The sequence below is a fragment of the Polistes fuscatus genome, unplaced genomic scaffold (genome assembly GCF_010416935.1).
Source record: "Polistes fuscatus isolate 324 unplaced genomic scaffold, CU_Pfus_HIC Scaffold1, whole genome shotgun sequence".
In the NCBI taxonomy this organism is placed as follows: Eukaryota; Metazoa; Arthropoda; class Insecta; order Hymenoptera; family Vespidae; genus Polistes; species Polistes fuscatus.
In genome coordinates, this window is record NW_025112997.1 from 17,630,026 (window position 1) to 18,783,458 (window position 1,153,433).

The 1,153,433-nt window shown below is 36.4% G+C and overlaps 31 protein-coding genes and 6 long non-coding RNA genes across 86 annotated transcripts in view; 24 read left to right on the top strand and 13 right to left on the bottom strand.

The window, feature by feature from the left end:
• The first annotated feature begins 24,802 nt into the window (after positions 1 to 24,802).
• On the top strand, positions 24,803 to 46,271 carry LOC122521407 (protein NDRG3). Of its 8 annotated transcripts, XR_006304754.1 has the most exons (11): positions 24,804 to 25,254; positions 28,154 to 28,531; positions 30,144 to 30,197; positions 35,188 to 35,396; positions 35,770 to 35,890; positions 36,822 to 37,110; positions 38,038 to 38,307; positions 38,649 to 38,733; positions 41,213 to 41,257; positions 41,968 to 42,056; positions 42,474 to 42,640. XR_006304754.1 is itself a non-coding variant. In XM_043642122.1 (10 exons), the coding sequence occupies exons 2-10, from the start codon at positions 28,317 to 28,319 to the stop codon at positions 42,617 to 42,619; spliced, it is 1,434 nt and encodes a 477-aa protein (XP_043498057.1). In that variant the 5' UTR covers positions 24,803 to 25,254; positions 28,154 to 28,316; the 3' UTR covers positions 42,620 to 46,271. The 8 variants fall into 8 exon arrangements, 5 of the variants coding, with proteins under 5 accessions (XP_043498057.1, XP_043498077.1, XP_043498097.1 ...); XM_043642122.1 differs by lacking the exon at positions 41,968 to 42,056 and having other exon boundaries at positions 24,803 to 25,254; positions 42,474 to 46,271; XM_043642142.1 differs by lacking the exons at positions 30,144 to 30,197; positions 41,968 to 42,056 and having other exon boundaries at positions 42,474 to 46,271.
• Positions 29,335 to 47,950, bottom strand: LOC122521437. Its single transcript, XR_006304767.1, has 2 exons — positions 47,709 to 47,950; positions 29,335 to 29,691 (listed from the first exon to the last, which is right to left on the bottom strand). It is a non-coding gene; the product is annotated as an uncharacterized LOC122521437 (long non-coding RNA).
• A 181-nt stretch (positions 47,951 to 48,131) lies between these two features.
• LOC122521157 (epidermal growth factor receptor) lies at positions 48,132 to 158,323 on the top strand. Of its 2 annotated transcripts, XM_043641648.1 has the most exons (12): positions 112,867 to 113,581; positions 141,543 to 141,898; positions 152,788 to 153,123; positions 153,286 to 153,670; positions 153,745 to 154,421; positions 154,510 to 154,639; positions 154,904 to 155,214; positions 155,306 to 155,607; positions 155,689 to 156,900; positions 156,979 to 157,384; positions 157,495 to 157,674; positions 157,759 to 158,323. In XM_043641648.1, exons 2-12 carry the CDS (start codon positions 141,763 to 141,765, stop codon positions 158,064 to 158,066), a joined length of 4,383 nt encoding a protein of 1,460 aa, XP_043497583.1. In that variant the 5' UTR covers positions 112,867 to 113,581; positions 141,543 to 141,762; the 3' UTR covers positions 158,067 to 158,323. The 2 variants fall into 2 exon arrangements, with proteins under 2 accessions (XP_043497591.1, XP_043497583.1); XM_043641656.1 differs by lacking the exons at positions 112,867 to 113,581; positions 141,543 to 141,898 and adding an exon at positions 48,132 to 48,907.
• LOC122521168 (defensin-1-like) lies at positions 87,336 to 90,110 on the bottom strand. 2 transcript variants are annotated; one of them, XM_043641676.1, is made up of 3 exons: positions 90,014 to 90,110; positions 87,798 to 87,987; positions 87,336 to 87,501 (listed from the first exon to the last, which is right to left on the bottom strand). In XM_043641676.1, the coding sequence occupies exons 1-3, from the start codon at positions 90,093 to 90,095 to the stop codon at positions 87,462 to 87,464; spliced, it is 312 nt and encodes a 103-aa protein (XP_043497611.1). In that variant the 5' UTR covers positions 90,096 to 90,110; the 3' UTR covers positions 87,336 to 87,461. The 2 variants fall into 2 exon arrangements, with proteins under 2 accessions (XP_043497611.1, XP_043497604.1); XM_043641669.1 differs by lacking the exon at positions 90,014 to 90,110 and adding an exon at positions 88,081 to 88,230.
• Positions 158,324 to 160,251: 1,928 nt separating the features above from the next.
• LOC122521183 (2-aminoadipate transaminase-like) lies at positions 160,252 to 163,431 on the top strand. 5 transcript variants are annotated; one of them, XM_043641689.1, is made up of 7 exons: positions 160,252 to 160,975; positions 161,587 to 161,758; positions 161,845 to 162,121; positions 162,218 to 162,376; positions 162,458 to 162,710; positions 162,778 to 162,892; positions 163,019 to 163,431. In XM_043641689.1, exons 2-7 carry the CDS (start codon positions 161,597 to 161,599, stop codon positions 163,427 to 163,429), a joined length of 1,377 nt encoding a protein of 458 aa, XP_043497624.1. In that variant the 5' UTR covers positions 160,252 to 160,975; positions 161,587 to 161,596; the 3' UTR covers positions 163,430 to 163,431. The 5 variants fall into 5 exon arrangements, with proteins under 5 accessions (XP_043497624.1, XP_043497650.1, XP_043497658.1 ...); XM_043641715.1 differs by lacking the exon at positions 160,252 to 160,975 and adding an exon at positions 161,154 to 161,177; XM_043641723.1 differs by lacking the exon at positions 160,252 to 160,975 and having other exon boundaries at positions 161,184 to 161,758; positions 163,019 to 163,124; positions 163,194 to 163,431.
• A 159-nt stretch (positions 163,432 to 163,590) lies between these two features.
• On the bottom strand, positions 163,591 to 165,086 carry LOC122521215 (ribosome-recycling factor, mitochondrial). Its single transcript, XM_043641745.1, has 2 exons — positions 164,171 to 165,086; positions 163,591 to 163,975 (listed from the first exon to the last, which is right to left on the bottom strand). The coding sequence occupies exons 1-2, from the start codon at positions 164,785 to 164,787 to the stop codon at positions 163,738 to 163,740; spliced, it is 855 nt and encodes a 284-aa protein (XP_043497680.1). The 5' UTR covers positions 164,788 to 165,086; the 3' UTR covers positions 163,591 to 163,737.
• A 254-nt stretch (positions 165,087 to 165,340) lies between these two features.
• Positions 165,341 to 169,797, top strand: LOC122521206 (anoctamin-1). The gene is made up of 11 exons (XM_043641733.1): positions 165,341 to 165,431; positions 165,688 to 165,978; positions 166,075 to 166,200; positions 166,282 to 166,761; positions 167,044 to 167,437; positions 167,512 to 167,744; positions 167,837 to 168,034; positions 168,105 to 168,534; positions 168,645 to 168,850; positions 168,928 to 169,215; positions 169,400 to 169,797. The coding sequence occupies exons 2-11, from the start codon at positions 165,694 to 165,696 to the stop codon at positions 169,712 to 169,714; spliced, it is 2,955 nt and encodes a 984-aa protein (XP_043497668.1). The 5' UTR covers positions 165,341 to 165,431; positions 165,688 to 165,693; the 3' UTR covers positions 169,715 to 169,797.
• A 375-nt stretch (positions 169,798 to 170,172) lies between these two features.
• LOC122521221 (sorting and assembly machinery component 50 homolog) lies at positions 170,173 to 173,181 on the top strand. Of its 3 annotated transcripts, XM_043641773.1 has the most exons (9): positions 170,173 to 170,656; positions 170,937 to 170,990; positions 171,137 to 171,217; positions 171,281 to 171,499; positions 171,728 to 171,942; positions 172,023 to 172,401; positions 172,511 to 172,652; positions 172,720 to 172,805; positions 172,892 to 172,997. In XM_043641773.1, the coding sequence occupies exons 1-9, from the start codon at positions 170,636 to 170,638 to the stop codon at positions 172,913 to 172,915; spliced, it is 1,221 nt and encodes a 406-aa protein (XP_043497708.1). In that variant the 5' UTR covers positions 170,173 to 170,635; the 3' UTR covers positions 172,916 to 172,997. The 3 variants fall into 3 exon arrangements, with proteins under 3 accessions (XP_043497708.1, XP_043497689.1, XP_043497700.1); XM_043641754.1 differs by having other exon boundaries at positions 170,295 to 170,656; positions 172,511 to 172,805; positions 172,892 to 173,181; XM_043641765.1 differs by lacking the exon at positions 170,937 to 170,990 and having other exon boundaries at positions 170,295 to 170,656; positions 172,511 to 172,805; positions 172,892 to 173,181.
• A 208-nt stretch (positions 173,182 to 173,389) lies between these two features.
• Positions 173,390 to 175,851, top strand: LOC122521234 (palmitoyltransferase ZDHHC6). 2 transcript variants are annotated; one of them, XM_043641786.1, is made up of 7 exons: positions 173,390 to 173,702; positions 173,958 to 174,139; positions 174,220 to 174,304; positions 174,375 to 174,649; positions 174,718 to 174,930; positions 175,001 to 175,188; positions 175,284 to 175,851. In XM_043641786.1, the coding sequence occupies exons 1-7, from the start codon at positions 173,648 to 173,650 to the stop codon at positions 175,423 to 175,425; spliced, it is 1,140 nt and encodes a 379-aa protein (XP_043497721.1). In that variant the 5' UTR covers positions 173,390 to 173,647; the 3' UTR covers positions 175,426 to 175,851. The 2 variants fall into 2 exon arrangements, with proteins under 2 accessions (XP_043497721.1, XP_043497730.1); XM_043641795.1 differs by having other exon boundaries at positions 174,375 to 174,517.
• Positions 175,852 to 176,066: 215 nt separating this feature from the next.
• On the top strand, positions 176,067 to 182,110 carry LOC122521245 (putative defense protein 3). Of its 2 annotated transcripts, none has more exons than XM_043641814.1 (5): positions 176,067 to 177,987; positions 178,152 to 178,388; positions 179,002 to 179,209; positions 181,036 to 181,134; positions 181,211 to 182,110. In XM_043641814.1, the coding sequence occupies exons 2-4, from the start codon at positions 178,172 to 178,174 to the stop codon at positions 181,094 to 181,096; spliced, it is 486 nt and encodes a 161-aa protein (XP_043497749.1). In that variant the 5' UTR covers positions 176,067 to 177,987; positions 178,152 to 178,171; the 3' UTR covers positions 181,097 to 181,134; positions 181,211 to 182,110. The 2 variants fall into 2 exon arrangements, with proteins under 2 accessions (XP_043497749.1, XP_043497741.1); XM_043641806.1 differs by having other exon boundaries at positions 176,067 to 177,943.
• Positions 182,111 to 183,012: 902 nt separating this feature from the next.
• On the top strand, positions 183,013 to 200,410 carry LOC122519847. Of its 5 annotated transcripts, none has more exons than XM_043639600.1 (6): positions 183,013 to 184,154; positions 194,226 to 194,378; positions 195,368 to 195,508; positions 195,666 to 195,780; positions 195,852 to 196,078; positions 198,692 to 200,410. In XM_043639600.1, the coding sequence occupies exons 1-6, from the start codon at positions 183,941 to 183,943 to the stop codon at positions 198,853 to 198,855; spliced, it is 1,014 nt and encodes a 337-aa protein (XP_043495535.1). In that variant the 5' UTR covers positions 183,013 to 183,940; the 3' UTR covers positions 198,856 to 200,410. The 5 variants fall into 5 exon arrangements, with proteins under 5 accessions (XP_043495535.1, XP_043495543.1, XP_043495549.1 ...); XM_043639608.1 differs by having other exon boundaries at positions 195,852 to 196,039; XM_043639614.1 differs by having other exon boundaries at positions 198,601 to 198,778.
• A 4,594-nt stretch (positions 200,411 to 205,004) lies between these two features.
• LOC122519880 (zinc finger protein 830) lies at positions 205,005 to 206,506 on the bottom strand. Its single transcript, XM_043639657.1, has 4 exons — positions 206,291 to 206,506; positions 205,651 to 206,149; positions 205,421 to 205,590; positions 205,005 to 205,348 (listed from the first exon to the last, which is right to left on the bottom strand). Exons 1-4 carry the CDS (start codon positions 206,392 to 206,394, stop codon positions 205,207 to 205,209), a joined length of 915 nt encoding a protein of 304 aa, XP_043495592.1. The 5' UTR covers positions 206,395 to 206,506; the 3' UTR covers positions 205,005 to 205,206.
• Positions 206,507 to 206,518: 12 nt separating this feature from the next.
• LOC122519889 (guanosine-3',5'-bis(diphosphate) 3'-pyrophosphohydrolase MESH1) lies at positions 206,519 to 208,182 on the top strand. 2 transcript variants are annotated; one of them, XM_043639677.1, is made up of 4 exons: positions 206,519 to 206,605; positions 207,140 to 207,364; positions 207,448 to 207,779; positions 207,864 to 208,182. In XM_043639677.1, the coding sequence occupies exons 2-4, from the start codon at positions 207,145 to 207,147 to the stop codon at positions 208,020 to 208,022; spliced, it is 711 nt and encodes a 236-aa protein (XP_043495612.1). In that variant the 5' UTR covers positions 206,519 to 206,605; positions 207,140 to 207,144; the 3' UTR covers positions 208,023 to 208,182. The 2 variants fall into 2 exon arrangements, with proteins under 2 accessions (XP_043495612.1, XP_043495603.1); XM_043639668.1 differs by having other exon boundaries at positions 206,543 to 206,771.
• Positions 208,173 to 210,368, bottom strand: LOC122519869 (probable phosphoserine aminotransferase). Its single transcript, XM_043639647.1, has 8 exons — positions 210,154 to 210,368; positions 209,633 to 209,763; positions 209,431 to 209,543; positions 209,179 to 209,340; positions 209,022 to 209,113; positions 208,777 to 208,946; positions 208,437 to 208,697; positions 208,173 to 208,305 (listed from the first exon to the last, which is right to left on the bottom strand). The coding sequence occupies exons 1-8, from the start codon at positions 210,223 to 210,225 to the stop codon at positions 208,197 to 208,199; spliced, it is 1,110 nt and encodes a 369-aa protein (XP_043495582.1). The 5' UTR covers positions 210,226 to 210,368; the 3' UTR covers positions 208,173 to 208,196.
• A 93-nt stretch (positions 210,369 to 210,461) lies between these two features.
• On the top strand, positions 210,462 to 211,097 carry LOC122519914. The gene is made up of 2 exons (XR_006304401.1): positions 210,462 to 210,553; positions 210,666 to 211,097. It is a non-coding gene; the product is annotated as an uncharacterized LOC122519914 (long non-coding RNA).
• A 312-nt stretch (positions 211,098 to 211,409) lies between these two features.
• On the top strand, positions 211,410 to 212,416 carry LOC122519898 (succinate dehydrogenase assembly factor 4, mitochondrial-like). 3 transcript variants are annotated; one of them, XM_043639706.1, is made up of 3 exons: positions 211,410 to 211,504; positions 211,952 to 212,050; positions 212,124 to 212,416. In XM_043639706.1, exons 1-3 carry the CDS (start codon positions 211,495 to 211,497, stop codon positions 212,291 to 212,293), a joined length of 279 nt encoding a protein of 92 aa, XP_043495641.1. In that variant the 5' UTR covers positions 211,410 to 211,494; the 3' UTR covers positions 212,294 to 212,416. The 3 variants fall into 3 exon arrangements, with proteins under 3 accessions (XP_043495641.1, XP_043495634.1, XP_043495624.1); XM_043639699.1 differs by having other exon boundaries at positions 211,469 to 211,520; XM_043639689.1 differs by lacking the exon at positions 211,410 to 211,504 and adding an exon at positions 211,582 to 211,855 and having other exon boundaries at positions 211,941 to 212,050.
• A 525-nt stretch (positions 212,417 to 212,941) lies between these two features.
• On the top strand, positions 212,942 to 216,367 carry LOC122515416 (nucleosome assembly protein 1-like 1-B). 3 transcript variants are annotated; one of them, XR_006303257.1, is made up of 9 exons: positions 212,942 to 213,048; positions 213,966 to 214,125; positions 214,529 to 214,818; positions 214,922 to 215,075; positions 215,192 to 215,329; positions 215,441 to 215,588; positions 215,662 to 215,781; positions 215,871 to 216,088; positions 216,207 to 216,367. XR_006303257.1 is itself a non-coding variant. In XM_043632756.1 (8 exons), the coding sequence occupies exons 2-8, from the start codon at positions 213,970 to 213,972 to the stop codon at positions 216,032 to 216,034; spliced, it is 1,170 nt and encodes a 389-aa protein (XP_043488691.1). In that variant the 5' UTR covers positions 212,942 to 213,048; positions 213,966 to 213,969; the 3' UTR covers positions 216,035 to 216,367. The 3 variants fall into 3 exon arrangements, 2 of the variants coding, with proteins under 2 accessions (XP_043488691.1, XP_043488707.1); XM_043632756.1 differs by having other exon boundaries at positions 215,871 to 216,367; XM_043632772.1 differs by lacking the exon at positions 213,966 to 214,125 and having other exon boundaries at positions 212,943 to 213,048; positions 215,871 to 216,367.
• A 227-nt stretch (positions 216,368 to 216,594) lies between these two features.
• Positions 216,595 to 219,544, top strand: LOC122515421 (N-acetylglucosamine-6-phosphate deacetylase). The gene is made up of 7 exons (XM_043632787.1): positions 216,595 to 217,369; positions 217,777 to 218,051; positions 218,126 to 218,255; positions 218,360 to 218,448; positions 218,516 to 218,660; positions 218,761 to 218,937; positions 219,020 to 219,544. Exons 1-7 carry the CDS (start codon positions 217,162 to 217,164, stop codon positions 219,217 to 219,219), a joined length of 1,224 nt encoding a protein of 407 aa, XP_043488722.1. The 5' UTR covers positions 216,595 to 217,161; the 3' UTR covers positions 219,220 to 219,544.
• Positions 219,545 to 219,623: 79 nt separating this feature from the next.
• On the bottom strand, positions 219,624 to 231,091 carry LOC122518276 (nucleoporin NSP1-like). 3 transcript variants are annotated; one of them, XM_043637125.1, is made up of 21 exons: positions 230,832 to 231,091; positions 226,263 to 226,386; positions 225,845 to 225,902; positions 225,683 to 225,753; positions 225,242 to 225,418; positions 224,837 to 224,935; positions 223,651 to 223,749; positions 223,478 to 223,576; positions 223,305 to 223,403; positions 223,119 to 223,217; positions 222,927 to 223,025; positions 222,763 to 222,861; positions 222,512 to 222,610; positions 222,335 to 222,433; positions 222,157 to 222,255; positions 221,944 to 222,042; positions 221,100 to 221,198; positions 220,847 to 220,945; positions 220,672 to 220,776; positions 220,065 to 220,324; positions 219,624 to 219,974 (listed from the first exon to the last, which is right to left on the bottom strand). In XM_043637125.1, exons 1-21 carry the CDS (start codon positions 230,841 to 230,843, stop codon positions 219,891 to 219,893), a joined length of 2,178 nt encoding a protein of 725 aa, XP_043493060.1. In that variant the 5' UTR covers positions 230,844 to 231,091; the 3' UTR covers positions 219,624 to 219,890. The 3 variants fall into 3 exon arrangements, with proteins under 3 accessions (XP_043493060.1, XP_043493069.1, XP_043493079.1); XM_043637134.1 differs by lacking the exon at positions 224,837 to 224,935; XM_043637144.1 differs by lacking the exon at positions 221,944 to 222,042.
• Positions 230,081 to 233,884, top strand: LOC122518255 (transient receptor potential cation channel protein painless-like). Of its 3 annotated transcripts, none has more exons than XM_043637068.1 (3): positions 230,081 to 230,241; positions 230,999 to 232,119; positions 232,209 to 233,884. In XM_043637068.1, exons 2-3 carry the CDS (start codon positions 231,033 to 231,035, stop codon positions 233,825 to 233,827), a joined length of 2,706 nt encoding a protein of 901 aa, XP_043493003.1. In that variant the 5' UTR covers positions 230,081 to 230,241; positions 230,999 to 231,032; the 3' UTR covers positions 233,828 to 233,884. The 3 variants fall into 3 exon arrangements, with proteins under 3 accessions (XP_043493003.1, XP_043492994.1, XP_043493014.1); XM_043637059.1 differs by lacking the exon at positions 230,081 to 230,241 and adding an exon at positions 230,246 to 230,311; XM_043637079.1 differs by lacking the exon at positions 230,081 to 230,241 and adding an exon at positions 230,408 to 230,474.
• A 108-nt stretch (positions 233,885 to 233,992) lies between these two features.
• LOC122518267 (gamma-tubulin complex component 2-like) lies at positions 233,993 to 240,034 on the bottom strand. Of its 3 annotated transcripts, XM_043637089.1 has the most exons (16): positions 239,750 to 240,027; positions 239,460 to 239,627; positions 239,232 to 239,376; positions 238,960 to 239,128; positions 238,735 to 238,878; positions 238,513 to 238,667; positions 238,304 to 238,432; positions 238,050 to 238,226; positions 237,800 to 237,974; positions 237,528 to 237,721; positions 237,056 to 237,435; positions 236,801 to 236,975; positions 236,589 to 236,732; positions 236,091 to 236,168; positions 234,344 to 234,504; positions 233,993 to 234,256 (listed from the first exon to the last, which is right to left on the bottom strand). In XM_043637089.1, the coding sequence occupies exons 1-16, from the start codon at positions 239,800 to 239,802 to the stop codon at positions 234,175 to 234,177; spliced, it is 2,529 nt and encodes an 842-aa protein (XP_043493024.1). In that variant the 5' UTR covers positions 239,803 to 240,027; the 3' UTR covers positions 233,993 to 234,174. The 3 variants fall into 3 exon arrangements, with proteins under 3 accessions (XP_043493024.1, XP_043493035.1, XP_043493046.1); XM_043637100.1 differs by lacking the exon at positions 236,091 to 236,168; XM_043637111.1 differs by lacking the exons at positions 233,993 to 234,256; positions 234,344 to 234,504 and adding an exon at positions 234,810 to 235,056 and having other exon boundaries at positions 239,750 to 240,034.
• Positions 240,035 to 241,068: 1,034 nt separating this feature from the next.
• Positions 241,069 to 244,406, top strand: LOC122518287 (cationic amino acid transporter 4). 3 transcript variants are annotated; one of them, XM_043637157.1, is made up of 9 exons: positions 241,069 to 241,212; positions 241,512 to 241,682; positions 241,940 to 242,188; positions 242,263 to 242,598; positions 242,738 to 242,984; positions 243,114 to 243,513; positions 243,589 to 243,817; positions 243,900 to 244,061; positions 244,155 to 244,406. In XM_043637157.1, the coding sequence occupies exons 2-9, from the start codon at positions 241,541 to 241,543 to the stop codon at positions 244,328 to 244,330; spliced, it is 1,941 nt and encodes a 646-aa protein (XP_043493092.1). In that variant the 5' UTR covers positions 241,069 to 241,212; positions 241,512 to 241,540; the 3' UTR covers positions 244,331 to 244,406. The 3 variants fall into 3 exon arrangements, with proteins under 3 accessions (XP_043493092.1, XP_043493108.1, XP_043493100.1); XM_043637173.1 differs by having other exon boundaries at positions 243,589 to 243,814; XM_043637165.1 differs by having other exon boundaries at positions 241,523 to 241,682.
• Positions 244,407 to 249,276: 4,870 nt separating this feature from the next.
• LOC122518357 (acetyl-coenzyme A transporter 1) lies at positions 249,277 to 252,283 on the bottom strand. Its single transcript, XM_043637246.1, has 9 exons — positions 251,916 to 252,283; positions 251,392 to 251,715; positions 251,009 to 251,298; positions 250,774 to 250,928; positions 250,510 to 250,703; positions 250,247 to 250,431; positions 250,043 to 250,160; positions 249,756 to 249,971; positions 249,277 to 249,669 (listed from the first exon to the last, which is right to left on the bottom strand). Exons 2-9 carry the CDS (start codon positions 251,605 to 251,607, stop codon positions 249,490 to 249,492), a joined length of 1,554 nt encoding a protein of 517 aa, XP_043493181.1. The 5' UTR covers positions 251,608 to 251,715; positions 251,916 to 252,283; the 3' UTR covers positions 249,277 to 249,489.
• Positions 252,284 to 252,357: 74 nt separating this feature from the next.
• Positions 252,358 to 282,943, top strand: LOC122518330 (host cell factor 2-like). 3 transcript variants are annotated; one of them, XM_043637214.1, is made up of 8 exons: positions 252,358 to 252,569; positions 269,197 to 269,356; positions 273,095 to 273,252; positions 279,410 to 279,566; positions 279,666 to 279,962; positions 280,056 to 280,366; positions 280,537 to 280,883; positions 280,955 to 282,943. In XM_043637214.1, exons 2-8 carry the CDS (start codon positions 269,203 to 269,205, stop codon positions 281,736 to 281,738), a joined length of 2,208 nt encoding a protein of 735 aa, XP_043493149.1. In that variant the 5' UTR covers positions 252,358 to 252,569; positions 269,197 to 269,202; the 3' UTR covers positions 281,739 to 282,943. The 3 variants fall into 3 exon arrangements, with proteins under 3 accessions (XP_043493149.1, XP_043493141.1, XP_043493158.1); XM_043637206.1 differs by lacking the exon at positions 252,358 to 252,569 and adding an exon at positions 258,945 to 259,085; XM_043637223.1 differs by lacking the exon at positions 252,358 to 252,569 and adding an exon at positions 258,945 to 259,085 and having other exon boundaries at positions 280,561 to 280,883.
• Positions 252,637 to 254,783, bottom strand: LOC122517503. The gene is made up of 7 exons (XM_043635969.1): positions 254,518 to 254,783; positions 254,015 to 254,158; positions 253,821 to 253,946; positions 253,428 to 253,665; positions 253,159 to 253,341; positions 252,920 to 253,077; positions 252,637 to 252,845 (listed from the first exon to the last, which is right to left on the bottom strand). The coding sequence occupies exons 1-7, from the start codon at positions 254,781 to 254,783 to the stop codon at positions 252,713 to 252,715; spliced, it is 1,248 nt and encodes a 415-aa protein (XP_043491904.1). The 3' UTR covers positions 252,637 to 252,712.
• Positions 282,944 to 285,426: 2,483 nt separating the features above from the next.
• On the bottom strand, positions 285,427 to 287,112 carry LOC122518383 (zinc finger CCHC-type and RNA-binding motif-containing protein 1-like). Its single transcript, XM_043637285.1, has 4 exons — positions 286,827 to 287,112; positions 286,617 to 286,728; positions 286,175 to 286,528; positions 285,427 to 286,086 (listed from the first exon to the last, which is right to left on the bottom strand). Exons 1-4 carry the CDS (start codon positions 286,937 to 286,939, stop codon positions 285,946 to 285,948), a joined length of 720 nt encoding a protein of 239 aa, XP_043493220.1. The 5' UTR covers positions 286,940 to 287,112; the 3' UTR covers positions 285,427 to 285,945.
• A 358-nt stretch (positions 287,113 to 287,470) lies between these two features.
• On the top strand, positions 287,471 to 290,537 carry LOC122518364 (syntenin-1-like). 3 transcript variants are annotated; one of them, XM_043637273.1, is made up of 9 exons: positions 287,521 to 287,590; positions 287,719 to 287,780; positions 288,227 to 288,288; positions 288,399 to 288,599; positions 288,674 to 288,787; positions 288,862 to 289,097; positions 289,188 to 289,341; positions 289,459 to 289,568; positions 289,641 to 290,537. In XM_043637273.1, exons 3-9 carry the CDS (start codon positions 288,238 to 288,240, stop codon positions 289,693 to 289,695), a joined length of 921 nt encoding a protein of 306 aa, XP_043493208.1. In that variant the 5' UTR covers positions 287,521 to 287,590; positions 287,719 to 287,780; positions 288,227 to 288,237; the 3' UTR covers positions 289,696 to 290,537. The 3 variants fall into 3 exon arrangements, with proteins under 3 accessions (XP_043493190.1, XP_043493208.1, XP_043493199.1); XM_043637255.1 differs by lacking the exon at positions 287,719 to 287,780 and having other exon boundaries at positions 287,471 to 287,590; XM_043637264.1 differs by lacking the exon at positions 287,521 to 287,590 and having other exon boundaries at positions 287,597 to 287,780.
• A 179-nt stretch (positions 290,538 to 290,716) lies between these two features.
• On the top strand, positions 290,717 to 295,661 carry LOC122518316 (protein brunelleschi). Of its 2 annotated transcripts, none has more exons than XM_043637186.1 (12): positions 290,717 to 292,046; positions 292,145 to 292,418; positions 292,492 to 292,690; positions 292,771 to 292,982; positions 293,049 to 293,247; positions 293,327 to 293,741; positions 293,808 to 294,028; positions 294,101 to 294,461; positions 294,539 to 294,695; positions 294,775 to 294,952; positions 295,024 to 295,247; positions 295,327 to 295,661. In XM_043637186.1, the coding sequence occupies exons 1-12, from the start codon at positions 291,109 to 291,111 to the stop codon at positions 295,516 to 295,518; spliced, it is 3,570 nt and encodes a 1,189-aa protein (XP_043493121.1). In that variant the 5' UTR covers positions 290,717 to 291,108; the 3' UTR covers positions 295,519 to 295,661. The 2 variants fall into 2 exon arrangements, with proteins under 2 accessions (XP_043493121.1, XP_043493129.1); XM_043637194.1 differs by having other exon boundaries at positions 291,945 to 292,036.
• A 37-nt stretch (positions 295,662 to 295,698) lies between these two features.
• Positions 295,699 to 297,986, bottom strand: LOC122518347 (ATP-dependent DNA helicase PIF1). The gene is made up of 2 exons (XM_043637235.1): positions 297,801 to 297,986; positions 295,699 to 297,687 (listed from the first exon to the last, which is right to left on the bottom strand). Exon 2 carries the CDS (start codon positions 297,664 to 297,666, stop codon positions 295,807 to 295,809), a length of 1,860 nt encoding a protein of 619 aa, XP_043493170.1. The 5' UTR covers positions 297,667 to 297,687; positions 297,801 to 297,986; the 3' UTR covers positions 295,699 to 295,806.
• Positions 297,987 to 335,890: 37,904 nt separating this feature from the next.
• Positions 335,891 to 893,666, top strand: LOC122515355 (RNA-binding protein Musashi homolog Rbp6). 6 transcript variants are annotated; one of them, XM_043632682.1, is made up of 16 exons: positions 335,891 to 337,423; positions 340,283 to 340,323; positions 548,020 to 548,101; positions 648,559 to 648,643; positions 675,767 to 675,808; positions 730,817 to 730,909; positions 791,596 to 791,644; positions 851,456 to 851,538; positions 852,200 to 852,284; positions 858,473 to 858,505; positions 859,559 to 859,642; positions 876,844 to 876,915; positions 887,131 to 887,196; positions 890,086 to 890,360; positions 892,518 to 892,582; positions 892,902 to 893,666. In XM_043632682.1, exons 1-15 carry the CDS (start codon positions 337,359 to 337,361, stop codon positions 892,557 to 892,559), a joined length of 1,197 nt encoding a protein of 398 aa, XP_043488617.1. In that variant the 5' UTR covers positions 335,891 to 337,358; the 3' UTR covers positions 892,560 to 892,582; positions 892,902 to 893,666. The 6 variants fall into 6 exon arrangements, with proteins under 6 accessions (XP_043488617.1, XP_043488609.1, XP_043488625.1 ...); XM_043632674.1 differs by lacking the exon at positions 876,844 to 876,915 and adding an exon at positions 885,532 to 885,636; XM_043632690.1 differs by lacking the exon at positions 876,844 to 876,915.
• Positions 392,464 to 394,062, top strand: LOC122515408. The gene is made up of 2 exons (XR_006303252.1): positions 392,464 to 392,849; positions 393,766 to 394,062. It is a non-coding gene; the product is annotated as an uncharacterized LOC122515408 (long non-coding RNA).
• Positions 395,442 to 396,999, bottom strand: LOC122515401. Its single transcript, XR_006303251.1, has 2 exons — positions 396,870 to 396,999; positions 395,442 to 395,561 (listed from the first exon to the last, which is right to left on the bottom strand). It is a non-coding gene; the product is annotated as an uncharacterized LOC122515401 (long non-coding RNA).
• Positions 887,290 to 887,624, top strand: LOC122515394. Its single transcript, XR_006303250.1, has 2 exons — positions 887,290 to 887,551; positions 887,585 to 887,624. It is a non-coding gene; the product is annotated as an uncharacterized LOC122515394 (long non-coding RNA).
• Positions 893,667 to 908,754: 15,088 nt separating the features above from the next.
• LOC122515413 (charged multivesicular body protein 6) lies at positions 908,755 to 911,481 on the top strand. The gene is made up of 4 exons (XM_043632741.1): positions 908,755 to 909,020; positions 909,111 to 909,220; positions 909,298 to 909,704; positions 909,797 to 911,481. Exons 1-4 carry the CDS (start codon positions 908,913 to 908,915, stop codon positions 909,841 to 909,843), a joined length of 672 nt encoding a protein of 223 aa, XP_043488676.1. The 5' UTR covers positions 908,755 to 908,912; the 3' UTR covers positions 909,844 to 911,481.
• Positions 911,482 to 917,637: 6,156 nt separating this feature from the next.
• LOC122522522 lies at positions 917,638 to 932,810 on the top strand. Of its 3 annotated transcripts, none has more exons than XM_043643727.1 (4): positions 917,638 to 917,794; positions 929,182 to 929,432; positions 931,581 to 931,828; positions 931,975 to 932,810. In XM_043643727.1, exons 2-4 carry the CDS (start codon positions 929,184 to 929,186, stop codon positions 931,976 to 931,978), a joined length of 501 nt encoding a protein of 166 aa, XP_043499662.1. In that variant the 5' UTR covers positions 917,638 to 917,794; positions 929,182 to 929,183; the 3' UTR covers positions 931,979 to 932,810. The 3 variants fall into 3 exon arrangements, with proteins under 3 accessions (XP_043499662.1, XP_043499661.1, XP_043499656.1); XM_043643726.1 differs by lacking the exon at positions 917,638 to 917,794 and adding an exon at positions 917,914 to 918,165; XM_043643721.1 differs by lacking the exon at positions 917,638 to 917,794 and adding an exon at positions 922,294 to 922,692.
• A 1,929-nt stretch (positions 932,811 to 934,739) lies between these two features.
• The window catches only part of LOC122522498, a 261,578-nt gene continuing 42,884 nt past the window's right edge, over positions 934,740 to 1,153,433 (bottom strand). Inside the window, exons 3-20 of one of the 4 annotated variants that reach the window (XM_043643685.1) lie at positions 1,043,159 to 1,043,255; positions 989,966 to 990,012; positions 969,983 to 970,080; positions 956,842 to 958,880; positions 952,025 to 952,097; positions 951,792 to 951,832; positions 950,116 to 950,274; positions 947,911 to 948,999; positions 947,681 to 947,799; positions 947,438 to 947,598; positions 947,082 to 947,353; positions 945,489 to 945,729; positions 943,211 to 943,351; positions 940,163 to 940,357; positions 939,530 to 939,592; positions 938,976 to 939,244; positions 936,658 to 936,875; positions 934,740 to 936,524 (exon numbers count right to left, since the gene is read on the bottom strand). In XM_043643685.1, the coding sequence (XP_043499620.1) occupies positions 936,249 to 936,524; positions 936,658 to 936,875; positions 938,976 to 939,244; positions 939,530 to 939,592; positions 940,163 to 940,357; positions 943,211 to 943,351; positions 945,489 to 945,729; positions 947,082 to 947,353; positions 947,438 to 947,598; positions 947,681 to 947,799; positions 947,911 to 948,999; positions 950,116 to 950,274; positions 951,792 to 951,832; positions 952,025 to 952,097; positions 956,842 to 958,880; positions 969,983 to 970,080; positions 989,966 to 990,012; positions 1,043,159 to 1,043,255 (5,598 nt within the window). In that variant the 3' untranslated portion in view covers positions 934,740 to 936,248. Of the gene's footprint in view, positions 936,525 to 936,657; positions 936,876 to 937,865; positions 937,912 to 938,975; positions 939,245 to 939,529; positions 939,593 to 940,162; positions 940,358 to 943,210; positions 943,352 to 945,488; positions 945,730 to 947,081; positions 947,354 to 947,437; positions 947,599 to 947,680; positions 947,800 to 947,910; positions 949,000 to 950,115; positions 950,275 to 951,791; positions 951,833 to 952,024; positions 952,098 to 956,841; positions 958,881 to 969,982; positions 970,081 to 989,965; positions 990,013 to 1,043,158; positions 1,043,256 to 1,153,433 lie in introns of those variants that run through there. The other 3 variants (XM_043643694.1, XM_043643710.1, XM_043643703.1) reach the window with 3 other exon arrangements.
• LOC122522549 lies at positions 1,008,671 to 1,008,888 on the top strand. The gene is made up of 2 exons (XR_006305095.1): positions 1,008,671 to 1,008,739; positions 1,008,814 to 1,008,888. It is a non-coding gene; the product is annotated as an uncharacterized LOC122522549 (long non-coding RNA).

Sequence of the window (1,153,433 nt, forward strand, 5' to 3'; positions counted from 1 at the left end):
GGAAGCATTCGATTATTGTCGTTATTATTCTTTTCAAAATCTCTTTGTCGTACTTGTAAACACATTGATCTACGTAACAGTTTTTTTTTGTATTTACCGTCAGTCTTCTTCGAGCATCGGAAGACGTAACAACGATATTAGATAAGTATTAGATTTATTTCGCGTATACGCGTGCGTGCGTGTTTTATTCGTTACAAAAGTGATATGCATATGTGCGCGAGTGTGCGTGTACTGCTGGTGAGTGATATTCATTTATATGCATGTGTGTATATATGTCAGCGTTAAATTGTACAATTCAGAGAAGCTAGGCTAGGGAGTTTCAACTAAATATTAATATAAAAATGGTACGTAAAATGAATGCCTTTCGAACATTTCCATGACTCACAAAATATTGAAAATTATTTACATTTATAATTTATAAATATTTTAATTACTCGTCGCTTGTAAATTTTTATATTACCTAGTTGAAGTAATTCATTTCGGTTTGTTTTATATTTAAGTAGGTCAGTATAATTATTTCTGAGTTTATCTGAATCATTACGCAAATTAACGAATTTGACAAAGTAACGCTAACATACGTATGTATCAGTATATGTAGATATGGGGAAGACTATAAGAGAAAACCTTGGCAAGTAAATTGTCAGGGGGGACAAGTAGTATTAAGGAAACGACCCTTGAGATTTCATATAGCGTCGTGTAAGCGAATCTCAAAATACATAAGCGCTTTCGCTATGAAAGAGAAACCTATCGAGTGGGTAATTAAAGTCTGTACATTGGTTGATCACCGCGAGGAAAGGCAATCTATATGCCACTCCAAAAAGAGAAAGAGAGACAGAGAGAGCCTATAGAGTTCGCGTGTACAGCTTCGTAGGGTCGCTGAAAGTTTGTCGGTCATTGATTCTTGATGCAAGCAAGAAGAAAAACGAAGATTTGTTGCACTCGGTTATTCCGTATATTCTTATCATTTTGGTTGCACATTTTGACATGGCATTTTGACAGGCACATTGTTAAATAGATCATAAAAAATGGGAACTATTATTGGTCAAAGGATGTATCTCTTTATCTGCATATTTTTGAATGACACACGTTTTATATTTGAAAGGAAAGCATGTAACAATCGCAGGATAAATTTGTATTCTTAGAAAAAACTGTGGAATATTTCGGCTGGATAGTTTGATACGTTTTTAAAATATATAGAGGACGTTTAATCATTTCGTGAAAAGATATTGAACTCAACGCATGCTCACTCGGATGGTTTTCGCTATATGTTCTTACGTTCCGAATACATTTCCTTAGGGACTTTTACGTACGTTAAAATACACCCGGTATGTATATATATTATGAAGGCCCATCCTGTATAGAGAACTCGGTCGAACACAGGAATGCAATGGGAAACGGTAGAAACAGCCACGGTATAGTTGAAACAGTTTCACAATTCGCAACTACCGCCGCGGCCGTTCCGTTACACGGTTAACTCCAGAATCGGAGGTAGTTGCAATTTCATCTTTTCGAGCGATTTCGTGGTCGCGATCAATTTTATTCGATTCCTCTTTTAGAAATAGAGAAAAGGGAGGAGAAAAAGAGGTCAGCAACAGCAGCACCACCAGCAGCAGCAGCAGCAGCAAACCAAAACTCTCGTTTCCAGTCGAAAAATCGTCTGTTCGTTTGATGAAATTTTTTGTTAAAACATTTACGCTATCCATATTACGCGCCCTAGTTACAAAGATTTATCGATATATTTTAAAATGAAACTTACAAACTAGCATTTTAAGATGAGATTGTAAAATACGAAAACTAGTTTTAAAATTTAAAAAACCGGTTGTAAATACTAGAATTAATATGTAAAACTTAATTAATTACTTAAGTTAAAAAAGTTAAAATTCTGAATTTAAATTTCCTCGGGAGCAAGGATGTTTTAATGAAACTAATTTATACGGATTTTACTTATTTTAATTTATAGTTCAGTTTAGTTTTTTCTTTATTTGCAGTATATATTGCCTGCATTTTGTTGTATACTTTTTATACTTCCATAAATATTATTGCAATGTATTTGATATATCTTAACAAATATATCAATGAATAAAGAATCGTTGAAACGTTTAGCAGGCAAATCCTGTAGTTACAGTACGCTCGAAGAAGTACGGCTGATTTCGGAAAGGATTTTCTCGCAAATGCACTTTCTTTCTCTTACTCTATCTCTCTCTCTTTCTTTTTGTCGACTTTTCTTGTAGGAGATCGAAGTTGGAAGGGCGTTAAAAGTTTCAGGTCGTCTCGAGACGCGCTCGAGCCGATGGCAAAGTTTCCTAAAGGCTAGTTAAAGCTTTCCCTCTCTGTTTCCATATCTCCCTTTCATCCAAGACTATCTTCGTCGCTCTCTCAGCGCTAGTCGTCCGCTTCGATCTCGTGAAAATCGTACACAAGGGACGAATTTCCATGAAAAATTTGGTTAATATTGTACGCTCGGAACGATCGCGACGCGTAAAGTCGCTCGCTCGTCCGAGAACGAAGTTTATAAACGGTACGCGGCGAGGGGAAAGCGTTATAAAAATTAAAAACTTCACGAGCGATACATAATGGAAGAGAGGAGAAGAAGAATAAGAAGAAGAGGAAGAAGAGGAAGAAGAAGAAGAAGAAGAAGAAGAAGAAACATTCGAGCATGGTTAAGGTCCACGAGCACCCAGCAAAAGGGTAGAGAGAAACTTGGTCGTATCTGCATACAGCTCTCTCTCTCGAACTTTAAATTGAATTAACCTAATAAGGCGCCGTCTTTACTAGCACGTTTTGCCGTAGGTAAAGCAAATATCTGCGATGACGACCACGGACGACTCGACTGTTCTCGAGTACGACAAAATTTTAGTTGTTTAATATACTATTATGAAAATTTAATTAGCTTTTCGTATATTCGCCAATAATAAATGCTTCTTCGTAAACTTTGATGTTTTTAATCGTTTTCGTTGCAATCTCTTCCAATTAGGATTTTTTGTCGTCATTGTTCCAACGGGAAGATAGCACAGATCTATTCTATCGTCGTAGGCATTCTAAGCTTCCCAACCGCTTATGGTAAAAGTTGACCATCCAAACGAGAAATTAGACGGTCCGCGAAAATCCCAACGCGGTCATTTCCCGGCAAAGCTTGCGAGTAAACCTCCTTGTCTACGCGTTTCCCACGTTTATGATACTGTTACGTCTCAGTGCGATTAAGCTAGCAGACTGAACGTAATCGTTTTCACTTAACGCCTTCTACCCTAAGCCACGATATTCGTTTCACGTCGAGATTTGTTGTACGGTTAACTCGAGCGATTCGCGGTAGAACGGGTCATTTTTTTCGATTTAAAGTCTTAACTTTTATCGCGAGTTAAAATACCTTCGGATTCGAAATCGACCAATATGTATACTCGATCGTACGAGATCATACTAGATCCTTCGTAAAATTTACCAAAGTCTCTAGCTAAAGCTACGAAACCTATCGCAGAAACCTTACGAAGAAAGCTTTCGGCTTTCGGCTCTCGGTAAACCTATAGAACGTTTTTATTTTGCCGTTAAAGCGCTTCATCCCGTCGCAACCTATCGGACAATTTCACTATCAATTTCTCCAAAACTCGTCTAACGACAATTTTATTTCCACGCTCGATTTAACTTTTCACATTTTGCCGCGTCAACCGAATCGCGAAAATTCAATTACGTGCTTGTCGGAGTTCGCGAGTTGTTTCTTTGCGTTACAAAAATAATGCATACACGTTTACAGAAAGTATACAAAGGACATATATTATACAGCCTTACGTAGTATATACGCGTTAACACTTTCCACGCATTTAACGACGTTTTCGCACTAAATTCTCGCCAAGTGGTCGGAACCCGGTACGGAGAAAGTACAGACGAAAATTCGGCGTGGAAAAGCTTAATTGCTGCTTTAATGAGCGCCACTCGTCCTACCTAATCTGCTTCCAGATTCCGCGTTGCATTTGCGGCTTTACTTGGTGTAAAAAACGGCGTCAAGTGCGCATTCCTGCCCTTCTGAGTTTTATAACTCATTGCTTATACATCGTTTTAAATTGCCTTCTCGTCTTATCCCGACGCATAGCATTTTTGTCTTTTTTCTTTCTCGTAAAATCATACAAAACTGATACTTTTTACCATTCTCATCAACTGTAGTCGTAATTCGATAGTTTTAATTAACATATAAGTTGTATTGTCGGATGTATAGGTATAGATTTTATTCGAGTATTTAGACGACTCATTCCGTTCTCGTTCTCGCAAATATGCAAAGGGAATATTTGCAAAGAATAGAATTATAAAAGATGGATTCATTTCTGTTTCCATTTTCTAGCACGGTACTCCATTTTCTTCGCTAAGATTGATAGCCGATTCATCGATTTCCGCTGGGATATTCGTAGATAATAAAAGCTCGCAGTGCTTCTGGAAGCAATCTACTTTCGAAGAAGAGAAAACCGATGCACGGTCAACTCTTCTTTCTACAAACGTCTTTTACAATACTAACATCGAGTACCTAATCGGGGATATCGTGGGTGGTAGTAACAGAGAGAGTATAACAACGAATTTAACAAGTTAAATACAATGATTGCAAGAATTGGGCATGCAAAAAATGCACTAAACAAAATTGGATCGAAAACGGCATTAATACATTTGTTCCACTTCTCGTTAATTATTTGACATACTGTGAAACTTTTATGACAGTTGGTAGTACAATTATATTAGTATTTTATAGACAAATTGTAAGGAAATAAATGGAGATTTTTATGTAACATTCAGTTTAAATCATAGTAATCTATTGCAATAAAGAGAGATAGATGTAGTTTAATAAATTATAAATACAAAATTTCAAAGATAAAAATAAAATCCAACGAGAAGAAGAAAAGATGTATCATGACGTGAGATTTTAACGAGAGTATTCCAATTTCTAGCGGATTAATTTCTACAAAACTAGAATCGAATTAAATATCGTTGGTATTACAGTTTAAATACGTTTATTTCTATTTTATTTCGTCGTTTTCTTTTAGATAAATGCGACATCATAAAGAACGGATAGAAAATATAAAAAAAATAAAAATATAATTCAATAAGACGTAAAGTCAGAAAGAAACGGTATCAAAGCGAGTATATATATCGTTGGTTTAATTTGAAAAGAACGTTTATTTCTATTCTTTTTCATCCTTTTTTTCGAATTTTATGGAATTCAACGTTTTTTCCAAGTACTATTTCGTACATTTCCCATTTCGTTGGAAAACTTTGACCATTGGGTTCGTTTATATCGTTTACAGTGCACTAGCTCATCCAGACGTAGCAACGTTTCTCTTTCTGGATCGAACAAAAGCGATTATAACTCGACGAAAAAAGGAAACAAAGAACGGCAATAATCAATCATGTATCTATGATTAAACGTTAACTAAAGACAAATAAAGCCGACTCGCGCTTGTGATTTTAATTTCATTATCATTTAAATGTCTTTTTTCTTTTAATTACTGACTGAAATAACGAATGATAATATCCTAAACATTTCTAATTTGTATGACCATTAGCGAGTTTTTATTTATGAAGTTTTACATGAAAATCGTCATAATTACAGAAAGTCTTGTTTTCTTGAAACGTGAATGTAACTCTCCACCGTTCTCTCTCATTCTCCCTTTTATTCGATTCTCGTTGACCCGTTCGCTTGAACGTAGACTAATTAACTATAACAAAAAAATCCCTCCTGTACGAGACAAGACTTTCGAAAGCAGGTTAATATACATTTTCATATTAATTTTCGAAGCGAGAAATGAAATGAAATTAATTTACCCCTGGTTATAATCTCGTCGCAAAGGAATTACGAGCTTGGGATTTCTGTTTCCTTTTTTTTCTTTTTTCTTTTTGTCGATTGAAATTATTTCAATTACCATCGTCGTTCTCATTACGGTTCGCCAACGCTGACGGATTTAATTTTTGATCGACGTAGAGTATTTTCAAGATTTTTACGTTACTCCTTTGGCGAAATATTTATCACTAATCAAGAGTAAAGCGCAAAAATCTACCCGACAATAAATATATAAATTCACTATTGACCGATCATTAATATGATCAGTTATACGTTTAAATTATGCTGTATTTTGTTAACTTAAGATTATCATAATTTATATATTTTCATTGTAGAGAAACAGACGAGTTAGTAAATTCTCATCGTCTTAAAAATGCAAAGAGGTTTTGAAGCATATTGAACAAATCGATCGATAGTCTTTAAATGCGTGTTTCTTAGAAAACGATGAAAGCAGAGTTACGTAAAAGCCCTGGACCTCGAGATGACGTATTCTTGGAAAGTTTTCGACCGAGTAAGCCAAATCGAGCCCTTTTAAAAGCCACTCGACATCGAGTTCGCAGGTTGTTTTCCATTGTCCTTCTTCCCAAGATCTCTTTTTCAATGAATTTTTCTTTTTCCAAATTTATATAATGCATATCGCAAAACGTAAAGTTTACTTTATCGAGTACAATGAAGATCTAATGTTAAGAAAGATGGGGAGAGAGAATTTTCTATTTTTCCTTATCCTTTCCAACCTTCTAGAAATGTTGACCAATCGAAATTTGTTTAATAATGGATTTGTCGTTGGAAGCTATCACTTTAATCTTTTCGATTTAATCAAAAAGCGTGCGACGGTAAATTGAATTATTCGTTGGAAACTCTATCTCGGCAGGAAGTACGTATAATATTTCGACATTTTTCCTTTTAACGAATATATAACGAATACGGGTCAATTTAGTTTGACGCATTTGAAAGGTTTTTCACGTTTTGGAATAACACCAGTTTTGATTCTCGTATCTTTTACTTTTTCTTCTCTCTCTCTAAAAATACAGTAATTGCGAATAGTAACGTAACCTAGAGGCACCCATGTTTTCTCGAATTTTCCTCAAACGTTCTCGCTTGTATTTTGTCGAATCGGAAAGCGTTTGTGCGTAGCTTTTGCTTGGTTCGCAGGGAAATGCAAAAAAAGTGCAATAGCTATTGCTTTTTCAGCGGAATCGGCGTGTTAACCAGCCAGGGGTATCACTTCTACGTATATACATATATACCAATCTACATGGATGTGTAACAGAAAAAAAAGGGGAAAAAGAGCTTTCCCGATCCATCCCTACCAACGAAGCACCCCTCACCTGCCACCTACAGATCGCTCTAGGGCAAACTAACGAGACTCCAAATTATCGGACGCGACACGCTGGATAAACTCCGTTAAAAAGTTTGCTTGAATCGACAGGATCGTTTTTATCAGGGAAACACGTGTTCTCGTTTCTTTCTCTCTGTCTCTCTCATTTTACAATATCCATGGGAAAAACCAATCGAAAGGCATGTTACCACAGATCAAAGATCGACCTTTAACGAATTCTTTTAATTATACGTTCCAATTATTTTTTTTCTTTTTCGCTTTTATTGTATTGATCATTTTCAAAAATGAACAATTATTATTTTATTATAACCAAAAATATTGAAATATTTTTATAAATTTGTTCTTTTTTTTTTATCGGTCTTATATAACGAATATATGTGTATAATATATCGTATAGTTTTCGGAAGGATCAATGTTAAATCTGTGTTGCTGGCATTTACGTGACTCTGCTTTTAAAGCAATTCTTATTAACGGAATTTTCGTTCCACGATTGTGGCTTATATCGCGGTTTTCGCTATTTCCTCGGACGAAAGCTTTAACGATATTCGCAGAAAGCTCGGTAATACCGCAAGCACTTCTTATAGGATTCGTCTAAAACCGCAAACGAGCACTTCTTCTATGCTATTTCGACCACCCTGTTTATTTTGAACAAAAAAAAAAAAGAAACCAATGAAAATGAGTCATGGATAGGGCGAGGAGGTGAGGTGGTAAGAGAAAAGAAGAAAAAGAATAGTATTCTCTTCTCTTTGTTTCTTACGCTTTCTCGCTTTCTTTTTATCATTTTTTTTTCCTTGGTCGTTTCTTCCTTGAAATCAAGCGAACCATGAAAGACGTTTGTTCTGTCTCAACAAATACTTCAGAAGAAAGCAATTCTTCATATTATCTTTTTCCCATCGTTTTCTACTCATCTCTTAGACAATGTGCGTATTTATAGAAATATAGCACAGCGTCGATTATCCGAATGAATTGGGACGCAAATTCGTTTCGATAATCGATTTGAAATAATCGATAGTTTATATTTTGAACAACGAAGAATAGTTTAGGCTAATCGAGTTTCTTGATTCAGCCGGTATATAAATATGATCAATTTTCTTATCGATTACTCGAATCTCGAAAATCATAATGGTTCGTAGGCTTTTTCGAATACTATGCTTATAAACAGGTCGGTGGTACGATTATAGTGGATTTATCACAACGTTCCCAATGTTTTACCTACGACGAGAAGAGAAACCTTTGGTAAATGTTCGAGGAGAGTCCTTCGTAATCCGATGTTTCCTCCAATGTTTCCACCAAGAGAATTTAGAGCGTAGTAAACGAATGTAAATCCCTTTAAGATCTAAGAGAACATTTTCATCTTCTCATTCTCCAAACCGATGCCTTTACTTAATTCGTATATGACATATATCTATATTTAATAAAATAATAATATTAGATTTTCTTTTTTACTTGTATCACTTTTATTTCAAATAAATAAATAAATAAATAGAGGAAATATAATGGACAGTATATAAATATTTGAATACTAGCGAATCAGAATAGATCCGTTTCTCTCTCTCTTTCTCTCAGAATCTATCCGGAAATGAATATTTCATTTATTTATCGATCTTTTAATATTTTATTTTTTTTTCGATTTCGATACATGCATGTGATGTATTATACATACACATATATAAAAAATAAGGAAGAGAGGAAAAGATAGAGGGATGGCATATGCCAACTAATTGTAAAATAACCAAGTGATGTAATAACCGACCTAACGATTCAATCGTGGTTGCAAGGGATTTTTGTAAAGCACGGATTTACGCGTTATTGTCATTCACATTCAAAGGACGGAAATTGCGAGAGACAGGTCCACCTAATATTCACGACAAAAGATCTACCAAAACCATAACGATCTAGTTATGACAATTCAGGAGATATGAATCTGTTAAACGGAAGAAGGCTGATATTATAGAAGAGAACAATCGATAAGATGAGTTTCTAACATAATAGAAGTAATTAATCTATCAATTCTCTATTTATTACGTCAGTCCTTCGTTACGATTTCATCAAATCATTGAATGAAAATGATATGTGTAAACAATATCTCAAGGATGGTATATATATTTGAAGAAATTTATCTACTGGTTAAAAATGAAATTAATTGGTGGAATAAAAATGAGATAATGTGGAGAATAAATCGATATCATCGTTTGTCGTCTCATTTAATACAAATACTCATTTAATACAATGTTTTCTCTTTCGAGTATATTTATATTTATATTGTATTCCACGTCTATCGTTATTCTCGCTTATAAACAGGTCTCCTTTGTTTACTCTCAGACGGGTGTTACAATAGATTGTCGCGTGAGTCAGTCTTTGCCTAACCGCTGGAGCATGAGCCAAATAATAGAGGTCTCCGCTCTTATCAGTATATTCATCGTTAATTATTCTATCTTCTTCTTCCTCTATCTTTATTATAATATTTTAACATATAGGTATAAATAATATATATTGTTTTTGAACTATTTGAAAATTTACATTTATAATCGATCTCGCGAAAGTAGCACGTTAATTAGATCAAAGAAAAATTGTCTCTAAAATGACAAATTACCGAAATTTTCCAATAGCGATTTTCATTCGATATAATTTTATAACGACGTTAATGGATAGCCACCGAAAATCGATTTGATTTTCTTGTAATTTATGATTTATGATCGTGCATGAAATTTTCGTGGCATTGGTTTTGGATCAATATTATTTTAATTTTCTTTTATTATATTTTTAGGATCTATTCTGCTTTAAGCCAACTGGAAACGATTCGAAAGACATTATGGTAACGTACCAAAAGTAAGTATATTTACAATTTGACATACTTTTCTATCATTGGTAGAAGAAAATTTCTTCAAAAGGATCATTCTAATCAAGCAGCATATTTAATTATGTGGTTGTTACTATAATTTTAGTCTTAATTGTAACTAATGGTGTACGTAACAATTTTATAATTTTTTCTTACTCAAGAAACGTCGATAATTTATATTTAAAAAAAAACGCATTCAAATTTTACTGTATCGGTATGATTTCAAGCCATACAAATGTCAAAATAATGAAAATTTTAGTTTCCAAATATAAGTACTGCATTTTCAACAGTATGTGTAAAAGATTAATTTTTCTAAAATTTTATTTTAGAATGATCCCTTAAATTCGAGAGAGACAAACGGAAATAATATTAAATTTATTTAATATAGTTTATATTTTATCGATATTCTAGGTTGTAATATAAGTTCAAAGATTCAAGCGTCTTTATTTAAATTATCGATTATAACGAACGAGTTTTCCATCGAAATAATTTTGGTAGAAACTTTATAAATCAAATATAATTGCGTTTATACCGTCCGTATAACGAATTGACATTTCGTTATCGACGTTTCAGTCGAACGGAATCAATGATTATCTAGAATTTATCCAACTGAGGAATATAAATATACTTTTAAAAATATACATTAAAAATATATACAACTTTAACTATATTATATAAAACTTATATATTTATAGTATATAATGTATAATGTATAATTTTATATATATTTCGCGCGAGAGAAGCAGTGATTCGTCGACGAGCTGTATCCACGACATCTAAATTTCCAGATTAAAAAGATTTAAACCAATTTTACGTTACACGTACTGATTCCTCCTCGTTTCCATAAACGTCGCTAATTTTTTTTAATACGTTGAACCGTATTATTCCTTTTTTTGTAATAAAATTTCACAACGTATCGAATTTCTCTTCTATATTTTTATTCATTTTTGACGAGTAGCAACTTTTGACTGAATAAAAAATATATCACAATTTTTTTCTTTTTCAAATGTAACATTTAACGTTTCAAATGCACGAGAGTTTGGTCAGATCTAATTAATTTAAGAAAATTTATCGGAAAAATTATACGAAGAATCTTTTTATATATATATATATAGTGTCTCAAGTCTCACGAACACGAGTCGAGTTTTTATTTATGTATTGGTTCATCAGGAAAACTGCTATTGGCATAGCAAAACCACCTGCGCTCTACTTCTTTCCTCTCGTTCTGCTCGTGGCTAACCTTTCAAGTATTTATCGAAAAGACTAGTTCACAAGGAAATGGAACATTACATGCATAAAGTCCACCGATGATACGTATATACATGTGTACTTTCTTTGTGATATTTTTATCTACGAGAAATTTTGATTCTTATTTGTGCGAGCTTCGGAGGAAAATTTATATTACCTTTAAAATGTTATATAACTCTGTTAAACATAAGAAAAAAAAGATACTCTCGTTGGATTCTTATCGATATTCTCTACAATTTTTATTCCACTTCAAATATAATATTGCTTTCAATTCGAACCATTTATTACAGTTCTTTTTATAATATAGTTCTGTTGCATATTACATTTCCGTCTGTAAACTTAGAAACATTTATTTAAAACGTTTGCTTTATCGAGTCAATAGAATCGGAAATATTTAGCTATATTATTGAAAGTAACGTATCCTGTGTATAAAACACTCGTACATACATAAATATTTCATGTATTTCAATAAATATGTATATATTTACATCCACATAAAATCGATGTTTACAGTTAATACAAATATACTAGATATTTCGTAAAAATTCGAGTATTTTATCACGATTAATATATAAACGAAAAGTCTCTAGAGTCTAACGACTCTAGTAAACATTGAGTAAAAGTAATCAAAATATAGCGTACAAATAATATGCATTTATTTAGTTAAAAAATAAATTAGATAAGAACGATGAACTATATATTTATAATTAATTTATGTCTCGAAACGTAGGTTGTATTATCGAGAACATACGAGAGAGAGAAAGAGAGAGGAAGAGAAGACAAGTTGAGTTAGAGAGAAAAGGGAGGTAATGGATTAAGGTAGATGAGATACATTAACGAGAGTTGCATTATCGGTTTGCGTTGCCTTTAAGCACGCGTGATCGTGTAACATGGCAGCTTAATCGAAATACCTCTTCTAACAGCAGCCACGCGAACGTCGAGCTTAAGGCTTTTAAAAGCTCCGTTACAATATTTAGGAGAGCTTTGCGAGTGGGATTATTGCATTTTTAAAGGACCCGTAGAGAAGGACGTTCTTTCTGGGATTTCTGAGGATGTTATGGGAAATAAAAATAGGAAGAAATATCTGGGTTCTCGTGTAACTTCAAGAAGGAATGGCGATTGAGTTTTTCCTACAGCGAATACCGAAAGAAATTCGAAAGATCTACCTTTGACTTTCTTCATACTTTTATGATCGTGACTTTCGTCGGTCAGGACAAAGCTTTGACATCGAAGATGGAATTTTAATAAATTCACGTCGATACGAAGTTCGATGAAATAAGAGAAAACGTTGCAAAATTTAATCGTATTGTTTTCAATTGTATATTTCATCAGAAACGTCATTTTCAACGTCGTCAAAGAAAAAAATAGGATGAAATCGGACAAAAACAAACTGCAGAATAATACACAGCAATATATTTATTTACGTTAGATCGTATTCTCGCGTGCTTTCTGGAAATATAGCAAAGGAACGGAGGTATTTATGTAATTCGATTTGTGTAATTTTCAAGATAATTCAAGTTTGAATAAGATTCACTTGTTGATTCTAACTGTTTCTTTTTTTTTTTCTTTTGAAACGTCGAGGAGTAAAAATAAAATATGAGCGCGCGATTACAATAGTTTAGTAATTGGAACTAGTTAAGGATGTGTAAGTTGATGGTAATTAGCATCCCTCGAGGATCCACACGTTGGAGTCGAAGACAATTCTCGCACTAATTAATAGTGATATCCAGTTGGAGAGTACGCAGACTAGGGAGCTGGTTAGCTTGGCGAAGTGAGAATAAGACAAGGACGGAAAATCTTTCCTTTGAACTGCACGAGCCAGGTTCATCTCCAACTAGAGAGACTTTACACCATGAAAGTAGCGAGCTAACATAAAGTGCACCACCCTGTTGTAATTAATGTAAGATAAAGTTATAATGACAACAGATATATTCCGGTAAGAAAAAGGATCATTTCTTTCAAACAATTCGACGACAAATGATTTCATTTAATATCACGAATTAACTGAATTATAACACACACATATATATATATGTATACTTTTTCGAAAATTATTTTCTCTTCGGACATGAAATATTCCATTTTGTAGAGAGTTTCGTATAAGAGAAAAATGTGGCGTCGCTTTAGAAATTCTCCTAAACTTTGTCCAGGATTCTAAGAGAAGGATCGATTTGTATGGCGAGGAGCACGGATACCCAGCATCGAGGCGTCGCTATCAATCTTGCTGGCAGCTCGGATGAGATTCCTATTCGCAATGCGAGTATGTGCGTTTCTAGTAGGTCCCATCGAGGAAGAGATATAGAATTCTTTTTCCTTCGAGCTTTGAAGAAAACTTGCAAAGACACGTCTTATGAATCTTTCCAATATCTCGCGCATCTTCGATAAGAAAAAAGAAAACTCTTTACATTTAGAAACGTCGTGGGGTCCGATAGATTGAAAATCGAATCGCGAATACGTCTGTGATAAAAGATTCATTTTATCTATTTTATTTGATTTTATTTTAGCTTTTTTTTTTTCTTTTTTTTGGTTATTATTTCACGCAGAGATAAAGTTCATTAAAGTAAATCGTCTTCGTTGGGGGTTTATAAACGTATCATGAAAGGAATCGCCTTACGTTTTATTTTTCATTTATGAATACATCCAACCTTAATGGAATTTACTTGTACAATATCTGGTTTAATAACGACAGCATAACATCGCGGTGTACGCAAGTTCTGCGGTAATCCGCAGGGCGGATAATTTGCCGGCGCATAATCGAGGCTTTACTGCATTGCGGTCGAAACGCTCCGAACGTTCTTCCGACCAAGAGAAACCAAAATATAACGTCGTCGTCGTTTCCTTTCCTTCTTTCCATTCTTCTTTTCTTTTTTTTTTCGTTCTTTATACGAAAGATTCTATCTCGTGTCAAATTCGAGGAAGCTTTTAACGCGATCATTGTACGCACCGGGAATCGAGTGCTTGTTCGTGTTAAATCTTGACAGGAGAGCGAATCTATCAGCGCGTAAATGACGTATAACTAAAACGTTACACGCTTCGCGAGATAATCTGATTTATATATTATACGCATTTTGTCAAATCGAATTTTTCCAAAGTCTTTTCGGACATCGATTACTCGATGGAAGATTTAAAACTCGCGTGAAACGAGTTAAGCGGGGAAGAAGGAAGAGCAACCTCTCACAATTAGTGGTTTGTTCTTTCGATTGGATGAAGCTAAAGCTAACGTCATCCCACTTTTCTTCTCTCATCAAGTGATACGAGTTTGTTCGGCAAGGTTTTCCATCTCCTCTCCTCCCCTCTCCTCTCCTCTCCTCTCCTCTTTCTCTCTAGACATTCTCTCGAAAACTTCCCTCGGGAGCTCATGAATTTCAAACACACTCGTAACCAACCTCCGCCCACTTTTCGTCGTGTTAAACTGCGTCACATAGACCAACTCATATACACCATCTCTGAGCTCGTTCGATAACTCTTGGCACGTGTACGTGAGCGAACATTTACGTATGTTATACGCGATTGTATGGACTCGCCTCCTCTTTATGTGTGTCCAATAATTTCCTCTAGATCGACAGGAAAGGATGCCGAATACAGAAACGATCGTTGGAACGGACACTTGGAAACCTTCTCAATACATCCAAACGATTTCAATCAGTTAGGTATACAGTAAATGTGGGAGTTGGTCGTTAATTTTAGTTTCAATTAAAATATAGAAATTTCGCGGAAAATGATAGTATTCTAAATATAGTATAGCGTGATTAATGAAATTATAATCAACTCGTTCTATTTCCCACCTCTTACGCTATTATTTTTACTTTTTCTTTTAAATAAAACATAGCTATTGTTTTTTTTTTATTACCTCGCGGGCCAATAATCCAATATATTTTTGAATGAGTGCGAGATACGAAAATGATAAGACAATGAAAACATCGGAATAAGTTCTTCCGCTCGCATACCCGAAAAGTTACTCTTAATGTTCTCATTCAGCCGCATTGTTCGATACAGAGAATAACATAGCGAGCATTTCAATTCGTTCTCTTGATTCGTTTAACTCGCTAGGAGAACTCTTCTCGGCATGCCATTCAGGAATTTGCAATTCTCTTGCTCCGATATCAGCATCACGAGAGCCCGCCAGCTACCTCTTTGCCTATCCACGCTCCAGATATTCTCACCTTTAGGTGCGCCAATCTTTCCAATAATCTCTCGCAAGAAAAAACCAGAATTATAAGGTCAAAATATTGAGAAAATCAAATTGTGTAGATCTCGCGAAGCAATAAAAAAGAAATACTTAAATAGTTTTACATCGATAATTATCCTTGCGATTGAGCAACAACGCTGTCACGCATATTTTATCGAAATAAAATTCCGCTCGAACGCATGCACTTGTCAGCGATCAAAGTGCATCTTCGAAGGGAAGGAAAAAACATTAGGAAAAGTTTTGCTTTCATCTTCTGAAAAACCATTAATAAGAAATGGAAGAGATTCGTCGGAGAAATTCAACCGTCTTGAAAGCAAACGCGTCTTTTCTCGCTAACTTTGTCGTTTGTTGATGCAATCCAATTCCCTCCCCCTGCCCCTCCTTTTTTACCTTCATCCATCAAATGAATGCTCTATCTTCTTTTTATAAAAGTCCGGCTGACTTTTAAAACCTGTTTTTAAAGTTGGCCGCGCCAACGTTAATGCCTCGGTACCGAGACACGCTCATTTGCGGTTAGTTTAGCGTAACGAATGATCATTCTACGATCGAGTTCCTCCCTTTTGTGACTTTAATAGACGCGATTCTATAGTTCTCCGACGTATTTACGTTAGTTCATTCGAGTAAATCGTTCGTTACGCGTTCAGTCGTAATCGAGATTCTAAACGTTTCGTACACGCTTCGAGCCGATCGGTTAGTTTATCGAGTAAAATGCACGACGCTCGCAAACCGAGAGTATGGTGTCATACCGAGGAATATGCTTTTTCGTTCAACGATCCAATTTCAACGTCAAATAGTTCCGGCTTGCCGTTTCAAACGATCCAGTCGGAAAAATTGCACTTTATTTTGGATCCTGCGAAGATGTCGACTATTTCAGCTTATCCAAGGTATATTCCATCGTTCATTTAAATATCTCGAAGGTTCGTTAGGACCGATTCAGTGATTCGAAAACGTTTTACGATCGAATCTCATCAATGCCCTATTTTTGAAACCGATCGTAGCGTAACGCTGCGTGATCGCGAACGCAATAATACGATTGCCAATTATCTGGCCACTCGGTAGACCAACGTTTAACGAGACACTTTGACAATACGTTCCACCAATCGCGTACACGCCGTTCGTTAATTAACGATTTAATTTCATTAGCTCGGCTACGAGGCTTTACTCTTTTTTCTGGCAGTTTAATTCATTGCCGAGATCGAACGATTGAGAGTTACGATTCCCGGAGAATCGATTAATGCGATACTATGTTCCAATAAGTATGTCATTATAATATTTCATTAATTAAGGCAATTACGTCATTTATTGTTATGCTAATTTGTCCACATGTTGAATGTTTGTTTTAATGAGATACTTCGATTTAAAATATCTACGTACATACGAGTATTCATTTACATATTTATATTTACCTACCTAGAAGATATTCTTATACGTCTATTTTATTAAAAAGCATAACTTTTTCGGTACGATCAAAAAGATAAAAGATACGAGAATATAAAACTGATCTTAGGAAGATCGAACGTTCATTGGAAAGCGAGTCGCGTCTACGGCTCGCCGTTCGGCTTGAATTTCTCGTTAAAAAAAGAAAAAAAAAAGTAAAAAAAGAGAGAGAAAAGCTATAATAGTTAGGGCAAGAAATTCGTAGCACGGTATTGGCGCTTCGGCTTGGAACGCGCACGTGTACGCCATTTCTTTCTGGGTCGTATTTTATCGTTAGTAAGACCTATACCCTCTCGAAAGAGTAAAAAAAAAAAGGTGCAGGTGTGAGAGAACACACGTACGCGAAAATCGTACGCGTATATCGTGCTCAAAGTTGAATACGAGCTCGGGCATGAGTCTGCATACTTTTAAATTCGAAGGAAGCTTTAATTCGTAGCTGTTCGTTCGTAATGGCAAATCATTACCCTGTCTTCTTTGAAAATTACATTTTATTCTATAAATTATACGCTCCGAGAGACTCTTTATTTTCTATAACTACTTCTTTTTCTTGTCATGCTTATAATTAGACGGAACGTTTCAGAAATGATCGAGTATACTTAATATAAAGATGGGTAACGGTTTTCTTTTATCTTCGCGGCAAAATGGTAAAATTACAGACAAAATTCTATTCCCGCAATAATATCGCATCTTTATTAAATTATAATATCAAAATAGGCATCTTTTTTTGCACCTCTCGGCACGACAGGCTCCGAACTTATTCAGCCTTCCTATATGTAAAAAAAAAACTGCTCTTCTCTTACATATATAGAAAATATTTGGATGTATTCCACGCGAGTAAATGTTATTTCGTACGTTGCCAAATAGAATGTATAATTTTTCAGTTCGGTAAAGTGATTTTGGAGACACCGCGTATATAAAGTGTTACTTTGGATGAAGTATTTACAATCATATAGCTGAAGTTTTTTATAAACTCATATTTGGGAAAGGTAGGAACAAACTTTGAATGGAAATGAAAATGGTCGAACGTTTTCATGGAAACATCAATAAATTCAGTTGATAGACGGCAACTGTGGATCGTGAAATCGGAAGCAACCGCGAGAACGTAGCTCGCAAAGCGACAAATCTTTCTGCCCCCGCCATCCATCTAACCATCAATCTATTTATCTCGATTTTCATCCGGATATAGAAAAGCATCGATCGGGGAGAAAAAAATAAAGTTGGGGGGAGGAGTAAAACGTCAACGTCTTCCTTATGTTTCCCGCAGGTTATGTTAGCAAAGTATAGAAGGAAAAGTTGGCGCAGAGCACGAGTAGGTTTCGTTTGGTAGTCGGACGACTTGAAAGAGGGTTTACATTGATCAGCAAATTCCATCGGTTCTGTCATTAAATATTTACTACAAATAGAATCCTTAAGTAAAGCCGCAAAGTCCGGGGATCTGGCCTTCTCCTCCTCCTCCTCCACCACTTCCTCCTCCTCCTCCAGCTTCCCAATTCCTTCGACTTTTCCTTCTTTTTCACTTCCCAACGTCTCACGTCTGCGTTTCCCAGCGATAAAACTTGCACCGACTTTGTTTCTCGAACGGAACAAATACATTCTCGCGTGTCCTTGCGAATCGATTTTCGTATGAAACGTCGTAGGACGACCGTAAACGGGTAGAAAACTCTCGCTATCAATTCGTCGAGGATTACAAATCCGACTAGAATCCGATATCTTTCTTCCTTCTCTTGGAACATCGGCTAACAGGAAAAATCAGTACAAATAGAACGTCGCTGGCGATGGGCACTATTCATTTCAATCAAAGTTGTTTTCTCCCTCAACTTAGTTTTTCCAACTTCCGTGGCGGCCTTAAATTGTTTCTTTTAAACCCTTCTCACAGTTCCGTATATTTATTCAGTCACGGTTGCAGAATTGTACGCTCTATTTGTCAAGATTACACGAATTTTCTTTTCTTTTCTTTCTTTTTTTTTTACGAATGTACTTACAAAAGGTAACAAGCAAGCAGCGAAAACGAGCTTTCATAGAGCTTTACAAGTAGAGTTTAAATCGTATGAGAGAGGGAGAGAGAGGGAGAGGGAGAGTCTTTCAGCATTTACATAATTGTGCGTACAAATTCCAAACTTTAGCGGGAGGATTTGCCTCGCGGGTGGAAACCGCGTGAAGATCTTCGCGAAAAGCGGCAAGCTGTATTAGACGTCGTCAGGGTTTGTCCTTCCAAGAAGAAGTAGAAGAACAAGAAGAAGAAGAAGAACTTGCCTCCTTTTGCGTACGGACTCGAGATCGCGTGCTCGATGAATTATTTATGCGAAAACGCGTCCTTTTAAAAGCCCTTCGTAATTTCCTCGCGATTTCCGTCGGCTCTTTGCCTCTTATCTTCTTCTTCTTCTTCTTCTTTACAGTTGACTCCTTTTCTAAACTTCTCTTACGTTCAACAATTTCGTTGACATCTTCGTCAACGATTTGATCTTTTTCGTTTATATTTATTTTTTCTTTATCTATCTATCGAATTGGATATGTTTTACATTTATCGCCAAAGTTTTCTTTTGCTCGTCATTAATTACCCATGGAAAAAAAACGAAGAAGAAAGAATAGAAAAAGAAATCTTACAGACGATTCCCGATCGACTCTCTCTCTCTCTCTCTCTCTCTCTTTTTTTCCCCTTTCCTTTCTTTTTTCTTTCCAATCGATTTTCCTATTGCTCTCGTGTTTTTCGTTAACCGAAAGGTCAAGCGACGCTCTTGGGATTTTCGAGAGAAAGATGCAAGTACCCGTCGGCGAGATACGATAAATTCCCTAAGAGTACCTTCGAAACGACCAAACGATCCTACAAAATTCACCTCGGTGATCGTTTTCACGGACGTATAAACAATGGCTAATCAATGCTGGGTACTTCATTCATACGATAATTTACAATTAATACTTGAACTTTTTCAATTATATTTGTTACGTAAAATTACGTAGAATGATAAGGTTGATCACACAAGTCGTATCTAAGAATAATATATTAAATTAAAATATTATTATTATTATTATTATTAATTTTTACAATTATTATCAAAATATTTGTTCCTCTTTTCGTTAATTCATGCAAATAGATCGCGCACAGCCCGATTCTGGGTAACCACGGTAAGCATTGAATCGTATTTACTGCATGATCTTTTGCACAAACTTCCTTCCGCATTATCTGAATTATTATTATTATTATTATTATATTATCGCAGACGTCTTGGTGTATGCGTGATCTATATACATCTACAGTTTCCTGAACGTTTAATATTAATACGCAATTTGGTCCGTTGTCTCGCGAACTATGGATATGATATATGTACGGGTGAACACGCATGTGTTTCGGTACCTATCTAATATTTATGCGAGCATTGCGAGAGGATACAAATGACGATAACGTGCTTCTATTTCGTTCTATTCTCTGGCAGTATACATAGTAGCTCTCGGTGTCCTTGCGGTCGAAAGTTTTCCAACTGCTTTCAGCAGCAGCAGCAGCAGCAGCAACGCGTTTCTGGAAAGTTAGTCGAAACGTTCGCAGCTTGATCAAAGCAGACCCTTGTGCGTCGTTGTGTTCTTTACTCAGTAAGATTCTGCAAATATATTTTTAGCGGTACTAGCGAGAAAAAAAAATATATATGTATATATATCTAAATAGTTTTTCCTTTACTTTAGATGAATTTTATAGATGGAACGTCTGTCGAAAATGCGAATCAAAAATAACAGATTTAAACCCGGGCGAATTGGAAATGGACTCTCGATCGATGGATTTCAACGAAATAGATATAATTAAAAGCTGATATTGCTCTCTTTTACGTACAGGAAATATCGGTAACGTTTGAATTATTAGATGAATATAATTGATGTATAAATTATAATTCTCGTATCTATTTATAAAAAGGAAAATTGGATAGCTAGTTATCGAAATATCTAAACAAAATGAAATTCTATTAAACGCGATACGTGAGTTTGTTTCGTTAATAATTAGATTAATTTTATCGATCGAATTATTTCACATTAGTTTTCATTATCCCATAACGTTATTTAGATCAAAAATTTATTTTCAGGAGTGTATATCATTTATTGGATGTAAAAAAATTCATTAAATCGAGTCGAAAGAAGATGGTGTTCTTACGGTAACTCGTCTGAATTATAAAACAGCCGCGTGTGTGTATCGGAGGGTCCGAAATTATCATAGCACGAACAGCCACGAGGAAGTCTTTGAACTTTCGTATTACCATTTTGAGTGGTTTCACGTGTCTGCCAGCGCAGTTGTACTTCTCCGCGCGTAACATACGACGTTTCGCAAGCAGCGTCGCCAACATACATATCTAGCAGCATGCAAGTAAGCAACCAACCGACCTATCCGCGTATCTACCTAGATGAGTCTCCATGCGGAGACAAACTTTCGCGTTAAGGGCAATCTCGCAAAACGTTGAATTAAAATTTCGTCGCGTCTGACCACGAGCCCTGAGAAGTTCCATTTGCATGAACGTAATTAATGTAAAATTTGAGTCACTCGAGTGATACGTAGGTACGTTTTCTCTTTATTATTTACGTGCAACTGACAGTAAAGTGTTTATTCAAGAAAATATCGTTTAAGAAAATAAAAGCTTAGATCATGCGATTCGAACAAGGCATAAAGAAAAGAAAGATGTTGAAGAAGTAGGAGATACTCTTATAGTACTATCGCGGAGCATCTTTCGTATTCCATGAGTATCCCATGGCTGGAGTAAGTTTAAGGTAACTGAGACCTTAGAGAAGGAACGAGAGAAAGAGAACTCGGGAGTTGGCATGTCGTAACAATATACATATGTATACTCTTGTTGCAAGGTAACGGAAGTACGCATAAATATACATTTTTATGATGGATGTACTTGCGAGAGAAATACCGCGTATATCTATATATATACATGAATACATATCGTTTCGGGATGAAGATTATAAAGGTGTAGAGAGGAAGAGAGGGGAGGAAGGAAGAAAGGAAGGAAGAAAGGAAGGAAGATAGGAAGGAAAGACGGTTTCAGGTGTAGCTCGACTCGGTCTTGCTTGTTTCAGGTTCGTGTTCGCTCACACCTCGCATAACCGAGTCTCGTAAAAGGATCTTGAAACGTTTCTAGTCTTGCTTCGTTTCTTTTACATCTTCCCTCGCATCCGTCGCATCTTTCATCTTTTTCTGCTTCCGCTTTTTCTTTTTCTCCCCCGATATCTTTCTTAGATGTTTCCCTATCGATCACGATACCGTAAACCGGTGCTCTTTGACCGGAAACACTGAATCTACACCCTTGTGCCTGGCACGTTCCACCTCTGAGAGTTACTTTATATCTCTTTACGCGAGGATCAAAAATCCTCGCCTGCCATCGATTGCTGATACCGAAGAAATTTATGCGAGTAACCGAAACTTTTATAAAACGAAAAAAGAACCACAACCATGCTATATTTGATAAAAGTATTTTCGATCGAATTTTGTTAATAACGGAACAATATTTACCCATCGCGATTCGTGGTTCATCCTGGATAGTGCAAAACGAGCAATTCGACTCTTGAAAACAATTCATATTTTATTTTTCGTTCGTCGAGGAGAACCGTAAATCTGTCGTCATCGTTTCAAATGTAATTAATCCGAAGTGCGTGTAACTAAGTACAGTTACTCTCGTCATCGTTCTACGTTGTACCCTGTATAGTAATTTAGGACGGCATAATGCACATTGTTCTTACTACCATCACACCTAATTATTGCATATTCTCCAAACGAAGGTAATCTTAGCTCTCTGTGACATTTAACCGAACACCAGCCTTTCCCATTAGGTTGAAATAATTACACGAAATGCCGCAGACTGATCACCGAGGGAGAAAGCACTTTACGAGGTAGTACATCCTTATCGCATTTCAATCATTTTCACTTATTTATTTTGAAGTTAATTGCTAGTAGTATCGTCTACGAGGCAAATTCATTAAACGCGGAAACGAACCTTCAATTTTCTATCCTACACTATATATTCTTTTTTTTTTTTTTCATGGAAGAGAAGGAAGTGTAGATAATGAGGTGGAGGGTTAGAGAAATAATAGTTGGCGCAAGAAAGGGAAGATAATAAAATCGAAAAAGGAGAGAGAGAGATAAAGGAACACACAGTCGTGATTCTTTCTCAAGGTAGAAAAATAATCGGAACCGAATCAACTCACGTTGAACCTAGACTGCGGAAGTGTATACGTTAGAATAACAGGTATTGCTCGAGAAAGATGGTTCGTGTGCGAGGTTTGCTCTTATCGATTGCGTTCGCCCTCTTATCGCCGCTTCAGATTTATGGGGAGGTCGGTGACGTACGTGAGTGCATACATACGAAGAATTTTAATACCGTACTTTTCCAAATCAAATTTATAGGTATTCGTGTACGTTTAAGTAAAAAATAAAAAAGAGAGAAAATAAGGATAATTAATATTTACAACGTTACGTTATCCGAGTTGTCCCATTGTAAGAGTTTCTCGGTTAAAAGAAAATCGCATCGTTTGCTCGTAAAAAATGTAAGGAAGGAAGGAAGGAAGGAAAGAAAGGAAGTCTAAAAAAGAGAAAACTTGTAAGCAGATAGACAGATAAACAGACAAGCAGACGTATCCCTTCGTGCATCAACGATAAGAAGGGAGGGCATCTTTGTCAAAGCTCGTCGGAGTTGAGACCAATAGTAATAGATATAATCCCGAGTAGTAAGAGATAAGCTTATAAGAATAGGGATAGAAGAGTTTTTCTCAGGCGTATTTGGCAAAATGTTATTCTACTTTTACGTCTATGGGAATTTTCTGTAATAACCACGAGGAACAAGACGACGTTGATTGGTGCCATGTTGCCTTTAACGTCTTGCCTGTCCTTCTGAATTATTACACTTGACGATCCTAGGACGTGTATTAAAATCCTTTTAACCGAACATAAATAAAGGTACGCTAGTCTCCGAGTAATCTCCGGGGAGGATTACCTCAGACACACTGGTCAGGCCCTAGAGAGAGAAGATATTCTCGTTTACCTTTGTGTCATACCAGCCTGCTTCAACGCAACCACTCTACAGAGGGATGCTATTGAGAGGAAGGGAGCAAGAGAAACCCTTAGTTGCAGCACCCTTAACCGAGCACTCATCGTCTCCGAAATGTTGCCTCCGTTTACAACATCGCTTTATTGTTTGTTTGTTCCCTCATACCTGAACGTATCATATAAGACAGCTTAGTATTCTAAACAACTTTTCCAAATCATTTTCGATCTCTCGTTTTGATATTCTTTCTATAAATGACTAGCTACGATCGCAATGAAAATTAGTAGACATTCGGACAAATGATGATGAATCGATCGGAACGGGTATGTGAAAAATGTGTTTTTCAACAATACCTCTCACGTATTTTTATCCCAGGCCAGTGTTGGTAAAAAAGAAAGAGAAAGCAATTAATTTTAATTATCCTTCGTGCAGTCGAGAATATTTGCTTTACTTTATCACTTTAATTGAATCTGATTAGATCAACAGAGCTGCATCTAACTCGTTTATCATATTCTAATGATTATAGTATTATGCCTTTCCACGAAAAACGTATTGTTCGATAAGACAAAATCTTAAGAATGAAACAAATAATTCGGTCGTATATCGAACATAGATTTGAAACTATGTAAATGATAAAAGTAAGGTTAGCATAGAAGAATGTTCATCTTCATGATTTACTCTCGATCGATAAGAAGAAGAATAAAGTTTCCTACAATATCGACGGGAATTTCATGAAACAGACGTCGATACGAACGTCCGAATGCTCGCTCGATATATTGTTTAGAAATAGAACGAGGAGAAGATTGGTCTTGAGATCTAAGGTAGGTAGAATATTATCGTATTAGCGAAGAAAATGAGGTTCTCGTATGAATGGGCAGATGTCGAGAGGCGGCCCGTAACCGGTTCGATCCGGTGCGTACCGCGCAACAGAAGACGCGCATTTCATTGACCAGTCCATGGTCGAAGCCGTAAGATCAAGCCAATAGTGACCGTGCGGTGCCTACGGGAACACGTTTCGGTTCGTCAGTTTCGTTAGCGGGTACGTTCCCTAATACAGTAGTACGTGGAAACAAAAGGAGAAAAAGAGAAGAAGTACAAAGGGAGTCTCCATCTTTGTTTATTCAGTCGGGTAGTCGTCTAGCTAGGTCGAGTGGAAAGGAAATAACGAAAGAGGAAGAACAAGAAGAACAAGAAGAAGAAGAAGAAGGGTCTTTTGATCATAATCGTCTCATAGTCGTCATAATCGTCGACTACTTACTTATAATATCCATTTATTTCGATCGCTAACCAATTTTAAGAAGCTAAAGGAAAACTGCAACTCTTCTTCAGCAATACCAGTATTCAGCGGCGAGAATCGCGCAGCAGGACTAGGTGAGTCATCCTCGTCCTCTGTGAGATGGTGGTGGTGGTGGTGGTGGTGGTCTGCCTTTTACGATTTCGAAAGAAAGAAAAAAAGAAGAAAAAAAGAAATAAAAAAGTCATCTCGAAGCGATCGATCCTTGAACTAACTCTCACCGACATGAGATATACACGATAGATATATCGTAACTTACTTTTCTTATGATGTCAAATATCGCGTGTAACTTTTTGCTTGGTAAGAAAAAAAAAATAATAATTTGAAGAATAAAATGATCGTAGGTAGGTCACGATTAGTGCAATACTAGGTCGGTGTTAGGTCGGTACTAGGGCGGTACTAGGTCTCGTAAAGTATAATGAAATAGACGCGCTAGATAACGACGGCGATGACGGCGATGACGACGATGACGATGATGACGATGCCGTTACATCGCCGTCGGATTATTATTATGACGCCGTCTGACGTCGGTTCTGGTGCTAGTGGCGCTGCCAAGCAAAGGCCGAGTCAAGCTAGATCGATCTGTTTCCTGTCCCGTCGAACCGGACTACTACTTTCTTCGATCCTCTCCTATATTACATACGTTTCATTTCTTCAAAATTAAATCGTATTTAACGCTAAGTGCTAATAGTAATCGCGATTCGATCGTTCGAATAAACTAATTATATTTTTTATTACAAACATTCCTATATTGTCGAAAGATTTGCAATCGCATCGAACGCTGCCTTTTTATTCAAAATTCTAGACCGGTCATCGGCCGGTCGCGCGGGGTACGTTTAATAACATTTGAGAAAAATTCCAATTTCGTTGATAAATAAAATGAATAATTCTACAAAGAATTTATTTAAGATCATTCGTTCGGTTAATTTGCGCTCGCACAGAGCCATCCCGATCGATTTTCTTTGCTCGTGCGTGCGACTCAACAATTTCCGTCGATGACGTCCAACTCTGCGAGAACCGCAGCTGATTTTCCTCAGAAACGTTCCAACATACTTCTTTTTCCATTCCAAAAGAAATTATTTACACCTATATATCTCTTAGGTTAATTGAGGTAGATGCACTTCTCGCGATATATAGACTGTTTTATTTTACGCTTTTTTATCGATACCGATAAAAAGAGATAAATTCGAACGTCGTACGTTGTTTTTTTTTTCTTCTTTTTTCCTTCTCGTTTTCTCAGATTTAGAAGAAAATAAATATTTACTTACTCGTTATGAAAGAAAGATCGAGGCTAGATGTTGGTTGTTCTAGTTATGTCGTCTGTTACGTCGACATCGAGACGCCTTCGTGTTCCCTAAAGAGATCGATGAGAAGCATTAAACCATTCGTTTTTATTCAAGAAGTGCAACCTACTTTTTTCCCTATTTTATTTTTTCCACCTAAAATTTTTTATTAAGAAAATATTATAATATGCATATAATTACTTATCGACTAATTGTAAAATCGATTATACGCATATGTTTCCCAAGTTCTAATTAATTTTTTTATGACTTTCTTTTTATCGTTTATTATTTTCTAAATATTTCATTTCAAGGGAACAATAAAATTTGACAAAACTATCAGTAGTATCATTCTTTGCAACAGAGAAATATTAAGAAAAACTAATGAACACTGTATATAGATTTTATCGAAACGAATTTTCAAATTATAACAAAGTAGAGATCTTAAGACAGTTTATAGGAATATAATATTGATCCTTTATTTTTATCCTTAATTAATCACAAGCCTTTTTCGAATCCTCCTCTTTCGTTTTCTAAATTAAAGACTGGTGCATTGTAATTTTTGATTTCGTCGTATTGCTAAACGACAATTCGATTACTTGTTATTATATTCAACGATTAATAGTATATTAAATAAATTGTCGCGTCAAACGAACGAACGTAATTCTTTCTTTCGTATTTAATTGATAAAAATGTAATCAAATTTTCATTGACGAGACAGGAAGAACGATCGATTTATTTTACGTACTCGAGAACGACCACTTTGTTCTTCATTCGTTCGAGACCATCATGCGGGAGCCGTTAACTTTGGAAAATGAACCGTTAATATCGACGAAATAGCCGTAATATTTTATATTTTAGTATCTTAATAAAAGATATTTATAATACATAGACGATTAAAATAGGTTCGTTTCGATCGAAGAAGATCGAGATGAATGAATCGATCGATTAATTTCAACGCGTTTAACATCTCATCTTTTATTCGCATGCGATCGCTTTTAAATATTTCATGCACGTTATAATCGGTTATTTGATAAAAAAAAAAAAGAGAAAAGAAACAAAAAACGCGTTTATAAAAAAAGGATGTCGATGCAAATCACATCATTATTGTTTTCGTCTTACAATATTAGCATGTTGTGTATCGTTACATTTTATACGCGCGATAGACCTATTTATTACGTATACATAGATATATATATGCATACACGCATAAAGACACACACGTATGAAAGCACGGTGAGAGATATTTTGCAGTCAGCATGCTGCCGCGCATAGTTCTATCTCAATGTGCGTATTATCACAGTCACGATGAAGTCAATGAGTCTTTTCTGCATGCTGTCTTTGCACCGTCTCATGCATCTATATATATGTCCCTTACTTTTCTATCTTCTTTTTCGTTCTAGCCTTTGTTGAATTCGTGCTAGAACCTATTTTCGTTGCATCGCGTATATATATATATAGTGTCGACATACAAAATAATCCTCGTCGATCTTAAATTCGTAAACGATTGAAATAACGAATAAACTAAATGATAATTATTCGTTGATGCATCGAGAATAAGTCGAAGCACGATAATGACGTTTCCTCCTTATCTTGGTTCTTCTTTCTTTTGTTCCTTTGCCTTCGTTCGTTTGCCTTATTGACGTACGAAATTGGCATATTGGCTTCGCGGGCACGCCTATCTATCGTCAAGCAGCAACAGCAGCAGCAGCAGCAGCAGCAGAGAAGAGGAAAGTTGCCGAGGGGAGGGGAGGGCCAGGAAGCTAATCCTCGACGAAGACGTCGGGAACGAGCAGGCGGCTCATTTTTCGAAGGAGACCCGTTGTCATCGTGGGTGAGGAAACGTGGCGAGGAACGCCATGCCGGCAGGTATTGGCGCTTCGTACAGGTCCTTAGGCGACCTGGGCGAAGACGTTTACAAAAGCACGACGATCGTCGACCAGACCCAGAGCACCGGCCAAAGCGTTCTCGAGAGCGTCAAGAAGGCTTTCAGCTTCGCTTCCCCTAAAGTGGAAATCAGGAAAAAGGATCCATTGATCGAGGATCGACGAGAGAGCGTATCGATCGTATCAAGGTAATTTCATGAGAGATCACAGGCCCCAGCCCTGCTTGGGTGGTGGTGGGTACTGGTGCTGGTGGTGGTGGTGGTGACGGGTGTTGGTAATCGGCGAACAGGTGCTAGCAAAAGCCGTCTCACGGAGGATATTTTTTTGTCTTCTTTTCTTTTCTTTCTTCTTCGTGCCTTCTCCTTATCGATCGATTGCTTTCTTAAGAAAACAACACTCTCCACGACGAGAGTGTCTCCAAAGTGGTTCGAGGTCGAAGACATCTAAAGGTATCTTGGTTTGTTGGGAAAGGGCTTTGCTTTATTCTATTATACTCGTCAGTTTTTGACTCGACAGCAAAAAGGAATCGATTTCATTCGAATTTTGTATCCTATTCCGAACGAAAACTGCTCGCTCGTCTTTTGAGATATCTTGGAAAAGGTAGATAAATCTATTATCCATCACGACGAGGATAATGTTTGCGTCCGATAATCGAATTTATGGACGCGAATTCTTGGAATTGTTTGATTTATTGGGACGGCAAGACGAGGAATCTCGAAAGCAGCCAACCTCGTTCGCGCGATAATCAAATACTCGAGCTAATGCTTAAACTTCGAGCAATGGGACTTTGGCTAAACGGATGGTCGGAGTTTAGGACCGGAAGTTGCTACCGCGACTATTGATCGACCTCAACTAGAAAAGCAGGCCACGAGGTAAGCCGCGCATCACGCGAATCGAACAGAGAAAACACGAAGCTTCTTGTTTTAATATGCTTTAGTCGACACCTAGAACGATGCACGTTTATGCATGGGCCATAATATAAATACTCATATTAATTGTCATTATGTTCATTTATTGATTTTTTTTTTTTACTCAAATTTGTGTAGAGCTTTTAAGGCTTGCTTTCATTGTACTCTCCTTTGTTTTTAATATTTTTTTTTAATGTTGTTATTTACCTTTGCACGGAATGTTTGTTACATCGTTATCGTTTTTTTTCCATGGTGCAGCACAAATATATTATCCCTTTTCCTTTGTCCTTGCAACGCTCGAGTTGCGTCAGCGCGACTTTTCGTGATGCGCGACGGAAACGAGAAAACACGTTGCGGAACCGGCTCCTCGCTTCGAGGGACTCCAGGTGATCGGCTCGAAAGATCGAGGCGTGGTCGAAGATCTTCACTCCAAGAACAACCTACGACAAAGTTATTTTACTCTCGAAACTACGATTTTAATTATTTTCATTATAAAGTTTCTAATCGGACGTCTCTCAAGTTCCGAATGAGTTTCCATTTTCAGTCACGTTCGTTTCGAACTCGGTCAACGTTGCATTCAACTTTTCATCTCACCCTATTCAACGTCCTTTAACATTTTCTCGTTTCCTAAATTCCATCGATCGACCTAGTAATTTCATTCGAATTGACATGACAGATCAACGTTCCCATAGTTTCAAGAGTAAAAGTAACGGTGTCGTAAAAAGTTTTCGATTATTAGATTGTCCAATTGTAAAGATTTCCCCCAACTCCCCCCCTATGAAATTTAGTCGATTGTGCTTTGTCATTTGTGTGATCGACGAGACGAAAATTACGTGAGAAAAATCGCTGGGGCCAGGCGTGTGTGATATTATTTGCCGCCATTTTGTTTTAGGGACAGAAACAAGATGCCGACCGCCGCCACCGCCGAGAAAACTGCACTTTTGGGGTAAGTTCACGTGAAAGAGGATCGACGAGAGAATGGATTTGTTCAGCCTTCCTTGTAGTTGTTAAAGTATCCCATATATATTAGGTATATATTTTCTTCTTCTTGCTCTTATTCATTTTTGCTCTTTGGCTTAGTTCGGAGATCATCTAGAATATGAATAGCTTTAGTTCCGGTTGCCAGTAAGTGTATACATATATATATAATACAAAGTAAGAAAACCAAGAAATTAATCTTCATCTATTATCGATTTGATTCGATTTTATATTCGTAAGATTTTAATATATATATATAATAATATATATTTATAGGGTTAAACAAAAAAATTTCGTCCAATCGATATAATAATTATAAACTTTAGGTAGCAACGAGATGTCCGTTGTTATAACTCCTTACAAGCTTATCACGAAGCAACTCTAACAAAGCACTTTTGTATTCTGACTATTCTAATTAAGTCGACAAAGGATGACGTCGATGACAACACGAAGATTTATTATTAAAGCATACTCGTTAACGAGTTACCGATCGATCGGCACGCATTATCTCATACGATGCATCTTCGTTACCGAGAAATCGTAATATTTAATTTACGGACACGTTTCTTCGTTGATACAACTAATGACGATCCGACAATATCCGATCTTACCATTATAAACTAACATTTTTTACTATGAAACTCGTTAAGTGTCAATCGTTTTAATTGCTTTGCTTCTAGACCCTTTAAATTCTACGAGTATGCCTAATATTAAGAACATTCCATTTTCATTGATAAACTCGATACGTCTTCCTTCCATTCGAATGCAGTTCTAACATTCACGAATCGTGGATCAAAATACACTTCAATGATTTTTAAATTCCACTGGACACATTCGGCACCTTGCCAAAAGATTCGCTTGCGATATCGAACGATCATAAATAATAAAAGTTTAAGTTGATTATTGGACTCATGTTAACGAGACATTTTTTTACTCGCTTCGGTGAATACTACAAGTTCTTAAAATGTTGGAACCTTTTTTTTATTACCTTGTATATTCGACAAAAACAAAGAGATATCGTCACGTTTGGTCGTTGTTCGTTCTACTTTCCACCGAAAATTGGTTTAATGGAATTTGGCGAGAAGCCATCATTCCACCTGCAATCGTTGCCACGAGCTTTCTCTTTCTATCTTCCTCCAAAGCTTGATTTATGTTTTTCCACGTTCGACTCAATCGATAGTTTCTTCTTTTACGTCAGCTCAAATTTACTATATATCGAAAACATTACGAACGTTTAATCATTGCCCAGAATCGTATAAAAATACGTCATTAATCGGAATAAATCGATATTTTACGAGAGAGAAGGAAAAAAAAAGGAACAAATTGATATAATGAAAAATGTAAGAAAATAAAATACTTCGGTACCGTCGCAATTGATATTATCGAGGAGACGTCCTTGATCTAGATATCTCTTTATGGACATTATAAGTCGTGAGTCGCGTACTACGCTAGTCCAGGATCGTACGAGTCATTTTGTTGAATTAAAACGAAACCTTGAGAAGAACGTGTCATTTAAAGCTAAACGTATCACGACCGGTCGAATGACTTGTTTTAAATTATTCATTCAAATTCTTTATTGAATATTATTGCCGTATCTTTATTTAACTTAACGACAATTATATTATAATTATAAATATCATTTTAATTGTTACTTAAGTCAGCAACGAATTGGCCGTTATTCGCATTTAATTGTAAAAAAAAACAAATTTTGTTAAATACCGGTCATTCGATCGATTAAGGTACAAATAGGGGTAACATAAATTGTCGATTGGTTCAATGTTAAATATACTGCGACAAATAGAAGAAAAGGAAAACTGCTGACCGATGACGGAGGTAACGAAAGCTTGGAATTTATACTTAAAAGTACGATGCAATTGCAATCGTTCTTATATTATAAATTCGAATGATTTCTCTTTCTCTCCTCCCCTCTCTTCCTCTTCTTCCATCTAGCTTCTTTTCGTATCTTTTGTATTCCTTGAAACATTCGCTCTTGGCGACCTTCGTTTAAAGTTGGATTTGCTTGATGCATCGTCTTTATTCGAAAGAAAGGAAAGAAAATTCAATGAAACTGTCGCGATTGGAATGTAGTATGGCTTTTCTTGAACGAACTATACATACGTGTACGTATGTATTTATAATATATATGTCGTACATCTTTTGTATTTTATGCATGCGTGCACGAACTATTTCTTTGTTCCTCTTGCTCTCTCTCTCTCTCTCTTTTTCTCTCTTGATCTTACTGATTTCGGAGCAAATACGAGCTACCGATAAAACAGGATGTAAATCGATCCCCGTTCTTCGCAACGTCGTTTTACTTTTGCGACTTTACGTCGTCGGTGGTATAATAAGACCACAAAAAATCAAGTCCGGTTAATCGGTCGATAAAAAGGATACCAAGGGGATATCAAATTACGGAATATCGTGTGTTTCCATAGCCACCCATCTGTTTCTCGCGGTTTATAATCTTCCCGATCCTTTTTCTTGTCTTTTTTTTAATACTTTCAAATTGAAAGTGTCGGAAGAAGCAGGAAAAAAGAAGAACAAATAATAGTAATTTCATGTAGTAGGACAGTTGATATCTTGTACGTCGTCATTTACACGTTATCATCGACGTTCTAAAGTTGGTAGGTGGAATACAAACCGGATTTAACTTTGACCGGAAATGAGAGTCTGACGTGTCCGAGATACGGAAAAGTACTTACGCATGTACCCCGTTTGATAGTGATTGGAATGCTAACGAACTTGATTACTTTGTTCTTCATCTTTTCTCCCTGATACCAAGAGCACACGGGAAGAATAATAAAAATATAAATTACTTTATAATTTCTCTATGTTAATTAATGAAAGTGTTAATCGACAATTGTACTTTATTCAATCACGCGATTGCAAATAATAAATTTTCAAAAAATAAAGTCGAGAAAGCTGTAATAGTTTTCTTTTGAAAATTAACTCGTAGAATTTTTCTATTCGAGCTTAGCGTTCCAGATTAGAATTTCCGTGTTCGTAGGTAGACACAATGTAGTTCTCTTTATGGAAATATCGATTTGCGGGTTGTAGCAACCACAACGCGATAACTGCGTTTCCTTTGCTTCGTCTGCTTCGATCTTTCAATAAGAAGCTAAGATTTTCGAGTAATCTATGCAACTTAAATCTATAACTTTGTAGTAAAAGAACCCGAGTACATTTATACGACAAACTTCGATTAAAATGTTAACCGATTAATAACTTTGACGCAAAAGATAATCGACGATTAAAAAGTGATTCGCTACAACGCAACAAAATACAATTGAAACTCGTACGCGATAAGGTTAAAAAAAATAACTTACACTTAAGCGTTTAATCAGACGAGATATTTAATAAAGTAGACAGCAAAGAGAGCAAATGTTTCTCCTGTGAGACATAAAAGAGAATAGACGACGTGTTCTTCCATGCGAGCTTTGTCTGTTCAGCTCATATAAAGGGTTAAAAAAGAACAATGTTACAACGTAATAGACCTTTGGAACGATTTGTTCACTTTTACGAGAACAACGTATTTTCTCTCCTCTGCTACATGACTATCCTTATCCTTTGATATTTTCCTTCAAACAAAGAAGGTATTTTCTTTTTTTGTTTATTTTACTCTCTGGTATTTCCGACGAGAAAAGAATTTTCGTGGTTGAACGTTCGTATCTTCAAAGTATTACCCGACATTTTTTTAATTAATTATATCGAGGTTAAGCGACAAAAAAGAGGGACTTCAAAGACTCGAAATAAAATTTTTACAAATGTTGCCAATTATCGAATGTTCGATTATTTTCATCGATATAATCAATTCTAAAATAAATTAGATATTAATTATTGCAGACGAAGCTAAGAATCTCGTCTGCAATTATATACTCGTTTTGAAAATAATTGTTCCAATGCGTTTAGTTTGAATTTACTTCGGCCAACTGGGCGTGGTCTTTGATCGATACCATAAAAAGATCAGACGAAACGTTTTTATCTAGAATAGACGCACTCGAACTTCTATATTATACGTATATTACGCGTCAACTTGGTTTTTTCTATAGCAAAAAAATGTGTTCTCATTCACGTATGCACATAGTAGATAGGGACTTTGGAAGAGCTTTTAATTCTGACTCCGTTCGTTTTATTTCTACCTTTTGTTTCATAATACGATTCAGTAAAAATTGTGACCAAATTAAAACTGGGAAAATGTGAATGCCAAAAAAAAACGAAAATATATGTAAAAAGGAACTCCTTCTCGACGAGAAACTACTCGTTATACAACGAGGCCAGTAATTCAGCGAGTAATAATTTTGCTGGGTACATACTGCGTGCGTCAATTGCACACGCGCGGCTTCGTTTAAGTGCACTTTCATGGTGCACGGTTAGAATCTTGTGAACTCTACTTGAAAATTTTATAAGAGCTTACGAATTGAAGTATCTCCAGCCAAATCTAATGGACGAATATATCTACTAACGGTTAGAGAAACAATCGGAAAGTACGCGTACCATTTTTTCCAACGTATGCTATCTTATCTTTTTGATAGTTCCATCTTTACACATAGTGGAATGAGAAAGTCCGTTTGTGTATGCGTTATAATATGCGGAATTATGTACGAGGGATATGAATATAATATCGATTATTTAAAATACGCTTTTCGCAGCGTACTTCACTGCAAAGCGTTTCGTTAAAATAATTATGATATTAATACACATTAATAGATCAAAAAGGAAGCGAGACTTCTTTATTCTGTTTTAAACTGCGAAGCTATATTTTACAAAGATAAAACATTTAATCTTCTTTTCTTTTCCATCGAGAAGAGAATAGAAAAATTTAATTAAAGAAAAAACTTCCGGATTACGAGCGTACGAAATATTCTTTGTCTTCCGTGTAAAAGGGTTTACAACCAACGAAAAAAATAATTAATTTATCGAAACATTAATAATCAAGAGAGTTTTTTTCCCATGCTTAGCACGATGCCTTCGTGCATGCGAGATAGTATGGACGATATCGAGCTGAAGAATATTCAGTTACAATTTCCGGCCCTGAGGTATTTGTCGAGAGACGATAGTTCTGTACAAGAGGAAAGAGTAGAACTGGACAAAGGTAGTCTGCTAGTTGCCGTACAAGGAAACCAGACGAAACCAGCGATCCTTACTTATCACGATTTAGGCCTTAATTGTGAGTATCAACCAAAATTGTACATTTTAAAAGGTTAAGTCACTTAAGTTCCAAAATAACGATAAGAAATGAAGGCATCTTGCAAGAGAATCGATATTTTAACCGTCTTATGACGAAAAACATGCATATATACAAGTTCGCGTGTGATAGATCACGATCTACCTAGCAACTTTCCAAGGACTAACTTTTCAAGTTTGTAGCACAAACGATTTTGACGAAACAATTGTTCTCGAAAATAATGTGTTTTTCTAATCGCTCATTTAATTATTTTTCTTTTTACAACCAACACACGATTAGAGAATGAATATTTTTAATTGTAATGAAAATGAATGGAAATGGTGCATCGTATTAATATAAAATTTCGTTGTTTTAGATATCTCGAGCTTCCAGGCGTTCTTCAATTACATCGACATGCGTGTTCTCCTTGAAAATTTTTGCGTCTATCACGTCAATGCCCCTGGTCAAGAAGAAAATGCCCCGGCGCTTCCGGAGGAGTGAGTATACTTATATATAACATATATACACAGGCATAGCTACTATCATAATGAAAAACCCGTTTGGTCAAAGAAACTCGCAACTACTCTACGTCGTCTACGTAGAATAAAAAGCAATATTCTTGGTAAGTTTCGCGAATACATCCACCACGTACACACCGAAAAACCGCAAAGTCTCTTGTCGGTGCTAACGAGGTCACTAATTAAAAACGGATTATCGCATATACGATTCGAGATGGAAAATACCTCTGGTTGATGTTTATACATATGCCTACATATTTGGTATTCTACTTGGCAACACGACCCTTGTAATAGTTGTGAATAGTTTAAATGGTATCACTGGGAGGGAAATTAATTAACGCAAAAATCAATGAACCCATCAACGTTCTAATTAATCGAAGCCCCGAAGTACGAAGCCTGCTTTCGTTTCGTTTTCCATCAAAGTTGTTCGCAATGTTCTTTAGATTCTTTCAGAGTTTTCTTTAGGTTATAAGGATTCAATAATTGTTATTGGAAATATAAAGCTGGAAAGAAACATTATTATTTCTTTGTGATATCTATTTATATCTATTGAATGAAAAAATGATTGCGCGTTGCGTGAATCGTAACAATAATATAGCGAATGAACGAACGTATGTCATAATTTCATCGGACGAATCGAGATAGAAAATGATATAACGAGCAATGCTGTGCTAGCAGTAATTTTAACTATTACTACGTTCTGCGCATTCTCATTCGCGTGCCAAGTTCAACGAGAACGTATAGAATGATTTAATTGTATTAGTTTTCTTCGAAATCTTTCATTACATTGTATAAAGTTAAGAGATTTTTCATTTCAGAGACGATAAATTTCCACCAGTGACGTAGTTTCTAATACTAGTTAACCATTTATTAGACAAATGATCTAAAAATTTATCCTTTTTCTGTATAGTTACGTTTATCCGTCCATGGAGGAGTTAGCTGAACAGCTGCTTTTCGTTCTTGGTCATTTCGGCTTAAGATCTGTCATTGGTTTCGGAGTTGGTGCGGGTGCCAATATATTGGCTAGATTTGCCCTTGCACATCCAGAAAAAGTCAATGCACTTTGCCTGATCAATTGCGTATCTACGCAAGCAGGATGGATCGAATGGGGTTACCAGAAGCTCAACGTTCGTCATCTGAGGTCGCAAGGAATGACGCAAAGCGTCCTTGATTATCTGATGTGGCATCATTTTGGCAGGGTAAGATGTGTTCAACGTAATACAAATTCAAGAACAATTTTCCTCTACGCATATCGGATTGATACACGAATAAGTTTTAATCAAAAGTTTACTATTAAAATTTGTTAATTAACGAATAATTAATTAGCGCGAATTACAATTCGTATAAACGCATACATCGATGCAATAATTACTAAGAATACGAAGTGCATCGATACTCTTAGTAGGTAATCTCGTTAAAAATAACTCGTTCGCAATGCGAGAGGTATATTTGTCGTAATAGCGTGGTCATTTATAGCGAAACTTCTCCATGAAAGATTTATTCGATAGACACGCGTACCATTTGAGTAAACTGAAACGCTCGATGCTCCATCGAGTCGATCAAGCGGACGAGGTTCGGGTGAAAGCGTACAAAGAATTATAGACGACAAAGCTTCGAGCTCTCCTTCAACGGCATTCGCTCGTGAACGCATCTATGCGAGGCGAGAAAATTGGATTAGCGCGTCAGCGGCAATTTCACCGCCCTTATTATGCAACACGTAGCTTCTTAATAGGTTTACCGGGTATAACGTAGAGTGCAGATATATTTAGTGAACAAGAAAAAGAACAAGAAAAATATTATCATGTAGGCTGTGTATATAATCCAAGAGAAACTCAGAAATTCATTTTGACGATGATCGTTAAGTCAAATTCGAAAGTTACTTCGATGGGAGTCCTTTTTACCAAAGATTTCTCCGTTCCATTTTTTACTTGCTCTTAATGACGTTTTCTCCATTCTCTCTTCAACTTAACTTTTTTACTTTACCTTATGGAACGAAAAAAAAATCGAACGGTTCCACGAATCGATTCGTTCGAAGATCGTAATTTTTATACAAAACAAGGGCGGGGAGGAGGGAGGATCCAATGATTGGAAAATTTGTAATCGAATTTTGTTTCTTTTCCTTTCAGGGTACGGAAGAAAGAAACCACGATCTCGTTCAAGTGTACAAGAATTATTTCGAACATCGCGTTAATCCAATAAACCTGGCATTGTTCATCGATAGTTATCTGCGACGTACCGATTTGAACATCACCAGAGAACTGGATCCTACTCGCAAGAAGGAAGGTCTTACGCTTAGCGTACCAGTCATGAACATCACGGGTGCTCTGAGTCCGCACGTGGACGATACGGTCACGTTAAATGGACGGTTAGATCCAACGAACAGCACCTGGATGAAGGTGAGAATTGTAGCCGCAACGCATCGAATAATCGGCTTTCCGGCTTTCGAATCTGGAGCAAGTGCCTATCCGAGGCTAGCCGAATTCCAGCACTTCGGTCTCTTTCTCCATTGTAGCACATACCGTTAAGCGAAATCCATTTAAACCGCAAGCTCGTCGTAACCCGTAGTGGTGGTTTTCTTCGTATGTACATACGCGATGTACACACACCTTGTTTGTTTCTCATTAGAGTCGAGTCGTATCGATCGCGACGTCCAAGCTCGATTTTACTTTCCCTTCTGATTATTTCTTTTCCAAGCATTTTTCATTCGAACAAATGACTACTGCGTACAATTTTCCAGATCTCCGATTGCGGTATGGTCCTCGAGGAACAACCGGGCAAAGTAAGCGAGGCCTTTCGACTGTTTCTTCAAGGCGAAGGATATGGTAAGTGAGTGCCGTTGCGAAAAACAAGTTAGAATTAATATTAACAAGAATATCAATCGGTAATCCTCATCGATCTTCATCCATTCGACCGTACTACCGCACACGCGCAGGCATACTTCATAGGTGAATTGCACGTGACCGTCTGGTAGCGGGGAAAATATTTGCCTGTTACCTGCATTTTACTGCCCCCGAGAACAGAACGCGGAGACACATTCGCAAAAGGATCGGGAAACTTCCGAGGACTCCCTTTTTTTCAAGGCGCACTCAAAAATATCGATCGGGAGTTTCTGTAAATAGCTCGTACAAACAACACGTACATACATACATATGTATATGTATATGTATAATCGTATACGCCCATACGGCATCAATCGAATTCTTTCTTATTCTTTTCTTTTTTGATTTTCTTGTTCTTTTGTATACACCAGATGGTCCCGTATTTGCTTCAACAAATACTTATTCGGAAATATGTATTCTCGAGAGAGGGAAGTTAGTTCGCGAATATTCGTAGTCCTAAGTTTGTGCCCCCTATCGATCGGTATAGATCGCATCGTATCGCTATTATTAGTAACATTTGGCCTAAACAGAGTAGTGTTGTACTATAGATACGTAGTAAATCCTATTTACGATATCGATCATTAATAATTATCCTTTACTGACGCGTTTTTCCAACAATTCAAAAGATCGTTGACAAACGAACTTACGCTTTTATAATGTACGAATATTGTATGCTTACGTTTTCCTTTCTTTTTTTTTTCTTCTTTTTTAATTTTGTCCAAGTAGATGCCAAAAATAGAAAATACAAAATAATTCCGCTAAGAGCATCCAGCTCGTTAAAATCTTGAAGATTTCTCAAGGTTCGAATGAAGATTTCCTTGGGGAAACTTTGAAAGCGTAAAGTTCGACGACGATCTGTTCTTGGATTAGTAGAATTTTGATTCGCCATTTGAATACTTGCTTTTGCAAGTGCGGAAAAAAGAAAAGAAAAAAAAAACAAAACGCAGGATTCGCGCGTAAAAATCAAATCCGTAATAAGGAAAATTTGTGAAAACTAGCAACGTTCCAATTTCTTCTTCCGTTTTTTGGCTTTTTGATCGCAGAAACACTGAGCACCTATCACAAAACACATCGCAGCTTTTTTATCTCGGTCGGTTAATGCCGACAAACGACACATGTTTTTTCCTATTTACGTCATAGTTAACAAAACATTTTTCTTTTTTATCGGTATAATGATACCATTAGTTTTTTCTAATCATATTTAAATGGATAGCGTACGCGTAAAGCAAACAAAAATAGAAATATAGATTATGCAATATTGGAAAATCTGCGAATGCGCTATCCAATAACGCCCAAGCTGTTGTTAATGCCAATCTCGATTGATTATCTCTGTCATCGTCCTCATCGCCATCATTGTCATGATCGTCATCGTCGTTAATTATTGTTGTTGTTACGATTTTCGCTATTATAAATCGCCTAGAGGTTTCATGTTGTACCAATGACGGGATGTCCATCGCGCTTGGATCTTCGTGTTTTATGAAATATTAAGCATGGCAATATTTCGCGGCTAATTGGGACAAAATTAGAAAAAGCTTATGTGGATGCCTTTATCGTTTGTCAAAATAATCCAATAAAATCGTTCGGTCAACGTACTCGATATCGCATGATTTTAAAGGAAATACCAAGATCCAACTAGATCCTTGATCATGTACTCTGTCCCGGTTAATCACCGGCTCGACTTGATAAATAAAAGAGTATTTAAAAAGGAAAGATTCAAGTGAATTCGTTTTTGCGTCTCTCACCACCATTATCATTTTGTTTTCTGTGAGGTTCTTTAGAAAGGTATAATAAAAATCAAAAAAAGAAAAAAAAACAAAAAAAAAAAAAAAAAAAATAAAATGAAATAAAGAAAAGAGAGAAAAGAAAGGCAAATGAAAAAAGTACTTGTTCACCGACTTGCGCCTTTATTTCCCACGCGTCTCGGATCGATCGAGGGGTACGTATTTATTATATCAGATCTAAGCAGAATAGATGATAGATTAGTTTTTGCTTGTTCGCTTAATTTTCTTCTCTTTTATTTTCGCTAAAATCGCGATAGCTCTGTATGCGCCTTGAGTAGAAACACTTTTAGTAGAAATAATACAATAGTACAATTTCTGAACAAATATATATATACATATATTAAAATTTAGGTAGAAAAATAAAGACGCATTTCTTCGTCGTGGCTCGTGTCCATCTTTTAACATATTACGATCCGTTTATTCGTTAAATATTTCTTACGCGTAAATAGACACGAGCCAAACGAAGAATCTAGCTTGCTCCGCTTTTGCGTGCCCCGATACACGAACGTTTGTTTGTTCTTGTATCGGTCTACATTTGAAAAGAAGTCAATTTTTCGAAATTGACTTCATGCTCGTAATAGCTTTTTAATGACTATGATAATTTAGACGTTTAAACGACTTTGTTCTCTTATGCCTTTTAGCGGTGAGATCCTCGCGGAAGCCCATGACGCCGACAACACCCGAAGGTAATTGTAATTAGGAATTGAAGGCCGCAAGGAGTCGAGCGCGCAGTTGGTCAATTAGGCCACATCTATGTGTTAAGTAAGTCGGAATTTCAACTTTTATCGGAACGTATAATAAAGAAAAGAAAAAGAGATTAATTGGCGATTATTATATTTTCGATAACGAATTTGGGAACCTGGGCTGCGTTTGACGGGAGAGAATCGGTGAAAGATCAAAACTAACTACCAACTTCCCTTTGAGTATCACGCTACTACTTTTTACGATAGCCTCTATACAATTACTTTTTTTTATATTGCATATAACAAACTTATTACGAATTTTTGTCAAACTCGACATTCCTTCTCCGTCCTGTAATAATATACGTTAATCTATTCTATTTTATCGCCATAAATGTTGAGATTATTACTCGCGAGCGAATTCGCGAAGAAAAAAAAAACTTTTCTTTGATTATTTTCATGATTTTGAAAGCCATAAGAAAATGTTGAAGTAATTATAAACAATGTGTATAGAGAAAATAAACTTCTATTCACCGAATTCGCTTGTTCGATCGGAACATTTATCGATAGTCGATAAGAGAGAGAATTTCTTACCGATGATCGATAAATCCAAATTCTATACAATCGAGTTACGTCACAAAAAGTGGCAGCAATCGACCTTTTGCGCTATCTTCTCGTGCAGGTGATTTGTAAATTAGAATTTTTATGTTGTGCAGAGAAAAAGCGTCTCTTGTTGTAGCGGCACATACCGATGGTAGGACCTCGGAATAATCTTAATCTCTGAAAGAAAGAACACCGCATCTGGGTAGTAGAATATTTCCATTTGTGCAAAATCACATTGTGTCCTGCTGTACGCGCACACACACAAATACACAGTACATACATACAAGCACACGCCCACGCAATACAAAATACAAATATACTCGTAAACGCGAAAAACGCAACACTGTATACATACGATCACCAAAGATACACTCAACTCTCTACTTTGACATTGCATGCGTGCTTGCCACTTTGATTTTGTTCCTTTTTGTTCTCTTTGATCGATAATTATTTCTTACGCGTATATCTCTTATGTATTCGAACAAGGAAAGAGAACGCGCGAGTCATGGCTGATCGGATTACTAAAAGCAGTGTTCTCATGAGGAGCAACCAAAAAAATAAAGTATCAACGTAATGATAAAGATGATTTAAAAAATTTCCATTGATTTTTCTATTTCAGTGGCCCCACTTTCGCCATTGAAGATGGCCGACTATAGATTGGCTTCTCTGGAAGGACTGAATCATGTTTGCAGCAAGAAAATCGATTGGCCTACAGCGACTATACACATCACCGAGAATCCTATATCGGAAGCGGTTGTTTGTTAAATGTTTCTCGATGAATCTCAACCACCTATTGAATTTTTTTTTGCATTATAAGACTTACCTAATCAGCGATAGATCAGACGACGCGACGACTATAGATAATTTCAAGGTTTCGTCGGAGCAACGATCGTCGTAACATTCGTTATTTCCTTTAATTTACCTTCGAGCCGATATCGCATATATTAATTCTCTTCTCGGCTGCGATTTCAGTTTAGTTATATTTTATCATTACTCTTTCCTTTGTTTTTGCTTTTATATTCTTACGATTGATTTTCTAAATTATTATCTTACATTAGGAAAATTACTTGATATATAACTGTGATGCGAAACTGTGTTGTTTTACAAAATAAAGAAAGACGCAAAACAGATAAAAGGAAGAGAAAGAAAGGAAGAGAAAGAAAAAGAGAGAGAAAGAGAGAGAGAGAGAGAGAGAAATATTTATTACGAGTCATTTCTCGAATGTCGTTGCATTTTTAAAACGTGATTTATCACAAATTTTCTAATGTTAAGGAGGATAACAAAAAAAAAAATTAATTAACGAGTTTACGAGTTCGTTTAATTTTAAAATTGATATTGAATATTTTAACGGTGCTTTTAAAACGGAAAAACATTTGTATTAATACAATTTTAAGACGTTGTTACGACGCCTTTAGAAAAAAAAAAAGGAAAGAAAACACACACATGCACACCACACATTTGCGATAAGTCGACGACGCTCGTTGTTGTCGTCGTTAACAAAACATACAGTGACGATAATATCGCGAGACACGAGATTTTTTAAAGAAAATGTCAATCAGTAAAAAAACCATCATCGAACGTTCATGAATAATCGAGAGGATAGGATAATTTTCTTCGCAAAAATCCTCAAACACACAACGAATTCGCAATTTTTAAACGAGGATAATTTTACCAACCGTTGAAAGGGGAAAAAAATTGAACGATATTACCTTAGCGTACGTATCGGGACAAGAAGAACGAATAAACTTTCTTTTGTAACGTTGTCTTCATAAATTATGCCAACGTTTACGATCGGGGCGAATTTTATGCGGATACGCGAGAAAAGCAAGAACTCGCAATACGATACTTCTTTCATCCCATAAAGCACTATTAATAATTAATTATATATACACACACACACACTCTCACACACACACATACACACACACAGACGCAAATAAATATACAAGTGTAAAAAGAAATCAAAAAAATTTAATGAAATGAACAAAAAGTAGAAATTATACGGTGGCATTGTGCGGAAAGAGAAATAAAAAAACAGAGAAAATCGCGTTTATCCGAGACTGAAATTCATCAACAGCTGCGTCCATCGATTTTTTTCCGAGGAAAGAGAAACGATCGATTCTCGTCGTTTAATCGATCCAAATGAAGATGTGATATTTACGTGCAAATGTAAAATTTCGGCGATGGCAGTAAGAACATTTCAGACGAATACAATACGAAAGATCAATAAAAGATGCTGTTAACTAGATCATCTGTCAACGTCGTAAAGTGTCCTAGCAGAGGGGTAGAGGGTGGGGGGGAGGGTCGTTTACAGCGAGAGAAAGAAATTTTTCGTGGTTTATTGGCCTAAGGATGAAATCGAAGGACCTAAGAAACAAGTCGATCGACTTTTCTTCTTTCGTCGAACTTTGACGATTTAGGTGCAGATAAGGAACGATACGATCTTTAAGTTTTACAGAAAAATTCTTTCGAGAACAAATCGTTGTAGAATTTGTATGCTGCTATCTGTTCTCGAATGAGATTTTCGATCAATCCTTTTTCCCCTTTTACAAAGAATTGTTGTAGGGAGAGAGAGGGAGAGAGAGAGAGAGAGAGAGAGAGAGAGAAAGAACGCCTAAATTAGATTTGCGTTCTTGCACCGTTCGCACCGTTTCTTTTTATTTCAAAGTGTATATAGATACACATAGAAGAAAAAAAAAATGGCAATGAATGGTCGACAATGTGTTCGAGTGCCAGCGTGTACGTGTAGAAAGAAAAAAGAAAAAAGAAACCTATAGTAGAAGAGAATATTAGATAGGTAGTCACTAAAGTAAATAAATAAGTCAAAAAGATCTGGTTTATTACATCCGCATGGTTCTACCAGGCTCTTTCAAGCCTCTAGCGTGATATGATAAGACGTGCCTGCTACATGATGTTGTACTACGTAGCTTTCGAAAGTTCCACCCCGCCTTTAGTTTTATATGTGATGATGAGACTCTTCTTCGTATCAGATTTTCTCGTATCTTTGCGTCTTCGCTATTGCGATAAAATCTCACTTTTAACGAAATGAAGAAACAATAAATGGGCAATTCTATCTCTTTATTCTTTATATCTCGCGAGAGTTCTTATTACTGATCGGTGAAAATGAGTTAAGGGAAAATAATATATATATATACATATATGTTTTTCTTATTTATTTTTCCTATCGATATAAATCGTCGAAGCGCAAAGAAACGAGAAAAATGTCAAATTAATTACAAAGATTTCGAAGATAAGACTTAGTCGCTCTATGTAGATGAGAAAGTTTGTAATGAGAAACCGGATATATGTATAATAGATGTATGTATATCTATGACGCGTTGTTTAGACTGTCGCGAATATAATAGCATATAGCTTAATATTACAGAAGTTCGTGGCTCGATTCGTGAGAATTGAAAAGGATGCAGAATGCACGCATTAAAAAAGCTGCTAACGTGAGCTCTAAGTAAGTAAGAATAACGTAGCCTATAAGGACCATCGATACACCGCCAATAATATACGTATATATCCTAAATTCCCGTGTTATTTCTCATTCTTCGTTATCAGAGATTCAAGCCGACTGTTAGATTAATTGCGTATTAGATTGGATCATTCGAAATTATGATTAGAAGTACCAAAATAAATATATGTATGAATACCTGCATTCGATTAAAACATATCGACGAAGATGAATTTGGTGAACGCTAAATACACTTTGAATTTTCGATTGTCGGTACGATCTTTTAACGAATACGATTCTTTGTCGAGAAAATCTTCTCGAAGTGCATATCAGTAACGTATGTATATCAAATTGTAAACGACACTCCTCCCCCTTTCGTATGTGAAATTGAACGAAACAATAGGAAGATAGAAAAAAATGTTTCCTTTTTGCATTAAATATCGGTATACATACTATTCATTTTTACGTGCGTCACGACAAATCGTATTTCGGAATATTAATTTTGATCATATTACACGAGGTTTTCTATCTCGCATACAATCAAATGAATTCGGATTGGAAAAAGGACCGAAAATCAAATATACAAAGACGTCTTTTCATGGGATCTATCGTTTTCATCCGTCAATACGTTCAATGCGCGACGAGATTGAATATTTTGGTTTTTTTCTTTCCTTCGTTTCCGTAGTCTTTCTTTATCTCGATTAAATTTCCGTACTTACAATTTGTTCGATTTTTCTTTTCTTTTCTTTTTTTTCTTTTTTTCACGCTATACTCTACCTAACGTAGCACGAGGCGTACTGAGTTCGGGGCGTAAATGAAATATAGCACAGTAAGAGCAAACTCTACTTATTGTTAGACGCGGAGCTTGAATACATATAAAATACGTTATACTGATTAAAAAACACGTGCGCACTGAACAAATACATCTTGTTATTTATAATAAATGAATTCAAAAGCAAATATTTATTATTTCTACTGCATAAATCTGCACGACGTTCCTCCTTACATTTACATTTTATCTTCAATTTATATATATATATACGGTAAGCAAGATGAAAATTTTTTATTAATCTCTTTTTAAATATTTCGATACTAGCGTCAACTATAATCGTCATCCATGTGAAAACCTGTGAAATCCGAGCACCGACATAGTCAACTCTTTGCGGAACGAAACATCCTAATCCTAGCATCGATTATAAACTGCTTTCATTATTCAATACAATAAATGTTGATTTTTTTAAATTTAGTTTTCATTGACTCTCTATTGCCTGGCTTTTTTCTGTTTGTGTGATTATAAGAAGTAATTATATAACTTGGAATTAACTAATATTTATCGATACAAAAAATCTGGCTACAAAATAGGGACTATATAAAATAATATATGTGCACACACACAACTGCACATACTTGAGCTAAAACCAAAGGATTAATAACGCATACTTTTCCTATATTATCTTATAAAAATAAATCAATAGCATATATTTAATTGATATAACGTACTTAAAATTGTGATTTACCAATTTCTTTCTATACATACCAAATGCGTTAATAAAATGAACAACTTTCTTGTCGTAGGTATTCTCAATGCATAAAATGTACGCGTTACATGGTGATATGAAAATGTTACTTCTACTTACGCACCTTCTCACATATACATAATCAAGATAAAAAAAAAGTGTTAAACCGATAAAGAGTGAACCTGGTAGGACTACACTTCCCGTCAATTTTCTCACGACTACTTTTAACCCATTACAACATTTCGAACACCCGTTTGGTCACTCGTGTGGAAAGATTAAAAACACGAGTAATATATTTGCATTCTATGTGCTTAACTACTGTTACTTTGAAATAATAATTTAATAATATTATTTAAATGATTAATAAACGAGATAATAGTTAATCCAAAATCGAATATTTTCTGTAAAAAAGTAAGGAAAAAAGAAAATTGAATGAATCGAATGAATTGAAATACTTATCGTAATTTCTTGTCTGAAAAACATTTAAATTCTTTGAGAGCAACAGAAGTTGGTTAATCGCAAATAAAAAGGTTCAACAATATTTCTTATTCTTCTTTCGTGCAGGTGTTCGTTAATTTCTAGTTATTTACGAAATTGCGCAAAGAGTTTTCTCGCATAGGAGCTATCTCACGTACATAGGTACATCGGTCGATCGCGTACGCGTTTCAATGACGAGAAACCAGTTTCCTTGAGCGATTTTTGCGACGATAAAACAAGACGCGTCTTCGAGGAATCGACGGCATCGTACGCAAGTACGTTTACCCTCTCTGATTTGCAATGATCGCTCGTGCACGCGTATGCACGCGTACGCACGTACACACATACTTACGTCATACCTTCTCTTTTTATCTTATCCCTTTTGGCATAATCGGAAACTTACTTACGACTTTTTCGCTGCATCCTCTTTTTCTTTGAACTTCTATACGTCATTCCAATTTCGTTGCTTTCATCGTTGCAAATTCAAATCACAAACTTTCGTGCAAAAGTAACAACGAGTAATTAAAAACGACGAGGGAATCGACGGAACGTAAGTTGAAGAAATTTTGTTGAAAACGAAAGAAATACAAATACGCGAAATATATAAAGAAATATAAAAATTTCAACGTAAGCCACAAATTTGAGGACGAAATCGTAGGAAGAAAGACGTTAAGGAGAGAGAAAGAGGAGAGGACTTCGAGAAAGTCCGGTAATTTCCGTGAGAGTTCAACGGCGTCGTTGATCGGCCCCGCCGGTGGCGCCGCCTGTCGCGTTACAAGCAAAACCTCGCTGGTCTTTGACAAGGCGCGCGTATTCTTGAGTCGGCTAGCGTGGGAGTAAGAGCAGTTGCCCCTGACGCTAAGACTGTCGACAAGGTGGTCGATCGCTGGGACACCTTGCCAACCGTTCGAAACGCGTCTCTTTCTTCTCTACGTCTACGTCTCGTCTACTTTTAATCTTTTCTATCGAAATTCGTACAGTTAAATCGCCAATCAAAATCTAAATTGTCGTCGAACATTTATTCCGTGAAAGTGGTTCCTTCACTTATTCACGTATTTACACGTGCACAAATATAAACGTACTCGATAGTGAATTCTTGGTGTTTTACGAGTGTCGAAAATGAAATAAACGAAGGGAAAACGAGATCCATCGTTTTATTTGTCGTCGAGAAAAAAATACGAGGAATGTTGGGACAAGGACGAACGAAGGAACAAGGTGGAAGAAAAGAGCGCGAATTTTGAAATCAAGCGCATCGAGCAAGTACCGTCTTGCCGCGAGAAAAATTCCAAATATACGGATAAATATAAAAAGATAGGTCGATGTATTTACGTATATTCGTTAACCTTCGTGAAGATTTGGTTCTTCGAAAAAACGCAAGAGTTGCGTTGTTGTGTATATATTACGGGAGTGTAGTAACGACTACATGTGCGGTGTTTGTGTAGTAGTCGACATGCGAGGATCTTCGTGAAGGAGCAGCGTCCCTTCCCCTTTACGCCCTCGCTCTGGATACAGGATTAAACATGGGACTGGGCACTATCCTCGTCCTCTACGTTTCCTTTATGCTGATCCACTCCGATCAAGCCGACGTCACCGAGGAAAGAGGTGAGTTCGAGACCATCTATCGTCTTCCTTTTTTATCTTTTCTGTCGTCTCACCGTACGAAATGAAAACAACAGTACTTTTGTTAAACCAATGAAAAAAGTCAAATAATTTTCTTGCCTACGAGCCTGACCACACAAAAGATACGAAATAACGATCGGAATGTGTAACAGAAATTCTTCTCATTCCATGCTCGGTTTATGTTCGTCGCGTACGTTTTAAGTATCGATAAAGAGGTAACAAGAGAGATTATAAAAATTTTTATTGGGCCTTTTGGATACATAATAAATGTGTCTTTAAAGTTTCGGTTTCTTGCTCGTTATTCCAAGAAAGGAGAATATAAGGAATAGCAAACATTACTGAGCAGGTGCTGTACCGTTTTGGTATCCCTCCCACTGTCCAACGAAAGGTTCAGGCATAAGCTGTCTGGCATTGTCAGAGAACTCTCTTTTCTAAAGAGATTTACCGACTTCTATTTCACCTACAGATGACAGTTTCAAAAGCCCTTCTTTTCCTTTATTTTCTTTTCTTTTCTTTTTAATAACAAAAATAACTTTTACCTATCGATTTAAATCTTCCTCTATCATTTTCTATGTTATTCTTTAAAACCTATTGACATTCGCTAACTGCCATAATAATTCAAAATATATAATCAAGTTTCAATCAATACGTCATCCGTTGCTACTTCTATGTATATACTGTAATTAGTATATAATAAATAATAAATGATAATCGCGCGTACACGTACACACGCATACACGCATCGCGCACGTATCAGGTGTTTTACTTGCGTTTCACATTGATCTTATCAACGATCTAATAAACAAATTCCATGGATTAGTTGTATATACGTATTTCACATTGATACGAGCTCTCCACGTTTGGCTTGCTCGATAAAAGATAAAAGGGTAGTCCGATTATGCCGCTAAATGGCGCGGATTGACTCGAGGGAACGAGAATACGGCTTATTTATTTTTATACCGAAAACTTAACGGCGTCCTCCCCTTTTCTCTCGTCCTTCTCTCTCTCTCTCTCTCTTTCTCTTATGTGAATATAACGTACGCACACCATGAGTTAAATATACCTTGTTAAACGACTAATTAGGCCTTAATAAGATCGGTTTGGCCAGAGCACTCGCACGAGAATCCAGGCCAATAGTACGACATGTCTCGGTGGAACTTTTGATAAAGCGACGATAGAGTTGTTTCTTACGGTGACTGCTCGAGTTATCGTCGAGCGTCTTCGAGCCGAAAACTTCGTTCTTACGAGGATCGCGATCAAGTCAATCCCACGAATGTCTACGTACATAGATAATTATGACGTCCCGTTATTTAACATCGTTTTCTCATAGTTTTTGCATCGTACCGTGATTTATAAACGTTCGTTGAGTCGTTCGGATATCCCATAGAAATCCGAGAGAAACTAGTGATCCTCGTGGCGGGATCATCTCGAGGTATCGAATTCCTTTCTTGTCGACTCGTAGGAGAAAAGAATCTCACGGTAAGAGAAGAAAATCGAATCGAGTGGCCGCAAAAATGCGCGAACTAATAAGGGAGAGAAAAAAAAAGATTTGAAGAAAAAAAAGAAAAAACGGAAAGAAAAAGGAAGAGAACGAGGGAGAGAGGGAAAGGGAGTTTACGCGGCAGCGATGGTATAAAAGATTATACGAAAGATTTCTCGTTGAATTCTTGTCGAGGGTATCGAACGCGTTTAAAAACCGCCACGGTGAAGCAGTCTCTCTACGTCGAACGAAGGAAGAAAAAGCAAGAACGCGTTCCCTCGCGTTCTCCAAGTCAACGACGTCTACTTTGCTCTCTTCTCTTCTATTCCTTTCTCTCTCTTTACCGTAAGAAAGAAGGGCATAGAGGAACGTTAACCAACGAAGCATAAAATAAACGCTCGAATCGAAGTCTTCTGGCAAGTTTCTATCGAGAATCTTGTGGTATTTGTTTCGATCGTTAAAATATACCAATCGATAGTTGCTAGTACTAAATCTCTTCGTAGGGTCAAATAATTGTAAGCACATATTGCAAAGATTTCATTGCGAGACTGAAAGAAATCGAAAAATCGGCTAGTTTTGAAAATCTACAGTGATCTTTTCTCGAAGATGATTTTAATATAGAATTAGTTGGTAACGTTCCCACGAATCGGTAACTAGTCGCTAGAATGTAAAGGGAACGAGCTCGGGTCAACACCACTTGAACCGATCCCGATGAGTACGATCGCGAGCAATGACGCATCGACCCGCGAATCGTCTTACATGACGAACGTTACCAAGGGATTTCTTCGTCGTTAAGAAAATAGATCCATACGGGATTTCATTATAAACGAGATATTATTTTCAAAGTATTTGTAATTCTTATTTTATCTTTGATTGATTGCTTATTCTACGATACTAACAATAAGTAAACCGATCTTTGAAAGTTAACGTTGACTTATCTCGAAGGAACTTTAGTAAGATTGGATGTTCAGCAATTGAGTTATCTCTGCCAGTACGACGACAGCTAGCAGCAATCAGGGTCGAGCGACAATGCATTCACCTCGTGCATTGACCACAATTTAATTCGTCTATGTATCTTCAGCCGTCTCTCGACGAGACGCACATTTTTCCTAATCTTTTGTTTTTCTTCTTTTCGACGATTCGAAATATATGAATTTCGTGAGAAACTATCGAAGGAGAAGAGTTTGTACGTACGATAGTAGAGAGAAAAAATATCTAGACTGGATTTTAAATTAATACCATCGGAGCGCAGACTTCGAAACCACGTGTCGGAATAACGTCGGAAGCAAGCAGAGCCAATTACAAGGAACGCATTCACAAATGGTTATGGACACGAGCCTATATAAAGTAGGTGTATGTGTCGTACAAGTGTTTGTACCGTGCTTAGTCGTAATTGTTTAATGGATTAATGAAATGATACACCCGCCGAATCTAAGACCGCACAAAAAGCCAATTGTGTATCACCGACATTTCACGATTAGCCCGACCTTATAACGCGAGGTATTGGACCGCCACTGGGTATTCACGTGCTTCTAAATTACTAACTCGCGGATTGACTCGAATTCCCTATTAATTCGTAGATACGATGAAATATAATTAATTGTTTTTTTTTTTTTAAATAACATTAGATTAACACCGAAATTGTCTATAGTCGTCAAATTTTCCTATGAGAAAATAACGTGGTATGCAATTTAGGTCCTTCGATGCGAATTATTTCGTAAGCATGTGTATGGCAAAAGGAAAGAAGTTGGAATAGAATTTCTAAGCTGTAAGAACTGAAATAGATTTAAATCGAACGACTTGGCTCGTTAGGCGCGAATATTCTTCCTCTCTTTCGTTAAAGAGAATCTCTCGTTGCGCGTGCCTAACTAGTTGCTCGTGTTAAGTGATAATCATTTAGCATGATACTACGAGGCTGCAGCTGCGTTCGCTCGCTCGCTTACTCGTTCACGTGTCGATGACTCACGACGATTTAGATTTTACTGATTTTACCTAAAACGTTTTCGATTCGTTCTGGTATTCCTTTCGATTGAGATCATGTAAGTAATGAATCATTATGCAATAACGACCGATTAACATCTATTTTAAGAAGTTTTACGTTTCGCGATCGGATTGTTTTATTTTACTTGTTAGGAAAATATACAAAGAGAGACTATATTTCGAAATTCTTTTTCGTAAGATTAAAGGAATGAAGAGCGCAACGAAGACCGATTAAATCCATGAATCGAGTTATTCGATCCTTACGAAGGAATTTGCGGTTTTCGTCCAATCGCCGAAGCCTTCTTAAGGTGAGAAATGTACGTTCTAGGCTGGTACCAAGTTCGAAAAATATCATTCTTTCAATTCACCGTGAAAGAATATACAAATCTGATCTCTCGAGTAGAAGTCGGCTTTATGATCGTGCTGAAAAGTATTGAAGTTCAATGGTCGTCGCGAGACTAGTACGAGATGATGCATAATCCTGGTCAAGATATTCAAAGACATGTCTGGCGGGAGATTTGAATCGTAGAAATCATAGTCGAATTAAATCGTGTCTTCTTCTCAAGGAGCATGGTCACACATCGAGGGTCAGTCTAGCAGGAAAGGATTTGTGTTCTCTCCCTCTCCTTGTTGAGACTATAGAGCAAAGAAGAGAAAGAGAAAAGGAAAGAGAGAGAGAGAGAGAGAGCGAGAGAGAGAGAGCGGAGATCTTTACGTTGGTCGTTTATCCGCGTGAAAAAGAAAACGTTGGAAGAATTGTAATAGCGCAAACTATGAACAAAGAGAAGAAGGTGGGAACGTGGTCTTTTCTTGGTTTAACTACGAGATATAAACTTTTCCTAATCGTGAAAATCAAGCGATCATGAATTTGATAGTATTGTTACATCGTAAAAGGCGATCTCGGTAATTACCAAAGACAAACCTAATGCTTTCCAATGCTTTCGCAATATGTTACTCCGATAGAAGCTAGAGTAGTAGATTGATCGACAATGCAATTAGGCGAATTCGATTCGGCGTGGAAAGTAAACTCGCGATAAGTTAGACTTTTTCGGTCGTCTCGAACGAAGTTTACTCGCTCGGCCAATAATACGTAGTGACTTAACACCAGCAGCACTCGGAGCGCCTCGGGTGCGAAGTGAGCATAAGTGCGAGATGGTGGAGTTTAATTGAGGTTGATGAGGGGTGCGCTCGTATTGGCCCGGAATTCAATGCCGCGATGATATTTCTTGCTCGCAGTAAGACGTCGTCTTACTTGGCAGGAATGCATCAGAAGAAATCGATCAAATTACACGGTAAACGCCAAAAGGATTCGCGAACCGAAGATCTAGCTAACGCACAACTTCTCAGCCAGCCAGGCTCGCTCCTCGTGCCCGATTCGTCTCGGCTTTTGCCTTAAACGTGCCCTACCGTGTGTCGTGTGACGTTGATTCTACTGAAATTAACGAGCCGTAAGATTTCTTTTTATTTTGCGAACGGAAAGAAAGACAAAATTATCAAAAGTCTTATTAAAGTTTTAAATTATTGCACGATCAACCTGAAAAATAGATACATACGTTCTTTCTTTATCAAGAATTATCGAAAAAAAGTACAAGATTATGAAAACATAGATTGGTGCGATAAAAAAAATTTATCGTTATTCGAAGCCGATGAAATCTACAGCAATTCGACGCTTATCGTTTTTCACGGAAAGATCTCTCTCTCTCCCTCTCTCTCTCTCTCTCTCTCTTTCTTTCTCTTTTTATTTCTCTTGTTCTCGCGTGACGTGGCCGTTCTTTAAATGCTCGTCTTGCGTTGACTACGAATACTTAATTCTTATCAAGCACGTTTTGTACGCGGCTCATACGATACGCGGCCTCTAAATGGAGGCGTTCCAGTCGCTTCGATAATCAAGTTGTCGGGATCCTACTCGCAGTAATACATATATATTTATAAAAGAGGAACAATCTCTCAAAATATATCCTAATCGTATGAATTGAAATTGATCCAATCGTAAATCAGATTTAAAAAAAAATAATTAAAAAAAAAGAACATAAACATTGAAAGATTATTGAAATGAACGTATAGAACTCTATACGAGATATCGTCTTGCTATAATCGTTTATGTTAGAAAACTCGGATATATCTCGAGAAAGAATTTCCTGACAATACAGTTAATGAACGTCGTGGAAGAGGAAAAGACCACGCGACTGGTCAAGTGAGTTTAATAGAAGAGACAAAAGAGAAGAAACACCGTGAAATATCGTAAAATGGCGATAAAGTTAGAAAAAAAAAAAAAAGGAAAAAAAGATTTTCGAAGTTTTCGGGTTGTCTCTCGTTCACTCTAGCTCACGGAATATTTTTCTCTTTCTAACAGCATGTGCCAGAGAGATAGGGACTTGGTTGTGTTGGGTTGCGTGCCGCGGTTACGGAACAGGAACCTCCCTCTAGCTTGGAATACCGCGTACGTTTTACGTCCATCCTTTGCTACCTTCGACATTCTTACCCGCCCGAGCCCTGCGCATCCCGAGTCCTCTTCCATTGAGGCATAATAACCGTGCAGTTTCCCAGCGCGTCTTCAATGGGCGAAGATTGCATGCTACGAGACCTCGAGACGGTCCTCCTCCTCCTCCCTCATCCCTCCTTTCCCTCTCTCTCTCTCTCTCTTCCTCTCTTTCTTTCTCTTTTCTTCTTTCTTTCTTTCTTTATTTTTCTGTTCTGCTCTTACACTTCTGCCACGATGTTTCTTCCGTGGTCTATACTTCTTCTTACGAAACTTCGCGTCCCACGAAGAAGTAGCAAGAACGATCTCGAGTCTACCACCACCCTTTCCACAAGGTTTCCTTTCCACAAGCTATACGTAAGTAACCTGCAACATTGTCGTGATATTTTTACTTCCAACACGGCGGCACCGGTAGTATCGTTTCTTTTCGTTTACCTTTGTCATTCTCGGGAAAATAAAATGCAGTGCCGGTTGGTTGATCTGCGAAGACGACCGCATCTTCTACGTATACTGTAGAGTAAATTTAAGATGAACATCTTTAACGCGCCTGATTGTCGTTAATCTTTTTCTTTTCTTTTCTTTTTACGATTCGTTTTAAAATTATCGAAAAGAATGAAAGAGAAAAAGGTTACTTTCGATAGAAATTCAAACTCCCTGAGAATGGTTCATCAACGTAAGCGAAAGATTTCTGTGAACCCGTTTAAGGTAACGTATTCCTGTATGGACAAGGAGAAGCGCGAAATAAATCGCGCTACGTGTACGTGTATAAGCAAAAGAAGCGAGAAACGAGACACATTCGTCCATCTTTACGGCTCGTTCCTATACGAGAGAGAGAAAGAGAGAGAGAAGCTTGTATCGAGTTTGCAAAGATGGCTCCCTTCGTTACCAAATGGGGCAACCAGTCTTCGAGAAAACAGTCCAGATATGTCTCCAGGGACTCAACGATGAGACTCTTCCGAAGTAAACCTCGTCGAATCCTGAGTCCAGCGTCGCGAGCAAAGGTGAATGTCCAGCCGTCGTCTTCATCTTCGACTCGTCGTGAACACCATCAAGCAGACTGGAAGAACAAGTGAACTCCAGTTCCCATTCCTGTGTGCCTATCCACCTAACATCTCGACGAATCCACCTTCTTCGAGGCCATCGATCGCCTTACGGGATAAATCTTCCGAGAATCTCTGTTTATGGGGGTTACTCTCTAACTCGCACGTTCTTTTTTCTCTATCGTAACATTAAAAACTTCTCCATCGCAAATTTCGTTGAGAAATCGACCCAACCTTTCGAACGAGTAGATGATATTATTAACAAACCGAATAAAAATTTAATCGATTATCTTGTTCAATTTTGAATCTTAATAATATTTCCAAAACGCGTAAAAACGATTTGTTTCCGAGTCACCTGGAGAACATACGTTAGCAGCGTGACAATGAAGAGTTCCTTACACTTTCTCGCTCTCTCTCTCTCTCTTTTTCTCGTGCGACGTCGCATCATCTTTCTCTAGCTTAAAGGAGAATAGGGAAAAAACGCTTGCCACATGGCTCGTCTGTAAAGTCCGCCCTCGCAAAATATACTAACACAGAGACGTGGTAAGAACGAACGAAGTCCTCGAGTCGGTCGGCCGTTCGACACGCCGTATGCGCGAGGAAAATGGCTCGTCCATGAAGGATGCCCACGAAAGAGAAAGAATATATCAAAGCGTAGGGTATTGTAAAGACTCGCCACTAGAATTTCGAGGCAGGGGGTATAAGAACGATGAAAGGATCTGGAGAGGGGCGGAGATTCGAGCTGCTGGCTATTTCAAAGAATGACTGAAAGAGCGAGAAAGATAGAGAGAGGGAGAGGGAGAGAGGGAGAGAGAACGTTCAGGTAAATAGTTGCATCAACCTGTACTATCTTCAACTCGGAGTTGGAGAAAATACTACGAGGACTCCTCTGTATTTGTAGGTGGTGGCACTGAACTTGAAACTCGCCTTCGCGGAACACAAAAGAAGGTGGGGAAGATGGCGTCGCGTAGTTTGCATGCACCTTGCGGTGAGACTGCGTCGCGCTTTTACGACGTTTCCGATTGTGTCTTTTTTTGCAGGAAATACGGAATTACGTTACTTTGAGATCTTGTAAAATCAACCGACGTGTCCTAGGTTGAAATTGTTGAGAGGAGGATGACGTTGAAATACATTTTGCTCGAATAGAGAACATTAGACATGGGTATGTTGGTTTTACGGATGAGTTTGTTTGTTCGATTAGAATAGGGCAGGGCTGGATGGAATTTTCTTACAATTAGTTTATCCGCCGCACCTCTTGCACTTGCAGAAATCAAACTCGTATATATGGACCATGTTACTTCGAATGAAAGATCGTAGATACAGCCACGTCCTTGATGTTCCAATTTAAAAGTATTGTAACGACGAGAATCTTGCTTGGTTCTGAGGAAGATAGATAGAGAGAGAGAGAGAGAAATTGCGACCACCCATGCAGAATATGTCGAAGAGCGGGAACAGGAGCGTGTGTAGGAGATACGAGTTTGTCATCATGGCGAAAGAGAACCACCATAGCGCTCTACCGAGGATATAATGTTACACTCTGGTAGTCGTCTTGGTGTGGGAAAGCCGCCAAGATGGAAGTGCAATAAGAAGTGGTAACGCGTATACCGTCGTACTGGGTTCATAGCAGCAGCATCATCAAGAGAATTGTGGTTAAGGAATACCGTAACGGCCAAGGCACATGCAACGAGAACACGATATTCTCGCGTTGTTATTCTTTTTTTCTCTTTTTATTTTTCGCGAATCTCGTCTTGTATTCTAATATTTTAAATATGTCAGGTAGAATAATTATCGATGCAACAACGTGTGCTCTCATCTATCATACTTGTCAAATTCTTTCGGATTTATTTTTATTTCGATAAATTTCCTCGAGGGGAAGTTCAAACGAAGCATGACGTATCTCGTTAGAAAAAATTCATTAAAAGTTCTTACCGTTCGTTGTTTAAATATTCCTTGTATATAGATATATGTGTATTCCTTTTATATATATAGATGACGTTCTATGTAGATAAAACTTTCCCACGAATACCTAAGCACTAATTTCAAAGAGGAATACACTTATGGGTAATTTTTCTACTCCTCCCGTATACTCTGAAAACGGCACATTTCTCGAGAGGCGGTCGTTTTTTTTTATCAAACTCTCATACTGTTTTGGCAAAACAAAGCCGCACGCGAAGTTGCTTTTATATGCGGCAGGAGATAGTCCTCATCCTCCTCCTCCTCTTCTTCTTCTTCTTCTTCTTCCTCTTTCTTTTGGATAAGATTAAAAGGAGAGAGTATTTTACAGCTCATGCGAGATGGATCGAAACGCTTGGCAACGCCGATGTCGCAGCACATGTCGAACATTTTTTGCTAGCCATTTTTTTTCCGACCAGCCAAAGCTTCGTACCGTCCAAAGAGAGCTTTCGTTCGCTCCTTCGACTCGCAATGTGTAGAACGTAAAAATGCGCGTGAAATTACGAGCAAACGCGAGCCACGACCGATGCGATTAATCGATTTTGATTCGATCCGTGACTGGAATGATAACAGTATCATTTTTCTTTCTTTTTAAATACCATCCATCCTTCTTCCCTTTCGCATAACATGTCATTTAACAAATTTCTACAATTTGATAAATAAGAAAATTACAAAAATTACAAAATATAATTGTTTAGTTTTAAAACGTAACTAGATAAATGTATATGCCATACGTCATTCTTATGCTCTCAATCATCACCCAAAAGTTTAAAGGCCGAAAAGTCAACGCATAAATTAATCTAATGGTAAGCTTCTTTTTCTTTTTTTTATTTTGCTAATCCTATTATGAGAAAAGAAAGACTCGTCGACAATTCTCATATCTTCGCACGCTCCCCAACGTGGGTTTTTTTTTATTGCGCACGCTATGCTTTAGCGATTTATATCCACGTCTTCCTTTTCTTTTCTTTTTTACTTTACAAAGTCTTTTAGCGTGAAAGGGTCACAAGGGTATTACCAGTCTAAAAGCTTCAACATGTGCGCGATTTACTTTTCTCTTTTTATCTTCCTTTTTTTTGTTTACGATCATTTTCTATATGCAACACACATCATATTATTACATATATGAAATTAAAATTTAATCGCCGTTCGAAAAACACTAACAGTAAATACAAAAAAACTGTTAACTGATCAATGTGTATTACAAGTTCGACAAAGAGATTTTGAAAAGAGTAATAACGACAATAATCGAATGCTTTCATCGCCCGAGGGGTAACATACGTATAAACAAAACATTAAACGACCGAGAAACCGATGTTTCGATGAGTGTAACCTCTGCTCACCTCTTCCCTTCTCAGTCGTCATTCTTCTCTGCTTCCGATCAGACGCGTTTAAATGTGTTCCTATTACAGGTATTATACATTTGTATTATACATTTTTTTATATCACATATCATCTCATTTGCATTAGATATTCGGTCTCCATTGATAGATTACTTTATCGATTTTTTATTAAATTAACTAAATTATACAATTTAACATACATATATATATATTTATATATAAAATGCTTAAATCTTATTCGAATGTTTGAATGATTATCAGAAGATTAGAGCGAGACCAATCGAGCAGCTTTACAACGATAGTTCGTGTATCACCTGGTATACAAAATTTAGATTCAGCTTTGTTAGATAAGTTACGTTTTGTAAAAGTTCTGATGTAAAAAGAAACAAAATCTCGCGATGCTGACTGAGAATTTGATACGACGAATATAAAACACTTTTTTTTCTTTTTGATTTTATATTTTTCTTTTTTGTCAGATAAATAGGGTAGAACAGATAGGGTGATGATACGAAAGAAGACGAGTTGTATATCGAGTCTAGTTACGAGCTATTCTCCTCTTAGTTTCTTTATTTTTTTTCTCTCTTTTTCTCTTTTTTTTTTTAAAAAAAAGATTCTTCCTTCGAGCGAAGGTATACGTTGGCCGGTGAATGCAATCTACATGGTATCGAGAATGTATTGTACACGACGCGAACAATGACCAGTGACTGGGTCTTTCGCCAGTAGCCAGACCCCATAGAAAAGCCATACATACCTGTGTTGCACGGATCACTTCAAGTCGAGCCATTGGGGAGCGAATACCAGCGACGAGCCAACCGATCTACCACCATTGCATTCTTCTAAATGATCTTTTTCAGTTCGTCCCTCTCGTTTACCCTCCTACATATTCTTTCAACCTTCACTTACTCTTATTTCAATAGAAAAAAAAATAAAGTTCTTGCTTGCTTTATCCATCGACGCGTACCTTTGCTCTCGTTCCTATTCGCAGAATTATTCAATTTCTCATTTTTATTTCATTGTATAAAACATTTGTTTAAGTCACCGAAGAAAGTAACAATTATTCGGATCGTAGTTTCAAATCGTATTCGTCTAGTTTTACGTTTCTTCAAAATTTCTTATTTTACACTCGTTCGATATTTTCAATATTTTCGTAATAATATTCTGGAAATATTATGGATATTTTAAACGAGTCATGTTCGTAAAGTATGACGATAACTACATCAGAAAAGTAGAACGAGGGGATCTTTTTTACGCCGCTTTCTGTTGGTTGGTTTAAAGTTACAACTACCTGTTGGCCGACTCTACGTACTTACGTACGTGCGTACGTAATATATGAATAATTATTTGCAGCGTGTAAACGCGTATACTGTGCGATATAATGTCGGACATATACTTGGCTCTTGTGTTATCCATACAGGAGCTTCGCATTAACATAAATAAAGAAAACGAGAGCCTGTCTGGCCAAGACGTTGTATCATTTTCGGGCTTTATTATAATAACGACCACCCTGAGATCTTTCTCGTGTTACCGACCTTACCTGCCCTTTACCGACATTCGAGAACGCGGGCTGGACAATGAAAGTTCCGAAATTACAAAGATTTGGTTTCTTTCATTTTCCATAAGTGTAAGTATTAACGAGATCATCGGAAACCTTCTCGATAGAACCTTGCTAATTTTGTAATATCGAGTTATAGATCGAAAACAAGAATATTGTCAAAAAATTCTTCTCTTACGATTAGATGAAATTAATGAAACTTTTCGTTCGTGAATAACGTCTAAAGACATATGAATTCGATCGTGCGGTTGACTTTTTCTTTATATTATCTACGACAAATTCTTAATTACCATTTTGCTACCGTTTTCCTTTTCCAAATATGCTAGGTTTACGATCTAGTTGGATTTTATTTTGGAGGACTTACAAATTGCAGCTCCTTGAAGGCTAAGTGGCCATCTAGAAATGCAGTGCATGTAAGCACAAAGGACGCACATGTACACAGTCAAAAAGGTCTCTCCCTCCTAACCACTTCGTGATGTCCTCTTTGAGGGAAAGACCAAGTGAGCGAAAAGAAAGGGCGCTTCAGTTCTGTAAATATTAGGACAGGTCTGTCGATAGATGTAACCCGGTTCCATTAGAGTAAATGTACACAATATCCCTTTCAAAATTAAAATAATTTCTTATTAAGAATATGGGTCTACCTCAAAAGCCACAAAAAAATGAAATATTTATGTTCGACATTTTCGAGGGCTTCCGAAAAATAAACTGAGTTTCCTGGAAGAAGAAATAAACATTTAGATTAACAAAATACAAATGATTGATAAGGGTTACCGTTCAAATATTTTATACACGTAAAAAGGCAAGTCTGTTTTTCGTTTTTTTTTTTTTATTAAAACCGCTAATTGATTATTTTTCATTGAAATATCGATTTATGTGTAAAGTTTTTAGCAACGAAGCCAAACGTACTACCAACTCTCATTAATCATTTATATCAAATATTATTTGCACTAACCTTTGGATAAAAATCACGATATATATCTGAACTAATTAGCAATTATACTTCGAACAAATTCTATAAATTATTTCAACAATACCATTCGACTGATCATCATTCGATTTTTATTTATCTAATAGACAATCTCTATCTACACGTACATCCCCCTGTTATTATTGTCTTGTACACAAGTTTAGAAAAAAAAAGAAAACATTCCCTTTTTCTACGAGCAGCAGCCCTTTTCATCGTTGGAGAAGGATTTTTTTTTTTTTCTCTCGAGGACCGATCTTTTTCTCTCACAGGCTTTTTTCTTCTTCAAGTTCCTACGTATAAACGAAATTATACTTGGCTGCTATAGGAGTACGGATTTCCCACGATAAGGGATAAACGTGATCGTGGTTGTTGAGACTTTCCCTCAATCAAAGGAAACGCAATGTTTTGCAGTGAGAATTAATAAAAAAGGAAAAGATATAAAAGATGATCATCTATATCGAACGTGCGTATGTTCACAGGTTGTTACGATGTTCTTCAAATTTATACTCCTCTCTCTCTCTCTTTTTCTCTCTCTTTATTTCTCGTTCTGTTGGAAGACATCTGAGAGAAAAAGCACCAGGTGCAGCGTAGCGAGAAACGAGCGTGAATATCTAATATAGAAGGCGAACCCGGAAGTCTGAGCTCCTCATACGAGAGGAGCACGTCCTGTTCTAAAGATTTCGCTTCTCTCTCTCTCTCTCTCTCTCTCTTTCTCTCTGTCTCCGTCTATCTTTCTTTCTTTTTTCTTTTCACTCTCCTCCTTTTTAAAGTCTTCTCGTTTCCTTGTCTCACGGTGAATGTCTTTGCCGGCCACTGGCGGTGATGGCAGCTGCTGCCCCGAATAACCGAGGAGAGCTGCTTCTTGCTTTATCGTCCCACAGATTTTTTAACCAAATTTATGTCGCGCGAACGCGGAACGAGAGAAGAAAAAAACAAGTATGGGAAAAAAGAATCTCCTGTATCCGTGTTTTTGCCGCTAAACGGTAACATCTGGAAATTCGAAAATCTCAAACGAGAATCGAAATCATATACGATTCTTGTAATTGGTAATAGGGAACTTTTGGTTCTTTTTTTTTTAAGTATGACAATATATAGTTTTATATGAAAATATTATAAGTAGATAGAAATGTTAAATAATTATTTCGATCGAAAAGGTATCGCTGAATTAATTTAACAATTAAAAGAGAAATAATAAGAAGTTAAAATTTGAAATGTGTCTTTCGACACCGCTTGATAAAAATAACGTTAAACGTAAATCTCACATTTATTTGAATTTTCATTCAGGTCAGACCGTAGTCTATTTCTTTTGTATTTTTTGTTACCTCGAAAGTTTAACAAAACCTACGCGAAATAAATAGTACCTTTGTAACATATGTTCGAAACGATATTCCATGAGATAGCTATGGGAAATATATTGTGACGATCGATCTTCATATTCACACGGGACATTAATGCCAGTGTTGCAGCCTGTTATTCTCGCAAGCCATTTCGGTCTCCTCTTCTTTTTCTATTTTTTGCCGTTCTACTACTACTACTACTACTACTTCTTCTTCTTCTTCAAAGTTTCCGTACCTGGACCAGTGCATCATCCCACGCTCGATGATGAGAGCAGGTGATGAAACTACCACGAAAGTTCGTCGTCCTTAGAAGCCGCAGGTTATATTTTTCAAGGGTCTCTTCTTGGTCTAGGTCATGATTTCCGATACCAAACTGCTCTCTTACATCTCGCATCTGTCACGATATACCAAACGAAGAGAAAGACCAAGCCTTATGGTATAGGAAGATATATTTTTAATTATACATCCCTTTTTTTTTCTATGAATCGCGTGTATCGTATTTTATCATACAATTTTGTCAATTTAATAGTATATACTACAAAATCTATATAAAAATAAATATAAATAAAAATATATAAACACATTTCTTACATATGCATAAATGAATAAGTACTTATATACGTATTACGATAAAAAAAAAAAAAATATGCATTTTGATAACTAATCAATGAGCATGCTTGATTAAAGGATAGTTTCTAAGCAATAAGCCATGTTTCGCGATAAGAAAATCGACGGTGGGCGGACTTGCGTTCGCTTCGTACGCTTGAAGAATAAATGACACATGAAGAAAAAAAGCTAGAGATAGAGTGAAAGAAAAGAATCGTGCCTTTCTCCGTACACTCCTTTGTTCAATCGGCATTAATCATCCCTCCTCGTGTCCACGACGACGACGACGACGACGACGACTCACGAATGAACATTATCGGTAATACGATTGTAAGAAGAAAATCTTGTGTTTGCAGAAGTAAACCGTATCGCGAAACGGAAGGACCCGAGAACAAAACTCGTTTGCAGCTCATATTTCTTCTCTCTCTTTTAACAACTAACTCGTTCTCAGCACGAAAGACCTTCGGCCTCTAAGCAACAGGTGGACTGCAAATGAAAGCGTACCTAGTCTCGTTTTGATACGTCGTCGTATACGATCGAGGGAGGAGAAAGGAATTCGTGCACGAACACTCGATACGAATGCAACAGACGGGACGAGGTTGCATTCGCATAATTTGCAAACAAAATGCATACCGTTCTAACTTGTACTAATGCAAAAGGACAATGCATAGCAATGTCTAATATATAATACGTAGGCATAGATATCTATCGATACATTGGGAATATCAAAGTGCGATATCCATTGTTCGTTTATTCCGTAATTTTTTAATAATTACATATAGCATATAATTTTGTTTTTATCTCTATCTTGATTAATACTATCCTACTATACCGTTAGTTTTTTTATTCGAGTAAAAGATTTGCCCAAAGTCTACGAACTCGTCAAAGATCGTTTCGTGTTCCACGAAGCGAGACCATTGCGAACCACTCGCGAAGAAAAAAAACTTTCTCGAAGTTCGTCCCTTTCCTTTGCCTTTCGGGGATCCCTGACCTTCGCCATTATTTTTTTTTCTTCTTCCATCAGCTTATTTCACCTTGCTAAATTATACATCCAACCGTCGGAGAAACCTTTCATTTATCGTAATGTCATTTCTTAAAATCAATTATCGCTTTTAGTTATGCACGAATTATATACTTCTTTTGTGTGTAGAATGTTTCGATTTGGTAAGGTCAGTATTAAAATGTTATACTCGGTGTTCAGCAATTTCGTAACTTCGTTGATTAAAATATTACGAACCCTTAAAACTCTCCTCCGAACGTTTGTTGATCCACGATCGTATCCGATTTTAATCACGCAGGGATCGTAGACCTTCTTTGTGGCAGATTCACAAAGACGACATATGTATGACCCCGTTCCCTTCGTTTTTTCTTCGACGAACCAGAAGAAGAAAAAGAAGTACTCATTTTTTCCCCTCCTTTGTGTTGGCGACTCACGAAAGCGGAATCTTCGAGCGTATCTTCGATTGCCATCGCAATACCTGCAATTATTGTATAACGCGAAAATAAAGTACTATACCTAAGATAATTGTTACCAAAAAAAAAAAAAGAAAAAAGAAAAAAAGAAATATTTCACAGATAACGTCTACGATTATTTTCACGTTTCTCTATTATTTCGTTTTCCGGAAACTACGCTCGCATATTAGGTTAAAAAATGTGAATGATATTGAACGATACTTGATTCGGATATTCGGAGTAACGGTGAACGATGGAAAAATCTTTGTTCGCACCTCGGTGGAAGTTCCTGGCTGCATGTAAAACCGTCTAAGGAGAATTTAATTAGTTAGAGAACTGCGGCGAAAAGCAAGCGGAAAATGATTATAGCCCACTCGGAGCAAACTTTAATTAGCGCGCGGACACGTCGGGTGAAACGGAAAGACATATTTGTTGAGAAACTCTCTTTCTCTCTCTCTCTCTCTCTCTCTCTCTCTTTTGTTCTATCTACCAATCTATCTCTTTTTAATAGTCACGACCATTTTGCAAAGTTGTTATTCGAAAGATTAAAACGATAAAATGGTATAGTAGTTAAATCATCGGGTAATATTTTTATGCATACAATTGATAAATAAAACACGTTTACTAGCAATGCATTTCTAATCTACGTCTTCTTTTACTATATTTACTATACGCTACTTGCTGACGTTGTTTCACGAGGTTTGTGTGGACAAACATTTCGTGTGGGAAGCGAGCCAAAGAGAAACGAAGAGAACTCGTTGTGCCGTTGCTCGAATCGGTGGGAAGTTAACGAGTCTAACATTAGAGACACACACACAATTCTTGTGATTTTAGAGAGAAAGAGACTTTTAATCATTAATTTGATCGGCAATAATAAGCTTCGCTGTTCGCTGTTGTTAGAAGCTTCAAATGTAAATCATTAAAGTTAAATGATCAATTGTTCGTTGTGGGTATACTTCATTAAGGTTTACTGCACGATCAACGGGTTTCAACATTTTTCTTTCTTAATTCCTACCGATTCGTATATTTCTTTAACTTACATATTTTTTGTCCGAAAATTTAGATATTGCTGTTTATTTTAGAAATCTTTTTTTAATTCGATATACACTTCGGTGTTGTCGTTACTCCGATTATATATAATAAAATTGTTTTTTAAAACAATTAATCGAGCCCCCTCGAACAAAATGCTTGCGTGCGGATAATTATCATAACATAACACAGAAGAAGCGTCTATAAATGTAACGGAAATACAACGTGCTATGAAATAACTGCAACGAGTATTACATTTCCCTTCTCAAAAAATTCCAACGACTTTAATTAAAAACATTTATTTATGAAACCAATCGAATCGACAAATTTCATAGAAGAAAATTCTATTTCGTTTATTCGTCACATTTGTTAGCGCGTTTCGAGGTTTGATAATAAAACGTGTCGCATATTATTATCATCGATAAGAGGTTTAATTTAAAAAAAGGTTTGAAAGCATTTAAAGTGTAGTAATAAGATTTAAGAATCACAAGTTGATTTAAAGGATACGCGCGAGAGTATTAAGAGCGTCTTACATACTAATTGTCATGCGCAAATCGTTTTAGCCGGTACACGACCCACGCACTCTTTACGCATACTTAACGAGGACACAGGTACGCATTATGGGCCAAACAATATATTTAAAACAAACACTACGGCATAGTATCGGTAATTTAATATTGGTAGCTTCTCGATGCAGTCTTGGAATACTCGACAAAAATATTTATCATAATTTAATATTTTCACAAGAATTTACGTTTCATTTAATATTCTAATCAAATGTTTATATTGTTCTTCTTTTTGTTTCCTCTTATACAAATGTTTTCATGAACAAATTGGAATTTAAACTTTCTTATCTAAATCTATTTCAATCAAAAGATTGGTGTACCTTCCAAGAATTGTTCGATAACTTGTTAGATATCTGTACTTACACTTTATCGTATATTGCGTCTTCAAATTACAGCACAATAAGCAAGATCATCGAACGATCCAAGAATAACGGAGCATCTATCATCGAGAAGTACTCCGTTAAAAAGAGGCTGGGTCGGTTATACTTACAGATGAATAATTAACAGTATTAACGATTAATGAGACATTCGAGAAAAGAAATGGCTATTAAATTGTAAGAATATTTCTTAATCTAACGCCGTGTTTTTCATTTAACGACGACCTCGGAAACCTCTGGTGTTTTCTCTTATCTCTTTTATGAGAAAGATATTTATTATTTTATTTTTCGATCGCCAAGTTATCGGAAATGAGTAGATGTGGCATTTTATTATGTTTTTTTTTGTTTTCTCAACACGCTTTAGCTCTTAATAATCGTTACTTTTTTTGTCATTCTCTTACTTATTGCAAAAGCAAACATTTTCTTTTCTCTTATCTTTCTTCGCGAGTTAATCTCGAAGCGCAATGTTCTTTAACATTTCCAAAGACTTAAACTTTCCTTAATAAATTTATAAACCGGTAAAATATCTGACTTACGTGATATATCGAGTACCTAAATTATAATTACAGTCTAATGAACAAAATAATAGTGCTTTCGTAGTTATGACACAAGGTTTGTTTTTTTTTCTTTTTTCAAATACCAATGTTCGTGCATTTTCACTTTTGCTTGTACAATTACGCAAGTACACGTACGTTATGTATACAGCGAGTGTCGTTTAAAATCGTACACCGTTACGCTTACTTGATTTTTGCTTGAAAAATGTTAATATAGAGTGCTTACAATGAAGAAAATCAAAGGAAATGTATATCGTAGTTTAAAAACACAGGGTATATGTTCGATGTACCGTTAATATTGCTCTTATTTATTCTTGCTTACCTAGATGACTTAAAAATCTTGAATTTTATTAATTAGGTGTATTATTCCCTTTATACACATGCGCAACTTTCGGAAAGTCACATAAACAACATTTAATAAAAGTATTTTCATAGAAGACAACGTGCCAGTCTGAAGGTGAATTTCGAGGGGGACGGTGCTTCGAACATATACCCAGTGCTTCTAAATTACAATACACATTTTTTTCGATTAATTAACAATCATTTAAGGAATATTTAATACAGTACTGTACTCTACTAATATTTTCGATTGTTTAAACTAAAATGCACTTTTTTTCAGTGGTATATTCAACAACACCGATCTAACCAATGATTACTTTCGGTTGATAATTTTTATCGAATAAAATATCAAATCGAAATTATTTATTATTCGTAGTATATTAATAGATATGTCATTTATTAAATTAATGTACTTTCGTATTATTCTTACTTTAATGCCACTTTCGATATAATTTTGTTTTTTTTTTCGTTTGTAGAAGTTTCTTCGACAAAAAATGGGGAAAGTCATTTCATTTGAGATCAAATCAATTTTATTATAGATACTTTCTCTTTCTCTCTCTCTCTCTCTCTCTCTCTTACCGTCGATCGATTTTCACGTTTCTTTGTTCGATTTGAAAACGGAGAACGAAAAAAGTAATAAAAAGAAAGAAAAAGTTAGTTGTGTGATTAACTACGCTAAACGTTACGACAATGTGCTTTAACACGAACGCACTCATGCGACAAACATTTGCTTTCCATTCTTCGTATTGAAGGATGCAAATATAAGGAGAGAAAGAAATAAAATGAAAGAGAGAGAGAGAGAGACATTTTTAATTTCGATCGTTACTTACAGAGAATACTATAGCACGTATAAAAAATAAAGTATATGTAAATACTTATAAACTACCGAAACGATAACTTCTAATCAACATTTTATAACTTTGGTAAAAAAAAGAAAAAATCCTTATCAATTTCTTTCGAATTATTTTTCATCCGTTCTTTGGACGTTGCACTTTACGGAGCATAAACACGTGGAGCGGTACTAATTCAATCATCGTCCTTACTTCAAACGACCAACCATGGTTAGCATTAACCGTTAATTAAGGAAATATCTTAATTACCGTTCAGAATTCCATAAGTGGTTCAAGGCACTTCACTAACGATGCGGGTTTTTAAGGGTACCTTTTATTTTTCTTTGTTTTTCGAGAGGGTCGTTTTTTATTCTTTTTTTTTTTTCTTTTTTACTTATGACAAGATTTAACAAAGCAACGTTTAATCCAACCATAACGAAGATCGAACGAGAGAGAAGTTTAAATTGATCGTTTGTTTATTTGAAAGACTGGGAAAATGTTTCTTTGAGCCGCGTAAAATAGAAGAGTTTCGTGAGAGAAGAATCGAAAGTTGGAAAATATCTAATGAATTTATAAACACGTGTGTATATGTGTGTGCTACGTGGGAGATGGGCAACACGAGTTGCGCACGATCCAACGTTTATGCGATTCTTTGAAGAAAGATAAGAGCGTTCATTTCCGCGATGATGTTCCGGGAGATATCTTTAACACATATTCATTGTGGCCTTCAATATATTCTAACTATCCCACCCATTCATTCTCGATTTTTTTTTGCTTTTTTACGATATTTCTTCGATATTTTTTCGATATTTTTCTCTATCTCACCAATTAAATTCGAGTATTATTTATTTATTTATTTAATAATCGATTATATAACAAATGAAAGACATTAGCGTGGATACGTAACTACGTAATATAAAATATATTGTAAATGCATTACGATATCTATTTCTTATCTCTCTTACAATAATTTCGATGTTTTTCGATGGTTAGACAAGAAGCGATAAATTTTCATGCGCGTCTAACCAAACAACTTGATTTATTATTTATTATTATTATTATTATTAATATTACTACTATAAAGAAACGGTGACCATGTGGTTCTATTCCAGGAAACTTTGAGAAAAATATCCTCAAACTTTCGTAATATCGTTGCATCATCGTTTAACGATTAACGGGATAATAGGTTTTCGTAGAATGTTTTTCTTATTATTCGTATATACATACGTGTATGCATAAATTCAAAGGAACACGATTATAATAAGAAAAAGTGAACGCTTTAAAAATATCCGAGATGGATTTTATTTTATTCAACGAAATCTTACGAGTAATATGTTTTACACGTTTTATCATTTTATTCTTTTTTCTTTTTTCTTTTTTTGATCAAGAAATGAATATTTTTCTTTCAAATTATTTTTCTCCATCGATAATACTGCTATTATTTTTAATGACAGCCCTGCAATTAGTTTTGTCGAATAATTTTAATTTAATATTCTTCCATGCTTCTCTCGTATAAATCGACAAAGATGTCTCAGTGGAAAAGTTGATTACGAACGTTAGATGTATAAACTACACAAGAGCATTATAGAGATAAAATAATGTTGGCGTCACTTAAAACATTATTCAGCTTATTAATATGCGATATCTAATAACGATAGATCATTTCAAAATTTACCAGTATATACGATTTTGATAAAAAACCAACGAAAGATACTAAAGTTTTGGTCAATAAAGTGTATATTAAAAAAAAGATGAATACATACTCGAATCCTTTGATTATAAACAATTGTCAATTTATTGCGGTATTACTAGAAATTTTGCAATGCATATCGTTGGATTGATATCATTCGCGATAAAACGACCACACTGAATCACGCGACGAATGTTCGCGTCGTCGCGTATATTCAACATGCAGTAAACATTGATTGCATTTGAAACGATTCGTAGTTTATTTAAATCGATTACAAATTCCCTTCCTCTTTTTCTTTTTCTTCTTCTTCTTCTTCTTCTTGGAAAGATTTTCTGTCTTTTTATTTGCGTACTTTTTTCCACAACACACGAAAGTGTCTCTTTGGGATGAGCGTCAGGAAACAAATTCCGCATAAGGGATTCTATTCACGAAGTTCTTTTCACGAGATGAATAACGTTTGCGTTTACTACTTCTCCGTTTCTCTTTCTAACACGTTCTTAACGAGAGAAAATGATAATCGTGGAGAAAGGTGCCTGCGATAGCTAGCAGCAACAGCAGCGCAGCAAACGCGCGAATAGAATCCCCAGCAAAGCGAGTCTCGGTTTTTTATTTATTTTTCGTTCGTTCTTTCCGAAATGTTCATACAAGGAAGGCGACACACGTAGGTAGAGTCGGTATCCATTTGAGGAATACCTAATGCAAGTCGTTTAATATTCCTCGACATCGTTGGAAGCAAGCCACTACGATCGATCGTTACAGGAAAGTTGTCGTGTCAAGATCAAGCTACGATTCGTCGATCATCGAGCCTGAGTAGAATCGCGAAAATACGAAAATATTTTCATCCTTCGAAAACATTCTTCGTTACATAGAAAAGTATTTCAAATTTCGAATACCATGCTCGAGAATGCTATTTACATCAAATCAAATTATTTCAAATTCAATAATTAATTATCAAATTTGTTCGCGCGCATAATTTTATATTAAAGTATACAACACTTTTTTCAATTTCAATATTTGTCATTAAAGATTTCTATATTAATCTTATTATAGCTAATATAACATAATATAGTATTATAGAAAACACATTTCACATTTGAATGATTTTAATTTCGAGTTAACGGAAATATATCGGATATATATAACGGAAATATATCGCTCGCTATTTTTCATCTTATATTTTTTGTTCCCATTGCTGACCATGCTCGCTTGCCCACGCTTCGTGTAATCCATACACATGTAAAGCAACCGGTTAACCACGCTCTTCCGAGTTAGGAACTGTAGGGTAATTCATAAATTTGGTCTATCCCATACTTTCGAATTCGACGAAAGAATCGTTGTAAATTTCTCATTGCATTTTAATGAACTTGTTAATTAATGTCTCTTACGAAAAGTATATAAATTATATAAACCTAATACGCGTTTATTAAGATAAATAATATATGAATATATATTTGCTATTTAATACGTTAATGAAAATAATCGTTATTTTAATAGAATATTTGGAATGGTAAAAATATGAACACATATAACCATTCGATTCGTATCCGTTTCACAGAATTATCGAGGATAAATGAATTAGCTCGGCAATATCGGTATCCATTCGCAAAACCAGTCACACCACCACGTCCGTTCCTCTTACAAGAGAATCGAAGTGAAAGTCTTTCAGTCTGTTCTCAGATAATTTGCAGGCTCCTACAGGATGCAGATGTTGGAAATCCTTCTTTCTTCGGTTAGTCGCGAAGGAACGCCTCGAGGTTTTATGTGGAGTATATCGTATCGTTGCAACGTGCAAATAACATGAACGTTAGTATATCGAAATCGTCTATAGTATTTCTCTAGTAATGTTATAGTGTTTCTAGTAATGTCATCGTCGATAGATTAGAAACTTTGTCAAATAAATTGATTTATAAATTTCAAGTATAATTAAAAAGCGTCAATTTATTCAATTGAATTTATTTAATATTCGATCAATTAATATTACTAAATAAATAAATTACTCTTTCAGCTTTTTTTATTATTCATATTTATTATCTAATATATGTATATATACATATGCACGCGTGTTCGTCTAATATTAAATCCAATTAAAATGAATGTGGGTATCGTTTTAAAAGCAGAAAAAGAAAAGAAAAAAATCGGAAATTTGCAATTTGCAACCGGCAAATGTGTATCGGTGCATCCGCGCAGAAATAAATGTTATTGGAAGTTAAAACGTATTATGATATACGATTTTGTTCATTTTTATTCAAAAAAAAAAAAAAGAACCGGTAACCCGTTCCAGTTCTACTGTATACTTAAAAACATTATCTCGGATAAGTAAAAGAAGGTAACTAAATGAAGTAAATAAATAATTGAAATAAAATGAAAAGAGGTCAATTATACCGTGTTCCGTTATAAAGAAGTATTAGACTCGGTCGAATCTTTTTAGTGCGCAAAAGGAGTTTTACGTGGCACGGGCTCCCTAGACGATGAAAATCTTACGTAACGACATCCTCTCTTGCGATACCTACCTTCTTTCGCTACCGTCTTTCGCTACCGTCTTTCGCGTCTAAGTACGTATGGAGTGTGTACTTGCGAACAGGTTCCACCATGAATTCGCGTCCTCCATTTAAAACCACTTCGTGGCTTTCTTTAGACGGTTTCCGTTCGCTCGCCGGAAATCATTCTCGCGACAAATTGCCGACCGCATTGCCCGGATTTCATCCCGAACAAAATTCTAATACCGTTCAATGGACCAAACAAATTCTTTTTAATTATCGTTAGAATCATTCGAAATTATTTCAACGTATCTTATACATACGTACATCGGACAGGAATAAAAAGATAGTAGAAAAATCTATTATCAAATTAATCATATTTATATGATCAAATGTAAGTCGTAGCAAATGCGTGTGTGTGTGTGTGTTTGTTCTTGAGTGAGTTACACAAGTGATGAAATTTAAAGTAGATATTTTTACGAAATTGATTGACTGACGACAGTAGATGGTCAGATTGACTGTTGGTAAATCTAGCTTTAATTGTTCTTGCCATTTTATATATTTTATATAATTGCAGTAGTTAACTTTATTAACGTTAATGTTATCCTTGAGTCGGTATTAAATGAAAAGACAATAATTACGCGTTAAAATAATACTGCCGTTGCTTAGATTTTGCGCGTATGTGTGTTTAGATAAAAGAATGTATTTACAAGATGATATATAGCGTTTGAATCATATTTCTCTATGCCTATGAATACATAGAAGAATAAAAGGAGACTCTTAAATTGATTTAAATCGTGTGTAAATACGACATACATACACACATACACAGACACACAGTTTATCTTATATATGTAGATGAAATAATTAACATTAGCGTGTAGAGTGGTGTTAGATACGTGTATTCGTGATAGTAGCAGTAATAGTAGTTTCTAGTTAGTATACTTTGTACGAGAGAATGGTATACAAAGGGCCGTGGCGAGCGTCAGGAAAAGCAACGAAGATACCGATCCGTGAGAAAGAATACGAAACACCTTTAACTTTCAAAAATTTTAACCTATATTCTTTTTTCTTTATAGAAATCTTTTATTTCATTTATACGAAATACTCGAAGGATCGTTATCGATCATCGAATCGATAATTAAACAAATTAATTTTTCATTCAATTATTTATTCGCTTATTTTTTTCAAATCATTTATTTTATATTATATCTATATATATTGTATATATTCTAATTCTATTTTTACGTACGTTAACCCTTTGCACTCGAGAGATTGCTCTCGGTCAGCACTCGGTTTAATTCGTTAATTCGAGTTTGAACTCGACAGTCGTGGCAATAGGAATATTACTTTTCAAAGTTATGGAGCCCCCAATAACCATGGAAAGAGTCAGTTCGATTATTATAAACATGAGTTCGATTTTTTTTGTAGATGATAGCTGTAAGAAAATTACCAAATATGGGAAAAATCGTCTCGTGTGCAAAGACGTTTTCAAAATATTACTTTGCAAAGTTATTATTAAAAAGTTGGTTATTTTTTTACATAAGAACCGAAGAATAAATGCGTGTAAGTGCGGATAATAATGCTCGAGGCAAAGATCGAACTTTTCTCAATCCTTTTGCGGTATTCGTGTCCCTTCGTGTCGTGAGACAACGTTCTCACGTCAGCTCGCATTACGGCTCGCATTTCTTTGCTTCTCTTTCTCTTCTCTTCCTTCTTTGCTCCGTCTTTTTCTTCTTCTTCTTCTTCTTCATCTTCTTCATCATCATCTTCTTCTTCTTCTTCTTCTTTTTCTCTTTTTTCTCCCTCTTATCCTCAACGTCCTCTCGCACTTACGTTAGTAAAACGCTTCGATATTCATCGACAACTTCTTATATCGCGTCGTAAGAATTTAAACGATCGTAATTTAATTACATCGAAAAACAATTTTTTTTTAATAATTTCATTTGACGTAGAAATCATATACTATATCTCAAAAGAACGATAATGTTTTGCTAAATGATATATGATTTTTCATTTTAATTATTTTTGTTGCTACCTTATATTTTATATTAATAATTAATAATTTGGTGTGTGTATTAATAATTTATAACTTACACGGGTAAAAAGAATAAAAATGTGTTCAATCGTATATGTGATTTTATTTTATTTTATTTTAATTTTTTCTTTGCGATTAACACTTCTATAGATTTTCATGTACTCTAATAATAACAATAGCAAGTTGTTTTTAAATTTTCATATATCAATCAATATGGAGAAGCTGAGAAAAACACTTATCAATTATCCAAGCAGATGTTTATTACGTTTACAGTAAAGCAATTGTTCAAAGAGAAGTCTTTTGTTTGCGTTCTTGTGATTGTGAATTAATCAGACTGATTCGTTAAACGCTCGTAAGCGATCTTCTTTCGAACTCGTTCGATCGACAATAGGTTGATCGTATAGACTGACTCGACGTTTTAATTATAAACGTTCATTAACCTTTGGAACCGTTCAAATTTACGTTAGAACCAACTAAATTTAACTTTCCGATAGTTTCTTCACTAGTCCGACGATTCGATGTGATACAAAAAAATAAATGGAAACCATAATCGATACTTGATGCGATTTAAAGCGTAAATTCCTGTACTGTTGTAAAGCATATTGTTTAAGGAAACGTAATGTGCATTGGATATTTTTTATTTATAGATTTATAGATCAACGAATTGAATTCGTTTTATGAAAAAATGTGTAATATTTCTTCATTTGCTATAAATATTTATGTAATTTTTAATCTCAATCGTAAATTAATTTTGTTCTACTGAAACGGTAGAAAATATTCGATTCCTCATAAATCGTGCTCAACGGAATATTTTCACGTATACAATATCTGACACACACACACACACACACACACACAGACACATTTTTTCCTATATCATATTCTGTACTATTCTGTACTTTCGAAACACGTGACAATTAGCAAAATTGACAAAAAATTGTTACACGATCCAGAATTAGAAATACGAGAGGTCGTCTTTCGAATTTCATCGTAAATTCTAGAAAGGTATGTTACAAAAATTTGTGACGTCCGTTAAAAACGATCTATGGAAAATTACCAGTACATAAAAAGAATCGACGAAGAGACACGTATTTCAGCTGCGTGGTCAGCGTCATTGTTCGAGGAATAATAGATGTTTGTATCATTTGAAACAATCGTCGAAGATCTACAAACATAATTTTGCATAGTATCTATGTAATTTAAAAACGATCGATTATACAAATCCATAGACACGTTTGAATGAAATGTTCGAATTAAAGATAAAAGAAAAGAAAAAGACAACATTTGTATAAAAAAAAAAAATGTTGATTCGTTTAACTTTTTAGGAACACGAATATAAATGTATCATGCAAGTAATATTTATTTTAGTTTCGACGTGTTTCCTTTATTAATAAACATTAAATCGTTCTCCGATCTTTTAATAAAAGCATAATAAATTACAATTAACATATATCACCTAAACCATATTCTTACTTGCTTAGATCAATGGAATTGATACATATTAAATGAATAATATCAAACACATAAAGAGACATACGTATATATTATTTTGAAATCATAGATTGAACGATGTTGGATGGAGGAAAGAAAAATAAACGTTAGTGCCGAGTGAATTGAACGATCCATCGGTCAAAACCACAAACCGCAAATAGAAAGAGAATAGACTAGTATTCAATCGAATTACCACTGTTTACTTAATATACGCGAATGATTGAAATTGAACTTTAACCCCTTAAAGAAATAATTATTCAAATATCGTTCAAAAATATATTATTAAATATCTTGATATTTTTCGTATTGACTATGACAAAAAATTAATTTCCTCGTTTAAATAATTAATAATAGATAACAATTATCTTATCTTATATTTTTAAATATATAATCAAAAACTTTTAATAATAGCACTATACATTATTCATTTCTACATGTTTTCTTATAATTTGAAACGATACTTTTCACCGAGATGGATCGATTCAGGTTAGAGAAGTAAGATTTCCTCGTTATTATCGAGAAGAGATCATCCGGCTCTTGATCGTCATCGAGGAGATATGATGTTACAAATTGTATCCTGTGTCCGATTTTTTTCTATTTTTTTTTGTCGAAGCACGTGTCTATAAATGACCGGAAACGGTGTCGTTGTCCTTCCGATGAGAGAAAAAAAGGGGGTTGGAAAAGGTTGAAGGATCCTCTAGGGATGATTCTCAAGGGTTGGTTGGTAGGTAGAAAGGGTAAAGGAGGAAGGAAAAGGATTGGAAGGGACGATAGGAAGGAACACCTTGATCCATCCTGTTTCCCGATGGTGTGTGCTCCTCTTCTGGATCAACGAGTTAGGAAAGTTTCGATGGGAAGATGTGAATACGACACTCGATATGACGACGGTTGATGCTAGGTAATGTACATGTATGATGTATACATATGGGGAGAATTTTGGATGAAAGTTTTTTCCTTTTTTTTTGTTCCTACGAGAAAGATGAAGAACACAAGAGGCGTCGTACTACGCCCACTTTTAAAAGGAGACCAACGTTTGATGCGTTTGCGCGTTTGCGCGTATACATGTGCGCAAGACCAGAGCAGATGGTCTCCGTCGAATCTAATAGTGTGTTATTCACAGATATGAGAACGCTCGATCGTGCGAAAGAAGAAGAAGAAGAAGAAGAAGAAGAAGAAGAAGAAGAAGCTTGTTTCGAGGAAGGAGGAGGAGAAGGAGAGTTTCTTCTTTTAAGAAAACGACCTTTCTCTCTCTCTCTTTCTCTATTTCTCAATGATGAAATATTGTACGAGTTCATTTAACAAGAAACAAAAATTTGTCTCGATCGTTAATTTGACTCAGTTGAAAATAACTGAAAAGATCTAATGGATTTTGAAAGTTTCAGTGAGGTAATTTGAACGATCATCGAACCGTCGACGCATATGGGTCGTCGGTCTTGAGAATACTTCTTAACACTTCTTCGGTAGCTTCTATCGAGTATTATTTACGTATGTATGTACACGACAAGAAACAAGGAATTAATATGCATAATTTGTTGGAAACAATGGCGAGAACGAGGCTCGCTCTCGAAAGCGGGGTCGAGACCAAGCGAGGAGAGCAACAGGGCGACGTGGAAACGCCGAGAAAAACGGCTTCTTAGCGTGGAAAAAGAGATTATCCTATCCAAGATCATGTGAAAATGGGATTTTCTTTGACTTCTTTTTATCTTTTTCTAGATGATTACCAACTTTGAGAATGATATATTCTTATTAAATATTCTTCTTTCGAAGTGAATAGTGTTCTTGTTTTTTTAACTTAGAATAAAATCATTTGGAAAAGGAAGACTCGAAACGTTTCACGTTTCCGAAGGTTCGGTATTCCCTTCTATGTATCGATATCTTATCCGTGAATGACACGGAATAAAGTATTACGAGCGTATAAGACAATGAGGTCGCCATATTTTTCTTATGTCCTCGCATGACGACCGAAAGAACTCTGAAAGTCAGTGGTGTATAAGACTGCCGTCTTGCTTCCTTCTACTTGAACGCTCTCATCCGTGACGCCCTACCTTCGCTTGCACATACATACATAAAACGAATGGTTAAATCTACTTCGAATATAATCTCAATTCGTTTATACACATACATTCTTTCATTTCTTAAGCGATATTTACGTAAGATTGAACTAATTTTTCAAAAAAGAAAAAAGAACGATATAATTAACTCGCAGCGGTAATATTCCTCTTTTGTTGTTTTTTTTTTTTTTGGTTATTATTTTCTCTTTTCTTTTACTTTCTTAATTACGTAGAAAAAGAATGGAAAGTACACAGTAGAAAGTAACGGTAATAAATAATAATGTTTAGAGACGGTAATGAAATTGAACGAGATAGAAAATACTTTCCAAATTCAACTATGCTTTTTTTCCCCTTCTTTTTTTAATTAATCAGCAATTGTAATACTTTCATAATAAATCATCAATGATTTCTAATTGATGTAATTTAAAAAATCTAACAGCGAATCATGATCTGCTTTACCATCGTTGTCGGTAAGTGAACTCTCTACTGACTCTTACCGACTCATGGTAATTGACGAATAAGTCGAACGAGGAAGTTCTACAATACCGACGCAGGAATCGACGTTTTAGTTCGTAACTCTTCCGTTGGCGTACCATTCCGTTAGCTGAAATGAGGGAAAATTCTATTGGAGAATTTGAAATTGTTGAAATTACGATTTTCAAAATTAGATTCTGCATTCTATAAATAAATTAAATGTAATTTTTTTAACTTTATTATTTACTATATCCATTTATTTTAAATTATAATCTCGAATGAAAACATTCGTCTGTGGAATAACATTAATATTTAAATATTTTCAAAAGCAAATGTCTACTGTATGCAAAATATCAATCCTTTTGTTATAATATTTAGAAAAAGATAAGATAACTCGACTTGTAAATTTATCATTTTTCCTCGACACGAGTGGTATGCGTATTATCCGAACCTTTCACCATAAGACCTCAACCAGTGCCGATACTCGTTGACTCGATGGACGAACCGTGTGTTCTTACCTCGAGTTTGCTCGGCTCAAGACAAATATTGAACCATAGTATGCGCGAGATGGAAGAAACTTCAACTGGTTCCAAGAAACTTCGACTCGTCTAGTACATAGGTATACATACATAAATACCTGCGAGCAATGAGGAAAGATTTAATGACGATGTTCAGTCCATCGCATTCCAAAGTATATAGATAATCTTCCCTTAAGTTAAAGATAAAAAGAAAGAAATTTTGTTGAAGAATTTTAGAGAAAAAAAGTATTACGTTATATTTCGATATTTATCTTCGTTTCAGATGATCAGAACAGATGATCTCGAAAGATCGAACGATTGGTGAATCTTCCAAAATAGGATCCACAAAAATTAGATAATCCCTCTGCTTTAATTAAAATACATATAAGTATGACATCATATCGATTTTCGTGTAAACGTTCCGCTGACATAACAGTACTTTTCGAAGAGAAAAAGATGAAATAACAGAGAATGTTCTGAGATCGATGATTATACTAAAAAGAAAGGCAGAGATAGAGATAGAGAGAAATAACTCGCGTGTATGGCAATACCTAAGAACGAATGCGGGAACGCGTTGGATAAAAAATTCTTTTCTCTCCTGTAAGCCTTTACATTTGTATTTAGAGAGAGAGAGAGAGAGAGAGAAAGAGAGGAGAGCATATATATATATAAATACTACGAAGGTACGTCCACTAACGTCGAGGTCGACGGCCTTTCTAAGGATCGAGCAACAGCACGTCCAGCATCACCTATCGGACGGAGAGCGAAACTTTCATAGTAATCCGCATTCTACGAGGAGAAGAGAAGACCGAAGACCCGTTACTAGAAAAGAGATTTACAGCGGCTTCGTATATATATAATAACGATGTTACTAGGCAACGTAAATCCTTCAAGACAAAGTCCAACATTTTTCTCATCGGCGGTTTTTCATATTTTTATCTTTTTTTATTTAACTCCGTTGAAAAATTTTTGTATACAAGCTTCGTCCATTTCAATCGTTCTTACTTCTTTTTACAATTTGCTAATTCGTGTAAAAATACATGAGAAAAAAAAACAACATAATGCTCGAAGTCGAACGAACGAAAAAAGATCAAATTGTATAATCCTATAATTGTATTATTGGATTTACAAAAAAAAATCGTCAAAAATTAGAAGAAAAAATTCGATCCAACGCTTTTAATTTATTCTCAGTTTTATTTTTTTTTGTTTTTTTTTTTTTTTTTTCATATATACCTTACAAGATATTATATGTTAAAGATCGATAAGAAACACCCTTTCTAGCGCGTGTACCATTACGACAGTGGATAACTTTTGTCCATGTAAGGCATTCTGTTCTCCGGCCTATGATGCATGCCTAATTGACTCTAATGGCTACTTTTCGAAAGTAATTCCCTTCCAGTTTGACTCGCTACATATACCCGTATACTTATATATGTAATACGTTCTCTTCAATCACAATCGCATCTTACACACAATTAATATAATTATTTATCACCACCTTTGCTATCAATTTCTGCTTATCTACATTTCTACGTGATTCTCCTTTTTCCCCCTTATTCGCAGATGTATAATTATAATTATCTACATACATTATTAAATATCATTTTATCGTTCTCATTAAATATCTTTTTAAGGGTTTTTTTGTTTCTTTTTTTTTTTTTACATTGAAAGCGTAAAAACATACGTACCAACACACCTTTTCCAACGAGCCTGTATCATAAAGCATGGATATATTTATGTATAAGAAAATATACGTATACGTATACTTATTTACTTAGAGCCCTGTCGTATCGAGAAGAAAAACGTAGCAGTAATAAAAGCAAGTTTACTTAACTTATATTTAATAAGACGTTTGTGATTCGTCGCGAAGAAAAAAGAAAATATCGCGATAAATTGTATCAATTCTCGATGAACGATACCAATGATGATATTCTTTGTTCGGATGTTTCTAATGATACCTTTGCAAACGTCGTCGACGACAGACAAAAAATCATTTCAATACTTTCTTCCAAATTCGGTACACGAGATAGTTCAAACAAAAATTCTAATTAATTCTTATCGAAATGATCATGTCAGATTTATGTTAAACAAATCGAATAATCGAGTAAAATCTTATTGTTCTTTTCTTTCTTTGATATTATCAGAATCTTATTTTTGTTGTTGTTATTTTGAAATGTAATTTCCCGCGTGGTTACGTAAGAAAAATACGATATCGCGAGAAAGAGGTTTCATCTAAAAAAGGAAAAACTTTCTCTCGACTTCGTAGATTTCCTCGCTTGCAATCAATGTCAGGATCGTTTGTCGAGGCCGCAATCTCGCCGTCGAGATATCACTCATGGTTTATTAACTTCGAAATTAAGATGCATCGTAATAATCGTGACTTTCTTTACAATATGGATAAGAAAGAGAGAAAGAATCAAGAAGAGAATCTTAGTTTGGTTCCTCGTAATCCTTCGATGGGATTATAATGAGTACACGTATTTTTTCTCGCATGAGATAGCTCAAAGCAATAATTTCTCCTTGGTAATCCTTCCGAGGTTATCCTGATGGACGTTTATGCGAGTGATTCATCTAACATCTTTAGTTATAACTTTGTTGTTTCAAACATTTATTTCAAGTACTTCCTGTTCTTTCTCTACTATTTCTAAGAAGTTAGAATATTAAAACAATAAATTTCTATATATATATATATGTATATTTTAGTTCACAAAGGTTAATGGTAATAAAAAAGAAAAAAAAGAAAAAAAGAAAAACTTCAAAAGGAAGCCAAGTAGTATAATACATCCTTATAAAAATGTTTGTTAATCATTTTGTTATATCTCGAAATCATGCATAAAGATCATACGTTTTGAAGAAACAACCTGCTTGAAAAATCTAAAGCTTGGTATTTTTGTTATTCCAACACCTTTGACATTGAGTAACAGGTCCGTTTACTTTTGGACGCGTTTATGGTCTCGATTATCCTAAAAAACGGTAGAACTGGTCGTATTTCAATTTCAGCTCCATATGTCACAGCTAATCCGAGTGGTCCTGCTCTACCTCGAATCGTTGTCGTCTGTCCAAAAATGGGTTGGCTATCGACTTATACGAGAAAGAGAGACAAAGGTAGAACGGAATAACGTATACAACGCAAATTAGGCTACCTGAAGAGCGACATGCAAGAAGTATTGCTCGCGATTAGCGAGTCGTCTTACCAAATTTAGCGAGTTGCCAAAGCGCCGAGGTTCCTATCGGCAGTCCGAATCACTCGGCCGAATCGTAACATGTCACGACCCCTTCCTTCTTTCCTTCCTTCTTTCCTTTCTTTTAGTCAATTTCTCCACCACCCTGCGTTCGAATGTTTTCGAACGTTTCCGTTCGGGAACGCTTTGTTGGTCTTTAAGTTTCGAACCGTAGTCATTAAAAAAAACCGAATTGGATGGGCTGCACCAAATTATGCGTCCTTCATCTTTATTCTGAATATTTATGGTACGCAGAGAAAAATGATCGGTATTTTATAAACCGTACAATTACATTTGACGTATAACGAATTAACGTATTACATAGCGTTTCATTTTATCGAATGGGAATAAATAATATTTGTTAATACGCTGATAATTAATCTTGAAAAAATGAAACGATCATCGTGCCGATCTAATTGCAATGGCACGCGATGCAATTAACGAAAACTCGTTAAGACGAAATTGACCGGCGTGAGCGAACAAAATAAGAAAACAAATCCTAGATAATTACAATTGAAAGGTGAGGACAAAACCAAGTCGATTATCGAAGTTGCTTGCACCTACCTACGTGAGTGCTTGCTCGGCTAGGGACTTGCATTATACTTCACCGTTTCTTGTTCCAAGCGGATGAATGGCCCTTATTGGTACGACCAAACGTGACTCGTTTCGAATCACCTCGAATCCAACCCGAGAAATATATAAAAAAATAAATAAAAAATAAATTATTTATGCAAGTAACGAAATAATTAACAGGTATATCGTCGAGAAAGAAAAGAATATAGAAGCTACAAAAATAGTAAACCATTTTGATCGTATCCATTACTACGTACCACCACACGCCTACTTAAAAAACCAAACGAAAATGTACACTCGTTTTTCTCTTCTCCGGATCTCTTAATATCCCCCAAAATCGTGGTCGTTTCGTTGTAAACAAAAAAGAAAAGAAAAGGGAACGAGGGAAAAAAAACGCGTGGGTTTACCCGTAAGTCGATGAAAGCTCATTTGTACGTTTCCGACGACTCCACAGGTAGTCTCACTAGTTGCTTCATTTTAATCAATTTCTCTTTGCAATGAGTTTCTTATAACGGAACTAATCTCTTTCGAAACCATTTACGACGAGGTTGATTTTATTTCTCTTTTAATGTTTAGGTGTTAAAATCATGGACGAACAGGTCGCTCTACTTTTCATTTACGGATATCATTATTATGTTAGATAAATTATACGCGTTCGAAATATAACGAAATTTATCTAATCTCGTTCGATATCGTACTATCTTCGAGTACAATAATATCAATCTTTCTATTTCTCTTTTTAGTTAAAATTAATCTCACAAAGGTAAACAACAACAAAATCGAAACTACGAGATTTTTAGCAGACCTAAAAATAAATAAAGAGTCGCAGCTTGTAGAAAATCGTAGAGGCACATAGCATTGCACGACAGCTGCACCGGCTGTGCTAATATTTGGCAGACACCTCGCATTTACCTCGCATCTAACTCGAACAAAAAGAAGGATAGGTTTAACCGCATGAAATCTCTTTCCAACTTTTATTCACAACTGCATCTCTGTTTCTCTCTCTCTCTCTTATTTCTTTTCTTTATCTAATATTATTGCTATTATAATATGATTGTATAATATAATATTATTCGTGTAGCATATTCGTTTTGCTTTGTACTATCACACATTTCATTTATGTAACTCTTTTTTTCTTCCTTCTTAATTTGGCTCTCAGAAGTAATTATGCTTCTTTAGAAAATATAATTCTAAAAGAGAATTACGAAAATATAATCTCATTTCCATAGAGATTAAAAGAAGTAAATGACTCTTCCATCGGAGAGATACTTTCTAGAATCTCCGACTTTCACCGATCGAGATAATCGAAGGACGTTATGGTGGGCTTTGAAGTCTGTAGTGAAGTTCATCGAGAAACATACGAGAAACGTACGAGAAACGTACGAGATGTCTGAGAAATAATAAATCTCCATTAGAATCGGTCGACGAAAGTCCATCGAACCCGTTTGCTCCCAATCCAAGGAAGAAGTACTTTTCTTCTTTGCTGACCACGTCCGAGAACCGCGTATTCCGAGACTAACGAGCTAGACGCCAAATTCATTTTGATTTCGATATTATCTTTCCGATTTTGTTTCGAATTTTCGTTGGAAGAAAGAGAGACGGAGAGATTTCACTGTGATCGCGAGTAAAATTGATTAAACATAAAACAAAGAAACTTCAACGATTTTAGAAATAGCGATCTCAATTATCGTTTGCAATTCTTCCATCAAAATTATAGCACGTCTAACGATTATTATCTTCGAGAATCGCATAACACGACGTTACGAAAAATGTTGAATCGAATTTTCGAAGAATTCGATTAAGCGATTAATCTCCGCTTCGATTCATCGAAAGTCTACTAGCAGCGGCATAAAAAGATGAGAAGAAATGTCATTGGTCGGTTAGTCCGATCGAACCAGATAATTCGAAATAAATCATCGATGAAAAGGAGAAACGAATTGGAAAGTTACGCGATGCGAGACGTTTCATAAAAATGATTGACGCGAGCGAGAAGGAAGAGAATCCGTTAAATTCTAGTAAAGGTGTTTACGCGGATACTTACAACGCCCACTGATTTCGAGTAAAATGTCACAATCGGCGTGACAAATCAGATTTCGTATTTTTAATCGAACGAATAGTAATCGATTAAAAATATTACGCTTTTTTATAATCGTATACTTTCGTATAAAGATTATTATAAGTGTAGTCGGCTCGTGTAAACGAAATCAATTAAACGAATAAACCTCGATGACGGACGACGCGAACAGAAAATCAATAGTAAATCCGTTTTCGTCGAAAGTTAAAAGTTTGAGAGGAAATTGTAGAATCGGAGGATTCGTACCGTGTACGATCTGTGTACGATCTCGCGAGTGGAATCGCGAACCGAGAAGGACATGCGGGCAATCGATAAGGACCTTCTCCGTCCCGAGCGTGACCACAAATCAATGCGGACGTGGACCTTAGCGGTGGGCACGGAGGGGGGGAGAGGGGAAGGGAAGGGCCGTCGCTAAGGTAAGGGGCCATTAAAGCGCGTTCTCCATAAAATATTTTATCCGGTTTGCGGATCGATTTGAAATCCGTAGAGCTCCTCCTTTCTCTCTCTCTCTCTCTCTTTCTCTTGTACCCCTCGGGGCCCAATGGGCCGCCTTTTTCGGTGCACCAAATTCATAAATAATGGCTAAAGACCGGCCCTCCATCGTGTATCACAGCCTGAATTTGTAGTCTTTAGACCTTTTAAGGTTTTTGCCGAACAAACGTGCTCTCCTCGCCCGGTTCCCGCTTTTTCCTCACTTTTCTCTCTCTCTCTCTTTCTCTCTCTCTCTTTCTTTATTCGATGTTCTAGTATTCGTGCGACTATCGAGCTAATAACTTTTTAGAATAAGAATACCAAAGGAGAGTAAACCTTCTGCGAAATGTTCGCAACAAACCCACCAAAACCAAAACTATCAAACGATTACTTTATTTTCTTGAAAATTATTTATATAATCAAATATAAACGAAAAATGTAATCATTGTATTTTTGACTAAGAAATAAAGCGGTAACATAAGCGGACGAAGTATACCAGAAATTGAAGTCAGCATCGTAATGATAAGGATTGTTGATTTCTCGCGCACCGGAGAAACCAAAGAAGAATTCGTTAACATTCCAATCGCGATGCACTTCGCGGTGAATCCCAGCAAGCTTATGCTAGTTGCACGTATGTGTATACTTATTTCTTCGTCTATGCGTTTACTGACTCCTTTTCCTCGGCTCCCGGTGTACAAACAGTTCTCCTTTCTTATTTCTTGAAAAAGATAGAAAGAGGAGGAGAGATTGAAGAGAAAAAGATAGCATGTAACAGGTAGCTCGGACAGATAACGGTAGTGACGACTGACAACGCTGACGGAACATTTCTTTCCTTTCGTCTACTCTTCTCTTCTCTTCTCTTCTCTACTCTGCTCGAGCACCTTTCTTTCATCTTCTTCTTTTTCATCTACCTTACAATCACAATCCAGGTAGAAAATGTATATTCTATTAGAAGCGTTTCCTCGTATACAGATAAACGATCATAGTGACACCGATAATCTTATTTTCTTTTCATATTTTTCTCGAAACTAGATTTAAAAAGCAAACAAAATGTCTCCGTCGTTCTGTCAACTTGTTGATTCATACAATACTGCTGTTTTGGATTAATAGTCACGTTATTTGATTTTATTTTTCTTTCACTGATTCAAATTCATAATTTTCATCAACCGGTGGACGATTTGGTTCATCTATTTTCCTATCTTATTTTTTGGTAAATGGGATTTCGAGTATAAGAAAGGGGAAATAAAAGAAAATAGAAAGAGTTAAAAGTTGGTTAGGCCTATGGTACAAGCTCGAACGTCTGACCAACCATTTTTGGACAGCCTTGGCGCAGCAGTTATGATCTATCTCGATTTCTATACGAGAATCTCAAATATCTCGTATTTTTCTATATTTTAATAGTTAATATACAAGTTTCTTCTTTCATTTTCGTCAATTTAATTTAAAAAACCTTTTTATCGAAAAAACTGTTTTATTATATCGTACGTACAAATGTTTATAAAGGTATAAGAAAGAGTATATAATTTTTATAATAAGTAATACAAATTTCGTTAATAATGATCCTTATTTCGTTGTCACTAACCGAAACGTTTGTTGAATAAATCTTTGATAGAATCTCTGAAAAAAAAAAAAAGATCTAATATGAACAATTGCGAATATACAATTTGTAATAATTACATTTTGCAAATAATTCGTGTTAAAAACAGTGTATATTATACTTGTATAGATCTAACTATGATCGTTCAGCAAAGAACTCGTATCTCACATGTGGATTATTAAAATGATCGCATCAGGATGTAAATGATGCATAGTGTTAAGAAAGAAAACAATGAAACGGTGACATATAATGGCTTAATATACTCTTACGTATCGAACGTTAAACATGTTAATAAGCAAAATAATAGATAACTTACTGTCGACAGACGCAAACACCGCTGCCATTACAATGTCCACCTGCTTTACCCATACTCAAACAATTAGCAGCACATGCGGTATCACCAACGAAACCGCCAGCAGATAAAAGGTCACAGGTCACTCTTCTTTGTCTAGTAGCACGTTCTTCCAATGGCTCTTCTGCGATCTCCTCCAATGGTTCAAACTCACCTAATTCGCGAATGAGAGAAACGTTCGATCATTTGTTTATTTTTTCATCGACGAACAATTTTCTTTGTAAAATTTTTATCATTCTTTACTCACCAGCCGATGATAATTCATACGGTGCAGCGGAAATAACCGTTGCAATAACCAGCACGAGAGACACGAGAACGTAAATCTTCATTTTCGAACAAGAGAGATTTCGATTACTAACAGATCGATACTCGACGATTACTGTAATGATACTTAACCATTTACTCAATTTTACTCTCATTATATAGGCAAATTCATGTGAATACCCGATTATTTTTACGAGGAAGTTTGCGGATTTTCCAACGTTTTGTGATAAAGTATTCCCCGCTCGTATTGACATTGTATTTATAAACAGCTCATATTTCATATGACAGGAGGAAAAATTATTAATCAAAACATTCGATATATTCAATATAAAGTGATAATTTCGCGCATATAGTATATATATATATATATATAAAGATTAAATGAAAAATATTTGTCTAATCATTAGCAAACTCATTAATAATCAACAATTACATAACGAAAGTGAAGCAATAGCTTTCGCATCAATGTTCATCAACGTCCTTGAACTTTGTATCATTTTCGATTATTAGCAGTTCAAACGGAGAATTCTCTTCTTACTTTATTTTTCTTCGTTTCTCCCAGCGGGGGTGGAGAGGATGGGGGATCCCCGTAAGAACATCTTTTTACTCTGATCGATACATTCGCAATTAGTTAGACCATCGCATTCGCGCGTCGTAGTTCGATTTTTTGTCGTAACTTTCGTGTGTGTGTGTTTGGACAGATGAGGTTCCAATGGTTCTGTACAAAAAAAAAAAGAGAAAAAAAATGTATATAAAAAAGATAAAAAGAATGTTAGCATCGAAGAACCGAAGGATCCATTAGCGAAAAGGGATAGCAAGGACGCGGAACGAGGCACTGACCAAAATGAGTCTGTCGGAATATTTTACTTTCGAGGAGCTGATAAAATGACCGCGGCCGGAGGTCTTTAAGAAGCTCGATTACTCGATTTGGTTCATCTATCTTCCTATCTTATTTTTTGGAAATGGGATTTCGAGTATAAGAGAGGGGAAGAAAAAGAAAGTAGAAAGAGTAAGGTATGTAAGATCTATGATACAAGCTCGAACGTCTGACCAACCATTCTTGGACAGCTTTGGCGCAATGTATGATGTATCTCGATTTCTATACGAGAATCTCAAATATCTCGTATTTTTCTATATTTTAATAGTTAATATACAAGTTTCTTCTTTCATTTTCGTCAATTTAATTTAAAAAACCTTTTTATCGAAAAAACTGTTTTATTATATCGTACATACAAATGTTTTTAAAGGTATAAGAAAGAGTATATAATTTTTATAATAAGTAATACAAATTTCGTTAATAATGATCCTTATTTCGTTGTCGTTAACCGAAACGTTTGTTGAATAAATCTTTGATAGAATCTCTGAAAAAAAAAAAGATTTAATATGAACAATTGCGAATATACAATTTGTAATAATTACATTTTACAAATAATTCGTGTTAAAAACAGTGTATATTATACTTGTATAAATCTAACCATGATGGTTCACCAATGAACTTGTATCTCCCATGTGGATTATTAAAATGATCGAATCAGGATGTAAATGATGCTTAGTGTTAAGAAAGAAAACAATGAAACGGTGACATATAATGGCTTAATATACTCTTACATATTGAACGTTAAACATGTTAATAAGCAAAATAATACATACCTTACTCTTCACAGGTGCATTCACCGTTTCCATCACAATGTCCACCTGGTTTACCCACCAACAAACAAGTACCACTACATATAAGATCTCTAATGCCACCGAGTAAAGGTGTATAGAGGCAGATTGCTCTTTTTTGTCTAGTAGCACGTTCTTCCAATGGCTCTTTTACGATTTTTTCGAGTGGTTCTAACCCACCTAATTTGCGAATAAGAGAAACGTTCGATCATTTGTTTTGTTTTCATCGACGAACAATTTTCTTTACTCACCAGCCGATGATAATTCATACGGTGCAGCGGAAATAACCGTTGCAATAACCAGCACGAGAAACACGAGAACTAAAATCTTCATTTTTTAAGAAGAGAAATTTCGATTACTAGCAGTTCGGTACTCGACGATTACTATAACGATACTTACCCGAATTTGCGCTCATTATATAGGCAAAATCACGTGAATATCTGGTGATATCACTGATTTATTCAGTTTGTGGATTTTTGATAATCGCTTGTAACAGAACGCAAGCGTACAAACGTTTTGTGGTAAAAAAATTCGTATTATCAATGTTTTTATAAAGAGTTCATTTCTCATTTGACACAAAAAAAAATATATTAAGTGTGAGATAATGTTATGATAAAAAATTTGGATGCTACACAAATTTTGATGCTTTTGGGTATATCCCAGAAATTAATGACGCATTTTAAAGGTCCTTATCGAGTCGATAGAGTATTAAGAAACGATCGCTACGTTGTAAAACGTTCTTTCCTTCCTATCTTATTTTTTGGAAATGGGATTTCTAGTATAAGAGAGGGGAAAAAAAATAGAATAAAAAGAGTTAAGTCCGCAAGGCTTATGGTATAAGCTCGAACGTCTGACCAACCATTCTTGGACAACCTTGGCGCAGCAGTTATGATGTTCTTGTTATTAATTTGTTTTGCGCGCTACCCGCAACACGTCGTGCGGAAACCAGTTTCTCAAGAGACGTATAGGATTACAGTGCTCTTGTGCGCGCACGAGCGCACACTATACGATCCTAACATAAGAGAGAGAGAGAGAGGGAAAGACCAAACAGCTTTCGAACGAACAAAACGTCACGATGCCACGACGAAAGCTCTCTCGTCGTACTTAAAATGATCTGAAACTTTCCTTTATCGCTTTTCAATCTACCAACCAGTTTTTTGGAGATTTTCAACTAGACCGATTCTCGAAGAAAAAGACAAAGCAAACTACGAGTTCATTTGGGACCTTCGATCTTAAAAATATTTCATATTCGTTCGAATATATGGAAGATATTTTTATGAAACGTTAAAATAGTATTAGGGTTAATTAAAAAGTTCGTGCATTTTTTAAATTAATATTTTCCAAAGTTAATTTTACAAAAGCAATCCGTTGTGAAGTTTTTAAGACAATAAACCCACGAACTTTTGCTTCACCCTAATAATAAAAAAAGGAAATGATTTATCCAATCATTACTGTTTGATATAATTAATTAAACATATAGAATAATTATAAAATATAACAAGTCATTTTATTAATTTAATATTAGCAAGCAAACGTGAGTCACACATATCGTTTCGTTGTTCAGTCTTACGTCAGACGCAAATCAACGATAGAAGAAACAAATGACGCGTTGTAACGACGAGGTAATACACCGTACGCTTTCCGACTATCGATATATCGCTACTGGGTCACGTAAGCCTTGGTAATACTGTATTATATCCGTATACATGTATATACCCTAACTCTTTATTTATGTTCTCCTCTTTCGATTGGTCTCAAAGTACAAGAAAACTTACGTGTGGGTTACACGTTCAAAACGTTCGAAAGAAAACGTTAAAAGTAAATCTAAATCTTTCGGTTAAGTCATGCTACTTGATATCACAGGGTGAGTACATATTTCGATCTATTTGACGTAACTAATACTAAATCTATCACTCGCGGTCAAACTACCGCGTCTGGTAGTTTGTAAGAGTCCTGTAATTTGTACAAAATGCGCTGGAAACGCATCACATTTATATTATTTATATTTCCAAGTAAAAGAAAATATATTATATTCGCAATATTCAATTGACTAAAATCTTGTTGCTATGTTAAATTATACGCATATTATATTATATAAATTAGTGTTATCTACGAAGAGTGTTGTTAACTTCGGTGAAGCAAATTAATCTTTAAGAAAGCCACGAAGGATATCCGTTTAAAAATATATATTACATTCAGAAAATATATATTTACAGTTTGTATGTAATATAAATTACAGCATTTCCATGACTTCGAATCACATTGATCGTTGCAATGGAAGCAACAATGCTTGATTATTGGCAAAAGATATTCGAACCAATGGAATTTTAATTAACAAAAACGCGGGCAACTCTCATTAAAAATTTCTTTCGCGTCATCTCGCGTTCGTAACATCGATCTTATCTCTCTTCCATCTTTCTCAATCGATGTAGATCAGATTTATATCGCATGTTTTAACGGTAGTTATCGAGAACGGACATCGATTTTCTTGACATCCGTCAAGATTCGTATGTAAAAAAAAATAATCGTATGTTTTAACTTGTGTATTTGAAAAAAAAAAGAAAAAACGACGAATAAGACGGACGAGGGAAAATAATGAACATGATCCTTGCTTTTCTGGACAATGGCTGAGTCATCCGATATTTTATACTTGGCTCGAATGTTAACCAATGAACTCTTTGCTATCGCGATCGAGAAAGATACATTTCGTGAATGTATCGAGTTCGCTAATTATCCTTGCTCGATAATAATCGAGTTAATAATACAAGCAAAATGATTGATAATGAACGGTACAATTATTATTTTTTTATATCTATTGGAAAGATAAGATTATTCAAAATCATTCTAATTAAGAAAATAAGAATAATTTTCAAAGCTCGATGAATTAAGCAAGTATTGATCGGAAGAGCTGAATAATTTACACACACATTGAAATAAATATATATATTATATATAAATTCTAAGAAATTTCGAAACAACACATTATACAAATCAGTTATTACCGACACCTCGTACTTGGTGGTTTCGAGAAGCGAATTATCCGTTCGTCGCGGGAGTATGAAAGAAGAAGTAGAAAAAATAAACAAAAAAAAAAAAAAAAAAAACAGAAAGAAACCGTCGAACGCGTTGAATGAATGAAGTTCTTGAAAAAGGGACGGTGACACCGTTCGCTTTCTTGCTTGCTTGCTTGCTTGCTTGCGACGGTCTTCGACGAGTTCTTCCGCGAAAGAAGAAAAGAAAGAAAAAGAGGAAGAAGAAGCGGTTAGCATTCGAAATTAATACCCTCACGACTAAACGGTGGGAGAGAGAAAGAGAGAGAGAGAGAAAACAAGAAAAAGAAAGAAAGAAAGAAAGAAAGAAAGAAACTGAAGAGAGAAAGAGAAAAGGGGGCGGGAAGAGGAGGAGGAGGAGGAGGAGGGGGGGTGAGGAAGCTAGAAAGGGAGACAAGAATACGGTTGTGCGTGCCACCCGGAACGAAGCGTTCTCAGGACGTCGTATTTGCATGCAACATGACGGCAGAATGCGGTACCATTCGTCGCTCGACACCGATTCCCTTTCTTATTCCTCTTCTTCTTCTTCTTCTTCTTCTTCTACTATTTCTCTTTTTATCGTATACTCAAAGATTTCTTCCCTACCTTTCCTCTCAGCCTCTTCCCCCCCTCCCCCACCCTGTTATTTATTCTCTTTCAAAGTAATTTTCGTTCCAGACGAGTTTGTCGATATGAACGAACGAACGAACGAACACCACCTCTTGTGCTAACCGTGTTGACAAGTGAAAAGAATAAGAGATTCATAGAACACGGCTTTGTTAATTATTCTAATTAGAGTCAAGCCGACGTGACCATGCCAACGTTACTATAGAAAATAGTATTGAAAAAAATATGAAGAAAAGAAAAAAAGAAAATAAAACAACGACCTAAGCGGAGAAAATATTTTCCATTGGTAAGCTACGAGTTAAGGTTAACCAAAAATGGTTTTTGCACAACGGGGCATTGATAATAACGTTAAAGAGATGATTCGATAGGTCAGTTAGTTTTAAAGGATTTCCTTAAGGGTTGTATCAAAAAAGGGAGAGATAATACTTGATGGCAGAGATCTTAGGAGATATCTTCGATATGTCTAATTATTTTCGTTGCGAGAACCAAAAGGTTGGAGGTAGATGCGTATACCTGGTGTGGTTCTGCTATCGGAGAAGAAGAAGAAGAAGAAGAAGAAAAATGAGTAAAAAAGGAGGAAAAGGAGGAGAAGGAAAAAGAACTTTAAAAAGAAGAGAAGCATTATGGCGAGTGCGACGATCCAACCGCGATAACTTTAACGCACGTGGAATGTCGAGCTCGCCGAGTAGGCAATTATAACTCCACGTCTCGATCTCCAAGCTGAGTGCACTTTACGAGAAGCTAAAAAGAAAAAAAACAAAGAGAGAAAGAAAATAAATGAGAAGAGAAGAAGAATTGTGGAAAAGGAAAAAGCTTCGATACTCTTGACGAAAAAAAAAAAAGGGAAAGGTGCACCACTCGGTGGTGGTGGTACTTTCTTAACGATTAAAGGTCGTCAACCGGTCCTTCTTGATATCAAAGCAAAATATATTCTCTAAAATAATAAGAAAGATTCTTCCTCGAGAATTAATCGATTACTGAATATGTAATTATTCTTACATGTATCTTTCGTATTATGATTTCTATACGAGAATCTCAAATATCTCGTATTTTTCTATGATATTTTAATAGTAGATGTACAAATTCCTTTTTTCGTTTTCGTCAATTTAATTAAGAGAAACTATTTTATCGAAACAACTGTTTTATTATATTATACGTACAAATGTTTTATAAGGTATTTAAAAGGAGTATAGAATTTTTATAATAAATAATACAATATTACTTAATACAATTAAGTAATAATACAAATACATTAATAATGATCTTCATTTCGTTGTCGTTAATCGAAAATTTCCTTCACGAAATCATCGAGACTATTACTGAAAAAAAAGATCTAATATCAACAATTGCGAATATACAATGATTAATAATTACATTTTGCAAATTATTTGTGTTAAAAACAGTGTATATTATACTTGTATAAATCTAACAATGATCGCTCACCAATGAACTCGTATCTCACATGTGGAACAGAACGCAGGCGTACAAACGTTTTGTGGTAAGCAATTCGTATTATCAATGTTTTTATAAGGATTTCATTTTTTATTTGATACAAGAAAAAATATACCAAACGGGCGATAATGTTATGATAAAAAATTTGGATGCTACATCAGGAATTTGTCAGAAATTGATGACGCATTTCGAAGGTCCTTCCATTTCAAAGGTCAAGTCCATGGAGGAAAAGTAACAAGAAACGATTGCTTAGTCAAAATGTTGTCGAAGGTCTTACGATAATACAAACGTATCTTGGGTTCACGAGAAGAATCGAACATGCGACCGTGAGTACACGCTTACAAAAAAAGTTTAAGAACTTTATTTTTTTAATCTTAGAAATGTGCGAGTTGGGAGACCGAACTTGTCAGAATGGCCGAATTGTAAGGAATATTTTAAGAATTGATATTAGTTTATAGTAGTTATAGGATAATCTAATCTTTGTTTATATAAGATAGATGAAAGATTTATATACTTTTTCCTCAAAATTTCCGATTATTAGTAGTTCAAACCCAGAATTATCTTCTTACTTTATTTTTTTTGGTTTTCCCAGCGGGAGTGAAGAAGATAGGGAATTCCTATAAGAACTTTTTTTGCTCTACTCGATACATTCGCAATTTGTTGGACCTTCGTATTTGCGCGTCGTAGTTCGATTTTTTGTCGTAACTTTCGTGTGTGTGTGTGTTTGAATAGATGAGGTTCCAATGGTTCTGTACATAAAAAAAGAGAAAAAAAAATGTATATGAAAAAAATAAAAAAAGAGTATTCGCATCGAAGAACCGAAGGATCCATTAGCGAAAAGAGATAGCAAGGACGCGGAACGAGGCACTGACCGAAATGAGCCTGTCGGAATATTTTTCACTCGAGGAGCCGATAAAATGACCGCTGCCGGAGGTCTTTGAGAAGCTCGATTACCGTTAACGTCCTTCACGAGGTACCGGATTTACCTTCTCAAAACTATTTTGTTCTAGAAAAATCTGTTTTCCAATGTTTCGTCCAAATCGTTCGTTTATACGAACGAAAGTACTGCGTACGGTAACAAAATTGTAAGCATCTAATATTCCAATAATGATGAACAAATCACTATTATATATTATACAATATATGTGTTTTTTCAATTTGTTCTTTTATTGTTTATTCTAAAATCATACTAACATAAAACTATACTTTTACTTATTATAAGATTGTATTTTTATAAAATCACATTAAACACATTATTTGATATATTTTTATTTATAAAATTTATTTACTTTTACTTTCTCTGTCATTTATTTTTTGTTGACTTTCTTTCAACTAACTTTTCTTTGTATTTTTGTACAGGTAAGTTCACTCGGTCTACCTCGATTGGCCCTGTTCTGACCTCAAGAAAGGATAATCCACCAGACTCGACAGATAATCATCAAAGTGTTTGTTAGCACAGTCAAAAGTTGTCGGGTAAAAAAAATAATACTGACCGTTAACATAGTAGGAGTGATGGTGGTGGGCCTGTTTCTGTTTGTGACTACAGGGCCGCAGCATAAACTGAACGTCGTAAAGTTGTAAACCAACTAGCCAAGGAACAACCACCAGTCCCCTTTCCTTTCCTCTTTCCTTTGATTACATAGAACAAACTTGCTTTGGAGAGATTGATAGATCAACAGAAGGATACTCACGTCACCTGCGTAATTTACTCGACGTACTTTCTTCGAACTGGAGCTTCTTATCTTACTTTTCCATCCGATAAGCGTACGAAGATATCCTATTTCTCTACTTTTCTCTTCCTAAGTCGTATTTCTAGCTCGTTAACTGTTTCTCTCTGGATGCAAAGAGAATTTATTTTCTTAACTAACATAAGGTAGTGGTGAAAAGAAAGAATAAAAAAAAGAGTCGCGAATGAACATTATTGTTAACGAAACAAAAATAAATTATCTTTTAATAATAAAAACAATAACGAATAAAAAACAAAATTAATCAATTATTTTTGCATAATATTAAAACTATTTTAATCCCTTATTCTCCGAATACAAATGGAAATTTACTTTCTATACCGAATGATAAAAAAAGGTGCGAATAGTAAAGAATGATTAATATTACTAATAAATGTAGAATAATAAATGAATTCTTTTTTTTGGGCCTATCAGCCGCGGGCGACGCTAAAATTACGTTTCATTAATTCTATTAATTTTAACAAGCCGCGCGCTATTATCGCGTCAATTGAACTTTTACAGTATTCTATCAACGAAAAACTTTATTTCTTCATCCAATCAATTATTATTATTGTTCGGATATAGAGAAACGTTGTTTCACTAATTATTCTTCTAAGAAAAATTTGTCTTCTTTCTAAATAATATTGCTTCAAATAAATGCGTATAATAAATCTGTACAAAGTTATAAATGTTATACGCGATTTTTTGTAAAATTCTTTTACGGCTGAAAGGCTAATTTTAATAACGGCATAATGAATAGATAAAGAATAAAATTGTTATTTATAACTAATCTAACTTTATTTATCGTACAAATTTACGCAATGGTAATATACCCACCGTATATTATATATACTTGTGCATCAACGAATAATTTTTCTTTTTTAACTGATACAAAATCGTTCTTAATAAAAAAAAAAAAACAAAAAAACAAAAAAAGGAAAGGATAGAAGAGTAGATATCCTTTCTTCTTTGAGTCGAGTATTTTTTTGAAACACAACAAGCCAATAGATTTGCCGTCGAGATAAGCGCCACTACGAAAGCAGAGCTGACAAGACTCGTCTCGGAGTCGCGTTTTACAAGTTGTTTTACAAGCGAAGGGTACAACGCCACATGCTGTGAACGGCAGGACCTTCCTCTTTTCGTTACCCTTCCGAATACCGCTTTCTTTTATCCTAAAATCGAAAGAATCGAAGGTCGAAGCTTCTCTCTCACGTTTTATACAGTAAATATCGTTTTTTCTTTCGTATTTGGAGATTTTTGCTTCATCGTTTTCTACCATCCTCCCTCCTCCTATCGATATAATCTCCTTACTTTCTAGTTGCATAAACGAACTTTTCTTCAAATTGCTGCTTCGCCAATAAAAAAATGTATTAATATGTTATATAAGTATATATACGTTTATATGTATTATATATACTGTATAATGGTAAATGCATTACAATTATATACCAACGTAGTCCTGCCGAGATTAACGGTGTCTATGGGTTAACTGGCGCCAAGTATCGTAACTGGTAAGACTAGATTTTCCAGTAGTATCAAAGATTATATATAATGTACATAGGTATATCGGGATCGCGTGTCTAAATAATTTTCTTTCATTAAATCATTTTGCATTTCTTTTTTTCTCGTCTTACAATCTTTCCTAAATGTCACGTTAATAAAATATATTCATCGTTTTCTCGCATTACAAAACCTCTTATCACGACCTTTTCGTAAAGAAGAGAGATTACTATGGATTATAACAATGCGAGATAAGACTCAAATAATTGTAGAATAATTTTGCGTTATAAAAATAGCTTATCTATTTCTTTTACTGTTGTTTACAAAATGTCAATGAAGTAAGATATCGTATTCTTACATAATAAAATATATTATGATATTATATCATAGTTTATGTAATATAGGATAGATAGGCAAAAGTTGACTCATTTATCGAAATTTCGTAAGAAATTGATTTATAGCACACAAGTCGTATATATAAGTATATTAATTATTTATTTACAGATTTATAATCACTTATTCCAATGCTCACCAACAAGACAAAGTGTTACATCTCATGAAAATAATCATTTATGTTTCTATATATCCGCTGTTCTCGGACAAAAAAAAAAAAGAAAATGAATTATATTTAATAACGTCGCATGCAAATAGGTCGTTAATTTAGCGACAGTGGGAAGCACGATAATTACGTTCCCAATTTTTTTTTTTTTAGTAGAGTTTGTCATTTATATTATATACCAATCAAATAAATAAAGTATTATATACATATATATATTTTCAAGGATCTTTGGTTTTTTCGAGTCGGCCTATTTTTCTTTTTTCCATGAAGGTTCTCTTTTGCCAGTTCTCCTCTTCTCTCGAGTCTTTCTTAGATCTTAGAAAGAAGAATAGAGCTCGGTGATCCTCCGGCACAACCTTCCAGTATCCTCTTCCTTCCCTTTTAGTTCCTCCTATCCTTTCCATCGCCGAATTCTTTTGTTTCCCGACGTAGAACCCCAGTCGAGATCCTATCTGACATAAATAATTATCCTGGACCAAAGCAGCAGATACCGCGGCAAACCGCTGGCGTTCTTCCCTTAATAAAAAATGAGAGAGAAGAGGAACGAGAAAAATGAGACAAGATAGCCTTCAAGATTTTCGTTTTGATCTGTAATGTTATTTTACAAACGTTTTAGGCAGCTCGATCTTCAAATACCAAAGATTTTTCGAATCAACATACCTGTAAATAATTGTCATCAAAGGAAAATCAACGTATATATTTCTAATTTCACATTCGTAAACATTTGTAAATTTAAATATTCAAAAAATGACAAACTCACGCGCGATATGTATACGACGATCGAGAAATGATCGAGAAGCGACGAATTTATGTGTGTACGTATTATAATCTAATTTGATTTCAGGTTTACGTCGAATCGTGTAAAACTTCGATCTCTGTTGTGCATCGATTTTAAAACAAGAACGAGAACAAAAAATGGACAAAATTTACAAGATCGGGACTCTAATATTAGAAATTATAGATATTTCAGGCGCGATGATATCATCCTTACTTTATTCAACGCCTTACTGGAAGATATATATATATATATTACAGATGATCCATCCGAGATCAGTAAAAGCTAACTCCAACGATTTAATGACGACGATCATATTCATCGGACCCGTCCTAACGGCGCCTGTTGTACACGTTTCATATAATTCTCTATCTTACCTATTTTGTTCGAGATTTATCCTTTTATCTCGAGCCGCTGAATAACAAATTATACCTTAAGGAGTCCCGATTTTTCTTATTCTACCGCGATCATCATTCGCAAATCTAATATCGGTTCTCCCCTAGCGACGATTTCGAACGTTTTACTGGTAATCTATGCAAGCAGAAAGACGATCGCGTTGAACAACGCTTCCAGGCACTCGCATAATCATTGCATCCTACTTGCACGAAAAGATAAACGAAGAGAATGAAGATGGAACGAGTATTTCGAGAAGATAGAAAAATGATGCTGAACAATTTCGGTGAGTAAAATATATATTTTTCATTTATTTCTTTTTTATTTCGTAACTTTAATTTATTCGTATTAGTCGCAAGCTTTGATTCGTGATGATTAACGTCAGTTCGTTAAATTATTCGCGAGGCCATGCAATTTCGCAGTCTGTTCCTCCCGATCGCAGTTAATTTATCTTACAGTTTCAATCGACCTCGTTTCAAACGACACTTCTACTAGTCGTGTGCAATGGTTTCAGTATGTCTTTCTCTTTCTCTTTTCCTTTTGAATATTCCGTACTCCAAAGACTCTACGAAGACTCGATTTCTAACAGTCCTTAAGAAAATTTCACATGCTTACGAACAAAACGTTATCTCCCAGATCGATCGATCGTAATATTTTTTTTTCCAAAGTATTATTTTTTGTAACTATACAAAACATGGACAGCATGTAACATATTCACCATTTTACCACAGGAAACGTATCATCTTTTGCAATACTTTTGTTCACAAGTAGGTGTATCCATTCATTTTGAACATAAGTTGAGGATATTAAAAAACTAATAAAAGACAAATAAACATATACAAATGAATATACAGATTTCACAAAGTACGAGAAAGTAAACGGAGTATGTACATGGTGGCCCGGTAGTTTGTTCTCTTCCGAAGAAGAAGAAGAAGAAGAAGAAGAAGAAGGTAATTTCCGTTGTTGGCAGAGGTGAGAATCGACATGCAAACTGAGCGTGTTGTATTGGAAGTGGTGCACGAGAAAAGATAAAGAGGAGCAAAAGGAAAAAGAAAAAAAAAAAGAAGGAAAGAGCGAGAAGAAGAAAGGAGAAGAAATAAAGAAGTCGAAACGAAGCTTAGTTGGGTAGAAGGATGAAGGAAAAAAAAAGAAGAAAAAAGGGTAAAAAAGAGATGAAAGGATTGAAAAAAAAAAGAAAGAGAGAGAAAGAGAGAAGCTAAAATCCGTGCTGAAACGATAATGCTTCGACCAGTAGACAACCAATACATACGGGGCCCGTTAGCGAGCTTGGTAATTATCGTTGTTGCGAACTAACAATGCTGCCAACTGTCGAACTTAACTACAAGGCGCGAAGATTAGCCACGGCTTGCTAAAAAGTCTTCACACCAAGTTCTATGTGTACCTATATATTACATAGAACCCTCGGGATTCTTCAAACAAAAAGAAAAAGGATCCTCCTCGTCCTTGCTGTTAACAACGTCCGTGAACGCCTACGCACCTGATCCTGTCGTTCGACTAAAATACAACTTGCCATACCGATCGATTTTATTTATTTTTCCTTTTTTTTTTTATCGAATTACGTCACGTATTAATTATCGCCCAAAAGCATCGTATTTCTTCCTGAATCTTTTATTATTCCGCGTGACTTATAAATCGCGTACCGATACATCGAAAATTCTTTTCTATTTCGTTGATTTTTCTTTAAAAAAAAAAAATGATGAACTTGGTCGTCAATCTTAACTCGAAATATAGGGGGAAAGGAAAATGTAATTGCATTTGTTTGAAAATAAATAAAACACGAGACTCGTTTTATATACGTGTATATTAACGTTGTACTCTTCGAACGGATTTCAATCGATAATGCTATCGCTCTTCGAACATACGACTATGTAGTTGATATTATCCATAAGGGATAAGGCACATTCCTTTTCGTTTAACTTCACGGTTGTGTCTTCGACGAAAGATCGGAATGACCCAACGATATATTTTCACGGATACTCACTTATCAAGTCTTTGTTAAAAACGATCCTGTTAAACGTCGTTTAAATGTTGCCTCATTTTTTCCTAACACTCCTAAACACATTATTTTTCTCGATAGACTGATTTATAAATTATCCATTATTATTTCTAATTCAAACGATAATATTCGAGCTAATAACAGCTATTAATTTTCGACTAATAACACGTCAGATATCGATTTTATTAATGTAGCCAATTATTTTATGCCTGGCTCCCCTCGTGTATCCAAAGAAAATCATTTCAAACGATATGATATGTTAAGCAATCGTTATGGTTAAATTGTATATTTTCTCCATCTGGCAAAAGAGATACGCAACCACGTGCATATATATAGGTATACACGGTTAAAAAAGAACTGTACGGATATTCTCGAGGCGAACGACTACGGGGGCATGTGTACTGTTAAGGCGACCCATAAAGAACTCGATATTATTCCTACATATGACGATGCCTAGCTATTGACATTCCGAGTCTTCGAGGTGAACACGAAGACTCGACGTGGCACACGCTTGTTTCGTGGAATGCCATCTTGCTTGCATTAGCTACATCTTTTCCTGATTCTTTTTCTTCCTTTTCCATTTTTTCTCTCCATTTTGCGAAACAATATTCTTTACTTTGTAACATCCTTAGTAGTTCTTACTCATAGTGATTGTAATACAATGAATTATGTTCTCGTAACATACGCATAGATGCACTAACGGATAGAAAGATATTCGAAGGTAAGGTATTCCGATGTCCTTCGTTTTCTCCTGATCGATATTTTTCTTATCATCGATTAGTCCTCGCGTGGAAAGATCTCTGCGTAAAAATGACTACGAAAAGACGTAGTAGTAGTAGTAGATAATCTTGTAAAAGCTTGTAACCGTGTAAAAAATAAAAAAAAATAAATAAGCCTATCGCAGCGTATTTGACTCGAACAAACATCAAGTTGAAAATATCGATGATAATAAAGCTGCTTTACGATAAAATCTATCTCGATCCGTGGAAAGTAATGTCTCCTATTGGCCGTTACGAGGTTCCGATAGATGCGCAGATGAGCCCTGCCTGACGAATAATCGAATTGCACTTCTTCTCTCTTCGCTGGGGCGAGTTCGTTCGTTCGTTCATTTTATCGCCAGGTGTAACGTAAAATATTTTTATCACGTTATCGTTTGCATAACTTTAGAAGATCCTGAACGATTCTCGTCGAACTAGCGTACACGAATTATTCGAATAACAACCTAGATGACAAACAATTAAGATAAATCTTAATTGTTTAATTATCGAATATAAACAAAAATCGATCGAATTAGGTATGGAAAAAGTTAGGATTAAAGGTTCAAAAGTGTCCTTCAAACGACAGGAATAAACGAGTACGATGGTAACCGTACTTGAAATGCCATAATGTTAGGCTGCACAAGAAGATAGTTTGTTCTCTCTCTCTCGCACATACTTTATACCTTTTTCATTCTTGTTCTCTCTCTCTCTATTCTGGTACGTTGTTCGGAGGCAGCACGGTAATCTACCCTACCTTTTGCAGCCGATAACGCGTATGAGATATCGCTTGCAAGAGTCCGAGGTGCAATAATGTCTCGATGAAGTCGCTTTAAGGCCGATTTCATGTCGTGGACTGTGCTCGTCGACGAGTACTGGACGGAATAACGAGAAAGAAAGAGAGAGAAGAAGAGAATAAAAGAGAGATCGATAGAATATATGGAATGAGAGAGAGGGAGAGACGATAAGGCGCGGCTAAACCCGCCCAATCAGCTATGTTTCATGGTACTCTCGACATTACCACTTTATATTACCTATCGTTCACCATATATATTTACCTTCCTTCCTTCCTTCCTTTCTTCTTTCTCTGTCTAGCCACGCGTACCTTCCTTCTCTTTTTTTATTTATTCATTTTATATATGTACTCTTTCTATTTTTCGATACGATACATCAGTGGTTCTTATGGTTCTCCCGAACCCCTCGAGAGGTAAACAAAATTTCGAGAATTGTCCCTTTTCTAAATCGTCTGATTTTTTTTGAGGTTATTTTTTAAATTTGCCACCATAAAATCGAGAACATTCTTATGTATTATTAATGTTATTAGCACGTTGTCGGTGGAAAAGGTATTCTGCCCTTCTTGGGCAGACTGGCACCGATCGGCAGGTCAGGTATTAATACCTTTTAGGTAGGACCATAAACTATGCTTCTTTTTTTTTCTTCGCTTTCATTTAATGAATATTTTGTTTCTTCCTTTTTTATTCTTTCGTCTTAAGAAAACGATCCGGGTATTCAGGTTTATTTTTTTCTCCTTTTTTAGATTTTCTTTTGCAACGTTGCAAATACTGCAGTTACTTTTATTCAATTCTTAACTCTTGCGATGATTTATTATACATTTTTGATAATAATTTATGGAATTCGGATCAATGTCGTTTTCATATTTCATTGCACATCGGTAATGGGATTCGTTTAAAAGTTTAAAAGAACCACTGCGATACATATTATAAAGGGATTCGCGGATTGTAAAACGTAAAAACGAAAGGAAGGAATGATATCGGTTAAGGGGCGACTTTCGCTCTTGCTTTATGGCGTCGTCGTCGTCGTCGTCGATTCCTCCTTCTACTTCTCCTTCTACTCTTCCCTCCAAAATAAAATAAAAGAGAGATTGGTGGTGGACTTTACAAGTCACCACGATAGGATTTTATCTGTTCCGCATTTGTCCTGGGTTTCATTGTAATCCTTGTTATTGTTGTTGTAGTTCGGCCCAATGGGGTCTCGTTCCGGCACCATTTGGTTAGTCGATGAAAACTCCTTGAATGATTTTCCATTGAAATAAGAATTTATATAGATCTAGTATTTTTTTATCCTTTCGATTATCATCAATGTTGTCTTCTTTTATTAAATATTGATTTTTTTTTTATATATATGTATTCTGTTTTCATTTATTCATTTCATTTTATGCATGGTAGCACATAAATATATTCAAACACAGATAATCGTGTAAATCATTCGGTAACTGATATACAAGTTATAAAATGCGATAGAAGTTAAACTAATATTTAGCGTTCAATTGTTGATACAGACACATAATACGTTTGCGCGAAAGATAAAACAAATTTACTGATAGATTGAACATATCTACCGATTAGACGAATATTAATAATTACTATTACTTGGATATTAGTCTGATTTATAATCGTTTTATTATTATTGTCGAGCACAAAAATTCATTACTCGAATATTTGTTTATTCTGATATTTCTCAATGTTTGGAAATGAATTCGAAGCTTGCATCGCGTGGTTTATATTCTCGCTAAAATAGCAGTTTATATAGTACTGGCATGTTTCTTAAGCAATTGGAGAGACGCAAATGCACTATAATGGAGTTTATCGTCAAATTATCTATATTCGATATTTGAAAAATTTCATGATATCGTATCGTTTATTAATTATAAGAACCGATCATGCGAAACACACATGGCGAACGCGTGAAACGAACGAAGGAACGAAGGAACGAACGGTTAAATGCTATGTCGAAAGACCTGTTAAGAGAAAAATGGGTAGCACGGTAAAGTAAACCGACGAGAACAATTATAAAATGGCGACTGTTGCCTAATCTCAGTTGGTTCTCGCGTTTCTAAGCAACCGTTTGTACGCCTAAACAGAATAGAGAACTTGCCTATATAGAATTGAATCCGATTGTGAGATAGATTCGAATGTGGGCGAACTCGGCTAGACACACAGACACCTCTCTTCGGTTGAGTCAGCAATTTCTCACAGAACTTACTATCTATCTAGGATGAGGTGGTACGATATTTTAAACGATTCGTCGATATTATAAACAAAGAATAAATCACGAAGGAAAGTACGGTACATAAACGAGTTGAATCCTTCGCTCGATTATATACCCGCGAGTTTCTTCGAGAGAGATCGCAACGAACCGATGCGCTGGTGTAAGTATATATAATACTAATAGTTGGTTTTAGTCAGACATGCAATGATTTTACCCGAAGAGATCGTGCCGAGTTGATGAGTATGATCGTTATTTTGATTTTCTTTCTTTATACCCTTTAGCGTTAAAAGTATCCGCGCGATTACGGAATACTTTCCAATTCGTTAATATCAAATTTTCTCAAAGGTTCTTGGAAAAATGATGCAACGCGTATAGAGGATACGTTCCAGTTGTCAACAAAATTATTTACCAAATATGCAAATATATTATTCGAATTTGAACGAGTGCGATTACGACGATCTAACGTCATATAAATTCGTTTCAGTTTGAATCCTAAACGTCGGTGTCACGCGATCGTGGGTATTGAATTCCTTCGCGTATTCGACAGCCTCCGCAACGACACGAGTGAGCATATGCGTCATTCTTGATTAGAAATTCATTTGCAAACGACGAGAAACGACGCATGCGAGGACTTCTCTTTCCGATACGGTTTGCAAATTAATCAAGAAAAACAAGCGATTAATTACATCGTAAATAAATGTCAAATAGAAATGTCAGCATAATTATGTATTTTCTCCCTCTCCCTCTCTCTCTCTCTCTCTTTTCGTGTTTTCTCAGAGAAAATTTATTTCCAATATTTACTGTAAAATCGCTTGTAAAAAAAAATCTCGAAGCAAAAATCGAAATGCCCTAGGCAGAAAGTGTCGTCGTCGTCGTCGTCGTTGTCGTTTTCAACCGAGTTCCCGCGCAATTTATTCGCGCCCTTCTTGCAAAATTGTTCGAGATAAGGTGCCGCCACGAGGTATACCGAAGCACGTAGTTGCTTTCTCTCTCTCTCTCTCTCTTACAAGATCCAGTGTAAGTAGAGAAAAGATAAAAAGGAAAGAACGGCACGTAGTTACCGCGTGCGTGTATACGAAGAGGAACATGGCGAGTGTACGAACTACTCTGGGCAAAAATAAGGACAGAAATAGCGGCAATTACCGTAGCGGGCCAAAGACGGGAGAGAGACGGGCTTATTCATCATCCGAGGTCATTTGAATACCGCGCTGTCGAGAGCGGGAGAACGGGACGGAACGATCTAAAGAGAAGGTTCGAGGAAGAAGGGAGGAAACTGGGAAGAAACAAGAGGAGACCAAGAGGAAAGGGAGATTGGTACACCAACCGAACCGAACCGAACCGGTCGGAGCAAAGAGGAAGGAAACCGGTTGCCGAAGAAGTAAACACGCGAAGGTGATGTACCCTCCGTGCCTCTCCTCGTCATTACCAAGTGCCCAGACTTTTCTGCGATCCGAACTGACGTTCCCAAAAAGTCATCAGCCGAGAGCTCGATCGCTTTTCATAAGAAACGAGAGAAATACGTTAGCTCGTTTTTTAATCAACCAAATCCATACGAGTTTCGATACTTTTCTAAAAGGGTAACATTAGAGATCGTTGACTTTGTTCGTTCATATTACAAAAAATTACACAATAGAATCGATCGAATGATTTTTCTAACGGGGAAAGAACGAACGTACGAACGAACGAACGTACGAGCGAGCGAGATCTTTTTGGAGAAAAAAGTCATACGAGATCTTCATTGGAACGGCAGGTGTACCAACCTGTTATTCGACGTTTCTTTTGGTTGCAGTGAACGCTTAACGTTTTGGTTCTGGTGGGTCCTTACTCACGGCACGTCGTAATCTGGTAGCGTATTCCGATTTTTGTCCGGACTAATTCCCAAAAAAATCTCGAGGGCGCATCCGTTTTTTCGGAAGCGGCTAGCGTCCGCCCGCCACCCCCCCTCCTCCTCGCGTCCGTTCGAAAGCAGCTTCCTCGTTGACTTTTAAACCGAGCCGAGCGCCGTTGACTTTCCTTAGCAAAAAGCTGTCCCGAACGATACGCTTTTGTAAACTGCTCGACGTGTGTCAAGAAATTGGCCGAGGAATACGGTAAAAACGTTTTCAATCCTCGTTATAGGTATACCGAGAATCTTTAGATAAAACGATTTCTAAAAGAAAACAACCAAAAAATCCTGCCTCTTCTTTCGGAGATCCTTATCGTTGCATTCGATGGTATTTTGTTAAGGACGGTGAAGAAGGAAAAAATAAATAAAAGAAAAAGAAGAAAAAACAACGATCTCTCCAAGAGTCGCGCTGCCCGTCCAAGCTTAAAAAGCAAAGAATAATTTCGAAAGAAGATACGACTTTTTCATTTTTTAATGGCATATTCCAAAGAGAAATTTAACGAATGAACGTCTCTAATCTTCTCACTAATGACTTTATAAGTCGTCACATCGTATAACGCCATAAGTTGTTGGTCTTTATAACAGACGGAGTTGGTCGTAGTTGCCTGTTGACACATTAGGTACGATATTTTAAACGCATTTGAAAGTACAAACATCCCTTCCTCACCTCCATAAAAGTCCGTGATGACGAACGTCGGACGCTTGATCAAACATCGTGGGTTGGTAAGAAGGTGTAGGTCCGAAAGAGAATCGAAAGAATTTTTCTTTCCTACTAACGAAGGAGTTTCAACAGATCTCTCTCTCTCTCTCTCTCTCTCTCTCTATCCGTTTAACCATTTATCTATCCATCTATCTATCTATTTCTATATTTCTTTGACTCTCTAATGAGATAGAACGAAACAAACCGTTCCATACCGATTCATCATATCCAGAATTATTTCCAATCATTCTTCTTGTTTTCCCATTTGCACCTGGCTAAAACGGAGGACACACGGCTACGAGTCTCCTCTAATCTTTTCTTTATTGCAAATATTGACGCGCTCGTCGTGGGACGATTCGTGGGAGGTCAATTTTTAAATGAAAAATTCATTTACGATCTTCCCCCTCCTTCCCCCCCTAACATTTTTTCACTTTTCCCTCTCTTTTCCTAAAATAAAATTCTTTCGTTCTTGTACGTTAGTGGCGCCCGTCGTCCCGGATCCTTTTATGACGCGAAGGATGCGCATGCGTGCGAGAAACCAGAGGACTGTGAACAAAGGGTGGTATAGACACGGGAGAGAAGGTAAAAGGAAAAGGAAAAAATAACAGGAGGAGAGAAAAAAAAAGAGGAGAATAAAAAGGGAAAAAAACGAAGGGAAGAAGAAGAAGTAGAAGTGGAAGAAGAAGAAGAAGAAGAATGAAAAGAGAAGGAGGAGAAGCAAAAAGAACAAAAAATAAACTTCAACCTCGACACCGTACGGGGCACATGGTGTTATCCTCAAGGTGCATCTTTTGCACGAACCTGTAGCAGGAGGCTTGGTTAGAAGATGTATTTGGTCGGAGGGCATGACTCGCTGTAATTCGCCAAGGTATACGAGGGATTCATTACAGTTGGAGTCACGTAGCAAGACGGACGCCATGGATCTAAAATATACAAATGGATTAAATCAAATAATTTTATCTTTTAGATTACTATTAACGAGTTCTCGGAAGCACTAATTTATGATAATGTTCTATAAAACCAATCTTATGTTATCCTAGATGATCGGTTTATATTCGTTCATTGTAGAAAATAAGGCTTAAGGTTTAACGAAGAGGATAAGTCAACATTGAATATTAGAATTTGAAGAACTTAAAAGACTTGGGAAAATATTAGATGATCTATCCCAATCATAATAACGAACGTCCATATTAATAAAACCACTTGAAATGTGAAGAAGAAGAAGGAGAAGAAGGAGAAGAAGAAGAAGAACGAGAAGGAGGAGCCAACCCGAAAATTTCCATTTGAAGTATAAAAAATCGAATGCGGCGCCACTGTACCATCCGAACCGGTATTCTCTTCTGGACTGTATTTTAGTCTCTCTATGCCCCATGGTATGCCTAATATAAGTCCCATAGGGAGAGAGTTGGCTGCGTGCAACGGTGCGAAAGCATCCTTTTCGGGCCACTTTTGCCACTCTTTATTGTATTCTCGTGGCACGTTCTTCTTGCCGACGAATCGATTAAGATTGAAATTGGAAGGAAAAAAAAAAATAATCAAAATCATGTTTCACGATAATTAATTGCACGAACAACGGTGGTTTTATCTTTTTGTGTTTTGTTTTTTTGTGGGAGGAAGGGTTGTTTTCTTTTTAATTTCATTTCTTTTTTAATTACGATTTATCTTAACGAAAAATCATTGTCACGTTAGACGACGATATATCTCTGGAGAAATTTAGGACGTTTGCGCTTGAAAAATCTTTTAGAACGGCAGAGTTATAAAAGCTTCATGCCAGTTTTATCTGATTCGCGTATGGCAAGGCGAAACTCCCCGAGGTTACAGAAGGAATGCAGAGCCCGGCGCATTTCTCTCCCTGGCATCACGGAATGAAACAGGTTGCGAATAAAGTCTTGCTCATCTCGTGCCGGTAAATCGCAGTCACGAGAAAAGGGCGCGAGATAATTCCCTGCCGAGTCCAATTCAATTGTATCTCTGTGTTTTGCTTTCGATAGACTTCGATGTTTCTTTTTGTTTTTTCTTTTTTTACATTCATTCTTTCTTACTTATCTTCGACGATGTTAAACTTCTCAATGAAAACGTCGAATGGAACGCGTAGTATAAAATCGATTGAAACAAAATAAATCTATTTAAAAAAAAAAAAAAAATAAATAAAAAAATAAAACATTCTTTTTCGATAACAAACGAAATTAAGAAATACGTTGACTCCGTCGGATTCTTCGAAACGACGTCGAGTAATAAAACTAAAAGACGCACACACGTGCAGTCTGTAATTACATAACCGTGCTCGGTAATGCACGAGCGTATCTCGTACGTTTCCATGACTCTAATCGCACGGGGGATAAATGTTTTTATACGATTAAGCTTAATGCGTTATCGCAATTTGATTTGAAGTCACGTTTATAATACATAATAAAATATCGAAATATATTAACGAGCATTGAAAATGATCATCTCAAAGTTATTTCTAACTATCGATTTCACGAGTGATCTTTGATGCGAGCGCGAAAGTGGCTGACTTAACAGCTAGCACGTTCTATGTAAAAGAAAGAGAGAGACAGAGAGAGAGAGAGAGCTGAAAAAAGAAACGTTGAAGTAGAAGGGGAAGGAGAGATTATGTCGCAGCTAAATTTAGGCCCACGCGCACGGATGGAACCACCTGTTTATTCTTCGCGAAATTCTGCGATAGCAGTTACAGTATTTTGCTACAGTAAAAAGAAAGTATGAAAATGTCAAAGTACGAGTAGTATAATGAAACTATAAGTATCTTTAAATTTGAATTTATTTCATTAGACCAAAAAGCAACAAAATTTATCGTATTTATTAAAAAGGGAAGAAGAACTCTGTTAAATTTGTCAAAAGATTTAATCGACAGGGGGACGATCGTTAAACTCATAGATAGAAATCCCATGGGGTAAACAAGCACTTATTCTCATTTTGAAGTCCTACCACACGTATGAGAACAGAAACGGATGCGTTGCCAACTAAAAGGGCCCAAAGTTATGCGTAAAAGTGCAGAATCAACGAAGGTCTTTCTACTCTCAAAATGTTGCAGTATTGTTCCTGATTTGTAACACGTATTAACGCGCCAAAGTCCATCGTATAGGACCCCCTCCTGCGGAGGTGGGCTCGCTTGGTACCAAACAATACCGCAGGAATAGTCAGACCATTTGAAAGGAACAATGCCGAAGTTTTAACAATGACGAACTAACTCGTGGTGGACTAAGAATACAACGGCTTGCTTATTTTTTCTTTCTTTTTCTTTTTTTTTGTAAATGAAGGTCTTCGGATACTGTATTATAAAACTATCGAGACGGTCAGGCACCTGCTGAGGTCGAGAAACCACCCCTCTGTCGACAAGATACCCGCAAGAGGTTTTATTGTGTGTGAGATCATTTATTATTTATTTTATGCTTTAATTTTACGTTTCGAATTATGTATATAGTGTTCGTAATTATCAGGACGAATTAATAAAGTTAAAACTTTAATACACACATTTTTGCATCCTTTTAACGTGACTCTTACGTAATATTATCTTGCATGCATTCGAAGACAGACTTATTTTTTATTAGATCACTTTTTGAATCCCAAATAATCTTCGTTACGTAGATAAACGTTATAAAGTTTTATCTTTCGATAAAAAAAAAAAAAAGGAAAGAAAAGAAAGGAAAGTTGAAACGCGTTGTACCGAAGATTGAAGTAAAATCATGATAGTCTTCGATTTCGTTTATCTAAAGTGTTTACGGAGACGAGTTGAATTGACGGTTTGCTCTGTTAAAATTGCTCTCGTTTAAAAGGCAAATAACAGCGAGAGAAGTACTTTTAGCCTGTTGTTTCATATAATCGTTCCTTTCGCCTTGGTATCGGCCTTTCACCCGGACTCTTTCGAAATTCATATCTTCGTTGCGATCGTCTTATCTCAGTGATGACTTTCAATGACATTTGAAAGCATTTTTACAAATAAAATGATATAAAGTTAATTGTAAAATGTTGAGGGGGAAAATAGTTAGTGAGAAATATAGAAGAAGAAGTGGTATTTTTCCGAGATGCAATGTTGCCTGGCTCCGGGTGTATGTGTGTGTGTTCGTGTGTGTGTAGGATCGGGTCCGTCGATTGTAGGTCTGATCGTGGGGGGGGACAGTGGCTATCGGAAGGGCCAGAAAGGGTCTTACGAGAGAGAGGTAGAACGTACTATCTTTCTCTTTCGTATACCTGCGTGTTTTACCTGACTAGGAGAGAGGAAAGTAGGGAAGCCGAGCGATTTCTGTGGGTAGGTAAGGTAAGGCAAGGAGGAAAGGTGGTAGAGCGGCTGATGTAGTGGGGGGGAGATCTTCCAAGGAGATAGACGAGGAAAGATAAAAGAAAGAAGGAGAGGTAGAAAGAGCGGTAGAGGTAGAGGTAGAGGTAGAGGTAGAGGTAGAGATAGAGGTAGAGGGAGGGGGAGAAGGGTCGAAGAAGCAGGCTAACAACAGCGAAAGAAACGAAAAAGAGAGAGAGAGAGAGAGAAGCTGTGGTGGAGGTGGTTGGATGCTGGTGCTGTCGGCGGTAGCAGTAGGATAAAGGGTGGGAGAAGAACGGATAGGAGAGGGGAGGGGAGGGGCGAGGGGAAAACTCGTGGCGAACGTGGACCTGTGCCCGTGGCTCCTCGTCGCATGGCCGACCTGCCGACTCGCTCTCCGCAAGGTGAGACGCGCGGATCGAAGCGAACGCAAGTCCAAGGATCGCGCGGAATTCTTGCCGAAACGGTCCTGGTGCTACCTCTGTCATAGATATTCGGCGGTGGTGGTCCTTCGAACCTTGCGCGTACCTTCCCAAGGCCTGTTCCCTCGCGCGAGGATGAATTTGCTGCGACATCGAGCGCGGTCTCGACTCGACGCTCGATAAAAAACTCTTATCAAGGCGCGTCGAGACTCGCGTAAATCTCAGCCTAAAACTTTGTCGCTTGCTACGAGTTTGAAACTTGATCTACGCGTCGTCGACTCAAATAACTAATATTATCATCTTCTCGTATCGTAACCATCTCTACGTTTCGCGCCATGGATCGTACGCGCACGCGCACCCATAACAACCACGTGTCACTTGCATGATCCTTTCGTTCTCTTATCCCATTATTTCCATGCATCGCAATAATGGATCGAGTGTACGTGAAAGAGTGCAACTAAGAGCTGTTATTCTTATTGGATAATATCGCGAATGTTATCCTACGATCAGTGTTTTGTGCTAAACCTTTAAGAAAAAAACTTATCGCTCATAGACAGAAACTGGTTTCGAAAGTGTACCTACCTCGTTGCTTTCCCATTCGGAGGTCGGACCCGATCGAACGTCTTCGGTCCAAAGTTTTACGCCTTTGGAATATTCTTCTGTTCGATTTACCTTTCTGACTCGCATTCATAAATGGTAAGTCCTTTCAATTGCATTAACACCCTTAATCCTTTTCGAACTTCTTATTGTGGTATAAGTATTTAATTCCCAACTCGTGACAAATTCGTTCATAGACCGATTCTATTTGACGACAATGAAGAACGCGTCCAAATACCATCGATTAATAATTATCCGATATTTTGTATCCGAATCATTGAATATTTTTCTTCGAGAATGATAACGCGCTTACGCATTGACGAAATAGCCTATGCAACGCGAACGATAAGATGACGATTTTACTTTGCCTCGCCTTCTGTTATGTACAAATTCGCAACGGACATGAAAACAATGGAGAAATTGAAATATATTCGCTTTGAGGAAGTAGGACGTTGCTATATAATATATATATATATGCAATACATTGGCAAGAAACTTGGTCAATAATGAAATAAAAAATGTTCTCTCGTTGTTCTCCCAACGACGTTACGAATTTCAAAGATTGCATAGAATTTTGGACGCGACCATAGAATGCGTACTTCGTTAATTTCTTGTCGCGTTCAATCGGTCGGACGATTGTTGTGACGGTGCGAAGAAACATCGTATAATCTAAGAAACATATCTCGAAGTATCGAAGTTTCGATACACCTCGGAGACGAAATCCTTTTGAAAGAACGATATAAATCCCGAAGGAGAATTTCGCTCGAAGTTAAAATTTACGGAAAAACAAGGAGCAGCGAGGATCGAGAACTGTCTCCAACCTGGTAGTTCGACACACCTTAACGTTTCTTACATACATTCTTCCCTCGTGCTGCAGTCTTCTTGAGAGTTGCCCTAGCGATGTTCCAAGCACTTTCGCGCGTCCCTCAACAACAATTTCCACGAAAAAAGTTGGAACGTTCTGTCCGACTCCGAAAGATTTATATTGCTTTTCGAACGAGCGAGCGAGCGAGCAAGCGTCTTTGCGATCTTCGCGTTAGACGCGTTTCTTCTTGAAATCACCAAAAATCTGTTCCCGAGAAGTTGCCTCACTAACTGCTGACGACCACGTGTTTATCGGAGTTCACGTACACGCCATAAATCTTCACGCATACATCAACGGATTCACACAAAAATCATTCTATTATACGTGGATCGTTTCTACTACACCCAAACATGCTCGATTCATCCTTCAATACGAATAACGTTGTTATTTTATATAATTTTCCTCGTATAAACAACATCCAAAGAATTTCGTCCTTGCCGTCGTCGTTATCATCGTTTCTTAGAAAACTAGTTCCTATTATCTTCCTCTTGATTATTTTACATAATTATATATTTTTATAAATACATGTAAATATATATAATCAAACCGGATTACGATAAATATACAATTTATCCTGATATAAAAATATTCGTTATTTTGATACATACTCGTAGACATAGTTGTCCCAATTAAACGTTGTTTCAAGATTAATCTCATTCTTAAGAAATTTGTTATACTAATTTGATAGTCTCACGTATATAAAGGTCTATGAATATTTAAATAATACATTAATTAAGGTGTATATATGAAAAGGAAAGTCATATGATGCGCGTCAGCTTAAGAGCACGAGGATCACAAGCTTGGAATTTCTTCTACGCGAGCTAATGTTTGTGGGATCGTTAGTACACATGAGAGACTTGAACGCCGGGGTAAGAAGCAGTCGGTTTGCGTTGGCGGCAAACCGTCCGTTTGAAAAACATCGACTACTAGCATGTGGCATCTAGTATAGTTGAGGTAAAGCGTTAGATAACTTTTACTTTGGTTTCTAACAGCGGCTAATGCAACTTGCTTTTGTGCAGGACGCTTTATCGTTTGAAAATAATTTACTAAAGTAAGAGAGAGAGAGAGAGAGAAACATTATTCGTTTCATTTATGAACCATTTTTTCGAAACTTCAAATCAACGCGTTAAATATTTGTTCAATATAATAAAACGATTTTGGATGTTTCGAAAAATCATTTTTTATTGCAATACTATTTAAAAATAATGCAATTATATATATATATACGATTCGATGAGAATGCGATTATAATTTACTCGTAATAATTGTCACGATCGATCCAATACTCTAACGCATACAAAAATAACTCATTACAAAACAGTACTAACGATCGAATTGAAGAACGTAAATATCATTTATGCGAGTAACAATGAAAGTTGTTTCTTTGAGTTGCAGTATTATTATGCGAGGTACGAAGATGCAGCTGTCTTTAACTCGTTATATTCCGTGATGTTGATACAGAGGGAGAGAAAATGTTACCAGATGTTGAACTCGGTGCTTCTTGTTCGACACAAAAATTAGTAATATTGAAAGATATTTCGAAGAATACAAATCCTGCATTCCGTTTTGTTAAAAAACGTTGATTACTTGTCGAACAGTGATGTCAATTTTATTTTATACGTAAAAAGAAATAAAACAACGTGAAAATAAAACTCGTAGATTTTCTTGCATCGTTTTATACAAAAATACGAAATGATAAAAAGGTATATATAAAATAACTGCAGCGAATCCTTGCTTAGTTTGCTGTATCATTTGAGATTGCAGTGAGATGCAAGTTTTGGGACATCGGTTTATAGTTATACGTACATACGGAATAGAACGAAGGCTGATGATGCTGCTGCTGCTGCTGCTGCTGCTGCAGTCCCGTACGATGCATTCGTAGGATGCGCTCGAAAAATAATTCTGTTTCTCTTAGGGACACGCCTACTCGAAAAGAAGATCATTAATTTCTTCTCCGAGACATTGGCGCTCGCATCGGAGTGTTCGTAGAATTATATTAGAATATCATTACCGTTGTATTAGAACGCCTTTTTTCTTTCTTCTTATTCTTCTTCTTGTCTACAGTTTTTTTTTTCTTCTTTTTTTTTTCTTTTTCTTGTTAAAAAACAAAGACGCGAAAATAGATAAAAAGAAACACGCAACACGCTTGTTGTATAATCAGTAGTTGTTGTCGGTCAACAAGTATGTTACATAGAAAAATAACGCATAATAATGCAATTTGGACATTGGTAAGTTCGATTCGTGTAATTTGTCGAGGATAGAGCAGTGCAATGCTACGTGTATCGTAGAAAATGTCAAAGCCATTCGTCGTATATAACGGTGCTTATTGGTCACTGCGAATTCCAGTAGTTTCTAATCCGAGCCAGTTTAAATAACGCAATCTGTCTGCCAAAGATACGTGACATTCGTTCTAACGAGCAACTGAGATAAGATTTTAACATAGATAACAACGTCTCGAGACGTTTAACACGATCGATAAATTTTCCAATTCGTTAATAAACAAATCAAAATTGTTAATAGTTCTATATCGTAAAAATCCAAAGGTTGGGGAGAAATTCTATTCGAATAAAGGAAAGAAGAATGATACTCGAGAAAAAGGTACTCGTATTATTTCGATTTGAGTAGCGTCGGTTACAAAGCAGATTCGAAGTCGATAGCGTAACCAAACGTGGCTTTTTAAGTAGGTATGCATTCCCGATAGTTACGAGCTCACGGTCAGTTAGGAATTTTTTCCGTAGAAAAAAGGAAACCTTTGAGATCGTAAAGGGACCCTCGAAGAAGATCCACCTTCGTTAAGGGGTATTGACGTTGGATTCATTTTTCAATGGGCCATCCCACCTGCTCGACTAGAGAGGCGGAAAGAAAACGAAAACGAAAACGAAAAAGAGAAAGAAAAAGAAAAAGAAAAAGAAATAGAAATGGAAAAGAAAAGTTTGATAATACATCACGCGTTCGCTCGATTACTTTGCAACAAAGAACTACGAGATATATATCTTAGAAACGGAATAAATAAAGAAACATTTGAATCCGTCAAGACGTATGAATCTTTTCGCGTTCATATTTCTCAAGGTGAAACGAGCGTATCGCGTGATTATAATTTTTAACTAACTCGTAGATATATATCGACGCGAGTCAAACTTAAGAGACAGAGAGATGAAGTTAAATAAAAGAAAGAAAACGTGTAAGCGCAATTAGTACTCGGCACGTTTCGACGAAGAAACGTCCTATAGTTGTTGTTTCGTACCCATAGACTTTCCCTCTTAATGGCTGCCATTATTGGACTCAAACGAGGAACGTAATTATCGTACCGATGATCTCGGCAGGACTTTGAAAGAGAGAATACTTTGTAATATTTGCGAATCAATTGGTGGTAACGACGATTAGATAAGAAGAAGAAAAAGAAGAAAGAGAAAGAGAATCGAGAGACTCTTTAATAGCCAATAGGTGCTTGCTTCGTACATCTCGGGAGATGCTGGAAGGTCCAGAAGTCGAGGGAAAGGCGAGAGAACTGACGTCACCGTCAGGAATGAGGTTAAACCGATGCTAAAGTTGCGCTCAACCAGTAACCGCTGTAACGTTAACTTTGCCGTTGCAGGATCCATGAGAGTCCTGGAAGAAACTATAGCGTTGGTAAGATCATCGAAAGAGAAAGAGAGAAGGAAAAGATATTCGTAGATCCGCGATTGCATCACAAACGTATTTTACTCGCGCATGCTTGCCGATCCTCTGCCAAGATTCACGAGCGATAATCGATTGCTCTTTCGATTCAGCGACTTTCAAGGAATGCAATTGCGATGTTCATTCCCTAAGACCGGTGAACGTAGAAAGAAACAAACTGTACCTATTGAACTTCTCATAATTTCTATTTATTCGAAAACGAAGTATGTAATATTAAGATATCTAAAAAGCATCGTCAATCAGGTGCCAAGAAAAGTCTTCAACGAAAACGATGAACTTGATTCGAGTACGAGTGATAACGTTATCGACTGATAACTCTCGTTCATATGCAAGACAGAGAGAGAGAGAGAGAGAGAGAAGGGGAGTAAGAATTTGAAAAGGAAGAAGATAGAAAAGTCACGTTTATTTTCGTATATCGTTTATACTGTTAGTCAAATTTGTTTTAGAGGTCTTCTATCAGTATCATCGTACGTTTTACAACCGTGGTAGCGTAAAAGATAGAAGATAAACGGTAAATCCTAAAGGTAGAAAAGAGAAGAGTCAGTTTCTCTATCTACGAGTGGCAACTACCAACGTTATCTCGGTATACGTCGACCGTAGGAAAAGTTTCTGTCTTAAAAGTAGAAAGTGCACGAGTTAGGTCGTATAAATAATTGTGGTGGTGCCCTTTTCGAAAAGGGTCCAGATTACGAGGAGGAATAGTAGTAGTAGTAGTAGTAGCAATATAAACTGGTGCTCTAGCACCTTCTACGAGTGCCGTATAAACGAAGAAAAGGGAAGAAAATGGAAAGAATAGGAGGAGAAGGAGGAGGAGGTTACGTTCTCAGACGGAGGACTACTCTATCTAGGAAGGATCTTTTCTTTGGAACAGCACGGACGAACTCATGCGCTGACCCCCAGAGGCTAAAGATTACAAGACCTCGGCACACAACTAGAATTCGAGTTCCGCAACGAGGACCCGAGCGCGCAACGCCATTACTCCTTCTTCCTTTGAAACCAAGTAGAGAAATATCTCGCGTGCTCCTACGTCAATGCTTCTACGGTAGAAAGATAAGAGGTCGAGAGGATCGACATATTATTATTATTCCTCTCCCCGTATATTTACGCTGCCGTTACTCGATTTACTTCGACGTTGTAAACGATAAACAATCGACTTGCACCATCGAGGATAAATATCGAATGTTACGCGCTCTCAATTTTACGATAGATAAATTGATTATATATTTTATTTCTTTTTTTCCAATAACAATCTCGACATTACAAATATATAATAGTGCAGCAATGGAATTCACCGACGATACAATAAAGTTGTTATAATTGTTATTTTTTTGTTTTCTTTTTAAAATGTAAAATTGGATTTTGAAGTGAAAAATTCGACTTGGAATTTTCGTCAAAGTTGAAACCCTAATTTCGTGTTTAGTTAACAAGCATTCCCTTGTTTCATCCTTCTTTGCCACCTGTACCTTGTTAACAAGACGCTTCCCTTCTTTTCGTATGCACAGTTTCGTCGAGTAGCGTAAACGCAAATACGTGGGCTATTCGAAATGAAAGGTAGGCAGGCAGGCAGGCAGGCAGGCCCGTACGATTGGTAGACAGATACCTACTCTACCAACCTCTCGCGAGTTACTTGTTGTGTTGCATCGTAATTACGATTATATTTGCTTTTTATGATTGCATTACGAATGCAGGACCTATATAATATATTAATGACTCTTTCGCTTTTACGTAAATACTCGTTCGAGCATAACACCGCTCGCGTTCGTCTCTTCCTTTCGTTGTTTCTTTTGTAACATCTATCATTTCAATATAAATCCAATCCCGCGGTTCAACTTTTATAACGTATTAATTAAAAATATTACTTATTAATTATTTATTGTTAAATAAAACGAAGAAGAAGAAGAAGAAAAAGAAGAAGAGATAATACGCTAAAACAAGCTTCAACTTTCGCAACGAACGTGTCACATTAATTCCATAAAATAAATACCTTTTTGTTAAAGAAATGAATAATGAAATATTGAAGTATGTGACGTAATCTTTATTGAGTAATTCTTACATTTGCATTTAGTTCCGTCCGATTGGGATAATGTTAACGTCTTAGGTTTGCTTTTTTTTTTCTTTCGTTCGCGTTGAAAATATTTCCCAAGGTGTAAGGTAGTGTACGTACGTTGATCGTTTTTGCCAATTTCGGTATGCAAAAGATTTCTGGTTTGCTGGTCCATAGTCTCGTAAAGGAAGAGAACAGAAAAAAAAAAGAAAAGAAAAAACACCAAAAAAAAACAAAAAAGCGAAGAAAAGAAAAGAAAAGAAAAGGAAGCTGGTGAAAGAGTAGCAGTTAGGTTCGGTGCGCGCACGCGCCGTGTCGGGCACGAGCGCAAAGGTGTGCGCAAAGGTGTGCGCCTCCAGATATGGCCGCCACCAGCGCACAGTACCGGTCCAGCGTCTTTGCAGCCTCCACTGAAGAGTCCTTGACGCCTACCCTCTGTGTACTTTACTTCACGACTCGTTCCGTCACGAAAAACCGACTTATTATTTCCCTTTTTTAAACGTATAATACAAAATAGATTTTTTTCTTTTCTATTTTCTATCAAATTTTATTATACCTTTAAATCTTCCAAATTTTGTATCCTTTCGAGAAACGAGTAACCCTATTATTATTATTATTATTATTATTATCGATCTATTCTATTTATTTATCTACAACAAACTCGTCTACGCGAATATGTAAATTATATTTCAAAAGCTGAACTAACAGAACGATCGTGTATATCGATTCTCGGACATCGTAGAATTACAAATCATCTTTCCTTCTTACGATAAAAAAAAAAAAAGAAGAAGAAGAAAGAAAAAAGAAAACGTACGATCCGTGTTAGGAACAAAGGTAGAATAAATTCCCTTCCAGGAAAAAGTATCGAACCATTACGTTGAGAAACGAAATTATCGATTTTCTTCTACGCGTTTTACTTTACGAGGAAATCACATAGTTAATGACGCTTAGTATTCGTTCTTATGCTTATACATATATAGATATATACACTTGTTTATCGTACATTTTTTATCTATAACTTTCTTCTTTATCCTCCATCTTATTATTATCCATAATAAGACATAATAACCCATCTATAATTGATCGCAATCATGTAATCAAACAATTTGTACATACGTATATAGAAAAAAGATGGTAGGATCGGAGACCGTTTTCCGAATCGAATGAAGACGCCAACCGAGTTGGATTCGTGCGCGGATCCCCGTTTAATTATCCATTAGGCGCGAACCAAGGATCGATTCGAGGTAAACCAAAAGAATCCTTTGGTTTCTCGAAAGCCGTGAATTGGTGTAAGACCGATGTCATCGTGATTTCTTGTCCAGCCGGGTATTTTCGAATCAACGGATTCGTCGGTTTTCTTAGACGCGTGTCTCACCTTCTTCTCTTCCCCTCCTCCTCCTCGTATATTCTTCGTTCTTCTTTTTCTTCGTTCTTCCGTTCCTTCCTGTGTCCACCCTTTCTCTCAGCTCTCTCTCTCTCTCTCTTTCTCTCCCTCTCTCTGTCCGTTCTCTCCCTGTTCTCGAAGCAGGTCGCTCGGTATGTTAATGTCATTCTTTCGAATCCCCTCGGTCCCGATTCGAGGTACTAGCCCGGGGTCTGGTTTTTCGTGTCGCCGAGGATGTCGCTTCTAATTGACGAGTGGCGAACGTATACGCGTTTCAAAAGACAGAAAGAGAGAGAGAGAGAGAACACAAGGAATAGAGAGAGAGACCGAGAGAGAGGGCAAACGATGGACATGTGTCCAAGGTGTTCGAAGCAGAGTTCTGCCGTGTCTTATTATACGTTGAAGAGCTCGATATTTTGAAAGGTTCGTGGCAAACGCGAAGATGCAACCCCTTTCCTTCCTTCCTTCCTTCCTTCCTCCCTACTTGGTAAAAAGAAAAAAAAAAGAGGCGGCACGTACGGTCTCGAGGACAGAATATTTCATCGTCTCGAAGAAAAGTACTCCGTGGGACGTGTGTAGAATCATGGGAGGGTTGAAAAGAGTAAACAGGGAGCGAGAGAATACTAATAATTTCATCGTTGTGCTCTCGATTATAACGAATATTAATATGTAAATGGTAATGTCGAATTTATCTATGAGTATCTCGATTATGATCTAACGAAAAATGGTGCTCGATTAATTGTGATTTTTCATTGTAACGATATCTTTGACGAAAATTAAACTTTTATCAACTATTTCGCTTATTCATTTGTTAATTACGAATGATCGGTTAAAGAGTGAAAGTATTAAGCATGGAAATATCGCGATTCGTCAAATGTAGCAAAGATAATTGAAGGAAAAATATGTAAAATATAAAGGAAATGTTTAACGTATTCAATAATTTGTCTTTTATAAAAATCAGCAATCTGGTTATTAACGTTTAGCTTCGGTTTCGATCGGTAGTAGTTTCACGCTCGATAATAAATTTAATTTCTTTTTCTTGTTTCTTTTTTTTATGGAAGTAAATCGAATTCGAACCTTGCATTAGATCTATTGCAAAAGTGATTATAATGAAACGTTTGTAAATTACGTAAGCTAGATTAAAATTGAAAAATCTCTTGCGAAAGTAGTACTCTTACTGAATAACGCGAAAAGATAAGAAAACTTGTCGACTTCTCTCAGTACACTGGCGGTGGTGGTGGTGGTGGTGATCGACGAGCCAACGTTGGAAAAAGGGCAACTCACGTACCATCCTTTTAGTTCGAACAAAGAACCTTTCGTAGGTATTGGGGGATAAGTGGCTCCTCCTTCGATGGAAACCCTAGGGAAAAAGATTCTTGAATTATCTCGATAGAATCTAATCGCTGGATCTGATCTTTTTCCTTTCGAAGAAAAGTACTTTTCGAAGACAGGTACAAAGAAAAAAGATGCAACAGTAGATAAAATAAATGCAACTACCAAGGTCTCTCGAAATATCTATTATCACATATATTATCTTGAAAAATGTTTAATGGAATATAAAACTAAAAAAAAAAAAACTTAAGACAATTGTCTTTATTCGGAAAACGATTTAATGTAAAAAGAAACAAAGAAAAAGAAATATAATCGTGATAATTTCCAAGTTGTACTCGATGACGTTAACAAAATATCCCGCTTTGAATTTATTTATTCCTTTTTCTATCTCTCTCTCTATCTCTCTCTCTTTGAAAACTGTTTCTCTTTCATACCGTTGACGCTTCTAATAAGTGCCCGAGATAAACACGAGTCGGTCGCGCGACCGTTGCACGCGTGGGAGAGAAATTGCAAGAGGATCAATGGCTCCGCGAATGCGTAGTGAAAAGAAGTATAAGAAGAATAAGAATAAGAATAAGAATAATAATAAAAAGAAAAGAGGAATAAGAAAGAAGCTGAGTTTACTCTATACATAGAGAGAGAGAGAGAGTACTAGAAGAAGAAAAAGCGATCAGAGGCATCCGATCTCGTGACGTCGTAGCAAATACACCTAAAGCAAGTAGGTGGTTTTCCTTTCGAGTAGGTGTCGCTCCTCCTTGACTGGGTTGCAACAGTGACATCATCGTAAGCGTAGTCAGCTGATTCGACATAGATGGAGCGAAAGAACGAACAAAAGTGTTTAGTATAATTAACTTAGTGTTCATTATTTTGTATATGTCGTTACGCATCGATCCTAATGTTCGATTCCCGATAACCTAACCTCAATTCGCATTCGCGCGTGGAAACACCTTCGAAAGGGTGAATCTCAACCGGGGAAAACTTGAAGCTCTAAACGATGAGAGCGAGTTCCCAAACAACAACCTACGATGGCCCTCGTAGAAGCAAGAAAGCCCCAAACGGTTACGGAGAATACTGGGCCGATAGTAAATTCAAGTAAGACATTGTTCCTCGATTCTTTTCGAACAGGGTGGTCCACCACGAGCAGCGGACGACGTCGTCTTCGTCGCATTCCCATTGCTCGTATAACGAGCTCTTCGGACTCTCTCTCTCTCTCTCTCACTCTCTCTCTCTTGCTTTCTCTCGTTGCTCCTGGGTGTTCCAAGCGTCAAGCGAACTGTATCTTCGCAGGGAGTGATCCCTAACCTGAATAAATTGCATTTCATTGGCCAGTGAATCGCCATTTGCCGAAGACCCGGTGGTCGATTCTTGATGACCTAATCAACAAGGTGTACGTACCATTTAACCACACCGCTTTTCTTCGAATCGATATTACAACTAATAATCGACATATTCGTGCGAATTGTCGCAGAAACGAATCGATCGATGAAGAACAAACGCTAAAAAGAGAGAGAACACTTTCCCACGGCAAGAACATGTTGCGACCTCCAAAGCGATCCACCTTGAAAACTTCGAGCCAACAACTATAGTGTAATGAAGCTCGTCGTAGCATGGATACGCTGCTGTTGCTGTTGCTGTTGCTGCTGCTGCTCGCAAAGACGACGACGACATTCGGGAAGGAGACCTCGTTAGAATGGAAAAGTCGTTCCCCGTGTGTGTGCGCGTGTACGTAGATGCAATCGAAGCAGCCCTCTCTCACGTTAATTCTTCCCTTCCTCCTCCTCCTCCCCCTCCTCCTCCTCCTCCCTTCTCCTCCCAGCGAATGCCAGCGCATTAACGCAAATCGTCTATACGCTGTGGCACGCACTTAACGTTGCTTACGTTGTTACAAGGCGATACGCATTCTCGAAGGTTCCTCCCCCCCCACCCTCCCCCCACCACCCCATCACATCGTATCTTTTTCTTCTTCTTTTTCTTTCTCACGTTTTCACGAGCTCTCGTCGTTCGCGAAGAAGAAAAACTTGGCTCTAAACTCCGGGTCGTATGCAGATCATCCTTCTTCTTCTTCTTCTTCTTTTTCTTCTTACCAAATGAACGTAGATATATCGAAACTTATTCGAAAGAAATTCACGTTCCGATGTATACGAATTTCTTTTTTATTCGTGATTGAGTTTCTAACGTACTCGTAATCTTCTAAAATGTTTTTTTTTACAGTTTATTTTTTCGTTAATTAAATGCAGAGTAAGATTGTACAACATCGAATATATTTAATAGGAATGCACTCTTGTTACTTAAACATGCTTCTTCTCTTGGAATTATATATTATTTCAAATAATTATATAAAAAAATGAACTATTTTTGTATCGTAATTTATATATATATATATATTTTGCAAAAGATATATATAAGATGAGAAAGAGTATGAAAAATTTCGAAGAATTACGATCCTCATTACAGATATAGTTGAGAGAAACGTAAGAAAACGACGAGCACCATTACTTCTATCTCTCACTCTAATCGATTTTCGATTACATTCAACATGGAAAAAGAAAGAAACATTATTGACACGAAGGACACGAGTAACAATCGTCTAAAAACGATGTTAGGAATCTCTACGATACGAGATAAAGAAGAAATCGTAAAAGCGAATCAAAGTTTCCACGATATTTTCAACGATTCGTTCGATAAGAGAAAAAGAAAAGACTCTACACGAAATCTACAAATCTCAAGCTGTCCGTTCTATAAATTCTATAGAAAGAGAAAGAAGGAGAGGAAGATGCGAACCCAATGATAGCACCTTGACGCGACAATAGTCAATTCGTTTTACTTGGCGCGTTGCAGTCGACAACGAGAGACAAGAAAAAAAAATACAAAAAAAAAAGACAAAAATAGAAAAGTCAGAACCTCGGAGGATAGGAGACTACGTTTGTCAATGTAGAAACGAAGATAGACCTCCGCTACCATGGAGGTCCATCTTCGCGATGAAGATGGAACGATCGTCAATGAAGAAATTCCATATTAGGAATATCTTGATTATTATTTTTGAAAAAAAATATCGAATGCCAGCAGTGACTGGATACATACGTAGGCAGTTTTATAAGTCCTTGACTTTAAAATGAAAGATATTTTTGCTTTTAACATAATACGCACATTGCCCAATCATTTTTTCATTTCTATAAAAATGAAACTTTCTTTCAAAAAAAAAGTATAATACTTTTTTTAAATTTAACAAAATAAACGTTCGTTTCCCGTACTGAATATTTTTCCATCGAGTCATGTTTTATCGAACTGCACTCCTACTGTCATATCTAAAATGTTCCTATTCTGTTATCGAATTTTAATTTCTTTCATTAGACGTTATCTCGTATAGAAATATAGAATTATTAGAATAATTAGAATAATATTTTAAACTATATTCTATTATAATAATTATTTAATTAGATAATTTTAAGGATGGTTTTCACGTTAAAAATACGCTAACGAATAAGAACAAAAGAGTAAATACGTTTTGTAGAAACTCGCAAAGAAATTACCCCATTAGCCTACAGCGAATTACGCTAATGTATCGAAAACATCTTGTTCCTCTTTTTCTCTCGTTTTCTTTCTTACTGGCTCATGCTAAAACGAGAAATTCCAACCCATTCCCGAGCAATCGCTATAAAGTAATCGATTTAAAGAGCGTAGCACAGAAATATTTTTGAAATTAATATTACGAACTATATCTCGTTTCAATGTATAAAAAGATTAAATATTAAAATGAGTGCACTCGATTACATTCGTGTTTGCATTCATAATAATATCGAAAAATTTATCGATAACGCGATCTTTGTTTCTAAATCCTTCGAGGCACACAATTTTAGAAAATAAAAGGACCCATGTTGCAGAAAAATTGTATTTCTTTGAAACAAATTTTACAAAGTTGATTTATTTTTATTAATAAAGGAATAACGTGATATAAAAATTCACAAAAAATTAAGTTTTCATTTATAGGGTGTGCATATAAAAAGATGGAACACTTTTAATGAAGTCGTACCTCAAAGAGTTAAACAAAAAATTAAAGATAATTATTAAAAAGTAAAACAATATTTAATGAAATATCGTAATTTTGAAGAATATAACGAATAACATTATCATCCTTTCTTTTTTTTTTCATAATATGCAAATAAAAAAAGTATTGCTTTCGATTCTCGAATACGAAGATTATCAAAGTTATGCTATTTTATCCGAGATAAGAATTTCTTCGACATTCGAAAATCTTATTTACCGTCGACGAAACCGTTCAACTACCATGAAGAGGGGGGGGGAAGAAAAAGCCATAGCAGAGATACCGCTTAAATCGGCTTGAATTTTGCACTTTAAGAAGCATTGATGTTTCTATAATTTCGCGACTTAAGCATCACCACACTCGGTGAAGGGAACGATTCTCGAACAATTTCGTTGTCGTTCGCATAGACATCCTTTGCCTTACCTTCCTAAGAGGATTACCTCTTACGAGGATACCGATTTCCTTGCTTTTTCTTATCTTTTTATTTTTTCTCTTTTTTTTCTTTTTTCTTTTTTCTTACGCCATTCCAAGCATCTCGATATCTTTCTTTCGAATTCCTTTTTATTCGTTTATCGAGAAGGATTAAGTGTCGAGCGAAGAAACGTGTACGAGTCACGAGTAAAGTAAAGAAAAAAAAATGAGAAAAGGAAGATAGATAGAGAAAGAAAGAGAGAGAGAGAGAGAAATATTTTAAAAGCAACCAAGCGCAAAACGACGCGAAAAGAAATTGGCAAGGTGCTCGTACTCTCGTGATTTCTCTTCTTAAAATCTTAAATCTCCAAGAGGAAAGGATTTTATCTTCGCAAGGATTAATAAAGATCTATATATATATATATGTTACCGTTACTCTGTAAACTTGAAGAAAAGAAATATAGAAAGAAATATCGAGCGAATGGTATTTTCCTTTTAAGACCATATAAGAGGAATACGGAATAAAAGAGGTTGGTTGCGTTTCGATGCAACGATGCAACGATCCGTTGGAGGATAATAAATAATACAAAAGTCAGGGGAAAAAAAAGGAGGAATCAAATGTCGGGTAGCTGGTTACGAGAAGAACATACGACGATGCCGCCGCTGCTATTCGTGTCTCTCGAGCGCATAATTAAAACAAACAAAGGACGATCGGAAGCGCATCGAATCCGAAGGAGTTAGCGGTATCTCGTCGTCCTTGCAATTTCAAAGTGTGTTAACGTGTGTCCCTCCCTCCCTTCCTCCCTCCCTCCCCCGGCGTTTTAGCACGAGCTGGAAATACTCCGAGATAATAAATGTTCGAGAAAATCACCTTTTGCAAAAATATGTATCTCCTTTTTCTTCGTATTTTAAAAGAAGGATACGAGAATTCCGACTCGCGTACTACTACTACTACTACTACTACGCGTGTTTGTATTCGAAACCTTGACTCGACTCCACCAACCGTTTGTTTCGCCGATCTAACCGTGAATTTACGAGAGTAGAAAGGGCCACTTAAGGGCCCAACATCGATCGAAGTATATACCATACTTATAACGCGTCCATGGAATACACCGCGGAATTCGTTCTTTGATGATCGCATGTCGAATACATTTACAAGCGCATCGCGTTAAACACGTGTTGTATACTTTCGCAATGTGTATAGAATACGTATATGTGTTTACGAGTATTGGAATGAAAGTATTATGCAAATGGCAATCCTAAATGCGCGTGTTGCGTAAGTGAGAGTCATTAACCGAGAAGGTTGTGATACCTTACAAAATGGTTGTTCTCTTCTTCTTTATATCTTTTTATTTTTTTTTTTCATTTAATATTAATACTATCAAATAAAAAACGAACTCGTGAATCACCGATCAAGGAAAAGCCTCGGTAAAGTTTTCTGAGATATGGCTCCTCTCATTGGAGATGAACGATGAACCATAACGGAGAGTTGTTCCTTGATATTTATAAGGAACTGCGAGGAACGCCGTGGTAAATCAAAACTGCGTAAGATAGGGTTGTAAGCTTGAACCGGACCCTCGTGAGGTCAGATCGACTTGCGTTGCTATGTAGAAGGAGAAGGAAAAAGAAAGACAAAGAGTTGAGAAAGAAAAAGAAGGAGAGAGAGAGAGAGAGAGAGAGAGAGTCTGAAGATCCAAGATGAATGTCGAGGAGTGAAAAGAGGAACCAAAACTCATCTGCATTCCTCCGAATGAACGATGTTCTTGGCTGCTCTCGATAATTAACGGCCTTATCGCCAAGAGTAACTTGCGCGTGAACCTTACACTTTCTATCCGATCGTTTCTTTTCATTTTTTATTTTCTTTTTCTTATTCTTCCTCTTAAGTATATAATGAGAAATCCGTATAAGAATAATTAATTGCAAGGAATCCAAAGGAAATCAAACAACGTCGTACCAAATGGCAAATTTATGTACGAAGGAAGAAAATAAATAATTACATCGTAAAAATGCAAGGAGAAAGAACATATCAAAAATCTTTGCGAAAGGAATGAAAAGAGAAAAATGAAAAAAAAAAAGAAAAAAGAAAGAGAAAGAAATTTCTCTTCTCGATAAAAGTTCGCTTAACCCCGAGTCGAACCCTCTCGAGATGCATTACTTGGAATGACTGGCAAGCTGGCGGAACGAAGTTAAGTTCGCAGTAAACGCCTGCGTAATAATGGGTTTCGGTCCTTAGCACGCACCAAGGCGCCCTTCGAGAAGGATGAAGCCTCACCCTGCCGGTAAGAATGGACTTTACCAAAATTGGTACCAGCCACGAATCGGCATAATGACGGGTATCGCGATGTACCACCGCCGATTGCACGACCTCGAACCCTTCGACTTCTTCTTTCCGTAGAACGACACTTATTATGCGAATTTATGGATTTGATAAAAGAATATGTAACGATTTTATATACATTAATACAACAAATTTCCCAAATGTTTACATACGCGCGCTTCAATACTGTAACAAGGTGAAAAACGTGTACTTACGATTTAAATAGAACAAAAAAAGAAAAGAAAAAGGGAGAAAACGAGTTTAAGATTGTTTGGATATCTCGATTGTAAAGAAGAAGAATCAGTACAGGCTTTTTTTCCTACTTCATGGCCAGTTAGACAGACCCATCCGTGCCCTTTCCTTTCTCCTTCGTCACCTTCTCCTGACCATTTTATCTTTCAGATCCCAGCGGCCTCGTTTCAGGAGCCATTGTCTGCAACGCGTTTCAGGATGCCGACACCGAGTTTAATGAGAATTTTAATTATCCAATCCTGCGCACTCGTGGCCCCCCAATAAAACCTACAGACGTTCGAAAAGTGGTTACTCTTGCGCAAGGCTTATTGAAGTCTTCTCTGCAATGACTGTGCATCCTTTCGCGAGACTCTCCAGTCATTCGAGAATTTAATTACATCTGTATAGAACTTAATGGAATAATGCTTCTTCCTCGGATTGCATTCTTTATACTACGTAGGTATTCGTTTATTCTTTACATCGTTACACGAACTTACAGGGAAAATCCTAAGACGAAAATTTCATATTAGATAAATAAGATGATTTATTTGATTAATTTTGGATAATCGTTTTATGACGTTTTGTCGTCGGCCGTTTCTTCTTCTTTACGTTGCAACCAAACCGAATATACCAAATCTTTTGCCGGTCTTTTTAATTTATTAACGAATTCCTCTCTCGTTCTCGCGTTATTTTGTTTATTCTTTTCCTCGTAATCACGTTTGTTCGATGTATTGGACTTTATTAAATCGATAGACGTCGTTGAATAAGATTTCGTTTTTTCGAACGAACTCGAATTATTCGAATTTACGGGACTCGATGGTTTCTCCGTCAAATTATTTTTAGATCCGGATAATAAATCACTTTTACTTTTATTCGTATCACTCTCCAATAAATTAACGGAATACGAAGATTCTCTTTGATTATCTTTTTTGTTACCGTTTTCTCGAGTATTTTTCGATGAATACTTATGAGCTGTGTTTTTTGGTTTTTTCTTCTCCGATTCCTTCGATGGTCGTCGTACTATCGTTCCAGCTAATGGTTCCATTAGAGTGTTTGGATGGCCCGTCGAAAGTGATTTCGAAGGGTTTTGTACTACCGTTCCTTCGTAAGGTACTCTGAATTCTTCGTCCGATCTCTTAACAGTCGTAACGTTCTTGCTACTTTTTGTGGATTCTTCTTCTTTCGCGGTAGAATAATTTATGATATTAGATTGCTGAGATTCGCGTACATTTTGATACGAAAGATTCTCCTTTAATTTATCTAACGTTTTCGATAACTTAACATTCAACGATTCTTTATTTATCTTATCTGAATTAATAGCCTTCGAATCGATGTCTTTTTTGACACAACTTAAATGTTTTTCTTTGGCATCGTCACATTTCAATGATTTCGTCTCATTCGTCGCTTTTTTCGTCGCTTTTGGATTATCTTTTATCGAATTTCGTACACTTACGGGAGTCGATTGAATGGTTTTATACTCGTCACGATTGTTCAAACATTGATTTTCCTTTTCCTTTAGCTTCTCGTTTATCGTCGTTACGATTGGATTATTCTCATTCGTTGTTAGATCTTTTCTCGGACTCCTCGTTTTTTCCTGCTTTTTTCGCGATGCCACTTTAACGCCGTAATCAATCAGAATTCCATCTTTCTTTTTTTCTATCGGTTTCATGGAATTAAAAATATTCTTCATCTTCGCGTCCTTCGAATCATTGATAGACTTTTCTTGCTTTTGCAAATCATTTGACGAATCTTTTTTGTCGTTCGCCCGTACGTTCGATTTTTCTTCGAACGACGTTAATTTGCAACGAACGAATTTCTCGTTTCTCGCGTTATCGACATTTCGTTGGCTTTCATTTATCTTAGTATCAATATTTTTAACAACAACGTCAGACTTCGGTAACTCCTTCTTCATCTGTATTTGAACGTTGCTCTTCTTCTCATCGGCAACAGTTTTCTTCATACTTTCCGTTTCCTTCGATGTACCAACATTCTTTGCTTCTCGTTTAAAAGAAACTTCGTTCCGCTTATTGAATTTTTCAAAGTCGACTATTTTAACCGGACTCGATGACGAACGACTCGTAGTTTCATCGTTGAAATGTAAAAAATCATCGCGCTTTACTCGAAAGTTTTCACTTTTGAACGTGCTCGAACTTTTCGATGTCTTTTCAACGTCGGGTACTTTAGAAAACGTCTTCGAGTCCTTTGTATCGTATTGTTTCTCCGCTTTGCCAGATTTCATTTCAATAGACGGTTTGTTCCACTTGGTCGACGACATTTTTTCATCTAAAGAATCTACCTTCAACTTTGATTGTATTTTATCATTCGAGGCTAACGTTCGATTCGGCTGCGTTGACTTTTGCTTATTCGTCACGTACGTTGGCGTTGAATCATTTCTTTGGTAATCCTCTTCTTTCTTTGATTTCACATCGGACAATCGCAGTGACTGCTTTGGTGACACGCGTTCATCTATCGAGTCACTTTTCGATGATTGATTATTTGAAACGGATTTCTTTGTAATAGCATCGGTTGTTTTGAAATCATCCTTATTCGATTTCGAGGATTTTTGATCATCTAATTGATCAGAACCATCAGGCTTAGGTTTACCAGAAATTGCAGAAGAATTCCCATCGGAAGATCGACCAGAATGTTTGACCATTATATCTGCCAAAGATCTAACGTTATCTTTAGTGCTCAAATTTCCACGTTTATAAAATTCATTTCCGACACTTTTTTTTTCCCTGCTACTCGAAACATTTTCCGGTTTAAGAGATTCATCTCGTTTAACGTTCAAATTATTCTTTACGTTTGCTTTGCTACCGAAAATCTTTGTAAATCTCAAATCTATATCATTCGTTATCTCGTGTTTTTTAACATCATCGCGAACACTGGTAAACGTCGAAGTATTTGGTCGTTTCAAAGAATCGTTTCCACTTTTAATCCATACAGGTTGTGTTTTCTCAATAGTATCCCGTTTAAAAGTTTTCTTTACGTTTACTTCGTCTGATTTTTCTATCTTTATTTCAGACACTTTTTGAATATTCGATTCATTCGTATTTTTTATCGTCGATGATAATTCCGACATTATCACGTTAAAGTTACTTTCTTCGATACGAGTTGATTTCTTTTTTGAACTTTTCGTTTGTAGATCGGTTGATGGTACTTTTTTCCTATCACCAGAAGTTATAATTGGATTAGTTTCATCGAAAGCAGTTGCTATTCGAAGTTTCAACACGGATTCCGGGTTTGATACATTTTTCACAAAGTTTCTTGAACTTTGATTCAACGCGTTAGGATTATCTTGACTGTAAGGCACACGTATTTCAACTTTGCCCATAGAAGTAAGAACGTTTAGGGTTTCTGTACGTGCCTTGATACTTCTAACATCTGAAATTGGTTTACCATTGACGAAAAGTTCGAGTTCTTTTACCGGTAACGATTCTTCGCTTATAGAAATACGCATCGAACCAAAATTTGACTGATTTTCATCTCTCACATTTGTTGCCAACGCATTAGACAAATTTTGCTTATTATTCGATGACACGACGACAGACAATTCTTTCGAACTAGGATTTCTTGGTTCCGTTGTTCTTGCAATCGATTCTACGTTAACCGAAACGATCGATTCGTTTCCAGACGGCACCATTCGTAATTCCACTTGTGGATCGTTAGAAATATTTGATTCCGTATTACTCGGCATTTGTGTCAAGTTTTTTCGAAAAGTAGAATTCACGTTCGACGAAGTTGAAAATTTGTAATCGGATAACAGACATTGGCCAACCATTTTGATACCATCGACTTTCTCTGCTCCGTAACTCGTTTTTCCTTTGTAATGTTTTAAACCTTCTTCGTTTTTATTATCCCCAGAAAAAGAAATTTTCCGAGATGGCACCTCCGTGGATTTCATTTTGTCAACTTTTGCAGCTTCGTCTATCTTAACGCATTGCAAAACATCTGTTTCTTCCAAATTAAATACTTCCTTGTGAATTTTCTTATCTTTTCCCGCAGTTACACTTTTCAAATTCTTAATAACTTTATCAACCTTACTAAGCCAATCGATTTCTTCATTTACATTTATTTCTTTACGAGAATCGGTATTAAGATTAGGAGACGATACGAAGTCTGATGTCTCTGGTGTTACAACATTTTCCGGAGAAGAAGATACCATTGATAATTTAGAAAAATGATTCTCACTTTTTTTCCAAGTAAGATTACCGTTCATAGCAGCACTATAATCAGCTATGATATTGGCATACGAACGAATAGTAGTTTTCTTAGGTTTGCGTATTTCAAGATCCTCCCTTTTCTCATCTTTATCATAAAAATCATTATCGATTTGTACGGAATGATCGAAACACGTATCGACTGGCAAATCGGTCATCGAAGTTTCTTTGCCGTTCTCTTTGATCGTCAAATTTTCAAAATTATATGCCGAAGAAGCCAACGTCGAAGTAGTTCTAAAATGTGTTTTAGACAATCTAACGTTCATTTTAGATTTCAATTTATCGCGAATCATAATATCAACCGTCATCATAGTATTGTTATACGCCGTTATCATTTGCGCATACGATCGTGTTTCTCGATCACCTTCGTAATTAATATTACAATCGTAACGGAGACCGTTGCTATAATTAACTCCTTGCTTCGAATTGACATTTTTCACAAAGTTACATTGCAACGGTAATTTTCTATCGGTTAAAAACTTTTTGATCAAATTTCCGATAGATTTCGATCTTATTCCTGACTGGACGAATTCCTGATTTGGATGAATTTGTCTCATGACTAACATAAATGAATTACCTATCTTAGGCGAACGTGGTTTTATATAACGTTTCTTAATACCCACTTCACTTTTATAACTGCTACGATTCGTTGTTATTCTTATATCTGTGAAAAAATGTATTTGCATTTGAATATAACCTCGCAAACGATCAAAGGTATCAAACTTACGGCTAATTTGATCTCTTTTCTTTATATTGATATTATTTCAAATAAATTTCACGCTTACTCGATGGACTGCGACACGGTATATTCGTATTAATGATGTTCTTGATATGATTCATTTTGTACCAGTACTGATATTTATCATTTCAATCGATCGTTACTCTTTCAATAATTAACGTCAAATTACACATATGTCGTATTAGGAATAATAATACTAATCGCATAATTATTGAAATGTAAATAGAGTTCAAGTTAAATTTGGAACATCGAAAAAGTTCAACGAAAGGTTTATTGAATTTGAATAATAAGTTGATTTTTTTGTTTACACGGAAAAAAACGGATCACGACGAGTTCGTCACACTCGTACGCGAAAACGTCAGGTTGAAATTTAAACAGATGAAAGTAGCGAAAAAATATATATTACAACGTTAACATTTTGTCGATAATTTGACAAAATCGATTAAACGAAAAGAACGTCGATACGCATTCCATTGAATTTTATCTTGATTCATTTCGAAATATTCAATATTTTTATTGCTACTCGTACGCGTACTATAAATATCCGTATCTTATCAAATTGATTTTACCTGCAATTGCACACCTGGCAAATTCAGCCACGCCACGTTATCTGTATTACCTGATTTTCACACCATATATGCACGAAGATATCTCGCAGGCTATCGTTTATGGGCAGCACCATCTCTAACTATCTTTTTCTACGTATATGTAGTGCAAATCAGAAAATGATTAATTTCAAAAAAAAAAGAAGAAATATAATACCGTTTCGTCCATAAACAAGAAATTGCAACGTGCTAGCTAGCTGGAACTTATATTCTCATCTTCTCGTTTATTTCCAAAGTTAACAATATGAAACTAATCAACGTTTAGTTTACACCGTCCATTGCAAAATACCACACAACGTCTTACCACGACGTCCGATCGTTCTCGTGAATCATCGATAAAACTCAAGCACGAAGTCTCGATTCGCTTGGTACACTCCGTGCCGAGGTAAGGAAAAGATCTTAAAGATAAGAAACAAGGAAAGAGGCCAAGCAGCGTGCAACGTGCGGCGTGCAACGTGCAGCCAGTGGTTGGTTACTGGTTACTTTTTGGCATTGTGCCATGAACGAAAAAGATCCGAGCGTTAAAGTCACGCCACTACAGGGGCCAGGAGCACGAATTCTTATCTCCGGATCTGCCGATTCCAAGTTGCCATCTGTAAATGCCGCCTTTGCGAGAATTTTTTAAATGTCACGGGGCTTTGCCCGGTTACCATGGAAGACAGAGATGATTAAGAGAGAAAGGAGATGAAACGTTATGAAAAAGAGAAATCCGATCCCGCGTACTTCATATAACATCGAATAGAAATATTATAAACTTATTCCCAATGTTAACAAACAAAAAAATATATCTTCTCGGCATCGGTAACGAAACATCCTACAATTTCGCGTTAAAAATAATCGGTAGGCGTGGTTTTACAGCTAAATCACACGTCCAGTGTACATTTACGTGTAAATATTAGTTACATAATATGCGTTAGTAGAAGAATACATTTCTGTCGGGTTTTCCCGGGATATTCGATCAATCCTCGTTTATCGGTACGCGTTAGGTTGTATGAGAAATCATCTGTCCGAGGAGAGGGGATTAAGTTGGGAAAAAAAAAAAGAAAAAAAAAGAGAGAGGGAAAGAAAGATGAGAGAATGGTTTTGGTAGGGTGAGATAATAAGCTTGGCGTCGTGCAACGCGTCGTGCAAAGCGATAATTATCCGTACGGTTTTACTGTTCGTCCTTTTGAAGTGGAAGTGGAAAGGCAAAAGGGGAATAACAATGATTCCTCGTTCACAATCGCAAGACTCGTCTCTCGGCAACCGTTTTTCTCACCTTTATGCGATCTTCTCGCTATCTTTTGGTTCCCGACAAATCGTCAGAAAACGAACGCTGAAACAGATCCGAGGGATCTTACCTTACGTTACGTTAAGTTTACGTTATCCGAGCGCTAGCAAAACCGAGGACACGATGGTAACCCTCTTCCCCCCCTTCCCCCTCCTCCCCACCGACATTGCACGAACGAGAGTAATGCTATTCGCTTTAATCGTGACGTTACTCTCGTGAGAGAATCGCTTTTGTTGGCTCCTTTAAATGCCGCTTCGTGAATCGATCGAGAAGAGAAGAAGAAGAAGAAGAAGAAGAAGAAGAAACTACAAGGAACACGAAGGGATCTCGCGAGCATCTTCGCTCCTTCGCGAACCTTTCCAGCAGTCACGATCCAGAGCAAGCACCGAGACACGACTCTCCACGACTTTACTCGCTTTACTCTACAAAGAGAAATTGCATCTTCGGATTCTTTAAATATTTCCCTGCACGATTTACTTCTATTTTCTCTTATCTCCGTTGCTTTTTCTCTCTCTCTCTCTCTGTGTTTTTTTTTGTTTTTAATCGAATTTCGAAAGAAGGAAGATCGATCGAAATTTCACGATTTGATTTTTTGGTTTTTTTGTATTTTTCATTTAAAAAATTCAGAGCAATCGAAAAGTTTCGAATGTTGAAGATTAACGCAACACGCCTTTATGGAGGTATCCGATTGTGCGATCCTTAGGTACGACGGCTATATAAGATAAAATGTTGAGCCATATACGGGCCAGTGGGAAAGTGAAGAGCTTCGTTGGTGCTGCTGGCGCTGGAACCGGCAAACCTCCTCTCGGTTGGTTAAACAGGCCCCGTTTTTGTTGAACGGCAGCCCGACAGCGGCGTTTCTGCCCTGTTCCAAATCAAACCTTCTTCCCTCTCTTACTTAACTCGTCCTCTCGTGCTAGAGATATACGGAGGATCGAAAACGAGTAGAAACGAGAAAGAAAGAGAAAGAGTAACAGAAAAATACGGAGGATCCACGATATAAGCTTAATGTTCCTCTCCTCTCGCGAGACCAAACAAACCATCGGGAGACTGCGATCACGTTCAACTTTACCGTTAACTCGGACATATTCTTCATCTTCTTCGTCTACCTTCTTCCTCTTAAAACTATCTCTCTCTCTCTCTCCTTCTTACTTTCTTTCTTTCTTTCTTTTTTTTATTTATTCACGCGTGCGTCCTCTTAAAATCTTTTTTTTTCTTTTCATTTCTTCTTGCACGCACGCTTCTTTCCTACGGGATCATCTTTTTCACTCCATTATCGCGTAATCCAAAGCAAAAGAATAACAAACAAAAGAAAAGAAAAAAGGTGGACCATCGATGAACGATCGATACCTGTCTCTCTCTCTCTCTTTTTTCAAAACGTAATCCCGTCTCGTCGAAGTACCTGGATGCATCTCTCTGACCGACACAAATCTTCTTCGGACGGCCGATTTTATCTTTGCTACTTTGAGTGGAGAATTTTAAGGGATCATGAGAGAACATTTCGAGCATCTCTTATCTTTCCTTCTCTCTCTCTCTCGTTGGAATTCGACCGTGCTTCAGATAACGTCTCTCGTCGACGCTTCGAGATTTCTCTTAAAAGAATTCAAGGAAATACGAGACGCAAAGTATCATAGAGCTATTAGATTACTATGCATATGCGAGAGGGAGTTACCTTGAAAGCTCATATTAATTCGCCGACGAGTTATTCTCGCAAATCTCATTCGAGTTTATATTTTTGTTGCGCTACGAACAATCGTTCGCAATGATAAGAGCGACGAAAAGCGATAAAATCATGCGGCAAAGTATATTACGCGTAACAATAAATTATGTTACGATGTTTGTTACCAGTAGTAACTATATACAATATATTTTTATATATATATACTAAATACGAGAGTTACTCTCTCTCTCTCTAATAGCTACTTTTACAACTCCTCCCACGTAGCGGCAAATAATCTCTGGCAAGTGTGCAGTTCTTATTTCATGAAAACCATTTATAAGAACAATTTTCAATTCGATGCGGCCAACGAAGCGCATGACTATTTTAATTTACCACTTCCATTGCTAAACGAAAGTAACGTACGTTCGAACTAATAATAACATTGCAACCATCTATTACACGATATATTTTTGGATTTTTCTTTCTCAAACTCTAAATTCAAAAAAGAAGTTAACATTTCATTTCCGTTATATCATTCATCGTATACTTCATGATAATTTTGATTGGATCTATGCTAAAGTGAAAGTACCTAAATACCACAAATATTGATTATACTATTTGAATACTTTTTTTTCGAATCTCGTCACAAGGAAGAAAGAGAAAAAAATACAAAGGGAAGGAAGAATAATCAGAGTAATAATAAGGAATAAAGAGAGAGAGAGAGAGAGAGAGAGAGAGAGGAATGGAATGGTGTGTGGAAGCATTCACCCGCATACAAATTGGTTCTTTTTGCCGGTCGAGTTCGCGTCTTGAACGGCACCTACGGTCGACTTGTGCACCATCGATAGCACAGGCACCAGCTACTACTACTACTACTACTACTACTACTACTACTACTACTACTACTCACCGAAAAACCGGATACTCTCGAATACGAGGACTACAAGGGGGTTCTCGCGTTTTGTGGAAACAATCAGCAGGTTGTCGCGAAACAAGGATATGAATGCATAAGCAGCGCAGTTAACACGGTTGCTCGCCGTGTTCCCTCCGAACCTTTTTGCTCCGGTTTCTCCCTCAAAAGATGCCGCTTCTATACCCGAGAAAGGGACAGAGCGAACAGGCCCAGGTAGAAGAAAGGGAATAAGAGGAAAGCCCAAACAAGAGGATGGGAAAGGTCTGACAGAAGAGACCAGGAGAAGCGAAAGTAGGCACGAGGAGGGCTCACGACGAAACAGGAGGGGGGACGGCCAGGGGGAGGGCAGGGGGAAGGGGAAGAATTGCCTCGCTGTATCCCGACTTTCGACTTTTTTTCCTCCTATTCGGAACTCTTCGCCGGCATCCACGGCATTCTGCGTTCGACCGTCCGGTACTCCTCGTCAAATCCTTTTCTTCGTCCTCCTCCACTCTCTTCGAAGTAAGGATATTTCGGGCTTTCTTGCCAGACGGGCCAGATGACTTTTCATTTATTTACTTCGATCTCTCTATCTCTTTCTCTATTGGTCCCTATCATCTCTCACGGTGGTTAATATCGACTCGCATCCGAACTCGAAAAAGAATTTCATCAAAATTAACTTTAATTCGTACGAATGGGAGGAATGAGATACCTCTTTTGATGTTCTATGATTAAAAAAAAATAGTTACACCTTCATTTTGAAAAATGTCCGCCGAGAGTGACGTATTTCTTTGACGATTTCAATGAAATTAAATGATAGGGGTGAGAAAAAAGTGTTCTTTCCTTTTTTGTTTGTTTTTTTCTTTTAGTCACGAGCAACGCGATACGGTGTCTCCTTGTACGTAAGAGTGTTCCCATTAACGTAAGAATCGATCGTAATTAATAGCAATGGTCTAAAACGGCGCGGATTTAACGAGACATCGGGTAATCAGACTCTCCTCGGTGAAACTTTGCTAGACGTCATTTGTTTAAGTTGATCGTTCCTTGTCTTCCCTCCAAATAAGGCAACTCCTGTTTGCCACTCCACGGGGAGTGCGAAAGAACAAAGAGGAACTCGTGAGTTCGTTCCACGAGGGGTAGGTAGCCTTTGGCTAGAGTTTCTACGTATGTGTTTACCGTATGTGTGTGTGTATGTGTGTGTGTAAGTACGACGAGAGCGAAAGGCAAGATGAGGAGGAGGAGGAGGAGGAGGAGGAAACGAATAAACGAAAAGAGAAAAGGAGAGAAAGACGACGGACAATAAAGAAGAAGGACTTGAGAAGAACAGACACCTGCTGTTCTTTCTGCTTTGTCTTTCTCGTTTCCCTTGTCTTCGTTTCTTCCCCTCTTTTCACTTCTTCTTCTTCTTCTTCTTCTTCTTCTTCTTCTTCCTCGTCTTCTTCTTCTTCTTCTGTTTCCACACCTTCGATACCTCGGTCTCTGAAATACCTCTCTTTCTTTCTTCGGAATAAGAGAAGGCAATCCTTCTCACTACGAGAAACAATCGCACGCGCAAAAGGACGAAGTTTGTAGAGGTATACCTTCGAAGAAACGGAAAACGTGCTCTTTTCGTCGCTCGATCCTTTAAAAGTCCTTAGGGATAGATATTCGAGTAAGCTTTTTAAAATCTTTCAAACGTATGATGGCCTCGAGGACCGATCGTTCTTTATTTCTTTTCTATTATAAGAGCCAGTAGGAAAATATGCATCCATGGGATGCATGCATGCATACTTGTGTGCGTGTGGATTAACGATAAGAGGGCAAAGGAATGTTTCGAGTTGGATAACCGTGACAAAATTAGGCCTGCTAAGGTATGACGAGCGAACGGTCAGGTAGAATTTTTTCTTCTTCGAGCAAGCTTATTGTTAAATCCGAATACGGATGCAATAAATACCAAATTATAAAACCACATGCAACTTGAAATTATTATCTAACAATAAGACCCTCAATTTGGAGTAAATTATTTACAAATATCAGAAGCAAAGATAAAATGTATTTTCTACGTAGGTAACGTATACTTATCACACATACATTGAAACACACACGAGTCTCTTTATACTCTTAACGATTACAAGGTTTTCGATGATCCAATTGGATCCGATCCAGTGAGTCGAGTACCATATAAGCCGCATAACTCGTACCCTCTTTGCGATAGTTATTGATTTACACGCGTAACATCACGTGGTAAGATAATCTCGGAGTTGTCGTCGAGATGATTTACACTGATTGCCTTTTGCGAAAATAACCCTTAATTCGATTTTTGCCGAACAATAGGCGAGAAACACTTGTTCTTATATGTTTTCTATATTTCTTTTTTCCATTATTTTTCAGATCATTGTCATCGAGTTTATCCTGACACCGGACATGCACCGAACCCGGTGAAAAGACAGCTATGGCAAGAACGCCGAGAACAAGTATTCGACGAGCCTCCACCGATCATTTTCATCCTCGCCCTCGCAACAATCGAAAACAACAACGCCAAGAAGAGGCTTGCGTTCTCAAGGTCACCTTGGCAAGGCCCTCGACCTCCTGGATGGCATGAGAGCTCATCATGTTCATCAACCACCGACACTGGCCACGAGCGCTGTCGACATTCAACATCTTCGGGGTGACGTTAATTCTACTAATCGTCCTCGGCTATTACGATGTCTCCGCGGATCTTAATTCGGAGTTCGTTAAAGGGAAAAGTAAGTTTTTCTTTGCGACCATTTGCATTAGCGACGAGTCTGAGAACAGCGTTTAGGTTCCATAAACTATAAACGATACCGCACGAATAGTTCATACAATCTACGTGCATTATATATTTTGATCGATTCATCGAATGTTTTATCATAAACTTTGACATTGTTCGTATGAATCGATCAAGAGAGAGAGAGAGAGAAACCATGCTATTTTATGATTTATTTTATAATTATTAATCACATTAATTTATAATAATACGACAAATTTTCATATAGAAAATAAATCATAAAATTCATGATTTCAATTTGTTAATTTGCAATTAATCAACTTTCATAATTACCGAGACATATTTTACATATACAATATAAAGGAAACATTTTTAATACAAGTTTCAGCGGAGGACACGTATTGATTTCGAAAGAAAATAACGATATCGAACGAGGTTCGTTAATTGTTGGCTTCGTGGTGGTTTCGAAGAGCGTTTTAGCATCAAGTATAAATCAACTACGTCGTTGGAAATACATCTAGAAAGGAAACTATTGCGGCAGAGGTCTATCAGCGTGGGTGGTTGCTTGCCTAGACGAAGGGTCTCTTTTATTAGAAGTAGGTACTTGGAAAGTACCGTTTCTCGTGAAGGAGTAAAATCTTGTGCCTCTTAAAATCTCACGTTTCTTTCCCTCTCCCTCTCCCTCTCTCTTTCTCACTTGGTTTTAGAGTTTTCTCTTTTGGAGTTTGGTTAAACTAGCGTAGGTGCAGACGCGCGGCGAGTTCACAATCAAAAATATAGGTTTTAATCGAGCACGTGCCGAGCGAGGACTTGACCCACATTGAGTGAATGCACAACACAGTTCAGAAACTTACCGCAATATTTTTCATAGCTATTTCATCGACGTTTATTGATCATCGAACCAAACAAAATCAAGTTTTCGATTGGTAATTCATTTCTTTTTCTTGATAATAAATAACAATTATAAACAAAATCATAGTAATAATAAATTGATTTATAGAATATATTATCTACCTACCTATATAAAATATATATATATCAATTCGATTAATCGATTTGAAAAAATAAACGCGATAGAGATTGTTCGAAGAATTTCTCATGGCGTGTAACTACGGTGCGATCAGAAAGCGCGACGTGTCTGCCGATAAAGCTCTCAAGATTTTTTGGAGTACCATAAGCGAGCTCTCCATCACCGATATCGGCTAAAGTGCTTTCCATAAACGTACCTATTAAAGCGATAACATGACCGTTCGTTCTTTCGTAGCCATTAAACTAATACTAAGATGCGAGTTACGCCTGCTTGCCTTATTCCTCGATGCCTTTCTCATCCCCCATCCCACCCCATCATCCCCCTGTATTCAATCGTTTCATTGACACGAAAAAGTTGACCAATAAATTTCTACATATTTTTCAACATTTTTATTAAAACGCGTTATTGATTTGTGGGACTTCTCATAAAGCTTCTACGATTTCTTACTTGTTTATTACATCTTTTCGCTAAAACAATTACGGGATTTGATCAAATCTCTATTTTTATCATCTCCCAGCAACATATAAACACGATCGTTTGACATCGAGAATCTTCTTTATTGTTTTTTATTTTATTTCGTTTCTTTTTTGATTGAATTTCCTATACGTTACATTTATTGAGATATTCGGAAAGCAAAAACGATAAGAAAGAATCAGCAAAGAGATATACCAAAGGAGAATAGTATGAAAAATACAAACGAAACGTAATATCGTTCCGGTGGACATCTCTATCAAACGAAGGCATATATGTACGTACTATGTATACTGAATCGAAGAGGAGACATCTGGGAGGCATGCCTTAATTGACCGTTCGGAATATTGACGAGATCCGAGAGACGGATTGAGACGTTGAATTTCCAAGGGACGCTCGCTTTTTTCCCTTCGAATGAAATATGACCGCTCAATATGCTCGGCAGATATTTATGTACTCGTGGGATTGCGTGCGCCCTATCTTCTCTTCTCTACCCTTCCCTTCCCTTCTCTTCCCTTCTCTTCTCTTCATTCTCCGAGATCAAAGAATATATACAAGGGGAGTAGAGGGGATTGCTGATACAACGTAGGAGAAGATCTTCCCTCCCTTCCTCTCCCTTTTTCCCTCCCTTTCGACATCTACCTCTAGTCAACATGTCCTGTGCGGTATAACAAAGTCAGATCTTAAGATGTGGTGCCCGACAAAAAAATTCATCCTTATACGCGCATAAGCAATCTTACTTAAAATACGTTCCTTCCTTCCTTCCTTCCTTCCTTCTTTCCTTTTTTTTTTTTCTTTTTCACGATCACATAACGAAGCTGGATTAATAAAAATATCGAATAAATAATCGATTTAATTCTAATCGTTTATCAGGAAAATTCTTATCGATTCGAAGACTGACCTAGCCTTTGTAAAATGTTTATTTGATTGTCATCATCGGTGCTGAAAGGTTTTCTCAAACACTCTTGATCTTTCGAATTTAAAATCCTCAGTTACGTTCTAACAGTTCTTTCATTCGAAATAATTTAACATCTTCTTAAACTGGTTGAATTTGTTTTGTCGTTTGTATCGCACTTTTGTCTATTCTATGATTGAAAAGTATCAACTGACAAAAATATATTTATTCGTCATTTTTTAAATCTGTCTTTAAAATGTGACACACGCTAAATGAAATAAATCGTTAGATCGGAAAGAAAAATAAAGATTTAATCGAATACTGATCTAATATCGTTGTTACACCTTCCGATGCTCGAATAAGAGTGACGGTAAATACGAAAAAAAGTTACGAAGATCAATGTGTTTACGAAATTTCGACAAAGAGATTTTGAAAAGAATAAAAACGACAATAATCGAATGCTTTCACCGCACGAGGGGTAACGTATGTATAAACAAAACATTAAAACCGATGTTTCGATGAATTTAATCTCTACCCACCCCTTCCCTTCTCAGTCATTCTTTTCTGCTTCCGATCAGACGTGTTTAGATACGTTCTTATTTTTTTCTTAATTTTTCTTAATTTTCAGCATGATCACGTTAGGAAATAGAATTTTAATATTTTATAAGTACATATATATGTATATTATTCTTAAAACATGAATTTCAACATAGTATTACTTTCCGAACTATTCAATACTTTTTTATTTTGATATATGTAAAACATAAAATTTTTTTTTTTTTTAATAGATATTTTTAATGAATTTTATTCTTCAATTGCTTAAGGATAAATCGAAGGTTAGTGTATTTATCGTGGTGTTCATCGTTATTCCATGAAGAAACGGATAGCATAAAAACACAACTGTAGCATATGGAATCATTTTAATCTGACTGCTAACGAACATGACACGTGCCGGTCTTTCTCGCTAATGGGGTTTTAAAGTCGATTCAATTAAACGAGAATTCCAAAGAGCAATCATTTGTACGAGGCATAATAGTCGTGGCGAGTCTTATTAATCATTTTCACCCGCGGACTTTCGTAATTTACCCTAAGGCTTAGTTTCGTACTTGTGACAAGAGCAAAGAAGAGAAGGAAGGACGAAGAACGAGAAGGAGAAGGAGAAGAAAAAGGAGGAGGAGGAGGAGGAGGACAGCCCTGAAGGAAAAAAAAATGAAAATTAGAAACAGCTTGTTATACAGTTGCGAGAAAAGAAAACTATTTTCACGAGTCTATCTTTAAAAAAGTACCAATTAACGTGCTTGCCTTGGTTCGAACCAGTACGATGCTGTTATTTGATTCAAATCGAACGAGGAAACGACTATGAAAAGTAAATAATATAAAAGAAAAAAAAAAAGAACACATTAACCATAATGAAAATCGCATCGAAATTTTTGTAAGTAAAATTAGATTTGAAATAGGACAGATTTTCGAGTCATTTCAAAATCGAACGACGAATCGAAAATGGATCGATAAATCTTACGATATGTCATAGAAAGAATTGATTCGTGTCATCGATCGGTCAGGTTGAAATGTGTGGAGAAGTATTGAAAAAGTGAGAAAAAATTTGTATGACGATAGGTATCTTACTAGCTCGGCTCTTTCGCCATAACTCGAACAGTTTGATCGATGGTGAACATCGCTCGTTCTACACAGGCACCGGCAGGTCTCGAAACGAAATGTGGGTGGGTGGATGACGAGGGTAAGGAGCGAGTAGGTGGGATTTTTCATCGATCGTAAATTCGGAAAAATTCAACGGAAGAAAAATATAGAAGAAGAAGAAGAAGAAGGTTGTACGTATATACTTTGCGTATATGGGAGAGAGAATGAGAAATATAAAAAGAGAAAGAAAGAAAGAAAGAAATAAATAGATAGACACATATACATAGATGGATATACACAGAGAGAAAGGAAATAGGAGAAGAACAGGTTTATATAGAGAAAGGAGTACTACTAGAGAGTCTTGATTTTGTAATACAAGATAAAGAGAATATAACGTTCGTTGCCAAGAGCAAAAAGAAAAAAAGAAACGAACTTTAAGCGATACGATATTCTTCTATACCTATACATAGATATATATATATAATTAAATACGTTTTGTATATATTTTCCTATTGCACGGATTAAGTTCCTCGCTCTCTCTCTATGATTATTTTTCAATGCAAAACTATCTTATTAACCCTTTACATTCGAGAGATTATTCTGGATCAGCACTCGGTTTAATTCGAGTTTTGAATTCGACAGTAGCGCCAATAGAAATATTATTTTCGAAGTTACGAAATCCAATAATATATTATTATATCGTTCGCAGGAAAACTTCGATCGTATCGATTAATATTCAATTTTAATTCCTTTCTCGTGAATAAATGAGATTTCTTTATTACGTTCTATCCTTTCGTTCGAAAACCTAGCATCGTTCGAGAACCTGCGCATCTGTAATTGACGAAGCAATGATCTTCTTCTCAAAGTTCTTCTTGTTCTCGAAAAAGAGTTGTCCTAAAATTAAAAGAAGATCAAGGCCAGGTGTATCTTCGTCGACTAACATAAGACCGAACGCGAGAAGACGAATTTCTTGTTAGGAAACGAACGTTCCCGGTCTGGTATCTCTGTATTAACTCGTTCTTTTTGTCGGAGATGTTTTATCCGTGTCCGTTGTCCTTTTAATTGGTGTCCGTTTTAATCATCAGCTCTCTTAAATCTACCTCCTGCATTCCGAGAGAATAGAACGTAGGTATATAGTCATTTTCCAAGGCGCGGCGCCGATTATTTCAACTTTCATAATGGAACGAACGTTTTATTCTTCTTTATTGATTTGTCATTTCTTCTTTTTTAATAAAAAGAAAAAGAAAGAACAAAAACGATCGATAGAGAAGTTGAATAGAATCTTTAGAAATTTCGTTCTTTTTCTTTTTTCTTTTTTTTTTTTAATTTATTTTCAATAAGACACGATTCTGAATTTTTTACAACCTATGACTTTATCTATCCTTGTATGTATATATGTATTTATTGATTTGTAAAGAACAGGCTTCGCGATAATCTCGCGATTCGATGAGTCGTATGCATGCTTATCGATGCAAAGTACATTTCATACGGCAGCTGGCATACCTCCGCATATAATGTGATTCGCTTTGAACCAAGAACAACTATCTCTTATCGTTTCCCATTGAACTTTTGCTTCCTTCATTCGTTTTCTCTTATAAAACGAGTACGATTGTAATCCTTTGAAGATTTGATACAAATTATAGAAAAAATTATGCTTCAATTTATATATTGTTATCTCATACACTTGAAATATAAATTTAATTATTTTCACTAAAGAATTTACAAAAGAGAAAAATATAAATACACGATAGATATAAAAATTATATAATACGTTACGTGAATAAATACAAAAAAAAAAAAAAAAATATAGAAATAAGCGCGTAATATTAAAGATAACAATATGAGATTTGATTTTGAAATGAAGCAAAAGTATACGATCCGATTATAAAAAAAAAATCTATCGCTATCCGATAAGAAAATAGCTCAGATTTACTACGCCCACGTATAATAGTATCGAGTGCGATCTAGTTCGATTATTGATCGAACGAGCATGCGCGGGAAACCATCGGCACCTCGATGACCTCGACGGTATCAGAGGTAGATCGAGATACGTCAAGCACTCGTAGAATCCGTGAGAGATTGATTCTGATCCTCTTGCATCGGTTCGCTTCTCCCCCGAGGCAACAAATTAGCATGTGTTGCGTGTTACCGATTCATGATCGGAGCTGTTCGACTGCTCCTTCGAAGAAATAAGAAGAGAAAAGACGAAGAAAAAGTAAGCCTTTTCCTTTCGCGAAAGGTCATTTTTTCAAATCATTCAAATATCGATACAATGATACAACGATAATGATAAAATACAATGAGAGTATACCCGTTTGAACGTAAATAAAATCGTTCGTTACGTAACTTCGCTGACGACGCTGTATCTTTTTTCAAACAAAAAAAACAAATAAATAAAAACAATATCAATGCAACGTATAGAAATTTGTCGTAGATGAAAGAAAATCGAGATAGGTAGGAGATAAAGGTGAGAGACGGAGACGGACCACCTGTTGGAAATCAAGAAGCTAAGAGTAACGAATTGTTTCGTTTATTCGTACAGCAGAAAATGATTAAAGCCCCGGTTGGTTATTAGTTCGATCGGGCTCGTAATAATATCGATCGTGCAAGCGAGATCGTAAAAGTGGTAAAGCTATTCTGTAGGATCGTAAAGCGAGAATTCCAGGAGCGAAAAGGGATAGAAGCATATGGTCCGAGGTCTCTCTCTCTCTCTTTCTGTTGAACGTTCCTATCGAGGTTAAAGTACTGAACGTAAATACGAATCGAATCGGGGGGAAGAGAACAAGAGAATAAAATGGCATCGGGAAGAAGAAGGAACAGGAGTAGGAGGAGGAGGAGGAGAAGAAGAAGAAAGACCGTAACACGATTAAAAATGGAGGTACACGGAGGGAGAAAGATATATATGTATGTATGTACCAAAGTATATACAGGGTATCGTGGTGGACTGGCACGTTCTCTTCGTGCTCTTACCCTGCAGGGAGCGAAGAAACTTAACCGCAGACTCGAAAGCAATAAACCATAAAGCTATTAATGTTATCCTTCGGATGGTTATGCCAGGATTATGGCGTATACGAACGACTTATATATCGTCGGTTTTGTATTCTATCTCTTTCTTCTCAACTCAAACCTATATATATATATACACTTATCTACATCGATATCACGAAACAAAACCAAGAGTACAGAGGTACCTTTGGTACCATTACATTTCTCACTGAAATAATTAATATAATTAAATCAATGAAAATGTGTGTTGAAAATTTCACCGAGATGATAAACGTAAAATATTCAAATATTATTCGACGTCACGATGTCAAGATGTTCGTTACAACAAATTCAATTCCTAAAAGTGATTTCTTCTTCTTTGGTCGAATATGTTCCTTTTATTTTTATTTCTTCGCTTCTTAAGTTATTGTTCCTTGTCTTTTTACATTATCTCTTTCTTGCTCTGTAGCATATTTTTTTCTTCGAGCTTTCGGTCTTCGGTAAGAAGCGAAGCCGTTGGTTATTTCGCACGTTTACGATGGCCGACCTTTATTTCTGCGGACACTTAGCCGCGGGCCTGCTCGGTTAGGTCTCGCAAGGTATCTCTTGATTCTCTCTCTCTCTCTCTCCCTCTCTCTTGGCATCGATGTTTACGAGCTCAAATAAACGGCGCCGCTGCCTGCCGGTATCACCGTGCGGTTATTTCGTATTACTTTGGCCCTTTAATGGCGTCCTAAAGTGCCGCATAAAAATCAGGCCCATTCTCTCTTTTTCTTTCTCTCTCTCACTCTCTCTCTCTCTCTCTATCTATCTATCTTTTTCTTTCCCTTTCTCTTTCTTTCGTTCTCTCTTATGCGACACACCGCCTGACGTACGACTCTCGCACCCACAAAAGAAATCTCTCGCCACGGGATTTCGGTACTTTCGAGGTCTCTCCGAACCGTTGTGTACCATCAGTTTTTCTCAACATATAATATAGCCACTGTCATTTTAACGAGACTTTATCGTGCAACGAATGATCTTTCTTTACTTTGAAATTCGTTCGATTTCGATCGATCTCTATGTCATCCTATCTTTCAAATAAAAGTAACGTATAAGAAATAAATAATAGAACACGCGATCTTTGATAAATAATATTTAACAAACGCAAAGAAAAATGTCGATATAATAATCGATATTAATATTCACGTGCAAAGTGTTTAATTTTATTTATTAATATTATTTCATATATTGTTAACGTAACTTTTCACTCTCTCTATCTCACACATACACACACATTATTTGTAACATTGTACAATATTCTGTAATACCTGTAAAAGTTATAAAATGAAAAGTACAGGGCTTATGGTTTGATCTCTGGTGCGTTCTTAACAAAAAAAAAAAAGGAAGAAAAACGCCTGTTATAATTACAAAATAGGCAGTTTCACGCTTCAGCTGCAAATCGATACCACCCATTGTCTTCTCCGGGCGTTGCAGCCGTAAATTTGGCAGAATGTTAATTCCTCGAGAGTGAGAGGCTCCCTCGGCAATTTTCGCAACCCCCTTGACGAAGGATAATCACCACCTTCGTAAGGGAAAGGGAAACGAGAAACGCCATTCGCTCGTCGACCTTAACCAAATCCTTGATTTCTTTAACCAACCACTATACTTTCTATCGTATCATCTCTTCTTCCATGGTGTTCTACACCTGTCTCAGAACTGACAGGATTACACTCAAAAATTCTTACCTTCGATTTTCTTAGAAAACGTTTTTTTTGTACAATTTGAACGAATTTAAATATAGTCGCGTTAAAAGAATTGAAAATTGTTCAACACTTGTAAAACAAATTTTAACATATATATGTATATTTATATTAATTTAATGTAAACGCATTTCTATATATATTATAAATATTAATTTTAATATATATATATATATATATATTAATACTTTTGTACTACGGTGTAATTGTATGGTTAAAAGATGATTGAAAATAAAATTTCGTTTCATCTCGAACGTGTGTCAGTGAATGTATCTATACACAGATGGGACAGTCGCGAAACGATGAGAAAAGGAAATAAAAGAAGACGAATCGATAGATCTTTGAAAGGACTTGGAACGGTGCTCGTTTATTCTTCCTTCAGAATAAAATTTCCATCGTACGGCCGTGCGATTCGTCGAAAAGCAAAGTGGAACGAGCTCTGGACGACCGGTGACCATAGGGAATAAAGAAGAAGGAGAAGAATAAGAAGAAGAAGAGAGAATTTACTATTGTAAAATAGTCAAGATCGAAGAAACGGACGAATAAACGCGATTTACGAAGGTACGGAAGGCGATGGTGTGATTGCCCGAAAAGGAAAGCAACGACACTTCCAATCATCTGTTTGTTACCTTAAATTTTATGCAAAACCAATGTTACCTCGTTAATCGATAGAAGAATCGATTGCGTTAATTGAAATATCTTTTCATCTTTTGATTTAATCGACAAGATGATTTAATCAGAAAATGTAGCAAAAAAATTGTCGATCGAAACGGCACGTATTTCATCGAACAAAATTTATTAGAAATAATATATATATATATATAAATGTATACGTTTGAATTTAATGATCAAAAGTTGTAAGAGAACAGTTAGTTGAACAATAAGAAAAAAAAAGAATTTTTCTAAAGTATTTCTTTTAGGAAGGTAAGTCGGATATCGTAGAAAGGAAGATTTAGTATTCGACTTGGAACGCATACATCGCGAGTAACATCTGACCAGTAGAAATACCGGTGCGCTGACAACTCGACATCAAAAAGTTCTTTCAAAGGTTGTCTCCATCTTCTTTTCTCGGCGTCGATGACGAGCCGCGCGCATTACACGACGACGACTCTTCTTCTTCTTCTTTCGAAGCTTGTTGTTGACATCCTTCCCTCCATGTACCGCAAGGAGTTCCTTAGAAAGTACCCATCGCAATTATTTTCTCATGGTTCCGGCGATCGTTCGCTTAGATTAAGATCGCCTTTTCGCGTGCACGACGAGTTTGGAACGCATCGCCGAAACGCAAGAGCACCCTCAAACGAGCACCCTCAAACCGATGTACCTTTGAACAAAACCGAATTCCAAATGGCAATACGTGCCGCTATGTGTTCTCTTTATCTTTTTATTCTTCCTTCTTGTATTTTTTTTTTTCTTTTTCTTCCTTCCAAAACAAAACGTTAATAATATTTAATAAAACGAAGCATTCGAACTATTTGCCCAATCGTTTCTTGCGTACAATATCAATCACATCACAAATTACATCCTCTTTAATTCCTATACTTTTTTTTTATATTATCAGTTACAATTCATATTGCCTTCCGAATTCGATGTTACCAGATCATTAAATACGAAACGTCCGATTATTTCTACTACTTTCAGTTCGAAATCAGACATTTCATACTTAATGACCTAATATAAAGAAAGAAGGAAAGAAAGAAATGAAAAAAAATCCATTACACTGTCACAACATCGTTCGATGTTTATGGCGTTTCTCGTGAGATTCGTGCCCACGACGACTGGCGTATACACACACACACACACACACACACACACCGGCTCCAATGCGCGTCATTGCGCAACAAAATGACGGAGACGGGTGTACCGGCACTTTATGGAAGTGGTTCGCCCACTAACATCGCACGTTTTCAAGCTTAGAAAGCAATCTACGATTTGATGAATCCTATGGGATACTTTAGATGTGAAATGAAATTTATGTGATTAAATGATAGGATTTAACGCACGAGGAAACTTATTTTAATTAAAGAAAAACCTTTATCACATTCTTAGACGATACTTCGATAAATTCTTACTACGTTGGTCTTCGACGATCTATTTGATGTTAAAAATATTTTCATTTTGTGTTGCAGTCTGCATTGGAACAAATGGTCGTCTTTCCGTGCCGTCCAATAAACAACACCATTATCGGAATCTTCGAGACCGGTACACCAACTGTACTTACGTCGACGGTAACTTGGAGATTACGTGGCTGCAGAATGAAACCCTCGATCTCAGCTTTCTTCAATATATACGAGAAGTCACCGGGTACGTCCTCATTAGTCACGTGGACGTACGGAAGATCATCCTTCCTAGATTACAAATCATACGTGGAAGAACCCTCTTTAAACTCAATATACATGACGTGGAGTTCGCCCTGTTCGTCACGATGTGTCAAATGCATAATCTGCAGATGCCGGCCCTCAGAGGTAAGCTCATTCTTTTTTCCATGTTATAATACCAAAAATATAGTAATATAATGTATCATACTTATTATATAATTTATAATAAATAATAATGTTATACTAAATGTATAATAATTCATTGATAACACGAATAATTAACGTTGAATCTACTTTTCCCTGTCGCAGACATTCTTAACGGAAGCGTCGGTATGTACAACAACTACAACCTCTGCCACATCCAAACGATCAACTGGGAGGAAATAATTACGGGTCAAGGTGGAAAATATCTTTACGTTTATAATTTCACTTCGCGCGAACGCAATTGCACGGCGTGCGACAAAAGTTGCGAACAGGGTTGCTGGGGAGAAGGAGCTGAGAATTGTCAGAGGTTTTCCAAGACGAACTGCTCGCCCCAATGCTGGCAGGGCAGGTGCTTCGGTTCAAATCCACGCGAGTGCTGTCATCTTTTTTGCGCCGGTGGCTGCACTGGTCCTAAACAAAGCGACTGCCTCGCTTGCAAGAACTTCTTCGATGATGGAGTTTGTACGCAAGAGTGTCCGCCGATGCAAAAGTAAGATTTATACGAAAATGCATTGCACGAAATTATTGTTTTTTTACTTTCGTTAACACTACGAATTTGAATAGGTACAATCCAACGACTTACTCGTGGGAAGCTAATCCAGATGGAAAATATGCTTACGGAGCAACGTGTGTCAGAAAATGTCCTGAACATCTTTTGAAAGATAACGGAGCTTGCGTAAGATCTTGTCCACCAAAGAAAAAAGTTTTGAATGGCGAATGTGTACCTTGCGATGGTCCCTGTCCAAAGACTTGCAAAGGAGTCGAGAAGGTTCATTCCGGTAACATCGATAGTTTTAAAGATTGCACGATTATCGAAGGATCCATCACAATTCTCGATCAAAGTTTCGAAGGATTCCAAGACATTTACCCGAATTTCACTTTCGCCAAACGTTATAAAAAAATGCATCCTGATAAATTGGAAGTCTTCAGTACTTTAAAAGAAATCACGGGATACTTAAATATACAAGGCGATCATAAAGATTTTACGAATCTTTCATATTTCCGTAATCTCGAAGTGATCGGTGGTAGAACCTTAACAGAATATTTTTCATCTTTGTATATCGTAAAAACATCCTTGGTATCATTGGACCTGAGCGCATTGAAAAAGATTAATTCCGGTGCTATTGCCATATTGGAGAATAAAAAGTTGTGTTACGCTCAGAGTATTAATTGGAGTAGAATTAAGAAATCCTCGGAACACGACAGCTTGTATATGAACAACAGAAATGAGACTGATTGCAGTAAGTGAAATTGAACGTTATCGCTTCGCTTAAAAACGAATCTTATGTGTTACGTGACATTGACGTATCGCATCGTATCGTTTTGCAGAAGCAGAAAATTTGGTATGCGATGAGCAATGTTCGGATGAAGGATGCTGGGGTCCTGGACCAGCTCAATGTTTGTCTTGTAGAAATTTCATTTTAGGTAATGATTGCCTCCAAAATTGCGTTGCACCTGGGTAAGTAAATTTTCCTTAATTACATATATATAATATATCACTGTATAATGATCGATAAAAATAGATTCTCACAATAATATTGCTTTTGATTAATCGAATTCGCTCACCTAAGTTATGGAATAAAGGTAAATCTTGTTGTGAATTGAATACACTTCGTACGACTATTTTGTTCACATTGATGCTGATAAAACAATTCCATTGACAAAGAAAATCTTTGAAATGTCTATCATTGCAAATAATAACTTTCTTTCTTACATGTTATAGGATTTATCAAGCAGACGAAAAAACTTGCAAACTTTGTCACGACGAATGCGATGGCTCTTGTACCGGACCGAATGCTGAACATTGTACCAAATGTAAACACGTTAGAGATGGTCCTTACTGTGTTCAGGAATGTCCGTCTTCGAAATATAACGATAATGGTCAATGTAAACATTGTCATGAAAATTGTGTAGGCGGTTGCGAAGGTCCAGAAAACAACATAGGAGCTAACGGATGCCATAGCTGTGAAAAAGCGATTATGAATGGTCATATACCTGAAGGATGTTTACAGAAGAGAGAACCATGCCCAGATGGTATGCAGTTGATATTGCAGCTACAACGAATACATTTTGTTCAATCGTCATCGAATAAAAATCCTTACAAAAGTGTTCTATTTTGTTATAGGGCATTACTACGAGTGGGTTAGTCCATTAGAGCAAGGTGCTTTAAAACCACTCGCAGGTAAATCTGTATGTCGAAAATGTCATCCACGTTGTAAGAAATGCACGGGCTATGGTTTTCACGAACAAGTGTGTCAACAATGTACGAAATATAAAAGAGGAGAGCAATGCGAGGATGAATGTCCTGCTGATCATTTTGCCGATGCTGAAACGCAATTATGTTTACCATGTTTCGAAGAATGCCGTGGTTGTTTCGGATCTGGGCCCAATCAATGTTACAAATGTCGCAATTACAAAATCTACATAGTACGTATACGTCTCATATTTATTTTATATTCAATATACTCTCTCTTTTTTTTATTATCTATTAATTAAATTATATTATAGGATGGTGATCCAAATAATAATTCAACTTCCTTCAATTGTACCGAAACTTGTCCACCGGAATATCCGCATAAAGTCTTCCTTCAGGATAACGAGCCGTACTGTTCCTTAGAAATCGTCGGTCCTGGCTTTCAAACAGACAACGAACTTCGACCTGCTATCGTTGCCGGTGCCATAGTTTTCATATTGGTATTCATACTAGTTGCATTGATAATCACCTATCAATGGCGAATGCATGCGAAAGCTAAAGAGAATACAGTCAAAATGACGATGGCATTGACAGGGTTAGATGACAACGAACCACTTCGACCAACAGGTGTAAAACCAAATTTGGCGAAGTTACGTATAATCAAAGAAGAAGAGATGAGAAAGGGTGGCATATTAGGTTACGGTGCTTTTGGTAACGTCTATAAAGGTGTTTGGGTTCCGGAAGGTGAGAATGTCAAAATTCCAGTCGCCATCAAAGTTTTACACGAAGGCACAGGCACGAATACTTCGAAAGAATTTCTCGATGAAGCATACATTATGGCTAGCGTCGAACATCCAAATTTGTTACAATTGTTAGCCGTTTGTATGACATCTCAAATGATGTTGGTAACACAATTAATGCCATTAGGCTGTCTATTGGACTTTGCGCGTAGGTACAAAGATAAAATAGGCTCGAAGGCTTTATTGAATTGGTGTACCCAAATAGCAAGAGGTATGGCTTATCTCGAAGAAAGAAGGCTCGTTCATAGAGATTTGGCTGCACGCAATGTCCTCGTACAAACGCCTAATTGTGTGAAAATCACAGACTTTGGATTGGCCAAACTTTTGGATATCAACGAAGAACAATATAAAGCGGCGGGTGGGAAAATGCCGATAAAATGGTTAGCATTGGAATGTATACAACATCGAGTTTTTACTCACAAATCCGATGTGTGGGCATTTGGTGTTACTATATGGGAAGTACTCACTTATGGTGGTAGACCCTATGAACACGTGCCAGCAAGAAACGTTCCTGAATTGTTGGAGAAAGGTGAAAGACTGCCACAACCTATTATCTGTACTATAGATGTTTATATGATTATGATCAAATGTTGGATGTTGGATGCGGAGTCAAGGCCGAGTTTTAAAGAACTAGCCGAAGAGTTTGCTAAAATGTCTAGGGACCCTGGTCGATATTTAGCAATTAAAGGAGACAAATACATGAGGCTACCGTCATACACTTTACAGGTATGTCTAATATTCAAATATAATTATCTCTGATCGTTAAAATACAATTATTCAATCGATTTTTGTCTGTCATTTAAGGACGAGAAAGAAATGATTCGAAATCTCGCATCAGCTATGGAAGGACCCGAAGCATTAGTGGATGCCGATGAATATCTTCAACCAAAATCGAGAGCACCTGTACCACCTGGCATTTCAGTATCTAGTACTTCCGATTCACCACCACATTCGCCTGTTAAAACTTGTTGGGCAAATGGCAAACCACTCGCCGGAGATTCTCCTATACCGCAAAATCAACAAAACTGGGATAGAGAATTGTTGAGGTATAATTCGAATCATGGAAATGCAAATGCATCCCACGAGCCTGGAAATTCTGGACAACACGGTCATTATGCTCATCCAAATGGCCATTGCGGACACGTTGTAGGTTCCGATAGTTCAAGTTCGAGATACTGTTCTGATCCATTAAAAATGGTCGGTGTCAGAGGTTAGTAAACTCGATAATAGTCAAAAAAGTATTTACATTTACAAATTTATGCACATATAAATTAATATATTAATACAGATTTAACATATATAATATTATTATCTGTGCAGACTGTGACGTAACAGACGATTGCTATCCTACCGAAGTAAATGCGGCACACCAACAAGCACAAGTAGGCAATCTTAAATTAGATTTGCCACTGGACGAAGACGATTATTTAATGCCATCGCCACAACTTCCAACGAATACGACTCAGTACATGGATCTCATAGGAGACACAAAACCTACAGGTGAATAGCAAATTTCGAAATTGCTTCTCAATCGTTCTTTCTACACCATAACAATCATTTCAATCAATTGGAATTTTTTTTTAGACTCAGAAACAAAACGAGTGAACAGTGGTTATAGAAAATATCCAGAGTTCTTGACGATCCAAGGGAAAACGTCGTTGGATAATCCAGAATACATAATGTCCCAAGATGAAGGACCTCTCACGCCTCAAACTTTAGGAATTCCAACGCCAGATTTAGAGAAAGTCTTAACTAACGGGACGTTCGGTTCTCAAGTTCGACAAAGAAGTTCCGAGGAAGAATCGGATCACGAGTATTACAATGATTTCGATAGACTCGAACGCGAGCTACAACCGTTGAAACCTTTTAGGAAAAACGAGACGACCGTTTGATTATATTCAAATCGTCATTGTATTATGCAAGACGAATAACTATTTGGAAACGAAAGGAATATGTCATTAAACAGTCGGAAAATAAAGATCGAATGTTAGGAGAAAAGCATTCGCATTTAAAGAAGGATTACTCAAATGAGTACGTCTTACAGTACTTACAAAGGACGCTTCATTCAAGTGCCGTGCTCGATTGTGATTAGAGTTAAGTCGTATAGTATGAGAACAGTGAAAGATTATTAGATTGAGAAACAGAAAAATATAACGTAAGATAAATCGGACGACGTCGGATAAAAAACATCTGCGAAAGCGTATATACATTATCCGCGTTCAAGCGAATAAATAGTGCAAACGTTTTTTCTTAATGTGCCATTTGCCATGGCTTGTAAATAAATTGTTACCTTCAAATCTGTAAGTTTTAGAAAGCTTTGGCGTAAGGTAACGGCATAAGGCTGCACGAACAATACATAATTGTTTCTCTTCCCTTTCACTTTGAAAAATTTCGTATCCTAAATTTCCTTCTAATAATGATATACCTAATTGATCGAAAACATCTGTCTCTATATATTATATATGATAGTATATGACACGACAATTCGACAATTTCGTCCTTAGATAGATACAACCTTGCCTCAATGACTGATCATTTAGAAATATCGATAATTTTGAATTATATTATAACGCGAGCAAACCTATTTTTGGAATTTTAAAATATCCATAAACATTTGAATTGCCAATTTCGGAGCATCGTGCGCGGTTAACCGCTGACTGTGATACAAAAAAGACATTTTATTTTACCTTGGGAACACTTAAATATTGTTACGGCTATCCTTATTTCTTTCTTTCGCTCATTTATTTTTTTTTATTTTTTATTTTAGTACGATTCTCTCGAATAAATTATCAAAAAACACGAGATAAAAAAAAAGCGACGAAACGGTCATCGACCTGAATTCCCCATACAAATATGAAATGTTATTGTGTCTTTACTTAAAAATTTTATTTCATTCTTACTCGTTTGGACGATCTTTTCGATGCCTTTGTTATGCCATTGTTTTTCTTTCTTCTTCTTCTTCTTCTTCTTCTTTTTCTTCTTCTTCTTCTCTTTTTCTTCTCTTCTTTTTCAAACGCTCAATTAAAATCGAATTCATATGATTTTGATTTTTATAAGAAATACGATTGTAAATAAATTAGCAGTTAGTAATATTCTAATTGTAAGCGAAAACTTCTACAACGGCGGGAGATGAAAGTACTTGAAAAAGAAGAATACGTAGTTTTATTGCCTAGATCGAAACGGGCTGTATAAAATATATAGTTATACAATGACGCACCATGTAACATTAGGGTAGGACGTGCCATGTTTGTACAGGAAAGAAACAAAGAATTATTTGAAATGGATTTATTATCTATGTACGTATTTAAAAAAACAAAAACATATCTTTTTAAAGAAACGAGACCTCCTTATCGGTCACCCGATACATTTATTATGAATCGGTATATGCGTATGCGAAATTGTTACTTGCGAGTTCCATAATATTACTGTGATAAAAAAGGCGATTAGAACCTTAACAATAATACGGAAAGAAAAAAAAGACAATTTTATACATTTTAAGCTTTTTTAAATATTATATAACAAAACAATTTATATATATCTCTATACGTTTTTAAATATTATAGAACAAAACATTTTATATATTTATATTTCTATATATGTAATTATAAAAGGAAACAATTTGTTAACGATCACAATTTTGCTACGCGTAACACGATCTCTCATATACAATAATAAATTATCTAAGGAAGAAAGAGAGGAGGAGGAAGAACGCCAGTCCGAATTGTGTATATTGTGTTTAGGCGTTACTAATTACTATTAATTATTTCCATTGTGTAATATATATATATCATCGCGCCACGCTGAATAACAAAAAAATCGAAAAAAACAAGAGCATTGTTTGTAAAAAATATTTTTTCTGAAGATCTCTAATATTCTAACGCTCGTTTTATTTAGTATCTTTATTGTCATTTCTCTCACATTTCCTTTTCTTTTTCTCTCTTATACGCTCACCCCCCCCACCTCCTCCCACGCCCGCCTTATCTTACTAATTATATTCATTCGTTCCTTTTTTCCTCTATCACATTTTTTTTCCTCATTCTCACAATTATTTTATTCAATATCTTTATCATTATTTCTCTCACATTTTCCTCTTTCCCTCTCTTCCTCCTCCTCCTCCTCCTCTCATCATCCTACTCATCTTTTTTCGTTTCCACGATTTTACCTAAAAAATGAAGTGTTGTTTAGCGCTACAAGAAACTTGAAAAAAAAATTGTACATTATTATAAACGGCCGGTGAGGACTAATAGCGTTAACGAAAAGTTACATTTGCCATTCGGTTGTGGAGATAGAATTTATAGATCTTTATATAATTATCATTGTATATCGAAATATTGTAATAAAGAAAACATTCAACATTCGTAAATCCATAGTTTCTCTGTGTCGAATAACCATTGTGACTTCTATCATTAAAAGTAATGAAATTATTTCGATGTAATGATTACATGTATTATTCCCCTTTATTCACAATCGTGAATAATTATTACGTAAAAAATATTTTAATCTCATTTGCATATATTTTACTTTCATTCAACTTTTAAATTGAATATTATTAAGTAATTTTATGCATTTTTGCAAAATCACGTATATAGCAAAAAATAATTATAGACATGCACGAAACTATAGTGAATTAAAAAAAAAAGAGAGAGGGAATAGGAAAATGTTGTGCAATGATTAACGCAAGCTATATATCCTCTTCGTTATTTCAATCTTTCGTCAGTTGCGCACGAGCCCTGTCGTGCTTGTGTTTATTATACATATACGTATTAATACAGTGAACTTCTACTGATATAGTATCAAAACAGTTAGTCTTACTTGGAAATATATAGTAGCAACAGTATTCATATAATTAATTACAAAATATTTCTGTTAATATAAGTTACTTCTCTCTCTCTCTCTCTATGGTCTAACTACAAATAAATGTATCGTAAATCGAACTCTAAAATTATAATGATATCAAAGTTATTTACTTATTTAAAATATTACAAAAATAAAATTTCTATAAGGTTTGTTGCAACGCAAGTGTCGTTGATTTAAAAAATCGTATTAAAATAAAATTGATCCGAACAAGTGTATACTTATCTTTTAGAGACAATTTGATTAGATATGTAAATATCGTTTTATTTTATTATTAGATTTTGTAAAGTATAAAGATTGTTATCTTATCAATTATCGATCGCGATTATAATCCGCGCGTTTTACAATACATCTATGTAGGTACGATATAAGTAATATAGAACAGATAATATAGTTTTTCTATCAAATAATTCATAAAATAAATTCATTATTGCATAATATAATTCTTTGTACAGACTGCGTAATTTGATGTACAAACTGTCATGAATTAAGTTAATTTGAAAATAATTAATATTTAATTAGTGAACGTAATATATGTATATATATAATATTTTATAGAAAATTAACGATGGAAACTGTACAAGACCCATATTTGAGACATCTTTTCGATGGTGATCCGATATTCAACGTTTACAATAAAGAAGCGATTAATATGTCAGTCGGCGCCCCTGGTCCTGACCTGCTTAAGAAATGCACAAACATGCTATCGAATGCAACTGTTCATAGAATGGTGAATCACAGTGTTCCACTTTGCACAGCATCGTTTCAATTCAATTTTATATGTTCAGAGTATATCTATGATATTTATTATTATAGGAGGAAGAAGAAAAGGAAGGTAATTTCTATCTTTTTCAATATGGAGTAACATCAGGATTATGGGAATGTCGTGAAGAGTTGGCCAAATTTCTAAACAGGCAATATGGTGATCCAGTTCAAAGAGAAAATTTAATTTTGACCTGTGGAGCAACGCACGGTCTTCAACTTTTACTAACAAGTATTATGTCGCCAAATGGTATTATATTTGTCGAAGAAGTCACATATATGATAGCATTAGATTCATTCAAACAATTTCCATTGATGAAAATTATCACTGGTACGTGCTTAGAATTTATATAAATCGAATGTACTTTTAACATTCATTTTAATTTCGTATACATTTTATATTGTACATTATTACAATATTATATAGTGCCGATGAAAAATGATGTAGTAGATCTGGATGCATTCGAAAAAATTATTTCCGAAGTAAAGAAAAATGAATATTATTTAGATAATTCAAAAATATTCTGGGCAATGTTTTACACCATACCGACTTATCATAATCCAACAGGAATGGTTCTACCACCTGGCGAGTAAATTACTGTAATCTTTTATCAATATAATTAAGAAATATCTCTCTAAAATTAATATTATTTATCTATTTTTTTAGACAGTTGCAAACGTTTAGTTGAAATAGCTCGAAATAATTCTATGCTGATTGTTGCTGAGGATGTTTATAATTTATTACATTATGTAAACGGATTCCCACCTCATCGATTATTTTTCTACGATAATCCAGAAGATCCTAACTATAAAGGTGGTAACATTTTATCAAATGGATCCTTTTCTAAAATACTATCGCCTGCAATTCGATTTGGATGGATAGAAGGCAGTCCACGAATGGTTCATATCTTTAAAACTTCGTATGTAATATATTCGTTTCCAGAAATAATTTATAAAAATGTTTTTAATAATCTTTAAATCTTACAGAGGTATATTGTGCAGTGGTGGAGCTACCAATCACTATATCTCCGGCTTAATAACCAGTTTATTACAGGAAAAGATTGAAGATGAATACCTGAACTTTCTTGTTAAAACATACAAGGTAGAATTTACTATAATAAAAAATGAATGGAATTTACTATAAGAAACATGATCGATATTACAATAAATATTGTAATTAATCAAATAATTTTATTATAGAAAGAAAAAGTAATTGTTTTATTTTTAGGAAAGATTAAATGCACTTTGTGAAACTTTGGATCGTTATCTCCCAAGTTGTTGTTCCTATCGTCGACCAAACGGAGGTTACTTCGTTTGGATTCATCTTCCGCAAAGTAAAAAAGTGTTTCTATATTATATTCTTAAATTTTATCTAGTATTTAAACAAATTCTTTTTTACGCAGATGTCGATGGTACGGATTTCATTAGCTGGTGTCAAAAGGAATATAAAGTCTCAGCCATACCAGGTGTAAGGTTCTCATATAATGGTACAGTTAAAAACTTTTTAAGACTTAGCATTGCTTTTCATCCGAAAGAAACATTAATAAAAGGTTCAACGATTTTGTGCAAAGCACTCTTGGATTACGTAAGAAATCACGTCAGTAATGATAACACTAACAATAAAACAATTAATTTGTAAAAGAAATGTTAACTTATTTACTAGATAAAAATTTATAATATAAATATAATTATTGTGGTTTTATGTCATATCGTAAAATAAATTATTAATACCATATAATACAAAAAAAATGTTTTTATAATTTATAGGCACAATACTTTGTATAAAAATAATATAATATATATTAAAGCAGAGTATATTATCTTATACAAAAAATTTGGCTCTAGTATTGCATTTACATGTAATCCTATTAGAATCATAAGAAATAAGAAATAGAAATGTACATAACACTAATATAGATCTAATACTATTAGGCTATAGATCTAATTTTAATCACCCATTAATTCTTTTTGTTTAGTTTCTAGAATTTTTTCAGCTTTTTCAATATATTGGTTTGTATAAACATCTATATACCCTTGAACTCTTAAGCTTACATCTTGTGGTAATTTGTCTACATTTTTAACTTTTCTTATATACTCAGTGCGTACCTCCTTCATATCATCACGACATTTAATATAAAAAGACTTTGCACTCTTTGACAAACTCTCTCTATATTCTTTTGTCACTCTGTAAGTTTTTAAACCAAAAAGTGCATATAACATATTGTACATCATATATATATTCAAAGCATAACAGAACATATATCATTATTTGTATGTGAATAATCAACTTCTGAAGTATATTTCACGCGTTCTGTTATACCCTGTATCTACTAATAAGTACGTACTATATGACATAAAACATAAATATTTGGAAACTTACTTGGGAATAGGAATATATATCATGGTACCATCCTGTTGTGGATTCAAATTCATTTGATTCTTGGTAAGAACTTGAATAATATTTGGAATATATTGAGGAAATGCACTTGCATTCAATGTAACCATCTTAGGTGTTCTACTGATTTGCACAAGTTCTTGAAGCAAGTATTGGGTCCCGTCAAGTTTGACTGGCAATTCTTCAATCGCTCCAGCAGCAGACCTTACCGACACATTCTTAATATAATTATCTTTTAATCTATCCATTAATTTCTCAAGATGCAATGTTAATTTTTCAACATTTACTACTTCTTCCATTTCACGAAAATCTATATTCTTCTTTTGTGTAGTTTTCTTCTTATCTTTACCACGATCCTTGCTTTTGGCTAACATAATAGTGGTAGAAAATGCCCTTGCATTTTCCAATCTATTCGTGCAACTGCAGTATTCAATATGTGCAATACTATGTTGTGATGGTAATAATGCTATGTTAGTCTTATTAAAATGTGAAATATTATTTCTTGGTGAATACATTATCAAATTTTGTTTCGACCTCATTATTGAAATTGATATTAATTTAAATAGATTAACACAACGTTTAAGTTCTATATAATTCCACATATTTAATTGTATTATTACTGTTCTTTCTGATTTGATTAAAGCATAAACGTATTATTAATATTATTAAGAATGCAAGTTTGTTTCATCAATTAATAGATTTTTTTAGAATTATTGTAGACTTTAAGGTTAGAGTACGATAGAATTGGAAATGTATCTATTTTTATGTATAAGCACATTTAGCTTTATCCTGAAGTATCAACGTTTGTTTACTCAAGTTAAAGAATAAATTATTACACGCACTTACAGTTAGAATTCTTCTAAATTTTTTCTTACTCCTGATTAAGTCTATAAAACATAAACAAGTTATAAATGTTTACCGCCATAAGATTAAATTTATTCTAAATTAAAATGGTAGAAAATTCTTATATTATGACACACACAGGATAAGCTTACTCCCCTCCACTGTAATTTTATATACCCAATAAACGACTAGAAGTAAAGTCGTATTCGTGACGTTCAGCAAGTCACTGAGACCTTTTTTGTCAAAATGTATTTAAGCTGGATAGAATGCTTTGTAACATAACCCTAATAATTTGACACGTGAACTAGACGTATATATTTGAAAATAATGATGATTACTTTGAAGAATCGTTGGTTATTAATTTTAGTGCATAAAAATTGGTCAATTTTTTTGTATTAATTTGGTAAGTTTTATATTACACAATATTAATTTTTGGTTATTCTAAAGAAAATCTTTGTACTTTAAAAAATTATTATTATTATAGATTATATATATATATATATACACAATACACACAACACACAACATATATATATAATATATATATTTATTTAAAATAATCTATTCAATAAAACAAAAAATAAAAAGCTTATTTTTGTCTTTATGCAATGTAAATTCTCTTCGGCTTAAAAAGAAAGTTTCTATTGTAATCTTTTCAGTAAAATATGGATGGAGAAGATGAAGCTTTCATCAGATTGACGCAGCAGTGTGAAAGTCATACTCCTGCATTGAGTGTTTATCATTCTCTACAAGATAATTTAAATCATGGATCAGAACAAACTATCTATCGAAGTCCCAGAAATACATTTTATGAAGATGCCATAAGTATGAATAGTTTGAACAGTCAAATACCAGCACAATTCAATGATTCCTCGAATAATGATGATATATTGCCTATTGATATCGAAAATAATGAAGTTATCATGAATGGGAGCTTTAACGAAATAAATGTATGTTCTTATTGATGCAATATATGTTTTATGTTAATTCTTTTTCTTCATTTATTTTATAATATGCAACATTAATATTTTTAATCTTCTTTATAGCAATCCGATAGTTCTACAAGATTCAGTTTATTTTTTAAAGATAAGATTCGTTCTGTTGATTTTGTACTAGTTTGGGATGATTTTGATGGAGAAGCACAAACATACCGTAGTGTGGAACATAGACGGGTATGAAACCTATATACCTACCATATTATTTAATTTAAATTAAGTTACACATGCTCTATTTATACATAATATTATATGTAGGTATTTGAGACAAATCTATTAAAAGAAGGATTGGAGTTAGAATATGAGCCAGTAGAATCAAATGGTTTGCATTTTATAAAAATTCATGCTCCTCGAGAAGTTCTACGACGATATGCAGAAATATTAAAACTTAGACTTCCAATGAAAGAAATACCTGAACTAGTAAATCCTCCAACATACAATAATGTTATAATCCACGAAGTGAATTCTCTCTTTAAAAGAATTATGAAAAATTATTATGTTGATACAACTATTTTTCCAGCAATTAAGCATAATTTTACTGCTATATATAGTCGAGATAAAGAATACTTATTTGATTTAGATTCCCCTAACTTTTTTACTTCTGCAATACGATCAAGAGTAGTTCAGTTTATTTTGGATAGAACACGATTTGCTAAAGGCAAGAATGATGACTTTGCATTTGGTATTGAACGACTTATTTCTGAAAGATCGTATGTGGCAGCATATCCATTACATGATGTAAGTTGTATTCTCAATTTTTCATTACTAACAACATACAGATTTCAATAAGTTAAATTTTCAAGTCCAGGGTAAGTTTTTTTATTAACAAATAGTGTGGCATAAAGAATCAGCAAATTACCGTAAAAATATTACCATGGATGGTACTTGTTAATAAGCAATAATCAAAGTTAAGAAGAAATATAATAACAATTTTGAATGTTTCTTTGTACGTATGTTAAATTTTATGAAATATATATTTTGAAATATTTTTATTTTAAGGGAAATATTTATTATTCATAGGGTACCCTTCATACTATGGATTCTATGCGATACCTTTTGTATAATGAATGGGCTAGTGTAAGAAAATGTCTCCATTATCAACCATTAGACTATGTTAAAGAATATTTTGGTGTTAAAATCGGATTGTACTTCGCTTGGTTGGGGTTTTATACACACATGTTAATACCAGCTAGTATAGTTGGAGTCCTATGTTTTATATACAGTTGTGCTACATTATATTCTAATGAACCTAGTGAAGATATATGTAATACCAATGGTACTATTGATATGTGTCCATTATGTGATCATTTTTGTGGATATTGGGATCTAAAAGAAACATGTTTACATGCTCGAATAACATATTTATTTGATAATCCTTCTACAGTCTTTTTTGCAGTATTTATGTCATTATGGGGTAAGATAATTTTAAATTAGATTAATCGAAGAATAACTTTTTATGGAAATATAGTAATAGTATTATAATTACAGCCACTCTATTTTTGGAATTATGGAAAAAATATTCAGCTGAAATAACTCATAGATGGGATATAACAAGTTTAGATGCTCAAGAAGAACATCCTAGGCCACTCTACTTAGCAAGACTTGCACATATTAAGAAAAAATCTCTTAATATTATTACAAATACCGAAGAACCAAAAGTTCCATATTGGAAAATGAAGCTTCCTGCCAAAATTCTTAGTTTCTCTGTTATTCTCTTACTGGTATATTTTCTTAATGTGTATATATACAATATTTTATTTTAAACTTTAAATATCATAACACACAAGTTATCATTTTATTATATCACTTGTAGATAGCAGTAGCAATGGCTGCTGTACTAGGAGTAGTACTGTACAGAATGTCTGTTTTAACTGCACTGAGTTTTTATGGTCATCCTATGGTTACTAGTTATGCTATATTATTTACGACAGCCACTGCGGCCTCTATTAATTTAGGATGTATTATAGTTTTTAATTGGGTTTATGTTTGGTTAGCTGAATACTTAACGGAGGTAATAAATCAATATTTATATTTGATTAAATACAATTTGTTTTAATAATAACAAACATTTATTATTTCAGATCGAACTTCTTCGCACACAAACTGAATTTGATGATAGTTTGACTTTAAAAATATATTTGCTCGAATTTGTGAATTATTATGCTTCTATATTTTACATCGCATTTTTCAAAGGAAAATTTGTTGGATATCCAGGAAATTATAATCGTTTCTTTCACTTTCGACAAGAAGAATGTGGTCCTGGTGGTTGTCTAATGGAATTATGTATTCAACTTAGTATTATTATGATTGGAAAACAAGCGATGAATACAATTTTAGAAATGTTATATCCATTATTTTTTAAATGGTTGAATACGTTGAAAGTTCATGTCGGTACTCGAAAAATGTCGAAAGAACAAAAAAATGCTTCCAAGAAAGATCCTCAATGGGTTAAAGATTATAAATTAGTACAATTTGGACCTAGAAGTTTATTTCCAGAATACTTGGAGATGGGTAATATAAATATAATTAATTATATCTTAATGAATTTAGAATATAAGTTACAATTTCGTTGTTTGATAATATTTTTTCTAATTCTACCATTTAAAAATATATTCTTTCAGTATTGCAATATGGATTTGTTACTATTTTTGTTGCTGCTTTTCCACTTGCACCATTTTTTGCTTTATTAAATAATGTTCTTGAAATGCGATTGGATGCTAAGAAGTTATTAACAATGTTTCGCCGACCTGTTGGACAGCGTGTTACAGATATCGGTATATGGTACAGAATTCTCGATTCAATTTCTAAAATATCAGTTATAACTAATGTAAGTAATCAAATTTTCTTAATGTATTTTAACATATGTAAAAAGATCTTTGCTGTAAATCTACTACCTAATTTCAGGGTTTCATCATTGCTTTCACGTCTAATTTTATACCACGTTTAGTTTATCTAATGGCAGTTTCTGATAATTACAGTTTAGAGGGCTTTTTGGATTATTCTTTAGCAAAATTTAATGTCAAGGATTTTGAAAATAACACTCAACCATTGAATATAAATAATCAACGAACAGTGGAAATCTGTAGATATCCAGATTTTAGGGAACCACCATCGTCCAAAAATAAGTATCAATATACCATTACATTTTGGCATATTTTGGCAGCCAGATTAGCTTTCATTGTAGTATTTGAGGTATGCTTATTATTAGTAGTTAGTCCCATTGTATAAAGAATGAATAGATGAATTTACAAATTTTTTAAATTAAATGCTTATAAATAAATATAACAGATATATTATTAATAACAATAAATTAAAAATTATCAATAAAAAATTTAATTATACCACATTATATATGGGTAATTTGTATTATTTCCAGAATATAGTAGCCATGGTTATGATTCTTGTGCGTTGGTGCATTCCTGATATTAGTCCAAAACTACGAGACAAGATACGCCGTGAAGCATATATAACTAATGAAATTATTATACACCAAGAAGCATTGCGTGCAAGTTCACAACCAAATACAAGTACAGAAAATTCGCAGCATTATGTTTTAAGTAATGAAAGTGCAGATAGATGGAATAGAGTTATGAGAGGATCATTATCCAATTCTGAATTTGATTTAGAAGTTCATGGTAGTCCTGTGTCTCCTATTTCTACAACAACACGGGTTGGTCCAGCTGCTTTATGAAGTTTTGGATACAAATTTTCATGACGTGTAAATTTAATTATTATATCTTTAATACTCGCTTTTATATATATATAATATATTTTAAGAAGAAGAAGAAGAAGATATTTTAAGTTATACTTTTATAAAATATTTTATCTATTTGTAAAATAAAATTATCTGAATGTTCCTCTATCTTTCTTTTAATAATAACATAAGATGATTCAGAACATAAAAAAATAATAACACTACTTTTTTATACTATGTCATTAAATGCAATGATTAGGTTGAATATATAGATTATAAGAACTTAGGCGGATCTATTAGTTAAATAATTAACAAATTTCGTCTTTTATTATTCTATTACATCTTTTAGAATCGTATTTATTTTTTGAATTATTTAAATGTTTATATGTTATAACATATATTATAAAAAAAAACTTATATATATATATAAAGCCACTGATAAACCCCCTAGCGGACACAGGATGAAATATTCTCGTAGCGTTGCTTAGATCATAATTAGCTGTAATAGATTCAATTCCTTATTAACAAAATTAAATGGTATATTGTCGTAATTTCTTTTTCAATGTCATTATCTTATTTAAAATGTATTAGTTACTGTATCATATACTGTATATTACTACTCTAAACTGTTATATGTATAAATGACCAATGTTTCTCTTGAATTTTTTTTTGCATTATTGCAATAAAGTATCAACTTATCATTGCGCCATTGCATTGTGCATGTATGGAATTAAAGTTGTAGACGATCTTTCGTATTGAAAGTTACGGTTCTTAACACCAACTCTCGTTTGTTCTATGCTTAATTTAAAAAATTAGAGACGTGTTTTTATAAATACCATTATTCACAGAAACGTTTATATAAATTTCATTTTTACTACTTGTTACTTTCTTAAGCCAAGTTGTGAATAAAAACAAAAAATGGGAACTGTTCATGCCAAGGTATATAAATAATATATATTAATCTGTACATCACATAACCTTAAAGATAAATTGTTAGTTTACGCGTGGTAATTATTTAAATCGTTCAATTGATAATTTTCATACATTATCAATATATATTATAGAAATAATATAAAATGTCATATACAGAGATGTAAATGTATATATATATATATATAATTAAATTAGTTTTTATTACAAAAATCTCATTCTAAATTAAGATATGACGACTTACAAGTCATTTATAACATGACTTCATAACGTTCTATTAATCTTCTAGGATCTGGGTACTCCAAAAAATATGGGTCAACGTTTTACGAGTAAAAAGATGCATGTAATAATATTTTTTATTTTCATTGAAATTAAATCTAAATCCTGTCATACAAAACTTTTTAAAATAACTGAAAGTTTTAATAGAAACAAACATATTATAGAATTTAATTATTTAAAAGTAATTTATTATACAATTTTTTATTTCAGTCAGATTATAATAATACACAACCGGATTTTGAGAGGAAGAAAAATGTACAGACACAAGCGTTAGATCTACAAGCAATAAAAGTAAGTTATTATTACTCGATAGTTATATTAGAAAAAAATTACTGTCTTTTCTTATTTTAATAGGCACGCGTTGATAAAATACACATTGATGGACTTGGCCGTACGAAGGATGATATTATAAAATCACAAGTTTCAGAACTCTTTAAAGCTCATGATTTTCAAGAAGTTATTGTGCGTGCTCATAAAGTACGAGGAAAACTGGAAGCTTTAGGATGCTTCAAGAATATTGGAATCTTCATCGATATAAGTGAAGGTCCTAATGCTACCCCAGAAGGTGTAGAAGTGGGTCTATATAATTACACTAATTCAACAAAGAATAAGTAATTTCTCAGATTGAAATTTCATTTAAAGTATAATTACAATAGATTTTACAACGTAACATTTGGGTTTTGTCAAAAATACATATGAATGTCTTCAAAAAATATTCATTTAGATATGCATATGTATGCATACATTCGCGTGTGTGCGTGTATTTGTATGTATAAATCTAAACATTATAAATCTAATTAGGTAACTTTTACTGTCCGAGAGATGAGTCGTCTGATGGGGTCAATAAACACAATGGTGGGCAATAATGAAGGATCAATTCTTGTTAGTGCAAAAGCACCTAATATCCTTGGAAGAGGAGAAAAAGTTCAAGTAGAGTATTCATATGGCAATAAGAGCTCAAGTAATATAAATATCTCTACTATTAAACCACTTATAAATGATTGGTTGCATACAATGTAAATATAGTCACCCAGTTTATTTTCCACACATGGTATATAAAAGGTTACATAATTTTAACGAGTTAAATAAATATTAGATTAACAGGTAGTTTATATGGTACCTCAAGTAATTTTCCATGGTCTGGATATACGGAGAGAGATAATGGGCTTTTACTGGATATAGCCTGGTATACAGGAACAATAAATACATTAAAGCACAACTTTCAATATGAAGCAGCATTTAGACAAGTATCGTGCTCTCGACAGGCATCGTTTAGTGTTCGCGAACAATGTGGTCCAAGCTTAAAATCAGCCTTAAGACACATTTGTTCACTCGATAAAAGGGATGCTAGACTATTTCCAACTAGAGGAAATTTTATCCAATTTTCTAGTGAAATTGCAGGCTTAGGTGGAGATATCGGATTTATAAAAAATGAACTTATGATGCAAAGCAATTGGTCACCACATAAATACCTTGTTAGTATGTTTTCATATGTCTTAATTGATTATATATACAATTTCATTCTATGTTTAAAACATTTTAATATATTTTGATTATTTATTTATATATCTTTATTTAATGTAGACGTTCCAAGTAGCTGCTCAAGCAGGATTATTAAGAAGCATTAATAATGATATGAAAATTAGTATTATTGACCACTTTTTCTTGGGTGGACCCTTAAATATTAGAGGTTTCGACATGAGAGGTTGTGGCCCTCGCAGTGAAGGTAATGCTACAGGCGGTGACGTATATTGGTCAGCTGCTTTACACGCTTACACACCTCTTCCATTCAGGCCGGGTCGTAATGGTTTCGGTGACCTATTTAAACTACATGGTTTTATCAATGGTGGTAATCTTTCTAATTTTACAGCTAAACTTGGTAAGGTTTTATATAAATAATATAATATATTATTTCTTATTTATATATAGTATTAAAAATTTTTAAAGATATCATTTCTTTTTCAGCTAATAATTATAAAGAAAATATGAAGATATTTACGGAAAATGTTCGTTGTTCTGTTGGAGGAGGCATTGCGATGGAGCTTGGAAATGCTGCCAGAATAGAATTAAATGTAATAATGCCTTTATTATTTGTTAGGAGTGATGTATTGCGACAATTTCAATTTGGTATTGGTGTACAATACTTATGAACAAATTATATTTTTATATAGTAATTGTACATCTTGTATTGATGGATACAATTTATTCCATTGTAATGTAACAATTGAACGTTTGAACAAAACCTGATATTAGAGTACAAGCGAAGCTTACGATTTCATATCGCTGATAGTTTATTAATTGTCTACATTGTAGACTAATCAATTATGTCACTTATTCATGTCTATTTGTAGAAAAAAACAAAATGAAGAAAGTATTTAAAGAAAAAGCTTTTTTATGAAAAGGAAAAAATATTATTTCTTATTTTTTGTTGAAATAATATAAATTGTTGATTAATAAATGCTATATTTATTTCCTACGAATATTTAATAAGTATTTTGAATTAAGCGCCATTTTCTACTATTTGCTAAAACGATATGAACTGTCGAGTTTAGTATTGCCAACTTTACGGATCAAAAATTGATTGGAATTCCTTGTTTCGAGACGATTTGTCAAAGATTTTGATAGATGCGTTTTGTCAATAAACTATTTAATAACCTATTTTATTGAATCTTAAACAATTACGAAAAATTTTTAAGCCTGTTCGGATGGTATTATAACAATATGTGTATCGGTCCGTTAAAAAAAATATGCCATTGGGGACCGCTTACTGCTTTAGGTACGTCAGTTAACATTAATAACTTATTAAAATAAAATTTCTTTTTTGTCGTATAATAATTTATATACTGAAAAAGAAAGAAGTTATACAGAATTATATTGTTTTTAAACTATTTTATATATTAGCAATAAATTTTTCGTGGTATTTGTTAAAACGACGAAGGACTCCGCCCGTTTTATTCCAAACATATTTTTTCGCGGGGAATTCAAAAAGATTTCTATAAAAAGTTATTTAAAATATTATATTTCTTTTCAGGAATTATAAAAATTATCACATTAATAACAATACATTGTAGTAGACAATGGTGGCCACCTCAAGAAAGCTTTTGGGCAACAGCAAATTTTTGTTTCTTTTTTTTCTTTAGCGGATCAACTCTTTTTCATTTCATCAGTGCAATTTTTGAGGGGCCTGGATTTTTACCATTAAAATGGAAACCGGTAATATTAATTTAAATTAATTGCAAAGTTCATTGAAACATTTTAATAAGCTGTCCATTTTGATTTCTTTTTTTTTTTAGGAAAAAGCTACAGATGCTCAATTTTTACAGTATTGTACCGTTTGTCAAGGATACAAAGCACCAAGATCTCATCATTGCAGAAAATGTAATTTCTTCGTTTATCAATAATAGAGACAATAACTTCGTACATAAATATAATCTTCTATCATTTATAGGTGGTCTTTGTGTTATGAAAATGGATCATCATTGTCCATGGATAAACAATTGTGTTGGTCATCACAACCATGGACATTTTACAGCATTTTTGGCTAGTGCAGTTGGCGGTTGTTTCATTTCCACCGTTATACTAATTGCTTGGGTTGTTACTGTATTATCATTAAAACCTATACCATTTCCACCACCTTCTGTTTTTACTTTGATTTTAGTTATTTTCACCATCGGTTTATCAATCGGTGTGGTTCTTACTGTAGGAATGTTACTTTACTTTCAGGTACGTAATCAAAATTTAAATAAGCAATTTTTAGTTCATTATGATTATATTATTTATGTTTTTACCAGATGATATCTATTATAAAGAACAAAACTGAAATAGAGGATTGGATATCAGAAAAAGCATATCATCGTAGATTTGGTACAGATGAAAAATTCATTCATCCATATTCAAAGGGGTGGCTATTTAATATGAGACAAGTTTTTACATGGGATTGTTCACCTGTAGGTGATGGTATAAATTGGCCTGTGATCGATGGCTGCGATCAATACACATTAACGGTAAAATATAATCTTTCTTTTAATTTGTTTCGGTTTCGTACTCATATTTGAGAAAAAAATATTTCTGTAGAAAGAGCAATTAGCACAAAAAATGGATAAACGGAGAAGGGCACGTAGATATAGGATAATAAAACCTTCTTCTGGCTCGTGGTTACCAATTCAACATGGTTGGGGGGTATTGTGTCATCCTCCTTATACAGACGAAACACGAATTAAACTAGATGTGACAGATATTGTGATTGTCACACGTTGGCGAAGGTATTGTTTTATTTAAATCAAAACATTTTGATATTTAATCTTTTGTTAATAGAATTATTTTAAGTTAGAAGAATTTCTCAAATTTATTATTGTAGATATTGGTTATTTGGAGAAAAGGAACAAAAGGCTATAATTGATTTTCCCATAAAACGAGTACGAGGATGGTTCCCGCGACCGTGTGCAATTGAACTCATAGAAAGTAATCAATATACTTTGACATCATCTAAGTCTGATTAAAAATTTATTTTAAAATGATAGTGCTTTTAGATATAGAGTGAAAAATAGAAAATAAGTAATGCCATTTCTACCGTAGAATTAAAAAAAGGCAATGTCTAACGATTTTTTGACATTTGAATTCATTCATACTGTTAGATTTATCTTAACAAGCTCTATCATATATTACAAAGAAAAGCAATAAGAAACAATCTTATATTAATAAAAGAAACAAAAGCAGTAATCTGAAAATTACTGCTTTTTTCCTTTTTTTTTCTTTAAATATAAATAACGTGTCAGAAACGTAGAAGGTACTTTTTTCAAACTAACTCTTTTGAAGGTGTTACCTTTTTTAATTACACGGTCAAAGTACAGTACTATATTTTCAGTGGTGTACCGTTTTTTAACGTGAATATACATCAGACATTAATGTCATTTTAACAAACAGTAGACAAGAATGTTCTATATGTATTTATATTAAGATTCCATAACTCATATATGTATATTGCGTAAAATCTAAAATAGTCTAACTCAGGTTTAAAGCACTTTATATATATACTCATATAAAATTTAATCTTTTAAATTAAATAACAGATAAATTCTGAGGTTCAATATTTTGAAATAGTCATATAAATTTTTAATAGTAAATTATTATTTATATTTTTAAAAAGAATACAAATAATAAGAATTTATAATATAAAAAAATCATGTAATTTTTTTTATGTATAGAAGAAAGTATATCTAATTAACATGTCTCATCGTACTTTTAGTTTAGCCATAACGTGAGCTGGTATTATTACGTATGATCACTAATTCCTATGACAATAAAATATAAGATATATTCGTAGAACGTGAACTGTAAACACTGTTCTCAGGGATATGTTTTCCATGTAGAAATTAAATAGTTTTGATCATTAATCTGAACTAATGAACAAATGTTAATGTAATCATAATTCTAAACTATTACATCAGACACGTTAAATTTCATTTATTTGTATTTTTATACATTAGTATAACATAACGATTTTAAGTCTGTGATACTTTTACTATTACTTTTTGTATCTGTATTGAATTAAATGACAAATATGTAGATTTAAAAAATATTCTTATGTTGCTCGTGTGTAAAATTAACATTTTTATATTAAACTTACTACATACCAACATCTACACATATGTAATTTACAACGATAGATAAAAACAGCACGATAATCTAATTTCACACAGAATGATTTAAGGAAATTCATTTTATGTGACATTAAAGATCATATCAATTATAATTGCAATCTGTCAATATGTACAATAAGATTTATTATATGCGTTTGATATTCTTTGTAATTATTTTCTATTAAATTATGCGATGCACATACACTCACTTTAAAAGTAATATAAAATAAAAGAGGACCATATGATATGTGAATAATTTGTACAATTGTATTAACATGAAGTTCATGTTATGATAAAAATAGAGTATTCAAATATCTGTATGAATCAGATAATATTGTTTTTTTATAAGTACTCTTATATAATGTATTATGCTAATTATTTTTCGGAAGAATATATTATTTACGTTATGCAACAACAAATAGACACACTGAAAAAGCATCTATATATGTAAGTATGTCAATAACATAACACGACAGTCAAACATCGGACGAATCGTGAAACGATTGGTATGTAAATATAAAACCCACGTCACGGCGAGTGTGGCATTCAACAGTGAAAGGGTCGGATTAGCTTCTGCGATTAGAGAACTCTCTGCTTGAGTGCGTTATTCAAATATTTGAATTGTTGCAAAAATATATTTAATGAAAGAATATTGTAATATTGCAAAATGTATATTTTATAGCCATGCATACAGTGCATCTCAAAAGTTGCTTTAGAAGAAGTAGAGAAACAACAAATCACACAGTATTCATTTATTAATAGAATTATAATATTTTTGTTTTTCATTTCAAAAAATATGAGTTTCAAATTACAGTATTGTTAAAATTGTATGGGCCCACCATGCAGTTATCCCATATACGTGCCAAAAATAAATTTTTAATTTTTCAGTTCGGTAAAGAAACTCTTGAGACACTCTGTATATAAGATCAAGAATATTATGCAAATCATATGACATAAAACATAGGATCCTATTTTTGAATTACTCATATAATTATATATTTTTGATTAAATTTCGACGGATTTATTCTGGATGCATATCATCAATGAAACAGATAATTCGATTATCGGAAAAATCATTAATTTATATTTCCGAAGATGAGATAGGAAAATATGATCAAAACAATAGTATAAATAAATGATGAACATATTACAAAGGAACTTTTTGGCCTAATTTAATGAGAAACAAAATAAAATGATGAGATCAGATTAAAAGAGTAAAGAAGGGTCGAGTGAAAGTAATAATTCGCAAAAGCGAATTAAAACCACCTTTGCCTTTAACTGGTGGGATTTCATTGACATTTGACTTACTCGCCAGAGATCGGTCATAGCAGTTTCTTTCGTGCACCTATCTAAGGAGGACCAACGAAATCAAGTGAAAGTGAGCGTTCAGAATTTTATTTTCGATTTAAATTTAATTGAAAAGTAAGCGTATAATTATTTTAAATCGGTAAATGTGTTATAGTTTTTGAAATATTTTATTTCATTCATCATCAATTATGTTTAATATCATTGTTTAATTATTAATAAGATAAAAAGATTTTACGTCTACTTTTATCATGTCTAATTAATTTTAATCGTTTGCAAAGGACACAAGGATCTTCCAAAAATGAATTTCATTAGGAATTTTCTATTCGCGACATCAGCGATCGTTCTCTCTTCGATTTTCGTTTCCGGTTTTCCCGATGGTGCACCAGTAGATGCGTGTGTCAAACCAAGACCGAATCAACCCTATCACGGGGATGCAAGAAGTCAACCCTCGGATAAAAGCCCCTATACGTTAGTAGCCTCATCGTCAGAATACGTTCCAGGAGCACAAATTACCGGTACGTAATGAACGTGATTCGATTATTCAGTGGACAAAATTCGGAGCATAGTGATCTCATATTTTGTAGTATTAATTATTAAAATTATAATTATTTGATCAATGTTTACGATGAATCAAAAATTCACTTTTTTCGAAAAAAGAAAAAACCATTGAATCTATTTAATAAGAAATTTTACAAAATAATTGACGAAGTTGTCTTTAGAAATATAAGAAGCTCGTTTTATCGTAAAACAGATAAGAGTTTCAAACTTTCTTCATAAAAGGAATGTTTTAGAAAGGGAAGATAAAGCGAACGTTATTTTTGGTCCATTGTGCTTTTAACTACTTGCATTAGCGAGTTTGCTAATCGATTTTAAGTAACGTGATAACAAGTAGCATTTGTGTATAACGTGGGAAAACATGCAACGTTGACATTTCTCTCTTCGTCCTACGCGACAGTTGATCTTGCATCTTTCAATTATAATTTCAATTGCATTTCACTTGGAATATTTATTTTTATGAAATAATATTTTGTTTATAAAGATGTACTATAATAGATCTTTATTCTAATAATTTAGTCAGATACACGATTATTTCGTCATACTTCGATTTAATTTGTCTTTTGATTTTAGTAACTATTAGTGGTTCAGCTTTCAAAGGATTCTTTTTACAAGCACGCGATAGTAATACCCATGCATGGATTGGTTCTTGGGCACAAACACCAAATACAAACACCCATCCTGAATGTAGTGCTGTAACGCACGCAGATCCACGTGAGAAACAACAGGCCACTCTTATTTGGAATGCACCACCGAATACTCGAGGCCAAGTTTACTTCACGTGAGTATTTCGAATAAATAAAAATACAATCCTCTTTCCCCTCGATGGGACAAAAAAATTAATTAAGAATTTGAACTATTTTCGAAGTGAAACTAATGAACAAATGATTTGCGAATTAGTTGAATTACTATTATAAAATATACCGAAAAAAGAATGACAATTTGACTGGTTAATTAACGAAGATTTACGTAAAACCTCTAAAGCTCGTGAGATTACGTTCCCTAATATGATTATTTTTCCACAAAGTATTTTTTTCATTGTTAAAAGTAGCTCGGAAATTGAATAAGATTAAATCCGAAGAGTATAAGCCAGATTAACTCTCAACAAAAGATCATTTTCTATGACTGAATTTTCGATTAGTTTCTTATTACAATACACAAGATAACATTAAATAAAAAGCTAGAATATTGATTTTTTAATTTGAGAAAAATAGAAATCTTATCTTTAATTTTAGTATTTGCATAGAAAAAAAAATTTATTTAAAAAAAAAAAAAGAATAATAAATTGTTTTTCTTAAAAACGATTTGAAATTCGATAGAAATCAATTTTAATACAAAGTAAATGAAAATGAATTATATACGCGGTATGGAGTAACAATTCATAATATTTCTTGAATTCAAAGTTTGCTGGCACAGCAAGTAGCAATGTCTATGTATGTAGAATCAGTTGCCAGTAGCTAGATTTAACTTTGAAAGATACAGGCTTGTAAATAGTAGTAACAACGAATATATAATCAGACGTAATGGAGAAATACGATTGATGATATTTTCATTCTTCGTGACGAAACATTTTACCCATCTATTTAAAAATTGAAATAAAAACTCGTGATTTTATAAGACAAATTAAATCATTTCGTTTCTTCGGATGACAAATAGTATATATATATATATATTATTTATCGAAGAAACGTAAGTAAAGACGAACGTTATTTCCACTTCGTCTTCTGCTCGTGTTTAAAGATCTTACGTTAACATTGTACACGTGTGTATATAAAAGCGTTTAGAAAGTCTACTATATACACATACGTATGATTAACATACCGACAACACGACGACATATATACAGATTGAGTTAACGCAATAATGTAATTACGAGAGATTGTGAAATTCCTTTCTCTTTTTTATACTTTTTTTTTTTTAATTTTTTGGTTGTTTTAAATTAATTTCTCTATTTTCATAATTACCATCATTTTTCATTAGAGTCATTCGTATTGTCAATTTAGATAATAAAAAATGGTAAAATTGATAATAATGTAAACCGACAACGTGAACACATTGTAATTATAGGTATTTATTGAAGTAATACATTGATATCTGTATTACATACACGTTAACTCGTATTGTATGTTACTCGTCACTGAAAATAATTAATCTTACTACGCGAATGGTCATAAATAGAGGTAATTGCGCACGTTTACTGCTTCGATTACGCTTCGCTTAACTTACGAACGGTCCTGCGAATTTGCATTCTATACTACAAATTTTAGTCGGTCGACCGAAAAACATCAGTCGAGTTATTTCGTCCGTGAAGAGTAGACCGTAAGGTACAATATTTTAAATTCAATAAAAGTTATCCGTTTATCTGTTGAATCAATGAAAATACGTAATGAGTAGTCTACATCAAAATGTGTAAAACGAGGGATGAACAATATATATATATATATATGTGTTGGTAATTATGAAAATGGAGTAAATAAAAAGAAAATTAAAAAAAATGGATTTTATTATTAATTTCATATTATACAATTAATCCATTGTCATAATTACTGGCACATATAAAAAAACTACAGTCTTCTCTATCCTATTTAACTCAATTTCTTTTTCCAGCGGTACTATTTTAAAAGAATATGCATTATTTTGGTCGGATTTGGTTGCACGAGTGGCTTAATGAAATGAAAGAAGAAATACAAGGAACAAAAATTCAATGCAAGTATATAATGTATACATATTCGTACAAATAAATAATATATTATATTAACAATATTCTTCTTTTTGTTTTCAGGAATGAACACCTAAAGAGATTCTCGTATTTTAATATTTTATTATGTCAAAACAAAATAGTGATAATCTTCGTGTCGAATGACTCGAAAACAATCGACATTAGAACCAATCGATATTTATCGAAGTACCTTATCACGCACTGTTTTATTCAATTTATTAATTAACTAATGGTTTTAATAAAAAGAAAAAGAAAAAGAAAATATTAAAATGTTCATCAAGAGTAAGTAATATTTGCCAATATAATCATCATCATCGTTATCATAATCTCGACATAATGTTATATAAAATCCATTAAATTTTTCCTAAAACACGCAGCATCGATGAACAATATATAAGACATATATGTAATTATTTTTCGATAGACGAAGGTTGTGTAAGAATTGATCGATCAAATGTTTAAAGATTATTAAACGAACTATATACGTTTAACTTATTATCGACGAAAATGTTTTGCTTCTGGCAATTCAATTACAACAAGATGTAACGTGATTTTTGTTGGGGGGGAAAAAAGAAAAAGACTCGTAAAGTAATCGAAATATTTGTTGCTTCGAATAGGAAAAAGTACAAAAAAAAAAAGAAAAGAAATAGCCTAAGGGAATACGACTACGATATATGGGCAAAATATTTTCGACTCGTTACTGTTAGCAATTGCACAACGATCTCTAACGAGGAAGGTGATTCTAGTTTGACTCCTTTCGCATTAACGCACAAACTAGTTGAACTCGTGCTGCGAATTGGATCGGTAAAACGAATTTATTGTTATTAACTTGTCGAAAAGGGTTTCGCTGTTCGGTTCCCCTACTAATAAAGGAATCGAGGAGGAGGTTGTCTATTGCGTAAGATCTCAGCGGCAAGTAAAAGTGTGTCCTACTTCAAATAAAGAGAAAGAAACAAAAAAAAAGAAAAAGAGAGAGAAAGAGAGAGAAAAAAAACAAGAATCATGACGTTAAAAACTAGTCGTTCCCTTTTAGTTAGCAACGAATTCCCGAAAGAGTTTCCTCATTTTTCTAATACGAACACGACATTACTTCTCTGTTCGATTTTCTATAGTTAAATGGTTATAACGAGTCATGACATTTAATCACGGACGGTATTCGATTGCAATGAAGATCATTGATAGGCAAGATTATAATCGATCGTTGGAGAAATCGATGTTAAACGAAACCCTCGATTCTAGATAATTTATTCCTCCTTTTTCCACGATGCACATCGAAAGAGAGAAGAAATTGGATTTTGCATTGATAATGTATACAGATACTAAAAATAACGAACGATTAAAAACACATCGTTTTTCTTTCATCGGTTATATATATATGAGAAAGAATAGAATAGAGAAAAATAATTTTCGACGGGTGCCAAAAGATGAGAATAATGTACGAACGGCCAAGGTTTCGGATAAATTGTAAATGCGCGCGCGCGCGCGCGTATGCACGAGAGAGAAAGAGAGGGAGAAAGAGATAGAAAAAGTAGATCGATTTGTAAGAAATTTTGGGTGAAATGCTTGGTGAGATTGGATAGCATCTTGTGAACGATGAAATAAGTCAAAAGGGTTTATGGAAAAGTTAGAGGCCAGGCGGTGGGTTTAAGAAGGGTCGAAGGAGTGGAAACGAAGGTCGGCGATGGTAGGTAGGTTTGGGAGGGGTGGATGGGGGGGTGGTGGGCAGAAAAAACAGCAGCACCGCCATATCTATAAGCGTGTTCGTCGCAGCGAAGTACGAAAAGGGATTCGAGTCAGGGTGGTTGTATTGCGCAGGACGCCGGCGCCCCGGCATCATCGCGACTTCCACCTCTTTAGGTATTAGTAGTAGTAGTTTGTAGTAGTGGTGGTGGTGGTGGTGGCGACGATGGTGGTCGGGTAGTTGCATGCGCTTTACATGGTCACACACATCGACACGAATCGTGTCGTCTAGTCGCGTTACTCGAGCATACAACAGCAGTGGCGCATACACGTGAGACTTCTTGGCGGGTAGTCGGTTGAATCTTCGACTGGATAAAGGAGGAAAGGAGGAAGAGTAAAAGGAAGAAGAACAGGAAAAGATAGCTGCTACTTTATCGCATTTTCCCCCAAATTTCTCTCTCTCTCTCTTTCTCACTCGTTTTTTATTTCCCCCCATTTAGCGTGGGGGATTCAAGGAGGAATAGAAGAAAGGCAAAGACTCGAAGGAACAAAAGGAAGAAGAAAGAGGATTGATTGGTGGGGGTCGGGGATAAGGGTGGTGGTTGGGCGGGTGGGTGGATGGAAGGGAAGAAAACATAACGGCAAGTACGGTGGTAGGATTTTCGTTCGGAGTCGTACTCTTGTCAGTCGGCGTTCTCTCTCGCGGCGTTAGCTAGGGAAGAATGCGCATGATCGATCGCACGCGTTCTGATCGGTCGGAGATGTGATACCGGAAGTAGATACGGCGGTCTTAACCTGCATCGCGTGCAGGTGCGGCCGCGAGTGCGTGTTACGAGAAACGTGTAGAGGGTGCGAGTGCGAGCGAGGGTGCGAGGGCGTGAGTACCAAAGCCTTTCGAAACAAGTAAGAAAAGTACGCTGAGAGAGAGAGAGAGAGAGAGAGAGAACGAGAGAACGAGGGTGCGAGCGAGCGTGTGTGTGTGGGTGTGTGTGTGGGCGCGTGAATGTGTATACGCGCGAGCGTGTGTACATGAGAGAGAGAGAGAGAGAGAGTAAAGAGTTCTGCGTAAAGTGTCACTGTTGAAGGGTAGAAAGAAAAAAAAGGGGGTGACAAATGAAAGATAAAGAGATGACAATACGTTCGAGCATTGGTAAAACGTCGTCGCCGGCTCGCTTGGCGACGACGCCGATCTTTTTTTCTCCGTCCTACGTCAAGATGTGGAATTTAAGTATGCACCTGATCTGCGCCATCGTCTTCTGCTTCTTAATCGCTCTCGACCGGCCTGCCTTCGGCCAGCCAGATCCACCTGAATCGATCACCATCGAAAGTGAGTTCATACTTTTTCACCATCCTCTCCTCCCTCTGACTACCTTTTATTTTCTTCTCTTTTATCTCATATTTAATCTTTACCTGATCCCCGATACGTTGAAGTTCATGAGAAAATTGTTCCTTGGATTCAATTTATTTTCTTAAGTTTATTTCAGCTATGTATATTTCGCAATGTTTCGTCATAATTTTAATTAACGTTTTTCATAGAAAAATTGGGAAGAAATGAAAATTTATTATATTTTGTATTTAACATCGCAACTATTCTTTTCTTCTTTTCCTTTTTATTCGTTCTTTTATGTACCGTACGATTTTAAAGATTCACTAGGGTCAACACGAAGTAACTTTTACCCGATGACACGAAACCCATCAGAATCTTTCGAAGATATATAAATATATATGATGGATCGCGATATTATATCCAATTTTTTGATTTACGATCGCTTTGTTTTATCGTGCTGATAGAGATACGATTTTATTGGTTCGTAGAATGAAATAAATGAAATCGTGTAACATTTGTAAGTATGGGTAACAGCACGTAGCAACGGTTAGACTCGGCAGGGTTTTTTTTTCTTTTTTTTTTTTGATTGATTTACGTGCGAAAGCGACGTATGTATGTCCCCACGAAAACGGGGTCGTGCTTTTATTCTTACCTGTAGCAGTTTTATATTTTCGTGCATATAAACAATAATGGAAAAAGAAAGTAGCTTACTATCCTTTGGCATACTGTTTTCTTTTTTCTTCTTCTTTTCGAAGAATAGAAAAATATTAATTTTATTAGATTCACAAACACATATATATTTATATTTAAACGAATGAAATCCTTAGGTAAGAAATTTATTCGTTCGTTTCTCTCTCTCTTTGCAAGTTAAAAATCTTTACGTCCATTATACAATTAAATGTAGTTCGAGTGTACTTCAACAGGGATTACTTTAAATAACGGAAAGAGTCATTCGTTTAAATTTACTTTGATATTGTATTGCTCGTGAAAAGTTTGTCTTCGTTAGTGACGATTTAACTGAACGTCAATTTATATAAGAGAATAAAGATATATCTATTGAATACTTTAAACAATGATGATAGATATCTATTTCGTTTGTACGTGTAATTCTTGAAATACGATATTTTGTCTCCTAGCATTGTACTAGTTTCATATCGACAATGGCTTTATGCCAAATACATGATAAACATAAACCCTTGTAGAGCATACCTCGAGTAGGTGTACATAAGTCGAAACAAGGGTAGCTACCAGGTAGGAAAACCCTATATAATGGTATAACTTTTGTAAAGTGCATAAATGAATTAGTAGTCGATAGTGGCTAGAATGTGTGTCACGAATTTCTCTAAGGAATTGCAATCTGCATTATAAGTTTTTTTTCCTTTTTTTTTTTTTTCAAAAGAGCACTCGTTGTAACTTTATTACATACTTGATATTACTCGGAAATCTCTTTCGGGGCGTACGTGTCAAAGTGTAATTTTCTTCGATTTAAAAATAAAAATACGTTTAACAGAGTTTGCATCATAACTTTATTATTACTCGAAATATTTCTTTGATTTTCGTCGAGAGAAAAAAGATACGCAGGAAAATATTACCCTACTTTTGAGAGGTTTTCTCTTCCTCAAGGTTATTTTTAAAATGAAATTCTAGACTTTTTGTTTTTTTTTTTTTCAAGTGGATTTATTTACCGCGAAGTTTTATATGAAAATAATATTGGAATGCAACTTCGTAAAATGATCGATTCGCTAGATATGTTACTAGAGGTATTTTCCATAAAACAAAAAATACCTAGCGGTATACCTAGCATAGATATTCATCGAAACTTCGTTAACGTAAATAACATCATCTTTCGCGAATCTCGGGTATAATTTAACATTCAAACTTGAAACTTTTCTAATGAATCGCAATTATTGTCGAAACGTTTTAATCCTCTTATTGAGATTCCTTTGAAGTGGATAAACCGAACATCTTACCATCAAAGCAAAACAACCGTTTATTAATCGAAAAAGACGATAGAACGTAAACGAAGCTTTCGAATATGTTAATTGAATTATTTGACGTAATTGTAAAAACGATAGAAAATAAACATTTATTTATTTAAACTATTGTTTATCGTTAAAAAATGAGTCAACGTAATTTTTGTTGTTTGTTTGTACCATTATTTTAACGCTTTTAATAACGAATGGGTATATTTCGATGACTCACTCGAAATATCGCGATACGTGGCCACGAATTTACTTTGAATCCAATTAGATCCGTGTAATTTTCGTAATGTTCGTGCGTGTTAGAATTGCCTTGGCTAGGACCTCGTCGCCAACTTCGTTTCGTGTCTCTACAGTCGTCGAATGATCGATAAAAGAAATATTGTATTATATGAACTCCGTGTGCTATTGTTCGTGCCTGTAAATTTCTTCTACAACGTAAATATGAAATAACCCGTTTGTCGCTAGTGATCAGATAGTTTTATCGATTATTTGTACATACATATTTTTTTCTTTATTTTTTTTTAACCGCTAAAGATCTCCCTTTTATTTTTTTTTTTACCGTACAATCGATCGATTTCGCATCGAACTATGTTTTCCCTTCTTTTTTTTTTTTTTCTCTTCTTTCCCTCTCCCTACTTTTTTCACGAGACTATTAATTTCATTTAATTGACATGTATACGTCGAAAGAAAATATGGAACAACAAACTCCTTGGGATACATTTTTTTTAATTAGCGAAGCATATACGTTTAAAAGGAACAAAAAATTACACGTAACTTTGTCTAGTCCTTTTATCAAACGATACATGATAATAATTAGAACACGCCCTAAGGCAAAATAAATATCATACATTTGCGCATTCATCTTCTTTGTCGAGTAGCTAGCTGGCAGGCTTTTCCATTGTACGTAGAAATAAGTATTACAAGTTACAACGTTTATGTCAAATAATTATTCGAGGATTAATTTTTTTTATTCCATATACGTTTCTGTATTTGTTGTTTTTATAATTAATAATAACGCTTAAAAAACATATTTCGTTGATTATTTAGAAAAATAACATTTGAAAATATATTTGTCAGTAATAATATCCTTTTTTTAATCGACGATGAGTCTTGCTAAAAAAAAAAGTTAAAATAATAATATATATATGTTGTTTATATAAAATGTTGTTTTATAAGGTATATTCTATACAGTTCTTATAAGGATGATGTCTTGGAAATATAACTGCCTTGAGTTTCTGCAAATAAGAGAAACAACATTTACATAACTCTTATTTTATTGTTTTATTAATAACTTCGCAATTTGAACTCTAACCGTCTGCTTAGCAAACTACTAACCGTTTCTATATTTTCTGTCTCGTTATTAACGTTCCCGAATCTTTCTAAGTCTAATACGCCTGCGCGTCTTAACTGTAAAACAGCAGCCAATTTAAATTATTAGTAAAGGTGACGAAATATAAATAGTAATATTTCGTTACATATATATATATATATATATATATATTAATATAAATAATATAAAGAAATATTCTTTAATTAATTTACCGCGTTAGTCAAAATCGTCGGTACATACAACTGACATACAAGTCAGCTGTTGTAAAAGAGAGGGGGAATAGATGAGAGTTGCGAGATCAGTCTTGAGCGTTTACTTGAGCAGTAGGAACGATACGGTTTATAACGAACACTAAATGTCGTCTCTTCTCGATACAGGTAAGAAATATAAATATTAGTCACCTAAGTTTGAAAATAAAAGTTTAAATCTTCTCGTTACAGAAACACAATTTTGTTTTTAACTGTATTCGACCTACACCATAAATAGTCTTATATATATATGTATCGATCGATATTTAAACAAAATATTTCTATATACGTATTCTTGTAGAGACAAGCGCGTGAATAATTTTGCTATAAAAAGAAAAACGATGTTTTTCAAGCTGACAGTATTAATCGTCGATTGCACTCAAGTTCATATTATAAATTTCCAATAATATATTATATGCTAGGGAACAAAAGAAAATTAAACAAATGTGTTTAATAATAACAAAAACGATTAGAATCGTAAAAGAAGGTTATCGTAATTCTCCTCTTATGTCTTATTTTGCTTAACCTTTTATCTTAATATAGTATCCAATAACATTAACAGACTAAGAACTTTGTTCTACTTTTTAAAAAATCGTTGATAAGAATATATTTGTATCGTTTCATTAATCAGTTCTTTCGTATGACTAATTTAGAAAAATAGTCATACGAAAGAATATTGTGTTATACTTTTATTTATTTATTTAACGTACTTTTCATTTTACTTTTCTTTTTTATTTTTCGTTAACGAAATTTACTTTTCGTAAGAAATTTTATCCATCCGTTGTTGTTGTTGTTGCATAGTTTTTCGTTTGGGCAAACAAACAAACAAACGAATATTTTCACTTTACGCCGAATAAATAAGTATGCATTATTTTGTTTCCTTTTGTTCTCGTTATTAGAAAGTAGGGGTTGAATGAACGGTCGATGTGCATTCAACATAATTTTACTGCAGTCCTGCACTGCGGATTCACGTGTGCCTAACTTTTTCTAAAACACTGAAGTGGTTCAAACTCGAAGGAACGTTCCCTCATACTTTTCCTTTCCAAATTTTCCTCTTCGAGCGAAACATAAATTTTCATATTAGTATTCATTTCCAAGTAATGTCTACAACAATCGCTATTATATTAATATTTCACTTAACGAAACAAATAATTATACAATTTAGTGACATGGTTAAGCGTGAATATTAATTAAAGCATATACTCTTGGACGTAATTTAATTTAACGTTTCCGAAGTAATCGATGATACAACATATAGGAAATTCATTAACTGTATACATTTCAAATTATTATTCCTCGTCAAACGAAAATGACATAGTATCGTTTCGAAAATAAAATTTATAATTTAATTACGTTGATTGGTTTATACATATTTCAGATAGAAAAAAAAGAGAAAAAAAAAACTGTCCAGATCAATATTTCAATATCCATTTTTGTCATATTCTTTTTTCCATCATTTTGATATAATCGAGAAGAGAAATAAAAATCTAGTTAAAGTAGAATATTGATATTTAAACGAACAAAAACTAAACGAGAGAAGGATTTTATCTCATCGAAAAGTGCACGACTATCTGTTGCTTGAAAATTCTCAATAGGGCAATGGTTTTAAAGTAGAAATATTCGGTATTAAAGCTTTTTTTCCCTATTCTAACGATTCAAATATTTTATCCTCGTATTACACAAATGAAAACAATACGACGATTGCATTCGCGGATTAATTTTATTTATGTTATTTAGTTCTTTATTCGAATCGTTCGAAAAATATCGTCACGGTTCATCTTGAAAAAGAAAAGAAAAAAAAAGAATACACCCCCACACACACACACACACACACACATGCGCGTACAACCCAGGTCGTTTGCAGTCATACGTATCTACATCGTTGGCAGTATTTTATAACGTGACGTGCGATAGTACTTTGCGAAAAAAAGAGCTCTCTCGAGAAGGAAAATATTTGCACTGTCATCGTCCGTTGGTGATGCTCAATGCATATAGGCCTCGTACAGAGCACCGAGAACTTCATTCAAAAAAAAGAAAGGAACAAAAAAAATATAAAGTACTTTAGTCGGAGTGGTACGTATATATACAGTCGGTACAAATATGTCCCTTGTTCATCGTCAAGAAAAAAAGAAAAAAAAGAAGAAAAAAGAAACTAACGAATTTCAAGATACCCTAAGTATCCAATTGAAATTTCATTTAGGTAATAGAAATTTCAATTCAATTGTATCCTATCGATTTCATCAAAATTTAATTGTAGGATCGTTAAACGAACGCATCGAAGTTGAATTCCGCAAACACACATATGTACACACACACACACACATACATATATATCTGTATATTGGACTCGTATCATTGTCATCGTCGTCGTTCACCTTTAATTAGAATCCATTCGTGTGCAATACCGTTAATCCGTAGAAACTCAAACGAAGCAAATGATTCTCGTATTACAGTTTGTAATCTAAACACTTTTAATACGGATAGAAAAAACTACTTTCCGTTGTTTACATTCGAGAGTAGGGCTATTAAAACGTCGACAATAGCCATTTTCCATTTTTTGTCTCCGCTTACAAATCCGAGAAATGACTTTTCCATGTTTCATTATTTATCGTATATAACTAATCTGGTACTTCGAGTCAAGTATTATATACATTTGTAGATATTATATATGTATATATACATTTAAACAAAGAGATAGTTATATTTATATACCTTTTATATTTTCCATTAAAAAATATCTGTGTCAACGAGGACAGTTCTGTTTCTGGCCATTTTGAGAAAAAGATTTAACGATATGATAAAAAAGAAACCAAACGGATAAAAAGGTTGAAAAAGAGAGAGAGAGAGAGAGAGAGGGAGAGAGATGAAGGTGAAAAAAAAAAAGGGTGGTAGTGTTGTAATCGGGGAACGGTTGCGTGCCGTGAAAACGACGATTTCTTGCGATAGCTCGTAATAGTTGCATGCTATTTTCTAGCAACCAAGCGTACTTTTTATCATTACCGTTATTATGCGTCCTTCTCGTATGCATCAGCGAGGTGACTGGGTGCACCAGTTTCGCGTTCATTCGGATAAATTGTTAAGAAAAATCGATCGATTAATTATCCTAAATAACTTTTATTTCATTCGAAGGAACTACCATGACACAAATGAAAGCTTCAACGCGTTCGCGTTATTTTTTTTTTTTCTTTTTTATTAGTTTAGAAATAATATTTTATCGAAGGGGGAGGGGGGGAGAGAGATGAAAAGAATAAATAAAGTTGTACTCGTCAGCGAACTTCTCGAAAGTTTAATTGCGTTCAAACTGGGATTGTAAATTCATTGAGCCGTTAAATGGCATTCCCACAAAGGCATCCAATGCATAGCACTCTATCGGAACGTGCCAACTCTTAGAAAATGGGCATTCGATGCTCCTTTTCATTTGAATACCTTTGCTCTCCGAGGAGTCATAACTTGCACACCAAACGTCTCTAGCAGAAACGTTATAAGGCCGCAAAGGTCTCTTTAATTTCACGATTCACTCATTTTCCAAATAAATATCTTTACCTTACGAGGAAATAAAATTTTCTAACTATAACGTTTTTCGATATCTATGATACTCCTTAAAAAGAAAAAAGATTATTTTTCAATGAAAAATAACAATTCGCTAGCGAATAATGTATAATATTGAACGACGTTGTTAAACGGGAAGAAGAATAATGAAACGCGCTAATATTAAAGATATTGTCAAAAAAGAAAAAAAATGTCAAGCGTTCAATGAATATTAGCAGGATTAACATCGGGCTTGTTTTTTCGCGTGTTAGTCAACTATAAAGATATCAAACTTCGAATAGATATCTGCCTCGTTATCACGTGATCTACGAATATTTATGTACGACCGTTTAATATTTCCTTCTCATGCTGTACACCCTCTGTCTCTCTCTCTCTCTCTCCCTCTCCCTTTCTCTTGATTGATTTTGACTTGAATTTTATATTATTCGTAATCGTTTCTTTTTTCGTAATAATAAATGTTTCACGCGCAAAATAAATCTAATCAAATCTAATAGTAATCTTCTAATATTATCGAATAAAAATATCTAATTTTAGCAAAAGGATTAAAAACAAATGAGAATATCGATACGATGAATTTTTGTATAAAATTTATGACCGATAAAAAGGAAGAGATAATTTATCGTAAAATAAAAATTGATCGAACGAGGAATCCCACGTGAGTGAATTTACGCATGAAACTTGCAGACAGACAGACAGACAGACAGTCAGTCAGACAGTCAGACTCATTCGTGTTCATTCAAGGTAGTTTCGAAGGTGAGCTTTTCATACACTGCGGCAGGAACAGAAACGACTCGTGCTAGAGAGAGCATTGGCAACATGCCATGAAACCCCCCCCACCAACCACCCACCCACCCCACGAAATGACCCATTTTAACGCCTAGTAGATTGACCCGTGCACGTCGCCATTTTTTACTTCTACTTACGGGATCTCTACCTTCGTGATAACTATCTATAATGTTCTCTCTTTTCTTCTTTCTCTTCTTAATTTCTTTCTTTACTAACAAAAGACTCCGCTAATCAACGGAACAATTTAAAACACAATTCTTACTAATCGTTCCTTTAAACGATTCTTTCCCGCGAAACATTGTATCAATTATTTCGAATTTTTCTCCTGAACTAGAGTATATATAATATTTATTTTATAATTTATAATAAATAAATTTTTTATATAATTTTAATTTTTTTTATTTATTTAAATAATTTATATATATATATATTTATAGGTACCTAATATTTTTCAAAATCAACAATTAAATACTTTAACGCTAGTTTTTATGGATCTATTTCTTAATTAACACATGCAATTGTGTTTTTTTAATTATAATAATAATTCGTATCACGTTACATCGACGCATGAATTACTATATCGTAAAAAATATTTATCAAATGCAAAGTGAACAATCTGTTAATGTTTGATACCTTTTTATAAAACCGATGCTAATCGATTATAAGTTGAAATTAATGACGTAAGCATCCTTATGGAGATTATTTTTTTCACAGATTACTAATTAATTTCACAATAATGCGCGAACTGCGGCTATCGATTTTCCCCGAGACCTTAGTTCCGTGTATACACGAAAGTCGGCCTTACCTGAGTCATGTATGAGAAGACGAGATTCATGTTCGACTACCATTCGAGTACAACTTTTATACAATTCAAGTTAAAATCGTTACAATTAATGGATACTCTCTTGTAACAATTTACCGATCTACACGCAACGATAGTTTATTGACAATTTTCTAAGAATATTTATCCAACTAATTGTTTCGTAAAACATTTTCTCTTCAATCTCGTTCTATTAAATATTGCCTCCTTTAAAGATTGTGACTTTTTTGCTCTTATTTCGAGATGAAAAAATAAAAAGTCAAATAATTGTTAAATCGCGTGACATCTGTAAACGTACTGAAATTGACATTGTTATCCTTGAAAATCTACTAAAATCGATTTTAAGCTTAAAACACAGCAATGTGAAGTAACCGAAGAAAAATATCGAAAGGGAAAATTATTTTTTTGGATCGATCTGAGTTCATTGTTTTGGGGCCAAGCGTTTTTCTTTATTTCCAAAGAGTAAGAGAAGATTCCAGGTTGGTGGTTAAAAATGAGAGTCAAGTGAGGTTTGAGCTTAAGTCTTCTCTTCGGTAAAAAAAGATTCCAGAAGTAGGACATCGTGAAACTGAAAGCCGAGCAGATTGTAAATAAAGTCGTAGGTCGATAGTTTCGTTGACTAAGGTTGGCCCTTCTTCGAGGAAATCTTAGTGCTTAGCGGACCTTTCGTTTATTTATCTATTCATCTGAACGATAGACGGATAATTTGAACGTTCGACGAAACACCCATCATCGCTGAACATAGTTGCAACACGAGGATATTTATAATAAGTTATTTTTAAATGAGCCAGCGTTGAAAGACGACCGATTATCGAGCACCACCAATCTATGAAAAATGCAATATCCCCATATGGATTAAAATAGTTATTCTAAGATAGAAATAAAATAGAAATATTTCCATTTAAAAATTCTCTCTCTTTTAATAAAATCAAAATTAGAGAGAATCGGTCGCATTAATTTACATGGAAACAATTCGACAATTTTCTATAGCTAATGCAACATTGTTATTCATCATTATCAAATTCTCTAGGACTCTGTTTAATAGTTTACTGATCGTGAAATGAGAAAGCAAGCAAATGTCTGTCGGAATGACAAGAAAGAAAGACCATTTCCATTTGGAATCGAGCGAATGCCTATTATGCAGCGACAATGCGACAATCAAGCAGGGATCATTTTGCCTTGCAAAGGGATTGCTTTCTTAGTTCCGTTAATCTCAACGTTACTGCTTTCATTATCGTTATATCAGCTGACTCTGTAATCCTTCTTAACTAGAATCCTATCTATTTAATTGTATTTCAATTGAAACCCTACGAAAAATATATATTATACTAACATTTATATTCTATTTCCATTTAGATAACTTCGATCGAGGAAACAAGAAATTTAGCGACAGTTGCGTGTCAGATCGCGATTGCGGCTTCAACGGATCTTACTGTGAACCGAAGAAGAACATATGCACTTGTAGAGAAGAATTTAAAGTCACTAATCATATTGACAAATGTGGAAACCGTAAGTTAGTATATATTTAAACGTGTCAGTAGAGACAAATTCTTATTTTTTTTTTTTTTTTTGATAATTGTTTTCATTTGATTACGTTTAATACGAATTTGCGAATAATTGACAAGGAGATTGAACATTTTGTTTCGATTGAATTTCGATTGTTCGATCTATTTATTGTATATTTTTGAATTACAACACGTGTGCGCATCCAATATCTCGAAAATAGCGAAAGAAATATATTTCCGTATCAGTAAGCACAACACATTAACGATTGCTTAGCCCAATCTGACAATGAGTGCCAGTAGGGCACCTGAAATATTGGATGATAATTGACTGTTGTATCATGAGGATCTAGAGACAATGGTACCCTTTTGTTTGTTCGTCGTACACGAGTACCTTATAAAGGAGAAGGGAGAGTACATAGCATATAGAAACGTCAGTGACCTCGATAATGCACGTCGCTTCATTCGCTTGTCGATTTCACTTCCGAATGAAGAAGGAAATTTGTATTTCAAACGATAGAAACATTTCTATTGACTTTATCGAAACGTACCCCAAATATTTTTTCTCAAGTAATAAATGTATAATATAATCGTATATATGTTTGAAAAATATGTAGGATTCATTTCAATAATGGACACAAATAATACTAAAATTATTGAATAATTTTATATTAACTATGTTTGTATACAAATACGGTTAATTATATATTCATTTATGTATATGTAATATACATATTCAGATATTGAAATATTAACAAAATAACCACTTTAGCGGACAACCTGTAAGTTTGTGTCGAATCAAATGTTTTCTAATTAAAACTTTATTAATGAGGAGAGAGAAAAAAGTTAATAGAAGAATAAATTATTATGGTAATTTTTTTTCTCGACGCTCGTTTACCGTAAGAATAGAGATGACCTTTTTCATGTATAATGGAAACCATTCTTCGTTGATCGTAGAAAAAAAGGAAAAAGAAAATCTGACGAAATTATTTTCAGCTGTGAACGTTAACGAGAGTTGCTTCTTTCACGAACAATGCGAGGCCCGAGTGAGCCAAACAGAATGCAGGGACAATCGATGCATTTGCATCTTCGAGAAGATTCCTGTGACGCAGCCCGACGGTGTCATAGTTTGCATTGGTAAGGGTGAAAACGATGAAGGATCTTCGAAATAAGAAAAATAATACTTTCGAAGAGAATTCTGACACGTGTTGATTTAATTATTTACCCGATGCCGAATGCTATTCGTGGAATGTCTTTAATAAAGTACGTCAAGTGAATTTTTTCACGTTTTTAGCCGAGAACAAAGAACAACCCAGTTTGCAATACGTGGACCCAGCGATGATCGGAGTTCTCGTTGGCATGGCACTGATGTTCGTCATTATATGCGTCGTTCTTAGACTTTTCAGCAAGTAAGTTTAAAGTGTGACGAAACTTTAGCGAAACTTTACTCGATGATATTGTCCTACTTGGATCGTTTCAGAGCACGTTGGCGAGAAAATCGAACGATTTTCAACACTCCCAACGCACGATTGATGAACGTCTCCTTGCTAAGGGATAACAAACTTCTGCATACCCAGGAACGTCGTGGTTCTAGGGCAAGTGTACGCGTACCATCGAGGCAACCATCGATGGTTTCTTTGCGTGCACACTCGCCAAATGCCTCGCAAGGTGCGAAACACACTCAGCACTCTCAACACAGAGTGAGCCGTACGGGTTTTTATTCATTCACTTACTAAGCAAGCAACTTGTTATTCAAGCCCCGTTTTCTAATAGAACAGACGACTCTTCTATCTTCCTAATTATACATACATATATAATATATATATATATATACGCGTATACGTTGTGTGACCTTTCGAAACGACCACGATAGGAATAGATTTTCATTTTTCGACGTAAAAACTCTCCTGAATTTATTTTACTAAAATATAATAGCCTATTATTTTCAAATCCTAGCCTTACATTTGGCGATATATTTTACTGGAGTAAAACGGGGAACAGGGAAGAGAAAGAAGAGAAGGGATCAATACATTTTTTTCCTCTTATCTAGTCTATCTACGTTCTCTTTGTCCCAATTCCTCTTTTGTATATCTTTTTCAAAATAACAAAATGTAATCCCTTTGCCGAGAAAATATTTGCTAAAGATTCGCGATTAACGGATACGTTTTTAAGATTACTTTGTAAACTATGGGAGAGAAATGTCATTTTCTTAATTAGTTATAACACATACGCGTTGGTTGGTACTCTTTTTGATTAATGTTCCTGAAAGAGCTTTTTTTTGTTTGTTTTAAAACAAACGCAACGATATAAAATGAAGATAAAAAACAAAATGAACGAATAAAATATCATATCGAAATTTCTTTTTCCGTCGGAAACGTCGAACGTATCGATTTTGATTGGTCACCTCGTATCTATAGATAAAAATCTGAAACTACACACACATACTTTTACACACAATAATATATACATATATATATATATATGAACATATATAGTACATAACATACGTAGGGAAAATATCTGATTATCTATCTATATTACCTGTTTTGCCTGTCTCGATGTAGAAGAGTTCTTCTTGCCACGAATCTTTCAAAGAGTGTCTTCTTCTCGCGTTTACAATCGCATGTACAAAATCGCCTGCAAAAGAAATGAAAAGCTGTTTGCTAAGTAAAGATCTGTCTCATCGAGTTTTTTTCTGAAATAATTTGAAGATGTATCTTGATTATTTGTTGTCAACCAGCAGAAATGTGACTTACTTCTCTATGCTATAAAACAGCTATTATTATTTTTCTTTTTTCTCTTCTTTCTCATCCAAGAACAAATATTTCTCTCTCATTCGCGAATCTTTCGTAAAATATGTTTATCTTTAGAAAAAAAAAAGAAAAAAAAGAATTACATACATATATATATATTTAATCGAAAACTTTGCCAAGATTTTATCAAGAAAAACTATTTGAGAGGATCCCGTCTACTTTCGTATCGGATTCCATCTTGGATTATAACACCGGATGTAAGATTACGATACGTGAAATTAACGTAAAATATTGTTGAGATAATATTGGATATGCATTGATTCAAATCGTAGACATGTATTATACATATGTATACATGAACGTATGTATATATCTTTAGTGTTGTTCTAGAAAAAAAGCTATTTCGTTTGATCTAGCGATTTCAATTTGTCGATTAGAGTTGCTTGCTACAGTAAAACCAACGAATATGTTTGCATCTATTCTTTAAATCATCCAAAAATTATATCAATTTTTCTTTTCTTTTCCTATCATCTTTTATACGATCATCATCTTTAAAGCTAAATTTTGTACAAATCATTTTTAGAGGAAATAAGAAGAAGCTTAATTCAAGCAGCCTCTTCTTTTTCTCTCTGCTTTTTAGAAATAGAATAGTAATTAGTATAAGATGTTAGACATTTTGAATCGACGATATTGCAATAGTTAAACAATGCATGAGAGTTCGGTTCGGGTTAATTAAAAACAAATTATTGTTTAATAGCAGTTAACAGTAGACGCTATTAGTAAACTTTTCGTCAATTTTAATTGACATATTATTTTTCATTATTATTATTATTATTATTATTCAATTGTTCTATTGTAGTAAATAGTTATTGTATATTTTATATTCGAATATCATAGAATTATCGGGACTTATCATAGCAACGTGATGTGATTCGTTTCAATAATTTTATTATCGACATTAGTTTAGAGTGTTAACGCGTTAAACGTAAATCAAGTGTTCTCTTTCTCGATTACACCACGTCCACTAAAATGCAGATAGTAAAATTTATTCGAACGAGCTTTCCCTTACGTTCTCTCCCATGAGATTGTGATATTTCATATTTACGAGAAATAATAAATAGAAGAAGGTCGTCGTTAAGTTTAGTAAAAGGGGAACCGTGGAAGACTCTCTTCGTTCGAATACTTTTGACGAATATTAAATCTCACGGGATGTATCGAAGATGCGATATGATGTAAAAATGTTGCTACGTATAACAAAAGTACAAAATTTGCTAAACGATGTTTCAATAATTCAACTATTTGTTTGTCTTCCAATCAAAAATCGTTTCTCTTCGAAACAATCCGTGATGTTAAGATACATGCATGTGTTATATATATATTAGAAAACAAAAAAACAAAAACAAAAAAAATATTATTAAAAACAAAAGAGCAAGTAAGTAACGTGAGCGCACTGACTAATAAATCTCTCCCGCGCAGGTATTCGTGCTTAAAAGCTATTCTCTGGCATTTCGTGCTGTCGCAACAAAGCACGTGATACTTTAGCAAGAAAAAAATCTCTGTTCGCCAGGGTCACGTACAGGATCGCGACGTGGCAGCCGTGGTAGCAGTGGCAACGCATCGGCAGTGTCAACCAAATCAAACAACAAATCACCACCGAGTAATCCTCAAAACAACGTGACGGATCCGGTCTTGGAAAACGTCACCGTTGAGATTCTCGAACCCAAAGCGTAGATTGGATCGATCGTCCTAAAGACCCCTCCCCCGCCCCCCTCCAGTTTCTATCGTTTCATCGATCGGATTTTTACATAGATTTTCATAAGCGACAAATAATTCTTCTATTTTTTTCTCCCTCGCTCTCTTTTTCTCTCTCTCTCTCTCTCTCGCTCTCTCTCTCTCTCTGTTTCTCTCATCGCGATTATATAAGTAAAATCGATTTTCTTACCACTTCTATTCTGTCGCGAATAAAATAATCTGAATTTGATCGTTGAAACGATTTGTCTCGGGGGTGGGGGAATTGAAGGGGGAGGGAGGGGATATGGGGTAATGCCACGTCGCTAAACTTACAATCATGGCAATCATTTCTTCTTCGAATATGGGAAAAATCAATAAAAATCAAGCAAAAAAAAAAAATAATGTGAGAATTTAATTATCAAAATTTGTATCCTCGTTCAAAACGCGTATTTTCAAAAAAAAATGTCAACCAACGAAAAATGACGATACGTTTTCGCACTTATCCGCTCGATGGAAGATTATATAGAGATTATCCGAAGAATTCGAACGTGTGTCTCCTTTATCTTTTGCATTTTATACTTTTTAATAAAAAAAAAAAATCATTATATAAATGTCAAGTTAAATTTACGTACAAGAAAAGGGGGATTGTTATTTGTACGTATATGAAAGAATTGAAATATCGTAGTAGAAAAAAAAAGAAGAAGAAAAATAACAACAACAACAACAACAACAACTAAATAAAGAGGAGGGTAAAATAAAATCCGTGTATCGTTTTGTCGAGAGAAAAAGAAATGGATTTTATTTGAACTTTGTTTTAAAAGAAAAAAAAGAAAAAAAAAGGAAAACAAAACAAAACAAAACAAAAGACAAAAAATAAGAAAGAAAAGACTGTTGAACGATTCGTCGGACGATCTCTGTGTTCTATCGTACTTCATTCGATATTCGTACACCTTAATTTTCGCGTCTATATCCTAAAAGAAAAAGACAAATTTTACTCGTGAAATCTCCATCCAGTGTGTGTATGCGTATTATTAACGAATGAAAAAAAAAAAGATGAAAAAAAAAAGGATAAAATTATGACAACTAGGCGTGATTATGGTCGGAGATAATTTTGTTCGTCTTGTCGAACAAAAAAGATAGAAGGAACGATTTAAATATCGTTCTCGAGAATAGACGAAGAAAGAGTGTGAATAATAATAATTAAAAAAAAAAAAAAAGAAGTAATAAAAAGAAACAAAAAGAATAAAAACCAAGAAAGATATCGAATAAAATATATAATATTTTACATCGAACAAAAATAATTCCAATGTCACAACTCGACTGGTGTCGCGAAGCCAATATGAAAGGGACCAGACGAAAGTGTTTGATTCAAGATTTTGGAAGAATAAATATCGAAATAATTCAAAGCATCATCGCGTCGTAAAAGCACTGCAATTAGCACACAACGTATGATCCCGATACTGTTAATCTTCTGTCCACACGATTTAATCGTATTGAAATGTGCGAATATTCGAATGATGTTATAAGAAATAAAGAAAAAGGAAAAAAAAAAAAAGAAAAATTAAAATAACATAAAGAGGGAGGACTTAACTATAGAAGAACTAACAAAACTATTCTTGTAGTGTTATGACCGAACTATAAGTACGAATAAGATGATTCGATCATATACTTTCGAGTAAAATCAATTTAAATCGCGACTATGTATTATCTAATAATCTCGAATATTCGTTTCATTCTGATACCGAATGCCCTAATTCAAATCGTACGATACAGTAAGAGTAGAACGTAAATAATCTACATATAAAATTTCAATTTAGATTTAAACATAAATACGTAAACGAATAGGCTTCTATATTTCGAGGCGACGATTTTCTATTTTCCAAATGGAAATCATCTTGATAGTATTACTTTTAAAAAATGATAAACGCAGCCGACCATACAGCCGCCAATAATTTCATAAGTTTCATGTAAAAAAAAAAAAAAAAAAAGAAAAAACAAAGAAAAAAAAAGAAAGACAAAAAGGGTCAAGAAGATGAAAAATACGCGTACGTATATGTAAGTAAATAGATATGTATCGAGATCGTTGTAATCGAATGTAATGAAACGTCATCGAATGAGATTTTAATAAGAAAATGATACGCGGGTAAATTCGAATGATCGCCTCGAAACACTTTGCTATAGGTAGAACGACCAATGGTATATATCATAACTTTATATATATATATACATATACATATATAATATATATATATAATATAATATATGTATATGTATATATATTTATATATATAATATATCTTTATCTCTTTAATTCGCACAAGAAAGTCTTTACGAAGAAAAGATGCTTGATTAAAGACAAAAATTATATTTCGAATTTCTTAATGACTTATAAGAATATCATTAAATATATAAAAGAATAAAGAGACAAAAAAATAACTCCAGTACGATTGTATCTGAGCAATTTAGTGCCTGCGAACTGCGCGTATATTAAATGCATTATTATAAATTAAACGAATAGATAAATTCACATATACATATGAAGTATATATTCGTAACACACATACATACATACATACATACATACATACATGCACACACATTCGTACATACGAACATAGACGCGATATAAAAGAAAGATAAAAAAATGCAGCAAACGATTACACGAAATCGCGTACACGTTTTTTTATTTCAGCATAGGTAGAATTTCAAACGAAGCTAATTGTAAGAAACTATTTACACTATTCTTATAGATTGTTATTTCTTTTTCTTTTTGTTTTCTTTTTGAAAATCGCTCATTGACTGTGTCTGCTCTGTGATCCATGTGCAACGTATATTATCTTATAGTTCTTCGTTCTCCCTTGTTATTATATTAATCACGTCTTTACTATTATTAAATATTATTAACATTATTATTAATCATTATTGTTATTTAGGAGTAAATATTCGCTTAGATTTTTCTAGTCCGCACCTGTGAAATCTTTATTAATAATATTCTAACATCTGCATTCGCATAAATTTGATTAGATGTAAAAGCCTCCTCTGCGCAAAGCGCACGTAAATTATTTACATGTAGAATGAAAGGATTATAAAATAGAAAAAAAGATAGAGAAAGAAAATAATGCACAGAGGGAGGAGAACTTTGTGAGAAAGAGAGGAAGAGTGTGTGTGTGTGTGTGTGTGTGTGCGTGTACGTGCAGAACGGATGGAAAAAAGAATGAATGAAAATGAAAAAAGATAAAAGAAAGAGTGCGTGTGTCGCATTATGCGCAAATCTATGCTTCACATCTGACATTTTTAAGATTAGACTAATTTAAATCTCTAAGAAGAAAAATATCGATTAAATTCCGAAACGAAATTAGGGGAAGGTTTCGATTTCAGGATTTGATCGAATTACTTCACGATATTATTAGATATATGATTATCTATAAATAAACGCATAAAACATTGAATATACTTTTGCTATGTGACGTGTCCCGAAGGATTCATCGATTCGAATGAGGTCAATGATATCCTTTGGTTCTTCTCAAGCCGTAGAAAGATTTAACGAATAAAAAGTACGAAGTTTAGCGAGCGTTAGAAATAGATATTAATTAGAGCGTAACGCTGATCGATTGCAAAAGAAAGAAAAAAAAAGAAATAAAATGAATCAAAGAAAAAAAAGGTAAAAAAGAAAAGAAAAGAAAGAAAGGAAAAAGATACAGAAGAAGAATAAAATATCTCGAAGAAGTGTACTTAAATGTCCGCATATCGGCGTACACTCTCTTTGATTAATTCGTTATATACTAACTATTGTAAAGTTTAATAAGTGCATCGCCGCGTTTATGCACGAAGAAAAAAAAGAAAAAAGAAAAAAAAGAAAAAACGATTTACGCATAGTTTCTTTCCGCCCTAAATGAGAAGAAAATGGTATATAAAGGAAAGTATAGGACGCGCGCGCAAGAGTGCCTCCTCTAATTCTTACTCAAAGACACTCGCTGACTTTTGTAAAAATTCTATTTTAAGCGATCTTTCAAAAATACTTCGCGTATTCTACAATCGCTTCTCTGCAAGTGCCATTTCGTTAAAACTATGATGATGAACACCGGAATGATGATAATTATTCGCCGGGTATAATAAAATATTCGATAATCGTATAATATTTCGCTCGGCTCGTTTCTACGCTTTAATGTGAAATCTTACGTCTTAGGATCTTCGACCGCCAATCATCGCCAATGCGTGTAACAATACCGTAGATATCTATTTATGTATAACGTTAATTCAACGGATAAGAATCAATTTACCTTGGTATATCAATGATTATCTCAATATCAAATCCAAAATATCCAATCTCTTGTCTCCTATCAACTTGAATATTTAACAGAAATGTTATCCTCTTCCTTTGAAGTGTTGAATTTGTTAGAAAATCGACTTTGCGATCGATGAAAATCGATCGTCAAATATAACAATTGTACCGGCTTTAACAGAAAAGTTAAATCTTAAAACGATCCAACAATTATTTTCGTCGGCTCTTATAAAATTCAATAACGAGAGATTCGACGCGATTTATAGAAACTAATCGCAATTACACGTATTCTCGATAATGTCTGTTAAACAATCCACGAAGTTTCGATCTTTTCCGATCGAAGAGGTGCAAGTGGTGCAAATATGGGGAAGTGTTTGGACCACTTTGATGCCATCTTCGATAAAATCGATCGAATTATATCCCCCTGAATAATTCAAATATATCGAAATCATTTCGAATACCGTTTACAATCTATCGTACCTGTGACAAATCATTTCTTTTTATATATTGCGAGAGATAATAATATATCGAACTTTACTTTATCATAATGAAAGATTTGAGAAAAAGTTTTAAATATCCTTCTCGATGACAACGATTATGCGATGTGTCACCGTGAAATCAAAATTAGGATGATGCGCTGAAAAACGCAGCAGCAGAAGCAGCAGCAACTAAAACAACAACTACAACAACAACAGATGATAGATTAATACGATAGTTTAGTAATCGATAATTTATATGCAATTATACAGTATTTGAGAAGCGTTTGCGTTTCTTCACTAGATAGAATCTGACAGTCGTATATTAAGATAGGATGAGAATCGAATGGAGACGATATACATGTTGTTCTTTATCGAAGACATTTTTTCACAATCCTAATCTACGATTTTTCTTCTTAACTCGTCACATAAGGCACTTATCACAAAAGATTTATTCCTAATATCTTAATGATCGATTTATCACTTTATTGTATTATGTATAATATAAGTGAAAGATATACTCGTTTTGTCTTATATTCGATATTAAGAAGATATGTATAGGAAATGATCGCTTACTTTCAGGAATAGCTATACAAAAATGTATAACATTTTTGTGACCGATAATATTATATTACTCTCTCTCTCTCTCTCTATAATCAATTTTACTTACTTTCTTCTTCATCATTTTGAAGATTGATAAGTCACATTCATATATTTTATCACAGATATATTCGTACTTATATATATATATATATACGCCGACGCAACCCATGATGTATAATTGTGATCTGACGTAAGGTTATATACATGTGGCAAGGTTGATAAAAAAAATACTATAATGCATTTTAATAATGTCCACACATATATAGTCTACATGATCGTACATACGTAGGCCGCTTTTACTCGTATGATAAATTATAATTAAGTAAATTACTATTAAGCTCTATGACGCGTTACATCTAAGCCTCTAAGAAAGTAAGGAATGGCTTTTTGAATGATCAGGGAAAGTAAACAAGAAAAAAAAAACAAAATTAAAATCATATTGTAAAAGCATAAGCAGAATCTAAGCAAAGGAACACTTAATTTAGAATAATAGAATTTAGGAACTCAGTGTGGATAGGTGCGGATAAAATATTATACAAATCTCCCTTTTTTTTTCCAAAACTTGAAATATTTTATAAAATATCACGTGTAACGAAAATAAATATCGTTACAATATGATCTGTAAACGTACTATATATATAAAAATATATATATATATATACATATACTATATACTTTAATAGCGGCTTAGCGTACCTTGTAATCTTTATATTATATATTTCATATAATATAGCTTATAACAAATAATGTATAACATATACCAAATGTATTTGAAACTTAATTATATATTCTGACTCTGAATTCATTTTAATAAAATCTTAATACACTGTATACATTTTGTTGATTTAGAATTTCCAATTTTGTATGATTCATATTTTTGCATAATTTTTGTCAAGTTCTTAAGTTTAAATAATACTAATAGCAACTAAAGAAATATAAAAAGATAATTTTTATTATAACCAATGAACATAAATACACGAAAAATATATTTTATTTATAAGAATTCTTTGCTCTCCAATCTAAAAACTCATCGAATTCTGTTTCATCATCAGTCGACATATCATCTTCTATATTTTCCAGTTTTCTATCTGTAGCTTGAACTTGTTCCTTCCGTTTTACAAAATCCATTACCCTTTTAAATAAATTACATATAAGAAATAATAAAAGGGTAAAAAATTATTTTTAATGTATTTATTATTCTTACCTTGACCAATATCGTATTTGTTCTTCTATCTCATCTCTTTGCCTCTCTGTCGTCGCTTCTTCTTGATCGTCGGCTATGATTTGTGCAGATTGAGCTGTTTCTTCTTTAATTTCTTTCTGAAATTTTTCCCATTCCTCTTCAATGGGATCTTTGTATTCAACATTACGAACCTGAAAAGATAGAAAACATATAGACATTCTTTATAAAAGTTATACTTTTTGAGATTTTACTTTAGCATCCATAATTGGATCGTCGAAGAATCCTTCTGGCAAGGCTGCTTGGTTCGTTTCTTTTACTTTCTCCTTTTCTTTATCAATATTATTTTCTATATCTGTATGCGTTCTGTTCTCTGTGTCACTATTTGTTTCCTCTGAAGAATTTTTTGGTTCTTGTATTGTTATAGGAATGACCAGTGTAGAAGGGACGCTTGACTGTTTAGAAGAATCATCAAAAAAATCTGCTGGTAAATTTGATTGTGCGAGTGGCTTAGAAGGATTCTTGAGTATACCCTTTATTTTTTTGTTCACAGTATTTTCTTCTATTGAGGAACAAGGCCTCTTAAATGTAGATGATACAGCTGTTGAAGGTCGTTCAGGTTCTAACTTTGTTTTCTTTGCTAATATTACATTTTCTTTATGAGCTTTACAATTTATATGAACAGCCCAGACTGTTTCACTACGTACAATACACTTGCAAAGAATGCACATTAATTGACCTGCATCTGTATATGTGTGTACTATGTTAAGGAAATTAATAAACAATTTTATCTATATATATACGAATAGAATAAACTATAATAACTCTAATATAACTAATATAAATGATAAAACTATAGTAACTTAACTTTAACAGTAGTAATGAAAAGGATATTTTGCTAAAGGTGATTCTATCTTTTTTACTATTTCGAATTTTTTCTTATGTTCACTCATAGCCTTCCTCAAATCTTCTTGTGTCAATTTTCTTTTGAGCGTCATTTTGACAATTTTTCAATGCACTTTAATATATACACAATGTAACAAACATAATATACAAAATTGTCAGCTGACAGTTTCTGAGAAGTGTTGCATAGAAAGTGTTAGTATCTACTAGTAGGTGGCGCGGCGATCGCCAAATACAACGTAATATAATCGATTCACGACTATCGATAACGTATCCTACAGATTTTACAATTAGTTTTAAAGTTAGGTAAGCATAGTGCAATAAAAGTTGATATTCATTTAAGGTAATTAAGTAAGAGTCGCATAGAAGAAAACATATCGGAATGGAAGTTATAATAAAGTGCAATTGTACCAGAAGATCTTATAGCGCATCTCTTTTTATCGGAGCATTTTCTGTGTAGTTAACCCCAAAAGTTTGTACACATTATATTATGGAATACGATTTTAAAAATTACTCAATAAATCATCAGATTTTTAATCGGTGCATTTTATTTCATTTCATTTGTTTAATAAACGTCAATTTTAAAAACAATTGAAAACGTTCATGTTGTTTATTTAAAGTAAATATCTCTTTAAAAGTATAATAGTACCTGACTTTATTTATGTAAAGTAAGAGAAATTTTTTTGAAACAGTAACAATACAAAATATTTTCCAAAATGAGTAATCTCTATCTGTTGCAACTTAAAACGTTAAATGAAAAACTAGAAAATATGCAATCGCATATAATGACTTACAAATATGAAGACTCTCGTTTTGACATAACAAAAAGCGTTTTTTTAGCAACAATGGCAGATCCAGTGATTGGTATAAAAGAAAGTACTACTGAAAAAGTAACATTTGCTGATCCATTTAAGGAAGGTGGCCCCTGTGATTCTTGCGTTCCAAGACTTTCAAATAATAAATTATTATCATTGATTATTAAATGTACTAACTTCGCAGCAGAAAAACATAAAAATCAAAAAAGGAAAGATGCTGCACAAACACCTTATATAAACCATCCTATAGGTTTGATATAACAAACAAAATTAGAAAATCAATGCATAATACTTTACGTATTTAAAAGAATGTAGAACAAATTATTATTTTAGGAGTTGCTAACATTTTAGTTCATGAAGGTGATGTATACGACCCTGTTGTAATCTTAGCTGCACTTTTGCATGACACTGTAGAAGATACAGATACTAGTTTTGATGAAATCGAACAAGAATTTGGATATACAGTGAGTCAAGTTGTTCAAGAAATAACTGATGATAAGGCTCTACCTAAAGCAGAACGTAAACGTTTGCAAATAGAAAATGCACCTAAAAGAAGTCATAGAGCTAAATTAGTATTACTAGCAGATAAATTATACAATTTACGAGACCTTCAAAAGAGTACTCCAATTGGTTGGACACCTGAAAGAGTAAAGGAATACTTTAAGGTAAATTTTATACCCAATAAAGCCTTTATCTCGTAAATAAAAAATATATAAGAAGATAAACTTTTAAGTACATTTATATTACAGTGGGCTAAAGCTGTTGTAGATAGAATACGTAGGACTAACTCTAATTTGGAAATTGCACTAGATAAAGTATTTGAAGAACAAAGAATTGAAACTGAAATTAAATGCAAATGTGTACAAGATAATTCACAAAAGTGTCATAATAGCGAAGATATAAATTAGTTCCAATTTCAAATAAAAAAATTTACTTAATATAGAAAATATTATTTTTACAAATTTAAAATTTTATAAAAGATAATTATTTCAAAATTGGTACACTTTGTATTTACAAATAATACAGAGCAATAAATTTAATATTGGCAAGCTATTTCATAATAGCACAGATGATCAATGTTTTTACTTCTTATTATGCTGTTCATAAAACCATTCCATATATTTTGCTAATACTTCTACTTCGTCTTCTCGAATTGCATTATATAACGAAGCACGTATACCGCCAACAGATCTGTAACATATTTATAATAGAACACTTGAGTAAATCTTTATATTTCTCATATATCATATTTCTCAGATATCTGATATCACATTTTTCATTAGTTCTCTAATAGAACAGTTTCTTGAAAGTTTCGTACTAACCTATGTCCCTTTAACTGAAGCATTCCACGAGCGACTGCACCAGAAAGGAATTCCTTTTCTAATTCTTCATCATTGTCTTTTATTCTAAATGGAATATTCATTTTACTACGTGCATCTACATCGATCGGACATCTATAAAATCCATTAGATTTGTCGATCACATTATATATCTTTTGACTCTTTTTAATTGCATTTTGTTCCATACTTTCAACTCCCCCGCGCTCTTTTATCCAATTAAATACTCGATCCACAAAATATATTCTAAAATAAATGTAACGTAACGATGAATAAACTTCATTTTTCAACTATTTTTTACAAACAAAAATATCGTTATATTTACTGGAAAAGTGGCGGAGTATTGTGCAAAGAATTATCATTTGCCATGATTGTAAAATTTAAAATACTTGGGCAAACTGGCATAGCATGACCAAGAAGATCATCTCGTACAATAACCAAAGTAACGCCAGCTGGTCCGATATTCTTTTGTGCTCCAGCAAAAATTAATGCAAACTACAATAGATTTTACATATGTAATGATATTGCAATTATGAAAAAAACAAGATAAAAATATATTGCATTATATACTTTAGAAATATCCAAGGGTTTCGTTAATATGTTCGATGACATATCGGCAACGAGTGGTACGTTTGTTTCTGGAATATAATTCCATTCGATACCTATAAAACAATTATGTAAATAAAAGATAACATTATCATGCTTATTTTATTACTGCATGATTTACCGTGAATAGTCTCATTAGCGCAATAATAAAGATAAGATGCATTCGAATCTAATTGCCATGTACTCGGTTTCGGAATTCCTGTATATTTCGTTACTTTTGGTAAAACCAAATTAACTTTTCCATATTTAGTTGCCTCTTTCGCTGCCTTGGCTGACCATGATCCTAACAATATTAAATTTCATATATTATATTTTTTCATAAGAAAAAATGAATAGCATAATAAGTTTCTAATATATTTTACGTATTATTTACCTGTAACAATGTAATCTGCCGTACCGGTGGTCATTAAATTTAAAGGAATAGCTGCAAACGATCCTGTGCCTCCTCCTTGCATAAACAAAATTTTATAATTGTCTGGGATTTTTCTGTAAAATCATCATAAACACCATTCATATAAGTGTAATACTCGTTTCTCGATAATACGATAAAAATGAAAATTTTATTTCGAACTTACAATAAATCTCGTAAAACTTTTTGCGCACCGTTGACAACATTTTCGAAATCTTTCGAACGATGACTTAACTCGAGTATACTTATCCCAGTACCCATAAACGAAAGTAACTCTGCTTGTACTTCTCTCAATACCTACAAAGTTTATCATATATATGAAACGATTTATGGTACAATGAACTCTTATGACCTGCACATAGGGTGTCTAAGAAATCGTTGAATCTATTACGGATTATACCCCCCATGGTAAAATATATTAATAAATTAATATTATGAAAAAAATTAAATCCAAATTTCTCTTTTTGAAGTCTTTATAAATTTTGATAATATGTTTTTCAATACTTCAGAAATATCTCAATGCTATTTTACTTGAATAAATACAAGAAATATCATTTGTCGTATATATCGAATTTATACACAAACTATATCTTTACACTATACAATATCCATAGTATATAGATCATTTATTTAGATTTTAAAACATTAGTAGAGTCAAGAAAAAATGAAATCTTTATTTGGAAATACCTCTTCTGGTAATTTTGCCGGGCCAGCACCGAAATTGATAACTCGTTCCTTTTTATCATTTTGATTAGCCATTCTGAAGAGACGTAAGAAAACACTTGAATCGATCGATACTCGTGTAAACCGACTGACTTTCAAAGTAGAAACCAGAAGTACTAGTCAATCGACTTTGTGAATTTATCACTTGAAAATAACAACGAATGGTGGGGAGTTATCAAGTATAGTTAATTTTGTGTTCTTTCTTTTGTATGACCTTTCACTCGAGTACTTGTTCACCAAACCGGTTATTATTTCTAGTTTTTCTTTTGTAGAAATCAATCAGTAATATTTAAAAGCAAGTATTTATATGATAACTGAGCAACTAGTTTGACTACCTGTTGACTATAATGGTGAATTGGTATTGGTAACGTATTATTAAAATTCGTATCGCTGAATGTAAAAGCCGCGAAAAACAAAATCGATTATGAATATAATTATTCTTATCAAATATTCTTGACGAAAATTTTCTTACATAGGAAAGGAATTTATACATGAAGAATTTAGGACAAAAGGGACAAGATAAAAAATTAGCAATGATGATAATAATAATAATGTATAATAATGATAATTAAATTTTAATATCAAGCTCATTGTAATAATCGTATTTGTTTTACGATCAATGGAAAATAAATCCTTGATAATCCTTAACCTTTATGTAGAAATATTAGAGTACTTATTTCTGGTTTAATCCAGTATTCAAAGTTTTATATTGGGATTTTTATTGAAGTATTTTTTTGAACAACTGATAAAACTTTGTTGGTGGTACTTTCGATCTATTGATTGTATAATTAATAGAAAATATTTTCTCCATAAATAGTTCATATTATTCTTATTAATTTATTGCATCGACGATAAGCTGAACAAACATTTGTACGATTAAAAATAACAACGTTTTTCAATTCACGTAATCTCATTAGAATTTTTATTTAATCCTATTATAATAGAAAAATAATAACGAGTTGAAATTCAATTCTTTGTTCGACGATCGCTATATATTTATTAATTTATTTAAATAAAATCTAGAATTTATATTTTTGATTATATTATATATGTTGGTCAGTGTTACTTTATTTCTTATATTAATTGTTTCTATTATGAAATATTGCGCTTATGTAATATTTCCGTTTATATGATATTAACGGAAGGATACGAAAGATATATGGAAAGGGAAACTCAATAAACTGAAGAGGTATCTCCCCACTTTGGATTATTATATAACATATTTGTCGATCTACATAATAATATTTAACTGATTGTCAGTAATTTTCGAAAGTGTTGCATCAATGTTGCATCAATGTTGCATCAATGTTGCATAGTATTTTATTTTAATTTTTAGTAAATTATTTGATATTTTAATAGCTAATAAATAATATATTAATTATTGATCTTTTCACACATTTTTTTAATGCTTAAAATGTCGACAAATTAAATAATAGTCGTTAAATATATTGAATTCGTAAAAGTATCTATGTGTTGAGAATATATGCGCCTATTAATAAGAAAATGTACTAATACTTTGTCAGCTGATAACTATAGAGAAACCTAACCTTTATAAAGGATTTGTATTAATTTAGTGAGAAAAAATGTTTGGTAACAAAGTTTTGCCTAGTATGGTGCAAAATGCACGAATAATAATTCAACTGAAAGAATTAAATACAATAAATAGGTTGTTAATATAAATAAAGACAGAGTGATACTTATTGATGTAACCTAATTGTTTTAAAGACATTTGCATTTCTTCTTATACGTAGTCTTTTCACAGGTTGCACGCGTTTGTTTTCTGAGAAAAAGACGGATGGAAAAGTGGAGAGTGAAAGAATTAAAGAATTTAGAAAGAAATTGCGTGAACGTACATCGATAGGTTTGTAATATTTAATGAAAAACAAAGTACACAATAACATATTAATAAAACGTTTATTTGTTACATTTAATAGAAAAGTTGCCGGAATTTGAAGAAGGAAAGCATCCTTATCAGGAAAAAGAACCTTTGAAACCATTTCCAGATAATACAAATCCAAAAACAGGTGAAATTGGTGGACCACGTGGACCAGAACCAACTCGTTATGGGGATTGGGAAAGAAAAGGACGTGTAACAGATTTTTAGATATTAATTTAGTACCAATATTATTATAATTAAATTAGGAGAAATGTATTAATTATGTATCATTAGCAATCTCTACATTATAATGTTATCATGTAAATTATAAATATAAATTATACATAGAAAGATATTTGTACTACAACATTTTATTAAAATCTCTTTAAAGTAATAAAAGTTATACATAATATATAAAAAAAAGGAGAGAGAGAGGAAGACAACTTTTGTAGAAAAGAAACTTTTATATTGAATATAATTAACAAATATTCCCTATACTGAAAATATCAGTAAAGTTCTTTTAAAAAAACTATTAAATTTTTCAAAGGACGATACATACTCGTTATTCCGTACCTGCACAATGAAATTAGCTTCACTTAGTTTTTTCATATCTTTATGAAAAAATAAAATATAGTAAAATAACAAATTATAATATATTTAAAATAAAATTGTTATAAAAAAAATTTTAATCATCATTTAGTTTTAAATAATATATTATACTTATAGATATGATTTGCACTTTAAATAAAACAAATAAAATTTAGAATCACGTAAAAATCGGTGTTCCTATTGGTTGGCCAGTTTGCTTCGAACAACCAAGCATTTTGATTGGTCCGTATTTCCGTCTAATTTCGAAACGCGCCTAGCAACTAACTTCGCATCGTCTACGTATAACGAAAGCTCCGATAAAACCATCGATACAACGGCCGGTTCGTTGTTCCTGGTTTTGTTCCTTCTTTTCTGAACGACATCATTTTTAAGAGGTACGCAATTACAATTAAAAAAATCTTTTTGTCCTAGTTAATGCATGTAATTATTGCAATATTATTCTTATTCTTTATATACAATTTACTTTAGTATTTTTAGGTAGATATAACGCCAAAAATTTAAGATCGGAGTTCATTCCATGTGCACGTCTCTATGCCTTTGCATTATAATTGTTAATCTGTTTTCAAGTTTTTGTAATATCTTTCGTAAATTTTCCTTATGAAAAATTAATCTATTATAATATTTTATATCCATTTGTTCCTTTAATCTCATTTTAAAGCGAAAAATTTGTATATTTCACGATGCTTGCATATATCCCAACAAATAACCTTTTAGTATTATGAACATTGTGTGTTAAATGTTAATGTTCATTCGCATGTATTTTAATTTGCAACGAAATAACTTTTAAGCAGTATTATTTTTGAAATCGTTTAACATTTATAATATTTGAGAAATAGTCAATTGATATAATAGAGCAAGGTACTCATGTGTCTAAAAAAAATGATGTACTAATTGAAAGTTTTATTGTACTGTAAAATTAAACTTTTTGTCAAAACTATGCATATTATATCATATCACTGCTTAACAATATTTTGCTAAAGTTTAAATTTTTATATTGATAGCAGTACATTACTTTTATTGGAATCTCAGCCTTTTGTGTTTAATGAGATACCGTATCAGTTTTGTATGATCTCATTCTTCGATTTTAACAATTGGCATATAGAAATGAATTAAAAGTAACAAAATTGAGAATTTCTAATATTTTTTATTTCTAAAATATATAAAAAATATAATTTTAATTATAAGATAAGATTTAACGAACAGACAGATTTTGTATAGATTTTTAAATATCTATGTAGCTTTAATTGTATTATTTTTAATATCTTTCATGGAAAATAAATCTGGATTATAGTACTATGACCACTGATCCAGAACGTGCCGGAGATACTACTGATACGGAATCTGTTGAAGATGAAGATGAACGCAATACTTCAGAGCTAGATTCGAAAAAACTTAATACCACTGAAAAAATAAATACTCTGCAAGATCTCGTTTGTGCACCTGGGATAGAGGTATTCCAAAATTATATTATCAGTTTAAATAATTTTTTATTGCTTTATATAAAAAAATATAAATTAGTAAATGCATATGTTACTTTGCTATGTTAAAAATCAAGTTTCTTTTTTTTATTCTATGATATGGTTTGCTGCTTATTGATATATTTATTACGTTTATTAAACAATTGTCATTTATGCATGTAATTAATGTATATGTTTTTTATGAAACTACTATTTATTAAATAAATAGTATAACTCAATCATATATATAGGATTCCAAGATATTTAAAAATAATTTTTTATAAAATAGTGTTTTATATATATTATCATACTATATAAAATACTCATCTATATTTTAATTATTGAAAATATTCTCTTAAATGAATTTAATCATATCAACAAATATTTTAATTTTTAGCAAATGCAGTCCCTACCAGCACCTATTAAACGTAGAATTAAGGCTCTCAAACAACTACAATTGGTTACTACTAACATTGAAGCCAAATTTTATGAAGAAGTACATGCCTTAGAATGTGCTTATTACAATATGTGTGCACCACTATACGAGAAAAGAAGTCTAATAGTTTCTGGTTCATACGAACCAACAGATGATCAGTGTGTCTGGGAAAGTGATGAAGATGAAGAGGCCTTGGCAAATGAATTAAAAACGAAAGCAGATCTTGATGGTCCTCAGGAAAAAAAAGAGGAGTAAGTTTTTATTTATATACTATTTAATCTGTATAACTTTATCAAAAATCTAATTATGGCAATGAAATTTCTATCGGAATTTAATAAAATTATTTTGTTTTAGAACTGAAAATGAAGATGTTAAAGGAATACCTGCATTTTGGGTAACGATATTTAAAAATGTTGGTATGTTGGCTGATATGGTACAAGAACATGATGAACCAATTTTATTACATTTAAATGACATCAAAGTAAAATTTTTAAAATCTAATCCAATGGTAAGTAATATATATAATAATGTTTACATTGTATACTTGTAAACTGTATATATTTTACGTTATTCTAATTTGTAGTATTTTATTAATAATAATTAAAATTTATTGTAATTTTTTAGGGTTTTATCCTGGAATTCTATTTTGAACCGAATGAATATTTTACCAATTCTGTTCTTACTAAAGAATATATTATAAGATGTGTACCAGAAAAAAATGATCCATTCAGTTTTGAAGGACCTGAAATATATAAAAGCAAGGTAACTTATTATAATTATTATATTTTAATTTATTAAATATATGTTAAATATATTTTTTGATAAAAACATTATTTTTACATATTAAAACAAATGCATGTTTATCATTTTTAGGGTTGCACAATTGATTGGAAAAAGGGAAAAAATGTAACGGTCAAAACAATAAAAAAGAATCAAAAACATAAATCTAGAGGTTCTATGCGTACAGTAACAAAAACTGTTCAAAATGATTCATTCTTTAATTTCTTTAGCCCACCAGTTGGTAAGTAGACATATTTTTTTATTAATATGTTCATGATATGATATAATTTTTTAAATTATTGGATATTTTATAGTGCCCGATGATGCAGAAGCGGAGTTAGATGATGAAACTCAAGCTTTGCTTACAAGTGATTTTGAAATTGGACATTATATTAGAGAACGTATAGTTCCTAGAGCTGTACTTTACTATACAGGTAATTTATTAAAGAATTTGTATTATATATTAATCTGTTTTATATAATCTTTTACTTTCATATATTTTATATATATCTTTTACTTTTAGGTGAAGGATTAGAAGATGATGAAGATTATGAAGATGAAGAAGAGGAAGATGATAATGATGATATTACAACTTCAGAAGATGAAGATGAGGAATCTTCTCCGTTCAATGCGCCTTCAGGTGGGAAAAAACAAGGCGAGGATCCTAACGAATGTAAACAACAGTAGAATTTCGTATGAATTACGATAAAAAAAAGAAAAAAAAATCATTCGAGCGTTACAGTAAGCACGAACATACTAACGAAACCTGACCGATAACTGCCTAGATATCCTGCACCTTCGGCTCCAACATAATCCACTTTGTATGAACCATCTAATCATATCATATCTCCTATTCCAGATCAAGCCTAGACACTCTTCAACATACCAGCGAAAAAATTATGCGTATCCTCCCTCTAAATCAACGTTAATAATGAATAGTATATAGCTACTTACTGCTAAGATCTAACAATGTCATAAGTGTAACAGTTATGCTCTCAATATGATTATTGTCATTTTTAATTACTGCGTTTTATACTGTTGTTACGTTTATATATGCAGGCAAAAGGCTGGTTAAATTCTTTTTCAGACGCGTTGATCTATGAACAAATTTTGGGTACTGTTGAAGCATTTTTAATACAAAAGTAAAAAAAAAAACTATATGTAGATCTCATTTATTTTAATCTTCCAACATTTTTTCTAAACTCTTTAAATAATGTTTCGAAGGAAAAAAAAATTAGATATGAACTTTGCATGATATTTGAAATAAAATATAATTAATACTTTAATGAAATATATAATAATATCAATTATGGTAGTGATTTTATGTTAACGTTTTGCTTTAATTCTTTAATTGTATCAATGTGTTTTTTAAACGCGTATATATCAACACGTGTGGTAAGTAATTATTCTCTGTGTACCATTAATATCTTCAATATGTTAAACATTAAACATTATTAAATATACACTCAAATGTGTTACTAGTTGACTTGTATGTTTCTAAATATTACTGTGTAAAGACTGTACATAAAAAAATATAATAATTCTTTTGTACTACAGATCTGCATTGGGTAAAATAGAAATATTTTTTACGTACATAACATATATTAATTATTTGTATGACCTTACCGAATATCTATTGTGTTTTTAGCGACATCTTCTGAATACGTTGACAATTCAAAGGTCAATGGCATTCACGAGCGAATAGTTTGATAAGAGAAATTCCAGATAAGAGTGGATAGATTTTTACTTATAATATTTTCTTATTATATTATCTTTCAGTTTTTTATACATTTCTTTTTTGTTAAGTACCAAAAATGGATACTAGTAAATCGATATTGAAACAATTTTACAATTGTACAATTTTACGAGATGGCAAAATTATAATTGAAGACTTATGGGTTCGTGATGGAAAAATAATAAATCCAGAAAAGATTTTTTACGATGAAAAAGTTTTACCCGATTGTAGAATAGATTGTCAAGGTGCACTAATTGCGCCAGGTTACATAGATTTACAAATTAACGGTATTTTATGATAATATGCTTATATTTTTATAATATATGATATCCGCTACTTTTCTTTTTCTTTTTATCACTTTTAGCGTTGTCAATTCTTTGCAAAAATATTTTTAACCTTACAATAATTATCATATAAAATATTATACATATTAATTGTATACATTTTTAAGATACATTATTAGATATACATGGTGATTATAAAATAAAATTGTACATAATAATTTGGTAAAAGGTAAAAATAGGAATGTAAATAGCAAATAAAACAATTTTAGAAAAACGTCAATAAGAGAGATTTAACAAGTTCTATAGATGTGTAACATCATACAATATTATTATGCAAATTATATATTCTATAAGATATTTTTATTGATAATTACAAATGTATTTAGTATTTTTTTTTTTTTATTAAATAGGTGGTTTTGGTATAGACTTTTCACATAATGTTGAAAACGTTGAAGAAGGTATAAACAAGGTAGCCAAAAATTTATTAGCACACGGCGTTACATCATTTTGTCCTACATTAGTTACATCTCCTAGTGATACATATTATAAAGTACTGCCTAAGATTAAAAAACAAAACGGTGGTAGTCACGGAGCAACCGTTTTAGGTGTTCATTTAGAAGGTCCTTTTATAAGCATTCATAAAAAAGGTGCTCACCCTGAAGAATATATTAAAGAATTTGATTCTGTGAGTTATAAAATTAATCTGATAATATTTAAAAAGATTATATTTATTTGTTAAATAATTATTATATTGTACAGGATTTTAAATCATTAACTGATATGTATGGTGCTTTGGAAAACGTTAGTCTTATTACGTTAGCACCTGAAATTCATTCTGCGCCGTCTGTTATTAATGAATTATGCAGAAAAAATATTAAAGTCTCTGTAGGTAAGTTTATCGAAATATATTTAACACTATTTACATTTCCTTCACGTTGTATATACTTCCGATTTTTTTTATTTATTTTTGTTGTTTTGATATTATCATTGTAGGACATTCTATTGCCAGTTTAGAAGTGGGGGAAATAGCAGTAAATAGTGGGGCCACGTTTATTACACATCTTTTCAACGCTATGTTGCCAGTAAATATAATATACTCATTGGATAACGTAATATTATTAATAAAATATTTAATTTTATATCTTATAGTTCCATCATCGTGATCCAGGACTAGTTGGTTTATTGACATCTGATAAAATACCACCAGGAAAGATTGTTCATTTTGGCATCATAGCTGATGGTGTGCATACTCATCCTGCAGCATTAAGAATTGCACATAGAACACATCCTAAAGGTTGATAAATGTTTATGTATATATATATATATATATATATATATATTATTTTAATTCTTATTTTACCATTATAATATATTAAATTAATCATATAAAAAAGGACTCGTTCTTGTAACGGATGCAATATCAGCATTGGGTTTGAAAGAAGGTGTACATCGACTAGGTCAGTTTGATATAGAAATACGTAAAGGGCATGCTTATATTACTGGCACCAATACTCTTTGTGGTAGTATAACTGAAATGTCTGAATGTGTACGTATTTTTAAGGAGGCAACAGGTAAATACAATATTTCTTAATAAACAAGTGGTATCATTAAATTCGTAGATACATTATTTATTTTGCAATGGTTTTAATGTAGGCTGCTCTGTAGTTGAAGCCTTAGAAGCTGCAACCTTGCATCCAGCAAGAACGTTGAACATTGAATCTAAAAAAGGTGTATTAAATTTTGATGCTGATGCTGATTTTGTATTATTAGATGATAATCTTGAAATCTTATCTACATGGATATCAGGAGATTGTGTTTATACTAAATGCAAGTGTACCTTGCAATCTTCATGAACTATATTTTAACGTTTTGACAAGGTGAGAATATTGAAACAGACAATATTTTAAATTTTAAATAATACCTTATCATATTATTTAATAGCTTCATATTTTATGTCTATCATGTTAAACAACATGTACTTATTCGTTACTTAATTACATTTTATATATTTTATATATATAACTTTATTATATCTTATAATATCAATTTCTTACGAGGATTGTATAATAATTATTAAATATTATTTGTTTAATTTGTGGTGTAGCATATGTCTGCACAAATCTAATGTTTTAGTATTATGTTGCTGTGCAGTTTATATTTAAAAAAAAAATAATGCAAGTGTGAAATAATTATTTGCAATCTATTGTATAATGTTTTATTTTTAAAACAATATTTATATAATGTAGTTATGATTGTGATCATTTGTTAATTTTAAATTGATATATAAATATAGAAGTTAATTTTAAAAACAAAATATTGTTTGCATAAAGCATATGTGAGCATGTTAATGTATAAAAACATATATAATATATTTTTATAATTTGGTAAAGTTAGACTGAAATACTTTTTATACGAAAATTATTCTGTAATTCATGAAACATGAAGGTATATAATATATATGTGTAATAAAATTATTTTTATAGTTTAAAAATAAGATAATATATGCATCGTGTTTGAATTATAATTAATAAACCACATCTTTCAAGTTGCAAATATAAGGTGAATGTCTAATACCGAAAGTATGAGCCGGAGGAACATCTAGAAGAACCTAAAATAATATTACTATTTTTAAATTACCCTTTTTAATATAGGTTTGCATAAATAATATTGTCATCTTTTATATAAAATATTTATTTACCTTTTCTGGGCAATGTGCGCCAGGACCGGGAATTTTGGAATGATCACTTGGTACCTCAAAACGTGCGCTTATACTATAAGCGGGACTTTTGACTCTAACTGCATCTGGCTTTATAGTTTCATATGTACCAGGACCGGGGACTAAAATTCTTTCATCGGCGAAAGTCTTTTGTCTACCAGAAATTGAATATGCAGGTGATGTCTTTTTATTCCCTTCTTTTGTTGCACCGAGGGCAGAAGGTATGTTATATACGTTAGGTGCTGTGAGTAAAAGAATACAAATGATGTGTAACATTAGTTAATAATAATAACAAATTAACGTACAAGAAATCCAAAAAAACTAAAGATGACTTGTATATCAGAATCGACTTATGCTGTGATCGTTATCGTATATTTATTACATTTCATTTATTTAATATATTTTATGCGAGATTAATATCATATCATTTTTATTACGGATCTTTACTATATATATATTCTCTATTATTTTTTTATAAGCATTGACTACCAAGTGCAAATACATAATGCATGCTATACCTAAATGTGATATACAACACTTACGCCTTTGTTAATCTAAACAAATTAGATAAGCAAGTATTTCTAATTACCTGGAGTATCATTTAATCTGCTCATTGGAGGTCTAAGACCAAAAGTGAATTGTAGAGCTTTTTCAAGCAAAAACATGGCTTTTTCTGGACTGTATTCACCAGGTCCTTCAAATAAATATATTAGACCACAAGTCTATATTTTTACTGACTACTTTTTAAATATATTTTTGCTTACCTGGAATTGTATATGTTTGACGTATATCAGGTTTTAATCCAAAACTATATTGTGGAGATTTATTTAAATGTACCTTTTCAGGATTATACGTGCCAGGTGCTAAGTACAAAGTGTGAACAATATAATAAATTTTTAGATAAATGAAATTCTAATTTTCGAATCCTTTAATGGAATTCATTATTAATTAGATTTTTAATAATATTGATTACATTGAAAATTATAAATTATTATTACTGAATAAATTTGTTCTCACCTGGTATATCATTGGGCTTTTCAAGAGATGGTCTTATACCAAAACTAAATTGAGGAGCTTTGTCTAATTGCGATTTTTCTGGGCAATAGGTTCCAGGTGCTGTAAAATATAAAAGAAACTAAATTATTTCGGCGTATTTTTAAAAAGTCATTTTAAAACACTTTACATAAAAACATAAAAATAAGACAGTACATTAGTAACGAATAAATACAATTAAATTCAATTAACAAATCTTAATTCTAGATACTCAACAAGTCAATATACAATAACACATTTTCTAAACATCACTTTATAGCAACATCTTTGAATAAAAATTGTATATCATTATTAGCAAAAAATATTTTCTTGTCAAACACTTACGTTTTAGTGTAAAATACAGTAAATGAAGCATTTTGCATTACACTTAAAATTATATATCACATATTATATACATATAGTGATTTGAAATGATATACCTATGACTGACAATAAAATGAAATGAAGTAATTTTTGAATGTGTGCCCCTGAAGATAGACTACATTTCTTACATCTCTGCATAAGACATAGCCTACGTACATATATGCGTAATGTGTGACTACACTTTTCATTTGAATTAATATCAAATCATATATATATAATTTCGTCTTATTTTCCATAAAATATTAAGAAAAAAAAGGATATGATATTTTTGTAAAATGAAGGTTGAAAAATTACGCCCATATTTAATTTAATAATTAGTAGATAATTATTTGTTACATAGTTAATGAATTATTTCATATAAATTTGGAATACAGAATCAGGGTGGTATTTTTTTTGTTTAAATAATATCAAAGCATTAAAGCAATTGGTTAATCCACACCGTTACCTGGTGTATCTTTAGGTTTATCCAAAGGTGTTCTACTACCAAAACAGAAATAAGGTTTATGTTGAAGGTTTACTTTCTCTGGACGGTAATCGGCAGGGCCTATTAAGTCAATGAAGATATTAAATATTTTCTTTTAATTAAGGTGTTAATTCCGTCGTAGTTAATCGAGAAAAAAGAAATAAAAGGATAAATATCAGTAAGAGATATAATTACCAGGATTGTCATTTAATTTTGGAGTCATTCCTTTTCCGGAGATACTAAATTGTGGTCCTTTGTCCAGATTTACTTTTTCCGGGCTATATGTTCCTGGTGCTATTGAGAAAACAAAAATTATTAATAGATAAAATACAGAGCCCGCTTTTTTGTATATAAAAATATAAAATATACTAACCAGGGAAATCATTTGGTTTTTCAGATAAGCCTTTTCCGCTCAAACTGTATTCAGGACCTTTATTCAAGTTCGTTTTCTCAGGAGCGTAAGTTCCAGGGGCTATAAATAACGTAAATAAAATATAACATTAATATAACATTCATTTATATAACTTTATATTATTTTTCTAACACATACCAGGTGTGTCATTCGGTTTTTCCAACGAAGTTCTTAGACCAAAACTATATTGTGGTGCTTTGTTTAATTTAACTTTTTCCGGAGAATAAGTACCGGGAGCTGCGTAACAATAAATATATGTCTCGTATAAAAAATTACTTATAATCAAATATGCATCTTTGATAGATAATAAACGATATGATTCTCAACATTCAATTTGAAAATATATTGTTCCAATTATAAAATTAATTTATAAAAATTACGTAAAATACCTGGAGTATCATCAATTTTGTCAGACGGACCTTTACCACTCAAACTATATTGTGGCCCTTTATCCAAGTTTACCTTTTCAGGACTATAAGTGCCAGGTGCTACAAGATTAAAGAAAAAACTTTTAAATTAAAACGAATCCAAAGAAAGATCACAGTATAGTTACCTGGTGTATCGCTAATTTTATCGAGAGATGTACGTATTCCGAAACTAAACTGAGGAGAATGATCTAATTTAGTTCTTTCAGGACAATATGTACCTGGTGCTATAAACAAATATTGTTCTCATTTTATTACAATGATTATAATCATCATGAATTATAACTTTTTCCCACAAAAATATTTGAATGTTAACATACCTGGAATATCATTAGGTTTATCACTAGGACCTTTGCCAGTTAAACTATACTGAGGACCTTTATCCAAATTAAATTTTTCTGGACTGTATGTACCTGGCGCTAAACAATGAAATAATATATATTATAAATTATAGTATATACATTATATAAATACGCGTATTATGCAATTTTATTATAGAATTCTACCTGGTGTGTCACTAATTTTATCTAATGGCGTTCTAATACCGAAACTAAATTGTGGAGTAGAATCCAGCTTAACATTTTCAGGGCGATAAGTACCAGGTGCTATAAATATTTATATTATATTAAAAAAAGTTAAAAAAAATTTGATCAGCATGATATAACAAATTATAATCTACCTGGAGTATCGACCGGTTTTTCTTCGTGACCCTTTCCAGTTAAACTGTATCGAGGACTTTTAGATAAATTAACTTTTTCTGGACTGTACGTTCCTGGAGCTATCAAAAACACAAAGATTAATATTATTAAGACATTATTTCATTAATTTAATAATTAACTGTATATATTTTACCTGGTGTATCGTTCAATTTATCGAGCGAAGTTCTCAATCCAAAACTGTATTGAGGTGCGTTGTTCAATTTTACTTTTTCGGGATAATAGGCACCAGGTGCTGGGGAGTATTCAAATTAAATTTTATTTTAATAGCAATATCTATTTCATTCGGAATTATTTCATTCGAGAAATAGTAATTTTTTTTATATTATTATAATTTTTTTTTTATTTTCATTAATCAAACGATACTTTTACATCGACTTTGTAAAACATATTATGAAAACTTTTCGAATAATTATGTCTTTTGACGAATACCTATATAGTTTTATTCATGCATTACTTCTTTCTAGTTTTAACATCTATAATTAATCAAAAGTTACAAATTATTCTAAATTATTTCAAGACAACAAAGTACGTATATAAACAGGGTGATTTTAGAAACTAGGATATGGGATAAAATAAAATGAAATTACTTTATTCCAACAATATATAAGATTAGAATCCCGTTTTTCAGTATTAAGAATTACCATACACATATATATGATTACTATGATCCCTTTGATATTTCAATATACATCTAAATAAAAAGCAATTTGTCTAATTTTACAGTCAATCGAATGCATCTACGTGACAAACGTGCACCAAGAATCAGTTAATTAGTATGTAAAAGCAAAGTGCGAAGCTACATTTTTACTATTAATGCGAAACAGTCATAATACACGTTAATTATCAGATCTTTTTATAAATAGATTAAAATCCAATACCTATCCATTAAATGCTTGCCCGTCTTTTCAAATTTTGATATCGATGATCATGGATGCTGTGTAACGTCGTAAAGATTTGTTATTTTTTTATTTTTATTTAAATGTAGAATCATCCTAAGTAAAAGCATAAATTAAACTTGTTAATTGTACCCTGAAATGTACTTATTCATATATTAAAGTTTATATAATGAGTAAGGAAATGATATAAAAGAAATTTTTGTACGCGTATGTATAAAATTTCAAATCGACCTAATCAAAGAAATTTATTCGATCGATATTAGCACGAATTTTTGTTGTTAAATTGATTGCAAGTCATTTTATCTAAGCAGATTTTTATAGAACTATTAGATGTGGTATCTTGCAATTGTAAATAATTATATTGTTAGTTGTTGATTAATTGTTCCTTGCAATTTGTTTCATGCGTAGATGTGTATAATTTACCAGGAACGTCACTCGGCTTATCCAGAACAGGTCTTATGCCGAAACTGTACTCTGGAGCTTTGTCGAGATTCACGTTTTCGGTACAATAATCACTTGGTGCTAAGATGACTCAGAGAGGTATACGTAATTACGATATGTACGTCGATGAAATGTTTGTATGTACATATATTACACACATATATAAAAATATATTATATATATTCTATTCGCATAAGTCGATTCTCGTTTTAATTAAAAATAATGGATGAATTTATTACAAAAAAAAAAAAAAAAGAAAAGAAATAACAAAAAATAATTCTTACAGTCGTCAATAATTTGTCGCTTCGAACGTAAAGAAAAAAAAAAATAAAAAAAATTACCTATGACGTTATTATTTAAAATTTTGTTTATATATATATTGCTTACCGGGCGTACAACTGATCTTCTCAGTTTGGGTTCTTATTCCAAAGGAATATTTCGGTGAATTATCCAAAATAACTTTTCCAGCTTTTTCCGGATTGTAATCACCCGGTGCTGGAGTTATTTCAAATTTCGATGATTTGGTACGACCATGCAACGACGAAGCAGGTGCACCATCCTTACCTACAAATCCGGATATGCATATATGTGTAATTGATAATCGACGAATTTTCGCGAAAGTTCGTTTCCCTAAGATAAAGGGAGTACCATTGTTACGGAATGTTACTACTCCGTAGTTTGATCGATAAACTAACCGAGACATTCCGTGTGTCTTTTTGCTCGTACAAAGCATTGATTTGGTGAACTACTTATTTGGATATATAATTCCTTTTCATTCTGCATATATCGAATTTGAAGTTATAATAATTTATTAACGATACATCATACCTTTTGCACTAAGACCGGATACGTTGTATTGGCCTGGTCCTGGACCGGGGCTATCATTTCTAGCTACGTGTCTGAATAATTTATATCAAATTCAAAATCAATTCGTTGTATTATTATATTTTTTCATAGAAAAAATTATAAATATAGAAACAAATTAATTACCTGCTTCCGAAAGAAAATGCCGGTGCTCTTCCTCGTTTCGAATCCGGTACGGTTTTTCCTAAATAACAAAACCAAAAAGAAAAAAAATAACTACCATTAATAATTAGTTCTAATTTCAAGAATAATCGGTCTATTATTATCGAGACGTGTGTGAAAATTTCCCATATCGAGTTATCAACAATACAATCGTTAATAAACCTTTCCTTCCGTTATACTAAAATACAACGTTCTACTTTCTATACCGTTATATAGAAGATCGGCATAGATTTTCTATGCCACACATAAGGAGAAACGAATAAGAACAAATGATTCATAATATGTTAACGAAGCTCTCGTTATTTATATATACTCGTTTTCTTTTTTCTTTTCTTTTTTAAATAAAAAACTAGAAGATCTTTTTTCTTTTAATCAAACATACCGATAAGTGGTGGTAAAGTAACGCAAGCGGGTCCAGGACTATTGTATTCAGCAGCAATGGGGCCTCTTCTTTTCGTAGGTGTCCATGGCCTTTGCGTTAATCCTCCCATATTGTCCAAAACTTCCTAAAAAAATTTATTTAAAAAAAATATATGTATCCACATATATATATACGTAAAATATTAAATTATGATCTTTCTCTTTCTCAATCAAATATAAAAATGTTAAAGTAATACCACTCTCTGTTATGTGTTTCTCTACGTTAATTATGGTGATGATAGTAAATCAATGATAAATCAATATAATTCAAGTGTATTTAAAATAAACGTTTCTCTCTCTCTCTCTCTCTTTTACAATTGTAATACTTATAGAACAAACAACGAGATGTTCATTAAATGTGATCGGGAATTGCGTAATGGTGACGACCTCGAAACTCTGGTCACAGAAACGACTCATGACAAACCATATAAGAACATGCCCATGGAGGGTATTCACAATCGCCCACCTCATATGTTCTTGCTAAAGACCCATATCACGAATTGCAAGGTATCAGAGATTGTCCAAATAAATGCAGGCCAACAACAATGACTCATACTGAACTTATAAGGATATATTGTCATCAATGAAAAGGATAACATCTTACAATTAGATGGGTAATGCGAATAGCGTTAACTATATCTATTTTACAATCAAATTGTTTTATTCATTATTTTAATTTCATTATTATTATTATTATTATTATTATTTATTCATTCACGGTAACTTTGTTTTATCCGGAATTACCGTAGTTGAACATATTCAAATACAAACACAATAATATCTATCTCTTTCCTTTGTATTTTTATGGTAATTTATTTGAAGGATACGGTACGATGGATCTTTACGTTGTTAGTAGTGCATGTTAATACGAATAATCAAAGTGACAAAGTGTTCGAATACATTATTGATATATCGTTTTAACGGATCTAACGTGTATGTTAATATTTCTTTAATTAGAAATTTATATATATAGTAAATACACGTAAGTAAATAGGCTTAGCACATTTACATATAAATAATGAATTTATTATATCAGAGTATTCTGTCGTTGTAATATTAAATCGGATTTGAGAAGAATGGTCAAGAAAGATTTTCATGGAATCTTCGATTAGTCATTAATCCTCGTATAGCCAAATGTCAAATATATAAAAATAAAAATATGCATGAGTATATATATACATATATATGTATAAATGTTGAATCTCATTATCCGAATATAGAAATGAAAGCACAGATGTAAAATATCGACGTTTTTACGGACCCAACATGACCAAAATGAGTATGAAATATTTAACAGGAAGTATTATAAATATTCTTTTATGAAGAAATCAATGACATCTATTTTACATACAATACATTTTCTCGTATTTTTATTTTAATATCGTCATACATTACATATTCCGTATGATCCGTAGATTTGTTTTTTTTTTAATATTCGTCGCGATTAGATTTTAAATGTAATCATTTAATTCGTTAAATATCAAAAACGAGACATCTCGATAAATTATCTTAATGACATAATCTTTAATCATGCTACACGTACGAGAATACATACACGCACACTGTTAAATGCGCATCGTTCTTTAACCACCGATGGCATAATGCTATATAAAGAGTCAGCGTTTCAAAATATCTCTGACGATAACAGAACACCTTTATGTTATATTATTTCAATATTTTTCAACGATTATAAAAATTATGTTAAAACAACGATCAAATAAATATTTCTTTAATTGATTTATTTCGCTATTAAAACAACGAAAAGATATTACAATTTGAATTGTAAATTTAATTCATGTAAAAGTATTATTATAAATCCTAATTATAATATTATATAGATCATTAAAAAGCAATGAAAATTCTTCTGATAATGATCCGTAACCCGGTAATAATAATAATAATAATAAAAAAAGAAAAACAAAAATGATATTTAAATCACGTATAAATTTTTCAATTCGAATATTAAGCAAGAATCTTTTCGATAAATATAATTAACTTTGATTTTCCTCAAAATTATCAAATCCATTAGGCGATATTTAATACGTTGTTAAACATACTTATATAGATATAGATATAAAAAAATAAATAAAAATATGAATAATATAATGAATATAATAAATAAAAATGCTTACCAAGGATTTAATTAAATGGCACGAAGAAAAGGAGGAAAACAAAATGATGTTAATTCGGATGTATACTTTGAAGGCCAATTATATATTTATTGACGAATTGGATCGTTTGTGTTGAACGAATAAAAAAAGAAATGATGAAAATGTGCACCGGTCTCTTAACGAGGATAATCACCACCACTCCTGAGATGCGTCAAGCTACGACTGAAGCGCAAAAGTCCTTCTTAACACGTGTAAACGTATCTCGCGACATTGCTTCTTTCGTTTCCCTGAATGTTTCCCCTACTCTAATGTAAGATGATTACAACTTCTTAACGCAGGCGCCCTTCCCGATCTTACATTCTCTTTCTATCTTTCTCTTTTTTAACCTTCTATTTCTTTATTTAATATTTCTAATCTTTTTATATCTTCTAATCTATATTGCTAAATAAATATAAATATTATCCGCGAAGAGAGTAATGTATCATGATTTCTTATTTATAACATATAACACAGTTATGATAAATGATTTAACATACACAATTGATTAATATAATTATTATTATTATTAATTAATAATTAATTAAAATTATTATTATTATTATCATGAAAAAGAATTTCTAACCCGTTCAAATTTCCTAAGATACCCATTTTAATAGTTTTATTTTCTGGACAAAATAAAAAATCAATTAAATTATTATTATTATCATTTATTTGTGTCTTAGATAATTTCAAATTACTCTTTAACGATTTTATAATTATTTATTCAGATACGATCTTCGTGTTATCGATTAAAATATGAACAAATTTTCAGTTATCAATTACGTTGTTGAGTAAGTACTTCGGAAATAATTATTATCGAAGATAATCAATTTCATTCATATTTTTTTGTATACGCGTCCTATCAAATGGAGAATTTTCTGTCTGATACTTCGTCATCGAATGGCGTGAGTCCCTAATTTTAGCTTTTTGTCCTTATCACAGGATAAAGCAAGGCCCAAAAATGTCGAGGATAAAAATCAGAAGTATTGGGGTGCGTAGGTTGCGAAACGAAGTAACATACATCCAATAAAGGAGCCAACGAGACATTTGAATATGTTTTACGGTATAGTAATCTGTTAAACATGACATATATAAAATACGATAAATGATTATTTATTTCTTTTTTTCTTTTTCCTTAATCAATACCATAAAAGATTTATTTATAATTACGACGATCTTCTCGTAGAAGAGAGAAACGTCCTTGTTGAAAGATCAAGTTTAAAAAATGCGATCAATATTTATATAACTTGATCGTGATTCATCGGCTTAAATGATTTTTAATTATAAAAATTGTAACCGTAGGTGTAGATTATTCATCACAATCGAATTTAAACGTCTGGAATATTATCTTTTTAATCTTTCAAGATTGACTTTTCTTATTCAGTGATTTTAATGCAAGGTAAATTACAAATGATCATTGAAATAATAATTCAACAATTATACTAATATCTGCTATACATGTACTGAATATGTATTGGAACAATAATTTCGTAAAAATCGAACGAATCATTAAACGTAAAGTTTAAATGTAAACATTTGAAAGTTAATCATTAATATCGTATTCAATTACTGTAATAAAATACCTGTTGCATACATGCGTTCATGGTAATGTTAAAAGAACTGCTGTTCGACCAATATGTGACACTTAAGTATGGTGTGTGTGTGTATTTCCCCTCTCTTTTTTCGCTGACATCACGATAGATGAGAACCGGTCAGTAATATTTGTATCGTGATGCCAGTCTACTCGAGGTAGTACTAACTACACGAAGAATTTATACATCTTCATTCACGGTATGAATTTTATACGCATATAGATACAATATTTACTGTAAATGGACGAATTTATTAACAATTTGCAGTTGTACGTAGATACACCAGTTCGTATTGTGTTATCATTACAAGATGTACATTCTTAATGTTACATAGAAATACAATTCTCAAAGTGTTTTCTTTTTTAAATATATTTATTTTTCTGCAAAATCAAAAATCAAATTCAAAAACGAATCGGAGTGTTGGTGCGAGCGGTAATTTAATTATTTTGCCGATAATTTTTTTGATATAAAAAGATTTGGTTTTATTGTAATATGAAATAATAAAACGATAATAATAATAATAATACAAAAGAATACTTTAGTTATAATTTATTGAAAATATATGTAATTGTTTAATTTTTCACTAATACATTGACGATTACGTTTGATATCTAAATTATCGCCAACGACAGGAAATGCTCATCCGGATAGTATGATCATCATTTTTTTAAATTCACGAGGAATTTTATTATTAGAAATTATATTTTTCAAGATAAATTTTTTGAAAAAAGTTTTTTTAAATGTCTACAAAACAGATATAAGAGTTTGTTATTGCGATGATAAACTTACTCTTTTATACATTAGTCTGAAAATAAATTTGCTCAATGCTTCAATTGTGTTGAGATGACATCATTGTCAGGGCCGTACTACGATATCACCCACGCTTAATGTAAACATTAAAATCTGTGGAAAAAATAATAATTATTTAAATAATTATTTTACATTTATATTTACAGAAAGTGTTTCCGAGTTTATTATCCTAAAGCTAAAATGGATCCGGAAGAAGAGGCATTACAGATGCATTTATTACGTGAACACGATCAACCTGTTGCTGGAATACAAATTTTGTACAAAGTTTTAATGGATAATTTACGAGCAAACGATTTAAGAGCGTTTAAAAATCTTCTTGGACAAAATTCAAAGGGACAACAATCAATCGTTAACGTTAATTATATTTATCCAAATCGTTCGGAAGAAACTTTATTAGACGTTGCATGTAAAAATGGGCGCACCGAGTTCGTTAAATTATTATTAGAAAATGGTGCAAATCCAAATAGAGTCAACGAGGCTCACAATCGTGCACCTATTCATTTTGCCGTTGAAGGCGGACACGTAACAACGTTAAAAGTATTATTGAACAACCGTATGATCAATCCAAACATAGAAGCTGCTCAACAAACGGCACTTCATATAGCTATTAAAAAAAATCATTTAGAATGCGTCGAATTACTTCTCGAGAATGGTGCTAGTCCAAACATACCTAACAATAAAGGTCTTACAGCACTTCACTTGGCTGCCATGAAAGGTCAAACAGATATAGTCAATGCGATACAACAAAAGAGCAAACAATCTCTTGATTTGGATACTTATAAGGATTACAATGGTCAAACGACTCGTCAGGTTTTGGAGAAAAAATTACCTGACATGATATTGCCGCCACCAAGAATTGGAGACCTTTCTGTTCACAATCTTCGATATTTTCTCAATGCAAACGACGAAATTAATTTCTTAAGATGTTTGGAAAAATTTGATTACAATGTTTTAATTAATGATATCGATGAGTTATTAGAAATGGCAACCGAACGCAATTTTTATAAAATTGTTAAAGAATTACTTGACAGAATGCAAGGACATACATGTGACCTATCGAAAACAGCTATTATAGCCATACAGCAAGCCAATTGCGATATTTTACGTGAATTATTAAAACACGATAGCGAACTTGCCAACGAACTTATCATCGATGCTTGCTTAGAACTTGGAATGCCTGAAAAACAACGATCGGTCGTAACTGATCGGCTGAAATGTTTGAAATTGATTCTTGATCAAGATAATGTTGATGTCCGTTGTACGGACAGTAAGTATATCATTGAAATAGCATAAATGTTTTTCAAAAGATGATGATAATGATATTGATATAATATAATAAATATTTTTATTATTTAGACAAAGGGAATACGCCGTTGCATTATGCAGCGAGAGCAGGTTCTCGCGAAGCAGTGAGTTTGTTATTAGAAAAGGGAAGTTACATAGGACATATGAATAAATTCAACGTACCACCGATTGCTGACATTCCGTTAAACACTTTGGCCGAATATTTCGACGACTGCCTTCAAACAAGAAAAGAACGTACGAACGAGTACACGATTGAGTTTAATTATCGATGTTTAATGCCACACGATACGCGATACTCTTATACGCGAGACTGCAATAAGAAACATTCTTATAATTCAACAAAATATTGTGAGATGGATACTCTTCGATATATGTCTGAAAATAGCGCGTTAAAACATCTTCTAAAACATCCACTTTTATCTTCATTTTTACATCTCAAATGGTATAGGATACGTCACCTTTTCTATCTTAATTTTGCTTTTTATGTAATATTTTACATATTACTCAATACATATATTTTAGGCATGACTTATGGTATAAAATTTAATGAGACGGATGCAATAGTAAACGAAACCAATGACAAAGAATTGAAATATGTTGTGCATACCGGATGGCAAAGAAATAATCTGCTATGGGTCATGACAGCCGTAGCATTATTTTTTCTTGCCATTCGAGAAATCATACAATTAGTTTCTTCACCTTGTCACTATATATCTAGTTTAGAAAATTGGTTAGAAATGACACTGATCATTTTAGGCTCGTGTTTATTAAACGGCGCTGGTCCGGAAGTCGGTGCAGTGGCTATATTAGTATCAGCGTGGGAAGTTGTTATTTTAATTGGACAATATCCAAGAATGTCCACAGGTATCGAGATGTTTAAGACAGTATCATGGAACTTTATGCGTTTCTTATTTCTATATGCTTTTCTTATCTTAGCCTTTGCACTTGCGTTCTTTACTCTCTTCAAGGACGGTGGCGATGAGAACTTTCCCGATCCAGGCCACTCCCTCTTCAAAACTATAATTATGCTTACCGGAGAGTTCGATGCCAACGATATACCGTTCATATCCCATCCAATACTTAGTCGTTTCGTTTTCGTATTATTTGTATTTTTAATCGCAATCGTATTGTTTAATCTGCTAAATGGTTTAGCTGTCAGCGATACCGCTGAAATTCTTGGAAAGGCTGAACTTATTGGTTTGATTTCCAGAATACGTCTCATATCTTACATTGAAAATGTTGCTACAGGCCCATCTTTTCTACATAAATTACGATGTTTATCTGGCATAAATTCGTATACGTGTAACCCGTTAAGTTTCCTAGTCAAAAGAATTCTTTTATTTCCTAATTATTTAAAGGATGGAAAACTAGTTGTTAAACCTCATGATAATTTTGACGTATGTTGTCCAACTAGTTGTTACGGAAAATGTTTATCGTCTAATATTTCTAATATGGATTCACCAACGTTAAGGATAGATTCGTACGTCGTTAAAAAAGCTAAAGAAATATTGTTGCGTAAAAGACAAACATCGGAAAATGAAAAAATATTTACTATGCTACAACAAATGGCAGAAAAATTGGCTACGATTAATACAACGTTAAATACGGTTAAACGTGCAATGGAAAATAATAATCTTAATATAGAGATAAAAGATCCAGTTCAAGAGTAAATATAACATGAAAACTTAAATATTGTTGAAACGAACGAAAATTGTTACAGAGTAAAATTCTAATTGTTTAAAGTATTCTTAGAAATGTGTCATTTAAATATTGATGACACCACCGTTGTATAATATATATATGTATTTCACTGTTAAGAAATTCTATTCTATAAATTGAAAATAGAAAAAATGTTTTTTTATTAGACATATATACAGTACGATTTGTTCATCATACAAATATTGTATTAGAAAAGTATTGTTTTTAGCATTTTCTCATTTTTTATAAAATATGAATTATTTTTATAAAATAATATTGAATACCTTTTCAAACAATTTTTGTGAAAATAACGATCTACCTATCCAGAAACATCTTGCATGACAGTTTTATCTTTTCCTCGTTGGACCAAAATTTTGGTATAAAACAAATTAAAATCCAGCCTAAATATAAAATTATTATGATACAATAATATGTAAAAAAATATATACATTCTTATAATAAATTTAAACAAAAGAAAAGGAACTCACCGGCAAAGAACATTAAGCAGTTTTTCATTATTATTATCACAACCTAAATCACAAATTCTATCTAATAAACGCATTAACGCTTCTGTAAATTTGTTGTCCAATGAAAGAATAGTTTCTTCAAAGCTTGGTGTACAAGTTTTTGATGTTGAACCATCTTCCATCTAAGTAATAAATCATAAATATTATTTTAATATTATTCTTATCATTATATTCAATGTAGTATCATATTCTAAATTATAGAAAAAAAATATTAGGAAATTATAGAACATCTGTTTTGTTTATAAGTTACGTATGTTAAGAATTATGAAATAAAATAAGCATATTTCAAATAAAAATCTCTCGTTAACATTATTTAGAATAAAATAATTATAATATCACATAAAATAATAATGCAATCAAGCAAAAATAATACAGAATAAATTATAAATTCAGATTTTAAGTTTAAATTGGTGTTTTTTTAAAAATCTGAATTTAATAAATAAATAAAATAATTAAAATATTATTTCCATAATATAGAAAGCATGCTGGTTTTCACACAAAGTTCATTTACAACTCAAATATTACATAGTAAATAGTATATTACAGCAAAGATATTTACTTTTTCAATTAATATTACAGAATATAAAAAACGAAATAAAATATAACTATTAAATAAATAAATATACTTATGTGAAGTGTAGACCAGATTCTTGCAAGTCCACTGTAATTTTACTCTACATTTAAATAAAATATTCAAGTTTCAAATATTCACAAGCATCAGATAGGAAATTATATTTTCATTTTTAACACATTCAATACTACTTTTTGAAATTGATACAAAAGAATAATATATATTGGGTATAATCTTCTTTTCAAATATAATTAAAAAATTACATGTAATTTATTAAATATGCAATACTAAATGTGTTAAAAAACAGAAATTGAATTTACATAAGATATATAAATTATTATTATATATACAATTAATGATCAGTTACCATGACCATCAATGTAATTGTAATATTTATACTTTCTAATAATTTTAATGTGTGAATATTATGTAATGCAGTAGTGTTAAGCAATTACTGATTTTGTAAATACGAAGAAATTGTGAAAAGTTATATGATAATAAATATATACTTTACATTATTTACACAAAATATTAAATTGTATAGAGTAAAGAATTTATAAAAAAATATATAGGAAGTGTTTATTTAAATGAATTCACGCGAATAATAAAATGTATACACTTAATGCTTTTGTATTAAGTATAATTTATAAAGCCAAAGTAATGTTCTAAATATATTAATATAATGATTTTTCAATATCAATTTCAAATTATATCTTTGATACTACAATAATTGAGACTTTATACGCTAATTGAATAAAGGCATAAACGTAAAAAATGTAAAAATAACTTAATAAGTTTATGTTTGATTTTAATTTAATAAAACAATGATAAAAATATAGTGCTATGAATATATTAAAAGATTTAAAAGAATAAAGATAAATGAAAATTATATAAACAAATAAAGAAAAATCTTTTTTATTTGTAATCAATATTTTAACTACCTACATTCATGAAACATAATATCATGCAGGTTTAAAAATTAATAAATGTGCTAAATTTATTTATCCTTTGTGGATGAGTGAAATGATGAACAAAAAATATACTAAAATAATATTATTATTTGCTGGAAACAAGCTTCATGATTCTACACTAAAATATGCATATTGATGAAGCAAACTTATAATTTTAACAATATACCTCAGATTCATAGACATCATCTTGATTGGTACCAATCATGGAAGTCAATTCAGCGTCTATGTAGTAACGGCTCATACGCTTAACATTAGCAAAATATGAAAATTTAACTTATTACAATTATTATCTTGAATCAAACCTTTTGATATCATTAAATGATATTTGCAATAAACGTCGCCTTATTTAACTATGCTATGCCATGTAAAATTACTGTGGCTTTACAAACAATACCAAGTTATCAAAACTATTTTATTTCATTTAAAATAAAAATATTAGCTATAATAATGATAATATTATTAAAGCATTTTAATAAGTGAGCTATAAATATCTTTTATTATACTCTGTGTATTTTTGCACATTACACAAAGATAGCTGTTTCATAAGCGTGATCAATCAAATAATAAAACAACTTAGACTATGTGTGAGTTTGTATAACATCATTAAAAGCGTATATATGTTATAAGTGAATAAAGCTGGTGAAACTACATGCTATGAACTTACCTGCATGAAATTGCAAAATTCAATGCAAGTTGCACAAATTCCAGTAATACAACCAAGAAGATCAGGATCTGTTAGCATACACTCTTTTAAATAACTATCTTGTAAATCTTGATGGACACTGAGAACTTCATCAACATTACATACCTAACAAAAAATCAGAAGAGTTTACAATATAATTAAAATATAATTATATTTTAAACGTTAAAACTTACTTTGCTCATTTTATTTATGAATGTTAACCAATTTGGTTCTATAACTTCGATCATCATATAATACTCCAAATGTTGAATACAATCTAACATTCTCTGTCTTAATGAAAATGATTGCCTATATGCCATAGCTACTTCATGTGTGAAGGTTTTTGCTATTTTATTACTGATCCATACTCTACAATTTTTTTTAATTAGATTATTATTTAAAATAATTATAATTTTTGAAAATATATTTAATAAATCGAATTTTCTTACCTACATAGAATTCTTTCAATATATTTGCAATGTAACAAATGTCTAAATAACATTTGATAACAGGCAATTGCTTTTCTGTTTATAATTAATGAAACAGGCCACTTAACTTCATAATTGAATACAAATGCTTCTAACCCAGTTAATGTTTTTTCTGCTTGAAGACAATATTCTTTTTCTTCTCGTGTTTGTATAGAAAGTATTCTAAACATTTGAAACTGAAGATCATAAGGAAGAAGCTCTGGCTTTAAATCATCTTTATACGGATCTAAATCAGCAGTAGACATACGCAAAGCAACTTCAAGAAGGGATGCTATACGATGAAGAACAATATCATACATATTCTTGTTCAATTCAGCCTCACATAAATTCATAAATTGAACCTTAAATTCAATCACATATGTATAAAATATAAGATTATATAAACAATATACAGAACATAAATTTGTTCTATTAATTAATAAAAAAATAGTACCACAAAATCTCCTTGAGCTAAAAGGAAATAACTTTTCACGCTACGTAGTCTACCCATTAGATCATTTTCTTCCATTAAGACTTCTAATAAAGTTTTTGCTGCTTCTGAATATGCTCTATCTATCGCAGCAATATATTGTTGTCCTTTATGCTGATAAGTAAAAGGTTCTTGCTTACCCCACTTTATTGATTTTCCTATAAAAATATATATAACAAATTTAATAAAAAGTCTATATATGCGAAGATACGATTGTAAATCATTCAAACACATACCGCATTGTCTAATTACATTAAAATATTTTCCAGTTCTAAGAATTGTTTGAGCATGATCGCTTAAGAATATAGGAATTCTTTCTGGTCTCATGGTATACCTCTTCTCCCAATAGTCAGCTGAGTAATCTATAGGAAGTTCTTCTCGTTGAATAAGCTCATTATCTTCTACAAGAAACTGTTATACATATACATTATAAACAAGCAATAAATACTAGAAAAATAATATAAAAAGAAACCATACAATACATACTTCTTCATATGGATCACGAATTACACCTTTGTAAACCCATTTTTCCAATATTTGCATATAAGGAACACTAGCTGCATGGATTAAAAATAAACATAATTCTTTGGATTTTGCTTCACCACTGATATTATTTGCTTGTTCATGAAGAAGACTTAATACTTTTCCACCTCGAGCATTTGCCTAGAAAGAAGAAAAACTTATATTGATTAGGGTAAAAATAATATTTATTAAACTAAAGTTTGTATATTTATATTAACCTTGCATATTGTGGATGTAATTTGTGATAGTATAGACATAGTAGACATAGTAGGTTGAATATAGAACCACAATTTCTGCAAATTGAGTTTGTTGCGAACGTGTTCCATTTCCAATTGTACAATAAATAACTGAAATTACGATATAAAACATTACAATTAAATATTTATTATTAATATGTTATATTTTATATAATATTTCTATTACTTACCAAATAGTCTTTTAATAAACATCTTATAGCTCCCCTTAAGGCATGATTAACTTGTCCATCCTCCGATGAAACTTTTTCTTCAACGAACCTAATTGTCATCGAGTAATAAGATGCCAAGGGAAGTATTTGTTGAACCAATTGTTTGAATGATATTCCTAAATCAAAATAAAAAATTAATATTTTCGTGAAAATAATTACAATAACTAATATATTGAGCCTTACCAACATCAGACGATATGCTGAATGTTCTGACACCATAAGGATTTGTTAAAGGTTCGGAAATAATGTAAGTTCCATCTATACCTTTCAAACAATATAAAACATCCCACAGGAGTATGGACTCTTGAGATACAATTGGTACGACTTCTATAAAATATTATTGATTCTTTGAAAAAATATATTTTTTAACTGATATAATAAAATTATAAGCAATATAAGTTTACTAACTTTGACATGGTCCTGTGTTTCCTTCTATATGAAAGTCCCAAGACATACGAGGCCTCTCTGTTATCCAATTATGTTTTAAGGCAGCATCACTTTTTTTAGCAACTGAAACAACTTGCTTATTCAATTTTCTTTCTCCTTCGACAGCTGCTTTTATTACATTTTTGCAAATCTACAATATAGAGAGTATTATTTACATTAAAATTATGTATCCCAAGGAATAAAAAACTTTATACAGAACAGAAAAGATAAATGTATATACATATACAACAAACCTGTGGTAAATCTTCTTTTGTAATAGGAGAAATTTTTGACGTAGTGATTGATGATGCAGTTCCATGTTTTGCCAAACAAGTTCTTAATTCTTTATCCTCAGATATGTATTCCAAAAGTTGCATAAATGAGCCTAATAAATCCGTTCTGTAAAATATTATTCTTTAAATATAGTTTTCTAAGTTATCGACTAATAAGAAATATTTTATTACAGATATAAGATTACTAACTTTTTAGATTTAAGTTCTTCATATTTTTGTAAGAACAATTCTGGAAATGGTGAAGCCTTAGTTAAACGACGAACACAACTCTGTGAGGCAATAACATTTAAGGCACCTGTGGTAGTAGTACTTTCTTTTTGTAATTTTTCTACAAACTTTTCTGGTGCAGCTGTGGACCTAATAAATATAATCAAGCATGAACATGTTTTACAATATCTTTCTATAATTTTATTATCGCTCTATAATGAATATAAATATAATCTTTACAAATTATATAAAAAGAAAAAGTTTATTCTCACCCTAATAAACCGATTAATTCCACTATTAAGTGATGCACTTTAAACTCACTCATTGCTACACATTAAAAATTTATTTAAAACTATTATCATATGTATCTTATAAAATTAGAAGAATTGCTTTTATGTTTATGTAAAGAATTTAAAATCAATCTTTACAAAAGACGTCATTTTAAATATCAGTTATTTGTTTGTATCCACTTAGAAATACATACACTTACAATGCATCATTGCGCATGGATAAAAATACTTTCTTGATTGAACAACGCCATCTACCAAATATAATAGTAAATGCGATGAAAGTGTTTAAAATTTTCCCGCCATCTTGATATACGTGAATTTTTTAAAAATACAATTATAATACAATTATATCAACATTGTTAATTGCTATTCCATACATTTATATGATCATTGTAATGTTCATTAAGTCGTTCTATGTTTTGTTCAATTTTTAGTTGTTAGGTTTATCTATTGGTAACATAAAAAAAACTTAATTATTCAATGTCTGTTATTGCCCATTTAAATTCCAAAATAAAAGGATTTTTTAACTTGACTCCTTTATTTATATAGCTGTCTATAAAGTTTTGAGCTTAACTTGAGTGAGGAGGGCTGAAAAGTTTTAAGCCTTACACGAGGAGGGTATTAAATGACGCATATTGTGTGCTTAAGTATCAAAAAATTGATAATATATTTTTACGATATAATAACGAAATGACAAAAGTCAATTGTACCGTATAAGATCGATATCAATTTTGAATCTTATTAGCATTATTATTAAATCTTGTTTATACACAAATTTTAATTAATTATTTATTTTCTTTATACTTCTATAATATCCTTATTAGGATTTACAAAGATTTTATTTCGATAGTTACAAATAAAATATTCTATATTTATATATATCCCAACGTAATGTTAAATTTAATAGACGCTCGGATTTCGTGATATTTGTTGTTAAAGTTTATTATACTATTTAAAACGTGGTTACGCGTCACAGAATTGAAAAGTTTTTCAAGCTTCGTTGTATAGATTATTTGCACGATACTATTGTTAAAAATGATAAATAACGAAAGCACATAAATGAAATATCACAGTAATAATCAAGAGTCTTTTTTTTTACCGTCGACAGTTATTAAGCTGTTTAATTTAAGCAACCCTTGAAAATGATTTGAATTATAGATGACTTTTTTGATATTTCGATGTAGCTGTTGTTTGCTCACACACAATTATAACATCCAAACGAAAGGATCTTCCCCATTCATACTCTAAGCGTGGAATGACGTAAATAGTCCTATTCCAGCTGAATCGATCGAATGAACGAGTCTGCGTGTTAGCAGAGGCGCCATACGACATCCTCGTACGCTTCTTCTTCTTCTTGACGAATTTACTTTATCGTAGCATTGCCGGTCGTGACGTTCATCAAAATCTTTCCTCAAGATAAAAATCATTTCTTCGAGGAAGATTGAGTAAGTAGAACCTTTCGTTTTTTTTTATATCAACACCCTTTTTATATCATTATCTCTTATTAATCTTCTATCTTTCAATCTCCGAAATCATCACTTATTTATCTTATAATATTTGTATATTTTATCGACCGACTGATACCCATACATTTTTCTATAGCACCCTTCAAAAATACGTTTCTTCAAATTGTCAATGCACATTTGTACAAATTTCCACGAAGTTTCTCTAACGATCAAAATAATTTAAAAGGATATGTTAAAAAGAGAGAAAAGAAAAAAAATGAATGTTCCATTAATTTTAGGATTCCCATAGATTTCTAACGTATCGAAAATGCCATCGGTACGACGGATGATTTTGGGGCACGTCATGTCTGGACTATATACAAAACTTAATCGTACGAAAAAGTTGCAGGGTGATTTATTAGAAACACCGATGAAGAGATGTCTCTCTACTTTCGACATTACTTTGCTCGGTGAGTGTTATCTTCCATGTAAAGAATATTTTTTCGAACAATTAATTATATTATTTGCAAGAAATTATTTACGCAATATGCACCAATTCGTTCTATGAAAAAGAACAAATAATGCGATTATGCATCTGTCATTTATCACAACATTGAAAAGCATAGAGACAATATATATAATAATAATATAAATAATATCGTCACATACTCGATGATAATGTATGTTCTATAAACAAATTACATTCGCATTTTTTGCATGTTATCAGGTGTCGGGCATATGATAGGTGCCGGAATCTATGTTCTGACAGGAACGGTAGCTCATGATTTAGCTGGACCAGGTGTAGTTCTTAGTTTTCTCCTAGCCGGTACAGCTTCGTTATTAGCTGCTTTGTGTTATGCCGAATTTGGTGCTAAAGTACCTAAAGCTGGAAGTGCTTACGTTTATACTTACGTTTCTATCGGTGAATTTTGGGCGTTCGTTATCGGTTGGAATATAATATTGGAGCATATGATCGGTACGTTCGGTTAATTTTGTTTCCACACCTATTTTCAGTTCTCACGATAAATCTTACAAATCAATCGAAATTAGGTGCCGCATCCGTGGCAAGAGCTTGGAGTGGTTACGTCGATTCCTTGGCAGGAGGAGCATTCAGCAATTACACTCGTCGTTTAATGGGTGGATATACAATGGGAGAACCACTTGGTACTATGCCGGATATCTTGGCAAGCGGTTTATGTCTTGCTTATGCGATGCTCTTAACATTGGGAGTTAAATGTTCGGCAGCCGTAAATTCTCTTTTAACTTTGGTCAATCTAGCTGTTATGCTATTAACAATCGTCTTGGGAATTTATTACGCGGATATCACTAATTGGAGCAGTGAAAACGGTGGAATTTTTCCATATGGTTTCAGTGGTGTACTCGCTGGTGAGTCGTTGCTATTTTAAGAAAATCAAATGCGGTAATGAAGTCATAACTGAAAATAGTTTCTTACCGAATTATATCAAATCGAAAATTTTCCAACTGTCTTTTATCGCTTTATCATTTTTTTTTTAATATCATTTAGGCGCGGCAACGTGTTTTTATGCTTTCGTCGGTTTCGACTCAATCGCAACGTCCGGAGAAGAGGCAATCAATCCTGCAAAAAGTATTCCGTTAGCAACCATTTTTTCGATGGCCATTGTCACTGTTGGATATGTGATGGTCGGTGGTGTTCTTACTTTGATTGTACCTTACTGGAATATCAACCCTACTGCAGCACTTCCCGAAGCTTTCGCATCGAGAGGTATACCATGGGCTAAATATGTGATTAGGTGAGTCATAATCAAACATCAGCATCGAATGAATATCGAGTAGGCCAATAAATAACATTAAAATGAATATTATACTTTGTACCAAGATAAACAATATCAGAATCATACAAAAAATGATATTCCTCGTAGCATTGGTGCACTTTGCGGAATGACAACGACTCTTTTCGGTTCGCTGTTTTCCTTACCAAGAACGATGTACGCCATGGCAAACGATGGTCTTCTTTTTGGTTTTCTCGGTCATATAAGCGATCGTACTCAAGTACCAGTTTTGAATCTGATGATTAGCGGACTTTTCAGTGCATTGATCGCACTTCTCTTCGATTTACAACACTTGGTCGAGTTCATGTCTATTGGTACTTTCCTTGCGTATACCATCGTCTCGGCTAGTGTCATAGTACTCAGATATCGTCCAGAAAAAACTACACCTGTTGCTTCTGCTGCTGGTACACCTAGCAGTCTAGCTTCACCACCTACAGAGGGTGCAGATTTTAATAGCGATTGCAACAGTATTGCATCGGCCGATGCCGAGGTATATAATAATACAAATTTCAATAAAAAATTTCATTTTTTTCGTTTGATGTTAAAATATTGAATATTTTCCTAGCTGTTGGATTGCAACGAGGGCGTTGGAAAATTGAAACCACGATACAGTTGGTTAGCCAATTTCTTAGGCAATTGCGAGCCTGGAACAGCCGTGGCTATTGCCGTAACAATTTACACGGCAGCTAGTGCTACACTTTGCCCACTTTTAATACTTTTATTCCAATCATCTTTCAAATCGGCATGGAACAATTACTTTGCTTTGGTTAATGTGATCATTCTAATAATCGGTAGTAAGTTATAATCCTTTAAAATGACGAATTTCTCGCAGAAACATATTATGTCTAATTTAATATATTAATAATTTATTTACAGGTTTATTAGTGATCAGTGCACATCGACAAAATCCATCTAATGGTAAATTTCGTGTACCGATGGTACCTTTGATTCCAGGCTTAAGCATCCTTTTCAATGTTGGTTTGATGTTCCATTTGTCATTATTAACTTGGTTACGATTTTTCGTCTGGATGATAGTAGGTAAGTTGATTCTCAATTCTTTTCAATATTATTTATATTTTTCGTCAATGTATTTACATTTTTTTCTATATATTATCATTTTTATATTTCTAGGAATGCTCATTTACTTCTTATATGGCATTCACTATAGTAAGGAAGCAGTTAGTCCAAATTCATATTCAGTTTTAATGGCTACATCGGAAGCAGTAAGAGGTGCTAAATGGGGTGCGATGTTACGCGTTAATCAAAAAGTTGACAAAGTACCTATTCTTGACGAAAACGAACATTAAGATTGTAGTATTACAGGTAAAAGGTTTCAAAAGTCATTAATAGTAAGTATAAATTTAGTAATTACGTGGATAAAAAGAAAGAAAGAGAGAAAGAGAGAGAGAGAGAAAGTAAAAGAAACAAAAATCTTATGAATTACTTTAACGAATTTTCCAAGTCGTTTGTAAAGAAAAAGTTATTTGATCGTAGATGAAATAAATTATCATTAATCATACAAATGATTATTTTTTCATAGAAAGTTGAAAACTAACGATCAAAGAACTTACATTTTTAAATATAAAAAAAATTATATCGTGCCTTCGTGGCACGATAAATTAGAATAAAGATTTTCGATGCATATATGAATATGACGAATTTCATTTTCTCTCGATAAAATTATGAGCTCTCGTAGAATCGATTAGTATTGGTATACGGTTGTAAATAACGGTGCTTTAAGCGATGTATCGAAAGAATCTGTGTTTTAAGATCTCCTCGTACCAATTCGTGTAGATCAGCTTTGATGAGACTTTCAAATCTGTAAGACTGGTAATTTTTGCTAATACTTATCCTGACGAGCTTGCAGCGAATCTTTCAAAATATATATATATAAAATGTTATAAAACATTTAAACGTATTGTACAATAATTATACAAAAGATGGGATTATGAGAAAACATATATATATATATATATATATGTTACAGTGATTAGTCTTCTTTATATTTAGTCACGCACAAATTTGTTGAACGGTACAAAACGTGCTTGTATTTTATCGATCAGTTACTGTTGTAATTTTATTTGTAACAAAAAAATTATATTATAAATATTATTTATATTTATATTTATATACGTATACATAATATAACTGTAAATTTATATACAGAGAATCCCAGAAAAATATTTTTATTATTTATTAATATTTATTAATTGTAATTAATTATAAATTATTTTACGAAAGAGAATGGGAGCACGTCAAAATAATAAAAAAAAAGTTTATATACTTAAACATATTTTATTTTATTTTATTTTTACGCTATAGAATAATTTATAAAATGCCGTATTAACAGCGTTGAAACTTTTCACGAAAGAATTGAACAAAACTTCTAACAAATCCGAGTAGTATCTAGAAATATGAAAAAAGTAAAATAGTAATTGTGTAAGATGTCTGCAGGCTTGTATTCAGACGCAAGATCAATTCGAACATCTCTTATAAAAGTAAGTAGAAAGAATTAGTTCAAAATGAAATCTGTTGTAAAACTAAAAACTAAATGAATTTATTTTCTTTTTTTTTTGTCTTTTATAAATGCATTCAAATCATCTCTAAAATATTTCCCGTTTATTCTGGGACACCCTGTGTAAGACTTTTGTTAAATTAAATTTGTTTCATACAATAACGATTAAAAAAGAAAAATATTATTTCGATGATACGATAATGAATTTAAATGGCACTGTAAAAGAAAATGTCATATTATCGAATTAACTTTTATGTTAAATGCAAACATCCTGATAAGAATTTTTTATTTTAATATTTTACATACGTAAACGTACAGATGTATGTAAGCCAAAACTTGAATGAAACATTTAAGACAATGACGCAACAGCGAAATGAACAATAAATTATTTTTGATCGTATATAAGTACTTTTACGTTTGCATCTAAGGGCTGAGAAATGGTGCCTTGGGAACGAGTAGACTATTTATAAAAGTAAGATTTACGTATTTTAAAAAATGACAATAGATTTCGTCCGTAATACGGCGATTATTAAGATTAAGATTACAATTGGATGTAATCGTGCAATTCGCTATTTTCGTGGGCGTTTGGGGAAGGGAGAGGGCTAAACAAAATGAACGAATACTCTCCGTCTTGTGGGATAATGAAAGTAATATTTTTTGTATATATGTCTTTTTGTAAAAAAGAAAACAAATCTGTAGATATAACGTTTTACAGTACAAACTTCAATCAAAAAACTTAAGTTCGCTTTTTTCTTCCGATTAAAGAAAAATAATGATAATAATAATAATAATAATAAAAAGAAAGTAAAGCACCTCCCCCTTCCTACGTCAATCAATAAAAAAAAAATAATTATACTTATTACTTTTTTGTTATACGTAAAATTTGTTCTTTGAGATAATCAAAAACAAATTGTATTCCGTTGCAATTTTATTGTTTTTTGTTCACTGTTTTTTTTTTTTTAATTATGATTGAGCCTACTGTGAAATTTATTTGATAATAAGTTCATTGATCGTATTATATAAATATATTATATTGTCTACATTGTTTCTTGCTTTGTAGATGTAAAACAGATCATCTGTTAATAACGAATATATTGAATCAACGTTGTACGTGGAAATGGTTATAATTAAATATGTACTTACTACCATCAAAGTGCCATAGCGTTATACTTGTACTTTTCGCTTAGATGGTAGTGTAGCAAAAAGAAACAAACTTATCGAAATAGTTAATCGATATTAAAAGTTTAAGAGTTAATGAGATGAGGTATGAGTATGTATTTATAACGACATGTTATTATAGATTATTGTAGAAAGTTTACAAAAATAATGTAATCTGATTACTGTACAAATCGATATATGCAATATGATGTTACATGTAAGATAATTCAAACACGATAACCCCCCATTTGCTGCTCTATGATATTAAAAGTCGTCCTACAATATCTCTATTACGATTAAACACTAAAAATATTTCAAACAAATTTTTGCTATTTCTATTTTTTGTTTACTTTTTTTCTCGTCAAATTTATTTAATTATTACAAATCATGATTATACTATTTAAGCTATATTACGCAAGAAAAAGTGATTTAATTGTTCCGATCAAAATTAAATGATTGTTTCATTATTCACAATGATAATTTCTTATCATTATTGAAAATTCTCCAAATTTTAAACAAATATGCTAATCTATTTGGATATCTTTGTTAACTGCATGTGTGTATAACTACAAATATGTATCGACATCACTGTCACGAAAAAAATCTATTACAAATATAAATGTAGCATAATACTAGTTATTTATAAATTATATTATTCGCGTATATTGAGATGACAAATTTTAATATTTAATTAAAATAAGTAGAGAAATTATACTCGTGAAATTAAACAGGCTATTATTTGCATTTAATATTATTACCATTCATTTACAATTTAAATATACTATTAAAAGTGTTTAAAATTGCTGTTGCTATTAATCAAACATTCATGTTATAAAAAAGAAATAAGTAAAAATTTAAACGTTTAAAATATTGATTGCATTCAAACGAGTTATGTTGAACAACAAAATAACGATAAAAGTCATATCACCCGAATAATATTTAACTTTGTTTTTCTAAACATAAAAGAAATATGATATTATAAAACGTCTAAGAAAATGATTAATTACCATTATCGTATTTAACGATTCGTTTAAATACGAAGGATCATATTTGATCGAGATTATTTATTCGTGTACTCGGTCGATCAAATAGTTTCAACGAAAGACAAAAATTATTTTCTATATTTATTTCAATCTTTTTAAATTTGTAAAAATGTTTCTGCGATTGATTTCCTTCATGATGATCTTTAGTGTCATCTTCGCTCGAAATATCCAGCACGATGACGATCATGTACCCTCATTCGAAGTTCCGGATTGTTCGATGGAAAATCCATTGCATTACGTAATTACGTCTATACATATGTATATATATTACATATAAATGTTTAATTTAAAATCTAAATGTTTTTCTAAATTATTAATATTTTAATTATAAATTATTTATTCAATAACGTTGTATACATTTATTTGTAATTTTAGCATCGACGTGAAGCTATGTCACATGAAATTGACAAATCATCATTAATGCCAATATCTGCTATCAAAAATGACGATCATCATCCTGCGAAAATGTTACTGAAGAAAAGAGCTATGATCGATCAAGATTTACATACTGCACCAAAACCTGGATGCTGTGGTTAAAAGTTGAATATTCAAATAAACTAATTGGTAGACTGTTTACAAAATATGGCACAAATAATAATTTTATAGCACTCGTGTCTTATTATACTTGAATTTCATTTGATGTTTTTTGAAATGATATAATTAATAATAATAATAAATAGGATATTATAAAAACAATAATAATGATTGAAGTATGTTCGTTTTTCTAATTTTATTTTGTCCCATATACTTTTGATATGTGTAAATTATAATACGGTTTAAAACAATCGCTTTAATTTTTAATAAATTACAGAGAGAAATATTTTTGCTTCTTGATAGATAATGTTGATTAATTTCATTAAAATATATAGCAATTTACTGGAAGAACATCAATGTTTCGTAAACTTATATATATCATACTTTAAAAATTAAATATATATTTTTTTTATAAGTTAAAATTTATAAATAAACTTACAACTAGAACTTCCATAATTTTTTACAGAGGAAATTTTTATTATTTTGAGATATGCATCTTCTATTTATAATATTTATTTTAAATTACAAAACGAATAAAATGAAATTACTGAATTTGCTAAAAATGTGTACATTATTTTAGAAAACTTATGCAAATAGAGATTATAGATTTTTAATTATTAATTCAAGATAATTACATTAAAACAAACAAACAAACAAGGTGCATAAGTTAATAAATGCTGTTCCGGAATTTTCATTGTTTTTCATACTATTTTAAAATAAAAATTATAAAAATTTGTATTTTTATAATATATAAGACGAATTTTAATAAAATGGCAATGTAAATGACTTCTGTACAAAAAAGTTAAGTATGAAATTTTTTAATAATTATTACATTAATTTCCAGTACATAATTGCCATAACAAAATTAAAGTCTTTTATATTATTATAAATCTTACGGAACATTGATCTATCAAAGGAATGTTGACAATTCAACACAGACCACTTATTGTGCTTTAAATTATGAGGGCAATGTTTTACGTGTTTTCTATAATACTAAATCACCTCATTCATATTGTGCTTTATGGTTTCATTTCATTGATGTAAAAATATATAATAAATTTATAGAAGTATACATAATAATGTATTTAACTGTTGAACAAATTAATGAAAAGTTTTTTACATTCAGTTACCAGTTAATAAAGTTGGAACACTTCATGAATGTGCAAAATATAACGAATGCACATATACCACGTGTGGTAGATATATACGCATTAAGTTATCTATTTTGCCGAGTTAGACTAATTTTCCAAGCTGATACTGGTCTACCTTGTAAAAAGTCTATTTTTCGTTTACCCCACCTGAGCCAAGAGAATCCTATTATTAAGCAAAGTAAACTTTCTATGTAATAACCGTCAAGCTGCATAATGCAAGTACCACCATTAGTATTTGTACATAACTGTAAAAGATTCAACTTTTTATTTATACATATCTGATAATAGTAACGTTATCAAACATTTAGAAAAATAGAAATATAAAACATACCTCTTTTTCCGCAAGTGTGCTACAATCATTGGAAGCATCTGTACTACATTGTCTAAGTGTTAAAGGATCAACAAACCAAAGAGCTGCTGTTGCAGGCCAGTTTGTACCAAGATTACCTAATGTATTTAATAATGTCATGTAAGTACCTCCTACAGCAGGATCACTGACTTTTGCAAAAAATGCCATAGATGCTACGAACATGCAACTTGCAGATACCTAAAATGTAAAAAACACTATTACTAAATTTCATAATTAAGATTTAATATGTTTCAAGAAATAATTATTACCTGATGTATAAGATAAAGAACAATTAATATAATAAAATAATACATTGGAACTTGTCCATTACTTATAATATATGGTGTAACCCACACTAAACATGCTGCAATTAGTCCGAAAGCAAGCCTGCAAGAGAAAGAATACTTGTAATAAATAATATATTTTTTGAGTAGTTAATATTACACTATTAATTTAATTAATTTAATTATAACCTATAGGGCATTGCTTTTATATATATGTCCATCGGTCTTGGACCAACAGTATATTTAGAAATAGCTAATGGTAAAAATATTTGTAGCGGAGTCATAGGTACTGCCATTAATGCAAACTTTTCTTTAGGTATACCAGCTTCTACTAATTTTAAACCTGTTACAGCATCGCAGGCAGAATAACCAATCTGAAAAAGATAATATATATATATGTAACAAACCCTATTTTTATTTATTACTTATATTTAATATTTAACAATTCAAACCTTTGCTGTCAACAAGAATATAATTGTTGTTTTTATTGAGGGTAGTTTAACAATATCCCAAAGTAATTTATATGCATGTCTAATATTTGTATTTAACTCTTCATCCTTATCTACTTTTTCTTTATTTTCACCTTTGAAGAGAGCAATGAATGTTGTAGTAATGATAAATGTCCAGCCCCAAAAGTATAAAAATCCTAAACAACAGTATGTTTATATAGAATAATGAAATATGTTTAAACTTTATAAAAATGCATTGCGCCTTACCAGGTAAAGTTAACATTCCTTCATTTGATGGAACTGATCTTAAATAACCATTACAAAATTCAGCGGATTCCAATGCCATAAAAAGAACATAGCCTATGAAGTAACCCGCAGTTTGACCAACACTATTACACGTTGACGCATATGCTACATTACATCTAAAAAATAAATAGTTTAAAAAATAAAAATGACAATAAAAGAGAGAGAGGGAGAGAAAGATTAACAAATTATATATTACCTCTTAAGCATTGTAATAGCCCAACCGTCTACTACAATATCCTGTGTAGCAGCAAGTACGTTCAAAGCAAAAAATAATGCAGTCAGCATTTCAATATTTGGTTTTTCGTGTTCTTTACCCAACCAATGATCAACATGCCTGGATAGTACTAGCATAAACATACCCATCATATATTGGGTAGGAATTAGCCATGTTTTCCTGCGTCCAAACTTTTCATAAAATACAGAATCTACTATTGGTGCCCAAAATAATTTTAGCGAAAATGGCCAATGAACAAAACTGTATTCCGCCTAAAACAATAAAAAAACAATCTGAATTTAGAAAAGGTAAATTAAAAAAAGATTATATTATTAAGTAACATATGTTGACAATTTTAAACTTACCTGTTGCCTATAAGATACACCTCGGTTTTGCAATAACATAGGAATGGAGCCACATAAACCAAGAGGTATACCTTGTAATAAATATAGAAAAAAAAGTATTGCTATATTTTTTTCATCACCACGTATGTCAGCTTTGTCATGGATATGATTGTGTTCCGTGACACCTTCTTCGATGACATCATTCTTTTCAATTTTCCTTCTCAAATTTGTTCCCATTGTAGCAATTTAATGTATAAAAATTTCACATAGAAAAAAGGGACAAATTTTTAACGTGTTATTTTCAACGTCGAAAACACGATTATATCCTTTTGACTTACGTGCAACCTAAAAATTAGACAACATCTTTTAGAATTAATTTACTACCAATTGATAGGTTATACCGAATTTCACGTTTTGCATCGGTGCATACTTTTATTCTTTATATGTGTATAAAAATAATAACTTCACATGACATTATGCTTATAATAGGAATTAATTTATTTTGTTATAAAAATAAATAAATAATGTATGAGAGAGACACATACCTAATGCAAACATTTCATATGCACGCCGTATATATAACCTTAAATAATAAACTATTCAAGGCACTGACAACAATTTGTCTCTTTACGGATGGAATATTTAATTATAATTATATTATATTTTATTAATATGAATAAAAATTAAATATTCTAATACGATATATTCATGTATTCGATGTCACGAACGAAACTTTCGTTACTGGTGACACGGTTACCGATTGTCATGTTACTTGCATAGGACACGTCAGTTATATTTTGTTTTTTTTTTCTTTTATCACGTGCGTATATGTTCTGATAAGGTTTATTCGCATCAAGCATGACAAGCGACTCATAAGACATTTAACCAATCAAATCTTCACATTGGCGATTACAATCGTTCTATCAACCAATGGAAATCTTTTACAATTTAATTAATCCATGCAATTGTAGCTTATTCTTAGATCGTGATTTATCCAGTTAATATGTACATAGTATACGTAAGTTAATAATGCATAAGTTACGTTATATTAACAATAGGTGTGTACCCAGTAAAAAAAGAATTGACATTCGATATTGTACGATCTACTTAATAAATTTTATTTTATTAATGAGGTAAATAAAAACGATGATTAATAAGAAGATAAGAAAAATAAAAGAAAAGGAATTATATGATTACAGGTGCGTATTATATATTTACTAATTAATTCAATACTCCTACAATAAATCGAACAGGAAACAAATTTTATTTAAGAAAATTTATTCATATTAAAAATTTACGAAATATGATTCATTTAAGACAAAACTTTTTTATATTACCTAAATTAATTATTATGTCTGAAATCACAAGCGAATACTCCACAGTCTCCGCTATTTGAACTGACGGCGAGAGCCATTTTAATTAATTCCTTAACACTATGATCTACAGTTTCAGCACTTAAAACATTACTGTGAATTCTGAAAAAATAACAAATACATAGAAATAATACAAATTATACAATTACATTTAAACTTGTTTTATAGTTCCTTACAATTTGTTTAATTGTATTTTTGTAATTTTTTCATCGTGTTGATTTTTACTGACATCAGCATAATCAGTCATATAATCTTTACGTATTTCACAAGTCAATCTCGCTACACATTTCGGAGAAACATATTTTCTATTAGCAAATTTTTCGTTATCGTATGTCTAAAAAGAAAAAAATATATATATAAAATTTAAAAATTATTTTCGATGTATTAATTAAGAAAAAGAAAGAAATTAGAATACTTGAGAGAAATTTTTCGTTATCATTTGTAAAACATAGTCCATAATGTCGTTGTCCTCGGAAGTAATTTCAGAACGTTTTTTCCTACCGGAAATAATTCCAATCGGTAGAAGAACCGGATTTGTAGCTAAAGCTGCAGCTGCACCGATTAGAGCAACTCCGGCTAAAGCTTTTAAAGCAACGGCCTTCGAAATGAACGCATGTAACACGTTATATTACGAGGAATTATCTTTCTTATCATTATTAATATCAAATTATTCCAAATGATTACCTTTTGTGTTTGAATATTAGTTCCTGGATGTTGGGGGACATTGCTGTCAGGAATATCGGCTTCGTCAGGATTAAAATCATTTTCGTTTTCGAAAGTAGCTGTAATTCCATGTCCAGGTCGCGTGCCACCATAACTACCATATCCACCATAACCATATCCACCAGTACTTGGTGAACCATAACTTGGTCCTCCTGGTCTGTTAGAACTTTCACTTCCGTAATTAGGCCTTGGTCCATATCTGATTGATTTTCGTATATAATATATTAGAATTATCGGAAATGTACAATATGATAATATGATAATCAATATTCGTTAAGCTGCGCGATTGGTTTAGTCGTTATTCATAATAATCCGAGATTTATTTAACCCATAATTTATATAATAAATATTGACCTATCTCCTGTATAAGTACCACCATAAACTCCACTTCCACTATGACTACCACCGTAATTTCCAACGTTCGGTCTTTCACCACCTATGTTTGAACTCGTAGGTCGACTCGGAATTTGCCAACTATGTCTGAAATGTGACAAATTTTGTTAAATCATAGAGTACAAACGAAGAACAAATGATTATGTTCAAATTACCTGTCGACATTACGGTCTCCGTACGAAGGAGAGTAATGACTATTTTCCGATGGAATCCTGTTGTAATCTGGTCGGGACGATGAACTTGAACCATGTCTAGTACCGCAACAATTGGAACTTAGAGATTCAAAATATATCTTATTACTTTTTACATATTACACTTATAACACATGCAAATTAAAATTATTTTATACATTTTACTAATATCAGAGATAGTACGCGAAACAAAAGTAATGAAATTCTCTTTCGAATGAAAATAAAATAATTTTAGTATGTTTCATAGATTTTGAGATATTCAATATTAATTAAATTAAGTTTTGAATGGCAATAAATAAATGATCAACATATTACATGCCAATAAATTCGTCATGGAACAAGTTATACGCCTACCTAACCAATTAAGTAAAAACTTTAAATGATACACTCGGTATATACATTTACATAAATCTAAACGTAAGTGTGTGTATATATATAGGTATATATGGATATGATCATCATTAAACTTATCTCTCGATTCCAAAGACGGTGATCCTCGAATAACATTTCTTACTTTTTTATCAACGTTTCTATCATCGGAAATATTTTCTTCATTATTCTTTGTCTGAAATGCTTTTGATGAATTTCTAGCTCGTACGATATTAGCATGAAGTCTGTCTTCTATAAATTGCTTCTTTGATAGTTCATCCTTTAAAGAATATTCGCTTTCCGCCGATAATCCTTGATAAACGACGACAAAGATAAAGAAAATCGGTAAATATCTTAGAGCCATTATATCGGAAACCGGTTTTTTTTTATCAAATCGAAACAAATAGTAATAATGGAGATTTTATTCACTTCATTCACTTTTTAATGTCATCTTCAAAATTCTTTCAAAGGCATATTTCATTCGATAGGTCTTTGCACTAACAAGTGTAACGTCGTCACAGAACTGGCTCTCTAATTTGCCGAGTTTCACCCTTTTATAAAGTGGTCACGCATGGTAAATTGTCACATATTCTTACGGGGAAGAGTCCACGTGAAATTACACACAACTTTCTGTTTTGCTTTTTATTTTATTTCTTTTTTTCTTTTTGTTGAACAGAAAAATATTACACACATTGTTGCAAAGTTTTATGAAATATATGCATAAATTTGATAAATCGATAAAGAAAAGAAAAAACAATATAACTTCTACGAACTTCTTCATTAGCATAGAAAAATTATTTTACCACGATAGATATCGTGGTCCAGGTATATATTACTTTCACTTCAGATTAATATCAAATAAATATTTTTCTTTCCCGGAAGTTCGAGATGCGTATCGTATACACTTTTTCTTTTTATTTTCCCAACTTTCCCATTAGAAGTGCGACGATGAACTTAACCGTATCGTGTTTATTTATTTCGAGCAGGCGAAGTCAAGAATCGTATCAAACATCTTATTGTTAGCTCGACTACTAAAGTTTCATTAAATTATTTTAGAATGTTTTTTTTTCTTTTTTTTTTTTTTCGTTGTTCTTCTACGAACTTTCTCCAGGATAATCATTTTAAGAATGTCGCGTTAAGATTCTCGTTAAATTTTTAAACGATTATTTTCAAATTCGTTGATTGTCAATAAGATTCATAAATCAATATCTACTTTGATCAATGAAAATATCATTGATAATGTAAATAACAAATGTTTAATTTGTATTTCGAAGAAATTCGGTAAATTCTAGATTTTCCACAATTTCGTTTCGTTTCCCTAATAGACGCAGCCATTACGAAACACGGACAGAGAACAATTTGTTCCGCTTGGGTATTCGAAGTGTGCGGCTGACGGTCGAAATTGCAAACGAACAATGTCGATGATGCTATAGCTCATTGTTACACCATATCTCAATATACTACGAAATTTTCTCTCATTGTTTGTTTAGTCAGAATTGTGGGGTCAAAATAAAATAAGATGTTATGATTTGAACGTTGTAAAAGGTACGCTTGACGATGTCAGGATAATTGCTTATTAAGTAATTCGAGATATTTTTATTTTCCCTTTTGTAATTTTATGACCTTCGGATTAAGTATTGTTACCTAATTGTAAGAATATCAGATAGTGGGTATAAAATGAGTACATTACAATGTTACAATCATTTAATCGCATTAAAAATAAAAAAGTAATCAAAGACAAATCAATATAATCTTCGAAACTGGTTCGAGGAGTATTAAAAAAAAACTTGTCCTACGATCTTCTCGATGGTTTTGTTTAAAACTATGGAAATGCATAAAGCATTCTTCTACGTAGAATTTCATTCGGATACGGCAATAGGACGATTTCCGCAGGGGCCGAAACGAGATATATTACAGCCGGCACTAGTAAATATGAACTTTTAGCGAGCTTTGAAAGAAAGAAAAGTAAGAGGAATAGGAGGAGGAGAAGGAGGAGAAGAGGTAATGGTAGTAGAAAGGAAAAAGTAAGTTGGTCCTATGGAAACGCAAATTTATTTTCCCTCGACTGGAAATTCGAAGACTCGGACGAATAAGATCTTTGAAAGAGGCCTCTAAAAACAAAAACAAAAAAAAAAAGAATAAGAGAGAAAGGGCACGAGAACATTAGGGGGCTAATTTGAGGAAAGAGAAGAAAAAAAGGGAGGGTAGGCTATCAATGGAATGGGAAGATTCGAAGGAAGAGAGACAAAGATGGATAAGGGTGGTTTGGGGGTGCAAGCGTAGGGGTGAGAAGGTGGTAGCAACGAGAGAGGAGATAGAAGAACCGAGAGATCGCGGAATGGAGCGAAAGCAAAGTAATCAATACGCATTCACACGCGGTACCTCGTATCCCGTTTCTATGGGGACTGACGCCGACGCATGCGTTCATCTGCGATGTCATCCACGATGTCATCCACGATGTCATCCTGTTGGCATAGAACGTTCATAAACGGTGCCGAAGCAGTACCGTGCGGACCATTCCTTTTCGAGCTCCGTTTCAAACAAATATAACACACGTGCATTTTTTCATTTGACTCTCATTTGTTCATTTGTCGATTCATTCATTCGTTATTACATTAAATTATCGGTATAATTATATAACTAATTGTTTATATTTTAAATATATTATTATAATTGTTATATTATACTCTTTTATTACTTTTATTTATTTCTCTTTTTTTTTTTTTTAATTTAATACCCTTTTTATTATCAATGTTCCCCCCCGTGAATTATATGAGAGTTTTGTTCTTTTTTTTTTTTTTTTTTTCAATATTCTATTGTACGTATACTTCCAATTAAGAAACTTTTTCTCTTTTCTTCCTTCCTTCCTTTAACGAGTTTTCCAACATATCTTTATTTATAAATCGAAATTTACACACGTAATTGATATTTATGCAAATTATATTTTCATACGCTGACACATGTTGCTCGAGTACATCGACTTCTACCGGAATAAGGAACATTGTAAACCGATTCTTAGTTGATAACCGAATCTGATTACCAAATCTTGTCTAAAACTTTAAGCAGAGATACTAAGACTTAAGATATCTCATTTACGTTAAATTCTTTTTTTTAAACAGTTTAATAAAAACTTTCAGCTATCGTAAACGTTTGTTTGTTGTTTTTTTTTTTTTTAAATAGTATCTTATCAATAACGTAATATACGTTTCCTAGAACACTTTACTAAAACAGAAGTAACGAACGATAACCGCTGAATAATTATGGTCTCGACCGTGACTCAGAAATCCCGATAAGGCATATCGTACTAATTGATTGTCAATAAGTTGACATTGCAACGCTATACTGTAGGTTTCGTTTAAATGAACTTTCAAAGAAAATTAGATAATTCGATAAATCTTTTGAAAATTTCTTGATCTTGCTGTTATTGTTGTTGTTGTCGTCGATAAGATGTAGAGAGAGAGAGAGAGAGAGAGAGAGAGAATACGTTTCATTTGGATCATCGCGAACCAATTCAAACAAGGTTCACTCGAGCAACGTATTTAACGATTCCCTCGACGATGGTCATCCTTGTCTGTCTGTATTCAACGAGAGGGTACAGTATGCGACGTTCGTCTCTCGGATGTTCACTCCCCCTAGTGGTACGGGAGTTTGGGGGGTGCAGGGGGTTTAGGGGTGTAGGGGTGTTGGGAGAAGTAGGAGAACGCGAGGAGAAACGGAAAAGCAGGAGGAGGATGAGGAGGAGGTGGAGGAGGAGAAAGAGACGTTTAGGGTCGCGGGGTGTTAGGGGGTTGGTTTTCCTTCGAAGCGCCTGCGTCGAGCCCCCGATGACGACTCGGCTAGGTAGGTGCTCGACCCGGACGCAGTACGGAGAAACTCTGCGATCACGTAGTGTGCGTTCTCATTTGACACGAAAACTTTTCAGAGATATTTTCCCTTTCGATCGTGACTCAACGATCTCTGTTTCCCGTTCATTTTCTTTCCGATCATCGATAATAATAATTGGTCGGAGTATCAAGAATCTAACTCGAGCTAGGGAACTTTACATTACGCATGATCAATGCACCATCGAAAGATTTCCCAAGAGAGAAAGAGAAAGAGGGAGGGAGAAAGAGATCGGTTGAACCTTTGAAAGTGGCTCGAACGGGTGCATTGCAGCTAATCAACTACTATTTACTGATCTTCTAGATTTATTGGGATACATTGTTATCTTCTTTATTCGTGAATGGAACACGCTCGAGTGTGACGCCACTGAAAACTCTAACAACCGGTGTGCTGTGTTGATTTTATTCTGACCCGTTCGGACATTTGTTTACATTGTTAAAAAATGACTGGATTTGAAGTTTCGAAGGAAGCATAAGCTCGGATTTATTAGATTATCTTGATATTACGACGGAATCATTTTTTTTTGTTTAATTTCATTTTTATGTGCTCCGTATCGATGTGGAATTACTACAAAGGGGAACTTTTATTCTTGGAAAATTTAGAAAAATTCTTATGAATGAATGCATTTAGATCGCGATGATACGCGTAAATATTTTCGTGGTGTAACGTTTTTGAAATCTCCGAGGCATAGTTACTCGTGTATTCTTTTCGGCATCGTTGCTTGCATGTGGGTCACAAGTTGCACACGACAAAGCTAACGGGATAGAGGGTTCACCGAGCTGAGGTAAGCCTGTTAAGTCGTACGTTCATTTTGACCAACACTCTTGTTAACCGTTATACCATCGAACCAGTTTAGCTGGGTTACGAAGATTTTCAGCACTGTCGATTCTTCGAAATATTACCTTGGACCGAAGGAGACGCACTATACGACAATTATTAAATCGTTCTTATTGATTTTATGTTTACGATTTTCCCGCCTTTGTTCTCTCTCCTCTTCGATTGATTTATTACATAAGTAGGATATCCGAGGGTTTTATGGTCTAAGGGTGAGTTTTTCACAAATTACAATTTATGTATACTGAAAAGAGTTTTTGTATAAAAAGACCATTTTGTTTTCTGATAGCCAGATAATCGGACATAAATGTTTTCCAACGATATTCTAGATTTCATTCAAAACTCTGACCTAAACCTTACGTGGACCATAAAACTCTTAGATATTTTATGTATTCATATATATTTTTTTTTGTTTAAATTAATTTTTACGTCACGTGCATGTTAAGTATTTATAGTTTCAGTTTTTAATATTCTTAACCTCTTCGAAAATTCAATATTCTTCAAGACGATAGATTTCAATCTATCGCAAAATTGATAGTTTAAATTTGGTTATATCTTCTCGAGGTCGATGAACTCCTTCGTTGGTGTCGTAATATTATAAGATGTAAAAATATTGGTATTATTCTTCTTTTATTACTAGTTTCATAAAATAGGTTTTTTTCATCCTAATGGTCTCTTCTATCTAGGGCGATCTTCTTTTAACTTATGCAGAGTATAGGGTCTGGTTTTAGAGCACAAAGGGTCCACTAACGAGAAATACAACCCTGTTTGCATAAGAACCGGCTATTCTTTATAGACTTAGGGTTCTCGATGGGTTCTTTGTGATAGAACGTTGCACTCTATCAAATTATTTACGATTTATTTTGAATAATTCTATCTACGAATGTATATAATTAACAACATTTTTAAACAAAATGATTAATACAATTTATTGTAAATACAAATCATAAAAATAAGAAAAAACAAATATTGTACGATCAAGTTTCATGATTTTTATTAGAAATCCTCATGCATGCATCAAAAGTACGAACTAGTTTAACTTTCAATAGCAGTAGTCTAATTTCATTTATAGAAACCCAACTCATTTTAATGCTCTTCTCAGTTGCATCAAAGGAATTAGCATGCTTGGATTACCGTTGTTAATCACATTGAGTTTACCCTTTTATATAAGGCTTCAACTATATTATAAAATTGACGATCTATTATACTCATAAAGTTAGAAATTTTCAATGATACCAAGGACAGATTTCTTTTTTTTTTATGATAGAAACGAAATAGAGAAGAAATAATTTCGAAAAATTGTGTACGTGGAATATAACAATGTACACAATTGCGAGGCTTGTAGATTTCTTAGTTCGAAGTTGCTGGACCAGGAAATGAGACCGGAGAGTGCTTTTCTTTCAACATATCTACGACACAATGGCCTGTGAAAACGAAAGTAATTAGTCCGTTCCTTCTACTTCTGCTGTATCTCTTATGACACCTCTCAATATGACCTTATTCTTATATAATCTAATCGTAAAAATAAAATACAGTAAAGAAACAAAAGATATTTCTTCGTTAGTGTTGGTATACGCAAGTAACTCGATCAATCGTCAACAAAATTAGTTGTCGTTAGTTGTCGTTAGTTGTCCATCCCTTTTGGTCTTATTCACCCTCCCGATAAACATTTGGTAATATTGGTTCAGGCCTGTTACATCAACCTTATGTCGAGTTAGCTATATCCATGGATTGACACACGCATAGAGAAAGAGAGGAGGGTGTTCGGATGAAAAGTACGACTTCAACCGCAAGTCACGTTTGTGACATGTTGTTCTTGTAAAGTTAAGTGCTATTCAATCAAAGTATAAATCGAGAAACGATGTTATGCTAATTCTACAAACTTAACGAATATGTTTTTTATATATCTTATAGATAATTAAACGTCTCATAAAAAAAAGAAATATATAAATATTTTGTAATTCTCTTGATAAATGTGCCCATAATTATGAAAGTGATCTAAATCATATATTTCTTGTTTCGAGATATTTAAAGGATTGCATTTGAACATTCAATGAATTCTATATAATATTGAAATAACAAACACTATCTAACGGTTTATTTTTCACAATATCGTGAAAATTACATTGAATTAATTTAGTTTAAAATAATGTAATGTGAAATAATTAATAAACTTATTTTTTTTTAATTTTGACTTAGACCACTTTCATAATTATGAGCACAAATGCAACATCGAATATCGTAAATGTTTTAAGATTAGGTTTAATATTGTATTTTGATATGCATATACATTCGAAATAAGAACGTTGTAAGAAGTTCTTATAATAAACTAAATGAAACTTTCATGAGATGAATTGTTGTTTCGATGTCGGGTAATTTATACATGCATAATTGAATTATTTACGTATCGACGATGATGATGACTCGTTGTTATCGCATTGCGACGAAGCTAGAAATCAAACTCAGCCGATTTCAATCTAATTTTTGCATATCGTCGTGCAAAGCGGACTTCAAACTATACGCGATAAAAAGTCCACCATGAATATCGCGTCACGCACACGCGATATCATAGGTGTATTTTTTCTTAAGTACGATAAATCTACGTACGGGATCGTAACACGCATCGCATTCACTATAACCCATATAGAATTTTATTATCTTGAATATTATTTTGCAAATAGCCTTCTCTTTCTTATATTTTCCGGAAAAGAAAACTTGGCCATCACGCGATAAGCCTTTTTTTCCTTCTTTTTATATAATTCTTAAAATTTTATTTCATTTTAACAATCGTGACGCGTATGAAGAAAAATGTTACTTTTGTTTTACCTAACCAACCCGTAACGAGAATCTACCTGATATTTGATCCTACGTTGAAAAACAAACGCTTTAATAATCTACATATTCGTAACACGAGTTAAAACGAATCAAATTTTACAACGAATAAAAAATAGGAAAAAAAAAAAAAAGAAAAACGATTTTCGTATATTTCGAAAATTTGTTGAACGAGAAAAAAACGAATGAGGGTGTACAGTAAATATATCGAATATACCTATGTGCGAGTAAAACCCCAACTTGTAGTCCGTGAAATCAGTGAAAAATTGCCGTAGCAAGCGTTTAATCCGAGCTTTCGCGGGAATCTATGGATGAGAAGAAGGGAAAGGGCGATAAAGGGCTCTGGATCGACATTCTAAAACTCGCGAACTGAACGTTATCATCCATCACGTTCTCTATTCCTCGTTGGATCGATGGAAGTCGTGTGCGATAGCCATAAAAAATCCTTAAACTATGACCGTACCCTATGCATCGAATTCATGAATCTGACAATACACAGATAAGACATAAGAGAAACCGATAAATGTGTTCGTCGTATTCGACAAAAATCTGCGAGATAAAAATTGCTGCTTCGAGAAATTTGTTCTTCCGTTGTTCCTTTTAAATCTTTGTCAAAACGAATCGATTTTTGTTCGAACCTTCCTGTTCGTCGTAATAAATACAAATCTAAGAGACACGTAGAGATGTTATCTGGAGAGAGATAACATTGTCTATTTCTATTCAACGAGAGACAACAAATATTTTCCTCAATCGATAGAATTCAATAAACTTTCAATTTTATACCTGAATTCACTAACTTTTGATACTTCGAATGTATAAAGGATTTGCCTTTTGTGTGCTTTTGATTCAAGATTCGACAAATCTGACTTATACAGAAGGGTGATATTGCTAGCAAGAGTAATCGGAATCAAATTCTATTGGATCAATAACTTCGTAGTATAATCAAATGTGATTATCCATGAATATTAGATATATTTCGAGAAATATTTGAAACGAAAAAGAAATCAATTGAAATTGTTAATCAAATAAATAGAAGTTAAATGCATCGTAACGCGAATTTAGTCAATTTCGGATGGTTTAGAATTTATGAAAAAGTAAAATACCACCACACTACACCATAGTAGAACATTGGCTTGAAAATAAGATATCCTTCGACCGCGAAATGCAACGTTTTAAAATAAAACTTGTTCATGAGGTAATACTCAAGTCCCCTTGCATTAACAGCAGTGTTTCCCATCAAAGGAAATTGCGCTTATATGGTCGAGTAGCGGTGGCTCTTCTCTCTCTCTTTCTGTAAAGAACAATGGTGTATCGTTGTCACGCACTTGGCATGATCCTTCCCCTTCGTAGACGTAGGAAAATACAACCGACTAAAGGAACATCGTGGATGGTTGCAATCAGAAATTACGAGGACGAGTAGGAACGGTATGAGAAAGAAAAAGAGTCAGTGAATGGGGTGGGGGAAGTGGAATGGGGTGGGTTGTAAGAAAGAAAATGAAAAAGAAAAAGAAAAAGAGAGAGGAAGAATGAGAAAATTGTCTCTGACACTGTGTCACCCTTTTCGGAATTCGATGGAAGTTGCGTTTCCCCTTGGTACGGCTCGAGTTAAGAAGAATCTTTCTCCCCCCTTGATAATACAACTTCGAATTCACGAAATCGCTTTGACGTCTACGTTCTTTTAACAAAACTATCTTAGTTTTTTTCCATCTCCTCGTAACGCGACGTAAGAGATAGGCGAACGATCGATACGACAACTTACGTATACTACTCGATGGTACTTAAGAGCTAAAAGGCTAAAAGGGATGATGTTTTGGTAAAACGATCCTCGAGACAAAAAAGGGAAAAAAAAAAAAGAAAAAAGAGAAACAAAATTAATGGGAATTGGATTTGGAAAATTCCTATGGTATATTTATTTACTCGGTGTCTAGGTTTGATTTTCGCACGGGAAAGTAAATAAGTATAAAATAGATACATTTAAATATCACATTTGCGTGTCTAGACGAGATCATTTTCTATCAAAGATTTTTGCAACAAGAACGGAAAAAAAAGAAAAAACATTTGAGAGAATAATTTCGAAACGAACGTGAAATTTAATTCTAATCGTAATTCGAAAAGAAATATTATTAAGTCGTTCGATATTTTCTCGTCGAAATTCCTTCCCCCTTTTTTTTTTTTTCTTTTTTTGTCATTCGGAAAAAAAGACTATAATATCCGGACGATTTAGGATGGTAGTAGCCAGCCAGCGAAAAGAGCAAGAAGATGAGAAGTAGTAAAAAGCGTCACATTTCGTGTTTAAAAAGCTAGGAAAATTTGTGTTATATACGCGTCTATCGCACCCCCTTTAGTGTTGTTTCTTGTTTCCTCTTTTTTTTTTTTTTTCAACCGAGTGTAAAAAAAAAGAAAGAAAGAAAGAAAGGGAGAAGAAAATGGAACGCGTGAAGGAAATAAAAAAAAAAAAAGAAAGAAAATAAAAATAAAAAACAAAAAAGTGCAGGCTCGAAAAACGTAGAACGAGAGAGAGGAGGCCGTTTGGATGGAAGTTGCTTCGGTCATTGTCGTCGTGTGCACACGACGTACACGTAAGAGAGATTAAAAACTCCGTGCACTTTTGATGCATTTTTTTTTTTTTCTTTTTCTTCCCCTCGTTGAACGACGCGACGAAGAGAACGACGGAAGGGAAGGAAGAAGCGATGACAACAAACGTATCAGTGCATTGACAGCCATCTTTTTCTCTCTCTCTCTCTCTCTTTGTAAAATGTTTTAACGCCGGAAATGTTTTAATGCAACGAGGTCGTTGCAACACGTATGTCAAAGATTTTCCCTTTTCTTTTTCTGGGTGTACGTGAAATTTTGTTGAAAACCCTTCGAAAAATAGACGAGTGTAACAATTGTTTCCGCCCCCCCCCCTTTTATTTACTTTTTTCTTTTAAAACTTTTTCGTAACGAATCTTTTATATTCTTCTACGAGAAAGAGAGAGAGAGAGAGAGAGAGGGAGAGGGAGAGAGAAAATTTCGTTCGGAGTTCCAGACTAACTTTTCGTCAAAAATAACTTTTTTCTTCCTCTCCTCTTTACTTCGAGATCATTCTCCATAATGTTTTATCTGCAGACGCGTCACCTTAACGACGTAACCCAACCACAGCTGTTCCCAATCGATTGCCATTTTTTTTCCTGAGTTTTTACCTCCCTCCCCGCTCCCACCCCCATAAAGCGTAGCTATACTGATATAATGGTTTTTATTTTTGGATGTTTTTACATGTAGAGATAAATAAATAACCAGATTAATTATTTCAAATAATTTCTTAATAATTAACTTTTATTTCTGTCATTTAGTATCCTTATTTTCTGTATTTCCAATAAGATATTCAAAAGTAATATAAATTATGAAGTTTTAAACGAACGAAACCCCATCTGTAACATTCTAAAGCTTTTCGCAGGAGAAATATGTGAACGGAAATGATGATGAAAGTGTATAAGAGAAGAAAAGTAGCTTTCGCGAGTATTACGATCTTCCTAAAGTATAAACGCGCGTAAAATTTTCTATAGCCATTGTTAAAACGTATGAAGGAACGAACACTATCGTATAATACTTCGATCGATGGATTTATTTAATCGATTGAAATATTTCGCTATTTTGCTTTTGCTTTACTTTTTAGTCATACATTATCATTGTTAATATTATTATTATTATTTTATGTATTTCCAAGTGTTTCTCTTTCTCGTCACTGATTTTATCAATTTAACAATTAATGTTCAAATCAAATTACGAAATTATAAAATTGAAGACGAATTAAGTCGGCGGCGGCAGCAGCAGCAGCAGCAGCAACAACAGCAGCAGCATCTTTAGAAAGGCAGTCTACGTTTTTTACGGGTAAAGCTCATTTACTGGTATATACACCAGGGGCTCCTCATTGTTAAACTCTCTCAGTGGGATTCGTGAAACAGCGGTACGACGTTTATTTCGAATTTCTGTAGATCGTAGCACGTAAACCGCAGGAAACGTGCGATCGTATATTTCCTTCTCTCTTTTTCCCTCCTCCTCCTCCTCCTCCACCCTATCTTCCTCTCTCTTACTTCGTTCCTAACACATTGGCATGGCGTTCGCAAACTCATTTCACCGTACCCTTCGTCGGTTCTTCCCCTTCCGTCACGAACGAATTCCATACGTTGAAAATCGTATTTTGTGTATATCCGAACCCACCACTAGGGTTCCATATTTTCAAAACATATTGCGATTCTAATCGCATATATTCAGGTATATATGTATTCGCATACACGTTGAAAAACAAGAAGGAATCTTTCGGTAGAATCGTTTCAAGTTCGTTTATTCGAAACTCGATTTATCACAGACACACACACATACAAAATGTGGTCGAATTATAATTGAATTTTATACGTGTGAACGCGCGGATGCGTGAAAAAAGACATGGAAATGAATTCCAACAGAAGGTCCATCGAGTATCCAACTCTTTTTGTTTTACACACATATACACACACACACACACTTTTTTGTAGATCTTCTCTAACATAAGTTAATCGAATAATTGAATGATGATATAATGAATTGAATGATAATAAGAAACTTTATATAATATAAATATAAACTACGTTCATCCTTTGATTTTTAGATTTTTTTACTGTTGCCACGTTATTATTAGATATAATATCACATATTATTTTAACTATCATCTTCATTATAGTAAAAACGACAAAGATAAATAAAAAAAATGAAGAAAATATCATTGATTATTCCATCGGCTTTGGGTGATTGTAAATAATAGCGTAATTTCTATGAGATACGAAGATCGTTGGTATGGCAGAAATAAAAATCGTCTGTCTAACACGTACACACGACGAGCTATGATAAATCCATGGTGTTCGAGACGAGAAAGTCGATTATCTCAAGAGACAGATGCGTCACCTATGGAAGTGCGTGTAGAGGAAGAGGATAAAAGGGAAAATTAATGACGATCGTCACCTTTCTTTTGCAGCATCCTTCAGAAATCGTTACCACCTGATGTGGTAAAAATTTACAAACATAGAAATGAGGAATTAATATTTACGTATATTTCGTTACGGTATTAAAAATCAACACATATATTTTTAAAAAAATAATATTTAAGTTCTATATATATTTAGCAAAAAAAGATTTTGAAATGAGTCAAATTGACTCAATACGTAAATCTAGTATTAAACTATGGTATATATTAAAATATAAAATAATTTAAATATACCCCATAATTGATTCTCTTCTCTTCCCCCATCAACATTTCTCTTGAGTGCATTCGCTTGAAATTAATTAGAGTCGTATTTAATCAATTAAGTGTATGACAATTGACGTCGATGTCGAAGTGAAATATTACTCGGTGGTAACGAGAAACGATCATTTCCAATGATTCGAACCATTAGCGAATATTAAACGATGCTTACGTTGATATTAAGTAGGCTGGAAATGGAGTTCGAACGTTTGTAAGCATTCGAAACAGATTGAGTTATTTTGAAATTTTTGTTGTTGTTTAAAGTCGAACTACAAACGCATAATTCAAAAAGTTTTATCCCTCGATAGTGGAAACTCATGACGACGGGGGTGTACCCTTTAGGGCGGATCAATCTTTTCTTTCATCCGAGCGAAAGAAGTAGTCGAAGAAGAAGAAGATAAAAGAAAAAGTAGAGGGTGAATTAAAGTAGGATCGAAATCGAGAAAGGAAAGAGGCAAACGATCGGAACCTGGCCAAAGATCTTATCAAAAATCTACCATCTCTTGGTAGATATCATTATCTACATCTGTTATCTGAATAATGCATCTGTTAAAGTGGAAAAGAAAAAAAAAAACAAAAAACAACAAAAAAAGAAAGAAAAGTATCTAATTTGAGTATCTTAACAAGTGTTGAAGATGTATCGCGGTAGTGAAATACGTACGATAATAAAACGCGATTAACTTTCCGACGTTTTAACGAGTCTCGAGTTTAAACTTTTCAATGTTGAAAGTCGATTGGGATACGTCGTGTCGAGAGAGAGAGAGAGAGAGAGAGAGAGAGTCTCCGAGGTATTTCATTTTACGCTTAATCGCTTCGGTAATTTCATCATCATCATTTTTTTTTCTTTTTCTTTTTCTTTTTCTTTCTTTTTCTTAGTTTCCCCCAACGGTAGTAGAGTGCAACGAGAGAAAAAAAAGATCGTCGGAAGATATTTGTTCAGGATACGGATAAACACATTGCTGAGACCGATCAATAATCGGTGGCGACTGTGTAAATATTTAGTTTCACATTATTCACCCTCAAGCACGACGAAAAAACGCGACTCCACTTCGTTACTTGGTATACGCATACCATACAAATAGAAACACATAGACGAACAGGGAAGAAAATGGGGAAAAGAAAAGAAAAGGAGAGAGAGAGAGAGAGAGAGAAATTAATTGCAATCTGTTTGATAAAAAGCGGTATGATGTCAAACGTTGCAAAATCCTAGACGTTATTTACCTATTTTATTTTTATCGATCATGTTTGACCAAAATGTTAAATTATTGTATTTTCTGTCAATGGGACGGTAATGAAGGCTCTTTGAAGTTGTCGAGAGAATAGAAACACTAAACCTACCACACTTGCTCAAATAACTGCGTCCTGTAATTTGTAGAAAAAAATACATAAAATGTACACATTATTCATTTTGAAATAAAAGAAAATATATTGTTCGCTATATCCAATTGGCTAAGATATCATTTTATATGAAAATATTACATATGTTTTCTTTTTTAACCGGTCATTTGATTGCTGACGTTTGGAATAGGTGTACATAAAGTGTCGGTAAGTGTTTAGTGTTAAAATGTATGGAATAAATATAGTATCTAACGTTATATAATAACTTTGATCGTTTTTAAACACATTTGTTTTTCAAGTAGTACTATCGATAACTGCACTATCGTTGCATTATCACGTTGATAAGAAATAATTGATGAACTTGGACGCTAGACGTCTATGTAGAATCATTCAAAACTACTGATTTACGATACCAACTTGGGAAATATTTGTAACGGGAGAAAATTAGATAGAATTGATTAAAGAAATAGAGAAGGACGTTTAGGTGGATATTTATTTTCATTAGATTACCATTTAATCCATTACCCTGTTTGATCTGATCGTAAGATTTCAACTGTCTTATATTTTCTGTTCGTAAATATTAATAGTCTAGCTTATTTTTCTGAAATTAATATTTGTTTGGTTTGTTTTTTAGAAAAAAATGTGGAGCTCGGTTACTGCAGCTGGTACAGAAAATGGACCTGCACCACCTTCTAGAAGTAAACACAGTGCAACGTTACTCGCTGGACACGTATATCTTCTTGGAGGTCGAAATGGAAATTTACCGCTCAAGGATCTTTGGCGGTACAGTCTTGGTAAGTGAATAAACCTAATTTCCTGACACTATTATCCTAATTATAAATTTAAATGTTTCATTAATGTTATAATATGCTTGCAATTGGAAATGCAAATAAAAGATAGAGAATAATTATAACAAATATAAAAATCTTGTACAAATAAAATGATATACATTTTCATTATTTATTGATCTTTTAGCTTTCTCTCTGTAAAGTAAAATAAATCTTATATAACTTTGTTAAATGATCAAATAAAATAAATGAATAAATATCGTGCGTGTAAAACTTAGTAAAAAAAATTCAAAATATCTAATATATTAAAATTTTACATTAATAAAACATAGATGGTGTTTTGAAAAAAATCAGTATGCTATAAGAATATTAGCAACATAACTCTCGCGAACTGAGTATATTTATAAGAGTTCGGAAAATTGTGTATAATTATGAAGGGTGCCGATGAATCGATGCTTCGAAGTACTCTCCGTTACGATACGCGAACACCGTATCTGACCAGCAAACCCCATCGTTTCACCCCATGACGACGAGGGGTGCACGATGGAATTTGAACGGGGGTTCAAAGTCTGATCAATAATGCGCCATTATTAAAGCCCACGTATATCAAGTAAATCCGCCGACGATACTCCACAATTACGGCTGTTTCCACGGAGATCAGACATAGGTGAATTAATTGCACTCTGACGCAATAATCAGCGGTCGGTGTTCGTGACGTCGAGTTTCACGCTTCTATGTATCATATGGTTATCGTTATTTATTCCATTTCGAGATTTTCTTGCATCGTTACGATCAACAGATATGCGTACTTATATATACATATGCATTGAAAATTATTTTCATTAATTATCAGAGTGTAAAACACAGTTCGCACATATAAACTTGCTTTTTTATATATTTTACATTTTTATTCTTTTTCTTCTAACTTATCGTTAGACACTTTTATGGCACCTTTTTCCCAAGCACGAAAATGTTCAATCCTTCGTAAAAGTTATAATCTTTTTGAAAGTTCAAAGTTCTCTGCCTAGAATTGGATAAAGCACGGTTTATCGGACCACCAGAGCTGTAAACGTATTCCCGACGGGTCCATTCGGTCAATATTGGTAGATAGGTAGAGTGTGAAATATAGACTAATGTATATACATGGCACGTATACACTTATACTATATTTCAAACTCATTGTCAGTGGAACGTCGACGCGCTTAATTCTGAAGCTGGTAATACTAAATAATGAAGCTTTATTCGGTTAGACGAACGTTTCCGTATCTTCTGAGAATCTTCTATCTATATAAATATTTGCAGATACGAAAGTTAAATATATATTCGACTGCGATAGAAATGATAACAAGTGAAAGACAAAGATAACGAAGAGAAAGATGAGGACTACAGATCAAATACATTTTATATATATAACATAAAACATAAACGCAATTTTCATTGTGCCATTGTTTTATGTAAAGTTCAACGTAAATTTTAGCTAAAGTTTCCAACGTTTTTAAATAAATACGAGAAAATGTACGGTACATTAATTAATTGTATAATTATATTAATTCATTAGTTATCTAACAAATAAAAATTTATATGAAAATAATAAAAAACCAACGCAAAATCACGAACATGTTTCTTTTATTTATTTACGAATAAGAGAGACGCGGGTGCGAGCAAACGTTTTACATCATTATCGAAGTCCACGCGTTGTAAACTTTTGAAAAAGAAAATCCATAAATTTGTTTCGGGCAAGAGAATACGACTGGATTTACCAGTGACTCTCTGTTAATCAGAAGGGGATTGTTCGACTGTAGGGTGTTTGAGGGAATATTAAAGCAGCATCAAAAGAATTGGACCGTAGCAGTTCGTCTCTCGAGTCGAAGTAATATCATGGGGGTTGGATCAGGCGACGAACATTTTCTCTGTCTAGTACGTTTTAAAAGCATAGCGTTGTAGATACACTCGATCGTGCACAAATATTGTGATAACTCCGAGAGAACCACGAGAGAAGAGTACTTCATCCATATAGAATGTTTTTGTTGCACCCTCACCTTCAAAAAGGTAGAAAAGTTGAGTGAGGGAGAGAGAGAGGGGTTGGTTGATGGCGTCCAACCTATCAGGAACAAACGTCCCTTGCAACATGGATTTCAATCGAACTGTTTTCAACGTAGTCTCCTCGTTTTCATAGCTGTCGGTGGTATACACATGTATACACACGTTTAATACGTTAGATATATCTAACCAAAGTACATACCGTATATACGAGCTGAAAATTGAAAAGTACGATGAATCTGCAATCTTAGCACGTTTCCATTGATTCACTGCTATCCCCTTTCTTCTTCGAGAAGAATATCAATCGACCGTAATGACTTTTTTTTGTTCTTTTTGATCTCGAGTACGTATTCCTCGCTTAATTTTAAGCACCATATACTTGTTTGTTAAATTCAAGAAGAAGATACTACGAATCAGATATGAAACGATAAATTGGTCAATTAAAAAATGTCTAGCGTTTAATAAATAATATTGGAATGTTTTTTTAAATATTTTGTCTGGTTAGTTCAAAGAAAATAGATGAATCATTTTATGCATAACACATAAACACATATTATATCTACAATTGCATAGCACAAATAATCAAATTTATTCCGTTTTAGCATAAAATGATCATTTTCAAAATAAGACAAGATATTGTTCTATGACCGACTAGATACGACACGTGTACGTAATCAATGTCGGGCATCTCTAGTGGCATTTTACGAGAGCTGCATACACTTTAAAAAGCACGTTATGGCTCTTACGTAAATTTTCTAGGCTTTGTTCTCGGGCACGTTTCGTTAGACAGCTGAGTTTTTTCTACTCCCCGAATGAAAATGTAAAAAAGAATAAAAAAGAAAAAAAAGGTCATCGCGACGGTGCCAAACTAAGCAATACGCGGTGCCAGATTTGTCAGTACTGACAAAGACACGAATTATTTTACTTTCTGATGGCCTATCGAATGCACCCATCAATCGTAATGATGACCTTTTTCCTTTGGTGACGTAATAGGAAAAAAAAGTTCAGGCACGAGTTAATTTTTTTGCCGTTTTGTTTTTAAAATATAAGATTTATCTCGTGAAATAAAACACCTTACTTTTTAAGCATCCTTAAACATTAAGTTTAATGTTCTTTCAAATCTCTCTCTCGTGCTTCTCTCCTAGGTATTTCATCATTTTTCTTTTTTTTTTTCATGCTTGCTCATCCCCCTACTTATATATAAAGCCTCAGGACACGAACAACCCTCTCCTTGCAATCTCTCTCTCTCTCTTTCCTTTTCCCAGTAATATGGGAGTACTCACCATGGTGAAAATTTATTTCACCGTACACAGATTGCAAGGGCGGGAAAAATCATTTCATTTTTATTCTCTTCGAAATACCCAAAATTTGATTGTCAAATAAATTCTTTTTCCTTACAAATATTTTTCCAATGACAATGATATATTACACGTAAATAAGTATTTTCAAGTTTGTCAAGTAATAAAAGTACAAGTTGTAAAATTGTTCAAGTTACAAAATTGATTTATATATATATATATTTGTAAATTAATTATATTAAAACTCATCGTTATTTTTATATATATTTTAGTCCCTTATATAAATTTGCATATAATTATAAGACATTTATACTTTTTGGATTTGACGATATGTGAAGAAAATACGTTGGAAAGAAGATTTAAACACACACATTAACCGTTCCTTTTTATTTATTTTATTTCTTAGCCGAGAGCAAGTGGGAAGAATTACATCCTGGGGGAGAAAGGCCGCCGGCTCTTCAAGAACACAGTGCGGTAGCGTACAAGGACTGCCTTTACGTATTCGGTGGAGAATTAGGCTTTTCCGCGGGCACGGAAACACCACTTTGGGTCTACAATGTCAAGGTAAAATGTAACCCACAAATTATTTCAATTTATGCCGATTACGAAATACAAATTTTTCGTTCCTTCGAAAATAATTTTTCTATTTTACGATGTGTCTTTTAAAAGTAATAAAACGTTTAAATCGTATTGATCGTTAAGTAACGTGATTTTTAAGAATTTTCCTCAAACTTGAGAAAGTTTCGTTACGTAAGAACGATTAATAAAGATTTTCAAATGGTAATTAAGTTAAATTAATTTGAATGATTGACGATAAGGATGACAAATCTCGTTAAATTAGATACAAAATTGCATTTGATAGTCTAGTATGGTTGTATCGGAATCGTTACTAAAAGATTCAATCGTGGTGAAGGTCTCGTACGATACGATTAAACGAGTCTACACAGTAGCCTCGAGGAAAGTTCTCTCGACAATCTCAACTATCCAAGGGAGGGATTCAGCACCCTCGATTCGATGAACGAGACGTAGGGCAATATTGGGTAACCACGCCAGAATTGATTGATAATATCACGCTTCGATACATTTTTGCACTAAATTTCTGCAATATAACGTCCTTAAGAATCATTCACCCCGTCTTTTTTTTTTTATTATTAATCAAATGTAAAAAATAATATAACAATTCGAGTACTAAATTATTGCGAAACGTATAGAATAAAAAGATTTTATAAATTAAAGAAATAATTTAAAATAAAAAAAAAAAATAAGACAAATAATTATTATGAAAATTAGATACGTGCACGACAAATGTAAAAAATAATATAACAATTCGAGTAATGAATTATTGCGAAACGCGCGTATAGAATATAAAAAGATTTTATAAATTAAAGAAATAATTTAAAAATAAAAAAAAGAAGACAAATAATTATTATGAAAATTAGACACGTGCACGACAAATGTAAAAAATCAAATGTAAAAAATAATCTAACAATTCGAGTACTAAATTATTGCGAAACGCGCGTATAGAATATAAAAAGATTTTATAAATTAAAGAAATAATTTAAAAAAAAGAAAAAAATAAGACAAAGAATTATTATGAAAATTAGACACTTGCACGACAGATCGACGATAATCGAATAAACCTAATCATTAAGAGAGACAGGATATATAGAATTCTTGTTGCCCGTTTGACGTTCTTATTGTTTTCCCTACGGAGTCCTCGAAACTTGCACGAAGGGAGGCGAAGAAAACGATCTATCTGTCAGAGATTGTACGTGTACCAAGAAAGTCGAAGGAAACCTAACCACCGTTGGCCCAATACGGGAGTCCCCCGATGATGGTTCTTTCTCTGTTGTTTCCATCGGAGTCTTTGGACTCCGGTGTCGTCCCTTGAAAAGCGAAATATGCTTTTGGGGTGGCTCGCTTTCGTGTAAAACTCGTTGTACCCGATGACGTTGCTATTGATTTAGCGGTTTCTCAAGGGTGCACGACACTTCTCCCTTTTCTCCTCCTCCTCCTCCTCCTCCTTCTCCTCTCCTTTATTTTCTCGTACATCATCATCATCCCTCTTTCCGTTCGTTCATTCGTTCATTCGTTCATCGAACAACCCTCGTTTCTCTCTCTCTTTTCTCTTCCCTTTCGTTTACGAGTAAGGATCGTTAAGGAAGAATTTCTTTTTTTTTTTTTGCTGGTATACGTATACACGAGAATCACCCGTGCGAATCGTTGTTATCAAGAGAAATGGAAATAATGAGAGAAGGAGAGAAAGAGTATAACCAAAGTATTTCTTTTTTCTTTCTTTTTTGTTTGTTTTCTTTTTTTTTTGTTTTGCCTTCCAATGAGATTAAAAAATAACGTAACCCGAGTACGATCGAATTCTACCTTTTACCTATCGAGAAGAGAAGAAGTCATTTGTCACTGTCAGTACTAGCACAATGTCTGGCCTAACATCATACCTAAACACCTATCCTAACGTTGCAGAATTTCTAGCGAATGGAAAACACATCGATACGTTTCGAGTAATCGATCATCCCGAGGAGAGAGAAACGTCGTCGAATTCAAATGAGAAGTCCTGACGAGCATTGGCGTAGCCTACAAACTAGAAAAGATGTCAGGTGATGGTGGTTTTAATGGTGGTGGTGATGGTGACATTTTCAGCCTTTACAAAACTCGACACGTCGTTCGATTTGTCGTACATGTTTAACATTAAAACGAATAACTACGAGCATTGTTTTTAGAAATGAAAAAAAAAAAAACAAACCTTTAAAAGACGGATCAAATTTCAATTTCACATTTTCTTTTGTCTCGTCTCATCATTAATTATTACTTGACTTATAAATTTATTCTATACACGAAGTAATGAAAGATATTAGATTTTTGATTAAAAAAAAAAAGAAACCACATATTTTCTCGCAAATGCAAATATTCCATGGTTATTTCTCGCGAATGCATTATGAGGCCGGCCATTCGCGTATGGTGCGAAAGAAATTGGAGACGCCATAATCTAGGGGTGGGTTTTACGAGGGTACACGAGATAGGACGGGGATAAATGAGCTAGTGGCACTTCTCCCTCGTCAACGAGCGACCACACACAGTTATCTCTTTTCACTCGATACGTTCGCAGACTCCATTCTTTTGTCTCATCGTTATACTTTATTTTTTATATATATATGTATATATGTGTGTGTTGCTATTGATTAAGAAGACTCATTGGAAAGACAACAGATATTAGGTTGTCCCATAAGTTATTTCCGTGCAACGCTAACTTATGAGATTATTTAATTTAATTATTATTATAATTTAATACTTCGTGCATCGTCATTAAAAAAATGCAGAAAACATGGAATCGTTACGTAAAATAGAACATTTATGTTATCCTCTTTTTTTTTTTTCTTATGTCAATTGCGTTACGATACGTTCCGTTTTTTTTTGAAATATTTCCTGAAATATTATTTATTAGCCTTTATTGTTTACGAGAAAATGTACAGCGTCATATTAAAGTCTCGCAACAGTGAATACTCCGCTGCAAGAGGAGCACATTAAACCGAATGGATAAGCATCGAGCTAACTCGTGTGCATGCAGTCGTATGATACACACACGTTTTATAAGAAATGTATGGCTTGCCTTCCGCTAAGTTTAACGTGATATCATCCTACGTATTAACTGCCTCAGGCCAGATAACTCCAAATTTCAAGTGAACATCTTCCATCATTTAAAAAAACCTTCGTTTCATGATAACAAATTTAAAGATTTTTCAATTAGTTACTATGTTAATCAATGATTTGACCTTTTAATTAATGAAACATATTGAAAAAACGAAAATATTTGCTGCTTCTTTTCGTTGCATTATTGAAATCCGCATTACGAACATACCAAACACAAACCTGATTGGCTTAACCGAGAAGGGTGCTCTTTTTGTACCCGCGAGTCATTTCTTTTCTTTTTTTTCACTTTCTCTTTGCCCTTCGTTAAAATATACCGTCGTGTGTAGGATCACAGAAACACACACACACATATATATATATATATAGTAGGGTACATATCCTTCACAGTAGAACGTGTGTACGATTTGATAAATAAAATTGAAAAATTTGATAAATATACATTCTCCTGTTTAACAAGAAATAATCAAAATAGATATTTCAGAATTAGCACGGAACAAATATAACAAAAAAATGAATTTAACGTGAAATTAATTGCCGGTATCGTATTTTGAATCCGTTTTCGTTATCGACTCAGGATGCTTAGAGGCTCGAGAAAATGTGAAAAGTAGCTATACCGAGCTATCAACTTTAGGCACGTACTTTGAGTTACGTAATTACTTTCAGCACCCCCTAGTATACACTACACAGCCTATGTACCCTCCTCCCTTATCGTTCCTCATCATTCCCTCTTCTTCACCCTTCAACACACGCATAACCGTTTCGACGTACTTCCTCCTTCTTGATACGCTGGTCCATACCAACTGACTAGGGTTAAAAGACCCGTGATTGCCACTAGACATCAAAAGAACTACCTACGTCCGTTTTCCTCAAAAAGAGCGGAAACAAGAGAGGGGATGAACGTAAAGAAAGAGAAATAAAGTAAAATCCTGTAAAAGTAATCGTCGTTTTAACAGATATTCCTAGAAATCTTGGAAACATCCTACAGTTAAACTAGAATAAAACACGAGAAACTAAAATTTTCTTTTATACAATATATATATATATAGTTATTGAAATATTAGAAAAATAATGAATAAACTGGTGATATATATTTTTCCTCGACTTTACTCAAATTTCGTCCCTTCTTCTTTCTTTCTATCTAATCATATCACTTTTACCCTCTTTCGAATAATAAAGAATCGCTTTTTCAGTAACACTCTCCCCTCATATTGAAATCTTGTTAAGATCAAACACGATCTTGAAATTCTGATTGAAATATTTTTTGTTCTGGAAAAAAAAAGAAGAAAAAAGAGGATGGAAGCCACGAAATAAATGGACGATTTTTATTATCTGTAAAAATTTAAAATCTTTCTTCCATACGTTCACTATAAGGAAATAGGCTGTTAGAAAATAGTATTGTAGGTACATTAACGATTTCTATGCTCTATTTAGTATGGCTATAGTATGGCAAAGTCTCGTTTTCTTAGTTCGCCGATAGTTAAGATAGAATTGTTGGATGTGCCTTGAATAACACGCGTTTACCACGCATGCCCGAATTTTCTACGAGAATGAACGACGAAGATTCTAACAGTATTTTCCATCGTTTATTGGTTTTAATGTACCTGCATAGATACATATGTATATCTATCTAAATTTAGATCAAGCAAAAGAGGAGGTACGCTTCTTCTCTTTTTTCTCTGTAGAAAAAAAATGGAGCATAATGCATGTGTCCTACTTACTCGGGAGAAATGAAGAAAAAAAAGAAAAAAAGAATACAAAAAAAAATAAAATTAATAATAACATTTTAAAACAAAAATTCGTTTATTTCTTTTTTTTATTCTTTTTCTTTTAATAAAATACACACATACATATATATACGTATACGTATATGCAACGTACGTACGTACATTTCAAATGGCAAAGACCTTGTAAAATTTACGCGAATTCTTTCATTCGTATTCTTCTCGTGAAATAAAATGTAAAAAGGGCCGACTAGCTTTCGCTTTGCAACCACGAACGAGTTTATATATTCATGGAAGCTTCGTGTCGTTTCTATGGAAACTATTCTCGACATTTCTCGGTGCCTATGATGTTTAACGAATGTTTCTTAAATTCGAATATATACATACATACATACATGCATACATACATACACGTGTAAGTGTTCAGGTAGAGATTTAATGGTGACTCTGAAAAGGTCACCTACCCTTCCTTCCTTTCACGATTAACGTTTCACGTGCATAATGTAAAGCATTTCGTAACGACGAGCTGTAACGATGTCTTACGCGTGTTACTTTAAAAAAGAAGTAGATACGCAAAATAAAAGAAAGAAAGGAAGGAAAGAAAGAAGGGTTGCGAGCAATCCTGACACGAACGTTCTTTTGTTTTCCATAATCGAGATAATAATTCTTTTGTCAAAAGATATTCGCAAATATCTTGTTCAATTTATTAAAATGACAAAAATAATTGCTTTAAAAAAAAAAAAAAGGATTAATTACTACGATAATATGAAAAAATATTGTTTCATAAAATTGCAAGGGGTTTTTTTTGTTCGTGTACGAATGAGGACAGAAGTAACTTCAATAATTACGTATAGTATCGTAAAACTCTCTTCTAAAGTAGCTTCCACAGTATTACAAAAATAAGCCCAGACGCAATTCAGACAGTGGAGCTTCCATTCATTCCACCTTCATAATCCGAGGGCATTTCAAGAGTTTCCTGCTGGCTTAGATAAAGAAAATAGGGGAAAAAAAAATGACGCATCCTCGGCTTTTAATAAACGAATTTCTACAAAATTCCAATGATAAAAAGGATAGAAGTTTCGTTCTGTTAATTGCGGTAATTTTGGTCTCTTTAAATTCAAAAAGTACATAATTCAAGGACATTCCATGAAAATACTTTTTTCTTATAACTTCTTTATATTTTTACTAAATTTATAATTACAAAGTTTTTTATTTTTTATTTCACTCTTTTGATAATTTAGAATTATTATTTTGGTGTCAAATTAATCACGTAATTATCACGATTGTAAAGATTAAATCGATTGGTTTGAATAATAATTTGTTTGTTAATTTTCCAGACGAATACGTGGAGAAAGGTTAGAGCTCAACGAGGTTGCGTGGTTCCTAGAGGTCGAAGAGGTCATACGGCCTTGGTCCATCGAGGTCAAATGCTCATCTATGGTGGTTATCAAGATTTACGGGGTAGCTCTCCCGAATTATGGGCTTTCCATTTCGGTGAGTTTCTTCGTGTTTCTCAAACTATATTTTAAAAAGAAAAATCAAAGTACATGCATAAAAATAAAAGTTATAATAATTTTCCTTTGAAATTTATAGAAACAGAATCTTGGCATCTATTATCATCCAGCGAAAGTGGTCCAGCTGCGAGACACAAACACTCAGCCGTTTTACATGGGGATGCTATGTATATTTATGGTGGTATGACGGATTTACAAGAGAGAAGCGATTGTTGGCGATGGGACGTTAATACTGCATCTTGGTTGATGCTGAAGAACAAACCTGGACCAGGTCCACTTCACGGTCATGCTGCTTGCAGACTCCCAAGTTGCATGTTAATTTTTGGCGGAGAGAGCGGTGGTCTCGCAACTAACGAACTGTGGAGGTTTCATTTTGGTAAGAAACGTGAAATGAGTTAAATGAAATACATACAAAAACATGCATATATACAATTTGAGTTTTGTGCAAATTCTTCAACTTTTATTACAGGTACCGAAACTTGGGAGAAATTATCTGTATCAGGACCAAAACCCCAGCCTAGAGCAGAGAGCGTTGCCTTGGCGGTATCTGAGCTATTGATTCGCGGTACCACTACAGATAATCCTAAGCCAAAATTAAAAAATCAAAGAACGAGATTGTGTGCTAATAGAATATCACCGAACGAAGCATCTACGAGGCCTAGTTTTCTCAAAGAAATCTCCAAATTGTCGCAGATCAATCTGTCGAGATTGAGTCATCCAACCAAGTGTAGTTATTCTGTACTCAGTGGACAGGACGATAATGAGGAAAGTCCTCAGGAGGTAATATTTATTACTTTTATCTTGTTATTTAAATCAAACTAATTAATGGTGTGTATATCTCTAACTGTTTATTTTGTACCGAGCAAATAGATTGAGCTGTAAATGTAAATTAATATTTGTTGCAATAATAAAAAACGTAGGCTGAATGAGTGAACTGAGCCTGTACGCAGGCGAATACGTATTATCCATTTCAGCAAGTGGACGTAGAAGCCGTAGAACCTTCAATGGGAATGGTAAAGTCTCGAAGTGCCAATACTTTAGCCCGTAGAAGACAGAAGCCGCCGGAAACGACGACTAAAGCAACTGAATCTAGCAATAGTAACAATAATACTGGCAGTGGCATGACCAGGGATCCTATTTCGGTGCCAAATTTTCGAGCTTTGACGTTACCAACACCGGTACTAACACCTGTGGAGGCAGCAAGACTAGTTTTCGTTGATCCAGACGAGTTGAGCGATAACGAGGAGAAAAAAGAACCACCTACTTCAAGACTGATCGAAGTTCAGGAGGAAAGGAGGTTGGTACAGTTTTCCTTAACAATTTTTTATATATAATTAATGATAAATTCAATCGATATACAATCCGCAGAGATTTTTCTTCCATACATCACACTTGTCAACCAACGCGAGGAGAAAGTTACAGCTCTCATTTATACGAGGCAGCTATTCAAACTCCAAAGACACCGACCACGGCAAAAATACCAACTTCAGCATCGGTGAGATTCGCTGACCTGGAAGAAGGCGAGGAATCAACATCGGATTACGCAAGCATCGAAGCGAGGAGTCCGGGTGATCCTTTAGCTGACGACGATTGGCATTCGAATAGAAAATCCAAGCAATTACGTGCTATTGTCAGTTCGACGACGATACGTGAGGGCCAATTTGGCTTTTGCAATCCGAATTATTTGGGCTTGGACGAGAGTAGAAATCATCATCATCAGCATTATCATCATCATCACCACCATCATCATCATCAACAACAACAGCAACAACAAACACAACAACAACAAGACGGAAAATATGCGAAGATGTTGAACAGTCCACCCGATAGTGTTTTGGAAGATGAACCTGGCAGGTCAGCCTCGCAAACATTTGCTGAACTTCTTGAATTACAAGAGATCAGAAGGATTCCTAGAGCACCGCCTAAGAGTCTACCTTTGGGTTCGCCCTCGAGACGAGCCGTTAGTGCCTCCAGAGCCGAAAGGCAAAGGGCTAAGGTTGCTGCTAATGATGGGAACGATTCAGGAACACCTTCGTACGGACCTGCACCTTTATACGTCTTTTTAGTTGGTGGTAAAGAAAAGGGTCAGGTCACCGTTTTTGCTAGACCAGTCTCCCTCTGGAAATTGCAACTAGCACCACATATCTTTTAGAAATACCTAGGGGATCCGATGATCAATTCGATTATCGATCCAACGATAGCTCCTCGTTTTTTTGCGATAATTACATTTTCTTTATTTAATAACTTGCTTTCATCCTTTGACGATACTTTATTTCGGATCATTTCTGTCTTGCTCAATGAAAAATCTTGCTCCCCTTGTTTTTTTCCTTTGTACATTTGTGAAGATCGCTCATTCGTGTATATAATGTTTTTCAACGTTCGTCAATTAGTTCTCTTTAGCATACTTATTGCATATTTTTATTATTAGTAATATAGTATTCAAAAGATATATTAAATATGAAGGATTTCACGTTGTCTTTGAGATCTTCATATTTCTCGAACATTTTTCAAGTTAACAGGAAAGAGAATATCAAATTCGAAGACTTTAACAATCAAACGTAATGTAGTATTTATTTAAAAAAAAAAAAAAAATTACTAACGTCATGCCTGTAGTCGGTAACGTTTTTTATAACGCATTATTATATCAATACTGAAAAAAAAAAACTATTCGAGCTTATCTACGTCGAATTTTTTTAGACTTTTTGTCTCGACATCATTTTAATAATGTTCGAGACGATTTCCTTTAGCAAAGAAACGTAAATTTTGTAGAATTATTTTTGGACGTACGTGTAATGAATATTATAACTTATTGTTAATGCAAAACTAACGATCTAAAACGTGATTGAAGCGTTTAAAAAACGCAGTATGATCGATATCGATCACAAAGATCTATCGCTGTTTTTGATGACAGTATTTTTTTGTGTCATACTCGAAGTCACCCGAAAGAGATCGATTACTAAAAATCTTAAACGTCTGTTTTTTGATTCTTTCGAGATACGAATACTAGATACAGAAAGAGAAAAAAAAACAAAAATGCATAGCGTAACAACTAAATTAAATTTTGTATTTGTCTTATCGCGATAGATAGATAGACAGACAGATAGATAGATAGTTAAATAGATAGATAGATAGATAGATAGATAGATAGATGAACCACATGTACCATGTATGCATTTAACGTTAGTGTAGATAATTGAAATTACCCTAAGTTTCTTTTTATTATCGTCGATTATTATCCTCGCTGAGATGATTTCATTTATAAAATATAATTCATCGGTTTCTATAACGACTCGGTAACATATCCACAGTATGTATATTGATTTGCTTGGCGAAATAAAAGTGCAATATTTATAGGGACAATGTTTAAAAGATATTCCTATACTTTTTTCTATTTTCAAATCGTCAAGTTTTTTACTTTATACCTTGTTAGAATAATATGTAATAAAATTAATACTCGTAAATATTATACTTATTAATTCAGAGTTCATATTGAACCGTTCGATATAGTAAAAAGGATGTTTCAAACGTAAATTTGTATTAAACGATCAAGACCGATGTCCCAAATTGAAACGCAGATCAAGCTAAAGCAATGTGAATGTATTGAACACGCGAATTCAATATTTGTAAAGAAATATACAAGTACGTATATCCTAAAAAAATTTTTCTTATGATTCGTATTAAATTTATTATAATAATTACATGATCGATCATACAGAAATGAAGTGATACATAATAGAAAATTGTTTCAAATTGGCTTGCTTGATCTGCGTTTTAGAATCATGGAATGTGAACTAAATGTACGTAGACTATAATGTTAGCTTTAATATTAGATAATAAGCTTAAGATAGGCTCAACGATCTTGGGTTTAATTGCAATCTATTTTCGGTTGTACTCACAGTGGATAATTAATTTAAAAAATAGTTCTATTTCTAATCATTTTCTTCGTAATTATCAAGAAGTTTGTCCTCCTCACTGATTTCGATAACCTTGCTGTAAAGATCATTATTCTAAATAACTTTTTCTTCCTTTCCGAATGCTAGTTTAGGGAAAAATCTGAAATTTCCTTATTTTTATTTCTTAGCGATCATGCATGCCCAATATAGATCGCAGACATAACTCTATTTTTTTTTGGAGAAGGAAAAGTCATTATTCACCTTCAGAGGCAGATGTTAAGCTTACACCCTCTAAAAACTTCCTCCTTGGTTCCGCCTGAATCAAGTTGCTAGAGTAGTGCAACCGCTGTTGGCATTACTTCACCCTCGGGGTAATTTTTTGATATTAGTTTTGACAACTATGCACTTTTTGATTCTTTACCTTGTATCATTAAGTGGTACCCAGTTAATAATATTCTCTATGAAGGAAGGGGAAATTTTTTCTTATTTCACATAATTATATAGTTTTATATGATGTCTTATAGTATTGTCGCAGAGTATATTTATAATTGTAGAGTATTAAGAAGTGGTGAGATACAACGGAAAATTTCTTTCTTGTATAGAATTTGTATGCCTAAGAAGGCCCAACACATGTAATCCATCCATAAGTAGTTGAAGGTCTATGTGACCCGTTATTGGCTGGATATTATCGGACTCTTTTATTATTAATGGTAGAGTCATATTAATTAATATTTTCTCTCATATATCATTACCACGATAACTCATGCAATATTACATTCATAAATTATTCACAATTCTTAATAATTATACGCTTAATTATCAATATTTCATTATTTAGTTTTCTAATTAAATAGATTATAAGATTATTATTGGAGAGAAGAGTTCTCCAGTATCCAGCTACAGGCCACAAGACCCCCGAAAATCAATGTTTTCCATTCGTAGAGCTAGTCAATTTAAAATCTCAGTGTACAAAACTAAAGATAAATGTTTCGTACTCTGTCCATGATCCTTTCCCTTTCTTCAATTTTCCCAATCACTGTCTGTAGTTAATGATCCTAACGGCTGGATTAACATATTATTGCATTGACTATGCATTCATGTTTATTTTTTAAAATAATAATAATTTACTTAGTCGAAATATTATTGTGCGAGAAGAATTATCGATAATACATACTGAAATTGTTCAACAGAATAATGTTCAATTTAATTGAACATGTAAAAAGAACAAAATTTCAACGGTCTTTATAACAAATCTATTGATTAAAATACATGCTAATATGTTGAAATACATGTTCACTGCTGAAAAATCCACTTATCATGTCGAAGGAATTTATTGTGAAATCAATTTTTCATACAAGTCTAACTTTTGTTACAAAAGATTATGAAAAAAATTTCGATATTGAAAAAATAATGTTTACCGAAATTCACGTTTTTTGATTTAATTTATAATCTAATCATACATTGTAATGATTATGACCTTCTAAAATTTGTACTTAATTCATTAAATAGATTCTCTCTTCTCGTAACATAATGTGCATCAAAGAAATGAATAATCCAGTAGTCAATTATTACCGATGATAGTCATTTATAAACTATATATATTAATATTTATCACTTAAACAATATTCGCAGCATGAAAAAATTAAAAAAAAAAAAGTCAATTAGTTTCCAAAACTGTAACTGATTTGAGTGCCTGAGTATATACTTTATGCAAATATATGCATTCAATATTGTTCTCGTCACAAAAAAAATTCCAATGACAGTCCTAGCAAGTTGTTTTCTAGCTTATCATTCATAAAAAACGAAGAAAAGTTAACAAATATTGATGGGAAAAAATGTATTTCGCTCTCACGAAATTTCATATCACAAAATAATATTTTTTCATTAATAAAATTTTCATATAGAGAGGACCTCAATTACTTTTACATTCAATACCAATGCATATGATTTCATGCATATTAACACATCCCCTATTTTATTATTGCTTTACACTTTTGTTTTCATTCATTATAATGAACAGAATTGTATATATGTAATGTACGGAAGCATATTCAAAGTTGTAACATTGTGTTCACTAGCCTTTCTGATATAAACTCTGTGCGAGGATAAATGCGCTAATTTATCAAAATACTTCGATTCAGCATTTAACCTCTAGAAAATAATCTCTAATGATACGTTTCATTTACTTATATTGTAATTAATGTAATGGTGATTAATGGTATATAATATTATTACGATTAGAAATACAGTATATATATATACATATATATATATAATTCGATAATATACCAAATATTTTAGATGTGCTTGGTAAATCCACTGTGATCATTATTCCTTATTTTATTTTACTGTTTTTATATAAGTGAAATTTCTTATTATTTATATATTAAATTTATTTAAATATCTAATTAGATACCTATAATCTCTATAATTATATGATAATTTCAAATACTGTCTCTTATATTTTTACTCACTGATATCCTCTTCATCGCTGAAATATGAATTCTCTTTATACCGTTTTCGTCTTACAACTGATTCAGTATGTTCCTCGTCATATTGACCTGTTGCTACCTTATGCTTATATTTTTCTAGCTCTCTAAGATGTTGCTGTATCATAAAAAAAAGTATATTTGGTAATATTAAAATGTTGATATATTACAAAAAATTAAACAGAACATTTCAGAAACTCTTATACCTCCTGTTTGATAGCCGCACTTAATGTTTCCATTTCGACTTCCGAACAGTTGTCATCAGTATCATCATTATCAACATTCTTTGATTTTTTGGACTTCCTTAAACCTTCATCACTATCACTATCATAATAGCTAGTATCATGAGTAACCGTAGTTTTATTCTTTTTTCTGATTCTAACTTTTTTCGGTGGTGGATCCCTTGGCCCCAACATATTATGACTACATGCATAAGATAAATGCCCTTCCTCTCCGCATTCATAGCATTGAGACTTATCCGGGTAATCTCTACGACGTATAAATTCTGTACTGCGTCCATTATCAACTGCTATAGAACTTCTTATGGTACGACCACCTATCTAATAATAAAATCATTACTAAATATTTTGACAAATTACAAGTATATATTACCCAGTTACAAATATTATACAATTAATAAAAATTTACCTTTGTATTATTAAGACCTTTTGAACATGAAAAAGCATCTTCTGGCTTTAAAAATAATACAAATGCAACCCCACGACTACGTCGTGTTATTTTATCTTTCATTACAGTTACTCTGTAAGAACGTTAAAAGGTTAGGTTTTATTAAATTGTTACATATTGATGTATCGTTTTAGTCATTAGATATAAGATCTTATTATATCGAAGACTTACTTCACTATCTTTCCGTAACTTTGTAAGAGTTGATGAATATCATTATTTGTTAATGAAAATGGTAAATTTGATATATACACAGTAGATTTGCTAGGCACTATTCCTCCACTCATAATTTCAATTTCTTATTCTTAGCTTCAACAAAATTTATCTTATAATCTTCTTTAAATTTCTTGCTGTACTTAATTTCAAAGTATAAATAAATATATTATTATTATCCATATTTTGAATTAATATAATTTATTGATATGTTAAAAGAAATAATAGTAATGGTGACACTTAGTATTATAAATAGAGCGCCAAAATCCATAACTATAAAATTTCAATCTAGATGTCTCTGAATTCGGTTGGCGCCATTATTGAATTTACGTTTTGTTGCATCTATTTCTTATTTTCTTTTTTCATATTTATATAAATATATTTACTAACAATTCTACTTTAAATCTTTAATATTTTTACATCTTATATAAATTTAATAAATTTTTACTTAATTCAAAGGTTAACCCTTTTTAAGGCTTTCAAGAAATTACGCATTCAGTGAATCTAATGTATCTAATGAAGTAAGTTTAAATGAAAAAATCAATTATATACTAAGAATTATACACATTGAATACAGAATGCAATTATGATATAAGTATATATATATATATAGTATATACTCGCTTCAATACATTTGTTGCATGTGATGCTGCTGACGTATTAGATGAAGTTTAGATTTGACAACACTGGATATGATACAAGTGTTATCAGAATTTGTGGAAGAGGTAAGTTGTTGAGTGTGAGTCAGTACAGAACCAGTTTTCCAGTATGCTTCATTGAGTGCTACGCATCAAACGCATCGAACGCATCGAACGCACTAGTAACGCACTCTTGTTTAATACATTTTTGACAGTTTCTCTGCTTCTTTACGAGTGTTCTATCAGCTTTTATTCTTGATTTACAAGTAATAATCGAGTAAGTAAATAGATATTTATTAAGTTTATTATTTCTACGATATTGAAAATTGTCGATAAAATCTAATCAATTCAGAACTAGAATTTTTATCATTGCATTGTTATGTGACATCTCGTGACGGACGTATATCATTATTAACATAAGTATACAAAATATTTTCCTTCTTTGCATTGCGTAGAAAAATTAATAAATAATGAATACTAGAAAAAATATGACTAGAAATAATATTATTAACTTTTTCTTTTGTTTGTTTATTTTTCTTTTGTTTGTTTATTTTTCTTTTGTTTGTTTATTTTTCTTTTGATTGTAACTTAATCTTATGTTATTCAATTTTACGTGATAATGTCTGATGTAGATGTAACAAACATATTGCCTTACAATATCGTTTTAGTAATGTTCATGTAGTCAGTAATTTCTAATTCTTTTATGAAATTATTAAATTGCAGAATTATACAAAATGTCTCTCTATCCAACTCTCGAAGATATGAAGGTGGACCATATGGTGAAAGTAAGAGAAAAATCTTTAACCCTTAGGGACTTGATCCTACTAATAATTAATACACTACGTGTTATTAATATCATGTTTCACAATACTACCATAGAGTTTTATTCTTGTAGAGTCAAATGCAGGCGGAATCTAAATATTTTACTCAAAAACCATTTGTATTACCTGAACCTATGGCACCTTCTGCTCCTGCTTATGATTCTTCTCCATCTGGCCCTATATATCCTTCTTTAGAAGATTATATGGGCTTGGATTTAAGCAACAAGATGATTGAAAAGAATATGCCTGAATATACTGTTTCTACTAAAGCAAATGTAAGTTGTAATATATATATATATATGTAATTTATAATGTTCATATTTTCCATAATTTTTGCTTGTAATTTTAGATGACAGTGAGTACACCTGCAGAAACATCCAGATTATTAAACAATATGGTAGCACCACTTTCTGGGCAATCTTTGGGTCTCCAACGAGCACATGTTACAAATGGAATTAGAGAGGTAATATATATATAAATATAATCAAATTGATAGTTTTTATTATTACTGTTTTAATAATTATGATTTTGTTTCAGCTAACATTATGTAAAGATAAAAATGGAAAAGTAGGCCTAAGAGTACATTCTGTAAATAATGGTATCTTTGTATGTCTTGTGAGTCAAGAATCTCCAGCTGCACTTGGTGGGTTGCGTTTTGGTGATCAAATTCTAAGGGTTAATGATATATGCGTAGCTGGGTATAAAATGGAACAAGTGCATAAATTGTTTCGTAATGCTGATGTTAATGACATTAAAGTTGTTGTTCGTGATAGGTCAGTTATAATATGCTATTATATGTTATTTTTCGAATTGCCAAATGTATTATATTAATAATTTTATTTCTAATCTATTTATTTTTTTAGACCATTTGAACGTACTGTTACTATGCACAAGGACAGTTCTGGTTGCATTGGATTTCAATTTAAAAATGGAAAAATAATTGCATTGGTAAAAGATTCTTCAGCTGCACGAAATGGATTATTAATTGATCATCAAATATTAGAAATTAATGGCAAGGTATAATAACTTCCTATTTAAATTTCTCTCTCTCTCTTTTTATGTGTGAAAATCTATTTCTTATAATATAATTAGTAAAAATTATTTAACATATAATATCATTATATTATTTTTTAGAATGTAGTTGGATTGAAGGATAAACAAGTAACAACAGAAATAGAAAATGGTGGACAGATTATAACAGTTACTGTAATTCCATCATATATTTATGATCATATGGTTAAAAAGTAGGTAATTTATTCTGTTGTAAGATTGAAGATATTGAAGTATAATTGTTTTTTTTTTAATTTTTTATACAGGATGTCAACTAGTTTATTAAAAACATTAATGGACCATTCAGTACCAGATGTATGAAGAATTACAAATTTCAAGTTAAGAAATCTACTTTTTGGTTACATACTATATTTTATAATGAGGAGCTATATATGCCAAGATAATCTTAATATGTTACTATTATAACATGTATGATAAGTATTCTATGGATATTTCATTATTGCACAAAATTTTATTGTTATAAAGTACTGATGCAACACGCATAATATGTCAGTTCTTATTAAAATATGCATGATATATATTGATCGAAATACAAGAAAAAAAAACAAAGAATAACTAACAGTGCACATAAAAATTTCTATGTTTTTACATCGTGTCATCATAGTATTTTAATTTAATATGTATGCACAGTGTAAGAAAATATCTCTTTTATTTGTATTTCGTTTCGTAACTGTTGATTAATTGGATTATTTTATTACGTATTTATTGTTTACATAATGTTTATGATGTGAAAAATATAATAGCAATAAATGTTGCTATATACATTTATATTTGGAAATGTAGATGGTATATACATATATATAATGTATTCGTTTATGTCAATCAATAGTATTTTTCGATAGAAGGCTGTGTTATTCTACAGAAACAATATTCGTAGAAAAGATTTAAAAAAGAAAAATATAATATTAATTTCAATTGGATTAGTGCTTATAATATAACTACATATGTATATGCATATACAAAGATGCTCATGTTATTCTATTACTGTTGCATGAGAGACCCTAAGTAATTAATGATTAATAATATCTACATGAGAATATACATATTTTTTTTACAATACCTTTCTTTATTGCCAATGTTAGTACGGTGTTATTTCTATTATACATATATTTGTTAAATACACCTAATAGAAACATGCCACATATACAGTGTATTAGAATATCGTTAATTCCTTCTGTGCCACATTTTATAATAGTTCTTTAAGAATTTCACAATTTAATTGCATATAAAAAAATAAAAATATATATAAACATTGTAAATGTTAACGTAAATGGAAATAATAAATTGAATGATCAACTACTTAATTATTTAATTCTGACCTATAACTAATAATAAAGATTATTAACATGTGTTAATAATAGAACCAAGAGAAGATTACGAAGAATTAAATGAGAATAAATCGGATATTAATTCTTTTTGTTTTTATTTCCTTATTTCTGTCAGCTGATTTCACGATAGTTGCGCGTGCGCATTTCTTGTTTTCAAAATGGCAGTAACAAGATGCATTGATACCTGTCATTTTAATCTCACAATCGCATACGTTGCATATGACAAACTATATTAAATATATAATATTATATTATGATTCTGATGAATATTAGTTTCGAAGTACAGTTTTTCATAAAAACTCATTTTAATTAAGTAAAAAGAACAATGTCAATGTTCGTCTAAGGTACTTAATATAAGTACCCTTATATACTGAGTGACACATAAATGCGCTCGGCTATTAGTGCTATTTTGTCGAGTCCAGTGCCCGACAATAAGATGTCTCACCCTGATTACGAGCAAACCGCTCATGATCACGCGGCACTGCTTTTACTTTTGAAACCGATTGGTACACAGATAAAACAAAAAACAGTTTCTAGATTATTTGAACGTATCATCAAGGCAGGGAGTAGATTTACTGTAAGAGACTCCTCTGGTAATACACGAGAAATACTTGCTCGATTTGTCAAAGATCATCCTGTAGAGAATAATGACTGGGGAGAATTTCAAACGCATAGAAGGCTTTTGGGCCTAATAACATTTGGCAAGTACGATAATCAAACAGAATTGAATGAACTGTGCAGACTTCATGAAACTTTAAAAGTAAAATATACTGCCACGTTGTATGATTCTCGGGCGATTTTATTTGGACCAGTAGAAACAAATAATCCTCGTGATCCACCAGAATCATTCAGTACTCCATCCAATTTTAAAACACAAGCTGTTTTTTATACAGATGAATCTTCTCCTGATCTTGAAACATATATAGTGGAATGTCTTCATTCATTATTCTGGATTTTAGAATCTAAAAGATTAGAACGATCTAGAGAGAAAATAGATCGTGTATCTCTTCTTTTAGCACCATTTGAAAAAAAAGACTTCATAGGCTTAGATCTTGAATCTAGGAATAATAGAAAAAGATGTGTGGGACGTATGACAAAACATTTAGGAGATTTGTGCCTTCAAGCTGGACTCCCAACAGATGCATTGAATCATTATAATTCAGCAGCTAATGTTTTACAAGCTGTTAATGACTGGCTGTGGCTAGGTGCAGCTTATGAAGGATTATGTGCTGCTTCTGTTTTAGTTTTGTATCCTAATATGTGCAGAAATCTTCCATTACAAAGAAATTCTTCTCTTCAGGAAGGAAGTCCAGGTAAGCAGAGGTATGTATAATTTATATACAATATTTCTATTTTTTATAATACTTAATTAGATTATATATATATATAGAATATTATAATTATATATTATATATTTTTAGACGAGGCTCTCAAGCTGTCGCTGTATTACCATCACCACCTACTATTGATGTAGTAAAAACAAATATGCCACATATTTTATTACCTGAAGAAATATCTAAAAAATATCGTGAAGCAATTGTTCATTATAGTAAATATCAGTATGCAGGTATAATTGAAACAGAAGCTAGCTTTAAAGCAACAAGGATATCAATAGAACAAAATTGTACCTTGCAGGCAGCATCTTACTTAAACAATGTTATACTTATCAATTTAACTTTGAGTGAACAAGAAAAGGTATCAATAGATATTTTAATTACAAATTTTCAATCAAATACATATATATATATATATACTATTTTTATTTTAGATCGACCGTTTTACTACATTATCAGATTTATATACAAGTTTCGGTTTTGTAAGAAAAGCAGCATTTTGTTTACGGTTAGCTGCTACCCGTCATGTTTCTCAAAATAATCCTAGTCCAGATTGGCAACAATGTTATAATTTAATGTTACAAGCTACTTCTGGTTTCAAATTGTCCTTAGATCCTATTGATATGCCTGCAGGTAATAAATGCATTAGACCAATGTATTTCTCCTCTTTTTTAAGAAACTGTTTTTTAATTATAATTGTATTTTCTATGTAGATGGGCATAGAGGTTGGCCTGTCATTCAAATACACGTTATAAACGAACTTGTTGCTGCTGCAAATCGTATGGGTAATCCAGCATTAGCTACAAGACATTTGACGTTTTTACTTCAAACTATGTATAATCATTTAACGCCTACTGAACGTAAAGAAACTTCATTACAACTTCAAACTGTATCTCAGCAATGCGAAGGTGCTCCTGTTCCTCTTGTAAGTTTAACAAATATATTATATAAATACATTCTATAATAAAACTATATCTTTCGTTTCTAATAGGTCTTAGACTCTGGAACAGTTATCCCACCAGCTAATTTAATAAATATCCCAAAAACAAAGTATTTTTCTCTGAAAAATTTACAACCACATTTGCAGCCACAAAAAATTGAACGAGTCAAAGAAGATCATGGTCCATTTTTATTTACTCCTATTAACTTTGGTTCATTAGAACGTAAAACTATGTCCAAAAGTAAAATGGGTACAGTAATCCATAGTTTACATTAAATGAATATCTTTAGACGTCAATCATTAATTATATGGAGCTTATTATATTATAGATTACTTATGGGTCGAAGGAGATATTTGTGAAGTATCGATGCAATTTATAAATCCATTACCATTTGAATTACATGTGTCTAATATGAGACTTCTAACTAATGGTGTTGTATTTGAATCAATACCAGAAAGTATTACGCTTCCTGCTGAATCTGGACCTATAGCTGTTACCTTAGCTGGTAGACCGAAAGAAATTGGAGATTTAGAAATTCTTGGTTTCAGTACACATACATTAGGAGTTAAGTCCAATTGCAGATTAAGGCATATGGAAGGAATGATGCATCCTCAGTATACTGTTGAGGTCATTCCAGCTTTACCAAGACTAGATGTTGCTACAAGTTTACCTCAAACTGCAAGTTTCAGTTCCGGTGAAAATATTGTTACAAGTGCTAGTATATCATTATATGGAGGAGAAAGGTTAGTTTCTTAAAATATATAAAATTTATTTTAACTAAAAGTATAATCTTATTTGGTCTCTTTTAGTGCTGAATGTACTATAACAATAACAAATGTAGGCCAAGTTCCTATTGAAATGATAGAATTGTCAGTACAGTCTACTTTAGATACAATCACGGAAGGAAAAATATTTAAATGGAGTGATGAAAATTTAATGACCCAATTGCCCTTGCAACCTTGCACTAGTGCAAGTCTTACATTATACTTATATGCTGCCACAGACTTTATTGCACCTGTATCTAGAAATGGTAATATTTTTTATACGCATGTTATAAGAGAAATAAATTAGTTGTTAATTTATTTATGTATGTACTTTTCAGATATCAATAGCAATAGTTACCTCAGTCAACCAAGTAGTTTATTATCACATTCAGGACATAGTTCACTACCATCTAGATTAAGTTCTCCATCTCATCATACTAAAAGACAATCTGAACTGACTTCTTCCTTTAGATCGGGTTTGAGTTCTCACTCTGGTCATTCTTCTTTAGCAAGTTCACGATTGTCTAAACTTGCAGTGCCATTGCATAATTCCAATGTTATTGAAGGGCAATTGAAAATAAAATATTCTGGTGGTGCTGGTTTAGCAGCAGGCTATTGTAGAATTTCGTCTGTTTTTATAACAGTTGAAATGTTACCTAGTATACATATTACAAATTGGGATGTATTACCGGCAGAAACGTAAGTAAAATAAATGATCATCAATATTGTACTTTTTTTAATCAGTCAAATACTTCGTTATAATAAATAATGTCTAGGTCATCACAATTTTATCTTGTGTTGGACGTTACAAATATGACAAATCATGAAATGGAGCTACATTATACTCAAAGCAAGTGTATATATATGGAAGGCAAAGAACCGTGTAGAATACCTGTTCCAGTAGATAGATGCCCACTTAATAAATTATCCATGGTATATTATGTTTATACTGACTTATTTATATATATTATCTGTTTATTTGTTATTTATTTTATTAATCTTTTCTTTTTAGTTAAATGGAGGAGGAGATGTTGGAGAGCTTCAAAAAGTTTGTGCTGAACACATTGCTTCGTTAGTAGATTTACATTGGCAATTATTAGGCACTGAATCTACTGGAAAAGCAACTCTCTCTGGTATTACTCTTACTCAAGATATGTTGGATCTTGTTAGAATGAGTCCTTTACAATGGGGTATGTTCGAATGTTATCTCGTTTAATTTACTTAAACCTAAGGAATACATTTGCATTGAATTGCTTTACAGAAGTAACGATAAATGATACAATGGTAAAAGCTCAAGACGAACTAACATGTAATTTGGGTGAATGTGTTAGCGTTGGAGTAGGTGTATGTAATGCATTAGAACACCCTCTTAGTGATCTTATATTATCAATTAATTTCTACCAAGATCATCATAATGGAGTTAATAATTATCAACTAGATACGAGATTATCCATCGCTGGAGCAAATAAAGTAATGCTTCCAGCTGTAAGTAATTATTTTAAATATATATATCATTTGTGTGTGTGATATCAATATTTAATTAATTTAACAATATTTATATTAGTTACAGGAATATGGAAGAGCATACCACGAGTGTCGAGTAGTATTTTTTACCGCTGGTCAGTATAAAATAGATATTCAATGCAGTAGCAAAGAAACAACACCAAATACTCCAACATTATGTTCAGAACTTATAAATGCTGGACATACGTGGCGTTACATCCCGCCAATAGAAATAACTGTAGATGATTATTGAGTTTCATTGTGCTATTGCTTGTATTGTAATATTTGTAAAAAATATTGAAGAACACTTCTGCCTTGTTGTCATAATCGACTACTTATGATTGAAAAACTTTTACTTTCTTTAATAAAAGAGACAAATTATGAAATCTGTCAAAATACTGTTATAAAAATATTTTTTTAATAAAAAAATATATTACTTCTTATATTTCATTCAATTTATGCTATCTTTTCATTGTCTACAAAAGATTTATCAAATTATTACACAATTTTTAGCCTATTTATTAACATTTTTATTCTAACATTATTTACTAATTTTAGCTTTTTTCCCTAAAGGAATAATATCCATTTCAAATAAATTTCTTCTAAATTTTTTATAAAATTGAAGTACAGTAGTATTAGCCCATACTTGTTGACTATTGAAATCTAAAATGCGTAATGACTGCAAACTTTGTGCCCTTGAAAGTGCAACATAAGATTGACCAGCATCAAAAACTCTAGAGAGGCACATTTCTACACAATCTAAAGTTAAACCTTGACTTTTATGTATAGAAAATGCCCATGCCAATTTTAATGGGATTTGTTTTCTATATACTATACTACCTGATACAGTTTTTATAGACCATTTTTCCATCTTAGTATGATAAATATTCCCTGACCTAAGCTGAATTACAGGTAAATCATCTACAAACTTAATAACTATTCCTCTAGCGCCATTCACTAAGCCATTTGAAAGATTAATATTTTTTAATAACATAACTTGAGCACCAACTTTTAAAATTAATTTGCCAGGCACAGGCAATTGTTGATCTAATGTTTTAGTCATCATTTGATCGGAGTCTTGTGCTATGTAAGTTTTACTTTCTCCTTTTAATTCATTCAATTGAAAGTCATTAATTTCATCAGCTTCATTTATATGAGTACATAATCTTGTTGCCAAAATTCCATTACTTTCAATTTTTTGTTTAGCCGTTGCCTTAAGAGTATTGGAAATACTTTCAGTAACTCTTCCTATTCTAATATTATTCAAAATCTCTATAAACTCTGGATCTTTTTGTCTATGTACTATTCTTAATTCAAAATTAAAATGAATGCATTTTTCCCATGCCTCGCTTTCAAAGCAGAATTTCACTTTTTCATCTCTTTTGGAAATAGGTGGTAATTGGAAAAAATCTCCGCACAGAATTAATTGTATACCACCAAAAGGTCTTTCAGTCTTACGTACATGTCTTGCGACTGCTTCTAATTTATCAAAAAAGTCTGCTTCTACCATAGAAATCTCATCGATGATTAAGTGTTTGGTTTTTCTCCATACCGAGGCTGAATAAGGACGAGAGGCTAATTGAAAAACTCTCTCTAAAGTTCCATTTCCAAGTCCAATTCCTGCAAATTGATGTAAAGTAACCCCTCCGATGTGACAAGCAGCAACACCTGTACTGGCTGTAGCAATCGTTGCATCTGGTGGTAGGGCTGCTATTATTTTCTTCAATAAAAATGATTTACCAGTACCAGCACTACCGGTAAAGAATACATTTTTCCCACGAAGTACAGCATTTAAAATATTACTTTGTTCTTCCGTCAAATCACCTACAGTTGGATTTTCATATAATTTCTTGGCTACAGGTACCTTAGGTGAATGATCGCTCAAACGTTTTCTTTTTTTTATAGCACTAGGTGATGGAGTAGTAATCGTTGCACGAGATAAAGCAATTGCTTTTTCCTTAGCATTATTAACTTCTTTACTTGTTGCCGGACTTATTTCTTGAGCACCGCTGGATGATAAATTTGATAATAATCTTTCTTTCAATGGTTTGTCTGAAGTTTTTTCGACTTGTCCCGTCATTTTAATAAATATCGTTTTCAAGAAATTTATCAACGAAGCTGACGGTGCATTAGATAAGAAAAGAGTACAATTTTCTTCTAGAAATTTAATAGATGCTTTACCCTCATTCATAAATTTATTAAAAACAGAAACTTTCTTTAACGTTAATTTGGTTGTAACATTTGCTTTCTCTGCACGTATTTCTATTATCATATCTCGCAAATGATCACGAATCAAGCGCAAAGAAGCAGATCTATGATTTATTCTTCGAATAATAGATCCATGTTTGTTAATCCACTCCACTATAACTGTACAAGATAACGTATTAGAGTCTAAATCCATCACTTTTAGTATTTTCTTAACCTTTAACGAAATTTGATATAATTACTATGTTATATGAATATTAGCTTTAAGGATAATAACTTGATCAATATGAGTATTTGTATACTAAAGAGAATTCAAACATTGATAACAACCTTAAATATATTAAACTTAAGAAAACCCACGCTTTTAAAGAAATATACCACGAGAAAAAATATATACAGATGGAATATACAGTTTATTTTACGTACTGCAGTAACAAAGGTACTGTAACGACCTCTAGCTGGTGCATGCAAAAGTCATCGAAATGCAGGTCGATCATCAAACATGTTCGATTGGTGATCTATGCAAGTGTACTGGAATTAAACTTATCCTGAAAGAAATTAAAATGAAAATTCATTTCAATATTTTTGGATTAATTTTTAGTACCTGTAAAAATATAAAAATGATTTAAATAAATGCCTTACATGTGCATTCTAATCAATTACTTCCTGAAACAATATAAAATAAAAATTACATTAAAACAATTCTTGATTGTACCATGTTGTACCTGTAAAAATATAAAAATTTATTAAAAAACATTATAAAGTAATTAGTTTCTGTATATTGAATAGAAAGAAGGAACTAAGGAAAGGAGTAAAAGAATACGGTAATAATTAGGAAGTTAAAAGAAACTAATTACAATTATAATGTTTATAGATAAGCGGTCTTTGGCTAGATTTTACTTGCAATGGAATGTGTATCATATAAAATATGATAAACATTATACTGAAAGTAAAATACCATTGCCCAGGTCTAACCACGAGGAGGTAACCGCTTCTGAAGACCCGGGATGTGCATCCTGAAGATGTCCACATCCGAATTAAATTGAAACCAAAGAAAATGATCACCCCGAGAATGTTTTTTAATGAGCCCCACTTTTAGGCCCCACCCTAAGAGTTTAATTTGGAAAATCCTTACAATGATTAACGAGAATGAAGAAAAAAATTTGAAAACTGAATAAGAAAATAAAAACGAGGAGTGCATCCGAATAAAATTCAAGTAACATCAATGATTTTATAGAAAATTAATATACTTCAATATAATTTCAATAAGTACACATACGAAGATTACAATTAATGAATATTTTATATTTAATAATTTTCAATCTACCTAAAGTATAGTATAATAAAAATAAATGTACATAATTTATGGTGCATATCTATAAAAAAAAGAAAAGAAAGTGTATTAAAAATAACTATCATACATATATGATGCTACCTGAAAAACAATTAACAGATTAAAATATTTCATTTATTTGTAAAAATAATTATTTCGTACTAACATTTATATCATACCTCAGTCCACTTCTGATCCCCCTTTCACCTCTTCTTGATAAGAATTTTGCATCGTCTCCATAATTCAACCTGCCAACAAAATATTAAAAAGAGGATCGTTTGATGGGGTGGGAATTCTAGGTAAGGACATGATTCTATCCTTGGAGGTAAGATAGAATCAAGGCTCGCGTGGGCAGGGTCGCATCCCTGAAGTAGACCTTTCTTCGCAAAGAAAGAATCTACCCGCTACCCATTGAAAAAAATACTGGAAACGAACCTGAAACAGAAAACAGAACAACCAATGAATGCATCGAAAGCATATTCCTTTTCTAGATCAAAATCCAATACTTACAAATGCATTGGAATTAATCGCATCCTGAAACAAAATATAAACGAAAATTAATTAAATATATAATATAATAATTGAATAAATCTTAATACCTAAAACAATAAAAGAGACATTAAAAAACATTATAAGATAATTAGTTTCTACGAATGAAATGAAGAATGAAATGAAGAATGAAATGAAGAATGAAAAGTGGGGAAATTGTGTGTAATAGGAAATTAAAAAATGATATGATATTGGAGCGGGAATTCGGGAATGGTATTGTACTCTATCATGATTTTAAAGTATTCTCTATCTTTTAAATGAAATATCATTTATAAAATCAAATTTTCTTAATACTCGATTTACTTTAAGGAAAAATTATGTTTGGTCTTTGGTGGGTGGTATGGCAAATCCAACGATGGTCACCTGTAACAAAAAGCAAACTATTTTAATTATTACCATTCTTAATAACCATTATAAATTATTGACGAGCAAAACAAAAAATAAAACAATAAAAATATCAAATGACCAACGAGCTATTTTCAAAAGATTCAACCATGCTGTCGAACTTGAAAATAACTCATTAAGTCTATAGTTGCCCTCTTGAGCCACAATTAAGTGGGGGCCTCTTCGGCTTTTAGCCTCTTCTTTCTTCAAGCCTACTGTCGGACATTCCCTACGTGCGAGCATGAAAAGAATCTTTGACCAAAAACGTCAATCGTTCCAAAAAGTATTCGCATAATTTGGCATATTACAACGATTAATGATATAGAATTAGAATCGTCCCTGATTCTATATAATAAAAAACATAACCGAACCTAACACAACCCTGAAAAAAAATGTGATTAGTAAAACATCCTGAGCTTTTTACATTGAAAATAATTATTACCTTTTGGTCGAGAGATATCTCATCGCCGAAAGGAATATTATTAACTATGTAAAGTATCGATTCTATTCTAATACCAAACCGTTATAATATGCCAATTATGGTCGTACAATTTAGAAACGACTTCAAGACATTTTCACCCAATTACTCTCAACTGCTTATTACACTAATATAAATGAAATACATTTCACATTACAATATATATATGAAATAATTCCATTTATTTTCTTTCATCATACATCTTATGCAAATAATTCCGATGTTCGTTAGGGGGTGACTCTATTTATTAATTATTACAAAATGCATTCGCGTTTCCCGTTAGCTATCCTAGCTCGTGGACAATCAACGAACTTAAAAGTTCATCGACTGTGCACATATTACACGAGCACATTTAATCGAATGTCCGAGCAGTTAATTATGCTAATCGATGACCTATTAACACTTCGCACTTTTACTATCGAGTAATATAATCGAATTGAAATAAAAATAATACTAAAAATGCAATGCATTTCTTTGCAATATTTTTATTTAATTTATTCTTTATATTGAATTATATGGAACATTTCAAAGACTAAGTCGCGATAGTGCGAAGTGTTAGTTATAATACTTAAAACTAAGTATCAATTCATCAAAGGTTTTGCGGATTTGATTTCGACTCTATCTCGTTCGAGATAAAATCGAAATAGAAATGAATTTCTTAAATGGTTGCAAATCCCTTTGAATCATGATACATGATACATATTACAGAATTGTCACAAAAAAGATTTACAAGTCAAGCATGATAGAATAAAAAGATAGAATTTTGTGACAATTCCGTATAAAACCCGGAGGTGGGGACTCGCACTGAAAAGTGCAAGTATGCCACGTGCCATTCCGGGGTCCTACCTACTTATAATTAAAGTTTCACATTCGCTCAAAAAAATACACATGCATACCCACCCACACACTCCACGGTTCTCACACATACCACCAGGGTGCAAAAGCCTAAACTAGAGAGCATGCCCCGGGGCACCTCCGACACCCTAGTTCAAACGCGTTTTCTAAATTTATGGGAGTACGTACCAATTGCTGTAATCGTCTGTCAAGGCTAGTGATTATTGCATAAATGACTAAAGCAAAAATACAAGTATAAACTAGTATATATGCATACTAGTGTTATACGAGTATATCATAGTTTCCACAAATAAATGCGGTAAACTCTACTATGCAAAACGATTGTTAAAAAAAAAAAATTCGTATCGTACGCGTGACTCTACAAGTTATTTTTATTCAATAACTTTAAAAAATAATAAGCGCGGTATTACGTATCGCGAAACGATGTACAATGCACATTCCTAACCGCACACACATGTGCAATGTACACCGTGCAATCACTAGCACAATGACAGACGCCAAATGGGGGGGAAAAACTTAAAACTAAAAACCCATACTAACCGTTTCTCACCTATACGAGTAGCACCTGGGCACACGTATAGATGAGAACGCAGAAAGTATAGGGGGGAGAAACGGGGATTAGTATATTAGTTGCTGAAAAGCCTAAACTAAAATTGATTAATATAATAAAATGTTCTCAAATAAATCTAAGCGGGCTATGACTCTACAAGTCATTTTAATGACTTTAAAAAGATTTTAAGAATTTAAAAAAATTAAAAAAAATCTCGGACGACTCCTTTGATTAAGTTGGCTGTTCTAATTAAAGAACTGGGCTTTGTGCCACCACTTAATTGCCAGAATCTATCCGTCGCGAATGGGTTTGTCTTCTTGCTCATTTTTTATTATATCGAAAAATAAAATCGCGATTAAATAAACTAAGTACGAAGCAATGCATGTAAGACATTTATTACATGCTTTATTGGACGAAATCGAGTAAATTAATACTCGATTTCACCACTACTAAACGCGAACGAAACACGTAATAAAAAAGAAAAGTGCATTAATTAATTTGCACTATTAATTAAATGAATTTAACCGATGAGACAAGAAGACCTATCCTGAACTAATAATATAACATACAATAAAATATACAGTTTTCATGAGCAATTTCAAAAAAGGACTAATCCTTTTTTGAAATCACTCATGTGCTCGTCAATAATTTTTTGGAATAATTACAACCAGTAACTCGTGCCGATTGGGACCTTTCATCCTCGGCATGATTGAGCACCGGAGGGACTTTAAATTTTTACTCACGACCTGCTAACTGTTATATTACATATATGTGGCATTTTAAAATAAAATGACGCATGTACGCAATATGAACAATTAGCATTAGAAGTTCTGCGGTGGCTCCAAAACACTCCTACTTCGTAGCAAATGGTCCAGCTGCATCCCTCGTCCACCAGATCCATCGGAGAATTCCTCGATGCACTTTTCCACGCACTCCCGTGACTCTAATATCGCGGTAAACGAATATAAGAAACTATAAAAGAGTTTCTTATCGCGAAACCGAAATTTTTCTTATACGGCGTACAACACTGAATCTACATACGCGATACGATTTGAATTTAATTTACGCCCGGTCACTGACTCTACTTCGCGATTAAAATGTTACTTTAATTATTCGTACAAACACTGATTCTACAATCTAATTCAAAGACTGCATTGCACGCAGTCAATGCAAACACAAAAATTTCACTCCCGATACGCGGTCACTTCACTGATGCACTTCACTGACTCTACTTCGCGAACAGTCTGTACGACTGTTTTAAAATTAAAAAACTATAGTTTTATACGAACAAACTCTAATGCAATTAACTGCATTGCTCGCAGTTAATTTAATATACAAATCTCAAAAATACGCGAACACGAACGCGAACGCGAAACGCGAAACGCGACCGAATTTATTGTTAACGATCGAACGTGCTTCTAATCCGTGATTTTAAATTATAATTATAAACGATCAAACACTCCCGGTACATTGCTTCGCGCACGAATTGCAATGATGTTCTGAAACAAAAAATGAAAAAGAACGATTAATATCGTCGTCGTAATCAAAAACTATTGAAAATTTATCATAGAAAATGTTTCATAGAAAAATATACTTACTTCTAATCTTCATTGATGAATGCACGATGGGTCTCCTACCCTTAGGATGACGATGACCGAATGCACTGACTCTACTCCGCGATCAAAATTTTATTTTAATTATTCGAACAAACATGACTTTATTTCGCGATCAAAATTTTATTTTAATTATCGTACGAACATGACTCTACTTCGCGATAAAAATTGTATTTTAATTATTCGAACAAACATGACTTTACTTCGCGATAAAAATTGTATTTTAATTATTCGAACAAACATGACTCTACTTCGCGATAAAAATTGTATTTTTTAATTATTCGCACAAACACTGACTCTACTTCGCGATAAAAATTGTATTTTTTAATTATTCGCACAAACACTGACTCTAATTTTTTGCAACTGCATTGCGCGCAGTTCAAAAATCAAACACCAACACTTGCTTACCTTTCTGTAAAGAGAGAAAATAAGAAAACTATTAGTATCATTGTTACCATTTAAAAATTACAAGTAATTATTAAAGAAATGTTTAATAGAAAAATTATACTTACTTTTATCTTCAGTGATGAATGCCCGATGGGTCTCCTACCCTTAAGATGACGATGCCGTAGACGGTTCCAACGAAAATCAGAAACTTACGTGTTTCTTATCGCGACCACGACACTGATTCTAATTTTTACAACTGCATTACACGCAGTTCAAACACTAACACAAACACTTAGCCTTCTGGAAAAAGAAAAAGAAAAAATAAAACGATTAGAATCATTGTTATCGTTTAAAAATTATAAGTAATTATTAAAGAAATGTTTAATATAAAAATTAATTTACCTTTTATCTTCAGTGATGAATGCCCGATGGGTCTCCTACCCTTAGGATGACGATGGCACACGTATAAACCGAATAAAAGAAACTTTCGGAGTTTCTTTACCCGAAAAATTTCCGATTTTTGTTTAACGATGCAAACACTCGAGTACCTCATTGCCTACGCGCTCGATTGCAATGATGTTCTGAAACAGAAAATAAAAAGAACGATTAATATCTTCGTCGTAATCGAAAACTATTGAAAATTTATCATAGAAAATGTTTCATAGAAAAATTATACTTACTTTTAATCTTCAGTGATGAATGCCCGATGGTCTCCTACCCTTAGATGACGATGGCTGGACGGTAACGAAAATAAAAAACTATAAAATAGTTTTTTATCGCGAACGCGAACGCGAACGCGACCGAGACGTGCTTTACCGATCGCACTGCACGTCAAAAAACGTCTGAAAGAATGCACAAGATTAGTGTTCCTATAAAATAAATCGAGTATTTTAATGTGGGATATAATATGAAGGTAGTATTAAAGGGAAAACAATGTAATGAATTGTAATATGATATTAATTAGGAAAATGAAAGAAACTAATTATCATTACAATGTTTATGGTAAGCGGTCTTTAGCTGGATTTTACTTGCAATGGAATGTATAACATATAAAATATGTTAAACATTATACTGAAAGTAAAATACCATTGCCCGGGTCTAACCACGAGGAGGTAACCGCTTCCGAAGACCCAAAAATTGATTAAAAAACAATATAAGTAATCGGTATATTTTATATTTATGTATTGGCTCAGTAACGAAATTAAGTTTAAAAAAGTCATCTAAAGAAACATAAAATAAAAATATATTAAAATTATTTCTATTCAAAGTACGTTAATATATATGTAACGTTTAAACCAGTAGATATCTATTAAAAATATCTGAAACATAAAGAGAGTGCATTAAAATATTAAAATAATTGTTAATTAATCGATAGAAGTGTCTATTGTTGTTAAAAAGTTCGGAGTATATGTTCGGAGCTCCCTCCTCCTCGAAATCCACCGTTGATCTGAGTAATTATCCTCTGTTAAAGTTTTTTCGGTGAAAGTTGTTTACAAAAACTTCCGAACGTTGAGCATGTGTATAAAAAGAATAATAAACCTATTTAATAAAATTTAAGATTAAAACGTTATGATTTTGTATTTTTATCTATTTCAAGTAATTATTTTAATGCTCCTGCGCAGTGAGGACTTCGAGGGTAAAATTCTGCTGTAACATAAAGAGAGTGCATTATATAGTGCATTATAATAATTGTTAATTAATCGATGCAAGCGTCTATTGTTGTTTAAAAGATCGGTGTATATGTTCTGTGATCCCTCCTCCTCGAAATCCACCGTTGATCTGAGTAATTATCCTCTGTTGAAGTTCTTTTGGTGAAAGTTGTTTACAAGACCTTTCGAACGTTGAGCATGTGTATAAAAAGAGTAATAAACCTATTTAATAAAATTTAAGATTAAAACGTTATGATTTTAGTAATTTTATCTATTTTATATAATTTTTGTAATGCTCCTGCGCAGTGAGGACTTCGAGGATAAAATTCTGCTGTAACATAAAGAGAGTGCATTAGTGCATTAAAATAATTGTTAATTAATCGATGCAAGCGTCTATTGTTGTTTAAAAGATCGGAGTATATGTTCTGTGATCCCTCCTCCTCGAAATCCACCGTTGATCTGAGTCATAATACTCTGTTAAAGTTTTTTCGGTGAAAGTTGTTTATAAAAACTTCCGAACGTTGAGCATGTGTATAAAAAGAATAATAAACCTATTTAATAAAATTTAAGATTAAAACGTTATGATTTTCGTATTTTTATCTATTTCAAGTAATTATTTTAATGCTCCTGCGCAGTGAGGACTTCGAGGGTAAAATTCTGCTGTAACATAAAGAGAGTGCATTAGTGCATTAAAATAATTGTTAATTAATCGATGCAAGCGTTTATTGTTGCTTAAAAGATCGGAGTATATGTTCTGTAATCCCTCCTCCTCGAAATCCACCGTTGATCTGAGTAATTATCCTTTGTTAAAGTTCTTTTGGTGAAAGTTGTTTACAAGACCTTTCGAACGTTGAGCATGTGTATAAAAAGAGTAATAAACCTATTTAATAAAATTTAAGATTAAAACGTTATGATTTTAGTAATTTAATCTATTTTATATAATTTTTGTAATGCTCCTGCGCAGTGTGGACTTCGAGGATAAAATTCTGCTGTAACATAAAGAGAGTGCATTAGTGCATTAAAATAATTGTTAATTAATCGATGCAAGCGTCTATTGTTGTTTAAAAGATCGGAGTATATGTTCTGTGATCCCTCCTCCTCGAAATCCACCGTTGATCTGAGTAATTATCCTCTGTTAAAGTTCTTTTGGTGAAAGTTGTTTACAGGACCTTCCGAACGTTGAGCATGTGTATAAAAAGAGTAATAAACCTATTTAATAAAATTTAAGATTAAAACGTTATGATTTTTGTAATTTTATCTATTTTATATAATTTTTGTAATGCTCCTGCGCAATGATGACTTCGAGGATAAAATTCTGCTGTAACATAAAGAGAGTGCATTAGTGCATTATAATAATTGTTAATTAATCGATGCAAGCGTCTATTGTTGTCTAAAAGATCGGAATATATGATCTATGTACCGTCCCCTTCGAAATCCACCGTTGAAATGAGACGTTGTCCTCTATGAAATTACTTTTATTAAATGTTGTTTATATGACTTTGCGAACGTTGCGCATGTATATAAAGGGTGTCATATATCTAATACATAATCTTTAAGATTGTAACGTTCTTATTTTAGTATTCTTTTAATTTTTGTGTAATTATTTTAATGCTTCTGCGCAGTGATGACTTCGAGTATGTACTTGATACACAAAACAATAAGAAAGCCTAATAGATGCTGTGCTTTTCCAAATCTTAAAATTCTTGCAAATCTGAAAATCATAAGATTGTATTAATAAAGTATCAAGTTATCCTTGTTAATATTTAAAAACTAATGTGTAGAATAAAGACAACATATACTAAAAACTTTATCACACTGCACAGAAAAACACACAAAATTTATTTATTTAATAAATCAAAAATAAATTTTATTTTCCTATTAGGTGTACACGTTCCTTTATAATATTTAAAAAATAAGGAATAAAATAAAAAGGTTATACACTAAAAACAACACAGAAAAACACAATCGTATAGAAAAGAAACAACGTTGCAGATATTTTTAAAACAATTGACATACAGCACTGTTTCCACCCTTAAAGAATTAAAATAACAAGAATTTTTCCATATTGATACAGAATATGGGAATTGATACTTTCATAGTTGGCAGGAGAGATGTCAATTGTTTTGTTTCAATTTATTTTAATTCTTTAAGGATGGCTATAGTGCTTTATGTCATTTGTTTTAAAGATTATAAGCATTGGGAGAGAGTCCAGCAGGAATACATATACTCAGTCTAACAATTGCGTTTACCCTTTTTTATGTTCATATTCATCGAGGTAAGCGTTATTCTTTCTTTAAGCCATATAGAAATGTATAGAAAGAGTGAGAACGAGAATGAGGGAGAGAGAGAGAGAATAAGACAACAGAACATTCACCTACAGACAATTATGAATGTGTGTGTATATTTCCAGGAATTTCTCGAGGTGAAAACAGAAGAATAACCGCCGAAAACAAAACGTAAACATCTGAGCATCGAACGTTAGACACTCTCAAGGATAAGCAATATGAGATCATCATTCCTCTTCCGTCCTTCGACGTGTTAAGATCTAACGAACGTGACGTATTAAATTATTTAATAATTTTATTTCTAACGTTATCACGATTAATTTAATATTGTAGGAAGTTCATTATAGCATTGGATAGTAAAAAAATTGATATAATTGTTAACTTATTCTTCATTAAATTTATTGTAACAGTTATTGTCTTCTTTAGACAACTTTATAGATTTTTATTAACAATTTTTATTTTATATTGCTTGAATTTATATTGATTCTTTATGGTAAAATATCTTAGAAAGTGTACCCTGCCTTCAGGAATGATTTACAGGGGATATTGTACTATAATATAATCTTTAGTATGTTTTAGCTTCTCAGATTTTTTATTTTATTTTATTTTATTCATCGTCATCCTAAGGGAAGGATATCCATCATGCATTCATCACTGAAGAATAAACGTAAGTCAATTTTTATATTAAACATTTTCTCAATACTTATAATAATGTTTTTATATCAATGGTCTATATAATCTTGTTTTATCTATTTAATCTACTTTTTTGAGTGTGAAATTTGTTTCCTTCAATTGACTGCGTGCAATGTAGTCTTAGAATTAGTTGTAGAGTCAGTGATCGGGCATATAATAAATTAAAATCAAACACTAATTATAGTCAGCGTTGTTCGCCGTAAAATTTAATTTATTTAATTTTTCAATTACAGATAAATGTTTTCGGACGTTGCTGCAAATTACGGGATAGAAATTCACGCGCTACTTTTCGCCTAGTTTGCCTTTAATATCGTTTATTCTTGATTATCTTCTTTATTTTCTTCTCTTACTTTGGTTTTATTTGATCGACTCTAAGTGCTCGGCAAGAAATTCCGCTACGGGATGGTACTAGTCAGTATTTTTTACTCCACACCCTTCATCGTACTTCTAACTCTCAACCACCAATCCTATCCACCTCATTTCTTATCTTTTTTTACCGAATATTCTACATCTATCTCTGTAAAATTCTTTTTACTTACATGTCCCTTCCCCTTCTTACTCGCATCTCTTCAGGAAACTTTGTTTTTCGTAATCTCTGATATTGTCTTCATATATTAGATCACTTTTAGTCCGTACCTTGCACACATCTGCACTCCGAAACAAAACTCCTCCCATATCTTTTTCAGCTATAACGCTAGCTGTCATGTTGGCTACACTTGTTTCCATTCCAATGAATTATGCATGTGAAAATGCAACTTCTCGCATCCAATGTTTTTCGAATAAGGATTTATATTCTAGCTCAATAGATAGCGCTATATAACCATTGAGTGATTCTGCGATAAAAAAAAAAGCTATTTGCAGTAAACCTACCTTCTATATCACTTCCGTACGAGTCATATGGGAACGAATACCTTTATTTTTCTACCTTAAGTAAGAATTCGTGAACTAAGTTAGTCTAAGGGCCTGTATAATTTAGTAGTTAAAATCAAATCGATTTAGAGAAAGCTTGATACCGTAAAAAAGAAGTTTCTATTAAATTTAGACAAAATTATTTTTGAGAATACGAGAACCTAACTTATTTTCTCACAAATCTCGGTGATTATATCTGAAATCAGTTTTTCTTAAACTCGAGAATTAAAGTAAAATATTGGCTCTTTGTATCCGTGGCTTAATAATTTGCTTTTGAGACAAGTGAAATGATCCCATATGAAATTCTGATTACAGTAATGAAAGTAACTTTATTGAAAACGATAGCGACCGATTAAATTTTCATCCCACGAATGACTTTCTCTTATTACACACTATATAAATATCTCTATCCGAAGCGTTTTCTTGTCAAAGAAGTCGTTAGCCTTGAAGACTGTTAAATGAGATCTCGTTTCTTCCTGAAAGCACCGTGAAGTAGACCAATGGAAAAAGAAAGAAGAGAGAAACAAAATGAGAAAGAAGAAGGAGATATAGCGGAACGTTCGGAAAATCGACGTCTCGATTAATTAGAGTCCATTCGATCGATCGCACGGTCACGTAGCTATCGTAGACTCCCGTGAAATTGTCTTCTCATTGATTTATAACGCGTGACGTTCTGTACTTCGTGACTGGCAATCCTTTTTTCAGCCCCATTAGTTTTCCACCGTCTTTGAAATCTCTTTTGACTGTCGCGTGCGTTCGCGCGCGTACAACGTACAATCCTTAACTATCTGTATAATAATAGTTCATTTAAATCGATATTTCGTTTCGTTATAATATACGAATGATCAATTTTTCTTTTCGAAAATACCAACAACGAAAAATAATTTCTATATAAAGAATTTAAAAGGGTTGTTAAAATGTTAAATAAATGTTTTTTGTCAAAGAATTAGAATTAAGAGATCTTTTCTCAAAAAAAGTATAGCAGTTAAAGAAGGAAACTAAGCCAAAGAGAGAAGGAAATAAAAAGTTGGAAAAGTTTGGGAGAAGGTACATTGTTAAAGCAAGGAAGCGAAATTGCTATATTTCCTGACTGGATCGAAATCACGTTATGAATCACTGTTGCGATGACCGAAGTCAACGCGCCGACGCGCTATCATTTCATATATTTTATTACTTGTCTACCCAACTCTCTCTTCTCAGTCTTACAATAACAAATAAGAACCTTGTGCAACGATAAAAACATCCAACTTGAGATACAAAGCGCGAGTTTTTATATACAAAATTCATTATGCATACCGTACTACTTCCAACGACGCCTTAAGATATGCAACCGAAAATTGTAGATGCATGTCCAACTATAAAAGTCAGGCGTCTTAGAAAAGAACTAACGATTTTTGCGCGAGTGCATTTTGCACCTGATTAGGCACCATTTCGAACTTTGTTTTAATGTTAATGATATGTCTTTTTTTTTTTTTAATATTTCTGTGGTTAAGATTAAAAAAATAAAAAATGTTATGATGTCTAAATGTTTCGAGTTTTCTTCTTCGAAGGATGAAACGAAACTTGGAACATTTCTACAATTCTTCAAAAAATGATCCCATTAAAACTTAGAAAAGCTAAGAATTTTAGATATAATGATTCTTAGTGTAGTGGATTAGAATACGTTTGTCTAATGTTAGGATGAGAGAAAGAGAACGCGAAAAGAAAAAAAAAATAGTGATAAATGCACGAGCATAGGAAATTTGTTCGTTTATATCGACTTTGTCAAATATATTCTCAGCAATATTCTCGATTTGATCGATAAACTTTTTATGCTCATCGAGACGTAAGAAGATAGAAGAAAGTTTCATCGAAAATTGTTCTTTGGCTTTTGGAAACGTGATAACGCGTAGAAAAGGCCGTAAGGTTGGAATTGTAAAAGTATTTCATCTGAAATATCGTGATAGGGAAGTATCGACCGATTTGTAGTAAACGTCGGAAAAAAGTTGTATTCGGTAAAAGGAAGCGAGGACTCCGACGGACTCGCCAAGAATGCGCGAGTTTTCTTATCGCGTTAACACGCGCGCGCAGATATGTGCTTCAGAAAATATTGCGTCCCGCATTCGTTAGAAGAAAGCTTAATGTTCCGTGCACGCAACGATATCGCCTGTTTCACTGGGATTTAAGAACGAACGAACGAAAACTATATTCGATAGAATTTCCGGTTCTTATAGTAAAATTCTATGACAAAAGGCAACATAATTTTTCTTTAACGTCGAACAACACAGAAATTTGTTTCTACCCGTTCGCAGATTTTACATGATTACTTTTTTTTTGAAATCATTTTTTTGCTTTATTTCTTTTCACATCGTCCTTCGTTAAATGAATCAAATTTTGCTGCGTTTTTTTCCGTTTCTTTTTTTTCTTTTTTTTCCCCTTTTTTTGTTTCGCCGTTATTTTACAGAATTTATACATTTCAAAGAGGCAAGTAAAATCGCGACCGTTAAAATCTTTTTGATGTCGATTCAGGGGAAAAAGCGGAATCGTCAAAAACCACAGGGCCGTTGTCATAATCGAAATTTATGAAAGGTGCGATCAACCAAAATTCTGCGAATTTATGCTGACATCAGTGATATGACGTTCCGAACTATCCAAGGTCCGTACCCGTTCGCTCGAAACAAATCTGAATGGATTTTAATATTTAAACCGGCTCTTTGTCGACCGGACATGGTCGGTATGTTTGAAGGCGCCAAGTCGAGCGAATAATTTTAATGACCCGAAAGAGCTGATGCAGAAACGACTGCGAAATGAATTTACCAATCGTACGTATTCCTGTGTAAATATGTGCGGCCGTACAGAGTTGTACACTTACACATCGCGATATGTTTTATGAGCTCGTTAAAATAGAATCGGTTTGTGGAAGCAAATGGTAAATAACAGATAGACGCGCGGGTGCATTCAAATATTATATTTTTTAATTCGTTTAACGATGTAAGATTGTCTAATCATTTTTTCTTTTCCATTCTAATCTCTCTCTCTCTCTGTTTTTCTTTTTTAATATTTTTATCTCATGGATTTGCTTGTTGTTCGCACGAACACTATTGCGAACGTTGGTGGATGTTGCCTTGTCGAATTTGAGATTCTCCTTGGTATACGCAAGTCTCTCGAAATATTTGGACAAAGCGAAAAGACGGATCAGACTCGTTGGAGATTACCTTCTTGAGAGATGGAGTGGATAGAGGGTAGAAAAAGAAAAATGAGAGAATAGAAAAGGAAGGTAGAAAGAGAGGTCGTGCAAAAAGAGGTACAGGTCCCTCCTACGGATAAATCGTTTGAAAAATACATTTCTTTTGCTCACTTACGTTTCCTTTGGAACAATTTTCTCGGCACAAAAGGAACTCCGTCAGCGAGGCCCGATATAATTCTACCAAAGAACCGGACAATCCAATTCAATCATAATTTTCTCTTTCGAAAGATACAGAACATATAATCGAAGCTCGAATGCGAATCATTTCGTCTTTAACGGATCTCGAAACGATATCATCTAGCACTTATCTCTAAAAAAAAAAAGCAGACAACGGCAGAATCGGTAAACGTATATGTTCTTTAATGAACAGAATTTTGAAAGTTCCGTTTAATAGTAAGTTCATACTAATAATTATTCGAGAATAAAAATTCTTAAAGTTGCTTTCAAATAGAATAGAAAATAAAAGATTATACTTGAGAGCAACTAATGTAAGAAACTTCGAAATGGACACTTAACTTTACGCGGCAAAGCGATCTTTGCCTTCTGCATTCAATTCCTGATTCGAGCGACATTTAATGGAAGTTGGCGACAGATGTCACAGGATGCCTCGCCGCCGCTAATTTAAATCCCATCACCACGATGCTACCGTCACGTCCCTCTTCTCCTTTCTCTCTCTCTCTCCCTCTCTTTCTCTTTTTCATGATCGTCCAGCAGAATTAAATTTTAATCATGCTGCTTTAATGGACATACAGCTCGTTTAGAAATGCGAAAACGAATAAGCGTTTGTTCGAAATACTCAATGGACTCTTTTCACATGGGAGAATTCGTCAAGGTGTTTTAGCGATAGCGGCAACGACTCGAACCTCGGTATCGCAATCTCTTTCTTTTGCTGCTCATTTATCCAAGATTTTCCAAGCTCGGACTTTTTTCCTCTGGCAACCATAAGGCATTTCATATTGCCGCATTTCGTTCGCAAACGAAGCTCCATGGCGCTGATCCAACAATCTTTGGCCCGAACGAATATAAAGCAAAGAGCAAAGCAAATAAAGACGAAGCTTTGAGTCGCGAGAGACATGTAAAAGACAAAAAAAAACAAAACAAAAAAAAACAAAACAATTCTGCAAATTTACAAATATGCATTAGTATTAAAGGATCCCATGAAAATATCATATTTTTGAATATATTCTCTTGTTGTATGAGGAATTTCATCTAAACAGTTACACACACATAGCGGCCTTCGTTTTTCCTCTCATTCGCCTAATCGCGAGCTATTTTTATTCCTTTACTATCTGTTTTATCGATTACTCCTTTCGCGATACTTCCAGTGTAACTCGATAGATGGTAGGAGCTTCATCTCTTTGATATTTCTCGATACAAATACAATTTTATGTGTGCTTATGTAGTTCATCATCAAGATTCTCGATTCCGCAAATGATTTTAATTACATAACGTGTAACTGTTGCGTATTTGATAGAGGTTTTTCGATCGACGAACATAATTAATTTTAATTACTTACGGTTTCCAAGTAGGACATCTCGTCACAATGGACAACAACGACAACAATAAGCCCGATGGGCAGGCATTTCTCCGATTTACATCGGATCGAACATTCCCTTAATGAGTTATACCGTTCGTTAACGTCACTTCGCATAAAATGGCAGGTTGTATAATGTTATCGCGACGATATCGTTCGGCAATAGTACGCTTGCTTTTTTTTTTTATAGTCTCTCGAATACAAAATATTCGCGAAATAAGCACCGACTCATTCGCCAAGAACCGCAAATGGACGATCCCATAAATGCGATTGGTTCCTCATGCCAGCTGAGCTACGTGATATCTGATTGGAGTAGGTAATATTAGTTTCTACTACCAATTTTCCTATAATATACTTCGGAAATCGTGGATGCAACGTAAAATTTAATATCATATCTGTCTGAAATGGAGTCGTATCGAAGCCACCGATCGAATGTGCAAAACAAGTATCGATTCTGACCTAATACGATCGTTCACGCAGCCTCTTTTCAAATTAATTACCCTTTACTTGGTGGTACGTTGTATGCCTAATGACTTTGACCCACTTCCTCACCTATTATTACCAAATTATTTTTTATTCTTTCTTCGCAATCGTTAGGTTAGTTAATGAATTACACGTAGAACTGATTTAATTGGTTTTAAGTTAAGGAAGCATCTAATTTAAATATACAAATTGTATTGCTTCTTTTAAATGAAGCTTTTATTTTTATCATGATTGCGCGAAAATTTGATTTTTAAATATTATTTACGAAGTAAGTCGTTAAAAATAGACGAAAAATATTAGACAGGATAAATGACAGTAATTATTATTTAATGTTCGTTTATTTTAAGAAGCGCATAGACAGTACCACTACCAGTTATCTATATCTACAAAATTCGAAAGAAGACGAGTGTTAAATTGTCTCTAACTATATATAGCTATAGATACGCGTTGATGAAAACGCTCGCGGATATTTGGCTCACTTAATCCAATTGTCTAATTGAGCCTCTCGGCTCACCCGAAAGTACCGTCTTTAATGATATTGCAAGACTATCGTGCGAACGGCAAGAAATTACAAAGGAAGCCCAATTCCGAAGTTCCTCGAGTGCTATGAGCATGAAAAATACGATTAACCAGCTAAGAAAAGACTCGTGAACTTTCGATAAATTTATCGAACCAAGTTACGTGGAATAGAAATAGAAATCGTGTTTGTTTTTCATCAAATATTTTCCATGGTTATGATTTTGGTGTTGAAAAAATTTGTCGTCGTCATCGTTAGCCGTTTCGGCAGCCCTCAATCCTCGTCTATCCGTTTTATCTGTCTCTCTATTTTTGTCTATCCGTTTCATTGTTTCTTTCTCGCACCCTCCACTTGCATTCTCTCGGATACCGAGTCAATGTTACATTTTAATTGGGTCACCCGTTATAATCTGTCATGCAACTAGACGGTCCCCGCAGCTGTTCTCCTCTTCGCACTCCGTTTCCACGAATTGCGTCATTCTCACCCTTTTCTACATCTTTGCGGAAACCTTCTACGATTACAACGCGAGAAATTGCTGTTTTCGCTGTTTCTCCTTTCTAAAACGAGCTTGCAAATCGTAGCAGGACCATTTCTCTATCTGTTTCCTATCTCTTTTTCTTTTCTAACCTTTCTTATTGTTTCGCTCTTACTCCTTCGCTTTTTACCCACCCTTTACAATTCTTGTTAGAGCAAGGAATTCCACATCCCTTTTCTACAATTAGTCGAGGACAACAAGTTGTCGGTTGTCATTGTCGTAGCACAATAATATTCAATTAACTTCGAATGGATATCAGTAACGTTTAATCCATTCTCAATAAACTTGTCGCTAAAAAAATTTGTTTTCTATTAATAAACAAAAGTTTCTTATTAAACGTTCGAGATAATAATTATACGATACGTTACTTTTCCATGATTTTTTGTCTCGTTTGAATAACTATCGCGAAAACGGCTCATTGTTTTTTACACGCTTTTCACAAAGACGCGAAGTTTAGTGTGATTCGTCTGGTAGCTTTCAATTACATGATAATCTCTCTCCCCCCTCTCTCTCTCTATCTCTCTCTCTCGCTTTTTCTCTTTCATTTTCTCATCCGAAGTTTTGCTTTCGGCAGGGTACGCGATAAAAATGTTAATAAGTAGAAACGAAATTAAATACGTCAAGCGATTGAAGTTACCACGAAATACGGTAATTTAATTTAAGCGCTTTAATTTACATTTGATTCGCTTCAATTATCTATAATTTATGGACTTAATTTACATATAATCGTTATCCATGACTACGTACAGGGAAAATCGTTCTTTTGCCATGCTCGGCCCGCCGAATCGCGTCCATAAATTTAAATTCCGCGTTGTACCGCATCGGCTTTGAGAAGAGGGAAGAAGAGAAATAAATAAAAAAAAAAAAAAAAGAGAGAAGTGAACAAAATAAAATACTAGAGCAGGAAAAAGAGAGAGAGAGAGAGAGAAGGATAGAGGCAATAGAGAAGTTTCGACGGGAAGCTAGGAAATTCTTTTTGTACGCGAAATAAGCGTCTCGAAACGATATTCGTGCATCCGAGGGCTACGACAAAGCGGTTACGGTCGTCCTTCCTAATGATTTATCGGGGAATTACGATGAGATATTTCGTAAGATCAGCCATTGGGAAATGGGGGGTGGGTGGGAAGGTGGTATTGAAAATTTTTAAAGAATAACGAAGTAAAAGGGGGGGAGGGGTGGGGGAAGAGGGAAGAAAAAAGGTCGAGAGAAGAAGGAAGGAAGGAAGGTTAGACAGAAAGACTAGTTGTAAGAGAAAGAGTGAGAGGTTAGTAATAGAAAAAGAGAGAAAAGAAAGAGAGAGAGAGAAAGAGAGAGAGAGAGAGAGAGAGAGATGAAGCGCACGAAGCACCTTAACGAAATTTCACTCGCACTTGGATGCACGACCTAGCAAAGTGACACTTCTCCGACGAGTAATCGAATTATATCGACGTCTTCCCAGTTCCACCGGCTCTCTCGCATCCTCTTCCTTCTCGCGATCCCTTGGTAAGGTTCACTTTGTCCTTCTCTTCGTCCTCGTCCTCGTCCTCATCGTCGTCGTCCTCGTCGTCGTTGTGATCGCTTGCCGGAGCTCTTCGGCGATTTGCTGATTATTCCGCGAACGAAAAAAGGGCAAGAGAAGAGAAGAAAAGGGAAGGGAAGGGAAGGGAAGGGAAAAGAGAGGACAGAAAGCCGCTTGTTTAACCCCGTCGCTCACTTCCTCGCTTGCTCGTTTCTCTTCTCTTCTCTTCTCTTCTCTTCTTTCCACTTTCTTTCTCTTTGCTGACGTTGCCAGTGTGACATCAGGGACGTAGTAACGTCGGTAACATCAAGTACTTTCTCTCTCTCTCTCTCTTTCTCTCTCTCTTTCTCTCTTCTTTCTCTCTCTTTCTCTCTTTTCTCTCTCTCGCTCTTTCTCTCTCTCTCTTTCTCTCTCTCTCTTTCTCTCTCTTTCTCTTTCTCTCTCTCTCTTTCTCTCTCTCTCTTCTTTCTCTCTCTCTCTCTCTCTTTCTCTCTCTCTCTTTCTCTTTCTTTCTCTCTCTTTCTCTCTTTTTCTCTCTTTCTCTCTCTCTCTCTATCTTTTTCTCCTTCTTTTTATCCTCTTTCTCTTCATCTCACGTTTCTTACTCGGTTCATTGTCAGAACGACGATACCAAAAAATCCTCGTTAATCCACGAAGAATTATTTTCCAACGTGATGTTGTATCGCTCAATATGTATTTAGATTCTGTCTTTATTACTATATATTTTGTCGTTTTACTTTACTTTTGAATTTCTTCACGCTTTGCTTTTTTCCCTCCCCATTTTCTAAGCCTTATAGACGAGCAACTTCTTAAACGTGGGCAGCAGGGTCCCACGGTCGGCACCATCAATCAATTCGTTTTCCCTACTTTTTCAATTCACTAGTCATACATACCTTCATGCTTAAAATCTCAAGCAGTACTACTACTCACGTAATAGGATGATGTCAAATGGTAGAGAGTGTTCTTTTTTTTTCTTTTTCTTTTGCTTTCTAAAGTAGACAAGTACGGACACAGGCCACACGTAACTCTAGGATGCTAGGATGCAAATGATACGTCATAGATTTGAATTTTTTTTACATTTATCCTTATCCAGTATTCGCGAAATTGAATTATTTGTAGACAAGTCAGATATGTATATACGTAAAAAATATATTCGTGCACGTTTAATAGATTATTTATGAAAGATTTCCTTAAACGCAATAAATATATGCCTTTTTACTTATTTCTATTCGGTAAAAATATAAAAAAAAAAAACTAGATCAACTTTAGGAAGAAATTACATTTGTTTAAAGATCTATAAAATTGCTGTTTTGATTCTTCCTAAAAAGGATGTTTGGGATTTAATAGTCTTTCCGGTAACGTAAGAGCAATGGAAGGTGCAGGAATCGCCAAGGTTTTTTTTGAAAGCTACAGGGAACGGGATCTTTGTCGATTGGCTTCTTTGTTCGGTCTTGCTTTTGTGTCAGTGAAAACGTACGCAAGGGGTCTTATTGGCTGACGCGCTTAATTGTAGATATCCAATGACATCTGTCTCTTCTTTTATACGCTAATTGGTTGAAAATGTAAAGAAACTGTGGATGAACCGCATTTGCTGTGATATACGACCAGTCAATATATTTCATTTAAGAAATAAATGTGTGTTACATATTTTTTTTTAAATAATACAAAAAAGAAAGTGCAATAACAGAGAAATTGTTCGTTAAGAAGACAATACAAAATTTTAATTACGAAATGTTTAAAAACAAGAAAAACTTGGAATACGCGTAATATTCATTGAGATCAATTATAAAATTGATATTTATAGAATTATAAGTAATTTAAATATTTTATATTGACAGTGGTTTATTTGTTTTATTTATCTACAAAAAAAAAAAATGAGACAAATAAAGATAGATCGGAAGAAAAGAATTTTCAAAAGGTTATCTCTTATCTATTCTCACGAGTCCGTAATTGGAAACTTAATGCTCGCTCGCGTTTCTAATAAAAAGATCTCTTCAATTAGCGGAGTAAACCAGAAAGACGATAAGACACGGCCTGCCATGTCGGCGATAAACATCGCAAATATTAATACACTTTTATGTTCGCGAGTATAATATATATAGGCTTCGTGAAAATTTCTCTGAGAATTATTACGTCAGCCGAATGGATCGTTGCTAATAATTTGAATATCGCGCGCACGTGTTTTTAACGAACGCACGCGTGTTCGAATAGAACAAAAATTCATGACGATAATAACGATTTCAACTAATGCCACGATCCGTATTACAAATATTAGATTATATAGCAAAGTAGGGTGTCGTCTAACCGTGTTTATAAAATGAAAAATTTATTTCCAAATTCCCGATTCGTTAATTTCCACTGCGATTCTATCGGCCATTAACCCGTTATTCGGGTTAAACAAACGCGTAAAGTAAAGACGGGTCAACGAATTTGCATTGAAATTTGAACAATTATTACGTAGCTTTGTAACACGGATCTTTGTTTTTGACGATCGCGTAAAATCGGTGTAAAGAAAGGTTTATGCGCGCGCATACGACTCTTCAGTTTGCTCCGGCTAATATTTCAAACGAGCAGACATTCGGAAAGAATTGACGAGGTACGCGCTCTCTTCGGCAAAACAGCCCTTTCGTTCGCGGGGCAGCCTGGCGTCGAAGGGGTTTAGGGGGATGGGAGCTTTGGCGGCGGCCATCTTGTTGTTTGTGCAAGTTCAGCTCTCACACTCGCGGACTTGGGAGGCCGCGGTACCACCACCCTCGTCGAGTGCATTCCATTGGTGTACCTAATTGCGAATAACGCGTTAAACGAATGCTCTCGTAGAAAGTACGCGTAGGAACTTAAAAGGGCGGATTATTTTCTTCGATACAATTCGACGGGAGAGTATACGTTGATTATTCGAATAGGCTCGTCGATAGGGTTCGATAGATAATAGGTCGTAAAAAGGGAGGCCCACGCGAGTCCGTTGGCTACTTTCCAATTCGTTATAGGAACGAACACTACACAACTATAGTTTTATTTAGTTATATATTCGTATAACCTACATCAGAATTTTTGCTATTCGGTAAAAGCCATTTTAATATAAATGAAATAAGAGAGAGAGAGAGAGAGAGATGGTCTAACTCGTGATTTAAAATCCTTCGAGAAAAATTGTTTTCAATACGCATAATGCGTTTGCAGATATCTCATGTAAATATTGCAACGCGGCGACGTTTAGCATTGTTTTCTAAAAGGATAGGTAGGAGAGAAAGAAGAATGATGGCTCATAAATCTGGACGCGTCGATTTGATCCACCCGATAGCGTTGCTCCGATGGAAAGATATGGGTCGATAACCTTTCTTCTCTCTCGGCGTGCTTGCCATCGAGCTTGCCATCGAGCTTGCCATCGAGCTTGCCTACATTTTTCCATAGCCACGAAATGAATATATGAAGGCCCCCGTTGCTCCGCCGGTTACTCGGGTGGTTACGGACAACAGGCGAAACGCGTTCGCGAGTATTTCTCCAAGCGGAGATGATCGAGTCTGGCCGCAATTGAAATTGATATATTTTTTTTCTTCCTTTTTTATCCTTTTTCCTTTTTCTTTTTTTCTTTTTTTTTGATCCGCATAGCCAGCCAGCCGGCTGTTCCTGTCGTCCTCGATCCATCAATCGCGTACGCGAGACGCGCGACGGCCGGGAGAGAATCGAAATCTCTTGTTTCAACGCTCAATCGAACCGAATCCCCCGCCGAGTTCCTGCGTCGTTAACGTTAAAAAACATTTTCGTTAACACGTTTCGTTATCGACCTTCTAAACATTCCAACGTACGTACGTACGTGCACCCTTCTTCTAGTATTTGCCAACCATGAAATAACGGAATACAGAGATATTTGAAATATTTTCTCCGATAGAGATTGACCTAACGTTTATTTCACAGTATTCCTAACTTCCAGCTAGGTAGTAGCCCCTATACCATTGGTTTTTCGATCGCTAGGAGTAGTACCACTCGGAAAACTTATCTCTATACGATAGACGGAAGTCCTGACGTTCGGGAAAGGATCGCATACCGTCGGAATTCATCGAAACGAATGCAGGGGTTGTCCTATTCTACCTCTTTTCCTCTTCTTCTTTCTCCTCCTCCTCCTCCTCCTCCTCCTGCTCCTGCTCCTGCTTTTTCTTCTTATAACAGGGAATGGGGAGAAAGTTTGGTGGCTAAAAGGACAAGTGAGGAACTAGGAAGCAGAACCGATACGACGCTTTGAAACTTTTCCACTTTAACAATTATGAGGCAGAATTGAATACAGCTTAGACCAACTGTAAGTTTGCTCGATTTGCTATCCTTATCACAATCGGCTGTCTCTATAAATAACGTCTACTATCTTTTTCGAATTCAGACGAGTTGCGCGCACTTGAAAGATCTCCAGACCCCGGCCGCCTCAGCCCCGTCCCTCCCCCCGCACGGCCCCTCTTGCAATCGAGATAACTCGCCGGGATGCTGCCTTAGTTCTTTATTTTTCTTCTCCTTCTTCTACTTCTTCTTCTTCTTCTTCTTAATGCTTCGCATAAACGTCTAGGAAACGTAGAAATAGAGAAATGGCCTCGAAGCTCGTTTATTAGTCGCATTTGTTCCTCCATTATTAACGCGTTAATCGCTCGAGTGGTTGAATCTCTGCTCGAGACGAGCTTTAATCGCTATTGCTCTATATATTATTATGCCTTCAACGAGAAGCGAAGTCACCTACTATCAAAGTTATTTATGAGAATACTCGTAAGCCCCCTTCCTACCGCATATTTCATTGCCATTAGCACACGGAAGAACAGAAATTTCGAATTCGAAAGATTCCAAAAGATATTTCGCAAATATTCAAAGAAATAAAGAGAGAGAGAGAGAGACAATTGGCGAGCACTATGAGAAATATCGTAGCATTGTAAGAGAAGGGAGTTAGAAATTTGTGTTTGAAAGTTCGCCAACGATTCTGTTAAGTTTCGATCGCTCGTCCTCTTTGCACTTTCACGTGCAACCCCGGAAAGTGCATCCTAAGGCAGAAGTTCGATGCGGCGCCGTGGCTATCCCAAGGCGGTCGAGTGTGCGTCCGCACATTGTTTGTTTTCCGTAAGAAATAAAGAGAGAGAGAGAGAGAGAGAAAATAAAATAAAATAGCTAAATAAAAGGAATCGAAGTAAGGTTGAGAACGAAGTAAAAAGAGAATATTTCGAGAAGGTTTTGAACGAATGTTACTGAAAAATAAAAAGATAGAAAAAAGATCGGTAATAGTTGCAAAATCGCGTAGAAAATGTCGATTTGAAAATGAAATAAACTACACTGGCCATTGGCTCGTCGTTCCCGTTTCAAGTATTCGATTCGAAGTATTTTTGCGGAAAGTTTACTTTTGTAACGTTCTTTCGGTTGTTTACCGATCGGATTAATCTCCCAAATGGAGTGAGGTCTTTATAATATCGTAGGGAATTCTTAATTTGTGTCTCCGAATATCTGCTTTTCGATGTTTCTTTTTTACCCTTTTGGCTCGTCTGTGGTTTTCGCGAATACGCTAATCTTGCAATGTTTTCGGCCGGAGGATATCTCCAACCGAATACTTTTCCGTCTACGGTCATAAATTATGGAAAGAACGAACGAACGAACGAGTTAGCTATCTTGTCCAATCCCAATCTCCTCTATTAATCTCTATCTCTTTATAAAAACGTCGATGTTCGATAAACTCGTGGGAATTTAGAATGTCGAGTTTTGAATCTCCTCTAAGAAGATATACGTATATATATCTACATACGTGCGGTACGCTTCGTCGCCAAGGAGGAGCTCCGTACAAGAAGTGGGAAATTTTTTAATACTCGAGATTTATCACTCCGTTCTCTGGTGCAGGCGCCCGCGACCTTCTGAATAAACTGATTTCCTTCTCTCGCGCGTTTCTTCTCCTACGTAAGAAGAATTTCTCAGGGTAGAGACAAATAAACGCATATGCATCATGACCATGCCATATTTTCGCTCGGGTATACTTCGCTGACTTTACTATGAAATATTTACTTTGGTTTTATTCGTCAAAATATTTTACTCATTTTTTTTAACAAAAGTAAAGTTATATATATATATATATGAAATTATTTTTTTTAAGAAGCAAAGTATAAAAAAAAGATATCGTAATATCGATCGTTCGTAAGTAAATTCGCGATATTTAATATTACAACGGTTTAAGTAGAAATTATCCGAAGACCGAGAAATCCGGAAACTCCCGATAGTGGATTAGTGGAGTTTCCAGCCAATCATTCGACGGATTAGCCTATCTATACTTGCCACTGTGTAGCACCGTTACCTCTCAACATTTTCGCTATGCAAATCGTTTATTGTTTCGCTATTCTTGCCGCAACATCATCGCATAAAATGAAAAAAATAAAAACGGAGAAAGAGATAAAGCTTAATAAACGCGTTTCGCTAAGTTGACTTCAATGACTCGGATAAGAAATTTATTTAAGATAAAACATTACGAAATAAAGTGTGGAAGAAAAGGGAGGGGGGATAAATGAGCGACGAACGTATATCGATATTGCGTATAATATATCTCGTTTTAATCTTTTCAACGTTAAGTAAATTTTCCCCGAGAAATTCAAGTAGAAGCATTACGACCACGCATCCTCGCGAAAAGGTAAAGACGAACTTTCTTGTAAGTTAAATACGAGAGAATCGCGAAGACGTATCATGTCGGTGCTTTGTCTTAAAGACCGTCGTAATTGCGAGTGAAATTTTCCTTTGTGAGATGGAAAAGGGGCTTGGCTAGCCGCCTCCTATGGAAAACATTTTCAAACTTCTCCTTTGAAATTGGAATTCTGTTTATATACGCGAAAGACATATTTTTCTAATTAACAGAGAGAAAATATGATTTTAATATAAATTATCTTAGAAAATAGCGTAGCAATTTAACGATTTATCGCGCGATAGATCTAACAACGTTTCGATTTATCCATATTTCCGATACCAACGACTAATCGAAATTAAATAAAGTTTCCCTTTTTTTTTTATCGTTCTCCCTTAATTAAAAGATAGAATGTGATAAGGAAAGGAGAAGGTGTCGCGACGAGCATCTTTTTACTCATCGGCGGCCCTTTTCGTTAACCTCGGTGTCATCGTTCCCGTTGTCGCGTTTCCTCTTCTTCTTCTTCTCGCTCATAGGAAAAAAAAAGGAAAAAAGGGGGGTAGTTCGCCGGCCAGCAGAAGCAGCAGCAGCAGCAGCAGCGGCAGCAGCAGTAGCGGGGCGTCGACACCGAGGACGGTGCAGGAGGAGGAATAAGAGAATGGGTAGAATGGGGAGAATGGGGAGAAGGTGAAGAAGGTGGAAGAGAAGGAGAGTGGCGATAGCGATGGTGCAGGCTTGGAAAGCTTCAAGGGCCTGAGTTGGCAATAGTGGAGAGCACCCACTCGTTGCGACACTCGCGAGCGGCCTCATTGTCTCTCGAGAGTCTTCGCGCTTCTCCAGTTTCGTCCCCCCATCCCCCGTCCCTTCACCCCGCTCTCCGCTGAGCTTCGTCTCCTCATCCTCGGTTGACTCTTTTCCTCTTTCTCGACTTTACCTTTCTACCGGCTGCAGCAGTAGCAGCAGCAGTAACAGTAGCAGAAGTAGCAGTAGCACCACACCGCCACTAGGACATCAGCCTTTGTTTCAGCAACCTCGAATCCCGTCCCCGTCATGATGTTTGCTATACTTGCACCAAAGGCTCGTCGGTATGATAGGTTTCTGTCTTTCTTCTCTTCTCTTCACTTCTCTTGGTAGTCTCTCTTCATCGCCATCTTTTCGCCACCGTCATAATATGATTGATGAAAAACAGTATAATACAAGCAATCCTAATAAGCTTATACAACACTCTCTCAAAGCTTGACCTGTTACCCTCATCGAAATCTTGAAAATAACATCCTCCTGTACTGATTGACAACGTTTAGTTATTTCCCCACGAAACTAGCGCATTTTCTATCTATTCGATCGTCCCCTTATTTTCTGAAATTACAAATGAGTATTACGACGAAGAAAATTTCTCGACCAATATCATTGTTTATAGTTAAAAAAAAAAAGGAGCCGATCGATTGATCGTTGAAGAAATAGTTTAAAGATATCTGTCATGGTCTATTGGCTCTGGGAATGTTTTAACTTGAGGACATACGATAATAGATCAGGTGTATATGAAATTCTTGTCACGGCGACGTTAGTCAGCTTTTGGCAGCAGCCACTAACACGGGGTAAAGCATTCTGGATGCGATCGAACACGTTACGAGACAATGGCGACTAAATTCCACGGGCTCTGCCACCTTGAAAGAAGAAGAAGAAGAAGAAGACGAGGAAGAAGAAGAAGAAGAAGAGGAGGAGGAGGAGGAGGATCGAAAAGGGTGTGGCGTCGACGAAGGTTGATGAGTGGCTTGTAGGGACGACGGTGGTGGCCTGGTGGCGGTGGTGGTGGTGGTGGTGGTGGTGGTGGTGGTGGTGGTGGTTACGCTTAGCTACGACCGAGCACGTCCACGAAGAAAAACGGACTTGCATCTTTCTTTTGTGGAAATGCGGTAACGCTGGCTAGACATTTCCTTTCATCCATGCCATCAGCCTCAATTGCTCGCACTTTTTGAAGAGAGTCGGCTGTAGAAGAAAAAAAAAAAAGAAAGAAGTGGACAAGTAGTAGGAAAAACGTTGTCTTGAATTTTAATAACTTTCTCTCTTAAAATTAAGTTACAATGTGATATAAGATACGATATATATATACATCGATAAAATAGCTAGTTCGATTATTTCAATCGTTTTAATCCTCGTTTATCCATTATTATATTTTCAATTATCATCATCGTAAGAATTCTATTTAACGTTGAATTTCGAATTAAAAACTTTCTCTTATACGAACTAAGTTTTCGTGGGACGCTGAAATAGATATTTGCAGAAAGGCTGAGCGATAGAGCAAACGAGTTATTAACCGTTTACGCGATATAACATTCCAAGACCATAATCGTAAACGAACGTACGCCGCGATACTTACAGACCAGAACAAAACAAATACATTAACGTTAGCTCGATCGTAAATACAAGACGAACGAACGCTTTTAATGCTCTACCGGCGAGCGATGCAAAAGTAACGATCTTCGTGAAGAGGGACACAAGAGAGGGGGGCGGGAGAGGGGGAGAGAGAATGCACAAGATGGAACGACATATTTATTGATATCAAAGAACTCCTCTCTCTCTCTCTCTCTCTCTCTCTCTGTCTGTCTATCCTTTCTTTTCTCTTCTATTTTACCCTTCTACCTTTTTAAATCGCAATTGAAATTGGCCGCATAAATCGATTGAAACGCGATAAGGCAACGATTTCTCTCATAAAATTGATATTGCTAGACACATCCTATATCGTCGATAGGAAGAACAAGAAAAAAAAAAAAAAAGAAAAAAAGAGGAAGGGATAAAAAGTCGGATAAAAAAGTCAAGCTCAAAGTCTCTAAAACACTCGGAAAGTAGGTAGCGATTTATGAGATCGAAGATTTGAAGCAAAAGAGTATTTTATTCTTATTCTTTTTCTTCTTCTTCTTTTTCTTCTTCTTTTGTCTTTTATTCCTTTTGAAAAATATGACAGAGTATCGGCTATCTTCTCTGCCAAAGGAATTCGATCGTCTTTACGACGCAAAAATAATATTTTTGCAATATTTCCTATTTATTATCCATCATCCGTGGTATATTATACGCGTTGAATTAATTTTTTCTTTATATGAAAAGATACGAAAAGAAAAATCTGATTGATAATCCCTACTAATGGCTTTTAATCAAATAAAATATTAGCAGGAATAAATGTAAACGGGGCAGGGGGAGGGAGGAGGGGTGATTTCGTATCGATTACTTAACCTAGATCGTAACTAATTTGTTAAGAGCATTAGGCGAGTACAGAGAGAGAGAGAGAGAGAGAGAATTATTAGACGTTTAGTCCATAGATTCGAAGGTCCCCGAAGGTCCGAGGAGGAGGTTGTTTTAACGATCATCTTCAAGCCGATGGGACGTGCACATTAGCTCGTTAGTCTAGCTCCTTGGTATAGTTCTCCGGGATAGCTCTCCGGGGGTAGAAAATACTCGAGAGAATCTCAAAAAAAAAAAGAAAAAAAAAAGAAAAAGAAGTAGAACGGGCCGAAACACTTGGGTCGGTCGTCTTGGTTGTTCCATCGTTTCGAACTACTCCTTTCTCGTTCCTTCCGTCTTTTAGCTCTCTTTTTATACGCTTTTCGAGTCGCAGAACGGAATTAGTTTCTGGAACAGGTCCGCTCGTTACCAGCAACGACGACGTTCACGCGTATTTCCGCTTCTCTTTTCTTTCCCGGCTTATATATTTTTCCTTTCTCTCTCGGCAATCTCTCTTTCTCTCGCTACCTTCCACCCTCCCTCCCCCTCCCCCCCTCCTCCCGCCGTTCCCCGTTTCTTTTTCTCTTTCCATTCGCTTTTCCCATGTCTTCCTCTATTACGCATTTCCGGCTCGTTGGACCGGAAACGCTAAGATAAGACGGGTTTACACCACTCTCTTCGCGGAGAAGAGAAGAGATGGTGGACAGGGTTAGGCTGGGTGTTTCTTATCCGGAAAATATTATGTGCACGTGGCTGGCATCGATCTTACGTCTAATGGCTCAACGGAACGTGGCCGATCAAATTGCTTTCCTTATGCATCGAATATTCTACTCTTTGAAAAGGACTAGAACCCATTCAACTGGTGTGTCAGCTACTCACCCACTCCCAATCCCATCATCCACCCTATCGTCAGAATCTAAACGGACGAATTTTCCCCCTAAGGCGTGTCAATTAAGAGAAGCTATCGGGAATATACATACGTAAGTTACTTTTCGCGATTACAACGAGAAGAAAAAAATGAAGCAAATAATAAAGAAGACGAAGTAAACGATATATTCGAAAGATATAAAGCGAAATTATTATCTATCCGTCGGTCGAAAGAGCGTGAATTTTATGAGGAAAATGTGCCGTTTTTGATTGACGATTCGAGGACCATCGAAGTCGACGAAATGTCTGACGCTGCAGTCGCTTCGTGAGTTCGCCGTGGCGTGAAGTACGGTAGAATGTGCTCTTTCTCTCTTTCTCTCTCTCTCCTTTCCTCTCTTTTCCTCTCTTTTTCATCGTTGACGACTGTGGAAAATGCCCGACATCCCCTTGCGACCGCGATCCTCTCTCTTCCTCTCGCTCTACTACTCCTCCGCCTTCCTACCATTGGGTATGAATATCGTCAGCTCTTTTTCACCCCCCGTCGAACATATTTCAACGACAGTACGTACAACCGAGAAGCTCGATGGATACTTCTATACCCCCTCGACACAATCCCCGAATATGCTCGATCGTTCTTTCTTTCTTTCTTTCTTTCTTGCTTTCTTGCTTTCTTGCTTCCTTTCGTTCGTTTCAATTGGGATTTCGCCACTTTCGCAAGACTCCGCTGTTACGTCTCTGAAAGGTGTAGGAACCATTTCTAAACGGATCAAATTGCACATCTCCGAGGAAAATGAAAAATAATCAAAAGACGTTATTTAGATCATGAACTTGCTCAGTGTATTTTATACTGAGTATTGTTAGATTACATGTATAAACATAACGGTGTTGGGACAAAGACAAATGTTAAGTTTTAGTTGATTTGGAAGAATAGATGTCTCCTAAAATGTATAAAGATTCGTGAACAAAAGATCGAGTTGCTGATGAAATCCCAATGAAAGGGACAATCTTCCTAAAATACCTATTTGAATAATTTTATTTTCTGGACAAGATAAAAACCAATAATCAAAAGACTTTCTTTCGTATCTTTCCTTCGCGAATTATCCATCTACCATCTACTTCATACCATTCATCAATAATCTGTGTTTGCAATAAAAATGTGTTTCGAACGATGGCACCGATTATTATTTTTTTCGGCGATTATGAAAAGTAGGTCGGAAAATTTGCGCGAGTATCGCACAAATGTATTAGCCGACAAGCCGGTCGGTCGGTAAGAAGAAGGAGAAAGTAGAGGGGGAAAAAGGTTGAAAAAAAAGAAAAAGTAGTACATACTACGTCCGCTTGCTCGTTCGCTAGCTCATCCTGTAGCTCGTAACTCGTCCACAGCCCCTCGAGAACGATTTATAAGGCAGACGTTTCGGCGGCTCGAGTTCGCCTCACTGTTTTGCTCTTCTTCCCCCTTTAGCTACTTTTTTGCGACTTTGAACCTCTTTCTCTCTCTCTCTCTATCTCTATCTATTTGGGAGGAATCTCAACCCTCTTTTACTTTCATCCAAGAAACTCGAATTTCTCTATTTTTCGTTAAGAAAAAGGCAATGCCTTGTATCATTTCGAAGACGAATTTTCCCAAATCTTCTCGGACGTTTCTCCATTTCTTCCTCATACTGGCGAAGAGCATAAAAGAGCGAATCGAAGCAAGAGAAAGGGAGAGGAGTGGGGGGGGGGAAAGAAAGGGAAAAAGAGGCAACTATTATTCGCCTTACTTCGTTACTTCCATTTATATTATTTCTCTTCGCGTCAGCCATTTCCGACCATTACTGTTAGTGTCTCCGCAGGTTTTACTCCTATAAGCATTGCTTTGCAGTTTTCTACTCACATAAGGACAACTTCCGTCTCAAGTTTCTTATTTTCTTTATTTATATTCTTTGTTTCCCTTCCTTCCTTAAGTTTTCTCTACTTAATATACAAAACTTCAGATTACATCTAACGGTATTATTCCGTATTATTACCGAATATCCGCGATCGTTAGATATTCTTTATATTCATTTTTGTTCGAAGTATTAGACACACGTCGATATATATTTATTTGCAATAAGACGGGAATTATGCGTCAATTTGTGTGTCTTACCGTTTCCGCCGCGAATTCCCACCGAACGTATTCATTTATGAGAGGAAGTGTATAGTACTAGCTCGTATTCAAAGATGGTGCCACTAGTACGAGTTACGTTATAACGGTTACGTTCATGCGAAAATCATTGCATTCGTGTACACAAATATATATATATAACATATGCGGATACATACTAACGAGAATATTATTATATTACATTTTTATATGCGATCGTATAATACATGGGGTTTACTTTTTGTAATTGTTTCATCGAAGAAAAATTGTTATCAACGAAAAGGAGAGTTTCTTCGTAACGCTGTGACCCAATCCGAGAAAAATAGAAAAATTCGCGGTATTATTTATAATTTGTATACGTCCGACGCCATATATTCGTTATGTTATACGATAATAAATATTAGAAAATACATTACAGTAGGAGTTTAATATCGAGGCTTTAATGACGCAGCGCAAAAGCTGTTTCTCGATACGGCATCTCTCTTACCTTTTTAATGGTTCTTCGCACGTGATTTGGCCTTTAATGAAACGAGGACAGTGATAGACATACGGACAGTCCTGATTAATGATATTTCTCTGTGGTTACCACGCTTGCTGTTTGTAGTAGACACACTAACTACCACTATTACAAGCAGTACTCTTGCAAGCAACCCTTCTTCGAAACGAGAGAAAGTCATTAGGTCGTCGATAGACGAAGGTCTTAAGAAGAACTTCCCTTTAAGGGATGAGCATCATTAACTACGTAATCCGTCGTGTTCATGAGAAACCTTCGGGGAGTCATAAACTTTTAACCGAGGAGTTAGTTTGTTTATCGAAAGCGCATTATGCACACCGTGCTGCGGCAAATTTACGGATACGAGTTAAACACTTTCGATTGCGATAAATGCGAAATGTTATTATTCGTGTATTTTATACGAGTAACGCGAACAATACCGAACGAAAAAGAACAAAATAGATGTACCTCGATGAATAAGCAAATATAATTTCGAGGAAAATTCATTAATTTTATCGAACGGTATGATAATATAATTTAAAGGACGTAGCGCGATGGTGGATTTTATTTCGCAACCGAGACATCAATAATGTGATTCTTTGCAAATGTTTTTCATTCAACAGAGCTTATATCTAGGAAGTTATATTGATTTTGGATGATGTGCTGGATATATACTCCGGGAAATGCCTTTCAGTGAAGCGTGTAGCTTTCGGAATAATTGATTGATGATTAGATGAAGTTGTGGATTCTCGTGACTCACGTGAAGGCGTATATTCAGTGCAATAATTCTCTCAATGCGTTCCACTAAGAAGTGTATTCTATCTAATTTTCTACCACCTTGTTAACACTGGAGTTAATACAAATTCTAAGCATACGATATCTAAGAAATTTACAAATATTTTTATATAACATTATTTTATATTCCGTTTATATTCGTGTCTTAGAAACTGCAATTAAGTCGTCGTTCGCGTCCGGTATACGTCCTACATATTTTTGTTATAATAAATGACTCTTTGTGCAGTACTAATTTTGAAATATCACGTTTGTTAATTGCAGTCATCGCGTTATCGTGGGGAATGTATTAAAAAAGGAAAACTCATTAAAACGTTTTTACGTTAAAGTTTCGTAACAAATTAACTCGTCTTATGCATTAGAGAAAAACCTATTCACGTGACGAGTCAATTCTTCATTCACGGTTAACGGATTTAACGTAACGTATTGTTATTTTTATCTCATTTTTATTCTTCACGATGATTTTATCATCAAATTTTTCTATGCAACGAAAAGGTACATTATTCGTTATTTTGAAATTAATTAAAAATTGGATACATTCAAGTTTCATATTTTAATCATCATTAATTTACCATTATCTGAAAATTAGCTAATAAAAGAAATCTCCGAAGCAGGTAAAAATATCTCTTTTTGAAAATGCAACATGGTCGCAGTGTCGACTGTATGAACGGATCCTTGAGGTGTCTTTGCGGTGTATTGTAAGCACTTGTAATCTACTTCTCGGTCTTTTGTTACGGACAGCGGTAAACGTCTTCTTCTCGAAACGTTAACGGGATTAGTGTTCCGTTGGAAAGTGAGAGGTACATTCACGACACGTAAAGTCTAGTCCGAATAAGGATGATAGTGGGTATTACATAGGATCGGTTCTAATGGTGTGGGCTAATTGATACGCTCGCTGAAAACGCAAGTCACAAAGTCAAACGTGCTTTACCGAACGATCTTGAAAATCCCTTTGATCTAGGCGAGTTTCTCGTGAACGAGCCTAAACCACCCCGCCCCCCCCTTTTTCCTTTCCTTTCCTTTCCCTCGGAATCGTCTAAAGACGAGAAAGGATGGAAGAAAAGCAAGCTCGCCGGGGTGGTCCCCCCCTACCCCTCGTTTCCTCTCATCTTCCTCTCTACCTTCTCTTCTTCCTCTTTTAACTCTTCTCTCTATCTCAGCAGGAGGAAGCGTGCGCGCGGTCTTCTTTATGTTTAGAGAGACATCCTTCTGTCACTCTCAGATAACGATTCACTTCTCCAAAGCTTCGGAGTTTGTTTTAAAGTTTTGTCGAAAGGCAACGTGGCAAGTGACATTCTTACGATGAGCAAACGCGAAGATTACGAATACCGATGGGGTAGAAAAACGAAGATGGAAAGATCGAAGAGTATAGGACGCTGAGTTGTTCAATATATTTTCAAACGACGTTTTATAAATAATAATATTATTATTAACATTGCAATACTATTGTTTTCGTAAAACAAATATGTGTGTGCGCATGTTTTTTTTTAGTTGATTCGAAATATAAAGAACGAAAAGAAATAATAAGTTGGTTCGAGGATTTGTCTATAAGTCGAGAAACAACGCATTTCTCTTGCTATTTTCGCCTTCCGTGCGCGATATTGCATTAGCAGACCTCATACCGAAGAGGCTTTTACTCTTCCTCGTTGGCCTTGCACCTCGTCGCACCTCCTCGCACCGACCGCGCCCATCATACCCGCGAACGCCGTTCAAACACCTGCGAGTGTTTGCTTAGGACGCCGGAGCAAGCGCTCTAATTGACTGGTTTCAACTTATTAGTGTGTCTGCAGCGCATTTTAAAACTGGATTAAACCATACGCGTCAGATCCACGTTTCTAATTCGAGAGGCACCCTACGCGAGAAAAGTAATCTTATTGTCGAATTTATCTTCGTCTTCGTCGTGATGATTCTCGAAAGGTAGATTCTATTCGGTACGGCGAAGGTAGTTTAACTCGGTGTTGTAATTAAAATAACTTTGTCAAATTCTTCAAATATTTGCACAGGGAAGAACATTTTCTAATACCTATACGTGGGAGGTAGCCCTTAAACGAAGCACGAATTTCAACGGAACGATCGTAACTCATATTTCCTTTCTTCTTCCTGTCTGCCGCAGCTTTTTTTTTTTCTCTCTCTTTTTTATTCTTTTTTTTTCGGCTAAGCACGTTACTTACTTTCTATAAACCACGTACGTACGAATCCTTCATTGAGTGCGAAATGCCGCCAGGTAGAAGGGTTTCTGTGTGCACACACGAAGGCCGAATCGAGACTCTCAATCAGACGTTGAGTCGAAACGCGCGCGTTGCGCCAATGAAATCCATCAATCAATTCAATTAACTAATTGCCCCTGATCCCCCGATGCTTTGCTCAAACGGTTCTCCTCTTCCCGTACTTTCCTTTCCTTTCCTTTCCTCGTGTCTATCGGGTTCACGATTTGGCAGAATGACGCGACGAAACTTGCGCCCAACGAACCGATTCCGTTCCCCCCTACCCCCTCCTCTCCCCCTACTACTACTACCACCTCTCGCAAATTCTCGTGCTATCATTTTTCGCGCGTAGTTCCTACGGTTAACGGCTTCGTCGATTTTCCAAACAGCGAATCGAATCGTTGTAAAACAACGACGAGAAAAAAAGCATCGCATTGAAAATCTGATTTTGTTCGATTCTTCAACGCGCGCTCGCTAGGCGAGGATTATAAAAACAATTGAAATTTATTTGAAATTCTTAACAAAGGATATTACAATTCGGTTGCGAGAATTCTCAAAATCGTGAGCAGTCATTATCCCAAGGGATTTATTCAACAACCATGAGACTTTTGCCGAGGTATATAAATTTCTCTGGCTATACATGAAATACGACCTTTGCTTTAGAAACGCGCCGCGCAACCTGTGTCAACCTTTTCGAATGGAAGTAACACGCTCGTTTTATAACGAATGAAAAACTAACGTTTGCTCGAATCGTACGTCCTCGTATTGTTTCTTCATCGCGTGGGAGTACGGCTTTCTCGTCTGTTAATATAATTTTCAACTATTGGAATTTTAAATGAAATATATATCATTCAAATTAAAATCTAGAAAATCATATTGGGAGAGAAATAATGAATAAAATATAAGAAAAACTGTGCGCGCGGGATGACATTTTCTATAAAAGTAATAAAAGCTTTATCGGATAGCCTTTGATACGTCTGATAGAATCGGCCGAACGTTCAGGGTGGTGGTGGTGTAACGAGCGAACGAGAATCGTGATTACGTCGATAAAAATTTCATCGACATTCTTATTGTCTATTTACAGACGACGACGATGACATAATTGATACTTTCGTTTTATATACTTTTAGTTGTTGAATTAAATCCAAAAATCGGTTATATTGGGGATACGAGATTTTTTTAAGACCATCCGATCGTGATTCTCATTAGCCAACATAAACGAGAAGATAACGGTTAAAATCTAATTGTAAAAATAGTTCCAGCTGCTTTTTTTTTGGTGCTAAAGTTTGTAATAAACAAACGTAAGATGATATGAAATTTTCTTCGGCGCACCTTACCGATGCGAGCAATTATCTGTGTGCGCGTTCTAAATATAGAAGAGGATGCACTCATACGAACTATGCAAATGCAATAATCGCGTAATTTGTCGTAAGCTTAAGCAAAGGATACGTTAATCGGGACAACTTATCATAGTTTCGGTTAGATGGTTCGTCTAGAACGTGTAATCGTTCTGAGCCACCGAGAAGTCTCTGAACGGTGATTGACAGGTCCCCAATGGTCCATCGGGAACGTCATAAGCAGTAGACGAGCGTGACTGCGACGCATTCGGATCTGGGGATTCCTTGCCACCGCAAATGTCGATGATGACGATGACGACAACGAGGAGAAGGCGTCGAATTATCATCTGATTTCTGCGAATACCGATTCTACCTATTCGATCATTACGGATAAATCTTCTTCGTAGAAGAAGATGGCAAGTTACGTTAACGTTAGCGCAAATATCGATGCATTTAACTCATTTCTCTCGATCAATTACTCTTCAACAGTATATATATATATTCTTTCTATACGATAAATTTCAAAATGCAAATAATAATCCATTATAGTAGCAAGCACAGGTAAATTATTCCATCGTATGCATTATCAACGAATTATTCGTTGATTCAATTTTGTTGTTTCGAGTGCATAGAGGTACCGTTCATCGAGATAAAGCAAACGATCGTATCTAATGAAAGATATTGAAAAAGGGGTATAGTAATAGGATTTTTCCAATGTCTATCAATACTTCAATCGATTGACCTATATTATCATTCATCTGCTTATATGCTTGTTTAACGAATTAACGCTCGGTTTCGTTTCGTTTCATTTCTATTAAGTACAAATTCTATTAACGATTTATAAAAAGGGGGAGGGAAAAATATAAAAAAAAAAAAAAGAAAAAGAAGGATAGTGTTTGATCGAAGAGAAATGATTAACCACATTTGATAAAAAGACCACGTATAGTATGCGATCTGGCATAGCGTTAGAGCTGGCATCGGCTCCTTTCAGTAGTGCAGGCGAGTAGGTGGTCGGCCTTTTTCCTGTCGAGCTGACCGCGTCGGATGGCAGCAGCAAAGCGGCAGCGGCAGCGTAGCAGTGGCAGCAGCAGCAGCAGCAGCAGCGGCAGCGCAGCAGCGGCAGCGGCAACGGCAACGGTGGCCCTCTTGGTTTCGAAAGCGCAAGCGCAAGCTTCTCCTCTCCCGTCCCTCCAGCACCGGCGACGACCCGATTGCGTCCCGCTGCCGCCGCACCACCACTACGTTCACGGCGGCCCCCTCCCGACCCGAAGCCCCTTCCCCCAGCTTCCCCCCGTCCCGCCCCGCCCCGCCCCGCGCCGAGAGCGCAGTGTCGCGTCGAACCTCTCGCAGAGCGCGTCGCACGTCCGAGTACCGGCCGCCGCCCGTCATCAGTAGTTGCCGTACCGCGCAGCCACGTAACCTCTCACCTTCTCCTTAGTTTTTAGTAGTCAGTAGTAGGGGAGAGTGTGGCGAGAGAGAGAGAGAGAGAGAGAGAGAAGAGAGAGAGAGAGAGAGAGAGCGAGAGCGACCGACCGAGAGAAAGAAAGAAAGAAAGAGAGAGAGAAAGAAAGGGAATACGCGCGCGAGAGAAAGTGAAAGAACGTGTGAAACTGAGAGAAGACACCGAGAAGAAGAGAAAAATAAGAAAAGAAGTAGTCAAATAAAGAAGAAGACATCTAAGCTGCTGCTGCTGCTGCTTGTTTCTCTTCGTCGTGAACCGTCCTCTTCGTAGCTGCCGTCTCGTTATCATCGTCGTCGTCGTCGTCGTCAACGTCGTCGTCGTCGTCGTCGCCGTCGTCGTCGTCGTCGTCGTCGTCGTCGTCGCGCTCGTCGTCGTTTTCGTCTTCTTCCCTCTACGTTCCTACGTCCTACGTCGTGGTCGTGGTGTCGTCGTCGTCCTCGTCCTCGTCCTCGTCGTGGTCGTCGTCGGTCGCCGTCGTCCTCGTCGTCGTCGACCGGCTTGGCGCGAGCACTCCGGAATAGTCTATCACATCTTAGACGAGTACGAGACGTACGTGCAATTTTAGTTCGCCGTACGTTTCGTTATCGTGTTGTCATCTTAGTTGTCATCCTGGTTGTGTGTTGCTGATACTCCGCAATAATAATACTACGAGGAAATACGTCGCGTGTAGAGGAACGCGACGAGACGTCGTAATACGGGGGATACAAGACGTGCTGCCGTGTAGTTGTATTTTATCTCTCTCCTTCTTTCGCAATTGCACGATTAAGTGTTACTACTACTACTACTACTACTTGTTAATCAACGACGTGGAGAGTAACAGAAGCAGAAGACACTCTCTCGTCGTCGTCGTCGTCGTCGAAGACGTTGTTCTTCGAAAGGGAAAAGAAGGAGGATTCAGTTTGTCACCGTCGGCCAACGCAACGTGCACGACGAGGGGAAGATCATCGTCGTCATCGTCGTCTCGTGATCATCGTCGTCATCGTCGTCGTCGTCGTCGTCGTTGCGAACGAACGAACGAAAAAGAAGAAGAAGAGGAAGAAGAAGAGAAACAACAAAAACAACAACATCAACATCAACGACAACAAAACAACATAATACAAGAGAAGAAGAAGAACGACGACGACGACGTCGTCGTTGTCCTGCCGTCGCACGAGGACGAATCGAGCAGAAATTTAGTTTCGGGAATAGCGGCTTTCTCCTCCCTGTTAGTAGCAGCCGTGCTTTATTCAATTTAACCCGTGATACTCCGGGGAAAAGGCGAGAGCGTTGCGACGACAACGAGCCGTGCGCCGCGCGCCATTATGGAATCTCAGAATCAGGAGATCGTGGCGAGCGGCTCGCCCGCCGAGGTGCCCAACGATCCAGGGTACATATCTTCATGCTTACGCCAAAATCGATCGTCCACCTACATCCACCAGCAATGTTTTTAATAGCATCGACTACGACTACGGCTTCCGTAGATTCTTCTTGTGATCGTAAAGAAAAAAAAAAGAAAGAAAGAAAGAAAAAAAGAAAAATACGCGACGATAATCTCCTCGAATGTGTTTTATATAATATTTATATATCGCGCGAGTGCTTCTTCTAGAGATAATAATCGCATATATATCGTCTTAATCCTTTCTTTCTATGATTTGCCCGCCGTTCCGGATTATAATCGTGCGCATCGTGGCCTTTTACTTGCTGTTATTTCTATTTATTTTCATGCTTTTTGTTTATACATTTGTATATCATATGTGTTTAAATATATATATGCATTTATATATATATATAAACACATGTATATATGTTGATGTTGCTGTTTGTTATTATTATTATTATTGTTGTTGTTGTTGTTGTTGTTGTTGTTGTTATTGTTGTTGTTGTCGTGGTCGTGGTCGTCGTCGTCGTCGTCATCGCTGTTGTCATTCGGTGGAGCAAACGCGCGCGTGGTGTTTGTTTGCCGGGCGCGTGAATATGCGTGTCACGGTATAGTGTGCTCTCTGTCCTCGTACCAGTGGCGCCTTCTTTTAAGCGCGTTTGGCATCCTCCTATCCCCTTACCTCTCGCCAGAGACATCCCCTTTGGTCCGCGTGAAACGCGCGAGAGGGAGCGAAAGAAGGGTAAATGAATGGGACGATCCGAGAGAAACTCCAAAGAGGAGAATGGTTTGCCGCCAAGCAAAGGATACTCTTTCCTTCCTTCCTTCCTTCCTTCCTCCCTTCTTTCTTTCTTGATTTATTTATTTATTTATTTATTTATTTATTTATTTTCACCCCTTTTTCAATTCAGCTGCACTTACGTTGAATATTTTCTCGTCGAATAATAAATTAATCGGACAGCCCCCTGTTCGTGTTAATTAAGAAAACAAAAATTGCATCTAAACAAGAATCGTTCTATGCTGTCATTGTCGTGGTCGTGGTCGTGATCGTTGCAGAGTTTACGAAGTTATTACGTTGCGTTCCAATTCTTCAGGTCGAATTACGTGTGGGTTGCTGACCACATGATCCACAAAGAAAAACGCTAGTAGTTCATGTCATTCCTTATCGTATTTCAAACGCGTCGATGAAAATAGCACGCGAAATAATCTGGTATTTTCATTTCGATCGTAACTTAATCGTTAAACTTCAACCGAACAAAACAACGACGAAAGAAAAAAAGAAAGAAATGATCGATTTAACGGGATCTATATAAAGAGGGGTTGATCGGGGCAAGAGGGTGGGGGTGGTGGGGGAAATTGAAAAGAGATTTGTTCGCGTGTTAATCTCCTTGAAAATGGGCATACGTTTACCGGATTACCACGTAAAAGTATTACGAACGGAGACGACGCCTAGAAGCGCTTTAGAAGGAACGGAGGAGAGAGAGTGTGGAGAGGAGCAGAGAAAACGGGAGGGAGAGAGGAGAAGGATAGACGGAAAAGCAAGCGCGTGGGTGGGAGAGTTCACAACGAGGCTGTCGTGCCTCAGAAAATCGATGTTCGAACGCGCTACCACGTGATTACGACCATTATGCGAGAGAGCGTTATCTTCGTTAGCATCTACGCGACTAACGCGAGATTTTACGTATATTAATTATGATAACGAGACTCTCTCCGGGAGATGATTAGCGTCCGGTCAAAATTCTTCATAAATGGGAGGGAAAAACGTGAAGATATATTTTTTGTTTGTTTTCCTCCGCGCTCACTTGTTACCTCGCGTTCATTGGCTCATTTTCTACGCTAATGACGCTTATAATAAGTACTTATTAGATTATCATTATGGATGATTTAAGATTACACGTGCTTGGGAATCGTTAGGAAAGATATATTCGAGTGGAGGAAGGATGTTAACGGAGGAAGCTCCTAGGATAATTACCGGTTTCGATGTATTTTCATTACTCCGTTTGAGTGGTATTAAAATCGGTTTTTATCTTCGTTAAATATAAATGTCGTTTTACGATCTTGCGTATTATTACGCGCACGTTTTTTCGTAGTCGTCGTCGTCCTTGTTTTTCTCTCTTCGTCTCCTTTCTTCTTCGTGGTGAATTATAATCGTGGTCGTTAAATCGGCGGCCACGGATGATCTTGTTCGCGCGTACTTATCGATCTATTTAGTCACGACGAGAGTGTTTAATTCACGAACAGCTTTCCATGCTTTTATCCGAAATGCTCTCGTTTCGATCAAGCTTAATGGACGATAGGATGCCTTATCGCATTGGCGGCAAACTACGGTTGAACGATCGAATTTAAATTTCCCGCGGTTTTTAAATATTTTTCCCCTGCGTGCTCGGGTAGACTTCGATGTGCCCGCGACGACCAGGGGGGGGGGATATCGGGGGATATGGGGGTAGCCGCGAGTTCAAGAAGAAATCGCTATTGTTTGTGATGGAAATTATCTTCCGAAATTAAAATTGCATTCCTCAAGATTGGCCCACCGTATCGAGATCGAGCAGAGTTCTAGAAAAAGAAAAGAAAAAAAAATAAAGAAAATAAAATAAAATAAAGAAAAGAAAAATTGCCCAAAAGAGAGAGAAAGAAAGAAAGAAAGAAAGAAAATGTAAAAGCAAAAAATATATCGTTCGTGAGTTTTTTGGTTGTTGGTTGATGTGTGGTGACACCTGCCGTCGAGAAACGGAGACTGCGCAGAGGGTTAAGAGATACCGGAAGTTACCCTCTGCTGGCAGTTACCCCGTCTTCTCTTTCTTCGCCTTCGTCTCTCAACATTGAAGCTTGGCTGATGGCGATGCTGATGGAATCATCTTTTTTTTCTAGGAAAATGTTCATCGGTGGTCTATCATGGCAGACCAGTCCAGGTGAGCATTGTTTTCTTTTTTCACGCTAATTTATTAACCACCACACGTGTTATATTAATTAATCAATGTGCATTTAGATTTGAATTAACGCGCAAATTTTAAATATATATATGTTATACATTTAGCTCAATTCAACACAATTGTTCGTATTATTCTTAAATTAATATTTATCAATCGCGATACAATATGACGTTATTAAATAAGGCATAGAATATCTCGACAGGAATCTTCTAAGAAGTATCGTATAAAACAAGATTAACGAGGATAATCGATACGTACACCGTATTATAAGCGTGACCGTGTGCGTATATCGGGTGATTAAGAAAAATTACTGGATGACACGAGATGGACTCGAATAACTCTGTTAGTCGAGCGTACCTATGTATTGGCGAATCAAACATCCATTATCTGTCACGACAAAAAAAAAGGCGCCTTTTTCTCGCTCTATCTTGTACTTCTTTATAAACAATGTCGATTATACTCGCGTATGTCGGCTAGCGATCGTGTCAAACCATCCGACTGCTAAAATAATAATTATTTGTTAATGTGTGATGAAAGATACGAGGAAAAATGGTCGATATCGTCAAGCGTAAAAGTAAATATTATTTATAACAATTCTAATCGTTATATACTGTTAAAAAAAAAAAAAAAAACTCCTCTTCAGATTAGGATATCTCAATTTATTCGCGCTTACGTTAATCGTACCCATTCATTGATTTTCATATGCATATATATGCGTCATTCGAATGATTTCATAGTTTATTTCGACCTATATTTCGTTATCATATTCATAACTTTCTAACGATTATTATCGTTCATTTTTGTCGTTAACACAAATAAGTGAAGAGAACTGAGACGATCTAAAAACAAAATGAAAGAGAAAGAGAAAGAAATATTTTTGCTTGCATCGTTATTTTCTCGGTGCGAGTCTCTCTCTCTCTCTCTCTCTCTCTCTCTTTCTTATGGTATATAATTAGGTCGGATACGCTTCAATTCCTCTAAGCACTTTAATGATCATTTTATCCTTGTAAAAATATCAAATATTTTCTTTGAATGGTGTGTGTCTACTTACTCTTATATATTTCCCATATAATACACTTTCGATCGATTATGCACTTATCGTCAAGCAGTTTTTCTGATAAGAAGAAAATATTTTCAGAAAGTATAGAATTAGTCGAAGCGTATTATTTCTCTCTCTCTCTCTCTCTCTCTTTCTCTTTTTCTTATAAAGAAGAATAAAAGAGAAACAAAGGTGAAGTAGGACTCATTAGCGTTATTTGTCGTCGTTATGTAAGCCGTAACTCTACCTTGCTTTCGTCTTGTTCTCTTGCTTTACAGGACCTCTTCTTGTCTTCTTCTTCTTCTTCTTCTTCTTCTTCTTCTTATTTTCTGTCTCTCTTTTTCCCTCGATAGTCTTTTTCCGCGAGTTAAGACGATGGTAAGCGATAAAGAAAAGAAAGAAAAAAAATAGAAAATAAAAACGCAGGCAGGAAGAGCTCGGTTTCTTTTGCTTTTCACGGCTTGTCCAGGTTCTTATTGAGATTGGTAAGCAAAGAGGAAGGAGAAGATGGAAAGTACGCGAACGGATGAGAGGAAGAAACCTTGAAGGGCTCGGAAAGAAGATCGTTTCGTTCGTTCGTTCGTTTCTTTCGTTTCTTCCTTCCTTCCTTCCTTGCTCGTCGTTTCGTACTAGTTCTGTTCGATGACCGTGTGATTTAAATCTGCCGAGCGATTCTTCAGTTTGCATCGGCGATCACAGAGTCGCATTATTCAAGCCTCTTATCTACGAAATTTGCGGCATCCGTGTACAAGTTGTTACATCAATTTTCTCTTCCGTTTTTTCTTCATTTTATTTTTCTTTTTTTCTTTTTTTTTCTTATTTTGTAACTCTTTCGTCTCTGCTATAAGAATCACTCCAAATTTAGCATTTGTACAAATATTTATTATCGCTGCTTTTTAATCTTTAGGAATGTTTTTTCAGTTATTCAACGTGCATACTTATTCATACCGTGATCGGTTTAAAAAAAAATATATATCTTCGTGTAGAGTGAGATTTTAGTCAATTGGATCATGAATAATATATTCACTTTTATTTTTTAGAAATGAATAATGTACATTTTATGGGTTTTTTTTTTAGGAAAAAGTGAAAGATTGCTTCCCAATTTTGATAGGCATGATTTCAGTTAAATTACGTATCATTATTTAAATCGACAAATAAGAAATATTAGTGATAAGCATTAACTTTAATACTACACACAAATTCACTTTCAATTAAATTGGGTACACCAAATGTGACAAAATGAAAATGTTATCTTTCGGTTCTGTTAATGTTCTCGTTCGAATCCAAAGAATGCTACGCATGAAACAGTAGTTTCTTGTGTATACCGGAAACACGGCTTAACGCATCTTAGCGTTTCAATCTTTTAGAACAATGACCCGATACTTGAAACGTTCTACAGGCAAATTGTTAAAACACTCGGAACATTGTGATGCGAGATACGCGATGAGTGAGTTCATTTACATTTAGTCTTTATTAATTGCAATGTTGTGTTTGGTATTACATATCAATAAAAATATACTTCCTTGTGTGTATGTATGTTATTATTGCATAGAGAAAAAAAAAACGTTGGAGAGAATCTAACGAAAGATATTTTCCATTCTTTTTTCTCCCATTGTTATTTAATCGTATAATATTCTTCCGTACGGCTAATTAATTTCAAAACGCAATCTAACAAAGAGAAACAAATACGACGTATGAACATTTTTTCGTCGTTTTTCTTCTTCAAGTTTGAACGTTTCCCTTGATTATTTGCAAACGCGATCTAAACCCGGGTTAGAAATGAAATTCTCGTTGCGACGTTTCATGGCGAACAGTTTTACACTTGGCGAAGCGTGTTAGTTACCCAACGCGTTTTCTATACCATTCGTTCATTTTATAATTCATTTTCTAAGCAATTTCGGTAGGTCGAACAAGCCTCGAATATATTCTTCCTGTTTATTTCTTTAATAGTCAAATTATAGACATCGATTTTTGCAAAAACCGATCGAAGCAAGATATACTGGATAAATCGGATAAATCTCAAAAGATCCAAGAATACACGTTCGCATAATTATATCCTAATAAATCCTAAATTCGATGTATTTTTTCGTCAACATTTTTTCTCTAACGTTTCAATGTTGCCTCGCGTATTTATCTTATCTACGTTTAAGACTTACATTAGTCCTTAATCATATTTCAAATAAAACGTTTCATTCTCAATGCTTAGTTGGTATTTTCAAATGTGATCGTATGGTTTGTTTGGATAAAGTAAAATGGCAGTAATTAGAAAGATCAAGAGAAGAAACAAAGAGAGAGAGAGAGAGAGAGAAAGAGTTGCATTTTTCTGACTTTGTCAACGTAAGCAACGTTAACGTTGTCGTCGTCGTCGTGGTGTCTGATGCAATCGAGCGCAACAGACGTTCCTCCTCGAGTCTCTCGCTATTTTTAAACATAATTGCACCCGGCCGTTTTAATGGGCAAGCCGACATATAGTCGGAGATGGTACGAGAGTGAGATAAAAAAAAAGGAAGGAAGGAAGGAAGGGAAAAAAGAAAGAAGAGCAGAAAAAAACTGCAAAAATTTGTCAACGAGTAGTCTCTTTTGGGATGCGACTGTTAACTAGCTATTTTGATGGATTTCAATTTTACTTAATTGTATACGTCAAATTCTTGGGGTGGGGGAGGTACAGGGTTGATCGTGAAAAATCTTCACTTTTCAAAAATTGTATACATCAAAAAGAAATATTTAATTGGTTTCATTTAATCCAATAATATGCGTTTACTTATCAAATAGGATCGTATATCTACGGAAGGTATAACCCTTAAGTACACACCTCTTCATTAAAAAACCAAAGCGGAACTAAATTGCGCGTTTATCGCGGTAAGTCATCGTAATTCTCATTAAACGTCCATTAACATTTCATTTCTGTTTCGTCGGAGTAAAATTCTTTTTCCCTCGTCGCGCGTTTCATACCAAACGCATAAAGACACTTTTGAGAGCCTATTTGTCTTTTAATTTGTTATCTAATTCGTGCTATTTAAGAATTAGTCAATGTACACGGATTTAAAAGCGTCCTCGAACGAACGAACGGGATCAGCTCGATTAAATGAAATTTTTATTAGTCAGAGATAAAAGAAGAAGAGTATTAGTATTTATTTGAAAGTAAATCGTCGAAGAAGATTGAGATAAAAGAGAAATAAGGAAAGAAGGTGCAAGATCGGTCAACTGACCGAGAATTAATCGACCTATACTTGGTGCTTCTCTTCTTTCCCTTGCTCTCTGTTACTCTCTTCGTACCACACGTTTCCTCGTTTCTCTTAGCGCTATGAAAAGGGGACTTTAATTACGCAAGTAGGTCGAAAGGGACGCCTAATTTATTTGCAGCGACATAGGTGACTGCCTGCGGCTCCCTCTGCGACCACCAGCTTGTTAGTGCAACGATATTTGTTAACATAAAACAGGGTGAACGACTCTTTTGTTACCTGTGTTCATTCCGCCTCCATAAGCACGTCTCTCATGCCACGCGTTCTATTCTGCAACCTTTCTTTTACTCATTCTCTCTCTCTCTCCCTCTCCCTCTCCTACTCCTTCCCCCACTCCCTCTCCTCCCTGCGCAGAATTAATTATTATAATTGTCTTTTGAATGTACGCGAAACTTATGCCCGGATTATTTCATTTCAAAGTGTTTAGAAGTTGCTCCGTGACTCATCCGTTTTTTCAATTTACTATTTCCCTCCTTCCCTCTTTACTAAATCTTTTCAAACATTATTTATTTCGAAACGTTTTAACTCGAAAAGGCAAACTATTGAGAGTGGTTTTTTTTTCCATTGCGTCACGCGTGCCGACATCAATGCTACAATTTACCGTTTCAATACACATATTATTTTCCACGTATGAACGTAACCCGCATTTCCGGTTGATTTTTATCACGGGGAGGCGGGAGGAGGGGTCCGAATCGAGGCAACGCTAAATTTTACTTGCTTCGACAAATTTCTTCTTTTATTTTGAACCCTCTCTCGATTTACTCCTGTTAGTTATGAACGGATAAACGCGAATGTGACGCTCCTGTCATCGAAAACATTATTTACAGGTGAACGAAATTCACGATTTAAATACTTGTTTTGATAAATGTTTTCTCTTTTTTTTTTTTCTTTATAGAAAACATCACACACACACACACACATATTGCATCGATTTAAACGCATAGATACGAGACGAATGTTTAACATTTTGCTTTTGATCTCGCGTTCTTGTGATTTATCTTTGGGTTTTCGTTTATTACTCACACGCTGATTATACATTACTCGCGTATGATATATTTTCGTAGCGATACCGTACGTCGTGTTCATTAATAAAAAAAGAAAAAAGAGAGAAAGCACGCGTGTGATATTGAATAAGTGTGTATATTGTATACAGTAGCACTCTTTCGCATGACCGACCAACGGTTCTTATCTTCAGACATCTTTCTTTGCCGGCTCGTAGATCTCGAACAAGACCCGTCTTGTCTCTCGATGATACATATATCTAAAACGTATACAGTGTGTGTCACAAAACTCTACGGAAGATAAACTTCGTCAAGTAAATTCCACCTATGAAACGTTTATTTGTCGAATCAATTATATATACTAACAAAACTAGAGAAATTTTGATAAATTAACGTAACTTGTGTGTCATATCATTTATCGTTCGAAAGTTATACGACATTTTGTTATTCAACGATGTTACGTGTCATCGCATTATTTTGCGATTTCATTATTAACGCATTACAATTAATTAACAGGTTTATTAATTAACGCATTATTTGTATTATTAAAGAAATTTATTTTGAAACCGAACAATCAAGTGTTTTGATACTTCGGTTCAGTAGTTTATGGTTTTTGAACGGTTCATATGTAAAGAAGAAAATAGATCTTATTAATATGGGGTCCGAAGATGTTTCATCTTCGAATTATGAGACTTTCAAATGGGATATTAGTGTATTTCAATTATGTTTAGTTGCTTGAATTACGTATGATACATGGCTCGGAGAGAATTTCTCCATCTCTTATCTAAATGTAAACCTCAACTCGTTTCGAATTGAGTTATTATCGTTGGAGAAACTTATGGTTATGGAGTCAGTGCTTGAAAAGTCTTATAAATCAGAAATGAAACATTTTTGTTGTCGTTGTTGAACCATGTATGTTGATGTAACCTATTTTTTTTTTCTTCTATACGTAGGAGAAATCTATTCCTGAAAGTTTTGTCGCGTATTTTTATTTCACCCCGTATATACGACCTACCTACTACAACCTAACACTCATTATCGTTGGTTTTCTTATGCCCATTTTGCTAGATCGTTGTTACATTATATATATATATAGATATTTATAGATTTTACTTGCTTCTTTTTGACCTTTTCTTTCTTCAAAACATTTTTGTTACTTATAGAAATAAGGCAAAAAAATCTCGTAAAAGATCAGAAATAATCTCCCTTGGTTGTCCAAAGTTCATTTTTTCTTTCTTCCTTTCTTTATTTTTTTCCTTTTTGTATATATTATAAGAAAGGTTACTTAAATATATCTGGAACATACTCGCGTTACGTTATTTTACGTATAGAAAATAAAAATTTCAAAAGAAAACGAAATTATTGATCGCGCGTAATATTTCTTTCATACCTCTTACGACGAGTAGTTTGAAAAATATCGGAAGAAAATTATTGTCGAGAGAGTTATATTGAAAAAAAAAAAGAAGAGAAAATAAAAAAAAAGGTATTGAAAAATTTTACATAAATTATAGAAGATTTCAAAAAACATTCGAGAGAAAATCAATTTGCGTTCGATGCTGTTCAATTCTTTTTTTCTTTTCTTTATTAAAATCCGTTTTAATTTATCTCGATTTACGTTGGTTCATTATCTTCGATTTGTAACAGCCTCGATGTGTTCTTTGCGCACGTGTACGGCGCAGTGCGCGGGAATGGGACACTTTTCTATGGAAAATCTACGATATGCGATAGAGAGAAACTGGAACGGGCCACGAGTTTGACCTAAGCGATCGATGATAACGATTCGGAGCGAGTTTATGTGGGTATAAGTCAAGCTACGAACTTCTCGGAGATACAATTTTCGATCGAATTGAGAAAAGAAAGGGAAAAAAAGAAATACTTTTTACATACACATATATACTTCAACGGATTTCATCGGCCATTTTTATTTATTTTATTCGAGGAGGAAAAAATGGAAGTAAATTATGGAAACATTATATACATTTATATTTGTTCTCAGATTCGATGAAAACGTTCCAACTGTAGTGTTTATTTATTTAATAAAAACGAACGATAAAATCTATTACATTTTTTTTTTTTTCTATAAAACGCAATTTACAAATTTTATACGAGATTTTCTTCGTTTTCGCTTATAAATACATTTTTACAATAACTCGAAGATCATCGACGATAGTAAAAAAAAGTTTAATTGGAGAAACGTTCATTATCGTTGTTTGATGTCGTCGTTTACGATTAAAAAAGAAATTGACAAAAAATGTGTTGAGAGAGTATATCGGATAAACGAAAAAACTTTCGCGTAAGGTTTTTCGTAATTTAACAACAGTAGTAAACTTGTTTTATTCTCTCGCACGATACAAATTTGTATGCAAATATACGAAGAATATACGAATATGCATCGGTCAAATCTCGGTGCAACTTTAACTCGATAGACGTATACTTTTGTATTACGATTTTCATGTAAATTTCAAATTTGTCGGTTAAATCAAGTATATAATCAAGAACATGATTATTTTTGTAATTTAAAAATTGATTATAAAAATTACAGAAACACGTGTAATATGTGTGTATATGGTATTTCGTGAATATACTTTTATTTATGTATATATATTATATTATATTTATTATTATTATATTATATTTCGTGTTATACTTTTATTTATGTATTATTTACTATTTTCTTTTTTCTTTTTACATTTATCTACTTACTGTGCGTTACTACTAATATAATGATAAGTTTAATAATAATTACATAATTTTAATTTTTGTTTTGTTTTATCTATACATTATATTGTACTTTACTGTAATTAATGGCCTTTAGGGAGCCTAGGCTCTAGGATCAATAAAATATTATTAAATAAATAAAATAAAATAAATATGCGATAACAAAACGTAACCGCATAGAAATGGTTTAAACAAATTCTTTTTTTTTTTTTTTTTTTTTCCGACGATGCAAGAGGAGACAATTCACTAATAAAGCAGAGATTGAAGCGGAAGGTTATAGATGGTCTACTTCGAATACACGATGTTTTATAAAAGTAGAATTCACTGCGACTCGCTCTGGGAGGAAAAAAAAGAGTTATAGATTGTGAAAGTTTTTAATGAATATGTAACATATTTTTTGTACAAACATTTCCACACGCGTTTTCTTATTTACTTTTATTTTATCATGCGCTTTTTTTTTTTCTCTCGCCAACGTTTCTTTATTCGTTATTTTCATTTCTGTTCTTAGTTATTGTCATAGCTCTTGCATACACATGTGCAACGGTGTATTACTCCGTTATTGTTTGTTTTTTTTGCGATAAATATCAATGATGACAGCCACTTTTCTTTTAATTATTTTAAATATTCGACAAAATTAAGCGATAAACGTATAGAAAATATCACATTGATCCAAGCCTTTTTAGTCAAATATATTTTATAATTCGTTATTTCTTAATTATAATATATTCACTTTATAATGTGCAATTACATTAAACGGAATCAATATAAATTACGTTTGTTAGAAGCATTTCAAAAACTTCATTATTGTATAAAAGTTTCCAACTCGCGCGTTAAATGATTACAATTATTCGATTTAATAAGCAATCGTAATTCGATACGTATATTATTTCCTTCGAAATGGAAAATGAAAAAAAAAAAAAATATTATAACGATGTTTGATAATGCTAATAACAACAATAACAATAATAATAATAACAAAAAAATGTCTATAGAAATAAAGAGACACAGAGTAATGTTTCTTTTTACGCGAACAGTGGGAAATGTGTTAACGAACGGGGTTTTCTCGTCTTGCCGGTTGCACGTTGCACGGATCGTTTGAATTTGCGATCGGATAAAAGAGTGTTGGGAGAAATAGAAAGAGAAAATAGAAAAACTGTGTGTGGAGTGGTGGGGGAGGGGGGGGTTTAAAAAAAATATCCAAAAAAGTATAACGCAGGTTCGCCGCGTGCAATGCCGGGAAACGTGTATAGGTGTGTGTATCCACGAGGATTTCCTGCATCGAAGCTCTATAGTTCGCGACAGTAACAATGTGCCATCCTCTTTCTCTCTCTTTCATTCTCTCTTTTTCTCTCTCTCTCTCTCTCTCTACGCTCGAATTCATTCAACATTTCCAATTAAGGGGGTTAGTCCACTTTGCGTTGGCAGTGAGGTGTGACTATGCGCTGCGGATGTGACGTTCTCGCACGTTCTAGAACTTCAGTCGACTGAAACGCTTATTATCAAATGGTTAATACTACCATTCGTTCGTTCAAAATCTAGTTGTTGCATATTATTATCCAACTTCTTTTTTTTTTATTATACATTTTATTTATTAATACGTAGGAATCGATCGGGAGAATGATAAAAGTAAGAAAAAGAGAAAAGAACATTTCTATGGGGGATCTCGTTTATAACATTTCCATCTTTTCATCGAAAATCAAAAAGGAATTTATCTAAATTATTATCGATAGGGGTACATTCGTTTTATTCTCATTTTTTCATTTTTATTTATTCGATATATAATATACCTAAGTTCTTCCACGTTTTGCTTCTTTATTATTTTCTTCGATCGTTATCTTGTTTCGACTATTTTTTTGTTCTCTTCCAAACATAGGAGGAACTATTTTCTACATATCGATTGATATTTTATTATTATTACTAATGTCGTAGAAATTATTCGTAGTTTTTTCGTAATTGTTAATATATTTTCTATCCACGGATATACATTTTTTTAGTAGTGATATCATAGAAAAATTTCTCGTCTCTTTTTTTTCGTATTCTTTATCTTATTTCTTCGATAAGTTTATTTCAATAGCAATTATTCTGACATGAACTCTCATTAAAAAATAAATATATGTATATATGTGCAGGTTAAGTGCATTTTCTATCGAGATAGGACGAGGATAATCCCTACCAATGTCATGAGTGACGAGATACGAATGAACCATAGGGCCTATCGTCAACATTGATTCTAATGTAGATAGTCACGGTTAACAACACGCTAACAATAAGTCGTTTCAGATGATCGCGATAAGATTGAAAATATCGGGGATGGCTAAAAAACGCTAGTACGAGTACGAGTACTTCGAGAAAATTGATTTCAATGAAATAGAACAAAATGCAACGAGAGAAACTTGTTAACGAACTAATTGTTCTAATATTTATTCTTAGATGCTAGCGTAAAATAATTTTCAAATAATATTAAATATATTCTTTGTATAATAATATATAATATTAAATATATTTTTTTCGTACACAAAAAGTATACCTTATTACAATTCGAGAAAGTTTGAAACGATAAACGAGAGACGATAAGTTAATGACATAAACGTTCTTCATTCTATTCCACGTTAGATAAAAAGGAAAATATATTCCGTCGGTATTTTTTTTTTCACGTGCTCGAACGTGGATAATAAATTTTCAAACTACGGTATAGGAATCGGCGTAAAAATAAAGCCGTTGAATAAACTGTATCGCTCAATGTATTCCGATCGAGAATACTCTTTATATTTATCATTCTTTCAATAACTCTGTATCAATTTCGATTAATTCAACAAATTGATCCTACTCGACTTAACACGTACATACAAAATCTGAAAAATGATTTCAATTGTAAAAATAAATGTTTAATGGGATATACGTTAACGCAATTTATCGAGTATATGCGTCACTTACGACGATTTAAGTTTTAAACAGCTCGCATGTATTAATGGGACGAGGAAGAGGAAAAAATAAGTAGGTTAGAGGGTATTTCCGTAAGTATACAGACTAAACAAGAGAAAAAAAGAAACAACATAACGGAGAAACACCTGAGAACGGACAAGCCACCAAGCGAGTATATGTATGCGTGTATATATGTGTGTGTGTGTGCTAGCTTATATCGAACCAGTTAACCGAACAATAGTTACTTCTTAATGGACTCGCCGTGTTTGTCTATTACCTGTTTTGCTTCGTGCTTTCATTTCCATAGAATACACACACACACACATATATACACGTATAAACCTTTTATACGTGACATCATTGGCACGTGGCTATAACCACCCATGAGCCTTTCCAGGGCAACTATAGCCACAAAAGGCCACTTTACCCCCTGCAACACTACTCGGATCTATGGTAATAATACAAAGAATACACCACACATCTGCCTAGCTTATTTTTTTTTTTCTTTTCTTTTTCTACGTAGAGAATACCACCACCATCGTACTAACTTTCAAATTGGGATGAACAGAAATCTGGGTTAAAAGTGATAGAAAGAACGACGGTATCGTTGTTACGATATCGTTTCACGTTAGTTTATATCTCAATAAGTATAAAAATCAATCGAGAATGGGTTAAGATAAAAGAAATAGAAAGTAAGTGTGTAGAAAGTTAAAAGGAGGAATAGAAAGAAAAAAAAAAAAGAAAAACGGATAAAGGAAGATGGTATTATGCACAGAGTATATACTTGAAAGTGCAACGAATTCGTGTCGGTGAAACCAACAGCGAACAATTATGTAAGCTCTTTTTCGAGTAGTTGATATATGTACATCAAAGTTTTGTAGGATGAGCGTCAAGTAAATAAACATGTAATGGTTTAAAGTATAAAAGAGAGTGCGAGAGAGAGAGAGAGAGTGCGTAAAAGATAGGAAGTACGTTAAATTACTTATTCCATTCTTACAGTTGTATTATCTATCTTTCTTTGTAAAGAGAAAAAGAGAAATAAGATAGAGGAAAATGTAGAATTTCTTTGAAGTTGTAGAATGTAAGGAATCACTTATCTTTTACAAAGAAGAATTTACTGAAGAGAGTGTGAGAGAGAGAGATAAGGTGACGGAAAAGTAGAGAAACGAAATGCGCCTATCAATCGTAATCACGCTTCGCGGAGGATGAACGCGTCTTTCGTTATCGGTGCTCTTGCCAAGTTTAAAACGAAGCGACACCATCGACTTATCTCCGGAAGATGTGTCTGCTCGGTCTTACCTAGGTTCGTCGAACCCTATTTTTTTTTCCTTTTTTTCTTTTCTCATCAATAGTGCCATACTCGAATGTGTACGAATGATCGATAATATCAAAGATATCGTTTCCTTTATTCGAACGCATAGACAAATTTTCGAAGGAAATCTAATAAATTGTGCACCATAGACACACTGTGATAATAAATTTATCTAGGGTTATATATTACGATGATACAATCACGATGATTCTACGAATCTATTTATTCTATTCTAGGATCATATTAAGGAAATAATCAATGTTAGTTCTACGTATCCTGTTTGAGATGCATTTTTAATGCAAAGTTTTCTTACTATTTATTTTGAAATTGTTCTTTTTTTCTGTTTTATTTTATTATTCGATACAAATTAGTTGTTCTCGTTGATAATCAATTTGAATTTTAAAGTAATAACGAAATGCACAAAAGAATGTAATTATTTTTATTGAATAATAACATTTGTAAATGCAGTAGAAATATACGGAATGCAATTTAGACGGATAAAAAGTGTCGCGTTGTAGTTGCTTTGAAAAAAAAAAGAATAAAAAGAAAAAAAAAGAAAAAAAGAATATTTAAAAGTTGCTTAAAAGAGACGCGCGTTTTATACAGTCAAATAAATCTTTTGAACGATAAAGATAAAAAATGAAGGAAAGAGACAAAGGAGAATAGAGAGACGAGGGGGGGGTGAGGAGGGATTTGTTCGAAAAGTGTGGGTACCTCGAGTGACGACGACGACGACGACGACGACGCGTTTCCTATTCGATATCTTCGATTTTGTGACGTTGCCGACACTTCGCCATCCATCTCTTCTGTGTCTATAAGACCTGATAATGCAGCCTAGTTTGCGTCGACGAAGTGGAAGAAATCGTTACTGCTGTCTCTAGACGACGTTATGTTGTAACATTCATATCTAAAGCTTTGCTACGATATTTTTCTAATACATTTAAAAAATTCTCGACCGATACGCCGGTCATCTCAGTGACGTTATTTATTACCTCCTATGATAAACGCTCTTGAAAAAAAAATATGAGAAAGTTAAACGTTAAAAGTTAACGTTAAACCTTGTCCCGACACTTCACATATATCTATTAAATTAAAAAAAAAACACATATACACGTATCTTAATGTAGAATGAGATTTTAATCAATAGTCTTAAGAAAATATTTTATTTTATTTAGACACGAATAATGTATGTTTTTTATACGGTTCTTTTTTTTTTTTATACAAAATTATCGTTATTGGGTTTAACGTTAATTTAAAGATTAAAGATTCTTATCTTAAGTAACATTGATTTACGATTGAAATGAAACATTTATCGATTAATCTTAATGTTAATCGTTTATATGATATAAGCGTGATGTATTATTTATTCCTATTTAAAGCTATACAATACTATATCAGATTTTGACACGCATAATATTTCTCTGAAGGTAGTACGATCGAATAAATGAACGAATGAATGAATTAATGAATGAAGACGTATTTGATAGTTAAGAACGTTAATGCGAATAATTGTGTATAGTGTGGGTGAAATTATTAAAAAGAATTAAATTATACTATTCATTTAAAAAAGATATCCTATTGACCTCGTACCACGAACGAGATACAAAACTCTTGCGATCCGGTTTCCGTGTGACACACGAAAAAAGAAATATAAGAGAGTAAGAAGAGATAAAACGCAGAAAGTCGCTCGATATCGACGTTAAGACCGGAACACTCAGCGACCGTACAGAATTTGACCGCCCACTTGTTGAATAATCTGCTTAGTTTGGCAGCTGAGATCTTGAGTGCGAGAAAAGAGAAAGAAAGAAAGAAAGGAAGAAAGAGAAAGAGACAGAGAGAGAGAGAATGAGATTGAGATTGAACGAGATCTGAAGAAACAGCCACGTGAAAGAAAGAGAAATAGATCGATGAAAATATAAAGAGAGAGAGAGAGAAAGAGAGGAAAAAGATGGGGGAAAGAAATAGAAATACAATAACTACTGACTGAAATACAAAAATACCGGTATCCTATTTTTAGTTGTTCTTTTTAAGGTATACGGTTTTTATCTTTTTTCTTTTTCCTTTTTTTGACGATCGTTTATTTTACGCCAAAAATTTATTCCTCTCTCCTTCTCGGTTTTTTTTCTTCTTTTTTTTTTTTTTTAGTTTTCTCGATTTTCCGTAAGCCTATTCCAAGGCGCGTTCATATAAATTTTGCTTAGACGGATTTCAAAAGCGTTTCAAAAATAGATACTGCCCACGCTGTCAGGCGTAACTTTGCGAAAGCGTTTCTGATGAATCCCGCCATCCGCACGAGACCGCAGCCGGGAAGCCGTTTTGCATGCGTGTACCTCGGAATTTCGTTCGCGGTTAAGTTTTATACTTTCAAAGCACACGTAACGATGGTACTACTCTAGGTGTTCCATCTCCTATATTCCTTTTTATTCTTCACGATTTTTTCACGGTTAAATATTTCGATATGTTATGCGTTGAAAGTTTCTTATTCGACGTATCATGTAATAGTTGAGTTAAATTAAATTACTTGGTAAAGTAGTTTCAAACATTTTCAAACTTTCTTAAATAACATTGAAATAAACACTTATACGTGAAATATCAAATATATTCTCTATCGGATATGGGAATAAGACTAACCATATTTATTCTTTTTCCATTTGTCGTATCAGTTAGGATTTATCATTGAAACATTTTGTATCTAATCTAATGCCTCGATATCTGTACGATTTAATTTTTTTTGTTTTTGGTAAGAAAACGGTTAGGAGTATCTCTCGCGATGATTGATAAAATGTCATCGAATTAATATGCAACGTTCATGTATATTTTTCATTATATTCATTTTATTTCAATATTAATATATAATATTTTATAATTTTATATTAAAAGTATGTTCGAACGTGTGACAGGGATTTGAAAAATATAGATAATAATTATATGTGCATGCTTGGCATACTACATCGATTATTTCAAATTTTCAATAGGAATAACTTTCATCAGTCGTTGCAGCTACAATTTTCGTGGTTGTCTTGCGGTTATCCGATAGTCTTACGTTTATAATGTATCAAGGCGTTCACGTGCCGCACAGAAATACGTTTACTTGACTACCGCTAAAAATAATGTGTATCAGGTTATTTTCGTAGATTCAAGCTTGATGTACGCGCCAATGCACATGTCCGTAATGGCAGGCTACGCGTATTCAAATCGTTCATTTTCAAATAATTATATATATCCGTGATTAAAATCGTCGAATAATTTTTACCGAGAGAAGTGTCGTATGAATGATGAATATATTCTATAGGGTTCGAAGGAATCGCGGATGAAAAATTTTATCGGACAAATTTATTCTTATCCTTTCGTCTCCTTGTTATTGCATTTATAAATCTGCATGTATAAAAAAACAAATATATATTCTATTACGACATACGTTGCATTAGCGAATTAATCCGTGATATAATAACGCATACCGGTGATAACGATAAAGCGATTATAATTCACACCGATAAACAATTTCCGTTTAATTAACATAAGAAATATTAGAGATTAGTTGAACGATACGTTGATAGTTTTCATAGATCAGGTAGGAGAGATTATTTTGCTTAGAATACTTCTCGGTTTTGTTACACGAAAATGAGCAACGTTGCCTGGCAAATCGTTTGGTGGTTAATCGGGTAATATATTATATATACATATGTTGTTTGTTTCATAATCGCATTGAGATGATGCTCTTTAAACGCACGACTACTGATTATATATATATATATATCTATCTCTCTCTCTCTTTCCACTAACGCACGTGCCTTTCACGTTGTTTGCGATTGCACATTGCATCGGCGTAATCTACGTCATCCGCGCAAATGTTTGAAAATTACCTTTAGTGTTTTTCCCGAACAATCTGCTGCTGTTGCTGCTGGTCTTTTATTTTAGTTGGCGCATTTAATAATCGTCGTATTAAATAACCCCGATATCACGCGTTAGTTCGATCGGTTAAGCAGTTACGAAATATATTATCGATGAGATTTTTCAAAAAAAAAAAAAAAAAAGAAAAACAAAGAAAACAAGATTAAACAGAGTGAGTGTTCGTGGCATTGTAACGCGTGTACGTTAATTATCCATCTATCCGTGTTCTCATCGAATACATTATTTAAACGATGATTTGTGCGGAGAGTTGCATTTAATGCGTGTCCGCGTGCTCGTGTTGGTTTCCTTCCGCGTACGGTGTTAGCGCGTGTAAACGAAGGGTGATGAAAAGATGGTAGGATAGATACACAATGAATACGTCGAACAACGAGGAGGGTGGTAAGGTGGAAGGAAATAGGTGCGCATATAAGTGACGTGTTAATGACATTACGTAATACCGAGCGAGCCAATCAATGTATACATACATATGTATGGGAGAGAAACACCCTGCGTACACTCGATGTAACGATCGTGTCCGTTCTCGTTATTGCGTTGGTTGCTTGACCATTTGCTTCTGAGCTTCTCCTCTCGTTCTTCCCTTCCTTCCTTCCTTCCTTCCTTCCTTTTTTCTCTCCCCCATGAAAGTAGAAAATATGCGCGATGCAGCAAAGCGTATTAAACCTTCATTGATATTTTCGTAAAGTTCATTCGATTAACAAGCTTGAAATATTGTTTTCATTTGAAAGAGAACTTTTTTCAAATGTGCATACGTATTTTCGTAATATCATACTTGTCACGTGACAAACAAATATCGTATAATATTTTCTACTTCGATACAATAAATTATTATAATAATTATAATAATTCCTTTCTTTTTTTTTGTTTTGGTACACGATTAAACGAGACGATAATAAAACGTTGTCGAGCACACCTGCATTTCGTAATATTTTCTTGACTCTAAACGTATACAACGATGTATTAATTCATCGTTGAAAGCATTTCACGGTAAAGGTCGATGCAGTTAATCGGGCTCGTAGATCTATTAAAGCACGCAATAAATCATAGGGTTCGTCATAAAGGAAATAGAGAAATAATTGCAAATAAGGCACGTCCGGTGCATACGCTATAGGATTATGATACTTGAGCAAAAAGCCGGTGAGACGGACGATTAGACGAACCTTATCGATAACGATAACAATTTTTTTCTCACTCAATGAGTTATTTAAAGATTTTTATCGCATTTTATTTGCATAATGCCGTTAAATAATCGAATGAAAAATATCGCATAGCCGTATAGATAACCGCTTCTGTTTTTATTTTTATTTTTATTTTTTTTCTCTCTCTATTTTTTTCTATCTTCTTCTACATATGTGTGGTACATGATCCACCGTTGCATGTTACACTCGCACAATCGCTTCTGTTGCGTTCTGGGTCGTATGCACGGTCATATGTCACGCTAACTCACACACACACACATATATATATGTGTGTATATCAATATATGTATGTGTATCAGTCTCATCGTAGAAAGAACAAGTCGACGTCATGAGAAAACTTTCAAGGGTGATACTAGCCAACATAGTACATGTGTTACTTACTACTATTAACATTAGTACTACACTACTACTATTAAAACTAATACTTCTACTATTACTATTCTCTATTCGTTACATCGGACGTTTTTCTACTAGAGCTATTTACTCTTTTAGATTATATTCTTATTTGAAAATTTCTATCTTTTTTTTCAAATTTACGTTTCGGACACGTTAAAAACGTAAATTTAACATAAAGTTGACTTAAGTGGTTTTATTTGTAATTCCTTTGAATGCGTATAACGTTGAACTCGTCTCTTTCTCATATACGCTTATTCAAAGGTGTGCTTTTCTTCTCGACATTTCATTTCAGTGAAATAAATTCGATCGAACGAACGAACGAACGAATGAACAAACGAACGAACGAACGGGCGAAAGTTATTAGTTTTATCTTTATTTCAATTTCCAATGTCTCCAGCGCCGATTTTGAACGAATCGATAAACGATATATCGCCTGAGATTCTCACAAAAATAGTTTTCTCACATTTTCGGGTATATATTTTCAAACTTTGCGGGTATATATTAGTTAACAAAAAATATTTATGAAGAGAGAACGGAGTCTACAACTTGTTTCTTTACATTTCTTTCAAATTTGTTTCTGCTGTTTAACGTAGGATCGAATTAATGTTGAGATTAATATAGAATATTTTTATTTATAATAATATAATTATCAAAAATAGACGATATGAACGTGATTGGTCGTAAGAGAAGAAATAAGCTTATAAAGACGCATCGTATTCGCTATGAAACCGGCACTCCATTAAATTCGAAAATTGTTTTTGTTGGGCACGCGATGGTTCGCGTTCGAAGAAGCCCTTATTGCTTCCCACGTTACGGAATATAACGCCGGTCCATTTTATTCTATGACGCACGTGTTATAGTAGTTGGTACTTTCACGACCAACCCCTGCCTCCAAGAAAAATACAAAATGTACGTTTCTCAGACATCCAAGATAATCGGACCCCATCTTATTGAGTTCTTCTTTCTTCTTGTTTCTCAACGTCCATTTTTATTCGAAGATAAAAAATACCAGAAAAATAAAATCAAAATAATTGATTAACGATAATGCAAATATAAAAAAAAGTAAATTTTCTTGTTCTTTCTACACAAATATTTCTAGAAATAAATGACTTTTGTAAGAAATTGTAGAAAGAAAAAATACAGACTTCGAGATTTTGACCTCGAAAATGAAGAAAAATCTTCTACGTACGTTTTAACTATCGACCACGTTCCAATTCGGACGAACCCTTTCAAGCATTAGTAATCCAATCGAGGTGTCCTCTCAGCTTGATTAGTTTTCTAAAAGTATTACCGTATATATATATTCCGTTAAAGACGTTAAAGATCGCAAAGATTGGCGTTACGTTTATCAAACAAAAAAATCCTTTAATAATATTAATATTATTAAACATAATATATCATTAATTATGAAACGTACGATTATTCCTAGTACATTCAGTTCGAAAAATCAGACATTTCATACTTGATGAATAATCCTGATAATATTACGTTATGCTTTTAACATGCTCTTCTTCTTCTTCTTGTTAGTTCATGGAATACATTGATTAGGCGCGACACAAGGTAGTCCTCGGTAATCACGAAAGAACATATCGTCGTCGTCGTCTTAGTGTCTCTTTTAGCTGATGTATCGTGAACAGCATTCACGATAGTAGGTGCCAAGCAGCAATCTACCCAGCTTAGAGTTTGTTCGTTGAAAGCGCACGTAGCAGCAGCAGCAGCAGTAGCAGCAGTAGCAGCACCTGCATGCACATGCATGGTGGTACCGAATCGTATTCGTAACCTCATTGGAGGCTTATTCCTCGAGGTAAGACGACAGTTCCTAGAGCTGGAAGACCTACGAAGGCGAGTAGATTTCTCTCTCTCTCTCTCTCTCTCACTCTCTTTCTCTTTCTCGCAGTCAAGACAACGAGGGTGTAAATCAGGCGAAACTGCACTCTGGAATTAAGGGACTCCTCTTTCTCTCTCTTGCATATACACACTCGCTCACTTACTCCTACGTTTAGTTAATGAATGTAGGGCCGCCTCTAATTAGACGTTCTTAATACCGCGCGCGCGTTGCTTCGTGCTATTAAAAGAGGAATGGAATGGAATGGAATGGAATGGAATGTTGGTGCAAGGAGGAAAGATCTCTACAGATAAACGTCCCTATGTCTTATCCCGGAGTTTATAAGTGTGACTCGTATCGAAGATAAATTTGGGGTATCTTTAACGAGAGTTAAATATAAATCGTATTACTTTTTAACGTGCCACAATAGAAAATAAATCTATCTTTATAAATAAATATATATATATGAAAAAGTATTTAATTTTTGTTGTACTGAATAGAATAAAAGTTCGTTTCATCTCGGTTTAGTTACTTTTTTATTTTTTGTTTGTTTCGAATTAATATTAAAACAAGTCATAGATTAACGTCGATCGATAAGATCAAAGGTAATGGTAACAGGTAGTAACACTACTGATTGCTATTTAATGAATCGGCTTAGCGACTCGTAAGCATTCAGGACGGATTATCGAAGTGTAAGAGTCAGTGAATACGGTCTATAGGCAAACCCTGGAAAACAGTCGAAAGCGGTGATTTCGTTTTGCAAAGGGCTTTAGAGCAGAAAAGGGTTCCAAATGGAATAAAGATTATTCGTCCGAGTTGTCGCTATCGCGGTCTACCTCTCTCTCTCTCTCTCCCTTCGAAAAAGGTCAGTTACCCTCACCATTAGTCATACGCTTCTACTTCTAACTGTTAATGTCGGCGGACACTCTATCCTCTTGCCAGGTTTCCTTCGAAGACCAATTACGGATAATTACCCGCAACCTATTACGCGCTAAAACCTTGTCACTGCGATTATCGTTAGAGCATAAAGCTACCGCCTACATCTCGGCGGCATCGTTGAGTATCCGCCTGAAAACTCTCTGCACCCTACTCCCCGGCCCCCCTTTCTCTGCCCCCCCCTCCTCTTTGCTCGTCTCTCAGCACTCTTCTCTTTCCCGTTTACGTGCAAGTCGTGGTGAACATCGGAGTTTCTGCCGGAGGTAGTGGTAATGGTAGTGGGTTGTGAGCAGGGCTTAAGGTCACGTTGGAACCGTCGAGGACGAACGAATCGACCGGATAACGTGATGGGATTTAACATTCGCGAACCATCAGTCAACGGGAAAGCTTTTTGCTTGTTGATGAACGACGTTATATCCTCTCTGACTTTTTTCTTCTTCACGAGCAGCTAGGTACAGCTTAAGGAAAAATAGCGGTTTTCTTTGTATTATTTCAGGTAAAGGGAAGCGCGAGCTAAGTTCTCGAGTCTTATCAAACTCTCGATGTTTTATAACTCGAATCATAGGTTTCTTTTTTTCTCTTTTCTTCTTCTTTTTATTTCAACAACGTTTCAAGTTGAACAAAAGAATATATTGTAATACGAATTCGTTGTATCGTAACGCTTTAAAGATATTTGTAATTTGTTAGAAGAGTCGTATCGGTAAAACATTCCTCGTGTTTTCGAACGATTAACGAAATCTTACTGTTGTAAGAAATATTTATTATCGTACGATATATTTGTATCAGAAAAAACAATACTTCGACTTTCGTATTTTTAATTGACGTATTCACTTATCGAACTATTGAATATATGCGATCGAATGGTGGTAAAGCGTATTCGAGTCCCGATGTGTTGGGTTATCAAACAACATAGTAGATCAAGAAATATCGCAACGATTACTAAATCAACTATATATCTCGTATCTCTAATACATTGAGAAGAGGTTCCGATGATCGTCATCGGAATGATTCTGTTAAACGTATGAAGGGATAACGGAAAATCGACGACTAGGAGAGAGAGAGAGAGGTACTCTGGGTGATGGTGGTGGTGGTGGGAAGAACCTCCGGAATATCTAGTTATCCGGTGAATCGGCGATACTACAGAGGGAATAGACATAGTAAATTGAGAGGGACTATCTCCGTGCGACGTTATGGAGCTAGAATATTATATCCACCGCGGAATTATGCCATCCATCAAAATACCGATGCCTAGGATAATTGATGCCATCGCAGCGGCGACGCCAGTCATGCTAGACAGCACATGGCGTAAAATTGAATATCGATTAGACGTTCTGAGAGGTTTCGAAATGGGGCTTTGCGCCAAAGTTATTAAATCCTCCTCTACCAAGCTGAAGTCCCTCGATTAAACGGTAGCAATAATATCAAGTTTGTCGCTGAGATTCTGAAGTAATAAACGGTTACTACCAATCTCTACTTACGTATGTACGCTCGCATATTAAACGTTGTTTTTCTTTTTTTTCTTTTTTTCCTTCTTCTTTTTTCTTCGCGTATTATTATATTATTTTTTGAACAAAATTCGATGCCACGCTATCTTATTTTGTCACGTTGTATCCCCTTCTCGAGGAATCGATTTGCGTTAGCTACTGCATTACGCAAGAATGTTAAAATATATATATTCAAAACTAATGACACGAATAACGAATTAAGTTTCATTGACAATTGCATTGGAATATAAAAAGAGAGTTGGTGAACGGATTGCTGGCTGGCTAGCTGGTTGGCTGGTTGGTTGGTTGGCTGGCAGGGTACTGCCACAGAGACCACAGACTGCGAACAACAACGACAGCTAACTCCAATGGCAAGCCTATCACTGTTAATCGATTGTCGAACGATATATCTATGCTGACATAACTCGGGGATTTATCGGTGCCACCCCAGACGGTGGCAGAGCTCGATATGCTAATAAAGCACTCCTGTACATCGATAGATAGGACGCGCGCGCGCGCGCGCGCACGATATTCGTGCTAGAAAATACCACCACACTTACATCGATTCGCAGAGAGATATCTTTGCTCATTAATGCTTGTTTTCTACGTGCTAACACGGTGCTTATATTATTTTTTTCTTTTCTTTCTTATTTTTTTTTACAAACATTTTTCATCGTCCCCCTTTTTTTCACTCCCTTTCCTTCGCCCCAAGTCTTCCCATTCGGTAGAACAACAATAATATTAATGGTAAAAAATAGAGAAGTCAACTCGTGTAATTTACCTTTCTCATTATAGTCTCTCATCCTAGGTCTCGGAAGTTGGAAGTAATATTACTCTCTGCGCAATGCGAGATAACACGACGAACAATTATTCAGATAGAGAGCAAGAGTCCTAAACTAATCTCATATAATTTCATCTATTTCTTTTTTTTTCTTTCTTTTTTGTCATTATTCTTCTCTTCTCTTTTTACCAACGAAAATATAATCCTTATATCATATTCCTGGCACTTGGCGCGATTTCTATTCTCCGTCTAGATCGTTTCAATCAGCATTGTTCTATCTCTATTCGTCAAAATCGGAGCTGTTTTCTCTCTCTCTCTCTCTCTTTCTCTTTCTCTTTCTCCTACCTACACACAAAGGAATTCCTCGATTTCTCTACGTTGGACTCAACGAAATTTTCACTCGCTTGGTAGAGAGAGAGAATTTTATCTCGATTTTCGTGAATGTTGACGTTTCTTCCCTGTCTCCTTTTTCTCTCTCTCTCTCTCTCTCTCTTCTCTTCAGGCGTCGTGCGCACGACATCCAATAGAGCTCATGGTTTTATTTTCACTCCCCCTGCGCCCCCCCGGGCCCCCTCCCTTTCCACGTCGCATCCTCCGTCCTTTCTGCCATAAAACCCTGCTCCACATAGATTCGTTGTCGGGCTATTGCAACGTCGATAGACACGAACAGGGGCGGGGGGCGGGGAGGGGGAGGTGAAAGAGTGAATGAAAAACACACGCGTAGTTTGAAAAGGGAAAGAGAACCCTACTATCGCACCGCCCCACCTTCGTGATCGATATTTAAAATAGGAACGCCGCGGCATGATTTTTCCTTTCTACGAATCTTCCTTCGATGGCACTCGTAAACTATAAAAAAGACAAAATTTGGATTTGAAAAAATTGTCGCAGTACGATCTTATTCCCCCGTGGTTTAAGTTTTTTTCGCAATGGCGTTTAAAATATTTCCTACTATACACAATCCCGGTGTCGGTGGCAAACAGAACGGTCAATATCGCGTTGTTTACTCTCGGTAGCAGCAGTCAGCAAGCAGCAGCAAGCAGCTTTTCCAGAGATGAGAACAAACTTACTCAGCAACAAGTACAAATAAAAAAGAAAAGAAAAAAAAGAGAAGAAAAAAAAGAATAGAAAAGAAAGAATCAAAAGGAAGAGGAAGAGAAAGAATAAGAAAAAGAAAAGGAAGCGAGTACACTTATCCGTCGTCTCATTAGACGCCTTTTCACATTTGCGATTTCACTTTTTCGCGCGAAATCATTTTTCCGTAGGAAAGTTCAAAGAGAGATATTATAAAGCCTTTTCGAATTCATTTATTAGCACAGAAGGAAAGAGAGAGAGACAGAAAGATAGGAACAATGATAATAATATGACTCACGTTGAAAAGCTTAAGATTACGTCAGAAATGATCTTTCCACTCTCTCTCTCTCTCTCTCTCTCTTTAGTAATCGGTCATATATGTGTGCGCATACGTAAACTCAAAGACAGACAAACGCAGAAACTTACTGCTCGTAAAGTTGGCTATCGCGGAATGTTTGAGAAATTGGGATCACGTAAAGCGTTGCGTAATACTGGGATACGCTGCTAACTTACGCGTTCTAACCCCGTGCTTAAGGCAAGGCATAACGTATATAAATGTGAGTATATGGTACCTACACACACACACATATATATATGTATATATGTATACGTACGTCTTATGTAAGTACATTACTCGCGCGAACCAACGAGCCGGGATAAATTATCGGCTAGGGTTGTCAAGTAACGGAGTAGTACTCTTCTTCGTAACCGTGGCGCCAAAGAAGATTCGACGATACGTTATATGAATTCGTCTTAAAAAGTTGCGAGTGGAAAGAGTATATATATATATATATATCTCGTGATCGTAAAAAAGTAGAACTCATAAACTTCGCTCAGTCTCCGGTAGTCACCTATAATAACCGAACGTCATCTTGTAAGTAGTTACCTTTTTAACGTACAATGCATTCTTTTCTGTATTTTTCTTTTCTTTTTTTTTTTTCTTTTGTTCGTAGGTGTATCTTTTTACCCCTCAATTAAGACAAGTGCATAAAGTGATCGTAAAGTTCTTTTTATAGGAAAAATTGACGGTTGTATCATCGATGTCGGGTAAAGAAATTAAACGAGTACGATATTCTAATCTTCGTCAGTTGAAAATTTATATATCGAAGTTGATTGACTGTGGTTGAGTTTTCTTTTTAAGTTATTAAGTATGAACGATTCATTATTTTGTCTAATGTTTGCAGATTATAATGTGATATAGAAGAAGATCATTTGTATATCTTAACGTAATCCAAATTAGAAACAAATTTTGTATATGCTTTTGCAATGTAATTTCATTGTTAATAGAGTTTTATTTCTCTCTCTCTCTCTCTTTCTTGTTGTAATGGTCAGTAATGTACAATCCGTTTCAATTACAAAACGATGCGCCATGGCGCAAAACAAGAGGGGTATAATTTTGCCGAATATTCGGTAACAGCTGCGCAAAACGTCGAGTGTATCAATTCGTAAAGCTGCTTCGCGTTATCGGTGTGTTTCGAGCTCTTTACTTCGCATCAAACAATTCTGTGAGCCTTTGGGATTTGTATTAAACGTTAAGGACGGTAATAACGAAACGTTGTATTCGTGAACATATATATATATATATGTGTGTGTGTGTATTGGTTTTAAGTAGGTGTATTAATGTACATAAATGTTACAAGAAAATGTGATCACGATCGGATATAGTTATGATGAATATTGGTTGAGTACGTAATCAATGATTATAATTTAACAGTAGTAAACGAATTGATCGAATATAACTTGAACAATGAGTTGATAGGGGATTTGCTTTCAGGATTATCCTGACGAAGGGAGTTGTGAAGGAAATGTCCGTGTTTGAAATTGTGGTATACGTTTTTTTTTTCAATGGCAAATTTAGGTTTCCCTTACTATTACGGGAAGTCCATTGGCATAAACAAGGTGTCAATCAATCATATTCTCGTAGGGGGTTTATATTCGTGTTTAATTATTTGTCGCATTTTAATTGCGTATTATCAAACAGTAGCGTTTTAATCGTTGATAGTAGATTTTCGATCAATGGATAAGGGTGGAGGGGGAGGGAGAAATCGTTTCGTTCAAAAGGAATGCTTATAATAATTGATAAACTTTCTATCACGGAAAATCGTATTATTTCCTTTTGCTTATAAAACACGAAAATGGCGGACATATATTTTCCCGTCATCTAAATATAGTTAGACACGATTCTGTCGGACAACGGAAAAACGGTCCCCGATCGTTCCATCCGTACGTCAGTTTTCGTTCGCTTTGTGTGCACGATTCAAGAACGAGAGAAGAAGTATGGTTTTACTTCTCCTTGACGTTGTCAAGAGCTCACCGTCGTCACGCTTTCCGACTTTCTGTTCCTCTCAAACTTACGTAATCGTGAAACTCAGAAGAACGATCTTTTCCACAAAAACCTAGCACACGATGATCTTTTAGATTTTTACGTTACTTCATTTGACTTGTAATCATCGATAATCCGGATATGACAAACGAAAAATAAATAATACAAATAAATGAATCCTATTGGAATTATAGTTGAAAAGTCCGTTAGGTTTACATCATTTCCCAACGATTCCACTTGTACGTAATGCAGAATTGGTATGATAATAAGTCAGCGTGTGACGCATTCATCCCCCTCCTCTCCTTCTTACCATTGTACGAAGAGAATTATGCATTGCTTTCAATGCGTTAGTTTCAAGTTCAAGGATATATATCGTAGTCGTACGCAACTTTCTTCCTACACGCGTACTTAAGTAAATATGTGCACATGCGCCTACGTGAGTGTACCCGTGCTTCTCGTTCTAAGGTTGCCAGTTATGTATGAGAATACCTGCCTGCCTGCCTGCCTTGTCGTTCGTGTAAGTAGATCGGCGCGAACTGGTTTTACGCAAAAAGAACTCAACCGTATGTATGAACACTATACTACCGGCAATAACGTCTAGTACTTCTTATCGAATATATTTGACGTTACAACACGCGTAACTTTTTCTAACGTAACTTGCTCTATTTGATTACATAGTTTATAGATAATCTAACGAGCGCGATGAAATATGCGATGAGCATTGGGGGAAGGATGGGTGGAGGGGGGAGAGGAAGGGGAACGTAATATAGAAATTGAACTATATTTTTACTGGTTTACCTACTCAATTACAAAATCCTCGTAACGTGTAAATGATTGTCGAGTTTCTAAAGATTACTTCATAGTTCTTGAAACGTTTCCATAAACGTTCCGATTGTTCTACGAAGTGAATACAATTTTTTTTCTTTTTTTTAGTTCTAATAGTTATCGCGTCATGTGCCCTGAGTCATCGCTTTTCATCTCACCGTGTCGCAATTAGCAATAAACGATCGTACATATTTGCTAATTTTCCATTCTTCGTATTTATGTATTGTATATGTGTGTGTGTGTATACACGTTAGACGATATACACGTGTTTCTTATTTATTATCAAAGATTTACTAATGGGAGAATGTTCGTTCGATCGGAAAATGATCTGCTAATTAAACAATGTTATTAACAGTCGATTGGAGAAATAATTATTTCCTTTATGTTTTATGTGTAAATTGTTTTAAGTTCGATTAAAAGTATTTAAACATTTTTTCCGAATATTAATTTTACACAGGAACAAGGATAGTCTCGCGGGTGTTATTATTTATGCGTGATTTCACGTTAAATATTATCGTGCGTGAATCCTAGAATTTTTATACGCGAAAAAGGAAAGAAAATAGAGTATGGAGTAGCGTGTGTGTGTGTGCGTGTGTAAAATTACGTTAAGTTGGGACGGATTAAACGGACGTCGTCTAATAAAACCGATTAACCTACATATCGCATAACAGAATCGCATGTTTTGTAATGCCTTCCTTCTCTGCGATTCTGTTCAATGTGCCTGAAACACAGCACGTTATTGTATTATATATAGGGTGTGGTTGGTGGCCGAATAATATTTAAATTCAACCGCACACGAAATGATTTTTTACGAAGAAATTAGAAATGAATATAGTAATAAAACCTTTCTTTTTTTTTTTAATTCGTGGCTTAATTTTAGAAACGGAGATTAATTTTGACAAAAATCCACTATATGCGATTACGGCAAATTGTAAAATACGGTTCACTAAACGACGTATAAAATGTACTTTCGTAGGTGTTTAAGCTCGTACCTAAAAATGATATTTTATATTTTCGTTTGATTTTTTTTTTCGAACGAGTAATCACTTCGTGGCCAATTGTACGCATTATTCAACTCGTATCATACCTTTTGATGGACGATATTGTAAAATTTGATTTTTGATATCACAAAACAATGGTGAAATATTATTTCAGTTCGATCTGTTCAACGATGTAAATGATTTGCAAGTAATTCGATGAAATACGAGAGAGATAATGTTGAATTGCTCGAAACTTGTTAAAAAGGTATTATATTATTATCGAAAGATCGAGAAAAAAAGGTATTAAATTGTAAAAATTCGTTTAATGTCTTTTCGATGATAGGGAAAATCGACGAAAGGACGTAGATTTACACGTAGAGATAAATTTACGTGAAAGTTGGTTTGTCTATGCAACGTCTGCCAGGGATAGTTGCAAATCGATCGAATTCCATTGCAACCGAAGGTGTGTTCGTAGACAGTCGGTAAATTCAAAGGACTACATCGGTATAACCTTTACGACTGGCCATGAGGGAAATGGCTACTCTACACTCGCCAAATTGAAAGTTACATAATTGATTCGCTTACCTATCAAGCATGCCGTGGTACCAGCTGTTGTAAAGTATTGTATTAAAACTACTTTCGAAATGGTTGATCGGGGACAACTTGATCCGAATGTAAGGCTATCTATTTTAACAAACGAAATTGTTTAACGATAACTGCGAGAAGGGTTGAAACCGGGACCGAGTTAAGAGTACGTTTTAGTTGTTCGCTTTTGTTTTTACAAAACCCAAAATCAACTAAACGAATGGAGAACAACGAATGAGCAAAACGTACATAAATTCCCGGGGAATTTCTTCTTTTTTTTTCTTTTTTTTTTTTTATTCGATCGTTTTAACAAACTATCGATGGGAGCGCGAACGTTTTGAAAATTGATTTGTTCTCAAACACACGTGCAAATGGAAGAATTAAAAGGTTTACTTTAAAGATAATCATTGCTTCAAATTCAGATAGGTAGAACATTATCCGAACGATAAACGTAACGTCCAAGCTTTAATGGCACTTCCATTCGTTTTCTCTCTCTCTCTCTCTCTCACTCATTCGATCTATTTGAAATCTACTCTCTTTCAATAGCCCACTGCTATTTACTCTCGGCGCTTGTGTAAAACGATAAAATCATAACGTCGTTCCATAATATCATCGTATATGCAGTGATTTAATTCAACGCAAACTCTTATCCTCTAGCTGCGATAACACCCTACTCGTTAGAACGAACGGTGAGAAAGAGAGAGAGGGGGGGATGGGATTCCATCTCTCAGGAATGAAAGAAAGAGACGGAGAATAGTATGATCTCTCGGTCCACCGGGACGTTTTCTCCGAATTCAGTCGTACCTGAGTATCGTTCCGTAGCCACAATAGGTGGTGGTCAGTCTTCGGTCCATTTCGCCGATGGAAACGACCGACAGACACACTGTGACTAAAATTTAATTGGCGAGGGACCGTGTATTTGAATTCCGTCTCCCGTTCTCGTAGTTTTCCTTTCACGCGTCCCCCATCCACCCCCTATTATTTTTTTCCTTTCTTCCCCCTTTCTTCCTCTTCTTTCTCTTTACACTTCAGCTTCATCGTTGTGCCGGGCGGGCGCCGATAAAAATTCAAAACAGTTCATTGTATTCAAATTTGGTCGTTCGTACTGATGCACAGAACAGTCTGGTGTTTTGGTATAACGATCGGAACCGTTGGCAATATAAAAGTTGACCGAAAGAGAAATAGGGGGAGATGAGGGAGGAGGAGCAGGAGGAGGAGGAGGAGGAGGAGAGGGAGAAGGAGAAGGAGAGCAGAAGGCGAGTTTGGAATGATCCCGAAGAGAATTCGAATCGAGTTAACTGGCCGTTCGACGTTTCATCGTGTAGTATGCACAAGACCGTTTGATAGGACGAACCTCGTCATTTTCACGCTTCATCCCTCTCGACGATCGATGATCATCCTCTCTCCCTCTCTCTCTCTCTCTCTCTCTCGATAGTTCTCCTCGTGGCTGCGATTTTCAATGAACGTTTGTATGTACCACTCCTCCTCCACCCTTTACTCCCAGCCCACTCCTCCACCCCCGTTGACAGGAATAAATTGCTCTAGCAATTTCGTTGTCGTATAAGCGAATGGAGCAACGACGACGAGGACGACGACGAGAGATCGGCTCAATAATCATTTCATTGATTGAAATAACTAGATCGAGGAGATCAATTCGATATTTTATTTTATTTTATTTTATTTTATTTTCATTTCTTTCCGAAAGGAGTATGATGAAAATAATGACAAAAGAATAAAAGCAAAAAAATGAAAGGAAGAAAAATAAATACACGGGCAGGGGGTGGGGGAGTTAAATAAATAGGAACAAATAAAATGCTTTTGGAATTTTCAGCGATTATTCGAAAGTCCGATACTTCGATTTCGTCGAGCCTTGGAGCCATTTAAGGACGACGACGACGACGACGGTGGTATGACGATCGGTTTTAGAAAGAGAAGGAAAAAGAAGAGAAGAAGAAGAAGAAGGAGAAGGAGGAGAAGGAGGAACGGTTCTGGTGGACAAGATTTAGGCTTAAGCACGAGAAGAGGGAGGAGCGGGGGTAGTAGCGGTGTTGGTTTGAGTTCGATGAGTGAAACAGAAATAGGCTACAAGAGAGGGGGTGAGAGTGAGGGAGGGAAAGAAGGAGAGAGGGTTGGGGATGGGTTGGGTTCGCCGGCTTACCGCTATTGATTTTTCCCGCCAGACTCGTGGCTTCCTCGTTGCACCTTTGCTTTTCTCTCTCTCGCTCTCTTTGACGTGAACGCGCGCGCGTCCTTCCTCTCCGTCTCCACCCCCCTCTCTAACCCTCCTCCCCCTGGTGTTCTCTAGTCGCCTCTCGCGGTCTTCCTCGTTCGTCGTTCTCTACCATTTTCCAACGTCCCCTCCCCCTCTCCCCTCCCCCTGCTCCTGCCCCCTCCTCATTCATTCTCTCTTCAACGTACTCACACCCGGAACTAGCTTCTCTCTTTTTCTATCTATTCCCTCTCTTCTAACTACCCTGCACCTTCCGATACTACTCTTCCAAGCTGCACATACATACGTTCGCGTGTGTGCGCGTTTGTATGTGTAAGTTCTCTACCTCTGCATGATATTTCACGTTCGCAAATGTGTACATACACACCTAGCCATGCGGCGTACATATTCTTTTCTATACTTTTTCCTTCGTTCCAATAAAACTGTATACGTATATACAAACGTATACGTATATGTACTCTCTCGTCTATATAAAACTATGCACGAAGCTATATATGTATATGCACATATGTCTGTATGCGAGTGTTGTGTTTTTCCTTCAGTAGTAGGGTGGTGGTGGTAGTAGTGGTGGTAGTGTGCGCGCACGTGCACGAGTGCTTCTAGTAACACTTTGTTGAAAAGGGAGAGGGTGTAACGACAAGAGGCTGACGATGCTGATTCTCTCGCCTATGCCTCGACCGAAGTACATCCGGATCTCTCGAGATCTTGTCTTCTTCTTCTTCCTCTTCTTCTTCTCCTTCGTCTCATTCTTTCCTTTCTTTTTCTTCAGATACTTCTAACCGAACTGTTTTATGCTCAATTGTCGCTCGCAAGAAATAATGGTCGTGTCACGAGTTTATCGAGATTGTCCTAGATCGAAACACCGTGTAAGAGAACGAATATTCATCTTCTTTTAAGGAAATGGATACCTTTAATTTAATTGGTTTTTTTATCTTGTCCAAAAAATAAAATGATTTAAATAGGTGTCTTTGGAAATTTGGACGAATCTTGTTGCAACAAGATCAAAATAACGTTCAAAGAGATTTTCTAATCCGTTGAAATTTTCTAAGACACCTATTTTAATTATTAATTTCACATATAGGTGTCCGGTGTATCCGCGTTTCGTGACGAGCAATTTTTGATTCGCGAGAGAAGACAAATTTATTATCCGTTATATCGTTTGCTCCGTTTTTTTTTTATTTAAATTCGCGTTACGATTGCTTGCTTTTCTGAAGGAAAAATTGGAATTATTATCGAGAATAGTAGGTCATTGCGATATTAACGCTCGATTTTGTAACGTTATCGAAGAGTTTGCCACCTTCGACCTATCCGTCGGTTAATCAAATCCAGTCTGGACCGTTTATCGGCTTTCTTCTTGGCCTTCTTCCTCGTATAACTCGAGACGAAGCTTAATCTTTCGCGATTTGTTATCTCTTAGGTTTAAACGACAGATTTAGGAAGGTTTTCTGACGTGCATACTCCTTCACTCTCTGTACACCCACCGCGTAAAACTGGATAAACACAAATAAAGCGGAGTTCGCGTAAGCTTTTCGTACAATCTCAAGTTCTTTCTTTTTTATCACCAGTTATATTACGTTGGACGGGATAGTGACTCTCAAAGATAAGTTTCGTTAGTCGATAATTTTAAAACTTTTTTTTGAAATAATCAAAGATTACGGTTAAAAAGGAAATGCGGAGTAAGGCAAAAGTTTCAATTGACTTGCATTACTTTCTGCTTTTTTTTTCTTTTTTTATATCGATAATTATTTATACAAATATTACTTTATCTCGTTTATTTGTAACAATAATATATAAGATTGTTTTCGTTTTATTTCTCACACGAATCCAATATTCGACGGTTATGCAATATACGAAGATGCAAAAAAAAAAAAAAAGGGAAAATATAATCTTCGTAAAAATTTGTTCACAGAAAGACGCGTAACATCTTGATAATCGTTTTTGCATTTTATCTCCCGTCTCTGGTTTGCGCGTGAATATTTATATTAGAGATTATATAGCTAAGAAGGAAGAATGTTTATTCTCATTTTTTCATCTTCCCTAAGTAACACGGTCGCGTCTCTCTACGTAACGATAACGTCGAGTACACGTTCTACACGGCGTGTAAGAAGAAATTGTGTGCACTCTTAAATGAAAGAGATTAATCTTGTAAAGTTTGCCGAAAGTAAATACACGAGAGAGAGAGAGAGAGAGAGAGAGAGAGATGACGACTTTATTCGTAGACATCGTTAACGATAGATCTGTTTAAAACAAAAAAAATGCGACGTGAACGATTAAGCAGTGATCTCTTTTTTTTTTTTTGAATTTATCTAATCCAGACGAAAATAAAAAATTAAAATGCAAACAACGAAAAATGTTTTTTCTTTTCTGCAATTAAATTTATCGAAAGGATTGATTTTTCGACGATTTAAAATATCGTTCGATATGATACGAAATATAGAATAAAATGTGTTGTATAAAGATTAGATTTAAACCAATTGATAATTCTGAACGATTGGGATTCTAAGATATCCATTGATTCGAATAACAATGTTTCTTTATTCGTTGACATTTTTACAATCTTTAGGGCATTCCCCGTTCTTTCCCTTCCATTTTTCTCAACTTTTTCGAGAAATCCCCCTACTCTGACTTATATTTCAAGAACGTTCGATACGTATACCTAACCGAACAAACTTCTCACTAGCAATAAGAAAAAACTATATCGTAACGTTTGTTTGTTTTTTATCTGATAACGCCGAGATGTCGTCACAGTCGACCAACCAGGAACGTTCATTTACATCTTATCGCTAATACACACAGACACACACATACACACACATACTAACCCTATAATTTAGTTACAATAAATAGAATAAATAGAATAAATAACGAGATCTATATCCCCGAGGCTTATACTTACGAAATAAATATAAATACTGAAAAAAATGAGTAATAAAAATTCAAAAAAGGAAATATTCATCGAGAAAAAGAGAGAGAGAGAGAGAGAGAGTAGGCTAATATCAGCGGATCTTTCTCTCCCTCTCTCTTCTCCGTACATTATTCGAGTCGAGTATTAGAGGTAGACACTTCTCTTTCTTTTTAGTTTTTCGTTAAAGCACCGAGAGAAAGAAGAAAGATGAGAAATAGATGCTAAGGGGGAAGAGAAAAAAAAAGAAAAGGGCGAATGAAAGTGGACCGTGTGATTTCTGCCTTCGGCCGGAATCGTTATAGATGGTGTGTAGGTATAAACGAGCAATTTGATCGGACACGATAGCGATATATGGCGCGATATTGCTAGAGGATGATAGAACAAGAAAGAGAGAGAGAGAGAGAGAGAGGCAAATAGATAGAAGAAATAGAGGGAAAGAATGAAGAGAGAGTATCGATATCGAATTTATCCCTCGTTCTCGCTCCCCCCTCTCTCCTTTTTCCTCTTTATCGTTCGCTTCCTCCTCCTCCATCTCTTTTCTTTTTTTTTTTGCTCTTATTGCTTCGGAATTCCGAGAGAGAGAGAGAGAGAGAGTAACCGAGGGAGAGAGGGTCAACGATCTCTCCAGGGATTTTCAGAGATCCGACAAGTCGAAGCACCGCCGAGACTCGTCACGACTCAATTCGCTGCCCCGATGAAAAAAAAACACCATAGAGTGTGAGAGAGAGAGAGAAAGAACACGAGTGTCTTCTCGTGCTGGCCAAAGGTGCTGCCTGACCACCTACTTCGATCTTTCTACATCCAAGCTTTATTGTTTTCTTTCGCGATTCGATGTACAAAGTGTTCAGTATCCTCTTCTCGTTACCACACACACACACATGTTCCAATTTATAATATTATAATTTATTGACTGATTGGATTTATGGGGAAGGGGATGGTGATGCAGATTTGATTAATTCAAAGAAAAGATATTACAGATAATATGGAAATATTGTTTTTAATTATAATTTTGTAATTTATATATATATATATAATATAAATATAAATTATAAAAAATAAATTATATATATAATTTAATTAATCGTTAATTATTTTTATTGTTGCGTTGTTCACAGTAATCAACGTTTTATTCTACTAATAATTGTTGTCTTGGCGAATTAACGATCGTGATCCTTTCGCTGCACTTTTTTTTACCTCCCCCATCATAACTCGTTCGCAATAATTTTCAGTAACAAGGTTTATAGAGTTTACTCAATGCGAAGAAAATAAAAAAAAAAAAAAAAAGAGAGAAAGAAAAATAAGCTGTTCCTATAACAAACTTATTAGCGTTGCGCGTTATACGTTTGATGATTTTTTGTTTTTTGTTTTTTTACTCTAGTAAATTTCCAGAGCGAGTAAGTCGAGTCGAGTGAGCGAGTTTAGGGGGTGGGCTTTTTTTTATTTCCTCCCTGTCCTCCCCCCCCCTTTTCCCCCTTACCTCACATTACGTCGTTCTTCTTCGCGTATAAATGCGGAGAAAACGGCTTGCCGTTTCTGTAAAAACGTTTGCGTCTCTATGTGTTCTTCGCAAGTATGTTGTATATCATAAATATATATATATATACACACACATATACAGACACACATGTACGACCACGTAGTAGAATAGGTGGAGGAACGGCGCATACTGGCGTAAAAGTTAAACGCCGAAGTTCTTCTTCTTCCTTCAACATTCTTCTTCTTCTTCTTCTTCTTCTTCTTATTTTCCCCTATTTTTTATTTTTGTTGTATTTTTTTTTTTATTCACCCTAAGCGGTAGGCACTGGCTGGCCTTTTACGAGCCGCGTGTCCTATTTTACGTACGTGCGTGTGTTTCTAATGTCTGTTAGCGCGGGTCCCGCAATCCTCCTTAAAACTTTCTATGCGTTTCCGTGCAAAGTCTATATATCCATTATGTTGTATATATCAATCCGGTAAAGAGGACTGAAAACTTGGAATATAATTTTTTCCTTAACGGAGAAACCGCGACTTATGAGTAATACTACCTACCTAACCACCATGGCCCCGACCACCATGTTCGTTAAGCGGTGGTAACTCCTCTTTCTCGGGAATGGATTACTTTTTTTTTTTTTTTTTTTTTTTTTTTTTTTTTATACTCTCGTTTTATACCACTCGTTTCCGTCCAGTAGTTTTAGTTTTAAATCTCTTCGCTCGCTTCATTTCTAGGATCTTCGAGTTTCTCTTTCACGTTCATCCTTCACTTTATTTCGTTCTTATCCTTTTTTTTTCTTTTGTTTCAACATATTTGTTCCATCATCTTATACTTTAATTAACCTTCGTTTCATTTATACATTTTCCATTCAATGATACCGATTGAAAGATGGGATAGAATTAATTCAATATTTTCTTGATGTTATTTTAATAATAATAATAATAATAATAATTTGCGAAAAGATATATTCGAAATTTTGGAAATGATTTTAATTATGAAAGACCAATGTGAGACCCGATGATCGAGCACGCTTGAATCGATCATGTCGAAGGACACACACACACACACACAAACAGGAGTTCGAGGGTCCGTTTGACCCCGGCCCTTCGCTCTAACATAAGCCACGATTATCGATCTGTCACGACGACGTACCCTTTGGGGACCGAAGGCTGTAATTATAGGGCGACAATCGTCCAAGCAACGCGTACCACCCTGCGAAGGCTTATTCAATTTGCCCTGCAAGTGTGACTATACATTACTAGGCAATCCAATTAACAGGTTCGATTAAATAAACCGATAATTACCTGAAAATGAAATATATTTGCCGTGCGCACACGTCTCTCTTTTTCTTTCTCTCTTTTTCTTTCTCTTTCTCTTTCTCTCTCTCTCTCACTTTGATACATTTCGCTTCCACATATTAATATTCATTATCAGAATACAACGTTTCGTTCTCGTTATAAATCCGATGAACTCGTAATAATAACAAATCTTGAAAATGTAAATCGTTAATGTTAACGCAGATCATAACGTAACGCACGAATTATCGAACAAATAGAATAAAAAAGTAATGAAAATTTAATCAAATTAGAGAGATGCAAGCAAAATGAAGAAAAAGAATGGTAGGAACGAAACATTAGTAATATGATGTCGCGTTAACTATTCGATTCGACGAATGAAAATGTTTCATTTTAACACATAGTTTACTTTTCTTTTTAATATAAATCATTTGGCACAAGTCGTGTGAGGATTATTTCGTAATATATCGTTCTTTCGAATAATATATTATTATTTCACTCACGAAAAAGAAAAAGTATCGTACGAGAATGATTTTGAAAGGTATAAACTGAACGATAAAAGAATTTTATTAACGAAATTAAATAAAAATTCGTGCTAACAATTATTAAAATTAAGCAGATTCTAGTTTTACGTATTGCAATGAACTGTTCGTTCATGGATGAACGTGTATGCTGAATATCTCTTGCTTAGATCAAAAAGCTAATAGGAAAGAAAATGGAGGAGTTGGATAAGAGTCAGTGGTAGGATGTTTAGCTCATCAGCCACGTGTTCGCCCACACTCATTCATTTGTTCTCAGTTGCCGACAGTTCGACTCAAACGAGATTCTGTGAACAACCGCAGCCCACCTAATTCCTAACACATATAACTATATATATATATATACATCTATATATTTCAAGCATACGTGTCTCCTCCTTCCACGTTGAGATGCCTTTGCGAATGAATCATGATAAATGATGTTCGATGATGATTAATCATATTTCTCTTTGCTTCGTTCGTTTCAGGTGTATATGCTCTAAGAGTCTTCACACGACGTGTTTCTTTTTTCATTATTATTAATTTTTTTCTTCTATTAAAATATCAGTTAATTCGTATTTTTAAGTTTCAAATGAATAACACGCTGATTACCCGTTACATTGTACAATCACTAGTGGATAAATCTTTTTCTTTCGTAATAGAGTTATCGTAAACAATGATTCATTTTGTTATTATCTTAGATAATACACGAAGGTAGCACGAGACATTAGTTTTTTTCTTTTCTTATTTTTTTTTTCTTTTCCTTTTACGAGACAATGAATTTTCATATTGATTATTTCAACTGTATTTCATCGCACGTGAGTTCGCGTTTAAAATAATTGATAAACACTAATTGTAAGAATTGATATGGAGTACGAAGTTGAGAAAATCGAATGCACGTGACTCGAGGTAACAGACTACGATTACATATTTATGAACGTGGTAGGAGAGAGAGAGAGAGAGAGAGAGAGGGAGATACCCAAGAGATGGAAAAAGAAATTAAATGGAAATCCCAATTTCGTTCCAAGAAGAGTAAGAGTCTAGAGAAAGAATAGGAAAGATGGTCGAAACGCAATTTAGGCGGACGTAGATATAGATGTCAAGATGTTTACTATTAGTTGGATTTGTTCCAAGTCTAGCTAGCTTACTATGATTTCCATAGGTAACTATCTCTCTTTCTACCATTTTTTTCCTCCTCTCCGCATCCGCGTCTCTCTTTTTCTCTTTACTTCCACAATTCTTCTCTTCTTCTCCGATTCGTATTTTCCAAATATACAAACGGCGACTCGGAAAGTGTCGAGAGATTCGAAATTCGAACTTCGTCATTTTGCAGGGTTTTCATGTAAACAGGGAAATAGATAGATAGATAAAGAGAAAGAGAAAGAGAGAAAGAGAGAGAGAGAGTGAAAGCTTTAATAATGCTTTTAGTTGAATGATAAAGGGGTCGAAGTGTCCGCATTCACTAGTTAGTACGCTCGAGGAAACTTTCCTTACAGATTCCTATGTAGTCGAGAATACAGTACTTGATTGTACATATAGTATTCGATACGGTAAATTGGAGAACTCCGTTATGATTCTCGAGTGTTTCGAGTGTGATTCGAAGAAACACCGTAGGTCCTCCGGTCGAGGGTTTTCAAAGATCTCGATCCTTTCAACCCACAGGAACAAGAAGAACAAGAGGAAGAGGGAGAGGGAGAGGGAGAGGGAGTGAGAGTTGTTTCTCTTTTTGTACGGCTTTACCTTCAACTCGTCTCTTCTTCTTCTTCTCCTCCTCCCACTCTTCTTTATCTTCGACCCTTCCATCTCTCCAACTCCTCCACAGGTTCTCCATCCGGCAACTACGATGGTGCACCCACCACCACCACCACCATCACCACCATTGGCGGATTCTCTCTCGGCAAAATCTCGCCTCTCTTCTCTACAGCAAACAAATATACCCGACCGCGAATAACAGCGCCTTTATCGTTCCCGGGAAACGATTTTTGCCCCATTTAACTTTGATTATAAGTCGTCTCGGATTACACGCGGCAACGTTAGCCGGTGGGTAGCTTTAAGGAGTAAAATCATTGCCGGAAATCTACGAACTTTTGCTACAATTTCGTGACTTCCTACACCCGCTTGAAAATTCAACGAGTCCTCCCCACCCGTTCCCCCTACTACCCCTCCTCGCTCGCCCCCTTTTCTCCTCTTGTGAACTTTGCCATCTCGTCGTTTCGTCACTTCCTTCCTCCGACCAATAATCCGATCTCATTTGCCTCTCTCTCTCTCTCTCTCTCTTTCTCTTTCTTTCTTTCGTGTTCCTTGCGCCATTCCGGAAAACATCTTTTCAACTACATCCTAGGGGTTTACTTTATTATCGAGTAAATATCGATTCCTAGATAGATAAACTTACTTCGAAATACTTTTATGTTACTGTAACGAGCTATTTTCTGTTCGCTACGAAAAGATAGAAAAATATCGAATTTTTTTTCTTTTCTTTCTTTCTTTCTGCTTCCTTGTTTCTTATCAATGATAATGATAAAAAAAATGTGCCGGCAACGAAGTCCGTCTCGGTGGCGTTATTCTCTCGCGAAATAAGAAATCTAACCGCGAACACGAATTAGGGGGGGGGGGGAGGGGGTTATTTTCCACAATTTGTTTCGGGAAACTTTCGTGCACTCTTACTCGGTTTCACAAAACCGAGGATCTCTGCGTATGCGATAAAATGAAATGAAAATAAAGTCGAGTGAAAATATAATGCTGGCATCATCATCGTGGATTATCTGATCATTTGTAACAGTTGCGAGATCCAGCTTGCATCCAAATGCGTTCTTACGTTTTCCGTTCATGGACAACGTGCGATTATTGTCTGCAACGTTTCGTCTTTCAAGAGATTTCTCCGACACCAAGAATTATTTTTTCTCATTATATACCAATTCTCACTTTCGTATTATATTCACGTAACTCGCAATATCGACGTTACATCATTTAAAGAAATTAAATCTATTGAGATTGAAAAAATCACGTTAATATAAATGAATTATATGAAAATTATATTCCTATATGTCATTTTTAAATATTTAAATAAATAATAATCCACATATATATATATTTATATATAATATAAATATATTATATATTATATTATATTATTATAATTATATTATTATATATTATTCTATATATTATATATTATATATAATTTTATATATATATATATTTAAAAATTTATTCAAATTAAAAAATATAGAGTACATACTAGAGAAAAACGAATAAATTCAGAAGAAGACTCACCAACTATAATTCTTTTTTTTCTTTTTCCTTTTTTCTTTTTAAGTAAGTATAGACTCTTATATAAGATTCGGACGTATCTTATCTGGTTTTACACTTGATCCCATGCTTAGTAATTCCTACTGGATAACAGCAACGTTCCCTCTCTCTCTCTCTCTCACTCCGGTTAGATAGGTTGAATACGTACGAGTAGCGAAGTGACCTTCGAAACGTACTTCGTTTTCCTCTCTTGGTATTGTTATCACCGAGGAAAGGAGATATAATTTTCATGACATATCTTATAATGTCTCCGTTTTCGCTCACTCGCTCGGTTGCGCAATGCAGCAAGTCGGCAGCAGCAGCAGCAACAGCAGCAGCAGCAGCAGCAGCTTCGGTTACCAAACCGCGTTACATAAAACATCAACGTAGGTTTATTGTTTCTAGCTCACCGTGTGTAGTAGTACGAATCCTCGTTCGCGAGTACTCCAAGAAACTGCGTGTAAACTCACAACGGAAAGAAGAAAACGGAACTTTTCCAAAGAGAGGAGATGATAGTAGTGTCTAGGTTCTTTGTGGAAGATTAATGACATTCCAACTTCCTTTACTTCGTTTAAAACCACATATTATTTCTCGGGAACACGCTATCGGTTGTCAGTGTTTCTCATTTGCCATAAGTTTTCAATCATCGTTCCTAACGCAAAAATCGTTCGACGAATGACCGAGTTGATTTCGTTCTTTCGACACCGTTTCCCTCCCCCCTTTCCTCCTCCTACACCATTCTCTTTTTCTTTCTCGGATTTCAGTGAGAGGAATCACTGTCGCGCGAATGGGCCGCACCCTCGTAAAGAAAGTAGCGATCCTGGTGCATATGGTGCATCGTGTAACTTTATAGGCTTATATAAGCAACGATAAACAATACACCGACGTTCAATTCAAACTCTCCTTCTCTCTCTCTTATTCTTTTTTTTTTACAATCCTATCGGTTTAATTCTTGTCTTCCCGTTTGTTGTTTCTGTTTTTTAATTTTTACTTTTATACTTTGCACCGATTGACAATTTTATCTTATCCTTGCTAGCGAACGAAAAATATCTTGCATATAAGATTATCGTTGCAAAGGTGTGCGTAGAAATGGTAATATCTTATTTCTTCCTAGTTGTACCTTTTTATCGAGCGTGCCCTAACCCTTAGCCTTCGATATGGGGGGATAACTAATACGTTTTCTTTCCTCGGTGCCTAGCGGCTATTGAAACGTGTACGTAATACAAACTCGTGCCAGGACTTTCTCGATGATATTATCGTTATCGAGTAGTATGCAAGTGAGAGATGGTTGACTGTGTGCAAGTATGAATGACAAAAAGAGAGAGAGAGAGAATGATAGGGGCTTACGTTTCATTTCGACGATATCGTCGACAACCAACGACGCATATTCATACTTCCTTTAAACACGTTTTTTAATTCTTTAAGTTTTACACGTAATAAAAAAATGTATTAACATTAAACCTATTACGCGTGTCCTGTAATTTGTAAAAGAATCCAACGGAGAAAATATGTAAAATTATTATATTATTAATAATTATTATATTATTCATTTGTAAATAAAAGAAAATAATTTCTTCCCTATGCAATTGGTTAAAATTTCATTACTATTGATATATATATGATTTTTTTTTAAAGGTAGAAATAGGTGTACACGAAGTGTTGATAAGTTTAGTATTACCCTTTCCATTCTAATTATTTTTTTTCTTTTTTTATGTTATTTATTTAATACTGCCCAATATACATACTGTATTTATATTAATAATAAACGTAGTTTATATTTTTTGAAACGACCTAACAAAGATTAAATACTAGCAGTCTTATCTTATATTACGTACCACAGGTATAATGTATTTCTTATAGGCCTCTTAAGGGACAACCTTTGTTAAAGGTACCTTATATCCTATTTGTTCGCAGTTAATACAGTATGGTTGACCTCTTTTCATATTTATTCAGCTGTTTTATTTACATTGGGAGTTACTTTCTTTTTTTTACATTTTACACAGTTGTATTGCGTGTTACAATTAGTCGCTGACGTTTTTTTATTTTTATTTATTCTCCCTATCGCTTGATGTTTAGTCATTATTTTTGAAATTGAACAATTTAAGATTACCATTTTCTATTACTATTGGAACTAGTAGTCTCTTTGTTCTTTCCGATAATATCTTATTTGAATCTTCCGATGGTGCAGGGGAAATGAGTTACGGAAAAGCTTCGTACATTTTTCTTTTTTCCTTTCCGATTTGCTTCATTCTTGCCAGACTTTTTGTTCTCCTTCTACCAATCATGTTCTTATTGGACTTGTTTACCAATTCTACGTATGAGAGTTGCTCTCAATTTCCATTTTCCCTTCTTTATTTTTCCGTAAAAGTCTTCTAGTTCTGTTCAAAGATTGTCGAACTTGTTATGAGTGGGCAAACTTGTTTCCATTAATTTTTTCTCCATTGCTAATAATCGTTCGTTGAGATTGGCTATCTGTTCTCTCGATTTTCATTGTATCGTAGTTTGATTTTATTCGTTATATCATCTTTTCAAAATGATAACATTTCCATTTTTCTTAATTTTTGTTGGCATAATCATTAATGTCTTCATTTTCCAAAACAATTTCTATCATTGTTTCGTTGTTTCGATTTTATTATCTTTCTCATTAAAATCGTAGTAACGCAACTCTCTTTGTCATGACTTTATCTCGACATCCTGTGATACGGCTGGTGCACATTGTTACACTTACAAACATCCGTACGCGATCTTGTTTCGCAGAAGACCTTCGATACTGATTGGCATTACGTTCGACCTGGTCTGTATTTTTATTTCGCAACACATATCGAATGTGGGTGACAGGAATATCGTCGCGTACACCTACGCAATAATAATAATAATAATAATAATAATAATAATAATAATAATAATAATAATAATTTCATAAAGAAAGAAATACTTATTCAATATGCGATACACGATGATATTTAAATATTCTAAACCAACGCGATAGAACCAAGTGTTTCATCCCGTAAAAATAACTGCAACTCAATTTATATTTATAATCTATGAAAAGTACAAAGAGAAACAATTCTATATTCGCTATCAAAATTCTCACATTTTCTTTGATCCTTTTTTTTATAAATATTTATCAAAAACTAATATAATTCTCTAATTTTTGTTTATTTGATTTTAATATTCATTTTTGTTTTTCTATACAACTATCACCATTTTATACCTAGAATCTAATCACCTATAATCTTTCACTATCAAAATTTTCACATTTTCTTTGATCCTTTTTTTTTAATAAATATTTATCAAAAACTAATTTGATTCTCTAATTTTTGTTTATTTGATTTTAATATTCATTTTTTTTTCTATACAACTATCACCATTTTATACCTAGAATCTAATCACCTATAATCTTTCACCATAAACGGAACGTTAAAAGTATTATTACTTAAGGCTGTGTCTTGATTGGTTCTACGATTTAGTTTCTTCGTGCGAGCACGTTTGCAGGTAACACCAAACCGGTAACAGTAAATCGGCAACAGGAACCCTTAAGTACGCACCAGTTCCAGATCGCCGTAAGGTACTTGAACCGTTCGATAGAGGTAATTGCCTCATTACGAAGCGACACAGTGAGGGTGCATACGAGAAAGAGAGAGAGAGGGAGAGGGAGAGAGAGAAGAGTAGGTGCGATACGATAATGCGCTGTCAATCAAAAGCACCGATTACTGGTAGCAAGGATAGTTCCTGAGGAAGCTAATTATCCAGTAATGCATATTCAATGACCTGACTGCAACCAATTCATAATCCTTTCATTCTAATCCTTCTAATCTAATACTTGAAGTATTTACGAGATGAGTGAGAGAGAAAATCAAGACATTGGTATGCCTAATTAAGAATTTTATCTACCTGATCAATAATAATGAAATATTTTTTCAATTGGAAATAATACTATCTCGATATTGATACAATTCTTTTTTTCTTTTTATTATAATGTTTTTATATCTTTGGGAATATACCTATTTGTTTCTATCAGTCGATTATTTCATTTCGTTCGATTATATTTAATCGATTGGATTGCGATCGATCGTTTGTTTTATATCGAAGATAAATTGTTCGGTCTAAACAAGAATAGTTATTTATTTTAATATCTCAGTTTAATTCAATATTTAAATATTTTAGTCACAATTTATTGTATATATATATATATATATATAAAAAAAAGAAATAAAAAGCGGAAACAATTAATTATGTTTGATATGGTTTCGTTATAAGATATAAGGAGAACAAAATTTGATTGTAAATGCAACGTTGTTATGAGATAGATAAAAATGGTTTCAGATCAATAACAATTTTATCGTAGTTTCGTTGTTTCCGCAAATTACACGTTCCATTAGAGAGAGAGAGAGGGAGTGAGGGAGAGGAGAGAGAAGAAGGGGGATTGTCGTAGTGCTAAAGAATTAGTTTTCTCGTTGCTTGACGATACACGGTACGCGTTTTGAATTCCGTAGAAGGTGTGCACGGTGGTTACGCGTCGAAGTGCATTTAGAATGCAGCGTAGCTATTATATCTTCATGGGAATAGTACAGTCATATAGTCTTGTATGATAATGGGATCGTATAATATGAGGTAACATTAGCGTGGCTCGCGTTGATACCTATTTGCTGTTGCAAGACCGGTGCTATTACAACGGACACTATTCATAGGTTATTTCGTGCTTGACGACATATACACCGAGAAAGGATAACTTTTTTCATGGGTTTTTGTTCGTCTCATTATCATTATCATATTATATATTATGTAACATCATTTGATAATGATGTTACATGTTCCTATGTAGGTTCCTACATGTTCCTATAATATATATAAAATATTACAACTTATATAAGTATACAATAATTTTTGTTTAATTTCGATAACGATAATCGTGTCATCAAAAAAAGAGAAGAAATATTCGATAGGAATAAAAAAAGAAAAAAAAAAGTCAAAGAACAAACATTTACAAAATGATGTTACATGTTCCTATAATAGATATAAAATATTACAACTTATATAAGTATACAATAATTTTGTTTAATTTCGATAACGATAATCGTGTCATAAAAAAAAGAAATATTCGATAGAAATAAAAAAAAGATAAAAAAGAAAAAGTCAAAGAACAAACATTTACAAAATGATGTTAAATGTTCCTATGTAGGTTCCTACATGTTCCTATAAGAGATAAAATATTACAACTTATATAAGTATACAATAATTTTTGTTTAATTTCGATAACGATAATCGTGTCATAAAAAAAAGAAATATTCGATGGGAATAAAAAAAAGAAGAAAAAAAAAGTCAAAAAACAAACATTTACAAAATGATGTTACATGTTCCTATGTAGGTTCCTACATGTTCCTATAATAGATATAAAATATTACAACTAATATAAGTATACAATAATTTTTGTTTAATTTCGATAACGATAATCGTGTCATAAAAAAAAGAAATATTCGATAGAAATAAAAAAAAGAAAAGAAAAAAAAAAGTCAAAGAACAAACATTTACAAAATGATGTTACATGTTCCTATGTAGGTTCCTACATGTTCCTATAATAGATATAAAATATTACAACTAATATAAGTATACAATAATTTTTGTTTAATTTCGATAACGATAATCGTGTCATAAAAAAAAGAAATATTTGATGGGAATAAATAAAAGAAGAAAAAAAAGGTCAGAGAACAAACATTTACAAAAACACACAAAAAAAAACGTATTCGTACGCGTGTAGAAAGATACCAACTGGATATGAAGTCGAGTGAAGTCGATCGATGAATTAACTTAATAGCCTGAGTTATGCAAGCACCAGGCTAGTAGCTAACCCACATACGATGGCACTTGGATGGACGTTAATACTTGCAGCTGTTACGTTTCACGTCCGATTTTCTACCGTGGAGGGATATCGAGTCTCTGCTACTGCGAAACGTTATTCCGGGATATCACAGAGTTTGCCAACTTTGACAGGAACTGCTATTACTTTTTTTATTTTTTTTTTATTTTTTTTTTGCTTTTCTATCTTTTTCCTAAGAAGAGGAGTAGTAGAAGAAGAAGAAGAAACGTTTCGATGTTACAACATCGAATAAACGCGGAAACAACAGCTTCTTAGTGGGAGGAGGGGTGGAAGCTGGGGTGGGGGGTTATAAAAGAGATATCTTTAAAAGTCATAAATCACTTTTGTCCGATACTTCATGACGTTGCTCGATTTGCCACGCGAAAAAGTTTTCTTCCTAACTAAATTACATTTATTCCCTATTTTTCGATCGAGTTATAACAGTCGGGGATAAAATATCGTATTGAATAAACTATACGGGATAGAATATCCAAGTATCCGAATCAATCTAACTCATTCGCAAAACTTTCAAGTTAATTACGTTGATCTTACTCGATACAAAAGTTCAACATCAAATTACTATATATACGGTCAAGGTTTTGTACGTGCTATCTAAACGTTCATTATTTCTGTAAGATTGTTCAAGCTCGATCTGAGAAAAACGGGGTTATTTATTATTTCCGAGAGATATCTTTGTTTTTCGAAAGATAAAAGAGAACTACCGTGAATTGTTAACTTTTAATTTGTTTTTTTTTTTTTTGATCTTTCCTACTATCATTTTCTTTAAATCAAACATCGAATACTCGCATAAAAGCTTGTTTTACAGTGAGAAACCGAACGAACTTTTGTTTACCTTTTACAACACAACCGACAATACTTTTTGCCGTGTTTTAATTACGTTTCAATGATAGCAATAAATTTATCGTTTATATCGGAAGTACAGAATTCCACCATTCATTGAATTGCATTCTCTTCTCTCTTTCTCCGATCGAATGCAGTGCGAGTATCTACTCTCTACTGTTACTACTATCTATATTAATGCTCATTCGTAATAAAAAAAAATCTAGCCAGACGTATCCTGCAAATCAGTAAATGTTACTGATCAACCGTTCGTGAAAAATAAATTCGAGGAGTAGTAGATAAAGCTCGAGCGATCGTTATTATTTTGATCGTCGATAAAATCTTTCAGCGCTATATTCGACATTCGAAAGTGAATCGTATCAGTTGCGTTACATTTTATCTCTCTTCCTGTACGAACAATTAAACAGAATCTCTCCTGTTTTCCTGTTTTCTTTTTTCTGTATTTTTTTCCTTTTTCCTTTTTTTTTTTAATTTATCACGCGCTACTAACTGCATCAGCTATTTTTTATTTTAATTGTAAAAAAAAAAAAGAAGAAAAAACGAGAAAAATTCGAATGTCCGAAGTCAGCCGGAATGTTGGTTGAATTTTAAAAACATTGCTTAGAATAGCGCAAATCCGTCCGAAAATAAAAACAAATAAAAAGAAATAAGGATATTTCTCCGAATACCGTTAGGTTGTACGTAATTAAAACAAAGTTGCACCGGGCTATTATCAATGATTACGTTGGGGGATAAACTGTTAAGCCGTGTGCAACGTTACATGGGAAGTCTCCAAGCAAAATGTTCATACTCGTATTATTATACTTTTTTTGGTTTTTCTTTTTCTTTTTCTTTCTTTAACTCTCGTTATTTTCCTTTCTCCCTATTTTCTTTCTTTGCATTTGCAAAAAAGGTTTAACCGCGTCTAGATCGTTTTATCACTGTTCCGCAACGTTACTAAAAACTCGCAAATTGGAATTTACAAAAATATTGCCATCGTATTCGCAATATTTATCGGTAAAATAACAGACACGTGTATAATATATAAGTACACACTCACACAAACATATATATGTATACTTTGGGATGAGAAAAATGTAAGGATAAATTTTTCGATTGGAGTTTTCATTCAAATCGACCTAATTTCTTTTCTTTTTTAGTTTGTTTTATTCATTCCAGCGTACATTTGTGTAACATTTCGAACGATGCACGCGAATTCGCATTGAATGATCGAGCGTGATTTTCGAGATTGGCTCCACCGAAGTAGAATTATGTGTATATAATATGTACATCTCAATATGTATTTATAAAGATGTGTTTCGTATATAGAAAAACGAGAGAATGAGAGAGAGAGAGAGAGAGAGAGTAGTAGCTAGATGTCATAATGACGATCGTTTCTCGCTCGAGGTGGTATCGATCCCTTCAAGTATATACGTATCAATTTCCTTCCAGGAAGCGTATTGGTCGCAACCGTGTCGGCAGGGTCTTTCGATATTTTACTGTGAGACCGAAGAAAATACCGGTTTTTGTGCGTTTTGTACCTTGCTTTTAGCGTATTCGCTGTCGGCTACACCTTACAGAGGCCCTTTTCCTTCAGACCAGGTCGGGACTCGTAAAACGTTTCTCTCTCTTTCTCTTTTTATTTTTTTATTCTATTTTATTCTCTCTTTTTCTCTCTTTTTCTATGATTAGTTTCGAAAAAAGTATTAACCCTTTTTGCGGAAGGGTAGAGTTAAATGGTTCGGTCAATTCTTATAATTACTTTTCTATTTTTAGATTGTAGTAATATAGAAATATTAAATGGATAAATAATTAATGGATAAAACAATGGTATACTTTTGTGAAACGTCATATAGAAAATTATTTTGAGATTATTTCAAGAAAAATATTATTATATATATATATTATATAGATTAAGACTATGAGATTAGATTATAGAATATTTAATGATATATTGTATATTATTATTATTTTATTATATTTAATTATATATTTATATTATATTTTAGTTTATTATTAATATATAATATTTTTATATATTTTAATTATATTCTATTATTATATATTGAAAATTCATATATTTATATAATACTCCTTTGCAAATGATTATAATTTCTAACGAAAATGTTATACTCATAATATCGAAAAATTGTTCCGATTAATCGAAACCAACTGCAACAATCCTAGCGTATCTTATTGGTCACGTAGATGATTCACATTGAACATATATACGTATACGTGTACGTAACATTCATCTGCAAAGTATTAAAGGTGTGGTTATGTTTTAAAAGATAAGAAAAGGATGACACAGTTAGCTTAGGTTTAACGCTTTGTGCATTGTCGATGCCTTAAATGTTAACAAAATATAGTCCAACCCTTTTGGGGTTTTTCCTTTCCTTCCTCTCTCTTTCTCTTTCTCTTTCTCTCTCTCTTTCTTTCTTTTGCTTGCTCAAATTTATTTTATCGCCTGGCAAAAGTAAAGGAAAAATATTTCAGTGGTAATTAAAGCCCCAAGGCAAACTTAATAACGGGAAATTCGTTCTTCTATCGAGTGTGCTCGTTCTTTCTCTCTTTCTTTCTTTCTTTCTTTCTATCTGTCTGTCTATCTCTCCAGATATCTCTATCCTCGTTTTTCTCTCATTTTTCCTTCATTTATTTTCCTCCTGCGGTCTCTTTTTTTTTCTTTCTTTCTTTCTTTCTTTCTTTCCCTCTCTATCTCTCGTTTCTCGTGTCGTTGCCTCGTTCATTCTCTAATTTTGCTTATCCACGCTCAACAGTTTCAATTTTCCCTCCTTTTTCATCTCTTTATATCTTGTTTTATCTTTTATCTTTTTCTACAAAGTACCGACGAAGTTTATTCTCCCCCTTTTCCTTTTTCTTACTCTTTCAAAATTAGGCATTTAAATATAGCTAGGACTATTGAAAATTTGAATTTTTTATAGCCAAGTCGGATATATATATCTAAATATTTGTTTAACATTAAACTTACCGACACTTCGTGCATACTTATTTCTACTTTTAAACAAAAATATATATATCTTAATATAGAATAGAATAATATTTTAACCAATCGGATATAGGGAACGATATATTTTCTTTTATTTTTAAATAAATAATGTACATTTATTCTTTGATATATCTGTGATTATCCCGAAGTATAATAATCATAGTGATTAAACGAAATTCCTGATCGTCTCTTTCTCGTTGGTTTATTTGTGAGAGAAGAGAAAAAATAGCCCAATCTCGCGATTGAGGTAACGAAAGTAAAAATAAAAAACGGACGAAAAGATAGAAAAAATCTGTCCCAATGAAAATAATTGATTCGGTTTCAAACGACGGAACAAAGAAAGATTACAACGCGTTGGGAAAAGCTACTTTTTTTTTTCTTAACCTTTTTTCTTTTTTCTAGTCTTATATGTACCCTCTCGGTCGTGATCTCTCTTTTTCGCAGTGCACCGAACCGAGATCATTTATGACGTTTAAAAACTCGTTAAAAACTTTGCCGATGCGAGCTAGCATAGATCATCTTTCGTCTCTTCTTCTTCTTCTTCTTCTTCTTCCTTTTGCTGCAAACGATCCGCTCGAACGACCAAGATCGCTTTTATTCGCCGAGGAACCCTTAATCCGAACATCAGGATTATAAAAGTTTGATAAGGCGATAAATAATTATTCGCAAGCCCATCGGGTGGGGGAGCTTCTCCAAACTTTTGTTATCCGCGCGCGCGAGCTTTTCACTTTCCCTTCCTACCTTTCTCCCTTCCTTCCTTCCTTCCTTCCTTCCTAACTCGTTCGAGCTTTCATCTTCCATCCTTGTCTTACTGCGATGTCAAAGTTTCATTCGAAGCTTTAAGCTTCGAGAAAGTAGCTAGGTGTATATATATATGTGAATGTAGCAAGGGAAAGGGCTAACATAGCCCTTACGTTCTATGTGTCAGCGATATTCGTGCTGGCTCACATACCATACCTCTCTCTCTCTCTCTCTCTTTCCCTTTCTTTTTCTCAGGAATTTTTTCTCTCTCTCATACACACACTCGAACTTCTTCGTTCCCTCTTTTACTCGAGCTTTACGGTCACCGTCGTGCTTCGTGACTAGGAACTTGAACTCCACGTTGCTGCTATCGTGTGGATTTTCGACTCCTCGAGGAAGGAAACGACCCAACCCCACCTCTCGTCCGAGCCATAACTTTCCTTCGAACGCGTTATTCGAGTAATGTTTGTACGAGTTTAAAAGAGGTACGATAACTTTTCGCATTTTCCCGAATTTATCCTTGAGAATGGATCGTACCGTTTATCTAATATAAAAACGATTTTTATGCGAATATAGGGGATACGTTATTATATCGAAGTAAGTAAAATAGTGGGTTTATCTTTTAGATTATATAATATTATTTATATTTTTTCCTTATTGTTATTATTGTTGTTAAATTTTTTTAAACTATGTCAGATTAATATTGTGGTAAGAAAATTCTTCTTTTCTTTTCTTTTTTCTTCTCATTTATTTCAACCTAGGAATATTATATAGAAATTGTTTCTATGTATGTACATAGACATTTATTTCTAATAATTAATCAAATTCAAATATACAATTTACCAAGAGTATAAAGAAACGATACAAACTATTTTAATACCTTTACAGTGTCAAAACTTATTTATATATTATTTTAAAATTGAAATAGTCGAATTCTGATGATACACACACACACGTTTAGGGAAATAGAGAAAAATAAAATGAACGTTTGAACATTTGGATGGGTTAAATGGCGAGGAAAAGACGTCGTAAGAGAGTAAGAAGATGAGAGACGGGTTTAGAGAAGAACCACCGACGACGATGCCAGTGCTGCTTACGAGGAAAAATCCTCGTTATGTAACATTCATTGGGAAGGTAGAAAAGCGACGAGTTAGTAGTAGTAGTAGTAGTAGTAGTAGGAGATAGACGAGGGGGGTAGGGAAGGGATGAAGGAAAAAGCGGTTGATTCTTGAAATCCAGCGGCAGTTGGAGGCCGGAGGGGCTTTTCCTCTCGTTTCGAATTGCCGTCTGACTGACTGGGTACGAGAACAATGGCTTGTAGGGCACCTTAAGACGACTTTCCACATCGGCTAGTCGAGGACGACGAGAACGAGGACTACGACGACGACGACGACGACGACGACGAGGACGACCAAGAAGAAGAAGAAGAAGAAGACAAACGGGACGGAGGAAGATGAATGGGACAAGAGAGCAAAATCGTTGCATCGGTAATGGCCGCCATTGTGGCTTGATGAGTCGACCGCTTATTTCACTCTTTCACTCTCTCCCTCTCTCTATTTCTCTCTTATTTGCTCTCTTGATGTTTTCGCGTGCGAACGAGCGCATAGGTCCGATTCAGTCGTATATTCGACAACGAATAGGATACGAATAGTTTGATAGAAAAGAGAGAGAGAGAGGAACAAAAGAAAGGGTTATAGATAAAAAGTAAAGTAGCTTGAAAACTCTGCTAGCAGTTTGGTAATCATTTCGTGCAGGAGAGTAACTTTAAGATTATGCTGAACTTTTGGTTACGAAGGAATATACAGGTTAACCCTTTTTATAACGCGGTAATAGATAGGCTTCTAGAAAATCTTGAGTGAAACCGTGTTATATTCGCGTCATTATTTTAAGCTAATTTAGTTTTTAAATATGTTCAAGAATCAATTGTTTATAACATAGTGGTGCATTAAAATTTTCGCAATTTTTTATTCCGTTAGAACGAAACCGTGTTGTAGGTGAGTTAACTGTAACCGAAAGATAAAAGGTAAAATGTTGCGAGGAAAATATTTATACGTATGTATGAATGTATGATCTGTTCGAGTTATTTTCTAAAGACGTGCGAGAAACTAATACAACAGAGAAAGAGAGGGAGAGGGAGGAGCAAAAGAAAGGGTTATAGATAAAAAGTAAAGTAGCTTGAAAACTCTGCTAGCAGTTTGGTAATCATTTAGTGCAGGAGAGTAACTTTAAGATTATGCTGAACTTTTGGTTACGAAGGAATATACAGGTTAACCCTTTTTATAACGCGGTAATAGATAGGCTTCTAGAAAATCTTGAGTAAAATCGTGTTATATTCGCGTCATTATTTTAAGCTAATTTAGTTTTTAAATACGTTAAAGAATCAATTGGTTATAACATAGTGGTGTATTAAAATTTTCGCAATTTTTTTATTCCGTTAGAACGAAACCGTGTTGTAGGTGAGTTAACTGTAACTGAAAGATAAAAGGTAAAAGTTGCGAGGAAAATATTTATACGTATGTATGAATGTATGATTTGTTCGAGTTATTTTCTAAAGACGTGCGAGAAACTAATACAACAGAGAGAGAGAGAGGGAGAGGGAGGAACAAAAGAAAGGGTTATAGATAAAAAGTAAAGTAGCTTGAAAACTCTGCTAGCAGTTTGGTAATCATTTCGTGCAGGAGAGTAACTTTAAGATTATGCTGAACTTTTGGTTATATACAGGTTAACCCTTTTTATAACGCGGTAATAGATAGGCTTCTAGAAAATCTTGAGTAAAATCGTGTTATATTCGCGTCATTATTTTAAGCTAATTTAGTTTTTAAATACGTTAAAGAATCAATTGCTTATAACATAGTGGTGCATTAAAATTTTCGCAATTTTTTTATTCCGTTAGAACGAAACCGTGTTGTAGGTGAGTTAACTGTAACTGAAAGATAAAAGGAAAAAAGTTGCGAGGAAAATATTTATACGTATGTATGAATGTATGATCTGTTCGAGTTATTTTCTAAAGACGTGCGAGAAACTAATACAGCAAAGAGAGAGAGAGAGGGAGGAGCAAAAGAAAGGGTTATAGATAAAAAGTAAAGTAGCTTGAAAACTCTGCTAGCAGTTTGGTAATCATTTCGTGCAGGAGAGTAACTTTAAGATTATGCTGAACTTTTGGTTACGAAGGAATATACAGGTTAACCCTTTTTATAACGCGATAATAGATAGGCTTCTAGAAAATCTTGAGTAAAACCGTGTTATATTCGCGTCATTATTTTAAGCTAATTTAGTTTTTAAATACGTTAAAGAATCAATTGGTTATAACATAGTGGTGTATTAAAATTTTCGCAATTTTTTTATTCCGTTAGAACGAAACCGTGTTGTAGGTGAGTTAACTGTAACTGAAAGATAAAAGGTAAAAAGTTGCGAGGAAAATATTTATACGTATGTATGATCTGTTCGAGTTATTTTCTAAAGACGTGCGAGAACTAATACAACAGAGAGAGAGAAGGAGAGGGAGGAACAAAAGAAAGGGTTATAGATAAAAAGTAAAGTAGCTTGAAAACTCTGCTAGCAGTTTGGTAATCATTTCGTGCAGGAGAGTAACTTTAAGATTATGCTGAACTTTTGGTTACGAAGGAATATACAGGTTAACCCTTTTTATAACGCGGTAATAGATAGGCTTCTAGAAAATCTTGAGTGTAACCGTGTTATATTCGCGTCATTATTTTAAGCTAATTTAGTTTTTAAATATGTTAAAGAATCAATTGGTTATAACATAGTGGTGCATTAAAATTTTCGCAATTTTTTTATTCCGTTAGAACGAAACCGTGTTGTAGGTGAGTTTACTGTAACTGAAAGATAAAAGGTAAAAAGTTGCGAGGAAAATATTTATACGTATGTATGAATGTATGATCTGTTCGAGTTATTTTCAAAAGACGTGCGAGAAACTAATACAACAGAGAGAGAGAGGGAGGGAGGAACGGGTTACTCTCTAACACGAAGAAACACCTCTTACCAGTCCAGGGATGGTGCATCATCGGTCGCAGGACAATTTATATGCTAATTTATATGCGCTTAATAACGATGTCAGACGGTGTATGGGCACACACTGTGAGGACCGGAGGGCAGTGAGGGGGTGCCGATTAAATCGATGCACCGCTGGTCGTCCTATGTTTGCTCGTCCTCTTTCCCTCCCACGTTTAGAGCCTTGCATCATCTCCCATTATGTTTTCGTCCTAATTATTATTTATCTATTTTTAATTAATGATCAGATCTTATAAAAACACCTCAAATCAATGATTTACACTTTCTCCGTTTTTATTTATCTTTGATTCGTTTTTCTTTCAAATTTTGTATTAATCTTGAACTTTCAATTTTCCTTTCTTCTTCTTCTTCTTATTTGTCTTCTCTTTTCCTTTATATATTTTGTGGTTGAACGACGTAAAACGTTTCTCTTTAGCGCACGGATAATTGTACGAGGTCTGCGTCTTCTTCTTCTTCTTCTACTTCTTCTTCTTAGAAAGATAGAACTGTCAAGAGACGAGAATTTATTAACAGTTGGGCAGTACCGAATAAATCGCCTCGTTAAACTTCAATTCGTTCAACTTCACTTCGTTCAACGAGATTAAACAATGGCAATGACCGTATTATACTATTGATATCTTTAAAGGTTACACACGATCCCGCGAATGTCATTGTCAAATTTTCATTAGCATATTCATATAAAAGTCGGGATATGGATATTAATTTTTTTTACAGGAATGCATGCATGCATGCATGCAGACTGTTACAAATTTATGATAGCTGTTATTACGAAAACTATTTTCCGATCGTTGTAATCATTTAATAAACGATATTAGATTAAACAAATACTCGAAATAGTTTATTAACGTTATGCCGATGACACCGATACTCGTATCTATTAAAATTTGGAATCTCCTGACATTGACGGTTAAGGGATTTTTGTCAAAGCGCATAATAGTTGTTAAAATGTATTCTTTCACTTTTGAATCCTTGCCAAGTGTTAGAAGTTCCTACTCGAGTACGAACAATTTATATGTCATATATTTATTTCCATTAAACATGGCATTTGTCGCATTGTGAAACTTGAAAGAAGAGGTTTAGGTATTATTGCGGAATACTTAACAAACGGTGTAATAGTTTATATATATCGAAATACGATTAATTTGCTTATTAAGCGTGACTCGTTAACGAGAAATATAATAAGATATATTATTTATATCGTTAAGAATAATACATTTGTTCTTTTAATTAGGTGATTGCACGATCGATTTATACGTTTATCTATCTAAATGAAAATTATTTACGTGCAAGGGTTGCGTGATCGAAAAGTATGAGATCGGAAGATTAACACACAAGAGAGTCTTATTATCGATTTTTCATAGAATATTACAAATTCCAAGTTTCTATAATAAAGAAACGACCTATTATAAATGTCAGATCAGGAAAAAACACATTTTTCCATGAGTTTACGATAATTTAACGCGTTCCTTTCAACGAGATCTTATAGCTTCATAAAATTTAACTATTATCATATTCCATTTTTCTCATAACTTTTTCTATAGATAATATTCTTTCATCGTTATTTCTAGTTTTCTTACAATGTAATCGCAAGTAATAAATGATAGGAAAAGTAAACTACTTAGAACGCGTATATAACATTTGATATTCGTTTTTCTTAAAGATCAAAACTAAGATTTGAATCTACATTTGAATCCATAGTAATATCTCACAACGTGTAACATTGAAACGAGAGGTAGCATTTCAATTACATAGGTTAGATCTTTTTCTAGTAGTAAACTCGTCTCTTTGCATACCTTAGCCGTCTTCGTTCATTTTCCCTGCGTACCAACCGGGCCGAGGAGGCCCAAGTCATACTCGACTTCAAGAATGTTGATGTTTGTCGAGCCAAGGCAAGCGATGTACCTAATTCCTCGACAGCCGAGGCTTCATTCGTCCGCCTGCGCAATGTGTACAGTCTCTTTCACTGATTCTGTTAAGGGGGAAGCAACAATCGAGGGGAACGGTTTCCGGCTCTTTTCATCCATTCAAGCGACACAATAGCTAGCAGAGCACCACCGACGTCAAACCTCTTACCCACCTTCATTTTCATCCAAAATACTCGGATTATTTAGCTTTTAACTGTAATTCTCCTATCGGATCGAATAACTCGACTTTTTTTTTTTATTAAATCTCTGTCATTTTCTTTCTTTATTCTTCTTTTTCAATCGCACTTCGATAAGTTCTAATCCATTACGAGAATGTAATTTTTTTATATTACAACGAAATTTCACACAATTTTCGAAATTTGTGTTTCTTATTCAACCCACCTCGGCGCACCGGCACCGGCACCGTTTACTTTGGCGTACACGTGTTGCTGCAGGCTGTCTTGGAAAATATGCGAACCAACCTGACGTCGCGTCGCGAGGGTGGGGAGGGTGGTTTCTTTTTTTTACGTCCCGAAGGAAAAAATAAAACAACAGAAGCGGCTTGTTGTAAGTCGCTCGTGCTGAGCCGTAACTTCTCTTCACGATGATCTCACTAAAATAACCCACTGACAGTGGTTTCTTTGTATCCCAGAGGCTATTGTCAACCAGTATAATGCCACGGTAGGATTTATAAACGTGTCGGTATTCAGGCTTCTCTTCTCCATATGTCCCTTTTCTGTGTGTACCCTCCTTCGTGTATGTATATCTTACGACTAAGACACATGCATCATGATAATATCAAAGTTTATATATTAAGTACATCCACATATATATATTCGAATCTAAGCAAACTCGCATTATTCTTTCATAGTCCCCCGTTTAAAAACAGCTCGAGACGTGTAATTAAAATGATTCAAACATCGTTATTTTCCTTGAAATCTCGTTAAAGTAGAATTCGAATTAAGCATGAAACTGTTGAAAATAGATAAAATATATATATATATATAAAAACGTCGGTAAAAGCTTAAGAGAAGTGCGACAAGTTCATAAGAAAGGACGAAAGGATATAAGAGAGAGAAAAGGAGAGGAAGAAAAGAGAAAAATGAGAGAAGGTAAGAGAGAGAGAGAGAAAGTCGGCAGAACGGAACAAAGGCGAGTCGGTGGAGGCTGATTACAGTGGGTCCATCGGAGAGAACCAAGAGAATAACTGGCAAGGTTCGCGGCAGTGTGTCCTGCTGGACGATGGTGATTCTCTCTTTCTCTCTCTTGTTCCCCCCCTTCGTAAACCCCCTCCCCCCTTGTTCGGTAATTGCATCGTGCTCTCCGTGCTCTTCTTCGCTTTTCCGTCGTTCACAGAAAGAGGAGTCACTCTGGACAACAAAATGTCTTTCGTCGAAGTGGTGGTGGTGGTGGTGGTGATGGTGGTGGTGATGCTGCGCCAGCCTTTTCAATGCTGAGATCACCACATCCTACACTACACACCATTACCAGCACAACCACTTCTATCATCGCCGTCATCCTACCATTTCATCTTTTATCCTCTCACTCTCTCTCTCTCTTTTCGCTGTTTCTTTCATTCTTCCCTCCCGTTTATCAGTTTATCCCTTTACCGTTCTCTTGTTCGTCGGAGGGAACACGTTTACACGATGGACACACGTAGTTCAATCCTTGTTTTTTTTATCTTTTTTTTTAGATAAAGAAAAAGTAATAATGCAGTGCGGATTTTACTTTTTTTTTTTTCAAGTAGGTACATTGAATTATTACAATTGAGAGTGAAGTAAGGAAATTGATTAGTTTCTCTATATTCATTACGTAAACGTTAATAAATGGTATTATATTTCGGATTGAAATAAATGTTTCAAGAATCGCAGTATTTTTATTTACAAATTTGCAATATGTTCTATTAGTTTCTTCCCTTTTTTCTCTGTAACTCCTCGACGTTATAGCAAAAATAGTTGTAAATTAGACGTCACGACGTTTATGTTGCGGTCAGATCTCACCGACGCTTCATCTTGTCGATGTTCGTTTTTCGAATAGCTTTGGTACAGGATGCATCTTGGTCAACAAGTTGTAAAAACAGGCACTTCGTTTAGAACACTTCGTTAGAGAAAAAGTAACCCATTTTGGGGTCACTTTTGTCTTGTCCTTTTTGTGGTGGTCTTTCTTTTATTTTATAAAATATTACATCGAGGATATTAATTTATTTATCAATAGAATAAAACGTTTACTACGTTAAAATGATTTTTCAAACGTCGTTTAACTATTTCACGAATAAAATCACTTTCCAAAAGAGAGGGGGAGGAGATCTTGAAATGTTTCAACCGATAGATTGAACTGTTGTATAAATTTTGCAACGTTGTTAAAACTCAAACGAGGACGAGAACGAGGGCTAGGAGAGTTAGGGCTAGGGATAGGGCTAGGGCGCGAAGATCTTTCGAAAACTCGTGATTTCGTGTCGCGCATATTTTACGAATAGCCGCGAGGATAGACGACGACGTGATTCGAGTTTAACGAGATTGCAACTCATGAGCGTGACCCGCAACAAAGCAGGACTTCAATCTAAAGAGAGGGAAACTGGAGGAGGACCGAATGAGATAGATAGATAGATAGACGGAACAGAGAGAGAGAGAGAGAGAGAGGAAGACAGAGTCTAAAAAGGGATTCAGCTTGGTCGTGATAACGGTGGTTCTCTCGAAAGATCCGATAATAATTCCTGACCAAGACCCAACGTCAATCCGGCTTTGACGAAGCGCAAGTCTACTCACACGGACTTGGTTTACCTGATCTGGAACACTCTTTTATACGATACCATTTTCTCTGTGTCTGTGTGTATATGTGTGTGTAACTATTACACCATGACATGATTTTACCACCGTGGAAAATGACATGCTCTTGCCTCGTTATCCTTTCGCCGAAAGAAAGAAAACCGATCGAAAAAAAAGGAAAATGAACGAAATACGAAGAGAAAAGAGGATGCAGGAAGTAAGAAAGAGTAAGTGGGTGGTAAAGGAGGAAAGGATAGGAGAGTGGGTGTGGGGGGTACGTTTATACGTCTAGACGTAGCTTCGTATTCGTTCTACCGTGAATCAAATAAATGGCCTAGGATTTACTCGTTCTTATTTCTCTTCGACTTTTCACCATGGCAATGGCTTTCCATCACCACGATGAGAGTTTAACCTTGAGAACTTATCATCCTTCTTTTTCCTATCTTTCTTTTTTATTTTTTTTTTTTCTTTATCGTTAACACATTTTAGGATCCGATTTTGATCGTTTTCGCGATAGATCTGTACACCTTTCCGAACGTGTTAGAATTTCACAGAAATTTTCTCTTATCCGATATCGTGTAACAGGAAGGAAGAAATGAAATTCTATGCAGAGAGAGAGAGAGAGAGAGAGAGAGAGAGAGGGACAAAGTAAGAAAAGAAAAACGAGGAAGAAATAAGAAAGCTTATCTTCGCGGAAACGTTTGAAACGTTTAAAGCTTGTTTCAACCGATGATACTTATAATCGATTAATCTATCGTGTTTCTACATCCTTTAAAGAGTACGTCGTTATCTTGATAATCCTTATCGTTTATCTCTCGTGGCCTTCTCCTTGCATTAGATACAACGTTTCCGTATGTATCTCCCATCGTTCTCTTTCTCGATAACGCATCTTGCAACGAGAAAAGATAAGAACGGAAACCGCCGATTCCTTTTTTTTCCCCTTTCGTAAGAAAATCGGTTCTCGGTGGATAAAAATAAATAAAGAGAGTCGAGTACGCGCGGAAGCTTTTTACGAAATAAATAAAAATAAGAATAAAGTAGAATGAGTGTGTGTGTGAGAGAGAGAGAGAGAGTACCATTCTAAGAAATAAAGTGGTATATAATTGGTTTTACGAGGAGGCGACAGGAGGGCGTGTTTCAACGTCGTAGGATCGAACGGTTCGGCCAGGTCCACTATAAATTAGTTAATAATGCTGCACCGATAACGTCTTAATTGCCACGGGATTCTTCTATGGCGGGTATACCATGTACTCGAGCATCTACCCACAACTTGCCGTTTTCTGTCTCTTTCTTTCTTTCTTTCTTTTTCTCTCTCTTTCTCTCTCTCTTTCTCTCATTCTTGTGCCAAGCGGTTAATTAAATTAGCAATTAAAATACCGGCACGCACGGCAGATCGTTTAAGGAAGGCCGTTGAGTGTACATCGGAGGAGAACACCACCACACACGCATACACACACACGTTCATTCTTTCCCTCTTCCGATACTTTCCGGTATGCACTTTCGATTTTGTTTTTTATACGATGTGTTGTAAGTACGTACTTTAAGTACATTTTTTGTTTCTTTTTTATTCATTGGTACGACGTTGAGAGGATTATTTATATGTATATATATATAGAATATAATATTTAGGTTTAAAAAATTGAATTAAATTATATCTACAATAATTTGTCACATTCGTTAGTTCTCTATTATTGTGTTTACATTTTACCTTTAACCGTCTACGATTTATTGTTTCTCGGTTTAGTCTGTCTCTGACGGTCGAGCTGTAACGATTACGCAATACCAACAGCTGAGCATTCTAAATCGTCGCCAAGCAGACAGAAGGATAATACTAACATTTGTTATTTATTACCGCGCGTTTAAATCCTGAGATACTTGAGATACTTCGGATGTATAAAACGTGGTAAGAATTTTCAAACGTTCGTTAAGATTTTCGTACGAGCTCTGACGTTATCCTTTTTTTGTTTTTTTTGTTTTTTAACACGTTAGAAGAATAATCTCGTCTCGTTAGATAAGATTTGGATATTTTCATTTAGTACGCAAATTGATCTCGTTTCGTCTATGAAAATTGAAGCGAAGGATGAAAGAAAGTAAAAAAAAAAAAATAAAAAATAAAAAGAAAGGGTTGAAAAAGGATGAACAATTTCTCTTGGTACCTTTTGGTGTAATAATTACCGACGCAACGTCTAGCTCGGCTACCGTGAAATGCCGTCGCTATTATTTTATTTCTGGAAGCATTACACGTGCGCGCAGCTACGTACCCACCACCACCACCACCACCACCACCACCACCACCACCACCATCATCTCCACCACCACTACTCCTCCTCTTCTTCCTTTTTCCCTTCTACTTCGTTATGGGGCTACGGCTGCTAAAATTGAAATTAATTCTATGTTCCATCGTGTACGCGCATATATGCGAGCGAATTAATGCGATTCCGTCACTTGCCAGGAGTGCGAAAGACCCCGGGTGCTTTAATTATCGAACGAAAGGGCCGTCGTCGTCGTCGTCGTCGTGCTATTGTTCGCTCGGTTTCGAAACCTGTTTCGACCATTTAAATCTCCTTTCTACCGTACCATACCTGGCCGTCCTGGTTGCTGGGGTACGTTCACATTCCAATAATATCATCATCCTAGCAATCTCAAAATTAAATAGCGTTTCCGTCCAATGTAGATATCTCTTTGCAATTTTTCCATTTAATACCTTCGTCTATCCTCTTCTTTTACTTTATTCTTTCCTTTCCCTTTTTATTATCTTTCTATCTCTGCTTCTTCCCCTCTCTCTCTTTCTCTCTTTCTCTCTCTCCACCCCCACCCATCCGCCCTCCTTCTACCAATGTCTTCGCTTTTTTTCTTCTTCTTCTTTTTTTTTTTACTCTCAAGGATTCGATGTCGGATAAAACCTGACGCGGTAAAAGTGCAGCCAACCGTACCGCATGTGCGAATTTTCTTTCTCAATCTTTCTCCTTTTTTTCTTTTTCTTTTTCTATATTGCTTTCCACGGTGAGCCATAAAACGTACGAGCTTTTCTTTCGTGCCCGTAGATAAAAGTAACGTTAACTCCTTTCTTACCTTCTCAATTTTTTTTCCTTTTTTTTTTTCTTTTCTTCTTTTCTTTCTTCTTGCGAATTTTTCGATTATGATTTTTCTTCTTCTTCTTCTTCTTCTTCGAATTTTTTTTCTTTTTCTTTTCCCAGATCGATTAGTTTTTACAAATGACCGAGATATTATAATTATCGTAGATATTTTTGTTTGCTTTTTAAATCTCCTCCATCCACGGTATTGTTTCCTCCCTCCCCTCCCCCTCTCTTCCCACCCCCCTCTTTGACAACTTTCATTGACTTTACAATCCGCTTTTATCGTTTAAACACGGTGAATATGTAATTCCAGTTTGGATGTAGCGCGTATATACGAAGCGAATTAACTACTAAATAGCTATTCCGTCATTCGCCGCAAGTGCAAAATACCGTGTCAGTTTAATTATTGAACGAAGGACGATCGTTCTCCTCCACCATTGTACGTTGTGCGATTTCGCACCACCATTATTTCGGGCCGCGCGTTTAAATTCCGTTTGTTCCGGCTTGTTCCGTGACGCGTTTTGAATTTCGGGTTCATTGCTTCGTTGAACGAACAAAAAAAAATAAAAAAAAAAAAACGAGGGAAAAAAACGCAACATCGTCGTTCCCGGACGAACATTTTTGTACAAATGATTTACGACGAGAACCGGTGCGTATATGTGTGTGTGTGTGTGTATGTGCGCGCGCGTCTATCCGATTATTTCGTTGCCGTTATTTTTCGCGATTAAAATCATTTCGTTCTCACTTAGAATTCGCGTTACGATCATTTCCCCCTTCTCCCCTCCCCTCCTCTCTTCTCCCCTCCCCCGCGCCTCTGCACACCTCTTAAATTTGCGTGACAAACGAGTTTTCGATCGACGCGTTTTATATCATTCGAAAAACAAATATTTTTCGTAAACGTCAAATCCGAAATGAAATCCTTGAAAAGTAACATAAATGTAGCGATTAGTATATGTGCATATGTATGACGTAAAAACTTTTTTTATATTACGTTAACACGATACGCGAGTTAAATGGTATTAAGAATCGGTCACTTCGATTCGAGATCTGATTTTAATATCAATAAGACGTAACAATCGTTACTGTTGAAATCGATATATTTATTTATTTATTTAATAATATTTTATTGACCCTAGGGCCTAGGCTCCCTAAAGGCCATTAATTACAGTATAATACAATGTAATGTATAGATAAAACAAAACGAAAATTAAAATTATGTAATTATTATTAAACTTATCATTATATTAATAGTAACGCACAGTAAGTAGATAAATGTAAAAAGAAAATAGTAAATAATAAATAAAAGTATAATAGTTCTATATAGTAGTATAGTAGTATTGGATCAAAGCAATAAACATATGGTTAAAAAAAAAAAAAAAGACAAAAAACAAAAATTAAATTAAATTAAATCGTAAGTCACAAAACACGCTGAATATCTCTATCGATAAAGTAGGTATAGCATCTTAATCTGAATTCTTTATAGTCACTTAGAGCTACGATATCTTCCGGTAGTTGATTCCAAATATGAACAGCCGTAACCAAAATTTATTATACCAAAAATATATTATTAGGAGAAATTAAATCATATTACGGAATTAACGGAATATACAGATATTTGATTTATTTTTGTTCTATGTTACGTTAGATATAATCGTTCCAATCTAAAACATAAATATGTCAAATTTATTTGTGTATTTTACGTAGTCTTACAAAGATACGAAGATTAAAATCGAATAATACCCGTGTATTCTTATATTGCGTTTTAACTCTTTAATTATCGTGCACTGCCGATGTGTTACAACATAAGATTTCTTTACGAGTGCATTATACGTGAGATGACGTAACGTCATTTATCCATCTGCATCATCCTACCGAGAAACGAATTAACGTTGATAATATTTTCGTTGGAAAGATTTTGTTTCTTTTTCTATCGATTGGAAAAAAGAAATCAAACAATCACTGGGGGCAGGAGGAAGTGTATGTGTATGTATATAGGGTATGGTGTGTGTATGTATGTATATGTATATTACTATATTATAGGAATATATGTATTGTGTGTATGTATGTATGTATGTAATATTCCTTATTTCTATTTTCTTTTTGTTCGATTGCGAATTCGTTAGCATAAGTGAGTAACCCGATGTAATACGTACACGTATATATATAAACGGTTTTGAAAATATATATCATATTCGAGATAATCGTTGAACTTTTTTTTTTTACGACGATCCCTAGTGTGCACGGGAGTGAACATAAAGCACGCTTAAAGAGAATATAAACGATGAGAACGAGGAGGAAGAGTTGCGCAAAAGGGACTGGGGAGAAGAGTTTGGGGGAGGGGGAAGAAGGGCAGGTCTCGAAGGACCACTCGCGGAGCAGAACGGAGCGGTGGATTCTTTTTTTTTTTCCTTTTTTATTTTTTTTTCTTCGGCGGTAATTGGTATTCGGAGGATCTTTGTGTAGTTGGTAACGTGTACTTGCCCTTTATATCTTTACGTATAATCTTCAAATAGTTGCGAGTTTGCTCGTCGAACGTTGGTTCCATTCCTTACGACTGTGTTCCCCGCCATACAATCGAGATAAACTCTCTCTCTCTCTCTTTTTTTTCTTTTTTATTATCCGTTTTCGTAAGGTACATATATGTTAGGAGGTGTATATGCATATTTCTTTGTAACACGATTCCTGTTTCTTTCGTCGATTAAGAAAATTATTATTCGCAATTACTCGAACTCGTTTGTCGGAACACTTTTTTTTTCATGACAATTTTTGTTTGGATATTATAACACGAGCGAGTATAATGAAACTGTGTTTTTATTCTCCGACCAATGAAACTTAAACATCATCAAATTCCGGAAATATCTTTTTAATCGATGAATAAAGTACTCGTCTAACGTAATTAATAAAAAAAATCTTGAATTTCGCTTAAGCCATATATCCAACATTTATTTAAAACACTCGGTACGTAATAATCTGTCGTCGAGGAGGCAGAAAATCCGCTTTTTGTTGGTCTCAGTCTCTCGTGAATGATTAACACAAAAACTGGTCAGAGTCTCTTGACGAAGGCCGAGGACGTGGCCTCTACGCTTGCTAAAAGATGAGCTCTTTCCCTTTGCCCGGCCTCATCAGCTTCAGTTTACACGGTATTTCAATACAAATCTTAATCGGAATATAATAGCTTAGGTTATTTAAAACCTCGCGATGAGAACTTAAGAATTTGTAACAAAAATTCAATACGAAAAGATTTCTTTCTTTGACATGTTATAAACCAAAGAAACAAAATAAACATCATTACGATACGTCATAGCTTTATAATTACTTCATATTTTTATGGGAGAGGGGGAGGATTTTATTAATTCATTAGTTGTAACAATAATCATTATATGCAGGTTATTTGTTGATCATATTGAATAATGTTTGTTGAAAAAAGAAAAAAGAGAAAGAATAGAGCAAGAAATTGTATTCCTTTCCAATTACTAGTGTTATACACCATTGGTATTGCTTATAAAGAGTTGATACGAAATAAGGTGTAAACTTTGAAAGGTCAATGCATGACAGTATGTCGTGACCGACAGTCGGTTTTCTAGCCTTTTCTCGAGTAGTATATCTAGCGGAGTTTCCATTCCGTCTATCGATTTTCATTTTCACACGGTGCTGCTGGATGTTCCATTTCCTATAACGATTCAACGGGAAATACTATAAGACATAGATTCGAAATATAAATGACGTTACGTTTTCGTTTAATCCTCAACCAAAACTACTGTTGCCACCGTGTGTAATAAAACTATAGACGCGATAGCATAGTTGAGCTTATAGATAATAAAAAGGGAACTCTCTATGGGTGGTTAGGAAGGGAAGGGAAGGGAAGAAGAAAAGAAAAAGAGAGAAAAAAAAAAGATTGAAAATAACCTATAATCGAGTCGTTTGCAATTCTCTTTTTCTGTTTTTTTTTTTTTTTCTTTTTCTTTGTCGACCCGTAACATTTAAACTACTGCATAAAATCGAAGCTGGAATTTTCCCCTCTTCCCCACGAAATGACGTTTAAATATTTCAACCGTTCGTGATCGTTTTAACTACTTGAAACAATTCGATTCTCTCTCTCTCTCTTTCCTATGTATTATATAATACCACGTTCAGTAGATCATTGTTTTCAATACTGTTGTTCATCGTTGAGTCTCTAATAAACTTGTCAATTAATATTGAATTCATCGATTCGTAAGAATGAAAACCGCGTGAAGAGTTGATCGTTGGAAAGAATATTGACAGGGAAATATGAACGAGGAAGGAAGAAGGAAGGGTCTTGATCTTTCAATCGAACGCCCTTAATCATCATCATCATCATCGTTCACTTTGTATTATACTTAGGAACGAACTTGAATACGGATAATATTTGCCGAGTACTTCTGAGAATCATTATTAACGATTTTACCCTTATAAGATGAACCCCCGATCGTCATTTTACTCACAAATACTATGTTAATATTATCTTTCTTTGTTTTTGTTTCAAAAATTCTTTCAATCGAATATTCTATACTGCATCGTTATGTTCAGAAATGGCGATGATCGTCGTTAACGCGTTCTCCTTCGATATATACATATACATATACATATACATATACGTAATACATATATCTACATACGTGTATACTTATATATATGCATGTATATTGCATATCGATCGACCGACAGCTTAGCGTGTGTGCATTATAGTTTACATCCACGTTAATCAAATGACCGCGATTGAATGCGACCAATTGAGTATATTACAGACCACTAATACGACAGAACAGCAAGTTAAGAAGATCATGTTCTAATTTCGTTCTACGCATACAAATTATGAATTCATTATAATCTTAATTAATAATCATTTCTTATCTCGTAGAATCTCAACATTTATATTTGCTTTTATAATCAAACTTATTATCTATACGGTATGGAATATTATTTTTAATTTAAAGCGATTAAATATTCTGCTATTGATCGAGATAAACGTTAATCGAATAACGTATTACCAATGACAAATGATAAATCCGATTAAAATATTTCCTACGAATTATTTCATTAGCTTTAACTAGGGATTTCTATTGCATTCGTGCGTTGACGTTATGACAACGTCGATTGCGAACACTTGGACGTTCTTCAAACAGTTGGCACCACTGCATAATTATCATAAATCATTTCTTCTCTCTTTCTCTATTTATTTTTTTCACGTCTCGCGGATGAACGCCTTGCCTGGCTATTTCACAGCATTTTGTTGTCGAAGCCCAACCCAGCTACAAGGTCGTTTCTCTCTCTCTCTCTCTCTCTCTCTCTTTCTCGTTGGGTGTCCTATTCTCACTCTTCTTGACTTCGGTACATCGGTATTGTGGAGCTTGTGCTGTGTTCTCAATGCGACACGATAAATTTTGTCGAATTAATTTACCTTTTGTGTGCCTTTCCCACCCCCACCACACCCCACTCCACCGTACCACGCTCGTTCTCGTAAAATTCTAGGATTAATGGCGAGTCCATCCCTATATACGGGGTGTTCGTTGCCGTTCGAGACACAGTTCCTCGAGATGCGAACAATGGTGTAACGAGAGAGAGAGAACAGGCTGCTTTGCTTTGTCGATTCGAATAAAGAGCTGGCTAGCTAGCTAGCTAGCTAGCAGTTCGTGCTCGTTGAACGTTGTCCAGTGTTCTAAATATATATACATGTATGTGTGTGTATAACTACGTGTGCGTTATTCCTAGGTGTGTATAATTAATGATTCGTTAATGTTCAAAGACAAGAACTGTGTTCTCGGTTGATCATACAGCTAATTTAATTAATCGCCGAGGAAATACGTTCTACGTTATATCATCTCTTATGGAAACATAATTATTATACTGAATTCAAATGTTAGATTATTTTTTATAAACGAATGTTATCTCTATCGAAGATACGTGTGGTGAAAAAACAAACGGAACGTTACGTTAATGCGTGGATAATTAATTATACGCGTGTGTCTGTCGGTAACATGATTTCACTCGTTTTATACGAAACGTTTAATATTATTATTTCTCTGATTAACATTTTCATTTATATCCTTTCATTTTTGGACAGGACAACGATAACGAAAAATACGTCGCGCCAAAGGACGTATTTTTGAAATAATAATTCGCGTAATAATAACGTTTGATAAATATTGATAATGATGTTAAATTGCGTTAAGATTTAAATCTCGCGCGTGATTTAATACGATTGCTGGTATCAGATCTATCATCGAAAGACTTCTTAAAAAGAACTGACGAAAGTTGAAGATTTAAAATTTGACGAGGAACAACGGCGGGGGGGAGGAAGATAAAAAGTAAGGAGGAGAAAATTTCACCGTATTCTTTTTCTTCATTCTTCAGACATCATTCCACTCCCTTGGTTCTTGCAGTCCGTGAAGTCGAGAATCTCTCTAAATACACCGTTTTAACGACTTGTTTGTCATGAAGTATCGCTCGACGGAATTTGTTTTTCTTTCCTTCTTTCCCTCCTCCTCCTCCCCCTCCTCCTTCTCTTCTTTCCTCATTCTTTCTCCTTACTTTTCATTTTCTTTCTTTTTACGCTAGAGGATGATACGAAATTCTTAGGATTGTAAAAATCTTCTTCTCTCCGTTTCTTCTTCTTCCTTTTTTACTTTATTTCTTTCTTTTTTTTCTGTTTTTTTTTTTTTCTTTTTTAAACGAGCAACGAGACGGATATTAACGCTTAAAAAAGTCACATCTTTGTATTATATATTTAAACAAAAAAATACATATTTCGTTGGAAAGAGAAGAAAGGAAAAAAGGTCTCCAACAGAAACTACGATTATTTTGTGTCTTCTCATCCTCGCGTGTTGTTACCGGGTTGCGGCATTGCATGCAGATATATATATTTTTATATAGAAATTGCAGAAGAATCGTGCATCGCATTCGATTCGATTGTACGTTGTTGTTGGTAGGTTGACTGGATCCAGCATTTGAACGATTACGTGTTCCTACACAGTACACACACACACACATATACAACAATGTATATGTGAAATAATGTGTTTAATAATAAAAGTGGTACAATGCAAAGCGTGAAGTGGACTATTAAAACAATTGTATTCGATACGATATAAAAAACAAAAAATAACGAAAAAGAATGTACGAAAGAAAGAATAGAAATGATATTAAAATTCATGATTTTGTTATGAGACAAATGTATCACTTCGATTATCGAGACGAACTTTCTAGTCGAAAGATTTTTCCAAACGTAACGATGGTGAGATTTAAATCCAATCCTCTCCTCCATTTTATCTGTCCCTTTTTTCCCTTTTCGCAGAGCTAAGAGTTACTACAAGCTTCCCTTGTCGGCCGATTAACGAACCTAATTTTTTTTCACGGATTTTAAATTACCTCGAGGGAGGGGAATCCTTCCGGATTCGAACTCGTAATTTGGCTCTTCTCGAGAAGAAGAAAGTACCTTCTTCTTCTTCTTCTTCTTCTTTCTCTTCTTCTTCGTGAAATTTCTTACTGAGCAGAAGGGTAACTGCGGTAATTTTAATAATACGTTTCACGGTATCCTCCGAATAAGGGTTGGATATCGATACGAGAATTTTCGAACTAAATAAACCCTTGTGATTTTTTTCTATATTAATTAAAGAGAACATTTGTAATATTATTTTTAAATAAACATGTAATTTTTATTTGCAAAATAGATATAAGAAAAAGTAAGAGACCATCAACTATTAGAAAACACAGTTGGTTAGGGTTTTAGGTTTGAGTCAGTCTAGCGCGTCTCAATTATTTTTCTTCTTTTAAATAAATTCTATAAAATATTTGTAAATTCGATAAGATTTCCAATTTGCGAAAAGTTATCACCGTTCGCAAGGACTCGTTGGAAAATGATGTATGTATGTTTTACTTTGTCGTCGTAGTACTTTTTTTAAGAAGGAAGATTGGTCGAGTGAACCCAGGAAGGATTCCATGGCAACCATCTTCTTAGGGGTGGTTAAGATAGTCTCGACAGAGCGGAGACACCCTGTTGAGTAGAACATCAAGGGGTCGTTGTCCTTGACCTACACTTAAGCTCATCCGGCTAGTTTACTCCGATGCTTTTCCCTGTCTCCCCTCCCCTGTCTCATTCGACAAAACTGCGACAGGGAAAATTAATTTGGTGACGTTGACGATCGAGGGACAGGGTGGTTGAATTTAATTTTAACGAATCGTTTGAAAATGATTGCATAATAAAACGATACCGTTACGTTGTTTCCTACATTTGGTTTACAGAATTAAATTCGGAATAATATTTTTCTTTTTTTTTATTTTTTTTTTAGTCGCGCATTGATCCTATTTTTCCTTTTTTTTTTTTTTCTTCTTTCTTTTTTCCAATTACTGCCATTTCTCCGGACGCAGGTTGAGGCGACAGTTTTGCGTAAAAAAAAAAAAAAAAAAGAAAAAAAAATTGTAGCAACGGTAAAATACCTATAGCGTATATCGAGAGTGACATCGATCCGACGTTGCATCGCCGATTGCACACACTCTGTCGATACCTGCACGATCTTTCGCGACAAAACTAACGGTTTACAAAAATATTGGTCGGATGCAAATACCGACGAGGGAAACAACACACATAGAGCCCAGCGTGAATAGAAAAAAGCCGCGCATTCGAGTGCGACACCAAAAATGCACGATTGCGTGTAGGTAGAATGATTCACGAGCAGTCGGGGGGAAGGGGGGGAGGAAGGGAGTTTGCTCGTGAGATATGAAATAGCATATTTCCAAAAAAAAAAAAGAAAGAAAAAGAGAAGAAAAAACTTCTAGTATACCAACGAATCAGCGCATGCATATGTACGAAGTAAAATATACTGATTCCATTGGTTGGGGGCGGGTCGAGGCGGGACGAGGGGGATCTTCTTCGGAAGCGCGATATTACCTACGTGGTTAATCTTGAAATTGTAACGTTTTCGAAAATTTATTTCAATACCAGTGGAAAGTAAAACACGTTTTTATCATAGTTTATATTAATCAATATTATATTTTATTCTCGTAAATAATAACAAAACTAACAGAATATATCGTAATTAAATCTTACAACTCGAACACGGTGGTTGAAATAATTTGATAGAATTTTATTATTATTAACTAGAGGGAACTTTAATCGATTCTTTCAATGATCATTTACCTTTGACGGCGGTGGACGGACGTTGGCTTGGTTTTACACAGATTAAGGAACGGAGATCGGTCTCTGGATTTCGTACAATGTAGAGAAGAGGATTAACATACTCTGACTAACTTCATTTCCAGAGGTCTCTCCCTTTTATTCGAGGAGAGGACTCATTCTCCCTCCGTTTCTATGACTACCCCATTTTACTTTCCTCTCTCTCTCTCTCTCTCTCTGTTCGTCAGGTCTCGTTCTATCTCTTTTTTACCAGATGACTTTTAAGTTTTTGAATATACATGAGGAGAGATTGATGTCCTGCGCGTGAACGCGGGATACACAAAATTCGTGTGACTTCTCCGACACTCATCGGGCCGTCGTAGTTACCATCGTAAAACCTTCCCGAGCAAGAATGTATGCCAAAGTCGATGGAAGAGTACTTCGTTCAGACGAGAAAGAACGAAAGAGAGAGAGAGAGAGGGAGAGAGTGAGAGGGAGGGGAAGAGATTGGGCTGAAACTCCTCGAGCTGGAAAATGCATTTTAGTGGCTTTACAGAACGACCGCTTGTTCTTACATCAAAATGGAGATCGAATTTTAATCCTTTGAGAATTGTGGGAAGTAAGGGAATTACTGGGTACCCTCGTTTCTCTCTCGTCTAAAAGATATTCCGACAAAGACGTGTAACGTCAGAGAGTAAAGAGAAAGAGAAAGAAAGAAAAAAGAATTGGTATAGATTTTGTCAGAGGGGAAGGGAAAGAAAATTTGAAAAAAAAAACGAAGAAAGATAAACTTGTCCCCTAAACGATTAAGTCCTGTTTGTTCGAGTATCTCGTTAAAATGGTACTTTGGAAGGAACTTCGTTCAACTACGTATGGTGACTCGAAATGAGCTGGTACGCGATAAGCTCGGGCCCGGTATGCAGTTTGCGAGTCGACCAATTAAGAAGTTCTATGGTCCAGATCGTTGTTAGAGCAAAATAGAGAGAAAGATCGACGAGGGGGTTGTGAGGAGGGAGGGAGGGGGAGGAAGGGGAGGGTAGGGGGGAGTAGAAGAACGGTAGAGAGCGAAGATCAGGGCTAGTCATGGCCCGATTTAAAGGGTTAATAAATCGTACGGCACGAGAAGCTACGTCAGAGACGGGAGAGAGGAAGAGAGAGACAGAGAGAGAGAGAGAGAGAAGAAACCATGCAACGATGCTCGTCGCGATAGTTCGCCGCATTAATAACGCGGGTGGAACACGATTTTGCGCTCTTTATTGCCGACGGTCGGCTTTAAGGGCGTGCTAGGTGCACACATATCGGTAGGGCCATCCATCGTCCAAGATCTCGGGGTTGTGCACGACACATCCGCTTACAGGATATATCGCATAACGGCGGGTACGTTGCCACGGTACTAAGGTGCCTCGTATAACGCGCCGTTAGTTTATTGCCCGGCCGAGTTCATACCTATGCTCATACCACGACTCATACCGTTCGTCTCAGCTCATCCTCCTCCTCCTCCTCCTCTTCCTCCTTCTCCCCTTCCTCTTCGTCTCCTCTCCTCTCCTCATCCTAAGCTCTGCCACCAAGACGTTAATGAAACACTACGCAACCCTGACGACCCTCCTCCTTCGTGCGCACGTGTGTTAGTTATATATATATATATATATAGTTTTTCTTTTTATTTGACAAGCTTATCGATCTTAGCACGTTCCTTCCCGTCACCTAGTTTATTTCTTTTTTGTCATTTACTAATACGAACCTAACGAGAATGACGTAATACCTATACGTTTTCGTTAATCGAGTCGCGCGAGACCTGTGAAGGGGAAACATTCCGACGGATAATCTTAATGACGATTTTCTCTCGTATTAAAATAACCATAGAATTCGACAATATTATGGTGGTCTTCTTCGAAAGCATCAAAAGGAGGGATAGTAGAAACGATCGAAAATATCTTACCTTGTCCTTATGTTATTCCGTGAACGAATTTCTAAACTTCGTATAAGTATATACATATTTATATATACATATACATATGTATGTAAGAGTGTTGAACAACGTCACGGATACGTCGTCACGCCGATAAAGATCGACTTTCCCTACAATGGCCATCCGGGAGAGAAACGAGCTTTTGCTCTAGTGCTCGACAAAGAGCCTCTTTATGAATGGGTATGCGCGCATAAAGATAGTGCACGCGCGTATAAGAAAGAGAGAAAGATAGAGAGTGAGTGTGTGTGTGTGAGAGAGAGAGAGAGAGAGAGTATTGCTCTCCGCTACATATCAATTAACCGGTGCTATTAAAGAGTCCGATAGGAGCAGACAGCTTTTCTTCTCTCTGCATTGTCGAGCTTTCGTCGAACGTTAACTCATGCCTCTTCGGATTTCCCAATACTTTTGCAAGCTAGAGAGAAAGAGACCACCCCCATCCTCCTCTTCCTACTCCTCCTCCTCCTCCCCTCATTGTTTTCCATTACACGTGGACCATAGATTCGAACGATATACGTCAAAGTGTCGTGGTAAAGGTAGAGTAAGAGAAGAAGAAGAAGAAGCCGATGAGAAAAGTTTTCTCTCTAACATAAGAGTTTGTTAAACAATTGCTGTTCGAACAACATTAGAAGATGATCATTGGTCAAATTTTTATCGATATAATTTATCAGAGGTGTAAACTGAAGACATTTGTAGGTTATAATTTTTTTTTAGGTCGCTTTTTATGTTAAAGTTTGCATTGGATGGGGAGTGGGGCAGGGGGAAGGGAATGGGTATAATGAGAAGCAAGCGAAACGAGAAAAGGAAATATTTGTAAGACGTTTCTTGGCCCTCGAAGAAAGAAAGAGAGAAAAAGAGAGAGAGAGAGAGAGAGAGAGAGAGATAAGCTGCTTTCTACCTAACCACTTGATATTTTTTCTTTTCATTCTCGTATAGTTTTTTTTTCTTCTTCTTTTTCCGCTCGGTCAAATAAACCCGGCCCCCCGTTCATAGTCTTTTTATGGATTATACTATTTCGTGCACCGTCGATCTTGAAATCGAGATATGCCGTGTGTGCATATCGTACGTGGGACGACTTCGTTCCTTCGTTCGTTCCTTCCTTTATTTCGACATAGTACAACGTGAGAATTTTGCGACTGCGTTTCAAAGTAGTATTCCTACGTTCACGATGGCCTTCGATAACGTCGTCGGACTCTGCCGGAAATTTTCAACCGTTCCATACTGCAGTAATTTCCTCTTTGACCCCCCGGTGGTAGTATCGTTTACACGTAGGAATATTCTCTCTTTTCATTTATCATTTTCATCAATCAACGAATAGAAAATTTTTAATATTATTACGAGAATCGAGGAACAAACCTTTTCTATTCTTTTTTAACAGACCAATATCTTTCTTTCCAAATATTTCATATATTTTGATATATAGTATTCTATTTAGAATCTTATACGTCTCATCCTTATAACTTTTTATTATATATTATATAGAATATTATAGAACTGTTATACTTTTATTTATGTATTATTTACTATTTTTTTTTTTTACATTTATCTACTTACTGTGCGTTACTACTAATATAATGATAAGTTTAATAATAATTACATAATTTTCATTTTTGTTTTGTTTTATCTATACATTATATTGTACTTTACTGTAATTAATGGCCTTTAGGGAGCCTAGGCTCTAGGATCAATAAAATATTATTAAATAAAATAAAATCAATATTTTATATTATAAATGAAAATTCATCAGACAATGTTAACCATCGGTATAACTTAATACATAACTTAATTAATACGTATACACATATATACACACATACATACATTGGTACGAAATCCAACTGAAAAAAGAGATTTATCGTGATCGGGCCAAACGCGTCGATCTTTTTTCTTTTGTTTTATTTTATTTGGGTACTTGGAGAATTATGAAGGACGAGGAATGAAAAGGTAGTTTGCACGTTTATTGAGGTTGTGCTCCGACGTTCGTGCTTTCACCGTAGTGATGGCGGTATATTTGCGTCAACCTTCGGCGTGCGTACCTCTGTTATGCCGACGGATATGTGTCGCATTAATTATATCTCTGTCAATGCGCTTGCCGACAGAACCACCAAGGACCGACGGCCCATGCCATGCGCTTTCTCTCCCCTTCCTGTCTACCTCTCTCTCTCTCTCTCTCTCTCTCCTTTCTCTTTCGCTCTCAGCGTGTCAGTAACCACAGTGTGCCATTGTTCCGCTTATGCTTGTGCATTGGTTGTGTCGGCTTGGCTCGTGTATCCGCTTCGGGAGTCGTTAAGCTTATTAACCCCAAAGTACTTTGCTGTGGTCTCGAAAATATAAGAGAAAGAGAGAGAGAGAGAGAAATTGTCTTGTCACAAGAGAAAAGTAATCATTATTGCTGACACTGACAGAAATTCTTTCAAGATTTCTCTTCTATTATTTTATACTCGCTCCTATCAAATTTGTCCGTAAGATTTGAAATTTTGTCAATTAAAACGAAACCAATTCAACGAAGCTTGAATAATATTTATGTTTTATATATTTTTTTTATATATTAAGAGAAATTTCGCTTGAAATATAGGACAAACGTTTACGCTTACATTTATCATCGAATAAAGGATTATCCTGGCCCGTAAAAGGAACCACCCATCGTGTTTCCTACGATGAAACTGAACTGTCCCGAAATTGAAGGTCCGATTCATTGAATATTCCATTTGAAACGATGTCATCGTTCGTTCTTTTATTTTTTTTAGTGTTAATAATTCAGTAGTGAAACTGACCGATACGATTGTTGCTCACATACGTCGTGGATTTTCCTGTTTAGTAGTAGTAGTAGTAGTAGGAAGAGAGAAACAACGAAAGGAGGACGCGAGAGAATATTATGAAAAGATCGAGTGAGAAAGAGTAAATCGATGTGGACGGGAAGGATGATGAGTAAAAAGGTGTAGGGTAAGTAGGTAGGTAGGTAGGTAGGTAGGTAGGAAGGTTGGTTGGTTGGTTGATAGGAGGGAGAATAACCGCGCTCGTTACTTTTCATCCAATATTCAACAAAGGTTCATTCAATTCATCCTTACACGCCAGCTTGAAACATCGAACGACGTATGCAAATGGTCGCTGACAAATGATCTTGTTATTCCCATGGCTCTTCTTCTTGTCCTCTTTCTTTTTTCTACTTAGCTATTATGCACCAATGTCCCGCTTGTTGTCCCGTTTTAACTTACCACAAGATAAGAGTTTTCTACTCATCATCGATCGTTCGAAATTAATTCCCTGACTCATTCGTTTTACTTTTTCTTCTTTTTTCTTTTTTTTTTTACGAACTTATAAAAGTTCGTGTCTTATAATCGTTCTATTATCAGCGATCTATCGAAAGATCCATCGTCGAAATGTAAAAAAAAAAAAAAGGAGAGGAAAAGAACGCGTACTTAAAGTTAATAGAAAAAGAAAACGGAACCAAGCTTATATCTATCCTTTCCTTATTACGGAAATAACGTGAAACTTGTTATCTATTTATTTGTAAGAGATTGGTCTAATTTGTTTGAAGGATTTATGCAAGGCAACATATAACTTGGCCGAATGCATTTATCCTGTTGAAGTGCACGTAAGGCAACGTATAAGACCGCGAAGGTCGCGTTCGTGAGAGATCACGAGACCAGGGGGGAGTGTCAGAAAGATATAAGAGGATCAAAGTTGAAAGAGAAAAAGAGAGGGAGGATATAAGAGAGAGAGAGAGAGAGGGAATATGCGGGACGGTAGAAAATTACAGAGGACGGGGAACGACACGAGGGATTCTCTCTCTCTCTCTCTCTCTTTTTCTCTCCTCTCCCTTTCTCTCATCTTTCCTTGCAACATTTCTCCTTCGCTCTTTCTCACCGGCATACAATTTTCACAGACGTGACCTCTTCGTCAGCGTCAGCCTTCTCCCAATGAACCCTGTGCAATGAACGGACCTTCTTCGAGGCCGTTACCTCGTTTTCAAACAAAACCCGAGAATCCTGTTTCCGATCCAACGAATCTTTCCGCGACCATCCGAACACTTCAAATGGATCGTTTTCTGTAAACAAAATTACGACAAAGGATAACTTTAATCTTTCTTTATAAAACGTTATAATATATTATATATTTAATATTAAAACAACACGGAGATATTTCCTAAGAACGATTATTTCTCGTTTGCAAAATCATTTTCTTCGGGCTAGCGTACAATCAAAATTTATATTCCGATTATTCGTAATTCCTTGTATGAACGAATAAAAGATTTTGATTGCGACGATAAGTTCGTCCAAAAAAAAATAAAGAAAAAAGTATTAATATTCCATAATGGCAAATTTGTAGGGAAAAAGGGAAACTAAAAAAGAGAAAAATGAGAGAAAAAAAAGGAAGAAATCAATTGGAACGATCTCTCGATGTTGTTATCGTATAAAGTTTTAATCTCTTAGGGAAAGATATCCACAAAGAATAAGAGAATACCGAATGGGTCGGGCAGCGGTGTGGGAGAAGGGAGGGGGGAGGGAACGTTTAAAAGTTGGAGATCGATTTTCAACCGATCATCATCTCATACCCCATGGAAAGGAAAAAGCATCAAAGAGCTCTAACTCGGTTTTTTTTCTTCCCTTTTCTTTTTTCCAAGGAGAATCTTTTTATTCCCCCTTCCCCCTTTGCCGAATCCGTCCGTCCATCCGTTCGTTCGTTCGTTCGTTCCTAGCCGAAACGGAAACATTATTACGGAGTTCTCGGTTCTCTTTCTCTCCTTTGCGACTTTTTTAATATTCACCTCCGGCAAACAAGGAGCCCCTGAATTTGACTTGGATTGAACGGAAAGTGTTTTCTTATCGCGATAAAGAAAATCGGTGAGCGGGGGTGGAGGAGGGGGGAGGGGGGAGGGGAAATCTTCTTCCATGGGCCGGAAGAGGATCTCATAAGGCACAGTGTGCGTCAATAAAGTGAGAGAGAGAGAGAGAGAGAGAGAAGAGAGAGGGGGCTACCAGACGATAAAGGAAATTATTTAGCCCCCATTAACGTCACTCGCATTTACCAGGAGGGAGGAACCCTCATCCTGCCTCTCCTCCCTAGCCCCCCGCTCCCCCCACTCCTATTGACTCTCTTGCTCTACCGTACTCTTCTTCCTCGCCCTCCCCTCCTACCTCTTTTTTTTTCTTTTTTTTTCACAGTCATGACACACTCGCGCACACGTTCCTTCCCCCCTCACTTTTACGATCATTTGTCGACTGCATCATATTATCCCCCTACCGATCGTTATATTTCCAAAGTTCTACAAATGGAATCGTAGATTTAATTTCATTTCTTTTTCTTCTTTTTTTTTTCGTCTTCCCCCCTTCATAGAAATAATCATATTTTTGTACTCTTTATTTTAATAATAATAATAATAATAATAATAATAATAATGTCAATTGTGCGTCGCATTAATTAATGAGCTAAAATGTTTATTATAATCGTAGAATTCAATAATCGGCAAATATACGTTTAATTATACTTTTAAATATTATAATGGTTTACGCAAATAATGAATAACGTAAAGCGTTAATTCCTTGTTTTTTCTTCTTCTTTTTCTTTTTTTTTTTAACGAACAAAGCTCACTTTTATAAAGGGTTAAAAACGGAAAGTAGGTTTTTTTAAATTTTGAAAGAACCTTTATTTTCTGTGCATAAATTATTCTTAAAAAAAAAAGAAAAAGAAAAAAAAAGAAAGAAAGAAAGAGAAAGGAATAAAAATCAGCATTTTTTTTAATAAGAACTTTTTAAAGCGTGTATAAAGCTGTTTCATAAAATTTCCCCAAAAAAAGGGGAAAAAAAGGAAGAAGAAAAAAGAAAAGAAAAATCCCGAATCCTTGTTTATATATTCATCTTTTAAAATGAGCTTTATTTGTCAAAAAATCGGTCAAGGATTATACGTTTGGATTTATTTCATTGTATATATTAAATTTTATATTTTCTTACGATCCGACATTTTTATTCTTCTATTTCGATTAGAAAACGAAACAAATCAATTTCTTCGTGGCAGACAAGTGTTATCCTATTTCCCATCAACGATGCTTCGTTAAATAAATGTCGAGTTAATGCGACTGTATTACTACTTACATATAAAAAAAGTAATGCAGAAGAATTTTGGTAGAAGTCAAGAAGAAGGGGGGGCTTCGGGATCGGGATTTGGGGGCGGGGGATTAAAGGAGGGAAGGGGAGGGGAGAGCAGTTCCATCGGTCTGTGCTCTTTTATAAATATTTATCCTCATTTGAATCCATCGGGAGAGAAGCAAACCCCTTCCCCTCTTCACTCTTTGCCCTTTCTCCTTATCTCTCTCTCTCTCTCTCTCTCTTTCTATTTCTCTTTCTCTTTCTCTTTCACATCGTACACTTTTAGAACGAAACTCCCAGGCGTGTATTTGTTCTTGCAAATCTTTTATACGTTTCGTACCTCGGATTTGCATCCATAACGGTTGCGAACGTTTTCTAGTAGTCGTGGTCGTAGTAGTCTAGACTTCTACTTCTACTTCTACTTCTCTACTTCTCTACTTCTTCTTCTTCTACCCCTTTTTCTACCTTCCTTTCGAGTTCCACCACTATCTCGTCTCCTCTCCCTTCTTCCTTTATTTTGTTTTCTTTTTCTTTTTCTTCTTCCCTGTTTACTAGGTTCTTCGATGCCACGCATCCAAAGACAACGACGACGACGACGACGACCGGTCTTCGAAGGTTTTCTCTTTTCGGCTTTTGTTTGTCGTCCTTTTACAAATGCAAGACTCCTTAGACTCGATCCGAAGGGCAAGGGAGGGTCACCTATCCTTACATTTTTATCCCTTGTCTTTTCTTTATCCTTTCTTACGTCGTCTCATTAGTCGGCTCATAGAAATACGAATGATTTCAAACGTGATTCCATCTTTTTCGAATACTCGACAAATTTTGAACAATTCATTTACGTTATTTCCTAATCGATGTATGTTTTATTCGAGTTTCATTTCAAATGTTAACGTATATTCGTAGCATTAAAAATACTCTCAATTCTGTATTTTTTTTTTTATACAAATTCTATGAAGAAAATGTTTGTTTATTGTATTATTTTTTCCTGATTTCTTAGAACTAAAACTAATCTTCTATTTTTTCGACATTTCTTCACACGAATACTTTTATAATTTTATAAACGTATCCTATCGTTTTTTTTTTAAAAACAGGATTTAGATCTAAGATGATACAATGACATAAATTATTGGAAAAATTTATTGAAAACTGACGCATTCTTAGGCGCATTGTGTATTTCATTGGATGAACGCGAAGGTCGCGTATTGCCATGACTGGTTAAGGAGTGCCAGCTCATTGATCCGACCTATTTACAAGCAAACCAATTGCTCTCATTGTCGCGGGTTGGAAAAAAAAAAAATGTTGGAAAGAAAAAGCGGTCTCGCGTCGTCAACTTCCCGTTCCACAATCTTTTTACTTAATTGATTCTCAACCAGTAATCGCTGAAAGTCGTAGAATATATGTGTGTGTGTGCGCGTGTGTGTGTTTTTTCTTTTCTTTTTCTCTCGTCTTCGAAAAGGTTTTTACGAGATTCTCGGCATACGCGGCTCAATCACGCGATACAATTTCCCGAGAATATTTAATTAAAGATAAGAATAAAAGAAAAACTATACAAAAAGAAAAAAGAACATAAGCTTTTTCCAATGAATAGCAATATAATTAGGGGAAATAACGAACCCTATATGCTTATACTTGTTTCTCTTTAATTTACAAAATAATATACGTTCTCGTTTCTTACGACTGGTAATGTAATTTGTTGATTAAAGAAAAAAAAAAAAAGAAAAAATGAAAAGTAGGTTACGAATTTTTCCATTATTCATGATTCGCGTCACTCGACGATGATGCGTAAGGGAAAAAAAGAAACGAATAACATAATTTTTTTGTATTCTCCTTCGTTGGAAACATTCGTCGGGATAAAATATCGTCGAACGATTCTTTCTTATGAAAAATACATAGGAATGTCTTTCAACGCGGTTAAAACGGCAAAATAGAAAATAGAGAAAGCGAGAAAACGAGAAAGAGAGAGAAAGAAATAGTTTGGCTAGCACCGATCCGGTGTTTCCCCTACGTCGACATCAAATATTATTTAGCGTTTCCGTTTGCAGTAGCTGCGAAGCTCGTTAGATCGGAAGCTTTTGGTGTCGTTGGCACACACGCTCGAAATCTTGTGGTCTCTTTTGCCACACCTCTTCAGAAAGTTCGCAGTATAAGCATAAGCATTGCACACTCTATGGTAGATGTTCACGTAATCCGTAAGTGCGTGTGCGGCGCGTATATATATGTGTGTTTGTGTGTGTATAGGTTGAGGAGCGACATTAAAAAATAAAAAAAAAGGAAAGAAAGAAAGAGAAAGAAAGAAAGGAAAAAAAAATCTTCTCGGTCCCTGCCAAAAACCGAAATGAAACGTGCCCGAGGGAAGAGAAGAAGCGCCCTTTACTCGACAGCAATGGCGACGACTGCCAGCATATCCTACATGTCGTCGTTGTCTTCGTTGTGTTGAGTTCTCTGGACCAACCAACCAACCAACCAACCAACCAACCACCACCTCCTACGCGTGTTCCCTTCTTCGTCCTGAAGGAAAGCTTTGAAACATTCCTTCTTCCCATGTTTCTTATAGTTCTTTCAACGTTGCTGCTAAAACATAACAAAACGAATTGAAACGAAACGAAAGGAAAGGAAAGGAAAGAAAAGAAAAATGAAAGGGCAACTATTGGCTGGGGGTGGGGCTTTGAAAATCGAAGCCACGCGGGTTCGTCTTGGCCAAAGTTCCCTGTTGGAATACGATGCGGTGAAATTTTTTGGAGCTAGATTCGAGAAACGGCATATAACATAAACATAACCGTCTATGGTGTTGGTGGTGGCGGTGGTGGTAGTCGAGCAAATACCGAAATCGATGCCAACAAGTTCGAATACTCTCTTCTCTAGGGAAAGAACATTGAATTAGTACGCTAAGATTTCCGTTTAACAAGGCACGCTGGGAAATATACTTTCTTTCCTTCTCAAAAAAGAGAAAGAGAGAACCACAACGTCGGAGTATATGTATGTTTAGTATGGTAGAGAAAAGTAACAAAAAAAAAAAGAAAAAAAAGAAATAAAAGTATATTTCGTCTTTTGGCAGTGTTCTTTACGCGATTTGCCAGCGTGGGCGGCAGTTCAAAAGATTTCTTTCGAAGATTAAGATCGGAGTAACGATGATCTTATTCTATATCTTATCTTTTTTGTTTTATTTCAACGAGATAACAAAAAATATATATAATAACAAACAGGATCTCTTCTCTTTAGGGGGGGGGGAGGGGGGAAAGGAAATCTCTGCGGGATTTATCCGGTTGAGAGTGAAACAATTCGTTCGTTTCGTTCAATTTTACTCGTTTGCAAGGAGAAATAAGATGTTGGAAGTTAAAAAAGGGTAGGTAATATCGTGGGAATTGTTTTCTGCTCTGTTCGTTCATTTAATTCCCGTGACCGGAGAAAACCAGTTGTTCCTCTTTTGCCCTCCTCTCGCGTGGCGGAGGTAAGATCGGTCCGGGAGAAGAAGATTCTGCGTGTGGTCCACGCGAGATCGAAAGAAAGAGAGAGAGAGAGAGAGAGTTTAATATCGGACAATCGAGCAGAACGAATTCGACGAACTACTAAAACTGAACTGAGTCACTTTGCGAAATTGACCGATCCGTATTTCCTTCCAATTGTCCGTTCTTGACGATAGTCCTATTTCTTATTCCATCTTATATACCTTTCCCTTGCAAGTACGAGAACTCGTTATTTGTCCTTGATCGGAGCTCTGCCTCTTACCTTTCTTTAAATTAAACAAGATCACGAGATGCTCGTAATTAAATCGATCGGTTTATTAACCAGAACCCAATTGGGGTCTAATGTCACGACTTTCAATTTAATTAATGCGAAAAGATTCTAACAAAAATGATTACGAATGAATTAGCGTTATCACGTTTATGTTAATAGGACCTAGTTTCACGCGAATATTTCAAACTATAACGGAGAAACTTTAGATAATAATTATTTATTTTTCGATAAATTGCATCCTATTTCTTTATACGTTAAATAAATAGATATTAATAGACATTCTTTGTTTGGTAATAATCAATAATCGTCGGGGTGTTGTATACAAGAACGGGAAATGTTCGAGATAGTAGTAAAGAGCGCGAGCCATTATAAAAACGTTTTACAAATCGGCTCACACACAAACGCATACACACACACACACATACGATCTCGTATTTGGAAGAGTGGAACTGAAAGCTATACCCAATGACAAAAGCTTGGTGTTCCACCGGGCAAAATGCTTTCTCGATTGGAGAGAAGAGAAAAGAGAAGAGTGGAGGGGAGGAGGAGAAGGGGGGAGGAGAAAGAAGGGGTAGGTCACGTAGCTTGTGAAGAGAGAACTACTACTGGGTGTTTGTTTGCCCTGTAAGAGTGCGTATTGTTGCAGTGCTGCAGCTAGGACACGCGAGTCCTGTACTTAATGGGGTTTCTGTGTTTGACGCGAGCCGACGTACGATCTTTACCTTCGCTTCCGTTTCCACATCCTTCTCTCAAGCACGTATATGGACCAATATGGAAATCCCGGAGAACCACCACCACCACCCACCCCACCGCCACGTTTTATTCTACAATCGGGAGACGTCCCTTATAACCCCGTATGTCGTTTGATTTCTATGAAAATTCCAACCGGGACAAATCGACAAATACAAACATTCGTTGGAAACTTATAAAAAGAGTATCGGAATATTCGACATATTTAAACGTTTCACTTTTATTTCACGGATCGTGACAATTTTCTACGTATCCTTAATTTCTATACCGTTTAATACGTTAGTTGGATAAAATTGTTTCTACGATAAATAATTTCGTTTGTAAGTTGTACGAATAAATACGATTATAGAATGAATGTAATGCATTTTAATGTTGCAAGTTAATGGACTGTATTATTAAGAATAAAAGTAGATAACGATGAGATTAAACTAAACGATATAAAAGATACGTGCGATTTAATACACGTGAAAAACTTTCTTATAGAAATTTTCTAAGATTTTTCTTCTAGTAACGTAACCCTTACAAAAGATTTTCCTATTATTACGTAAAACTATAATATATATAAACCAATACTTTAGAATCGTTCGGATAGTATAAAGCGAATTTATGAAACAACACGAGACGAGCAATAATCGAGGCCGTAGTAGTAGTCTCGGTCGAGTGGTATAAGAGAAAAAAGGACAAGTAGAATGAGAAGAGGTATGGGTAAAAGGGAAAGAAGAAAAGGAAAGAACGTGGAAGAAGGGTAAAGTGAAAAAAGAAAAAGGGGAATAAGAGAAAGAGAGAGAAAGGGAGAAAGATTCAGAAATGAAACGCAAGAATAAGAGAAAAAGATAGAGAGAAAGAGAGAGAGAGAGAGAGAGAGTGAGTGAAAGAGAAAGATAGAAAGAAGAAGAGGAAAATCTGGGAGCTTCGTTGGCATCCGGTCTACTCGGCACGGCAGACTCATTAAGGGGTTATTTCAAAGTTTAACTGAATCGAGTCGAGAGGGAGAGATGATAAAAACTCAGACCTTCTTCCTTCCTTCTCTCTCTCTCTCTCTTTTTCTCTTTCCATCTACCATTTGCCTCGTCCCTAGCCCACCTCCTGTCGAGGGTTATCTTTCTCTCTCCCTCTCTCTCTCTCTTTCTCTTCCCGCCAACCCGAACGTCTATTCCAGCAGACTTCTTCGCTTCTCCGCCGACACTCCGTACCGTCGGCAATATTAATTAACGTCATCTTGCAGCCGCAGTCCAGATATTTGCAGTTTGTTAGCTGAAAAGTTGCAAAGTCGCGACACTCCCTGTACTACCCTCTTTCTCCCTTTATCTTTTTCATCTTTTTATTTATATTTTTCCACACCCTCTACAGATTCGTATAATATGTAAGCGTAAAAATGAATTTCTTTTTGCTATCATATTTGTTATATTTAACGGATTTTGTTAATGTAATATTTATATATATGTATATATATAAGTGGTACGATAGAATTTGGAGTAATTCGAAATGAAGAAATTGAAAAGTCGTGGATTGAAATTAATCTCTGTCATCGATCAACGAGCTCACCTCGGATAATCCGATTTAATTGCTAATATCGAAAAACGGGATGGTTTAAGAGATGCAGTTGTGGAATACGCGGAACGGGCTTGATTGTTTTGCGTGTTTATAATTGCAAAAAAGTGTGAACGAGGAAAGAGAAGTTCCGAATAGAAATTTATGCGAGGCAAAAAAAGGAAGACGCCTCTCGCCACCATCTCGTTTTCATGCTGTTGCTGCTTCTGCTGCTGCTGCTGCTGCTGCTGCTGTTACTGCTGCACCCCCCTCCCCATCCCCGTTTTCATCGTATTCAATTATAAAACGATCAACGTCCACCCTCTTGACAGCATGGTTAACGACTTCAGATGGAAACCTTCGCTTCTTCATTATTTCCTATTAAAGCTGATAAAGTCGACTGGGTGTGTGTGTTTCATTGTCAAGTACCACGTGCGATTGTTAGAACTGGTTGTTATGCAGTGTCGACCAATCGTTGTCAACCATTAAGTTCAAGCAAATATATATATAAGCTCGTAAACATTTGTTCCCTGTAACTAATACAAACCTGTTCGCATTGTAATTAATTTTCATGCAAATCAGACACTCCTGAATTAAGATTTTAGGGGAATCGTTCTTACCATCATTCGTTCGCGAATCTACCACTGATAACAGGCATAGTTTTATATCTTTAGACTCGAAGATTGCTTATAAAGATGATAATAGTATTATGACTTCAGATATAGTACTCTTTGAAACATTTTAAAAAATATTTCAATCGATATTCACAATCGGAAATAAATTATAATATTAAATATTTAATAATGATTTTATTTGTAACGAATTAATCGTATCACATCTGACAGCTTTATTTCAGAGCTTTCGTTATCCCGTAAAGATCGTAACGCTTATTAGTGACAAATTAGTCAGAGTTAAAATCAGGGTTGATCGGTATTACGCGTAGGAGTTATAAGGCATCGGTTGACTAATTGCGACTAATAAATACGGGAAATCCTTGTGGAATATTCGCAGTCTCGGTGTGCTGCATGCCGTCGCGCGTTACCTCCGTGCCTATCTAGTGTCGTGTAAACAAATTAGTAGTAATGACGTTGCAATTTGTCAGATCGCTTGCTTGCTTGCTAGCAAGCTCTCGGCCAACCGATCGTAACGCATGATGGGACACGGACACGGACGTAAACGCGTGTTAGTTTCGCGCGTATATGTATATTAGCGAATATGTGTTGTTGCGTTGCTGCGTGTTCGCGTGTTCTATGCGTTGTCGTGCGTTCCACGCGTGCACACGTGTGCATCTATCCTCTTGCATAAGAGTGACGACGAGAAAGGGTGAGATTGGTGGTGTCTGATCCACCACCTGTCACACGCAATTTCATTCTCTCTCTCTCTCTCTCTCTCCCTCCCCCACTTGAACGAAGGAGAATTTTGCAGTGGTGTGTAATAATCGGTAGGTAGAAGAAATCCACTGGGATGCACAATTCTTCTCGAGTGTACTCGTCTTTAACTCCTTAATAATCATTAATACGTAAAACAGGGGTGAGGTGAGGAGGAGTGGGGGGTGGGTAGAGATTCGTTAAAGTAAACGGTCCTGGATAATTAAACGCGTTTCACTCAGACAAGAACGTCGTTAGAGAAAAAGATAAAGAGACCCGTCGTGGGAACTAAAGTTGTAACGCTTTGGTTTGTTTTATTCTTACGAGTTCCTTCCACGACGTCTTTCGACGTCTTTTGGGATGGAGTGAATATTTTATATGAGAAACGCGAGCTCTCTCTCGTGTAATTAAGTATCACTCGCGTCAGTTCTGCAAATTTGTGTAATTCCAACTTTTAGGAGGTTCTTAAATGATTTCTGATGATTCTACTTTGCTACGTTTTTCGTTACGAATAAAATGTCGTTCGTATTTAATTAATGCAAAAATGTTAAATATATCTATGATCTACTATATAATACTTTCATTTTTATAATTTATTTATTTATTTATTTTCTAACTGCGAGATTATACTTCTCGCTGCATATTATCAATGTTTTTTGTATTACTTTATTAGAAAATAATTGAAGTAAACCTTTATATGATAGATTTTCCCCATTCATTCATTCATACATTCATTTATTCAACTTTCAACTTATCGTTATGCGATGAATATATTAATGAACAATCGATTATCTTTGATAAAATGTATGCGAACACTTTGATTATATATTAAAATCAGGAATAATTTGAGGTACCGTAGATAATAATCTTGGTGATGGTGTACGAGCCACACGTGAGAAATGTGTGAACGTGATCATTATGAACGATATAGGTATATGGTTATGGTGTATAGAGGCTCGTGTTGACGGACCGGTTACAAAAGAGAGAAAAGGATCCTGCTGCGAAGCCGATCTCGCGTGGTGTCCGATTTACTTATGCGTCAAAAGAAGCCCCCAAGGATCTTTTATTGAATGCTCATAAGTTTTGACGTTAACGAGCATAATATCCCTCGCCCGGAGAATCCGTAAAACGCCGTAGGAGCCATATCAAAACACCTTTTCTCGTCGGCACTCACGAAAACCATGTAAAACGACGATTCTTGTTTTTAATGCGTCGGAAATAAATTTCAATGTCTCTTTCTCTTTTTTTTTCCTTTTTTTCTTTTCTTTCTTTTTTTTCTTTTTTTTCATTTCGTTGCAACGCTGCCAAAAGGATTAAAAATAGTATACGCGCAAAATGAACTCTGTAATTTAAGATTTTCTTCGATAGAACTGTTTTTCTAAAGAAAAAAAAACAGATAAAAAACAGGGATTAAAAATTGCGATATGATGTATTAAATTTATTTGCAGTAATCATCGGAATGTTATTTTGTAATTGTAACGAACAATAAATTCATCGCGTAATAGTTTTGATCGATATTTAATAATAATCAAATTTTTTTACAAAAAAATTTATATACCAGAATGATATTAATATAATATTTTTTGACGATATAGCTTTTAATCCTTTGAACGCAGAGTGATCTAACTAAAAATCATCCTAATTCTGTGACTCTATTTTATATGTTCGTTATATATATCGATTAATACGAACGGGATTACGCATATAGATTTTACGTATATATCAAACATACATATTAATAAATATGTAGAAGTGAATATATTATATATGTACGCTTTTAGTAGTCAAAGGGTTTAGTGTTAACGAAGGGCTTATTTCGCGACGTCTGGTTAATATCTTTTCCATTCGGCAAATGTTTCCGTTTTCCCTCTGGGTTTTGCAAAGACGACGATGAGAATTATAAAAACGAATTTTTAATCTTTAGCAGTTGAGAGTAGCTAGTTAGCTCGATGGTGCTAAAAGATTATATTTTAAATTAGTCGAATGATTTTTATTCGAAGAGACCGATCTAACGGATTAAATCAAATTCAAAGAGGATATGAGAAAATATTGTTCGTTATATATCGTCTCGGTTTGAATTATATATTTTATTAATATATACGAGATGTGTTTTTAAGGGTGTACGGTGTTGTAATGAGTTCGTGTTATTATTGTTTCAGGTAAGAAGGCAACCAAGACGAACGGCCGGAAAATACTTGCTCATTATGCTCGCCGAGAGTCGTGAGTAATCCTACACACTTGTCCTCTTATAACTGATCGATAATCGGTATACACACACACACATACACACACATTATATGTGTCACTATTTGATATAGATAATTGTGAAAATAATTGATCGGTTTGAAATTAAGTAAATACAAATAATTTAGTCGACATAGTCGGTTGACTTTATTACGTTTATTTAACATTTCTTTAAATAGATGGTCTGTAAAAATAAAATACAATCAAATTCATTATTCAATATTTACGTTCATTCGAAAAAGTACTTATTTGAAAGCGGAAATTATGAATTTCCGTCGATGATTTTTTCCCTATTTTGAGTCACCCTTTTATTTTATCGTTTAAAGTAACGTTGAGGGTTTGAACGAAAACAAAAAATGCTTATCGATATTCAATAATTTCTAACATAAGATGGGAAAAAGAAGAAGAAGAAGAACGGTTGGTAAAATGATGGACAGAAAATATTTAGTTTTAACATTGTCAAAGACCATAGGACGATGGGAGAGAGAGAGAGAGAGAGAGTAGGGTCGACAGAATATTCGAAGTAGCGGTGGGTGGTTAGCGAGGAGGGTGGGAGGGGTCAGAGGGCGGCGAGGAGGAGGGGGAAGGGGGAAAGAAGCAGTAGCTCGCTTTAATTACGCGGAGCCATTGTTGCGGCCGGTTGTTTATAATTAATCGTTGGAAACCCTGCTTCTGTCAGAGATAGATATGACGGCCAATAAAATACGTCGCCACCAGCCGCACGCACGCACACACACACACACACGCAGACACTCACACAGACACACGGAGGACAGCAAAACGGACACTGGAAATTTTGCTATATGCTGAAATTTCAGTTTGACGGCCTAACGAACTGCCCAAATCGAAACGTGATTCTACTATCGCGGTTGATCGCTATACTACTACTACTACTACTACTACTACTACTACTCTACCTTCCCACGCTGATCTAAAGTCAAATAACATTTGCATCCTCGTTTGTTTGCTGCGTCCGGGTAGAATAATATGCGACAAAACATTTCACGGAAAATGGTGTTCTCTCTCTCTCTCTCTTTCTCTCTATCTCTCACGTGTTTTCCTATTAAAAATATTCTTGGTTAATTAGAAATTATTCCGTTTCGTCGATAATGCGTTTTAACGTATAATATTATTACGATAATTATTATCGATTAATTCGTGTCGTAATAATTAGAGATTCGAAAAATTTGATTACAAATTAATATCTTTGTGGAAACGAGAAAAATGATTTCTTTTTGTTTTCTTTATTTTATTCGAGTGTACCAAGTAGAAGATCTTTCGTTTTGAAACACATATATGTAATAATAAACGCTTTGTTATCGTTGTACGAGCATGCCTCGACGTTTCGTCGAGAGTTTATGGAAAAGTTAGGATTTTCTTCGTGATAAACGCGACTTTCATGTCCATCCCTCCCACTCTTCTCCCGTTCACCCCTTCTCCCCACATTTCCACCCCTCATCGCGGGAAAGTTCGCTTTCTTTTGTATGCTGCTCGCGAGAGGAAGGCAGTCGGTTCTGACAGTGCTAGAAATCGAGAATGAAATAATGCACGAACTCCGGGGATAGGTTCGAAGATGGGTTCGGCCCCTTTCTCTCTCTCTCTCTGTCTCGTCAGCTTGGGGAACTTTAGCAAGAGTAATTAACTTTCGTCGAAATGGAAAGAAAAGCAGATAAGAGTTGAGATAGTCAAAAGTGGAAGAGAATCGAGACGTACATAAAACTTTGATCTTATATATTAAAAGGATTTTTTTTCTGTTAAAAAAAAAAAACCATATCAAATTCGAAGCACAATTGTTAACGTTACATGGGAAATTATTTTATTTTGTTTTTTTATTTTTTTTTTTTTTTAACTAGCGATTATACTGTTCTCTGTTTAATAAAGTACATTGACGTTGTCGACTCATCTAACTTTCTATCTGTCTCTTCGTTAAAATGACGCAATTAGTATCGTCGTAAAAAAAGAAAAAGAGAACACCGCTTACCCTAATTTTTGTCATGAAATGTTAACACACGTGTAACATACGTATGTTGGTATATACGAGCGCACAAGTGGTGTATTTTTTGCCGTAGACTCGCGCTTTTGATCGTTAAAAACAAAATGTTATATCAGAGAACGAACGTTTGGAAAGATTACCATTTTCACTAACGAGCTTGTAATTTCGAAGACAAAATCTAGCAGAGATAAAGAGATAAAGAGAGAGAGAGAGAGAGAGAAAGTTATAATAAAATACGAGAATATAACGAATTTAGAAAAAATCTAGAAGATTCGTATTCATAATGGTATAGTAACGTGCAATATTAATTTCATTATCGTCCGGAATTATGCTTTTCATCTATAAAATATGTATTGTACGCATGTATAGCAATTTCAATGTTTCATAAATGAGATGTAAATTTACATACAAGAGTATAACGACGTACAAAATTAATACATTACCAACTTCTTTTTGTTGATATAAATTAATCGTATTTTTCAGATGAAAAAGAATAAATGATGAATTAATGATCGGAATCAGTTGGTAAAACATTAATATATCATTTTGACGAGTTCGATAGAGATAAAAAAAAGAGACAAAAAAAAGAAACAAGCAACGTATGTTTAGAATTTGTTCATATTTCCTATGAGCCAGATGGCTAATAAAAAGGAAAATAGAAAGAAGAAGGTATAAAATAATAAGTCACTTAAGCAACTTGATTCTCATGCATAAATACATTTGGTACGTAGATTTTTTTTTTCTCACGCGGGCATAGCAACCTTGTGGCCAAGGTTGCGCAACGACGACGACAACGACAACGCTATACCAACGATAATGACACACACACACACACACACACACACACGGGTAAAGTAATCGCGTCGGTGCGTAGCATCTATGACGCTGCTGAGATAGAGCTCACATTTAAGCTTGCATACATATGGGACTGGCAACACACGTTTATGTGAGTCATATATATACGTATTACGTACAGGTACCAACACACAGATAAATGCACGCTGCAACGTAACTAGGCGTGCTCGGTCCCGCCAATTGACTCAAATGCACATTTACCCTACATCCATGACAATTACATAATCGAGCTCGACGATGCAAGTACAACGTCCAGGATTGATTTTCTTTTTTTTCTTTCTTCTTTTCTTTTATTTCATCCTTCATTAATTTTCGATCATTTAAATCCTGTCTCTTTATATTGATCTAACATCTAACATTACTTATTACAAGCGTTAGAGATTTCAATCTGTACGATCTTAATGAAACTTCTCTTGAATATTCATTGATATTTTTCAATTCTATTTTAACGAATATTTTAAATAAGTTTAAACTATATATATATATAACAAGGAATAAAAAGAAATGGTTTTTTCTAAACATAAAAGGGAAAAGAAAATCGCGTAAAATATCGGAAGAAATCTATCGGTGGTTACTTGATGAGAGGATCCTTTCATTTAACGATAAGCAAGCTCTTTATATGGGACGCGTCCGTGCATATCGTGGCAATGAGAAAGCAAGAGAGAGAGAGAGAGAGAGAGAGAAGTAGAGACGGTGCGATGCATCAGCAGCCAGCATACGACTCTTCTATTCATAGACATAGCCTATTGGTCTGGAACACCCACTGACCCGGTGCACCGTTGAAATGGTCCGTGCAAACCTGGCGCGTGTTTTCAACTACGAAGACCTACGCCTTTTCAATAGCTATCACGAGAGCCAAACGAATCTACGGACGGGAACGTTGACGTAAATCGACGATGTGATCGAATTAACTGGGTCACTTAGTTTCGCAAAACGCGGAACTTCTTAACGAGCTGCTGGGACCTCTTTAACCTACCGAGTGAATAATCCTTCAATGTTTTTTTTCTTTTTTTTCTCTCGATGAAAAGGGAATTAAATAAAATGAAATCAAGTGAAATGAAATGAAACGAAATGAAAATGAAAATGAAAATATATATAAAGGAAGAAATTAAAAAAATGGTAATCAAATTGTATCGTTCTTGCTCGGTTCCCACGCGTAATATCAAAGTAAATTTCTTTGTAACGTTTATGTTAGATCGTTTGACGAAATTAAAAGTTCGATAGATACGACGTGAAATGGGTTTGATATGACAAGAACGATTAAATCGATGTGTAGTCAACTTGGAGCTTCGATTAGCCGAGAAACCATACTTTCATAGTGCAACGTTGCTAAAATTCGTGAATTCAGAAGTTTGGTATAAAATATCGGAAATCGTACGAATATCAAGCACCAATTTGTCGCACCAATTTTTTCTTTCTCTTATCTTATTTTTTTCTTTTAAAACTAGTCAAGTATTATTGCATATGTATACGCTTATGCACGCATACAACTGCATTTATATTTACCGAAAATTTACGTTTTCAGATCATTGCGATCACAACTTTAATTTCTGGCCGTCGTCGTCGTCGTGGTATAAAAAATTCTTTTCAATTTCAAATACGCACACGTCTCGTAATCTCTTGTTGAAAAGTGTTAAAAAGTGGGCACACGGTGAAAGAAATAAAAATGACGAGAGGCAAGTAAAAAGAAAAGAAAAAAAAAGAAAAAACGTATCGGGATAATATTTTTCTTTTGGTAAATCCCACGAGGTATAATGGTAAGGTAGTAATCAATCTTGCTTATTCGCGTTTAACTTGCGATCTGTATATTTCTTTTCATTCGATGATATTATTATTTCGTCTTATTTTCGATTTATCTCAAAAAAAAGTGTTTAACACAGAGCGACATCCTGTGTGTGCCATTGCAAGCTGTTACTACTGCGCTGTATGCAACTCGATCGTTACAAAAAAAGGAAATATATTTCTGTCAATAAAAAAAGAAAAAAAATCTATATTAAATAATCGTCTCGCGGTGTTATTTTGTATAAGTTTACAAAATAAAAAAAATAATAAAAAGAAATCTCTTCGTGTCGATCCCCCTACCATATTATATCCCTTTCTCGTTTTGGATATAGATAGAAAAGTAAGTAACATCGTTGATAATTATTCGTAATATATTATTAAAATCCAAACACACAAATTTGTATATATTCGTTACCCGTCGTCGTAAATTTCCATTATAAAATAATGGATTATGCATATTCAATCGGTGATACGAGAATAAATGTGTAAACAATGAGATTAATAATTAATCGATCCCTCAAACTACCGATATACACCGTGAAAGATAATAATCGTGATAAATTCGTCGATACTTTTTAATCATTTTCAATGACGGACGTGTTCATTTGCGAAATAACGTGAAGCGTGATATCGATTGTCAACGAGTTGGTAAATAAATAAAAGAAAAAATAAAAATGAAATAAAAATGAGAAATAAAAAGAAAAATGTCAGAAGTGCATAGAGCATAATGCACACACACACACACACACATCATCGTCGAGCGATAATGATCGTTCGCAAGGTCATTACTACGAAATTCATTAACACGACACGCAATTTTATTAATAACTACGAGCTTTTTTAACGTACGTGTGTATGTATATGTATGCTATATTACTCGTATTTAAAAAAAAAAAGCAATAATAATCACGCGTAGCTAACAATAAGTTTTCTTTTTTTCTTGTTGTTAAATTCGTTTAAAGAAAAAGGAATCCACGACGAACGAAAAATTTGTTAAACGAAGAGAGAGGTGCACCGTTTAACTTAGTTTGATTTTTGCATTTAATCGATAATATAGTTCTATCGCTTAATTTTTATTTCGTATCGGTCTTTTCATCGAAGTAGTAACACACGGAACGCTCGCGTTATTTCTGGGTCTCTCTTCTGTGGTACGATGACGCATCGATCCACAAATGGAGTCGTAATATCTATCTCTCGTCGCGTAAGCAAGCTGACGAAGACGAGAAGAACGAAACGAAACGAGACGAGACGAAAGGAAAGGAAAGGAAACGAAACGATCGTGTGTCTATAGAAACAAGGTGTGTTCGTACAACACCTTGTTTACCTTTAACAAATAAAGAAGAGCATTGTCGCCAGAAAAAAATTTGATTACTCCGTTGTTCGACTATAACTCGTCACGTAGTACACGTGACACTACTGATTATTGTCTTTATTTCACATCTTTCATCATCATCATCTTCTTTTTATTTATTTTATTTTCTTTTCTTTTTTTTTTCATTTTATTTTTCACTAACACGACATACGTATTACTTATATTCTTAGAAAATAAAATCCACCTGACACACTCTACTATACTATAGAATAGTTACGACATTTTTATCGGTGCCAGCACCAAGACTCCGATATCTATTTCTCGATGGTACGAATGGTACTGAAAAAAAAAAAAAAAACAACAAAATAATACTACTATCTCTTTTTCTATCGATCTTATTTATTTTTACGACAATATATAAAGATAATATAGTTACAAAGTTTATAATAGAATCCTTAATATAACAATGACTAACACACAGAGGAATTAACAATAATAGATTTGCAAATGTATTTATTAAACCGTTCGAATATAAATAACTTTTGACACGTACAATTAATCCTTCAGACCAACCTAATTTCGTTCTCTAGTCTCTTCTATCCCCACCACCACCATGGTCTTATTTTCTTACTCTCTGACCAGGACTGTTTTACTGCCATCTTTAGCTACTGTTGAACGTAGAAGCAGCAGCGTAATTACCAGCGCTAACTACCGGTACTGTTACACGATCCGTAATACGCCCTGGGTGCCTTTGTCTCTTGGCCCTGCTTCCGTCTCCCTTTTCCCTTCATTCTCCCCCTCTCTTTCTCTTTCTCTAGAAGTTGGTAGTAGTACCTACCTTTAACCCAGTACCGGGAGCACACACCACATCGACGAGAATACACAAGCCCGCATTATCAAACAACGCAACGTTGTGTGCAAGTCCACGTCTAAAATCATTTCCTTTTTCTTCCAGCAAGATCTTTTTTTCTTTCCCCTTCCCCTCCCCCTCTTCCCTCGTTTCTATGTTTACATACCTGTACGATTTGATGTCCTACCTATATATATTTACCCGCCCCACCACAAGAGTTTTACTGTCTTTTCCTCGCAACAGGTCCGTCGCGGTTTCCTCTTTGGCCACTACGCCAAGGAGGGAACAATCGAGAGAGAGAAAGAATGAGAGAGAGAGAGAGAGGAAGAACAAAGAAGAGAAGAATCTCGTTGTTCCTATTCGCTTCGGTGCGTAGAAAGAAAGAACACTTGGATCTATTTACCGATAAACCTATATAATCGTGATACGACTTCTTACTTAAAAGAAACCTCTTTTAGATTCGTGTTTTTTCATTTTGTATTATTTTATATTTTGATTTATTTCTTACTCCGCCCCTTTCGGATTTGGAGGGCTTCCCTTACATTCCTTTCTTTTACAGTAACTTATAATAATATTTATTCTAACTATACACTTCCACTATCCATTCGTCACCTTGTATAAACTATACTAGCATTATTTTATATTTTATGGAAAATATCGATTATTTTTTATTATACGGATTATAATGCATCCTCGTAGTAAATTCATATCGAAAGAAACCTCTTTTAGATTCGTGTTTTTTAATTTTGTATTATTTTATATTTTGATTTATTTCTTACTCCGCCCCTTTCGGGTTTGGAGGGCTTCCCTTACATTCCTTTCTTTTACAGTAACTTATAATAATATTTATTCTAATTATGCACTTCCACTATCCATTCGTCACCTTGTATAAACTATACTAGCATTATTTATATTTTATAGAAAATATCGATTATTTTTTATTATACGGATTATAATGCATCCTCGTAGTAAATTCATATCGAAAGAAACCTCTTTTAGATTCGTGTTTCTTAATTTTGTATTATTTTATATTTTAATTTATTTCTTACTCCGCCCCTTTCGGGTTTGGAGGGCTTCCCTTAGATTCCTTTCTTTTACAATAATTTATAATAATATTTATTCTAACTATACACTTCCACTATCCATTCGTCACCTTATATAAACTATACTAGTATTATTTTATATTTTATGGAAAATATCATACTACGTTATATTTGTTTGAATAATATTACTCGATTATTTTTTATTATACGGATTATAATGCATCCTCGTAGTAAATTCATATCGAAAACTTTTCATTTCTATGACGATATAGACATCGTATTTGCCGGAGGCTGAATCTCGTCATTCCGTTGAGTGACAAGAATGAACAGTTGAGATGACAAGTATTAAACGCTATAGACGAGAGATAGAGTTTGTAGGAAGAAGGTTTAAGGGAGTACATAGTGCATACTCATTCGTTCCCGTTACATCCGGCACCGTAAAACGACTTCGATGTATTGTAGGAGGATACCATGAGTTCAATCTTTCGAGGAATTGTACGTATAGGGATACATCCTTTTTCACTCTCTGTTATATTATATCATTTTTATCTTATTCAACTTATCTCTCTTATCTGCCATGTTAAATCGTGGCACGAAGAAATTGCAAGGAAACGTTCTTTTAACTTTTTATTTAAAAAAAAAATCACACACACGCGAAATAGTTGTTAAATTGTATAATAAATACATCCAACACACAGTTCGTTCGATTATACACAGTCTTACACCTATATGACTAAATAATAATAATAATAATAATAATAATACGAGTTGTTTGATGTACAAAGACGTTTTTATGTCTTGTCTTTGAAAAAGCTTTATGGTTATTGAATTTTTGTATAGCGCATATCGTTTGGATGGCCGAGACGATGGCTAAAAGTCTCGCAAGAGGAACCGACAGAATCACAAAGTTAGTTTTAAGATGTCGATTTTCCTTTCGCGTTTGGTCATCCACATTCACTCGAGTAGTCGAGGTACTACTCGTCAGGATTATTAGAGAAGCTGTTGGAATATACGGCTAACATTAAAGTAAAACCATTATATGGGTTTTAGGAGGATAACGGTTAAACGATGAAAGGATAGCCGATATTATTACAGTCGCTGAATTACGATTTCCTCTGCGTTCGATTGCACTTAATGGCAATAAACGTCAGTGTCCGTTAGATCCGGTTACTGCCGGCGATAAAATTTAGACGTTAGGAACATTAAACAGGAGGCAACGTCGTTATTTTAGATTTTTCCGATTTACATGAATGTCGCGTTAACGCTACGAAATAATGGAGAATGATTATTTAACACGTTTACTATCAACTACGTTTTTTTACTTACCTATACTGATATAAGTAACGAATATTTCGTGCAAGTAAATTTCGTTTGATGTATCCACCTATGGTGATAAGAACACACTGACAGTTATTTATTTAATGCGTTTTAAAACGTTTCGAAACGTCAAATGGTTCGAAAAATGAACAAGAATTCTAAACCGAAAAAGTTTTGTTTTTATTAATATTTCCAAATAAAATTTTGACAAGAAAACAATCCATTATGCTGTTCGTAACACAATAAACTTACGTACGTCTGGTTCACCCTTCGAAATTCGTTACTTTTCGCGTGTAGTTCTCTTAACAAAATAAACATCAAAAAAAAATATACCGAGTAAATATATATAACGTTTAGTAAACGTTCACTTTGTAAGAAACTTTTGCGAAGACGATAAAGTTCGAAGGGACTGCTACGCGTTTCACAACGCGAAATCGTAAAGGCGATCTCTTACCTGTCCGTAGATACCAACGATTCGTTACACTCGAATTGTAGACTACATCGTAAAGGAAATATAGTAAGAGTAGAGTTAAGAGGAGGAAGAATAGAAGATAAGAGACTCTTAGAAGGAAAGAATGAAAGAGAGAATGAAGAAAAGGAAGGAAGGAAGAACGAACGAACAACGGCTTACATTCTCTCTCTCTCTCTCTCTCTCTCTCTCTCTCTTTCTCTCTTTTCTTTTTAGTCTTCGGCAAGTCTCTTCGCACATGTGGTATATAAAAGACTTTGAAGGGTTTTACTGGCAAGGAAACGAGGCAGAAATTTCCCTTAGCAGTAAAACGTCGCTACGCTTGATCTGGTACTCGTGCTCGTACAGTTTTGCGTGTGAAGGTAGGATAGTAAGTACCTATATATATATATATACGCATACACATATACTTAACGACCGTGCGAGACAACGACCGAATGACATTCGGATATTTCGCAGACTTTAACTATGCACTTTTTTTTTTCTTTTTCTCTTTTACTTTCTTCTCCAGCTTTACTTCCGGTTCTTTTTTATTTCTTTTCTTTTTTCAACGTTCGTATAAAAAGAAGAAAAAAAAATGAAAAAACAGGTGGACGTGTGTTATATATTTTTCCTTTTTTTTTTTCGTCTAAAATCGTACGTCTTTACGAATTTTCATCGAACGAAAATGTTAAACGTGATCGATCGAAAGAAAAAAAAAAGGTATGATATTTATTTATTTATTTATTTATTTAATAATATTTTATTGACCCTAGAGCCTAGGCTCCCTAAAGGCCATTAATTACAGTAAAGTACAATATAATATATAGATAAAACAGAACAAAAATTAAAATTATATAATTATTATTAAACTTATCATTATATTAGTAGTAACGCACAGTAAGTAGATAAATGTAAAAAGAAAATAATAAATAATACATAAATAAAAGTATAACAGTTCTATAATATTATTATTTAACGAATATATCCAAAATCGTTAGTCGAACATTTCGATAGATAAAAACAAAAACATATATTAGAATTATCTTCAATCGTTCTATCTTTCTCTCTACGCGCGAATCAGTCGGCCGGAGATGGACACAAAGAGAGAGAGAGAGAGAGAGAGAGAGAGAAAGACGAAGTATGTTATTTAGCAAATGAAGGCGTTCATTTCACGGTGCCTAGGACTAATCAAATCTTAATAGAGGCGCTAATGAGAGGGCATTCAGTGCCGTGAGACGGAAGATGATGGAAAAGGTACAAAAAGAAAGGGGGGGGTGTAGGAGAAAGGAGGAGGAGGAGGAGGAGGAGGAGGAGAACCCGCGTACGCGCTCTCTTTCTCTACATCGTTCTCTTCCTTTTTTTTTTTTTTAGCCTTATTCCTTCCTTCCTTCCTTCCTCTTTCTGTTTTTTCCCCTCTTTGTTCGTTTCGCTCTTTCGAATTAGTCTTTGCGGTTTTTCGTGGTACTGCATTCCTACGGTCATTCGTCTCACGTTCTTCCACGCCAGCAAATCAACGATTATTATTATTCGTCGCCCGTGACTTTCGCGATTTTACGTTTCTCCCTCTTTCTCTCTCTCTCTCGCGTTAATTTTTTTCTTTTCCAACGTAACGTTCCCGTTTTTTTCTTCTTTCCCCCTCCCCCCTCCTCCTCTTCCCCCTTCCTGCCCCCTATCTATCACCAACGACGACGTCGACTAGCGTCGATGGAAACGCTTGACGTTCCCCGACCGCGGAATGTTCATAATTATGAGCACGTGACTCGTTTAATTTCCTGTCTGGACTCTCACCGCGACCTCAGCCAATTTTCTCCAACTACTACCATCCTGTAAAACGTCAGGGAACGAGATCGTCCGAAAACGTTTCGATCCAAACCGCGCGTAGTTTTTCCACGTCCTTCGATTTTCTCCCAGGGGGGGGCGGGGGGTGGAGAGAGGGCCGGGGGAAAATGACACGTCTCCTCTATCTACTCTTTCAAATCGAGAGCCCCGATATAAATGAAAGTTCGCGCGCGGTTTATACGGGTTTTTTTTTCTCGGTCGACAATTTTTTCCTTTTTTTATTTCTGCTTTTTAATAAGAATTATAATTATTATAGTCATATATCCAAGGATAGTATAATAAGTTTAGCGAAAGTAAACGTTGAGTACTTTGTGCAAGGGCCACGAACGACCACGGTTTTGATTCTCGTATGTATCGAGTGGCATAGAAACAAAGCAAGAGAGAGAGAGAGGAGAGTCAGGTACAAAAGTACAAGTACAATGAACGAAAATCGCAAGCCAGTTTTCAACCAGTCCTGAATCCAACTCCGCGGGAGGTAAGAAGCATTGGATGATCTTTGACCCGAGAACCAGACCATCGACTGCCTTTCTCACGTAACGCTTACGAAACCTACTTGTGAGAAGAGTACTTACACACACACACACATATATATATATATATGCTACATCGTTGATTTCGATTTCGCGATAAGTAGATATGTAAGTAGGTACACATTCGACCTATGTACTTTATACCTTCACTTAATTATTCCAACAATTGGAATTTGGATTCTCTAAGATCGTTCGATCGTACGTTTTAAACATCGGTCTCTTAAATTTTACATCATTCGAATAAACGAAAGAACGAATGACAATGTCGAGAGCATTTCGCGAGTTCCCAGTTGCTATAGGGGCAGGGGGTGGGGGAGGAAGGGAACCGTGCGATAGAAAGAAAAGAAAGATCGGAGTTACCTACCCAAGTTGAACGTGCACGATGGCGTCGCATGATCGCTGAATTATCGCTCGGGGACGCGGCATAAATATGTATGCGCGAGGAGTATTCCGGATTGCGGAATGTACCATGAGCGTGCTGCACATTGCTGCACATTGCTGCACACTGCTGCCACACTGCTACCAAACGCGTACCAACTCTTACTATCTTTTACTTACCCAACACAAACAAACACACACACACGCGCACACATACCCCACTTTCAAAGCTTCGTGCTGTATTAACGGTAACCAACACCAACATTATCCACCGTGTATATTCTAACTACGAATTTTCTTTCGCATACTTTATAAGAACCACGAATACGTGTATAGAAATATACAGATACGCGTGTCTATCTCTAGTTAATCATTTTTCGCTAGAATAATTCGTAAATCCTTAAACGAAAGTATCACGAATAGCGAGAAAGACCTGCTTGCTGATAGTAACAGTTCTAAGAGAGAGAAACCGAAAGGGTCCAAGTGATTTTCCAGATAGGAAAAGAAGAGAATGGAGTCTAGATAAAGTAAGAAAAAAGAGAAAAAAAGAAAAAAGGGGGAAGAAGAAGAGGACAGAGTCGTTCTCTTTTCACTACTTACTTGCTTTTCTCGTGGTTTCGTGGTTTCGTTAGTGTTCTCTACCCTCTTGAATTATGCGCCCGTGACTAAAGGAATATCCTTCGTTCCTTTTTTTTTTTTTCCCCAGACCCTCCGAATGGTCTTTTCTTTCTTCTACTCAGTCTTCTTCACCTTTAATCTTTTCTTCCCCCAATCCCCCCACCCCCACCCCTCCACCAACCCTCTATCTTTCTTTCTTTCTTTTTATCTTTTTTCTCTCTCTCTCTATTTTTGGTACTTTTCTTTGTTCCTTTCTATCTTGGGCGCACCCAACGATTAATCTCGCAGGCAACATCCTTAAAGGATCCATTTTTTAAGACCGAGAACGGAAAAGTCAGCACGTGGACGTTCGATTGGACTTATGTTAGTGCTCCTCCTTTGGCTCGTTCCTCGCGTTATAACTCGAAGACTCTTTTGTGTCCGATACAGAATCATTACTTATATTACCTCTGTCAAGAGCCGAAGACGATTTAGTTTAATGGTCAATTGAAGTAGTTAAAGCTGTTAGAACTTGAGAGTAAGTCAAATACACGCGAGTCTTATATATCCGACTATCTTTTTAAGAGGATAGAAGAAAATCTTAACGTTGCAAAAGTTGGTTAAATTTACGTCGAATCAACTAACGTTAGAATGCAATTAAAATACTTTTTTTTTTTTTTTTATGACGATAATAATATAATACTATCACACGATTTAAAAATTGAAAATTGTTTATATCTCTTTCTCTTTCTATTCTCTCATCGCAATATTTAGAATATAGAAGAAAATTATAATCGGTGTTTATAAAAATAAATATAAACAAATATGAATAAAAAATAATTTTATTGTTGCTTCGTTGTAGTAAATTTGTGTTATCGATATTAACCTCGGATTCGTATTGTTTTTTTTGTGTGAAACGTTAAAAGAAATTATTGTTATTATTAAAAAGGAAATGAGCAAAAAACCGAGAAAGAAAACGTAAAGACATTCGACGGATTCATTTATTAGATAAAGTGAGAAGAAGCGAAGCTTGATACGTTGAACGAACCGATCTTCCAGCCAAAGAGACGAAGATAAAACCATTACTTCGTTTCGTTGAATATGGTTATCGGAAGAAAATGTATTTCAATGACCGGAGAGAAAGGTAAATGGGATTCAATTATTTTCATCGATGATTCGTTCAAAATGAAATTGGAATTAAAGGCAGAATGAATGTTTTTTTTTTTTTTTTTATAATTACAGGAAAAGATATGTTTATAAATTTATCGAAACGAAACGAAATATTATCGTGTTTTTGAAATTCTATAAAAAAAAAAACAAAAAAAACAAAGCCAAAGGAACAATCATTTTATGCGGTGACGCATAATCGTTTCAATTGGGAAAGTTAAGACGTTCGTAAACGATGAAATAGAGCAAATTTAGAAAGATTACGAAGATATTAAAGCGGTTACACATTTCAATCCAATAATGAAACTAATATCATCATCCGCAAGAGTTTCACATAAATTTTCTGTCATATCATTTACTTAATAAAAGTTCTCCCGTGCTTTGTCCTTCATAAAGATGAAACTTCTATCTCTACCTTTTATCTTCACCATCGTTTTTTCCTATCTTATTTCTTGAATAATTTAGATATTATTTAACTAAATTCTTTATAAAGTTTATTTCTTCCCTTCGTTAAACCGATGCAGTCAGATTAAAGATTTTAAAGTCATTCTTGAATTCGTTAACTCGTTTATTATAATAATAAGATAACTAAAGTTGAGAATCACGAATAATTAGTTTAAACTATTGCGAAATATTTAATTAATTAATTATTTTGAACGTTTTAACAATCGTCTATTGAACCAATGGTTGTTAAGAATTTTCTGACCATTCGTAGAAGTTGATATACTTGAAAGAAAAAAAAAAAAACAAAAAATTACAAATATTAACTCGTAAGTAATTTGATACAGCATGTGTCAGTGACACAACGTTTTTCAATCTTTCAACGGGCTTAACGGGTGTACATTTATCATGTTTTTACTCGTATTTTCTTGTCTCAGTCGGCGTTAATCTTATGTTGCACGCATTCGTCACGACAAATCATTCGGTTTTTGATTACTTTCCAACTTGCCTAATTTACCTTAATGCGATCTTTAACGTCCGTCCTTTTTGCCATAGAATATTTGATCGCATTAACGAATTTTATTTACTAGAAGAGGATGAGAATAAGAGTTGGTGGACCACCCCACGTGCCTCTAAATAACAAGATTTATCTTCTCCTACACGTGAACGGACATTTACAATGTGTAACCCAGCGATATCTCTAACGGTAGTTTTAAGTATCTTGTGAAACATAAGTCAGTTTAATTTATCGTTGCTGTAGCGAAAAGCTAATGTCGCGAAGGAAACCAAACAACATCTTCCGGCATAATTACTTATATCTTTGATTTTATGATCATTTCATCGATCGTTGTACGATATTAATTGCACCGAATTTTCTATAACGTTGTCAACTTATTCCATCATTATTTTTTTATTTATTATACATAAGCATCTTCGAAAAAATATATTATTTTTCACTAATACGAAAATAACGTACAGATTTTTCTCTTCGCGTTTATTCGAATAGAAAAATATTTCCAAACGAGATAAAAGTATCTTCTCGTTTCTATTTTGAAATGGTTAAAAATAAAGTTAAGAAACGAAAGAAGAAGAAAAATGAAATATCTTTGATCGTCAAAGTGAAAAAAAAATAACTTTACTTCTATACAAGTTTGAAAATTTTACCTCGATGAATAATGAATTCCATTTTATAATATTTGCCTAGGAGGCTTTATCGAGTCTTCGAAAATAAATCATTCTACGTAATATTCTCGCACGTTATTCCGATCCAACGGTCATTGACTTTAGAAGCAAAGTTTGCGATCATAGAGGATCGATTTTAACTAACGCAATTTTATTCCGTTCCCTCGGACTCGTTATTTTAACGCTATGGGATGAAACACTTTCATTTAGGATGCATATACTATTCTCTTAAACAAAGAAAAACAAAAAGTCTTTGATTTTATGGATACATAAAATCGTCTATTTCGTGTATTTTTATGGCTTTCCATAATTTCTTACTCGAGATTTCCATTATTGCAATACATTTTTTTCTTGTCTATATTTTTCTTATTTTTAATAGCGCATGTGCTGTCAATATTTATATATAATATATTAGCTTAATTTTTTTTAAATTATTTTCTTTCTTTTTTTCACGTAATCCAAGAAAATTAATGTCGCATCGATTTTTGTTAAAGCTACAAATTTATTACAGATGCACTTTCGTTGATATAAAATATTATGCATATCGTAATCGTGACTCTACGATCATGAAGATTTTAATCTTTGGACAATTCCTTTTCCGAATCGGTACCATGAAAAGATCGGTCGTATGTTATACACGATCCCACCGAGTGGAATAGGAATATGTATAGTGCAATTTATATGCAGCACGTCGTCGAAAGAAATTCCATCTTTCTTTGGAAAACGGTATTTTCTTGGACGACCTGATATATTTCAGCATCGTGTTACGCGTTATTGCTGAAGTGCGACCTACACTCTCTATAGAGATTACGGGCATCGATAATTTCACTTTGATATCGTTTCTTAACTTAATTTTTTTATTTTTATTTTGCTTATCTATTTATTTTTCATTTTATATAATAATAGAATATAACACAATCTATATTAGAATAAATGCGAAAATATATAAGTGAATGTTTTCAGCACTTTTCGAGCTGTACGAACAAAATGAATCTCAAAAAAAAAAAAAAAAAAAAAAAGAACAGCAAAATTTTCGTCCCTTTAAATGGTCCGCCCCCTTTTCCCCGTTCACCACTTAAATGCATTTGTCGAATGAAACTAATATCACTGATATCTGTCGAACAATATCAATCAAATTATTGGAAAATAATGTTGGGTAACGAATCGTTATGAAATACTGACAAATTTTCAAAGTTTCGAATGTTTCCTAACAAAAGTGTATCTGAATTTTAGTTGAATTTTACGAGAACATAAAGCGCAAGTGAAAACAGTTGGAATTTTATTTCTACACTTGTCTCTTTTAATTCTCTTTATATAATGCGTGTAGCATTTTTATTCGCATAAACCAAAGCACTTTTCATAAACGTAGCAGGTGTACATTAATGTTGTTTTTGCATAATTAAACGGCCGAGCTTCGAGTAAACCCCCGTCTAGGTACTTCGTTCGTCTACATTATACTATAACTACATACTATATCTATATATGAAAGTAAACTAAACTTTCTTGCTTTTATTATTCGTTCTTTTAAATAATACATTTCGATTTACTTTGAGAAATTTATTTTATCGCGTGAAATATATATATTTATATATAGATCTATTTTCGAGCAGAGTATATATTCTTCAAAGTGAACGTACAAATCGTCAGTGACACATATAGCGTAAGTGAATATCCATGAAGAAGTAGACGTAGGCGAATCGTCCCACGGTGTTATTTTAAGCAACGGTTCATTTTAAAACCTCTGCGCACCTATCGTGGGATGCGGACATTAGTCATTTTCCATCTTGACCGCTACTTTAAAGCGATTTTCACCGTAGCCGTTATTTTACCCACCTTCTAACTAACTCTCTCTCTTTCTCTCTCTTTCTTTCTTGCTTTCTTGCTTTCTTTCTTTTTATTTTTTTATCGTCTCCGTCACGAGCAACCAAAGTTTTCTATATTCTCGAGAGCTCAACTAGTTCACTTTATTTCGAACGTGGCACTACTACCACCGTACGATGATGATTAAACGAACACACGTCGAAGACACGACACGAAACGACAAATGAGGATTTATTTTGCATTTCTATCCAAAGAAAGTCTAATTTTTTTAATCGATTTATTTCGTACACTGTCTATTTGTATTTTTTTTCAATTTTACGCTTTAATTTGCGCGTTCTTTTTTAAAAAAAATATATCTAAAATAATCAGACAGAAATCTATTGTAAACCTGAATATTTATTACAATTTAATTCTTTACCGTAATTGAAATAGGTATTATTTTATTTCTATCGATTAGACTATCGCGACTTAAATTTTTATAATTTATAATCAAAACGAAAGAAAGAAGAAATAAATAAAACAAAGTAATATCAATCTCTCCTCTCGGCCGGTCGGATTGAATTTCTCGTAAAGAGTCGACACACAAATTTCTCGACGTTTTTATGCTCGTAAAAAAACGAAAAAAAGAAGAAAAAAAAAATAGTTTCCTTTTTTGTTCTTCATACATAAAGTACGAGTGTAGTCGAATACCGTGGTCATTCGGCAGGGTGGAGCCACGACTACACCGACGACGACCTCCCTTAAATCATTTCGAATCTGACATTCGTGAAAATATCCGTAGAGAATTCGGAAGTAAGCGGCCCTTCCATTGAAAATGGAGAAAGAGAGAAATGAAAGAGTGAGAGAGAGAGGGAGGGAGAAAGGGAAAGAGTATGCGTTAGTACAGGTCGATGCACGCCTACGAGAAATGTGTCCCAAATAATCTCAAATTCAAACGGACAAGTGGGCAAACCTGGCCCGGCTCCAGTGGTACTTTCTACATCGAACAGAGTGTTCCGTAGGATGAAAAGTATGCATCCCTCTTTTCCTTTCTCACTCTCTCTCTATGTTTCTTATTCTAATCTCCTCTTTTTCCCTTCTCTACCCTCTTCCCGAGAATCGTATTCCTTCCAAGCCTCTTCGTCTTTGGCAGTCCTCTTTGCTCGAAGTAGAACGAGCTGAGCGTGCCGAGAGGATGAACAAGAAGAAGAAGAAGACTATTCAGATATTCCCCCTTTCCTCTTTCGAAAAGAACGAATCGTGAATCGTCCTTCAAACCATCCCTTTTGCCAGCTAGTTTCACTTCTCTCTCTCTCTCTCTCTCTTTCTGCTTCCCTCCCACTTTTACCACCCACTCACCTTCCCTTTTCTCTTCGTTCTTGAACCGAACGAACGGACGGCTTCACTTATTCGGCAGATAAAAGACAGCATGAAAAAGGATAGCGATATACACGTAGTAGAATGGAAGGGTGTGTTGCGACGAAGGGGAAGGGTAAAAGGGGGGAAACAGGAACGAACGCTGCACTGCACTGCACTGTACTGCTCTGTTCTCCTCTGCTCTGCTTTGCTCTGCTCTGTTCTGATCTGCTCTGCTCTGCTTTGCTCTGCTCTGTTCATGCGAAACATTCTTGCACAATAAATATCTTGCACGGCGTTTACAAACCCATCCATTCTCCGCCCTGCAGCCCTCGAGTGCTTCTTGATTTATTCTCAGGGACACAGGGACTACTACATGAAAAATATCCTACCCGGTTCTCCGTAACCCGCGTATATAAATTAACTAACGTCATGAATAATAATTGTTATTATGCGTAAATCAGTGCTTAAACGTTTAACGATTATTTCAACTTTGTGAAAGTTTCTTTCTTTCTCTTTCTCTTTATCAATGATAATATAATATAATATAATATAATATAATAAAATATATTGTTGCCTTACCTTCGAGATATTATGTTTTTTTTTTATTTATTCTCATTTATCGAAAAAAAAAAGAAAAGAAAGGAGATAAAATTTCATTGGTTTCGATGTGTCAATACGAAGACTGATAGTCAAACGATATATATCTTACAATGAATTACGTTCGATTATTTTCAATTGTCGTTGAAATGATAAATGTTTTTCGTGTCACGACGTACGCGTACACTTTTCTCCCTATTATAAATCGTTCGGTAAAGATTATCATTCCACAAAGCGGCTAAGTAAAAAATACAAAGTTTCTCTTTTTTTATTGTAAATCGTACGAAGAACGGGAAACGGTCACGTGTATAATAACTTTGTCAGTTTGGTTTCGTAAAACGTGTTCTTCTTACGCTTACGAATACAATTTGGTTTCGTAATTAACTTGAAACATATATTATCGAACATTTATTAACACTAATTGGAATTTATTTCAATCGGATAGTCGCGCTCTGTATAATCTCAACAAAAATTTCCACATTACGTTTCTCGTTCTCTCTCTCTCTCTCTCTCACTTTCTCTTTTTTCCTATTTTCTTCTTTCTCTTTCTCATTCACTCGAGATCTTGAAAACAGTCGGTACTTTCGTAACTGAGAGTTGGTTTCGCTAAGCAAAGTAGATGGTAACACAGTTCAAATACCCCAAGTCAATCCGACCACCGACAGAAAGTTCATCGTTCCGAGGGGCTCGTTAAGCTCGCGCGCAAATTCCTAGATTTTGGAGATTATCAATTTAGACATTAGAGAACCACTTTACTACAATTTCCACAACGAACGGGGATTTATCTTGGCACGAAGCGCGAGTTACGTTCGAGGACTTCAATTATTCATCGACGGTATATAACTCGGGGGGTTATTCCGTCGTTTACTATTTTTATCCACAACGCAAAAGAAACCGTATTTTACTTCTATTTCTTCTTCTTCTTCTTCTTCTTCTTCTTCTGCCGAAAAACTTTTACTTTTCCGTTACAGAAAACTTCTTACACTTCGGCATCCCAGCCTTACGAGTATCCTCGAACGAGTAAACGTCCCGCTTTCAACGTTAACTGATTAAAAGTATCCTCTCGCATCTTTCTACTAATTACTTCCCAGTCAATTTAAACAAAAAAAAAAGAAAATGAAGAAAAAAAAGAGAAACGTAGATAGAGAGAGAGTTTACTCTTAGCAGTGGGTGGTGGGGGGGGGGCAGGGGGCATCGATCCCGTAACGAGAATATCTCGGATGGGAACAACTATCGGCATGCATTCTAACAAGAAAGTTGGATGCTTATAGAGAAAGGAGGAGAATAAGGCGGCAGGGGGAGGAGGGTGGGAGGGAGGGAGGGGGAGGGGGGAGATCGACGAAGATCTTGTTACCGTCGAGTGCCTTCCGAGCCAGCATTCGAGTCAACTAAACTCTCTCACAGATGCGTTCGGTTTTCGTCTGATGACGAGACAGATATTAACTCGAGCATGAAACACCACCACCACCACCACCACCACCACCACCACCGTTACGGGTTAAAGTTGGGTGCCGGGTATCACCGGCATGGCGTGACTCAGCTAGCATGTATATATATATATATGTATATGTATATATAACATTTACTCGTGCTATTTGAATTTCGCGCGCAAATCATTTTAAGATGAAAGAACGTATATACACGCATGTATACGTGTACACATATATAAATATTCGTGAACGTATTTTAGATCTCGTAAGCGAATAAAAGTGGAAAATTTCTTCAAAGTAACGTTAAAAAATTGCGGAGCTCGTTAGATAGTTCGTAAAATCTTTCGACAAATTTCATCCCAACGTGTGTGTGCGTGCGTGTGTGTGTGGCTTTGGATTTTTCTACAGGCGACTAGCGCGTGCGTGCGCGTTTATTCAACTTTCTTTTCCAAATACGTTCTCGTTAAACTGGAGGAATAAGGTAGGGTGTTTTTGTTGTTGTTGTTGTTTTATTTGACTCTATAAACCGCATTGCAGCCTTCGGCACAGATGAGAACGATTTACGAATCGTCGTCGTCGTCGTTGTCGTTGTCGTCGACGTAGTTGTCGATGCTGGGTCGACCTCTTTCCATCCTCCTCCTTTTCCTCGTCTTCCTCTTCTCCTTTCTTTTTCTTTTCGTTCGTCGTTGCCCTGGATCGATCGATCGGCGGCACCGGCACCGGCACCGTCACTGGCACCCTTGGTGAATTTAAGGACGCTTCGTTAAACCGCGGTGCAAAAAAGCTCCCCGCCGATTGGGTGTACCCGTTAGAACCAGCGGCAGCTACTTCGGGCTTCGAAGAAGAGACCAAGAGAGAAATTGAGAGAGAGGGGGGGAGGGAGAAGGAAAAAGCAGCACTTCATAGCCGGCCACGCTCCTCCACCATTTTCCTCGGTCCAAGGATAGAGAGATAGATCTACCGATGGATCCTCTTCGACGATGGCTTTTGGATAACTGCCCAATCACCGCCACATATTCCTATCGGTGACCCACCCTATCCTGTCGACTGCTACTCGACCAACCAACCAACCAAACCAACCAACCAACCCACTTCTATCTTTCTATCTATAGTCCTCCAAGTTTTACCTCATCGTCGATATGCTTACCAAGATTTATACACAATTACTACTATAGAAAAATGCAAATATCTTTTAACGTTATTATCTTTATTAAATTGAACCGCTTCTACTTTGATATTTTTTCCTTTTCTCATTTTTCTATTTCTTTCTCTTTCTTTCTTTCCTTCTTTTTCTCTATTCTTCATTCTTTTCTTATCTTCCTTTTTTGCCTCCGTTCCCGCATCGATTTCACGGAATATCCCCGTTTTACAGTTAGCGCGAGCTCGTTCATCAACCACGAAATCTTCCGACGGAAACTTTATGCTCGAGAAAGAGGTGTGGTTGGATCCGGTCCAGAGGCCTATGATTCCACCCAGATGTGAATATCAACGTGTGGCAGCTTCCTTTGTGGAAGCACGGGAATCTCTCTTACTCTTTCTTCTTCTTCTTCTTCTTTCTCTTTCTTTCCTTTTTTTTTCTTTTTGTTCTTTTCTTTTTCCTTCGATCTTCGTAAAAAGAAGATGAAAATTTCGATTGGAGGAAAAATAACGAAGAGTAAAATCTTTTTTTTAGAACGAGGATTGTTCTATCATCGAACGATCATTCCGTTTAAATTCTTTCGTATTTTCTTCTCAATTAATTAATAACTCTCTCTTTCTCTCTCTCTTTCAACGTTATTTTCGTTTCTTTGTACTTTTCTTTCTCTCTCATTTTTCATTTTCCCTCCCGAAATCTTCGTCAAAACGTTCAACTTGTTCGGTCTATTTTTCTTTTTTTTTGTCTTCCGCCGTTACCTTTTCTTCTTCGTCATCGTGTCGTTATTATCCGCTTCCTTTCTCTTCCGGACATTTCTTACTCGTCGGTAAGGTAAGGTAAGGTAAGGTAACGTTGAACGCAAACAAGAAATTGGTTATAAAATCGTGGCTCGGGCAACGTTTCTAAATGAAAGCCCTTACGAAGGATGCGCAACAGCGGCGCGCGTGAACACGGAGTTAGTAATAAATCTAATTAAGTATTCCGAGCCAATTAGAAAATTACGCTTTAATTAAGATGAACGACCGAGGAGGATGCTTTCGGTACATAGCGTTTCGTAACAGCTGGACATCCGTCGTGTGTTATGTACCGGTTTATCGCAGTGGTGGTGCAGAATACAACAACAAAATTCCAAAGTGAATGAGAGAAAAAGTGGAGGAAGAGTAGGTAATAAAGAGAAAAAGGTAAAAGTCAAAAAAAAAAAGAGGAAGAAGAAGAAGAGATTTTTTCTCCCTCCGTGAACGTTCCTGACATCTTCAAAGTGAAAAGAATGGGGATGTTTTTGTGTCGTTAATTGTAAACGGTTTACACATCGGCGTTTTTTATTCCCTTCTCTTGTTAATCATTTCTTCATCGAAAGGGTTAGGTATATATTTGAATTCTCGATTGAAAAATTATATTAATTTCGTTTGATGTTTTCTATTTTTTTTTTTAAGGAAAATACGATTCCATAATGCAATTAAATTGTTCCCCTTTCCTTTCTTTTTTTTTCTTTTCTCGATATTCTTAGTAGATTTATTTATGCATTAGACATTCCACGACGCTCATTGGATTCTAACGTATCACGCATAACACCTGCACGACGCTAGATATTTGTCGTGAGATATCGTTATGACGAACGTCGATTAAAAAAAAAAATCTAACATAATATCGAGACCGATTACCGAGACGGTTCACGCGAGACTCGGTTTTAATCATTCGTACGATCGTAACTCTCTAACGAGTTCGTTTAGTTTCATTTAGAAAGGATGTAAAATATTTTTCAGTTATTTTACATTCACATTGGTAGGAAGGCGAATAACGCCCGAAACGCATGTGAATTCGCCAGATGATCGTGACGATAGCACGAATACTAACCGAACCCGTGGTTAAAATCCGCCATCTATTCGGGGAAGAGTAATTAAACTCGACGAAAGAAAAAGAGAGAAAGAGAGAGAAAGAGAGAGAGAGAGAGAGAGAGAAATAGAAGTATGTTTAGGCTGGTTTTACACATTTCGTATTCAACGTCGGTATCTTCTTCTTCTTCTTCTTCTTCTACTTCTTCATTTTTTTACATTTTTTATCAAATGTCTTTTACCATCTCGTTTTAATCCTTTTCCTTCTCTCACATTTCATATCACACTAAGGTTCGTTCTATTTCTTTTCTAGTAACTTTCCCGTAATATACGCGACGAACTTTGTGTATACGTTTGAGATACGTAACTAACACACATCTTTCCGACGTTTCACGTCCATCGTTTTTCTAAAATCCCATTGGGTGCAATCCCTCTTTCTCTCTCTCTATCTATCTCTCTCTCTCTCTCGTATATATATACACGTAAGTCCTCTACCGATGTAATCATCCTTTACGCGATAGCTTTGATACGGTACTCATCGTACGAGAAAGTTTCTTTTTCTTTCTCACTGAAGTCCACTCTTAAAATCCTATTATCATCGTACACCCGAGACGAGCCGTTGTTCTTCCCGTAGAATAATCGCGTGTTTCTTTTAATCTTAATAATCGTCGGTGTGTGTCTTTTATCCCTTCTTCTTCTTTCTTTATCTTTCCATTTGGACACCGTACGAATCTTCACTTTTTCTACAAACTTATCCGCATTATAGGACAGAATGATGAAAAATTTGTTCTCGCGTAAAATACTCCGAGGAATTTCGACTGAATGAAAATGTTACGAAATAGAAGAGGGGATAAAAACAGAATAGAACAAAATAAAACAAACAAACAAACAAGTAGCAGAGGACAAAATTTGATATTAAGGTAATAGTCGAACGGGTTGTGTGGGTGTTGACGCGGTCTCATATTTTATGCAATTTAATATTTTATGAAAAATACTTTTCTCTCGAACGTGTTGCCTTGTATTGTTCAACGAAAATAAATGAAAATAAGACTTTTCCCTGTGGGAAGTAAAAAAAAAAGAAAAAAAGAAGGAAAAGGAACGATTAAATCTCGGAAAGATTCGCGCGGTTGTTCCAGTTGCGTCGCACGGATTCCTCTCGCACCCTTTTAAAAAAAACATGGACGTATCATTGCAGTCCATTGCAGCGGGTGCACCAACCAGCACTACTATCGCCACAAGCCGGTTACGCGGGTCATTCGTTTTCAGTCAGATTTATGGTTTCGTAGGGAAAGGGTAGTGCCGAGAGGGTCGCTCGAGAGCTCACAACGACGAGGTGAACGAGCTGGAGGTGTAGGTGTAGGTGTAGGTGTAGGTGCAAGTGGAGGTGGGTTGTTTCTCGTCGTACCGATGGTGATGGTGGTGGTGGTAGTGGTGGTGGTGGTGGTGGTGGTTGGTGTCGGCCAGCTAACGAACGGTTCAGCGCACTGTGGTCTTAATTTAAAAGCACCGTTCGTGCATCTCTCTCTCTCTTTCATTTCATTCGGATCGATTACGAGCTGGACAAGTCTTTCCTAACTTGCTATTTCTCCTAGAAAAAAAAAAAACACGTAGGTATTTTTTCTTTCAACGTCTTTAACACATACCACGATCTACTAGTTCAAACTAACAATCCTTCTTTATCCGTGTGTACTTCTTCTTCTTCTTCTTCTTCTTCTTTGTTCTTCTTTCTCTATTCTTATTGCAGTAAATTGTCGACGATGTCGTCAATGTCGCGCGTCGTTGTCTTTTCTCGTTGTTGTGTAGCCGTTATCCGGACGTTTATTTAGTGGGCTCGTGGTGGCATTCGAGCTGACCGCGACCGCCAACATAAATCTAGTCGGATCACGTTTCTTGTCCTTTTGCCTTTGTCCTTTCTTCGCACGACGAATCCCTACCAGTTCTCTGATTTTCTTTCTTTACACCAGTGTTTTTCTTCCTGATCCCGCGGATTGAGTTATTTTCCCTCTCTCTCTCTCTGTCTCTTTTGTTAGTCGAGAAAAAAAAGGTTCGATCCTTGGAACGCTCCCGGTTTGAAAATGTTCTTTACAATTGATTTTCCAATATCGTAGAAAGTTTTTCTACGAGAGAAGATAATGTTCATTTATAAATTTAATTACAGAATATAAATATATATATTCGACGTAAAATTATGCTTGAGTATAATAACTATCGTAAGGTAATTATAGGAAAGCATTTGTCCATGGTGTTTATGTCTAACGTGTACGTACGTATGTGTATTAGCGATAAGAGGATAAGGGAACGTTCCTAATTGGACAGTCGTAACGATATTCGGTCAGTTCAGTTATAAGACAAACGAACGATTCGAAATCTACGATTCGATTATATTAAACGAAAATAACAAATGTCTCGTAAATTTTGTAAAGAAAGCTTACAGAACGTATAAATTCGTATGACTAAAATTAATATATGAATAAAACATACTTGAGAATTCAGATTACGATAGTAAGAAAAACGTGGTAAGAATAAAAAAAAGTTAAAGAAATATATATAAGGTAAATTTTTGTGGAAGCATTTACTAATTTAGCATAAACACGCTCGATGCGTACGCCTGATTGCACGTTTTGCATATGCGCGTAGCAAGTACTTAATTATGACGCGCAATTGCTAATATTGCACTCCCTGCAACGCGTGCACGTACACGCACACGTGCCCCAAGGATACACGTGTGGCTACGGGTAGGTCTCTCCCTCCGCATACCCCCCCTTCCTCCTCCTTCTCTTATGCAGCCTATTGTCGGCGAATTAGCATTCGAATGCTTCGCACACGTTTCTCTTGCGTAATATTCATGTGCTCGTCGAAAAAGTATGTCCACTCTTCTCTCTCTCTCTCTCTCTCTCTTTCTTTCATTTTATTTTATCTCTTTTACTATTTCTCTCCATGTATATGCATGTGCATTTGCTATTGCCGTTCTTCTTATCCGTTCTCTTTTATTTCACATTTTGTGTCTCTTCTGAACCCATATTTAAATGCACACACACACACATGCATACATACATAAATACAGAGACAGATAGACCTGTGTACGCGTTCGCGTACGGGAAATCATGTTTACGAGATATTTCTCGATCACGTTCCCCCCCTCTTCCCCCCGTATTCTTTTTTGGCTCTTATCACCGTTGCTGGCGTAGCTGCAAGGCAACTGCAACAACAGGAATACCAACAGCACTGTTTCTAATTGCGAATATGGTCATTAAACGTTATTTATCTCGCTAGCGACTAATTTTCTACGTTCCAGATTTTCACGAAACGATTGCGAATCCTTCGATCGTTCCCTCCTCCTTCTCCCCCTGGCTTTCTTTCTACCCGCCACCCCAACCCCACCCCCTCGTATTCCCTTGTTCTCTCTTTCCTCTTTTCTACTTCTCCTTCTTCTTCTCTTTTTTTCTTTTTTTTTATTACGCGAACGATAGTAAAGAGGAAGTAGGAAGAAGGAAAAGGAGGAAAGGTAGAAAATCGTTTCTGAATTGGTCGGTGAGAATAAAGCCAAGCCGGAAGTTCTCTGTAATCTCGAACGCATTGTAGGCGGTTGCCTCGGTGAGCGGATCTCGTTCGAGAGATCTACCCTGAAAGACGAGAAAGAGGTCGCTCAAAAGGATTTTAATACCTCGTTTTCCTCCTCCTTTTTTTTCTTTTTCACTTTTTTTTTCTTTTTTTTTTCTTTTTCTTTTTTTTTTAGATCTCGTGAACGCACTCGCCGATCTCTCACGAGCGAGAGCTGCGGATTTTTCAGTGGCCCCCTTTTTTACGAGCCGATCGTTAATTCTAATGGTTTTTTCTCCGTTTTTTTTTTCTCTCCTTTCTTCTTCTTCTTCTTCTTCTTTTCCCCATTTATTATCGAGAGAAATTCGTGACTTCGCTGAGAACGTTTCTTTTTTATTTTTTTTTTTCCCTTTCCCCCTTTAAGACGACGACGACATTTAGAGGTTTTTGTTCTCGGTTCGCGCATTTTATCGGCTGTAAAATATTCGCGCGAGTTAAAGGAAGAAGAAAAAAAAAAGAAAGAAATGGCGATAGGTTTAACGTCGAAGAGCTACGAACGTAATTATTCCCAAAGAATGAAAAAAAGAACAAGGGTGGGGGGGGGCGGATTGGAAAAGAAAATCGAAAGGATCGCACAACAGTTTGTAATGTTTTTCGGAAAATGACCGATAAACGAAAAGAAAAAAGAACGAACGATGTAGAAAAAATTGGAAAGAACTCTATCCTCTGGTTGACTATCCTAGGATACTCTTTTCCTATCCAACTTCCGCTTTTTCCATGCTTTGAGTTAATCTTTTTTATTTCGTACGTAACAACAACAACTCGCTTGATTCCTTCCTTCGGACAGCTTTTATTCCTATTCGTTTTTCTTTGGTTCGTACACCCCTAGAGCCAACCACCACCACCCACCCACCCCATCCTCGGCACGTCGTTCAGCTTGGCCATTTATACCGAAGGCAGACAGCGAGGCGGTGAGCTGGAATAAATCGCATGCCTCTCTTTACAAATGCTGCCAACAAAATAGAAACATCGCTTTCGCCTATCAATTATTTGCCGTGCAATTTACGAGCTGTAGCGATGCTGGAAAAGGTGGAAAGAGAAAGAAAGAGACAGAGAGAGAGAAAGAAAGAGAAACTGTGCGTCCTGAGAAGTGGGTGAAAAGGGGGTTTATAGTAAGGCTTGCTTGTGCATCCATCGAATAAACTCACCAACATTGCAAGGAAATGGCATCTTTACTACCACCTTTGCAACTTCCTGCTTGCTTGCTTCTGCTTTCCCCTTCTCTTTCCTTCTCCCTCAGCCCCCCCCCTTCTCTTGTTTCCTTTCGGATTCGCAGTTTCTTCCGTTCGTTCGTGCACACATACACACACATACACACAGAGTTCAAATATTTCCATCCGCATATTTTAAAGATGAGCACGCCGATTTATGGCTCGAACGGACCGAATGGTTCCACAAAGTCGGAGGAGCCTCGAAACTCGTTTCTTTCCGTATATACATATGTATGTATGTATTCTATCTATGCATGTATATGTATACACAGAGAACTCGGCACGGGACCCGAAACTCGGGAATAAATAGTTCTGTTTTCCGATGTTTTCCGGTCATGGAATACCGCTGATACCACGCGGGATAAGAGGATACTACGACGAATCGGGAAAAAATTTCAGATATAAATTAAGCTTTTCTGTTAGCCGGACACTAGGAAACGTTTTCTTTTACGAAAACTTTCCGGAGAATTTTAAGGAATGCTACTTTTACGAGTATTATCAAGATCGGAAATTTGATAATTATGTCAAGGATGAATGGATGGATAATATAGGGTCATTTGTCGAGTTTTGGCAACAACTCTACGTTCTAAAACAAAGTATATATATATGAGAATTAAAATATTATGTATTAAACATTTATCTGACCATCGAGTGATCCAAAGTTTTATTGCAACTATTATTCCCCGCGATATTTATTTCGTTCGCTGATAAATTCGAGTTGCCAAGTTTGGTCATCGTATTTGGTCGCTCGCTTGACCGCGATACAACACTGTTGTTGTGTCCATTCTTGTTATTTTTTTGGTTCATTTTTGTTATTCGAACGCATTTGTCGCAATTAGGCGTAGTTAAATTACGCCGAAACGCGAACGTAATTTATCAATATAATTATTAAGATTTGATTTATATTTCTTTTTAATCTTAATTCGATTATAATCGAATGTTTGAAATATCAAGTAATTTACGATAATGCATTTTATAACAAGTAGAGTACTCTGTTTTAACGATGATTTGTATTTATTAAATAGAGAAAATTAAATAAAAGCAGAGGAATCATGGAGAAATGTTGCGATTCGTTAATAAAATCGATACGATATATAATATTTTCTCTCTCTCTCTTTCTCTCTTTCTCGTTGAAAATCAGTGGACAGGTACGATGAACTTTATCGTAGCCGAGGATCAGAGGAATAATTCCTGTTGGCGGTACGTTTACATTGTAATAAATAATACCGAGTAATTAGTTTGATGCGTTTAATAATTTAATATAACGTAGGATTGATTTTTCCTTCGCACCTGTTGCTGTCGGCCGGTAAAGCCGAGGTTGCCAGTGGTTTCAAAGCTGCATTCTATACCCGTTTTTGTAACGACATGCTTGCTAGATGTATAAAGCGTTAAAACGAGGGGGAGGGGAATGGGGGAGGGGGGAGGGGGAGGGACACGGCCATACGCGATAGCGCTCAATGGGATTTTTCGTTTGAAAAGTCGTTAATCGTTAGAGAATTTAATTTCGCAGTTTCCGAGCCAGCAAGTTAGCAAGCAAGACGAGCGAATAAGCAAGCAAACAAACGAAAATATCGCTTTTTTTGACGCGATAACGCGTTAATTACCACTCTATCTCTATCTCTCTCTCTTCAACTATATTTTCTACATTGTTGGCCGGTATTAATTTGAAAAAGGGGGAAATCCCTGCCGTGAAAAGGGCCGAGCTACTATTCCTCTGCCTAATTACGGATTGCGAGAGAAAATGTCGTCGTCGGGTGCTTTTCTTTCTCTCCTCTATCCTCTCTCTATCTCTTTAATATTTCTTTTCCTCCTTCTCTCCATTTCCCTTTCGCATTCTCTTTCTCTTTATCGGAGTGGCGGGTGGAAAGAGAGACTACCCAATCCGTGCCGGATAAAGTTTTATTTCTTTTTATTTTTTTTTTTTATTTTTATTTTTATTTTTTTTTATCTTCGTACTCTCAGCTATTATTCCTTTTTCCTATTCTCGCACAGTCGTGAAAATGCCATCCCCCTTGCAATTTTTTTCCTACCTCTCGTTTCCCTCGTCATTCTACCGGTCTCGTTTCCTAAGAACGAATACTGAAATAATCAAGCACAGCGACTTTTTCATTTCTTTTTTTCTTTTCCTTTATTTCTTTCTTTCTTTCTTTGTCATATTGCAATTACGAATATTAGGAACTAATTATTTTTTTTCTATTATATCTTATTTTTTCAGGCCTTAATATCGGGGAAACAAATTGTCCCTCGTTCTCTACCCCCTCCCCCTCCCCCTATTCGTACGCGGAATAATAATGACGATGATGATAATAATAATAATAATATGTCGTTTAGGAGTAGTTATATTATGTTCCCAGCCGATGGAAAATATTTAAACGCCGCGTCATTGACGTAATTAACGAGTTATTTCAATCAAAGGGATTCGGGGTGTACCCGATTGGGTGGTGGTGGTGGTGGTGGTGGTTGTAGATGATGAGGCACGGAAGAGGAGAAGGGTTAGAGAGGAAAAATAGATTATGTCCCGACCACGATTCGAAATAATCAAATTGCCCGGTTGGCAGCTGGCCAGGGGGCCTCTTCGCTGCCCATTGTATAAATACGTAAATTTGTTATAAATTTATGAGGAATACATATATAATCGGTTATAACGTTGCCATCCCCCGAACGAACTCGCGCGAATAAATTTATATCGAAGTACGGTCGTTGAACTACTAAGTCTCGCTTTCACGTAGATTAAATGAAACTTTTCTTTCTAATAAAATTGAAGAAAATGAGATAAGTTGATTGACACTAGATTTACGGATATTTTGTTCATTATTTTTCTAATGACTTACAAACGTTGTTTTAATGGAGGATTGAGTACAAGGGGAGGAATTAATATTTACTTATATTTAATTAAGTAATTAAAAACCAACATATGTTTTTAAAAAAATATATATATAAATACGGTAAACAAATTTTTGTAATGGGTCAAATTGGCTCAGTCCGTAAATCTAGTGTTAAAAGTGATAAGATTTTCCATACAAACGCATTCTTCCTAAGATTTCGTTATTGTAAGGGGTTTTGTCTCCCTTACATGCACAAAAAGTACGTTAACGTTAAACCTGCCGGTCAAACGATTGGTTTAAATTAAACAAAATATAATATCTTCACATGAAATTTGATTTTAAACCAATTTGCATATTTACTTTCATTTGCAAACGAATAATGTACATTTTATGCGTTTCTACCGCATTCATATTTTTATTTTACAAATTACAAAATGCTCTTGAATAAGTTTAACGTTTAAAGAAGTGCAAAAGATTCCGCGTATCGTTTGATATTTTTAGGTTTGTTTGAAAAAGTCGACCGAGTGCGTCGTATCGACGTTAGCGATCGGCGGACGTGATGGTAGAAAAAGCAAGCAAGCAAGCAAGCAAGCAAGAAAAAAAAGAAAGAAAAAAAAGACAATACGAGTTAAGGGATGGGGGAGGAGGAGTAGGAGGAGGAGGAGGAGGAGGATATTCTCTTGAGAGGCGGTGCGGTCCATCTTATGGGTAGTAGTTGGTAGCAAAACGGCACCCATAAATCCAAAGGAGAACACATGCTTTGCATAATATAAACTCTCTCCATGGTCTCCATATATTTTTTTTCTCTTCCTTTTTTTTTTTCTTGTTCTTTCGGCACTCTAGCGAGTAGTCTCGTCGCCTCGTTCGTTTCGTTTACGTTCCTCTCTATCTATCTATCTATCTATCTATCTATCTATCTATCTATCTCTTTCTTTCTTTCGTTCTATTCCCATATATCATTCTCCCGTTTCTTTTTCCCTTTCTCTACCAACATCGTTGTCTACCTTCTTACCTCTTTTCAACCTCTCTTTCTTTCTTTCTTTCTTTCTTTCTTTAACCCCCTCCCCGTTCGAATTACTCTATCTCTTTCTTCTGATCCATGAACTCACCTCTCGTGGAAGGAACATCGGCTTTGTGAACGAGTTCTACCGGTTTTCACGGAGAATCGAGCGGCAAAAAGCAACGGAGTTGAGTTAGGAAGGAAGGAAGGAAGAAAGAGAGAGGGGAGGAGGAGGGTGAGTGGTGGGTGGTTGGGGAACGACAGGGTGACTGGAGAAAGAGGCTACCGGGATAGATAGAATCTGTCGATGAGAAGGACCCAGGACCTCCGGTTCCCTCTTGAGATTTTCACGATGATAATCGTCCTACTCGAGATCCTTGAGAAGACGCTCAGCGTGAAAGTAAGAGAGAGAGAGAGAGAGAGAGAGATAGGCGATTTATTCCTCCGGCAGACTAGGAAATCGTCGACCTTGGGTAATCCAGTGAGTTTTCACGGAGAGGGGAAAGTATCTTCTTCTTCTTCTTTTACTTCTTTTTCTTCTTCTTCTTCTTCTTCTTCTTCTTCGTGCTTTCTACGAAGCAATCTGCTCGATGATCCCTTTCGAACTTGGAATACTTCCTTCCTCCTACCGTTCCAACAACTCTAACCGTGTTTCCCAATATCTGCAAATAACTACGCGCGTTTAGTTTCTATTCTCTGACGTATTATATTCGTGATTTGTTGTTATTGTTAAAATTAGATTAACTTATTTTTTAATGACTTACAAACATTGTTTGAATGAAGGGATTGATTTACGGTATATTTTATTAGATAACTAAAAACAACCAACGTATATTTTTCAAATTTCTATATACCTTCTTCTTCTTCATTCTTTAGTTTAGGCAAGTTGCCTGTTTCGTAACGACGTTTTTCTGCCTATTGCACTGTTAAATTGTCGCACCATCTTTTTCGTGGGCGCCCCGTACTTCTGCGGCCAATCGGTGACCCATCCCGTGCAATTCTGACGATTCTTCTGTTGTCCATTCTGCTAATATGTTCGTTCCATTCTCTTTTTTTTACTTATTCCGAGGCAGAGTGTCGTTTCTATGAGCCGCAATTTTTTTTTTTTACGTTGGGTAGGGGGCTAACCTGATCCAACAACCTTCCTCCTTTTCCCGGGCTTAGGACCGGCAACATGATCGCTGATTTCTATATATATGTATAGTAATCAAATTTTGAATGAGTCAAATTCGCTCAGTCCGCAAATCTATTGTTTTAAATAATAGGAATTGTTATAAGAATCTGGGATCGCAAAGTGAATATAATATTTTTACGATCCCATAAATACCGTCAAATATTTGTCAAGATATAGTAATAAATTAATTATAATATTAACTGGGGATACGGGTTGTCAGGAATATTGAAATAATTTGTTGATATATACGTTGATATATTAATACTTTGATTATTTTTATAGAAAATAATTGCGAATGGTATCACGACGACGAAAGACAATAACGATTTTCCTTCTCACGTCCCCGAATCTCTATAACCAGTTATTATCGTCTCGTTATCGGTAATTAAAGTTACCGATGATCGATTGATTTGGGTTCGATCGATCGATCGATCGATCAATCAATCATCGTCCCGGGCGTTTGCTGGTGCTGTCTTTCGAAACGGTTCGGGCAATGTGCGACGTCAACGTCAAAGCAACCGATACGTACTTCAAAGTAAAAAAGAATCGGGGTGGCGGTGGGAAGGGGAGGTGTGGGGAATCTGATGATATTGGAGTAAAAAAAGAACGGGTTGTTGAAAGAGGAAAAAAAAGGAAGAAGAAGAAGAATAATAGGGTGAAATGATTTATAGTAACCAAGCGTGTAGGCTCTTGGTGGTAGTGATGGTGGTGGTGGTGGTGGTGGTGGTGGTTTATCCGACGAATCTAATTCATCAACGATTGCCGAGTAATTAACGATGGAAAAAAATAAAAAAAGAAAAGCATTGAAATTCTCTTTCGAGTAAAAGTTAGTGAAACGGTATTATTATTCTCAAACTATGGGGCGAGAAGCTTCTCGAAAGTAAAACGAGGGGGAGGGGAGAACACGGGAGAGGAGAGGAGTGGGGTGGAAGGGTTTGAAACACGCGAAGAAGAAGAAGAAGAAGGAGAAGAAGAAGGAGAAGGAGAAGCCGATTTGCGTGCTCATCACGTTTTTTCTCCACTTCGTCTCGCGCATCGAGATTTCGTCGTAATGAGAGAGCACGCACGTGCGAAATGGTCATTTCTCTTCTTCCTCTACCTTTTTTTGTTCCCCCCTCCCTTCTCCCCCCCCCAACCTCGACAATCTCTCCTCTTCCGTTTCTTCTTCTTCCTTTCTACCACCTAAAGCAGCACCGAGGTGGTAGTAGGTGGTGACACGTGTACGCGACCGACCCCATTCCCCTTTTTTTCTTTTTTTTCCTTGCTCTATCTCGAAACGCGCGGTACCTTTTATGTAAATCGTAATGGCCAGAACGAACGAAAGCCCTAAGCTATTGTTAAAAGCGGTCGAGCTCACTTTTCTACGTGGATAATCTCGGTCTTTCCTACTTTTCTGTTTTGTCTTTAAATTTATTTGCTCTCCCTTTCCCTTTTATGTGACCCTTTTCTCTCTCTCTCTCACTCACTCACTCTTTCTTTCTTTAAATATATCTATATATGGATATATAATACTATACGTACCTAAAATAAATATATATAGGTATATCTTCCCGTGTGTTTGCTTTTTTTTGTCTTTTTATTTGGAATGCCGAATCGTAAAAATATCGAAGAAAAGAGGGTTAAGAAAAGCACGTAACCATCGGGGGAGGAAGAGGAGGAGGAGGACGATGATGCTGCTCTTTTACCGCGAACCTGTTGAGCTTTGAGAAAAATTCTAGAAGACTATCATTGTTCTTCCCTTCCGTGTTGCACGATTGAAAGTGACGAAATGGTGGGAAGGGTGGCAGGAGATAGGGGGTGGGGGTAGATAGAAGAAATGGTAATTCTCATCCACCGATCTTTCTCATCGCTGTGAAACGAAATTATTAGAGAGACGTTTAATGGACGAAACGAATTTAAAATCAGATCTTCTAGCAAGATTCTTCTTCTCCTCCTCTCGCCTCTTTCATTTCATTCTTCTCGTACTCTACTCGCTTTATTTTCACAAGAGCTCGGTTTTTAACATCGTCACGATGATCCGCGTGATTTTATTCCTGCAAAGATCGAGATTTCTTCCCCTTTTGGGGGAACAAAAAAAAATACATTTATTATCGATCCTTTTATCTTATAAGGGATTCCTTTAATAGTCTTTACAATGAACAACCGGATGATCCTCCTAACTTTTTCACAATGTTTTCGATATTGCTATCAAATCACCACGATCAATCTCATAAGCAGAAGCTTTCGATGTAAACGCAGGGGAACATTAATTCCTTCATACGTTGTTGAATAAAAACAGACGATTTTAATCAGGAGAAAACAAAACAAAAAAAAAGAACAGTTAGGTAGGACATTAGTATACGGAGTTGCTTTAAATGCTAGTTTGTTCATAAAAGAAACTAACGATAAAAGTGAACCTTTTCCCGGGATATATAATCCTTCCAAGGTTATATAAAAATGTATATAGATAGATGACGTTAAGGAGTACCTAGTAACTGAACACGTTTTTCCATTGTCTCTGGGAGAGAATATAAAAAGTAAAGTAAGAAAAAAAAAACACAAAAAATGATAAAAAAGATGAGAACATAAAAGCGAGGAGACTCACCGGAGAAAAAGATTCCGGAATGCAGTGGTGAGACACTGTGTACTGCGGGCTGACGTGCAAAAGTCACGTGATAACAGTTCCCGAAGTGATATCAACTGCCAACCAACGTTATCGATTCATCGATGAACTTTTCTAACAGCTATATCTAATATCTTCGGCCTTGGGATATATTGCGATGGATTGTGCTTTATTGTTGTGTAAGGAAAAAAAGAGTATACGAAAAAGAAATAGGAGAAGCATAAAGAAGAAGAAAATGGAAGAAAAAAGAATAGATGAGTTTCAAAGACGTCAAAGAATAACCGGTTGAAACAAAGAACATACTCGTACCATTTCGTCCAACTGAGAGATAGTGAATTTTTTGTTTGATAATCATGCATAATGGCGAAGGTCTATTATACGGGGAAAGATTCAACGAGAAAAAAAAAATGATTCACTAGGGCAAATGTTTAAAGTATCTTGGAAGGATTTTCGAAAAGGTTTTTTTTTCTACTTACTTCCTGCTGACAATAAGCTTGAGTATTTACAAAGAAAAAAGAAAAAAAATAAAAAGTTACGTATTCGTATTGAATGAGATCTTTTAGGATAATAAAACGTTTGACAAATTGTTGAAAAAAAACGTGTAACATTTCGCACCAATCGTGCGATCTATTGAGATCATCTTACAATTGAATATTACGGTCATTATTATAATTCAGGATTGAAAATAATGAAGGTTTAGGGATATCTTCGATCAATGATTTATCGATTATTGAAAATATACGCGTTACGTTATAAGTTATAGTTATATAATATTATATATATATATATATATATATATATATATATATATATTACTTATATAGTAATATAAATACGCGAAATATTAATTTGGCACGTAACGTAAGTTGCGATCAATCACGTTAACCTAGAAAACTTGCACACACATCATTTGATTTCCTTCTTCATATTTGATCTGGTCGCAGATATTTCGGATAAAACGACTATAGTTATCGAGAATCCTTGGCAAATGTTTTATTCTTGCATCCCTTATTTGCAATCTTTCATTCCTTGCCTTTTCCTCGCGAATTCTCTCCCTCTCTCTCTCTCTCTCTTTCTCTCTCTCTCTCTCTCTCTTAGGTGTATTTCTTTCAGCTCGTCGTAATTTTTCCACACCGAGGTGGTATCCACTTTCGATCGAGGGTCGTGTCGGAGTTTAGTCTTGCTTTTATTTGAAATTGAAACGAAATTGAAACCTCGATACGCTTCTATAGCTCCGATCCCTGTTTCCTCTTCTTCCTTCTTATATATCCTCTTTTAAAACTTTCGTTTCTTCCTTTTTATCTCTTCCTCTTCCTCTCCCTCTCCCTCTCCCTCTCCATTTTGCCTTTGCGTTCTCAAGGATTTCTTTTTCATTCGATATTATATAATATCAAAATGACGATGAAACGCTTTTTCCATCACGAAAAATAAATAAAAATGTGCTCGAGTTTATTTTAACTGGAGCAAGGTTAATTTATGATTAAAGTAAGTCAACAAAGTTATACAAAGATTTTTATATTAATCGTTTCTATATACTGGCAAATTTCAATTACTTATTCGTATCGAATGAGAAAATCAATTTAAAGTAAACTTTGACTGAGAGGACAAGTTATACTCACAGCTTTCATTATTATCTAAAATATTATTATTATTATTATTATTATTATTATTATTATGTAATTTAACTAATCTCGTTCTTCTTTTCTTTTTCAGGTAAATTGTTTGGATATCTATCGAAGCAACAAAATACATTGGTCGTTATCCACGTCAAAATTGTAAGTTATTTATGAATGGGCTGCAACCGTGTTATCCCCGCTCCCCCCCACCCCCCTACTACGGCTTAAACTTTTACGAAAAGCAGAGACGGACAAGGAAAATCACGTTGAAAGGTTTGATTAGTTTTCAAAGTTGTCAATGAAATAGTATTTAAGGTACTATTGAAATCTTTACTATCTATCGGAGGGGTTTTCTCTTCTTATTCGTTCCACTTTCCTATTCTTTATTCACTTTTTTTATTCCATCCAGTAGTAGATCGAAATATTATCTAAAAAGAAAAGCAAGAAAAAAAGGTAGAAGTTTCTTTTTAAGAAATTTCATCGTACAACGAGCACGGAACTTGTTAGTCGAATCGAATTGAAAAGTATCAAAAAAAAAAAAAAAGAAAATCAAGAGAGAAAGAGAAAAAGAAAAGGGAATAGATGAGAGAGAGAGAGAGAGAGAGAGAAGAATAGTCGAGTGCAAATCGTATGAACGAATTCGTTGTCAAAACGATTACTTTTTCGTACACGGCTTCGAATTAATCAACCTTTGAGATTTGATAGTGAAGAGGAAGAATACAATTTTTAGGATTGTATGGATGAAAAGTTAGAAGAAAGATAACAAATGCATCAGATGTACCGAGAGAAGAAGAAAAAAAAGAAGAAGAAGAAGAAGAAAGATAGGTAATGGCGTGCATAGAAATGTTCGCAATGTCTAGATTCGCATTTACGAGGTTTGCAAATAAAGCAGAGTTCGCGTTATGTGGCTTTCTCCCGTAGAAATATTATGACGCTATAAATACGTGGTAGCTCGTTAAAACGTGACGAATAGCTTTAGCACGACAACTAGTAGAACGTCATTACGTTAAAGGAAGGGGAAATATAATATTAATTTAATCGGTTGGCACTGTCATTTGAAACGTGCTCGAAACTAAGTACCTATCTCTCTCTCTCTCTCTCTTTCTATTTCTCTTTCTTGCCGCATATTCTAGAAAAGCCAGATATGCATCAACGAAGAGAAAAGGAATTAGCACGTGAAATAATATTCTCGAAATTCATTTTCACGAAAAGCCGATGTAAACCTTTAGATCGAGTATAATATAGTCAGGATCCCGACGAGTACCTATGCTAGTGCCGCTGCTACTGCTCTTGCATATGCGTACAAACGAGCTTATGCAACCTACCTACGAATTAAGGGGAGTACTAAAAATACGCGAGTAAAGAGAATGATATTACATGTAGCCACGGCCGGTTATGCAAGTGAAATCACAGAAATGACCATAGAGATTTTTCATTTCACCTTTCGTATTTACATCCTACCTTTTTATTTTTTTTTTTTTTTATTATCTCTCCCCTTGATTCCGTTTAAATAATATATTATAAAAACCGAAATGACTATTCTATTTTATTCGCACGAATTTTATTAATACGAGAATCGACGTGTAAAAAGTAGGATAAATTCAAAATGTTCCATCGCTTTTTTTCCCCTCGATTGACACTGAAATATCACGAATGACACTTTTAAATGACTTTTACTTATCTTTCGAGTATCATTAATCCAACTTTCAATGATACTTTAGCATCGTTCGTGTATGAAAAGATTTTCAGACTCCTTGAATTGCTAAGATTTTTCGTACTTTCAATTCGAATAAATGATAATCCGTTGAAATATAAAATAGTTTAATATACGAAGCAGCAGCAGCAGCACTACCACCAGCACCAGCAGTTTTTAATATTCCCATTTGAGAAATAAACCCGATAAAAATTTTCCGAAGCAATTGGAAGTGAGCCATAAGAAAACCGTAATAAAGTGTTTGAGTTTGACAAGCAATACCGGGTTCGACCATTCTTTCACTTTCCTCCATCTCTTTCCGTTGCCTTGGTAGTAAGTCGTGCAAAGAAAAAGATACGAGGGGTGGGGTAGGGTAGAGGGTGGGGAGGGGAGGGAGGAGGGGTTTGACCACAGGTATTTCAGAGATAAAATTCTGCCACTTACCCGTTCAGGAATTTAGTGCAATGGAATTTCTAACGATAATTACGCGCCGTGTGCCAAGTCGTGCTTACTCACGAAACGCTAAGACAAATTAGGGTAGATATTCGTTCCTCTCTCTCTCTCACTCTTTCTTCCCCGGTTTCCATTCGAAACAACTATTTCTTAATGAATTCTCAACGTTTCGAGTAGGAAAGGATGTTTAGTAAGGTACGAGCCAAAGTTCGAATATTCGAATGAAAGAAGAAAATAGAATCTTTCGTGATCGTATTTTTACGAAAAAAAAAAATTTCCTATTATCGATAACAAAACAAAATCGTTGGTTAGTTTCATTTGATTTTCATGCTAAATGAAAAGAAACATTGTGGTTTGATGGTATTCTTACGATCTCGTCGTAATAATAATAATCTTCTTCTTCTGATCGTCGTAAAGACGATACTGTCGCAATTTGCTATAGTCGAATGTAAATTGAAATCAAACAAGTTGCCGGTAAAACGCGACGCCCCGCGAGTAATTTAAGACGAAAATTTCGCGAGACTTAAAATTACATTCTCTTTCTTTTCATACATTTTTTATTCTTTTAATTTTTATTTTTATTTTTCCAGTCTATGCGATACGCGTATGCGAACATTTTAGTTTACTTTTACCCTTTAACGTTTCGATCGACGTTGAAAATTATTCTATTTTTTTGCGAATAATTTATCATATTTTTCTTTTGCCTTACGTTTCGCACGAATTAAACGTATTTAACTTACTCACACAAGCATTACATCCGGAGAGAACACTTTCGAGTATATATTTGAATATTATACCGAGAGTATCGCGTGACATTACAAAAATATGCGTGTTCGTTACGAATGTTAGAATATGAGAGCGTTCGTTTTCTCGTTTTATATATTATATTGTTATATTTACTCATCATCATCATCATGATTCTCGTGTAGATGATATCTGGTTCAGAAAATCTTTATTCGAAAGGAAAATATTTTCGGTATATGAAAGTCGGATATATGCTGAACTAGCACCACCGATGTGTTTCAGGTAAGAGTAATTTCACGCGTTTGCAAATCATTATCGCTTTCCCTCTGTCTTCCTCTAGTTCTCTCCCCCCACTCTGTAACTTCCTTTCCCGGCTTTGTCTAATTTTCGAAGCTCGTACTGACAAACTCAACGGAACGCTTCTAATCAACGGCAAGACTCGTCAAGTTCTTCCGCATTGAGTTACATTTGGTTGAAGCGAGATAACACGAGATAGGAGAAGAAGAGGTTACCCTCGCTCAGATGATTGCATACACCTTGAAATGCTATATTCCTCACCGATGTTCTCTCTCTCTCTCTCTCTCTCTCTTGCTCACTCTCGCTCTATCATATTTGCAGGTTGCTCCTTGAGCTAGCAAGTACCCAGAACTTTGATCCCTGATTCTTGTTTTATCCAGAGAAACCTTGACTAAGCTTATCCACGAATCTCATTCGTAATTTTCTCTCTTTATTCATCTCTTATTTCGTCAAGTTTTCACTATTTCTTCGTTTCCTCTCAATATTATTCTTGTAAATTTCTTAAACAGGTTCGTTGTAACACAGTCCAATTAAGGAAATAGGAACATTATAATATAAAGCTTCAAAATAATCTAGTACGGTTTATTATTAAATAGGATGTCGTTGTTCTATTTGAAATTGTTTCATTCTTGTTCCTGAAAAAAAAAAAAAAAGAAAAGAAAAAATACGAGTAAATTGTTCGGCGTAAAAAAAACATTGGCACTTTTGTTTCAACTATTAATTCGCGTGTCATCTATTAAAGTGGAAAATGGTTTCACCTTCACCGATGGTGGTGGTGTTGTCCAAACGTCGTTTTACACTTGACACTCGAAAATCTTTGGCGCGTTTCGAGAGTAACCACTCGTTACAACTAGTAGTTACGGACAATAACGTCCGGACGTGCAGTTCGATGCGGTAAGAAGAACTTTCATGGAGTTTACGGTTGCCGGATCACTTAATTGTCGTCGGTAATCGGTGCTATTTCCTTCTCAACCAGACCATCTTTTACGGTCGAGAAGAAACGAAAAGGCCTGCCATTTAATAAAAAATACTTTCAATACATTTCATTGATATTAAATTCATTTTATATAAATTTATTTCTTTTATACAAGTATTTAAACCAAATCTCGTCGAAAAAGTAGTAATAGAAAAGTATAAACCATTAAATAACTATCAAATGCATAATAATCAGCCCATACGAGTTAACGTAAAGTAAAATCCTGGGTATCGTTCCTAAACACTTTTCTCGTATTTCTTCCTTCGGATTAATTCGCAGCTAAAAAAAAAAAAAGAAACTTTACTAACCTTTTACTGCTTACTTTATAGCTGATTTACGGGCACGAATACTTTAGCGTTGTATCGCATAGTTAAATAAAAGACTCGTTCGATAAATACGACAATAGAAATGATTAATACGTTGAAATAAACGACTATGCGTGTAGAATCGATGCTTTATATTATCGGTGACGATTTGTTGCTCGGTATTATTTTGAAAAAAAAAAAATAAAGAAAAAAAATGATTTCATTGCCGGATAGAAAATAATAACGAGATAAAGATAGTAAAAACAAATATTGTATCTTTATTTTATATATCCCGTATACTTTTATGTAATTTTAAAGCTATTATATCGTATAAAAACATAATTACCTTAGTATACTTTTGAGGAGACTTTTAATAATACTGTGTCGTTTAATGTCGATTACTTTAGTGTTGCGATGATACGTTACGTTAGTTAGAAAATTGTGCTCTTTGTAACTAACTTTGAGTAATAGTAGTAACTCAGCGATCGTCTTAAGAAGTAATGGCTTTCCTCAGATTATTTCGAGGAAAGGGAAGAAGGGGTAGGAAGGGAAGGGAGGGGAAGAGAAGGAGAGAAGTTCCCTGAAGGAAGGTAAGATATCACTGGATGAAGAGTAGCATACTTCAGCGAAAGCCATTATTCTTCCGAGAAGCGCAGTAACCGATGCTTGTGAAACCCAAGACGTCGTTACTTTACTGCGGAATGAAATAAATGCGTGACACACTGTCGGGGCTCACGGTGACTTAAAGTATGCTTAAATTGAAGAACTTTGATCAAATGATAGAAATACTTTCTTTAAACGCTCTCGACATTCTTCTGACTCGTTTATCAGTGTATCGTGCATAAGAAGAAAAAGAAAAAAAAACAATTCAACGATAGATTATACTATACTTGTATTACTGGGAATAAGTAATACTTTGCTTAATGATCATAGATAAATTACAATTTATTCCTACTTTTTCTACACTTTTCTTTCGTTTCCGAACCATGAAACTCACTTGTTTTATTAGTAAAAACTAGTTTCCATATATTTTCTTTCCTTTTGTTTTCTCTTTTCCAGAGAATCGCTTGTGTTTTTGTATTATTTCGTTTGAATTTGAACAGGAAACGTTGAACAAATACTAGAAAGTTAATAGTCATCTTGTATCTAGCATCGTCTATAAGTCGCAAGTAAAATACCGTAGAACGAACTCTGGACACGTTCGTTTACATTAGAGTGGAAAGGTGTTTCATCAGCGCAAGGTCTTTTACACATGCACGTAGGCGTGTTTATGCTCTCCCAGGACGTGAAACAGGTGCGGTGATTAATGGACGTAAACTAGTTCCTTGTGTCTCCAGGATCGTTATCGTTCAATGGTTTACCTGTCTATCCGAACGATCGAGTATCACCGATATCGGTATATTAGCCTTAATATTATGGGGAAAGATCGAGATGAAAATAAAAGTATCCCTTGGCAAAAAGGAAGTTAATTGGTTCGATTGCAACTGCTCATTTCATGTCGGTAATCTCGATAAGGTCTCGATGGGCGTGTAAATGATATAAGTGATATAATTTACAAATGTTAGGTTTAATCGTAACGATAAGAATGTTTCCAATTAGTGGTCTGTGTATGTGTGGGGTCTAAGCTTTGGGTCGAATAGTATTGAAAACTTGGAAATTCAAAACTTACGAACATTATTCGAATATTCATTAGAACATTTTTCTTCTTTATTAATTCGTACAAATTATTAACTAACATTGATCCATTTAACTAAATTAAAATATGATAATATTAATTAACACATTACATTGCGTATTAATAGAGTAGGTAACATCACCCGAAGCAACCTTGACGCAAATCTGATATAATCCTGTACGTATACTAAGTTGGATATTTTAGATAAGACGATGTAATATGCATTTACACGATAGATGCGTTATACGGATGCCATAATTCCGTTCTCATGCGAAAAAGAAAAAAATGAATAACTCGTCGCCAGCCGACAATCCTGTAATGTGGATTATAAATGATTCACATCTTCTTGAGAGAGAAGAAACATCTTATTTTTTCTTATTTCTTTCCGCAAAGTTGAAAGTTCAGTTGTATCAATTTCACGAAGCATTTTCGGACTTTTCCTCGCTTACTCTTGTAACGGATTACGAAGGAAAGAATCCCCTTTATGAATTATTTACGTATTGTTGTCGTTATCGATGCCGAAGAAACGATAGTATTACCCCGAAACTCCGGATCTATCGTTTCTCGAATCGAATGCAATATTCCCCTTGAATTATTCGACTTTATTCTCTACAATTTCGTAAATGCACCTACCGAACGTTTTGTAGAGAGGTTTTCTTACACACAGAGAGAGAGAGAGTGAACTTTGTTCAAGAAAAAGCATTCGAGATGGATAATATTGCGTTTTTATTTTCCTTAGAATAATAGAGGGTGTCATATTTTTATCGCAATAAAGTCACATTGATTAATAACGGCTAGCACGAGTTTGGTGTTGTTTGGTGCATTATTCATTTGCAATCGTCTACCTCTGATGCAATCTAAATTCACTGACAATGAATAGGATATTTCTAAGATAATCCTACGCGATTTTTATATTTACGAATGTTGCATTTATGTTTTGCAGTCAATCGAAAATTAATAATAATTAATCTTCTAATCATCCACATATAAATTTCACAATCATCACTGTTATTAAATTAAAAATAATTTTACTCTTCTTTCTCAGAAACGTGTATTACTCGATAGAAATACTTAAACCTTCGATCGAATACGACAAATAATTTCTTGAAAAAGAGAATAAAAAACAAATACATTATACACCTTTAAAGATCTGATTACAATTTGTTCTATCAAATCATAATATCAATTATGACATAGATATAGTACTTAATCGCGTTATATCGATTACTCCTACTGTTACCGCAGTTCCTCGGTGCTTTACGAGAGTAGGAATCGTCGATGATGATACGTGTTTAGCTATTCACGTGTTCCACGTGTAGTAGGTATCGAAATCAGAAACTGAAACAGAAGCTCGCATAATGCGAAGGAACATATAGCATTGAGAGAGAGAGAGAGAGAGAGAGAGTTAGCTTTGTATGTGTTCTCCTCGTGTCATTGTAGAGGTTACGGGTTGGAAGCTCGTGCCGATAACTCGGTGCATCAGAAGGAGAGAGTGAGAGAGAGAGAGGAGAGAGTAAGGAGGAGGAGGAGGAGGAGGAGGATCGGGTAACAACAATACCGGTAAATGAAGCAACGGTAACTCCGTAGCAACGTTTGGGTAGTATCTTCAACGATGTCTGCCGACAGAGATAGTGTCCTCCTCGTACGTGTGCGGTGAACGAACGTACCTTTGGCTGTTTCATCGATCCCCCCTTTTCCCCCCGTTCACCTCGTTTACCACCTTCCATATTTCCCCTCTCACTCAGGCTCATCCAGGCAACGTATGTTTTAGAATGGTGCTGCTGCAGGAAGGTCTTGCGGTTCTGGGAATGCGCATACTAAACCTTGGCTGCGTTGCAACCTATGAGAGGACGGGGAAGTTTGTGGTAGTAGTGGATAAAGAGAAGTCGGGTTCCCCTCCACGTAACGCACAGCTCGGATAAACGCTAAAGAGAGAGAGAGAGAGAGAGAGTTAGGATGCAAGCCTATCGTAGGTCCATAATTATGCGAAACTGCAATCGACGATGCAGATTATTAGGCGACGGAAATCGTAACGGCCTGCTGTTCTAATTTTCCTATATCTTATACGTTTTAATATAGCACTATTGGTATCAGTTTTTTTTTTATTTTCTTCTTGTTTTCTTTCTTTTTCCTTTGTACCGCAAAAAATCGAAAATTTTCTCTCGAGATAGAAAAGGATTTTTCCGTAGCACCCGAGGATACTCAACATCGGATATTTTACCGTTTAAACTGTTCACAACATCTGTTAGATTGAAATCGATTCGTTCCGTCGATGGCCACGATGTTGGTGAGAGCCTCATAATCTTAACTAGTGTTCTTTCTTTCTTTCTTTCTTTCTTTCTTTCTTGTCTTTTTAGAAGGAGTTTAGCACCGAGAGTATTACCTTTCGTAAATATACGGTGGTACGTAATGTTTAAGAACTTTACGTACACGATCGTGTGGTATCGATTGGAAACAAAAAAGGGAAACATAAAAACGTGGTCTTTTAATTAAATTGATAATATCGAAAGAAAACAAATTACCCTGTGCTTTCGATTCGTTACATCGGTTAAGATATAATGTATACAGAATTTATTTAATAATACTTAAGTAAACTTATAAGAAAATGTGTATATACATTTCTTATGTATGCTAATGCTATTCCGTTATGCAAATTTGTTCTTAAATGACTAAAATTTCAAATTAATAAGTATGAACAATTATTATGTAATAGTTAATCTCTGCTATGTTTTACCCCACGAACAAAGAGAAATCTAAAGAGCTGAAAGTAAAGGTTAATGTCTGAAGTTTGGGGTAACACTGTATTACCATAAGCGTTGGGCTGAGAATATATGCATAGTGGATATGCTTTAGTTACTAAATAATTAATCATCGGCTTACGTTCTAACGAGTATACTGATCATGATCGAACGATCGTAATCCCTCGTCTATCTCGAAATATATAGTTTCTTCTTTTCTTATTCGTCTTTAGAGAAACGCTACTTTATACCTCGAACTTTACCTTTCAAGTTAAATTCTTCATAAATCGAGAACTCAAACTATTATCGAATATTCCATCCGTCTTATTATTTAATAATGTCGTTAGAAAATACGTTGTACATTTAGTACGACCTACATAGATCTTGACTAGTTTCGTAGAAGTTTACCTGTGCTATAACTTGAGCTATGACTGAATCTATTGGTGGTGGTGGTGGTAGTGGTGGTGAGTATTCGTGAGTTGTAGCTTTGCGTTATTTCGTTTCGTCCCACACAATTGTTTTCTCTTTTTTTTCTCTTTTTCTTTAAATATATCTCTTCGTAAATTAAATATACATACGTATAACATTTATGTAACGTGAATAATCGATTAGAAATTGATTAGACGTAAAATAGTATTTATCCTTGTTGAATCTACAAAATGTTAATATTCCTATTCCCAAATAGTATTTTTACATTTGAGTTGGTTACATTGAGCAATAAACCTTATAAAATGCATTATTGCGATCGAATTTGTGTAATAACTTTCGACACATGAACGCTTAGACATATATATATATATATACACACACATATAAAAGCATATCTATACATACGAGAATAGGTATAGGGTAAGGTATATACATATGCATCGGGGTCGTAACGAAAGTTTTAAACTGTAGTTTCGACTTTGTGACGTCGACGCCAGCTGTGTGGGCATAAATAGTAGCATGAAGCAGGTCTCTGGGTGATATAGCGAGGTCGTGCAGCATTTATATTGTCGATCGACGTAAGTGTATAAAAGTTGCAGCAACGATGTTTCCTGGTATCCATGCATCGCGCAAATGTTGCTTGGATCAAAGGTGGTGGTGGTGATGGTGGTTCGCTTGGATCGCAAGATAGTCTTATACCTAGACACGAAATTTTAATTAGGGTGTATCGATCGAAAGTATCGTCGACTGAAAGTATCTTTCTTAATGAAAAAAAAAAAGAACACGGAAAAAAATCATGTCTCATTTAATATAGAAAATCAATTTTTCCGTAAGATTTCTACAAAGAATTTATTTCTACGCATTTATTCGCATGGTTAATAAATTGCTGGATACTGCCAGGCTTAAAAAAAAAGAAAAAAAAAGTAATTATTGTTCGCATCGAAGTATCACCGTGTATACGAAATGAAACGGAACAATTAATAGAGAATAGTCTATGTGGTTTTGCCCTTTGGTCAGGATGTTTCCCGTTGATCAAAGATCGAACGCTGGCATTCCTCCTCTTGCTTGGTGGTCTATACGTTTCTTATTTTATTGGTGGTTTGGTTGTGTACGGGGTGGGGGGAAGGATAGACGAGAGTAACGGAGAAAAATATGTCATTGGCTATCGCGAACTTTGCCAACACAAGCAGAAATAAAATATTTCAAACACGTGCACGGTTTCCCTACACCCTCCTCCTCCTCCTCCTCCTCCCCACCCCCGGTTCTCTATAAAGACCCATATATACTACCCACACCACCCTTTACCCTTTTTTTTTTTTACCGGCTTTCTTTGCCGTGATTTTGCAGTCGCTAATCCGTCGATAGAGAAAGAGAGAGAGAGAGAGAGAGATAGAAAATTCCAGAGGTAGCAGGCAAGAGGAAGAGTAGTCTTCTTTCTGTGTGCGCGTGTAAAAGGGGGAGGTGGAGGAGGTGGAGGAGGCTGTTTGCGGTGGCCAACGTTGGCCAACGGTAGACGCATTACATTTGGCAGCGATTTCACTCAGTGAAATTAAGCTTATTTTCGCCGGGCCCGCGGCGATCTTCTTGCCAACGTGTATTTTTCTAACTTTACCCCCGTTCTTTTTCTCTTTTCTTTTTCTTTTTCTTTTTCTTTCTCTTTTTTGCTTTTCCTTCTTTTCGAACACGTTCCGATGTAAAATTAATAATATTAATCGTCGAAGACTGTATAACTGTTACAAATTTTCGAACAAAAAAAAAACCAGTAGGAATATCAAGGATTAACCAATAGTACGGCGTGGGTTATTTTTTAAATTAATATTTCACGTTGCGGGTAATATAAAATAATGAAAAATTTCCTCCGTTAAAGAACGCAATAAACGCGGGAATTTTTGTTTCATCCTAATAGTTTTATTCTTGGTGACGGGGGAAATGGGAGGTGGGGGAGGAGAAACAAAGAATCAATAAAACAAACAAAAGTACTCAAAGAAAATGGCGAATGGTTCATTGATTATGAAACAATGGCGTGGAAGGAGATGGTGGGACGATGGTGGTATCTAGTAGCGAAGCACAGAGTTCGTTCTACTCTCTCCTATCCCTTTGAAGTTTCCGTTAGGGAGTTTCGGCGTTAATTGATGCGAGTCCGCAGTTCGAAAGATCAGTCTGGGTACTTCTCTCTGGACGAGCCTCTTCTTCTTCTTCTTCTTCTTCTTCTTCTTCTTTCCCTTTCAGTTTTGCGAGTGAGCATCGAAGACCCTCATCGTTCTCCAATGGCTTTAACGAGGCAAGATTACTTCATTCGTTCCAGATCTTTTCTTCGTCCTTCTCTTCCAACCCCCTGCCCCCACCCCGAAGCAGAAGAGAAGCTTCCTTCCCCCCACCCTCCTTTCTTACCTCCTTTTCTCTCTTCTTCTTCTTCTTCTTCCGCATTCGATTCGAGTTTTCGAATTTCCCTAACTAACTTCCAACCTAGTCTTTCATTCCTATCCATAGAATCCATTCGCATTCCCGATTCTAAACATATCTTTACTTCTTCCAAAGTGTTTCATCCTTTTTACAGAAATTTTTTTTTCTACAATTTTTATCAAAGAAAAAGGGAAGAATAATTTTCTTCCCTATCTATCATTCTATTTGACGATAACGAAATGTTTACGTGTAAACGTTAATTCGACGATTACGTGTTATAATAAGAAGATATCAGGGGGAGGGGAGTAGAAAATATTCGAATATGATATGTATATATGTATATGTGCCCATAATTATGAAAGTGGTCTAAGTCAAAATTAAAAAGAAAAATGAGTTTATTAGTTATTTCATACCGCATTATTTGAAACTGAATTCAATGTAATTTTCACGATATTGTGAATTATTATTATATAGAATTCATTGAATGTTCAAATGCAATCCTTTAAATATCTCGAAACAAGAAATCTATATGACTTAGACCACTTTCATAATTATGGTCACATATATGCTATGGAATTTTTAAATATTTCAGGAACGTCTCTGCGAATAAGACACTGGGTAGAATTCGATCCGAAAAATAAAGAAACAACGACAAAATATAACTCGACGAATCGACATTTATTGGTTTATAGCAGTCTTTGATTGCGTATGCTTATAAAAACAAAAACAAAATATAAATATAAAACGTGTCTCGTAATAATAAATAGAAATGTTTGTATCGTCTAGACGCTAGCGTGTAACGGATAAAGTTCTAACGTTTCGACGAAAGGATATATTCCCACGAGTTTTAAATCGAGTCAACTGTGGGGCCCTCCCCGCCCCCCCCCGTTTCGCGTACCGAAACGGATATTTGATACAGAAACGATACGTTTCAGTCGTAAAGAGCATTCTAGACGACGGGCACACACTGCGTGCCGAATGTCGCTATGCTTGGTGTAAATTTCGCGGCAGGTAAAGAAAGAGAGAGAGAAATCGAGAAAGGGAAAGGGTAAAATGTTAAAAGGGAAAGGGAAGGAACGAGGACGAAGGAGGGCCGAAACGCGTCCGTAAAGAAACACGAGCATGCAGCGTCAGACTTATTGTGAGGGGAACAATGGTAGGAAACGCGGCCTAGCCCCGCAATCGTATAAATTAGAGGGCCAGAACTCACTCTCTCCCTCTCTCTCACTCTCTCCTATTCTCTCCGAGGACACTTTGGCCCTCTCGAACGACCCTTTCCTTCTCGCATATTAAATGCAGCACGCCTCGTGTCCCTGGTATACCCGTCGTTCGCCGAAGGTATTCCTAAATTCCGTCGTCGAGCGCCACTTATCTCTGATTTCGTAGTCCTCCATTGTACCGTGCCGACCAACCAACGCACCTCCTCCCCGTACCTCCCTACATATTCGTTCGCCGAGCACGTAGATAAAATTCACTTTTGGACACGTACCACCACCACCACCACCACCAGGCTAACGCTACCGTTTACCCGCCACCCCCACCCCTCCCTATGGACCATATTTTCTTTTTCTCTTATCCTTAGGGCCTGCTGCCGTTCTCCGCCAACTTTTTTTTACTTCCTCGAATAAATTTGCGGATATGCTTTTTAACGCGTTGAATAATTACGAAGCTTTATATCTTCTGACAATATTTTTCCTTTCTTATTTATGGTACCCTTGCATAAGTTACTACACGGTGATACACTTTGTCATCCTAAGTTAGCAGCAGCAGCAGCAGCAGCAGTTTGGATATATCTTCGATTGATGTTTGCTCAAAGCAAACCAGTATTCTCGAGTCCAAGATGGTAACCGTGTAAACACGAATACGCCATAGCTTTTAGCAACTTTTACCTCTCTAATCGTAATAACGCTCTTCCCAAAGGTGGTTCGATAAGTTTTTTAGCATAGTTCCTAACGCGGCCACGCCAACACAGCAACCGTCGTTTCTACTACACGTCAGTGCATTTCGCAGCATTTTCGAATTCCCCCGGTTTTCTGATTACACCAAGTCAGCCCGAAACTAAACTTGCCGTTGCATTTACCATGCATATTTCCTTAGGTCGTCTTCTACTTGCTAGGGCTGTTTGCGCCCTCGTTAACACATTTTCAACTGTCTTGTTACCTTTACCTTTTCCTCTCAATCTCTCTCTCTCTCTCTCTTCCTTTTATCTTTAAGAAAGAGACATTGTTAATTAACTTGTTTTGTATGGGTTATAATATAACACATTGTTTGCAGATATTCCGGTAGAAACAAAGCCTTGTTTTCCAACTTACTCTACTAGTTCGTGGCAAACACGCGAATCGCGTATAAACGATTAATTCCATCTTTTATCCTTGTTTCATTGCTTTGATCATTGCGCTTAATGCGAGAGAAACTTCGATTTGTTAAAACTTTCGAACGATTCGCGTCCCTATTTCACGACAAACTAATTAATCCCGCTCGAAATATTTCGCATACTATGATTGCAATTAATAATACTGCGGACAGCAAGCTCCGTTTGAAAATTGTCGAAACATTGTACGATTCCATTTACCAAAGCTCCGAATTTCTAATTCATTTTTCGAAAGACCGAAGGAGGAACAGCTAAACTTTTAACGAAAACCGAGAACCAGGCTTGATCTTTATTGCAACAGACGAACATAATATATTTTTGTTAATTATTAATAATTGAACTTGTGTCTTACAGCACGCGAAAGTTTGGAAAATTAAATTCTTATTATCTTTCGGGCAGTTGGGAAAGTGCATACACGTGTGTGTGTGTGTGTGTGTGAGTGCATAGTACGAAAAAGCGAAAATTATTTTATGATCGTACGAACATAAAATACCATCGTTTTTCTTCATTACTTAGATTTTCTTTGAAATCATTAATAAAACGAATAGTCCGAGTTTATGTGTGGTCTTATTTTTCGTTACCGTAAAACGGACCATTCTTTTTTGTTAGCTTCAGTGACGCGAGTGCTGTACTAAAAAAATTGTTATAAAAAGAAAGGCCATCATTATTTATAATATCCACTTCAAAGGTTTCAACCTATAAACAGTAGGATACAAATTAATTAACTTTGTGCTTGCTTTTGTTCTTTTTTTCTTCATCTTCCATACGATATTTTTCTTGAAATCGTTAAAGTGAATGACTTCTTTAATGATCTGAATTATTAAAATCTTTTCAAATGTCATATCAACGTAATATAATTATGCGATAGATGAATTTTTGGTCGTAGAGATTTTTTCGTAGAAATTCGAGGATACGTAATGCGGATCTAGTCGCAGAATTCGATATCGTATAGAAAACTTTTTTCCGATCTTTTTGTTGTAAATTGCTTCTGCCGTCTAAGCTGCCTCTCTTTCTCTCTCTCTCTCTCTCTCTCAAATACATATACATATATAGCGCACGGAAAGAATTTATAGTCGGTTATCTCGATAAGGTAAAATCCAAGTTGGGTTATCGTAACTATTGCTACTACTATGAGAGAATTAAAAATCAAGCGATAAGGTTTTGAGAGTATTAAGACACCATTATCGTGAATTGGATTACCTATTAATGGAGAGACTCTTGCGGACGATCGAGAGGAGGAGGGGGGAACGGTTTTTGTTGCTTTTACGAAGCCAAAAACGACTCAGTTTTCCCGATCAATGTCTGAGTAGATATTTCGATTGGAGATATTTTTGAAATTAAACTACCGATTCTTACGGAAAAATACATTGTATCTTTTCTACTCTCTCTCTCTTATAAAGGTTCGAGAAAGCTATTTTCTTTTACGAGAACTATATATGTTATAACGATAGGAAATAATTTATGATGGATAAAGATGTTCGATATAATAAAAAAAAGAAAAAAAAAAAAAAGCATGGAAAGAAAAGTTAACCAACCAAGGAAAATCACGTCCATTGATATTTCTATTTGAACTATCTTCGGAAATCAGAATCGTCGAGCACATTCGAAGAAAATCGATTGCCGCGATAGCTGTTAAAATAGATGAGGAAAAGCATCGTAGGAAAGGGCGTGCATCAATTATCGTTTAGCGACTAACGTAACGATCCGCCTAAACCATGAGCCATGGTTAGGTAGCTCGCGTTACAGTCAACACGTTAATGCCCACAAATTCATTGATTAATAGGTGTCGGCGATATCGATTGTCATAGCCACGCATAATATTCTCATTTCATCTGGCTTGTAACGGGGGTCTCCCTACTATACACTTACGGTTATAATACGTGCATGAATTCGCGAGAATATGATGTCCATGTGTGTGTGTGTGTGTGTGTGTGAATACACGTGTGTAGCGGTCAACCGTTTTAGCAGCATCGGCATCCATACATCATCCCGATTCTGCCCTTCAGCAAATTTCATTTTTATCTCGCTATATCGAGTTTGTCACACAGTGGCAGGTTCCTACCCACTGTGGAAAAATAAACAGCCCGTTAAAACGAGTAGATGACGATAATACCCTTATCGGTGTTCAACCGTGTGTTATTCACTTTGTTTAATAAGCTCAAGTTTTTGAACTATTGTGTCAATCATATATGGTTTATAATGATATCGTTAATAATTTTATACGCTTAACTTTCCCTAAATGTATGGTTTTATTATTATTATTATTATTATTATTTTTTGTCTTTTATTAGATCGCTATCTTTAACATCGAACATTTTTTCCTTATTTTCGTTCGAACGTTTAAAATTACTACACCTTTTGCTCGTCTTATCTTTATTGCACGAATTTATTTCTGGATTAATCGTTTCGTGAGATCAATAGTTACGAGAAAGAGCCTTTCGAACAGTTTATATGCATTTACAGATGCAGCTATTTCTCGGCAGGTAGCTGGGAGTAAAGAAACATGAGCAGTGGTCAGTTGCTATCCGTATTTACGAAACTACGACTGCGAAACTTCAAAAGACGACTACCACGAGAGAGATAAAGAGGAGAACGACAGGATCGTGAGACGAGAATTTCTTCGGTACTTAATCTCAACGTTTCGTGTCCCATAGAATAAAATTCTCGATGCACACACACATATATATATATATATATATACATGTCTAGCAATGCTGTGGCCAAGAGGAGACAAGCTTTCTAATTTTTTTTTTATTTTTCTTCCCCTTTAACGCCGAGAGAGAAAAATAAGATGAGGAGTCCAGGTGTACACGTGAGAAAAATACTTTTGTTTCAAAGCACGAGCCCTTGTAATCCTCAATGGGCATCTGCAATTCTGGAAATCATTTTCTCCGGGTAGAAGGACAGAAAAACGAGAAAGAGATAGATAGAAAGAAAGAAAGAAAGAAAGAGAAAGATAAAGTCTCGTAGACAAACTCAACGAGGTTTAGAAATTCACTGCGACTTTTCTCTCACGGAGAGAAGAACCTCGCTTACATATTCCAAGATACTCGCCCCTGACTCCTTTCTTCTTTTCTACGAAATATCATGACAGAGGAATAGTAGTCCCATTCCTTTGGGGAACGGCCCTTTACGTAAGCGTGCGCTACCTTACCCTCGGTAATCCAACAGTTGCCCGAAAAAGCTGGCGAGAATGTCAAATTTTCAAGCGTTCGCTCCAAATCAGTGTCCACATAAACTGCACCGTTGGAGACGCGGATCTTCCTCGTGGGGCCTCTCCTCAACCCCCTTCCTTCCACTTACCCTCCGAAATACCGATGGAGAATTCGTTGCATGGCTCACATTTGTAAAGTTCTTTTTTTTTCTCTCTCTAGTTTTTCTTTTTTTCTCTACCCGACCCTATCGTTCGTGCCAGGATCTTTCTCCCCCGAATCTTTTTTTTCTTCCTTCTGTCTGTTATTCTCCCTTACTTTTTTTTCGTTGTCGTTTTCATCCCTTTTTCCCTTTTCAACTTTACGATATTTATTTCACGATTATTCAATCACGAACGTAGCAAGACGTTCTCCTTTTGTTTTAATCGAAGTCAAAAGGTGGAATACGTCTTCAAATCTTTTCATACTTTACTATTTTTCATCTTATCTTATCTTATCTCTATTTTCATACTCTCTCTTTCTCTCTCTCTCTATCATAGTCCTGTTATCCACTCGGTTAGATAGAAATCGGGCGAATGACTTGGCTGTTGTCAGTCAACGTCGACAATAAACGTTCTTCTCTTTGAAATGAAAACGGTTGATACGAGATTGCGCGAAGATCTAAACGCAAGACGATTACGGAAGGGCCTATGAGATGGTGGTGAAGGAGGAGAAGGAGGGGTACACGTTGAAGCAAACTGGGGAACGCGATATGACGTTTGTCAACTCCTAAAACGAGATCTTTGGTTCCGTCGTCGTCGTTGTCGTCGTCTATTCCCTTTTAAAGAGTGAACTTCAACGCAAAGATCCTCGAATAATCCTCGACGTTTACGAATGTTTGCACGCAGGATGATCGATCGGATTTTTCGAATAATATCTGATATCGAGAAAAATGATCGATAACGCCGAACGGTTTTATCGAGAAATTTCAAAGATTTTATACCAGGTATAAATACACGATATACGAAATATATGAAATATACAATGCATTTTTTTCAAAATAAATGTTTTTTTTTATCAAGAAATTTCCAAGATTTTATACCATGCCAATGTATTTTTTTAAATAAATTTTCCATCTCGGAATATATTTAATAAGCAATTATTTATAACATCAATTTTACGGACATACATACGTGAAAGAAAAGAAAGCGTTTTAGATTTTTTCGAATCGTGCGTCGACGTTTTACAAACAAACGCGTTCCTCTTATATACAAGTGCAAATATAAAGAGAGCTGGGTGACTCAATGGTTTTCTTTGATGGAATAACTTTAAGTGCATCCATTTGCGATCGTTTATTTCCATTTAAAAATCAACTTATTATTCGTAGATGTATGAACATACTTTTATATATTTTCCTCGCGAGAGAGTTATTCGTGCAAATGTATACGCGTGTATCTTTTGTCACATCGTAACACGCAGTAATCCACGTATTCCGACGCGTAGGAAACGTTATCGTCGTATGTTTAATGCAACGACGATGAGAAAGTGTTGGCCTCGAACGATAGAAACGTGCAAAATTATTATTAAAGAATTTCGTCGCGTAGATCGTTTTGCAAAATTCAAACTGCACAATTTGAAATGCGGTAGGTGGTTCCTAGAAGGGACGTAAAAAGGGCTCGGTGAAATGTGTTACGAGGCAGCAGATTCAATCGATCGGAAACTACGACGATGGTTCTCTTTCTCTCCCTCTCTGTAATCTTTCAAATTGTTCGCCGTGTTATTTTCTACTTTCGTTTGTCTGCCGTTGGTACCGTTTCTCGTTTTAAATCAACTCGCGCGTTTTTCGTCATTCATTTTATAAACCATTTTCTTTTTTCCAAAGTAAAATTTCTTTCGGGGGGGGGGAAAGGTTTTGATACGAAAAGCGAAAGGTTGCGAATTGATCAGCCGTTACGAGAAACAGCAGGAATGATGGAACGATACGCATTATTCGTTTGTCGTTTCTTTTCGTACAATTTATCTTTCCAACGATTCGTCATAAAAAAAACAAAAACAAAAAAATAAAAAAAGATCTTAACTATTAGCACGAAGCGTATATTTTAATCTCCCGTTGAAATTTGAATTCGAGTACCGAATGGTAATCGGTCGAGTTTCTCTTTTTTTTTTTCCTTTTCTAATGGTGAAAAGTCGTTGCGTCTGTTAGTGGTGTTTTACGTACACGCGGTTCGAAGCGATGTTATCGAGCGTAACCGTGGCAAGATTTCGACGTACCCCGTCATGCATGCGTTAAAAGAGATAACACGTTCAGCACGCGAGCCCATCCCAACCCCCTTTAATGCTCTGTGGGGATTGGACGAACGGATATCAAAAAGGTGATTTAGACCGCGCTTGTTTTTACGGCTTGATAAGTGCGTCGTTTAATGGCCCGTGGACTTGTCGAGAGTCTCGCTACGTGATTTGTCCCTTAGTCGTTTCAAATTGACACCTTGGTAATCTAGTTTAATCTCTCGGCCGATAATGAGCTAGCTTTTATCGTACCATTCGAGTACATTTCGTTCGATCACTTTGTTACGTTCGAATATCCGTGCACTTTTTCGATGACAAATAGAAAAAAAGTAATAGACCGGTGTATGACAATGAAAAGAAAAATAAAAGAGAAAAAAATATATGTAATAACCGAGAGAAAGAGAAGTTTTACTCGTAGAAACATTCCGCGCTTAGATTTTAAGATGAAGTATGGAAAAGTAGTAGATAAAAAGAAAGTAATAAAGAAAGAGAAATAGAAATAGAGATTGAGATAGAGAATTCATCGACCGTCTGAACCTTTTCAACGGGGTTCTCGTTCCTTTCCTCTTCTATATTCCCATTGTCTTGACTATTGGGCGGGAGGCCTGACTCTATTTACTACGGTAGTTTCGTAGTTCTGCAGTTTCCCAGATTTCAGTGGCTGGTACTAGTGCTGTTGCTGGTTGCTGGTGCTGGTGCTGGTGCTTGCTGGGTGCTGCTAGTGTTCGGGAACGGGCGTTCATTTGTATCGGGGAGGGCCTGTCGGAAAACGACTTCGGCAACTCGAAACGCTGGACCGTGGCCAGGAATTTATCCACCCGAAGCAACCCTTCCCACATTGTCTCTCCCTCTCTTCTCCCGTTCCCCTTCTCGTTCCCGTTCCCGTTCCCGTTCTATCTGCAGGTGGACTTGCTCCGGTTGCCGTGTAAACGCTATATTTATTGCCTCGTTTCCGATGTAAATGCGCGCGTACCATGGATTATTGGGAAGTGATCTCTTCCCTCTATCAAGGACTAATTCGACTCCTAGACGATGACGTTCGCGATCGCAGCTCTTGTTAATGCGATCTCGGACGAATGAATGCTTCGCGAAATCCTCCAAGTTTAAGCAAATGGCCCAAAATGTGTGGCCGCATGAGAGAGAGAGAGAGAACTCACCTTGGAATCGGTGATTGTAAACGCGTTGTTGTACGAAAGTAATTGCACTAACGTGCAGTCTCTAAGCCGACCCACCGAGAATTTATCGTTAAACGCAAATGCAATTCTGATGCAATTTCGGCCATGACGATTTCTCCAGTTCCGGATTATCGAATCGCGTTATCTCTCCTCCTCCTCCTCCTAGCAAACGTTTCTATTTGTCATCGTCTTTATTCACGATAACTCGTTAGAACCGAATAACCAGAACAAGAACTCGTCTTGTTGCTCGATACATTAAACCGTTATGTAGGCTCGTTGGTTAATAGTTCGACGTATTTACGATGCGATTTTGGTGGTTAAGGGGTTGTTGTAGCTACGGTTACATTAGAGATGGGTCTGGCCCTTATAACATATTCATTCGACATGTGTCTCTACTTCTCGTCTTCGGTTCACGACCATTTCAGATCGTAGTCCGAACCTTCCGCAGCAGCAACGTGTGTAGAGCAATTTCTGTGAAACAAGTTGGTGGGTTTGGTGGGTACCATCGGACAAAGTGACGTTAACATACCACGGGATTGTCAGGAAAGATTCTTCTCCACCATTGGCAAGGTTTCTATACAACTACTACTACCACTACTACTACTATTACTACTGGGGTACAGATAATCGAAACCCGAATGTCAGTGGTTAAGTCAAAGCTTCGAGTGCATCAAGAATTCATGTCTGACCTACATTGTTCGCTCATACGCCATTTCTTTCTCCTCTTTTTCTCTATCACTCACTTCTATATCACACTAATTCCTTTGTTCCCTTTCATTCGATCAAGAACCCAATTGAATTTTCCGATTCGTTTACATTATTATTGTTTCATAACTATGAACAATCGAGAATGCACGAAATTGTCAAGAGACATTCGGAAGAAAAAAGGGCCATTCGATACTTTGTTCGAGAGATGCGTCATCGTGAAATATATAACGTAGAAATGTAATCGTAATTATTATCCTCTTGTTTCGTGTAATTTCTTAAAAAGAGTAAAACGTATGTGAGCGAGCTATAAAAAAATGACGATTTATTTTCTCTCTCTCTCTCTCTCTCTCATTTTCTCCTTTTATGTTTCTCGGTCGTGAAACAAAAGCAGATCAATTTGCGATTTCGGGCTTCGTGTTTCGCGCGCGGAAGAACTTGGTCGAATTCTCTAGACGATCAAGATGGTAAATAATGACCGGAAGTTCCCAGCGGCGGAAGATGCCTCGGTTGGTCTGCACTTTGTCAGAGACGAATGATGCACCCGGTGTATTCGCCGAGATCCGATCGGTTCTTGATTTACGATAGATCTTAACTTAACGATCCTTACTTTTGATCAACTATTTTATCTATCTTTCTTTCTTTTTTCTCTTTTTATATTTATTTTTTTCGATCTAATTTCAAACTAAATTAGTACTGCAATGATCATCGAATTTAATCAATAGAATTAATAATACATATGTCATACATTTGGTTACGAATTTGGAAAAGTATAGATTAATTATTAATGTAAATTTATAAAATGTATTCGTATCGAAAACAAATATCAAAGCCGATTAAACGTAAATGTTATCGTTGAATTAGTAATTGAAACTTTTATACCAAGGGAAAAAATTAGAAATCGGACAAAGAGAAATTTTTCGGCAAGTCATCCGTAGAAATTCGTAGGGAATAATCACGCTGCTACGATTGGTTTTGAAAAGGGACAGGAAAGGTTGTAGTAGTAGTAGTAGTAGTCTTTAGTAATCATGCACCAAGGACTAGGCTCGTATGACGTTAGGGTGGTTTAACGATTTTGTAACGTATCTCGGCCGGGTGTGGTGTTTCTTCGTACAAAAAGGTTGCCGCCTCGAGGGAAATTTGTTCTACAAGAGAGCGTGCAACGAGGTGCTGCTGCTGCTGCTGCTGCATATGCACATGAAGAAGACGCAAACTCGATGTGCTCTCTCTCCAGTTTTCTCTATTGGCGCGTAGATGGCGGTAACATGCACTTTCTGCATTTAAAACCGTTTACTTTTCGCGAATGCATCGTCTCCTTGTTTTGCAAAATTTCTATTACTCGGAAATATCGCTAAGATTTTCCTATTATTTCTTCTTTCCTTGTTTTTTTTTTTTTCTTTCCTATTCTATTGTATTTCTTTGTCCATGTGCACCATCAGTAATATGCAAGTTCAATCGAGCCGATGTAATATTTTCTCCAAGTTTTTCTTTTTCTTTATGATTCCATTATCAAGTTCTTCACTTTTGTTTCACTTACATTTTCTCTTATAATTAATAACGTAACTATGCGTAAAACGAAAGAAAGGAAAAGCATTTGTAACGAACAAAAAAAAATCAAGAAAAATTCAATATAAAGAATATCGATCACGCAAAGTAAATAAATTATTTTAAAAATAATTCCGATCTCTCTCTCTCTCTCTCTCTTCTCTTTCTCTCCGTTTTATCCTTTTTTCTTCTTTCTTCGTCTATTTCGTTTGGGAAGAAGTCCGTTGCATTAAAAAGGACACGATTACTAGACCGCAAGCGTTTTATTTTTTTCCCCCGTTTAAAATTTTAAACGAGACCATTTCCGATATTCTTTGCTCGGTTTCAAGCCACGCGATAATTGGATTTCGGTGTTTTGTATATTTTTGATGGCAGACACCGGTATAAGAGAGAACACCACGTGTACTCTGCGTTCCTCCTCCTCCCCCCCCATTCCATTCTCCCATCCGAGCTCGTTAGAGCCCTCTCTCTCTCTCTCTCTCTCTCTCTCTCTCTCTCTCTCTCTGTTCGATCTCACACACAAGTATATGCATGTAGGGTACGTATAAGTGTCTCTGCGCTTTATCGCGCGAATCTAGTAATTAACATGGTACGATAATTAATTCGATTGAATTTCGTTTCATTCGTCATCATTTCACCGTTCGTCCCCCACCCCAGCCCCCACCTTTCCGCGGGTGCAGATAATCGAATCGCTTCATTTCGTTGATAGAGAAACCAACCTATCACGTATTTATGTCACGTGATAGCAATTCTCCAACGATTTTCTCAAAAGAATTAATTTGATTTTCTTCCTCTCCTATTATCGTTCGTTCTATACGCTTATTAACATTATTCGTGAAAATAATCTTTCTTTTCCTACCAATTCATTGGCTGTAATTTAAAACACGTACGATGATTATAATAATCATCCTAGGCTTTATTCGAAAACAATATCTTTCGAAGTCAAGAATATAGAGATATAATAATTGGATCAATTTCTAATTGCCAGTATTACGACGAAGAAGAGGAGGAGGAGAAGAAGGTGGATGTAATTTTCATAAGGTACGATTATTAACGAGTAATAAATCACATTGATGTATTGGTTTTGTCCTATCTTTTCGGCTGGATGCGAGAGATAACTGGTTGATAACGATGGACAAATGTTTTTAATCGATATTATGCTCAATTATTTCCCTACTCTTTTCTCACTTCATATATTATATATATATGTATATTATATATGTATTATATAATACATATATATATTTATTATGATCTCACGATTTATACCGAACGAAATAACATAATTTATTAACAAATATTACTGCGATAGGCTAGATCGCTTTTGTCTCATATAATATTATCGCGGATGCACATAGTCATATATATGTGTATATATATATATATATATGTATATCTAGTCAGTTCTCTCGCATTATTTACATATTCGGTCTTCGTGTGAGAGAGTAAGCACGCCGTATCGGGCATTAGCGACATTTCCATATGGAATCGCAAACAGAATAGATAGCTCGATTTTGCGGCTATTACCGATTGCATGATTGATCGAGCTTAAGTTCTCGTTGATTTTCCGTCGGGTAGGTAGAGGTAGAGGTAGGTAGAGGTAGAGGTAGAGGTAGGTAGGTGATATCAACGTCGCTCCTGACCGTAACAAATAATGGTTTTGGTCGTGGTTGCGAAAGGGATTAGTAAAAAATGCAAGTGCAACTATGGTATTGTAATCATTGGCTCATTTAAATATTTACACGTGAATTTTGCTTACGGAAACTAAACGAACTGAACCGAACCGAACTACTACTCTACCTGTCCGTCCGTCTGTCCGTCTGGCTGGCTCTTTTCGATTTTTGCTCAAAGTTCATCACCGTTGCGTTTGTTCGTTGTTACGTTCGTCGGTGCGTTAGAAAAAAGAACAATCAGAAATTTTCTATCGTGATTCGAGATGACGCGGATCAATTGTAATATTACTATTATTTCGGATTGACATTTTCTTCCGATTCAATTAACGTCACGAAGAAATACATTTTCTTTCAAAAGTATCTAACGAACTTTTCCCCTTATGCCCTTTTTTTGTACTTCGATTCTCTTTCTCTCTTTTGTTTTTTTTGTTTTTTTTTCTCTCGCGAATGGTGATACGCGAAATAGGTACCTAGCACGAGGATTCGTTGTGACGTCGGGCGTGCAGTTAGAGACGAGAGGCTAGGTTGTTCTAAACGTCGACAGTAAATGGCTTTCGGAAGGGAAATGAAAAGCAAGCAACCTTTTGTTCGGTAGTTCGAAAGAGGTGGGTGCTGTCAAAGGGCGGATGTGCAAACGACTGGACTGCACCAGGTACCCGCGATCATTTCATTCAGGAAAAACCGCTAACATAATGCTTTTCCGTTGGAATTCAATTTTTTTTTACCTTCCTTTCTTTCTCTCTCTCTCTATCTCTCTCTCTCTCTCTATCTCTCTCTCTCTCTCTATCAAAGCTCGTGAAATAAAAAGAAGTCGTCCCTTTATTTTAACGACGGATACGTCGTTCGGGTTACGTAGAAAAACTTGGTGTCGTTCTCGTCGACAAAAATGACATACTTTGGATTTTCTCTGTCTCTCTCTCTCTCCGCCCTTTTCACTTCCCTTCTACTTTGCTTTTTCTTCATCCACCGAAGCGTGACCGAGATAAAGTCGCTTGACCGTAAAACTCGGGACGTTATTCGTAGCAAGAAAAATCTGTCATTAAGAGAGAGAGAGAGTTGTGGTAAGAAATTTTGCGGTAGATCGATGCAATCGTCCCCAGTCTAATCTGAGAGTTTCAGAAATTGGCGACTACCTTTACACTCGACTGACGGATTATCTAGAAATTCCGGTACAGAGACGGTCATATAGTTTCTTCGTCGAGACATAGGTATATCGTTAGGATAGGATAGGATAGGATAGGATAGGATAGGATAGGTAGGATAGGATATTAAATCCAATCCGTATATACGTTTCATCATACGCGAATAGAAATCTCATAACTCACGCTATGCGAAGATCGGAAAAGGCGGCGACAGAGGCACCAGTGGATCCTACGATCATCGGAGTACCTAACCGCAATAGGAAAAGAAGATTAAACAAAGCTACGTGATTTCCTCGCGCTTTGAGTACTTCACTCGTTATCTGGTAAAGCTGATACCGAAGCAAAAAGAAGAACGAGAGAGAGAGAGAGAGAGAGAATAGGAAGAACCCAAGCCGACGGCGGGTGATCGGTTGAGACTGGAAGAGTAAATCCTCGCTTCTGAGGCGACAACGTGTTCACGTGGAAAGTAAGGTAGAGGTGGTTTCCACGGAGGTGTAGGAGCCACCAAAGCGGTCGGTGGGTATAGGGGGTCGCGGGGGGGGGGACTCGCGCAGTCACTCGCTTAACCTGCCGGCTTAGCGCAAGAGTTTCAGAGGATAGATTGCTTTAATTTAAGTGGAGTTAGGTTAGTGCACTGGTACACACTCTCTGCGGGTTAGATTATGGGTCGAGTCCAGAATCCACGCCAGGGCTTGGCTTAATTCGATCCTTTCCCTTTCCTCTTCAACCTCTCCCTCCCACCCACCTACCCATCCTCCTATACTTTCATTCTCTTTCCCTCCTTCTCTTCCCTACACTTGGAGGATTAACCCTCAGATTAGTCCCTACACTTACGAACGACTACAGTTGAGTGGGATGGTAAAGTATGGGAGAAGGACTGCATGGATCATGCCGTATCCACTTGCCGCTAAAGCAAAATCGAACTTAGCTGACTGCAGTATCCGGGCATCCTCTCGACGAAAATCTCCTTCCCTCCCTCCCTCCCACCCTTCCTCTCTCCCAGTCTTCCTGCTGAAATCTCCACCGTTTTGACAGTACTATCTTTCTCTTTTTTGTATTTCATTTACGTGACTCTTTAAATGCGTAATCCTTATCGTTGCTCCTAGCAATCGTCGTTGTTTCGATTAGACTTTAATTTAGTTGTTTTTATTGATTTTCAATTTGATAATAGAAATTATACTACTTATTTAACTACCTTTTCTAATTTATTTCACTTTATTCTGTTCTTTTTGTTTTTTTTTGGGATGGAGGAGGGAATCGAAAAATAAATTTAATCTATGCACTCTGAACACGTTTCGGAGGTAAGGATAATTCGGAAAGTAAGATATGAAACTCGCACGTTTGTTATTTTGCGGGATTTTCCGTTGGTTAAATGCTCGAAGATATCTGTCCGGTTGCAGTGTCCGACCGGTGACAGGTGTGAATTAAATTGGAAAATTTTATTCATTTTTTTTTTACAGTAAACTCGACTAAATGAAATGCCAACAAATCTGTTCGTCGTGATTCAGTAATATTGGCGTAGGGAGCGCGCGCGCGCGCGTATCCGGCCAGTTTTCTATTGAAACGAATGGCGGGCAAATATTTATAAGTCGAAATTGCTCGTATCGTTCCATCGTGGAGCACGATCTTTGAAATGTACCCAACATATAGGTAAGCGAAAAGGGAAAGGAATATTTGTCGAAAGGTATATTCTTCGACTCTGGAGATTCTTCATCGCGATAGAGAAATTGACAATGGAAAAATTAGCCGTTGGCAATTATCACATTCCGTTATAATTCGTACGAATCAGAAAAAATGTTTCTTGAAATAATAATCTCAATCCTGATTCTCTCTCCCCCATCCGAAACACAATTCTGAAACACAATTCTGAAACTCGCGATAGTTTTCGTTGGCATCGTACGAAACGATACTGACGTCTGTCAGCGTTAAACATCGCGTCAACGAATCTCACAAATTATACAGTATTACGTGTATACGTGATTGAAAACGTAGTTGAAGTAGGGGAAGAAGAAAGATAGCTAGCTTATGGGGGAAGAGTGTTCGATGGACATGTAATGGGAGGAGAAATAGGGTTTAAGAGGGCTTTTTAAGCTGGCACTTTTCCACCCCGTCAACGACCCCCGCCCCTCCCCCCCCCCCCGATGTTCCCAACGGAAAGCCCACGTAAACGCGGCCGACAAATTTGTGGCTGTCGGAATTTGCGTCAGTTTTCTGCTATCCCGAACAATTGACGCGAGATGATCCGCGACGCGTTGTAACCATCGATCTCTGATCACCAAAGCTCAAAAAAAAAAGGGAGGAAGAGGGAATTGCCGAACAGCGAATAAACACGCGGCGACGTGAAAGAGAGAGAGAAAGAGAGAGAGAGAGAGAAACAGAGAGAGGTGAGATTTTCCAATCGTGTACGAGCCAACGGCCGCAATTTTTCACGATTTTTCTATCCACAATCCGCGATCATTATGCGTCCTCCTGACGTTGGCATTTTTCATTGGCCACCGAATCGAGGGTTGATCACCTCGCGGATTTAATATCGATGACGGCGGCCTGTTATTCTAAGATTAATGCAAAAATAGATACTACGAGCGCGTAAATCGAAACCTATGGGTACTCGTTTTTTTTACATCAATCTTCAAAGAGATTTTTCTATTTCTATAGGTTAAAACAATCACTCATGGGTCACGTTGAAATCACAATTTTTGAATACTTTAAATGTTTCACAAATTCGCACAATTTTATCGAATACGTGATTTCCATTTTTGTTTTGTTTATTTCACGTTCGAGAATGTAAAGGATAAAGTAGCGATTGTTCGTAGGAAATTAAGCGTTAAGTTTTGATCAGAATTTAGAGTTGGGATGTTCGTGTATTTGGTTTGCAACGTTTGACAATATTATTCTTTCAAAGCTCGGATTACCGCAGTGCAAACAACGACGAATAAGTTAGACAATGTCCACGTTTCTCGAGTTTTCTTGTCTTCTTGTCTTCTTGTCGACACTGCGCAGTGGACTCTAGAGACTTTGTCTTGAAGTCAGGACATGGCCAAGGGCCGTTTCTTCAGGGAATAGATTTTCTCTGCATAGAGAATTTCAATCGGCACATATATTATATTTATATTCGGTTTATTATTTATTTTTTATATATACACAGGTTTGTTAATAATTAATTTATAATAAACGCGTTATTATATTTTCGATTAGTAAAACGAGAGGAAAATTAATTGATTTTGATGACTACTCGAAATGATTTTTGTTTATTGTTTCCCTGTTTTTTGATTTTTTTTTTTTTTATAATTCTTTCGATGCTGGCAACGAATTGTTAGCAATTATAATTGTTCGAAATAAACGGCGCTAGATTATCGTAGAGCTTCCGTCATTTTTTAATCTTTTAACTTTTGTATTTTTATTCTCTTTTTCTCTTTTTTTTTATCTTTTCCTCTTCCTCTTCTGGTTCCCTTTAACTCGTCTACCGCCTGTCGTAGGATTAAAGCCTTAAAGCCTTATCTTCGGAAAACACGACGCGCCATTCGGGACAGCGAAACTGCGGATTCGAAAATTAAGATATCGAGCTTCTCAGCTACCCTTTTTCCATTTCCAAAGCCCGTTACCTTGTTTCTATCGTAAAAATTGTACGTTTCATGTTTAACTTACGATTAGTCTTTAAAGATACAAGACAATGACTTTGATGTATAGAGACGAAACGTAGGAAATTGAAAACTTTAATGGGAAACTTTCTTAAAAGAAAGTTAACCATTACGTTTCTATTATTCGATGCTAGTTCGTTTATAATGAGAAACGTTTACACGCGATTGAGATTATTTTTATGAGATTGACCAGTAAATTGATGGATAAATTTTTATCGATTTTTTAGTCGTATAAAGAATTGTAGGTGTACGATATTTTTCTTCGTTGGAATGTTTTTCCTATCATCGTTTGACTTTTATTTAAACACAGAAAATTTATATATTGTAAAGATTTAATATTGAAACAACAGTATTATCTAAGTATTATCTATTATCTTATAATGCATAATTATCCTATGCACACGTATCATTAATAATTAATTTTTAGAATGCCGATAATCGTATACAAATTCTCGTAATGGTTTTTTTTTAAAATACTGCTGTTATTTAAATGTTAATTATTCGTATGAAACAAATCGAAATGATTATTAAATGATTTAAAAAGAAATGATTATTCGCGGTTTAAGCGGAACAAATTGCGGTAGACATTAATTATCGCATATAATAAATATAATTATCGTTTTATTTACAACGTTTCGGGTCTAGTTACTATTCGTTACACGGTTGCACGCTGAGCTTTGTTACCTTGCCTTTCGAAACATTTAACCGACTGTTACGCGGTATCGGATTTATAATTGTCGTTAGGGTAATTAAATTACTCTTAAATATTGTTCACGATTTTCCTCATCGTGCGTCCTCGTACGTTATGCACCGACTATTTAACGTATTGACCGTAACAACTCCCTTGGTAATTGGATCGTATTGCGCGTTCTATAACGACGACGACACACACGTTTAAAATAACTCGTGAAATAATAACAAACGATATATTTAGAAAATATCTCTTTCAAATAATATTTTATTAACGAAGAAAAAGAAAATATATATTAGGTAAGTGTAACGAGAACGTCGTAATATTTTTTTCTATGTTTTTTTTCTCCCTTTTGTTTGCAACGAAACGTCTCGTCGGATGCATCGAAGAAAATTATCGTTCGTGCCTTTTTTTCCCCCGAAACAACCTAACAATTTTTTGTTTCGCGAGCGTGAACAAAGGGGTCAGGGTGGGGAGAACACACATACGTCGTTCGAAGTAATAACTTCGTAGGCGAATAAAAAACTTTATAGCGCGGGTTACGGTTTCCATAAATCGTTAATCCTTTTTCCTTTTTTTTTTTTTTCCTTTTTCTTTTTCTTTCTTTCTCGTATATGCCTCGTATTATCCGTCTTTACGATGATGAATTCTATCTGTAATTTAAATTTTATATATAAAAAAAAAAGAGAAAAATGAACTATCACTGTTGTACTTTTTCATTGTTTTTTTTTTACAATCAACGCGTTAAATAAATTTTATCGTTAAAATTTTCGTTAGAATTTTCTTCAAAAATCGATAACTGATAAAATCGGTAAAAAACGAAGTTGGAAAAAGGGGATTTTTCAGATCGTACCTTTTATCGTGCACAACGCGCCACTTTTTTCGTCCTTTCATTTTCGCTTACCGTTGAAAAGAAAAAAAAAAGAAAATGCGGGAACAGTTCACAGCACAGGAGGAAACGAAGAAGAAGAAGAAGAAGAAGTAGCAGCAGCAGGTAACAGAAGCGAATGATATTCCACGTCGAATTCGTGCCGCGACAGTTATTGTTTTTTAATTGAACCAACGCACGCGTACTATTACTACTACTACTATTACTACTACTACTACTACTATTACAGACTGGCACTCGAGTGTGAGCTCGAAACGGGGTCCGCCGACTATCTCGCCATCCCCCTTTTCATCACCCCCTTACCACCACCCACTCCGCCACCCCCCCGGCCCGTATAAAAGTTGGCTTGGAAATTTTTTCAATTAAAAACCGTTGGCGCGTACCGTCCACCGGTACGGTTCTAGGAAAAGAGGAAAAGGGACGTGGATAGGGGTCGAAAGGAAGACAAAAAAAAAAGAGAGAAAAATGGAAGAGAGTGAGAGAGAGAGAGAGAGAGGGAGAGAGAAAGGTGGGGGAAGGGCTTAGTTTTAATTACTGTGGCATCGTTACGCATGGCTCGTTTCAGTAAGACCGTACTAGAAAAATTCCAGCGGCAGCTGTGACTGTCCGTCCGTAATACGAGGAAACGTGCGAGAGAGAGAGAGAGAGAGAGAGAGAGTGAGAGAGAGAGAGTGAGAGTATGGGCTCGAAGTAAGGCGAAAAAAGCTTTTTACTACGAGACGAAGAACTATTTTCGAGAAAGTTCTTGGAATCGCAAGTGAAGGTTCTTCTTCTTCTTCTTTTTCTTCTTCTTCTACTTATTCGTTTTCTTACTCGTACTTTCCATTCTCTCGACGGCGCATTTTAATTAGATTAAAGCATCGGGAAACGAGGAAAAGAAGAAGTGGAAGAAGAAGAAGGTGGCGAGAAGGAGCAACTTTCCAACGCAGTTTTTGTTAGTTTCCTTTTCTTTTTTCTTTTTCTTTTATTTCTTAATGCCCGAGATAGCTGAATCAGAAATCGTTCGTTAACTCTTTCACTCCGATTCCGATCGTGTGCCTCTTTCGTCGATTTCTTTCTCGGTCTAGAGAAAAAGGGTCAATAGGTCGCGAGAGAGTAAAAAAGAAAAGAAAAGAAAAGAAAAAAACAAGAAAAAGAAGAATAATCGCGAACTCTCGAAAAAAAAATGGATTTCTAAATCCGTACGCAAGAAACAAACCCGTGCAACCTCTCTCGCATCGTCCAGATGCGTTAACGCGTACGCCTACTTTTGGAATGAAAATACGAACACGCGAGGAAATTCACTAGGCTTTTCCCCGAAACGATTAGTTTCCCCCCCTCCCCGCGGTTGACGTCTACTTGACGTTTTTTGATAGACTGCTTATACAGAGGATAAGAAGAAGAAGAAGAAGAGAGGAGAAGAGAGAAAGATGGAGGTTCGAAAACATTTAGTAGCGTATAGTAATAGTGTTGGGTAGAGAAGTAAAAGTTAAAGGAGAGTGCAGAAGTGGTGAAGGAAGCAGCACCAGCAGCACCAGCAGCAGAAGCAAGCAGCGTGTATTTATAACGGAGTTAACGTAGAACGAAAGAGAGACAGAGAAAAAGAGAGGGAGAGGGAGAGGGAGAGAGGGAGAGAGAGAAAGAAGATATCACGTGAGAATGGGCGGCCGGCGTCCATTGACGCGATAAATACCGTCGTCAGCCATTAACGACGCTCGCCTTGCCTTATAATCAATGGAAGCTATCCGCCCCTTACCCCATCGTGTCGTCTACCCCCCCCTCCTCTCCTCTTCTCTTCACTTCTCTTCTCTTCTCTTCTCTTCTCTTCTCTTCTCTTCTCTTCTTTCTCTCCACCCACCTCCGCTTTCGCAGCTTCCAACACACCGTCGTCTCAACTCGACTCGACTCGACTCGACAAATTAATTCTACGGCTTTTTCTCTACCCTCCAATTACCGAGTTCGATGCTTGAAACATTGACTTCGTTTAAAAACAGGACCGACCAAATTTTCAAGATTAACACGATTACGCGTGTATCTTTTCTATATAGGTGTGTGTATGTATGTTATAATATATATATATTATATTTTTCATCGTTTACATCTCGTATTATACGTGAAATGTTTTCTACGATCGTGTAGAAAATTATTTAAATTGTTGTTCAAATTATTGGTTTTATTAAATTAACGAGTATGTATTTTGTAATATGGGATGTATATATATATATATCGATTATTGAAAGATTATAATGTTATTATGGGTTTGAATATAAAAAGTATTAAAGATAAAATCAACGGGAGGGAATCAAGGCAATTATTGAAAGAGTAACGACAAGGTTTGGGCGTCGTTATAGGCGTCAGAATGACTTGTGTAGATGCATCAGCATTTAACAGGATAATAATCGTGCGATTACACGTTTAATTCTCCGTGCTTAAGATGCGTTTCACTGATACGGCGTGACAAATATTACCCCATAACCTGGGGTATAACAACCATGTATCGTGCTCCATCAAGCACGGAAGCAAGATGAGAAAAAAAAAAGAAAAGAAAGAAAAAAAGCGTGGCGAGAACGGGTCGCGCTCGAGCGAAAGTTAGAAGAAAAAAAAAAAAAAAAAAAAGAGAGAACGAACTTGATTGAAAAGAGAAGAGAAAAAAAAGAAAGAAAGAAGAACCTGTTCTGGCATCCAGATGTTCAAACGCCGGCGCCTACCTTAAACAGGGATCGTTTCTTGATCATCTTTTCTACCTGACTCGCTGAATCATTTCAGTGCCAGAGAATTGTCTTCCGAAAATATCTTGTTTTGAAAAATGTCAAGTGGCGCACGCGATAGGCTAGCATCGCTTTTAATATGTATATTAATAGATCTAAATTTATTGTCGTTTCAACAACACTACTCGGACTACTCGGGCGAGTGGTCTGCTACTTTTCAACGTAAAATCTGAACAATGTGTAATCATACTCCATTGTTACTCGGATCGTATTAAATCGCCTGTTATATGAAAATGTTCAATGAGAGATCTAATGCCGATGTAGAGAACAGGAAAGAATTTCATTTGAATGATACAATGGTGATCTCGCGAATAGTCGGAATTGAAAGCATCTGTCTGTCTGTCTGTCTGTCCTTTGTATTTCATTGCAACGATTTGTCTTCTTTAACGACAAATTTTTATCGACCGGTAAATCCCGAAAGTCTAATTTTACAACGCTCTATACTAATTTTTTTTTCATTAAAAAACCTTTAGTTACATCTCGTGAGATATTTCAGCATCAATTATACCAACGAATAAGCTCTTCTCGCGTATCCAATTTCTTTCTCTTTCTTCATTCTCCCTTGGCTTTTCCAAGGGAAATTCATATGGGAACGACAAAACACTTTTTACAATTACGCGTTGTTCACTCGGGAGTTTTTTTTCTTTTTTTTTTACCCTAGTTGCTTACCTAAAGTACTCGTAAATTTTGCATCCATTTGAAAGCAACTCTGAGAATCTTGAACTGTCATTGTCACAGACAGTTTACTTATCAAACATAACTTTGTTTTACTATTAAGCGTAAATATACAGACGAGATGATAAAATATCATTTATATTCATATTTTATTTGTTAATAACTCAAAATATCTCTCCGTTATTTATCTCATTCTTATATTTAACTAATTATTATGCTATTAATCTAACAAAAACCTGTTAATAGAATAATAGAAATCATTGGTAATAATATTTTCGAAAGAGTTATATTCGATAGAAATATTTCTTTGTTTCCATTTGAGAGCATGCGATAAAGCAATCGTTCTCAGATAGTTGCGAACAATGCTTTCAGATAGTTACACTCTCAAACGTTGTGTCCATTAACAATAAATATCTTCGAGAGAGCAAGCAAACTCGTTGCTGCTACTATAGTTCTTCTTACTCTAAAGCAAACGCGTATATAATACACCTTTATTACCTTGTCGTCCTTTTACTCGCGCGAGCGCAATTCATGACCCACAGAGACAGACTTCGAATGGCTTTTTCCTTTGCCTCGTGATAATGGTGCTTTCTCTATGCATGTATTAGTACAGAGTAAGAAATTCAAACCGAGTATGGAAACGTGTACGTTGAAATTAACAACTTAAGTTGGTTACCCAAGAAGGAGGTCCTCCTCCTCCTGCTCCTCCTCCTCCTCTTCCACCTCCTACTACTCCCCCCCCTCTTTCTCATTCTCCAGTTCACGGTTTATACTATTATAAGTCCCTCGTGTAAATGCCTCAACTCGAACCCGATCCGGAAATTCGTCGAAGCGCGACGATGAAACTTTAAACCATTATATTTCCCTTTTCCTCCTCCTCCCCTCCTCCTCCTCCTCCTTCTACTCCTTTTACCTTCCTACTTGCCCCTGTCGTTTACTTCCTTCATGTTATAATCTGTCACGAGAGGAATCCGCGATCGAAACTTTGACTACGTAAGCGTTTCGTAATTGACTGCTACACGCGCATTTCACGCGAATAGACGAGAATGCGCTTCGTTTCTAGTCGATTTCGAGTAGGAAAATTCGAAATTATATTAGTAGGAATAGATATATATTTTTACGTATTCGAAGTTCGACGCGAAATTCTTTGCCACGCGCTGAAATACTCGATGACAATTTTATTTGTTGTTTTTTCTCTCTCTCTCTCTCATTCTGATTTTCTTTTTTTCCTCGTTCCTTTTCTATGAGAATAACTTTTAAGCCTCGAACCGCGGTTATCCGTCGTCTCCGTTTTCCCATCCTTATCTTTTTTCCGCAGCTAGAATTGGAAATTTAACCAGTTTTCCTTGTTCACCAAGCATAACTCATTTCTCCGAGAAACTCCTTTTCTCTCGTCCCCGTTTCGTAGCTCTCTGCTTGTTTGTCGAATGCGGTTAGTCAAGGAAGGAAGGAAGGAAGAAAGGAAGGGAGGAAGGAAGGAGGGTAGGGTGAGAGGGAGGAAGGGAGGGGGGGAAAGGACATGAATAAAAAATTTGAATTTCATATGGAATTTTAAAGCTTCGACACTAAGCTCGGATCGAATGTTCTTACAAGACTGAAACTTTGATATGCCGAACTTTTATGAGTAAACGTGTATTCCGCGCGGCTTATGCGGCGAACTTTAGCAAAAAAGTTTCCTTTTTTTTTTTTTCTTCTTCTTCTTTTTCTTTTTCTTTAAAGTACTCTCGGTTTATCCGTGCGTCGTACCGAATCCGTCGCATAAGGAATAGAAGGTAACAGGTGAGTCGAAAAAATCGTGTTTGTCTAGAGTGTGTTTTTGTTTCTTTGTTTGTTTTTGCTCAAAATTAATTTATCGAATTATTATTACAGAAACTTCGATGACGAGAAACGAAGATATTTTTTTCTCTCTCTGTCGTAGTTGTTCGACGCTTCGATATTGGTGCGTTTTACGCGAGTTCTCAACCGAACCGATCCCTGTCCCTTGTCAACAAGGTTGAACCTTAGTCGACGGATGTAGGCACCAGACTCTCACGCTTAACGAACTGCCTGCAGTGACGAAGTTATTTGATCCGTTCACGACACACAGTCAATATCATTTTGCCGTTTGCGGACGAAAGTCACGAAAAACGGGAGAAGGAGGGGTTGGGGAGGGAGGGAGCTCTTTTCAATTTCTCTTCTTTTAAAAACGTAACCTTTTGCTTTTGTTTTCTTCCGTTGCATTTAGCGCGCATCTCATCCAATAGAAAAACAGATTTCGTTCGAAGATCGAAAACTAAATTTATTATTCGTCGTCGCGATAGACGAAAATGTATATTTTTCTATTTTTTATTTTCTCTCTCTCTCTCTCTCTGTGGAATGTTGTTAAATGACCAAGAAAAAATGTATATCCGAAATAGCAGAGAATGCAAGCGGTACCAATGTTAAAGGAATAAAAGGAAAGAGAGAGTCGTTTCGCGAAAATGCAATAATGTTTCAACGGTACTAGCGTAAACCTGGTGCCGGTGCGAGAAAGAAAGGTACGAAACGTAGGAAATAAAAATCTGCAGTAAGCGACAATAAAGCGTTACGCGAACGCATCAACCCGCGGCGACTAATTGCCACAACCGGCAATAATCGGCGTTGCCTAGCCCACGCGAGCTAGCGCAATTATTTTTACAGGGACGTTAATATTGTACATTTATTTACCGTGAGTTGGCGCAACTGCAACAGAACCGCGAGTTCTGCCAATACTTTTTACCTTGTTCTTCGTTCGTTCGTTCGTTCGTTCGTTCGTTCATTCGTTCGTTCATTCGTTCGTTTGTTCGTGCTGTGTTGTGTTCACCGCATGCAGTAGTCGCGTTACCGACGTTCCTATAAATCCCTGTTATTTCCTACCGTCCGACTTCGATGACTCTATCTCGTGGCACCCTAACAGTTTTTCATTTACACTTTTACGTAACTTTTTTTTTTGTTACATTAGATTTACGGCTGCGAATTTTTTCTCTACGCGATATAACGAATTCAATTTTAAAGTATAATCTTAAGTATGATTATTAATTAAATTACAATTTAATCATCTCGAATCGTTTGCCTCGTTATTTTTTTACAGTTTAATTAACAAAAGGAAAAAAAGAAAAAGAAGGAAAGAAAATCGTCTACTTTTCGTATAATTTCATAGAAAGTTCATACGTAGGGAAACGTGCATATGCGAGTACAGTCGTTCAGTAATAGCTAGAGTCTATTTGCTAAGGAAAAATAAAAAGCGTGGGGCGGGAAAGGTTTTAAAAGTACGGCCGGGGGAGTGTTGCTCGGCCATTTCATCCTGATTTTAGTCTTGCGCCCGAGCGTCATTTTAGGCTTGCTTTTGCCATCGGTTTTGCCGCTGATTTTGGCCGGTATGCTGGCAGGCGCAACGACGCTGTTTAAACAGTACTCCGGCGCTATTTGCATGTAATTAACAAGCTGGCGATTTAACATTAGCAACGCTGCATTTATACAACGTCGCACACCGTTGCATCGTCCGTTACGCTTCGTCGGATTCCGTCCATTCGTGCCATTCCGCAACGACCGTACCCGGTCCCCTCTGCTACACCAAGTAGCAACCTACCTCTCTCGTTTATGCGACAAAATACGAACGAATATTTCAAAGGGACATGGAAAATGACCGAACGAAAAGTCTTTCGCTATCTCTATCAAACCTACACAATAAGTTTAACGCGATATCACCAGACAAAATGTATTTAGTACAAACGATAAAAGTCTGTTTTAAACGATCTTTGAATGACTACTTGTGAAAAGATTAATTTATCGTTAGAGCATACTCTCTCCTGACTATTTCATTAGATAATCTTAAACTCGGTATATTTCTCCCCCCCCCCAAAAAAAAAAAGAAAAAATTACTAAGAGAAGACTGTTACCAATTTATCGGTGGATTTTCAGACCCGTTATATATTTACTTCATTGCTTTCTTCTAAGAACGCGACGTATCGCGATAATTCCTGTCACAGAAATAAGTTAGAGGCTCCCTATTGTCGGACGAGTTAGAAATTATACTCGGATGCCATCGCAAATCTGAACGATCAATTTGCCTACTCGGTAGGGAGCTTTTCGAGTTAGAAATGGATAGGACAAAAAGAAGGATTGAAACTTGCAACCAACTTGGCTTTGTTAATTCCATCTTTTCCTCTTCCTCTCTCTCTCTCTCTCTCTCATACACTTTCCATCGTCTCAGTTGAAGATTTTGGCCATTGGTTCGACTAATTTAAACTTGGTATACAATTGGTCAATCCGCGGGTGATCTCCCCATTGACCGGTGCAGCTGTTACAAGGATCTCAATGAGATGAGCGACGTTCGCAGGTGCCTATTTCTCTCTTCATTCTCGTTCTTCTATCTCTTTTCATCCACTTTAGCCTCCTTCTCGTGTTCTCTCTCTCTCTCTCTCTTTCTTTCTCTTTATCTCTGCTCTTTATTTGATTCTAAGGTTTGAAGCTAAGTAAACGCGTTAACCTTCTTGCCTCCTCGTCTTCTTCGTCTTCTTCTTCGTCTTCTTCTTCTTCTTCTTCTTCGTCGTCGTCGTCGTCGTTCGTTGTCGTTCCAACCACATGTATTTATAACTCAAGAATGGCGTTCTCGGATAAGAATCAGCGGACTCTTCTCACTACCCTGTAAGAAGACTAGCATTAGCTACTAGGCACCATTTAAACGCGTAACCCTACCAGCTAAACACGATTCGTGCGAGTCCACTTCGTTGACAGAATTACGACGTCCACAATAGATGTTAGTCGATGTTTACGCGACACCATCTGCAAATTCTGGCTCCGAGCAATGAGAAATGTTCTTAATAACAGCTAGCCGATTGAACCGAGAAACCCCGGTTTGTTTCTGGCTTTAACATCGCATGAATGATTTAATCATTTGGCCAATAGAAAGTTTTTTAAGTATATCTCGAATCGTCTTTCTTCAAATTTTCTTAGATTAAACTGAATTTTTTTCTTGTTGTTTTTTATCGCTGCATCTTCTATTATGAATGTAGGGTAAAAAAAATTCGACGAACGTTTCTTGGCGAACAAATAGGGCGCGAGAGAACCCCGCCCTCCCCCGTCCCCCTCACCCCCCCTATTCACCCTACTACTCGTCTTTACATCACTGACAAATCCACGCGCGAGAGTTTTTCTTCGAAAAAAGATCGGTAACGTTGCCAAGATTTTTCTTATTTTTCATTTTTCGCCCGGTAATTTTTCCATTGCGTCTTGATGCTAAAAAAAGAAAGAGAGAAATAGAAAAATAAAAATAAAAAGAAAAGAAAAGAAAAGAAAAGAAAAAGCTAGCAGCATTGCAGGTACTTTAAATGAGAAATGGCAATTTTTATAAGTCTTACTTTTCGAGTATATTTCGCGAGTACGAGAAAGTTCCAAAGTAACCTGTATTTTCTTTCTTTCTTTCTTTCTTTTTTTTCTCTTTCTTTCTGAACGATGAAGTTCTCATTTTGTTTGACGTACGGGTATAGAGCAGTCGTCGCGTTTTGCGACTACGAAATCACGTGATATTCACGAAGATAACCATTATTTGAATAAAAATAAACTCGAGCGATTTCAAACGAGTGTGTGTGTAATCTTAGAAAACGCTATAAAAAACTCTCCGTACCTGCGGCGAAATAACATCCGTGAAATTATCCGTAAATGAGGTGCCGGAATCTAAAGTTTCGTTCTCGGCTCGTGGGACTACTCATGGCTAATTTACAAATTTAAATTCGTGCCAGAATGCGTGTAGCCCGTAGTACAAATGGCGCGAAGTCTAACCAAAATTCGTTATGACTAATTTCGACGACTTTTTTTTCCAAATTTATAATAATATTATTTCTTTATTTTTTTTGGCAAATAAAATTTCGCACGAAAATCTCGAAGTTAAAATATTGTGGAAGAAGGAGAGGGGCGGATATAAAAAAGAAAGAAATAAAGAAAGGTTTCGAAGAAGATGATGATATCTTGGAAAATTTCATTAGATTAATCTTTTATCCTACTTTCTATAGGTACAGTTTACTCCCGACGTTCTCAAGAATCGAACTTTCCTTGCCGGTTCAAAGAACCATGTGTGTGGAAGGTAGATATGAAATTACGGGGATTTAATTAATTCTAACTTCGCGGACCACCAATTTCGTCTTCCCCCTCCTCCCACCTTAATCGGCATCCAAGGAACGATTGTTCGTGGATTAGCGCGAGACGAAGCTCTCATTAATTGAAACTTAGCTTTAGTTTGAAAATCTTTGACTGCAGCGTTTCGCGATAAAACGAGATTTTACCTTTCTTTCTTTCTCTCTCTCTCTCTCTCTCTTCTTCTCTCATTTTATTATTCTTCTTACAATCAACCGAAGCAAAAAAAGAAGATTCGTTCGTCTCGGTTCATGGTTTATCGAGATAATATTTGTGAGTTATTAATAGTTGATAAGAAATTACGTAACGGACTTTATAATATTACAGTTAGACGGTGAACAAGCGCTCATAATGAATTATGATTCTCATAAATCCTATATATACATACATACATACATACATACATACGTAATGTATATGCAACATTTTATCGTTTCTTAAATCGTATTTCGTAATAAATCCCCATAAATAAACGCAATCTGTTGTTTTACGCTTCTAGATATGCCGTGAAAGTTTTTATAATTTCGTTTAAAGATGAACAAACGAATCGAAACGTTTCTATAAAATCTAATCGCTTAGATCAATTTTCAAGTATATCGAGGCTGACAATTTTAGCGAATAATTAAGATTGTACGTAAGGCAAATTAAAATCTTATCCACGCGTATTAATTCTTCCGTAACGTTTGAAAAAAATTCAGACTGTAACTTCGTTCATTTAATCGCATTATGTTAATACAGTATACTTGTAAAGTAATAAAGTACGAGCCTTTGTTATCCTCTTTCATTCTATTTTCCATCTTTCTTTTGACTACGCTTAGAATACCTTTAAGCAAAAGTCATCGATTAATCAGACCCGGTATTCGTATATTAAGGGTAAGTCGTCTGTGGTCGTTGCAGTAGGCTCTTCGCAATTAGATTGCATACTTATCAGGTCACAAAGAAGGAACGAAACTAATGTTCGTAAGACGAACAAGGACGACGATAGCTTGCAGGGGTCGCAAGATATGGTTCATGGAATCCTCGGGGAACGCAAAAGCAAAGAATATGCTCGCCCTGAGAAATCGCACAAGTTTCTTGGCTCGCGTGCCAGAAAGTCGTTTCTAAGGTTTACTCGGTGCCCGCTTATGTTTCTATGGCGAATTAGATCGACGATAACGGTAGAACGAAAGATCACGATCTATATGCAAAAATTTCTTCTTATTTCTCTTTGAAATAGATATATATATATGTGCATACTTATATACAGTTTATGTCGTAGTATTTTATCTCTCTCTCTCTCTCTCTTATTCTTTCTTATTGTACTCCCTTTCTCTCTTTCTCTTTCTTTCTTTCCTTTTATTTTCTTAAACGAATTTCACCAAGATCTGACGATTTCGAGTAAACAGGTGTAACTTGTCTGCGAGCATCGTCCCGGAAGTGACAATTGACGTCGAGAATAACTCCGCAGAACGTTATGAGTGTTCTCTCGTGTAGTTCTCATTGCCAGAAACGTTATCGCGATTCAGATGGCTACGAGGCGGCGATTGGTCCAGAGCCAAGAAAGACGTGGCCCCGTGACGTATGCTCAAATGAAAATGAAGGAAACAAGTCGCGCCTAGAATATCCCGCGTTATTAATTCGTTTTACTCGGTAAGAACAACTTGCAAATAAAAATGTCAGTGTTTTAAAGAATGATATCTAATTGCGGAATATTTTCTTTATTCGAGAAAGCGTTTAGAAAGAAACGTGAAGGGGAGAAAGGGGTGGATTGAGGTGGGGGGGGAGGGGATAAATAAACATATATCTTTCTTTCGGAAAATACTCGAACGATTTCGAGCATTATTTTATCGGCACGGGAATCGTTTCCCCCTCTTCCCCCCTATCTCCCTCCCCCGCCACCATTCTTTTGCAAGCTCGTTCTCTATGAGACTTTCTTTTGGAAACTATCAACGTCGTTTATGCACGATAACGAGCGAAGTCTTTCGTAAAATCGTTGAAACGAGAATAAGAATAAGGTCGTTTGCTTCATGCCTGAATATTATCACCGTAAATCGGCAATGAAGCGGAAACAGGAGAAATAGAATAATCCGAGCACATCTGGCAACTCTCCTATTCAGAACTTTGTCTGCTCGTGACGTTCAGACCTTAGTTCCTATCCGAAGAAGACAGGATTTAGACGAGAGAACTACAGACGTTCGAGGAAAGTTCCTATAGCGAGGAATCGCAAGGTCGGTGTAGGAAATCGTTCGCTAGTTTCCTCCGACAGGGAGGAGGGACTGACTACTCCCTCTCGAGCTTATTCTTTTACTTATTCCCCCCTTTTTTTTTTATCTTTTTTTTTTGTTTCCTATTTTTGGCCTCTCTTTTTATTTCCAACAATCGAACTTTCTTTTTTTCCTTCACCCCAACTTTTTCTACTTTGGAGAATAAAAATTCTTGTATGTGTCGTTGAATCGTAATCACATTGCGCGATTAATAACGACGACAACGACGACGACGACGACTCTCGGTGCTCATTTGGCATGGATAACGAAAGGAGTAGAAGGGCTGGAGGGAGTAGATGAGGGACGCAAAATGGTAAGAGGACTAGGAAAAGCTTCCAGAAGTCATTCTGTGAAAAGAAAGAAAAAGAGGCAAATAGGAAGAGCAAGAGAGAGTATATGTGTATGTATGTGTGTGTCTGTGTGTGTGTGTGTCTGTAACGCGACGCAGATAGTCCGTTTGGGCCCTCTTCACGTTTAAAAGCGATTCCGGTCACGTATTTTCGCGGGATTAGGTTCTGTTTCTGAGGGACTACATTCACGGACGGGTACGTTTACTAACGCGCTTGTCATGCTTTACATTGGCTGTCCCTATATATACATGCATAGTTACATACATATAACACGTTTACGTGACATATACATATATATATACGTATAAGTATGCAAGTGTACCAAACACGTATACACACAATTACGTGATAAGGTAGTAGTAGTCGAATTTCGTGTTTACTCGTTGTTCTAAGAAATTCTCGGCGCATCTTTCGCGCTCATCATCGCTCTTTATTGTACCTTATTTGTCCTCCTCCTCCTCCTCCTCCTCCTTCTTCTCCCCCCCGGCCCCTCTTCCCCACTGCCATACCTTTTTTCAAAGATAACGTTAGGATAACGCGAGTCGCGTTATCGCGAACGTGCTCCTCGGTGATACGAATTTTCGATAAATGAAAAAGACAATTTCTAAAGAAGTAGATTATCTACGTTACTTCTACTAATCGTTTGTCGATTTTACGCTCTTTCGAAAAAGAACGTTTTATTTTTTTTGTTTCTCATTATTTCTACAAACTCGAGTACGAAAAGTTGTGCAATTATGATTGGTCTTTCTCTCTCGCGGTGAAATGAAACAGGCGATTGTTAACGCTTTAACGTTGTAAATATCCCTTTCTTTCGAGAATAAAAACGATATACGCGAATTTTTTGTGAAAAATTTACGAATAAGTTTTTCAACGACGATCAAATTCCAAAAGTTTTTCCCTCTTTTTAGAAGAAAAATGAAAAAGTAAATGCTGCAAGATAAACAAGAAGAAGAAGAAGAAGAAGAAACGAAAAGTAAAAACTATGTATCGAGAAAATAATAAGAAAGTCATTTTGTTTCGGACAGTTTGATCGAGTCGAAGATATGTGTCGAGTAAATAAAAAGATATTATTTATTATAACAAAAAAAAAAAGAAAGAGCCACGATACTTTAATAAATTATCTTCATTTTAGTTAACCACTTTTATCATGTTTATCTATCCTCTTATTCTTTCATTCTCTTTAAAAGCATCTAAAAAATCCTCTTAATGCTCGCAATATCCTTCACCACGCGGTTTACTAAAGTACCGAATCATATCATATAAACTTTACCGGAAAAGTTTGTTAAGGCTTAGAAACTTTTCTCAGTTAACACATCCACAAACTCTTCGGCGCGTACTAACGCAAAATTTCACCTACCAATTTTTCTTTACCTTTCCATCCTACGACTTGTTTTTTTCTTTCCTTTTCTATTACCTTTCTCGTTCAACTTTCTCTTTCTCCTTTTTAAATCTACCTTGTACCAATCCAAATCTAATAAAAACAGAAAAGAAAAGGTATTTATTAAAAGAAATGAATCGAGAACAGTTCGATTCGTATGAGAGGAAACAACTAATAACAGTTTAGAGCAAAGGACTTGCTTAAACGTGACAAAGGTTTATTTTGAAATATCACTCGACATTATTAAATTCTGTTATCTAGCTTTTCGGCATTATCGCAATGAATAAACAGTCCCAGAAAATAGCAATGGCTTGCAACTTAATAGTTGCTACAAACCGGCTAAATTGGAGTCAGGCATGATAGTATAAAGGGTAGTCCTATATTTAGCAACTTACCACGACCCCTTTAATGTCCCTCTTACCCTTACTTAACTACCCTGCGCGTTTAGGTCTTCGCGCGTGCGTTTAAAGCCCATTCCTCTTGTTTTCGTCGCACGTTGAAACGACCGAATGCTTCAATGAAGAAAAAGAGAGAGAGAGAGAGAACAAGAGAGAAAGAGAAGGAGAGAAAGAAAGATAGGAACTTATGACCTTTTCCTAAAGGGAACTTATTAAATTTCATAGAAGTTTTATTTCGCTTACCAAAGTCGCCGATCTAGCCGTCGAGATAGCGTCCGGGATCTATGCGAAGAGTTTTTAAGTGGTCGTGAGATTAAAACGTCGTCCTGACCCGCATATTTCCGCAATACTTTTGCAAAGCCAAGCAAAACGTGATTAAAAGGCATTCTTGAAGCCATACTCATTCTTTCTCTCTCTTACTTTTTTCTTTTTTTTCTTTTATCTTTGATCATTTCGTTCGTGGTTAGGCCAACTAAGAAACAATCGTAACGTTGATAATCGAACTCTCATTGGTTCTTATATTCCTCGATTCGAGAAGAAATAAAACGAATTAGATGGATATTGTTTCTTATTTCTTGTTCTTATTTAAAAAAAAAAAAGAAAAAATATTATTGTCAAATGCAAGACGAGATCTGATAACAAACGAGTTTTCATCGCGACGCGTCTAACGATGGAAATCATTCCTGGTAATTACCCTATCGAAATTAATTTCATTTTACCTCGTACATCTTGCGCGTCATACTGATCTGGTATTGACATAAACGGTGCTAACTCGAACACGGTAAACAGACAGGATGCAACGTATCAAAGATATGAAAGCTAATTATGCTCGTATAGATTTTGTTCAATTCAATTCGTTAGTACATAATTCCCTTGGTATATATATAACAATAAGTAATCGATTCTAAATCAAATTTGGATTAACCGATTGATCGTAGATCGAATAAAATTTGAATTAATTTCTGAAATGATATCATTTCGATACAATTTCAATACCACAGATGTATCTCTATTTGTATTTCTTGAAAATGTCGTTTAAAAAGTTTATAAACATCGAAACTCTGGAACACAATGTGTGAAATAATTCATTCGCCGACGACCCAACTCTTCCGCTTCGTAGTTCGTCGAGAAAGGGAGAAAATGAGAGAGGGAGAGAGAGTGTGAGAGATAAAGAAAGAGAGAATGGTATATATTAGTCTTTGATTCGTCGTCTAATGTTTGGAGTCTCGCGAGTGGTTAATTAGGTATTATAATATCACTGAATCGGTATTGAGTCGCTAAGCAAGGGAACCTAGGGCAAAGGTAGTCGAGACGTTGCTCAAATGGGATAGGAAGAGAGGAAGAATTGCTTGACTGGAGAAGAGGAAGTTGGATCGAAACGAAACTCTAAAGCACACCGCTAAATCATGGCCCTCCTTTTAAGGAGAGAAAGAGACTCCGCATAATCTTGCGTCTGGAATAATTAAAGGTGAGATTTTAATCGCGTAAGACACTGCACCCAAGGAATTTTACATCGAATTGACCCAATTCTTCAAAACGAATCGATAGAATCGTTGCTTAAGACAAGATATTAACTACTTACTTTTTTACTTTTATTTCTGTCTACCCGCAAGATTATGCGAATTATATCGCGAGAAAATATATTTGTTGTTTAATGGAAATCTCGATTTACAAAGAAATAGATTTTAGTTGAAATAATTGTATAAAAATTATGAGAATACTAAAATCGGAGCGTTTTAATCTTTAATTTGATTTATCAGCTGCATTATTCTTTTTGTACACATGCTCAACTTTCGGAAAGTCGTATAAACAATATTGAATAAAAGTATTTTCATAGAAGACAACGTGCCAGTTTGAAGGTGAATTTCGAGGAGGACGGTGCTCCGAACATATACTCGGTGCTTCTAAATTACGATACATATTTTTTTCGATTAATTAACAATTATTTAAAGTATATCGAACACTCTAATGTACTTTAATAATATCTTGAATTATTTTAACTAAAATGCATTTATTTTAACGTTCCTGTTCAGTGGTAATTTCGAGTTCAAAGTTTTCATGTAATAAAATATCAAATTGAATTCTTTTTATTTTAATGGGTATTAAGCTGATTCTGATACTAAAAAACATTGAAATTACAGCAAAAACGAAGGATGATCAACCGTTAAACAAAAAAGAAATTGAATATATTTGCCTTGTTTTTACATCATTTTCGTATTCGTTTAATTCAATTATGTTAAATAATTCTTTGAAGATAATCTCATTAAATATATATTAAAAATATATGAATGTATTTATATCTATAAATTTTAATCTATTAAATTTATCGAATAATCATAGATCGCGACTCAACCGTTGCTTTGAAAAATGATTTTAAAGTTCTTATTAGTTTTCTTTTTATAGACATTATTTGCAACGTGTTTACATTTCATAAGAAAATACATAGTATAAAATAGTTATTATCAGATTGTATACCTAACGTGTCGGTACCATTATGTAAAGTCTTTGTGCGAGAAAAGAAAGAATAAGGAAGAAAAATCTAACAGGCTCCTCGTGAAATACTCGCCTCCTTTCTTCTATTCCTTTCTTTCTCCTATTTTCTTCTTTCACATATACTCTTCGCAGACAATGAAGTAAACATTGGTAGTGTTGAAAATTCGCAGCACATTTTTACAAAGTCTCGTACTCAGGTAATGTACGTTTTTTAATGAATAAGCATAACGAATGAGAGAAGAGAAAGAGAGAGAGAGAAAAGGAAAAGGTTTTCTATTTGGAATGCGAGCCACGTGGTTTATATATGGAATAGATATACTAATTAACATAAGTTCTAGAAAGTACAAATGGATCATATCATAATATCTAACATTTCGTACGATTACGTGGCCCAGTTTTTACTTCTCGTTGTTCTTTCTTTACCTTTACGTTTTATATATATGTCTGTGTTAAATTTGTATAATTCAATTAATTCATTAAATAAAACTTCATTTTAAAATTTAACATTGATACGTATATATTTACACGTAAATAATGAAAATATTAAAATTTCATTCTTTAAATTCTATATAAACCTTTTAATAATCGTACTATACGCTTATGTATATTTCATTAATAAAGTTTTATATTTAACATGCATACACACAGAGGCATACATACCTGAAATATTCAAATTCCATTCCTCGTTGAAATCATTTGGAAAACTTACTCTCCATCGAGAAATACACTTTAATAATACGGAAAACATTGAACCACTAACATTTTTATTCAAACTATATAAACGCTTTTAGAACACTTTCTTATTGTTCGTAATTCGAAAAAGTGATCTACAAATGAAGACTGACAATGGGTTTATACAAAACGATTAATTAAATGATACAATTTTTATAGCTACAAGTAAACGAAAAAATTATAAATATTAATGTATATAATATTATATGTGTAATATATAATTGTGAGATATAATTAGCTCGTATACTGAAACAAAAGAAAGCAATTTACATTTTAGGAAAAAAAGTAATTCGTCTTAAAGCACGAAAAAATACATTCTAATATGTAAAATCTAAAAAATATATTTAACGTGAATAATTATTGAAATAGTATTAATTATATTATTAATTAATAGAAATATTATTAAATAATAATATTATTAATTAATTAGAGTATCGTTAAAAGAGAGGATGTGGAACGGTGTATCTAATGTTAATGAAAAGATAAATGAGGTAAAAAAATATAAAATACGTAATACGAGAACACGTCTAAACACGTCTAGTCGAAAGCAGAGATGAATAACGACTGAAATGGAAAAAGATATGGCAGAGGTTAAATTTATCGAAACGACATTTTCTCGGTCGTTTAATGTTTTGTTTTTATGTATATACGTGTTTCATTCCTCAACCTGTGTTTACGTTCGACTATTCTCGTTGTTTTTATTCTGTTAAGAATCCATTGTCGATCTTCTAACGAATATTGATCTTCGTGTACGTTCGATATTCGTCGAGTATTTTCGTAGTTGTTGTTCGCATTTATTGTTAGTCTTATTCGTGCTTCGGAAGGTATAACAACGATGTTAATAAAAGTATTCAATTTATTTCTCGTATACGTGTGCGTGCGTGTTTTATTCGTTACAAAAGTGACGTGCATATGTGTGCGTGAGTGTGTGTACCTGTTGGAAACTTAGATATATGTAATACCTTCATAAGTAGTAAGTCCAACGTTAAATCGTATAATTCAGTTAAATCGTGGAAATCGATTTCATCCAAATTTTGTTTTCAAGGATAAAAAAATTGATAAAAACGGATATTAGAGCATCGTTTGGTCGCGTTGATTTTATTACCGTTTTCATAGTTTTCGATAGAAATGCAATTTCATCCCTTAAATCAATAGAGATATAATCTTAATATAAAGAAACGCATATTTTATCCTCGGATTTACAATAATGTTAATATAGGTGACAGGTATTCGAAAGAAATCGATGAATATTTTTTTTATACTTAAGATCAAATTATAATTTCGTACTTTCTTTTTGTTGTTCGTTATTATTACTATCTTCTCTTTCTTTTCCGCTCATTACATACACTCACACGTTCAATTCCTGTTAAAAATCTAATTAAATTTAATATTACATTCGTATTTTGTATTTTTTAAAAATTCTTATTCTTTTCCCAAACGATTCAGAAAAAAATTTTTATACATATTCAATTTATTTTCATTTGGAATAAAAATTGTATTCTAGCTGCGAAAAGATTGTACGATATCTTAGAACGTAGAAGTGCATTCTCGATGTGCAATTTCTATTTTAATAAATTCTATTCAATTTCAATTCCGGAAATAAAGGACTGTTTTACGCGTGGCATTGAGAAATTTGTTGATTAATCATCTTGCAATAGCTCGTTTTGGAATAAACGAAAAGGGTGCAGTAATATTCTCGAATGAGTTGAATAACATTTTTGGTAATTCCAAAGAAGAAGAATGAAAAAGAAAGATGTAGGCAAACAGTGGTGGTGGTGGTGAGAGGGGGATCGTTGGAGGGTGGAGAGTTAAATGCATTCGAAACGGTTGTCAGACTCTAGCTACGGAAAGATAAATTGATGAGAATTGCATTCGCGTGCCAAGCTCGACACTATTCAGTTCTATCTCTCTCTCCCCCCTCTCTCTCCCTCTTTTTCTGGCTTTCATTAATGTCGAAAGATCTTCGAGGATTAAACTACCAATGATGCGATCTTAGCTCGGAACAATGTAAACGATTTGAAGATTATCGAAACGTTGTCTAATCCAAAATTTCATCTAATATCTTTTTTCTGTTGTTTCAATAATTTTAATAGAACCTTCGCGAAAATTTCTATCCTATGTATAATAAAAGTACTTTTATTTTTCATGTTATATATGTTGTTGTTAGAATTCGATTCGTTGTCTACGTTTTGTTCTTGCACGATTAATAATAAAATGGACGAGTGACTGGTTCGAAAAAATACAAATAAAAACCGCGTGCTGTTGATTCTAGATAGGCAGTAAAGATAGGAGGTTGTAATGGATAGGTGTGAGAAGGTGTTTCTAAAGAAATGAATGGAATCCATAAGGGAAAAGTAAAAAGGCACACATACACACACACACACATACATACATACATATATTTATAGTTTAAATGTCGAATAATTCTTCTGCAATCACTTGAGGTTTTTTACTCGAGTTCTCTTCTACAATGGCCCTTAAATTATTATTTTCAATAATTTAATAGACGTCTACAAATGATCTCATTTTGAAACCCTTCCCCTTCGTCGCAAAATAACGCATTATAATTCGCCAATTGTCTCTCAGCCAACAGCATGATTTATATGTCGAACAGTTTTTGTCGCTTTACGTTTCAATTTAAATTCATATTATTATATTGCGCTAATTTGCTTTTTTGTTCTCCTATAATCAATTATAGGAATTAAACACTCGACGATGTTAAACAATGAAAACAATAATATATTTTAGCAAAACTTGGTATAATACTAATTACATTCTTTATAATGGTATATTAGATGATCATAATTAGATAAATAATAGCTGTAATGAAAAAACCAATAGCAGATTTCAAATAATATAAACCGTAATTATATCTGCATCAATATAATATCATCAGATGGTAAAACGTGTTGTAGATCGTTTTATATGTATTGATACAATATATACATAGTCCTAACACAAAGTGTAACTGGACGATGCGAAGTAGTGAAATCGTAGTAGGTGTGTAACTGTGTTATATATACTTTATCGGTGGTTTATGCAGCCATAAATAGCGTTTATATGGTAAGTAAAGTATTCCCGAAGCACCACCAGCCTGGCTTCCCCCTATCCGCTATCTTTCTATTATACCTCGACATACTACCTACGTGCACCTATCCTAATACTCGGTGTGAACCATCAGAACCCCTCCTCTTTCTCCTTCTACATTAATTTTCTCTCCCTCGCACCTTTTTTTATTATCAACCTATTTTCCTTCCTTTCTTATTTTTCCACTAAGCATTCAATTTGTTTTTAATATTTTCAATTTTTTCATAAGTAATTGAAATTAGTTAAAATTTGAATGTTTTTTAAGCGAACATGCAAATTTGTCTAAATTCGTTAAAATTCAAATTTTCTAATTTCAAACAACAGTTATAACATTTGTCCTAGATATATATATAATTGTACAAGAATATATTTATTTAATATATTGTCTTTTTATTTGATTTTTGTTTTTCCGATCGAGTCACCTGTCCATTTTATTAATCGTGCACACGTTGCTTAACTTTAATTGTCTGACGGGAACTATTAATCCAACGTGGCTAAGCCATTGGATTCTATATTTATTTAATATATACATTCACACACACACACACACACACATACAATTCAATCGGAATTTATCTCAACTCTACTTCACTTTTGTTTGATAAATTTTAGGTAGGTTTCTCTCGACAATAATTTCACGAGTGTTGAATAAGTTACGCAACCGACGAATATAAAAGTGAATCGACATATCAAATATACGTAGGATAAAAATAAAAACAAAAGTTATAACAAAATGATATAATAATTACAATATATTTGAAATAGAGGATGGGGATAAAGGAAACAGAGGTTTCTCGGTTGATCGCAAATGCTTGCAGGAACTAAAAGCTAGATCCGTTTGCGAGATTTTCTCGAGCCGTCACTAACGAGAAGTCGTGAAACTATGCGGATCAGTAGATCTACCTTGCGTTCGGTGATCCAGCTTGCCATTAGCATCGGGATCCGAGATTTACGGTTCGATGAACCTTTTTGCATTCGGCTTCATGGTTCGACGAGCAACACGGTCGTTTGAATCTCGTGACGTCTTTTTTTAATTTCCTTTCGGCCGTTGGTTGCGTTGATTCGTTCCTAGCACATTGAAAAATACATATCTCAAGATTATTAAGAAACGAAAACGAAAAGGAAGACGACAAAAATAAGAAAAAAGTATAAAAAAAAAAAAGAAAAAGAAAAGGAAACCAGGAGTATATTCTTGAATAAGCTCGCTTAGAGAGATCCTTTTATTTATTGTTTTTATTTTTTTAGAAGACACGAAGTATCGAGATATCTGCTCGTAAGTAGAAGAAACATTGCTTTCATCATCACGGTCCGATAACGCGTATCCCCTTTGTATCTTGGGGGGGGGTGGTAAGAGGTGAGAGAGTGTAGAGGGTGCTGCGTGGCTTTAGATAGATAATAAGACGAGAGGGGGGTGAGAAGGGGTAAGAGAAGGAGCGGGATGAAAGTGGGATTGCCACGAGACACGCGGCTTGGCGTGCCTCGGCTTTGCTCAGAAGTAAAGCAAGATTACTTTAACTTCGGAGTACACACAGTCGGGTTTATTGGGGCTTGAGTACTCTCTCCTTCTCTTTCTCTCTTTCTCTTTCTCTCTCTTTCTTTACGTACGTATCTTTTTGCCAACACAAAGGTACTTACCCTGCACGTAGGATAGCTTCTTCGAAGAAGGTGCCGCAACGTATTCGATTTAATGTTCATTCGCGTAAAAAACTTTATTACAATATTGCACCCGTCATCTAGAGTAATATCTACCCGAGCATTTGTTTCGATATATATATACGCTTATCTCTTATACTTTGGCCCTGTTATGCTTATGCGTACGTGTTTACCCAAAACTTGTTCAAAAACGCAAATTGGCTGGATTTGCTCTTTGCGAAATTACGACTACCACAGCACCCTCCCTCCTCCCCTCTCCCCTACTCCCGTATATTTTCCCCTTCTTATTTCTTCTTTTATTCTAATAAAAAGAAAATTGAAGTTTGCGCTAAGATGCAATTTTGTTGCGGAACGGAGAAAATAGTAAGACAGTTTTTCTTGGAATTTGTTAAAAACAGAATTCCAAGGATATTGTTCGGACAAAATCTTCAAACTTGTCGAAAGTTTCCAATGATATGGTGTTGATTTGGCGAAGTGCGTTTTTCTGTTACATTGTCAGGAACGTCTTCTTCTTCTTCTTCTTCTTTTTCTTCTTCTTCCTCTTCGTTTTCGTTGTCAAAAGTACATGGCGTCAAATTCGAGCGTCAGTCTCGAAGCTTTCATAACAAACAGGCTGGATAAAATGCTTGACGCTACATGTAAAAGTTTTGTAAAGTAAACTGAATGTCGTGCGAGCAGTATAGTTTCACGGTGAGAAACTAGCCGAATCCGTTGGATGACTGACTGACTATCTGGCTCACTGTTTGTTTTTTAGTTTATCGATTGGCTAGTCTCGTGTCAGTTTTATTGGTTTAGTTCTACCCCCTTCTTCGGCTCTTGTTTTCTCTCTTCTTTCCTTCCTTTAATTCTTTTCTTCGTTGCTTTTGCGTCGGAAAGAAAAAGAAAAAATAAAAAAAAAAAGGAAAGAAAAGATGCCTATGTAAATTAGTTCGAAGAATAATGGCTACTTTCGACGGTCGAGTCGTTTCCATTTTAGGCCAATTCCATTTCCTTCAATGGTACAGCAGCCATCAAGGAACAAGCCGAGATAGTGGTTGCCGGTGTAGCTACTTAAAAGTTAAAGAGGAAAAAGTTTCCTTTTCTTAGACGAGCGATCAATGACGAAGAATTTTGACCGAGAACAGTCAAAGTTCTCGTTGTCGTCGTCGTCGTCGTCGTCGTCGTGTCTCTCGTTTTACATACTTGAGGAAGACCGAAGTTTGAAGAAAAGAATCGATGGAGGTTTCGAAATTGGTTAACAAAGCGTTCCCCCTGATTTATTCGCGAAAAACCGCCTTCGGCTTTTCTCTCTTCTAAGATTTCTATGAAAATCTAGCATAAAAGGTTGTGTAGACTTTGCAGGACAAAAAGAGGCGGCGGGGCCCCCGATTGGCTCGTAAAATATGAGATTACCGTCAGGTTAGTCCCGATATATATATTTATCGTGTTTGCTTGGTCTACTTTGGTACAACGTCGATGTTTCCATATTGAAATGAGATACTCCAGACAAAATTAGAATAAAATTTGTATAAGCGCAAAGGTGGTGGTGGTGGTGGTGGTATCGCGAAAAAGGGTAAATGATTAAATTGAAACGCGAGATGTATGGGTGTTATACTTCTCCAATGTAAAGTGGGCAAATTTACACCGATATCCAAGGCTCGACAAAGTTTCAACGTTAATTACGATTCAGATTCTAAACGATAATTCGTCATGATTGAAGTTATGTTGCTCAACGGGGTTTACCTGATTCGCGAACTTTTGACGGGGATCTCATTAAAATCAGCCAAAAACGACGGAACTATTTAACTCGTTGCTTTTCAATCGGCAAGCAAAATTGTTTCGGCTGTATTACAGAAAGTTAGACGATCACATCGATTTAAAGGAAAGGTTTGATAGTAGTGGTAGTAGTAGTAGTAGAGGTGAAGTCAACCAACCGCTAGTAAACTCGGCACGAGAAGAAGACTTCTTGACAAGGTGGATCGAATGAATCGCGAGCAATCTATCTCTTTACCTTTATATTCCATCACGCGATTCCCGTGGATAGGGCTAAAGAACAGAACCGCCATAGGGCCATGAGATTAACAAGAAGAAGGAGAAAACGAATATGCGAATCGATCTATCACAATAAACGCGCATTTCTCATTAAGTCGTCCAAGCTCTTGCTTCTGAGAAATTATCAAGCGAGTTTAATTGTTCCACCTATTTCCTCAGCTTTTCCATCGGTTCTTTCAGCTTGCATTCTGTCTCCCCCGTGCTTATGCTTTTTTTTCTCTCTCTCTCTCGTTCTTTCAACCGTAGCCTTATATATTTTCCATTTCTAATCGTCGTTACACCCCTTCGATTTTTTTACGATAATGACTCGAGTACAACGTCTAGCAATTTTTGCAATCGCTAATGCATTTGTTTGTTTTTTAACATTGAATAAAATTAAAGATAGAAAAGGAAGGGAGAAGTATCATGCACTTGATTTCATTTATTCGTTAAGTTTTACGATTATTATCTATTTAATTGGTTTTTATCTTGTTTATAAAATAAAATTATTAAAATAGGTGTCTTAGGAAGATTGGACAGGTTAAAAAATATTTTTGAACGTTATTTTGATATCTTGTCACCTATTTTAATAATTATTATCTATATTCGGTAGAATATAATAAATGCTTGACTATATATACACGCCTGCATATGTCGATGTGAAACATTTCATCGATATAAAAGAAAGAAAATAATGGAGGGAGCAGTGTGTTGTTCTCGTAGGTCGAGTCGGGTCTTTGGTTTCGTTTGGCAAAACGAACCTTCTGCGATCGCAAGAGTTTGATATCGAAGCAAAGAGAGGAGCGTCCATAATTACGCGCGATTCGTGGCTTTGAACAATAAATTTTGTAGATTCTTTGGCAAGATAAGAGGTTGAATCTTCGGTTTACGACACGAAACGATAATTCAACGGCGTGGCTTGCTCGTGTCATTTATAGTGTCGGATCCAGTGCTGGTGGTGGTGGTGGTGTGGTGTGGTTTGGTGTGGCTTGGACGCCTTTAGAAAGAAAAACATGGCAAACAAGTAGCCGGTTTCTCTCGCACATGTTCCGACACGCTTTGCTAGCCACCATAGTGTTGCTCAAGTTCCCGCAAAAACTGTTACATACGTTCGGGTTGGTCGTCTTAACGGTCGGCAGACCACTTGTCGGAATCCTCTTGGATTTGATGCTTAGCGAGGATAAAGGACCCTCGTTCCTTTTTCCTTTTTTTTGCTAAATAAAAATAATCTTCTTTTTGTATATTCGATACTGACAAATTTAAATAATGCGAATGTACGGATAAAATATCAGATGTAGCAATGAATTTGATCCCTTTTGATAATTAAATTCATTCCATCAAAATTGCTAGGTTGAAAAAGATAGACCAAAGTTATCTAAAATAATAATTAAAAGACACCGAATTAATTGCTATATCTATAATACGTAAATTAATGTGTTAATCAATCGAAAAGAACAATTTAATACGCAAAAATATATAAATATATTGTTTAACTATTAATTTTCGTTTTCCTATTTATTACGAATGAATTTCTTGGTATCATTATCTCGAGTCGTCAACCGTAAGAACAAGACCCGGCGACACTTCCTGGTGCCAAATATTGTTCGGTACTTAGTACGAGAGAACAGTGTTCGTTTATTTTTTACGTCAAAGTAAGAACCGAGGATAGGGAGTAAGAAGAGAAGATGACTGATAACTACGAAATTTTCCTCGACGACGAAACGGGCCACCAGCGCATTCCGCGTTGGTGGTATGCTCGTACGAACCAACGAACCAACGAACGTACGAACGAAGATATTCGCAAAAAGAGAAAAGTGTTAAACCACACGGGGTTGTCGTATTCACGTTCTTCGAATGATGCGTATTTATGGCACGGATGCACGCGCGCGCGCACGCACGTGGTATCTGTGCGTTGCACGTTAGTCACAGTTAGAAAATGAAGGGCAGAGAATTTGCGAGAAGAGTTCGTTTGCGTTCGCGATACCGGCTAAATATCGTTTTAATTTCGATAATAGAAACGCACGAGAAAAAGGGTGAAAGATAAAGAGAGAGAGAGAGAATAGTGTACTGCAATAATGTGAAAGCTCTTCCTAGCATAGTCGCGTTTTCGAATTATCGTTGATCGAACCATCTACTCTCCTTGCTAGCAGAAACGAGCCGACTCGATCGAGGATATGCATGTGAATCTAATTTCAATGAAAGCGCGAGCTCGTTCGTTCGTTCGTTCGTTCGTTCGTTCGTTCGTTCGTTCGTTCTCTCGTTCGTTTTCTACCAACCATCGTTCGACGAAGCTCGAACGTTAGAAACGATTGGAGGCCACTCTTGGCTTAATGAATTCTCACCGCGAGTTCTCTTTATGAATATGTATGTTATATATGATGCTGGGACGTGTTGCTTAGACCTCCTACGCAGCATTTCCCTATCGCTATCACCCCCCCCACACTACGATATTTTTGCGATTGCTAACTATATTCGATTCCTTTCAATTCGTGACACGCTAACTCCGCACAGAGGTTCATTTTCGAATATCAAAGATATTTCACTTTATTCGAAAAAATTCTCCCGACTGCTTCAATCGAATGTGATTCCATAACGTTTCGTGCGATCTTGCAGTTTGAGATCTCGCAATTTTTCATTTCTTTTATTTTTTTCTTTCGAATTTATATTTTTATCATCGCGTTAACGATACTGCTAGAAATAATGCGAATTTAGGTATAAAGAAAACAACGATAAATAAAGTTTTTCAAAGATATAAAAAGCGTTGAACGTTTTAGTGTTTTTAACATTTAAATTGTATAATAGTAAATGTTAAGAGAAGGTAGGAAAGGAAAAGTAAAAGAAAAAAAAAGAGAAAAAAGAAATAAAAAGGGGGAAATAAGAGATGGAAATAAAGAAGGCATCGCGATGGTGGTTTGCCTCGGCAAGACAAGGTAAGACGGGTGGAAGAGAGAGCTTCGGGTTGCTCAAGTCTTGGTTGGGTTCGTATTTACATAAGAAAAGAGTCGAGGATTTATAACCCATATTAAACTCGCTGTGGATGAGCCGAGAACGGCGTTGCATTTAAGAGATAAAGACAAAAAGAAGAGAGGGGAGAGAGAGAGAGACAAAGGGAAGGATAGAAACGAGGAAAAAGAGGGAAGAATTTCATTTGCCGTTGCAGTTAATGCGTGTCGATTCACTTTAGTCTCGGATACTTTCTACGTTTTGTACGAGTTCAGATACTTCTCCTAATGGACCGCGTAATTCCATTCGTTCTGACAATTTTAAGAAGAAAATAAATAATATAAGAAGCGGTCGCGTTGAGTTACGACGATTTTTGGAGGAATGAATTGCCAACCATTTTCTAAGGAAATGCTATTGTATTATTATTTTCTTTAGCGATAAATAAAAGAACACGGGCAAATTTCGGTTTAATAATCGTTCGTACATTTTTCATTTCTTTGAAAATTGTTCGACTAAAATAAATTATACTCGTTACTTAGATAATAATATTATATTTATATTATATGTTAAATAAAATCATCTCGTTAATATTATATGATATTTTGATCGAAATTAGCAGGAGAAAAAAAATAAATTCCCGATAAGATATGAAGTATTCTGATTCGTTAATTGTTAGATTCTCTTCTTTGAATAACATTTAATTCCATGGTATTACGTAGTCACGCGTTCTTCGTAAAGTTTAAGTACGCCTTTATGAAGCAATATTCGCAATATTAATAGTTGCGATATTAGCAAAGGAGATCAGCAGGAAGCTCACGCGGTGTTACCGAAGCACCTTAAAGGGTTGTACATCTCTCCCACTGAGACTTTGAGGTCTGTCATGCGCCAGACAGTGCTGGTAGTGAAGAGCTGGTGGTGGTTGGTGGTGGTGGTGGTAGTGGTGGTTATGTTCCCTTCAGATAATATTACTTACAAGTCTCTTGGAAGCTCCTTCTCGTCCGGACGATGTATAATTTCCTGAACGATAAGATCGGCCAAGAGAGAGAAAGAGAGAGAGAGAGGTCGTAAGTTTTAACGCTCTAACGATCTAAAGGGTGCGGTTTAATCGGTTAAGTGATCGAATAATTATTAACGTTGTATTTCTTCCTATAGAAAAATTTAACTTTTTGTTTGTTAACCCTTTTGATATGGGTGAATAAATATTTCAGTAAATATGACAGTTGCAATTGGAATATTTGTTTATTTTTCTTATGACGTGAACTATGTTGATTGAATAAAAAAAAATAAAAGAAAAGTATTTCAAACGGGAGGGGGAGGGGGAGATCGAAACAATTAAAGGGATATTCTATGCATTATTTTATCTACTAGTAAATCTTTAAAATGTATTTATATTTTCTAGATACGCGTAACAGTCAAGATGATAATAAAAGTAAACGATAATAGAGAATAGGAGATAAATAGCAGCGTGTAGGGAAAATTCCAAGGATCCACCTAATTTCCAGTTGTTATCTGTATAATTCGTGACAATATTTTTGTAGAATGAACATAAAGGAAAATTCGCGTAGGACAGGGCGTCGTCGTCCTCCCACGTCGCAATAAACCCTCTTGTCGTGGGCATAAAAGAGAAAGAGAACGAGGAGGACACGAGGAAGGGCGAATGCCGAGCGAATTCACGTTGCATCTTATGAACTCTGTAAACCAACAACTGGCGAGGAAGAGAGAGAGAGAGAGAGAGAGAGAGAGAACGCTTTAGCGTTGGGCGTTAGCATCACCCTCTCGCAAACAAAACACCATTATAAAGTATCACGTGGCTCACGGAGTTGGCTCAAGAGCACGTAGGCCTTTATAAATTTCCCTCGAAGCCCGTTCTTTCTCTTCCGGTGGCGTTCCTCGTTGTCCTCCGAGCTCTAACGGGGTATCTCTCCTTTTTCAAGGATTCTCGGCACGCGCATGCTGTGTCACCGTGCTGCGACATCTCCTCCCGTTTTCTTCGTTCTTAGCTTCAGACCCGTTCAACGATTTAAGGTAGAGAGAAAGAGAGAGTCAGAAAGAGAGAGAGAGAGAGAGGATGTCGCGCACGGACAATTCGTACTCGAAAGAATCCAACGCAAAGGGAAGAGAAGCTCGATCCCAATCCAGTTTGAGCGAAAGAAACGTTGAGTGGTTCTATCGATTTTCCATTGTCTGCTGATGTCATTGTTATCGATGACGTCGAGATTAGAGGTTAGCCGATGAGTTTGAAGTGCTCCCTTAGGAAAGACTTCTTCTCTTCTCTTCTCTTCTCTTCTCTTCTCTTCTTCCCTTTCTTCTACTTCTCCACTTCCTCTTCCTCTTTTTCTTTCTCTTTCTCTTCCACTTCCTCTCTCTTAGCCCCTTTTTATTCAGAAGGGATAGAAAACTCGCAACTCACAACCGCTGCGTTTCAAGGATCTGAGCATTAGATTCTCAACATCGATACGTTCAATCGAAAAACGCGTGGTTAAGGGTAGACACACGCACACACGCACACACCACCACCATCGCCATCACTGTGTCCAGCTAGAATCGAAGCCAATCTGTCTTCTAAATCGTTTTCCTCAACTCCCTAGCTTTTCTCTATTGGAACGAAATCTACATTTTTTTTTCTTTTCTTTTCTGTTCCTTTTTCTTTTCTGTCCCTTCCTGTTTTTTTTTGTTTTCTTCTTTTTTTGGATATCTTTGTCCTTTGAGGAAAAAGAAAAAACAGAGTAACACCACACGAGAATACCGTGAAAAGAAATCGAAAACTATGGGGGGAAAAAAGTCGCTCGGAATTTTTTACTTGTACGAACGAAAGTAAAGGTTTTTGAAGGGGTTCCTTTTTTCCAGGGTTACAGATAAAATCGTTTGAGGAGAGTAGTAGAGATTTATCGACCGTCTGTGTCATAGGTAGGCAGCTTCTTCTCTGCCACAGCCCACCACACGTTCTCCACCATCAATCAATCCATTCCCTCCCCCATACTACCTTAGTTCACTAGCTATCACTCTATGGTTAAAACAAAAGCCCCTGCCACCACCCCACACGAGATATCGGTTGGGTCAAATAGCTTTGATCGTCGTCTTCTCTACTTCTACCTTATCGAATCGTACAATTTTATTATTTCATGCGTTTCAATTTCTGTTCTTACGTTGTTCCATTTCCAAAGTGTAAATGCATGTATATTAATACGTCGATAAGAAATATTTTATTTTACTAACAATTATCCAACGTACGAATAAAAATCGCAAACGCGTTGACGTTGACGTTGTTGAAAGAAAATTTGCCACTCGAATTGACGGAAATTCATCGTACAGGATTGTTCGATTTTATTAATTTCTTTTTTTTTTTCTTAAATTAATATAATTACAGTTCGTTCTCTTATTTTTTCTTCTTCTTTTCTTTTCATTTAAATTATCGTCGATATTTTTGAAACACATCTTCCGATACGTTCGTTGATCGATTAAAAATATTACAAAACGAAACGGACATTCATTCATTCGATCGGAATAATTTGGTAATTACCATAAACACGTGCTATCAAATCCTGGCACGTTTCGAATCGAAATGTTGAGACGATTTGAGCGTATTAAACTGTTAAGTTTGTCAGTTAGAATCTACGAGGACTTCGATGAATTTTGAAAAGTAGGGAGGAAATTATAAATTAGAAACGAAATTGGAAAATTTCGTAGTCGTATCGTTTAAATGACGATAATAGTAATACCGTTTGACTCGTGTAATTCGTAGCGTGTAAATGCGAATTTATCGAAAAAGTATTTAATTAAATTCCACGAAATTATACTGTCTTGGTTTTTTCCTTTTTTGTTTCTTTTTTTTTTTTCATTTTTTTTTTTTCATCTCCCTTTTTTTCCGTCATATTCAAGTGTGGAGCAAAAGTCGAATATTTCTGATGGGACACAGGGTTTGGTTTGCTAGCGGTTGCATACGCAGAGGAAAAAAAAGGGCTGAAAGTGAGAGAGAGAGAGAAAAAACCGGCCACCCCGTTCCTATTTCATCCTTTTTCCTACATCCGTTCCGCCGTTTCCCTCTTTATCGTCATCACTTTTTTTTCTTCTCCTCCTCCGTTTCTCTCTTTCTTTTTCTCTTTCTGTCTGTCGTTCTTGTTTGAACGTCACTATTCACGCTTTACATTTAGGTATTGTATCGTCCATTGTTGAGATATCGAACACCGTATACGCGGCTTCAATGTAAATGACGTCAAGCGAAAAAAAAAGAAAAAAGAATAAGAGAGAGAGAGAGAAAGTAAAAGAACGCGGTAGTTGCGTGAAGAAAATAGAGGAAAAAAAAAAAAAAGGAAAAAGAAAAAGGGAGAAGGGTTGGAAAGGTAGGAGAGAAAGGGCACCACGACCGATGTGCTGCTGCTGTTGCTGCTGCTGGTGCACGACCTTCGTTGTTGTATAGTGATGCAGCCAAAGGGAAGGCGTGACACGTGTATTTTTGCGCTCTCTGGCAAGTTCGCCAGTGCGTGCACCTGACACCTTTAAACTTGCTCTTATCCGGGCAAATGTTGAATTTTTTTCTCCTTCTTCTTCTGTCCACGCCTCTGTTCATAAATTATGAAATAATTTACGAGACACGCTAATTCATATGGCGTGTGACACGCACTACTAACTCAACTTTTTTTTTTCAATACATTATATTTTTTCCTTCATAATTAACGATGAAGAAAAGGAAAACAAAAATCAAGAAGTCATCTATTTTTTTTTTGTAAATAAATAATCACTCGTTAAAAAGGTTGCAACATTTATTTCGCGAACTTTACAATATTTCTTTCAAAGGGTCTCATAAATCCTTTTATTATAACTCGTGACTCTATCTACTCTCGTTTCAATTAGAAGAAATGACGTGATAACTATGACATGGCTACGATGGTAGTAATATGGTGGTGGTTACACGAAAGCTCAGTTTCGAATCGTTCGCCCCGTGTTTTTTGCCTCATTGCCGATGAGAGTGAACGTCATAAAGAAGGAGGAGAAGGAGGAGGAGGAGGAAGAGGAGGAGAACCAGGAGCACCCGGGTGAGCAGCGGTCGCGGTGGTCGGCCAGACAAAATTTCTAGAAAAACTTTTCGACGGTGGCCTCCAAATGCAAACTATCCGTAGTCGTAGTCGTAGTCATCGTTGCTATAGGAGTTTTTCGGGGCAAGCCAGTTGTCGTATACAGTATAGGAAAGAGAAAAAGTGAAGCAGAGATAGAGAATAAGAGGGGTTGAGTTAGTCGGAGCGGTCGAGTGTCGGTCGAATAAAGTGGATTCTAAAATTGCGGCCCGCATAGCAGAGTCAAAGCCACGTATGGGGTCTTTTTCTCTCTCTCTCTCTCTTTCTATCCCTCTCTTTACTACTTCATACCTTTTGGCCATCCTCCAGTAACGCGCAGCTATCCACAGTTTTTACTGACCGCGGAACCTCAAACGTACAAAAATGGTAGTCCAATGAGAGAGAGAGAGAGAGAAAGAGAGAAACATTTCGTATGCTACCAGAATTGATGGGGCCATTGGTAGAACTTAATATTTAGTCGACTTATTATAAGGAAGAAAAAATATCTTGACGACACCTTTCACATTGTATTTCGTACATTGCCTGACCCCCCCCTTATAAGGCGGACAATGTGAGAAATAAAATTTATACACCTGGAATACATCAATGTATTTGAGAAGTAGATTTTCAGTCGAATTTGTTCATTGTTTTTTTATTTAGTCTCATTATATTGGAAAAGATTTTTCAACGAGAAGTGATGACGAGATAAGAAAAAGGATATTTGTATGTATATAATATTCGTTTATGGGAATAATTTTCGCGATGAGATACGATAACCCCGTCAGTCGGGGGTTGTTTTCGAAGTAGTATCTGTAAAATAAGGAAAAGGGAAGGCGAACGTGCCGAAGAGAATAAAGTTGAAGTATTCGTGACATAGAAAGTAGTGGCAGAACGCGAAAGTGGAGCAAGTGGTGCTATGTCAGTTCGGACGAAGGAACAAGGTGGAGCACATCCGGAGAGAAAAAGAGAGAGAGGGGGAGAGTAGGAAAGAGTGAGGAGGCTTATGTAAAGCCTGTTAAGTCGGAGATACGATCGAAAGGAGTGTGTCAAAGCTAGTTTGAAGCTGGTTACGTTACATGCCACCATTCTGATTCCTCTTCACTTATACGTTAGCGAAATATCTACAGGAAAGAAAGAAGACTGACTACGGTTAGCCCACTAACACGAAATTCGCTTCCGTGAAACACGATTGTTGCATTATTCGAGGATCGTCCTCGTCGTCGCGGCTTTCGAACTTGCGGTTTTCGAGCTTGCGATGGTCCTTCTGTCGTTTTAAACCCACAATGAAAGAATTAAATCCTTGAAAACACGGCGGAGGGCACCTTTGCCACCGCTGGCTTTTAACGTTCGTCTCTTCCTTCCTTCGTTTCCTCTCTTTATTATCCTCTTCTTGCTTTTCTTTTCTTTTCCTTTCCTTTTTTTTTCTTTGGTTTCTTTTTATTTTTTTTCTCTCTAAAAAATATCTCGGAAATGTATTATATACCTTTTGGATATTACACTTTCGGATATATACGAAAAGAGAGAGGTGCAATAGGAAATATAAGATTTTTCGAGATATTTTATCGTCGTAGAATTCATTGGTACGTTTCTTTTTCAAAACGAATCCATTTGAACCTAGCCTAAGTCTCGAGTGTTATAAATTACATTTGTCATTTATTTACAACGGGTCCTCGTATAAACGTACTTTTATGAGTCATAAATCGAAGCGTATAATCTACTTTAATCGAATTCAACGGCTCATATACTTTCATTCTGAAAGGTTAAGTCGTATCTTGATATCTCGTCGTCGTAAAATTCGAAAGATTCGTTTAGAACTTTGCTTAAGATATCTTCAGTTACGCGAAATCTTGTTCCTCATGACGACGACGACGACGAAGATAATTCACTCTTCGAAATCACTTTTTATATCTTGTGTGAAAAAAAAGCGGTATCGAACAAACGGTTCATATAAAACACAGTAAATCAACCTTAAACAACAAATATCGTCTATTGAAATCGCATAAAAAATAAAAAGGAAGGAACTTATGGGACAATCTTATTCGTTTTAACATATTTAATTTTTTAATAATTAATAATTTAACTTTATTTCGTTGTAACATACTTGCGTTAAATAAATATAATATTAGATCATCAAGTATAAAACATCCGATTATTTCGAATACATTTTCGATTAAAAATCGAAAACATTTCATATTTAATGAATTAATATATATGTTTGTAATTCTTTTCTCGCACGTTGTTAAACATTGCTCAACGATACGTTATGACGCGTAGGAAGGGGGTGGTATGTTTGTATTGCGTTGTGTTGCGTCGTTGTCGTAGTCTCTGTAGAAAATCGAAATGAAGGAAGTAGAAGCAGCCGTCGTCGTCGTCGTCGTAGTCGTCAGGTAGTAGTGCTACGAGAGGAAGAAGAGAACAGTTGCGTTTAAGCTGGAGGTCGCTGGGCCTCGACGTTTCATTTCCGTCGACAGGACGGAAGTTTCCAACCCCTCCCCCCTACTCCCACCCCCGGTATAGAGGAGTTTGTCTTTTGTTCGCTACAGGGCCAAAGTATAGGCAAACAGAGAGTAAATGGAAGGAGGGAGAAAGAGGGGGAGGGATGGCGGGGTGGTAGGGAGGGTTGAAGGGCGAGAAGACGAGCAAGGAAAATAGAATAGGCTAGAAGAAGAAGATCAGCGACAGCTCCTTCGGGAAGAAAGAAGAGGGACAATATTAGTAGTAGTAGTAGTAGGAGTAGGGGAGGGGGGAGGGGGGAGGAGGAGGTAATGCCCTCAAGGAAAACGAGCAGCTTAAAGAGTTTAAATATACGTTGGAAATTAAGGTCGCTACTACGCAAACGTAAACCTGATCTTCCCCCTCCCCTCCCCTCCCCCCCAGCCCTCGATTTTTTTTCTCTTTTTCTTTTCTTTTTTTTCTTCACCTTCTTTTTGGATTACGTTATTTCTTTTAACCGCTGTTATACGTATCTCGTCCGCAATGCGTTGAAAGAGAAAAGTAAAAAACAGGACACTGGAAGAGATTGTGAAGGAACGACGAGGAGAGTTTCTTTTTTTTTTTTTTTCTTTTTCTTTTTTTTTTTCCCAACGTTTAAGCGTTTTCTACGAGTCTCCGGGAGAAAGTCGAGTGTCTCTCCTCTCGTCTATGTACGTCCGGGTTTCTTGAGAGGTGGAGGCAAGGATATAAAATATGGCCGGAGTCTTCTTTTGCGCCGGGTGCGCAAGGCATTTTGCGATATCGCAAAGTGCTGCATTTTACGAACCTTCCGAGAAAGAAAAACGCTTTATACCGAGTAGTAGCCGTTAGACGTGTCTTTTTCCTGCGTTCGTAAATAATAACGATGCGATGGGAATAATTTTTATTGTGGCGTGTACCTACCTACCCCCGTACCCATTTTCCTTCCCTTCCCTTCCCCCTCCACGTCTCACGTCTCTTTTAAACTACTTCAAGATCTCATTTTTCGTACGACCGAAATACTCCCCTTTTCTTCGTCAATTTTGTTCTTTTCATTTTTTTCGCGTTGCCCAATCGAGGATTTTTACGGACGAGTAGAGCACCTATTACGTACTAAAGCCGAGAGCGAAGGAAAAGTTAAAGAGAAAGATGAAGAAAATAAGAACGGCGCTAAAATTTCGTTTCTCGTTCTTTTGACAGAAGAATGATGGGGGGGAGGGAACTCTCTTTTGGAGTACAAAGTGACTGAATTTATGACAACTACCATCACCACCACCACCACCAAGTAGGTTTGGCAAAGCGTTCCTTGAATGACAACAGATCGAATTGGTTGCTCTTCACGATTTTGATGTCAGGCCAACCGGAGGGAAAGAGAGAACTAGAGGGAGAAAGAGAAAGACGACGTAGGCGTCGTTGATTCAAAATAGCAACACTACCGAGACCTATATTCTACTTTTGCTCCTAGTCATATAGGGATATATATATATGGTACATCTAAATCCAACCGACTAAATTCCAGATGTTGTAAAGGACGATCAACTGTCCGAAACTAAAGGAAAACCAATGATTAGAAACCAAAATCGATTGCTCGCTTGCAAAATACAAAGTAATAATTATTATTATTATTATTTGAAATGAATTGATGTTTTATTACCTTATTTTTAACTCTATGCATAATATAATACATTCATAATTATTTTCTTAACGTATTTTATTATATAATAATTAAAATAAAATTTATGTTACAATGTTTCTAACTTTGTTCTAGATAGATAACTGTTAACGGATTGTTTTTATTTATCATTGAATTAATTTACAAATATATAAGCATTCAAATTTAGATATGACAAGGAAAAATATAAAAGATGGGTAATATTTAATAGTCGTTTAGAGAAAATATTTTTCAGTCTTACGAATACCCGAATATCATGCGAATGCACATTACACTCGGCAATTTTCCAGTAAATCACAAATTAAGAGAGGAAATCAGGTATTGAGCCCATTAAAGTCAACAACCAACCAACCAACCAACGAACGTCAGGGAACTGAGCGGCTGACGCAGCGTATCGCGTCAGCGGATTCTAATTTAGCAAGCGCATATTCGTGTCCTCGGCATTCGCCTATTATTATGCTATTTATCCGTATCATTTTCTTTTCTGTCACTTTCCTTTTTATATTCCTATTTTATTTTTTGTCTTGCTTTCTTTCTCTTTTATTTTTTTTATTACTTTTTCACAAGTAAAAACATCAACGATCTCTTGCATGCACGTTACGCGTACATTTTCTTTTATATGTTTTTACTTTTTAGTTCCGCTTTCCTTTTTTTTTGAAATTTCCCGCGAACATTCGTTCTCTGGTTGGTGTGTCGGGTAAAAAAATCAACGCCAAAAACGAAGCAACGAACGAACGAACGAACAAACGAGCGAACGAACGAACGAACGAACGCGGCACATTAATTGGAAGCCGGTATTTCGATTTTCCACCGAGGATAATTGCTAGGCGAATCGGTAATATCGCGGGTTGTTCGAACCAACTCGTTTTCCAACCATGGTGTACCATCGACACGAGCAAGACTTTCCTCTTCTTCCTCTTTCCTTCCTTTGGTATTCTCTTTAACTCTCTCTCATCCCCCTTTCTTCTTCTTCTTCTTCTTCTTCATCTATTTCTTTCTCATCAGTATCCCGTCGAATTCAAAGAAAATCGAAATTCCTCGTTGATAGGGAAAATTTGAAAATTTCTCATTTTCCTATACCTTCATTCGGATCTCCCGATTTGACTATTTTCAAATGGGACTCCACCATTCGTGGGAAACAATGAAAAGCTCTTCTTCGATGAAACGCTATTCGACCCGAGTTTTCCAATGACTATGACAGTAAGAAATTGTCGAATTGAAACAATCGATTCCCACCCATCCCATTCCAATAAAACGACTATCGTTCACTCAAAATAAGACCCGTTTGGATGATCTTATCGATAAAAATGATCGAACCTATTCGCGTAATCTATCGTTGAAAGAAAGACAGATAGATAGATAGACGGATAGAAAAAGAAAGAGGACCGATAATCGAGGCTAATAGAACGAATTGCACTAGGTTACCGAACGCCGCCAAGTTTAGCGCTGCGATATACGGCCCAAACAACCAAAATAAATACTAATCACGAATCTTAATCAACGGATCCAGATTTCTATATATAAATATGGTTCTCTAATTCTGATGCCAAATCGACTGCCGAAGTCATCTGTCGTGGCGAATAATTTTCATCTCGTTTTAAGTTAACAGGCCCGATATTAATTCGAACAACATTTAATTTCGTAAAAATTCGCATTCATTTCTCGAACATTTGCGTATTCAGTTCTATGTCTATATATATAATTTACGTGAAAAAAAAAAAAAAAAAATAAAAATAAAAGATATAGTACGTATTATAGTAGAAATTTTTCAGCAATATATTAGTTTAATATTAGTAATAAATTTTACGTACGTATAGGGAAACATATATTCGATATTCGATAACACATTAATAATGATTGGAAAATGAATTGAAATATCGATTTGTAAGTAGGCTACTATCGTTCTGTGTTATAGATAGAAACGAACATTAATTCTCGTTGCACAAGTGCGTTTGGCATGATCATCTCCTCGTGATATTCCTTCTCAAATACTCATGCATCTTGATACTTTCTTGCCTCTTACGTGTACCTTAACTGTATGTCCATGCGTCTAATTATAAGCGATCTATGTTTGGATAAGTGACCGATATTTTCTGGCATTGACAATACTATCTCTTTTTTGCTCTCATTAAAAGTACTAAGTATTTATATGACGCGCTCGAGTTATGTAGTTTCGTACTTGGACTTGGTTATTTGCCGTTCTCTTATCCATCACCACGGATACCACCCACAATCCCTTTTGCAAAAATGATACGACCAAAGTTTGATAGAAGATTTTACGAGTTGTCTCTTCGTCGTATCTTTTAGATTTTTCTTTTAGAAATTATTCGATAAAGTATCACCGTTATTCGTGAGACAATCTCTCTCTCTCTCTCTCTTTCCACTTCTCGTTTTCTACTTACCAACATCGTATTAATACGTTCCTTTGACGTCACCGATACATTGAATTCAACCATGGAGGACAATTCGAGGTTAACGAAGGTTAATTATCGCGACTACGCACCAACTCGCCTCGTATCTGCTTTTAACCCCCCTTCGTTCTCTTCATTTCCCCTTTTCCCAATACCAATATCGCTTTGCGTAATCGGCTCTTGCTCGATTAGAAATATAAGCTATATATGATGATGATAGGAACGAGGGGGGGAGGGCAGGGCGAGATATATAGTCATTCAAATGCTTCTCGCGTAACGTCGCTTTATATTTTTCAATATTTTTCCTCCAGTCTGAAAATAAAAAAATAATAAAATATCTAATTCGACTTGTGTTTAACGGCCGCATTTCAACGATTTTTTCTTACGCGTAATTACATTATGCGTGCGTGCGTGTTTTTCGATACATTAAATGAAAAAAGACAAATTTGCTATCGATAGTGGGGAAAAAAGAAAAAAGATAAAACCGGTGAGATTCGAGATTCGAGAGGGAAAGAGACAAAGAAATGAAAGGCCAGGAAGAAGGTGAGAGATAACGAATGAAAACGAAGCATACGCCAGTGAAATCGGATTAAGACATCGAGCTGGATATTGCATTTTTGATCGGGTTCTGTTGGTCCAGCGGCCTCGACTACTCGTAACCGTCGGGGTTTCCTGTGGATTGAATTATTAAATTCAATTTTTCGAGTACTGAGAGATTTGAATTATTAAACTAGGCTTGGCGCAGAGACTCTTTGCAATCGCGGTCGTGGCCCGTGTTTTCCTATCTATCTATCTCTCTCTATCTATCTCTCTCTCTCTCTCTCTCTTTCTCCCCCTTTCGCTAGCTGGCACAGATACTACTCCATTCTTTTCCTTCCTTTCTTCCTCCCTTCCTTTTTAATTTCTTTTAACTTTCAACGACTATCTATCTATTTATTTCTTTATCCCGTCTCTTTCGTTCCTAGATTTTTCACTTCAATTCGGTTACTTAAGTAATTTTTCTATCGCGCTATCGAATACGAAGGTTGGGATAATTCACGAAATCCGTGAGATTTTTCTCCTATCGTATCGCGGATGTCGTTTTCTTTTTCTTTTTTTCGGTAGCAATCGTAGTAGTAGTCGACACCACTACCCAGCAGTGGGACCAATTGGTTGGCTGGTTATTGGAACGAGCTTGTGGGATTTCAACAGTACGTTTCCCGAATCTTTATTTTGTTTATTTTTCGAAATAAGAAATAAAAAGATGATAGAATGTGGAGAATCGTAAGGGTAATGGTATATTTAAAATAGAATAACAAACAAAATTGTTATTGGTGAGACAATTATTATTAATATATATATGTGGGATGCGAGCACCTCCAAGCCAAACACTTAAGTAGGCGTTCGTGAGGAGATTGGACGGTGGGCCCTGGATAGCTCAATTGGTTAAAGCGCAGTCGCCCGGAAAGCGGAAGATCCGGGTTCGAGTCCCGGTCCAGTCTGTCCAACGGCCCAATTTTTTCACTACAATATCCTACATATATATAATAACAAAATATATATAATAATATATAATAACAAACAAAATTGTTATTGGTGAGAAAATTATTATTAATGGTTATTTTTATAAGATAATAATTTAAACTATTCTACTTTCCTCTTAGTTATATCTATATATATACTTGGCGTCAAATAGTGTCTATGAATTGGAAGTATCTTGAAAAGACACAAAGAAGGTAAAGCGACTCCATTCGTAAGAGCATTCGTTCACCAATGGTATATTGCGATCGGAGAAAGAAGGGAAAGTAGATAAGCGATGCTAAAAGAGAGTAGGAAAGTGAGTAGTAGTAGTAGTAGTAGGAGTAGGAGGAGGAGGAGGAGGAGGTGATCGAAGAGAAATCGATCGAGACCTTCGATTGGACGTATCTTTCCTCTTTTCGAACGGTATTATCGGCTACTACTATTACTGGCCAACAGTAGTAGGACCGTTCTAACTCTCTCAATCCACCAGCACCAGCAGCAACCAACCAGCTAGCCAGCCAGCACTCGAGACGGAACGAACGGACAGAGAGATCTAAAGAGACAAAGAATAGAAGAGAGGATCTTTACTGGCTAGTTTTCCGCGCGATTTCCCGCGAGAAAACGAGAAAGGATTGAGGGTCCGAGATTGGAACGGGACGACGGCGAGGAGGGATAGAGAGGGGGGTGGTGGTGGTGATGGTGGTGGTGGTGGTTGGCACAGAAGCAAGCAAGCAAGCAAGCAAGCAAGCGAAGGAGCTTAAAGGAAAAGACGGAGAAAGAGAAAGTCGAAATCGAAAAAGCTCCGAGAAAGCTTCTTAAGTGGGTAGTGCGGCGAAGAGCCGTTCCGAACTGGTTAAAGGTGAGAGAGAGTGAGTGAGAGAGAGAGAGATGGAAAGAAGACGAGACCCCCAGAGAAAGACCGGAAAGAAGAGGAGAATCGGAATGAGAGAGAAAGAGAAAGCTGTAGGGGGGAAGAGAAAAGGAAAGGAAAGAACGGGAAAGATATAAAAGGAGACTATGGTGTAAGTGAGACGTAGAGAGAGTACTGGCTTAGCGGAGCGTATTATCGTATGAGAATCTCTCATCGAATCCAATAGTTCGAGCGCGCGGATGTGGAATAAAGCTCATCAAGGATTCAGCCCGCAATCCACATTCGATGAATTAAAGATGTCTCCAGGAGAGTAACAAGAATGGATATCTCCCTTTTCCTATATATATATCTATGTATCTATATATCTATATATATATCTATATATATCTTTCGGTTTTTCCTTATCTTTCGTTTTTCTTTCTCTCTCTTTTACTTTGCTTTTACGTCGAACATCGCGCTGCTGATCTTGCTCGTTGCACCCGGTTGGTAGCAGCACCCATTTCTTTTCCACTCTCTGCAAAAGTTCCGTCGACTTTTACCCTCCTCATTAGCAATGGGATTAAGCTCTATCGTTACACGACCATCGGTCACGATTGGGGAAAAAGGGAAAAGTTTTGCGAGGTTTTTTCTTCGGCTTTATGTCGAATTCGATGCCATAAATCGTCGAAGAAATATCGATATATATATAGAGAGAGAGAGAGAGAGAGTATAGAAAAGATAGATATAGAGAGAGATAGAGAAGGGGGTGATTGGAGGGAGATCGAGTAAAGAAAAATGTGCGAGCAAAGTTCGCGGAAAACTTGATGAATCATTTACGAACGAATTCGGTTTCTTGTTATTACGAATGTTGGAAATATGGGATTGCTTGAAAGTGGGGTAGATTATGTGTCTCTAGAGTTTTAGTTCGGAGCTCAAAGGAACAGGTAAAGGAGAATTTAATTCATAGTGGAATAAAGTGTCAGCGTAAAATCGTAGGTTCGCGAGCTAGCTAACTCTAGCTAGCTAGCTAGCTAGCTAGCTAGGAGCTAGACTTTGGTTGGTGGTAAAGAAGGGGTTACGGGGGAGGTTCGAGGTAGTAGGAATGAGAGGGCGCCAGGAGTTGGGTAGATTTGTACCTGCGTGGTTGCCATCATTAGAATGGTGGGCCATAGCTGCAATGCGGGCACCCATGCGACCGAGTGGTGGGGACAGAGTGGTGGCTAGATACCCACTATGCATCGAGTATGCACTCTAACTATACATCGACTATGCACTATCGCAACTCGTAGAAGAACGAGCTTGGCTCGTGGCCAGGTAGGCTTCAGGTTCTGTCATCCCTCCTACGTTCCTATGTAGCAATCTATATATGCCTACCAAATCAACTCCTCCCTTTCCTCCACCACCTCCTCCTCCTCCTCCAACTTCTTTTCCTCCATTCCTCCTCCTCCTTCTTCTTCTTCTTCTTCTTTTTACTCGAATCGGCCCTCCAGCAGAATCTACGACTATAATGTCAAAGTCCTTTTTTTTCCTATTCTTTGGAATATAAATAGTAGGGTATATAAATAGGTCATCTTCTTATTTCCGATCAACTTTTTGTCCTTATTTTTTCTTTTTTTACTTATCTTTTTTTTATCGATAAACTTTATGCAAGGATACGTCTAGTCTTACTTTTTTAATTACATTTCAAACGTATTTTTGATTACGTTTTAAGAGAATATATTGTTTTGAAATTAATTGTTGTTTTTTTTTCTTCATAAATTCATCTACGTTAGACGATTTATTCCATGCCAATAAGGTTTGAAAGAAATACTGGAAACAAAATTTGATATTGATTTAATATTCCGAGATAAATGGATTAAATTTTGTTTCATCGATCAATCTTCTCGAAGTTTTACTTCTAGACGTGCAATAATGTAAAATGCGTAAACCTTATACGCATAGGACGAAAACAACTTTCGTTGAAATTAAAGTATTATATTTATTAACGTGTTATTTCGTTGTTTTCTTCGTTCTCGTTTCAATTTTATTCTTTTTAAGAAAAATTAATTAAAGGATAAGATTCGTGCCGTGTTTTTCGTATTATTTCGGCTACTTTTACCAACAGTTTATGTGACTATTCATAAAAGCTAGCGCGTATTTGCACCACCACCACCACCATCACTACCACCACTGTCTTTTTGGAATACTACGGTATGGTTAAAATAGACCGGCACGCGAACGAAAGCAACATGAGAAACGTAGAGTCGTGCTCATCCCTCTTCTCGCATCTCTTACTCCTGTTTGTCAATTTTTTATTTTTTTTATTTTTCTTATCTCTCTCTCTTTGTATCTACCATACATCTTTCTATTTCTCATGCTTAAAAGTTCGCACAGTAAAGAGGATCTTACGTATTATGTTTCACCTACCAATAACAGATTGAAATTTTCAATTATTGATCAAAAATTTGAAACGTATAACATGTAATTATTATTTTTATATCGCATTAGTCAAATGAAAATCTACAATTGGTCTAGAATCAATAAAGATTAATAATAAACAATTATAAAATATCCAAGGTTGATATCAATTCGATATATATATATATGTAAACGGAAAATATATTCTTTTTAAACTTGGCGCACTAAGTACGATCTGCTCACCTGTATGACGGTATTTAAAACTAAAAAAAAGTGATAACGTATTTAATTTACATAAGTTCGTTATATAAAGATATATTATTAATTGTTATTAACCGTACGGGTGATTAAAGTAGTGTTGTGAAATAGTGGCGAATAACTGACTTTAATTGTCGTTTATATTATTTTACAGGTAATATATAATTTTTAGGTATTGTAAATAGTAATAATAATTAGAACATAACATCATATTTTACAGAGAAACTAATTAGTCAATTTATTTGAACCATACGAAACCCTGGATATAGAAACATATTATATATATATATATATATATATATACTTTGATTTTATCTACACTTTTTTTTCATTCATTCTAGTATCCACTTCTCAAATGTAAAATAAAAAAAAAAAACGATGCTAAAATAATAATCCATTATCGTAGACGACGACGACGACGACGATGCGGCACGTCTTCGCTAGTGGGAAATCTCATCTTTCTAAGATCATAAGGAAAGCGGTATTTTTTCCTTCTTCTTCTTCTTCTTCTTCTTCTTTTTGGTTTTTCTTTTTTTTTCTTTACTCGAAGGTATCGCGGAGCCATTAATATAACCCGTGGATTGCTCGCGTCTCCTTTCCTTTCCTTTCCTTTTTTTTTTTTCTTTTCCTAACCTCTCCTTTCTCGTTTGCTTTTTCACGCAGCAGTAACTCCGCGTTTATTTAAATAATGCTTTAAGGTCGAGCCTTGAGCGTCCTTTGGCGCAGAATAAGTAATCTTAACGGATTCGTGGATGATGATGAGAGTGAGAAGAAGAAGAAGAAGAAGAAAAAGTAGGAGGATGAGGAGGATGAGAATGAAAAGAAGAGAGGAAGCAAGTGGAAAAGAAACAAGAAAAATAAGAAGAAGAAGTTAGAGGAAGACGATGACGCGGGGGGTTGGGGGGGTGGTAACCCTTGCGAAGGGATAGCGTTCGGAAAGAGTAGTGAAAGGGAATATAAGAAGGAAGAACAGAGATATGAGAGACAGAAGGATAAGAAGAAAGGAGTAGACAAGGCCATTCGTTTCAATGAACGAATTCTCTGGAATGGGGAAACAGGCTCCTCTCCTTCTCTCTCTCTCTCTCTCTCCTTTTCAAATCCCTTCCTCCCTTCGACTTCTACTTCTCTTGAAGATTCCAACGTGAAATAGAACGGGATAGAAATTCACGTATATATGTATATAGAACTTTATACGAACCCTTTTTCTTCTTCTTCTTCTTCTTCTCTGAATAGAAAAACACTCGAAACGGACCAACGCCTTCTTCGTTTTCTTTTCTCGTTTCTTCCCTTGCGTATTATTGCCGTGTTCGTGGTGGTTCCTCTATTTTCTTCCCTTTTCTTCTTCTTCTTCTTCTTCTTCCTTTTCAAGTTCTTCTTCGTTTCTCGCAACCTTTCCTCGGTATCTTATTTGAATGAACTGCCACGTTTTTCCGTTTTCTTTTTTTTTGTTTTGTTTGTTTGTTTGTTTGCTTGCTTGCTTGCTTGCTCTTCTTCCTGGGATATATATGCGACCAATATGTTTTTCAAAAGTTGATTTTATATTACGAGTTTTGCTTGGTCTCTGTAGATATGAAAAGAAAACGTCGGAATAAAGAAGAGAAAATGTTGCAGGAGCATACTACTACTCGAGAATCGCTTGAAGGTGCCTTCCTTCAAAATTTGCTTGGTTTAACAATTTTCGGTGGTACTCTCAATGTTTTTTGGCCCGCTACTTGAGCTTTTAAAAAGCGACGCGAAACTGTTTCTTCTTATCTTTTGCTGCCTCGTTGAAGCCAAATTTGTAATCTCATTCGTCGTTATATATAATATTTTTCTTTTGGAATCTTGAGAATTTCAAATTACTTTTTCAAACTTTCTTTCGCATTACATTTTTTCGTTTTTCTTTTTTTTCGTCTATAAATCTCAATAAAAATAGTTCATCTTAATTTGATATATTTATCTTTCACGCTTGCTTTGAGGAATAAATTAAGATTTTTCAATAAATACTTGTCAGGTTGAAAAAAAAATATATCAGTCGCTTTATATATTAAAGGATATAAAGCAAGGATTAATGTTGACGAATGAGGTGTGTGAAAGTTGGTCGCAGCAACGTTACATGGCTTACTACTGGCTGCAGCTTGCATAGAAAATTGAACAATCGATTTAATCTCGAACGATCACACGTGCTTAGAAGAGAGAGGGAGGGAGAGAGAGAGAGAAGGAAGAAGGTGCATTGACCCTTTACCCCACCATCTTTAGATATAATTACTTCTCTTGACTCATCATCGTTATCGTTTTCTTATTATAGTCTACAACGCGTACAAATTATTTTTTATTTTATTTCTTTTTATTTTTTTTTATTCTTCATACTATTAAATACCAGTAGAAAATAATTGATCTCGGGCTCTCGTTGTTTACGTTAACTCGACGATTATTCTTGTTCAAATAGTTAATGCTTTAAGAAGATTCTCTAATGCACTTTAGATTAACGATTTGAAATTCCTTTTGGATTTGAACGTTGTTCGAGGAAGAAGATACTCTAGTAGATACGCGTATACGTTTAATTTGTTCCATACCGTTTTTGTCACGCCTTTTAATCATTCTTAACGTTCGTATAAACGTGTCACTTTAAGATCTATTAAGCAGAAGAAATATTTGCCAAGTATTTACGTTTTAAGTGCTTTAGAGATAGAATTTTATCGATGATTTTAGTAAATATCTTAATGAGATAGATTACTCCTTGAAGAATATATTTGAAAATCTTATACAAAAGTTGTTCGTTTAATATTCGACGTTTTTCATTAATCAAAATATCGTCTTCTCATATTTTTTTTTGTTCTCTTTTAATCATAATTATAAGAACGAGAGGAAGACTTTTATTCATATAGAGAAATTCTAGGGAACAGACGTATCACTTGGATAGGGTAAAAGGATCGAAGGACTTGGCAATTCCTTTTTTTTTTCCTTCCTTCCTTCCTTCCTAACTGTATACGAGGGAAAAGGGCAAAAGAATGCAAGGAATTGTGCATAGACGCGCCACGCCGATTCTCAGCTTGAAAAATAAGTCGTGCCGAGGAACAATTAAGGAAATGACGGCCGTAAATTTTCGCGGGTTCTAAGAGACGTTTTTAAGAGTACCTCTTCTAGCAAACGACGAAATTACTTCCATCAATCCGCGCCGAGACAAATTAAAGAAGCATCGGCGAGCGGGGGGCCCCTCCCCACCCCACGTCCTCTCCCTCCCCCCTCCCTCTTTCCTTCCCACGGTTTGCTCCTCTTCGACTTAACGACATTTTCATAGCTCAAACGGAGAATAATAGAAAATGGTAGAAGAAAGGAGAGTAGTAAAAGGGCTTTGGAAAGGGTAAAAGAAAAACTATTCGATTAGGGGACGCGAATCAGCTTCATCGTTTTAAGCTTATTGAGAGATCACCGATTAGTTTTTTATCATCGTTCTCGTTTGCTGCTTGTCAGTCAACTCAACGAAATGGTTCTTATATTCGACTTTATTATCGCTCATCAAGATTTCTATGTAAATCTTTCTCGCAAATATATATGATGATATTTAACAACTCTCCCCCTTTGGAAAATAATTAATTGGAATTTGTAGTCAATTAATACGTTACGACTAAAACATTATGACTCAGGATGAATATTCCCCTTGTCGTGATTAACAATTTTCTGAGATATCATCGTCGTAATTGCGGAATAATATACCTCCGGCAATTTAGAGGAAAACGCAATAATTTGACTAATTATAAGAACACAGAGAATTTAGCGAGAGTGATTAATGAATAAAAGGGAAAGTTAATTCGTGCATTGTTTTAATCTGAAGGAAGAAGCAAACGTTCTCCCCGATCGATCTTTTCCCTCTTTTTTTTTTTTTCTTTTTTGTTTTCAAATCGGTTGATCACCGTCGTAATAATATATTTTACAGATACGTTCCAATACGACGTTATAATAAATTCTTTTTTTTTGGGGAAAACCTCGAATGATACTCAAACGTTCTCTCGAACACGTTCGCGAGAACAATTTCCCGTTTAGATTCTCCTTGGTAAATCCCGTAAAGATAACCAAACGAGGAAGAAACGTGTCGAGCAAAAGGAAAACTTTCGCATAATTTTCTCTTTTAGTAGCCTATCGCGTTAGTGTATCTCCAAGTTATCGAAGGCAGAAGAGAGCACTTGCGACCGAATAGGCTAGTAACTACCGAGCATTACTAGGTTTTCAAAGCAGTCTGGATAAAACAGCGTATAATTAGATAGAGTGTAAGATATATTTGGAGCTTGGCCATATTGGCTCTCCGCCAGGGTTCACCATTTGACGATATAACTACGCGTTGCTAGGAGAGAGTGGGAAAGAAGTGGCAAAGGGAGGAAAGAGGAGAAAGGGAGGAAGGAAGGAGAGTGTGAGGTCGAAGGGTGCCATGGTCGGAAGGTACTCAAGATTGGTTACACTATGTTACGTGCCATCGGATCTTTATAGAGCCTCCTGCGACGATTCTGCCATGGTCTACAATAAATTGTCTTCATTACTCTTATTCTCTATGCACGAATGGAAATTGCACCGTGTAAAATGTACGATTCGAATCCAGTTGGAGTCGGTCTAACTAGAATATTTCTTTTCGTACAATACCAGCTAAGAGAAGTTTATTCATATACACACCACGGGGTCGTGACTTCGAGCCAAATCGATTTTTAATTTTGCGAAATGACGCTCGTTATCGGTCAAACCGATAATGTCTCATTGTTAAATAATTACTATGCGACTATCGACGATAATCATGCAAGAAACGTGATAGATTATCCTTTCGTTCGATGTTATTAATCTTTTCATAAATCCAACGAACATTAATAATTACGTAGACATATATATATATTTATATATTATATATTTGAGAGAGAGAGAGAGAGAGTGTCAATAAGCTCACGCTCGTATATCGAGCATGAGTAATTAGGTCCCTACGACGACGGGTTAAGCTGAAGCTCTCCTGTGTACGCACGCACTACGAGTTTATCACGGTATGCGGATTATGCTCGACACTGTCAAGTCGCGCTGTTATCTACTAATTCCAATTACTGTCAACGATTCTCTCTCTCTCCGTCGCATTGCTCAAAGAGATTTTCGTCAAAATCAGAAACTCCGCTCGCGCTTGAATATGAGAATTTCAAATAATTCATAAATCATTTTATATTTTGATATTTCCAATTGACCCATCGTACTACGTGATTTGCAAGCTACGATATCGACGGGTGCATCACACGTACGCCCTCTCCCCCTTCCCCTTCCCCTCCTCCCCTTTTTTCCCCCACTTTAGTCGCGTGATCCTTCAACTGATAAAACTATTTTCCCGTCACTCGAGTTTGATTTTGAAAGGATCGTTAAAGCGATCATCGTTAACGAGTTACTTGCTTCGTAGAGTTTAGTTTTTCGCGTTTCACCTGTAGAGATATAGAGGACTGCAGGCAGCAGGTAGAAACGGCGGACGTGTACCCGTCACGCGGCGGACACCAGTTCGATTTCTTCTTCGTTCGATGCAAATCGAGGGGAAAAATGAAAGTTTTAATTCGGTTTTAAATAGAGCTTAGGTAGGCCGGTCTCGCAATTACGAAAGTTTTGGTAATTGGCCGAATCCTTTCGGCTTGCGTTCGTTACCAATTTCGTAGCAGCAAACGGGATTTAACCAAGTGCGAGGAGGGCTTTACTGTAGGGGATGATGCTCTACGTGTACGGTACTTTGAAGAGGGTTCGCGTGATACGCTATTTTCAACTTAATATATTTTAAGTGTATGATTTTATTTTGGAATTCATGTCAATTGAAATAGAAACGGGGGGGGGAAAAAGGGAACTATTCCAATCCGGTCTTGATTGAAATTGGATAATGTCGAGATTCGCGTAATCGTTCGTGTCAACGCGTAATTAAATACGTCGGTTAAAGACCGAATATTTTGTGAGTTGATTTTTATATACATTAATATTTCAAACATACACCAAGCGACCACGCGCGAATCAAGACATTGTCCAATTTCAATTTTTCACGATAACGCATAATATAACTCTATTTACGAATAAATAATAATTTGTATCTTCTTTTTATCGTTTCAGAGGGCCTTAGAGAGTACTTCACCAAGTATGGAGATATCACAGAGGTTATGGTTATGAAAGATCCCACAACGCGACGATCAAGGTGAGCAACATAGTTTGTTGGAGCCGAATCGGGGTTAAAGGAGGAAATTGTGTGTTTTCACTTTTATCATCGAATAATGATTTATCGCGTATGATCAGGATAGACGCGTTCGAAAACGCATCGAAGCGCGTATCGATCCTATCGATCGATCGGTCAGGATTGGTCGGTTGGGTTCTACTGCGGCGTAATCCTTTGAGCGCTCTCCCTAGAGGAAAATTGCTAGTGGGTGACCATACCGCGGTTAGTAATTGTACTACGCGAAATTTCCGTTGGTCGAATCTGCCGGTTGGTCGCTTATCTTCGTGCGGTTCGGAGGAATGTCCCTCGAGGATCTGGATCATGATCTACGGGAACGATCGACGATCAAGCATGCGGAATTTGAGAGCGCTTATTAGCGGCATCATGGTATTCCATTCTCGCGTGTTACGGGCTTTCCTTTTGAAACGCAGACGTGCACGCAAAGTTACATTGCTATAGGTACGCTTTCGTATTATTACCTATTGAATCTTGCTTTAAACGTAATCGATATAACGTTATCATTATTGGGTATTAGATAGGAATTTTCTACGAAACGTATAAACAAATAAATTTCCTAATAATAATAATAATTATTATTAATTATATTTATAATTATTATTAATTATATTTTATAATAATATTATTAATTATATTATTAAATATATATTAATATATAATAATAATAATAATTATTATTATTATTATTATTATATTATAATATTACGTTTTTATACGTTCGAGCATCGTAGAAATAAATGGGAAGAAAGAGGGGCACCGTTCGCGTAGATCGAATCGTTCTATCGTGCGAACGACAAAGAACCTTTCGTGATGGAAGAGATTATCGCGTTAAGAGATAATATTCATGAGTATGCTAATTTCGAATAAAACGTTACGTTATTCTCAAGTATGCCGGTTTCTTTAGGAGAAAAATGTCGATAAATAGGTGATATGTAAATACGCGGTGTTTAAATTACTCGCGGGGGACTCCTTTTTTTTTCTTTAATGAGCCAATCATCGTTAAGCTCGTACACGGTATATCAATCTATTTATGAAAATTTATCGATGCATTAAAATTGTTAGCTGAAAAAAAAAATAATGAATATTTTATTATCTACATTATTTTTTCATTTGCGAAGATTTTAATCCACTGCCCCCCCCCTCTTTACCCCAGGGACCAATCGACCGATCATAATTGCATTCGTTAAAGTATATGAACATCCTAATCTCGTGGTAGAATCTCGCATCTGCGTTTAGAGTGACAGTAGATGCTATAAGGGGGCCGGGGGGGAGGGGGAAGGGAGGTTTAAGCGGCGAGTTGCTAAGTGCAGTGCATCTGCGCTTAGATAACGAAAGGAAATAATGGACGCTTGGGATCGTTCCACGTTTTGCAGGTAAAGCTAGTTCACATTCGTTGTCACATTTATCTACCTGATAAGTTTATTCTCGGGCACACCATCTCGGCCTACTATCTTTAAATACGTTTCACGAAATCGCATTTAGGCACCTACACAGGCGATTATTAACGTTACGTCAGGTATTACTGAAATAGGTCTCAGGTGCAAATAAATTAACCGATAGTCAAGCCAACCGAGAGATAAGGGATGGAATTTCAACGCGTTATATTGCGAACTACCTATGCTTAATATTAATTAATAGACCGTTTAATTTGTTCTCTTTCGGAGGATTAGAATCGGAATAAATTTTAATGATCGGGGAGAAGGGGGGGGGGTAACGTAAAACGAGAAAGAAGATAATGAAAGTAATGAGAGAACATTTTAAATGAAATTTGTATCTTTCTCGTACGAGAAACAAAAGTTGGATAGATCGGTTTGTTTCGCGTAGCGAATAAATATTTCTACTTTAAAAAAAAAAAAATAAGCATAATACATTTCCAATTTGAAAAAGTAAAATACTTCGATAAGAGTGTATTTAGAAACGGGCCGTGGAATTTTCTCACCTGTTAGGCGAGAAATCGTTGGAACAAATCCGAAGTGATATCGACAAACAAAAAACTTAGTCAGTGGTGCTTGTAGGGACGGTAAATGCCGGGGCATCAGAGTAATTACCGGTTTTTAAGTAGCAGAAACGAGGGGTGGATTGCTACGACGAGGGTGCAAGAAATAGAAGGGGAATAAGAGAGTGAGAAAGAAAAAGAAAAGAAAAAAAGGAAATGAACGAAAGCGGAGAAGTAGGAGGAGGAGGAGGAGGAGGGGGGGATACTTTGGACTAGGTATTACAGGTGAATTCCGCGTTACGACGTGATAAGAAAATAGTACGAGATTGTTCTTTTTCATTTTCGTTTATGTTCCTTCCTTAAATTCTACGAGACACTTTTGTTGAATAATAATTTCCAAATTGCGATTGACTAAAATTACATTTCTACTTTTTGATTCGCATTTACGATCATAACGAGCGAATAAATTTTACTCGTCTCGCGCGGTGGTGGGAATTTATTAAAATCTAAATTACTATTTATTTCTCATTTTTATCTTACTTTCCTTCTTTTTTCTTTGTTTGTTCTATCCGAGACAAACCTTTAAAAGGAAGAAAATACGACTCGTTTGTCGTGTCATTCCATCAAATGATATACTACTTACCTCTACTCTTACTTATTGTTAGTAAAGAGCAATTCACAAAATGCCTACGTGCTTTTGTACCATTCGTATTCAGTTCTTGGGTTGAATAAAGTCGTATTCTCGTTTCTTTTGATGTATGCATATACATATACCTATATATATATATACAATACTTGAGAAAAAGATGGCACGATGATCAAAGGATAGATAAGTAAGCCAGCAAGAAAAAGGCACGTTCGAGGCATTAAAATCATCGTTTGCCTGGGAAGATGATACAGTCAAAGCTCGTTCAACAGGAAATTATATGCGTATGCCATCGTGTATGGGGTTTTCGAATAATAAGAACATTGTCGTATTATAGTTGTCGATGATTTAACGATGATATCTTTCTTTTTTTTCAACTCTTCAAAGATATTTCAACTATATTATCAAAGAAATAAACGCGTGTATTCGTCTCGTACGTAAATTAGTATTGTTCTTTGGTACAATCTTGGAAACAAAAATACAAAAGTTGAAAAGATTGCGGAATATAATTGCTGTTAAATTATCGTACAGTATTATACATTTTTATCTCTTTTCAACTAATATCGAGTACTCTCTCAGCTTCCTGCCTCCCTCCCCCATTCTCCCCCTCCTTACCTATTTTCCCCGTACCTCGTTACTCTTCGACTAATTAATTGGCCAGAAACTTTTAGTAGCCGCCCGTCTCGCGACCCCTTCTAATTATTCATTCCTTTCATTCCGAAGAGAATAAGATAGAAAGAATGAGAGAGAGAGAGAGAGAGAGAAAAAGAGAGAAAACGAGAACTACCGGACAACAAAATGAAACACGGAACAACTTACTTCTGTCGGAGCTATAAAGCAGAAGCAACAGCCAGCCGACGAGCCTATTCACACCCGCTTATTAAACGGAAATAAAGCCTGTAGAATCAAAATCCCTTTACTCCCTGTTCGTGTTCATTCTCTTCTCTCTCACCTTTCTATCTATCTTGTCCTCATCCCGTTTTCTCTTCCCCCTTTTCTACCCTCTTCAACTCTTCTCGACCTTTCTCTCTTTCTCACTCGGAATGCTTCAAAAGTTCGACAACAGTTAGGAATTGTTCCGTTCGTTAACCCCGTTTACGAAACGACATCGTTGTTGTTGATTATATTCGACAAAAATTATAAAGAACCTTTTTGTCGATTGAAAAATTTCACGAGATATATTTTATTCGTTTGTGGATTATCATTGATTGATATTTTAAATGCGTCAATGCGCCTTGCAATGTAGTATAATAATAATAATATATAATAATTAAATATAATAATAATTTATAAAAATTTATATATAATAATATTTAAAAAAAAAAAAATTTATATATAATTATATTTAAAAAAAATTTATAAATAAAATATAATAATAATTTTTAAGTAGTATAATAAGTCAAGGGATGATTCTACGCGGAAATATAATACACAAATTTGATGTAACTTTTTGTTAATTGAAGTTTAGTTTATAACGAGTTAATCGATTTTTAAGTTTGAACAATAAAATACGATTTAATTTGATATACGTGAAGATTGTTTATAGAATCGTCTCTAGGATTATGTCTTTTTAATATAAACAACAAACGATAGTTTTAAACGGAAAGTCATAGAGTGCAGACGTGTTTAGCAATCACGTACGTAAATTCAAACTTTTATACATCTAAATCGAAATTTATTCTATTATTTCAACGTAATACATATCTGTGTATTTTTATAATTAATCTGATATTGTGCGTAATTGTGCAATTATCGATAAACATCTGTTTAGTTAGAAAAAAAAATGTCCTATAATTATTCACGTCATCGATAGGGTATCGAATATGCGATCGTAAGTTCAGCTGGTCGTGTAGTTTGCTTAGTACCTATCGATGATATATCATGTCAATCGTATTGAAGTTTGAATCACATAAGTCGGATAATAGCTATTATCGATGATGTATCGTTTGTATGGATATACCAATTGACTGACTAAATTTACGACTTAAAATGCTCACGCGAAAATACTTAACGAGAGATATGATTTAATTGTTACTCACTTTCGAGAAAAATATCTTCCAATTAAAATGAAAAAAATAATTTACTGGTAATCCTTTATAGCGCGTTGGAATTTGCTTTACATCTAACGACATTTTTCTAGCAGGTGAAAACCGCTTAAAGGGTGACCAAAGAGAGAAAGTGAAATGAGAGGGAACGGGGGGGGGAGAAAGAGAGATAAGGCAAAGACATAGTAGGACTTCGGTAGAGGGTTCTGGAACAAGGGTGGTTGAATCTCTCAGCGCCACGTCGTAGCTCATATTTCCCGCAAAGGGACGTGGATCCTGTATGCAGGGGGTGAGACGGGGAGTTACTCTGCGGGTTGTAAATTAATGGTTAGCCCGTGGCACGGGGGGTTTCGGCCTAAGGGTTTTGCTTGATCTATGGATGGTATGTGTGCCGGGTCAAACTGGGTCTTGCCCACTGATACGACGACGGTAGCTTCACGAAAACTGCTTCTTCTGTCTTCTACCCTTAATCGCTCTAAGATTGATATCGGCTTCTCTGCCTCTTATCGTTCCTCATAAGAATCTTCCTTTTTATCGCTTCGATTCTTCGTCGTGAGCCCTTTTTTATTTTTTTTTTTGAACTTTGCCAAAAAATGTCTACCTTTTCAACCTTTTTCCATTGGAAAAAGATTGGGATTGGAAACGCAAGAGAAAATTTTCTTTTCGAGAATTAAACGACTTGCGTCTATCGGGAGATAAAGTTAAGTAGTTATATTATATATTTTAAAAAGATCTCTATTTAACAGGTTAACGTTCAATATTTTTACACCATAGAGAGATAACGTTTCCTTGCAATTTCGAATAAACGCATTGCAGTCGATTTAATCGCTATTTTACGATTTCACGAGCGATCCTAGAGAAGAAGAAGGGGGAAGGGGGATCTTAGGAACGATCGATGCGTAATAGTAGTAGTAGTAGTAGTAGTTATTCGAAAGCAGTTAACTTTAGTGCCAGAGTTTTCGGAATCGTACTTACAAAAGAGGTAAGACGACCATTATTCCTCGAGATAAACGATATTATTTTGTCGCATAGTTCTTCCCCTTAATGTTAAATTAAATGCGCAATAATGCGCTTTCGTATGTGACCAACGAAAAACTAACAAGATACTATATATTATATAGAACAAATAATTGTCATTTATTTTCGAACAATATTTCTTTTTCCTATCGTCGAGATGTTCGATTAAAAAACATTCTTCTTCGCTCGCGAAACGTTTTATTCGACATTATTTCTTTTTTTTTTTTTTTTTGAATTACTTATGCGGTGGTCAGTTATACGCGTTACACGACCTTGTTCACACGACATGGAATCAACTTTTCTTCAACGGTTATTTTACCCTCTTTTGCGGTGGCGCTTATGTTTTACATATAAGTATAGTGGTCTGATGAGAAAATTGCCCTCGGGGGAACACAAGGGTAAGAGGAAAGATTATTCGCTCGCTCCACCTATTCTACAATATATAGAATATATATATATTATATATATGTACTATATATTCTACACATTGTATAGTAGAACCCACGTACTAGGAACATGCGTCACTGTCAACCTACGATATAATATACGTTGATTTTTCAGTAACGTATTTATGCTTGAACGGACATTGGACATGTCGATGCACAATTCTGCATTGTGCAGCCATGAATACATACAACAGTTCAGGTCACACGTACGTGTAACGTTAGGCTCACTTCCTCGTCGGAATGTACGACACAAGAATGAAAAGCGTATCCCCTATTTGCGATCGATGAACGATTAGTATAATAATATTCTCATGATTTAATGTAATATTTTTTTTTGCCTCGTGTTGTCATGTGTGTGTGGGGTACGTGCGATACGATATAAAAAATATAAAAAAAAAAGAAAATCTATATCTGATTGAATTTCAAATGTTGCGGAACTCACGCATTGTTTCAACGCTTCTGCGTTTCCCCCCCCACTCTTGGCCTTCTAAAACTGTCAACTATGCTACGATCATTAGTTGTTGTCAGTCAGTCAACGTGAGTCGAAAGGTTTGAACAAGTAATAGACAAGACAAATAGATCTGACTTTGTTACTTTTTTTACTTTTTTTTCTTCCTTTTTCGATCGTTTCGTTACTATTTTTAATTTCAATGTTATTGTTATTTTTAATCCCTTAAATTAATAGATACTTACTGTAAGTAATATATTATTTCTTTTTTAATAGTTATCGGAGCCCTTTGACGACGAATTAAATTTTGTTTAAATTATAAACGTTTATAATATAATACAACGAAAAAATATTCTTCTTTAATAAGTTTGAATTTGTTTACCGATCATTAAAGTATCTTTAAAATATTGATTACGTGACGAATATCATAAAGTACATTTTAAATGTTTTATAGACCACTTAAAGACGATAATATAATGAAAATAATCGTTCCTTTTCCTTTTAATAGCTCCCATACATTAATCGAGTTGTATTCGTTTAACGACCTGTATCGACATGTCTCTTCGCTATTTTATCATCGTTAAACACGATTACACGGGATGTTAAATTTTTATTGCTATTTGACATTATTAAATATCGTATATAATAACTAAATACGAAGCTGCACGATTGCAATTATTTTTCTAATCCTTTTATTATATCTCTATATATATTTCATTTATTTATTTATCTATTTTTTGATTCACCTTTTTATCGAAAAAAATTCTATATGGTTTTCTAGATATCACGGACGAGCGATTTGTTATAATACCATCGTGCGTTAAAATGAAAACAAAACCGGGTACGCCCGGTGTGGGAGGTTAGCACGAGAGAAAGAGAAAAAGAGAGAGAATTTAAATTCATGTCTCGATACTCGAAAAGCGAATAGCCATTGAATAAGAAGAATTGTAAATATCATATCGTTGTTTCTCGTTGATCGAATTTTCGAACTTTTTCTTTTTCTTTTTTTTTTCCTTTCCTTCACTTCTTTTTATCCCCGACAATTTCTTTTTCTTCAACATAAATGAGCACCTTGCTGGGGGAGTAGTGGGGGGGGAGGGTGTTGAAAGAGAAAAACGGCTACGTTCTCCTATCGACAGTCTCATTTCCTGATTCGAACTTATCAAGACAAATAAACAACGAGGTATTCTTTTCTCTTTCTTTCTCTCTCTCTCCCTCTCTCTCTCTCTCTCTCATTCTTTTCTCGATTCGTTCAACGAGCTCTCGCGATCGACAAATATCTGTAATGAACAAACTATCCGATTTGAGCCCTTCGCCACTTCGCCATCACTTCCTCTCCCACCCCCTCCCCCCTCCCCCTTCCACCTTCCCTCTCACTAACCCCTTTTTCTCTTTTCTCTTTTCTCGAAACCATCATCACGCTCTCGATACACTTCCCTATTCCCTATCGGTCGTTGCAAACTTTTCGATAACCAATCTCAATTTCAACATGATGTGTCCGTTATGTGTTTCCTACGTTCTTTGCCTCAATAACGAGTGCTTTCCCTCAATCTCCATTTTTCTTCATCGTTTTCTTCATCTTCTCTCTTTCCTTGTCTTACTTTTTCTTTCTATTTTACTTTTCTTTTTTTTTTTATTTTTATTTTTAGTTTTTCAAAGAATACACGTTGCCTTAACATTTGCGAAAGTTATTTTCTCACGGAGATAATTTAACTTTTAACTGTGTATATATATATATAAGACTATAACTCTTATCATTAAGTGAGGTTAACCAATAAACTAAAATTTGTTTTTCTGAAAACCAAAATTCAAATTGCTATTTATTATGTACATAATTTAATTACATCAATCACTATATCTAAATACCCTTACCTGAAAACCAAAAAAAAACGACAATTAAAGTTTATTATTCCCACCTATTCTAAACAGTTTATTTATTTCTATTTATAACGAATATTCTTTACTCCTTTTCACATCTCCTTTATCTTGTCTTCTTCCCCTTTCTTTGTTTATCAATCGCCACTCATTTCTTTCTACCGATGTTATTAATCGATCCTTCCAACGAGAGCTGCTTGAAGTGCGACAAAATACATCAAAGGAATACATTTCCTTTACATATATATTAGAAATATATATTTTTTAATTTTCTTATTAAATATAATACGCGATCGATTTTTTGGTGGTACAACGTTTAAAAGAAAATTTACGTATAACTAAACGAGTGCGAATCATTGCAAATTGACCTTTTGCGATTTTCGTTATAAAAAATAGTAAAAGCATCCTTTTTTTTTTTCTTTTAACTGAAAGACCGATTACATTCAAAACGATCTAATTTACGTATTTCCAAATTTCGACGCAACGTATTGAACGAAATTCGTCGCATTTTTACCCCCCCCGTCCCTTTTTTAAAATGATACTTTGATACTTATGTATCATTAAATTCAACGATACGCGAAGTACTCGATGCATCGTAACGAGCTATATGACCAAGGAAGGAAATTATCGTTCGAGCTCGAAACTAACGACGTTTCTTCCTCCGCTTTGATGACTCAATAGAGAGAGAGAGAGAGAAAAAGAGAGAAAGAAAGAGAGAGAGAGAGAGAGAAGGTCTCATTAAAACTTCTCGTCATTGGGAAGAAGTCAAGAAGGAAAGAAAAAAAGAAAAGAAGGTTAAAAAATAAAAATGAAATCTAAAATCTCGACTTTATTCATTCACCGTCGATCTCTATCTCTCTCTCTCTCCCCCCTCTTCTCTCCACGACTCTTATCAATTTCAGTTGATTCTGCGAACGAGCACCGCATTCGTCTAGAAATTTTCAGTTACGACGATATGATAGGTACGAACACGACGATGATGATGATGATGATGATGATGATGGTATGTGGAATAAAGGTTGAAAGAAAAAGATATTCGACGACGACGGTATGCTTCTACTACTTCTGCTTCTGCTGCTGCTGCTGCTGTTACAAGGAAAGAAATCGAATAAAAGAGAGAGAGAAAGAGAGAGAAAAGGAGAAGAAAACCAACCGTTCGACTTTCCCATCGAGCAATCTGTTAATTCGACCGTAAATCGTCGTTAGCGGAAAATTTAGCTTGAACTTACCGGCGATAATTACACTGGTTTTGCTGCACGTGGTTGGTGGTGGTGGTGGTGGTGGTGGTGGTACGACGACATAGACGAGAAGAAATAGAAGAAGAAAAGAAAATGAAAGAGAGTGAGAGAAAGAGAGAGAGAAAGAACAGAGTGTAAAGTGGGTAATATGAGAGAATGAGAGAGAGAGAGAGAGAGAGATAGATAACACTAGCGAAGTAGAATTTATTGGGCGATAAGCACCCCGCAACTTTCTTCCCTTACGATCGTCATTCCTTATCAGTCCACTCGTGGCCCCCCGACATTGGCGTATCGAAAATGGCACCACTAGGCTTTATGAATCGGGATTATTAAGGTTCTTCCTAGAGATCACAGATCTTTCTTTTTTTTCCTTGGTTCTTTGCCTTTATTTTTGTCTATTTTCATTATTCCGTTTCACGGATCGTAGACAAAGGTGTTGCGTTAATATAAACTTTTGATTTTTTATTTTCTCATACTCTTATGAAAGATAAAAACAATTCGTTGAAATAAAAGTATAATGGAACTTCGAATGCATATGCTGTAGGGAAAAAAAAAATACGCGCGATAGGTAATATATAGAAACTAATACTAATTAAATAGAATGACTTTATTAAAATAAAATTCAATGGCGAGATATTTTTTCGCGACGGTAGATGGCAAATAAAATCTCTCGGCTTGATATTCGTTCTTCTAACTCGCTCAGTCACTCGCTCACTTATTCACTCACACTTTCATATATATATATAAATATTTTCATCCTTTTTTTTTTTTTGTTATTTTTATCGAATTCCTATGCATCTGCGATATCTTTTTCCACCATGACGGTTATTGTTAATGAGATAAAACGATTGGTGCCGATCCTATTATAACGTTATAAAATATTATTGAAACTAAAAAAGGAACAGAATTAGTTTTTTCAAAATCATAATGATCGTTCGTTTTCAATAGAATAATTTGCACGCGCAAAAGAAAGTTAAAGATTATTACAAAGTGTAACGCAGACGTATATAAGATCAGGTAATTTGAAATAGTCATAAACGCATTGAAGGGATACGATATAAAGGGATGAAACGAAAAAGGGTTTTGAATAATTTATCAGTGCATCTGACGGACGTGCGTGGGTGGGGTGGAATAGGGGGTGGTCGTGTTGGTGGTTGTGATGTTGGGCGATCTCGTTATGGCGAGTTCTATGGTGTCGGTTCTTCTAGTTACGATGCGAGCTCTTATCGGCTCGATGGGTGGTCGAAAGGCGATCATCCTAACAGTGTTTCCTTTACGAGATATACCTTCAGAAGGGAACTCGTCGATCGATCGCAAGACCGACCAACCAACCAACCATTTTAACAACAACGAACTGTTACCAAGAAAGGGATTTAATAATAACGTTAAATTAATCAGTTTAAATATTCTTACTATATAATAATAATAATAATAATAATAAAAGTTAAAATTATAATCGTCAATTTATTATTCTATTTGATATTTATTTCAATTCTATATCGAATTCAATTCTATTCGCGTTTAATAAGAATTCGATTAATTTCGTTTAATAATTAAATCATTCGTCGACAAGATTTTTCTAATAATTAAGTAAAAATACTCGTTTATACGGGCTTCAGAAAAAGAAGAGAAAGGAATCACGATTCGTGGCTAACACAATGGTTCCTCTTCTCTTCTCTTCTCTTCTCTTCTGTTCTCTTCTCTTCTATTCGTATCCCCCGTTTAGTCTTCCTTTTTTTTTTTTCTTTGTTCAATTCCGTTCGACTGTGTTCCGTGTTTCGTGGCAAGGAACACGCGATTCCTGCGTTAACTCCCGCAGGGCAGCACAGTGGGTGTCCTCGCACGGACTTCGCATTAACCCACCTTTGCATCCCTTCTCTTTCTAACACGTTTTCTTTCTCTCTTTCTAACCCCTTGCTCTTCATGCCCTCCCTCCTCCCTTCCCTCCCCTCGACTTACTTAGTCGTCATCATCCCTCTTCCAAGCGCAATCTCCTAACACACGCCGGTCGGCCGGCTGTTCGTGCTATCTCGAATAAGGGCTCGTAGAAACTCACGCGTTAGATTCAACGCGCTATATTCACCACCCTTATTTATTCTTTGATCAGACCCGAAAGCAAGGCACGACGCTTAATGAGCCACACACGTACCGGACATTAAATTCAAACCTCGAGGAAATGAAGAGTTTAACGCGGCCAGGGACTCCTCTCTCTCTCTCTCTCTTTTTCTCTCTCTTTCTTTCTCTCTCTCGTTTAAAACACGCACGAACTATGCTACAAAAATCTCCCCTCCCCCCTTCTCTCATTAGCATCCACGTTGCCTTACCTACCTACCTACCTACCTACCTGCCTGCCTGCCTGCCTGCCTCGTTTCTACATTTACTTTTTTCCCTTCTTTTTTTTTTCTAACCCGTTTTAGAAGAAGGCTGCAGTACTTTTTTTTATGTATTTTTTTTCTATTTTGACGAGCATTAACGCAGGAAACGCCTTTCTTCTCGTCTCGCGACGGTCGTATTATCGCTCCTTGAAAATTATATCCTCGTGTCAGGTGAGTATGTAAAAAGAAATAAAAAAAAAAGAAAAAGAAGAGTCGAAAAATATAAAAAAGTAGAAGAAATTTCTTTTCTTTCTGTTTTTTTTTTTTTTTTGTTTCCTTTTACGAACACTCCTCCCATCGGACCGTTTTACAAACTTGGAAACTATTTAACGATGCGCTTTTACGACGTTAACTTGTAATGTCGGGTACTAGCGCATTCAACGTGCACCAGACGTACGTTACAGAATCTTTTGCAAAAGCTTTTACAAGCTTACTTCGTATTTTATAAAACGACTTTTTTTATGCATCGGTAATGATTTTTTTCCAGATTTGTTCATTTCAAAGAGAACTACGACGTATTTTGTACAGGAAAGGAGAGGGGGGGGGTTGGGTGTGGGTCTCACAATCGAATATCAATTTTATATTATTTATTCGTAGGTTTATATTATTATTATTTTTGTTAATTTTTTGATCAATTATATTAATTAATATATTTATATTATTTAGAATTGCACAAAACGTTTTCGGATATTTCAAACGAGGCAAGGTAACCAACCTAAGGCGGCTTAAACTCGATTGGTTTTTGCTCGTATTTCGTTGTTAGTCGTCGAGTGGTGGACGCTCCTAGCACCTTTATAAATCATCGACTCCGGTGCTTAATCGCCCGGAATTTGGGAGGGGTTGGACGTTACTACGAGTGAGAGAGAGAGAGAGATACGTAGGAGATTTTGCACGAAATCTCGGCAATTTTGAATATTTCGTAATCCTATTTTAATCCCTTAAGCCACAGATTTTCCATTCCTATTTTCGTATAGACGACGAATCGCTTGGATGGTCGAGACACGACGCGTCCTCTTCCTCCTCCTCCTCCTCCTCTTCCTCTTCCTTCTCCCGCTTTATTTTCTTCTATCTCTTTTCGTTATGTCTGTGAGCTTTTAAGAAGGTAACACCTGTGACCGCGATCCGCAAGTTGGGATCATCATCCTATATCGGTGATTCGAGAGAGAATTTCTATTTAGATGCGCGATATTAATAAGCGAACATCAACGCATTTTAGTTATCCGCCTAGCGAGTTAATGTTCCCTTCTCCCCCCTCCCTCCACCTCCCGCCTCCCCATCCCTCGTTCACCTCGTCACGTCTCCTTGAAAACGTTTTAAAAGCGTTCGCGTCTGAGATGCTTGTAATTGAGCCGAGGAAAATCAGGATACTCTGGATGAGAAATTATACGTTAGACGTTTATAAAAACGTGGCAATTTGGCGCGACTCGGTAACACCTGACAAAACGTATGAAGATTCATTTCGTTTATGTGTATATATATATATATATGTATATGTATTATATATACGTATAGTACGTTATATGTCGCGAGCATCGTTGAACGAATCACGAGCAAGAATCGTCCGTCTGAAATTTAATGGGCGTGTTTAACTTCGGTAGACCATGATATTCGTCTCTTCCCACATTTCCCAAATTCCAGAATCATATCTACGAGTTGAGTTGAGTTGAGCAATTAATTGAACGGTGAAATATAAACCGTTGTGAGATAGACTCTATTGAAATTTATTCGATTAAAGTACGGATCGTTGTGACACTTTTTCCAACCCCAAAAATAAAAAAAAGGAACAACAAATGATTAATATCGTTCTTATCGAAACCCTAGTATTATCGGATAGTAAAAGAATTGACTAAAAATCGGAGAGAGGGGGGTGCGTTTGAACATTTTGATTGCAACGATCCGTCGTTTGCAAAATAGTAGAGTCCTCGGTAGACACGAGGAAAAGCAAGCTAGTTAAAGCCAATGCCGTTGTCCTGTGGCACGACACACGTACATATGTAAGTACTTACATATACGTATAGTTTACTCGTGGAAGCAGAACTATCCTCATGGCGTGTCCTGACGTTTCGCACACTAACTCGCTCATTCGTACGTTCGCTCACTCGTTCCTTCCTTCCTTCGTTCGTTCGTTCGTTCGTCCATCGTATTCGCTTTTCAACGAACGTATATACATACACACACGCACACATATACTTACATGCATGCATGCATGCATGCATACGTAGGTGCATTCGTTCTCGCGTGCTCTCGCGTGCATCGGAGTCGCCTAGTGTACTGGATGGATTGCCAGCGAGCGTTGTTAAGTTAGTTCTCCGTGTTACGTGTTGCTGTCGAGGGAGTAGTTCTGCTAATTAAATTGCCGGGTAGGTCCGCTCTTCTGCGGGGGAGCGGTTGGGGGGAGGGGAGGGAAGAGAGGCTGAAAAAATAGTGGAATTTGGAACTGCACATCGGTGAAAGAGAGGGTGATAGGTCACGGGGAAACTCTCGTGCGTGGAACGAACGTCCATCGCCGGGGAAATTTCGATTAAACGGCCGCGTTCGTTTCCATCCTGACCAGGACGATAACGAGAGTGAGAGAGAGAGAGAGTGTGAGAGAGAGAAAGGAATGGATGAAGTGCGGAATAAAAAGCGTCGAATAAATTAACGTCAAGGAAACACGTTGAACGAAATGCTCCCCCTATCGGTCTTATTTTTAAAGCGATAGAACCAAAAGTCATCTCGCTACGAAAAATCACACTAAAGCCAACCCGTTCGGGGGAAAGATAATATTTCGTTTTGTTTTTTATTATTATCGCTATACCCCGATTTTTTTCCGTTAATTATTTTTCTATCATATTTCGTTCTTTCCCTCTTCCTAGTTCGTATTCATCTCAGTTAGGTTCATCGTATATAGTGTTATACTTTAATTACGCTTGTTACGAATCAACAAGCTGAATAAATATTTTCACTTCTTTGACGTTATTGCAATTTCTATTAACTCACTTTATGGATTATATGTATATTTTTCTTTTCGTTTTTTTACTCTCGAACTTTTTACCATTTCTTTTTTTTTCTTCATTTTTTTACGAGTTTTCCCATCGCTTTAATTGATAATCTTTAAATCATTGTAAAGTAATCAGCAAGTTTTTAATTACGCGTGATCTTCCTAGTTGATCTTTCTAGCAATCTAGTTGGAATTACTATTATTTTGCGCAACTTCGTTAATATCCCTCTTTGCGGTACGCTGCGGAATTTTATTGTCAATAAACGACGGGCAAATAACTTTGCATCGAATATGAATACTCTTCTATTGAAAGGAATGTGCTTCCGTGTTGCGAACGATTAGCATTAAATATTTTACGAGTCTGGGTAATCACTTCTAGTTTCAATTGTAACGATTTTATCGCGAGACATTTAATGCAACCCGTACTTTCGGCTAGTTTTTTTTTCCTTATAGAATGTTTGTGTGTGTGTGTGTGTGTGTCGCAGGTATTAGATAAGCAACAGAGCCTTCTTGTGTGTTGCTTGTTCTTTTATTCGACTCTTGTTTTCTTTTTCTTTATTTTTATTTTGTACGTTCAACGGTAAAAACGACCCAAACACATTGACTATTCAAAAATGTATGCTCTGTCGGTCGATGATTTGATTTATTACGTGCGTGCTAAAAATACAAGTTGCCGTCGGCGGGGGCTTACGGTAACGATTAATATTTCGTTTACGGTGAATGTAAAAAAATGGCGTCGTCATTTTCATTGCGAACAACGGGAACATTAATCAAGCGCGTGTCGCCCCACGGAGATGTTGGGATTTTGACGATAAAAATGATTTCGGCCCAATGCAAAGGAATTTAACGACTTGCAATTAATTTTGCTAGGCCATTTAAAGCAACGTTTAAAAAAACGTTACACAGCATCGACGACGCATCGATTATACTCTACGATGATAAACAAAAGTAACTAATTCCAAAACTATATATATATATATAGTTATAGTGATTTTCTTGTTATGAAAAATCGAATAATGATAAAATCGTCGTTAGTTTTATTACACTAGCGACGTGATGTTGGTTATACATTTCTCTCTCGGTATTCGCGAAATTCAATAGTAAAAAATCCGCGGATACCGGCTGATAAATCCGGATCGGCTTTTTATCCTCGGATAATTTTATAAATTATACGTTGAAAACAAACGTCCCCTCTCTCTCCCTCTCTCTCTCTCTCTCTCTCTCTCGGTCGACGATAAATTTTCGTCGGTTTACCTACAACCGAAAAGGCAATTTCAGCAGCACGGTTTGGAAACTTCACTTTTGCTTTAGCCAAAAAAGCGAATAATTCCGAATTCATATACAACTCGTTGGAGCATTTTCTATTGAATTCAATATCGGATGGATATCGGTCGGCAGACAAATTATACGCGGTAACGCATTCAACTTCGGCCAGGGTGCAAACTTTTTTCCACTATAGGATAGTAATGCCTGGAGGGGTCGATACGTACTACGTACGGTCGTGTGTCAACGACGGGCAAACAATCCGAAACGGACCAAACGCAGTCAGCAGATGTGCATCGGTTTCGGTTCTTTTCTCTCTCTCTCTCTCTCCCCCTCTCTCTTTTCTTTTATCTCTCTATCACTCTTTTCTCTTTTTTTCTTTCTATTAACCAGTTTTTACCGATTCCGATTCTCCCTGAACGATGTAGATATGAGATAGGGACACTACATCTAGCAAGCCGTGCCAGTAAAGCGTCGTCTCACTGCTGGCTCCGGATTTATGGCGAAATTGTTAAACGACGTTTGAAAAATTTCCCAACAAACTACTATATATATATATATGTATATATGTATTCGTAGTTTCCCTCCTACATTCCGTACTTTTGTTTGCGATCGTCGTCAAATTTATGCTCCGAGCATGTGTGACTTTTTAAAACAAGCTGGGGGGACGGAGGTGGGGTAGAAATTTTAACTGCGCTAGATTACGACGATCGTTTTCAATCTTTCGTTCGTTCCTTCCAGACATAACTTTCATGTTTTATATGTTACGTAAGGTTGATCGAATTTTAGTTTCAGTCCTCGGTGCGAGATCGATCGTTTTTTTTATTTTATTTTCTTATTGTAATGAATTTTATTATAGTACGTGTTCCCGTAGTGTTTTATAAGGAAATATAACGAGGAGAGCTCGTTGTTACATTTACACCAGTGTATCATTTTTAATCATAAATGCATAATTATTTGTTACAATTGAACTATATTATTAGATTAAGAAAAAAACTTAAAAGAAAAGCAAAATATTTAACGCAATGTACGACGATGTTACGATGCTTATTGCGATAATTGCAGCTAGCCTATTAACGAGGAGGAGGGTTGGATTCGTATAGAATCGTGAAACCAAAATGTGCGTTGTAGTCAACCAATGACGTCACAGGTTCCCGAGGTTTCGGTCAATCAGCCGGTTGAACGTTACGTCAGAATCATCACGGCAGTCTGACCGGGGATAATCAGATTACCTTACCGATTCTGATTACCGACGTTAATTACAGAATAGCGATGATGCGTTGCGTAGTCGAGAGCTTTCGATTCCTGATGCTCGTTTCTCCCGAGCACACTAGCCTACCATTTTGCGGAACTTAATTATCCGATTAGTCCAGCTACGAAACGTTGCTGAATCGGCCCCGGGCCTGTCTCTCTTTCTCCTTCACACACACACACCCACACACACACATATATGTTTATCTCTGTGTCTCTTCTTCTCTTAGGGTTCGCTTGATTTTCTCTGTAGCGTTCCTCCGAAAAATTCTTTTGTATCTGACACCGGGGTGTACTACCACCACTACTACATCCATCTAATATCGACATCAACGTTATTCCAACGACCCTTCGCAATCCTCTTCTCGTTTCGACTCTTTCTCTTCTAACCCTTGCCAGTCTATAGATCATCGTCCCTTTTTTTGCTATCGTTCAACAAGCAACCATCCAACCAACCAACCAACCCCCTTTTTTTTACCTCATCTCGTGCACGGTTCTCGTGCACACTTTCATTTGCGCTCGTCGGAATTTGGTTGGAAAAAAAAAGAGAAAAAAAGGGAGTCAGGATCCAGGCGCGACAATCTTTCAAAAAAAAAAAACTACCAAGTGTCATTCAATGAACGTATTTAATTATTCTCGCGGTAGAAGACGCGTTACTCGTTGACCGACCCTCAAGTTTCGGATAAGGAAGGAAAAAGATTTTTAAAACGTGCTGTAGAAGAATAAAGGTGTAACGAACATTCCTAAGTTACTTTTAAGAATTTATCCGATAGAGGTAACCGCGTTCAAGAATAAGAAAGAAAGATAAGGAGAAGTTCATTCATAAAATTATTATAAAATGTAAAGTTTAATTAAAGTACAATACCAAGTGTTTTAGAGAAATAAGGAAAAGGAGGAAATTCTTATTCAAATTAATAGAAGAAATATATCATTTTTGTGTCTAGGATTATTTTATTAATAATGTTTATTATAATTTATTAATAATTATATATATGATACTTTTCATCAAGTGTTTGTGTTATCATCTTGATATTTTTAAATTCATGTGAAATGTAATTGGTGTAGTAAGTCTGAGTTTACAAGGGTTTTCATTATGGTCTTCCATTTTTATCCAATTTAGATGATCAATGACTCATTCGAGAGATCAAGTTTTTCTACATTATTCGAATTAAACTACAAATTATTTTTTTAAATTTATATTCGTTTCGTAATCGCGATAAGAAAAATTCTCTCGTATTCGTTTAAACGTTTTGGAACACTTACGTTAGATCGCGTTTTCCCGATTCTTGACGTCACCGGTAGAAGAAGAAAAGTGGCAAACGGTACCTCGAGTGGTAGGAAACTGGTTCCTGAAAGAGGATCTAGAAATGAGAGAGTAGTAGGTGAGGAGGAAAAAGACACTTATAAGAAATAATTGAAACGTCGTTCGGTTTGATTCATTTCTCGCGGCTTTCCTTCTCATTTCATGCAGAGTCGTCCTTGGCGCCGATGGGGCGACTGAGAAAATGTTTCTTCTTCTTCTTCGAAATTCTGCGACGGTTTTCGCGAAGTAGAAGTAGAAGTAGAAGAAGAAGAAGATGGGGGGTGGGAAAAAGGGGTTGAGGTGACGTAGGTGGAAAGAAACGAAAAGATGAAAGAAAGAAAGAAGAGGAGGACGAAGACAGAGGTCGCAGAAGATCGCGCGATAGGGCATGAGAAACGTCAAAGGCTACGGTATATCAGATTGGACGAGACATTTTGGCTCTATAGGAACGAACTTATCCGATTGGCTTCGCGATTCAGCCGTGTCAGCTTCTTCTATCTATCGTGTGCACCATATACTACTACTACTACTACTACTACCTTTCCTACCTACCTTCCCTACCATCGCTTTTCTCTTTTCTTTTTACGCCACCCACCGTGTGCACCACCGATTCTCTACTTCTACACTCTACACTACTACAAACTTTCATATCAAGATAGGGATTTGAATTTCTTTAAAATAAAGAACCTTTCGGGGTGGCAGCGCCAATGCGGCGCAGCCTGCTGCACTTTTTCCTATTTGCAAGCTGTGCTACGATTCGCGTATACACACACACACACACGTGTATATATATATTATACATACGCGGACAAACAGATGATACATATAAATAGAAAAGTTTGTCACGGATTTTTCCTAGTACTACTTTACAAACTTAACTATCACTTGCCCTACTAACGTCGAACGGCACCTTCCTTTGGTGGTGACTTTCCTGCCTGTGGTCTTTTTCCATTACATTTTTAAGGTGCGTATTTTAACCTCTTTGGGGGAGGATTTAGGCGAGCCTTGTTATACATTTCATATTCAATGACTTTCGTGAGCTCTCTCTCTCTCTCTCTCTTTTTCCTTCTTATACCGAAGAACACGAATGAAAAATGTTTTAAACTGGGATGCGTTAGCTACACTTTATAAAAATTTCCAAAATAGCGTAGATACGAATGTATAAGTTATCCTTTACGTCCGAAATAGAATATTATTTCAAATTGTTATACGATACTCGTAAAAATCGAAGTAAATGAAAGACAAATTATTTGGGTCCTAAATATCAATATCAGAACGTGCTTACAATTAATCAATTAAAGTTTAACATACGATATGTACGAGGAATCCAAATTTTAGCCTAGTCAAAATAGATTATTTTCTACACCATAAAACGTGTCGTATTTTCTCCGTGACGAAGCTCTTTAGAAACGTAAGAACACGATGATAGTTGTTGAGACTATAACTAATCAATGAACACTTACGCGTCTCGTTTCAATAGATGTTTTCGACGATCGTAAATGTCAGCATTGCGTTCTGAAACGTTTTCATTAAACAAGATAATCTGTTTATTGCCATTACAACGATACATTGTTGGTAGTTCGTGCGTCATAACCTACCGAAAGCCATGAAGCTCTCTCTTCTATCTCTCTCTCTCTCTCTCTCGCACATGGTTCCGCTTAACCCTCGCAAACCTTGGCAAAACCGGTCATGAATAGTGCATGGTGGTGGTGTTCAGTATGGTACATGGATGCTGCACCACTATACTTGCTATATAACATAGCAAGCAAGCAGACCAGCTCTCTCTCTATCTCTCTCTCTCTCTCCATACTAAGTTCGTGTGTGAGTACAGAGCGAATTGAATAGTGGACGTCATGTAATATACAGGGTGTCCCACATGTTCCACCACGCGTCACGTCGTTTTGACTTAACATTATTTATGACTGCGAGTATGGATACGCCGAGAACTGGTGCTTGCTACTTCACCTCCTCCCTCCTCCTAGCTTTTACTTCTCGCTCCATTTTCCTTATTTTTCTCTTCTCTTCTCTTCTCTTCTCTTCTCTTCTCTTCTCTTCTCTCTGCTTTCTATCCTCTTGCTTCGGTATAAAGCATATATACTCGTATATACACAGATCTATCCTACGTTATGAAACACCCTGCATATATATCCGCTTTTCTGTCTCTTCATTCGGCGTTAGAGATCTATTTGCTTTCCTAAATTTAAATGTAAGTCCTCTTTTCTTATCTTTTTTTTTCTTTTTCCTTTTTCTCTTTTTTTAATTCTTTATTTATTATCTTAGGATTTTTTATTATTTGCTCGTCAAATTTCCAGTTATATATTATATTACCTTTGAATTAAATTGATAGATCTGACTCGTTTCCTTGTTTAACATGTTCATTTAACATTGCCAGCATTATTTCGTATATCATCATATCATAAATAAGGTAACTTATGCAATTTGATATAGAATTCAAATGATTACCAACGCGAACAAAAAGCCAGTTTCTCCCCCACCCCACCCCCGCCCCCCATTTATCTCTCTTTTTCTTCCCGACGATTAATTTACGTCGATGTATGCGAATTGTAACAATAGGTGAATGAATTTTTAAAGCTTTTTTCGCTTGAACTATTGGTACTACTACTACTACTACTACTACTATTACTACCATACCGTCGTGTATGCATGCGCGTGTTCGCATTGCACAGCATCAGTATACGCGTCTTTTGTTCTTCGTGTTTGCCGCGGTGAATCATTAATCGGCATAACATTCGTCGAGTTCATTGTCACTGCGAGTTCTCGCACTACGGCGTTTCATTCAGCTCTCGACAACCGGAAATCGTGCGCGTTGCTATGAATAATTACGCGCGGTTATACGAATAAACGCGATGCGTTAAAGATACTACACACCCTTTACTTACAAAATTAAAAAGGAATGTTGGTTATAAAAAAAATAATGTGAACGTGATCGTTTGTGATCGAGTGAAATATTGAAATAATTGATGTAATCCGCGATTTGTTTAGTAATAAAAGGATTATCGAAAATCTCATTTAATAATACTTAATTTATTTTAGATATAACTGTTGTATTACGAAAATTATTATAAAATATAGAATCATTGAAAGATATTAAAATTTACGATTTAAATGAATTTCTTTTGTTTTAGTATATCTGATGCAAGTAATGAAATATTAAAATATTTCATTAAACTTTACTAGCAAACGAGAACGAGAGAAATAAAATAAAAATATTTAACAAAAAAAAAAAAAAAAAAGAATAATTATTTTTGAACATTAATACGATCAAAGGAGCGAGTAAAGTTGAAGATTTCAACTGGTCAATTAGCACGGTTTTGAAATTAAACTGCGCGATATATTCAAATGTATAATCGACTTAAATACTTTTTTAATAATAATAAAAGACACGTGTTTTAACGGTGTACGGTGCACGAAACTATATACCGAGTTTTACAGAAATATAAAAAGAGATGTTTTTTCACAAAAGTGCTTAACATTCGTTATAACTGTTACAAGAATAATTTAATCTTTGCTATTAATTTTCATACTATTTTTAACGATTTATACTATTCTCTTTTCGGCGTAATAAAATAAAACAAAAATTTTAGTTTTGTCATGTGCATTAGCATTCGAAATTAAAGCTTAATCCAACAATCCATTTTTTAATTAATCTTTTACGTTTACGATATCCCGTCGAATAATATTTACATACGAGTGTAATGTGATTTCGCATGGGGAAAAAAAAAGGAAAAAAATAAGAATAAAATTTGATCAGCCAAGGCTTCGTTTTCAAAAAAAAAAAAACAAGAATCAAGAGTTTAAAAATACGTTCAGTTTAAATTCAATTTTTGATAGAATATTATTCGTCGTCCGACGTGTGAAATTTTTTTCTGTTTGCAAATAATGCTGTTCGGCTTTCAACGTGTGTGTGTGTGTATCTGTGCGAGTGAGTGTGTGTGAGTTATTGCCGCAAGCAGTCAGTTTGCGTTCAGTTATCGATACGACGAGTTGCACAAATAAAGAATAACAACGATATGATCCGATTCTAAGGAACACTTTTAACTCTAATTATTGTGAAAAATAAAATTGACGATGTCGATATTTCAAAATTACAAGACATAATTCACAATCGATTAAATATGTTTATTCATAAATAATTTCTTTTTTATTTATTCGACGGACAGTAATATCTAAACAATTTATCCTTTTACAAATCATTATAAATTTTGATATATATATACATTCAATCGATTTGTTTACACGAGTGAAGAAACGTTTCGCAAAAAAAAAAAATATGAAAAATATTTCTTTTCACGAGTTATTTTTATATAGGATTTTTGGTTTTCTCATACGCGAACTGAGATAATCGCGATATAAATCGTTATATTGTAGGGCAATTCGACGCGATACTTTTACAAGGAAAACGTGATCGTTATAGTTGTCTAGAATACCGACAAAACCGATGGCAACAATACCGTGAAACATGCGATTCGATAAATAAACGTGCACGGTAAGCGAACGAAAGAGCAAACCCCTATTCGTATGAAGTTATTGATCTACGATCGTTGCTCAAATTTATGACCAGGAGTAATGTATTCGGAATGCGCTTTAACGATCGGGAACAACAGTCTCTGCAATCATTCTATAACGATTGCTTTTGTTTAAACTTTAATAAAAAAATAGCAAAAAACAAGTAAGAACAATAGAATTCTTATGCATTCGAAAAAGAGAGACAAAGAGAGAAAGGAAAAAAAAGAAAAGAAAAAGAATCTCTTTTATATCCTTTATTTTTGTAATTTATTAATTAAACAGAAACACTATATCAAACCGTATTCTATAAAGAAAAAAAGAAAAGAATAACATTCCGTAACGTAAACTTGATGAAAACACACACACAACTTCTACTCATTTTCAGAAAGTTTCATTAAAATCTGAATTTCCAGCTTGAGAATCTTTCCTTGTTAGTATCTCTTCCGAAGTAAAAGGAGGTCGAAGTAGAATTTCACTTAGCTTTATCCTTGACGTCGCGTACTGTCGTACGACAGTACTGTTTGTGTCGTGACAGCACGCGCGCGCGCAAGGGTATTTAAATAGTACATTACTGTCCTTAAAAAGAATATCCCGCCCTGGTTGCTTTTTATACGAACACGATGTGTGCATACTTTTTCACATAGGACTAGGATACGTATGTGTGTGTGTATATATATGTGTACACATATATTCCTTACGAATATACACCCTTTTCTTTTTTTATTTGACTCGTCTGTGTTCGTCCTTCGCGATAATAACGGGTCGCATGAATGAAGGAAATATATATATAATGTACTCACTTTCTCGTACGGTTGAAAAAAAAATTGCACACTTTTGAAAAAAGGATGGAGAGAGAGGGTTTAAAAAAAAAGAAAATGTTGAAAAGATGACTATCGATGAACGAGGACAAAAAATGGGCTAGGGTTGTATACGACATGAGATACTCAGTGCTTTAGGAGAGGGTGGGTGGAAAAAAAAAAGTCAAAAATAAAAAAGGATGACATTGGATTGGTTGGTTGGTGGTGGTGGTGGTAGTAGTAGTTATAGTTCAGTTGAAAGGAAGAGAGAAGAAGAAACAACGATGAAGGTATGACGTGAGAGAAATAGAAACAAAGAAACAGAAAGAGAGAGAGAGACAGAGACAGAGTTAAAGATAGAAAAGGGGTGAGAAAAAAAGAAAAGAAAGTACTGCCACCCTCGGCAGTAGCACTCAAAGTCAGGAATAAATAACGGTGTACGTGCCGCCATCCTACGGATCGTTCGAACAACGTTCTACCAGCCTACAAACATTTTTAGTTAGCAACTTGTGATTCCCCCTAGACGACCCCATTCATTGACTCCCAATCTCGTGTCAAGAACAAAATCTTCGATAATTGACACTCTTATGTTCGTCGGATAGTATAACATAAATTTGATCGGGAAAAATCTTTCGATCATTGTCGCGAAATTACCAATATTTTTTTTCATTCGTTAGGAAAGAAGTTTTAAACAAAAAAATATTTATTATAAACGTTCTATACGTGTGTTAAATCTTAGCGAGAATCTCAAATATCTTTCTTTTCGTCAACACGCACATTTCGAGTAGTTTTAATTTTTTTGTAATTCTTGAGACCTAAACGTTTATTTGTTTTTTTATCAAAAACAAATTTTTATAGCTTTTTAATTTAACTATGAAAACTTATGACAACGAACATTAAAAGAGGGATTTTTTGGTCTTTAAAATTTATGACATTTTTCTGACTCTCTTGCGCACTATATTTTTTTTTACAAGCTGCATATATTTATAAAGAAATATGCACCGTCGTAGTTCTATATTTGCTAACCATTCGGTTGATTTTGATGAATCAAATTAGAATGGAAAAGCGATAATTACGAGGTTTCTAATAGCCGTTTTAAACGCGAACGAATGAGATCACTGTCCCTTTTGCTCTTTTCTACGGGTATCTCGGCAAGTAATGTAAACTGACTGACAAACGAAGGAAGGACCGAAATGGGATTGGAATGCACAATGGCTTTCGATGCCTGGAAGGAAAATGGTAGGGAGGAATTGGAAGAGGCAAATGGATCTTCTTCGTACCCCCTCGAGACCGGAAATGAATGAAATAGCTGCTAAACGAAAAAGGGTATTTTCACTTTTTCTTCTTCTTCTTCTTCTTCCTCTTCTTCTTCCTCTTTTGTTTTTTCTTTTAAATCATCGTGCCGTTTTAAAAAAGAGTAGACCAGTATGATTTTATAAATTATACAACCTGTGAGTAAAACTTATGAGATCTAACACAAATTGATAATATTTTTATCTTCTTGACGAACGATCGATTAAAATAAAAAAAAAAAAATAGAAATAGAAATAGAAAGAAGGAAAGACAGGAAAGAAAAGTCAGTTTTATTATCGTCGATCCCATTTCATGTCTCACTTAACATAAGAGGGGGAATAATGATTGCAGTAATGCCTGAGGATGATATGGCATTAGTATAAAGTACGATGGCTCTCGTATTTGTCAATACGTTGCTGTTGAAGACAGGGCACACCAACCACCACCACCACCCTTTGTTTCGCGACCCTTTGTGAATTTACCTTTCGTCTGGGCACTCATCTTTCCTTCTCTCTTTCTCACCCTTTGATCTTCACTTTTTGGGGCTGCTCTGTCAGCTTTCAGTTGAATTTTCAATAAAGTATCCGATTCGTTATTTATATTCTATTATAGAATTCATTATTAATAATATAAAAATAAGACAAAGTATTTTTTTCACGTTTGTTTCTTTATCTTCAAAAAAAAAAAAAAAGAAATCAGTATGTCATTTAGATTTAGAGATTTATTCGGGACTGTAAAAATAAAAATCGATCGTAACCTTCTATTGATAAGAAAAAGACCACACCCCTTTTGCCAACGTGGTAGTAGTATGTCACGTAAATTCGAATAACGACGACGTAGAATAAGTTGAGTGGAACGAAGACATCAATTGACTCGTAAACAATAATTCTAGGTTTTTAGTGCATAAAGAAAGATCGTGGTGTACTCTGGAGAGCATTAAATATTGCAACATTTTGTGCGAGACGTTAAACGCACTGGCTTATATAGGTTTATGATAGAACGTTCAAATACAGGGGAGGAAGAAACGAGTGTCTAACTTTTACGGTCTACTACAGTTTAAATATACCATTTAAACAGTTATCTTTTCTTTAAAATTCGCGAAGAACGAAGGAAACGCTTTAATTCTTATCTCGTCGAAATACGTTAAAAACCATGACGTTAAAAACACGACACACATCACTGTACTACTACTACACACTGTATATAAATTTATCTAAAGTTCATTTCGTGCCTTTGTGTGTCGTTTCTATGTAAGCTTTTACGTTATACGACAAGGGGGTTCATTAGATAAAGAACGAACGGTGTTCTTAAAGAGAAAAAGGAAAGAAAAGAAAAAAAAAACGGAAAAGAGAGTAAAAAGGGAGAATATACATAGGACAAAAATGCAATAAAATGGATGAAGTTCTTTCGGTTCTTACTAGGAACACACAGCTTTTGAACGGAGAACGGAGCCCGAATTCTTTTTCTCTTCTTTTTTTTTTTTTTGCTCAATGCAGCACCACCTGCGAGGATCCTCGACAATGGTGCAATATTCAAACCCTTACTCTGAATCCGTAGGGCGGCACATACCCACTACTACTACTACTACTACTACCATCTCTCCCTTAACTGTTCTTTCCTCCGACCCTTCTGATGCGCTTAGCCGTGGTGCTCTCTTCCTCTTAGCTCGTTCCTACCAACGCTGATCCATATGTAACGCGAATGAATATTCAACCCCACTAGAAGACTACCACCACCACCACCGTCACCACCCCCATCATCGTCTCTCCTATTCCCTATCACAGCACCTTTATCGTCGACGATGGGGAATAGGAGAATGTCAACGACAATGACGACGAAGACGAGGACGAGGACGAGGACGAGGACGACGAAGACGAGGACGACGAGGACGACGAGGACGAGGACGAGGACACCTAGTCTTCGTCTGGTTGGCAATGGTACGAGCTTTCTCACTCCAAAGCTTCTGGAGCCACAAGATCTTAAGTGCACTGATAGCACGAACGCCGAGCTATTTAGCAAACCATCTCTCCTCCGCAACTCCCAACAACAAGCAACCAACCTCGGTTCTTTATCCTATTTGCACGATGACGATAAAGTTCGATAAATAGGTTCATGAAAGTGTCACTAAGAAGACGACAAGGCAAATAGTAATCCTTCTTTCTCAATGGGATACTTCGGCTGATTAATCCCTGATAATTCTTTATAGAAAGGTCAAATCAATTTGGTAAATTTGCTAATGAATCTTTACTTAACGCGAAACAAATCATTCGGTCGTCCTTAACGAGCACTGATCGAAACTGGAGGAATGAAGAATCAAGCTTTCCCTGCACAGAGAAGTAGTGATTGATTAAAGATTCTATGAGTCGGTCGTTGGATGCGTTAACGAACATCCACCAACTACGGAGGGAAGATTTACATCGGTTTACAATTCCTTAACGGTGTTGTACACCGTGTGGCCCTGGCCACGTAGTAGAAACCTTCCAGGCGCTTTTAGCTATGTAAATACTTCTGAAACCTGGGGAAATACCTATCTTTGCCATTCGGAGTGTTTCGTTGAATAGTGGCTTCGGTGTGTTAACAATGTCAAGGAGAATCTAAAAGATAACTGAGAAATCGAAATCGTTAGTAACTCTTCGAATATCCTACTTTCTTCCACCATTAACGTAATCGAATCGTTAAACAGTCATTAGAAGAAAACATCATCTCTCATTTGGAGATTTATATATTTGTTTTGCAGGAACCATAAGTCAGATTAAAGTACACTCTTCTGTCTCATTTATACGATTATACTCGATCGATTTATCGATCGATCGAACGATCGATTTATCTTCTCCCAAGTTTATTCTTTTTCATTTAGAGTGGGATCGATTGGGAAAGAGAGATAGATAATCTTCTAGCTTTTCGCGAACTCACGATGAGATCTTTCTACGCGAGCATCGAGCTGGAATAAAATTGGCTTCGCTTTAGCGACGCTTATTTGGTTTACGGACGATAGCACCCGACTACTAAACGATCCCGCACAAACGTGTTTACCGCGAAACTTCTATCCGGGAACTTCCACTTCCTCTGTTATATATATATATGTATATATATATGTATGTATATATGTATATATATATATATATACACTAACAGGAGAAATTCACGATTTATCGAGTCGACAATTCACAAATTTTCATCGAATTTATAGGATCGAATGGCGTGACAAAGTACCACGCGTAAATCACGAGATAATCGTCTGGTTGTTCTCTCTTACCTTACGATTCTTTTCATTATAAAATGATTCGTGTATTTTTAACTTCGAATACGTGGGATGAATTATTCAATCATAAATCACACATTTGATATAACTTTAAATAGAACTTGTCGAAGGGACATTGAAAATATATATGTTAATAAACTTCTCACGTATTTCAGATAATTGATTTTATTTTCTAAATGGTAAATGTAATTTGTCGTACGCGTACGTGTGCATACATATTTATCGTATTAATTGTTTCAATTTTATACTTTAAACACAAAGGATTACTTTTTGGATATAACAGTCGAGAGTTACTTTTGTAGTTGATCGATATAAACATTTGTCTTTCACGAAAGAACGATTCCATAGTGTAATATCTTTTAAGTTATATCCAAAATCCAGTACTTGATCTCGAGGGATTGAGTCAAACCAGACATCATAGAACGATCGATCGGTTTCTTCTTCTTCTTCTTCTTCTTCTCTGCTATCACGAATACCACCACCCTGTCGTTCTCGAGCAAAGAAAAGGAGCTTTGAGAAACTCGAGAGGATTCGAGGTTTTTAGTAGAAACGCGCTTGGAAGAAGTTGATGGGAAGACGACCCCAGCCAGCCAGTCAGCCAGCAGCACCAACAGCAGCATCACGACATCGGGTTAAAATTTATAGCAGTTCGGTGAGACTTTATGCTATGGTCTTCGTAGAAATTGTTTTACGTTAAACATTTTTCCTTTTCTATTTCTCAGATACGAACGGATAAATAATTAATTTTGTTCGCGCATACGATCGATCATTTTTTCCTTTTCTTTCTTCGTTGCTACTTCTTCCTCCTCCTCCTCCTCCTTCTTCGAGTTAATGAATTTTGGAAGCGGCTTCTTCTTCCTTCGTTAAAATTAGACGAGTTGAAAATTTTACGCAAGGACAATTCGAGCGAAATGACTGCTGCGTAAAAGCAGCAGAAAGTAAAGTAAGGTTCAAGGAGTAATGTGCGTTAGAGGAAAGAGAGTAGAAATGTGTGTTGGAGCGAGAAAAGGGAATGTGATATGACATGTTAAATCATATGTGTGTGCTGGCCGAAGAATGGGGACGTGCGTCAGAGGACGAGATTACGTTTCTGGAAAGTAAAAACCGACTATTCATCCGTGTTCTCCTCCGTGCGGATTAGCTTTCATAGCCCTTTGTCGGGAAATTACAAGGGACTTTATACAATAGCTCTTTTCACGTTCGGATTGTCTATGTTCTTCTTCTTGCGATTCATATTTTTTTTCTCCCCCTTCCCGTTTCCGTTCCCGTTTTTCTTTCCATTTCTTCGATTTTGTTTTTATTCCATTTTAATAAATTATTCTATTTATTTGATTAAAATTCTATCGTATATTACGTAATTAAACGTAGATCAACAACAATACCATTTTTATATTTATCCTTTTAATTTTTCTTCCATTTTGAATATTATTACTAAGATTAGATAATTATTAAACGTAAGAAAAATAATTGACGAAATTAAGAAAATATGTTTAAGAATAATAAGTCCGATGAGAATTTCGTCAATTGTTGAGACGACGACAAACGTGAAATATTTTATTAGATAAACGAGAAAGTTACGCACCGCAGTTGACGTTATGAAACAGAAGGGAAGAGAATACTCCCTGTCATATCTCGCGTAATTACCTACTTTATCACTGGAAGGTATGTGCCATTTGTTCGAGGCGTCTTTCAGAGAGGAAGCTTAAAAAAGAAAAGAAAAAAGGGAAAAGAAAAGGAAGAGATGATTCGTCGTCGTCGTCGTCGTCGTCGTCGTTGTTGTCGCCCGTTGTTGTCGCAGTCATCTCGAGAAAAATCTTTCGCCTTGTTTCTTTCGGTCCTTCGTCTTCGACGTGTCCGGGACTCGAAGCTTAAACTACGAAAGAGAAAGAGAAAGATGAAAGAGTAAGCGAATGAAAAAGAAGAAGAAAAAGAAAAAGAGAAGAAAACCAAGCGGGGGATGATAATCGGGGGGTGGGGGGTGGGGAGGGAAAGGACGGAAGAACACTCGTGGTATTCCCGGTATCTCTGGTTTGCTTTGTCCGAATTTTTGTGTCCATTTATCTGCACATCCGTTCTCCTCCGGGCTGCTCGGTAAACCCTCCGTTCAACTCTCGGAGTCTCTTCTACCGGTTACCTACGTCCTTTTCTGCCAACTGGCCCTTTCATTCCGAAAACCAACGCATGTCCCGACGAGATCTCAAGTCCGAAAATGCCTTTGTTTTTTGCCAGAGCAGTAGCTAGCAGCACGGTGGCATCAGTAGTAGCAGCAAGTACAACCACCACCGGTCTTCTTATTCTTCTTCTTCTTCTTCTTCTTTTAAGCGTGATTGCAATTTCTACGAGCTTTTTTAACCCCCTCCCCTCTGCCCTTTTGTCATCTCTATCTCTTATCGAAACTACTTTTTCTCTCTTCTGACCAAACGAGAGACGAGAGATTTTTTATTTTTTACATTAACGCTAGGCAAAGAAGAAAAAAGTCTGCTGAGTATTCGCGATCATCGTTACTTCTCAGCTATTGTTTTTTCATTTGAGACACCAACGATTCGTTTCGATCGAATAAATATATACATTCCACGACAATATATCGGCATATATATATATTTAGCATATTTTTATCTTCGTGGAATCGAGACTGAGAGGAATAAGGTCAGAGGCAAATCGGAAATACACAAAAATGCCAATTGTCTGTCTGTCTTCTTCCCCTGTTCTTCTTCCTTACATATGGCCTTGTCAGCCGTAAGTAATGGAAGTTGCTCGACCGATGTGGCATTAACTCTGCCATTTTCGAGTCAAGGCGCTCTGGCTCCTTTCGAAGCTTTTTAAAACTTGTTCCCTCCCCCCTCCTTCCTCCTCCCCACCACCACTCTTCCTCTCTTCTTTCCTTTTATCGGCTTCCATTACTCCCTTAAGAAATCGAAGAAATGTTTCGCGTCACCGTTTCCCCTTTTCTGCTATCACCCACCGTCTCCCCATTTCTCTGCTTGCCTTCTACCTTCGTCCCCCCTACCCCCGCCTACCACCCCCGGTTCCCCGCCCCATTCTTTTCATCGCACACCGAACCTTGTTTCTCACGATTTTTCCCGAAGGTTAAGAAAAACTAAAGAGAAACGGGGCCGGGTATAAGTCCCGGCTAAGATGCAAACTTTCCAACTTACGAAGACCGTCTGACGCGGACCATTTTTTGTTCCTCTGTAGAGTCGTCTCTTTTGATAAATACGAATTTGTTGGATGCTTTCTGGCAAGCATCGAGAAAGTCTACCGAATAGCTAGGAGAAGCAGGAAAACTAAAAGTAAAAAGTGTAAACGTTTCCTGGAAACTTCTTCGGCTTGGGAAAACTTGATAGAATTCTTTTAAGAGTGATAAGATATTATTATTTTCGTGTCGAATCAATCTTATTCCTAATAAATATATAACGATTAGTCGTTTAACGCGATTCTTAAATCTTCCTTAAATTAGCTTTATAATCACTTTTATTTAACGTGCAAAAGCAAGTTCCTAAATTTATTAAGGAGATCAAACATTGTTTTACTTGGAATTATAATATGACTTGAACATGAGAGAGTGAGAGAGAGAGAGAGAGATGTTCTTGTATAAGGAAGAAGGGTCGATATATCGGTTTGATGAAATAACAAAGACAAACATGATTATTGAGGCGCTATTAATCAAAAAGCTTCGAAAACGCGAGCCAGGGTAAGGGGTTGCATGACTCGGTAAGGAGTATCGGTGATGATACAAGTGTATATGCATGATAGTAGTAGTCCTATGTCTAAAGGAGAATAGTTAGGGCGGGTGATGAAGGAAAATGGTGGTCTTCGCGAACGACATCGATCCTAGGTCACCAACTCGTAAGGTTGGCGGCGGTGATCGATCGTTTTAGGGTTACCGCAAACACACGGGACACGCTCTGGTTCAACTCCCTTCGGTTCGACCCCACAGACGCAGTGATCTTGACGGCCTTTGATACCGCTTCATGAATGTGCAAAGTAGGCAGCAGCAGCACCACCAGCACCAGCACCAGTAGAAGCACAGCCTTCTCTCTTTTGGATTCTCTCCTTCTAGTGGAACATGAGAAGTTCTCTTGGTCCTAGAGAGATCCCTTCGTCGTCTCTCCTTCATTTTCCATTATGAAAGAGAGAGAGAGAGAGAGAAGTACCAGAGAAAGATCTGCTGCCGGTCGTCTTTCCACGCATTATCAAGAAACAATGGCTGTTTTGCCTGACTTCATCCGACTTTGATCGTACCGCGCAGCAACATTACGAAAAGTTTGTCTTACTCCGGAAGGGTCTTTTGAATACGCCCTCGCCCTTCTTCCTCACCTCTCCCTCGTCAAAATTTCATCCTGATAGACTTCTTTGACGAATCCCTTACTACTATCGAGGGCACATCTTCTAATCTTTTCTTTTTCTTCCAACCGGCCCTCATCAACGACCAGTTACACAAATACAAAATCGCGACCGTTGTAATCAGATGTCTCTCCGATGTACACATATTTCAAGGAATAATTCGTAGTTTTTCTTTTACTCTTTTTAACAATAGTTACTTTAGAAGACTATTATCATCATCACCGTTTTAAATCTTTTCGAAAAGGGGTCGGAACTTCTGCGATTCTTCCTTTCAATACAATCGCAATAGAAACTTTGAAGAACTACGAAAGATGGTCACAGTACTTTCGCGCGCTGGCGTTAACTACCGAGGAATTAGTTTCACCGTTCCGAGACTCGGCAAGAGTTTCTCACGAATTTTACGTTCTTCGATCAACCGGTTACTCGAGAACGGACGGGTCCATTTTACGCTCAATTTCCGCAAGTCAGGTGGGGGAAAATGCTTTTCAATCTTAGTCTCTTGCCCAAGTTAGTTTACCCACCTCGAGTTCGAGAAATGCTGAATAAATTTTAACACGGTGGTCAATCGACACCTCGCATCGTGTCAAAAAAATGAATTCTTTCTTTTTTTTTTTTTTCCTTTTAGTCGCGGAAAAATTTGGCAAGTTTTGATATCCATTACTATATCCTCGGACACATCCGCTTAAGGATGTTTTTCCTGTTTGGAAAGGACGAGTTGATGTCATTAGCGCGTCTCTGACCAATCCCCATCAGTCATATTTATCCGTTGACGACAAGGGAATTCGCAGTGCGGCAACTCAGATTGATGGATCCATCCGTTTCTCGGTTATATCCTCCTTCGCACTCGAGGGGATGAAAACCAACCCCTCGATATCTGGTAAACGTAAGCGCGTATATTCTTGGCGCGGCCTAGCAATCTACCGGCCATTAGGTTTGAAATCGTTACACGGGCTAGACTCGGACATTAGGAGGCATTTATGTGTACGTCATCGTGATCATGATTTACGAGGTATCGTTTAAATCTACGTGCATCTCCAATTCTACACGTGTGTTAACCCTTTAGTGGATTTTCTTCAAGAACGAATGAAGATTCTTTATATCGTCGATAGAAATGTATAGATGTGTGTATGTATTTTCTTTTTTTTTTTAGATAAAAAGTCACTCCTAATCTTGACATTGTGCACGGTAACTTTAATTTTAAAATATCAATTGATCCTGTCGTAATTTGATCGTAATTATTTCAATCTTTACAAAATACAAAAAAAGTATAGAAGAAAGAGCATAGTGAAAATCTATGGTTACAACAACCAGTGTTTTTCCATTAAATAGAAATAAAATATTTTCTCGAAAAAAGTTATTTAAGGTAAATCGATTGTTCGATTTTGTTGCCGCGACAATTTGTTCTTCTTTTTGTATTTTTGTTTTGTTTGTTTAAAATGAATAAATCGCGATAAAAGAATGGCAAAAATAAAAGAACAGTATCGTACGTTTAGCGTCCGATGAAAATAACTAGCTGACTGGCTTAGCTTAGCTTCGAATCAATTCGTATTCATTTAGCGCAGGTGTTGCTAACGGTGAAAAATTGTCCTTACCTTTTTTCGTAACGCTTTTGTGCGAGCTAGCGAAAGACGCTCGTTACTTCGTATATCAGCAAACGATGCTGCTCTGCTCGAGAAGGGTAGATACAGTAGGTGGTACTTTCGAATGATTTATCGTCTACGACGTTCGTTTAGTTTCGTTTCGTTTATTTAATAAAAATAGCCAGCTTAGAATTTTGTCGCGGGGGTTCCAACGATTTTGAACCTTTTTTTCGTGCTTTTGGGGAGGGGGGGGGTTACATCAACGTCCTAACTAAATTCGAACGAATTTCAAACGTTAACCTCATTCTCTCTCTCTCTCTCTCTCTCTCTCAAAGGTTATTTCCTAGATATTTCCGGATTGTCATTGGTAATCGTACTACGGTTGCATAGGTATGTACGATCCGAACAGCAAATATCGTCCTCCCTGACAGGACATGTACGATCATGCTATTCTCTCTCTCTCTCTCTCTCTCTCACGGCCGAGTATACTAATCCAATTATTTGCTCGACAAACATGTATCGCACCTCAACTATTTATCGCGCGTTGGTATCGATTGATTTAAGCTTCGAAAATCGATCCTAACTACGAAATATTGTTTCGCTAAATCGCGATAGAAATTTATCACCTATGAAAATAATTCAACAACGAACGACTACATACTATGAAAGTTCTTTTACATTTATGTTTTAGAAAATTTTCGAAGAAACAAAAAAATAAACCATCTAACATTTTATATTACTTTGTTATGATGCATTAGACTACGAAAGATAGAACTTGCTTTTCTTTGTCTATCCTGAGGGGCTAAGAAAAAGTTCTCATAAGTACAGAACTTTGCATTTATGTTCTTATGCATCTCGTGCTTAAGATATAAAAACGAACTTTGAATAAATGAAAATACGAGGAAAATGTGGGATAGCATATCGTAGATAGTGAAAACATCTGACATTTTATAGATGAAATTTTATTATTACACTTACGTTATATACAATTGTCGTGTCAAACGTCTGAACGACGAAACTACACAATTCCTAGTATTTTCCTATCAAATGGTATATTTAAGCATCGCGTTATCATTACCAGTCGATAAAGCCACCTGCAACCAAAGTTCGGCGACAAGATTTTTAGCATCAATGAAGTCATACGAATTGCTGCTACTGGAGTAAAGTACGAGCTCGTTTAATAAATGCGTCCTACTTTCCGAACTTTTGTATTTTACGAACTGATTGAATCGTTATAGCTACGTGTTCCTTTAACGAATCTCTCACAAATTTTAGACTGTACGCGAATTTGCTATTCTTACTTAACGAATCTCACGTTAACAAACGAATCCTATTGATTAGTCGCATGACTTTAACGTAACGATTGATCAAATAATTCCTATTCGTAATAACGTCTGGCATGAATATTTGATATATTGAGAAAATTTCTACTTTTAAATGTCGACTCTCAAATGATTCAGTCGAATAGAATTTTGATCAATTTTTAATGTTCTAAATTGCATTTAATATTGTAACTGTTTCGGGTTGCGCCCTCTCGTGACCCGAGTTGCTACATTGCACTATGATGGTGGTTACTAACGTTCTCATCGGTTCGATCTTTTCGAGAAACTGTTTTCTTAATGCACGATAGAGACACGCCCTTCTTTGTATCGATATCGATCGAATGCTCGTTCATTTTCTATTTTATACGCGATACTTTACCTTACGTTCTAACATTTATACCGATGAAAGTACGCTCGATCACTCTTCTTTCTATCTCGCTCTCTCTCATACACTTATTCTCATTATTTAAACGTCTTTTTTCATTCGATGCGAGAAATAATGTAACTTATTTCTCATTTGTTAATTGTCAAAATATACGAGACGAATGTTCACGAATTTTACTCTGGTTAATTTTTTTTTTAATAGTATTTTTGATACCGATACCCTTCCCCCACATTCACATGTATACCTCATTACGTACTTTTGCAATTTTTATTTAAGATTGAACAGACGAAATTTTCTTAAGTAATATTTGCAAAAGATTTTATTAAGCTATTTCGTCGTATTAACTAACTAACTTTAGCTCAATCTTTTCGCGATAGAGAAATTCGCCGTAATCGAGAACTATATTACCCCCCCTTTCCCCTTCCCCCTTCCCCCCTCCTCCGTATAAAAATTCACGTCAACGCAAACCTTGAAAAAGTACGATTGCCCGTTGAAAAACTTTTCCCTTTATTCTTTACGATCTAGAACTCTTCCAACAAAGTCTAGTATACTTTTTTCTTCTTCTTCTTTTTCTTCTTTTCTTTTTTTTCTTTCCTTTACCTTTCAACAAATTATAAAATTTCTCTAAAAAAAAAAATATCGTTCTTTCGGTAGTCCAATGCTAATTCCTGCGACGAATTATATCGAATCGAGTATCGATTATTCGAAGAAGCCAACAAAAATGATTAATCTTATTAATATCTCCGACGATATAAAAATTAGTTTATCGATGATACAAATGTTACAAAATAAATCAAAATAATCTAGCGTATATATTTAAAGAAACACACGCGTTTTTCTTGTATTCTTTTTTTTTTTTCCTCATTTTATATTCTCAACTTTCGTAGTAGCGTTTTAGTTGGCGCAATTTGCCAATGCAGATAAAAATGACAAAAAAAATGTTCTCCTAGCTGCATATCATAGAATATATATATATATGTACTATAGAGACTGATGTTGATAAACGATGCGCCTCTGCTAGTTTCGTATATAATTGACCTCGTACTTGAGTATGGCGTGCATTTTGAAGGTAGCAAGATCACTTGCTTTCCAATTAACATTCAGGTATGCTAATACGAAGCGAGATCGCTTGTGTAACATCAATTTATAAAATAATAGTGTCATTTATCATGGACTCGCTGTTACTGGTATACCACCATCGGACTTTGGATTGCAAGATATTGCGATAGGACTATCTTGAACAACAATTTATGTTAATAATTATCGTCCGGTGTCTAGACATTACGAAAATATAGTCTCATCGGATTGCGCGGATGTTTTTTTTGATTCCTTTTTTTTTTTTTTTATAAATATATCTCTTCCTACCACATTATACTTTGCCTAATATTATATGAGAGTAGAGAGAGAAAAGATGGGAAATTCAACGTTTAATGGGTTTAATTATTTATTGGTAGCATTAATCAGCCCGTTGTTATTAATTCATCGTTTCCCTTTGTTCCAGGTAAGTGCTTCGTCGGGTGGGCAGCCTGCCCGCAGCCACGGAAATCGCTTTTACGCGGTAAGTCGGTCGATTGCGAATCAACCGGTTACAATTAATGGAAATTCTCCCTCCGCGTGAGGAAAGCGAGTAGCAGAGGTACTACTACTACTACTACTACTCTCGTCTGGGTAATGAAACTCCTAGCATGGATATCTCCCGTCAAATTCCAGATATAATTATTTATTAATTTAACTGTACCATTTTCGAGCGTTATAACCGTCGGGCAACGACGGTTTCAGAAATTTCAACAAATTGCGAAACGTTATAGAATATATTTTTACCCTTTTTTTTTTTCTTCTTCTTCTGTATTATCGTTACAATTATATTTCTCTTCTGATCTCTCGTAGAAAGTTGAAGCAATCGTGGAATAATTATTTTTCTTTTATTTTTTCTCTCTCTCTCTCTCTCTTTTTAAAATAGATAGATTCATAATTAACGAAGATTATTACGGTAATAATATTATCAGTTAACGTTTAAACCGTCGAGTTTAGTTAGTAACTATTTATACGTTTGAGAAATGGTTCGGAATATTGGTTAAATACGTTTCAAGTTTCTCCATGATTTCGAACTACCCGAGTTCGTAATTTCTTTTACAAAAGAAATTCGATTACTGCGCGTTTACCTTAGTGACGACGACTTGAAAATATCGTCTTTAATCGCATCCATGGAATTTAGAAAAGCTTTTAAACTCATACTCGTTTACTCGACAATACCCTTTACTTTATTCCCCATAGCAATTTTTACGTCGAAGTGTAGTATCGTAGTTTTGTTGATTCGTACAGGTGTTGCTAGACGTGGTGGTTTTTTTTTTTTCTTACAATAGAGAAGAAAAATAACTTATATTCAGAACGTATCGATAAACTTTCGATGAATTTTCCCGTGCATAACTTTTAAGCGATAATATCGATGAATAAAATGTAAGAATACGTTGGATGATAAAAATGAAAAATATTAAATAAAAATGAAGGTGTATTCTTATAATTTAATCGAACATCGAAAAGAAACAAAATAGACCGATTATTTCGTTTTTTTCTTTCGAATCTATTTAAACATAAAAATATTAGTCTCTCTTATGGGAATACTAATTTCCCGTAGAATGGTAGGGATAAAAAATAATAGTATTATTAGACATAAAAAAGTTCTAATTCATAAAGTCGAGTATAAAGCATCGTTTCGTTATAAACGTTTTGAAAGGGTCGGATCAAGCTCGCTTTTTTTTTATTTTTCTCTTTTTCCTTTGCCTTTTTTCTTTTATCCGCCTCAACGAATAAGTTGGAAATTGAAGCTAAAATCACCGATTTACACTTTCTCTAGTGAAGTTTAACATCGGCCAAAGGAAATAAAGGAAGAGGAGGAATGATGGACGGAGGAAAAAAAAAGAAAAAAAAAAGAATAAAGAGAGATGGACGAGCAAATGTAAGAGAAGGATTATTTTGCGTCGATGGTTTTAGAATCTGATAGTTGGTTTGCCACGGATGGTACTTTCAGGTTGACTGGTGTAAGGGTCCTTTCAAGATATTGACTCCCTACAGAAAAAAAAGAAAAAGTATAAGTGGGGGAAAAAAAAATGCAGAAATAAGAAGATTACGTTAAGAAATTAAAATTATAAACAAATGATAGAAACAATCGAGCCCCCTTTCTTCTTTTCTATCATTTAATCGTTTGAACGATCAACGAATATTATCCAATTTCAAATTGTATATATTTAAAAGAGTTGTCTCGTTAAAAAATCTTGACCAGGGGCTATTTAGAATTTGAAACAATTGCGCCATGCGTACAATCTCATGCGTATGCAATTGGGCTACGTAGGAAAGGTAATAGGGCGGGGAGAGGTTTAGGACGGAGGAAGGGAAATCAATTATCGTCATTCCAGTCTCCAGCAACGATCCCGACGACCGGTCTGCGTGATGTATGTTACTTCGCGTTTGGTAACACAACAATCCGTAACTCAGGCAAGCCCTAGCCAATCCAGAACAAGCTCTTCACTTCCTCCTTCCGTTCTACACTCTCCTCCCCTCTCCTCTCCTCTTCTCTCCATGGGTTTCGATCTCCCAAAATACCGTTCGCATCGAGAGCCAAGCAATTTGTCACGAATAGCGCTTATTAGGCAATTCCGTCGTTATGGTGCTTGCTCGTTTATCGGTGCGACGTGCTGTTCTCATGAATTCCATTAGGAGGACCACTGGAGAATAAGATCCAAAACAATACAATAATGTTCTACCATCTCTCTCTCTCTCTTCTCTTTATTCACGAGCAAATATTTTACGATTGTTACCTGAATTTTTGTTAGGATTTATATACAAACTTGGATCTTATGTTATATCTATGATAGAATTTACTTAAATTATTATTATTATTATTAGGGTGAGTCAAATGTTCGTGAGTTTTTAATTAATATTTCACTTACATATAGAGTTAATTTGTTGACATCAAAAAATCGGACTAAACAATAAAATGAACGCACGAACTTTTGGTATACGTTAATATTCAGACTTTTTCGACTAATTCATTATTTTTATTATTATTTTCAGAATGAAACGTTTAGAGTAATCTTTGTTTTTTTCTTTCTAAATTTTATTATGTCACGATGGGTAATATTTTAGGAAAATAGAAGGGACAATTTCATTTGTATCGACAAAGAGATTCCCGTTGTTAAATAGCCTTTGAAATCCATATGTACATTTCATATTTCCCTTAATATCAGTCATCATGGTATCAGAAAACGTGTTCACATCATTCATACAAAGACCTATCGATGGTCATGCTTTGTTTGAACTAATGATATTCTTGTTTATACGTTACCGGTAATATCTATCGATAGACAAACTGTAATAGGAACGTTAACATCACTAATGGTTTCGTACAAAATACATCCCCAAAATTATCATCGTAAAATAATTGTCCATCGTAATGGACGAGAGAGAGAGAGAGAGAGAGAGAGAGAAACCCTTCGTAGGAGTTTAACTTTAGAAAAACTTTTCGCCGGTTCTCGCAATACGGCGCCTTATATTTTTATTAATGATTGCAATCATCATTAGTAGTAGCACATTCCTTTTGTAATTCTTTCCCATTTGAGTCGTACCTCGCGTACCGCTATACCAATCCTACGAATTGCTTGAAATTTTAATGTTTCTCGTCAATAAGAAATGTTCTTGAAAAAGGGGGAAGAAAAGAAATTAGGTTTCTCGAAGTTCTTCAAGGAGATATTTTCAAGCGGCTGGAAAATATGAAAGAGTTATCGATCGATCGATTACACTTTTTTTTTTCTTAATAAACGAAGAGTAATAAAGAAAAACTATATTAAAGGTGATCCTTATACTTTCGTGTTTTTGGGGAATGAGAAATAAATCGATAAGTTAAATTCTGAAATGTTAAACATTGTAAACGCGATTATCTCGATGATGACGACGACAACAAGGTTGCATGACATTCACGATTGAGTTATAAACAGATGAAGTTTAAAATATGCAATGCGTTCGTATAACAAAAAAAAAAAATTGTACAACAGCCAGAGTGGGCTCACGTCGTACGGGTTTACTACGACGAAACTACGACGCGATTTTCCCATGGAGGGGTAAAAAAAATTTTATTTCGCAGTACCGCTTTGTAACAGCTTGCACAAAACTGTCGGTGATATATGAGAGAGAGAGAGAGTACCTGGTGGTGCAGAGTTACCTGGAATGGGGCCATCCGCATTAAAAATACACACCGACACCGAAATTGATGGACGAGCGGGTAGCACTAATTATTATTATAAATCATCACGGACAGCGGGCGCAGCGCGTCGGTTCGTTCGGCCCAACTTCCATTGTCCGTTCTGAAATTTTTCCTACTTTATGGATTCTATTAAACGAGCAATAGGAGGGTAGAAGGGTAGAAGAGAGTTGGGTAGGGTAGGATACGTTTTTACAGAGAACAGCCGATGCTTGGGAAAATTTTTCCGCTGTTATAGAAATCCGATAATACATTTCCATATAATAGGCATTTAAAGGGGCACTCGACCATAACCGCTTCCAACTTCAAAACCACGGAATTCAAATAATTAAAGAAGAGGATACACAACGGCAAACACTTTAAATCTTCGATTACATTCGTCGATTTGATTCTATCTCGCTCATATTTTACTCACGGTTGACGCTGACATTCTTTTTTTTTGTTATTAACATTATTGTTATTCTTATGAGTAGTTCTGTGCGAATGTTTTTTAAAGATTGTAAACGTTGTCAGCTGTCCGAGCGATAAACAAGTCCCGCAATCGTGGATTCAATCGGAAAAATTTGATCGCGACTTGAACCTTTTTCGCGTGACACTTTATCCGTTAACGTTATTTGATCAAGGTCAAGATCATCGTTCAACTTCTATAAAAGCGAAAGAAACCGAGAGAGGAAGAAAATAAAAAAGATGGATATAAAAGGGACATTTTATGTACTTACGTCAGCTGGTAGGACGATAATCGTAATAATAGAAGATAATGGTCTCTCATATCAACATTATTTGGGAAAAAATCAAATGATAAGAAACGTTACATGACTGAGAAAAAAAAAAGAAATATACGGGTCAAGAAAACGACAGATTGGAAGAAAAGAATAAACGTTTATATATATATAGAAAAATATAGAGTGAATAATAAGTAAATCCATAAAAAAAAAAAATAAAAAAAATAGATAGAGATAGATAGAAAACGAAGCAATTACGTGATCGCACATTTTCCTTCAAAATAGGGGAATTCAAGGATTGCCATTATTTTCTATTCGAAGCGCTATTCAAATAGCTGCTCCTCGAGCGCGGGAAGATAGCCGATTTCCTCAAAATCGAACGTTTCCGCCACCCAATCTGGTAAGGCAAGAAGAGAGAACGAAATATAAAGAGTGAGAGAGATAGATAGAAAGAGAGAAAGATAGAAAGAAAGAAAGAAAGAAAACGAAAGACAGAGAGATAGAAAAGTTGTAAGAAGAAGAAGAAGAATTCGTTCGATCGAGAGATTGTATGCAACGAATGGGGAGAGGTAAGAGGTCGAACGTAGAAGAGAAAGAGGAGAAAAAGGAAGGAAGGGAAGAGGAGGGAGGAAAAGAAGATCTGCGAGTAGTCCGCTTCTCTCCTAATTTGACGCTTTCGATAAATTTAACAAGCTCGTCACGGAGGAAGGGTGCTGTATGTCCGGGCACGATGCCAGACTTTTGGCGCGTCCAATGTTGCACACTATTACAAGTCCCGTATTCGAGAGGAATCGGGGCTGAAGAAGAAGAAGAAGAAGAGGAAGAGGAAGAAGAAGTAGAAGTAGAAGTAGAAGAAGAGGAAAAGGAAGAAGGAGAAAGAAATGGTGGAAGAGACGTCCCTAGGGAGAAAGAGAGACGCTTGGAACACGGTAGGTCGACGACGTCCACTTTGGTAATACGGTTCCTTTTCCTTTCTCCCTGGTACCCGTCTTTCCTTTCTCACCCTTTTCTATCCAGTATATCCTCCGGTTCGCAGCTGGCATCGTTAGGACGCTTTTGCCAGTGTCCCACCTACACAGAGAGTAAAAAAAGTAAGGAAAAAAAAAAAATAAGATAAAGATTCTCTTTCTCCACATGCTCGTTCTCTCTCTCTCTCTTTCTCTTTTTCTTTCTTTCTTTCTCTTTCTCATTCGTCGTTTCTCGTCCTAAGGAAAATTCACCTTTAAGGGTGTCAACGTAGATCGCACCACTTCCTACCCGAATGAAAAGCCCAACGACTGTACGAGACACTCTGGTTAAAGTGGGAGATTGTGTGCGAGCGTGTATTCTCCCCCTTCCCCCCCCGCAACATCTCACTCGTACCCCCAACCCCATCACCACCACCACCACCACCACCGTTCTCTTTCTGTTACTACCTCTTCATACGTACGTACCTACATTCATACATATGTATACGTACGTACCTACGTACGTACTTACGTAAGTGTGAAAACTTTCGCAAAGGGAAGGAAGTTTCTTTCTGTCGACGGAAAAATCCTTCCTCGATGGATGTAAAGAAGGTGGAAAGTGTATCGCCGTAGAGTAGATGCTGCTGCAGATCGACGTGGGACGTCCCTTTACGTGTCCGCTGAATTCGATTCGAAGGCTATCCTCGGCCGTCGTTTTTTCCTTCTCTAATGGAAATTCTAAATGTTCCGAGTGTTTTCACTTACACCCATTGGGTATCGCTTTTTATTCCAAATAAAAAAGTTTCATTCAATTTTTTGTTGTTGTTATTGTTACTGTATATAATATACTATTTGTTTAGCGAGAGAAAAGAAAATATAGATCAGCTCGTTAAAATACACGATTGAGTTTATTGATAAGAGATATGTTTAAAAAAAAAAAAAAAAACCATAAAAGAGAGACGCATATGTCTTCTCGAAAAACGTAACGAGTAAGAAAATTCGAAATAAGTATGTAGTAATAGTGGTAGTAGTTGTAGAGGACCGAGTAAATTCTCAAATAGCTCGACATATAAAATTCAAAAGGTACATACGTGCAACGCGTTCAACACGTTTCTCCGAAAATTCTAAAAATTTTGTCCAACCGACCATTAGGACACTCCTCTTTTCTCTATTTTGCAAGCTTCTATCACGCGCTTTACTACGGTTGTGAATTACTTGTCTGCGAGTCAAGAGGAAGAAAGCATGCTTTATTTGTTTCTTATTTCATTCTTCCCTAAAAAGACAAATTATTTGATAACTTTTCTTCGAGCTTCGTTCTCTCTTTCCGTATTTTCTTATTCTCTCTCTCTCTCTTTTTAAATTATTTTTTTCTTTGATTCTCATTCTTCGTTTTTACCAACATTCGAAACTTTTCTTTTGCCTAGTTTTAACATTCAATTTATATTATCATTGTGCATATGCATTGTTAAAAAGTATCCTCTTTTCTATATTCGAATTCCATTTTTTCTTTCCATTAAAAATAATAATAATAATTTATACTGATAATTCCCCCGTTTAAGATCATATTGTATGATGATAAACAAAAATATCATTCTCGATACGTATATACGCTTTCAAAAATTTATTTGAACGAGTAAAGAAAGAGAATAGCGTGCATCAACAGCAGCAGTTGACGAAATTCACACACGGTCGTTCAATTTTGAAACGACGACAGAAAGAAAGAAAGAAAGAAAGAAAGAAGAAGAAGAAGGCATCGTCTGAGAGGAAAAACGAAAGACTTTTCAAGGAGGGAAGAAAGAATAGTAGAGAGAAACCTTGTGTCCGTCGATAGCTTGAAAAGGTGCGAAGCAATCTCGCAAGGTCGGCAAATCAGGGGCGATTCCTTCTCTCGGTAAATTTTCTTCTTCGACCTTTTATTTCTTTTATTTTTTTCTCCTTCTTCTTCTTCTTTTTCTTCTTTTTCTTTTCGCTTTGAAGTGCGCAATGAGAAAGTGAGATAGAAAAAGAAACCAAAGTCAAACGTACGCAAGCAAGCAAGCAAGCAAAGCAAGCCAGAGCAAAGTGAAAATTGCTCGAACCATTCTGTAGAATCGACCTTATGTGTCGTTTTCCATATATGTATGTATGTATATAGGATACGCAAACTCATACACAGAGAGACACATGTTAGTATATACACACACACACCTAGAAGTATACGCACGTACGTGTCTCGCATAGTCGAACTGCCTCATGCATTTTCTCATATACATAAATATCCCTAAGGTACGATAGGTACTTCCCTACCAACATCGTTCTTTTTTTTACTTTTTTTTCCTAGATCCTCGAAGATTTTGCCGAGAGAAAGCCATATTCCGCGCGTTCACCTAAAGAGGCGTTATTACGATGGAGAAAAATGGAGATATGTATATGTAAGCGAGGCACGAACGAACGAAAGACCGTTCCCAAAGTCATTTTCTTCTGGACGAAAGAACAAAAAGTTTCGAAAACTTGCTACGAAATGTTAGAAAGTAATCGGAAATAAAAAAAAAAGGAAAGGAGAGTAAAAAGCAGACGATTCAATTCTATAGGGGTAATCTCAAGTGAATGCAAAGAGAAATGAAAAGTAGATTAGCTAATTGTAGGTTATGTTAGCCAAGTTAAGTTAACGTATCAAATGATTCCCAAGAGGGAATACTTTTTCGAGTAGTTTCAAACAAAAATTTGTAGCTTTTCCGAACAACAAAATGACGTGTAACCTCTTTAATCTATCAAGCTTTTCAAAACACGCAGGACACTTTCGTAAAACTGAAGTATATTTGAAGTGTATAATAAATGAGGAACTGCAATAATGAAAAGTGAGAGAGATAGAACAAGTAATAAAGGATTTAGGAAGAAGAAGAAGTAGAAGAGATAGGTAGAAGGAAGTGAAAGATAGAGGGATCGGAAAAGGAATTCGTTAGTGGAAACTGCTGGCCCGAGGATTGAGGGATCTTTTTACTTGAATGGTCGTCAGTGTGCAGCAAAGCGATGGAATGCTGTTACATCGTGCTCTCGTTCTTCGCGACCAACAAAAGGAATTCGATTGTTAGCTCGTCGCTCGGAATGAAACTGTTACCTTTTTGGAGATCGAACCTTACGACGTTACATGCTGGTAATCCTCTTCTACTTCTCTCGATCTCCAATTTTCATCGGCGCACGTATTATATTCTTTCCTTTTATCATCCTTACTTCTTCTCTTTTTTTCCTTCTTTTTTTTTTTTTTCTTTTTCCTAACTCATCCTCTCAGATATACTTAGTAGAATTATACTCGTTTCTGTTATCATCGAGCACAATTTTAGATATTTCGAAGAGAAAACGAACGAGCCTGGTAAGAAGCCGCACCTTTCAACTGAGAAATAAAGATAGTAAATCTTCCGGCAGCCTACTTCCGTGTTTTTTGCTCGAGCAATATGATCCCCCAACGTGCTTTCTTCCTCTTTTTCTTCTTTTTCTTTTTCTTCTTCTTTTTTCGCTCGACGAGAATTTGCGCGAGTATCCGAGTATTTGGGCCATGTAGAAACGGCAGAATTAGAGATCGTAATGGGAAAGAAAGAGAGAGAGAGAGAGAGTAAAAGAGGCCGCCGATCGGACGGCAAAGCGTGCGGACAATGAGAGAGAGAGAGAGAGAGAGAGAGAGATTCAGTCGGCTAGAACTATCTAATGCATATTAATAAGGACTTTCCCCATTCGCAAAACTCGACTGGCATTTTGATAGCGAGAGAGGTTACTGCACGCGAAATATCCTTGAAAGGTACCTCGTTATCGAGGATTCTTATTACGGTTTCGTAATATCGAAATCCAAACGATTATTACTAATAATTTATTAACGAAATCGCTTAGATTATTTTTGGGGGATTTTTCTTTTTTTTCAAATTCGTCGAAAGAAATTGATTTTCTCTCCTTAGGAAATCTGAACTGCGACGATGAAGTCGTAGATGATACTCACGTGTTCGAGTATCGTTTTCGTTCGTCGCCAATGACTATTGGATATTATTCAAAACTTTTTCAAATGATTTTATTTATGTCGTCGTGAGAAGATTGTTAGCCATCCTTCTATTATTCGGAAATATGATTTTTTTCTTTCATTCTTACATCGCAACGTAGACGTTTCTGGTTCCCTTCGAGATTATTGAAGCAACAGAAGGCGAAAAGGGAAGACGAAGAAGAGGAGGAGGAGGAGGAGGAGGAGGAAGAAGAGAATAAGAAGAGATAGTAGAGACGGTAAGGGGTCTTCTTCCTCTCTTTTTTCTCCTTCCTTCCTTCCTTCCTTCCTATCGTTTTCCCTCTTAGAAAATTCTCTTGAAAAGGATAAAGAGAACATCGGCTCGCGAGAAAAAGCTCTGCCGCCGTTTCCTGCGGTATAAATACTTAGCGATTTATCGAGCCGATCGTTGAAAGCTTTCAACCGAATGTTCAAAAGACGAGTGAGTGCATTTCTCTCTACTTGCTGAAAGAATAAGAAGAAGAAGAAGACAGGGACGAGAATGACTACGACGTTGCGGAGAGCTTTAAATTGTTTCGGTAACCGAGGAAGTTAAGTTCGCTCGACACTTTCCTGAAATAGGAGAGGAGAAGGATCTCGAATCGTCGGATAAAGGAGAGAAATAGAGGAAGAGAGAGAGAGAGAGTAAAAGAGATAGAAAGAGAGAGAGAGAAAGACAGAGGTATAGTCGAGTGAGTGGAAAAGAGGAGAGACGACAGGAGGGAATGAAAAGAGAAGAAGCTTCGGCTAGGCGTTTCACATGGTAATCCTCTCATGAATATCCTCAAAGGACACCCTATTTTCGGTTCGCACGCGCGCCGCTATACGCATGGATTCACAGTACGTCGAAGACCGTGCAAGACGCAGACGTATCAGTGTCAGTTATATATCCTCAGTCCTGACTGGTAAGAAGCATAGGGAAAGGGACACATGGTAGTAAGACCTCTCTCATTCGATTAGGTCGAAGCAAAAGCTTAGTGACACGTTCGCCCGTCGGAGCCGAGTAATGTGATTAAAACTCCGATGGAGCTCATAGGCGTCAACGTGAATGTCGTCTCTCTCTCTCTCACTCTCTCTCCCTCTCTCTTTCTTTCTCTTCCCCTTTTGCTCTCTTCTTCTCATTTTCTATCTCTATTTTCCTTTTTCTCTCCGTCCATCCATCCATTCGTCACATTTCACGATCCGGTTGACGAAGCCGTACGGATGCTTGCCCGGTTTTCTCTCTCTCTCTCTCTCTCTCTCTCTCTGTGACTTCTTTCCTTTCTTTCCTCCGCGACTAGTCTCCCTCCGATACGATTCCATTTTCTCTCTTTCTTTCTACCCATAGAAATGCAAAACTATAATTGAATTTTTCAGAAACTCCGGGGGCCACACTTTTTCAATGCCGAAAACTTTGGCGACATTTTTTTTCCCTATTCCTTCTCCTCCTCCTTCCCCCCGAACTTCCCCCTTGAGAAGAATGAAATCTTCAATGCGTATGTCATGCAGATATATATTATAGCTGTATCTCTGTTTGTATATACGTGTGTGGCTTCGTTTCGAAATAAGTCGCGATCTAGAACGATTAAACGAGCATTCGTAATTTCTCATGAAAGATAGATATATTTAAAAAAAAGAGAAAATATCTTTTTATCTCTATCGGTATACACGCTGTAGCGAATTTATTTTGGCTAAGAAATTTCGCAAAATAAGATCTCGTCGTTCGTTAGAAAAAATAAAACTTCTACGAAAATTGTGCCAGCATCGTTTATCTCGAAACGGAAAATAGACTATTCGATTAGCGTCACGCGAAACGTAAAGTTTCGAGTGGTATACAGGACCCACGAGGTCACCGATAATAGCACGGCCCTTTTGTCGAGAGGCCCTACGAAAAATACGAGAAGCCCAGGTTAGGGAGTGGACTCGCGAGAAAAGATGAGAGGGAAAAAGAGAGTAAGAGAGAGAGAGAGGGAGAGAAAGAGAAAGAGTGGCGAAATACAGGACGGAAAACGACGGGCAAAACGTTCTTTCACATGCTAATCCAAAAGGCAGCCTGCGTTCATGAATACTTACGGTCAAAGTACGGTCCTTGTGTTCACTCACTCTCTCTCTCTCTCTCTTTCTTTCTCTTACTCTTTCTATGCCCTTTCTTTTATATCTTTCCCTTTTATATCTCCCTTTTCTCTTTCTCACATCACTGTTAGAGCAAGCAGGTTATTCCGCGTTCGTTTCTTTTTTCGGTAGGTTGCTTTCTTCTCTGTGCAATACGCGATACACAGAAGAAGAAGAAGAAGAAGAAGAAGAAGAAGAAGAAGAAGAGTGCAACAACCGTCTTCTTCGTCGCGCAACTGAACTCCCCTCCCCACCCCCCACCCCGAACCCCTCGTCTTCTCGTGCCTATGAAAATCTTCTGTGAAGCCGACACTCGAGAGAGCCAACCTTCCCTTTTTCCTCTTTCTTTCTTTCTTTCTTTCTTACCTATTCCCCTTTTTTCTTACTGAAGCAAGTCAAAGCAACGAGCGGTGTCGGAAAGGGGTGGATGGGTGTTTGGTGGTGGTGGTGATGTGATGGTGGTGGAAGTAGCAAGAAAGGCCCTAGAGAAATGGGCGCCGCTTTGTGTCCCGAATTTGTGCCGCACCCGTTCTCCGTGTTCCTCCTTTACGATGGGCGATAAGTCAGAACTCTCTCTCTCTCTCTCCCTCCCTTTTATTTTTCTCTTTCTTTCTCTTTTTACCTTAGGAACCGACTCGCGTTACCAACGAGAGAGAAACGTTCTATCTCTCTCACGTCCGCCACTTGTCTTGCCTCCTAGGTGAAATTATCGTAACCGCATTTAGAACAAGCCTGCTTGCTTGCTTGCTTGCTTGCTTGCTTGCTTGCAGTAGTAGTCTCTCTTTCGACCTTAAGCGGCAGCTGAGCGTTTAAATATCATCCTCTCCCGTTGCTGGGCCATTTCATTTCACATTGTACGAACTTTATACCCATTTCCCCTCTTCTCGGTCCCTCTAATATCGTGAATTCTTGCAAGATCCTTAAGGATAGATGATATTAAATCGGATCTTATCTTCTTTCCTCTTCTTCGGATCTCTCTTTTTCTATAAGCATAGAAGATTATTCTTATAGTAATTTATTCGAATTCGCGATTAGGATTTTTGAAAGGATCAATAATATTTGTATAATAATATCTAGAACGATCTGTATTGTTCGTATTTTCAAATTTGTAATAATGTATGTATGTATTGAAGATACAAAAATATATTGATCTAATTCAATTGTATAGAAATTTTATTTAGTTTGTTAGAATTATTAAAAAAGATTTAACTGGTGTGACTTAGAAAATTAAAGAAAGAAAAAAAATGAGAAAAACCATGTATCAAATTTAAACGTAAGAGATAGTTTCGATCGTAGGCAGGCAGGCAGGTAGGAAGTTCACTCAAAAAAGCCTCGAAGGAGAACACACATACCGTCCTATAAAATCTCGAATACTATTCTTTCTTATCCTCGTTACCGTCTCTTTATTTTTTCCCTTTTTTTCCTTTTTTTTTTCCTGTACTTTCGTAACGTCGGGCAATTGTGATGGTGGAAGTCGGAAAATGGCGCGGTCGTTCAATTTCGTAACGCGAGCATGCCGTAATTGGGAGCATGCTCGGTGGGCTCGTTGGCGAGAATTTAGTTTCCGGTTCGCGGTACTTGTGTTTGCGTGTGTGTGTGTGTGTGTGTGTCTGCTGTCCTGTCTGTCTGTCTGTGTGAGCAGACCGTACTCTACAATACCTGAAATACATCTTCGTGTACGTGTAGCAATGCTTTGTGCGCCAGTGCGCGCACACACACACACACACACATCACCCTGTTAACCGTGTAGTAGTAGTGTAACATCGACGGTGACTAAAGAGGGTTATGAGAGGGGTAGGACATAGTCTCGAGCGGTGTAGTGGCAAGGCCTGTGCTTTCCTCCTCTCTTCTCCCTCACCCTCTCCCTCTCCCCCCTCTCCATTTCAGCCCTATACCAGAAGAGACGTTGGAAGGCTGTGCGAAAAGGATGGCGATCCCACGTGCTGCGCTCCCATGCATAGAGAGGGCTCATGTTTCCCTAATGCAGCCCGATAAATATTTAAGCATAACGTAATCGGTCGGATTATCCTGAGAAAGTAAGAGAGAGAGAGATAGAAAGATAGAGGAGAAAGAGTGGAAAAAGAAAAGAAAGAGGTAGACAAAGAGGCAACTGGAAACTGCTACTGAGAGAAAAGAGAAGAGAGGAGAAGAGAGAAGAAGCAAATGGAAACGAGAGCGAGGACGCAATCCGTGGGTACTACTCGCCGATCTGCCTTCACCTTCCCCCCCCCTCCTGCTCCTTTTGGCTCTCGCGAAATGGCGTCTTTCGTAATCCTATATACCGTACGGTACTACGATCGAAATCGAAATTTACCTAATACCGCGTTTAGTGTCTACGAGAGGCCCCCTGAAGGAAGTAGGGGATGATTCGAAGCTTCTACCTTTTCTCTTTCCCGTTTCTTCTATCTTTTTCTCTCATCTTCATAATGCCCGGGATATTGGGTTAACGGGGCTAATGCTAGAATCATTTAAACGATGAGAACCTCTTTATATTACCAGTGTTCCTTTATTTCCCATTTAATCGCTTCTCTCTCGACGTGACTTCGCGCAAGTCCCGTTCCAGCACATTCGTTAACTGCTCTTTCCGTTCGTTTCATTATTTATTGCGATATTGAACACGGCGAGCTGAAAAAACAATAGGGAGAAATTGATCGTAACGAGAGATAAGAACTCTGACGAACGCAACAAACAGTATCGTTTGTCTCTTTACTACGCCATACCTACCTACCTACCTATCTACCCACCTGCCTACCACCTATGCAACCAGCCCAAAAGAGGACTAATAAATTGGATAGTTCACGTTGCTAGGTGTATTGGGTAAACGCGCGCGCGCGCGCGCGTAACCTGTCACGCCAGCCGTTTTTCGAATTTCATTCATCGCCGGTTAGCGAAGAGAAAACGACACATACACCCACACCACTACCACTACCAGCAGCACCACCCACTCGCCTACCCCCTTCGCTCGGTCGCTTTTACGAGCGAGAAAATACGGGCCAATCTGCCCACCGCGCATACGACCACAGCGGCAAAATAGTTCGGCAGAAATCGGCCGGTCGACACTCGGTTATGGGACGGGACGGGGGTAGACGAACGGAGAAGTGGGGTGGTGGTAGGTAGCTAGGTAGGGTGAGAGAGATGGTAGGGGGGAGGGGTGGAGTCCATGCTGCGGATGAGTTCGTCCAAAAGCGCCAGGAGGTGCATGGGGCGGTTAGGCAATTTTACGCTCTCCCAGTTACAAAAACCATTTACGCTTAAATGCTCTCGTGTCCCCCAAAGTCCTGCGACCCCTCTCAACGTCTACCGTCGACGACCATCGCCTGTCTCTCTGTCTGTCTCTCTCTCTCTCTCTTTCTCCCACCCTTCCTCCCTCTTTCTCTCTCTTTCTCTCTCTCTTCTACCCTATCTTCCTTCCTTGCTCGGCAACTACACCCTCTCCGTACTCACCACCACATTTCTCGCCACCAACCTGTCCCCCTCCTCTCGCCGTCGCAGAACCCGTGACACGATGGACAGCCAACCTCCAGGGGCTTCGACGTATCACCCTCCGAACCAAATTTTCGACTAGAATATCGGGAATATTTCGTGACTAGTCCCTTGTACGATCGCCAACGGGAAAGAAAAATAGAAGGAAAAAAAAAAAAGAAATAGACATGGAAATGGAACGAGGTCGCGGCTCGTTAATGGCACGGGGACACCCTGGCAATGGAAGTTTTGGATCTATTTGGTTCGATTTTTCCGGTTTTCCAGATTTCTTACTACTCTACTATTTTGGTTTTGAACGGACAGTTCGTATAAAGAGTTTCGTTGCTCTTACGTCGATAAATCGATATTAAGATATTATTTATGGGTTTTATTTTTCATAGCTGTGCTCTAACGCGATTTCGTTCGAATCGAGGAGAGGATACCCCGTTTATCCGATTTGAATTTGTCGTATTCAACAGGTTCTAGGAGGGGTGAAATAAAGATGACGAATAAGAGTATATATATATATAGGTATATGTATGTTTTTATTTGCAATACAACAAGTGTTGCCTTTTTCACGCGAAGGATCGATAATAGTGTTTGTTTTAACAAGACATCTGCTTCGGACCAATTATTCTCTTTTGCCAGCTATTACGGTTTTGGGGGCTTTTACGAATTTCCCTTTTTCATTGAGGCGCGCGCGAGCCCTTTCATCGAATTTCAAACGATTCGTGCGATTCGTTGATCGTTCTCTCACCTGTCGCTCGAATTCGTGCAAATTATTGTCACGTCATATCATTGCCCTTAACGTTGCCGGCTATCATCCCCCACCCACCGTCGATACGTATTCAATTTATGAATCATTACTTTGCTTTTCTTTCTTGATAAATCCATTAGGCCGATATTTTACGAATGTTCACGAAAATATAAAACGACATTTATTCAAATTAACACCGAACGCGCAAATTCGAGCTACGCGAATATCCGATTTTTCTCTTTTATGTTAATGCGATTTTAATGAACGTTACGTCAAAATATTATCGCGTTAAAAAGCATAGAAACAATTGCATGGAAATTTAATTCTCCTTCCTTTCGAAAGGAAAGATAAAAGGAATAGTCTCTTACGCGTTATAATACACCACATGTATACAGATGAATTTTATTCCAACAATAGTATTAATACAGTAAATTTCTCAAATTAACCATTAATTTGATTTTTAATATTTTAAATTATTGGTTTCTCATTTCAGGAAAACCCTAGTAATATATAACGATATCGAAGTTGTTGCCTGTATTCGTGTTCGTTAAATATTATAGATATTTATTGACAGATGATATATTCTCTTATTGTTTGGTTCGAGTTTCCACCGTGCAATTTATACAACACACACACACACAAAGATACGCGTGCGTTACTATTGTGCTCGCTTGTGTTTCTTCTTCTTTAAATTTTTTCCACATTTTAATTACGTCGAAAAATCGAAATCCAAGCCGAACGTGTTTGTTATTTCAACGCGAAAAATAAATAATACGGCTTAGCTTTGTGCAATATTCTGTGAATAATGAACGTTAAATGAGCAAAGAAATATCGTCAGCTGCGTTGAATTGTCGAATAGAGAGCGAGTGTATGTGAGAGAGAGAAAAAGAGAAAGAGAGAGAGAGAGAGAGATTGAACAACCGGTATTTTAACGCGCGTTGTCATGTGAATCTGAAAATCACGCATTCGTTCTTCTATTCGCAGATCCAATCCATGAAATGCACCGGCCAGAAAATATGATTATTCCAAAAGTATCGGTAGTGGGGGTCGGTGAAAAAGAAGAGCAAGGGGGAAGGGGGAAAGGGGACGATTAATTTTCTATCACGGCTCATAATGAAAGTCCATCAATCATAAGCCGTGCGGTTTACGCTTAGTAGCATCTCTGCAAAACCCTGACTCGAAACATCCTTGATAATTAATATTGAAAAATTATTAATCGTAATAATATCCAAATTTACATAACAGTCTGGCTAAAACCTCGAGTGGGGCATCGTTTGCCAAAGGGCCACTTCGTTACAGAGATGATTTTCCTAATCAAATATGGAGGACAAAACGTCACTTGGGGTTACACGGATGAGATACGATATCGTTGCCGATAATTTGCACGCAAATATACGCGTGTGTCGATTAATTGCAAGCGTATTATAAATAAATGATCGATTTTTTTTTTTATTTTTTTTTAATTGATTTTATTAATGTTAATCGAAGATTCGTTAAAAGTTTTCTTACGAATTCGGATTTATAAATTCGTCTATAATTAAAATTACGAAAATAATATATATTTCAAATATTTATCGAGAACGAATGAAATTTATTTAATTACATATATTATATTCGTTGCCATGTATTCGTTAGTTTGTTTTTTTTTATAATCTTTTTGCTTTTTTATTCGTAATCAGTGACCTGGAAAATCTTCTTCGTACGCGAAGTTTTAGCTAAATTAAAAACAAAAAAAGGAAACCTACGTACTTTGGTCAGATTTTTTAATTTGCAGCGTAAGTGAAAATCTCATACGCGAAGTATACGATTTTTCATAACTTTTCTTTATTAAGTGTAACACTGCCGAGACTATTCATAAAAAACATAATGGTCGTATGAGAATATTTTCATTGCGATAACCGTTAAAAATATTTTATCTCAATTGACGTTTACTTTTTTTTCCCCCCCGTATTTATTTCCTTATCGATACGAAGTTCGCACAAATGCTACGACTTTTCACCTTTGTCACTTCTCAGAATAGATTTTTCCTTCATGTTTCAATGTTTGTCCTTCACGTCAATTAAATTATTCATAAATGTTATACATGAAACAGGATTAACCGACAATAAATATGTTTTCCGAACTTATACCAGCTTTTTGTTAACTAGGTCCATCGATATTTTAAACAACGTCGTATTTTAAATGGCTCCGTTACACGAAAAGTAATGATATCTGAAATAACGGTTACCGTTGATATCGGTAGATAATAGAACGTTTACCGAAACTATAAAATTCGCATTAGTTTTCCTCTAATATTTGACTGTTTCTGAAACGCGAATATGTAACAACGGGGATCTTTATAAATACGTAGATATATAGGTACGTTGTTTGATTGATGCTGTTTAAATTCTCCCGATAATCGACAACTGTGATAATACCTATATTGCATATTTGAAAACCAATCAAAGAATTTGACAATCAATCACGATCAAATATATCGCATCAATTATAACTACGTGCATTAAATAAACATATATTTATTCTACTAACGAACAATGTGCGCAATGTGGTGCGGTAGAAACGTTTATGTTAATAATTAGTTAAAGAAACGTTTAAATAATTCGATTAGAGGAAAAAAATCCCAATTGAAAATTCCTTCAGCGAAGATTTATTTGTTATTCGGTTCTGGTAGAAATCAAAGGAAATAAAATAAAGGAGAGTAAGGAAAGAGGATAAATAAACGAGCGTCGTATTCGTTGAAGTAACTGCTAGACAATCGATAGGTCGGCCATCCCGGTAACGCTTCGTTGTGTCTCTCAATTTCGGGGGCTTCATGAATACCCAATGGCCTGGGAGGAACTGGAAACGGTTCCAGGAACAACGACTGGCACGGAGACCTGCTTCTATTCTACCAAAATCGACATTACAACACGCGATTCCGTAGTGTATGTGAGCGACCAGCCGAGCAAGAGCACAGTAATTCCGATGAACCAATAAGACGGTGATTTTGGGGCTCCCTGAGAGTACCTTTCTGTTTAGTTTCTTTATCTCTTTCTCTCTCTCTCTCTCTTTTTCTGTCTACCTTTCTTTTTCTTTTTCTTATTTTCAGCTTGTTGATCGTGTGCATACTGAAAAGCGAATTGAAAGTTTTTCCGAATTGGGATTAAAAGAGAGCTACTTTTCGGACATCTTTTTCTAATATTTAAATACGTTATGTAGAAGAAAGATAAATGAAATTTTTCGCACATTAAAATGCATTCCAAATGGAAGGAAAAAAATATATGGATAATATTACGTATTGTATTATACTTTTATTTTTGAGAAGACGTTCTACAATGGAGAATTAACTAATTCAATCGTCGTTTACTTAGTTGTAACTTATCTCTCTCTCTCTCTCTCGATCAATTTCTAAGTCGAAGAATGTCTTTGTCCGGCACGTATAATTAATCGTTACGATTATGTGGCCGAGGGTTTACACAACGTTAATCGCTAACCGATGTGCACTTTGAATTTGAGTAAAGTTCCGTACGGCAAATTAGGTCGACGGCTGGTATTCGAATTAAATTCCTATTCCCATAGTTTTGCTACTGTCCAGTTTCATTCGAGACATTCCAACACAATGGACCGACACAATCTCCGTCCGAAAGATCCATTCGGCACGAAGTACGTGGAACTTCCCTGACTCATGGATCCTTCTGTCGAAGCTCTCGCAACGATAACCTCGATGTAATTGGTCCGAAAGCAGCCCCTTTACTCGGGCCACAGTCTGATCTTGGCTCGAACTAACAACTTTCAAGATTAAACGCTTAACCGTATATCCACCCACTACCCATTTTATCTCTGTCATCGATAAAAAATATTAGTATGTATCCGAAGATGCATCGTCCTATTATTTTATAGTAATGCTTTCCCCGAGTAATTTGTTCTATTAGATCTCATCGAAATTGCTTTTTCTTACTTCGATCTAAATATTTCAAATTAAACTCTCAACTATTATTTGTTTTATGAATAAAACAATTTTGACACAGACAAGACATTCATGAAACTTAATTAGAATTATGTTATTGCAATGCTTCTCAAGTGTATATATATATATATGTAATCTTTATTGAGAAGGATTGGTTCTTCTAGAGCGACTCATTCCCTCCAACTTCAAAGACTCCATCATTTTCGAAACTTTGATCAGCCGATCGTTGATAAGTTCGCTGCAACTCGACTCGATAGATCCATCCTCCCATTCCCTACCACCACCCCACCTCAACCCACTTCCTCCAACTCTCTCTCTCTCTCTCTCTCTCTTTCACGCTATTCGCCGTCGAAATTTCGCTTGCCTTCGAGAGATTGGTCATTAACCAGAGCTGGTCCATTGTTCTTGCTTTCGAACGAGCTAGGACGTACACAATACGACTCTAGGTACCTACTATTATCTTTGAGATTACTGCTCACTGGCACATCGAAACTACCGAAGCTTTTAACTTCGAAGAGGAGATCGAAGGTCTTTCAAAAGAATTTACTCCGGTCTCGAGAATTACGTTGTGCTTTTCAATCGGAAACTGTTAATACGACTATTAAGAAACTCCGTTTTGATAGATAATCTTAAATAATCGTCACTAGTTCTAGAAAATCTTCTTTCTTAACTTTAACACTATTCTTTTTTTTTTTTTTTTAATTAATAGAAGTATATTGTAGTTATATAAGATATAGAATAAGTTGTTGATTAAAAATATCATTAGACAGATTTGAAAAGAAATCAAAAGTATAAACATTGTTATTAATTTTTATATAATGTTTACGAATACATACTTCGAAGTAAAACATGGAATATACGATATACCACAAAAATGATTTTAACTTGATATAAAAAAAACGTTGATAACAATCAGAAATATCTATTATGAAAATAAAGAACAAATTATGAGAAAAAATTGTTAAAAAGATCAAAAGGAAAGGATAAGAGGATCGCGTGGGGAATAAAAAATAAAAATAATTAGTTAGCAGCGATACAGCACCACTTTTGTGGGTTCGGATCGTTAAGTTTTATTAATCCGATGCGAAATAAAATCACTGATGGAATAGAGGGATGAGAAGGAGGAGGAGGAGGAGGAGATAAAGAAATGGTACGAATAGCGAAGGTCTCAGACGACGACGAATCAGAGAGAAGCTCGTAGAGAAAGATGGAGGAAGCAGCGATGCTCGAACTGACCCAACCAGTCATTTCTAATTAAATATAATTGCGGAGGTCAGGTGGAAAGGGTGCTCCGGGATACGCTTCGATTTCCTTTTCAGGTAAACCCTTCTTTCTTACTCCTCCTTTAGCTAGGTTGCTATCGAAGAAGACTCGTGAAGCCAGCTAGCTAGCTAGCTAGCTAGCTTTTCTTATCCTATAGAAGTCGATGGTCTTGATGTTTCGAGATATCTATCTATCTATCTATCCTACCTGCCGGTAATCCAGCTGCTTTCAAGAAAAGTCTTGGAAACTTTTTCAATTGGCGATCTTCACTCTGTAGGATCGCTACGCATTCGCATTGGTTGTGTACGGAATACGAAACACCTGCGCTATTACACGCTGATTCAAGTCCAACCATTCAGGGTTATTTTAACAATAGTCTGTTTATTATGTATTATATTATTATTATACAATGCTAGCAACTCGGGTTTAATACATTTTTAACAAAAGTGCAATTGCTCTGAATGAGTGCATCGATGCAATAGCTGTTAACAAAAATTAGGTCACAGATAGTTAAAATTTAAAATGTCTTTATTTGAAACAATAACAGTACTTCGTACGTAAAACGTACGACATACATACGTATGCACATTTGCAATATCCATAAATATGGTTTGATCAAAAGAACGAAGTTATATAGATACATAATAGATCTCGGTTTATATTTTCTTTTTTTTCTAACATTTTTCATTAAATTGTTTATTCAATCCTTTTAGTACGCTTTCAAAATCTTATACAAAATTGATACCACCACATCTTTAACTTTAAACGATATCTTTCGTTCCGTTAGAAAAGAGTAATTTTTTTGATCGAACTAGAGATTCAATCTTTTGGTTTTTTATTCTTTTTTTTTTCTCTCTCTCTCGAGAGAGATATAACTTTTTAATTAATGATCGATAAAGAAAGTAGGAAAAGGAAGAATGTGTGTTCGTCTATATTCTCGCGTTACGATGAATACCTCCAATTACGTACTCGATGGTCTTTTCTTCCGGGTAACGTTGGAGATAGGAGTCCTTAATCCTAGCTTAGATCCTGTCAGAGCTATGGGACTCTCAGTCCAGAGATTTCATCGATGCGAAGTAAGAAGGACCGAGAAGAGAGCATCTTCTGAAACGTTCTGCTTCCCCCTTTCCCTCCTCTTTTTCTTCTATTTTTTTCTTTTTCTTTCTATCGTTCTTTCTCTCTCTTATTTTCTGTAAACATTCCTGGCGGACCGCCACGATGTCCACAAAACGAAAGTGTGGAACAAAAAGTAGATAAATGGCGTCTGGATGATGAGGGTGGGCCAATCTATCACGCCTCAGGGGAGTGTTATTGACAGTAAAAGAACTGTCTAACCTTCCTTCCCCTCCCACTTCCCAATCACTTCCCCTCTCTCTCTCTCTCTCTCTCTCTCTCTCTTGCGTTTTCTACCTTCTTCTAAAGCTCGTTCATTCTTGATCTATTTCCCGTCTCTTGTATTTTTGCCGATTTCTTTCTAACACTCTTATGGAACTTTCGCAGCATCCACCACAAGGTTTCATTTTCTTTTGATACAAATTTCAAGAAGATCGGGAAGCTATGGACGCTATTGGATATATAATTTAATTTAAACAAATACTCATATTTAACTAAGAATAGAATGAGAGAAAAACGGAACGGTGAATTAGGATCATCGTCGTCATCCGATGACGGTGGTCTAGCAACATTTTCACGATAGGAATCGAGTAGTAGTCTATCGCGAGCGAACGTAGCACAGCGTTATCTCTTTGAATTGCAATCCCGTTAGGATTTCGTTGAGCAACTACCGTGAAAGATAAATTCTCTCGTCGTAGTTGAATTGTTTCGTGAGAGAATTACTTTGACTACTTCTCTTTCGCAGCTAACTCCTTTAAATGGCCGTCGTTATATCGTTCGTACCGGTACCACCACCACCACCCGATGGTGATCACGTTGGTGTATTAGTAATAGTAGTAGTAGTAAGAGTATCGGTAGTAGTGTTTGTTGGAGAATGTGGTAGGAGAAAGAGAAGAGAGTGACCCCTTCGACGAGCGTGGCCCGTTTGCTCCAGGATGTACGACGTTCGTACGCGAGGCTGGGATTTCCTCCTTCAGACCGGAAGCTTAAGAGCGGCTCACCGACGGAGTTTAGCTAATGCCTAATGACGGGTCGTTTCAAATATTTACCGCCCTATTTCGCGAACCTCCACTCCAACTAAGGGCTGTAAACGCGATTATGTCCAACCATGCTGGGGAGTATATAGTACTACCGCCTATCCCGCTGCTCGGTGAAACCCCTGGAATAGCATGGAGAGAGAGAGAGAGAGAGAGAGTGAGAGAAGGAGAGGGGGTACCATCGATCGAGGCTTCCTATCGTGAATTTACTCCAACTACTACGCACTATGCGAATACTATTCGAAAATATCTATAATCCAATGATATTTATAGTTAATTTCATTCTTATCTTGAATGATAGAAATGTGTTATTGTCATTGGATACTTCTAGATTTTCTAATTTTGTTATCATAGTTATCGAGTTGATGTTCGATTATTCTTTCTCTACATTTTTGCTTTAATCGAAAATCAACCCCCTCTATAGTTGGAAGGAAATCGTGAAATAACTTAAATGAGACACGAGATCGACGATGAACAAATTTCTAATCAGGTTGAAACACGTCTCGAGTCACAAGGACAACGTAAAGAACAGAAAACGTCATTGTTTAAAATTATTATAGTAGAGCAGCAGCAAGTAGCACTTGTAGTGTCGCTAGGTAAATAGATAGATAGATAGATAGTAGATGGGAGAAATTGTGACGAGTGTTGCGTTTCAAACGAGCAAGAACAGGAAGGAAAATTAAGATCGCACGTTCGTTCGTTCTCTCTCACTCACTCTCTCCCTCTCTCTCTCTCTTCGTCAGTACGACGTGTAATTCGGCCGAGTGGCTCACAGCGGCATGCTTATTGTTAGTTGCTGCTGTTTTATGTTCGTCAATGTGTCGTTAGTCCTTTCTTTGTATAAACTATACACGTACATGATCCTCTTAACAAAAGGGGACGCTCGTTTGGAAAAGAGAGAGATAGGTGGGGGGGGGGGATGAGGAAGAGTGTGGCGACGCGAGAGAGAGGAGGGTCGGTGTCAGAAGGAAACGCTGACGACACGAAGGGGATGGAAAACCGTCGGGAGAAGTACCGGGGTGGGGGTTTGGAAGCCGAGGGATGACACGCCGCCGCGCTGCTGCTACTGCACTGTGCTTTGCATTGTTTCAGCTTGAGTGGCTCTACCGCGCGCTGTCATCATCATTTTCAATTAGTCTGTAATGACTGAATGACGCGGTGCTTACGCGACCGTACGCCGTGGAATCTCGAAAACGTTCGAGGTTCGCGTCGACGAGTAACTTATTAATTATCAACCTTCTCATCGTATTACGTTAATTAAAAATTCAAATAACACACCGAACGCGCTCGCTCGCGCGCGCGCGCGTACGCACACCGACACCCCCCCTCGCTCAGCTCCCTTTTTTGCACGCTCAATGGATTTTCCTTTTATATTGTCTTCTTTCTGATGTCGCGTGTCCCTTTACTCTATATTTCCCCCTCTCCCCTCCCCCCTCCCGCCCACCTACCCCACCCATCTTACCCTTAGTTGTTCTTTGTCATCCCTTTTCTTTATTTTCCTTTTTCTTTTCATTACTCCTGTTTTCAGTCTCTCAAGGTTTTCACCTACGCCGTGATAAATGGAATAGTGATTATTTATCATCCGAACTATCGTATCTTTTTTTTCTTTTTCTTTTTTTCTTTTTTCGAGAAAGTATTCTTCAACGATGTTACTTAAAATCTCTCGATCTCGGGATGTTATAAGTGTGGCGAAGGATTTCTTAAAATCGTACGAAATTGTACGTTTAGTAAAAGAAATTAGCGAATTCGATTTCCGAGTTTTTTTGATTACAAATTTGCATAAAGGGAGAGAGAGAGAGAGAGATGGGGAATAGGATATGAGTGAATTGGAGTGGAGAAGAGAGGGGAGGAAATACTCACCTGCTCTATCTCCTTGAACCTGTTTACCAGGTTGAACGGAATTAGCATAACCAAAGCTGCTTTGATTAATCGTAACGGCACATCGTTGTGCGTCTATGGCCATTAGTATGCACCATTGACCATGCGCGGGTACCACGTAATTAGCATAATATAGCAATATCATAACGTGCGTACTGGGAAATGTGTTGGCGGCAGCAGCAATCGTTGGGTGGATCGCGGTGAGAAGGGTGGTGGTGGTGGTGGTGGTGGTGGTGGTGGTGGTAGTGCGCTTGATCGAGGGGGCTTCGAGAGTAGTACCATCATTGAGGCCCTATTGGGACTCAACTCTGTTCGACGATAAACCGTATGCAAGGTGGTTACTATACACCGACTGTTAGTAATGAACTTGAACGTCGTAAGTTTCGTCGTAGAATACGGGTTTCTGCGAAAACAACAATGAACAATTAGTCCGTAATATAACTTGAAATTAATTTGAAAACTTTTCCCTTTAATTCGTGCACTCGTATTATCTTTTAATCCCATCGAAGAATCACCAATCGTAAATTCCAATACGATTTTTGACTTTATCAGACTTATCATCGCGCGATATTCGACGAATATTACGATTAATTTTCGAATGCAATATTTTCATCCCCCCCCCTCCCTCCCTCCTCCTCCTTTTCGTTGCAAATATTTTACAAGATAATCCTTATTGAGATCGTACTGTGTTGGGGGAAAATTTCCGTTCGTCATCGTTGAGAGAGTCATTAGGGTGTTAAAACGCGTAGCCATTCTCTAGCGCAGATATTCATCGTAGCAGAACAATTAACCCCACAAATACAGTTCCCAAAGCATGATCGTGATTATTGTCAGATATTATCCCGCATGAATAATACGATGACATGACCATTATTCTAGCAAACGATTAGCACTATTCACAATCGGCGATCATGCAGCACGAACGACGCCTGATTAGTTACGTGTGCGATTGGTGATCGTGTTTCCTAGTCACATGTTTCATGATCGTCACGAGATTCATCGACGTACGGAAGTGTAGTAGTCTCAGAGAGTATTATGGAATTTACCATGAAATTCAAGCGAATACGTGCTCTCTCTCTCTCTCTCATTTCTGTTTCAACCAAGCTATTACAATTTGTAGGTACACCCACTTTAAGTACCGACCAATAGGATTATCTACTCTTTAATACAAATTTCTCATTTGATTAGAATGAATATTCTACGATCATTTCGTTTTTGTAATTTTTATGATAACATCAACTAACTCAACGTGTTTGATATGTAAACATCGAATTGATCGTAGTAAGAGAAAGATAGAAAACGATTCTGATATAGCACCTATGTCATCGATATCTCGAGTACATCGACGATACATTGGCCGATGTCACTTCATCGTTTTCATCAATTCATTGGTTATCGATTGATTCGATTTCGAGTTACGTGGACGGTCGGTCGGTCAGGCTATGAGGGGGCTCCTCTATGCACCAGTCACGTTGATCGAACACGATGGTGGTGGTGTTCGTTTGATCGTTGAACAGAAGCACCAAGAGGAGGGGGGAGGCAAAAAGAGAAAGAGAAATAGATACATAAAGAAAGAAACGAATAGTGGAAACACGCAAGAGGAGGAAGAAGAGGAGGGGGAGGGTGGAAAGGGGAAATGGCTTAGCGTGGAATAAGAGATGGGGGAAAAAAAGAAAAAAAGAAAAAGTATGAGGAAGAGCGTGGTTAAGATACGATATTTGCGGAGTTATTAGATAGCAGTTGCAATTCCCCTTTCGCACAACGTGCAATATCGATCGTACATTTACCCGATGAGTTATCCGTGCGTTATGAACTTAGAGGGAGGAATGGATGGATGGTTGGATGGATGGATGGATGGATGGATGGATGGATGGATGGTCACTCTGGTTTGATATGCAAAGAGTACCGGTGATTACGATGGCTCACCGTGATACCATGTCTTCTCTTATTCATTCTGCTGATTTTTTTTTCCCCCCCACCCTCCCCCCCTCACTTGCAATCTCTTTTATACCGTTATAACTTCTATCTCTTTTTTTTTCTTCTTCTTCTTATCTTTTCTTTTCTTTCTTTGTCATCATCCACATCCTTTACCTCCTTTTCCATCCATCCTGTTTTTCTCTCACTATCTTTCCTACTTCCCCCTCCCCTTTTAAACTAAACGAGCAGCGAACGGTCGTGGCTCGCAACGTAGTGTGGCGCCAATGAAACGGTCAATTTATAAAATGAGCATTCCATAAAAGTAATTCTTAATAGAATATCAAGCTTGTACCTCACATGGTACTCTCGAATTTTTCTTTTTCATCTCACAACGCGAAATATTACTATTTATCCAATCGTATTGGGGGATCATTACGAATGTTTTAAATACGCGTGTAAATTAGATGCATTTAACGTTTAAACGATTTTGTACGTTTAATATATATTACATTTTACACAAGCGCGTAACTCGTGTAATTTCGCATCTTTCATCGAAATTCGAAATACATTTGGAAAATTTTCAAACTAATATGTACAATATTTCATCGATTTGTTATGTCTATTAATCAATGTTAAAATTTAACTGTTATTGGACCCGCATTGTCTTCTAATTGATCTAATTTTATTTGAATTATCACTATTCGTTATAACACCAATATAATATAATATAAAAACGTAAAGTGATTATCGTACTCGTTTCAAATTCGATAGTCAGAAAATCTTGTTTTCCCAATGCAAAGTCTGATCGTAAAACTTAAAATTAAGGAGACTTTTCCTATTCATAATGATAGCATTAATCGTTCAAATAATTCCTAAAAGAAATAAATTGATTGTTTCGTTTGCTCGTGCATCTTAAACTATTCACACTGTTTCTTGATAATTATGATCATTATACTATTTTAATCATTGCGAGGCATCCTTCAGAAACAAAACAATGCAATCGTAAAATTGATTAACTTCCATCGCAATAAAGGCACTCGTAATAATTGGTATAATTTAACTCTTGTCGATGATTGGGGGGGGGGAGAAAACAACTCGAAGATATTCGAAATCCTTATTATATGAGAATGGCTATAGACAGAAATTCATTGGAACGTGTTTGGACTTAGGTAAAAGGTGAAAACGAATAGAACGCGAAAGTTCCAGCTGGATACGTCGTTAACAGTTATCGAAATGGATAACGAAAAAATTCCATAACCAGTTCGAACCGAGCCACAAAAGAGAGAGAAAGGGAGAGAGGGGGGGTTTATGAACAAGATTTTATTTTCCAAGAAAATATCGTGATTGCCTGTTGTGCTTCGCGAAAAAGGGAAAATGATATCCACATACGTGCGCAACGTACAGAGATGTATTGGGTTTAATGTAAAAAGAGAAAAAATTACGTTGCTTAATTTGACATAAAGAATAGTAACAAATTTTAAAACTGTTCTCAACTCTTGTAAAAAAAAAATATATTATAAAATACAGCAGTTACGTTAAAAAGAGAGAGATAGAGAGAATTCTTAACCGATTTTGATGAATAAGGTCTCATTTAAGAGATGAAGGTTTAACGAATCATACATCATACTGTGTATAATATACGTAACGAATATATGTACAAAAAAATGCTAGCGCAAATTTTGCTTGTATTTTTTCTCTATTAGATCACTTTAACATTTCTCAATTCTATTTAGATTTCAACTTGAAGAAGAACGAAGAAGAATTTATCGAGTGAGACCGAGAATGCGATTAATTGTATCGTAAAGCTTATTCCAAGTTGTCCCCATCTTTCACTGCTTCGGATAGACTCGAAACGACTATTAGTAAAACTTTCTGTCTATGTTTCTTTCCAACCACACACAGAGACGCACATACATTCTTCTTCTGGTTTCCGTGCAATCTTGTTTGAAAAGAATGTCACGCGCGTTATTAAGCAGAAGGGGATAGGCCGAATGTTCGTCACCTCGAGAATGAAAATAATCTTCGATAGGTAAAAGGATCAATTTTGAATGAAAATTACCCGTCAAGTCAGCGAGCACGTGGTAATTTAAACTTCATGACCTTAACTGCTGTGGTTGGCTGATTGGTGGCCTATGGGCAAAAGGTTCGGAAAAAGAGGAAGAGAAAGATAGTAAACGTGAAGAAGAAAAGGAAGAAAACGGCACGTTCATTGGCGAGTACTCGGTGGAACGTAAAGAGGTCGCGGAAGGTGGCACGAAAGAGTAGGAGAGGAGGGGGGTGAAATGAATAAATTCGGGTCGGTTAGAGAGAGCCAGTCACGCACGCCCCGCGTGTTAATCATTTTGACTTATGTTCAGCAGTGCTGGCATTCGCTTGGAACAAGCGATGGTGATAAACGTTCGATGCACTGTTCGAAACTTCTCTGCGTTTTATTCAAGTTGAAAAAGGTTAAGAATACGGAAGATTCTGAATGAATATTTGTAACATTGGCTAAGGGGGACTGAAACATTCAAAGATATCGATTCGTATTTGTGTTTATACATAGATATATATATATATATATAATCCGAAGCCTTGAAGAGTGAAACTCTGAAAGGGAATAAGACAGGAAATTGCAAGGAAGAAAATCTTTCTCTCCCCACCTTTAACATTTTCTTTCTCCATCTCTGTTTGTCTTTCTCTATCCGTTCTTACCAATCCATTTCTCCGGCCTGTTCTGCTTCGTCCGTGATTTAAGGCTTGTAAATCTTGCTACGAGAGGACGCGTGCAATCGATCGCGAAAGAGCTACGCTCGATACCAGGATAATTGCCTCCTCTTCGAATGCCTAACGGTATCCTTCGAAACTCTGCAGGGGGTCCTCTATCTGAACGCAATGATAGAAGGTTAATCTAGCGTAGAGAAAGAGAAAGAGAGAGAGAGAGAAACAGTTAGTATATACCCCAATCCAACCTGGTCTTCTTTTTGACCTTTTACATGCACCGCAGATAGGAATATAGATTTAATTGCCGTAGAAATCGAAGTTGGAACGTGAAGAAACGATCGATTTATTTCTCTTGTCCAGTTCTCTCGTATCTTTATTTCTCTATCAATAATACCAGAGAGAGAGAAAGAAAGAGAGAGAGAGAGAGAGAGAGACGAATTGTTCTCGCGACCGTTAAAATTTGTCAAAGCCTAGCGTACGATGCTCCTCCGTCTGTCTGTTTGCGCAAAAGAGTAAAAAAGAGGAAGAGAGAAAAAAATAGACTGAGAGAGAGAGAGAGAACGACAAGAGGAAACGAACACTCGCGAATACGTGTACCGAGAGAGAAGAAAAAAACAAAAAGGAAAAAAAGAAAGAGGGAAAGAGATAGAGAGAATCGATCGACAATTACGAATTTACCCTCCGAGTGGTTTAAAACGAGCGACCAGCAGGCTGCAGGCAGCACCAGCACCAGCACCAGCACCAGCACCAACCAACAGCAGCAGCGGTGAAAAGCGACGGTGTACAGGCGATGAACTTTAACGCACGGTTGGACAACAATAACGCCGCTTTTATCTGCCGGTTTTTATCGAACGTTCTCTCGTCGCACACCCGGAGGGTCCTCCAAAGTAAGCGTTGGCTAACCATTAAAACATTAGCGAGAGTTCATATTTTATGGTTTTCCACGTTACTGTAGAGCTCGAAAATTGCTAATGTCCTAATCGCCGTGCCACTACTCCTCTCCTCTCCTCTCCTCTCCTCTCTCTTCTACGGTGGGACACATAAAAGCGTCGCGACGTTCGCGATGTTTTTCGCGCCTCGTATCTAGTCCCCATGGTTTAATAATCAACGTTATCGAGAGAAGAAAGTGTCCAATAGGATGTGAGAGAAGACTAGCGAGTGGCATACTTTTAAATTGTATCTTTTTATGGGACTATCGTTTAAATATTTCTTTGCTCGTTGCACCTTTTTTTTTATACAAAAAAGAAACAATATTTTAAGTTACACGATGAGATTCGTGTATTGATTAAAAATTCTATAGAGAACAAAAAAAGAAAAAAAAAGAATTAAAATCATATTCTTCGAACAACTCGACGAAAAGAATCAAAACCAGCGAGGCATCTTTTTTCAGGTAGAACGGACAGTAGATTTTTGCAAGAGTCTGAAGGCTGCCTGTTTTTTCATCTTCTTCCTTTCTTTATATATATATACATATATAAAGAAGAAGTATGTAAAAAAGAAGAAGTACAAGTACCTTCAACATCTCGACGTTCCATCTCGTTGGGAAGAACAGCGGGTGAAAATAAAAAAAAAAAAAAAAAACAACAAGCAAAAGAGATAGGAGTAAATGTAGGAAAAGAATAAAAGAGATAGAATAGCGTAGAAGGTCGCCAAGATGATGGGGTGTAGGAAGAAGAAAGCAAAGGAAAAGTTTACGTCGAGGAAGCGTCGAGGAAGCGTCGAGGAAGCGACTTTTAAGCAACGCCTGCGTGACGAGCTCGAGAGTGGATGAACCCCGACGGAAAAAATAAAAGAAAAGAAAAAGTAGAAGAAGTAGAAGTAGAAGAAGAAGAAGTAGAAGAAGAAGAGGAAGAAGAAGAAGAAGAAGAAGAAGGAGGGAAGGAAAACGAAAAGTGGTTGAAAAAAGAAAGATAGAAGAGAGAGAGAGAAAGATAGCTGTGGTGATGGCGCTGACTCTGGAGAGTGAGGGCTAAAGGGATAGGGGTGGTGAGAGGCTGCCAGATAGACGACGAGCTGAGATTGCAGCAAGGCGGTAAATAACACGTCACCCGCCACTCCGTTTACTTTGCACCGCCATCGGTGGCGGTGGGCTCCGTTTGTACAGAGCGTCGGCGGGGCTGGCTGGCTGGCACACGGTTACCTCGACGAACAAGTAGTGGGAAGACATTGGTCGTTCTAGAAAAAGGAAGTAGAAGAAGAAGAAGAAGGAGAATAAGAAGAGAAGAGTTAGCTGACGTTTTTCCTCGTCTTCTAGCTACGGAGGATAAAAAAACGGATAGGAAAAGGAAGGAAGAAAGAAAAGGGGGATGCCTTTAGGTGGGGGTTGGGTGGTGTTCTAGGAAAGGGTACGTGATCAGATCTTAATTAAATCCTCCGTTAGTACGTAAACGCAATATGGCACGGAGTGTGATGATAAGTGCTCGGTTTCTAATCCCTCCTTGTGTATATCTCAAATACAGCTGGCTTGATTCTTCGGATAGATACGTTGATAAATAAATAGATAGATATATATAGAGGTAGTGGTGTGGTGGTAGAAAGAAAATAGATGAGACGGAGAAGTCGATTCGATCTAACGAATTTGATATTAAGATTGATTTAAAATCTCTCTTTCTCTCTCGCTCTTTTCTTCTTTATCGTTATGCTAAAGAATATAATGGGGGTTATAAATCAATGAGATTTAATTTTGAAGGGTTTCGCGATCGATCGTAAAGATCGGATAAGGTTAGCTAAAATATGAACAGACAAAATATGTTGAAGACAGCTTTAAGCATATCGAAGAAGCATATCGAACGCGTTACCCCGACCATCGGAAGCCACTTCGTGATAATTACATCGACGATTTTCGAATAACCGACCAAGCTTCCTCCCCGATCATCATCTGGAAGGGGCGTTAAAGCGCGCGAGCGAATAAAATCAGGCGGGTTAGTGCGATGAAAAAAAGAAGAAGAAAAATAAGAGAGAAAAAAGAAGAAAAAAAGGTGACTGGGGTTTACGGCTCAACGCGCCACCCCGTGGCGATGGAGTATGATGGATCGGTTCGAGCTGGAATAACTGCGGCATCTCGTTCTAACAGCCATTTTGTAATTACACCGGCAGTGATTTGCTTGGCTCCGTCTTATCTATCGAGGCTCATCAATAATCTTTCTTCGTCTTCTTCCATTTTTTTTTTTTTTACTCGTCGTCAACAACGAACGACGCCGATCTTCTTCTTCTTCTTCTTCTTCTTCTATCTTTTTCACTTTCTCTAAGGATAAATGCGTTCCTTCTATTACATTTTTTTTATATTTTTTATTTTATTTAGCCCAACGCAACCTTCACGTAGATCTTTTTAGCTTACATCGTTCGGTCGTAGGTTAAATTCGTGATCAAGAATACGTGGACTTGAAATTGAAAACATAGTCGTGTTGAAGTATAATACAAAAACAAAACAAAAGAAAAACAATTCTTGTAGACGAATTATATCGAACGAACAATCACGAATATTTTTGTGTTCGAGAATTTATAAAACCCCCTTTTCTTTTTCGTCTTACAATATTTATAAAGTATATCAATTTTTGTTTATCAAAAGGATAAAAGAAGATCTCTCGTGATTAATTTCTCATATCGTAGAGAAAATCTCTTTGCAATCGAATCATTAAAATTTACCAATAATTATAATACGATAGTCGACAAAGAGGTCGGCGGAAACTAATTATCGTGGTATAAAGGATACGCCACGTCATACCGATTCCCATCCTATCAGGAAACGTTAAACTTGCTCCTGTCATTCAGGACCACGTGTACTTAAACTTCAACTTTTGCGCGTTTATTATTGCAAAGCCTTCCTATAACGGGATACCGCATGATTAATCGTCGTTTGACAGGCTTTCTCCTTAGGGGCGACTTTGATGTAAAAAAAAAAAAGAAAAAGAAAAGAAAAAAAAATATCGCAACGTCGAATATCGATTCGAGTCCTTCGATGGCACGTGAATGCGATGGTGGTGTTGGTGGTGGTGGTGGTGGTGGTGGTGGTAGGTCTCTCGTTATTTTCTTTTCGTTCGTCTCTCTGGATGATAAGGGAGATATTAATCTGAACTCGGTCGACATTCGTGGCAGAAGAAGAGAACTTTTTTCATTTTAACACGTGGACCCTCGAATTTATTTGAAATCGTTATCTCTTCCTTCGTGCTCGAAGATTCGCGGCAATAAAGTTTCTATTTTTTTTTTCCTCTTTTTCTTTTTTTTTTTAGCAAAAAGTGACAGTCTGATATCATTCCTATCGCATTCATATTGCCATTGAGTTCTTTTCTGTCAACGCGAAGCAATACGTACGTACGTACACGCTTTGTTTTGATAGACAATAGGTTTCTTCTTTGTTGCTTTCGTTCATTCGCGAGTGAACTAATTGTAATTCAATTTCATTTAACAGATTTTGTCACAACGTCATAGTCGTTTGTTCAACAAAGCCCATAGTTATATATATGAGTATCATCTTCCCTCAATTTATCCCAATCTATTTATTATTAATACCTAAGTAAATATATATATATGTATATTGTGTGTACATATTATAATTATCAAAGAGAATAATGGCAATGAGAATTATACGCAAATTTCAACAAAGAACGATAATACCGGAGAATCAAATGAAGATATGATAGAAATATATATATAAATAATTGAACAGAGAAAGATAGACTAAAAATTAATCTTTATTACTTATCATTAATATATCATTAAAATACAAATATGTTAAAACTAAATGTTTAATATGTTTATTTTTATTATTATTATTATAATAATAATAATATATATAATTAATATGTAATATTGATTGTGTAGATAATTTTTATTTGTAATGTATTAAGATCAACCTTGTGACCCTTAACTGTTCGCATATTTAGTAACAATTTATTCCGTAATGACGTTATTTGTCGGAAAGCAGACCAACATTTAACGTCGGCTAACAGTTTACGTTGATTCTACCTACGTTGCTCTAAACTCATCCAAAATAGTACCTTTCTCCTCGACAATTTCGTATACCACGGTTCTCCTCTCACAGTTCTCTTCGCATTTCGGAACGTTAATGCAGTACGCAGCTTCTACCATCGCTAATTTACACATTGTGTCCGAGGATTAGCACCTCGTTGCTTATCTGCGTTCTCCAGCGTCGTGTTGGTGTATTACGACGACGATTTGTCCCTTGGAGATATGCATATTTCTATTTATTATTGCATCATCGTCGATCTACTTATCTAAACTTGTTATATCGTTTTTTATTAATTCAGCAAATTTTTCTTTAAATCACAAGAAATGTTTCGTTACAATTCAAAAATCATTCTGGAAATTATATCTTTTTTTCTATTGTATTTTTTCGACATTGTTATAATATTTTTAATACCTTACGTTAATTTGATCACACAATTTTTTATCTTTATCATTTATTTTTTTTATAAATTATCAAATTTTCCTTACGGTGTGTCACCATAACCTTTTATACGCTTGTATACTCTAGTATTCCTATACGAGGGACGAAGAGATACGAATGTTTATAAGAGGAAGAAAGATAGAACGAAATGAGGAGAGACAGATAGAGAGAGAGAGAGAGAGAGAGAAATAGAGTAAAGAGGTCTCGCAATGATGGCATAGGAGACGACGGAGGGCGATTTCGTCTCGACCAACGAAAGATTCGATAACGAAGATGATTGAAAGCATGATTGGTGGCAACGGTAACTGCGTTAACGGAGTAATAATAACCAATCTCGAGGCGATTTCCTCTCGGCTCGACCAATCAGAAGACGCGCCCTCATTTCCGACCCTGGGCCCCTTTTCGACGCGCTTCGTCGATGTAATCAAATTTCTTAGCAGCTCGATTTCAGATTCCGAAAGCCATCATCGCGCCCCTTTCCACCCCTACATCCCTCTCCCCCTGCCCCTCCCCTCCCCACCCCCTCTCTCTTCCTTTCTTTGTTCCTCTTTCGGCAATGTCGCTAACTCGGTCTGATTTTTTATTTTGGTTGCCATCGTTCATGGATAATCAGTATTGGCACTGGATGTTAAAGATTATACCTGTTTTCGGTCGGTTGAAACGAGAAATACGAATCCAGAGGGCTCTACTTTCTCGCGTTTGACTGGCAATAACAATCCTTTTTACGACGGGGGCCATTCTTTAGCATCATAACGCGCTGGAACTATACGATGCCAAATTTCAATCAAACTTGGCCGAATTTCAAGAGCACCCGGAACAAGCGACAATACGACATATCATCTTGAGAATCCTAAAGGAGATAGAAGGGTGAGAGGTTTATATAAGAGAGAGAGAGAGAGAGAGAGATAGGGGTAGGGGGGTGGGTTTATTGGTGTACCGAGGTCGACGCGTGCCACCGTTAGAGACCAGCACAGCTTCCGAAAATCGTATCTGTCGTAAGATATCGCCTAGGATATCTTGACGTGGCCAATTTTCCTATATAACGGGTGGCAGCTATATATATATATGAGCGGGTAGAAAATCTAGAACGGGCGTGAAAATAAAAAATAAAAAAAATAAAGTAGCGAAAGGAAGAGGAAGGAAGGAAGGAAGGAAGGAAGAAAAATCGTCGTCACGGCTTTCAGAATTTTTTATTTGCTTTGGCAATGAAACTGCTTTCGTCTACACAGCAGCAATACGCTTACGATTGTCTACGACTCGTCAACGAGTTGACTCAGTAGCTAACACTTAAATCATATATAACTCTTTTTATGCTTAACGTCGCGATAAATAAACAATCGTTGTAACTCGCGATGAAAATCGTCGAGATGAATAAAATTCTATCTGACGGATAGAAACGCGCACGCACGCGCGCACACACACACACACTTTCGTTAGAAATCTTTTCTTCCTTTTTCCACGGTTATCTTTCTGCTCGCATATTTTTATTCTCCCGAGAGAATAGAAATAACTCGGGGGTTTTTCTTCCGTCAACGACAACAACAACAACAACGTCAGCGTCAGCGTCAGCGTCGCAACGTCTTATTTAAAAATAGTTTCGATTTTCCTTCTTCGCGAATATCGCTAAAGTCATATAAACTTTGGGTTAGTAGGCCACTACCGTTCTCCTTTCACTTGTCGGACGCAAGGGAACCTCCTCCGATGGCCATTAAATCGCGCGAGGTCTCTCAATTGCTACTACCACCCACCCCCCACCACCACCACCACCACCACCACCACCAGCAACCAGTTTCAGCAATCCGCCCCTTCGTCTTAAGAAAAGCGTCTATAAACGATGAGCCAACTTGTAAGGGGAGGCGTGTCTTGGCCCGGAGACAATGCTGCCAGATGTCCCTGACGTTACCAACCCTCGACCAGCCAGTGTATTTCATGATTATCCTTTAATCTCATCCTACCGCTATTTATCTTTTACTTCTTACTTTATCCAATTTTTTTACCCTCCTCCCCCTCCTTCTCCTCCTCTCAAGATTCCACTACGTGTAATCACGTTCATCGAAGATCATACTAATTTTATCCTACCCTTTTTTGTTTTGCTTTTTTATGGTCAATAGTCAAGTTTTTCTTGAGATCGTTCGATTACAATGATCTCGTAAATTTCGCGATGTAGAGACAGATTGAACAGACAGAATTGTCAGTTCAATCAGATTGACAGATTGAAAGAGAAAGGAAGGATAGAATAAGAAGAAGAAGAAAGAAAGAAAGAAAAAAAAAGGAAAGAAATAAAATGATAAAAATATTAACGTTAAGGTGGATGTTCATTTGAACGAGTAGTAGGTATGCTTGATTAACGAGTGAAGAGGATGGATTAATTTCGTTGGCCAGTTATTCGGGCTTTTCGTCTCGTCGAGACGTCTTAACCAGTCAGAGTTTTTGAAAAGGAACTTTCTACGTTTCTAGTCGTAAGATTCGAGCGGAATAAACGAAACGGAAAGGAAATGGCGAAAGGAGTTCGCTAAAAGTGAAGAAAGGGTCAGGTTGTCGGCGATCGAGGGTTGGGGGTATAGTAGTGGTGATGGTGGTGGTAGTGGGGGTGATGGTGATGGGAGTAAAAGTAGAAGAGGGGGAAAAAAGAGGGTTGGTCGGGATTCTCGAACGGAAAAGAGCTGTACCGGCGCGTTCTCCTGGTCGACGGTAAGTTGGACTCTTTCTCCTAACAGAGCAAGTTCGGTATAAGTTCTGGATATAAGCTCCTTCGCCTTATTTTGCTCCATTTCCTGACTCTTAATTACTTTGCTAATTCTTAACTAGGAACCTCGGCGTCGTCTCGGAGCCTGAAATAACAACTTACGCCCCTTGCCCCTCACCCCCGCCGGCCCCAGCCCGGTCGTCTCATCTTATCCTACCTAGCTGCCTCGCTTAAACTGGCACGATTCTTTTTCTCCCGTTCGACCCACCACCACCACCACTACCATCACCACCACCACCCCAAGTCCAAGCTAGTATCCCTCTCGATGCTATTCGTCGTCGAGCAGGCAGCAGCCAGCAGCCACTCCGCTGCCAATTTCATCCTCCGCTAACTTCGATGCGTCTATTTGCGGAATAGTTTTCATTCTAGATTGATAAAAAACTGTCTGCCACGAGAGAAATAGAGAGAGAGAGAGAGAGAGTTTGCTTACCGTATAAATCAGTTCGAGACTTCGTCTACTCTCTCTCTCTCTCTGTCTTTCTAGCGTGATATTTATTTTTGTGGTGGTTCCCTCATCGCTTTTTTCGGAATTAGTTTTGACGACTTTTTGGACACACTCGAAACTTGCAACAATTCCCCCCCCCCCGCATCGTCGTCGAAGAAAATCTTTTACTTTTACGAAAGTACTAAAATCCATTTAAAGATTAAACTTTTTTCCCTTTTTTCTCCCCCCTCTCTACCTCCCTCTCTTCCACCGCCAATCAGCTTCGTAAAGATGTAGAAAATTGAAAGATATTTTCATTCTCTTCGACGAACTTTTCATCTCCGTACGTAGAAACAATAATAATATATTTCTTCTTTTTTTTTTCTTTTTTTTTTTTTTTCTTCTAATAAATCGTATCGATACTAGAGATAAGTATAATACTCGAGTTTATACTTTATTCTAAATGATGAAACCTTTCTATACGCTGGGCGTCATAAATTTCGCTATCATTGAACGGTTTTTTATCCACTCCTCTTTTTATGAAGCAGAAATAGGGTAGGTATATATATACGGTCCAGCGTTGTTGAACTTAAAACGATAAATCAGGTGTACCTATTCGTAATAAATTTGTTGTTACCTACAAAATCGTACGTACGTACGCGCCAAGGGCTTGTAAGACTATTTCGCGTTTTCCCTTTCTCTCTCTCTCTCTCTCTCCCTTTATTACCTTACAAGAGAAATTCATTAACAATTCCCATCCTATGCTTTCGTTTTCTCTACTTCGAAATAGTAGAACCAGCCCTCTTATTTAAAATCACGGAATCCTACAACCTTTTGAGTTTTCTACTTACGCGTCGGTACTCCGCACACCATCCTTCTTTATTTTGCGTTTTACTATTGCTTGTATTTTTATTCCCTACGTAAATAACTATCGCGCGATAGGCTATAAAAGCTGATATACCGCCGATACGAATTTATATGTTGTTTCTGCGATAGATGCACCCTTCTCCTAGAGCAGAGCACGGTCAGTTGGCTCGTCCGTTACCACCCTTCCCACTGGCACTTTACGAATTTATAGACCTTTTCTACAAGGATTCTTACAAAAGGAATTGTATACAAGTGCGTAAGCAACAGATACCCCTTTTTACGTTCTTTCCATTGTGTGTTGCTATTTTCTTCTTCAACGGGCAGCCGCTTTCCATTAGTCTCGAACGATTTCCGTTCTTCTAAAATCTACAACGTATACGTTAAAAGGAAAAAAAAAAGAAAAGAAAAGAAAAGAAAAGAAAAAAAAAATAAAGTAAAGCGGGCGATTCTTTTTACGATTTTTTAACGATTCTTCAAAGTTAATTCTCTAACACTTTCGTAGCTATAGCGTTTAAATACCGAGCTATCTGACGAAATGATTTGAATTACTGTGAATGGATATATAGAAAACAACTGGTGCTGTTGGTGTTGTGCCTTTGCTGGTTGCATCCACCTGGAATGCTTGAAAAGAACGAGACGAAGTAAATCGGTAGAAACAAAGTGGCAGAGAAAGCAAGAGAGAGAGAGAGAGAGAATGAGAGAAAAAGTACAGCTGTAAATGCCAGGCATTGTCCAATCAATGCACATTGATACGAAGGTTGTAGAAAGAGCACAGGAACTAGGAGCATCCTTCCGCTTTTACCTTTCTCTTATTAACACTATTTCTCTTTCTGTCTCATCCCCTCCTCCTCCTCCTCGTCTCTGTTTCTTTTTCTCTTTCTCTTTCTCTTATTCTCCGCTTCTTCTCCTCTTCGTTAACTTACGTTCTCTATCATTCAATCTTTCCGTAGTTACGTCTATTCATGCTTTCTATTTCGTCCCGTCGTTCCTGTTCTAATAGGAATAGCATGATACCCGCAGGCTCTTCTATAGCCTATCTGCTAAGGTACCAATACCCCATTCCCGTAATTTAGATGCTTCGCTAATTACCCTGAATAGTCGTCTTGGTTTCATTTAGTGATTCTCTTAATATACCTGTCCTTATTGTCCGTTGTACGAACGATGCATCCATGAAAATTGATCGACAATATATAAGACAATATATATATACACATTTATTTTATACTTTTTATTTGATATCATATCCACAAATGCGTAGACAGTCTTTGAGTCTAAGGATTTCAATAGTAGCATTTGGCTTCTACCCAAAAACACAATCCCGTCAATTATTCGAAGCAATTCTCCAGCACGTCGAGCATAGGTCCGAGTTAAGAGAAATTCATTGAGCTGAACAGTTTGATAGAAGCCAAGAACGTCCCGACGGGTTTAGTCTTGTCAGAACCCAAAGTGATCCTCGTACGACGGTCATCTCATCCGTACCGATAACTTTCTAATTAGAAACGTCTCCAGGTAATTATTCTCGCATGATTAATAGTGACGAGTATATGGCAGCTGGTATCCTAACATATCGGAATTGTCAGGTCAGGATTGCGGAGGACAGGGACAGGACAGGGACAGGGACAGGTCCGTCGGGTTTGGGAAGTGAGTGGTGGTTGCCGTTCTTCTCCTCCCGGACTCTGATGCCGTCGGAGATCTTAATCAACGGATCGCACCCCTAGGACTCGGACTTGTGACAAATGAAAAGAGAATGAAAAAGGGGCGAGGAGGTGGTGAGCCGTAAAGAGAGAGAGAGAGAGAGTACGGTTGTCGCAACGTGCGTGCCTCTTAATTAAATTTTTGCTGACCGAGCGCGCCTTCCTAAAGAAAGAAAAAAAAAATAAAATAAAAGACAGAGATAGTGATAGATAAGTAGAGAGAGAGAGAGAGAAATGGAAGATAATTCGAAGAGATCGATAATTAAAGTCGTAACAACATATTCGGAATTCCTTTAACGCGTTTTATCATTGCGAATGAAATAATATTGAAATTCAAATGTCAAAGGTCGTTCATTTTAATCGCCAAAGAGTTATCTACGATTATATCTTCATTATTATATTTTAATCGTACCATTCTCTGGCACATCTCTGATCGCGAGTTTAATCATAATATTATATTTATATACCTACTTATGATCTTTCTTTTTATCGACACGATATCGATTCGAAAGAAGAAAGAAATTAGTTTCATCGTTGTCGTCTAACGCAAATATTATCGCTCATGCTGAAGTAGAAAAGTTCAGCGAAACCACTTGGGTAAAACATTCCCCGTTAAACGACGATCGCGTCCCTTTAAGATAGAACAGAAACGTCTTCGTACTTTCGATAAAATCAAAAAGGGACAGGAGGGTAGATTGGGACGAGCAAACGATGGCATTAGTAACGCGTTAAATATAGCCCGCAATGACAGGAATTAGTAGTTTAACTTTCACATTTATCCGAACGTATCGTTAAAGTTACTAACAATGGAGCCCCTATCCGTTGGTGGTTCTCGCGTTGTTTGTCGTAACGACTATCGGCGAACATTACCGAGAATTCTCGAAAGTTATGCATGCAACCGGCCCCTACCTCTATCTATCTCTCTTTCTCTTGTGATCATTTTACGAGGGAGAAATATTTGCGGTAAGAAGAAGGAGGGAGGTGGAAGAGGAAGAAACTCACCACCGATCGTTGAGAAAGGAATTTCTGATCCATCAGAGAATCTTCCCTTTATATATATACGTACATATTATTTAAATATTCAATGTTGTCGTAAATCGTTCGAAATCGTCTCTCTCTCTCTCTCTCGAATAACGTAACGTTAAATTTGTTTTAATCTCATGTCGTTGGAAGCAGCAGCAGCAGCAGCACTAGCAGCAGGGTGAGACTGGAGAGAAACGTTTATAGGGGGTCTAAAATGTCCGTTGCAGTGTACGAGGATACCGGTGTCGTTGTCGCCAACATCGTCGTCGTCGTCGTCGTCGTCGTCGTAGTCGTCCCCGTTGTCGACGACGACGGCGTTAGCTGGCGTTGCGGTTGCGTTTCCATGTTAACGTCCTGGAACGGGGTAACCGCGTCCTCGAGAGCGTACTACCAACTACGACGATATGCCATTCCAAAGCACGTTGGCTTTAGTGCTTCATTGGAAGTCCTCCGGGTTCCTTGATTGACTCCTCATTAATGCGTTATTCAAAGCTATGTTGTTATACGCTGGCATAACTCTTCGTGTATATCTATTTTACTATGCCTATTATTATTACCATCAACGAGTTACCATTGTTAATGATTTAAGCGACGATACCATTTCGAAGTACCACTCCAGTCATTTGGTTCTTCTTATCCTTCGAAAGGTTAAATTCGTTACTATTAACCTACTTCGTTGAATTTTATTGATTGGTTAACTTCTTCCATGAAATGTAGCATACACTTATGTATGTTAGAGCTAGCAAGAGGTATTAATTTCAAAGTGTTCTTTGAATATACCTACTACCGTGCCGAGCTTCTTGTTGCTCGTTTGTATTCGTGGCAGTAAACGCAGCTAATAATCTCCTAAAGGCGGATAATCGCCCGGTTTTACGGCCATTTAATTCACTCCATAAACTAGCGGGATCTTAATGCGAACGCTCGCACAACCAACAAACCACTTTGCCCCTACTCCACTTCATCGTTTTTCTCGCTTCGATTTCGTATCCGCTATCTCTTCAACGTTTCCACCGACTTATATATATATAGTACCCCATTTTCTTCTGTCTTTCTTATCTTTCTTTCCACCTTTCACTTTTATCACTTGTGTGTGTGTATATATGTATGTGTCCCTTCAGCAATGCGTTTTACTAAACTTCTCGAACGCTTTATTCGTAACGTTATGCAACTTAGAAAAGATAACCGCTAACTTTTCGTTAAGATACGTAATAATAACGAGTATCATCAATCCTTTCAAACAAAACATAACACAAGTTTTATTTCTCGTAATAAATATACATTATATAAAATAAGAACTAATATACTTACTTTAATCAGCCTTTTATAATCTCCTATTAAGAAAAAACAAATAGGAAACATCATCGGTCTATGATAATACAACACCAAATTTCGATTACGCGAGGGTAAAAAGTGGCCGCAATCGGAAAGAATAAACAGAGAAAAGGGTGATAGAAAAGTACTGTTGCTCAGCAGTGGTGGCTGGTGGCGGCGGTCTCTTGCTTCGCGATCGCCTAGGGCTGATTTATTTTGTCGGGTGTTACTCGTAGGGCACTCTCTCTCACCGAACGAGAGAGACGGAACAAGATCCCGGCATTTCTGTTAATAATTCGCGCGCTTGTTCTTTACCCGCTGGCACTTTCTTTCTATACTCCGTTCCATTCCGTTCCGTTCCGTTCCGTTTCGTTCTCTCCACCCGTTATGTTTATCTATCTCTCTTCCTCCCCTTTTTTCATTTTTCTACGCGTACCAACATTCCCTCTACTCTACTCTACTCTACTCTTCTTCCCTTAACTCGCTGGTACTACTCCATTCCGCGACAGCAACACGAGTAGTAACCAGTAGTAACGCAAACACGCTGAACCGTACCACCACCCGCCTAATTCGGTTAGAGCAAGCCCGCAAAAATTATATCCAATTACGTTCCTCTACGATCTCGCAAAAGCAGTCATCCGCCAACTATTCAACCAACAACCAAACTCGAGAAACTGTCGAGAAACTTCACTTTTCGGCGAACAGCTAACACCCACCCACAACACCACCCGTCGCTTTATTTACACCAATGCATTTTAACTCTCTTTGCGATTACTTTCTTTTTAATCACGCGTAAGCTTCTAACGTATTAACAAATTCGTCTTTTGAATACGTGAATGGTTTTTATAACTATCGGATACAAAATATAAATTAGATAATATTAATTGTAATAAACAGATATATCAATAGTATATGTAATAATAATATGATAAAACAATAAATTTAATCAACTTGTATTTTTTTACTTGGTTCAATCAATTCGCTAATTGATTTATTCAATCTTGTTTTATAGCAATTAATATTATGTCAATATATATATATTAATATGAAATATCTAATAAACGATAGAATATAATAGATTGGTTGTTTGAAGTCTTATAAAAGATTATAATTAAACTATACAACTACAATTTTTATAACAATTTTTAAAGTGTTTACATCTTATAGATTACAAATGTCGATTCTTTTTTGCTGCTGTTGTTGTTGTTGTTGTTGTTGTAAAAAAGTACGAGAACAAATCTCCGATTTTCAGCTTCTGGACAGCGCGTAGTAAATACACTTGGCCTGTTCTCTAAGGGATGCACGAAGCTCGTCGTCGTGCAAGAGCGGTAGAAGAGGTTTCACTCGCACTTTCTAGCATGTCCTCAGGAGACTATGCGTCCCAGGCCTCAATAAACCTTTCTACTTACTCGCTTTTCAAAGGAGTAGATTTTTCCCTCCCGCAGGTGTCTCGTCGAGTGGTTGGTAAAGCTTCGAACCCGCTTTCTTCTGCCTCCTTTTGTTCATCTCGCTCTGTTTCTCCTGTTCTCTGTCTCTGTCTATCTGTCTCTCTCTCTCTCTCTCTCTCTCTCTCTCTTTATCTATCTATCTCTTTTTATCTCTTCCTCTCCCTCTCTTTCTTCTTTTTCCCCCCTTCTTTCGTCGAAGCATCTTTTCCTCTATTCCATCCTTTCCCTTCGGTCTTACCATTCATCCTTCTTCTTTCTCATCTCACCAACCAACCCCCCTTTTGCCTTTCGTCCCCTCACCCCCACTCTCTTACGATGTTCTCGCTTTTCACCGTAAGCGTCGCGCGAATGTATTATACATACAAAATTCTGCGGTTACTGAAATTGGCAGATTTAGATTGAAAGCAATTTTCAATAGACAAACCCGTGTACTAGTAAAAAATAAAAAACTATTATATATATGTGTGTATATATATTTAGAATTTTTAATTATTATTATTTTTTCTATGTAAAATTGTACGAGTAAAGAAAACAATTTCTCGATTAAGATACACAATAATTTGATAGATTTTAAAAAATATATTATTTGATTTTATGCTAAAGCAACTATTACTATATCCAATTGTTGTTATCGTTGCGTACTATGGAATACGTTGTCCCGATAAGGTTTTCAATTCTGTTTTTCCCATAATGCTCATTTTAATTGATGCATAAATAATTTTCTACGTATCTTTGTCAGTATCATTCATTTCTACCACGATAAAGTTAATAAAATGCGTCCACCAGGGTAGGAGGAGGGAGGTCTAGTTAACTTTTTCTATTTATCATTTTGAAATAATTTCTTTTTTTCTAGAAAATTATACGAAAACTCGAACGAAGTTTGAATAACAATCATTCGCGTTGCGAATACTTCAATAAAGTTGCCTGAAATCATTCGCGAATTTCATTATCGTTTAAGACGATGTAAAAAAAAAAATGCGCGCTCGTCGTTAGCCGCGACAAATTTTTCTCGTTTATTTTAAAATTTCCCGGAGTAGAAGAAAATATAGGGTATCATCTCTCGTTCTTATACGAATTATTATACAATTCAGACATTTTCCGTGTTTATATCGAAATAAAAGAACTAATGGCGAATGCAGTCGGATAGAATAACGGGCACGCTATTATTGCTGTGTTTCTTTCCTTGTCGTCGTTGTCGTCTCGATGAAACAACATTCCTCGTTGGAAACGTAACGGAATGATACTGGTACTTTTTCTCAAGAATACGACTAACTTATATTAAAAAAATAAAATGCAAATAGAGAACGCCTGGTGGCTTCGTAGCAGCTATCCACTCGACTGGTTTGTTTCTTCCCTTACCTCTCTCTCTCTCTCTCTCTCTTTTTTTTTATCTCGAACTCCAAAGTTGTGTCCAAATCGAAGAAGATTTTATGCTCATCGCAAAGAAAAAAAAAAAAAAGAAAGGGACATAGTTTATAGTCCGTAGTTCAACGAAGAGTGAAAATTTAATACGTAGAAAGAAGTTTGTTTCTTGTCTCGTTTTCTCTCTCTCTCTCTCTCTCTGTCTCTTTTTCTCTATCTCTATCCATCCCTTTTCCCTTTAATTTCTTCTTGCTTGCGTGCAACGAGAATTATTTCGTAAGACATCCTTTTTTATCCGTTTCCATCCTAGAATATAACAATATCACGAGAATTCCGGCGTTAAAAACGTAGCCACTGTTACAATTACCGAACGAAAGTTTTCTTCGAGAAGAAGGCGTACAACTTATCCGGGCGATAAATAAAATGTAAATGATTTCAGTCGTCGAATAAATTCCATTCGTTTGTTCGTTGAGATTGGCTCGAAGAAGGGTGGGTCGAAAACTTGTAGGATGATCGACTGGGTCTGGGCTGGGCTGGGTTGGGGGTTTTGAGGTGGTCTGGCGAAAACGTTTGGATAGAAAGAGATGGACAAGTACGTCATTATAAATGCGCTCGGTACACGCGAGCCGAATGGTTTTAAACTACTAAACTGACCGTGCCGAGCCACCGGTGGTGGCTAAGTTCTTTTACAGGTGTATCTGTGCGCGCATGTTTGTGTGTGTGTGTTTGCGTATATCCAAGTAATACCTTCGGTGGTGTGTGCGTTTAAGAGATAACGGGGAAGTTACACATGTAACCGCTGGCAGTCGTGTCACGTTATCGTCACGTGTCGCATGAACCGAATGCTTCCTTCCTGAAAGGACTCTGCGTATCCTCCTCTACGTCGTCGTACACTTTGACCTCTTCTGACAAGGAAACTTTGTTCGATATATAGAAATACCCGGTATAAGCTTCGTGCTTTTACCCAACCTTGTATATGATCCATATACCAGAGAAACCTACGGAATATTAAATTTTCCGGTGACCGATAGTAAGCCGTTTATCGTCGCCAGTTCGCGATTCTATCCTACTACTGCATTTTCAACTTGCAAGTCCTATGTATAAATATATATATATATATATATATATATATATATATATATATATATGTACGGAAACTTTTATTATACAAATATAATATATTTTCAATTTTTACGGACTCTTATGATTAAAGTTGATGTAGAAAACGTGAGATTAGATACAACAAAGAAGAAGAAGGGGAAGAAAGGAAAAAAGATTTACCAAAAGGAGAAGTGGATTTTCCGAGGCTGTTAGGAAGGAGGGTCGTGAAAGATATTTGGATTTTAGCGACATACGTAGGAACGAGATAAAAATAAAGAGTAGGGGAAAACGAGGGAGAGAGAGAGAGAAAGAGAAAGAGAGAAAGAAGAGCGTTATCGTTTCGAAGCAATATCAAGAAAATATTCAGGTATGTTTCATCGTGCTGTATGGTATCATGTTAGATAAGAAAATAAGTAGTGGCTATCTCATGGGAAAAAGGGATAAGGTGGGGTTGGAGGAATCGAATTTTTTTCATCCCCTCTCTCTCTCTCTCTCTCTCTCTTTCTTTCTTTCTCTCTCGTGCAGGCCATTTTATGGGTATTTTTTTCGCACATTGCTGGACTGTTATCGCGTCAACATAAATGAGAAAACGAGGGTGGCGGACCGCTATTACCCTCGGCTTATGAATATCGTTCGCGAGAACGACGAATGGAAATCTTATTTTTATCCATGACGACGATAACGCGTGATAGCGTGCATGCATGCAAGCAAGCAACCAAGCAAGTGCTAGTTTTCACGATCATCCGTGTTCCGTGCATCGTTGGCTGTGTGTATACGCGACGAGTGAACAGGTAAAAACGCGTGCGATGATTGGTTCATCGGAAGTTGAAAATCGCGCGACGCCTAGCACGCGAATGGTCAGATAAAGCAGTCCAAATGATCATTGTCTCAGTGTGCAAACTATAGTTGTGTGTCGTGTAGCAAGGATGCGTTTAATACTCAGCTCGTATCTTTTGCAAAAGCTTGTTGAAATTTTACCGAGCAAACGCCTTCATTCGCACCTCTTGCACCTTCCCAATTACGGCATTTTCGGTGACACTAAAAAGCAATGATACTTACGCGAATATATACCGGTATTTATGCAACGAACTTATCCAGTCTTGTGAGAATGAAGCAAGCAAGAAGGAGAACAAGAGGGAGAGGAACATTAACGCGTTGGTGAATGTGAAAATTACATTCCGAGCGTTCACCTGGTAAACGATGGTACGATGCATGCAACCCAACGAACAAGACAAAGCAAAAGCTAAGCGAATAAATGAGTCTGTATCTCTTTCCGGCCGTTAACGGTACGTTAACGGTGGATAATACAGAAGCAAAGTTATAAATTAAGTTATAACGTCGAAGCTAGGTAGGTAGGTAGGTAGGTAGGTAGATAGGTAGGTAGGTCTGGAGCACATCGTTTTCGAATCATCTCTACACGACTCCCTTAACTTTGTCTCGTGTGACAAACAAATTTAGCAGACTTCGTTGCACCATGCGAAAGAGAGAAAGAGAGAGTCTCAGGTGTTTCGAAGTGTTTAGAAAAGAAACGTCGTATAATACCTTTGTTACAAAGGGCCATTCTCAATAACGCGAAAGAAGATATTTTCAACTTTCCCGGTCGATTTGAGTTCTCGAAGAAGAGGAGGCTGCTGTGTGGAAAATCCTCGAACGACGACGACGACGACGACGACGACGATGACGAATGAAAGGATAGAACACCTAGTCGGATCGTAAAGTAGCAAGCCGCGGCAACGCAGGATTATTGTACGTACAAGAGATTTGCCGCCTCTGGCCCTTTTATACTCTCAGTCAAAGGGTGGTCGTGGTTGCCATGGCAACAGACAGTCGGAAGCCAGATCCTACCCTTCCATTTCTCCGGATGCAAGAGCCCCGACGTCTCGCTCTTTTGCGTCAAGTGATTCTCTTGCACCGTCCTGCGATTCTCTCTCTCTCTCTCTCTCTCTCTCGTTCTACCACCCTCTTATTTCTTTTCTTTTTCTTTTTTTCCCCCCTATCCTTCGCCTATCCTTTTCCTACCATTCTTTCTTCTTTTTTTCCCTACGTGTCTTTTACTCTACTTCTTCTCGTCGTCATCGTCGTCGTCGTTCTCCACCTCCACCTTCAAATCCTCTTCTTTTCAAAACATTACAGCTACGTCTGTAGATTTGCGACGTGACGAGAAAGAACAACACGTCTACATACATATTTTGTCAATTTTGCCCATTAGAGATTAAGGATAAATTCGTGCAAACTCGCGAGATGCAAGTTAGATGAGATTCGGAAAAAATTTCTTCTGTTTCTTCTCTCTCTCTCTCTCTCTTTCTTTCTTTCTTTCTTTCGATTCTTTTATCACTTTGTCCCTCGTGTCTTCTTTCTCTTCCGCATACAAAGACAATAAATATCAGTGAGCGAATAAAAGTTGAATAAACAAGATATAACGCGTTGCACGGGGAATATTTTCACTTGACGAAATCGGTTTGTTAGAAAGTTCGTTCGAGAAACATCGAACGGATCCTTCCTTTTATCAACTACTTACGTTGGATTTTATTTTTATATAGCGTTGGGAGAATAAAATCAATATAGTTGTACGAATTTACAGACGTTAGACCAAAGGGAAGGATATACAACGGTTATTTCAAACGCGGTGAGAAAGATTTTCAGTTTCGAGAAGAGAAAACGAAGTTGAAAGTTTCTTCCAAACTTGGTGGTGGTGGTGGGGTAGGGTAGTGTATTCAAAAATGTCTAATAATCACTCAGCAAGACGCGGGTCGAATATTCAGGAGGGCATCAACAGGTGGTCATCCACCTCTTTTTTTCTCTTCTTCTGTATCCTCGGTATTCGACAAAGCTGCTTCTAAAATCTTTTACTCCTACATTATGAAGTTTAAACTCAACTCTCTTGACACAAAGTGTTACGCATTTGTCTAGTTTTCTTTATCGCTTGACAATTTGTATATCTACACTTTTCGTTAATAATTATTTCACGATATAATTGATTTTCCAAATTCATATTTCAATTTTGTTTGTAATTTTGTTTATCATTTAAAATGATAATATTGAAATGCACGCAATACATGTTGTATCCAATATATTTTATTAAATATATGTTCAAGGTAAGAAGAGAAAGAAAAGAAAGAATAGTGGAAACAAAAATAAAAAATACGAAACGAGACGAGAAAGCGCTTGCTTAGGACGCGCGCGGCTATCGAGTTATTTCAGCGTCAGAGTCAAGATAAGCGTTATCATTCGTCCGTACCATCCTCCACGGTCCATGAATATTAACGAATCTCGACGTAGTACGACGAATAAGATTTGAGAATGGTTACGATAGAATTGTTGCGTTTGCGCGAGCAGTTACGATATTCGCAAATGAAATTAATCAAATAATTCTTTTCCGTTTTAACTGCGAAGCGATCATGCGATTTTTGTATATAATGAGTCAATGGAAATCACGAAACTCTAAATTCTTTCTTTTTTTTTTTTTTTTCATCTTTTGCTAGAGAATCCTCAACTTGATTGGTAAAATAAGGGGTGAAGAACTTTCGATGAATTTGGAATTAGCCAAAAGACTTTTTATACGAAATTGGCAAAATCGTGTACGCGAATCGTTTCTCGAGCAAATCAAATTCGAATGTCTCAATCTCAAGAAGTTTGCGACTAAATCGGATAAACCCAAAGCGAGTCTTCTCAACGTTGCTACTCGTCGTACCCGTTCGTTCATTGTCTCGGACAGCGGACAATTATTCCTCCGTTAATTGAGTTACGTTGCGGCCTAAATGCTATATGAATATTCATATTGTCATCGTGAAATCCATTTTCTCTCTCTCTCTCTCTCTCTCTCTCGGTTTATTTTACTTTTTTTTCTTCGTATCTACCTTTGGAAGGTACCTACCTACCGTGTGCCATCGGAAAGAAGAAAAAGTTGTCGGGAATTAAAAATATAATGAAATTACAAAATTATGTTCGTGCAGATGGTTAACAATTTGTTAAACCTTTTCTATTCCTTTCGACGTAATATTTTTTTCTAACGTTTACAACGTAAAATGCTAAAAACAATCTTACACCTTTCATCGATTTTACGATCATTTCTTTTTTTTTTTAATACATGTAAAATCTCGTATTTTAATATAAATTTAATTAAAAATTAAAAGACACACTATATATATAATTCTTCGTAATATATACAGAATGAATTCTTTTATAATATTTAAACAATTTATATTTAGATACGTATAACTAAAATATTACATTTAATCGCGATGGCTAAGATTCGAATATAAAAACGTGTATTTTTTTCTTCTTCTCTTCTCGCTTTTTATTTCTCTTCTTCTTCTTCTTTTTTTTTATTTCAACGGAAATCTTGCAGCTAGAAGCTTTCTTGTGAAAAAAAAAAAAAAAAAAAAAAAGAATAAAACGCGTTTAGCGACAAAATAATTGCGGACGGCTGAAAGACGTTCTTATCATCAGAAAGGTCGAGATGAAGAAGAAGAAGAAGAAGAAGAAGAAGAAGAAGAAGAAGAAGAAGAAGGGAAAAAGAAAGTTAGGAGAAAAAGAAAAGAAGAAATAAGAGGAACAGAGAAAGAAAGAGAAAGAGAGCGGTAAGACGAATCAGTCAGATTTTTCTCTCGTTTTTCCCCATTTCCCGATTTAACCAGACTTCCTCGAGTTGCGTGATACGACAAAGTGAGTCTTGGTCGTTGCCGTCGTCCTCCCCCTCCTTCCCCACCTCCTCCTTCTCGTCGTCGTCGTCGTCGTCGTCGTCGTCGTCGTCGTCGTCGTCGTTGCGAGGTGGGCGGACGACGAGGTGACTTAGAGAGATTGCGATTTGCATAATGCAATTCAACGGAATCCCGTTTCAAGGAAAAGTCAAGAAGAACAGGGCAATTACAATGAAACTCCATGGGGCGCAGTGGCTTTCATGGCCCTGCTACTACTATACCTACCGGCCACCTAGGCGACATCAGCTTTATAAATATTCAGCTGGTCATTAAGGTGAAAGAGCCAGCAACGAGAGAAAAAGAGTGAGATAGAGAAAAGAGAGGGGGCTAGCCGAAAGATAGAGAAAGAGAGAGTGAGAGAGGGGTGAAGAAGAAAGGGGAAAAGAAAGAAAGAAAAAAAAAAAGGAAGAGCCCAGAGAAAAGGGATAAAAGTATGGGCGAATGTATATAAAAGTTTCACGGGAATAGAACGTAAAGCCGGCCGCTGTTACGTGCTCTCGCGGTTTCCGCTAATTTCATTCAAAATACACCCCGCTCCGTAACCGTGCGTCCTTTGCGCCCTATACAAGTCTCATCCCCCCCACCTTTCCTTTTTTTTCTTCTTCTCTTCCTCCTCTTCGTTCACTTTTTCTAACGAAATAGGCATGCGTTCTCTCTCAACTCGTTTTGTATCTTGGGTGATAATACGAACATATGTATGCAATCATGCAAATGTTATGCACGTGATACAGATTTTTTTGCAAGTTTTCTCTCTCTCTCTCTCTCTCTTATTCTCATCTCTCGCTATCTCGTACGTTCGGCCGAATTAAAACGACTCTCTCGAGCGGGTGACGAATGCGTTCTCGTAGCAAAAAGCGTATGACAATGCAAGAATGAAAGATGAAACCATTGCAATTTTCATTCTAGTTTTGGATCTTTTCTTTCTCTTTTTTCGTAGTCGCGTTTACCGTTACACCTAGTCCTCTTAGTCTCTTCTACTACGCGCATTGATTAACGCGATATTGTCGGCGTAGAATTTGAGCTGAACAATCGGCACGGAGATCGCGAGAACGAACCTTGCCTTTGTGACAACATTCGAAGGGAGAATTGAATTGGGGAAACCGAGACTAGCTAGGCCCGTGATAATGGCAGTTCTCGACCACCGCGGTTTCCTCGCATAAGGCAGACCACATTCGGATATATTATTATTCTCGTACAACCCCCCAACGTAATAGTTGTTATTTAAATATCGTTTTTTTTTATAGAAAAATCATACGTTCTCAAAAATATATATACGCTAAATATTATAAATATTATAAATCGTTGGCACGCGCACCTGAAATCTTGGTTTAATTAAAATGAAATTCTCGTTTTGACGGAAAATTGGATAGAGATAGAAAGTGCCGAGTAAATCTGCATATTAGTTGCCCGTATTAATCACGCCTCTGCGTCTATTCGCATAATTTGAATCTTTCGTTATTAAAATTAAGATGTGTTTTTATGACAAATGCTTTTCGGTCCCAAAAGTTAATCGAATCGGATTATTTCAAGTATTTTATATCTATTTCCGTTCTCTCGTTAATTAGAACAAAATTTACTGACTAACTTGAAAGTACGCGGGAACCATTCAAATCTCTAATTATAATAATTAAATTACTTTTAGCAATATTAACTTCGACAAAAAATCGTACGTTTAAATATTGTCGCGATAAGATAAGTACCCAACAAAATAATAATAATAATAATAATATTATATCATATTTGATTCGAGTTATCGATATATGCGACCGAATCTTCGATTCATATCGTGTAACGTTGCTTCGTTCACGCGTGTAGAAATACATACATACATACATACATACATACATATCTACATAGCATAGCATAGCATAGGTATCATAACATATCATGGACAAGTGAAACGCGTAATTTTTCCGAATGCAAATGAAAGCGCTCTACGCAGCAATAGCAGTCCAGCAGAGAGAACATCCATCAGACATATGAAATCTCCATAATCTATGAAACTTCCCGTTGAATGGGTATAGACGCGTGATAGATGTTCCTGTTTGAACGATCGCTCTCGTTATGGTCGTTCAACACCGATATGCCCTAACGCGTTCCCTTTTCTATCCCTTTTCACGATCCTCTCTCGCTTACTTATATATTCTATCCGAATTGAAAAGCCGAACGATCGCACGAACGAAGTCGGACTAACTTTACTTTCATGGAAAAAGAGATAACGACTCAGCTACCTAGCTACCTAGCTACCTACCTACCTAGGTATATCCAGTCTAAAGCATTGCGCGAGTTTTCGAGGCGAAGACAATTGCCTGATTGTCTTTGTCTCTCGGAGGAGATGAAAATGAGATGAAAAAGAGAGAGAGAGAGAAGGGAAAAGGGAAAAGCGGATTAAGGCGGTTGGTTAAAGAGCAGTTACTGTACAGTTTGTCGGCAAAGGAGAGAGGAGTCGGACGTAGTAGGATGAAATCTTGAGAAAGATAGATGTAATGCGAGCATTGGATGAACAGAGTGAGAGTGTTAGAGAAAGAGAGAGAGAGAGTAGATCGGTATCTAGAAGGGTGATAGGATGGTAAAAAGGAGGGGGGGGAGGGATAGAATATGTACATGTAACGTACGTATAGTAGACTCGCTTGCGTCGACTCAAAATATATACGTCGTCGTCTATAAGTAGTTTCGGGGTCCTACTGTAGTATAGCAGCCGAGGTAAGGAAGGAAAGGGTAGGAACCCTCACTCTCTCTCTCTCTCTCTTTCTCTTTTTCTCTCTTCGAGTAGCTAGCTATATGGCTGCCGAGAGCGCACACTGCCAACGTTATTCTGCAATAGTAGAAACTGTCGAGTTAAGTAACTGCCGGTACTTACAGTAAGTTCGCGCGCAATGAGACCGCCTACATAAATACACCTAATACACTCGCCTCTTTTCTAATCTCCCTACAATCCCCTTTTCCACTATTCTCCTCCTCCTCCTTTCCCTTTCCTTCCTTCCTTCCTTCCTTCTAGCTAGCTATCCTTTCAAGCTCGGAACGCGCAACCCATACTTACCCTTTCCTTCTTGTTTCGCGGTAAATTCTCTCGGTGGCGAGCGAGCTCGTGGGTAGAACCTTTTGGCGCGATACAACGTTACGTGGCTTCCGTTCGTAGTATTAATAGTAGTAGTAGTAGTTGTAGGAATAGTAGTAGTAGTAGTAGTACCTATGCCTCACTCTTTCCTTTCCAACCTCAAGCTTTTCGGCGAACACAAAGCTTCATTTAATTGTCTTTCGTCTTTATTTTTTCTCTTCTCTTATCTCCTTCTCCTCATTTTTTGAATCTTACCCCCGTTTTACGCGACGTGATCGTAATGAGCGCACCCTCATACGTTTCTCTCTCTCTCTCTCTCTCTCTCTTTGTTCTTTTTTCTTTTTCTATCTCAACAAGCAACTTATTTTCGCAGGCAGGCATCGATGGCTTTCTGCGTCCTAGCACGTATCCCGAATAATCCTACGTAAACCGGAAGAGCCCTCTTTTCTGCTATGAGTGAAGAGAACGTGACAAACAAATGCACCATGTCAGCCTAGTGTGACACTCTTCCGTGACTGGGTCGGCTCAGCGAGGAACACGAGAGAAGAGAGGCTGCTCTGCCTGAGGGGTGGCTCAGGCTCAGGAAGGGTGTCTGAGAAAAAGGAACGAGAGAAATGGAGAGAGAGAGAGAGATAGAGAGAGAGGGGATGAAAAGTAGAGGATCGTAGAAGCCGTGCTCAAGTAGACAAGGGACACGTCAGCTACTATCCTTCTACTACTCAGCCTTTTATAGATTATTCACGTACAAAGGTTGCGTGACAAGTGCCTCGGTATAAAACACGCGCCGCCTGGAATGATAGATTCACATGTGTCTGGTTTTATATAAAAAAAAAAAAAAAGAATCCGAAATGTACCTGGGAAGAACTACGATTCGAATTTGGAATATTTTCTGAAATAAGTTTGATAAAGGTAGATAAATGGATAGGTAAATCAGGAGAGTGTCTGTGTACGTGTATGTCTGTGTTACATTGAAAAAGTACTTTTACATTAGTAACTTTTGACTTATTAAAATGTTTCGTTTCGTTTTAAACGTTCCTCAAATTTTGATAGTAAAAATTCTTGAATAATTTTTACAAACAGAAAGAACTTCTTTATAAATGTTTCACATATAGCTAGTAAAGCTCAAGGAGGAGGTGGAGGTTGAGGAGGAGGAGGAGGAGTGCTCGTGATTTCCTGCAAGTTTTTCCATTAAAGCGAATGGAAAAATCTCGTGGAAGATCGCAACCCGCGCCTAAAAACCTTTCCCCGTTTTTTTGCTTGCGACGATCGGGTTATGTAAGAAAAGAGAGCGCATGCGCGCGCGCGTTACGTAAGAGAAAACTTATAGTCGACTCGTATTTAACGAGCAAACTTCATTTCAAAACGCTTCCGAGTCTTATCTTTTCGTAAAACGTTGTAGCCATTCGCAGAGTGGCGAATCGGCTGCTTCTTGCTCGATTTCTATCTCTTCTTCTCGTCTAATGGCTTCCGAATTCTCCAATTGCCCGCGAGCTCTAATTAATCTTACCAGAGAATATCGATCAAATGAATAAACTCGTTTCTTTCGTCAGACAAATTTCGTCAAAGCTCTTATATTTCTTCTTCTTCTTCTTTTTCTTCTTCTTCTTCTTCTGTTTTACCTTTCATCAAATAATCAAGCATAATATAGCTATATTTTTATATTTCATGTTTCTCGCGTTTCGTCATTTTTTCATTAGCGTTTTTTTAATGTTAATTTATTCATTTTTCGTGATAGTTATGTCAACGTTATTACGAATTTTCGTAAAATTGTATTCTTGGTCGAGGGAATATTTTTTTAAATTGTACGCTTACGCAAAGCGACGTAACGTTGCTCGGACAGATTAGTTTACTTTTGAAAACACACACAAAATTGTTATACCTCGTAATACGAGCTAATGAATTTCTAAATAATACATTTTTACTAAAAAAAAAGAATATTCTCAATTTGACAATTAGAAATACAAATTACTTTAACGATTCGACAACGCATTGCTTTCGGTCTTTATAACTTACTAATCATCTCTCTGATTAAAGTATTATATTTCGTTTGATAATTTTCGTTGCTGAAATTAATGGACTTCGAATTACACATCAATGTTTAATAATAATCGTATATCTATTATACATTGGAATTAGATACGTGCTTCGAGTACGAAGTAATCAAATTAACGACTATAATCGATGCATTTTTAAAAGTGATTACAATACTAAACGTATACTCGAATGACTATTATTACCGTTCCATTTCTTCTTAGATCATCACTCTCTACTACGAACAAAAACGCATAAATTAATTACAAATTCTATTCCCACTTTCTTTCCTTCCTCTTCTTTATCTTCTAATCTCTCTTCGAACGAAGATTCAAAAGTTCGAACATTTCGAAATTTTGTCGCGATGATAGAAACAAAGTTGATAAAACCTAAAGAGACTGAGGAAGTAAGACAAGGAAAAAAACAGAAGAAATAAAGAAAGAAAGAAAGAAAAAGAAATAGGATATAGAAACCAATAGCAAAGGAAGGTCCGAAGGGCGGGATTGGCATGTTTGCTTCGTAAAGCATGTGTGCCCTATAAATAACATGTAAATATTTTCAATAACTGCCTCGGCAGCTTTGGCATGAAAAATGCAAACCGCTTTGCGTCCGTTCCTTGCTGTGCCACCACTCTATCGGGGTCTGCTGCTACTGCTGTTGCAACGCTGAATGCACACATACATAAACTCGTATACTAGTATGACATACACATTCGCAAATGCACGTATACATACTTATATACTTTTCTCCCTTCCTCCTTGCTTCCACAAACTGTCTTTTAATATATCTGTATACACGTTGTATGTATACGTGTGTGTGCGTGTGTCCCCTGTCCTCTCCCCCCCCGTTCCCCCCGTTAAATTTATGGACCCGTTTGCCAGCCGATATTTGTTTCACTTAAGCGCCGCGACTTCGGCCCTCTTCCTCTTCCTCTTCCTCTTCCTCGTCCTCCTTCATCTCTCTTCAACCTCTTCTCCCCCTTCCCCATCCCCACCCACCAACCCCACCACCTTCATCGTACTCGATTCGCTCGACTTATCTCGCTGTGGGGAGACTTTCGTTTGTGCGAACGCGACTCCTGCATGCACGCGAGTTTTACTGCACCGGATATGAAAAAGGGCCACTATGTTACCGAGAATAAGTATTATATAACCGTGAGTGTCTTACATTTTACTATCTCCCTTTTTCCGTATATTTTCAAATGAAAACTGCACGAATAGTCCAGTCAACTCGGGCCATCTCCTTCGAATCTCAGCAGATTTGGTGGAAACTTGATATAAGGGTAAATAGACGACGCTGAATCGAATGGTGCTAATTTTTTTGAGGTGGAAAGTGCCGTTTTTGAGAAAAAGGGTAAAAAAGGGTCAAAAATAACTTTATCTTAGAATCTAGGCATTTAATCGAAAAAAGTTTCAAACAAAAGTTGTAGAAAATTGAAAAATACTAAAAAAATGTTCTATGAGTTATCTTCGTATTTTCAAAAATAAGCGCATAGAATTGGATTGAAGATGGGAAAAAAATTGTAAGAGTGGGAGAAAGCAAGCTTATCCCTCCGTCGCGTTTTACACGCGAGCGAGCTAGTGTGCGTGCGAGCGTCCGTGTGCACTAATACACAAACGAAGGATCTTCGGCAATCTTCGGGACTCTCGGTCTTGAATGCAAGTGAGAGTGAGAGAAGAAACCGATATTTCCCTTTTCTATTTGTTTAGGCGATAACGAGTATTATCGTCCTTGGGAGCGTTCTAATATTTCTCTTTTTATATTTTCTTTCGGTAGCAAGAATTTTACGTCTTGGCCATCGAGCGTCGTGCGTTTTGTATACGAGTGCGAGTGAGAAAGAAAACCGATATTTCTCTCTTTCTATTTTTTCTTTCGGTAGCGAGAATTTTTCGTTTTGGCCATCGTGCGTCGAGCGTTCTATATATCTATATATATCGGCGTATAAGCGCGGCACTTTTAAATCGTATCTTGATGCTTATGGCACGCCGTTTCTTTATTTATTGTCAAAAATAATGAACCTTGAGTAAAAAAAAATAATTCATTTTAACAGAAACTATTATTATTTAGTTGAGAGTAAAAATAATGAATTAATTTTGTGTCTCGCCATAAAATTAATTAGAATAATTAATTGATATAAATTCTTTGCCTCACAAAAATTAAATTGTATATTTTTGTAAAATATAATGAAAATAGTAGTGTAAATAGTAAAAAATGTTTGTATTTCTGAAATTGTAAAAAATTAAATAGGTTTATTTTTCGCGGTGTCCTAGGTGATTTCTTATTAAAATGAAAATTATGTTTTACTCAATGATGATTCGAACATTTAACGAAAATAAGAAGAGACAGTGTTTTTATGAAACACAAAATCTAATTTTTTATTTAAATTGCTACGAAAGGGTATTCGATTTCTTCATAGTCTTCCTGCTCATTTTCATCATATTGATTAAAATCAGAATCCTCGAGGTCCAGTTGTTCGACAATATCGAGGAATTCATTTCTTGCCATATCTTCGACATCCTCGTCTCTTTCTTCTACTCGAATCTCAGCTGAATTCTCGACTGTGCTAGTGGAAAAGTTGGAGCAGGATTGTTCTCCACAATATTTACAAAATTGGGTGCAAAGTAGCCCACTTTTTCGGCAGCTGCACCGCAAAGATTTGCAGTCTCCCGTGCACGCACATTGTACCTAGACATATACATGTAGTAAACATTTAAGGAAAATGATTAAGAATTTGCATGCGCATAGAATGTATATGATTTTTTGTATAGTTCATTTCAAATTCGCGAAACATTAATCGAACGGTAAAGACTTTAAAAATTCGTGAATTTTTGGAATAATCATTGAGTCGTGCAAATTTTTGCAAAATTCCAAATATTTTACTAATATTTCCTAATATTTTATCTTGTAAATTGAACGCCAACGTTACTTTTGTTAAACTTGAATCGAAGAAGAAAACAACAATTAGTAAAATATTTGGAATTTTGCAAAAATTTGCACGACTCAATGATTATTCCAAAAATTCACGAATTTTTAAAGTCTTTACCGTTCGATTAATGTTTCGCGAATTTGAAATGAACTATACAAAAAATCATATACATTCTATGCGCATGCAAATTCTTAATCATTTTCCTTAAATGTTTACTACATGTATATGTCTAGGTACAATGTGCGTGCACGGGAGACTGCAAATCTTTGCGGTGCAGCTGCCGAAAAAGTGGGCTACTTTGCACCCAATTTTGTAAATATTGTGGAGAACAATCCTGCTCCAACTTTTCCACTAGCACAGTCGAGAATTCAGCTGAGATTCGAGTAGAAGAAAGAGACGAGGATGTCGAAGATATGGCAAGAAATGAATTCCTCGATATTGTCGAACAACTGGACCTCGAGGATTCTGATTTTAATCAATATGATGAAAATGAGCAGGAAGACTATGAAGAAATCGAATACCCTTTCGTAGCAATTTAAATAAAAAATTAGATTTTGTGTTTCATAAAAACACTGTCTCTTCTTATTTTCGTTAAATGTTCGAATCATCATTGAGTAAAACATAATTTTCATTTTAATAAGAAATCACCTAGGACACCGCGAAAAATAAACCTATTTAATTTTTTACAATTTCAGAAATACAAACATTTTTTACTATTTACACTACTATTTTCATTATATTTTACAAAAATATACAATTTAATTTTTGTGAGGCAAAGAATTTATATCAATTAATTATTCTAATTAATTTTATGGCGAGACACAAAATTAATTCATTATTTTTACTCTCAACTAAATAATAATAGTTTCTGTTAAAATGAATTATTTTTTTTTACTCAAGGTTCATTATTTTTGACAATAAATAAAGAAACGGCGTGCCATAAGCATCAAGATACGATTTAAAAGTGCCGCGCTTATACGCCGATATATAGATATATAGAACGCTCGACGCACGATGGCCAAAACGAAAAATTCTCGCTACCGAAAGAAAAAATAGAAAGAGAGAAATATCGGTTTTCTTTCTCACTCGCACTCGTATACAAAACGCACGACGCTCGATGGCCAAGACGTAAAATTCTTGCTACCGAAAGAAAATATATAAAAGAGAAATATTAGAACGCTCCCAAGGACGATAATACTCGTTATCGCCTAAACAAATAGAAAAGGGAAATATCGGTTTCTTCTCTCACTCTCACTTGCATTCAAGACCGAGAGTCCCGAAGATTGCCGAAGATCCTTCGTTTGTGTATTAGTGCACACGGACGCTCGCACGCACACTAGCTCGCTCGCGTGTAAAACGCGACGGAGGGATAAGCTTGCTTTCTCCCACTCTTACAATTTTTTTCCCATCTTCAATCCAATTCTATGCGCTTATTTTTGAAAATACGAAGATAACTCATAGAACATTTTTTTAGTATTTTTCAATTTTCTACAACTTTTGTTTGAAACTTTTTTCGATTAAATGCCTAGATTCTAAGATAAAGTTATTTTTGACCCTTTTTTACCCTTTTTCTCAAAAACGGCACTTTCCACCTCAAAAAAATTAGCACCATTCGATTCAGCGTCGTCTATTTACCCTTATATCAAGTTTCCACCAAATCTGCTGAGATTCGAAGGAGATGGCCCGAGTTGACTGGACTAGAATATTCACGAGGGTTTAGTTTTAAACCGAAGGGTGGGGGGAATATGTTGGTAATAATAGTTTAAGGACAATGACTGATAATCTCTCGTCGTTGTTGTTCATCGTTTTAAGGGTTCGTAGTTTAGTAGTATGCGTGGTTAATGTGTGTGCGTGTATATATGTACGTGAGATATAAAAGTAAGAAGAATACGGTTTGATTAGGGCAGCCTTGAACGATACAAAATTTGTTTAGGTGAAAAACAAACGGGTCCGAGATGTGGATAATAATATTCAAAAAAGTAAATAAAAGTGAGATAGAATAATAGTGTGAAGAAAGAAAGATATTAGTGGTGGTAAAAGAACATAAAAAGGGCCAGTGTTTATTGGGATACGGTCGCGTATGTATCGTGCTGAATGAAGTGAAAAATAGATTTTAGAACGTTGGATATTTTAATTTAAATAGTTTTCTCTTTTTAAATATTTTGTTTAGAATAGTGATAATATATTGAATAATTATATGTGTATATATATATAATTGGTTGTTCAACCAATATTATTCGATACGTACATATGTAATTTTCAACACAGGTACTGGAAAAAATCAACTAACAATAAATACGCGTTAGAAAAAAAATATCGTATCAGTGTGTATAAATATACTTTTATTATTGGTATATACGTGTAAGTATACTTATCGTAAAATCGTGCTGTTCTTTATTAAAACACCATCGTTGCGCGCTAATTGATGTTGAACTAACGACGACAATAATCTAACTGAGGAAAAATCAAATTTCGGTTTAACTATAAGTATCAACGAACGAATCGAAGGTTACGCTTTTACTTTGTATTGTTCGCATCGATGGGGAGTCATTGTTTACCTTGCGTATTCTCGACAATTTGCTTTTTATTTACACGAACTTTTATTCACGCGAGTCAGTACGTTGGTAAACATCGAAGCGCGCGGTCGTGTTTCTCTCTTCGTATCGTTTTAGTCTTTTGTTATATGGAAAATGTGTACGTATAATTTATTAAAATATAAATTAAATTAAATTAAATTAATTTCTAATATTTAAGAACTATATTATATTTTTATTAATTATTATCTAATCGTTTATCGACAGATTTTTGTTGTTATAATATCGACAACTTACCGTTATCACTTAAAACTTGCCTACATTTAATCTCTGTAATAACAATTTTGATCTCTTTTGTTACAGGGGCTTTGGATTCATCACGTTTGCAGATCCCGCGAGTGTAGACAAAGTACTGGCGCAGGGTAATCACGAACTAGACGGAAAAAAGGTTAGTTATCTAATTTCAATCAAATTTAATCCAACTATAATATGTCGACGATTTTATTTACAAGAGAATTTAACGAATTTTATATTTTTATATAAATGAAGATATTATTTCTCGCGTATAAATCTTAATTATCGTTTAGATTTCTTTTAGAAACTCTATTACATTGATACGTGTAAATATATTTTATCTTAAAAAAAAATATTAGACAAGAGAAGAATCCAGGTGGAATTTTCAGTTGGAACCCAACAGTTTCTACAATTTGCTAGCATCTACGTACGCAATTTTCTACTACACGCAACGCGTTGAAAAGTTGAATTACCTCTTTTAACGTAATTCTCTGTTAAAGTACTTATGCATATCAACTTAATAGAACGGAAATAGAAAGGTAATAAACGAATTTAAGAACACGATGGTGGCGATGGTTAGAGGAGTAGTAGGACGTTGATGCCAGTTGCAACCTTTGTGTTACTCGTATCCTATTACCCGCTAATTAAGAGGGAATCATTAACTTGCCGCAACTAATGATCACTCGAGTTAACGCGTTAGGAATAAAGTTGGGGTGAGGAGGAGGGGGAGGAGGGGAGAAAAATAACGGGACCGTAATGAGATTAAAAAAAAAAAGAAAAAAAAGAAGCAAATAAAACGGCACATGTACGCGTTCTAATGCGTCTGTCAATATGCGCGAGTTTTGTCGGAAACGTTCGATGGTGGAAGACGAACCTACGATGCGCGTCGGGGGAAACTTGTAAATCGTTCGTTTGGAACGCGACCGGTATGAACGGAAAAAAAAAAAAAAAGAGCATATAAAAAATTTGTATAAATTGTTGAATATCATCGAACTCATTCCTGTTTGTCGTTAACTTTCTCGTTTGTGCTATTACACGCTTCGTCTTTTGCAGGAACACGTAGTGTTAACTGTGTGTCGCGAGAGCAATTAATTTTCCACGTTCGAACCGCGACTCTCCTCTCTCTCTCTCTCTCTTTCGTTTCGATATAATTGAAAGAACACGCTGCGAGCTAATTAATCAAACTGATAGATAAATATTGCTGCTTGCGCCTACTACGTGCGTATCGTGCCATCGGGGTGGTGGTCCGTTGTTGTTCTATTTTTTATTTTTTACGCAAAATTTTTACCGGAAAGGAAGAAGAATTGAAAATAAAGGAGAAAAAAAAGAAGAAAGTTTTGTCAAAAAATATTTTAACGACATGCCGAACGATTCGATTATTATTATTATTATTATTATTATTACCTTTAAAATCTCTATAATTGTTGTTCTTATGAAAATAATATGTCGAACGTGTAATAACGATTTCTTTTTTATATAAACAAATAAATAGGAAAATATTTTTTCAAATTCGAGCTACAATACAACATCGAGAATAATTATTTCACAAAAATGAATTGTTGTTTTTCTGACAAATAACGATTCTTCTTTTTCCAACTATTTAGAGAAAAAAAAAACTAGATAAACAATTCCATGGAGATAATATCGTAAGTCATAATCTGAACTGGCAGAACGTAGAGAGAAATAATAACAAATATTAACTGTACGCGATTGCATATAAGCACATCTAGGAAAGTACGCCATGAATACGTATAATATTAACTGGTATTCAATGGGGCTTCATTCTCTATTCAACATAAATTTTGTGTAATTTCCTTGGCAAATACAAATTGCTAGAATAAAAGAGAAAGAGAGAGAGAGAGAGAGAGACAAACAGACGGATGGAGATATTAAACCTTTCTTGATATAGAAGGGGAAAATATATTACAGTACTTTATAAGAAAATAATTTAAATATACGTCGTATAAACAAATAAATTTCTATTATTTTAGTTTGTCTATTTCTATCATTTCTCATTCTCTCTTTTTCTCTCTCTCTCTCCTCGTTTGAAATAGTAAGGGCGGAGAAGAAAGAGAAGGTGAAGGATGAATAAGAGGAGAATGGAGACATCGTGTTGATAAAAGAAAGACACTAAGAGAAGTGGTTTTACGTTGTTATCGTTGTGTGTCTCTTGTCTATTGGTTGAGTTTCGTCATATTAATTAGCGAATCGCTATTCTTGTTCGCGATAATGAACACTCTTATGTGATTCTCGAAAGACCTCTTCTCGTCTCGTGTTGCGCGTGCGAAAGAAAAGTATAACAAAGGATCGAAAGAAGCTACCTTCCTACCTACCTGTGTTCTGCTCTACACCATCTTCTCGAATAGAGCTGTGAAGTAATCTCATGTTTTATAAAGCACCGAGAGAGAGAGAGAGAGAGAGTAAAGAAAATGAGTAGAACATAAGGGGGACGAATATATATCGAGGTTACGTACTTGTACTCGTAAAGTTCAAAATTAACGAAAGTAAATTAAAATTCGAGGATCGTAATGTTATCGTGGAAAAATATAATTTAAATTAAATTAAAAAAAAAAAAAGGAAAAAGAGGAAAGAAAGTGTTGACGATTCTGTTCAATTTATGTATTTATAATCATCTGTGCAGCATGTGATCGATGAATTTGTTCCTTCTTCTGAGCACTCGTAACATCATACACATTCAAATATTATTATATATTTTTGTTTTCGTTTACTTGACCTATTTTGTAGTAAATTTTTGCGTTGATGAGTTTATATCTCATTAAAAAATAAAATAGAAATAAATTGGTAATGGCCTTAAACTGTGAGAGTTAACGATGATCGTATATATATTAATCTAGGCAACCCTGAAAAAGCTAGTAGTATATTTGTAAAAAAAAATCAACGGTTAGTTCACAGAAGAGCGATTTTGCGAATCGATGCAGCGGTAGCAGCGCTTCTCTCTATTTGGTCGGGACAATGATTTCGCAACGTGCTGCGTAAGCGCCTACGGGCGGAACAATGCTGATGGGCGATCAGAATGGCCGTCAGATTGCGCTTAATCGGGCTGAGTCCTGATTAAAAAATGCACGAATCGCACGGCTCGTAGCCCGCGCATCCTCATTTACGTTCCGTTTAATCTCAGTGCTGTGCTGGTTGGTGGTGGTGGTGGTGATGGTGGTGGTGGTGGTGGTGGTGGTGGTACTGGAAGTGGTTAAATCGCCCGAAACCCCGAACACATTCTCTCTACCTAAAAGAATCGTTTTTCGATACGAAACTTGTGTGTTCTGTCTTTTATCTAGTTAGACGATGATGTTTTTACTATCTATATGTAAATATATACTACATTATTGTAATTAATATTTCATTTCGAATTATATTATATACTTAGAGCACTAATACGATACTCCGTTATCCTCGATTTGTTTTAAGATTAGAATTTATTTTCTACGTTAATTCAATTTCTCGATTATATATTCTGGGATATTTTTTGTTATTTATTAATTAAACGGAAAAGTGCGATTAAGCTTTTTTGATATTTATAGCAGCTTTTAGGAGCTTTTGATGATGGTCGAATTTAAAGTATATTTTGCTTTTCTTTTTTTTTTTTTAAATTATAATATCATCGATGGTTAGAACGGTGAACGAAACGATGCTGTTGTTATCTGATCGCAGAATGGATCTAACGCCCTGTGGGATTTTACGCGCACGATAATGGAAGCATCTGAGCCTCATTAACATTTTCGATTTATGAGCAACGAAATCGATGCTTTCGCGGAAACAAATTGCATCTCTCTAAATTCGAAACAACTCCCCGTTACGATGCTACCTCGTTGTTGATAAAACGAGTTTGTTCTTATATATGCGTAAATACGCTTTTAACTCTTCGAAGATCCACAGTCAATGTGATTTAAAATAATAATCTCCTCGAACGATCCTAACGAACGTATCAATTTATTCAAAAAAAAAAGAACCGAAATGGGTTAATCATTTTGTTTTTCTTTTTTTCATGTTTCATCAATAAAACTATCTGTTGTATCTATTTTCAACTGCGACGACAACTGTTCCAAGTAACCCAAGAAAACCTTGATGAAAAATAAGTAACATCTCTCATCCGTAGAATAATTTATTTGGAGAGTCCGAAGCCACTAAGTCCTGTGGAAATTGTCTCTGCATTCCCTTAGAAAACTCCGGTTACCCTTGGTTTTTTCTTCTTCCCTTACTTCTCGTCACCACTCTTTTCCCTTTTCCTCAATCCTCCTCCTCCTCCTCCTCCTTCCTCTTAGTTGGTGAACCCGCATACCAGATCCTCCGAACTCCGTGCATTTCTTTCTTCTTTCTCTCTCTCTTTTTCTTTCCTTCGTCGAGTGAATCAACAATACGAGAAGCGTCCATTGTCGAATGCTTTTAAATTTGAAATACAAACCGTCTGCCTTATCCGTCGTTTCTCCACTTCCTCTTTTACCTTCTCTCATTCTACCGGCAACAGTATGAAGTAGCAACATCATAACGGCATACGCGTATTACCCCCTACCTTCGCTCAACCCCCCTCTCCACCGTTCTTCTAAAAAGATTTTTCATTTCCCTTTCTCTGTACCATCCCCCTTCCCCCTCGCCTTTTCTGCACTGACACTCGCGATTTTCTCACAGTCACTTTTACCGAATTATAACTGGATTTTTCAATTATCTCGCAATTTCAGTCTCTCGCCGTGCGTGTGCATCACGTGCATCCAAAAAAATGTTTCAGACTTTGGCGAGAAAGAAATAAGAAAGTTGTAACGTTACTCTCTCTCTCTCTCACGAATATCGTCATTGAAATGATCCGGAAAAAAATATTTGAAAAGATATTCTTGATTTTGAAAGCAAAATAACGAGATCCTTGAGTCATGTGTCTGACTTGATATGAAATACAATTTTTTTTTTTCGAAATATTTGTTCATATTAAAAACAATTTACGCGTAATTCAAGTATCACACTTAAAGTGTGTTAAGTCATCTTGTATTTAATTTTTCACTACTCCTTTGTCTCCAACCTCGCGTCTGTCTATCTTGTAAAAAAGAAAAAAATCTCAGCGTCGTATTAATATTTCCAAAAGAAATTTACGTTCGGTTCAATTTAAAAGCATTCATTAAAAAAGTTCGCAGGACCTTTCTCGAGGAACAAGAAAACTCTTCGCGGTGGAACGCGAGAGGAATAAAAGAAGGGTGATCTGAAAAAGGGTGCGAGGGGTGGGGGTGGGAAAGGCAGGTAGGGCAGAGGGAAAAAAATTACTCACTTTTAAATCTTGATTTACTAAACTTTATCGTTTACGGTTTATGAAGACGTATATTTGAACGGTTTGCCGAGAAAATTTTTCGGTTATCGTGACCGCGAATTAAGCTGATAGAGAGTAGTTGTGCTGCAGCATCTGTTCGGTGCAGTTTAACTCTTTTGATACTTTAAATCGCGTACCTATTACTTAAAGCACACTAACAACGTCGCGAAAGTTTTTAAGTTTCTTCTTTAATTAACAGAAGAATATTTTGCGCAAAATTAAAAGAACAAATTTCACGACAATTCGTTTTCAATTTAAATGTCTTTTTCTTAATTTTATTTAAGCGTCAAAGTACTGCTCGTATTTTATTACTTATTAGAATAGCAAGATATAATATAATAACGAATTGAATCACTGTAAATAGACAATATGTGAATCGTATACATTCTATAATAAAGGGGTGTGATCTTTTATCAGGAAACATCGTTTCGATCAAACATTAGTCATACGTAAAAGGCAGCACGTCGTCGCTCAATAAACTTAAGAATGATTTTCGAAGGTTTCTCGTCACTCACACGTAGCAGATAGTAAGAACCCGAACCCTACCTCCGTTGCCTTTAATGCCGCCTCGCCCTTTGATTTCCGGCTTCGAGGAAACACGATATCGTTAATGGCTCGTAACATCAACGCCAACTTTTCCGCGTAACCTCTTTTTCTTGTCAAGGAATAAAACCGTCCCTGTTGTTTATTCAGCTATCCACGAGGAATAGAATGAAAAAAGCATCAAAGAAAATAATAGTTGGTAGAGAGAATAAACGAAAAAAAAAAAAAGAGAAATAAGAGATTGAGAGGGGGGTATAATGCAAATGTAGTTAATATTTAGATTGTAGATATTATTTTTCTTTATATTATTATACGAATTTTTATATTCGTTAAAGTTATACTAGAAAAAAAAAAGTTACGTTTTATGAGTTTGTCATTTGTTAAGTTTCCTTCTTTCGGTAATATCATTGCAACGAAATGTATTTCGAAAAGAATTATATTTAACGTTAGTTTCATTTCGAGCGTGCGTTTTAAAGTGAGAGGCAAATATGAACTTTCCCTCTCTCTCTTTCTCTCTGCAGCTCTCTCCGATGAAGTGGATAAAAAATATATATAGCGCGAAGCGGAGTGAAAAATACGACGAGACAGACAATATCTCTAGATCAAAATTGAAAATCCTGGATTCGTAGCCACGAGAAAGATAGATATTCCAATAGCGAATTTTAGAATCGGCGTGATATAACTTTGCCGATGTGTAGGTACCTATATATATATAGGTGTGTACAGGTATTTATATATATGTATATTATATTTGTAATATGACGATTGTCGGTAACGGTGGAAAAATAAACGATTTACATTTGCGTTTACGCAATTCTGCAAATAACGTTCACTCTCAGCAGCGGTGCACGTATTGCCAGTAAGTTTGTCCATATAAATCAGTCGTTCCCAACGTATAAAGTGACATGAAAATGAAGCGTCGGGAAATCCTAACACGCGAATCAGCTGATTTATGCAGTGTGAATTAAATTTTAAAGCGGCCTGCGGTAGATATTTCAATCGCTGCTGGTAACACGACGTAGAAATTTCTACTCTTGTTCTCTCTCTCTCTCTTTCTCTCTCTTTCTCTCTCTGGTCCTGCGTGAACGTAGAGGAAAGGTAAAATGTGGATAGATAATTATTTATTCCTTCAACGTCATAAATTTTACCGCAGATGATATTATTATATTTCGCGTTAGCATTTTCATAGATTTTTGTTTCATTGTTTCCTTTATCGTTCATTGTCTCTACGTTAAATTTAAGAAGATATCTTTGAGAATATTCTACCAACCGTTAGGATAGGGTAAACGTGTGTGTGTAATACGCACATTGCACGCCACTCTTCATTGAGAGTGTGAAATACCGCGAACAAGTTACGTGCAGCAGGTACCATCTGTAGCGGTTTGTAAAATATAAATAATTAGTATGATGTATAAGCGGGCTGCGGCCAGTTGTTTCAAATCCCATATATCTATCCTAGGCTTCGTACCTTTATTTTTGCTAAAGTACAAATTTTACATCGTTAAATTAATCTACCCTCGTGGCCAATTTGTATCCTTTCGATTTTAGAAAAAAAATACAATATTAAAAGGTACGCAGCTTTTTCGAGAAAATTCTGTTTCTTTTCTTTTCTTTTCTTTTTTTACATATCATTTTTATCTTCGATTAATATGAAAAATAATTTTTTTTATTCTAACGATGTTCATTAAAATATACGCGAATCACGGTACTATCTTTTTTAATCTTTATTATATCCTATATTACGAGTAAAATAAGCTAAAATATACAGAAGTAACAAAAATTTAACTCTCGGACTCTTATCTCTAGATACTTTGAATAATCTGAACATTCTGAAAACTCTACGACGTTTTATTCTCTACTTCTCTTTACTCTTTACTTTTACATTAGATTCTTCTTATTCTTGGATTGGTCAACTCGCGACAAACTTCTGTTCATTCGCATTAATGCATCCGACATATAAAAATTAAAAAATTAAGAAAGATATTACGTTTATCAAAGTTTTTATTTTTTTTTTATGTCATAGGGGATCATTACAGAAACGCTAATGGTTTTCACATATATTTTTCCAGTCTTAAAAAAACACATACTCTACTTGACGTTCATTTTTTTTTTTTTTTTTATAAAATTCCATACCGTTAGTCAAAGTACAAAAAACGGTGTCATCGGTGAATAAAAACAAAGATCGCTAAAATTTCCGGGCTGAAGGGTAAAATTAAGGAGCTTTTGCGCGAGCAATTGTTTCTCGAGCTATTGTTTTAAAAGCCACGAGCACGAGGATCGAATACAAGACGCAGAGAACAAGATAAACAAGAAACACCGAAGAAAATAAAAAAAGGAGAGAAAAGATATAACACGAAAAACCGAACTCTCGTGAAATCTTAAAAAAAAAAAAGAAAAAAAAAGAAAAAGAACAAAAATATGCGTATGTGTATAGTCTTATTTATGTATGCAGTAGTGGTATAGTACGTACCGTTCTTGTTTCCATCTAATATTTTGCTGAAATATTAGAAAAAAAAAAAAGAAAAAAAAAAGAAAAAAAACAATTATAAAAAAATCGATCGAGCAAACACACGTCGATGGAAGAGGAGGCAGGCGAGAAGGTTCGCAGCGTTGTCCAGTTCCCAGGACAAAAAAAAACAGAAAGAGAGAGAGAGAGAGAAATTCCTATATACGTTGCATATTAGCCCTAGCATCCCTTTCTTCGTATCTCCCTCTTTATTTACCTCTTTTGCACTCTTCAGCTCGCATCATAGAGCCCCACATGCTCGGACGATCCATTTCTAGATTAAACATGCGTAAAACTCCACTCTTGTACGAAGGACTGCGCATACAAGAAGTGCCCCTCCCCCACCCCACCCCTATTTTTCTCTCTCCCCTTCTCGTTCACTTGATCTCCCCCCTCCCCCGTCGTTCCCCGGCCCCCTTCCTTCGTTTCACCGTGACTTGACTGTTCCCAACCTCCTCCTCCTCCTCCTCCTCCTCCTCCAACTCCTCCTCCTCCTCTTTTTACCTTTTTTTTTTTTCTGTTACCACCTTCGTCTTGTTCGCTTATTCGTGCATCTCTATTTTCTTCTCGACGCGTATACATACATATATATATGTATGTATAGTCATTCCTATTCCGTTTTGTGCATAAACGTAGACAATGACGAACGACATTCGAAAAGGAGAAGAAACTAGGCTCTCTCTCTCTCTCTCTCTCTCTCTCTCTCTCTCTCTCTTTAACTCGCGTGAAAATATTCTATAGGTTTAAAAGACTCGTCGTCGGGAGAAACAAATCCGTTGGTCCGTAAAATAACTGCCAAGATTCTACTTCAGACTCGGGGGTTGTCTGATAAGAATATATGCATAGATTTCTACACACACACACACACACATATAGAATGCAAACTAGGAGATTTTTCATGTCTCGCGTAGAACATTTTTTTTCATTCGATTATATCCTGGATACTTACGATACAAATAATTATTATTTTGATTTATCTCACGATAAATTAACAAGTTTTTAATTACGTGTTGCATGAAATATTAATTCGAGAGATTATTACATAATTTTACATATTTATTATAATATATATATATATATATATATTCGAGAGTTACGTTTGTTAATTTAAATGAAACATTTCTTATAAAAGTAGTCATCTCTTTTTTAACGATGAGACAACATAGACTTAAAAAAGTCGTTCTATTTGTAAGGCCAAGGTCGAGAGTAACATTGATCGTAAAGCTTAATGAGAGACCTTCGGTGTGTGTATTTTCGTATCAGTAAACAGAGCACGTTTCGTTTAAATGAAACTATATATATATATGTATAGAGATGTATATTTACATAGATAGGAAAAGTAAAGTTTTCGTGTGAATGTAAGTCGAATAGATGAGAAAAGTGGGGATAAAGTGACGACGCAAGAAAACATGCGTGGAGGAATTAAAGTACAGAAACTCATCGGTAATGGTGTGATGTGAAAGCGAAAGATAGAGAGAGAGAGAAAGAGAGATGGAGAGAGAAAGAGAAAGAGATAGAAGTTGGTTAAAGGGTCTGAGAGGTTGAAGGCAAAGTTTCTCTTCGGTCTGTTTACTAGTGGATGGTAAAAAGGGTGATTTAGTAGGGATCTATTGAAAAGGTACATATATTTCTATAGATATGAAAGAAAATGTGCGTATATTTTAAAGTGCATCTCTTAATTGGGAACGCGATTATTTCTCAACGTTTACTGAATTGCGTGTAATTTGCTTTATAACAACTAACTTTTCTCGGTCTCCGTTTCTTCTTTCTCTCTCTCTCTCTCTATCTATCTTTTTCTCTTTCTCTTCAGTTATCGCAGAATGGGCAAGTCATTTCTTTGGTAACGGAGAAGCCACACAACGGAGAAAAAGAGATGAAAGAGAAAGTAAAGAGTAAGCACAGGAACGGACGAGTATTATTTAGTAAAGAGGAAAGTATAAAGCTGAATAATACGAGGCTAACAGCTTTTTCGAGGAAAATGTATACCAATCTGAATAATGGTTCGTTCGAGGTTGACCGAAAGGATTTCGAATACAAAGCAACGAGACTCCCAAATCTTTTTTTTTTCTTTTTTTTTTTGTAAAAGAAGATGATGAAACCTTATGCTCTTTTTCAAAGTTACTTAAACTTTAGAAATTTTCTATGCAAAAATAATATAATGGTTTGGTTCGGTTCACGATAAGAGCGTGCATTAACTTGCGATCAATCGTAAGAGAACATTTTTGAATCGAATTCATATTTCTTCAGTTGGATCATTAAAATGATTAAAAAATAACGATACAGACTATATCTCGAAAAATGGATTATTTAAACGTTTAATCGATTATAATATTGAAAATTGAAAGTATCTCTATAAGAATTCTTATCATTGTCAAACTAAAATAATTAAGGTTAGAATCTAGCTGCACGTGTTCTCCTTCCCATGGAGAATAGAAATTGTTTAAGTACTTTAAAATCAACCCGGACACTATGGGCTACTACGTTGGGAACCTCTAAAAGGGTGTTGTCGATAATCGAAGTTGAAGCTTTCCAGTTAATTGCGTAGTTCGTCGGCTTTACCCATAAATGTTCGAATTATTGGAAACACTATCGATGAGTGTTAAATACGCAGAGACTGTGCTTCAAAACCATTTTGTTGCAACGTTTTCCAACCCTGACATCTAGGACTTTCCAATGAATGTCCACACTGCGAAAGGGTTATCTACGAGTTATCAACTTCTAATCGAATCCACTGGCTGCTAGATTCAATTTCTACGAGTATACTAGAATCGTGACTTTCACTATACGGAGAAGTAAGTAAGCAGAGAGAGAGAGTAGTATAGATAGACACGACTTTTGATTGCAGGTGCGTCGAAGAAGATTTCGCGTAGTGGTAGAATACATGGACGGGGTGAAATCACAACGAAGGTGAAGCAGAGAGAGAAAGAAAGAAATAGACAGAGAGAGAAAGAGATAGAAATAGAGATAGAGACTTTGTTGTTCCAGCAGCTTAAATAATTCATAAGCAATATCGTACCGTGGTCACGGTCACGTCTTGGCTTCCTTTCTGATTGGCTTGAATTTACGATCCATTGTCGCCTGATTGGCCACGCTTGTGCGACGGATGGTGGCTTCGTAAAGAAAAGCAATTTATCGTCTGAAAGCATTCACGTGCCAAGCGAAATACCGTGGTATGGTGGTGGTGGTGGTGGTGGTACGCGGAACCAAGAGAGAGAAAGAGAGGAGAGAAAGAAAGAGAGCGTGAAACGCTTTTGGTAATTTCTCGAAGAACTCCCTTGCGTCCCTTTTCTTTTCTTTTCCTTTATTCATTTCTCGATTTGCTACTATCTTATATACCTCTCTTCGTTCATTCCGATCCCGTGCGGGGAAAAATTTTCCGAGATATTTTTCAACTATTCAGAGAATCGATGGAGCTCGTTTATTTATATTTCTCAAATATGTTTCTCTTCGGCCCCCTTTTTCCATCGTTTTTCATTCACTCTCTTTCTCTCTTTCTCTCTTCCACTCCGAACATACGTAAAGAGATACGATTTACTATTCTCAAATCGGAATAGGTATGTATGTGCAGTTGATTTACAAAGAATGGTTGTTTCGACGAAAATATTTCTCGAGACGATATCTTCTTGTAAGAGTAACCATTCGTTGAAAATACTTTCAAAGTGAATTTTCGATTTGAGTAAGATTCGGAGGGGGGATTGGGTTAAGGGATTGAGCGTTTATCGAATTAAGAAATGATTTTTATTTCAATCGTTTAATCATTGATTAATAATGGTCATATATGTATGCGTTGTACATAAGTGTTTTCAATTAAATATATAAGAATTAATCTTCGATAAAATTGTATTTCAAAATTCGTCAGGTTCGCATATGTATTTACGTAATACATGTTCATAAAAGGTAAATCAAATGTATGTTATAACATCAATAGGGTGTCCAAGTACGTGAATAGAACAAATAAAGATAAGAAAATGTTTGAATGTAATTTTTGTTATTCAAATTTCTCTATGTTTTCGTTGCTGAAATATCGTCTTCGAAATATGGTCATTCATAGTTCTTATATGGACACCTGTTCGTGATATACTAGCAAAGAAAAAGAAAAAACTATGCACGTCGAGTAGCTGAATAAATTCTATAAATTTATGTAGGTCATTGCGTCAATGCACATCCACCATCTACTTACATTTTATTTGCATGAAGATATCTTCGAGAACTAAATGTCATGAAGTTTGCAAACAAAAGGGCATTTTAAAAGGCAAATTTTTAGATACGACCTCGGGGAATTTCTTATACAATCGACACGTTGTGAAAAATGTTGCTTTAGTAAAATCTTCGATAAAAAATTTTTCAATTCCGTTTTGAAGTTTTGCACACGAATTATAATTTACATTTTCTAAATATTTATCTAGATGTGTACGTGTAAACTTGTTTGATCGTTATCAATTAATTACTCTAATCAAATATAACAATTTTACATATTATTCGTGTACCAGTTACGAAAATGCTGAATCGTTTGAAAAGTTTGTTAAACGGCGTGCATTTAATTATTATAAATAATAAAAAGAATTCGCGTCTCTACACAATTGTATTACAAAAGTACACAAATCGATAAATGATTGACAAACGATCTGCATCGTAAACATATTTCATTTTACATTATTATGAAAAATATAAATCGATATCACGTACCGATATACGATCGAACAGAAAAAAAATGGGTACCAGGAAGTTGAGATGTTCGTCTTAAATATCTTGAAACATTGATTAGTACCAATTGTTAAATATTTCTTGTTCGATAGGGACATTGAGAGGTTGCGAAAGGAAATTATGCCCGATACACAGGGACGAGGGACACAACAACGCAAGTTGCAATTTCACTTCGGTCTGGTGGACCTTGTTGTCCGTGACACTTTGACGCAACTCAGGACGGAGAATCGTCCAGAGGGCACCTGTACCGGGCAGTTATGAGTTGGTTAATTGTTTTGTCACTGTTCGTCGTCCGTTCTCTCATCGTCCTGTTGGTTCATCCTCCTCGTCATCCTTGCTGTTTCTGCAGCTATTATTACGTTGGCAGTAGTAGTAATAGTTACTACGTTCGTTCGTGGTATACTTCCAGGAATATATCTCCAAATCGTTTCCACAATAGTGCTAGGTTTATGCCTTGACGGGTTATCCTAAGGATTCCAAAGCCACACAAAATCGATACTTATCCTACCATTGTTTGCTCGCGAAGAGGCTCGACTGTAACGACTACAAAGCTTTGGACTCCTTCGGATTGCTTTTCTCTCTCTCTCTCTCTTTCTTTCTTTATCTCTCTCACACACACTTTCTGACTCTCTTTTACTGTCGTATGATTTCCTGCTACTCATGATGCTCTAGCATAAAGATACGTCCCGTAGTTGCTTGAGAAAACATTTCAAATGATCTATGAAAATAAATTCAATACGAATCATATTTTATCGTATAGAAAATACGATTGAGTTAATTGTTCAGAAATATTTACGTTTGTTTTTTCCATTTCTTTAGGTCTCAATGTGTAAGGTTTTCATTCTTTTATCCGAAGGATAAGTATTTTTGTTAATCTTTAATTATAATTAATTCAATAAGGAAAAAGAGAAAATATTTCTTAGATTGTCCAATATCTTGGGTTACGTGTAAAGAGTCTCGTCACGTTTGTCATTATTTTTCTTCCTTATTTCGGGCTGTTATAACAAGAAGAACGATAGAAAAATACGAAGAAGGTTAAGGAAAGGAAAATGAACGCTTTTAAAACTAAATAAGCGTAACATTAATTAGTAATCTGAAGTGGTCGCTTAAATGCTCGGTTTGAGCTGTGTCGAGCAGCAGCAGCAGCAGCCGATGAAGGTGTTAGTGAAGTCTGGATGAAGCGAAGGGTAGGAATATCAAGAGTTTCATTAAGTCGTGGAAGAGGATAATACTGAGAACTAGACAAAGCACGGAATGGTAAAATCTAAGATTCGAGTCTTACGAATGGGCAGATCAATTCCCCCATAAGTAATAAATTTCATTTATATAATTAAATATAATTTATGATATTTCTCGTATTTCTCGAATTATTGTACTTTATGGATGATTTGATGGAAATTTTGAAATGTATTTATTTGCTAAAGGGTTTTCGGAAAAAGGGGGACAAGAAACACTCGTCAAAAGGGAAACTTTGAAAGGGAAGAGGGCGTGGCTATTGAAAAGTGACGATAGGCTCTTAGGTTTATTTAAGATACAATAAAGTGGACGATAATGATGATAATAATTATAATGATAATGTCGTTAACAGAAATACAGTAATTATTACAAGATAAAAAGATATAATAAAAGATTGAAACTTCATAATTAAGATACAATAGATAAATACTAAAAATAATAATGTTCTTAACAAGCATATTTCATCTTTCAACAACAATAAGACTGCTACAATTGAAGAATTACACATAAAATTATTTAATATATAGCTTAGCATGCACAATACAGTTATTGAACGATTATATACCAACCAACATTGAAACCACGAATGCAAAGAAAGCAAAAGTCAGTCAAATTGGAAAAATAATTAGAATAGTTACAATAAGAGATACCGGTCGATTTAATATTGCGAGGAAATTTCTGTATACCGTATAACACGAACTATACTCTACTCGACATATTCTCGTAGACCTGAGTGAAGCCCTGGGATCAGACTTGAGTACAAAACAATATAATAGTAACAGTAACAACTTATGTTTAATGCCACGCAAGGCCTCTTTGTCTTGGATTTGCCACCACAAATGCCTCAAAGGACTAAGTACTTATGTACACAGGAGTAAATATAATTAATTAATAATGATAATAATAAGAAGAATTTATGAAGGAAATTAAACGGAATATGAAATTTTAGCTTATTCCAAAGAAATGATAAATTTATTAAGTAATTTACTCTTCGATTGTTTCAATTCGAAATCTTATAAACTTCTTGCTTGATTTAAATTAATTATCGTATTGTTAATATAATTTATTAGGAAGTATAAATTGGAAATTCGCGGAAAATAGTTATTGAGAAGATAAAGAAGAATAACACACACACACATATATATATACATAGTAAAGGAAAAGGATTTGCGATTCGTTATACACGTATTCGTAGAAAATCCTATAATAAGGATTAAATTAAATGCAATAGTGCAGCATTTATGTAAAGATCCGTGTATAAATTTTGTCCGGGACGGTTAATTAAAATTCGCGTCGGTAGCATTCCGCAAAACATTTCTTTTCGAATACAATTTTCAAGTTAAATTATGTTCAACGATGAAGCATCAGAATAACCAATTGCAGATTCGCCTAAAGAAGAACCGGGCGAACAAAAGAGAGAGAGAGAGAGAGAGAGAGGGTAAGCGAATTAAAAGAATGAGACGAGACCGAGTAAAATTGACTTTTTCTGGCGCGAAACGCGGAACGCGAGATTGTAATAAACTCGCATGCAATGCATTTTTATCCTTTATCGTTTTATTTACGGATGTATTGTATTTTTATATTCTAATTGGATCAGAGATGAAACAGAAGATTTAAAAACAAGCAATTTGAAATCATTTTCCCTGTTTTCTCTTTTTCTCTATCTTTCCGATTTATTTATTTATATTCCATTTATTATATCCTACTGTGTCACTTTTTTAAACTTTCGCGAAAGATTCTTGTTTATTTCTTTCGGAAATATTATAGAGCAGCAACAACGCGTGTTGGCACATGCCACCAACCTGTCTGTTAGTTTTGCTTATGAAAGATGCTCAATATTAGTTGGCGCCAAATGTCAATGACGTTTCAACGTAAAATAAAAAAAAAAAAAACAAAAAAAAAAGAATAAAAAAAAGGAAAAATTTCGACGCGCGTTGTAGGGGAAAAAAAAAGAAGAAAAAAGAAGAAAAAAAAAATACAAAACTGTACCCCCGTTGTTACGTTTACACTAATCGAATCTCTCCGAAACGGTCGAGGTAACAAATGGCGGTAAAAAGTAATTGAGCAGCAGTAAAAGTCGATATGTGTTTTTGTTCTCGTAGAAACGGAATTAAGCCGTATAACGAACGGGATAGAGTTAGCTAGACATTTGGGAATTTTGCGCGTGTACATGAGCAACGATATGTTTTTTCTTTTCCCTTTTTTTATAACTCGAATTTCTTTTCGTTCTACGAATGGATAACGGCGAATCGAAGTTTAACTCAAGATATTTATGCATTTGCATACGCGCGTTCATCGCGTTTAAACTATTTTCTCTATCTTATATTTTATTTTTTTCAAATATTAAAATTAAATATATTTATTTTGTTTGTTAATATTCGGTAGGTTTAGTTATCTTTATATCGTTAAAATACATTTAACGCAAACTATACTAGATCAAATGAAAACTTAATTTGTTTTTATTTTTACGAATCAAGATTTCAAGATTTGAATGATTTAAAACATCGTAATATTATTTGAGTCTAATATCTACTTTCTCCATTGTATATCTTATTTAGTTACATTTCATGTTATTACATCACGCCAGCCTAAAGTACTTATAATTCTCGTCGAGAATTGATTGTATGTTCTGTAATGAATAAAAAAAAAAATTTTTACGAATCTCCGCATCAACGAAAGATTAAAATAATAAAAGGAAAAATATAAATACATAGTGATATTTTTCATATCTTTCTTGATTCCGTGAAGTTAAGAAAAAAGAAGAAACGGCCCTCAAAATAACGGCACGTTTGTCCAGAGAAGAAAATAATATACAGAACGGATCGAAAGTCCATTTTTATGGGTCTATACATCTTGAGGTTGGCGGCCGGGGGGAGGGGGGAGGGATTGGGTGATAGCAAAACGAGGTAGGATGGCGTCAATGGTTTGCCCCGTAGAGAGAGAGAGAGAGAGAGAGAAACGAAGGTTCGTGAGAATTTGTACGCAGCTGGCGCGAATATTAAAAGCGATCGCTCAGTCCTGCGTAATAACTGACCGCCGTTTTGGATCTGCCTGTAGATATAATAAATCTATATCAGGTACCCCTTCGAGGTAATCTTCTAGTACGTTATTCGCGTTACGTATCAAATATAAACAGGTGTGTATTCTCGCCATTAAGAAAAGAAAAAAAATACATTAACATAGATATCGGTCGCGTACAAATAACGAGCTTTATATGAAGAAGGAGAAAAATATAGAAATATTTTTAAAAATCTTTAGATTATTTAAATGTAAAAACGTTATACACATTATATATATATATTATATTATTATATTATATATATATATATTTTATTATATTATTATATATATTATATATTATTATTTAATTTATTATTATATTATATATATTTTATTATATTATTATATATATTATATATTATTATTTAATTTATTATTATATTATATATATTTTATTATATTATTATATATATTATATATAATTATTTATTGTATTATTATATTATTATATATTTTATTATATTATTATATATATTATTTATTATTATTTATTGTATTATTATATTATATATATTATATTACATTATATTGCATTATATATATTTTTTTGTTTTGTACGCTTTAATATTAATTTTTTCTTATAATTGTTTCAAGTTGAACTAGGTCATATTCGTACTAAAAATCTCTTCTGAAAGCCAAATAATGAACTTTTTAATATATATATTTATATATACGCGTGTGTTAAGGAACTTATACATAGACATACGTATATATATATACCTATAGGATTTTCTTTCTTTCTTTTCTTTGACGAAGTTAGATATACTACGACCATTAGAAGTATCTGTACAGTCTAGGTCGATGATATCTCATCGATAGCTCTAGATCGTGAGTTCGAAGTGAAAAATTCTTCCTTGCCTTTCGGGAGTAGAGAACGTACACGTACGAAGATTCATCTATCTATCTATCTATCTATCTATCTATCTATCTCTTTCTCTCTCTCTTTCTTTCTCTCTGTATCTTGATTCGTTTCGCATAGTCCTCCTTTTTTTTGTTCTTCTTTTTTTTCTCCTTTTGTAAAAGTTGGAAAAGCCGTAGGAACTTTCGCGTATCTCTTTACTTCCTCCTGCGTCGCAATCTACTTCAGCAAATGTCCTACATTACTTTAGTTTCCGTGTATCCAGCTGACATCCGAAAGTATCCACGGATGACAGTTGCGACGACCATTACGGACATTTTCGAGGCTAGGAAGTTTCCTTGCCTCGTCTCGGCCCGACCCAGAGGTGGGGTCGGGGAGGTGGAAGGGGTGGGAGGTGGATGGGGTGAGATAGAGAGAGAGAGAGAGAAGGAGGCAAGAAAAGCCCGAACTTTCTCTATCCTCTTCTTACAGTTTCTTGTACGATTCGCAGTTTCGTTTCACTCCTCGCCCTTTCCTGCCCTACCGCCGTTCGATACTCCCGATCAAAGTTGCCCGGGATGGATTTTGTAATCCATTTCAATCACCCATTACATATCGTCTTTGTACTCGGTCGTCCTGTCACACCGAACTGCACCCGAACTCTCGTGAAACTTTTTCCTCCTTGATTCTTCTTAATGGCGAGAGTCGGATTCCTTTTTTTTTTTTTTTTTTCATAAAAAGATCAATAAGATAAGAAATAAAATGATCTCTCTCTCTCTCTCTATTTCTTTCGTTATTTTTGGATTTTTTATCTCTCTCTCTCTCTCTCTCTCTCTTTGAAAAATCGTCAACGACATCGGATGTTTGAAGAATTTTCCCTTTGTTTTGCGGGTGCATTTCGATGTCCGAAATGCTTCTTCTTTCTCCATCCTTTTTTTTTTCGTATTTTCGTATTCCAACCCTCACCCTCTCTCTCTCTCTCTCTCTCTATCTCTCGTATAAAATCTCCTCTCTCCCATTTTCCTCGGATAGCCAGCCTAGCCCGAGTGTCGCGTATTGTTTTGTCTTCTTTTTCTTCTTTTTTTCTTTTTTTTTCGAGATTTCAACGCAGAATCGTGCTGCTGTTACTACTGTTGCCGTTGCTGTTGCTGTTACTGTTGCATGCGTCTAGTATAGTAGTCGGAAAGCTTGCGAGACGTCACAGCGTGACGCTGAAAAGCAGCACGGCGGACATAAACGAGAGGCGGAACGCCGGGAGGAAGGAGAATGGCTAAAGCTCTGAAGAAACGATGCGAAACAGAGAGAAACAGAAAGAGAGAGAGAGAGAGAGGGAGAGAAGAGAGACAAAACGTGGCGGAGGCGTCACCGTCTCGTCATTGCAAAATCTCGAGTAAAAAAAACTAGACGACAAAAGGAGTGAGCCCCCACCCCTCCCCCTCCCCTGTCTCTCCTCCCCCCTCCTCCCAACATACAAAAGGAAGGAGTGTTAGTCGGCTCGTGTTTGTACTACTTGTCGTTGCCGCGAAAGCGAAATAATAATAATAATAATAATAGTAAAAAAAGAAAGAGAGAGAGAGAAAACTAGGAAGAACGACGACAACTGAGAGAAACACGAAAGGTGGTTGGTGGTGGTGGTGGTGGTGTTGGTGGTGATGGTTGCAATGCGTCGACGGAAACAGTGCGCGAGTGATGGTATAATGGTAGTAGGGAAAACGCGTACATACGTGGTATCAAAGAGGAAATCATCAGTTGCAAAATCACCGTCGCGTATTTGCTTTTAATTTGCCAGACGAATTAACCGGGTATTTGAGGCGGGCAAACGCCACCACTGCGACCACCGCCACCGTCCTTCCGCGTGGGATCGAGGGTTGGTAACGAATCAGTGGTCTCTAAAATTTAATAATAATTCTCGTTGTGTGTTGCATTTCTGTCGAAAATTTCCTATACGACGTCGACGATGTATTCTCTTGTATTTCTCTCCCTCTCTCTCTCTTTCTCTCTCTCTCTCTTGATGCTATTTCTATTTTGTTTATCCTTATCCCGTTTTTCCTTCCTGATTTCTTTTACCTTTTTTTTTCTTTTTATTTTTTCCATCCGTCCGTTTGTCCGTCTCACATCAGCAAAGAGAACATGAACGATAAACGATAGTATAAACAAATGGGAAATTTGGTATTGTGTACCGGAGTATGTATCTTCAAATACGAAATCAATTTTATTTCCCTTGAATACAAATTCGAAAGGTATTTGCCTTTCGATTTGGAAATAATCGTGTCATGATTGACCGATTTTCCTCTTTACAAAGTGGACTTAAAAATTCCCCGTCAATTTATTCGCGCGCATCAGTTTATATAATACATTCGACGATTTATTCGATATAGTATACACGATTGAAAAGGTAGATACAGACATACAGGTGGGGTATATAGAGGGTGAGAAGGAAACTTGTAATTTAGTTTATAGGGACATTTTCGTTTTGCGGTACTTCGGTACTTCCGACAAACATTTGTAATTAGGAAAATTTTATTCTCAAACAAACAGCATTAGGTAAAACGACTACGACGTACGTTGTTGCACGTACAGATTACATTTGTAAAATATTCGATTTGTTTTTAATTGAAAATTGTTTTTTGGTTTCCTTTTTTTTACTAAAATACGAGAGAAAAATAAGCAGAGGAGGTGATAAAATAAAAAGGGAAACGATGAGGTTTTGATATTAGTATTCCTTGCTTAAAATATTCTACGATGAATTAGGGGAAGAAAAAGGTACTTTTCTTACTGAGTTATACTACCGTTCTTTATGAACTACGTCGGGAACATAAAAATGTTTATAACTCTGCAGGAACGTCGTCGTATACTACATTTTACATCAGATATGTCATACCGTTAGCAACTCATTACTTTTCGACATTCTTCCTGATATAAGAAAGTCTCTTCTTTTGATTCGATTAAAATTCATACTGCGTGTAGATGGTAAACGAAGTCAAGTAAGAGTTGCAAGTGTCGAGAAATATGCGTCGCCGACATAAACTGCATAAAATATGGGGGGAAAACAACGAAAGCACTCGGGGATTAAGTTATACGTCAGGAATTTTTGTTTCGAGTTGTTTTGCTCTTTTTACATTCTATCATTTTTTTTCCTTCTTCTTGACTTTACTAAAAAAAGGAAACAAACAAAAGAAAAGTTTATTTTTGTGAACAATTTGAAATTTTCGAAAATATCTCGAACGAAAGAAAAATAACTTTGGGCTGTTCTTCGCGGTCGTTTTTAAAAATACGAAACAAGTTTACGCGATTCAAATGAAAGGAAACGGATGCAAAACGAAACGAAAAAAATAAAAAAAACCAAAAAAGAAAAAGAAAGAAAGAAATGATAGAGGAAACGTTGGGAAGATGCGTCAATCAAAAGTTTCTTTACCGTTGAAAACCTTTCAGCTTCCATTATGTAACCAACTAAGCTATTCGATACTTCCTGAACCGGCAAACTGTGGGCTCGGGACAGACAGACAGACAGAATTAGAGATAGAAAGAGAAAGGTTGAAGGAAGAAGAGCAAAGCAACCCCCTTTGGAAGCAGTGCGTCAAGGGAAGAAGGGTTAGGGTTGCTCGAGAGTAAGAAAATCTCCCACTTGTAGCTCGCAGATATTTACTCCGATCTTACCGAGACTCTGGAGTTAAACCTTGAGCAATGCTTAGACCATCCACCAGACCCATCCCTTCTTTCTGTCCACCCGTTTAAGCCCACGCCTAACTTTTAACATGAAGTGTTGAAAGAAACTTGATATCGAATCTCTGACCCGCAAAAAAGTTCTTTAATGTGAGATTTTGAGAGATGTGCGAATTTCATCGTAGCTGTTGCTCTTTATTGTTAACCGAAACATCATTTCGCGAATGGATATTCTTTGATAAAGAATTTTTTTAATAATTTTCTTTTATATTATTATAGGAATGATGCATTTTTAAATGCATCAAATTTTTTACTCGTTTAACTCGACTTTTTTTGTTAACCTTTAACTTCAAAGTTTCAAGACACTGATGGAAGACTCTACGGGGACCGTATAAAAATGGAAGGATAATGTCTGATTTTTGTTTTACATTAAAGAAAAAGGATTTTATTGGAATAAATACGAACGCAAGATGAAATATTAATGTATATAATTTTAATAGTAAAGAGAAAAAATTTTTTTTAGTACTTTATGGTACTTTATGAAATTGTAGAAAATATCTCGAAGCAATATTATAATTGTAAAATCATTCTAAAATTTATAGAATCGTTAGATTTCATTTATTTGTCTTATTTCATGCATTTGCGCTTAACATTATTCGATTTATTTTGCGAATTGGAAATTCGGATTATAGAATTTTGTGGCTCCTTATTAAAATACGTAAATTATTTGAGAATTAATGGGAGTTCAACTATCCTCGCACACATCATCGCACGTGGAATCCATCGGATTTGCATTACTCTACCATATTAGAAACTCGGAATACAACTTTTGTTTCGTTAAATTGTTTCCTTTTTTTCTTTTTTTTTACAGACAGTATTCATATCGTAATATTATCGAAATTGAAGCTCTTTTTTCACGAAATGGTTGTTACACTTTAAGCTAAGTTAGTCGATCGAATTTGAATTTCGAAGGAATTAGCGCGTGCTCGCGTGTGAAATTTCTCATTTTGTTATTCCCAGATGTACCACTGAAGGTGGTTTTAAGACGAAGCTTCCGCCATTCGAGAGGACAGTGCTTCTCAACCTTCGTCAAATTTTCAACATATCAATTCTTTTTTTTATGACCAAAACCTGGTCTCAACAAGATTACTCGCTAATACTTTTTCGAATTAACTAACATGTCACTTTTTAACTGTGTTTTTAATGACTTATTCATTCCTCTTATCAAAATTTTATGAAACGGTTAGGTTTCTTCGTAATTGTTTTTAATAAATACCACGCGACTAGTTGCATTTACGTGTACAAAACAAAATAAGAAATTGCACTTTATTTGGGAAAAATAGAGAAAAAAAAAAAGATAAATTTCGGGATAACTTTTCACGTTGAAAATTTAATTGACAGTCAAAGGGACCGACGGTTGAGAGATACTGGATTTGAGGATCGAAACTCGAAGAATAGCATCGTGAATTACTTTTCCAAATGCACACCCCACCCGAGTCAAGGGTTTCCTTCCACAGAATCGGCTAGGATGGGAGAGACGAGGAACGAAAAGGGTAGAGGAAGAAGATATAGATGGCTCTTCCAATTTCCAGGCGTGCCAACCAGATTGAATTTCTATCGTGATCGTCGTTATCTTTCCTCGTCTATACTTGCTGGCCGATCATTTCGCGAGATATTTGGGCAAACGGGATTTGTGAAAACAACTCTCTTCTTGCCTTACGATTTTTCCTTCCCTTTTTTTTCTTTTTTCTATTCTCATTCGCACTTCCTTTTACCACCACAGTAGTATCTTGTTTTATTTGCGTTTATCTATTGGTATACACTCTTGTCTAATTTTTTGACAAAAGAAAAAAACCAATCTGTAATTTTCAAATTCTTCTACTGATACATTTAGTTTAATTCAACGTATTAACATACATTAATAGGACCGAGAAACGTAATTAAGTTGCCAATTAATTATTAAAAAAAAATATTTCAATCAATACAGTCTATGTATAGAATAATCATATATTTTTCATTAGATTAAGTTACTTACCAAATGTTAGAAAAAAAATCACTATATTCACACATGTATCGATATCCACGTGTACTTTCCCAAAAAGTTTTATACCCAAAGATCAAACCTTCTAAAAAAAAAAGGAAAAGTCCAACGTTTTGTGTGTCGAGAAATTTGATAAAGGAAAATTCATTATGTAAAACACGTTGGAGAGTTGATAAACCTATTTCTCAGACTGAAGAGTAGCGAGCACAAGTTACGTCTCACGGAATCCGTTGTAACTTATTCCTATGGGGGTAGTAAGTAACTTCGCATGGGACGTTACTTCTTCTTCTTCTTCTTCTTCTTCTACTTCTTCTTTTTCTTCTTTAACTCTCTTCTTTATATTTTTTCCCCCGCGAACCGCGTGGAAAATCAGAAAGCGGTGAAAGTACACCTGAGAAAGACAAACGCAAAAATGTTGTGGAACGGTACGAAAGTAATAGAGAAAGATGACAACTTTCCTTTTTCATTTCTTTTCTTCCTTTTTCATTTTTTTTTCTTCCTTTTCCTCTCTCTCTCTCTTTTTTTCCTTTTCGAGTTGAGTATGAGACGCTTGATGGACTAGGTTTTCCCGTTTCGGGGTGAGTACGAAGCGACAACCGGTGTGAACTTTGCCGTAAGGGATTATGCAAACTGGTAAAGGTTCAGAAAGAACGAGTGGGGCGGGTGAACGAACGAAAGAACCAAACGAGAGATGGGGGGGGGGAAAACCACGCTAGTAACTCGTTGCTACCGTGGACACACTAGGGCATTTCTTTTTTTTTCTCTCTCTTTCTCTCTCTCTTGCACACATACACGTTCATTGACTTTCCTTGGTCGCTTTCCACGCTTGTCATTACAACTTTCCACGTTACCTTCCGGCTATGCGTTTATATTCTCCCTCGTATCAAGAAGAATCGTGCTCGGGGTTAAACCAAAAAAAAAAAAGGAAAAAAATAAGAATGGTCAGAATCAGGGGTGGAGAGATTTGCTCGAATTTTACTTTTACTTCTGCCATCTATCCTTTTCCTTTTATAATAGCGATAAATTCGTAAAGAAAGGGGGAGGGGGGAGAACGAAAAAATATTGTCGAAGAAATAAAAACGAAGTTACATAACTGTGTCATTGTGTCGTACAATCTTTATTGAACGAAAAAATATGCACGACGATAAATAATTAATACGACAAAATGAGATACTTAAGATCAATCGAAACGAATAGGACAAATATACGTGGTAAGAAAAGCACAATTTTCAATTATCATCGTGTGCATTACACGTATAATACGTACGGGAATAATAAATGAAAGCATTAAAAACAGGATTTTAACACAATTAAAAGTTGTCGAATAGCTGCATGAAGTTTTGCCAACGTATTTACCGAACTATCTCGTATTGATGAGGCAAAGCGTAGAAAGCAAAGGACAAAGATAGCTTGGATCTGTCACAAGAAAGAGTGAGAGAAAGAGAGAGAGAGAGAGAGAGAGAGAATGATCGACGAGAGGATCAGAGATGGGGAAAAGGGGTAAGAGAGAGAGAGAGAGAGAGAGAGAGGATCGAGATAGTGGAATGCGTCGAGTGTATTAGAACGTGGCTTCAGATAACGACGATGTCGATAGGACGGTGGTAGTCTCGCTGATAAACAAACCGACCACGCAAAAGCAACACTAATCAGCATAAATGGCTCGTCCCTATCCGATAGGGCAACGCGGTTGCTGCACCGCCAGCTGAATAAATTTTGGATTACGCCGTTTGGTCAAAGCGTGGAGGAACGAGAACCAAGGTAGAAGCTGGAGGAAGTACGAGCAGGGGGACGGGGGGTGGTATAGTAAGAATTAGGGCACTCCCGAAGGATCACGTTCTCGAGTTTCGTCACGTAGGAAGGAGGGTTAAACCGCTTTAAGCGTCACCACCACCACCACCACCACCACTGACGTCATTGTCGTCATCGTGTTCTTCTCCGTGCCCTTCCACTGTTTTCTTCCTATTTTCTTCTTCCCCCCTTCTTTGACGTAATCGAGCTAAGATCGTTGATCGATTTTTAACGAGATCTCGTCGTTTATTACTTTTTACGTAATACCGTTGTTTTACGCGATCGAATTTTTATCTGTATATATATATGTGTGTGTGTGTGTGTGTGTATGCGTGCGTGTAACACTTTTGTACGAAACGCGTTAGCGAGACTGAAATATTGATTTCGAGACCGATATTCGTATAGATTCAATTTTGAAATTCATAAAACGTATTGCTTAAGTTAGAAGCAAAATCGATTGTATTTTAAATTAAGATTAAGTCAAATTGTTTCCTCGTCAAAGTTTCTTAATACTTTTAATTTACACGCGTTGGTTGGTTTCCACGCGTGAACATCATTTTAGCGATATAGTAATATAAGATTGAGAGCCAACCTTGACATTTATTCTCCTCTTTTTTCTTACATCGTCATCTTTCGAAACGACGCAATTTATATTTGAGTTTCTTTTTTTTTTTTTTTTTTTTTCTTTTTCCGTATCATCAAATTTAAAGATATGAAAATGTCTCTCGTTTCACGTGACTCATTCCGTATAAAATTCTAACTTTAAAAGTGGCTCCCCGATTTGATCCTCCCCCTCTCTTCTTCTCCCCCCACCACCACCTTCTTCCGCTCCTCCTCCATCCTCCCACCCAACATTTTTAAAACGTTCAACTACTTTCTTATATTACTCGAAAGTGGATCGAGAGATGCCGAGAGCTGGCTCGCTCGCTCGATGAAAAAGCATCCAAATCTCTCGCAGAGGGATCGTTTTTCTCCACCGAGCTTTTACTTTCGCGCGCGCGTTATTCACTCTCAGTCATCTTCCTCTCTCTTTTCCTCTCTCTCTCTCTTCTAAGCGAACGAATGTGTATCTTTCATCCGCGTTCAGTTTTCTATACCCTTACCCTCCCCCTATCCTTTCCCCCTCTCCCAACCCCCCAAACCCCCCGTCTCTCACACACATTCACTACTTTAGCTCGTAGCAATGTGATTTTGTGGTCGACCGAGATTTGCCTCGGAGCTTCTAGCATCCTCTCGTCATCCCCGTGGTCGTCGTTTTTCTTACCGTTGTATTCGCGAAAGTACGTATAAGGAAAACGATTATGCTTTACCGAGCTTTAGAGACCATGATACATACTACTACTACTACTACTATAACTATTACTACTACTATTACCCTTTCCCGCTACGTGTTGTTCTTTTCGTCTAATCCTCTTAACAATGGATACTTGTATGACCCAACCAAAATCCTGTTATTTCGTTTTTTTTTTCCCTTGCTAAACGAATTATTCGCGTACTAAAAAGCTTCCTTGATGCATCATCATCATCATCATCATTATCATCATTATTATTATCGTTTAATCATACGTATTTTTTTCTTTTCTGTTACAGATCGACCCGAAAGTAGCGTTTCCTAGGAGAACACATCCAAAGGTAAGATACGATTATTTAAACATATTCAAAATTCAATTAAGAGAAAAATCGTAGATTGGAAGAATATTATTAAAAATAAAATATTACCATTACAGACAATTTAAATGAAAGATAATAACTATTGCACACTAGTAGATATTTAAATACATATATATATGCACACATTTATGTATGCGTATGCATATATATATATAATAATGCAAAAGCACGTATGGAACGCAAGGTTAAAAAGTCGAACGATGAACGGTAGCACCGCTAAGGGGGAAAGGGGGGAAGGGGGGGCTAGGTGATGTCAAGGTGCCGCGGGAGATTGAAGAGAGAATAATAAAGCTCTCTCTCGTCCTCGTAATAAGAGCAATTAGATATAATTTACTTCAAAACCGGGAATTATTTCCTTGTCCCGGCGGATAGTAGTCATAGCTGAAGCTTTCCCTCTCACACACGCATACACACACACACACATATACATACACGGCACGGTTCACGAAGCTGAAAGTTGAACGAGAAGTACGAGAACGAATACGATGTAAATGGTCGCTTGGTGGAAAGAGAAAGACACGGATAGGAAGGGTGAGGGTGGGGGGGGGAGAAACGTTCGTGTACATCCACACACTTAAAAACTTCTGATACGTGTACGTGAAAATGTGTCTACACGTCCGTTACTTTAAAAGTAGGGGGAAGGACGTGGTGGAAGAGGCGAGAGAAATTCGCGCGGTTTAATAATATAAATGCTAGGCACGCGAATTACCGGCAAGTGACTGAATTGCGCTAATTTTAATTGTACCCTTTCTCTGTCTTTTGCGTTCGCGCACTTCGTATACCCCCCTTTTCGCATACTACCACACGCCCCACCCCCTTGCTATTCAACTTACTCTCTCTCTCTCTCTCTCTCTTTCTGTCTTTTTTCTTCACGTTTCGTTGGAACATTTGCACATTTTTAAAGCGCGTGCGCCGTCACCTCCGCTTGCCTCCTCCGTCGTCGTCGGCACCTACCATCTCACCCCATTTATTTCATTCTTTCCCCCCCATGGTGAACGAGAGAATAAGAGAGAGAAAGAGAGAGGACCGGAAGCGCATAATTTATGATGCGAGCGCGCGAAATCGCGATTCAATGTTGCTGCATGTAATCGCACGCCGGGGATTTCGAGGATTGCACGTCCGAATTGCAAAGCCGTTTAGTTTTGAATCCGAATTGGAAAGCGAGCTTTTAGCATTTCAATCGAATTAAAAATTCAGAATCGAGATCGGAAATTTTCTACTTTAGGATTATACCGTATATGTATATATATATATATGGATATGTATATGTTATATATCATTTCGAGAGTGCAGGATACTCGAAAAATCGACGAGAAATTTCCTTATCGGTCATTGACCATTATAATTATCAATGCGATCAATAATTCGTAAACAGATGTAATGTCATGTGTTCGGTCTTTTTTTATTTGATAGCAAAATTAAATAATTTGTTTATTTTATTTGTTTATTAATAATCGAATCGAATGAAATATTCATCAAAAATATACGCGTGTAAGAATAGAAATAAAAAATGTTCGTTCGTTGAATTACACGTAGTAAAAGTCATCGTTACTCGTTGCATCGATTCTATCTATAAATCGGGAAAAAAAGGGTGCGACGCGAGTTCAGCAAATTGTTTATCAATCACACGCATAAATACTGACGGAAAAAGACGAATAATGGCGATAAAAGTGAATAAACGAAAAAAAAGAAAGAAGAAGAAAAAATGGAAGTGTTAACGGAACTCGTGTATCCACGATGAATAGTCATCAAGCGTAGAAGAAAAATGAGTTATCGAATATTGACGATATTGCGATGATAGTGTACGCGGTTTTGTTACTCGAAGAATATCCAAAAAAAAGGTTGATTATAAGACAAGAACAAAAAAAGAGAGAAATATATATAAATATACAGATGGTACGAAGAAGAAAACGAGAATTTATAAATCGTACCGAGAGAATTCTTGATAAGAGTTGGCGTGTCTGCACATAGGATAGAGATATGGATTATACGGGAAAAGCTCTATTCGTGATTCGAAACTCGAGTTTACCGCTACGGTGTTAGTAGTAGTAGTAGTAGTAGTAGTAGTAGCAGTAGCGAGATGTTGTATTCGAAATAAAATAACGGCCATTAATCGCGAGATGGGGATAACATATTTCAGGTGAATGCTTCGGGGCAGCTTGAACGGCCAGTGCAATTTTCATAAAATGGAGGATGGTTACGGCATCCACCACCACCACCACCATCACCCCCTTTGAATCACCACCTCACTTCGAACTTTTTTCTCTCTTTTTTTTTTTTCTTTTTCTTTTACGTTGCGCGTCTCGCGAATCCACACGGATGTATGTGTACACACATATACGTGTATACACATACGCAGTTGCTTACAAATCAACGTAAATTCGCTCGCAGTGCACGATTTCGGACGTTTCTCGGTTTGAAAAAGTAATACAAACGCATGCTCTATGGGATAGTTGCCAGGAAGTTTTTTCTAACGCGTCTACGATACGACGACGGTTGGCACGCTTCGTGTAATCCACGATGTGATAACTCCTATGCCACGTTACGTTGTTGCTTATTTCGAAATCGGATGTCCTTCTGGTGGTTGTTTCCCTTCCGGGACATTTTTCCTACTCGATCAATTCTTATATCTCTGCTCTTTTTATTTGAAATTCTTTCTCGGTAATCGTTCGTAATGAATCGTGAAAAGATTATGATGTTTTTTTCGTTTTCTTTTGTATGTTTTTTTTTTTTTTTTTTTTTAATATAAGACAATTCTATACACACAGATATATTCGAATGATCGTGTGTATATTTTTCATTATTTATTTATCTTTTTTTTTTCTCCCCTCTAAAAATTTGATCGTATTTTTTAATTACGACGTGATATCGAAATCGCAATCACTGAATAGGAAAATCGAATTTTCATTTTCGCTCGGTGTAACTATCTATAATTATTATTATTATTAAATACGTAATTGTCTATTATAATCGTACTCATTCAATTATTTACGGATTATTTAAGCGAAAAGTGCATTTTAATTCGTTTATGAATTTTATTCCAGATTACACCTCTTTCCGTGCAATTATAAATGTATTTTACGCGACGAATTTTATAGAGCGTATTTTGCACCAGTGGGAGTGCGCGAACACGAACACGCACACGCACACGAACACGAACACGAACACGAAAGTTGGCTAGTGTATCAATCGTGAATAGAGGTACGAGCGAGAACATTACGAAGGTATTTTCAAGCGCAACGACGTGACGTAAGAAAAGAACATAATATTTTACAACATTTTTTTTCATTGCATAAATCTTTATCATTTTTATAATACAGCAGAAAATACGAACGACTCTTTATTCCTTTTTCTTTTTATTATTATTATTATTATTAATATCAGAGTCTCTAGATAATTTTTTTTTTCACGAAATCGGCAGATAGTTAAAGCACGAATAGACGAAATATATTTCTTATTTTTATCTTAATTTCTATTATAAAATCGTGACAATAATTAATATGTCCGTGGAATCCCGTGGAAATTCGCTAAATTTACGGGTGTACGTGATGAACTTTAAGAAGAAAATGGCTACATCGCAAAGTTCATTGAAATGTCACTGGGATGTGTTTCTGTGCTACGAACCATTGCAACAACCTCCTCGAGACCGCATACAGGAACTGCTTTGTTACGGTACTTCCGGTCTGGCGGAAACGGTGCAATGCGCTTCCGACATGACGGAAAAGTAGTGACAGTCATTACCGAGTTCTTCCCAAACGCTTCGTTTCTCGTGCCCTCTTTTTCCTTTTTTTTCCTATTTTCTCTTGGGTTGGTTAATACGGGCGTCATAAATACCACGAAAATTAATACCTTTCTTTTGAGAATAAAATAGCAAAATATTAAAAACCTATTCGAATGGTTAATTTAGTAATTTGAATTAAAAGTTAAAAAGACATATAACGTGTCGTAATTTAAAATTAATATATTATATATTACATATACACACACACGGAAATACATGTGCATAACGTCGAACGTACTAAAACGTATTTGTGCATTAATGTGGATTATCTGTAACGTGCTTAGACCTTGTGACATCGAGTCTCCTAAACTATTCCTCGACTGCACATATATGACAAGGTTGTTTGAATAATATTAATTATCAAATATGACGCATATGCTTATCCTCGTAGAAATATATAGTTAACGAGATTACACTTGCACGATATCAAATATACATCCGTGAAAATATAATTCTATAGAATATATTATATTATAAGATATACAGAAACAAGAGTGAGAAAGAGAGAAATTTAGTAGGTTTTGCGAAATAACGATCAATTTCTAAGATAAGAAGGAACCACCACCACTACCACCACCCCCTGTTCCCCCTGTTCGCCCCGTACGATCGATTAATAAGATATTCCAATAAAGATTGGATTGTGGCAAAACAATGGAACGTAATCAGGGAAAATGCGAGATGAGATAGCAAACGAGATAGACGTAGATCGTTAATAAACACGATACATAAAGCATAATCGTCATCTATTGCGGGCACATTCCCTTAGCCAAGAGAGAGAGAGAGAGAGAGAGAGAAGAGAGGGCATAGATTTAGGATGGATAGCGATGATATCAGAAGCGTCGGTGTAATACCCACTTGTTACGGTACAGGGATACGCATATATACGCGATCCTATATACACATGGATACGTGAGACATTATTCAAACCACTGCAAGCTTTGGAGTACGAGAGAGTAGCAGCAGCGCAGGAGGATGGGAGAGGAGAAGAGGAGTGAAGGGAAATGGAAGAAGACCGAGAGATAGAGATAGAGAGAGAAATAGCGAGTTAGAAGGGGGAAGAGTGAGAAGAGGAGGAGGAGGAGGAAGAGGAAGAGACCGGTAGAATTGCAGCACGTCTCGCGTAACGAGCTGCCGGCTCCCCAGGGTGTTCAGCTTCTGCTCTTCATTCTCCCTTCTTTTTCTTTCTTGTTCTCTTGTACATATCGGGTGTAGTATCATCTCCCTCTCTCTCTTTCTCTTTTTCTCTGTTTGCATTCTCGTAGCCGTATTGCGGATACCTTTTCATCGCGAGTTGTTTTGTTTTCTTTTTCCAACGAGATCCATCGAGAGGAGAGGTATACGCGCGGCAGGCAGCAGGGTGTTCCGTCAACCAACGGCTATGGACCTTCCTATTTTCGACGTTATTCCGATGAGAGGATTTGTCATTGAGCCGTAAACGCGTCACGATTCGTTTTCTTCTCGCATACCAATTGAGATTTACGCGAGGGGATATAACATCGAATAGTTATATCTATATATATATAGATTTATATATGTTATAACCTTCTTCTTCTATATCTTGCATTACGAAGAATTAAACGTTATTTCGAGTAATTCGCTGCGATTTGATGATTCTCTTCGTTGAACTAATCGAGAAACCATACGAGCCCCTATTTATTCCCGTCGTCGATTCCACCTTATAATCCAAATACCCAATCGGATTTATCTCGACCATCGTAATCATTCCGCCTTTTCTGTTCTAATCTTTCGATCGATCGATCGATCGATCGCTTTTCCTCTTTTTCCAACCGACAGACACGTCCAGCTTTTTGCTACTCCACTTCTGTTCCAATCTCAAGGTCGGCAAAACTTATGCTTCGCAAAAGTCATTAAAGATCCCGAAGGCTCTAGAGTAGAACAGCTGGACTGCCGTGTCCCAAAAGGTCAATCTGCTATTTCGAATGTAGCTCAGCGAAGACAAAAATCTGCTTAATACTTTTCCGTTCCGTTCTTTTGGTTAACTACAAGTCCTATTTCCTCTCGTTGGTGATGATGATGATGATGGTGGTGGTGGTGGTGGTGATGGTTGGCAACTCAAAAGAGAACTTGTTACATTTATCTTTCGGGAGTTAAATATGCTCCCGGGTATACTCCTTGTCCTCGACATTAGACCGAAATCCCATGCATTTTATACGCGTTCAAGTCATTCAGGACGACGACACGTTAACTATAGCGAGTGTGTACACACTGGCACGACCACCACCCCCCCATGCTTGCATCTTCTCTTGCCTTCCTCGGGCTGCTCCTCCTCCTCCTCCTCCTCCTTCACGTCGTCGTTGAGTTCGCATTACGATCCCCGTGCAACTAGCAGCACCCTTGTGGACATAGACGCTAACCCAAAGGAGAATCCCCGCAACCTTCTTCATCCGTGTTACCCATCGAGCTAGCGAGTTTCCTTCCTACCAAACCGGTGCACTAAAACTACCACTAGCTGCTACGTTCTTCTTTTCTCGTCGTGAACTTTTTACCTTTTCTCCTTTTTTTTTTTTTCTTTTCTTCGATGGACGAGAGAAAGAAATTCTAGTTGTAGTCGAATGGCTGAACAAAAGAGAAGAAGATAATGTTTGCTTGTCGTAAGTGGCGTTTTCCAGTATGTGTGTCTGCCTGCAGTACAGCATCGCTCCTCATCTCGTTCCTTACGAAAGTTCCTCCTGCGGTTTTTCCCGTACGGGGGTTTAGAGAGTCAAGGATCACACGCGCGCCATTCTCCGGTGGATCTGGCAAAATCCCCAAAGTGCATTTGTGGAGAGTTGGGTGGTGTGTACCACCACCCAAATCTCTCATGGACGCGCGGATATGGCCGGGGGAAGAAAAGCCCGGAAGTGTAATGTTATCGTCCGCTTCTGGAAAAATACCGCATTTCACGAAAGGCTGTTGAGAGAATACTAGTAGCAGTAGTGGTAGTAGTAGTAGTATAACGGTTAGAGTAGGGATGGAAAAGGTGGCTCACTCTACGGCAGTAAAGGCAGTGTCCCTTATCGTTACACACAGTGAGTGGTGCCTCTAGAGACCCGCCGGAAGTTATCCGATCTCCGGATTTACAGGATTACTTCCTATGAGAGAGGAGGTGGAAGAGGAGGGTGTTCGGAGGGTTTTGATGGTTATAGGGGACTGATTTTTCTTCTAGTCGTTTGCGTGTTTGCTGCGAAGATTGTCGATAAAACTAACGTGGTATGAGAACGGATAGTTCTTCTAGAAAATTTCAACTACCCTCTCTCTCTCTCTCTCTTTCTCACCGGAGTGCATCGGTACAATTTTCTTAAGAATTTCTGTCACGAGAGCGATAATTATAGGACGAGTTCAATGTGTATCTTTGAGATCTTTGTCAATTTACGTCAGTAAGAGTGAGAGAGCTTTTGGATAAGAGACAGGAGATAAGAGAGAGAGAGAGAGAGAGACCTCGACTTTTTCCTTTATTTTATTTATTCCTGCGTTACCTTTTTATAAGGAACTCCTTGGTTTCTTTTCCTTTGATATTCGTTGATTCCAAATTATCCAGTAGTTTGACTCTCCAAAGGTTTGGATCGATAATCACCTAGTCCTGTATATGCTATCTCCAGTATTTATACGTTCCACCCTAATTCAACCGCGAAACGTTCGGTTTAGATTGAAATTCATAGTCCCCAAAGAACGTAAAACGTTTTAATATTCTTTCTCCTCTTCACTTTCTCTCTCTCTCTATCTCTCTCACCCTTTTCTCTTATGTCAATATTTCTCTCTTATCTCTAGCGGACTTTTCAAATCACGATCACTTTATTGCCCCCCTCCTCCTCCTCCTCCTGCGCCCCTTCCCCCTGCTCTCGTCCTCCTACTCGACCGGTATTTCGATTGAATCCACTTCGCTGAAAATGATCGATTTTCAAAAGTACCCAGATGACCTGATAACTCGAAACAGCCTATTGTCGTGTTGTCCTTAAACGTGAAATTCAAAAGTACGCTCCTTTGTTTGAACTTCGAGCTATCTGATTTTATCGCGATTTTATCCGATTAACGTGTCACCTTTGTCGATCGGAAAAAGACGTCCGTTCTTAGCTGCGAAGAATTTACTTCCGTTTCCGTTTCCAGTCCGATGTTAAGGGATTTTATCGCGTTATCGCTCGATTAATCAGTCTAAATATCGTAAAGTGTTCATAATAATCATCCTTGATAGCAGTTGGGCTTTGCGTTTACTTTCGTCTATCGAACAATTACCGTCTTAACGTGTTAGAATAAATGAACAGGTAACTCTTAGAGAAAATTTTCTATTATAAAGAGAATTTGAATGGTGTCTGATCGTTTGACCGTGAATTAGCCAGGTGCTTTATCATCTGTCACGAACGACAGTAGTTTCTACGTTGTCGAGAGACTGAAACCTGAGATATGTTGTGTCGCATTGAAGATAAGCTAAACTCTCGAATGATGGAACAGCCCGTAAACTCGGTGGAGCCACGTCATGATGCTACTGAAATAGCTACTAGATAATATATAGGTAGGTATACGTGGTGGGTATGCTTATGGGGCTTAGGTGTGTATTACACGTATACTCGGTTTTATTTCTCCGTATATATCTCTTTCTTTTTCTTTACGTTCAACGTATTTACTCGAATTGTTTTTCCGTATTCTAACATTTTCTTCTTCCCTAGACACAATATTTTACTATTCGCGTTCTTTACCTGTAACATTAGATTTATTAGTTGTCTCTTTCTAAATTTCTTCTCAAGGTGTACTCGATAACATTTTATTTTGTTTTTTAGATAAATTTGCTAAGAGTAAGAGAAAAAATAAAAATAAAAAATAATAAAAAAAAGGAGAAGCCCAAAAGACGGATAGATTTGTTGTTTCCTTTTATTTAATGCACTTATGCAGAGTCGGTTTTAAAGGATGATTCTTCCTCTCGTCTCGTCAACGACAACGTAGACGACGACGGCATTGCAATGGACGACGGAAACGCCGCGGCGTTGCATCGCGGATTCTCAAGTCGGAAGCAATAATGGAATGGCACACAGGCCGCGTTCGCGTTCGCGTTCGCGTTTCGTTTCGTTTCGTTTCGTTTCGCTCTCTTCTTCTCCTCTTTGCCCGTATGCATGGCCGACTACTCGAAAGCTTTTCATTTTCCGCCTAGCATGCTTTTTATCGTCGCATTGAATCGACGCGCAAAGAGAGACCGAGAGATAGAAGTTAAAAAAAAAAAAAAAAAAAAGGAAAAAAAAAGAGAGAGAAGAATTGCGAGCTTCTCGGATGCGTGCGACTGCACCTTCTCTCACCGTGTATTACTTCGTCTCCCTTCTTCTTTCTCTCTCTTTCTCACCCACCCCTTCCCCCCCACCGTCTCCCCGCCGTGTCTCGTCTTTCCTCCCAATTTCCCTTCTCGCCACCAACCGATTCACCCCTATCCACCCCTTTCTCTCCCCCTCAACTCCCCCTCTCCTCTTCTTTCTACTTCGTGCGTCGCCAACGCGTGTGTTAGCGGTGGTGCATCACGGTGAATGGGACTGGTAATTGCACGTTTAATATTTCAGAGCTATTTCTGTGTGCAAGCATGTAAAAAGTCTGCGATTTAGCCTTGTGAAGCAGGGAAGCTCTCTTATTCCTTCCTGCCTCCCCCGTTCTTTTCCTCCCCCTCTCTTCTCTCCACTCTCTCTCTCTCTCATGTCGGTGCTCGCAATACTGGTGCACTGACGAAAGTACCAAAGTAAGAACTTCTTCCATTCGTTTCTACCCGGCCTTGTCCTGTTGCTGGCTCTTAGTCTCTTTTTCCTCCGACTCAATTTCCCAGTCCGTTGTTTCTGGCACTCAGGCACTCCTCTCTTTCTATCTTCTCTCTCTTTACCTTTCTTTGAAATGCCCGGAATATTCTCTACACGCGGATTACGCCAAGTGTTAAAAGAAAGAGGAGAGAAAAAGAAAAAAGAAAAAAGAAAGGAAAAAAAAATTAGAATGAGAGGGAGAGACAGCAGTAGCTGCAGCAACAGCAGCAGCAGCAGCAACAGCAAGGAGCTCAATTTAATGCGTAAGTAGACGAAAATAATTTTCTTACTCGCCGGCAGATGAAATTCGCGAATACTATTTCCTACTTTCTTTTAAAGAGAGAGAGAGAGAGAAAGATACTTGGGCGCGTTTATTCAAAGACATTCGACGGTGGTTCTCGCACAAACAGTAATCTTTCGATTCACCGTCGTCCATATCAGCGGAAAGATCGAGCAAAGTTTAGCAAAAAGCGTCTCGACGAGGAGGAGGTGAAGGTGCAGAAGGAGGAGGAGGAAGGTTTTCAGCGTTAACTGTAAAAACGTCGTGTGCCTAACGTTAAGAGGTTACGTTCATCCAAAGGAGAGAATAGAATCGGGCCGGAGATTCCATTGGCGTGCTCGGGCTTATCTGAAAGGAGCCACTAACGGTGGCTGGCTGACTGGTTGGTTGGTTCGTTGGTTGGTTCGTTGGTTGGTTGGTTGGTTGCTGGTCGCAAGCTCGCGAGCTTGCGAGCTCCTCTTGCACATCCTCTGTGCCTGTGGGTCGATCGAAGGAAAACTGCTTTCCGAAATAGTAGGGTGAACTGCACTTCGGGTTTTCCCGATAAGGGACAAAAGGTGCTCTAATGCGAGTCCCTCGACAAAGCGCCATTTCGGAGCTCCTTCTCTCCTTACCCGGGCCGATCCGAGAGCAACAAAGGATCCTCTGGTGATCTCAATCACAAATTGACAATAAAAAATGTCCAATTAACCTTGGAGAAGACTTTACCAAGCAGCGGGTAGAATCGACTGGAATCGACTCCGATCCCGCATCCTCCTACCACTCCTACTCTTACTCTTCTTCTTCTTCTTCTTCTTCTGAACCACCTCCTCCATTCCTTACCCGTCCTTTCACCGCAGTTTCAAACGAATGGGATGAGCAAGAGAGAGAGAGAGTGAGAGAGAGGAGAAGAAGATAGAAAAGGGGAGTAGCGGAGGATGAAGAAAGGGAGAGAAGACCCCGCGTGAAGTTGGAAGCAATCGAGAAGGTTTAATCCCGCTCGATTGCGTTCCTTAGCCGGCAAATTTAACCCTCCACCACTACCACTACACCACCACCACTACTACTACTACTACTACTACCAGTACTACCTTAGAATCTCTTCTCTTTTTCCTTCATTCTGACATCTACGTATAGTTACTCCTATCTCCAAGGCAGTCGTCCAAAAACGTGTGTGTTTTTTCCTCAAAGGCTGATGATAATTATCGATCGAAACTACGCGATTATTCGAAAAATAGGTCGAAAATATCTCGTCGTTTACTCGCGACAATTTGTCACGTCAAATTCGTGTACCGATGGAACGCCATTATGTATACTGCAAGTTTTACCGTGTTTAACGCGGAATATATTATTATTATTATTATTATTATTATATGAAATAAAAGTTCGCGCAGAACGCGTGTTAGATAGCTTTGTTTATTTCGTTTTCTGCTAAATTACTTTATTTAAATGATTATAAAACAGACTCATAAATGACTTTGCGTCACGGTCGATATGTTTTTATGCAACGAGAAACAAAAAGAAAAATAACGATATTCATTGAAATATATATATATATATAAACGTTAATTCAATAGCATTGAGTTTATATTTCATAAAGTCCACTTAATATCGTGGAAAAGTGATCGTCTTTGTTATGAATATTAAAGAAAAGTGACTTATAATATTTCTATAAATCTTCCCCATAGATATTTTAATATAATTCTTATCTCTCTTACGATTTATCCGGATACTTTTATTTAAAATATTCATTTAAAAAATTAGACAAAAATTATTGACGTTAATATTAAAAGAACGGCAAAAAATCTTCGCGTTTTCGTTCATGTAATTATAAAAGGATAATGATGCGGGTGTTCTTAAATAAAATTACCTAATTTCGTTAGAAAATTAAATAGAACATCTAACATTAACGAAATTGAATTTCGTACAATCGAACCCAGAGGTATGAGTTGAGAAACTATGGTAGAAAAGGTGAGGGGGAATAATTTTTCGTTTTCTCTTTCGAACCGAGCGTAGAAAATCGTCGGCTCGCCCAAAAGCCAAAATTCCTTGCATCGTGCGGGACGAGCAAATTAATCGCAAACGAATTTATCCCCGACGCTCTGGGTTAAACTAAAACGCCGAGATATTACATAGAAGTAAGCTCTTTAAAGGGTTTAGAACATCACCGGTGTATGCCTGCCCTTCTTCTTGTTCTTCCTCTCGTTACCCCTCTACCTTTTCTATTTCCTCTCTCCCTCTCCCTCCCTCCCTCTCTCTCTCACTCTCTCTCATTCTCTTCCTATCCTGCTCCCCCTCTTCAGATATCTCGCGTAGGTAGTAGTAGCTTGCGGTCTAGTAACCGCAGTCTCTACTGCGCTGTCGGTTGCGGATACCCCAGCCTCATGTGCAACCTCGCGTCTGTTTTGTGCCGAGGGTTTTCAAAAACCACGACTGCCGAACCAAACTAACTCCTTCCCCTTTTTCCCCCGTTTCTCCGCACCCTCGCTTTCTCTACTCTCGTAGGAGCTACGTCCAACGTTCCATAGGAGGAGGCCGCCAAAAGCTCTGCCGAATGTTCTTTGACGTTTAAACGAATTTGGTTTAACTTCTTTCAGCCTAAAAACTTTGTTAAAAATGAATAGTAAGTTCATAGGTATTCGGCCTCTGCCCCTTGTTCCCTTTACCCATAGTTTCAAAGTTCTTTTAATAAAAAAACAATTCGAATCGTTATGCTATTATCTCGAATATTGTACAAAGTAATCGGATAATTTTAATTATTAAATCGTAGATATATTATGTCCATATACGAAGCAACGCTAAGCAACCATCTCCTTTCATCGGTAGTATGCTCTCCAATCAGTAATTAGGATCGCAGGATACACGTGACTATCCCTCCGTATCGGGTCATCTTCCATGTAATTTACATTCCTCATCCCAATAGATAGAACCTCCTTCGGGCTACTGATTAATATTAAACGCGTTATTCTCGCTACTGCAATTAATGTGACATGTCGATCGATGTTATCTAAGCGGGTGATTAAACCGCGATTATATAATACGCATTTGGAATTGGTAACGTTAATCGTTACGCAAGTCGTGCTTAATGTTACATTCAACATTCTTCAGAAATACTTTTTTTTTTATTGAATCATCATCATCATCATCATCATCGTAATCATTTGATCCGTATAATCTTTAAACTTCAACTGTTTCTTATTTATTTCTTTAGACAGTATCGTTAACACAATCGTTACGTTCAACTTAATAGAAGACGAAATACTTAGCTCCATAACTTGAAACCAACAACACAAGCATCCTCGTTCTCATTCTAACCGAGCGAATGAATTTCTTACCGTAAACTCGTTAACACTCTGTGCCAAGGTGTACGCATAAGACCAGAACTACTGGAATTTACTTGCGCATCGGGAACGTTGATCTCGCTTGTTACTTATGTATATAAATGTTCTATGTTCGTACTGGCGAAATGGTACGGGTTCGACAAAAGCTGGCTCTGTTTCACGTCCGGCAGGCTTTCAAGGAATGACCATTATGTCTGAGAAGAGCGGCTCCACATCGCACGAACGAGTACCTAACCAACGGAGCCAGTTAAAACACGTGTTCGCCTCGCCGGCATAATGGCGGCAATAATTTCTCACCCAAGAAATAAATTCTCCAATAATAATTCTCTTCTTCTTCTTCTCTTCCCTCTCTCTCTCTCTTTCTTTCTATCTTTCTCTCTTTCTCGCAAATGTACAACCTCCTTTCGCCACCGGATGTAGCTAACGTACTTAACTGGTCCACGATTTATCATAGCCCACGTTTCACATTCTCCACTCGGCCGTTTGCCGAATGCCATCCCATTATACTTGTCACCTCTGACCTTCCACTGTTTTTTCTCTTTTCTTCACCTTCTTCTTCTTCTTCTACTTATTATTATTATTATTATTATTATTCTTACTTGCATACAATTGTCGTATCAAAATAATCACCTCAATGATTTATCATTCTTTTCAGTTATTCCTATCATTTAAATTCATGTTAAATATATTTCAACCTTGGAGGATTATTTTCATGGGATTAACGCGTAAATTCGACGCGTTTCAAAATTATATAACAATAAATAAATCTATTTATTATATTTGTTAGATTAAATAATAATAATAAAAAAAAAAAACAAGATAAATTATTCGATTTTTTTTTCTTTTTTATTCGAAATATCGAGGAATTTAATCGGGAAATAAAAAAGGAAATATATTTATATACGTTATACGTTCCCCGAGGCCTGTAAATCAAACGTTTCTCTTGTTCCATTTCGTAGTAGACGCGCGACGGCGGCAAGAGTTCTCTTTCTCTCTTCCCATGTTGGGTTGCGCAGCATCTCGGCTGGCAGCGAATTAAGCTGCTTTATAAAAATGTAAAGGGATTCAAGAGCGAGCCGTTTTCGACTTGGTAGGCGGCTACAGGATGGAAAACGGCTTGCTGAAGGCGAGCCTGGCTGGGACTGGGGAATAGCAAATGCGATTGGGAGCTTCATTGTTTCTAAGAACGAGGAAAGAGACACACAACTATGGGGGAAAGAGGGAAAAAGATACAAAGAGAGAGCCGAAAGAGTTTAAGAAAAGAGGGCAGAAAGTCGAAAGAAAGAATCGCGAAGAAGGGGCATGCTTGCCTTAGCAAATGCTGATAGTGGAAGAGAGAGAGAGAGAGAGAGTGAGTAGGTGAGGAGGGTTATTCTTTACTTATGCACGAACAGATACGATGCCTACGAAGTCGGAGGTAGGCTGTGGAAAATGAAGTACTTTCGGCTTTTTTCCCCCACCCCCATCCGCCCCCTTCCCCATTCCCTTCTCCCTTTTCTTCTTTTTTTTATTCTTTTTCCCTTTTTCTTTGTCTTACTTATTCGCCGTGCCAAAACACTTTCGGCACTATCTGCGTGTCCGTGTGCAGATTTTCTGAACAGTTTGGTAACTTTGACATCAACCTTTTTCCCTTCGTTACATATTGTAGGAACTTTGTCGAGTCGAGTTTACAACTGCATTTCTCTTTCTCTCTATCTCTCTCTCTTTTTATCTTCCTTTTTTTCTTGGCTTTCTATCTATTATCTATCTGTTAAAATTTATGTTGCGAATTATTTTCCGAATTGTTCTCAACGTACAGCAAAATTGTAATTTGTTTTTATTTTTTTTTTTAGACTTTTGAATTAAATTTCCTATTCGTTCCGAGCATAATTGACGAAATGCAAGTAAATAGGTGAACATTTCCATTTTGGTCTAGCCAACTGCTATATTCTTTCTTAGCAATTTGTTTCGAGTTAAAGAAATCGTATGCAGGTAAACGTCTTGGTTGATCGTTGTCTCGACGGCAAGACGGGAGGAGGTATTACGTATTCATTTGTGATTTTCTTCGCTATGCCGAAAGAAAGAGGAACGGGGATAGGTCCATTAGGTGGTAGCTTGGTGCACAAATGCACGAAATAAGATTCCGATTCCGGGGCATTAATTGAACGGCACTGTGTATTTCCCTGTGGAACTGGTAGAACCTGGAGGTAGGTAGTACCTTCCTACTACCAATCTCGGAAAATTTAGGTTTAGTCTGGGAAAAATGAACTAAAGTGCAAACGAAAGAAAAATATAAGAAAGATAAATAAAGAAAGTAATATTATAAGGAGCAGAAATTTACAAAATTTGCGAATTTTTATGTGTACGATTTAATATGATATAAATATATAAAAATAACATATATATATAAGATTAGGGAAAAACAAATACAAAGTTATAGAATGTGCATGTAATAACCAAAGAAAATACGTATGTATATTTTATAAACTGTATATCGAATATTAGAATAGAATCGTAAGAGAAGATGAAAGAAAGTAAGGAATACAAGAAAATGAACAAAATTCTCGCTTCATTTCTATTCTCCCATAGCCGAGTGAGAAGGTGTAAGAGAGAGAGATAGAGATCTTTGTCAAATCCCATGATTTTTCGAAATACAAATGCGAACTGGGTATTTTATTATTATAGTAAATGTTTATACGGGTTTCTCAGCAATATTGAAATTAATATATCTCTTGTATAAATACAAATAATAATGGTTTTCCGACACGGTCGTGCATACGATGCAACATAAAATCAACTGGTTTGAATTGGTAAACATTGCGAACTAATGAATACGACATCGTCGAATCGCACGCGTCGTCGATTTGGACAAAACTATATAATGTGCTTTGTTTGTTCGTTGGTTGGTTGTGTATTGATCGGTTCTTTCATTCGGTTAGTATGTAAATAAGATAAGATACGAAAACTCATCTGCGAACAGCAGTACAATAAAAAGGCATCTCACTAATACAAATTTCATTATTAATTCTTAATAAAATTTCATCTTTAAAATCAAAGAAATATTTCTCTTATAAATATTTATATTTGAACATACACGTTCTTACATTTTCAATGATAGATATTTTTTGAATAAAACAATATTTTACTTGATGAAAGAGAGTAATAGTTTCTTATAGCAAACACGCATGAAATTGTTAATTATACAGAGAAGCCTGAATTACGTTTTGTCTGCGGGGAAGACCTTCATTAGTCGTCCAAGATCTTGCATAAACTCGCACGACAAGGGTGTCCGGTGTGAAACGTCATGTGCGTCATCATTTCTGAATACAGTGAGCTCCGTTTCTCTCTCTCTCTCTCTCTCTCTCTGTCTCTGTCTCTCTCCCTATCTATCTCTTACTCTCTTACTCTTGCATCAAAGTCAAAATTCAGGAGATACGAGATCGCCGTAGCTCGATTTCAATGTTATAACTAGGAATTCGAGATTGGGTTCGTTCGAAATCTCTAGTCGTATCCGTCGAGCGCGTCTTATCTTATTCCAGGATATCTAGACCGTGTTAGATTCAATAGCAGCAAAGTTAGATCGTCGGAGTAAGAGAGAGAGAGAGAGAGAGAGAATATTGAAGGATACGGGTAAAATCAAAACGTCTAGGTACCTATAAATTGGACAATATTCCAATATCTTCGAAAGGTGGAAAAGGATTTTCCGAGCGGACGCTTTTGAATTTCGAATATCCTTGTCGATAAAGTTGGTTCTTTCTTTCTTGGAAGCAGGAGGAAGCATCTCGTAGGTCAGTTATAGTGTACCGAGTTTTTATTATATTAAGGGTAGTAAAACGGATAATAAGGTGAGAGAAAATGTCACCTTATGTTTGCCAGTTTTATCGTCAACCGCGTGACATCTTATATCACGTACTTACTTACAGTCGTCCCCTTACTGCGAATATGAGAGGACAAAAAAATGAGAGGTAGGAAAAGATGAAAGATGAAAGCTGGGGTGTGAGAGAGAGAGAGAGAGAGAGGTGATCGCGAGTCGCGTAGGTAGACGACACGTATATATCTTTCCTCATAGTAGTTTTGCTCGATCACATGATATACTCTGTCACACAGTGTATAGTCCGAACAAACGAATACAATTTCGACGATATTAAATTGTCAGGACAAACCACGGTTGGATCGTAAACTGGACAATCCTTCGATGCAGAAACATTCCAATGTTATAAGATTTTATTATGAAGTATTAAGACCTGATACGTTACGATATATAAACCTCCTACGTATAATGTTTTATTAAAGAAACAAGAAAATCGAATAACATGCTTTTGCCATATTACGCAAGATGATAGGCTCTTGTAATTTTAATAGAAATAGCTCATAAATAGGACACTAAGAGCTTTCAGTGGTTTTGATAGGATGTCATAAGTTGACTACATCGATTTCAGGATAATTTCGTGGCTCTCGTTCGTATCTTATCGTTATAAGGGGGGATGGATAAATAAGTTATATCGTATTGATAATAACAGGTAGGGAAGGAGAAGGAGAAAGAGAAGGGTGGTGGGTGGAAGGGCGGTTATAGGTACGAGGTAGCAGAATATTTGTCTTCATTTAACGTCGAGGATGAATCTCGAATAGAGCATCGTTGCGATTCGATGCTTTTCGAAAGGAAACGCGTAGAGTGTAGGGACATTATCGCTGATATCTCGGTATGGAAGGGCTCCATAGTGAAATGCACAGATTGGTCCTCGATGTTGATTGAAGTGTAATGGAGATAACTCGAGCCATAGCCACCGGAGCGCAGAATGCACTTGCACGGACAGAGAGATTAGCAAAGGACGTAATGGAGTTTGTGGTCGACTCAAAAAGGATCACGCTTCGTTGGAACATCAGTCATGGTTCATTCCAACGCGGCGTTCCGCCGTTCCGAGAAGATACGCTAGAACGATCGACGATACGTTAACGGTTACCGCGAGAGATTAGGATCGGATCGTCGACAGAGAGAGAGAGAACAAGAGACTGGGGGAAAAGAAAAAGTTATGGGGAATATGAGAAAGAGATTTATACGTTCCTTTCATTTTTGCGATATCAATTTTGAAAATGATAAATTTGTTAAAATGAAAAACTTGTTTATCATTTTTTCTTTTCGTTCTCTTTTTTACCATTGTTAAGATTTTAATACTTGGCGGATAAGAAATAGTAGGAAGATTTCTATCGTCATCATCATCTACGTGTCATGCGCTGTTAAGGGTAATCCCAGTTACCATGTTTAGTTGGCTCGGATAAGGCGTGGTGGTAGTGACTCTGATAGCTGGCTGTGTCAACATTCATGTATTTGCCGTGGCATCGCTATGAAGCCATCCAGGTTAAGCCTAGTTAGAGAATCGGGCTAGAAAGAGAGAGAGAGAGAGAGAGAGGGAGAGAGAAATACGGAATAATAGAAAGAGAGACTGGGACGTTAAAGGAGGGGGGGGGGAAATACGTCCTGCCGCACACAATTTGGCGCAAGATATTGCTTTGGAATGCACCCCTACCCCTCCCACCTTTCCCAAGCCCAGCTCCCTCTTCGCCACCTCGTCAGTTATCGATGATACCTCTCAAAATATCCGCACGTCTATTTCAATCTCGACTATCTTAATCGAGAACGAATCATCGCCGTGCAAAGCAAGCAAAGCAATTCCATTGGGCCTGTAGTATACATATATATATATATAAACTCGATAGAGAAATTGTTATTAAATTCGAATAGAACTATATAGATTTATAAAAACTATAATCCCTAGACACCGAAAATCTCTTAACATTAGCTATAAATTTCGAAAAAGCAATCGCCAGCGTGTTAAGGCTTATCCCATTCGTTATTCGTGCCGCGGAACGCGTTGGCGATGGATTCTTCGAGAGAGAAAGAAAGAAAGAAAGAAAGACAAACAGAAAAAGTGAGAAAGAGAAAGAGAGAGAGAGAGAGAGAGAGAGAGATGATGCCTGAAGGAGGGAAGTCGGACGGAAAGAAAGAGTCTCACGAAGACGGAAAAGCCAGGCGAGGAAGCACCAGGCAGACGTTCAGAGACGTGAAATTGAATTACAATACGCAAAGTAAAGTTGGATGATCCGAGCATTGTGCTTTCTCGCTCCTCGTTGCTACCTCACTGCCAGTTTGCCTCAGTTCCATCTCTTCCTCATCTCGGTTCTCGTCCATCTCCACTCGTTTCGTTTCTCTTACGTCGGCCGTACCGCTCGTAACCGTGCAATCTCTCTCTCTCTCTCTCTCACACACACACACACTCAATGTCTACTCTTCCTCTCTCTTTTTTCTATCTCTTTCGCCTTCTCTCATTCCTCTTTCCTCTTGAGTACTGGCAAGGCCGCCGGTATTCTTACGCCTTTGTTCCCTACGGGGGTGAATTAATTGCTGCGTTTTTGACATCCATTCATTGTCGGGTCCCGGTAGACGACGTCAGGGATGAACGGATAAAGGGAAAAGTTACTGAGCCGGCTTTCTCCGTCTGTACCTCTCTCTCTCTCTCTCTCTCTCTCTCTCTCTCTCTCTCCACCTATCTATTCATCCATCTGTCCTTCTCTTACGCTCTCTCGGTATCCTACCCTCATCCCGTTCTTTAAGTTCGTGCGTTTCGCGGAATATTATTCCTTTCCCCCGCTAACCCTCCTGCATCCTCCCCACTCCCCCTCCCCCTCCCAACGGGTTTCCTTCCTTCTCTGAAAGTCGATACAATTATTAAGAGCGCCTATCCCGTCGCGTTTTCTTTCATTCTCAAACGGAGTCACGTTTGAACGACGATTTCTATCTCCATCTCTCTCTCTCTCTGTCTCTCTCTTTCTCTGTTTCTTAACCCCACTAGTCTCGTCTAATTTTCGAGAGAACTCAAGCGAGTGACTTTGGGTGGATCCTGGTCGGGGTCATGCGACATGAAGCGCGAATAGACGAGGAAACGGAATCGGGAAACCGCGTAAGTTCGTCGTCGTCGTCGTCGTCGTCACGAATAACCGTCATCGAAGCAGATTGCAAGACGCGATCCTCGCCTTCTGTGGCTGCTCTCCGCGTCACTGGAAACTCTACGAGCGAACTTAAAGTAGGAAATAGTGGAACGAAGAGAGTGAGACAGAGAGAGAGAGAGAGAGAGTGAGATACAGCTTTTGTCCTTCTCTCTTGTTCCTTGCAAAGCGCGCGTGCATGCGCTTCTACGTTTTCGAGGACGGTGGTGGTGGTGGTGGTGGTGGTTGGTGGTTCTACGACACGGAGGTTGAGAAGAGAACTATTGAATATGCATAAGTTATATTAAATCAAGCCACCTAGAGAGAGGGAGAGAGAGAGAGAGAACGTATGTCGAATTCTGGCAGATTTTCCAGAAGGGTTGGGAGATAGAGAGAGAGAGAGGACAGAGGAATGAACATAAGATGCCGACCAATTACGGAAGGAGGAACCGGACGGGTCTAGACTTTGGCTTGAAATCTCGTGGAAGAACGGATCGAACTAAAGCTAAAGAGGAAGAAGATAGGTCGGGTTCCGAAGGGGGATGGATATAAGGATCGACCGTGTTTCTCGTCCGTGAATTTCAGGATAGTTGAAGCCGAAGGTCGTGCTACTTGGACGTATATAATGCTTGAACTATGGTTATTGCTCTGTTCTGCTTCTTGGCGATATCCAAAGTGTCATCTCTGAACGACTGAGTAATATTATGCACTATTTTCAACTCGTTAGCAAAACAACTAAATATACCGTCAATTAACAACGCTGTTACCTGTTATCGCACTAGTGTCAAATGCTTTAGTTCGGTTAGGTAAGAATAGAGTATCGTTCTAACGATAATATGGTTTGGTTATCGATCGTTATTGTTAATCTTCTATAGAGATTTTTTATTGAATTTATCTCGTTACGATAGAGTACGTCATATTAATCATACGGGTCGTATTCAAACATACTATACTAATCATTGCTTTGGATTTCCCCGATGGAACAACGCTCTCTCTCTCTCTCTCTCTCTCTACATCCTTTGCATATTCATAATATGCGGTTACGAGGAAAACGGAGAGAACGACAAAATCGGTTGGGTTCCGCTACGCGCGTCAACGCGATCAATCCGAACGCGGCTGAACAGATGCGCGTCTCACTAGAGTGACACGTTTACATAATCTTGTCATTACTTCCTTCTCCGGGGATTGCCTAAGACGATGCTACCAGAAAAGCGAGGTAGCTGGAGAACTCGACAAACTTTGGAACCCGAGTGAGAGGAAGTGAGAGAGAGAGAGAGAGAGACAGGTGCAATGGTTGGGTTTTAAGGGGCTTGGGAGAAGGAAGACGAGGAGAGTGCAAAGAGAGGAGAAGGAACAAGAATTAGCAAGGAAAGACAAGAAGGAAAACGAACAGGTGGAGAAGTGACAACAAAAGCCTAGCGTGGATTAGGATCTCTCTCTTTCCTTCTGCTACGTCTGCAGCAACTTTCCTAGCCAGGAACAGTTGAGAATAATAGAATTATGAAAAAGAATCGAAAATTATGAAAGAAACAAAATATATGGAAAACTAGAATTTCAATGTGTTTTATCGAAAAATTATATTTGATGCATTTCAATGGTCACTTAATACAACGTTGTGAGTTTTTATAAACGTTTTCAAATCTTTCGACATTTATTTGTTTTTCACTCGAACGTACTTTGTTTGCGGTATATCATATTCTACTTATTTGCTAACAAGCTTTATAAGCTTACACCCTACGGTAGTGGGTGACCTACAGTCAGTGGTCAGAATTCCAAAGACAGCTTCTTAGGATACTACTCCTTGACTGCTTTTGATCGTTTTACGCTCGTTGACTTGGATAACGACATAATACGGCACAGACATGTCCGGTGTAGTTACGTATGTAAGTATGCTTTACATACCTGTACGTACTTCTGGAATTTGCTCGGTATTTTGTATATGCATATATTTAAGGATTAAAGCACATGAGACATGCACTTGAAACATTTTCTTTAATCATCAACATCTCCACAAAACTAATAATAAAGTGAATAGGACATATATTTAATGTAACTATTTTACTTATATTAGTACCTTTTTTGATATCTCGTTTAATAACACAAAGGGTTTTGTAGTCGAATAAACCCCTCTCTTTAACACGCTTTATTCTTATTTCGATTCTCTAAAATTTTTAAATAAATTATTTCGAAAATGAAAATATAAGTTAACGACTAACCCATTTCTAAAAAGAAAATATTTGAAGGTACGAATATAAGTGAATAAGAAATATAATATCGTATATCCGTTCTCTAGAATTTTCTTTTTTCTATAACGTTAACGATTCTTCGAATAAAATAATATAAAAATATAAAAATGATACGTCATATATCTGCGTTATTCTCTGGAATATACAATCGAGACGGGAACACCCGTTATGCCGATTTAATGAACGATATTGATTAACGGCGAACGCTGGCGAGGAGAACCATAGTGAATAGACCGTATCGTTTCGTATAAATTAGTGGGACGATTCCGGTTGGCAACGTGCGCATTAAGTAAGCCAGCTTGCTAACACAATCCATGGGCCTGGTTTACGCGGCCGAAGCGGAGCGGAGCGGAGCCGCGCGCTAACTCGAGTTAAACGAGATGAATGTCGGTTCGCTAATAGTTATTACGAATTGCTACTGGAGCTTGTGCTTAGCCCGCTTAGAGAGAGATTTACTCGAGCAACTAAGATGAACTCCTCTCAGTCTCCCCAACATCTTCATCTCTTTATCGTTTATCCATGAAACCGTTTCCCGTGATATCTGTCAAACCTGCTGCCGCATTCCATTTCACGCTAATTCCCCATTTAAATCATTTATTTATCGAATCATCATATTTTCTTTGGTGCTACCGAAACCAGCTCGTTACTAAATCCTGAATTATTGATTCCATCGATTTATCGAGTAAATGTATATCAAATTAAAACACTAATTTGATAGAAAGGTTAAAGGTAAAGTGAGTGTATCAGAGAGAGAGAGAGAGAGAGAGAGAGAATATTTATATCCAATTTTTGATTTCGTCGAAGTTCGGAATTTTCATGGATATTCCCGAAGGTTACCTGACCGAGAATCAGTCGACTTTGCTTCAAGAACCTTGGTAGAGATATCCGGGCAGGTTTACTAAGTAGCGATATGAATGAATTAGCTCTGTTAGAGCATGAAGATTCGCCTTACTGATCGCTCTCTTCATCCAACCGGTGGTAGTGTCTCTTGGGATCTTCATCGTACTTCCCGCACGATGCATTGTAACTTTCGGTTCCTCCATTTCCCTCTTCTATCTCTCTCTCTCTCTTCCTCCCTCTCTCTCACTCACTCTCGTGAGCTCCTCGCCGCCTCTTTTCTTTATATAGAAACGTACCTATTATACATAAGTACTTGCTCGCAAAAAGAGAGACAGAGATAGACGCACACGTACACACAAGTATATGCACACACACACACATGTAATGTATATAACATAAGTACTATATCAGGTATAGTAGATAGTCTCGTGATCTCTAGCCAAGTCACGGTCCCGTTGCGAAGGTACGCGAAGGTTCAGTTAGAAGGAGGTTGAGTCCAGAGCTCATCAAGATAATGCAGCTGGGATTATCCTGCAATCGAGTGGGCTCTAACGCTGTGCGACTGGGGAACACCTGAGGGGGATTGATCCCTGGATCGTTATTAGTTGATCATTTGATCGAAAACCCATAGAGGTATCACTGATATCTTCGACATTTCCTATGTCATTTGGTTGTCATTGCTAAAACCTATAACGCATAAGACAATTCAGTTCCATTAATATATTTCAATGCATTAAGAGATTATACGAGTGAAATGGAAATTTTGTAATTTAGATTTTAAATAAAAAAAAAAAAAAAATTAATCTTAAGTGTTCGTAGAAAGAATATTTATCTGTTTGGTTTAAAATATATATGTATATTTATAGAGAATAATTTTGTAATAATCTATTGAGTATTATTATATCTGTCAGTTAACGAAACGACGTTGGACGGGTAGAGATTGGTTGAATCGCCAAAAGTGGCCAGCAATTATTTTCTAAAGTCTTCTATAGCTATAGGAGATAGGACGGTAGGTCAATTCCGGTTAGCATCTCCAAATTTATCTCTATAGGAGGAACGAGTCGAGTCTATACGTGCTGGTGGTGGTGGTGGTGGTGGTGGAGATCGTGCGCGCGCGCGGTCGACACGACGTACACGGATAAATACGTGCGTTTAGCGGATTGATTGGGTACAGGGCACTTTGGCGAAGCTCACCTCGCTCCGATAAACATGTACCATCGTCGTCGGTATTCGTCGTAGTCGTCCTAGAGACTGAATATAAATGTGCGCACTCGAGTGATGGCCCGGTGGGGTGGTACAACACTTGCCGATCTTCTCGACGTAAAATTATACATCGGGGTGTTCGAAGAATATATCTAGTGAAAATTAAAAGGATTTATAGGTAATAGGTAGCTTATCTAAACTGAGTTTAATAATATCTTTTTAATTATTCAAATTATTCTCTATATACCTAAATGTTTTATTATTTAAACTTCGTATAACTTTGTAATATTTAATACATAATATAAAATATCACTATATATATATAACTATTCAGAATATATATTCAACTATTGAAATTACTCTATATAAATATTTTATTCTATAAACTTCGTATAACTTTATAATATAATATCACTATACTACTTATTCGTGTGTTAGTATATCGCATGATATAACAGACGTGAGTCGATTTCAATTACATTCGTAATTGCGTTCTCGAATCTTCGTTTAATTATTAGAATGATAGGTATAGTTTAGAATAAAAATAATCTAACGGAATAGCGATCATTAAATGTTCAAATTACGTGTTTCCGTCGTCACTTAATGATCGTCGAGCGGACGTTTAGATAAAGCCTTGCTTTCTTGTCGTTCAGATAGCAAAGTGAAAGCTGTCGGTCCGTTATCTCGAACGCTCGACGACAGCTCGATTAAAATGCCCGGTGCATTTTCTCTCTACTGCAAGTAAGCATCGAAGGAAGGAAGAAGAAAGGAAGGAAAGAACGAAGGAAGGAACGAGAGGAAGGAACGAGAGGAAGAAGGAGGAAAGTATATAGGCCTTGGTTGGTTGGTGGTGGGCTTCGTTTCTCTTACGATTCTTATCAGTTTCGTTCTCGTCGAGACCGGCGGCAGCGGCACCGACGGTGGCTTCTTCTACGAAGAAAATCTAAATTAAAAGGAAGTCTATCTCTCTCTCTCTCTCTCTCCTTCCCTCTTATCACGCGTCTCGCTTTTTGATCTCTACCGCGCGCATCTCTCTCCTTCTTCTTCTTCTTCTTTAACCGACAGCTTCTTAATTACGGATTTCTCGAACGAGGAAGATGTCACCGAGATTACATCGGGCGCTGGCGATGCGGATCGTACTTTGACCTAAAAATCATTCGAAAAAAGGTAACGAACGATCGTCGAGAGTCGTTGATAGATAAAGAGAGACAGAGCGAGACAGAGAGAGTGGCTGAATGATAGAACAGAGGGGGATACCCAATGGTAATGGTAACAGCCAGGAAAAATAGCAAGAACGAGAGTGGTGGTGGTGGGGGGGGTGGTGGTGGTAAAGGGAAAAGCTTTAACGGGTAGATCGGCCGATATCATCGCGGGGGACACAACGACGTGCGGTGTTCTTCCTGGCTTTTCATCCGCACGACCCGACCCGACACCACCTTCCTCCTCTATAGGGATGGACAAACCCAAATGTCACGGGGCCAGACATCTTATTTGAATTCGACTTTCGCAGGACGGTTCTCTCTCTCTCGCGTCGCTCTATCGACGTAGAGAAACGGGAAAGGACGAGGAGACGTCTTTTCTACCAGCATCGATCGATCTATCTATCTATCTAGCTATCTATCTATACTACTATCTATCTATCTATCATCGGCCAGCTGGACCGTGAGATGCTTGAAAATAATGTTTCGTGAGTTTTCTTCTCTCGGAGGAGACGCGCGCGCCCGCGCGTTCTTTATACTTTTCTCTTCTTTTCCCCCCTTCTTCCCACCCCCTCTACATTCTCCTTTCTTACGCCCTTCTTCTTCTTGCTTCTTCTTCTTTATCTTCTTCTTCTTCTTCCTTCTTCTCGTGTGATTTTTCTCTCTCTCTCTCTCTTTCTCTCTCTTTCTTTTCTTCTTGTTTCACCCTTACCAGCAATAACCCAGCTCGACGTTGCTCAACGATAACCAAGGATGCCACGACGAAATACCAGCGTCAGTCAAATCCTTATCCTTGAATAGTAGAGCGTTATTTGCGCTGACGTAAGTGATAAGTACGCGAGAGAGGACGTCGTTTATGTCTTCCTTACATTGCATCACCACTTTATTTAACTACCACTCTCTTTCTTGTCTAACAAAAAGATTCCAAACGTAGAGAAAGAGAGAGAGAGAGAGATAGAGTGAGTGTCTTGTAATCTCTTCTTTAACAAGTACGTACTATCTCTCTCTCTCTCTCTCTCTTTCTCTTTAACTTTTATTACGAATATTTATTCAACATTTTGTCGTCTTCTCCTTTTCCGAAAATGATCTGAACGATCGTTAGTTTAGTGAATTTCGTTTCGAATACGATTAAAATAGAATAAATCTCGTTATAGATCTATCTACTTATTTATTTTCAAGGATTTCCCTCTTTTTCCCCTCAAATAATTTCTTTCTTTGGCTTTCGTTTCTCTTCGTAAAATAGCACGTCGTAAGTTCGCACAGTACGCGGTCGACTTCAGGATGAGACGACGCGAAATTCACTTGGAGCTTTAGGCAGCCAGCGTGATAATATCCGAAGCAATAACTTCCCTACGTCGGGCGGTGAGCACACGAATCTACTGCTACCGCCTACTACCACCAGAAATATCCATTTCAAGATATTTAACCCGACTGACTGCTACGACGAGGAAAGACGGAGTGTACACGGCTTCTAAGATTACTATGCAGTTTCATTATGCTCTCGTAAAGGTTTCCTCGTTTCTACACTCGGTACTTTATCTTTTTTTTTTCTTCTTCTTTCATTCTTTCGGATCTCTTTTTATCTCTTTGTTTATACATAACTTTCTATAACGAACAAAATTCATAAGCAAAACTTTGTTTTGCTTCTAATACCGGATTAGATTATTTTATTGATTAGAGATGAGATAGTGTATAATATATTAATGTATTCAGCTTCTTATAGTAATAATGACAAAGGATGAACCTGATTGTTCAAAGAACGTCGAGAAAATCGTAACATTAGCCTCATTGTGTTTCGTACAACCTGGAGGTTTCACTTTACTCGCAAACGTATCAAGACGATTTCGTGGCCAGGTCGTTCTCTTAAAGATATCATAAACCGTAGTGTGTGATCCTCTTACGTGAGACGGCTATGAGCATTATATGATACTCAATGGTGAGAGAGAGAGAGAGAGAGAGAGCAACCTCTCTACTTTGAAACTAAGGTCACGCTACGCTTATTATGAAGTTACTACTAATTTTATCGTACGACGTAACGCTTTAGCAAAATCCGCTTATGCGAGTAATTTCGTAATTTTCCCGCGGTTCTCAATGATAAACTTAAGCGTTAGGTAGACAGGTAGGTAGGTAGGTAGATAGGTAGGTAGGTAATAGTAAACGATAGTCGGTTAGCGGCTTTTTCGTTGAAACGAAGTTTAAGTTAGTTCTTGAAGATGCAATACGAGCTTGTCGCAAAAAAAAATAAAAAAAAGAAACAGAAAAAAGGAGGGTGGGGGGTGGTAGGTTTTACAAACGAACTAACGATCTGTCGAGATTTTTTTTTTCGTTTAATCTAAAAACTTTGACTATGTTGATTAATATCATATTCGTTATACTTAAAACGTCGTTCGCAAAATGACAATAATTATTTAACTTAATCACGCGGAAAACTACATTTTTGCTCTTTTACAGGGGGGAAAGAAAAAGAAATAAAAAAGAAAAAAAAAACAAATGTAATATCGATATCGTATTCGTTTCATTCATTCATTAATCCATAAGCTTTTTTCCTGCATTTTTTTTTTTTTTTTTTTATATATTTCGTAAAATGCTTCGAATATCATTTTTATTTTATTTATCTGGTAGGAAAATTTTACCAGTGCATTTACGCGAATAATCGACTTATCGCGTATTAATCGGTCGTATTCGATTGCATCGCGAAGCGCATTATGTATAAACTACTGTAACGAGCGGCAGTCGTTACGGAGTTTCGTGAAACAAGAGCGGGGTAACTGTGAATATACCTGTGTGTATATATATATATATATATATACATACTTGCGTTGCACGTTCGGGTGGAGTTACTGGCGTTTTCTCTTCCCTCACTGAACAAATAGAGATGGCGCAAACTATAGTTACAATGCTTTCGACTATGACAGTACCTATGGCACGTTTCATTAATCTTGTATTCGAAAATGTAAACTTCAATCAAATAAGGAATCCTCCTCCTTGTTCTATCTTATAAATGTGAAACAGAAAGAGCGATAGAATGGGAACAAACATCGTGAGATTTATGTGAGAAAAATTTCAACGCAACCGTTTGTCAACAATAGAGAAATATGAAATATATATATAATACCTTGTTCTCTAATTTTTATTTCTATGTAAAAAAAAAAAAAACAACGACATTACGGGAAATAGGATCTAAAAGATAATCGCATTAACGAAACTGTCAATTATTTATAATCTCTGGTTTACCGATTGCCATTTTAATCGTGCAACATTATCATTAATCATCGTATTAATCCGTAACCCTTCGTGTCTCGCAACAACAGTTTTACTTATTATAATAGACACGCGAGTTATAGTCACGTAATAATCAATTTAACGACACACGCGTGTATATTCTTAAGGACGATAGAAAAATTGGTCGATTGGAAAAGAGAGAAAGGAGAAAAAAGGTATCAGCGGTGGTGGCAGCTCCCTATAAGCGTCACGAGTATTTATAAGTTCACGCGAGAAGAAAAGATAGGGACAAGCATTAAACGTTGAACTTTCGTAAAGATGAGGAATAAGAGAAGAAAACTGAGCGAGAAATATACAGTCGTCGTCTTTCCGTTTCTTTTTTCCCCATTCTCTCTTTAACCTTTTTTAATAATACCATTAATCGCATTATAAAAGGTGAACGTAGGAGCCCGAAAAATGAAAAGAATAAGAGAACCGAAGGAGAGAACACCGGCGGCGCCAGCGTAGAAGGAAATTTAAGAAATTCAACAGACCGTTTGAACCTCCAGGGATAACTTCAGAGGTACTACTACTACTACAACTACTACTACCTAGGTACAAGAAGAAAGTGGAAAAGAGAGAAGAAGAGGAAAGGAAGACCAACGACTTATGCCACCGTATTGTTTCTCACGCTGAATTTTTCTAGATTTTGCTTTATTTATCCTTGAGTTGCATAAGACCTAGCCCTCTCCCTCTCCCCCGCCCCCCCCTCACCCCCGATTTCCGAGGAGTCCCGGGATCCTTTCTTCGATAAAATTTCATTTCTTTCCTTTGATTTACTTCGAGCATACGGCCAACTCGTTTTCACCTTTCTTTTTTCCCTACTACCACCATTTACTTTCTTTCATCTCTCTTTCTCTTTTCCTTCATATTACTTTCTTTCCAAGAAAAAGGGTCTACAAATACTTAGAAAATACAAGCTTTCTTTTCTAATGCTGGATGTAAGGATACTTCTGGGAATTATTCTATCCTACGAACGAATCAAATCAAGTTTTTAGATTTTTCTTTTTTATTATTCCCGTAAATAATATATATGTTACTGTGAAGTATTAAAATTGGATAATGTTAAAATTCACGCAGTGAATATCAACGCGTATCAAATACATCATTTAAAGACCGAACATTTCGATATATTCTTATCAATTAATGTGTTTCTGACATTTACCAAGATAATCATAATAAAAGCCATGAATTCAAAAATTGCAACCGTTGATCCCATATATATTCTCGCAATCATAATTACTCTATGGATAGATTAAACGATTTAATAATCCAGCTCGCATCATTTTTACACATCAGTAAGATGAAAAAGCTCGGCAAGTTCGGTTACATAAACCATCTCTCGACCTCGATTAATGTTTATCTCCAACAGAACGTTAAGTATTGTGACTGTTGATCGTGGAAAAGCTCTTTCGTGACGTAGCCACGTGTAGAATCTTGAAAGCTTTCTTTCCGTGCGCTCTATTAATTACGAAGCAACGGTTCGCGTGATTTGAACTATTGGCCCCCGACCACCACCACCACCACCAACCAACAGAACCATCACCACCACCTTTATTTTCTTAGTCTTCCCCGTTCTTGTTCTTCTCTCTTTCCTATTCCTTTTCATTTTGTTCCTTTTTCTTTTCCTTTTATCTCTCACTCTCTCCCTTTATTCTCTTTCATTCTCCTCCTCCTCCTCCTCCCCCTTCCCCTTTCCCCCTTTTTCCCTATTTCTACTCACTTATTTGCTCACTCCTTTTCTCCTAACCTCGAGAAAAGGGGTTTCCAAACAAGACGACGAGGAAAACAAACCCAAAGTGAATAGGACGACGACGAGCTAGGCGTACAAGAGACGAAATTCTTCTTTTCCGCGAAATATGCCAAACAGGGTGTGAGTCTAATATCGTAGATAAGTTCTGATTCGCTTTGTCTGCCGTGTAGTGGTGGAATAAAAATAGTGTGCCGCGGAGGATGAGAAAAGAGAATAAAAGAGGAGGAGGAAGAAGAAGTAGAAAAAAAAGAGAGAATATCGAACAATATTTTGAGAAAGATAGACAGGTGAAATAAGGCTTTGTGTATTGCGTGTGAGTGCTGCTAGGAGGGTAGGGTACGATAGGTGGGTGGGTAGGTGCGTTTAGGTTGAACTATATAGAAAGTAGACGAATATAAAATTTGAAAATCTCTGAACGAAATTGTCTTGTCCGAGGCGACAGTGTCAGCGTTGCGAGCTTAGAACGATAAAACTGGGTCAACGTTGAAAGCAGTTTTGTTCCCGAGTGGCTCAACCAATCGAACTCTTTCTTTCTTATCTTCTTTTCTTCTTCTTCTTCTTTTTCTTCTTTTACTTTTCTTCATCCAACGGGAAAATCGAAATTCTAACGTTTTAGTCTTATGAGCTCGCAAAAACATGTTTGTTTCATTGTAGTTTTATTTAAAGAAAAAAACGATTTTACGGAAAGGAAAATATCGTATTGATATAAAATTAATAATATTAATTATTGTTATTAGATAAATTCGTTATTATTGACAGTATAGTCTACTTGCTTTATCAACGTTTATCAATAATTCAATAAGTTAGTTTTCAATAATTACCGAACTACTATTGATATTGTTTTATTTTAATTTATCAGATTATTTAATGCTACGCTATTTACATTGTGGCGTACGATGATATTATAATCTTACATGAGTCAGATTAACGATTGAATTTCGTTAATGTGTTATTCGTATAACACGTATATCCTGACATTTGGAGACCCCACAACGAAAGACAGTCACTCGTTCTCTCTCTCTCTCTCTCTCTCTCTCAGAACGATAACTCAATTACGTGCCAATATCATGATTACGTGTCATCCATGGTCCATCCAACAGTCATTGATGTAACAGCTACGATAGGATTGTCGAAATTCGATTAGGTATATCAACCATCCGAATTCTCCAAGTTAACGAATAATACGTCATCCGATCGTGTTATCAATTTACAGTTTACAGTTAAAATACATTTATATAATACATCTTTAACACAAAATCTTTTCTTCCCCCATTAGAATAAAAATTCGTTCAAAATTTTATACGCGTCTATCTGCAAAAAAAAATAAAAGAAAAAGAAAAGAAAAAAGGAAGAACGATTAAATATTATTCTTTTTAATTAACGTGAACGATTTTCCAAGTAATTTTCATGTTTCATATCGTTTTGCTTAAAAGTGGCGACCGCTCTCTAGAACCACTTTGGTAATATCCACGAAGCGAGCATCTGCGTACAAAGAGAGATAATACATCGTTATGGAAGAAGTTAGACTTCGTTGGACAAACAGTACACACCCATCTCCGCATCGTCGGCTCGACCATTTTACCACCGAAACCTTCTCGTGCACTCATGCATTCACGAGGTTGTAACTACCACTACTATTACTACCACTACTAAGAGGTCGAATAGTAACGGTGCGGTTTTCTCAATGTATAACCTACTTTTTCATTCTCTATTACGAAGTTTTAACAAAATATGCAATTACATTTAATACGCGAATATTATTTCCACAGGATGGATTTATATAATATGTTTAAGTACTTTATAACGGTAAAAAAAAAAATGAAAGAAAGAAAAAGGTATTTGAATAAATTTTATTCTTATAGAAATTATGTTAACGATATAAACGCAATATTATTATACGCGTTTCATTGGAACATTCGCCAGTGCAAAAATGTAATGACATTTACAATCTCGTTTGTACGCCTGTCGACACGATAGAAAGGAAACACGCTCCACCAATGCAGTTTTCCCGCCAAGTTCATTCAGCGTCTTGTTTTGGATCTAAGCCAAATACCGAATACGTCGGCAGGCAGGCAGAAAGAGAGAGAGAGAGAGTAGTGCGTTCTCATTTTTACCTCCGCCATCTCCTCATCGTCTCCCCTAACCACCAGCATCAAGTCTACGATTGCGATTCAATGCTACAGCCCATCATTGGGATCACTCTTATTGTTAGTGTCGCATTATAAAAGCAAGGAGGTGTCTTGTAATAAGACTAGGTCACGGTAAAGCATTATGTGACATAGTCGAGCGTAAATGTGACAGGACAAATCCTCCAAGAATTATCTACTGGAAATGTTCTTTACCGTCGTGAATTAAATGTCTCGGCAAACGAAATTATAGGCACGGTGGATTTCAGAGAAAATAATGTACCAAGGTATACCAAAGATGGTCATTTATTTGCTTCGATATAAATTACTTTCTTGTCTCTTAATAAAATGCATTACATTATCGAAGCATTACATTCAATGCATCCCCACGAAGAGAGTTCTCGCTATCATTCGTTTACTCTGATTTCTTTCCTGTTTCAAAAGTCTATGCATATCTCACTTTTAGAAACGAGTAATGATTATGGCGAGGGTGTGCGTGAAGTTCATAGCATTGGACTAAAGCCAAGTCACGTTATAGCTCAATGAAATCTTTCTGTGTTAGCTTATCCTCTTTCTTCAACGTTAAGCATAGGATACATTCACACCAACTTGCTGAAGACGAGAAGTGGATGGAAAGAGTGAGTGAAATAGACGGATAGGTAGATAGATAAATGGATAGGTAGATAGAGATAAATGGATAGATAGATAGATAAATAGATACGAGAGAGAGTGAGAGAGAGAGAGAGAGAAAGAAAGAGAGAAAAAGAAAGGAGGAGAAGGAGAGGGAAGTATAGCTGGCCTTCAGCCATGGAGGGAACTTGATGAAGCAGCTGGCTTTACGATCCGCCGGGAGTGGTAATAGTCAACATTGGTCGGACCGGAGCGGTTCTTAAACGCGAACTTGTACTCCTTCGAAGATAACACTGAACCGCTCTAAACCGCTAAATTGTTCCGACAGTAACCCGTCTTTGGAATGCCAAATCAAGTACGAACAGAGAGATCTTTATATTTTAGCTAGACGAGTTAAAGAACTATCCCTCGAATGCGGGAATAATCAATATTTGATTTTGAAAACCATTCGGTTAAACCCATCGCAAAGATTATCTTTTAAAACCAGAAAACTAAACTGGAATCTCAATAGGACGCAGACAACGTTCATTTGTCAATCGATGAAATCGTTGGAATCCAAGTCGAAATAAGTCTTCCTTTGACGTATTGGCAGAAAGTTAAGTCGTGAAGGTGTAACAAGTAGCCATGCTCCGAAAATGCAGAGAGTTTCGTCGTCTACGTAGGAGGTATGAGGAGGACGGAGAGGAAGGAGTAGAAGGAAGTGGAAAATAGGAATGGGAGGACTCGCGAGCAGCAGTAACGCAGCAACAGCAACAGCAGTAGAAGCAGCAGAAGCAGCAGAAGCAGAAGCAGCAGCAGCAGCAGGAACGGCAGCAGAAGCCCCACCTCCCACCGTTGGGAGATCCAGAGTTCTCTCTATCTCTCTCTCTCTCTCTATCTCTCTATCTCTCTCTCTCTCTCTCCCTGCGGCGTTACTATTCCGCCGTCAAGCGAGCGTGGCGTGGCGTAGGCAGTCAGGCAGTCAGGTTCTCTCTCTCCTGGCATTAAGCATTCCCGTTGGGTCGGCTTGGCGAGGAGGAGAATGCGTCGGTCGATGCCGGGGTGCCGCCGATGTGCCAAAGGAAGGAAGTATGCGAGAAGGAGAATCCCTCTCTCCGTCCCTACCACCTACTACCACCCTTCTTCTTTCCTCTCTCTCTCTCTCCCTCTCTCTCTCTATCTCGCAATCTCTCTCCGTCTGGCAACATCCATCTTTCTACCGTGTAAAAGTGAGAGAGGGTAGGAAACGCGCGTTACTACTATCTCCGTCGAACAACGACAACGCCCCGGGGGCGCCTGCGCGTCTCGGAGGGGTAGCACCGTCGTGTTACCTCTCTCTCAGCCTGGAGGGGTAACAGGGAATTGCTAGAGGAAGGGAACGGAGAGAAAGAGAGGGAAGGTTACTCGGTCTCCTACCACCACCAACCACCACCACCACCAACCACCACCACCACTAGCACCACCACCACCACCACCACCACCACCAGGTTTCGTACTCCTCTCGAGCGCAAAGTGTAGCACGCTCCCTACCAGCGGAGCCGCGCGCTATTCCCCTTCGCTTCCCCTCGCTACGATTCCACTGCCCGGGCCTCCACGGTCGTCCCATTCCGTTCTTGGCATCACAGCGCGCAACATTCGAGCCGACGTACGACGACCAAGAGCGCGACGACGACCACCTGCCTGCCTCCCTGTTATACAGTTACCGTTGACGTTGACGTTGCTTCCCGTGTAATCCTTGCGCTCCTTATTCTATTTCTCGTATACAACACATATAACCTCTTACACGTATATATATATATAATACACGCTTCCTCTATTCTCATATTCGATCTCTTTCCTCCCTCTCTGTCTCTCTCTATCTCTCTCTATCTCTCTCTCTCTCTCTCTCTCTTTGACTCAACTTGCTCAACGTCTCGCCGCGCACCCTTGATTACAACATCCACCTCCTCCTCCTCCTTTTCTCCTCTACCACCTCCTCCTTGGCTCTTTATCTTCGGAGATATCGCATCGCGAGCAAAGAAGTTACGGGCTCCAAATTAAACGAAGATTTCGTACGTCGCGTTTACAGTGACACGCACGGCGAGAGGATTTAAAGGAAGAAAGGAAGGAAGTATAATAAACGCGCGCGAACCAAAGTAGATCTACGACGCTGCATCAGATTTTGTTGTGATCATCGACGTCAAGTGTGCACGGGGATATTTTGTTATCGTCGTTAATCGTCGCCAGTTTTAAAGCAGTGATATATACATATACATATATATACATATATATATATATCGTATACGGTAGAGGAAGAGACACACACACCGTCTTACAAAGGAAATCGAAGGAATCGTATTGATCAAAGCTGGTCATTTCGAAACCGTCATCGAATTTACTACTACTACTACTACACCGTCGCCGACGATAGTCGACGAAATTCTATAAAGATACGAAGATCATTAAGTTTGACGGAGAAATTCTCGTGTTGGATAAATCTTCTTACTCTTCGTTTACCTGGTCTCGATCTACTACCAGTTATCGTCGGATTTGACGAAGTTCCAGAAGAAAGTTCGACAAGGTATCTTAAACGTGTGTCGAGAGAGCCCGACAAAAACCCCGTTAAACGTGCCCGATACGAGTGTTTACCTATCGCTTACCGATTCTTTACCCTTTTACGGAGAAAGAAAAGAAGATCGCGCCGATAGCACGGCACTCGGTACGCGCGTCAGTACTGAGTGACCTGCATCGTCAACTAAAAGTTATCAAAAGGTTTACACAACGGCGGTCACCACGTACATCACACCGCTCATCACCCCGGAGAAGGTACGCTGACTTCTATCTTCATTTCAAAGTATTTTCTTAACGAGGAAATCTCCCTCTCTAGTTTTCCTCTCTTTATCTATCTATCTATTTATCTATCTATCTATCTATCTATGTCTTTCTTATTCCTCACTTTCTTTCCATCTATTTTTCTTTATGCGCGTCATTGCGATCGTATACGTGTGGGTGGTTTGCTTCAACTTGTTTCTGGGTGTACGCGTGCGTGGTTATACAAGTGCATGTGTGTATGTGTATTTGTGAGAGTGTGAGTTGGCTCGAGGCATGTGTGTGGGTGGAACGTGATCCTGAACGTCATCCGTCGGACGGGGGCGGATCAAACGGGGTGGTAAACGTCGCGCGGAAATGCACGCACACGTACGAGTTTCTCGTACGCGAATATGTCTGTATACTCTCTCTCTCTCTCTCCCCTTTTCTTTTTCTTTCTTCCCTTCTTCTTTCTATCCCTTTTCTTTTCTTTTATTACCCCTTCCTTTTCTCTCTCTCTTTTTCCGTCTCTGTTACCATAGCCTATTCCCAATACCTCCTTTTATTCTTCTTGCCTATTTCGTATATAGTTCGCTTTTATCTCCTCTGTACCGTTTATTTTTCACAATGGTGCTTACTGACCGAAAGCTCTCGCGTATATACATATATATATGTATATATATATATATATATATATAGTCTTTTTGCCTTGATATCTCGCGTTCTATCGCGTCAGCGCGCGAGGGTCTTTCGATTTGAAGATTTCGCTTTTTCTCCTTCTTCTTCTTCTTCTTCTTCTTTTTCTTCTCAACGAAACCCCCATCACCCTCGAGCAATCTCGGTTTCTCTTTTTTTTCGTAGCAAACGGCTTATAAATATGCTGCTTTCGCGAATTCGGATGTCATCCAAATATTTGTATATTTATATAGAAATTTCCCAAACGAGGAAACTTATTCATTAAAAAGTGACATTTTTTAATATTTATTCTCATATATATTTTTATCCCTCCCCCCCAACCTCCCAAGAGATAAAATCTAACGTAATCGATTTTCGAAAGATTCGTGGGTATTATTTAAATCCTCTGGATACTTCCAATTCGGAATAAAGTTTTGTAAGCTAGAACGTAGCCAAGTAGATCAAGCGCGAATGATTATTTCGTTGGTATTGCCAAAGAAAGCCACGTGTTGGATACAAGAACCCAAGTATTATACTCGTGGATTCTTTTATCCTAATTTATCACATCATTGGTCTCGACACGAATTTGGCTTGTTTCCTTTACCACCGCATATAATGCATCCTAAAATGGAACGTTTTCTTATTTCAATCGAAATACTATTTATCGTTCGAGAAAAAGATTCCTTTTTCTTTGTATTATTTTTTGTTGCAAAGCTTCAACGAATTTCTTTATTTTATTGATTTTATTTTTATTCTTCTATCTCTCTTTCTCTGTTTCTACTCCATCTCTTAACACCGTAACGATCTCGAGATATAGAGAGAATGCGGTCTGATTATCGGTCGCCAAGGTAACAGTGTGTCGACCTGTAATTTGTTAAATGTCACTCTAAACCTGCAAAAATAGTTTCTCATCCAGTCGTTCTACCGTGCGTATCGTTCTCTTACCTCTTTATCTTCCTCTATTCCTTTCCTTCTCTTTTAAACGAAAGATCGAAGTTATTCGAGCGGAAAAGCTCTATCGGTATTTTAGCTCGCAGTAGTAGAAATCGTAGTAGTAGTAGACATAGTAGCAGTAGTAGTAGTAGTAGTAGTACTTTCGTTACCTTCTCATCTCGCTCTCCGTGGAATTGCTTCGAAACGAAGAACTACTTCGAACCGGTGGAAAGACTCTTATCGGATTCGTTGCACGAATTCTTTTACCGCGAGAAAGAGTGAGAGAGAGAGAGAGAGAGAGAGGATACGCTCGATCGAATATCAAGGATTCGCGTATTTTTCTAACGCGGGAAAAAAGATGTAGTATCTATGTGTAAATTTCGTTCTTATATTTTTCCTCTTATCTTCTTTATTTTCCCCTGTTCCCTTCCCGGCCCCTCTCCACCGTACCTCTACCCCACCACTACTTTCTATTTTATTTTTTGTTTGTTTCATTTTGAAAAGAAGAAGAAATAAACTCCGACACTTTTTACGAGAATATCGAGTGGTATAGCATTTGGATTAAGTGACGACGAGGAGAGCTTAGAGGATGTATCGTTAGCCAGGAAAACGAAACATCTTCGGTCCGCAGCAGCAGCAGCAGCAACAGCAGAAGCTCCTCTCTAAACTTTTTCACGCGAGTAGTAAAAGTGATAGTCGTGATGTTGCTTACGACAAGGTGGTAGTAGTGGTGGTGGTGGTGAAGGGTCGTATATCCTGAAGTTCCCCGAAGCGATATATCCTACAGAACTGGTGATTGTTCCCTGCTTTTTCTTACGGAAATGTATAAAGTCCTCTTTTTCTCTTCCTCCTCTTCTTCTTCTTCTTCTTCTTCTTATTCTGCTACTTCTACTCGTCGACCCTCTTCTCTCTTCGTATAAAGTAAAATGTTGAAGTTTCTATTGCGAGGAGAGTTAGCAACGTCGTACTCCCCTGCTGCGAGGCAGGCAGGGGCCAGTAGTAGCAGAGCCTGGCTTTAGTTTTCAACCCAGGAAGAACTCGGTTTCTCATTGCGTTACCGCTCGACGATAGCGAAAGGGGTAAGCGGATTTTCTGGTTGCTCCTGATAGTAGCCTTGGGTAAAAAGACGAGCTCGGAGGAAGAATGAAGATGGAATGATAGAGAGAAAGAGAGAGAGACGATGATGGTAGTGTTGAAATAAAAAGTAAACGTCTAAAAGAGTTTTCCTCGTCGTTCCGTTTATTTTCGAGATAGCACGAGCTGGATGATTTATCGATGAACGAAGGATACCAACGTAAGATGAAATTGGTAGAAAAAATGTGAGCACGTAAAAAGAGACACCATCGACTGTTCGTGTCGAAATATCAATGACGTTGAATCTACTATAAAAAAAAAAGAATAACATTCGAGGGTTACAAAAGTTTTACGATTGATTTACTTTCTTTCGATAGTCATCGTACATTTTTCTCGTTTTCCCTCATTCACCCTCGTTCGTCACGATTGTACAGAAAAGTGACGGTTAAAAAGTGGGGGTTAAACGAGGTTGCACGAAGGGAGGGTGGGGGTGCGGAAAGAAAGAATTTGGGAAATAGAAATAGGAGAGGAGAAGGTGTGTCCTCGATCGAAGAGGAATTAGGTAACCGATTCCGGGGTGGGTGGTAACATGGTCTGTTGTATACATTGAAACGCTTTTAATTCCGAGGCGAGAAGACTACTAGCTTGAAGCCTTGCTATCTCTATTTTCTGGAATACTCTTGAACAAGTCGCACAATGCTGTATAACCAACTGCTGCTGCGACACACTTTTGCCTATAGCACCGAAGATTTCGACAAACAAATCCTATCGAGTGACTACTCCATTTTCATTTATCGATTGCCAACTAAAAAATATAGGAACATTTGCTTTTAGATAATTTCTACGTAAATTTCAATTAATTTCATCTATCGTCGATAAAATATTATCGATATTTTTTAATGTCTTAACGGTTAACGAGAATAACAAGAATATTATTTTTCACAAATCTATTCTATTTTGTATAACGCTTTTTATCTGATATTTTTTGTTTGTTGTTTTCGATTGTTCGATTAAATTCAATTATCGTCCTAGTTCTTTTTGATCAAATAATCCTTTCCTTTTTTCTTTTTGCGTATTTCCTTATTGACAGGAAACTCTCAACTTAATACCAAGGACGCGCGACGCATGACACTGATTCGTTGAAGACGCGACGCAAAACGAGAGTCAAGCGTCTTTTACTATAGCAAACAAACTACCCTGTCTCTCTCGTCTGGCGCTCGTCGTGCAAACAGAGGCAATCCTTCTTGGAATTTTCTTTTCATGCCTTTATCGTACCTTGTCGTCAGATTCTTCTTTCTTTTCTTTTTCTTTTTCTTTTTCTTTCTTTATTTCCTTCCTTCTTTCCTCCTTCCTTCCTTTATTTCTCCTCGAAAAACATGCTCTAATTTTTCCGCACAATGTGCACGCGCGAGTAGACGTTATATGAAAAATGAGAGAGACATCGTAAGTAGGTTTGTGTACTTTACTATTTGTTAAATAAACTACGAGTACGCGTAAAATATGAAAAGAGATGAAAAACGGATAGTTGGATATAGATAAATAAGATGAGCAGACAGATAAATAGATATATAGATAGAGTGTCTAGTTGAAGTACTTAATTTTATAAAAAGATAAAATTTCGCAGATGACTTTAAATATTACCGGAACCAACGCAACTGACTTTCAGGAACGGAGTAGAGTAGTTTTGCAGTATTATCAATTTTTCTGTTTATAAGCGGCAGTAACGCGTCGAGCAGAGGAAACTGGAATGAGTTTTTAAAGTTAGATTTATGAATCACCCTTCTATATTTAAGAGACCGTAAGTACTGCGTATACGCTGTGCACAGAGAGAGAAAAAGAGAGAGAGAGAGAGAGAGAAAAAGTCTGGTAACGTTTATACCTTTTTTTTTCTTTTCTTTTCTCTGTCGTGGTGAAACTATACCATCATTCCTCCCCCTCTTGCACTTACTTTTCCTTTTAACCCGTTCTAATCGCAAAATTCGCGGCACGACGCACACCAACTACGACGACGACGACGACGACGAATGAAATAACAAAAACAAAAACAACAAAAACAACAACAACAACGTGTTCGCAAACATAATACTTGTGCCTGGTTAACGAGCGTAATACGATTTTCCTTTAATTGTATCGCACGATCGCCCATTCTCTTTACCCCAGAGTGAGAAACAAAGAGCGAGGGTAAACGTGCGAGAAAGATGAAAGAGAGAGAGAGAGAGAGATAGAGAACGAAGTATAATACCGGTTAGAGGAAACATGCGTCGAACCGATAGCCGAAGAATCATACGAATCGAAAAATTCGTTACGCCGCTAATTAGCGGCGACAGTTAACGACTACGACGACTACGAGGACGTAGATGACGAAAATAGAAGGATAAAACTAGTGGGGTGGTGATCGTTCCATGCGTTCGTGTATGAATCGTGACGTAATTATGAACAATGTTACCAGGAAACGATCGCAGTAACTTCCGATGGAACGAGTCGAGGGTTTGAGTGTGTAGAACGAAAGTGTAGGGGGTTAAAATGAGGGAAGGAGAAAAAGAGAGGCAGAGAGAGACAGAGAGAGACAGAGAGAGAGAGAGAATGGGAGAAAGCGAATAAGAGAAAGAGAACGAGGAAACATTAACGATCACTGGGGCTATTTTATCGGTAGAGCGAAAAATTTCCAATATTTAGCATTTATAATTTCAAGCTGCAAACGTGTATACGTGTAATGACCGATATTAGTTTTTTTTCCCAATCCCTCTTCTATCTCGAATTTGCACAAACTTCGTCGTCTACCTATCCGACTCTTCTCCTATCCGTTTGCATCTGTCTCTCGTATTCTTTCTCTCTCTCTTTTTCTCTCTAACATTGTCTCATTTTAACGACCGTTCAATTACATACCTGTGTGTATGCGTATACGGTTCGTTCCACTTGACCGCTGCAATTTCGCGTCGATAGAAGATCTCGCGTTCGTGAATTCGGCATTTAACGCGTTACAAGTATCATTCCTCGATTTGTTATTATTTAATTAACAGCAGTGTCGTCAAATCGTATTTATGCACTTAGATGAATTTTATTTTATATTTCTAGTTACTTTTTTTTTTTAATTCTATATCGTTTATCACATTTTTTTTCTCGATCGTAACGAAAAAGTTAGTTTAAGATGTTGATTGATATAACGAAAGTAAAAGAGTATTGATATTCGAGTGAATATAAAGCGTCAAAACTTTTAATTCGATCGATCGAGAATGAAATCGAGGAAAAAGGGGATTCGCGAGCTTAAGCCGAGAATGAATAATGTCGAATTAGCATATACCGATTAATATTTATTTCTTAATATTGCGAGTACCTTGAAATGGAATCTTAAGGCTGTCCCCGGAACGAGACCTTTTTCGAAATTAGGTTAGGAGCGTGATCTCGTTTCTGTCGTAAGAGATCAGTCGGCCCTTATCGTCTAGAGTACCATTCAGCAATATGATTTCAATATCTTTGAGGATGACTTAACTGGTATCAAACAACGTTTCCGTTAATACTTTGCTCAACCAACAACGCCATATTTTTCTCTTTCTAATATCACGATAGGTACTTTTTTAAATCATTTCTATAAATTCAAATTTATTATTATCGAATACGTTGAGAGCATAATTTTAATTTTTAACAATTTAAACAATATTTTGTATCTTTTATTTTCTCTCGTATAATCCAAATTTATATAATTTTGTGGATAATTGATTACATGATCTCTCTCTCTCTCTCTCTCTCTCTTTCTCTCAACAAGTATCATAGAATACGAGTAATAAGCATGGGATGCCAGAATAGCAGGAAAGAGAAAGAGAAGTGAAGCGAAGGGGTTTGAAGTTTCTACGTCACTGAACACGGACATGATTCGGCACACATCGATGCCACGTTCATTGAGTACACGTTTCGTTAATTAATTCCTCGTTACTGTGTAAAGCGCAAGCAATAGTCCACCGAGCTGCATTTTAGCTGAACCTCTATGACCTAGCCTTAGTTGATGAGCGGATCGTATCCGAGGTAATACTTGAATTATAGCTTGCATTGATTTATTGTAATGTATCGTAACTAAGTGATTACGTTCTTCCGTCTATTTTACAAACTTTCCTGTTCGAACGCGAACGTTACCGCTTACTTTTACAATTTTTTCTCGACTAGAATAAAGTCAAAAAAAAAGAAAAAGAAATATAAAGATATCGAACGAAGAATATTTAAATATTTAAAATAATAATTATTATTTATTACGAAAAAGATATCGGAAAAAAAAAAACAATTAATAATATGTTCGCGTGCATAAGCATCGGTTTTTATTCGAACAAAGTTTCGTCGATTTACGCATGCCCTTTCATCATACTTTCCTCTAATTCATCCGATCTTTTCCCCCTCTCCCTCCTCACCCGTCCATTTTCTTTTTTTCCTTTCTCTTTCACTCCAACGATTCGCAGAGAGAGAGAAAAACGCGCGCACGAGGAAAAAGAATATTCTTTATGACAAATATATTACGTCTCGCAAATATCGAATCCACTTTTCACCGGGGAGCAGTCGTCCCTCCCTCCCTCCCTCTCTCCTTCCCTTCCTCCCTTCATTCGCGTTTCTGCTTGATCGAGCGGTAATAGGCATCCGCGTGACCGAATTGAATTAACGGTGGTTGCGCCAAGTATTCGGAGTAACTATACCTACTTACTCACACACACACATACACCCACACACACATATATATTGACGGGACGAAGATTTCGAGAGATGGGAGGGGAACTCATGAAAATTCTGTGATTAATTCGATTGATTTGGAATGGTAGAAAAGGGGGGGGGTGAAAAGATTAGTGGGTGGGGGGTCAAAGACGTTTGATCGGTACTTTTTTTCTTACGTTTAAATTCGAATTACGGTTTCTTCGTGCACAGTAAAACAGCCACAACGACAACGGGGGAAGGGGGTTCTCCTCTCGAAATAGGTGGGTACGAACGTTGTGGCGATGGGTGAGCCGCCAATGCCATTCGAGAGCTGGTTTACATTTTAATTGGCAGCAGTGCGAGCGGGTCTTAATAGTGTTTCTGTTGTTGGAGGATTGAATGGGGAAGTATTACAATGGTACCTTTACGTTCTACTCACCCTCTACCGCGGTGGGACAAACGTCTGCGAATGTGCCTGTAAATGTGCTAGCACGATGTTGGCGTAATCGAGTTCCAGGTCGCTATTGAATTTGTACGTGCTCGAACAGTTTAGACACGTGATTATATTCTCCTACAGCCACGTTCTCTTCGTTTACTCTCTCAGTCTCTCTCTCTCTCTCTCTGTGTGTCTCTTTGTCCAAGGTAAAGCATCTTTAAAAAAGTAGCGAGATCTCAAGATGGGTGCAATCATTTTATAAAGATGTATATATATACAGGTTCACGTTTATAACACACGGGATAATACGACAAGCACAAATTATAAAAGATTCAAGAGTTGAGATCGATCATTTTTTCGAGTGTAGCTTTTCATGAAAGTAGAAAAGAAAAAGTACAAATTAATCTTCCCCTATACTCGAGGTAACGCACGACCTTGTAACCGGTAATTTTTTCGCTCAAAAGAAATTCTATTTACGCCGAAGCTAACGTGAGCGCGCGAAATTTTCACCTACGAGAACTACTACCACTGTTACGACGACGATGAGGATGACGACGACGACGAAACACAGTAGATACGAATGGAAACGCGATGAAAGCATATTTCCGCGTAAACGCATTTTCCCTAATGGAGTTAACCGAGACCCCGCAATAAAAACTAGTCGATATTACGGCATTATGAATTCTCGCTACTTCTTTTCGTCGTAATAATATTCGAAAGGAAGGAGGGGGACAAAAAAAAAAAGAAAAGAAAGAAAGAAAGAAAGAAAAAATAAAAAAAAAGGCGGGAATATATTCGAGATTCGTGCTCTTCTTTTTTTTCCTTTTTTTATATAGCTCGAGCTTACACTTAAAATCGTAATCATATAGGGGATGACTTACGGGATTTTTACTGAAAATACCTGTGTTTCTCTTCTTTCATATCTATTCATTCGCGATTTTTCTATATCCGAAATAATTTCACGATATTATCGTTTAATTAATCGTAGACAGTTTATTTTTAACAACGAGCGTAAACTAGGTATCATTATTCTTCAGTAAAAAAAATGAAATAATGATAAACGAATTATGATGATTTTACAATACGATGAAACAAATACTAACGATGATTTTACACGTATTGTTAAAATTTGATGAATGCAACGGTAAAGAGGGGGGAGGGAAACCACATTAGTCAACAATAGTGACGAGACAATCCAAAGAAGAAAGAGGATTCGTTCGTTGACAAAATATTCCACTTATTTTTATCATTCTAACTCGAATGGTTCGAAAATATTCCGTGACAAAAGGTTTCGCGAGATTTACCGGTGTCGAATTTAAAAACGACGGATATGCGAAGGATCCCTTTTTGTATATAAAAAAAAAGGTGACGAAGGAGAACACATTTGACGTGGAAAGAAACGAAAGGGATTAACAAAAAAATAGTTTTTTTTTATATATACGCGCGAAATGTGCAGGAAAGAAAGATCGTTGCGTCGAGACAACGACTGTTCTGGTAAAAACGGACAAACAAACATACAAACGGACGGACAGAGGGACATACAGACAGACAGACAGACGGTGCAAGGCATGCCATTGAAAACCAAAGCGCAACGGGTAGGAGAGAGAGAGAGAGTATTTTAGTCGTGTCTGAATAAAAACCGGTTGTGATAATGCGCATCAAAGGCCCACGGAGTTAAAATAGAGCATCGTGCTTAAGCAACGCGCACACTTGTCAGGCAGGCGTCGATGCTTTCATCTTCTCGTTCAAAGAACGACTCTTGTAAATGTTTGATGCTGCAGGATCAATAAATGCAGAAAGAGAGAGAGAGAGAGAGAGATCGCCCGCATAGAAGCCGAAAGTCGTAGAAAAGATATCGTGTCGTTTGAATCGTTCGTAAGAATAGAAAACACGAACTAAAGGAAAGAGATCTTTTCCTGTATGTGGCAACAAAATGAACCCCGGTACTCGTTTCGTGATATTCCAATGGAAACAAGTTTTTTTTATTTTGTATATATGTGTATGTAGATATGTTGTAAAGTATTATTATGATTATGGTAGGTTGATTTGAAACTACGTTAGAAATTGTTCATCTTGTTATTAGTGTCACGTAGATGAACGAAAAACGGACTTCGGACTCGTTCGTTGTAGTTGTTCGATTAATTATTAGGAAAATTCGTGACGATAAAGAAATAGATAAGGAATAGGATTGATGCGGTTTCGTGGGAATAAATCGGAGTAAATAAATACGTAAGAAAAAGTATCGAACATTTTCAAAGGAAAGAGAGATGGATAGAGAGAGTATCGAGAATCTTTGAAAATCTTCTACTAGCAAAGAGCTCTAACTCATTTTTGCGAGTTATACGCGGGACGACAAGATTTAGGAAACAAAATTTTCTTTTAAGCTTCAAACTCGATATATCCAACTACACTTTTTCTCTCTTTTATTTTCTTATTTCTTTCTATACGAAATTTGGACTTTGAAGTAGGATCCTTTTGAATTCTAAAGGGAGAAAATGCGAAACTTAAAAATCGATGGAAATTCGGGGATGGAGAGGGGGTTTTAGGGAGAAGACTATGCCGGGAAAACCAAGGGGGAGAATGCGTTTATAGAGACATCAAAATAATCTAAGTGAGATTCGAATATCAATGACGATCGAGAAGAAGAAGAAGAAGAAGAAGAAGGGGGATTACTATTGGAGACGAGAAGTGATAATAGATTTTCTCATAATCCCGAATAATTCGGAATTCAAACAATTTAAAGCGTAAGAGAGCAGACGATGAATGATCCACCGAATTTGCTGGAAACAAAAATTAGGATTGGCCGAAAGGAGGGGGTATAGGATCGGATTTTAGGATTATTTCAATAAAGACATAACTTTGAAACTCTTTTAGATTATTAAATTTCATTTAGAATTCGTATAGGATTTCAATGTAAGGTATTTAACCGTTCGCTTGTCGCGAATATAAAAGTTAAACTGATCGGGAAGGAGGTCAACCTTTTCACATCGTTGAACATCGAGCCTAAGTTTGAATTTTGTTTGCATCAGCACACAACGGTACCGTCACGTTTCTATGATAGATAGAAATAGGAAGGCGGATCGATTGAAAAACTCCGATTTTTCTTCAAAACAGTTTGAGAAGTTGTTCCGCGGGATCGGAGGGAGGGAGGGAGGAGGAGAAGGAGGAGGAGGAGGAGGAGGAGGAGGAGGGGGTGTCCTCCGCCATAAACCTACCTTTCTTACCCTCGTCACTCCTTGACCGAAATTTAACAGGCGTAGATATAGAAGAGAAAAATATAAAAAGAAGATGGAAAGGAAAGGAAAGGAAAGGAAAGGAAAGGAAAGGAACGAATAGGAAAAGGATGTGACGGTAGAAGAGGAAGAATATAAGCGACGGCGACAGTCCATTGTGAAAAGTTTATTCGAATCAAAAAGCTGTCTCGAAAGAACATATGGCGCAAACGAGAATCGTAAATGCCGATTCGTAATACCGAATCATATTCTAAAAAGTAGAATTCAATACCGAGATCGCGTTTCCGCGAACTTTCCTTTTTATTTTCTCTTTTTTCTTTTTTCTTTTTTTTTTTTTAAATCAAAATTAATGAACTTCCTTCAATACAATGGCAACTAATTATCCATTATATTCTATCTTTGAAAAAAAATAGAAAATGTGATAAATGCGAATTCCTTTTTACAATTTGTTCCAGTCTCCAGTGAAAATGTCGAAAATCGTGTTAACATTTCGTGGTGGGTTCTTTCGCATCGTATATATATCAGTATATATCATTCGCGACAATTCATTATTACATTACGAGCGTTCCATTATGTTCCCTTGCGCGCGCATGTCCTTTAGTATCATTACGAGCGGAACTACATTCTTCGACAAAACGGCTGAAATTCAGGAACGCGAAATTATACTCGACAATGGTGTCGGTCGTGTCGAGCACACAGTTGAACACGTTACATACCACCTACCTAGTAACTATGAGGATAAGAATCGGTTCTTTTCTTGTCGCCATTCTTGCAACTACTATTAAATAGCCTACTTTTCTTCCCGAACATTTATAGACCTTAACGCGTATGTGAACAAATATATATATGTGTGTGTAAAAAATAACCGAATGAAAATGATTCTCAAAAAGTAAAAAACCGGTTTTACGTCATTCGGTGAGTTCATTATTTTACTGGCCCTGGTTGGACTATGCCAGAGTACTGCGGTATCATTTCGAGCAAAATCATTAAGCTTTCACGGACTTATCATTGTACGGAAAGCTCTATTCAACGTAAAAGGTGCTTTGACGTAACTTTACATCGTGTATATATATATATATATAAAATTACGTCATAGATATATATATGTCTATATAGAAAAGAAATAAAGATAGAAAGAGAAAGCTAGGACCAAAGAAAAGGAGAAAATCTGCAAAAGTCCTTGGTAGAAAAACGTACGACGTGGTGTGCATATAATTTACTATTCTTTATATACAAAATACGTGTGTACGTGTGTACGTGTTTCGCGTATATGTATATGTTTAGTCATAGGCAGTCTAAATACGTATGCGAATACGCGATATCGGACATGAACGTTGAATCCAGGAGGAAAACGAGCCAGGATCAGGAGTGGACAGTGCGATAACAATTCTGAGCCACCCAGTAACGTTGAGCGCCTTAACGCTCCGGTTACTGATAACTTCCGTCTCTTCTCTTGTTTCCTTTCTTTCTCAGTTTTATCCTTGCTTTCTAACATTTCTTTAATTATTTACAACCATTGAACTTAAATTTGTAAAACGTTTACTACCAAGAGAAATTATTGTTCCTGTGTATTTCCTCAATTTTAAATTAAAGTCTGATGGTGTGTGTGTGTGTGTGTGTGGTAATAATTTAAAAGCTTTCTTTTTCTTTTTCTTTTACGTGATCTCTACGTGAAAGTATTAAAGTAACATTCTTTATTTATCGAATTAATCGAGATCTATCGACATTTTCTATTGTATTTCTAGGCTTATTGTCGAATTTTGACCAAAAAGTTTTAACGGAAGGGATACCTTTTTCTTTTGTTTGTGTTTCGTTTTTTTTATCTGTCCTAGATAGATGCAGAACTTCCAGGGAGAGCTTAAGCAACGTCCGATACTTTTTTTTTTTAGCCAATGCTTTTTCGTACTCTTATCTTTGACCAAGCTTGGAAACAAAATCCCCGGTAGAGTATTTCTCTCGAATGTTTCCTTTTTTCTTATCTTTTTTTTTTATCTTTTTAATTATATTTCCTATATATATATAGAAATAACATTTATTGCAATTGTTAGTAAAAAAAAATACGTATATCGTGTATCAGGAAAGAATTTGAAGAAAAAAAAACAAAAGAGTATAGGTAGACGGTTGTTCGAAAGATCGAGAATAAGATGAGATATCTGTTTGCAAATGATTGACGACTAAAAGCGAATCGAAACGCCATTGCCGGATTAAATGTAATTCCGGTAATTTCTTCGCGGGCCTTCCTTCCTTCCTTCCTACCATCTCTTTCCAGCAGACTCTCTAAATACGCTTGAGTGCCGCTTTTAACAGCACCACCACCACCATCACCACCACCACCACCATCGAAATAAGGGTGCTTTATAAAGCTACGAAGATTAATACGTGTCCGCTCGAAATCATTTTAGAGGGAGCGACCTTCGATATTCTAATGGAGCTCGAACGAACCAGGGATGAAAAGAGAGAGAGAGAGAGAGAGAAAGAAAATAAGGGTGGGACGAAGATAGAGGTATTAGGAGGATAAAACGTCGAGAGATTGGATAATTTCGCATTGTCGTATATGGAGGTCAAAGGGATAAGAATGCTCTACGGATTATTGGGCCCTTTACTTCGAAAGATATGCCGATATAAAAAGAAAGAAAAGAAAAGAAAAGAAAAGGAAAAGAAAGGAAAAGAAAAGTAGGTGATGGTAAGAAGGGAAGTTTCTGTGTGTCGGATATATACGCGTATATCTACATCCGACACACGTATAACCCCACCCCCACCCCTCTACGATGATTCTCTGTTTTTTTTTCTTGTCTCTCTTTTGCTCTTTTGCCCTACTTTTCTCCACCTACCTCCCCCACGTTTTTCCCCTACTTTGTCACTCTACTACCTCCAATGTTCTCCAAACAATTCGTTACCGTCTAACAAGTCATTAATCACTAAACATTTATTTGTGCAAAAGTTGGTAATTTTTCGACCGGATCATGCTGTTCTTCTTCTTCTTCTTCTTCTTTATCCACCTTCTCCTAACTCTCCTCTTCCTTCTCTTCGGATTTATATACATTCTTTTCTATCTTTCTTCTTTTTGCGATATTACAAACTAACGGGAAGTGTCTAGAAAGAAATGTTTAATTATTTATAGTATTTAAAGAAAATAAGAAAAATAATAATGTATTATTATAACGCGTTGTGTGTGTGTGTGTGTATGCACACCGTTCGAAACATTTGTTGTCTCATCGATCGATTAAACTTTCATCATAATTTTGAACGAACGAACCGTTTTCCTTGCAAATTTCGTGTAACTATTATATATTTACGCTCACAAAATGATAGGATTCGATGAGTCTCTCCCATTGTAAAGTGTGAGCACACATTTCGAACGCTTATTTCGATATTTATTTCGTCATTTCCTCCGTGAATTTCCATTTTGCTAAAATTCAAATTAAACAATTAATAATGTCAAACGTATATATATATATATCGACACACACACACACACACATACTATAATCTTAACTATAAATTTAAATATCCTTCTTCCGTTCTCTTAAACAAATAATTTTTGCAAAATCAAAATTTAAAAAAAGTAGCATAATTTATTGATTTACTAAACTAATATATCGTCAATCTTCTTTTAATACGAAATATATTTGTCAAAGTAAAATCAGTTAATTACATTTCCCGCCGTAGTCTTTTTCCCCAGTTGAATTTATTCGAGCGTTTGCTTTCGGGAGGTGGGTAGGAGGGGGGGAGGAGTGCTAGAGGGAAAGGTTGAAATTGTCTCTGCAAATCCTTTCTCGTCCCTTTAAGAACAGGACAAAAAAGAAAGAGTGAAAAAAGATTTCTTTTAAAAAAAATCTGCTCTCGCTTAAATATATATATATATTTAAAACCTTTCTGATAGCTCCATTTTATTTTTGTCAAAAGAGATGGAGACAGGTGGAGTTGGTTGGGGGGGTTGGGGAGGGGGAGGGGGTATAGTTACTACACATAATACATTCTGTTACGTTATAGTAAAAAAAAAAAGAGGGAAAAGAGTTGGGCCAAACGATGAAACTATAAAGCCACTCTCCCTCTCTCCATCTCTCTCTCTCTCTCTCTCTCTCTCTCTCTCTCTCTCTCAGTAAGTTATAAAATCGTAATAGCCTTCCGGTATTTACATAATGCTACGGTATAATAAGTGGAACTTTCCGAGTTTCTATTACCATTCCGACAGTATCCGTTCTTATCTTTGCTAACGACCATTTCAACTCTCCCCCCTCTGCCCCCTCTTTCCCTCCCTCCCGCCCCCCCGCAACCACCTTTTTTCTCCGTGACGGGTCGGTCGTCCGCGATTTATATTTTTCATCTTATTTCTTCGGCAGTGGCTACCGTTTCGCGAGGACCACCGTAGTAATGTACTCTTCCTGCCTGAAATTTGAACGAGCTCTTTTGTTACTCTCCCTCCCCTCCCGACCCCCCCCCGCCCGCCCGTTTGGTAATAAAACGTCCCGACCGTTGCGTTCGTTCATTCGGATCGCCACCTACGCTTCCTTTCTTTCTTTCTATTTTTTTATCTTTTTCATCATCAAAGAAATCAACGACGAATCAGAGATTCAACGCGCAAGAAAAATCTCCGACAGTTTTATTTTCTTTTTTTTTTTTTTCACCGAAGCAATCAAAAAAGAATTTTCGCGGACGAGAAACGAGCGTCTTTCTTTCTCATTATGTCTTCTTCTTCTTCTTTTCTTTCTTTCTTTCTTTCTTCTTCTTTACTTTATTTTTCTCTCTCTCTTTCTCTATGTCTGTTCGTCATTCTTTTTCTCGTCTTCTCAAACTAGTAGTAGTAGTAGTAGTAGTAGTCTTTCTCAAAGCACGTCTCGTTTGCACGACAATGCGCTCATTAGGTGAGTAGCCGAGTAGTCCACGGTGGTGGTTTTCGGAGCGATGGAGCGTAATCAAATTTCAACGTAATTTCGAGCGTGCGCTGGTGGGGGGATCCCAAACCCCTCCCCTCCCCTCCTCCTCCGTCGACCGATCCACCTGGCGTATCTTAGGCCGAAACTTGTTCGTCTGTATTAGGGATACCGCCAACGAACTTGAATTTCTTCTTTCGACACTTTCTTTTCGAGGCCGCTAAGGAAAAGGATGATGAGCAGGTTTGAAGACTGGCGGAGCTGACTGTGGTTAGCTTCATTCGAATAAGTGCTTTCCTCTTATTCTCTCTCTATTTCTTTCTCTCCTTATATATATATATATATCTTCCCACGAGATCTTCCTTTCATAAGGAGAAAGAGAAATAGAAAGCGAGCTTTTTCGTCGACTCGAAATCGGGCCAAGCCGTTTATTTAATTTTCGAGATCCCGGACCATTTTATTTTCATCCCCGAGACTTTATACATTTTGCTGATTAGCCGATTCCTCTTGGACGAGCTCACGAGTACTCGCTCACACTCACACTCACACTCACTCACTCACTCACTCATTCCTTCCTTCGTTTCTATTCCGCCTGTGAAATAAGCAAGCAAGAACGAGCAGCAGCAACGGCAGCAGCATCAGGAACGACGACTACTACTATCCGAAGGGATGGGAGTAAAAAGAGAGATGGAGATAGCTAGAACGAAGTAGAGTGGGCTCGGAACGGTGGAAGTAACTCGGATTCAGGAATGCAGAGGTAGAGAGAAAAAGGAGGACGTGCGTCCGAGGAGGAGAGGCTTTGCGTTACTCACTGGATATAGAGAGGTCTAAGCCCAGCTATCACTGAAATTGCCCAAGTTTACCTCTTCTACTACCTTCCTTCCCAATATTTAGCTTTACTCCACTTCTCCTTCTTCTTCTTCTCCCTCCCCCCTTATTCCTTTATTTTACCTATCTTCCTTCTACTTAATTTCCCATTTCCGCGGTCAATCTTCTTCAATTTGTTTTTTGTGCTTTTTTCTTTCCCTTCGGTCCTCCGTTGTTCATTGGACTCGTACAAATCTTTCTAAACTGTAAAATGTTTCACCGATGCTTTCTCTTTCTCTTTATTTTTTTTTATCCCCTATTGCGATACGATAGCATTATCAAAGATTCCGAGAATTAAGTGTAACCAACTTGCCATTTCTCTTCTTCTTTTTCTTCTTCTTTTTCTTCCCTTTTTTTTTTGTAAGCTTCGTGAGCGAGAACCCGAGAGAGAGCTTTGCATTTCTATCTCTTTCTCCCCCATCCTACTACGTTTTCTCTTCCCAAGATTTTTGTATTAACTCACTTTCTTGCGATTGGTTCGTCTTGTTCCGTAGGATCAAGGAGTCGCTTTCATTTCATTATTTCATAATGCAGCCACTCGACCGGACTGTACGTACATTCAATTCACTTAACGTGTTCTCTATCTCTCTCTCTCTCTCTCTCTTTTACGTATCTCAATCTTTCTTTTCTCTTTCTATCTCTACCTTTTCTTTACTTTCTTGCTATTTTTTTTTTTACCTGCACCCACGTACAGAAGCAGTCTCTCGTTCAATAATGAACTCGATGATATAATACAGAGTGCGGTATCTTAACGAGATAACCGAATTTAATCAAAAAATATCGGGACATTGTGAGAATTTTTCATTTCTTGTTTTTTTTTTTTTTCTTCTTTTCATATAAAAAAGCAAAAGTACGAATATCAAGACAATCCATTATAATAGGAATTTTTCTCTATTTAATTTCTAATTCTTTAGGAATCCTTTAATGCAAAACAATTGCATTCGTTTATTTCTCGAAATGCACCCTTTCTTTTTTTTCTTTCACGTGTTGTAGCATATTTTTATGTATATATTATACGATACGTAGGATACATATACGTAGATAAGTACGTACGTTATCAAGTAAAAAGCTTTTATGATTCGTGGTAGAAAAGAATAGAAAGAGAAAGAGAAAGAGAGAGAGAGAGAGAGAGAGAATGGGAATGGAAGAAAAAAAAGAAGAGCTTTTTCACTGCGAAGGCCACCTACATCTTATACTTTTCCTCCCTTTTGGCCGTGACCTTTCATGCCCTATACTTCCTTTCTCCCTCTTCCACACCCCCTGCCCCCCCCACCACTTTATATGCCGTGTTGCAATCTTTGCCAAGCGAATATACATTTTCATGCTGTTAATGCTGTTGGGGCGTTACTTTCTGTAACTTCAACGCGCAATGATTCGTATTAAAATTTATCACGAAACTTTCTCCAAAATTTCCAAGTGCTTAAAACAACGAACGTAACTGAAAACGCGCAATCACTTCAATGGCATTTAAATGGTGCCACCAGCCCCCTCCTCCCCCCACTCCCCAAAACGTGCGTTAAAATTTACATACATTTTGCAACGTAAACGTGAAAAGAAGACACACGTGGTACTCGTTCGTTTGAAACATTATTGCGTGCGATACAAAGATTAGAAAGATTTTGTTTGCATAAAGCAACGTTCATTTCACCTCTACGATATTTCACGATTGCGCGTTCAATGAGACGATAAAATAAATGTAAACAAAGAATAAATCCGAGTAACACGTAGCAGATAACCGTCGTCAGTCTTGCTCTTAACGTCAACAGCGACAGACGATCTTTTTCAAATAGCTGTTTTTACATCGCATACACAAAAGGGCTTATCTTACTTACAACCCTTTTTATTGATTTCTTTATCCACGAACTTAACCACATTTCTCAAGCTGTTTTCCCACTTGCCGTTATTCGAATTATATTACACAATGAGAGAAAAGAAGAACTTTGTTCTTATCGTTTCTTTCTTTTTTTTTTTTTTTTTAATCGTTCATAGAGATAATATACGTACGTATTTACATAAATATAGGATATTAAAAAGAAATTAGATGTATAATGAAAACGTGAATTTTTCGTGTTGCAGATGGTGACGAGGACAAAGAAGATATTCGTCGGTGGGCTATCGGCACCGACGACGCTGGAGGACGTCAAAAATTATTTCGAGCAGTTCGGTCCGGTGAGTAGTACCAAGAGAAATACATATGTATTTAGATATATATAATAGATCTTGTCTATCAAATGCGATTACACCGTTCTCGTGTATACATACGTATAATACCAGATAGATACGTCGTATTTATCATGATAAGCGATCGAATTGATGGACCGGCTTGATTTTCAGTAAATTTACACTATGCCTGGACACGTCCATTAACACGTCAGAGAGAGAGAAGCACGGGGTTACATTTAAATCGCGATACGACATAGTTCGTAGAATGAACGAACGAACCAACCAACGAACGAACGAACGAACGGCGTTATGTTTATCCATCAAAGTTACTGTTGCTTTTAGTTGACGTCATCATCCTATATTGCATCCTATTCTCTTATGCGTTTGAACTATCTATTTATCTCTCTTTCACTTTTGCTTTGACCTGGTACTGGTAATGGTGATGCTGGTGAGGGTTCTGGTAGTAGTAGTCGTACTGGTGGAACCATCGCGGATGACGATTGTCACGAAATTCGGCACGATCGAAACTGGATTTATTTTCGATGGGAGGCCTGGAAACGAGCTGCATATATGACCGACCGACCGACCGACTGACAGACCAACCGACCACCTTGCAAATACTCCCGAACGTTTCACGATTTTCGGTTATTCGAGGGGCTTCCTGCGTTCCTGCCTGCCACCCTGCCAGCCTGCCTGCCACCCTGCCTGCCACCATCACCACCACCACCACCACCATCAACCGACCGATTTCCAAGCGTTGAACAAAATCCGTCGGATTCGACGAACATAACCGAACTCACACTCTTTCCCCCCATACTCGACACACGTCGTTACTATTCATCGAACTTCTCGTCGTTTATTATGTTCTTGGATGATCCAGTTTCATCGTCACTCCATTCGTGATTTCGTTTGTTTCCCCCCCGTCACCCCATCGTCTGCCCTTTTTTCCCTTTTTTTTTTTTTTTTTCATTGCAGATACAACGAGAAATAATAATGTATATGTGTAAAAGAATTTGATTACATTTCTTTTTTGATAATTCAATCTTGATTATTAGAAATGTATTTTAATTACTTATAAAGCGTTTAAAATTAGACAAAATAAAATATCAATAATATTGTTTCCAAATTTAGACGCAGACGTTAAATAATAATCGAAGAAAGAAGAAAATATATATAAATAATCGATCAATTTTATTAATGAATAATATATTCGTACTATCTTGTAGAGTATAAATAAAAAACTTCAAGCTCGTTATTCCTTTAACTCGCGGAGCATAAGACCAACAAAAAATTGGATTTCTTTTTTTCTCGGATAAAAATTAAACGATATTTTATGGTTTCACCGCGTCATCGTTTCAAATCGAGTTAACTTTATTCGTCGATAAAAAATGCAAGGAAACTTTTTCGTTAGTTCGTTCGTTCCGTTCGTATTTACAAATTGTTTTTTAATCGTATTTCTCAAATCATTAATTTCTACGTGAAAAATATCTCGTATCAGTTATCTTTCAGAAGTTGAAGTTTTAACGATTGACATTCACAAATCTATTCGCGATTGATACGGATTCGGTTCATGAAATTCAAACGATTTCTACAAACGAGAAAGCACCACTCGTATTTGTAGTCGAGGAGAGGAGAATCCTTCGGCGTTATTGTTACGAAGATTACGATGGGATATATTTTCAGAGACAAAATACGTTGAAGTTTAAAAGCGATTTCGTAGGGAACCCAGTGGTCTACCGCAAACTTTGACTATTAATTTCAACAATTAGCGCAAATTAAACATAGTTGACGTGGAATCGATAGGGTATAGTTCGACCTTGAAGTTTGTTCATCTTTTAAACGATTTACTTACACACTTATACCACGATACAGGACTCGGACCATGATGCATTGATCCGACCATCGTAAACTTTCGTTGGAAATTAAACGTAGAATCTCAAATGATCCAGACGAAGTATCTCTATTGTTGATAAACGATAAGTAGTTGTTGAAATGGATCCACCTGAGACGAGAAGATCTTTCACTAATTATACTCTATCGACTCGTGACACTACTACGATAAACGATTACGCGTTATTGTGGAAACTTTTCGAGAAGATTTGTTGCTCGTTCCATTAATAGAGGAGACACTCGTAACTCATTGCGATCTCATTTCACGTTTACGCGTTTAACGATTTCGAACGTTCGCGAACAATCGAACGTTACGAATAACTTTTGACCGACTAATGACGATCAATCTTACAGCTGGTAAAACTAATGGCCGCTGTGCCTTTTTAAAATAGCCTCGATAGAAACGAAACTTTTCTATTATCGATTCGTTCTTTCAGAAATTTTGAAAGAAAGCAAAACCGCTAGAAGAAAAGAAAAATAATTAATTAATCAACCATTTGTTCGCGTTCGTCGCGTTCGTTATTAAGAAAAAGAAAAATAGAAGAGACGTTTTAAAATCACAATGTAAAAAAATCCTTTCCTATTATTATCGTTTATAATTGTTTAAACAGTAAAATGGATAGCTGGTGAAGACCACCGACCGACCGACCGACCGACCGACCATTCGATGGCCTCGATATCGTTTATCATTGACAGAAGTCTAGGTTCTCACGGTGAAAATAGTACGACGAAACTCGAAACTGCTATCGTTGCATGACAAGCCAAACGTAGCTTGTTCGCTTGAAATACACCGGTAAAAGAATTTATCGGAAAACTTGACTTCTATGGTTTGCTTCGTGGTTACTTTTAGCTCTCAGGTGACACTCGAAGCAATTTCGCAAAAGGGTCGAACGGAAGAAGAAGGAAGAGCTTGAAAAGAGAGAGAGAGAGAGAGAGAATTATGGGGGTGGGGGAGGAAAAAGAGGTTAGAGAAGAGTATGTTTCTTCATCGATTGTAGCTTGAGCCAAAAATGGATTTGAGATATCGGAACGTAGTTGCTATCTCCGACTTAAATCACCGTACTCTTTTCTTTTTTTTTTCCTTTTCTTTTCTCTCTCTCTCTCTCTCTCAACCCTCTTTACCCTTTCGTTTTGTACGAAAAGTCTCGTCCGGTATTGAATGCAGAATTTCCGGCTTGTGTAGTAGGTCGAATCAACCTTCCTGTGGCTGACCCATATCCGAAGATACGATCGGACCACCTTTCACGCACGCACACACACACACAGACGTATCCACGTGAAGCCATTTCAGGCTTCGATTCCTACGAATGAAGCACTCGGCACATACAACGAAACCACTTATATCGACAGAAGGATGTAAAAGTAGACGAAGAAACATCTCGCACGGTTTATATGTAACAATCGTGCACACATATACACACATACATACAGATTGTATATACATATAAGAGATTTCATCATTGGGGTCCCGTTCGTAATCTTATATCGCAATCCGGATTCTCTTCGTAGTCAAGATATATCTCTTTCGACCTCTCAATACTCATCTTCTTTCCACTTCTAGAAGGTTGATATTGGTAGTGGTGGTAGTAATGACAAAGGATAGGAAAGAGAGAAAAAAAACAAAAGATAAAAAAGAAATAGAATGAGAGTAAGAGAGGAAAAGAAACATTCCGTAAGATTCTTCTACGATAAATTCGTGAAATCTCTTGGTTAGCCGAACAAAACTCAGATGGGTACACTGTCAGTAACTGTGTTACACATTTATTTGATCCGTCAAGTTTCATATAACGCGAGAAAGAAAATCTTATCTTCTTATCTGCTACCCATCAGACTGACGTAACTTTTGTTATAATCGAAGATTTTTGTATCTCAAATATTATTGCATTAAGAAATTATGAATTGTTTATTTAGATATTCACCGAGTGAGAATATTTTCGATAAGATCTCGCACACGTGTTCTATATTTTTTTTCTTTCATTTATATCATTACAAATCTAACGAAATTTTATTTCTAAGGGTTAAAAATCAAATGACACGATATATATATATATATATATATATCTCGTGTCGTAAGTCGGTTCGATAAATCGACGAGTCAATCAACCCTTCTTTTACTCGAGCGAGACCATCGGGGGTGGGTTCATTCGCGGAAATATCGAGACCGAGAGAGGGGTTGCACGCGATTTAAAACTTAGATGAGGGTGTCCGAGGACGTTACTTGAAAAATGAATAGATCCCCGAAGACTGAGGGAACAGAGAGAAAGAGAGAGAGAGAGAGAGAGAGAGAGAGAGCTTAATTGCGCTCCCTTTTCAACTTCCAACTTATTTCCTTCGATGGTCGATACTATGGAAGAAGGAAAAATAGCTGGATAAGGGATGATAGGAAAAGACGTTAGGAGAACGTCCAAGTAGTTACACTGTTGAGAGAAGAAGAACCCCCTTTTCGACATGATACTTAACGGCCGACTCGAAATTAAGATATTAATAATTGATATGATTTACAACCTAGTCAAACCTTTCTACATTCTTTCTCGTTCAATACCTCACGTCCGTTAACATCTTTGTCGTTTCCCTCGAGTTAATTAAATTCTATCAGAGAATCGTTCATGAAAATCACTCTCTCGGAGGAACTAATTTTAAACGATGGAAGTAATAAAAGATATTAGAACGGAAAGTAGAAAATAAAAGTTACAAAGTTTACATTGATCTTCTGATTTGAGAAATATTTTTTCGTGCTAATCAATGCCTTCATTGGAAAACATATATTTCAAACATTTTTTTCAATGTATCGTCGACGAAGCGTGCTGGTGTACGAGAAGATAATTGCGATTAAATTTGTAAAAGCTTATTACACGTAGCAGTTTTGTTTTTCCTTTTTTTTTTCTTCTTTACGTTTAAGAGCTTCACCCTTTTAGTAAAGTATCTTAAAGAGAGAGAGAGAGAATAGGAAAATTTGTTGATTTAATTAATCCTTCCCGTGCTTTTATCCTAGCCCATCTCGTACTCGACGGATTTTTTCTTGATTCGTCGAACGCCGCACAAGGTCGTGCGATATCAGTGTGTGTATCTCTCTCTCTCTCTCTCTTTCTCTCTCTTTCTCTTTTACAGGGTATTCCTCTCTTTCGTAAAGCTATGCTTGCGTGGGTGAATAAATAAATTTAATGGCGCTTGTCACGTAGCAAAACGGGATAAATTCCGGACGCCTGACAGCCATTTAAAACAATGCCGTCGCGAATACACGCCATTTGTAACCTGGTGCTTTTGTTTCACGTTGCTATTCATTCTGGCACCCCTTCATCGCCACCCTCCCTCTCTTTCTCCGCCCCCCTCCGCCGACATCTCCTCTTCTACTCTTCCTCCTCCTCCTCCTCCCATCTATTCTATATCCGCCATCGTCCGGACGACCCAGCGAAACCGGTACCATCGTTGATCTCGATAGCGACCAACGCTTGCATCGAATTCGTGCTTCACTTTTCATCCCGATAAAAATGCAATCGAGTCTCTCTCTCTCTCTCTCTCTCTCTATCTATCTATCTATCTCTATCTCTCTCTTTCTCTTTCTCTCTTTGCCGATAAGACTAAAACACGATGCACAATGCTCATCGAGGGTTCCTTTGTTTTACTGATCGAATACAGTCAAGATGAAAACGATTAATGAATCATTAACAAATGTTGTTATGATACATTCAATGACGAGTCAATCGTTCGACAACGATCGTTATAAAAAATTCGAACGAATGGTTAATCATTATTAATAGTCGTTTTTATCTATCACGATTATTAGGATTTTATTTTATCGATAGAAAATCTTAATTAATCTTAGTAGATTCATTTATTCGAAATCATTTGGAGAAATGACCATTAACGGAATTAGAATGATGGAAAAGAGATGAGAAAAGTAGAAGAAGAAGGAGAAATCGTTGAATAACGAGATGCGATATATCGTACCTGTTCGCGGCGTAAAAAATACGAGTGGATATAAAACTATCGCGATAACCCTCCCCACCCCCCCCACCACCCCATCTACCAAGGTAGGATAATAATTACGATTTTTAAAATTTGCACCAACTCGTGTCGTCGCGTTCGTTCTCTACTCGACACACATTCATCTTAGGTAAAAGTACCTCAGCCAGTATTCATCATTGCCTGTAGCAGGTGGTGGTAACCTTCTAAATTATCTTACGCGTTCTTTACCTAACTTTTCCTTTTTTTTCCTCTTTTCTTTTTTTTTCTTTTTCTCTACCAACAACCAACTTAAGACGGATCTTTCGATTTTCTTGAAAAGGAGAAAGAAAAGAAAAGAAGAGAAAAAAGGAAAGGAAAAGAAAAAAAAGGAAGGAAAATTTGCAAAAGCCAGGATTGGATATAGGAGAGGGTGAAAGTCAAGGGAATAAAGAAACGACCTAAGGAAAAGCGTTTCTTCCTCGAGGACGAAAGTAGGGAACCAACCACCGTTTCTTCGAGCGTAGATACTCGAGCACGTGGAATGAAATTTATGAGGGTCCTTTATTCCAGCACTTAGAAGGCCCGACTTAAGTTTGAGCAATTTATTAATTTCCTCGTGTTTCGGCGTGGACGTGGTGATGCCTCACTCTCTCTCTCTCTCCCTCTCTCTCTCTCTTTCCTGTTCTTTCTTTTTCTTTCGTATACTCTTCTCTTTCATCTTTTGAGAAAGAAATCGCGTCACCCCAACGTGTATACCAACCCTAACAGGCAGCCACTGTCTTTCGAACGTATATCTTTCGTCTTAGTCGCTCATGCCTCACCGTTTCGTCGTTCCCTCAGTTTCCTCCTCGTCGTTGTTCGTGTCTTTACCGAAGACAATACACATACCGTATGCCGTCTGCGTGCCACCATAAAAAACAGGATTTTCGCGACTTCTCGTCGTATCGTCTTCGTGTAAGAACTTTTTCCCCCTTCTCTCACCTATTTGTCACATCGTTCCTTTTAACAGCGTTAAAGTAATGTAAAAGCGTCCTATATAAGAAAGGAGAGGAGAGGAGAGGAGAGGAAAGAGGAGTAGTAACACAACGCACGTTTGCACCTACGCGAAGATATTATCTCGTTGTAAAAACAAAATAAACCTATTTTATATTTTATTTTTATGCATAAGCTTTCAAAACGAATTCGAAACTTTAATGCGAGCTTCGAGAGGAGAGGTGGTAGACAAAAAAGTTTCGTTCAAAGGATCGGAGGGGGTGGGGGGGGGAAAGTTAACCTACAGCCTTAGGGGCAAATCAATAACACGCGTGGTAACGACTTTCGATGTCTCTTTATCAAATGTTGCCTCGGACAAGAAAGCAACCCTTTTATTGTGAATCGACAGGGTACCGAGGGGTGTCAAGATAGTATTGAGAAAGATGAGGAGGAGGATGAGGAGGAGGAGGGGGCGTGTATATGCAAGTTGAAAATGGATGTTTGTGTAAAATGAGGCGCGAGTGGTTTCCTTTCGCGAGGTTGGCTAGAGGCTTTCTCTCTCTCTCTCTCTCACTCACTCTTTCAGTTCTTCTTTTGCCCTTGTTCTTTCTCTTTCTCTCTCTTTCTCTCTCTCTCTTTCTCCTCGTCCGACTGTCGATAAGCACGAGTAGGATGAGAACTCGTGCAGCACTCTTGCTTGCTTGCTTGCTTGCTTGCTTGCGTGCTTGCTTGTCGCAGCTTTTGTCTGGTGATGCAAGCATCATTAGCGTCAGGCGTAATGAGCGCACTAATCACCAACAGACTGTGCACCACTACGCTTTGGAGCACCCACAACGATGCCGAGAAAGAGAGATGAGAAAAGAAGGATGAGAGGAAGAAGTGGGTGCGGATGGGGGGGGGCAGAGAGGAGAATGGGTATGTGCCGGAGATGCAACGTGTTCGAAACAGGAGTGAAAGGGCGGTGGGAGGAGTCGGGGGGGAAGGGACGAAGGACAAGGGAGATGATGGAGGAAGAACAAGTGCCAGAAGTAGCGTTTTTTTACACGTGTGCTGCGCCCCCTATACGTTATTTCTTTTTTTTTTTTTTTTCGAGAAATGACAAGAATAAATAAAGAGTAATCATTGCTACGCGAAACAAACATCCACGTTCTCTAACTACGCACGGTTTTATTCTTTTATCTTGTTCGTGAGAATTACATTAAGAAAAATAAATAGCGGAAGGGCCAAAGAAAAGGGATAATGTACGTTGCATTACAACTTTCTTCGAATCTACGATCGATTCATCGGAGAATCGGATATGAAACATTCAAGCTCTGCCCCCCTCTCCCCACTCCTCGTACGTGCGTACGTGCCGGTAAACAAGTTTATAAAAAGTTGCATCGCCGTTATGGCGGGCCAGTATTTTTCCTTGCATCCGTTCTTACGTTTTATTTTCCGAGCGTTATTCTCTAGCGAACAGTTAAATCGATCCGCTGTTGTAAACTCAAGATATAATAAATTACCGGTAGTACTGAAGAAAGAAAGAAAGGAGGAGGAGGAGGAGAAAAGGCGCTGGAGAACAAGAATGATAAAGAAGACTAATAAATTAGCAATGTAGCGACAGGAAAGTTACGCTAGCGTAGTTAAATAGCTATACCTAAGGTTTCGGAGACAAATAACTTGACGAACAACTTGATTTTACAGAGGGTAAGGTTGTCTCGAGGAATGTTATACCTTTATATTATCTATTCCGGAAAAGATGACTAATTATTAAACAATATCTTAGAGTTTTCAACGTTATAAATACTACTTTATCAAGAACTATTACTACTACTACTACTACTACTCGTACAACTTCAAAATTCCTTTTGTGAAATGAAAAACTTATTGGAATGTTTTATAAAACGTTATTAGTTTATATTGACATTTTATATTGCATAATAAGTATGATAAAAAGAATTTAAATTACTGCAGTAAATGATGAATCGCAAACGTATCGACAATTCGAGTATAATCTTACGAATACTATCATCCATCATGTTTTCATTTAACCGAACTTTTCTCGAATTTCTATTCGTGCTAGTAGGAATAATTTGAAAGTAGCGAAATTAAACGGATGGTTCGATCGATTTTTAAACGTACGTTTATCAAACGCTTCACCGTCGGCCCTTGCTATCACGTGACATAACATTTTCTAGTTTTAAAAGAACGATTGTAAGCTCTCTTAACGAAACTACAAAGTAGGTTAGCGAAAGCCGTTTTATTGGCCACGAATGATAATTCATCCTCCGTCAAAGGCGAAACCCTTTCTGCTAAACTATGATCGAACTCAAAAGTTGGCCGCCGAATCGAGCGGAAACGGTTCTAGAGTTAAACTGCGCGAAGGGTTGAGGAAAAATAAGAGAGAGAGAGAGAGAGAAAGAGTAAAGGGAGGGGAACAAGGGAAAGCGAGAGAGAGAGAGAGAGAGAGCCTGCATTTAACAATCCCGTTAAACATTAACTGCCTGTCTGCAGTTTTCCCCTATAACTCCGGGTTAACTTTGATTGCAGCTAACGGCCCCCAGGGATAGTGCCTTTAAAAGGGTGGGCGCCAGGGGAATGAAGGAGGGTAAAGTGGGCTGATGAAGAAGGTAGTCGAGACTATTAGAGAGAAAGAGAAAGTAGTATTAGTAGTAGTAGTAGTAGTAGTAACACGACGGTGGGGAAAGGCGAACGGCCGAACTAAAGGAAGCATCTTATAACTTCTTATAATTATCCAAGACTTGAGGATTTAACTGCTGTTAAATTCCACTGGCAATTAGCTTGTATTTTATCGATGCTCGGAAGTACGTGAAACGAACGACGGGCCATTTTCAATGGGGCCCGCTTCAACTTTTCGATATCTTCTATCGTAAATAACGACGGGGATAAAAAGAAAACGAGAATAGACGGTGTAAGGGATAGAAAGAGAGAATGAGAGAGAGAGAGAGAGAAAGTTTCATATTTGTTCTCGAATCTCGTATATATACATTTCGATTACGAGCTTTGAAAATAACCAATCCGTGAATGAATTCTAGTGATATATATACGATCGCGTTGTCGTTTTCGCTTACGCGTTTCGTGAAAGATATTTTTTTGCTTTGTTCTTTATTTTTCTTTCAACGTTAATTCGTAGCAAACGAGTATAGCGATAATTATTATTATTATTATTATTATATTCCCGTTAAAATACTTTTACTCGTAGAAAAAAAAAGAAAAAAAAGAGAGAAAAAGAAAGAGATGTTGGGGGGGGGACAATTTTTCAACAAATAACTGTTAGTGAAAGAAACATCGTTGCTACAGAAAACAAATAGCAAATTGCAACGAGAGAGAGAGAGAGAGAGACATTGGGAGTCGTAAATTAAAAGGCGGGGACAATGAGCGCATGCAGTTGACAAGTAATGAGCCGTATAATGATTTTATCGGGCAATTGTCGGCGTTTCATGTTGCAATGTCGATTGAACGCGAATAATGGTTCATCCGCATGAGGCATTTGAACGTTCATTGCCCATTCGGCCGTCTACTTGCGGCTGCTGGTTACGTTTGACCGCTCCGATGATGATCGTAGTCCCCCTCCCCACACCCTTTTTCTTTTTTTTTACTCTCTCTATTCATCCCTCGACTTCGGTCATTTTAAAAGTGTGACACACCCAAACAACATCGAACACTTTTCACGTTCTTGATCAATAGCGTGTCGCGGGGAACGTATCGTTGAGAATAATAATTTATACATTTCGAAATTTAATTTCGTTTGACTCTTTTTTTTTTTAAAAAAGTACTTTCGAATAGTATAAAATATATACGGTGGTAACAATTTCGCGATGCTGCTCTCTAACATTATTCCAATTGACTTTTTTCTCTCTTGTTTTTTGCATTGACCCCGTAGAAGAGTAGAGGAAAAATATCTCTTTTGTATTTGGAAGTAAATTCAATGGCAGGCTCGCGAGAATCGTTTAGTTTGGTTCTCTCTCGCATTCGATCGTTTTTAGTTTCCCAAGTGTGTGGACGAATGCGTGTACGCGTATTTCTAGCCACAATCCATGTACGTTGCATACACACACACACACACACACACATACACACAGAGACACAGTTATGTTAGAGGTAGATATGTAGGAGAGGTGAATCCAGGGCTCGGTCGTGCAACGCCTCGAGGGTATATTTCACCGTAGAAAACGGTACCTAGATTACGAGTTTATCTAAATGGCGCTAGAAACGCAGGAGTCGCGCTAGAGTGGCGTTCAGATTAGGGGGTGCGCTAGCTATAGCGTTGGCTAAGGTACCGGTGAAAAGGGAGGAGTCGGGCTATGTTTATGGTTTCATGACAGGGAAAATTGTGTCTCCGGAATAAAGCTTCAACCGTAGGGGAAAGAGATTCTCTTTCTAGCCACCTCCTCTACCACCACCCTGTGTACATCGTTAAACCGAAGCGAGTGGAAATTACGGCTTGCATACCACTAAAAAGCTCTTATTTCTTTGCCAAATCTACGCATGAAATATCACATTGGATGGATGGTGGTGGTGGTGGTGGTGGGCTTGATAAAGAGAAAAACCATCTCTTTATTCTTCGGATAAGGTCTCGTGAAAATATTTCCATAAAAATCGTAAAACGAATTTATTCTATTTTTCTTTCTTTTTTTTTTTCTTGCATAAATATATGGAAAAACTTTGGATGGATGAATAAAATTCGATTCGACGCGCTTCTTGCGAAGAAAGGAAAATACTCTCTCTCTCTCTTTGCGAGCCGATATCCGAATCTCGAGTGTACTTTATCCAAAAGTACTTAACGTTATCGAAAAGGATTTTCTTCGTAAGGAAGGAAGAATGAAAGAATTGCTGGTCTGCTGCTATAGGACCCGGTCGAAAAATTCGTAAAATTTCCTATATAAGCGAAATCGAATACGATGGATGACGAAACCGAGTCGAAAATGTAATAGTCTGTCCCCGTTTTATATGACCCTCGGGGGATAAATCAAAACGTGGTTTCGCGCCCTTTCGAATTACGACTGGATGACAAAATTTTGATTTTCTTCCTCGACCTACTACTACTATTACTACTACCCTACTGCTCATCGTGTTTTATACAATTTTAAGCCACGAATCGTGGATCTTACTCGGTGTTTCTCTTATTCCGAATAATCGCTTTCTCTTTCTCTTTCTCTTTCTTCTTCCCTTTGGCGATACTTTCTCTTCCCCCAGTATTTCTCGTGGAAAACGGAATTCTCATCGTGGTGGAAATAGCTTGAGAGAGAAAGAGAGAGAGAGATGATGTTGGGGCTTTTCTAATCTGTCGACGACGACTACAACGATACAACAAGGAAAAGTTTCTTTCTTTGTGGTTGTTTCCCCTATCTTCAGAAAATAATCATCACGATATCTAAGATATAACGTTTGTAATTACCTCAGTAAATGTTACGAGATATATATTCGAGTTGAATACCACGGAGGAGCAACTTTGTTCCCGTGGATTTTGCGGTTCCCGTATTACACAGCGTTCTCCTTTGAGCGTAATCGTAACCCGCAGCTCGGGATCTTCTTAAGATTAGTTGTTGGTGGATCGAGTTCTCCTCTATCTCGGCAAACAAACTAGGCAGCTCTCATGAACCCATCGACGCATTTCGAATCTTCACTCTCCGGGCATAAGTACAACCCAAGCAGTACTCTAAGAATTAGATTGTATTTACGTACCTTAACAACTATATATCTCGATTAACGTTGTAAAGTATATATATATATGTGTGTGTGTATTTATGTATATATATATATATGTATTTATGTATCATCGTCTAAAACTCAGGAGAACGATTTTGAAAGGAATGCTGGTTTAAGTGATTGAACCACTCCCCGTCTTACTTGAAATAACTTTATATCTAACATATTTTTTCTTTTTTTATTAACAAGAGAAGGAAGGAAGACATTTATTAATATGTAAGAGAATAAAAAAAGATATATTTGTCACACCTGCACCATTTCGCAATCGTTCTCTCGAACATGAGACAGTATTTATCTACTTTTACTACTCTACACACATCTAACGTTCTTCTTTAAAAGTCTTATCATGCTGGCGAAGAAGGTAAAAGTTAAAATCGTGGAAATAAAGAGGTCTTCTTGTTTAAATAAATTTCAACATTTCTTCTTCGTTCGTACTCGGTATCCTACAAATTTGTCTTGCCGCCCGTATCTTCTTATCCATTCGAGCGGTAATTTCAGTTAGAAACATTTCTTAAGTAGGATTCGTTATAGTATTTTTTATCTTGTACTTCTCGCGAGTAAACAAACATTCTTGTTACACTTGGGACAAATAAAAAAATGAGATAGCTGCGTTCTCTCGCATGGATCCTGACGAATTTTTTTTTTCTTCTTTAAATAATTTTTGTAAGCATCGTTTGAAAGGAAAGAAACAAATTGTTCAAATAAATAATAGTATTCAATTGTTTCAATGTAATTAAAAATATCATCGTCAGTCTTATTCGTTGAACGAGTAAGTAATAGCAGAGATTTCAAGTTAGAGAAAATTTGTTGAAGAATAACTAACCCCGTAAAGGCTCTCATTTGCCTCATATTTCTTCGTAGCATCCGATTCCTCGTAGGATCCGATTCTATTGAAATGTAGAAACGGACAAGCGTATTTCGTGCGAATGAAGGAGAGAAGAGAGAATAGGGAAGAGAGAGAGAGAGAGAGTGTGCCATGGCCGAGACTGTTGTGTTCCTTCTCTGTTTATCCACGCTTCATAGTCCCGTGATTTTTCCGCAACGGCGCTTTGTCGCGGCACATCCGGCCGTTTCCGGCACACCCGGGCCCGGAAACAAGATGGCCGGCGTTGCCTCGCTGCCTGCCTGCCTGCCTGCCGGCAGCGACGATGAAATATTAGCGGAAAAGCCGGTGCGAGACGCGCAGGGCCGTACAACCAAGCGGAGACACACACAGAAAGAGAGAGAGAGAGAGAGAGAGAGAGGGACCCCTCTAGAAATTCTCTGCCGAAAAAAAAAAAAAATTTTGTCACCGCTAGAGAGCTCATAGAACTGGTGGTCCTTTGTCTTTTAGATTTTGTTTTTCTTTTTTTTTTACACGCGAATCAACTCGCCCCTTAGATTTATATTACGTGATTATTCGTTAACTTTTTATCATCCCTCGTCTTTTTCTTTTAATCCGATATCAAAAACACCAACAACAACAACAACAGCAACGACAACAATGATGGCACGTTGAACTAGATCTAGTATTACCGCGACGAGGCATCCATGAAAATTTTATGACGGAAGGAAAGTGGTATAAGACGAAGATAAGGTAATGGAAGATGTCGGATAATAGAGAAGGTGGTGGTTACGTGCGAAATAACATCCCATGTTCCGCATAATCGATGAAGTCCAAAACAAAGGGAAATGTTTTTGTTTGTTTCTTGTTTCTGCCCTCCCCCCCCACATCCTTCTCTCATCCCCGGTTTTTTTTGATTTCGTTGAATGATTGCTTTTTGGTTTTCCTATACGTTTTCTATATCATTGTTACGCGACGAATTCCTATTCAGTTGGTATATATACCTATATATATTTGGAAGGTAAATTTGAAGGGTGGTTTGATATACGATATATATATTCCTTGATATATATATATGATATTCGTAGAAAATATATAACTGTCTCGGTCGTGTATCTTAATACAATCGTAACAACGAGATGAAAGTGGTAAAGTACGATCGCGTGGTACATGGAATCTGTCACATAAGTCATCATCAAGGGATTTCCAAATTTAGCTTTATGATTTCTTTATTTAAACGTATTAATACCATCTCGGAATAGTCGAGATAAAATTCTCTCGTGTAGAAAGAGAGAGAGAGAGAGATATATATATATGTTTCTAGAACTAGGTGATAGTCTAAATTCGTGTTCTATCAAACTCGAAAGGTCGAGGTTCGATCAATGATGATAATACGTTTTATCGTGCACATTTCATTTAAAAACGATAAAACCTATTAATATCGATGCGATTGAAAATCACAAATGAGATGATCAATTAATTTGTTTTATCAACGATACGCGACACATATTTATAATAATCTTTTGATATAGATGAAAAAAGAAACACTAAACAAAAGTTCGGAAGAAACAAAATTTTGTTTAGTTATCTTTTTTCTTTCTTTTTTTTTTTTGAAGAATAACATATTTCGTTTGTTTAAATCTATTCATAATAGTAATAACTAAAGTTGCGCGTCGCAAACAGAAACGTTGTTCTCCCTCCTTTGCTTTGTCAGCAAGGAGAAAGATTAATTATCCAGGAACGCTAAACTCGAAACTGGTTATTGTATTCTCGACGACCGCGACGGATGTCACGAGTGAAGAAGTTCAGTGACCATTTCCCACCGTAACAGAAACACAAGATGAATAATATATTATTCGCCTTGGAATATGCGTGTGCTCGAAATGTCAAGATTTTATTAAGAAGAAAAGAGGGAAGAGTTTAGAAAATGTTATAGAGATTCCGTTTCTTCGCACTGACTACTGAGTAAAGTTTGGATATCGCAGCCCGGGAAAATGCCGTTGGCAGGGCTCGATTAATTTCATCGAAGAAAAGCACTTCGCAGCCATAATGTCCCGAAGAAGCCGACGTGGAAGGCGATAATGGTGATTCATGGAACGGAGAATTGTGTGCTAGTGCATCAGCAAATGCGCCAACGGATAAGCTCAAACGAAAATCGCCACCCGGTATATCCTTGACGTTTATTTACCTATGACCTTTTCTTTTCTTTTCTTTTCTTTTCTTTTCTTTACTTTATTTTATCTTTTTTCTTTTTCTCTCTTTTACGATAAATAATTCCAACTTTTTGGTTCGTTCGCTCGGCTCGCAATTTTTCCTTTTGGGAATTCGCGTATGCATGTACGGTTTGCAAAGACTTTCTTCTCTCTTTCACATTTTATCATTGTGTCTTTATCCTCTCGCTGATGCTTCTCTCTTTTCGCATTCTCTTTCCATCTCTCTCTCTCTCTTGCTCTACACAAGCGAAAAGAAAGAGAGAGAGAGAAAATCGAGCGTACTCACGCGAACACTACTCTTATCAAACGGGTGTCCATTATTCACGCGTCTGCGAAACACCCTCCCTTTTACAATAGCTATCTACCCAGCACGGCTCGTGTTCACATTCGATCGATCAAGTCTACCTGTTTCGACTGTCATATCCGCTGTTTTTTTTAAAGAAGATCTAAAGTCGTGAACGCGTTTCATCACGATAGACCTGATGTTCCAATACTTTACTTTCTTTCTTGAATCTGCCTTTCAGTCCATTCTTTTTGCGATTGAAAATAAGGAGGAGAAGAAAGAGGAGGATCGATCGGTATAAAATAATATGCAACACGAAACCTGTTACAAATGATCTCACGAGACTCTAACTGAGAAAAAGATTATCGATACTCGATGATAATATATATATGTGTGTGTTTTTCGTTGGTTATCTTAAACGTTAGAATAAATTTATCTTAGACACCATTGGGCTCTATACTAACATCGATTTCCTTTAGCTTTAGTAAAAAGGGCCAGTGTATTCTTAGAATTTCGCGAATTTTTGATAATATCTCGAAGTCCCTATTCAGTTAGAAATCGTCTCTCTTTGAATCCTTCCAAGAGACGCTACGAAATTCCACTATGGATAGTGCCCGAAGCAAATAGGGGTTAAAAGGGTGGGGTTGCAATGGCTCCAGGCAAAACCTCAAACGTATCTACACATATATTCGACGGTAGGATCGGTTCCTGGCGTCGACGTTGGCCCAGGAATGAAAAGCAAGCCTCGGTTCGCCTCATCTCTTTCTCCACCTCCACCTCCTCCTCCTCCTTCTCCTCCCCTTTCTCGTCCTCCTCTTCTTCCTCTTCTTCTACTACTTCCCCCCTTCGAACCAGCTGCCGATTCAATATTCGTTTTTTGCAGTATAACTTTCCATTTGCATGGCTTTCCTATTTCCACTCTCCTCCACTTTCTTTTCCCGTCAGCGTTCGACTATCTTTTTCTAACTTTTCCCCATAGTTTATCGATCTTACGAAACTTTTTTTTATATATATATATATCATTGTATACGTCTACGTACACATTGTATGATATTAAAAAAAAAAAAAGGGAAAAAAGGAAAGCAAAAATCTTTGAAAATGTCGTTTTTGGTCAAATTATTTTGAGTATCGGAAGCAGTTAAACGTCAACGGCAATGATTTCGAGAGAGTTCAAGCGCGAATTCGCTCTTAATCAATGAAGTTTGACTGGCGTCAGCATTCGTTAGGGAATATAATCGTTTTCACATGCGATATATACAGTAGGCGAATTGGAGATATAAAAGCGTCAGAAGAGCGAGTGATGAGAAAGAGAAAGAGAAAGAGAAAGAGAGAGAGAGAGAGAAGGAGAAACTGGTAGTAAAGCAAGGGACGGGTAATTCGGAAAGTTGTATGACGTACGAGCGTGCGTTAGTCTGCAATGAACACGGAGGACGAGAACGAAGAGAAGAGAAGAGAAGTGAAGAGAAGAGAGGCAGGCTATCCGCGGACAAGTCCAATTTAGGATTTTGCAATTCCAATTGCCGCGGTAGCGACCCTTAGCCAGATATGCAGATTTGGAGGTTGGGAGTCCTCCTTCGTTTCACCTAGTCGTCCTGAACTATTCCATTGCAGTGTATTTGCTCGTTGCCGGTACGACGACGACGACGACGACGACGACGATGACGACGACGACGACGATGGTACGACCGGGTTCCGGATAAAACGTTCGCGGAATAGAATCTGCTTCCACGAGCTTGCACGACCACCACCACCATCACCAAACCCATTCCATCTCGCTCGTTACCACCGCTAATGCACGTCGTTGGAAAACGGGATAGAGGAGTGAACGAAAACGCGTTTATATATGCGCCGAAACCTGCTCGGCAGCAAAGTCCAACGAAAAGCACGACAGCTCACAGCGTGTTTCCGTGTTTCGTTGAGAGGTAGGTAAAGCTCTTTCGTTAGAAGAGTGAGAGACCTGTTCACCGCATACGATGTATGGCCTGGTTACGTGTGTACGTGTGTATGTGTTGATGATGATGGTGGTCGGGCAGGCGGGTGGACTGGCGGTTGCCTTCCAAGAGAGGACCATCGCAATTTGTAGCATCGAACAAAGGTAATTACCGTACGCGTTGTTAGTGGTCCACCGAGGAATACGCGTCAAAGATGACGCGTCACAGGTACTATACTACTCTAGGCTCTCTGTCTTCTTCTAATGTTTAAACAAATACATCTAAACTTTGCCTAACTCGTTTTTCTATTTCTTTTTCATATTCCTTTTTTTCGTATTATTCGTAATAAGATATTTTTGTTCCTCGAGAAATACTTCAAACGTATCTTCGATCTTTTTCAACGTTAAACTTCGCGATTCTTATTAAAACAGCCTATCGTCTCTCATGTTAAAAGTCCATTGTCTTAAAAGCCGCGCATCGTCTAACACGAAGGAACTATTAAATGTATTCCAAGACGCGAGATATTAAAGTCCCGAACACGAAAGGTAAAATTAAGAACACGCCGTTGCTTGCGATGCTGGATTCAGTTCGGAAGGTTATAAATTGTAAGAGAGGAGGAGAGAAACCAGCCCACCAACCCCCGAAGTCCCTCGGGCCAGGACGGAGAAAAGTTTTCTGCTGGTGCTCTCGCGTAACTCGAAACTCGTGCCGTCGGAAAACGGAAAAGAGCACCCTCGTACATCAGCCACACCTTCACTCTCTCTCTCTCTCTCTCTCTTCCTCTTTCTACTTTACCTTGTCTTACCCTTTATTTTCTACCCGTTATGCGACTTATCCGCTATTCATTCTATCTCTCTTTCCTTTTTTTTTTGCACACCTGTCGTTGTTTTCTGATTAAGGTCACGTAAAAAATACAAAAAGTCTTATCTCCTTTACTTTTTTTTTTCTTTTTTATGTTTAAATACTAAATGCATCTCGAGATTCTGGATATAATTATCATTTCTATATAATACCAACTAGGTATATATATAATTTTTCTTTAACACTTCGTCAAATTTTCGTGTTACCGACGTAAATGATTTTAACTTGGCACTGCATAAATTATAATACATTATCCGTACAGAATAAGAAGCTCGACCGATGCGCGCTCGTTGGTAGGAATTCTTTCCTCAGCACTTTTTCACATTATAGTCGGGCAGTTAAGGAGATAAATATGACGTCAGCACCAGCAGCAGCACCACCACCACCACCACCACAACCACCAGCACCAGCACCAAGCCTTCCTCGATGTGCCATGCCGTGGAAAAAAATGTTGCTGCGCCTCCTTCGGGGGACGTTTATTGGCACGGAATGAGCTCGAGTGTACGCGTTAAAGTTAATAGATAAAGGAACTGCAAAAAAAAAGAGTGGTGGAGGACGTGGGTGGATCGAAAAGTGAGAAGTTCAATCGAGAATTACCGAAGAGTATCGAAGGTAGTAGATGAGAAATTTATTGGAGAGTAAGGGATAAAGTTTCCGTTCGTTCGAGAATAAGTAAAAGGGAGAAAGAGAGTGAGAAAGAGTGAGAGAGAGAGAGAGAGAGAGGTGGGAAACATTTATTACGTACTCCTCGAGCACATTTAATTTTTCCTTAAATTCGATTTTCACCGCCCGAAGCTATTGTCAACGATGAGCCGATGATCGAAGAAGAAGTCTCATCGAAATGTCGTCGAACCTTCGACGACGAAAGCTTCGACGATTACGTATTCTTTTTTTTTTTATTTTCTTTTTCATTCTCTCTTCGTTGAACGTTAGTGCATTTCATCCTGAATGAAATGCATCCGGAGGTAGTCGCCGTGAAATTACCGTCGGTAAAGCCATCCGCGATATTCTCGAAAGTACATAAGAGAAAAAAAATAAAAAAAGAAAAAAAAAAGAAGAGGAGAAGAAGACGAAGAAGAAGAAGAAGAAGAAGAAGAAGAAGGGGTCTGCTAGGGTTTCTAGCGCGAAGTCAACTGGGAGAAGAGCGAACAGAAAGGAGTCTCGAGGATTATAAGAGAAGAGAGTCTTTGCTTTCGTTCTATCGCATTAAATCCATGCGCTAATTGGATCGGTTTTTCCTCTTTTCCTTTTTTCTCTTCCCCTTTTTTCCTTTTCCTTTTTTCGCTTCGCTTCGCTTCTTCTTCCCTCGATTTTCATCGTTCGTTGTCATCATTTGGCTTACGGTCCTTCTCGTCCCGTAAGGGCGTCTTCTTTTCCTAAATGACCGCGACAAGAAAAAGATAAAACATATTCATCTATATAAAAATATAAAGATAAGAACAATCGGTTAGCGATAATTATTAACGCGAATCAAAAGTTCGTGAGTTTAATGCATTGTCTCGGACAGTTCAATTTCTCGAAGACCAATAAAATTACTTCACACGTAAATGAAATATTCATTTTAAAAAACCTACGGTTCATCCTAAATATTACGAAAAAATCGTCAAATTTTCTCTAATAGATTATTAATTTATATCTAAGAATGAAAGGAAATAATAACAGAATATGCTATCATATAACGTACATTTGTATCTATTTCCTTTTCATTTCTCGTCTTATTTCTCGGATTTCGGCCAAACAATCTTGGCTCATCATTTTCCCGAAGCAGTCGGTTGGCTTGCTACAGAGCTAGGACTCCTAACCCCTCCTCCCCCTTCCCTCCCTCCCTCCCCCCCAACTACTGCTTTCGCTCTCTAGGTAGCTAACTCATAACTACGTCACATCCTGCAGGTAATTGAAAACGTTATCTCGCACCCGGCTGCCTCCTCCACCCTTTCCTCCATCGTCGAGTCAGTTCCCATCCGCCCCCATATCTCGAGAGTACTCTTCTCTCTCTCTCTCCCTCTCTCTTTCTATCTTTCTCATACACAGAACGAGCTGGTAATTAACACCCCCACCATCCGGGTTCCCGGATAACTCCTGGAAAACTCGGGAAAACTCATGATAGCATTCTGTACACTTTCTCTCTCTATCTCTCTCTCTCTCTCTCTTTTTCTTTTATATTCTCTCTTTCTCTCACTCTCTAACTATCTTTTCCTTCTTCATCGTTTCATACACATTCTTGCTCAGAGCGACCTTTACCCTTCACTTTCGTCCCTTTTTCTCTATTTCTCTTTCTCTCTTTCTCCGGGTTCCTCATTTTCAATCTTTTTTCATTTCTCATTCCGTCTTTATCTCTCTTGTCTTTCTCTCTCTCTCTCTCTCTCAGAGCTTCTACTTACCCTCACACTCCGTGTCGGTTAGCCGCTAGAGAGTTCGTAATCACAAACTGTATTCGAGGTAAAATGGGTTCAGGACTTGGTTCGTTCACCAGTACTTCTCCCTTGTTCCTCTCAAGAATTACCTACCTCGTATTTGTGAAGAATGAGAACGGTAGTAGAAAGACAAAGACAGAAAGAACGAGAGGGAGAGAAGTCATGGGAGAGGAGGAGGGCAAGAGGAGGAGGAGGAGGAGGAGGAGGGAGGCGCTGAACAGTTAACTGGTGGTGGTATATAGCCACGAAATGAGGGTTGATGTTCTGAAGTTAGCGATGGCTAAGGAAATGGAGTTCATTATATGCGCCAGATTATTGCTAGTACAAACGTAATCTGTTGAGTAAACTAATGAGCTATTGGAATTCGAAGGAAATCACGTGTCAAAATCGTATTATTTTATACCGATATCGATTGGGTTAAGATCTCAAACTGGACGATGGTCTTTGGAAATAATAATAACGTTGATTTGTCGATTAAATAATATACTAACGTTGAAATAATACGTTGGATATAAAAAGAAATCAAAATGTTGACTGTAAATGTGTAGAGGAAATTTGTTTTATTGATTTTTGTTTATCCGTACGAAGAATAAATACCTCGGAAGAATAAATTCTATTTTTCTTATGAATATTATCGATCGTTATACGTACGTTGTAACCTCTTAAAAGTCATATAAATAATATTCGATAAAAGAACTTTCACAGAGGACAACGCGCCAGTCTAACGGTGGCCTTCGAAGAGGAAAGTACTCCGGATTTATTCTCTCTGCTTTTTTCATTAACGTACGTTTTTCTTTTTTTTTGATTAATTAACAATCAATTAAGGTAAATCGAACACAGTGCTATACTTTATTAATATCTTGGATTGTTTAAACTAACAATACATTTTTTTTAATGTTTCTAACCAGCAAATGATTTTTAATTGAAATGTTTTATCTTATAAACGATCAGATTGATATTGTTTAATATTCGAAGCATATTAATGGATATGTAATTTTTAAACGAATGTATTTTGTAATATTTTTTCTTTAACGTTTTTACAGTTAGGTATACCAAAATGTACGATTTTATGATACAGACGTTTCTTATACATAATATTCGTATTCGTTTAATTTTTTTACTTTTTTTTTTAAACTAAAGCTTTTGATTTTTAAACTCATCAAATATATTAGCTAGCATAAAAATACAACGCGCCGAATTTTGAATAAAAATATTTCAACAGATGTATCTAATATTCCATAACATAGAAATGTTTGCACGCGCGCAGGAAATAAACGTGGAAAAAATCTCAAAGATTCGTATAAGTAGAATTTAATCGTTGAAATAAATATGGAAAAGTAGAGTATTGAGAAAATATATTCTAGAGTGTTATGGGAAAATATCTAACGATATTTTCGAAGATGGGAGTTAGGATATCGGGGCGTAACCATAGAACGAAACGCATATACGTGTTTTTGACGTGGAAAAATGGTCGATGTTAAAGGACTACCTAGGTGCCGCACACAATTATCATAAAATATAAATAAAATAAGTTCTAGGGAGAGTAAAAGAGAAAGAGAGAAAAAAAAAACAGAAAGAGAGAGAGAGAGAGAGAGAGAAATGTGAGCGTAGTATCGCCCAGTGGCACGTGGAAGTATCTCGCGTTCACCGTTAGGTAAGATCGGCCGGAAAGGAGAGAAGGATGACACGTAAGGGATCGATTTTCCTCCCATCTACTTCTGTCCTAGACAGTGATAAATGGAGGGCATCTTTCAGCAAACTCTCGAAGCAGAGAATACCCTTCTCTCTTTTCTTACGAGCTTTCGGACGGCGTCTGATGTCATTCCATTAATTAACGGAGAATTAGAATCATTCAACGACTCCGCACACCGAGCCAATGAGATAAAAGGGGGGCCCGAAGAAAACCGCATCGTTTTGGTAACAGAACTTCCTAGATAACATCTAAATACTCTAAATCGTTAGAAAGAATTCTTAAGAAAGTTGATATCATTCAAAAATATATATATATATATATAAAGAGTTAACTTATATCTTATTTATGTTAATGATATTTAAAGGAATTACGCCGACCGCAATAAAGTTATCCTATCTTATTTCATAAAACTGGAAATGGGAGTGTATTCGCAAGTGGGATACATAAGGAAACACGGTAGAAATTAAATATCAAGTAATATATCCCGTAACTCGTAGGTTGATTCATAGCCTTTATCCTACTGCTGTATCCTATTACGTTTCTCACTGCTGTCACGAGATCCTTTTTTAAATTCTCCGACCTCTTACTTCTTTCCACGTTCTTTCTCTTACGAGAGGATCTATTCATTCTTCTAGAGACTAAGAAATCTTACCCTTTTTGATTTTCTTTTATTTCTACGCGCTTGACGATATAGACAAAAAGCAAAGCTGCTGTTGCTGTTGCTGCTGCTGTTGCTGCTCACGTTTTCTCTTTTAAGCGTCTTAGCGAACTCATCATCATTCCTGTTATGAATACCGAGAAGGAAGTAGTAGTAGTAGTAGTAGTAATAGTAGTAGTGGGGGGGTAGTAGTCAGACGAGTCAACAAGCCGGAAGCCCATGGCGGTCAATCGTAGACGCCATTCATCAAAAGTGTCCATCCTTGGTAACGGCAACGAGCCCTTGTCCTCTTGCCGAGCTCAATCCGTCTAACAGTAGTCACTTCTGGTGGCATTCTCGAGCGCGCGCACAGCCACCTCCGGCGTCACTTCCGGCGTCACCTCTGCCTAGCACCTCTCCGAAATGCCATTCTCATTGATTAATCGAAGCGAAGCATGTCGGGACTTGGCAACACCCTCCATTTCCTCTCTCTTACAGGCAACCCCCCCCCTCTCTCTCTCTCTACGTTAACCACCACCACCACCACCATCACCACTACCTTCACCAATACAACCACCAACACTAACACCAACACCACATCGTCGAAGACTCGACGACGTTGCCGACGGCCGACGCCGCTTGCTTCAACTCATCACCGTCTCTCTCTTCTCTCTCTCTCTCACTTACTTACTTTCCCTATCTTTATTTATCTATCCATCTATCTATCTCTTCTCGATGTTCCGAGACGAGGGAAACAATCCGTGCGGTAATTTTGCTTCTGTGTATATGTAAGATTTCCGATAGTGGAATTATCGACTGCTTTTCGAAAACAACACAAGAATAGTTCCTTTCAAGATAGCTTTTTTCCTCTCTCTCTCTCTCTCACTCTCTTTCTTTCTCGACGTTATTATTCTTTAGACGAATCTCAAAATAGATCTTCCTCTGCCGTTAGTTTTTTTTATAACGAAAACTTTTCCAATCGACTATTGGTCGAAGACTACTCGATGGTTGGTGGTACATTAATATTCGCTTGACCACGTAAAATAAATAGATAACAAATCTTTCTTCGAGTTGAAATTCTTTTTCTTCGTTTTTCATTAACACCGTGTTTATCGGGTTTTATTTTTGTTCAAGTTTGAGATAATTTTGTTTGAAATCTTTTAACACGCGTTAGGATAAAATGTTGATTATCGATGAGAATTGTAATCGCAATCATCTGAAAGATTTCAAAGGAAATATAAGATCTTGATTAATATATCAAAAGTGAAATTGATTTGACGAGAAATGGGATTTGAATCGACGTAGAAGTTATTTAACGGTCCATATGCATCGATTCGGGGGAGAGGAGAGGAGGAAGGGACCGTTTACGAGGTTCGACAGACCTACTGTTTCAATTGTTTTCCCGTCTTCAAGGTAGATTATCGATCCTCTTCCTACTACTTCACTATTCACACCATTCGTATGGTACGGTGCTCGCTCGGTATCGAGTTTCGGCTTTCGTTCTGCATATAGCAGGCTTAGTTGTCACTTTGTGGAATTAGATAGTTCGGAGGACTGTTCCAAGAGATTCTCCGAGTAGTCGGAATAACCTTGGAAATTATAACGATTACTTTTCGATACGAATTTCTATTAAATACATTTTGTTTCATCGATCTTCGAATATCGTGCGATGTATGTATGTATATAAAAAAAAAAAACAAAAAAAAAAAAAACTAAATAATATATTATAATTTTTGCGAAATAATAATGATACGCTGATAGAATAAAAGTATTCTCTTGTTTGTGAAAGAAATCTAATCTTTCGCGTGGCACCGTGATTTTACTTCCGGCTGACACGAGAATCGCGTGATCGCGTGCATTACTTGTTTCGCGAAAAACGGTTAGGAGCTGAGCAAATGGTGTGTGGTGGTTGGTTATGCTACCAAGATGGGGGTGGGAGGACAGAGGGTAAAAAAAATGTCGCAGGCAGCCACGGTCATCATCGGCAGTAGCAACTCGAGCTTTACCCTCGAGGGAAAATCGTCTTTGTCGCCCTTACCCTTACTCTTACCCTCACCCTTACCCTTCTTGCTCTTAGCCCTGTGTCCTCCTTCAGCCTCGTAGTTCTCATCGTTATCGACGTAATGAGGGAGAAGTTGAACGAGGGAAGAAGACCTACATTAATATTAAGGCTAGTCATTATCGTTCATCGTGTGACACCCTGAATTTATTAACAATGTCGGACAGTGATTCCTTCTATCTTAAAAAAGCACCTTTTTCTTATTTTTATCTTTGATAAAATATAAAAAAAATACAAAAAGATCGGAAAAACCCGATGTTCTCGAGACACCAATTTTAATAACAATCGAATTATACGATACATTCCAGTTGTATGATAGTTTTACGATCATCTTTCTTATCTCTTTCCGAGGTTTTCTAAAGCCACCTCGCATAGAGACTCTCTCTTATTTCTCATAAGCAATGACGACGACTCTCAAAGTGCGAATAACGAAATGAGAATAGAAGAAGTTCGTGGCGAGTTGTTACATGCACTCGAGCCGGGAAAAAGAAACTCTTGGTATAGTTACACGTAGGTACTAGGGATGGTACTACAATTATATTTAAGAAGACATTCTCATCTAAGAAGCTTCTACGTGAATGGTCCTTTAGAAGCTCTGTTCTCTCTTCTATTCTCTTCTCTTCTCTTTTATTCTCTTTTTCTTTTTCTTCTTCTTTATCTTCTTCGTCTTCTTTCTCTTTTTCTTGGTTGACCCAACAACTACTGTACAGACGCAACAACAACAACAAGCTCGGAACTTGCAAGCAGGGTACACCCTTCTCCAGTGGGGCTTGTTAGTCGGATATCCACGCGATATTCGCGTAATTCCTGACGTCTTATTTAATTAGGCTCCTTTCAATGGTATTGTTAGACACCGTCGAGACTCGTTCGGTACTCCTAGTGTGTATATTATCGTGCACCACGTTTTCCAAGCAGTAAGACACAGACCTGTACGTGTTCAAGTTGGCCCAAGGCCAATGTGCAGCCTAGAATTATTACGTATCTTCTCGAGAATTTTTTTCCAGTTAGTCAGCGTTCTCTTCCATCTCTATCATCTTCTCTTTTATTCTTTCTTTCTTTTATTCATTCAATGTCGTCTTCCCTTTACCGGTTTCCTTCGTCCCTCATTTCGATTTTACCTTTCGTTGCTACTCTCTATGTTTTCATTGTACGCGTACTTGAACTCTCCTCGATTATAGTAATCGATCTGCTGCTGCTGCTCCTGCTGCTGCTGCTCCTCTTCTTCTTCTTCTTCTTCTTCTTCTTTTCTGCTTATTCGAGTAGAATCAAAGAAACGACCATTGTACAATGTCTTCTTTTTCCTCGATCGAAAAGACGTTTCTGATTGCGTAGAATCATCCTTTCTTGAAGATCCCCCCATTGTCTAAGTTTATCACTGTATTTCAGGATCTTTCGAACAAAGAGAAAGGAAGAAAGAAAATTCGTAAAATTGGCAAAAAAAAAAAACTTTGCTTGTCTACTTTGCTATACTAAAGCTTACTATTATCCTCCATCATTATTATACTTTTGTTTAGAACAAAAGATTTCTTTAATAAAAGATGACGCGCGCGATGACGGGTGGCCGGGCGGGGGGGGGGGAATGGGAAGATTGATTCCGTTCGCGTGATCATTTCGATTACGTCTCTTCTGATTAACTCTCTCCTACTTATTTAAACAAAACAACAAAAATATATATATACATACATAAAGCTTATACAAAGTTAGGAATCTCGAATTTTGATTATTATTAATATTCGATGTTTTATCATAAAAATCAAGATCCGTAATGAAAAGAAGAGAGGAAGAAACATTGATTATCTTTGAGAGAGAAAGAGAGATAAATTTCTCTCCCCCTTTTGAGCTCTCGTTTGTTCGTTTTAAACGCAAAAAGGAATAGAAAGTATAAAGAAGAAGTGGATCACGACGCGTAGGCGTCGTTTCTTGTTTCCCCCTCTCCTCTTCTCCACCCACCCTCCGAGTAACCCGCATTCTATGACGCGAGATCGCACATGAGAATAGGATAAAAAAGGGAGCGCCTTCTTCATCTCGACGAAGTGCCCTCCTCGACCTTATTTCACGCCTCTTCCGTCCGATTTCTACATTTTTTTCGTGTCTTCAGAAAATTCATCGCGAAGGCATGCACGTGCATATCATTCATTAGGATCGCACGTTCGCGTGTGTGCGTCCCCGCGCGAGCGAGCGAACGAACGAACCCAACCAACCAACCCAACGCGGGGTTTGGGGGGTGGTTGACGGTACTTGACGCGTCACAGTAACGAAGTAGTGACGAGCATGCCACGGCACTTAATTAATTCTGATTAACCCGTAATCACGTAGTCGTTCCGTGGCGCTAGGAACGAACGAAGGAACGAAGGAACGAAGGAACGAAGAAATGAAGGAACGAAGAAACGAAGGAACGAACCCCCCGTCCAATTTGTGTCGCCGGTTATTAATTCTCGGCCCTCTGCTCCGAGGCCGCCCTTCCGCAAGTACTACCTCGTCCATGATATTTCAGGACACTTTACGGGCTCCGTGATACTCATCGAACCCGTAACACGTGCCGCCTCTTTCGAAGGTCGGACCCTTAACGACCTGCTTAGTAGTTCCCCCCCTCTCCCCTCCCCCTTCTCCCGGTCGATGGAACGTAGGATCCGAGTACTCCTTGGTCTATTACTTTTAGATTTACACAGTGGTAGTTTGTAATCGTATAAAGCATCGAATCTAATATAAATTAATCGTGTATCCGAGACGACGTATCTCTATTTACTTAAAGTTAAAGATCAAAGTTCATTATTTCGGATTTTATTCGTTGCATTCGTTGAAGGTACGCGTTACCTATATCTGTCAGTCTATCTGTCTGTCTGCCTTGCCTATCCATTTATCCGTCTATTCTATTACCGTGTATACACCTATTTATCTATCTATATTTGATACGGTCGTCTATTAACGAAATTAATTTTCAATGAAGTTGTTAAATTATTCCTTCTCGATATAATGCGAGATATGATTTCTACGTTATTGGCCAAACTTGATCGGATGATTGCAGAACATTCGATAACAACCCGCCGGAATCTAATTCATTTATTTATGTTGACCGATGCTGTCCCCCCTAATTATTTACATATTCATTGAAAAGTTATCTATCTGCATTAACCACGTCGTTGTAATAATTCGGTTATGAAATTGTCAGACTACTAAATATAGGCGCAACAAACGCTTAGTATAGGTGTAGTATACGGTAACGCCGAGGACTATTTGATTCGTGGCGATCGCCGCCACACTTCTCATTCCATCGATTCGAAATGAATTCGAACGATTTTATGGGATTTGCAGGATTGCGGTCGCGTGGCGTTACATTCGTGAACGTTTCTGGGAAAGATACAACGCAATTTAGTTTGAACGTTAATATTCGTTCCCAGGGATTCGGCGCGAATACGTGTTACGGGGGTAGGGTCGCGGAATAATTAAAGCCGAATGTCGCATTCGGTAAACTTCGATAAAATATGAAAATTGGACAGTGTTGGCCCCGGGCGAGTACAATTTTTTCTCTCTCTCTCTGTCTCTTTCTCTCTTTCTATGAACGAGAACGTAGTTTGATCGAACCGAAGGATAGAAAAGACTGGAGAGAGGGAAATAGAGTGAAATAGTGGAATGGTGGTGGTGGGGAGGGGGGTTTGGATAGTAAAAGAGCGAGAAAATGATAGGTTGAGAGAAAAATGGTGGATGAGAAAGAGAGGATGGATTGAAAATATTTCGCTTCTGGTAACCAACCGTAGGACACCGATGGAGAGAATCCCACTGGACAACCGGGGCTCATCCGATCCTCGGGCCCTGTGCGGTTGTTACCCAAATTAGTTCGGCTTGTACCGCTGACATAAATTGACGGTAACGCGCGCAAGTCCATACACAAGGTTATACGCATCGTGCGGATAAATTTATGGTATCTATGTAGTATATCGTTATAAACGTAGATATATATATATATATGGAGAGAGAGAGAAAGAGAGAGAGAGACTTTCGAATATACTATACGGCATTCGAGCATATAGCGTTGATTATTTGAAACTCTTGTGAAAAATAATATCCTCGTATAAAACAAAATTGCAACGTGTAACGTCGTCTCTTACTATCATTTACGAGAAAAAATATCGTCAATTCGTTGAACAGAGAAATAAATTTCCAAAGCTATTGTCGTTTTTTTCTTTTAGTTTTTTTTTTTTTTTTTTTCATCAAAATCATATACGAATAATATTTTTTACGAAGATAATAAACTTTTGGAAGAAATCAAAGCTATTTGCGTACAGAAAAGTTTTCTTTCCTTCTAAAATCAAATTCTAAAGAGTTTGATTTAATTTCATCGATTGTTACGAGATATATATATATATAATATAAAAATACAAAACGTAATATATATATGGTATAACCAAATGAAAAGACCAATACTTATGGCGGTGTCGGTCAAGGTTCGATCTTCGATTCGACAAACAAGCAACCACCACCACAATAGAGAAGAGCTTGCGATAACGTATAACCGTCGTGATTTGATGTTCGAAATATTCAAACTGGTGTTACGGTTATTTGTATGTCATCGTGGTTTGAGGAGAGATAGGGCACGCAGAACTCCCGCACGCACGCACCCACGCACGCACGCAGAACTCACGCACGCACGATGATAATATCTCGCGTTGCTTTCGTATTTCCCGCATCCTGACAATCCCACTTGAAGCCGCTGCCGAGTCGTTCTAGCATAAAGCGATTCTCATTAATCTCGAATCAGAGAACGTGGACACACAACGATCGATGCTTTTACCCCTAACCCCCGGCTCCCCCCCCGGTCTCTCCTGGCTTTTCGACTGGAGATGAAAGAGAGAGAGAGAGAGAGAGAGAAAAATGAGAGAAAGGTAGAAGAAGATAACGGAAAAAGGAACAAAATATTACCGAAGAAATGCCATCTCTTTTCTTCTTTTCCAACGTAAAAAAAAAAAAAAAAAAAGAAATGGATGGATGGAGGAAAGAGAACAAGGAGGAAATGACCGGGAGCAGAACGCGAAGAGAAAGACAAAACTGTAACGATTTCATGGGTAAAGGTAGCAGGAAAGTAGTAATGCGAAGTACAATGGGGGGACTTGGGTGATGATCGCGATCGCCATTGTGTCCTCGTATCCTTCGTTCTCTTTGTTATTGTCGTGTTGGAAAAATGGCCCACGCATTTTCGAAGAGCTTCGACCAAACTACTACCAACCACCAACCACCACCCCCACCCCTACCTCCTCCTCCTCCTCTTTCGTTCAAACTTCTTTTCGACGAACGATCGATCTACTTCCTCGGTGAAAACTTCCTTTACTCCTTTCCCATCCCCCCCTTTCACCCCCCCGCCCTACCATTGTGGTCTATCTCTTTTCCCCGAACATCTCTTCTCTTTGCGTTTTAGTTCTCGTTCTTCTTTTTCTTTTTTTGTTTTTTTACTTTTCTTACCATTTTCTAAATCCTTTTCCTTTTTTTTTCCCCTCTTTATCTCTCGTTTGTCCTCTTTTTTATTTCTCTCTATCTCTATTTTTTGCCATAGACAAATTTGAAAATCGATCAAAACTAACGAGTCGGACGACGACGACGACGAACCGCAAGGTAAAATTCGAAAAAAAACCACGCACACCCCCCTTTAACTCACTTATATCGACGTGTACAACCAACGCAAATCGATTTTTCATAAACGTAACTTTATCCCCTCCCCCCCCTCCACCGGGCCCCTCTTTCACCTCCCTCGCCGCAGCCCCCCCATCCTCTCCTCACGGCTTCGAACAGTTTTTATATTCCGCGATAATATCTATCTTTTTTATAACCGCCTTGCAATCCAGTTTTATTATCCCCGAGATCGTCCTTTTTTTGTTTTATTTTTTTAAAAAAGTCCTTTGTACATACAATAAAATGCCAATCCTGTTTCATATAATACTAACATGGGTTGGATAGGGGTAGGGGTGGGTTGAAGGGGTGGGAGGAAAGAATTCTCCTTGCACGGGGTTTGTTGTTTTTTCATTTTCCCAGGGGTGGGGGGGCAGAGAGGAAAAAAGGAATATTAATTACGAAATACCGATAAAGGTTTACTTTGATAAAAAAAACATTTTTTGGCAGGGCTCTCGTAGTAGAAGAAATATGCAGGTTTTTATGAGATGAGCTGCTACTAGTAGCCCATCGTCGAATTGCATCACGGACGGGATTATGGTTCGACCAGGAACCGAGAGAAAAGTAGAGTGAGTTGAAAAGAAAAATGAAGATGGTATGCGCGTGCGCACGCGAGAGAGAGAGAAAGAAAAAAAGAGATAGAGTGAGGGTGGTGGGTGGGGGGGTTAGGGGGAAATGGGAATAGAGGGCAGTAAATGAGGGTAAGAGAAAATCAATCCTTCCACTGGTAAAAATCGAAAAAAAAAAGGAAACGAAAAATGGTTGGGATACGAAAAAAGTGATATCGCGTTTTATTTAATTTCTAATATATCACGCGGAGAGAGAGAGAGAGAGAGAGAGAGAGAGAGAGAGAGAGAGAGGCACTTTGATAAAATAAAAAACTTCGGGCATATTAATTAAATCTTTGGCTTATTCGGAGTTCGGAGCAGCAATATTCGATACGACCGTGAATCGGTGGAAAACCACTGGATATGACATAACGGATAACTAACGTAACCACTATGCGAAAAGGTTTGTGGAAAAGAAACGTTTGACATTGGTGGTGGCAAGGTTCGATCGATATAATCGCATGAGAAACCCTCTGGACTCGTATAGCAATTGTTGTTCATTGATTAGATCGATGAATCTTAAGGTATAGTTGGGTCTTCTTTTCGGGTCATCTTATATTTTATAATAGTTTATGAATAAATATATTTATTATGTTTTTTTTTAGATTTTAGATTTTGTATAAAGTATTTTGTCATTTTTAGAATGTAAGTTGAATTTAAAAGATCGAATGACATTTTGTTGCACGATCGATGTAGAACCCGAGTGAAGAGAATAGGTGGAAAAAAGGGATCAAAAAATTGGTGAATTAAAGATAGCAATAAATGCATTTCTATTAGGGTTACCCTTTTTTTTCGGTAGAGCGATAGGAATATAAAACCCACTTGGGCAGAGCCCCGTTTCCATATGTTTCTTTCTTTCTTTTTTTTTTTTCTTTTTTTTTTTTTATCGGTACGATAAGTCGATAGAACGAACGAATTTATCGGTCAAATTTATGCAATACTTTTCGAAGAGATACCGTGCCCATTTTATTGGGCGCTATCCAGAAAAGCGTCCCACGTTACAGTCGTTTTACAGTCGTTCCCGATATACTGGAAACTGTTTTTCCCATGGTGCATTCGAAAACGGTTAGCAAGACGGAAGTGTTTAAACGTTCTACGTTAACTTTGTAAGAAAAGATATATTATTCGAATATTTTTCATTGAAAACGATCCTTCATTTGCTATCGTTGAAAGCAAGGAAATTGCTAGATTCGTAAGAAAATTATTTATCATTTATGACTGAAATTAATCGTAAATTATCAACGAAACTAAAACGTTATAGGAATTTGCAGAGAGAAAATAAAATAATATTTTATATTATTATATTATTTATTTATTACATGTGTATACACGTTAAAAAGATACACAAAACAAATTACAATTTGATTGATTTTATATTTTCAAAACTATTATTATATGCTATAATAAAATAATAATCTTAATATTACGAACGACGATTAATCTATCCAGAATTTGCTTAAGACGAAATTGAACGCATACGTCATAGACAATATTCAAGATTGTACATCTCATGCGAATCTCCGACACCGCCATCTAATCCTAATGTTCTTGCTTTCCACAGAAATTTCTAGAGCAATCGATTTAGCATTGCACTCATATACCGGGCCCCTCCCCATTCCTTCCTTCCTTCCTTTCTTCCTTCCTTCCTTCCTTCCTTCCTTCCTGTCTTCTACCTTCCTCTGTTCGGCTGCTACGGAACAGTAGTTTACCTTCGGGGCAAAGTTCAGCAAACCGGGGTGGAGTCGTGCGTTCCTACCGAAACTTCCGTAACGCGGAAGCAACTATATTCTAGAAGAGCCGGAGGATTAATAGTTGACTCGGCGTAGCTAGCTGCTAGCCGTTTCTCTAGCCGTTTCTCTAGCCGTTCTTCGACTATTCGAGATGTTGCGAGGCTACCCTCGCAAGCTAGGTTGGTAGGTAGGAAGGTATCTCTAGGTTCTAGGGTTGACACGGTGCTTGCAGCTCGTGTTGAGCCCTTTAAACCAAAGAGATAGATAGATAGATAGATAGATAGATAGATAGATAGACAGACAGACAGACAGACAGACAAAGACAGAGACAGATGTTCTACTGCTGCTGCTGCTACGTTGGTACGAGACGTTACGATCAAAGAGAGACCGAGAGAGATAGACTACTGAGTGTTAGAGAGAAGGGAAGAGCTAACTGGAACCATGCTGCCATAACACTGCCGCTAATTAAACGATTAATCATGCAGCGAATGACATGTACCTAACCGGTTCGCGGGAAATCGCTCCCACCAGACTCTCCGCTCGACATAACTGCCACGAAACGCTAACCATCCCTCCCTCCCTCCCTCCCTCTTCTCATGTGCAACATATGCATACGTTTCGATACGTCGTAATATAGGTACCCGGCAAACGAACGGGAACGTTCGACCGATGTGTCGACCAATTTTTGGTTGCTTTCCAATGATGGAAAGTGGGTGGGAGGAGGGGGGGGTAATGATCAACGAGTTATATTCATACGTAACGAAAATATATTCGTATGTCGGTGTAATAATCACGAAAATGATTGTTTTTATTTTCTTCAATTATTAGGAGACAATAAAAATCGTTTAATCGTTACGTAGCAGTGTACCTTATAGTATGATATAATAATTAGCTGAACGATGAGAAATGCTTAATCTTCTATCTGTTTGATTAATAATAAATGCCTTTTAATTAGACACTCGACTGTAACGATCATTTTCTTTCGACATTATTCAAATAGTTAAAGCGCGAATTTACGTTGAAATATTTCGATTACTCATCGTATTTACGTTCTATCGTTTAAAAAAAAAAAAAATAGAGCACAAGCTGTTAAATGACGATAATTGTGAAATTATTCGAATAATTCGAATTTCTGTGATATTCGAGAAAGTAGAATTGAGCAGACGGTTAAAACGTTTAAAGCGTTAAAAGTGAGTGTAGAGAGGATAATCATGGTGAGTGGGCAAGATATGGGAGATCGTTCGACGAGATGAATTCCGGTTAAAGATCGAAAGTGGTGGGTGGGAGTGGTGTCCTGTAGAGGGTCTCGAAAATAAGGGTAAAGGAAAATGAAATACGAGAGTTGAAAGTGTCAGCAAAAGAACGGAAAGAGAATACCATATGCATAATAAACTGTATACTGTAAACTGTAACTGTATATTATACACAGAAATGTTTCTAATGTCGGTGAGAGATGGTAGTAGGGAGAAGGATACGATTCGCGATTCGCTTGATGTTTCGTAATCGAATCGCGTCGCGCGTGGATGGACGAAAGGGCAGCGAAGGGTGGCAGTAGTAGTTGGTAGGTGCACCAGGAGAATGGGGGAGGGGGAAAATGGCAATCCTGGTCCTGCTGCTACCGCTGCCGCTGCTGCTGCTGCTGCTGTCCATCCATCGAGGAATAGTCCACCAGCAGAGAGGCACCAGCGGGTCCGCTTTCACGGTCCATGCCGCGCTTCGTTTCGATTGTTCGACGTATCGATACTCGACATCAGCCATACCCGTCTATTATTCGTTGCGGCCAATGCTCACCGGGTACTAACGTATATATCTATATATATATATTGTATATATATGTATATATATACGGATGCATACCACTAGTGTACATATATACACACCCTGGCTATGATTTGTTACTCTGTTTCGACGTATGTTGCGGCGATCAACACACATGTACTCCTTCCCCCTTCCCCCTTGCCCCTCCTCCTCCTCCTCTTCCTCTTCCTCTTCCTCCTCCTCTTACCCTTTTCACCGTACATCGGTATAATTCCCACCCATAGCGCCTCTACACGATTTCCTGGATTAGCTTTCGCCGAATATAACGCAAAAAGAAACGATCGATTGTTGTCCCTCTCTCTCTCTCTCTCTCTCTTTTTTCCTGTCATAGTTCAAACGCGTCACTTCTTCGTTTTGCTTTGTTGACACGCATTGTTCATGACAAATTTCGAATTTTTTACTTAATTTATTTCTTAATCGAATTATACTTATCAAAGTGTTGATAAAAGTTTGATTCGCGTGGTTTTTTCGTTTATAAATATGTACGATATTTGTTTAATTATTAGTTAAGATTAGTGTGATATTTTTTAGCATCGGACCGTCTCGTCCTGTACAATAGGATAAAGTTGTTTCTCTTTATTTCTCTTTTTTTTTCTTTTTTCAAAATATTATTTGTTTTTAGAGCAAATACTTACCTCGTAATTACTCCCTTTCATTCTTCTTTTTCTTCATTTACATTTGTTCTTCGTATATTTGCTGTTTTATATATAAATATGATATTTTTAGTCGAGTTTTGTATAATCCTCTTAGAGAACATTATTTTTTTTTTTACTGGAGAGATTATTTATTTATACAAGCGTATACTGTGATTTTATAATGCAATAATAACTGGTAGCGCAGCGTGGTTGTATAGATGTTATTAAACGTTGCCTATTTTCTTTTTTCTCAATTTCTTTTTTTTTTTTTTTTTAATCTACAAATCTACTTTCAGTATATATATATACATACAGAGACACGTTACGCTTGTACATGTTTATTGCTACGTTATACGATGCTATAAATTTCGTAGTAATTCTGTTGGTCTTTAAAAATGATAAAAATTCTTACAGAACGAAAATTCGTACCGTTACTCGTAACTTATTATCCGGGAAATATCGTACGCGTATTAAGAATTTATTTGCGTTTTTCCATGTTGTTGCGATACTCGTAACTATTGGAATTTTTTGGCCAAAGAACAAAAAAAATACAATTGTTTAAAATCGGACCTATGTGTGTGTGTGTGTGTGTGTGTAATCAACGTTTATTCGATACAAAATTGTAATCGTCGGTTCTCAACAATACGTGTCTGCTTTCGCTGAATTATTTCCAGTATAGTTTTCGCAAACTTATGGCTTTTTTATTGACTTGCGAATACCATTCTTTTTTTTTTTTTTTGGTTTTATTTTCATCAATGTTTGCGCCGCGTATAACAAAACTTGTTACGAATCGTTTGGATACGTGTGCGAAAGTATTGTACAACTACGTTGTACGAATTTACACCGATAGTTACAATTAAAAGTGGTTTTGGATCGAAATATTAACTACAGTAGACATTTGATCGTTTTTAAATAGTTTTTATTTCTAAAACCATTCTTAAACGTTAAACAATCGACTACAATGATATCACGCCTGCGAATACTTTGTTGTTAAATCGGTAAATACTGCATTCATTAGTGGATCATACGCGATTATATATTTTTAATCTGTGAACAAAAATTATACAGTAATAATGAAGAAAAGTAAGAGGATTATTCAGTGGGTCCAATGTAAGCTAGGAATCAAACCTTTATTTCCCTGAGATTACACGCGACTGTTACTTTATTGAAATTCTGATAAATCGACGAATTATTTAGTCGGATCGTTTGCCTCATACAATAATATGTTTTATTAATAACTCAACTGAAAAAAGAAAAACAAATTAAAACTATCCAAATTTAGATTCGAAATAATGTTAAACTGTACCGAATAATTATTTTGAAATAAATTATTTAATAATAAAAATAATAAATTAAAATAATAGATTAAAATAATATTAAATATTCTATTAAAATAATAGAAATAATAAATTAAATATACATTTGTATGATACAATTATTGGTATATCCTAAGACACATAAACATTTTCAAATATTTATTAAAGGTCTTCAAATTCTATATTATCTTAAACTTTGATGTTTAAGTTCTTACGTAAAGTATGGGCTGGTTGTCTTCTTATCATTTCGCATTTATTTCATTTTGACGAGAGCTTTTTTATCTGTATCATATACACCACGTGTATGACAAAAAGGACAGCTTAGTATATAATACGTGCGATACTGTATGTATCTCAGGTATGTTACAAAGAATATCAAATCTGAAAAAAATATATGAAAATGGTTTCCCCTGTTTCTTCTCGACGAAGTACTACTCCGTATAATCCTCCGATTCTCCCATTATCCTGTTGTTTCTCAAGCGCTGCTTGCAATTTATTATATTACTTTACTCTCTCTCCCCCATTTTGCCTTTCTATTCTTATTTTCACTCCCCCTCTCTCTCTCTCTCTCCCTCTCTTTCTTTTGCTTGCTCTTTTCTCTTCGTCGTTATCCTCCCACTTTAGCAACGATCCTTTTTCAACGCCAAAGGGCGAGAAATCTAGGGAGGGGGTGAGGGGGGGGCATGGTGCGGCGCTACAGGTGGCGACGAGATACAGGTGTTGCTAGGATAGTTACCCGTAGGAAGGGTAAAAGTACACTTCTCCCTAACCGTTCCCCCTCTTCCTCTTTCTCCCCAATTCCCCCCATCCCGCAGTCCTGCTCTATATCGTTTTCTCTCTCTCTCTTTCTCTCTCTCTTCATAGCTCGCTCACTCGTGTTTCTCGACCCTCCGTGGCATCGTCGTAACTTTGACCACACTCACAAGTTTCGTGATTGAAACTTTTCAGAGATTGCTGCATAGCTTTCGAAAAAACTTGCTTTCTCTAGACGAGTGAGTTTTTTCTAAATGCGTAACTCGAGTAAATTGTATAAACGTATATTCGCGTTTATTATTATTATTATTATTATTAATCCTATACATTTTTCTAGTATCGTTTGTAAAACTTTTAAACGAATATCAATATTATATTGATTCCTAGATCTGTTTCATCTATTTAGAAAGTAATATTGTTTAGTTTGAAGAGATTGAAACGATAATTGATGAAGATTTTCGTATTGGATTGAATAATAGTAATAGTTGTAGTAGTCGTTTGATTCGTTTTCTCAAATCAGTTTATTTCTTCAAAACAACTTTTATACATAAATAATAATATAATGATCGATAATTGGAATAAAATAAACAAATTTCTTCGTTAAATCGACGCAATTGTGTTTCGATTTCGTTTAAACTCGATGTCTCGTTTTATAGCAATGTTAACAAAGTTTCTTTATAATGCATAGATGCAATACATGCGCTAACATAGATGAAATAGATCTACACGGTCGATCGTTTAACGTTTATTTCGCGATTAGATCGTTCGTTCGTTCGATTGCGAATATACTCGTGTAAAGAGAGAGAGAGAGAGAGAGAGAGAATTGTAGGTTGAAAATGAGAATAATGAATTATTCTCGGAATCACGTGGTGTTCCTAGGCAATTACGATCGAATTCAAATCCCCAATGAAATCGTATCGGTGATACGAGAGAATTTTGCGGACGAATAAATTGAACAATGAAATTGGTAACACGCTGGTACGGTGATATGATGGCACAATTTGAATGAACAGTTTGGAAACGGTGGTGGGAAGATACGTCGTCGACATTTTGAAAAAGCTCGAGGGCCAGTTCGAAACGAACCTGAGACGAGATTTCTTTTATAACGGAGTGCAGTGTGTTGCTAGGATCCGTGTCGAGCCCTTTAATTGCCACGTGATGTATCGCCCGAGGTACTTCGGATTTCGTTTTCTAGAAGAAGATCCCTTCGCGACGAAGAAATAAAAGAAAAGAAGAGAAAAGAAAAGAATTGTTTGAATTACTATACTACACACACACACACACACACTCGTAGAACAATTGAGGAAACATGATTCATCGATAAAAGATCGAATCGTTGTAAAACATTTAAGGAATCCCACTTTTGTAAGATCGTAACAAAGAAGAGCTTCTCCACCGCTTTTTATTTGACAAGCCCTTCCCCTTACCCCATCCCACCGCTATTCTTGTACATTAACTTCTCTCGTAGGAATTTCTTTAGAGATAAGTTCAATTTCATGGGAAGTATTGGCAAAAAGGAAAAAAAAAAAAAAAAAAAGAACAGGAAAAAACTGGAAAGAAAATAGTCGAAGAATTACGACGAGTAGTAGTAGAGTAGAGAAGCGAAGGGAAGAAGAGGAGAGAGGAAGGGGTGGGGTGGGGTTGGGTGGACTGGCGGTGGTGCCTGGGAAGCGTTTTCAAACATTGCCTTCATAATACCGAGTAGCTTGTCTGCAAATCGGATCTTGGTTGGTGCACTTAGAAAATTACCGAGACATTTTTCTGTATATCCGTATTTGCGGAGGAAGAGGAGGAGGAGGAGGAGGAGGTTGGGGTAGGTACTACTCGCTTACCGATAGTAAGAAGTAAGAACTAAAGTAAAGAAGAAAAGGGATGAAGGAAAAATGGAAAGGTGGTTGGGTGAGTGGGTGGTTGAAGGATAATAGTAGTGGATAAGGCGTAGTAGTACTCCTAGACGAAGAAAAAGTAATGTAACAAGTAATAATGGTGTGATATAGCTGTGTGCTAGTAGTAGTAGTAGTAGTAGTAGTAGTAACGATGAAAGGGTGAAACGACGTGAAGAGTAAAGAAGGAAAAAGAAGAAGAAGAAGAAGAAGAAGAAGAAGAAAGGAAAAGAGAGATCTTTCTAGGAACGAACAAGCAAACGAACTTTTCTATCACTATCTCTCAAGACAACACAATTAAAAAGATTGCGAAAGTTTACGGTTAGCTAGGAACATACGAGAGACGCGTTTTCTACCATTCGCACCGAAGTAAAAAATCAGAAAAGGTCCAACTCAACGGGGGTGGGTGTAAACGTATAGAAGGAAAAAGATGGAGAGTGAAGAGGTGGTGAGGGGGAAGAGGGAGAGAAGTGGACGACGTGAACACGATCGAGTCGTACTTATCACGTGGACGTCGACTGTTTGTCTTCCGATCGACGAACAGGACGTCGAGAGTCTTTTCTCGCGACCCTCCCCCTCGATCCTCCCACCCCTCGATCCTCCTACCCCTCGGATCCTCTCGTCATCCCTCCCGCTCGAAGGACTTTCTTGCGTTGCCGTCTTTTTCTAACGTTTCTCGAATCTTGGTAATCCTTCTCCTTGAAACACACAGGTTCATTCGTGTTCATTCGTTTTCACGAACGAACGTAGAAAACTTTAGACCCGTCCGTCTGTACGTTAGTTCGTTCGTTCGTATGTTCGTACGTTTTCTTTTCTCAATCGTCAGCGAATCCTTTTACTTACTTGGTCGCTAGCTCGTTCTCTCGTTCAAGAATATCCGTTCTTCTTTCCTCGTTACTTCGACCGTATACATCTCGATAAAAGTCTACGCGATCGTAGTTTCGGCTTCCAAATGGTTATTGCTTTTAGCTCCCGATGAGGAGGAGCTTTAAGTTCGGTTTCTCCACTTCCCCTTTTTTAACTTCCTTTTCCTTACTTTATACGATTTAAATCACGTCTTAATGTTATAACTTTTCTATAAGAGTTCTATCTTTAAACGGACTCTTTCGTACTTCTTTTTTTTTTTTTTATTTTTTTTCTTCTAAAAAGCTGACATTTTGGAAAAAGGGAAGTGACGATATCTCTCGTCGAGATGATAAAAAAGAAAAAGAAGAGAAATGTAAAAATCGTTAGGTGAAAAGCGGTTTCATTCGTCGGTGTTAATCTAAAAATGTCTCTTTATCAAAGGATTACACTTTTCCAGAACGCACCGTGGAAAATCCTGAAATCCTTGCCGCGAGCGTGTGCAATCGCACGCCAGCTTATTTCCGGCGGCAAAGCGACGCGAACATTCTAGTTAACGGTGGATTTACGAATATATATATATATACGCGTATACGTATATATATGTATATATGTATATATATATTCGAGTTGCGACGAAACGAGAGTAGGGAAGAAAATATCTCGTTGAAAAATTCGTCGAATAGAGAAATCGTTCTACCTTAAGGTGGAAAGTGGAAATTTCCAAAAAATATATATAACACACGCGCATAATAGTTCTTTCATATTCAAAATCTTCCTCTTAATAGAAAATCGTTTTGCGACAAGCATCGTATATATATATATAATATTCATATTCTCAAAAGCTCATTCCGATACTCACGTTCAAGATAACCTTTACCACCTTAGGAATTTAATTTTTATCACGTAATCTTCTCGAGCAAAACGAAAATTCATCTTCTCATTCAAATGATTTTCACGCAGTTGGTCGTCGTTTTCTTGGGAAATGACTACTCGCAGCCACAGATCGTGTCATTCGCAAAGTGGAATAAAATATCGGTTCAATTCTTGATGATACGCGAGGGCGAGGAGGGGGGTGGGTGTAGGTTAGGGGTGGTTGGGGTATATCTTTACGTCGAGTTCACGGAGTTAAAATATCGGCCATATCATTGAAAATATTTTTCTTCCTCTCTCGTAGAAAAGGCAAACCCATTTTTCCTTTTTATACGAGAAGTTCCAAGTTAAGACGATAACTCATTCCTCCGAGAATCTTTAAAGACGCGGCGGGCTTCGTGAAACGATCGAGAGAAAGAAGAGAAGAGAGGAGAGGAGAGAGGGTAGAAAGAATAATTCGAATTTATGAGGTGTAGAGTCACCACCGAACTATCGTTTTCATGTTCCACGAGTATTTTCCACATCCTCACTTCACTTCACTTCACTTGTAAAGCAAAAGCATCCTAGAAATAAACTGAAAGAAACTTTTTAACAAGAACGTTATCGATCGTTCGTTAAACGAAACTTTTTCCAAAGAGCGAGAATCGTTTATTCTGTACACGGGGTTTTCTTTAATGAACGAACGAACGAACGAACGAACGAACGACTGCGAGATACTTCGTAACATTTTATAAAGAAAAAAGCAAATGTAATTTTTACATTTCACGGTAAAAGACATTCTTCGAAAAGGGAAGAAGAAGAAGAATAATAAGAAAAAGAAGAAGAAAAACCATCGTCCGATATTCAAAAACATTCGCGTAGACGAAAATTCAAATTTCCCGCATTTTTCCCCGATTCGTATTATACAGGACCCGTTTCAATATTTTCGACAAAAATATATAGATAACGTAAATTCGACCACCTCTCGGTCGATTGAGCGAAACGATGACTCGACTCGAATTTAAAGCAGCACTCGAGAGGAGGAGTAGGAGGAGGAGGAGGAGGAGGAGGAAGAGGATAGTAATTCCTAGTGTATACGTGCATACATACGTTCACAAGCACATACACAGATCTGTGCTATGTTACGTACACGTATTATCCTCGTCGTCGTTGTAGTTGTAGTTGTTCTTGTTAGTGTTGTTATTAGCGGTCGTTTTGGTTTACGCTCGATCGACTTGAATTAGAAGTTCTATTGTAAAGTCAGGACGCGCATCTAAGCGCAAATAATAATATACAAGCGCAATAAACGCGTGCCACGCACGCGTACGCACGTGCGCAATCGTCTATTGATCCCATATGTACATATATATCGTGACTTTCGTCTTTATACTCAAATTGAGAGGTATGGGGTGGGGGGAGTCTGTAAATGATCTAAAATAGAAATATTAGAAAAGAAGAAAAAAAGTTGCATAAATTTACTATTATTTCTCTTCGTGTAACGAAATGTAATTCGACATATTTTGACTATACTTTGTATTTAAAAAAAACGAATAATTAATTTGGAATTTAATTTTATTTTTCTCAAACAAAAAGAAAAGGGAGAAGTAATATTATTTAGGAATTGGTACGCTCAGAAAGCGATTGGAACGATTTGAGAGGTTTCTTCTTAAGCCGTCGCGTTCGAATTCGGTGCATACGGTGCTGTCGCACACTGAATACTTCATGCCCGTTACCGATCCGGATGAACGAGAGACGCATGCGACCGCGGATCCTTTCTGGAAGGGACACGATTATCCTTTTACGGAACGCGGGAATGAAGTTGACGTATGCTGAATAAACCATTTCGAGCGGGCACGGAACGGAAATGAAAAGGTGGGAGGAGGAGTAGTGGTGGTGATGATGGTGGTGGTTGTGCTGGTGATGGTGGTGGTGGTGTTGTGCACGTGCACAATTTTCTTCACTTTGTCAATTCTTCGATCTTCTCATTTCTTTTCTTTTTTTTTTTTTGAATTTAACTTTGTAACAAACACTTTTCTAGTAGTCATTTTTCTTTGATTAAAAACTTTGAGTAATATTATTTTTCGATCGAATAAGATTTAAAAAAGAACAAATGTGACACTGCTTGAGTAAGGATGTAGTTGATCGAATAAGACGTTAAAAAAGAATTAAGGAAAATTGCCATGACATCGGACTATAATAGTAGAGACTTACTTTTACTCATCGTCATTGACGCTTGGAAAAGGAAGAACGGTGGAGAACATTGCGAGACTATCGCAAAGTAAAACCAAAAGTAATGGTATTAAGAAGCCCCTGAGAAACGAGAGAGAGTGCAACCTCCTAACTGTCGACCCTCTTATCTGACCCTTTCACGGCAACGACCAGTCAAACCACTCCTAGCTGTGACAACGACAACAATGACGACGTCGACTACAGCAACGATGATGACGACAACGAAGACGACGATACCGCCGGTTACAGCCGTCATCTATTGTTGGCTTTGCACTAACCAGATCTGACGATTCTCTGTCCTCCAATCCCCGTTCTATTCTCTAAGACGATTTTCTAAGGGTTGAAAGAAACATTTCTTTACGATAAATTCGTTAAACGTCGATACGATAATATTTTTATCATTTTCAATATTTTTATTATTTAAATCGTGGGTAGTGGTAATTGAAAACAAATATTTTTTTATTAAGATTAAAAATGAGTTATTAAAATATTTTCTGGTTCATTAATACTAAACGTACCGAGCTTCGTGTATAACTATTTCTATCGCAACGAATCAAATGAAATTATCTTGAAAAAATTCCTACATTTAATGATTAATTTATAGCAACGAAATATATCATTTATGTAATAAAAATTTATGACTCACCAAATGGCAGGATTAACTCGTAAGAAATTCCTCGAACAAAATAGACAATCGGTCATGGTACGTTTAATGTTAATTGTTACCTTATTTTACAGTATATTATTAAGATCCTAAGTTTACGTGCTTTGAGAAAGGGAAACGGTGGTGCATATCGGTGACCGAAGCACAGAGAGAAATTCGTAGGATGAAATCCAACCCTGTGGAAGCTTCGATCATCGACCTGCAAAGCAACGCGCGGTACGCCAGCTCGGTTTACGAGCACTTTGTGTAAATTGGTAGTAAAGTTAGCGTCTTAATATACATTGGCTAAACTGTTTATCGAAGTTTAGGAATAAACGACGTGCTCGGTCGGTACCCAGCCGGTTTGGCCGGTCCACTTTGTACGAAACCATTCCGAAAGTCCATAACTAATCTTGCAGAGCGTGAAGCCGTTCACATAATAAATTGTTTTAGACAAAGCTTGAAACATTCGGTTGACTCGTTTACTTTACGCTTTCTTCGCATGCATTCATCGATTTAACAAATCATCTTTTTATAGCAACATATTATTTTTATATTTTTTTCATTCCAAGTCATATACACAAAGTGCAAAATACAATTATTTAATTTATTTAATAAAATCGTGAACTTAATAGGAGAACGAAAATAATTGTTGCCAATACTTTTGATCAATATCATATACCAACGCGCCCGTTTTTCTGTTTGAAGTTTAATTTCAGACTTGGCACGTTAGTAAGTTCTATCGTCTTAGCGATCAACGTTTGAAATTTTTCATTTTGTCATCTTTCTATCGTTCTTATTTTACACAAAGATAGATAATGTCAAAGAGGAAAAGTATATCGTGAAAAGAAAAGGAAAAAAAAGAAGAGATAAACGAACGAGAGAGCGGTGATTAGTCGAAATCTGATTGATTCCACGCGGACCAAGAGAGAAAGAAAAAAAAAGATAGCAGTAAAGGAATGTTAGTAAAAGGGCGACGTTAAAATGATAGGGGTCTCCTATCCAACCTACCTCTCTCTCTCTCTCTCTCACATCCATTACCTTTTACATCGAAAATTAAGCCGAATGGCAATCGGAAAACGATATCCGATATATCCGTAAATTTTCAACTACGTAATAATAGTAGTAGTGGTAGTAGTAGTTGCGTGTAGCGTGCGTTAGAATCGTTTGGGTTACTACCGCGAGAGAACCACACGCGAATTTGTTTTGTCGGTTCTTCGAATTTTCAACAAGCAAATTCGAAAAGAGCCACCGGGAACGGAACGAAACGGAACGGAACGAAACGAAACGAAACGAAACGAAACGAAACGAAACACAGCAAACCAAGCTTGTAAACATGTAACGTACGTCGCTCGCGCAATGTATCATGTCGGAATAGACGTATCGTAAATTTTCATGCATCGCGTAACTTAGCAAACACGAAATCCTCTCGCTTTTATCATCGAATTCGAGATTCGGGGTTTCTCTTATCTTTAATAAATAAGAAATCGATCTATCTCCTCTTCCCATGATAGATCTTGATGTATATATATTTTATAGAAAAATAGATAAATGTTTGCGAATATTTTAATCAAACCGATTCTTTCCGATGCCAGAACAAACGATAAATATTGCCTTACTATCTTTCCCTTGTTTACGATTTTATAATAAATTGACTAAAACTTTATCGATCATTTTGATTTTACTTTTCTATCGAAAGAACAAGTATACGTCATCGAGAGAACAACGAAATAAAACAATTACGATCAAATTAATTATTCGATGATACGAAATGATTCGAGTACAAAAATTCATCGTACACTTGGTAAAACGAAAAGATCGCGAAAAATCGAGTATCGTTATTTAAATATCGATCTAAACAAAACGACGCTGTCTCGTTGCTCGCGAATAAGAATGAACGAGGAAGGAAGGAAGGAAGGAAGGAAGGAAAGGGTAGTGGTTTTCGTTCCATAAATGAACCTCCGATCGTTCCTGGTAAAATAAATAAACGATTTCGCCGTACCCTCTGATCCTCTTTTCCTGTATATTTCTCCCTCTCTCTCTCTCTCTCTCTCTCACTCTCTCTTTATCTCTCTCGCTCTTCCACGTGCGATACGATGCTCGTAACCCGTTTAGCTTTTATTTATGCATAGGACAGACCACCCAGAGGTAGATAGCCCTTGCACCAGACGGCGTACAACGACGCTTGATCCGCACGAAAATGTTCGCCTACTGAAATTATATGAAACGATCGTTCCAACCCCCCTATCCATCCCCTATCTCCTACTCCCCCCCCGCGTATTTCTCTTTTTTTCTCTGCGTGTTACACAGGGTGCGAACAAAACAAAAAAATAACTACAATGCATCGAGGGAAAGAGAGATAGAGAGGTTGATTCGAAGGGACACAACGATTCACACGAAAACCCGTTGTTGTTTCTCCCTACCTCCTCCTCCTCCTCCCCCTCCCCCTCCGCTAGCACGGTTTCTGTGAATAGAACTGTACGTTTCTACCACGTAAACGATTTGTTTACGTGGCCTGTCGAGCCATCGGCTAGCAAGCAGCCAGAGCATTGTTTCGCACAATCATAGCAAATATTTCGTTTGGCGATCGCTCGTCATCATCGAACAACACAAATCGTAAGTGTAGTTCACCATCGGTTCTCGTAGTTTCGATCGGTAGGTAAACACTTCCGATTTTTGGCTTTTCAATCGTTGATTGTGATCCAGATATTTTGTTGTTTGTTTAAATCTAGGTGCGATCTCGTTTAAAATATCATTCTCGTTCGCCATGTATTTATATATTTTTAGAAATATTTTTATAAAAATTCAATCAAAATGGTTTATGCGGTCTATAATTTTTCGTTTCTGTTTAGAACGATATTAAAAAGTTCGGGTTGTTTTTTTTTTCAAGAAATCTGTTGTTGTTTTATTTCTTTAGGAAGAAAATACAAGGAAGAAATTATGTTATATATATATATATATATATATCACTCAATAACGTTCTCGCGAGCAAAAACGTTCCAGTGATATCGAAATTCCGTATATTTCAAACTGCTAACAGTGCGGAAAGTCTTGAGAGAAAGAAGAAGAGGGTGGTAAGAAGAAGAGGAAGAAGAAATGAGAAAGACAAAAATATAAGTAAGCGTCGACGTTCCGTAGAAGGAGGAGGAGGAGGTGGAGAAGAGCTTTTTCGTTGATGGTCGAGAACGAGCCTCGGTGCGAAATTAGAATAAACGTATTATGTTGAACTCGTAGGATCTTCTCCGCCAGGGTGACGTTCCTCTTAAATTCCACGAAATTTCGTGAGAGAAGATCCCTTCGTGAGACGTCTCATCAAGATTCTTCTTTCTATTCTACAGTTCCCATGTTACCCAATGTTACCTACCACCACCACCACCACCACACTTTTCTACTCTTTTTATATTCGTTTAACCTTTTTTTTATTTTTCGCTAACTCTTACCGACCATCGTAAATGCCAAGAATTTTCGTTCTACGGTCAAAGAAAATGAAAAATAATCGTTCAACGTGTTATACAAAGTAATTTATCTTACACGCAACTTTGAATTATCATATGAACTTTTAGAATTAGTTTAGGTTTAGTTTTATTCTAGGATGAGAAAACTATTGTTAAAAAACGTGATTTTACCATAAGATAAAATCGGTTAAATGTTGAATCCTTTTCATATTTTTGTTCTGTTATTCCGATAGAAAATAATATGTCTTTCGTTATTGGAAATACTTTAGTAAGAAAATTAAACACCCAGTTGTTTGTTTCGAAACATCGAATTTTCCCCCATAAACTTTAACTGCGAGTTCTTATTATACTCGTAACGATTGAACGGTGATAACTTACGTGTCGTTGAATAAACGTATCAGCTCTAGATTTAATGATTCTAATATCAGTTTTGTTATAGCGGAGATTCTCTTAATTGCGTTTCATTATTCTGTACGTTTATTTCGAGAAGAAGTAAAAGAAAATCGTGGAAGTTTGCTCGGAGAGAACTATTACGCGTTTTCGTATAAGTGTTACGCGAACTAAAAATTTCTTCTCTTAATCTTACGTTCTCGCCGTCATTATTTTCGAAGATAAAAAAAAAGAGAAGGAAAAGAAAAAGAAGAGAAAAAAATTGAAACGGTAAAACCGTAGGCTCTTCTTTTTTTTACTTTCTTTCTCTCTCTCTCTCTCTCTCTTTCATTTGATGTCCGTACACATTTCCATTATCCCAGTGTAAATTATTTTCCACGATGGTTGCTGTTACTGCTGCTGCTGCTTGCTGCTTGCAGCTCTTTTGCCGTACGCGAATCGAGAAAAAAAGAATCGGCGTTTCGATAGAAAAAGTCTCAGAGGGTGCAACATTTACTCGGGCGTATCTTTGAAAAGCGAGAACGTCGGTTTGCGAAGAGAAGGAAGGATAAAAGGGTAGCGTACCGCGAGCAACGAGGACGCGGTAAAATATATACATACCGTCTAGTGAAAAAGGCCAGGTCCTCGAAAATGAATTTAAGTAAAAACCGAGTTTTCTGCACGCGAGCGCAGAGGGTGTTCTGAACAAAAATTTTCATGCGGAAAGTCAGGCGAAATGGATACAGGCAGAGCAGTGCAGAATGTGCAATACAAGTATATACACACACACATATATATATATATTACATGTGCATATACGTGTATACGTATGTGTATAAATACATCGTCAGAAATGCGGACACGCGTCTCTTTTTTGCGCGTCGTTTTATTTTTAATTTTTTAATTTTTTTTTAATTTTATATTTTTACGCAAGACAAATGGCGGTTCACAGTATGTCAACGTATATCATAAGAAATTTCTATCTCCTTTATTTTCTTTTTACTTTGTTAAGTATATTTTAATATTTTTCGCTATCCTTTACTCTCGTCGATTTGAGAAAACCCGATCCAATGAGTCGAGCTTTTCGAATATGTTTCAGTCAACGTGTCCTGGATGAATTTCATACTTCCAACTTTATGGTATATGCTGCGTACTGCATAATTAAACTTTGCGAAACCCGTTTGCTTTTAAGAGATTTCAATATTTTTTGATGCTTTTTGATAACAAGTTTTGATTATCAAAAGTTACGTATCATTTTTATTCGGGTTAAACTTTATCTCTGACGTTAAATCAAATTTTATAATATAAATTCGATAAAAATTACGATATTAATGAAATGACTATAACTTGACCACGTTTAATTCGTAATTTCAACCGAAGTAATACGACTAACTCTATTGATATACATACATTACAAACACACGAATTTGTCGGGATACGAGTTACACCGAAATACTGCGGTTATTTCTTCGCGAATTTCGATAACTGCTGTGGTACGAGTATTTCACAGCATGACCTAGCTACGTGATGCGATATATCCTTCTATTTATACTTGATCAAAAAGTTAGTAGAGTAAGGTGAATGATCTACCTGTGAGAATATCGCATACGGTGAGAGATACATTTTTACTTTCCAAGTGAATAAAACCCATCCAACTTTTTCCTGCCATTCGTATCATCCTTCTTTTTTGAAAAATTCAATAAACTTCAAATAAAACAAAAATGTTTCTTAGTCCGAATCATGAGATTATATTTTTTCCTTTCTTCATTTTCCAATGCACTTTTCGTATAATTTTGTACAACGTACAATCAATGATATTAATTCATAAGAAAATCGTTCGAAGAATGTTCTTTTTTCGTCTCCTTGCTCACAGAATGGTTTTATTTCAACGTTTCTTCTCAATTTTCAACCGGATTTCTTCATTCAAACGTTTTATTACCTGCTTCGGACATTAGAGCAAATTCAATTTACTTATAATATCCTATTACAATCTGATAATTCTAGCGTTAGGATAATAAAAGCATGAGCATTATAAACGTCGTAGTTCGAGAGAAAAAAAGCACGGGACAATGGCATTCGTTTCGATTGTCACGACAAATCTTGACCTTTTACCACGACCATTACCCACCACCACTTGCATTATATTTCACGTACGTGTATCACACTTTCCTGACAAAATTATTCTTTACAATTTTTTCTCCCAACTGTGTTGTAATCGAACGGCCTACCCAATTAGAGATCGTTAATGAATTAACGCGAGCGAGAAGAATGTTTTTTCTTGAATATATCGAGGGAATAAAAAGTTTATTTTTCTTTTGTGTTTCCCTTTTCTTTTTATTACCTTTATTTTTATTATTATATTATATTATATTCAGTGATTTCGTTCGTTTTAAATATATTATACCTACCTAACTACGTATTTTTAAACACGTGCACACGTACACGAAGCAACTTCTTCTCTCTCTCTCTCTCTCTCTTTTTCGGTATAATTATTATTTATTGTTGTCATTAAAAAGGTAAAACTAAAAAGCGACCACCAACAACCACCGTACGAACTCGTCGAGCATTGTTTCTGATCGTGCTCTTTATACGCTACGTAATTGCGTGCAATAATTTTCAAAAAGGTTGTTCCTTTCATTATTATTTTTATCATTAATTAGATTATTATTATTATTATTATTATTATTATTATTATTATTATTATTATTATTATTTTCATTGTTAAATCAGAAAATTCTCACGCCTCGAAATAATATGACAATGTAATAATATTTAATCAAAACACATATCATTTTATGAACGCTCTATAGTATTTTCATGAATAGTACTGCTAGTTTTATATGACTGCTTTTTGGATTTATGTGTGCAAGCTTATGCGCAGTCTAGAGCTATTATTACCTGACCTATCGGATATCCTGGTATTCGATAAGATAAATGAATAAATGGAAAATACACGCGATCAGATATATATTTTACTCTAATACTTTAACCGTGTTATTCGAGTATTTACATTGTTTCAAATAAACGTAATTTATATTTTTGTTTGAGATAATAAGATCGAAATAAAGAATTATTTTCAATTTAGATAGCTTTATTTTTGTATTGAAATAAATATATATATATATTTTATCTGATAATATAGACAAATACGTTTTAAACTGACAATATTTCCATGAATTCAAAATCAATAGTATAAAAGTTGAAAACCCTATATCGGTACATGATAATGTATGTGGTATAAATTTTGGATATCAGTAAATCTTCAAATCTGTAAATCTATCAGATTTGTATATTTCATTCGAGTGAGTATCTTTCCGAGTTCACGGGTTATCGGTGGTATGGGGTTCGGGTAAGACTCGTGTAATATTCTATATCTCGATATACTACCGGATATATTCGAGTTCTACCTTGCCAATTCTAGTTGTCCTAGTTTCAACTTGTTCCTTTTTTTATTTTTATTTATTTTTTAATATATATATATATATTTTGCGTAGTTTATACCGTTGTTATCAACACTGTCCTCCTCTGTGTTTGTTGCAACGACAACGAATCCTTCCGTTCCTGTAAAAAGTTGTCTCGCCGTTAAACATTTGTATCTGCATTGTTTGTATTTGAATTATATTGCATAGCATTCTGTGTAATAATACGCGTTACAAATTATTTTCTCCAATCGTATACATCTTTTTATTATTATTATTATTATTAAATACAATAGCCATCGTCATTGTCGGTTTGCTGTAATGTTAATAAAATATTACGAATTATTATTATTAATTAGAGTACCGATTGTAACAAAGATGAAATATTTTTTCCCTTTTTTTTTTTCTCTTATAAAGATATTCTTGATTATAATAAATAAATTGATATATATTGAACGGATATACTTAAAGGAACAAAATTAGATAGTTCGTAACATTTCAAATAAAATAGTGCAACGAAATCGTTGCACTCTGATATAAATAAACGGTTAGGAAAAGAGAACGATGAATGAATACTTTAGAAAAGTTTTTTCCCAATCGTGGTTGGTTGTGGTAGTCATCGAAAGAAAGAAAGAACAAAAATAAAATAAAATAATAATAATAATAATAATAAACGTGTTGCTTGTTGCTCATTCGTTCGCTCACTTTTGCAAGCACAAGTCGCGAGTGTGAAACGCGCTAGGTATTCCAGTAGGAGAGAGAGAGTATGAATAGAATCGCGAGAGGAATTCGTTAAACAGCTAGCAGCAAAACGAAGTAGTAGGGTTTGGAAGTAGGGCCTGGGGAGAAAAGAGAGGAACGGGGGGAGGTGGGAGGGAGGGGTTGCTCGAAAAGGGAGCTCGAAAGCGACGACCCTGTTCTCTTGCAATGGCGCGTCGAAAGAGAGAGAGAGAAATACAGTTAGAGGGGGGTGGGGGGTGGTCGGAAAAGCGAACGCGTCGAGGAACGAGGAACGAGAAGAGAGAGAGAGAGAGAGAGAGGAAACATCGGAAACGAAACTAAAGCGAGGGCTTGGAATCTCCGGAACGGTAGAGATTTAATACACCCCGGCGCATACTAAATCCACTAGGGTACAAGGGCTGCCGGGGCGTTTTCGCGTTGCAGTTTGCTACGAGAACGCGTAACAGCAACGAGAGAGAGAGAGAGAGAGAGAGAGAGATAGTGTAAAAGAACGACGACGAAACTCATCGAAGTCCCTGCTGTCTGGCAGTGCAGCTCGCCTCGTGCTTGCCTCGTTTTATTCCGGATGGAGTAGAGTAAATGGGAGAGGGAGGGGAGGGGGAGGGGGAGAAAGGTGAAAGGAAGAGACGCGAGGTGAAAAAGAGGAACGATACGCGCCCGCGTACTTCGAAAATTCCAGAATTACCACCCTGTTAATGCTGGTACCCGGTAACCGTGAAAGAAAGAGCCACCGAATAGGCTAGCTGGTTTGGTTGATGGTAGTGGTGGTTGTGGTAGTGGTGTGTGTATGGGTAGTAGGTTGGGTAAATCGGTATCGTTTCGTTTAAATTCACGTCGTTTTACGAGCCCGACGTTGGCGAAGAAAAAAATCGACAACCGTTGTGGTAGGGGTAAGGGTACGGGGTCAGGGGGTGGTGCTGCTGGTGGATGGGCTGCGTGAATCCTTTTCAGGAATCGTCGCCGAGAATGTTTTTCCCAAATGCCAGCTAGCAGTTGGGGAATACTTATTTCAGGATTTTTCGTTCGCTTGTAATTATTTATGTAATTATTTATTAGGTTATCGATGAGAATCGATTGTATTATTAGTTTAGAATCTTTCGATCACGTATTCGAAACGGCGACGTGATTCTTGGCTAACGTGAAGTGTATATTTTTGTATATCATTCGTTCAATTTATTTCGTTGGACAACTAATTTTTCATGTTTTTTTATTTATCTTTCATTGTTAAATAAAGTTAAGGAAAATGACATTAAAATAAATTTGATAACTATAAATCTTAGACACGTTATTTTATTTTTATTAAATTACTATATTCGTATTAAAGAATTTTTTCTATATTTGGTCTTATTGAAGTACTTCACTTCTCAATTCTTATTCTTTTCTTTTCTTATAATAAAAATCTCGTGGGAATATAAATGTTATAGAAAAAAAAAAGAAAAAGAAAGAAGGAAGCAAACGATTTGTAAACGTGTATAATAATATAATTAAAGAACTACGTTTTAAGGAGAGAAAAATATTTGAATTTCTTCTAGGATACACCGTAACGAGTTTCGAGAGAATACTTTCTGCTCTTGGTTCATTAAAATATCCTATAAGTCTCTTTCTTTCTCTTTCTCTCTTTCTCCTTTTCTCTTGGTTTCGATCCACGAGGGCGGCATTATAAAAATCAGATTTCCACAGTTGTTGTTCTCTTGACCCAGTTTTCGCGAAATCCTTTAACATTGGCCTGTCGAATAAGGAAGAAGAAGGCCACGAGCGTGTCGTCGTGTTGCCGTGAAAGCCAGCCCCTCTAGCTAGCTAGCTAGGGGTTGAAAATGCCAGAGGATTGCGAAAAAGGGGGTAACTACGTTTCATAGTAGTATAAAAGGCAAGCAGGCAAGCAAGCAGGCAAGCAAGCAGGCAAGCAAGCAGGCACGGTCGGTAAGACAGCAATCTACAACTCGGTCCACCGAGAGCAGTAACGCAACTAGAATCGAACTTGTAATAAGGTACTATGCCCTTCTCTGCTGCTCGCGAGGAAACTCGATTGCTCCTTTGGGATAAAATGGTTCCCCTTTCACCACCACCTTGTGTAACTTTTCCGTAGCCTTGGGGGCTGGTCGGTGGGGATGAAAAAGGAATTTCTACTGAATTATACGCGAATTCCCCCTTTCTTTTCTGCCTTTTTCCATTTTTTTTTTCTGCTCACTAATACGATGTTTCCCGTTGAGTTCTCCTGTTGAGTATAATTTACGAGATTCGAGATCGGAACTTAAGACGTACGATTTTAATAACGCGAACTAGGCTCGAACGTTTTGATCTATCTAATTCGTGTAAGAAATCAAATGGAATTATTATATTACGCGTTCGCGATGAATCTTTTTAGAAGGGTAATCTTGTTTGTATTAATTCGTATTTTCTTTTCTTCTTCTTTTCTTTTTTTTTTTACGAAGCACCCCGTTAGATATAAAAATAAGAAGATGAGGCGCTCTAGCTCGGAGAGACGTGCCTGCCGGGTTTTCTCGAGTAGGAATCACTCCAATAATGGTCCTTTAACGGAAATATAAAAAGCGCGATATAGCGGGAAAGAGGAAAAGAAAGTCGTGAGAAATGGTCTGAGAGAAAGATTAATATCGATTCGACGAGTTAATGCCGGAGGGAAATTCCATTCCGACTTGGGGACATCAAAGTATATATATATACACGAAAAAGAGATAGGAAAGAAGAACCTGTCTCTCTCTCTCTCTCTCTCTTCAGAGTTCTCTTTCCTAAAAAATTACGCAAATCAAAAAAAAAAAGAAAAAGAAAAATAAATGAAACGGAGTTTAAGAGTCAAAGTTTCTATTGAAAGAGAAAGCACATATTTAAAGTGAATTACTTTTTCTTCCCTTTCGTTACCCTTCTTAATTTTTTTTTATTTTTTTTTTATTTTTACTCGTCAGTGAAAAACCATCAGTAGTTAAAAATTATCGTCATTTTCGAATTCATTTTATTCCTTCATTCGTAACCTTTCATCGGTTCCATTCTTTTTTTCTTTCAAAATCCTATAATCTTTTTAATTATAAAGTAAAGTAATATGTATATATTAAATATCATATTATTGGATCGTAATTATTTCGTTTATAAAGACACAAACGAAAAAAAGAAATCTTTCATTCTAACAAAAGAAGAGACGTTCCGAATGGTATTCATTTATACATATATATACACACACATACAAACATATGATTTTGATTTTAAATGCTAGTGAGAAGAACATTTTATGCGAAGGTGTTAACGCGACAAAATACTACAAAGAAATAATGAAAAGGGCATACATTTTTACTAGAATAGAAGAGCTGAAAAAGAGGTGGGGTGGGAGTGGGGGGTGGGGGAAGGGGGAGAAAAGAAAGAAAGTATATAAGAAGAAAAGCAACAACGTGTGTTGTATCCATTCTTCAGTGTTGGTCTAGTCTTAGTTTTTACCGAGAGATCTCCTCTCACGTTTTCATTAGAAGTCTCTCTCTCTCTCTCTCTTTCTCATTTCTACTTTCTTCTCTTTCTTTGTATCGACCTCTCATTCCCTATGATGTGCTATACTTTACTTCTTTTCTTTCCTATTATAGTTTACTTCTTCGTCTTCTTCTTCTTCTTCTTCTTCTTCTAAAACAAAGAACGGTACAAACGTCAGACTAGAAGACCGAATCTCTTTACAACTTTCTCTGCGATACTTGAAAAACTGAACTATTCAAAGAGACGCGTTGGAAAAAAATAGAAAAGAGAGAAACAAAAATATAAAAGAGCAAAGAGATAGGAAAGAAAAGAAAGGGTTGGGAGGGAGGAGGGATGAGGAACAAACTAAGAGAGAGAGAGAGAGAGAGAGATTAGAAAGACACGAATTCAAAGCTCAGCAACTTTGGCGACGCTAGATGATGATATTAACAATTGGAAACTAGCCATATAACTATTATTTTTTTGTCTCTCTTCGGATGTTCGTATGCGAATGCAATCCTGTGAAAAAAAAAGAAAAAAAAACGAAAAAACTCGCCATGGTATTTTATCTCTAAACATTTCTCTCGAGTATACTTTGAAGTATAGTAGTATTGCGTTTTCTCTTTCTTGCTTTCTTTCTTGCTTTCTTTCTTTCTTTCTTTTAGGTTTCTAACGAGAAACGGTTTTAACGATATTCAAACACAAGCTTGCTTCACCCCCTACCAAGAAAGTGAGAGAGAAAGAGAGTCTAATTTAAAACTTGAAAGTGAGACAGATTGTCGACATGGAATGGGGGAAATATTAATCTCTGATGCCAATCTGCGCTTAAACTGTCAGTTTTAACTCTTAACGCGAATTGCCGTTGATAAAATTATTCATACAGAAAAGATAAAGCACAGAGAGTTGTATATCTTGAAAAAATTTTTCCTAAGCTTTTTAGATAGTACACGCGTAATTGTTTATTTCTAAAAAACAAAACAAAAACACACACACACATATACACAGAGAGATTTTTATCGTTGCGAGTAAGAAACGTGTTTCAAATGAAATTATCATTTTCAACATCAAAACTGGAATAAGTTTCTCTTAACAATTAATTAAATTCGTTCAATTCTTATACAATTTATGGGTATATACATTTACACACTATTAGTATCGATTAGAATGAAATTGGAAATGAAAGATTCGTTTCTACCATCTGTTTATATAAAATGATTACATTAAGTATCAATCACGATGAAAGACGATCGATACTTTATCTTGAATATTACATCGAGTCTATTAAATAATTAAATAACTTACAAGTATCTTTTCTTATTTCTCTGTAAAAAATTCTCGTTAAATATTTCATTGATTCTTTGGCAAATCGCTATTTTGACGTTCCTACCAATCTCGTAAATTATTTCAATCGATTTCTAATGACATTTAATGAAAATTAGAAGAACGTCAAGAACATTTTGAAAATCTATTACGTATATTATAAAATAAAATGTATATCTAAACGAAATACGAAATATTTGACCAATTGCCGCGCATGAAATCACCATTTCACGAGGAGTGGTACTTTATCTTGAATATTACATCGAGTCTATTAAATAATTAAATAACTTACAAGTATCTTTTATTTTTTCTCCGTAAAAAATTCTCGTTAAATATTTCATTGATTCTTTGGCAAATCGCGATTTTGACGTTCCCTCCAATCTCGTAAATTATTTCAATCGATTTCTAATGACATTTAATGAAAATTAGAAGAACATCAAGAACATTTTGAAAATCTATTACGTGTATTATAAAATAAAATGTATATCTAAACGAAACACGAAATATCTGACCGATTGCCGCGCATAAAATCGTCATTTCACGAGGAGTGGCGAGGATGGGGTGGGTGAATGAGAGGGGGTTGGGAAGTTGGTGTGTGTCTCCAAGAATATTTCTTCTATACTTTCTTTCCTAACTTGGATTCGATCTGGCAATAACTTCGAAACGTTTTCTCCTTTAGCCTAAAGGGCCCGATACTAGTTTTATCGTCTTCGCGCATGCTGCGTTTTCTCTTAGGAAAAGAAGTTGAAAAAACGAGGACGAATTCTAGTGGACGTAATGCAGAAAGAGAGAGAGAGAGGGGCCGGGACTGCAGAGGAAGGAAAGTAAAGGAAAGGAAGAAGAGAAGGAGGAGGAGGAGGAGGAGGAGGAGGGTAGAGGTAATCCCTATTGTTTCTTCTGTCCCATAAATCCTGCTAGCTGCGGCGTCTTTCTCTCTCCTCTCCATCTTTCCCTTTCTATCCCTTTTTCTCTCAATGGTTTTCCATCTCCCTTTTACATGCTGCTCACTCGTTCGTTCTCTTCAAGTCCAGGCCACGCTTCAACCTTCCGACAACACATCCTCTATCCAGTCGTAGCTTTAACCTTCTTCCTCCTTTTCCTCCTCCTCCTCCTCTTCCTCTTCCTCCTCCTCCACCGACTACTCTTTTCTACAGGAGATTCAGGAAAGCATTGTCTTTCTCGGCAGCACGCTTCGTAAATCTCGGACCAGCTGTGTTTTACGACACATATGTAGTTCCCGTAAAGACAGGAGCAACGATCCTCTCAGAGATTTCGAAACAGGCGTGTTTGCCTTTCTGCAAAAATCATTTCTTCGAGATCAATCTCACCTGAACGGAGGGAAGGTGGGGGGTAGGTCGGTCGTCGCATCCTCTTTCTTGGTCGTTACGTCACGAACGATATCCAAGAAAAATATTCCTGCGACATGTGCGAGCATCATGATCCTTTTCCAAAGTGCATTGTTTTTAATAATAATCCTACCAAGCGTGGCTACTGTAATTCGTCAAAAATGCATTGAAAACTTATCAAATTTATATTATTCATTTTCTAAATGAAATAACAATCTTATTTTTTTAAAGCAATCATTTGATCGTTCACAGAGATAAGTGTCGGTAGGTTTAGCGTTTAGATTAATTCAGAAGATTTTCTTTTTTTTCTTTGTGTTCATATTTTATTAATCATTCTTAAAAAGAAGAAAAAAAGAAACAAATTTTTAAAAAGATTTAAAAATTTGTTTTTCGTATATAATTATTTCAATCACTCAAGCCCTTAATTTTACATGCATTAGTCAAATGACTCTCGAGAGATAAAGCGATGTGTCATATACACGAACTCCGAAAGAAGAATTACGTGCACTTTTGTTGAAAAAGAAAAATATATATGTAAACCCTTTTCACGAGTATATCTACCCTCGCTGCAAATTTTGAATTGTAAAGCTCGGAATATTTCGCATAAGATATTTTTATATCTTCTGATACGGTCAGTGAGTAAAAAAAAAAAAAGAAGAAGAAGTTTGAACAAACTACCGTTCCAGATGAAAGAAAGAAATTCATCTTTTGTATTACCCTTTTTTTCAGAGACAAACTATTTTGTTACATCCTCGTACGGAAAAGTAAATTTTAAGCTCGCGAGAGTTTGAGACTGTTACATTCAACTAGGATTCATTTTCAGACGGAAATCCATAAAAAAACTGGACCTGTAATATATATTTTATCGCAATTGTGTGACACACTTTTTTATTATTATTACTAAAATCAAGACGAGTAGTAAAGTCGACTCTACCAGCCAATCATTTTTCTCTCTCTCTTTCTCTTTTATTATCGTAAGAAAATTGAATAAAAAAAAACAGAAAAAAAGAGAAAATAAAATAATATCAAAGATAATCCGTAATATTGCTCGCGTAAAAAAGAAACTTCCAGCCTCGGTGTAAAAATACGAGTACGCTAGCGTGTGTGCATCGATGCATATTTGCTTAACCGTTTCCCAGGAGTGCTGGAATAAAAAAAGAAACGAAATAAAACAAGTACAATGTTTCAAAAGTACGAATTCCTGTCTAGTGCAGTCCCGTAGAAGATGACAACAGATAAAAGACCTTAAAATTTCTTCGACGGGTTAGATTTTCTCGTAGAAAACCTTAGAAAACAATTCCCTACATATGTCCCGGCAGTGGGCGTTTATCAAAATTGCATTTACGTTTCGTAAAGTGTTAAAATAACGTTTACAATTCTCCAGAGTATTTTCATTCGCATTTATATTGTATATGTTTCACACCAGTGTGAGCGATGTTTACGATTTTTGCGGCTTCCAAAAAGGGTCGTCGCTCAGACCCCTAATGTGGGGAAAAGGGTTGCTTTCCTAACGCCAAATCCAAACAGACGACCCTAACCAACGTCGACCCTCTTAATTTACGGTCCGCAACCTAGACCGAAGTAGGTATCTTATTTCTCTATCGCCCTTCATCGCGACTCTTGGTACTTCGTGCGACTTCATCGTAGTTTTTAAGCTATCGTCTCTTTTTGTGTACGTCTAGTTGATAGAAAAAAAAAAAGAAAAAAGAAGAAAAAAGAAGTAATTTTCGATTCGATCATCGTTTCTATTCGATTAACACCACGATTGTTACATTTTTTATTTTATTTAATAATATTTTATTGACCCTAGAGCCTAGGCTCCCTAAAGGCCATTAAATTGAATGAAAATTTAAATGAAAATTATATAATTATTATTAAACTTATCATTATATTATTAGTAACGCACAGTAAGTAGATAAAAGTCAAAAGAAAATAGTAAATAATAAATAAAACTATAATCGTTCTATAATAGTAGTATAGTAGTATTGGTTCAAAGCAATAAACATATGGTTAAAAAAAAAAAAAAAAAAAAACAAAACAAAAATTAAATTAAATTAAATCGTAAATCACAAAACACCGCTGAATATCTTATTATTGTCTTATACGACAATGATAGTAATTATTATTTTTATAACTAACACATTTTCAATTTGAGAATCGTACTGATCGAAACAATTTCTCGTTTGAATTTCAGATAGAAGACGCGATGCTCATGTTCGACAAGCAAACCAACAGGCACAGAGGTGAGTGAAATTTTGTCCTTTCTCGTAGGCAATCGAAATTGATGCGACTGCGTGAATACAGAAACGAAAATGGAACGCTTTAGCGACGCGAATGTTCAAAACACGAATGGAAAATACGTACATACATATATATACATACGTATATGTATGTAGTATACTTCATGCACTGATATACATTGGCTATATATAACGTTGTGACTTGAGAAAATATGACGAAAATGCATAGAGAGCTTTCTCTCTACCTGTTTAGCGAATCAACAATGCCAGCATTTCGCTAGCAAACATCAAGCCTGGTAATTAACAGCCGGGGCTGAAACTGTAATTACTAATTACGGTAATTCGCGAATGTCAGTGCGATGTCGGTGTAGCCAAAGACAAATAACATTAATTCGACGGGATATTCGATCGTTTCGTTTGTCATGATATGGATGCAAATGATTTGAAAATTCATAATATATTGGATGCCATCTTGCATATTTGATTGGGTACAATTTGCCGCGAAGTAGGTGGGAGGATTGGGAGGGGGGGAGGAGGGTAGGGTACGAGAGCTGCGTCGCAAGGTTTAATCGTAGAAAAAGAAATATTCGTATTCGAACGTTGCGTGTTTTCGCAGATCGGATATAAAAAGGGTTCTTTCCGCGTAGTATGAAAATCTACTGCTCGCGTTATCAACTGAAAACTTCGTCTCCTGGGAGTCGTAAATTCTAAAAAAAAAAAAAAAACGTCTTTGCGATCGGTCCAATCATGCTCTTCTTCGAATTGCGAGCAAAAAGATATTTGTTTGAAAAACCCCTCTCTCTCTCTCTCTCTCTCTCCCTCTTTTACATAAAATGAAATAAACTCTGCGCGTATGTGTTATTATTATAATAGAATCAAATAACACATCCGAGAGAAAAAAAATGTGATCGTAAAGCGAACATCCACCACGTCGATTTGTAAGATGAAAAACAACGTGAAAGACGAGAGGGGAGAAAAAGAAAAAAAAATATAATAGTTATCGAGTGTCTTCATTCTCGATTGTTAAAGTGTCGTATAACAGAGTGAAAATTGACTGCGAGGAGATTCGAATGATTGAGAGACTATGATAAATGAAATATCTGGCAAAAAGAGGAGGGTGTAAAATAGGCCAACGTAATTTCCAGTAGTACTCGGTTGCACCTTTCCGATGTTGGGGATGGGAATAGGTGGGGGAAAGTAAGAGAGAGAGAGAGAGAGAGAGAGGGGGGGAACCGACCAAAGACAAAGAAGAAACTCCGACTGGTTCTCTGTTCTGAATTCATTTACTTTGGAACTTCAATGGGAGTCGATAATCGTTGGTGATCGAGGCAGCCGACCCTCTCGATAATCGGGATACTCTCTCCCTCTCTCTCTCTCTTTCTCTCTTTATCTTTTTTATCGGTATCCGGTGCACTTTCTCATTCGCTATCTCGCTTACTCTTTCTTTAACCCACCTTCGTCTACCATCGTCGTTGGCAAATGCCTGGCGGCGGGTCTCGGTGATAGATTCTAATATCGCTTATGAAAAATAGGGCCAAATGGGATATGAAAGCTGGCTCCCTTCAATGTGATGGGGATTCGACTTGCCTGGAAAAGGAGAGGGAAGAGGTTGAGTATGATAGAGCGCCAGGGGTTTGGGGCAAAATCGTGATCTATAAACGGAGTAGTAGGATGGAACGAATAAGAAAGTGGTGGAATAAGGGGTTGGAGGGGGGGAGGGTGTGCGGTATGCCGCACATCGTAACGAATGGAAAACGACAAGGAGGATAATACGTGAAGTGCGACGAGACTTGGGGGTAAGGCGAACGAGAAAAAGCGAACGAGAGAGAGAAAGAGAGAGAGAGAGAGAGAGAACTAAAACGAGGGTGGAAGAGAGAAGGGTAGTCTACTATAGTGCTGCTCGTTGAGCCAGCTCGAGGGTGTGGGCACGAAAAGGAAAAAGATAGGGGAAAAGAGGTAGAAGCTTCTTTCAAACCGGCACGTAATCTCTCTCGCGATGACATCCAATACCAGTTCTATCTAGTGCGAGACTGTGAACCTCGAACTCGAGCTCCTCTCTCTCTCACACACACACACACACACATTTATACAGACACAAAGACACGCCAATACTTTTAGATTTCAAAATATGGTACTTTTGTATCTAACCCCTGACCCTTGAGAGGATAGTAGTTTCAGAGTTCTTACCGGTTGCGCTAGGTGAGAAACTTGAAACAAAATAAACTGAGAATCGAACGGGGGGCGGACGTGCTTTATCATCCTGGCCAGTTATTACATTCATATTGTCATTGAATCGTGGTCACGCTTTCAGTTCGGTCCGATGTTCTATACCAACGGCCGGATATCGAGGATAAATCTGGAACGTGCACCCCATGAACTTTGCAATCTAAATTTCAATTATTCGCGAGCTATGCTTCCCGTTAACCTACCCCCCCCCCGCCTCCCTCCTCCTCCTCCTCCTTTCTATCGAGAAATTCACTTGGCAATGCGAACGGATCACCGAATAAACGGGAACATTTGGCCCCAACAGAGTTTGCGCATTGTCTCTGTTTTCGCGATGACGACAGGTTTGATCTAATCGCGCGTAAAATATGCGTAAGAAAACACGAAGCTCTATGCGTCGATTAAAAATTCCGTCGTTCTTTGCAAATCTTGCGTTAGATTTTTGTTTTATTTTTTTAACTCGTTATCGTATGATCGCGAAATTAGATAGATAAAAAAGAAAAAAAGGAGGTACAGTTTATCGCGTAGAGCTTTCGATAATTCGTCGATCGAAAAAAAAAAAACAATTTTCATCCAGTAACATACGTTTCCGCGATACCGCGAATTTAAACTCTTCGAATGTAAATCAAATTAATGCTATTCACGAGTATCCAAACAGATTATTCGTATCAATAGCAAACACGAGCATTTGAAAGTTGAATTCATTTGAAAACCGTAACGGTTTAGATTCGCGAATGAATCGTAGACTGTAATAGTAGTTACACATGTGAAACGATGAAAAAGAAATAAAGAAAGAAAGAAAGAAAGAAATAAAGAAATAAAGAAAGAAATAAATAGACATCGAAATTACAAAAAGAGATCACCGTCGTCTATCCTTCGTGAGTTTCTTCTCTTTATGCCCGAAATCCCAGAAGGAGGAGAGTCTCCTCACTGTAGCAAATCACTGATAGAAGGATGAGGAACTCTCGAGGAGAGGAGTTCTACCAAGCAAGGACATTCCGCGAAGCGTTTCTGGACAATTTCGAGTCCTGATGGTTTCCGTACCGAGCTATGATTTCCACGTGGATAGGCAAGCTGCAATTGCACCAAAGCGAATCTTCTTCTCCCATTCCATCCATCCATCCCTCTTTTATACTCTCTCTCTCTCTCTATCTATCTCTTCTTATCCCTCTTTCTCTATCTCTCACATGGAAGAGGTATACGTCGAAGTGCGATTATCCAAGCTTCGCTGGCCAAAGGATTTTCCCTTCGTGAGCTTCGCTCTCTTACTAGCCGAAGTAGTAGGAGGAACGAACCCGGTTGCAAGTAGGAGAGTACCTCGACGAGAACGCTTCGTGAATTTGCTTCTCTCTCTCTCTCTCTCTCTCTCATATATCTGCGCTCACGAGCGAACGATCTTACGGTTGAACATGCACGCTCGATCTCGCGCGCGCTCACCTATCTTCTTCAACGAGCACTTACGTATGTACATACACTAACGTAAAAGATCATAGATACATATATATATATACGGACACACGAACGTTCGTATAGTCATAAATGGTCGTAAAGGAAAGAGGAACATAGTCTGAAGAGAAACAGTGTGTGTTCTTACGTGTTCGTAAGATGAGCAGCAGTAGCAGTAGCAGCTGGCAGAGGAGCAGTGACCGATGATCAAAAAGGGTTTGCCTTTGCGTCTTTCGGAAGAAGAAGAAGAGGAAGAAGAAGAAGAAGAAAAAGCATCCTCGACTAAACACACGTGCTTGTCGAAGCAACTTCCAATTTTGGATCGTTTATTGCATTGCTTTCTCCCCCTGAACGATCGTTCGCTTTGCTGCCGGATAATCCGTATTTTCCTTTCTTTGGGGTAAGATTAAAAAAAAAAGGAAAATAATCGAAATATAAAATCTATAGACCCCCGGCTTTTGTCGATAGAAGAAGAAGAAAGCTCGCTCGCGTTATCTCTTTACTTTGTTCGTTGTCCGAAATTCCAAAGAATCCTTACTGGCGTTCGCATATATAGAATAATCGGTCAGCTAACGCGCTAAACTCTAACTTTACCGAAGTTGACAACACGGACGTTGTTCGGAATCCGAGATCATCGAAGGAATAGAGAATTTGGACAAAGAGAGAGACAGAGAGAGAGAGAGAAGTCTTCGAGACGGGGGAAACTTCCTTTCTATTCCAAACGGCAAGGCAACGTCCTCGGTAGATGCGTTATGCCAGTTTCACGTAATCCAGGTTGGTCGAGTGTGTAAAGCGGTCGGAGAACTCTAACTAAAGAGAGAGATAGAGAGAGAGAAAGGGTTAGAGGCTTGGTTGCTACCACTCTAACGTCTTTCGCGAAGGCAGGTCGGAAACTCCGTGCTTCAGGGTCGAACCAACAACTCGCATGGCGCGCGGTAAACCGTACCATCCAACTTCGGCACGTATGCGGCACGCTCCCATGCCCATTGCTCTCCGCACGGAATAGTTATCGGACGAGGCAAACTTCCTCAAAACCGGTTCGAAATAGTTCTAGCGGTGGTGCCGCTTTCTATAACGGCGTCGTCCTTACGCTAGAAACGGCAGCTTTCCTTGTTTTCCTCCGTTCCCCCCTTACCATACCCCCAACCATCTCCCACTACTCACCACCCACCACCCATTTACGCGTCCTCGTCGTCGTCAGCCTTTACGTATCCCCTCCCCCCACCTCTTTCCCACACCCCACCACATCTTCTACGTAGTACAAGTTCAAAGATCATTCTGCCGCGAAAAGCTTTGAATCAACCCTTCCGTACCTAACGGTATGATGATCACTGGCCTGGAAAGTCGAGATTGAATCCACTGAATTTTATCCGCTGACATTTCTCTCTCTCTTTCTGATATTGTTTTATTCTTTGACGTTCTTGATCGAGATTCAATTCGTAAGTAATTTTAGAACTTATACTTATATTGTTATTGATCCGAACGAACGTTCTTTCGTAAAATAAATTCTTCGTAGCTTTGGGAAAATGGTTTTTTCCTTCTTTCCTTCCTTCCTTCCTTACGTCAGCGGCCAAAGGGTCTCTTCCGAAGGGCATTTTAACTTGCTGAAAATATCTTTCTTCTTTTTTTGTTCTATTTTATACTCTTAGGTTTCTCGAGCATATTTAAGAGATCAGCGTAAAGGGTAGGATCTTCCCGTAAAAATATCATGGCTCTTTACGAGAGAGATTCTATAGCGAGAAAATTTCTTTCCTCTCCGACGAGCTTTAGTCGAGCGCAAGAATTCTCGAGGTGATATCGTCTTTTCGGAGCCGGGCAGCGCAAGTAGTAAGTACCTACCTACCTACCTACCTACCTACCTACCTACCTACCTATCTACCTACTTGCTCTCTTGCAAGATGTAAGAGGTTTGAGGAAAGCAGTAAACGATAGGGAGGCTGAATTCCGCGTCTCTGCAACTTTCCGAAACTTATACGAGAAACTTGTCGATGCACGGCTCAGAAACTTTTCAACGATGGATGCTTTTAGGTCAAAGATGTTACGTAAAGGATCACGGAACTAGCTAGCTAGGCTATACGCCTGCTAGTATTTCACGAATTCTTCAGCCCTTCTCTTGGAATATCTCAAATCGTCCGATTCCAATGATAATTCATCGTGTCGCTGAGGCATCTGTTTCTTACTCCTATTGCCAATACCGTAAAATTGACGTTAAAGTTTTACCCGAGATTGATTACGAGCCTTTAGTTCGAATATATTTTTGTCTATGTGCAAAATTGGAAAATAAATGGAGACAAAAATAACGTCCAAAGTAGGAGAGATCGTAATCGGTTTGAAATATATATTCGGATTTTCATCTAAAACGAATTGTTATTGTTCTCTCGTATGTGATAGATAAACGATGAAATTATTTGTCTATATGCTAGCCACGTTAGATCGAATCATGCATCTATTTTATAGGTATATATATATATATATATATATATATATATATGTTGTAGATTAGGATATTTGAAAGACTCTTTCCATAAATCTGGATTTTCGAAGGAAGATATTAGATCCTTATCGGTTGGACGACGAAGGACTTTACGCGGAACTTTCTACCGTGCATATTATAACGTAATACCTTAGATTTTTCTCTCGCTATGTAAAGAAACTAACCTTAGCCGGGAATATAAGAGAAGAGACGTTCGTTCCTTCCTTCCATTCCATTATGGGAATTTCAAGATGGAGGAGCTCCATCGATACGCTCCAATTGTAATCTGCATTACGAGTATAACCAGTGTGCATTGCATGTAACTGAGAGAAAAACTTTAGGTAGAGGAACAACGAATCTTGAAATATTGAAACACAAACGTCTGTCTCGATATACTTTTTTCTTTATTTTCTTCTACGTTTTCTTTCTCTTTCTCTTTCTCTTTCGCTTTCTCTTTCTCTTTCGTTCCGTCAATCTTTTACATTTCTTTCCATTCCCTACCACCAGCCTTCCTGCTTTTCGTTTTTCTGTTCACTTCTCAATCCTTTTCTCTCGACTCTTTTCAAATTCTATTTCTACCAGATTTACCGTTTCTCAGTTGCAACGTGAGTTTTTCGCGCGCGATTGAATTGCACTCGAGCAACCCTTTGGACCGTGATTTCGAAGAAGATCTTCCTTTTTTCTTCAATGAAATGTGCTTCTTCTCTCGTAAGGAATTTTTCGTCTCTATCGTAAAATCGGATAGAAATATTCGTGAATTCTCTTCTTTTTTTTTTTTCTTTTTCTACACTAGAGAAAGAATGAAAATCTCTATTTTATAATACAGAAGACGGGGAAGGAGGAAGAGAGGGAGAAAGATCATTTCGTATACAAAATTTTTATCGTGATTCACGTGATAGATTAATCATTTAAAATTCGTTCAAATGATTTCGGTTATAGTTTTACCAAAAAGTATCCAAAAGAATAATAGAAAATAATACACACGTGTAGTAATTTTGATGGTATCTTATTATCTCGATAATAGAACTTTTTATCGACTACCATATACAGTTTTCTTTATTTCGTATCTTATCGTTTTCCACATAACACACTTGTTGCCGAGGATATCTCGGAAATGGTATGTTGGTGGTGTACACACACACACATACATATAAATATATATATATATATATTTGTAGGATACGAACATTTCTATGTTCTGTATTAGACGGAAAAATCTCCGAAGTACCTATCGCAAATCTTCGGGTCCACCCTCTCCCGAAACCTCTTTATCCAGGAACAAATAGCGTAACGACAACAGAACGATATTGGCGACATTCCGAGTCTGTACTTTTCCAAATCCTCTAATACCTCAAAAAGACATCCTTGTAATCCACATTGTATACCCTGACCAGTCTCTCTACGTCTCTTCTTTTCTCCTTTGCCCATTTCACTTGATCGTACGCTCCTGGCACAAATATAATCCGGCTTCCCTCTATCGTTCTCTTTTATTTCTACCTCTGTGTACAATGATATGTGTGTGTGTGTGTGCGTGTGAGCGAGCAACAAGCCACACGTACAAGTAGATGGGCCAACTCGGTTGTGTGGGGAAACGTCCGGAGGATATTTTTCTGGAAAACGAACGAGGCCATGATTTTTCGTCACGTTTTCTACCTACACACGTATTCGCAAACGGGATCTACTTCGTTTCCATGAGATAATCCACAATTCCGTAAACGTAAACGCATTCTTATACTCGTTCTATCTATTTGTCATTCGTATCTTCTTTCTCTCTCTCTTACTCCATCCTTTTCTATCCATTTCACAGGATACCCCCATTTATTCGTAACGACTACGCAAATTTCTGACGCGATTGAATTGAACCTTCGTCCCTCGATTATTACAATTTCATGGATCCTCCCAGTGAGAAGGGTCCTAGACGATCTCACGAAATTTTCACCTTTATTATCGGTGCCCTTTTTCGAGTTAGAGGAAAAAAGAAGAAAAAAAAAAACACTGACAAGGTGGAAGAGTAAAGAACCGTATGGCAAGGGGAAAAAAAAAAAAAGAGAAAAGAAATTTTTCTCGATTTTTCTTTCGGTAGGAAAGACACGGATGAGATAATAAGAATGAGAAGAAGAACGAGAGTGGATCGAGCCCAGAATTATCTGCATGTATATGTATCATATACATATATATGTAAATTAAGGTGTACGAGTGTCTGTGCGCGACACGAACTTACAGAAGCTTGCGAGCTTTCCCTTCCTCGACTCTCGTCCCTTCTCTCTCTCTCTCTCTCTTTTTTCTCTCTCCTTCCGTGCGTTGATCTTCAGTACGCTGATCTCATCCAAGCCAACTTGAATCGTTCGTCTCATGGCTGCTTCGACGAGCTTAATCTCTCGGATAGGTGTCCTCCTTCGCCTTAACATCCCTTCTCATCATCCTCTTCTTCATCCTCTCTCTCTCCCTCTTTTTCTTTCCTTCCCTACCTGGAGAAATTCTAGCAGAGCCAGAGGGGAAAATTTGAAATTCAAACATAAGTGGTTCTCTCGAGCTGTCGTCGTCGTCGTCATCTTCTTCTTCTTCTTCTTCTTCTTCCTTCTTGTTCGTGGTAGTCCTGCTACCATCATACCATATCCCTCTTTTTCTTCTACTGCATCGCATCTCGTTGCCTGCACCCTTAAGGCTCGGTCTTTTCGGATGCATGCGCCCTCTGTGAACTCGAATCTCTCAGATCCCAACCACTACGACATAACACGAAGGTGAAACGAAAAGACACGAAAATGATGATGCAAAAGCTTAGGTTTCTGTGTTCATATACGCATATAAATATATATAGATATAAATATGATATCTTGTATCCTATACCAGGACACCAGACGGTATGCAGCATGCATCCTTGGCAAAATACTCTCCTAAATGGCTTGAATTTAATTTATGTAATAATTTACGAGGACGTTGTGACACGTCGGAAAACAGTGCTTGTCATCGTGCGAATATGCTTCCAGCACGCGTGTGTTGTACGCGTGGAGAACAGGAACATGGTAGAGAGAATCCCGAAGAAAGGGTGAATTTTGGTCGGGGTGGGGGTGGGGAATGGGACGGCGAGGGGAACCGGGCGTTACTGAAACGCTAAACGTTGGCGATGGGAACGCGTGGTCGACGCAGCTGCCGAGCTTGTCGTTAAATTTGAGTTAGATAACAATAAATATTCATTAATGGACAAAGTAACATAGTGGTGTGCCTGGCAAGAGTGGTGGTGATGGTGGTGAATCTAGCTTGTGGTAGACTACACGACGCAAGTGCAAACCTGCATGTATATGTATGTGTGTGTGTGTGAAAACGGGGACTCGTACGAGCATGCGAACTGTATATAGTTAGAATCCCTGTTTCCCCCTTCATCCTCCTTTCGATAGTCGTCGTCGTCGTCATCGTCGTCGTCGTCATCGTCGTCATCGTCGTCGTTCTGGTCCTGGAGGAGAGAGTGTCGTCGTCCTTGCTATTGTGGCGGCTTAGGTTCCTATCGGCCATTCCGGAAACTGTAGGCAGTTGGCGGATCTGGTGTTCCGGCTTAAGCCATCGCAATTACCATTATCGATACCAACGGATGTAGGAAGCGTTAGGACGGGAGGGATGAGACACACAGAGCTTTCTAGATGTTCGACGCGTCGTCTACTCTGGTATATACCTCTACCAAGCCGTATACCCTGTGTACAATGTTCCGCATCGTAGGAAAGAGCTTCATTAGCGGTGATACAGGTGAATAGAATTATCCCCTTGAACTGCGTGCAACGGTACTTTGTTACCTTGCCATCGTAAGCTCTGTTATACGATCAAGAGCTTCCGTTCTTTGGTATCGAGTATCATTGACTTGATCGTTAATCGTATCGATCGTAATAGTAATTAACATTTTCAATATTGCGTATGTGTGTCTGTGTGTATGTGTGTGTGGTCGTCTCATTATTATATTATATATTATTTGCACTGGTATCGTAAAATCATATTTTTTATTTTATATTATTTTGTTGGTCACATGGATTATCTTTATATAGTAATTGACTTATTGAATAACAGTAATATTAAAATGAAGTTCATATTCTTTTAATCTTATTCTTATTTTCTTATGTATTATTCGTATTTTAATATACCACGAATATAAGTATTAATAAAAAAGAAACAATATAGAAATGTATCGTTTATAACGAAAATTTTGTCGATGCAAACAAACGTAATCCCCCAGGCGGTTGAAAACAACCTTCACGTCTTGTATACTTAATATTGTTTAGGCCCGCTAGCAATAACATATGTTTCGTGCGAAAATCCGTATATAAGTCAGTCTTAAGGTGAACGTGGTACGGTGCAGATCTACGATATAAGCAACGTGTGATTTATAGATGGAAAATATTCATTTCTATTCGTCGTTAAATTATATATGGTACGTACATTCTATCGTCATCTCTATATAACTTTTAATAACTTATAAATCATAGCCAAATACTTTTTATTCTTGTTTATAACTTTCTTTGTAATTATGAGACTATTATTAACCGACATTTCATGTATATTTATTCCTACCGTGAACTGTCAAATGACTGCTTTAAAAAAGTAACCATATATTTTCATATAGAATGAGATTTCAGCCAATTTAATAGTGAACAATATACCTTAATTTATTTAAAAATGAATAATATACATTAAATGCGTTTTCATCGAATTTTGCTTACAAAATTACAGGATTTTTACAAATTACAAAACGCGATCAGTTGATCGTACGTTATTGTACGTTTAGCGTTAATTCTCGTAGAATTCTATTGAAATTTTCAATTTTGATAGATCCACGATCCGTGGTGGAATAAAATAAAAATTCCGCGTTATCGTAGACGGAAAATACCGAAAGCTTTGAAAAGAATGATCGAGGTTGGCGATTCGAAGCCGCGCATGCGATATGGCCGATGGAATTACGTAGTTGTCAAGTCCCACTCATTCCTATCTCTATTTCTCTCTCTCTCTCTCTCTCTCGTCTACCTTTCTCACGCTCTCATCCGTCATGACTACGTCGGTGAGACTGCAAATTTCGAATTGTATTGGACTCACTCTCTCTCTCTCTCTCTCTTCACGAACTGCCAATGATTGCCGCACTTAACCAATCGGATTTTGCATTTCGACGCCTCGTTGTCAAACCTCTCCCTCTCCCCCTCCTTCCACCTCTCTCATTCTCTAACTCCCCTACTCACTACCACCACAACGCAACCCCTTTCTATGGGTAGTCTCGTCTCCGGTTGTATCATTGATGCTCCGAGGGTAAAGTGCTTGAACGCGAGTGCATGCATGCATTTGTGTGCTTAGCACTATTGAAAGAGAAGGAGAGAGAGAGAGAGAGAGAGAGAGGGGCAGAGAGTGGGAGAAAGGATTCTGGAGGGAGAAGCATTCTCAATGATGGCCGACGGTGTTATATCGTATCGAGATTGAACGCTCAACTTTTATGTTTACCCTTAACTCCTTGTCCCTTTGGAACGCAATATCTTCTCTTCTCTCTACACCATTTCTCATCCTTCCTCGACACGTTGAGAAGCATCGTAAGCTTTTTTCCTAAAGTAATATCTAACCACCCCCCAACCCAACCCCCCGGTCGTGATCTTTAAGAAAATCACTTAGCCTCGACCATTTTTTTCTCTCTTTTTTTCTTCTTTCCTTATTTTACATCAAATTAAATTGTGCGATTTTAATTTTTTTTTTTTTTTTAATAATCATATTATTAGTTGTACGTGAAAATAACGTTGTTGAAATAACGAGACGAGGAAAAGAAAAATTGTACAAATAAAATCGATTATTATTAGATTAGTGTAAGAATAAAGAATGACGCGAAGGATAACGAGTTGGATACCTGTAGTTACCTGTATATAAGAAACGTATCCATTATATCTTCTCGCATAGAGAGAGAGAAAGAGAGTCACGACCCATTATTCGCGTCATCGATGCATAGTCATGTATATAATACATATGAGCTCTGTTTGAAATGCGAAATGAATGGAACGGGTCTCGATGCGAGGCTTTGGAATAGCAATAACTCGGAGATTAAAACAGAATTAAAAAGTGTACTGAATGCGTATCTGTGTCAAGCATTAGAAAGATAAGAAGACTCGTAAAACATCCGGTTCGTTGTTATATGAGTATCGAAGTGATCTATGAACGAATGAAAAAAAGAAGAAAGAAAAATAGCGGAGAAAAGAAAATGAGGAAAAGCAAATAATTGTACAACCCTTTTTTCCCTTTTAATAATTCGTGATTTTTCCTTTCAGCTGACTTGTAATTTCTCTCTCTCTCTCTCTCTCTCTCGTTTTCTGTGTACCCGGTTTGTGTGTATCACTTTAGGTATAAAAAACCGTGACAAAAGGGAATCATAACGATAACCGAGTTTGCCTGTGTGTTACATGACAGCAAAACCGTCCAGTAAATTTCATCATTATCCGCTAATGTGATTTGTGAAATGTCCAACCTGTAGGAGCGTAAGATGGGAATGCTCGTGGGTGTGGTGTAGGTATATAACATCGTCGTTCAATCTTCTCGAAAGTCTCTCTCTCTCTTTCTCCCTCTCCCTCTCTCTCTCTTTATTTCTCTCCTAAGTGCGATGATTCTCCTGAGACTGTAATTCGAAGAAAAGTTTACGGTACTTTCATTAGTTTACTCGTTGCGGCGTCGTATAACTTGTAAGCAACGATAAACTCTACGAAAAGTTAACGCGTAAATCATTATGAAAGGGTTAAATGTTTGTAACAACGGTAATGCGCTGGTATGTTATAATAAACGATAGAGATCCTACATTTTCAATAAATAATTTGAATCTCGCAGTTATCGAAGAGTAAAAGGATGATTAGCGTAAAACTCGATCTTAAACGGGGGATCTTTTTTTTATTTTTTCAAAGTCCAAAGAGCAACAAGCAGATTTTTCGGGGAACGTGGGAGTAAGAGAGGAGGGAGTGGGAACACGGATCGTCAGAATTTATTTGACTTCTTTCATCTATCTACTATCCCCCTTTCCATCCGTTCTTTATCTCTCTTCCTCTCTTTCTATCCTTTCTTTTTTGGTCCCCCTCTTATTCGCTGTTGCTCTTCTTCACAGATGCACGAACGCATACGTGTGCATATATACACACACACAGAGAGAGACACGTATAGTGCATACACAGAAGAGGTTGTTGGCTCGAGCCGCACGGCTAATGAGGGCAAACACCAGTCTCGCCGGTCTTCTCTCGCCTCTAGAAAACCCTACTACCTACCTTCCTCCAACGTTGGAACCCACTCGACTCGACGCGAACAACCAACAGTCGTTTTTGTTCTTGAAAAATACAGTTGTCCCGTTGGCCCGACGAACTCACGCTAATTGCTACTATCTCTCTCTCTCTCTCTCTTTCTTTATTTCTATCTTTCTTTCTCTTACTATTTGTACCCGATAATGTATCATTAATGTCATCCTTCGTGAACGAAGATAGGATTTAAAGTAATAGCAAAAAACCGAACGAGGATAGGGTGTGTGTGTGTGTGTGTATGTGTTGTGAGGGAGGGGGTTGAATATAGTAAACCAAAAATGTTGACATTATTGTGCATTATTGTAGTCGAAAAAAGGGGTGATATTAAAAGTCGCACATGTTTGCGGGTTCAGTTTATTTTTTCCCGTTTCCATCTAGGTAGCGCAGGTAGAGATAAAAAGTCGCACACAAATTCATCGAGTCTCGTATTTGCTAGAAGGTCGACCGGAGTATTGCGAGTGACAGCTGCCTGTTCATTATTCCTGGATTACGTTGCTGCTGCCGGAAGAGAGTAGAAAGAAGGACAAGAGAGATGGAAAAAGGGACGACGAAGCTAGGAGAAACAAAGAAAGAGAATAGAATGGAAAGAGAGAGAGAGAGAAAGAAAAAAAGGGATGAATGATGGCATAGCTAGATCATCCGAAACGTCGTAGTCGGTTATTTCACGGCAAAACATATTGGCTTCCTGTTTGTTAGCTCCTACTACGTCAAGAGAATTGCTTGACTTTCATTTTCTTATACTCGAGTCGTTAATTTTTCTTTCATTAAATATTTAACATTGTTAACAATGTTCTTTTTTTCCTGGAATAATAATAATTATTATTATAATAATATAGATTTGTATTATAAAGATTCGAAGTAATCTAGAAAAATTGTTAATTCGTTGGATATCACGAACGAAAAGTATTGTTTAACGTAAAGTTTATAAATTTCCTTTTTTTTTTCTACACAATGAACGAATCTTTCAAACGAAATGAAAAATTATAATTCGATAGAAAAACGAGTGAGATTCATATTTGTTTATCAACGGTTGGTTATATTATAAATCTGTTGAAGGGTCTGTGTAGGGTTTTTCCATCTCTTCTCTAAACTTTCGTATGGAAGAAAACACGTCGTTTAAAGTCGCGACAAAATGCATCCCAGAAGAAAACGTCAGTTCTCTCCCTCGTTTCTTCCTCCTCCTCCTTCTCCTCCTTCTTCTTCTTCTTCTTCTTCTTTTTTTTTTTCTTTAATTTCCATGCTAGCGTATGCACTTTCGTCGTTTTACGGTGACTAGATCGTTTTCTTTTGCGCTTCGCATTTTGCGGCCCGCGCGTATTTAATAAGGCTTGATTATAAGCTTTACGCGTTCCGCTTCTCGGCTTTTCTCTATCCATGTTTCGTTGAGTTTTTCCCGTCCTTTCTAGGGACGAAGGAAAACGAGAGGGAGAGAGAGAGAGAGAGAAAGAAAAAGAAACTTAACCCTTCGCGCGGTGGTAACACGTGCAATTAAGTTCGTAAGTACGAACGATATCCCAAAGCTTGACGTAAACGTCTAGATATATTTCTACGCGAATAAGTATTTCCCTCGTTTTAACATTTTATATACAAACAAGTTTAGATAGAATTTTTTAAATGGAACAACAAAGGTTTTTTATTGAACTTTATCTCTTATCTGGTAACGATCTAGAAATAATTATCTTAAATTAATAAAAATCTTTATCGACGTTACGTATCTCGTATTAATGACAGAAATTCAACAACTTGAATTTAGAAATCTGCGTATTATAAAAAGTAATAAGTATCTATCTAAAAAATATATATAAAGGGTGTAGTAGTATTTCGTAATTTAAATCAACACGAAATATCCTCGTTTTCCCAAATCTAATCCACATTCTATCGTCGATCAAAATATACTTGCGTAAAAAGAGTCAAAGTTGATTATGTTTTTTGATTCGCGCGTGATTTAACCCATTGTGTACAGGGTGTACCAGAAACGAAACGCTCGTGTTTGACAGAGACGGATCTTACGTGGATCAGATTTCGTAGTTGTTCGATCGATAACCAAGAACCAACACGTTTTCTTACTCGTGCCAAGGCCTTTCTTTCTTTTATTCTACGCCCACGTTATTTTATATACGAGCAACACAACGTTTGTCAACGTTTGATAGTAATCGATCGTAGGACGATAGATAGATCGTGCGAGTTCGTTTAACGTCTTGACAATTGATCACGTACGATTGGTCGTCTGTGGACCTTATTGTTGGGGAAAAGAACAAAATTCAATCGTGTGGCGAACATGAGCCACTTTTAACTTCCGTTTAACCCAAGATCGTCAGAATCCAGTCTCCGGTTTACTTTGCGTCGAACTTTTTTTTCATTTTTTACTTTATTTTATTTTATTTTTATTTTTTTTTCCAAACTCGTGGAATTATGCTTTATATATATATATTTTTTTTATTTTTATTTCTTTTAAACGATTCTTTTTTAATCCTTTTAAATTTAAAATTGGTAACAAGTGGAACGTCTATTCAAACTGTCAAGTCTGTAAAAAGAGGAAAAAATGGGAGAAAAATTAAGTGAAAATTAACGTACAGAGAGAGAGAGAGAGAGAGAGAGATATTTTTGCACGAAAGAACGTATTCGTTAGACGAAAAACAGTCCAATTTTCGTCTCGTGTATTCGAACGGCAAAATCCGCAAGTGGCAGGGACGTTGTTTGCGAAATTCACTGAAAGGAATAAAGGACCTTGCTTGCATCCTTGGAGAGTAAAATTTTACTACTTTGATAAAAGACCATTCTATCCGGTTATTTATTCGATAAGAATCGTAAAGGGAAAGTACATTATTCAGGAATTGAACGAAGGTTACGCGTTTCGATTTTACAATCTTTAACGAATGTAATAATAAAAATGTAGATACTGGAGAGGGTAAATAAAATCTTTTATCGATAAGAAAATTATCTTCGTCATCTTCCGTTGGGACGGGAGAAATACGCGTACATATATTACATAAATGTACGCGCATAATATACACGGTGACTAACTTTTAAATAAACCTTTTTCTTGCATACTTCCACGATGTTCAACTAAACCATTCGTAATTCACATATCGTTGCACTCTTCTTACACACTTAACTTTCGAATGAAAAGAAAAACTGATTATGAACCGGTTCTATAGATAACCTACGATTGTAAACTTATCGTCTATGAGATAAGAAAGGAAATGGCTGATGTACCGGAAGACTTTCAAAAAGAATCAAGAATTTTTCAAGTAAACGCGTAGTGTGCAACCATGAGTATGGTTGGATAGTATAAGGCTTTATTGAATATAAAACTTGGTGGTATAGCATAGAATATCTTCGACGTCGGGAAAATCCTTTCGAGAACGTTTACGACAGTGAAATCACGCGGCGAGAGAGGTGCTTCCTTGGAAAATACCATCGTGTTGCATAAAAAGAGAAGGTACATTAAACTTACTTATTCGACCCTTTGGCGAATGCGAAAGAGAGGGACAGAGATAGGAAGAAAGATAGATAGATAGAGAGAGAGAGAGGGAGAGAGAGAGTGCAAGCTCTCACATACACGCATTTGCATAATACCGATATAGGTATGCCGCAAGGATATAATCCTCACGGTGGTCGCTTTCAAAATATCACGCACCACGTTCTGCGGACTACAATCCCATTTCCGCAATTTGCATATTAAATACAAATTCGGCCTGGTCTGGCCCTGATCCCGTGCTTTCAGCGAGTAAGTAATAGTAGTAGTAGTGAGTGAGTATTACATGCATACGCGTATATACATATATATATGCATAAAGAAGCGTCAGTGATTTCTTCGCGAAATCCACATGTTCGTTCTACTAATAGGAGTGTTTACGTGTTGAAATCTAACGAGAATGTGTGACGAGAGTCGAAATAAGGGCCAACGAGAGAGAGAGAGAGAAAGAAAATCTCTTTTACACTCTTACTCTGTTTCTGCATTATCAGCATTCGCGTATGCGCAACCGTGCTCATTAGACAAGAAATCGTTAGCGCGTCAGCAGGACTACTACGGTTTTGTTCTCATCTCACATCTCCTACCTGAACTTGTATATTATTATGGTCTCTGACACAAAGAGATCACTCGTAATAACGTTTTTGTTTTTTCGTCGTTGATATTTCGTTTCTTTCTTTCTTTTTTTTTTTTTTCGTAAGGGGCAGAAGGTTTTTCTCTTTCTCTTTTTTTCTAATTTTACTTTTTATTTAACGAACAAAATAAAAGATCGTATCGTAATCGTTTGCGCGAAAATAACGGGGTCATTTCTGATATCGTTGGTAATCGAGGTGGTAGTTGTGGTAGTGGTGTTGTGTTGTTGCTGATGCTGTTGCAATTGTTTAACGAAATCGTTTCTAATAACCATTTCGATTATTTTTCCAACTCTAGCGGTTTCCCGATACACATGCTTCACTCAACGATATAAATCCGTTTGGTTAATGCAGCGTCGGCAACACATTTGATTCTCTCTCTCTTTCTCTGTTTTTTGCTTTCTCTCTTCCACGTTATTTTTAGCAAGCGACATTTGTGCACTTTCGACCTGTTTAACTTCAGAGAGTCGACTCCCGACAAATTATTCTATAGATCGTTAGCTTGCTGCTAACTCGGCGGCCCATCGTTCAACGTAAATTCGCACGAAAATCAAAACCAGTTTCAGTTACCGAAAGAACGCGTTTTTCAATTAGTTTCGATTATTCGCGAATAAAAAAAAAAAAAAAAAAAATCTCGCATCATCTCCTGTCTTCCTTTGTCTTTCTTTAAACTTAAATCATTATCGAAATAATATTTATAATTATCATTAAATCTTCTCCGACATCGCGATGATTCATTTTCGTTAGTTAAATATGTTATTGTATAAAATATATTAGCGATGTTATAATATCGTACATTAATCCTCGTAGATTGTAAAGAGCATTTTCAATAGTGAATTATACGTTTGCAATTGTTATTTGTTTATTGTACGTAAAATATATGTATATCTCAAGCATCATCATCATCATCATCATCATCATCGTTCGGATGATTAATAAGAGCTCACGTAATAATCCGCAGTTTAAACATGAAAATTCTCTCTCAACGTATATATATATATATATATAACTTATAATACATTTTATATATTTTTCTTTATAGTCAAGTTTTTCAGTTTGAAACGTTTGTTCGAGCTTCGGGTTTGAACTCTACTTACATTTTCGTTTTAATAGCAAGAGTAAATGCCGGCGAGCGATAAAAGTGTCGTAGTCGTAGTCGTCGTAGTCGTCGTCCCACACCTTGTAGGCTCGTAAAATATCAGAGAGAGAGAAAGAAAGAGAAAGAGAAAGAGAAAGAGAGAGAGAGAGAGAGAACAAACTTTGAAACGACGTTGGTAAGACTGAGATTGGCTTGCTAGTAGGATGCACAATACGTAATCGTCATTGCGATGCACTTAAATCGCAGCAGTCGTCAGCAATAGGACGAGCGGGGGTTGTGGTGGTAGAGGGAGGGGGAGGGGTTCTCGTTCACGCTCAAGCCAATGGAATTACAAAAGCTCGATCGGCCTTAATCCCAGTCGCTCGTAACTCATAATGCCGTTTTACGAGCGTCTGCGCGCGCGTTATCCCCCTGCGCGCAAGGGGGCAGAAGGGGGAAGAGGGAATAGAGAACACCACCATCACCACTACCCCACCCGTACGTCGACATTAAGAGCCAAATTCTCGTTGAAGAACGCGCGTTAACAATAAAGAGAGCGAGGAGTAGTATAATGATCGTTCAGGGGTGGGGGGATGGGAGTATATCGATTCGATCGTTTCCAATTCCTTCCATTCCATTCCGTTCCATTCCAGCATGTATTCGATGATTTGCTTGCCAATGATAACTAAGTAAACTGTGGTTTCATGGATACGAAATCGTTCGTAATAATTTATGTTGTTCTCTTCCTGAAGATTTTCGATCGATCGATCGATCGATCATTTTGCAAACGAGAAATTTCATTTTTCCTCTCCATTCGAATAAGTTATATGGTCGGTTATTAAACGTCACGCTAGTGAGAGCGAGAAGAAGAAGAAGAAGAAGATGATGATAATGATGGGGGTGGAATTAGTTTAGGTTGGAAACTCAGTGCTTTAATTATTCCTACTAATTACGCGAATTAACTCAAATTAACCCCCTTATCCGTTTGACCCAGCAGCAGCAGCAGAACCAGAACCAGCACCAGCAGTAGCAGTAGTTCCTGTCTATCCCCTTCTTGCTTCTTTACTCGCCACCACTTCTGGTAGTAATCCGACGTGGTGTACGCTGATTACCTACGATCGGTCCAACCACCCTAACAGTAGCAACAGCAGTCGTCTCGCAACAATCTCGTCTTTCTCTTATGTTCTCTCAACGCTTTGCTTTCTCTTTCTCTTTCTCTTTCTCTTTCTCTTTCTCTTTCTCTCTATTTCTCTTTGCCGCAAGCAACAACTTAGAATGCCGCACTTTGAAATTATGTCGCATTAATTTTGTTCGCGTCGCGTCCTCTTCTTTCCCCCGCGAATGCGAACGAGAGGATCGTCTTATTACGTCGTTCCTGCAAATCACTTTGCTAGGTGGAAGTTAATTAATACGCCGCTCTCGAAGTTGAATTCTCCAGTTGTGAGAAACTTTTGGCAAAGACAAGAGAGAAATGGATAGAAATAGAGAGAGAGAGAGAAAGAAAGTGAGAGAAACGTAGAAGGGTCGTTAATCGATAACTCGTTTAATAGTTTTCCGATAATACTATTCTCTTATCGAAAGCGTATTTGCCATTTTTAACGAGAATAATAGCAGTGAGTGAGAGAGAGAGAAAGTGGGAAAAAGAGAGAATAAGGGCGACGCGAAATAATATATACGTTTCTAAGAGAAACCATCCGGAATTCGTCTTTCGTAACAGCCGACGCTCTCAATATCGCTTGTTATTAAAATTAAATTGCATTATTAACGCTTCGCGAACGATTTCCGATGGTTTGTACGACAATTTACGGGCGAGAGAGTTCGTGGAAATTCGAAAAGGGATTACCGTGGTCGTTCGTTCTCTCTCCCTCTTTCACGTTTCCCCCGTACCATCACCCTCACCCACCTTTTCCCCGTCCCCCGGCCCTAATTCTTCCTCCTCCCTCCTTGCCACCAGAGCAGCCCACTTTCGAACGAACGAACGAACGAACGAACGAACGAACGAACCCTCCACACTCTTCGACCCTTTTCATCATTTCTACTACAAGCGAAACGGTAACGTCGAGCTTGCTGCTGCTGCTACTGCTGCTATTGCTGCTGGTGCTGCTGCTGCCTGCGCCACTTCGCGGGCCAAGGGATTTATACAATTAATTCTCTAATTTGTCGCGCTCACGTCGGATTTCGTTGCTAATAGATTTTCATCGACCGACCTGTTCATAGCTATACGTTCTCGCATTGCTGATAGGACCCCTCCCCCCTCTTTCCCTACCACCACCACAATCTTTCGCCACGATTTTTATATACCGCGATAATTATTTTCATTTTGCCGTTGTTTCGAGACCAACCACCACCACCACCACCACCACCACTGCTACCTTTCGTAGCAAACCGCTTTTTGATTACCCTCACTCGTATTGCCGTGTCGAGAATTTCATCGAGCTCCTACGATCGATCTCCGCATTAAAAAAAAAAGAGAAAATAATAAAAGGAAATAATAAAAAAAAGAAGAAAAAAAATATTTTTCCTCGATTATTTCTTTGGCAAATCGGTTTTCCATTCTCGTTTTGCCGGGTCTCGGCGATCATTAAAATATCCGACGTTAGCGCTCAGCTTTGATATTAAAGTTTCTAGGTAAACTGCATATATATATATATATTATATTTTTGAACGTTTCATAACCTTCTTGAATTGTGTTATTTTCTCAAATATTCTCTCTACCTTAACGTTTGCGTTTATATCCGCATTTAATTATTTATCCAAACCCTCCTCGATTATTATAGATTATTCTGGATTATTATTGTTAGCAGTTTAATTATATTTAATACCAATATCGTTTAAACGATAATTCATAGGAACGTAATTTATCATATTTATTATATTTCCTTTAACTATAATAATCATTAGGAGATAAAAAAGAAAATTTATCTTTATCTTTTTGAAATATTTCTTTTAAAAACGAATCTGAATTTACATTTAAAGTAACGACAATGTTGAGTAGCATGAGATCAGCATATCTCTTCTCGTCATAAACAAAATGTTAGATATTTCTCTCTCTCTCTCTCACATATACGCAGACATACTCAACGATAAAAGCAAATCTATGGTTTCGCTAGATAAATTGCGATGGTTTTAGCATTTCCTTTCGTATATCGTTGCGGTAGACGAGATCACTTTTGGTCTTACACTTTACGATCGCCGTAACAGGTTGGAAGCGACGTGAAAGGAAGAAGAGAGAAGAGAAGAGAAGAGAAGAAGGAGCAATAGCCTGGCTGGAAATGCGAAACTCAAATCGTTCTGTTCGAAAGCGAATACACGATGGTGCAAGGTACAAGCAGGGCGCGCACTGTGAGACGTCGCCGTGTCAGTCGTAACGCTTGCTAACGTGACGGTAAAAGCTGGCACGGTGCAATCCCCGGGTCTTTCGGATTAAAATCATGAAACGGGAGTAATGTTGCCTGACATAAGTTTGAATATGAATTGAATACGTGCATACCACATACGGTGCCCCTGCCCCATGTGGTGCTTGATATACACACGTATATAAATGAATCAAATTAAGATTACAAATTTCTAGTTAATCAAATCCGTCAAAAATCATTATTCATAAATTCTTTGATCGTTGTTGTATGAATTCTATCGTAGTGTTTAAATAAAAATAAATTTAATGACTCTTCTAAACGATTAAACGAATTACGCGAAATTCAAAATGAAATATATGACGTTTTTGATCGTAAGAAAAAAGCTATTAGACGATCGATGAAAAGTTTGAAGTTGGAAAAAAGTAATATTCGTTCCATGCATTACAAGTATTATCGTGACATAACGAAGGAAAAGGTTTTACAAAGACTTGTCTAGATTTAATATTTACAGTTGTAATGAGAAGGATATACGTCGGGATCGTTATCCATCGATCTTAGAAAATGAAACTCAGCAACCTCGATTTTCTTTCAAACGTTTGAAACACCAGACCAACACCGGTTTCCCTTTGATGTCGATCAATAGGAATTCGCAACACGCGACGTGTCTACCTAGACGAGTTAGTAATCGATTTCTTCGTCGTTGCTGCTGCGTCGTTGCCGAGCACAAGTTTCTTCGGGGAAATTCACTGGGAATCGAGCTTTAATGCGATTCGACGTGACATGACGAGCGAGCCCTCGGTACGTTGTTATCGTCATCGTCGTAGTCGTTGTCCTCGTCGTCGTCGTCGTCGTCGTTATTTTAGTCTAGCGAAACCGTCGAAACACGCAATGGATTTCACGATGTTACGTTGTTTGCTATCCTATCGCTTTACGATTAATATTTCAAAAGGAAATAAGCCCGCAAGCCCGAACACACACACACACACCAGGTGTATCTTTCTCTTTCTTATTCGTTTCGCTATTCCATGACTGTTGCTTTCATAAAACGCATATTGACTATGTGTAATCGCGTGTATGTTAATTACATCATGAAATACGTATAACATTAGGTAACATTGATTCACCAATACTGATTGAAATTCGATATTATCATCCCATACGAAAATGGTACGTGGTCGATTTCTGACAACGAGCGTGCTCTTTCTCTTTCAATTTTAACGACGCAAATGCAATTGAGTTTACCGTTATCCTTCTAAATTAAATCCATTTTGTCTGTGTGTGTATATATGTGTGTGTGTGTATCATCTCCCACGTTGGCACGTTTATTTCGCTAAATACTATGCGATTAAAATTGTCACAACCATTGGACAAAAATTATTTTCAATAATTCGGAAGATCCGATTCGTATAACTAACTCTTCTCTTTTCTCTCTTATTCTCATTTTTCGCGGATAAAAAAAAAGGAAAGGAAAGGAAAGGAAAAGTTGCAACCCTTCGTACGCAATTAATGCGATCGCTTAGTTTTCTTCTTGTTACCTAACTTCTTCGTGTTATTCTTACACGCCAATTTGCAATACAAATAGGTTCCCCGTTGTTTTCGTCCCTTCGAAGATCTAAAGAAGAATGGAAAAAAGAAGAAGAAGAAGACGATTAAAAATTGCGTGGCAATTTTTGTTCAGCAATCGATAAAGGCAGCAAAAAAAGAAAGATAATAAAAAGAGAGAATGTAAAAGAACTTATCGCTTGGAATTCCAACTGACAAACTTTATCGAATACTTTAACCAACGTTGAACAACTCGAAAAGAGAAAATGAGAGAGAAAGAGAGAGAGAGAAATAGTAGACCAGGGTATTTTACGATGGCATATAAAAATCAAATGCCAAGAGACGACGCGCAATGTTACGAGGCCAAGCAAGCAAGTTGCTCGATTTTGTCGATGGCAGAGAGAAAGGGAAAGGGAAATAGCTAGCTAGGGCTTGCAACAATGGTGTCGATAAAACGACAATCTTCATTCTATACACACGTATGGAAGTTTACACACGTGTCCTGATATACATCCGTAAGTACACACACACAAACACGTATACGCATTTATATTGCATATGTTTGCACGAAGTATAACGTGCATCTGGCCAATTATAATTCGTGTACATGTTGCACTCGCAACGTGTTGCGCGTGGTAGAACACACACAGTGGTGGTGGCGGCTCACAAGGACCCTTATCGTACGCACATTTGCTACGAACATTAAACGTAATGCGCGTGTTGGCGCGTTCCCTTCTCTTCCCTTCTGATAACAGGTCTTTTCCCCCTTCCTCATTTCACGTGACACGAGCCAGGTGAAAATCATGCATGTACGACGAAATCGCTTTTGTTCGTTGGGGAACACCGGCAACACGGAAACTGAGAGAGAGAAAACCTATCGTGATCTATTTTAAATAACGTTATAAACGTTTCTTTGAAAACGCGAAGGAAAAACAACTAGAGAGGATCGAATGTTCAAAATTCGATTCGTTTTCATTCTGCCTGATAGGTGGAAAGTAAACTAACGAAAAAAACAAACTTCTTCGATTCGTTTTGTTTTAACGCATAGCCCCGAGGTTTGTTCGATGGTTGGATAAGACCAATGGTCGTCGTGATTCATAAAAATGTGTTCAAACTGTTTTCGATAAGAAAAAATACCTTTAATACCGATCATTATTTAATAGAGCGCAAAGTATAGATATAAAAATATAAATGAAGATTATTTCATTCCCAAATAAATATACATAGAGACACGTGATACTATGAAATAGTTCGTTAGAATATTTATCACCGGATGGCTGTCATAAATTTAAGATTTTCGATCTTAATATTAGAAGCTTTGTTTAGTAAGCACTAGCGAGTCACAGAACGTAGAATATACTGCAGGAGTTTATCTATATGTTAATACGAAGCCAGCAACGAGAATGTAACTTCCGGTTAAAGTAAGGCTTCTCTCTCTCTCTCTCTCTCTCTCTTTCTCTTTATCTACTCCCAGCATCCGGCAAAAGTTAGCTTAATACTGGCACCAACTCCTATCCTGTGGTGGATATCAGTGATTTAATTATAGTGCGTTCGTATACCCGAATTCATGTGCTAGGGAACGAAATGAAAATTGGGTTTAATCATACAGTGTCTATCCGAAAAGTTTATCTTTTTCAGCGGCACTTTGAAGTTTCTCGAAAATAATGAAACGACGAATTAATCATCTAGGATCAATTTGTCATAAACCTTTGTAATTCGAGCTTCGTATTATAATAACGAATGAAAAACATCAATTAAATGATTTTATGGGAAATGTTCATTACTTATAAACGCAACAAATCGACGACCATCGCAATATCGAATCTTTCATTTTGTTTCTCCATTGTCCCGCTTCTACACGCATCATCATTACAGATAACATAAGAACGGCGTGAATATATCGACCCAAGGCTACGCGATTAATTATACCTCCGCCGTCCCTCGGTTCGGTGCGTACACGCGATAAATTATGCGTGCTCGGCTGACACGAATGTGGAGATATGGATTTCAGAATTTCACCGGTGGACGTCTACCGCAGCCGACATTATTAATTACACTGAATTACCGTGAATTATTGTATAATATAACCCCCCCCCCCCACCACCACCCACCCACAACCACCCACCCATCTCGTTATAACAATTTTTCTAATTATTATATAATTTCGTATAATTCTATTATATGCGAGAGATACACGATAATATTATCTTGTAAAAGATGAAAGACAATAGACGAAAGATTCTTCCTTAAAGAAAATGAAAAGAAATTTACTTACGAAAAAAAGATAGATACATCAATAACGTAATATTATTGTCGAAAATTATAAATATTAATTATAAATTAAATGATAATAATTTATAATTTAATTAGTAATTATAAATTATTTATAATTAATATATTATAAATATTATTGTAAAATTAATGTTAACGAGAGGAGTCTTTTTTTTTTCTTTTGACACAATTTTATAATTATTTATTGGCGATAATAATAAAAAAAAAGGTGTAAAAGGCAGAATATCAAAGTTAGAATATATTATATCACAGTTTGAATATCTATCTTTTATCTATCAAGCAAAGTGTCAGAAACGTAGGCGTCAAAGTCGACGATGGTGGTTACGGTTTTGGCTGTTTACAAGCATTTCTCCTCCCTTCGCCACACACCCTCTCACCACACCCTCTCGTCGCCATTGAGACCTTGTCCATTGCACCACTAAGCGGGCGAGTAGAGGATTACGCCTACGGTGTCTACGTCGATCTCACCTCCGAGTTTACAAACACACTCTCAAAATACTCGACACCTACGTACATACATACATACATACATACATTTACCCGCATAATATACACGTTTTAGAGTGTAACACGTTGATGCAAATTCCCAGTCGCCTAGGAAGTCATGATTATGCTCCGACTTTGGCTCCGAGCCCTTAGTAGTCCTTCTCGCGAGACAAACTAATTGGATAAAGAAGAAGAAGATGAAGAAGAAGAAGAAAAAGGATCCTTTGATAATTAACAATTTTTTTTTCCCTCTCCGAGTGGTTTTTACGAAGGAGAAATATAAAAAATAAAAAGAAATAGAGAGAATGAATCAACCTCGCGTTACACAACGAAATGTACGCGAGTAAAGAGAGAGAGAGAGAGAATAAAAAAAAAACAGATAGGAGATATCAGAGGACAACGAATCCTCCCTTCTCCCCCCTCTCTCACTCTCTCTCTCTTTCTCTCTGTTCATCGGTGGAATTATTTTATGAATAATTTATAACGTTCTTACGACGCTCGGTCTAGAAGCAGCTTGCAAACTTATTGCGTCATAGTTTATGAGGACATCGAGAGAAAGGGAGAAAATCAGAGAGAGAGAGAGAGAGAGAAAAAAAAGAAATAAAAAAGAAAGAGATAGGTATGGCAAAAGGTAAGAGGAGGTAAATAAATATTCTGGTAATTAGTAAAACTCGCTTGGGAATTCGTCGTCGTCGTTTCGAGGACATAGTTAAGTAGTAACACAGCAGATTCGTATTTCCCTTTACCCTTTTCCTCCCTTCTCATCATACTTGTGTTCTTACATTACTCAACACCTTATATATATATATAGAAAGAGAGTTATCGCATAGATCCGCGTGTACGCTCACCTTCCGTCATCGCGTGTCCAATGCACTTCCTTCTCGTTGCATGTACACACTAGACTCGCGCGCAACAACGGAAATATTAAATTCCTGTGCGATGAAATTTCGCGATTATACAATTAAGCGTGCAGAACCGTCGCGGTAGTTGAAAAGCGGCTTCCCTCCTTCTCTGTTCCGAAAAGAGTAGGAGGAGGAAGAAGAAGAAGAAGAAGAAGATTTCTCGACCTGAAGAACTAACTTCACGTGCAGTAAGGAGACATAAGAAGAGAGAGAGAGAGAGTCGGATGATGATAGATGTTAGTGTTGTTGGTTGGCGGGTGGTGTGTTTTTTTCTTTCTTCTTTTTTTTCTTTTTTTTTTTTCTTTCGCTTTTTCTCTCTTTTTTTTTTTTTTTTCTTTTTTTTCTTTTTCTTTTTTTTTTTTTTTTTTTTTTTTGTTTTATTTTGTTTTTTTTTTTTTTTTTTTTAAATGTAGTTTTGTTGGTTTGGAGGAGTTAGACGAGGTGGAACTTGTGAAACAGCATCGCCAAGTTCAGCGGATTATAATACAGATGACACAGGAGTTTTAGTTTGACTTTATGCTCGGCCGAACTTTTGAGCGACCCTTAATGCCTTCCTCGTATATTATTAGTTACGTCTCGCAGGTCTCGCTGCTTGGTATATATCTCTCATCCTATCTCTCTCTCTCTCTCCCACTCTCTCTGTCTCTGTCTCTTCTGTTCGTCGATCGTTTTCACGAAAAAAAAAAGAAATAAAAGAAGAGAGTGAAAATAGAAAAGGAGAAAAGGTAAAGGAAAGCGTTGACCCAATTGCTTTTTCCGTGACGATGATTAATTGCGAGTGTGAGAATGGTTCGTTCTGCTTCTCGAGAACACAGTTAACGTAGTATGATTCATTACTGTGCTGACTTCTTTAAGCTTCCAATCGTATGATTTCGACCGTGATCGTTTCGCGAATTGCTTTTTAGAGATATAAGCATACGAGCAAGCCATTACCTTATGGAAGATGAATGTTGAAACGTGATTGTGTCGTTGTTTCATATAATCAACCACAACCCACACGTAAACGTGTGTATAGTATTCGTCGACTTCTTTTCAAAATTGTATTCTTTATTCGAGAATTGTACATACGTCAACGATATTATTATTCATTTTATAAAAGTAAATTTGCGAATTCGTATCATGATACGTTAATCATTGATAAATAGAGAATTAACGCTGATAACTATATTTTCTTGAGATAATTAACAAGTGTGATATTGAAGACAAAAATATATCGAATATATTTATACAACGCGATTAAATGATTCATTATTAATTAAGCGAAAAAATCAAATAATTATAGTATGTTGTTAAGATCCAAGAGAGAGAGAGAGAGAGAGATTATTATCGATTAGACTAGCAAGTAGTAGTGTGATAAATTTGACGATATCGTAGGAGAGCGATCATCATCCTGGCAGGTGCAATTACCAACACGCCATTTATTACGTTTACCTAGGTAGATACGAGCTTCGTGTCGCGCGACTAGAACACAACAGGTTTCTCGTCATCGGACGTATCAAAGAACGTACGAGAGTGGTTACTTGCTAATTGTTTCAAATTTAGAAAATTTCATCGTATCGAGTACATTGTTATAAACGTCGTGATCCGTATCGATTATTTATACAATCTTCTTTTTTCATTTTCTTTCTTTTCTTTCCAATTATTCGAAGTAAGGTTTCGTACGAGCTGCGAATAAAAAGTAGGAAGATAGGAATGATTGAAATTGAAAGGATCGTTAAACCGTATCACCAATTCCAATTCGCGTAATCATCGTTTAAAAAGCAAGGTCCCCTAAAAATATCGATGACATTAACCCGGGATATTCATTCTCGTACTCTTTTGCAACTGTCGACTCACGAGCTTCGTCGTCCCACGTATCCAGGAACCAACCCGGGCATGTTAGTGGGTCAGTCAATTCTCTGCAAACGAGAAGAGAAGCTGTGTTTGCTCGTTAGCGCAAGTCAGGTCGTCGAAGGAGGGGGGGTGGGTCTGGAGGGCTGACTCGAAAAATGGTGATTTTTCTCCGATGCTGAAGCGGCAGTCGATTTTTCGAGTACCTTCGCAAACGTTCGACCTATTTCGAACCTTTTTCTGAAAAGTTCTCCCTAACGAAAGCGGGTACTGTAATGGGAGAGAATAAAAAAAAAGAAAACAAAAAAAAATACAAGTGAGAAGACACTTGCCGTGCTTCGTAAACTTCTTCTCTGGCAACTTGTTTTTTATCGCATTCACTGCGCAACAACTCTATACAACCAATCCCAGTCAGGCTCTTTTTGTATCGACTCTGGGTGTTTTTTTTGCAAACCGAAAAGCTATATAACTTTTGCTATCATCATTGTTATATCAGACTAAAATATAACGTTATATGTGATCCATCTTAATTCACGTTGAATTGCAGGTAATCAAAATTCATAGTTTCATATATTTTATCATATTATTTTTCAATATTTTACTTTATATTACGTTTTAAATTGATACGACTATACATATTAAGATAAGAAAGATAAAATTTCACAAGTGTTAAGAATTAATCTGCCAAAGGTATAAAACTTCATCGTTACATTTCCTAACAGTGAGATTGAATTACGAATGTACGCATTTTTATTACTTCTTTCTAAGTATAACATATGAAAAATATATTTTGTAAAAGGTAACCTAGTTTCTTGTATGTTCAAGGTTAGTATGTTAATCTAGAGCAAGATTCGGTCATCTATTGAAACCACTGCCTCCTAGCTCGTTGATAGGATTACCTACGAAACTCGAGGTTCTCCAACCATGGTATTTCGCGTAACAATGATCTATGTAGCATTGATCCAGGTTCTGTATTGGTGAGCTGCATAAAGCCATTAGAGATCAGTACAAGACTGTAATTGCTACTACTAATCAACGATAGGGTATCAGTTGCCAAATATTCAAGACATTAAGGGATATTCGCATCTAACTGGATCAATTTCATTTTATCTTTTCCCCACGTACTTCCATTATTGTCATCAACTGCACACCATATAAATTAATTAAATCACATGATTTATCTGATCATCGTGACTAAATCATTACGTTTATTCTTAACGTTCTATCGTAATAACTATTCGATTAAATTTATCCGACTGCGTTATCACGGTCAAGAGTAATTTTTAAAATAATTGTCGCGTTATGAACGATATTGAATTCTTACAGATAAAATCAATTTTTGAAGTATTTGGAATACTTTTTCATTAAATTCCGTAAGAAGAAATCAAGGCATAAAGTTAACATTATTTTAATTCGTTGAAATAAATGTGTTCGTTTATATATATAACAAATGATTAATAATTTTTATGAAAAAAAATTGTATAGGTTAATCGATTCCAAAGTAAGCAAATAATTGGATTTTAAATGGAATATAAATAAGAGTATAAAAGATTTATAACTGTCTATTAGAAATGAATTTCATTTCATGCTCGATAATATAGATTCCATGGTGGGGAAGAGGAGGAGGCGGGTGGGGGGGGGCATAAGGGGGGAAATATAAATGTTACGATTTCAATCGTGCCGACCGAATTGCACTTTGGGATCTCCTTGCAGTAATACGAATTCATTAACTTTTCTTTGCTCTCGATTACTAACTGTATTAAACTACAGATTCGAATTTTCATGGAAAATCGACTTCCACGATTGTTCGTTTTTCTAGCAGAGATCTCTCGCTGTAGAGGATTCGATTTCTTTCCAATTTGCACGAAGAACTTTGTAGGAAGGAAAAATCAATGTTATGCAAAAGAATTATATAGGCAGTTTTCGAAATGAAATTTCGTAAAGATATAACGTAACTATCACATTGTTAAATTAACATTGTTAAATTATACATTGACACATTTTATTTTAATCCTGATAGATCTTTTAAATAGACAAATTATTCGTATTAAAGTTTAAAGCTTAATTAATTATATAAAAATATATAAATAAAATTATAAATATATATATAATAAATAAAATTATATAAATATATTTATAATAAATAAAATTATAAAGCTTAATTAATATAACACGCGTGAACAAACGCACGTTTATGTTTCTCAGTGTATACATTGGTGTGTTTATGACACAAGTTACGTTTAATATCGTAAAGTGGAAGAGTGGGGAGAGTGGGGGGATGGGAAAAGTAGTTTATCTCGATTTTTTGTTAACGTTATTCGACTATATTAACCAAAACGCTTTTTCCTCGTTGGCAATTTTGATCCGTCAAAGCTGATAATATAGTCAAGTTATTAAACGTCGTCCCACACATTCGTTTTCTTCATCGAGGGAAAGTTTTAAACGATGACTTTCGAGTTTCTAACGCTAGATTAAACGATATTTGGGTCGAGTAATCGACAATTAATAACGCGTTATACTACCGACGTTCTCTCCTCCTAACGCTTAAGACGTTATTTTATCGGTATTGTAATTAGCAACCAGTTGTCACGTCAGCTGAGTACTCAAACTCTGCGAGAGAAGATGATCGTCGCTTATGTCTCTCAGGTGTACAACATTTGGTGATGATTAATATCAAACTAACGTAATATATCCTTTATGGTTATCGACGTAAAGTATATTTTTTTCATTGGTTAAATCGTTTTATAATCGTTTAATTTCATTTCAATGAGCTCTGATCATTTTGAAACGATAATTTGAAAAAAATCGATTCAATTCGATCTTTTATAATCGTAATTACTTTGAATATTTTTTTCAAATATATTTATATATAACTACTTTCACAACTACGATCCATTATCGTTGATATAGTGGTAGATTAAAAGCACGTGTTACGTACTTACCTACACCGCATCGTAAAGTAAAAGTACTATAGTAAAACGCTTCGGCGCCATATCGCGAGGCTAAACCTTATGTAGGTCAATTTTGTTTGCCGTAATATGCGTATATATCATGCTGATATTTTTTTTCTTAATGTATTTTATATATATATAGAGAGAGAGAGAAAAAGAGAGAAAGCACATGTGTGTAAATATTTACCCATTAATATGAGCTATTGTAAAAAATGCAACATAGAAATATTTATATTTCACATAGTTGTCGAAAATTCGAATAAATTTGTCGACGAAGCTATCCATCAGATCGTTTTGTCTGAATACATATATATTTATATATATATGTATATATATTTTCATTGTGTAAATGGTAACTCTCGATATTTGTTCACTTTCACACACGTTTTATCAGGGGGAAAATAACGGTATCTACTTTCGAAGAGGAATTGGATGGAATTGAACGAATCTGAAAATCGTAACGAAAAGAGTGAACAGGATCGTTGGATTAAAACTAAATTCGATGGTTCGAAATCATTGGCGATACACGGAAAGAGCATCGTGCAATTAGCATCAGCATGGGCGGCGTGCTCAACCTGTACTAACTTAATCCTTAATTAACCTCGGGATATCTCGCAAAACGTTGATCGTGGCAAACTGAATTTCTGGATTTTATCCTCGATTAATCGACGGAAACTTCGTGTACACGTATTTATATAGATATAAAGTTTGCCTGTGTGTGTGTGTGTATAGTGTCACGTGAACAGACTCTCGCATTGAATTGGAAATATATTTGAGATGCATATTCGTCTAATTACAATCTATAAAAATGAATTTTCAAATTTTGACAGGTCCACGTGTGGAATTCGACAGACAAATATCGAACACGGAACGTGGTATTCGTTGAATACTAAAAGTACTCTTAATTTCGAACCGGATTCTAACTGGATCACTGGCTACACATCAATGTTTCAATGTTAGAATTGAACGTCGGGGTGTGGATGTTTGCGAACTCGTTTCAAACGAACGAACGAACGAACGAACGAACATACGAACGAACATTCGAACGAATGAACGGATGAGCGAAGTTATCAAATACCCAAGTATAATATAAGCAATAATTAAAATAACTTGGTACTTGTGCTACGACGTGCGGAATGCGAGGAACGAGACGATAAGCATGTTCAACGAAAGATACTTTTAATGATCATTAATACCAATCGAGCAAATTGCAAAAAAAAAAAAAAAAAAGAAAGAAAACTAATATCAAATTAAAACGAGAACAAGAAGGCCCCATTGTGTTCTCGAGTAGGAGTATCATCGTCGTCGACACGTAAGTTATTTGTGCCCCATTCAACGAGAGCACTTTGGATACGTGCGTCATATGTTCCATCGATCCCCACCCACCTCTTCCCCTCACTTCGAGTTTACTATGGATAACAACAGATCACCGACGTTCTTTTCGATCATCGATCGGGACAAATGAATCTCGTTAAATAATTACGCAAGCGTAAATTCACTCTTCGTATTCGCATGAGGCGTTGTTCACCGCTGTATTGTTCGACGCTTTACTCGACATTTTGTCCGGTGATCCTGATCTTGTACGAACACGTATATACGTTAAGTTGGTAGATAGGTATGTTATATGCAAAGGAAAAAAAAAAAAAAAAGAAACAAAAAATCAGGTAACAACGATAAAAGTCTCAATAGAGGGATAGAGTCGTCAGTCCTCCCGAATGACAAGTGGGTGTCTCATTAGAATCAATTTGAAAAGGATTCAATGTCGTTAACATCATTGTTGAAACGAGTGGAAATTATTTGTTTGCCGTTCGTTCGTGGCTTTCCTATTCGCGTTCGTTCGACGAAGCTCCTCCTCGTATCACACAGTCGAACGATTTTCGAGTTGCGCTTTTGTATACTTTCCATTGTTATGCGTATGCCAAGAGATTTTTCAGGATTTCTTTTCTAATGATATAATATAATTACTGCTCTCTGTGTGCTCTCTTCGAGTTTCATGAAATATTATTGTATTTTTGAATTTGCGAATAAAAATTAACGTGAAAATCATTCGGTGAAAATACAGCGGCAAACGGGGTTGTTGTTGTTGTTGTAGATGAAAATAGGGGTAACGAAAGAGCGAGAAAGAGAGAAATTATTATTTTTATTTGATGGGTCAAACTATCCTTCTCTCTCTCTCTCTCTCTCTCTCTCTTTCTCTCGCTGGTAAGCTTTTTAATTCTCTTTTCGTGAGAACCATGTAATTATTTTGATGCAAGTTGAGTACCACGATGTCTGATTTAATCCGCATAACGATTGCTTTTCCTACCTTTCCAGAGGTTTTATCTATTATCTCTTTTCCCCAGCTCGGTCAGAACACGATCGAATGCTAATTGACGCACGTCGGCAACATTTTCTAGGCCACAAACCTGGAAAGAATCAATTCAACGACTTACTATCCTTACCCTTTCCTCTTTCTTTTTTTGTTCTTTCTTTTCATCTATCTATCTATCATTCATTTCGTTTTATCAAATGACCTTGTTCTTAGTTCGTATAATCTCTTTAAACGAACGAGGAGAAGATTCACCGATTGCGAAATTTAAAAAATCTTTATGCAATTACGTTAATAAAGAAGGATGTAAATTTTTTATTACGAGATTCAAATTGAAACGAATGAAATATATTTGGGAGAAAGAAAAAAAGGAAGAAAAAAGTTGAGGGAAATCTATGCCCGATTGAAAAGTTAGGCCCCCCCCTCTTTTCCGCGAAGCTACAAGGGAAGGAAATAGGCCGTGGAGCGAATGTTTTTTTCTTGTTCCTTTTTTTTTTTTTATCAAAATCCAACCCCAAACGTCGAGAAAGAACATTGAGTGGGGAAGTTACTATTCGGAATCGATTGATTATCGAATTATCGAAATCGATTCGGAAATGGCCGTAACCCTTCTCGTCAGGTGTTTCCTTCGTTCGCGTATCCGTCGGGTGCCACGGAACGTTCTCTATTTACCATCCCTTTCCATTTTCGAGATCACTTCGACTTCCTACGAATGGAAAAGTGGGAATTTCCGAAGATATAACGGGAGACGTAAAAGTTCGGCGAAATTTGTAGAATTGAATTTTGATACGACGAGACGTAACTTCAACCATCGTTCTCTCCTTCCAGGCAAATCGTCAATCGACTTGTAAGACTTTTTCGTTTACCACCTAAACAACGTTTTCCCAAAAATATTCTATTATCTACCTATACGATATTTTCTATATTAAATAATATAATTAATATAGTATATAAATAATATAAATAAAATATATAATATATATATTTATTATATATATATATATATTTTTATTATATTATTTATATAGTATTATATATAATACTATATAAATAATATAATAAAATATATAATAATAAAATAATTTAATAATCTTATAAGAAAATATATATTTTCGTATCGTTTTATATTACACGTTTTATACGCCCAAAGAATTTTCGTTGAAATTTATTTGCCAAATGTTTATTATTGTAAATCGTGAAAAACGCAACGCGTACAAATTTTCTGACGATGGATAAACAATGAATACGAACTCGCGAAAATTTCGAAATTATTTATTTAAAGCTTTTTCGATTATTTTCTTCATTTATTTGTATTACGTCAATTAATTTCGTAATCACTAACCTTTCACGATTTTCTTCTCTTCACGAGCTTTCAACGAGAGTTTTTCCTTTTTTCTCTCTCTTCGACGAGTATTCCTAACGTGTGTTTAAGAAAGATCGATCGTTTTGCGTCGAATAAAAATGAACGTCGGGTTGCGACTTGACGGCACCGATTTTTAAATAAAGCCACCTCGTTTTATCTCCGACATAAATCTACGGGGGTTTTATTTTTTTTCTGTTTTTTTTTTTTTTTTGGAGAAACGCGGTCGACGTAAAGTGCGTAACAAAAAAAAAGGATAGAAACATTATTTTGCCGATAGGTATTTAGACGAAAAAAAAAATTGGTGCGTGCGTTCGCGGCCGCCAGAAAATGAAGTGCAGTGGTCGAATTTACCTGTCGAATTAATCATACTGAGTGCTGAGAGAGAGAGAGTTAGAGAGATAAAACGAGCTGCTACCAACGAGATCCATTTTAGACACACGATATAAAATAGGTATACTCGAAAAGACATCGATCGTTAGTAAATTCGCGTCGATGATGAGGTTTTTCGTTTCGTTCGTTAACGAAGGGGATCGATCTCGATCGTTGATCGATTTTATTTATTTCCGAATTCGCCATAGAAAACGTCTATTTTCCTATTAAACGAATTGATTTCTTTTTTCTTTTTTTTTTAGTACATTCGAGTAGTAAATATCGAAAGACCAGGCGAACCGCGTTTATTCGTAAGTTTAATTCGCGCCCGCTTTCCAAATCAAACGAGTACGACTCGACGTTTACGAATTTTCGTCCGTTCGGTAAAATAATAACCGCGTTGCAAAAATAACAATTGAAAAATATTTTTTTATCGCGCTGTTTGAACAACTCCCACCTCCCCCTCCCCCTCCTCCCCCCCCTCACACGTACGGGAATAAATTTATATTTTGTACGATGCTCTCGAATCATTCGACGGTAAGGGGCAGGGGGGGATTGAAATGATCGATCGAGAACGAGAATTAAAATGGAAAAATTTGATTTGAACATTAAACCGATAGCCCCCCCCCATCCCACCCCCATATCTTACAATCTATCTGTAACATTTTTTTATTAAACGATTACAAAAATAATAATAAATCTTACGAACACACTACGAAGTCTCAGTTCGTTAAACTTCGCTTTCGGTTTTCCAGTTTCTTTATCAGTTTCAGCCGATATCGTCTTTTATTTTCGGCACGATATGTGTTCGACCGATGGGTTCACCGTTCGAACTATTAAGCTCCGAGGAAGCTATGTACTATAAACACATAAAAAAAAAAAAAAAACAAGAAAAAAGAAAAAAGAAAAAAGAAAAGAAAAAATAAAATGAACGATAGTAGTAGTAGTAATAGTAGTTGTGTTGGGTAGCATGACAGAGAAAAATTGCTACCGTGTATATACATGGTCCAGCGGGTTATTACACGCTTTTACCAAACACCCCATGACAGGTCTTCCTTTTCCGGAATACACGGATTATAGTTTGTCGTTGAATTTTCAAAGCGCACTACCAACGTTGTTGGTGCTGCAAGAGAGAGAAAGAGAGAGAAAGAGAAAGAGAAATAGAGAAGAGAGAGAGAGAGAGAGAGAGAGAGAGAGAGTCGGCCTTTTCTCTATCCTTGTCCTTTCTTTTTTCTTTTTTTTTCATCAAAAGTGATACCTCGCACGCGAGTAAGCTTGCACCACGTACGCTTACTATACCTCCTATATATATTCGATACATTACACAGAGAATTTTTAGTGTGTCATCAAAGTCTGATGCGAGAGTCTAAACTGCTGACATTGAGTCCCTCAATGCGTCGCTCGGGATGGCATAAAGGACGTCGGATGAAAGAGAGAGTAAAGAGAGAAAGAGAGAGAGAGAGAGAGAGAGGAGAGAGATTTTCAACGTAAAATGCAAAAAAGAGATATGAAAGAAATTAATTCCTGGCGGACGGAAAGACAGAGGGAAAGAGAGTGAGTAAAGGATAAAAAAGGAAAGAGAGAGAGAGAGAGAGAGATAAAAAAAAACGCTCGGATAGATTAAATTATTGCTTATATCTCTCCACTTGCTTTTCCTCAAATTAAATTTAATCTCGCAACTAGCGAGAGCTGGTACGGAAACTGAACGGTAAATCGAATTTCATGAAAAAAAAAAAAAGAAAAAAAAAGATAAAAAAAGAAAGAAATAAAATATCTAAGACGATTCTACGATTTATAAATTTAAACCTCAATACAATATCGCGTCGATCAATCAATAATGTATCAACGCGTGTCTTTACGTGTTTCTGTTTGAAATAAAATCTATCAAAGAATCGAATATAATTCTTCCAATTATTTCGAAAAGAAACGAAACGATATGTTGCAAGACTTTTTTTTTTACTATCTCCGAAGTGGCTGGCTCGTACTGTGCAATTCTTTTATTTTTTTTTTTTTATTTTTTATAAAATAATCCTGCATCCGTTCTCAAGGTCATGCAAATCGTCGAGCTTAGGTCGAGTTAATCGCGAAATTCCGGATTACAGGCCTCCCCTTCCGATTACTTTTCTTTCCTTAATTTTTTTTTCTTCTTTTTTTTTTACTTTTCTTCTCCATCTCAATTTCTTTCGTCGCCATTGAATAGAAAGAAAGAAAGAAAGCAAGAAAGAAAGAAGAAAGAAAGTCCCCTTTGGTTGGTTTGCAGGCTTCTTTCTGCTTCTGCGCACCCAAAGTATACCGTTTGCGAGCCACCAGGGAAGCGTTTTCAGAGGACGTCCAATTTTCGAAAAGAGAGTCCATAGCATACTCCTCCTCCAGATCTGGATTTACGTGTCACCCTTGAAAGAAGAAAACCCACCACCACCACCACCACCCTTTTCCACCCTTTGTTTGTTTGTTGTTTTTTTTCTCTTCTCTCTTTTTTTTTCTCTTCATACTCGATCGAGGCAAGAAAAAAAAAAACGAGAAAAGTGATTGCTACATTACGTCAAGTATTTGGGAGGCCCCATTTTTTCTTTTTGTATCAAGGCTTCAACCAGTTTTCTTTCCCTTTTGGCAACATCTTTCTTTATTTCTTTCTTTTTGTTTCTCACTTTATCTCTTCCTTTATGAATTGACACGCAAATGTCGAGTGATGTGTTACAGTGTCTTCTTTTCCTTTCTATAAATATCTCTATCTATCTATCTATCTTTCAGAGTTTTTATCTAACGTTTGGCCTATATCATTTTCTTTTTGTTCTCTTTGTATATTCTTTCAGCGTATGGAAAAAGTTGAAATTCCATCGTTACCTCTGTTTCTCCTATCTCGCGATTAATCCTTTCTTTAAATAACAAAATCTATTTTATGTCATTCAAAAAATTCTAACTAGGGGAAAAAAACACGTCGGAACGTTTTGTCTTTTTCTTTTTTATCATTCGATTAAGAATCAGATATACGATAAGTAAAATAGTCGACGAAAGAGAGATGGGTTAGGTAGGTAAATCGGTTGAAAGAAGAAGAAGAAGGATAGAAAAAAAACACACTTGAAATTTGGATAACGCGAGTGATAGGGAAAGAAAAAGGAAAAAAGGAAGGAACGGAAAAATTGAAGGAAAAAAAAACTAGGGAAAAAATAACTTTTGTTCTCGTTCGTGCAAATGAATAGGAACGCCGGAAGGTAAAAGAGAAAATCAATTTAAAAAAAAAAAAAGGGAAGATAGTGATAGTTGTACGAAAAAAAAAAAATCTTAATCAATCTTGATCACGTTCATGTGTGTGTATGTGTGAGAAAAAGTTTGAAAAACTTATCGATCGAGAAGTTTTCAACGTGAGAGAGATGCTTTCATCCAAAGCCTTTAGGGGGTCGTTGTTCCTGTTGTATAACGCGTATTCATTGCATAGTTGGTGTGTATGGAATAACATAGAGGGTAACATAACAGCTGACTACTCGCATTATCCCCAGACTCTAATTCGCTTACAAACCATAAACGAACCTAGCTTGCTAACCCTTCGTATATAACATATATATGACGAATATATTAAATGACGTGAGATTGGTTAATTATACTTGGATCGATTATTAACTAGAATAATACAGATGTCATTACGTTTGATGGATTATACAATGGACCAACGAGTTGTAACCCCAGTCACCACAGTTATCTTCTTGCGTTGATGCATTCGGCATGCAGGCCAGTATCAATTTCTAAATAAATATATCGTTTAATGAATTGAACTTTCGTGAAATTTGTGCCAGGAGAATATCATCGTCAACCTTTACCTCTTTGATATTGAATTGTATGTTAGGTAATCGATAGTAACACACGTGGTTAACACACATTACATTGTTAATCGATAAGAATCAACGTATATAGAATCAACGACTGTCTATAACACGTAACGTTAAGTTATCCGTAAACGGGTGCAGTTAGTTCGTGCAAAAGATGAACGATCGAGCGAAATTCGGTCTAGCAAATTGACTGCGTTAATTATAATTAATCGATTTTCGTAAACCCCCTCGTCGTGTTTCCTATCAGGAAAGGTTCTCCTCCAAGCCGCTGCCAACGCTATCGCCGGATATAAATTATATCTGATGCCGGTGGCAGGTGTGAAATGATTCCCTAATGCTTCGTAAAATATTATGCGTGCTACCTACGTCAAATTTTCTCTTTCCATTTTTAATCGAATATATGTTGCTGGTTATTACTGGTTTTTTTCTATCGATATACACAATGAATTTTAATCCGTATAAATATATTATTATAAATAATTTTATTATATATATATGTTTTATAATTTTGTTTAGATATTGAATGAATATACTAACAAATCTACGAATGATAATTAAAATTTGAACAAACCCGATAAATTGTCAATTTTATGAAATTATACATACTTCTACTTTATATTCCTAGTAAAATGATATTATTTTGATAAGAACATCGTTAGAAAGTTAAGTTCGATCGATGGGTTTACGAGATTCGGTTCATAAAAAATACATTTACGAGTCGGAGATTATGGGTTGAGTTATGATCGTCGAACCAAGGATAAATTCGCAGCTTGATAGATCTTAAAGAGTTTTAAGGACGTACCGACGACCCTTGACGCGATAGTGAAAGAAAGGACGTGCTGGAATTTGACAGAGACGAATAACTAAACTCACGATGCTGCTGTAGGCACTATGAAACTCGTAGTAAATTCGAGGAGCAATATACATCACGAGTGATAGAGAAAGAAGAAAGATAGATATGTTAATGATGCAAGACGGTTACTTTGTCTTGATTATATTTTCTCGTGTAAAAGATTTGTAATGAAAAATTTCAACGTCGATGAATGAACGACAATGAAAATTCGAGCGTAAATTCAAAAGAAAACATTTTTCCTTTTCTTATTCCAATGAATATAATAAAAGCTAAGCTATCGATAATTTGTCATAAACATTTAGTCAAAGATCTCGTTAAATATGCCACGAAGAAATTAACAATACCCCGTTATTTGTTAAACCCCTTCCCCCACCCCACCCCCATTCGTAATCCCCTTTTTTTCCGTTCCTCTACCAACCATAGAAAGCTGGAATTCAGGATTCCCAAGTATTTTCCATTCTCTCGGGTCTTTTTGTATTTGAAAAATCATACCGACGTTGCAGTATCTGCGGGACCATTACAATGGGTAAGAAGAAAAATACGAGGCGGAATTTAAAATTCCCGCCATCGCAAAAGGGGGAAGCCCTTCTGGTTTGTAGGTGTTATCTTGGAATGCGTTTAGAAATGTGACGCTTATGTGTGGCTTCTTCCCTACCACAGAAGACGTAGATTGACACATCAACAACTGAGAGAGAAAGAACAGAGAGGCCATTTTAGCAGACGTTAAACCTTGAATAAGGGATGGTTGGTGGTATACGTTGTAAGTTCCTTGGGGGAAAGGAGGAAAAGGGCGGAGGCAAGGTTGCTTGTGTTGAACTCGGTTACTTGCACATTCATGGAATAACCGGGCAAATTAGCGGCGCGTTCTTCCCTCGTTGCAACAGTTGGCATCTCTTGCAGCCGAGGTCTTCCTAGAAAGGGTTGAAACCTGCATTGATCGTTCCGAAATTGACCTTACGACCTTTCGTGGTCTGAATTTGCAAATCCCATAAAGGAACTATCTATTCATGCCTTCTATCGTATATATATATAACGATTGTATCGAATAACTGAAATATTTTATTAACAATGTTATAAGAATTATTGAAATAATTTTCTTGGTATCTTACAGATTACATTTTATTTCTATTCGATTCGATGAAATTTTCTTATCAATAATCGATCGAGAAATTTATTCTCGAAATTAAATAGTATTAGCTTAGAAAATCTTGTTTGAGAAACTCGTGGCACGGTTGTTGTTACCTACCCATACGGTTGACAGGAATACTTTACGGTGGTTCTGAGTAAGGATTCCAAGGTTTTTGGAAGTAGTTCCGTGATCCTCCGAGGATTTAATGCCATGTACCGTTGGTTTAAGTGTTCGCTTACGTCAGTTCCACGTACTCGTCCAAGGGTGGTATAGTAACGTATCGTGTCAGCTCCGTATAATCCTAGGATCTGGAGATGCTATGGTCAGGAAACACGATCGAACCGTGCACACCCATCTCCTTTGTCCTTCCGTCCAAGTCGGAAACGGCCTTGAAGACAAGATAGGATATTGTCCGATCTCGACATCACCTAGCACATCCCCATGATTTACGTTCGGTTAAAATGACTTCTATGTTATTTCTTTCACTTTATCTGCGAAACGATAAACTTCCTTTCGGACACGAAATTTTGAAGAAATAATTTGGCCGATGGGAAATAAAAGAGAAAAATTCGAAGTTCGTTTTACGAATACTTCGCCGTGAAATTATTTTCGACGAAACGAAAGAGGAAACAAAAATTGAGTCGAAAGGAAACATTTGATGGGGGGGGGGCTACTATCATCATCCACCACCACCCGCAAGTTGAAGATGAATTTCGAGCAAACACTCGTCGACGTCGTCGTCGTCGTATTCTTTTCTTTTCTTTGCGTTAGACGACAAATTCGCGATCCACTCAAAATTATCCGCTCGCGTAATTTCCCTCGAGTACGATGGTTAGGGAAGAGGAGGAAAAAAAAGAGAGAGAGAGAGAGAGAGAGGATCCCACGATGGAAACCTGGAAACCTGGAAGGAAGGAAGGAAGAGAGACACCGTCGCACGAAAAAGTAAATAATTTTAATGCAAAGAAAAGAAAAAGAAATAGAAAGAGGCGAGCGATTATTACGCACGCTTAACCTCAAAACATTGCGACGAGTAAACTCGGCATCAGTGACGAGTGCCGACAACGTTCGTATTTTTTTTTCCGCATCTCTGTTGCTTGCACACTTGCTCACCCACATCCGACGGGTGTGCGAGTGTGTGGTATTTTCGAAAAGAAAAATTAAATGGTTAATTTTAAACGAAAGACTCGTTCATTCGCGATAAACCAAAGAAGTGTCTTCGTTGCTGAACTTCTGCAATCGTAAAATAAACGAAACAAAAGTTATCTCGAAAATGTTTGGGAGGGAATACATTTCCATGATAATATAATCGCCAAGGTTATATTCAACTGTGTAAGTTTAAGCAATTCGTGAGAAAGGATCTCTCACGTTACACGATCAAGATTATTCCCTGGAATCATTTAATCCCATCGCGGCAAATATTTTCATTACAAACATCAATCTATCCGTCTCTCTTTTTCTTATACTTTCTTCGTTTAATCGCGTTAGATTTGATATTTCACGGATATCCTCATCAATTTTAATAGGAATAGAGTTAATGTCTGCAAAGTAATGAAAAAAGATAGAGACAGAGAGCAGAGAATAGGAGTTGACTATCTGGAAATCAGACCGTTGACTGCATTACTCGCTGCCAGCATACTCGAGAAGATGCAACCTCCGATGTGAAAACGATGTAATTTCAGCATCAGTATCTGGAAGCTCATTGAAAGTACCAAATATTCCCGAGAGTAAGAAGGAGAGGGAGGGGGGTAATGGATCGAGAAAGGAAAGGAAGGGGGTGGGGTGTTGCGGTAGTGGTGTTGGTGTGTGGAAGTAGGGGTGGGGGTTGGGGTTGGGGTTGGGGTGGGGGAGGACCGAGTCGGTTCGGATGTCTGACATTTAATCGTTGACATTTCTCCATGTGCTAAATGAGCGTCCTGACGTAAAGCATATATAACCATGCACACGCATATATATTCGCACAACCAACGTAGTATATACAAGGAGAACGTGTTGTTGGTTGCACACCCAGCTGGTGAACGTCGTCGTCGTCGTCGTCGTCGTCGTTATGTACGTGCTCTAGATTTGCTACATTCGCTAAGGAGAAACCCCCAAAGGTGGTACGACCGAATTTCAATTTGGCTGAGCAGCTCAGTCACGTGTATCTTGCTGCTTTGGGACTATTTCCTTAGGGACCATGCATAATTCTAACGTCTTAAGACGCATGACAGTTCGTGATTCGCATCGATCTATCTCTTTCAATCTCTCCCCTCTTTCTTCTCTATCCACCCTCCCTATCCACCTACCAACCCCTATTGTCCTTTCCACGAAGGATAATTACTCACGCATGTCCGTTATTGGCCGTGTTCTCTGAGTGACAGTCAATAATTCACATGTCCAATTAATCGTCGCTATTATATTATTATATATAATACGCATCGTTTATTTGTGAAAGATTATGTTTAATCCGTCTTGTTTAATCGATCGTTTTTTTTTTGAGAGAGAACGAATGAAAGATATCAACAATGACGAATTTTTGAACGATAAGTTTGAAGATTATCTGACTCGAAAGAATTCAAAAATGTTTTGTTTCTATTTTCTCTCTCTCTCTCTCTCTCTTTCTCGCAAGAAAAAAAGTTATAACTTAGTTCGCGGTTGAAAAAGAGCGACTATAAATTCACCTGGACTCTTCGCGGAAGGAAAAGCCGAAACAAAGGAGACGACGGCTAAGGGAGGAAGGATAGCAAAAGAATAGATGGGGGGAGGGGGGGAGGGAAGAGGGCAGGAGAGATAGAGATGATATACGACAAGACGGAGTTCAAAAAGAAAAAAGGAAAGAAAAAAAATGAAAAAGGGTGGAGGAGGGTTAGCGAAACCCTTTTCTCAAGTATACAAGGTAGTTTGAGGGGAGAGGAGGAGACTAGGAAAAGAAGCAACGAGTTAATTAGTTTATCCCTTCGTTCGTTAAAGGATTTAAGAAATAATTATTTTTTTCCTCTCGTCTAGTTGCAAATTGTTTTCCGACATTCTCGAGTAAAAAATACTAGTTCTTTCTTTTTTCTTTCTTTCTTTTTACTTACCTTGTTTTTCCTTTTTCCCCCCCTCCATCGAACGCGTTACAACTTCGTAATATTTGTTCGTAGGTCTCTCTCGGGAAAACGTTAATTGTGTATCGTTAATAATGATCAAATGTTTTTTTTCTGTTTTGTTTTGTTTTGTATTAGCGAATAAGAAACAAATAATCCATCGTCCGTATTATAGTTGGAAATGTTCTTATCTTAGATAATAACGAATCTCCGATGATGGTCTTCTTTCTATTCATTATGTTACGATGACAAACGAGCATGATACTAATTAGCTAGTGCACTTCGAAATACTATAGCGTGACCACCGTGCACTTTCGTTGCACAAGGGCTACTAAAGGTCGTAACCCGTGCATTCGGCACTACGCCTTTCACGTGCCGAAATGCTGATGCTGCTTGCAAATCTTGAGTGCTTCCTCTCGGTGATCTATCGTAGATATATGCATATAGCTTCACGTGCATCGCGAATGCACTTTATCGTATCGTAGACAAAATTTATTCATTTTATCTTTCCCTCTCTCTCTCTCTCTCTCTCTCACACACACTTTATTATTTCGCTGAAAAATAAATTTTCCCATAATTATTACATATGTTATATTTAATCAATCTCATAAGTGATACACGAATCGTATTAAATAAATAAATACGCGTTTACGAATGAAAATAAAAAACTGCTATTAAATATAATACAAATTTCATGGAAATGATAAACAAAAAAAAAGAAACAATTAAAAGTATCTATCTCTAATCGAAATATAAATATATAATAAATTACTACAAAATATATTTAATAAGAAATTTTATAAACAAATAAAAGTATATATTTTTTAATCGAATTATTGTTCGTATTATTAACTAACCTTTGCGTTAGTTACGAGTCACGTAAAACTGACTATCATCGATGGATCAAAATTTTGTTCATATTTTTTCGTGGCATAAACAGAGTAATCGAATAAAGCGCTTTCCTCTCTCCTTGAAATCCATTGCTGCCACCACCGCCAACGATATTATCTCAGTTCACGGTAGATACTCGATAATTTCCCTCAGGTACGTCGAAAGCTCATCGTCGGAGTATTATCGCGCTTAAAGGATCGTATCACCCAACGGGGTTGTTACCATCTTCAAACTGTCGAACCATCCTCTCCTTCTCCGCCCTTATTTCTACCTATCCCTTCTTCTCTTTCTCTCTCACTCACTCACTTACACTCACTTTCTGTTCTCTTCATTCCCTCTTTCACTCTTCTACTGCAAAGATAGACGTTAACGATCCTCTCTAACGCCTACGTTAAATCCTCTTTTTAAACAAACTTCATTTTAACTTCCACTCTATCATCAACATTATTTTATATCGTCCAGTCTCTTTTCTTAGTTAAAACTTTGTCTCTAAAAGAAATATATTCTTTAACACAATTAATAATAAATCTCGCATATAACACTGAACTATTGCGTCTACGTTAAAGAGTCGGTATACACGAATATACAGCAACAGGTGTCGTTCTCAATAACTTTACTATTTTCTTTAATATCCTTGACGATAAACAATCAGTTAAATCGTTATTTAAACAAACTTAACCGATTACAAAAAAAAGAAAAAGAAAACATCAAATATAGATATCAGTCCACACTAAATATAAGAGAGATATATCGAATTACTTGACGCGTCAACAGCCATGGCGCAGTTACAGCATTAGTTCTCGTTCGATCATTTAAGTAAAGCAGCGCTGAGTACGATTAGTATTTGGATGGGTGACCCACTTGAGAAAAAAAGGGGAAGAAGAAGAGAAGACAACTTCATGCCGTATACTTGAAATCGCTTTCCCGCGCGTCGTTAAATACCGATAAACTTCATGGTGTCGTTTTTCCAGACGCTCGGAACAAAATCACTCCCCATTACATTTTCCCCAACGCGCCAAAAGAAGTATAACTTCAAAAGATTCCTCAATAAAACACGAGGAGTACAATCATATTGATTATTATATTTTCTTAAACAAAAAACACACACACACAATCGATACATTTCGAAACGAGAATTTCAGTTCTATGGGGATTCATGAGACTGGAGTTATAATACTTCATACCATAGAGAGATAAATCTTCACGGTATAGGTATGATCGAACTGGACTCATCTCTTAATCGATAGTACGCACAATGTGGGCGTACAATGCGTAATAAGTATGCGCCCAAAGGGATAGACAAAGTGAGGAAGGATAGAGAGAGAGAGAGTGAGAGAGTGAGAGAGAGTGAGAGAGATAGGTAGCTAGGAAGCAGGGCCACCGAACGGAAGGCTTGAGCGGATGGCATTGATTCGGCGGGCAATTAAGCTCGGATTACACTGGATAGGCCGTACTATGTGCCCGGGGGCTAAATGGATACACATAGCTGAGATTACTGCGGCCACTATGGCCTAATGTAATGCCGCCCTACGGGCTGTGTTACGACGATGCTGGTAGGAAGATACTTGCAAGAGTGGGCAAGCAAGCAAGCAAGCAAGCAAGCAAGCAAGCAAGAGAGAATGACTGTGAGAGAATGAGACAGACTAATGAGAAAGAAAAAGAGAAAAGGGAATGAGAGAGAGAGGTTTACTCCCTTTGTCAACTCGTTCAGTAGCATAATATTTTCAAAAGCGAATTCCAATAAAGTACCGGATTATATGACCAGTTTATTCAGAGCACCACTGACGGTCTTTTTAATCGCTTTCGATTCAAGAGATCGAAAGGGAAACAGAGAGAGTGAGAGAGAGAGAGAGAAAGGGGAAAATGAATGTAGACTGGTGAATGGTGATTTATTGGTCTTTGCCCCTCTTCTCGGTATGTTTGGATTATGGGGAGTATAATTAATAACCGGCGCCGCGTTCATTCCACCCAATTCGCATAGTTTTTAAATGACATGTGTTACGAACGATTATCAACGAATATCGCGATATTCGTTGGATAACGCGTAGAACAAAAATAAAATAAACCAAACGTAGATTTAAATACTCTATTTGACTTTAGCGAAAAGCAAATATAAAAAGAAATGGAATCGGGGATCATTAAAGGTAGGAAAAGGCAGAGAGAGAGAGAAAAATCAGGTTGCTTGGGAAATAACATTATCTCGTAACGTGTATTCCCCCCCTCCCCTCTCGACTTCTCCCTTAAAACCTGCACGATGATGTACGATCTTATCGCAGCTCGTAGAAAAAGTGATATCCAGATAGAAAGATAGACGGATAGAAAGAAAGCGTAGGTTGGTAATGAAGAAAGAAGAAGGAAATGATGAAAGGGAAAAAGAAAAAGAAAAGAAAAGAAAAGAGAAGAGAAGGACTAAGCGTAAGAGGTGGTTGAGGGTTTAGATAGGAGTGGTAGTAGATGGATGAGAAAGTGGGTTGTGGGTGGTAGGAAGGAATAACTTGCAACACACGTCCACTCGACGGAAAGCTCTGGAAGGTTGCGATGTGGGGGCATAAACCGCTATCACGGACTATAACCATTCGTGCCATAAACCTCAGCCTTGCTCCTGTAACGAGAATAATGCGTGCTGGTGAAGTACCCGCCTCTATTACGTTCGAAATCCCCCACGGAGCTTGTGGTTTCTGTTTATCTGCTTCTCTCTCTCTCTCTCTCTTTACGTTTGCTCTTTGTCTCTGTTCGTCAGTCTACCTGTATGTCTCTCTCTTTCTCTCTTTTTCTAACTATCTATCCATCTATCTGTATCTATCTTTTATTCTCTATTACTTTATTTCTTTGTCTTTATTTTTCTTGTTCTTTTCCCCCTACCCCATTTCATGCTTTTCTCATCTTAAGAAAACGTCGCCTCATCGCTCTCACGCACGTGATCCTTTTTTCCAATCCTATGTGTTTTTTCCCTTCCCCATATTCATTATCACTCCCATTTCTTTAAAGACATTTCTTCTTCTTCTTCTTCTTCTTCTTTGTTTTATTCCGGTTGAGAGGAACGTTTTCTCGAAGGGAGAATCATCTTTTACTATACAAATCTGTTGTACTTCACTTTCTTCAATTTATCGTACGAGCGCTAAACGTCGTCTCTTATTTTTTTTTTTTTTTGTATTCGTCTCGTTTTACATAGAAATAATATGAAAAAATTTAAATGAGAATATACTGTGTTACACGTATCATTAAATATCTATCTATGTTTGTCTTATTTTTAAAATTGTAAATAAATTCTTAAAGGATTCTCAGCGAGTACAGTTTGTAAGGGAACGTTAACGAATATCACGAATGAGTTACGCGTAGACGAAAAATGAGATAGAAAAAAAGAATGAGATTCTTTTTTCAGATCGAAAGAGTAAGAAAGGGTAACGAAATAAAAAGGGAAATGAGAAGGAAGTAAGGAAAGAAAAAAAACAATAAAATCCTTCGCGTAACCGGCCGATAATTGAACGTCTTGCCTGTTCTTTTCCTTCCTTCGCATCTTTTTTTCTCTTATTTACTTATTCCATAATATTTCCTCGTCACTACACTGTAATTCATTTGTTATACGACGTTATGTTCGATTCGCGATTTTCAACAAAAAAATAAACCACCCTGCGAGACGATGATATTCACCCCCCCCACCCGATATATTATATTTCTCGATAAAAAAATTCTCGAGAGTAAAAAAGATAGAACGCGGGAGTGGAAAGATAAAGGGAAAAGCAAAAAAGATACGACGAGAATTGAAAACGAACGAAGAAGAAAGAAAAGAAAAGAAAAGAAAAGAAAAGAGAGAGAGAGAGAGAGAGTCAAAAGCCAATCTCATAATGCCGCAAGAACATTCATATTCGTGAAGAAAGCTTCTTTTCGCAAATGGATCGCGAGGGCTGATTCGAGTAAAGTAAAATGATCGCTCGAGAAGAGACACGGATGGTGGCAGGGGGGGCAGGGGAGCAGAGGGTGGGGGAAAACTCTTCTAATCGTAACTTATCGCATTAAATTCTTATTTTCCATTTTCTTAATGGTGGTTCCGTAGTAATATGTGAAATTCCTCTTGATCATTTCGTTATATATATATATCTATCTATCTTTTTTACTCGAATTTCCGTAAGTCTATAGTTATTTTCAGTTTTTTTCCATCTTTATATTCTTTACTTCTCAACGATAAGTAATTTCGCTGCCATAAAAGTTCCACTTGACGGAATATATAGACTTTCTCTCGAGAAGGTGGGGTAAGAGGAAAAGGAAAAGGAAGAAGGAATACTCGCTCATATATACACATACACATATACATATATATATATGTATATATATATATACACCGAGGATTTTCATATTTGACGAGCAGCTTTCCTCCTTTTATGCTGTCACGTCAAAGGAGGTCGCTAGTTGCACATCTGGGACACCTCGTAGGTATTCCTTAGAGCTTCTCTTCCTTTTATTGTCCCAATGCTGTGAGAGTTGATTCAAATCTCGAGTTCGGTATGTGTAAATCCGCCTACGCCTTCAGGGTTCCTGGGACTTCTGCTGGATGTTAAACTGAAAGAAACCCTCTACGTCTTCTCTCTGCTTTAGGCAGAATTTCCGTTCCACCACACTTTTATATCTTTTCTTCTTCTTTTTCTTCTCTGTCTTGCCACCATACACCATCGATTTATCGAAACATCGACCACCAATCAAAGAAATAGTTTAAACTTTCTAACATATATCTAAAATATATATATATAATGCTATATCGTAATATTACCAAGTAATAATACTCCATAACGTACAACCATTCTTTCTTTCTTTCTTTCTTACTGATACGATAAAACTTGTCCTGTAAATCAAAACGCTTCTATGTTGTTCGGCTAGCTAGCTGGCTAGCTAGCTAGCTAGAGACTAGGTGTACTACCTTCATATTCTCACATATTTTATTGTTTCGTAATAAAACTTTTTTCCCACCGTTCCTCCGAAGAAAACGTGCCATACGTTTTAAGTGACAACCAAGAGGAAAGATAGATAAAAAGAAAATGAAAAAGACGAAAATCTACAAAGAAAAATGTGCAGTAGTAATAGTAGTAGTTACAATAGAAATATGCTTTACGATCTTACAAATCTGACGTTGAGATAGAATAGTTTGATTTTTTTCCTTTTGTTTCCCTTTCCTGGTCTTTTATGAAAACTTTTGTTTAAAAGATAAACGTCGAGAGATATCTATCCTCTATTCTTATTTTATTATTTATTTCCAAATGAAATGAGATATTTCAAGTTAGTCATATTCGTATAGGAATAATCAAGAAATAACGTTTAGTTCATTAGTAGTAAATTTCATATCAGCATAATATTTCGAACAACTAAAATTACGTTGTAAATATCTATATATATAGTTTTAGCAAACGTAAACATTTACTTCGTGTTTTAGATTGCAAGATTCATTATTTCGTTGAATTTACGAATGAACGACGAAATTTACTCGAAATTTGTCAATACGGTGTCTCTGATCTCCTTCAATCAGACTTCTGCTATACCCCGTTGATTAAGAAGGGAAGAACGTACCTTATTATTGCTCATAATTAAGATGAGTACAACTAAGGAAAGATGTTCGCGAGAAGAAGAGATGCTCGTGAAAATTTGTCAAGACCACTCGGCCACTCTTCATCTATTATATTTCCTATCTTTATTCTTTAAGGATTTTTCCTCGATTAATCCTGATTCTTACTTTCCAAAACTTTCATGATTATTTCAATCGGATAAGAGAAGAAAAAAAAGATGGTACCGTAATTAAAGTAAAAAAATCTTTATTAAAATAGAGAGACACACTTTATTCTTACGAGTTTTACGACAAATTTCTTTTTCTTTTTTCACTTTTTCATTTTTCCTCATCGTTAAAAGAACGGATTGGATAGATCCACGATAAGAAAAATATCCAAGGGGTTTTTAATCTTACAGATAAGATTTATTTCTAATATTGTTAGTAACAAATCTATATTATTCATTCTTGCGAATTATGTCATCGCTGCGATAAAAACGGATTTACTTTTTTATCTTCATTTTTCATGTATAAAGTTAAATCGTTTAATCCGATTTTACTCGAATGTTCTTTTCAAAAATAAAATGAGATAAAAACGAATATACGAATATACTCATTGATCGATTTAATTATTTCATTGGCCACTTTTATCAAATTTAATAATAAATTATCGCGATCGTGATAATGATTTTGTTAACGATATTGCTTATATATACAAAAAAAAAAGGGAAGAAACAAAAAATAATTTCTATTCTTCTTCGTTGAGAAACTTGGTCTGATAAATACACTACAACAAACCTACACAACGTTTGAAACGAAACGAGTCTAAATGGGGGTCGAACCCCTTTATCTTTTTCTTTCTTTATTTCAAGAGAAAGAAATGAAAAGATAAAGGTTAGCTCATTCAAAGAAACGATGGGTACTTCTAATAGAGAGGGATTTCGTTCAATTATATCTTATGGCATCGTTCCCGGTGGTAATGGCCACGACTGTTGAATGACGTGTCTACGTTGAGCACGATTTTTCGCGAAAAAAAGAAACGAAAAAAAACCGAGGGATATATCAGTTGGATAGAAGGAAAAAGAAAAAGTAAAAATATCGGTTAGAATAAAAACAAAAAAAGAAAGAAAAGTAAGATGAATAATCCGTTTGGCAAATCGATAAATTTGTTGATAAGCAAACGACGAAACTTTTTCTATAATTTCGCAGATATTTTTTTTCTAAATAAAAGTTTATTTTTAAATGGTTAATTAACAATGAACTCATTAAACGACCACTTTCAATAAATAAAATCATACGAGTATTGACAAAATATCGGTTAAAATAAAAAAAAAAAGAACAGAAGAAAGAAAAGTAAGATGAATAATCCGTTCGGCAAATCGATAAATTTTTTGATAAGCAAACTTTTTCTATAATTTCGCAGATATTTTTTTTTTATGTAAAAGTTCATTTTTAAGTGATCGCATTAACAAATGAAGTCATTAAACGACTACTTTCAATAAATAAAATCATTCGGGTATTGACAAAATATGATTATGCGATGATTAAACGATACATGTGCGTAGATATTATTAATTATTAACAACAACGAATAAATAACGAAGAATAAAGAAGACAGTTTGTTCGTTTATTAGTATCTTGATTGTTGCCGTGACTTAATCTTATGTTCGATTGACATAAAGAGAAGGGTTCTCTTCTTTAAGCGGAAGTATTATAATCTCGTGTTAATAATGAGCCCAGCTGTTAAGTAAGTACGTAATTAATCGTTGACATGTAATTAATCATTTTTCGTTCGCATGCTCCATCGAAGCGTTTGCCTCGCACTACAAAGTCGATTATAAACGTTAAAGGGATATCGTGTCATAAAAGAAAATTCTCTTTCGTAATTACAAAAGGGAATAAAAAATAGTGTGACACGGTGTGTGTGTGTGTGTCTGATTTTTAGTTCTTAAATTCCAATTTCTTCGATACTTATGAGATCATTTGTGCCCATAATTATGAAAGTGGTCTAAGTCACATATATTTTTTGTTTCAAGATATTTAATAATATTGAATTAACAAATAAATACTATTCAATAATATTGAATTAACAAATAAATTGAATTAATAAATATTGAATTAACAAACACTATCTAACGGTTCATTTTTCACAATATCGTGAAAATTACATTGAATTAATTTAATTTAAAATAATATGCTGTGTGAAATAACTAATAAATTTATTTTTTTTCAATTTTGACTCAGACCACTTTCATAATTATAAGCACATTTGCTTTTTTCACTAATTATTCAAAATTATTGTATTTATGTCATTTTATATATATATATATATAAATAATAATTTTTACTTACAATTAATTATAATTGATTAGAGAAAATCAAGTTTTTAAATGAAAGTTGGATAGAATAAAATAAGAATCGTTGTAATCAAAGAAACCGAGGTTTGAATACGATTGAAAATATTTTCGTTTGATCGTTGGCAAAGAGATATATTGAAGTTTTGACGTCAGGTGGATGAAATCATATAGCGGGAAGGTAGTTTGCGAAACAGAGTTTCTCCTAATCTTCGTATAACCCGTTTCACTCTGTCTTTCTCGCACTGGTTCCCTGACGACTTAAGTATTTCAATTTGGTTCGTTCGTTTAATCTCCCTTACGAAGGAACCGAGCCGAGGAAGAAACGTTAACGGAGGAGACTCGAGGGATAAAGAGAGAGAGAGAGAGAGAGAGAGAGGGTTGCGAGGTTCTAACATAAGAAGAGAAGAGAGGAGAAGAGAAGAGAAACCGGCAAACGTAGCCAACGCTACGAAGAAGGAGCATGCTAAGCGAAACACCAGCCGCGTTAAAATGCACTTTGCAATTCTGTATATCTCTTGGTAATGTCTATCAAGCGTTTTACAAAAAGAGCCTAATTTAGCTCGAGAAACTTACACCTAATTAAGTGAGATCAATTAACGTCTTCTCGAGGAACGACTTGCATCTTCTCTGCTACGAGGACCCGCAAAATTATTATACTTGACTATTTTCTCAACGACGTTTTAAATTAAAAAAAAAATTCCGTAACTTTTAGAAATTCTCGAATAAAGTGTCCTCGTTTTTGTCATCGTTTCTCTGATAACCGTTACAAATATAATAATAGATTATTTATTAAATATTACATTATTTCGTATCTGACAGATTTTTTTGTACAATTTTCTTTCGATTATATTTGTCATTGGTAAATTGTAAAACGGATTGAAAATAAATCAATACTTCGAATAGTATTTTATTTATTCTTCGATAGACACATAATATCGATACGTTTAATTCATTATAATATTAATACGCGTTGATGAATTTTTATTATCAATACGATTGGAAGTTTGTTATTTATCAATGTGTTCCTAGAGAGGTAATATATTCACGTATGAGAGTTTTAGGGTAGCCATTATAGAATGATGGCACAACCGAGGTTCGAAAAGCCTGAGAATCACCGTGGAACCTCAATACCATGGTTTGGTTAGCATCGTAAATCAACAAGTTGATATCTATTACTTGATCTAACTGATACTGCATGGATCGTTATAGCGCCATCGGCGTACCAATTCTAGCAACATGAAATTTGTATATATATTTGAAACACAAAATACGATTACCAATAGTATCAGTTGGATATCTCAAATGTCAATTATCCTGGAGCGGTGTAACAACCATCGCGAATATTTTGTCGATCGGATCGCGTTTTATAAACGTGTTTTTTTTTTATTTCTCAAACAAACGCGTATTCCTTGGAAAACAAATAAAAAGAAAATGTCAACTATAGACGCGAAGGTATTTCATCATTTGAATTCTCATTGACGGAGGAGGGGCGAGTGGTGGGGGCGGGGCTAGAGGAGGAGGTTTTTTCAAGTTTCGACGTTTAATTCGTTAATTCCGGGTTACGGGAAAATATCTTTACCAAAACGCGAGGATTAAACACCATGGGACGTATACCGACGTGCTGCTATCGTTTCGAAAGTTTGTGCCGGATCCGAGAGTACGTCCGTCCCGGTAATCCGGCCGCGAATCGCGATTTCGCGGGTGGCAAAGCGAACCAGGCGCAGGAGGAGGAGGAGGAGGAGGAGAACACGCCGGAAACTCGAAACGAAAAGAGAGGGGTGGATCCTGCCTGCGATATTAGCACAGCCGCGCTCGTTAATGCGCTAATCTCGCGCATTTAATGCCCGACCAATTAGCAAGCTTAACGACGTTCGTAACTGCGTATATCGTGAAACGAAAATCTCGGTTATTTCCCTTTCTCGATACTTGCCATATCGAATGATAAGATTCAAACTTGCGAGTAAAATATATATATATATATCTTAATATATAATACTTACATATAAGTTTATATATCTATGTATATATCTGTCTATCTTTCTCTTTCTCTAACTAGGAAAGTCTTTAAGAAAATGCCACACGTACGTATACGTACACGTTCGAAAGCAGAATCGATGGTTATCATGATTCCAGCACCCAACGCCTTGATCACTGTTTCACAAACTTGGATTATCATCGTTCCTACCAAGAGGGTGATTACGTTCACGCTGAGAGAAAGAGAAAGAGAAATAGAAAGAGAGAGAGAGAGAGAGAGAGAGTCGGGACGAGTTGTAAATTAGTTTCGCGCTGAACTAGATATCGCGGAGTTGATTATTGCCAGTGCACATTCGGTAATTGGGTTTTCGTTGGATGGTGCCAAGGAATTTATTGATTATTATCAATTTATAATACAATTTAAATAGTCGTGTAGTAAATAAACGCCCATACTTAGAACGCGTTTAGTTCGATAACTGTCTACCTGTATAGAAATACATTTACATATATATATATATATAATGCACGTATGTGTGATATCGATGAAAGCTCGTAATCATGTCTCTATCTCTATCTCTGGGATTTCCTTTGAACTTGGCTACGTTTCCGCTTTCGGGAATGATCACGACAGTGACGCCATTAGAAACAAACGAGTTTATGGGACTGGTTGCACGAGTAGGATCGCACGGAAACTAAGAGCTACGAATGAGTTTGTGTGTAAGAGAAAGAGAAAGAAAGAAAGAGAGAGAGAGAGAGAGAGAAAACTGGGAGGAGGTCTAAGCCGTATCCATTTACAAGTTTCAAATCGTTCTGCCAGCGTGCCTTTTGAGAAGAACCTTTTACCACTCTCAATGCACGGTAAAATTCTGAAACGCGCTTACCAGCCTCCTGGCTTTTAAACGTTAACATGCTCGCTTGGTACAATGCCGGGGTCGCATTATACTCGAGAGTTGAAGGGACGAAGTAGTAGTAGTAGTAGTAGTAATAGTAGTAGTAGTAGTAGAGAGAAAAGAAAGAAAGAAAGAGACCAAGGGGTCGCTCGACAACGCGAGCTAGGGTCGAGACTAGAGAAAGATGGAAAAGTTAAAGGTCGAAGATGGCGTCGACGAGCGCGAACGAGGCAAAAGAAACCACCCCTACCCTCTACCCTCTATTCCCTATCCTCCTATCCCCTCCCTCTCCCTTTCTTTTCTCTTCTCCTCAGTCGTCGTCATCGTCGTCGTCGTCGTCGTAACACTTCGGATTTTGTAAGAGAAATGCATTTTACCTAAAGCATCTGGTATTATTTAGTCGTGCGATCGATCAAAAAACAATGAAAGCCGAGCGCAACTCTTCTATTTAATTTCTTATCGCGTTACGCCCTTTTACCCAGTAGTGGATCCTTTATTTATCGTCCTTTTATATTACAGAACGATGATGCATTTTGGTACAAAAGGATGCTGCACCTAAATAGCAAAGATGACTAAGAACACAAAAGCAACGTGCCACTTTCTCTCTCTTTCTCTCTCTGATGCACAAATTTATTGCGATTCCGTGCCGCGTTTTACGATCATTTATGGATCATTTTAAGAGAACGTCACTTGACTTTACGACGATAACAGAACGAGAAACTTTGAATCTACTTACGATAATCTCGAGAGATTATTTTTTTTCTTCTTTTTTTTTATTGAAATAAACGCATCTGGTTCGCATTCGGTAAGGGTTCTTCAAACAGCTGAGCAAACACTTTTTCTTATTAGTCGTTTCGTACGAAAAACGATTCTAGTCTAGCACTACCTTTTCTCTCTCTCTCTCTCTCTCTCTCTCTCTCTCTGTTCTTTGTATAGAAGGCATCGCGTGAAAATGAATTTTTTTTCGTACGAACGTAATACCTACCAAGAGAATCAATTTTCTTCTTATAAAAATTCGAGAGAATTCGAATAGCACAGCTCACTTGGTGAAATTTATTGATGATCCTCTTGGAAGAATCCCTGACCACGTCCTTCCATCTAATGGTCTCTTATCTTTCTTACGCTTTCTTGGTTATTATACTTTTTCATTTTCGAGACTATAAAAAGATTGTTCGGGATCGTGGTACAAGTATAATAATATTGTAAATTGATAGTTTCACTTCTTTCCTATGTTACAGATACCACGTGAAAGTTATAACGTTCTCGTAAATTTTGCGAAGTCTCCTTCTCCTCCTCCTTACTGCGAGAAAAAAAAAGAAAATAATACTAAACTACGTTGTTCAATTAAAAGGCATGTTTTATCGCGGGATAAGAAATTCCATGGTAGGGAAATTCCATAGGTAGAGCTTAGATCTAAACTATATAAGGTGCTTGGGTAAAGACTCCAGCATGGGAAGTAGTTAAACGTTACCGGTGTCAGAGCATGGCCTTTGTACGAGGCGAGTGCTTGGGCTCTACAGAGTTAGCTAACTGGCGGAGTACTATAAATTACATAAATGAAGTAAGCCCCTTTCTCGCTCAAACGGACGTCTTGCCAAGTTTATAACTTAATCACCAGCGCTTCCTATAGTATAGGAGACGTTCGGGTGGCTGAGCAAAAGCACGATACGGAGAGAGAACGGAAGAAAAGTTGGGGGATGGTAGTAGTAGTAGTGGTAGTAGTAGTATGAGTGCGCAATGAGTATGAGAAAAGTCAAAACTGAAAGTACCAATTTAAAACGAATCATTTTCATCGGCAATAATTCAAACGATTTTACATCATTTATTCGGGAAATTAACTTTCTTGCGATGGATCAATCGTAAACGTTCAAACACGTGCATGTAAAGCTCGATGAATATTTTTCGTAAATGTACGGACGAAATAAGATTGTTCTCTTTTCAATTGTATTTTATCTCAATTTTGACTTATAATATTCTTACAATTAGATTACTCATACGTTTGGTTTTGTACGAATTTGTTCAACGGACACTTCGATATTTTTTCGATGACTCTCTTAGCTTTACTATTGTAATTGTAATGATGTCCTGAGGGAATTTAATGTTGGCTGAATGACCGTTTAGGTTGATTCTTGTAATCGTCTTTTGGTAGCAATAACGCATAACCGAAGTGCTGGGGAGCCAATATTAGTGGAAGTACGAGACTTCGATTAGTAGTAGAGAAAGTTAGGAAGATTTAACCATTGATTTTAACTGGTATCACGAGGGTTCGGGGATCGCCCGCAGGGATTTCGACCTCTGTCTCGATCATGAGCAGAACTCGTAGAGACAGTAGTATGTCTAATCAAGTTGGCAAGGAATCCTCCATGATCCCGTTGGGTGACCTGCGCACCATTAGTTCGGACACCGCCTGCTGAGTCGGTAGAAATTGTGGAAGTGTCTTACTCCTACCAGGGAGATTGTTGGCCCTACAGCTTTCAACATACTGGTAGTTCTCTATGAGAATGCGCTGATTAGGCGTATCTCAATCCCTTGCCCATGGGGATTGTGATATAAAGCTCTTAAAGTGAGTAACATATGTCAGACCAATGATACTATACTTGACAAATGTACTTTTAGATTAATGTCTAAACCCAAATTTGACATAAATGGAATATCAATTTTGTCTATAACTTTCATCCATTATTATTTAGAAGTTTTTCAAGTCATATCATGTAAAATGGATTTTGACTGGGGTCAAATTCGAAAAGACCTCCTGCTTTTCGCGTGTGGTATTCCAACCACTAAGCTACCAAAGATTCTAGAGTTTCCATTCCCTCGTAGCCTCTTAAGATTCCTACAATTTTAGTCCGAGTTTCTTACACTAAGGAAACTAACTTCCGCTTATCTTGAATCACACCACGCACCACCGTATTCGTATAACTCGCACTACGCGAATAACTCCAGTCAGAATTACTAGCTGAAAGAGAAGCAAGCACGGCACGATGGGGTCGAGATTAAAATCGCCCGGAGAGCAATGCAAAGTTTTTAATAACCCTTGATACTTGATTAAGTTACGACTTTTGGCTGATATCTTTCTTGCTGCAATTCCTTTTAGTCATTTGTTCGTCTACGAATAAAATAAATATCATAGAAATTCGTATATATAAATTGTTTTTGACCAAATCGATGATATTTTTCTTGTCTCGACGATCAATCGTTGATCGTCAAACTTAACTTTTTTAACATGTAACCCGATCATTTTTCTATCACAAACACTTTTACTTATCAATCGGTTATAATTTGTTTGTTTCAGGTTTTGGCTTCGTCACATTTCAAAGCGAGGATGTAGTCGACAAAGTCTGTGAGATTCATTTCCACGAGATTAACAACAAAATGGTAAGTCGTCGATCTGTAAACTAAGAAATTTGATTCATCATTGGTCGAAGAAATATACTCTTCTTCTTTCCTCGTCCAACGTATACCCGCACAGGTGGCATCAAACAGTATTTGCTTTTCCCTCACCGTGGGCGAATACGTCTTCGAGCAGAATTAATTTTCCATATAATCGAGAAGAAAGACCGCGTTGGTGGTTCTATTTGCATTTGACGCTCATGCAAGAGAACAAGGGTGCAAGCTCAATTAGATCAAACGCTTAGCAAAAACGATAAGATCTCTTTAGAAACGTATTCTATCATAGGGTAAAGATCTTATGACGGACATTTTAATTAGTACGTCTCAATTTTAAAACGATTACGAAAATGATTGATGCTATCTGAAGGGTATCAGATTCAAGTAAGAATAGAACTTTTTCAATACGAAAAATAAATTATTCAATTAATAAAATATATAAAGAACATATTTGTTGATGTTAAAATTAGTCTAAATAGTATCATATATATCTAATATATGATCATACAGTTCAATTCTTACTTGATCGTAGCAAAAAAAAAAAACTACTAACATCAGTATAACATAGTTAATAGTAGTAGCCAGTAGTGGCGATAAAAAAAAAGAGGATATAAAGGAAGGTTAAAAAATGGGGGATGGAACTTTCAAGGTCGAATGCAAGAAAGCACAGCCGAAGGAAGTGATGCTCCCGGCGAACCTGGCGAAGACACGAGCGGCTGGCAGAGGTGCATACGGTGAGTTGGTGATGGTCGCGACACCCACTCCCACCACCTATCGTTACGCGCCGTATCCCCTCCCGACGGGTACAGCGGCAACAGCGGCCGCGGCGGCCGCACACGCTGCCGCGGCAGCTACCGCTGGTACCCCCCACCACCACTTGCTGACGCCAATCGTAGCCACCGCCGCACCGAGCGCGGCCGCTACCTACCAATACGCGGCCGGGGCCGGGAACCCGGCCGCGGCCGCATCCACCGCTGCGGCCGTTTACGATGTCAAACGGGCATTGGCCGCAGCGGCTGCCGCGGCCGCTGCTGCCTCCTACAGGCCCCATCCGGTCGCCGCAGCAGCCGCATCTCGTGCGGCCACTTTGACTTATTCCATGAGCGATCTTTTGGGCGTGCAGGGACTCGACATGGGCGCCGTTTATCATCCCATTCCGACCATTGGTCTATGACCCACAATACTTACCCCCCTATCAAGGCCGCAATGAACAATCGTGACACGCTCTCTCGATCGCAGTGGACTATACAAAATTATTTAACATATTTTTAACTTTTCCGCATCCGGAATACAATGTAGTATGTAAAATCTTTTCTTTTAGTTATATGACATTTTGATTGGAATCTTCGATTATTCGATACGTTTTCTTTTTATTGGGTATGTCATTTTTGTCCACTGCGAAAGTTTAAATGCATTTTATTTAATTAATCGGATACGTCCGTTGTTGTTACGTTACTTCGTATACATTCCCCACTATCCTAGATATTGTTTTTTTCCTCAAACAAAGAAATAAATGATTTATCGAAAGTACTAATATACTGTAGTTATATCTGCGATTTATCTTCGAACGAATTAATGTAGTAGCGCTAGGCATCGTTGACATATCGGAAAGTGCAATAATATCGTAGTTTAGAAAGAAATAATCCTCGTTTCGTATATCGGGGCAAGAAATTATTCTCGCGTGTGAGCCGTTCGAGAAGTTCAGTTCGGTAAAACTGTGATCTTAGTGCAATTTAAATGCAAAGAAAAAAAAAAAAAAATAAAGATTAAATAATAAAGAATAAAAAGAGATAAAATTAATTCGTAGCAAAAAGTTTGTAGATTTCGACTTTGACGTAACTTGATGATCAACCACGGGGCCTCATTTTCAAGTAGCCAAAGAGTAACGTAGTTAGCAACGAGACAAAATACAACGCGAAAGACTGGTAGTAATTTTGTAGTTGGGTTAGTAAAGCAGAGGTAGGACAATAAGGAAGAAGTGTTCAAATCTCTAGAAAATAGACGAGAATTCGTTTCGATAGACAACGTTCGATAGTACGCGGCCAAAGTCGTATTTCCCCTAAGGGAATTGACTTTCCTTTCCGTTGACTCCGTAATAAAATGAAACAGGATTTGATTCGACGACTACTCTCCGGAAATGAATACGACATCAGCCCTCCCTGTTGTCGTGTGTTTCATTTTGAGCATCGTAAATGATTTCCCCATTTTAACCGCGTTATTTGTTTATAATTTTTCTCTCGTTAACAAGATAGACAGTTCGATAAAATGAATCAGCTCGTATACCCCCCCCCCTCAAAAAAAATAAAGAACAATTCGTAACAATAATAACAATCAAAGGAGTACGGAAGAGAAAGTATAATTTCCTTTTCGCGAAAGTATAATATTTAATAAAAATTGTCGAATGTCAATTCAGACGGTAGATCCTAGCGTTGCGAATCAAACGATTATCGACAGCAAGTCGTTGATTATTACAAAGAAGTGGCTTATATTATATTTTCCAAGAGAGAAAATTAAAACTGAAAGCTTAAGCTTTCGAAAGCGATGGCGCCCAATGTCGAGATAATCGCTCCACGCTCGTATTCGATGAATATATATATATATAAATAAATATATATATATATATATATATATATATATATATACATTCCCAGGTAGCGGCACGCCTAGTGTGTTACATTGACAACTCCAAAGGTGAAAAGCCTTTTTATCTAAATGTGTTTTTTTTTCTTTTTCATCGCGAAAAAATTGATATGGCGAAAGGCGAATAAGCATAATAATTAATTAATAGCCCTCGGCAAATGGTGGTCGACAAAATAAGCACTTCTCATTCGTCGCGCCTTTCAAAATATTTTTCGCTATAACTTCATGAAATTTCATAATATCGAAAGAAAAGAAAGGAAAAAAGGAAAAATGAGAAAAAGATTCCGATAATAAAGAAAAGAAAGAAAAGAAAAGAAAAGAATAGTAAAGTAAAAAAAAAAAAAAAAAGAAACTGGAACGAAAAATAACGACGTGTATTCGATTATACGACGTACGAGAATTCGAGAATGAAAAAACAAAATAAGCCGCGAGAGGTCCGAACTATCCGTCAGTATATGTCTCTATTTGAAAATGAATTAAGTTGAAAAATTATACAACATATACACGGATAGAATCATATAAGTATATGATAAAACATATATATATATATACTTATACACATACGTACCTAAATCCAATCTAGATAAACGGCAAATTATATACGTATTATTATTATATTGTTTTGTATTTACCTATTTGGTATAACGCCATAGTATTTGATATTAATATCGATATATTTTGTGAGAGCCGCATTATTACACCTTATAGTTTTTTGTAATAGACCTTACAGTTATACATATCGAAGTATGTCTTCTATATCTATATATACATATTATCTACATATATATATATATATACCTATACATATCTAGGTAATTAGGTAAACATTTGTGTTGTTACAAACCTTAGTTTTATTTATTCGAGAGATTTTAGGCGATCTAGGTTCGATTAGTTAGAGCGAATAATTTTTTGGCGAATTACTATACTATGTATACGTTCCTACCGTTGAGACTACTAGTGAACTATTAGCTTTTTTGAGGAGCCACTATAATATCGTTAGATTAGTAATATATTTTAGGTACTTCTTCGTGGAAGATCATGCATCCATTCTTCGTCTGCGAGCGTTTCTCAAAATGGTTGGATAATCGTATATATATAAACCTATATACATACATATATATATATATATTTATATACGTAAAAACCATCTCGAACGGAAATGAAATTAAACGGATTTAACTGTCATATCCTTACGCTGCCTCTACGAGTTTCCTTTTCTCTTATCGTATAGCTCGTTATCATACCTCACGGTCACGTTTGATGTTCACCGTTCGAGAAGGGCCGATTATTACGGGAAGCAAGAAATGAGAAACATATGTACATCTTCCACCGAGAATACATATTGCCAGCGGCTTTAATGAGACCTATTACATTGTACCTCTACTTAACAAGCTACGTTACATAGCCAAGTAATATTATACCTCTCTATAGGATATACACACTAAATATATATCTTACTTATACGTGTCTATACCTGTATCCTGGACCTTTACCATTACCAACACTCTCTACCACCTTAATCCTTACATCCTTTATCCATATACCTCCTGTTGTAATCTTACGTCCTCCTCAAAACTTTTGCTTCACGTTAACATGCTCCCTAACAAATCTTATTCCAACTTCTTATTCTCTCTACTATACCTGATTCCTTACCTCTTAAAACCTTCTATTATATACACATTACACAGTAATTAACAGTTCTAAAACTATATAGCATCATTTACCTTAATAATAATGCGTGAGACGTGTGTCCTAGAAAGTACGTACTTTGCCTGAGAGGCGCAACACTGTCAGTTTCGTAAGTAGACCAGATTTTAACATGCGGTTTCATTTCTGTTCACTCTGTAAAATGCTTATTTGGGCCGGATTTTGGTTTTGTGTCTTAAAAATATGACGACAACAAGAAAATTGTCCAACTAATACGTGGTGTCGTGGTGAAGCACAACCAACACCACCCATCGATCTAAGCGTTTCTTTGCCTCTGTCAGACTATTTCCATAAAAAAAAATGAAATATTTCTTTCTCGAGACAAAGCATTTTTGGACGGTACTATCTCAAAGGAAAAATCGTCTCTTTTAAAGATTAACTCGATGAATTTCGTGTAATCGACATTGAAATATCGAATGTTAATCGATTGGCGACTGATAATCTCGAGCGTAATGCGTATCATTCGCACTAGAAATTTTTGAGAAAGCAATAACGGGAGAGAGAGGGAGAGAGCGCGAGAGAGAGAGAGAGAAAGAGAGAGACTATTAATGTTAATATCGTACATAAACGTCTGCTCTATGTGGAATCGTTTTGTTGCATCTGAGAAAGTACACGTATACATAAATATATTACTTGAAAAAATATACATTCGTTGCAGTGTATCAATTGCACATATAATATTTATGTATAGTACGCATATAAATCTCCTACATATATATTTCAATATTATATATATATACATATATTAAGAAAATTAATATATAAATATCTATCTTATCTATCTATCTAATATAACATTTGAAGAAATTTTGATGGTAATCATATATAAAACACACACGAGGGTTAACGCTCGAAATAGTTAATTTATGCTAAACTTATTGTTGTTCAATTTATTGAAAGAAACGAAAGTAAAAAAGGAAAAAAAAAAAAGAACGAAAAAGAAAAAAAAAAGTACACCAAAAACAAAACAAAAAAATATAAGAGCCAAAGAAAACGACGATGTCGAGAGAAAAAGAAAAAAGATAAAGAAAAGAAAAAAAAACATGAAAATGAAAATGAAAATGAACAAAAAAAAAAACAGAAAAAAAAAAACAGAAAAAAAAAACCCCAAAAAGAATCGTGCGCTTTTGACGCAATCAAAACCAGCCCGGTAGAAAGATAATTAGGTACGAAAACAAAAATCACTAATACTATTAATATGTATCAGTGTATCTTAATGGCTAGAATAATAAACGCTCTTATACTTTTCCATCTGCGTAATATTGTGAGAGCAACGTCGATATGAACACTAGAATAGTAAGTAGTGTAGTATTATTGTGGTCGGTGTTTTTTTTTATAAATATTGTATCGTCAATATAAATGTGGTAGTAGCGTCGGCAATAGGTTTTACATCACGTGGCAGACAGAATTCAATTTAGAATAGAAACACATTCACATATTCGTATTCCATTGAAGAAAACGAATAAATAAACGGTTTTAGACCGTTTTGTCCGCCATAAATGCTTGACAAATTGCCGACCCTTAGTCGATATCTAATAAGCTATATAGTCAGCCTAGCAAATATTACTTAACGGTAACTGATTAACTAATACCTTTAAAGGCTACAATAACCATAGATCATAGGAGGGTTTATTTTGTCGTAGATTGAAAATACCTATCGGCCGCGCGTAGTAGTTACTAGTACCTTATTACACAATTTAGTCGCGCTATATAGACAATGCGATATACATATATACATAGCCAGAGTCTTAGTTGTGTGGTCTTTAAATTAGTATCAAATTATGAAATTTCATGGATGCATTTTTCTCTTTCCCTTTCTTTTTTTTTTCTCTCTCTTTCTTTCTTTCTTTCTTCTTCTACTTTTTCACTATTCTTTCTTTCACTTTTTCTCTTCTCTTTATCTATTTGTATACATATATATATACATATATATACATATATACATTTGTTCTTCTTCTTCTACTTCTTTTTATCTATACTGTCTAACCTAGAAAAGCTTCTAATCCTTTTTCATACATTTATATCTATCTATATATATTTTTTTTTGTTATTTTTTTTTTTTTATATAAACAACTCTTATCGTTTGATCAAACCTAGTCATACGTTATATTCCAATCGTTTATTCTTCCGACGAATTTCTGCAACGCTTCGCTTTAATACTTGACTTATATCCATGTACATATTTTAAGTGTCTTAATGCATACCTTTGCCTGCTCGGAGAAAAATATTGAACGGACAATTTTTGATATTCGTTAAAAGTGACGACGAAATACGATGGAAGTGAAACGAATGAAACTTTATCCACAAACAAACTTTCACTTTCGATGAAAAAAGAAAAAGAAGAGAAGTAAATAACACATGGTTAAAATGTTGTAATTGTTTCGGTCAAGTCAATATTTTTTGTCCACGTTGGTTGCAGAAATTACGATCGTAAAAGTCAAAGAGACGTTGTACTAACAAAATTGAAAACAAATTCGAAGGGAAAAGAATGACAAAAATGAAACACATTGAAAAAAAATATATATTTAACGATTTCATTCAAATATTATAATCCGACTTTCGTTTTCTCTTATAGATTTTATGTGGTCCGTGGGAGCTATACCAGAAGGTGAGTATAATAATCTCTAGAATAATAAATACTCTGTTAATTTTATATTCCCATAAATAGTTTAATCGAAAGTATGTTCAATTTATTCCGTATACGTAAATGTAATTCGTGGTCGTGCGTATGGACGATTCGAATAAATCGAGAGAAAGGATTTTTTTCGAATATGCTGCCAGTAGTGAACCAAAAAATTCTTCTTTATTTCAAATTCAAAAATAAAAATTGTATATTGATATACCTCGGCACGGATACAATAACTTTTTTTCGAAATATATTTAGTAATATTTATATCGGTCAGATATATATTCGATAGAGAAGGTAGACGAATAGATGTTATACGAATATTGGGGGGAGGGGGGAGAAAAGGGTGGATAAGTTTTCCTAGAGCGAACACTTTGAATATGATAAAGAGAAGAATACGTCGTAAACGTCAGTAAAATGTGGATGAACGACGATGACACTCTATGCATGTTTCAATATCTACTGGATATTTATCGAATATCACGTTTCAACTGGGTGGTGGTTGGTCGCTTTCCATTTGCATGCATACGTCGATACGCATTCACGATGATTGAATGATTGCGTACGTAGCCATCAGATTGTAGTAGAATCGTAAAAGGGGGGGGAGGGAGAAAAAAGAAAATGTTATTAATATAGAGGTACCTATCTCTGGTATACGCGTTATAAGCATTATAATGGAACGATCGAATGATAAATCAATGTTCATCAATCCGACCTACATTTTCGTTGACACGTCTTCAATAATGCGAATGGCACAGACACGTTTGAAAGATGCACTTTTTTTGTTGTTTATTAATACATCGCAAATAATTGAACGTAGAGTCACTTTCTCTCGTAGGAAAGTAAAAGAATGAAGGGGGTATAGGGGATGGAGGAGGGGGAGGGGAGGAGGTTACAATAAAACGTTTTCAACGTTACTTCTTTTGCAGAATGAGAAAAAAAAAAGAAAAAGTAAAATATAAAAAGAAATGTAAAAATCTTAGGCCTTAAAAATGTTGAAAAAGTTGTTAACAAAATTGATTTATCTGTTCGCAGGTTTCTCAGCAGCGGCATACGCGGCATACGCGGCAAGCCGCGGTTATTCTGGGTACCCTAGTTTCGGACTACCCTACCCGACAGGTAACCACCTTAGCCTTAACCACCTTAACCACCATAATGCGGCCCACATCGCGCCCCTGAACCTGAACTTGAACCTCATACAGGCACAACCCGCACCCCACCACAATCCACCTACCCCAACGCCCCTATTTTACCATCCCAATTTGGACCTCTACAACGCCATGCCTCTGTGAACTAACTTATTTAATAATGAATCAAGATGCTATGCGCACACTAATCCATCGCTACAAACTAATCGTGCTATATCGTCATCATCACGCCATAATACTATTACTACTACTACTACTACTACTACTACTACGATCACCCATCGTGCCGGAAGCCTTGTTGCGCGTGGATTTAGTAGAGCCAAGTACGAACGTTGTCTCTATTTTTCTCTCTCTCTTTCTCTCTCTTTCTCTGTCTGTCTATCCGTCTGTCTGTCTGTCTGTCTATCCCACTTTCTCATTATCTAATCTCGAAGATATACACCCCCCAATATAATTTCAAACGAAAGTGAAGCGTATCGTGCGCGCGTGTGTTATCGATCCGATTCCACCGTAAAAATACTCGCTCGTATACACTTCTATTCCTTTTTTTTTTCTTCGTTTTCATTTTCCGGAAGGTAAAGATCATCTTTGGTAAAGAAAAGAAAGAAAAAAACGGGGGTCTTTCCCTACTAGACGCAACCCAAGCAAGCCCTCGAGGTTTATAGAGTATATTATAGGAGATTTACGAAAAGGGATGGCCCGAAGCTCTTGACAAGTATCTTCAACCTTTTTAGAAATCGTTTTGCTATTCGATCTTTATGACGATATACTGTCTGAGATAAGAAAGAAGAAGAAGAAGAAGAAGAAAAAGAAGAAAAATAAAACATAAAATGACGCTAGAAAATCCGTGATATTATCACGGATAACGTTGTATTCTCGTTTTAGCTAATAAAAGTGTGACGAAAAATATAATATATATAAATATATATATATAGGGAGTTCAGATTTTTCTTGATAAAGAAGAAAGAGAGAGAAGGCGCACAATAAACGTATGTGCGTGTGCGTACACGTTAAAAATCGCTTAAAATATTATTAATATCGTCCAATATATTCAATCATTCGTTTAAATGATATTTTCGATGCATTAGGTTTGTGAAAAAACGAGAAAGATCTCGTTGTTATTATTTATTTGATAAAAAAATACAAAAATGATTAAATAACGATGACAACGTCGTTCTGGGTTTTGACTTCTTCTCGTTAAAGAAAGAAAAATAAAAAAAAAAAAAGATTTTACACGTTACAGGGTCATTTTAGTCGATACTTACTCTACTTCTATGACATTACAACGATGCAATATGATGTTTTCGCATGGAAGTATCTCGTTTATGATAGAATGATACCCAGAAAATTAATGGGAGGGGGCCTGGGGGAATTTGTACAAATCACTATAGGAGTTATATAACGCGTTGATAATTATCGTTAAACGCGTGTACGAGGAGACAGTATATATTAAAATAATAATAATAATTTGACGAGATGTGATTTATGCTGAATTTTTTGTGTTTTTTTTTTCTTTTTTGGTTATTCTTATTTCTATCTTTTTTGTTTAACGAGTGACAACGAAATTAACGACACGATCATCGTACTCAACTTGACTTATCGTGATAATAACGTATTCGTATAATCTTCGAACGTAATTTCTAAAAACAAAACCAAAAAAATAACCAAGACTTTGCAAACACGATGATTCTTTAATAGGAAATGTAAAATAATGAAATAGGAATAAAAAAATAGGATAGTTCCCATTTAAAATCGTCATGTATACTCACATTATTTTTCTTTTTAAAACACCTTAACAAAAGATTAGTATTAAGTAACACGAAATTGATATCAAAACCACCAATGCTTTGGGAAAAAAATTGATTTTTACTATAATAACGAGTTTAAGATCGGGTTCTAAATTATTATACCGTAGTTGAAAGTTTCACAAGTATTACACAGAAATTGATTTTGCTTAAGTTAGGCTAAAGTCTCCGGGGCAGATAATGAGATCGATCGCAATTTAAAATTAATTAAGGGGAACGCAGAATAGGGTAAAATGACATTGTTAATATCAAGTCAGAGTTAACGATAGAACAGGATAGAGAGATTGAGATAGAAAGAGAGAGAAAGGGGAGAGGGGGGAGAGGGGGGAGGGTAAGAAAAATCGATGGATAAAGAAAATGAGATAGAAAGAATATTTATTGCCAATGTTAAACGAAAGAAAGATGCATTTTTCTCTCTATCTTTCTCACACACACAGACACACACACATACACAAATCTAGACGATACGTGTAAACGTTTGGTTATTAATAGGAAATGTTTGATAAAAAGTATGCGTTTCTCTATCTCCGATACTCAGAAACGATAGAAATCAAAAAGTATGATGATTGCCCGGGGGGTAGTAGTCGACAGACACACAGATTTTTGAGTTTCGGGGTCAAGTGCACTCCGAGACCTCGATTCGAACTCAAAATGAAAAATGCTGAAACATCTCGTGACGAGGAGGAGCCCCGAAATGGGAATCGTCACTATATGGCTGTATATATATATGTGTGTAGATTATACTAAAGATTCAAATTGCCCTTTTTTTTCGATTCGATCGTCGAGTTGGCCAAGGGCCCCTCCCCCACCTCCCGCCCCCTCTTCTTCCGCCCGGGCTGCGTAACTCTCGAATTATCACGATGAATGGGAAAGTACAATTCGTGTCTCTCGGAAATTCGCGACTTCGTTTAAGACCCCCAGCCCCCAGCCCCCACCCCCCACCCCCAGCTCTTTCTTCGATTTACGCGTCCAATCGTTTGCTTTCTTTTTCTTTTTCTTGACGTTATTTATGAACACTTCGATGACTAGAATCTTGATAAATCGAAGTTCATTTGGTCTCGTTTACGTGTCTCCTCTCGATAGGCTTTTGATTACGTAAGGAATTTTTGATAAATGCTAGGGGGTGGGTGGGGGTGAGGATTTTTCCGAAGATAAATAGGAAATTGGTTGAAAATAATATAACCACGTGTACTTTTTGTGGTTGTATCGGCTCTTCGAATTATTATCACCGAAGAGAAAGAGAATCTCTTTCCAATCCACCAATCTCGTAATTCTTTTTTTTTTTTATGTGCCATTCGGGCCCCGTTGTTCACGTCCAACTATTTTGCACAAACAAACACACACATTTGTCCCCTTTTTTTTTCTTCGACGTTTGACCATTTTCGCGTGTTATCCTTTTTTATTTTTTTTCTTCCCCATCAGTCTCTCGTACTTTCTTTCTATTTCTTTTTATTAAATTTTCTCTTTCGTGCCCTTCCGTCTTTTTTTTGTTTTTTGTTTTTACTTCATTTTACTTAACCAGTAGAGTATCTTTCTTTGTTCTACTTTATCCGAGTTTTTCTCGAGAAAAAGACGAGTAGTAGTTTTCTTAAAGTTTGGTTGCCTCGAAGCGATTGTACTATCCCCATCAGAGTACTTGTACAAAGCTTGTACAACGCGTAATTATTTTCTTGTATTTCGAGCATGTTCTAAGGAAAAGTAATAACAAGTAACCCCAGTGATTGTAACGGATAAACTGCGACGATCAAACGTCATTCAGTCATCGATGACAATTTTTTTCATTTACGAACAACCAAAAATATGTCACGTTGGTTCTAATTAAAAAAAAAAACAAAAACAAGAAAGAAAAGAAAGAAAATATTACTTGTATTGTTTATCTCACTGCTAAAAAATTAAATTACTCATTTAAATTCGTAGCTTTTTCAATAAGTCGGGAATTGTTTCCTTTCAATTCATTTTTTCAAACAAGAATTTCATTTTGGTAATTTCGACGATCATGTTATTTACCAAACATAGCAAGCTAGTCAACCGATAGTTCCTCCGAGTGCTTCGATCGTGTACGTACTACTATTACCTACTGACAATCCTCGAAGCGCGAATAAGGGTGGGAAAAAACTCATAAATAATGCACAATGTTTTTCGGACGTTTGTACTTCCTAGAAAGCCTCTCCTCTTTCCGTCTTCCGTTACCAACCCTCCCTCCCCGAGTATTTTATCCAGCATCCCTCTGATCTCGGATGAGAACTCAATGCTGTTTCCACATTCGTCTTGTATAATTTTTCTACATTGACGATTCCTTTCTCCAATCGATTTTCATTTCCCAACAATACATGTTGTTATTTCAATTATTTGAATAATTCGATCGTATAATATGGCAATTACGAATTCGAGTTGCCGAAATGAAATATATTTCTGCACACATGGTTCACGAGGCATGGCTGTAGAAAAAATAGATTAAAGAATTCTGTTTCGCGATGATGATTGATCATTATTTAAAAACAAAAGAAAAACAAACTAATCCCCATTTTTGAACACGTCCACAGATATTATCCTCAAACGTCCGAAAAAACATTCGTCTAGGAGCGAAACGTTCTTTGTCTTGTAACCGCGTATGGGATACTTTTCATCACGAAAAATTGAACTTTTTTATAAAACTCGGAGGAACTAAAAATTAAGATGACATTGTGTACTCGCAGTTTATCTCACTTAAATTATCCAACTTATGATTTTATTTAACTAACCCCAAATATATAAAATAAAAGTAGTAACAAAGTTTTCCCCGTCAGTTAAAGTTGCATGTTGAAGATTTTGTTGAACTAAGAGAACGAAAAAAAAAAATAAGAGAAAAGCGTAAAACCAAAAAAAACGGATTAAACGAAAGAACATTGATCGCATCGCGAACCTGAAAAGCAATAAAAAAGATAAAAATTAAAGATCTAGGGGGTTGATGGTACTTTCAGGTGTCATGGGACTATCACCATACATCGCTACAAATATAAAAATAAATAAATAAATAAATAAATTAAAAACAAAACCATATATTAACGTACGTGAGCAACGTGATTTGCGATATTAAACGCGAATATCCGTTTTATGGTGTGTGTGATCTAAAAAAAAAGAAATAAAAATAAAAAGGGAAGTATAATATAAGAGAATGGGGGAAAAGAAAGAAAGAAAGAAAGAGATAGAACGATACTATCCTATTTGCCCGTGTACGCAGTACCGCGAGTAACGTCTCGTAAAATGCTGAACTAGCAAGGAATCCATCTTCGTAAGAAGATAGGGAAATTTTCTCTTATTCCCTTCTTCCTGTCGGCGTTCTCTCTTTTCTCGTGACAACTAACGAGATTCAGCGTTTTCCATACATATATATATAACTCCTTGTGTCGGGATAATGCTGCTTGAATAGACACCGTAACGACTACGAACTACGACTACGGATGATAATTGCGATAACGAGTCTTTCCTTTTACTATTCCCGAATACAGAGGTTTTAAAATGATACGAGTTAGTCGACGACGACAACACTTTTTCAATAGTATCAGAATTAAAGCTTGACAATTCGAAAAAGAAATTTTATCTTCTTATTTTTGTTCTTTTTCTAATTGTTACCGATAGTAAACCTATTACAAGTGTATAAAATAGTTTCTATTATTTTCTACATTTTCTTTATTTTTTTATATATTAATTTCTTGTTATTTTATTTTAGTATCAGAATTAAAGCTTGACAATTCGAAAAAGAAATTTTATCTTCTTATTTTTGTTCTTTTTCTAATTGTTAACGATAGTAAACCTATTACAAGTGTATAAAACAGTTTCTATTATTTTCTAAATTTTCTTTATTTTTTTATATATTAATTTGTTGTTATTTTATTTTAGTATCAGAATTAAAGCTTGAGAATTCGAAAAAGAAATTTTATCTTCTTATTTTTGTTCTTTTTCTAATTATTACCGATAGTAAACCTATTACAAGTGTATAAAACAATTTCTATTATTTTCTACATTTTCTTTATTTTTTTATATATTAATTTCTTGTTATTTTATTTTAGTATCAGAATTAAAGCTTGACAATTCGAAAAAGAAATTTTATCTTCTTATTTTTGTTCTTTTTCTAATTGTTAACGATAGTAAACCTATTACAAGTGTATAAAACAGTTTCTATTATTTTCTAAATTTTCTTTATTTATTTATATATTAATTTGTTGTGATTTTATTTTAGTATCAGAATTAAAGCTTGAATTCGAAAAAGAAATTTATCTTCTTTTTCTAATTTTTAACGATAGTAAACCTATTACAAGTGTATAAAACAGTTTCTATTATTTTCTACATTTTCTTTATTTAAATATATTAATTTGTTGTTATTTTATTTTAGTATCCGAATTAAAGCTTGACAATTCGAAAAAGAAATTTTATCTTCTTATTTTTGTTCTTTTTCTAATTGTTAACGATAGTAAACCTATTACAAGTATATAAAATAGTTTTTATTATTTTCTAAATTTTCTTTATTTTATTTATATATTAATTTCTTGTTATTTTATTTTTGATTTTTGATCTCGATATTACAAAAATAATAAAACAAATGTTATCGATTGTATGAACCTTCGTAAGAAAACAATTCGTGAAACGAGAATGATTCGTTAAATTACCCGTATTTATTCGGATGTATATCTTTTTCGTATCACCGATATTCCCCCTTTAACCCCCACCGATATTCAATGTCCAACTGCAAAAGTTTTGTGTTTATACGTTTTGTGTTTATATAAAACACGTTGAAAATTTATTACCTTTCTCGATATGCGATAGAAATTCTCTCCTTGACAAAAGCGAACCTAAAGCATTTGTTTTCGATGTGTCTCTCGTGCTAATAAAAAAGAAAAAAAAGGAACCCTTCGCGCAAACGAAAAAAAGATAAAAAAAAGAGATAAAAAAAAGAGAAAAAAAAGGAAAGAAATAAAAAAGGGAGGTAATAGGAGTGAGAGATAGAGAGAAAAAGTTTGAAATGCAATCGGTATAAAACGTTTTTAGGGAAGAACTAGCCTAACCAATCGAAAGCTTCTATTTTGTTCGAGACAGTCTGATCGTGTCGATATTTATTCGCGTTCTCTTCGCAAATTGAAAAGCCTGTCGGGCAAAACAATCGGCACCGCAAGCGACCGCGGCACGTTCTTGCGTGGGATTCGAGAAATTTTAATCGATCGATTAATTTCTATTATTTTCTCGAACTTTCGACGCGTACGTGCTTTTTTACTTTTATTTTTTTTTTTCGAAACCACTTTATTTCGTATGTGTTTTTTTCTTTTGTTTCTTTTTTTTTTTTAATTGAAAGAATTAGAAATCGTTTCGCGTTAATTTGTTATCATAAAAACGCGTATTAAAAAATTTTTAAATGAGAAACAATTTCGTTTCTTTATTAAAAAGAAAATAGTATTGGAACAATTTTTGGAAAGGGGGATGATTCGGAAGTCACGAAGAGAATTCGATTGGTAAATTGCAATTGTGAAAAGAGAAAGCTCGGTGGTAGGAACTTGTGTTAAAAAAAGAAGAAAAGAAAAGGGGCACCATCGTATTTCATAGTCATTAACGTAACGTGTTACCATGCGCGCTCGTTGCGCCATGTAATAAATTGTCGGTTTCCGTTACCATGAAACGGGTACTGCTGCTGTGTGAAAGAGAAATAGAAAAAGAGAAGGAAGAAGGGAGGAAAGAAAGGGATAGGATACGAAGGGTGCCAAGGGTTATTGTACCTCTTCGTTGCCCTCGAGCTAGTCTCGATTTTTCTTTTTTTTTTTTAACTAACACTCGTGTTCTTCCTCCGTTCATGATATTTTTTTTTTATCTTCTTTCTCTTTATTACTTTTTCACGTTTTGAATTATAACATCCTTTTATTCGTTATTATTTTTATTCCTGAGTATCGATGATATATAAGTTAAATATTCGAAAATTATACAGGTGTGTATTAATCGATGACATGGAACAATAATAATTTCATATGATTATGTTATTAAAAAATAAAAAAATTATTTTCTATTAGATATGACGACAAAAATAATTATATTTTTTGTTCCAAAATTGTATAGGTGTGTATTAATCGATAATAATAATTTCCTATGATTATGTTATTAAAAACTAACAAAATTATTTTCTATTAAATATGACGACAAAAATAATTATATTTTTTGTTCCAAAATTATACAGATGTGTATTAATCCATTAAATGGGACAATAATAATTTCCTATGATTATGTTATTAAAAACTAAACAAATTATTTTCTATTAGATATGACGACAAAAATAATTATATTTTTTGTTCCAAAATTGTATAGGTGTGTATTAATCGATAATAATAATTTTTTATGATTATGTTATTAAAAACTAAAAAAATTATTTTCTATTAAATATGACGACAAAAGTAATTATATTTTTTGTTCCAAAATTATACAGATGTGTATTAATCCATTAAATGGGACAATAATAATTTCTTATGATTATGTTATTAAAAACTAACAAAATTATTTTCTATTAGATATGACGATAAAAATAACGATATTTTTTGTTCCCCCGTTGAGTACGATAATCGTGTGTGCGGTTTTGAAAAAAAAGAAAAAAAAACAACAAAAGATCAGGATGAAATAGTGCGTTGTCATTAAAATTTGCTGTCTCCGCGCACGTTATAATAGTTGTCAGTGAAACGATACGCGTTTGATGATAGATAAATTGTCGGAAAATGCGAGTAAGAGAACGAAATGACATTTTTAACGTGTCTCTGTCTAGGTGGGAAGAAATTCCCTCGCGATATATCTCTGTACATAACCATATTGTACAGTCATTCGATGCGGACTATATATATGTGTGTCTGTGTGTGTGTGTGTGCGCCTAGAATTATGAATTTTACTCTGACGCGTGTGAAAGTTTGAACGCGTTGGCAAAAAGTTTTCTTCCTCGAAGAAAAAAAAAAAAAAAAAAACAAGAAAAATTCTCGTTTAAATCATTAATACGTTAAATAATGAAAATAAATGGCCGCCGAACCGTTCGTTTTCATAATACGGTTAATTTTCATATAAAAGCTCGTAATATGTCCACCACGAATATACATACATACATGCATACATATATACAGAATTTGTGTACTCGCGTGCGTGTATGCGTGCGTGCTCGCGCGCGCAAAAGCACACATTCATTAATTATAAATAACAAAGTAAAGATTATAATACATATATATATATATATGTATACAATAATACGCAGAGGATGTAAATTTACTATTGTTCACATATTTGTTGAAATTGGTATTTCCTATTGATTAAACGATATATAATATATTCACTTTTACAACGGTGGTGATTCATCATCAAATGTTCTGAATATTTGAATAAAAGGGCTACAAGATAACGCGCGGCATCATCATCATCATCATCATCATCATCATGATCATGATCACCATCATCATCCGTTTTACTACCGTTCACGGCATATTACGTTATTAAATGAAATCGTATACGATATTTAATTCCGTTCAGAGACAATTTTGCGGATATTTTCAATAATCGTTAATATTACCGATCACACCCGACACCCTTTTTCAAAATAATAACCCGCTGCTCACTATGCTGCTAGAACTTTTTTTTTGTCCATTCTGTAATCAAAAAAAAGTTTGATCGATCTGAAATATCGAGGAATATAAAAAAAAAAAAAAAAAAAAAAAAGGCAAAGGAAAAACGCACGCTACCGAGCGAAGATTCACGCAATTTTGATGTTAAAAAAAAAAAAAGAAAAATTGATATATACGTTGACCGTACCAACGCGAATAACTCCGTGCATAGTTTCCCCCGAAAATATATTTCACCGTGTTTCGTTTAACACGCGTTTTTCTTTCTTCTTTTTTACTTTTTCTTTTTCTTTGTTTTCTTTCTTTTTTATTTTTTTTTGTATGGAATAGTACAATAATTGTTCACCGAATCGTAAAATATTCTATTGTTATCTTACGCCCCGCTCGTTTTTTTTACGGACCTTCTTCTTCAAATCCTCCATGGAGATCGCGTAGATTTTTATTTTATATCGGACTATGTTTCAATTTACATTTATTCGTGCCGTTTTACTTCGATCTGTTTTTTTTTTACTTTCTTTTCAAAGGCTAACGATTTTTCTTCTTTCTTCGATGTCTATGCTAAAACGTCCATTTAACTAGGGAAAAGGTATATTCTTAAAAAGGGAGACGAGTAAATAAAAATAAAATAAAAGAAAAGATGAAATCTAGATAGATGACAAACTACGAACAAAATTTATCACAAATATTGTACATAATAAAGATATTAATATGAAGAAAAAAAAAAAAAAAAATAAAATAAAAAAGTAATATAAACGAGAAAATGAAAAAAGGGGTGTCCTATAAGCGACCAAATCACCCGTGTAAAATTATTCAAATATATCAATCTCGAACGATTTTTTTCGAATACTTCTTATTTCTTTTCGTGTACTTTTTTTTTTTTTAAATATGCTCAATCTTAAGCTCACTCAACGTTCCGATATATATAAATATTCTCCGTGAAAATGATGAAATTTAGTCAAAATTGGAGCTTGCAGAAATAGTCTAGTGACAACGAGCTCAAATAATATTCTCAATTCATCGCCCCCCGCCACACATCGTGCCACGTGACTTTAACGCAAGCTCTGGATAACTCGAAATTATGTTATCGAAATTTTCTTTGTTTGTCGATACAGTGTTGGGTAAGTGGTAGAATAATAAAACAAAAATATAAAAAAAGAAAAGTATAATAGTGTATAAAAAAGAAGCAGCAATGAAGCAGACAATGCAGTAAATGCAATAAATGCAACAAAGTGTATTATGATCTTCCCCAACGCTGAATGTTGATCAGAATTATCTCCCCCCCCCCAAAAAAATAAAAAAAAAAAAAAAAAAACCAATAAAAAACCCGACCTATTTCTGTTAATTATGTCTTCTCTACGTAAGAAGAAATATTTAACGTTCAATCTAAAAAATGAAAAACGTCCAGTTCTTATACGTGGATCTCTTGATCGGAAGTTATACGAAAATGTTCACAGACGCATGGCTGGCAAACTCAGTGGTCCTTCGTCAAGCAAAGCGTCGACTGCCTCTACCCCCATTCCATTAGGTATTGCAATAACATCAAATAAGTGTAAACAAAAAAAAAAAACGAACGAAAAAAGAAAAAATCGACACACGCGTACACAACAAAAGTAATATAAAACATTAAAACACACATATAAACACGCTCATAAATGCACACGTTTTAACATGCACGTCTCTATGTAATTACACGTACACACACAAACACTATACACACACATATTAAACTGAAGTAAGAATATCTTTGAAAAAAAAAAAAAAAAAAGAGAAAAATTTTGCGTAAAATGAAGCTTTCCAGCGAATATTTCTGAAGGCATCATCTTCATGATGGCTCATCGAAGATATTGAATGGAAGAAATGCAAGATTCAAAAAAAAAAAAAACAAAGGAAAAATTACACAAAATTACACACTGAAAACGTAAAAGAAATCGAGAGAAAGTGGTACGATAAGTAAACGTAGAGAGAAAGAGCAGCGTACGCGTACTTTTTTCGAAATAAAAAAAAAGAAAAAAAAAAGGAAAAAGAGAAAAAAAGCATTACTCAAAATTTGATTCTCGCACTTTCTCTCGCCGCGTTCAGTTCATCTTCCTCTATTTCCCTTTCTCTCTATTTCTATATTTTAAAGATGTATGTATGCACATACAATATTGCCTGCATTACCATTTTGAGAAAAGTGAAAAAGTGAATAATATAAAAAAAAAAGAAAGAAAAAAGAAACAAAAGGAAATGCACGTCCGAATCTAGGATGCCCACTGGCAAGGTTACCACTACGCAGACTCATTTGAATAAAAAAGCTACACGAAAAAAAAAAGGGATTAATCATATTAATTTTCATATGTAAAATAGCGCACCGTCTACTGTTAATTAACAGCTTAGATTTAAACCTTCTCGTACGGCACACCTGGCGCGTATATTTTAAAGTACGAGCTCTACATTATATTTTTTTATTCAAATGTTTCATTAGGGGATAGGAAATTTAGGTTAGCAGGAACCGTTTTGTTTCGTTAAAATAACGTATTGTATTTATTTTTTCATGGATGAGATGATAGATACGCAGTCGTAGTGTATATTTATTCCTTTTTTTTATTATTATTATTATTATTTTGATTAGTAATCGTTCAAATCGATGAGTATCAACAATTTCTATCATATTGGATAAGTTAAATCGCGAAAAAGCCTTGCCAGCAGTCTCGTTACATAAAAAATCTTGTGTCAAGAAAATTCTTAATCTCTTTGTCGCGTTATGCGTGTGTGCGAACGGGGAAGGGAAAGTATAGAAATAAATTTGCTAAAAGCACATGAAATAATATAGATTTGTTAGTAGATTGTGCGTGTGTGTATGTGCGATGGTAGTTGTTTATACGAAGGATAATGCCATTAAAATTGAGGTGCCAGTTTACGCAAAAAGAATTTCACATAGAGAAGATTTAAAAAAAACCTTTAAAACTGATAATTGTATTACACATCCATGATTAATAACGGTCCTTATCTATCATATCCTATTACGAATTATATCCGGATCTTCCTTTGAAACACTTCCCTTCCAACACTTGTTCTTCCCGTCAATCCTGTCGTTAAAAACTAACAAGAAAAAAAGAAAAAGAAAAAAAACCAAAAAGAATTGAAAAAGAAAGAAAATACGAAGAAACCAAATGGCGTTTCTAATTCTATTTTTCTGCGACACACACCGAAAAAAAGAAAAGAAAAACAAAAAAAATGAAAAAGAAAACTTCCCACAATTTTGAATCAAACCCTTTTATCTATTTCTCTCTTTCTCTCGTAGATCGTTGATCTTTGTAGTGGTTGAAATGTAGTCACGTTCTCTATGTAATCTCTATAAGCTAAAACACCTTAATCGAAAACATTTAGTGTAGGTCGTCTAGATATTAAACGATAGAGGAGTTTCTCTGTGTTTGGACCGAAGCATCCTGCCGATGCCTAATTAGTCGGGCCATGAATGCGTTTATAACTGTTTGTCATTAGGATTTCTAACGAATTCTAATTCAATTCGATTTCAATAAGCACACGTAAGTTCAAAATTAATTTACTTTTAATTACCATAAGTATATTTCAACTTATATTGTCTCGAAACAAAAGTGAACGCACACATGTATTCCTATTTGCAAATTAATTAACATTTCGTTTTGTGTTATTCGATTTTTAGTATGAAAATAAACGGGATATATTTCTTTGATTTATCAAAACTACTATCGTATTCTTAATACGTTCTCTATAAATTTGAAACATTCGAATACATCGATGTGGGATGCGAGCACCTCCAAGCTAAACACTTAAGTAGGCGTTCGTGAGGAGATTGGACGGTGGGCCCTGGATAGCTCAATTGGTTAAAGCGCAGTCGCCCGGAAAGCGGAAGATCCGGGGTTCGAGTCCAGTCTGTCCAACGGCCCAATTTTTTTCACGAATCCTACATCGATATATCGATGAAAAACGCAAACGTCGAGTGTGCGAAGATTCGATAAAGAAATTTCGACAATTATTATGAAGAAAAAAAAACAAAAAAGGTATCGTCACGATGTCGATGTCCAAGCACACATTTGTCTTTTAATCCAAAGCAAAATAAAATAATACTAATCATAGAAAATAAGACATTAAGCCAATGGAATTAGGCGAAAGTAAAAATGTAAGAAAGAGAGTATACCAATCCTCGTAGAAAGAGACGAATAATTGTATTGAAACGAACCGCCCAAAGATCATTAGCAACAAAATTGTGCTTTTTCTGACACGTTATATTCCCTCTCTCTCTCTCTCTCTCTCGTGTTTTCTCTTAGCTATTATATTTATATATATATCTATATATACATACGCCTGTCCAATATCCGATATTTCTTTTCCTCTGTTACATCCTGTGATATTATACCGAGTAAAATCAAAGAAGCAAGAAAACATTCACGACTTGTCAAAGTAACTTTGGAAAAAAAAAGAAAAAAAAAAAAAGATAAAGAAATGTACACATTTGTTTTATCTTTATGGATTGAAAAAAGAAAAATAATATTCTTCTTGCTCTGCGTTCGGATCCATTTTTACGAGTCACATTCCTTCCCCAAAATATAAATAAATTCCAACCCTTTCTCCGTCTGTCTGTTTGTCTGTCTCTGTCTGTCCGTCTGTCTCTCTCTCTCTCTCTCTCTATTTTTCCCGTTATAGCAGATCATGTTTACGAAAAAGCTGTGATTCGATTTCTGTTCCGTTTTTTCGAGTTGTCTGTTTTTTGAAGGAACAAAAAAATGAAATGAAATGAAAAGAAATAAAAATGACCGGAACGATTTTCCCGCTCTACGTTAAAATAAGGGAATATCAAGAGAGTTTTGAAATAAAAACTTTTTAAATGGTCACACGTCGAGAGTTACTTATGTAATAAGAAAGGACGACGACGACGACGACGACCGTGTTGTCCGTCCTTTACCCCCTCCATGATGCTAAGATTATTATTATTATCAAATAATAAATAAAATTCATTCGACGGAGCAATCAAATTACAATCGCTTAAATGAATTAATTTTTTCGCTATAGAGAGCGAAGGCCAGCTCGTACAAATGAACAATGAGGAAAGAATGGGAAAAGAAAAATATGAATAATAATAATAAATAAATAAAATAAATAAAATAAATAAAATAAATAAAATAAATAAAAATAATACCGATGAAATATAAACGAAACGAATAAGTTAATAAAACGCTAAGAATTTGTGCATGACAATTTATTATGTCGCTGGGAGAGAGTATGCAGAAATCAAAATAAATAAAAAAACAAAAAAAAAAAATAAGACAAAAAAAAAGGCCGCACATCTGTCCTGAGCTTATACATTTGTTAATAACACTTGATGCTTAAAGAAAAAAAAAAAAAAAAGAAAATGAAAAAAACAAAACAATATTATTGATACTTTTATGCGCAGCTATAGTTCGTTCGCGTTAACGTCACCGTCACACCAACAACTATAGAGACACATATATTGATATAATAATAATATTAATAATAATATTAATAATAATAATACTAATAATAATAATAATAATATTAATAATAATATTAATAATAATAATAAATAGACATGGTGTATATTCACGAAATAATTGCACAACGATTTTTTCTCCAAACAATATGTTTATTACAAATATCGTTTATTTCTAATTTCTTTCTATCTTTCGCAAATAATTTTTTTTTTTTTTTATTTTTTTTCGTTTCTCGATGAAGCTCTTTTATCACCGGTACAGATATTTTTCAATATTTATATATATATTTCGTTGGCATGTGTAAAAAAAAAAGAAATAAAAACAAAAATATAAAATAAACGGCGCGGTTAACGTTATCGAGCTATGGTCTGATTGTTGCTATTCGTAAGATTGTTGTTATATCGCTGTGATCGCGCGTGGGATTGGATGAAATATATTGCCCAGAAAAAAAAAAAAAAAAAAAAAAAAAAACTTTGTACCGATCAAATCTTGTTTTACATTTTTAGTGATTTACGTCGAGGTTTGTTATTCTTCGAGCCATCGAAAAACGCGTATTTAACAAATTCTAAATTTTTTGGACAAGAATACTCGAAGAAAACTTTACATTGGATATATATATGTATGTGTGTATTTACTATAATACCGTCCAGGATGATAACGCAATTATTATGAAATTTGCGAGTATTTTAAAAACATTTCTATATAAATTAATCTTATTATTATTTATACTTATTAATACTTTTCGTGTGATTTATCGAAAAGTGTGTGTCACAATGGTAATCAATTTATTGAAATTAACATATAATAAGTATTTAATCTTTATTAATATTTATCTATATAATCGTAAGCGCGCGTGTTTCAAATTTTACCTACAAACTAAAAAATATATTATACCCCATTCGATTATATTTTCGACGTTACGATATAAATTATGTGAATATAATGTCAATTTGGGTCAGTGATTTAATGCGATTCGTTTATAACGATCGCTTATACAAATTTCTCAGGTTATGATGAACACTCTCTTCGAGTTTTCTTTTACAGAAAGTCTTAATTATTAATGTATCATAATTCGTATATAAATAAATATATATATAATAAATATATATATATATATATATTTCTCATGATACGTAACATGCTATTTAATTACGAATTCGTTGGCGAAAAGAATAACTCTTTGGCATTAATGTTTTTAATTTAACGAATGATCGGTCAAAGTTTGGGTGATTTATCATAAATTAATGATTAACATCGAGGTGATGATAATATGATTAAAAAAAAAAAAAAAAACTACAAGAGAAACCAATGAAAAATCATTTATAAAACTGAGACAAAACAAAAAACGTGCAATCGCGAAAGTTTTGTAAATGTTTTATGGGTACTCGATAACATAATAATATTTAATGTCCATCGAAAAATCACTTTGGGAGCTAAATGAAAGAATAAGTTTATTTACATGTGCGTACATATTAACGACACAATGTAACGATTCGCTGAAGCTCTATTATTATAACGAATAAGAATTATAAATAATGAATGTCTGTAATAAATAAAAAGTACCACGCAAACGAGAGAAAAAAACTACATTAAGAGAAGATTCAAACTTTTATAATTTTCTTGTGCTGGAAGAATTGACAATTGTTATCGATACGAGGATAATTGATTTTGTTGTCCTGAAATTCATTTTCTCTTTCGCATTACAATTAAGAAAAAAAACAAAAGATCAAATTAATATCAAATTCTTCCGGTACAATGTACTGAAATATTTCAGTCGAAACACAGTTATTATGAGCTAGGTGTCACAGCACGATCGGTACGATATTTGACAAAATTCTAACGTTAATTCTCTTACTTAATTGTAAGAATGACAACACACTAAACAAATAAAATAGCACTCACAATTACCAAATATCATTACCTTTCATAGGAATAGGAAACTGTTCTAAATTACAATCGATACGTTGTATTGTATATCACGTAAACGTTAGAAAAAAAAATAATCAGTTTTGTTATCTGATAAAAATCATCAAAAGACGAGTCACTTGAATAGTGGACACCATTTACATATCATACAACACACATTCATTTCGTCGGTGTAATTATTTAAGGGGGGGAGGGACAGTTTTGTGTATTCCATTATTTCCTCATTCGTAGATCCTTAAAGTTAAATTTTGTATTTGTCGTGTTAAATATATATTTAAAAAGTTAATAATCATGTTTGTGAAAGGTGTGGATCAAAATATATATATATTATATAAAAGATTGGTGATATCTCTTGTTGGGTAGGAGCGGTTGTGTACCGCGCGGTGGGGCCAAGGGTGGGCCGAGTATCCGTGAGTCCCAGCGGGGGTTGCACCGGTAAGCTTCAACCCCAAAGTGCCAGGTTGTTCCACCAAGTTCTCGTGTTCTCGCTCGTGTTGACGGTAACCGTAATCCGTAGTACGTAGTACGTACCCACTTTCCATGCATATACACACATACACGCACACACACACGTACAGTCAACAACAACACCAAACGGGTATCCTAAATGCCATAGCATCGGGATTGCCAGTCACCACTTCGTACTCGAAGAACACGCATCCAAGATTCCGATGAAAACCGTTGTTTCGCGACACACGTAGTTGAGAGGTGCATGCAGTTTATTCCCGAGTAAATTGATAGTAAACTTTTGACTCTGATACGTTTCATCTTACATCTTACAAACTTAGTTGTATAATATATTTTATCATTGATATACAATTTCCATTGTTTAATAATATTTAATAATTAATATATTGAAACTTTTTTTTATTATTATTATTATTATTATTATTATTATTATCACTGCAGAATCTCTCATCGATCGGAAGATAATTTTAATTTTACATAAATAATTATACTCGTCACTTTCTGACCCGTAAATTTGGATAAACTTGTTTATTATTATTATTATTTTTTACAAGTATCTACCGTTAACGTGAATTTTTCCGGATAACGCGATATCATTCGTATCGATTCTGTCTTGAATAATGTTTGTCAGAATTAAGGGTAAAATACACTCGACAATATAACACTCACATGTTTATACGAACAAATACCAAACCTTATATCACGTTCCACCTTATATACGTACTTAATTAATTGGATACGAGTCGTTTGCCGTTGTTGCCAATTAGTTCTTTTAAGTACCCATAGTTCGAGCATTGTTGGAAATAGTTTTTTTTATTCAATTTTTCGTATATACCTCTATATTTATATATATATATAATAATAATCATCATCATTATCATCATAATAATAAATATATATATATATGTAATATTCTCTTATGGAATGCTTAGGATATACAGAACGTCGAATGTTAGTTGTGCATCCAATTTGTTCGTTGTTCCTCCTGAACGATTAATCATTACCTTAATGAAAATCAAACGTACGTTAGCGATACTGTCAACTCGCGCGAACAGGGGTTAGGGGGGGAAAAAAAGGGGGAAAAAAGAAAAGAAAAGAAAGAAAAGAAAGAAAAAGAAAAAAAAAAATAAAAGCGTAAAAAAAAAAAAAAGAAAAAAAAAAATACGTATGCAGCTGATGGACTCGGGGAAAAATACGCAAGCCAAGTAATTACACTGAGTAAACGTTAGCCCCGTAAGATCGTTCGTCCTTTGACGAATCGTTTTATCTTTATCGAAGTCGGCTGTTCCACTTGTTTAATGTGATTGGATTTTCAGATGAATATTTTGCCGCAAATATAAAATCTTCTTTATTTTTTTCTATTTTTTTTAATAATACGTCGAGCCTCTAAAAAAAATAATATCGTTAAAATTCGCATTTTTGCTCGGATTTGCTTTTAGAAAAAAAATAATGTTTTTTTATTTCTGTGATACATTATTATAAAAATTCGAAATTATATATCGAATAATTCGGTAAGACCTTTGTGGGTTAACGTTTTCTTTTTTTTTCTTGTTTTTTTTTTTTTCTTTTTGTTTTCGTCGGAAATATGGAACATATCGATTGGAGTGTCATTATCAGACTCTCGTACGTCGCGTAATCAATTAGAAAAGCAAGCGTAATTAATGAAATCACTTGAGAAACGGGGGTAGATCGAACTTATTTTTTTTTTTTTCTTTGCTTCCATGCTGCTGCTACTGCTGCATAATCCCGTTCGTTCGTTCGAAATTACGATAGCGCGCGATACTTGACCGAACGGAGTCTTAATTACGAGGATAATTAATGTTTCAGACAAGGATTACAGTTCATACAGAGAGTAAGTATCGAAGAAGCAATTTAATGGTTTTAAACTTGGAAAATTCTATATTTACTATCTTTATCTATCCATCTATATAATAGATATATATATATGTGTATATATAATAACCCATTGCTCTAGATAACGAAAACAAAAAATATCTTTGATTCGATATAAATAACGAAGCCTATTCGGAAATGCACATATTCATCAAAATATAATAATTGAAAGCGGATACTTTTCTTCGCTTCTTCGATATTCGTTAAAAAATATCCCCCACGTCATTAAACGTGATCGGTGTAATCAAAAATAAGACAATAGACAAACTTTCACGTTTTCTACGAAATATTTTCTTTGGTATCAATATCACCAAAAAAAAAGAAAAGAATTAAACACCAAATTAATAATAGTAATAATAATAATAATAATTAACGTTTCATTAAAAAGAAATTACCTATTTACGTATATAAATATTGTACGTCGCTCTCTTCTTTCTAGTATCTAGAATAGCACACAAGTAACGTAACAAGTGAGATTGATTACTTTGTTAATATGTACGCAAAACCACACGCATATATATATATACACGTACAGACAAAACAGATAACCCGTATCTCGTACTCGTGTTGGTTGACTGCCTAGCTCATAGTAACTAGTTACTTCCAGAATTTCCACTTTTATTATTCGTATGAGTATTTTCAGTCTAATGCTATTAATATTAGTTTTCACTAGAACTTAGCCGAACGTCTTTTATTAGACTATTTTATGAAAAAAAAAAGGAGGAAAACGTAAATGAAAGAAGATTTTTATGCGTTTGTATAATACGTAGCATGGAAAAGAAAAAACAGAAAAAAAATAACAATCGTGTACGATCATTGGAAAGGAAAGGATTTTTTTCCGATCGATGGGAACAAAAATAAGGTACACGTCGGTGTTTGTATTTTTCATTAAACGTGTAGATCCAAAACACACCCCCAACGATTTTTGGATATTCGTAATCGTTGTCAAAGTATAACTCGTTATTTTGATGACCGAGCAATCTGCATGCTCTCGCGTTTTCCTAAAAAGTGCACGTAGTTCTAGTGAAAACTTTAAATCGGTTCAAACGTGAAGAAACATTCCTATTATATTCTTTTCTCTCTCTTTCTCTATCTATCTCTCTCTTATTTTTTCTTATTTATTTGATTTTTACGTAACCCATAGTCTCGTCGTTTCACGATTAATCTTCGCAGAAGATACTTTTTTTCGTATTTAGCACACCTTCTTGTCCAACTTACAACGTGTCTTATTTTTTTTCTCTGTCTCTGTCTCTTTCTTTCTTTCTTTCTTTCCCATCATCAGTAATCGATTTTTTGATTTTCCTTGTATAAAAAAAAATATAATAAATCGACTATGTGCGTATAATTTATTCTCGTAACGCGAATATTTACTTCATTGAACCTAAAAAAAAAAAAGAAAGTTGTTTTCTAATAACGGGCTATGGGTGTCTCTGCTGCCTTTACTTTGTACGTCAGTTCGTTGTACGGAAAGAGATAACAAAACAAAAAAAAAAAGAAAATAAAATAAAATAAAGAGAGAAACGACGAATAAACGAAAATTTCGAGTTGAGTTACGCAAAATAAAATAGGAGTGGGGACACATGCCGAGAACACGGGCTGTTGCCGAGACCGATGACGAAGACTACTACCCCGAAGATGCAGTATCACCTAGGGGCGAGTAATCTACCATCTACCTAAAACCTACTGTCTCTTAGATAACGTCGTCGTAATATAAAGTGGTTTTTTAATGTTATATATTCCATAGTAAAATCCTAGAAAACACAAATTAATCACCACGGAATGATGGGACGACAATTATTGTCGAACGTGTATACGTTTTACGTGTATTTTATTTTATTTTTTTGTATTAAAATCTCGACAAGTGTAAATGGATATTACACATTTGAAGAAGAATAAGAAAATAAATAAAATAAGATAAAATTGTCATCTCTGGATTCTCGACATGTCCGTCATTCCGAAGTGATAATACGTAAGAGCGTAGAGAAATTAGATAACTCGAGCTAAACAAATTTACATAGTTATCCAATTAGAAACAATCAGTAGTAAAAGAAAATCATTTTATCCGACTAACCTTTGTAATTAACGTTCGCAGTAATTAATTTAGATCGCGTTAAGATTGCCAACAATGTATATATATAATTATTTATTTTCTAAAAGATATGTTTTCCGGCATATCGATAGAGATGTGAACATTCGTGTAACATTTAAAATTGTTATTTGATTATTTGTATTCTTTGCAGTAACTATAGTTTGTAGGATGTTGGTTATCTTAACCGATGTGCTTAGGCAATATAGATATAAATTCGAATTAAAATAGAAATACACTTCGAGCGTTTCGCAATAAGTATCTTAGGTATAAAACAACTGTTTCTTGAGTGTCGTCTAAGTTGAATTTAAGTGGTTATAGATAACGTAGTAAATGGGCGTCTTTGAATGACCGATAGCAATAAATCGTTCCTTCAATGTCGCTGATTTCTAGAAAAATAGATCGATTCTTCTATTTAGTGTAGTCAATTAGTGGGTAGATAGTAAAAGAGTGAATCTTATTTTTGTATGTTTTATGTGTGTACTTGCAGATATGATTATTATCTCTATTTATACATATATATATATATACATATACATATACATATATTAATTATATATTTATATGTCCTTAATATATATTACCCGCTGTACCTGCGATTAGTATATCTTTTGAATTTTAGTGTTACTCGTATATAGATATCTCTACACTTCGAAATTTGTTATCATTACGTGCTGCTGGATTTTAACACGAGCCAATATTAGTACGCCATTTTCTAGACTAGCGACATGAAACACGCGTACGTAGTAGTTTAGATTTCTTTTCGATAAGTTTAATAACAATTAATTTAACAATTAATAATTAATATATATATATACAACATATATATATGTATACGAGGAATTAATATGATCATTTAGTGATATACATATATATTTTGATAAATTTACTAATATATCCGTGTTCGTAGTTTAGGTGAGAACAATGATCATTTTCTTGACAAAAAAAAAAGAAGAAATCTCTTTTTCATTCCTTCGTCGATGTCATATATACCGCGATGGTATTTCTTTTAATTGAACAATTTTGTAATTAACCGACTCTTGTGGCGTTTAACGATCGGCCGTTGCTGCTGATTAACAAATCACTCGTCCAACGTGTTGCTTCGTCAAAGCCTATTTTTGCGATATGCTTTCAGTTGGAAGAACCGGGATATCGATTTCCTGGACAATGCATGATGCGAGCAAGGTCAAGGTGTGATCATCGACTTCTTTTATCAAGAAAAACAAAAACAAAAAAAAAGAAAGAAAGAAAAACCTTCGTCGATATATGTTCTCTATTCGAAGCACATTCATTTTTGTATGTGTCGTTCGTCGTCATCCTCCGTGAACTATTTTTATTCTAGTAAAAAACACAAACGCATACGTTACGTTTCGAAAAATCCAAGTAAGCTTTTGGTTTATTGAAAAAAAAAAATGAAAAAAAAGAGACAAAATAAATAAATAATAAAAAAAAAAAAAAATATATAAAAACGGGACATTCAGTTGACGTCACACGCCTATTTCGAAAACTTCATTCGATGGTATATTAAAAAAATTTGTTTTTTCGCGATCGATGATCGAGATCGCGATAAGAATAAACTATCGCGGGTTTTATTTTTCCCTTCACAATTCGTCTACGATATTTTCGCTATTATCACACATACACACACACACAAACATACACACACGCGTATACATACACCCCACAACCCTCGTACTGTCTCGATGGCATCTCTTAAGCTTCCTTTCTGGTTGGATTTCTCGCGGGGTGCAATCCATATCCGGAATCTCGATCGCGTTTACGTCAGCTGGAGATACACTCGAAATAGATGAACTCTTGACCTAGATCCCTATGCGTCCGCTGTTTTCGGTGGATCGAGATGAAGAAGAGGAAGAAAGGAGTAAGGAGAATGAGAAGATGATCTTTGAACGTTATAGATATCCAACTTCTCTTTCTTCTCCTTCCTTTTCTTTATTTTCTTTATTTTCTTTATTTCTATCCTATCTCCAACTTTTCTCTTGATTCATACGATTTAAATTTGTCGCGACGTTAAACACTACTCGAGAACTCAAATTGTTTCAATATTTTTTCCATACTCGTTCAAGTCATTTCCATCATTGTTTTTGTATACATACCATTTTTTTTTCTTCCCCTTACTTTGCGATAAAGTAAAATCACAGATAAATATTTAATATTTTTATAATAATAAAATATAATTATAATTATATAATATAAATATAATTTTTAAATATTTTTTCCATACTTGTTCATTTCAATTCCATCATTTTTTATATACATACCATTTTTTTCTTCCCTTACTTTGCGATAAAGTAAAATCACAGATAAATATTTAATATTTTTATAATAATAAAATATAATATAAATATATTTTTAAATATTTTTCCATACTCGTCATGTTCAATCCATCATTTTTTTTATGACATACCATTTTTTTCTTCCCCTTACTTTGCGATAAAGTAAATCAACAGATAAATACTTAATATTTTTATAATAATAAAATATAATATAGTATATATAATATGAATAATTATAATAATTATATATTATAATTATAATTATATAATATAAATATAATTTTTAAATATTTTTTACATACTCGTTCATTTCAATTCCATCATTTTTTTATTATATATACTATTTTTTTCTTCCCCTTACTTTGCGATAAAGTAAAATCATAGATAAATATTTAATATTTTTATAATAATAAAATATAATTATAATTATATAATATAAATATAATTTTTAAATATTTTTTCCATACTCGTTCATTTCAATTTCATCATTTTTTTATTATACATACCATTTTTTTCTTCCCCTTACTTTGCGATAAAGTAAAATCACAGATAAACAAGTCGCAACGATTACTAATATATACGTCGAGAGTTCTTGTAAATTTTTATAAAATTTGTTTCTACTTCTTCTTCTTCTTCTTCTTCTTCTTTTTTTGTTCTATTCACTAACCAACGCTTTTATTCTTTCATTTTTCGATTTTACCTGGTATCAGGAATTTCATTTACGGGTGTATACACCGGGACGATGGTATACGGGGTAAAAATATGAGGGAGACAGGTCGAAGGAACGCGAGCAATCGTTCTCCCGTTGTTGTTGTCCCTTTTTTCTTTTCCTTTCTATTCTCCCTTTTTTTCTTCCCTCTCTCTCTCTCTCTCTATGTATCTATCTATCTATTTTTCTCTTTCTATCTTCTCCTCCATTGGTATCTATGTCTCCTATGGAAAAAAAAAAAAGAAAAAAAAAGAGAGCCTATCTCTTTCGATGGCACTAAACTTCCGAATAAAAACCATCGATATGGAGACAGACCACACCATTAAGCGTCGTGATATGCCGTACAAATCACGTCTATCCAGGATTTATGGATCCCGCTCATCCCTTCGGCGTATCACGCGTTATCGCCAGCAACAACGGGCGTGTACCCGAAACGATATTCCTGCATGAGAACGCTTCGTTTCAACAGCATCGAAATACATGACCCTTCTTCTCTCTCTTTCTCTCTCTCTCTCTCTCATCTCTCTGTCTCTCTGCCTCTCTCTCTGTCTCTCTCTCTCTCTCTGCCGGCGGTGTCGGTAAACTGCATATCGCGATTTCAAAACGATAACGCATCGTGTTCCAAAACGTTACCAGCAGCACACGTCTGTATAATGTGTAGGAATATTAAAAAACTTTCCTAAGGGCTCTTAAATATTCGCCAAGTTTTTCATCTCGAGCCCTTTCGTTATAATATCGGTAATTAACGCGCTTTGGATAAACCAATTATGATTAATTCAATTATCATCGATACGATTTAATTTGCAAACGTCCTATTGTTTCTCTATTATATATATTTATATAATTTGATTTGATTTTTGAAACGATATAAGTACGGGTATTACGTTTTTTCGATTCATTCGCGTATTCTTAATCGAGAAATATTTTGATTATCGATCAAATCCATTATCGCATCAGCGCAGAAAATTGCTTGTGCCATTGATTCGCGCGCTTTTTTGAAGGGAGCTTTGAAAATCTATCTATATTAAATTCGCTTTTATATCGATCGTTAGAGAATTTCCAGATCTTTCGATGTGTCCCACATATCCATTCCTAAATCGCGATATATATATATATTTTCCCATATAAGTACCGCGAGAATAAAATTCATCGCGATAAAAAGTTTCTTTATCGAGTGTAATCGAGTCTTTTTCGTATATAAACTTTGCGGAATCATCTAACGTACGACGACGTTGGAACGATATCAAAGATTTTTCAAAACTTACAAAATTGATACGATTCGATAAATCGAAAAAGATTTTCTACAATTTTCTAAGTCGAGTTTCAACCAATGAAAAGTTTTTTCATCGAGAGTATTCGAAGTGTTCCGTTAGTTTCTCATACGTTGACAATATAAATCAAAATACGTTTTCTCGTGTGAAAATTTTTATATTTCCATAGGTCTTATATTCTACTACGTTTTATTCCAACGTCGTCCGATCATTGTATTCCACCGTTTAATAATCAAAAATTCAAACCGTCACACCGTCGTAATCATCACGTTTCTTAATTTTAATCACATCAGATTATCAGCCCTCTTCTTTATTCTTTATTAATGTTAGGAGTGCCGACGGTGTACTACTACGGATCCGGAAGTGAGAATGCAGGCCGCGCATTTACGGAGACGCCAATGCAACACGTCCAACGGACTGCACTGCGGAAGAAATGTATGATGTCGAAAATATCCCTTTCGATTGATAGACGCACTTTGAGAACAAATTTGTTTCAATACATATATATATAGATACATATTATACATACACACATATAAATATATATATATTCATGCATATACATATCTATATAAAAAGATATAGGTAAACACACGAAGTGTACACAAGCTGTTACACTTATACTCTCTTATTATTCTCCATTTCTCATCATCATCATCATCATGATCATCATGATCATCGTCGTCATCATCATCATCATCATCATCATCTCTTTCTCTTAATCATCTGTGCGACCATGCTCCATCAAACTTCCACCTATAGAGAGAGAAAGACGTAATAGTAGTAGTAGTAGTAATAGTAGTAGTAGTGATAGTAGTTCGCGTGTTCCGCCGATTGTTGTGTACTTGCTCATCGATTCTCCTCCTCTTGAAAATCTTTCACGGTTCGCATCGCTCATAGCGATTCATACATTTCTGCCTTCGCCGGTCCCTCGCGGAAAATGCATATTAGCGACGGAGTACATTTCGATGCACCGAGTGCTACTCGAGGGAATAATACGGCGGCGGTGGTGGCGGTGGCAGTGGTGGCGACCGTGGCTCGCCGGGTGCATTCGATCGATATCCATAGGTTTATTATGCCCCAACGAATATTCCGCGGACCGTCGGATGCTCTCAAAATACGAAAACTGTTCTCTCTCTCTCTCTCTGGTTCTTTACCAGTATTACTTCCAACCATCCTGCCCTATTACTATCTATCTATCTATCTTTCATTTCACTCGTCCTCCTCGTGCTTGCTATTGGCCCGGTCGGATTGCATCTGAATATCTTTGCAATTATTTTCTTTTCTTTTTTAACCTTTTTGTTTTTTTTTTCGGAAAACTTTTACAAAAAGTACGGATCATCCGCGACGAGATTGAACCACCCGCAGACCCCCTCCCCGTCACCCCCCCCTTGTTTCTAAATCTTCATCCTTTGAAATTCATTTCTAGGAAGAGAAGTCGATTACTACTTTGTTGTTGTTGTTTGTTTTCCTTGACGAAGCGACACACCGGAAACACATCTATCGCATCTTTCATAATCTATTCCGATTATTTCTCTCCGTAACTTGTTTTGTTTCCCTCTTCTTTCATCCGCGGAATTTCGAGTTCGTTTCTCTTCGTTGTTGCCCGCGCGCGCGTAACTTGCTTTTTATTATTTTTAAAAAAGGAACCCGCGAATCGACGAGACCAAATATAATATAAAAAACAACGGGGAAAAAAGAAAAAAAGAAAAGAGAAATAAGTAAAGTGTACGAAGAAGGAAACGCCGGCGCGAGAGTCGGTAATGAATATAAAAAGAGAATCCCGAGGTGAGGAAAAAAAAAATTATAGAAAGAGAACAAAAAAAAAAAAAAAGAAAAAAGAAGGAATATAACGAAGCATCTTCTTTTACTCTCTGTAACGAGTTTCTTCAGGTATGGAACAGTTGTGATCAGAGTTTTATGTTTCAGTGGATCTTACCAACGGACAGCTCACCCCCAACAACAACACGCCCTTGCTCACGCAAGCTCTTTCTGGTACGTTTATAACTTTTCCTTCTTCTTCTTCTTCTTATATCTTTTAATGCTTTTTGATCGTGCGCTTTTTTCCTTTCTCTCTCTCTCTCTCTCTCTCTCTTTAATTTTTATCTCATCTATAGGTGTTTTCTGACTTTTTTATTATTATTCTTTTTCTTTTCTTTAAATTCGTATTCACGAAAATTCGTACGACGATATAATATCGATAATACGGACAAATGAACAGAGTTCTATCCATCTCTGTAGTAAAAATAATATTACCAAAAAGAAACAAAAAAAATGGAAAAAGGTTTTAATTTCTACGTTAAATCTTATCGGAATATCCGATGTCATCGAGCGATTCATCATCTTTAAAGTCCTCCTCCGCATCGGTGGAGTTACGATAGAGAATACGAGGAAGGGGAAGAGGAAAAAAGTAAGAAGAAAAAGACGGGAGGGGGGGTGGTGGTGGTGGTGGTGGTGGAAAAGGAGGAAAAGGAGTCACACATGTGTGTGGTAGGGGGTGTGCCGTGATGCCGGCAGCAAAATACGCCAGCCCTTCTTCTTCTTCTTCTTCTTCTTCCTCCTTTTATTTTTTTCTTTTTTTTTATTCCACTTCCTCCAGCTTTCTTCTTCTCCTTCGGTGGTTCTTCTCGTTCCTTCTATCCACAGCCCTGGAATCCAAGGCCGAGCAGCCACCGCCTACCACCACCACCACCACCGTCGTCGTGCCGTCCGCAATCTCCTCTCAAATAAATCAAACTTTTGAATCGCGTCTCTCTTTCCCGTTTTCTCTCCTCAAGCCATTTCGCATTCGCCTACCATCGTCCTGCTCTGGGAGAAAACTTTGTAACCGGCCGCTATTGTCAAGAGTTTAAAAGCTGAATGGGTTTTTAGATTGTGCGCCCAGCGCACTTTCGGTTTGTCATACTCTTCTGGCTTCCTCTTCTTTCTATCCCACAACGTCGTCGTACTTTTCATCTTTTTCTCTCTCTTTCTCTCTCTATCGTTCACAAGTTTCGAATTCTTCGCGTGGCCCCTCTCGACTTCCACCTCCTATCAACCCGGTACCACTACTACCATCACCACCACACCCCTTCTTCCCTTATTTCTTTCTTTTTCTTCCCAACATTTTTCCTCTTCTCTCCCCCCCTCTTCTCTTCTTTACTTGTTTTTTTCTACTGTCTGCATCCGTAAATTCAAAAAGTATTATACAGGTATCATTGCGAAAACGTTTAAAGCCCACCATGTTTTCTTCTTCTTCGTTTCCGTGGGACGTTAGAGTAGTTGGTACTCGAACGATAACGTTTATCGTCGATATTCGATCTTCGACCCCTTTCTTTTCATTTCTTTCTCTTCCCTCTCCACAGTTCTTCTTCTTCTTCTTATTCTTATTCTTTGTTCGCATTGCCGGAGAGTCAGTCTCGAAGAAAAGAAGAAAAACGACCTTCTTTCCCTTCACCCTTGCTTCCCAGTTCAAAGTTTACCCTTTTTTCTTTTTTTTTCTATGAAATTCTTCAATGAGTTCGCTGATTCTGTTTTATTTCTTGTTGCTTTAAATCGTATCGTTACCACCACCACCACCACTCTTTCTCTTCGCGAAAGAAGTTTTCAAAGCAACGAAACCATCCATTCCCCGAAAGATTAGGTTTTCTATATAGTTTGCTCTGTAGTTTTCTACTTCTTACTTTTTTCTTGCCATTTTTCTTTGTTTTTATCTCTTTTTTATTTTTTTTTTTTTTTATTTGTCTCTCTTCCTCCTATTTGTTTTGCGAATACGCCGAGGTTATGCACCCCCCCATCATCATCGTACCTCTTTGATATATCCAAAGGAAAACTTTGCCTTTCCTTTCCTTTCCTTTCCTTTCCTTTCCTCGAAAGTGAAGAAAAGCGAATACTTTTTTCCATATCTCTCTCTCTCTCTCTCTCTCTTTCCCTTCAAGCATGGTTTTACTTTGATGTAACATCCACTAACGCGTTCTACGAAACTTTGTCGACCGTTTACACGCATCGCTGATTGTCTATACCCAGTATTGCGCAAACTGAGTCGCAATCCCTCAAGGGTAAACGAAATTTTCACGAATTTAACGCATAACAACGATCAAAATTCAAGGTATTGTATATTCGTTTTACAACTTTTTCTTCTTCCCACGAAATATATAAATAAAGTAATATTGTTATATTTATATTTTTATATTAAATTAAATTAAATTAAAAGAATTTTTTGTATTTAAATGTCGTATGAAATTTCGTTAATATTCGTTTAAATAATTTGAGATATTGAGATCAACGCAAACAAAATCGTGAGAATGATTCTTTCTAGTTTATCTATCCGGGAAATATGAAATAGAAAAAAAGAAAAATAAATAGTCAATACGAGTCTCGTATTTCTGTTATCTAACAGAAACAAGGTAATAAAAGTAAACTTTCTTGGTGTTACGTTTATCAAAATATTGCATTGCAATATATACAATCGAACGGGGGAATAAATAAACTGTGGAAAGAGTATAAAATGAAAAAAAAAAATATCTATATCTGTATATATATATAAGAGAACCGTGGGGATAGATCGATTATGTTTTCATTCGAATACGTGCGCGAATTCGAATCAAACAGTTTTGATTTTCCCACTGCGAATTTCCGCTGTCGAAATCGAACAAGCGTGATTACGTTATTGCTGGTATTGGGTATGCAAAAAAAGAAAAAAAGAACACACGTGTGCGATACGTACGCAAAAAAAAAATGAATGAGGAGGAGTAGGAGGGAAGAGTGGGGGTGGAGAAGAAAAAAGAAAAAAGTTTAGAAAATTGAGTATATAATATAAAAAAAAAAAAAAAAAAGAAAGGAAAATGGGGAAAAAGTAAGAATTGATGATGCAAATGGTCTGAAGAACGCGTGCGTAAATTGCAGTGATGAACAACTACCAAGCCGCAGCACAAGCCGGATTTCCGCCAGCATCGCCGCATGCGGCAGGTGGCCATGGTGGGCCCCAAGGCCGATCCTTTCCCGCGGCCAACTCGCCGGGCCCGATAGACATGTACAGTTCGAGTGCCGCAGCCGCAGCAGCAGCAGCAGCCGCGGATTCCGCAGTTGCCAGCTACGTCCAGGCCGCAGCTAGTCCGCAGCCTCCCACGACCGCGTTTCCCGCGATCGCTGTTTCTCGCGCCCCGCTCAACTACAGCCCCGTAAGTTTTCATCGAGAGACTAAACTCGAGACATTACTTTTTTTCTTTTTTTTTCTTTTTTTTTGTAATGTATTTAACACGTTCGTTTTACCTACGTCATTCTCATTGTCCAGTCAGCATCGTGGGTGTTTCCATAGGTGACCCCCGTTAACTAGATACATGGATGAAATTCTTCTTTTGTTTTAATTGGAATTTAATTAGCACTGAAAAATATATAAATAAAAATATTTGAAATATATATTATATTATAGTATACGTTATAATATAATTTTATTATTTTATTTTTACGTTACAATATATTTTATTTTAAATATTTATATATTTTTATATATTTTATTTATTTAAATATTTTATTTTATATTTTATTTATACGTTATAATATATTTTAATTATTAGTTTATTTTTATTGTATTATGTTTATATTCGTTAAACTACGTACGTGTGTTGTTACTCTACTGTTTAGAATTCAGGTACACCCCGACAGTTAAATAGGATTTTTAATTGGAATATAATAAACACTGAAAAATATAAATAAAAATATTTAAAATATATATTATATATATAATACATTTTTATTATATTACGTCATAGTAGCATCAAACTCTATTCAAATATCATCGTGCTATTCCCGCTTATAGTTTAAGTTGTCTACAATTCAAATGCACCGTGACAGTTGCATTTGGGCCTGTTGAAGATACAAAGCCAAATTTTTGTGGATGACGAACGTGTTAAACACATATCAAACCATTTCAAACTATTCGAACGGCGGCCTCTTTGCTCGTCTCCGAACAACGATTAGCTAAGAAATAACAAATTTATCTTTTTATGTATTATAAATATCATTAAACGCAACAAATCGATTCGCAAGTTCTGTATTTTATGTTTTTGAATTTAACATATATTTGTTTTAAAATCATTTAGGGAGAAATAAATACGAAAAGTTTAAAATTGCATCGACTGGCTGGTACTATTCCCATCGGATAAAATTTTCCGATCGCAAAGGGTTAAATCGCCATCACCGAGGTTTCATTTTATTTCTATCCTTCTCTCTCGCGTCTCGATCGAATTTATTATCTTATCTCTATCAATGTTATTCTAACTCTTTCATATATATTCAACGTATTTGTACGTAAGAATTCTTTGGCATGAGAATAAAAAGTTGCACGAAAATGATATATAGCACGAAACGAGTTTAAAAGGATCACGAAATATATATATATATATATATGTGTGTGTGTATATATATGTATAAATACATACGAAATTTTGTTATTTCTTTCTCGTGTTTTTCCATTCTTTTCGGATTATCAGTTGGAAGATTCTTTTTCTAGGGATCGAATGCACGTCGATAAGGAAATTCTTCTTTGTACAGAATCTTTTTCCGCTTCTACGAACAAATCGGCTCGAATAGGCGAATAGTTTAGCTAGATAAATTTTGTAAAACGCTTCAACCGGAAAAATGAGAATGCGGTTGAATTTAGATTTTACGCTTCGAGCGATAGAAATATTATCGAATCGATTTCTTTTGATTCCGTCGATATTATACGGAATTACGTTTTATTTTCTTTTCTTTTTTTTTTTTTTGTTTCCTTCTTGCATCTCACTAGGAAATTATTTTACATAAAATATAAGAGTTTTTATTATATTTAACCCAAAGGGAATTTAATCGTAATCGTTCGGAAAGTTTTTATTCTTAATAATCAAGAGAGAAACGTATTTTAATATTTTTCTATATCATTTTTTTTCGAATTCATTGTCGAACGATTTACATATTAATTCGTCACGCGTAACATAATTTTATTTTAGTCATTTTATTTTAGCTTAAACATTCCTCGAGCTAAACTATTTTCTTTCGTGAAAGTATGCCAATAATTAGTTCATCGTCGTAACTCGCGAAAAATTTGATCACTATGATAAATAAACAATAAAGAAATTACAAAAAAAATTGATTTTCCGTCGCGTGAAAACAATTCCAATCCTTTTTCTTTACACTTTAAGAAATTACGAGTGAGTATTATTAGCTTTCCAACTAATTATACTAACAACAACGCCAAAAACATGATAGTGCTTTTTTTTGTCTGTCAAATCCCTCGTAATAGTCAATTTAATAAAAGTTTGTAATCATACTAACAAAGATTTTGCCTTTTCTTGTTTCAGGGACCTCTGATACCAGCGGCGTTCACTAATGGCTACCATTGAGCCTCGTTAAGATCTAATAACAGGTACATTGTTTCCCTACCATTAATAATAATTCGATCAAATACATATCATTAACCTAGTAAAATATTTAAAAAAAAAAACATCCCTAATTCCATAATATTCACTTTCTATTTTCCATTATTTATTTCTTTCTTTTCCCGATAATATCTTGTAAAATAATCGAAGAAAGAAGTAAATAATCCTTTACGAATCCGTGCGTAATTTAGGGAAAAAAATCGAAAAAATTCTAACAACGACAACAACAAAAATATATAAAAAATAATAATACAAGTGTAATAAAAAAAAAAATATTATGATTTTTCTTCTTCTTCTAATCTTTAGGATGGACGAGAGGGCAGAGCGCAGCACGGTCGAGTGACAGCACAACGAGCACTGTAGTAGACGCCTTGGGAAAAAAACTGATCACACGGTTGATGACGATCTCTCGACAAGTATTAAAAAGAAAAAAAAAAGAAAAATGAAAAAAAAAGAAAAAATAAAGGAAAAAAACACACACAAACACAATTGAAAAATGGAGATACGGGACTACGACTACTACTACGACGACTACGACGACTATGACGACTGCTACTACTACAACGGACGACTACTACTACAACAACAACAACTACTACTACTACGTCAGAGGACTGAATATAAGGTGAGAAAGGAAGCCAAAAGGATGCTTTCCAGTTAGACGAGACTTCCGAATATGACCAGCCGAGCTTACCACCAGCTACTACCTACTACTCCCCCCCCTCCTAAATATATAAAAAAAAACAAATACAAAAAAGAAAAACAACGTCTTCGCGGTAAGAAGAGTTCAAGCCGGGGGCAGGGGCCGGGGGAGAGGGAGACAACGACATCGAAATAAAAAGCTCGCGCGAACAGGACGAAGAGAGATATATGATTGAGAGGAAAAGAAAGAGAGAGAGACACGGAAGGTGGCAGAAAAATAGACGTCTAAAAAGGGGGTTGGAAATCAAGAAGTCGAATAAAAAAGAAACACAGGAAGGCAGCCCAACGTGTGCGCTGAGGGGTGGCACGAGCAAGAAAAACGGGAATACGAAAGATTGGGGGAAAACTTAGTGCAAGGGAGAACAAAAATATGAAAGAAAGAAATAGATAGGGAAGGAAGAAAGGCAAGGAAGGAAAAAGAAGAAGAAGAAGAAGAAGAAGCGAGTTTGAAAAAAAGCAAGAGAGAGAGAGAGAGAGAGAGAGAAATATATATGACCGATGACACGAGTTGTTTTACGAAAACACACACACAGGCTAGCAGCTGTGGCCGAAACTGCGTATTGACGCCAGCCCGTTCACCGACATTAATAAATAAAAAAAAAAATAATATAATCATAATAATAATAATAATAATAAAATAATAATAATAATAATAATAATAATAAAATAATAATTAATAATAATAATAATAATAATAATAATAATAATAATGAGAATTACATTAATATTCTTAAAAGCTAAATAATTAAGCAATTAAGTCTAGAATATATATAAATACTATATAAATATATATATACATATATATATATACATATATATATATATGTATATATATATATATGTGTATATGTATATGTATATATATACATATGTATATAAATATAAATATTTATATTTATATAAATATATATATATACATATATATATATATATATATGTATATTATAAATAATTGATATAATTATTAGACGATAACGTATGAATTCTTAGAATTTAAGGCGAACGAAGACGGGGAGATATACCAACAACAACAAACAAAAATTCACACGTACGCGAATATATTATTAATAATAATAATAATAAATATATATATAACACACACAGATAGAGAGAGAGAGAGAGAGAGAGTGAGTGTGTGTGAAAGAAAGAGAAAGAGAGAGAAAGAGAAAGAAAGTCGACGGGAAGACATATAACACACACGCACCTACAAACACCAGAGACGATACTCACTCAATCAGAATGACACGCATACACATGATTAATATGGTGATTAATAAAACATTTAATAAGGTAATAGCGGCGGTGCAACCGCGTTCGCGATAATATACATATGCATATGTAAATGCATCCGTTAGCCCGCATAGGGAATATGTACACCACACACACACACACCACACATGCGAATATAAACATACGTAACAACAGAGACACGCACACGCGCCCGAATAAATACATATATATATATATATATGTATTCGAGCATACAAAGAAGAAGCGCGCGTTCTTCGCACTTGGGAAGAGCCTCCTTTTCTGGGCTGTTGAGTTTTAGGTTGAACGAGAAAGAAAGAAAGAAAGCGAGAGAGAGAGAGAGAGTAAGAGAGAGGTGAACAAAGAAGGGCGGAGAAAAAAAATTCAAGTACGGTCGAAAGAACCCGACGACATCACGGCGATGAAGATGGCGGTTGAAGGTGGGTGAGAGATGGTTCTGTTAGTTGGTGCGACAAATAGTGGTGACTGTGAGAAAGTTGCGGGGTTGTAGTAGTAACGACGAAGAGGGAAAGAGGGAAAGAGAAAGAGAGAGAGAGAGAGAAAGCAAGCAAGGGTTCATAGGAGGGAATTTTTCGAGGGTGATACCGAGTAAAGAAAGAGAGAAAAAGAAAGAAAGAAAGAGTGTGTGAAAGAGAGAGAGAGAGAGAGAGAAAGAGTCTTCGCTCTTCTTTTCCTTTGTTTCCACCGTCTACGAGGAGGTTCCTTGCTACTCCTCCTCGACAGGGGGTCTTTGTCGCTTCAATGACGGAATAGCACTTCTCTTTCCCCATACCCCCACCCCCACCCTACCCCCGACTACGTCGTCATCGTTGTGTGTGTCGTTGTCGTCGAGACTCTCCTCCCTTTTCCCGAGTGTGCAACATGCACGAGATGAAGAATAAAAGCTTGAAGAAATATAAGAAGATGAGAGAGAAGTAAAGAAAGTGCATACATATATATATTGTGTGTGTGTGTGTTTCGCGTGTTGTGTGCGAGTATTTTGTTGGGGGTATGTGCGTGTACGCATGTGTGGGAAAATATACGAGCGATGATAGCGTATCGAGAGACAAAGTGCATCTGACTTTCTTCTCAGAAAGATGATGATGCATTTTTCAATGTTAATTAGAAAATCGCTGAGATCATTGGGGGTAAGGTTATTACGCGTTTTATTACATCGAAGCTTTTAAAGAGATCGTTCTCGGATTTAAAAAGAAAAAAATAAATAAATCAATGCATCTGCTACGTGTACATGCATGCGTGTGTGTTTCCAATAATGATTGAAAGTTAAAGAACCGGCTAGAATGAATGAATACGAAAGAGAGAAAGAGAAAGAGAGATAGATAGAGAAAAAGAGAGAGAGAAAAAGAGAAAAAGAGAGTGAAAGAGAGAAGGCAGGCGTTAACTGAATGATATCGTAACGTATCGCTCGTCTCTGCGCCCGGTCCATACGTTACTGTCGAAATTTTGGCCTCAAGCGAACGTCGAACAATGATCGGATTAAATCTATAAAACCGGTCGTTCCGCTCGTACCGATCAATTATTATACATTGCACTAACTTTCGTACATGTTAACGCGAATTATTGTATTATCTAAATATCATAACGATATATATATACATACAGATATATATATATATATATATAAATATATAAATATAAATATTATACATACACACATTACATAACGAGATTCTTTGAAATAAAAGGAGAACGCGAGATATAATAGTAAAATTTGTCAGAGTGCGCAACACGCTCGACATTTATTTAAACAAAGAAAACAGGCCATAAATACACGACACATATACACGCACGCACACGCATACACACACACATATATATAAATATATATACACAAGGAGAAAAGAGAGAGAGAGAGAGAGAGAGAGAAAGAAAAAGCACGTCCGTGAGACAAATGTATTATCGCGAAGAAGCGGTTAAACTTTAATCGAACAAAATGGTTTAGTAACAAAAATATAAAAAATAAAAAAAAAAAATAAAAACACAAAAAAGAGATTAATTAAATAAAATAATACGTTGATAAAATGTATTAGCATGCATACAATATATGCAGGTATTAATATACACGAATGAGAATGTATACGTATATATATTCGTATAAGTATATACGTATACAGGGAAAATAACATTACCGGTCGTCCGCAATGTACAGAACATTAGAGTCAATGCCGTAAAGTACGCCGATTTGCTGATTTATTTGACACGATAAATGATTAAAATTAATAATGAAATGTGTACCCTAAGAAAATTTGTTCGCGTGAGAGAGAGAGAGAGAGAGACACTGACGTGTGAGAAAAAACGAAGTACAAGAATGCAAGAATGCAAGAGAGAGAGAGAGAGAGTATGAGTGAAACGAATGAAAGAAAATGAAATCGTGCACCCCGTAAGCATGAGAGAGGATGATTAAAAAACGTGTGAGAGAAAAACTGTGACGCTACGTTTTTTTAGAGGGGGGGAGAGGGGGCTACGCACACTACGCGCGTCATTATTAGCATCGCAATTAACCGTAATAAATGCTTTAAAAAAATAATAATGCAGATTATATCAAAGGAAAGACACAATTGTGAGAGCGAAGTAAAAGAAATAAGGAAAGGGGGGGAGGGTGGGATAAAGAAAACAAAAAGAGAGAAACAGAAGGGAAGAATAATCGAAGAAGATGAATTAATGTATCTCTCTCTAGCCTTTATCTAAAGAGCACGAAAAAATATGTCATCGTACGTGAACAATTTTGATTCTCTTTTTGCGCCAATCTAATTCGTACTAATCGACAACATGCCGAGAATGCGTTTTGAACCTTTCGATCGACCTCCTTAATCGTCAATTTTTTGTTTCATTACTACTTTCGTTATTAGCTCTGCCCTTACGTCATTTAATGAATCATCATCATCGTTGATGTCGATTTTTATTGGACGATAATGATTATTATTATTATCGGGTGGGGGAAACAATAAATAAAAAAGGAACGTGTGCTGTTTCGTCGATCGTCGAGAGGGTGGAATAAAAATGGACGAGAATAAAAAGAAGAAGATTAAGGGATATATATTTTAAATTCGTGGGACGATTTACCAACGCAGAGATATTATTATTCTTATTCGAAAACACAGGGTAAACAAAAATAATGATAAAACACGGAAGATGCTTTTAAGATCGGGACGGTAATTTCGTGTCGAACGAACCGAACGAAACGAAACGAAACGAAACGAAACGAATGACTAATGAGAACGAATCACAAAGAGGGGTGGGGATAGGGCGGCCACACACACACACACACACTTTGTTTTTTCTTGTGCGCGGGATGTGCGCGCTTCTTTCTTGTGCTACTAGCAGGGAGAGTGGGAGGGAGGGAGGTAAGAAGGAAGGGTGGAAGGGAGGGATGCGAAGTAAAATCAAAAAAAATAATAAAAAAGAATAAAAAGAAAAAACAGACAAAAAAAAAAGACAAAAAAAGGAAGGAACGAGTCAATTCTTACAAACGTTAGCAATACTTCAACACGACCACAAAGGACAGGATGAGAATGTGGGATAATAAGTGGGGGAAATAAATAAAATAGAAGACTTAATCGAAAATATATATTTCGCGGGTACACTATTGGTATTCTCAAATCCATATGAGCACGTATATGGGAATCGTGCAAGAAAATAATAATAGTTGGTATACAATGTATGAATTGATGATCTGTGGCATCGACCAGCCCAAGATTAAATAAAATGGTTTTATGATCCTTTTTTTAAAACGATTTATTCAAAACTTATGAATGATAACATTATGAGAATGAGAAAGAGAGTCAAAGCAAACGTTAGTCTCGTGTTAGAAAGCAACGATCAAGAATTAATAAAAATTATTCATCGTTCGATAATTATTGTATTGAATTAGACAGGTCGTAACGAAAATGAGACTAAACAAGTTGCTCTTATAAAAGATAAAAAGAAAAAAATAATGCAGTATATCGTTTTGGAAATTCTAAGAGTTGATCATAAGAAAATAAAAAGACTCTTCTTATTCGTTTCTATGGAAACAAATTGAAGCTTTTGAGAAAAACCGAGTATGCCCGCGAGGTCAGATTCGATACTTTGCGATTCTCGATTATGAAGAAGAAGTAGTAGAAGCAAATAAAAATGAAGATTATATGCATTATATAATATACATATAACGTATATACATATTGAAAAAGGGTTATTATGATCAATTATTAGTCGAAGGAAAAACAGGAGAGGAGATGAATCGAATTTCGAAGGATGAGATCGAAAGTGTACGTTGTGGTGGAAGACAAAAGCTTAGGCGAAAGAGAAAGTCGAAAATATATTATGTGAGTGCAGTCCACGCGGTTTATATTTATAAATAAATTAATATTGAAATATTATACTATATATATATGTGTATATGTATATATGTATATATATATAAATATATACATATATAAATATATATACTATATAAATAAGAAAGAAACAAAAAATATATTATGAGTATACAAATATAAATAAATAAATAAATAAATGAATAAATAAATGAATAAATAAATAAATAAATAAAAAAAAAAAATATATATATATATATATATCTATACATATAAATATAAAAACGAAATAAGGCGCGAAAATAAAAGAATTATAAAGATGAACAGAGATATTGAGAGATATTGTTTTATGCATTTGTATATATATAATTATTGATGTTTTAAAAGCTAATAATATTATTGTACTGTAATTTTTTGAATTACCACCGATTGCGAAAGAAAAAGAAAAGAAGAAGAAGAAGAAGAAGAAGAAGAATATTAAAAAGTATGACGGAAACGTAGACGAGCGGCAGAGACAAGTAGTTCGATCCGAAAGATGGCTACGTCATAATCATTTTTTCCAATCCTTTTCTACAAAAGCACTTCGAGCGAAGAAGAGAAAAAAGAAGATGAATGAATGAATGAGCCTGGGAAAGAATAAAATCGAATGTTCCGTCGATTGAGAGACTCTGCCGTTCCTCGTACGGTAATGCACACGTATATGTATATTCCTATATACACACAGGACAAGTGCATGTATATACATCTAGATAACAAAATAATTGAATTACCCATAATCGAAAAATAAATATATACGTCAAGAAAGATAGATAGAAAAAAAAAGATAAAGAGGAAGGAGAAAAAGTTAAAGAGAAGAAAAGAGAAAGAGAGAATAATGGAGGTATCACAAAAAGGAAAATTACGGGAAAGGCGGCGTTAATTAATAAATTAATTAAATAATTACACGTGTCTCTCATTACAATTCCACGACCCGAGTATACTGTAATATCACGAGGTCACGAATTTTTTCAAATGAATAGCATATTTAAAAACGGATATAATAACAAAATAAAAAAAATAAACGCACGCGCACGCGCACGCAGCATACGTACATACACGGAGAACATATATACACATACACACACACACACACATTACATAGAGACATACGATATTATATACATACATTTTAAAAAAAATATAAAAATTAAGCACATCAATAAATATCGTCTTATCGTAATCATCTGCGCGGCCACGAAATTAAAGACGAGCAATTGAAATGATTATTTAAACGGATACAATTCTAATCTCTCTATAGATAAAGTCTAAAAATATAAGCAAACAAATAAAAATATATAAGCTACTCAAACAATAATTCCTTGTATCTGTTTAATTAATTCTTTAATTTTATTTTTGTTGATATTTGAAATAATATATATATATTATCTTTTGGATCTTGATTATTCATTTTTATTTTATGAATTAAAAATTATTTTATTAAAAATTAATAAATAAGACGTTATGTGCATGATTATAACACAACGTATACGGCTTAGTTATTATTATATTTTATAAAAAATATTCTTTAAGTTCGCATATCAAAAGAAAAAAAAAAGAAAAAGGTCGTTCGTTCATCATACATTTTATACGATAAAAAAAGCAATATCGAGTAATAATTTAAATAATAAAAAGAGATCATTGAAAAATATTTGAAATTATCGAAGGAGGGTATAAGAGAGTTCATAGATATTCGAGAATCGAATATGTTTTTACGTATTCATGGCAAATATAGAATACTAATATTATATCTGAGTACACAAAAAGACTCTATAGGGAATACTTGTATTATCCATGTTGTTTAAGTATAATAATAATTATCTTCGCTTTGCCTAATCCAAAAGACAAGAGAAAGATGAAGAAAAAAGAAAGAGAGAGAAAGATAAAGATAGAAAGAGATGTGATTTTGCAAAGAAGAGAAAATTTTCGTCCCCAAAGCTTGACCCTCTTTCGTGATCAGCACAATATTATAACGCTGACAATTAAATAATAATAATAATAATAATAATTAATAATAACAAATAATAATAATAAATAATAATAATACTAATAATAATAATACTAATAATAATACTAATAATAATAATACTAATACTAATATACATATTACTAATAATAATAATAAAAAAGAGAAAAAAAAAAAGAAACATGTTTGTAAGAAAAACTTTAGAAAGTTAAGCGCGAAAGAAAATGCCTAAAAAGTTATCTCGTCACACGGAATTAAACAAAAAAGAAAAAAAAGAAATAAAAGAGGTAAAAAAAAAAATAGAAAAACCTATACAACACATTGACACACACACACACACCCAAACACGTACATCAGCACGCATCAGCACACATACACACATCGGCATTGAGAAAAGAAAGAGCACGTATCACCAATTCGTCAGATCGTTCCTTCGGTCATATCCTAGCACCCTTAATACACTAATTATACTACCGACGCCATATTCGTATCTTGATCGCGAAAATATTTACTTACTCAATTAGAACCGCTAGTTTAGCAGGCAAAAATATTTATCGCGTCGCGATAACCAAAGTGGGGTTACACATATTTTCCCGACAAAAATGTTTTTTCCCTTTTCGGTTTCCTCAAAACGGATGGAAAAGCTGATTAATGTTAAGATTGAATGCACACGGGTGCGGAGACAGCGACAATGGTGGGCAAAATTGACGACTACTACTCATCCTTGTTGCGGCCATCCTCTTATTATATCCGCGATGTTAATAATGGGGTTACGAAGGATTGAAGAAAATGCAAAATAGAGAGAGAGAGAGAGAGAGAGAGTGAAAGTAAAAGTGAAAGAGAGAGAGAGAGAGAGAGAGAAGGAACAAATGAGAAAGATAGAAGAATGTAAATGGGGAGTGTTATGTGTGTGTGAGAAGGAATAAAATACGTTAAGAGAATACGTAGAGAAGCAAAAAAAAAACACAACCAACAAGAAAAATTTCAGATAAACACAAAACTTAAAAGAAAGATAAAAGGAGAGTCCGTAGATAGATAGACAATTTTCGAAGCAACGTTTCTTATTTTTTTTTTCGGATTAGTCGTGTGGTAAGAGAGGAAGAGCATGATATGTGGCTAAACGGAAAAAAAAATTATACGTTCGACTTGATCTAATAATGATGTTCGCGAGAAATGAATTTGGGACCTCTCAATTGGATTTTTGGATCGATCGGTTTCACACCCCAGTCATTGTAAAACGTTAATCGATCGATCGGAAACTAAATTCGGTCCTTTTTCGATTCGCGAAAAATATATATATATTGCAAGATTGTAAAATCTCGTAGGAGAAACTTAATCCTACCGGAAGAACTATTTGTTTTTATCTTTCCGTTTTTTTTTTGTTCCTTTTTAACAAGCTAACACGAGAGTTTAACGGCGACATTTTTATTGTCTATGATACGCGTTATTTCTTTTTTTTAATTTCTTCTTCTTTTTTCTTCTCTCTTTCTTTCTTTCTTTACTTTACTTTCTTTTTACGTTTTTATTATTTGTTGTTTTCCGTATACTATCTTGTACGTATTTAAATGAATTATTATTTACAAGTTATAATCTACACATTATTTATCGTTATCGTTAATTATGTATTCCTATAATTATTATTATCTCTCATCGTTTATATTATTATTATTAATTATTTACTATTTTGATTTGTATTATCTCTGTCAATTTGATTATAACGACATTTTAATCATGTTTCTAATTCACGTTCGTCCGTACGGGAAATAACATTTTCCCCCAATCCCCTCCCTCCCTCAATCGCTTCATGGCTTTTTATTTGGATTATTTAAAAAATTAAGGAAAGACGAAAAGTCGAGAGAATATTCGTTTTTTTTTTGTTGCCGACAAAAATGAAAAGCAATCCCCAAGAATTCGTCGTGGGCTCTGTGACGACATATTCGATCTTCGCTTATGAAGGAACTGCATTGTACAAATCATGAAAGATGCACCTAACACGGTGAAGGAAGAATAGATCTGTCTCTAAGTTAGCTTGTATTTAAATAATTAATAATAATAATAATAATAATAAATCAACGGAGCCTTCCGACTTTTCGGGGAAGAAAGAAACACAGACACACACATACACACACACATACATATGAGGATATATTCAAAATATAACCCCAAGATGATATGTATATACATTATATATATATATATATATTTAAACTAGACTTTATATATATATATACATATATATACATATACATATATATATAAGTATATGCACATCACTTACAATTAAATAAAAAAAAAAAAAACACATACAACATATTATTCATATGTAATAATGTGTAATTACACGTGCACGCGTTCAAATGCGCACTTACGTGCAATCAGCAAACTGTTAAATATTCTTCCTGCATAATACAAGAAAAAAAAAAAACTTTAAAATAAAAAGAACAAAAAAAAAAAGGATAAAAAACAAAACACAGAAAGAGGTAGAGAGTGAGAGAGAGAGAGAGAGAGAAAGAGCGACTGTGAGAGAGAGAGAGAGAGAGAGAGAGAAATAGAGGGAAAGAGAGCAACGTATTAAAAGCTCCCGACACTCCTCTTTTTTAACCATCGTACAGTAACGCTATTAAATTGCATCGTATTACGATTGAATTATAGATTTTATCGTTATAAAATCATTTTAATCGGATTGGTTTATTGTCACGATGTTGTGTTGTTGGCCGATAAAACTCGTAACACCACCTGTACGTAAAAGACACCTTTTGACGAGAGGAACGTGTCTGACGAGGAAACGTGTCTTGAACGATAATTTCGTTGTTTATTATTCTTTAGAAAAAAAAAGAAAAAGAAAAGAAAAAAAAAAGAGAAAAAAACTCTATTTAAAAAAAAAAAATCATTCTACGGATGTGTGTGTGACATTATTTTCTTATTCCAAACGAAACACCCATGTTATAACGTTTTAGCGCTTTCGATCTCTATTACTATCGACGAATGTTAACAATAGTTAATTGTTAATAAACAAACACGAGCGACAGCAGCATGATGACGATACGCAATCGCAAATCGATTTTTTAATATGTTCGATGATAAAAGAACGCGTTATTTTAACTAATAATTATCGATTTGCAAAAATTAATTTAAACGATTCATATATATATATATATATATAAATAAATAAAATATCTCTATCACTTTCTTTCGCGCGGTACCCCCTGTTGTAACACTTCAACGATAAGTGAAAAAAGAAACAAAAAAAAAATAAAGACAGAAATAAAAAAAAAAAAAAAGAAGAGAGAAAGAGAGAGACGAGGAAAAAAATTGTATAAAAATAATATATCGTTGAGCTCTGAGGATGCGTGTTTAAGATTACGACGACGAAAAACGTGTTAGTATGTTCGCTATTCGTTTTCACGTCAAAACCAAAGGAAATACACAATTCTATCGATAATTGCGTAAGATTTCGTCTCCTCGCTCTTCAGTGCTTTTTTTCCAAGATAAAAAAATGTGTTCGTCGATTAAAATATATTTCGCACTGAAAATAATATCGCTATTTTACCTATATCGTATCTCGTCGAAGAAATAACACAAGAAAAAGAAATAATACGAAAAAAAGGGTGCTTACGCTCTCCAACCAAAAACCCACCACACACACCCCCCCACCACCACCACCGCCCAACCACCCCAATTTTGGGTATAATTTTGTGTGAGATTTAAAAATAACAAAAAAAGGTCTAATCGAATATCATGATAAAAAAAAAGCGCTTTTAATATTGTAATTTGTTTTTTATATAATTGTCTAATAATATGGGTATGTAACATAATTTTTATACATACGTGTATGTGTGTGTATAATACATATACATATATGTATATGTTCGATACGCAATAGTACGAGTTTATTCTCGAATTTTCAATTAGGCATTAAGATCGCATTAATACAAAAGAACCTGGCTCTAATAATAAAGTTTACAGTGATGAGAGAGCATTGTTATGTTAATGTAAAGACTGTTCGCGCAACGTCACTTAACGAATGATTTTTTTTTTTTTTTCCTCGGGTTTTATAACCAAGATAAGAAATATGCGTATACTAATTTGTTTTCTCATTCGTTTTTTCAAATTAACATATCAAAGTAAAATCTATGAGATGTAAAAATCGTTTAATATATTTTAGCAGTACGTCCGACGATTTAAAAACTTCGTTGGTTTCACGAGTTAGATAAATATTGTTAATGGAGACATGTGAAACATGATTCGACACCAGTTTTTTATGTTATATCATATTGTTTCTGAAAAGAAGAAAAAAAAAAAGAACAAGAAAAATACACAGGGCGTCCTCGTTTTTTAATGGTTAACGTGCACTATCTCCTAAGATAAGAAAGATACGAAATTTCTTTCTGGACAATAAATGGAATAAGAATGAAAAAGAGAAGCAAGGCGAAGGAATTAAAAAAAAAGAAAATACATTGATCGGATTATTCTTTTTAAATCTCTATAATGTTCTCATCGCAGAATTTTATCATAATTTCGTAATTTATGAAATTAATTGAAACACTTCGATCGCTCGCAAAATGAATTTTTTTTTGTTGCTTCTCCTATCGCGTTGTTAAATCCGTGTTCCGATTTAGTTTCACGAAAAGAACAATTAAAAAAACGCCGCATTATTTTTCCGTGAAAAATTGTTGTTATCTTCGCAATTATATGAAAGCTCTAAATAAGTAAAAAAAAGAACAAAAAAAAAAAACAAATAAAGTATATTAGTTCTGAATAGATCACGATAATCTCATCGCGATCGTTAATTTTTCTAATTTAAGTTTATCGATAAAATGGTATTTCGCTATTATTTCATCGATAATAATAGACGATATTTATTATTAGATGAAAATTTAACTAGAAATTCGTAAAAACTTCTTCCATGAACATTTTCTTACGATTCTGTATAAGAAAAAAACAAACAAAAAAAAACCCCCAAAAAAAAAGAAAAAAAAAGTTCGTAGAATAGAGGGAAAAAAATTTGCGAAAACGCGCACGACGATGATAAGGTAAAAATAAAAATAAAAATAATATCGTTAATCAAAAAAAAATGGTGAAAAATAATCACTGGTTTCAAGCGTGGCTTCGTATCTCCATTATCTGTGGAAATATTGTACCATATATACATATATTATAATAGATATTTGTTAAAGTGGATCATTCCTCGTAATTATTTGTGCTGTTAACAGATTGGAATAGAGCGCGGACAAACATGGCACAAACACACTCTAACATATTACACACGATCAAAGAAGCTTCAATTTATTCCGATTATTCCGTAGAGCAAAAATGAAAAAGTTATTATTCTCTATACGATGCGCAATGCAATATGGCGAAGAGAGTTTAAAAATAAATATGATAATAAGATGATGTTAATCTAACTAGGCAGAGCTACGTAACGACGAATAAACATTACTTTTTGTTTGTTTGGATAATTTGCAAAATCTTCAATGAAAAGAAAAGAAAAAAAAACGAAAGAAAAAAAAAAAAACAACAGAAAGGAAAGAGCAGTATTATAATAATTGTACTTTATACTTTTTCGATGAAAGAGATATGTGTTAATAACGCGATGCGTTTGGTAACGTTACGAGAGTTCTGTTAGTTTTTCGTTGGGTCTTACCCTTTATGAGAAAAAAATGTAATTTCAGAACACCAATATTTAATATCAAAGTGGCCGAACATTTTGTATACAAACTACGTTATGGATGATTCCGGGACTCTTAATCTCGTCATTCACATCGACAATTAAGAGGGAGGAAGACGAAGGCTGCGTTTATTAGTGGATCGACAATAGATGGTAAAAAAGGTGGGGAAACAAATTTTTGATATTTTCTACGATGGCTCGCATGGTAAAAGGTAAAAATGGGAAATGCTAAGAAAGTAGGAGGTGGAAGGTTTAAGATGAAAATAAATCGAGGATTTAAAAAGCGAATGAAGGCTCGGCGTTCTGACACAGCTTGCAATGAGGAAACTTGCAATATAACAAGCAATAAATAAGCCACTTTTAATTCCATGTATATTAAACAATTATGTGGATGCTTAACGAAATTTATTGAATTAAACAAGCAAGCCAACAAATAAGATGAAATACCAATTTTACATATTCTTACTAATCGTAAACAATTACAATACGTATAGTGACATACTAAATTATACGATTATGTATCGATTTATCGATTTAAAGGAACAAAAAAAAATGGTAAATAATATTAAACGCCTGTGAGCGAGCAAGCGAGCAGATGGTAATCTAATCTACGTAAGTACGTAAAAATTTCAATTTTACACTACCGATAATAATGATATAACGATAAGGATATATAAGATATATGATGATTTATAATAATTATAACGTTGTACAGAATATTTATGAAAGGTTTGCTGCTGGCGAAAGAGTCGCGCGATCATCATGCGTATATTTGCGATGATTAACGAAGAAGAAGAAGAAAAAATAAGAAAATATAGAAATGTGGGTGTGCGCGCGCTAGTCGAAAGAAATAATACAACACTTTTATTGAACATTTTTCAAATAGATCAATGTATTCAAAGGTGATCTATAATGAATAATTGAAATGCATTATACGCGAGTTAGGAAACGCGCGGCTCTCTCTATCCAAAAGCGGCCAGACTATAATGAATGTTTTGTAAGATAAAAGCAGAACGATCGCAGTAAGAGAATATTGGGATCGCGTGTTCGTGAGAAATGTATAGTCGATAGAATTTCCAGAAATTTCGGAATGAATTCGACGATGCCTTTCTCGAACGCATGGAAGAAGACAGACGCAGCTCTTTTTCCCGCGAAAAATACTAGACCGCTGCGATAGAAGAATACGCCATTCAAAATGGCCCCGACAATGAGATTAATAATAATGGGAAACGAAATATGTAGGGACAAAAAGGCAAACAAAAGAAAAAAGAAAAGTGAGATATTTACGCGCCGCGGTGTGGCGAGAGCGAGGGCCGATAATCTAATTAATTGTGTATGTATACAGATAAAAATAAATATAATATTGCGATTATAAATATTAAACTCTAATAAAGAATAACAATATTGTACCCCTCTGTACATATAAATATATATTATAATACGATGATTATTACTATATGATTTATTATAAATATGTATACGCATGTATATATATATATATATATTACATATACACATATATACGTGTATATACATAAATATAAATATATCTCATAAATTCGCAAGATTATGTTCATTATTGTTTACTTATTATCATCGTCATCGACATCATCACTAATATCATCATCATCATCATCATCATCATCGTCATCACCATCGTCATCGTCATCATCATTATCATCGTTATCATCGTCATCGTCTTCATCATTCTTCTTCTTCTTCTTCTTATTATTATTATTATAATTATTATTAGTTTTATTATGATTATGATTATATTAATTATTAATTATTATTATTATTGTTATTGTTATTGTTATTACCATCATTATTATTATTATTACAACATCATCATTTTCATCATCACTATTATTGCTATTATTATTGTCATCATTATCATTACCATCGCCACCATCATTATTATTATTACTATGATAATATTAATATATAAGAGAAGGTTCACAACGTGCCGTGTGTATGTGGGAATAAAATATATAATATAATAGACATTGTTCAATTCAACATATCATGTCTGTTCATTTCTTTCCTCTCTGTAGTAGATACGATCTAATAATAACGTTTATATTTATTATTTGGAGATTAATTTATTTGATTTTTCTGGCAAAACTCTTAAAAGATTATATAAAAAATAATTTAGGTAACAAAAAATAGCGAGTAAACAAATAATTGACGCGTATTTTTTCATTTTTATTTAGCCACGTTTGTATTTGGCGCCACTGCAGCTATTAAGTTGGTATTTCGAGTATCGATTAACTAGAGGGCGCTTCGTTCGATTGTCTTGTCATGACAATGAAATGTGTTGTCGTCGTGGTTGTCGAAGATAGTGAACGATATAAGGATATGATATTATATATAATTACTATATGTTGATTTTATTTAAAAAATTGCAAAAGAAGAAAGACGATATGGGTATATTTTTTGCTAAGAAAAAACCACAAAGTCGCGTTACCGAACAGGACAAGGCTGTCTTGGTAAGTATCTTACGTCAAATTATTCTAACCTCAAAAATCGAATTTTTGTACAAATTAGTAAGGTTCTCATATTTTTATGATGTTTTTTAGCAATTGAAACAAACTAGAGATAAAATCAAACAATATCAGCGTAGGATCGAACAAAATCTTGAGAAGGAACGACTCTTAGCTAAAAAACTTATACATAATGGACAGAAAGAGTAAGTATATTACAATCTTAACAATGATACTGTAAATTTATCATTTATCTCATAATCTTATTTTAAAATTATTATAGTCGAGCCTTACTGTTGTTACGTAAAAAGAAATTCCAAGAGCAAATTCTTTCGAAGACCGATGGTCAGCTACAAAATCTGGAAACTATGGTACACGATATAGAATTTGCACAAATAGAAATGAAAGTTGTTGATGGCCTAAAAGAAGGAAATGTTGCATTGAAGAAGTTGCATGATATCCTTAATATTGATGAAATTGAAAAAGTTATGGACGAAACAAGAGAAGGCGTGGAGAAACAAAGAGAATTAAATGAATTGTTGTCTGGTGAACTTACGCAAGAAGAAGAGACAGATATAGAAGCAGAATTAGATGCTTTGTTGAGCGCAGAAATAAAAGAAACTACACCAGAAGTACCGGATGAAATAACACTGCCAGAAGTACCTACAGTATTACCAGAAATCAGGAAAGGTAGTTTCTCTTATTGTTATTATATTATATAATGTTCCAACAATTATATTAATTTAATAAATATACTATTCTTCTTTTTTTTGTATCGACAGAACGCTCGAAGGAAAAATTACAAGAGGCAGTTGCTTTAGAAGCATGAGAGACCAATGGGTAGCAGGAGTGAAACTTCGACTACCTCAAAACTATTTAAAAGTTCTTTGTACATATGTACAGTGTATAAACTTAAGATTTTAGCTTTAACGTTACCAACATTTAATTGAAAATTGTGAAACTGCTTTTATTGTGAGTCTTTTAAATTATATATACATATAAACTATTACTGTGGATAATACAGTAATTAAGCAGAATATGTGATGTTGTAAGGGATAAGATGATTATCGATGAAATTACATAACTTTTTATATATAAAATAATTTTAATTATGGGTATGTTAATTATAATTACATATCCTTATAATTACGAGCTATATTTCGTTTTGGATTTTTTTAGTAAGAAATGTTTAAAGGTCGTTAAGAAAATTATTAATTTACAAAAAGGATAAGTTCATTATCCTCTTCAATTATAATTTTAATTGTTCCAACAACTGAAATAATTTTAAAGAGAAAAGGAAAGGAAGTCTTATTTTCTTATCGTATTAAACTTATCAGATTATATCGCAACGTTATCGATCTTTCCAGATGAATAATATCTTATACACTTGTTTGTACGTTTCACGTGAGAATATATCTATCCAGAATATTGTGTGTAACTGTTCATCTAAAGAATCTTAAAATAACAGTTTAATGGAATGAGATAATAGATTTCGATAAAGATTCGTTCATATATGAAGTAAATTTAAAAGTTTTTCATTATTTGTAGATATAAAATAATATTTAATTAAGTGATTAAGAGAGCAGACAAAATTGTTCGAATTCCTGCATCTAAAATAACAGTACGTAGTAAAATATTTTTATACAAATTGAATGACATACAAGATTAATATATGAAAATAACCCGTTGACTTATAATTTTCTAATTTTATTATTAAAATCATTATTTATTTCTTTCGTTGTAGCTTAATACGTGTAATTTATGAATTTACACCATTCATTAAGTAGTGTGAATGTCACGATGTTTCGAATGATGTCACAACCTGTTAACAGTTGACCTAAGTCTTTCTTACTAATCTACATAATTAGGGAGGTGGTGATATTTTACATGACGCCAGTCGGATCGATTCTTCGACATATTTCACGATATTTCATACAACAGTGTTATCGATTTAAATTAAACGGGAAGTTTTTTAGTCGGTGAAATAAACCATAAGATTCATAATTGAATCGTATCGTTTAAAATTTGAGAACAATCGTCACATTAAAAGATACGATTAATTTCAATCAATGCAACTATCATCGATCATTCGAGAACACGATCATGAGATATCTAGCGCCAATAACAAAAGCTTATGTACAATTTCCTGATGGCAATACGTAATAGATAGTAGTAGATAAGGAACCATATCCCAAGGTTAACAAACGTTAACTGCTTCGACCAAAAGAAGGTACTAACGTTTTAATAAACGCTTGTATTTTATATCATGATAACGCTGATTTTTATACAATTTAAAAAAATCTTTACGTGATAGTCAACGACTCGTATAGCAATTTCTTCATTAAAATTATGTAATAGATGTTCTTAACAAAAATTCGAGCATATAGACCAACAAAATCAAAATTGACTAGACATTTGTATAAGGATACATATTATGTACATACAATATACGTATTTGTCAAGATCATTATTTGCACTGTGATAATTCGTCTAATTCGTTTGTAAAATATTTGTACAAAAAATCATAGCCTTCTCTATGTTTTTTCTTTTTTTTTTTCTTTTTTTTTTTCTTTCTTACAAATTATGGACCTGTCTTCTAAATACGCGCTGTCTTTTATCCTCTTCAATTATTTAATGTTAACGTGTGTTACACACTTATTATTACTTAACACTTAGCCAACCGCGCGCGCGCCACAGTCAACTATACTCTTGCCATCGAGTATTTTTCTCAAATAAGGTGGACTAATATTCATTATTTGAAATCAAAGAAATCTGAAAATGATTTAAACGATCAATTATATTTGACGGTAACAATTTCGTATTTATGTTTAAGTAGAAAATGTTCGTGTCGATAGTTGCAAATAATTTCAGATCAAGATGACTGATAATAAGAGAAAAAAGAAAACTCGTTGTTGATACGTTCAAAATGATCGATACTCGAGCGATTCACTAAGTGTTAACATCGTAATTCATTAATGAACGGTCATCATCTCCGAGGAAAAACAATTGTCCTCCATGGAAATATGAATCTTTCGTACAAAACGTAACATCTTCAATAACATTGATATTCCTAACTCGTAGTATGTCTAATTAGAATTACAATGTGAACGGAGGTGTGTACGGATAATTGAGCATGCGTATTCAATTGCTTTACCATCGTCGAAAATAACTTCAATTACATAGATTCAATAAGGAAAAATCACGTATTTTCTTCGAACTGACTTACATACGAATGATTAGAAACAAATTATTTATTTAAAAGTTCTATTGTTCTTCCGATTCTATATTTTTCTTCCTGGATGAATTGTCGTCAACGATAATCTGACGTTCAAAATATCGTAAAAGACTTTAATTAGACTATATAGATAAACACGAAGAAGATAAAATTGTTGTTTCCGGCAAAATTATATAATCATAATCGTTAAAAAATCGATAGTTTCTCTAAACGACGTTGGTAGCCCAATACAGGAAGTGAATGACTAGTATCATAATATATTTGAAACGTCATGACGACATTACCTATACGGATCAGTAATTCTATACTTAAAACCGGGCGACCTTCATTAGTCAGAAAGAAAAAAAAAAAACATTTTTGCTGTCTTATTCTTCTTCTCATTTTATCACATATATTATTATATTTATTATATATTAAATATAAATTCTTAGGCGACGAACAAATTTTATGAAATAATACTAAAAAAAAAAAAAGAGCATAGAGATAGGATTTTATAAGAAAAAAATATATAAAAAAAATAACAATCTAATAATTCAATAAAGTTATCGATATAAAAAAGTGAAAAAGTTTCACTTTAGTCGCGTGTTGGTTCCACGTGCCTGCTTTTTTTTCTTTTTTTTTTTTATTTCAAGCACGTTTTATCATCGTTGCTATCATACATCTAGCGAGAAAAAAAATTGTATATGTTAATAAGAGAATTATGAATTTTTCGATGAGAAGAAATTGTAAAATAAATTAAAATACATAATTGCTTCGAGATATTACATGTTAAGTTATAATATTGATAAAAATTTAATGACGGATATCTCGAATTTTTGTAAAATCGTAACCACCTTTCTTAATAGTTGAATGTGTCTATTTTAAGAATGACATTAAAATTTCCGATAAACTGCAACAACGTCACACGGATAAATAACTTACCATATTAGTCGTTTAAATAGCTAAACTTAGGCAAACATGTTTTTTTTTTTTTTTATTAAGACTTTTATCATGATGTAACTTTTTATTGATAAAAAAAAAAAGAAGAAATATCATTTCTGTCGTAATTCATGCGGAAGATAGGATTGTAGAATTTTTATTACCTCCGGCTTTTCCCTTTTTTTTGTTTTTTTTTTCTGAATTTACGTATACGCATAGACCACGCTAAATCTGAATATTTTCTATCTCTAAGAATTTGAGCGTAGATATTTCGTCATAATGAGACATTCTCTGACGACAAAATAACGTATTTTTCAAGATGATAGTCTAAGAATGATGAGTCGATTAATGAATCAGATTCTCCAATTGTAATCGATACTACGTCATCATCGAAATTCATCGATAAACTTATCGCCTTACAGATATACAGATGATATAATATAATAAGTACGTATTAATGATACAACGAGTTTTACTTGATGAAATACATCATATACATTTATTCGTATTACAAGCGATCATCATTTTTACAAAGTAACGAATCTAGTTAAATCTTTGTGTTTCTACGAGTTCTTACGGGTATTTACATAATGACGATCATAAATCATGTCAGTTAAATAGGAATTACTAAATATTTAAAAATCAAAATGCTATGTTAATTTACTGTTCGATTGATTTTTATTGCAGCGTATCATGAAAGAATCCTCTAGAAAAATTTCCATCATATTTAATGATTTGATCGAAATGGATATATAAAATGAAAAAAAAAAAAAGAAAAAATTAACAATTTATAACGCGACAAATAACACAATAATTCACAAAGTAATTATACACATCGAATTGAATGAAATGCTAATAACGATCTCATTGATATTACAAAAATAAATAAACTGTTAATCAATTCACAGATTCTCGCATGGATCGTGATAGTTTTTACAAAAACCTTTTCTTATTAACGACTATTACAAGACTCGCTACGCATTTATAATTGCTTAATATAAATATATGTTCGGTTGTGTTTTGTTTTCGATCATTATGCAATATATACTAGGAAACGTGAGATTCCTAACTAACAGTACCGTTTTTCTTAACTACTGCGTAATATTTCCTTTTTTTTTTTGCATAAAGATCACTCGGATAATTAACAGAGCAAAAGTATTCAATGAAATAGGATTGAGTGAGACGTCATAATAAATGTGTGTGTGTGATCATTACAAATTTTTGTAAAGTTCGATGATCGTGTAATATTATTTAAGTTAAGTAACGATTAATTAATTAACTCTATAGGAAAGGACACAAGAAAAAATTAAAAAAAAAGAAAAGAAGAATAAAAAAGAAACATGTTTTTTTTTGGGGGGAAAATCGATAAAAATAATTAAGCAATGATAATAATTATCTTTAAGATGTAAGTTATATCAATCGTAAATAATACTCTCCAAAACGTAGATATTTTCAGAGACTCACCTGGTTAACTGGCTGGCCAGTGCTGTTGCTTTGGGAAGAAACTGTCGAGATAATTCCGCGTATCTCGAACCTTTCGCTGGCAACCAAGCACGATGATACCAAAACCGATAAAGTGTTTATACCTATTTTGCCCGCCTTCTTAATCCTATTTTCGCGTCTGATAAAATTGAAAATCAATATTGGAAAAATACACCCAAAAAATCAAAAAATAAATGGGGAGTGTGGTATTCGAGAGATATATGAACAAAAATCTGTCACGAATCTTGATCCTTTTCTCTCTCTCTCTCTCTCTTGTGTCATTTCATTCGACGTTCCTGTTGTAAAAAAAAAAAAGAAAAAAATTGTGAATATAGCGAAATATTGAGAATTCGATGTATCCGCTTAGTATCTGATTAGCGTCATATTTCGCTGAATTTTCTTTTTTTCTCTCTCTAACTTTCTGCACACACATACACACGCACACATACATTTATCAATAATACTTCTTTTGCTTTCGCGTTTTATCGTCATTAGACATAATAATTATTATCGCCTGAAATCTTGGCGCTTTTCTAACACGTGTGAATTAAGACGTTCACGTACTCGTGTTTACCGTACACGTGCATACGCGTACTTATCCATGAAATACTGGATATACAGACTCCCATTTACATGTACCGTTTTACCTCCGTCATGGCCTTGAACGTTAAAAGCGTAAAAACGTCGTAAGAGATGACTTTGAGCAGGATTCTCTTTTTCTTCTTGTCATTTTCTCTTCTCCTTGAAGTAATTTTCTTTTGAAAAAAGAAAACAGAAGTTTCTCTCTCTCTCTCTCTCTCTCTTACTCTCTTCATTTCTATGAATAAAGAGTGAAAGTGTTACGGATCGTAGACCGAATACTAGATACTTTTATCTCGTTTTCCTGTCTTATTCTTGTTTCTTGAATGGAGCTCATATCTTTTATCCTAATCACGCTCGTAATCCTTTTTTTGCGTGTAAATTCAATGCCGCATTGAGAGTATCCTTATCTTTTTTATTTTTTTTCTTTTTTTTTTTTTTTCTTTTTCCTACAGTTTCGAACTCTGTTATTAACATAACGACGACGGTTTTCAATGACTCAAAGAAACTATGTGTGTATGTTAGTACGCGTATCAAATATCGTATGCTTTATGTAGAAGACGTTTTATATGAAGAAACGTTAATTGTACCGTTGTCTGAAACACGTTTTGCGTGTTACCAATACAATCTTGTTTTTATACATACGACACTTGGATATGCACGCATACATATAGACATAATCTTTCTAATTATATCTTTTCGTACGTGTATAAGAGAAAGTTCAGTACATAAGAGTGCATATTTAGAAACGTTCGTATGAAAGAGTACTCTCGTTATATATTTAATCTTAAAATAAGTCTATCACATCTCTCTCTCTCTCTTTCTCTCTTTTTTCTTGCTTTTTGGTAATTTTGTTTCTTCTTTTTTTTGTACAAGATTAACAGTAAGACAGGTACTACTTATGATAATATTTTCGTTGACATTTTGATTTGATGGTAACAGGAATATCGAATGACGATCATGAATTTCCAAATATATTTTATCCGTAAGTTATTATTATAAATCGTTTCTTTTTTTTTTCTCTTACCCAAGTGGTATAGATAAACAACACGCACAGTATTTAAATATTACTTTTTTGTTTTTATAGATTCGAAGAAATTGATTTATAAAAATGAATTTGTCGTACAAACGATTATCCGGTCAATTATTATTTGTCACTTCTAAGTTAATATGATAACGCACGGGATCTAACCTTCTTGCGTGTTGTTAATAGCGTTAATTAATTCTTATTATTTCGAAACTAGCAATTATCAGGTTGTACGCTTCGTAAACGTACATGTTTATTACTTAACGTAATGAATTGATTTGAAAGAGTACTCGCAAACGTGAAATTGATAATAATCGGTAAGGTATATTATAATGTATAATTTTTAACAATCTTTAACTGTTTTAACCTAAAAAAAAATATAATACTATTTTAATGTTAGCACAGATTAAAAATGAGTTATCATTTGATCGTAATAAAATATAATAAATAATATATATAATAATAATAATAATTGATTGTAATAAAATATAATGAGAATATTAATACAATCTTTTACATGGGATATGGTTAGAAAAATAATCTCTCATTTGTGATAAACCGTGAAAAATGTGCATTTTCAAGAGTAGCAAAAGTTATTTGTGCCGTTTATTATTACAACTGCGACTAACCGATATCTGTATATATATTTTTTTTAAATGTTTCCAACAACATAATCAAAATAAAATAACAACATTTAGTCTCACTTCATCAAGCAAACTTGATACATTTCTTATCATGATCGTCACGTTGCTGATCTTTCGAAGCGGAATCAACTCTGTCGTAACTTGAGACAGACGGGTCAATAAAATCACTATAGGATACAAATTTCCTTGTTAACGATATTTGTCACTTTATTCATAATTCGAAAGAAGAAGAAAAAAAAAAGAAGAAAAAGGTTAATTATGACAATTTGATTTATCTATGACGTTGGTAGTTGCTAATGATATAAATTAATAATCAAGGATTGTATCATTGTGCGAATAATATTTTTAATCTGAATAACGAGTATATGAAGAATTTCATAACGTATATAAAATTTACACGATAAATAATTTTTTTTTGGTCTTTTACGTAATTAAGTAAACGTACCTATATCATATATACATAGAAATATACACATACATATTTATAATAAAAAAAAAAAAAAAAAAAAATATATTTACATATAAAACGTCCTATTTTAATGTTTTAATAAACGATAAGAGAATGTTATCGTAGTTGGTCGATTACGTTGAAGCAAAAAAAAAAAAAAAGAAAAATTGAGCGATGATTAATATCTGTAAATAATAAAAAGAAAGAAACAAAATGTCGAACGGTTAAGACGGATCAGAAAATTTGAAAGCGAGGTGCAAAAGCGTTATTACCGTACGCGGTGATGCTTTTATCGTATTCGATTTTGCTCGTACTTGACTCGAGCAGTAAAGTGGGAAGCCAAGCAAGCAGCGTGGGTTTAGTGGTAGACACACACTGAGCGGGAACAAGTATAGCAGCCGAGTCAGTTTGCGCCGAGTCCTCAACGTGGGAGCAGTGCTCTGTTAAGTTAGTGCGTCCTTGTAATAGAAAGGAACTTATCTTTCTTTCTTTCCTTTTTATTCTCTCTTTTCTTACTTATATTATCATTATTTTCTTTTTTCCTTTTTATTACGCGCGCGTAATTTTTTTATCCCAGATTTTTCCTCATCCTCCTCGTTTATCGAATTATTCTTTTCGTTAATCGTTAATTAAAATACGTGAATAACGGAAGAACAAGCGATAACGAAACAAACAAATTCAAATATATATAACAGTGTTTTATTAAAAAAAACAATTTGAAAAAGTGCGTATCAGTGTACGAGATTGTATATTCCAACCAAAAATAATTTCTTCTTCCATCGTCATCCTGTCACGATCGAACGTTGTTTTCAGTTCAGGTAAATATAATCGTCAACGACATTTTCATTCTTTTTCCTTTTTTCTTGTTTTCTCTCTGTTTGCCTTTCTTTACTCAGTTCCCCCCCCCTCTCTCTCTCTCTCTTTTTACTTTATTTTTTATTTGCATTCGATCAACACATTGGCACACAGGTATATATGATTAAATATTAACTTATTTTATCTTTTTTTTTTTGTTTTACTTCGTTTTTTTCTCCTTTCACGTTCTACCTAATGCGACCCTGACTACAACGACGATTATGATTATAATTCGTCGTATAAAAGTTATGCCAAACTTCTTCCTACGATTCTCTTTCATTTCTGATGTTTGCTTTGGCAGATTTGGCATGACGAAAAATTCGAATAGAGCCGTTATAAACGAGGTCGTACCTATCTCGTCGTTGGTTCTTCTCGGTTAGGGGCCCACTTGCACGTATCTTAACGGAGATCTACTTCGTACCGCCTACTTTCGAGATGAGATACGGATCTATCCGTCTATTTATCTATCTATCTATCGTTTGTCGATCACGACGAAATTATATCGATTTAGTAATCGACCAATCAATATTCGCAATATCAAAAAAGTATCAATCCGACTTTTGGATCCCTTATCGTTATTATACTCTTTCTTTTTTTTTTTTTTTGGGCCAACCTTTTCTTTCTTTCTTTCTTTCCCCCTTTTTTTAAAAATCTAATAAATTTTGCGACATTATATTATTCATAGATATTGATTATTTTATCAATTGTTTTTATTTTTAAAATAGAAATTGTATATAGCAATTGTATTAGTTATTTTCTTTAACGAGTATATTATAAAATCAAATAACAAATTACATATTGTAAATATTTTGTTTGTTAAAAAATATAGGATAGTTGAAAAATGGAGATTACTTTTTCGTTATATGCATACAATGAGATCAACAGTCATATAGTTGAGTATCGATACGTCTGAAAACCATAATAAGCTTGTTCATGTTTATTTTAACCATAGCCCCTTCCTATGTCGTATCTTGTATATACAAAAAGTATTGTCATTAAGAATCGCTTAAGGACAGGTTTGCTTAGCAAAACAAAAGAACAGTTCATTACAAAAAGCCTTGAAAGTAATATCGAATAAACGAAGCAGCAGCAGCAGCAGCAGCAGCAGCAGCAGCAGTGAGAATTATCAAGCATCACCATATTGTTATATTAATATTAATACGTCATTAATTTTGATTCCAATATCTTCCTTATAAATTCTTCATGGTCATCATAATCCCTTAGTCCTCCTTCAGTAATATTCTATTACGTAATATTGATCGTAGAAATGAAATAATCGTTTAGACAGGTTTAATTTTCCCAAGAAATTTGTTTGAAACTCAGGAAACTTGTTAGACGATAAAAATCTAAAGTAATGATCAATCGAAAAATTCTAAACACCGGATTACTTCGTATATTTTGGTAACACGTTCTTTTTTAAAATTAAATTTTGAACTATGATTATTCCCTTCGTTTACTTACGCGTGTTCGATGAAAAATATTTTCACTTCCCTTCTAAACGCACGTGTTATTTTCGTTTAATTTTGTCTCTTCCTATCGTCGATTACACGTTACCTTGAATTTTGTTGATGTAAAACGTATTTAAAAAGGGATAATATTTCCACCTGACTATTAAACTCACGTGTTATTTTTGTTTAATTTGATCTGTCTTCATCGTTGATGTTACTTGGATTCTGTTGACATAAAACAGATAAATAGATAGATAGATAGATAGATAGATAGATAGATAGTATTTACTACTATTAATTGCTTTAGCAGTGAAGTGAACGAACAAGAAACAAATGACGGGAAAACCGTATTATCCTGTTGGTATATTTCCTCTTCTGATGATTTTTCTACTCGATTCATAATTCACTGACAGTGGGAATACGTGTACAAATTACCGGTATTATACTGGGATTTACACTATTCACGTAACGGCATATAATTTCTGTATAATTATTTCTTCGATTTGGATCATCGATATAGTTTTTGCCTTTTTTCCTTTTTTTTTTTTTTACGCATAAATTACATTATTTATTTCTTTCAAATTTTGTGTTTAATAATTTAGTATCCCAGTTATATGCGAGTATGTATCAGAAAAACGTTTAACGAATAACTTTCAAATTTATTCTTCTATAAATAGTTCATGAGAGATAATTAATTCTATTTACAAACACGTGAAAAAGTTATCCTTTTGTGATGTTATTCCTCTACATTCAATGTCTTACTCATTATTCTTATAACACAAATGTTAAGATTCGTATACATATTGTCGAGTGTTTTTACATCATTAAATGAAATTAAATTCGTTAAAATTTAGAAATATTCCATCTTAGGAAATTTCAACGATGAACATATTATTGTTACAACAATTTTGAATCTTGTGATTCATTTATCAGGAAAAAAATTTTTTAAATTCATTAATATCGGCAAGTAATTATTATTATTCACATTTAAAATTATTTATAAATTCATTAAAAAAGTTATCTACCTTTCGACATAATATATTTAAATACAAACAAGTATCTTTATTATAATTGGATTCTTACAAAAAAAAAGAAACAATAGAGATAACGTTAACAAAATAGCGTTATTTTTGGTTTCAACCATTTCGTAAAATGAATTTTAAGTGTAGTTTTCGTCATGGTAGTGTAGGATAATAAAAAAAACAATAGTCTTGTCAGAAGAATAATTGTGGTTCTTTTTAACGGGAGGAGGATTATCCTATTCTAGGTAACATCGAGGCAAAAGGCCATTCACTATTTTGTAATTCTAGCGCGAATGAGACATGCGATAGTATTGTACACGTCATATAGGTCGCCAATAAGATAAATAAATACCTTTTATAGGGAACATTTCGTGAGAGTGCGTTAGAAACGTAAAAATGAGTTGTTATCGTTATTGTATTACGAATAGATAAAGAGAGAGAGAGAGAAAGAACGAAAGAAACGAATGAGAATAAGGTAATAGAAACGAACATATAATCTATAATAAAGGTGTTATTTATGAGTTCATTCGAATTAATTACATAAAGTATATTTTATTATGTTCCCGTATAAACGATAATAAATTGATTTCATTATCTTTCTTCTATTTGTAATAGGTCGTTGCGTGCTTGTATTTGTATTCGATCGTTGAAAAATAAAAATGAGAAAGGAAAATGGGATATAAAAAAAATTAGAAAAGTAATGAAGTCAACAAATAAATAAAATAAAGTAAACTAATATATCAACTTCGCCTATTTTTCCTTACCGAGTACATCGAGATAATGCGTATTAGATAGCAACTTCGGAGAAATGATTTATTTTCTGTTTCGCGATAAAACGACTCGTTGGAATTACGTTTGCGGAAAGAATTTGAAGAAGCTTTGCGAATGATTAATATCATTCGATTTATGATATTCTCGATCTTCGCAAACTTCCCCGCGAATATCTACTCTAATTAATCATCATTAAGATCATCACTCTGAGAATGTGTTTTATATATTACGAGATCGATTTAAAAACGTTGCCGATTATTTTCGCATCTCTTTGTTTGGTATAATTGCATCACGGAATTTTTCTCATTTCGATATAATATTATTACAACATAATTGTTCTCAATTCAATCTTTGATCCTTCGAACAATCGACACTGATAATGACGTATAAATTAAGGTGTCGCATAGATACGATGCCACGTTACTTAGTTTCAAACTTATCAAGATAATTCTCTCCCTCCCCCCTCCCCCATTCTCGATATCGTTTATAATTAAATCTTAATAAATTAGGTTAACAACGATAAATACTTTCCCAAATTTTGTTCGCACATTCAATTACCAATTATAATATTGATGACATTTGGATTTCGTTTGAACGTAAATCAAGACTATTCTTCATAGATTCATTCATTAAATCGAATACTTATTATTTTCAAATAATAATAATAATAAAAAGATAAAAAACAAATAATTTTTCCTTTAAATTCAAACGATTATCATAACGTTGTCTTATCTCGTATGATGAATATTCAAAAGAAATGATCTTCTTATAACGGACCTTGAATAGCATGTAATTAGCGCAAATGATAGCGTAAATAATACTTAAATAATAAAACTTTGAATTCTGATGTGTGGATCGAACGATCCACCGAGTTCGAGAAGTTTTATCGTCGGCGGTCGCATTGTTGGATCACGCCACGGGTTAATAGGTTAATACGAGAACGATGATGTTGTTTTCTGTGAAATATTGCGGTCTTTTTCTCGTGGTTTTCTCCGATCGGTCTCCTTTGCGGTTTGACTTAAGTCACACGCATATCTAAGCTTTTAATCTACGTTCGAAAACGGAAAACAAGATTAGTAAATCTTATCGTTTGGTGTTCGAGATAAATCATAAAAATCGAAAAACTACGTGAGAAAGAAAGAAAGAAAAAAAAAAAAAGGTGACAGATTAAAAATGAGCTTAGTTCGAAGGGTTTTTACCTCATCGAAATACGTCGTATTTTCTCGAATGGGTATACGCATACGTACACGTATGTATACATATATATATCGCAGTTTTATATACTAATACATTTGTAAATATTATTGTCACAAAACCCGATAATAATCCTTGACAAAATCGATAGCATACTTCTACTACAATCTAAACGATCGTTCGTTTTCTACGCGGTTATTTCATTATTCTTTTCGAATTTATTTCATATTATTGTTTTTGTTTTTTTTTTTTTTACAAGAAGAAGAAGAAGAAGAGATCGATAAACTTGGAAACAGACGAGAGATATAATGGGAATGGTAGTTTCATGTTATTTGCGTGCACGTAGAATTCGTTGCATGGCAGTGTAGTGCAATTATGTTTTGCACGCACGGTACGACGGTGCGTCAGGTGCGGTGCAGTGCGGTACGGTGTTGTTCGAGCTATGATATTCTTAGATTTCAATGCTTTACTTTTTACATTAGGTTTTTTTCTTTTTCTTCTCTCTTCTATTTCTTTTGCGTGTTACATAATAAAAGATAAGAAGTAGAGAATACTGCGATAAAAAAAAAAAAAAAAAAAAAAAGAAAAATTATTGCAACATTTAAGATAAGAATGATATAGAAAATTATTATTATTAATATAAATATATCGAATTAATTCGATATAAAATTCGATATAAGAAAGAGAGAGAAATCTTTTAAAGTTTAAAAAATTGGAAAATGATCAAAGTCATAGTTAATGTTACTCGCGTGTAAATTTTGTAATATTCCTTGCTAGTTTTTACATCGTTGGCAGCAGCTGGTTTTTGACGTTAAGGTGCGAAAGGAGGTGAAGGTTGGTCGCGTGCACACGCATACGGTAACAGTGTAACACTTGTACCGTTGTCGTGTCGTTGTTGATGCAACCAAGTGTGAGTTTTCGATCGAAAGGTATCACCAGGGAAATCGACGAATACGATACGCTCTATAAAAGACCCATACTAACGTATTATAAGTATAGCGAGAAGAGGAGGCATAGAATAGTATGACTGTCGCGTTACTCGCTCGATAAAATATAAAATTAAGTAGGAGGAAAAAAAAACGAATAGGAAGGAAAAAGAGAAAGAAAGAAAAAAAGAAAAAATAGAAAAAAGAATAAAAAAGAAAGGAAAAGTACGAAACGATCGAATATCTTCGTATGATATTACTATAGTCGAATATCAACCATGACTTTACTGTTATACCGCATAAAAAAGCTTACAATTGTTCTTACACGTCAACGTTTATTAATTTTATAACTCGATCGGTAATATACCATAATTCGGAGCAATATTCTAAAAGAGTGATTTGGTAAATGGAAAATTGATTGGTTTTTCGAGAAAAAGTATTACAAGCTTGTCCATTAGCGTAATTTGTAAGTTGAGTTATAGTTGCTTTAGTATAGATTAATCAATCATCGTTCGTACATTTTTTCCAATTCGTAAATATATAATTATTTTGTTTTTTTTGTGAGACATAGATGAGGTATATATATTGTTGTTAGATTTACGAGAACTAAAGGATTCTATTTTTAAAATGATATTTCTATTTATTTACAAACACGTTTTCCTACTGGAATCGTAGTTGCTCTTCTCACCTTGTCACGTTTCCACAGTTCGACACGTGAATCGTCTCAATGCGAATGAACGGAACACTTTGCGAATGAAAAAACATCGAGTCGAAGAAAAATATTTCGCGTGTTTTTCTTTTTTTATTTCGATTGCGAATCAATACGATATCACAAATTACTTTTGGGGGGATTTACGTGTCTACGTCTTTTTTAATTTCATCAAGAAAAAAGGAATACCCGTTAAATTGAATTTCGACACGTTATTATAAATATACATCTCGTTATCGCTAATTTATCAAGCGATAAATTTTATTTGTCATCGCATTAAATGGTAAAATATGTCGATCAATAACTTGACAATTATACAACAATGATAAGGGCAATTTGCATCTATTTTAACGCATTGTAAATATTAAAAGACAAAAATAAGTCTTTGTACGATAGGTGTGAAATATCATATTCCTATATCATATATGATATATATAAGTGTATTGAATTATGACTGTTTGCTGATATTTTCAACTCGCTAAATATCACTGAAAATGACATATGTCTTTCGGGCTGTTTTCAAATCATAAATATTAAAAGATACGAACAATAGACTTTTTTCGTTATTGATTAATATTTTATTTTGTCTTTTAACATAAACGATCGTTGAAACGTTTGCTGTGTACGTTCCCACGATTATTGCGAAATGCGAAGCATAAGCATTTGTTGCTTGGTAGCCTGGGGCTCGAACAACTTTCGGAAAGTTAGCAATCGTGACACTTTCCCTCGAATCGTTAACTGATACAGTACATAGAAAGCTTATCATCATAGTATATATTCATATATAGGAAAATTTATTTTCATTGGAAGTAAAGATTTTCAGATCGTTATTAAATACGAGCGTATCATAAATTTAAGCACACCTAGTTGATTGCTTTTTTTTTTCCATCTAGAAATATTAGAACGCATATATTATTGTCAAAGTTAATTTAAATTTATGCACTAGATAATTAAATCTGGCCTTCAGTTATCCCCTACTATACTTTACACACTTTACTTTACTACTTACACACACACACATATATATTTTTCAATCAATATTTTCCGTTGTACAATTTCTTTTACAATTTGTATATTTTTCATAAAATAGATATCACAGTGAACACAATCTGTTTAAACGATTACGTAATATTACAGTTTTAACATTCTAATTTGTTAACTTACTTAACATTACAATATTTAGGACGAGTTTTATGAAACAAGTTGGAATAATTTACCGATAAAGCTTTACTGCAATACGTCTAGGTGACGACCACTAGTTTACGTCAACGTCATGAATGCATGAGCTATTTCTAGAGTGGTATAGAATCGTATAAAAGCGTAGAAAATAACCGGACTTTGAAGTTTTCTGATATGATCATAAGGTACTATATGCGAATAAAAAAAAAAAAAATCTTCCTCTTTTTGAAATAATAACAAATAAATTAGGAAACGAAAATTTTGATTAATAACCAATAAAGAGAAGTTACGTCAATTTTCAAGTGGATTTATATATATATATATTTTATATATATTTATTTTATATTATATTATTTTATATTATTTATTATATATATATTATTTTATATTTTATTATTATTATATTATATTATATATTATATATATTATATTATTATATATATATTATATATATATATATATATCCAAATGCAAATTTTTCGTCAAGTCGTCGAAAGATCGAAAATACGAAAAATAAAATTGCAAGCGTAACGATGCGATACCGACGGTATCTGATGTTTCCTCAGGTCAATGTCTTTTCTAGATACATATATGTATACGAAGAAACATCCTTGATATCAGCGTTTTTCAATCTTTCATGTTATACGATCACACACATTTGTTTGTAATGGTATCATCCAAATATTTATAATACACAATTTTTAAAAACCCGATAAACTAAAATCATTGATTATTATATATATATATATAGATATATTTCATCATTATATGAAGTGTCTTGTCTGGCGAGACAAATGATAATTATGTTTGTCAATGTTTTTTTCAGACCATCTTATTTCTCGGATTCGTCAAATAAATTCTGCACGAACTTTTAGAAAATCTTTTACAAATTGTTTGCATATTTCATTCAAAGTCAAATTTAACGTGACTGAATACCGGACAGAGTGATAGATAGACTGAGTGAAAATGTTCGATATAATATTTAGGTATGTCAGTATTTACGTGTATGATTTAACAAACCCCGCAAGTTTTTTTTTTAAATGCACATTATTCTATAATATTTGTTGCATAATTCGTATCGACGTAACTCATCGAATTGAAATATTCGATAAAAGAAAGTTGCAAATTTACTAACGATAAACGAAACAATGAAATCGTAGTATTGTAAATAAAATCGTGTAAATCATTGAAAAAAGTAAATCTACTTATCTCTCATTAAAGCTACCTTTCATAGTTCAAACGAATTTGTGCCAAATATATGCGAGTTATTAGTAAATTAAAGAAATCGTAAATCTTACGTTAATAACGAATTAATTGCAATGTAAATAAAAATATGTAATTTTTTTTTGTTTTCAAAGAATTTTCATATTATCAATTATCTTTTGATAATGCTCGGTAAGTCTTTAATGAGGACGTTGTTCGTTAAGAGAGAGAAAGAGAAAAAAAAAAAGAAATTCACTGACGAGAACGTATAATAATCTTCCACACATTCACACAAATGTATGCCCCAGCCAATTAACTAACTATTCCTTTCATACCAAGGAAGATCACCGACCGGTTTGAGGTACCTCCGACTGAAATAGCGGCTCGAAGAAGAGATGCTTGTAGAAATAAGGTTCAACCGAAGCAACTCGCTTGACCACTATAAGAACACACGTTTTCACTGATACACACGGATACCACACGGTAATATATCGCGTGTGGAACTTTCTTGGAACCCACCACGGAAAACCCTCGCGCGCGTGACGTACCAAAATCACGACGACTCTTTCCTTTTTTTTTTCTTTTTGACGATTAAAGTTTCCTCGCGATCACGTTGTACCAATTTTCGTTTCCAAAAATTTACGAAATAATGTAATGTAAAAGAGAGAGAGAGAGAGAGAGAACAAGATTTAGGCTAACTCGTTATCAGAAAAAACACACACACACACACATCACGGTATTATTAAGAATTCGTATGAATATGTTAAAAAAAAAAGTGAAACGATTCGACAAGTATATTCCGCACATATGTAATATACTTATATCGTACATATGTGCACATAATAAAACGTGTGATATCATATCTACTTTGTTTCACCTTGAATGTTATTTGTTAAGAATGCTGTTGAATGCTTTTAACCTAGGATTCTCTCGAATATTAAAAAAGAAAAAAGGAAAACGATTATAAACGCGTAAACAAGTAATGTGATTTCACCGCTATTATTAATTGAAAAAAATGCGTATATGTACACCTTTAACGAAGTATAAGCACGTGATACGAGTTGAATATCGTTTCGTATCTCGTTGAAATGACATATGTTAAGTACTTACGTGCCAACAGTCTCGTATCCTTTGTTCTCTTTTCGTTCTGCAATCGCGAAAATACCGATTGCACTTATTCTTCGAGTGTCATGGGCTCGCTCTCAACCTTTTCCGTTTGCGATTTCGAGAACGAACGCATTATTTCTGTTCTCGCTATCATCATCGTCATTTTCGCTAGTCACTTTGCAAATATGTAAAAAAAAAAAGAAAAGAAAAAAAGAAATGACTTATTTAACGACGGATGAGAATGTGTTCGTCGGGTGGGGGCGGGCTTTACTCGTTCAAACTATGTGGCATCGTCGTAGGTACTTGATAAAGATTTGAAAATACGCCTTATCTTTATGAGTTCTGCAATGTTTTAGAGAACCGCGAGCTTATACGTAAAATAGCCTAACACACTCGGTTTGTTTAAACTATATTATCTTATATGTGTATATGTTCTCTATATATAAATATATATATATATATTTACATATATACATATGTATATAATATATATATATATGGTTGCATATATATCGTTTCACTTTGTAATCAGCCGATTGTAGGAAGATAGTTCGCATAGTGTAGTTTAATCAATTTAGAAATATCGAGTCATGGAGATGATCAATGGTATTAAATCTTCTCTATCAATATTAATATTCATTTAATTTTCAATATCAACACATTGAACGCGTTTATATATTATTATTGCATTAATATACGTGTACTAATAAAAAAAGTTCCTTGAAGAAATATATTCATATTTGTGATTTATGTTGATATTATAAATGATATTAATATTCTGTGCTGTAAATAATTATTACGATTAATAGAACGAGTCTATGTATCTGTGCTTTGATTTTTATTGCGACGTAATTTATTATCGAACCGAAGACCTAATAAAATAGGAAACGATCGAATGTTGCTTTAATAACGACAAGACGACTTACCTGCATTGACTCTCTACATTGAGAAAACGTATCGGTTCGTGTTTAGCCTACTTCGTATTAATCGAGAATTATATATAAACTTTCATATATCATAAAAGCCATCGCATGCCCTTCGTGTATTACGTGTGTTCTTTTCTTTTTTTTTTTTTTCAAGTTCTATCTTTTAGAATCTACCTAGATATCCGCGTATATTACGTTTTGTTTGAATAATTTCGCATATCTATATATATATATGTATCCAATCGCGAGGAATCATAGTTAATAATAGTTTTATCAGTTTATCTCAAAACTCTATATATAAACCCTATAAAAGCACTATAAATATTAATAATAATAATGATCTTTGATGATAATGAAATATATACTATAATAATGTGCAATAATAATGAACTTATGTGAAATGGTTTGATTGTAAATGATTATTATCATAATTAGGAATATAATTTGATATCTGGTTCGTTTTGTTATTTTTGTTATCTTCTTCAATGTTTTAGTAATGTCTCTGGAGGATTCACGACGTTCTCAACGACCGTACAGATACGGTATGGTCCTTTTATGCGTTGGAGCTTTGATAAATTGGCTAGGACTTGCGGAAAATTATGTCGAACCAGTACGATACGTTGGAGTCGCTTGCATAGTAGCAGGGGCACTTTTGATTTGTGCAGCTATGTGTTGCTGGTTACACGCGCCGCCAACTCGGACTAGCACGCACGCGCAACACGCGAATCATCCAATCACGGCCCAGGTAATTTATCATTATTATGAACGAGAAACTAGAGATATTCACGATTCGCTCGTTCTACTTTTATAAGAGACAAATAATTTCATTTTAATCCGTGCCACCCGAAAAAATCTTGGAAACGTGTTTGTTAGCAACCTTACGACGAACTATTACGCGATAATCGATTAATATAGTTTTTCCCCCTTCGATAATAATTAATCGAATGTGTATTGATTTATACATAGTAGAAACGAACGTCATACGCGTTTCCTTTATTTCTTTTTTTTTAACTTTTTTTATTCATATATCATCGATCAAAGATTTATCATTATTATTGATGAAACTGTAAACTATAGTAACGTAATAACTCATTGCTAAAATGAGTCATCGATGATGGTGTTTCGAGTTGTATATAGTTTAGTTCGACACGCTTGAACGACTTGGAAGAAGATTCAAGAATCTTTTAGATCGATCTAATTGTAAGTCAATTTAATATAATATTGAAAGGCAACGAACGTGAAACGTTATAGAATGAAGTTTAAGAGAAATGATAGTTTAAATTTATTAAAAAAAAAAAAAAGAAAAGAATTGACATTTACACTGATATTATCCTTTTTTTTTATTATTATTATTGACGCTTGTCTATTGTGGTGTAAAGAAATTTAACGAGGAAGAAAAGTCAAGTTAATCTGATTCTTGAATATGATAAACGATCTTTTATTCCGATGACAAGGCTTAAATGTTTGCCGTTGCGTCAGTCGGTCGCTTTTATCTAACAATATAAGTAAGGTCTTTTTTTAATATATATATATAAGTAATCAGGGAAATCTTCACTCACACGTTCATCATGAGAGCTGTTATATTAGGCTCTGCCAACTTTTGTTTAAAGATTGTCTTTGTCGTTTATAACCTCTTGTATCGCGTTTCTTATCTGTCGCGTAAATTCAAAGAAAAATATAAAGAAAAATAAATAAAAACCCTGGGGGAAAATTACTGAAATTTATTCGATTTTCGAGAGTATGATCTTTGAAAATAAAATAAGGGTTTTAATTACGACAAATCTTTATTATTTTTGGTTGATCTATTTCAAAATAAAAATAAAAAAGGAAGAAAATCTCAAGTGAATGGGTTCGTCGCGAGTGTCTTTTAATAATAATAATAATAATTATATAAGAAAAAAAAAAAATATATATCAGGATGGATCTAAACTACGAGTTAGTCGAACGTAGGTAGAGACAACGAAAGGAGGTCGTCAACTAGAGTCGTTGTTAAGGACGGTTTACTACTTTAGGTATATTCACCCGGAAGTGTATATCTATGAAGGATATATTTTTATCTTTCTTACGGTTGATACACCTGTCTACCTTTTTTTTTTATTTTTTTTTTATTCTCTACGAAATAAAACCGGTATAATCTACACATTTGTACGTTTCGAACGTTTTTCTTTCTTTTTTTGAACGGAATTTTTTTATCCTTTTTTTTTTTTTATAAATTCCAACGACGAGCTTTCGCGAAATATTCGAACTTGACATATTGGAAGGGGGTTAAAATAAAAGAAATATTAGAAAATGAATAGTCGCGGTTGACGCATCGCAAAAGATTTCAGTCGTTCACCCTGTATTTCCACTTAAAAGCGATTATGCAATTTTCTCCGAAGCTTTCTTTATAGCCGCAAATAACCGGTCTATTCTAGTCGTTTGAGTCTCATGCGTCACCCTATACATATCTCGCCCGCCCTTTCGCGGCTTACATTCAGGCGGCTATAAAGTTTATAAAGAGTATCTAACTCAGGTACGTAGATAGATATCTATAGACGACCTACGACAAATATAAAACGGTTAACATTTCCGGGTTAATATCCTTACTTACGTTATATCGAGTAACAAAAAATATAGTCGAGTATACAAGTTGACAGTTATTTTTCTATTTAACCAACTTCGGTGTTAATTGTTTTCTAATTTTATATCCCCATCGAATTCGTCAATCTAATGTTTTTTTTCTGCGATCTTGAAAAATTAAATCACCCTATATATCGCGCGAGAAAAATAAAAAAAGGGTCAATTAAATGTTTTCTTTATATGATTACTATTATTACCGTTTTCTTTTCTTATATATTATAAATTGATATAATAATGGGTTGTAATTGACGCTCGAATTTATTCGATTTTACAGATTGATGATCCGATTCACGTGATCTCTATCGAGGAACCGTCGAGTGGTGCGAGACAAAAGCCACCGGATTATGAGGCTGTAACCGATGCGCCACCTAGTTATGATGATGCTATCAAACTGAATCCTGGTCATTTGATCAGGTTAAGTACGAGTAGTACGACATCCTTACCCACAGAACATACGATACCGGGAACCGTTGAATTGGTTCCCGGTGAAACAATGCGAACACCGCCACCACCATATGCGAGGTAATATTTTCTATAAATGATATACATTTTCAATTATGAAATTATAAGATTCAAAGGTGGTATTGTTAACTTGACAATATAAAATACATTTCAAGTAATTGATCTATCGCGTTGATTAATTCCGTTGTTTCGTTTATTATTTTCAGGTGAAAGATTTGATGAAATTTATGGTGGTTACGGTAAAAAAAAACGCGAGAGGGGTTGCTGCGCGACGGCTGCAGCTTAGAAAGAGAGACGACCGAGGAAGTTCAACGAGTCTTTTGAAAGTCTTCATGATATGAATGATTAAGACAGACACACATATTTTATCTGTGTTTTTTTTTATTGTCAATTTCTGCGCAAATTGTCGCAAATGATAATTTTTCTAAGAAAAAAATATTGCGATTTAAGCGTGAAAATGGACTACAAAGTAAGAGTGTGATCATCCAAAGAAGAGATAAAACGTATGTTCCTTTCTCCGAAAAGAAAAAAAAAAGAAAATAAAACGGATGTCGTCCATTGTAAAGATTGTCATCTTTACGGACTGATAAATGTACAAATGTTGTAATACGAACTTATTCTTGATGGGTTGTGTTGCGTCGGCAACGCCAACAACAACTTTCGTATCGATTCCGTCACGAGAACGTGTGGATGGTGGAAACATTTTTTTAATCTTTTTTATTAGTTTTCATTTTCTTTTTCTTTTTTTTTTTTTTTTTTTTTCACAAACTAATTGTAAGATTTAAATAAATTACGAGAAGATTACACATCCGGAGAAGTTAATAATAACTATTTGTACGCAATACAACTGCCAATTTGTGATAGCTATTGTATTTTGCCCGAATACCTACTATGAGCGATTCTATACAAAAAAAAAAAAAAGAAAAAAAAACAAGAACAATTTATAATGGTGTACTTTTGTATTTTAAATAACGTCGTTGTATTTCGTTAAGGATTATATATCATAAATGGTGTGCAATGTATTAATTACATCGCGAGAAATGAAACGTCGTCATATATAGTCGTCTCTCTTAACTTTAAAAGTCATGTATGCGTGTGAGACCAATAATTGTAAATTATTTAATTTCGTTCAAAGAATTCGTGTTGCTTCGTTCGTGAAACGAACGAACAAAATATCGTGTATTATAATTAAGTTCATTTTCTTTTTTTTTTTTTCTTCTGATGAGAAAAAAGAATAATAGACTGCAGTGCGAATAATTTTTCATACTTTTTGATGATACTTATAGAGAAATCACGTTAATAATGCTCTCAATTGTTATGTACCATCAAATATTGTATATTTATTAATGGTAGCGAATCCTTGCGTTTGGAAAAAAACGATTCATAAATCTAATATTAATTAATGTTCCTACTCGTTTTTTTAGATCTTTTTTTTTTCTTTTTTTACACAATTTTCATCTCATTATTGAGAGCATAATAAGTAAAAATTATTCGTACGCTTATTATTTGTGAAAATTTATCAGATCATCGCATATGTTGTGTTGTTGAGTATCACTTTTCATCGGCTCTGCAAAATAAAATCTTTTTTATAACGGAAAAATATAAATAATGAAAAGAATAAAACTTTTTTTTATATATATCTATATGTATATATATAAAAATATATATATATATGTATATATGGTTGTCGGTATTTCGATTACCCTTATTTGCATCGCATCCTGATTTATATTATATAAAATTGTAACTGGCGAGAGAAAATTTTGATATAATTGAAAATATTTAAGAACAATCAACGTGTCATTCATTTAGCTTATATAACAAATATATATATTGTATTGCTCGCGCGTTATCTTGAAAACAGAATCGTGAATGCATACGCAGATAATTTTCATCGATAAATACCCTTTATTCAATCGGAGTAACATTTATACTTACTTAAAGCATGTTATAGAATTAATATATCTGTGGAAATTCATCAACGGCAACAATAGTAATCGTAATAATGAATAGAACGTAACGAATAATAAATAATGATAATGAGATGATATTAATGGAAATGAGATAAAGAGTTAATAATAATAATAATAATAATAATAATAATTATAGGTACAATCATAAAATTGTTATATTCTGATAACGCGAAGATAAGACGTCGTAACAGTAGGTAACAATTGTAAGAGGAATTTTTTCTTTTTTTTTTTTTTTGTTCAAATGATTATTTGCCATTTTCGCCTTTTTCATTCGTTTCTTACGATAAGCTTAAAAAAAAAAAGGAAAAAAAGAAGAAACAACAGTTCGACGATGATAACAAAATTCAAGTATCAACGATATACAACGCAAAAAGGATTATTAACAAATTTTTTACGAGTTAAAAACTAATATTCGCATATTAATATCTATTTTCATGGTTTTTTTTTGTGTGTGTCCATATCATTCTCACGCTACATATTCTTTAGTTTAAATATATTCTCTTTTCCGATGTATATAGTAGATTCGCATCTTCGGTATTTTTACCATGAATGAGAATAATTAATAATTTCCAAAAAAAAAACACTTTGAGACTTTTTTTTATTATTATTATTATAATACTCGTAGGTGATTTGTCGAAGGAAGGATCAAAGTTTTTTTGTTTGTTTGTTTGTTTGTTTGTTTGTCACCTACCGTCGCCGCTCTCGGTTAATGTTCAATATTTACAGATATATATCTTTCGCGTTTCTATCAATTAAAAAACAAACATGAATGTATCATAATATAATAATAACAAAGAAAAACTTAAACAAATTAACATAAACGTTTAACAATCTTCGGTGCTAATATATAATAATAATAATAATAATAATAATAATAATAATAATAATAACGTATATCACCACGCGATGATGACGATGACGATGATGACGATGATAATGATGATACACAGTTGATTCTTATGGAGAAAGAATTCGAATGCATCGATTCATCCCTTAAATTATTGCACGTATGAACGATCTTATTCTCGGATCATAATCACATTTTAAATCTAATACAATCGATTGCCGAAGTGTAAAACGGCACTTTTTAGAACTTTTCTTGTGAAATGTTTTTTTTTTTTTTCTTTTCTTTCCTTTTTTTTTTTTTGTTTCGAATCTGTCCGTACATTTTATAAATTCGATAATACACCGTGTTTAAGATTAACATCCGTCTAATCACATTAGAGTTTCTACGTATGGACCGTAACAGATCTTGCATTTCATTTTAAACTCGTCGTTGTTTCTACCTTTCTCATTTTAGCGATTCTTAAAGAACGTACTCCCTTATAATAATCGTATTACTCTGTAGTTTATGTACACCATATGGACACGAACTTTCTCTCTTTCTCTCTCTCTCTTTTTCTCTCTCTCTCTCTCTCTCTCTCTGACACATTTCTTTTCTCGTAAAGTCGTTGACATTATAAATGTGTGTGTGTGTTGTTGTTTTTTTTCTTTTTCTTTTTTTGGTATATGCATAGCGATATACTATCAACAGTAGCAAGAGTAGTAGAGGCAATAATTACTATTGGAGTAGCACTAGAAATGTTTTTTTTTTCTTTTTTTTTTTGGGGCTGGGGGGGTGGTAATAACGATGACAATAATATTAATAATATTAATTAGCAATAATAATAAGTTAGAGTCACCAATAAGTAGTCATATTTATAATTAGTCTCTGACATATCTGAAGCAGCATTTTTAGCATCATTTTTTGATACACCTGGCTCCTGTGATAATTTTTAATGCTAATTAATAATTAGGTAATAACAGTTATACAATAGTAATATTAATGAGATCTGATATACATCTAAGCTAATCCCTTTTTTTTACATGCCTTAAAGAGAGATAACCACAACATATTGAATAATATATAAATGCTTTTCTTTTCATTTCTTCTTTTTTTTTGTTTGTTTGTTTCTTTTCCCTCCGTGTATTTACAAAGTGCTAATAATATTATATTTATCGTCGATGATCTTACGAATTATATACGCGACATTCATTTTCGTATGTACAAAAGATATTTCGCTGTACGCGAAATGAAATAATCATCGTGTGTTTTAGTCTTTTTATAATCGACTCGTTCCGATAGACATTTTCATTTTGGATACGATCGAGATGTTTTTCGTTAAATAAAATTTTTATATATTTATTTATGGTTGTTCAATTATATTTTTTTCTCGAATATAATAAGTATCCAACAAAGACATTTCGAACGAATTTTCATCTCCTTTTAGCCGAATAGAATCGTTACGCGTTAAGAGAGAGTATCCATTTTTGAATTGGTTTAAATTAATTTGAGCAAAGTTTGCTTGACGGGTGGTCGATAATGCAAAGTTCCTTTTTCACAATGGACACGAAAGTTTACCTAACAGTAAGTAGATAGGTAAAATTGAATCGGACATTATCGTTAATCACTTTATCAAAGACGTTCGAACGACACTGTACTCGATCGTTGAACTTTAGGGATGGTCTCAGATGGGTGTCGGCAGGACCGTGAAATCTTGTAGGGCGGTTTTCACCGTTTCGTAGATCGGTCGATTGGTTTCGTCGGCACAATAGCCGTCGGCGGTGCACAGAGTTTGCAGTTTTGTTAGATAACTATCAAAATTCTCATGGCCCATTTTCTCTTGCGGTCCACCTGGGGCGTTGGGTATTCGTACGTGTTCCAGCAACGTTATCATGTTATCACGTAACGACTGATAGTACTCGGTTAGATTATTGTTTCGCGTAGCTATCGTCGTTGTTTCCTACAAAAATAATTGAAGAAAAATGAGAGATGTCTGTTAAACTGACGTTAGATAAATAAGGTTTGACAATGAAAAAACATTGTTGTTATTAACGGAAGGTAATCTATAAAGATTATCGACCGAGCATACGAACCTTTTCGCCCTGCTTCAGTTGATTCTCCATGGCGGTGATGTCGGAACGCAGGCGCAGTACTTGCGATTCAACCCGAGCATTCTCCCTCTGGAGTTCTGTGATTTCAGCCTCCAGTGTATAGAGGTCTTCGCCCTGGGCACTCGTGGACCCACCACCGCTTGTATTACCCTGACCCGTGCCCACCGCACCTCCGTGAGCCGGACCACCGGCGTCCACCCCTAAAGTTAGCAAAGACACGGACCGGTTCATCAAACTGTCCCTCGAAACTATCATCTTTTTTTTTTTTTTTTTACCCTTTCCAGCAGTTTCTTTGCATCTACGAGTATATTCGCAGATTGAAAGAATTTACCGAAATGCCATATTTATTTAATGTCATAGATTAAATCATTTACACGTTATACAAAGAATCTTCTGACTATGGGAAATCGTACAAAAATATATTTTCTCATGTTTTCGATCATTGTCAATTTAAATACTTTCTATGTAAACTGTTTTTTTTTCTTTTTTTCCATATAGAAGCATTTCGGCGTTTTGCTAACAATCAGAGGAAAGTCAAATATCGAAATGCACTAAGGCTTTACAAACGTGGTATTGTAGCGAATATGTGGGAATTATGCTTGTGAGGACCAATTTGGAGCCGTCATTTAAACGGCATGGTTTTAGGTGTTAATGCGTTTAGGTGCGCAGGTTTCTGTTACGTCGATTACTTTCAATTCAACGCGATAAACCTAAATTTACCGTTAAAAGAATCTTTGATCGTTCAAAGACACAGGTTTTATTATATACATCAAGTAACAGACGCACCAACCTGACTGAAGTGCTGCGGGAGTGAAAGAGTTGGGATAATTAGGTCAATTTCATAGGACAGCGTGAGGTGCCATCATACCAGATAGTAGAAGAAATAGGTGATACCGAGTGCTGGTTGTTTAAATTGATAATTTTCTTTTTTTTTTTTCATTACAATACAAATTCGTGACACACAAACTTGATTCTTTTTTATTTTATTTTTCAATATGAAATTTTTCGGACACGCACATAGATACATATATATAAATAAATATATATTTATATACATGTATATGTATACTTTATCATTGTGTACCAACACTCGGACATCGTCTCGTAAAAGTAAAATTACTGGTGTGTGGATTTTGTATATAACACCGAAAACACATAGAAAACATGTGGCGAGTACGTCAGTTCCTTACCTTCAAAAGTAAACGTTCTCCTCAAAGCTCAATGACAGGAAAGGAGCTGATCGTGATCCCAGAATAAATCAGAATATATTATTTTTCATCATTAATGATATACCGCTTACTTTGTTCTTATATTTCTTTTTCTTGCGTATAATATAGGAGAGGTAACAACGCGAAACTAGTACCGACAAAAAATAGGTTAGGACAGATGAATATGAAGGTATTATGTAATGTTATTTTATTTCGGTTCAGGTGTCTTTTTCTTTTTATCGGCTGAACTATTAGAAGTTGCTTCTTTCTAACGTCACTGTATATATATATATATATATGTACAAATTTTTTTAGTTACACCTGAATCATAGTGGCATGAGAAACGTAATGATGCAACATCTCGTACAGAAAAACAACAAAAAGTTCAAAAGAAAAGTGAGCAAAAATTATGTGAGGAGACAAAAATGATCAAAAAAAGGGGAAAGGGAAAGGGTTTACCATCGTTGGTATGACAGCACATCATTGCATGGATAATAGAGCGTGGCATAGTACAGGACTAAGTATAAGGGTCTGGTACGCACACATTTACAAATCAAAATTTGCAATATCGCATATTTCGATAATTCACTCATCCAGATACGATAATCATTTTTAATTTGACGATAATACGATATTAACTGATAGATGAGAGAAAGAGAAAGAGAAAGAGAAAGAGAGACACACAAACAAGGATTTATGATTGCAATTAAATAATTAAAAATATGATCATGTCTGGATGAGAATCACCATCGAAAGCATATGCAAAGTCATTTTGACATTGTCTAATGTCTCTTCTATGCTAATTATTCTTTTCCTAAAGAGTGTAACCCATGAAACGCAAATATCAATTTCTAATCGTGATAACTGCGCGTGAGAGAAGTCTGATGAGTCCAAAAAATATCATTCGTAAAAAGCAACGATCGATTGATCGTAATAAAATATTGAACAGGTCGGGACATTACATACAACCCCCCCCACACGCAATATATCTTTTGTCGTCTATTTTTGTTGTTGTTTTTTACTCTTCCATCAATAATTTGATAGGAGGTAGTGTTACGCATGAAAAGACAGAAGCAACTGTCAGATCCTCACCGGGGATTCCTTTGCTGTACATGCTTGACATATCCTCGAACTTTGGTTTCTTGACAGCATGTCCGGCTATAGGACAACCCGATAGAGATCTATGCGTTGAGAATGAGCCATTTATATGACCGATACCATCGCAGCCTGGTGTAGGACAATTGACACCTTCAAATTTCATCGCTGTCGTCGCTGCGATTGCTGCTTTGTGTTGTTCAATTGTTCCACCAGACTCCAAGACTCGCGCTTTGTTCCTATTTGCGATCGGGCATCCGGATGCACTATAACGCGTCAAAGTTGTTAATGGTGTTAACATATATACATATATCTAAAAATAATGTTTCTTATTTTAAATAGGTATGAGAGTGATTAGTTTTTCTATCCTTGCTTCTTGATCGTATTATATAACATCTAATATCATGATCCTCCGATAGAGGGGATTATTCTCAATGTTTCGATATATAAAATTTCGTTAATTTAATTGATTGATATGAATTCATTTGAGGTGATTCGTTTGCGGGACAAATGGGTTACTGTTCTTTGTTGCTTATCTTCGTTAACCTTACCTGCGATGCGACAAGAATTTGCCAGTAGCATGGCCAGATCCATCACAACCTGGGATGGGACATCTGTAGTTCAAAATGGTAAGACCACCATCACCAGTACCGCACAACATCCATCCACACAGAGTAAGCGTGAAACGAGCGGAAACCGCCAGTTATTAGTCAGCGTCTTCGCCTTTACTCGGATAGGGAGAGTTAGTACGTGGTTGGTACGGGGATGGGTTTCCCCTTTTGGTCTCGTAGCAGATCTTGGTACGTGCAATGCGGTCACGTAGATACCTGCTTTAGCTACGTGTAACGTGCGAACGCGACGAAAACGTAAATTGAGATTGCGATTACTACCGACCCAGCAAATTGCAGAACTTGGAGAGGATCAGAGTTTCACGAGACCGAACCTTTAAGATTTACCAGTGAATTCATTTGAAAATCTCTATGTATATATATATATATATGTTTATGAGAGAATAAATTCCAATCTGTTACAGGCATCGAAATAATATCTACCACCGAACAAACAAAAGCCCGTAATTTACACTATATATATATGTATAATTATAAAAGATTTATTAAAAAAAATGAATGGAACCAAAAGCCGATAGTATTGTAGCCAAATAACGATTGTTTAAGCAAACTGACCTTAATGGTTCAGAATCCTGTCCATCCCTGGGTTTGCTTTTCGGTTTATTAGCTCGCGGACAGCCGGACAAACTTCTGTGAGACGAATAGTTTCCAGTGACGTGTCCTGATCCATCGCATCCCGGTGTTGGACACTTCAGTTCTTGAGAGTGCGCTTGAATTTGTGAACGATCGGCTCGCGGACAACCAGAGAGGCTAAAAATTTCATAACATTCAAAGTCAAGTTAAAGATGTTCAACAATTACCATGACGACTAAGCGCTGCTCTTCTCTATAAAACGATGAAACGACGAGTGTACACGTAATATAATAATATATAATATCTGTCACACTCTTCTGAAATGATATCGTAATTATTAAACCCGAAATAATAAATAATCGCAACGCTGTAATCTTCATGGTTTCAATCACGAACGTACACCTCAAGAACATCCAAGGTCTCCCGCAATACATCGCATGCAATTCACGCGACGTTGCCACGAGGTTTGCGAGAATACTTACATCGAATTTTCAATGCAGGATCCATCATTAGTTCTCTGTGATCTAATAGGATAGACCTCGATGAGCGCTTCCAAGCGCTTCATTTTCTTCGATATATCCATTAACAAATGGAATTAATATTTCAATCGTATTTAATCGAAAGGGAACGCCGAGGAAAAATCACCTCACCGAGATCATCATCCATTTAGACTTCTTAATTACTACGGTAATGTAAATAGATAAATTTTCGCGCTAGTCAAACTTGGACGACTTGCCTTGCATCCGGTTGAAACGAAATTCATTTTTTCTTTTTTTTTTTTCTTTTTTTTTGGGAACGATAATATATTGTGCTTATGATTTACATTTCCCGATTAATCGCATGCGTATATTCGTAAAGGGATTATGCATTGTCCTCGAAAAGCCTGATTTATTCTTTAATTGCACATTTGAAACGGGCAATCAACGAAGATCGATTTAAGTAGCATGCAAATGGCAACGCCGTGTTCCAATTGGATCACTCATGAGGTGTCGCTCGTAAGGTCGATCGCGTTTCAGGTTCATGTCAACACAAGGTCAGCCTTACTCTAAGAACACTGAAAGGGACAGCAGGGAGCACACTCACACCTGACCCCAGTGAAACTCGTCAATTGCCAATTATATTTAAGTTTCCATTGGAATTAGAATTGCACTGTCAAAAAAGTATTTTTTTTTCTTTTTTTTTTATAGTCAAGTCATTCGATTATTATTATTATTATTTTTATTTATTATTTTTTTATTTTTTTTTCTCCGGCACGGTTCTGCTCTGACATGGTCATTGACAACAGTTCGCTACGAAGCTGCCCACCTGAGCTTGGCGAAAGCTGATCAATATGGCGGATTAATGGTGATCCATAATACGAATCCGAAAGAAAAACTTAGGCTACTGCTGTAACAAGATTTACGCAGATAAATGTCTCGTAAATGGACAAGTCTTTTCTTTCTCTTAAAATTACGAAAGCAAGCATCATTTTAATAATGATTTTGTCATCCCTTTTCGTAGGGGTCGGGTCGAAATGGGAGGAAATGAAAAAATTCATTCAACACGAAACTTATCTACACACTTTGATAATAATGCATCGTATTACAAAACCAATAGATATATAATATATTTACGCAAGTAAAATAGACATAAATGGAGTAAAAGAGAGTGGGTGACAGACAGAGTCATCTTATGAGAAAAAACATAAGGATTATATATTTCATACTCATGTGTAAAAGCTAATTTTAATCAATTATATATCGAGTATACAAAATAGCTCAACTAGGAATGAGGATTTTCTAGAAGTATATATTCGATGACGCAAAAACACCTAAGAAGCCACTACGAATCACCGACACGCAATGGTGCAAAACCTCCATATAAAATATTTTATACATATACGTTGATGTATATGTGTGTGTATATATATATATAGGTAAATGATGTTTATACAAAAAAAAATAGACCGTTAGTGTAGACGCTTTGATTTTATACGTATGTATAAAGATGTATGATTTCGTTAGTCCAGGAATTTGTAATCCAAGATGAAAATGAAAATAAATGATCAAACCGGACGACAGTCATCTCATAGCGAGAACAATTCCTGTGTTTCTTGTAAAAAGGATTCAGTGACGTGTAAATATGTAGTATATTTGTATGTAGCGTGCGTTCGTGCGTGCTGCATCGTTGTTTTAACATACAACATAAATATATACCAGGTGCAGAGTTTATAGGAACGCCTAAATATCTTCGATATTTATGGTTTAATGGGAAAAATACTTGGAACAAAGTTATACTGATTCAAGGTGTATATATCCGACCGTTGATAGTACTTTTTACCTAATGTTAATTTTTGGTATTTCGTTAATTATTTATTTTCCTTTTAGACTAATTCATTTTTAATTTTATTCCGAATAAAAAAAGTATCGAAAAATTCTTATCCTTCGAAGTATTTTGAAAAAATATCTGATTATTCATGGTAACGAGTATAACAAGCAATAGTCTTTTTTTTTTCTTCTGGTTGAAACTAGGAAAATTATTATGAGGAAATATATATATGGTCTAAGGTGAGCTACATATTTACGATCATATTTTTCTTTCCCATGTGTGCACATGCACATGCATTATTGCACCAAACACTTTTTCAAATTACTTTGCGAAATAATCATTTGTCGATATCGTGTACCTTAATACAGTTTTTCTTTTCTTTTAAACAGAATACTACGATAAAATATCAATTCGAGAGAACAAATTTGTCCGATTTAATTAAAGAAACAAAGAGAAAGAAAAAAATAAGCACCAAATATTTTGGAAAAAATTATTCTCAATAGTCAGATGCAGTTCTCGTGAAATTATGCAACTTAGTTCGAAGTATCTTTTTTTTTTTTCCCATGAAACCATAAAAATAACGAAGATATTAGTGTTTTGTTTATTATTTTAAATTAAAATGCTGTATCCGGTATATGTATGCATGTATGTATTTAATTGGAACGTCGAGGATGTCAATGTCAATGTCAATGTCAATGTCATCAATGTCAATTGCTGCCTTGCCTTCTGTGGGTAGCGTAGTTCCCCGAGACATGACCCATGCCATCACAGGACGACGTGGGGCACTGTATCAGCTCCTTGCCGTCGCGACCACGAGGGGCGGGCCGAGGTGCAAAATTCAACGTGTGCCTCCTTATATTCATACTGCACGGAACAAGATGAACAATAAAACAACCTCAACGCGATTGCTCGTCTCATAAATGTGCCTGCCTGCCTGCTTACTTGCCTGCCTGCCTGTCGTCATCCGAATTACGAATAAGATCGCGTTGACCAATAATCGTTCGCCTTAAACGCGCGCCCTCGCTATAATTTTATTTTCAACACAATTTAAGCGTAAGAAAGAACAAAATCAAATCCAAAATAAATGAAAGGTCGGGCGGCGCAAGTTTTGGCTAAAAAATATTGTTCACTTGCGAGTGGGCGTAACATCGTTGTATCCTGTGCGAGCAAATCTCTGACCGAATACGCCGAGTGAAAGAAAAAGAGAGAGTGAGAGAGGTAGGGGTAGAGAGAAAAAGAGCAACGATGCAATACTGAGAAGTTTTATTGCGTTCTGCAACTTTTCTCGGAAAAGAGGGGGGCTGCTGTTGGGCTGCTGCTGCTGTTGCTGCTGTTGCTGTTGCTGCTATTGCTGCTCCTACCGATGCTCCTCTTTGCATTCGCGATCATAAGCAACGATATATGAAACACAGTCGAGAAAAATGTTCCCCTCCTTTTTTTGACGGAGAAAGAGAAGTATATGCGTAGAAGGAGTAGTAGGAGGAGGAGGAGGAGGAGGAGTAAAGAGGGACGAAAGGAGAACACGTGGATCAGAATCGGTGAGAGCAGACGATTTCGTTCCTACTTCTCGTTCGTCTCGCTCTTGGTCTCGTAGATGGACGAACTCACCCCGTGGGCTATGAGATGCTCCGAAAACCTCGATGACCCTTGAGTGGCCACGATATTGCTGGGAAACCAAGCCAGCGGACGCGGACTTGAGTGCAATTCACTGGTTCGCCCTCGGGTTTGCCCTATCTGCTTGCTTGCTTGCTTGCCTGCCTGCCTGCCTGCCTGCCTTCCTGTTTTTCGGTCTTCGTCTCTAACCACTTTCCTCTGCCTTCGTCGTATATCTAACTATTACATAACTCCCGTTCAATTCCTGACTCCAAGAAACCAATTTTTATGATAATCCTTTTCCGAGATTTAAAATCCAATATTTCCATTTGTCGATGAGTTCGAAACTGACGACGAATAAAAATCATTTCTTTTCATTTTCAATTCAAAAGTTTAAATCATTTTTTGTTTTTTTTTTTCCATTTATAAGCAAGAATAATGTAAAAGGTTAATAAAAATATAACCTTGATATATTTACTATATTATACATGTGTCGGGAATAAACGAATAAGCTGAATATTATGGCTTTAACGTCGATAACGTGAAATTTTGTTGAACAACGTGTATGGAAGTAACGATTCCAGTTGTAGAGCTAAGGCAGTGTAGGTAAGTTCCGGGTTCTAACTCCGACGGGACAGCGCGGCTTTAGCCCTATAATCCAGTGCGGTAGCAACTGATTATACCCCACCTTCCCTTTCAACCTTATCCACCCTCGGCAGCTCACCACCTCCTCCATCCATACTTTGGCTTGTCCTCTCTCTCTCTCTCTACTACGCTTCTCTTCTCTTCTCTTCCTTCCGTCTCCACTTCCTTCTTTCTCTCTCACTCTCTCCTCTCTCTCTCTTTCTATCTCTCTTTATCTCTCTCTCTCTTTCTCTACCTCTTACATGCCTCGAACCGCGCCTTCTACGCCATACCGTCGAGCTTTACGTCAATTAGAATAAGGTTGGCACTTTCGGTACGAAGAGTAATTACTTTAATTAACAAAATGGAGGTAGGTATGCGTAGCCTCTCCCCTTTTGCACAGTCCGTCGATGTTAGCCGTCGCCTTTCCGCCTTTTCGAGCTTCGGGCGCGAATATATCGCGAGAGAGATTTGCGCGACCCTTTCCGCAAGGCAAGTACCAAATATACAGACCTTATCGTGCGAAATTGTCGCATGGGTATTGCTTTTCTATTTATCTTACAAAAGATATTTTATCCTATACTTGTTTCTCACGTATCTATTATTATTATTATTATTATTATTATTTGAATTTATATTTGATTCGGAATAAAACTTATAAATTTTCATCGTGAATGATCAAACAGATTCTTATGACTATCGGAAAAAAGGACCGTACGATTCCTTTTTAAAGAGTAAATTTGATAGAATTGTTGATAAATTAGATGTATAGTTAATTTCTTACCTGTCGTCTTTACCAGATGGTTTATCGAGGGGCCCGACAGTATGCTGTGGCGGCGGCATACTGTAGCACGGTGCTGGGGTATAACCTGCTGGAATTTGGTATCCAGAAGTAACTGGACCTGCAGGATAGGTTCCACCACAATTATAACTTGCAGTGGGGTAGGGGGTATAAGTGTTTCCAGGATACTCTGGTTGTACACCAGCCATACCGTAACCTGGATGCGGGCTCATAGGTCCATATCCTATGAACAAAATATCATACAAAATTACGATTAATATAATATCTGTTCAAATATCGTACGTATTCCGTTTAATGAGAAAAAAAGAAATAAAAAATGGAATAAAGTAGACAAGACTTTATTCAAATTACTTTTAGATACACAGTCTGAACATTTCCAATGAGAAAAAATTCACTTTTCATTTCACTTGGTATACGTATCTTACAATTAATCTTAAAGAATCGAAGAAAGATGGGTAAAGAAAAATGAAAAACCGGGCTCGCGAAAGAACAAAGGTGTGGCCACGCGTTACTTGATTAACCGTTGTAAAATTTGCGCGTTTATTTACTGGCAAGAATTCATTTCATTGTGAGAGAAAAAAACGCGAAGTGCAAATAGCCGACGGATGGGTAGGAAGGTGGTGGCGGTGGTGGTGGTTGCGCGACGTTGCAGGAACACGTTGATGGCGAACGAACATGCCAGTGTGCGCTCGAATGTTTCAATTTCAATAACTACTCCCCAGCGTCGGAGTCCGGACAATATTGGCCGCACCGGACTTTTGCCAGCTACGTGTACGCGAAATATTGATAATTAACAATGGCCGTGTACCGTCACAGTGGGTGGTCCGGTATGGAAGGGTGTACTGTGAATGTCCAGAATGAAAGAGAGTGAGCGAGTATCTATGTACGAGCGTGTATGGAAGAGAGAGAGAGTGAGAGAGAGAGAGAGAGAAAGAGAAAAAGAGAAAAAGAGAAAGAAAGATACAAAGAAAGAACGTGAGAGAAAATAGGAGAATGAGATGGGGGAATATGAGAGATAAAGAGTAAAAGAGACAGAGGGGACGCCGTGTAGGTGGTTTGGAATGCCAAGGCACAGAGAGACCGAGGAAAATGAGAGTTGGGGGGGCATAGGTGCCTATTATGGCAGTCGTGTACTGTTCTGGCGAATTTTTATTCGACGGTTGTAACCACGTATCTCTCTCTCTCTCTCTCTCTCACCCTCCTATACGTTCTTCATGCCTCTCGAAACCCCGAGGGCGTCGCACTCTTTGTTCTCTTCCGCGCGTTTCACCAGCGAACTTCCTCTTTGCCACCCTCTTCCTACTCTATCGGTAGATATAACCGCACTACATCGACGTAACGACAAGCTAACGTGAAACGTTATGGTACCTTGTTATAACCGACTATCTTTCATCACTGTGAACCTTTTTTTTTTCAACATACGAAAGTGGTAACGGTGTCCCCTTTCTTAAAACATCACTTTGGAGAAGAAAGATGTTCGGGTAGGAGGAAGTAACCAGTTAAGATGGTTATCATTTATTTTCGAGTGTACGAACAAAGCTCGAGATAATGTTGCAATAAATGGCAATAACTCACCGGTAGGATCTCGGTAAGCGTCCATGTAGTGGGAACCACCGCTGTCAGGGGGGCTTTCACGACTATATGCAGCTACGTGCACACCGGGTGGCGGGAATCCTGGGACAGGCCTGATTCCTGGACCCCCGCTGAAATTGACTGGCTCGTTTGCCGTGGAGAAGTCCACGGGCTCGGTCTGTTCCTCGATTGGTCGTGGTGCCGGAAAGCCTGGACCTACGGGAACCGCCACGGCTTCTCCATGACCCGTGGAATATTGAGGACTTGGTGCACCACTGAGTATATGAAATATATCCAGTTTTTTACATTTGTTCTTTTTGTTCTAATTCAATAAATATTCAATTTGATTAAATAATTACCTGTGAAGTCTATTCACGCTAAGGTCCAATGTTTGACCCTGAGGACTAGGGACTTGAGGACTTGCAGTCAAGTGAGGACTTGCAGCAGCTTGTGGACTACCTCCGACAGTTTGACCTCCTCCATATTGCGGACTGAGACTGCTTGAACCGTAAGGAGGAGCCTACAAATTATTTTAACGATTCATATGAAATTTCTTCCATACTTAGATATTGATTTTTGAATATTCCTAAATTCACGCCAACCTGTGGACTGGTCGAAGTAACGCTCGACGTGGATAGATCCATCACCGAACCCCCTGGAGAGGTTGGCGGACCACCAGGTTTTTGCATTTGTTGAACTTGTGCTACTGTCACGCATTTCACTATAAAACGTATTCAAATAATTACGGTAATTGTAAATAATTCGTCACAATGTTAGAAGAGAGAAAAAGTTGTAACTATATTATATGATTTTATAAATAAAATATAGTTACCATCTTCCGTTTTCATCATGCTCGCTGCCGTGGCAGCAGCCATAACCATTTGATGTTGTTGCGCGGCTGCTGCAGCTTCCTGATGATAAACGCGTTCCTGTTCCTCGGGCGTCATGCCGGTCTGTCCCAAATAATACATATTTGATCTTGAATGCAGCTGCTGTTGTTGTTGCTGTTGTTGTTGTTGCTGCTGCTGCTGTTGTTGTTGCTGTTGCTGTTGTTGAGGTTGGATCGGGGCACAAGTTTGCGCATCGTATCTTTCGTACGCTGACGTGGTACCTGGATCGTATGGTCGATGATTAGCAGCGTTGGCTATTGGATTTTCGTAACCCCTAGCAGCGGCGATCTCATTCGAATAAGTAACCACGGGTCTTGCAATATTAGTTGTTCCTGGATGCATGTAAGCTCTCGCATGTTCGGCAGATCTGTGATGATAAAGTTCTTCGCTGGTAGTAGCAGCTGCTGCAGCAGCTGCAGCGGCAGCCATCATTGTCGTAGACTCGTACGGTGATCTTTGAGACATTTGATGACTCATCCTCGTGTCTTCGACCATTGGCATGGGATAAGCAACTGTCGGTTGCATTGGCAAAACGTGATGCGTTGGATGTTGATTTGAATGATGTATGCTTCCACCTATGGTACCCCTCGAACCCATTGCATCCATCGACGACAGCGATGAGGAATTTGAATCCTGATTCATGTAAGAGTCGTATGTAGGCCGAACTGTCGGTGGTGGGGGTGGTGGCGGTGAATTGACGCGGCACGATACGCTATCTTCCGTTTTAGGTACCAACAGGTCCGATGTATTTTGGCCTCTACTTGGTAAAGGATTGCAGCAACTACCGCTAGCAGTCATGTTCTCGGTCTTAGGGACTACCTTGCTTGAACGAGATGGTGGACTTTCCTCCGACGTTTTCGGAGGCTTCACATTTATCCCTGTGCTTTTCGTAGAGGCATAATAGTCATAAGTCAAGGAACTTATCACTGGCTTTGTGTCCTGGCTACCGGACGAATACTGCGAATAGGATTTGCTGTCCATTGATGGTGGAAGTAGATTTGTGCTGATATATTCTGGAGGTATTCCTGACACTATTGTAAAAAAGATTAATCATTTGAGATATAATGTATTAATTAAAAGTTTTATATATAAAGTAATATTAGATTGAAATTAAGATCGAAATAAATCATTTCAAAATTAGATTCGAATATAGCGTTCTCTTTCTCTAGCTGAATATTATGTTAATTGTTAATAAATATAATAAAACTTAGATATCGGAATATTTATCATATTTAAATTCTAAATTATTGAAAATTTATTTTATATAATACTGGATCCGTTGAAACAATATATGAAGAAATTAAGAATTGAAAAAGAATGAATTTGTTGAATTATGTTAACGTTACATCTCTCATACCAATCGATGGTTTGGGAAGTAATCTAATGTTTCCAATGAACGTATAGACAAAATTTACAATAAAAATGAATGCTATCCTTTCGCCGCGATACAAGTGAAAAAAGAACAAGATCGTGTACAAATATTAAACTTAAAAAACTACAAGGTTGAAAATGTTAAAAATGCAACACCGAAAAGTGTGTGGAGGAAGCTTTTGATGTATGAAAATGAAGAGCGTGCGGAAGAGTCAGAAATAATAATAAACGACGTAGATGAAAAAGCTTGCAGTTCTATCAAACGGAATACCAGGATGAAAAGAATGTGACAAAGCTGTTTGGAATTTGACGAAAACAAATAAAAAAAAAAAAAAAGTGAAAAACATTAATAACTGCAGATAAATACGGTGCCGATGAAATTCTTCCAAATATTAAAAAAAAAATCAAATTCTGTATTTACGAAGTAAACGAAAAAACGAACACTCACCGATGGAATTCAATTCCAAATAATTAATACATGTATTATAAAAATATTATCTATTTGTTTTTTATCATTTGATTGAAAAGGTAAAAAAGAAATTGATTACGTTGACGAAATTATTTTGATGAAAAAACAAATTGGACGACCTATGTCCCTATACTTTGAAGATCTGAAGAACCTACACACGTTCACTATGTTTCTACACCCTTCTAAGGTTTAATCCTTATCTCTCTCACACAGTAGGATTCGATGTAGTAGCAGGATTTTGTTGTCCAACGAACGAATGGGGCCTAGATCGAGATGGGGGTTGGTTTTTTTCTTTTTTTTACCTTACCTTGTGCCCTGTGTCGTGCTTCGCGTGCGGCCTGCTTATTTGCCGCAGCTATTGGACACCCGGAGAGGCTTCTATGCGTGTTCCTATTAGAGCTGACATGACCACGACCGTTGCAGCCAGGCGTCGGGCATTTCAAAATAGTCTCATGCATCGCCAGAACTAGAGAGAACCCAGAGACACGTGGCGCCGATCAGACACACGCTCACACAACGTAAGGAGGAATATATTTTTATATATATATTATAAATATTTGTATGCGTTTTGAGTATAATTATCACGATTGAGTAGAGAGTACTCCTATTATGATTCTAAGGAGTATACAAGGATTATCATTATAAGGGGAAGGATTATTATTATTAAATGACTATTGTGGATATCAAATAATTGGGGTTTTGAGATCGATACATTTTTAATCAAATAATACAACAGAAAACACGTATATAAAAATAAAAAAAAATAAAAAAAAAATAAATAATAATGTGTAGCATATAAGAGATCAGAGAGGAATACAGGAATAATGAATAATAAGTAATATTACACAACATTATCAATAACGATAAATCATTATGTGTAGTGACAATCAAATATACCAAGCGGGTAGAGAGAAACGCAAGAGATAACGATATAATTAATAGAGAGATAAAATTATATAATGCGATTTACAAGTATTTCGTGTACTGTACGTATGTTGTTTTTTTGTTTTTATTGACACTATCAGCAACTTATGGTGTTCAATTTTGATGTAGTACTGTTTGACAATGTGTATCTGTGTTCGAATGTAGTATAAAATGATCGTTAAAATATAGCGAAGGTTTAATTAGGATAATAATTGACGCGTTTGATATTTGATCTTTCGAAAAATTCAACGAGTATCGTTTCGTACGATGGAAGTATAGTTTAAATGTTATTATTTGTAACTATAAAAATAATAATAATAATAATAATAACAATAATTATAATATGGCATTAATGGCATATCCTGTTAACGATTTTCTAAATGGGTGTTATAAAAGGCTGACGAAGGAAAAATCACAAGGTAATTATACTCAATCGCATAATCCTCCGTACGATAGTTAGACAGACGCACACGTTAATGCCAAAGGGGGGGAGGGGGTCCTTCGCACTTCTCGTGTCTCGAGTTCTCCACAGGTTCGTAGGTACGTCCAAGAAAACCAAGTTCGAGTGTGGTGATAAAACTCTCTACTATATAATAATAATAATAATAATAATAATAATAATAAACTACCAAATAACACAAAAAAAAAAAAAAAAAAACACGAGATAAAATAAAATGAAAAATTGAAAAACGGAACGCAATAAATAAAGCTCTCTACCCCGCAAACAAAAAAAGCACAGAGAAAGAATATAATGTAACAAAGACAGAGAGACAGACAAACAAACACACATAATGGAACGTCAGGCTCGTTTCTTTTTCGTGTTGGTACCTATATTTATCGTTTTACGATCCTCATATGTAGATATTAATGTATATCTCGCGACTATTTTAGACAAAACGAAATCCATTGAAATTGTTTTTCCCATCTAACTGATTTTAATATAGGTACTGGCTAATAATATTGCACCCTAATTTCTTCGTTGTTTAGAAAAGGCGCTTTCGATAAAAAGAAGATGCACTACTACTTACAAAGGTATCATTTAAATGAAATTTTACTCACTTTCGGGCGTTAGTTTATCCTTTCGTGGACAACCAGAAAGACTGTGAACAAATAAACATGAAAAACGTTAAAATTTCACATTATTGGTTACTATTATTCGTTCTTGAATTTTAATCGATCGGCAAAATTCCAATTCTATTCGATATTGAAATTTGATTACAGAGAAACGCGTATCTGTCCTTATCAAACGGGGTAGAGGGTAAAACGCGGATTAATTACCGATAATTGCTTACCTGCGGTGATGGGAATAGAGTCCGGTCACGTGACCCTGCCCCGTGCAACCTGGGGTTGGACACTTGTTGCCTTCTGTAACAAATCAAAGCGAAGTACGTGAATTTATGTTTGCTCGATCAATTCACTTTATATATAACAATTTTTGTTCCAATATTATAAATTATTAAATATTGAAAGAGTCTGATTTTATATCAATAATAGTTGATTATTACGTGTAATTACGATTCGTTCATAAATCGTTGTTCTCTCTCGAATAAATCAAAGGATTGTATTTTAGTACACGTTAACGCGAATAAAATATTATTTATAATATCGTAAATTTTCGTGATTGTATTTAGTTAATACGAAATATTAGAGTTTGGATATGATTTAATAATTACGCTTTGATAAAGTTTACTACTGGCAGCAATCTATTACGTTAAACTCAATTTCTCTCGTGGTTCCCTGTTAAATACCACCACACAACAGTCGATATTTTAAAAGGTTACTTTAATACAAGCTTTATTTCGATGGCAAGATTGATTAACCTGGAAAATCATACGAAGAATTTATTATTACGAGTAAACCAACAATTATATTATATTTCGTAAAATGTATTATTTAATATTAACTTTAATAGAATAAATAATATATTTTGTTTAACACATGTAAAATACACGCACGATATGTTGGTAGTATTCGACAGTGTATTACACTTGTATAATATTGTCGTCGAATGCAAATGAACTATTAAATGGATGACAACCGAACATGTCCAACATCACGTCGTTGTTTCAGTTAGTACGTGGGGTGCATATTCAATATATGTGTCGTTGTTTGTCGATATATTCTAATGTTTTAATCGTTTTTCAATGAACAATTTTACGAAAAAAGTACCAGCGAATTATAAACATAAAAGTATAATTAATCTGGAAATGTTATAATATTTTCGTATTTGTGAATAATTTCTGTCTAATATATTTAAATCTCAAAATTAGTGTTAGTATAATGAGATAATAATACGCATATCGATATTAATAATTATGTATCACTCGTTTACTAGTTTTTTTGTTCTTAATTCCATTTCTCAATCGCAAACTTTTCAAATATTTTTCCAAATTTTCTTTCCTACCCCATCGTGATACTTCGTGAAATTACGACCGAAACAAAGTAAGCCTAAAAACAACCGACATCGGGATCTGTCGTGCATTAAATACACCTTAATGACACAGTATAAATCATGTACGATCGTGTTCGTGTTCTCAGAGTGACCTCGCGTGACCAGACAATTACAGGTTGCCTATAAGTGCGGATAGTCGAGAAGTATCAATCTATTGGGATGAGACTAGAGCTTTCTATTTCCTATCTTCGAACCTTAAGTCGATAAAATAATCAAAATCTATGTTATAAATATTATATAGTTAAGTTATAAATACTCAGGTATCACACACATGTACACAAATAAATTCAACTATAAATAATAATTAAAAATGATTGCTTAGGGTATCGCATTGATATCGTAAATTTATATATTTATATATTGATAAAGTAATCAAATAAATTTATAAGACGAATTCAACACCTACACACAATATATACACATATATATATATATTTTTTTTTCTACATAGGTAGTAAGTTTGTCACGTGTATCACAAGGGTCGAAGACGGATTCCGAGAGAACCTTAAGGATGAATCCAGGTTTAGGTTGGGGCGTCGAAGCTTTCCCCCTTGGAGTAAGCGCACTTTTATAAACTTTGTCGTGTACTAATCCCCCTCTGACTCTGATCCCTCTAGCCAACTACGGGCGATCCTGAATCGGCTGCCATGACGGCAGAAAACTTCATCAGCCCGTCATTTCGCGTTCTAGAGAGTGAGATAGAACGTAACCCTGCTTAGATGTCCGTGTTCTCCTTAAGGCGACTTCACTCGGACCACTTCGTAAATTGGATTACGATACGTGACGTCATTAGCGGCATACTTTATTTGCAGAGTTCCAAGCCTTATGTCGAAATTAACGATAAGGAGAGCACTACCCCGCCATCTCTACACTCTCCTCCCCCCCCTCTTGTATCTGTGATAAACGTGATTGGTATCTTTTCAAGAAAATATTCTTACGATTAAAGATTTACCAAAGTTTTATTTGCGATTGTATTTAAAAGAAAAATGTAAAAATGATCAACACGATTTCTACGTCTTGTTCCACGATTGTTAATTGTTTTAATTATATAAAAAGTGTATTAGGAAAATAATTAGATATTTTTATTTAAAGCGAATCAGGGCATTCGGGGGTTGATCTCGTGCCTTTTTAATTAGGATCATTCTCGAGAAAAAAAGAAAAAAGAGAAAAAGAAGGAATAAAAAAGGGTGACGAGATAAGTGAGGGCACGCGGTTAGCCGCTGGTAGGATTAATAAATTAGCCGTAAGGTTTTAAAACCCGACTTGTCGTCGTCGTCCTCTCGTCGTCGTCGTCGTCGTCGGTGGCTAAGCTTCAGGAAAAGAGAAAAAAAAAAAAACGAAGGGGAAGGATAATGGTTCCGGTCAACAAAATGAATAGCGGCACGCGCTGTTCTTTACGGATGTCTGAATAGACTTGTAACGAGCCGGTCGTACCACGATTCTTCCTCTTTCTGGTCCCTCCTCTGGTTGGTATCGTCTCTCTTTCCCTCTCTCTATTTTTGTTCCTTTTTTTTTTCTACGGGAATCCTAAGTCAGGGTAGGTAGAAGGATAGAAGAGGAAACGAGTGGAATCAAGGGGTGAGAATGAGGATGAGCGGTAGTAGTAGTTGCCGAGGGTGAGGCTGAGACCGGAGTGTGTAATTGTGTTATTTTGTAGCCATTTCACGTGAGGGTCACCGCGGGAGAGCCAAAGGTGTACATAAACACCAGGATTGTTTTATTCACTCGACTTGTGATGCGAAACTCGACGCGTACCGGGTTTGTACTTTTTCACTATTTCTATCATCCTATTTCATTCGTTCTACGAATGGGTTTTGTTATGTTTTTCTATTTATTTTTTTCTTCTTCCTTTTATTACTCCTTCTATTACTTTACTTTAATACAACAGTTTGGTGCTGTGTTATATTTCATAAAGCACGCGTAGGTTTAACTAAGAGTACAAACGAACGATGCTTTCTTTAATGAGTTCATTCATTGAGAAAGGGAAAAAAGAAAAAAGAAGAACGAGCAAAAGGAGAGAAGAAATGAGATCAAGAGATGAGTATTTACACTCGGCGACGTTTACTCTTAAAGGGATAGGGAGGGGGCTCGCTCACTCTCACTCTCTCTCTCTCTCTCTCACGCGAGAAAGGGAGTAAACGCCCTTTTTATGCGTACGGTCGCAAAGGCAGCGTAAAATTGAGTTACAGGGCAGTTTATTTTTTTATTAGCCAGACCGAGTTTGCCACGGTGGTCTCAATGCGAAAAAAAGGGTGGTCCTTTGCGGCCGACGGATTTCCCGATAGTGGTTTTATGGCGTGTCAACACGCATTTACGCGCGTGCGTGTAGACCCGTAAAAGTGACGAAAAAAGGTAAAACGCGATAGGGCTATTGAATCAATGATCGGTATATTCGATCGTTGCGATTGCGAACAGGTTGTTACGAAGAATTATACGAATTCTAATGGATTCCGGTGATTACAGATCTTTCGTTGGAATCTGTAAAAATTAGTAGTTAATTTGAAAAATAAATTTATTACGATATAAATATTTACAACATTTCGTACTCCGATCTCGTATTTACTTTTTTTTGTTTAATCATGATTTCGAGATAGAAAATGATTGAATTTTTGCAAATGTTTAATTTTCACAATTTCGGTTGGAGAAAATGTTAAGGGGATAATAACAGACGACAGCAGGGCGCAGCGTGGTAATAAGGTGGCTTGGAACGGCTGCGATGCTAGTCACGTTTCCAGCCGCTGACAGCTGCGGCTTATACGTATGACGTGGTATCAACCCCAAATTTCCCCCGACTAGACACACCGTGTCAGGGCTGCCCTAAGACCCTGGAATGCACTCGAGTCTCTACCTGTCACGTTCCACCATGCTTCTTGTCACCTATACGATCAATTTTATCTGTTTTCTTTACGTCTTTCTTTGACTTATTCTTTTTTCTTCTTTATTACCGATTAGTACTCGACAAGTATGATTTGTTATACAATTAATATAAATTTTAACATTACAAAATAAAGGATATCCGAGTTTTGTAAAATACTTCTTTTCTTTATTTTTTTTAAACGTCATTTCATTTTTTCAATTGTTCCGTATTGTAATAGATATTCGTATCGTTGATACTACATCAAAATACTTTTCATTAACTACGCGATAATTAGGACAGAAGTTGGTCAAAGCAATCAATCAATGTAGTTCAACATCTTCGTTGCAGAATATCGATAAGCTCAAGGAAAGGACACATAGAATATCTTCAACCGGAGAGACCTTGATTTCACGATTTGAGTCATCACCCCTCGCTTCGTAATTATTGATTTTCCGAGCTGCCCTAACTCCCCTAACTTCATAGAGAGAAAAGAGGGAGGGGGTGTAGAACTGAGAGACAGAGTGAGAAAGAGTAACGAAGTAACGGAATAAGCTGAAGAGTCCGAAATGCCGTTTGTCCCTTTCTTGTAATGTACAACGTACGACTGGGAGCACTTTACTATGTTATCTTAGTCAATACTTTAACTTTCTTTTCTTTTTTCTTTTTTAAAATTAAATACGATGAAGAAATAAAAAACAAGACACACACGTTACCGATTGGCATTGCGTTATTTTGTGAAACGACATTTATAATAGAACTAGAGGAAGACGTTAATTTCTTAACTAATTCTCATTTCTCACCTCTACTGAGACTGGACGGAGACATGGACATTCCTGGTCTGTTGGCGTCGAACGTGTTAGGTCTTTCTGGCATTTTCATCATATTTTCCTGTTGTCCCGTTCCACTTGCAGATGAACCATCAACGGTATTTGTGGAACTGGATGTAGTACTGGTAGACACAGCGGTGATCGAAATGTTGGTTACGTTGTTACTGTTCGAACTTCCATTAGTTCCACTATTGTTATTATTATTATTATTATTCACATTGTTGTTACTCGTATTCTTGTTGGCAACGTTACGATTACAATTCGTTCCATTGTTGTTGTTATTATTACTACTGTTGTTCGTATTGTTGCTTCCAGTGGTACAATTGCTAACTGCAGCAACACTGACTACTCCTTCTCTGGTAATATCTTGAATAGCACTGGCAGCTCTAGAACCCACTCCCGCGGGTTGAAGGATCGTATACTGCTTCGAGGAATCTGGACTCGTCACTGAGGGAAGTCCTGTTGGGCTTTTACTGCTCGATACCGTGTTAGATGAAGGATCGTGTACCGACACGTGATGCGATTCTTCCTTAGATGACTTCAATTGCAACAACGAAACGGTCGGTGAATGTTTGTCCTCTGACGTCGGTGACAAACCAGGGACAGGCTGTGGGGTTGGCATCGTTGGCCCAAGACCTGGTGCTGGATAACCAACGAAGGTTGCCGAAGCTGGATATGGACCAATAGGTGGTATGGGGGTCGCCCCAACCGGTACCGTTGGTGTACTGCGACAAATGTTTTTCGAATGGTCACTGGTAGGAGGCCTGAATGCAGAAGTTGCTGAGAATGGAGAATTCGTTGATACCGAAGAATTAGATGATGTTGCCGTAGGCGAAATCTTCATATTATTTTCATGATACTGCCTTTGATATCCCGCATAATGTTGGTGGTGATGCTGTTGCTGTTGTTGTTGTTGTTGCTGTCTTCCTATGATGGAAGGGGATTGAGCATTTTTGCACATTCTATCTCTGTCACGATCGTTTGGTCTGTCTCCAGTAGTATCATCTTTATCGGGAGTAGGATCCGACATGTCGATTTCTAATTCGTTCGACGAATCGTCGACTAATTCGTTAAAATCTGGTGGTTCGTATCTGGAATATTTATTGTCCACTTGACGGCCTTGGGAATCAACGTGAGCACCAACGAGATTTCTTTCATTTCTCTCTTTCCCGGCCAAAGATCTTACCGATACCGGTCGGATCTTGCCAGATTCATTTTGACATGTGTTTACCTGACATTGTATATTCGCGCATTCGTTTTCGATTTTGATCAAGTTATCAAATTCTTTCTTGCCTTTTGTCGGATGTTGCTGTTTCATAACATCTTGTTTCATCTGCATCTGGGATCTACCGCACCGATCATGTTGACCACGTAGCGTTATCACGTCTTTCAACGAACAACCAGCGTCCGTGCTGGTCGTCGACGAGGTAGACAACGACGAAGGCGATAATTTTGGATTTTCTTTCTTTTCCTCGAAGAGATTTTCGAAATTAGACTCGTATCTGTCCTCCTCTGAATTTCCTCTTTGATATAACGAACCTCTAGGTCCAGGCCAACTTCCAGATAAACTTTTCAAAGCTGCCTCAGTTTCTCTTATAAGAGTTTCATCGTCTTCCGGTTCCTCGCAATGTTTACTTGATTTTCTAGCCGGACTTCCTGAATTTCCCGACGTGAATGCTCGTTTCTTCTGCGGCAAAGATATATTTTTATTCGGATCAACGTCAACCGATTTCCGTATTTCATCGTCACGAACACTTTTTCTTCTTCTTTTGGCAGCTGCGTCAGTCACCTCCATTTCTTTCGGAACGCTAGTTTGAGGACCCTTTTTGTTTGTCAGTAATGGCTGTTGCTGCAATTGTTGCTGTTGTTGTTGTTGTTGTTGTTGTTGTTGCTGCTGTTGCTGTTGCTGTTGAGGTTGTTTAAGATTCGAACTGATCGACTCTGCTTCCAGCTTCCGCTTTTTGAGATGTGCCATTGCATTCTGCCCGCCTGGGACGCTGGTCAGTTCCACCCTGGAACACAAAAATTCCAGAGGATCAGCAAGTCTATTTTCCCATCGGATGCGTCAATGCATTCAATTCGATCTACGAGTGCACATTTCTCGTTCATCGTCGGCGCAATCTAATTAACACGGCTCTCGTTGATTCAGAGGATCAGTTTAATGGATATGAACCGATCGATCCGTAAGATCTTCGAATCGTGTCTTCTCAACGTGTTATCTACGTAATAATGTTCTCGAGATCAGAACGATCATGTTTTTAGAGAAATTTCACCTGCGATCCGTCGAGGACACTGTCCAAAGAGCTGTGGCCCATTCCTGTGCAGCAGAAGTATATTTTCCCGATTGCGATCGATTAATCGATAAACATAGACATCCCTCTGAACCGAGGGCACCTTTCGTTTTCGTTTGTTTGTTTATTTGTTTGTTCGTTCGTTCTTTAATTTTAATGTTTTTTTTTTTTTTTTTCTATCTGCTTTTTATTTTCTTTTTATCGTGAGGTAGTTTGTCGAAAAATCAGACGCACGCGCCGAGGCACGCCGCTGAACACGCGCGTTCTCGCCGAATGAATCGCGGTTGTCGTATGGACGGAGTTTGCGCTGCGTAAATGCGCAGAGAACCCTTACACTCGGGGTGCTCACAAGCTACTGTTCTATGTTTAAGTTAGTACGGGGTGGCGATCCTCTACAGTAAAAAGGGAAGGGATAAGGGCTTGCGCGTGTTGCGTTGTAGCTTCTGCTTCGTCGCGAAAAGTGGGGGCGGGTTCTGCGCACTGTCCACCCCCTTTAAGCTTTTCTCGAGCGCAATTCCCGGCCCCTTCTATATACACCCTCTTCGTCGTCTCGCCACCCCCTGGGACACAGGAGAAGGGGATACAGCTCCTAGATGCACACACCACAATTTTATCCTTCTATAAAGGTAGATACATTGCGCACCTTTTCTCCTTCCCTCCCCCCCATTCCCCCTTACCCCTTACCCCCTTTTCTTCCATTATATTGCACTTCGATTTTTTATTTCTATTCTACGATATATATTTGTTTCTCTATAAGTCAATTTATTTACGTATCCTACTTGCTTTATATCGGAAGTACCGAATGTTAAAGAGAACTCTCTTATCAAAGTAATATATATTTAATTTTAATGCCGATGAGGTATAGTCTGCAAATGAATCTTTAAAATTACTTTTCTTCTATACGTATACGCTAATATTGGATAGAGAAATTAAATGAAAAATACGTTTTAAAGAAACAAGACCAAATGTAAAAATCATTGTGTAAAAAATCTAACTTTTAAAATGATTATATTTAAATAAGTGAATATAATGTATATCATATATATATAGATGGGAGAGTCAAGGTTTCCATTCGGTACAGCAGACTTTATAATATTAACTTTCTATACAAGTGAACATAGATGAGTCTATGTAAGGTTTACGGCAATAATACGAACTGACTACTGAAATTAGATAAACGTTGCTTCTAGAAGACGGTCGAGGAAGAGTGGGATCAGCATCAGCGCTTAGCAGAGCTTTCGAGGATTCAGAGAAGCGAAAGAGCTTCCTCTTAAACCTTAAACCTTCCTCAAACCACGGAGCCCGGAGTTTAGAGCGACGAACTCCTACGAAGGATCGCGGTGAATTGTACCCATACCCGAAATCACAAGTTAAATCGCACCAACGGCTTAAGACATTATCACTTTTCTTTGCGGACCGATGCTCACCCGTCCGAGAGTTTTCCTTAGGAATGATAGAGAGTCGAATAAGGAACAAACGAGAAAGAGTACTACCAGAGAGACAGAGAGAGAGAGAGAGAGAGAGAATCCCTTTAGAGTTCGAGGATCGATGCGTCCTCGTAGTCCACCCTCCAATTACGTGCCATCCCTTACGGCCTGCGGGGAATAATTAGAAAGCAACCCTGGCACGGTTCGAGTAGATAGCCCCATGGATGTGTGCAAGACGAAGGATACTTTCGTGATGATCTTCGAAGAAGGTGCCATTGTCATTTCCAATCGAATATATACAAACATTTCAAGAAAATTAACGCAACGAATAGGTTCCATTTATATATATATATAAAAAGAAACGATATTTAAATAATTGAATTATTTTCTTAATTAAATATTTATCGATTCGCTTAAACGTATGTAATCGAGAAAATATCGCGACTTTTGAGTAAAGACGAAAAGTCTTGTCGCGCTCAAAATCCGTACTTGTCAATTAATTAGCGAGTGCTACCCATGGCTCGTGGTGGTGGTGGGGGTGGGGGGGAGAGTTGGTATCTAGGAAGATGAACACGCAGTAGAGCGGACGATGGCGCCTCCATTGGAGGGATTAGAGTATTAGACGACGTCACGTCACTGGAAGTCTAAAGGAGCCTCCTTGGAACTGTGCTTTGCGAGATAGCCTAAACTTCAACATCCCCCCCACCCCTCCCCTCCCCTCCCCACCCGACTGTACCCCGATTTCCTCCCCGCCCTGCTGAACAACCTCTCGGTTTTCCCTTTCCCAGTTCTAACGTCCTTCTTCGAGCCCTCGACAATTCCAATTAAATAAACCGCTAACGGATCTGTACCAGCGGATACATAACGTTCTTAACAGTTTTATTACGATACGTCGTAAAAAAAAGAAACAAAAAAACGAATCGTAATTTGTTTGAAAATTCGCGTAAAAGATCCCGTTAATATTATTATTATTATTATTATTTTTATTACAATTCTGTATTAATTTCGAATGAATATATTTTAGCGATCGTAAGAATCGCTTGAATCGGTCTTGAATTTTCCAAGGGCATTAGAGCGAAGTAAGCGCGTTCTTGGACGAATAGCTCGTACGTCTTTTTCTCGCCAACGTTCGAGGGTGGGTAAGGTCGCCAGTAGGCGAGCGCTGGATAATTTAAGGGTCTCTCACGCGTGGATAATGGGGAACTTGGCTAATGCACCCCACTTGGCACCACGTGGATTCACGCGAGTTTTGTGACTCTACTTCCACTTTTCGCACCCTTACACGCCATGTTTCAAAAAGCGTCTTGGTGTTTCCGTATATATATGTGTGTGTGCATATACACACTTAAATTGATGCGGATTACAAAAACGTAAATGTTATCAGATAGATAAAGATGCATTATATAATATATATATATATCAACAATTACCCATAGATTTGTTTTACAATACCCTTTGTGTTATTTTAATTAAAACTCGTTGTTGTCTACTTTAGCGAAGGATATTACATTGTCCAAAAGTATTTTGAAGATAGCTCGGTGGTAGTAGTAGTCCGAGGTAGAAATTCACAAAGGAATCTCGTTTAACGACTCTAGGACAGTCCTCGATCGGTCCATCGGTCGAGGGTGGTATTCTCATAGTCGTGATTCTTCGTTTCGCAGACTAACGACACCGAAATTGGCTTTATTTCCAAAGGGGGAGAAGAGCCCGCGATACTCTCGGTATTCTCTCCCTCTTATAGCTTCTACAGGAAGAGGAATCGAAGGGAAGAAGATTTTAAAGCGGACTTCGTGTCATGGCATTACGGAAAGAGTAGAAGAAAGACAAAAAAAAAAAGAAAGAAAAAAAGAAAAGAAAAGAAAGAAAGAAAGAAATGCTGTGACTGAAGCAGCTGCCCGATTGGACATCGCTTGGTCGCTCGGCTCCGGGGAATAGTATTCCCTTCTCTTCTCTAACCGTTCGTCCATGCTTAGGTCCATCTCTTGCCCTTGCTTTATATTTTCTCTTAGTTCTCTCTCTCTCTCTCTCTCTCTAAAAAAAGAGCTTTACCCTCGCTCCACGAGAGCTGACGTCTTAAACCAATCGAATTCTTATCAAATATTTAACGCTGTACGGGCCATCGGTTTAAGTGGAAGTTCCATTACCGGACCTTGTTCGGCTAAAAGAAACTTTCTTCCATGATATGTGTGTCTCTCACATATTTTGTTATTACTCTTTATCAACGTTAAAGAAAAAACCACGCTTCTCTAATTTCTTCTTCTTCTTCTTCTTCTTTAGATTTTTAGAACACGTTTTGCTTTTTCTCTTACGAGATTTTATAATTCATTGGTTCAATGTGATTGACAGATTTATTTCCACGATTCTGGTTAACGAGAGAGAACTGGAGAAATCGACGACGACGGGTCAAGTCGTCGTCTAAGGCAAAGGTCGTTTTTTGGGTTCCTCCTAGCCACACGGCAATACGTCACGCGTCCTGGTTTTGGGGCGTAATTAAAGAGAGCGCAGAACAGTATGACGCCTCGGGGCTGTCTGGGGTAAGGAACGGGATGAGGCGGGCGGGCAACGTTGAGGGTATGAGGTATAAGGGATGTGTTTTACCGAGGGATACTTATACCATCCCTACGCGGCACATATTTTCATATAACAAAACCATCTGCGTGCCGCGCATAACAAATTTCAACTGATTTATAGTGCGGATGGGGTAGGCGGACGCAAATTTTCGCTCTTTCGCCAACGTCGTCGTCGTCGTAGTCGTAGTCCTCGTCCTCGTCCTTACGAGATACGCGAGTTACATTTTGTTTTTTTTTCTTATACCACTGATTTGTACTAACTTTTAGTATAACGCACTATAGTCTTCCCTTTTTTTCGCCCTACATCTTTGAAGAACGAATGGGAACGATATCTTTGATCTATCGGTCAAATTAAAACTGTTAAAGTGTCAATTATTATCCAGAGTAGAGAAAATGAAAAAAAGATCTTACGTCTTTGAAGGTCTAGCAATGATATCTGCAAGAAATGTGACCCTAAAGGGTTGCACGAGGGTAGTATGGTAGCAGGAAAAGCGGGTATGTACAGAAAGGGACAAAGTGGTGAAGGGGATGTTAAGAAGGGACTATGCTCGAATCAACCGGCAACGGAGCGAGCTATCGGATCAATAGTGTTGTAGTAGTGACAAGTATCAAACTATGGATATGTATATTTTTATTTTTCCTCGTCTTTATTAAGGGACACGAATTATTCGATTCATTTTCGAGAATATGAATAAAATCAATTTGTGCAATTGTTGAGATACCTGATAATATCTCTCATGTTTCATTGACCTTTAAATGCGTTTTATTCCGTGTGTAAATAAAAACGATGCGATAACAAATTGGCAAATAGATTTTTATCAAGAGACTACGTTCTATAAGGTGTTATACGTGCGTGCGTACAGCTATAAAGCTGAAAAAAGGTCCGCCGAGCAGTTTGTTACCAGAAGCAGTTGTAACGGAAAGGCACGTAACGGATAACATGATTACAAATATATCATAAACCCTCGCGCCCCCTCTCTCGTAGCCCTTATTCTTAAAAGAAAGCCGAGAGCGTGTCCTTCGACACGCGATACACGTGCGTCGCCTGTCGATAAGACCTTATCTCAACAAATCACTACAGACTCGAAGAAATAAACACAAAGAGAACACGGATTTGACGGGAAGATCGAGAGAAAAAAAGGCTGCGTACGGGGCCCCCGTTTGATAAATCCAATTTACGAAACAACTTTCTTTCCCATTGTTTTAAGGAAGACCATGCGTACGAAATGTAATTACGTATGAACTGTAAAAAGATGTTGATTAATTTAAGAACATTGATCAACGTATAAATAAGTTCATATTTGAAATTTCATCGATGATTTATTCCGATAGATCATTCCGATTTCGAATGAAACAGCACGTTTCATAATCAAGAAAAATAATCGAGTATCGCAATAAGCTAGCTAGCCAGATATTCCAGAATGTTTTACGCCTCATTAAGCAACAATGTATTGTTGTCAGGGTGAATTATACCGGGCATGAGACGCCTGTCAAGACAAATGGCTCCAACCGGAGGTAATTGTGGGCTTTTATTAGCTCTACTTGCTTTCTCCTCTTGGCTGCAAATCGCGCAATGGCTTTGGAGGCATCAAGTAACGCCGTCAGAGAGGAGCACCAAAACAACGACGGAAGCGACGACAACCCTTTTCACTGGAGAAAGGGGTAAGGCATCACCACACTCCTTCCACTATCTTCCTTCTCTTTTGATGCCGTGTAATTACTCGCGTGACACTAACGTGGGAATGCGAATCTCATCTTCTTAATGCTCGACAAGTAACCTCTCCTCCTTTACTTATATTATTATTGAGTACCATCTTCTTCTTCATAGCTAGTACAAAGAATTTGTTTCATTTTGCAAAAGCATTGGAGAAGTATCAAGAGAAATAGATAAAATAGGGACGATAAATATACGCGGGCACGCGAGTGAACTATGTCAAAGCTGGTATGTTCTGTTGGCATGTCCGGTAAGATTACTGTGGTCAGCATGTTTCTTAAGAGATGTTTCACATACTTGCAAAGTTAATTACACTGAAGGGGGTGAAAATCGTTGCAGTAAGGTAGTCATGCGCATGAATCTAAAGAAAGTATGCCACGTTCTTTCATCCTTCAAGAGAATTAGGTTTTTTTTTCTTTATACGAGATTTTAATCGATCAAATTATATCAACGATTCCAAACATATTTTCCCAAAATCCAAACGAAAATCCAGAAATATTGCCACTCGCATTATAGACTCTATATTGGAGTATATAAACTTATATATATATATACACGAAACGATAAGAAAAGTGAAACGAATAAATTCGTCGTTTCTCATCTTACTCGATGGTGTCTCGTACTCAACTTGGAAGCCAAAAAATCGAGGTCTTTTTCCATAGGGGAAATACGACATTTCGAAAGCCCGTATTTTCTAGAGGAAAGATCCGCTGTTATTCGCGCGTTATTACGGCTCTAGGAGGCAAGATTCACTCGCACGAACAACATATGCGGCCAAGCTCCGTCTTTCCCTTATCCCTCCTTTACACATACCCACCGTGCTTCAACGTTGGTTCATGTATTTATGCATTTCCTACCACCACAACCACCTAACTCTACTATTTCTTTCCTTGAATCTACACATCTAATACTTCGACACGTTTAAACATCTACGCGTATCTCACTTAAGGCATTGCGACGTCAATGATCGGCTCTGTGTGTCGTACGAGAGATTGTCTTCACGGTTTGAGAAAAAGGGGGACGTTAATAGACTGGAATGAAGGACGCGTGGAGGAGTTCATTGGAAAAACTATTCTTGTTAACGCTGTAAATAATAATCGGTAGTTAACCGTAGCTCTTTATCTTCTTTTTCATCTTGCGAACAACTCGTTGCAAGATATAGAGCTATGTCCTGTCAAGAAAGGAAAAGTTTATAATTAGAAGCTTCAATAAATATATATTTTTATATATATTATGATACACGCACATATATTTATATAGTGGATGTTGTTTTTCTTCTTTTTCCTATGATAAAATATCGATCGGGGGGAGAGGGGGGAATCGAGGTGCTTCGGCTAAAGCGTTAATAAAATGGAAAAGAAATGATTTTGAACGGGTTTTTTTTTCTTCTTCCCTCTCCCCGTGTTACACCCAGCCCACGTTAGCTTTCATTATTCAAGAGTCATATTTACTCATTGGATTCAATTCGGATTCACTTATGGTATGATTTACTGAAGGAAGAGGCGTACCTGGAACACCCGGTGATGGGAATTTATCGGGGGATGGAGGCGGCCACCCCTAAAAGCGAACGCGTATAAGGAAAACAGAGATAGACTTTCTAGAGTAGAGGAGGGACTGCAATGGAAACGGCGGACAACGAAGGGAGAAGAAGATAAAGGGCGCGTCCTTTCCTCATATTCTATATTCCGTATGCTGGCTCATGAAAGTCCTAGGGATACCTTCCGAAATTCAAATTTACAGCACGTGCTATACTCGAGTGACTCTAGTTGCATGACGATGCATATTAAGTTCGACCAATAAGTTTGATCTACGGAGAGAAACGATTAAAATCTTATTTCTAATGTATCCAATGAAAATATCTTTTATTATCGTCGATCAACGGCACAGCTAAAATGATTCCCCGCGACGAATTGAAACGTGCTCAAGATTCACGCGGTAATTGAAACATTGTAACGTTTATCCAAGGATATTGTATTTCAATTCACCCCCTCTTTACAAATAGTGGTAGATATAAATAATCAGATCGCGATACTTTTGAACGTACGTTATCAATAAATCATAACGACAATAATTGTATTCGAAATAGTATAATATAGTTACGATTATCGGAGACAAAAAAAATGAAAAAGCTTCTGATGTCAATAGAAATCTTATCGATACCCATTGGCCGATTTTGCTGATTCTATATTCGGACCCTTTCCGCTTTAAAATTTACTGGAAAACTTTTCTCCGGTCTTAAGCGTAGCTTCGTACCTCTTTTCTTCTTCTTCTTCTTTTTTTTTTTGATTTTTTTATGATCGATATATTATTTCACTATTTCCTTGTCATAAACTTCGATTGTTTCTATACGAGTCTACCGTGTGTCTCTTGATGAAAATTCAATCAAAAAAGAAACTTCTTCCTTTTTCCTTGAAGTTTCTATACGCGTTGAAAGATAAGGTTACACATACGAGAAAGGAAAAGCTTGGTAGGAAAACAGGGAAAACCATTATGCTGATGTCTCAACATGTTACTCACGGTGGTACGGTGTCTTGGCCTCTGAATTTGTGACACTCCCCTTTTTGCTACTCCACGCATTTTCGACAATGAAATGGCCATAACCATATACTGCGGGCTTTTTTGAGATATACGACGATGTTCCGCAGGAGAACGAGGTATCTTATTTTTGTATATCACTTGCGTATGTACGGCATACATGAAACATCGTCACATCCCACGGGTCAACTTCTTCAAGGCGTCTTTACTCTGGCGTGACGGTATTTATGTTAGTATTTTTTGATCAGAAAGCTTACGTTTCATTTATCGTGGGTGATTTGGAAATTGAATGATCGTAATGTATCAAAATAAATGAATATATTAGTAATTTTTAATTAGGAATAAAAGATGAAATGGTAATTTAAAGTATTTTAAAATTAAACGAAATTATACAAATTTAAATAAAAAAAAAGAATAAATTTAGATAATTTATAGCTATAAGTGGAATATATATTATACAGTATACTTATTTGATCCTATTGCACAAAGTAAACAAAATTAATAAGTAAATTAAATGTCCCCCTATATGACTTTTTTTATAATTAAACTATACGATTATAAATTTGATATCATAATCTTATGAGTGAATCGTGATATCATGATTATTCACCGAGATATTAGTTCGTGACAAAAGTTACGTGACACATTCTATACAATCTTAACTATGTTCAAGCTAAACTTTGAGGAAGTATAAAAATATCTCGGAAGAACTTATGGTCACTGAAAATAGATCGAGAAATAAAGAAAGGTTGGTGTTTTCATATATTTGTCCTTGGAATAAATAGTCGTTGCTTGATCAAGAGCAAGGGGGGTGGGGCGGGGTTGAGAGGGTGGAAGAGAGTGCAGAGAAGAGTTCGATGCTAGCAGGGATCGCTGGCAGGGTAAAAGGTGGAGACATACCCTCCCCTGATTCCCTACGAACCCGAACATGAATTAAAGTTTTAATTTCTCTAAATCACTGTTCGCCCTTGAGCGCTTTCCACCAGACGGTCCGTTACTTATAGCTTTTGCCCTTTTACCGCTTACTCTCACCCCTTCCCACCCTCGTAGCTCTCTTTTTTCTCGTTTTGCTTCGATCTTACCACCGTCCGACCCTCTTAAATCGAAGGAAATCGATATGCACTTATCCGATGACTCTCGAGACTCGAATAACGAGTCGTCTTTTTTTTTCTTTCCTTTATTTTTTCCTTCCTTTTTGTTTTTTATTTTTTTTTGTTAAGCAACCACGTAACTACCAATTTCTTACCACTTATATCAATCGTACGATACTTCGTTATGAAAATAACGTATTTATTGGTAATACGAATGAAATATCTCTTAATGAGAAATACGTTTGAAAATTATAGCAAAGTTTTATGCGAAACTCGCGATCTTTATTCTCCCTTTTTCGTTTCCATCTTCATCCATAGCGCCCAAAAAGGGGCGTAGGGTAGGGTAGGTAGGTTGGTAGGTAGTCGTTCGTTTAAAATCATGACGCCGAGTGCGAAGGGTAGAGAAACGAGCTAGGCGTTAGCATTAACGTTAGGTGTGCGCCACCAGCAGCAGCAGCACCAACCGAGGCCACCTCTACAAGAACTTCCTTCCCCCCCTTTCCTCTTTCCCGTTTCCCTCCCACAAAAGGTTTCTCTTTCTCGACCTCTGCAACGACGGCGACATATTGTTTCCATTCTCCTCTCTTTGGCTAAAGCGCAATAAAAAACTGGCATAAATATCGCCACCCTTGACGGAGCAAGGGCTGGGGCGGAGTGGGGGCCGGGGGCCGGGGTGTAGGGTGTGGGGTGAGGTGGGACGCGTACCAACCACCTTCCTTCAGTTTCGCCTTCGCAACAACCTCTACCGTTCTCACTTCTCGTATTCTCTCGGTGTTCTCGGTGTAAGAACTAAGAGATACCGACGAGAGAGAGAGAGAGAATGCGGTATCTGGTCTGGCGCGTATAAATACTACGAAATACCCTCCAAATTCTAGCGACTAATTTGTCTGAGTGGCTTTTTGGACTGTTACACGAAATAACTCCTAAAGTCCAGTTACTTCTTTCTTTATCTTTCTCTCTCTCTCTCTCTCTCGCTCATTTCCATTTGTTTTACATTTTCCAACCGTGGTCTAGTAATTAAGAATTATCGAATAGTATCTGAACTATCGAGATAATTTATTTCGACAGATTTGAAACGTTATTGTTGAGAAAAATATATTACACTTAGACACGAGCGATCAGCTGATCGAGACTCTAGTTACCTGAATTGGATTTTATTTGCGGAAAGATTAACAGAGGATTTTATTTCGTAACGGACTGCTGATTAATAGACGAGTCCATAATATTCTTTCTTTTTTTATCACATTACTTCACATAATCTGGATTCAGTATAAAGTGTTACTTTTTGTTCTCAATTTTCATCATATAAAATAACATTACAATGTTATTATCCTATTATCGGTAGTTTCTGTTTGAACTCTGTGCGAATTTGTTTGTAATTATTTAAATAAATACTGCGACTTCTCACCGTTATTTCCTATAATTATATTATATTTTATTTTATTGGTTAGAACAATCTCTCTCTTTTCTTTTTCGTGATACTTACAGCGTAACAGGTTCTTCAGGACTCGATGGAGAAATAGATAGCGACGTGGTTGCTGTCACGCATCTTAACGTATTTGGCGATCTTACACGATCATCCACCTGAAAACAAAACAAAAAAAGTAATTGACATAGTAAATTATTTCCTTTACGAGGGGGCACCGTTTACGCGTGCCACGGGAAAACGTTTCTATTAGGTCACGCGATAATTTCTCTATTTCAGGAATAGAATAAAAGAGAAGAAGCAAAAAAAAAAAAGATAAAAAGAGAAAAAAAAGACGGCTCAGGCTGTGTTTTATCGTCGTCTGAATTCTTTTCGCGATCCTAGCCATTTTCGATGGGGATCCGAGCAACAGGTACAGCAAACATGTCCTCCAGGCATCATGCTCGAAAGAGCACACACGTGATTTATGATATAAGTGAGTTATCGAAACACCTCTTTTCCTACCCTTCTGTGATAGGTTAACTGTGTTCACGTGAGAAAGAGAAGAAAATTTATTATTCGTAAGAAATAATTTCTCAATGTTTATTGAAAATCCTTTTGTATTTTCTGGGCAGCGGCAGGAGGGGGGGTAGCTAGGTTGAAAAAAATTATTAAATATTATTTTTCTTTTTCGGAGAAAATGGGATGTAAACCAAAAATTACATTTCACGCTTGACAATAATTGTATCCGTCGTTTAAAGTTCATATTATTGATATCATCGATGAATTTTTCTAAGAAAACGAAAACTATTTTTCTCCTCGTCTAAAAATATTCACGATTTTAAAGAGATTAATAATGACAGTGGAAATCCTCTAGGACGATCGTACCAGAGGGAAACAAAAAGTAGCCTCGGGCAAGTGGACTAAACTCACACCGACATCAATCTGAACGAACGAGTCTCTCTCGTCCCCCTAACGAGCCGCACACCGAGTCATATAAATTTTATTGCTATTTCATAAATCCTCCCTACTAACGTGAATAACCACCATCAAGGAAACTCTCCGAGAGATTATCAGAAATGTATAAAGTTACGCGGAAATGTTATATATACCCTGCTGGCCCGCATTTACGATTTGATTCTATTGTTAGAAAAACTTAAGTTAAAAATTATTTTATTGTCCCTCTTCCCCCGCCCCCCCATCCCCATGACGACGATCAAAAACGTTAAGAGAGAGATAATTGTAATACGATTAAGAATAATTGTTTCTTAATTCTAATTGTTAATCATTGAAATAATATCGCGATACTGAACGAATCCTGCAACGATTTTGGGAACACATTTTCTTCTTCTTCTTCTTCTTCTTCTTCTTCTCAGTGTTCCTAGACTTTCCACGATTTCCAACGAAATTCTTAAAATCCTCCCTTCTCATTTCCTTCCTTCAAAAGCTCGTAGACCAAGGGGCTCTGATTTACATTTCTTTTTCTCGACGACATAAAAATTCCGCAACGATAACTTCCTTTGTTCAACCCTCTGCGGTCTTGGGTACGAACCAAACCCCTGCTGGCTTCGAGAGAGCTGCGGGGCGTCGTCGTAAGGCTCTCTCGTCTAGTTTTTCGTTTATATTACATTTTTCCTTAATTAAAGGTACCTCTTCTCATCGGGGGGGGGCGGGGGGGGTGCAGGGGTGCAGAAGTGGGGGAGGTTAAGAAGAACGAATTCGATCGAGTATATAAATTTCGATACGTCTCACGCGAATGTTTAAAAACCAACCTTCTTATCTGAAAAGTGAAATTTCAATTCTAATAATAAATAATCTTTCGATCAAATTGATCTACTCTCTCTCTCTCTCTATAAACGAGAAAAGATTTGGACAAAAGCTTTGATTTATCGAGTATCATTTTCCCTAGAATTGAACACAGATTTCCTTCAATAATGCAAATCCATGGGTCTGATCATCGTTCGTTAGGTTTGAGAATTGGCAGATACTACTGGTGCGACCGGTGAGAGAATTTACAGAGAGAAAGAGAGAGACGTAAAGAGTAAAAGAGATAGGAAGAGAGAAGTAGGATCGAAATGTAATTAAGAGAGCAAATAATCCGAGCTGAACAAACTCCGTGAAATGGATCAAAGAACTCGCGAACGAAAAAGGAGGGGGAGAGCAAAATAGATGGAAGAAGGACGAACGTATATGTATACTATACTACATTTATATATATATATATATACGCTGATAGAAAGGCGTGTCGGGGAAGGTACCAGGATGAACTACGAGAAATTCGCCCTCGTCCTGTCGTCGACCTGTCTAGCTTGAAGGAGTAGGGCAACGAGAGGTCTCGGCACAGACCCTCGATAAATATTTCCGTCAAGTGACCGGGGAGTGGAATTCAAAGAGAGTCGAAAGGTGGAATCGAGAGCGGACGGCCTACGTCCTTCTCTTTCTACGAAGGAAGGTTTGGGACTGCTAGAAGAGAAGAGGGGGGTGGTGTACAGATGAGAGAGAGAGAGAGAGAGAGAGAAAGGAAGAGGGAAGAGGTTAGAGGCCAGTATATTTGCGTTACGTTACGTAGTTGCGCGTTTAATCAGCCGTGTACTCAGAAAAGGGCGCGTTTGAGGGAGAAAAAGGAAGAAAAGGGAAAGGGACGAGAACGAATGGAGGTGGAAGAAGTGAAAGAGTGCCTACCCGTCGACTTGTGGATATCGAAGGAGGAAGAGGATGAGTCCAAAGGGTCGTCTTCTCGTGCCTTTTGCGACTACCAAAGAGACCGGAGACTCGGTTTTTATTGTCAAACTATCCTGTCGTCGTTGGCTGACTATGGGACTTCGAATGAGTCTTCTCGTATAAAGCTAAGGGTAAGTAATTTTTTAAACGGTCTGCTATGGTGTCGTATTTCGATTAATCGATTATGTGAGTTCTTATAGTTTATTTTTCTCTAGGAAAAAAGTGTAGTATTTCATTTGCAGAAATTGAAGAAAACGGGTGAAGTTCGAGAGTAAGAGAGAGAAAGAGAAAGTTTAAGTATATGCGAGTATGTGTGTATGTGTGTGTGTGTGTGTGTGAGCCTACGAAACGTCGATGGCGTGACAGATTGCCTCTAGTATTTTCCACCACATACATCATCGGCACCCGCCAGCCCCTTAGTTCTACTTCACTGCTCACCGTTGCCATCTCTCTTAATTGGCATCGCCTACCAATCTACCTGCTGCTTTACCGTTCAGAAAATTCTACCCAAGCGTATTTTTTTGTTCAGTATGATATATATATATGCAAAATCGATCCGCCGATCGTTCCTATGGGAGAACAGGAAATTTCGATTATTTTTGAATATATTTTCTTATTTCTCGATAAGATTATTTCTATGCAATATTCTAAGAGATTTAAGAAACTTTCTTTTTCCCGATATTCGCGTACGTAGATAAATATATCGATAAAATATAGAAAAAAAGAGAAAAAATAAGGAACGAAGAAGAAGGGTCAGTGACAAAGTGTAAACCGCACTTTCATCGTCAGGGATACGATTAGGGAAAAAATCGTGTTGTTTTAAGGGGAAGTGAAAATTAAATACCGCGGTGTGTCCAACCCCATAGGTCCGGTCACCTAATAATTCATACGAGGAATGTAAAAAGGGCTGGCCCTTCTTTCCCCGAGCATGCTAGAACGAGAGAGAGAGAGAGCAAGTGAGAAAGCTAAAAAAAAGGGGGTAGAAAAATACGGGCTCGTATTTATCTTGAGATTTGTAACCGCCTTGGTCTCGATATTTATTGGCCCTTTTTATCAGATAGGGATATCTCTATAGTTTGACAGACCATTCAACTTTATTATGTCTTTCTCTTTCTCTCAGTATTCGATCAAATGCATTTGTTGATAAGTTAGTTAAACAAAATGAATGAATATTGAATGAACTATTAACGCTAAAGAAATTCTTTTGGAAATATTCCTACAAGGGTGGTACTTGCCAGCAAATGAAACGGTGTTAACGTTCTTAGGAAGGGTAGGCTGGCAAGGAACGTGTCTCATCGTGGTAAATACATAAAGAAGGATCTGGAGTGCGCGTAGTCCTCCGTAAGGGTGCACCTACGGCCTAACTACCTACCAACCGAGGTCATATTTGGGATTACGGAGACGGCGGTTGCAGCCTCTCAAGGATGATAGTTGCGAGCGTAGAAGAGCTGCCTTGCTAAACCCAGCCCCATTATCTTAACAAATCTAATCTCGCGGTGGGTGTTTATAAATGTCTTGTTTTCCGCAGAAGGCAGGATGGCAGACGGAGGAAAGGAAAGGACGAAAGGACGAAGTGGGAGTAGCGAGCTTGCCTGGATTTTCTCAACCCCTCGTTACCAGAACTTGGAAATACAGTTGCACTTCTTGAATCCGGAGTATTCTAATGTGTGTATTCTTTTTCTTTTATCTCTTTTTCATCATGTTTTATATATTATTTATATTTCGTAGTATTACGAATGTTAGAAATATATTTGAACGATTATAGTTGAAGTTAAAGTATTGTTCGAATGTTTGATATTATATGATTTTGTTTGAACTGTTTAAAATAAAATAAAAAGATAAGATTAACATATAGATAAATCATTGTTCGTTATATAAAAGTTTCAAATTGTTTAGAGACTTTTTACTTTCGCGTTAGGAAATAATCAAATTTTCCTATTTAATATGGTGCCGTTCGCGAGTAACTCTTTCGCTTTAAATTTTCATTCGAATCTTGCACGAGTAGGAGGAGAAGGAGGAGGAGGAGGAGGAGAAGGAGGTTACATCAGAGACTTGTTTCGTCCTCGAAGCTAAGGTTGAGGCTCTATTCCATCCTAACTCGTCTCGAGCGTAATTTGCACACAAAGTGCTGAGGAGGAGTAGTACTATGCGGGGTGCCAGTACCGCGGGTATATGTATATGTATGTTATATACACATTGTACCCGAAGACATTATGCTAACACCCTTCCACGTGAACAACCATTTACTTCGCACGGTTATTAAAAATGTGCGTTTATAATGTTACTCCGTTACTGGCGAGAAAATTCCTGATTTTCTAAATACTATTAAAAAAAGATAAATCGGAAATATAATACTACATAAAAAGGGGGGGAGGGGATAAAAGTGTATACAAGCATTATGCTATCATGGGATATCATACGTGCGTGAATGTTGAGCGTTGCGACTTGTGATTAAGACGCAAGACGACGTTTCTCTGCCAGGTAATAAAAAGCCTGTCACGTAGCATTAGCTTCGAAGATGGAAGGAAAAGGAAGGAGGTAGACCGAGAAGTTGAGGAGACGACGACGACGACGACGACGACAAAGAAGAAGAAGAAGAAGAAGAAGGGAAAGAATACTGATTCATTATTCAATCTGGGTCGAGTGATTAGCATGCGCCGGTGCCCAACGTACCTTGGATCCTTCTAAATAATGTAAGACGTTCTGCCGCAAGGAGGTCTACATAGGTTGCCACCATCTTTGTGGACGACGTTCCAGACTCGTCTCGTATTACGTTGCTTTAACTTTAACACGATTTTTGTAATATTCCAATTTTTCAAATGCAACCACGATCGTCAATAATATAATGACAATAAAGTTGTTCAGATTTATATATTCAATTATCTTTACACGTTAGAAAATATATTAAGTCTTACTATTAGTTAGATAAGACAGACCTAATAATCTCGAACGGAGTCGAATAAAGTGGCAAATAGTTTTCTCGAAACAATGATAAAATTTCATCAGTTTTGTAGTCTCCAACCGACATGAAAGAAGACCGCAGGATAAAACATTTTTAATATCATTAAGTAGGAATCTCTCTGCGGTGTACTGGCCCTTTTCTCGTCCTTATTCCCCCCTTGGCGTCGCCATCCACAGTGGTCTCGGCTTGAGATCTGGATGTAAGAAGGGTTGTATTCAGCTTGCCTCCAGGGCATGTTAATGCACTCCAAGATCTTAGCACTTACACTCCAACACGCCCGTCCTCCTCCTCATCCTCAAGTTCCTCCTGCCCCTCCACCTCCTCCTCCTCCTCCTCCTCTTGCTCCTCCACCTCGTTGCCGTCGTATTCCTGCTTTTCCATCCCCAGCCATTTTCTCTTTCTCTTAAACTACCCCCGACCAAGACTCCAACGCCTCCAGAGGGCTTTCACGGACGACGCCTTAAATCCGGATCTTTGCCCTCCTCCAACCACCCTCTCTTCCTCCTTCCCTATGCCTCCTAACGCTACTCTCTTTCTCTTTATCCTCGGAAAACCTTTCTCTTTGCCAGCATCGTTATTCTATCTCGAATGGTGTAAGAAAGAAAGCGGATTTTCTAAAATACCAACCTACGCGAAGTCAAATCATTTTTATCGTCAATAAGTGTATCCTGCGAATATAAAAAAGAAAAAAAAATGTTTCTACCAAAATAGTTTTGAAAGAACTTGAATAGAATTTTCTGGTAAGTTCTTTCCTTTTTCTTTTCTTTTTCTCTTCTTGTTTTTTTTCTTCTTTCTAAAATCTATTAAAATGCTGTTCTCACTTTTCTTTAGAGAACCTTCCTTACGCACGAGCGAATAACTTTTTGACGAAGGAGAGAAAGAAGAAGAAGAAGTCATTGCCACCGTGGAGGATTCAGGATTGAAGGGAGAAATGGGGGGGGAGGGAAAGGTAAGAGAAAGTAAGACGAAAAGAAGGACGAAGAGAAAGAGTAAGCTCGCAGAAAGAAATCTTAATTAACGAAACCATTGTTTCGGTCGTGAAAACTCAACGAAATTTTAGCAGGCAGATCGAGCTTTCTCTCTCTCGAAAAAAAAAAAAAGAAAAGAAAAAAAGGATAAGAAGGAAAGAAACGAGAAAGAAAGAAAGAGTGAGAAAGGAAAGTGGGAAGAGATCGTCTGGTCGGAGGAATATAGGGTGAGTGAAAAAAAAAAAAGGGGCACTTTTTTCCAAGGCCAACAGATAGGACGGACGGGGCCGCGTTGGCCGCGTCGGCCACTGGCGGTGGTGCGCACAAGGGCACACAAAGCCCTTGACGGATGAGTAGCCACCGTGGTGTAGCACAAAGCCCGCGTTTACGAGTGACCACCTGTTGAGGGTCCTGCACGCACCTGTGTACGCACACATAGCTCATCCGTCCTACGTGCGCCACCCTCATCACGACCTTAGCGCACGTACACGGATGATATTTTCATCCACGATTACAGAATCGATGGCCTTACCGATAACATATTATACACGTGTATTCATTTACTACGTGATTTTTCGACTACTTGTCTCCTGTTATCTTTCATTTTAAACTGAAACTTTTATTTTAAGTTGGAACGGGTTAGAAATTTTTGAAAAAAGATACAATGATAAATAAATATATGTTAGAAAAAAACAAAAATGCGATCTTTTATACGAATGAATATACATTTATCTTCCCGATCATTTCGATATAACGTAAATGTGATTTATTCGCGAGAAGAAATTTCGTCAAAGTTTTAACTACAAAAAAGAAAAAGAAAAGAACCACATTTGTATATTATTACACGTAATATTTAAAAGTTCCTATAACAAAATAATACATTTTTCTTTCGCCGAGAGATTTTCGCACGTTGAAACATCGAAGAAACGTTGTTGAACGGTCACCTGGGTAGTCAACAATTCGAAATGCTTTCCAGGTTCATCGGCGAAGCGTACCAGCGTAACAATCGTACCAAGCCCCAGCGGCGGGTTCTGAAACGGTTGAGCGACGTTGCGAACGCGGAAAAGTGCTTTGCCGTTTTTACCGGTCGACCGCTCGTCAATCCGCAGAGAGATCGGAGAGCGCTCTTTTTTTCTCTCTCTCTCTCTCTTTCTCTCTTTCACTATAGCGCCCTTTTTTTTTCCAACCCTGCCGTTCACTTCTATCTCTTTTACTCGTGCGCGTTTTGAGAGCCTCCTGCCATGACTCAACCGCAAGCAGAGAACGACAGGGACGCTTTATTTCCAACCCCCCACCCCCCACCCTCACCCTCACCACCCACACCCTCGTCGCAATCGTTCCATTTGTTTCGCAGCCGGCATTGCATTGCTCGCGGCGACGAGGTTTCTCTCCTACCTTCTCTATTTATCTCCACCTCTTCTTCCCACTTTCCTCTCTCTCTCATTCTCTCTCTCTCTTTTTCTCTCTTTTCCTCATTCACTCTGAAGCGAGTAGATTTGAGCCGCGGACGAATCGACCCACCGTTATCTCGACGTATCCGCACGCAGGTACGCATTTAAACGCCACTACTAAACCCGACAATATTTATTCTCCGAGGTAACTTCTCCATTTTGACGAACGACGACGAACGCTATCGCGCACGAGCTACCGTACCTATTCGCGAAGCTTTCTACGTAATAAAAAGGAGAGTTAAACTGCGTGTATTTTTACTCTGTTCTAGATTACAACGTTAGGGAAAATTCAATGTTCAAAAACACACGAGGAGAATACTAGAAGTATTATTATTATATATATATAAGACTATGACTCTTATCATTAAGTGAGGATAACCAATAAACTAAAATTTGTTTTTCTGAAAACCAAAAAAACGACAATTAAAGTTTATTATTCCCACCTATTCTAAACAGTTTATTTATTTATATTTATAACGAATATTCTTTACTCCTTTTCACATCTCCTTTATCTTGTATTCCTCCTCTTCCTTTGTTTATCAATCGCCACTCATTTCTTTCTACCGATGTTATTAATCGATCCTTCCAACGAGAGCTGCTTGAAGTGCGACAAAACACATCAAAGGAATACATTTCCTTTACATACATATGTTTGTTTGTCCTACAACGACAAATTACGTTAACTTGTTATCAATTGTAACATGTGATTATAATTAATTAATGATTTTAATGAAAATTTTGTATGCTACGAATCGTTCGTTAGATAACAACATGCGTTTGATTAAGAAGAATATAAGAAATATAATGTTGATGCGATCGATACTCATTAACGATATCAAATTTGTTCGGTTCATCACGTATTTCAATATTCCAATAATCTCTTATCAAACCTTCGATTATAATTTCATTTTCCGGTGCTATACGTCTTCGCCAATTTTCCGTCATTTCGATTTAAGTGTCCCACTGTCAAGCATGATCGAATACCCGTCGTGTTTCTAACGTTGACAATAACGTTCAATCGATAAATATTGAAAATAATCATTGTTCTTAATAATCTTATTCGATTAAATAACATCGGGAAGATTCGCGAAATAATAGTTTTCGATAATAGTTTTTCGATTGATAGCCAACGTAGAAGAAAAATCAAAAGAAAAAACGTTGGAACGTCTGAAGACGATCGTCAATGTCGAGCTCGGAGTTGAAGAAAGTCTTTTACCTCGGAAGAGGGATTGAAAGTCTGCCATTCGGAAAGGGGATGGATGGTTGCATCGAAAAGCAATCGCCGTAGGAAGTGGGTGGTGGTACGAGTGGACGAACGACGCTCGACTTGCTAAGCTTTTTTCAACTTCTATCTTCTAGCAAAGATAGAAGTGGTCGCTGTTTTAAAGTAACGATTCGCTAATGATAGTCCAACCTTTCCAAGACTTCAACTCTTCTTCGCGTTCGCTTGCATCCGATGGCAAATCTTGATTTCAATCCTTAAATTGATATACACATAATTTTCTCTTTTTCGATATTTATATGGGGAAAAAAAAAACGGGACAAATTTTGATCAAATTAACCATCAACGGACGACGTTACCTCGCGGTTATTGCGAAAGAAAAACTATCGCTCCGCGCGAGTATCCTTTTTCTTCTTCTTTTTTCTTTTTCTTTTTTATTCCTCTTTTACCCCTCTCATCGGTAGAGAAAATTCGCGCTCGAGAAAACTTCGAAAACTTCCTTGATCGCGTAATAGTTCGTTCAAGTTTTCGGTCATTGCGCTAAAGATTGACGTGAATCATTGTCATTTTTACGAAGAATATTTTCTTTTTAAAATAGATGACTAAAAAATATATTATTTTTGTTCACACTTTGATGAAAGACAAAAAACGATATAACGTATTATTATTGCGAACAAAAAGAAAATGGTTAAAGCTTTAAGTAGAATGAAAAGAATCTAAGATCTCGAGTTGGTATTCAAATCGATTACACGAGAGAGGTGGGGGACAAGGGGGGAGGAGGAGGAGGAGGAGGAAGAAGAGGGCAATGTAAAAATTATGCAAATGTCGTTTACAAGTGAATAGGACCATCGCAGCGAGCGAGGTTACAATTAGGCAGGAGCCAATTCAATATCGAAAGCCATCCGAGGGAATATTCAACGGGACCGACCGGTATTAAATGTCGGCCGGCCCGGTTGAAAGCAAACCTCGTATCCGCGTTATCTCGTAGCTCTCAACGTGCACCTTGCTTGCTTGCTTTCGCGAGAAAGTCGATTAAGAGATTCGTTTATTTTTTATTTAAATGTTAGAAGAACTACCAACGACAACAAATTCTATTAAAAATACGAAGAGCAAAATAATAATGGGAGGGGGGCGTGGGTTGGCGACGAGCTGGGTAGTTGAAGAAAAGAAAACAAATAGACGAGAATAATAATTTAAACAATTTGTAAATAAGCATTGATAATGCGTCGAGAAGAGAGTTATCTGTTCGTTTGAATCTCAGGAGATTCATAGACAAGGATACATCTCTTGAAGAGGGCTTCCGCGTTTAAAGCATCGATGGAATTACCGGCGGGTGATGAGTTTAACGGAAGGGATAGAAGAGGAGACGAGAGGTCTCTTCTTTCCTCATCCTTCGAGATATACCACCCTCACTCTCTCTCTCCCTCTCTCTCATACATACACACACACACACACGTTCTTACTGTCTCTCTATCCATCTATCTTCCGAACTCTTCCATCCTACGTTAAACTCGTTCAACCGACGTTCATTTAATCATTCAAATTATCTCGATATTTGGGAGTAGTGTATATGAAAAAAGTGATTCCAATTCTTCGAATAAAGACAATCATTCTTCACTCGATCGAAACAGAAAGAAACAGAAAGAAAATAAGTTACAAAGAAGATAAGCGTTAGAGATTGAAAACATTTTAAGACGCGAAGACGTCGAACCTTCTTCGTTCTTACCGACTTTCGACTCTTACCCCTGTTCTCATCTACATATGTTTTCGTCAGCTGTGCTTTGTTTCTAGAATAAGAGCTCATTACGAATGCAAAACCGTCCATTCATATTCAAAATTTTATATCACGAGCGCGTAGAACCCTGATCCGGCTAATTTATTCGTCTTCGATCCGCAGAACAACACCGACGAATTTCTATGACTTTCTTGCTTTTCCGAGCTTTACGACGTTACGACTTTTTATCTTTCTTGAATCTTGCGTCATCGATAATACGTATAATACGAAGTAGCTTCCACACCGACGATCAATTCATTTCTATTTTTTTTCTTTTTTTTTTTATATCTTTTTAAAACGAACAAACAAAATCCAATTAAATGTCGACATACCTGTGAAAGTTGAACATCGATCGAAAGATAGTTACACGAACGAGATAGAACTTTTCGGTTAATGAATATTTTCGTTATTGCATTCCACCTGTATTAGAGACGATTAAAGGACTTACAACTTTTCGAGATAGATACAGACATCGAAGCTTACATCCGGTTGAAACTCATCCTCCTCCTCCTCCCGGTTCACCACTTTCTCACAACGTTTCTCTTTAACTACTCGTCGTCGTCGTCGTCGTCGTCGTACCGCCTCTCGTCGAAGAGATAATCATATTAGCCTCGCTATAACTTGTCTATGCATAAGCATAATACCATGGCGCTGTGGTCCTGGGATCCTGGCCAGGATACGACGTATATTTTACGCGCTCTGCTCGAGCGTACGCGCACCCTCAGAAACACCGGCAGCCAGCCAGCCAACCAACCAACCAACCAACCAGCCAGTCAGCCAGCCATCCAGAACCCGGATGTTGGCTGTTGCTCTCGTTGCTCGGAGAAACAAGGAGACCAAACTGAGTGAAAGAGAGAACGCGTAAGGAGTAGAGGTGCAACATACAACGTTAATCAGCCTAATTGAATTAAGCACGCGCGACTGTTGTAATTATGACTATTTATAATGATTTCACCGCTGTATCTACCTTACCCTCGCTCAGACCCCCCCTCCCCATTAACGCTAGGCTGCGGGATGAATATTAGTTTACACGCACGTACACCGACTACATCACGGTTTCACTCCCTCTCTGCCATTAAACGTTTGACGCGGTCGAGCACTTCGCGTTTCCCGTATTGCACACACATCGACGATATTTTAAACAAACGAATCGTCCGAAATGTACAAAATACGATCTCGTATATTGTACTTGACGTATTTAATTATCGTAGTTTAATAAATAAAAATCAACTATACGGTTGACTATTGTTTTCGGTATATTCGTTCGTTCAAAATTAGTTCCCGTGGAATAAGCTGAAACATTTTTCGAATAAATCTTATTAAAAAATGATCATTAAGAAATTGTTTTATCCAGTTGCGTTTATTCCTATTTCATTCTTTCAACGATCAATTCTCGCATCGTATGAAAAGCGTGTAACCTATTTAACCAGTTAGTTTTCCCTTTTTTTCTTCTTTTTTTTTTTTTTTCCCCCATAAAGAACGTGACGAAGAAACGTAGAGAGATATAATGAAAGCGAGTGTTTAGTCGGGATTTCCGGACGAGTCGGTCTCTTTGTTCATCTCACACTCAGATTCCTTTCTCTCTTAATGTCTCTCTCTCTCTCTTTCCTTCCTTTCTCTCACCATTTTGTTCGTTCTCTCGTGCGAACGCTTCGGCACGCATCAGAAGTCGTACTTCATTAAGTCAGTAACACTTCTTCCAGCCGCGTTACTCATCCCTTTCAAGGATGGACTATATAGGAGAGGGAGGGGAAGATTGAGAGGGAGTAAGATTAATTGCATTCCGCTAAGAAGAGGCGTATTTTAAACCAAACCGCCGTGCCCGCGTAGAAGCGTTGAAGAGGTGGAGGAGGAGACTTCAAGGGACGGTGGGAGGTAGGGAGGGAGGGAGGGAGGGATAAGCAGAGAATAAGAGGAGAAAGACAAGACAAGAAGAGGAAAGACGACGAGGTGGAGTCGAATTCCTGCCACTGATGGAAGAGCGATTCTCTCTTTGCCTGAGGCTGCTTGCTGCTAGAAGGACAGAGAACTCTTGCTGAGAGGCTCCTCTTGGTTTAAAGGAGAGCGAATGAGAAAGAGAGAGAAAGACAGAACGCCTTAGGCCTTGTTGTATTTATCATATAATTACCATAATAGAGCCCTGGAATCAGCCGCCACCGCCACTAACTCTACTACCCCTACCATCAAGGTGCCGACCATCTCCCTCTTTTCAGCTTTACCATCAGCCTCTTCCCAGTTGGCAGCCGCCACTACCGCAAATTGGAAACTCTCGAATACATTTTCCCTTGGTCGTCCCGACTACTCGTTGCGTTTGAAATTGTTCCTCGTGAGATGTCCACCGTCAACTGCTACGTATGTATGTATGTATGTATGTACGTATTCCGGACGCAAGAATGTTAACGACAGAGAATGGAATAGCATAAGAGGGTAAGAGAGTGAGAGAGAAGGACGAGCGGTTAACAGTGAAATTCTACGAATGGGTGACGTCAAGCGAGTCGAGAATCGGACGAGTATTGTTGTGTCCTAGACTCGCGTTTCCTCAAAGTAAAGACCGAATAATCGGTGATAACAAACTCTAGGTCCAGTGTGTGTCGACGTTCAGATTTGAAATTCGAAGTGATACAAATTACGTACCCACTGTACGTGTTACTCTCTCTCTCTCTTTTTGACTGAGATATTTTTCAGTTGACGTTTAAATATATATACATACATATATACATACACGAAGGAAAAGTTTAGAGTAGGACTTTATGAATTTCATGTTAGAAGCAAAATAATAACGATAACGACGGCGACGTAGGCAGCACAACTTTCGTCTGGCAAATGAAGAAATTCATATCATTTCCCATGGTCGTTTTAGAAACTATTTTTAAGGTCTATCTCGAGAGCTTGTTTGTATTATCTCATTGAGATATCGACTGTGACGGTTATGCTTCGCATGGAAGACGAGTCGTCAGCTTATGGTCTTCCTATTTTTCATATTCTTTCAAATTTCAGAGCCCCCCTTTCAGTTCTAGTCGAATGGTAATATAGAATAATGTCTTAGCAATTCTTCGTGATAATTCCATTGACGATAGTCTTTCACGATAAAACCGTATCTCTATTCAACTTTTATTACTTACTTTACGAGGCACGATCGATCCTCATCTAGAATTGAATAGATTCCATTAGGAAATAAGGCACCTAGAGCACACGCAAAAAAAAAAATAATTGAAAAATAATAATAAATATAATATAAAAACGTAGAGACACGCACAGACACGCACACACACACACACACAGTTGTGTAAATGGATATTATTCTAAGATACGAATTTTTGACGAATTATTCTTCATTTAATTTGATCATCATTAAATACTGATAAAAGCAAACACCTTTCTTTTCTTGGAGTATTCTCTGCCACCTATCTACCTACCACCATCATCGTCGTCAACAACGATCAACTCCCTTTTTGGTCTCGCCGACCCGCTTTTCTGGTCACCGATGTGCAACTCGGTGGAAAGATATTGCAGCTAAACACTGAGTTCTTTGATGCCGCCACGACTACTACTACCCTTCCGGGCTTTTGCCCTACCAGCAGATAATTAACGTTAAAGGTTAATTTCGTAAAGGGTGGTGGTGGTGGTGGTGGTAGATAAGTATGAAACGGTGCTGTGCACGATAGACAGAATTTACACGAATATTATTACACTTTACTTCGAGTATCTCGAAATGATATGATGTATTTTATTCAACAAATAGAGCACCAAGTATTGACGTTAACTTTACACCGAATGTAACTAACGATTTAAAGTGCGTTTAAAAAGTTAACACATATAAAATAGAGTTATAATAACCTCTATGTGTTATAACAAGGATATAATGGATTTTCATTTTGGCAAACGGGAAAGAAACGAGCTCCGGTTAACGGTAAAAATGAAAGTCCGAATATGATATTTTCACACGACCCCTTTCGCACTTGAGATTCTTCATACTTCAAAGCTCGCGTTAAGGGTGAAAATGAGAGAAAGAGAGACAAGTGGAGGAAAAGAGAGAGAGAGAGAGAGAGAGAACCACGCGGGACGCGTAAAAACGTCTAAATTGCGCGTAAATAATTATATTTGCATATTCATTGAAAGGTAAATATTTAATGCCGACGAGGCAGAAAGGGGCAGCGTGAAGTGTAACGTATATGTGTAGAAAGAGAGGAGAGGTCCAGGAGTTCGGGGGAGGAAAAAGGAGGAGGAGGAGGAGGAGGAGGAGGAGGAGGAGGAGGAAGGTTTCTCGTTGGTGCCGTTGGCCGGCCACCGCGCACACGAGTCAGCCGGAGGAAAAGGGGTTGAATATACATCGCGGATCGTTGGAAATTTTAGCTTAATTTTACTTAACTACACCGGCTCCGTTTCTCCCCCCCGACATTGTGCGGGGTGGTTGCTACAGGGACAAGTGTTATTTTTGTAATTCCGAGCGGCGCTAATGGGAGGGAGACCTTGGCTTAACTCCCGACGGCCAACAAAAGAGAGTGTTTACCGCAAACGATGGTTACACGAATCCATAAGAGAAAGTAACGTTCTATCGAGTCACGTGGCTCCCATAAAAGTGGAAACCAACAGACCGAGATTACACCGAGAAAGCAATCCTACATCGTGTGTTATGACAATTTACGATCAAAATTGTCATCGGTTTTATCAATTTGTGTTAAATTATCGATAGAGAAATATTTCTTAAACGTTCCTAGAAATATGAATAATAAATTAAAGGAAGTTCATAAGTTTGAACTCGCGTGTATCGCTACACGAGCTTTTGGTTAGACATCAGGTAGAGGATGCGAAAAGGGATGCTTGATGAAATTCCAACGGAAAGTAAAGCGAATATCGAGCCTCGCAAGTTACATCGAAGAAGGAGGAAACGGAAGGAGAGGGAAAGAGGAGAAAGAGAGAGAGAGAGGCGCGTATCGAGCGTGAATATTACATCGATCAGAGTTTGATGAGGGGTAAAACCAGAGGGTGGGTGGGGGTCAGATATCAATGGGAGGGATGATGTCGCCTATTATCGAACGAAACACCTGAGCTCTGCTCAAGGATCCTCCTCTCTCTCTCTTTCTCTCTCTCTCTCTCTCTCTCTTCTCTGCCTTCATGTACCCAACACTCATTGACTATATGAAAACGAACACGCACTCCGGCTGTTGACTGCGGCCCGGGGCTTTGCGGTGAAATTACACGGGTTCTCGTATTATCTGCTCCTAAATTATTCTCCGCTAACCACAAAAATACCTTTCCGCAATGGTTTCCCCTCTTCGTCGAGGCTCACTTTCTCCTACCGAGCTTTTCTTTCCTCTATTTTAGACCCATTTATCAGCGATCCGAGGTTATAACCACATTGCTCGTGCATTTGAGTCGATACGCTGTCGTACGCAAAAAGTTAACAAGATTTTTAAGAATGCAAGAACAAAAAATGTGTATTAAAAAAGAAAAATTAGAATTTTTGATTGGACATACCGCGTTTTATCGGGATTGAATAAATGGATAACGAACGCATCGAAATAATTAAAATTATCAATGATCTATTCGATATACTTAAATATATGCGTATATTTATATTTATATAGGTAATAAATCTTAAGGATATTATAAACCTATCCAGGATAGGTCGGACGGGCATTAGTTACGCATAAGTGAATATTGACGAATGTTTGGTTAGGAAAACGTGTTCTGTCCGAGCATGATGGACGTTTTCGGAGGCAAAAGTTGAGCCTGGAGAAACAACTACTACTCCTGGTATCGGCTACCGAGTTTCCATTTGACAAGAGATGGATGATCCTATTCCCAGTATAGCTATCTGCTTTAAGCTATGAATATCCAGGGAATAGTTCATTATCGTTTTAACTAGTTTGAGTTATAATAATAGCTACGTGATGCACGGTAGATGAATCCTTTAATGCGCTTTCACGAAAATATTTAACTTTCCCTTTAAAATCGTATCGTCGTCCAGAGTAATAAATATTTTCATGGGGGGAAAATAAATTTAACAACAAGGCAACAATTATTTCACGCGTTCAAATATATTAATAGTTTTCTAGCCAATCGTTGGATTTTTAAGCTTTGACGTGGTATCCTAATAATAATAATAATAATCATCACACGAACACACCATTATCAACGAAGACGAGTTTGAGTCTAAGTAAAAGTTGCGAAAAGAAATAGCCGAGTGGCCATCACACGTACGATTCGATAAAAGATGGATGATCATACGTCGTAGCGTATAGTCGATCGGTCTCCGAGCTGACGCCCTCGAAGATGAAATGCACCCCAGGCGACCTCGGGATCGACCCTAACACCCAACCTTCTACTCTCTCTCTCTCTCTCTCTCTCTCCCTCTCTATCTTTAGCTTTCTTTTCTTTGCATTTCGAGAACACTCCGATAGGCAAAAGCATATTTACGAGAAAGACGCGTGCCTGACTCCCGTTGGATGCCCCTCGTCCACCCCCATGGATATGCGCAATTTCGAATATAAATTTGGCCATATGTAACGCCAAGAAATGTTTATTGATTCAACTAAGGGTTATTAGGTACGCGCCTAACACGATCTTTCCAACATAACCAGTCGTATCACGTACTAGAACCTATAAGATCTATCGAAATCGTTTAGAAGGATACGAACCTTAAGTACAATACATTTTCAAACCTCGTGGATTATACTTTCTTTCTTTCTTTGTTTGTTTTGATATCATATTTATCAACCCGAATAAACTCTACGACTATCCTATAAAGAATAAAAAGAAGAAAAATCTCAAATAGGATTTATATTCGTATTCTCCGATTGAAATCTGAATATTTTGTTATATTACGTTTTATATTTTGACGAGATAAACCAACATAGAGCTGGATCCCGAGTTAACGAGAATATACGAACGCGAACCAAGATGACCAACAAAAACATCCTCCTCTTTTTCTCGTGAGATTTCTCCACGACGATAGAGCAGTACATTATTTCTCGATGTCAAATAAAGCAATTAGCATGTACCCTGACCAGTGTCCATGGGTTCTAACCCGAGTAATCTCGCCTAGGTCCCTGGCGTGCGCGACATCTTCATCAGAAGCAGACCCTTTCCCTTTCTCCCGGTTTCTCTCCCTTCTCAAACAGTCTTTACACCATTACCCCTTAGTGGACGATAGCTTTGGTCATGTGACCTCTTACAGAACCCCCCCTCAGTAACGTAAGATTGGATGGATGTTCCTGAAGTAGGGAAAGAAGAGACGAGGAAATGCACAGAAGACAAAGAACGTGAGACAGGAGGAACTCGAGAAAGTAGAAACCTTTTGCCGGAGTGGAGGAGTGGGGAGAATGGCAAGAAGATGGTGTCCACCGAGAGGTGCTGCTTTCAAGGGAAATTTCACAAAGGCTGACCCGTTGGTAATGAATGTTATATAACCCTTTTAATGCTTTAAGCCTCTTAGATTTTTCAGAGGGCTCTCCACGCACTTCCTTCGTTCTCCACCTCTGCTACTACTACTACTACTACTACCACAATACTACTACTACTACTTTAATACTACCCATTTACCGAGTACTCTTTGCTGTTACCGCGTGGCAGAAGTGGCTTGCCAACGCCGAAATGAGAAAAGAGTAAGGTAAAAAAAAAAAGAACGGAAGGAGTATGAAAAGGGAAAGAGCTCGAGTGAAAGCTGCGGAGGTCGTGCCTCCGGGGTAGATAATTATGTGACGGACGTAAATTAAGCTTGTTTAGATTGGGATTTTTATTAAGGTTTTTTATGAAAGAGTACCGTTGGTAAACGGCACCTGGAACACTTTAACAACGTTGGAACACTTTTAAACGGCGACTAAAGGGTAAACCTGTACAACGCTTGTTTCTATCTTGATATCTTTTTATTTTATCACGTATCGTAGGATATATATTATTTTTCTTTTATTTCATCTTTCGTTCTAGATAAAGTCCTCGAAATTTGGATTTTTATTCGTTCGTAATAAATATGAACGCGTTAGATGAAAATTTAATTAATCCAACTACCAAGTATAAAACTTTAAATGATTTGTATAAATAATATAAGAATAATAATTAAAGAAAAGAAAATTAATTAAGATGAAATGAAATAAAAGTCAATACGAAAAATAATTTCCGTTATACTGAAAAATCGTTATATAAAATCTATAAATAGATATATGTATGTATGTATATATAGTATATAAAAGTTCCATCGTTGTAAAAGTTTATAACGAAATGAACGAAAGAAGATGTCGAAAGAGCAACGTTTTGATTACCAGGAAACATCTCCGGACGTCTTGTCGAAGCGACGACGCTTGACTGCTCGAGTATTAAAAATCGAGATATAACGTAGATTTTGTAAGGTAGTTTTGCGAAGCCAAGCATGCTCGTTCGTTCCGTCGATTAGGCTTTGCAGTCATTAAAAGTTTATAAAGAAGTCAAGGTACGAGGCGCGGGAACGACGTGCGGAGAGGTATGAGGTGGCAGGTAGTAGGGAAAACGGGGTTGCTACCCCCTCGAATGAGAGCAACGAAGGTAGTCCAGCGGTGAGAGAAGCGGAGAATAAAGAAAGGAGAAGGAGGAAAGGAGAGAGGGGGTGGAGAAAGAGAGAGATGAGAGACTCCAAGCAAGTTTTCTCATGTGCAATGCATAATGAGAAAAGGCAGACGGCGCATAAAGGGCTTACAAATGAGGTTCGAGCTATATGTATATACACTTTGCACGTATATACATATATATATATATGTATATGTATACACGTACGAATAAACAACACATTCGCAAGAACGACGTTACGTAATCTCGGTGTTGTTGCACCGTTGTTGCAACATTACTGGAACACTAGTAACAACGAAAATAATTTTTCTTCTAGACTCGGGGATAGCGTTGAATAGAAAATGTTCTATGCAAAACAAAAGATATATACGAGGAAGATAAAATAAGACAAATTTGATAAAACTTATTATCGTAGAGGTACGTACCTTGTTCATGATTTGGCGGGGATAGTCCCGCCTTGCAAGGGACGACTCTGTAACAAAAAGAAAAAGACAAAAATAACATTAAATAGTTGAATCAATGGTACGATTACCTTAACGAAGGATTGCTAATGTAAGGCACGTTTCTATCACGAACGTGGTAGGTCTGTAAAAAGGGATAATCTTCCCATCTCTACTATAGAGTGACCTTTAACCCTTTTCTCTCTCTTAGGTGCTTTCTGACGAAGGCTAATGCACGTTGGGTGGTGCTTGATCGTGCACCCAAGCCAACAGCATCACCACCCAACCTCTTCCCCTTCCGTCTCCGTCCTCATAGGGTACCACCAAATTCTCCTAATCTAATGAATGGCCTAACCCCAATATCCTTTTGGTTCAGCCTCACCGCCGGCTACCCCTATCTACTCCTTACTGTATGTATCCTGTATGTAAATATGCTCACGAGTTCAGTGTTCATCTATGTATGCGCTTATGTATGCGTTTATGTGCGTCAATGTATTGGCCAATAAATAATACTGTTTTTTGAAGCACGAAACTTGTTTTTACGATAATTAATTATTCGAACATTATCGCAATTAGGGCACTCCTGCTAGGGCACCCCCTTTTTCGTTTCCGTTAAAACGAACATTTTTCCTAATTTCTATTTACGTTTCTTCAATTTCCTTTTCTCAAAGATGCGACGATCGTCGTCGTCGTTGCCTAGGTTGTCTACGTCTTTGGTACTTCTGCAAAAGGAAGAAAACTACGCTAAAAGAGTATTGATCGTGGAAAGATTCGTAAAGATCGATCGTTACTAACCCTGGCGAACTTAAATCGTGAAAGGTTAACACTGCAACGAAAACGAGAAACTCGAAATGGCGGGGGGAAAGGAGACTTTTGCACAGAGCAAGGAAGAAATTAGCGGAAGTAAATTGGCGTGAAGTTGAAGTTTTCAATGTAGTTCGTTAAGGTATAGTGGACCGAGTTCGATAGGGTGCCCGCCGGGTACGCGCCTTTATGTAACTGTCTGTGCACGTATGCGTCCGTCCGTCCGCTCGCGCGCGTGTATATGTGTGTGTGTGTGTGGAATGAAAGAAGAAGCTATAGCGAGATAAGGAAATGGACGATTTAAAAACTTGGAGATCGGATCCATTTTCTCTCACCACGATAGCTAATTAACGTAGAATCTCGATCTACCAAAAGGTATATACATTGAACGAAAAACTAATCTCGCGAACGCGTACAGAACAAACTACGAGTATTGTCCTTTAACTATAAAATGGACTTCTTCTTCTTCTTATTCTTCTTCTTTTCAGTCTCGAAGAATTACTTTTTAAAGGATGGAGGGGAGGTGGCTGTATTCTTCTTGTCAGATGAGAACGAGTAAGGTAAAGCAGCAGCAGCAGCAAATGTGTTTATTTTGGAGGAATAATAAAAAGGGTCGTCGGATGAGCATGACGTCGTGGTGATCGTAGGAAAGTTGGAAATAATGTTTCGGACACGAGGCTCGTCTGGGTTCAGGCTGGCCTTATACCCTTAGCCAGTGCTACCGAGGCGAATGCCGTGGCCTCCTGCTCCCTACCCTTATACGCGTGTCCGCCGCAGATTCAGACTCCTAATTAAGACAAGGGTGCGAGAGGGGTTTTAGGGGTTTCTGCCGAGTTCTCATCGACGGGGGACGGAGCGGGAGCGATGGCCTGGCCTGGGGAAGGAAGGTTTTCACGAGGTAAGGGTACCCGTACCAAACTGGAGGAGGGCTAAACCAAGGCAAAGGGGGTAAGGAATATTGATCACGGAATACCACACCACGTCGAAGCAGGGACTGTCCACACTCACACCCCTCTTGCTACTACTCTTCCTTCCTACCTCTTGCCTTGCCCCCTCCGAACTCCTCTCTATCAGTGGCCTTTCCTCGCTTGCTTTTTACTATCCTTCTCCCTCTATCGCGAGAAGGCACGGACTAAGCCAAACTAACCACCAAACGCCAGATGCGTGAAATCAGTCGGTTAGAACCTGCCTCCGCAGACTTTGCGAATTATTGACGCTAAAACCGCGACTAAGGTTGCAGATGCTGCTGCTACTGCTGCTGCCGCTGCTTCGAGCTATTTCGATTCCATCCTGTTTCAAAGCGAAACTTGATAAACACGGGATCAACGATCAAAACTTTCCCAACGTATGGATCTCTTTTGATTAGAAACTAAATGTTTTATAAATTATTCGAAAGTTCAACAAAATATTGAAAGAACCGAGTACACATATAAAATTTGTTAAATGATTTTTTTTCTTTTTTCGAAGCAAAAATATATCTTAAATTTAAACTAGCAACGCGCATAGACTGCGATTTCGTGAGTTTTGCGATAGGAGAACTCCTCGAATGGCAAAGATGAAGAAGAAGAAGAAGAAGAGGTGGAAGATCTTTGAGCTACTACTCGTGTCTCTACGACGAAGAAAGAGAAGAAGAGATGGTTCGAGTTTACATGACATAGCGACTCGTCTTTCTACCCGTCGCCTCGCCTTAATTAAATCTCGACCCTTCTAGAAGAAGGCACACGGGTCTTGTGGAAAGTAGGAAAATGTTCTCTTCTCTTTGGCCTGCTACTCACTGTCACAAGAGATTACTCTTCGTTAAAGTAACTTTTACAAATTTCTAATGTTACATTGCATATACATATACATATACATATAAAACAAAAAAAAAGAAAAAAATAAGAAACGCATACAAAATACCGAGGAATTATAATCAATAAAACATAGCCGTTTGAATCTGAATGTAATATTGCAGTGCACTTTGAGGGCCAAATGTAACCCTTTACTTCGACTACTTCAAAGAACAATTCACCATTTCGTGGGGGTTGGCTGCCGTTATTTGGTCCGATAACGAATGTCAAGGGCGACCTCAAGGAGACCGGAAGAGAGACCTCATTGTCCAAGAGCAAGGGAGGATAGGAAGGTACCTACGTAGCAGCACCGGTAGGCAGCCAACTCAAACTTTGATATGGTTTCCTAAATAACCAAGGCGACCGATACCGCAACACGATGGTTCGTCTCTCTCTCTTTCTCTCTCTCTCTCTCTCGCTCTCATCTTTACTCCTTACTGAACTGATCTGTAGCAGTGGTCCAGAGGGTACTGTAACTACCATCGAAGCATATTGAAAGCCTCACACCAACGGTGATTTAACTCGATGCCCCGCGCCCCTCCCCCCTCCCCGAGCCTCTACCTTTCGCACCTCACCTTCGAAGCCGATCTATGTCGTTCTCTTTCTCTCCCTCCCTCTCTCTCTCTCTTTCTATGGAAAACCTCCAACGTGAGTGCGTTTGTCATTTCGTGAGTAAAGGCTGTCCGCATGGAATATAGTCCATAGACCACCAACGTTTTCCACAATATCGACCAAGTATGGCCAATATGACGACGGAACGACAGGTAATCTAGAAAGCAATGAGAGAGAGAGAGAGAGAAGGGGAATAGCGAAACACTAAATAAATTACCCGCAAACTACTATATTATCCTGAAAATGGAAACTTTGGTAAGCTGTATTTTACGGATTAATTCATTCGAAAATTTTACCCGTGGAAAAAGTTACAGCCAATAGATTACGCGTCGACCGATTTTAATTCATAGAAAATGCCGGGTTACGGTCATACTAATGAAACGGAAATAAGTTAAGTCTCATTTCTGTTGCAAACGCACCACCGATGCACCGCTAATGCACCACCGATGCAGAAGTGGAGAAACGAAAGATGATGAACTATCTCGGACAAACCTAGACTTCAGTTTCTTCTTCTTCTTCTTCTTCTTCTTCTTCTTCTTCGGCAGGCCAGGCCACCACAGACCAATGGCATGTCTGTATCTCAGGACTAGCTATTTGTCCACTAATTAGAAGCTAACAGCGGAACTAAAGTACGAACTTTAAACTTTCTTGTTCTTGTACAATCCGCCTACTACCAAAGCTTTTCGAAGGAGTCCTCCCCTCCTCTCTTTTTGAGAGGGTGAAACCACTACTTGAACACGATCACCATTCCTCTCTCTCTCTCTCTCTCTCTTATTCGCTCTATTTCTTTTTCATTTTCCTCTCTTCATCTCTTTTTTCACCCTTTCTCTCTCACTCTCTCACTCTCTCTTTTTTTCCCTTTCTTCTTCTTCTTCTTCCTCTTCTTCATCCTTCAACTACAAGCGGCTAGCGTTAATTACTAATTAATCGTTTCACGTGTTTGATTTTCAAATGGATAAGTTAAATAGCGCGTAAGAGTTTCGAAAGTCCACCCTAGCAATCCCCATTTCTTTCGGTTATATTCTCCTCTACATGCAAACGATATACCAACGAGGTTAACGAGGTTGGAATGACTGCGTGAACGAGAAAATGGGGGTAAAACATTGCTTCATTTTTCTCACATGATCGTTCGATATCGGTCTCAAAAAAAGCAATACTCTGTCTCTTTCTCTACGATAGAATTTTATGATCTTTTTGTTTAATCTTTTTTTATTTTCTTTCTTGCGATAATCGAGAAAAAAAGAAGAAAAAGAAAAACAAAAAAGACACGTTCGAGTTTAAAGTGGTAATTGTCGAAAGTAAATTTACGAACACTAGGACGATGCTAGCTCGATAAACGAGGGAGGAAATAAATCTCAAATAATCGGAACACAGTCAGACCAAAAGGAAGACTGTTATTGACTACCGTGCGAGACCTTTGCAGGGGGTGAGAAACGAAAAGAGAGAAAGAGAGAGAAGGAAAGGGGGGGGGCGGGGTGTCGTTGAACGAAAGCTCTGGGCAAATCGTTGTCTTAACCAACGCATTGGGGGAACAATTATTTAACAGGGTGCCTAGCCTGGCACTCTATTCTCGCACTCTACTATAGTTACGTTGCCGTATCAGAGAGGCGAAAGTCCGGGACTGTTAATTGCTGGCTGTCAGGGGCACGCAAGTGACATGGACCTACCAGTCGTCGAGGGTTTTCCTTGTCGAAGTCCGCACACGCGTCTATCGAATCTGTTCGCTTCTTTGAAGAATAAGAATTACTGATAGGAAATAACCCTTAAAAAGTTAACCCGATAAAAAACCGGGAAAAGTAACTTAACCGATTGGAATGATTTTCAAAATGAAATTTTACCTTTGAGAACTTTGTTCGTTCGTTTGTTGAACTTAGAAAAAATCACATGAAGGAAAGACAGTTAAAAGTGGAAGTAAGAGGAGTGGAGAGGAGAGGGGAAGAGAACGTAATTTCAATGCTGGCACGTATTTATCCTGCAGCGCGAGAAGCGACTACTCGTTCTGTGAGTAAAAGAGAGACGGTAAAGGGAAGTGTCGGGAAAACAGCGTGACGACGCTAAGAGCATTAAAGAGACGTTTTCCAGCGACACTTAGGTTTTCGTTCTCACACTCACCCCCCCATAGATTCACGGCCTATCGGCTTAGCACTTGGCGGGTGGTCCCAAGCCACCCCTGTCTTCCTTCCTCGCTGTCTTTTCGAAGCACGAGGCAAGCCAGAGATGGTTTGTACTAGTTACACCACTACCACTACCACCACCACCACCACTACCATCATCGTTTTCGTCCTTGCTTCTTCTACTCTTTCTCTCTTTCTCTTATTAGGAAATATTTTCTTAAGTGTAAGAACTTAAGTACTTAGGCGCATACGGGTGATGAGGCTTCTTATTAAAAGGTACTTCGAGTTTAACGAAAGGAAATATCTAAAAATAAAGTAGAAAAGTTCTTACCCTGAAATAAAATCATACTCTCTCGATGACAATAAGAACAATTTCTCCTAACTATTATGCTCGTTCCTTTTTTCCCGATAAGATCGATAACAACTAGAATGCAACGTCATCCGTAAGACCTTCGACGATTTATACCCAGTATTTCTTTGAAAAGATCTCTTAGGGTGGGGGATGGGAGAGAGGGGGGAAAGAAAAGACGATCTTTTCGTAAATTGGAAACTGATTTCAATGTATAATAAATAGGTCGAAATGAGTAGGATTTTTTTTTGTCGATAAAAAAGAAAAAAGAAAAATAAGATAACGGAAAGAAAATAAGAATTTAGGTACTTCGAAATATTACCAATTAAATTAATTTTCGTGAAACTTCCTTTGAATATCAAGTACCTACCTCTATGTGAAGTTTCTAAATAATGATTTATCTCATTCTCTGAATAACGAGATACAACCTTGTTCATACACGCGGAAAACTTCACTACCTGCGCTAGCAACCACTTCGTGTAATTGTTCATATTTCGGTTCGGTCTACGCAATATAACGCCTCAGACTGAAAACAGGGTGAAAACGATAAGGGCGAAGGTACGCGGCGGGTACGGTGCGTCGACGTCGGCGAATTATCAGTTAAGAGGAAATTATGGAAATAGATATAAATCGAGAAGAAGATGAAGAAGAAAACGAAGAAGAAGAAGAAGAAGAAGAAGAAGTACGCAAGCGTAGTTCACGCAGGTAGGAAAGGTACGACCGATAATCAAGCGGGGAACCTAAGCGACCGTTGCCTTTAAATAAACGTAGTCGAAGTAGCCAATTTGTAATGTAAAGGTTCATCAGCATAAATTACGCGTAGTACGTATTCAACAAAAAGGGATAGATCTAATCTTATTCTAATCTAATTCCTCTCGAACGAACGAACGAACGAACGAACGAACGGGTATGAACGTTACGAAAATTATTCAAAACTTCTAAACCGACTTCCGATTGTCGTCGAAATTTCTCGATAAAAAAGATAAAAAAAAGAAAAAAAACTAAAACAAAACAAAACTATTTCTTTTACTGCACGTCGTAGCCAAAGTTCTGGATTTAATCGTCGCGTGGAAACAAATAGCGGGGTCTAATGATAATGGTTTAGGGTCAAATGCGTGGGCGGTGCAACTGATTTTGCTGAGAAATTCTTCTTATACTATCGTGTAGAATTTCATGGAAGGGTCTCTCTCTCTCTCTCTCACGCTATTTCTTTCTCTCTCTTTTGGTATTGACGTTAACTCACGTGGAAATATCGAAAGACGAAGAATACGTGCAACTCGCTAAAAGGGAAATATCACGCATACTACAGCGAGAATTCGGTTCGTGTGCATTGGACGCGACGTGCGAATTAACAACTCACGCATCATATCGCGCATTATTATCCGATCTATCGAGTTATATATATACATATATACATATATACATATATATATACCTATATATATATATATAACATTTTCGAGCTACCCTTCGTTCGAAACATCGACAAACCCGCCGTCTTCGCGTACATGTTCGCTTATGTGTTACTACTTCCTAGCTGTATATCGAGGTAGAAAGCGTTTCTCGTTGCTAACGAGACTAAAGGGGCGGACGGTAAGATTATCGTATCCAGACGAAAACTTAAGACAGTGATTTCGACGTGCTCGACGTGTTTCGTGTATCGTGCTAGTCGTTAATACGCGTTGATGTTGTTCGCGAAATGCTTGTTGCCTTACACATCCCCCCATTTATGAGAATCCGATACTTTTAGAGAAAGCTTCATTAATTTATTAATTAATATTCAAGCAAAATAAAATCATTGATTTTTCAAATATATTAAATATCGTTATTACGTTATTTCAAAAATTCACTCGTCGTCGTTGTCTTGGATAATTCTTCTGTTATTGACGTCTTCGACCCTAACCTCAAAGAAGAAGATGAAGAAGAAGAAGAAGAAGTACTAAGAGACTATATTTCAAGGCGTAACGATAGGAAAAAGCTGACTTGCGGCAAGAGACGGTTAACGCGATGGTGTGAGGCATAACGTTACACCCGCAACTGCACACGTTGAAAAGGGTTGATTAGGGATTCGCCGTGGTAGGGTCGAACACGTCGACTCCGTTAGAAGGATACTGGACCTTGTAAGCATCCAACGCTTCGAGGGCCTTCTGCAGGTTCGGGGCAGATGGCAGCAGGATGATTGATCGCTCGGCTAATTGGATGATCGATGACTCAAGTTCATCAGTGGCTGTTCAGCTTCTAGCAAAGGATGCTTGTTCGCACGTGAACTTATACGTGTGTACGTCTTTGTGTCCGTGCGCGCGTTAGATGCGTGTGTATTCGTTGCTAGACTTCGTAGACGACGATGTATGTACGCGTTATGCGAGAAGAACAAGGTTGGTATGGTGTCTCTGTCGAGTCTGAAACAAGCCCACGCTAATATTCTTCGAGCGTTCTCTGTTTCTCTCTCTCTTTCTCTCTCTTTCTGTCTCCCTCGTAACCCTTGTTAAAGCCCGCTGCTCCGAAACTTTTGGGATCCGCTTGTTCTCAGTGTGAGAGCGTTTCGAACGAATATATATTTGCTTATACGTATATCTATACATATGTATGATGTCCTTGGTGTTTGAAATGCACTCCTACTGTTTTAAATATCATTTTTTTTACTTCCTTTCAAAAATTTGTCTCAGCACGTTGCTACACTCTTGAAATTATATTCTCTCGAAGATTCGAGATTCGTTAGATTACTTTCGTAGAAAACAATGTTACGAGAATAGTTTTTCTTTCTTTCTTTTTTACAGTTATACATTTGAATTGATTCGATTAAAGTCAATGAAAGTGTTATCCAAAGAAAGTTTCGACAAAAATGAAATAGATGAAAGAAAGAAAGAAATGATTGTTCTGATTCTTCCGCGAAGTTCCTGCTGTAAACAATGAAATTTTTAAAGGCTATTCATAAAAGCAATGAATCGGAAAGACATTGGTGTAAGGTTTAACTCGTAGTGTACATTTGATATACGAGGTCTGGGCCTGAATGCAAATCGTCTTATAAATCATCGCGAACAATGTCTTAATGTTCCGGTCATGTGACGCCTACTCGCACTAAAAGACAACGGCTTCGTCTTCAAGGAGGAAACTCAGGGCGCCTTTTCGGATATTCATGGGTGAAATAAATTATAGCTAGCACATGAGGTATGAAAGGAAATTTTCTCGCTCGATATAATTATTGTCTTTATTTTTATTAGGATTAATAATCGATAATATATATAGATTCAAAGTTCGACGATAATAAAGTTGTTTACGTTTGTGAATGAAAAAAGAAAGAATAAGGTTTAAGAAATGAAAAAGGGTTTGTGTGAAAAGTTTCATTTGTTGGATAGTTAATAACAATGTGATTAAAGAATTCTATCTCTTTCTCTCTCCCTCTCATTCCTCTTTTTGTTATTGTAAGAGCAAGAAAATAGAATAAAGAGGAAAAGAAAAGGAAAGAAAACGAGACGATTTAGTCGGTTTACGACGGTGTCACGATTCCTTTTTAAATTCCAGTCGAACTTTCCAACCACCAAATCTTAGCTTCTTTAGGGATATATATATATACATTGTTCTAGAAAAAGATTTCAAGATGATAATCGCTCGTAAACCGCGATGGCATTTTATGTCATTATCACGACCAAAAATTACACAAAGTGTTACTCGTAAAACCGAGAACTCGCAATTTTTCGCATCATTGTACGTTTTATAGGCGTCGTTGAATCACGATAGAAAAGTTTATCTATCCTAGAAATCGTTATTCTGACATCGTTATGTATAAGTAATGTATGCTAAATATTTGTTCTTTTACATTATTATACTTTTTGTTTTTCCTATAATTTAATAACAGAGTAATTAAATGATTAAAATTAAAGATAAGGAGAGAGAGATATATTTAAATAAAATTCACAGTCGATCAACAGTTGAATAAAACTATGAAAAGATCTAGTATTAATGTGTATGTGTGTGTGTGTGTATGCATGACATATATACATCGATAATTATTGCAAGATACTTTTGTTAATGAAAGAAAAAAGAGTGGGGATGTGACGTACCTTAAATAATTGTTAATTAATCGAAAACAATGTGTAATATTGTTTAAAAGCACGGAGAACAAGCTCGACGCACCATCCTCTTCGAAATCAAACAATAAACTGACTCGTTTGTGTGTGTGTGTATGCATGACATATATACATCGATAATTATTGCAAGATACTTTTGTTAACGAAAGAAAAAAGAGTGGGGATGTGACGTACCTTAAATAATTATTAATTAATCGAAAACAATGTGTAATATTGTTTAAAAGCACGGAGTACAAGCTCGACGCACCATCCTCTTCGAAATCAAACAATAAACTGACTCGTTTGTGTGTGTGTGTGTATGCATGACATATATACATCGATAATTATTGCAAGATACGTTTGTTAATGAAAGAAAAAAGAGTGGGGATGTGACGTACCTTAAATAATTATTAATTAATCGAAAACAATGTGTAATATTGTTTAAAAGCACGGAGTACAAGCTCGAAGCACCATCCTCTTCGAAATCAAACAATAAACTGACTCGTTTGTGTGTGTGTGTGTATGCATGACATATATACATCGATAATTATTGCAAGATACGTTTGTTAACGAAAGAAAAAAGAGTGGGGATGTGACGTACCTTAAATAATTATTAATTAATCGAAAACAATGTGTAATGTTGTTTAAAAGCACGGAGTACGAGTTCAACGCACCATCCTCTTCGAAATCAAACAATAAACTGACTCGTTTATCCTCTACGAAAGTACGTTTATTCAATGTTGTTTATATGACTTCCAAATAAGGAAATCGTATTTATTGCGAGTGTTATTCTCTTTCTACACATGCGTAACGTTCGGAAAGTCATATAAACAACATTTAACAAAAGTATTTTCACAGAGGGCAATGATTCATTTCAACGGTGGATTTCGAAGAGGAAGGTACTCCGAACGTATACTCAGTGCTTCTAAATTACAATACATATTTTTTTTCGATTAATTAACAATTATTTTAATATTCTAATACACTCTAATTATATTTCAGATTATTTCAACGCGTATACATTTTTTTCGATTAATTAACAATTATTTTAATATTCTAATACACTCTAATTATATTTCAGATTGTTTTAACGCGTATACATTTTTTTCGATTAATTAACAATCAATTAAAGTATATCGAATATTTTTAATATATTATACTAATATTTAAGATTATTTAAATTAATGTATATTTTTAATTAACGTTCCTGCGCAGTGACGACTTCGAGGATAAAATTTTCGTCTGACAGAATATCAACGTATATTAATAGGTATGTATTGTTTAATCTAATATATATGTGTCTAATCAATTCTAAATATAAGTATAGTGCATTAGAGTAGTGGATATATCTTAAATAATTATTAATTAATCGAAGGAAATTTATATTGTTATCTAAAAGCACCGTCTCCTTCGAAATCCACTGTTAGACTGGCACGTTGTCTTCTGTGAAAGTTTTTTAATTAAATGTTGTTTATTTAATTTTTAAACGGTTACATATCTATAACGTAAATAATATTCGTAACGAATAGAATTTATTTAATTTATTTAATCGCGTATGAATGCTACGCGCGGGGGAGATATTCTTTTTTTGTTATTTTTTAATAAATCTATAATTTATTTATACGTTTATATTTTAATTAACAACTTTCACATAATTTTGAAGCAACCTTGCAGAATTTGCATCTAAGATTTCCTATCATCTAAGAAAACCCTGTCGTTTGCACATTCATACTCCCCTAATTTTTTTCACAGATTTTATACAAAAACAAATTACTTTAACGTTATTCATCGTTTATGCTTTGATATTATATATATACGTAACATTATTTTTTATATCATAGATTAATATAGTAACTAGATAACCTTTTTATCAATGTTTTATTGCAAGTTAAATATATGTGCATTACTATCTATTCACTTTAACAAACTATTTGCTCGAGCACCCTTCATCGGTGTAGTAGCAGAGCATAGTTTGCAGATATTGTTACAGAGGTAGATAATAATAGGAAAACAGATTAAAATAGATACGCGTGTAATAGATGCTAGGGAGAGCACGTGCTAGAAATAGGATAGAAGAAGCTTAGAAGAAAAGATGTTGCTGGAAAAATGTACCTACAAGGCGAAAAGAACGACAATAATTTATGTATAAACCATTTAAATAATATAACTATTACGTATAATATATTCTTCAAAATTAAATCTGTATTTAAGATCAAAAAAACCGTATACAAAAGTTACCATGGATCTCGAATAATAAATATGAATTATAATTCGATAATTATTTTATCGAATATATAATTTATATAAATATATTTTTTTTATTTATTTTTATTATAACTCGATAATTAAATATGAAATATATAATCGATAGAATTAGAAAAATCTCGATAACACAAAACACGGTACATAGAAAAAGAAATAAAAAAAATGATATACACATATATGTATAATCTACGTATGTATGTATATACTTATTTATATAGTTTTGAGACGAAGAGTTTTTATACGTCGTCTCGTCTTTTCCGTTTCTTTTAAGTCTTCTAAGATTTCGCAGTAATGGTAGACATTTCCGTCGATAAATCCAGAAGCAAAAGAAAAATTTCTTTCCCCTCGATTTGATGGTAGGAGGTATGTAATCGTATTCCCGTTTTAAATGTATACGACGAGTTTCACCCTACCGCGTATAAAAGATACGAGCTGGTCTTAGTTTACTGATGCTTATATGACGATGTTTTGCCGTGAGTTGAAAACGTGGAAACGAAGAGAACAACGATAGATAGGAAGGGAAAAGGGAAAGGGAGTCAAGGAAAAGGGTATAAGAAAGTAACGGGTCTCTCGAATACTGGCATACCGTCTAGAAGAACACGTGTCTTAAAAGGGTGGTGGTGCACGATACGTGAAGAGGTCTGCTAAGGTGGAGAAAAAAAAGGTGGAACTGAAGGGCAAGGAAAAGAGGATTCAAGCGGCTTGTAATCTCAGCTCAAAGTGTCCTCTTCTCTGTTTACCGGCCCTTTGGACATTGAGATGTCTTCGAGTAGGGTAACGTCTTAACACAAAGACGTTCGTGTGAAATCTAACACGAGCTTCGAGTAACCGAAAAGAATTGGTGTTTCGTCGATGTGGAACACGATTATTTCATTTTATTAATAAATATGATTCAAATGATTAAAATATCTTGCTACGATTATTTTCAAATTTTTAACACATTTGTGTTTATTTATTTCTTTTTTATTTAAATTTAATAATATAACACACAGACGTTTCAAATAATTGTGTTAATTCTAATGATACATATAAATGTTGCTTTTTAATTGAGATTAAAATATATATTCGATAAGAATGAATAAGCAAGGAGAAAGTTGGTTTAGTCAATGTTGCACTCGTAAATAAGCTCCATCCTAAAGGGATGGATGTAACTGAATTAGGATGACCGAGACGAAAGGATCTCCGATAAGGATCTTTTCCCTCGGCTTTTTTAAATCGTCGACTAGGAGGGAATTGAGACGTCATCAGGATGCTCTTCCTCATCTCGTGTTTTTTTTTCTTCTCCTTCTTCTTCTTCTTCTTCCTCTTTCGACCCTCTACTATTTTTTTCTTCTTTCTTTTTTTTTCTTTACGGCACTCCCATCCTCCTCTTGGAGAGCAGTTTAATGCCAAAGCGACGTGCACTCGGGGGTGCCCTCGCGCCTCATCCTTTGTTTCGGCTTCATGAGTTTTTTAAACGGCACGAAATGAGCTTCCTCGCAAGTCGCCGAGAACGAACCCCGGAACGATTATCGTTTCAGCCGGCATTCTTAATTTCTTCACCCTTCTCTCGCTTCGTTCCCAAAAGATAGATAGAAAGAAAGAGAGAGAGAGAAAATTTGAAAAGAACGTTCTCGTGCTATTTTCCACTCTCAGATATTGCCAGTTAACGTACGGCGACAAACGACGTTGGTAAGGGTCAATAAAGAATATAACCAAGATAGCTGAATTCTAGTACTACTCGAAGTTAATTTAGTAGGACGAAAAGTTGACTTTTTCGATATATTTCTGGTTAAATTAGAATCGTTCTAGAAGCGACAAGGTAATAAAAATCTGTGGTATATTGTGAAATCAAGTTAGATCTTTATTGTATAATGGAAAAAGATAAAAAAAGATATATATACTTGCCGCGAAGAGGGACACTGGTGAAGTGGACGGAGAGAGGAAAGATGAAAGAAGAGTAGGAGGACAGGAAGGAAGGAAGGAAGGAAGGAAGGAAGGAAGGAAAGGACCAGGATCCACGCATTTGTATCGTTTTGTCGTACTTCAGCGTCGGCACGCGTATCGTATGGCATCGCATTATTGCTTTTATGGCCAATAAAAGGAAGGATGTCCCGGTGAGGCCAGAACGATGTTCGTCCTTCTTCCTTCAACGACTATCCTAGTCTATACCTCTAACCTCCCACCCACCCTCTCACTCCTCCTACGTCGATTCTTGGACCGTACCGACTATCATCCGTTTCCCATTCCACTTCTTTACCCTGCCATCCGACCGAACTCTCCTCTCCAACTCCTATTATTGCCACTGAATCGTTCCTTTCGGCCATCCTAGGTGTTGCGATTGGTTTCGTATTTGAGGGGAAGAATATAGTCCGGGGAGTCCCTGGCTCTGTTAACCGATCTTGCCCACCCTTTGGGACAACAAAACAAACGAATTCGAGTCGTTCTTTGTCCGAGACCTGCATCAGGATTTTCCTTTTCTCAAATAAGAAAATCTTATAATAATGATGAACTTTTTCACATTGTTTTATTCACGTTTAATATCCCAAACGTTATTTTAGATTCTGATTATAATCGTATAAAAAAAGATGTTTGCGATAATTTACAATATTGTATTGAGGTGAGTTAACTTGTTCATAAAATTGAAGCTGAGTTTTTCTTTTTCTTTCCCCACTCTTATTCTAAGTAAGGATTACGCAAAGTTCTTATCGGGCGAGCGTTTGTGTCTCGAAAGGAAAGACGAGATTCACCTAAGAACACTTTCGAGATAGAAGGTTGTCTTTCTTGTAGGTTGTAAGCTCGTCTCCTCATCTAATGCCGGTTACCACGTTGCACCTACAGGCAAAAGATAACCAACCTGTCCTCGAGCCATCAACCTTCCGTTCCTTACCCAAGGTTTTCCCGAGCAGCGACGATATATTTGCCGGTGTTCGTACCACCCTTCCGCTACCTATCCTTTACACACATAGATACACATATACACACAGATACATGTAACACACACACAGTCTTTCCTCTTCTTACTCGTTTCCTTCGAAGTCTTGATGCTTTTGAAGGGTGCACGATGACACTCGGTCGCGACATTAGCGGCGTTTCCCATTCCCTTTAACCGATCTACTTCGTCAACGTCAAACAAAATACGAGAGAACGTAACGGCGTTTCACGGAAAGAAATTTTTACCGATGCGAAGAAACTGCGAATGAAAGTTGTTTTTTTTTCTCTTTTCTGTGTATGTGTGAGTGTGCGTGAAAAATTGATTTAGCATCGTCGCAAACGCATCCCATTGATCGATGACGTATGATAATCTCGATCTTTCGATTATACACAATTAATTAAATTTATAATTGTTTTATAAGACATAAGTGAGTTTCTCGTAAAGCTTGAATTCATTTGAAAATAACGAATAAATATTTTTAAATGTTTCTTTTTAATGATAAACAAAGAAAGAAAGTAAATAACATGTTTCTTTGATAGAAGTTGCAAGAAGAAGAAAAACATTCGCAGTATACGATACTCTAAAAGTTAAATACATCACCGCGACTACTAGTCTTGCCAATGTGAGAGTAGGAGAAGTGCAAAAAAAGGAAAGATCGACGGAAAAGTGACCTTTTTCCCATCTTGCATTGTGGGATAATGGAATAGGATTCAACTCTCTCCGGTCTCGTATCCGTTGCTTTCTTTGAACCTTCCTTCCCCCCATTATACTTTGTCTTGGTTTCTCTGGTCTCGTCGCCTTGGACGCCAATGCTTTTATCCTCGTCGACTGATCAACGTATTGCTATTTACTTTAACGTAAATCCCAACAACAAAATCGATCGTTACCAATAATAGTTTTTACATAAAGAAAATAAGAAAAAAAAAACTGGGGTGTGTACTTATGTACGCACGTAAGAAGTTATACTTCTTTGCCGTACCAAAACGAACATAACCTCAATAATCTCAAAAATAACTTCAAAAAAAAACTTCAAAGAAAAGAAATAACTTAAAAGAAAAAAACACTGGTGTGTGTACTTATGTACGCACGTAAGAAGTTATACTTCTTTGCCGTACCAAAACGAACATAACCTCAATAACCTCAAAAATAACTTCAAAAAAAAAACTTCAAAGAAAAAAAATAACTTAAAAAGAAAATATATTATTATATATATATAAGAAAGAATAAAAAAAATAAAATATTAAAATATAGATATCAGTCCACACTAAATATAAGAGAGATATATCGAATTACTTCACGCGTCAACAGCCATGGCGCGGTTACAGCATTAGTTCTCGCTTCGATCATTTAAGTAAAGCGGCGCTGAGTACGATTAGTATTTGGATGGGTGACCCGCTTGAGAAAAAAGGGGGGAAGAAGAATAGAAGACAACTTCATGCCGTATACTTGAAATCGCTTTGCCGTGCGTCGTCAATACCGACAAACTTCATGGTGTCGTTTTTCCAGACGCTCGGAACAAAATTACTCCCCATTACATTTTTCCCAACGCGCCAAAAGAAGTATAACTTCAAAAAAACAGAAAAAAAAACAAAAAGAAAGAATCGAAAGGGAAAATAATTTCGGTAAGGGAAGTGTATTTGAATGAATATCACTCGAATATTCTCGATCGAACACGAATCAAAAATTCCAATCCGAAGTTATCGAAAGAATAACGAAAAAAAAAAAAAGAAAATATATATCCGTATTCGTATAGAAGAAAAACAGTATGTCAAAGTAGTCGGTGGTAGAGTTGATTTACGTTGATTCACCCGAGGCTATCGGCATCTGACTTCGGTTTTCTGATGTAATAGGAACCACTCTGATTCCTATAACCATGAATCTATCAGACGTCAAAACGTAATCTTCACCTGAAAGCAGTGGGCTGCCTTAAGGGCCGTAGTAGTAGTAGTAGTAGTAGTAGTAGCAGCAGCAGCAGCAACTCTCGCTCGAAGAAACGAGTTATCGAATGCGATCACAAATCTCTCTCACTCTAGCAACAGTATTCGCAGTCGTATATCTTCTAGTTAGTGTTTACCGTCGTTTACTATGCAACAGAGACGTAAAGGGGGAAAAAAGCTTGCCGATCGTGGTTTGCCCAGCCACGTTTGTATTCACCCTACTGGTGCGAGAAAGATACGTGGTGTATATAAGTAAAAGACTAGGGGGAAAGAGAAGATAGAGGTTTGGCAAGGAGATGGAAACGGTCCTCCTGGATTTCTCGTCGTCCTGCGTTACGGAGGAAAGAAGAAGAAAAAGAAGAAGAAGAAGAAGAAGAAGAACAGAGGCAGGAAACAGAACAAAAAAAAAAGAGGAAAAAGAAAAAAGAGGCTGGGAGAGATTGCGTTGAGAGGAGAAAGTTGCAAACTCGAAAACTTTCCGAGGTCCTATTATCTCCGACGAGACCACCGTCCGGCACTGTGAGGGTTACCCAGTATACCTCGATTTCTAAATACTCCGCGTCCCTTATTCTTCGCCTTTTCGAGAGTTATTTTAGCTGTTGGAGTAAGGTAAGAGAGAGGAAGGAGAACCCTCTTCCTTCTCCTCCTCCTCCTCCTCCTCTCTCTCTCTCGAGTGTCATATATTCGACCTTCGTATTCGCTCGAATTGCAATTTACGCTTTCGCATTTCCTGTTGTACGATTTAAAGCGAAGCTACGAATCGTACCTTAACTACGACGACGATAGTTAATTTCCTTAGAAAGTTTTAACTATTTGGATCGATTAGAAAAGCAGCTATAACGTAAAACGACGAATTCGAATTGGACTCGAATCCATCGAATCAAAACGAGGACTTTATAATAGTCCCTCAAAGGGAAAAAGATAGAACGAGATAGTTACGTTTGCTTACGATCGGAAGTTAACGCGTGATTTCGTCTAACGGTCGTCTCTTTCCTTCTTTCCTTTTCAAAGAAGAAAGATGTATCGCACGTTGAAGAAGAAAATGAGGAATGACGTCGCGACAGTGTGCTAACGCCATACAAATGAATGCAAGTCGAACCGTTGACACGCGATAATTTATCACCTTGTCTCGTCCCGCTGTTCCCATTTTGACTTTCTTAAAAGGACGGATGAACGATGAAAGGGAAAAAGAAAAAAAAAAAGGAAAGGAAAGGAAAAAAGATAAAAAGTACGGGAGGAAAGAAAATAGGCGTAAAGAGAAATCTGATGATTGGTAGAAATATAAATAAACCGATCACTTTTCCTCGCGATTGCTTGCTTGCTTGCTTGCTTCTTTTCAACGCATTCGATTTCGCGAGAACAGATGTAACCTGTCGTAAGACATAAGACGACTAAGCTTAACGGATCCTAGTAATCCCTTAGGAATACATGAGAAGAAGATGCGAGAGTAGAACGCGAACGTACGAGATTGAGATTACCGCGATAACTTTACTTGAAAAATGTCATGGAATTAGTCTTCGTTTCTCTTGCGGCAAAAGAACGCGTTGTTGAGAAAATTCGGTAGAGAGGAAATTGCTTCTCCCTCCCTTTCCCCACCCCATGCATATTATAGATCTATACTTTCGATCGAATATAAATATGTCAAAACTTTTCTCTAATAAACTATATATATATATATATGTAAGGACAGTAGTTTGAGCTATATTGAATTTAGCGCGTAAATAGGTTAGGGAATAAAACAGGTGGCGTTAGTGCTACAAAGAAAGCAGGAGTGAAAAGATATAGAAATTAAGAATATATGTAAGAAAATTAATCAAGAAACAACGGTGTGGATATTAGCATTGAATGTTGTTTCTTTGTTATTACAGGTAGGATAAATAATTAGTCTAAGTTGCTACATTATTATTTTGTTCAAAATAAAATAAAATCTTTGTTATTACAGAGAAACAATTCTACCTATTATCTACCCATAACCTGCACAATAAATAAGACATTATATATATATATATAAAAAGAAAAATATATTACAGCAATTTAATCTTGTAACAATTATTTTCACATTTTTTATTCTCATTTCTTTGTATGCGTTAATAAGAATATTATAGATTTAAAGAGGAGACATATCATTAATATTTTAACTGTCGGTGAATTTTGGAAAAAAATCAGTTCGTCCCTTTCGCCTTCAAAAATTATGCGAAAAGTTTGCTTAAAGAAAAAGGAACACGGTGCTCAGCCGTTAACCCTACGACTTCAAGCTGAAGCGCGACGATAAATGGCTGCGTATTCGTGACATTTCGTTCTCTCTCTCTCTCTCTCTCTCACTCTCTCACATTTTCTCACACTCTTTTCCTCTTTCCCTCTCTCTCATTCGTAGCAAAGTTTTTTCAACTTCGTATAATCATTTTTCCCGCAATGTCCCGACGGTGCCCTTTTTCTCATTCCCTCTCGACTTTCTCTCTCTCTCTCTCTCTCTCCTTTTTCTCTTTGGAGCACCTTGGCTACGCGACTCCAAAAGCTTCCACCCTCTCCTCTCCTCTCCTCTCAACCTCCACCTCTTTTCCACGAATCGCTTATCTCGAAGAAATTCTTCTCGCGGGTTTCTTCCAAAGAATACAAAAGTCGAACCACGCCGTTTCTGCCGTCTGCTTTGCCGAGAGAGAGAGAGAGAGAGAGGAGAGAGAGGAGAGTTCGTCGATGCGGAAGAATTTTAATTCTTCAACTTTGGAAAAAAAAAAAAAGAAAAGAAAACAAAAAAAATCCACCCGCGATTTTTTTTCCCACGCATTCCCTGTACGTACGTAATCCCCCCTCCTCCTCCCTCCTCCTCCTCCCCTCGTCCCTCTTCTTTTTACTCGCATCAAAAGAAAAAGCAGCGTTGTGAGCTAACGTCGTAGCTTTACCTCGTTGCTGCTTTTCCTTTTTATGTTCACGGACACCTTTCTCTTTTCTTCAAGGAACTTGGACCAAGCAAGCCATCTCCGGCTCGACTCGACTATCTCAGCCTGATTTTTAATCTTCCGTTCATGGATTAATAATGCATGAGGAGGCGCGTGTTTATTCAGTGGAGGTTGGCCGTTTACATGGCGCATCAAATATGCAGGTGTCGCATGGATGCTGCGATGAGGAGGTGGAGGAGGTGGAGGAGGAGGAGGAGGTTAACGATAAAGAAGAAAAAAAAAGGGAAAACGAAAAGAAGAAGAAGAAGAAGAAGAAGTAGGAAGAAGAAAGAAAAAAGTAAAAAGGGAAAGGAGGTGAAACGCGGGTGTGATTAGACGGGGGAGAGATGTCGGGGAGGAGGGCGGGTGGGAGTAGATGGGCGTCGAGTTTATTAACGATATCACGGAGCCACGAGGGTAGAAGAAAGGACGCTCGATAATTTGCTGCCTCATGCACCCTTGAAAGAAAATCCATATTCTGACGTTAACGAGATTTTATAGATGGCAGTTGCTATTAGTAACCAACAAGGCCCGCGGATAAAAGAGAGAGTAATGACGGTGGTGACGGCTCGGCCCATCCAATCGGGACTTTAGTGACCATTTTTTTTTCTCTTCTTCTTCTTCTTTCTTTTTTTTTCTTCTTTTTTTCAACCAATCAAAAGAACTTTGATTAAGAAAGTCCTCTCTCTCTCTCTCTCTTTCTCTCTTTATCGAGCACAGTAGAATTCTTGACGCGAATTCAAAACTTCTCGTTTCATTACTTATTTGTATATGAGAGGTTACTACCTTCCGAGGAGACACGTAACGCGCGTTAATGTTTTCCTTTGCCATATTTGAAAGACATTTACTCGGGAGGTAGACGGTGGCGGCCCTTTTTTAAAAAGGGCGGCGGACGCACGAATCTGCCCTGCAAGTTCTTTCGCCTACGAACGGCCGGAATGAGAAGAGGTGGAGGTGGAAGAGGAGGAGAAGGATGAGAAGGAGGAGGAGGAGGAGGAGGATGCTCGGAGGCTGCCACCTTTCGCAACGACAAATATGGAATTTGCATATAAATCGGGTATTTCCATCTGTGGCCCCCCCACAGCCCTGCAACCAGCCAGTTCGTTCGTTCGTTCGTTCGTTCGTTCGTTCGGTCTTTCGTTCGTTCGTTCGTTCGTTTCGTTCGGGTGATACAGAAATGAAGAGAGACCTTCCATTTCCTCTTACGCTTCCCCGAATCTCGAAGTCTTCTTCGCCCACTTCTACCAACTCGGAATACTCTACTAAGCTCTAGATATTATTAATAACCTAAGATGAAATCGAACGCGCGTCCCTCTCCCTCTCCACCCCCCGCCCACCCGCCCCTCGTTCGAAGTAAAACGAACAAGGAGCAGAGAGAGAGAGAGATAGGCATCCTACCGACGAAATCAATCTGCCATCCGTTTGTCGGTTGGGGTAGCCCGCGTTTCCGTTTCGAACGATTCGAACGAAGGAAGAAGTGACGAGCACATTTCAATTCGATTTCCTACTATAAACCACACGCGTCCACTGCCGTCTTCGTGAGTAATTTCAAAGTTATTCTCTTTCACCCTCTTCGCGTTTCTTTCTTTTTTCTTCATTTTTTTTTTTCTTCTTTTTTCTTCTATTTTATTTAACAAAATAATATGTATATATATATACATATGTAGAAACTTTTTTGGCGAGTTATGCGAACGAGAAAAGATGTATTTACAAGTAACAAAAGTTTCCTATCGTTCGACGAAGAAAACTCGACGAAAGGAGTACCTTCGAAATCGTCCTTGAGATCGCGTTTCATCATCCTCCGGCATACTTTACATCGCAATCGCCCCTTTCGTTCGTGAGAACCCCTTCTTATACTATTTGCACGCTTTTTTTTTTGCTCTTTCTCTCTCTTTCGGTAGAGCAAAAAGAGAGAGAGAGAGTGAGCACCGAAAGCCGGGGGAAGGGAAAAAGCAGCTTTGTAACCGGAAACCTCCTTAGCCGCTCTATCATTTTTAATCGGGAGAATAAATCGTTTGATTCAATTATCAGGGGCATCTCTCGTGGCACCCTCGAGAAGAAGGACCTCCATAGAAGGACCTCTTCTCTCCGAGCAGCAAGGAGAAAAAAAAAGGAAAACGTCTCTTTGTCCGGCTTAAGAAGCTTGGAAACACTTAAGAGGCTTAGAATCGGTTAAAGGATCTCGATATTAAGCCAAGCTTCGTTAATTTTATCGCACACTTTGATTTTTTTTTCTTTTCCTTTTCCGTAGACGTGGAACTCAACGGGGACAGTAAAGTATTATAAAATTTGTCAAAATACACAAATTTTTCTTAAATTTATCCTTCAAGAGTACTATTTCCATCGGATTGTTATACATTTCAAGGAATGGAAGAATGAGATAAAAAAAAAAAGAAAACTGTTGGTCCACGTGTTGCAGCGGTCGAAGAGCACCACCACCACCACCACCTAGATGACACACCTCAAATACCCATAGAGTGTTTCGACGGCGAATATAAAAAAGGGCAAAAGAACGGGTCGGTCTCGAGACGGAGCAGCCTTTTTCCTTATTTTTATCAAGTTTTCCAAGGGGATGAATATTTAAGGGGGAGCAGACTTAATCTGCGCTCGGGGATTCGCGGCAGACGCGTATCGCAAAAGCAGTCGATCTCTTTTTCTTTTCTTCTCTCTCTCTTTTTTTTTTTCTTTTTTCCTCAGCCCTCCCCAGCCCCATCCCTTCCTACTATCTCTTCCCTCTTTATTCAGCCGCCAGAAACATCGCGTGGCAAAGAACGAAGAGAGTGGGAGAGAGAGAGAAACAGATAGATGCCTGCCTGGAGAACAGCATGCGATGGAACGAGGTTGAGGAGGTGGAGAAATAACGGGCAGCATCCTTTCCTGTAGTAGGAAAACGTGCCGGGGCTCCGCATGTTTCCCTAAATATTTTACGGTCGTTATCGGCTCTTGACCGAGGAAATTCCGGCCAACAATTTTCATGCCCGTTGGCTTCCGATAGCGCAAGCCGAAAATCAACGAGACGGGGCTCTCTTGATCTTTCTTCGCGACTATTAATTAGCCTCTCTACTGCAAATGTACCAACTTTAAATTACAATCTTATATATATATATATATACACGCACAGATAAAATAAGTAGACACAATTTTATACGATCATATAACAAATAGAAATTTAGCGAAAAAATATACGAATTGTTAAAACACAAAAGAAACATTAAATCGAATCTCTCACTCGAGAAAAATGAATTATTTTCTAATCTATAGATAAAACATTGTCTTATAGAAATTCTATCGAAGGAAAAGTAAAATCTTCAAGTTTATAGTTGAACGATCAAAAATATCGGGGAAGTCGTTAATATCGCGACGCGTCTGTTTCTACACCGAAATAAACTTGGCGTACTGGTGCGGCCCTCTGACACCGAGATAGGGTGGTGGTCTCGAGGTTTTCCCTTGCAAATTCCCTCTTTACCACTTCTCTATAGCTCACCAACGCCAGTCCTGAGCCACCCCTTTCTCTCTTTTCTCCCCATCTCTTTCTCTTTCTCTCTCTCTTTCTCTCACTCGGGCGCGTGCTCTCTTCTACCGACCACTCTTTTCCTCTCGAGGGTTTGTTTTAGCAAGAACTCAGCAGGCCCCTGCCTTTTCAATGTATACTATATATATACTTACGCGATATACTGTACGTGTATACATATATATATATGTGTGTGTGTGTATACGTGAACGCACCACCCACCCGCTCGCCTTCACCGCAACCGCCGGCTGCACGGACGAGCATGCCTGCTAACCTTTATTGGTTTTTACCGAGCAACACACAGTCCGATATTTTTTATTACGATGGAGCACACGCTTACCACCCACATCCTCCTCTAGCTACTACCTACCTACCTACCTACCTACCTACCTATCTACCTCCTCCTCTTAACCTCACCGCCTCTTCCAGCATTGTACATTGTTCGACGTAAAAGCGAGAAAAAGGTAACTCGTCGAAGGAGTTAAGGTAGTAGTACCTTCGCCAACGGGTGTACGGATATATTTCAGATTTTTATGAATAATATTTTATCGTTATATTTATAACGATTACGTGTACGTAACCGGGTGGTGTCGTGTTGATTCGAATTAAATCAGATCATTCGTGGTTAATCGTAAACGCGAATAAAGGATTGCGTTTAACTTTTCGATGAATATTTTTCAATCGGATAACAAATATTTGATTAAACGAATAAACAAATGTTTCTCAGCAACGTTTGCGATAATAAATCGATCGTAAAGTGAATGATCGCGTGATCGTTGCCTTCCTAATCTTCCCTCTCCCCAGCCTCCCCCCTTCCAAGGAAGAAGTGTTACGTTGAAGTCACCCGTTATACAGGTGATTTCGTTTCTGCAGAGAACGCTTTCGTTTTCGAGGGTTCGCGAGGGCCGAGTCGAAAGTAACCGACGAGCCTTTAGCTACGCGAATTACGAAATACTTTTACAAATTAAATACGCGCTGGTAAGGGTATAGGGTATAGGGTGGAGGGAGGGAGGGAGGAGGGGGGGAGGGAAAGAGATCTGCCAGCGTCGAGTTCCATCAGACCACAGTCGCCCGACAAAGTATTCCCAACAAAGGGCGAAAGGCTCGCCCCTTTTTGTCCACTATCCACGTATTCGAAAGAAGCCTGTGTTTTTTTTATTTCCCCCCTCCACCTCCCCTCCCACAACTGTTCTACCTCAGACGAAAAACTCAAACCGATCCAAATGTCGGTAATTCTAAGAACGAAATTTCGATTTAGAACTTATGTTAAAAGTTTCAATGTAAAGATTGAGAAATTGAGTATAACGAAAAGTAATTCTGGATAATTTGTTAATTTTGTGGGCACTTTTTGTTTTATCCTTTTGGACAATGGTGAAAATGAACAGTTCCGAGAGCTTTTTTAAAGATCGCGTAAGAAAGAAATAAAAGGGAAGGAAGGAAGGAGCCGAAAAAAAGCGCAAAAGGGGGTAGGAAAAAAAATAGCGGAGCATTAAACCCAAACAAGGGTAGCAATTTCGTATAAGGGAACTCAAAGAGTCGAGAGGTCGCGAGAAAAACTTGAGGTGAAGGAAGGAAGAAAGAAAGAAAGAAAGAAAGAGGGATTGAGAGAAAAAGAAGTAGTAGAAGAAGAAGAAGAAGAAGAAGAAGTAGAAAAAGAGGAAGAAGGAAAATGCGCGTGAGAGAGAGAGAGTAAAAAAAAGGTAGAAGGAGTGAAAAATGTTGCGTGGGAAGAAGAAAGGAAGGAAAAAGGACAGGAAGGGGAGAGAAAGTTAAGGGGTTCCATCTAGTCAGGGTGGGGGCCAAGAATGCTTGAGAGACCACCCTAACGTTCGGGCGCAGTCACACGCTACTTTTTAATTTATTAAAAATGCTCATTCAATCTATCGAGTAACTCGAAGCTCTTGAAAAGCAAAACTCGAAGTTCGACCGTGGGCGGTGACCACGGTTGGACCGATCTTAACTTAAAAGTCTAAACTGCTTTCAATGAATATGCTGCCCTTTTTGTTGAAAAAAAAAAAAAAAAATGAACGATGACAAAAATAAATAAGAAAAAGAAGAAGAAGAAGTTGGATTATTCGATCGATACGAAGATATTGTCTTACGTTAGAATTATATTTAGAAGAGCAAATCGAATATCGATTTAGTTGTGTCGTTAAATGCTTGAGACAACGTCGCGTTGATTATCGACTGACGCCCCCCTCCCCACCCTTCCCACCCCCTTCCCCCCTTCCCACCCGCCGACGATGTTGTAGATAGGAAAGGGGTATAACCAACCTTCCAAAATAGCGAGGGTGGAAGATAATTCGAAGTAACCGCGACAAATTCCAATATCTGGAGAAATATGTGAGGTGGTACGTCGCTAACAGCCGCCATGGCGTTCTTCGCGGTCATGTCTAACCTTTGTCTTATTACATGAGGAACGTGCGGTCGAACGATTTTCCCTTTCTCACTTGGCCGAACCATTTCACGAATGAAGGCGATATTGAAACAAAGAAAAATAAAACGAAAAAAAATCCAAATAAGAAAATAACGTCAGATTTCAGCTTAATTTGTATGTCAGCGTTATTTTTTCTCTTCTAATTCATCGTTAAAAGTTTACCATGTCTTGTCTTCGTTTCTTCTATTTCTTTTCTTTCTTTCTACTTCTTCTTCTTCTTCTTTCAGACGAGATCGTCGGAGCGGTCCCATTTGCTGTTCCATTCCCGATTCATTCCGTACACGTCACAGTTTGCATTGTGCCCGCCAGGCCAGTGTGCCCAACGTAAAGCGATTCCCCGACGAAATTTAATTAAAACAATCAAATTATGGAAGGAGGCGACGGCTGAGCGTTGAGATCGTTGGGAGAAAAGGAGACGAAAGAAAGAAAGAGAGAGAGAGAGAGAGAGAGAGAGATGGAAAGAGAAAGAAAGACAAAACGCAAGACTTGAAAGCTGGATAAGATTTTCTTCTCTCGCGTTTATTTTCACTCGACTATTCTCTCTCTCTCTCTCTCTCTCTCTTTCTCCATTTCCTTAGTTTCAGCCGTCGGGTACCTCCTTCCTTTCGGCACCGTCTACGAATCCATTCGACGGTCTCCGTGATTTTCATGAGGATAGTCCCTTTAATCGACAACGACAATGACGACAAGGCGCAAAATTAAACATATACTTAAGAATATAAAATCTTTTTTATGGAAGGTCGATTAAAAATAAGAAAAAGAAAAGAAGAAAAAAGGAGGCCGAATTTCGAGTGGGATAGAAAAACTTGGAGAAATTTGTTGAGAACTTTTTTTTTTTTTCTCTCAGCCTTCTAGGAGGCATTTGTCTCTCGTTTCTCTTGGTATTCCAGAAGCGTGCAGATTCAGTTCGGTTTCGGCTTGTTGCCCGAGGGTTACTTAGCAGGTACGTACCTACTTTATACTTTGTTTGCTTCTGATGTCATTAGCCCCGGGGATGATTGCCGACCTGGCCTCCTCTCTACGTCGAATACTTCCCTTCTCTCGATTCTCTCAAGTCTCTCGGTCTCTCTGATCCAGCATCCTCTAAAAGGTACCGGTCACGATGTTGTTAGTAGGTATTGGATCACGTGCTCGGAAATCCTGATCGACACCTTTCGCAACGCTCGGTGGTTATCGAATTCGTTGCTTTCTGACCGCCTCCTGATCTTTCCTTTCTCATCCGCCACGTTCCTCTAACTCGCGAAAAAACCATAATTTATTCAACGAAACGACGCTTGGATACAGAAACGAAGCTTTTATTCTTTTTCTTTTTTTTTTCGTAGAACGCGCGATGTTTCCAAGAGAGTCAAGCAATTCCTCTGACTAAATTCATTCTCAACGTGTAAAGGAAGAAAGAACGAAAAGAGAGATGGAAAGAGATTTTTTATTCGATTCACGTAGTCACTGTCTCTCTCTCTCTCTCTTTTTTTTCTTTCTCTATCGAGTAACCGAAAAAAAAAAAACGAAAAAAAAAAGTGCTTTGTTCGTATAACGAAAAGCAACGGGCCCGACTGGTGGAAAAATTCAAAATGGTTACGTAGAGCATTGAAAACGGGACATAGAGACAATAGAATTTATTACGCGCGAACGCGCAAGTGGAGAAGTGAAAGGATGGTGAAAATCGAGCTAACCTACCTGCCAATTAAAACATTAAACATCCGCCCTTTATGGATTTGCACTGTTCCGTGTGCCTTGCGTAAACGAAACCGAGCCTGCTTCGATGAGAATAAAAAAGTATTAACAAGAGAACGAATGAGAGAGAAAGAGAGAAAAAGAGCGACAGAGAGAGAGAGAGAGAGAGAGAGAGATAGAAGAAGTTTGAGGGAAGAAAGGAGCTAGGAGCAAAGTAAGAAGACACGACGAAGAGCCCTAGTAACGTTATTGGAAAACGATGATTTACGATAATGGAGTTTTTCTCCCTCTCCTACCAACGACTAAACGAGAAGCAGAGAATCAAAAGTGAAGAGTAGAAGCATGCTGTAGTTTCAAGACACCTTTCATCTTTCTTTCTCTGTCTCTCTTTCTCTGCTAGAAAAGGTAAGGCGTTAATAATGTTAATTAATATTTCGGTTATTGGAAAGGAAATGTTTATGGTGGTTTTAAGCGACACACTGTATTTTTAGAAGATCGTCAACTATCGAAAGATACGATCCTGAAGAAATTAAAGGTAGCCCTCTTCTTTATTTTTTTTCTTATTCACTTTTTCATCTTTCGAGTGGTGGACCACAAGATTGACCACTCTAAGTGCGATCTAAATTATTTAATCGTTTCGTTTGTGTTATAGAAAACGGGAAAAATTGATAACATATAAGTAATGTTTAGTTAAAGTAAAAAGCATAAATATAACGTTAAGTATAAATTAGTAAAAAAAGGAATTTATGGAACAAAAGAATAAAACAAGAAGAAAAATGAGTGTCGTTGAGTTCGTTGAACTGTAAGATTCCAACGGAATAATTTAATTATTTATATATTTATTTATTAACAAATTTTCAATGAATTTATTCGCTCGTATCACTCGTCAAACGTTATATTTTACGAAAAGCAAGGAGTTATTTTTTCTTTTTCCAACCGATGGGCAAGAAAGAAACGAAAGAAATCTGACGAAGGTCAGCCAAACGATTCCTCCCTTTCTTTTTTATTTTCTTTTTTTTTTCTCTCGTCATCCGCCGACAATTCTCTCTCTCTCTCTCTTTCTCTGCTAGAAAAGGTAAGGCGTTAATAATGTTAATTAATATTTCGGTTATTGGAAAGGAAATGTTTATGGTGGTTTTAAGCGACACACTGTATTTTTAGAAGATTGTCAACTATCGAAAGATACGATCCTGAAGAAATTAAAGGTAGCCCTCGTTGAATTTAATCTTCTTTTTTTTTCTCTTACTCACTTTTTCATCTTTCGAGTGGTGGATCACAAGATTGACCACTCTAAGTGCGATCTAAATTATTTAATCGTTTCGTTTGTTATAGAAAACGGGAAAAATTGATAACATATAAGTAATGTTTAGTTAAAGTAAAAAGCATAAATATAACGTTGAGTATAAATTAGTAGAAAAATGAATTTATGAAACAAAAGAATAAAACAAGAAGAAAAATGAGTGTCGTTGAGTTCGTTGAACTGTAAGATTCCAACGGAATAATTTCAATATCTATATATTTATTTATTAACAAATTTTCAATGAATTTATTCGCTCGTATCACTCGTCAAACGTCATATTTTACGAAAAGCAACGAGTTATTTTTTCTTTTTCCAACCGATGGGCAAGAAAGAAACGAAAGAAATCTGACGAAGGTCAGCCAAACGATTCCTCCCTTTCTTTTTTATTTTCTTTTTTTTTTCTCTCGTCATCCGCCGACAATTCTCTCTCTCTCTCTCTCTCTCTGTCTCTCTTTCTCTGCTAGAAAAGGTAAGGCGTTAATAATGTTAATTAATATTTCGGTTATTGGAAAGGAAATGTTTATGGTGGTTTTAAGCGACACACTGTATTTTTAGAAGATTGTCTACTATCGAAAAATACGATCCTGAAGAAATTAAAGGTAGCTCTCGTTGAATTTAATCTTCTTTTTTTTCTCTTACTGACTTTTTCATCTTTCGAGTGGTGGACAACAAGATTGACCACTCTAAGTGCAATCTAAATTATTTAATCGTTTCGTTTGTTATAGAAAACGGGAAAAATTGATGACATATAAGTAATGTTTAGTTAAAGCAAAAAGCATAAATAGAACGTTGAGTATAAATTAGTAGAAAAGGAATTTATGGAACAAAAGAATAAAATAAGAAGAAAAATGAGTGTCGTTGAGTTCGTTGAATTGTAAGATTCCAACGGAATAATTTAATTATCTATATATTTATTTATTAACAAATTTTCAATGAATTTATTCGCTCGTATCACTCGTCAAACGTTATATTTTACGAAAAGCAACGAGTTATTTTTTCTTTTTCCAACCGATGGGCAAGAAAGAAACGAAAGAAATCTGACGAAGGTCAGCCAAACGATTCCTCCCTTTCTTTTTATTTTCTTTTTTTTTTCTTTCGTCATCCGCCGACAATTCTCTCTCTCTCTCTCTCTCCCTTTGACGTCGAGGCATTCAAATCTGGGCGCATCAATATTTTATTGCGAGGACTCCTCATGTAAATTTCTTCAGGATTTTACGACAATGTAATCCTCACCGATAGCTCGACGACGATCATGGTGACGACGACTACGACGACGACGACGCCTTCTAGACAATGTAGACAATGTCTTCTTTACTCAGCTAAAAAGGATAAAAAAAAAAAAAAAGAAAAAGGAAGAAAGTTATAGGTCGTTCGCGTTTGCGACGAAAAGAAGATCCAATGATTAACGTTGGCTAATTAATATTTAAAAACGATATAATTGATAAAAATATAATAAAATGAAAATATGTTAATTATTACAAATAAAAATGAATAATATGTGATTTAACTTGAATCGTAGCAGAGCAAGAGAAAATTTAGGGTTCGTTTATCTCGAAAGAGGCAAGGAAGGCTTTTTGTTTCGCGAAAAAGGGATTGCAGATCCATCGGTTAGGTTCGTTGGTCCAAGGACGATGACGACGACGACGACGACGACTACGACGACGAGTGGGAGTAACAAGGATCTCTGTATAAGGGAGGGAGGATCGGATGGTTAACTAGGAGAATGAAGGAGACACAGTGTTGGGGGTTGTGTGCGGTGGAAGCGAAAAGGAGGAGATGGGTAGGTGACATAAAGCTGGCGTACTGAGGACTGCGTACGAATAACGGAAATTAAGTGTCAACCGAAAGAGAAGAGAGAGAGAGGAGAGTAGGAGAGAGTAGAGTTGAGTGAGAGAATTCGCCTCATCCGTCTCCACCTCCACCTCCTCCTCCTCTTCATCCTCCACCTCCTGCTACTCCTCTCCAGTTCCATCTCATTCTCCTTTTCAAGAACGATACCCGCTTTGTGTAGGGGTGAGAGGGAAAACGAAAAGCCATGCCGAGCGAAATACATAAGCACCGGGCTAGGATTAATGCTACGTGCACGGCAAACCTAAAACCATCGGACGAATGAAATTCTTCCGTTAATTTTCCTTTCTCGTATTAAGTTACTAACTCATAGGATTTTAATGAAGTCTTAGACCTAACGCTAGAGCCTAGTTGAAATTATGAACAATTTTCGATTCTTCATTTTTTTATCTTGTTTTTCTATCGAAAAGTAAAAGTATCTTACGACAGGAACATGGTGCCCGGTGGTGAGCAGAGTAGTAGTCGAAGGGGTTGACCAAAAGAGCTTCGATTGAATCTGATAGGGTCCCCGTAAAGGGAAGAGAAGATGGTAAGAGAGACAACGCACCGTAATCCTATGTGAATGGGTCGTGGGATTAAGGTTCTTCTATAGGACGATGCTACCAAGGCCACCCGATGTTCGAATCATATTTATGGGTTCCGTGGGTCTCCCTCTCTCTCTCTCTTTCTTCTTGGCTCTCTTGGATATCCATGGTTACTGTGTCTCACGTAAACTAGGGATTACGAGGCCAAATAGAATGCCTTACGACGTACGCCTTACACTCACCCCTTAGGTCTGCATCCTTCCCGTTTTGTTCTTTTCCATAACTCGTGTCGTAAAACGGAAAGCAAGCAGCCACGCGTGCTACTTCTTTTCAATCGGATTCGCCCCCAAGAAAAAAGAAAAAAAAAGTGATATGATTTACTCAAAGATAATCGAACGAATCTACTCGCACCAATAGAATACTTTATAATTCGTGATATTATATTTTTCGTCAAATAATCTAATCGTTAGGGTGTTGTAACAGTTAGATCTTGAAATAAAATCATCTCAACTAAATAATATTCTTACCAGCCCCGTTTTTTTTCGCGAAAGAAACCTACGCCGCGATTAAATATAATTAGGTTTGCGAGTGTCAGTAAAATGTGGGGAATGAAAATAGAAAGGAAAAAAAAATAAAAATAAAAAATGGAAGACTTTTATCCAAGGGATAGTAAGAGGAATAAGACAGCTTGGTGATAATGAGTCACCCACCATCGAGCGTCTTAAGACTCTTCATTTGTATTTTAATTAGTGTCGTTATGCTAATTATGCGTCGTTGCTTCTTGTCCCACGACGTTTTTGTTTTTTCCCCGAGCAGCTGGACGAGTACCAGGAAGGTAACGATAAAAACCGGAATAGACGAAAAAGAAAAAAAGAAATCAACTATAGAGAAATAAACACGCTTATTTCAAGAGAGAAGATAAAATACGAATTGTTTTCTAAACTGTCTCTAGAAAAAAGAATTGAAAGATTGAATTAGTTGAAAATAAGACTACTACTACTCTCTCCTACCTTCGAGCGTTGTATTAATTTAAAGGAAGAAGAAGATGAAGATGATGATGAAGTAGAAGAAGAAGAAGAAGAAGAAGAAGAAGCAGTATCAATATCGATGGAATAATTAATCGAGAACAATTTTCGGATCAATCACCATCGGGGGTTGGTTTCCATCGTGCTTAGCAACGTCTTTGAAGCTTCGTTCCTCGCTCCTCTTTGACGCCCCCTCTTCTCTTTCGTTTCAATCCTCCTGCTCCACCTCCGCCTCCTCCTACTCTTCCTCCTCTTTCTCTTGCATACCCCGTCTCGTCCGACCTTGTTGCTTTTCCTCCCTCGGCGCAGCCCGAAACTTTTTGTTATAGTCGCGCGAACTTCTTTAATAATGCAACTCTTATATTCACGGGCGTTTTTAACAAGCGTCGGCCTCGAGATTAGGTGAAAGAAGAGAATGGGCTAGCAGCTTGGGAAGGAGGGAGGAGGGTAGGCTAGGGTAGGGTGGGGTGGGGGAGGTGGGGAATAGGAAGGAGGCCAAAAGACAAAAAGAGAGAAACTCAGGGGGGAAAAAGGAGAAAGATATGGGGGAATGAAGGGAAAGAGAAAACGGAAAGAAGAAGAGAGTCCAGAGAGAGAGAGAGAGAGAGAGAGAGAGAGAGAGAAACGCGGGAGATATGCTACGAATATGCCGCCGTTACGATGTTTCTTAATTATTATTATTGCCATTGTGTTGCCAGCTAGCTAAGTGTAGGAGGCCCTTCCTCCCTTCCTTCCTTCCTTCCCGGCCACGGCGACAGTAACAACGACGTGCCTATGAATTGCTAATCCCGCGTAACTGAGCCACGACCCTCGTGTGCCTCGTCGAAACGGACCAAGAACACATTCACTCTCTCACTCTCTCTCTCTCTTTCTTTCTTTCTTTCTTTTCTTTCTTGTTTTAACTCGAAGAGACTATTTCACTGCTCAACGACATATTTTCACCACTTCCTGTTAATGAAATCGCGAGAAATATCGTTCCACTTGTAAAAAAAAAAAAGAAAAAAAAAAAGGAAGAAGAAAAGAAGAAAGAGGGTCACGTTGTAATAGTAATACAGCTTGATGAATGTATAAAAAGTTAAATATTACGTTAGGGTCTGATATTATTCAAGGGTTTTATTGTTGCAATTGTCTCTATGATAATAAGACCAGTCGAGTCTTACTTTCTAATCTGTATAATTAACCTCGTGTTTTTCTTACTCTCTTACACTCTCTCTCTCTCTTTCTTTATTTTTTTTATTTACTTTTTTTTTTGATTGCATATCATACGACTTTAGCTAGCTTCGATTTCTTTTCCAACATTCGAAAGAAAGTTCCGTTCTTTTTTTTTTGTCGTTGGAGAAAAAGTAAGTTGTTTTGCCGAGTGGTGAGATAGTTTGGCGAAATAAATCGCGACTCTAACCAAGACAGCATCAATTAGCCGGTAAGAACCTTGCCGCGAGGACTACTTCGTTTTCTTAGAGAAGGTATACCCCCCCCCCCCACTCTTCTTACCTTCTCACTCCTCATTGGATTTTCTTCTCGCCAAAGGCAGAAAGCAAGAGAAGAAGAAGAAGAAGAAGAAGGAAGAAACAGAAGTCGAATGGGTTTGGTAGAAAGGAAAAGCTACGGGAGTCGGTTTTTCTCGACTGATGGGAAAAGGAGGGCTGACTGGTTGGCTGGGTGCTTGCTTGCTTTTCATGCGCCAAGACGATTATGGATTTCTTTAATAAGAAACCGCGTTTAAACAGCTTTGATCAATTCAGTCGAGCTAATTCCCACCCGCGGAGACCGAGAGACGAGAAGAGACCCTTCCTTCTCTGCTGAACGGCAAGCCACTCACTCCGTGACGTCGTCGTTTTCGCGTTACGTGATTTAAAGGGCACTAAAAACCTTCCTCTGATTAAGCGAACCGAGTTCGGCAGAATTCGTCGCGCTTGCCCTTTTCAGAATCGTGCTCCGCCAGGACTTTTGGACTTTTCGACTGAAATCACCCCCTCCTTGCGACGACGGAGACGAGGACGACTTTTCGAGGATAACGACGGACTTTTAGAAACTTCCATTACGTTTTCAATCGAATTTCGATCAACGGACCATGCACACAACGAACGTCTTTTAATTTGACCGTTCCGAGATCAAGCTGATCCTTTTTCTCTTTATTCTCGTGGCGCATTAGAAGCACCTTCGAAAGTTCTTAATCCTGGTATTAAAGGAAAGTAGAATGTTAATTCCTGGAATGGAAATCCTAGGAGAGGAACGATTATGTATGTATGTATGTACATACAACGTACGTATGCAAGGATTCTGCTGACTTTAGCTATAAAATCGTTCTGTCGTCGTATACCAGGAACTCCAATAGACCGAGAGAAGATGCTTCGAGGAAGGCAAATGAGGATGAGGTGGCAGAAGAGGTCGATTCACGGTCGCCAACTTAGTGAAATGTCTTTGCGGTGATTGAGCAAATATTTGATGAAGCTAGCTGCTGGCCCTCCTGCCTTTGCCTCGAGGGATACCGAATGAGAGATAGAGACAGAGAGAGAGTGAGGGAAAATGTGAAAGATCTTATTCGCGTTGAATATGAGCTTACGGATCGATATTGATAAAATGATATTTTGAGAATCATTGAGAGAGAAAAACAATAAAACATTTCACCTAATTCCATAAACGTAATATTAATATTCCTTTTAAATGAAATTCTTTCTATACGACCGTGACAATTAATATAATTTGCATTTCTAAAACTTGAATGGTAGGATGAGCCGTATAATTACCTGCAACCTTTTCTCAATTTGTCTGAAAAGTAACGCTTGCCGAGTCAACGACAAATATAGCGGTGTGGTCTTAATGAAAGGCCGAATGAACGGCAGGCGTTAGCATTGCTTCTTTTTCTTTCTCTCTCTTTCTCTTGGTTTGCCCTTTTTCTCAGCATTTCGCAAATTAAAACTCGCGCAATTAAGCGGTTCGGGACGAGAAGGGACGCGAACAAGGCACGAGCTTTTCCATGTTTACGGTTAACGTTCCTTTTCGTCGTTTCGTTCTACCAAAGCACAATCCGAGTAAGCAACCGCCACAAAATGTGCCCGCCCGGCCTTCTCTGATTCCTTTTTAGAGCGAAAGAGAAACGGGGGAAAGGGATGCGGAAGAGAGGGGCCAGGGGGGGAGAAAAAAGGAAACGGGAGCCGGACGTACGGCGACATACCGGCGTCAGGATGCCGCCACCGGCTGCTGGTTTCGAAGCAATTATACAATTAGTTAAAGTATCTGGCCGCGTAACGGCCCATAAAACAAACGTGATTATGGCCGACAAACTACCCTGCCCTCTCCCTCACCTCACCACCCCCATCCCAAAAGTAAAAAGGAGATAGAGAAAGATTTCGCTGGAACTAAATTCAGAGTGCGACGACGAATCTGCGAAAAGATTCATTTTGTTGCAAACGATCTTCCCGTTAACTTCCTTCAGTTTTCCTACCGACGAGTTAAAGTTCACTTTTTAAGTCGAAGACAAATTTTTCGTCTAATTTTTAAAAATATATACCGTCATCACGAGAAGATACTCGTGTGCGTGTATTATATATATTCGCAGATCGTATTTCCAGTTCAGAGGAACTCGCGACTAACCGATCTTCTCTGCAAACTCGAGTGTGTGTCGTGTGCTATGATATCCCATAAATTGCCACGAAGTTGATTCAAGATGATGAATTTGACGAATTATTAGAGATTAACGTTATTCAAACGATTGTATTATACGTTATCTTGACGTAGAGTCGTATAAAATGAAAAAATATATATCGTCAGGGATAATCGTCGAATGATTTTTCATTTCTAATAGAAACAAATATAGTCATGTGAAATGTCATATTCATTTTCAACGGACATATAAATATATCATAGGAAGAACGGAGAGATTTTCTTAGACGGGGGTTAACTCGCGAGCAAATTGATCGTTTTGCGACAGACTACGTAGAATATTTCCCCCCCCCTTCTCCTACTCCCTTCCCATCAAAAGAAAAAACATCTACGGTGTGGAGCATACGTAAAGTCCGAGGACACTGGAAATCGATTTTCAGTTAGCGATCCCTCCCCCCCTCCCCTCCTCACCGATCGATTTTATTTTTCAAGCATGCATAATGCATAACCAAACGCATCATCGTATCTCCATTCTCTATATTGAGAGAGATAGGAAAGAAAGAAAGAAAGAAAGGGACGGTGATATCATCGCGTCTCTCTTCCCCCCTCTCCCCATACCCACACCCTCCCCCGTTACCGTGATTCACTTTTGTATCGAGAACGAGAAGAAAGCTAAAGCTTTCGGTTCTTTTCTTTCGATCCCTCTCATCGACATCAACGACGGCTGCGAGAAGGCGACGAAGGTGACGACACGTGCGCCAAAGTGAAAATATATGGCTTCGCGAGCACGTGAGTCGACTACCCTAAACGCTAAAAGAGATTCTTATAACTCTCGGGTACGAAGAAAAAAATGGAAAAAAGAAAAAATGATATTGATGGTGGCACACTAATCACCTTGTGTTCGTTACTTTACATTATATATTATTATAATAGTTTATGAGAATCATTTGTTTTAGAATTAATTTAAAAAATAATAATGTTTTATATATAATATTTAATATGGAATTATAAAAGAAAAATTAATTGACAATAAGTTTATTATAATCATCTTAAAGTTCTTTTCTAAAATATTTTATATCAGAATATTAATGTTACTTTACATTATATATTATTATAATAGTTTATGAGAATCATTTGTTTTAGAATTAATTTAAAAAATAATAATGTTTTATATATAATATTTAATATATGGAATTATAAAAGAAAAATTAATTGACAATAAGTTTATTATAATCATCTTAAAGTTCTTTTCTAAAATATTTTATATCAGAATACGAATTATTTTCAAATTAATCTAATTGTAAGAATTATTTAAACGTAATAACGATTTTTCATAAAATTCTTCATAAGAAATATGACATTTCGACAATGAAACTTTTCTTTAAGGGATTTACTGATACCAAGATAGGGCGACATAAACAAGGCGAAGGAAATTTGCAATTATGAATCGGGAGTAGAATTTACACGGTTTGCTATCCTTTGGTAACTATAGTCAACCGCATGAATTTCTTCAGTACCGTATGGCCCGTTTCTCTGTTCCACGAAAGTGCACGGGCCCACGCGTACATTCACACGCATACGCACACGCACGTCTTCCGAGTTTCTCGTAGAATTCCAAGTTGAGAGGGTGTGTCACAGGAAAAGTTGAAGGAAGCACAGCTGACGACTATGCAAATGTAAAATTGTCCTCCCTACACTCCCACCTTAAGTTCGATTCGTCGACGTTTCCTACGAATTAGGATCTAAAATTTATTTTTATTCCTTATCAAAATAATTGATATCATTTTATATACTCGAATATTACAAACGAATAATATATTTTAACTAATAAAAATTCTTATATATTTTTAATATATAAATTTTATTCTATTTCTCTCTCTCTCTCTCTCTCTCTCTCTCTTTGATATTATCTAAATATAATATCGTTATAATTTATCGCATAACAATTAGATGTTTCTATGCATAAAAGATTATTCATATTAGCCGAAAAGAAATTTTTCTTCGCAAAGAAAAAACTACTAGTAAGATCAGTCGTCTGTACGAGCTTGGTACAGTACTCAGAACTTATTTCCATATGGGTTCGAACCATTTAGCACAAACATTTTTCCCATTGGTCTAAAAGCATTCTCCTACTGCTTTCTCGATGACATCTAACTTACAATTTAAATAAAAGCAAACACACGTAGGGCACCCTCACAGTGACTGTAGTCGTATGATGTTACTCCGTACGCTTTTTCGGTAGCCACTTTTAAATGCGCAAGAAAGAAAGAGGAAGGTAAGAGGAAGTAAAGAGATGAACGAGAACTTTCAATAGGTCTCAAAGATAGAAAACGTCTCCGGCAGATTTTGGAGGGTGTGATGAATGCTCTTTAACCGTGGAACCAGACGACGGTTCTCCCTCGTTCACTCGGCCAATTCTTGATTCGATACCTTCGCATATAAAAAGAAAAAAAAAAAGAAAAGAATATACAAAAAAAAAATGAAAGACCTCCACAAAAATGCTATACGAGAAATATTTTAAAGACAATTTAAAATCGTAACACACACAATGAAATATTTTTCTAAAAATAAAGGAATACATTGAACAATGAAATAATGCGTATTGTTTATCAAGAATACAAAGATTTACAGTTTTGTTTTGAATTCGCATTAAATAATGTCCCATACGGAGACCATATTTTTGTCAATTGTACTTTTTACTTTTGTTATATTTTATGAATATTTATTCATATCCCTTCGACTACTTAACTTGCACATTAACACATATTTCGTGTATTTTTTAAATCGAATGTTCTTTTAATAAACTTAACAATCGATGTATCTAAAATCATTGCGGCATACTATCGGCAGAATTGCGAACTCTGTGCTCGTAAAATTAATGAACCAGCGAGTTCTCTGTCCCTCTTTTCTCAATCTCTCTTTCCAATACCCTTGCATTCTCTTCTCTTGACCGGACTACGAATCGGATTCCTCCTTTGTACACTCTCTCCTCTGCAACCCTGAGAGCTATTCGTGAACTTCTTTATACCAGGCAATCCGGAACTTGGGTGGATAAACGATAGATTGGCAGACACGTGCTTTGAAATCGATTACTTGCATCATCAACGTGAATACCCAACCAATATCGATTAATCGATTGTACGAGACGATCGCAGCGAAACTGACAGAACCTAACCTAAACGATGATAGAATACTCGTATTAAAACTATTCAAATCTTTAGGATATAAACCCTAATGAATATTTTCATTTAATGATTCGTTAAGAATTGTTCATTATTCTTAGAAACCGTTAAAAAATCGACTCTTAGCGTATTCCAACAGCTGCCGTAACCCCTCGAGTCGGCTTATTTTCCAGTACGACACAATCTGACAGCAAAAGAAAATGGAGACGGATGATTTCCTTTCTCTTGCGACCTAATACCTCGCGTGACATCGGAGCCTTGCTAAAACGATTTCAGCCGGTAAATGCACGGCGCTTACCGTGATTACGGTGCTTAACGCTACTCCTACGTGAGCTCAGCATGCGTGCCAACGTGTACATGTACGTGCGAATGTGTCTGTACGCGTGTTCGTGTAACACATACACACATATATACATATATATCAACATATCCGCGGCTGCCACGTAGCTTCTGAGCATAATTTAAAGCGATACGTTGGGGTTCTGCTAACTTGCTTAGCGCAACCTCAAATAGAACCGTAGGTCGTGAAATTTCCTCTGGCGTTACGACCAGAACGAGACGGGGGTCTTCTCCTTCTCCAACCGATTCCTCTTTTCCCTCTGGGCTATATAGAAAGGGCTCAGTTACAAGATCCCGTTAGTCGAAAGAATCCCTCTTTTCCAATCCCATCGATGCAAAGAATCTAAAATATATATTTTTTACGAGCACGGTATTAGACGAATTTTCAACCATTTCATCAAAATCCTCATCCATGTGTTGCTTACTCGATTACAACGATACTCTACGGTATTCTTCTCTAAATCGTAGTCAACGCTTAGAACGTCAGTTAGGACATTCCACAGTAATCAGGAATACAGGATAGGGGTGGTTTGATACCAATGGATGTAATTGTGGTCGACGTACTTAACGACCGATTACACACCGATATAACGACCCATTAACGGAATTATGTGCGGTTTAATACGTCAACTGTCTGCTCGGTGTTCTTCCCGTCTCTCGTCGCAGGTTTAACGCACTTATGAAATATCTCGTTGAATAAGATAAACCTTAGTTGTGTTATTATGTACCATCAAACGTATTCAAACTAAAACGAACTATGGACACGAGCGAATAATTTGTCATTTGAATCGAAAGAGCAAAAAAGAAAAACAAAAAACAAAACGAAAAGAATGAATTTTTTTACAAGACAGGTTAATAACAATAAACTAAAGTTCGTCGAATCGTCTAGAAGTAATTTACTCGTCGGAAGTAATTTCCTACGACCAAAAAGCTAGAGCTTGTAATTTCAAATATAGACCGACAACAATGAACCGATGACAACGTTGTAGAGGATCCTCTCTCTTTGGCTAGGAACAGCAGTAGCTAGCTGCTAGTGCTCGAGGGCGCTTTGGGGCCTATAATCATGCGTCTTGATTAGTGCTGTGCGCTCAGTGATCACCCTTGGCCTCTAATGCTTCTCTTTGGTTCGCTCCGATCCTCTCTACGATCCCCCTTCTCGTGCTTGTCTCGCATCTTCTAGCGTAGAACAAACTTACTAATATTCCTAACCTACCAGTTTGACTCGACTCGACTGCGAATACAACCCCCCACACCCCGAACCCTACCCATAAAACGGAAAATTTACGATCTCCTACCTAAAAATAAATTCTTTCATAATCGATCTATCGTTTTTTCTTTTTCTTTTCTTTTCAAAAGAAAAATATTTCACACAGGGAAACTAATTAACTGGTCGTTTATTTTGAATACTCGTATTATCTCAGGAATTCGTAATTTTGTTCTTGCGTAATCGAGCGCGGCCACAAATAGTTGTAGTTGGTGCAAAAGGAGGTTGGTGTAATACACAACGAAAGAGAAAGGGAAAAGGCAAGAGAGAGAGAGAGAAGGAAAAGGAGAAGGAGGAAAGTCCTGGCAAAGCAGAAGATTAAGCAAATCGACGGTCGGTCGGCGTTTAAGGTCCTAGTCAATGGTGCGGAAGAGACGCGGAAGGAGTAAGGCCGAGTAAGCAGGTTATAGCAGTGGTCGAAGCCACACACAGCGCGGCACAGATGGATAGGTAAGATAGAAACTGGTTTGGGCGTACCAAACTGATACAATTAGATGTGATCTTAACGCCATAACTCAGGGCTAATCTCGGGGTCTGCCTTGGCTGGGGTAAATCTGGCCTTCCGGCCAAGGTGCGACTCACTTCATTATTCATCCCGTTCTGCTACCGAGCCGCGATTATCGTTCGCTATCCGTACCGGATGTACCTTATACCTTGGTCCGACCTATCGAAGCAAACCGGTCGCCACCTTGTATTAGCGATTGTTCGCGAATTCTATCGGAATTCGTAGGAAAATTTAACAAGAAGATTCCTTCAAGTTTCAATTGAACGCGGATAAATATTTGATATATTTATTATTTATATGATAATCGATTGAAAATTAAAATGGAATATATAATATTTTTTTTTCATTAAATATAATAATTGTTTTGAATTTATTTTTGTAACTTATTAGAAATAACAACATCCGTTTTTAGACGGAAACGTGACACTTTTTCATTCTTAATAAATCGTAAACTCCATCCGCTGTATAAAGGAGATCATACTAAAGTCTCGCCAATGGCTGCTGCCCTTCCTTCCCCTCGGTTTTCTCTTTTTCTGTTATTGACTGAAGTTCGTTTATGTACTCGCATTTTACGATGCCACTAAAGTCGCAGGAACGACACGGTTACCGACACCGGTCGGTTAAAAATAAAATGCTGCCCTTTGCTACATCTCGTAGGAGCCCTACGTTCCCTCCCTTTCCACTCGTGCTCTCTCTCTCTCTCTCTCTCTCTTTCTTTTTTCTTTCTTTTTTTGCCCGCTATAATGCGCCTCCCCGTCAATCGAGCAAACGAGATTTTTTTAAACTTTTGACCTCGTTAAAAGAATAGGACCCAGCAGTCCTGTAACGATTCTATATTCTTCGAAGAGATTCTTACCCTTCTTACGTTCTCATTCCCGTCATTTCATTATTTACGATCAAAACTCCTTATTATACTTTACTACGTATGATTACATCAACCTAAAGAAACTAACCTTATCCGACCAAAAAAATTATGACTCATACCTAGAAACAATTATAGAAATATTTTTTCCGTTCGATATAACGTGCCTCGAGTAGTTATCTAATAATAAAGATATCCGCGAGACTGGCTAACTTAGCGAATCGTACAGAGATCAATTTGTCTTGATAACAAGTTACATGACTTGGAAATATACAACGATAATTTCTGACCCATTTACCCAAATGTACCGAATGTATTCTCATATGGAATCAAATATATTAGGCGGATACTAAAAAGGACAAATAAATTTCATAAAGAGATAGAATAAAAGGAGGAAGGAGATACGAGAGTTAATCGTACGTTCGCAAGGAAAGCATCTAACGTTTCCGTTAGACTCTCTATGCGGTTACGTAAACTGTGCATAGGCGAGGAAATCAGGAACGATAACGATCGGCCGCCCCAATCGTTATTTGCATGCATGTAGAATATGATAGAGGTGTTACACACACATACACACACACACACGTACATACACGAACTAACACATACCTTTTCGTACAAGAAACCTGTCGTGTACGGATTTAAGTAAAACTATACTTGGTCATCACCTTTGAACGTTTAGCAAAGGGTCTCGTATATACATATATATATATGTAAGTATACAACGGTATATTTGCTGAGGTAAACGAGCGCGAAGTTCCTCTTTACCTTTAGGCTTACTTTTAATTCCATTAAGTGACATCGCTAAGGTTGCTTCTCATTCCTAAAGGCCGTTTCTCTGACCTTCTATCAGGTTTATCGTACCTCTTCTTCTTACCAATGAGACACGGAAAGGATCTACGACTCTTCAACGAAAGTGAAGGATAGAGATAGAGAAAAAGAGAGAGTAAAACAGAGAGAGAGAGAGATTCGCTTAAACCTGGCAAGTAGTCTGCCGCAGGCTGCAGCCCAATGACTAACCCTTTGAGAACGCAGTTATCCGTAGAAGAGATCTCTCTGCTGTGCTCAGGATCCGACCTCCTGGCAAACAACCAAAAACTTAATGAGCGTTGAGAGTCGACCTAACCTCGGTATGGTGAACGCGGGAAACGCGATTAACAAGAATAGCCACGATAACCGATTCAGTTCCTTATCTTCGTATCGGAACGTTTCAAGAGAGTTTAATGGTAATCTCGATGGAAGAACTTTTCACGAAATATACCAAATAATGAATTAATTAATTAACATCTCTACAAAACGGTCTCCTTGATTCTCCTCATTTTTCATCTTAATCCTTCATTTTTCGTCATAAAAATCAAATTTTTACTTAAATTAAATACGTCTGTTTCTCGAGACAATGCAATGAGGGAGATTGTTTCTCGGATGATAACAAACAACTGTTTCCAAGAAGGGAAATTCGAGTACTTCTGGTACCTGTGGCTTCACTCATTTTCCACGACAAACAGGACACAATGGTGCGAATTAGCGTCGTCGTAGGATACATATAACGTCATATCGTTTGTATCATCAGTATATTTGATGGCGCGTAAGGTACAGCAGTGTAGCAAGGCAGTCGTATCCAATACGTTTGTCTTCGTACGGAAACGGGGTAGCCGCTTTGTGCCATCAGAGTGATTATATTGCCGTAGTAACGTAGAGTCGTATGCGTATGAGGAGGAGGGGGGTGGTGGGAAGGGAAGGAGAGAGATCAACAGCCGTTCCACGTATCTCACTGATATATAGAACGTATTCTCTTGATTGTCGAGTAACGTTTGCAAATCAGGGACTTAGTATAAAGCTTGTTTTAACTAAACTAACTCGCGTGTATGTCTCTCTCTCTTTTTTTCTTTGCTTTATTTCAAAATTTGTTTTCTAAATTTAAAGAGAAATTTTCTCCAAGACCGAGAAGTATTTTCCCCTTAATCCAAGATCTTATCCCAACCCCTATAGTCCTTTCAAAAGTGCGACGAGTGCTCGTACCAGAATCGCTACGAACCCACACCCCATCTCTTTTCCATCCCTTTTCTTTCTCACAAACTCCCTTTCCTGTTCTCTTCCTTCGAGTTCTTTATCAAGCCGCGAGAGAAACGTTTCGCGGTAACGCCGACGTCGTCGTCGTACTACTAGCGTGGTCTGCTGGCTGGCTGGCTGGCTGGCTCTGGAGTTGTATTTTTTTTTTTTTACGATATTATTTATGATATTAATTTCGCCCCGGTAACGCCGGCCCCAACGGGAGTTGTAAAGCGGACCGAGGTGCTGTGCTTCTTCCCTCTTCCTGCGATATCATTGTCTCGAGCAGCGACGGCATATCCCAGACGTACGGAAAGGGAAAGAAAAGGGTTCTCCCACCAATGCTCTCTGCTCTCCTCTGTTCTGCTCTGCTCTGCTCTGCTCTGTTCGTGAATAGTGGCCCTCTCTTCTGCAGGAGCCACGACTCTCTCTTTCTCTCTCTCTAAGAGGAAGAGTCGTTGCCGGTGTTTTCGGATGAAAAGGAGGAAGTCTTTCTCTTTCTCTCGCTCATTCCCTTTTCTCTTTCTTACTTACTCTTACTCTGAACTACTACGCACCGAGAAGAGGATTTCCTCGTTCTCAACTGGCACTAGGAGAGGAGTCCCTCTCCTACTTCAAGAAAGGATCTCACGACGAACCGTGAAAATTCCATGAGGGTCGAGTGACATTCCTTTGAGTGTTTGGTAGAAATCTTCCTTACTAGTTCGAGTTTAAGGTATTAAAGAAGGTACTTTCGTAAGTTATATCGTTACTCTCGTACGAGTCAAATCATTATATATCCAATATCGTTATATTTATTTAAAAAAAAAGAAAAATTCGATCGAGAGATCGTTTTACAAGTGAAGCAAAACAAAAATATCGAAGATTTAGGATTGGGATAGGAAAAGAAGAAGAAAAAGAAGAGAAAGAGGAGGAAGCAAATACGAAGGAACTGTTCTCGGGATAAGAAAAATTTCAAACGGTTCCTTCTCGTCTTCCAAATTACTTTCTTAAGGTAAAAAAAGAAAAAGATCGGACGGAGGAGCGCGAAGCCGAAATGATAGGCGGCCGTGAGATAAAAGGCAAGCAAGATTTGCGCTTCGATTGTCGCTAAAAGCTCAAAGCCACATTAATCTCTCGGTAATTACGTCACCTCTGGTTATACCCCAAGGAAGTCTACCTAACGGTCGAAGACACTGTTTCCGGAAATTTTCATCGTGTTCGAGAACAAAGCAAATACGATTCGTAGTAGAACGAGATTTTTTTTCCTCTTTGATTACTTTTTGAAGTTATACTTCTTTTGGCGCGTTTGGGAAAATGTAATGGGGAGTGATTTTGTTCCGAGCGTCTGGAAAAACGACACCATGAAGTTTGTCGGTATTTAACGACGCGCGGCAAAACGATTTCAAGTATACGGCATGAAGTTGTCTTTCTTTTCTTCTTCCCCTTTTTTTCTCAAGCGGGTCACCCATCCAAGTACTAACCGTACGCAGCGCTGCTTTACTTAAATGATAGAAGCGAGAACTAATGCTGTAACCGCGCCATGGCTGTTGACGCGTCAAGTAATTCGATATATATTTCTTATATTTAGTGTGGACTGATATCTATATTTTGATATTTTCTTTTTCTTTTTTTTATTCTTTCTTATATATATAATAATTATTATTTTTTTCTTTTAAGTTATTTTTTTCTTTGAAGTTTTTTTTGAAGTTATTGAGGTTATGTTCGTTTTGGTACGGCAAAGAAGTATAACTTCTTACGTGCGTACATAAATACACACACCAGTTTTTTCCTCTTTGATTACTTTTTTTTCTTCCATTACTTATTTCCCTTTTAATCGTAAGATTTTCCTTCATTTTCCTTTTTCTTGATTGGATTATTTTCATACAATCAAACTCAGATATAAACGCGCAAATACAATTTACATTTTATCGCGCGAAATAGCAGATCCAACGGGAAATCGTCTTCATTCGTAGGATGTTCTGAAGCCCTGCTTTTCCCTTAGGAAAGGGAAAGAGCGTTTGCACGAGTAAGGCAGCAACGTTATGGTAGACCGCAAAACCAACAAACGATATGCGTTAGGAGACTATGGGTCGAACGTATCGCGTAGGTATTCTACTGCAAAACCAGCTTCCAACAATTTACTATCAAACCCACGAAAATATCGCCTTTTCCTCATTTACAAATAAATATCGTGTGCTATTTTCATGAATTCTCGAAAGACAGACGAATCAGAAATTGGAGATGTTAATATTGATATACGTATAGAAATGTATGTATGTATGTATGTGTGTATATGTGTATGTATCTATATGCGAAAGAGAGAACTTTGGAACGGATACGTTTCGAAGGGAATCATCTCTGAAGCAACGATAGCATAGCCTAATCACAGAGTCAGCTAATATAATGACTAGGTGGTGCGCGCAAGAGCAAACGACGGCTATGGCCCGGAGCTATTCCTCCATCGGTGTGAGAAATCGGTTCAGGTATCGTTTACCACATCGAACGTCGCTCGGTTTGACGCTAATTCGACTTACCGTCAAATAATTTACACGAATTTTTTTCCTATACAAGATTATTCGAATAATCATATTGAAAGAATAAAAGAAAATAATAATAATAAAGAGATACGTTTTTATATCGTTGGTAAAATAAAAAAAATAGTCGAATTGTTGAAAATTCGCAGAAGATTTTAACCAACGATATCTCAAAAATATCTGAAATATAATTATTGTTTCTAATTCGTGTCAAAGGTGCAAAGAAAGAAAAAAAGATTTGTCCATCTCTCGAGCAAATTGCGTCCTCTCGTAAACTTCAAGGCGTACAGTCAATTTTGAAGCCATCTGGTCTTGGTATTTCGTATCTCGGTTCCCTTAAGGGCCTGTCCTCGGGGCAACGGTCAGCCGTTGCGGTCAACTACACAGCTTGTCTGACTCGCCTTCGTGCTTCGGGTCCTTTGGTGATTAACGAGAGGTCAAACCTACCGCCACCCGAAGCGCGAGCAAATACTCTCTCTCGTGAAATTGAGTTCCAAAGCGAGTCCTGATTGAGGTACCCGCCATTGCGGCCATGACGAGGAACAACCTGACTTCACGTAGCACAAGGGATACTACTACTACTTTTGAATGATTCCAAGAGAGAAAATCTAGAAATTCGTCAAATTCGTAAAAGTAAAGTACTCGAGTCGAGAAGAATTAAATGATTTCTGCCAATTACCAAAAATCCAAATGAATAAAATAAAACAAGGACAACGTATATTCCTCCAATAGAGAACAATCTAATACCAAAGATTCACGCTTAGAAGAAATGAGAGACAATATATATCGAAAGGAAGAACTTATATTATTCGTTAGCCGGTAGTTCGAAGACGAGAGTTTATTAGTCAATACAGAATACTTACTGCCACATCCTATCGGAATAAGTGTCCACCGAAAGAAAGAGGTTCGTGCTAGCTCGGCACTTTATCGGATTAGTCAGTCGCGGTAAAAGCGTTCTAGGAATAAGCACCCCCGAACAATCCGTTAATTCGCTCGGACTGCTTTCTTCTTTTTCTTTCAGCGTTGATATTAATCGGTCGGAGCATCCGCAACTACATCTCTTAGTTTCACGAAAAATATCATCTCTCTTGTCGCGAGCTTGGAATATTACTCTCCGAACTCCGTGTAACCCGAATTATTATTATTATTATTATTATTATTATACGCTTTGATTCTCTTCTCTATTTGATTTAATTATCTCTTTTTACCACGATGATAAAGAAAAAGGTATACGCGCTCGAATCCACGATCCACATCCAAAAAAACATAAACGAGACGCGTGTGCGCGTGTCTTTTGTCTATTTTTTTGTTTATTCCTGGAAAAAACTAACTTTTTCTTTTTCCTCAAATGTTCAGGAATTGTTTATTCAGAAACATATCAGTTGCGCGTTGATCGCAAATAGGAGAGGAGAAGGACGAAATAGGCGTCGAGGTTGGGGGGGGAGGGGGAGTGCAGAAGTAAAAGTGAGGGCGAGGAGGAGATGGGGGGTGGACGAAGGGAAGGTGCAGGAAAGCGAGAGAGCCGCGTGAATGGCGCTTCCGGTGGGACGGCGAGCGAGGTCCGCAGGGTTTCGCAGACTCCTGCATCCGGTCGAGCATCCGGCGTTGCTACCCTATCGAAAACCGGCCCCGGATCTCGCAGTGTTCGTCGTCCACCCTCCTCGACGACGACGACGACTACGACTACGACGACTACGACGACGAGTATCTCTTTCTCTCTCTTTCCTCTCCTCTGTCCAGCCAGTCCAGAGTTTGAGTCTCGCGTACAGTATACCCACTGGCGTTCGTTAATTAAGATATCGATTCTTATTGTCCGCACTGCTGCCGAGTCGAGCGGACGTCCTGGCCGGCGCCCGATTTCACGCCCACGATCCACATTACTTCTTCGTGAAAACCGATCCACCATGTTAACGGGTCCTCTCTTTCCTCGCATCCAAGTCTTCGTCGTTCTGTCTCGTTACGCTTGGTTACTATTTCTTCTAACCTAGACTATTCGATCGATTTTTCTACCATTGGCAAAATCCTCATCGATATTCCGCGACGAGTTTATTCTTAAAACATTTGAAAAAAAATATATATATGGATCTGAAAATATTTGAATAAAAATAAAAAATATTTGACAAAGAGTTGGCACGCGACTGCTACAGCTGGAACCTTGATTTTCTCAAAACCATCTGTGGAAAACCTCGAGAAGGGAAGGATCGTAAAGGATGACCAGGGTTGTCACCTGATATATATCTTTATGGTCGCTCGAGCGAGCCCTCTTTAACCCCCTCCTCCCCTCTCTCCTCTCCCCATCCCTCTTTCTCTCGCTTACTGCCCTAAAGGATCGTTTCCACTATCCAAAACGGACCTTTCCTTGGGTTTTCCTCGCTGAGGTGGTACTACCACCACCGTGTTGGTTTGCTATGAGCGAGCGTGTAAAAAGCGTTGTTGGAAGAGGGAGAATCGCGTAATTATGAGGATTAATCTTAAGTCCCGTAAAGTCCACCACTTGTGGAGCTTGTTCCCTTTTCTCTGTGTCGCGATATCTCGTTCTTCTCTCTCTCTCTCTCTCTCTCTCTCGATTCTTCTTTCAATAGACCGATAGAAAGAGAATTTTATCAAACAACTCAACAAATCATTAACCCATAAAATTCATTCCAAAACTAAGCTTCGATACGAAGAAAATATTTGAATGAATATATCAATAAGAAAATAGTAGGTTACGTTGAATCAACAAATTTCCAAACTCTTACTTAATTCTTTAAATATATACATATATATATATATATTTTTGTAAGCATTCCCATGATGATTCTTTTACCCTTCGTCTCTTTTACATTTCGAGCACATAGGTATCATGGAGTAGGTAGTACGTACTCGTATGTAGAATGTCGAAGCTACAGGTGTCAGCGAGAGCAGTATTTTTCAGTGAGCGAGCTCACAGGGTATGGGCGATAGAAGAAGAGAGCGTAGGGTAAAGAGCAGACAGAAATGGGATGAGGAACTGGAAGAGGGAGCTAGAGAGAGAGAATGAGAGAGAATGAGAGAGAGAGAGAAAGAGAAAAAGACGTTTCTCCGCGGGAAGGGTAGCAGAGTGCCGGCACGCACGTTGAATCTGCTAAACGTTCTCGCTCGTGCGTGAAATGCCTCGATATCACTGTTTTATTTCGACTCGTTCGTTCATCGTTGCTCTCTCGCTCCCATGCAATTCCGTCCTTTTTACCCTCGTCCCGTTTGCCACGACCGTTCGTTCGCTCACGCAACCCTTTCTCTCTTTTTCTCTCTCTCTTTCTTTGTCACTTGCTCTCTTTTCGTCCTCGTGCTCGTTCGCACAGATTTGATGACCCTTCGATGCGATTTTGCTTGATCATTGAAATCGCTCAGCGATGAATTATACTCCTCTTCCTCCGCAGGAAGGTTCTTTCTTTTTTTTGCTCGGTTAATTCGACTAACATTCGAACGAAAAATACCACGAAACGTCCTCGAAATCAAACGAAGCCGAACGCAAATTAGCCTTTTTCAAAATAATACTTATTTATATACGTTTGAAACGTATTACTTTTCCCAAGTGGGCACTTGCCTGCCTGCCTGCCTGCCTGCCTACTTGCCTGCCATTTTCCCCTCAACGAATATAATAATCCAAAGAATTCAATAGCTTGGCCCATGCAATTTTTCAATGAGAGAGAGAAAGAGAGAAAGAGAGAAAGGTAAATTTGTCGAGAGTATCCTCTCTTTCTTTTTCTTTTTTTTTTCATAATAAAGAGATATTTTTGCGTTTGACAGGGAGCACGATTGGGGATAATGAAACGTCGATGGAAAAAAAAAAGTCGACGAGTCGATAAATCGCAGAATGGCTCCTCCGGGCGATTTAATTAATAATTATCGGTCCGAAAACGAACGCCTAGGCACAATGGCGATACTTCCTCCTTGGGTAATCCTCGGAAGATTAACGAGCCTGCACCGTCAGAGTATCCTCTCCCTCTTTCTCCTTCATTCTCCTTCTCACTCATTCCATCTCTCTCTCTCTAATTCTCTCTCTCTTGTAGCCGCAAGACGCCAGGGCGCGCCTTGCGGTGGTTGCGGCAAGAACCCCTCGCCGTACCGCATTAACGCAATTATGAATTTGTCGCGTTGGGATCTGACAATACAAGATGTTGCTACCATTCCCCTGCCACGACGTACCTCTCTCTCCTACCTCTTGTCGTTACATGGTCCCTCGCCTATATCTTCCGTGTCTACACTAAAACCAACGTTAAGTCCTATAAATATAACCCGCCGAACGTAATGCTTAAACACTGTTAACAGACGAAAGACACAAAACTAACTTCGATGACACTTTATCTTCGAGTCTAAGAAAATTTTAATCTTCCTTTAATAAATGATAAATCTAATATAACAGTGTATATTATAAAACAACTGAATTATATTTTAAATATAGGTTTTGATGCTTCTTCGGGTAACTAAACGAGTCCGATTTTCTTGTGTACTCGTTAAATATTCTGACCGGAAGACGAAAGATCAAATATAGTTTTGAATAACCCTAACTTTGTTTCCAAAGGGTGTCTTGGCGATAGTAGAAGTACTAGTAGCAACGGGTAGCACCAGCATCAGCAGCAGCAGCAGCAGCAACTAACGGCGGCAAGAGTGGTTACAACGAAGATGGTGGTGATGGTGGTGTGCGGAATAAGAGCTATGAGAGAGAGAGAGAGAGGGAGACGAAAAGAGCTTTCTGATAGCGGTAGAGGTACCATGCGGTAGCATAGAACGGATGGAACGAGAGGATCGTTGCGGCTCGCCACAGGCAACTGCTGCGACCTGTTCCTCGCGACAAATTCCACCTAGCTCGACCGTGGTCCCTCTTCGTCTACTTTCCATTCTCTTAGCCACATCGAGCCGAACTACCTTCACCACACTTACCCGCCATCCACCTCCCCCTCCTTCTACCTTTATACCATCAACCATCTTCGCACACTTTGACTATCCACCAGGAATTTACAATGCGCGAGAAAATCAATCGACCTAACGACCGACAGAACAGCCGAGCCATGCAAGAAACCAAGGCTAGCTACCCTTTCCCTTTCCCTTTCCTTTCCTTTCCTTTCCTTTCCACCCTCCTCCTCCTCTCCCCAACCCCATGCTACTCCTTCAACCGACCTGAGTCTGCCACGTTATAGGGAAATGGGTTGGCTGGTCTAAGCACGGAGCTCGGACGATGAGCTGTAGGAGAGTACCTAGGTCGACCCTTAATATCGTAAGAGCTGAATCCACGCAAACAACCCGGGTACGGTCCTAACGTAACCTTCGGTTAAGCACTGGAAAGCCCCCGGTGTGTTGCCGCTTCGACCGCCGCTGGCCCTATTATCGCTGCTAACTAATAAGGGACCTAATTGAAACGTCGGCCTTTTGTTTTCGATACTCGACCATGGGGCTCTCTCTCTCTTTCTCTCTTCCAAAAGGTTATACGATCTCGAAACCGTCTGAAACCACCCAGGGCCAATGGTCATCGAAAATGCTTCCTCGAGTACGAATCGTTTGTTACAATACGTCGAGATACAATTAGTTTATTTAAATTTTATTATTAATTAAATCCTATGAACAATTGTTCAGTAATATATATTATACATAATCGTAGAAGTATACGAAATCTCTGTAATAACCATGACTATTTTCTTTCGAAAGCTTGTAATAGAGGTGGAAAAAAAAGTTTGATCAAAATAACGACCAAGAACAGATCATTTTCATTAGCTTTCATGTAGTTCGTCGACGTGAACGTAGACGAACGGCGACAGCATCGACAACGATCGTCTACGTTCACGTAGACTGACGCAACACACGAAGAGGACTTATGTATTTTGTATTCTACGTGCACCAACGTACAATACGTATACGTATATACCTTTCTAGCTTACCCGATGCATGCCCACTCGATGTAGTAGGATATTATTCCTGGTGGACGCAATCATATTAGTTTCCAAAGTTATTAGAATATTTATGCGAACCCGTCGCGAGGTTATGCATGATAGCAGGGCCTTGCCCTCTCTTCTGTCTCGCGGTATCGAATCACCCACCACCACCACCACAACCACCACTACCACCATCATCGACTACTATTTGCAACCCCTACTACTACAAACCACTGGTGGAGAGTTTTACCAGGATCTCTGAAGAAAAATCGTTTCCCTACGATTGTCATTTTTCTCATGTAATTTTTCTTCGATATTTCTTCTTTTGCGGATTTTTATTGTTAAACGAGTTTATTCGACAAATTTCACGAATCGACGTTTGACACTATCTTGCCGTAGAAAGAACGGAGAGAAAGAAAGAAAGAAAGTAAGCGGTTTTTTCGTAGAAAACTTTTGCTATTCTCCAATGTTCCTTTACGTAACTTCGAAGCACCGATGCACGAGACGGGATATCCCAGCGTTACGATATTAAACGCTAGAAGAGTAGTTTTTCCACGACGCAGAAAACTTTTCGTTCGCATGACAGAGAAACGAGAAGAAAAAGACGATCGAGGGTGTGTGTGTATATATGTGTGTGTGTGTGTGTGTGTGTGTTGCTCAGAAAGCGAGACGAAAGTGCTCGCGTAGTCTGCGGAGGCCAACGGAAGCGACGGCGAATATTCCTAAAATTCTTATAGACATGATTGAAAAAAATATGTTGCCTTCGGAAGCTTATTTTTAAAAAAAAAAAAAAAGAAAAGAAACAGACCGACAAAAAAAAATCTTACCTTGCTGGCGTGGGTTTAGACTGGCTATTTGCGAGACTGCAGATTGTTGTTGTGGATCTTCCAAAAGTCCGCTTTGCCGTGATTTGCTCAAGTACAACTGAAATAAAACAAATAAAAAACCATCATATAACATTGCAACGATGTATCGAATCAACCATAGAAATTAAATCGAAAAACGTAATAGTATATTGAAATTTAGCAGCCCAATCATATCCCCTTTAAAATAAATATCTTTCAAATTCGATTATCTTAAGTTCCTTTTTATCGATAAATAAAATAAAAAGAAAAGAAACGTTTCTCTCCTTTTTCTGTCATCGTTGAGCTTCTTTTTCTAGTCTTTTTTTTTTCTTTTCACGATTTTGCCCTTACGTTTTGTCTCGATCTTAGCCTCTTTCGCCAATAAGGAAGTCCCTAACCGTCCGATCATAGGATTTGGGTAACCCGATCACGTACTAAGGGTGAACCATCTCCTTTAATATCAGAAACGATTCGGACCGAGTTGCCTCCGTATAAAATAAAGGGCTGACATGCGAGAGCATGGTGTGTGGAGAAACGAGGAAAGGAAGAGCAAGTGCCCTTGCTATGGGGATGCCTAGCACAAGCGAGTGAACGAATACACGAACGAATACGAACGAACGAGAGAGGACCGTCGAGTGGAAGTGTAGTTTCAACACTGCGGTGAGGGATGACTGAGCGAGTCGGTTAAACGCGCGTCTTCTTTCATAAATTTCGAAAGGGGGCTTTAGGATAAAGCTTTAGAATACATCGGTCGATCCGTTATCCAGTCTGACGTAGGAAGATAGCGTTAAACGGAACCTTCTATGAATAGTTTTCTTCATCGAAATGGCTCTTTCATTATCGAACTTATCACTTTTTCCCATATAACGACACATTTAGTTTTCTTTTGAAGTTATACTTCTTTTAACGCGTTGGGGAAAATGTAATGAGGAGTGATTTTGTTCCGAGCGTCTGAAAAAACGACACCATGAAGTTTGTCGGTAATTACGACGCGCGGCAAAGCGATTTCAAGTATACGGCATGAAGTTGTCTTCTCTTCTTCTTCCCCCCTTTTTTTCTCAAGCGGGTCACCAATCCAAATACTAATCGTACTCAGCGCTGCTTTACTTAAATGATCGAAACGAGAACTAATGCTGTAACCGCGCCATGGCTGTTGACGCGTCAAGTAATTCGATATATATTTCTTATATTTAGTGTGGACTGATATCTATATTTCGATATTTTCTTTTCTTTTTTTTATTCTTTCTTATATATAATAATAATTATTTTCTTTTTTAAGTTATTTCTTTTCTTTGAAGTTATTTTTCGAAGTTATTTTTGATGTTATTGAGGTTATGTTCGTTTTGGTACGGCAAAGAAGTATAACTTCTTACGTGCGTACATAAGTACACACACCAGTTTTTTTCTTTTTTTTTTTTTTAAACAAAATTCACAAGATTTTACTCGTACTTTTGTAATTTGAATATATTGATTTAAAACCGAAGGAAAAAAGAAAAGAAAATATTTCTCGATATAACGTAAGATCGGATAAATAATTATTGTTATTTATACGTGTACGAGGTAGGGGGAGGGTGGGGGAAAGAAAGAAGACTGATCAAATAAATATGTACGATATATTTTTATCGTTTTTAGGGTATCGTGAAAAAGATATTTGATAGGAAGGAAGGAAGGAAGGCTGTTGCTTTGCCTTTCGCGTCATACATTTGCACGTTATAAGAAAAGACACGCGGAGAAAAAAAACTTACTGCGTCGATGGCAAGATGCAATATGAAAGTAGAGGAAAGCGTAAAGGAAAAAAAAAGAGTGTTAGGAATGGTCATAAATACGTCTAGAAGATCGCACAAATCGCTCGTTCGAGGCCAATCTCCTTCGATGTTTTTCCTACGAAAGATACGAGAGGGAACCCTTCTTCGTCTCTTCGAAGAGATACGCGCCAAGACATTTCCTTCCCCCATATACGCAACACATAGAAATAGATCCATGTGTACGCATATAACGTCCAGTAATATAACACTTGCGATATGGAAAGCTAAAAGAGAGAGAAGGATGGAGAGTGGTAGGAAACGTAAAGGGAACGCGGTTTTCGAGAGGCAGCAAGATGGTGGCTAAAGGAAAAACCAAACCAGCCAGAAAGCCAGTCCAATTTCTCAAACTTGTCCAATCCGCGTCGTATGCAAAATCAATCACTCGCTACCCTTAGCCGTATTTCCCCTCGTTGGCCATCGTCGTTGCCACACCGTAGAGAGAGAGAGAGTGGTTTTGTGATTTTTCCGGAATTTAAAAACGTCCGAGAGACTATTTGACTTTTGGAATGAGCAAATGTTAGGTAGAAAAAAAAAAGAAAGAAAGAAGAAAAGAGAAAAGTTGAGAGTATCATTTTCTCGTCTCTTTGAACATTTCCAATTTCCATAGGTCGATCGAGTCCATCCTAGTTAATCGGCACTCGATGAGTTTCCCAATCCGTAATAGTGATTTTCAAGGCCCCGACCATGCTAGTACAGCTCGAAAAAAGTAATTTGTCCTTTGGGACGCGAACTTCAAAGTATTCACGGTACATTTGTTACACGAGCGGCTTGGCTTTTTTCTGTACCACTCTGCAGGACTTGTGTCCTGTCCTTTTCTACTTTCCGTTCTCGCTTATCAGACTTGCTGATTTTTTCCCGTCGGAAAAACGTCAGACGTAACGTTGTCCGCCGTTAGCTTCGTCTGTCCACGTTTCTCGTTTGTCAGGATGCCCAAAGTAGAAAAGGCGAAGAGGGTTTTTGTCCCAGAAGGGGTGCGAAAAGTTTAGCATACGCATTTTGTACATTGAAATCTCGACACGCTCGTCCAACTTTAAATTGAAACTCGTCCGCCACCACCGTCGCCTCCGCCATCGTCGTCGTCGTCGTCGTCGATAGTTCGATGTTCTTGTTGTTGTTGTTGTCACGTCGTATCATCTCTTAAAGCTAAACTGAGATTCATTTTTAGGCGAATCGAAGATTAAGTCAAACGACACTCTCTTTTCCAAAAAAAAAAGAAAAAATTAATTTGCTATGCTTTTCTCCATAAGATGTATTTTTCTTGAAACATTTATTTCCTCCCCGACATTTTGTTTTCTCACAGAGATAATCTATCTATCTATCTATCTATCTATCTATCTCTCGCACTCTTTCCTTCGTTACCGTACCTTCCATCGTGCGCGAATCACTTCTCTTTTAGACTTCGAATTGTAATTAACATTTGGTTCTCCCATTAGTGTAATTAAAGTGCCATTCCATAATCTAGGAGGTAGGCGAAAGAGAAGAGGGGCACCTTATCTTTCAGACTTCAGCCTCGGCTTGCGGGGGTTGTTTCAAACCCCGCCGGGCGTCTCCCAGCCCCTTTTTCGGGTAGAACGACCGTTGGTGGGTGCTTGTAGTTCCTTCCTTCGGCGATAACTCCTTTCTGGAAAAGGACTTCCCAAGCTATGAAAGAGGAAATAAGAGAAGGAACGAGATGGAGAGAGAGAATGATAGAACGGGTAAGAAATAAGGGGAAAGGGGCAGAGAGAAAAAAAGAACGAGTAGACGATTAAAACGTTTAGAAATTCGATATTGAGAATCGTTTTCTATTTCGTATACAACTAAATTTTCATATCATAGAATAAAACCAATTTCGTATTATTATAGTAAAGAAAAAAACAGGATGTATATTATTACTGTATAATAAAATGAAAGAGAGAGAGAGTCTAGGGAGAGGAAAACGATAAAGATTAAGATTGTAGGAGTAGGCTTTGAGAATAGAAAAAAGAATACGACAAGGTGCCGTTGAGGGTGCTAAAATAAAGGAGCACGAGAGAAAGAAAAAATAAAAGGAAAAAAAAAGATAGATAGAAAGAAAGAAGTGAGCCCGTGTCGGTTGACATTTTCCGGTGGTTAAGTTAATAATGCGCACGGTACACAGAGCAGGAGAGCAAGGATGAGATGAGCGTCAACGAGGGTGAATCGGCAAAGTGCCATCATAAAGAGGCGCGGATGTGTTTATTCGGGAATTTGCCTTTTCTTCTTCTTCTTCTTCTTCTTCTTTCCTCTTTTCGTTCTACGCCTTGAAGCTACTAGGAAGGGAGTAGTAGTACGAGATATTATCTTATTTTCGAGGACGATCTCGTTTCTCTCGCAGCCCGATTTATATCCTTTCGGTTGCCGGTGGTGGTAGTGGTGGTGGTGGTGGTGCTTTGAGGAACGAGGGAAAAAGTGAAAGGGAAAGATCAGAGGAGAGAAATAAAAAAAAAAGGATGGGAAAGATTGGAAAGAAGTTACACGGATAATAGATGGGGTGGGGGTGGGGGTGGGGGAAATTCCGCGCAGTATTCACGACGCAATTATTTTCCCTTTAAAGTTTTCGTGAAAGAGTTTTTTAAGATCGTCCGTTATTGGTCAGTTGACCGAAGGAAGAGACGAGATGAGAGAAAGAGAAATAAGAAGAAGAAAAAAAAAGAGGAAGAGAGATGAGGAAAGAAGGATTAGCCTCGTCAAGTGGGAGAGTCCGTGACAAAGACGTTAAAGTGGTTTAAGGGGGATGAGATATATCGTCCGAAATCTGGGGTGAAACACTCACGTTTCCAGGCTCGCGTTGTTCTCTGCCATGACTGCGACACTAATGGCATTTTTATTATTTCTCTCTTGAGTCTGGTAGAGAGAGAGAGAGAGAGAGATAGAGAGAGGTAATGGCCCGTCTCTATGGTTCATTGGACATGTGACAGGATCGACAGCTTCTCACCTTTACTTCTCGTTCGTGGTTCAGCGTCGTTTGCTTTGCCGTACGAAGATTCTCGAACGAAACGCATGAGAGAATGATAGAAGATCCAATGTCAGGGGAAAATAATATGTCGAATCTGATCGATCTGAACGATCGAAGAAAACTACGTTGACGAGTTGATTATATTTTTGTCTTCACCGTGATATCGATAAACACCTTCCATATAGGTGCGTGTAACCCAATAAAGAATTGGAATAGATCTAAAGTATAAGAAATATGTAAAGATAGTTTGTAAATTGTCGTATTAATAAATAAAGATGCCACGGGAGGTGGATTAACGATAAAAGTCGAGCTTTTAGAAAGATTCCGAAAATGTTGTACGCCTGGTGTAAGGTAACAAATCACGAGTAGCACGAGGTAGGACGTAGCCGGTGGTGGTACGGTTATCCCCACACCTCGTACGTTCCTATGAAGCCCGTTGGGCTCCGTTAGGTTTTGATGAATGAGCCTCGCATAAAGCTGAAGTATGGTAAAAGCCGCCGACGTTGCCACCGTTGCCGCGACCACCACCGTAATATTCTATCCTGGGTGTGCTTTTAGAATCGCTAATGACTAATGGCACCCGCTAAGAAGCACCACCCTTCGATGGATGTTGCTCCGCGATTCATGGATTAGCAGAGTTTCGCGTGATTCGAGCTTGCGTAGTAGGGGTTAATATTCTCGAACTAAGCTATTTCTACGAAGAATTCAATTTCCCATTGGTGAGTAATTTTCATAATTTTATTCAACTAACATCGTAGAGCTTTCTAGGTAGACGAATATATTTTTCTTTCCTTTGAATAAACTTGGTGACATTGCGCGTACGAAGAACAAAAAAATTTGATCTGCTTGCCTGTCTGTCTGTCTGTCTGTCTTCTTGCTGACTCCGACGACGAGGAGCTTTGGCTCTCGACCATTGTTCGCGTTCCGAGAGCGATGATGTGAAGTATGATATAGAGGAAAAAGCGAGAGAGTAAGAGAGAGAGAGAGAGAGAGAGAGAAGAGGATGAGAGTAGCAAAAGCGGCAAGAATCGCAATGGTCCAGAGAGATACTCTACGTACGAATCGTGGAAGCTGGTAGAAAGAGGGAGCCGAAAAGTAGTTTAATATACGGCAATCCCTTTGACTCGGAACTCGCAAACTCACGAACTGACTACCTCTCCATTCGTGAATTCTCTATCTGTCTTTCTCTTTCAACGAGTATTTCTCTCTCATCATCGCATGGCTTCCGATGAAAATTCTCGTCTTTCGCCGGCGAGCCTGGCTGCCTTTGATGCCGGTCGCCATTCTAATTCCAGGAATCTACAGAAATCAGCTTCTACTCTCGTTCTCGCGTTCTCCTAAACCTTCCACGACGAATTTTCGAATTCGGTGTACGAGTACGACAAGATATCGTCAGCATTTGGTTGTTTTTTCTTTCATCCCAAGACGAAAGTAAACTAAACTAAAACGTTTCTACGATTATCATCGTTTCGACGTATAATATTCGATGTATCGATTCTCCTCAGACTGGTGAACCTTCTTCTCCATCGACATCAAAGCTAATCTAAACAAGAAGGATGCTAACGAAGGAGGGAGGTTTTGAGCAAAAAACGACACGTGTCTCATTTGCCAAATCACACGGCATTCGAAAGAAAATCCAAAGAACAAAGGACCTAACTTTCTCACGAAGGCTGGACGGTCTCTATTAATCCTTTGCTCGCCACCACAGCATTGTGGGGAAAGCCAGACTCTCTACGAGGGACTTTGTGTAATTGTCTGTCGCGTGATTATACCTGCTTCCCCTCTCTCTCTCTCTTCTCTTTTCGTTTACCACTCTCGTTTCTCTCCATTCGCGTGATCAACCCATTCGAAAATTATTTTCCGTTCTCCTCTCTCTCTCTCTCTCTCTCTCATCTGTATCTTCGGTAATTAATGTTTCAATTATTTTGTATATTAAACTATCCTTGAAAATATTCGTTGGATTCAATTTGATAGATGAAACGAGATCTATGATACAACAAGAGCCAGTTAGTTGACTAGATACGTAGTTAGAAAAGAAATGTGTTTGGTAATAAGTAAATCTGTTTACCTCGGATAATAGTAGTTAATGAACGATTCTAAGCGGAAGGAAGCAGCTCAATAAACGACGAATCGTCGAGATTGGAGAAGAAAAGCAGCTCCCTCCTTTATTTTCTTCGTTTTTCCGTTTCTTCTTTCGCTTATCAGTCGCTACTATTTCTTACGATCGAATCCCTGGAGAATCCAGTGTGATTGGAAAAATAGACTTTCGCTGAGCCAGTCATTTATCCTTTTATCGAGTTTCTTCGTTTTTATCTCACGATAGTCTTCTACCGTGTGACCAACCAAGCGAGTTTCTACATTCTTCCTGCATCTCCACGTTTACTTTTTTTATAATATATAAGCTTCGACGCAAAACTAAATTCTACGAAGAACGTACGGAGAAAAAACAAAATGTGTTTTTGATCAAAAACATTATCACTAATTATTATCTCCAAGAAATCATTCACTTTGATCACAATTTGTGTTCACGCTTCTAATGATACTCTTTTGTTCTATTCATTTCTTACAATTCGTATAGAATCCTCGTATTACGATAATTACTTTCCTAAACTTCTAATAAAATACATTGAAGAATTAATCGATACAAATAACAAATATAACATTTCAAATTATCAACCAGAAGAAAAATGATGAAATAAAAATGAAAAAAAAATAGATTATTTTCATTTTGAAAACATCGTCGTTAATGTTAACAAGTGTTTTGAGACGTCAAAGGTGGTTAAAAGGGAACAACTAAAACCGGTAGAACACTCGAAGTAACTGCTGTAGCAAAGTCGACGAAAAGAGAATAAGAGTGGTTGGTTGGTCGGGGGTTTAAGTCCGTTTTCTCTTTTACTTCGCGCTAGGGGCGTAAACGGCGTAAAAGCGGCACCACCCCTTATCTACATATCAAAAAGGCAATCCAGGGAACTTGCTTATGTAAACGGCGTGGGAGGCCTCGTGTCCCAACCAACGATGAAAAGAATTCCGAAATCCGTGCGCTAATAAACCTGCTCTCTGGCACCATGGTGGTCTCCGTCATCCTCGTCGTCCTCGTCCTCGTCCTCGTCCTCGTCCTCGTCGTTGAGGGAAGCACTGACGAGGTATTCGTGGGGTTAAGCTCTTTAAGCCACGGATTAAGCGAGGCGGCACGAGAATTTAAAGTTCTCTCCTTTCCGCAACCCGGCAAATGTACGAATCAACCAAGACGACCCGAACGATGAAGTTCCGTCGGCGTTCCGAACGTTCGCAACGAGAACAAACCAAATTCATTCAGCGCGGTTTATAACTTATGCGAAATTATAGCGAATACGTATAGAGTAGTTTCCTTTTCATATTATAATAATAAATACGTTCAGTTCAATTTTCTAGATTTTATAAGCTTGTGAAAGAACGAGAAGCTTTAAATGAAAATCGTTCATTGATATAACGTTCTTTCAATAACGCGAAATTTTCTTCAAGTTCCTCTTGCCAAATCTGACCTCCCAACCCCCTCTTCCTACACCCTTCACCTTCCTCTGTACCCCCATTTCAAAGAGGATTTTATTTCAGAAAGCCTCTCGTCTTTAATTCGAGAATTTGTCAGGGTACACACACGGAACCATTATATTACCAGCTCTCATTAGCATTTAATACCAGACGAAACTTTGATTTTACCGCGGTCAGAGCCCACCACTCATGCTGATTTCCACCAAATTCTACCTTACTTTATAAAGCTTCTCTGAAACTACCTTTCTCTCCTTCCCTCTCTCTCCCTCTCTCTTCTTTTTCGTTTCTCTTTCTCCCAACTCGAAGCAAAGTCGACATCGGGATACCAATTATTTCAATTCGAGTACCAAAAGTGCTCAAAAGGCTGGACTTAACAACGATCGGAACTCGTTATCCGCTTAATTGGAAGTCCATTTACGTTTAGCTACGATACTATAGTTGGAACTATGCGAAACGATCGTAACGCGAATGTACTTTCGATCACTCGTAAATCGACTAACGTGAAACAAATGCTTAGAGATTATCGATTGGTAATTAATAATCGATTTAAACAAAAAAAAAAGAAAAAATACATTTGAACGTCTCTACGTCGAAGAAAAAAAAAATCTATCTCGTTGTTTACCACATTAACGATTTCTTTAGTTAATACAAATAATTATCGTATCGATATGAAAAAAGTTTTCCAATTTAGTTGAGTTAATAAAACAATTTTATGGTCTAACTATATATATATATATATATATGTATATAGTTTAATTAATTCTGCTGCTTCTACTAAACCGGCGGTTGCTCGTGAGCCACGAGGCTGATACGCGATTAATCCTGCACGGTCCCGATAAGGCGATACCATGAAACAAAGGGTGGTATAGGTGGTAAAGCAATATCTGCCGCTACGATGGAAACGAGCCAATTAAGTGGACCCTGCAAAATTGGTTTTTAATTGAACCGATGACATTAATAAGCTCGGCCTTTTGGATCTGCAGTCACTAACGTTTAATAATAAACTTTTAACTACAAAAAATGTATCGCCTCGTCGTGTTTTTATGTATCGTTAAATACACTTAAAGTAGATGGCATATAGAATATTGAAGTTGCGAAATTATATTTCAATAGCCTCTCTTCCAGAGAGCGTAGATTTTTTTCCAAATATGTAAATTTATCGTGTACGTTGACTTGTTTTATGAAAATAATGGTCGACATTATTCCCGTACGTATTTTGCCATTATTTGCCGAAGTAACGGTTAACTACGAGCTCGAAGCAACCATAGAACTTTATCCTAGTGCCTAAACGTACGTGATGTCGTCGTAATTCTACTTAGCGAGAGCCGTTTCTACCGGACAATAGATCTCGTAGTTCTACCATCGTTTCGTCACACCCTGAAAGCTCGAAGAACGCACAAACACCATTGCCCTTTCTCCCCATCTTTCAGGTTACTAGCTAATGTCTTTTCTGTGTTATACTAGTCGTCATTCATCGACTGTGCAGTTGGAAACTCTAGGAAAGACATTATCCTATTTTGTGCACATTTGCTTTCTGACGCGAAATATGAATAAATTATTTCGAACATTTTCAGAAATATATTATATTTTGTCGTATAGAAAACAACAATTTAAATTGAAACTTTCACTAAAAACTTAAAAATTAATTTATTATTTTATTCAAATATGAGATCTTAAGTGAAAAATATAAAAGACACGATAACTTCGCTTAAAAGCTTTCATTCGATTCACCAATTAAAGACTACAGTCCGATACAAGTATATATTTAGGCCAAGCTACTATTTTGGATTACCTAGAAACGTAAAGACCGAGCAATTTGTTGGTATCAGGTGCATAAGGTGTCTCAAGTTGTAAGCCCCCTTTGGTTTCGGCCGGAGCCAGCAATTAACTCCATTACCACCCTGTAACATCGCGAAGACGACTTTCCTAGTGCGAGGGAGGTACGCGCAACTCGTTAAGCCTCCGGGCTTTGGACTTTGGCTCTTTGGAGAGTGCCCGAAGACACAGAGAAAATCAAGTACGTAGGAGTAAAGTAAAATAACCTTTATCGAAGATAGGACATTGAACATAGATATTCTGTGTGCTTGCGAAACATCGATATGCTTAGTCTCCGATGAACGATGATAAGTAGCTTAAAGCTTTAAACTATAAAGAGCATAATACATATCTTATAATTCAATAATATTAATGATCTGCGAGAAAGACAATACTCGTTTTAAAGTAGTCAAAGTGATACGTTAATAATTAATAAGACCGATATTATCTAAAAAGAAAAAATAGGAACATACAGAGAGAGAGATAGAAGATATTATTATATGCATATGCGGAGAGGAAAAAGTAATGGTGGACAACTACGCAATGAAAAATACAAGGTAGAGGTCAAGTGCTAGGTTGTGCGGTGATACATATCGCGGTAATATTGGCTACGTGGAAAGAGAACCAGAACACCGGGCATCTCGTGATGATAAAGTATGAGCGTGGCTCCCCACGAGTACCCGGGCCAACCATATTACATAGGCAAGTTCCTGGGTTCGATTCATATATTCATAGGGAAATGCTGAGGCGAAAAGAGAAAGAGAGAGAGGTCGACCTCTCTCTCTCTCTCTCTCTCTCTCTCTCTGTGGGTGTGGAAGTGGTGGTGTGTGCAAGCTACTTAGGGATGTATGTGCTACGATTGCCACCGGTCGCGACCTCGTGCATACATCACGAGCCAGAAAGTGATGGAACGTACCCCCGCGACATTCTGAATATCACCTAGCAGCACTGGTGTAAGCATCAAGCTGATTGATCGCCGACTCTCCCATGACTTGGTTGCCGTAAGACCAACTTTGACGACGACAACGACGACTTTCCAAACCACCGGTGCTGCTGTCGCCATCGTTGGTCCGCTTGCTTCGACTACTATGGAGTTTTCGTAGGGACTGAGTTGTGGATACCCATTTGTACGACCTCTTCTCTACCTGATATATGTTTACTATTAATAATCGAACAACCGACGGAATGGGCTCACTTTGTTCACGTTCCAGCAACGTTAGACTAATGTAAGTAAACAAAATACACAGTCAAGATGTTTAAATAAAAATATGCTTCTCTGTTAGACGTCGTCCAAAGTTCGCTCAAAAATAAAAGACATCGTAATAAAATATCAATGTAAAATTTGAACGTGAAACCACCCATCGTCTCGTTCGTATGGTCATTTTCAAGACATTATACGTTCTAGGAAGAGCATTAGTATAACTACGGATGGCCTCGTAGAATGTGACACTCTCATGCGTACGGAATGAGGTGAGCTAAAGGAAGAGGGGGAAACTCTGGGAAACAATAGAGTGTTTACGAGGGTTAGTACTCATGGAAATATACGTATACCCATAGCTCGATCCTTGGATATCCAAGAGGATTATTTTCCGCAAAATCGTAAATCCTCCCTCCTCCATTCTACGTGCAGTTTCAATAATAAACCTTATATCGGTTTAATAAGAATTCTCTTTTAATGAAAGATCCTTTTCGAGATATAAAAGAGAAAAAAAAAAGAAAAGGAAGAAACTTAGGAAAGAAATCCGAACGAGGTTGACTATACAAGGCCAACAAAAAAAAAGGAAGGGCTTTATGGAGGTAGAAGAAGAAGAGTCCCGTTGAAAAAGTCCTCTTGAATGACCAGAAAAGACCACCACCACCACCACCACCGGAGTCAAGGTTCTTTCTTGAGACTCGCAAGTGACCATCGGAGAAAGGGTGTTCGAGAGGATGCAAGAAAAGAGGTTACGCAATGATAGAAAGGAAGAAGAAAGGGGAAAGGAAGGGACAGATCGAGGCCTAAGCACGTTCTCACCCTTGGCGCTGGTCATGAGGACCCTCGGAGGGCCTAACGAGCGGCTTTGTCATCTCTGCTCCCTCGTACTCTCCCTTTCTATGATGCTTTCTCTCTCTCTCTCTCTCTGTCTCTCTTTCTCTCTCTCTTAATGATGCCTTCCAATACCATCAGAACACGTAAATAGGGCCAAGCTCTTCACGACACGAGCATACAGGATGAGCCAGCACCGTGTACACGGCCGCTTTCCGCCATTGCGCAGCCCTCAATGCTACGCTTCGTATTCACGCATGTCGGCTTATACGGGGAACATTCTGAATACGTATTAGTAGATATTCCGAGATGGGGAAGAAGCTCTTGTATTATCATTACCGACGATTAAGACGCGTGCCAGGCCAGGCAACACTGATTTTATTCCTATCCTAAACAAATGCGCAAACTCTATTAAATCGTATTCATGTTTGTTTCTTTTTATTTCTTTCTTTTTTTTTTTAATAAATTCGAATTAATTCTAAAATTATAAGCATAATAATAATACGAAATATATTGTTTCATTGTATCTACTTTTAAGATTCTAATAGGATCACGTTTCAATTGAAAATTTATGTCAATGGAAATGTTCATGTTTGTTTCTTTTTATTTCTTTTTTCTTTTTCTTTTTTTTTAATAAATTCGAATTAATTCTAAAATTATAAGCATAATAATAATATGAAATGTATTGTTTCATTGTATCTACTTTTAAGATTCTAATAGGATCACGTTTCTATTGAAAATTTATGTCAATGGAAATGTTCATGTTTGTTTCTTTTTATTTCTTTTTTCTTTTTCTTTTTTTTTAATAAATTCGAATTAATTCTAAAATTATAAGCATAATAATAATATGAAATGTATTGTTTCATTGTATCTACTTTTAAGATTCTAATAGGATCACGTTTCAATTGAAAATTTATGTCAATGGAAATGAGCGTGCACGATATTTTATAAAAACCCATCGATATGATGTATTGATGGTGTACTGATAGTGAACCGATTACCAATTGAATATTCAACTGATAGAACTTTATTATTCTTCCAGGCAGATGTGGGCAACTGGTGGCTAACGGTAGACATTGTGACCCTTTTCTTGTATCGCGTGAAAATTTTCGTTCAATTTAGGTTCCTGATGCATCTTCATATCACAAGAAGTGGATTATATTCATTGATAAAACACGCGCATACAAAAATATTGATACGTTCGAGTAAAGTATCATTAAATTGTTTACTTTAAGTTTGCGCGATTTCTTGAAGATTGTAAAATATGATTTTTCAACGTTATCCATGATGTTACACATTTGTCTAAATATTTTCAATCTTCCCTCGAAACTATTGCGACGAATTCCTTTGTTAAAAAGAATTCGAAAGAACGCGTATAATGCGGAGTACGGGCCGGTAGAACGAAATTTTCACCCCATTTCGCAAGCATGTCACTTCCTCCACGAATTGGTATCACTCTTTTGAAGAAAAGAGCCTGTAGAGAAATTTCCCATATATCTGGATGGTTGTACGTTGCCACAATGGTACGGCACTATGCATGGTCAGTCGACTGGCAATACTTTGCATGCTAACAAAAAGCGTTACGTCTCTCCGCTTGCCGATCGGAGGGACAGTAAATTTTCAAAACTGCCAACGCTAGTTCTCTTATTCGTTTCCGACCTTTCCTCTTCTATTCCTTCGTATATTTTCCCTAAAACGACAACATCTCTTTCTATTTAACTTTGTTATACTTTAATGCAAATCCAATGTGATCCTCCCGATCTCTCTCGAACTTTTCTAAAAATCAATTTGCAAAAAACAACTATCGAATTTGTCGCAAAGATCATTAATCTCGGAATCATTAAATCAGAAAATTACAAAATTCTATCATCTTAACGCTTTCCGAAAAAAAATCATACGTGATTTCTTGGAAATCACGGGTTTCGACTATAACAGCCAACTACATTGTTCCGGAAGAAAGAAACTCGGTATAAAAAAAAGAAAAAAGAAGAAAAAAAAAGGAAAAACAAGCGGATGTGAAATCAAATCAAAGTTCGCCTCGTGCACCAGCTCAAATCTCAGATAGAACGAGAGAAATAAAGGGAGAGAAGAGTACGTTGCGTTGAGAATAAAGAAGAAAGTATGGCGAAAGGAGGAGGGTAGAGGGGAAAAAACAGGAGGATATGGGAGAAGGAGGTGGGTGGAGGGGGAAACTGCTTGCTGCCTGACTGTTCTCGCCGATCAAATTTCCAGAATGGCTCGAGCTCCATTAAACAGGTCCTACTTTTGCTCCTGCAGCGAGAGAAGCCGGCTAACCCGTCGCAAAACGTTCAACGAATTCCTTTTCCCCGTCTGGAACGTACTTTCCTTCCTTTCCCCCCCACCATTTTTTCTTTTTGTGCTTCGGGAAGTCGATCGTCGTCGATTCTTGATCCCGAGAATCCCTCGAGTTTCGCACGATTGAATTCGATCTTCTGTCTCCTATTACCCTTCTCTCTCTCTCTCTCTCTTTCTCTCTTTCTCTCTCTTTCTATCTTCTTTCGCGATGACACAAACTTCCTAGACGTAGAGAAATCGGAACGATTCTTTTTTCTTTATTTCTTCTTCTTTTTTTTTCCCAAACAGAACCGATGCAATTCTAAACGCGTTTCCTTCTTCATCTATGGGATCTTATTCCTGACATATCAAACGAAATATTTCTTTTAAATCTTATTACTTGAATTAACACGGAAATTAAATAATCAATACTAGATAAATTGTTAACAATTTGTTAGAAAAATTAATACATTATTTGATTATTATCGTACGTATCCCGTAATAGAAATCTATGAAATTCTATTCTTATTCCCGGACATCAAGCGTAATCTTTCTTTTTTATCTTATCCCGTTTTAATCAAGGAAGATTAAATAATCACTATTAGATAAATTATTAAACATTTTCCATAAGAAAGAATACATTGAACGATCGTTATCATACCTATCCCATAACAGAAACCTATGCAATTAAAAACCCGTTTCCACGTTCATGATTCGTGACATCAAACAAAATCTTACTTTCTTATCTTATCCCATTTTAATCAAGGAAGATTAAATAATCAGTACTAAATAAATTGTTAAACATTTTCCATAAGAAAAAATACATTGAACGATCGTTATCATACCTATCCCATAACAGAAACCTCTGCAATTCAAAACCTGTTTCCACGTTCATCTACGAACCTCATTCGTGACATCAGACAAAATCTTACTTTTTATCTTATCCCATTTTAATCAAGGAAGATTAAATAATCACTATTAGATAAAGTTGTTAAACATTTTCCATAATAAAGAATATATTGAACGATCGTTATCATACCTATCCCATAACAGAAACCTATGCAATTCAAAACCCGTTTCGACGTTCATCTACGAACCTCATTCGTGACATCAAACAAAATCTTTCTTTTTTATCTTATCCCATTTTAATCAAGGAAGATTAAATAATCAGTACTAGATAAATTATTAAACATTTTCCATAAGAAAGAATACATTGAACGATCGTTATCATACCTATCCCATAACAGAAACCTATGCAATTCAAAACCCGTTTCCACGTTCATTATTCGTGACATCAAACAAAATCTTACTTTTTTATCTTATCCCATTTTAATCAAGGAAGATTAAATAATCAGTACTAGATAAATTATTAAACATTTTCCATAAGAAAGAATACATTGAACGATCGTTATCATACCTATCCCATAACAGAAACCTATGCAATTCAAAACCCGTTTCCACGTTCATTATTCGTGACATCAAACAAAATCTTACTTTTTTATCTTATCCCATTTTAATCAAGGAAGATTAAATAATCACTATTAGACAAAGTTGTTAAAATTTTCCATGAGAGAGAGAGAGAGAGAGAGAGATTACATTGATCGATCGTTATCATACGTATATCCCATAGCAGGAAGCTCGAGAAAGGAGGTAAGCAAACTAGGGTCTCACATCTTTACCTTTCCAGGAGACTCTGATAACCGGCAAGGATTCCACTTCCCACCACCCTATCTGGGAAAGTTTGTCTACTCTCATTACTTCGCGTCCCACCATATAGCCCAATCTCCTTCTCGTCTCTTACGTATCGACAGCTCGTCTCTCTGTTTTGCCTCCATATTTCCCCGGTCCAATATCATCATTGTCTCGTCTAGTCTACGTCTTCACGCCGTGTCTAAATTTCACTCACTTTCTCTCTCTATCTCTCTCTCTCTCTCACTCACTCACTCACTCTCTTTCTCTTTCTATCTTACGTATAAACGCATACACTTTCAGTTCTATCTCTCAACTCGCTGGTTGCCTCGCGTGTTACTCGAGTTTGCGCCAGAAAGTCATTCATCCCTCTCTTCTTCCTCTTCCTATCCCATCCATGATCTCCTCTATCTGTTACCAAACGACTCTCTTCCTCGCCCAAGGATAGGGCTATCAAATGCACGTTGCGTCTTCCAGCCCTTGAGACACGTTGCACGATGATCTATAATATATCGTGTCGGTTTCGTGCATATAAATAGAATATATATTTCTATGAGGATATTTCTTTTCTTTTTTTTTTTTTATATATGAAATATCAATTATTTTCTTGAGTAATTTTGAGTGGTTGAAAAAGGGAAAAGGGGTAAGGGTAAGATATTTTTCTTGTCAAGATTTAAACAACGTTTAGTTTGTAGTTTGATTAATTATATCAAATTTTTCCAAACGATAATCTTACAGTAAAAAATGTTAATATTCAAAAGAATACATTACAATACATTAGTATTTGTTATTAAAAAAAAATATAATGTTAATATTAAATTAAATTAAATTAAAATTATAAATGTTTATATTCAAAACAATACATTACAATACATTAGTATTTGTTATTAAAAAAAAAATAAATCATCAATCTACTATACTAAAATATCGATAAAATGTTAGAATCGTTTAGATAATACTAAAAAAAGGTCGTAAAGTTTGAATGATTTTCCACGTACTATATTCCTATTTATTTAGTTCTCTTTCGAATACTATACTGATCCTCTTCGAAAAAGAATTCTAACGAGTATTCTCTGAGATAGTGTACTAGCATTGAAGTCTCGTGCCACGTAAAGAGTTTATCGAAGAAGGAACCCGTTAAGGGGTAAAGGGTGGTTTGCGAGCAGAGTAGAAAGGAGAGACGCTTGGGGAAAAGGGTGGTGGTGGTGGTGGAGGTAGTGGGTTTGCTTGAAGAAGCCTAGCGGGACAATCTCATCTCGATCCCGTCGTATATCGTCCTACCCAAGGCCCTACATCTCTTACCTCGTCCTACGTCTCTCAAAGAGACCCCCGTACACTCTCTACGAGGCTCTCCTTCTTCCTTTACGTCCTGGTACGTACATCGGGTCCTGCGACCCTCGACGTGGCAAATTGAGCACACTCACCCCTATGGAGAAAGCGCGTAGCGTTACGAACGATATATGTGAAACATTCGACAGATAAACGGTGTTCTCCTTTTCTCTATTTCTATCTCTATCTCTCTCTTTATTTGTTCCTTATTTTTTTCTACTTACTTTTCCCTTTCTCTTTTTCTTTTTCTTTTTTCGAGTACCAACTTTATATTAGAAATAATATCGAAATTTAAATGTAATTAACAATGTCGATAACGAGAAACGTTGAATATTATTATAATATGAAAGAAATAATGATAAGATAAAAATATTTAAACGTAGGTAATGAAAAGATATTTTTGAAGTTATACTTCTTTTGGCGCGTTGGGGAAAATGTAATGGGGAGTAATTTTGTTCCGAGAGTCTGGAAAAACGACACCATGAAGTTTGTCGGTAATTAACTACGCACGGCAAAGCGATTTCAAGTATACGGCATGAAGTTGTCTTCTTTTCTTCTTCCCCCCTTTTTTTCTCAAGCGGGTCACCCATCCAAGTACTAATCGTATTCAGCGCTGCTTTACTTAAATGATCGAGCGGGAATTAGTGCTATCACAGCGCCATCTCCCTAATATTTAGTGTGGACTGATATCTATATTTTGAAATTTTCTTTTTCTTTTTTTATTCTTTCTTATATATATATATAATAATTATTATTTTTTTTTAAGTTATTTTTTTCTTTGAAGTTTTTTTTGAGGTTATTGAGGTTATGTTCGTTTTGGTACTGCAAAGAAGTATAACTTCTTACGTGCGTACATAAGTACACACACCAGTTTTTTTCTTTTTTTTCTTTTTTTTAAACAAAATTCACAAGATTTTACTCGTACTTTTGTAATTTGAATAAAAATAAATAAAAATCCAGAGAACGAAAACTCGTGCAAAGTTGTGCCGTATGATAAAAAAAAAAAAAAGGAAAAGAAAAAAGAAAACAAAGGGCGTTAAACGAGAGCGAGTCGGCGGTGTATTTTTTTTTCGCGCGAGAGAGTTTTTCATAAATACTGACCGACACTCGAAAACGAATTCAGACACGGTGATGGCTACTACACCATGAATCGTGCTCATCTTACGCCAGCGCGCGGTTGTTTTCATTCGGGGTCTAATAAAGGGTTAATTAATACACTTTAAACCGTCGCTTTTAGAAAGGGTGCCGCCAGAGGTGGTGGTGGAGTTCGGGGAAAACCAGTGGCTCGGCTCAAAGAGAAAGAGAAAGAGAGAGAGAGAGAAAAAGAGTCGCCGTTTTTACACCGCACTGCCTGAAATCGAATCACTGGGCGTTATTGCACGTAGACCTAACTCCGTCCCTTTTCAACCCTTGCTCGCATTTTTCCCGAATTTTGCCATTCTTAACGAGTTTTACGTAGTAGTCTTCTCCGACAATCTAATACGAAGAGTTTTATTTCCTTTTTTTTTTTTTTAAAGAAACGACATTTTTACTACAACCATTTTTACGACGGACACATTAATAATAAATAAAATTTACTGCCGAAAAAAAAAAATTCGAGCATAGGAGAAACTATTATAGAAAATGTTCTCATCTATATTTCATTTACGTAAGATTAGTGGAAAATAATGTAGGAAGGATCGAACGTGTGTTTCTCTTACGTGAGCAAGAAAGTTGTTCGCAAAGCTCGGAATAACGATGCTCGCGTGGAAGATCGACGTATGTAATTACCGAAGAGTTGTGTAATTACCCTTTCACTCGTACGATCTACACGTATATAGTATAAATAGGACTCCTGCAGCAACGTTAAGCCATGCAGCAGAGAACGGATAAAGTCGGCAACGTTAGCATGAAGAGATCTTCCATGGAAGTAGGACTGCTAGCCGAGGCAACCATCACTGTGTACTGTGTAGCACAACATCGTCTCTTCCTCGGTAAACCTAATTTATTTCGTTCCGAGTAGTAAGGGAGGTGTGAGCAAAACGAGAGAGAAAGAGAAAGAGAGAGAGAGAGAGAGAGAGCCCTTTTCAGGGTGGGCGCCAAACGGTGATGCCACCGGCGACTTGTGAACCACTTGTCGCTGTTACGGCCCCATAAATTCACGGTGCCACCGACGAAACGACGAAGCAAGCTCTAATCTTTCTCTCTCTCTCTCTCACACACTGTTTCATTCATTCAGTCATTCTATCTCTCCTTACTTACACCCTCTAGCTCGCTCACGTCTGTCTCTTATGGTCCCCAATGTTTGAATGCCTGCTTGCTTACGTCTAACCCTGATTTCAACGCTCGACGAGACGCCTAATTGAAATCAGAGATTTCGACTGTTCGACTAACACCAATGACATGCTCGTAGAAATGATTTCACTTAGCGACGAGATTGTTTAGATTATTTTTTCAAACAATTGTATTCTAACGAGTTGTACTCAAAGGGATATCTAACTGGTTAAGGAAACCGACAAGAGTCACGTAGAAACACGGAGAAACGTTGTAGGAAGAGGAAACATCAGCCATCAAGGAGATGAGAGCGTGAGAGAGAACGAGTGAGAGAGAGAGAGAGAGAAACGGTAGGCTTCCTGCATCCGACGTCTCGTCGAGGTACGAAACATAACGAGATGAAGTCAGTGGTGTATGACGTCATGGTTGTGAGCGTCCTCCTCACTCGTTGCGCTAGCTCAGCTTCCTGGCGACTATTTCCGTGGAACGGCAGAGGCCGTCAACAAAGGACGGCCAGCCAACCAGTCAGCCACCCAGCAAGGAAAGAGAAGACCCTTCCTTCCTACCGTATCTCTCTCAGTTAACCGTATCGCACAGGGTTCCTTCTTCCGTTCCTCAAGCATATTCGGTGGGCAGGTCGGGTGGTTGCTCTAGGCACTCGATGTCTCGGACGAGAAGTCGAATTAAGAGGCTACACGTTGCAAGACGAATATTTACCATAGAGATTCGTAAACGTAAAAGCAAAAGTTATTTTCTCTCTCTCTCTTTCTCTTTCTTTATCTTTATCTATCTATCTATCTATCTTCTTTCGGTCAACAATGGAGAAAATTAACTGAGAACTTTGCTGCCTTTTAACGTTAACGAATATTAATTAAACACGAGAGGAATAAAGTTATATTAAAAGGGAATGTTCTCGTGTTCTTTCTCTCTCTCTCTCTCTCTTTTTACATCTCCTTATCCTTAGAATAAAATGTAAACAAACCGATAATGTCGTGAGATCATTTCGTCTTGTCCCCGGAGGCTACTTTTCTGGTCACGACTCGGTGGTATCTCGAAGCGTTTCGTAAAATGCGTCAGGCTCAGACGAAGAGTACAGAATGGAGGAAAGGAAGAGTAGTAGTAGGATAGAAGGAACGAAGGGCCGAAGGGGTGTACGGCTGCTAGCCGTATATACGACGCCCCCATTGAACGTCGTACTTTGAAAACTTTGGACGTTAAGAGAAAGGGTAGCTGGCTGCCAAGGACGTATTGTAAAGGCTCCATCCGGGTGGTGGAAGTAACTGGCAGTGTTGCCCCCACCCACCCTTCCCAACCATCCTCCGCACAGCACCAACACTCACACTCGTACCCCCATCAACCGTAGTGTAAGCGCGTACGGTGGCGGCGCTGCTGGGACTTCTCCTAGACGTGGCTTCGATTTAAGGAGTGCCACTATACCATAGGGGGTGGGCACAAGTGTTAGGATTTTGGATTCTATCAGGGAGCGGAGAAACGCTTCGCAAAGAAAGAGAGAGAAAGCTAGCAATGAAATGCTTTCATCCTGCGAAATTCGAAGATAGAGGAAGAACGAGATTCGCGTAAATTCGTAGAGACCATATACGAATTTCTCAGGGAAATCTATTCGCTTAGAACAAAAGATGAAAGGAAAACGTTCTTACTGGGTATTCCATTGTAAATTTCTTAAATCGTTGAAGTTAATCGAAACGTTATCGATAAACCATTCGCAAACGTTTGAGATTTCTGAAAAATCTACGATTATTATTATTATTATCTATTTTGTTTAACGAAAAAGGGTGAGATATAAACTTTGAAACGGGAGGAACAATTCTAAACGAGATAAGTAAGCGGGATTCTTTTCAATACTATTTCCTCGGTAACCGTGAAAGAAAAGCTAGCGAGATTCGCAGTATCCCTTTGAAGAAAATCTTTGCATTCATCCCACGGTTTGTTTCTTTTTATAAGAAAAAAAAGAAAAAAAGAAACAACAAAAAAGTTACAACGTCTTCATCTGCATTCTTTAAGAAATATCTTCCATTGTAGAATCTACGAAGTTGATGCAACAGAGAGAGAGAAAAAGAGAGAGTAGTAACTCGAGGAATTCACGCGTGGCTTTCGTTCATCTTTTAGAAGAAAAACATCGTGTTTAATATTAACGTTTCCCGATGCTTAAAGAATGTTATACCTTTTTGGCTGTTAAAGAGGAAGAAAAGTTTTTGCATTATCTTCGGTAGTTACTCTCCCAGTATCATCAGCGTGACAGACTCCAACGTAACAATGGGAGCCCATCAAAGATATCAAAAGGAAGTCATTTTCCATAGTTTCTAACGACTGCTTCGTCCATTGCGTCAATGTAAAGACAGCTTTTAGCTCCGGTACCATTTGCCTATCTACCTTGCGTACTGTTAGCGATGATTGGGGTTGCTTGGAACGCCAAGGACTCGCTCTAATGAACGACGGCCGAGTGCGGGTAGGTTGGCCCAAACGACGCGAGCAAAGGCCAACAGGTCGCCATTAGAGCATACTGTTTCGAACTACTAATAGCCAATTCATGCGACCACCCAACCGAACCCGGCTTGCCAACCTTGCTTTCCTTTGGACGCACTAAGAACAAGATCGTAGCTCTGCACAAACAGTAGAGAGATTGTAGATTCAATTTCCACTTGCTGTCGTCTTTATCAATAACTCGATCCTATTATACCTAATCATTTCCATCAGATCTGTCCAATATTAATCGATCAAAATAAAGTTAAAATAGAAAGTAACCTATCCGTAGGTTCTACCTAAATAGATACCTACCTGAGAGTTAACCTCTCTGCTTTTATACTACTACTTCTATGATCGTAATCCCAATGAATTGTAAAGATTCGATTGGAAAGTTAAGCACGCGCGTTGGGCGAGTATCTTTGGTAACTATCCAGGAGAATATAGGAGAGCTATATTCCCTACGGTCTGCACCCTCCTTGGAGAAATACTTGCTCGTCGTCGTCGTCGTCGTCGTCGTCGTCTTGCGAGCTCTGCCCGCGTAATTACGAGGGGAAAATTAAGCACCGACACAGCCGCCGGTCGGTCGGTCGGTCGGTCCGTCTGTCTTTCTGCCTGTCCTTTCGCTCGGTTAACAAGGAAGAAAGACGGAAACGTGAGCAGAACCAGAAATGGAAAGAGATAGTGACGGTATGAGCGAGTTAAATAGAGAAAGAGAGGGAAAGAGGGATTCAAAAGGGAGAAAGAGGAAGACACCATGAAATAGCTAACGCGACGACTAAGGAAGATGCTAAAGAGAAGGAAGGATTCGCGTTACCGACGCTTGCTCGACAAAGACGACAACGAAGAGAGGAGTCTCTGGCAAGCAAGCAACCACCAACCAGTCTTCTTAGCCTTAGATCTCGGCAATGGATCGAGCCACAAAGCAGCCATTAAAAGATCATATCACCCGGCAGCATGGCTTTAGAAATCAACCAGTAAGATATCTCCTTCCCTTACTCGAAACCCGAACAGAAACGTCTGTTCTCTTCCGGTTCTTATCATTTTCCTACTACGATTTCCTAATTTCTCATTCCTCCAGAGATTTATTTATTTATTTTCTCTAATCTATAATAGTTAGTTAAATTAATCGTTTGTTATACTATGACGTACTTCTTGTTATTAATTTTAACTATGTTTTTTATTTATTTTATTTGTTTCTTATTTTTTTTTTTTACGCGAAACAACCAAACGTTATTCCGTTTTATCGACACACACAAAGTGGGTTCTAGATGCAAGACTCTAAGGTAAGAAAAACTAGGTAAATACGCTTGGAAGATGCAAGCCTTATTCTTCGAAGTTTTGTACACGGGACATCTCTGTTGTCTCTCCGCTTTCTTAATCCGTTTTACCACGCAGAAGATTATTTTACGAGCCTGTGGTGCCTTGGCATCAGCTGCGTCTTTGTTGCGATAGCCGAACCCTGTTCGAGGGAAAGAGAAGAGGATGATGATTCGGTAGGAAAAGGACCGACCGCCCTCTAATGCGAGTTAATAATACTCCCCTATTTTTTAAGAGTCACTATTTTATTTATAAGATACCACCACCACCACCACCACCAGCATCGGGGCCCGGCAACATGGGTAAGAATATTTACGGGGCGAGCGGTCGTTATCTCACAGCCGACTGGCTCCGTTCCTTGCGGAGGGGAAGAGTAAAATCCATTTTCTCGACAAAATATTTTCCTATGAAAATCCAACTTCTTTCCGCTCGATGTGTCTGTCCTCCTCCAATGTATCGCGTGGTAAAATGAAGAAGAAGAAGAAGAAGAAGAAGAAGACAAAAATATAAAACACCCTCTACCTTCTTACTCGTTTTCTATTAGATTTCCAAGTGGAAATACTTTCGATACTTTGCGAATAGAGAAATCGATTCTAAACGTTCAGGTATATCCAACATTTTAGAAGCTTCGTTTACCATTCGACAAAGGAAAGGGGGTCAATAAGAGAACGAAAGCTTGCGGAGGAAACCCCGACGACGTGGTGTAGAAACTGGACAAAAGCTGTTCCCTGCGGTAATTATCGTCGACGTGGACGAGAACCGAAGTAGAAAGTAAAGGAGATGGTTGGTCCACGTGAACGACAAGCTTGTCCTCGTCCTCGTCCTCGTCCTCGTCGTCATCATCGTCGTCCAAGTTGACTCGGATGACGAGGACGAGATCGTCGAACGGGCCGCTCGCGCTGACTGGGCTTCGTTGAGTTTCCAGCCAGGCAAGCAACCATCTACTAAAAGAGAAAGAGAGAGAGAGAGAGAGAGAGAAAGACCCGGTGGACAAAGTTTCCGCCAGTTTCCAGGGCTTCCAGGCTTCTGGAAACTTTCGGCCCTACCCTCGACCGTTCGTTGCTGGCCGAGGATTGGACTTCTTTGTCCGCCCACCTGCTCTGACCGCTGGGTGCAAACACACCGGCTGCAGTAATTGCAATAAACGTCCATTAGTTCGAGGAAAACTTGTCGGTCCGACGGTGAATTCCTGCGACAAAGCGGAAAATCGATTGGCTTGTGCGCGCAAAATACTCCTACTTCTACTCTGAATACTTGCAAAAAAAAAACGAAGAAGAAAAGAAAAGAAAAAGAAAAAGTATCCAACGGATAGCCACGTTATTACGCGAGGAACGATCAACTATTCGAATATGTAATTAATCGTTCCGTTGATTAATCTATATCGTTCTTTTTTACCTATACCCATAGAAAATAGAACAAATAAAAACAAAACGAGTACTCTTATATGTTACACGTAAAACGAAGAAAATAAATCTGATACCCGGTAAAGAAACTTATTGAGTTGAACGTCGAAACCGTTATTTTGTTTCTATTCCGCGTACGCTAATTAAGCTCTCCTTCTGGTTTCTGACTTTTCTATAGGTACGTCACGTTTACGAAAATCGTACAAAAGAGAACCGAGTACTGGAGCTCTCCTCGTTCCGGCAAATCCATCGTGGATTTCAGAATTCATCTCTCGTCTCTGTGCGAGCAACGCAACCAATTACAATATTTTCCAGAAGAACGACGCGAATTCTACGACGCTTCTCTCCTCTCTCTCTCTCTCTCTCTCTCTCTGTCTTTCTCTTTCTCTTTCTAACTATCTATCTTTCTCTTTCCCTCTTCAGGAGTGTATGTAAATTAGACTTTCGTCGAAAGCGTCGCTTCCTTCAACCATCATCTTCTCTTTCTCTAAAAGCACATGGGGTTCTAACACCAACGATGCCGTCGCTGATGGGTTTGTATTCTAATTTTGGAGCTTCGGTTTTCGCCTGGCTTTCCAACCGAGCGTGGCAAGCAAGCAAGCAAGGTGGCATAGAAACGAGCGAAGGCAGAACCAACGAATTGATGGTGGGAGATTCGACTGGGATACGTTTTCTTGGCTGCATCTACCCACGAGGATAAAATCGTTTTCCAACTAATCCCAACGGAACCTTTCGTCTTACCGACCTCCCCCTCCCTCCCACCCCCTGTGCCCCTACGCCAGCCGAAATACTTCAGCTCGATCCACCCTTCTTATTCCACCTTATTCCGTCCTCTTCGTCAGCTGGGAGACTCGATGGAAGAAAGAACGAAATAAAGAGAGAGAAAAAGAGAGAGAGAGAGAGAGAGAGAGACCGTGTATTTAAATACACGGGAAATTAAAATTAGGCCCATATTTGCATCTGGTAATGGAAAAAAAAACACCATCCTAACGCGAATTCGCGGCAGCAGACTAACTTTGAAAGAAAAAAATAAAAAAAAAAGAGAATTGTTACGAGGAGGGAAGAAAATTCGACCTTCGACTCGAGGTATTAAGCTATTAAAAACTTTCTTTCGCAAGATGTTTCGTAAAGATTTATATGTATCGCTAATTCAAAACGTTTATTTTTTGGTAATCGGTTGTAAAATATCTCGAAGATGTAAAATAACGTTTAACAAACGCGATCGAACCAACGGTATGATGAATAATTTAATCAATTTAACACGGAGGGGGGAAGAAAAATATATATTGGGATAGAATTATTAATGAAACAAGAGAATTTGATCTCATCGAATATACGATTCCCCGTGACGGATAGTCGGTGCATAGGTTAAGAAAAGACAAAGAATTCTGGACTCGAATCGTCGAGAGAGATCGTCTTAACCGAGGTGTCAGAAAATGTCGAAGAAGGGTCGGTTAGAATTTGCGAAACCATCGAAGGTAGGTCGAGGCGCAAAGACCTGTGAAATGGCCTCTTTTTCCCGAGTGACCCACCGGCAAGCACGACCCCTCATCGCTACGTGTTACCAGAAAAACGAGCTCTCCACCCTCGCATTCGGAGCCCTCCAGAAAAAATGCCTAACGACTCGGCGACGCTTCTCTTCTTTTTTTCCTTCCTTCCTTCCTTCCTTCCTTCCTTCCTTCCTGTCTTGTGAAGATAAATATATATATACCTATATTATATATATTTTAGATTTTTTTAATATTTTTGGATTCATCTAATTTTCTTAAATACCAATTTCGTTAGCACGTGTAGGTAAGTATCATTTCTTCTAATAAAAAAATATTTCACATATATAAATACTAAATCAAATAAGAGAAAGTGTGTTAATAGTAAAGGAGACATCTTGTTGAGCTTACTTTTTGTGTGTGTGTGGATTAATCTAATTTTCTTAAATCCAAATTATAATAAAAAGATATTTCATATATAAATATTGAGAAAGTGTGTTAACACTTTAACGACCGCACGTCTACGCAGTCAAACGTCGTCAGGGGCCGAAAAAAAAAGAAAGAAAAAAAATAGGCAATAATTACCTATAATCAAAGACGTGACAATGAAATATGAAGCCAATAGCAGTATCCACAATTGTTTACATTTATAAATTATCACACCAAAAACCTTCGGCGGTAGCATCACACACATGTTGTGTGAGCGGTCGTTAAAGTGTTAATAGTAAAGGAGACATCTTGTTGAGCTTACTTTTTGAGGATCAATCTAATTTTCTTAAATCCAACTTTCGTTAGCACGTAGATAAGTATCATTTCTACTAATAGAAAGATATTTCACAAAATATATAAATACTAAATGAAATGAGAGAAAGTGTTAATAGTAAAGGAGACATCTTGTTGAGTTTACTTAGAAGTCTTAACCGCAACCCTAACGATGACTATCACCGATATATCGGAAGAGCAGGAACTCGGATCTTATCGAAGCGTTACCACCTAAGCTGTTTGCGTCTTGTAAACTCGAAGATTACCAAAGTGGTCCCGTCCCTTCACCTCTATCTTCTACTCTCCTTCGTGAGATAGGAGATAACGTGTCCGGCGTATAGACCATCGGTCGAGGGGTCTCAAAGTAGAAAGTAGAAGAAGAAGAAGAAGAAGAAGAAGCTCCGTAAACCATCGGACGTATGAATCGCGGTATCTAGGGTCTCCACAATCCACCCTTCCTCTCTCGTTTCACCTTAGAAGGGATACTAGAACTTCTATCAAGTTGCATAGACACGAACCACGTCCAATAATAAAATTAACTATCAAACAGACGGACTATATCATTTTCTAAAGTTATCCAAGCAAGATAAATAATCTAACGTAAAGTAACTGACCAAATCCAAGAAACCTATAATATCAAAACTAACGACAATTTTGATTAATCTCATATATCGAAGTGTATCCACGATATCACGAGTTCACTCTCACTCGATCAAAGGGTGTCTCGCAAAGGCGAGAAAGTTGCACTCCTTCGTCGAGCAGTGAAACTCGCGAAAGTTGGTATTTTCGCGCAAAGGAAAGGGGAGGGGGGGAGGTCGCGGGGGGACGGAGTAACGGCGACTGTACTGGAATCGTGGATTCACCGAACAAGTAATAACTTGGTGGAAAGTGGGAAGAGTCCGTTGGCTGGTATCGCGCTTAGGAAACACGTACGAAAGCTGGATAAGCAAGAGTCGAGCGAACTTCATTTGTGGGCTGACGCGTTCGGAATTGGTTATAGGTAAAGCGAATGCCACGTACGAAAACTCTCTTCTCTCTTGTCTAATACACCTCTGTTCACCTGGATTCACCTTATTCTCTCTCTCTCTCTCTTTCTATCTTATGTATTGTATATATATATATAGAAACACAAGAGGAACACTCTCCGTCACTCCTTTTCCCCATCGTTTTGTGCTACGAACCACCTACCTCTCGCAACGAAATCACCTCGTACGAGAATGCAATAACGAGTGGGAAGTTGTGCTCGTCTCTTAGGGTTGAACTACCCTCAGACGACGGTGACGACGACAACGACGAGGAGGAGGACGTCTTAACGCTACCGATTCTCTGTCCGTAGTTAGCTCGCATTAGTAATCTCCCCGAGGTGTTCTTGAATTCTATGACCCCGACGTGCGAGGCCAAACGCCCGCGACCATTACGAATTCAAATTCGAATTTCGTCGAAGACAGCATTCCATGTCGGAATAAGAAATTATGCTCTCTTTTGTTTCGACTAAACAAGCGTTGTTGAAACCCCGTCACCGTAGGTGTGTCACACACTACGAGCTAACTTTAAATGACCTATGAATTTTCTAAAAGTTTAACTATATTTTTGAACATTATTAATATTAATAAATATTTCCAAATCGTTGACAAGATACGTACAAATTTCTTTATGTTATCTATTATTATTTATTTATATTCTATTTTTTAATAAAATCTTCAAATATGTATGAGAGATTATTTAAACGATCTCTCGAGTTTATTTTTGAATAAAATAACATTGTTTATTATTCAGACTTTAACGAAAAAGAAACATAGATGAAAATAACAAATCAAAAACGATCAACGAATCGCATTTCGAAAATTAAAACTTTCGCAAAAATTATTTCAAATTTCGACTTTTGTAATTAGCAAAGCAAGGGGAGCTTTATCAATGATTACATGAAAACGTTTTTCTCTAATCTACATTTCACCCGTTCGCTATCATCTTTCTCTTCCTTCGTTCTTTTTTCTTTTCTTTATTCTCGTTCGTATCCACTATCGTTGTAACAACTGTTACAATTCACAAGTTGCTTTTCTCCTCGGTCACGAACCATTTATTCGCGAAGACTTATAAAATATGTCCGGTACACGTATTACACGAGTATATCAAGCAAACGTTTTCTCTAGCTGCTGGTAGTAGTAGTAGTAGTAGTGGTGGTGATGGTTGTGGTAAAGATGACTGTTAGGGTGATACAAAGAAACTTATCTATTGTCTCTATAACAAATTATTTGACTGAAAATTGTCCTGTGTCAAAGGATATCAGTCGAATCTGAACCCTTTCCGTTAGTAGACGACGAATACGGAATCAACGAGTCGGTCTCGTGGGGAGTCGAAGGGTCGTTTCCATCGCCTTACGACCTAGCACCAAACTAAATTAACCATGAATGGCCAATTAACTTGGAGACTGTGCCAGCTAACCGGGCATGGCCGACGTCGGGGCCAGTTTCAAATTGATCGTTCTCGTACGGGTTAGACGCACCGCTTAATCGCTATCGATCGTTCTTACGAAATTCCAAATTTCTCCGTATCGAACAGTTCGAAGTTAACGAGTTTTCCAAATAAAGATCTGATTAACCTCACCAGCCCCTACCCCCACCCCCACCACAGACCATATTCCGAATTGCGAATCCGTCATTCGCACAAATGTTAACTTACTGAAATAAAGAGAGTCTCTTCTTTTTATATTTTATTTTTTTTTTTCTTTTCTTTTCTCAACGAAGCATCGACTTAATTCTTCACCGTCAATCATTTCTGTTAAAACGTCGGCTGGTGGTACCTGGGGCTCCGAGAAAAGAAGCAACCCCTGGCACTCTCGCACCACCACCACCACCACCACCACCACCTTCTACGGGAGTCTCGTTTCATACCGTCTTTCTTCGTGGTATGAGGAGCACCGTACCACGCGATGGTACATTTTTAATTACTTACACCCACGCAGCTGCATCGCGCGATGACTATAAATCAAGCGGAGCGCCGCCCAGCAAAGTAATTACAGCTTGAATTTTAGATAATGTTGCCGCAAGCACGGCTCACCCCACCCACCGGTTCGTTTTCCATCCCCCCCTCCCCCCTCCCCCCTCCCGAAAGACTCTCTATCTCTCTCTTACTCTCTCTACATTTCCTCGCACAGAATACTCCCACCCGTTCGTCCCCCCCTCGATTCTTTGCGATCCACCGTAAATAAGTCACGATATTATGGTTTTTCCAAAATCAATTTTTAAATTCGACGATTTACTCTTTAAATCCTTATATCACGCCCGATAATATATTTATATATATATTGATTCGAATTAACAAATTGTACTTAGCAAACGTATTCGAATTTGAATTGATTTCATCTGAAAATCTAAGGAATGCGATCAAACGAACCGAGATACTTGCCGAACGACGTCAAAATTGTTTACATAATTATGCGCCAATTAAGAGAGTGGGGGGGGGCAGAGATGTTGGAGGTAAGAGTCTAAGTACAGGGTGGGGGAAAAAAAACGAGGCAAGAGGAATCTGCAGCGAGTAGCGAGACGAGAGCCGGCAAAACCATCTCGATTCCCGCGCAATTAAGGTGCGGTTGAGAAAACCTAAAAAAAGGCACGCTAGGAAAGAGTGGAATTTAATTAGGAGCTCGTGCTCTCTCGTATTTTCAGGCAGCCATGAAAGAGCAAGATAGATTGGAATACACGGAAAAAGAGAAAGAGGGATGAAGAGAAACAGAGAAACAGAGAAAGAAGAGAAAGAAAGAAAGAAAGAGTGAAAGTTATCGAACTGGTTAAGTTATAAGGAGAAGGAGGGCGGTTGGGAGGGAGGCGGGGGGGGCGGGCAGGGGGAAAGTGAGATGGAGGAAAAGACAGGGAATACGAGCAGTAGGGTATCGTCAGCGAAGACATAACAATCAGGAATATGATAACACGCGGGACGGATGCTTGCCTTCATCTCAAACCTTCGCGAGAACGTTACGAACAGCAACAGAGAGTGAGAGAGTGAGAGAGAGAGAGAGGGGTTAACAAGGAGCGACGGGGTGAGTGGGAGGAGAGACAAGGGGGTGGAAGAAGCAGAGCGAGATGAAAGATGATGAGTGAAGGAGTCGCAGCGACGGCAGGGAGGAGGAGGAGGGCGCTTAATTAGAGCCAGACTTCCGTAGGATGCTTGAGGCTTCCCTACGCTCTAAACTTCTATCTTACCACAGTTTATCCGCGTAAAGTGGCTATCTCGAAATTACCCTCGAAATTATATCGAATTTCGGTGCTGGCCGCGTTTCACTCGATCCATCATCGTGCACGAAGCACTCCTCTCTCCCTCTCTCTCTTTATATGTATTTACATATATATATCTTTCTCTTTCTCTTTCTCCATATCACTCTAAGAAACTTTCCTAACTCTTTTGTCAGCGAACAAAGTCCATTGTGATCACGTGCGTGAATATCTGGCAGACGTAACGTTAGTTGGAAAATCATGATAATGGGAATAAGTATTCCTGACAAGTTTGCCGCTACGCGAAGTCATTTCAAAGACTGAAGAAACGTCGCGTTAAGTGTATTCCGCGCAAGTAATAGCTTGCACGAAGGAGCCAATGTTTACTTTATCCTCACTAATCAAGGGACGTATTTGCGTTTTATAATCCTTGGTCGGTTAAGAGGGTAAAATCTGAAAGCTTAGTGGAATCTCCTTTCGGTCGGATGGGTAATCCCCGCCTCCGACCCTCGATTCTCGCTCATTCTCCACCACCCAAGCAACCCCCATCCATCCCTTCCGCCCCTTAGCCCTATTCCTACTATACCCATCTTCCCGTCCTCATCCACCTTAGCCAAGTCGTTCCGGAAGAGGGCCAAGAGCGTCTTCTTATTCGTATAACGCCGAGGACTTAATGACTTATTTTATCCGATAATATTGCGGCGCAACGTTCTACCAACGTCCCACTGAATTACCAGTCAGCCGTCTCGATAAAGATCCTCTTAAAATGAAGTATAATGCATCGTGTCTGTTCGCGAGAGAAAAAAAGAAAGAAAAAAACAAAAAAATCGATCGAGAATAGCGAAGTATGAGATCTCGCAAAAGAAATGTTCCGATTAAAGTATCGATAAAAAAACAAGAACCTTTTTTTTATCGCATAGAAACACTTCGAGGGTAAAATTGAAGAAAAGAATGTAACAAATATTAAAAACTACGGTAGCATAACGTATCGCGATCAATAATAATGTACCACTGTTATCGAAATAAAAGAAACCCGGTGACTATTTTAACGACTTCTCAAAAACGTCTGTTCAAATAAGTACCATAATTATTTGTTTGTTTAAAGAATTACTCTTGGCCCTACTATTCGATCGATCTGTGATAGTTTAAATTATAGAAAATAAGTATCTAACGTAAAGTAAAATTGAAAGACGTATCGAAGAAATAAAAACCGAGTTTTGTTATTTTCTTTTTCCAAATTTAGTTTTATTTTGTTTTTTTTTTGTTTTAAATCGATCCCCTTTACGCGTCCCTTTTAGTAATTGTATAAAAATGGCAAGAGTATACGAGATGGATTCGCATGAAACGATGACGTTTTCCAATTAAAGGCGGACAAGAAGAAAGAAGTTCATGTCTCATTTCGAAGGAATACGGGAACAGTAGCGGTGTAGTCCACGATGATAGAAGGTATGTTTTAGAGGGACGAGCAAGGGTGCACACGCAGATCGAATAATTGATAGACATGAAGTGTATCGCCGGTCTGGCTGCAGGAAACCCAAAGGGAAAGGCTCGGGTGGTCTATCTTATCGATAATTCACTCGACTTGACCGTCCTGCGTCGACCTGTAGCTAGCAACACGACGCTCGTCCCGTGCCTCCTTCTACTCACCCCCTCCCCCACCCTCTTCAAGCTATTTGTATGATTAATGGCTTTATAATGACCATGCCAGCTCGCGATTCTGCTCTTAGAAACGGAGCACGAGCGTCTCCTCCTCCTCCTCCTTTTCCTCCTCCTCCTCTAATTCTCTCAATATCACACGCAAAGAAAAACCTTTTATAATTATATTCAATGGTTAAACTCAAATAATATTATACCTAGGTTATCGATATAATAAGAAAAATTTCCAAATGAAATAATAAAATACTAATAAAAAGAAAAAATCTATTAACTAGGATATATTTCTATTTTTACTACGATAGTCCAATTGTGTGTAAGAACAGATGAGATTTTTTTCTATGGAAAGGCTAACGGGTGTACCTTCCCTTTTCCCCAACTCACCTCATCCCACCCCTCCCCCACCCACCGATCGATCGGTGTAAAATTTCTCCGTGACTTCCGTGAAAGCGTCTAAATTACCGAGCAACCAAATCGAGCTATCGAATCGACATCCGTCATGCGAACGTCACTCCTCCTCCTCCTCCTCCTCTTCTATGGCACAACTCCTACTATACGTTGGTAGGTACTCGAACTCCATCCACTAGAGCTGTAATTCTCCGTAAGGCATGCGACCGGCACTCGAGCGACACGACATCGCGCTAACTGCTCGCACCGTTTTCTTTTTCTCGATTTTTCACTCTTCCCTACCACCCACCCACCTACTCCCAACCACCACCCCAACCCCCTCATGGTAACTTCGCACGAAACAAAAACCAAGTTCTACGCTTACGACTGATGAATATCGTTGGTAAAAATGTGTTAAATCTAAATAAAAGTAATTTTTTCTGTACTTACGCGAGTAAAGGGATCTTCGCTATGGTGTACCAAAAAAAAAGTATCGTGGTAATGGGAAAATAGGGGTGGGGGGAACAACGATTTTATCCTCGTGAAAAATCGTTAGGACAAAAATCGATCCCTCGTAATAAAAACGTATTCGAACCCGCGACCAACGTTTTTCCGTATAAAACGATCTAAATCGTGCCAAGGTTTAAATCGCACTGATTGTAAACAACGACTTACGTATAACCGAGTAGCATAGAGGACACGTGGCCCCCGCGACACAGCTACTACGCGAACAATGACGGTGGTGGTGGTGGTGGTGGTGGTGGTGGGAGTGGAAAAGGAAAAGGGACACATATAATAAATGTGTGGTAAAGGTTGAAAGAGACGAACGATCCTCCTCTATCTATCTACGACGACGATATTCTTCGATATTAGCTTTTATACGTATATATTCGTAACCGACCTATACGTTCAAGATATCCAAGTAAACTACGTGGCTTACAAGCACGTGGGAAAACGCGCGTGCGAAACAAGCGTCAGACGGCGACCGCCTCAACAGGGTTGCCGTTCATAATGCATGGGCAAACGTACACTATGAGTGAGAGAGAGAGAGAGGTACGCGTTTACCACACCGACGTATCCTGCCAAATAACACGCATTTGTGGCTAATTTCATGAACGATCGTCGCTCTTAACGGGGAGGACAGGTGGGTGGGGGAGGTCAGCACGAAAAGAAAAAAAAAACGATAGTTCTCGTAGTTCGTTTCATCTAGTTGCTTCTACGATAAACGAGAGAATGTCTTCTTAAACGTGACGTATACGACTAGAAGATTTTTCGAAGATAAAGTATTGTCTTTAACGATGATTCAAACGAATGTAATTTTTGTTTTAGTATTTTGTTGTATTTGTTTATATCGTTTTATTTGATAAGAAAGATAGAATATTAACGGTGAATGAACGATAACGTAACTAACGTGACTTCCTTGACCCGCGTTCGTTTATTGATATTTCCTCTAAGTGGCTCTATACGATTCCAAGTTCCTAATGCATATATAAATCATGACGGTATATGCGTACGGCGAATATAAAACCGAAAGTAAATATAAACTACAATAGAGGAGGTGGCAGCTTACCTTAAAGCAAAAGTTTGTAACTGCGATAGTACGTGCCACCATCGGAGGATAGATAGTTTACAACGTTTATAAAGTAGCCGTAAAAGAGATAAAAAGAAAGCGAGATGGAAGGGAGAAAGAGAAAGAAAGAAAGAGAAAGAAAGAGAGACAACAAAAGCAAGAAAAAAAGAAAAAGAAAGCCGATGAAATAAATTGTTACGACGCAATTATTATACAAGAGTGTGTACAACGTTGTAGCGAAAATCGAAATGAATAAAATCCATCGTTGCATAAACGGGGACGAAAAAAATAAAAAGAACAAGGAAAAGGATACTAACATTAAAAAAACGCAGATCGATACGTTATTATTACGATCGAACATTCATAAAAAAAAAAAAGGAAAAAAAAGAGAAAGAGAGAAAGGTAAGAAAGAAACAGTTGAAACCGCGATAAATTAGAGGGCTTGAACGAATAGAAAGAAAGAAAGAAAGAAAGCAAGCATAGGATAGGAAAGGAAAGGAAAGAAATAAATAAAGGAGAGAGAGAAAGAGCGTGACGCTTTTTAAAGGCCATGATTTTCTGGTGAAAGCTCGCGTTTCAGTGCCGCGATGGAAGGAAGGGTGACCCGGTGCGCGGCCGCTCCGTTTAGCCGCAACCTGGTAATTACCTGTAGGGCATAATTGTCATCCCTTACGTTTTCCAGGACGCCCTGGCCCTCTTTCCTCTTTCTCGCAGCACGGGCCAGCACCCTTCGAGCGGCAGCCCTCAACCACCAGTCGCCCCCACATACAATGGGGGCGTCGGGTCACGCGAGGCACGGCCTGTCGCAAAAGTCCACGCGACGCGGAGAGAGCCACGCAATGCCGAAACAACACCGACTTACCTTACCTATATCAGATTTCTAATTACTAATTTACTCCCAAGACTAAACCCCTCGTCCCCCTCCCCCTCGTCTCCCCGTTCCCGCCCCCGCCCTCTTCTCTCGCCGTCAATTCTTGCGAGCCAACGTAACTGAGCCAATTTCGATCTCTTTGCGTTTTCCACCTAACATTGCCGTTATTTTTTTTTTCCTCTTTTCTTTTTTTTTCTTCTCGACTAATTCTCGTGTAAATCACACACGCACGCACGCACACACGCGCGGACACATCCTCTTGATATTTGTCGTTTTACTCAAAATTTTTCTGTTCCACGGTTAATTCGTTCACTTACCGCTTTCCGAAGACGTTTCAATGGGAATAGAAATTTTCTGCTTCTCAGCGTAAGTTTGTCTAGACAACGCAGTATTTACCTGAAATCAGAAAAAAAAAACAAAAATTTAAAATAGTATTGTAATTAGTCTCGGAACGTTGAACGTACGATTTACAATTTCTTCCAGTTTGGTAATGGATAGAAAAGGAATGAGGGAAAGGAAAGAAGAGAGAGAGAGAGAGAGGGAAAGAGAGAAGAAGGTGGAACGAGTACGGCGAAGGCCGACATAATTGCGAAAATTAATTATCGCCATGCACGAATGTCATGTGTCTTCCTGTAATTACCCGGCGGGCATAATTTAAAGTAGTCCGAGTTGTTAACAATATCGTTCTCATTCTACATTATTTATATAAGTAACAAAGACACTCTTAAAAGTAACTTGAAAAAATATTTGACTCGTTCAATGAGAGTATACATATCGCAAATATGTATTATCTCATAAACAAGTAAAACAGAGAATTATTTTACTTTCATATTATAAGAAAATTATTTATTGTTTTCCATGCTCTCTTAACATCGTGTCACGTAAATTTGAAAAAAAAAAAAAAAAAAAAAAAAAAAAAAGAAAAAATGTATATGCACGAATTTTTCCACGATAGAATAAGTATATATATATACGATACCATAACGTCTCTATACCCTTCGCATATCTATCGTCGTGAAAAATAAGTTTTATCGTCGTTCCGGTTGTGTGCTTCATATCGACCTGATAATTCCACTTTTACCCGTGTATCGTCGCTATTATTTTACGAAGTAATAGAAACTCCTTCTCGATAGCGTGCCTCGTTGGTTGCTACTTTTTTTTTTTCCTTTCTTTCTCTCCTCTTTTTTCTCTTTTTTTTTTTCTTTTTTATATTCTTCATCGAAAACAATTTAAATTCGCCGGTACAAAACACAAAGTTGATAAAATAGAGTAGCTAATCGATTAAACGTCATTATTCGTCGTTAAAAGGTACGATCGTAAAAAAAAGAAAAAAAAAAAAAAGAAAGAGAAAAAGAAAAGGTAAGAAAACTAATAATAAAGAAAATCTCTCACGTTAGAGTTGTTCACGTGATGAGAAATTTTGCTTTACGTCTATTAGAATTTCACGAGGAACACGTTACACCATTTACTTACTACCGTTTAACCACTTATCACGTCGGATCTTGGCACTCATGGTTGCGCGTAACGCGCCTAAAGGCAGATTCACCGAGAGATACGAAACACCGTACGTAAAGATATCTTCTGGTGCTCTCGTTAAAGCGAGAGATGAGAGAAATGATACAGAAAGACGGACAGAGACAGACAGACAGAGAGAAAGAGAGAAAGAGAGAGAGAGAGTAGGATTGTGCGAGAGAAAGATAGACTACCCCATAAGATGACGTTAAACTCGCGTATCCATTTACGTCGAGCCAGTGTAAGTGGCGTTGCTTACGCGCCTACCGGCATAGCGTTCATCCTTCTTCAACCACCACAATCACTATAGCTACCACCAAAGCCTCGTGGAGGCCTCCTCCTCCCCCTCCTCCTCCTGTTCCTCCTCCTCGTGATTGCGCTCGCATGCTTTGGAAACATATCTGGAGGATATCAAGTCTACTCTACTCTAACAGGCTAACCGCTTATATCGACGTGAGTGTTACCTTTCGAGCTTCCTTTCGCATGAATATATTTACCAAACTCGATTGGTAGTTTCTCGACTATCGACTATCGTATTAATCGACAACATTTATGTTGTCGTCCGATTTGACGACGATCTTAATGTCCCAAGGAATATTCGTGGGTAGGGGTAACGAGGAGGGGTGGGGGGTTAAAGAAAGAAAAAAAATCGATAAATCATCGAAGTTAAAGCTTCCTCGTAGCGTTACGAAGAAGTGATGAATTGTGATAGATATGCGAGAGAGGAAAGGTGGGAGGGAGAGTGGGAGGAAGGGAAGGAGGGAGGGATCGTTACGAGAGGAAGAGAAGAGAAGAGTAGAGAAGAGAAGAGAAGAACGGGTTATAGGTTAGGTGAATATGCCAAGGGGCTTTTCTGCTTGGCTCTGATGTGGTCTGTGGCCCGAGCTTAATAACCCTCGGCCCTCGACCTCCTCAAACAAACGCTTCTAACCATTGCCTTCCTCTCACTCTTTCGGCCCTGGCAACTCTCGAGAATTCGATGGAAGAAGAAGGACGTCTGCTGCGTTTCTGGGAGAAAGACAATTGTCGAATAAGAAGAAAATTGCATCGAAAAAATATATTTTCGATGGATATTTCTCTTTTAAGAAACAAAACAAAAAAAGGAACGAAAAGAAAAACAACGAAACTTATAATATTACTACGGTTGGCGTTCGGTTCTATCGAAAGATAAAAATGAAAAGAGAAGAAAAAAAAGTGTATACCTCTTTGTTGTATAACGTACGAAACACGAGGGTACGAGTGTACTTTAATAAAAAAAAAGAAAAGAAAAAAAAGAAAAACCAACAAAAATAACAAATATACGAGGAAAAAAGGGGAGGGGGGGGGAATAGAGAGAAAGCGTGGAATGCTACGCGAAACGCGGTATCGGATTATATCGTTACGCTTAGCACGATCACGTGTAGGAGGAAGCAATGCAAGTCAAGCTTGAAGAGGGGCGAAGGGCGGCGAGTGGGCTCATCGACTGGCACAGGGTAGTACCGATATTACCCCGCACTCGCAGCCCCGTCCCGAGCGGCAAACGATGGAGAAAGGAAAAGAGAAAGAGACGGAGAGAACGTGAATGCACACAAGAGTGAGAGAAATGAAGAGTGGGAGAGAGAGAGAGAGAGATAGGAGCATGTAGGCTCGCAGATACTCACTTCCCTTCCGCGATCAATTAATTCCGGACACTAATGCTTTTCTGAAGACACACACCGAAGCAAGCAGCTCGGCACTCGGCCGATAACCAACTATTCCAAGAGAGAGAGAGAGAGAGAGAGCCGTCCGTCCGAAGGAACCATCGAATTTCACGTCACGCGATTCCTTCACGATGCATTTCCCTTTCTCAAGGGGAACTCTGAAAATAGGATTGCGGTTGCGCGCAAGAACTCGTATTTCAAAAGATAAATACTTATTTTCTTTTTTCTTTCATTCGAGAAACCAAAAAGAACAAATGAATGATAGGTAGGTATGCAAGTAGGTTGGTAGGTTGGTCCAGCGTGAGAAAAGGGACTGCCCTTTTCTTTCGGAAAAATCTTTCGCTAAAGTTTTCATATTAAGTCTCGTAACCGACCGTACGATATTATTCTTGGAGATCTTAAGAAATCCTTCGGATTTATCGAGTCCCGCGGCGTTACGTTGGATGCTTCGTAAACGGGGGTTACGTTTCCCAAGATACAATAAATCATCCACTTTTCCGTTCCCAACCTCGTTTCTTCAGCCTCTCTCTCTCTCTCTTTTACTTTGTTATTAGCTTTCACTATTTTCGGAAAATCGCAGATGACTCTTGGCCCCTAATAGGACCCCCCTATCTGACGCGTTACTACTTTGCGTCTACACTAACAACGAACACCAGAAAGAGAAAGAGAGAGAGATAGACGAGGACAGGAAAAGAGGGCCCCGGCTCTCATTCCCAGGAGTATTTTAATTGTGAGAGACAGTACCGGGAAAATACTCGAGCAAAGTTTCCTCCGTTTCCTCAAACGAGAGAGCATATCGCAGGAATTTCAGTGTACCACCAACACAAGTAGCATTCCGATCACCGACTCATATCTTTCGCCAACACCTACGCCATTTCCTCGTCACCCTAACCATCCACCGATCCTACCCTGCATTCCCTGACTTCATTTCGAAAGCAAAATTAAGTACCTACGAGAGATGGTAAATACAGTTACCGACTCGTGTTCGTTCTTCGAGAGACGTTCGTTGCTCTAGCTGGGCGAAAGGTAAACTTCCTGCTTGGTTACGTTTTCTTTACTTCAGCTACAGCAGAAGAAGAAGAAGAAGAAGGAGAAGAGGATGAAGGCAATGAAGATTCAGTGAATGAGTGAAAACACACAGGATGCACGTCCCTCGAGTAGATATCACCCTTTTTAGTTCTTTATTCAAAAACTAAGAAAGATAACGTCGCGAGAATACATCAGAGACCATCGATATCAACAATGTTGCTATCCAAACCGATCGCGAGTAATTAAAAGCTGTGCACGTTGATGCTTGAAATAGCGGGAAACGACGTGGCTACAGGTTTTGAGAAGCCTTTCGAACGTGACGTTGATCCCTTCCCCCCGTTGCGACTGTCGCTCACAATTAACTGTCCCGAAGGATCTGCCAGCTCAGAAGTAGAAGAGTAGGAGTAGCTCGAAAATAGAGGAGAAGAAGAAGAAGAGATAGAGAGAGAGAGAGAGAGATGAGCGAAATAAATGACGAGAAGGAAAAGGAGGGAGGGAGGGAGGGAGAAGAGGAAAGCTCCTGCTTGACGGCACATCTTACATGACAGTCTTTGTATTAACTATCAGGTAACTTCTTCCTGTCAACCCTTTTCCCATCCTTCCTTTCCTCCTACTCTCTCGGTGCTTCTCTTTATCGTCCCGTGGACCTCTTTATTCCAAGCATCCGCTGCTGGATAGCGAAGGAAGGAACTAGACATTGTGAGATAAAGAGAGAGTGAGGGAGAAAGAAAGAGAGAGAGAGAGGAAGACAGACGAGGAGAAATAGAAACGAATTAGCGCTGTCAGGACAAGTGCTAATCTCGTAAAGAGACTTGAAATACGGAGAGAAAATGGAAGAGAGAGAGAGAGAGAGAGTGAGAGAGATACGACGAAGATACTTCTTCTTCCTTAGGACGAAAGCAAAATAAGATAGAAAGAGAGAGAGGGAGAGAGAAATGAGACGTCGACGCAATTATCTGAAGCAATTGCAGTTGCACTAGTTATAACACACGAAAAGACAACGATATATATATCTTTCTCTCTCTACTTTCAGAAAAAAGATAAAAGATAGATGAATATCTTGTATTTTTGGTTTTTTTAACGGCGTATTTTGAAAATAACTTGCACCTCGTATCAGAAGATTTTCCTTCCAGGGTCTTTCAATATCGTTCGCACGTATTTCCACAGCAGAGGACAAACACTCGTGCATTTTCCCGTGGAAAGCGTGAATGTTCGAGCGAAGGTACTTCGCCTTAGGCAAGGACAGCTCATTAATATTTAGACGTATTTTGAGCGGCGAGCCAGCACCACCAACACCACATCGTCACTAACACTAACACCAACGTATAACTACTATCTCAGACCTCATTGCCATCGTCGCTATCCTCGACGTTATACATAATTATACGCATGAGATTGGTGAGCGTCGACCGTACAAGACGATCTCGATACTCTCTCTCTCTCTCTCTCTTCAGCTTCGTGTATAAATAATTTTCTAAAAGGTTTCTTATTTTTTGTTTTTGTAATCATCGAATAATTTGGAAAGAAGAAAATATTGCTTTACTTCAGAAATCATTTTTCTTATCGTCGATGATAGAAAAATGTCGATCTTTCTTTTAGGACAGAAATGAAGAAAAAAAAATGTAATAAATAGAACAACGATATTCTTTTAGGAGAAGATAAGAAACGAGACTTGGTAAGAAATACGAAACCGAACGACAAACGCATGAGAAGAAACATCTATTTCCCGAGGAGAATCGATTACCACGAGTTTGAAACTTTATGTCACCGGTACTCTTCCCAGACTCCGCAACTACCGTCGGTCCTCTTTCGTTTCATCTTACGAAGACGACGACGACTACGACGACGACGACGACGACGACGGCTGCGGCACTACCAACCAACAGGATTACGTTGAAGAACGAAAAGAGAACGAAGAAAGAACGAGTTCGGTATAAAGGAGAAAGAAAGTGGAAGGACGAAAGTCTGTAAATTTTCTTACATTTTATGAGCCATCAGAATTTCATAACCTCGAGCCAGTACTCGTGGTACTTTGCACGGGAAAAGTTTCCGTTGGTTCCACTCCGTTCTCTTCCTTTCTCACTCAGTTTTCTACTATCGATTCTCTCTCTCTTTCTCTCTCTCTCTTTCTCTTTCTCTTTCTTTTTCTCTTTCTTTCCCTTTCATTCTCTTCAACATTTTACGTGGAAATAGTTTTTCATCATATCCCTTAAAGTAACAAATAATAAATTTACTGTGTATTTATATATTTATATATGTAGTAATTGTAAATAAAATATTAAGATATATAGTAATTGTAAATAAAATATTAAAATATATATAGTAATTGTAAATAAAATATTAAAATATATAGAGTAATTATAAATAAAATATTAAAATATATAGAGTAATTGTAAATAAAATATTAAAATATATATAGTAACTGTAAATAAAATATTAAGATATATATAGTAATTGTAAATAAAATATTAAAATATATATAGTGTAATTGTAAATAAAATATTAAAATATATATAGTAATTGTAAATAAAATATTAAAATATATATAGTAATTGTAAATAAAATATTAAAATATATATAGTAATTGTAAATAAAATATTAAAATATATATAGTAATTGTAAATAAAATATTAAAATATATATAGTAATTGTAAATAGAATCACGATTAAGATGAAAATTGAAAAAAGAGAAAACATTTTTTATCCCAAATCGTATCAATCGACAATTCCAATCGTCATATTTGATTCGAGTGTATAATTTAAATGACGGTGTGTTCCACATCGCACTGGCTTACACCGAGCGCATTAATCCTACGTTTTGACGTTAGTGATTAACCAAATAGCTGGTATAGAGGCGCAAGCTCATGGAAAAGCTTTAACTGACGTGCTCGCGTGTTTCACGGTCGCAGTTTCGCGTGACTTTACGTTTAAATGGCTTGACCGCCTTGACGCCGTCCGCCAATCGACGACGAGTCGTTAATTCGCGACTCGTTTCTCAACTGGCAGCTTTTTTTACTTCGACAGTTTTAACCTGCACGTTAATTTGATCTTTTTTCTGTCTCTCCTCGTCTTGGATATCGTTAACAACGAAATTTCAATTTTTAAAAATTGAAATTTGAAGCAAACGATTATTAAATCATCGCACTCTTTATAAATATTAAAGTAAAGCTAATGTTAATTAACATTGTTCGAAAACTACTTTGCTACCATCAGCTTGTGCGTTATTATTCGTTTAACAAAAAGTTTATATTGCAAACCATAATGTGTGGCTTTGGTTAATGTTGAAAGAAAAGCCATTGGAATGAAAGGAAGGGGAAAAAACGTAGAAGAGCGTGGAAGAATGAGAAAAGCAAGTAGAAAAGCTCAACGCCATGTCGGCCATATTGTCAGAAAAGTTTCGTCCTACCTCTTAAATATAAATGCGCGAGTTCGCACGATATAAAACGTATCTTTCCTTTTTTTTTCTTTTTCTTTTTCTCTCGAGAGAAAACTCTATTATTTATATTATTATTATTATTATTATTATTATAAAGAAAATTGCGCAAAATGAAATTTCATTGGAAGTAATAATAATAATAACTCGTACACGTGCAACAAATATCAGTAATTAAATCGTACAAAATATCGCACCCACGTTAATACAATTTACGCGTATGATAAGAAGATCTTCGAAGAAAAGAAAAAAAAAAGAAATCTTTATTCTTGACAGTTTCTCCCAATCAGCACTAGGAACACGCGCGACAAAATAATTGCAGTCATTCGGAGCCATTCGCTTTATTGAGCGAGATAATCTCATCGCCCTACTTTCACGTCCTATCCATTTTATCCTCCTACGTGACGCGTAATCATCCACAGCTAGGATATTCCACCAATAACGGATAGAAAGAACATTTATAGAAAGAAAGATAAATCCCAAAAGATATAATGATCGCGTATGATGCATTTAACACTAGAACTTTATCGAGTATACCGTGTATCCAATGGAGAATCTATACGAAAATAAATGTAACAAAATTTGGAAAATATATTTATAATTATAAACAATGACAAAACAAATACGTACAAGATATATGTAAAAAAGAATGTAATTAATAAATTAATATAAAATAAGATTACGAAAGAATCGGTAGAATATGAAAGAAGATCATTGGATTTTCAAAGATTCGTACACATATGCTAGAATGATTATCTGAGGAACGTAAAACGATATTTCACCGGAACAAATCAAGTGCAATGGTTTAGAAAGGATCGAATCATTCGCATGTTTGTCGAGAGTAATCCTAGTACACACGTAGCTTCTTCGGTTCTTTCATCTTTTCTCGTATCTTTCTATCGGTGTCTCCGTTAGCTATCTTTCTGACTAACGTGCGCGTAACCATCCGAGCGTGTACCTCGACACCGTTACTTCTTTCCATGAGAAAATACTTCCGCGCGATTTATATTCAATCAATGACAAGAAACATTACTTCCTAACTCTTACGAGTCGTGAAATAGATTTTACGATGAAACTCGAAGAAGCCGCGAAGCAGAGGGTGGACGTGGCGAACGTAAAAAAGGAACAAAAGAAAAAGAAACATGGCGTCGTCGTCGTCGTCGTACGGAGAACTTCGTAGGCGAAAAGAAAAACAAATAGAAACCAAACTGGGAAAATATAATGTGTGATTTTACTTACTTTTCCTTCCACTTTTTGTCTATTTCTTTGTATTGTTTAATTTTTTGTTAGTTTGTCAAGATGAACGAAAAGAGTTTAGTTAGTCTTCTCATTGAACCGAGGCCAATAACTCGGAACTCGAGTCACGTCGATCGAAATGGTATCGCGTCCGAGTTACCGATATATAGAAAAAAAAGAATGAAGAACTATGCGAACGTGGAAGAAGATCGCGCGTTCACCGTTAGGTTAGCCGTTGGTTACGTACACGCGAAAATCGTTCCCGTGTAAATCGTCGGCCGTGGATAATATCGTCCTCGGCTAGGTCGGTCTAACGTAACGATCCCCGCTCATGCCGTGAGAATCTCTCGCGGGCACTTGTCTTGGGTAGCCGGCAGGAGCTGCGGGGGCTCCGGAGGAGGCCAGCCCAACACAGAGAGGAGCCAGAGAGATGGGGAGTGGGGGTCTAGAGGAGAGAAGGGTGGTGGCGGTGATGCCAGCGATGGTGGTGGTTGGCGGCGGTGGCGGTGGTGCCGACGGTGGCGGTGGTGAACCAGAGAGGGACGAAACGAGAGAGAGAGGAAGAGAGGGCGGAGGTATTCTGCCCCACCCGTACTCTACTCTGATTGGACCACCTCCGTCTGAGTACCCTGGCCATTCCTCTCCTCCACTTGCCCCCTTCCCACTCGCGATACTCTTCCTCCTCCTCCTCCTCCTCCTCCTCCTCCACCTCTTCCTCTTCTTCCTCCGCCACCCCTTTCTCCTTCGCGTCTCTTCCTACAGCCACCTCACCTCTTCTTCCACCTCCTTTCTCATTCTCTCCTCCTACTCTTCCTTTCACTTCCTTCTCTGCTACCTACACTTCTCGTTCGCACCACACCTCGCGACCAGAGAGAAACGCTCCTAGGTCCGCTTTCTCTTCACGGAGAGAGGCTGTCCGCGTAAGAACGCCCGCCTCTTTTTCAGATGCACCGGAAAACAGGTATGCGAAAGCACTACGTGGGGATTCCAGCTTTCCTACTGGTTCCCACTCGGAATCATCGTCCTTGACTACAATTTCTCGCCTTTTATTTCTACTATCTCTACTTCCAACGACTCTACTTCTCCGTGGAAGAGAACCTCCCTTTTCTTGCCACTTGAATTTTTCCAAATTCGGTATAGTGACCGTACATGTTCGATGAACATTTACCCTCTAAAAGCTGTCTTGGACGTTCTCCTTAAGGATTTAGTAAACTGGATATATCTATATTTGGATATATACGTATATGAACCTAGCCGTTAGTCGGAGATGTTAATGAACCGTTACTTTTCCGAGTATATAATGTACTTATCGGAAAATCAATATATATATATAATAGATATGTATATTCTTTCTTCTATTTCGTATCACATACCTCCTGTTTAAAACTTTAAACGTGACACTAAAAATAAGATTTTGATATATACACATGTATATAATATAAGAATCGAAAATATCCAACAAAGTTCGACGAACCCATCGAATTTCTTGGTAGAACTAATAGTAATATCGAAGGAAATGCACGTTTCTGCGATAAATCAAAAGACATTACGACGGAAAATACTAATGCAAGAAATGGTAGGGGCGAGGTACGACGAGGGGTTCGTCGAAGATGAGCAAATGCCTCAAGGTGACGGCATTTTGATAATTGGAAACCAATGAACGGGGCAGTGGAAGGGTTTTCAAGAGGGGGACGGGGGGAGGTTGGAGAAAGGGTTAAAAATCAACCCTTCCACTAGATCTTCCATCGGGAAGTCCTAATAAAGCGAACCTTCGCCGTTGTCTTCCGACGTGCATGCCTCCGCATTGCATTAATTGCCTTGCTTCTCTTTCCACGGCCTTCCCCCTCCCCCCTGCCCCCCCTTCTTTCTCATTCCCCACCTTCTCTTTTCTTCTTCCAACGCGTCTAACAGTTACTACCAACGATAACACATTCTTCGACAAATTGAATCACGCTATCTCGCGAACAGCCCCCCAATCGACGATGAGAATTCGCACTCGAATTTTACGAAAGACGCTTTCATTTTTGTTTCTAGCTAACGTAGCTTTTCTAACGTGCCAAAAAAGTAAACGAGGATGATCGTCGAATACACGTCAACGTCAAAGATAAAAAGCCTCACTCGCTATACGTTGCAATAGAAGGCACAAAATGAAAGTGAAAGCGATAAGCATTGCCAAATTCACAACTAACTGATAATAAAAAGAGATAAAACTCTGTAATGATTCAATGTTTCCAACATTTCGTGCTACCCTCCACTCTCTATAATGTTCATTAATAATTTATGATATTGATCATTCCCTAGGTCGCCGTCGCACTACGTACCTATATAGTAGTAAAGAAATGAAATCAAACGAACTGCAGACGCGAGAAATTCATTATTTCTTTGTTCCTCTTTCACGTGCTGATTGTGAGTTATAAAGAGTCGTGACTTCTGAGTATATACTTTTGCATAACGCGTATCTTTCAAACGATAAATCATGCGACGATTATACCGCGACAAATTGGTTTGAAAGTAATTATTATAGTTACGTTGACGAGTGATAAGATTAATCGAAAATGTACGATACATGCATTTGAAATGAATCAAATTAATTATATAATCGATGGAAGAATTATATATAAATAAATTAGATACGATATTATCATCGCATCGATGTCTTACAATTTTCTAAACGCAAAAATCTGTTAATTCGTTTTGAATATTAATTAGAAAAGTATCAGAGTATTCGCAAAACGTCGGGGAACCTCAGTCTGTAGTTTTAAGGTTGGCCGAGGTTAGGGCCGCTTTCGGTGTAATTCCGCTAGATAGGCCTCGAATCGATATAATCAACGAACGCACGATTCAAGGGAGATTTCAAACCCCCTTCCCCGATGGTCGCTTCACCGCGCAATTCAGTTTCCCTTCCCTCTTGTAACTCTAAAACTCCTTCTTTGACTAGAACTATTCCTAAATGCGAGAGACTGTTTGGTAAAACGATAGGATTCGTCGATGTCGAATCATTTGATGAATCCTCGATTGTAATTAATTTCGTTTAAACGTGTAATTAACATTACTCTATTGAATAAATATAAAATCAAATTAATACCGAAACATTTTCTTCAATCGAATCGTAATACATTGATCGTTATACGAACGATCGAGATTATTACTTACATATCAACAAAATCGATGAAATATTATTACAAACATCTGATGTTAAAAGTCCCCTTTAAAAACAACTCGTGAATTTTCATCATTCCATTCGAATGATAGCATCTCACTTCTTCCTCGTAAGCACTCGAAGAATTCCAAAGATGATTTCAATCCAAACTACCCATACACGCCGTATATGTGTGCGTATAACTGAAGTTCCTTCGGCACAGACACGTTGACTATCTGGGGCCGATCACCTGCCAAAATTCTTCGCGATAAGAATACAGGAATATAATGACGAAGTACACGATTGCGATAGGGACTGAGACAAAAATATGATATCCGATGTACGAAATAACGGAACGGAGACAACGAACGTGGGTACGAGATGTGGCACAACCCGAGACCTAGACACTACTGAACCAGCCCCATGGCAAACCTTGTTAACGGCAGTCGACAACCAAGTTTAAACTTCGGGTAACAATTCCCCTACCAACTCGCTCTCTATCTCTCTTCTCCTCTCGTGTTCTCTCCCCCCTCTATTACGGCCACAATCTCTTCTCTGTCTGTCTCTCTCTCTCCTCTCTCTCTCTTTCTCTTTCGGAAACTCTCGATAACCGTAAGATAAAATAATTATTACGATTATTAATAAAAACACCCCATACACGACGATAATCTAACCGATACTTTTATCAACCCCCCCTCATACGAATTCGCTATACGAAAAATCTCGTCGACTCGTTGCCATCAGTGTGCTCGATCAAATATTATTGATAAAATACAGCAACATTTATCGAAGTCTATACGAGAATTCACGAAAGAGAGAGAGAGAGATCATTTTCCCGAGAGACAAAATACAAAGATAAAGGGAAATTCGAACAGTATGTTAGCGGTAAATTTCGATTCGTGGCGATACTTCGCGGCCGGAAACGGACAAGAAGAGAAGGAAAGCCAAGTTCAGAGCTTTCAGAAGGAAACAGAGGAGCCGCGCCGGTTACGAAACTCAGTAACCGTGTAACAAGAAAGAAGTAACTATCGTTCTCAAGCGGACTAGTTTGTTCAATGGCACGGGCAACCCCGGTAGAAGAAGAGGGGAGGGTGTCGAAAGGGGGCTTCGGAGGGTGGTTGTGCAAGGCGGAAGGAAGGTGAGTCGAAGTTCTTCGCAAGAACAAGAACAAAGTTCCCCGGTAAAGACGCCCCCCTTGCCCCCTTTCTTACCCTTGCCCCGCTCGTAATCCCCTCTTGCACACCCCTCTCCCCTAAGGTGTATGTATATACTCTCGCAGTGATGCACGCAGCCAACAAGGCGATAGTTAAGGTTCACCTTGGAAACTTTAACGAAAACCTTATTCCAAGTACACGCGCCGTAATGCACCGTTTGATATGCCTATTCTCCTTATTTCTATCTTTATTTCACGATTCTCATCTAATGATACAAATCGGATTGGAGTGTTTCGAATTCGAGTGAAGAAGAACAGAAATAGCATCGAAATCAAAGTATACAACGTAAGATGAGATAAGAGGAAAAACTTATCGTTACTTTAAGTGAAATCAATGATGATGATGATGATAAGTATCGAATTGATACGAGAGGGAAATAGCATGACCTAGTTTAAGAAATAATTAAACAATTACAGTACAGTATATAAATATTGATAAATATAAACGATTAAATTCAAATGAGATATTATTTATAATTGAATTGAAATAACACAAACCAGAAGAAATAATACATTCTATTCTTATATATATAATCGTATTTAACTAAAGTTACAATTAATATACAATGTTAATGATTATTACTTACTTATTACGTATCAGATGTTAACGCGAAGAAAAGATTAATTGAAAAATCACACGAAGAATGTCATTCCCGTTTTACATAACACGTTCTAACGTCTTCTTCTTCTTCTTCCTCTTCCTCTTCTTCTTCTTCTTCACCGAGAAATAATCGAGTTTATTTTTTACCCTTGCTCTCCGATAAAACTCACGAGTGAATATTTAAAAGAGGAGCCGTAGATCCGTGATCAACGTTAGCCAAGGCAACAAAACGCGAGACACGTCCGAACCGTTCGCGCTGCGACGTAGACGAAAAGCGCCGATTTTCCACGAACAGCCCCGAGAGGTCGTACAACACCGGGAGCTGTTCAGAAGGAGGCTGGCTGGACGAGGAGGAGGACGACGAGGAGGAGGAGGATGAGGATGAGGAGGAGGTGGGGAGGGAGATAGGAAGAGGAGGTGGAGAAAGCTTGGAGGTAGAGATGGAGGTGGTGGAAGTAGTCGGAGAAGGATTTCGATGGTGGTATCGGTGAGGAAGAGGAGGACTGCTGCTGCTGCTGCCGCGTCGTATGCCACCGAGTTTGAGGAGCTGTGTGCGCGCGTTCGTGAGGAGTTAGATTAGAGGAGAGAAGAGGGAAGAGATGAGAAAAGCGGGAGAGGGAGAGAAGCAAAAGGTGGCTTGGATGTGCGCTGCTAACTCTCTCGTTCTCTCTCTCTCTCTTTCTCTTTCTCTTTCTCTCTCGTTCTCTCTTTCCTTTGACAGTATTGGTGAGAGTAAAACTTTTCTCGCTTGTGTTAGTACGCACGCATCGACTCGCCTCGACGAGAGAAAGAGGAGGAGGAGGAGGAGGAGGTGGAGGAGGAGAAGGTAGGATGAAAGAAGAAGGAGAGAGAGAGAGAGAGAGAGAAAGAGAGAGAGAGAGAGGAACGGTTAGGTAGAGGAAAAGGAAGAAGATAGGGCGTAGTACGATTTTGCTGCTACGAAGAGGAGCTTCCAAGCAAAACGCGTGGTCCACCTCCGAGTTATTTCTTTTTCTACTACATCGGTACCTCAGCTTTCTCTCTCTCTCTCTCTCTTTTTCTTTCTCTTTTTCCGTTCTTCTCTATATAACCCTGCACCCCCGTTCAAAAGCACCCACTTGCTACCCACCTCCACCTACTTCTCCAGCTCTTCCATCTATACCACCTAGACGGCACAAATTATTACCCGTCGCAGGTGCATTTTTTCCAATTCTCCATTTCTTCTTTCAACGAAACGTTCGCCTCTCATTTTCTCTCTTTCCAATTTCCTATTTCCTTCTTTCATTTTCCTTTATTTCTCTCCGCGGTCGCGTATTTCCAACGTCCATCGTGCAACAAGAAGTTATGAGATCTCAAAGGAACGGCCATTCGTTTCGTGCAATTGACAGCGACGAGAATATGGCTGCCCGAACTTCGATACAATATGCGTCTTATCTTTGAAACAATGTTATATTCGCGAAACAACGAATTCGATGAAAGAAACTACGTTAACTCGATCGTAGATATATTTTTTTCCTCGACGTAAATTATTATCAAATTAACTCTAATAATGTAATTACGTTGGGATATAGTAAAACGAATAATAATAATAATAATAATAATAATAAGTTTTCCCTAACCGATCATAGACGTTTAATATAAACGGACACTCAAACCAGAAATTGAATCGTACGTTTTGAAACTGAAGATGTCTTACGATCGCAAACGTTTCTGACTCATTCGTCGACGGTGGTCGAGCTACCGAACGTCGAGTTTAATGCAGATTAAGGTGTGCGAGGGGGGCTAGGAAAGTCCTTTGTAGAACGCTTTTCGTTCGGTATTAGCTGGAAGTAGCTCGTAGAACCGTGGTATTACCTGGAATTACGTCTCAATCTACCGTGGCCGTCGACTAAACTAATATTAAAACTTTTAACGTAGTTAGAGAGAGAGAGCGCGGCCCGTGGTTGCTTTACCGTCCGTGAAGCTCCGCGTCCTCCTCCCTCTACCCTTCCCTCTTCCTCTTTTAGCTCCATCAGTTTCTCCCTCTTCCATGTCTCTCCTGCAAGCTGCGTCTCTCTCTCTCTCTCTCTCTCTCTCTCGTACTCTTGAAGCATGTGTGAGTGCGAGCTGCATTGACCGGTACTGAACTTTGATGTGTTTCCTGTGCAAAATTCACCTCCGAAGTCATAAATTAGCAGTGGAGACCGATGCGTTTCTCTTTGGTAACCGCCCTTCGACTCATACCAATAAACCGTCCTTGGCTCTTACTCTCTCTCTCTCTCTCTCTCTCTCTCGCTCACTCTCTCTCAACTTCTGTCTTTAATAAAAAGTGTGGTACTAAGGGAGATTCGAGTATTTAAAAAGGTAGCATTTAACGTCAGTGAAGCACACGTTTAACGAATTTTGAATTTCCTAACTATCGAGTTATGTAAGCAACTTTTTTTCGAGTCTATGAAGAGGGGGGCTGATGAGAGGGGGGAAATAAAAAACGTAATTTGTATCTAACGATAAGGGAGGATGATATTTACGGAAAAGAAACGTTTACGTTAACTGACTTTTCATGGGTTGGTACTCTCTGTGTGTATATGTCTGTCTGTCTGTGTGTGTGTGTGTGTGTGTGTTCGTTCGTATACTTTCTCCGCTCGAGTCACTTTCTCTCGATTCATAAAAGTGTGTCTTTAAAAGAGAGTTTAAAAATACAACGGTACAGAAGTCCGTTCTACTTCTTGTTCTTGTTCTTCTTCTTCTTCTTCTTCTTCTTCTTCTACTACTACTTTTTCTTTTCTACTTGTTCTTCTTCTTCTTCTTCTTGTTCTTCTTCTTCTTGTTCTTCTTCTTCTACTACTTCTTTTCTACAACTACTTGTTTTCTTCTTCCACTTCTTCGTCTTCTTCGAACAAGAACTTTTTGTTTTTGGCGCTTAAGAAACGAGCGTGTCCTGCCAGATCAGAGTTACTCCATTTAGAATCTATTAAGTGGATTAAGTTCCACCGATGAAGTAGTCCTTCGTTTTCCTCTGTCTCTCTTTCTCGTCGACCAACTACAACTTTTGCTTCTTTTAGCTTTCTTTGAAAGTTCTGCGATGAACAAACTATCGGACGACGGTTAAAAGCAGAAATGAAAATTCAGCCTCGTCCGACTAGACCAATACACGTGAGAATTTTCTTCGAAAGACATTGTAAAAAATAAAAAAGATACATCTAATGAATCGTAGAATCATCAAATTTAGTCAAGTTTGTTCTCCCTTTCCCCCTGTCTCTCTCATATCTCCTTCCCTTCCAATTAATTTTACTTTATCGATCGCGAAAGTAAATTTTGATTACGAAATATTACGTTTTTATAAACTTTTATCTATATTCGAGATTTGATTATATTAAATATCAACAATTTAACATTATAATAATCGATCGAGTATATCAAGATTCTTAAGAAATGATTAAAAAGTATTCACAGTTATCGAAAACAAATCACCGAGACCTATAAACATCAAAATAAACATAAAATAAATGAATATACAAATCTTAAGATACGAATAAATGATAATAACGAAAAGAAAGTTATAATACAACCTGTAAAAAAACATACAAAATACAAACCATTATAACTATCGAACAATTCTTCATCCTCATTCGATCGTAAAATTGTGAAGAACCTATTGGAAGGAAGGAAGCAAGAAAAGAAAGAAGAAAAAAAAAAATAAAATAAAAGTAAGAAAAAAAAAGGAAGAGAAGAGGAATGTCCTAACGGGTTCGTGCCTCGGAGAGGAGTGCTAGGAGGTCCTGCATCTATCGTCCCCTCGTCCCCCACTCTGATTCGCCCTGCGCGTTTGCTAGCTGACTCCCCCACCCTTCTTCTGCCCGGTCGTGCCACAGGACGAAATCCTAGAGAGAGGAGAGCGAACATTGCCAATGTTCCGCCGTCCTTTCGTCTTTCTTCTCATCTTCGTATAAACGCCTCTCTCTTTCTCCTACACATGTATACATATGTGTACGTGTGTGTATATATGTATATATGTATGTATGTATGTATTAGTAGGAGCTTTCTCTCGCGTACTTACGGAGAGAAAGAAAGAGAAAGATATTCGTTTGTAATCGAATGCGCATGCGCATACCGAGTACAACCCCCCCACCACTCTTGAAAAGCACGACAGGAACTTACCGGGGACAAGCTCCGCGTTCCACGCCTCCTACGATAGGCTTACTTTCGCGAAACTTTTTGCAGCAGTTGCCGTCGTCCTCATTGTAGGTGGTCGTAAGGGTATACGACGTATACACGTCCAGAGGAAAGGAAAAAGCTCTACTCTACTCTTCTCTACTCTTCTCTTCTCTACTCTTCTCTTCTCTTCTCTTCTCTTCTCATCTTTCCTTTCCTTTCCTTTCCTTTCCTTCGGTTCACGATGAGAGGGCTTTCCTCTCGTGTTCAATAGTACCTTTTCTTTACCCTCCCCTATCACCCCCCCTCCCTTGTACTACTACCCTGCTCGCCACTTTTCTCTTCGTACTACCTCTCTCTCTTTCTCTTTCTTTCTTTCTTTCTTTTTTTCTCTGTATTTCCTTTATTTTTATTTTCTTCTCAGTTATTAGGAACAATAAATGTCCTTCCTCTCGAAATTATAAACGGTACCTCGACAAGGATTCTTTCTTTAGAATTTTGTTGATTGGATACATTTGTAGATATACATTGAATTTTTATGTATATATATATTTAATTTAAAATCGTAATAGAATATTTAAATCGTATTTTTACTTCATATTGTAATTTCGTGTCTATTATATTATCACTATAAGGATTCTTTCTTTAGAATTTTGTTGATTGGATACATTTGTGTATATACATTGAATTTTTATATAAGTATATATTTAATTTAAAATCGTAATAGAATATTTAAATCGTATTTTTACTTCATATTGTAATTTCGTGTCTATTATATTATCACTATGACTCGCAAAGTTCGGAAATAAAAAAAAAAAAAGGAACTTTGAGGAAAAATGTAAAGACGAAGTATGTTAACGGGGTGAAATAAAATGGCCGTCATAGGAAAGTTCGAAGTTCAAGTTCGAACATCCCTCGCGAACTACGACCCTCTCTCTCTCTCTCTCTCTCTCCCTACTCTTTTCGAGGGACTCGTTAACTTCGCGAATTATTTGTGAAGTAAGAACGACGGGGTGTGTAACGAGCTTTTCATTTGATCTTTTACGAAGAGATTTCATGTACATTGTTTCTCACCAACGAGATGTTTTGTTTACCAGAATGACGAAATGAAACTTTTTCTATTTTCTTATTTTTTTACAAATTTGTAAACTGCATAATATAATAGATGTAACTTCTTACGAACGACATATTTTGTTCTCTAATTGCAAAATTACTTTTGTCGAGTAATATTTTTGAAAAAAAAAAAATATCCTTTAAAAGCTTCACGTATCATTTTTTTTTCTGTAAATCCTCGTACAAGAGTGTTAAGTTGATTATTTTTAAGTAGAATTTGTAACGATACGTAAAAAGAAATGTGCTGTACGCGGGGTTGAAAGTAAAAAATATGAAAGGAAAAAATGAGAAAAGGAAAAGTCAAGAAAAGATAAAAAGTCGTTGCAAGTTGAGTTTAGTAAACACCAAAAATATAGTCTATTGACAAGAGATATGGTGAGATATGACAAGACAAACACGAACACGAAGGATTGTGTATACAGTATCTGTATATTTGCCTATTTGTTCGTAAATAAAAGAGACCAACGCATTGCGTACGAGGGTAAACATTCGGGAAAAGAGAAAATCGTGATAGAGGAGGAAAGAAAAAGAGAAGAAGAAGAAGAAGAAGAAGAAGAAAAAGAAGAAGAAGAAGAAGAAGAATAAAGAAAAAAGATAGCAGCAGCATTCGGTGGTAGCACATAGGATCAAGGAGTCATATATCTATCTAGGGAAAAACGATGATGCCTTCTATTCGGAGATATAAATCCATCGGTTTCTTCTTCCTCTTCTTCTTCTTCTTCTTCTTCTATTTCTTCTATCTTTATCTTTGTCTTGAGCTGGATCGAGACCTCGAGGCGTCTGAGAAATTCTTTCAAAAATCAACCCCTTACATTCTCTCTCGATTTCTATCTTACCCAACATTGTATTATCCCGAGGAAAAATCATATTAAAGTTAAAATGACAAGGTTATTGATTTTCTTTTTTTCTATTTTTTTTCTTTTTTCTTTTTTCTATTTTTTTTGAAGTTATACTTCTTTTGGCGCGTTGGGGAAAACGTAATAAGGAGTGATTTTGTTCCGAGCGTCTGGAAAAACGACAATTTCAAGTATACGGCATGAAGTTGTCTTCTTTTCTTCTTCCCCCCTTTTTTCTCAAGCGGGTCACCCATCCAAATACTAATCGTACACAGCGCTGCTTTACTTAAATGATCGAAGCGAGAACTAATGCTGTAACCGCGCCATGACTGTTGACGCGTGAAGTTATTCGATATATCTCTCTTATATTTAGTGTGGACTGATATCTATATATTGATATTTTCTTTTTCTTTTTTTTATTCTTTCTTATATATATATATATAATAATAATTATTTATTTTTTTAAGTTAATTTTTTTCTTTGAAGTTTTTCTTTGAAGTTATTTTTGAGATTATTGAGGTTATGTTCGTTTTGGTATGGCAAAGAAGTATAATTTCTTACGTGCGTACACAAGTACGCACACCAGTTTTTTTTATTCTTTCTTATATATATAATAATAATTATTTATTTTTTTAAGTTAATTTTTTTCTTTGAAGTTTTTTGTTGAAGTTATTTTTGAGGTTATTGAGGTTATGTTCGTTTCGGTACGGCAAAGAAGTATAACTTCTTACGTGCGTACATAAGTACACACACCAGTTTTTTTGTTTATACTAATTTTATATATATTTATATAATTTTTATATAATTTTATATATAATTTATACTTTTTTTATACTTAACGTTTATCTTTACGAAAAAGAAAAAGGTTATAAAAATAGAAAAAAATAGAAAAAAGAAAAAAATTACGAGTCGAAGGGATCCTCTTAGGATAAGAAAAGGGATTCCGTCGACCTTTCTTTGTCGATGCTCACCATCGCGATATTAATTGACGCAAGAAATTAGTATCATGATCCCTGGGAAAGATTGATCGCGTAATGAGAAATCCCTAATAATGACTCCGTCGTTTTGGAAAGTGAAGGAGAGAGAGAGAGAGAGATGTAGATAGGAGAAAGTATTAAGAAACGACATTAGATTATAATTTATATTAAAATCTGTGCCAGAAGATAAAGAGAGGAGACGATCGTCGAACTCAACCCTTCGCCATAGGCGTCGATATGTTTATACTATAAAACTATATTTTATTATTTTATCATATTTTTAATCTATACATTTATTTATTATAACAAAATATTCACAATATTTCTTCCTATTATACATTTGTTTTATAAAAATTATGACATAATATGCAGATATATATATATAATTTATGGAAAAATTTAAATATACTACAAAATAATCACTATACATAAATATATTCCATTAATTTTTATAACAATATGATATCAATTACAAATGTTTAATAATCTTTATTTGAAAATACTTTATTCCTCGACGCAAGAAGAAGTATAATATAAAAATATAAATTCACCGTTTTTTCTGTATTTTCGCATAGTTCACTACGAAAATGCAATTTATAAGTTTGACATTGAATTAACAAAAGTGATGTTCATTATAAGAAAATATCTCTGTCGTATATAGAACGATGAGAGGTCAATTTTAATTAGGCTCTACGCCAATGGAAAATAATCAAGGGGAAGACCAAGGGACGCTTTATAGCGAAAAGGAAAGGAAAGGAAAGTAAAGGAAAGAGAGAGAATATCTAAAAGGGATAGAGAGAGAGTGAGCATTGCATGGGGCTAGGTACTACGGAGAAGCATTATAGTAATGCAAAGATGGGGTTGGGACAGCAATGCTTAGACGTAATGGGGTAGAACTTAGGACTTATTGCGGTTAAAATATTAAGCGTGCAACGATGGATATTTTTAATGTTTATACCATCCTTGAAGTTGGGGGTTTTAACAATGGTTACGACTATATCAAAAAATCATATGAAACTATCGTAATATAAAATCGTCACGAGTTAGAGATTATAGATAAACGTTAGACTATTAAACGCGATACCTAACGTCGTCTCGAATTCTCCCGAGTGTTCTTGCCGGCATATTTGAAGAGTTCTTCGGCCATTACCGATAATAAAATGAATGATTTAGTTTCTCGTTTATCCGTTAGGACTCCTCGCATCGGAAGGAAAACAACACAACCGGCAACGGTACAGGAATACTTCGACCCTCTTTACTCACCGATGACGGTGGAGAAGGTAACCCGCGTTACATCGAAGCGACAGGACGACGCCATGAATTATAAAATGACGGTAAAAGCGAAAGTTTTCAGTGGTTTCGCGGATCCAGAGAGACCACCAACGGTGCTGCTGGCTTTCTCTTTTCGAGGTAAAGAGAAAGAGGAGAGGGGAGGACTTCAGGCCGGCAGCCAAACAGCCAACCAACCAGTCTCCTCCTAATTTAATGAAATAGCGAAGGGTTACGCTCTTACGCTAGCAGGTGAAGCACCGAGCAAATGTTTAGGCAAAGTAGCCGGTCTCTAACGTACGTAGAATCGTGAAAGTGCAACGTTTACACATTCAACCACAGGTTTCCCCCTACAGGTCCTTCCACAAAGATGTACTCTGATTCTAGAGTCCTCTTTTCTTCTCTTCTCTATTTCTATCTTTGCCCTTCTCCCTCTCTCTCTCTCTCTCTCTCGTACAATTTTATCTCTCTTTCTCTTTCTCATCCTCTTCCTTCTCAGTTTCCGTCGAGACGTAGGAGAATCCATTAAAATGGATGCGAGACGCTTTTTGGCAATGGTGATGGTGGTAGTTACTCGCATCCGTACCAGAACCACCAGCAGGCTCCTCCACCCGGTAACCAAAACCACCCCCGTCATCCTAGCAAGCCCAACGAGTTGCTTCCAAACGGTGAACATGCAAATGCGGAACCGGTTACGCGAACGTTTTCACGTCCGGAATGACGCGGTAACGAGAGAAATCCGACGAGACGTCTCCTGGATAATTTCCTCTTTGGTACACGCGAGAATATCTTGTACTGTTTCCGATAACCTCGAATAACGAGAACGAGAACTATTGTGCCCCATATACGGATCTAGAAATGTTTTATAAAAGTATACTCGAATATTCTAAGGTTTTTCGTAGATAAAACGAGAAGAAAGATTGTTCAAACAATTTGTAAGGAAACCCATGCGCATCGTTATACTTATTCGACGTTCCTACTTTTAAATAATAATAATAATATCGTGTAATTGTATTTGCTCGAAGAAATCGTCTCACCAGAGTAACAACAGAAATTCGAAAGGTGTTCGGCATCTGGTACGAAGCAAAGACACGAGCAGCAACCACCAGGCAAGCAAGCAAGCAGGCAGGCAGTTCGGTTCAGTTTTGTAAGTGACAATGGCGAGCGTTGTCCATGACATCTAGCTTGGTCTACGATGGAAACGAATGCAGAAATTCTCGACGGCGACGACGACGGTAGCAATCTGGAGGTATTCCCCGGACAGTCACGTCGTAGAAGGGTGAGAAAGTGCGATGACTATGTGCCATAGGGAAAGAGAGAAATTGTAGAAAGAGCGAGGGAACGTAGGAGGAAAGAGGAGAAGAAGAGGGAGGGAGGAAGCTCAGTCGTGATTACAGTACCGTGTATTCAAATGGTCAGTCTGACCCACACCAATCACAACGAGCACCCCCAAGCATCCCCGATACCCTTGTCTAATGCCAGAGGGACTGACGTCAGTGTACCTCACGGCTTTTGAGTATGTGTATACACGCACGGGCAGCCAGCAGCGGGCAGCTTTCTCGCACGTCGAATCGAGAAATGGTAATATGCAACTTGGCCGACACGCTTCCCTCCGACGACTGGAAAATTCAAAGGACATCCCCAGAGATCGGTCCGACTATTGCAGGACACAACGTCGAAAGACCTAGCAGTCCTCCTATCCTTTCGTAATAACCAACGACAACGGAAAGGACGACCACCCCCTCCCCAACCCTCTCCTGGACCAACCTCCGGGCCTATTGTTCTCGACGAAATGAAAAATCTTCTTAACTTTTACCGATTTTACTTATCGTCTCGCAAAAGTTGTTTACCCCGTTCCCGTTCCCCTTCCCGTTCGATGACGCGACATGCGTTTCTTCTCGAGGAAAATCCGTAGCACGAATTTCGCGAGCTTTAGGTATCCTTTAAAGTGCCGCAAGAGTTGGTCGATGGTTTACGGTCGGCAAACATTATGCAAATCGAGCGATCGTCGAACGCGAAAGATAACCTCCTTGTCGGCGGCAAGCGTGATAACTGGCGAAGGTTTGTGGAGACGTGAGAAGGGCGAGAAGAAGCTTGTCGGGGAAAGACGATGGTGAGAGGTCGTAGGACGACCCTAGTTAGTCTCAGCTCTATGAATCGTTAATGCTAATCAGGATCGCCAGGACCACGTTCTGCGGACAAGGTGACGTCAGCCCTTCGTCAGAGATATTGCCGCGATGAAGGGACTTGATCAATTAACCCTTTCGCGATATTGATAAATCTTGAGGAGCTTATGGTTCGTTCTCGTTACTTCTTAATTGCAACATTTCTTTAATTCGATCTTATCTTACGAATACCTATACTCGAATGAGAATAAATTCGCGGTCAGGATTTCAATAATAATTATAAATATTTATTGCAATAATATCTTCGATGAATGTTGAATAAAATGTCATCTTATTATCACCGTAAATGATCGATTAATTTTAACGTACCATGAAAATATCGTTCATTCTTAAAACTTCAAAGATTTCACGAAAATATCTTTACAAAGAATATTATTTGATCACTTATCGCGATTTAATACTGCCGTTTGATACGTAATACAATACATTGATATCTTTTCAATATCACGTTGGCCAATCTTTAATTTGGGGAGAGAAGTAACGAAGAAGAGATTAGTAGCAAATCATTTCCCCTTTCTGGAGATTCAGCAGAATCTCGCGATACTGTAGAGAGCAAACATTTCGTAAAACGCGAAGGGGCTATTCTAAGGGGTAAGAGTTAAGAGAGAGAATAGGGTGGCTACAGTTGAAACGCGTCCCCTACCCCTCGTTTCTGTCGGTTTCACGTCCGGTTTTGCGACTTTGCCGCGGGCCAATCCATAAGTGTGCCTTATCTACCAACGGGAATATAAATTTTCCTCGAGAACCCAGCAATACGTTACGCATACGTGGAGATCGGCCATCTTCTATTATCCGAATAGGTTGTTTGCTTCGTGCTCGAGCGAAGATTAACGCGCGTTCTTGAACATCGATCGATCCTTGTCTCCGAAAGCCTAATAATCGTAACTTGTCCCTTAATTATTCATCGATCTTTTTCTATTCTCTAATAATCGTTTAGATTATTTCGATGTATCACGATCGGTCGTGATCGTTGATTCATGACCAAGCGAGATTGTTTTCTTCCAAGATTCAAAACAAATCTAAAGATTTTCTTAGAGACATCTTAATTACGGATACCAGGCTCGATCGAAGTTTCCAAGGTTTCTGCCAAGTTTCACCGTCAAAGTTTCCGGACTTAGACACACGCATACATACACACACACACACATACACATACATACGCGAAGCTTTAGGTTTAAGTTCAAACCAGTATATTAGACCACAGTGAAGCTTGTTTCGATTCTCAACGATATCCTTGTATCTCCTTTCAAACGCGTGTCACGATTATTTCAAGGAATTATTATAGACATTCGCCAACCATTAGATAACTCGTCTTCTTTGAGAATCTCGGTCCTTTCGATCGTCAGATTAATATTTCCTAGAATATTCCTTGTATTAAAATATAATTATATTAGTGTAACGTACAACAGATGTAAGTAGTATAGATAAAGAATAAATCAAACAATCCTGTTTACATGAAGCAAATTTAACTTTATTACAAATGATATACAATAGACTGTTTAATATTTTACGTATTTTAATATCAAATATGATCCCATTCATTGAACTTTCGTTAAAGATTTTTTATTATTAATCGTAGAGAAAAAAAATTGTTGAAAAATATAATAAAATTTTTGATAAATTAAATTTGTATATGAAATAGCATAGACAACGATTAGACTCTTGTCAAACCTTATGATATATTAAATAATAAAAAATGAGAAAGCTCGATAGGGAGCAGAAACAAACATCGTTCTACTGACCATCTCAATGAGAGTAGACGGATTTTACCGGCATGAGTTAATTAGGAAGCTAACGAATGTGCAATATGTCGAAGCCGAATGGAAGCAGAAAAGCGGCATAACGGAAATCGGGGAATGTTTCTAGTCTCGGTGAGTGGTTCGGGGGTAGTACTGGGCTATTGTGCACACGAGAACGTACTCCGAAATGAATCCGAACAGCCGGCAGCGATTTTTGTCGGTTATTCAGTTATTAGTTTCATTCAAAGTACCTACCCGCCCGTGCTCTCTGGCCCTTTAAATGCCCTCTCGTTCGAATCGTCGATGCCCCATTGTTTTTCTTCCAACGACGATGCAGTCAACGCGCTCGCTTGACCCTACTCCCAATTTCGTTACTTTCGAAAATCTCTCTCGCTTTTTCCTCGTCCTTGTATCATTTTTTTTTTCTTTTTTTTCTTTTTTTGTTATAAATGCTCAAAAGAAGAAGAAGAAGAAGATGTTTCTGTTGAAGTTTCGATGAAAAAATTACAAAAAAAATAATAAAGGAAAGAAAAGAGCAATTTTCGTCCGTCTGATATTTTCATTTTTGTGTTCTAAATTCTTAATTATAATTATATTCTAACAAACACACACTGTGTTAACAACAATTGCATCTTAAGAATTGATAAATATCTTCTACCGAGAAGATTTACCACTTTTCGTGGAATGATTATAAGAGGTAAGATTTTTCTGTTGGAGTTTTGACGAAAAAATTACAAAAAAAATAATAAACGAAAGAAAAGAGCAATTTTAATTATTAATTATAATTATATTCTAACAAACACACACTGTGTTAACAACAATTGCGTCTTAAGAATTGATAAATATCTTTTACCAAGAAGATTTACCACTTTTCGTGGAATGATTATAAGAGGTAAGATTTTTCTGTTGGAGTTTTGACGAAAAAATTACAAAAAAAATAATAAAGGAAAGAAAAGAGCAATTTTCGTCCGTCTGATATTTTTCATTTTTGTGTTCTAAATTCTTAATTATAATTATATTCTAACAAACACACACTGTGTTAACAACAATTGCGTCTTAAGAATTGATAAATATATTCTAGCAAGAAGATATACCACTTTTCGTGGAATAATTATAAGAGGTAAGACTTTTCTGTTGGAGTTTTGACGAAAAAATTACAAAAAAAATAATAAACGAAAGAAAAGAGCAATTATGTGCGTCTGATATTTTTCATTTTTGTGTTCTAAATTCTTAATTATAATTATATTCTAACAAACACACACTGTGTTAACAACAATTGCGTCTTAAAAATTGATAAATATCTTCTACCAAGAAGATTTAGCACTTTTCGTAGAATGATTATAAGAGGTAAGATTTTTCTGTTAGAGTTTGGATGAAAAATTACAAAAAAAATAATAAACGAAAGAAAAGAGCAATTTTAATTATTAATTATAATTATATTCTAACAAACACACACTGTGTTAACAACAATTGCGTCTTAAGAATTGATAAATATCTTCTACCGAGAAGATTTACCACTTTTCGTGGAATGATTATAAGAAGTAAGATTTTTCTGTTGGAGTTTTGACGAAAAAATTACAAAACAAAATAATAAAGGAAAGAAAAGAGCAATTTCCGTCTGTCTGATATTTTTCATTTTTGTGTTCTAAATTCTTAATTATAATTATATCCTAACAAACACACACTGTGTTAACAACAATTGCGTCTTAAGAATTGATAAATATCTTTTACCAAGAAGATTTAGCACTTTTCGTGGAATGATTATAAGAGGGTACCGATGAATTCCGTAAAAGTCGTACAAGAATCGTGAGGGGTTTGGCTTTTCGATAATAGGGGGATGATCGCGCGATAAAGGTAGTGGCATTAATTGAGATTCCAGATAGAGAACGCGGTAACTTTTGTCCAGAACCACCCAGTATGGGATAACGATCGTTGGAACAATGGTAACGGTGCTCTCGCATCTGTGCTAAATCGACGTTGGTCTAAGGATAAGAAATAGAAGAAGTAGAAAGAAAGAAAGAAAGGAAAGGAAAGAAAAGGAAAGAAAAGAAAAGGAAAAAAGAAAAAGTACGAACCTTGTTTTTCGATGAGTCCTGGACAAATGTTAAGAATCGTAAATCTCATCTGTACGATAGGAAAAATCTCATGCCATATCTTTCGTACTTCCCTTTTATCATCCTTTTTCAATCCCCTTTTTACCTTTTCCTTCCAACGTTCGCAACCCCCCTATCCTCGAAAAGTAAATAATCTCGAGAGCATTTTTTTCCTTTCCTAGTTTTTTTTTTGTTTCAACTCTCCCTTTTTTTTTTTTTTTTTTCTACGGTATTATTATACTTCCGTTACTTATTATCGTAACTCTCTGCGGCAAAGTATTCTACGAATTATACAAGCACAAAGATAAGTAGTAGAGTTTTATGATTATCTCTCTGGCATTAAGACTCATTCCTTATCGGATTCTAGGGGGCTGCTGGGGGGAGGAAAAGGGGGTACGTTTAAGGAGAATTTCGTACGGATTCTGCACCGTGCTGCCCTCGGACGACACTCAACAGGAGACTCTAACTACTCTGACTGGCAGAACAAGACGCGAATCAGTCATCCTCGAATGAATTTCCACCCCCTCCTTCCCATCGAATCTGTATTTTTATTTAGTTAATTAATCCAATTTTTTATTGCAACACTTTAGTATACCTTCCATTCGATTTTCTATATTTTTCAAGACAAAGAAAAAAGGAGAAAAAAATTGAACTATTCGTTATCATCGTTAAATAAGATGATAACATAATAATTAATAAATTAACAATAACAGAAACGGAAGATCGATTTAAAAATATCATAATATGAAATATTAAACGTACAAAGTGTTTCATTTCGTCGTACATTAATTGTAGGAGCCAATCAAAATGTGAAATCATTAGAAACAGATTTTAATTAGAAATTCCCCGGATGCCGATGATATCGCGAACGATTAATTGATCGATAAGAGTTAATTGTTGCGTGTGATGCACGAGCTGCCTCTGTGCTATCGTTAACTACGAGAGAGAGAGAGAGAGAGAGAGAGATAGTGAGAGCTCATACATGCCGAGAGAAATCGATATGGATTAGCAAAGGGCGCGTTATTAAATGTAATATTGAAAATGGTTATTCTGATTGCACCCAATTACACGATTCGCGTGTGTTATGGCCGACTGGCGAGAGATCGTTTACGTTTAACGCGTTATCTCTTCACTTTTGGCAATACGATTAGCACACGAAACGATAAAATAATAATATTCTATACATATATATAGAAAGAGAATAAATAAATAAATAATAATAATAATAATAATAAAATAAGAGAGAAAAACTTTTGACGAAATATAAATGGAAAATAACATTAACATTTATAAATGATTCGTAAATTGTTATTATTAATAATAACAATATAACATAATAACATTAACATTTTTAAATGATTCGTAAATTGTTATTATTAATAATAACAACATAACAATTAACACAACAACATAACATAATAACATTAACATTTATAAATAATTCGTAAATTGTTATTATTAATAATAACAACATAATAATTAACACAACAACATAACATAATAACATTAACATTTTTAAATAATTCGTAAGTTGTTATTATTAATAATAACAATATAACAATTAACACAACAACATAACGTAATAACATTAACATTTATAAATAATTCGTAAATTGTTATTATTTAATGCAAAATTACTATAAATCGTATCGATGAATTTCACTATTCGGATATATTCTCGGATAACGGAAAGCTATTACAAGACGATATCTATTGGAAAGATAGAGTTAGATAGAAAAAGAAAGTAACAAAGAGAAATAGAAAGAGAAAACAAAGAAAGAGAAAGAGAGAGAGAGAGAGATATGCTGTGAGAGTCGCCTGGAGAGAAATAAAGAGTGATTGCCACGGTAAATCAGACTCGTCCTCGAAGTCACCCCTCACCCTTTTGAAAGAAGAAAAAGGAACACCTTCTTTTTCGCACGAAGACGTCGTCCTGCATACCCAGACGGAAAAAAACGAAGAACAAGGATAACACACGTATCGGAACATTAACGGACCACCTTTGTCGTTCATGTTTTTCAATTTCTATATCTGTCTTTGTCTCTTTGTTTTGTTTATTCCTCACTTTCTCTCTCTCTCTCTCTCTCTTTCTATCTCGTTTTATATATTATATTGTTTCTTTTGGTAGAGCTATAGTCATAATGTTTCGCAACCCATTCGAGCTTCTCTCTACGAGCCGTATTACGTTTACGTAGCGAACCCTTGGAAAACTATTTCCGAAAGAGCGATAAAGCATCACGATGCATCATCCAACCGCTATAATAAATTCTTCGCGTACGCACGAGACGAGAATTCTTTCTCCTCGCACGGATGCTTGCTTCCTTCCTTCCTTCCTTCCTTCCGGAAAAACCTTTTCGAAAATAAGTAATTCGTTTTAAAAGTCTTTTACCATTATTATTATTATTATTATTATTATTATTATTATTATTATCCTATTAGTTTTTAATCGAGAATAATACTATTGCTGCCTTCATTTTTTTTTTACATTAGCATAGGAATAAAGTACAAAAGAAATATAACGAGCAAGCTGCTGTTAGATATATTAGAACGTAGTAAATGAAACGGTGAGGTGGAGGAGGAGGAGGGGGCGGGAGAAAGGTAGGGAAAAAGCAAGCAAGCAAGTCACGATTCGGCTTTTTAGAGAAGCTTTTGCGAAACCACTGGAGACCAACGTATATGGTCTCACGTAATAATAAATCGGGTGAACGCCATCGATAACAGCCGCAAAGATACACCGTTATCAGGCCGAACGGCCGTTTTATAGATAATATATTGCTCGTGCAATTTGTAAGGGGTTCCGAGAGCACTAGGGTAGGATACGCGGAAGATACTAAAACGAAAGTGACCACAGACAGTATTACCATGGACTTCTTCGGAGGAATTTTCGAACAACTATTCCTATGGATTTTCCCCCCCACCACCACCTACCCTCCCCATCCAACTCCTCAAAATTGAGAAAATATCAAGGAAAATAACTGTTCCGATACGGAAAAGCTAAGTAGAGAAAGACAGAGAGAAAGATAAAGATAAAGAGAGACAGAGAGAGAGAGAGAGAGAGAGAGAGAAAATGTATGAAACGATAAAACGAAAGATCCCACTCTCTCTCTCTCTCTCTCTCTCTCTCTTTCTCTTTCTTTCTTTCTTCTTCTTCTATGTTGGAACTTGTGTCACGGGATTGGAAAAGAATCTAAAGAAAGGTTCCCAACGAAGTAGGCGGCGCCTCAAAAAGTTCGAGACGGACGTTACAGGCTGGATGGCTGGAAAACGGATAGATTGGCGAGCAGACTAAGTGAATGTGCGAGAATAGAACGCAAAAAGAGAACGAAACTATAAAGTACAGATGTTTGTTCGTTGTCGTCTCGGACGACAGCTCATGGGGGGGGGAGGTTAGCCACTTTTTCTCTCTTGCTTTCTCTTTCTTATCTTCCCACTAGCATTTTTCTATTTTTTTTTCTTCTTTTTTCTTTATTTTCTTTTTTTTTTATTCTATCCATTCTTCTTTTCTTTCCTCTCTCTCTCTCTCTCTCTGTCTCTCTGTCTCTTTCTATTTTATTTTCTTCCTTTTTTTCTCCTTATACGCTTCAAAAATTCCACTTTCGACGATAAGGACGCTTCAGAGAGAGATTTTGGACGAACTAATGCTTCTAACCTAACGTCCCGATCCATTTATTATCTTTAAGCTTTAAACGAACACCTGTGCACTCGCTCCAACGCATTGAATAAATACGATGTTAATGTGAAACGAAAAGAAAAATAAAATCAAAGAAGATATGAAAAATTGATCGTTCATTTCTTCGAATTGATGAAGACAAGAAGAACCATTTTCGAATCACGAAATATGCAATATAAAGGGTGTGGAACTCGATCAATTAAAATCAATCCATTGGTAACTCTTCTTAATTGATATTTTTAATGTAACGCGATTCGTGAAGTGGTTTTATGATGATTGTAGAAAATTCTGTTATCTAAGCTTTCTTTTCGTTACAAAATTTTCAAGATTATCTCTCCAGTGTTTTATTTATTAAACGATTGTACACCTTTTTTCCAAATTCAACACTTCTAACGTCTAATCGCGTTTAACTTACGAGATATGATAAAAAAAAAATTATCACGAGTCGAGCGTGACTTCTCGATGATTCCGTTCGTTACATTTTGTTTTTTTTTTTTTTTTTTGAAAAAAAAAAAAGAAACGAATTTTATTAATCCTAGACATTTTTTTTATAAGTACTCGTAGCAAGTATCCTTTTCTGTCCATCGAAATTTTCGCGAAATATTCGGGCCCGCGCGCGTCGTCAGAACTTTGAAATTATAAACTCGTTAGGCATTTAGGAGAAACGATTAAAGCCAGCTCGCATACTTGTCGGTAACGAGAGAACAGAGAGAGAGAGATGGAGATAGAAAGATAGATATGTAAAGAGAGAGAGAGAGAAGAAGATATCGGTTTATGCGAGGGCTAAGCCGATAATGGTCGTCGTACGCACGTTCACCGACCTTCTTCTTCACCCTTATCTATATTTTCATCTAGACGTCTCTCTCTCTATCTTCATCTCACCTGAGAGACGATTTATCAAGCCGGCATAACAGCTTATTCAAACGTGCGGAGAGAGCCCCCTGCCGTGCCACGATTTTCTCTCGCTCAGGCCAAGTTTTTCGACCCTCTTTGAGCTTTGGAAATAGAAAACGGCACGGAGGTTACTTCGTTGGGATCATCTTAACGATCGTTTTCCTGTCATCTCTAGCAAACGTCGGATTTCTTTTCCTAAATCTGTTAAATCTCGGAATTAAAAGACTGTTTTTTTGTATGTTTTATTTTTATTCTTTTTATTTTGTTCTTCTTTTTTTTTCGTATAAGCCAAGAAGATCCATCGAAGACTTGTTGCTCGGAGAATTCGCGAGAATTATTCATTCGACCGAGGATTTTTGGCTTATGAAGGATAGATTAGATAATCGTAAAAAGTTTCTTTTTTTTTTTTTTTTTAGCGAAATAAATATGAGAGTAAAATAAAATAAGAAAAAGAAATGAAAAAGAGAAGAGTTAGTTGTAAACCATGGGAATTTATTGCTTCCAGTTTCCTGCTTACCGCCCATCGAAATCGATTTTACGAGAGAGAGAGAGAGAAGAAGAGAGAGAAGAAGAGAGAGAAGAAGAGAGAAAGGAAGAGAGAGAAACAAAGCTCGACTGGAACGAAACGAGAGATATACCTTTTCCTTCATCGTGCCAAACACGAAACACGACTCACCCTCTCTTTCCCTCCTCTTTCCCTCCTCTTTTTCTCTTTCTATCCTGAAGCCCCCAAACCACCCCCGCGTCTCCTACGTGCGATGGTATCCTGAAACTTTTTCGAATATCGGATTGACGTATCGCCTCGAAAATAGCACGACGAGTAAACAACCGATACGTATTCGCGTCACACCGAACGTCTCGGGGGGATGTCCGGCTCTCTGGATGCATCCGCTCGTTTCCACGATGACGAATAAAACAAAAAGGACAAAAAGAAGATACAAAATAGAAAGAGAAAGAGAAAGAGAAAGAATCAAATAAAAACGTGGATTTGGATGAAAAAAAAAAAAATAATAATAAAAAATAATAATAATATTTATTAATGTTATTTAATAAATATTAATTTTTATTTTTTATTATTTTATTTAATTTAATATAATACAATTTATTAATTTATTAATAATAAATTAATAATAAATAATATAAAATAAATATATACGAGACAATTGTAACATATTTTTACGATTGTAACGTAAAAATTATCTATTCCAAAAAAATTGGAACAATTAGAGATTTGGACAGTTGTACGGAAGGTTAAAAAAAAAAAGAAAAAGAAAAAAAATTTCAAGTGAAATTCAACGATTAACGAAAGATGTCCCAGCCACATAAAGTGGCTTTGAACTTTGTTCTTTCTAACAACGATAAGCCGGTCTCGAATACCTGAAAACGTACTAGCAAGCCTCCGACTGCCAGTGTAAAAAGCGAGAAAGTTTGCTTTCCACTTTCTTTGGCCCCGTTCAAGCGGAGTTCGCGCGAATGGTCAGGGTCCCTTAACGTTTCTTCCATCGAGGAAACTGCACGACTGTTATCAACATTCCACGAAGGCAACCCACCGAAAGTTAGTACTGCGATCCGTTTAATCGCAAAATAATACACCGTGTGACTACCAATCAAATTGTTTCCCGACGTTCGTTCCGAGTTAGCTCAAGTTCTCTTCTCGAAAACTTCCGTTTTCGTAACTTCTCTACACCCCGCCCCCGCTCCCCCGCCCCTACACCCCCCCGCCCCTCCGCAACGTTCTATCTCACCGTTCGAAAGTTTCCCTATTGTATAATAATAAAGTTAACTGATAATTTAAAGGGAAGCCACACACGGGTTACTCCTTTTAGCGATGCGCTTACACACACGCGGGTGTGTAACGCATGAAAATAATTCATTTTCGTGAAAAAAAAAAAAAAAAAAAAGGATTATTCCGAAAATTATTAGGACTGTGATAAACGAGTGATGCTTGTTAAAAACTTGATCATGGTTTAATACGTCGTTAAAGATGGAAAACGTAGATTATATATGTGATATAATCGAAGAGAAAGGATGATTTTAGTGTCACTTTAACGCCATCCTTAAGAGGATGCTCGTAAAATCGAAAAGAAAAGAAAAAAAAAGAAAAGGAACCCTCCCCCACCCCCCGGTCTTCGACTATAATGTCGCCGTTAGGAAAATTGCCAGTCAATTTGATCGAACGTTCGTCGACCAAAAACTTTACGAGTCGTTTGAATATGACGAATTGCAGATTTAATAACCCCCATCGTTCTATCTTGCCGCTGATCCTCGTGGAATAATCGTGAAAGGTGGCCCACCCCGTTCCCGTTTTCCATCTCTAAAACCATTTCCCAAAACCATCACTAACAATATACTTTTCTAACATTAAATTCAATCTCTAAATCGGATTTCGGCCAATAATATATCATTGTTTGTACGGTTACGCGATAAACCACAGAATTATCCGGAATATAACGGAATAAAATATTTATTTCTCCCATAAAAATGTCGACTGCTATATCAAAGTGGTCAGGAAATAAAAAGGGTCCGCGAGAAAAATCGTGTTACTGGGTCGCGTTTGAATGAACGACGAATAACAACCCTCGTTAATTTTCACATTAAACACCATTTATTTTTATTTAATATTTATAAATATAAGTGATAGATCCTTTCATATATCTTTTTGGATAATATTAAAAAAAAAAAATGAAAATAAAATAAAAGCTCGATATTGTGTGTCGTTACAATAAATAACAGTTAGGATAACACTTCCTTTTATTTCGTATACCTATATACTTACTCGTAAACGATGTGCCACTCAAGTTGCTCATTTTCCCTCTTATATTTGTAGAACGAACATCAGAAAAATTGCTCGGCAGCAGCGGGAGCGTATTAAGAAGAGACCGAAAGCCCCGTAAGAGAAGCTGACCGCATTAGTTTCGGTTCGTGTGTAGGTATATATGTTCGTAACAGAACGAGTACGAAAGAGAGAGAGAGAGAGAGAGAGGAAATGGCAGTAAAGGGCCGACTAATCATAAAGGACGCGGGAACGAAGTGAATTAATCAATGGATTAAACACGAACTACGTGGAACATGTAGAGGGTTGTAGAAGAGAGAAAGATACACGGAGAGAAAAAGATAGAATGAGATAAACAGACGGGCAGACGGACGGATGGATAGAGCTAGAGAGAGAGAGAGAGGAAACGAAGAGGGTGGAGAGATTCGAGAACGGTCAGACGGGGGTGGCACAACTCTGACATCTCTCGTTTGTCACACAAATAACCGAGCATTTGGCGGGAACGTTCCGTACGATGGACAAACTCTGCGAAGGATGACGAATTCCTCTGAGAGCTCTCTCTCTCTCTCTCTCTCTCAAACTCAATATTTCATCGAGTATCGCAAGATCTTACCAATTTTGGACAATTTCAAAATGAAGCATGTACAAGTGAGAGAGAGTGTGTGATTCATAGATCATTGTTCCAACCGGTAGATTTGGGTGTATTTGTTATTTTTATCTAATTATTTATATTTTTTTAACGCGTAGGAAAAATACGAAGCAACAGTAATAGTAGCGAGTAATAGTAATACTTGAGAGTCGGTCTGACGTGCGGTTAATTCGTGGCTTTGACTTGAAGAGAAGATTGACTCGAATAGGACGAAGGGATAGATAGAGTAGGAGAATCCAATATGAGGTTACGCCGCAACGTATCAAACATACGTCGGTCTTCGTCATCTCATCTCTTGCATAACCGAAGATCGTCGTCAACATGCACATCTCGTAACGTACAAGACGATGACAGATCCTGACGCAACGCACATAATATCGCTTATGGTTTCAATGCCAACGTCGATTTCGCGAGTCTTTGACGACAAAGTTTTCCATCCGGCAAACATTGGGAAACGTGCGGAAATGGGATCAAATTCCGCGGTTTCAATTGGAACTCCATAGATGTGATAAAAAGTAAGTTACTTTTCTGATCGGGGAATAAAATGAAAAGAAAGGTAAAAATACAACAAGAATTTGTTAGGCGACTTCTAAGGGCTTTGCTATAAATGATATCTTTCAAAGTATCTGAACGCGTAAGGATTTTTTATTCATACTGTACAGTCCATTGCAATTGATGCATTCTAATGCTCTTCGCGTATTTTTTTTCTGTAGAAAATTCATTGATATTTTTCATACATGTTTATATGCGGTATGCTACAGTTACAGTGTCACCAGACAGGTTTTTCGAGTTGAAAAATATAAAAACTGATAAAAATTGAAGAATTTTATTATAATCGCATAGCTGTTTCTTTAATCAATTCGCTATTTACAAATTCCTAGAAGAACGTATCGTTATATGGTATAAATGGAAAGCTTAGTCAAACCTTTCTCAATGTTCAGAATAGAAGACTGAATCGGATGCACATTTGATAACCGTAGAAACAGACAAGTTTGAACAAAGACGAGTGAGAGAGAGAAGGAGAGAAGGAATGGAAATGGACGAACCCAAAGGTCGTCCGATGAGACAAAGATCCACCTAATGGTGGTAATGGCTAATAAGCTTCGAATCTATCCGTGCTAATGACCGATTCCCTTCGCTAGTCAGATACCACTTGTACCTAATACGCTTAGCACTAGTAGTAGCAGCAACTTGGCACTCAAAGCAAGTTCGGCATGGCAACTTCTGGCTTTCTCTCTCTCTCTCTCTCTCTGTCTACGTCTTGACTCTATTCGACTTGCAAAGGTGAATCCGTGAGACTTGGAATGACAAGGAAGACACGCGTCACATTAGCTATCCTAAAGCTAACATACCCAAAGTCCCAGATCGAACCTAAACGCTACTCAACGGTGAACGACCTTCGTGATCTTAAAACTAAAGAAGAGGGAGAGAGAGAGAGAGAGAGAAGTTGATAATGACGTCATCTGGCTCGCGTCGCGAAACTTTCCAAGAGTTTTAATACCACCCCCCAAGCCCCCCCACCCTGCTGGCTCACGACCCCAAGAAAGACTTTCCTCTCAACGTTCTCTAACGGCCGATGAAATAAAGAGACCACCCAACCCTTACCCTTACCTTATTCCAACCGATTCCTTTGTCCCTTTTTCAACTGGCATCCGCAACTCATCGAACGAAAGGACTAGGAGAACCTGTAAATATTCGGACTAACGTGTGAGAGTCCCTTGTCGAGAAGGATTGTTAAAGCTCTCTCGTTCGTTTCTCTCTTAGTTGTTGGGAAAAGCCCGCGAGAGAAAGATCCCATGCATGGGATAGATGCTTGCATTTACATCTCACGGTCAGTCGTTTTCTCTCTCTCTCTCTCTCTACGATGTTGAACTACTCGTTGTCCAAGTGTTAACTACAGAACGCTCTTTCCGAGTTTCTCGTCATTCTCCAGTATAATATACGTGTAAGTGACGTGAGGTAAATGCGAGATACAAGAGGAAGGAGAAACTTCTACGCTTCGATCTCGTGTTCTCATCGACTATTCCTTTTAATTCAGATTGGTCAAATACTGTCGTCGTCACCGTCGTTGTCGTTAATCGATAGTTTTATACGAATAAATACACATATATATACATATATATATATACCGAATTTCAACGAAAATTATTTATAAATATCTTTCTTTCATTATTTTTGAAGTTATACTTCTTTCGGCGCGTTGGGGAAAATGTAATGGGGAGTGATTTAGTTCCGAGCGTCTGGAAAAACGACACCATGAAGTTTGTCGGTATTTACGACGCGCGCCAAAGCCGATTTCAAGTATACGGCATGAAGTTGTCTTCTCTTCTTCTTCTCCCTTTTTTTCTCAAGCGGGTCACCCATCCAAATATTAATCGTACTCAGCGCTGCTTTACTCAAATGATCAAAGCGAGAACTAATGCTGTAACCGCGTCATGGCTGTTGACGCGTGAAGTAATTCGATATATCTCTCTTATATTTAGTGTGGACTGATATCTATATTTTCATATTTTCTTTTTCTTTTTTTTACTCTTTCTTATATATATATATAATAATTATTATTTTCTTTTTTAAGTTATTTTTTTTCTTTGAAGTTTTTCTTTAAAGTTATTTTTGAGGTTATTGAGGTTATGTTCGTTTTGGTACGGCAAAGAAGTATAACTTCTTACGTGCGTACACAAGTACACACACCAGTTTTTTTTATTCTTTCTTATATATAATAATAATTATTTTTTTCTTTTAAGTTATTTTTTTGCTTTGAAGTTATTTTTCGAAGTTATTTTTGAGGTTATTGAGGTTATGTTCGTTTTGGTACGGCAAAGAAGTATAACTTCTTACGTGCGTACATAAGTACACACACCAGTTTTTTTTATTTTCATCGAAAAATTGATTCCAAGACTAATCGTAGGTAAACAATTTATATAAAGCACTCTCGCTTTACTTCGAACCAAAAACTTCCACTTACACTGACTGAAATAACGACAAAAGGGAGGACGAGTGGGGAAACTGCTTAGAGGAGTTTTTAAAGACCGAGAAATACAAAGAGAGAGACAGAGAGACCTGTAGTCGAGGGGGGGGAGGTGGAGATGGAGGTGACGAGCTGTCAAACGGCGTACCGAGGGAAATTATTGAGCTAATTGCCGATAAGTTGGGACGTCCGACGAAATACTCGACTCCGAAGGTGGTGGTAAGCGACGGCAGAGTGGGTAAAGCGGAGAAGCTTGAGGGTGGATGAGGGAGGGCAAGGGGTAGAGGGAGGGGTGCTCGGGGAAAGATGCGATGGTGTACGCCAGCAAGCAATCGCCCGGGAAGAAGAGTTTTTCTGCTTTTCCACGACGTGGTGAGATTTCCACCCTCCCCCGGCTACTCCCCTGCCCTCCCCACCCGCCCCCGCCCCCTCCCCCGCCTCGCTCTCACTCCTTCGTCTCACTCGACTCTCCAGACAGAAATATGCAAAGCTACGCGGCGGCACCGTCGGCCGAAAAGCTCGGACGCTTAATTGGACAAAGCCCCAACCTTCCTTGACGAGGGCCGGGCACTCAGCCTCGGTCGCAATATGCCGAAAAAAAAAAAGAAGAAAAAGAGAAGAAAAAAAGAAGGAGAAGAAAAATATGAATCGTTTCTCGCAGAAGCTCGGGGTAGTATGTACAAGGCATAAGAGGAGTAAGTAGGGGGAGGAGGAAAACAAGAAGAGGATGGAACGTCGGAACAAGGGGGAGTACAAAATAAAAAAAAAAAAAACGACGAAAAAAGAAGGAATTAGCAGGTTGGTCAAAGAGTAAAATCCTCCGAATCCGAGGTGGAAAGATGTCGGAAAAATACTTCGCGTTTGTAAGAGTCGACGAATATATAATCTCTTTTTGCTTTCCGTTTTCTTACAAAATACAAAAGGATTCCTAAGAACTTACAATTAGTGAGAAAAATAAGGAATGTTTACCGGTCAACAACATGGAATGTAAAAGTAAAAACGGGAAAATCTGTAAAGTTCAGAGGGCAGGGGAAAACATTGTTTCGAGCGACAAAGAAAAACGAACGAATACTCTGTCTGTCTGTCCGTCCGTTTTTACGTTTTTCCATTTTCCCACTCATTTTCTTTCCCTTCGTTCACACAATTCCCTTTCCACTTTTCTTCATCTCTCATTTCGCGCAACTTCTCTCTTAAGTTAGCTAACCATTAAGATCTTCTATTTGCACTTGTCGACTGCCACCACGTCGTTTGATATTAATGTTTTTCTTACGATATATTTCGTGCGCCGGTAATTACCGGTGCAAACAGAAGGCACGAAAAAGAGAAGGAGTGGGGTGAGGTGGGGGCCGTGCTGGGGAGAGAGGGAATGAGGTTGGAAACTGGACGACGACGAGTAAGTGGCTTGTACTCTTCTCTTTGAATTACCGAAGAAGAGAAAAGAGTTTAGGTATGGGTCTTTTAAAAGGGGGAAGGGGGTAAATATTACGATGTTTACGTGTACATTGAATTATTTAATATTTTACCGATTATTTGCATAAAGTCTATTTAAAAGGTTAATTATGTTGAAACGTAAAAATGAATTTCCTATCGAATAAGATAAATGATAGACTAGTAATAAATTATAATGAGATTGCCTTCAACGGACACACATACACATACACTCACACACACAGAGAGAAAGGGAAGATGAGAAACGAAAGAAAATCTTTGGAGGCAACCCGGTGCTTCTACTAGCAATGCTCGCTCATTTGTCGCGTGACGAGTAATGAAATTATAGCCAACAGCAGCAGCCTGTCACAGTCATCCTTTCACGAGGGCATCTTCTTTCCTCCCCTTACTCGAATTCGTTTCTCTAGAATAAGAGGAAAGGGGGAAACGAGAAGAATAACAACGGACGTTAGGAATACGTATACGTTTGTGGAAGGATAAAAGTGTGACGGTGAAAAAAAAAGAAAAAGAAAGAAAGGAAAATGTTGTTTGGGTCTTTTGCCGAAAAGGACACCAGAAACAAGAAAATTGCGGGGAAGAAAAAAAAAGAACTTCTCGCACGGGATATCTCATCTTTGGGTACTTTTCGCAGATGACGGAAATCAACGAACGATATTGCGATATTTGCCAGCCGGCCGACAATCTTCGGGACGCCAGCTATTAAGGAACGCAAGAGTGCGTACAACTGATTGCAAAAAACGAGAAAAAAAGATCTCTGCTTCCGAAAAATAAGAAAAAAAAAAGGAAGAAGAAGAAGAAGAAGAAGAAGATACGATCTTACGTCAGGAAAGAAAGAACGAAACACCGTTAGATTTTATACGCGTTATAATTATAAGGAGAAAAAAAAAACAAAAAAACAAAATTCGTAAAGAGGAGCGTGAAAATTCTTCCTTCCTATCGCCCGTTAAAAGTTTTGCTTCCTAAACCCCACTACTACCACCAGCCCAGTCCACCCCAACCCACAAAAAACTAACTCGAAAAGTATACACCCTTTATGAGATCAAAAGGACGACTTTTTATCGAGATATGTTAATTTACTAAGAAGATATATACTATCCCCCTTCTGGCTATATACCATAAAAGACGATTACTCATAAGTTTAACGTGTCGTTCGTAGGCAAAACGTATCCCGGAATCCAGTTATCAGCTAATGAAAAGAACACCGGCGTCTCAATCCGCTCCATTCACGGAGGTTCCTAACTACTTGGAAGATCGTCGAGGGGTTGGAGATCGAAGCTTCAGAAGTTAACTCGGGAAGGGCTTATCTTACCCAGGATTTTTTAAGATTAGCCTCTTGTGTCGTATTAAGCAAGGACCATTTAAGGCGGGTCCCCCCCATACCAATTGGAAGGGGAGCAAGTAACGCGTTCTACCTTTCCTGCCATAGGGCTTGCCACCACCACCACCAACACCACCACCACCTCATGGGAGGTACGGTGGTGCACGTAAATAGCTACTTGTCGGATCGTTTCGGAAGCCTGCATGTGCCGCTTGTAGTTCCCTTAAATTGAACACACCCCCGCCCCCTCCCCCGCCTACCTTTACAAGACCGGCATAATGTTCTCTGTGTTAAGAAATTGACGATAAATTCGATACGGTAAATTGCGCACATTAAACGTTTTTTTTTCTTTGCGATATATTTATATTATATATTCTACGATAAGAAATAGATTTTGGTTAAAATTGGAAAAAACGAGATTACTAAGATTTGATAATATTTTTGAATGTAAGTACAACAAGATATTCACGACGATTAAACGTGTATAAATATGTAAAGAGAAAATAATTGTTAGAATAATAAGTTATAAAAATGGACATCACGTTCTGTAACGTTGGTTTTGCTTTATTCTCGGGGGCTAGCTAACTCGTTCGTGGCAAATGGTTTTCCCCCGCAATTTCCTCAGGACCGCTTGTTACGCAAGTTTTCCAGCCGAATTGACTGCTCCTTTCTTAGGCCAGATTATTTTTATAATTTTTTTTTGGCGCTCGCCCTTTCGCCCTTTCGGTGGTAAGCAGCAACCCCTTGAAAAAAAAAGACAGAAAAAAAGCCCCAAGTTCGAAGACCCTTTAGCCGCCGAGTCCGGACCCCTCTCTCTCTCTCTCTTTCTGCACCTGCTTGCCGTTAATTTTTATTAGGCAAGCGAATGACGTGGAAGCGGCACCTCTGCCTCGATTAACGAACCTCCCTGTAAAGAATTTCCTCCTCTTTCTCCGTATAAAGCGGTTTTAATTACAACGAGCAACAACACGAGTTCCTGTTTCCTTTTTTTTCTTTTTATACTCGCGAAAAGCTTGACTCGGACGATAGATAACAACCACGATGATCCGAGAAAATCTAATAAATTTGTCGCAATCGTTAATAATAATTCGATTGAAAAAGCTGACGTACTTTTGGATTCTTTATCGATACGATGAACATCCTTAAACGTTCATATAAACGAAATGAAAGTCGTCCCTACGATACATAAAACTACCCTCGCTTTATTCGTGCTCGAAGGCGGGGGTTGATCGAAGCTACTTGAACGTAGGAACAGAGGCCAAAACAAAAAAGAAAAATCGGGGAATGGAAAACAATAAAGTAAACAAACGAGCTATTTAGATTGTGCGCGAAAAAGTGTGCTCGTTCGGGAAACGAAAAAACTCAGGTAGAGGTTTTAAATGTGGCGTGGCCACTCTTTGCAGTGATAGGGTGAGAGAGAGAGAGAGAGAGAGAGAGGAAAAGTATAAGAGAAAAAGGAAACGGGCATAAAGAGAAAAATAGAGAGAAAGAAGAGAAGAGAAGAGAAGAGAAGAGCAGGAACAACCGTTGAGAGTTCGTAACGCTTGTACGAACCATTGTACGTGCTTCTTCTGCATCGAAAGAATTTTAATATTTGCCAATTTAGCCTGGCGTCCGAGAGAGGTAAAGAGCCCAGCTTTTCCTGGCTCACGATAACCACATCAAGGCGTTTTCCAACGGTTCAACTTTTGCCTTTACATTAGTCAGCTACCCCACCCAGCCGCCCCCCCCCCATCTATGCCAGAGCCCTTCTGGCTCAGCCGTGTCTAACGAAGAAAGAATGAAAAAGTACTGCGCGAAATAATGCTGAAATCGCTATGTAGAAATCCTCTGTTACATCCTCTGAAACAACGTATGTATCCATGATGGTAATTGGAAATAGTAGCCGTATACTTCCAACGTCCAACATGAATTTCCGCAATAAACATCGGCCACCAAGTCTCTGGAAACAACCGACCAACAGTTGGGCGCTCGACAAAACGGTTCTCCGTTCTCTTCGAAAGCCAGGGTCCTTCTTCTTCGGTCACAGGGAGTGAGCCAATGTCCTGTAAGTAAAGGACCAGAGGGAGACGGAAAGTGGGAGAGGAGGAGGAGGAGGAAGTGGGGAAGGAGGAGGGGGAGGGAGGGGAGGGGGAGGTAGCAAGCGGAGATGCGAGCGCAGTCGCGGCGAACTTTGATATTTCGTAATTCCATTGCTCGCAATTAGGGACGGTAATTACCATAACCATTAGCGGGCCAGCGGGACGGGGGTCCGGGAAACTACCCGGAACACTCGAGATACCCGGAGTGTGTCCGAGACATAAATACTGGTGGTCAGCTCTCCCGTAAGAACGGGGCACACCACTGTCCTAGCCCAGCAACGTGCGAACTCCCCCGACGAAGCCGGACACACAATCAGAAACTTCCCTGAGGAATGCGACCTGCCGCGAGTTTCTTAGGGCGGTCGAATTAAACTCGTTTCGTTTGTGCCAACGTCGCACGGGAGTGGTGCTCCAAGCTGACAAGGAAGGACCGCAACCTGAAAGACGTCTGAGGTTGGAGAATGGAAGGCGATTTAACCTAACCCAGAATCCATCTCCAAATGGAAAATTACGTTTTCGTGAAAAATTTTATTGTCTCTTTTAACGAAATCTTATATTTATAAACAAAAAAAAATACAAATCAAGGAGTGTTAGTTGTATAAATAATACTGACGTCTAATTTTGAAATTTAACGATTAGAAAAAGGGCAAGCGATCGCATCTGTGTTTCAAGAATTGAAGTAAATTTCATTAATTTTGCGTATATATGGAGTTTGAAACGTTCGTCCGTATCGAATAGCCATTCGATATATCCAATTTTCTGAACGGAAAAGCACATTAACTAAATGTCCAATTGCTATTAGGGATCAGGAGTGGTCACTGGCCGAGCAACTCTGGTTACCTACGACATCGTAACTGCATTTCCCCTGCAGCAGCCCAACAAATTTACCTCCACTTGTACTTTGTGGTATATGTATATATATATATGCGTTTTCTCTATTCCTCTCTCCCCTTTCCTCTCCCACTTCTACCTCTTTCATCCTCTTAATCCTTCGAATTCTATTCCTACTTTCCACTTTTCTCTTTCTCATTGAGCTTTTCTATAGCGGTATCAATTAATCTGTCCTCTCTAACCCTCCTCACCTTGGATGCTGCGTTCAACACACGCAGTTTGCCCATTTTCCAGAACCAAAACTTCCTTTCCTAGCTTAGTTCCTCCTAATTTTCCTCTGATTTTCCTTCAGTTCCTCTTTACCTTTTATTTTACCATCTTCTTTCACCTTTAGATTTTCATTGCGCAATGTGAGAAATATTTATGAACGTCGAATACGTTAACGAAATTCTTTAAATGTTACTCACAAATCGAATGGATAAAAACTATTAATAATAAATAAAACGATGACCGTTCCTAATCTAGAAATTCGGTGACGATCCATTTCCCTCGTCTCATTTCGCGAGGAATTCCTAAATCTCCTGAGACACAAGAGATGTCTCGAAGTCGATAGTGATTAAAACTTTGACTTAAACTATGCTGTCCAGAACTCGGTTAGCTATTCGAGAATCGATTTAGTATTCCGGTTATGCGATAGCTGTGCAAAGCTAGACTCACTGATGCCGATCAAGCCTCGCACGAAATGAGACTCCATTTCATTTTGTTAAATAATTCGAACATCTTGCTATGTGTGATTATAACTGTATACTAATCGTTATCTACGAAGAAACGAAGAAATACCGAATACGTTATTAAGAATCTATTGACATAATGATTAAATTGCGTTTATATATGTGCATATAATTATGAAAGTGGTCTGAGTCATATATTTATTGTTTCGAGATATTTAAACGAATTACATTTGAACGTTCAATGAATTCTATTTAATATTGAAATAACAAACACTATTGACACAACTACAATTACATTGAATTAATTTAGTTTTAAATAATGTGGTATGAAATAATTAATAATAATTTTATATAATATAATAATAATTATAATAATAATATAATATAATATAATATAATAATATATATATATAATATAATATAATAATATAAATAATAATATAATAATAAATAATATAATATAATAATATAATAATAATTATTAATAATAATTTTTTTTTCCATTTTGACTCAGACCACTTTCATAATTATGGGCACATATTATCTCTGGTAAACGTTAGGAACAAAATTATATAACAAACAAAAAATCATAGAAAAATAGAACATAATCATATATCATCACACACAATGAAATATAAGCGAATAACTGTTGACCACATTCGAACTATTTGAACATCAAAAATAAAACTCGATCAGAATATTTGTTGTTCCAACAAAATATTCTTTTCTTTTTTAATACAAATAATATTACTCTACGAAAATATACATTAACTATTCACACATATATACCTAACCAAACCTATTCAATACACGCATCGTCTTCCTATACATATATCTTCTGTACAAACTGAAGGTAATCTAAATAAGGGCACGAGAATGCGGGCCTAAACGTCGACTAAGCATCCTGATTTCCTTCAACCGATCAAATTCAACGAACGAAAGAAAGACGGTACGTCCTTCGAAGGAAGATGGATATGGGGGGGCTGTAGGGGGTGGAAGGGGGAGGCAGGAGGAGGAGAAAGAGGCGCCAGGAAGACCGAATCGTCGATTTATAACGCAGTAAAATCGACGATGCGTGTGATCAGCGTGCGTCGCGTAAACTTCAACGCGTATTTTCCTCGTCTCATACTTTTTTTTTCCCCATACACGAGTCAAAAATATTGACGATCGATTATCGTATCGATCCACAATTATGTATTGTATTTTTAATACTTTTTTATAGAAAATATATCGACCATTCTATTGATGATCGTATTTTCGTAGAATTGTTTCTTTGAACGCTATCGTATGAAAAAAGTTGACTCTACCTGAACGATTATGATTCGAATTGTTAGTCACGAAAAAATACAGGTAGGTCAAGCCTTTGAAAGGATGCCAACCCCTCGGCGTGTCCCATAAATATTTTGCATCGCATTTTTCTGCCCGCTTCCTCTACCCCCTCGCCCCCACCTCAACCAAACCATTCGTCCCTTATTCGAAACGAAGAGGAAAATGTTTATCGTATATTATACGAAGAAAAAGGAGTGGGAGTCAAAGTGGTAGAAAAACATTTGTTCGGATAAATTCCAGCCGTCTGTTAGAGAGAGAGAGAAAAAAAAAGAGAGAGAGAGAGAGTGAGAGAGAGAACACTGGCGAGAAAACGGCCGAGAAGTTTTGAATGTAACGAATTACTCGAATATTTAATGTATATACATGATTTCGGATTTTGTCAGTGTGCAGAAAAATAGTTGAGAGAGAACGATGGGGGGACGGACGGGACCGGTTTCTCTCGAGCTCGCTCGTATCAATTACCTAACTGCGTTTCCGGAAAGGGAATAAAAAAATTGAAAAAATAAAATGAAGGGAAGAGGAAAAACGCAGAGTGTGAGAGAGAGAGAGAGAGAGGGGGACGACAACGATTCCGACTCGCTCGTGCCGTCCCATTTGTCTGTCGGTAACTTTATAATTAATAACATTATAGAGGTGTCGGTTATTGCGAAATTCACTCCTCTATCCAAACTAGTCTGACTATTTTTCTCTTTGGATTTGTTTTCTTTTTTTTGTAATTTTTTGTTTTTTCTTCTTCTTCTTTTTCTTTTTTTTCCATACAGACGATGACGATAACGATTCAAACGACCGAAAAACTTTTCCCCCACCCCCCCGATTCAATTTTCCCTATAACTCTCGTGAAAATTTTGTTTCTCTTAGAGAAAATATAAAACAAAAATATATACAAATAATTAATGTTATTATCGTTTATAGAATATTTTTGCATTTAAAAATTGCGATGTGATTTAGTTCATACGCGACATCGATTAAAACAAACGAATGGAAGATCAAAAAATGGATTAATATTTATATCGAACGGGATGATGCATCGTAAGAATAAAAATTTACGTATCCGCAGGATCGATAGATCGGCAAGCAAGCAAGCAAGCAAGCAACGAAAGAAGCGATGTGGTTTCCGTACTTTGCATTCGGCCCATTCTTATTCCCCTGAAATAACCTTAAATTCTGTTTGGTAGTCCTTTTTACACAAAGGACCGATATGTAGATCGGGTGCGGGGTCCGCTTCGCATGAAAAGCTAATATCGTACCGCTACGTGTTCCGCGTGCGTGATGTTACGAAAAAGCTCGAGCAAAGCTACGAGAGTGAGTGAGAGAGAGAGAGTAAGAGAGACCAAGAAAGAAGAAGAAGAAGAAGAAGAAGAAGAAAGAGAAAAGAAAAGAGAGACTATGAACGAGGCGTAAGGAAGAAACGACGAGGGTGGGAATTTGAAGAAATTCGCTCGCGATAAAACCGATCATAGAATAGTCTACTATATGCAAATTTCTATTCCCCTTTTATATAAATATATACATTTATATATGTGTGTATGTGTGTGTGTGTGTGCGTGGGTGTATGTAAAGACGAGAAGTTTGTTTCAAATCCAGATAGATTCAACTTCCAAATGCGGATTATTAAAAAGGTTTGGACTCCCCTTGGCGAAAATCTCGTTCGAGTAATTATCGAAAGTGTCGAAGCAAGCAAGCAAGCAAGCCTCGTCGTCACTGAGACAGAATTCTCCCGCAGAGTTAGAGACAGACATCTTCTCCGAACAACCTATTTCAAATTGAATGTTTCCAAACGCATTACTGGCCATACCTCCTTACGATCACGCGAAAATATCGGAAAAGAAAATATTTTTAGTGTTGGACGACAATGAAAAAAATAAACAAAAGAAAATAGTTTAAAGAAATATCAAATATACTCTCCTCGAGTATGTTTTATACAAATAAAAATATATAAATATAATAATATAATAATATATAAATAATATATATAATAACAATATATATATATATTATAATAATATTATTACATATATAAATAATATATATAATAACAATATATATATTATAATAATATTATTATATATATATTAAATATATATATATATATATAAATAATAATAAATAAATAAATATATCATTTGTAAGATATCGTTTGAGAAAAACGTTGCATACGTGAACGAATAATGACAAATTTTATCTCATTTATTTTACGAAAGTTTGATAAACGAAGTTTGGTATGGAAAAAAAAAAGATCAAAATTATTACAGATTATTGAGACAATATTTTATAGATGATAAAGAGTGATTAAATATATTCCAATAACGAAGATAAAATGTTGTTCTTAACACAATCTTGAAACACAATAGATAAATACCTTATCCTAAAACTATCAAAAGAAAAAAAAAAAAAAAGAAAGAATAGAAATAAAAATAAAAAGTAAAAATATTAGAAGAAAAATTGTCGAAATAAAAGTTGATTTGCACAAACTACCATGACTTTTCTTGATTCTCAGCAACGTTAACCGTCGTCGTCGTAGTCGTCGTAGTCGTCGTAGCAGCTTCGTTTCGTTTCGTTTCGTTTCGTTTTCTCGTCGTGGCGGGTGACGTACGAAACCGTACTGCTTTTCGGATGAAATAGGCAGTGGTAGTAACGTCTGGAACGGACAGATCCCATTCCGGATCGCAGATCTGCCACCCGCAATTTCACCCACACCAAGCTCGTTTCTGACCGCGACTCCGGTGCAAAAGTTTACCTTACTCTCGCTTCGCTCGCCGCACCTTGCAGGTGAAACGAAAGACCTTAGCTCCGATGTGAGAATTCCATCGTGCATCGCTACTCTCTCTCTCTCCGAGCGAACATTGCAACGAACCGACAAGGTGAAACATTATTTCTAGCAGAATCTCGTGTAAAGTCTTTTCCTAAACAAAGTATGTTACGGGAAATTGTATGCATTAATGTGATATATGTGTATAACCAAATACAGTGGAATGAATGCATAACCAGCGAATACAAGACTTCAAAGTTGTTATTATTATTATTATTATAATATAATTGAGTGATTTAATATATCATCTTTAAATTTCAATCATTAACCGTAACAATATGCGATATTAATTAATTGATATTTAATAGTAATAATTAATAATGAAATAATAAAATATAAAATAATAAAATAATAATAAGAAATATAAAATAATAATTAATCATTCTTTTTTTTTTCAAATAAAAAAAATTTAGATCGAATTACGATATATAAATATACAAATTACGATAAACAACAAATTGATAATAATTAATAGTATGATATATCAATAATTCTGTTTTTATTTTTGTTTCAAATAAAGAGAATTCGGATCCAATGTACCAATGGGAACAATTCTTTTTTCGATAACAGATCTATAGTTTATTTTTAATCAATAGTTTATCGCGAAAACTCTAGCGAATATTCTTTCGTCGAAGAGAGAGTAAATCGTCTAGTTTGCAACGCATCCCGGATATTTTTGTGCGTAACTTTAGTTGTCAACAGTTTTATGATCGACGCCCTCTTCGTATTCCCTTTCTCATCCTTCGAACAAGACGTCTACCCTTCGTTCTATGTCTCTCTCTCTCTCTCTCTCTCTCTTTTTCTCTCTTTCGAAAAGCATCGTTCACCTATCACTTGTCTCTCTGGAGTGCATTTCATTTTCGTGAATAGCATGAAAACTATCGAAAACCTTCGGTATGTATTCGTCGCAACTCATGTCGCGAAATTTATGAACGAACGAACGAACGAACGAACGATAGAAACCACGGATTTATATACGCTCTTACGTTTTACGTATATATATATATATGTATATGTATATATATGTGTATGTATATAGATATCATTCGAGTAGGGGAAAAATACGTGAGATAGATTTTACACGCCACTTTTACGACCGGAACGTGGTGGCTATCGCAAGACGAGTCACCCAAAGTAAACACTTATTTTTCTCGAATGACGAGAAGACGATTTTCACTAGCATAAATCCTACGTTCTACTCTAGACGATTTTATTCAACTATAAAATCACTCTACTCCTACATTTTTCTACAATGTGTCAAAACGTTCGAAAGACATCGATGCATTATTATTTTTTCCAAATAAGATGATGATTATTTGTAAGAATAAATATTTAATATTATATATATAGAGTTTCTTTTTTTTTCAACAAAATTTATTCTACTAGTTCACTAGTATTGTAAATTGATTGAAGTGTTATTTTATATACGTTCATCATTATTATTATTTTTTCCAAATAAGATGATGATTATTTGTAAGAAAAATATTTAATATTATATATATAGAATTTCTTTTTTTTTCAACAAAATTTATTCTACTAGTTTACTAGTATTGTAAATTGGTTGAAGTGTGTTATATTTTATATACGTTCATCATGATAAATCGGCGGGCTAACGCGCAGAGAGTTTCAATTTGTTGTAACAGATATAATGACGTGGGAGGGGCAGGGGGAGGAGGGTGGGAAAGAGGAGTAAGAGGAAGATGAAGAGAGACAGAGAAGTTGTTGGTTGAACCGACAAGTTTAGATTTCCCTGACCGGCCTGGTGGTATAACATATATATGTATGAATAAAGACCGGAACGTTGCTTTGGTCCCATCTCATGGGAATATTCTAATCTTGCGAACATTTCTACAAATTACAACGCATAAAGAATTCTTTTGTAAATTATTAATGCATACATACATACGTGTATACAGATATCATATGACAAAATGTCATTAATCAAATATATATTCAAATAATCCCAAATCCAATGAGCTATAAACAACAAATTCAATTATTATCTTTACTTAACTTTCCAACTGGAGTACTACGAAAAGAAAAAGAAACGTTAGGTTCTTCTGTTTGCGGATAATATTGATTAACGTCCTGACACCCTCAGACTCCGACAAATTTCATATTTCCTTGTCACGAAAGGCACCCGTTTCCTAACGAGTTCGAGTTACGATAATCCATATATAGAAACTCACGCAACATTTCCTCCTTTCCTATTCCTCCTATTTACTCTACTAATTCTTCCTAGTATTTGTATTAACGAAACGTTCGGTATGTTTGAAAAATATTGTCATTGAATTAAGAAGACACTTTCCTCAAATTGATCCGAGAAAATTAACAACAAAATATTAGATCAATTTATTATGAAGAATAAAATATATATAAATATAGAAACTTAATTTATCCCCCTCCCCATAAAAAGAAATATTTGCATTCCCTAGTTTCGTCGCAAGACAAAAATGTGAAGCTCTCAGCTGATGAAATTGGCTTCTATTCAACCACCACCAGGTAGGAAGAACATTCTCCAGCGGTTTGTTCTTCTACTTGTTGTTGTTGTTGTTGTTGTTGTTGTTGTAACGTTGTTGTTGTTGTTGTTGTTGTTTGTTGTTTGTTGTTTGTTGTTTGACAAACTGTTGTAAAATGACTAGCCGGCCGCCTTCGCAGAGCCATGAACGTAACGTTAACGATATTTGTACCTGGAACCAAGCTCGAACTTCTCTGTCATCCTTTCGCTCCCAGTTTGCACCCTCCTTTCCTTTGGCAACGGCTGGCAAAGGGCTTACCACGGCTAATGGTCAAGTCTTCACGAGGTAGCCACCACAAAGTGATCGTCTTCTACACTTGTCGACTTGGAAGAACGCGTTGGACAACGTTGAAATAGTAAAAAAGAAAAAAAAACTGGTGTGTGTACTTATGTACGCACGTAAGAAGTTATACTTCTTTGCCGTACCAAAACGAACATAACCTCAATAACCTCAAAAATAACTTCAAAAAAAACTTAAAAGAAAAAAATAATTATTATTATATATATAAGAAAGAATAAAAAAACTGGTGTGCGTACTTGTGTACGCACGTAAGAAGTTATACTTCTTTGCCGTACCAAAACGAACATAACCTCAATAACCTCAAAAATAACTTCGAAAAATAACTTCAAAGAAAAGATATAACTTAAAAGAAAAAAATAATTATTATTATATATATAAGAAAGAATAAAAAAACTGGTGTGCGTACTTGTGTACGCACGTAAGAAGTTATACTTCTTTGCCGTACCAAAACGAACATAACCTCAATGACCTCAAAAATAACTTCAAAAAATAACTTCAAAGAAAAGATATAACTTAAAAGAAAAAAATTATTATTATTATATATATATAAGAAAGAATAAAAAAAAGAAAAAGAAAATATCAAAATATAGATATCAGTCCACACTAAATATAAGAGAGATATATCGAATAACTTCACGCGTCAACAGTCATGGCGCGGTTACAGCATTAGTTCTCGCTTCGATCATTTAAGTAAAGCAGCGCTGAGTACGATTAGTATTTGGATGGGTGACCCGCTTGAGAAAAGAAGAGACAACTTCATGCCGTATACTTAAAATCGTTTTGCCGCGCGTCGTAAATACCGACAAACTTCATGGTGTCGTTTTTCCAGACGCTCGGAACAAAATCACTTCCCAATACATTTTCCCCAAAGCGCCAAAAGAAGTATAACTTCAAAAAAAAAAAAAAACGAATTATATCGCGAGATCTATTCACTTTATTTCGCGTTATTACAAAACGTTCGTATTAAAAAGAAAAAACCAAGAATAAAATCTAAAAGAAAAAAAGGAAAATAATCTCGAAGATAGAATAAGGGGAGAAATTAAGCGAGAAAGAAATTCGAATTTAATCTGTGCTACGACAAAAAGAAAGAAAGAAAGAAAGAAAGAAAGAAAAAAAAAGAAAAAGGAACGTCAGTTGATCGTCGAATTAGCAGAAAATCTCTCGCTGCCTAACAGCCGATTAACGATCTACGTCGAGATTGCAATTGTACCGCTTCGACGGACTATACAACCGAAGTGAAAGAAAGAAAGGAAGGAAGGAAGGAAGGAAGGGATTAAAAAATGTTTCGATATAAAAGCAGAAATACCGGCTCTGTCTACAAGAACGCGCTACGTGAAAAAGGGGCGGCATGGTGTGCCGTGGCATGGGCATGGGTATGGGTATAGGTATGGGTATGGTGTGGTGTGGAGAGGAACAAGAGGGAAAGAGATAGAGTATAAAAAAGAGAAAAAGGGGAGGTAGGGAGGAAATCCAAGTAATTAACAACTTTTTGAAGCCGAGGGATAATCTCTGGACGGATTCCCTTCGTTTGGCTGAAAGAGTTTTCCCCGGCGCTAAGCCGTGACCATTTGGCCAACGTCGTCGTCGTCGTCGTCGTCGTCGTCGTCGTCGTCGTCGTCGTCGTCGTCGTCGTCGTAGTCGTCGTCGTAGTCATCGCCGTCGTAGTCGTAGTCATAGTCGTAGTCGTAGTCCTTTTCTCGAGCACCGAGTCTCTCCACTTCCTCTCTCTCTCTCTCTCTTTCTCTCTCTTTTCCTCGGTATTTATAATTAAACTTTTTCTTTTTTTTTTGTCCCCCCAACCAGCACTGCTCGCTCTGCTCTGCTCTTCAGCTTTTCCGTCTATTCCTCGTCACGCCGTAGGTCCTTAGTGATTCTAATTGTCGAAGCCATCGTACTTGTGCTTCGTCAGAAAATTTATTTCTACGGGATGGGGGCCCAGTTGGGATACGCACGTTTATTCGCAAAGTGGGAAAAAGCCCTTTTCAACTCCCACACCTTTTTTTTTTTCTTTCTCTTTTTTTTGTTCTAGTTCTTTTTCGCGTTCCTACCTCCCCCCACCCTCACCACCCCTTTTCAAAAAGCAATCGACCGTAATTAAACTTTTATTTCTTTTTCTTTTATCCGTAGACCCTGGTACAATCGTATGAATAATCTTATCGGTGTATGTAATTTTAAGTCTTAAGATGTAAGGCTGTTTTGTTTCGTGTTATCACGTTTATTTGATATAATTACAACGGGAACGTCATTTTATTAGATTTGAATTTTTGTCGTTTAACTTAAAGTATTTACGAAGTGTACATAATTATGATTTAATCACGTTTTATATAATAATTACATTTGACAAAAAATTCTTTAATAATAGTCTTCATTAGTATAATGCGAACGTTTAATGCTGAACTAATGTAATCAGCGTTAGTATAGAAAGGGTTAAAAATATTCACGTTTTCTTTTTTTTTTTTGTTTTTCTTGCCTAAATAAAATTATTCCAAAATTTGACGATTAAAAATGTACCGAATAAAAAATCACGCTTCCCATATGGATACAAAATTTGTAACACTTGGATCTCACAAACGTACGAAAATTTCGTTGCGACTGATCATCTTAAATCGTTAACTTAAAGATTATAAATGCTCATTCTAACCCTTACGTACTTACGATTCGTAGAAACGTATGTTAATAAAATTAAATATTCACCATAGCTCAAGATTAACGAACTGTAAATTGAAAAATGATTTGTATTATACAAACAAACTATATATGACATAAAATAAACATTCAATATAACAATCTAAAATAATATATTAATTAATTGAAATAAATAACAATGTGTTGTAAAATTAATCAAATTAAATCATATATCTCAAATAAAGAAGAAAAATATTTCAAATATTCTCAGTCATGTTAGAGTAACGTCTGTCACTGTCACTGTCTCCAGTTTGCCACATTTATTATTTGTTTTCCAGCATGTTATATCTCTAACAGTATACGAAGGAAGAAACATACGCGACCTAGAGACTTGTACATATGTAGAGAAACGCGAAACGGAGATATGATTCAAACACGACGAATGACTCGCCTATTGTCATCTCGCTGTTAATTAGATATCTAGACTCTCGTCTCTGATATTCACCTTACACGAAGTGTGCATCGCGCCAGTCCATTGTCAACGAGCTACCTCTTTTGCGTGTCGTCTCTCCTTCATTCCCTTGTAACCATCCCTTCGTTCTTCCTCCCCCTCCAGTCCCCCACCCCCAGTCGAAGCAAACACAACGCGGACTCTGTTCCGACTATAAATGGACTCGGCATATTCGCTAGACCGAAGGGGCCAATATTACAAGGCGCTAGAACGTGACGTAAATCCTTGAGAACAACCGCCAATTCCAAACTTTTATCCAGTCTTAGTATCTTACTTTTTACTTCTATTATTCAATTTTCAAAACATTTTCTAATACGTCCAATCGTATGTGGAATATTTATAGAAATATAATTTATATATTGTTTCGATATTATTTAACAATTCTATCATAGTATTTGAACCAATACTACTATACCACTATTATAGAACTGTTATACTTTTATTTATTTATTATTTATTATTTACTATTTTCTTTTTACATTTATCTACTTACTGTGCGTTACTACTAATATAATGATAAGTTTAATAATAATTACATAATTTTAATTTTTGTTTTCTTTTATCTATACATTATATTGTACTTTACTGTAATTAATGGCCTTTAGGGAGCCTAGGCTCTAGGGTCAATAAAATATTATTAAATAAAATAAATAAATATGCATATACAAATAATAATAAATAAATAATAACAATATACATTTTATATAATTATACAATTGTAATATAATTATATTACAATTTATACAATATTGTTACATACAAATATAACAAAACAAATAATAATTTGATTTACACGTAAAAAATAAATAAATGTATAAAATAGATCTAATAAAGAATCGGGAACAACACCTTAGAAAAACTCGTTGTCTTCTTCAAATAATAATTTAACTTAAATCTAGAAAATAAATAAATGTGTTATAGATCTGGTAAAGAATCGGGAACAACTAGCTAGAGAAACTCGTTGTCGTCGTCGGACATTAATTGGCAGTGGAGATCTTTGTTCCTGGGCGCGTTTTCGTCCATTGTCGTCCTGAGCGAGCACCCGAAGTCGTCCTGTCACGGTTCGGTGACCACATTCACGGGATTAGCCAGGATCCGCGTGAACGCAGCCACGGCACGTAATTGCGGTACGAATTTCTATGGGTTACACCGCCCAGAGAGTACGGTACAAGCATACTCCCACTCATTCTCTTTCTCTCTTCCCCAGCCCACCCCCCCTCCCTCCCCCGCCCCCGCCCCCGTCCACCCTTACCTTTCCCTTTCTCCTTGCCAGTTTCCACCGTTAACGTTACCTCCATTCTCGATTGCTCGTTGCACTCCCACGAAATGAATGCCCCTGCGGTTTTCGGTTAAGTCCTTTTCACTAAAACTGCGATCCGAGTTAACGTTTGTTAAGACCGCGCGTTTCAAGTTACAAACTTTGTACTAACTTTTACTTGTTTTTTTTTTTTTAACCCGTTCCCCTAAATGTTAGTTTTTTATCAATGAAAACCGATAGATCGAAAAGTTTTACGTTGAGTTTCGTTAGAATCGTAAACGATTGTATAATAACGTTGATAACAATATTCGCGATAACGACGATAATAATAATGACAATAATTTATTTCACTTTTCCCAACGCGTTCGAGTGATCACAAAAAAAAAGTAACTATGAAGTTAGATATAGAAAAGAAAAAAAGGAAGGTAAGAAAAAATATGCGAGGAGTTAGGAATCTAGAAACTGAGAGAAATGGAAAAGGTTCGTAATCCGGGACCCTTCGACGACCCGGTCCAAACAGTGAAATGAATTATATTATTTGCCACTCGGGGTAGAATAATTAAAAGACGGCATGGCGCCTTGCATGGCACTCAACTGCTTTTCCGGCGATTCGTCGAGAGTGAAAAGAGAAAGAAAGAGAAAGAGAGAGAGAGAGAGAGAAGGGCAAAAAGATTGACAGTGAATTATTTAACTCCCACAATTAAGGGGATCTAAAGATCCATTTTATTTCTCGAATATCAACCTCGAAGACAACTTTCCTTTAAACGTTCAACTTATACTCTCACACACACACACACACACATATACACTTTTGGTATATCAAAGTGAGACTAATCTTTTCGAGTTAATATATATTAGTCAGTTATTGAAATTTTACTTTAGAAAATCTGAACAAACAACCTTGGTAGGACGTTGACGTTGAAAGTAATATTCGTATCGTCAATTTATTTATATACATCGGAGATATTTGACTTGTCCTAAATACCATTCGCCACTCAGTCATCGTCGATTACATCGGATATTAACTTCAAAGAGAGATCGATCAATTATTCGACGAATGCGAATAATGGCAAGCCTCTCGAAACGTGGTTCTTAATTACACTGTACCGTACTGTGCTGTGCACACGTCTGTACTGTACACATTACTGATGTATAATCATCTTCGAATGTGAAAGCAAATATATACGCATATAAACACCATCACGCACACTTATATACATACACACGAGTGCTCACGGAACGGCAAGAAAACACGTGAACGTAGCGAACCTTAATCAGCACCGATGCGGGACGATGCCTAATGAAAATTGATGAGATAATCGGGCGAAGAGAGCGAAGGGTGGTCAAAGGGCGGAGAAATAGGATAATACTGTTTCTAAGGCATAATGACAACGAACCACACACACACACACACACACACACCATAGGAATGGGTTCCTGAATCTAAATACAACGAGCTATATACCCGTTTAAATTGTTTCTCTTTTCAAACTTGTAACGCTGAATTTTTCTCAAAGAAAAGAAGAAAAGAGATGAACAAAAAAAATCAAACCCCACCTACCCCCCTCCCCTTTCCTCCCCTCGGAAGAAGAAAAACTTTCGAGAGGTTCGGACGACTCCGTGGCCTTTTTGTTTTTTCCCCTCTCGCAATCGAGAGAAAAGTATTTTTCGCAAAAGTTCGTCGAAGAAACGGCAGCTGAAACAATTGTTGAAGTAACGAGGCGCAAATTTCAAATGAACGAGAAAGAGTTACGATCGTTCGAATATTAAAACGAGACGGTTACTCGTTGTACATGTGCTAAGATCAACGCGAGGTAAGAAAAAGATGATAATTTTCCTGACAGGGGAAATACAAATTATTTTCTTTCTTTACAAACTGATACGTTAACCTATTTATTTATCATGATTCGTTGAACAAAAAAACAAAATCATTAGGGTATTGCGTAAATTTATAAAAAACTAAGTACGTTTTTCGAGTGGAAAAAAAAAAAAAAAATAATTTCGTTTCTTTAACGCTACGTGTGTAAAAGAGAGAAATTAAAAAAAAGATGAAAGTAGTGGTAAGCACGAGGCGCTATTATTGCTTGTCACAGTACACTTGATTTCACTCGTACTTTCACATTTTTTATTAATCAAAACAGAAGCCGCAAGAGCGACCGAGGGAAACTAAGCGACGAGGAGGGGGAGGGGGGGCAAGGGAGATTCCCATCTAACAAGCAATCCCCGCTTGCAACTACCCTCTTAATTAATGCAACTTTTATTATTGTTTCCTTGAACAATCCAGACGGTTGCGCGCGTGCACACCCACACCACACACACACACACACACAGCTTTCCACGTGCCACGATCATTTTTGCACCCTATCTTTCTCTCTCTTTCTCTCTTTCTCTTCCTCTTTCTCTCTTTTGGGCATTTTCTCTTGCAATATTCCATCACCTCGACACTGTGAACGCTTCGAAAACGCGGAGCATTATTCAAAACAACTTTTGAAACGCGGAAGGATAGAAAACAGAGCAGAACATATCAAGCGGTGCAGAAAGCCACGACACAAAAGTTACGAGGGTGCGAAACCAACGAAAACGATGAGTATTATTGTAAATCTTTTTATGTTATTTCTCTGGCGTTGATTACCTAATTATTTCAGTTTTAACAATTAAACGAGTCCAACGAATTCGTTGGCCTGACGGGTTCGTTCCCTCTCTACCATGAAAAAAGAAGAAATAAAAACATAAAAAGATGGAAGAACGACAGCATAATTTTCTTTTCTTTTTTTTTTTGTGCAAAGTAGGAAGGCACGAAATTTCAATGAAAAAAAAATCGATGCTCTCGTTAAATTTAAAAATAAAAATGTAATAAGAAAAGATTACGATAAAAGAAAACTGAAACATCGATTCGCAGATAATTGACGGTATTTAAACCAAAAAAAAAAATGAATAAACAGATTAAAACGAACGAATGATATTCACTTCGACGACGATATATTTAATCCGGGAAAAGATCTTCTACCCCGTTTAAACTTTCTTCGCACGATTTCAAACTCGCAGAGTTCCAACGGGTACCCAATGTCCAAAAACTAATGGAAATTTTATTAGAATTTTATTTTAATGAAAATTAACGACCACCTCAATCCACGTCGAATGAGTATCAGTTCTGCAATTATTAAACACGGTTACCACGATTCAGTGGTTCGGACAATTGGCCAATTAAGCGAATCCTCTTCGCAGTACCGTTCTTGTCGACGGCTTACGAAAAACTTTTCGACTACGGGAAATAAAAATTCGATATTCGGATTACGGTAACCGGTACACATTTAGGCAAAAGAAAAAAAAAAAAAAAGAAGAAACAAAAATTCGGTTTCGATCTCGTTCGAATATGAATGGGTTGCCGTTGAAAATTATTCGTTCCTTCTCGCGTTATGAAGCAGCTACCACCTACCCCTTCCTCCTCCTCCTCCTTTCCTTCCTACCACCACCTCTCTCTTACCCCTCATAAGAAGGGTGTATGAGTTGAGAAATTCAAATGTTTGAGTTAACTAATTTCGTATTCCAAGGTAATCGTTCCACGCGAGTCCCCGTCGTGAATCGCAAGTACTGAGAACTTTTCGAACCCGAAGAAACCCGTTTTACGTTCGACATTTTAGAAGAATAATCGCGATGAGCGCGCACGCGAAAATTGTATTGTTGCGTTACGTTAAAAAATTCATACTTACGCGTGTTTCCTTTTTTTTTTTCTTGTTAATAAATTCTTCATTGATATGACGAAATTGAATAGGAAAATCGTACGAGACGAATTCACGTTGATAAAACGTATTCGTCAGTGGAAACATTGGAAGATGGAATTAAAAAAAACAAAAAACAAAAAAAAGGATAAAACTATTATCTTACAAATTACTCGCGAATAATAAAATCGCAATAGGACGTTCTTCTTACGAAATTTGTCTTCCTCGTTTTTGGCACGCGATATTCGAATACTACAAACAAGGCGATAAGATTTTACGAACCAAATGCATTTAAAACGAGTATTTTCTTTCCAATTCGCGGATCATATCACTCGGTCAATCGGAAACAGTAAGTGCGCGAAATTGTAAAGAAAACCCCGTTCTTCAGTGATACGAAAGAAAAAAAGTAAGAAGGGGAACGATTGTTGCTAGTAGCTTTCCTATATTTCCATTCAACCTTCTAGAATTATAAGAAAATAAAGAGGGGGGGGGAGAAAAAGACAAAAAAAGACGGAGATATAAAAACGCAGTTAGAAAAAGGGAGAAAAGGGTCGAGCCGGAGGAATAGAAAATCCGGACGAGCCGGCAATAGGAAACAATAGTCAAGCGAGAAAAACAAAAAGTTTAACTCCTGCTCCGCCCCGAGTCTAACCCCCATCCCCCACCCTCACCCCGGCTCACCGTACGGGGTCCTTTTCGTTTTCCGATAGACTTCAATTATGAGCTTCCAGGATATAAAAGAAATCTCAATATTACTGACAAATTTGAAAAGTTCCATAATTGATTCCTCGCAGCCTCTTTTGCAGCCGTTTCGTTCTTTCCTTCTCTCGTTCTTACACTCTCTCGGTTTTTCTTTCTCTTTTTATCTTAAATGCATCCCAATTGAAAAGATAGAGTAAGAGAATAGGAAGAACAGTTAGGGGAGGGGCAGGGGCAGGGGCAGGGGGAGGGGGGGTAGAATTAAGGGGTGAAAATGGGAATGATGTAAGGGTGCGAAAGCGACTGACGAGAACAAAAACAAAGAGTCTCAGACTGGAGACTGTCCGATCGAAAGGATTGTCTCTTCAGCTTTCGAAATACCTTCGAGAATACTGACAACTTTGTCTTAACTGAAAATGAACGTTGTATGACCTATCTCTATCTCTTTCCTTCTTACTTTCTTTCTTTCTTTCTTTCTCATAGCCCTCTTTCTTTCTTCTTCGTTTCCCGATATTCATCAAAATGAAAGAAAAGCTTCTTTCTTCATCATCATTATCCTCCAAACGAGAGATATCCCCGAATTCTTTTAATTCCGCGAAAAACGTGTTCAACATTAAAAGTTTTAATCCTCGCAAAACGAAAATCCGAGATAACATTTCGACCATATGATAATACTTCCCCCCTTCCCCCACCACCCACCCCTCCCCACCACCGACCATATTAAAATAAAATAAAATTGATCTTATTTCGCGATAAAATAAAATAAATAACAAGCTGTTCGTTTTTAATCGGAAAATAAGATTCATAGCAGGCGAGATACAGAAAAATTATTTGAAACAGAAAATTCTTGTACCGTAACTGTCCTATCGATTATTTTCTATCGATAACGGGACAAAAGGGAGATGATAGGAAACTCGTAACGATGTATGAGATAGGATACCGCATTGTAACCGTAGAAAAGTAATAACGATTTATCGTAGTAATTACATTGGTGGACATAATCGACGGTCATTAACGTTTCGTTATGGCCACCATACGTCCTCGATAAGACCACTTTTATTAGCCACAAATTACTACCGTTAGAAAACTATACCTACTCACGAGAATCCATAGCGATTGTTACGGAAGATGCATCGGGAGCATCGATATCTCACAAGGAACAATATCATTAATTTTTAAGGGATGAAAGGGGACGGGGGAATGGGGGGGGATTGGGGAAGAATTTTCGCCGCGATATCAAAACGATGATTTAAAGATACTTAATCGAGAAATAAAAACACGTATGAACGTTAATATCGTTATATAGAAAAAAATAAGAAATCCTATCTCATCGATGACTGGAAGGGTTCTAAAGAAAAAGAAGAAGAAGAAGAACAACAACAACAACAACAAATTCAATAGGATCGTAGGATTATATCGAGAAATTCGACTATCACGTTTCCAGTTCGTGTGTCAGTCACGTATGCATATCTTGAGGGTATCGTTGTGGAACTACCCCAGCAATGTTCGCTTCTTCCTTTCCATCTCGAGGCTTCCTCCTCAACCCTTGGCAAACCTTCCACCGAGCCCCTTGCCACCGTTTCCCTCCTCGCGCGTGGTCAGTCCCGTGAGAGCGTGGAGCCGGACGTACGTGGTCAACGCAGGCCAAACTGTCGGCGAAGTTACGTAAAATAGTTAGCGACACTTCCACCGAGTGAACTCCCCCCCTCTGACCCCCTCTACCATCCACCCTTCCATCTTTCCTCTCTCTCTCTCTGAGCTTTCCTCTTTCCATCTTCCACCCCCACCCCTAAGCTCCGGTACTAACAGACGGCAGTGGTACGGACAGGGCAACTCGCTAGAACCTCGAGAGTAAAAGGAACAGACGAACGTACTGATGAAAGAGGACAGAGAAGGATAAGAGAACGAGAGAAGGCAGAAGGAAGGTAAAAGAGAGAGAGAGAGAGAGAGAGTAAAGCCGTGATGTTGCTTCCGTTCGTTCGTCCGTCCGTCCATCCGTCACTGATATATGGCCAGCATGGGGACCTTACACCCTCCCTGAGATACAACACGTTCGTGACCGATCGACGCAGATACTACCAACCTACCTATACCTACATATCTGCGTATGACCACGAAACTCAGTTGAAAACTCCGTCCCTAGAAACGAATCAGTCATATCTTTTTTCTTCTTTCTTTTTTTTTAACCCCCACCTCACCCCCCGCCCTCTTTCGATATCATGCGTAATACGTGGATCGATGAAAGACGATCTCGTTCTGTGTTCGTTTTTTATTTCTTTTTTTTTTTTTATATTTAATTAAAAGGATTTCTCAAATGGCAGTGTCGGTTACTTTTAATTACCGGTTTCCCTTTTCTTCCTTTTCTTAAAAAAAAAGAAACAAAGTATACCTAAACAAAAGTGAAGGAGAAAGTTCCAACGCGATAAGGATTCTTGGGTTCCACCGTTTTCGCGTTCGCGTCCTTTCGTAGACTTTGAGATAAGAAGAGAGAGAGAGAGAGAGAGAGAGGACAAAACAGAGGACCAAGTTAATTGCCCGCTCATTCGTAGCAGCGAAATATAGAAGGGCATTCGTACGTTCCTGTTTCTACCGATGATGACGTTCCTGTGTTTCTAGGACGCTACTAGCCCTTCTTCTCTGTTCCTCTCTCTCTCTCTCTCTCTCTCTCTCTCGCTCTCTCTCTCGGTACACTCGGAACGGAGTAGTTGTTCCTGAGGGTTTGCACGAAATACTCGCGGTAGAAATGCCCGAGGCTTCCAACGTTGCTCTACACCGAGCAACGTGAGCGAACAACTTGGCTCCCACCAAACCGGTAGGTTGGTTGGTTGGTTGGTTGGTTGGTAGGTAGGTAGGTAGATAGGTACGTAGGTAGGAACCATTTTATTCCATTGACTATAACGCGAAACTTACTTGGCTAAGGCACTAACCATTTTGCTATGTACCCGCTGCCACCATCGCCACCAGCGAACGGTCTGTTTCCATACTCTTCTTCCTCTCCCTTCCTCTATTCTGCCTGGCACCGACACGGAATCGGGCTAAACAGCAAGTTCCAACGAAGGTACCATTGTACGTTGCATCATCACCACTACTACCTGCCTACTACCACCTAGGGATATATACGGAATCTCGTAGTGGAGATGAAGGAAGTGCCGAAGGTGCATGGAACTCTTACCCAGCCATGAGCGCAAACCGCAGCTTTCTCTAACGTCGACTAGATCTTCCTTCCTTCCTTCCTTCATTCCATAACCTGTTTTCCTCTCACTCTATCTATCTCTCTCTTTCTAAATTAAAGCCGCGAGCTAAATCTCTAACATAACCTAAAAAGCGTCATATTTTCTTAACTAATCGTAAGATGCAACATAACCTAACAAATCATTGATCTTCGTTATTTAAAAAGGTCAACGACACCATTGACGAATACCATTCCATTTCGTGTCTTCGCTCAAAGTTCTTTTCAAAGTTACGAGTAAGGAGTATGGATATCTTAGGGTCCATTGTTAAAGACTCTTTTAACCTTGAAAAGCGGAAACTTTATTATCGATCCCGTTCGCACACTAACCTTATAGTGGGCACTCGTCAAGGTCGTTCGACAAGGACGGGGCTCGAAATCAAGACGCGTCTAGGTCAAGGTTCGCAGGAGAAAGAAAACCGTCTAACCGAGTTGAAAAGGGGGATTGTGCCAAATAACTGTGCGAAAGACTGATAGTCGGTCAGGCGAAAAGGGAACGAACTTTCAAAGCTTCGTCTCTCCCGTTAAAATATTTTTTACGATGCTCCCTCCCTCCTCTCCTTGCGTCCCCGTCCCTGCCCCAGCCGCCCCCCCCTTCTCTCCACCTCATCATTGACACCCCACGTGCTCACTCTCTCTCTCTCTCTCTCTTTCTCGCAGCTTCGTTCGCGAACGAACTTACCGACCGGTCGAACTTCGGACGAGTTCGCCAAGTTTCGCCATTAGACACGGTTAAAACTTTGTTCGAAACACTTTCGTCCGCCACGGTGCCGTTGGCGACCGTGAAATAAACGCGCTAAAATTCTGAATATTTCTTTAAACCCCATCCCTCCCCCTACCCCGTTCCCCAGCCCCAATGCCATTCCTTTTTTCATCTCTCATTTGCGGAACACCGATTTCGGAAGTACTACGATTCCGTTCTTTCCCTTTCTTACTCTTCGGGCTTCCGTTGGTGTTCGTTGACCTTCCTGAACGGCGTGGCAACATTTTAACAACTTTTGTTTCAAACTTTCGAACGATTTCGATCGAAATAACTAATCCAACCATAAGCTTTGTTTTGTTTTTTTTTATTCGATAGAGTACACGGTTTTGTTCGCGAAAGAAAAAAAAAAAGAAAAAAAACAGAAAATAATCGTAGATGATTTTTACGTATACCTATTCTACTAAGTTGAAGAATCTTCGCCATATGCCGCATGAATTTTGTCATTCTTCTAGCAAGGAAAAAGAAAGTTTCTCTGGCCTATTTCGACTTATCATTCAATCCGCATCTAGTCCTAGATAGTCTCCTAAAAACAGACCCTTTTCCCTTTTACGGCTATTATCATCGCCAAGACTTTTCTTAGTGTCCCCCATAGATGAGAACTATTTTTAGAGAGGAAAAAAAATTGGGAAATTGAAATTTTTCCAAAGTACCAGCGCGCCGCGTGTCTCCTACGGTTGTATTTCTTCCACTACGTTGACCTCGGCCGCGTCATAAAACATTTTACGCGTTTCGTCTACCACGAGTACGACAGCCAGCCCCCGTTGGTTTACGACGACGAGCTCGTCGTCGTATCTCATCCAACATTTCGATGCAGGATCAAAGTATTCTCCTCTATCCAGATTGTATCGATATTCCTTTTTTTTTTTCTTCTCCTCCTCCTCCTACAAGGAAAGGGAAAACTTTGTTCGCTTCTTGGAAATTTCGATCGGCAAGGATCGTGTACCTACACGCTTAAAGAGTATACTCATTCTTCTTGCTTCTATCCGGAATCTAACTTATTGCTTGTTCGAACTCGATAAAATGGATCCCTTTTTACGTTGGTGTTCCACGTTTCTAAGTAAAAACGCAATGGGATTGGCCATTCTCTCTCTTTGTTTCTCTCAGTTACTTCTTTTATCCAACCAACCAACCAACCCCCCCGTAGAAAACATCATCAGAGACGTTTTCAGAGACGAAAGGAGATAGTAATTCCCGAGTGGGAGGCTAATTGTCGTCGAACGAAAGGTCCGAGAGGGTGACCACATCCCCTACGGCACCAACACGGCAAGGCACTCAAGCTCGGTCGTCTTTTAACTCGTGTGGTGCACATTCCTCCAACGTGCGAGAGGGTTAAACGGAGTTACTCGGTTCCCCTCTAAGCCTGTTATACGTCTCGAGGGGCTAGGACTATGGGTTCTTCTCTCTCTCTCTCTCTCTCTCTCTTTCTCTTACTCTTTCTCTTTCTCTTTCTCTTTCTCGTCTCATTCAGACGACGTGGATTTTTCCTATATGACTCTAGACTACTCTGCCTCCTCTTACTTACGATTTTTAATCGTCAAACTTTGACCATACAAATTGATCTACCATCAATTAAAACGATCTTAACCTTTTCCATTAATTTTTGTTCGATTCTTCTCCACTTTCTTCGAACGACAAACGAATTCAAAATTTCTTCAAATTGTAAGAGAACATTCAATATCTAAGGAACATCTTTACCAAAAGTAACTTAGCGTCTCCGTGTATATGACCATTCGGATTCGGACGAAAACAAATCGTTTAAGAATCGCGCAAACAAATAAGTCAGTAAAACTATGCGTCCGATTTGTTAAATTGTCCTTAAATCTAAGGACGAGTTGTCAAAAATCTTTAAGAGAAATAATAACCTAATCATTATATTCGTTAATTTAATTGTACTACTAACTTATCGTATTAAAAAATAAAATAACAAATAACGAAATTTATTTAAAAAAATAAACAAATATACGATAGAAAGTTGGTTAACTTCTGTTAATTGTATTCTTGTATTAAAAAATAAAATAACAAACAACGAAATTTATTAAAAAAAAATAAACAAATATACGATAGAAAGTTGGTTAACTTCTGTTAATTGTATTCATTAATAAAAACATCTAACACGATCATTAAAGTTCGTTTAGGTTTCATCGTTCACTCGGATAAAACTAAATAATATATTCTGAACTATTTAAAAGTTACAATTAGATGCCGATATATTTCTAACGAATCAGTAAAACTATGCGTCCGAGTTGTTAAATTGTCCTTAAATCTAAGAACGAGTTATTAAAAATTTTTAAGAGAAATAATAACCTAATCATTATATTCGTTAATTTAATTGTATTACTAACTTATCGTATTAAAAAATAAAATAACAAATAACGAAATTTATTTAAAAAAAATAAACAAATACGATAGAAAGTTGGTTAACTTCTGTTAATCGTATTCTTGTATTAAAAATAAAATAACAAACAACGAAATTTAAAAAAAATAAACAAATATACGATAGAAAGTTGGTTAACTTCTGTTAATTGTATTCTGTATTAAAAAATAAAATAACAAACAACGAAATTATTAAAAAAAAAATAAACAAATATACGATAAAAAGTTGGTTAACTTCTATTAATTGTATTCATTAATAAAATAAATTGTTCTTAAATCTAAGAACGACTTGTCAAAAATCTTTAAGGGAAATAATAACCTAATCATTATATCGTTAATTTAATTGTATTACTAACTTATCGTATTAAAAAATAAAATAACAAATAACGAAATTTATTAAAAAAATAAACAAATATACGATAGAAAGTTGGTTAACTTCTGTTAATTGTATTCTTGTATTAAAAATAAATAACAAACAACGAAATTTATTTAAAAAAAAATAAACAAATATACGATAGAAAGTTGGTTAATTTCTATTAATTGTATTCATTAATAAAAACGTTTAACACGATCATTAAAGTTCGTTTAGGTTTCATCGTTCACTCGGATAAAACTAAATATATATTCTGAAGTATTTAAAAGTTACAATTAGATGCCGATATATTTCTAACGAATCAGTAAAACTATGCGTCCGATTTGTTAAATTGTCCTTAAATCTAAGAACGAGTTGTCAAAAATCTTAAGAGAAATAATAATCTAATCATTATATTCGTTAATTTAATTGTACTACTAACTTATTGTATTAAAAAAAAAATAACAAATAACGAAATTTATTTAAAAAAAAATAAACAAATATACGATAGAAAGTTGGTTAACTTCTGTTAATTGTATTCTTGTATTAAAAAATAAAATAACAATATTTATATTAAAAAATATATAAAAAAATATATTTTTATTAAAAAAATTTTATATAAAAAATATAAATTTATATAAAATATAAATTTTTTATTACTTAAACTTTTATATTAAAAAAAAAATAAAATAACAAACAACGAAATTTATTAAAAAAAAATAAACAAATATACGATAAAAAGTTGGTTAATTTCTATTAATTGTATTCATTAATAAAAACATCTAACACGATCATTAAAGTTCGTTTAGGTTTCATCGTTCACTCTGATAAAACTAAATAATATATTCTGAAGTATTTAAAAGTTACAATTAGATGCCGATATATTTCTAACGAAAGGATCTAAGCTCGAGCACTTTTGACTCGTTGATCAAGCCATCTACCACCAAGGCATCCAACCTGACGACGATTAATTCGTTATATCTTGCACCTCTGGGGATCGTTAGTCGATACCCGGTTCCGCCCTCGAGGACTTTGCGATCCTCCTCGAGGACCAACGAGTCCTTGGCAGCAGTCAGTCGAAGGTACCAACAACCGTAACAGAGAAGGAACAACCTGGTCGTCTACGGTCGATGCCTCCACTGGATTAAAGGCGCATTACACCGCTCCAAAGGGCTCCTAATTAGATCCGGAAAGAAGCAAAGGGTTCTCCGAGTCGCGTAACTCGGTTTACCGAAGGGAGAACCTTCCTCGAGTCAGTTTCTCTCTCTTTCTCGCTTGTTTTCTCTATCGCTCAACATTAACGGCTTTTGCGTCCGTCGAGAGACGACCTTTTACCAACCCCACACCCCCTCCCCTCCCCACCCCGCCTACTTCCATCACTACCTTCTCTATCCTCCCTTATCCTCCTTTCGTTTGCACATCAAAGTGATCGGAAATATGTCTGCTAAATAACACCGATATTTAATATTTTTATAATATTTTTGTTCCATTCTTTTTTTTTACAATAATTATTTTTTCTAAAACCGATTTATCTTTTTTTTTTACCGCACAATTACTATACGATGGAAAAGGTTGATCTTTTGTAACTCGAAGTGTACCGGACGACTACATAAAAATGGTTGTTAGATTACATCGATCCAAGTTGGATGTATATATATATATATATATACGATCGAGAAAATACTCATTTTATTGGACGAACTTTCGGCCTATTCGATTTTACGAGTTCCTAGCTAAATACGCGTAAAGACTGAATACGGTCATAGGTTTGGACTGTTGGATACAAGGGAACTCGGTTGGATGGATGAACCTATCTACGATCTGCTGTAAGTGATTGGCCAAAACAATCGACCGATCTTTACGATCCCCCCCCACCACCACCACCCCCCTCCCCAATCTTCTATACGATATTTTGCGATTTCGTTTCGTAAAATTCTCGATTTTGAAATCACTCTTAAATGACTGCGAGAAATATAAATAACACTGTTTATTTTGATCTTAGCAACGAAAAGAAATTACTTTAGAAACGAATCGACTCTTCGTACGACCCACGACGATCATTGACGACAAGGATGAAAAGCTTTGAAATCTATTTTCCTCTCGACGACAGAAAAAAAGAGAAAAAAAAAAAGAGAGAGAGAAAAAAGAAGAAAATTTGTAAAAATTCCCTAAAGCACGTGATGAGAAAAGAAAATACCTTTTTTCAGTAAAAATCCCATCACATGATACGCAGGTGTATATCATGGAAGAAACTAGTCGCATCCTACGTGGCTTAGCAACGAGTAAAAAAGGAAAAAAAAGTTGAAGTAGGAAAGAGGGGCGGGAAGAGGGGGGGGCTCAGAAGGAAAAAGAGAGACAGAGAGAGAGAGAGAGAGTGGAAAAAAAAAAGGAGAAAAAGGGATGACGAGGATGACGAGGAAAATAAGAAGAAAAAGAAGAAGAAGAGAAGAAGAAGAGGAGAGAGAGAGAGAGAGAGAGAGTGGTACGGAGGCGTATCTGACGCCCACGCATATAACCATCCGGTGGGTTTTAGCGGGTCTTGGGCGTTCCTGGTACCACGGTGGAAGCCCAATCGTGGATTCGAGGTTCGAAACCCGGCCGGCGCACTGAGGACGCTGACGCCCACCGTCCTCTCGAGCCACCTTGCACAGGGCCGTAATGCGCACGGTAACGCGCAGGCGAAAAACGTACTGACCTCGATCTACCACCACTTCCACCATTTCCATTCACGTCAGCTACGTGTGTTCACCTACGTGTGTTCCACCCTCTTAAAACGATCTAATTCTTAGCACCTATGGAAACTGGACGCTCCACCGCCATGGCCCTTTTATAACATCTTTTTCCTTCACCTATCTCCCCGACAGACTATTTTTTCTATTTATTCGATAAAGATTCTTGGTAGGACCCGTTGAAACCTATTCTCAAGATACCTACACTTTGATATCACTTATTCTATCGGATATCAAAAGGATTCTATAAGATCGGTCAGGATGACGACATCCGTTAAGAAGAAGAAGAAGAAGAAGAAGAAGAAAATTGAGAAATGTGTACGTGTCTCTCGGTAAATCGAGCGATCCTTAAGTGATTACGAAGTTGTAGGTTAACTCTTGAGAAAAGGGAATTTAAGCGTGTTCTAACGATCCCAAACAAAGTTTATGAGTCGGTAAACTTATATATATATATATATAATAGAGATGTGACTCGTACTGCCATTGGATATTCTGTATATCGTTAGAATCCTGATTCTCGGATGTATTTTACATACTTCCTAAGAATAGTTATAACAAGATCTCGATTTAAAATTTTCCATCGAATCGATCGATCGAATACGTTTCACTCGTCTAACGTATTTTGACTTTCTTTTTATTTTGTAATTTTTTCTCAAAACTTTGGATATTTAAGTCTACAGAATATTATTTTCTTTTTTATCTCGTTATTTTTATATTTCGAATGTATAATATTTGTAACAAAAAAAAAAAAGAATTATTCAACGAGTTGCGGTAAGGATAAAAAGATCCCTAGAGGATGTCCCTAGCAAACATCAGTGTTACCGGGGCATTAACTTCGAAGTGCATACATTCCAGAAAGTTCTCGCGCAAGATGATTCGTTTGGAGGAAAAGTTACTTTCTCGTAAACAGTTAACCTACCCTACTACAACCCCCCTACTCTACTCGAGAAATATTTTGGTAGAATAGTAGGATACTTTTCTTCGTGTGCGCGGCTTATATATAAATACATAAGTATTATTACGTATGTGTGGGTGTCCGCGAAAACTAAAACTAAAGTTATTATAACACCGCCATCGGTTATGAATATGTTTTATCATCATTTCTATCGCCCCGTTGCGATATCGAAAGTCGTCGTCGCCCAACTTAAAAACTTACGAATAAGAATATCCGATTTATTTTCTCCGAATGTTTTTTGACGTACGGGCTTGTCCGGACTATACGACCCAGCCAGTCATCGTCATACTTTCCTTGTCGCGCATTCCGACCAAACATTTTGGATGATCACCAAAAACTCAAGGAAACAAGAATCGCGTGAATCGTAACGATTCTATTTTCCTATTCCTTCCCCCACCCCCCTCCACTCCTCATGGTCATTCGTATTCTTCAATATTACGACACGACCATACTTCTTCTTCAATTTTCAGAAAAATCTTAGAAAACTCGAATAATAATAATAATAATAACAATAATAATTCACGATTGTTTTCCTGCCCTTTCCCCGTCTAATTTCATCAATGTAACTTACACAATTGAAGAGAACAAAAAATCATTAAATTATTTTCAAATTCCATCAATAAAAATATTATTCTGCTCCCTTTTTTCTTCTTCTTTTAAAAAGAATTAGCTCGGAAAGATTAGGATGCTCTCGTTCGGTGGCATTCGACCGGTCTAAGTATGTTTAGGGATTATTGGCTGAAGTTGGTGTCTTGGCACGATGATATATTGTAAGGGTCGACAATACCCCTAACTCTCTCTCACAATACGCTTCCGTTTTGAACTCCGTTCTGGCGATGCGCATTCGTTGCTATAACAATAAACCCCCCCCCCCGAACACCTTCGTTTGCCAGTCGACTACTATTCCATAAGTGATTTTAGATAGCCAAGAGAACCTGAGCACGCTAGATGTCAAAATGATTCAACAGTATTTTTGTGCTTTTATCGAAAATGTGCAATACCAATTATTCGATGATAATTATGACAACTGAATCGTTACAATAAGATAAAACAACAAAAAAAGAAAATGGACGTCTCTTTAAAGATCTTATTAAAATAAAAAAAATAAACAAATAACAAATAAACGGAAAACGATAAAATTTGTTGGAATTATTAGTCCGGTAGTGTCGATTGTATCCAAGAAACCACGGTTAGCAAAAGCAAAAGGCAGAAGCCAGGCCAGGCCAGGCCAGGCCGGGCCGGGCCGCGTGTGGGGTGCAACGACTATCAGTCATTATTTTCCGCAACATTTAGCAAGCACTTCAAACTGTTTCGCACTCCCTGCTACGTCCGCTATCCTGCCATGGCTACGAAACTTTCTCAAGTATGTGCCATAGGAGCAAGCGAAAGCTTGCTTCTCCTCCGAAAGTCCTCCCCCCGAACCCACCCCCACCCCTTCTCTCACTCTCTCTCTCTGTCTAACCTTCTACTTCTCCTTTTCCATCCCACTACTCCGTTGGCTAGAAAAGCCCCCGCACACACTTTTTCCCGTTGCCACTGAAGATGAGTTATGAACCACCAGGTTCCTGGAGGTTGCTTCCTCATCGAGTCTACCACCACCTCCCCCCCTTGCTTCCCCCCACCCACGACGAGGATTAGGGAAGTAATTAAGAATGGCACAAAAAAAGTCTACCACCTGCACGAAATATAATTAAGCGGGAGAGTAGTTGAAAAAAAAAAAAAAAAAAAGAAAAGGAGAAAGAGAAAGAGAAAGAAGGAAGAAAGAGAGAGAGAAAAAAAAAAAAAAAAGATTAGCAAAAGGAAGTCCGTTTACGACCTTATCTAAATTAGGATTAACGCAAATTACATAGAAACGGCTTTAGAATTAAGAGCTGTATGCCTGCTGGACCTAATTGAATTTTTCAGATTTGGAGAGAGAGAAAATTCGTAGAGATATTTCGAGCCAAGTCACATTATCGATTACAGTGACAACTGTTTACCGGATTTTCCACGACTTCTTGTTCCTCATCCCCCTCTTCCTGTTTCTTCTCTCCTCTCGTCTCCTCTCCACTCCTCTTCGTTCCACCTACGCATGGTAGCCACAGAGAACCACAGAAGTTTTAATCGAATTTATCGCAATGCTATTCATGAGAAAGAGAAAAAGAGAAAGAGAGAGAAAGAGAGAGAGGAAGTTACACAGTACGTATACGTACACATTGCGAAGAAAAACTGTAAAAGTAAAAAAGTATAAAAAGGGGTGGGGAGAAAAAGAGACAAAGATACATAGGAGACAGAAACAGGGAGATAAATAGATAAAATTTACCGTACTTTAAAGATAACGTTCCATAAAGAATTTCTATTTAATTTAAATATTGCAAAAACACAGAAATAAACAAAATGTTAAAATATATACACCTATAAGCTTATACAACATTGAAAATAAATTTTGGAAAAATATTAAAAATCAATAATCATTAAACATTTGAATGCAATATTATTAAACGTTAGTAATAATAATTATATATATATTATTTTCTCTTCAAGAAATATAAATGAATATATATATATAATATAAATATTAATTCAATAATATAATATAAAATAAATGATATATTTTTTTGTAATATAGATATTTATTTTTCGATAACAATATATTAGCTTAACAGATATTAAATTCACACCAACGCGTTACTAGTTCGAATATACTCGTCTCACGAACAAGGGTGGCCACCCCTTCGCCA

Excerpts from the sequence above, each read along its gene's own strand:
- LOC122521407 (XM_043642122.1), top strand. The coding sequence starts at position 28,317 with ATGCCGGCAGGTATTGGCGCTTCGTACAGGTCCTTAGGCGACCTGGGC. Across the intron at positions 38,308-38,648 it reads CGAACAGCACCTGGATGAAG|ATCTCCGATTGCGGTATGGT; the intron begins GTGAGAATTGTA and ends ACAATTTTCCAG. Across the intron at positions 38,734-41,212 it reads TCTTCAAGGCGAAGGATATG|CGGTGAGATCCTCGCGGAAG; the intron begins GTAAGTGAGTGC and ends TATGCCTTTTAG.
- LOC122521168 (XM_043641676.1), bottom strand. The coding sequence starts at position 90,095 with ATGAAGATTTTAGTTCTCGTGTTTCTCGTGCTGGTTATTGCAACGGTT. Across the intron at positions 87,988-90,013 it reads GTATGAATTATCATCGGCTG|GTGAGTTTGAACCATTGGAG; the intron begins GTGAGTAAAGAA and ends TTCGCGAATTAG. Across the intron at positions 87,502-87,797 it reads GGTGTTTGCGTCTGTCGACA|AGATTCTATCAAAGATTTAT; the intron begins GTAAGTTATCTA and ends TTTTTTTTTCAG.
- LOC122521157 (XM_043641648.1), top strand. The coding sequence starts at position 141,763 with ATGTTCATCAACCACCGACACTGGCCACGAGCGCTGTCGACATTCAAC. Across the intron at positions 153,671-153,744 it reads GAGTGTCCGCCGATGCAAAA|GTACAATCCAACGACTTACT; the intron begins GTAAGATTTATA and ends GAATTTGAATAG. Across the intron at positions 154,640-154,903 it reads CAAAATTGCGTTGCACCTGG|GATTTATCAAGCAGACGAAA; the intron begins GTAAGTAAATTT and ends TACATGTTATAG.
- LOC122521183 (XM_043641689.1), top strand. The coding sequence starts at position 161,597 with ATGGAAACTGTACAAGACCCATATTTGAGACATCTTTTCGATGGTGAT. Across the intron at positions 162,377-162,457 it reads AGGAATGGTTCTACCACCTG|ACAGTTGCAAACGTTTAGTT; the intron begins GCGAGTAAATTA and ends CTATTTTTTTAG. Across the intron at positions 162,893-163,018 it reads TTCTTGTTAAAACATACAAG|GAAAGATTAAATGCACTTTG; the intron begins GTAGAATTTACT and ends TTTTATTTTTAG.
- LOC122521215 (XM_043641745.1), bottom strand. The coding sequence starts at position 164,787 with ATGTGGAATTATATAGAACTTAAACGTTGTGTTAATCTATTTAAATTA. Across the intron at positions 163,976-164,170 it reads ATATATATTCCTATTCCCAA|AGTGACAAAAGAATATAGAG; the intron begins GTAAGTTTCCAA and ends AAAAACTTACAG.
- LOC122521206 (XM_043641733.1), top strand. The coding sequence starts at position 165,694 with ATGGATGGAGAAGATGAAGCTTTCATCAGATTGACGCAGCAGTGTGAA. Across the intron at positions 166,762-167,043 it reads CAGCATATCCATTACATGAT|GGTACCCTTCATACTATGGA; the intron begins GTAAGTTGTATT and ends TATTATTCATAG. Across the intron at positions 168,535-168,644 it reads TCCAGAATACTTGGAGATGG|TATTGCAATATGGATTTGTT; the intron begins GTAATATAAATA and ends ATATTCTTTCAG.
- LOC122521221 (XM_043641754.1), top strand. The coding sequence starts at position 170,636 with ATGGGAACTGTTCATGCCAAG. Across the intron at positions 170,991-171,136 it reads TTACGAGTAAAAAGATGCAT|TCAGATTATAATAATACACA; the intron begins GTAATAATATTT and ends TTTTTATTTCAG. Across the intron at positions 171,943-172,022 it reads AATGATTGGTTGCATACAAT|ATTAACAGGTAGTTTATATG; the intron begins GTAAATATAGTC and ends AATAAATATTAG.
- LOC122521234 (XM_043641786.1), top strand. The coding sequence starts at position 173,648 with ATGTGTATCGGTCCGTTAAAAAAAATATGCCATTGGGGACCGCTTACT. Across the intron at positions 174,650-174,717 it reads GAATGTTACTTTACTTTCAG|ATGATATCTATTATAAAGAA; the intron begins GTACGTAATCAA and ends TGTTTTTACCAG. Across the intron at positions 174,931-175,000 it reads GCGATCAATACACATTAACG|AAAGAGCAATTAGCACAAAA; the intron begins GTAAAATATAAT and ends ATATTTCTGTAG.
- LOC122521245 (XM_043641814.1), top strand. The coding sequence starts at position 178,172 with ATGAATTTCATTAGGAATTTTCTATTCGCGACATCAGCGATCGTTCTC. Across the intron at positions 178,389-179,001 it reads TCCAGGAGCACAAATTACCG|TAACTATTAGTGGTTCAGCT; the intron begins GTACGTAATGAA and ends TTTTGATTTTAG. Across the intron at positions 179,210-181,035 it reads CGAGGCCAAGTTTACTTCAC|CGGTACTATTTTAAAAGAAT; the intron begins GTGAGTATTTCG and ends TTCTTTTTCCAG.
- LOC122519847 (XM_043639600.1), top strand. The coding sequence starts at position 183,941 with ATGAAAGATAAAGAGATGACAATACGTTCGAGCATTGGTAAAACGTCG. Across the intron at positions 194,379-195,367 it reads TATTGACAAATGTGGAAACC|CTGTGAACGTTAACGAGAGT; the intron begins GTAAGTTAGTAT and ends AATTATTTTCAG. Across the intron at positions 195,781-195,851 it reads GTTCTTAGACTTTTCAGCAA|AGCACGTTGGCGAGAAAATC; the intron begins GTAAGTTTAAAG and ends GGATCGTTTCAG.
- LOC122519880 (XM_043639657.1), bottom strand. The coding sequence starts at position 206,394 with ATGACGCTCAAAAGAAAATTGACACAAGAAGATTTGAGGAAGGCTATG. Across the intron at positions 206,150-206,290 it reads ATAGAATCACCTTTAGCAAA|ATATACAGATGCAGGTCAAT; the intron begins ATATCCTTTTCA and ends CATAGTACACAC. Across the intron at positions 205,349-205,420 it reads CAAATACGATATTGGTCAAG|GGTAATGGATTTTGTAAAAC; the intron begins GTAAGAATAATA and ends TTTATTTAAAAG.
- LOC122519889 (XM_043639677.1), top strand. The coding sequence starts at position 207,145 with ATGGCAGATCCAGTGATTGGTATAAAAGAAAGTACTACTGAAAAAGTA. Across the intron at positions 207,365-207,447 it reads TTATATAAACCATCCTATAG|GAGTTGCTAACATTTTAGTT; the intron begins GTTTGATATAAC and ends TTATTATTTTAG. Across the intron at positions 207,780-207,863 it reads GAGTAAAGGAATACTTTAAG|TGGGCTAAAGCTGTTGTAGA; the intron begins GTAAATTTTATA and ends TTTATATTACAG.
- LOC122519869 (XM_043639647.1), bottom strand. The coding sequence starts at position 210,225 with ATGGCTAATCAAAATGATAAAAAGGAACGAGTTATCAATTTCGGTGCT. Across the intron at positions 209,544-209,632 it reads AAAGTTTTACGAGATTTATT|AAAAATCCCAGACAATTATA; the intron begins GTAAGTTCGAAA and ends ATGATTTTACAG. Across the intron at positions 209,341-209,430 it reads GGCAGATTACATTGTTACAG|GATCATGGTCAGCCAAGGCA; the intron begins GTAAATAATACG and ends TAATATTGTTAG.
- LOC122519898 (XM_043639689.1), top strand. The coding sequence starts at position 211,773 with ATGTTTGGTAACAAAGTTTTGCCTAGTATGGTGCAAAATGCACGAATA. Across the intron at positions 211,856-211,940 it reads GAATTAAATACAATAAATAG|TCTTTTCACAGGTTGCACGC; the intron begins GTTGTTAATATA and ends TCTTATACGTAG. Across the intron at positions 212,051-212,123 it reads GCGTGAACGTACATCGATAG|AAAAGTTGCCGGAATTTGAA; the intron begins GTTTGTAATATT and ends TACATTTAATAG.
- LOC122515416 (XM_043632756.1), top strand. The coding sequence starts at position 213,970 with ATGACCACTGATCCAGAACGTGCCGGAGATACTACTGATACGGAATCT. Across the intron at positions 214,126-214,528 it reads TTTGTGCACCTGGGATAGAG|CAAATGCAGTCCCTACCAGC; the intron begins GTATTCCAAAAT and ends TTTAATTTTTAG. Across the intron at positions 215,782-215,870 it reads AGCTGTACTTTACTATACAG|GTGAAGGATTAGAAGATGAT; the intron begins GTAATTTATTAA and ends TTTTACTTTTAG.
- LOC122515421 (XM_043632787.1), top strand. The coding sequence starts at position 217,162 with ATGGATACTAGTAAATCGATATTGAAACAATTTTACAATTGTACAATT. Across the intron at positions 218,256-218,359 it reads AAATATTAAAGTCTCTGTAG|GACATTCTATTGCCAGTTTA; the intron begins GTAAGTTTATCG and ends TTATCATTGTAG. Across the intron at positions 218,449-218,515 it reads TTTTCAACGCTATGTTGCCA|TTCCATCATCGTGATCCAGG; the intron begins GTAAATATAATA and ends TATATCTTATAG.
- LOC122518255 (XM_043637059.1), top strand. The coding sequence starts at position 230,283 with ATGGACGAATTTATTAACAATTTGCAGTT. Across the intron at positions 230,312-230,998 it reads TTTATTAACAATTTGCAGTT|AAAGTGTTTCCGAGTTTATT; the intron begins GTACGTAGATAC and ends TTATATTTACAG. Across the intron at positions 232,120-232,208 it reads TGATGTCCGTTGTACGGACA|ACAAAGGGAATACGCCGTTG; the intron begins GTAAGTATATCA and ends TTTATTATTTAG.
- LOC122518276 (XM_043637125.1), bottom strand. Across the intron at positions 224,936-225,241 it reads GAAGATCAGTTGTACGCCCG|CACCAAGTGATTATTGTACC; the intron begins GTAAGCAATATA and ends GAGTCATCTTAG. Across the intron at positions 221,199-221,943 it reads TAAACCTAAAGATACACCAG|CACCTGGAACCTATTGCCCA; the intron begins GTAACGGTGTGG and ends TATATTTTACAG.
- LOC122518267 (XM_043637089.1), bottom strand. The coding sequence starts at position 239,802 with ATGAGTGAGTTTAAAGTGCATCACTTAATAGTGGAATTAATCGGTTTA. Across the intron at positions 239,377-239,459 it reads GAAGAACTTAAATCTAAAAA|AACGGATTTATTAGGCTCAT; the intron begins GTTAGTAATCTT and ends AATATTTTACAG. Across the intron at positions 234,505-236,090 it reads ATGATGTCTATGAATCTGAG|ATGGAAGATGGTTCAACATC; the intron begins GTATATTGTTAA and ends TTTATTACTTAG.
- LOC122518287 (XM_043637157.1), top strand. The coding sequence starts at position 241,541 with ATGCCATCGGTACGACGGATGATTTTGGGGCACGTCATGTCTGGACTA. Across the intron at positions 241,683-241,939 it reads TTTCGACATTACTTTGCTCG|GTGTCGGGCATATGATAGGT; the intron begins GTGAGTGTTATC and ends GCATGTTATCAG. Across the intron at positions 242,189-242,262 it reads AATATTGGAGCATATGATCG|GTGCCGCATCCGTGGCAAGA; the intron begins GTACGTTCGGTT and ends AATCGAAATTAG.
- LOC122518357 (XM_043637246.1), bottom strand. The coding sequence starts at position 251,607 with ATGGGAACAAATTTGAGAAGGAAAATTGAAAAGAATGATGTCATCGAA. Across the intron at positions 250,432-250,509 it reads TATTCTTGTTGACAGCAAAG|ATTGGTTATTCTGCCTGCGA; the intron begins GTTTGAATTGTT and ends TATCTTTTTCAG. Across the intron at positions 250,161-250,246 it reads ATAAAAGCAATGCCCTATAG|GCTTGCTTTCGGACTAATTG; the intron begins GTTATAATTAAA and ends TTTCTCTTGCAG.
- LOC122517503 (XM_043635969.1), bottom strand. The coding sequence starts at position 254,783 with ATGGCTCTAAGATATTTACCGATTTTCTTTATCTTTGTCGTCGTTTAT. Across the intron at positions 254,159-254,517 it reads TCTTTGGAATCGAGAGATAA|TAATAAGATATATTTTGAAT; the intron begins GTTTAATGATGA and ends ATATGTAAAAAG. Across the intron at positions 253,666-253,820 it reads GGTACTTATACAGGAGATAG|ATATGGACCAAGGCCTAATT; the intron begins GTCAATATTTAT and ends AAAATCAATCAG.
- LOC122518330 (XM_043637214.1), top strand. The coding sequence starts at position 269,203 with ATGTGGAGCTCGGTTACTGCAGCTGGTACAGAAAATGGACCTGCACCA. Across the intron at positions 269,357-273,094 it reads TCTTTGGCGGTACAGTCTTG|CCGAGAGCAAGTGGGAAGAA; the intron begins GTAAGTGAATAA and ends TTTATTTCTTAG. Across the intron at positions 280,367-280,536 it reads ATGAGGAAAGTCCTCAGGAG|GCGAATACGTATTATCCATT; the intron begins GTAATATTTATT and ends GCCTGTACGCAG.
- LOC122518383 (XM_043637285.1), bottom strand. The coding sequence starts at position 286,939 with ATGAGTGGAGGAATAGTGCCTAGCAAATCTACTGTGTATATATCAAAT. Across the intron at positions 286,729-286,826 it reads AGTTACGGAAAGATAGTGAA|AGTAACTGTAATGAAAGATA; the intron begins GTAAGTCTTCGA and ends ACGTTCTTACAG. Across the intron at positions 286,529-286,616 it reads AAGGTCTTAATAATACAAAG|ATAGGTGGTCGTACCATAAG; the intron begins GTAAATTTTTAT and ends TTTTATTATTAG.
- LOC122518364 (XM_043637255.1), top strand. The coding sequence starts at position 287,530 with ATGAAGTTTAGATTTGACAACACTGGATATGATACAAGTGTTATCAGA. Across the intron at positions 288,289-288,398 it reads AGGTGGACCATATGGTGAAA|AGTCAAATGCAGGCGGAATC; the intron begins GTAAGAGAAAAA and ends TTATTCTTGTAG. Across the intron at positions 289,342-289,458 it reads TATTAGAAATTAATGGCAAG|AATGTAGTTGGATTGAAGGA; the intron begins GTATAATAACTT and ends ATTATTTTTTAG.
- LOC122518316 (XM_043637186.1), top strand. The coding sequence starts at position 291,109 with ATGCGCTCGGCTATTAGTGCTATTTTGTCGAGTCCAGTGCCCGACAAT. Across the intron at positions 294,029-294,100 it reads TGCACCTGTATCTAGAAATG|ATATCAATAGCAATAGTTAC; the intron begins GTAATATTTTTT and ends TGTACTTTTCAG. Across the intron at positions 295,248-295,326 it reads ATAAAGTAATGCTTCCAGCT|TTACAGGAATATGGAAGAGC; the intron begins GTAAGTAATTAT and ends TATTTATATTAG.
- LOC122518347 (XM_043637235.1), bottom strand. The coding sequence starts at position 297,666 with ATGGATTTAGACTCTAATACGTTATCTTGTACAGTTATAGTGGAGTGG.
- LOC122515355 (XM_043632674.1), top strand. The coding sequence starts at position 337,359 with ATGGAATCTCAGAATCAGGAGATCGTGGCGAGCGGCTCGCCCGCCGAG. Across the intron at positions 548,102-648,558 it reads CCCACAACGCGACGATCAAG|GGGCTTTGGATTCATCACGT; the intron begins GTGAGCAACATA and ends CTTTTGTTACAG. Across the intron at positions 859,643-885,531 it reads CGGACTACCCTACCCGACAG|GAGTGCCGACGGTGTACTAC; the intron begins GTAACCACCTTA and ends TATTAATGTTAG.
- LOC122515413 (XM_043632741.1), top strand. The coding sequence starts at position 908,913 with ATGTTGATTTTATTTAAAAAATTGCAAAAGAAGAAAGACGATATGGGT. Across the intron at positions 909,221-909,297 it reads ATACATAATGGACAGAAAGA|TCGAGCCTTACTGTTGTTAC; the intron begins GTAAGTATATTA and ends AAATTATTATAG. Across the intron at positions 909,705-909,796 it reads ATTACCAGAAATCAGGAAAG|AACGCTCGAAGGAAAAATTA; the intron begins GTAGTTTCTCTT and ends TTGTATCGACAG.
- LOC122522522 (XM_043643721.1), top strand. The coding sequence starts at position 922,617 with ATGAGCTTAGTTCGAAGGGTTTTTACCTCATCGAAATACGTCGTATTT. Across the intron at positions 922,693-929,181 it reads GGGTATACGCATACGTACAC|TAATGTCTCTGGAGGATTCA; the intron begins GTATGTATACAT and ends TCAATGTTTTAG. Across the intron at positions 929,433-931,580 it reads ATCATCCAATCACGGCCCAG|ATTGATGATCCGATTCACGT; the intron begins GTAATTTATCAT and ends TCGATTTTACAG.